Source organism: Mesoplodon mirus (assembly GCF_964341445.2).
Source record: "Mesoplodon mirus genome assembly, chromosome: 10".
In the NCBI taxonomy this organism is placed as follows: domain Eukaryota; kingdom Metazoa; phylum Chordata; class Mammalia; order Artiodactyla; family Ziphiidae; genus Mesoplodon; species Mesoplodon mirus.
This window is the reverse complement of record NC_138986.1, coordinates 32,778,476-33,879,634: the sequence shown is the minus strand read 5'-3', so window position 1 is coordinate 33,879,634 and position 1,101,159 is coordinate 32,778,476. Positions and strand designations below refer to the sequence as shown.

Genomic DNA, 1,101,159 nt, shown 5'->3' with positions numbered 1-1,101,159 from the left:
TGAACCAAAATAAATGTTCAGTAACTTCCCAGTGTGAACAGCTGGCATGTCTCCTTTTTGGTTTGTCATTTGCCGAATATTTGGATTTACTCTTTGCTTCACTGACTTTGCTTGTAGTTCTAAAACCTTCCGGCCTCTTTCTACTTCCCTCCGGAAGAACCTAACAACTGCATCAGGGCTTATAATCCTTGCCTTTCACGAGGGTATGCTGGAGTAGGAAAGGCTTTTTGTTTTGATTTTAATATCTAAGAGATATTTAAGACATAAGTATCTAACAAAAGAACTTTACACGAACAATGAAAACAGCAACAAATGATTTCATCCGGAGGAAAATAATGCTATATTATGACAGTAAAGTATTTTACAGTTTGCTGATTCTTCAGAAGCTTGAAGTGGTTTCACCATATGCCACATTTATAATACTTGCTTCTGTGAAAAGACTGTATAGTGCATACTTTATTCATTTTTGTAAAATAGCGAATAAAATAGATGTGGTCACAGTAGAATGAACAATTTTTATTCAGAATTTTGGTGTCATATATACAATTCCTAGAACAATGGAATCTTTTGATTGACATCTGTCAGTTACTCAGACATCTTTAGCTTTTGTAAATCACGGACAATGTGACATTCAATTTAATATATTTATATTCAATTTAATATATTCACACATATCCCTTTATTCAGATTAAGTATACGCTATTAAAGACCAGGTTTATGATAGAACTCGTTATATATATACACACACATATATATATACCAATCAGCAAGGAAAATACTTCTTTAAAAATTTGATAAGAATAGACGCTTGATTAAACGTAACTGGCAGTCTTATAGCTGGTTCATTGGCACACTGACTAGCTCAGCACTTGTCAATTCAATTCAGCAATAAGTTCATTCTTCCTTAGGGTGCAATGTAGATTATTTTTTAAGTCATTAACCTATAACTGTTAGCACATCACTGTTCCTATTTCTTTGATTGAAGAATATTCCTAAATCCTAGGTAGCAAAAAACTGAAGGACATATATTTTCCTTTTAAAGGACTTAGCAGAACTTTGTAAAACTTAGCAATAATATGTCTCAGGAAAAACAAACACCCCTCCTCCCCCATCTATATCCTAATTAATCTGTTCTATTCCTGACAGAGAGTTCATGACTTGGTAGGTTTGTTTGTTTAAACACACAGAAAGCTTGTTTAAAAATCGACACACAGTGCCAGGACAAAGTGCGCACAGTTCTAGCTTGCCCATTCCTTGGGTCAACTGACAGAAGATTCATCTCACTTTCTCCATTCAGGAAGTAATAACAATACCAAGTAATGTTTACAGAGTGCTTACAATGTGCTAGGCACTGGTTTAAAATACATAATGTCTCGTTGAGACATTAAGATACACAAAGTCTCCTTGAGTTAAGACAACAATCCTATGACATCAGTACAGTTATTACTCTCATTTGACAAATGAGGAAACAAAGTTAAAGATTAAGTAATTTGTCCAACAGCACATATATGGGTAAGAAGTGGGGGAGGGGAAACAAAGAGGGACAAGGAAATCCTCAAATGGAGTCAGCAAACTAGCAAGGATGTCTTCTCACTAAAAATCAAAGCAATGCAACAAAACTTTTGGACAAGTAAATCAGTACTTTTGTCCTTAGTTGTCACTAATGCTGGCCACAATACCTAATGCTGGCCATGGTATATTGAAATCATTTGAGTAGAGAATATGTGTCTTTCACATAGTACTCGGCAAATATTAGGAATTTACTAGGTCTTTGTTAATTTGAAAGAATGGATGAATGTATCAAACAATAGAAGTGTAAATTTGATATAACAAAAAAATTGTCAACATGTGTTCAAAAAATCACTAAAATGTTTGTATTCTCTAATCTACTAGCTATTCTAAGGAAATAATCCAAAATATGGGAAGTGTTATAGACACAAAGATATTTATCACTTACAAAAGGGAAAACTGGAAATAATACAAAAGTCCAACCATAGGCAGATTCATGAGCATTATCTGGATTGAATATCTCACAGCCACTAGAAATGAAGGTATTAAAAAAAGAGTAAGCTGCAAAGTGGGAAGATGTTTCTGATAAAATGTTGGGTTAAAAAAAAAAGATCAGAAGACAATACAGATACATCTTCAGTTTGGAAAGATGAAAACGTTCTGGAGATGGATGGTGGTGATGGTTGCACAACAATGTAAAAGTAAATAATGCCATGGAAACGTATACTTAAAAATGGTTAAAGTGGTAATTTTTATGTTATGCATGTTTTACTACATTTAAATAATCAGAAGATGAAGTCAACATATACTATGATTACAAATAAGAAAAGAAAAAAGGCTGAAAAAAAACCCCGATAAACCATAATATTGATATAATTAGAAGTAAAATGTAGAATAGTAACATTTTATAACTGTCTTTCCCTATTTTCCTACTGTTTTTGGTATGTGGTTATAGTATATCTTTTTAAAGAAGACAGGTTTGTAGTCTGATTGATTGCAGATTTACCAAGAAATAACTTCAGTCAAAAATTTAGATCTACATTTGGCAGAATGTTTTCTGTAGAATCCCAGTTCTATCAAAATTTAGCAAGTAAAATTGGAAAATAGGGTCTTCAGATCAAATTAGCTTTAACTCTAGATTGAGCAAAGTTAAACAGGTTCCCTTAATATAGCTGGCTTCTTTACTGCAGAACTTTTCAATGGTTACCAGTATGGTATTGTGCAAAGTGAATCTGTTGGAGCTGAGGAAAAGAATACATTGTTTCTCAAAGTTTTGGACAATAGAACTCTTTAAAAGAGAAGTATTTCTCAGGATTAGGGTTCCAGGGAACAGAATTTGGGAATCACTGCTTTAAGCAGCATTTAACATCTCTGTGTCTCAATTTCTTTCATATGAAACTGAGACTTATCAAACAGATTTTTCAGAGGACTAAATGAAATATAGTATATTTTAATATGTATTTTTGTAAAGATGTAAATTTAGTTATAGGTATAGATATGAAAGGGCCCGGATGATATTAACTGCTGAGTAAATGTTCTTTTCTTGTTCCACTGAAGGATTATGTACAAATATGTACCCAGCAAAAGCAAGGTTTTATTTACCCACTGAGAGACCATGAGTGTACCCACAGCATGTATTTATAAGCAATTAGATAATATTCTCAGTTTGTTAATAACAACTGATTGCTTATATTATGCTTTTCAGTTTGTAATGTGTTTTCAGCCACATCATCTCAATCTATCCTCGCTCCAGCCCTGCGAAGTAGGCAGGGCAGGTAGCATTATTAATTTTCACTTAACTGATAAGGAAACCCAAGTTTAGAGGCATTAAAATACTTGGCCAAAATTTGACGCTGGTCAATAGCAAAGCTGTCACTCTGAACTGCATATTCTGATTCTGAATTTCATTTTCCCCCATTCCCCCAATATCTATGTACCTAATTCTCATCTCTAAAAACGTTCATTTGAATTAGTTGTCAAAATTCTCATTGCCAATTCATCAGATAGAGCTTCTTAGGCTGGTGGATGGAAATGAGGTTCTGTTTTCTCTCTGAAAGCAGAAAAAACAAAACCAAACAAACAAAAAACTAAAAGCACTTCCTCACAGTCATAGCCTTGCATGGGTATGTATGTTGTCAGTGGAGTCCTCCAGGAAGGGAGGGGCAGAGAATTTCTGACAATAAAGCCCTTGAACAGAACAGGAACTTCCAGAAAAAAAAAAAAAGTGTTATGCCTTTGAAAGCTTTGTTCTGGATGAGTGTTGGAGACTGTAGGGCAAAGCCCATTGATCCCAGGAGTAGTGCTGGAACCTGGCCAGTTACTACTGAGATCTTGACAGCAGAGCATCCAGAAACAAATGGAATTGTGATAGCTATGTCCTTATAAGTCTCTAAGGAAATCCTCCTCTCTGTATGCTCTTAGGAAATTTTGGATCAAATGGAAAGAAACGCACTGTATGCAAACCCAGAGTTATTTTGTGAGTCCCTTAAACCCTTTAAAATATCCATAACTGAAGATTAGTTTAGAAAACACTAGTTAAGATAATGCACGATCCAAAGGTTTTATCCAGGGAAGGGAAAAAAAAAAAAAAATGTGAGCAGCTTGAGAGCTCAGTGTTGTCAATTTGGAAGAGCAATTTGCCTACAGCTGGATATAATTAACAAGCATGGGTCAAAAAGGAAGCCAATCATAAAAGTGTGAATTGGATTGAGGTGGAGGGGTGGGACAGTGACAGTCACTTCCAGATCTGGTATACTCTGACTTCAGAGTCTCTCCCCATTTTCAAAAAGCCTAGTCTAATGATGTTAATAAAAGATTAAGGGAAAAAATGTTTGGTCTTCATGATACCTTAGTATGTGTTTGATGAATCACTTTTTCTGGGGTACTATATGGTACCTATATGGTATCTACTATATGGTATCTATATGGTATCTTATTCACCCTTTATACTAGTGGGCAATTTCCACACCAAAAACAGTATATTTTTCCCTGGCTCACTATAAGAAAAAAGGCATAAAGCGCACCAGCTATACAGCATCCCATTGAATCCTGTTTGAATTATTTTGTTCTGAATAGACAAATTATCCTGGGGTATTTTTTTGTTTTTTATTTTAGTAAAACCCAAGAAAGAGGATAACTCTTAAAACTAATTAAATACATCATGTATTTAATAATACATTTTGCAGGGTTAAAAGCTTGTATGCAGAGTTGCAGCCTGAGGAGAATTAATACAGCTGAATGAGAAATTCTCTAGTGATCATGTTCCTTCCTTCCTCCCACTTACTTCGGAGGGGCGGGGGCTGGCTTCGCATATGGAACCCTGTGGATCTTGCCATCTTTCTTCTTTGCTTATTCTGGTCTTGAGACAGAATGAAATAGAATTCTGAACACAGAATGTGGTGCTTCCAAAGCTCTAGAGGTTTTTCTAAGCCTCCAAATGTTCTCCAATAAAATCCTCCCTACATTGTTGGTGCTGCCACCACATTCATAACCAGGGGAAGTCAGACAAGAAAATGAACCATTAAAACCTACACACAAACACAGGGGCTCATTTCAGTGCTGAAGTCCTCTTTAACCAAAGCAAAGAACTCATTTTGCCACTTGCAAGCATTTATTAAGTGTACAACACGCTGCTAGTTACTCTATGGGAGAGACAGGATAGCAGTTTACATTTGAGATTAACAGACAAAAAAAAAATAAGAGAAAACAAATCATGCGTGTGTGTGTGTGCATGTGTGTATGTGTGATATATAATATATTCAAAATGTGAAGAAATAGATAGCAAAATATTAGGTCCTGATGAAGTGCAGTAGGAGGGAAAAGCTTTTGGGGATGACCAGTTTTAAGCTGTATCTTGAAGAAAGTGATAGTTGTGACTGGCAGGGGGAAAAAAGGCATGAGATGTAAACTACTTTTTTGAGCTTGAACTTCCTTGAACAGGCTTTCTGTGAAGTAGTTTTCTCAAAATGTGCCTCTCATTGACTGCAATACCTGTCTATCCTGGAAGTAAGCTCTCATTTCGTTGTTGAACGTTTTTAAATCACCTGAGAAGTTCTGTCAGAAGGCATATAAAATACCTTTATGTCGCAACATCCGTTTATATGCTTTTAAAGCTTCACAACTGCCTAAACTAAATAAACTCAGAGTTCATTAGGAAATAGCCGTACAAGCACAGTGGAGTATTAAAATCACATGTAATTTCTTTGGGGCCATAATGAAATAGTCAATTAGCTCTTCAGTTGTTGACAACTACAGCTGATATAAGCTAATGGTCCACTGATCTCAGCAGAAAGTCAAAGGATGACAAACTACAATAGTCTGGGAAAAGAATCAGAGGCTGAGTTGATGAAAACCTAGTTTTATTTCAGTTTCTGCATAATGTAAAATGGTCAGTTAACTAATTTTTATAAGCTTTAGAGAAGCTTGGTGGTCAATGGGAATGTACATGGAAATAATAATATTAGCTAATTAAAAAAAACACTTTATGTGAGGTTGGTAGGCAGAATAATGACAAGCTCCCACCTTCCCCCAAAAATCCCTGGAACCTGTGAATATGTGAATATATGTATATGTGAATATATGTGAATATATTCCTTTACATGGCAAATGAGACTTCACAGATATGATTAAGTTAAGGATCTTGAGATGGCAATATTATCTTGGAATATCTGGATGGGCCCAATGTAATCCACAGGGTCCTTATAAGAGAGAAGCAATAGAATAAGGGAGAAAAAAATGGAAGGATGGAAGCAGAGATGAGAGAGATAATGCTACACTGCTAGCTTTTAAGATGGAGAAGGGGGCCAGGAGCCAAGGAATGCAGGTGGCTTTTAGAAGCTGGGAAAGTCAAGTGAATAGATTCTCCTCTAGAGCCTCCATGTGGAATGAAGCCCTACTAACAGCTTCATTTTAGTCCACTGAAATCCACTTCTCTGACCTCCGGAACTGTAAGATAATAAATTTGTATAATTTTTAGCTACTAAGTATGTAATAATTTGTTACAGCATCAATAGTAAGCTTAATACACATGGGTTATCTCATTTGATCCTTCAAGTTATTATACCCACTTTACAAGCTCAAATGAAAAATAGAAAACTGGTGCTCAAGTAGATTAAGCAATTTGCTTAAGTGGTGAGCTAAAGCACAAATCCAGGCACTCTGACTCTACAGTCTGCAGTGTTAAGAAATATGCCATTTCAAAACACTCACTTTGACCACAGTGAGTTATCTCCTCACACCTGTCAGAATGGCTATTATCAAAAAGACAAGAAATAATAAATGTTGATGAGGATGTGAAAAAATGGGAACCCTTGTATACTGTTAGTGGGGACATAAATTGGTGCAGCCACTATAGAAAACAGTATGGAGTTTCCTCCAAAAAATTAAAAATAGAACTACCATATATCCAGCAATTCCACTCCAGGGTATTTTTCCAAAGAAAACAAAAACTCTAGTTAGCAAAGATATATGCGCCCCTATGCTCATTGTAGCATTATTTACAATAACCAAGATATGGAAGTACCTAAGTGGACATCAATAGTTGAACTCAATAAAGAAGATGTGGTATATATATATATATATATATATACAATGGAATATTACTCAGCCATAAAAAGAATGAAACCTTGCCATTTGTGACAAAAAATGGATTAGACCTAGATAGACCTAGAGGACATTATGCTAAATGAAATAAGTCAGACAAAGACAAATACTATATGATTTCACTTATATGTACAATGGAATCTAAAAAACAAAACAAATGAACAAACAACAAAACAGAAACAGACTCATAGCTATAGTGAACAAACAGGTGGTTGCCAGAGGGGATGGGAGTGTAGGATGAGTGAAATAGGTGAGGGAAATTAAGAAGTACAAACTTCAAAATGAGTCATGGGGTGAAATGTACAGTGTGGGGAATATAGTCGATAATAATGTAATATCTTTGTATGGTGACAGATGGTAACTAGAATTATCATGGTGATCATTTTGAAATGTACAGAAATATCAAACCCCACTACATTGTGCAAAAGGAATTAACATAGTGTTAGTTATACTTCAAAACAAACAAACGCATAGAAAAAAAAGACCAGATTTGGGCTTCCCTGGTGGCACAGTGGTTGAGAGTCCGCCTGCCAATGCAGGGGACACAGGTTCGTGCCCCGGTCCGGGAAGATCCCACATGCCGCGGAGCGGCTGGACCCGTGAGCCATGGCCGCTGAGCCTGCATGTCCAGAGCCTGTGCTCCACAACGGGAGAGGCCACAACATTGAGAGGCCCGCGTAAAAAAAAAAAAAAAGATCAGATTTGTGATTGCCAGAGGAGGGGCACAGGGCATTGGATGAAGGTGGTCAAAAGGTACAAACTTCCATATATAAGATAAATAAGTACTAGGGATGTAATGTACAACATTATTAATATAATTAACACTGCTGTATGTTATATATGAAAGTTATTAAGAGAGTAAATCCTGAGTTCTCATCACAAGGAAAAAATATTTTTTCTTTTTCTTTTATTTGTATCTATATGAGATGATGGATATTCACTAACCTTATTGTGGTCATCATATGATGTATGTAACTCAAATCATTATACTGTACACCTTAAATTTATACAGTCTGTATGTCAACATATTCAATAAACCTGGAAAAAAAATAAAGTAAACTTTCCTCCAAATTAAAATCTCCCGCTAATTTTGAATGGTAAAAATATATTGAAATACCATACAAAAGTTCATTTGTGATGGAAAATTTATAAAATTTTAAAAGTGTATTTGTAAGTTTCTGTATTTGCAATGAATCCATTTCTTAACCTTCTGTTACAAATCCTTTACTATAAATGCTAGCAATCACATTTTGGTTTGGTATAACTATATTCTTTAGTCAGAGGAACACATAAACTAGGAAATAGCCTTTATAACAGTTATCTTGAAGATTAACCATCATTTACATTTGGTATGTTTCCTGTGGTAACTTCCACTGTATTGTCTTCTATAGATTATAACCTATTGAAAGGGCTGAGACTATATTTCCTCTATTTTCTACAAGGCCCACAGCCCATGTCATCATAACCACTTGCTTGAATCTTTTTTACGTGAATCAGTTGGTCATTAATTCTAGGGATCATTGTCTCCTCAGAAATCAAATTTTTGTTTCATTGGTGCATAGGCTGTCACTCTAATTTGGTGGAAGTCAAGGATTGTGTATTGTTTATCATTGTATCTCCACCCATAAAATAATTACTATCACATAGTTGTTCAATTAATGATAGTTGAGGAATGAATGAATGGATGCATGGTGTTGAGGAATGAATGAATGGATGGATGGATGAATGAAAAGACTTTTCAAGGTCAAATGGCTTTATAGTCTGGCAGGAAAAGATGTAGAATTCTGAGATAATGAAAGAACAAACCCCTGAAGAGAAGGTTTAAGAACAAAAGAACAGAATAAGAAAATATTAACTCCTATGGCCATTGGAGTTTAAAACTATTATTCTGATGCAAGATATTGAAGCTCATTTTTTCCTTTATTTTATTTCTAATACATTTTTGTTTACAGCAATATTGATCAAGAATGCAGACATATTCGTTTATTTCTTTTTGTGTTCTTCCTGCTAATGAAATATTTTCTTTTGTGCATAACAAACAGCTGTCAACATCACTTATCTGCACCCAGAGATACTGAAGGTTTAGGTTTACAACTCATCATATGATACTCAGAACTCAGTTCCTGCTGCAGCAATGAGAGCTGTGATTCTAAATCCAAGGCATCCTGGGTAAAGTGAGATTGCACCCTAAAACAGTTTAGGGCTGTTTAATTCATCTTAGATCTGAGTGTTTGAGGATTTTGTCCCTTTCTAGATAGCTTCAAGAAAGGAAAGTTCATAGCTCATATTCAGAATGTTGTCTTTCCATTGTAAAATATCTCAGTAAACAAATCGTAATCAGGTTGATAGCGTAGGATCCAGTTACTGGTTATACACCCTTAATTAGGGTGGTGTGACTCAGACATCTCTCCTGTCAGCCTGTCCTACACAACCTGATTTTTTCTTCATTTATTTAATAAATATTCACTGTGTGCCTCACAGTGCTGGGTACTATTCTGCTTAAACAACAGGGTGCAAAGTAGGCAAAAATCTCTGCACTGTATTTATATTCTAACAGAGGGAGATGGATGATAAACAAGTAAAATATATAGATGGCCAAGAAATAACTGCCATCATTACAACTGATATTGTGATATCTCAAAAATGTCACAAACATAGATAATTTTATTGTATTTTGCATTTGAAACCAAGCCTGGGTTCAAGTCACTTTGGTAATAATGTTAGCAAAAGTAAAATTTTTACTCAGTATAAGAAAAGATTGTATGATTAAGAGCTAACATTTTTTTTCTTTGAAACCTTTTTTTTATATATTTTATGAATAATTGTGTAACTATCTGGGTTTCCTTTTTTACTTTGGCTGCTGGGAAACTCAGAGCTAAATTTGTGGTCATTATTTAGCAATTATGTACAATTTATTGGTCTACATTTTTATATACTCAATTTCCAGTGGTCTCATTTTACTCTTCTACCCTGGTTTTCCTTTTACCTTGATACATTTACTTATTTATATTTTAGTGTATTGGTTTTATTTTTGTAAACCAAAAGCTAAGTCTCCCAATAAATAAGCAAAACTACCCCAGGAGAATGGGTACTTAAGTTTTGTAGATCTATAGCATAACTCAAGATGTTCTACCTTCCTGCTTTGTAAACCTTTTTAGATGAAAATTGCCAAGTCACAGAAAGTTAAAGTGCCCTAAGATTTAACAGTACATCCTCAAGCATATGCTAATTAACCCCTTGTCAGGGTGAATGGTGCCAGGAATGGTATCTACATAAGGAAAGGCTACTGGTTAAAATGTAACCTAAGTTTATTCATCTCTAAATCACAGAATTCTAGTAGCTTTTAAGTTTCTATCTCCTCTATGTGACATTCTGCCAGTTATCCTTGGATTTTGGTGAGAGAAAGGGATTAGGATGACCTGCCAGGTCTTCCAAATTCTTAACAAAACCATCAAGAAAAATAAATCTTGGTACAGAATCTATAAATCGTAGCAAATAGACATGTTTGAGGGGACTAGGTAAGACACTAGAAATGTCTTTACATTATTGCAACCTACTCCTGCATTAAAAAGAAAGTATGTGATTCAGATCCAAAGGTATGATTTCTCAATGAAGAAAAATTACACCTGAGTTGGCAAGTGACAGACATCGCAGAACTATTTTGTCCGGTAGTAATACAGCTGCTGATCAGTTTACTAAGGAGCCCAGGGGTAGATTAATTATTTAGCAGTGGAATAACTTGAAAAGTTGGCCCTAACTACTTCAATACAAGTTGGAACACAAGGGCTTCCCTGGTGGTGCAGTGGTTGAGAGTCCGCCTGCCGATGCAGGGAACACGGGTTCGTGCCCTGGTCCGAGAAGATCCCACATGCCGCGGAGCGGCTAGGCCCGTGAGCCATGGCCGCGGAGCCTGTGTGTCCGGAGCCTGTGCTCCGCAACGGGAGAGGCCACAACAGTGAGAGGCCTGTGTACCAAAAATAATAATAATAATAAAAATTTTAAAAATTGAAACACGAGACTCTGCAAAAGTCTCAGCAGTAATCAGAGTAAATGCAAGTGAATTTGAAACTAGGTTTTGCAATTGGTCTATCATCTCCATCTCCCTTTTCTTCCTCTTAACCTTCTACCTCCGTTTCCAACTCCAGCTCATCCAATTACCTCCACTCCCCCGCAACCACCACCCCCTGCCCACTGGCCACCCCATACACCCACTTCATGCTAATCAATACCTTCCTAATAGGGCAATTTCTCTCTGCATCTTTCCCTCCCTCCTTCCCCTCCCTTTCTTTCTACTGATATATTTAATGATCTCTACCGGGCATTGAAGGGTAAGGAGGTAGCGCACAGGGTCCCATACCTCCAAGAGCTTAAGCTACCATCTAATGGTGAGTGTGGGGACTTGGAGGGTGACATGTGGAAAAGAATTAGGAGTAAAGGCAAAAATGATAGGCACAACTGAGGTACAAACAACCGGCTGTGAAAACACAGATAGAGAAGCAATTAATTTCTGTCATTTTCTAAGCAAGGATGGGTGACAAAATATCTTCACTCTGCTTATTCCCCTCCCATCTGTTTCTCTCACTTTTTATGGGGACAATTTGGGATCTGGGTTGTCTGTTTCCGCTACTGAAATGTGAAACTGGAGGATGAAATTTATTCTGATGTCAACCATAGAAGAGGCTGTATTTAATTTAATATCGTGAAAGAGCAGTTTGGTGACCAAATCTCTATGAGGAACAGTGATCCTAGGTTTCCGTTGCCAGTTTCTGCTTTAGGACCTGCCATACTAGTTGTTTGAGCCATATTTCCTCATTTCTTCCTCTCCCTCCAACTTCCCAATGCCTTCCTAGGATTTCCCAGTGTTTTGCCTTACTAGTTCCTTGTACCAGACTATTCTAGCTGCTGCGTACTTCAAGTACAGATCAGACTATGTAACAGGACAGCCTGGTTGCCTATGTGTTATGAATTATAGACACTCTCCAGAGTCACTTTGTCCAAAATGCCATCATTTTACTTGTCTTATCAAGCACTCAAATGTTCCTGTGAGGGTAGAGTAGAAGTTCTATCAGTCATTTATACCACAGTTTGAATTATTTTATCATATGCTTTTCCCCTAAACATCTAGAGGTCATGAGCTACCTTCGGGAGGCTAATTCACTCATTCAGGCTCTATTTATTTAGCATCCTATTTCAGGTTAACTTGTTACAAAACTGGAGAAGACTTGTCTGACTCATATGCCAGTTGGGAAAAGAAACACACCACAACATTAATAAATGAAAACTGTAAGGAACAACCACCAGTGCTGCCTTGGGAACTGGGTATAGGCTTCAGAGAGAGGATCACAGATTTGAGGTAAATCTTGAGGTTTAAGTTGGAGTTAACCAGAGCTAGGGAAGGAGGGAAGAATTTGGAATCCTAAACATTTTAAAACAGGGAGGTTTGGCGTGAAGGCCAGGATAGAGACTTTAAGCAGCCAGGAATAGCGAAAGACAGTGGGTAGCGGAGAAGACATAGATTCAGAATTTGGGAGAAAATGTCAAAAGGGAGATGGGGACAGGGGAAGATCATAAGACAGTCTGTGACTATTTTAGACTTTTGTTATTGAGAGTTTGTTTTAAGAGGCAAAGCAACAAGGCAGTTGGGATTCCACTAGTAGGATAATTTGGAAGGAATTAAAATATGAATAATGGAACTGACAGTACATGAATCATGAACATTCCTTTTAATCAACCCTTCTCCCAGTCACCTAGGATCTTCATTGTTTGTTATACAGAAACATGCTGAAAAGCACAGGAGTCCTTAACTAACTGATTGCAAGTACTCTAAACTTCCAGGAATCCATTTCTTCATATTTCACAGGAAATCACAGGAAAAGATAATCCTTAAGATCGATTTTAGTTTTAAAGGCTATGATTATTTTTAGGTCTCAGAAGAATTGTGTTTTGTATAGCACTACCTTCCTACTAGGAACATAAGCATTACCAGAACATTGACATCAAAGAACTCAGGAGTTTACTATTTTAAATTTTTAAAATAACTTATTTCCTCATTACAAAAAATAATATACACCCATGACAGAAAAATTAGAAAGAAGAAAACTTGTAAAATGTCACAACTCCTACCCACTTAGACACAACCATGGTTGCTACTTGGTGTATAACCTTACTAAGAACACTACTATTTCATGTAAGACCATATTAAATTAATGGTGAATCAATCTCTACTAGAAAAAGCTGTTTGCTTCTCCTAGAGTTGAGAGATTTTTACACAAATTACTATTGAGCATTTCATGGGGTTCAACAAATCCAGGCAGATTTCATTCTCCCTAGAAACTCAATCAATCTACATTAAGTAAAAACTAATAGAATTACAACTCCATACAATGTCTTCCCTATGATTTCAGATTAATGCTTCCTTAAAGTGTTTCAAGGAACACACTAAAACATTAACAGGAGGTGTGATTTATGGGTACATGTACCATGTACCATAGAAAGCACAAGGTACTTTCTATGGGTTGTGTTTAAACCTCACAATAATACAATAGGGCAGGTATTTTGATCCCAGTTTTGTAGATAAGATTTCAGAGACCTGGAGAGGTTAATTGACTTTATGACGGACATATTGCAGTAAAGAGCTGAGCCAAGATTTGGACCCCAAACTGCCTTGTGCCAAATGCCATCTTCTTACCATAACACCAGCATTCATCAAACTCTTTTCCAAATGATACAAGTGTCTGGTGAGAAAATAAGACTGTTCCCTGAAAAAGGGCTTTATCACCAACTGTGCTTGAAAAACATCACACCGCAGGCAAGAAACATATTTAACTTAATTTAATGCTCAGTTCCTTATTATTTGAACACTACACATATGTTTTTCACTAACAGACTTTCAGCCACATCACCCTAGAGACCAAGGAGAGTAATAATGAATGAGGAAACCCAGGCTTTTCCCTATTCAGTACAATTTAAACAACCACTGCCTACTAGCAACATTTTATCCAAGTTTAGGGAACCCTTGAATAATAGAGTATAAAAATATCAACGGTTATTATTTTCTTTTTAGTCTCAACTACAAACAGAAATGGATTTATCAAAGTTAATGAACCTTAATCTATAAAGCCTCTTACATTGACCCCTTCCAAAACCATGGGAAGTCCCTAACAAGGTGCACATATCACCATAAGCTTTTTGTAAAATTTGTGGAAGATAAAAGTTATTATATGTGCAATTGTTTAAGATTTTGTCTCTTTCCTCTTCATCTTTCCCTGTGCCATGCTTTGCCCTACTGAGAGATATTGGAGTAGTGGTGAAGTTTTTTGGTATTCAGTTAATTAGATGAGCTGGGAACGCAACTGATTGTCTAATGCATTGATTATCAGCTGGGGACAGTTTTCCCCATCAAGAGATATTCAGCAATGTCTAGAGACATTTTGAGGTTTCACAACTTGGGTGGGAGGTGGGAATGTTACTGGCATATAGAGGAGAGGGAGGCTGCCAAACACCTGGAGTTCAAAGAATGTCCCTCCCTCCCACCAACAAAGATTTACTGGGCCCAAAATGTCAATATTGCCAGGCTGAGAAATCCTGATTTAGTGGAACACATTTTTGTGGTTTGCAATCACTTTCATGTAGAGTTAAGTTATTTCTGGTTGTCCTGGTGTAGAATGGCTTCCATGGATATTCTGTGCTGACACCCCCAGGGTCATGATATGAAGATGGAAGAGCAGAAATTGTATGTGAACTGGCTCTACAGTAATTGACAGTAGAGAATATAAGCAGGTTGCGGAGGAGAAAAGGGTTTTGAAATTTGTGGAGCCAGAAGCTAGCCTGAGATAACTTTTCCAAACACTGAATAGCGAAAGCAAGGGGAGGCTGACTACTCAAAACAGAAGTCCTCTTCTGTTGGAAACATACTAAATAACACAGCATATACAACTGTAAATGCACCATACATTTTTCTCTTTTTTTTTTTTTTTTTTTTTTTTTTTTTTGCGGTACGCGGGCCTCTCACTGTTGTGGCCTCTCCCGTTGCGGAGCACAGGCTCTGGATGCGCAGGCTCAGCGGCCATGGCTCACGGGTCCAGCCGCTCCGCGGCATGTGGGATCTTCCCGGACCGGGGCACGAACCCGCGCCCCCTGCATCAGCAGGCGGACCCCCAACCACTGCGCCACCAGGGAAGCCCACATTTTTCTCTTTTTGATGAGAATTATGCAAAATGGAATTTATAGAACTCTTCAGATTGATTGTAGGGCACACAGCTAAAGCAGTACTACACATTGTGTATGTTTGTTTTTTAAAGTCACCTATTTTGGGCATTCCAATATAGGGGCATCTTGGCATGACAATACCAACCACCAGTTGTGAGGCTGAAATAAAGGTTTCTAAACCAGCATTAATTAAAACTCATTTGTTCTACAAGACTAGAATACAGGCTGAATTATCTTTTCATTCCATTTAAAGAAAACATAAAAATCGTCACATAAAGAAAAAAGTATTATACAGGTATGATGGGCAGTTAATTAATTATAATTAATTAATGACAAAATGCTAGGCTTTTCTTGAATTTTGTGATGTTTATTTGTCAGCTTTTAAAAATCCACAATTTATTGTGTTTTTTAATCATCTTAAATATTCACTTTTGAATGTAATTAAATTTTAATTGTAATTTCATTTCTTAAAAAGGGTCCACATAGTTGTATTAGACTTCAGGCCTCACAGAACCTACATATTCTCTTATATATAAATTTTAATTTGATATAAAATACTGAATTTGTATTTCTTTTATTTCTTTAAAGACAACGTTTGCTTCTAGCTCATGGCTCACTGCAAAAAGCAGCCCCACTGAGAAGTCCATTTCTTTCCTTCTGCTCTCTTACTAGGACTAAAATATTCTCTTCCATTTCCCTTACTTAATGGAAAATGAAGATGCAAGGAGAAAAATCCCATTTCCTCTGTGAAACCTTCTGCCTTAAAGTCACAAACATAATTTATGGATTCTAGCCATGCTTGCATTCCTTGCCATGCCAATAAAGTTTATTGAAATTGGAACTGGAATTAAAAAGCTTAAACCAAAAGAACCAGTCTGGGACTGGAAAAAAATATGTATGTAGGCTGTACCCAAATAAGAATGTTGCTCTACCTTGGTCAGACTGTAATGCAAGTTAGCAAAAGCCAGACTCTTATTTTTTAATCCAAGCTAATCATGTTAACATTGAGGAAATTTTTCATTTTTATTTAATATTTTATGACCTAAGACTTGTCATTCCATATTAGAAAGGAGGTCCAAGAAAAAAAACAAAAAACAACTTTTGCCTTGTGGTTCAGAGTTCTAGGGCTTTAAGATTTAGAGAGAACATGACAAAAAATATCTATGGTAAGGCTAAAATTACTAGTCAGGGTGAACATTATAAAAATGTAAGTAAAAATGAATTTAAAAGTGATATGAGTACATTGAATTGGTTGAAATGTAAAATCCCACAGAGAAGTATTTGTGGATTGCTGCAGGAAATCTACATTAAAGTACATTATTTCATGCAGAGAGAATCTTACTGAAATTATAAAGTACTCCTATGGCAAAAAGGAAAGAACAACCCACTGCTTTATAGCAGCAGTCAGAGTAACAGCACACATCTCAAAATAAATCCCTCACACTTTCAGAGGAATAACTCCTGCTAATCAAATGTCTCAAAACATCTGGGCACTACTTGAAGTTGCCTGAACATTCTGGACAAAGAGAGAGAAATGTGGGTTGCAATAGGGCATAATAATATTTCAGAGATGCTGTTCTTGAAGCATATCCAATTTCATTCCGTCTTAAAATGTCCCATTATTAATAGAGAGACACAAGAATGATGGGCATTGAGAGCCCCAGATTGCAGATTAGGGAATATATGAAGCAAAAACAACTAGTAGGCTGTATGTGTGGGGATAATAGAACAAACTAAGCATCTGAGCTCCTGATTCAATTTCTACTTTGTGTAGCTCCAAAGTGATCAGGTAAGCCTGTTGCCAGAAACTTTGGGGGAGAATCTGTATGCTTTGATGTTTTAGTGGGAGAATTTAGTTGAGAATTCCACTAAGCTCTTAGCATCAGGAAAATATTTACATGGGTCTATAGATTCAATCTTTTGCAGAATGAGGAAAAAAGGAAGTAGTCTGATATTAAGAAAAGGCTACCAATCCAGAGACAGAGAAACCATTCATAACTGTGACTTCGGTAAATCTCATTAATTTACCTGTAAAATATACAATAGTATACATATGAGGGTGTTGTGATGAAGGTTAAATAATAGTAACATATGTGAAATGACTTCACATGGTGCTGGGAACAGAATGGTTTTCTTATGGTTGTTTTAATAGTTATCCTTTTCTTCCCTCATCTGACCTCAACTACGCTTAAAAATAATCATGTTTAAGAGAAAGCTGTTTGTCTACTATATTTTGAAATTAATTACAATAATTTTGTTTCTTTATATGGGTAAACATTTTGAAATTTAAGGGAGAAGGTGTCAACAAAATGAAGAGAAAGACTTACTCATTAGATGATTCAGAGAATAACATCAGAGTTTATAATTGCTTAGGAGTGGGAATGGGCACATGGCATTTTAATAGTATTAACATTATAAATACTCAGGCTACTTTGTGCACTCAGAATTTCTTTTCAATTTATCAAAGTCCAACCTAATCTGAATAAAAATCAAATTTCTAAAAAACAATATTACTTATGAAAACCATGCTGAAATTAAGTGCATATTTTAATTGAGCTAACAATTTCTATCATCCAATATGAAATGTCTGATACATTATTCACCAGAATGAAATACACTTTGATTTCTCCCTCCCTTCCCCTCTTCCTTCCTTCCTTCCTTCTTTCCTTCCTTCCTTCTCTTCTTCCTTTCCTGCTATCTTGTTTTCTTTCATCAAAAAGGAAACAGAAGTCAGTTGGCCCTCAGTCTCAATGTACTACATTTTAGACCTGAAAGATTTCACTGTGATAGTCTTATCTATAAGTTTGTTCTACACAGACCCTGATGATAGTATCATAATGAGGTTCCAATGTAATAGGAACATAATTTACTACCTTAAATTTAATATAAGTATATATAAAAGTATATCTTAAGTATGCTATCTTAAATATGATATATTATAATTTTTACGGTTCTGCCTACCACACCACCATTCATAATTCTTGAGGTTTTCTCTAAAAGAACATTGGTTTCGTGATCCATAGCCACACTTTTCAGAGAATACACGGCCATTCTGTTAAAATTCTGGAAAAATGAAATTGAAATAGAATAGTTGAAAACTACCAGCCGTATATCTATATTATCAGCTCTTTGAAAGTTAATGGCAATCTGTTAAAATGTGTGCATATACCTTATTTTTCATATTTAAGGCTATCTCCTCCAGTTTTATACCACAGTTTTCTTCTCTTCTTCTCAACATATTGAAATTACAGGTCCATAATGCCTTATCTGCAAATCTGAAATCCAAAATAGTCTGAATACCAGAAGATGTTTTGAAACTCATATGATGGCAATACCTAGCTGAACAAGAGATTATTTATGATCTCAATTTTACACACTTATGGATGTTAACACATTTCCCTGCAAAAATAGCTGAGCCTTTGATTACAGTGCTTCTACAGACCCCAATGTAGGTGTATGTGATATATGGTATATGTACCATATCACTGCGCTAAAATTCTAAAAGTTCTTAACTTTGATATACATCTTGCCCCATGAATTTCAGCAAAGAGGTTGTAGACGTCGATTTCCTTTAGGATTACTCTTGTTGTATTGACTCTCAACTTTTCTTCTTTATTTCTGTTTTGTAAAATTTCAGTAAACTTAGACTACATTAAAGGTCAGCTTTGTTTAGAAATTGATCAGGGGTTAATAATTCAGAGCCTCTTTTGTGAGCTATTAAAAGTGGAATTGAAATTATTTCTGTTACAGAACAGGGGAGAACACTAGATGTTATACAAGGGTATCCTTTGAAAACCAACAAACAAAAAGATATGATTCCTTATCATGGTGGGAAATAGAACACTAAATTCTAGGTAATCTTATTTAAATGTAGAAGTTTCATTTTAGCAACACATCTCAAAAAGTGATGCCTGGTCCTGTATCCTGACTGCTAAGAGTCCCATGATTATCTACTATAATCCAGCTGTTTTCAAAGTTTTTGATAGATGGCCCTTGGTGCTCTGCCATCCTGCTCTGTGAATCATGTAATTGTTTACTGTACCGGTCCATTTCTTTCCCATTTAGTACTATATCTCATATATAAACCCAGAATATTTATATTTCCTTTCTTTGATGATAAAAAATTTTTATGATTTATATATATGGGAATTCAGAAGTCAAGTTATTAATACAAAAAGATATAAATTTTTGCCTATGTTAGGTCTTTCCCTTCCTTTCTTCCTTCTTTTCTTCTCTCCCTCCCTTATTCCTTCCATCTTTTCTTCCCTGCTTCCTGCTCATTTGTCCCTTCTTCCTTCGAATGAATATTATCTTTAAGAAATCTGATGCAATGTGGAGCCCTTCTCTTGAAATACAATGCTTTTTTTTCTCATATGGAAGTTAAATACATGAATATTGCCCTATTTAAAACAATTGTAATTAACTCTATTATGAAAACGCTATTAGATAGCACTTGATCAAATGATAATATGATCATATAAATTAAGCAAACATAGCTCATATGTTAATGACATTTGGTCTGGATAGAAAAATACAAATTTGAGAGTAAACTTCTTTAACTTGGTAAAATTTCTATCAACTCAGAATGGTAAAAATATCCCACTATAAACTGCACATATTTAAGTACACAATTTGATACATTTTGACATATGTATACATCTGTGAAGACATCAACACACTCAAGATAATGAACTTATTCAGCACTCCCAAAAGTTTCTTCGAGATTTTCTGTCACCCTTACCTTCCACTCCTCTGGGCCTTCTCTTCCATCTTGTCCTCAGACAACCACTAATCTGTTTTCTGTCACTATAGATTAGTATGTATTTACTATGATTTTATATAAATGGAATCATACAATGTGTATTTCTTTTCTGACTGAGTTAGTTCACTGTCTATTTTGAAACCCATCCATGCTGTTACTCTAAGTACATGTAGGTTAATTGCAGACTGTGGCCCTTATCAGGTTGAAGATCTTTCCTTCTATTCCTAGTCAGTTGAGAGTTCTTATCAGGAGTGAACATTGAATTTGTCAAATGTTTTTTCTGCATTTTTTTCTGCAAAGAGTTCTTCCTTTTTAGTCTGTTAATATGGTGAATTACTTAGGTTAACTTATATATTATTGATTACAGTTTTGCTAAAATTTTAAGAACTGTTTCATCTACGTCCATCATAAATATTTGTCTGATTTTAGTATTAGCATATTAGTGCTAGCATCATAGTGACATGGGAAGTATTCCTTCCTCTTTAATTGTCTGCAACATTTTGCAAATACTTGGTATTATGTCTTTAATGAATATTCAGCAGAATTCACCACTAAAGTCATCTAGGACTAGAATTTTCTTCGTGGGAAAGTTTTAAACTACAAATTCAATTTTTTCAGGTAAATATAGTGATTCAAGGAGGTGAATAAACCTGAATAGGACAAACACAAAGAAATTCACACTAAGCTACATGAGTATCAAACTTTTGAAAACTAAAGACAAAAAAAAAACTATTTAAAGCAGAGAGAGAGAGAGAGATGACACATTACCCAAAGGGAGAAAACAATTCAAATGACAGTAGATTTCTCATCAGAAACCAGGAAGACCACTAAAATGCAGCACAATATTTTTCAAGTGGTTAAAGAAAAGGTCTGTCAACCCAGAGGTCTATATCTAGCAAATATATTCTTCAAGAATAAAGTGGAGATCAAGAAATGTTCAGATGAACAATGTAAAGAGAATTATACACTATGAGCTAGTGGGATTTAGTCCAAAGATACAAGGATACATCAATATTTGAAATGCAATCAATATAATTCATCATATTAATAAGATAAAGAAGAAGTATCACATGATCATATTATAGAAAAACATTTTACAAAATTCAAAACCTACCTATGATAAAAACTCTCAGAAAACTTGGAATAGAGGGGGAACTTCTCAGATTGATAAAGAACATCTACAGAAAACCTCTAACCGATATACTTAATGGTTAAAGATTTGTTGTTTTTCTCCTAACATCAAGAACAAGGCAAGTATGTCTACTCCCACCATGGCTATTCAACATGGTACTGGAAGTTGCAGCTGGCACAATAAATTAAGAAAAAGAAATAAAAGGCATACAGACAAAATAGGACCAAATTGTCTCTAATTGCAGACAACATATTCTACATAAAAAATCCTAAGGAGTTTACAAAGAAACTCCTAGAACTAATCATTGAGTTCAGTGAAGTCACAAGATACAAGATCAAGATACAAAATCAATTGCATTTTTATATTCTAACAATGAATACATGATCACTAAAATTAAAAATGCAATACCATTTACAATCACTCAAAAAATTTAGGTGTAACTCTAACAAAACATGTCCAGGACTTGTATGCTGAAAATTATAAAATGATGAGGGAAGACATGATTAAATTTCTAAATTAATAGATAGATGTAATACGTTCTTGGATTGGAAGTTTCAACATAGTATAGATGTCAATTTGTCCCAAATTGATATATAAGTATAATGTAATTCTTGTCAAAATTCCACAGATATTTGCTTTTAGAAATAAAAAAGATTTTTTTCTAAATTTATATGGAAAGGCAAAGGAACTAAAACAGGAAAGAATTTTGAAAAATAAGAATAAAGTAGGAAATATTATTTTACTTGATTTCAATACATACATAACTACAGTAATAAAAACTGTGTGGTGTTGGTTCAGGGAGAGACACATACATCAATAGAACAGAATAAAAGACTCATATATAGCTCTAAACAACTATGGCCAACTGATTTTTTACAGAGATGATAAAAGCAATTCAATGGAGGAAGGAGAGTCTTTTTTAACAAATAGTGCTGGAGCAATGGGATAACCACAGGCAAAAATTCCTTCACCAAAACGTTGCACCTTATACAAATATTAACTCAAAATGGATCATAGATTTAAGTGTAAAACAAAAACTGTAAAATGTTTCAAAGATTATATAGGATAAAATCTTTAGAATTTAGGGCTTAGTGAAGAGCCTTAGATGTGACACCCTGCCAAAAAACAAAATATACCCCATGATCTCTAGATGAAAAGAAATCCAATAAACTTGCCTTCATCAATATTAAGAAATTTTGCTCTTCAAAAGAGCCTGTTAAGATGATAAAAAGACAAGCTACAGACTGAGAGAAACTGTCTGTATACCTCATCAGACAAAGGACTCCTATTATGAATATTTAAGAATTCTCATAACTCAACAGTAAAAGACAAAAAAAAAATTTCAAACAAAACAAATGAAGAGACATTTCAAAACAAATGGAGAGGTTATACAGATGGCAAATAAGCACACGAAAAGATATTGTGCATCATCAGCCATTAAAGAAATACAAATTAAGACCATGATGAGATATCACTTCACATATACTAAAATAGCTAAAATAAAAGAATGATCACAATACCAAATGCTAGCAAGGATGTGGATAAACTCAATCTCTCATACTTGTTGTTGGGAATATAAATTACAGCCCCTCTGGAAAATAGTTTGACAGCTTCTTTAAAAACTATATATATTTACCATACATTCCAGCAATTGTACTTTTTTTTTTTTTTTTTTTTTTTTGTGGTACGCAGGCCTCTCACTGCTGTGGCGTCTCTTGTTGCAGAGCACAGGCTTCGGACGCGCAGGCTCAGTGGCCATGGCTCACGGGCCCAGCCGCTCCGCGGCATGTGGGATCCTCCCGGACCGGGGCACGAACTCATGTCCCCTGCATCGGCAGGCGGACTCTCAACCACTGCGCCACCAGGGAAGCCCTTTTTTTTTTTTTTTTTTGCGGTACGCGGGCCTCTCACTGCCGCGGCCTCTCCCATTGCGGAGCACAGGCTCCGGACGTGCAGGCCCAGCAGCCATGGCCCACGGGCCCAACTGCTCTGCGGCATGTGGAATCCTCCCAGACCGGGACACGAACCCGCGTCCCCCGCATCAGCAGGCAGCCTCCCAACCACTGCGCCACCAGGGAAGCCCTAGCAATTGTACTCTTGAGCATCTATCCTAGAGAAATGAAAATTAATGTGCACATAAAACTTGTACATGATTGTTTAGCAGTTTTATTTGCCATAGCCTCAAGCTGGAAAAAGCTAAAATGTCTCTAAATGGTTGAATGTCTCTCAAAAGTACATCCTGGGCTTCCCTGGTGGCGCAGTGGTTGAGAATCTGCCTGCTAATGCAGGGGACATGGGTTCGAGCCCTGGTCTGGGAGGATCCCACATGCCGTGGAGCAACTAGGCCCGTGAGCCACAACTACTGAGCCTGCGCATCTGGAGCCTGTGCTCCGCAACAAGAGAGGCCGCGATAGTGAGAGGCCTGCGCACCGTGATGAAGAGTGGCCCTCGCTTGCCACAACTAGAGAAAGCCCTCGCACAGAAACAAAGACCCAACACAGCAAAAATAAATAAATTAATTAATAAACTCCTACCCCCAAACATCAAAAAAAAAAAAAGTACATCCATTCCATGAAAACTACTCAGCAATAAAAAGGAATGAACTATCGTTATATTTGATACAGTCTTGATGTGGAAAATTTTTCATTTTTTAAAATAGCCATTAAAAGAGGATGGGCAGATTTGAATACCAAAAAATTAGCCATCTGAACAGCAACAAATCAACAAATTTACAAATATCAAAGTTCAGAAAGCAAACAACAAATTGGAAAGTAATATGCATAATCCATATTCTAAAGAGTTTAAGTTGCTAAAAGCATGAGCTCTGGAGTGTAACTAACTGGGTTCAGATTCTACTTGTACCACTTTATCACTTACTATGCTTTGGACAATTTATATAAACACTCTGCTTTAATTATTATTTATTTGTATATTTGCTTATTTATTTTATTTACTGTGGTAATAAATATACTTAACAAGAGATTATTTTATTTTAAATGATTATAGATATCCAAGACTGAAGGAGGTGTGGAAATAATAGGTATTCCAATACACTGTTGATGAGAGAGTAAACTGTCAAATTTCATGTTTTGTTCTCTGTGTTTAATGTTGGAAGTTTTCCTCAAGTGTGCTGGGATTTGTAGCTTGTTGTTGATGTCCTTGGAATGGAAGAGAGCTGTTAGTGGGATGGGAGTAATAACTACAGGCATACCTCTGAGATATTGCAGGTTTGGTTCCAGACCACCACTATAAAGCAAATATTGCAATAAAGTTAGTCACATGAATTTTTTGATTTCCCAGTGAATATAAAAATTATGTGTATACTACACTGTAGTCTGTTAAGTGTGCAATAGCATTTTGTCTAAAAATGTACATATATTAATCTAAAAATATTTTGTTGCTAAACAAATGCTAACCATCATCTGAGCCTTTAGTGAATCATAATCTTTTTGCTGGTGGAGGGTCTTGCCTCGCTGTCAATGGCAGGTGACTGATCAGGGTGGTGGCTGCTGAAGGCTGGGATGGCTGCGGTAATTTCTTAAAATAAGACAACAATGAAGTTTGCCACACCGGTTGACATTTCTTTTCACAAATGATTTCTCTGTAGCATGCAATGCTATTTGATAGCATTTTACTCACAATAGAACTTCTTTCAAAACTGGAGTCAGTCCTCTCAAACCCTGCCCAACTAAGTTTATGTAATATTCTAAATCCTTTCTTGTCATTTCATCTATCTTCTCAGCATCTTCACCAGGAGTAGATTCCATCTTAAGGAACCATTTTTTTTGCTCATCCATAAGAAACAACTCCTCATTTGTTAAAGTTTTATCATGAGATTGCAGCAACTAAGTTACATTTTCAGGCTCCGCTTCTAGTTCCAGTTCTCTTGCTGTTTTCACCACATCTGCAGTGATTTTCTCCACTGAAGTCTTGAACTCCTCAAAGTCATCCATGAGGGTTGGAATCAACTTCTTCCCAGCTCCTGTTAATTGTTGATATTTTGACCTCTTCCCATGAATCACAAATGTTCTTAATGCTATCTAGAATGGTTTATCCTACCCAGATAATTTGCCCAGATCCATCAGAGGAATCACTATCTATGGCAGTTATAGCCTTATGAAATAGATTTCTTAAACAATAAGACTTGAAAGTCAAAATTACTCCTTGATCCATGGGCTGCAGAATAGACGTTGTGTTAGCAGTCATGAATACAACATGAATCTCCTTGTACAACTCCATCAGAGCCCTTGGATGACCAGGTGCATTGTCAAAGAGCAGTAATACTTTGAAAGAAATCTTTTTTTTCTGAGCAGTAGGTCTCAACAGTGAGCTTAAGCTATTCAGTAAATCATGTTGTCAACAGATATGCTGTCATCCAGGCTTTGTTGTTCCATTTATAGAGCACAGGCAGAGTAGATTGAGCATAATTCTTAAGGGCCCTAAGACTTTCAGAATTGTAAATGAGCATTGGCTTCACTTAAAGTCAACAACTACATCACCTCTAACAAGAGAATCAACCTGTCTGTTGAAGCTTTGAAGCCAGACATTGACTTCTCCTCTCTAGCTATGAAAGTCCTAGTTGGCATCTTCTTCAAATAGAAGGCTGTTTCACCTACATTGAAAATTTGTTGTCTAAAAATTCTTGCTTTCTGAAAAACTATTTTTTGTGTCTGTTGCAAGAACTGCACACAGCTATAAGAATGTAATAACAATCATCATAACTCCAGTGTTGTGCTCCAGTGTACTTCCTAAATATACAATCCCTTTTCAGAGGAGCTTCTAATTTCTAACTAAAACACTGACTGATTTCAAAAAAAAAAAAGAAAATCTTTTTTAGATTTTTAGAATGTGGTTTAGTATAGCCACCTTCATTAATTATCTTAACTAGATCTTCTGAATAACTTGCTGTAGCTTCTACATCAGCACCTGCTGCTTTACCTGGCACTTTTATGTTATGGAGATTTCTTCTTTCCTTAAATCTCGTGAATCAACCTCTGCTACCTTCAAACTTTTCTTCTACAGCTTCCTCACCTCTCTTAGCCTTCATAGCTTTGAAGAGAGGTAGGGACTTGCTCTGGATTAGGCTTTGGTTTAAGGTAATGTTGTGGCTGGTTGGATCTTCTATCTAGACCACTAAAACTTTCTCCATATTAGCAATAAGGCTGTTTTGCATTCTTATCATTAGTGTGTTCATTGGAGTAGCACTTCTAATTTCCCTCAAGAACTTTTCCTTTGCATTCACAACTTTGCTATTTATTTGGCACAAAATGCCTAGCTTTCAGCCTATCTTGGCTTTTGACATGCTTCCTCACTAAGCTTAAGCATAGTTCTAGCTTTTGATTTAAAATGGGAGACATGTGACTCTTCCTTTCACTTGAACATTTAAGAGGTGATTGTAGGGTTATTAATGACCTAATTTCAATGTTGTTGTGTCTCAGGCAATAAGGAGACCTGAGGAGAGGGAGAGAGATGGGGGGACAGCTGATTCTGGGGGCAGTCAGGACAGACACATTTATCAGTTAAGTTTGCTGTCTTACATGGATGCAGTTGGGGGTACCCCAAAAACAACTGCAATAGTAACATCAAGGATCACTAATTCCCATAACAATATAATAATAATGAAAAAGTTTGAAATATTGTGAGAATTACCAAAATGTGCACAGAGACATGAAGTAAGTAAATGCTGTTGGAAAAATGGCACCTATAGACTTGCTTTGATGCAGGCTGCCACAAACCTTCAATTTGTAAAAAAAAAAAAAAATCTATCTATGAGGCACAATAACGCAAAGTGCATTAAAATGAGATGTGCCTGTATTCAGCATTTAGTCTTTCACTTAACCTATTCCTTTTGTCAGTGCAATGCCTCAGTATCTCGGATTAAACCTCAGGCCTTCTGCTGGAACTGGGGAGCTGATCTGAGGGTCCATGGGCTCCAAGGCACACCTCTGCCTGTACCAGTGCTGAGATCTCTGTCCCAGGGCTTTCTGGGATTCTGAGGGGTGAATCTGCTAGCTAATCTTCAAAATTCTCCTTTACAGGTCTTAGATTTCATCTTCATTTAGCTCGGCCAATTTGATTACTCTCCATCTGCTTTTTTTTTTTTCACTGTTTATTTTACTTAATAATAAATAACTTAATACTTAAAATTAAAACAAATACAGATACAACATGGAATTTTAAATATTTAAAAAATAAAACTGAAGACTTTAGAACTTACAAAGCTTTTGATAGCCTACTTTGAGTTGAGCCCCAAGCCTTGGAGATAAGCTTTTCTTCTCTGTCATTATGGATATTTCACAGGAAAAGTTTGAGAAGCATTTAACCTAGCCTATTCAGCCTCCTCTTGGCTCTACAGCCTATGGTTATCTGCTTCTTATTTTCAAAAATTTGTTCACATCCCTGACTTGCTATTGTCTTCTCTTTAATTCTCTTTGTCCTTACAGGTTTATTCTTTTATTAGCATTACGTTCCATTACTTTTATTCCTTTCATTTCTAGAGGGAGTGGAAATAAACACAAGAGTTCAATCTATGGTGCTTAAATGAAATCTGTTTCCTAAAATTACCACAAGAAATATGATTTAATTTTAAAATTAAAAATGTTACTTTAAAATGAATGTTGAATTTGACAGATGAGGCCACCTCCATCTCTATATTTCTATGATTCTTTAATTAAGTATGAATCAAACGCAGAGTAAATGAACTGTTTTATAATGTCTGCATTCCGTATATTCAACACAGTCCTATCAAGTATATTTTTACAGTTTCCTTTTTGTTTTTAGATTGAGATTTGAGTCTCAATTTGTTGAACAGCTTCTGACTGATGTAGGACCACAGCATGTAGGATGGGGGTTTGCACATTGAAGAACTATCAGCACACTATGAAGGAAATCTTCAGGGCTAGATTCAGGGAATTTTGTCTAATTTGTATTTTTTTAAAGTTCAAACTTTAAAAAATTTATTAACAACATTAGAAGTATAAAAATGTCAGATAATCACTAGCAGTTCCAGAAAACATGTGAATCAGAATAAAAATAATAATAATAACACCTTCCTTGACTTACATGGAATATTATTGATTTGTTGCCTTAGATTGATTTTCACAGATGTTCCCTACAAAATTTGAAAATAGAAATTAATTTTAACTAGTGTCATCTGATGTGTAAATACCTACCTTATGTGTGTATTTGTCAGTTTATACCTCTTCATGGGCTATAATACAGTACTCTCAAAGGGGAGCTTTATCTTTTCTGCTCTATAATTGTTTTCATTTCCATTAAAAGAGAAAGGCACAAATAATAGATAGAATGAAAGCATGCAATCTATGTTATGTCAGTAAATCCTTGAGGTCTATTAAAACCCCACCTAAACTTGCAATTCTCTTGAAAGAGCATATAGGAAGGCCTTTCTCCAGCTGCTGTTTTTGCTGATGAGATGCCAAATGTCTTTACAGATACATGTCAAAAGGAAAGAGAGAAAGAAAGATGAGAATGCAATTACAGGAACTCTGCTCTTAAAAGAAGTAGTTCAAAAAAGGTGACTGATTTTTATACTTACTAGATCACCACACAAGGATAATTTCAAATCATGTTCATTAACAATAAAAGATAATTTGATCTGATTTTTAAATATTGGATTATATCTAAAAAAATGCCTGAAATGGCCATCAACTGCCACTCAAAACTGTGGAGCTTCATCTTGTGATTTTTTTCATTTAAAAAATATTTCAAATTTTAAACTTTGAACATTTAAAAAAATTTATTTGGAATCCAATTTATTTTTATACATCAATACTCATGAGCTATACTCTGAAGACCTGTTACACCACAATGAATAGAGAAGCAATCAATATGTAAATATTACTTATTTTCAGGCATAGCTTTTTTTTAGGTAGTATAACAAAGGAGTAGCAACAATGTTGTAAATATAAATCCTGTAGTCAAAAATTTCAGTAATTCTCTTTCCTGTTTTCAACAATGGCAAAATAGTCCAATATTCAAATCATTTCTATTATTTCTGTATCTTCAAAGAGCTTGTTCTTTATATACAGGGGTTGCTGGTTTGGATGAATATTCATATTTGTGAACATATTATTGGCATTAATAGTCTTTAATGAGGATGAGCACAACATTAAAAATTTCTAATTTCAAACTTGGGATTTCAGAAATATTGATTGTTCGCTTATTATTATATTCTCTGGGAATTTACAACCAGGATTAACCAGCAAATAGAAATTTCAGAAGGTCAACAAAAAAGTAAAAATAACAAAACTTCTTTCTCTGTCTCTATCTCTCTTTCCTTCCCCTCCCTCTTATCCTCCTTCTTTCTCTTGTTCCTTTTTTATAATAGTGAACATAGCAAATTGAGTTCACAGTTATTTGAGATTGGACAATATTTCTTATTCATCAGTTCCTAAGTTAAATTATACATCTGTTCTTTAAAGCATCAAATTGTTACAAAAGTGTGTAGGAAAAATAAAACTGGCTTTGAGGCTGGGTGATATATTTTTAGTGTTCTTGAATATAGGTGTAAATTGAAATGGAATAAAACAAGCAAGAGCAAACAGGGTAAGAATTAAAAACACTTTATCTTTGTTCTTTCATTTCCTTTAATACAGAGTGCAATCAATACTTTACAACAGGGTTAATACACTCTCTTCAAACATGCTATTATTCTTTCACAAGAGCACAATAACTTTGTTATGCTGTCTGCAATCTTTCCAAAGTGACAAGAATGTGTGGGTATGTTAATCACAAGCAATTCTTGGTGCCCTCTGTTGGAGTATTTTCAGTGCACACCAACAATAGCATCAAGAACCATACAGCTGCAGGTAATTTTAATGGTGGACGTTCTAATTGTAATTAGTATAATTAACTGAAGCAAACAAAAAATAGAGGCTTACTCTTTCTGCTCAGTAGTTATTGAATATTCAGAGCTTACATCTGCTCTTCATTCAAGCAAAGCCTGAGTTCCATTACTTTGTTTTAAAGTAGTCCTAGTTTTATTTCATATGAAGATAGTTTCTCAATTTACTCCTGGATATTTTAGCATAGTTCAATTTATAAGGATTTTGTGTTTCTAAAAATGTACTAAAAATAAAAGCAAATATATTATTTGAGCAACACATAAAATATCGAGTGACATACATTACTAAAACTTGTATTTCAACCTGTTTTTCACAGATGAGAGCAGAAAATCCTTTCTCATCGGCAGTTTTCTTCTTATGACCATTACCACCAATGTAACTAATAGTAAAAAGCATATGTGTAGAAATCAAAACCAAATAATGTGAATTAAACATCTCCAGTATATATGACATCATATTACATAATTCATCACTGTGATTTCAAATGGGAGAAACAAAAGGAAAGGTATCTGTTTGGATTGAACTGTGTCAACAAAGTACATATGTGGAAGTCCTAACCCTGGGATCTATGAATGTGACCTTACTTGGAAACAGGATTTTTGCATAGGTAATCAAGTTAAGATGAGGCCATAGTGGATTAAAGTGGACCCTAATCTAATGCCTGGGGTCCTTATAAGAAGAGAAAACAGACACACACACAGGAAGAAGGCCATGTGAAGACAGGCAGAGATTGGAGCTATTTTGCCACAAACCAAGGAACACCAAGGATTGCCAGCTACCACCAGAATCTAGAAAGAGGCAAGGAAGAATCCTCTACTAAACTTTCAGAGAGAGTATGGCCTTGCTGACATCTTGATTTCAGACTTTTAGTCTTCTGAACTTTGAGACAACACATTTCTACTGTCTTAAGCCACAGAGTTTGTGGCACTTTCTTACAGCAGCCCTGGGAAACTAACACAATATCCTCCAGCCAAGTGAGATAACTCCTAATCAAGGAGATTCTTTATTTATTAGGGCCCTTCAAGCCCTACATACCGCATGACTTGGCTGGGAATGCAGACAATGCTGAGAGAACAGTTTGCAGGAAAGATGACAAATCATAAACTGCTTTTGTGCACAATTACAAGAGGACAATTACCTACATCTAACTGCTGAAGTCAATAAACTATACTACAAAAAGAGGACACATTTTGATGTTCTTCAGATAGTGAAATTCTGCAAAGAAAAACACAATATGTGTACCATCACTTTATCAGCTACTTAACACAGCTGATGTTCTCTCTCTCTCTTTTTTTTTTTATTTTCAGGCTTTCTCTAGTTGTGGTGAGCAGGGGCTATTCTCTGTTGCGGTGCTCGGGCTTCTCATTGCGGTGGCTTCTCTCGTGACTCGCAGGCTCTAGAGCGCAGGCTCAGTAGTTGCGGTGCATGGGCTTAGGTGCTCCACGGCATGTAGGATCTTCCCGGACCAGGAATAGAACCCGTGTCCCCTGCATTGGCAGGCGGATTCTTACACACTGCGTCACGAGGGAAGTCCCTGATGTTCTCTTTTAAAAACATTTTTTGAGCAATTATCAAAGTGGAAAATTATCAATATAAAGCAAACCAATGAATGAAAATTTCAAATAATTTTAGGACTGGAAGTCTTAGCACTGATCCTGTCAAATTATTATTCTGTTGGCCTCCTTCCCTGGCCCTTGCCTTTCTGTATTTTGGCCCTGGCTTATTACAATCTAGCATTAGCTTGCGATATTATTTGCAAATATCTAGGAATCCCATAATACCGAGAGAGCAAAACATAGATGATCCAGAGAGGATAATGTATTAGATTGAGAGAATAAAAGAAAAAAGTCCATCTAACAGATGGACTGCACACAAAATAATTAAAAGATGGTACATCACATCAAGGAGAGGAAATAAACATTGAAAAGGAAGCAGGAGAAAGGAAGAATCAGAAACAGACAGTGCCCTGGAAAAACAAGAAAGTTTGAAACAATATTAGAGATAGAAAAAGAAAAATAACCTAAATTGCATTTTAGGGCAACATTTTAGAATAATATATAAGATTATAACTTCACAAATATCTTTATAAAATGATAATTTGAGTCAAAGCAACTACTAAATAATTATGTAAATGCAGCTTTTTTTGGTGGGGGGCCACACCACATGGCATGTGGGATCGTAGTTCCCCAACCAGGGATCGAACCTGTGCCCCCTGCAGTGGAAGCACTGTCTTAACCACTGGACCACCAGGGAAGTCCCAATGCAGCTTATTTTTGATCAAATATGTGATTGGAGAGGTTTATAATAGATTTGTCAGAACCATGAAGAGAATAGATATCTGGAGGTCACAACAGTCTTCCTGAATTTGTCTTCTTCATACTTGTCCAATAATCTCAGGACTGGTAGGTTCACTGTGTTCTTTCCATTTACTTTATTTTATTTTATTTTATTTTATTTTTATCTCTCATAATGTCTTTCCCTTTAGATGTTGTTAATAGGAGCTTCTATGATATTTAATTAGTGTTTATAAAATACTTTATTTTCACAAAATGTGATATAAAATATTATCAGAGATCTGTGTATGCATTGTGTATGTGTGAGACAGTATCCACCAATAAACAATACAACACCTTTCTTCAGAAAGCCTTCTCTGCTCAAATAATGTTCACACTCAATTACTCTTATGATGAGAACAAGCTCATCTGCTGCTGTGAATAGATGAGGCACAAAGTATGTAAGAAGAGAATGGAGTGGAAGAAACATTTTATAATTGATCAAGATCTGCTGTTAGTAAGTTATTAAAAAATAAACATTATTATTATAAGGTTATTCTATCCTGTTTGCTTTCCTACTCTCTATGCTATTTTTTCCCTTTCTTCCAATTATTTTCCATTTTCTACACTTTGTTACCTTAGCCTTCAAAATCATTAAGTTTCCAAAGAACTATTAGCTTGGAAAATGTACATTTTCACCACTCACATTAATCTATACTACCAGACTTCTTTTTTAGTCATTTTTTTTCTCCTTTCTATCACCTAGAATGCTGTCCACCTTAAAATTCTCCCCACTGCTTATAATTCCATAAAGGTAAGGGTGGGGATGAAGGATGATGAATATTAGGTTTAATCCAAATTTCCTTAATTTCTTCTGGACTATGGGGATATAAAATCTTCCTTTGGGAGGGCATGGAATACGCATATTTCTTTATAGAATACTGGACATGCAAAAAAAAAAAATGTGCATCTAAGGGCCTAGGGGAGACCAGCAGTCTTGACATCTCTGCCTCCTCTCAGTCATATTCTTAACACCCAGTGATACATGCCCTTGTCCACTTGCCTAAAAGGTTTTGTACAAGTGTTTCCTGTTTAAATGCAAAACACATTAATCTATTATCAACCAACATTTTAATGGCGATTATCCATGCTTCTCCAATGGCAGGCCCTGGGGAAAAGAGATAGGGCCTTGAGAAGACAAAGAACCTGGGAGGTTAGATGGACTCAAAAGGAAGGAAGATTAGCACATGGGAGGAACTGAGGACAAACTGCCTCATCATTTTGACGGTCCTGCCAGCCACAAGTGCTCCAACTGTCCCAATGTCCAAAACTTTGCCATAACTACTTGACTATTCAATATTTAATTCTCAGCTCTTGCTATAATTTAGTTTCTGTACATTAGATTTGAGAGCACAGGTAGGTTGCCCTCTTCAATATCTTCCCAGGTATACTTTTTCTCTGACACCATTGAAAGCTTTTTGTTTGTTCTGTGCTCAGATGTATTAAACAAATTTGCTACTTGGAACTATGATATGAAAAACATCATAAATACTTGTGTCTTCCTTTGGGTTTTATTGTAGTTTGACTTCTCTAAAAGATTTTTTCTCTTTCTGAGTTCAGTTATCATCTCCGTGGCAACACCCTCAATTCTGTTGCTTCACTTAATAACTTTCATACGGTGATTTTAATTTTACTAACATGTCTTTTGTTGTTTTCTTCTCACTGTATTTTGTGGCTTTTTTTTTTTTTTCTCTTTCACCAATATCTCCCCCCTGCCACCCCCATCCACCCCCAGCCCCTGGTAACCACTATTCTATTCTCTGTTTCTGTTGAGTTCAGCTTTTTTAGATTCCACATCACATGTAAGTGGTATCATACAGTATTTTTTTCTGACTTATTTGGCATAATGCCCTCAAGATCCATCCACATTGTTGCAAATGGTAGCATTCCTTCTTTCTCATGGCTGAATAATATTCCTTTGTATATATATGCCACTGCTTTATCCATTCACCTATTGACTGACACTTAGGTTGTTTCCAAATTTAGTGAATAATATCTTATGAATAATGCTGCAATAAATATTTTTGGTGTTTAATTTTTTTCTTCTCCTCACTAAACCTATCTTCTTCATATCCTTCTGTAAGATGTTCAAAGTCACCCCAAGCAATCAATGACCAAGCCTTTGCTCATTCTTGTTTCTCTCTCTTCTTCAAGCTCTCTGTAATCTGCTCCGTTTAATCTTAGCCCTTGGTGCTCTGGTTGTCAGGGACTTCCTCTTCTTTGCACTGATATCTATGACCTACTTCTCTTTAATTTTTCTTGCCCTTTTGCTTTTTTTTTTTCTAATCTATTTAATCTCCTACATTCCAAATGATTTTATTCTCTCATAAACTGCTGCATTTGTTCAATTCACTTCTACATTAGCAATGTATATCCTTTATACCTAACACCCTTCAAACTCCTTTGCCACACCCTAAGCTTTCTTTTAAATATACATGTTACTGGTTTTGATAATTAATGATGTGCGTGAGTAGGTGTTTTCAAAATATGATCAGTCCAAAAAGAACTGGCAAAAATCCACAACGATAAAGTGTAAAATTAGAAAAACAGTTAAAAAATGGTTGTACATGTGCACCAAACCCTGCTCATTCAACCACAGCTAATATCAGAAAGACCCACTGTTGAAGCTGCAACAGTGATGGAAATTTGAGCAGCTTGATTATGTGAATAAAATACAGCCTTGCTTATTTATACAAAATCAACAGGTATTTATTGAAGTTTATTATATACCTGAGTATGCTGCTACATTATATGAAAAATATAGATGAGTTTGAGAAAATGCATATCGTACAGAAATGAACAATTTAGTAGCTTTATCTTTGGACTTCTCATATGATTGTCCTTTCTCTGTGCTTAAAAGGAATTACTGGGAGTTCCCTGGTGGCCTAGTGGTTAGGATTCCAGGCTTTCACTGCCCTGGCCTGGGTTCAATCCCTGGTCGGGGAACTGAGATCCCACAAGCCGTGCGGCACGGCCAAAACAAAACAAAAATAAACTACATAGAGAAAAAATAATTTAAAAAAAAAGAAATTATTACCTAAATCAGGGATTATCTGGGCTACAGAATTCTTGTTCTGGCTACTACGTTGCACTATTTCACAGGACCTATTTATTATTTCCTCTAAGTATTTCTCATCTATTCAGTTCTCGTTATTCCACTATTATTAATTTGGTACTTCTTTAATAATTAACTAAGTAATTATATTAACCCCCTAACTGGTCTTCCTGCCTCTGTTCTCTTTGTCTCTGTCCCTGTCTCTTTCTTTCTCTTTGTTGCCACCCATCCGTCTACCTATCTATTTACTGTCTATCGTTTGCCGTGTTCTTGACTAAACCTCGGTTTAGTCAAGGCACCAAGGTGGTGCCTCCCTTAAGGAACTAACAGCCTGGTCTACTTCACTACTGCTCAGTTACACCGTGTATTTTCCTTTCTTAAAGAAAAAAAAACTTTAACATATTCCAGTGACTTTTAGGATAAGGTTCAAATTTATCAGGGATTGCAAGACCCTTCACATTTTGGCACAATATATTATTATTTGGAGGGAAAGGCAGGAGCCAGGGATGATTGATGTCCTGCAATGTGCAGGGCAGTTCTATATAACAGGGAATTACATAACAAGAAATCTTGCGTGACATTCACATGCCCACAAGGTGTTCAAAACTTCATCTGAACCCAGAGCCTAACTCTGTTTTTCATTATGTACAAAGCTTTTATTTTATTTAATTTTTTGAAATGGTTTTCATATGCACTGATTTTGATGCTGATTTCAACCAAGATACTAAACTAGTCCAACTGCTAGATTCCTCTTTTATTTTCAACCTTCAGCAACCAGAACAGGAACGTGAACAACACTGGGTTATCACCTCTCTGTTGCTCTCTCAGCAATTGGTGTGTGTGTGTGTATGTGTGTGTGTGCGCGCCCTCAGATGGTTTTAGCCTGGAATAAGATGCAGTTCTGTTCTTGCTCCCCTGTCCCCTTTTATCTTGGTACAGTTAACACCTGCTCCAAATCCCTGCTCAGAACTCTTGTCCCAATATCCTCAAGAGTAAATTTTGGTCAGTAGAAACAGTTCTTTCCTTCTAAGGAACTAAGAAAAATAGGTGAAGACAATCCAACCTCAGGCAATTGTGTCTCCACCCTTATTCTCCAAATTCTTGGGAGAGTGGTACTCAATTTTAGCTGCACAATGGAATTATCTATGGAACTTTAAGAAATACTAATGAATGCCTGGGTCCCACCCTTAACAGCTTTGGTTTTTGTTGGTGTAGGGTGTGGCCTGGTGATTAAGCAGTTCTCTATACAGTTTAGTACTAAAGAATTATAATCTAAGGAGTATCTCACTCTAATACTGATTCTACCAAGGCTGGTGAAAGGTGAAGCACTGACCTGAGAGGTTTTTGGAGTAAGGCGTGATTTTTCTGGAATTTGGAACTCTTCATCTTAGGAGTCATCAAACCCCCTCACAGGTACTCCCTGACTCAATGAGCTGACACATTGGGAAATATACACTGCTTGACAGCAAAGCTGATACTTCTAGAACAGTGGTTCCCAAATTTTGTTGAAATCACATGGAGATGTTAAAAAATACTAACACCTAGCTCCCACTCCTAGACATGTTGATCTAATTGCTATGGAGTGGGACCTGACTTTGGGGATTCTGAAAGTTCCACAGGTGATTCTAATGGGCAGCAAAGCTTGGGAGCTATCCCTAAAGAAAAAGCACTCACAGAATAATATAACAGGACACGTGAGGAGCACAGCCATTTCAAAACGAATTTCTGGATTACAGATCTCCACAGAAGCAGATTATGAATTTAAAATTATGGAAGATATTAGAAAAATAAAAAACAAAATACCTAAGTAAGAGTGTGGGTAGCCAAATTCACACCATATACATATATAAAAGACTAACAGACTCTAAAATCAGATTGATATCAGATTTTTCAACAAACATATATAAGAAGATAATGAAGAGGTATTTTATAAGTACTAAAGGAAAATAATTTAAAATATAGAATTTTCAAATATGCCAGCATAATAAAAAAGAAAATTCTCAGTCATGGAAAGTTTCAAGAGAATTGCCGTGAGATAATGCACAGAGACAACAGTTTTAAGTAAAGTAGGATGAGAGAAAAATCCAAGAGATGCTGCAAAAGATATATGAATTAAAGGCGACTGACAGGCTTGGCGAAGTTTGTTCTTATTGTAGCCATTTATTTAAGACTAAATAAAAAGAGGAAATACATCCACAATAATCCAGAATTAAAAGTCTTGAAAAAAATTACATGATGTGAATTGTTGTGGAGGAGAATTAAGGAATTTAAGAACTTGCTAATTTCTTGTCTTAATAAGGAAGACTAGATTTGGGTTTTTTTAAGAGATAAAGTGTTAAAAAGAAACAGTAAACAAAAATAAGTTAAGGTTGGTGAAACATTCAAGTATATGAGTAATAATGATGAATGTAAATAGGTTAGACTCATGAATTTAAACTCCAACTTAAAAACTGAATATATAAAAAATCCATATAGATAGATAGATATAGACATAGGTGGAGTTTAAAAGACACATTGACCTTACTTGTGGCCAAAATAGAACAAGAAAAATAAGATTTACTCTTCAATCTGAAAGAATTTAAAATCTGGACCCATACAGGAAAGAACAGTTTTCAAGACATTGGCCTCAAATAACAAAGGACAGCGATCTCTCACAGATAGGAAACAAATGAGGTGAACCTTCTGATTCCTCCAACCTTGAGAGAATGTCCAGATTATACGGAGGGTAAACTCAGGTGGAGATCAGTGGACTTCCTGATTTGAGGAGGCTGAGCTAAGAATCCAAGAAGAATGTAGTTAAAGTTCACGTGGCAGCTAGAGTACCAGAAAGGAAATAGCTACATGAAAATAAAATTCTGGACAACTACTGGGAATCACCCTCGTATAGTCGGCAAAGTAGTGATCAGTGCACGCATTTGAGAAAACTACCTCCATAGTAACTGAGGGGAAAAGAACATCCAAAATGATTAAAGGGAACAGGACCCATCTATCATGTAGGATGGAGAATAGTCATTGCACCTATCAGCCACACTGGCAAACTATACAATTCACAGGGCCCTGGGTAGTAGGGTCTAGTCTTGGCACTGGGAATATTTAACTAAAATACACATGACTCTAGTTTGCATAAAAAAATCTTAAAAGCAGGATTCCAAAGGATCAAACTATTTTATCTCAGAAAAAGCTCAAAATATTTTTCGAATACAAAATATCCAGCACCTAATAAGGTAAAATCTATATTGCCTGATGTTTAATAACATTTTTCTAGACATAAAAAGAATGGAAAAAATACAACCCACATTAAGGGGAAAAATCAGCCAATCAAAATCAATCAATGAGGACTTCCCTGGTGACACAGTGGTTAAGAATCTGCCTGCCAATGCAGGGGACACGGGTTCGAGCCCTGGTCCAGGAAGATCCCACATGCTGTGGAACAACCAAGCATGTGCACCACAACTACTGAGCCTTTGCTCTAGAGCCCGTGAGCCACAACTACTGAAGCTTGCGCGCCTAGAGCCCGTGCTCCACAACAAGAGAAGCCACCGCAATGAGAAGCCTGTGCACCGCAACGAAGAGTAGCCCCCACTCACTACAACTAGAGAAAGCTTGCACAAAGCAACGAAGACCCAACACAGCCAAAAATAAATAAATAAATAAATAAATAAATAAACAAATAATAAATTTTTTTAAAAAATTAAAAAAAAAGAACTTCTGGTAAACCTGACTAGCGTATGAAATAGAGCTTGTGTAATATACTTTGTTAAAGGCTTCACAAAGCAATAGGAGAAGATTAAGCAAATTAAACAATTCAAACCAACAATGGGCTAGTTTTAAAAAAAATTTAGGTAAAAATTAAAATGTGTCTTAATTTTATGTTGGCTACCAAATGATAACTGCACACATTTTCAAAGTTAAAATAAATATTGTATTGTTCTTGTAACACTTTTAATTCACTTATATGATTTATAATGTAATTCATTACCAAAAGATTCCTTACTTTTATGGGGATAGTTTACATACAAATATACATTAAAGTAGAATGTTTTAGGTTTTTAAAAAAAATTCTCCACATTTTCCAATTGAGTAAATCTCATCTCTGATGTTACAAGTCAAACACGAACCTCCAACAGATTTCTCTGGCTTCCTTAATAAAGGCAATAGAGGGATTAAGTATTCTGTTTCAGATTTTTTCTCCCAAACTTTTTTTGTCTCTAGCTATGCAGTGATGGGTGGTGATGGTAGGATGGCATTGAACATAAAGTTCTGAAAATCCTATCCCTCTCACAACTGTTTCACAGCTGGTTCCTTCCAGGGATGACCTACAGAAAGACACCACAGCATCCAGAAGGAGTTGAGTAAAATAATTTGTGGAAATCCTATCCCTTGAATGTCTTATGGGAGAAGTATCCTTAACGATTTCCTCCTTCTAGAGGCATGTGTGCACCTTCTAATCAAATTGTGGTCGACCACATGTTGGTCTTCTGCCTCCAGGAAACTGCCAATCAACAACTCAAATTGCCTCCACTTGCCATGAGTGAATACACAATTCCCACTGAGTTCCTGGTTGGGTTCACTCATTCACCTATCTCCCTGCCCCTCTTTCTAGTTTAGTCAATGACAGATAACTGTTTTGAATTCTATTTTGTTACACATGGTGCTCTTTACTCATAATTTCACTTAATGCTCACAACATCTCTATGTGGTTAGAACTGCTATTATTTTTAAAAAGGAAGGAAATAAAAAGATATTTAGGGAGGTTATTAACTCTCAAGATTATGCAGTAAATAAATAGCAAGGCCAATAAATTAAATATGGTTATTTAACACCAGGTTACACAATTCATTCATTTAACAAAATATCTGAGTATTTAATATATGTCAAGCAGAGAGCTAGGTGTTGAGAATGCAATGATCAAAAAGACAAAGAAGGTACCTGTCCTTTGGGAATGTAAATTCTACTGAAGGAAATAGATACAAGTAAGGAAATAGATTAAGCAGTAATAATTTGTAAACATTTTGATGAAGAAAACACATAAGGAACCCAGTAGGGAAGAAAGGTGTCTCTGAGTAGGGACTGGTTAACCTAAACCTTTATTTTATTTTTTTTAATACTTCTCTGACTCCCAGACCTTTTTATTATTATTATTATTATTTTATTTTTGGCTGCATTGGGTCTTTGTTGTTGCGCGCGGGCTTTCTCCAGTTGGGGCGAGCAGGGGCTACTCTTCGTTGCTTCTCATTGCCGTGGCTTCTCTTGTTGAGGAGCATGGGCTCTAGGCACGGGGGCTTCAGTAATTGTGGCACACAGGCTCAGTAGTTGTGGCTCACAGGCTCTAGAGCGCAGGCTCAGTAGTTGTGACACATGGGCTTGGTTGCTCCACAGCATGTGGGATATTTCCGGACCAGGGCTCGAACCCGTGTCCCCTTCATTGGCAGGTGGATTCTTAACCACTGCACCACCAGGGAAGTCCCTAAGCTAAATATTTAGAAAGACAAAGGATTGGACAGGGAGAAAGATAGGGAAACACACAGCTTCCCAAGCCTGCACACAAGCCAGTATGAAGGATGAATTGCATGCGGTTTGGGTAAGACTTGAGAGGTCATATACGTAAGGCATTTTTTTGGCATGTAATTTGGCAATATCCATTCACATTTTAAATCCATTTAAAATTGCTTGGATGCAGCACTTTCTTTTCTCATAGACTTATAAAAAATAGTCTTGCATATGTGAACTAAGCTACTCAAAATCAGGTAAATCTTTCCCTTTCCTAAGGGAAAGGAGGATATGGAATCCCAGGTTGTTGTTGCTGTTTTTTCTTTTCTTTTTGTATCCTCTAGGCTATAAGTTATAATGCTCCATTTTGGATTTTTTCCCTACTCTGCAGGCAGTCACTGATAGAGATCTTTCCTGGAATAGTAAGGAAAATAAGGTACAACAAAGCTGACATGCCACATGCTGGGCTGTATTGCAGGTGCAATCATAACTTTTAATAAAAAAAGTTTATTTTGGTAAAATAATATCTTTCCAGCTGTCCTAACAGATACCAGTGAGAAATGCCCTCTGTGGACAGAATGGTGGTGGGAAGCCATCCCAGAACCCTGGGGGCATGCCGTTATGGCTGAAGCACAGAGCATTCACAAAGTGTAGTAGTGAGACTGCCACTCTACCAGTAAAACCTGCTCTGTAGGACTGCACCAGACTAGATTTTTATTTGTGCTTTTGTTTTCCTGCAAATCACTTTTGAGTTTGTTTCTCAAGTCTGGAAGCAGCAGGCATGTCATTTTGGCAGAACCTTTCTCAGCGAGTTTCTAGTTGTTTTATTGTTTATTTAAAGTGTGGAGTGAATAATAATGAAGAAACTGGTACCATGGATTAAGTCTGGGCAAGTTTCCTCTTGCAGCTCTGCCAGCATTCCACATTCTAGGCAGAATGGAGAGGTAAGCCAATTATCTAGGTAGTTTAGGCCCAAGGGTAAAAATAAAGAGAGGATGATTAAGGCTTCCTCTACCTCCTGCTTGTGTCACTGAGGCAACAACCACAATGTTCTTCTTTTGTCTGGCTATGGAAACCTGAACCTCTCGTGGCTCAAGGTGACTTGTATTGTGAAAGTAGACTCCATCCAGCTCAGTAGGCTGTGACTTCTCTTTGTGTGGTGTAAAGAATGTATGAGGTTACTGGGGCATATACCCTGACAAAACCATAATTCTAAAAGATACATGTACCAGAATGTTCATTGAAGCACTATTTACAATAGCCAGGACCTGGAAGCAACCTAAGTGTCCATCGACAGATGAATGGATAAAGAAGATGTGGCACATATATACAATGGAATATTACTCAGCCATAAAAAAGAACGAAATTGAGTTATTTGTAATGAGGTGGATGGACCCAGAGTCTGTCATACAGAGTGAAGTAAGTCAGAAAGAGAAAAACAAATACCGGATGCTAACACATGTATATGGAATCTAAAAAAAAAACGGTACTGATGAACCTAGTTGCAGTGTAGGAATAAAGATACAGACATAGAGAATGGACTTGAGGATACAGGGGGAGAAAGGCAAGCTGGGAGGAAGTGAGGGAGTAGCACTGATATATATACACTACCAAACGTAAAATGGATGGCTCATGGGAAGCAGCCGCATAGCCCAGGGAGATCAGCTCGATGGTTTGTGACCACCTAGAGGGGTGGGAGGGAGGCTCAAGAGGGAGAGGACATGAGGATATATGTATGTGTTTAGCTGATTCACTTTGTTGAACATCAGAAACTAACTCAACATTGTAAAGCAATTATACTCCAATAAAGATATTAAAAAAAAAGAATATATGAGGTTAACTAGGGCATGTAGATAGACATGATCTAATTCCTGATTCCAAACTTATCATTTATTGCCTTATTTCTTTTGCTTTTGTATGCTCTTAAATCTCCAGCATAATTTGGCATCAATGTATTCACTTCTATATTAAAACTTCTTCAGGTTCAGATCATGTGATCATTGGAATAAACTGTGACATGTATTTACATGAATGTTTAGCTCCTTCCTCCTTCCCTTCCTTTCTTTCATCCTTCTACATTTATTTAGTGTATATAATATCCCAGGTACTGAGCTACATATTAGAGAAACAAAGTCAAACGATAATCCATACCCTAATAAACCCAGACTATAGTTGTTGGGGAGACAGGCAAGTAAATTAATAATTATAATGCACTGTGGATGAATACTTGGATAGAAACATACATTGGAAGCTGCTAGACAATAACACAGGATAACATTATTGTGCCCTGACTAATACACTTACACATACAAAAATACACAAAAGCAAACAAAAAACTAATAGTAAGAATCAAAGCTACCCAGAAAGGAAAATGCATATCAACCCAGATGCATATTAATATGTCTTAATTTTTTTAATTTTACAGAAAATAAACCTGATATATACTTACTGGTGGTCTAGGAAAATAGATTGACTGAATAAAATAATTTAAATAAAAAAGAGGTTAAATTTCTCTTTATCTTTCATTGAGTTATAATCTCCATTACAATATGGGTAATATTTATTCTTTCTTTGAATTATCTACATTTCATGACACATAGTAGATGCTTAATTAAAATGTTTGGAGGAAAGAAGTAAATACCACAACTTAAAAAAGTAATAATTCTTTTTTTTGGTAGGATATACTTATGAAACATATTACCTACTTCTCTGAATTAGAAAGAACAACACTGAATGTGACATCATTTCTTTGAGAATTCTGAGTCACTATTATGAGCAATAATTATTTAATTCAGCTTTAGGTGTACATTCAGATAGAGATATAGGATGTAGGGACAAATGGATGTCAATTTGAGGAGGTACATCACATTGTTTCTTGAAAAGATGCCTAGGTTGCTGAATGCTTGCTTCTAGTTTATTTTCATTGATCTGTTTTCTTTTTCATATATATGGAAGAAAACCAATGTATTGCTTGGCCCCCGGGAGAATGTAATATGGCTATTCTTTCCCAATGTAAATCATGGAATAAAAGTACACAGTCCTCTCTCAAATAATTTCCTTACCCTCCAGAAAATTCGTCATTCGCATTGTCAGTTGATTTCTTAGTAGCACCTAAATCGTCTCCTTTTTCCAACCTGTCACTTTTAACATAGAAACTTCAATATATTTTTCTATATATTTATGTTAATATTTATTAACAAGTATTTATTGAGTACCTGCTATGTATCCAATATTGCTCTAGGAGTTCAAGATACATCAAGGAACAAAACAGAATCGCTAACTTCATGGAGTTTATAATCTAATATTTTTAACTGAAGTGTCTCTGTTTTAAGAATTCATGTTAGTATAATTGGGACAAGAACACCTATTCACTTAAAATTTTATAATATTTTACAGTTGACAATGTTCTTTTGGAGAATACAATTTCATTTTTATTCTGCAGATAAGATAAGAAGATAGGTGTTATTACTGTTTTTTTTGCAATGTATAGATGCAAAACTTGGGCTCTTAGACAAAGTAACTTCTCAAGGTCACACAGGTGTAAGTAGCTGAGCTGCTTGAATGTAGAACAATTAAATATTCCAAAACTGCCTCAGTACTTTTCAATTTAGAAAATATCTTTATATTCATTATTTGATTTGTTATTCACAACGATCTATGTGGTACTTACTGATCCCTCTCTAATTTTGGTACCTAATGGTGTGGAATTGTTGGGTTATCTAATGGTGTGGAATTGTTGGGTTATCTGTCCAAGGTCATCTAGCTGGTAATGGTGCAACGAGGAATCCAGCCACTTTCATTGAAAAAAAATCATCTCTGTATGCTAAACACCAGAAAAATATTTTCTTTAATCTCTCTATATTCTTTTAGGCAGAGTCCTACAAATTCACCACAAATATGATAGAAAGTTTTGAATGCTTTATGAATTAATATCCCATGAAATTAAATTTTCTTATAACATTACATATTCTGAATAACACCCAGGTACACCATTTGAATAATGAGGTGACAGTGGCAGGCAGCAAAATCACAAAACTATTACACTATGCATTCTGTTTTTCAGACTATATTCTACAATTTTCTTAGCTGAACCTATCATTCAGACAAGGCTTTTTAAAAAGTACATTGCAGGTGACAAAATAAAGTTAAAAAAACAAAACAAAACTCTAGCTACTCATCCATTAATACATGGTAAGGTATCCTTTTCCTTCTTAAACTCAGCAGTTTGAGATTGTTACTGTTTGGCAAGCAGGAGTAAACTGGACCACAATTTCACAAGCTTTGTAGAAGTGTTCCAGGAGAATGTGCTTATAAATGAGTCCTAAAATGCCACATGATTTTCCTGCAGCTTCATTGTTTGATGACTTACTTTCCATGGACACACTCAGTCCTTAGGTCTCATGTCCCACTGCCAAATGTGAAAGCTGCTGGTGAAGTGGCACATAAAGAACTTCTGCCTTTTTGTTAATAGGAAACACTTTGTATATCTGGTTTCTATGGAATTGTTATCCTTCTTGTATATACCTGAACATTGCCCTGGATATTATTATGGCTTCCTTTGCCAGTAGATACCCCTTACCCAGTATTGTTTAGAGGACCCTCAAAATGATAACCCCTCCAATACAGCCATACCCTCAAGGCACCTATGGTTAACAGGACTCAGATTGCCCGCCTCCATGAATAGCCTAAATAATCTGGTGAAATATAGCTATTTTATATTTTGTTTTAAGAGGCTAATGAGGTATTTAGAGTAAGGGAAAGATAGGAAACCATCATATATTAGGCATCTAATATCCATCAGGCACTGTGAGGTGCTTTCTACATGCTGTCTTATTTAATTTTCACACCAGAAAACTTCCTCTATAAATTACATATTATCCCTATTTTACAGATGAGAAATCTGGTACTCAAGAACGTTAAATAGCTTGTCCAAAGTTAAGGAGCAGAGGTGGGACTTCAACAGATTATCTCACTCCTAAAATAAAGCTCTTTCTGTTTACTATTTTGTCTAGTGGGCCTAATTTACCCTTAGGCCAAATGACAGTGAAAGAATCTCTCTTCTGATAGGCAAACTGGCAAATTAAATTTATTTTTCTTGACTCTGTGGATCTTTCACTTTTCATGGCTCTGTTTTTTGTTTGTTTTCTGTTGATAAAAATTGAACATATTTAGGCAGTAGCAAATTTGGTTAAGGTGAAATTTTGTAAGTTGAGTGGAAGTAAGACTGCCTAACTGGGTTTGCTCACTTTTTGCCCAAAACTCTATAATAATCAGTAGAGTCTACTCAGTCCAGATATCTATCTATATGTGATAATAGGTCAGAAAGATTCTTTTTACTTGAGACTTTGTGAAGTTGACCAAAATAATTATTAAGAATGACTAACTGCACTCCTGAATGGGGATTACATTCACCTTCTGGATAGGTCACCTAAGTTTAGCTAGGGTGGCCATGGAAATAGCTGGTACCTTTAATTGTTCTAGACACTTTGTTCCCTTTGATCCTTTGGGGGATTTCTCCAGGCTCTACTAGCTGGAACTGAAATTTTTTCCCCCTGGAATCCTTATTAATAAGATCTTGGTCCTTGGATGTATAAATAGCCAAAGTTTGATTTAAGTAGAAGGTTTATCAATAGACTTTTACGGAGATGTTGCATCCTTCCCATATGCTTGCTGCTTGATTTACCTATTAGCTCTGGTCTTTTCTTGCCTTTGTCTGTATCTATTCAGGTAGGAATTTTGTGGGGTTTTTTTTGACTTTGTTTTATTCTTTTTTTTTTTTTCCCACAGCTACTTTTATTTTTTTTAATTTTTAACTTTTTGGCCGCACCATGCCATATGCAGGATCTCAGTTCCCTGACAAGGAATGGAACCTGAGCGCCCCCAGCCCTGGCAGTGGAAGCATGAAGTCTTAACCACTGGACCACCAGGGAAGTCCCTGTTTTATTCTTGGTTAAAGTAACAAGAAACCTAACTTAAAGTGGGTTAAAAATTAAAAGTGGTTAATTCACTCTCATAACTGAGAGTCATAGTGGTAGTCTGAGTTTCATGTTCTGTTCAGTGGAGAATCCAGCCCTATTTTTCAGTAATTCTCTTGGATCTGGCCTCCCGCAGTTTCAGCTTTGCCCTCAGCCTGTCTTGCCTTATGGTTATAAAATGACTGCCAGCAGCTTCTGGAGTGACCTGTTTCTTAATTCAGGTTTGTAGAAAAGCAAACATTGCTTCCCAAACTGTTGAAGTTCTAAATTTTTCTCTGAGTAAATCAATCATGGATGCCCAGGGGGAATGAGTTTAACCTAAATGATTCATTCTAATCAAGGCTCATCCTTGGAGGAGGCCAACTGCACCACACGTGCATGGTTTCTATACAATGGAGAATGACAGATACTTGTAGGTGGTAATCAAAATGCCCATCATACAGCATGAACCTAAACATTAAATTTGTCTTTATTCTTTTTGTTGTTTGTTTTTTCCACTAACAGAGGAGCAAAGAAAGTTAGAGAAAGGCTATTGGGATCCTTTTGATGAGAAAGTCACATTCTTAATGGTAACCACGATGAAAACACATTTTCTCATCTGTGTAAGTACTGACACATAGTACTGTCAACTGTTTTCGGCAGTAGTTAGTATGGTTCAACCAAGTGGTTCCCAAAGCATGGCCCAGGGATCAGCAGCATCAGCATCTCCTGGGAATATTTAGAAATGCAAATACTGAAACAAAAACTTTGGGAGTGGGCAAATCTGAGTTTTAGCAAACACTGCAGTTAATTCTGATCACGTTAGAGTTTGAGAACCAGTGCTCTGGTCTAACAGTTCCTTCAACTGTCACTATCCTGTGGTTTCCATGTGTACTTCATAGGATCATTTACTTTCATTTAATTGCTATTTGAGACTCAGCTGTACCAGACAATTGAGACCCAGATAAATTGTTTTCTTGTTATGTTCTGGTACATACCAATAAAATTTTGAATTCAACCAACCTTGTATAGTCAGTTCTGTTATAATGATTATTTTTTTTAAATGTGGGGCTTCCCTGGTGGCGCAGTGGTTGAGAGTCTGCCTGCCAATGCAGGGGACACAGGTTCGTGCCCTGGTCCAGGAAGTCCCCACATGCCGCGGAGCGGCTGGGCCTGTGAGCCATGGCCGCTGAGCCTGCGCGTTCGGAGCCTGTGCTCTGCAACGGGAGAGGCCACAACAGTGAGAGGCCCACGTACCGCAAAAAAAATAAATAAATAGAATTAAAAAAAAATGTGGATTTGTTCCAATGCAATTGATATTTTAAGAAAGAAGTTTCACATCAGACACATTTTGCTTATGAACCGTTTCATCTGCTATTAAAAAAAAACAGGTAAACACAGGAAACTGTACACTGCTGAGGTGAGCCTCCTAGGAATGTACAAAACGTACATACATTCACACCTTACAAGGATAATTAGTGGTTTACACTCATCCATATCTGATGCTTCACTTCCTGGTGACTCAGAAAACCTTCCTTCCACACTTCACAATGACTCACAAACTGCGACCCTTTCACAAACAAACTTCAGGTCCTTTTCAAAGTAAAGTGCCATATTTATTGTAGTATTTATGTATTTCTTATCCATTTAACAAGTGTAAAACTGTGCTACCATTTTCATTAGGTTTTTTATTTTTATTTTTTTTAATGTTCTGCTGACAAATTTTTGGAGTATCATGCCCCAGCCCCTATGGTTTTAATTGCATTCTTTTGCATAGTGTGGAGATTTTTTAAAATTAATTAATTAATTAACTAATTTTTGGCTGCATTGGGTCTTCGTTGCTGCAGGCGGGTTTTCTCTCTAGTTGCCCCGAGCGGGGTCTACTCTTCGTTGCGGTGCGCGGGCTTCTCACTGCGGTGGCTTCTCTTGTTGCGGAGTATGGGCTCTAGGTGTGCAGGCTTCAGCAGTTGTGGCTCACGGGCTCTAGAGCGCAAGCTCGGTAGTTGTGGCGCACGAGGCATGTGGGATTTTCCCGGACCAGGGATCGGACCCGTGTCCCCTGCATTGGCAGGCAGATTCTTAACCACTGCACCACCAGGGAAGCCCAGTGTGGAGATTTTTAGAAACACCTATGTTCCATTAAAGCAGAACTGAGTGTGATTTGATCAGAACTTGGCAACTTATAACTATTATAATCCTTATTTCAGGGCAAACTTTTTGTTTTACACTTATACTTATTTTGTTTCCTCGTTAGCAAGCATAGAAAACTGAATTTAAAGTTTTTACCACCAGGGAGTGATAGCCTTTAAAATATTTACCAGTTTACATACTGATGTATTTTGTTTGACTCCAAAATTGCAGGTTGTAGGTACTAAAATATATTAGTCCATATCAGAAAACATTCCAAGAAAAAAAATGCATTTCTCCTTAATTTCCTCTCTTTTTGCTAACCAATCATTTTAATACACAAATATCTGAAAATGCCCAAATTTTCCTTCTCTTCTTGAAATAAAGATATATTGATAAGAGCCAAAAGGTTTTTAAAGAATATTAGGAGTCTGACATTATTGTAGGAAGATTTAATAGGAATAGCTCTTTGTTATTAGTATAATTATTGCTGTTATTACTATTTCCTTGAATATATATTTCTTTGTCCTACTTACCCTTTTCCAAAATATTTTTATTCTTATGTTTTTAATCAATGTTTTAAGGAATGCAAAAAATGCTTGATAATTATAGTCATCCCTTGTATGAAGGAGGGAGGTCTTTAGTAATTAGCTGTGTACATGTTGTGTGAGGTGAGAACACCTGGCTTAAATGATGTTGTACAGAAATGACTCTTGGAACTTATTTATTTTTCACTATATTCCTCACCTCACCCCTTATTGCTTTATCCAGTGATAAAGTGCTCAGAAAGTATGATTTCTGGAGTAATGAAAGCTCAGTGAGGAAATAATAGCATCTGATGACCCTTTAAAGCATTTAGCAGTCAAAGGTGAGTTGTCTAAAATGCATTTACCCTGAACAAAAATACAGTGAAACTGCTAAGTTTTATCTTTGTAATTACTCATTGCTTATTATTTTGTTGTCTGCCTACCCTCTATGTTTTCCACATCAGTGTTATCTGTCTTAGATTATGATCTGTCTTGACCTAGACTCTGTTTCCTAAATTGCTCTGTGCAATTAAATGCTTTGTGATTATGATAAAAAGCACCATTATAATTGTTAGACTAGAGGTGTACATACAAAGCTGTATCCCACGGAGAGCAGCTTCTGTCACTGAGCAACGGCTGGCTGGGTACAATCCATGTAAGGGTGGGACAGACGATTAGTCACTTTAAAACAATCACTTATGCATATCTCTCAATATGGAACACCAGGCCAATGTGTGTGCGTGTGTGTGTGTAATTCAGTTCTTAATCTAAAACAAAAGGAAAAGCAATTAAATTGAGTTATAAAAAAGATCGATTCATAAATTTGTTAACTAGGGAACTTTGAATGGCTTTGCTGATCCCTTATGGTTTGATCTCTTAAATCTGCAGTCTATTTCTCTCATGAGTGACTCAGTAAGTGGTGAGGCATTTACATGTATAAATATAATATAAAACATCAGACTTTATATTTTGTACAATGAAAAAGTCCCAGGCCATAGTCTCAAATAACTTCCAGTAACATTTGCTTAATGTCTGCTACATCATTAGACACAAAGTCCTATAGAACAAACAAAATACTCTTCTTCAAAATTAAACTAAAGGATTTGCAAAGATGTTCACATTTAAAAAAAGAACACAGTTAGTTCAATGGGCCAGTCAGTTTCTATAAAACCCCTTGAAGAAATATGAAACAGTTATTAACTTGTCTATTTTAAAAATATTTTTTTCTTGACTGAGTTTGCAGTCTTCTACTTGTCACCAAATACCAAATGGGCTTAAAGTAGGAAAGGGAAAAAACCAAAATTAGATGTCAAACATACATGTGCACTTTTGGCATTGTATAACGAAGTACCCCTAAATCTTGATGAATCAATGTCTTGAATACCAAATGGATTTTCAGGGGAAATATAAACTGACAAACATTTCTAAAGTTCTAAAGTCAATTTCCAAATTCTAAGTTATTCTTTCCTAATGTACAAAACCCTTAATTCTTCAACAGAAAATACTTCTTTTAATTCCAAAAAAAAAAAACTCTTAAAGTTTGAAAATAAAAGCTTACATTTTAGGGAATTGGTGAGAAAATAATCCATTTTTATTTTTTAATTTCTTAACATTATTGCTTGACATAAAGTATAAATAAGATCAACCCAGTTAGAAATTCAGGGATCCACAGCTGAGTAGGTTTGAAGATTATCTATAAAGTGTTAGTGAATAATTAGGATTTCAGCATGTATTTGTCCACAGGACCACATGATTCTGTTTTTTTTTTAATAGATCTTTACTGGAGTATAATTGTTTCACAGTACTGTGTTAGTTTCTGTTGCACAACAATGCGAATCATCCATATGCATACACATATCCCTATATCCCCTCCCTCTTAAGCCTCCTTCCTATTCTCTCTATCCCACCCCTCTAGGTCATGCAAAGCACCAAACCGATCTCCCTGTGCCATGCTGCTGCTTCCCACCAGCCAACTATTTTACATTCGGTAGTGTATATATGTCAATGCTACTCTCATTTTGCCCCAGCTTTGCCCTCCCACCCCATGTCCTCAAGTCCATTTTCTATGTCTACCTCTTTATTCCTGCCCTGCAGCTAGGTTCATCAGTACCATCTTTTTTTAGATTCTATATATATATGTATTAGCATATGGTATTTGTTTTTCTCTTTCTGACTTACTTCACTCTGTATGACAGACTCTAGGTCCAACCACTTCACTACAAATAACTCAATTTCGTTTCTTTTCATGGCTGAGTAATATTCTACTGTATATATGTGCCACATCTTCTTTATCCATTCATCTGTCGATGGACATTTAGGTTGGTTCCATGTCCTGGCTATTGTAAATAGTGCTGCAATGAACACTGTGGCATATTCTCTTTTTGAATTATGGTTTTCTCTGCGTATATGTCCAGTAGTGGGATTTCTGGGTCATATGGTAGTTCTATCTTTAGTTTTTTTAAGGAACCTCCATACTGTTTTCCAGTGTTTGTATCAATTTACATTCCCACCAACAGTGCAGGAGGGTTCCATTTTCACCACACCCTTTCCAGCATTTATTGTTTCTAGATTTTTTGATAATGCCATTCTGACCAGTGTGAGGTGACACCTCACTGCAGTTTTGACTTGCATTTCTCTAATTAGTGATGTTGAGCATCTTTTCATGTGCCTCTTGGCCATTTATGTCTTCCTTTGTGAAATGTCTATTTAGGTATTCCACCCATTTTTTATCTGGATTGTTTGTTTTTTTGATATTGAGCTCCATGAGCTGTTTGTATATTTTGGAGATTAATCATTTGTCTGTTGTTTCATTTGCAAATAGTTTCTCCCATTCTGAGGACTGTCTTTCTGTCTTGTTTATGGTTTCCTTTGCTGTGCAAAAGCTTTTAAGTTTAATTAAGTCCTATTTGTTTATTTTTGTTTTTATTTCCATTACTCTAGGAGGTGGGCCAAAAAAGATCTTGCTGTGGTTTATGCCAAAGAGTGTTTTTCCTATATTTTCCTCTAAGAGATTTATAGTGTCTGATCTTATATTTAAGTCTTTAATCCATTTGGAGTTTATTTTTGTGTATGGTGTTAGGTAGTGTTCTAATTCCATTCTTTTACATGTAGCTGTCCAGTTTTCCTAGCACCAGTTGTTGAAGAGGCTGTCTTTTCTCCATTGTATGTTCTTGCCCACTTTGTTGTAAATTAGGTGCCCATATGTGCATGCGTTTATCTCTGGGCATCCTATCTTGTACCACTGATCTATATTTCTGTTTTTGTACCAGTACCATACTTGTCTTGATTACTGTAGCTTTGTGGTATAGTTTGAAGTTGAGAACCCTGATTCCTCCAACTCCGTTTTTCTTTCTCAGATTGCTTTGGCTTCAGGGTCCTTTGTGTTTCCACATGAATGGTAAAATTTTTTGTTCTACTTCTGTGAAGAATGCCATTGGTAGTTTGATAGGGATTGCATTGAATCTGTAGATTGCTTTGGGTAGTATAGTCATTTTCACAATGTTGATTCTCCCAATCCAAGAACATGGTATATTTCTCCATCTCTTTATGTCATCTTTGATTTCTTTCAGGGTTTTATAGTTTTCTGAGTACAAGTCTTTCTCCTCCTTAGGAAAGTTTATTCCTAGGTATTTTATTCTTTTTCTTGCAATGGTAAATGGGAGTGTTTCCTTAATTTCTCTTTCTGATTTTTCATTGTTGCTGTATAGGAATGCCAGAGATTTCTGTGCATTAATTTTGTATCCTGCAACCTTACCAAATTCATTGATTAGCTCTAGTAGTTTCCTGGTGGCATCTTTAGGATTTTCTATGTATAATATCATGTTGTCGGCAGTGGCAGTTTTACTTCTTCTTTTCCAATTTGTATTCCTTTCATTTCTTTTTCTTCTCTGATTGCTGTGGCTAGGACCTCCAAAACTATGTTGAATAAGAGTGATGAGAGTGGACATCCTTGTCTTGTTCCTGATCTTAGTGGAAATGCTTTTAGTTTTTCATCATTGAGTATGATGTTTGCTGTGGGTGTGTCATATATGGCCTTTATTATGTTGACGTAAGTTCCCTCTATGCCCATTTTCTGGAGAGTTTTTATCATAAATGGTGTTGAATTCTGTCAAAAGTTTTTTCTGCATCTATTGAGATGATCATATGGTTTTTATTCCTTAGTTTGTTAATGTGGTGTATCACATTGATTGATTTGCATATATTAAAGAATCTTTGCCTCCCTAGGATAAATCCCACTTGATCATGGTGTATCCTTTTAATGTGCTGTTGGATTCTGTTTGCTAATATTTTGTTGAGGATTTTTGCATCTATATTCATCAGTGATATTGGTCTATAATTTTCTTTTTTTGTGATATCTTCTTCTGGTTTTGATATCAGGGTGATGGTGGCTTCGTAGAATGAATTTGGGAGTGTTTCTCCCTCTGCAATTTTTTGGAAGAGTTTGAGAAGGATTGGTGTTAGCTATTCTCTAAATGTTTGATATAATTCACCTGTGAGGCCATCTGGTCCTGGACTTTGTTTGTTGGAAGATTTGTAATTACAGTTTCAATTTCATTACTTGTGATAGGTCTGTTTATATTTTCTAGTTCTTCCTACTTCAGTCTTGGAAAATTGTACCTTTCCAAGAATTTGTCCATTTCTTCCAGGTTGTCCATTTTATTGGCGTATAGTTGTTTGTAGTAGTCTCTTATAATCATCTGCATTTCTGCAGTGTCAGTTGCGATTCCTCCTTTTTCATTTCTAATTTTATTGATTTGTGTTCTCTCCCTTTTTTTCTTGATGTGTCTGGCTAAGGGTTTATCAATTTGGTTTATCTTCTCAAAGAACCAGCTTTTAGTTTTATGGATCTTTGCTATTGTTTTCTTCATTTCTATTTCAATTATTTCTGCTCTGATTTTTATGATTTATTTTCTTCTACTGACTTTGGGTTTTCTTTGTTCTTCTTTCTCTAGTCATTTTAAGTGTAGGGTTAGATTGCTTATTTGAGATTTTTCTTGTTTCTTGAGGTGAGATTGTATTGCTATAAACTTTCCTGTTAGAACTGCTTTTGCTGCGTCTTATAGGCTTTGATTCTTCGTGTTATCATTGTCATCTGTTTCTATGTATTTTTTTTATTTCTTCTTTTATTTATTCAGTGATCTCTTGGTTATTTAGTAGCACACTGTTTAGCCTCCATGTATTTGTGTTTTTTACAGTTTTTTTCCTGTAATTGATTTCCAATCTCATAGTGTTGTGGTCAGAAAAGATGCTTGATATGATTTCAATTTTCTTAAATTTACCGAGGCTTGATTTGTGACCTAAGATGTGATCTATCCTGGAGAATGTTCCATGTGCACTTGAGAAGAAAGTGTATCCTGCCACTTTTGGGTTGAATGTTCTATAAATATCAATTAGATCTATCTGGTCTATTGTGTCATTTAAAGCTTGTGTTTCCTTATTTATTTTCTGTTAGAATGATCTGTCCATTGGTGTAAGTGGGGTGTTAAAGTCCCCTACTATTATTGTGTTACTGTCGATTTCTCCTTTCATGGCTGTTAGCATTTGCCTTATGTATTGAGGTGCTCCTATGTTGGGTGCATAAAGATTTATAATTGTTATATCTTCTTCTTGGATTGATCCTTTGATTGTTATGTAGTGTCCCTCCTTATATCTAGTAACAGTCTTTATTTTAAACTCTATTTTATCTGATATGAGTATTGCTACTCCAGCTTTCTTTTGATTTCCAATTTGCATGGAATATCTTTTTCCATCCCCTCACTTTCAGTCTGTATGTGTCCCTAGGTCTGAAGTGGGTCTCTTGTAGACAACATATATATGGGTCTTGTTTTTGTATCCATTCAGCCAGTCTGTGTCTTTTGGTTGGGGCATTTAATCCATTTACATTCAAGGTTGTTATCAATATGTCAATTCCTATCACTATTTTCTTAATTGTTTTGGTTTGTTTTTGTGGGTCTTTTTCTCTCTTGTGTTTCCTGCTTAGAAAAGTTTCTTTAGCATTTGCTGTAGAGCTGGTTTGGTGGTGCTGAATTCTCTTAGCTTTTGCTTGTCTGAAAAGCTTTTGACTTCTCCATCAAATATGAATGAGATCCTTGCTGGGTAATCTTTGTTGTAGGTTTTTCTCTTTCATCACTTTAAGTATATCCTGCCACTCTCTTCTGGCCTGCAGAGTTTCCACTGAAAAATCAGCTGATAACCCTATGGGGATTCCTTTGTATGTTAGTTTTTGTTTTTCCCTTGTTGCTTTTAATATTTTTTCTTTGAATTTAATTTTTTTAGTTTGATTAATATGTGTCTTGGTGTGTTTTTCCTAGGGCTTATCCTGTATGGGACTCTCTGTGTTTCCTGGACTTGGGTGACTATTTCCTTTCTTATGTTAGGGAAGTTTTCAACTATAATCTCTTCAAATATTTTCTCAGACTCTTTCTTTTACTCTTCTTCTTCTGGGACCTCTATAATTCGAATGTTGGTGCATTTAGTATTGTACCAGAGGTCTCTGAGATTGTCTTCAATTCTTTTCATTCTTTTTTCTTTATTCTGCTCCTTGGTAGTTTTTTCCAACATTTTGTCTTCCAGCTCACTTATTCATTCTTCTGCCTCAGTTATTGTTATTTTTTAATTAATTAATTAATTAATTAATTATAGTTTTGGCTGTGTTGGGTCTTCGTTTCTGTGCGAGGGCTTTCTCTAGTTGCGGCAAGCGGGGGCCACTCTTCATTGCGGTGTGTGTGCCTCTCACTGTTGCGGCCTTTCTTGTTACAGAGCACAGGCTCCAGACGCACAGGCTCAGTAGTTGTGGCGCACAGGCCCAGTTGCTCCGCGGCATAAGGGATCTTCCCAGACTAGGGCTCGAACCCATGTCCCCTGCATTGGCAGGCAGATTCTCAACCACTGCGCCACCAGGGAAGCCCAGTTATTCTGTTATTGATTCCTTCTAGTGTATTTTTTCATTTCAGTTATTGTGTTTTTTATCTCTGTTTGTTTGTTCTTTAGTTCTTCTAGATCTTTGTTAAACATTTATTGTATTTTCTCAATCTGTGCCTCCATTCTATTTCCGAGATTCTGGATCATATTTACTATCATTACTCTGAATTCTTTTTCAGGTAGATTGCCTATTTCCTCTTCATTTATTTGGTCTTGTATGTTTTTACCTTGCTCCTTCATCAGTGACATATCTTTTTGCCATCTCAATTTTTTTTTTTTTTTTTTTTTTTGAGGTATGGGATTGTGTTCCTGTCTTACTGGTTGTTTGGCCTTAGGCTTCCAACACTGGAGTTTGTAGGCTTTTGGGTAGAGCTGGGTCTTGGTGCTGAGATGAGGAACTCCATGAGACCTCACTCTGATGAATATTCCCTGGGGTCTGAGGTTCTCTATTAGTCCAGTGGTTTGGACTCGGAGCTCCCACCACAGGAACTTCCATCCGACCCCGCGCTCATGAAACAAGATCCCACAAGCCGCAGGTTCACTTTGGGGTTCCTCCCATCTTCTGGGGCATCAGAGTCCCCCACCAGTGGCTGGCAGGCACCCTAGTTGTGGGGAGGTGCTAATGCCGCATCTTCCCACACCGCCATCTTGACTCTGCCTATGGACCACATAGGAAATAATCCATTAAAAGCAGCTTTTAAAAATACAAACTGCTGGAGAAAAAAAAAAAAAAAGACAATGAAAACATTCTGACATCTCGTCATGATTTAGTGCTGATGAATGTATCTCACACTTGAAGTCTTTGTTTCCTAGTTCTGCCTTGTTCACTAACTCAACGTTTGACTTTGGGAAAATTACTTAATCTCTTAGGGCCTTGTATCTCGTATGTCAAAGGAAGAGGTTTGCCTGTAAATCTTTTTTTTTTTTTTTGTAAAATCTTTAAAGTCCTCCTATTTCTAAAATATTATTAAATTATTCAGATACCATGGTACGATTTTGAAAAATTATTTAAATATTTACAGAAAAATATTTTGAAGGCACACTGAGGTAGTATGTAGAGAGTCTAAAAAAATCACTGAAGTGTAATCTTGCTCCGATAACTGACCACTACTGGAGAAGGGTGCAAGTTCTCTCTTAGAATCTATTTGCCTCTCATACTGATGGAGTTAAAAGTATATGAATATCTATTGTAAAAGTACAGACAATTAGATATAATTTAGCATAATAGATCTATAGATAACATGGACCATTACCTACATATTATTCGTTAAATTTAATGCCATCTAGCACTCAAGTAACTGTACTGAACTCCTCACTTGTGTGTTTGTTTATCTTGAGCAAAGTTTATTTCAAAGATCAGGGAGTTTGGGGTTAGCAAATGCAAACTATTATATATAGAATGGATAAGCAACAAGGTCCTAGTGTATAGCACAGGGAGCTATATTCAATATTCAGTGATAAACCATAATGGAAAAGATTACAAAAAAGAAGAATGTATATATATGTATGGCTAAATCACTTTGCTATACAGCAGAAATTAACACAACATTCAAAATCAACTATATTTCAATTTTAAAAAAGAAAACAAACAGAATGGATGATAGTAACAAAAAAATAAAATAAAAAGAAAGGCAAAGATCAGTGCCCCTGAGTTAGTCAGGGGAAGGTCAAAGCTCATAACTCAGTCCTATGCATGTTAACTAAAAGCCTCAGAACTAGTGGCATTTCTCATTAAAACCTTTCAATTGCAAGAGAGACAGAGAGAGAGAAACCACAGGGCAGGCATTTTTCTACAGTAGTTTGCTTTAGTGAATGTTGGACTAGTAAACCATTAACTGAATATAAAAACATTGAAAATACATATTTTCATGTTTGTTTTGTATTGCCTGCCACCCTGACAACTAAGGGGGAAATAATGTATTTGTAGGAGTAGGTAATCCTTGTGTCTCTGAGTTCCCTATGTCTGAAATAATTGGCAGTGTGAATCTGAAATGCAGACACAGAAAGTCACCCTTGGTTTGATGCCATGTTTTGTTTTTGCTTTTCATGTTTTTATTTTGGTGCATTTTTTTCTGATATCAAATATTACCTTGGTGCTAAAAATCAAGAGGGGAAAATACAGGCAGAGAAATGAAAAAAATCATCTCATTACTTCTCTCCCATGTATGATGGGGCTCATGTGATTGGTGCATTAGACTTTGTAGTGTCATTTCACTCCTTTCTTTGTAGACATCAATACTAGGAAATAAAAAGGAAAGTTCTAAAGTGGGAGGAAAAGCACCCATTATTTATGTATGCACATGGTTTGTGAGGGTTTCTAACTATTGATCTTTAGGTAAATGTCTAGGCTGAAGTAGATTTAAATGTGTAGGTGGCTGGGCTGTATTTTTACATTTATTGTAATTAATATATAAAGCAGGAAGGAAAAGACAAATTGTCACTCATTATTTCCCCCAATTGCCTCTGCACAAGTAGGAAAGACAGGGGATTGCTTTCTATCTACTTGAAATAGACATTTAAACTACAGTGAATTCAAAAACCCTTGGGCATTTTTCTTAAAGTTTCCTTCAGTGAAAATTGATAAGAATCAAAAATTTATATTAAAAAAAAATGGCAGGGCCATTGCTCCTAGCAGAGCTATCTGAATGATTTGCTAGGTCAAGCAATCTGTCAACTATTTTCTTCTAGATCAGAGGATTAGTATATCAGGCCAGAGTCTTATCCTGTATAACATTGAACAAACTTATTTTTAGAATCTGAGAGATGGTATGATTTGACACTCCGAAAGGAGATATCTAAGACTTTACTTCTAAAAACTGAGTGGATATTATAGTAAAATATAATTCCTATGGTAAAGTACAGCTGTAAAGACTAAAATGCAGTTTGAATACATTCAGACTGAGTCTTCAGTGCTTTCTCCATTAAATAAAGAGATTGCAAATTAAAAGTACTCAAAAATTGCAGTTGACATTCAGAAACTCATTAGCTTCATTCTTTTCCAAAATCACCATAGCAATTAGTCTAAACTTTAATTGGCCAAAATTGTTCATCACTGAAACACTGATTTTTAAGAGACATATTTTTTTCTGCCTTGGACTTAAATTTTTTAGAATTTTAAATCCCTTCCTCTACCAGTTCCTGAAATGGTTGAGCACATTTGCATTTGCATTTTGTCTTTCCATGGAAGACATTCTTTTTCTTGAACTCTCTTATGCTGGCTTCTTATGCTTGGTCAGATGCTGTGAGCATCCTATGCCAATCAGCTATAGATTGCATGCCAATCTATATTTCTCAAGGGAAAAAAATGGAAAAATTTGTACACAGGGATCCAATTTATATTTAGAAATCTCAGATAGGGTCTTTTGTCATTCTTAACTATTTCTATGTGATTCAATCTTTACATTTTCATCTCAGTTTAACTTCTTCAGTTTAAGACACTGCTTCCTTGTTAAAATATTTACCACCTTAAAATTACCCACTATAACTTAATACATTCAAACTTATATTCCTTCCTTCATATATTCAGTCAATTAGTTATTTGTTCATTTAGCAACTTCTAGTGCTGACACTGTGCTAGAAACAAAGAGGAAAGAGATGTGTTCTATGATCTAAAAATGCTTGTAAAGGCCAGGTAAACAAACAAGTGCAATTAAATGTTAAGAGAACAAAAGCAGAAGGAGATACAGGGTACTCTGGGGGCCCAAAGGAAGGTATGGTTTTTACCATCTGAGAGAGGGGAGATGAAACAGAAGCTTTGTGGGTACAGATGATGCATGACTTGAGTGTTCAAAAGAGCTTTTCCAGATGGTCAATGGATGAAGGTACTCTTCTTCCAAAGGAGAACCACAGGAAAAACACAGGCTGGGAAATGGCAGGGTGAATTCAGGAAACAACAAGGAGCTCAGCCTGGCTAAAGCAGAATGAGAGACAAGGCACAAGACTGAGTCAAGGCCCATTTAATGGATGATGGATGATATCAAGACAGAGAGTGGATTTCAAACAGCAAAATATGGGTCAGGGGAAGAGTCAGCAAAGTTAAGCAAGAAAAATAATATGATACATTTTTTTTTTTCTTTTAGAGAGAACACACCAGATACTGGAAGAAATGGAGATGAAACATTTCAGAGTCTAGCTTTTGCTTCTGGTTAACAAAGTCTCTACTACAGTGGAACAGAAACAGAAGTATGGACAAGAGGGAGAGAAGTTGCTTTCCTTCATGAATGACAAGAAGGGTGGAATATAGAATTCTGAGAATATGGGGACCCAAGCACATTCTTAACTCCATCTCTTTCACCTATGCTTGGTAAATATGTGGCTAAACATATAATTATATTCAATTAGTTTCTGTAAAACTCATATGACAAAAACCAAAACTATAAACCTATGATTGAGAAAACAAACTATATGATTGAAACTATAAACTCTATATTTGTAGAAATAATATGTATGGCAACAATAACAAAAAGGACAGGAGTGGATAAAAGGAACTCTTTGCAAAGTTCTTACATTTTATTTAAAATGTGATAAAATTAACTCTAAGTAGACAATGGTAGGTTAAGAATGCATGTTGAAATCCCCTAAACATCCACTAAAAATAAAAAGCCAGTAAAGGAATTCAAAGAAAAAAATAATCAAGTTAATCTAAAAGAAAGTAAGCAAGAAAGAAGAGAGGAACAAATAAACAGATGAGAGAAATAGAAAATGAATAAAAAGTTACAGTTTGGTCTTGAGTTTTTGGTGGTGGTTGTTGTTTTTTAATCCAGGTGAAGAATCTCTGTCTTTTAATAGGAAAAAGTAATTTATTTATATCTAACATAATTTGTGAGATGAGATGGTAAATTCTGCTTTATCCATGAGGAAGAAATTGGTATAGAATATGCCTTTTCTCTGTAAACAATTAGAAAACTGGACCAAATATATGAAACAATTATTTTCAGACATTGGCCAAAAGATAGCAGAGCACTGTAATTCCTTCACAAATGAGTTAAGCCCTACCTGCCAGAAGTAAAAAAGGCACATGAGAATGGCTTCTTTTCAAAAACATTCAAGTCAGAAAGTAATGTAAGAGTATTTTAAAATGCTAAAAGAATTTTATATCCAACAAAATATTTTCAAAAAAAGCATGCAAATAAGGACTTTAAATTATTTACTTATTTAGATAATTACTTATTAAAAATTTTTGAGGTATAATTGGCATATAACATATTAGTTTCAGGTGTACCATATGATGATTTGATATTTGCACATATTGCAAAATGATCAGCACAATAAGTCTAGTTAACATCTGTCACCAAACACAGTTCTAAATTTTTTGTTGTTGTGATGAGAACTTCTAAGATTTACTCTCTTAGTTACTTTCAAATATGCAATACAGTATTATTAACTATAGTCACCATGCTGTACATTACATCTTCAGGACTTATTTATTTTATAACTGTTAAGTTTGTATCTTTTGATCCTCTTCACCCATTCCAGCCCTTTCCACCTCCCTACCTCCAGTTTCTGGCATCCAGCAATCTGTTCTCCATATTTACGAGCTCTGTTTTGTCTGTTTTTTTTTCATTCCACATATAAGTGAGACCATATGGTATTCGTCTTTCGCTGTCTGACTTATTTCACTTAGCATAATGCCCTCAAGGTCCATACATGTTGTTGCAAATGGTAAGATTTCATTTTTTATGGCTGAATAATAATTCATGGGATGTATATATCATGTTTTCTTTATCTATTCATCCATCGATGGACAATTGCCTGTTTCCATGTCTTGGCTATTGTAAAAAATGCTGCAGTGAACATAGAGGTGCACGTATTTTTCATGTTTGTGTTTTTGTTTTCTTCAGATAAATACCCAGGAGTGGAATTGCTGGATGGTATGGTAGTTCTATTTTAAAATTTTTGAAGAACATCCATATTGTTCTCCATAGTGGCTGCATCATTATATTTCCACCAATAGTGCACAAGGCTTCCCTTTTCTCCACAACCTTGGCAACCCTTGTTATTTCTTGCCTTTTTGATGACAGCAATTCTAACAGGTGTGAGAGGATAGCTCACTGGGGTTTTGATTTGCATTTCCCTGATGTAGTGACGTTGAGCATTTTTTTTTCATGTACCTGTTGGCTACCTGTTTGTGTTCTTTGGAAAAAAATGTATGTTCAGATAGTCTGCCCCTTTTTAAAAAACTAATTAATTAATTAATTAATTTTTGGCTGTGTTGGGTCTTTGTTTCTGTGCGAGGGTTTTCTCTAGTTGCAGCAAGCGGGGGCCACTCCTCATCGTGGTGCGCGGGCCTCTCACTATCGTGGCCTCTCTTGTTGCGGAGTACAGGCTCCAGACACGCAGGCTCAGTAACTGTGGCTCACGGGCCCAGCTGCTCCACGGCATGTGGGATCCTCCCAGACCAGGGCTTGAACCCGTGTCCCCTGCATTGGCAGGCAGACTCTCAACCACTGTGCCACCAGGAAAGCCCCAGTCTGCCCATTTTTAATCTGATTGTTTTGCATTTCGCTATTGATTTGAATGAGTTCTTTATATATTTCAGATATTACCTTCTTATCAGATATATGATTTGCAATTATTTTCTCCCATTCAGTAGGCTGCCTTTTCATTTTGTTGCAGAGGCTTTTTAGTTAGATGTAGTCCCATTTGTTCGTTTTTGCTTTTGTTGCAAGACTTTTTTAGAGAAACAAAAGCTGGAAGAATTGCTAGCATATTTTAACCACAAGAAATATTAAACAAAGTTCTTAGGTTGAAGGTAAATGATCCCAGATGGAAACATACATGTATACAAAGGACTCAAAAGTGCCAGAAATGGTAAATTAGCAGTAAATATAAAATATTTTCTTTTTTCTTGTAATAAAATATACATAATGTAAAATTTACCATTTTGACAATTTTTAAGTGTACAGATCAGTGGTATTAAGTACATTCACATTATTGTATAACCATCACCACCATCTATCTCCAGAACCTTTTCAGCTTCCATAAAATTCTTTTTTTTTTTGGTTTTGTTTATTTTTCACTTGTTTAAATGATATCATACTATTTAAAGCAAAAATAATGACAATGTATTTTGGGATTGATGAAGCAAAGTATATGATAACAAGAGTGCCAAGTGGAGGAGATGTAAGTTTACAGTTGTAATGTCCTCACGTTATACATCAACAGGTATAATATTATTTTTATGTTGAATAAATAATTTAAATAATTTAATAATTTTTAAAAGCAAATTGTGAAAAGTTAAGATGCATACTGTAAACCATAGAGAAACCACTAAAAATATAAAGCAAATAGATATAGCTAATAAGCTAACAGTGGAGAGAAAATTGAATACTACAAAATCATTATATGATCCAAAAGACAAAAGAGGACAAAAAATGAACAAAGAAGAAATGGGACAAATGGAAAGCAATAGTAAGACTGGAGTCTTAAATGCAACCCTATCAATAGTTACATCAATTCAAATGATTTAAGTACACCAATTAAGAGGCAAGACTGTCGGAAGAGATAAATAATGGAGTACCCAATTACATGTTGTCAACATGAGATATACTTTTAATATAATGACACAGATTTAAAGGTTTAAAAGCTAAAGAATGGAAAGAGATGGACCATGCATTATAAAGCTGTTATGATACACTGAGACGGATATAGCACCACTTCTGTTATAGTCCTGCCAAGAATGCATACCCTGAATCTAATCATGAGACAAACCCAACTGGAGGGTCATTTGTCCCACAAAATAGCTTACCTGTCCTTCTCAAAAGTGTCAATGTTATAAAAGCCAAGGAAAAACTGAAGAATTGTCCCAGACTGAAGGAGACTAAAGAGACCTGTAAGAGGTAATTCTGAACTGGATCCTTTAAATATAAACATTATTGGAACAACTGGCAAACTTGAATAGTGTCCAAAGAGGTAGCCTAAAGAACTAAACCAGTTAGCTGACAGTGTTGCATCAATGTTAATTTTCGAATTTTGATGGCTGCATTTTATTATGTAGGAGAATATTGAATATCTTTGTTTTTAGGAAATATATACTAAAATAATCAGGGTATTGGGGCTTCAGATTGATAACTTATTTTCAAATAAAACAGGAAAAAAAATCCTTTGTGCTACTTATGCAACTTTTCTGTATGTTTGAGAATTTTGAGAATTTTTTTTAACTTTAAAATTGACTATAAAAAAAAGAACAATAATCAGAATAACACTGAACTTCTCAGTAGTAATATTAGATGCTGGAGATAGAGGGGTACTGACTTCAAAAATCTGAGGGAAACTGTTTTTCAACAAATAATTCAATGCCCAAGCCACCTATTAATCAAGCGTGAGTGTAGAACAGCAACATTTTCAGATACACAAGAACTCAGAAAGCTCTATCAGAACTGAAGAATCCACTCTATTTAAATAAGGGAAGAAAAAAAATACATCCATTGGTGAAGAGAAATATTAAAATGGTAGTGTTCATGTGGCCGAAAGTGTTAAAAGAGGTGCCCAAAAGTAGCCAAATCGGGAGGTGGACAGTGGTAGGTCTGGAAATTACTATTCTTCAGTTAAAAATAGGTACATGCATTCCTTTATGATGATGTTAAAGAATTATATTCTTTAAAATAAATGAAATATGGTGAAGTGAGTAAATAAGTAAAGATGGTAAGTGAAGGCTATTCTTACCAATAGAAGGATGGAGAATGCAGGAAAGGTAGCTAGAGAAGGAACATAGGTTTGAGAGATTTTTTTTTCCTGCTAAATTAAGAAAAATAAACATGATTTTATAATCTGAAGGAAAGCCAGAAGGGTGGGTGATCAAATAAAAAGAACTAGAAGGAGCACTTTTTCAACTACGCTGGTAGAAAGTATGTGATATGCCACGTAAACAGAAATAATTTGAAGTCTTGTGTACTATAGAGAGTCCCACTTTTTTCCATACAGATCATATGTTAAGAAAAAATGGGACATACAGAATAAAGAGGATTTTGAAGCTTGGTGAAGATTTGAAGTCATATTTGTGGCTCACAGATGAGGGAGCTGAAACAGGGACACGTTGGATTGCCGAGCAGCACTGGATGGTCCCGTGAAGAGATGACTGTACATTTTCAGTAGCGCTAGTTGCACATTTGTATGTTTCTTTTTCCCCAAATGTTATCACAGCCTGGGTACAAACAAGTGATAACCAAGGGGGTGGTCTAAACTTTTCCAAGAGAAAAGGAAGTGAAACTATGCAAGGATGACAGACAGGATTAAGACGGAGGGGTTGAAAAGCTGGAGGTCAAAATGCACTGGAACAGCAGTAAGAGTGAGATTACAGGAGCACAAAAGTAGGATGATGTGAAATGTAGTCCAGGCAAGAATCGGGTTAAGGAGAGGGAGACTTGGAATTGGGACTGCTGATTAAAAAAAAATCGCCATTCCAAAGGAGCACGTTGGCGGAAAATAATCAGGGCTCCTCGTGTAGAATGAAGAAAAGCAGATAGTGGTGCCCCGGGAACGTGGAGCTCTCCAGTTGTTTTGGGGAAGTTAGGCTGACTTAGAGCCTCTTTGCTGTATCCTTGCATTCTTGGGGCTGACATTTCTTGGATGAATCAAACTTCCACCATATTAAACTACCTGTGGGTGATAAACCACCTACTCTGAAGTTGGCCTTTTCCAGATTTCTATCTTTGCACCAATTAAACACCTTAGTCCTTTCTAGCAAGGTTGTTTTTTATTTATGCTTTCGATTTCCTCTGCATTTCAGTGATAGTTGTCTTGGCACACAGTCCCAGCTGCAGACAGCTTTTATTTTTAGGCTTCCCTATTCAGAAAGAGTAGTCCCTGTTTAGGGATTTCACTGTCATTCTAAGCTTTCCACTGATCTGCGACCCTGCAGCTTTCTTCAAATTCAAGCCACTGGGGAAACCTTTTGAAATGCTGAAAAGACAAGACAACATTTTGTACAAAGGAGAAAAAGCAACCAAAAAGAGATTCCAGAACCGAGAAGATACCACAAAAACGACAGGAAAGTGAAGACAGTGACAGAGGCCAAAAGGACAGAAGACAATACATCAGACCCTTAATAAGCCAGCCAGAAGCATCAAGACCAACGGCAATAACTTGCAGCTAGAGGTTTGCAAACAGGGAAGGAAATTCTTGCTTCATAATTCCCCAAAGTACCACCCAAGGTACTACAGGTCATAAAAATACTTCCTATTGCTAAAATAAGGAAGTTACTTCCTGGTCCACAATATTAATGAACTGGTTAGATTTTGAGGACTCTCCTTGAAACTCATTCAGGTATAGATCTTCAAATAAGTACATTATTTGAGTTCAACAACATTATGTTGAACCTGTATTTTAAAAAGGGAACAGTATAGTTAACTAATTGTGCCTAGATGTTGAAAATACATTTATCTAAGCATTGCCATAATTTATAAAGGATATGTTCAAGTCCCTTATCCCAATATTTAGCAGTCCTAGTAATGATGCACGAAAGATGAACAAATATCCTGTAAAGTAATTGTAATCAAATGTAAAGGTACAATTTAGGGCATGCATAAAGTGCCTTTAAACATGGGTGTCAGGAGCAATACATATTTCAGATGATGCCCTAATATGCCACATTTTGGTCTCTTTGAAGAGCCTGGAAGGAATGATGGTTAGGAGACGATACAGAAGGCAAGGTACAGGGCAATTGCAAAATTGCAGAAGGAAAGAATTGTACTAGAAAGCATTAAAATTTTGTGGCTCCCAAATAAGACCCTTCTTATCTCAGAAGATTCTAAGAATGATTTTTCAGTCATTTATTTCTTAAAAATGAATGCTGGGCTTCCCTGGTGGCGCAGTGGTTGAGAATCTGCCTGCTAATGCAGGGGACACGGGTTCGAGCCCTGGTCTGGGAGGATCCACATGCCGCGGAGCAACTAGGCCCGTGAGCCACAGCTTCTGGAGCCTGTGCTCCACAACAAGACAGGCCGCGATAGTGAGAGGCCCGTGCACCGCGATGAAGAGGGGTCCCCGCTTGCCACAACTAGAGAAAGCCCTCGCACAGAAATGAAGACCCAACACAGCAAAAATAAATTAATTAATTAATAAACTCTTACCCCCAACATCTTCAAAAAAAAAGAAAACCACAGCTTTTCTCCTTTAAAAAAAAAAAAAATGAATGCTATTTTAATCATTGAGGTACACCTAGGAAACACTGAAAGGCCATTAACAATTTAAACTAACTCAGATGTAGCAGCACCTGCCTCCACTCACAGCTTCACTCCTGGTTACTGCCTTCTGCTCTCCCCATATGTGGTTCTCCACCCAGGCTCATTCATTCTCAGCAGGATGGGAGGGAGCCCAAGAAGTAGGTTCAGGAGAGCAGGCCGCCTGGGCTCAGGGTCCCTGTCCCGGCTTCCTGTCCCACAAGTCGTGCTTTGTCCTTATGGTTCTTTGGCTCCCCTGGCAATTTCTGATGGCCTGCCTGTTTGGCCACACATTTTGCTTTTACCCCTTCTATTTCTGCGGATCATCTAGAAGCTGTTTGCTGGCGCCTCTAAAACTCCTAACTTGCTCTGACTTCCGATATTTATGTCTGTCTTCTTGATTCTTTGTTTATTCATTTCCCTGATGTTTGAAAATATATTTCTCCCCAGTTTTAAGGCTTCTTCTGACCTCCACTTTGCCCTGTCCCTACATATTTTGCTGTAATTAGTGTTGTATGAAAGAAGCTAATCAACCAATACTTGAAATTCATAAAAACTTTGAAATGAGAAAAAAAAAACTTACATTTTTTTCAATGTGTCCCCATAGATTTGACTATCAAACTTCAGAGTCAAAAGGGTGGCAATCAGCAACCTTAAGTGACAAACAACTTCTGGGGGTTGTGTGATAACAATGGGTCAAAGCTTCAGCTCTACTATGTCGTGACTTTGATCAGGATAAACAACAATGATGACGACGATGACAACAATTGTAATAATGATACTTTCCCCCTAGTCTTAGCATAAAGCTGCATAAACAGAAACTGTTCAATATGTACTAACTTTTATGGTGATGATCATTAAGATTTAGATTGACTTTTAGAGGGACTTCCTCTAGAAGGTGCCTGGCTCCCCAAATTTTCTCACATCTATGGCATTCTCTTACCCTAGCAGAGCTTCTCAGTATTATTACTGTGCTGTTTTCTAGAAGGTCCGCATCCACACTTCTAGCTTTGTGGCAATACTGTCCCTCCCAACAGTCTCTGCTGACACATTTTACCTGGTATGATGGTCCCTGTCTAGTCAGATGCTATCTTTCTGTCCTGTGACACACTTACCAGAGGTGTGTCTCTCAAAGATCATCCGCTGACCTTAGGAATCACTTGGAAAGATTCCCTCCTGAATATGACTCAACACCTCTGGCTCAGCCATTCATACCTCATCACCAACGACCATCAGGAAACAAGGTCAGTACAAAAATGGCACTTGCCTCATTTACTATCTCCATCTTTTCCTCATTATGAGAAGCCTCATGACCCTTAGGTTATGATGATTTATATTGCCCTGTCTCTACAGTTCTTCCTTGGCTCTCATATAGCACTTGCCACTTGTGATTGTAATTGGTTGTTTTCAGCATGTCTCTCCTTCAAAACTCTAAGCTTTATGAAAACAAAGAAGATGCATGTACCTCCTGATTATGGCTTTATTCTGAGTTCCCAGTCCAAGGACCAGCAGTATCACATAGTGGTTAAGAGCTTGTGATCTGGAGCCTGGCTACTTGGTTCAATTTATGTCTCCAGCTCTACTATCTGTGTGGATTTTGGCAAGTTACTTAAATTACTTGTATTTCAGTTTACTTGCATGAAAAATAGGTATTTTAATAATAGTGTTTACCTCTTATGGAAGAATAAATAAGTTAATATGCATAAAGCACTTAGAATAGTGCTTGGCACAGAGCAAATAGCTATTAGAGTAGGTTCTCAATAAATGTTTGATAGATTAATAAATGCCACAGTAGGTCCAGCCATCAGCATTCTGCAGACGTCATTTAATCATCTGAATAGTCCAGCTGCCTTCAGAGCCTCTTGATTTTCTTCACACATGTTTTTCATTTACTGCCTCTCAGGCTTTATTGTATTTGTGTCAAATCCACTTGTGTAAACATTCAAAAAAGCAAAACAGTGCTACATAGTTTTAAAAACTGTTATAATTTAGCTCTATGGATTTCTAAAACCACATACAAAGTGCTTAAGTGCCTCACCTGAGGTTTTATGTTGCTGATCAAATCCACTCATTTAATAAATATGTAGTAACATGGTGTGTGGTGTATAAAGAACAATGCTAGCTTAATGTTTGCGTGTGCACATGTACTTGTGTATATCTGCATGTGTGCATGCAGTGGGAGTGGAGCTGATAATGCTGAAGATGAAGTTTCTGCTCTATGGAATCTTAAAATTTAATAAATGACTAGCTAAATCACAAGGCCCGATCCTCTGGGAGCCTGTGAAAATCTGCATCCTGCTCTGAGAAAGCATAATCTCTCTTTGTGTCTAAATTTTACCCAGGCTGGCATCTGAGTTAGAGAGTAGACTCCTAATGTTTCACATTCTCTGTTTGTACAATGCCCTACATCTGTGAACACAGAAGTAAAGTGCTGTTATTAGCAGAATGTGAAAAGCACTTTTTCCCTGAAAGGAACAAAAATTTTGCCATGAAGCTATAGAAAAAGGTAAGTCTTTCAGGAAAAAGACTTTTCCTAAAAGGACCTCCTAAAGAACATTTTAAAGTATTTAGACAAACAAACAAACCAGGATGACTGAGTAGAGTTTACGCCTATGCCCCTTCTATATTCTCTCATCCTGTGTCTTTTGACCTTTAGTGAATCACTTCTTTGGGTTACTTATTTCTACCCTCACTTTGTCGTAGTAGTAAGAGAATTCTCAGAGGGGAGACTATAGAAGTCTGTCAGCATCAGGGTCCATTCTGGCAGGAAAACTATTCTATAAAAGAAAAAGAAATGGATTTCCTTTCCCTGTAGTTCAATATTTTCTTCCTCTACACATTGGCTAAATTCCTCCATCCTATTTCCTTACAAATGTCAGGGTTGGGTTGCCCCACTGTCAGAGAGCTCTCTTCATTATGATTATCTCTGTTAATGCCATGTCATTAATCCTCATGGGTGTAAGGAGGCTTCACACTGAATGAATGGGGAAGGTCACCATGGAAACGTGTGTCTCCATAGCTGACTCACTGCAACCCCCATAACTGCTGAACCACATCTTGTCCGCCATATGAATTGCACTGGATGAAGCCACACATTTGGCATCTACTATAGAACCATATTCTTTTTAAAAGCTATAAAAATCTATGCCAAGGAAACATACCTCAGACTTAGGGTAAAAAATACCATTTCAGATGTGTCTAAGTGGGTGACGCCATGCAATTACCTGTTAACACCTTTTAATAAACACACAGAGTAAACGTTACCTGTGGTTTTCCAGCTCCCAGTTACTGCATGGTGTTGTAGCCTCTGGAAGTGCCCATGTAGGAAATGAGCAAAACACCGACACTCTCACATTTCAGAAAGGATAATCTTCAGGGTTGGTGTGCTCTATCAACCTGTATCACAGTGAACTGGAGGGGAATAAAAAGGTCTTTGCTGTGGTGTTGTTTTGCTTTGGTTGTTTCAATGTAAAAAACTTATCAAGATAACCCATGTAGAAAAAATTACATTTGAGAACTACAGATTTCTCACTTAGCCTTATGGAAAGGCAGGATATGAGCATTTCCTAGATGGGAAATTAGGTTTATGCTGGGAAATATCAGGCATAAATAAAATCACATGAGAACTACAGTGTACATCCCAGCCACCTCAGCACAGCCCAGTGGAGCAATCTGTCTAGTTCTATATTCAGAGCTGGCTGTGATTATTCAAACCTAGGCCCAAGCAGGAGAGGCAAGCATGGGAGTGAAAAAAGGGAACGGGCTATTTCCCAAGCTGCGCACTGTCACTGGATCTTCACAGAGGCAGATAGGTCCTCATTTCTTGTTTATATGTTGGATCTCAAGTGGAAGTCTTAAACTTGACTGATAATAGTAGATGTTTATATAGCACTTGCTTAAACATATGCCAGTCTGTACATGTATTAGCTCATTTGATTCTATAAATTATAATGAGGTAGGTATATTCTTTACTTCATTTGAGAGGTTAAGAAACTAAGGCATGGAACAATTTAGTGATTTCCCCATGGTCACATAGCTCTTAAGTGATGGAACTGAGACATAAGCCTAGGCAGTCACCCTCCAGAGTTCATTTACTTAACCATTAAACCATATATTTGCTTCTTATGGAGTCCCATTTGTTCTTTCTCTCCCTTTTCCTCTTTCCCTCCTTCTCTTTCTCCTTCTCTTCCTCTCCTCTCTTTACCCCGTCTCTCCATCTTTCCCTTTTTCTCCCCTCTCTCCTCCTTCCCCACATCTCTTTCTCTCTCACCTCCTTCCTGTTACTCTCCCCCGACTGCCTCCCAACTCTACCTTCATGCCCACATTAGAATGGGATCTTCAATCACATATCAAAAGAAGTGAGAGGTTTTAAAATTTACAGTTTGAGCCTTGGGCCATTTCAGTAGATTAACAGATGGTATGCAACATATTGGGAAATACAGGTGTCCAACCCCCAATGTGACTGTATCTGGAGACAGGGCTTTAAAAAAAGGTAATTAAAGTTAAGTGAGGTCCTAAAGATGGTGGCCTATTCCAATATAACTGGTATCCTTATAAGAAGACAAAGAGACACCAGGGATGGCTATGCACAGAGAAGAGGCCACGGGAGAAAACAGGGAGAAGATGGCCATCTGCAAGCCAAAAAAGAGAGGCCTTAAGAGAACAGGGCTGGTGGGGACTTCCCTGGTGGCACAGTGGTTAAGACTTCACGCTCCCAAAGAAGGGGGCCCAGCCGGATTCGATCTGGGGTCAGGGAACTAGATCCCACGTGCATGCCTCAACTAAGAGTTTGCATGCTGCAACTAAGGCCCAGCACAACCAAATATATAAATAATAATTTTTTAAAAAAAGAGAGAACATTGCTGGCACTTCGATTTTGGATTTCTGGCCTCCAGAACTTCAAAACTATTCTAGTAAATTCCAGAGTTTGTTCTATTATTTTAAAGTCTAAAGGCTCTGGGTCTTGCAGACAAATAGAGTTCCTCTACAACAAAACACACAACTCCCATTATTATGGGAGTTTTATCCCCCCGCCTTTTTTAATTTTTTTTATTCTTTTAAACTTACTAGATCACTGGTGTATTATCAGTGCTCTACATGTTCAGGAAAACTTCTACAGTAATGAACTATAGAAATGATCCCTGAGAGTATAGCCTTGCTAATCCCATTTTTAGCTCCTGTATTTCGCAATATGTTGCATACCATCTGTTAATCTAATGAAATGCCCCAAGGCTCAAACTGTAAATTTTAAAACCTCTCACTTCTTTTGATATGTGATTGAAGATCTCATTCTAATGTGGATTAGTTCTTCAATGAAGGGGTGAGGACAAGTAGAAGTTTAAGCAGATTTGGAGCTGGGCTGCATGACTAATGACGTTTGTCTTAATTCCCAGCTTCCAGGCAAGAATGGTGTTGGAATCCATTTACTTACCTTTCACTCCAATCATACTTATGGAAAGGGCAAGTAGTGAACCGCCCCTTGAAGATCGGGGAGCTACACCAAATGGTTACAGAAATCTGAGCAGATTTGAGAAAGGAAGAGCAATGTAAACACTTCAAAGAACTGCTGGATGGGTTCTGAGGCGACAAAGCTATTACTGGTGGACAGTCAGCATGAAGAGTCCTGTGTCCTTAGGGAACATGTTCAAAAAATGAGTAGATGGAGACTTTAAGGGAAGACAGACAAAATGAACCATATTAAATGAAAGCCAGGCAAAAGATTAAATCCAGGCCAGCGTTTGTTACTGTTTTGGTGAGATTATCCATTCTAGGGTGGGGAAGGTACCTTTGGAACATAAAAAACTTACTGACTTCATGTGGTTACACCAGAGATCTAAAGAGTATGATTTGAAAAACAAATGAAACAAATGGCCAGGCCTGAGAGAGAAACTGAGAGGTCAAGAAAATGAAAAATAGTCACCGAAAACCTACAAATGGTGAGAGACCTACATAAAATAAAGAGGCTAATTTAAGAAACAAATTAAACTGTTAACAGGTGCATGCCTTGATTATCTTGTGTGATCATCTAACTCTTTGGGCTTATCAACATGAATGAGAGACCACAAGCATTCCAGTAATAAAAAATCCCAGGCCACAGCTGCTGAAGAAACTTGAAACCCACCCAGGTGTCTGAGTGAGATGCTTCTGCCAGGATTCAGCAGTAATTGTAGAGGGATAAGTATGGACTTTAATTTCTTTGAAAAATTAGCTTACAAGGGGAAGATTTGATGTGTCAGCTCAACTGGGCTAAGAGATGCCTTGATAGTTGGTAAAATATTATTTCTGGGTGTGACTGTGAGGGTATCTTTGAAAGAAAGTAGCTTTTGAATCAGTAAACCGAGTAAAGAAAATCACTGTCACCAATGTGTGTGGATATTATCCAAACTGCTGAGCACTTATATGGCACAAAAAGGTGGAGGCCGGGTGAATTCACACCCTCTACTTGAGCTGAGATATCCATCTTTTGTGCTCAGACTTGGACTTAACACCATCACCCCTAGGATTCTCAAGACTTTGGACTGAATTATACCACCAAGCTTTCCTGGTTCTCCACTTGCAGGCAGCAGATTGTCCTATTTCTTGGCCTCGAAAACCACATAAGCCAATTCCGATAATAAATCTATAATAAATTCCTAAATAAATATCCATATATGGGCTATTGGTTCTATTTCTCTGGAGAACCCTGACTAATACAGGGCCTGACCTCAGCTTAGGCACTTTTAACTTATAATACACTGGAACTTTATTAAAACTAATTTGGCCCTAAATTTTCTAGAAAATAAAACTTCTGTTATCAGTGCTAATACTTCTTTTCTCCCTTTGTCCTTTTTATATTAGGATATATTACCAGAAGAAAGATTAAAAATTTAATGATCTCATAGGACATCCTACATACTTCAAAAATTTACCCCAATTTACTTGTCACTAACAATATATAAATATGCAATTTTAATCTGCTTCGTCAAAATAGGGTGTTGTCATGTTTTACATTTTGTTTCAGTCAGGACAGGCTATATTATCCATAGTAGCAAACAACCCCCAAACCTTAGGGACTTACAGTAACTTAGGTTTATGTCTTGCTCAAACTATATATCTTTTTCAGGCTAGATGGGCACTCTGCTCTGGAATCCTACCCAGGAGAGATCTGGGGGGTTTTAAATCAGAAATGGAATATTTTAAGCCAGAAGTGAAAAGTAGCACTTATGTTCACATCCCCATTAGCCATAACTAGTCATATGGCTTCACCCAGTCATAAGTTGCCCAGGAAGTACAAATCTACCATGTACAAAAAAGGAAGAGAGTTACAAAATACTTCATGATCAGCACTAGGATTGTGACACATTTTCACAAATTTCATAGTGGAAGAATGACACCTTGCCTTATTTTGCATTAATACTGCAAGAAAGGTTGAGAAATGTCTCCTTTGTGAATTGTTTGTTCATGTTCTTCTTGTCTTGCATATTAATGGATATGTTGGTGGAGTCCAATAAAAAGTTGGTTAAGGAACTGAAGTTGTTCTCAAGTTATTACCAAGGACTTGCCATGGTCTCCCTTTACCAAGAAGTTCCATACAGGGAAAAATTCTGGAGGGTAGTGATCACTTGATCTGCAGCACATCTTAGATTTGTTTCAGTAGGGGCACTGACTGTTAGCAATGTTTGGTAACCTATGATTGACTTATATTTACAGCAACACAACAGTCAGTCTACCTTACTTTGCCAAATGTATTTATTTTTCCACGGTACAGTTTGTTTGGCTTTTTTCAATTGGAAGTGACACTAGTTAGTAAAAGAAAAACATATGGCCTCAAGTAAAAATTATAGAAGTTCCCTAGTTTAGACATGCTGGATATGTGTGGTCAAATAATATCAGAATTCTTTCTCCTCCTATCTCTCACGTCTTTTTTCCTCATGTTGATTGTTGACAGTTTTTCTCTACGTGGCTAAAAAAAGAAGCTTTGTAAGCTTACAGGTAAGCTCCAAACCTATATCATTTTTAGAACTGTGGATCTCAGAACGTAGGATATGACCTTCTTTTTTCCATATTTATCAATCCTCAAAAAGACACTGGATAATCTTGCCTGAAAATATCCCCAAATGGGACCAACCTCTCTATTTAGGGGCATGGGATATACTGATTGGCCAGATTTGGTTCACCCAGGTATGATGATTCAGCTTCAATCATCACAATTTGGTATATGTTGGAATGGCAGCAGAGGATAGTATTTACAAGGCAAGAGAGAGCATTATCATCACACTCGGAGGGGGCAGATAGTGTTAATTGGAGGGGTGTGGTAAAAAAAAAAAGCCACATTCCCAAAGACTCCTGGTAGCCTGGGTGAAAAGAATCTACTGGTTTTGTCAATTAGGAGATGACTCATGGCAAACATTAATGAAAGCAGTTTCATTCCTGTGATTGGACAGAACTCTATGGTGGACAGAGGAAGTGAGGAAGTCCTTTTCCTTTCTTTTCTTTCTCTCTTTTTTTTTTTTTTGGAAAGTGTTTTGTCTAATGGAGTGATAGCTAGATGAGGTATTTTATAGGAGGGCTGCTTTTTTATTATAGAATAAAACAGTGTTATTGACCAACTCAGAAGAAGTTCGAGTAGGAGATACTGCAAATAGCGTGAAGAGACAGAAACAATAGATAGAGCCTGATTCTAACCAGCTGTGAATGACTGAGCAAAAAAAAAAAAAATTTGTACCCACATAAACCTCTTAATACGTTAATTTTAAATGTTTTGGGGGAACATTTGAGTTTCCCCCTGAAGAAATGAAAAAGTGTTGGGTCTCACCCCCCAAGCCACTTCCACCAGCCAATAAGTACCTGCTGCGAGGGCATTTCTGTTGCTCTGAAATCTTGAAATGGAGAGATGATACGCAGTGAGCCCCAGAACCCTGTCAGGCGGGGCATCAGGGCTCCGGACAGTCTCGCGAGGCGTCGCCAGGAGGACGCGAGGGCTCGTGGCTGCGGTCGATCTCCAGCTTGGACGCAGGTACTGCGCCGAGTCCCGCCTGGGCAGAAGGGCTGCGAGGCCGCCTATAATCTGTCCTGTAAGTTGTCTGGGGCTGGGACGCCTTCCTTCAGGCCTTTGTGCTTACGTGTCTCTCCGTGACCTGGCTGGGGCTGCCGGTGTGGTGGAAGGGGTCCGCGGGCAGGGTCGGCGGGGGTCAGACATGCACAGGGCCTGGCGGCCGGTGTGGAACTCAGATTGAAGGTGAAGCCAAAGGCTTCGCGGATGGGACTTCACGACAAATATGGGGGTGCCGGCCACCGGAGCCTCCTGTAAGACATGGCCCCGCTACCTGTTCGGGACCTGGTAGATGCCACTCGGCCCTTGGTGCAGACACAAACCTCCACAAGGAGATGGGCGCTCAGGGAAGGTCTGGTAGCCGGCGTAGCGTGGAAGTAGCGCCCTGGCGTGGGGACGCTCAGGATGGATCCGCGCAGCGTCACGTCACATCGAAGCGCAGGGCCCCGCCTGTGCTACTGGCGCAGCGCCCCGGCTCGGTGGCTCCCGGAGGCCGGCCGCCAGGCGGCGCTATTTTCCTTGAGGTTCTGCACAGCCTTGCTGGTGTCGTGGAAAATGATAGGGCTGGTGCTGGCGGGCCCAAAGAACGGCATTCTTCCGGCCTGGGCCAGGTTCCATTCATATTCCTTGGCCAGATAGAGGCCCGTTACTTGAGCTCCTGGCTGGCCGACACCTGGTCCTTGACGGTGTCCTCAACCAAGGAGTCGAGGAAGGGCCCTGCCTTCATGTACAGCCTGTTGTGCTTGTGGGGACCTCTTGCTGATGGTCTCCCCAGTGCTAGATGACTGGTGGGGTTTTTTTTTTTCACTTTATTGAAGTACAGTTGATTTACAATGTTGTGTTAATTTCTGCTGTACAGCAAAGTGATTCAGTTATACACATACATTCCTTTTCATATTCTTTTCCATTATGATTTATCACAGGATATTGAATATAGTTTCCTGTGTTACACAGTAGGACCTTGTTGTTTATCCATTCTCTGTATAATAGTTTGTAACTACTAATCTCGAACACCTAATCCTTCCCTCCCTCACTCCCTTAGAAACCACAAGTCTATCCTCTATATCTGTGAGTCTGTTTCTGTTTCATAGGTAAGTTCATTTGTGTCATGTTTTAGATTCCATGTGTAAGTGATGTCATATGGTGTTTGTCTTTCTCTTTTTGACTTACTTCACTTAATATGATAATCTCTAGGTCCATCCATGTTGCTACAAGTGGCATTATTTTATTCTTTCTATGGCTGAGTATTATTCCATTGTATATATATAAAACACATCTTCTTTATCCGTTCATCTGTCGATGGACATTTAAGTTGCTTCCAAGTCTTGGCTATTGTAAATAGTGCTACTATGAACATAGGGGTGCATGTATCTTTTTGAACTATAGTTCTGTCTGGGTATATGCCCAGGAGTGAGATCGCTGGATCATATGGCAACTCTATTTTTAGTTTTTTGAGGACCCTCCATACTGTTTTTCCTAGCAGCTGCACCAATTTGCAATCTGGGTGGGATTTTTTTTTGATAGTAACGCAGGTGTGGTTCTCCTCTGGGTCCTTCAGGCAGATCTCCAAGTGCAGCTCACTGGCCACTCTCCATGATGTGCTCCTCCACACTCCTCCATGATGCATTTCACCATGATTGAGCAAAATCGTAATCACACAAAATGTGAATTTTAAGACTTGCTAGTCTTGAGATGGATGTCCCATATCCTAGAGCTCAAAAAGTTTAAAATAAATTTCATTAATTGACCCTACCCATTCTCAAATATATTTCTATTCCTGCCTTCCCCCTCTTAGTTATCCAGTCTCCCAAATGAGAAGCCTGGAAGTCATTTTATACTTCTCTTTTCATCCCTGCCTATTCCTCTTATCTTTCCTGCCACCTCCCATCCATCAGACACAAAGTCCTATTGATTCTTCCCTTAAATATGTCATGAGTCTATCTTTTTTCTTAATCAGGTTTCTCTTCTTGTGATCTCCACTGAACTGGAAGCAGCTTTTTGATGATGAGGGTTTTTCTGTATGTTCTTTCTCATTTCAACTCCTAAAAGCATATAAAATATAATATGCAATAAGTTTTGTGGAGATGAACTAAATAATCTGGTCTCTGATTTTCTAGTTTCATGTCTTGCTACCCTTGCATCCTACACTCCACCCACACTGTACAGCCTGCTCTTCCACCAATACTCCAGATGATTCCATGTTTCTTTGCCTTTACGTAAGCTGTTACCTCTGCCTCAGCTGTTCTTAGCAATGCATTGTTTACCTGGAAAGTGGATATGTCTCTGAAAAATTACTAGCAGAATTAACATCCCTGTGAAATTTCCCTTTATTTCCCTACTTCTGGGCAGACCTTGCTGGAGAATAACAAATACATTTCTTTTTCTTTCTGGCACACAAGGAAACATTGCAGAGCCTCACTTGTTTGACATGGCCATAGAATGTGAGTGGAAACAATGTGTTTAGTGGAGCTCTTAGGCTCCACTCCAAATTCCTCCCAAATGACATCCTCCACTTTCAGATGGCTGGTTTAAGAACCCCTCAAGGATATCTCAGGAGCTGTGTATTGAGGCTGGTAGAACTGTCGGAAAAAAAGAGACCAGGTGGCTGAGTCATTGCTTGGAGGAGAACTGCCCAACTAGCAACTCCTACATGGGACCATTGTAGGAGTGAGAAATAAACAAACTTCCATGGTGTTAAGTCACTGAAATTTTGGAATTTGTCCATTATAGCCGCTAATTTAATCTTAACTAATATAGCTCTCACTGCATCTTTTAGCCCCCTTATAACTTAAAGTGTAGTAATTGATGGATATGTCTATTGTTCCACTAGACTGTGCCAGTCCTGCAGACTTAGTCTCTATCAATATTCCCAGTATCGGGTACAAATTAGGTGTTAAAAACATATACCCTAAATTTTATGGGAGAGCCACAGTTTACTGTATTGGCTTTCTCTCAAAGCAGAAATGAAGAGGATGGCTCACAAAAAACAGTCCTCATAATTACAGCCAACTACATTTTTTCCTTGCACATGAAATTCTCTTATTGGAAAACATCAGATGTAAGCCATCATATTTTTACCCAGTTACCACAGCTAGTTCCTTCTATTTGTGATAACAAGTGATATTGGACATATTTTCAAATTCAAATGTAGTTTTGAAATGTGTAATTTATTATTTGTATTTTCATGAGTAGCAAGTGCAATGGTAGTTTGTGCAAATTAATGCTCACAGTAGGAGGGTTTTAATACCATTGAATAATAACAGTATGCAGTTTGAAAGATAATTCTATTATGGCAAGCTTCCTGGGAAAAACAAATGGCCTGATTGTTATAAAATTTTGCATGATTGTTAGAAATTACAAGTTTATTGAATAATAAATACAGTAGTCACTTGGCCTCTAAAAGTGAAGTTTTGAATTGGTTAAAAGAGATAGTTTCACATAATTCTTTTCATTACCTGTCTCTTCTTTTTTCCAGATTACCAAACCCTGTATTGGGAGTAAGAAAGAGTTGTGATGGGAGTGAAAGGGTAATTGTTGTTCAAGTCAAAATAATAGCTCTTTTAGTTGTTTCTAAGTTTTTTCATCATTCCAGGGCAAAAACGATATTTTCAAGCCATTTTAATTATAATGAGTGATTGTTAAAATCATAAAGAACAGAAAATGCCTTTGTTATGCAGGATTATTCTAGAGAATAATTAGTACAAATAGATCTAGGAAGTACTGGTTACAAAAATCTAATACACACTAAAGATTGGACTTTGTCTACCGCCCAAGACCCTTCATGAATATTAAGGAAATGTAAAAGCTCAACGTGAAATTTTAAACAGTGATTCCAATGGAGTAAAAACGACTTTGTTGCATAGTCATGACATAGCTTGCCATTTCCTTGGAGGGAGGACTACTGGCACATGAAAAGCTGCTCCACATCACTAATTATTAGAGAAATGCAAATCAAAACTACAATGAGGTATCACCTCACACCAGTTAGAATGGGCATCGTCAGAAAATCTATAAACAACAAATGCTGGAGAGGGTGTGGAGAAAAGGGAACCCTCTTGCACTGTTGGTGGCGGTATAAATCAATGCAGCCACTATGGAGAACAGTATGGAGGTTCCTTAAAAAAACAAAAAGAGAATTACCACATGACCCAGCAATCCCACTACTGGGCATATACCCAGAGAAAACCATAATTCAAAAAGACACATGCACCCCAATGTTCACTGCAGCCCTATTTACAATAGCCAGGTCATGGAAGCAGTCTAAATGCCCACTGACAGATGAATGGATAAAGAAGATGTGGAACATATATACAATGCAATATTACTCATCCATGAAAAGGAACAAAATTGGGTCATTTGTAGAGATGGACCTAGAGACTGTCATACAGAGTGAAGTACGTCAGAAAGAGAAAAACAAATATCGTATATTAATGCATATATGTGGAATCTAGAAAAATGTTACAGATGAACCAGTTTGCAAGGCAGAAATAGAGATACAGATGTAGAGAACAAATGTATGGACACCAAGGGGGGAACATAGGACTGGTGGTGGTGGGATGAATTGGGAGATATGGATTGACATATATGCACTAATATGTATATAATAGGTAAATAATAAGAAACTGCTGTACAAAAAAATCTAATCCAATGACACATGAATATTACTGTTATATAGAACCTTGTTTTATATTTTGTCTTCAGAATAAAATCTTATTAATTTTAATTGACAGTTGCTTAAAATTTATTATAAATCAAATATTTTATTCTGAAGTTTGTTTTATTTGTCTATTTTATTTTTTTATAAATTTATTATTTTATTTATTTATTTTTGGCTGCATTGGGTCTTTATTGCTGCCGCGGGCTTTCTTTAGTTGCGGTAAGTGGGGGCTACTCTTTGTTGCAGTCTGTCGGCTTCTCGTTGTAGTGGCTTCTCTTGTTGCAGAGCATGGGCTCTAGGTGTACAGGCTTCAGTAGCTGTGGCACATGGGCTCAGTAGTTGTGGCTCACGGGCTCTAGAGCACAGGCTTAGTAATTGTGGTGCACGGGCTTTGTTGCTTCGCAGCATGTGGGATCTTCCCCGACCAGAAAGGATATATGAGGACTGACTGTTACTCACAACCAAAAGTACATTATTTGAGCAAAACCTCAGAGCTTATAATGGATAAGAGAGAAAATAAAAGCATTTAAATAGTTTTATCTGGGGGCATATAGAAGAGGGAAAAACTGTCCCTCATTTTTATTAGGTTCCGATCTTTTTATTAATGTGTCACTGACAAAGTCTTTGAGCATTGTACTCCCAACCTCATTATTCCCAAAAGCCTTTTAATTGCATGGTTTTGCAAAAGACAGTCATTTTTAGGAATTAATATGTTGAGTTAAAGAACTGACTGCATTTTACATTTTCTTTCCTTCTTTTCTCTTTTCCTTATTTCCTTATTTTCCTTTTCTGTTCATTTATTTATTCCTTCAGTTCAGGCATTCAGTTTAGTCATTCTTTTCATTATCTTCAATTAATTTAATAATTATTAAGCACCTATTTTGTATTTGTCACTGAAATAGGGGCAGAGGTTCTCCACTCAATCACTACTTGATAGCTAAAATGCAAATTTGTTTTCACTAATTTCTCTTTGTGCCTAGAAATTTCCTTATTTCTTTTCTTTTTTCCTTATTTCTCCAAAAGGGAGAAATCCTACCCATTTCAAAAGAAACCATCAGGATATTTACATGAGGGTCTCATTACTGGGCTTTGCCTTATCCATTGACTGCTGGAGCCAATTGTGTTGAAGGTTAGAGCAGGTAGCCACCTATATACAGGAATATGAACAAGTTTCTCCTTTACAGAAAATTTCCCTAGGTTTAAAAAAACATTCTGATACCTGAGTCCCAGTTGCAGTTCTCTTTCAGTTGGTGTGTGGAGAGGGGCTGGATTTTTGAGACAGAAGGATAGAGATGAAGAGAGGAAAAGTTTACTCCACAGGTAGTTCTGTTGCTCAGCTAGAATTGTAGAATTGTAGAATTGTAATCCATTTCAAATCTATGTAACGTCTTTATTATTAAAAACCATTCCCTGTCCTGCTTAGTTACTAAAAGGACCAAGATCCAACGAGGGGTGCATCATTTAATCCTTATCTATTAGTAAAAGCTAGGACAAAATAGAGTAATTAATTATTACCTCAAAAGATCATATAAAATTTTAAGATACAAGAAGAAACTTCAAAGTCACTGAGAGATGGGTTAAAAAAGAATGGTCACTGAGAGATGGGTGGTCCCTGAGAGATGGGTTAGAAGTCACTGATAGATGGGTTAAAAAAGAATAGTGATGTTTGTCATCAAGTTAATAATATGAAAGGTGGGACACAGACTAGTATAGAAGAGATGAACCTCTAACTGGTCAACTTTGACAGTACCTTGGAATCACCTGGGGAATTTCAAAAAAATACTAATACTCCTCTGAGATTCTAATATAATTGGTCTGGGCATAGAGATTTTAAAAGTTGCCCAGGTGATTCTGTTATGTAGCCAGGGTTGAAAACCACTGATCTAAGAGGAAATAGCAACAAAGAAATATTTCTGTAGAGGTGCAAAGACCCTTTGAGATGGCTGTCACTCTGTTCATTTATTTATTCCTTCAGTTCAGGCATTCAGTTTAGTCATTCTTTTCAGTATCTTCAATTAATTTAATAATTATCAAGCACCTGTTTTGTATTTGTCACTGAAATAGGGGCAGAGGTTCTCCACTCAATCACTATTTGATGGCTAAAATGCAAATTTGTTTTCACTAATTTCTCTTTGTGCCTAGAAGTCATGTTTTATTCTGATTCCAGCTCTGTTGGAAAGGGAAGCAAGTTTCCTCTTCTCTCTCCTTTTGTTTTCCTTTCTCTTGCTTAGTTTTAGCAAAGTGGGAAGGATAGAAGCTGGGAAAGAAAGAAACTGGGAAACTTTATTGAGTACCTTCTCTCTTTTAGGTAAGAGTTAGCATTTCACAGTTGAAATCTCACAAATCTGCCAAGGAGGTATTAATTCTATTCCTACAGCTGAAGGTACCAAGACCCAAAAAGTTTAAGTAATTTGTTAAATGTCAAAAAGCCACTTAGTTGCAAAGCTAGGATATACACCGAAAAGTTCTGCCCAAGAAACTTTTGATTACAGTTTCAATAAAGTCAGAGGAGAGTAAAATTATGTCCCTGTGGAAGTTATGTGCATAGGCATGTATTTGGGGAGTGTCTGGGAAGGTAGTTGTCTTTATGTTTCTTCTTATATCTTAAAAATTTATATGAATTTTTATTTCATTCCTTACATGTTAGTTAGAGTATAAAAAAACTGTGGTTAACAGTTTTTAGGAAAAAATAATCTTACGTTTCTGCTTTAATGGGTGCAATTGCATCAAGTTTATGAATTTCAGATAAGTATGATAAACTAAAGACAACTGACTCTACATGTAAGTTTCAGTGTCCAGGAAATGTCTGCTCTGTCTTGTAATCACTAAATTTCAGGAGTTCATAGTAACATAAATCTAGGGATACAACAGACTTTTTCACTGTGCTTCTGAAACTCTTACAAGTCTTGCTGAGAAGATACTCAAATGCTATCTAAGTTGAAAAGGTCTCTGCATCCAATTGACCAGTCTCACTCACTGATGCTGATCTTTATTTTCTCCTAATGGTGTAATTCTCATCTCAAGAATCAAGAATCTCAAGTGACTCATAGTCCTTATTATGAACTCTTTCTTCATCCAATTAAAACTTTATTTTCTGTGTAGTGATCATATATGTATTTCAGCCACTCAGTTTGCAGCACTTTGCACCCTTATAATTACTTATTCAACCCTGGTAATTATCTGTTTAATTTGTGTATTTCCTACTGGTGTAAGCTCCATGAAGGTAGGAACCTGGCTATCTTTTAAACTAATTTATCCCCCACATCTAACATTTTGACTGGTATATATTAGGCATTTAATATTTGTAGGACTTTCCCAAATAAGTTACTTCTAAAATATGCTTTTTATGTACCAAGCTTCACTGATTTTTGAAGAAAGCCTGAAGTAATTTTTAATTTCATTTATCTACTCTCTCTTTTTAGTTGCAAAATATCCCGAAAAGCTCTCAGATTTGTTTGGAATGTTACTATAAGAATGATGATTTCTTGTTGTTATTGCCTGGGAACTTAAAAAATAAAATAAAATTCTACCCAATATGTGGAATTATTTATATCTTTATTATAAAAAGTTTAAAATATAATGAGCATCAAAGTTCATCAACATCTTTAGTATTAATAGCTTTTATATACCATAAATTTATCACTTTGGATTGGGAAAAAATCCTTTGGTTGTTTCTTTTATCACGATCATTTCAAAGATATATCAGGGACGTCTGAGGGACAGTTGACTATGATATCTGATTGCTATGCATTTCTGTTGTTTTGTATGTTTTTGCTGGTTTCAGACCGATTTTCAAGTTATTGGCTTTTGTATCCCTTTCAATATTGCTAGTTAAAACTAATTCAAAAATTATCTCCCTTCTTTAAATTAAATAGAAAAGATAATAAATTCCCTTACCTACCTATAATTAGAATTCTCACGTTATTGGGGAGCTCATAATATCAGGAATTGGAATAGTGGCAAACTTGCCCTGTGTATATATAGTAACCAGGTATATGCAACCACTGTATTTCTTTTATGACATTATTTCATATGAATTTTTTATATATCACATGTCAAATTACATAGTTTTATCACATACACATGTATATACCATTTTTTAGTGACACATAACAATTTTATATTATAGTATCCTCACATTGATAGAGAAAATATTTGTTCCTTAAAAAAAAATTAAAAAGAAAGCAACTGAGAATTTTGAGATTCATTCTTGCCCAAGGTCACATAAGTCCATCCAGAGTTGGAACCAGTCACATATCTTCTTTAGCGCTGTCCACTCTGATTTCAAAGTAGAGGCTCTTTTTCACTTTTCCTATTTTAATTTTAGAGTTCTGGCAGAATGGAAAAAGTATAAAGAAAATGGTTCATTGCATCCTCTGGTATACACTTTATCTTGTGAGAATTTATGGTAGGTAGTACTTGCGAACAGTGCCTGCACGGCAGTTCTTGCAGCATCTCTACTGCTGTATATCATCCCATTTTCTTATTTGCTACACTGTAAATCAGCTTTGCAAATAGCCACTCATGTAGGGAAGTAACACTTTACACTGGATAGTATAGTACTTTCCAATTTTGAATGTGGTTTAGTAAGCTATATCTGCTAAATATACTGCATTTTTATCATTGTCATCTCGAAACCACAATTAATATTAACTGACATGTGATCAAGGTAACAGTCTCAAAACTATTTGGAAAACAAATGATGCTATTGCAGTACCACTGTGCTAGACAGGATGGATATGGGTAGTTTAATAATTTTAGGATATTTAAATGTCGATCCCATGGAGTTGAGGTAGAAAACCTTCACCAGGAGTTGGCAAATATAAATAAATAAAAATGAAGCAGTATGGTAAGATGCAGAAAAAAAAAATAACCTTGTCAGAAAGAACAGGTACGAAACACAAACTGGGAGTCTTTTCAAGAGAAGTTTTGAGCTGATCCAAGCGAGAATAAAGTATGAATGCCCAGGGCAAGACTCTGCAAAAAGCAGTGACTGTGTATGTATTTTATCATTTTCAAAGCTAAACCTAACTTGTGCCCATGGCTTTGACAGCTTCAGGTGGGTGAGAAGCCGCAGGAGTCAGGAGGCAGCACTGGACTAGCCAGCAGCATCCTAGTTCTGGCTAACGAGCTGGCCTAGCCTGTTGCCGGGCCTGAGAAGCTGCAGTCCGCAGCCTAGATCAAGGTCCTGGGGAGGGACTAAGCAGGTGGTTTGATCCGAAACACTTGAACTGGCACAAAGTCAAGTAGGTCAGACAGGTTGGGCAGAGGCAGGCATGGCAAGAGCTCCAAGAACTTGTGGCTCTGACCTCTAAGGTCTTTTTGGTTAAGGGCTGCTTTGTTGTTCTTTGCCTTTTCTACTCTCCCATGAGGTGGAATGCTCAAGTCTGAAATCTTGAAAAAATTGGGAAAATCCCTGTTACCTGAAAGTAACATCATATCTTTGGTCCCCCAGGAAAATTTGTTGTGTCCTGAATTAGAACATGTTATTGATCTTTGTCCTCAGTGGAAAATCATTCCCTGGTGCTAGGAAAGGAGGAGTTTGTGCTAGTGAAAGGGGGAATCTTAAAGCCAAGGATGCATCTGTACTTAAGCAGTAAAACCCTAATCTGAGAGATTCGTAAACTGTAGCTCTCCTTACTTTGCCCTTGACTTTGTCAGCTCCCTTATTTAAAAAAAATGATGTGAGGCAGACTGATAAGATAGGTTCCCCAGAGTATATCCACCCCCTCTTCAACCAGACTGTGGTTGACACTTCATGTAACACTAACTCTGAATATGTGGAACTGACAGTTGTCAAATTAATATTTTTTACAGAATTTGCTCCATATGCAAAACCAGTCAGGCTCAAGTTTTTAAACAGTGGACATTGGTTTACAGTTTCTGATGCTTTAAATATCATCCCGGTATGACTGAATCTTACCTTGGAAGTGTGAGTGCTGGGCCATTTTTAGTGCACAGTAATTGTCTCCCACAAGATAACTTTATTATTATCCTTCAAGATAACCATGAGATTTTTGAAACTATTCTTCTTTTTCTCTACTGTCTAACTCTAATGGAAAAGAGTCTTAGCTAAATTTTCGTATTCACCATAACTTCTGGACAACTCCATCAAAGCTTCAACATTTAGAATAGGCCCAAAAGCTCCTATAAGTCCATTCACTGACCAAAAGATCTCTTTTTTACATTTACAAATGGACAATAAGCTTATGATAATTATTACTCCAAGAAATTACGCAAGCTGAAAATATATATGGAATTTAAAGGCATACACTTAAAATATTTTAAAAACATTTAAGTACTTCTGAGGAATACCCCTGTCACTTGAAAATATTTCTCAAACATCTTCATGTTTCACGTATGGAGTCATGAAGATGTTTGAAAAATAAGGCTTTGGTCAATGGACAGCTACTAGACAATTTCTGAGCAAGGGAGTAAGACTAAGAGGAGTTAAAGGAGATCCTTTTCTCACTTCCTCATAAGATATCTTCATTATCCTATATATTTTTCCCTTATGACACTTGGTAAGAATTATATTTATTTAAGTGAATAATGCCTGTTTCCTCAGATAAACTATAAAATCCATAACGGCAGGAACCTTGCTCGTTTTTTTCTCATCTTGAATCCTCCATGTACTGTGTATGATACACAGATCCTCTACAAGGTGAGAACTTAATACATTTTTTGTGAAAGAATAAATGAATGAGTGGAAGAATGAATGATCCTAGTAGATAATTAGAGGGTTAGACAACGAAGGAAGTAGGTCCAGGGATACCACATAAAGTCAGCAGAGTTGACCTTGAATAATACACTAAACGTTCTATGCTCTGTGCCCTGATTTATAGCCTGTTGGGTACCAGTGGCCTGAATGCCCAAGTGTTGGCCATGGCCAGGGAGCATTGTGAGACCTGGAGGTGACTCTTTTCTCTGATTGTGTTGGTAGCAGCAAAGCTGTTATCTTACCCTGGATTCTGATTACACACTGTGTATACAGTAATTGTGTAACAGGCCAGGTGAGCTGTAAACAAAAGCTGTTTTCATTTCTTCAACTCCCTGTGCAATTCTTTAGCATGAGATGATAAACAACTTTGGCAGGCAGTCAAATGTTTTAAACGTATTTTCAGGGTGGTCATGAATACATCATTATTTGTATGCTCAAATTTCATAGTAACTCTTAATTGTATATTCAATAGGAACAAATCTAAGCTGACCTAACTAGTTGGTTGTGTAATAATTAATACACATAATGAAGACGTTAAAGGACCATTTTAGCTAATAATAGCAAGTTTATTTTCCTTAAATGGGCTATTTTCTTCCCAAAACGATTTGCAATATAATTTATTCAGGCTAGTTTGCATTCACCAAATTTCTTTACATTCTGTCCACTGGAAGTAATTTGTCTTCTTTTGTTAATAAGCTTATAAATTTGAGTTTTAAAGTCAATTAAAGAGAAAATCACCAAATGAACTAAGCCTAATTTAACTAACTGACTGGCTTTTACTTTTACAGAATTAAAAAATGTGGAATTTTATGTCTTATTTTGTCTTTAATTACTTTCATTGAGTACTTTAGACTTCAGTTTCCCTGTTACATAATCTGTAGACTGGAGTTAGTCATTTAATGATTATTCTCTGAATATTATAGAGGTATTAAATTTTAAGCTAAAGAATTTCACATATGAAATATTCAAAACAAATCTGTATTAAGGTGTTTGTTTACTACCTCTTATTTACTAAAACATTAAAAAAGTCTCAGTGGTTTCAGAAAACATCTAATAAATAGTAGGTTAGATATTGGAGATATAGGGATGAAAAATGTTATCTTTGTTCTCAAGAAGCTCACTGTCTAGTAGGGAATATAGATAAGGAAAGCAAGCATTTCATTCCAGTGTGATGAGTAATATAATAGAGGAATTCACACAATATTTAAAGATGAGAGCAGAGAGTTAGAGGCATTTTTTTTTGTACTAGAAATAACTTATTTTGTTGTCAAAGACGATTTTCTAAAGGCAGTTATACTTGATGGGTTTCTTGAAGGAAAAGAAGATACCAGCCAGAAGGAAAAGTGTGTGTGTGTGTCTGTGTGCACGCCTGTAGGCTGGGTATTTCAAATAGAGAAAATAGCATGTGCAAAGATATTAAGGCATCAAATAGCTCTTTATCACTTGTAGCTCTATATAGTATTTATGTTTAGTAATCATTGATGAGAAACTGAGGGGAGATAAATAGGAGCCAGATCACTGAGAACCTTATAAAGCATGCTAAACAAATGGCTCTTTGTTCTAAGGATAACGTGGACCCACTGAAGAATCTTATTCAGTATATTTTTTTTTCTTTCTTTCCTTTTAAAATACATGCTCTTTTTCAATATACATAGAAATAATATGGCCTCCTTTAAAAGATTTTAATGTTCAAAATAAAAATTATTACTCTCCAATAAGATTTTCCAAATTACTTTATCAGTAATATGATTTGTTTAATTAAAGAAGACTCTCTTCTTTCACCCTACTCCTTCCCTAACATTTAGATGGGATTATGTGATTTTCTTCTAGTCACTCAGTTAAGAATAACAGCTTTAGGATCAGTATGAAATGTGGGTAGAGAAGTTTCAGAATAAACTTGAGAGATTTGTTAGGAGGCTATTGGGTATTCCAAGTAAGAAGTGAAGAGTGCCTGAGCCAAAGCAGCAGTGGTAGGAGCTGAGAGAATGGGGTTGGTTTAAGAGATACTAAGGAGGTTAGATCAATAGGACAGCATGAAAAATTAAATAGGGGATGGAAATTATAGAATGGTTAAAGTTGATGGCTCAGTTTCTGGCTCAGCCTAATAGTTAGTTAATGATCCACATCAGAGAGTTTTGAAGGAGTGGGTATGAAAAAGAAGTAGGAAAAATGGTGAGTTCAGCTGTGGATCTATTGCTTTAGAAATGAATGATGTATAATAGACATATAGATATATGGGTTGGAGCTCAGGAGAGATCTGAGAGACAAATATAGATTTGAAATTCATTGCTGAACAGATGAAATCACAGGATTGGCTAAGATGTTTCAGGACAAAGGGTTAATAGGAATCAGAAAAGTACAAATGAAGAAACTTTGGGAAAAACCTGTATTTACAGGGAAAAGGAGGAAGAGGAAACTTAAGGAAAGCTGAGGAAGGGTACCATAGAAGTAAGAATAAATCCAAGACATAGCAGAATCTTGGAAGATGATGGAGGAAATAATTTCAAGGTAGAAAAAACAGTCACCATGTCAAAAGTGACTGAGAGGTCAAGTAAGATGGGGACCTACGAGTGTTCACTCAATTTAAAAGTTAAAAAGTGAGGGGTGGGCATTGCCTCATTTGTGAAAATTCAGGTGACATTTTAAGGGTTTTTGTTAAGCAAAAGGATTTATCTTGGAAGGATGAAGCCAAATCAAATCAATCAAAACCCCTCTGATATCATGAAAGTATTTCCTTTACTTATTTTTCTAAATGTTACAAGACCCTTTGCTCATTTGGTTTAAAAAAAAAAAGAGGGGAGGAGTTACATTTGCTCTTTCAACACCCTTATTAATTCAGAGAATTGTTGATTTTAGTAAATTCATATAATCAAAATGACAACATTGGCCTCTCAGATTCTATTTCTTTCTTTTCATGATATTATTTGTATTTCTTTTATTAATTTAAATAGTAATTCTGAATGTCATTTTCTAGACTAGCCTTAATGGTTCTAAATTCATAATGTAGCTATTGTAATGTGAAATTTTTTCCAGCTTTATTGAGATATAATTGATATATAATGTTGTGTAAGTTTAAGGTATATAGCATGATAATTTGATATACATATATATAGTGAAATGATTACCACAATAATGTTAGTTACCACATCCATCACCTCACATAGTTACCCTTTTTTTTTTTTTTTGGTGGTGAGAACTTTTAAGATACTCTCTGAGTAACTTTCAAGTATACAATATGGTATTATTAACTATAGTCACCTGCTATATGTTAGATTCCCAGAACTTATTCACTTATAACTGGAAGTTTTTACCCTTTGACCACCTTCACCTTCACCTTCGTTTCCCCCACCCTCCTCAACCCTGGCAGCCACCAATCTATTCTCTGTTCTATGAGTTTCTTTTTTTCTCACTTATATGAACCCACATGTAAGTGAGATCATACAATATTTGTCTTTCTCTGACTTATTTCACTTAGCATAATGCCCTTAAGTTCCATCTACGTTGTTGCAAATGTCAGGATTTCTTTCTATTTTTGACTGAATAATATCCATTGTATATAAAGTTGACCCTTCAACAAGCTAGAGGTTAAGGACACTGACTCTCCAGGTAGTACTGTCTGTCCCTGGTGCTACATCTTTGAATTCAACCAATTGTGAATCATTTAGTACTGTAGAATGTATTTATTGAAAAAAATCCACGTATAAGTGGACCTGCACAGTTGAAACCTATGTTGTTTAAGGGTCAACTGTAAATACCACATTTTCTTTATCCATTCATCCATCCATAGACACTTAGGTTGTTTCCATGTCTTGGCTATTGTAAATAATGCTGCAATGAACACGGAAATGCATATATCTCTTAGAGACAGTGATTTCATTGCCTTTAGATATACCCAGAAGTGGAATTTCTGGATCATATGGTAGTTCTTTTTTTGTGTGTGTGGTACGCGGGCCTCTCACTGCTGTGGGCTCTCCCGTTGCGGAGCACAGGCTCCGGACGCACAGGCTCAGCGGCCATGGCTCACTGCCCTAGCTGCTCCGCGGCATGTGGGATCTTCCCGGACTGGGGCACGAACCCATGTCCCCTGCATCAGCAGGCGGATTCTCAACCACTGCGCCACCAGGGAAGCCTGGTAGTTCTATTTTTAATTTTTTGAGGCACCTCTATACTGTTTTCCATAGCAGCTACACCAATTTGCATTCCCACCAACAGGGTACAAGGGTTTCCTTTTCTCCACATTCTCACCAGTATTTATCTCTTGTCTTTTTGATAATAGCCATTCTAAGAGGTCATTATATATATAGTATAAAACTTAACATCAGTATTGGAAGAAATTAAGACAGTATTTAATTTTGTTTTTTCTTAACTCCATAGAACCTCTCAGGAAGAGTGGCTTCCCCAGGTTAATAAGTAAACGAAAAACATCAAGGAAAATTTATGCCCAGAGCTGGATTGCTTTCCAACTGATTCAGGTTTTCCAGTTTAACCCTTAAAAAATCTGAAAAACATTGTACATGAAGTTTGAACTTGGTGACAGTGAAGATAGGAGAGAGGAGAGAAATACAAATACTTAATTCCATTACTTAACAGTATTGTTGTAAACCACAGGTCAACTTCTATTTCAAAGTAGAATGATCACAAAAGCTCAAAATAGCCTTGGGCACTACAGGAGAGCAGAGAACTGTGATGCCAGATATGAAATATTATGAGAGAGAACTGGTGAAAAATGGCAGCAGGAATAACATTTTGGGCCTAAGAAGGGCTGGGATATTTCCAAGAGGCTACTCACTTCCTGAAACAGGATTATGTGAACTATGTTTCCTAGATATGCAGGACCTGCAATGTAGGTGGTTAAGAATTTCGGACATTTACCATTGCAACAAAAAGAATAAAATACCTAGGAATAAACCTACCTAAGGAGACAAAAGACCTGTATGCAGAAAACTATAAGACACTGATGAAAGAAAGCAAAGACGATACAACAGATGGAGAGATATACCATGTTCTTGGATTGGAAGAATCAACATTGTGAAAATGACTATACTACCCAAAGCAATCTACAGATTCAATGTAATCCCTATCGAACTACCAATGGCATTTTTCACAGAATTAGAACAAGATATTTCACAATTTGTATGGAAACACAAAAAAACCCAAATAGCCAAAGCAATCTTGAGAAAGAAAAATGGAGCTGGAGGAACCAGGCCCCCTGACTCCAGACTATACCACAAAGCTACAGTAATCAAGAGAGTATGGTACTGGCACAAAAACAGAAAGATAGATCAATGGAACAGGGTAGAAAGCCCAGAGATAAACCCATGCACATATGGTCACCTTATCTTTGACAAAGGAGGCAAGAATATACAATGGAGAAAAGACAGCCTCTTCAATAAGTGGTGCTGGGCAAACTGGACAGCTACATGTAGAAGAATGAAATTAGAACACTTCCTAACACCATACACAAAAATAAACTCAAAATAGATTAAAGACCTAAATGTAAGGCCAAACACTCTCAAACTCTTAGAGGAAAACATAGGCAGAACTCTCTATGACATAAATCACAGCAAGATCCTTTTTGACCCATCCCCTAGAGTAATGGAAATAAAAACAAAAATAAACAAATGGGACCTAAGGAAACTTCAAAGCTTTTGCACAGCAAAGGAAACCATAAACAAGATGGAAAGACAACCCTCAGAATGGGAGAAAATATTTGCAAATGAAGCAACTGACAAAGGATTAATATCCAAAATATACAAGCAGCTCATGCAGCTCAATATCAAAAAAACAACCTGATCAAAAATGGGCAGAAGACCTAAATAGACATTTCTCCATAAGATATACAGATTGCCGACAAACACATGAAAGGATGTTCAACATCACTAAATATTAGAGAAATGCAAATCAAAACCACAGTGAAGTATCATCTTACACTGGTCAGTCAGAATGGCCATCATCAAAAAATCTATAAACAATAAATGCTGGAGAGGGTGTGGAGAAAAGGGAACCCTCTTGCACTGTTGGTGGGAATGTAAATTGATACAGCCACCATGGAGAACAGTATGGAGGTTCCCTAAAAAACTAAAAATGGATCTACCATATGACCCAGCAATCCCACTACTGGGCATATACCCTGAGAAAACCATAATTCAAAAAGAGACATGTACCACAATGTTCATTGCAGCTCTATTTACAGTAGTCAGGATGTAGAGAATGGACTTGAGGACACAGGGAGGGGGAAGGGTAAGCTGGGACGAAGTGAGAGAGTAAATTGACATATATACACTACCAAATGTAAAATAGCTAGCTAGTCGGAAGCAGCAGCATAGCACAGGGAGATCAGCTTGGTGCTTTGCGACCACCTAGAGGGGTGGGATAAGGAGGGTAGGAGGAAGGCTCAAGAGGAAGGGGATATGTGGATATATGTATACATATAGCTGATTCACTTTGTTATACAGCAGAAACTAACACAACATTGTAAAGCAATTATACTCCAATAAAGATGTTAAAAAAAAAAAAAAAAAAGAATTTCACAAAGGCGAGGGCAATTCTCTGGAGGAAGCTGTAGTAGTTCTAAGCTTGAGCTCCTCTATTCTGAGCCACTGGGGGAGGGCACATTGGCTACGGGAACTCTGTGGGGAACCAGCAGCCTCAGCTACTGAGTAGAAATGATTGATCACCAAGTCCTAAACTCTCAGCTGGAACAAATTTTCCAAGACCAAGTTTTGACCTTGTCAGAACTCCAGAATCTTTTACTTGGTACCTGGATGCACTATGATGGGATTTTCTATCCTGTCCTGAGGTGTTTGCACAGTCTACCTCTGTGGGTGTATCTCTGAGGGTAACCTGGGTTAACCCAAGGATGTGGTTTGGAGAAAACCAGGATGAGGTGCATACAGGGGACAAAGAGGCAGCAGGGGAAAGATCACAACACTAGAGCCTATTGTACCATCAGGGACATAAAGCATAGGGATCTAAGCAAAGCAAGTAGCCAGTGGACAAGCCACAGCCAAGTCATCATAGGGGTATTGACTCTTAGATACTGGCAGCTAACAGCAAGCTCATGGATGAGACACAAAGCCTAAAAGGTACATGTACAGACCAGAACAGGATCAATAGACAGAGATCAGTACCAGAAAAGGAGAAAAGGCAGAAGATGAGGCTGGTCTGTAAGAAAACAGACAGGATCCCATCCTGATTCTGTGGTGAAATCCCAGTAGATTTTGTTGCGGGATCTTTTCCTTAGTAAAAAAAAAAAAAAAAAAAAAGAAAAAAAAAAAAAAAGAATTTCAGAGAAGTTAAATTGATTAATTATTTCATTCCAGGTCAATGCAAACATTTTTCAATAAATAGAACTGCTCTACAATTAAAAAGGAAAGTTCCAGAAAGTATAACCCCTCCTAAGTCAGGGTCTCCTTAGTGAATATGTAGATGTGTTCTTACTTCCATGATCTGTGTTCACACAAGGGGCAAAGACAAGACTGATGAAGAGATTTCTATTCTCTCAAGGAATTTAGCAGAGCTGGTTGGAGCCCTTGGCCTTCAGAACATCCATAGAGCTCTGATGTCCTCTAATCCAGTTTGTGAGGGTCAGAAGAGCTTCTGTCTCTACAGAGACAGAGAGGCACTTTCTAGAAATCTCCCTTGGAGTTATATCTGGAAGCGGCAGTTTCCTTTATAATTCTTATTGGTTTTAAAACATTTCAGTTGGATGTGAATTAGAATTTTTACCTAAATATTTCAATAATCTAGCACCGTACATACAACTTAACATGCCTTTGAAAATCACTGCATGTATCCATATAAGCACATGGATCACATATACCTGAACATACACAAGGTTTTCAGGGCATGACTCAAGAAAATATGAGGGCCTCCCTGGTGGCGCAGTGGTTGAGAGTCCGCCTGCCGATGCAGGGGATATGGGTTCGTGCCCCGGTCTGGGAGGATCCCATATGCCGCGGAGCGGCTGGGCCCGTGAGCCATGGCCGCTGGGCCTGCGCATCCGGAGCCTGTGCTCCGCAACGGGGGAGGCCACAACAGTGAGAGGCCCGCATACCGCAAAAAAAAAAAAAAAAAAAAAAAAAGAAAATATGAGATTACACTCTATGATGGAAAATTTCAAGTCCTGATATTTATGTCTGTCTTGCTTGATGTGAGTAGATAGTTTTTTAAGAAATATACAAATGTGCTTTAGAAAAGAGACATACTTCTCTAGAAAGTTTATCAACCAAATGATAACCAAAGGTTATCAATAAGGAACAAGTCATTGTTCAGATTTCTATGATGTTGTGAATCAATTGTCATAGGAATGGCTAATTATTCCATAAAATTTATTACCTGTTTTAAATTTGTGAGAGTTGCTGAGACAAATTAAACAGTGCTAGGAAGAGTATCAAAATCTCCCTTCAGAATGAATAAAATTGCCACTGAAGATGTTGAGGCAATACCTTAGCTCCTCCTTGTCAAAACTTGGCTACAGAGGGTGACATCTTTCTGACTTCCAATGCCTGCCACTCGTGTTCAAAAATATTCAGTGACTGCGTATTTGTTAGCAAATTACTCTTCCCCCAGCTCTACTTGACAAAAATCTTAATCTTTTTCAGTTTCTTTCTCAAATGTCACTTCTTTGTGAAGCCTTTTCCGAATCTTTTAAACTGAATGTAATCTCTCCTTCCTCTGACTGCACAAAATACTTCACTCTTCATATAGTTACACTTATTTGTTTAATTTGTTCATTTGCCACACTATTTTGTAAGCTCCTTAAAGACACAGAATTTCTTTTTCAGCTTTGTATTCTCTACCTCCTTAGCCCAGTATCAGATAGATAGATAGATAGATAGCTGATGTTTAAATATTTTATTTTAAATTAAAATTATAGAGAGGAAGAGCAAGTAGACACAAAAGGACTTAGAAAGAGAGAAGACACTCTGGTCAAAAAGATCTTTATCATCAGCACACTAATGACCTACAATTGGAAGCATTATGCCAATCCATGTGGGGACTAGCTCTTTTTTGGTGACTGCATACTTTTTGCTCTTGTTATAATAGTTTGTTTATTATATTTTAATCTTGGCTCACTGGCCTTCTACTGCTGGGTTCTAGAATGATCATGTCCCCGTCTGGCCAGAGCAGGAAATGTTTAGGAGTTACTTAGGGAAGCTTAAGTTGTTATAATTTCAAGGTCACCTTATTGCTGCACTTGTAATCAGCTATTTAGTTCATCTATGATCTTTGGCATTGGTATACTTCCAACTCCACTTCGGACGCCATTTTAGGGCCTTCAGCTCCATCAGTTTTGGGTCCCAAATATCTCTTGGCTGTTCCAGTCCTGCCTCTTAGTAACTCATAACCTTGGCATGATCTTTTGTAAGGTTCTTCTTGGGCATTTTTATTGGATTAAAGTGAAAGGTGGGAAGGAGAATGGCACAGAAGAAAATAAATTTGATTTCTTGTGTTACCTACGATTATGTGATTATTATCACATTAACTCATGCTGCCGTCTTTGCCCGTAAATTTGTCTGATGGTTGCTGCTACGCCAGGTGGTCCTGAAGTCTTCTTCGGGCACCTTCTGCTTCTCTAATAATCCAGACATAGATTAAATGTAGTCCAGAACATTCAAACTTGGATTTTTATCTTCTTGATTACTAATTAAATATAACTTACAACATTCACAGTAAAAATTCACAGTCAAGTTAAAAGTAATTAACTGATTACTTTAAATTTGAAGAATATGAGATCAAAGGAGATGAAATTCCAGAAAGCAGTATTTTGACCCTCAAATTCCCTGATTTTATATGCTCTGAAAGATATGGGGAAACTTGGGATTTTCTATGATAATCTGTATTTTAGGAAATAAAAAGCTTTTAGGAAATAAAAAGCATGAGTGAAAAAGTTTCAAAATAAATGAGTAAGAGGGTAAACTAGATATTTTAAAAACTGTTAAATATGCATGGTAAAAATGGTGATGTCTTTAACATTAATTTGCTTTATTTAAATATACAAAATTAATTTATTTAATTTTTAAATAATTCTACTTTTATAATTTTGAAAGCAAACTATAAAACTAATTGTAATCATAAAGTACATTTCTTTACAAAAAATCTTTTATTATTAAAAAGTGATACCCTGATATCACACAATTATAAATATTAGAGCTCAGATATAAGATTATATTCTTTCTACCGTGACCAAAGATGGACTACCTAAGTCTATGGAAAATAACACTTAAATGCTTGTTGGTATGTGTTTCTGTGTGTGTGTGTGTGTGTGTGTGTGTATTTCTACATCTAGGTACTTATACTATAGTAATAATCAAAGATCCATATAAAGAATTATGCACTAAGATGTTTGCTGCAGCATTTTTTATATAGCACAGAATCTAAAACAAATGTCCAAGAATAAAGAATGCTTAGGTAAAGTTATGTGATAGGGTAATATGCACTCATTGGGCTCATGTTTGCAAAGAATACCCCATAAAATTGGAAAATGATCTCCATGCAATATTAAGCAAAAATACAAAATAGGATGCAAAATAATATATATAAAATAACTTTAATATTACAATAAACAATAAACATGTATTTTTATAAAAAGGCTTAGAGGAAATACAGCAAAACATTAATTATGGTTTTATCTGGGTGATGGGCATTATGAATAATTTTTGTAAGTCTTTTAAAATGCATATCTCTACTTTTCAAATTTTCCACAAGTTTACATTAAGTTTATAATTACAAAAACAAGCTTTGAAAAATTTCTAACAATATAATTCCTGATTTCTCTACAGGAAGATTCCTTTCATCTGGTTCCCTGACCAACTACCTTGTCAGTGGGATTTCCTGCTCATATGACAATTCCTTGCTTGGGCTAACTTTTGGATCTCCAGGTTAGAGTTACTTTCTTCTGGACTTTGAGTGCTTAGTTTTTCTCCCTCTTAAGAAACCATTCCCCATGGCAGGCTGTTGATTTCATCACCTCCCTTGGGTGAAGGGATCTTCAGGTTGAAATGGTAAACTATTCCATTCTACCTTTAGTTATTCACTGACATGCTGGCAGGCTTCATGCTTTACTGAAGGTACTCTGTTAGAACTTCAGGGGGTATAATGAATGTCTCAAAAAGTATTTGAAATATTGGTATATCAGCGGGGGATATCTTGCAGTCCTCAGAGGCTTGGCCATACCTTTCTACACACCTGCCTGCCTAGTTTGAAGACTTTACTGGCAAGACAGGCTACAAGAATGTTTTCATGAAAGCCTTTAGGGCTCCTGGGTAAATTAAGAGTAAGGAACTTTGGGATTAAAATCAGTGTCTCTCATAGACCTTGGAAACTTATGGAGACTCAAAAAATAAGTGATAAAAAAGGAATACAGAATATAGAGGGAGATAAAGGTAGCCTTTAATATAATAAATATTTTTATTAATCAAAAGAATAAACCTTGTTTTTCAGAGAACTGATAAAAAGTAGAGAAGACATCTGAAGGAGGTAGAGAAATCATTCTGAGGTAGGGACAGTTTAGGGACAACTGCCCCATCTTGGGACAAATATTCAAGGTTGATAAGGAAAATTAAGAGGACAGTGTAGGTTGATATCATGTAAATGAACATCAAGATACTTGATATCAACTCTTTAACAAGATAAATTGTGAATATTTCTTCTAAGGATCCAAAGAAGTAAAATTACTTATGGCCCAGGCCCTCTATGGCAGATATCATTGAAATATATCAAATCCTAATCTCTCAAATTTGTAAATGTTACTTTGTTTGGAAAAAAAGGTCTTTGAAGATGTGACTAAATTAAGGATATTGAGATGAGGAGATTACCGTGGCCTGTTCCCTGGGCTCTAAATACCATCACAAGTGTCCTTATAAGTTAGAGGCAGAGGGGAACTCCACATAGACATGCATGTGACTGTGGAGGCAAAGATTGGAGTGATGTGTACACAAGCCAAGAAAGTGCTTGGAGCCACCAGAAGGTGGAAGAGGCAAGGAAGCGTACGCCCCTAGAGCCTTGGAGGGAATAAAGTTCTGCTGACACTTTGAGTTTCGACTTCTGGCCTTCAAAATGTGAAGGAATAAATTCCTATTGTTTTAGTCCACTAAATTTGTAGTAATTTCTTTTTTAAAATATAAATTTATTTTATTTATTTTTGGCTGCATTGGGTCTTCTTTGCTGCGCACTGGCTTTCTCTAGTGGCGGCAAGCGGTGGCTACTCTTTGTTGCGGTGCGCGGGCTTCTCATTGTGGTGGCTTCTCTTGTTACAGAGCATGGGCTCTAGGCACGCGGGCTTCAGTAGTTGTGGCACGTGGGCTCAGTAGTTGTGGCGCAAGGGCTTAGCTGCTCTGCGGCATGTGGGATCTTCCTGGACCAGGGCTTGAACCTGTATCCTCTGCATTGGCAGGTGGATTCTTAACCACTGTGCCACCAGGGAAGTCCTGTAGTAATTTCTTACTGCAACCCAAGAAATGAATCCAGTAACTAAAATAACTCCTGCCTTGGAGAACATCTTCATTGCAATTTGTTGGGGTGAAACGTGATTCTAAATGTGCTTTTAATATGGTGAAAGGTAAAATTTGAAAAGCAGGTAGGAGGTGTGGGAGGTATCTAGCAGTACAGTGGCAACAATAACATTTGCTATTGTAATAGAACTGGAAAGTGAAAGGAGGGGAGAATAAGAGGGAAAAGGTCTCTTTTTGAGTGCCCCAATCTCCCTTTTAGTTGAGATATTAAATCTAACCACTTAGATGGGATGAAGTTGTGTTACTTACAACACTGGATGAGAATGGGTGCCAGATACTCTGTTTTTTTTCTTTTTTTGTAATCCAAGTCCTGGATTATCCTTCAAAATTGCATGGCTGAGTAAATAGGATGTATGCTATAGTTTATCAATAAAGAAACCAATAGAAGGAAAATTGTCTGAGTCATTTTTCTGGACCTGAAGAACAGTTCTTTTTAAAGAAATGGTTTAAATCACCAGTTTAAAAAAAAAAAAGGGCAAAAACAACTGCTGCTTCAAAACTCAAACTAGATCCACTCCAAAGCATTCTTTCCTCAAAATGACCTTGTGGATGCCAGACCTAGTAAATTTACATCTGACAGACAAAAGAAAAGTTTTTCATGTTACACAAAGGCAACATTATAATCTAGCTGTCAGGCTTTAGCTCCATTGATGCACAGAGATGTGGGACAGATAATTCAGGGAATCCAGCTGTAGCCCCAGTCTCAGGGAACCTTCCCTCAGTTAGTTGAAATCCCAAACGCTTATCACAAAAGCAAGAGAAATTTGATAACGACCTGGCAGTGGCGACCAGACTTATTCTTGCTAGAACAAGAGAGTGATATTCAGAGACTGACATACCCTTAAAACGATCAAAAGGGAAATGCAAAGGTTTTCTTTTCAGAGTTCAAGTCACACTGAGTTTGGTCAGATAGTGTGAGGGGCCCAGTCAAGTCACTTGTTAGAGTATGTAAAATAAAGTTGGGAAAGAAAAGAAGAAATTGAAAAGAATGGGATATTTAGTTACTGAAAGGACCAATGAAATCAATCCCCTCTGAGTGTAAAAGGAGGAAGGGAGGGTACTCTGCTTGATATTTAAAATGTGTATGCAGAGGATTACTTCTAAAAGACACTTAGTGGATATTTGCTGTGGTATGCACCAAAGATAATAGAATTCTGTTATGCCGGTTATCACAAAATAATGGATTGAAAAATCAATAGTAATATTTGTTTACAAAAGTACTACATATTAGAAAAGAAAAAAAACAAGAACTGTAATTCCTATGGATGTCCACTCCTTAGAGTCAGCCACAGTTAATAGCTTGGTGTACGAAACTGCAGAATTTAGAGCTGATAAATTTGTTAGATGTCATCCAGTCCAACTCCCCTACTTTATAGTGGAGGAAAATGAGGCACAAACAAAGCTATTGAGTTGCTGAAGTTTGCGCAGCTAATTAGAAAAAGTTGTTGGTTTGCTAGTATGTCACCTGAGTATAGAGATGCTTTTATTCACCTAATTTTTCTCTTAAACTACTAGGGAAACACATCGTAGATATTCTGAACTTTCTGCTAGGTTGACTCAAAAAAGTAAGAAAGGAAATTTTAAAAAATAGCTGAAGACAGCTAAAGAGAGCTACCTAAGGTAATTATATGAAGAGGTAGCATATGACTGAATCATCAGTCTCAATAAATTGAAGAGGACTCCATTCTTATTTTCAAACTTGAGGAAAAAACATGATAACAATACAGTATTTACAGTCTCCAGAACTTTTTTTGTTTAATGCAGGAGTATATTTTTTAGCACTTTTTCCAGAAAATCAACCTCCAGTTGCTGAATCATTTGGGCCAGTTTCTACATCCTCCTAATCTATCCTCTGCGGCGCTTTTACTTGCTAGCTGTGCGATCTTGGGCAAGTTGCTTAGTTTCTGAACCTTACTTTCCTCATTTATAAAATTCACATAATGACTATCTTGAAGTGTTATCACCAGGATTAAATAAGATAAAGAAATAGAAGTCCTGATACAATGCCTGGCATCTAGTAGGTATCAACAAATGACAATTATTATCATTTTTTCCTCATAAATAACATTACATTGTCAGAGGACTAAACAATATTGCCTAAAAATAATCAGCTCTTGTCTTTTCTCTACCGATTTCTGCCCATTAGAAAATGCTGCTTCTTTGGAGGTCATTTGCAGGTTGTAGCTTTATTCAGTCTTTCTCAAACTTATATTTTCTCTTCTGCTCCATCTCTGACAGCTGTAGCTGCTCTGCTGTTATCACTTTCTGGCTCTTGCCCTGTTCATGCATTGTTTCAGATTGTATTGTAACGTTCTGGAACCATTTCAGGTATTCTGCCCTTTGTGCAACTGCCTTAGAATCAACTTCTTCCACAATTGGTTGTCACTTGTTACATTTTTATCAGTTGACCAAAATACTTAGTTGAATGTAGATTTGGTTGTCATGCCTCTGGAGTGCCTGAAGTTCAGAACTTTTTAATGGACACTTTTCCCTTGTCACTTGATGCTAAGAGGAACATGTCAACAGTGAAACTTATCTGGAAGCTGAATATGATGTTACTGTTAGATTTAGGTGTCACATTGTATAGTAGACAGTAGTGTTGCTTCATAGAACGTTGTTTGACTTCTTGCCAAAAGCGCATTGGGTTCACTGTAGCTGTTTAGCTCTTCGTACGTCAATATGTCATTTGCTAGCATGCTAAAGATGTAGCAAGAGGCCATGATTATTTTTAGTTGGAAAAGCTTCATTTAGTTCTTATAGGATAAATAGATAATTAATGAATAACCTCTTTAATTTAGCCTTGTTCTTAACACATGAAAAAGTGAGTATTCAGTGATTTGAATGATGAGTTTTCTGTAACAATGAAATATTTAAATGCTCTTACCAGCACCATTAATAGACCATAACGTTTCTTTTGACAACCACAAGTATTTTCTGTTAAATGAGAGTAATCTTTTTTAAGCTAAACGTAAAATCACAAACAGAGAGAACTTTCATTTTGAACTTTTAATACTTAGAAGTGAGACTTTGTTCAGATTAACTTAACTGCTGCATGCATAAAGATCTCTTCCTAATCAGCATTAGTTTTATGATTAATTTTGAAACAAACCCCCCAGTTTTAGTCACTGGCATGAAATGTTTCTTGGAGCAGGAAACTGGAATTTGTTTTCCTTGCGCACTAATTCATTCATCATTTGATGCCCTCTGATATTAAATGACATATTTTCAGTGATCTAAAATGTTGCATAACTTACAAAATACTTCAATTCTATTGTTATAACATTAAATGTGGTGGATTATATACAGTAATACGAGCTCACCTATAATAAATTTGCTGAGATTAACTGAAATCTGGCTGAGAGATATGCCTGTGAAGGATTATCCTGCCTTGAGAGTAAAAACCAAAAAGATGGTTCATTCCTTCGACTAAAGCTTTGAGTTCACAGTCATGTAGTGAACTACTTTTCCTCCTTTTCCTATCAAAAAATGCATAACCAGAAAAAAGTTTTGGAATAATTTCTTACAATAAATGAAGATAACAATAGCCCTTCTATTTCCCATACAAGTAGCCCTTGAGGTAGACTATTATATAGCAAAATCCCCTGATCTATGGTTTCATCAGAACTGATATCAAGGGTGGTTTTTGGTCGTAATTTGTTTCTTTTTTTCTTTTTATTTCTCGATTACTTTTTGTCCATTTCAAACTTGTGATATTTTCCTATATTGGAAGGTTTCAGTTTACAAAGCAGGAGCCTCTCTTGACTATTCAACAGGAACGGGTTGGACACAAGAATTACAGATGTAACCATAGTTATGGCTGGTGATTCAGGGTAGGGAAGCCAAGACTCAGAGGCCAGCAGACCTAGAGTGGATTTTCAAGAGTTCCTCTGGAAGCTGTGAATCTTAAGAATCTCCAAGAAGTGGCTACTAATGTTCATGTTGCCTCAGGCACCCAAAGTGGATGATTTGGAAGCCCTCATCTCAGAATCTCATGTCTACCTATGCATATTTCTTTAACTGCTGCCAGAAAATAATGCTTCTTTTCTTTGCTACTTTCTGCATGTTATTGCTTGTTTGCCCTTTGCAGACTAACTTGGAACCATCTAAAGGGGGTCTGGGAAATGGAGTTTCAAGTTCTTCTCCTTTAAGCAGACCAAAAGATAAAATGCTGTCTTAGTCAGTTGGGGCTGCTATAACAAAAATACCTTAGACTTGGTGACTTAAACAGCAACTACTTATTTCTCACAGTATTGGAGGCTGGGAAGTCCTAGATTAAGGTGCCAGCAGATCCAGTGTCTAGTGAGGGAGCTCTTCCTGGTTTACAGATTGCCATCTTAACACTCTATCCTCGCATGGCAATGAGAGAAATCTCATGTCTCTTACTCTTTTTTTTTTTTAAGTTCTTTATTATATTTATTTATTTTTGGCTGCATTGGGTCTTCGTTGCTGCATGTGGGCTTCCTCTAGTTGCAGCAAGCGAGGGCTACTCTTGGTTGTGGTGCATGGGCTTCTCATTGCAGTGGCTTCTCTTGCTGCGGAGCACAGGCTCTAGGCACGCGGGCTTCAGTAGTTGTGGCACGCGGGCTCTAGAGTGCAGGCTCAGTAGTTGTGGTGCACGGGCTTAGTTGCTCAGCGGCATGTGGGATCTTCCTGGACCAGGGCTCGAACCCGTGTCCCCCTGCATTAGCAGGCAGGTTCTTAACCACTGCGCCACCAGGGAAGCCCTCTTACTCTTTTTATAAGGGCTTCAGTCCCTTCATGAGGGCCCCACCCATGACCTAACCTAACCCTGATTACTTCCCAAAGGCCCCATCTCCAAATACCATCACATTGTGGATTAGGGCTTCAACATACAAATTTTAGGTGCACACAAACATTCAGTCCAAAGCAAGTGGGAACAGGAGTGATGCCAAGTTGAACACAGTCTGGCATAGTTGACAGTTTGTCAACTCAAAGTCTATATATGCCTTTCTACTCATACTTTAACATCAAAAACAACAACCATTCAACTTCATGCTTCTATATAATATGATATAACTCTGCTTTATATAGCCATATATACATCTGGCCACATATAGCTCACGTTTTCTCCAAAAAGGTTGACACATAATTCCATGAGCCACTATCTATCCCTAGGTGATGTCCATTCCTCTTCTAACTTAATTCCAATTCTCCTTTGATAGCTTATAACTTACAGACTGAATTATAAGATTAATCTCTACTAATACACTTTATATTAGATATAAGAAGAGGAAGGTGACTTCCGGGTAAGATGGCGGAAGAGTAAGACGCGGAGATCACCTTCCTCCCCACGGATACACCAGAAATACAGCTACACGTGGAACAACTCCTACAGAACACCTACTGAACGCTGGCAGAAGACCCCAGACATCCCAAAAGGCAAGAAACTCCCCACATACCTGGGTAGGGCAAAGCGGAGAGATTCCCGCACAGAGGATCGGTGCCGAGCGTCACTCACCAGCCCGAGAGGCTTGTCTGCTCGCCCGCCGGGGCGCGCAGCGCTAGAAGCTGAGGCTCGGGCTTCGGTCAGAGCGCAGGGAGAGGACGGGGGCTGGCGGCGAGAACTCAGCCTGAAGGGGACTAATGTGCCACAGCTAGCCGGGAGGGAGCCCGGGAAAACTCTAGAGCTGCCGAAGAGGCAAGAGACTTTTTCTTCCCTCTTGGTTTCCTGGTGCGCGAGGAGAGGGGATTAAGAGCGCTGCTTAAAGGGGCTCCATAGACGGGCGCGAGTCACGACTGAAAGTGCGGAGCCCAGTGACGGGCGTGGGACGCTGGGGCTGCTGCTGCTGCCGCCAAGAAGCCTGTGTGCGAGCGCAGGTCACTGCCCACACCGCCCTTCCGGGAGCCTGTGCAGCCCGCCACTGCCGGAGTCCCGGGATCCAGGGGCGGCTTCCCTGGGAGAACGCACGGCGCGCCTCGGGCTGGTGCAACGTCACGCCGACCTCTGCCGCTGCAGGCTCGCCCCGCACTCCGTGCCCCTCCCTCCCGCCCGGCCTGAGTGAGCCAGAGTCCCCGAAGAGGCTGCTCCTTTAACCCTGTCCTGTCTGAGCGAAGAACAGACGCCCTCCAGCGACCTACACGCAGAGGCGGGGCCAAATCCAAAGCTGAGACCCAGGAGCTGTGAGAACAAAGAAGAGAAAGGGAAACCTCTCCCAGCAGCCTCAGAAGCAGCGGATTAAAGCTCCACAATCAACTTGATGTACCCTGCATCTGTGGAATACATGAATAGACAACACATCATCCCAAATTGAGGAGCCCGGAGTCAGTGCTGTGCCTCTGAGGTGGGAGAGCCAACTTCAGGACACTGGTCCACAAGAGAACTCCCAGCTCCACATAATATCAAACGGCGAAAATCTTCCAGAGATCTCCATCTCAACACCAGCACCCAGCTTCACTCAACGACCAGCAAGCTACAGTGCTGGACACCCTATGCCAAACAACTAGCAAGACAGGAACACAATGCCACCCATAAGCAGAGAGGTGGCCTAAAATCATAAAAAGTCTGCACCCCAAAACACACCACCAGACGTGGACCTGCCCACCAGAAAGACAAGATCCAGCCTCATCCACCAGAACACAGGCACTAGTCCCCTCCACCAGGAAGCCTACACAACCCACTAAACCAACCTTAGCCACTGGGGACAGACACCAAAAACAACGGGAACTACGAACCTGCAGCCTGCAAAAAGGAGACCCCAAACACAGTAACATAAGCAAAATGAGAAGGCAGAAAAACACACAGCAGGAGAAGGAGCAAGATAAAAACCCACCCGACCTAACAAATGAAGAGGTAATAGGCAGTCTACCTGAAAAAGAATTCAGAATAATGATGGTAAAGATGATCCAAGATTCTATTTCCCAGATACAAAATCTTGGAAATAGAATAGACAAAATCCAAGAAACAGTTAACAAGGACCTAGAAGAACTAAAGATGAATCAAGCATCGATTAAAAACACAATACATGAAATAAAAAATACTCTAGATGGGATCAATAGCAGAATAACTGAGGCAGAAGAACGGATAAGTGAGGTGGAAGATAAAATAGTGGAAATAACTGCTGCAGAGCAAAATAAAGAAAAAAGAATGAAAAGAACAGAGGACAGTCTCAGAGACCTCTGGGACAACATTAAACGCACCAACATTCGAATTATAGGGGTTCCAGAAGAAGAAGAGAAAAAGAAAGGGACTGAGAAAATATTTGAAGAGATTATAGTTGAAAACTTCCCTAATATGGGAAAGGAAATAGTTAATCAAGTCCAGGAGGCACAGAGAGTCCCATACAGAATAAATCCAAGGAGAAATACGCCAAGACACATATTAATCAAACTGTCAAAAATTAAACACAAAGAAATCATATTAAAAGCAGCAAGGCAAAAACAACAAATAACACACAAGGGAATCCCCATCAGGATAACGGCTGATCTCTCAGCAGAAACTCTACAAGCCAGAAGGGAGTGGCAGGACATAATTAAAGTGATGAAGGAGAAAAACCTGCAACCAAGATTACTCTACCCAGCAAGGATCTCATTCAGATTTGATGGAGAAATTAAAACGTTTACAGACAAGCAAAAGCTGAGAGAGTTCAGCACCACCAAACCAGCTTTACAACAAATGCTAAAGGAACTTCTCTAGGCAAGAAACACAACAGAAGTAAAAGACCTACAATAACGAACCCAAAACAATTAAGAAAATGGGAATAGGAACATACATATCGATAATTACCTTAAATGTAAATGGACTAAATGCTCCCACCAAAAGACACAGATTGGCTGAATGGATACAAAAACAAGACCCATATATATGCTGTCTACAAGAGACCCACTTCAGACCTAGAGACACATACAGACTGAAAGTAAGGGGATGGAAAAAGATATTCCATGCAAATGGAAACCAAAAGAAAGCTGGAGTAGCAATTCTCATATCAGACAAAATAGACTTTAAAATAAAGACTACTAGAAGAGACAAAGAAGGACACTACATAATGATCAAGGGATCGATCCAAGAAGAAGATATAACAATTGTAAATATTTATGCACCAAACATAGGAGCACCTCAATACATAAGGCAAATACTAACAGCCATAAAAGGAGAAATCGACAGTAACACACTCATAGTAGGGGACTTTAACACCCCGCTTTCACCAATGGACAGATCATCCAAAATGAAAATAAATAAGGAAACACAAGCTTTAAATGATACATTAAACAAGATGGACTTAATTGATATTTATAGGACATTCCATCCAAAAACAACAGAATACACATTTTTCTCAAGTGCTCATGGAACATTCTCCAGGATAGATCATATCTTGGGTCACAAATCAAGCCTTGGTAAATTTAAGAAAATTAAAATTGTATCAAGTATCTTTTCCGACCACAATGCTATGAGACTAGATATCAATTACAGGAAAAGATCTGTAAAAATTACAAACACATGGAGGCTAAACAATACACTACTTAATAACGAAGTGATCACTGAAGAAATCAAAGAGGAAATTTAAAAATACCTAGAAACAAATGACAATGGAGACACGACGACCCAAAACCTATGGGATGCAGCAAAAGCAGTTCTAAGAGGGAAGTTTATAGCAATACAATCCCACCTTAAGAAACAGGAAACATCTCGAATAAACAACCTAACCTTGCACCTAAAGCAATTAGAGAAAGAAGAACAAAAACATCCCAAAGTTAGCAGAAGGAAAGAAATCATAAAAATCAGATCAGAAATAAATGAAAAAGAAATGAAGGAAACGATAGCAAATATCAATAAAACTAAAAGCTGGTTCTTTGAGAAGATAAACAAAATTGATAAACCATTAGCCAGACTCATCAAGAAAAAAAGGGAGAAGACTCAAATCAATAGAATTAGAAATGAAAAAGGAGAAGTAACAACTGACACTGCAGAAATACAAAAGATCATGAGAGATTACTATAAGCAACTCTATGCCAATAAAATGGACAACCTGGAAGAAATGGACAAATTCTTAGAAATGCACAACCTGCAGAGACTGAACCAGGAAGAAATAGAAAATATGAACAGACCAATCACAAGCACTGAAATTGAAACTGTGATAAAAAATCTTCCAACAAACAAAAGCCCAGGACCAGATGGCTTCACAGGCGAATTCTATCAAGCATTTAGAGAAGAGCTAACACCTATCCTTCTCAAACTCTTCCAAAATATAGCAGAGGGAGGAACACTCCCAAACTCATTCTACGAGGCCACCATCACCTTGATACCAAAACCAGACAAGGATGTCACAAAGAAAGAAAACTACAGGCCAATATCACTGATGAACATAGATGCAAAAATCCTCAACAAAATACTAGCAAACAGAATCCAACAGCACATTAAAAGGATCATACACCATGATCAAGTGGGGTTTATTCCAGGAATGCAAGGATTCTTCAATATACGGAAATCAATCAACGTGATACACCATATTAACAAATTGAAGGAGAAAAACCATATGATCATCTCAATAGATGCAGAGAAAGCTTTCGACAAAATTCAACACCCATTTATGATAAAAACCCTGCAGAAAGTAGGCATAGAGGGAACTTTCCTCAACATAATAAAGGCCATATATGACAAACCCACAGCCAGCATCGTCCTCAATGGTGAAAAACTGAAACCATTTCCACTAAGATCAGGAACAAGACAAGGTTGCCCACTCTCACCACTCTTATTCAACCTAGTTTTGGAAGTTTTAGCCACAGCAATCAGAGAAGAAAAGGAAATAAAAGGAATCCAAATTGGGAAAGAAGAAGTAAAGCTGTCACTGTTTGCAGATGACATGATACTATACATAGAGAATCCTAAAGATGCTACCAGAAAACTACTAGAGCTAATCAATGAATTTGGTAAAGTTGCAGGATACAAAATTAATGCACAGAAATCTCTTGCATTCCCATATACTAATGATGAAAAATCTGAAAGTGAAATCAAGGAAACACTCCCATTTACCATTGCAACAAAAAGAATAAAATATCTAGGAATAAACCTACCTAAGGAGACAAAAGACCTGTATGCAGAAAATTATAAGACACTGATGAAAGAAATTAAAGATGATACAAATAGATGGAGAGATGTACCATGTTCTTGGATTGGAAGAATCAACATTGTGAAAATGACTCTACTACCCAAAGCAATCTACAGATTCAATGCAATCCCTATCAAACTACCACTGGCATTTTTCACAGAACTAGAACAAAAAATTTCACAATTTGTATGGAAACACAAAAGACCCCAAATAGCCAAAGCAACCTTGAGAACGAAAAATGGAGCTGGAGGAATCAGGCTCCCTGACTTCAGACTATACTACAAAACTACAGTAATCAAGACAGTATGGTACTGGCACAAAAACAGAAAGATAGATCAATGGAACAGGATAGAAAGCCCAGAGTTAAACGCACGGACATATGGTCACCTTATCTTTGATAAAGGAGGCAGGAATGTACAGTGGAGAAAGGACAGTCTCTTCAATAAGTGGTGCTGGGAAAACTGGATAGGGACATGTAAAAGTATGAGATTAGATCACTCCCTAACACCATACACAAAAATAAGCTCAAAATGGATTAAAGACCTAAACGTAAGGCCAGACACTATCAAACTCTTAGAGGAAAACATAGGCAGAACACTCTATGACATAAATCACAGCAAGATCCTTTTTGACCCACCTCCTAGAGAAATGGAAATAAAGACAAAAATAAACACATGGGACCTAATGAAACTTAAAAGCTTTTGCACAGCAAAGGAAACCATAAACAAGACCAAAAGACAACCCTCAGAATGGGAGAAAATATTTGGAAATGAAGCAACTGACAAAGGATTAATCTCCAAAATTTATAAGCAGCTCATGCAGCTCAATAACAAAAAAACAAACAACCCAATCCAAAAATGGGCAGAAGACCTAAATAGACATTTCTCCACAGAAGATATACAGACTGCCAACAAACACATGAAAGGATGCTCAACATCTTTACTCATTAGAGAAATGCAAATCAAAACTACCATGAGATATCATCTCACACCAGTCAGAATGGCCATCATCAAGAAATCTAGAAACAATAAATGCTGGAGAGGGTGTGAAAAAAAGGGAACACTCTTGCACTGCTGGTGGGAATGTGAATTGGTACAGCCACTATGGAGAACAGTATGGAGGTTCCTTAAAAAACTACAAATAGAACTACCATATGACCCAGCAATCCCACTACTGGGCATATACCCTGAGAAAACCATAATTTAAAAAGAGACATGTACCAAAATGTTCATAGCAGCCCTATTTACAATAGCCCGGAGATGGAAACAACCTAAGTGTCCATCATCGGATGAATGGATAAAGAAGATATGGCACATATATACAATGGAATATTACTCAGCCATAAAAAGAAATGAAACTGAGCTATTTGTAATGAGGTGGATAGATCTAGAGTCTGTCATACAGAGTGAAGTAAGTCAGAAAGAGAAAGACAAATACTGTATGCTAACACATATATATGGAATTTAAGAAAAAAAAATGTCATGAAGAACATAGGGGTAAGACAGGAATAAAGACACAGACCTACTAGAGAATGGACTTGAGGATATGGGGAGGGGGAAGGGTAAGCTGTGACAAAGTGAAAGAGCGGCATGGACATATATACACTACCAAACGTAAGGTAGATAGCTAGTGGGAAGCAGCCGCATAGCACAGGGAGATCAGTTCGGTGCTTTGTGACCGCCTGGAGGGGTGGGATAGGGAGGGTGGGAGGGAGACGCAAAAGGGAGGGGATATGGAAACATATGTATATGTATAACTGATTAAATTTGTTACAAAGCAAAAATAAAAAAAAAAGAAGAGGAAGGTTAGAAAACAAACTGATTGATATATGCAAATATGTATATCATAAGTCAGAAAAGGAAATAGGCTTAACTCCTACCTGCCTCATTTTCACAAGTAAATAAGAGGCCATAGTCAGTGTTTATAATTTCCTTTTCTCACTACCCATTCCATTTGCCCTCAGTTAGCACCTTAGCTGGTTATGGTTCTTTACCTGATTGGGTGATGCAAAACTTCATTTTTGAATGGCTGGAGTTATTACTGGCCCTTCTTTTGTGGCTTGCTCCACTACTTTATTAACCTATTTTTCATGGGACATATGTGTACTAAGAGGCAACCCAGAGAACCCCTTGAATCCTCTCTGCCTTAATTATGTAGCAGTAACTATATTTCTCCTTGATAAGCAGGATCAATCACTCCAGTTAGTACAGCAAACCCTTCTTTGCCTATTGGCTTAGTGGCATGAAGAGTTCAAGGTTTAAACTTCAAGTTCGGTGGAATCATGTTTAGGTCTACTAGTGGAAACTTTTACTCTTCAGGAATTAAGTCCTCTAAACCTGTAAAGCCAAAAGTTGGGGAATGGGAACAAAAGCTTTTGTGATTGGATGCTAAAAATAACAGGGAGAGGAAACACTCCCATTCCCAGTTCTTGGTTCCTTAATCAATATCTTCTGGCTATGAGAAAAATATCATAATATTGGTTGCTGGTTCCAAACATACACAAAATATTGTAGGGTAGCACCTAGCTGAGCAAGGTATTATTACTTGTCTTTAATAGGGTATTCCACTTTTTCTATCAAGCAAGGAAATTTGAAGTGATGTGACACATAATGAAACTGATAAATTCCATGGGTGTGAACATTTTCCTCATTTTTTTCTTTGCTGGTAAATGTGTTCTTTGGCCAGAAGCAAAGTTTTGTGGCTATCACAATAGAAAATCAGGAATTTCATTAGCTTATGGGTAGTGGTGCTTACAAAACGGTGCAGACAGGGAAGGCATATGCATATCTATCGTGTTTATTCTCATGACATGTTGCTTCCTCCTCTATGATGGGGTGATCATCTTGGCTAGCTAATCCCCTTGGGTACTGTGCCACAAAAGGGGATTAGCATCAGCCTCGGCTGATGGCATGTCAGATATTTAGCAATAATAACAGTCAGAATTGTTCTTGTTGAAGGGAAGACCATATTTTTTAATCCATGCATAGCCTCTATCACTGATGCTTTGAGTACTTTGTTCACGAGCCTATTCATTGGTCAAGCTGGAGTGGCTGGGGAAAGCAGGTAGCTAATATCCACAGAAAGTGTTATTTTCTCCACTTTATTATTGAGGAAATTCTTTGCAGTTGATGAGTGTTTGTGAGCACTTACTTGGGCACAAAAAATTTCAAACTCTTACTCATTCCCAGAAGTTTACCACTTCTTACTCAAATCTTCTTGTTATCAATCCTTTAATTTTTTTCTTTCGAAATTCTGAGCAACGGGAAAACTGTTATCCATTTTCCATGGTGTAAGTCTGCCATCTCTTTTAAGAAGAAGTAAACAATTGAAGGCATTAATTTATATACACAAAAGCATTCATTTCTGGATAAGTTGATGAATTTCGGCAAATGTGTACACTGTAACCTCCACAAAACCACAAATATAGAACATTTCCTTCACCCAAAAAGTACCCTTGTGCCTCTTTGCAGTCAAAACCCCCACTTACCTCCCTCCCAAACAAACACTGACTTGTTATAGATTAGTTTTGCCTATTTTAGAAATTCATATAAGTGGAATCAAGCTGTATAGAGTCTTTCATGTCTGGCTTCATTTAACTGTCTAATATATATATTTTTAATTGAAATACAGTTGACATAAAATATTACATTAGTTTCAGGTGTAAAACATAGTGATTTGACATTTATATACACCGCTGTGTAATTTTTCTGAGATCCATTAATGTTGCAGCATGTTTCAATAGTTCATTCTGTTTCACAATACTTATTGTGTGAATATACCACAGTTTGTTTACCCATCGCCAATTTGTTTACCCATCATATGAATTAAGATGGATGTTCATGGGATTTTAAATCTGGGCTCTAAAATTTAAATTGAAAATTAGGGGAGCCACTTGAATGGGTAAGATGCAATGTTAGGATGCTGTAGGATGGGCATCTTTGTTCACTGTATCTCTGTAACCTTCAGAGAGAGATGAATAGGTGAAGTTAGTGCTCAGCAAGAAGCAGAGGGGAGGAGAAAGTTTCCAGGTTTTTGATGTGTTCCACTTTTCTAGTTCCAGCGTTTCTCAAAAGCCAGCCTACATTCCTGTCCTTAGGCATTAATGGAATGTACCTATTACCTTATAATAAATTCTTTCTTTCTCTTGCTTAATCTAGCTAAATTAGTTGATAATGCTTATAAGGCAGGAGTTCCAACTAATAAAGTATTCAACTTATTTTAGTAAAATTTTGGTATAAACCATCAGATATGTTATCCAACATCTACCCTAAACTATATAAACTGCATATCATCTCCTGGGAAGCAGATGAAGTCAGTTTGCAGAAGAAAGATGCTAAGGTCAAGTCAGAGGCTGGTAATGCAGATTTATATCAGATTCTATAATTTCTAAGAAGAAGATTAGACTTGAGCCAGGTTTAAAAAAATTCTGTGTGGGAAGTTTAAGTACCAGGTACTCTAGAGCTGGAGATGGGACTGAAGCAGGTTGGAAGGATGACAGGAAAAGGCTGGAAGTAACATTTAGGAAAATGAGGTAATCCATGCAGAATTAATCTAGGGTGAATCTCAAGGATAAGGATTTTAGTTATTCATTTAATTTTTTCATTGGGCAGCTATAGAAGCATAAGGCACTGAACATATAGCAGAAACCAAGGCAGACACTGCCCTTTCCTTATGGAACTCATATTCTCGTGGGGAGGGAAGAGGAAGATATTAAATGATTAGTTACACATTTATTTACTTCATTGTTAACTGTAATGAGTACTATTCAGGAGAACCATTAAGAAAAGGAACTTGACCAAGTCTGAATAACATGGAATGATTCTTTGAGGAACTGAAATAAAGTGTTTTTGTATATATTTTCTAAGCCAGATGTTAAAGTGGCAGACTTGTTCCAATAGGCCTGTGGAATAAAAAAAAAAAATCAGTTTATAATTACTTGTAATAAAAAAGTGGAGAAATGTAAAAGGGTATGGGTTTAAATTTCCGAGTTCTTTTTTTATGCCTTTGACATTAATTTTCTTCTTGAAATAAGTGTTAGTCTTGTGACTTAAAATGCAGAGAATAATACACATTGTCTAGTTTTGTCAGTGGGATGCAGTGAATGCAAAGAATTATCCTGCCTAAGAAATCTACCATTCTAAGTAGAAAGGCTTTAACTATCAAGTAAACTTAGCTGGTTATATATATTTCCTTATACTGTTTCAGTAAGACTTGTTTTCTTTCTGCTATCCAACTCATATTGCTCAGACTTTTCTCCAGATCTCCAGTCACTGGGAGGAGAAAGAATGTAGGAAAACTTACAGATTTTAAGCATGAATTATGTGCCAGATTGTATAGGAGGTGCTTGGGCATTTTTGGATGCTTCCTTGTCCTTAGAAACTTATTCTTTTCCTCATCAGTCTAATCATATCTAATTCTCTAACAGAACAGACCTTTTTCACCAAGGCTGTAGACACATTTGGAGTTTGTGCATAGGCTTCAGGGGGTCAATGAAAACTTAGAATTGTATTTCAGAGTCAAGGTTGGACAAGAGAAGTGAGTCCATAATATTTACCAGCTTTAAGAGAAAACAATGAGTCAAAATTGTAGGTAGCTGCTCAAAAATCCTGCCTTGTCCCTGAAGACTCTAGTCCACCTTTATCTCACTCTGGAAGTAGTTCTGAAAGACTTAATGTACTTAAATATAAACTGGTTCACATGCTGCTTACTGGCTTGGGAAATGAATGGCTTCTGTTAGTGCTCAGATAGAAAATTCCAAGAGGCATAGTTTTTTTTATGACTTTTGTATCTCCCCTTCATTTCTAGCACAAGGGTTTAATCTTAAAGGTTAATTAAAAATTTTGTTCACAAGTAACCTATATTATTGCTTCTTAAAATTATAAAAAATTGAATTTTCTAGGGAAAATTCATCTACCATCACATATTTCTACATTTCTATAGTTTACAATTGGATTTGATTATTGTTCACAGAAATTTTTTTATTTGTAAAAATAATAATAAAATATGTTTAGTTTAATGAACAATACATATACAGTTTGCTGACTTTGTTGTTATCTAATATCACTGGGTTCTTTTGAAAAGGGATCTTGTAAATATCAATCTTTTCCTATTATGCCTAACTTTTTAAAATGTTATAGTTAGTAAATTAAATAATATTATTTAACTACTCAGTATGTGGTAAGCAGAAGAATGGCCCCACCCCAGTGATATCTACCTGCTAATCTTCAAGTCTGTGAATAAATTAAATTGGCATAATTTCATGGCAAGGGGGTGTTAGAACTAAGACTACTAACCAACTGACTTTAGAATACGGAAATTATCCAGTGTTTTCGGGGTGGGTACAAAGTAACCACAAAGGCCCTTAAATGTGGAAGAAGAAAGCAAAAGGATTAGAGTCAGAGTGATTTGATGTGAGAAACGAGCCAGACTATTACTGGCTATGAAAAGGGAAGAGGGCTATGGGCCAAGGAATGTAGGCAGCCTCTAGAAGCTGGCAAAGGCAAGAAAACAGACTCTCCACTGGAGCCTCAGGTGTAATGCAGTCCTGCTGACACCTTGATTTTAGGCTACTGAGACCCATTTCGAACTTCTGACCTCCAGAACTCTAAGATAATAAATCAGCTTGGCTTTAAGTCACTAAATTTGTGGTAGTTTGTTACAGTGATAACAGGAAACTTAATATGACTGTCAGGTAGAAATAATAACATTAGATTACATTATTGTCCACATACTGTGCACAAGATAGTTGGTTAAATACTCTATATTGTTTCTGTTGTTGTTGTTCTCACACAACTTTATGCATTAGACTTTTACAGCAGAAGGCTGAAGGCAGTTTTGAATCAAACTCTGTCGGACTCCAAAGCCTATAGTCTTAACCACTGTGCTATGCAACCTCCTCTTTTATAAATCAGTGAATGAATAATTGAGATATGTAACACCAAGGTGGGTACATATGGAGCGTAAATGAAGTGCTCAGGAAATGCTTTTGAATAATTCATATTATAATTTAAAATTGCCTTTTCTATTAGAACCCAATTCTTAATTTTCTGAAGGGCAGCATTTTGGTCAACAGGAGTATTCAGGAGGCTGGAGTTATTCTACATCCCTGGATAGAGGCATCAGTGGCTGGGGCAACTTAGAACTTGGCTTTTTCTATTTTAGCTATTCATTACATCTATCTTTTGAGAGCTACTCAAGCCTTTGAGAGTTCATTTCTTAGAATTCTGAGAATAAGAAGATACATGAGCCTCCTAGCACACCCTGGTGAACCATCTTAATCTGGGTGTTTCCCTCAAGGTGTTCCAAACAGACATTTTTTATAGGATGAGAGAGTGAAAGCATACTGAACCTAAGGCCAAGTTATAGATTCCCTAAAGGTAAGCATCATATAAAACAAGTGATCCGGGGCTTCCCAGGTGGCGCAGTGGTTGAGAGTCCGCCTGCCGATGCGGGGGACGCAGGTTCGTGCCCTGGTCTGGGAAGATCCCGCGTGCCGCGGACCGGCTGGGCCCGTGAGCCGTGGACGCTGGGCCTGTGTGTCTGGAGCCTGTGCTCTGCAATGGGAGAGGCCACGGCAGTAAGAGGCCCGCGTACCAAAAAAAAAAAAAGTGATCCATTTTTTCTTCAACTTTCCAAACTTGTTTTTATCCATTTGCTTGAAATGTTTTCTCTCTTGCTCTATGAGTACATTAAGTATAGTGCCTGATTCTCCCTATGATATTTGCTTTCCATTAACTTCCTATTGATTTTTGGTTATGCATACACAGTACTGCACCAACATAAACTGCAAACACCAGACTTAAAGAAGTTGTGAACTATAACTTTTATGTTGGTGACAGAGCACTACAACATGAATACATGAATATTGTCCGTGGCTTCTTAAAAATTGTGACAAATAAGGTCAAGTCTAACCAAGTGATAATATATATAAATTATAATGGGAAGAAATTTGGCATTTGGGGATGAAAGATGTTCAAGTAGAAAGGAAAGATTAGAATGGATAAAGATGAGTTTTTGAAAATATAGCATTACAGAAGGTGAAGCAAAGTATAAATCATTATGAAAAGAAAGGTACCAAGAGATGAGAAAAGTGGGGAGGAGTGGTAAGGAAAAAACACAGCAAGTTGAGATGACACCTAAAAGGGGATACAGTTTTTGAGACAAGTGAAATTTTAACAGTTATTTTAACTTAATGTGATTAGTAATGCCTCTCACATTTTAAAAGCATTCAAATTTTTTACTGTTTTGCTTTAGAATCTCAAAGTAGCAATACTTTGAAACTATAGAGACTTGGATATAGATTAGACAAAATAATTTCTTTATTAGTTTCCGTTATGGAGACAATAAATATTAGCTCACAGAGTTACTGAATGGCTTTTCTACTAGTAAAGAAACTAGCAAAGTGCCTGTGTGGATTTTATATTTTTTAAAGTAACATAAGTAACTCAATATCCATACTTATATTGAAGCTGATTGAAATGAAAAAGTAAAAGTAAATGTAACAGAAAAGACTAGCCACAAATAAAATGGATTGAAATAATCAAGTAAAAATCACATATGCTTTAATTTCTTTCAATTATTTTAAAGATTTTGATTGAAGTTCCCAATGTTGATTAAATGTCTATCTCCATTAATAGCTGTTAATAGGACAGAAGAAACAAACAAGCTAAGGAGATTGATGGCAAAGGCAGGATTTTTTTAAGCCGATATGTTGTGGAAATGATCTCAAATTAAAAGAATGTAGTGAGATTCCTTTATATTATAATCTGAGCTAAAACTGAAATTGAGGGTTTTTTTTTTCCCCGCCTGTATCAAAGCAGTAACAAGTAATTCTCTTGAATTTTGAGATTGGATTCCACTTTCAGACAGTATTTTTAGAAACAGAGCTAAGTTAAATTTCTTGTAAGAAAACTTTTAGCACATTTCCAAAAAACATTTACATAAAAGACCTGTATTGCATGAAAAACATTTAAACAACATTCATCTAGTTGAACACAATGTCTCCCCTAAAGCTTCTTTCTTATCAGAAGAAGGGAATAAAAAAAGGTGTAGCTTTGGAGGAATGATAAACTGCCTGTTATGACTTAGCTTTATGCATTCTTTCATATGTATCATTTGTACAAATAAGAATTTTCTATTTATCTTTCACTAGTTAATTACTGGCAATACTGTTTTGTTATTTTTGTTTTTACCATATTTTGTTTGAAGAGTTCAAGATTCTAAAGCAAGAAGCTTACTTACAGAATATTTTATATTGATTTTTGTTTTTCTTTCCATCAAAAAGTTCTTACAAATATATCAAGTGCAGGGAATAATATTCTGATGTTTTTCTCCATTGGTCTGGTTGAGTTGGGCTGAGTGGGTTACTGGAATATAGTGACATATGACTTTTTCTTGCAGAATGACTTCTTGGACCATTAAGTAATTTGTAAAAAATTAATTACATTTTCTGTAGCCCAACTACAAGCTTCAACCAAATTAAGCATTCCTTACACAAATTATTAAAAAAAAGAAAAAGAGTGCCTACTCTCCCATTCTCACCCTTTCCAGTAATACCCTCCTGATTGGGTATCTAGGTAAATTCATTTAAATTGCTGTAATGTTAAAGGTTCCTTTTGGACCATGGTTCAGTCTTTCAGGTTGCCATGTTTCCTAACCCAGGAGGAGCAAGGCTAGGCTTTTGAGTGTCTTGGAAGAGAATGGATGCACCGCCACCTGTGGTAGTCCCGTTATGTAATCAGGGTTTAGATCTTTTAAAAGGAACTTCCTTTAATATTGCTTCTCAGTGCAGCCTCCCCTGATGACTTATTTCCTTTCCCCAATACAATTACATCAAAGAAGGACATAGAGGAATTGGGGTGAGTTTTGTGTCACTGATAAATTTTAAGTTGGAAGAAGGAAGAAAAAAGCAGAGATGATGCAAAAAGAATATTGAGGAAGTTAATTGCAGAGTCACAAAGTTATTTATGTTCAATAAATACTTGGAATGTTAACAATCCAACCTTCATTACTAGCTTCAAAAATTAGACTCCATTTTCTTTTATGGTAAAAAGGAGATGACACAGGGCTTCCCTGGTGGCGCAGTGGTTGAGAGTCTGCCTGCCGATGCAGGGCACACGGGTTCGTGCCCCGGTCCGGGAAGATCCCACATGCCGCGGAGCGGCTGGGCCCGTGATCCATGGCCGCTGAGCCTGCGCGTCCGGAGCCTGTGCTCCACAACAGGAGAGGCCACAACAGTGAGAGGCCCAAGTACCGCAAAAAAAAAAAAAAAAAAGGAGATGACACAGAGACTTAATCTCAGAGAAGGATGTTCTGGCTAATGACCCAGAGGGCAGCATTTCATCACCATGTCATGCATTCATCACCATATCAGGTCTGTCCTGAAGCATTTCAGGCAAGGATATCTGATTCATCACACATCAAGAACAGATCACTGTCTAGCAGTGAATTCACATTGAAACACATTTTCAAACCCATAGGAAACACACATTTTCAAACCCACAGGACACGTGTATAAAATTAGACTCCTCAAGGCCACATCTGATCAGAGTACTCATTATTGAAGACTCTGAAATGCATGGAATGGCTACCCCCTATTTGTTCTTTCCCTTTTATCTGATGCTGCAGACATCATTTGAAAAGTTGGCTACACTTTCCAGCTAAGGATGTTCCTCCAGATACTCCACTTTCAACTCTCCACCTGAATTCTTTTTCAACCTGTTTTCTCTCCTCTGGTTCTACTGTTTTGCCTCTTCTAATTCTTCCTTTTTGCTTAATCCCGTTATATTGATAGTTCAGTCAGATGTCTGATTTGACATTCTTTTCAACTTTTCCCTGAAGTGTTTCCTCCCAAATGACTTATTTTGTTTTAAAAAACTGCAGCTGAATCCCTGTACCCATCTTGGGCTCTCTGGATAGCATATCCTAGTGTGGGATGGGAAATTCAAGAACTCACTTGACTGGACAGGATAGTAAGTTATGTAATGTGATGTTTAATGGCATCTGACAAGGAGACCCTGATACATCCATCTGCACAATAGGGATATACCTACCAGAATGGGTCAGGTCACATCTTTGGCCATGATTTTCTTTCTAAACAATACCTAGATGAGCACTCCCAGTATTTGTCTCTGAGACACTTCTTTTTCTAGGATTACATTCCTAACTATCCTCACTTACGATGGCAACCCAAGCAGATGAAGTAGGAAATTAAAATATTAGCTAATAGTAAAAAATATTAAATAGTTTAAATCATTTGATGGCAATTGCTGGGCTGGGAATTTTTACCAGGTCCTTGTGAATGAAAGGAGAAAAAAATCCCCCTTAATCTAGGTTTGTTTTCTAAGAAAAGGAAAATCAAAATCCAACAGCAATCTGAGAAAAAAATTAGTCAAGAATGAGGCTAAAAATTATTTTATAATATTGATAAGTAAAAGTGGAAATCAACAGAAATTTGGCAGAAAGATGAATATAAAAATTGTAACCTTCAAGAGGAAAAAGGAAGTCTAGATCTTCATGAAGCAGTCTTAAAAGGTTAGAAAACGATTTATGTTAGAAAACCACACTAAAGCCTGAAAGCTTAGAATGTTCAGATCCCTAAAGAAATAAGGATACCATCATACACATTTTATGGGGCATTTTATTTTCACAGTACTTGATACTGATCGTTTTTTTTTTCCTCAGAGAGAATCTACCATATAACAACTAGTAAAATAGCAAGAACAACAGGTAAAATTGGGTAAAAGACTCCATCTTCTAGCAGTCCAGGATTTTACCCTGCAATTTGTTTTTAAGTTTTTTACTTAGCCTGTTCCTGAATGTCTCATATAACAATTGATTTGTAGATTATCCTTTGAGTGGTTTGACCGTCCCTGAATTTATAGCCTGGGAAGCCTTATATATAGTCTATTTTCCTGACTCCAGGCCCAATAGCATTCAAACTAACCTAAAACATCTCTCTTTGTTCTTAAAAATCTGTGAAGAAGAGGCCACAATCTTTCCTTTGTAAGCTCTGTGGAAAACATCTAATTGGCAGGCTATTTTTAGATACATTTTCAAAGATTTTGCTTTTTCCAAGTCTCTTCTTAATATAGTACTAGCACAGGATGTCAACAGCCCATCTTATTATCATGTCATTCTAGTATCTTAATAGATAATAGACCCCTGGGAGGAATGGGTTTATTCTTTTGAAATTATATATATACTTCCTTCCTTAATTTTATCTAAAGTGTAAACTTGTATACAGATCATGTCTTGTCTTTTGTATTCTATGTAGCACTCCTTTGGCTCTAGAGAAAGTTTAGAAGAAATAATGACGGAGGATATTTTAAATGGTAGTAGAATTAAAGTTGGATGAAAGATACAGGCTGAGTGTGAAAGGGCTTAAGTAGATAGTTTAATAAGAGGGAAAGATGGGACTTTGTCTTCAGAGGAGACTTCTTGGAGAGGCAGACTAGTGTCATTGTCAGAGACAATGTGAACTAGGGACATTAATTCAGACTGGCACAAGACACTGAACAAAGCTGTGATTACTTTATTTGTAAATTGACATACTGTGTTTTTATCCACTGTCCTTAGGAAGTTGACATTTTATTTTAAAATACTCATCTGAATATACCTACTACTGAATATCTACTTTTGCTCACCTAGAACCCATTACCTTTCTCTCTTACATTTTTTTTCACCCTGCTCCCAGTTTTAGGGTTTATATTTTGAAAGAGATGAGCACCCACCTAGACCCTTACATGGCTATGATCCAGGCCTGGACAATGACTTTATTCAATTCCTGTGCCTACAGAGCATGGTTTGCGGGGGAGGGTGGGAATCACACCTTGCAGAACAATCCTAGGGTTGAACTATTGAAAAGGAGGAGGTCTTTCCACTGTGGTTGCTGAAAGTAGAAAATGTAGCCTGGAGCTGATAGCAGCTATTTTATTACTCCCTGGGTAAGCTTGACTGAATGAAACCCACGCAGAGAAAAGCAAACCTGAGAGAAGAGAGACCAAGTCCTTATCAATATAGTTAGAGGCACTGGATCTAGAGCCTTTTGAATGTTCAGTTTCTTAAGCCTATAGATTATCCTACCCCCTTTGTTTCCCACAAGCCACCATAACTTGTCTTTTTCTGTTACTCATAACTGAAACAGTCCTAGGTAATAAAATATGTTTTACTTCCATACCCATAGAGGAGCTTGGGTGCTTCTATATTTCAAATGCTGAATATTCTATCCAGAATCCACTTCCTTTCTGTCTTGCTTTACCCTGAAAAGAGGGCAGTGAAGGCAGGCATGAGCGGCCAGCCAACCAGGCATGCTATACAAATAGCTGCCATGGGTCATCTCTCTTATGCTGATAGCATAATAATAAATACTTCCTTCCCTTGTTAGGGAACAAGGTGGACTTATCTTAAACTAGAATTTCTTCTGTAGTGAACAGCTGTGAAAAACTGGTATTTTAAAGAGAGATCACTAACAATACACTTTAGTAGAGCCCAGGATGCTGCAAAGGGAAAGGAACAAAATGACACTTCTACTTTCTAGGCTGGAATCCTAGTGTAGAAATTGTTGCCTTATTGCCTTCTTCTTTCCATGTAGCATGGCTAGTGTTGCAGAGGATCATGGATGCTAAACACTGGTTCTTGCTAAACTTCAAAGAACTGAATAAGAGAAAGAAACAGCCCCCAGTGAAAAGTCATGGTGATATCCAAAGTTGAGTTCTGTCCCTGGAGGGGAATTTTTTATGAGATACTGGGATATTATAGTACTATTCTGGTGGTTTAAAGAAAAATAAATAGATTCATAACTGTGGACATTAATTATATTAGATGATATACATCATTTGTAATACTAGGACAGAAAGTATCATATTTTCTTTATTAATTTTCAAGTTGTTGCATCATTTTTTCTTCTCAGGACTTAGCTTGAAGGCCATTTCTGTACTGGCAAATAAAATGTGAAATTGAGAAGGCTTGAAGTCATTTGACAGTAGGGAAAGTGTTAGATTTTTAACTTGGTAGCAGATTTAATTTTATCATTTTTAGAAAATTTAAAAATATATATCATGTAAATTGCACAAATCATAAGTGAAAAGCTTGATGAATTCCCACAAAGTGAACATGCTGGTGTAACAAACACCCAAATCAAGAAACACAACATGACTGGCACCCCAAACTTCTCTGCTCAGTTACTGTGTACCTCCTTCCTCACCAAAGCTAACTGCCATCCGATTTCTTACACACGCTGACTGTAGATTAGTTGTTGGCAGAGATTTGGAATGGCAGAATGGCCTACTGAAATGTGAGGGAAGTTCCATGGATGGACTTAAGCCTAAAACTGCATGGATATTTTTTACAACAGTACCTATTTTTCCTCCAACCCACACAGGAACCCACCCATACCTACTCCACTGTCCCTCTAGAATATTCTTTATATTATATTTTCAATCTTGCAGTTGGATAATTTAAGAGACTTTGTCATAAGAGTTATACAACATTGTGTAAGGTTGCCACGTAAACACCTGCAGTAGCCATGGGAGAAAGGGCTAAGGTGGAGGCAGTCTTGTCCTTTTCTCTCTTGCCTTACTCCATAACTTCCATGGATTACTCTTTTAATAAGAGAACAAAGGAAAAGAAATATGTCTTAAAGAGTTTCGTTTAAAGTCTCTTGCTTCATTCTTAAACCCTGCTTAATCTCTCCTGATTCTGACTTTAAGGAGTACAGATCTCTGTTGGCATTTTCTATTTGCCTTCTGAGGCCCAGAAATTGGACACAAGTAAAGAGGGTAAGAGATAATTCAGGAGCACTGGCCAGCGTGTGCTCTGGACAGATGGGTTAACTTGCTTTGGAAGAATAATGGTCATTCCAATGTACTTCTGGGTTCCAGAGTGTGGTATTCTGTGTCCAGATAAACTAATCTCTTGGTCATTTGTCAAAGAGAATACTGAATGTTTAACGGAACCTACTACACATGCAGGTGTATCCTCTCCAAACTAATAGATGTTATTCATCATGCTGGGATATTGGACAGGTTTGACTTTTAGAAGCATAGAGAAATGATTTGGCTTAAAACTAGAGATGGTGGATTATATAATTACTCATAGCGTTAAGCAAATTTAGAATTTTTAAAATGTGCCTTGAAGAATATTTTACTCTTTTCAATAAACAATAATCTATGAACACTGACAGTGAGAATCTATGAATTTTGCAATTTTCAGAGCAGTTATTTCAATTGGATTTAAAGGAGATATTACATTGCTTCTCTATCTTTTGGCTAAGATCAAGTGTAGTATCTCTTATTATCAGTTTAATAAAAGCATGTTATGCTGCATAAAACCCTCAAAATATTTTTATGTAGTAGTGCCATGGTTTATTATGTAGAGCTCATTTAAAGGCACCCATGCAACATATTAAATTAGCTTCTTATAATCTTATATATTATAGGTATTTCTTCTTCCAATAAGTAATCATTGAGAAATAATGAGAACTGTTGAGAGAGTGATTTTAAGAGTTTAACAAAGAAAGTCTCTACCCTTAGAAGCTTGCAGTCTTCTTGAAGATAGGGATTCTGAGTCTGTGTGTTTTGGCTTAGTGTCATCCTTGCCTAAAATGGTGTGTGGAAAACAGCAATAATGGGAAGGAATAGTGTGTATTTGAGGGAGGAGTAGACAGGTCAGTCCAGTTGAGTGCTATGTGTATGTGGTGTGTGTGTGTGTGTGTGTGTGTGTTTATGAACCAGGTATAAAATAAAGTAGGAATCATAAAATTGGATATATTGTAGATAGTCTTACATTGTAACAGATAAAATTGTACTCAGTATAAATGGTGAATGAATGAATGAAAAAGAGTCTTGAATACCTAGTAGAGGATTTGAGTCTTCACCCTGTAGGTACCAAGGAAATATCATGAGTGTAAATTGTTTCCCACTCTGTGACCAGAAATGCTAGAGTTCTTTTGATGGACAGAACGAAGTTGCAGGTTCTTAGATGGATGAGAACTGAAACTTTTCAGCTTTAAAGAAAGAATCCCACTCAACATTGTACATATTTAAATTTATGTGAAGTTGCCCACACGCAATGGAAGGAGTTAGCCAAATAAATGATAAAGAAACTTCAAAACATCTTGTACTTGGTTATATATTTGGTGGTTCCATATCCTATGGACTATAACCAATCCGTCTTTCCCAAGCCTAATAGACTTTTTTTTTCCTGTAACATTAAAGACTTCAAATTATACCAACAAGTGTTGTGACAATATCAACTGTTGCTAGAGTGATAAAACCAAAATGCCATCTAAAAAATATATATGTAAATATATACACCAAAATAATATATATAGCTATATATATAAGTGCTATGCACACACACTTATTAACTAGATTTTTAAAAATTCCATGAGATGAAATTGTGAAAACTTAAAAAAATTACTTCATTAGAGTTTCTGGGTTTTTTCTTTTTAAAAAATTCAATTTATTTAAACTACAAAAAAAATTCAAAAACCGATCACCCATTTTTTCTACCCCCAACAATCAGAGTTTCTGATAGGAATCCAGATTTTATAAGTATTTCCTTGAAGTCAGATCTATGACTTTTAAAATATAAACCAATTTATTTTATTTAGTTTCTTTTGATTTGTTTTATTTTAATTTTATTTTTAGTAATGAATTCTAACAAAATGATCCACTTGGTTGTGCTTGTGGCACAGCTGATGTCAGCATATTACTAGTCAGCTGTAGATGACATATCTTGATATCCAGTCCTGTCACTACATTGTTCCCATCAACACTGTTACCAAACATGAGATGGTCAATGGGAGTCATTTATTTTCTGATCGTTATCATCTGCATAATTTATTTACCCCCTAGATGCCATCTTTGTAAATACTGTTGGGTTCTATAAACTAGAGTGGGCAGGTGGCATATTGGGAAACATTTGCCACTCTTACTTACGTATATAACAAATCCTAGTGTAAGAGAATTTAGATGTTTCTGTGGTCAGCATATAATTTTGCTCACAAGTTTCCAACATAATATAAAACTTAACATAAAATAGTTGAGAAAAATAAAGCTTTAGAAATGTTTTCAGCTTATATTGGGTCATCAAATGAAAGAGTCTGGTCATCATTTCATTTGGCATCTTTGGATTATTTTAATGGATTATGTCCCAGATGGGTATTAGCATATTGGTAGGGCATGGTCAAATTTTTTAAGAAAGCAACAGCTACTGGATTGGCTAGAGCTGTTTCCTTAAAATTGCAGATTAGTTTTATGAGCAGTGTTTTTAAGACAGCTTCACAGCAAAGCAGATTTGTGTAATTTGACCACCTGCTATAAACATCGATTTTAATCAATCACATATATCTTTTCCACTATAGTTTATCAGTGGTAAAATGTCTGAAGATTTTGAAATAAATTTCATGATAAAATTAAGCAGCCATCTGGAATTATACTATAGTTTTTCTCTAAATGATTTGCAAGGCATAAATTTGAAATGTATATAGAGAATATACACATATAAGTGCACATCTGTTTTGTCCTTGTTTATAACGCTGTTTGTGAGGACATTTTATCGTGAATAATACAGAAAATTTACCTACTTAACAAGGCCCGTAAAGCTCCATGGGCAGAAAGATGCTTGAGCTCTGCTGGTCTAGCCTGTGCGCTTAGATAATGATCCATCTGCTCCACTCCGGGTCTCAGTGATTATGATCCAACCTTTGTAGCTTTTCAGTCAGTGTAAAATTATTGCAAAACACAAAATCTTCTTTCTGATATTTGTTTCAAGTGATGTTGCTTTAATAATGTACCCCCATCCAAATATAATTTATGGGAAAATTACGTATTTATCCTGTATACGCAAGTTAGATTTGCCTCCCCCCCACCCCCCAATTCTCTGTGTAGAAACTTCCCAAACTGTTCATGAAAGACACATTCAAAGAATCTGCATGAAGATTATATTACAGTCTGGATCTGTGAAACCAAAAATATTGAATATTTAAATTAGTAATACTTTCTGCATGTAACCCTTCAGTCCACTTATTTTGGGGACATGGCTTATTTTAGGTTTTCTTACCTTGGTCTTATTTTAGGTTTAGTTATTTATTTATCACTAGTGATAGGGGATGTACTGGTTGGTTTCATATCCTCTGTTTTGTCCTTCTTTTTAAACTCCTTTTATTACTCATTTTAAAGTACCACCTGTGGGGTTTCTCCTTGAAATAACAACTATTCCTCCAGCTAAGAACGTATTTTATTAGTTTTATAACTTATCATGCCTTTTATGCAAAGCCATAGATTTCAAAAAAGACGGCATTCAAAATTAAAAAAGTAAAATCTGAACAAAAATATGTTTAAAAAGAGACTTGAGATCACCAATGAAAGACTCATTATTAGCACTTAAAAATAAACTTTTTAAGAGTCATTAAGGATGACATTATACTTTTAAATTCTATGACATTACTGTCAGTATATGGGATATGAAATCCCTACTTTATAGAGATTAACATTGAACACGTAAATAAACCAAGACATATAATTACCCTTGTGCTTTCTTTTTTTCTTTCATTTCATTTAAAAGTAAATTATTTTATATATTTGAAGGATATCCTTCAGTTATCAACTCATATAGAGGAAAGTGAAAGTTTTTATCGCTTGTTCATTTAGCAAAACACATATAAAGGACTGAGTACTTACCTACATCATCTAATATAAAAACCCGGTGAGGTAACTTAGGCTGACTCTAGATGGCAAACTGTTGTCAATATACTAGAATATCTCTGATGTAAACAAATAATTTAACGCATGATATAATAATTATGAATAAATGTCCGTTTGGAAAACAGAGGAGAAAGCAACCCCCTGTTCCTTGAATAGTAGGTAATGATTTCACAGAGGAAATAACATTTATACTGGGCCTTGAGAGATGCATAAGAGTTTGTGAGGCAGTGAAGAGCATTCCAACAGAAAAAAATGCTATGAAAGAGTATAGTGAATTAAGAGAAGGCAGAGTGATTGAGGCCTATGGAGTTGGGTAAAGGAACAAGATGGTGGAGAAGTAAGATAAAGGGCTTAGAACTCATTTAAGGTCAAATTATTGAGTATTATTGCCATGATAAAGAATTATTCTGTAGGCATGGAGAACTAACCAGTATTTTAAAGCACAGGACTGACATGAATGGATGGATTTTTGTAAAAAAATTAAAAAGTGACAATGTGGAGGCAGTTCCAAACAGGAACAGATGCAGCAGAGCCAATTATACAGAAATGATAGTGATACGTGTTGCTTGAGAGGTCCATCAGGCTGACGGATTAACTCCACTGTAGCCCTCAAAACTGTTTTTTTTTTTTTGAACAGTAAATATAGGTCTCCTTTATCAATATTTTGCAGTTATCCAAGAGCATAAGGAACTGGTTTGTGTTTTGTCTCCTTTACTTGACTCTTCTTCAAAAGTAGACATAATGTAAATTATTAGATAAATATCTAATAGGTATCTGGCTAAAGAGAAAAGAAGTATGTGAATAAGGAATATATCAAAAGTTTAATTCTTGTATACTTGAAAGATGAAAAGCTAATATGTCATGGGTTTTGAAAAGTAGCAACTCTTGTGAAAATTATTATTGTTATTGCTATATAAGATGTCTTTTTAAGAAAAAATCTACTCTCTTATTTATGCTGTTCAAAATCCCTACTGTAATGGGTTTTGAAATGGGATTCACATGCCTGGGATTGTTTGTCCATATCAAGTATTATTTGATGGCAGTGACTTGATTTGACAAGTCAGGTCAATCAAAATAATGAAATAAGCCTCTACATTTTATCTAGTCTAATTATACTAACACTTAGATGTTTTATAGTAGTGATGCATATTAATTGTTTGCTTCAAGGAGTTTAGCGTCCTTAGCTGCCCTTCTAGCAATTAAAGTGTTGTTCGCTTTAGCAAATATGTAAAAAAATAGTTGGAATAAATTTTGAGCAAAGAAATTTATTTCCTTACTTAATGCAAGACTAGTACTAATGATTCTTTTAACAGTTGTCATAAAGATGATTCATATTTTCTATGTGGCTTTATAAATGTACCATCTAGCATAAGATAGAAGATTCTACTTTAATTGCTAACATTTATCTTTTTGGGTCTCATTTTCTCCCTGGAGTAATATTTTTAGAATGATAAAAAAATAAATCATTACTTAAAAGATTGGGCTTTAAAAATGGAATTCAAGGTTATTAGATAAAGTTTTATGGGTGGGGTTGGTTGGTGGTACATGTATTATTTTTGTTTGCATTTTTTTGGTCTGTTAGGCCATAGATATAATTAAACAGTTAATTGTTATAATTGTCTTTTGGAAGTCAAAGTCTAGATTAAAAATTTAAGGGAACAAGAAATTTGCTTTAAAATTATCCTTTTAAGCAATACCTTAAATGAGCAACTTGTTTCATGTCATTCTCCATCTCTTGCCCTCTGCCTCCCCCCCACCTCCATTACTTCTTCCTCCTAACTTCTTTTCCTTCCACAAATGTATATTGAGAGCTCACTGAGTATAAAATGTGTTAATGTAATAACAAATATGTTGCCATACAAACAAATGCATATATTTCTTAGATTAAAAGTACCGTTAAGATGAGTCTTGAGCTATATTTGAAGAAGGAAAGAGCCATACTTTTTGGACGGATGATATCATGAGTGAGCAATGACCATTTCAGGGCAAAATTGGCTATTTAGGACCAAGTCCAAAAGTCCAGTTATGTAGAAAGGATCTTGTAGGCAATGTAGATCTAGCAAGCAAGAGGTCATGTTCCAGCTAGCAGGAGGAGGTTCTATTAGACGATGATTCTGGTAAGGAAATTACAAACAAATTGCAGTTCCACGTGGCCTTTTAGCAGAACCTTATGAGGGAAGGTGCATGGTGCAGAAAAAGCATGGACTGTAAGGAGGAAGAAGGTACGAGTAGTGGCTTGTGCTGTCAAGGAAGACAAGTTCATTATAAGACAAAGCAAATCCCTTTGTCTTCATTGGTGAGCATTAGCTGGACCATGGTGGGGTTGGCCAAAAAGAGTGGGCCCTTGTCAAGAGTATTAATTTAAATTGATTGGCTAGCTGTTTTTTTTCCTTTTCTTTTTTTCTTGAGGAAGAAATATGGCAATTGTAGAATCAAAATGGTTATCTAAGGAGAATATTTCAGAGAACCTAGTGATTAAGAGCATGTACTTTAGAGTCAGACTGCCTGGATTCAAATCTCAGCTTCATTACTTACAAATCATGTGGTTTTGGGCAAATTATTTAACCTCTTTGTGGCATTTTTATTTTTAAAATGAGAAAAGTAATAGTACGCACCTCATAGAATTGTAATGAGGATTAATTGAAATAATACTTGTAAAGTGTTAGAATCATGACTGGCCAAAGTAAATGGTTATTAAAATATATTTTATTAAAGTTATTTTCTGCAATTAAAATAAAATATTTAAAAATCAAATAAAGGCTCTATGCATGAATAGCTCATAACAGAAATTGTAAATAATAAAGCATTACAGGAAAAAAGAAGGCAAATATGAGGTAATTAGGGTTTGAACTAGGAATGTAACCTGTGGTATGCAGAGGGAAGAGTGGATCTAGACTTTTTTTCCTCTAGTTTTACAAGGACAGTCCAGGTCTTGCCCAGACATGCCAAGTTAGCCTGGATGTATCATAAGCTCAGTCATATAAGTATTAGAAGAATCTAAGATTTCAAATTCTTCCTTGAAGGGATAAGAGCTGTTGAGACTCCCAAATTCACTCCTGAGTTAGCAAAATTTGGATCAAACTTCTCTTTCCATGGGACTTAATTATCTTCAGGGCTAGAAACCTTGGGGCTTCTGATAAAAATATCATACCACAGAGTCTACATGAATCTGCAGACTGAACAAACAGGCCAAACACAGAAGCTGAAAGGATTTTAGAGCTGGTTCAGAGGCTGTTTGTTATACCTGTATAGCCCATTAATAAATAGCTGGTTTTTGTGATTTGCATAGTTTTTTTTTTTGTGGGTAGAACCTGGGACTGTCTGACATTTGAAAGTCTCATTCCATCTTTGAATCTGTGATATATCCATTTGGAGAGTCCTAAAAATGTGAAGATATTTTGCAGAAGCTGGAGAATGATGCAGATTAAGGAATGATTAATTGTCCTGTTGAAAGGTTGATTCATATTTTCAGTTATTCTAGAGGGAGAGTTTTATTGGATGAAAAAAAAGTCAATTTCTCTCTAGGTCACTTTGTTCAGTCTGTGAAGAGCAAAGGATTATTTTTTACAGTATGTTTTCTAATAATTTGTCTAAACGAATTTTGCATTCCAGAGTCACATAGTGCTCTTGGGTTATTTTTCCCCCACATTTCCCCTAATGGATTATTTATACTTTTAACAAAATGATGAATGGTACTTTGTATATTCGAAATGTGTTATTTCCTCTGGAGAATCTGAGTGAAACAAGTACATTCTTGTAGAAGAATCCTAATATGGTTACCTATTCCTTTGAAATTGGCTTTATCTTTGATTGTGACAATTCTCTACAAATTGAATGCTGTATATTAAAAAGCTACAGTATTTCATATTTTTAGTAGCAGAGGTAAGATTGCAGAAACAAGTTATAATAAAGAAGGGATTTTAGTTTCTTCTAGAGAGGAGTATTTCATAACATAAAATAACTCCATTTAGGGATTTAAAAATATTTTTTCCTGCATGTTACTATGAAATTTTTAAAGATGTGAAATTATTTTTCTCCTTCGTGGAGATACTTTCTCTCTCTCTGATTCTCTTCTCTGGCTGCCATCACATTTTTGCACTTTGACACTTAAGCATTTGACTACAGTTTTGACTTAAGGGAGGTATCCATTTGTTTTCATAATATATATATATATGTTATATATTATGAAATATATATATGAAGGTTGATTTTGGAGCAGAAAGTATAGGGAAAAGTGAAGCTATGGGGCAACAAAGGCACAAAATTCTCCAGAAAGTTGCTTTTTTTTCTTCCTATATAAACAAAGTGTTATAAAAAATATATTTAGATTTTTGGAATTTCTCAAATTAGAATGGTATTAAATGATTTTGGAGTTTTTTTTAAAGTGTACTTATGAGCACATGCATAAGTAATTATGCAGTAGGTAGCATGAGTAGAAAATTTATGCAAGCTCAGTTGTCATTAATTCTATTGTAATTGTTTATAAGATGGACTTCAATAAATTACAGATTTTTAAGTTAAAAAAAAATTTTAACTCTAAGACACTGTGGCACTTATATAAGACTGTATACACGTTCATGGCATGGTCCATACTCTACAAGGATTTATAATTTAGTTGGAGAGAAAAATGTTGACACCATGAAGATACAAGCTAGCTTGTGAGTGGCACAGGATACCAAAGGCCTTTTTGACTCCTTAGGAATATATTGGGCAGATGTGTATATTCATATTTCTCTGAAGAAAGGATTTGTATGTTCCATTAGTTTCTCCTCAAACTTTAAAACCATAATTGCTTTCATTGTTGGGGATCTTTTGCAATAATCAGTGATGGTTTCTTGGAGGAAGTAAGATAAATGTAGCACCTAAAAGTTGCATAAGATGCCTGTGGGTGGAGACACATACAGATAAAGGGAGAGCATTCTATGAGAGATCAAGAGTACAAATGATGATATAAGACAGTAAAATATAAAGTAAATTGGTTCAGAAATGATGAGTAAGCAGCCAAATTGAATTAGAGCTGAATTAAGTTGGGCCAAATTATAGAAGTCTTTGGATTCCAATTAAGATATTATTGGTGGAATGGGGTCTTTAAATGCTTTTGAAAGTTAAAATTGATTGTGGTGTATAAAAGACTGGGAAGTGAAAAGAGATGAAGTTGGTGTAAGATTTTTTTTCTTTTTTTTTTGCATAGCATATATAAGTTCATATAAGATTTAATATGAGGAAGAAAAAGAAGAAATTAGGATGAGAGAAAATAAGAAAAAACCCTGAAAGCTCTTTTTAACTATACGTGCATGGATATAGGAGCTATAAATACATTCATTCACCCCCACAAAAATGACTGAGGGCCTATGCTATGAGCCAGGCACTGTTCCAGGCATTTGAAATACATCAGTGAACAAAGCAACATTACTGCTCCTAAGGTGTTTACATTCTAGGGGATGATACAGAGGTCCTAAGTGAACGGGACAATTATGGCACCACAAAGTGCTAGTTGTGAAAGAGTAAAATGTTACAAAACTGTGGAGGTATTTCTAGTTTTTTGTGCCAAAATAGTAGGCAAGAAATTTGCTCCTTGGAGTCTGGAAGAGATGATATTACTTGTCATTAATATTCCATTTGAGCTAAAGAATAAAGTAACTGAAGATTATTTAAATTAAACGTTTCAGAATCATCTTATACTTTATCAGTCTGAAAGTTCTGCAGTGACCTGACAGAAAAGGAAAAGGAAAAGAAAAAAGAAAGATAAGGAAAAAGAATTGGAAAAAAATCTGAAGTTCTTTGGATAGCTGGAGAGAGGCATTGAATCCCCTGGGTATTAAACATGTTATAAAACAAAAAGTCTTCAACATATGGCAGTTTTCATTCATGTTTGTAATAGTGAGATTTAAGTCTGAGAAATACATTTCCCTCAAGAGTATTTCTGTCTGTGAGACTGACTAGTTATAGTCTTACTAAGCCCTGAAAAAGGATTGGCAATAAGTTACTACAAGTCACACAGGACCCCAGTCCTATAATGTATAATGATATTAGAAATTTTCTTTGGTTGTTTTAGATTTATGTGAAATTCAAAAATTTAATTTAGCAAATATTTAATAAGTACTTTCTATGTTCAAGGTACTGTAAAAGGCAATGGAAATTTTATAAAAAAGAATAAAAGACAGAATTTGTCTTCAAGAAATTCACCATCTAAAAAGGGAAACAAGCATGCTAAAAGTTAAAACAAACCAAAACAAAGCTATAATAAAACATGGTTAAAAGAGCTTAGAAAAAGGATATCTAATTCTGCTTGAGGTTATCTGGCAAGCTATGCCCAAAGAATGAATCTCAAGATAAGTCTCAAAGGTAGACCAAGTAGGAAAGGGCATTTCAGGCATAGGAAACTCTACAGGCAAATGCACTGAAGAGGTGTAAAGTAGAGAACTCTGAGGAAATTGAAAACTGAATGGTAGAATATTGGTGGAGTTGTCAAAAGGCATGACATGACCCTGGACTGTGACAAAGGCCGACTGATGAAAGGCCTTGCCCACTAGCACGTGTTAGAGCATTCTGAAGTGGACTCTTCTGAACTCTGTAATGTGAGAAGAAATAATGCTGTCATTATAATCCCCAAACGTACATTTGTGTCAAGCAATAACACAAATCTATGGAGTGTTGTGAAGTAGGATGGTGTAGTCTAATGCAGCGGTCCCCAGCCTTTTTGGCACCAGGGACCAGTTTCATGGAAGACAGTTTTTCCATGGACAGGGCTGGGGGGTGGGGGGATGGTTCAGGTGGTAATGCAAGCGATGCGGATTGGCAGATGAAGCTTCCCTCGCTCCCCCGCTGCTCACCTTCTGCTGTGTGGCCCGGTTCCTAACGGGCTGTGGGCCGGTACCAGGGGTTGGGGACCCCTGGTCTAATGTACAGCAAGCAAGTGGTCATTTTTGCAAGATGAATCTAGATTCTCTGGGGTGAAGGAGAGTCAGACCATAAATAGATAGAGGAGGTTTAATGATCTTCCAAAAGGCAATCTTCATCTAGTCAGACTGTAGAAGAGAGTCACAAAATGAATAATTCTAATTTATTAATTAATCCAATAAATCTGTATTAACTGCCCATAACATATCACTGTAGGAGATGACAGTCTTGCTCTTGAGGAATTTATAAGTTACCACAAACATCACGATCTTTGAGTCTGAAGAACTAAAGTAATAGAATCTGCTGAGTGATGTTGTGGCTACTTCCTGCCGCCCCCCCCCCACCCGGTATCCTGAGTGAATTATGTTGGTGATCATCAAAGATCAGGAAGGTTAATGGACAATTGCATTTCTTAATGTGCTTGTAAGTGCTTCTTTTGTGAACTGAATGTTAGCCTATTTATAAGACATGCGACAAAGTGGTCTAGTGGGAACTCTTTAAGCTTGTGCTACAAACTTGGGGTGGTGGAAAATAAAACAAGTCAGTCAGTATTTTAAGTATATAACAAAAGTAAAAGAGAAGAAATGCATGAGCAGAACAAAGAGATAGCATTAGAAACCATGACAGATAGTGTTGGTTTGGGGACTACATGCAAACATTCACTGATTTTATTCATGCTCTGCCCAGGGATGTTGAGCATCAGGAGAATTTGGCTTCCTCCCCACCTCCAGGGGTGAAGCTTGATTAGTCCAAGCCAATTATGGTAATTCCATGCCCCTGCCAAGTGATTCATTCTGGCATGGGCATGTGACAGAATTTTGGCAAGTGAGATGTAAAGGGAAATCATTTGGACAGCTTCTGGGACACTTTTAGCCATTCTTATTTAGGGATGTGAAGAAGGAGAATATGTCCTCTCTTCATTCTGGCTTTTGAATATTGTTGTGTAAGGATGTAATGTTTGACGCTACTGTAGCCATCTTGCTATCAGGAAAAGACAAGCCTAAGGACATATGTCTACATTCTGTTGATGGCAGAATGGAAGAGATGGAAAGAGCCTGAGTTCTTCATGGTATAATGGACTGACAAACTAACCAACTAACCATTCCTCCCCTGCCATACCTATGAACTCCTATATAACCTAACAAATGTCTTTACTGAAGCCAATTTTGCTTTAATGGCTTTTTTCTTTCTTGCAGCCAAAAGCATTGCTGGGATGGAAAAACTTTTCCTCTTTCCTTTTAGGATCAAAGTTTGGGAGACTGCAAATTAAATTGACAAAAGACAGATCAATGGGAGAAAGGCATATGTTTCTTTATTGATATAAATATTTTTATGTGTATGCAGACCACACATAAAAAGTGAAAACACAGAGAGTTAGATTTGGGGCATGTATACCATTTTAACAAAGGGTCATAAATTGCAGAGAAATGATTAGACAAAGGAGGAGGGGGTTTGGGCTACTAGGGGCAGTAAATTATGGGAAGATGACTAGGAAATATATAGTAGATAAGGGTTATTGAGTGTGTTTTGTTATGCAGATAAGAGTTGTTTTCCTCTTCATGGAGAGGGGAACACATTTACAAATGGAAACTTATGCTCTCCTTTTAGGAAAAATGGGGGAGTGCAGAAAGTTCTTCCTGTATCTGCTGCTTCTCTATTGACCTCGGCTCAAAATAGTCCTTATGCCAAGTGACATATGTTGAAGTAGTATATTCTACTCCCCTTCAGCATTCTACATGATATAGCAATTATTTCATATTATGACTGAATGTTTTGTCCCCCCAAAATTCATGTGTTGAAACCCTACCCCCCAAAATGACATATTAGGAGGTGGGGACTTTGGGAGGTATTTAGGATTAGATGAGCTGTCATGAGTGAGATTATTTCCCTTACAAGGGTCACAAAAGAGCTTGCTTTTCTTCTCTGCTCTCCACTATGTGACGATACAAGGAGTTGACAGTGTGCAACCCAGGAGAGGGCTCTCATCAGAACTCAGTCATGCTGGCATGCTCATCTTGGACTTCTAGTCTCCAGAACTGTAAGAAATAAAATTTTGTTGTTTATAAGCCACTTAACTTATGGTCTTTCGTTAGTGGCCTGAGCTAACTAAGATACCCACTCTTGTATTCCCAGAGACTCAACTGGAGCCTTTTGTTCAAGCTGATGTGTTCTCTAGGAGCTAAAGCAGATTGGAGGGAGTTTTGTTTTCATGTTAGACATATTTATAAATTATAATTTTTCTGTCTATAGTAAAACCAAATCTTAAGCATCATTAGAGCAAGGCTGGAGGTGATAAATAAGTTGAGAAATAAAGAACAAAATTAAAATGATTTACAAAAAAATCCACAGGCAGGTTTTAAACTAAGGCTTTAATAGTTTACAATTAAGACACTTTTCTTATTTTTATCATTACTAAGAGTAAAAACAGAAAGACCAAAAGCAAGTGATTAAGAACTAGTGATGGATTGGGCAGACAGCTATTTTTCAGGTATAAAAATAACTGCAGCTCTGTAGGGAACTTAAGCAAGTGGATGGCCTTTAGCTGTCCCTTAAAAAGACATATAAGTGAGATGAAATTTAACCCTTAAATAAAGATTGGGAATAAGGAAATTCAGAGATTTGAATCATATGATCAATAAACTGTCTCTATGTCATTGTGGATACCATTTGTGTAAGGATATGAATGACATTTAAGAACCTCTTGCTTATATGAAATTGAATTTCAGTGAAACTAGGCTGTTATTTTGTAAAGTATCTGACTTAGCATTTTTTCTTTAGGAAGATATCATTTTAATTAGTGTATCTGAAGGTTGAGTGGATAGTTTTATCCTTTCAAAGTAGTGGTTTTCTTCACAGACTTCAGTTCTATGTCATATATTACTGGACTTTAAAATGTCTCTGAATTACTGCTGTTTTCCCTTCTTACATTGGGAGATCTTTATTCCTGATTGAGAAGCAAGAACTGAAGATGTCACTTCTCCCTTTGAGGTGTGAGGTGTGGACGAAATCTTTTTAAAATGTTCAGTTTTCCAGTTTCACGAAGTGCAACTTCTACTTGTATAGAATGTTAGGTCAGAATTTTTTACCACTGGCATTTCTCACATTCAGGGGTAAGGGCTTGATGCCCATGTAAAAACAAGAAAAAAATCGTCACCTGTTTTAGGCAATTCAGTCCCCAACCAAGAGCAATTACTGGCAGTATTAACATGTTAGTAAGAAATGTCAGAATTCAAATGGCCAGTCTGAATGTTCAATTTTTACCTGCTCTCTGATAGTGGCTTAAGAAGGGTGTCTTTTGAAGGAAGAAGGTGATCTCACATGGATTGACAGGCAGCAGTCACGGCTCATGTAATATGTGTCATGGCTCTAGACCAAGAGAGAATTATTCACTCACTTGGAAAATGTTGTATGTCCTAAAATTCATCAAGGGCTTACTGTGTAGGTGTCTTGTCTCTAATCAGTGATCATAGCACTTAAAAAATCATTCTAGTAAACTTCCTAGACTGCATGAAGAAAAATTAAATTTTCTCAACCATTTATTGGTTACCACATCAGAACAGAGACCTGTATTAGGTCTTGATGGTCATAGATAATTAAGAATCTACACTCTAGCAGAAGGAAATAGATGTATACATGCAGAGATAACCAAGTGTAACAAAAAGCTTCAAGTGATATAGTTGAAGTACAATTAGATGAAGGGACAAAGATTATGTACCATTTGATGAAAAAAAATTCATGCATCCATTCATGCAACAAGTATCTATTGACCATCTCTAGTGTGCCAGGGACCATGCTTTTTGCGAGAGTTATGATGAAGAAAAACAAAACACTTATGGAGCTTATTCTTGGAAGGTAAGATATTAATTAAAATATCTCACTAATATTTAATTACAAACTAGGTTAAGTATGTGGTTGAAATGTACAGCTGGATGGGGGTTGGGGTAAATATAGGGCAAAGAATTTAACTTTTCCATTTTCTCAATGAGCTGGGAATTGTGAGGTGTGTTCCATACTTTGATTTAGCCCTGTGATCTTTTGATGCTTTGTTTTCTTCATCTTCAAAACCAGGAGAAGTTATATTTATCTTATCTCACAGAGCAAATTAACATAAATGAAAGAACCTTGAAAAAGAAAAAGCATTATACAGATTTAAGTTGTACAGTGTTACAAGATAATAGTTAGAAGTACTAAATCCAGGAACATCCTCTGCAGAACAAGATTGTTATATAAAATTAATTCCGGCACGTAATTATGACTTCTCTGTGAGCCAAATAGGCTGAAAAACCCCTAAGGCCTATGTCTGGGGTCCTTGTTGACTTAGATTTTGCACCTTCTTCCTTTTTTAAGTAGACTATTCTATATTGTTATCTACTCCTTAATGGCTTTCCTCATATTTTCCTAGTCTATGTTATCCACGCATTGTTCTTCTAAATGTAAAGATTAAATTCTGTAGATCTTGCATTTCCTTTGACCTAACTCCATGGCACACTGAAACCCGACTGGATATTGCATATTTCTGACTTTTTCCAGGTAGTCATCAGAGGTACCTGACAACAAAAGCATAACAAATCAACAGAAGAGGTAGCTCATTACTTTTTGTCATTTCTCAAGCCACTCAAAATTATAATCTATTTCAGGAAGAAAAAAAATGTCTAGAGCCCCCTGTTATCTTCCTTCATGTCTGATCAGCAAGTGCTCTGATATTCTAGGTCTTTAAGAAACATATCATTTGGAATTGGTAGGTTCTTTTGATAGAATTGCCAACTCTGATATTTATTCCATGCCTACGCATCACTCTCATCAGGTCAAAAGTATTATGAACATCTAAATTGGTTCTTTAGTAATACCTAGAGTAAGTATTAATCCAAGAAGTAGAGTAATACTGAGAAGTAACACTTAAGAGTCTATAGATATAAGGGTGATTTGGCATTGACATCTGTCAGTCCATTAATCACTAAGGAGGGTTTGGCTGAATTAATTTGTTTTCTATTTATCCTCTTTCTTCTCTACTGCTCCATTTGTGTCCTTTACCAGTTTGCAGTCTTGGACAGTTTAAAGATACCTTCCAAGATAGAGAAGGGTTTTCATCGAAGGTATGAAAATCAAGTACATAAGTGTAACATCAGTTCAGTGCAGTTTCCAACATATAAAACCTCATTGGACATAAGGAAAGCTTTTTGTACCCCTCTCTAGAAGAGCACTTTGAATTCATGAACATTTCGTCAGACATTTAATGTCAGTTCACTCTGTGCCAGACACTCTCTATAAAGTGGGAACTCAGGCTGGGGACTGGGGATGAGGACATGAAAGTGAACACAAAGGCAGACACTCACAAAGAAGGCACTTGGAGCCCTTTTTAATTCCTTAGTATCTGACTGTATTTCTATTTAAACATGAAGGATTTTTTAAATCTTTTTTTTGGGGGGGTGTTGGGGAGAGTGGTCTGTTACCAAATGAGTCAGGTTATTTTCTCCTTTGTACTTGCAACAGTCTTCTTCCATAGTTGATACTGTCCTTGTACTCCACATGCTTGTTTCCTAAAGGTTTCCTACCTGTGATAACCCTGTCTCTTTTCTGTTTTCATGACCATTTTTCTTTTCAGGGAAAATTGGAATAAAGTAGAATGGATAAACCTGTATTATTTTGTGCTCTTTTTATATCTCATAATTTTTTTCTGTCTCTTTTCTGCAGTACTTAAAAAAACAAAAAAACAAACTTTTGTCCATGCTTTTCTTTCTCTTTTGAATACCCCTTTTCCCCTTTCTTCTCTTTTGTCTTTCTTGTCATAGTTAACAGTACAAGTTTTTACTGAAGTCTTTCTAAAGCTCCTTTAATAGGGGTCCTATTATATTTGTAAAAGTTTCTGTTCATTCCTCTTGTCATACATCTTCCATTTGACTTCAGTGTGACCTCTGCTCAAACAACTAGAATAAATATCACCATTATTTCTGCACAGCTTACACAGCATGAAAAAGACTCTGTCCTTGTACTTTTCATCTAAAAACACATATACATTGCAATTCATGTTTAAGTGTTCAAAAACTGTAGATGGAGCAGTATTGCTTATTTACTCAAATTCTTCCTTATTTAGGTAGACAATCCTTCTTGTGACTTCTTTCAGGTGTGGAGACATTGGAAGAAAAATTAGTCACATGTCAGCAGGGAAAAAAGTGAGGTGACAAGTATTGACTTTTGTTTTTAATGAAAGGTGAGGATGCCAATTAGGATTTAAATGTACTGATTCATTTACACAAATACACATTTAGAAGAAAGCTCAAAAGTGAAAAATTTTGAGTAAGTGATCATATGATAAAACTTGGTACATATACAAGAGGTGAGGCAACCAAAAATTAAAACGGAAAAAAGAAAAAAAAAAGAAAAATTAAATAAAGGGGGAATAGCTTTAAACTATTCCACCTCCAAACTCATTATTTGAAAGTATTTATTATACATTTACTAATCTTGATAAAATGACACCAAGTACAGTTTTACTTCAACTCTATTAATACCATCATTATCACTGTCATCAACATTATCATCATTATCACTGAACACTCATTCCATACAAAGTAAGATACTGTGTATTTGTGTGGAAACAGAAATTAGACAACAGCTCTGATCACAAGGAGTAGAGACAGTAGATATACACAGCACTGAAGGAAGGCTAATCAAAACCATTAGACTTAATTGAAGAGTCCCCAGAATTTGCCCTCACTGATTGTGATGTTTCCCCTTTATGCTATTATATATAATTCCTCTAACCTTCATAATTTGATTAACATTGGATTTCAGTCTATCTGGTTGATATCAAGAAAACCTGTAATTCTAAACATGGTTTGTCCACCTAACAAAACTAATCTGGTATGAATTATATTTGAGTCACTGGAACATACAGTGAACCTTTAAATTATTGATACCTGTTTGTGTTCATCAGTGTAATTAATGCTTTATGGAACAAATAACCTCGCAAATCTCATAATTTTAATAGGAAGTCTGATAGGGGTTTGTGTAATGGTTTTTCCTGGATTGTTCATCTCTAAGCAGTGACTCACACCTGTAGACTCCTTCAGTTCTTAAGCTCTGCCATCTTGGAGTCCATCACCCCTGCCTCAGATATAGCAGAAAGAGTGAACTATCAAATGGGACCTTTTAAGAATCTATCACTTCTTCCAGTGTTCCACTGGCCTGAATCTAGTCATATGGTTTCAGTTTATAGTAAGGGAGGTTGGTAAATGTAGTCTTCTTGTGTGCACCATCCCCCTCTCTGCCAAAAAAAATAGAATGGCTTGGTGAGTACATAGCAGTATGTCTGTCACACTGTAGAAAATCCAAGTAGAGATGACAAAAGGCATTTTGAAATTAGAAAGTTAGGAGACAAGACTGAATAATAAATGTAGCTTTGAAGATAATGACAATTACATTGGGTTGATAAGTTGGATATTGGATAATGAAAGCCATTACCCAAAGAAAGAATATAACAGATGATTTAAAAAGCATTTGAAGAATGCTTTTGAAAATGAGGGACAAGGAGGGCACACTCTCGTGTCATGGATTTTTAATTGCCCCCTAATGTCCATTTCTTCTTTTGTGAGAAAATTCTGATTTTTTGCCAGCTAAAAGACTATTTCCTGTCTTGCTGTTGGGTGTGATCATGTGACTAATTTATTTCCATTGATATAAGTGGAAATATTGTGTGGAATTTATGCAAAGACTTCTTTAAAAAGAGGAAGTGTGCTCTTTGTCTTCCTTTCCTCTTTTTTGAACCATGATTGACCTTTAGAATGGGAAACATGTACTAGGATTGCAGAGTAGAAAGAGAAATAGTCTGGGTCTCTGAAAGCTCTGACTGCCTTCCCCCAAAATTATTTTACATGAGAGAAAAGTATACTACTGTTTTGTTCAGGCCACTAGTAATTTTTGTTTTCTGTCTCATGCAGCTGGTCCAAATCCTAAATCCTAAATAGTATATCAAGCTATACCAACATTTAACGTAAATAACTCCATGGCACACTGAACCTAGATTTGATACTTTATACTTCTGATTCTTTCCAGATGGACATCAGAGTTTCATGATAGCAAAATCACCAAAAATAAATAAATAAATTAAATAAAAGATGTAACCTCTGACTTTCTGCTGTTCTCAAACCACTCAAAATTATAATCTATTTTATCAAGAAAAAAAATCTAGAGCTCTCTATTAATTTCCTTTCTGTAAAATAAGTAACCTCTTTGACTTTCTGGATGTTTAAGGAACCAATATATTTAGAAAATAACCATTCAAGAAAACAGAAAGTACTCTATTTTTAGATCTTCATATCTATATGAAATATATAGATACTGTGGAAGGTGAAATAGAAAATGTATGTGATCATAAAAAATTTTTCATTGATTTTGGTAAACCTGTTTTTCCTATAAGCTGTTATATATATAGCATCTTGGAAAATTTAGAGGGCACTGGGATCAATTAACAATAACATGGTCTTATAAAGCATAAATTATGTTAAGATTGATAGCTTCATGTCGAATTACAAACTTTGAGAATAGAAGAAAGATAGTAGTGGCAGTATGTAGTTCCTGGAATTTAATAAACCATTAAAAGTACCTGAAGAAGTATGTGAAATATTAATTTTAATTGGCACTGTCATTCTAGCTGAAAAATGAGTGGCATTGAATGAATTGAAAACTGTCTGATGGTGATAAATACATGTTAAGATTAATGGCATTGCATTAATTTTTGGCAGAGCTGTCCAGAAATAAGTCAGTGCTATGAAGGTCTCTCTTTCTTTTCTCTCTCTCTCTCTGTCTTTCTCAGCACATTTTTATTAGTCTTATGAAAGGATCATATTATATAGTTTTATAACCAATTAATAAATAAATATTTATCACATATTGGACTGTTGTACTCCCTAAGAATTTTGATTAATTATGATTTACTGATGAATTGATCATAAATTGGTTTTGTTTAATTTTAATGTCTTTGCTTTTCACAAAGCTGCATTTCATAGATATAGTGTTTGCAAGCTTCTTTTGTAGTCTCCTGATCTATATGGTTTCCTTTATTCTTAAAGTTTTTTGGAGAGGGCACAACTTTCTTCCAGAACTTTTTTCTTGCCCTATTTTCTTGAATGGTCTTCTCTCCCTGTCCCACTGTTTTCTCTTTGCCACTTTTTTTTTGGCCCCAATGCTCTCACTAAGATTTTAGATTTTTAAGTGTTCACTTAAGTATAAATTAGTAAAAAAGTATTAGAATTGTGAAGTACAAAAAGGTTGTTCTTCAGAATTAGATCTGGTTTAAAATTACTACTACTACTTATATTAATTGGGTAATCTTGGGCAGATTGCCTAATAGCTTTGAGCATTTTTTTATTTATAAAAAATAGTATATAAATCCATGTTACAGGCATACTGTGAGAATTAAACATGATGTATATAAAGTGGTTAACAGGTGCATCTTATAGAGTAGTTAGGTGGGTAGTCAAGGAAGATTTTCTCTGTCCCTTTTTCTTATGTCCATCCATCTTTCCATCCCTCCCTTTTTGCCTCCATCTTTCCAAATGTTTGTACTTTAATAAAGACAACAATATCCTAATATAAGGTTTAACTTTAATATACCTCTTAAGTCACTTTTTGCCAAATTTTTATTCAATCACTGGAGACTCAGATAACTTCTGCAAGAAAACAAAGGAGCAAACGAAATATTTCTGACCATAGTTTTACACTGGAATATTCCGTGTGAATTTAGGGGAAATGTTAGCATTGGCTGCTTTCTGTTTCCTCTCAGGGGTATTTTCTCTTTCTACTTTTGATTTCACTCACCCACACATTCTGATTAATGTCATAGTGGTAGCAAGCATGCAGATGCCTAAAAATGTATACATAGTAAGAAAAAGGCTGTTTCGGGGCAGCACTCTGAAGTGGCTGTTCTGTGGGGGGTTAGCCATGTCTCTCTCCTGCCAAGAGTTCAAGACTTCCATGAGAGTTAGCAGTCAAGTCATTCCACTGGTGAAGAAATAATAGCGCTGACCATGGTTCTTCTAAAACCTCTCCTCTCTGCTACTATGGAAACTCCTAATACTTCTCCATCACATCCCTTCCTCTCCTCACCTTCCTTTACACTGAGTGGACAACCTTTATTTGAAATGTTAAGCACTGACATGTATCCTCTCACCATCCACTCTCTTGGCTTCCTTCCATTCTTAAATGCTTCTGGCATTGCAATCCTAAACTATTAAGCAGCTAATGGATACAATTTTAAAACTGGTGAATTAGTTTGTATTTTCTTAAGAAGTGAAATTGTAGATTGACCTATTACGTACAAGTTAATATGCGCAACAGAAGACAAGGTATGATTGTAGAAACTGGGTGTTTAGTGAGAAGCTGCTACTTAAGTGACCACTTTGGAAAAGAGGCACAGAAATGTTTAACAATCTCAAGGAAAAGATCCATTTATGTTGACTGGCAGGATGTAGACATCATTTTGAATGTATATATTATAAGTAAGTGGTGCAAATACAAAGATGCATCCATATTCTATGGAATTAATAGGACAAGAAATTTGTTTTCCTAAATCTGTGAACATATCCTATAATGCATCTGAAACTGCAAATTCACAAACAAAAAATTGACAGAAATATGCAAAACTTTTCCAACATTTTATTTCCAAAAACATTATAAAATATGACAACATAGTATATTTCATGTCATTTATTTCCCAAGGGAAGTTCTAGGTTTGTAAATCCTGGAATATTATCAGACTATGTTTTGAACTTTATTTCTCTTTGAGATAGAATTTTTAAAAGATTACATATTTTCTTGAAGAAAATGTTCATCCAGTTACTACTAATGATGCTGAAGGAATGGAAAAGTAATTTCTAGAAATCACTTATCACTTTGTAAAATTTTATAGTTTAAACTGGAATACTGAAGATTGATTTAATATTTAGTGGAAGAGGAGAGTTTGTTATTTATATCTCTGATATTAAAAATTATTTGAGGGCTTCCCTGGTGGCGCAGTGGTTGAGAGCCCTCCTGTTAATGCAGGGGACACGGGTTTGTGCCCCGGTCCAGGAAGATCCCACATGCCGTGTAGCGGCTAGGCCCGTGAGCCATGGCCACTGAGCCTGTGCGTCCGGAGCCTGTGCTTCGCAACGGGAGAGGCCACAACAGTGAAAGGCCCGCGTATGGCAAAAAAAAAAAAAAAAAAAAATTATTTGAGGTTCCTGATAACAAACTTCATAAAATATATTTTGTAAAAATCATTCTTAAATCAGGTTTTAGAGTGAAAAAAAAAGGTGTGCTGAAAGGAATTAGATATTTAACACTGTAGCTGACCTAAGTAAGCTGGAGAAAGTTCTTAAACAATTTTGTTTCATTTTTCCATCAATAAAGAGAGAGATAATAATAATTTATTGCACAGGAGTCTTGCAATAACTCATGTCTTAGAGAATTTTGAAGATGAAAACAACTTTATAGGCCTCATTATTAAAGGTAAATTGTTATGATAAATGTCAGCCAATGAAAACCATGCATTTGGTCTCTTCAATTTCTCTTCAAATGTTTAATTTGGATCCCTATGTTAATTAGGAATCTTAAAAAAAAACTATTATAAAGAGAATGTGAAATCCTGCTTTGAATTTTGATGTTTAGGCTGTGAAATCATGGATAGCTTGTTTTTCTGAATTTTGTTTTTCTCATGGTCATAAGCCTCTTTTACATCCCAGGGAGTGAGCAAAATTGCTCCCACCTCCTTATTGTAAAAAGAAATTTGTCATACCAGAGTCTCAAAGACTTACCTTTCTCTAAAGCCCTTTATTTAATGCAAAGAGCATCCATGACTATATTATGGCAATTCTGCATATGGAAAAAGCAAAATTATTAATTTATTTAAAAATATTTATTGAGCATATACTAAAACATACAAAAGATAAATCACCAATTACATTGAGAAATATAGAAATGTTCTCATTTTCATGGCAAATGCATCTAATAGAAGAACTCAAGCAATTCAGTTCAAGGTGGAAAGAGATAGGTTCTCTATAGAAGGTTAAAAGTCATTATTACAGTGGCTGAGAAAAGGGAGATACAGTTTCAAGAAATACAAAATTTCTGTAAAGGTAGCATCTTAGAGGTGGCTTTACTAGGAAAAAAAGGAGGAGTGGTATTGTAGAACAGTGGTTCTCAATGGGGGACAATCCTCCCCTTTCCTACCTCCTCCTCCCATCCCAGGGAGACATTTAGCAATGTCTGGAGACATTTTTGATTTTGGTCATCACAACTTGGGAAGTGCTACTGACATCTAGTGGGATGCTGCTAAACATCCTACAATGTACAGGATAGCTCCGCACAACAAAGTATAATCAGACCTTAATGTCAATAGAGAAATTCCGTTCTTGAAGAGAACACAGGGCTATCAAAGTTACCAGATGGAGAAAGTATAGGATGCTTGGAATTCGTTTGACAGGAGTAGAGAAATAGAGGTAGGTAATACTGGAAATGTTATTAATACTCTAATAATTTTCTATGGTGACAGATGGTTACTAGACTTATTGTGGTGATTATTTCATAATGTATTTGACTGTCAAATCACTATGTTGTACACCTGAAGCTAACATAATATTGTACATCAACTATACTTGAATTAAAAAATTTTTAAAGAAAATGTTATTAGGTGAGCCTTGAGTATTAGGTTAGACTATAGAGTTGATTCATTCGTTTCACTCACTTACTTACTTATTCAGTAAATATATCTCAGGCAATGGGGACAGAGAGATGAGAAACATAGTTTCTGCTCTTCAAGGTTACAACGTGGGTGGAGAGAGTCAGGTAAACCAGCCATTGTATGGGTAGTGAATCCTTGCATTTGATTTCTGTGAAACACTGATTCTACTAAGTGTCTTTAAAATTAGTTCAATTAAAAATGAAGTTTTGAAAAGAGTACACACTATATCCTTCCTCATGCCTTAGGATTTGGCTTTATGTTAGCCAACAGTTATTTTGCCAACATACGTTTTCTTTTCTTTTCTGTAGCTGTTAGCAACCTGTGATGTGTTGGATAGCATCCATTGTTGACCCTTCCAGATTTACCCTCTACTCTTCTTCACATTGTTCCCAGGATGCTGATGTTTATGGATTTCATGCTCGAGTGCCCCCGTGTTTGTTTTTGGTTGTGTTTAGCCTAATTGGGACACTTGTACTTTCAGAAGGCAATAGTGGGAGGAGAGAGTGTTTAGGATATTTATTCCTCTTCCAAGTAACCAGGTCACCACAGATTAGCTGCTCCCTCAGCTGAAGGCCACAACTCCTTTCAGATGGCCTTTCTCATAAAGCTACCCTCTCTGAGTTCCTATACCTTCTCCTTCTCCTAACCCCTTTAGACCTAAGGCTGGCAGTACTCCTCACCTGTTGCAAGCCTTTTGAATTTACACTGTCCCTCTTTATGAACCTGTCTACATGTTTATAAAAAGTCCTTTCTAAGCTTTCCTCATATTACCCATCCAGGACCTCAGTTTTATGTATGGAAAACATGACTTGGGTAATGCTCATATGGTAGCTGCTTACAAAAAGAGTTCTGCAAAGGAAAGAGTCCAGAAAAGTTTAAATTTCATGTTATGACCTGTGAGGATCTACTGAAGAATTTATCTGTTAGCTTATTTATTGATTTGTTTATTTTTAAGTGTGACACACCTCAAATTTCCGTTGTTACACAGAACCATTTTGATATTCTCTATGTCAGTGGTCCACAACATTTTTGGTACCAGGGACCAGTTTCGTGGAAGACAGTTTTTCCACGGACTGGGGCAGGGTGGGGGGGGATGGTTTCAGGATGATTCAAGTGCATTACATTTATTGTGCACTTTATTTCTATTATTATTACATTGTAAGATATAATGAAATAATTATACAACTCACCATAATGCAGAATCAATGGGAGCCCTGGGCTTGTTTTCCTGCAACTAGCTGGTCCCATCTGGGGGTAATGGGAGACAGTGACACGAGAAGTGTGTTGCTTATGTCCAGTCTACTCCGTAATCTCGTTTTGGTTGCTGTCACTGCAGAAAACCCTGCTTCACAAGGCCACCATCATTTGCGATCTCAAGCAATTGATTCTCTTCTAGCACGGACAAGTTGATTCACCTGGCTTATTCACAAATGGGTCACGGATCCCTTCCTTCCCAGTTCAGGGGTCTTTTGTGTTTGGGAAGTAATGCTCAAACTCTTTTGAAAGCTGAGATAGGTGATCATGCACCAGCTGGGAGAAAGAAGGCCCTGGCTCAGTCTCTTCCAAAATCTCTGCTAATGTTTGAAACATGTCAAAAATCCCAATGTTCACTCGTTGCCCCCGCAATTCCAGTTTAGCTTTGAATGCAGCCATTTTATCTGCCAACTTGAACACAGTTGTCGTTCTCCCCTGAAGCGACAGATTGAGTTCGTTGAGCAGGTTGAGTATGTCACACAAGGAAGCAAGTTTTGCGACCCATTCTGTGTCACTGAAGTGTGCTGCCGGTGGTGACTGTTTTTCTAAAAGGAATCTCTGGAGCGGCTCTCCTAACTCAAAAACTCTGGCCAGCGATTTACCTTTAGACAGCCATCTCACTCCTGTGTATAAGAGAAGACGTGTGTACTCTGCATTCATCTCCTCACAGAGCTGTGCGAACAGACGTGAGTTAAGGGCACGTACTTTAACGTGGATGATAATTTTAATCACATCCTGCAAAATGTTGTTAAGTTCAGGTGACATTTTTCAGCTAGCCAGCATTTCTCTGTGGATGACACAGTGCGTAGACTCACATTCAGAAGCGGGGACACAAGACGTTTATCAGATATAACTTGCATATATTTTCTCTCAGCCTGTGTCTTGTCTTTTCATTTTCTTTATGGTGTCTTTTAAAGCCTTGGATGTATAACCATATGTATCCATACGCATGTACATATGTTAGAGATTTTATTTGGTCTTTTGCTTTTATTAAAATAAAATCTAACTCCACATACCTTTTAGCATCTTGATTTTCTCACTCAGCATTACCTCATGGAAATTCTTCCAGTGGCTCTAATTAATTATTTTTAACGACTGCATACTATTCCATGGTTCTTATTTCCCCATTGATGAGTGTTCAGTTTGCTTCTAGGTTTATGTTTTCCCTTTGCAACAACCAGTGAAACAACAGAAACACTCATATCCATACCTATCTGTTCTAAGTATTGGTGCATTTGTTTCTGTAGCTTGAAGCATAGGAGTAAGATTTTTGGCTCAAAAGCTGTATTTACTTTTTACTTTGATAGATGTTGCTGGATTGCTTTCTGAAATGGATGTGATAACTCACTTTTCTCCCAAATGTCTGAGCTTCTTTTCTCCCATATCCACACAAATCAGAGAGATGTCCATTTAAACATGCTTGCCAGTGAGGAAGGTAAAATGTGACTAGGCATGTGCATTTCTATGATGACTAGCAAATTTTGGCATTTTTCACACGTTTGGTAGTTGATTGGATTTGTTCATCTATTAACTCCCATTTAAACTTTCATACATTTTTTTTCCATTGGTCATTTGCATTTTTCTTTTCAGAATATAAGTCTATTTGGATATTATATTATAGATGTTAGCTTTTGCTATTTGGATTGCAAATATTTCCCCCAGTCATATTGTTTGATTATTGGTTTTGCTTTTGGTATTCTTTGCTGTAAGAATTTTTTCCTAGTATTGGTTAAGAAAGTCTTCTTCATCTCCAGACTCATGTAGTTTTTTGAAATACTTGTGTTGTCTTTTTTATATATTTTAAAATTATTTTCTATTTTTTAAGGTAGTTACTAAGTTTCTTTGTTTTTGTCTTTCTTCGTTAATAATAAGGTACTGTCATGAAAGTAGTGACATCCCACTGGCAGACACCTAGGGCACAGATCTTGGTTTCTGAATACCATTAACTTCTAAAGGAACCAAGCCTCTTTGGAGAAATGGCTGAGATTACAGGTTGTGGCCAGGAAAATACAATCAAGCCAGATCATCTTGTGGTGCTAGAAATAAAGGAAGTGGTCAGAGACTAATGGGGTCATTTCCAAAGGACTCAGAGATCACATTGAAGGGTCTCTGACTGGTCTAATATGGGAAAATTTGAACATTAAAAAAATATAACAGGGCTTCCCTGGTGGCGCAGTGGTTGAGAGTCCGGCTGCCGATGCAGGGGACATGGGTTCGTGCCCCGGTCCGGGAGGATCCCATATGCTGCGGAGAGGCTGGGCCCGTGAGCCATGGCCGCTGAGCCTGTGCATCCGGAGCCTGTGCTCCGCAAATGGAGACGCCACAACAGTGAGAGGCCCACGTACCACAAAAAACAAAAACAAAAACAAAAAAAAACCCAAAAAACAAAAAACAATGATGGTAAGTGATCACAAAAATTTGAATAAACAAACCAAAAATTCATCAGTCAACAGAGATATCCCAAAAAAGAAAAGAGAGAGAGAGACTAATAAATTACAGGAAAAAAGATACATTTAAAAAAATCACTGTTGCAGCATCAATGTTGTATCTGATTCAGGCAGGAATGTCAATGGAGGCTAAAATTTTTGGCCAATGGATTGTTGGGTAACACGATAGTCTCACAGTGATAAGTCATCACTCCATAGATTGCTTGATAATTGCAAAGGGGAAAATGTATCTTTAGTATGAAAAGATCTGTCAGTCACTACCCCAACCAACTAGACAGTCTTAGTATTTGCTAATAGTAGGATGATCTGACAGTTTGTGTCTTCTCTTCTATGTAATATAATGTATATAAATCATTGACAATAAAGTGATTTTGCCAAGAATGTTTATTCTGAATAAAGCATCTATCTAATTTGCATTTTACAAGAAGTATTGGAATTAAAGAAGCAAGTTAAATAGCATCATTATGAATCAATCAGACAAATCGATAATTTGGGACATTCTCAAAGCCAACTTGTCTGGACCTTTTAAAAAGTCAAAGTCAAGAGAAAAAAATTTAACAAGTCAAGAGAAAAGGAGAAATACTATCTAAAGAATAGAAGGATTCTCTAGATTAAAAGTGATTTCAGAGACATAACAATCTATTGCAATATGTGACTATTTGGATATTGGAGTTCAAAAAACTATTAAAATATATTTTGAGCATAATTGGGGGAATTTGAGTAACAACTGAATTAGAAGATATTATGAAATTTTTATTAATATTTCTTAGTTTTAGTAGTGGTGTTGTACCTTTTTAGAAGCACGCCCTTATTAGGATATGTGTGCTGAAATGTTGGAAGTTTTAATTACTGAAAAAGTCTTTTTCATGTATAGTGAAAATCTTTTACTACCTACTGGTCCCCATTCTGCCATCTGAAGCTCAAAACACATGAGTTAATACTGTCAACAAGAAAATACTATCTTTGCTATCAATAAAATAATTAAAGTGTGTACATATAAAGGAGATGATTACAAAAACTTGGTGTCCTGATATTATTATACTAATTATATGCCACTGTGGCACACACCCTTTTAAACGCATGATTCCTCCTAGCAGGTTTGTCTAGGTATAAGTCACGTATGTCAGTCGTTTCCCACTGCTTAGATGCCGTGTTAGAATTAGAATTAGAATTATGTGGGAAACTGGGAATTCATTCTTGCCATGATTACAGTGAATTATGGTCCATTTCCAGGGACTGTGAAAAAAGCTGAGAATAGACTTACCCTAAAACAGAGAGGGGTAATAACCATGACTTTTGTCCTAGATAATTGAAAATGAATGGGAATTAAAAATAAGAAAATCAAAATATCAATGACAGATTTCTGAGGAGAAGAAAAGAAAAAGAACAGGTAAATTATCAGTGATGTAGGGGAAAAAAACTCAAAAGAAGAAATTTCTGGAAGGGGACTAAAGAAGTATAATGGTGATCATTCTGAATTGATCCACCCATTGATGGGTTAATCAAGCTGTCTACACAAGACTGCAAGGTGAAGTATGTATTCTTCCTGACCGTTAGTTACCTAGACACTTTCTCTAGTTAATGACAACTACAATAGGCAACAGGAAAATGTCATTTAGCCAGCATGCCCAGCTGGATCTTCCTTGACTTTCACGGTGAAAGCTTTGTCTATGTAGAGACTACATATTTTATCCCAGGTACCTGACTGACAGTAGAGGTAAGACACGCAATGTGCTTTGGAGCTTGTAGTTTCCTATTTTTTTTTTTTTTTTTGGTTGGTACTATGTAGACGTGGAGAGAAAAGTTTGGTGAGAGAAACTTTAGTGTTAAAATATATTATGATTCAGCTGCTACCTTTTTTATGCAAAAATAGTTCTGCTTTTGAAGTATTTTCCTTTAGGTGTGATCTATTGTACCTATAGCATCATTAGTGGTATTTAAAAGTTTCTACACCTGACAGTTTACTTGGACAAATGCAAAGAACAATGAACACTGATTTTTAAGGAGCTAATAAGTAGTCATTTAAATAACAAATTAGCTTAATTTTAGTTTACAATAATCTAAATTTTGGAAAAATTTATTTATTTGTATATCGCAATGACATTTCTTAGCATAAATATGCTTATTTTCAGAGGCTTAAAAGGATACAATAGACATGATTCTGTTTAATATACATAACTGTGGATAGATTTAACATTGAAAGTTTAAACACTTTCTCTTAGAATTTGGATTTTTGTTTTCACTCTCTCTAGCAAGATAACTTTGAGATAGATATGTGTCAGAAATATAGAGTGGATGGTGAAATAGAATGCTAGGATATGAAGGGAAAGTTGATAAAAGTATAATTGATTCAGAGATTTTTGTTGAACAAATGAAACCAAAGATTTTTCCCCCAACATCACAAACTAATTGCATTTCTTTTTGATTTCCTTGGAGACCCGTGAAATAAAATGTAATAAATACTGTACTTGTGTGTTTACTTACCAGAATATTCTCCTCAGAAAAAGTAATGATACCCTTTCATTGACATCATCCAAGTGATAATATACTTTTGTTTCTGTCATTGGAGTAATAATAACCTTTCAACCATATCACTGCACATTTCTTCTTTCTTTTACTGTACATAATGCATAAAAATAAAAAGGCTATATTACTTCTTAAGGAAAAAGTTTGTTCTTTAAATAAATTCACAGACATCTGAAAACTATAGTTCCTTGTTAATGTGTGCTAAAATTTCTATAGATGCTTGTAGCTTTTTACAAAAATTTAATTTTAATATTCTTTCAATTGTCACATTATACTTAACTCTACAGATCTCTGCTAGTTCACATCTCAAAAATATGACTTCAAATTGGTTTTAGTTGCTTATATCACAATAATAAGAAATTAGATTTTATTTGCCAAATACTTCTCAGACTGTTTCAAAGTCTGGTTTGCATAAAATATTACTGGTAGATAAATTGTTTGTTACTAAAGGGCAGATATGTCCAAGCTAATGTTGATGGGTGATTTTAGTATAATTCAATAAGAGTTGACACTACTCAGAGTGAAAATTTCAACTTTTTCTTTCAAATTACTTTAATCACTTAAATATAAATGTAATATATTTAATATAAAACATTGATAGGTAATTAATAGAGTCCTTTATGAATTGCTTCCTATTGTAATAAATTGTAAACAGTATGAAATAAATGGTGACATTGGTCTCTTTACTTAGTATCTCTTAAGAACAAAGAAGGTAAGTCCTTTGTGTTTTTGTTTATTAAGTTTGCTTTACTTCATCATAAATTGTAAAACTGTGTTTTTGCAGAATGAAGGAAATCCAAACAGCATCACTCTATGTAATAAGAAAAGTGAACGATATATTGAATATTTAAAACTAAGAACTAATCTTAATAGTAATAAACTAATCATAAAGTGTCTCCATGCAGACATGAATTCTGGGAAGTAGGCTAGAGGAGTTTTATAACAATTAATTATAAAATTTTATATCTTTTCAGTATATGTTTATTAAATAAATGTCTGTTTCTGGTCTTGTTCCATGTCCCAAAGTACTTTATCAGAGATGGATAACGTTGGTTTGAAGTCACACTTACAAATGCAGGGCAGAAATGTTACTATCATTTACAGATTTCTACTACTACAAATAATCTCTAAGTTAAAGCCTAAATTGTCCATTGGATGCCTAGTTAAAGTTTTTGTTAAAAAATTCTTATTTATTAAGCAGAGCAAGAAAACAACTTCAAGACTAACTTTTAGTTGTTCTAAACATCATCTTTTGGTTTTCTTATTGGAAGGAGAGGGATTGTTCACCAAATTGGTAATAATAAGAGTGCTAGATGACTCTTATTTAGTTAGTGTGATTTAACAAGCCAGGTCCCTTTCCGTGAATATTAAGTGATGTGTTATTCTCAATAGCTATTGTTCTAGTCAGTTTTTTGTTACAAGTCTTATTGATATATATTTCACATACCTCACAGTTCACCCACTTAAAGTATACAAGTCAGTGGTTTTTAATCTATTCAGAGTTATGCAACCATTGGCACAGTTAAATTTAGAACATTTTCATGATCCCCAAAAGAAATCCCATACCCATTTACAATCACTCCCCATTTCCTACCAACCATCCACCTACCACCCTAACCCTAGGCAACAGCTAATTTAACTTCTGTCTTTATATAGATTTGCCTTTTCTGGACATTTCATATAACTGGAATCATGCAATATGTGGTTTTATTATGACTGGTATCTTTCATTTAGCATAATGTTTTCAAGGCTCATCCATGTTGTAGCATGTATCAGTATGTCATAGCATTTTAATGCCAAATAATACCCTATTATATGGTATACCTCATTATATTTATCCGTTCATTGATTGAAGGACATTGGGGTAGTTTCTGTCCTTTGGCTATTATAAATAATGCTGCTATGAACATTCCTGTACAAGTTTTTAAGTGGATATTTCACTTCTCTTGGGTATATGCTTAGCAGTGGAATTGTTGGATCATATGGTAACTCTATGAATAGTCATCTGAGGAATTGCTGGGCTGTTTTCTAAAGAGGTTGTGCCATTTTACATTCCTACCAGTGGTGTATGAGGTTCTGACTTCTCTACATCCTTGCCAGCACCTGTTGTTATCTGTCTTTTTTATTATAGCCATCCTAGTGAGAATAAAGCAGTATCTCATTGTGATTTTGATTTGCATTTCCCTGATGATTTTGAACATCTTTTCAGGTGCTTATTGGCCATTTGTATTTCTTCTGGGAAAAATATCTATTCAGATCCTTTGTCCATTTTAACAATTGTAATTTGTCTTTTATTACTGTCTTGAGTTGTTTATATATTATTTTATCAGTTTTGTTTTGTGTGGTTTACTAAGATGAAAATCTTAAATGTATGTGTATACGTCTATAATAAATTCAATTATTAACAAAACATTAAATCAATTAAATATAAATTTTGGTCAGTCTGATATAGGGACATTAATTTGATTCAATTTTTCTTTTAACTATTCTGAAGCCTACCAAACTGTGTGGATTTTAATAAATTACCGAGGGCATAGCTTATAAAATAATAGGATGTGCTGATTGGAAGTTAAGTTTAGAGAAGTAAATTATTTGTTGTGGGATTTCAGAAAGAGCCCTCTTTTTAGGAAGATATAATATGAAGAAAAAAGTAAATTTTTATTGACCAGTATTTTCATTATAATACATTTAAGTTATTTTTTAAGTGTTTAAAATTTTAGCATTTGAGCAACCATCTTTCCTTCTTTCAAAATTTTTCGTAATCCTTTCCTCATACATATTATTACTTTTGGGCTATAAATTAAACCCAAAGGAACATAAATGTTTTCATATTTCAACAAAAACAATCACCTCCACTCCCCACTTCCTTACCTTCAGTTGAACAAGTGAGGGAAAGAGTAAAAATCATGGTTGGTCCTTTGATGTTGCTGGTCTGGCCAATTTTCCAAGCACAATGGGGCAGAGGTACAAGCCTACTTTACATGGAAGAACATTTAAGAACAATCAAAGCTTGGAGAGGAAATCAGCTGCCACTAAAATGTCAAAGTATTAAGTATTTCTGCATATGTAACTGAAGGAAATGGAGAAGACAGCTGAGTGTTCAGGATGAGGTCCAGGTTCCCTGGCATTTGAAAGAAGTTATTAATGACCCTTCCTTAGGTCTCTTTCTTTGGGTCAGGGATGTAGTATGCACGTCTCCTTACATACACTGGACAGAAAGAATGTGCAGCTCAACACATACATGACTTCCCTTTCATGTGAGAAAGAAATTATGGGAATATAACTGAAAATTATCATATCAGTTTGTAAAATCATTGGGCAATATGAATTTTTTTTAGGGTTCCTTATATATTTTGCTCAGACAATAAGTCTTCACCATAAAACAAAAATGAATGGACTAGAAAACTGAACAGACTAAGCTTAATTATAAATTTGAAAGTTTGGACATGTACAGGGAGTCAGCACTTAAAATATAATGCTTATTTTAAGTGATCTTTGAAGTAAAGCAGCGTATGAATGTAAGGTATAACTTTAAGATAAAATAAGTTTACATATATATAAATTTATAAATATATATATATAAATAATTGTTTTAAAGTTCATGCAGTTCTCTCAAACAGATGCAATTCTAAATATCAGCAAGTTACTACTAACAAGAAGATGCTGAATGTAAATCATGATCCAAGACCTGGACACAGTGATAACACTGCTATCTCATTTGAGTAACAGCTCCTTATACCATGTATCAGCAACATCATCTTCTGAGCTTCTCATTCTTATGCCTAGCCTTTACTTTAGCTCATAGGTATGTCATTGGAATTTTGCCATTTAACAACCAAGCCCTGTGACAGGATAATAAGTTAAGAACAGTTCAATAATGTGAGTGTGGAGAAGAGCATGTCTTCAGCCAGGAAAGATGGAAATTGTCCATATAGAAGAAAAAGTAAGAGGGAAAGAAACAATAAGAGAAATAAAACCTTAAGGGCAAGAATTAGCACTAGTTGTTGCAAGTCAGTGCCTATATTTTGTAGGCTTAGTAAATCATGGCTGCTTAACCACAAGTTTAAAGCTGTTAAATTACCAACAATCAATCCCCCAAAACATATGTATGAAAAGATGTAGAATAAAATAAAACAATAAAGAAAATTTCCTGTTTAAAATTTAATGCTGATATGATTAAAAACATATATCAACCGCTTAAAGGCAATCAGACGTCACAATCAACGAATAAGCTTGTTATAATAAAAAGAAGCTTCATTGTCATTTCTGGGTGCCAGATTAATTTATTATTGTTTCTTAAAAAGCTGAAAATGGTAAGAGGTGATTCATTTATTTGGATTGAAAACTACATCTGAGTCAGAGTTAACAGCCATCTGGAAGGAAAGTACCGTTTGAGAAGGCTTGGGGGTATGCCTGAAGCTTTTTACTTTTGTATCGTTTGCTAATAAGCTAGTTATCTGGAAGCTGTTAAATTAAAATATTTGATTTTGCTGAGATTACAAAGAAATATTGGACTCATAGTTAATATTTTGTACATAAGTCTTCCATTACATTCTGTAACTTTTTAAAATCCAATGCTATGGCCTGTTATTTCTTCTTCTTTCCTCTCTTCCTCCTTCCCTCCTTCTTTGTGCTTTAGGCAATATTTTTCTATTTGTTGTATGTGAAATAAGTATAAGAATTGAAGTAAGATAGTGTTTTGAGCCTATGTTTTACAAAGCTTCAAACTTTAGAACTACGTTTTGTTTAAAGAACTTCGTACTTAATATTTGTGCTGTTTTTTTCACTGGTTTTTTACTAGTATATGTACTCACTGGTTTTACTCACTGGTTTTTACTAGTATATGTACTAAATTCCCAAAAGCCTGTATCTGTAGTGTAATTAGTTATACTCTAAGCATTTTTCCCCTCTGACTCTCCTGAGAATATAGGTATAGTACAGGAAAATGTGAGAATGTTAGTGAACCACTTAGGAACAAACTAAAATTGAGAAAAAATAAAGATGAGAGAAATGTTATGACCAACATTGAACTTAATGTGTATTTGACAAATGTTATACATTTTTTTAGACTGTAATTTTTTTTTTTTTTTGCTGTACGCGGGCCTCTCACTGTTGTGGCCTCTCCCGTTGCGGAGCACAGGCTCCGGACGCACAGGCCCAGCGGCCATGGCTCACGGGCCCAGCCGCTCCGCGGCATATGGGATCCTCCCAGACCGGGGCACGAACCCGTATCCCCTGCATCGGCAGGCGGACTCTCAACCACTGCGCCACCAGGGAGGCCCTAGACTGTAATTTTTTATATTTGGTTTTCCCTTCATTAATTTTCCTTTCTCTTTTATTCTTTTCTCCTCTCCTTTCTCATTCCTTTGTTTCTTTTCTCTCCTTTTTCCCACCAAATTTTTTTTCTGCTACGAACAAGAAATGGTTCCACTTTGAGGAGAATTTTAGAATGCCAGTGTCCTTACATTTAGTTTTGCAAGTTCAAGGTGTGTGTGTGTGTGTGTGTTGACGTTTTTCTTCTAAGACAATTTAAAATATAAATTTGAATGTATTATCTTTCTATTTTGCCTAACATTTTATGCAAATTCTATATAGTTTTGGAAACAAACTGCAGTAAACAGTTCAGAATCCCTGTAGTATAGACTTTCCTTAAAATTTCTTGCTTACTAGAAATGTCTATATTGACTTATTTTACTTAAAATATAGCCACAAGTAGATCTTCCTATGATATTTTTCTTAATATTCCAGCTATGGGAACTGCAAATATGAAAACATCATAACTAATTTCTTCAAGTACTTATTAAACACAGTCTTCTGTTAAAAATCAACTTCTTTAATACAGGCAAATTAATAACTAATGAATGAGATTTAAAATTTTTCATGTATAATATTGTTTACAAATTTTGGAAAAATTTTCCCACTGCAGCAATATTAAGGAGTAGGACTTGGTCCAAGAATGATCCTCAAACTGGTTTGTTTATCTCATAATGAAGCTGAAGTGTAGAAATCTAGATTCTGACTTCAATGTATTGTTTGCAGGAAAAAAAAATGGGCTGAAGCACTCTTGATTTTCTGATTTACCAGGGTTTTGCTTTGCCTGTGTAATCTGATTCTTATCCCTGGCTTCACAACTGTATAGGAATAAAAACAAAAACAAACAAACAAACAAAAAAAGGAATTGTTCAGCTCTTGCTCACCACAATTTCATGCCAATTTTAACTGAGCTCATGCCTTCTCTTTTAAAAAAATTATCTCAATGGTTCTCTAACAAAACATTCAAAAGAGTAGCTGCTGTGGGGTTTTTTTCATCTTTCCCCTGATCTTTCCAATTCCATATTCCCTTCTTCCTCAAGTTCCATCATTAGTCCTCATCAAATGATTATTCTTCCTATTTATTTGGAAAGATTCAGGGCATTTTCCCTCCTTCTCGGCTTGTCAATTTTGTGATTCCCTTCAATTTTAAAGAAAGAGATGTTTATACTATAAAACCGAACTGTCTCTTTGTCCTTGACCCAGTTCTTCCTGTTTCATAAGCAGTATTATTCTCACAGATATTCTTTTCCAGACTAGAATCTCCTTCTTAACATTCACAGTTGTTCCCATATCCCCCTCTAGCTACAGTCCTCTTTCCTTCTTTTCTTCTATTGTTAAACATCTTCAATGTCCCTTTCAGGTCTATTCACATGATCTTAAATTCATGTAATTGTTTCTTCTCTCTCCTTCTACTGGGATTACCCTCTCAAGATCTACTCATTGTCAACTTTAGTATTCACTCTCAATCTACTTAATTCTTTTTTAAAAATTAATTAATTTTTGGCTGTGTTGAGTCTTCGTTGCTGCGCACAGGCTTTCTCTAGTTGTGGTGAGTGGGGGCTACTCTTTATTGCTGTGCGCAGGCTTCTCATTGTGGTGGCTTCTCGTTGCAGAGCATGGGCTCTAGGCAAGTGGCTTCAGTAGTTGTGGCACACGGGCTTAGTTGTTCCACGGCATGTGGGATCTTCCCGGACCAGGGCTTGAACCCATGTCTCCTGCATTGGCAGGCAGATTATTAACCACTGCGCCACCAGGGAAGTCCTCAATCTACTTAATTCTTTAATGCGTTTCACTCCTTAAAACTGTGTTTCTTTGACTTCTAGGAAAGCACATTAAATTCCTCTGCAGTTCTCAAATTCTCCTCTTCCTATCTCTTAAATGCTCAGTCTTTTTCAGATATCTCTTTTCACTCCTCTGTTGTGCTCTCTATTAAATAATACACCTCAGAGATCTCATCTCCCCCAGAACTGCAACTCTCCCTTTTGTGTGAAAAATTATTTTTTTAAAATGGCTTCCCATTTTTAAAGAGTTTTTGTCTGTATGGTTATATTTAATCCTCAATATGAACCTGTGAGGTTGATATTATTGTACAGACTCCTGAATTCATATTTTTTCAGTTTCCAACTATCTGGCCACTTTCCAAAAGTCAACTGAACATACATTGTACTTAGGCATTCAATATAGTGCAGTAACACATTCAGGATTAAATTTATAGTCTTTTATTTCTGTCCCATCCACTGTCTTCTAACTTTCCTATGGGCGTTAATAATACAACTACTAGCCAAGTCATTTAGTTCAAAATCTTCACTTAAGTTTGATTTTAACCAATAGAGACTTCTAACCCAATTAACCTGGATTATCATCTCGTGGTGGCTACAATGATCTGTTTCTACCCACAGTACTTCTGATATCAAGTGTGTGGGTTTTTCACACCAAGAAATTTTCCAGTTCTCTGTGGACACCAGCTGGCTTGCCTACCATTTAATTCAATTCTGACACCAACTACTGGGAGCCACAGGTTAAGGACTCAGTCCCGCAATACTGCCCCCATTTCAGATACTAATCACATGTACAGGCCCCCCAGGCTATCCACACTTTTGTCCAATTTGGCTATAAATCAGAGGTCCCCATGACCACCTCTTTACCTTGTTACAATGACCCACAGTACTCAGGGAAACATTCCACTTGCTAATACCAATTTATTATAAAGGATATTGTAAAAGATACAAATGAACAGCCAGATGAAGAAGCACATGGATTAAGGTCTGGAAGGAAAGGAGCTTCTGTCCCCATGGAGTGCATCACCCTCCCGGTGCAAGGATGCATTCACCAACCTGTAATCTCTCCAAACACTTTCGTTTAAGGTTTTTATGAAGGTTCCATTATGTAGGAGTAATTGATTAAGTCATTGGCCACTGTGATTATTAACTCAACCTCCCCTCATTCCTCCTCAGAGGGAGGTTAAGGAGTGGGGCTGAAAGTTCCAACCCTCTAATCACATGGTTGATTCCTCTGGCAACCATCGCCAATCCTGAAGCTATCTAAGGACCTATCAAGAATCGCCTTCTCAATGTAAACTCAGATACAGTTGAAAGGGACTTACTATGAATGATAAAAGACCATACTCATCCCTATCACTCAGGAAGTTTCAAGGATTTTAGGAGCTCTCTTCTAGGAATTGGGGATGAAGACCAAATATATATTTCTTATTGTATCACAGTATCACAGTGGTCCTCTTCATCACCTGTCAACTCATTCTTCAAAAGCCCACTAAAATGCTATTTCACCTGATCCCAGTGTTCTTAGGAACCTTTTCACAACTCTTTGTTCCTGTGGCACTTTTTTATTCCCATCCTGATACTGCTGAATACTGTGGTTTTCAGAGCTCAGGTTCTTAGGTTAGACAGGCCTGTATTCTGATCCTCATGCCATCACTTATAAGCTGGATGACTTGTTGCAAGCCACTTAACTTTTCTGAAGCTTCATTTTTCCATAGCCGTAAACAATATTAATAATGCCTAGTTTGTGGGATGCTTAAAAAGATTAAATGAGAAAATAATGCACATAGCTGGGACATAGTAAAAACTCAAAAGATCACCTCCTAAAGCATAATATTCTGAAAGTATGCAGAACCTAGAGTTTGAATATTCAGTTCCCAGTTTTGTGCCCCTTGGCTTAACAGTGCTGTAACCTGGTCATAATACCTAAACCCATAGTACTTTTCTTATCTCTGCTATACAATGGGATGGATTATAATTCAAGTGAGTATTTGTGGGATATGATGAGAAATTTTTCTATGAGATGTTCATAAACTATAAGATTTGTGGTAAAATGTAAATAATGACTAAAATCAAGTGCTTGAACAGAGGAGTCAGATTTTGTACATCTTTGCATTTTGTTCATTACATGAACAAACATGAATTATATGAACAAACATGAATAACAGAGTGGCTTATATATAAAAAGACTGGTTATTTGTGGATTGAATTTACTTTGATATCACTTCTCCATTTCTCATATACAGACACTTTCCAAATCCTGTTGATTAAAAAAAAATTTCTTATCTTTATTACTTTCTTCTATAAGCCAAAGCCACTTTCCTAATCAGGTCCCAATATCCTTTGAGAATAACTATAAGTGTCATCTACTTGGACACCTTGCCTCCAGGTTTTAGCTCTATTAATCCTTTCATTACAATGATTTAGAATAATCCTCCTTAGACACTCATTTGACCATACGATATCCTTGTTCAAGAACCTTCAATGGCTTGCTTTTTCCTAGCACAACCAAGCTTCTCCGTTGAATTTTAAAATCTCCATCTGTTCCTACTCTTCCTAGGCAATAATATTTTCCATTATTCCTTAACAAGCTTCCACTGCCCTACCAAGACAGGTGTATTTTTTGTCTCTAGTAAACTAGGCCCTGAAGAAACAAATTTGCATAAAATATTCAGTAGCATGTTCCTTATTTTTCTCTCGCCTTCTATGCTTTCATACATGCTGTTTAAGTCTCCTGGAATGCCTTCTTCTCTCCCATCACTTTACATAAATCTACGGAAACTCCATGACCCAACAAATGTTTTTTATTCCCCTATCAATTTTTTCCTCTTATTCTTGTTAATCTTTCCCCTTTCTTAATGTCGTATACATAGTCTTTTAAAATAGAGGATTTACTCGCTTAGTATAAGATTCAGAAGGTACCATGGGACATATACAGTCTCTGTCCCTTAGCAGCTCCCCATTTAACTCCTCCCAGAGATGTTCTATATATAAACAAATACAATATATATATTCTATCTTCATCCCTTCCCCTCTCGCTGCTTTTAATACAAATAATGAAGGGAGTGGTGAAGCTGTCCCTAAGGAGGTCTCATTCGAGCAGAAGCCTTAATGAAGTGACTGAGCGTATCCAGTGAAGATTTGGGGAAAGAAAATTCCAGGGAAAGTAAACAGCAATTGCAAGGTCCTTTATGTGGGAACAAGCTTGTTGTACTCCAGGAAAAGCAAACTGGCCAGAGTAGACAGATTGGGAGAGTGAGGATGAAATCATAGCAGGTGAGGATGGTGTGGTATAGGGCCAAATCAAGGAAGTGACCTAAGCCATGGTAAGGAGTCTGGAATTTATTCGAAACTTGATGAACATCTTTTGTAGGATTTTGAGAAGAGCATGCCATGAACTACTTATATTTTAAATATAAAATATTTAAAACATGACCATTATAGATACTCCATTGAAATTTGACAATAGGCAAGTACAGAATAAGATATTGTGTCTTGACATTGCAAATCAACTGAAATTATAGATTACTTACAAATTAATGACATTACTACATATTAAAACTTAAAGGATATAGGTAGAATGATACTGGGGAGAAATTTATAACAGTAAAATGATCTATTTAAATTGTTGAAAGTAAATAAACTAAACATTTAGCTAAACAAAAGTGTAATTAAGAAAGTAAGGTAAAATAGGTGGAAAGGATGAAGAAAGCTATAAGAAGGAATTGAATAAAAATGAAATAATATAACTAAAATAAAATAAATAAAATAAGACTTAAGTTCTTACTGGTTCTTTGACAAAACAAATGAAAAGGAGAAAATCGGCAAGTTGAAGAATAAGAAAAAAAAGAGAGAAAACACATTAAGATCTGTTGCAGGTAACTTTTGTGAGGGTGGTACAGCTCACAATTTCACCTTTTCTAGGATTGGCCTCCAATAAATAGTGATTGATTCATTTTTTAATTTAATTTTTATTTTATATTAGATTATAGTTGATTTGCAATGTTGTGTTGTTTCAGGTATACAGCAAAGTGATTCGGTTATATATATACATATATCCATTCTTTTTCAGATTCTTTTCCCTTATAGGTTATTACATAATATTGAGTAGAAATCAACAAGGACCTACTGTATAGAACAGTGATCGATTCTTAGTGGCCCTGTATATAGTATGTGATCCTCTCCCAGTAGCCATCATTCACTGAGTAAGCTGGAGAACTCACCCAAGCTGGACCAATTATGATTTGCCCCCTGAAATTTTGACATTTAAAATTGTAAGAAACCAAGATCCAGAGTGGTTAGAGCATAGAGAAGTAGACTTCATCTGGGGTTCACTGTGCTTCTGCACATATGTGCAGACTCTCCAAAAGTTACTGGGACTCATGGATAGATTAAAGAAATCAATTTCCACAACCTTATTGTCCATTCATACTCTAGTTATGCTTTTCTCATTTTAATTTTCACAATATCCGTTTTCTCCTTTACAAAAAAAGACATACATCTCACTCAGGCTTCTTGAATATTACAATGGTTAATTGCACCAGTATGTAAAAAACACCAGGGTGCCAAAGAAAGAATATTTGGAAATATTGATGTCGGTATTGAAGAAGTGAAGGCCTAATGACTGGGTAACAAATCCTCTTGCAAGTCAGGAGATTTCTTGTCATAGAATTAAATAAAATTTCAGGAGAACTTAATAGAATTTCCGTTGATTAATCATTAATAATAATTTTAAAAGAAATATCACTAAGTAATTTTTGTCATGTAAACAATGATGAGTTAAAAGAATCTAAAGCATTACTATATCAAAACTCCTTTTAGGACCAGTTATTAATTTATATGAACAAACTTTCTCAGCACTTAAATCTATGAAAATGAAAATATGGATAATATGAATGTTGAGCCCTATCTCATTCAAGAAATGTTAACATTCACCAATAAATATATGAATTAATAATAAAAAATAAATGGAAAACCAGAAAGTCTTTAATCCCTTCCATTTCACTAAGAAATGCATTTTTAGTTAAAGTTTACATTTTATGATTGGTAATTGTTAAAATTTGTGAACTTGTTTAACTCAACAGAGAGCAACTAGTAATAATAATTCAATCCAAAAGAAAAAAAATAATTTAACACTTAGAAACTTATAATCAAAGGAAATTAAACACTAAATTTATATGCATAGTTTTCTTGAAGAAAAATATTAAAGGTTAATAAATAAAAGATGCTCAAACATAAAAATATGTATCACCTTGGTATAAAGTTTATGGGGTCAAGTGAAACATAAAAAAGGAAACAAGGAATGATGGAAATTTTTGACTTTTTAAAGCTTTTTAGAAATGGATTGTTAAAAAAAAAAAAGGATTGTCGTGAGTGTCAAATCATTATGGTATTTAGAGTCCACTGGATACATTTTAAAATGATAGAGGAGTTTCATTTTTAAAGTCATATATTTATAACATACAGAAAATTATCTTTTTGCAACTACTTAAATTTACAATACAATATTTTAATTTTCAACTTAAAAATTCCTTACAAGTATCAAATCAATATACTGTACACCCGAAACGTAAAATGTTATATGTCAATTATATCTCAATAAAACAATTCTTTTGAAGATACATAAGCAAAATGTTTGATGACCTCTGTTTTAAAGAGAAGTCCAACTCCTGAAACTTGTGTTGCAGGGGTCTGGTGAGAACTTCTTCCTTTCACAAAAATAAGTTCAATTTGCAACCTAAAGAACCTAACAATTGCCAGATTTTTATGGTGTATATGTTAAGAACATAGGGTTTGAGTTTGAACCCTTGATAGGCCACTTGCTCTCTGTATGATATTGGTTAAGTAACACTGATTTATTCCTCAATTTCTTCATCTGAAAAAATATGGTACCTATCTCAAGAGTTGTTGTAAGAATTAAGTTTATACAGTGCTTGGCATACATTAAGAATATGAAATATTAGTTATTGTTGGTATCATGAAGAAGTGGGCTCTAATTAAAGATTTGGGAAGGAATATGAGAATATTTAAAACAAGTATTTGACAAAATACCTGTGAAAAACTGGATTAATTGAATTTATCTCTAAGAAAATATAAATTGCTAAATTCTAATCATATAAAATAGGAAACTTGAACAGAGCAACAATTACAGAAAAAAATGGTACCTAAGACAGGTAATAGGATTAGATGATTTTATGAACAAATTCTTCTAACTGGTGTAAGATTTTTAGGTTGTTTAAAACTGCTTCCCAAAACAGGACAAGATGAAAATTCATATATTTATAGTAGCATTATACTGCTAACAAAACCTGTCACATAAAGGACTCATTTATACACACACACACACACACACACACACACACAGAGACACGTTAAATCTCACTTAGAAAATATGACTTAAAAGTTAAAATTTACTCTAGGAGTATAACCTTGCTTAAACATTAGAGAAACTATCATTATAACAGGACTAAGAAAAAAACCATACCACTTACTTATATTCAGAATTGGTGACCTGAGAAATACCAACAAATAGGATGTTCTTAGATAGGAAAACTCAGCATGGAATGATATCACTTGTCCCTAAATTAATCTATAAATTGAGTGTAATTCAAATAAAAATTTTAATAGTCATGATTCTAAATTTCATCTGAATTAAATTAATCAATGTTTGCAAAGAAATGGACATATTCAGTTATGCTTGGTGGGAGTGTTATTTGCTACAATATTTTGGGGGGCTAATATGGCATTACATATCTAGATGAGGAATGAGCATATTCTTTGACCTAGCAATGAGATGGATACTGATTGATTGATGGGGATATTAGTAAGGGAAGAAAGCAAGTTGAAAAACTATGTTTAATTTCATTTTGCTAAAAATCCATATTTATACATTTAGATATATTTGAATATATAGAGGAAAATGCTCAAAAGGTGCACATCCAAATGTTAACTCATGAGGCACTGGAGACACTTTACTACTTATTGCATACAGTTCTATAACACTGGGTTTTTTTTTTTTAAACAACAAGAACACAATTTTTTATGATTAAAATAAAAGTCGAGTCTTAGGAAAAGTCATAAGGTTGGCAGAGATATTGGATAAACATGTTGCTTATCTTGGAATTACAGTCAGAGACATAGACTTTTGGGACAAAGTTAGGCTCAGAAAAATTCTTTCCATATAGCCTCTTCTCCATTTAATAATTTTGGGCAGATCTGTGTTAGAAACCAGATTCAGTCACTTTATCTAAATCACACTCTCGCTTTTGCAATCAAAAGTTTAGATCTAAGCACAGGACCTTACATTGATCTCATTTAATATTATTTTGTTAATTTAACCTATTATCTGCACCTAATCCAAATGGTATGGGAACTTTTTTTTTTTTTTTTTTTTTAGTTTCTGCTTTATAACAAAGCGAATCAGTTATACATACACATCCGTTTGGTATGGGGACTTTTGGTAGACCAAAAAAATCCCATATTTTCTTCCTAGTTTTATGACATACTACACACATATCTAAATTATAGCTTAAATGTTTTTATTGTATAGAAGCAAAGAGAGGATATAAGTCTGAGTTTTAGTATCAAAAGTCTCCTTGTTTCAAGGATATAGATGGTAAAAGAAAGGTAGACTTTCACAAAACTGTGATGTCAGCTATTTATTCTTGGGATGTTCCCACATTTCTGTCTTTCTTTTTGTTGCCCTGTCTCCAACCTGATCCCACCCAGAAGCATTGTATGGTCATTCTTCCTCAAGTTTTCCACATAGCCATCCCTGCTTCCCTACGTAGCCCTTAAATATGGACCTCACCCTCTGTCAAATTGCTCTCCTATCTATCATCAATCTATCTATCTATCTATCTATCTATCACCTATTTTTTTCTGTATAGGCAGCTGCCCTTGACTTTCACATGGATGTGATACATACACTTTCCCTTTAATAGCATTATTTGTTACCTCTCCCAGGAGAGTCTAAATTTGAACAGAGAACTTGACCACAAGCCTTTCCATAGAAACATTCCAAATAGAATAATGAAATCTCTATAAACCCAAGGACTTGGGAAAATAGCTTAAAGCACCCAGCAAATACTAAATTTCTTTGAAGGCCCATGTTTTATCTCTATAATTCAAGTCTGGCTGAATTCCACTTCGTAATATGTTTACTTTAATATGAAATTGTGGCTTCAAATATGAAATAGAATAAATCATTTATTCCACCAAATCTTGAATAAAGTTGATTCCCCATCTCCAAGATGTGTTCTTGTTAATATCATCACTCTCATGCTTCCTTGAATAGCACCTTGCCAGAGCACTGTATTTACTACTTAACTTTCATATGCATTTTGGTTTAGGAGTGTGTGTGTGTATATGTGTGTGTGTATGTGTGTGTGTATGTTTGAATAGGGCATTATTTTATACTATTATTTGACAAGGAAAGATTGTCTTCCCAACATTTCTTAGGAGCTTTCTATGCTCCTGGTGGGAGTTATATATAAAAGAAAGCAAAATATGTGCATAAGCTCTTTTCTAGGATTTCAGCATTTTTGAAAGCTGAACTTCAGAGAAACCATTTCAGTGTCTTATGAAATTAGTCACTGGAAGGAATTGATGCAGCTTTTACAAGAAACGAAAGTTCCCAGAGAGTGCTAAGGCTCTGCTAGAATGAGCATCAGTAGGCAGGTAAATCAGTCATACAAAATGAAATTATGTATGCACCTATTAAGGGTTACCTTCTTGCTAAGTAAATGAAAATTTTTTATGAGACATATTTCTTGTAGTTGGAAGTCCTTGGTTGTGGGTGTATAATGACAACAGAAACTTGAGGCCAACTGTTTGCATAAATTCTTTTTACAAAATATGGAAAATGCAGATTAAAAAAGGGTATTTTACTTTCTCCCAAATGTTTGAAATCAGAAACATAAAAGGAATAAAATAAATCTTTTAGTACTAAATCATCTTAGAGAGTAAAATTGTGTTCTTTGTTAATATAAATACAATTCTTTCAAAGCATTATTTTAATTTAGCATGTGTGATCTAAATAACTTACAGTTACAAGTTAGATAAAAGATGTTTATTAGGAACCATTTATGTGAAACATGAAGGTACTTCTTTCTTGATAAAGGTGAAGGGGACCTACAGAGCAAAATCAGAGGGTATAAGAGAAAAAGAAAAAGAAAAATCCACTTTGAACAAAATTAGGGACTTAAAGAAGGTTTAGATTTTAAATGACCAATAGAAATTGTTTGCTGATAGAACTGGCATTTGGAAAGGTTAAGGTCCTAGTTGTGAAGCACTCCCCAAGCAAAAGGTTCTCTTTTCATGGACACATTAGAACAAAGCAAGAAAATGAATCCATATCCCAAGAACCAATGTGTTGTATGAGTAATGGGTGATGTGTCAGCAGTCATTGTTAATAGCAGAAGTTCTGCTATCCTTTTAAGTTCTACTTCCCATATTAAATCAAGAATTTCATCACCACATTCAATTTCCTTCTTATTTCTTATTTTCCCCATCAGTCTGTACTGTTCCTTGTTGAGTTCATATGAGTAAAAGGAAGTAGCAGTGCTGTCCTCAGCACAAACTTTGCCTAGGCAACTCTTATGTCACTTTGGCACCTGAAATTCAAAAGGAGAGCATTAAATGTCTAATTTTTGCTTAGCTCTGTGCTGGTGTCAAGTCAGCTCCAGTCAAGAACCTTAGTAAATAATGGCAATAAAACGTAATAGGAAAGAACTGTAGGACTTTCCTACATACTACATTTTTTTTTCTCCAGGAAGAACTCCCCTTCACATGTAGGGTTTCTCTGTCCCAGCATGTCTTCTTTTTGCCAGTCTCTCTTGTTGAGTGACAATGAGTTCCAAGGACGCAGTAAGTCACTTTTGACCTCTCATTTCATTTTGTCACAAGTGACAGGTGTTTAAGCTGAATTATTTTCCTTTTTCTGCAGAACTGGTGACTTTGCGTTTCTTGAAGGTGAACCTTTCTATGCAAAAACTAGTATGGAAGTAAATGATTCTCTCAAGACTTCCTTACTAAATACTTCACACAAGTCTAATGCTATGGCTTGTATAATTTGTCATCTACAGTGCAATGTGGAGTTCATGGTTGGGCATTATTTTTTCCTTAGCTAGTTTTCTCTTTGCTCATTCAAGCAAATCTTGTGCCTTTTCCTCTTATTTTATTCTTTTTCAATTTGTACATTTTCAGTGAGTGAAGGGGAGTTTATGTAGGAGGAGCTGTGTTGTTTGAAAGATTTTCTTTAAACATTTTAGTAATATCTTAAATAATAATGATTTATGTGTCAATAGACAATTAAGGCAAGTAAATTAGGTGTTTTGACTTGTCTTATAACGCATGCTATTGAATTTTTCCCCACACTTGGAGCTTTGTGGTTTTACTTGAATTTGGCTTCTAAAGGCCAACACTAGGGGTCACCCTTCCTTATATTAAAATTTTAGTCATTGCTGAGAACCCACTGACAGTCCATTAATCTCAGAAGGAAGTAAGCAACTTTGTAAAAAAAGCAAAAGACTTTTGGCACTAAGTGCTAGTAATTTTGCTTCTTGTCCTTGCCCTGTTGTAAAAACCAAATTTGTAACAGAGTTTTATGAATGAGGGAATGTTGTTGAGCTTTTTTGGGCAAAAACTATTTTGAGAATAAAAATCTGCTTAGTTTCTTTGAAGCAGGGCTCTTAAGACAGTAAGCATTTTAGGGTATAATATATAGAGCATTACTTAAAACCATTAAATTTTAAAATGAGGTTTTCACTTAATGATTTACTTATAGATAAGATAATGATGTTGCTTAATAAAATAGTACAAATATCTTCATAAAATGAAATGGGAGGAGTTAGGTAATTAATGATTATGCATATCATAACTATGGGTTTATGAAAATTATCTTAGAATGAAATTGTAGATAAAGGATATGCTGAAGTATATAATGTTGTTCACTCTCTGGTGTGTGTGTGTGTGTGTGTGTGTGTGTGCTTGAAAGAATATTTCTATTTATAATAATGCAAAGAAGTTGCAGACTAGCAATCCTTACCTCAAGATTTATTCCACAGTTCAACTTTGAGGATAGGTTTTACAGTTTTATTAGGAAGCATGTTTCTCTCTGGAATATTTCAAACATAATGTGGCACTAAAAGAGATCACTCAGAATGCCAAAGATTTCTCTTCTTCCAAGAATTTTGTTTAACAGTCTTAAGTTTTTTTTTTTCTTTCCTTTAGAAACTCTTACTTTTGGCCTCTTCTTCCTTTTTCCTTGTTTTAAATGGGTTTCCAGATAATAAAGACAATACTTTTAGTTAAAAAATGCTTATTATGTGCTAGGAATTAAGTCTTCATAATGTCTTCATTTTGTAGATGAAGAAACTGAACCACAATGGTTTATGCAGAGTGCCAGAGGTAGGGTCTGAACTGAGGCTGCCTGACTGCAGAAATCATGCTGCTAAGCTCTAGGCTATGCTAAGTTTGCCAGCTGACCTCAGAATTGTATACCAGTTACACAGCACACATGTAGAAACACCCAAAGAGACATTTAAACATTAGGCAGCAAATGTATGATTATCTGTAGCCATCTGAAGATAGTGATGCAATTTCAAAGGAGTGATTCTAATAGTGGCATTTTGGACAGTAGTGGGATTAGTAGGGCAGCTAGTTAGGGACAGTGAGGATCACACAAAACCCTAAATTTTCCATACAAAGGGAGCCATGTCATCTTGGAGGGAAGAGTCTCATTCAGGTGGTTAGGCAGGGCCAGCAGTTTCCATGGCAATAGCCAGGTGATGCATTCCTGCTGCTTGTTCACAGTGATGTCCCAGTGTGCTGAACCGGAAGACAGGGAATGGTTAAATGGGGATTCAATTACATTTAATTGGTTCTTTAGCTATTTTTTTCCCCACATGTAGGTTTTCGTAAGTCCAGAGGAAGAACAAATTTCTCCTTTCTCTGTGCTTCTATAGCAATTTGTATATATATTTTACTATAATTTTCTCATTACCTCATAATTATGTCTTCAGTTTCCTCTTTCTGTACCTAATCTACAAATTCACTGAAGCTGAGACAATGTCTTTTTCTTTGTAGCATGCCCAATATGTATCACATTGTCAGACATATGAGAAACTAAAAAAATGGTTGTGAAGAAGAAATGAACTCTCAATTTTTAAAGGACTCTTTGCCATATTTTTCAATATGAGACTATCATCATATTGCTCAACACCAAAAAGATAGAAATTGGGGCTGGGTTGTACAAGAATGCTTTGCTAGGCAGGTACAGAAGGTGATATAGGTGATTAGGAGAAAAGGAGAGAGAGAGCAAGCCCAAATTGAACTTCCAGAAAGGGAAGGGAAGTAATGAGGCTTGTCCCATTGTTGGACCAAGGTAGCTGTTCTGTGTCAATTTCTAGATGGCAGTCTGTATATTGTACTTAAAAGGTTCAAATAATCTTTTGCAAAATTGAGTTTGGTATAGGAAATTAAATTTTCCTCACTTCATTTTCAGAGATGACTAAAACTTGATTTGGGGGCTGAGCAAGCATCCTCTTGCAATCTAGAAGCCCACTAAGGCATCTCTTTCACTGCATCGCCACGTGCTGTTTGCTCTGCCATCAGTCAGGTCATGAAATCCCATGTTTGCCGCAGCATTTTCACTCACCCTCAGTATTTTTTGAGTTTAGAAACTCTAAGACTGACGAAGCCATAGACAGCATTCACCTGCCCAACTTTATATTGTCTTCTGTCTGCTCTTAGACTTTCTGTTTCCTGTTTTCTCTGAGTAAATCCTTCTTCCTCCCTCCTGTGGTCTTGCAGCTAGCTGGTGGAGAGAAAAGAAGAAATGAGCAGGAAAGTTCTTTTTTGACTGATGATTTCATGAGCTGGCGTTCAGCTCCCTGGGACTTGATGTTGTTTCAAACTACCCATTTCTCTTAAGGCACTTTTGCGAGTTCCTCACAGACTCCTCTCCTTTCACCTCACATTGCTGAGAGTCTCACAGCAGTTGTTTCCTCGAGGGAGAGTTCCTGTGTCCCCTTCATATTTAGACATACATCACTCTCTCTAAATGGTTTCTTCAAAGGCCTTCTCTTTGGTTTTCATGAAGACAAATGAACCCCTAATTCCTTTTCCTAGGGGAGAAGCTTAGCACACCAACTCTCCAAAATTCTCCAACCCTTTTATACACTCAGTATGGGTGAGAGTTGAAGAACCACAAAATCAGTTCCTCTCACCATTTTCTGCAAATCTCATTGGTGGTCTTGCACCTGACTTTGATATGTGGTCTCAGGGCTTTAGCAGAAAACTGAGATAAAACAGTTCAATTTTAATGTCCTGTTAACCAAGTTCTGACTTATGCCAATATGCTGAAAAAGAATTAAAAGTCCACATGGTTAAGATCCTTGCCCAGTGTCACCTATTCAGTAAATGGCAGAATCTACTTTTTTGGTTATTGTGGTAAAATATATGTAACAAAAATTTACCATTTTATCATTTTAAGTGTAAAATTCAGTTGCACTAAGTACATTCACATTGTTGTGCATTGAATCTACCAAGGTCTTTCTACTTTCAGGCTGTGTGCACGTTCTGTGACTCCGGTGATTGGCATCCTGTTTGTGGCACTCAGGCTTCAGGAGAGGTTCACCAGGCTCTAATATGAGAACTGTGTAACAAAAAGGTCTTTTAATAAACAGTTGGGTAAATTGATGAAAAATTTTGGAGAATTGGGCAAAATATTTTCAAGCATTCACTCAAATATTCACTAAGTGCTTATAAATGTGCCAATTACTGTTTTAGGCACTGGGGTTAAAGCAGTGAACATGATAGACAAAAATCTCTGACCTCGCGTAATTTCATTCTATCAAACGTAGTGTGCAAACTCTTTGCCCCAATAATTACACTTCTAGAAATTTATCTTAGAGCTTGCACAAGTGCACTGAGGTTTATGTAAAACAACATTCACTGTAGCACTGTTAGTCATGTGAAAAATTAGAAACAAGCTAAAAGTTCATCAGTATAGGACTAGCTGAATAAGTTATGGTGTTCATTGTGTAAAATCTTGAGTAGCTAGTAAAAATAGTGAGGTAAGCTTAGGTCTGTGTGTTTAGGCATAAAAGATATTTATCTGTGTATATAAGTATGTTTTCATAGGAGACATTCTGGTAGCATATACATAAAATGGTTTCCTCTGGAGGTGAAATTATGACAGACTGTACTTTCTTTGTGTATTTTTAAGTGGTGTGAGTGTGTTTTCTAAAAGATACATTTTGTTTGTAAAAATCAGAATTTTAAAAATGGGCAACCTTACTAGTAATCAAAGAAATCCAAATTAAAACAACATAAGATTGTTGCCTTTCAAATTAGTTTAAAAGAAAGAAAAAGAAAAAAATAATGGTGTTGGCAAACGTGTGGAGAAAGACACCGTAATACACAGATGTTCTAGCAACACCATTTTTTCCAGAGGGCAGTACTTAGTCTGGGTCAGCTACAGTTGTCAAGCTAGCTTGTGGTTTTAGGCAATACTGACCCCTAGAGGTCATCATTCTTTGGTCATCCAAACTTTCCTGCTTGCAGGGAACTGGAAAGTAGATGCTCAGCTGGAAGTCTGTGCCTAGGGTCCATGCATGGGGCATGCTCGACCATCCCCTAACCAGAAATCTGTCTATCCTCAATCCTGCCTTTGTTACCTGTGAAAAAGGCCAGGGATATGAAAGGAAAGAACTGTATCACCCGGGGCCCAATTTCCTGTGAAAGAGCAAGGTCTTGAAAAGGGGAGAGCTTTCTTGTTGGCTGACAAGTAAAAAAAGCATCAGTATTCTGAAGTCCAGAAGAAAGCAGGGCCGCTGAGCCCCGGCTATGGAAAAGAGCAGGAAGACTGCATGATTAGAGGGCAACCACCAGGGGGGCTACAGAACTGTGATACCTCACTCTACTCCTCTAGCCCAGCAGTTATAAGAGAAATAATTTGGAGGGTAAAGCGGAAAAACACCGAACTTCCTCCTAATTTGTATTATCACACTGCAATAGCCACATTTGTATTTACTTTGAGGGAACCAGTGGAAAAGATCCAGATATCAAAGGCCAAAATGTGTATCTGTTGAGCTAAAAATTCCACTTCTAGTAATTCACCCTAAGGAAAAGTACTTGGCATCCCCACAGATTTATGTTCAAGAATGTTTATTACAAATAGTAGAAATAATCTCTGTTCAATAATAAGGGATTGCTGAAATATATTTGTCATGTGATTGGATAATGAGTAGCCTTAAGAATCATCTTGAAGAATACTTACTGTCAGAGGAAAATGTTATAATATTTTTATTAAGTGAAAAAGTCAGATTGCAAAACAACACATAACCAGTTTTACAAGAAACCTAAAAAGCATGTATATATTTATGTGATTGAAAGGATATATGTACCAAAATGTTATCAGTGGTTTATCCTGGATAGGTGGGATTTTTTTATGATTATTTTTTCCTTTTTATACTTTTGTACATTTCCAATTTAAAAATATTACTTTTATAATTAGAAAATATTTAATTTAGAAAAGTATTTCCTCTTGAATTGTAGGTACAATTCAAATTCTTTCTTTTGTGCCACTGTTCTCATATTAATTTTTTATTGGCTTAATTTAAGAGTCAGTGATTTTAGATAGCCAAATATGTGTCTTTAAGATTGTCCTCTTAGAATGATTGGTATTGGATTAAGTGGGTGACACTTTGATTTGGTGACTTTCTTTCTCTTTCGCTCTTTTTTTTTTTTGCTCTAGATGAAGGGGCCAAGAGGTTAAGAAAAATGAATAAAATGATCCGATTTACATTATTTATAAAGAGGTTGTCCTCATAATTTAATCACAAAGAACAATTATATCAATCATATGATTTTTAAAAACTGATATTTTTTTAAACTAAGGAGACTGATATGGTGTAGGTTGGGAAATATCCTCCTCTATAAAACAGAGTTAATGTCACTATTCCATTGGCTCTTGGAGAAGTAAATGAAACTGATTCATGGTAAAGACCTGGCTCATAGTAAATACTCTAATTATTACCTATCATCTTCATCAGCAGGAAGAAACAATAATATTATAGGTGTGATATTCTATATTCTACATGATATTCTAATATCATGTGTACTATATTATTGTCTCTTCCTTTGATTTCAGGCTTGAGCACTGGTCATGTATGCAGAGAGTTGCAGAGGTTATATACTTAGCATACCTCCAAGTGGTTGGTTAGATACCCGTGAATAACATGTCCACTATTCAACCATTATCATTTCCCATCTTTCTGAGGAAAAAAAAATTTTTTTTTTACAAATATATTTTATTTTATTTATTTATTTTTGGCTGTTTGGGGTCTTCATTGCTGCGCGTGGGCTTTCTCTAATTGCAGCGAGCGGGAGCTACTCTTCGTTGAGGTTCGTGGGCTTCTCATTTCAGTGGCTTCTCTTGTTGCAGAGCACAGACTCTAGGCACACGGGCTTCAGTAGTTGTGGAGTGCAGGCTCAGTAGTTGTGGCACACGGGCTTTGTTGCTCCGAGGCATGTGGGATCTTCCTGGACCAGGGTTTGAACCCGTGTCCTCTGCACTGGCAGGCAGATTCTTAACCACTGCGCCACCAGGGAAGTCCCCTGAGAAAAATTCTTAAATCTTGAACAATCAGATCAAATCTGTTACCAAAATGTATATGGATACAATGCTACTGAATTCTATTTGGCTCTTCATTTGACTTCATTTTAATCAGTAGTCGAAGGATAGTGCTGTTGTCTTGGCAAAATATTCTAAGGTCTGTTGTTTTTTTTCTTTTATAAGTTTGCCTCTTGACATATCAAACTTTGCTCAAACTTATCAACTGAGTAAACAAAGTAGAAAGCAATTCTGAATGGCTCTACATTCTACTCAGATTCACACAGTGAATAACACTGGTGAACAGATGAATTAAGGAAGAGATCAGCAAATACAAAAGACACAGATAACTATTTCATATTCACAATGAAAGTTTTTCATACCCACACTGATACACAGGAAATTCAGAGGAAGTCTGAGTTTTAACTGTTAATAATTTTTCGTTATTTCAATATTGCAATATTTCTAAATAAATGCCATGGTGAGATTCCTACTAATTCCTTCATAATATCTTACTTCACTGAAATTAATGGAATATGAAAAGGATCTTCATAAGACATTTGGTTTTTTTCTTTTAATTTTTTGGATGAGTGAATTGAGATTCACAATCTTAGCTTGAAGGATGATTTTTTTTTTTTTTCAGTACACGGACCTCTCACTGCTGTGGCCTCTTCTGTTGCGGAGCACAGGCTCTGGGCGCGCAGGCTCAGCGGCCATGGCTCACGGGCCCAGCCGCTCCACGGCATGTGGGATCTTCCCGGACTGGGGCACGAAACCGTGTCCCCTGCAACAGCAAGTGGACTCTCAAACGCTGCACCACCAGGGAAGCCCTGAAGGATGATTTTTTACATTTACTTTTTGCAACTCTTCTTGGTCAATGAAAACTATTGATTGGGCAAGCCAGACATTACAATAGTACAAATGTGCAAAGTTAAATGGATTTATTAAAATGTGAAACACATACCCCTATATAATTAATAATCTATTAAACCATAGATAGAAACACCTAATTTCAATGAAATAAATGACTAATTCTGAATATTTTGTCATGGTAATTAGAATGAACAAATTTTCATTATATGAATCATTTATTAACAAGAAATAATTATCAAATGGTCTTTTGCTATTATTATGTTTATGAGGCCAGAATATAAAAAATAAATATTGTTGAAAGTGTCAAAAAATAGCAAGCTCAATTTAAATTTGTTTCCTCTCATGATTTCTGATCTGGCAACCTTTATTTTATTTATGTATTTATTTGTTTATTATTTCTTTTTAAAATTTATTTATTTATTTATTTATGGCTGTGTTGGCTCTTCGTTTCTGTGCGAGGGCTTTCTCTAGTTGCAGTAAGTGGGGGTCACTCTTCATCGCGGTGCGCGGGCCTCTCACCATCGCGGCCTCTCTTGTTGCAGACGCGCAGGCTCAGTAATTGTGGCTCATGGGGCTAGTTGCTCCGTGGCATGTGGGATCTTCCCAGACCAGGGCTCGAACCCGTGTCCCCTGAATTGGCAGGCAGATTCTCAACCACTGCGCCACCAGGGAAGCCCAATTATTTCTTTCTTTCTTTTTTTTTTTTTGTCATTCACCCATCATTTATTGAAATCTACAACATGCAATTCTGTGAAGGTTTCCAGCAGTATGAAAAAAATGCAGAGACCCCTATAGTCTAGAAATTTAACATTCATCTTGGGCCTAAGATAAACCCACAAACAGCTCTACCTTAAGGCAGACTGTAAGAATAAGAACAGAAGTTCTAGCAAATTGCTATGAAGGCTCAGAGACAGGAGAGATTAAATAGACTTAGAAAATTGCTCCAGTTTCCATAGGAATAATAAATATGGTCAAAAACAGAAGAAAGAAAACAACGTTCACAGTTTTCTCCCTGATTAGACTGCCCACTCTATTTCAAGAAAATTCAAATTAGAAAGCCAGGCTTTACTACACACCTCAGAATGTGTACAAAATTTTAAGTTTGTCAAAATGGATGGAATATAAATTTCCAAAGACTAGATTGCCTCCAGCTCCTATTATTTGAAACTAAGGCTGGCAAACAGGAATATCTTATCTAGCAACTTTTAAACATCAAGAACAGGGAAATCTGGTCCTGGCTTGTGAACTTCAAGCTTACTGAACTATTCAAGCAGGGTTAGTCCCTGTTCTGAAGCCATGTATTAAAACTTGCTTAGTGATTTTTTTAATGCACATTTAGGCTGCTAACTGGAACTAATATAATTATCTCTAGAAATTTCACTTGGTCTAATTTATTTCAGAGTTTGATTTATAAAATTTAAGGTGAGCTTTTACTGGGAACTTAAGAAAATAAAAAAGAACTAATTGATCTCAATTGTATAATACTGGTTTGCTACTATTTCCAAAAATATAGTGGGTGAGATACCTTAAACGACCCTCCCAAACAAAATAATTACAATGCTTTAAGAATCTGTAAATATCTTGAAATATAATGCTTAGGTGGCACAAAGGAAAGGAATTTAAAAAGGACAAACACAAAATGAAAGCAGTAACCTCTGGAGATAAGGAAGAGCTGAAACTTGCTTTCACTCTGAAAGATCTGAAGCTTATCTTTGGAAGGGCACATGATGCAGGGAATAGGCTATAAAGCCTAGAACTTATGCAGGATGCAGAGTCTTATAGGAGACATTTGCATAAAGCTGAGACTCTATAAAGATATAGAGAAAAGAACCACAATGCTGAAGTGGGCAGCAAGGGCATTTTCCTGTCTTAACTTTTGTTCTGGGAAGAAGGAAAAAAAAATAATATGAGAATTCATATCCAAAAACCAACCCTCAAGCAGATTTGAGATCCAAGTCACACTGTGTTGATCTAGAACATTTAAATGGAGAATATAGTTTAAAATTGTCTAGGATTGTTAGTGCCTCCAGGCAATTTCCAAACACAAACACAATTCTTCTCTGCAGAAATACAACTTCAGAAAAGTCCTCAAAGAATTTCCTCACATTAAGTTCACAAAAATATGAGTGCAAAATTTAAAATATCTCATTCTCTCTCTCTCTCTCTCTCTCACACACACACACACACACACACACAAATAATAGACCATAGGAGAGAGTCAGATGAAACAATAGACTTCACGATAAGATTCAACACGTTAGACTTTGTTAGCTATGCCTCTTAAAATTGTAAAGGTGACTAAAAAAGTGTATACTGACAGAATAATTTCTAACAGGTAGAAGGAAAAATGTCATGAAGAAAACCAATCTCAAAGAATACAAGAAATTAGTAAAAGTAAAAAAGAAAGAGGAAAATAGAATTCAGAACAATAGGAAGCACATAAAAAGTTGGTATAAATAAATTCAAACACAGCAGTAATCACAACAAATATAAATGGGTTACACTCTAAGCATATAATTTCCAAACTAATAGGAGACTGTAATGAGGAAAACAAGATTCTAGTCCAAAAGAAGGCTAGAAATTTATAAAAGCAAAAAAGAAACAGAAAAAATATACAGGACAATAATAAAAACACATAAGAATGTGATACAAGTAAATCTAAACACAGCCATAATCACAATAAATATAAATGACTGAACTAAATTTCTAGTTAACACAAAAATTATCAAAATGAGTAAAAATCAGAATATCTGCTGCTTATATGACATGTTTAATATTATAAAGACACAAAATTAAAAAAATTGAAAAAGATAACCCAAAAAAACTAAAGCAAAGAAAACTATATTATTATCAGACAACTTAGACTTTTAAGCAAAATGCATTTTTAAATATGAAAAAGGTACTAAATTTGCTATAAAATGAAAACATTTAAATGATAAATGAACAAATATACTATCTGAGTAGATTTTAAAACAGGAATTCATATTTCAAGGAGACAAAATAAATAGTAAAGATACAGCACATTAACAAGTTTGATCTGATAAACAGAGAAGGATGCTCTCAAAGTATCCTGACAGACAACCACTTGGACAAACTCAGTATTGGATTTTTTATTATTCCCTACTGATTTGCATTACCTCTGTTACATATCTTTTCCATATGTGTGGAGATCTATCTCTAGGCTGTCTATTATCTATTTGTTTATAATTGAGGTAATAATTGCCATAATGATTATAGTTTTTATAATGGTAGGGCAGCATCTCCACTTTTCTTCCTCAAAATTTTGTTTTTTATTGGTAGAATCATTGTTTTCCATATGAATTTGAGGAATATAAAATCAACTTCCATGAAATTCTGTCAGGATTTTGTTTAGAATTGCAAAGAAACTATAAATTACTTTTTGTTGACATTGCAAATTGAATCTCATTTTCTATTATTTTATAATGGAAGATTACTGATAATAATTTTTCAATGCCTCATTGTTTCTAACATTATGAGTCTAGATTGTCTTTGATTTTCTAATTAAACAACCATGTTTTATGAAAATATGTCCACTTTTATCTTCTCAATTCATATTCTTGTAACTCTCTAATTTTCTTGTCTTTTTGAATTGGCTGAAGCCATCAGTATGATGTTCAGTAGGATAGTGATATCAGGTCTGCTTGTTCTTCTGACTTCAATGTCAAGAATATTTCCTACGAATTTTTTAAAATGTCTTTTTCCAGGATATAGTAATTCTCTTCTAATTCTATTTTTATAATTAAAAAAAAAACATGAATGCTGAATTTGGTCAAATGCATTTATCTATTGAGATTTACCTATGGATTTACTCTTTTGATATGAGAAAATGGTATCTTACATTAACATTCAATTATCCTATGGTAAAACCAAACTAGAAGTTTGTGTGTGTGTGTATGCGTGTGTACATATGCATATGTGTGTAAGATACTGCTGACTGTGACTGGCTAATATTAGAATTTTTTCAAATATGCTTATAAAAGATATTGATATCTATTTTCCTTTTTCCTAACTGTCCTGGTCCAGTCTTAGCATCAAGACTACACTAGAGGGCCTTCCCTGGTGGCGCCGTGGTTGAGAGTCCGCCTGCCGATGCAGGGGACACGGGTTCGTGCCCTGGTCTGGGAAGATCCCACATGCCGCGGGTCGGCTGGGCCCGTGAGCCATGGCCCCTGAGCCTGCGTGTCCGGAGCCTGTGCTCCGCAACGGGAGAGACCACAACAGTGAGAGGCCCGCGTTCCGCAAAAAAAAAAAAAAAAAAAAAAGACTACACTAGGCTCATAAAATTAGTTGGAAAGTATTCTATCTTGGGAACATTTTACATATGATTGAGATCTTTTCCTTGAATTTTTTATGGAAATTACCTCTTTGAGTGAAAATTAAGTAAATAAATATGTGTGAATGTATATATATACATATACACATATATATATTTACAAAATCAAGTTCATTAATTGTAATTGGTTTATTCAGTTTTTCTACTGATTATTGAGTTTTATGGCAAAAACAATTAGTTCATGTATGCTCAGAAAAAAAGTGGTAATTCTATTTTAAAGGGGGAAGAGAAGAATTAATTTGAGGAAAATTAATTGAGTGCTTGCTCCCATATGTTTAATATCCTAAGACGCTCTATCAAAATCTTTTATAGTTTGTCTTATGTGTTTTATTCTTATTCTATCTATTTCTTATAGAGGTTTGTCAAAAATTGTCATCATGTTTGTGGATTTTTAAATTTCTACTTATAATTCAGTCAGATTTTTACATTTTACATTTCAGGCCTGTATTGTTAAGTGCATACAATTTTATGGTTATTTTTTCTTCTCAGAAGATGATTATTAATTTTGTGACTGTATAGCAACCTTTATTCCTATTAATTTTTTTTGCTTAAAATTCTGTTTTCCCTTATATTACTATCAATATTGCTTCAACACCTTTGTATCTGTTTCTGTTTGCACACTGTATCTTTTTAACCTCTTTATTTTCAAACTTTCTTTGTGGTTTTGTTTGAAGCATGATGCTTAAAGGTAGAATATATATATTTGTTTAAATTTTTTTCTGTATGAATTTGGCAGTTAAATATTATTGTTTTGTTTAATCCTAAATTAACATAAATAACTACAATTTTAAACTCAAATCTATAATTTTTTAGAACTTCTGTTTTTCAAACACACAACAATAAAGATCTTAGCACGATTAGCTCATTGAACAATGTCTGAAACTGCCTCACCTTTTTATTTTAACTAAGAATTTAAATTTCCTACTTTAAAAGACAAAATTTTTATTTTTGAAGGGTAGTTAGTTGAATTTACTAGAGTATTTTTACCAATTTCAATGCTCATCATTTCCCTACCTTACCTCCTTCTTCACTTTTCTTTCCATAAAATACATGGTTCAATTTTTTTTAAGAGAATGGCTAGTGGGTAAATGATCTTAGATATTTTTATGTCTGAAACATCTTTATTTTCTTCTCACTCTTGAATAATAGTTTGTTAAGTATAAATTCTATCTTGGCAGTTTTCTTTTTTTTTCCCATCTATCTGTCCTTGTATATAATTATTCTATAGAATTTTGAAATGCTTTGCTGCAGATGAGAAGTATGTGTTCTGTCTGTCATTTGTAAGTAATTTGTCTTTTTTGCTCTGGTAGTTTTCAGGAGTGTCACTTTATCGCTGATACCCTATAGTATGTATTAGTGCACTGTGTCTATGTATAGAAGTTACCAACAAATCAGAGTGTACTTTTGATCTGAGGGCCCATGCTTTTCTTTAGTTCTGGAGAATTCTCAAGTAGTTATGTGTTCAAATGTTGCATATTTATCAGTCTCCCTATGGGACCAGCATTTTAGCTTTTCAATACATCCTCCATATTTCTTCACTGCTTTGTCATATTTATTTTCCTTCTCTGAACTGTATTCTGGATGAGACTCTTCCTTATGCTCACCTTCCTAGCCATTCTGTATATTTGTTTCCATTTCTATGTTAATTACATATATTGTATTTTAATTTAACATTATTTTTCATTTTTAGTATATTTAAATGATATTTTCTATATTCTTAATTTATTTCTTAAGAATTCAAAAATTTGAAATTTTAAAGGGAACTGTGTCTCCCTTTTCCCTTGAAAGTCTTCAACATATTTATTTTTAAATCCTTGCCCCAATTTTTAACAATAAACTTAAATTAGTTAAAATGAATTTATTTTCTAATTATTGACTTTCTTGGCTGTCTCTTAACATTATATTTCTTTATGTGTATTATTTTTACCGTCCCTCTTTCTTTCTCTCCCTTTCTCTTTCCCTCCCTCCTTTACTTCCTCTCTCTTTCTCTCCCACTCTGTCACACTTCCCCACCCAGGATGTTGAATTTGCTTCTAGCTGGCCCTTGATCATCTATTTCAGAAACAAGTCAAGTAATGACAATCAATACTTCCTTGCCCAGTGGTGATACAGGGAATGCCAATCTATTCACAAGGCCAGTGATCAATTTGGTTCAGCCTCCTGTCACAAGGTTGTATGTCTTTTTGTCTATTTCCTTGTCCTGAAACATCATGCTCTCACACTGTTTTGCATTTACATTACATTTCTGGTCAATGGAGATATTTGCTGTGAATTTCAGTATGGCTATGTCATTTTAGTTTTTCTGTTTTCATTTGTCATTACTATGAATCAAGGGAGCTTATCAAAGGGTGTACCCTTTGTACTATTTTGACTTGTGTATATGTTTATTCAGCTTAATGTTCACCCTTTCATCATGCTTTCTTGCCCTGACCCATGTTTTGTTTTGTTTTCTTGGTATTGTGATAATTTTTGAAAGTTAGCTACAGGTTTTTTAAGCTCCTTTTAAATTTGTTTAGTATCTGGCTATTGAATTATAAGCTTTTTCACTCTCCTAAGAGTTGTTGAGGGCACTTTATGGCTGTAGTATCTTGCTTAACCTAAATGCAGTACAAACGAAAAGTACTAGAATGTTAATGCCTTTGGAAACAGTCCACAGAAAATTGGATATGACATGGTGTGTAACCATCACAGGTTCCTGCCCCTCATTTGGGATAACTCCAAAGCATGTTCTACAGCATCTACCGTAGTTACTTAGTGGGTTTAGTTCCAGTTGCCCATAGTGGTAACTTGTATTACATATTTTGTTGGCTTCCTTTCCTTTCTTTTCTCTCCACTCTTTTATAGATATTTACCTGGATCATTTCCCAAGCAAATTACTTATTCTAGCTCTTTTCTCTGGGTTTGCTTCGGGGGGATTTCAAACTCAGATACCAACCATCTTGTCGACATACTCTAACTAGTGTTTATCCATTCCTACTTGATCTCACAGTAGATATTGGTACAGCATTTTGGCTCTCTTTTCTGAATATTTTAGTTTGCTCTTTACACTCATGCCTGCTTTTTCTATGTTCTGACTATTTCACTACTCCATAAGAGAAGTCACCTTATTTTTGCAAAAGGTGCAAAATTCTACCAGTGCCGTTTATAAAAAAAATTCTCCCTTGCCTACTCCTAGGGCCTGACAAAGAGTCTCTCTTTGACCAAACTTTAGTCAGACTCTTTTGTTTTTTTTGTTTTTAAAGATTTTTTTTGATGTGGACCATTTTTAAAGTCTTTATTGAATTTGTTACAATATTGCTTCTGTTTTACGTTTTGGGTTTTTGCTGAGAGGCATGTGGGAGCTTAGCTCCCCGACCAGGGATCCTACCTGCACCCCCTGCATTGGAAGGCAAAGTCTTAACTACTGGACTGTCAGGGAAGTCCCTAGTCAGACTCCTTTGAATACTGTCCGGTGAGGCCTTGATTTTTGGACTTCTGTGTTCTTCTTTGCATTGCCCACTTTTAGCAAGAACCCTGTTAAGTTGGTTTAGCCAGAATCCCCTACTCTGGGTATCTGATCACCTTTGGTTTCTGATCAGGTTCTTCATTTCTCGCCATCGCCCAGGTGTTATCTGATCATCCTGGCCTACCTTCATCAAGAATTCTGTTATGTCAGTTTAGCTAGAATCCTCCCTTAGGTAATCTTCATGCTTCCTCTTAGTAATTTTCCACTCACTGCCACTCCACCCCCCACCCTCAGCTCCTTGACTATAAATTCCAGTTTCTACTTGTTGGATTTGGAATTGAGACCAGTTCTTTACTGAGGTCTCTTTCCCTTTATTGCAACAGTCTTGAATAAAATGTTTTTACTCTTTACTCTCCAGCTCTGGTTTTCTTTGACATGACTCTTCTTTAGATATATATATATTTTTTCTGTTGTTCCTCTTTCAAAATATTATAAGCTAAAGAAAAATAAAAGCTAGATTCACAAGGTAGTCTTTAAAACCAATTTTGCAGTTTGGAGCGGGCATAGGCAAAGGCTTTAACTTTCTCTTCCAAAACAGATTCTATGAGTTGGTTCATTTTGTACCAGCAAAGGAGTGATTGCATGGTGTGTTTAGGGGAGAGAAAATTAGACCTATTTGTTAGACTTATGAGTTTAAAAGGGTAGAGTAGTAGATAGTATGGTTGAGAGCTTGGTTTATAGGAGTCAGAGGTAGTTGTGTTTTGTAGCACTACTACTTCTCTTTCTCCTCATCCTCCTCTTTCTGTATAGTGATAAGATAATTATTTAATTGGTCAAATGGTAAATCTTTGTAAATGTATTCTGGATACACAACCAACTTATAATGTTACAAGTAGCAGGAGCTTTCTAGTTTCCTCTATATTTTTTATAGTCTCTGTTTCCATTTTTCATCAGTGAATTCACATTGATTTCAGCTATAGAAAGAAGGCTAAAAACTGTCACAAACTGCTCTACAATGCAATTTAATCTCAACAGTCAGCTAGCTGAATGGATATCATTCAGGGGCAAAGGCACCACCATGCAAATTCAAGAACATTTAAACCCAATTTATTTTTAATCTCTCCCCCATTGACAATAGGCAAATATTGATACTGGGTACTAAAATCTGTAGAGCAGAAGAGAATGATTTTCATGGCTTTTGAACAAAGCCACTGGAGTCACTTTGCCAGTTGTTTCTTTTTATCTTTAAATGGCTTATTATTTCAGGCATTGTCCCTCACTCAGAGGTTTCCTTTTGCATATTCTGTTGAAGAATTTGAAGCATGTTTCCTTGGAAATTTGGGTTGTCTGGAACAGTTATTTACATAAACAATGTTTTCATCAAAGATAATGTTTCCAAAGGAAGAGGAATATTAATAGTTTGCCGCAGATAAAGCATGAAGTAAAACTACAATATTTTTATGTTCTTTCATTATGATTGTCAAAACTTGGTTACTTTCATCAACAACATGAAATAATTACAAAAAAAACTTTCCAAAGTCTGTATTAGGTTACAGGTTCTATACATTATGTAACAATATCCCTCCTACTCAATTCAGGAGTGGTGGTGGAAAGCTAACTGAAGTAGTTGTTTTAAGTTGAATATCAGAAACAAATATAGATACATATTTCAACATTCCACTTTAATTTTAAAAAGTCAGTTTGTATATTTGCCAATCTGCTGATGGAAATCCAAAACCTTTACTTTGATGGAATGGCTGAGAGAAGTTCTACTTTTTCCTTTTTATATAAACATGTCTATAATGCACTCTGTAATTTTTTATTCTGGTTTCCTTAAAATTAGAATGAGAGCCCATGCCCTTGAAAAAAAATATATTGAGAGCAAATTCCTTCTAGATTTGTCTCCTGTCAACTTTTAACAGTTATGTCTATACTTCCTACAGCAGAGAATACATGTTAGTGACTCACAATTATGAAATCTTTCACAGCATTTAACTTACTTTACATAGCACACCTATCATCAATCACATTTCATCAATTTGCATAAAATTTAATTTAATTACATAATTGTAGTAACAAGTTCAACTGGCATAAACAGTTAGGAAATTCAACTGAATCTTGCTAAGCATACAATTCTATTAGTGGAAGCATATCCAATTAAAAAAGTATTCACTGACTATTCAGGAGAGAAGAACTTCTTTCTGTCCTCTTAGTTTCTGTAGCTGGGTCTAAGAATTAAACAGACATAGATTAACAGGAAAAAACCATACAAGTTTTATTTAACATTTTTACATGTACATGAGAGTTTTTAAAAGAAAAATTAAGATTCAAACATGCCATTAGGTCTTAAAACTTATATATCTTTAAATAAAGAATAATAAATTTTAAGGATGTGACAAGACAAACGGTCTTGGGCTAGGGGCAAGTAGGACAGTGGTACAGTTATTAGGAAATATATAGGGGAAACTAATGGAAGAAAAAGGTTATTTTAGCAGATTTGTTTGTATAGATCCATTTTGTTGTTGATTCCTAGTCTCTGGTGGTAAGAATGTTCTTCTCGCTATGGTACAGGAAACACATCTTTCTCATCGGAAATTTTACGACTTGCTTTTAGGTAGAAAGTGGTAGGTCAGAGACCCCTTCTTGCATCTGCTGTTTCTCAAGTGCCTTCAGCTCAAAATAATAAATATGCTAAAGTGGTATGTTCTGAACTCCTTCAGTACTTTAGTGTACCAGGCTCTGAGCTTTGTCCTGGTGATATGAGAGTAAGTAAACAGATGAGAATCCCTGCCAGCATGGAAAGGTAGATTAGAAAATAAATAAATATTTATTAGTAAATAACTATAGCCTCTCTATGACAAATCAGGGATGTTCTCTACCTGAACACTTCCCCAGGTTCACAACAAGTGTGGGGTCCTTCCTCTGCCTGAGGTCCTTGATGTTTAAGTTAGAAGCTATTACTGTGGACCTTCCCACATTCAATGCATTCAGAGGATTTTTCTCTAGTGTTAATTCTTTGAGGTTGAAAAAGATATGTGATCTGGCTAAATATGTGACCAGTCTTTTCAGCCATCCACCACAAGTTCTTTTTTTTACTTTGAGCAAGGTATGCATTCTGGCTGAAGATTTTCTTTAGCATGAGTTCTTTGAGCAGAAGTGTAAGGGCACTGGGATAATAGTTGGTAGCATTCAGGAATCAATGGACATTAGTCAGTATCCTTATAGTAGAAATGGAGAGAATAGCTTACTCTGTTGAGTCAGTCAAGTAGACTGAATATTCATATAAATTTGTTATTATATTATGATTTGGGGGCATAAGAATACAATTAGGTATATATATATTTTTTTCTGATTGGCACGCTGAAAGTGTTTTCTTTCAGAAAATATAAATGCTGCTGTTTTTATCCTATTTTGATATGTCAGTATTGTTATTATTTTATCTAAAAAGTAATATTTTAATAATAAGAAATATGCTTACTTATAACTATTTTTGTCAGTACCAGAAACTAACGTTCGAAAACTTTTTCTTTTTCTTTTCAATGACTTATTTTTTAAATCTATTCAGTACTTTAATACCATATTATGTCATATTAGTACTTTAGCAATGTCATAAGGAAATTTAGAAAAGAAACAGAGGACTCTGATTCTTTTTAAGTAAACACAAACACTAAACATGTACAATGTGAGAATGTGTCCATTAGAACACTCCCACTGTGTTAGTAAACAAAACACTATTTTTTTCAACTTTGCCTCCTTCCTATTTCTTTACCAAAACGAACCCAACTTAATTGTAGTTCTCTTTTTGCTGCTATTGTGATTTCTCATTTGGCAATTTTAGGCAAAGCAGAATCACTTGTATGTATGGGAATTAAGTGGTGAAACGAGCTTGGAGTCCAAAAGCAATAGCTATAACATGCTATGTGATGTCTCTTGATTGTTTTTTTTTTTTTTGGATAATATTGGACAGTTTTAAATTTTCTTCTTTTTCAGAAAATATTTTTGATAATGTCTTCAAGTTGAACTTTTTATTCATTCATTAACGAAGTGTTTTCTATAAACACTAAGTGGCAGGAATGATTCTAAGCATTCAGAATATATCAGTGAATCAAACAGCTAAGATTACTGCCCTCTCAGAGCTCACTCTCTAGCAGGGAAGAAGAATGCACAATGGAAAAGGAAGCAGAAGGGGGTAGGCAGATGGGAGTATTAGGGGCATGATGGATTCAGGGTAAACCCCATTGGGAAGGTGATATTTGGGCAAAAACCTGAAAGAAGAAGGGAGTAAGTTGTATGGTGGAGAGAGGAAACTAGTAGAGTCCCTGAAGAGAAGTATGCCTGGGGTGATGGAGGATAGTAAGGGGGCCAAGAGGCAGGAGTGACTGAGTGAAGTGAATATTAGAAAGAGAAGTGAGAGCAGTAGAGTCATATTATCTCAAGGATCACTCTGGTTGCTGTGCTGAGAAAAAGACAAAGTAGAGAGAATAGTTGGGAGGCTGTTAAAACAGATGAGAAATGATGGTGATCCAGACTCTAGATTTTGCATGGTAGGATTCTGGATATGTTTTGAAGGCAGAGCTTTAAACTTATATTACTGTGTTTTTTAAAAAAGTATTCTGTTTCTTTTCATGGGCTGGAAATATGAATTGGACAGATTCTATTATTGCTTTGTAACATTTCTGGAAATATTTTATTACTTTTCTTTACCATGAAAAAATTTTGAAAGTCTATCTGTCTTACACTCACACATAAAACCATCATTTTTTTTTAGTGGGAGTGATAGGTGATTGCAAATATATTTCATAGATTGTACATGGATTAGTTTTTAAGATGAGCTTGCCTATGTTGTATGTATCATTTCTCAGTATCCTGAACATAAACATGTCTACTAATTATAGAAATACTGTAATTCATTCTAAATTTTCATTTTAAAATTTATTTTCAAAATAGGCACCATAGTTAAGAAAAATGATATATGTATACATATATCACACATATATTTTGTCTTTTTAAATTGGCCTTCTTAAACTAATAATAACTTTATTTCTTTTCTTTTATATCCAGCTTATTTGAAATGAGGAGGCTGACATTCTGAAATGTTTGCAGATGTATCTTACATTTTCTTCCTTTTCTCTAAATGCCAGTTCTGGTCAGAAATTGAAAACAAATCAAGTATCACCAACCTATTTAACAATGTTGTCAAAATCATTCAACTTCATATATAGCTGTTCTCTAGATCTTTGACTCCCAATTATAAGAAGGTATCTAGTATTTCCTTTTTCAGTCTTTTACCCTAATGTCTATTACAACAGCTTATTTTCTTTCCAAACAATTTAAAATTATGTCATTACTAGTTTATTGTCTTCTACTGACATAAAGACATATTGAAAATTTTTAGGTTGTAAGAACTGATATGTAATGAAAAAAACTGATGGAAATGATTAAAATGAATACAGAATAGAGAGTGAATGTACTATGGTGGTAAAATCCAGTCATCTTCCTAGATAGAAATTTGAATGTTCTGAACATCTTTCACATCAAATTTAGCCTGGGCCTTACTGACAGTTGAGAAATATGTGTTGAAAGTTTCAAATTTTCTCCCATTTGAGTGCTGATAAGCTCGTTTCTTCTGGCAAAACCACTTTCTTTTTTATTGGAATTTAGGCAGTTATCTCAGCTGTTTATGGGCAACATGGCCTTAAAATGATGACAGAAATGGAAAAAATACTCAAAAAAATATTCTCAATTTTCAATTGAATTCCATGCATTTAGGGGTTCTTCATGTTTTATTTATATCAATTTCAGTGGTTAAATACCACTCACAAATTTTTCTTTCCAGCCAGATCATTCCCTTGAATATCAGACTGTATATCTACCTGCTTAAAATTAATGAATCCCAAACTGAATTCCCAATCTGGCCCACTCTTCACCACCTCATTCTTTTCAAACTCCATAAATGTCATCTGCATCTTGATTGATATCATTAAACCTTTTCAGTTGTTCTGGCCCCCAAATTTGACTTCATCCTTTTTTTAAAAAAATATTTTAAAATTTCTTTATTTAATTTATTTTATTTTTGGCTGTGTTGGGTCTCCATTGCTGTGTGCGGGCTTTCTCTAGTTGCAGTGGGTGGGCTACTCTTCATTGCGGTGCACAGGCTTCTCATTGTGGTGGCTTCTCTTTGTTGAGAAGCACAGGCTCTAGGCACCTGGGCTTCAGTAGTTGTGGCTCGCGGGTTCCAGAGCACAGGTTCAGTAGTTGTGGTGCACGGGCTTTGTTGCTCCCTGGCATGTGGAATCTTCCCGTACCAGGGCTTGAACCCATGTCCCCCGCATTGGCAGGCGGATTCTTAGCCACTGCAACACCAGGGAAGCAGTTGAATTCATCCTTGACTGCTCTGTTTTTCCCTTATCCCACATTCTATCATCCGGAAATCCTGTTTGCAGTAAATTCAAAGTATATATAGTATCTAACTAGTACTGTTTGAACCACCACAGGTAGACAATTTCATTAGACTTCTAAATAGTCTTCCTGCCTCTTGTCTTGTTTCTTTACAATTTATTCCCATTACAGTAACTGAGTGATGCATTAAAACACAATTAATTTTCATGTCACTTCTTTACTGAAAAGCTCCATTGGTTCCCCATTTTAATTAGTGTAAATGCCAAAGTTCATACAATGGCATGTAAGTCCCTGCATGACCTGGCCTACTGTTACCTCTCCTATACAAGAATAGTGTTCAAGATCCACCAGAGAAAGAGGCACTAGTAAACACATCTGAAGCTCAGATGAAAATAATGAGGGGCTCACCTTAGGAGTGAGTAAAAATCAGAGGAGTCTTAACAAAACTGTAATCAGACTCTACTTAGCTTAGTCCCTGATTAGATTAAGATGATAGCTACTCCATACAACTGTTTTTTTCTAGGCAGAGAGAATTTAAAAAACAAAACAACAAAACAAACAAGCAAAAAGAAAACTCCTTAGAGGAAGTCAATATTATCTGGAGTTACAATTTTTTACACAAAATTTGTGCTATTTCATTAACACTGGGCACGTTATGAGATAGAATCATGGGATCAGAATTAAGAAATAAAATAGACAATAGAAGCAGAATCACAGGGAATCTAGTAACCAGAGTTAGCAGATAGGAACATTAACATAACTATAATTAATATGTTCCAAAAAAAGGAAAATGTGTGAAAAGTTAGAGAATGTTACTATAGAATTAGAAATTGAAAAAATTTTGACATTTTAGAACTAAAATTAAGAACTCTATAAAAGATTAGAAACAACAGAAGACTGGATTCAATGGAAAATATCCAATTTGAATCCTTGAAAGAGAAAGAACATCAGAGACCTATGGAAACATGGATATGATCTAGAGTTCTAGAAGGAGAGAGAAAATGTGGCAGAGGCAATATTTGAATAAATAATGGCTAAGAATTACTAACATTAATGAAAGATGCAGTAGAATGACTAGAAGAAAAACTGTGCTGGAAAACTTCTAGCAGAATACATACAAAGAAATCATACCCAGGTATACCATAGCAAAACTTTGAGAACCAAAGACAAATAGAAAATTTCAAAAGCAGCAAAAATGAAAAAGACACTTCATCTTCATAGGCTGACAGTTAATTAGTCAGTGAAAATGATGGAAGCCAGAAATCAGTAGAATGCTATCTTAAAAATATTAAAGAAAAGACATGCCTGAATTAATTTTATATCAAACAAAATAATCCTCCAAAAATGTAGACAAAATAATTAATGACATTTTCAGACAAACAGAAAGTGAGAAGTCATCACCAGCAGATCTGAATGAACAGAAATACTTAGGGAATTCTTCAGGCAGAAGTAAAATAATTTCAGATAGAAATATGGAAATTCAGGAGGTCAGATAAATATGTGGGTAAATCCAAACCTAGATTGTCCATAAAAACAACAATAATATTAATGATTTATGGTGCTTAAAATACGTGAAGATTAAAAATCCATGAAAATACAAAATATGGAGGGGATAATAACCAATCTATGCTATTAACATTCTTACTTTTTCTAACCTCTTTCCCTAGAGCTACAAGCTGGGTAACTTTCAACGTATTGATGTTTATAGTTTTACCAAATATTTTGCTATTGGATAATATAGTTATCTATCTTTTCCATTTCTAATATCAATTTCCTCACTGTCTACTGCCTAATCACTAAGCCAGTGCTACACAGCAAAATATTTCTTAAAGGAAGTATCCCACTTCAAATTACTAATATCTATATTAATTAAAATAATACCAGGTGCTATAAAATTAACAAACAGCACAAACAAAACAAAATTTTGGTTTATATGACTGAAGATTATATTTTGCTCAAGTAATATCCAATATAGTTGCTCTTGGTTGATAATTTGCCTGTATCAAGTGATTCAGGACCTCAGGCTCCTTTCATCTTGTGTTTCCCCCATCCTTTAGGACCTCGAAGTCCTCTGCGTTTAGTTGGTAAATAAGAAAAGAGAGTGTAAATAAAGCAGGGCTGTTTCTCAGCCTGAGGTGACATCACTTTGATTCACATTACGTCGGTGTCACTGCCTAAAGGTGGCAGTTAGACTTCGGATGGGAAGGCTTCCCACGGGAACTCTTATATTAGTGAAGAGGGATCAGAATTTTTTTGTACAGTTAACCAGTTCTGTCACAGAAGCCTTTCTGAATGAAAAAACTGCATGGTTTTAAATTCATAAACAAAGCTTACCTCTCATCACAATAACTTTATACCCACATTCAAATTTAAATAGAGTTGATGAGGTATCCATTGTGTGGGAATGGAAATGCCATGTATTCTGTGCCATTATGTAAAACCTTTCGGTTAAATCACTTATCTAGGAGCATGTATCACTAAAAAGATAAGTAAAAGCTGAAAGCAATCATGCACGCACTCTATTATATGATACATATGTTAAAAAATACATACATTTTACTTGAGAGTAATATTTGTGAATTTTAACCTATTCACAGTGAATTTAATTAAAGACACTAAAAATAAAAAGGTCTTGATTAGAGTTTTATATGTGAATCTTGTATAAATCCTCATTTAATTCTACCTGCAATAGCAATAGAGTCCTGAAGTTATACAAACTTTCAAGATTTAGATTAGCCTTTCAAAACTAGCTCCTCTTAAACATGGGAGAGTATAACACAAAAATGTGTAGAATTAAAGATATAGTGCTGAAATGCTTAATTTCTCAAAATCACTCATACTTTAATAGTGGAAGAAACAAACGATAATTATAGTCTTCTCATCTGTGACCTAAGCTCATACTTCCAGAGAAGAGAGATGAATATTTTGACAGTATAAATTCATACTCACAGGCTGTTTGCATATATTAGATACACACTGCAGTATCAAGCCCAATTAATTGGAGAACATATTTTGTGAGATGCAATAACATCATAACACATAAAAAAGTCCTATAATACTAAATCTAAATTAAATATCTACTCTTGATTATTTATACTAAGCATTTAATGTGGAAGCACTACTTTTTAATTAATTTATTTATTTTTGGCTGCGTTGGGTCTTCGTTGCTGCACACGGGTTTTCTCTGGTTGTGGTGAGCAGGGGTTATTCTGCGTTGCGGTGTGCGGGCTTCTCCTTGCAATGGCTTCTCTTGTTGCAGAGCACAGGCTCTAGGCGTGCGGGCTTCAGTAGTTGTGGCATGAGGGCTCAACAGTTGTGGTTCACGGGCTCTAGAGCGCAGGCTCAGTAGTTGCGGCACAAGGGCTTAGTTGCACCATGGCATGTGGGATCTTCCTGGACCAGGTCTTGAACCCATGTCCCCTGCATTGGCAGGTGGATTCTTAACCACTGCACCACCAGGGAAGTCCCTGGAAGCACTACTTTTTAGGTTTTAATTTACAAATAGCAACATTTAAAACAATTACATTCATCCATGGATATATTTATTTGCATCTCAGAATCAAATGGGATGGCTATTTAGAAACTGCTCAATCTTACATACTGAGCTTATGCCTCCTATTAGTCTGCAGAACCCATTTAGATTTAATGAAAACCTCTTACTAGTTATCCATTTCTAATATCCTTATTAAATTAGTGCTGAAATATTGTGTCTATAATGCATTGAGTTCATTCATTCTAGTTGAGTTCCTGTTCAAAAGGCACCTTCCAGTATGACACAATAAAGACACCATTAAAAAGTTTTAAACAACATATTAAATGCTAATTAGATCTGATCAAATACATAGTAAATTTTTATTGTAGTTCATTTTGCTTGATTTATTATTGAGTAAGGTAGTTGCATTTTTTTTAACTTGATAGCAAATGAATTGATTTCAACTTTATAATCATCATTAAAAATATAATCAACCTGTTGATTTTTCTCTTGTTTAATACAGGATTTTTGTTTGTTTCCCACTGGAGTTTTAAAATTTTTTATTTATTTTATTTTTTATTGAAGTATAGTTGATTTACAATGTTGTGTTAATTTCTGGTGTACAGCAAAGTGATTCAGTTTATGTATATATGTATATATATATATATATTCTTTTTCATATTCTTTTCCATTATGGCTTATTACAGGATGTTGAACATAATTCCTTGTGCTATACAGTAGGACCTTGTTGTTTATTTTATATATAATTGTTTGTATCTGCTAAACCCAGACTCCTAATTTATCCCTCCTCCACCCTCTTCCCCTTTGGTAAGCATAAATTTGTTTTCTATGACTGTGAGTTTGTTTCTGTTTCATAAATAAGTTCATTTGTGTCATATTTTATGTTTTTTTTTTTTGTTGTTGTTTTTGTTTTTTTGTTTTTTTGCGGTACGCGGGCCTCTCACTGTTGTGGCCTCTCCCGCTGCGGAGCGCAGGCTCCAGACGCGCGGGCTCAGCGGTCATGGCTCACGGGCCCAGCCGCTCCGCAGCATGTGAGATCTTCCCGGACCAGGGCACGAACCCGTGTCCCCTGCATCAGCAGGCGGACTCTCAACCACTGCGCCACCAGGGAAGCCCTGTGTCATATTTTAGATTCCACATATAAGTGATATCATATGGCATTTGTATTTTTCTTTCTGACTTACTTCACTTAGTATGATAATCTCTAGGTCCACAATGGAATTTTTTTAATAGACAAAGTAGAGGAAGACCTGCCTGTGAGGTATTTATTTTGCCTTTAGGGCCAACACTGGAAAAATTAATATGTACAGTTCATTGCTAAAATCAAGGAAATTTTGGTCTTTTGTGAATATTATAAATTACTTGAGGGCAAAAACTGTGTCTTAGATATTTTTTATATCTATACTGTAGGTAAGCAGTTTTATAGCCTGCAAGGGTACTGAAGGAAGTGAGGGAAGGATCAGGGAGAGGGAAACAGAATCTCATTCCTCACCAGCACTGGAGAGATGAATGAGAAAGCCCTTGTAGCAGCCTCTCATGAAACTGGTCCCCTCTGTGAACATAGAATATCCCTGTTTGTTTTTCTTAATTTCTCTCAGATGACTTTTGTAATTTTCAGTATATAGGACAGGTATCTCTAACTTTAAATTTCTTTCCAAGTATTTTGTGTTCTTTAACGCTTATATAAATGCTATTTAAAAAAAATATCCCTTTCACAATTGTTTCTTGCTAATAGAGACAAAACTGATTTTTAACAGATATTGACTTTGTATTCTATGACCTTGCTGAACTCATTTATTCATTCTAGTCATTCATTTTATAGATTAGTTAAGTCTATATATAATGATGCAGTCTGTGAATAAACACAGTTTTACCTCTTGCTTTCATATTGTTATTATTTAAAATAATGTATTTTTCTTGCTTTATTGTATCTCTGAAGACTGCAGTAAAATTTTGGATAAAAGTGTCAAGAGTGGGCATCTTTGTCTTGTTTCATATATCAAGTGAAAGCATTTGATGTTCTACTTAAGTAGTTATAGATTTATTGCAGGTATCCTTCATTAGACTGATGATGTCTTCTATTCCTAATTGCTATGGATTTCTATCATGAGTGGGTGCTAAGTTTTGTCAAATGTTTTTTTCTGCACCTACTGAAATGATTATATGACTTATGTTAATATGGTGGATTACATTGACAGATGTTCTGATATTAAACCAACTTTGAATTTCTGTGTTAAACTCCATTTAGTCAAGATATATTATCTTTTTATATATTCCTGGATTAGGTTTGCTTATATATTAAGGATCTTTGCATCTATATTCATGACAGATATTGTTCTGTGATTTTCTTTTCTTTTAATGCCCTTTTCAGGTATGACTCTGAGGATTCATTTTCAGCAGGGCTCTGGAAACTTTGCACCCCAGAAGGCATAACACTGCATGAATTCTGTTTCATACTCTTCTTCCATTGCCAGTGTTCACCAAAATTCAGGGAGTTTTGGGAGAAATTGTCAGGTACATTGATATCTGGGGATCTTGCAGATTTTAATCCTCTTTGCCAGTGTACACTTTTAAAAAGCTAAGCTGGTTTCTCCTCATTTCTGCCAAGTCTTTCTATGGCAAGCCCACTTACTGCCCACTTGTACCCAGAAAAGGCATGCACCCCAGGCATGGAAGCTATCTTGGCCCACTACTTTTCTGTGCATGGTTCATTTCTTGCTGGGGTTTAACTTCTCAAGGCTTCCATGAATCCATCAGCCTTTGATATTCCCATAGACTATTATGTATAGGTTTGTTATTTGTCATTTTTCTTGTGGCTACCATGAAAAGTCTGTATTTTTTGCATTTCTCTACATCCTACTGAGAAGCAGAAATTCTTTCCACTGTATTATATTGTTCTTTCTGTTCTTAAAGATACAGAATTATCCTTATTGACTATGTTTGCTGTCAGACCAATTATTTTCCTACTAAACCTTTTTACCTGCATGAGTCCAGTGTATAGTTATGGCAAAGATCTTGTCTCCTACTTCCATCTGTGCCTTAAAATCCAAGCCTTTAGTTTATTAAAATCAATAAATATTTCCTGAAGAATCATCCTGAGGTTTTAGCATACTATGCAGGTTGTCAGTGCTTTCTCTTTTCTTTCTTCTCTTACTCTTTTAGCCACCATTGGGAATTTCCTCACTCTCAAATGAGATAAATTATGCTTATAAAAGCTTGTTTTCTATATTTTATCCCGCATTTCTAGGTTTTCTGTGATTGGACAATATCTAGTGTGTCATATTCTCAGGAAACATAAGTCACTTCTTAGGCCTTCATGGAGCTTTTAACCTTTCGCTCAAACAATCTGGAAATACTTTTTTTCTTCCAAACCTGCCAGTACTTTTCAGTTCTCTTTTTATATATTTAGAACATGCTCTGTGCTATTGCTATATCATTGCTAGTTTGCATGCTTGTTCTTGCTGTGCTACAAGAGTGTAAGTTCAGTAAAGAAAGGAATTTTTTTACATTCTTTATATCATAGTGCATGCTCAGTGCAATACATTACACAAGCTATATACTCAATGGAGGAGTTGATGTATAACGAGTGTAATAATGTGGATGAATTTCGATGAGAAAAAGCAACATTTCTGTGGGCAAGGTAAATTTTGAAGATTTTTTTCCCTTTAGTTGTAGCTGCAAACAAGAATAAATCCAAAGGCAAGAAGACAATGGACAATGGTGGTTTTCTCAAACCACTTACCCAAAGTTGTGTTGCCTTCATACCATGTTTGCCAGACTTACTAAACGACAAAAATGATAATGATAATAATAATAAAAGCATCCAGTTACATTTGAATTTTAGATAAACAAGGAATTATTTTTAAATATAAATATGTCCCAAATTGCAATATTTGCTCAAATTTACCAAGATGTTTTGTATTTTATCTGGCAACCCTATTCACATTACAACTAGGATGAATGCCCAGAGCCCCACTGTTGAACACTTTCCAAGTTTAGCTTCATTGCACTGTATCCTATACCCAAGACCTTCTCTCTGAATTCCACTTCTCTCATGAGGATAATTTCCTCAGCATTCTTCTTCCTGTTTTTCAAGATGACAATTAGCAAATTGACAAAACTCAGCTGCATTGTAAGTGAATAATAACGGGTTAATTCCCCAATTTTCAACTCATATAACATATGCACAAGGTAATAGTGGTCTTTTGATGTCAGTGTCATAATCCAATATAAGTGATTCTCTTAATGGGAATTTCAAACCAGAGACAAAGATATTTCCAAGAAGCAACAAAGAAGTTTTTGTCTTCAAAGCAGCCCAGTAATGTGGCTGCTGATTACACCTGTGTTAGAAGAAGCACTTCCAGCTTGTTGGGATCATCAGCACCTAGACTTCGTGATTATTTAACTATAATTGGTGGTCTTAACTATAATTGAAAATCTTTTTTTGGTGTTGCTACTTAAAAATATTTTAAAGAATTTTCTTGGAATTAAAAAAATTCAAATGATCACTTATAGTCTTGGTTTCTAAAAATTTGGTGATAAATCATAAAAAATACAAAAAAGCAGTTATAAAACCCACAAAATTCCTCACCAGTGTTTTTTTCTCTCCAGATTACATATACTTACTGAATATCACAACTTTCCCATTATTAAATTAAGTAGTAAATCCGGAAATAAAATAGAATATAATTGGAATTAAAAAGAAGTAAACTGCTACCTAAAGTATTCATCTAACTAGAAGAATTTTTACATTTGGAACTAATGGGAACTTTTTAATTTATAAATTTAGATTTAAGGTTGATTCTTCCAGAGAATATTATTATTAGAAGAAGAGATGGAAAAAGGAATTATGAAATAGTTTCAAGTAAAATAAGAGGAATTTTATTAGTATTTTAAGTACACATTTTAATTTTTTGGAATAATAGAGATTTTAAATTATAGCAGAAACAATGGTTACATTGAATATAGGGGAATACTTGTAATTGGAGTGTATAAACAAGGAAAATAGCTACCAACTTTGGACAATTTTTAAAGGAACCCTTATAATCATCCCTCTAGGATAAATATCTTCTTGATGATTTTGTACATTCTAAAGACTTATCTGTAGTTTATTTCTGTATAACAAATGAGATTTTAGAGCTGAAAAGAGCTCTTTTCCTGTGGTCCTCAACCATTTTTCTCCCTACTCAACACACTTGATGGAAAGAACCAACTCCTATAGGTAACAACTGGAGTGGTTCCCAAAAGGGTGTAAGTTTAGCCTCTTGGTGAGGGGCTGGGAGGCTACAGAAGGGCATGGATACTTTGACAAAATTCTCCGAATAATTCTTGTATCCTTTTCCATTCCTTTAAAAGCTTGTATCTAGTACATTTTTTTTAACAAGGCAATTGAGAGTCAGTTTTGTTCAACACTGAACAATAGATTAGGTCCAGAAAATTAGGTCCAGAAAATTAGGTGAAGAATTAGAATTAGAACCCATGTCTCCCATTTCCAAATGCAATGCTCTTTTTAATGCCTCGTGTTTTACTATACCCCTCTTAAACTTATCTTAGTGTCAGTAATGATTTATCAATTTAATTCACAAATGGATTTAATGTACATGGATTCTTTGACCTCCTTTTTTTGTTTTAAACTAATTTCCCTTAAATATTGTAAAGCAGAGGGTCTCTGGAAGAGATATACTCAAATATGAATTGCCTGAGTTAGTCTTAGTTTGATGCTTCCTGACAAACTCAAAGATATCAAGACAATTTTACCAGTCTTTGAACAGATTTTGTCTTATTATTTTAGATTTTGAAACATATTGTTAGAATCTTTAATCAAGGATGAAAAATGTCAGAGCTCTTGCCCTAATGACTAATTTCGATTAACTCATCCAGCCAATCTGGTTTGCATTTCCATACTGTGGTTTCACTAATTTCATAAGTTCAGACAGTACTATAACTAGGAGAATAATTTTAGGGGACAGCAGACAGTGTTGGTGCATATTCCTATTCTGGCAGTAAGGACAAGTGGATGAAAAGAGGCATAGTTACGCACCTGGGATCTGTCAGCCCCTGCTCCAGTTACCTGCTTCTTGGGTGAATCTTCAAGAGCATAAATTCAGATCAAAATATTTCATCATCTTTTATTCACATACCCACTATATAAATTCATTCATGTCCTTCAATTTAATGTCTGAGCTTTGAAAGATACTCTTATTTTCTGTTGCATCTTGGGCTTTCTTTTTCTCTTAAATATGTGTGTGTATAAACTCTTATCTGGATTATATTCTTTTAGTAGAGATTTAGTCATTTACTTAAAAAAATTCATTAAGTGCCTACTATGTGTCAGACCTTATCCTAGGTCGTGGGCACAAAGCAATCAATAAAACAAAGTCTTTGCTCTCATGGAATTTATAATCTTCTTGGAATTTACAGTTGTATAGTCTGGTTGGTAAAGATTTTGTGTATATACACCAAACATATATGTATCTCTCTCTACATACGTATGCATACACATATATGCCATGTCTACATACATTTAAATGTATATATATGTATGTGTGTTTCATGATGCAAACTAATATGAAAAATAAAGAAAGAGAAAGAGAAATTCACAGCGTTGCTATTTTAGCTAGTCAGAAAAATGCCTCCCTGATGTAGTAACATTTCAGTACAGACATAGATTAAGTGAAAGAGTGAGACAGGACAATATCTCAGGAAAGAACAATTCAGGCCAAGGAAGAAGCTTGCTTTGTATGTTTGTGGAATTACAAAGAAGTGATACAGCTGGAGCACTGGGACAGGAGAGTGAGAAATGAGATCTGAGGTGTTGCCAGGAGCCAGGACACGCAGGGCTTTGTGGGCCTTAATAAGGATTTTGGAATTTTTTCTCTATAAAATGGGCATATACTGGAGTGTTCTGAGTTGAGGAAGGGCATAATCTGGCTTATGTTTTAAAAAAATGCTATGTGTGTGGTGTATAAATAGACTATAGTGGAACAAAGGTAGAATCAGGCAGATACATTGGGAGCCTATTAACATAAAACAGACAAGAAATGGTGATGCTTGGGCTGATGTGGGATCTGTAGAGGGCTGCGATTCTCACTCCATTTCAAAGGTAGAACCAACAGGCTTTGCTGATGTTTGGATATGGAATGTGAGAAGAAGAAAAGCTAAGATGACTCCATGATTTTTGACTGAAAACCTGGAAAAATAGACATTACTATTTTACTGAGAGGGAAAAATAATATTAGATATGTACTGATTTCCAAAGTCTTTCCTAGGAGTGTAACAATTCTCACAGGATATAAGTAAAAACTCAGAAAGACTGAATTGGTCCAGGACCTCTTTATGTTACTTTGTGAGCATTTTTCACACTTGCTAATGAAAGTTCAGGTTGGCAGCAGGGATAAAAATGATTGGTGAAGCTATTAGGGAAATATTCACAGAGGCTAACAACTATCTTGCTTGACAGGCAGAAACAATGACTACTTAAGTGGCTTTAGGGACTGCGAGTGGCCTAAAAAATCCACTAGCTTAAAGAAATGTCAATCCCAGAGAGTCCCTGACTTCACCATTTGTTTGCTAGTATAAAAGAAATAGAGAAGTTTCCCTGCCATGGTTGGATTTTAAATCAGTACTAAATGTTGAAATGCCAAAAATTAAATTGATTTAATTCTCCTTTATAATTAGCGGGAAAAGATTTGTTGTTTTTTTGCTCCTGGGAGTAGAAAGGAGAACTCTTGGACCACTTAGTATACTGATACCTCTTATACAGACAGAAAAATAGACAAAAACATGATTAGAAAAAGATGCTTGGTAGAAATTTTTTAGACAGTATATAAAAATAAGTCTTCAAATTTGTATAATGGACTGATTTTTTCCTTGATATATGCTTTTTGATATTTATGTTTACATTTTATAAAATCCAGGATAATTTATTGCATTCTCTTCTGAAGGCTCTAGGAAAGAATCCATTTCTTTGCCTTTTCCAGCTACCTGCAATTCATGATCCCCTTCCTCCATCTTCAAAACTATCATTGGGGGTTGAGTCCTTCTCAAATCCCATCATGCTGACCTTCCCTTCCCTCTCCCTCTTCTACTTTTAAGGAACCTTGTGGTTACATTGGACTTACTGGAATAATTCAGGATAATCATCTCAATATCCTTAACTTAATCACACTTGAAACATCTTTTGCCACGTAGGGTATCATATGCACAGGTTCTGGGGATTATAATGTAGAAAGCACTGGTGGGCCATTACCCTGCCTACCACACCCTTCAAGTACCCTTGTTGCCACTGGACTCATAACTATGGTTATTTATCAGCATGCTTCAGAGTGCCAGGTACAAAGTCTGAGCAGGGAGGAAATAACTCATTTACCAAAAAAATTGCAGAAAATTTCTAATGTATGTTGCAGATGCCTGAGGAATAGATGTGGGAGTGCCTTTTAAGAGTATTAGACCAAGGAGAACAGAATGTAACATTAGATTGTATCAGTTTTTAAAATGTGTAAATTTGCTAGCTATGTTAAATTTTATATATTAACTTGAACAGCTGGAAAGAGCTTTAATAATTTGTTTTGTTGTTGATTGATACTTAGATTGAAAGAGGTTGATATCCGGAACTTCCCTAGAATAATGTAAAGGAAGGAATCCAAAAGTCTAAGGAAATATGAGTGTTGAAATATTTATCATGTATGACCTGTGCATTCCCTAATCTTTATATATTTTAAAGAGACCTAAAAGATCCTCAATTAACTAGGGCATTGACCACCAGTGTCCTTAAAAAGCCTAGTGGTGACTGTATTCTGTAGGCTAGTGATGACCATAGGAGATGCTGCCAGTGAGATATATTCTCTGGCTTTATTAAGGGTGATGGGATCCAGAATGACGTAACCTAAGTGTCAGTGCTTAAATAGGATCAGAGACAAGGTAGGTACATTTACAGTAATGGGCAGCACGAATGAAGTGGTAATCTGAATATTTTAACTCACAGGAATCTTTGGAGAAGGCTATTTTTAAAAAATGATAACACCCATTTATGATAAAAACCCTGAAGAAAGTAGGCATAGAGGGAACTTTCCTCAACATAATAAAGGCCATATATGACAAACCCACAGCCAACATTGTCCTCAATGGTGAAAAACTGAAACCATTTCCACTAAGATCAGGAACAAGACAAGGCTGCCCACTCTCACCACTCTTATTCAACCTAGTTTTGGAAGTTTTAGCCACAGCAATCAGAGAAGAAAAGGAAATAAAAGGAATCCAAATCGGAAAAGAAGAAGTAAAGCTGTCACTGTTTGCAGATGACATGATACTATACATAGAGAATCCTAAAGATGCTACCAGAAAACTACTAGAGCTAATCAATGAATTTGGTAAAGTAGCAGGATACAAAATTAATGCACAGAAATCTCTGGCATTCCTGTACACTAATGATGAAAAAGCTGAAAATGAAATCAAGAAAACACTCCCATTTACCATTGCAACAAAAAGAATAAAATATCTAGGAATAAACCTACCTAAGGAGACAAAAGACCTGTATGCAGAAAATTATAAGACACTGATGAAAGAAATTAAAGATGATACAAATAGATGGAGAGATATACCATGCTCCTGGATTGGAAGAATCAATATTGTGAAAATGACTCTACTACCCAAAGCAATCTACAGATTCAATGCAATCCCTATCAAACTACCACTGGCATTTTTCACAGAACTAGAACAAAAAAATTCACAATTTGTTTGGAAAAACAAAAGACCCCGAATAGCCAAAGCAATCTTGAGAACGAAAAACAGAGCTGGAGGAATCAGGCTCCCTGACTTCAGACTCTACTACAAAGCTACAGTAATCAAGACAGTATGGTACTGGCACAAAAACAGAAAGATAGATCACTGGAACAGGATAGAAAGCCCAGAGATAAACCCACGCACATATGGTCAACTTATCTTTGATAAAGGAGGCAAGAATGTACAGTGGAGAAAGGACAGCCTCTTCAATAAGTGGTGCTGGGAAAACTGGACAGGGACATGTAAAAGTATGAGATTAGATCATTCCCTAACACCATACACAAAAATAAGCTCAAAATGGATTAAAGACCTAAATGTAAGGCCAGAAAGTATCAAACTCTTAGAGGAAAACATAGGCAGAACACTCTATGACATAAATCACAGCAAGATCCTTTTGGACCCACCTCCTAGAGAAATGGAAATAAAACAAAGATAAACATATGGGACCTAATGAAACTTCAAAGCTTTTGCACAGCAAAGGAAACCATAAACAAGACGAAAAGACAACCCTCAGAATGGGAGAAAATATTTGCAAATGAAGCAACTGACAAAGGATTAATCTCCAAAATTTTTAAGCATCTCATGCAGCTCAATAGCAAAAAAACAACCCAATCCAAAAATGGGCAGAAGACTTAAATAGGCATTTCTCCAAAGAAGATATACAGACTGCCAACAAACACATGAAAGAATGCTCAACATCATTAATCATTAGAGAAATGCAAATCAAAACTACAATGAGATATCATCTCACACCAGTCAGAATGGCCATCATCAAGAAATCTGGAAACAATAAATGCTGGAGAGGGTGTGGAGAAAAGGGAACACTCTTGCACTGCTGGTGGGAATGTGAATTGGTACAGCTACTATGGAGAAGAGTATGGAGGTTCCTTAAAAAACTAAAAATAGAACTACCATATGACCCAGCAATCCCACTACTAGGCATATACCCTGAGAAAACCATAATTCAAAAAGAGACATGTACCAAAATGTTCATTGCAGCTCTATTCACAATAGCCCGGAGCTGGAAACAACCTAAGTGTCCATCATCGGATGAATGGATAAAGAAGATGTGGCACATATATACAATGGAATATTACTCAGCCATAGAAAGAAACGAAACTGAGCTATTTGTAATGAGGTGGATAGACCTAGAGTCTGTCATACAGAGTGAAGTAAGTCAGAAAGAGAAAGACAAATACCGTATGCTAACACATATATATGGAATTAAAAAAAAATGTCATGAAGAACCTAGGGGTAAAACGGGAATAAAGGCACAGACCTACTTGAGAATGGACTTGAGGATATGGGGAGGGGGAAGGGTAAGCTGTGACAAAGCGAAAGAGAGGCATGGACATATATACACTACGAAACGTAAGGTAGATAGATAGTGGGAAGCAGCCGCAGAGCACAGGGAGATCAGCTTGGTGCTTTGTGACCGCCTGGAGGGGTGGGATGGGGAGGGTGGGAGGGAGGGAGATGCATGAGGGAAGGGATGTGGGAACAGATGTATATGTATGACTGATTCACTTTGTTATAAAGCAGAAACTAATAAAAAAATGATAACATATCAAAGATGTATTTAACTCATTATTGACGGAATCAATAAAATGGTAAAGCTGATTTAAAAAATTTATAGGGTAGATAGAATTATATATCGCCATGGAAAGAAAGAATGCTAGATTAAGATTTATAAATTACATACAAAAAATTTCAATACCCTACAGGATATGTAAGAGTTTCTATGGCATAAAAATATTTTGCATATCTACAGGACAAAATCTGCCTTGCTATAGAAACAGGATCATCCGCATCACTGTCAGTTTTATACTCACCAACACCTACCTTTACAGAGTGGCAAAATACCACAATCAAATGTACATGCCCCTAGGAGTTAGCTAATACTTATTAGACAAACCTGCTATAAAAGGATCTAACATGACATTGAAAGGACATGCAGTCATACATTTGCCTATTTCCAAGTTTTGAATTTTTTTTTCTTATCAGTCCCTCCTTTTCAAACACAAATTCTTTTCAACTCTGGCCACAGGCAACTACTGATGCTTTCTGTCACTATAAATAAGATTTGTCCTGCATGAAATCATACACAATGTACTCTTTGTGTCTGAATCTTTTGTTAGTATAAAATTGTCTAGCTAAATATTTTCTAATATCTATCAGTAGTTCATTATTTTTGTTTTGTTGAGTTGTATCCCGTTATATGGATATACCAAAATTTATTTATATGTTTGTCTACTGGTGGACTTTTTGTGTGGCTCCAGTTTTTAGCTATTTTGAATGAAGTTGCTAAGAATCTTCACATACAAGTCTTTATGTGAACATATGATGTTTCCATTTCAACTGGTAAATAACTATGAATGGAATTAATAAGTTGCATGGAATGTGTACACCTTTATAAAAAAGCTGCCAAAAAGTTTTTCAAAGTGATTAAATCATTTTACATTCTTACCAGTAATGTATCAGGGTTCCCGGGGCTTCCCATTTTTACAAATACTTTGTATTGTTAATCTTCTTTATTTTAGCCATACTAACGGGTGCATAGTGTGTCTTAGTTCAAGCTTCCAAAACAAAAATACTATAGACTGGGGAACCAACAAACATGTATCAATACTTCTCATAGCTCTAGAGGATATGAAGTCCAAGCTCAAGGTGCTAGTGTTAGGGCCTGTTTCCTAGCTCATAGATGACTCTTCTTGTTGCACATGACGGAAAGAGAATGACAGCTCTCTGGGGTCTCTTTTATAAGGGCACTAATCCCATTTATGAAGACTTTACCTCATGAACCAATCACTTCCCAAAGGCCCCATTTCCAATTACCATCTCATTCAGAATTAGGTTTCAACATAAGAGTTTTGAGGGACACAAATATTCAGTCTACAGCATAGTGGTAAGTTATTGTGGTTATAATTTTCATTTAACTGATCACTAATCACATTGAACTGTTTTTCATGTAGTTGTTTGTCATTAGTATGTCTTCTTTTGTGAGGTACCTAATTAGGTCTTTTGTCTATTTTGGTGGGAAAGTGCTTTGTCTTTTAAATATTTAGTTGTAAAAGTTCTTTATATGTTGATGATAAAAGTCAGTTTCCAAATATACATATTGAGGACATTTTTTTCTCAGTCTGTGGATTGCTTTTTCTATTTTCTTAACACTGTCATTTAAAGAGCAGATGTTTTGAATTTTAATGAAATCCAGCGTGCCAATTTTTCTAAAATGGATGATGCTATTTTCCCCTATCTTTGCCTACTCCAGAATCACAAACATTTTGTCCTATGTTTTTTAATAGATGTGCTATATTTTTAAGTCTTATGGTTATGTGTGTAATCCACTTTGAGATAAGCTTTTTGTGTTCTGTAAGATAACGGTCAAGGTTTATGTTTTTTCATATTTATATCTAGTTGTTCTAGCACCATTTATTGAAAAGACTACATTTTTTTTCACTTAATTGCCTTTGTCAGAAATCAATTAACCATACATGTGTAGGTCTATTTTGTTCCTTTGATCCATGGCTTGATCTTTATACCAAAGATAAATTGTCTTCATTTCTTCAGCTTTATACTGTCTTGAAGTCAAATAATGCATGCTCTTCAAATTTGTTCTTTTTAAAAACTATTCTTGGTTTTCTGTAGTTCTATATAATTTTAGAATCAATGTATTAATTATCACAAAAAGCCTGCTTGTTTTGTTGGAATTGTAAATATTAAAGCCATATTTCATTTATGTAGAATTATCTCAACAATTAGAAGTCTACGAATTCATGAACATGGTCTACCTCACCATTTCTTTAGATGATTTAAAACTTTGTCCTACAAAGTTTTGAAGTCTTTAATATACAAAGTAGTCACATAGTCAGCCAAAGAATTAAGGGCAACACTGTGCATCTTTCTGGACTTCCTTTTCTGTGTAGCTCCCTCATCTGTAGAATACTGTTCTGTAATTTCCAGCTACCTAAACTTCCCTCAATCCAGCTTTTCACTCTTTAATTCAATGAAATCACTGTTTTCTTTGGAATCTTCCCCATGAACTTAGATCTGGACTGTGCTTGCAGAGACAAATCCAGGACAATGTAAGTCTCACTGATTTGTTTCCTGTCTCTTAGTTGTTTCATATATTTTTTGTGCAGTTTTTTCATTATGAATGGTGAAAGAGCTAGTTGGCTTTTGGTACTCTACCTTGGTCAGAAGCAGAACTCCTAAAAATCATTGTATGTAATGGAAAAGAAAATAATTTAATTTCTAATTAGTAAATGAGTCCTCAAAGCACTGTTTAAATCTTTATTCATTGATTTGAAATATCAACTTTATCATAAAGTTAATTCTTAATTATACTTATATCTCTTTCTGGACTTGCTATTCTCTTGCTATTCGTATGTTTGTTTATACTTAAGAAAGTATCTAATAGTTTAATAATAGGAAGTTGAAAATATATTTTAGAATCTTGTAGTGCAATACCTTCTAATGATCTTTCATTTCTTGTAATTGATTAAGTATGATATGCTATGATGAAAATAAGAATATAAGATATTGTATATTTGTTTTTATTTTTTATTTTTTTATTTTTTTATTTTATTTTTTTATTAGTTTCTGCTTTATAACAAAGTGAATCAGTCATACATATACATCTGTTCCCACATCCCTTCCCTCATGCATCTCCCTCCCTCCCATTCTCCCCATCCCACCCCTCCAGGCGGTCACAAAGCACCAAGCTGATCTCCTCCCTGTGCTCTGCGGCTGCTTCCCACTATCTATCTACCTTACGTTTCGTAGTGTATATATGTCCATGCCTCTCTTTCGCTTTGTCACAGCTTACCCTTCCCCCTCCCCATATCCTCAAGTCCATTCTCAAGTAGGTCTGTGTCTTTATTCCCGTTTTACCCCTAGGTTCTTCATGACATTTTTTAAAAAATTCCGTATATATGTGTTAGCATACGGTATTTGTCTTTCTCTTTCTGACTTACTTCACTCTGTATGACAGACTCTAGATCTATCCACCTCATTACAAATAGCTCAGTTTCGTTTCTTTCTATGGCTGAGTAATATTCCATTGTATATATGTGCCACATCTTCTTTATGTATATTTGTTTTTAATATGTCATTTATCCACAGAATTTTTCTTCTTTTATTAAAAATATAATTTAACCTGATTTTGGTAAATTATATATTTTTCTGAACTTAGTTGGTTACTAGTGTTTAGATCTGATGAAGAACAAGAAAAGATTAGTCTGAAGAAACTATTCCTTGTTAAAACAGTTTTATTTTCTCTATGTTATGTTGTAGATGAGTGGATGAACTAGTATATCTGAGCTATTAGTAAGAAACTTGTACAAATTCAAAGTAATGTTAATAATTTTAAACTTATAAATGTTAAATGTAATGTAAGGGTTTAAGGTGAACAGTCTACCTAAGGAATTGAGAACTTGATTTGATTCAGTCTTATAACAATAGAAGTATATTTTTGAAGATTGAGTAACTTATGAAATGTATTGAATTGAACTAAGTAAATGAAATAAAATTCCAATGAAAGTATGAACTTTTGAAAACTGAATATAATATTATTTAAAGATATGAGAAATCCATATATGAAAGCTACAGTTGAAATTAAGTTTGCAGAAAGAAACATAAATATTAAAAACCTTATGAAAATGCAGGAGACGTATGTGAAAGAAGAAAAACTGTTCATTTGACTCTAGAAGGATTTCACTTTGATCATTCATTGACTTATTCAATCTACAAACATTTATTGAGCTTAGTTAGCATCTGCAGTATAACACATGGATATTTATTGAGAGAATAAAGTAATATAAGACTTTCTCTAACTTCAGTGAATTCACATGTTCATAAAGATCAAATTAATTTTTATACAAATGTTAAAAGTAATAATATAGTTATTCTCTTAATGAATCGATATATGATCTATAAATTTTATAACATTAATGATAACCATGCTAATTATGAATTATGTTAGCCTATTATCAATATTTTCCAGGTTTAAAAATACTGCTTTATTATATTTGCATATTTTATACCAAGCAAATAACCTAGAAATCTTTTTTTTTTGAGATGCCATCCACGTCTTTTTTTAAAATTAATTAATTATTTTTTAACATCTTTATTGGAGTATAATTGCTTTATAGTGCTGTGTTAGTTTCTGCTGTATAACAAATCAGCTATACATATACATACATCCCCATATCTCCTCCCTCTTGCATCTCCCACCCACCCTCCCTATCCCACCCCTCTAGGTGAACAAAAAGCACTGAGCTGATCTCCCTGTGCTGTGTGGCTGCTTGCCACTAGCTATTTTACATTTGGTAGTGTATATATGTCCATGTCACTCTTTCACTTCGCCCCAGCTTACCCTTCCCCCACCCTGTCCTCAAGTCCATTCTCTATGTCTGCATCTTTATTCCTATCCTGCCCCTAGGTTCTTCAGAACCATTTTTTTTTTAGATTCCATATATATGTGTTAGCATACGGTATTTGTTTTTCTCTTTCTGACTTACTTCCTTCTGTATGACAGTCTCTAGGTCCATCCACCCTCACTACAAATAACTCAGTTTCCTTTCTTTTTATGGTTGACTAATATTCCATTGTATATATGTGCCACATCTTCTTTATCCATTCATCTGTCGATGGACACTTAGGTTGCTTCCATGTCCTGGCTATTGTAAATAGAGCTGCAATGAACATTGTGGTAGATGACTCCCTTTGAATTATGGTTTTCTCAGGGTATATGCCCAGTAGTGGGACTCAGGGTCGTATGGTAGTTCTATTTTTAGTTTTTTAAGAAACCTCCATACTGTTCTCCATAGTGGCTGTATCACTTTACATTCCCACCAACAGTTCAAGAGGGTTCCCTTTTCTCCACACCCTCTCCAGCATTTATTGTTTGTAGATTTTTTTGATGATGCCCATTCTGACTGGTGTGAGGTGATAACCTCATTGCAGTTTTGATTTGCATTTCTCTAATGATTAGTGATGTTGAGCATCCTTTCATGTGTTTGTTGGCAATCTGTATATCTTCTACGGAGAAATGTGTATTTAGGTCTTCTGCCCATTTTTGGATTGGGTTGTTTGTTTCTTTGATATTGAGCTGTACGAGCTCCTTGTTTATTTTGGAGGTTAATCCTTTGTCAGCTACTTCGTTTGCAAATATTTTCTCCTTTTCTGAGGGTTGTCTTTTCATCTTGTTTACATTTTCCTTTGCTGTGCAAAAGCTTTTGAGTTTCATTAGGTCCCATTTGTTTATTTGTGTTTTTATTTCCATTTCTCTAGGAGGTGGGTCAAAAAGGATCTTGCTGTGATTTATATCATAGAGTGTTCTGCCTGTTTTCCTCTAAGAGTTTAATAGTGTCTGGCCTTACTTTTAGGTCTTTAATCCATTTTGAGTATATTTTCATGTATGGTGTTAGGGAGTGTTCTAATTTCATTCTTTTACATGTAGCTGTCCAATTTTCCCAGCATCACTTATTGAAGAGGCTGTCTTTTCTCCACTGTATATTCTTGCCTCCTTTATCAAAGATAAGGTGACCATATGTGCGTAGGTTTATCTATGGGCTTTCTATGCTGTTCCGTTGATCTATATTTCTGTTTTTGTGCCAGTACCATACTGTCTTGATTACTGTAGCTTTGTAGTATAGTATGAATTCAGAGAGCCTGATTCCTCCAACTCCATTTTTCTTTCTCAAGATTGCTTTGGCTATTCGGGGTCTTTTGTGTTTCCATACAAATTGTGAAATTTTTTGTTCTAGTTCTGTGAAAAATGCCATTGGTCGTTTAATAGGGATTGCATTGAATCTGTAGATTTCTTTGGGTAGTACAGTCATTTTCACAATGTTGATTCTTCCAGTCCAAGAACATGGTATATCTCTCCATCTGTTTGTATCATCTTTAATTTCTTTCATCAGTGTCTTATAGTTTTCTGCATACAGGTCTTTTGTCTCCTTAGGTAGGTTTATTCCTAGGTATTTTATTATTTTTGCAATGGTAAATGGGAGTGTTTCCTTAATTTCTCTTTCAGATTTTTCATCATTAGTGTATAGGAATGCAAGAGATTTCTGTGCATTAATTTTGTTTCCTGCTACTTTACCAAATTCATTGATTAGCTCGAGTAGTTTTCTGGTAGCATCTTTAGGATTCTCTATGTATAATATCATGTCATCTGCAAACAGTGACAGTTTTACTTCTTCTTTTCCAACTTGGATTCCTTTTATTTCTTTTTCTTCTCTGATTGCTGTGGCTAAACCTTCCAAAACTATGTTGAATAATAGTGGTGAGAGTGGCCAACCTTGTCTTGCTCCTGATCTTAGTGGAAATGGTTTCAGTTTTTTACCATTGAGGACGATGTTGGCTGTGGGTTTGTCATATATGGCCTTTATTATGTTGATGTATGTTCCCTCTGTGCCTACTTTCTTGACAACCTAACCATCTTAACAACTGAAAAAAATTGTCACAAATGTTACCACAATTTTAATCAATGAGAAAAAGGATCTATAGTTTGTCCCTCTGAATTTGCTTCTTTCCCTTGGGCTTCCCTTAAACCTGAAAAAATAAAAACTTTAGCCAGTTAAGTGCTTGAGAGAAAGCAGTTCCTGGGGGAACAAGAGAGATCATGAAAAGGAGACTAAAGATATTTAAGCACAAGATCGTATTCTGAAACTGTGGCTCTTGTGTGTGTACCTCAGGAGTTCAAACCAGTAGTATTGCTTCACCTGCCACGTTACTCATATGGCGTCTTTAACTTTGTCTTCTCCTAATCATTCACTTCCTCCTTTACCTTCATATCATCTGTGCTTCCTCCTTAGTTGAAGTGGGACTTAGGCATGCCATTCCAGAACATCTGAGAACACAGAAGAACTGTGCCCCCCAGTACTCCCCTGCACTCCTTAAAAGTAACTGCAAGAAATTCTGGTTAATTCTCTGTGACAAATTCTAACTGAGGATTGCATGCAACAGAGATCACATTTACAAATTTACACATCCATCCAAGTCTTCATTACAGTATATTTCTATGCTTTTCATGAACTCATAAGCATTGGCAGAAAAAAACCAAGTAGATATCTATCACACTGTTCTACATTAGACAGTCACTGACAGTCTGATGCACTGGTTATTTACTTCTTGAGAAACTTTTACTTACTCTCATATTTAAATGTGTCACTCTGAAGGAAACTTTACTCTCTTCTTCTCCCTCCCAAACCCCAGCATTATTATCTTTATCTTCTGGGATACAGATATCATGACCCTTCCCTATGGTCTTTCTGGTGTTGATAGAACTTATTCCTGTCCCAGGGATCTTGGAATACTCTCTTTGATCAAACCACAGTTTGTTTGTCTCTGAAACAAACAAGTGAATAAACAATTAAAGCTCTAATGCTAGCTTCCTGGAATTTTGCCTGTTACTAGTTTCTATGTCACTGACATGTATTCTTCATGTGAAAGACATTGAAAAGCCACAATGCTGGTACCATGCATAAAATTTCTTCACTTTCAAATTTTAGGAATTTAGTAAGTGGGAATTGACTCTAAAGGAAAAATGAGACTGATTTTTATGGAATGAATTTTTATACCTTGAGCAGCATGTCCTAAAGCAAGACTAGAGAATATCCTGTGGGATGATTCATGGAAACACAAAGGGTTTTATGGTATAATATGCAGTGTAATAAGCATAAACTATGTCTCATCTTGTAGATTCAATGAATTTAAACATAATAGTTTCTCTCATGTGTCCTGTTGAAGAAATCTGCTTGGCATAATAATTCCCAAGTTTATTTGAAAAGTGGTTTAGTGAATTGGTTAGGAGCTCAAAGTCTGTAGTCAGGCAACTCAAGAGCACATTCTGACTCTGCCATTTGCCAGTTGGGTGACCTTTGGCCAATTATTTGATCTCCTTGTTCCTCAGTTTCATCATCTATAATGTGGGGATAATAATAATAACTGCCTCATAAGTTTCTTGTGAAGATTGAATGAGTTAATATAGGTCAAGTGCTTAGAATAGTATTTGATATAAGTGCTCCCAAAAGATTTTGATTATGATTTAACTTTGGTATCCTTTTTTTAAAAAAAAAATGTAGCACCTACTAGTAGCTTGTTATTAATAACTCACTTATCATTCACTGACTAATTCACAAATACTGGTCATATGTGAGCTATTGTGTTTGTCAGTTTGGGTTGCTCTAACAGAATATCACAGACTGAGTGGCTTAAACAAAAACATTTATTTCTCACAGTTATGAATGCTAGGATGTCCAAGATCAAGGTGCTTGCCGATCCTGTGTCAGTGAGGGCCCACTTACTGGCTTATAGATGGCTGTCTTCTTCTTGTATCTTCATATGGTGCAGGGCAGAGTGAGGAAGCAAGGTTCAATTTCTTTTTTTATAAGGGCACTAATCGCACTCAAAAGAGTCCAACTCTCATGAACTAATTACTCCTCAAAGGTCTACCTCTTACCATCATCACATTAGGGATTAGAATTTCAACATGAATTTTAGGGGGGACACAAACAGTCTGTAACAGCTGTACTACTAATATTTATTTTTATTTTAAAGATAAGCAAACAGAAACATAGATTAAATTGTTTCATTTAATCAACAAATTTTCACATGGGAAAATGTATCAGACATACATTTGTAGATAAGAGGCACCCATATAGTAGAACTTTGGTCTCTCTGACTCCAAAGCTTGTGCTAGCAATGGATGGGCTTGACAGTTTTATTCTGTTTATTTAAGATACTTCAGACATTGAACATGACCATCTACTACCAAGATCTCAATTGCAGAAGAATCTATTATGTTCTTGGAACTTGGCACATTTAAGAGTGCTAATAGGTTTTTCCATGGCTGATTGCATCAGAGGTAAGTTTCTGACCCAAGGATGGATGATCAGTTGCCTGATGAGTTCTGCCAAACAGCGATAATAGGTGATTAAATGAACAATTCTAGACTTTCTCTTATGGCATTTGAATATCGGACATACTGAGAGGGAGTCTTTAATCTCATGAATACTGGATGGAGAGCCAGAATGTTGATAACTCACCATAATGGTTAAGTCCTAGGCTCAAAACACTCACTTCTGATAAAACAATAAGAGCCAGGTTTGTCTGATTTTCTGCTAGAGCTACCACTATATTTCAATGTCTATGAGGTATGGTTTGTTGCTGTTCACATTTTCCTTTCTTCCCACATATCCTTTAGTAACAGGAAAGTTTTGACTAGCTAAGATAGTGCAAAGATGCTGCTGACACTTTTCTCTAGCTCTACCTGCTACAAATATCAGTATCCACATGTGTGAAGTATCTTTATTTCCTAATTAGAAAAAGAGGGAAGAATTTTAGTTAGAGTATGGATTTTTTGAGAGCAAGAGGATAGAGAAACTGATTCTTCAACTTTTGAGCCCTTTAAAAGGGAATTAAACTCAACCACAGGGGTTGTAAAGAGATTTAATTTCCTTCATCCTTTGAAAGAACTTTGTGGTATTCAGGCAAGAGATTGTGACCAAATTTGACAGAACTCTTTGTGTAGATGTTGTACATCCAGGGGCCCTGCAGAACAGGGTTTATTTTCACAGTCAAAGTATAGCCCAAAGTTAGTAAAAGGTTATTCTTCCCACATCTGCATTGAATACAGCATCCTTCTAGTCCTTTAGAGTCCAACAACATGGGGCATTGGAGTTTTCATTACTAGAAGCAGCCACTCTTTTCCAAGGGCTTCTGCAATTAGGGGGTGTGAACTTATGTTAAATCTGAAAGGAGAGCTGAAGATGAGTATAAATGTGACATGATGACTGCAACTGACAGGCTGTTTTTTAAGCATAATCAAAACATTCTTTGAGCACTTCCAGAAAAAGATAAAAAACCTGGAGAACAAGTTGAGGGGAACTTATTTCTTGCTTAGGCAAGTAGGAGAGAGGTTGATGACTCATAATTAAATATCTCTCAATTTAAAAAAATTCACAGTCTGTTAAGTCTTGGGAATACTGGTTATAATTAAAATAAATCCCTATCAACTGAAATAATATCAGCATATCCTAAAAGATTTCTTCCAGTCTGGAAGAGCTTACCTATCACGATTGTATGGTATACTGCCTACAAGAAGTGAGTACAGACAGCAGTATTGAGAGATTTTTTTCCTACTAAATTAACTTAAGGACTGAGAAGGCTGAGTGTTATTTTGTAATTTTTATTTTTTTGCCTTTTCAAACCAGAAGTGGTTGCAATCAAAGAAATAAGCAACAAACTAAGAATCACATGGTAGATTCTTACTTATTCATACTCTCATAGTAGTAAATAGTTGAATTAATTTGTACAATTTAACAAACTGTTAACAATTACTATTAAAAATACATGTACTTCTTTTTATTCAACTTTTTATTTATTTCACTAGAAGTTGCGAAAATAGTACAGACAGTATGCATCCTCCAGCTTCTGTCAGTGGTGACATATTATGAATTACATTATCCAAAACAGGATATAGATATTGGCAAATAACAATTAACTAGACCAATTCCTCAAATACTGCAAACCACCAAAACTCACTCAAGATGAAATAGATAATCTGAATACTTCTGTGACCATTAGAGAAATTGATCTTTAATTTAAAAGCTTCTGGAAAACACATTCCCAGATGGTTTCATTGGAGAATTCTACCAAGTACTTAAAGAATAGTTAAGATCAGTTTTACATAATTTCTTCCAGAAGACAAGAGAGGAGGAAACACTTCCCTTTTTTTTGAGGCTAGCATGACCCTACTACGAAAACCAGATGAAGATTGTACAAAAAAACAAACTACTTCTTCATGAACATAGACACAAAAATCAGCAACAAAATATTAGCAAATTGAATCTAGCAGTGTATTAAAAATGCTATGTATAATAACCAAGTGGATTTTATTCCAAGTATGCAAGGCTAGTTCAACACTTGAAAATCCATTAATGTGTCTGCATGCTAAAAACTACAGAACCATGGTAAAAGAAATATAGAAGATCTAAATAAATGGAGAGGGAAGCAATGTTCATGGATTAGAAAGTTCAACATAATAAAGATGTCAATTCTCCACAAACTGATCTATAGATTAATCACTATTCTTATCAAATTGTCAAAAAGATATTTTTTGTAGACTTAGACAAATATATCTTAAAATAGGTATGGAAAGGTGAAGGAACTAGAATAGCCCAAGCAGTTTTGAAAAGAAGAATAAAGCTAGAGGAATCACACTACCTAATTTTCATACACTGTAATATATATATATATATATATATATATATATATATATATATATATATATATATATACTTTTAAATTAATTAATTAATTTCTTCCAGTTATATTGAGATATAATGAACATACAACACTATGTAAGTAAGTTTAAAGTATACAGCATAATGATTTTACTTACATATGTCGTGAAAATGACTATCACAAAAAGTTCAGTGAATATCCAACATCTCATATAGATAAAAAATTAAAGACAAAAATTTTTTGTGTGTGATAAGGACTCAGGATTTATCATCTTAACAGCTTTCATATATAACACACAGCAATGTTAATTATATTTATCATGTTGTACATTACATTCTTAGTACTTATTCATGTTATAACTGGAAGTTTGTAGTACCTTTTGACTGCCTTTATCCAATCCCCTTACCCAATCCCCGACCCCTGGTAGCCACAAATCTGATCTTTTTTTTTCTATGAGTTTGTATGTTTGAAGTATAGTTTACCTACAACTCTTTGTTAGATCCTTTTGAATAACATAGTGATTTTGTTCCCATACATTTCAAAATGATCACCACAATAAGTCTAGCTATGATATTTGACCAAAGATATTACTTAGTTGTTAACTATGTTCCCCACACTGTACATTTCATCCCATGACCCACTTATTTTGCGACTGGAAATTTGTACCTCTTAATCTCTGTGTCCTATTTCTTTCCTTCCCCCAAACCCCCTCTGGTAACCACCTGTTTGTTCTCTGTATCTATAACTCTGTTTTTGTTTTATGGGGTTTGTTCACTTTTTTTTTTAAGATTCCACATATATGTGAAATCATACAGTATTTGTCTTTCTCTGTCTAACGTATTTTTCTTAGCGTATTGCCCTCTAGGTCGTCCATGTTGTTGCAAATGACAAGATTTCATTCTTTTCTATGGCTGAGTAATATTCCATTTTGTGTGTGTGTGTATACACACACACACACACATACATATGTATGTATATAACCACATCTTGCAGTATGCAGGCCTCTCACTGTTGTGGCCTCTCCTGTTGCAGAGCCCAGGCTCCGGACGTGCAGGCTCAGCGGCCATGGCTCATGGGCCCAGCCGCTCCATGGCATGTGGGATCTTCCCAGACCGAGGCACGAACCCGAGTCCCCTGCATTGGCAGGCGGACTCTCAACCACTGCGCCACCAGGGAAGCCCAACCACATCTTCTTTATTCATTCATCTATTGATGGGTGGTTGGGTTGCTTCCATATCTTGGTTATTGTAAATAATGCTGCAGTGAACATAAGGGTACATATATCTTTCTAATTAGTGTTTGTGTTTACTTTGGATAAAAACCCAAGATTGTAATTGCTGCATCATATGGTAGTTCGGTCTTTAACTTTTTGAATAATCTCCATACTGTTTTGCGTAGTGGCTGCGCCAACTTAACATGCTCATCAGCAGTGCAGGAGGGCTCTCTCTTCTCCACATTCTGGCTAACACTTTATTTTTGGGCTTTGGATAAGTGCCATTCTGACAGGTGTGAGGTGATAGCTCATTGGGGTTTTGATTTTCATTTCCCTGATGATTAGTGATTCTGAGCATTCTTTCATGTACCTGTTGGCCATCTGTATGTCTTCTTTGGAAAAATTTCTATTCAGATCCTCTGCCTATTTTTAAATCAGTTTGTTAGATTTTTTAAAATGTTTAATTGTATGAGTTCTTTGTATATTTTGGATATTAACTTCTTATCAGGTATAGTACTTGCAAGTATCTTCTCCCATTCAATAGGTGGTATATTTGTTTTGGTGATAGTTTCCTTCACAATGCAAAAGCATTTTGGTTTGATGTAGTCCTGTTTGTTTATTTTTGCTTTTGCTTCTCTTGCCTGAAGAGATATATCCAAAAAAAAATTACTAAGACCAGTGTCAAAGAGAGTACTGCCTATGTTTTCTTCTAGAAGATTTATGGTTTCAGGTCTTACATGTGTCTTTAATCCATTTTGAATTTATTTTTGTGCATGGTGTGACAGAGTAGTCCAGCTTGATTCTTATGTACATGGCTGTTCCATTTTCTCCACGCTATTTATTGAAAGGCTGTCTTTTGTTGCATTGTGTATTCTTGTCTCCTTAGTCATAGATTGATTGCAATATACGTGTGGGTTCATTTCTGGGCTCTCTTCTGTTCCATTGATCTATGTGTCTGTTTTTGTGCCAGTACCATACTATTTTGATTACTGTAGCCTTGTAGTATAGTTTGAAATCAGGGAACGTGATACCTCCAGCCTTGTTTTTCTTTCTCAAAGTTGTTTTGGCAATTCAGGGTCTTTTGTGTTTCCATAAAAATTTTAGAATTATTTTTTCTAGTTCTGTGAAAAATGCCCATGGTATTTTGATAAGGATTGCATTGCATATGTAGATTGCCTTGGGTTGTATGATAATTTAAACAATATTAATTCTTCCAGTACATGAACATGGTATATCTTTCCACCTGTGTTGCCTTTAATTTCTTTCATCCATGTCTTATATTTTTCTGAGTATAGCTCTTTTACTTCCTTAGGTAGGTTTATTCATAGGTATTTTATTCTTTTTGATGTGATGGTAAATGGGGTGTTTCCTTAATTTCTTTTTCTGATAGTTCATTGTTAGTATATAGAAATGCAACAGATTTCTGCATATTAATTTTGTATCCTGCAATTTTACCGAATTCATTGATGAGCTCTAGTAGTTTTTTGATAGTGTCTTAATTATTTTCTGTGTGTAGTATCATTTCATCTGCAAACTGACCATTTTACTTCTTTCTTTCCAGTTTGGATTCCTTTTATTCCTTTTTCTAGTCTGATTGCTCTGGCTAGGACTTCCAATACTATGTTAAAAAAATGGTATGAGTGGGCAGCCTTGTCTTGTTCCTGATCTTAGAGGAAATGCTTTCAGCTTTTCACTGTTGAGTATGATGTCAGCTATGGGCTTCTCAGATATGGCCTTTATTATATTGAAGTATATTCCCTCTATACCCACTTTGTTGAGAGTTTTTATCATAAATGGATGTTGAAATTTGTCAAAAGCTTTTTCTGCATCTATTGAGATGATTATACACTTTTTATTCTTCAGTGTGTGACTATGGTATATAACATTGATTGATTTGAAGATATTGAACCATCCTTGCATCTCTGGGATAAATTCCAATTGATCATGATATATGATCTCTATGTATCTTTTTATATGTCTCTACTTAACATGCTCATTTTTTCTAGCTTTGGAATATATAAAAAACAGTTATAACGATGAACATGTTTTCACATTCTGTCTGCTCATCCTAACATCTGTTCCAGTTCTGGGTCAGTTACAGTTGATGGGTTTTTGTCCTAACATAATTTCCTCTTCTTTGGGTGCTTGCTGAATTTTTTAAATTGAATGACAGAAATACAAATTTTACTTCCTTGGTGCTATGTACGTTTGTATTTCTAGAAATATTCTTGATCTTTATTCTCAATGCAGTTATAATATTTGGAAATAGTTTGATTCATTCTGGTCCTGTTTTAAAAATTCAATTTTCAGGAAAAGTGCACCATTTAAGTCTAATTTTACTCCATTACTGAGTTGAGACCCTTCTGAGTACTCTACACAATGCACCTTGAGCTACGAGGTTTTTCCAGTCTGGCTGGTGGGAATAGGCACTATTTCTGGTTTTGGGTGAGCACCAGATACTGCTCCCTTTATTTATTTAAGGTGTTTTTTTTTCCTTGGCCTTGGGTGATCTTCTCACATTAATGCACCAGTGAGTACTTGTCTATATACTAGAGGGGAACCTAGTAGTTCTCTGGTGTTCAGTCTCTGTGAAGCTGTATTCTCACTGATACCCTTTCCTTTGACTCTTGTCACTTTGGTCTTTCTGGATTTTCAGCTCTGTTTTCTCTACTGAGGGAATCTGTTAGTCTCCTCCATTGTGACCCCTCCCTGCAAAGACGCCTGGAAATTGTTTTAAGGCAGTAAGCTGGGACAGTAGTAGAGGTCACCACTTTGAGTCTCATATCTCAGGAATCACTGCCCTTCATGTGATATATTGAAAATGTTTCATTTATTTTCTTTTCGTTTTTCAGTTGTTTCAAGTAGGAAGGTAAATTCAGTCCCCACTACTCCTTGGCCAGGTGTCTAAGTTCCACCATTCTATTTTACCTGGACATCTTTAATGTTTCCTATATCTCTCCCTTCGTTTTCACTCTCTTCTAATAAATTCCTTTTGCTGCAACCAGAGTAATTCTTCTGAAATACATAGTTGATCAAGAACTCTGCTAAAACACTTCATGACTTCTCATAGCATTTAGCATGAAAAATAAAATCTAATTAAAGCTTAATATGATTTTGAGGCCTTCTGTCTAAATCTGGCCATAATCCTTTCAATCCACTATCTTCCATTTCTTCCTTTTATACCCTATACTCTAGCCTCACTTAACCTGGAGTTCTTCAAATGTATGAGATAGTCTTGCATCTTTAGATGTTCACACGTCCTTACCCCCTTCTCCTAGGTATACTCTGTTCAGCCTTCACTTCTTCATTTGAAGTATATTTTCTCTGGGTTTAACTTAAGTACTTAGCACATAACAGGCAAATAAGAAATATTTCATTTAGCATGTTGTTATTTGGGGTTGGTGTTGGAAGGATATGTTGAAAATAGACTAATCTTGTATGTCTGGGACATTTTATTTTTAAAATTACATGAATTCTAAATAAAATTAAGTTACTAATGTTTATATTCTCGAGATCTTTCCATTTCTACTGAAGAGTTATGAGCGTGGCTGTTTTCAACACTTGAGTTTGCAGTGGAGTTTACCCACCTGCTCCCTTTTCTCATCTTTCCTACTAAGTCATCTTGGCCTTTCTCCAGGGCTCTCTGTTTAGTGCCAGATTTCACCCAATTCTAGGTTGGCATGATCATTCAATTTTATTCCAGGAAAGGCTCTTCTACTTCTTCCCCAAGCCAGCTGGCATCTCCTTAAAATCCTTTGCCATATTCGTGGCCTATCTCATGTTCCAGGTTCTTCTTGCCTTGGCTTTTTCTCATAACACACCAGATTCTCTAATGAGGCAAAGACTATTTGTCTTGACAGGCAGAATTCCTAGTCTCATTATAAACCACCAAGTAGAAATTATTTAACTAGAAAGAAAATATGGCATTTAAAAAATTTTAAATAATAAGGGTTGAAAATAAAGTGCAAAATTTTATTTCTACACTTTAAATAAAGATCCTCTAGAGAATATTCTCATAAAAAGATGAAGTTGTTAATTATTGTCATATACTTTGGAACGTGTTTCAGAGTAATTTTTATATAAATGACTTTAAAGTATGTGTATAATGTTTTTTGGAAAATAATTATTTTCTCCTACTTTTTATTTTAGGGGCCTTCTTGAGTATAGACTGGGTTAATATTTGAATCATATATCCATTTGTCATAAAGTATTTATTAAGCAGAGCTATATGCAAAGCACTGTGCTTTGTTGATCCTTTGTTGATCCTTATGTGGGACACATAAGGATCAACAAAAGACATGTGCTCTCTGCCGTCATGTAAAATTATGTGAATAGATCTTTAGAAGGCGAATTATTGATTTCAGGATGAACTACAAAATTTTACAACATCTATAATGCCTAACTATGATCCATACCTATTATGTTTTTTGAACTTTGTAGAAACATACATTAATTAACATTTATCTTCCTTTGTATCTTAGTGTTTCTAAGTTTGTATCTCAGGGGAACAGGTTGGACTAATATTTATCTTTATTTTACCACACACACTCATCAGTGGCTCTTGCATATCTTATTAGTTTGTTTTTATATGTTAGTTTAGTTTGAAAGCAGTAGTATAAACGATACCAATTAACATAACACCCAATTTAGAAAATGAAACATCTAATGACCTGGTTTTTACTATTTCTACCCCAACCTGAGTCTCACCACCTTCTGTCTCTATTATCTTGGATCATATATGGATATTATATTGCTTTTAAAAATATGTCTTAGTCATTGCTAAGACATATTTAACAAGTAGATTGTTTTGTTTTAATTTTTAAATTTAATTAATTAATTAATTTATTTTGCAGTACGCGGGCCTCTCACTGTTGTGGCCTCTCCCGTTGCAGAGCACAGGCTCCGGACACGCAGGCTCAGCGGCCATGGCTCACGGGCCCAGCCGCTCCGCCGCATGTGGGATCTTCCCGGACTGGGGCACGAACCCGTGTCACCTGCATCGGCAGGCGGACTCCCAACCAGTGCGCCACCAGGGAAGCCCCGTATAGTCTTGATTACTGTAGCTTTGTAGTATAGTCTGAAGTCAGGGAGTCTGATTCCTCCAGCTCCGTTTTTTTCCCTCAAGACTGCTTTAGCTATTTGGTGTCTTTTCTGTCTCCATACACATTTTAAGATTTTTTGTTCTAGTTCTGGAAAAAATTCTGTTGGTAATTTGATAGGGATTGCATTGAATCTGTAGATTGCTTTGGGTAGTAGAGTCATTTTCACAATATTGATTCTTCCAATCCAAGAACGTGGTATATCTCTCCATCTGTTGGTATCATCTTTAATTTCTTTCATCATTGTCTTACAGTTTTCTGCATACAGGTCTTTTGTCTCCCTAGGTAGGTTTATTCCTAGGTATTTTATTCTTTTTGTTGCAATGGTAAATAGGAGTGTTTCCTTAATTTCTCTTTCAGATTTTTCATCACTAGTGTATAGGAATGCAAGAGATTTCTGTGCATTAATTTTGTATCCTGCAACTTTACCAAATACATTGACTAGCTGTAGTAGTTATCTGGTGGCATCTTTAGGATTCTCCATGTATAGTATCATGTCATCTGCAAACAGTGACAGTTTTACTTCTTTTCCAATGTATATTCCTTTTATTTATTTTTCTTCTCTTATTGCCATGGCTAGGACTTCCAAACCTATGTTTAGTAATAGTGGTGAGAGTGGACATCCTTGTCTTGTTTCTGATCTTAGAGGAAATGCTTTTAGTTTTTCACCATTGAGAATCATGTTTTCTGTGGGTTTGTCATATATGGCCCTTATTATGTTAAGTTAGGTTCGCTTATGCCCACTTTCTGGACCGTTTTTATCATAAATACGTGTTGAATTTTGTCAAAAGCTTTTTCTGCATCTATTGAGATGATCATATGGTTTTTATTCTTCAATTTGTTAGTACGGTGTATCACATTTATTGATTTGCATATATTGAAGAATCCTTGAATCCCTGGGATAAATCCCACTTAATCATAGTCTATGATCCTTTTAAAGTGTTGTTGGATTCTGTTTGCTAGTATTTTGTTGAGGATTTTTGCATCTATATTCATCAGTGATATTGATCTGTAATTTTCTCTTTTTGTAGTGTCTTCGTCTGGTTTTGGTATCAGGGAGATGGTGGCCTCATAGAATGAGTTTGGGAGTGTTCCTTCCTCTGCAGTTTTTTGGAAGAGTTTGAGAAGGATGGGTGTTAGCTCTTCTCTAAATGTTTGATAGAATTCACCTGTGAAGCCACCTGGTCCTGGACTTTTGTTTGTTCAAAGATTTTTAATCACGTTTTCAATTTAATTACTTGTGATTGGTCTGTTCATATTTTCTATTTCCTCCTGGTTCACCTTGGAACATTATACCTCTCTACGAATTAGTTCAGTTCTTCCAGGTGGTCCATTTTATTGTCATAGAGTTGCTTGTTGTAGTCTCTTAGGATGCTTTGTATTTCTGCCTTGTCTGTTTTAAGTTCTCCTTTTTCATTTCTAATTTTATTGATTTGAGTCCTCTCCCTATTTTTCTTGATGAGTCTGGCTAATGGTTTATCAATTTTGTTTATCTTCTCAAAGAACCAGCTTTTAGTTTTATTGACCTTTGCTATTGTTTTCTTTGTTTCTATTTCATTTATTTCTGCTCTGATCTTTATGATTTCTTTCCTTCTGCTAACTTTGGGTTTTGTTTTTTCTTCTTTCTCTAGTTCCTTTAGGTGTAAGGTTAGATTGTTTGAGATTTTTCTTGTTTCTTGAGGTAGGCTTGTATAGCTATAAAATTCCCTCTTAGAACTGCTTTTCCTGCATCGCATAGGTTTTGGGTCGTCGTGTTTTCATTGTCATTTGTCTCTAGGTATTTTTTGATTTCCTCTTTGATTTCTTCAGTGATCTCTTGGTTAGTTAGTAACGTATTTTTTAACCTCCACGTGTTTGGGTTTTTTACGTTTTTTTCCCCTGTAATTCATTTCTAATCTAATAGCTTTGTGGTCAGAAAAGATGCTTGATATGATTTCAATTTTCTTAAATTTATTGAGGCTTGGTTTGTGACCCAAGATGTGATCTATTCTGGAGAATGTTCATTGCACACTTGGGAAGAAAGTGTAATCTGGTGTTTTTTGATGGAACGTCCTATAAATATCAATTAAATCTATCTGGTCTACTGTGTCATTTAAAGCTTCTGTTTCCTTATTTATTTTCATTTTGGATGATCTGTCCATTGGTGTAAGTGAGGTGTTAAAGTCCCCCACTATTATTGTGTTACTGTCTATTTCCTCTTTTAGAGCTGTTAGCAGTTCCCTTATATATTGAGGTGCTCCTATGTTGGGTGCATATGTATTTATAATTTTTATATCTTTTTCTTGGATTGATCCCTTGATCATTATGTAGTGTCCTTCCTTGTCTCTTGTAAACTTCTTTATTTTAAAGTCTATTTTATCTTATATGAGTATTGCTACTACAGCTTTATTTTGATTTCCATTTGCATGGAATATCTTTTTCCATCCCCTCACTTTCTGTCTGTATGTGTCCCTAGGTCTGAAGTGGGTCTCTTGTAGACAGCATATATATGGGTCCTGTTTTTTTATCCATTCTGCTAGCCTGTGCCTTTTGGCTAGAACTTTTAATCCATTCACTTTTAAGGTCATTATCGATATGTATGTTCCTATGACCATTTTCTTAATTGTTTTGGGTTTGTTTTTGTAGGTTCTTTTCTTCTGTTGTGTTTCCCACTTAGAGAAGTTCCTGTAGCATTTGTTGTAGTGCTGGTTTGGTGGTGCTGAATTCTGTTAACTTTTGCTTGTCTGTAAAGCTTTTGATTTCTCCATCGAATCTGAATGAGATCCTTGCCGGGTAGAGTAACCTTTGTTGTAGCTGCTTCCCTTTCATCAGTTTAAGTATGTCATGCCACTCCCTTCTGGCTTGTAGAGTTTCTGCTGAGAAACCAGCTGTGAACCTTATGTGAGTTCCCTTGAATGTTATTTGTTGTTTTTCCCTTGCTGCTTTCAATAATTTTTCATTGTCTTTAATTTTTGCCAGTTTGATTACTATGTGTCTCAGCATGTTTCTCCTTGCATTTATCCTATATGGGACTCTCTGCGCTTCCTGGATTTCGGTGGCTATTTCCTTTCCCATGTTAGGGAGGTTTTTGACTATAAGCTCTTCAAATATTTTCTCTTGTCCTTTCTCTCTCTCTTCTCCTTCTTGGAACCCTATAATGCGAATTTCATTATGTTTAATGTTGTCCCAGAGGTCTTTTAGGCTGTCTTCATTCCTTTTCATTCATTTTTCTTTATTCTGTTCTGCAGCAGTGAATTCCACCCTTCTGTCTTCCAGGTCACTTCTCCGTTCTTCTGCCTCAGTTATTCTGCTATTGATTCCTCCTAGTGTAGTTTTCATTTCAGTTATTGTATTATTCATCTCTGTTTGTTTGTTCTTTAATTCTTCTAGGTCTTTGTTAAACATTTCTTGCATCTTTTCGATCTTTGCCTCCATTCTTTTTCCGTGGTCCTGGATCATCTTCACTATCATTATTCTGAATTCTTTTTCTAGAAGGTTGCCTATCTCCACTTCATTTAGCTCTTTTTCTGGGGTTTTACCTTGTTCCTTCATCTGGTATATAGCCCTCTGCCTTTTCATCTTGTCTATCTCTCTCTGCGTTGATAATTCTCCATCAAGGTAGTCAGTTCCACTCCCAGAGACTAGTTACCTCACTCATGGAGACCAAGGTTATAGAGCCAAGCCCTGGTCTGCACTCCCTCGCTCCTTCTCATCCCTATCAAACAACTGGCCTTCCCCCATTTAAATTTAGATTGCTTACATTCCTTAGTGTTATTATATGTAACATTTATTCATTCATTATTTGACATTATTGCATTTTATGAATATACAATAATTTAGTCATCCATTTGCCTGTCAGTGTACTTTTGATTGTTTACAAATTTTTGTTATTACAAACACTCCTGATATAAATATTCTGTATATATGTCTATTTACTTTTGCATGAGATTCTATTTAATATAAAATTATCTGAGTTAACCACAAGTTTCTTAAAAGTTATCAGGAAAAAGAGAAATGTTTTAGACTGTGTTTTGCTATTATATAAACTTACGTATCCCAGACAAATTCTATTTCTTGTGATATACACGTTTAGAAATGTAATATTAATACTTTTTTTGAAAATTATTTTTGTCAGAAATCTCAAATTTGCTGTCCAACCTGCAAATATTTTTCTTTGTTTTCTTATTTTCAAAGGTATGCACAATGCTCTTTTGCTTAATTGTTTAAAAAAGTTAAATATTATGTTTTATCTCACTTGGTATATCAGTTGATGTGAAGAAAACATCAATTTCTGTCCAGGAAAAGGATTTGTGTTCAGCTAAAAAAAAAAAAAATGTAGAGGAGAGTTTTGAGTAGATTTGACAAATTGAAAGAAACTAGAAAGCACTGTCCAAATACCCTTTTCTCATATGACAGAACACAGAAGTTTGAACAAGCAAATTGCAGTAAATGAATCTACTGATGTTTGTTCAGTATTGCTATTATTCAACATAATTTTCAATAGCCTTTCTTACAAACTTAATTTGAGATAATCTTTTTGTCCTAGGCTTCTTATTCAAATCATTTATCTTGTCTCTCCTTTTCTAAAAACAAAAGTCACACTAAACCTATTTTTCCACAACCACGTAGGACAACGGCTGGTGCTTTCTGAAAGTACCAAACAGGTGACTCACAGTTGTTTCCTTTACATCTGGCTTTATGCTCTGAAATTTTTAAGGTTGCATTTGTAAGGTATGACTTGACCACAAGGGTGCACTAAGAAGCACTCATAAACACAAGAATCAGCTATTTAATTTGCTGTAGCTCATTTATCTAGAGCAGTAAGATGTTTCTATTGGATTCACATGGAGGTGTTCATGCCCAAAGAACTTTCCTACATTATTAGAGATTATGTGCATAGGAGCAAAAAATGAATTTCCCTTACAAATAAAAGACAACAAATAAGAATTTATTTATAATAATTATTAAGTTTTAAAAATTGCTTCATAGATTGTTTCAGGCATGGAAATGAATTTAGTCAGGTTTTTTAAAAATTTCTTTGACACTTAAAAAATAGTTTCACACTCTAAAAAGAATTTTAAATTATTTGGGAGAAACAGTGATGAGATTTTAGCATATATTCTAATTATGAACTATAAAACTTTAATACATTATGTTACATTATATTAATTTGTCTTCATTACTTAGGCTAAGTAAAATTATATATTGGGTTTTTATGAGCCTTACATAAATCAAGAAACACTTTACATACCGCTTATACCAAGTTGGACTGTTGGAAGTGAGTTTTGTTTCACTTCACAAAACAAACAAACAAAGAAAAAACCCACACCAACAATAATGCTTCAAACCTATTTATGTCTGTATATCAGAAACATACACATCACCTCTGTCATCTAACTGACAAAAAGTGACAATTATTTTGCTTTCAGATGAAGTTTTGCAGTTGTTGACATGTAGATCTGCCACATCCTTTATTCTCCAGTGGACATTCATTAACTGCCTCTTGTATGTCAGGTACTGTGATAGATCTTGGAGAATTAAGGTTAATTGATTGAAACCTTTGAAATTGAAACCTTTCTTCAGTATTCTTCAATATTCACTGGAAAGTTTGCATTAGTTGCAGTCAGAATGGATTTTTTTGAAAGGGACATTATCTTATGTTTTTAGGGTGGGTAGTGGAAGAAACACTGGGTCGGGAGGCAGAAGTTCTGGGTTTTAGTCTCAGCTCAGTCAATAATATTGTACTTTGGGAACTTTAAAGATCCTGTTTCCTCTTTTGTACAATACAAGAGTTAGAGTAAATGATCTTTCAATTTTCTCTGACTTTTAAAATGCTATGATTCTACTTATGTGACTGTGTAATTAAGAGATTTGCTCTACTAAAATACAAAAGAAACTGGATTGCAAACTGAACATTTTGTAGTAACAGGACAATAAATATATTGTGGGCCCTTGATTTTGAAGATAAAGACATTATTCTTTTTACAGTTCAGTTCAGCATTCAGCATCTTGCCAATGCGATAGGCACAAAACGACCCCTTACATACAAAATAATCCTTTAAATACCACAACATTCCAATCCACTGCTATTCATCACTGTAAATTTCTTGGTAGGCTAATCGGCTTGATGATGGAAAAATATGGAATATCATTCCAAGAAATTGTATTTCATATTGAAGATTTAATATTATGGAATTTACCAAGGACTTCCTTATTTTCTTGTCTATAATCACCTTTAATTTACTTCAAAAATGTTTATTACGGAAAATGCCAAACATAAAAAATGAGAGAGAATGATACAATAAATTTCCATGTATTCATCATACAATTTTAACAATTATCAACCTATGTCCAATCTTTATTACTCTATGCTATCCACTCCTGATTACTTTCAAGGAAATTCCCGTACTGCATCATGTCATCTATAAATACAAAGACAAAGCAATCTCAACCTTTTGTAAACCAAACTCAGCCTTTTTCCTATTTCTTCATGTGTTTGTATTGGACCTTCCTCCTTTCATATGACCATCAGTGTAGGTTAAGGGAGTGGCACTGGTGCAAGCATGGTGGGTGTTATAGGATTATGGGATGTATGCTTTAGTGTCTTATTAATGTGCTTTAGGTGTGTTTGAGCTTGATCCCAGATGTACCACTTCCATCTTATTATGATGGTTGGTGTGTCTTCCTGACTTTTTGACTTAGTGTACCTAACAGAACACAACTCATGATAAGCGGTTCCTTATGTGTGACCACTTGGTGTTCTACTGTCAAGTGTTTAATCCTTACCAGGGCCCAGTAGCCCACCAGGAACTGTTTTTCAAAAAGTGTATAATTCTCCACTGTAGATGGTATGACTTTGCTCCATCACCCCAGCTGCCTGCATTGTGATTCACCTACTGGGGCTTTCCATAAATCCCTCACTATCTTTAGCTACCACTGAGACTTCCACTTCAATATAGGATCTACTAACTTGTATAGCCTAAGCAGCAGGCTCCTTACAGCATGCCTGAAACCATTTCATATACCCTATCTGCTCCAGTCAAAGACAGCAGTTTCTCATGGTATCCAGTATATGAACCAGATCAGTATTCCTCAGTGAGAAATGTGTTGCTTCAGAACCTTAAGAGGTGAATGTGTTTCCTATGTTAGGGAGGAAGAAATATTCTTCTACCCTTCTAGGTTCTTCTGGCTGATCCAAGAATTAAATTGGCATAATACAGATTAACAGGAGAAAATCAAACAAAAGTTTAATAACATGTATACATAGGAGAGACCTAGGAAAACTGAGTAACTCACCACAAAGGCCAAAATCCTCACCTTAAATATCATTCTCAGCTGAAGACAAAAGATATTGGGGGTAGTTGTTTGGGACTACAGAGGGGAGAAGGCAATTCACATGGAGATGGAAAAACAAATGTTTGCTGGGCCATGCAGAGACAATGGGACACAGAGTGGACTCTAGGCCCTGCTGAATTTCCCCCACCATACTATGACTATTAATTAATTTAGTGTGTTTGTTTCATAGGGCTACCATAACAAATTACCACAAACTTAGTGGTTTCGAGCAATAAAAATTTATTCTCTCACAGTTCTGGAGGCCAGAAGTCAAAACTCAAACTGTCAGCAGGGCCAAGTCCCCTCCAGAGACTTTTAGGGAAGATCGCATTCCTTGCCTTTTCCAGCTTCTGGTGGCAGTTGGCATTCCTTGGCAGTCCTTTGCTGCACCACACCAATGTCTGCATCCATGGCCACATTACTTCCTTGCTCTTCTGTCTGTTCTCCTCTGTCTGTCTCATAAGGTTCTTGTCATTAGATTTAAGGAACACTCAGATAATCCAGAATGATCACATCTCAAGGTCCTTAATTACATCTGCAAAGATTCTTTTTCTGAATAAGGTAACATTTACAGGTTCCAGGGATTTGACTTGGAAATCTTTTGGGTGCCATTTTTCTTTTCTTTTTTTTAACTTTTATTATGAAGTACTATCATCACCCAATCATCAACATTTTGACAAACTTGCTCCATCTATCCTCCAATTATTTATACTAAAGTATTTCAAAGCAAATTGCAGAAGTCATGTCGTTTCAATCTCTAAATACATCAATTTGCATCTCTGAAAAGGGGAGGCATTTTCTTACATAACCACAGTGCCGTTATCACATCTTACATAATTATAATTTTTATTATGATCTAATATCCAGTTCATATTCAAATATCCCAAAATATCTAAAAAATATCTTTTTGCAGTTGGTTTGAATTAGGATCCAAGCAAGGAACTCTCACTGTGCTTGGTTATTATGTTTTTTAGGTTATTTCTAATGTTGAATGGTCCTCCTTTAGTTTTTCATGCCATTGACTTGTTGAAGAACCTGGGTCAGGTGTCCTGAGGAATTCTGGGTTTGACACCTTTCTTTCTGTGGTATCATTTAACTTGTTTCTCTATCTACAGTATTACCTATAGACAGGAATTTATATGTAGAAACTTAAAATTAGGTTTAAATTACTTTGGGGTGCCATCTGTTAGACTACCTCATTTAGTATCAGTTATTGCTCCCCAAACTCTGTAAAATAATTGTAGTGTAACTATACTTTTAGAGAATGTAGTTATTTGTGACTATACTATTTTCTTTATAACCATCATTTACTTTTAGTTTTGCAGATAAATATATCCTTAAAGCTTCTTCCAGACATCTTGCTGATGACTCCCAATTTATTTAACTTGCCTGAAACTTTTTCTTTAATAGATTCCTTCAGAATGCTCATGGAAGTAATATTCTCTGGCTCCTGATATTCCTAAGAGTTGGACGCTTTTCAGCTTGTATATGTAGTATGCTTGTATGTATGTATGGCAATTTGCCTGAATATAAAAATTATTGGCTTACATTTTCTTTTATTGTGTTTCTCAAATCTGTTTCTTCAGTTGTCTTCTGGCATAAAGTGCTGCTGTCAAAAAGTCTAATAACAATTTAATTTTCTTTTTCTTTTAGATATCTCGATGTTTTTGTCTAACTGCTCAAACTACAGCCCCCCCGCCCCCCTTTTCCTTTTTCTTAAAAATTCATTTGTTTTCCTAAATGTGAGTGAATGTATCCTCTTCTGGATCATTTGTCCACATATATAATGTACCTTACAATATGTACTTTCAGCCTTTCTTTTTTCAAGAAAGTGTTTTTGAATTGTGTTTTTAGTATTTGTTCTGTTTTATGGTCATGGTTTTCATATGTTGGATCTTACCTAACTTCCAGTGATCTTTATCATTTTCTTTTGAATCCCCTTTTATCTCTATTTTATTTTGCTTTTCAAACATTAAGCCCTTTCCATCTTTTCTTTCTCTTAAGCCACTAATCATGCCGGTGTGCGTGTGTGTGTGTGTGTGTGTGTACGTGTGCGTGTATCCCTTCTAGTTTAGTCTTCATTTCTGAAGTGATTTTTTTCTTTTATTTAGAATTCTTTCTAAGTTTTTTAGCAGTCTTTCAAATCATACTTTAGTCATCACATTTATGAATTTGTGTAATTCTTTAGTTAAGCTATTAATTCATAGTTTGTAAAAATTTCTTAAATTCTTTGGACTAATATTTAATGATTAGGTAACTGTTTTGTGAGAATATCTTTCTAGTGCACTTTTATTGTCTGTAGGGACATAAACTTTCTCCTTAATTTCAGTTTTGCTACAATAATTTTATCTGTGATTTGGCTGCAATCCTTTTCATTGCTAATGCTTCAGATTAATTTTCCTGTATTCTTAGGAGAGAAAAGTGGATACAATTGTATTTCCTAGCTTCATGGTTCTAGACCTCTCTCTTCTGTTAGTTTAATGAAGTGTTGGAGAAAATATGTCTTCATACTCTCTGAGATCTTATGTCTTTTTTCCCCTCTCCAATATTACATGACCTTTTTCTTTCTTTGCCCCTCCCCTATTTCTCATTCTACTCTCCAGCAGATTTTGGAACGAGTTTTGATTGTTTCGTTTGTTTTTTAAATAGAGTTTCGAGGGTTCAGACTACTCCAACACCATGTGATCTTACAATGTTTTCCTTTATTGTACCCACAAATTGGAAGCTGTCCTTTTCCAAATCAGTTAATGTTCCCATATTTCCTTCCCAAACTTTTCAGAGCTTGATAATTTGAGAGTTCTCTAGCTCTTATGGCTCTAAAAAATCCCTGTGCCTGTCCTCTACTTCCTCCTGCAGAGTCACCCAACAAAACTGTTTGGGTATTTTTCTTGAGGTTTGTATCGTTACCTATTTTTCACAGTGTTTGATTTTGCTACCCTGAGTGTTCCATCTGGTTTTATGGGAACATTAACAAAGATTTGAAAATGACATGTATTAGTTTGCTAAACCGTCCTAACAAAGTACTACAGACTGGGTGGCTTAAACAACAGAATGTATTATCTTGTAGTTCTGGAGTGAGTCCTAGAAGTGAGATCCAAGGCCTAGAAGGGAGAGAATGTTCATGCCTGTTCAAATTGTACAGAGAAGATTTAGAAATTACAGTAGACCTCAAGAAGTAACCGGGAAATGATTGGATAGGGATGATGTGAACAACTTTTGGTGACCTTGAAAGTTGGGTGGTGGAGCTAGACTACCTGAGGAAAAAAATGGAAAGCTGATCAAGATTTTTGAGGCATATTGTGTGTTAAAGCAAATTTAAGGAAATTAGTCTATCTGCAATATGATTGATGGATTCAAAACAAAATTAAAATTACTAGATTAATTTACAGTTTATAAAATATGTTTACATCCATTTTCTCAATGCCAGTAGAAGATAGGAAATAAAGACTTATTTAGACTTGATAATTTCTGAGGAGACTTGAACAACTGTTATCTCATTTACTCCCTGCAAAAACACTTTGATATAGGTGTTAATGCCCATATATTACAAATGATGAAATTAAGCCAAGAGAGTTGAAGTAACTTCTTCAAAACGTATATTTCATGAGTGTTAATGTTAAGATTTGAATCTAAAAGTCTCTCTGCCTTCAAAGATCATGTTTTTTTTGCACCATAATGCTCTGCCTCATAGGAAATTGCTATATTTTAGAGGTGTGGTTATAAAATGTATATTAGAGACTAAGCAATGAGAACAGAGAGGCAGGTATAGGCATGAGAGATTTTGGGAAGGAGGATGAGTTATTGAATGACCATATATTTTGCAAGGTAAGGGTTACATCTAGCTCATTTTCACATCTCCTATACTCAACACAATGTGGCAACATATTAGTCTCTTGAAAAGTTTTTATGGGAATACAATGCTGAACATCATTCTCAGTATTATGCAAGTCAAAATAGCATTCTGTAATTTTGTGTTCCCCCCCATTAAAAAAAAGGGGGAAACATTAATAGTGTGTAATTAATCATTTACAGATTTTTTTTTTTTGTACAAGGGCCTCTCACTGCTGTGGCCCCTCCTGTTGCGGAGCACAGGCTCCGGACGCACAGGCTCAGTGGCCATGGCTCACGGGCCCAGCCACTCTGCAGCATGTGGGATCTTCCCGGACTGGGGTACAAACCCATGTCCCCTGCATCAGCAGGCAGACTCTCAACAACTGCGCCACCAGGGAAGCCCTCATTTACAGATTTAATTGTCCTACATATTAAAAGGAAACATTTCTTTGGTCGTTTTTCTTAAGTTTGTGGTCAACTATGTCCTATGTATTGTGGGTCTGAGATAAGTCTACTTAATAGTTGAAATGACCAATAAAAATTGAGGGAAGGAAAAGAGGTGCAGTAGTCACTAGTTAAGTCTCTCTTTTGGGGGAATAGGATTTAGCTCAAAAGCAGCTCATTTTACCTTCACCTTCTCCCAGGGCTGATTTCTAGTCTTTTATGATTCTATACACAGAATGATTTTTGTACCTCTCTTAATTACATCAAATTTTGGCTAATATAATTATGTTACCATGTTGTCTGCACAAAACAGGGAAAAGAAACAAGAGATAATAATGGTGATAAAAACATGGACAGACCAAGGAGTTTCTTGCATATAATGTTTTAAGTTATGCTTATATGTTAAAGTATTATGTTAAAAATTTAAAAATTATGGAATTATGTTGAAAAATAAGGAATATATATTTGCGCCTCACTAATAGTGTTGAATGTTATTTTTAGAAATGCTTTTTGCTTATTATATTATAAAATTAAAAGCTTCATAAAATCAAATTTTAATTATTAAAATAAGTAATAAATGTATTAAATTTATTATTATAATAAATAGTAGGGGGGACCTTCAAGATGGTAGAGGAGTAAGATGTAGAGATCACCTTCCTCCCCACAAATACATCAAAAATACATCTACAGGATAAGGGAGGCTGTGGTGGCAGAGAAGCTCAGTGGCTGATGGCGGATCAGGCTCAGAAGTCTCTCTAACATTCCCATCTGCCTGAAAGTTCCTCAGTTGCTGTGTGGCTGACAGGATCTTGGTGATCTGGCCGGGTGTCAGGTCTGAGCCTCCGAGATGGGAGAGCCAAGTTCAGGACTGGACCACCAGAGACCTCCCGGCCCCACGTAATATCAATCAGTGAGAGCTCTCCCAGAGATCTCTGTCTCAATGCTAAGACCCAGCTCCACTCAACGACCAGCAAGCTCCAGTGCTGGACACCCCATGCCAAACAACTAGCAAGACAGGAACCAACCGCAACCATTAGCAGAGAGGCTGCCTAAAATCATAGTAAGTTCACAGAATCCCCAAACACAGGACCAGACATGGTCCTGCCCACCAGAAAGACAAGATCCAGCCTCATCCACCAGAACACAGGCACCAGTCCCCTCCACCAGGAAGCCTACACAAGCCACTGAACCAACCTTACCCACTGGGGGGCAGACTCCAAAAACTACAGGGACTACAAACTTGAAGCCTGCAAAAAGGAGACCACAAACACAGTAAGTTAAGCAAAATGAAAAGACAGAGAAATATGAAGGAGCAAGGCAAAAACCCACCAGACCAAACAAATGCAGAGGAAATAGGCAGTCTACCTGAAAAAGAATTCAGAGTAATGATGGTAAAGATGATCCAAAATCTTGGAAATAGAATGGAGAAAATACAAGAAACCTTTAACAGGGATCTAGAAGAAATAAAGAGAAAACAAACAATGATGGACACAATAAATGAAATCAACATTTCTCTAGAAGGAATCAATAGCAGAATAACTGAGACAGAAAAACGGATAAGTGACCTGGAAGATTAAATAGTGGAAATAACTACTGCAGAGCAGAATAAAGAAAAAAGAATGAAAAGAATTGAGCACAGTCTCAGAGACCTCTGGGACAACATTAAATGCACCAACATTTGAATTATAGGGGTCCCAGAAGAAGAAGAGAAAAAGAAAGGGACTGAGAAAATATTTGAGGAGATTATAGTTGAAAACTTCTGAAACATGGGAAAGGAAATAGTCAATCAATTACAGTAAGCACAGAGAGTGCCATGCAGAATAAGTTCAAGGAGAAACATGCCAAGACACATATTAATCAAACTATCAAAAATTAAATACAAAAAAAATATTAAAAGCAGCAAGGGAAAAACAACAAATAACATTCAAGGGAATTCTCATAAGGTTAATAGCTGATCTTTCAGCAGAAACTCTGCAAGCCAGAAGAGAGTGACAAGACATATTTAAAGTGATGAAAGGGAAAAACCTACAACCAATACAGCTCTACCCAGCAAGGATCTCATTCACATTTGACGGAGAAATTAAAACATTTACAGAAAAGCGAATGCTAAGAGAATTCAGCACCACCAAACCAGCTTTACAACAAATCCTAAAGGAACTTCTCTGGGCAGGAAACACAAGAGAAGGAAGAGACCTCCCAAAACAAACCCAAAACAATTAAGAAAATGGTAATAGGAACATACATATTGATAATAACCTTAAATGTAAATGGATTAAATGCTCCAACCAAAAGACATAGACTGGCTGAATGGATACAAAAACAAGACCTGAATATATACTGTCTACAAGAGACCCACTTTAGACCTAGGGACACATACAGACTGAAAGTGAGGGGGTGGAAAAAGATATTCCATGCAAGTGGAAATCAAAAGAAAGCTGGAGTAGCAATTCTCATAGCAGACAATATAGACTTTAAAATAAAGACTATTAGAGGAGACAAAGAAGGACACTACATAATGATCAAGGGGTCAATCCAAGAAGATATAACGATGATAAATATTTATGCACCAAACATAGGAACACCACAATACATAAGGCAAATGCTGACAGCCATAAAAGGGGAAATTGACAGTAACAAAATAATGGTAGGGGACATTAACACCCCACTTTCACCAAAGGACAGATCAACCAAACTGAAAATAAATAAGGAAACACAAGCTTTAAATGGTACATTAAACAAGATGGACTTAATTGATACTTATAGGACATTCTATCCCAAAACAGCAGAATACAGTTTCTTGTCAAGTGCTCATGGAACATTCTCCAGGATATATCATATCTTGGGTCACAAATCAAGCCTTGGTAAATTTAAGAAAATTGAAATTGTATCAGGTATCTTTTCCGACCACAATGATATGAGACTAGATATCAATTACAGGAAAAGATCTGTAAAAAATACAAACACATGGAGGCTAAACAATACACTACTAAATAACCAAAAGATCATTGAAGAAGTCAAAGAAGAAATCAAAAAATACCTAGAAACAAATGACAGTGAAAACACTACGGCCCCAAAACTATGGGATGCAGCAAAAGCATTTCTAAGAGGGAAGTTATTGTGTTGTAGCAATACAGTCCTACCTCAAGAAACAAGAAAAATTCCAAATAAACAACCTAACCTTACACCTAAAACAATTAGAGAAAGAAGAACAAAAAAACCCCAAAATAGCTGGAAGAATGAAGTCATAAAGATAAGATCAGAAATAAATGAAAAATAAATGAAGGAAACGTTAACAAAGATCAATAAAATTAAAACCTGTTCCTTTAAGAAGATAAACAAAATTGATAAACCATTAGACAGGCTCATCAAGGAAAAAAGGGAGAAGACTCAAATCAACATAATTGGAAATGAAAAAGGAGAGGTAACAACTGTGACACTGAAGAAATACAAAGGATCATGAGAGATTACTACAAGCAACTATATGCCAATAAAATGGACAACCTGGGGCTTCCCTGGTGGCGCAGTGGTTGAGAGTCCACCTGCCAATGCAGGGGACATGAGTTTGTGCCCCAGTCCGGGAAGAAGCCCGAAACTTAAGAGCTTTTGCACAACAAAGGAAACCATAAACAAGACGAAAAGACAACCCTCAGAATGGGAGAAAATTTTTCCAAATGAAGCAGCTGACAAAGGATTAATCTCCAAAATTTACAAGCAGCTCATGCAGTTTAATATCAGTTTACTTGCCCAAAATGGGCAAGTAAATTAATATATAGAAATCATGAAGTGAGTTGCATTATGAAACTTTTTTTAACCAATAGAATACTGATTAGAGTTCGCATTCCAGAAATAGTGGGTAATTTTTATGAGACTTATCCTCCTGTTGATAACTATTATAACTCTGAATTAAAAAAACCTTTTTGTTGACATTAAAAGCAATCGAAAGCATCAGAAAATTTATGGGCCCCAATCTTCTACAGAAAAGAAGTAAACACGATGACATTCTTGTTTAGTTGGTTTTTCCTCTAGGCCACTCCCCAGTTTCCTGAGTCATACAGAATAATAGAATTCAAATAAAAATTTGCAGTCTTACTGGACTGAAGAGACAGAGATTGAAAAAGACATGAACAGATGGAAATTTAGGGAAGACCTCAGAAATGAGGAAGCAAAGAAGGAAAGTATGCCCACCCTCAAATTCTGCATACATATTTCCTTCAACTGTTTAGGTGCTTCCTAAAATGTGTATATGATTAACAAGACTCCAAAGAGCCAAAAGGAAAGCAGAAGGTGGGAGGTTAAAGAAATGAGAAGAGGTTTTAGTCGCTGACCATTGCTCGGGAACAAAAGAGTTTACCATTTAAACGTTGCTAAGTTCTAGATTCCAAAACTGTGAGACAATAAATTTCTTTTCAAACCACTTAGTCATGTACATCTTTTTGGTGGCCCTAGCAATGAGCAAGTCATATGCAACAATATATTACAAAGATAATAAGTCTTGACCAAGCTCACTTGTTTCCCTGAATGAAAGGTTGGTTTAATATTTGAAGTCAATCAATGTAATTTCAACAGAACAAAATGAGAGCATAAACATAGGAAAAAAATATGATCACCTCAATAGATGCAAAAATATCATTTGACAAAATTCAACACTGATTCATGATTTTTAAAAAGTTTTCCCAAAACAAGAAAACAAGGAAACGTTCCATCCTCACTGAGGACATCTGTGAAAACACTACAATTAACAGTGCATATAATGGTGAAAGACTAAAAAGTCTCCTTATGGGGAATGATAGACACATCGGTCGCACCACTTTTATTCACCACTGAAATTAAACTTCTAGCCAGTAAAATAAAGCAAGAAGGAAAATTAGAAAAGAAGATGAAAAACTTTATTTAAGGATGACATGTGTACTTAATAAAGTTTATGCATTTTACAAAAGGAAACAAAACAAAAAACAAAGCCTACTAGATCTAATGAGTTTATTTAGCACTGTCAAACTCTTCTAGAAAATATATAAATAGATAGAAAATTGAAAAGGAAGGAATACTTTCCTTGAGGCCAGCTTTATTCTGACATCAAAACCAAACAGATGCACTACAAGGAAATAAAAATAAATTAATATCCCATATAAACACAGAAGCAAAAATTATTAAAGAAATTTTAGCCAATCAAGTACAATATATATAAATGACAAAGTATTATGACCAAGGTTCATGTGGTTAATACAAGTTTGATTTAACATTTGAAAATTAAAGATATTATTCAAAAATGAAAAAATTGAAGGAGAAAAATTATGTGATCATCTCAACACATACAGAAAAAACATTTGATAAAAATCCAACTTCTATTCCTTTTAAAAATATTCAGCGAACTAGGAATAGAAGTATATTAGTATTCTCCAGAGAAACAGAACCAATAAGATATCTATATTTTTATCTTTCTATTTATCTATTATCTATCTATCTATCTACCTGGAGAAAGGGGGAGGGTTGATAAGGGAGAGAGGTTGAAGGAGGGAGAGAAGGAAGGAAGAGGGAAAGGGAGAGGTAAAAGAAAGTATTTATTTTAAGGAATTAGCTCATGTAATTATGGGGGCTGGCAAATTTAGAACCTGCCGGGCAGACCCTCAGGCTATAAGCCCAGGGAGGAGTTGACATTGCAACTTTGAGTACGAAGGCAATCTGGAGGCAGAATTCCTTCCTTTTTGAGGGATCTCAGTCTTTTATCTTAAGACTTTCAGTTGACTGGATGAGACTCACACACGTTATGGCAAGTGATCTGCTTTACTCAGTGTCTATTGATTTAAATGTTAATCACATCTAAGAAATATCTTCATAGCAAATCTAGACTGGTGTTTGATGACATAACTGGGCGCCATAGCCTAGCAAAGTTGTTACATAAAGTTAGCCATCACAGAAGGAAACCGCCTTTAACACGATAAACGCTTTCCAAGAAAAACCTACAGCAAATCTTGTAAGTGAAAATTTATGGTGAAAGATTAATGCTATCTTCCTAAGATGAGGAAAAGGCAAAGATATTCAATCTTACCACTTCTAATCAACCTTATATTGTAGGTTTCAGCCAGTACAATATGGTAAGCAAAAGAAATAAAAGGAATCCAGATTCGAAAGAAAGTCACTTCATTTGTATAGAACATGATGATTTGTAGACTATTCCTTGGAATCCACAAAAAAGCTATTATAATTAATAAGTGAATATAAACATGTTGCAGGATACAAAATAAATATATAAAAATCTATTATATTTCTACATACTACCAACAAACTATAGGAAAATTAAATAAAATAATGCTACTTACAATGGCATCTAAAATATGAAAAAAGAATAAATCTGAAAAAAAAGAGGGCAAGACCTATACAATGAAAACTACAAAATGTTGCTCAGTAAAATGATACAGCTAAATAAATGAAGAGATACACTGTGTTCATGGATCAGAAGACTAAATATTGTTAAATATTTTGATCTATATTGTTCTATATTTTGATCTCCACAAATTGATCTATATAGCAATTGGATTACATTCATTTATATATTGTCTAAGGTTGCTTTAGCTCTGCGATAGCAGATTTGAGTAGTTGAGACAAGAGACTGCATGCAAATCCTAAAATATTTGCCACCCAGCCCTTTACAAAAAGTTTGTCAACTCTTGCTCTATTTTGTTTTCCACACTAGCCCTGGGTATTTTACCACCCCCATCTCTGTCATTTCCCACTCTTGCACTCTACCCATGTTAAATTTCTTAGAGATCATCTAATATGCTATGCTGTCTTTCATCTGTGGCTTTGTACTTGCTCTACTTAACAATATTCTTTAACTACCCTACCTGCTATTTAACTGTGTTGTCCCTTTTTTTTCACCCTTCAAGCCTCATTTTAAGATGCTGCTTCCTTTAGAAAGCCTCATTGAGCCCTGAAATCTTATGGAGTTGCCCTGACCATGTGCTTTTACTGTGCTTTGTACATTTACAACTGTAAGAGTTAGCACACTATAAATAATCTCTAAAAGCTTGTAAGCTGTGTGAGGAAGGAACTGTGGCTTATTTTTGTGGGGGGGGTGGGATAGGCATATAATATTTATAAATAACTATTGAACAAATTAATAAATAAATGACAGCTTAAGACCAAGATAGCTTTGGAGTTAGAGAGCATGCTCAAAAAAAGCATTTATGAATATCACAGTGACGCTATTGTTTTCTTCAAGAATAATTGCATGCCATTTCTCTTGGTTAGTCTGGCTTCTAATTTGAGACACAGAGTTACAGTTCTCTGACTATCATTTCAGAAAAAAAAAATCATGGAAGCATATTACAAAGAATTCTATAAATATATGTGAAATTAACCTTTCTTCTGGCAGAGCATTGATAGAATTCTGCCTAGGCTATAACTGAAACCAGTCCCTTCCAGTCTTATGATTTTATCTTAAGTGAAAATAAAAATTAGTCTATTTACTGATATGCTAATATAAGAGGCAAGTTTCCTGGGCTCCTTTCCCAGACCAACAACTGACTTACTTATGTAAAAAGTGCACACTTTTATTTGCAGTCCAGCTTCTCCCTATTTAAAGTGGCAAGACAACCGCTTTCCCTGTAATTCCTTAATATGGTTGTTGAGAGGATTGGCATCCCTGAAATATTTTAAAATGAAAATTTAGGAAAGCCTCTGAGTGTGCCTTCAGGTTACATGAAGGGAAAAAAAAGCACAGCAATACTTGGCTGGGTAAAGGAGAGGACAAGAAACTATATTTATGTCATATAAAGAAATACTGTATTGATATTCAAGTTAAATAAATGAAGTTGCTTCAAAGTAAAAATAAAATTTGAAACTAGTGTGCAATGGAGACAACCATATGACAGTGACAAGTCAGATTAATTTGCCGAAGTTTTACCAGTAAAAATTACAAATGGAATCTTGAAAGCAAATTAGTAGTTCAAGTAGTTAACTAGTCTAATATTTGGAGAATTTGACCCAGGACAGCTGCATTTTGACTGGTACAAGATGGCTCTAATATTAAATGTTTGGTAGTTTATATTAAATACAGTAGGAGCAACTCTGGGAAGCTAGAAGGTACAGTGAGATGTCTAAACAATGAGAGGATGATATTTGAGGAGATAAAGACTCATTTTTGAGACTTTAGAAAGTAAAAGGCGTGTTAGACAGGAAGTGCTGATTTTTAGTTAAGGAATTATGCCATACCATATAATGGAATATAAAAAAATAGTAAACATATATTTCAATATAAAGATAGTAAGTTAATGAGAAAGAATACAAAGTGACATCAGTCATGTTGCCTCAGAAAAATAATGTCCTAAAATCTTTCTGTATATTTTGCACATTTGGCCTCCATCTGTGAGAGAGAAAAGGTGATGAGCAGAAGCTGCTAGCTTCCCCGTAGAATATTTTTGACTCAGCAGCTGAAAGTGACAGCTTAAGTTATAGAAAATTGGTGGAGATACAATTGGATAAATAAGAGTCATTTTTTTCTTTCAGAAGTTATAGTATATAAACTAAGAAACAGAAGTTTGCGAAGCCTAAAGATCTAAACCTTAGAGGAGAGCTAAACAGAAACTGTTGACTTAGAGTGAAAAATAAAAAAGATAAAGAATGAACATGTTTTAGGATTACTGATGTTCTTTGTTTCCTCTCAGTCAGTTCCCAGTTTCCAGAGATGGAGGACAGATGTATTAGATAGTAAGCAAAACGATGGCAAAAGCAAAAACCCACCACCAACAGCCCCCCTCCAAACAACAACAATAACAACTCAATGTATTTATGAAGAAAAACACTTGAGAAGGAGGGCAAAATTGAAACTAATCAATAAATAAACATTTATTGATGTTTATTAAATAAGAAATCATTTAGCAATAGGTTTATGATATTTATACAATTCTTGAAGTATTTTTAGAGGGAATGTATCCTTAGAAGAAAAATAATAAACTCTTTGGTATTGGGCTTAGGGGATACTTTTCATCCAAATTTGGAAAATAGCAAGAGCTGTTTTTTGAAAAGCTGCTATCATAAATAATAATAATAATAATAATAATAATAATAATAATAATAATGTTAAAAAGCCTTTTTGATATGTGAAAAGTTCAGTTTATTAAACGTGATTCCATGATTCCACTGACATTGACTGATGACAATGCTCCCTTGAGGGCTGAATAGCAGAACTATTTTCCGGGTGCTTTGCTAGGCACCAGAGACCCTCAGGTGACAGTCCCAGTACTTGCTATTAAGCTTCTTATAATGAGAAAGAGACAAGGAAACAAGAAAATACATTACCATGTACTTTGGAGAGGTATGCTTGGTATATACATGAAATGTTGATGAAAAAGCTCTAATGTCTCAAATTCTCAGAATTGGATGCTCAACTTGTAAGAGCAGAGACCTTACCTGTTTTGTTCAACATTACATTTCCAGTTCCTAGAATAGTGATTGACATAGAAGAGTACTCCGAAATTTTTTAAAACAATAAAAAAAAATTAAATCTGCCTTGGGGAGTTAGGCTAGATTTCACAATGGAGGTAATGATTCTTTAGAAAAGGCAGGCAAACAACATACCAATATGCCCAATGGCACAGAAGCAGCCTGATTGGTCAACAGCCAGTAGTGGCTGTCAACCTTGTAGGAAGAGATGAAGTCTCTAAAGTCTGAAGAGCCTGGAGAGGCAGGCAGCATTCATTGCATTAGATGGATCAGAAACGTGGAGGATTTGATATGGATATTTGCTGAGATAATGGAAGCAAAACGAAGATGGAGAAAAATGGAAGATGGAGAAAAATGGAGACTTTGGAAGAAAAAAAAATTTTCTTCTTGAAGGAAATGAGTTTCAGCACTTTTTTTTTTTTTTTTTTTTTTTGCAGTACGCGGGCCTCTCACTGTTGTGGCCTCTCCCGTTGCGGAACACAGGCTCCGGACGTGCAGGCTCAGCGGCCATGGCTCACGGGCCCAGCCACTCTGCGGCATGTGGGATCTTCCCGGACCAGGGCACGAACCCATGTCCCCTACACTGGCAGGCGGACTCTCAACCACTGCGCCACCAGGGAAGCCCTTCAACACTTCTTAAAATCTGGTTTAGACAGGTATGAATGGGTACCTCAATCAGGGCAGAGACATTTCTGAGACTTGGAGGTGCCAGGAGAGTTTTTGGGGGTGAAGTCTGAGATGCCTATGGACATGGGCAGGCAGGCCAAGGTAAATAGCTCCTAGGGCTTGGGCTAATCTATATCACAGTATAAGTTACTTACTGTTCAAGAATTCTCTTCCATTATCACCCAGTCTTTAGGCAGAGTCACGTTCAAAGTTATAACCTGATCCTGGTTGACTGTGGAATATTGGGGATACCATCAGGGGTATCTGGAGGACACTGCAATAAAGCCATTGATACCTAATTTGGTTACAGCTTAATAAGACACTTAGCACATTTCTTGGGCATAGAAGTCGTGCATAAATATTAGTTGCCTTTGTCTCCTCTGCCCTATATCACTGAGTACTTCAGTCATCACAAGTATTTATTTCTCTCTCACTGCTCTGTATCAGTGAACCTCTCATTTAGTGTTTGATCTTTTTCTTTTCTTTTGTATAGACAATTTTTATTTCTGTTTTCCCTGTACCCTAAGATGCTTACCCACATTCTCTCTAATAACCACGTTAATCAACTCCATTAGAAATCAGAGGATTATTTCTATCAGGATACCTAACATCAACTTAACCCTATGTGTTTATTTCCAGTGCTTGAAAGTGTTTTTCCTTTAGTTTCACAAAATCATGGCCAACCCTTAAGCCTCATCACAGGCCCTACCTACTCCATGAAGATACCCCCAGCCCTACTGAGTTTGTTTGGATTCAGTCTACTATTTCCTTTAGATGAGTCCCACTCATTAGGCCTTAATGATTTTGTGTGTTAGCTACAGCATCACAAATAGATTGTAAACTCCTTGCCTGTCAGGACTTGATGTGTATTTGAATCCCACGTAGTGCAAATTCCAAGGTAAGAACATGGCAGATGTTCATTAAGTGCTTGTGCTTACTGACTTAAAGAAAGGTTTTGTGTGGGTGGAGGAAGGATTCTTGAACCTCTGGACAATACAAACACTTGGATCTTTCCTAACAGGGAGTGGTTAGCGGATTATTCAGTGTTGGCAAGCGCCTCTTCCACGTCTCTTCCTTGTCAGACATCTTTATGACCTTCCTTTTGTCGTTCTACTATTTTCCTTCTGCCATCAACAATTTGCTCGGCTCTGCCATCTATGAGATATTTATAATTATAAAATTACATGAGGTAAGCATGGAAAGAATTTGTTGAATATCACTGAATAAGAGATGTTGCTCATCACGGGGTAATGTGATATGGCAATCCCCTAATCACTGGAATGTTCTGTGTATATTATTGAACACAACAAAAACGGAACGGTTACACCATGCACCCATGACTTTACAAATTTATTCTCAGAATCGGTGAAGCAGTAACCATAAATAGCTGCTTGTATTTTGCTCTGTTATATATAAATGTAACAACTAATTATAGACCTATCTCCAGTGTCTCTGGGTTAGTCAACCGGTTATTAGATACCTACAGATTTTGCTGCTATATAAATAAAAAATGGAGTAATGCTTGGTTGAGCTTTTCTTTTTATGCTCTAAAAGATTAAAATAATCAAGAACATTAGGACATTTATGAACGATACTAATATTGCACAAAATTGGTATAGTAAATTGGACTGCTGATATAAAATTGTTATCCCTCTCAATATCCTTATTACAGAGCTTTTTTTTTTAACATCTTTATTGGAGTATAATTGCTTTACAATGGTGTGTTAGTTTCTGCTTTATAACAAAGTGAATCAGTTATACATATACATATGTTCCCACATCTCTTCCCTCTTGCGTCTCCCTCCCTCCCACCCTCCCTATCCCACCGCTCTATGTGGTCACAAAGCACCGAGCTGATGATCTCCCTGTGCTATGCGGCTGCTTCCCACTAGCTTTCTATTTTACGTTTGGTAGTGTATATATGTCCATGCCACTATCTCACTTTGTCACAGCTTACCCTTCCCCCTCCCCATATCCTCATGTCCATTCTCTAGTAGGTCTGTGTCTTTATTCCCGTCTTATCCCTAGGTTCTTCATGACTTTTTTTTTTCTTAGATTCCATATATATGTGTTAGCATATGGTATTTGTCTTTCTCTTTCTGACTTACTTCACTCTGTATGACAGACTCTAGGTCTATCCACCTCACTACAAATAACTCAATTTCGTTTCTTTTTATGGCTGAATAATATTCCATTGTATATGTGTGCCACATCTTCTTTATCCATTTATAAAAATATGGAATGCTTCACAAATTTGCGTGTCATCCTTGTGCAGGGGCCATGCTAATCTTCTCTGTATCGTTTCAATTTTAGTATATGTGCTGCTGAAGCGAGCACTACAGAGCTTTCTGAATAATAATTTTCTAAGTTATTCTAAATAGCAAATGAGAATCATGTAAATAATTAATTGGCAATTTGGTTAAATGAATTATGGTAGTATTTTTCTAATGAGTAACTGATAATATTAGGAAAGGCAAGATGATATATTTTCTGCATTTTTTCTTCAGACAGGGCTGTGTTTTTACTTCTATTGACCATCACAAAAGTTTTCTCCCCGAGTTGTGACAGAGAAGGAGAGACAGTCATTTTTTCTCTAAGAATATCTGTGATTATTATTCCCATGAGAAATTGCCTAAGGGTCCTCTTCTCCAGTTATAAGCTTTCTCAAAGACAAAAAGCAGTCTCTCGTAAACCATGGAGAGTTGTGAGCAAATGAAGCCTTTCCCATGGGCATTGCTACAGCACTTCAGGTCTAATGCCTCAGCTATGCTCCCTCAATACCTTTCAACTGATTCTTATCTTGAAATTGAATAGCGTTAGAAATTAATACTAGAAAGACTGTTTGGAAATACTTGGTGAGATCAATTTAAGAGTGACCAGTTATAGGGCTTCCCTGGTGGCGCAGTGGTTGAGAATCTGCCTGCCAATGCGGGGGACACAGGTTCGAGCCCTGGTCTGGGAGGATCCCACATGCCGCGGAGCAACTGGGCCGGTGAGCCACAACTACTGAGCCTGTGCGTCTGGAGCCTGTGCTCCGCAACAAGAGAGGCCACGACAGTGAGAAGCCCACGCAAAAAAAAAAAAAAAAAAAAAAGAGTGACCGGTTATATGCTTCCTAAGTGTTATTTAAAGTTGATTAGATATGATAAGGTGAAGCAGAACTCTAAAAGGAAAAAGATTCAATATGATAGACATGTAGTACTGGTTTTGATTGTTGGTTTTTTGCAATGGCAAATGGGATGATGTGAGGTTTATGTCTAGACATTTTTGTGGTGCACTTACACATGCTTTGTAACTGTTAATACTTAACTCTTCAATAGCTATGGATTGGTCCTTCTTTTTAATGTGTAATCACATTGTCTTTCTAATGGCCGACTTCCTGTTTATGGATTCAAAGTGTCCAGAAAAGAGACTTTTTGAAAGGAGGATCACAGTCTGTGAGAAATACATTGGTGCTGATATGGTTCATGTACTTATGTTTTCAATTTCCCATTCTTTGGGAGCCCTTGTAATCTTTTACTGTGGTGACTGTTTCCACTACCATTGAGAAGCTCCTGCAGGACTCTGAGTGCACATCCCTCATGTCTACCTTTAGAATATTCAAACTTCTTTTTCTCACTCACTATTTCCCTCATCTCTGAACACTGCCACAGACTGCTTTACAAGATCATAGAGTTGGTGAGATTTTCTTCATTGATTTCAGCACAAGTGACTAACAATGTATAATTATATTTCTCAATGATTACTGCATTTTAACTTCAGCTTCATGTAGTACTTTTCACTAAGGTTAGAAAAAAGAGGGGTAATCAAATATACGAATTAATTTTTTTAAGGTACCTTTGGCAGCCATGGAGGTGGGCTGCTTGAATCTTCCTCCAAGAAAGTATCAATACATTTTGTTCAACTGTAGTTAATATAGTGATCTCATAATCTACAGCTGGAAGAATTGCAGTCTCTGTCTTAGCCTTTGAGCCAATCCATGCTATTCCCAGCCAGCCCATAGTCATGACTGAGCCTGCTACAGGTGCTGGTCCTGGCATATCTGTTCAATACATACAGAACTCTACTATGAGACAGTCTTTGCTTCAGAGCTCCCAACTGGTTGGCTGAGATTTTGTTAGAACTACATCACTGTTAGAATATCTCCTTGTCCAATCTTTCTTATAGCTTCCTTTTCCTTTCATAAGTGTCAGGTTTTCACTATCATGACCTCAAGTCTTTCTCTACAAGATTCTGCTTCCTCCAACTTTTATCTTTTATAGGCATTATAGCTCAACAAAGCCTTTTATTTCAGAGATGACTTCCCAGGGCACTTAACTGACATAATATTTTAACTGCTTTGTTTAATGCTTAAAATATTCACCATAGTTTATAATCTAATTACCCTTTTACTCCTTAAGTTCCCTATGAAGCAGAGCTTTAGACAAGAACTTATGTCCAGACAGCTTATTTTGCTAAATTATTCTAGGGAACAAGGATGGGGCAGTGGACAGAGTGAAACAGATAATCCAAAGGTAGTTAGGATGACCATTGAGAGCTACTGGGACTAAGTTCCACTAAAGACCAGTGGGGAGGCTTCAGAATTGTCTCCTGGAGAAATGGAAAAGGGGAGTAATTTTCATCAGCCCCAGTCTTTCACTGGTCAAGGGATGCCCTTGGGGTGTTAACTCCCTTACATTACCAGATTTGCCTATGTATCAGAATGGCTGAATAGACTCCTACTGAAAACTCAACTGTGGGATAGCAGAGAATCATCCTCTTGCTAGAAAGTGAGAGAGATGAGGACCAGCTGAAGTAACATGCAGGTGTCAACCTCTGCACAGCTGGCAGCTGCAACAACAGCTGCAATAAAAAGTTGGGTGTAGTGGATGGGAGGTGTGGAAGGATGTGTCAGATGTAACCCCTCTAGGAGCTTCATTTCCTATCAAGTTAGGTTAAATTTCTTTCATCTTAAGGGCTTTTGGCAATTTTTCATCATTAAGCATCTATTTATTGAGGAAATTCTAAAATCAACAAAATTATCATGGATGGTGTAATAGAACCCCATGGATCCAGCTTTAAAAACTAGGGATTCAATGCAATCCCTATCAAATTACCAGTGGCATTTTTTATAGAATGAGAACAAAAAATCTTAAAAGTTGTATGGAGACACAAAAGACCCTGAATAGCCAAAGCAGTCTTGAGGGACAAAAATGGAGCTGGAGGAATCAGACTCTCTGACTTCAGACTATACTACAAAGCTACAGTAATCAAGACAATATGGTACTGGCACAAAAACAGAAATATAGACAATGGAACAGGATTGAAAGCCCAGAGATAAACCCACACACCTGTGGTCAACTAATCTATGACAAAGGAGGCAAGGATATATAATGGAGAAAGGACAGTCTCTTCATTAAGTAATGCTGGGAAAACTGGACAGCTACATGTAAAGGAATGAAATTAGAACACTCCCTAATACCATACACAAAAATAAACTCAAAATGGATTAGAGACCTAAATGTAAGACTGGGCACTATAAAACTCTTAGAGGAAATCATAGGAAGAACACTCTTTGACATAAATCACAGAAAGATCTTTTTTGATCCACCTACTAGAGTAATGGAAATAAAAACAAAAATAAGCAAATGGGACCTAATGACACTTAAAAGCTTTTGCACAGCAAAGGAAACCATAAACGATGAAAAGACAACCCTCAGAATGGGAGAAAATATTTGCAAACGAATCAATGGACAAAGAATTAATCTCCAAAATATATAAACAGCTCATGCAGCTCAATATTAAAAAAACAAACAACCTAATCCAAAAATAGGCAGAAGACCTAAATAGACATTTCTCCAAAGAAGACAAACAGATGGCCAATAAGCACATGAAAAGCTGCTCAGTATCACTAATTATTAGAGAAATGCAAATCAAAACTACCATGAGGTATCACCTCACACCAGTTAGAATGAGCATCATCAGAAAATCTAGAAACAATAAATGCTGGAGAGGGTGTGGAGAAAAGGAAACCCTCTTGCACTGTTGGTGGGAATGTAAATTGATACAGCCACTATGGGGAACAGTATAGAGCTTCCTCAAAAAACTAAAAATAGAATTACCATATGACCCAGCAATCCCACTACTGGGCATATACCCAGAGAAAACCATGATTCAGAAAGACACATGAACCCCAGTGTTCATTGCAGCACTATTTACAATAGCCAGGACATGGAAGCAACCTAAATGCCCATCGACAGACAAATGGATAAAGAAGATGTGGTACATATATACAATGCAATACTACTCAGTCATAAAAAGGAACGAAATTAGGTCATTTGTAGAGATGTGGATGGATCTAGAGACTGTCATACAGAGTGAAGTAAGTCAGAAAGAAAAAAACAAATATCATATATTTACGCATATATGTGGAACTTAGAAAAATGGTACAGATGAATTGGTTTCCAGGGCAGAAATTGAGACACAGATGTAGAGAACAAACCTATGGACACCAAGGGGGAAAAGCAGCGGCAGGTGGGGGTGGTGGTGGGATGAATTGGGAGATTGGGATTGACATGTATACACTGATGTGTATAAAATGGATGACTAATAAGAACCTGCTCTATAAAAAAATAAAATAAAATTCAAAAATTCAATAAAAAACCTACTGATATTCTGCTACTCTTTTTTTTTATTAGTTTCTGCTTTATAACAAAGTGAATCAGTCATACATATACATCTGTTCCTACATCCCTTCCCTCATGCATCTCCCTCCCTCCCACCCTCCCCATCCCACCCCTCCAGGTGGTCACAAAGCACCGAGCTGATCTCCCTGTGCTATGCGGCTGCTTCCCACTAGCTATCTACCTTACGTTTCGTAGTGTATATATGTCCATGCCTCTCTTTCGCTTTGTCACAGATTACCCTTCCCCCTCCCCATATCCTCATGTCCATTCTCAAGTAGGTCTGTGTCTTTATTCCCGTTTTACCCCTAGGTTCTTCATGACATTTTTTTTAAATTCCATATATATGTGTTAGCATACGGTATTTGTCTTTCTCTTTCTGACTTACTTCACTCTGTATGACAGACTCTAGGTCTATCCACCTCATTACAAATAGCTCAGTTTCGTTTCTTTTTATGGCTGAGTAATATTCCATTGTATATATGTGCCACATCTTCTTTATCCATTCATCCGATGATGGACACTTAGGTTGTTTCCATCTCTGGGCTATTGTGAATAGAGCTGCAATGAACATTTTGGTACATGTCTCTTTTTGAATTATGGTTTTCTCAGGGTATATGCCTAGAAGTGGGATTGCTGGGTCATATGGTAGTTCTATTTTTAGTTTTTTAAGGAACCTCCATACTGTTCTCCATAGTGGCTGTACCAATTCACATTCCCACCAGCAGTGCAAGAGTGTTCCCTTTTCTCCACACCCTCTCCAGCATTTATTGTTTCTAGATTTCTTGATGATGGCCATTCTGACTGGTGTGAGATGATATCTCATTGTAGTTTTGATTTGCATTTCTCTAATGATTAATGATGTTGAGCATTCTTTCATGTGTTTGTTGGCATCTGCTACTCTTATTTCATCAATACCTTCTCTCTTTTTTCTTTGTGTTTTTAAAACAAAGTCAAGGTGACATATTAATTTTCATCCACAATAACTTCAGTATATATCTATATGAAATAAGAATTTTTAAACCTAATCATAATACCATTTTTATACTTAGCAAAATAAACTCAGTTGAATACCCAGTCCACGTTCATTTTTACCTGACATTTTCCAAATGTGTTTTATAATTGGTTTATCTGAATTACAATCTTAACATTGCATTTGGTTGAATGTCCCTTAAGTTTAAAAAAAATCTGTTATATTTGTCTTTTTAAAAATCATATATATATATGCACACACACAATATTTGTTGAAGTAACTGGATGTTATGTTCTGTGGAATTTCCCATACTTTGCCTTTGACTGATGATAACTTCATAGCATTCTGTAATACTCCTCCACACCAGAGTTCTTAACCTGAGGGTCTCAAATCCATAGAATTCAGTGATTCTATGACATGGGTTAGGAAAAAGACATCTTTATATTCACTAATGTTTAACAGAAATTTAGCATTTCTTTCATGTTGAATATGGGCAACAAACCACAGAAGTATTAGCACTACTATATAGATTTTTATTTCTATTTGTCATAAATAGAAATTTTTATGTCCATATTATATTACAGTTGTTTTAGAAACCTTGAAATATTATTTTCCTTCATGATTACTTTAAAATTTTACTGTAGTTATTAGATACTCCACTAGACTCCAATTAATCACAGTCTTCTTGTCCACAAACCTAGCTGGCCAACTAAGGGTCAAACCTGGAGCTAGTAATTATTCAGTGATGACATAGTGACCTCAGAAAGCCACATGAGAATTCTCAATTCTCACTCTGTGTTACAAAAATACAGTAGCCTTTTGTAACACAAATGAGTGCAAAAGCTATAATTAAAGAGTGAGCAATTTTAAAACATTTTATCATTGAGGTAAATACAGTATTTGCTATTTAATGTAATTTATTATGACTACAAGCAGATTAGGTAGTGTATTCTTCACTGGTTCTAAAGTCTGTGAGTAACAAAGATATTTCTTTTGGTTTTCTTTTTTCTGCTCCCTTTGAACACTGTATTATGAAATGAAAACATTCCCATGCTGAAAAAATAGTAGTGAAACTTGATTACAGGGAGGCTGTTTATATATGTGAAAGATTCTTAAAAGTGTTTGTGTTGAAGTGGATTCTAATTTATTTCTTTTGACAAATCTAAGTCAGTTAAAAATCATTGCTTCACTTGGAGATGAAGAAAATAAAGAGCAGCAAAAGATATTACCTTTGTTAGAGATAATTCCTTTTTACTATTTTATTTGAAGATTTATATAAGTTCTTAATTTGTTGAGAATCATTCATTAAATTACAGGTGACATGAAAACATTAGGGATTCATGTTTTGTTTAAGTCTTTCCTACCATGTAATTGTTAGGTGAATAATACTGGATGAACTAGGAGTACTACTAATGTTTGACAAATGCTACTAATGGTACACTGTATAAGTGCGACATATTACATTGTGTATTTTTTGAAAGACCATCATAAATATTTTAAATGTTACTTAAAATTTAGATTTTTAAGAAGTTATAATTTATTACTATATTGTCAGTATTTAATATTATACTAATGAGTTATTTGCAATATTACAAGATTTGGAATCCAAATAATTATCAAAATACTTTCCCTTTTAATAAACATCAATTGTTATTAAAATAATATCTGGAAGAAATAATTCTATTTGTTTATAAGATAAGGAATGCTTTCTCCCCGCACACATTTTCAAAATCATTCATTTATTGTTGAGACACTTGGATTTATATGGTGACAAGGAGTGGTTCTGAAATGTTAGCCTGTATCAGAATCTCTTGAAGGCCTTTAAAACTCAGATTGCAGGGCCCCAGAGTTTCTGATTCAGTAAGTCTAGAGTTGGATTCAGGATTGTTCCTAAGATGTTCTTAGGTGGCATTGAAACTGATGGCCCAGGGACCACACTTTAAGAACCTCTACTATGAAATATGATATGAATTTATTCAGTTATCAATTCAACCATTCTATAAAAATTTGAGTACTATGTGGTAAAATCTGGGAATAAAAAGGTAGAGAAGTTACATTTTCTTTACTGGAGGAAATTATCCTGAGGTGTTCATGTTCACTTCATATTGCAAAATAATTGCCAGTGTTTAGCTTCTACTTGCAATTTCATGTTTCCACATTATGGTTACCTCACTCAATGTTTTTTCTATAGGGAATGAATCAGTATTTTCTTTAACAGCTTAAGACAATTTGACCTAAAATAAAATGGGATAGATCAAACTTAAAGCCACCTCAGTAAATCTGAAAAGCAAGGTAGCTTTGAAGATCTTATACATAGTAGATTGAGATACTAAGTTCACTAGGGCTGCCATAACAAAATATCACAGCTTAAATAACAAAAATTATTTCTCACAGTTCTGGAGGCTGGAAGTCCAAGATCAAGGTGTTAGAAAGGTTGGTTTCTTGTGAGTCCTCTCTTCTTGACTTGCAGATGGCCTTCGTCACACTGCATCCTCACATGGCCTTTTCTCAGTACCTGAGCATTCCTGGTTCTTATAAAGACACCAGTCATATTGGATTAGGGTACCACCCTATAAGCCTTGTTTCAACAAAACCACTTTTTTGAAGGCCTGTCCCCTAATATGGTTACATTCTGGGGTACTGGGGATTGGGAATTCAAAATATGAATTTTAAGTGGACACATTTCATCCCATTAAAGATGCTCACAGTTGTTACAAGAAAACATACCTTTGAAGATACAACTTTAAAATTGTTCTCCCTGAGTTTGTATCTAAAGCATCATCTTTTCCCCACAATCAGCCCCTATATAACCAAATATTAAGAGGCTTCATTTCCAGGACTATAGTGGGAGCAAAAGGAATAAAGAAAGCTTATTTTGTCTTCAATTTTGAAGGTTATTTCTACATGTTTATTTGTAAATTTGTCTATTTGCAAATTATGATGCATAATCTTTAAGAAACAATATTTTGGCAGAAGGTCAGTTTCCTAGAAGAATTCAGAGTCTATTTAATCTATAATGAAGTTGAACTACTGTATAACTCAAACATAAACTAATTCCAATTTAGACTAAATATAATTTAGATTTTCTTGATGCAAGTGGTAAAATGAGGACGATTTTAATCACAGCAGCAAGCAGGTTCTTCCTTGATCTTTAGCAGCAACTTCCATCCATTCTACAACAAACATTTACTGGACTTTGTGTTCAGGGTACTTTCTGAGAGCTTAAAATACAGGACTGAGTAAGAAAGACACTTCAGTGGAGCTTGTGGTCTAGGAGGCAATTGAAAAGTGAAAGTGCAATAGCAGAAGGAAATCAAGCTATCCATAGCAATAGTGGAGAGAACTGTTTTGGAAGACCAAATGGTCTTATCAGGAAACAATTTTACCCCAAATGACTAAAAAGAAGGTTCTTCTAAAAAGAACTACTTAGCCAGGTGTAGGCAAGGTTGAAGAAACAAACAAGGTATATTGAGATTCTCAGAGCCCTAGCCATTACCATCCCTAGGTCTGAAGGGTCCAAGTAAGGAATTCCTGGTACTGGATGGAGCCCAGCAAGTAGAGAAATCATTAAGGAAGGGACACACAGTGGGAGCTGACAGAAATATGGCCCAAAGTAAGGAAGTAAAGAAGTGGTTAGAATAAAACATCTTAGTTTCTCTCCTGCTCTCTATTTTGATGGTGCTTTCCTTTGTCCAAATCCTACAGGAAGTCAAACAATGAGGGAACTTGAATGATGTAGTCTACTGGGACTAGCAGAGAAAGAGAAGAATAGATGGGGAGAGGAGAGGTCCAGGGGAAATAGCAAATCACCAGCATAGAGGCTGCAGAGGGCCCAAGATTATAGTTAGAACAGCCATTCTAACACATTATCTACGAACAAGAATATTTGTATGTCAGCTCTATTGTTATGAAATAAAGTTTATATTTTGCATTTGAAATCAAATTATGGAGAAGACTAAGTAACATATGCAAAAAATCACAGAGCTATAAAGAACAGTAAACAGTCATGAGCTAAGTCATTTACCAAAAGTGGAGGCTCAGGCAGAGAGAAAGATCACTGGGTGTCACAAACTTACATTTTATCAAAAATCAATTTTGATCAATTGACCCATTTATTTAACGGTGGCCTAATTTTTTCCGAAGCTTGTACTCAGAGTCATGGCAATTCCATAGCTGATGTAAGATATTTTTTTCAATCTGTGCAGTGAATATGCCCTACTGGAATCTATTTCTTTGAGAAGGCTTTGAAGGTAAAATCTTGGCAGTATTCCTGGGGTGACAACATCTTTCTGTCTTTGGAAAGAGTTGTATAATTTCAGAAACTGCTAAAGTAGCTGGATGGTACTTGGATTCAACATAATTAGATAGTATTTTTAGGACACTGTGTGAGCATGAAATGTATTAAGTGATAAGGTAGATGAGTCCTGGTAGAATGATAGGAAGTCACCAAGTACTTATGAACACAAAACAACAAAAACTACAAATAGTTTTAAAAATATTTTCACATCATTTATCAAAATAAAGGGAACACTTGTAAATAAGAAATCCACTATCTGATTACTTTACACCCATCTCTGCATAGATTCTTGGCTTTCTAAAATGCAGTATATTATGACTAACAAGAAAATACATCTTTTAAGTAGTTTCTAAAACTTCATCCCCTCAAACAAATATTTCTAGGTTTAATCTACGTGAACATGCAAACTTTGTAACTCATTATTTCCTTGGTGTATCATTTGCACAAAATATACGTCACTACTGAAAATAATTACTTTAAAAAATTTTTAGATTTAAGTCTATTCTTTAGTTGCCTATCATCTGTTTCTTATATATTTGTAGTAATTAAAAAATCTTTATATTGCTAAACTTTAAATTGAAAAAGTTCTGATATCCTGGGAAGAATCATTCAGTGAGTAATCCCATAGGCTTGAAGTTGGATTCCATGGATTTCAGCTTTGGCTCTCTGTTTGCCAGCTGTTTACCTTAACCAAGTTATTGAACTTCTATAAACCTTAGCTTCTTAATATGTAAATAAGGAATAATAACCTCCAAGAATTATTATGAGGAATATATGAGAATGTATTCCTGATTAAGCAGCAATTTAAAAATTTAAATTATTATTGTTATTAGTACAAACAGCTCGAATTATAAACATTTAAAATATCTATTAAAGGATTTAAGCATTTATAAGTATCAAACCTCTTGATATTTATGTAATTTAATATTATCAATCATGATACAATATACATTCTCATACTTTAAAATATGACATAGTTACATAATTTAATGTATGACATTCCTAAGAATAACAGTAAATTAAATATTTTAAAGATTTGATATTTATCTTTTGTAATTATTGATTTTTTAAAGTAATTTATTATTGACTTTTGAGAAATAAGGTTTTAATATTAAGAAGTTCATCTTATCAAAACACACAATAAGTTAAAAATTTGGGTGAGATTTTGGAGAAAAAAATTCCTAAATGTTAGGATTTGCCTCTAGTCAAATTCTAAAATATTTTAACATATTTACATCTCCATCTGCTCTTTCCATCACTAGTGAAGCAGGTGGTATATGTAATCTCCAAGGTAAAGCAAAAATCATGTGGGCTTTCAATAACTCTAATGTAAGTTTAAAAGAAATTATTGCTCTTTCCATTTGCAGAAATATTTTAAAAATATAAGATAAGTAATTAAAGTAACTGATATTTATTTTATCTTTTATCACATAACAATGACAGAGGATTAAAGCCGTTTGTGCCTAATGCCATATTTTAAAAGTAGAACCTCCAGGAAAAGAAATTTCTAGAGACCAGCAATTCATTTCCATAGCTAATATATCTTGTCTTCTCTATACTATACTATACCACACTATATGATACTTTAGTTTTGTATTTTTTTTAATGTTTCATGTAACTAAAAAAAAAATCCCAATGAATGTGGTTTAAATATTAAAGAGGATGTATTGGCTTTCATAAATATATAAATCTGGAAGCATGCTGAATTCATTTTGATTCAGCAACTTAAAGATATCTTTAAAGACCCCTGTTTTTTCCTTCTTCCTTCCATTGTCAAGTTCACCTTAGAAGTTTCCTCATATTAACAAAATAGCTCCAGCAGTTCCAGTCTTTATAAACACACATCCTCCAGAAATAGGAGTGTTTCTTTCTTAGGGTTCTAAGCCAGAGTCCTAAAATTTACTTTTTAAAATTTGGTTTCTGGGACTTCTCTTGTGGTCCTATGGTTAAGACTCCTTGCTTCCAATGCAGGGGGCACGAGTTCGATCCCTGGTCGGGGAAAGAAGATGCCGCATGCTGCGTGGCACAGCCAAAAAAAACAAAAAACAAAAACCAGAAACAACAAAAAAATTCAGTTTCTGCTTGGATTGGCTAAGGTCACATATGTCTGAACCAATCACTATGCAAGAGAATGGAAATGTGCTGAAAAGTGCTGATTGACTTAGGTCAATCAAATGCTACTCTATCATATTTAACTTTCCCCAGAACATATGGGCTGCATAGTGAAATTGTAGATACCCAAACTGAAATTTAAAAAGCCTTTAGGAAAGATAAAGGAGCCAATAGATGCTGACTAGGTGACCGGCAAATCCGCTGCAGGCACTTTGATCAAAGTCAGCAAAAAGAATGACAAAAATCATAAAAACTAATCTTGGGGATTTTCTAAATATAACTATACATCTTACATTACTTGTAGAAATAAATAAAAGCACATGTAAAGAACATATCTACAGTTATTACAGTAATCCCTTAACGTTTTTTTTCCTTTTTTCTTTTCTTTTTTTCTTTTTTTTTTTTGCGGTACGCGGGTCTCTCACTGTTGTGGCCTCTCCCGCTGCGGAGCACAGGCTCTGGACGCGCAGGCTCAGCGGCCATGGCTCACGGGCCCAGCCGCTCCATGGCACTCAGGACCCTCCCGGACCGGGGCACAAACCCGTGTCCCCTGCATCGGCAGGCAGACTCTCAACCACTGCGCCACCAGGGAAGCCCAACTTTTTTTTTCTTAAATAGAACCTCTATTCCCAGGAATTTTATTTATTTTTCTATGTAGATTTTGTTGAAGTTTATGGATCTGGAGATCCAGGTGTCTTAAATGACTGTGCCTGTGAGTACTGAGTAATGTGTCCCAACCAAGAACATTGTCAGATATGGGAACTGAACACTTGTTTTGAAAATATACCTCCCGGTAACTTGCTCTCGATGGCATCTGGAAGACACTTGTCATGTGGTTCCATCATGCACAGTTCAGACACTTTTTCGTCTGGAAGCATGAGAAATACTGCCTTTATAGATCTGATTAAATAATGAACGATTTAAAAATGCTACATCAAAGTTATAGATGGTTTTCTATCTCCAATTTCTCTGATGCTAGCAATAACCACACCGCCTTATTTCAGATTGACTTCCAGGACTGACAGCTGTGTCCGAAGAGGGAAAAAAGAGTTAACATTCTTTTTTCTGTCTTTTTGGTTTTAGCAAATCACTTCAGGTGAGCTGAGGCAAAGCTCCAGTTGGAACAAACTTGAGATCACTAGGCGAATATTGCAGTACAAGTTAAGGATGGTTTGTGTTAAAAGTTGACAGATACTTTAAGTTCTCTTAAAGGCTCAGCCAACAACCCAATAGTCAAGATACTGTGTACTATATGTTAAATGAATTACTGCCCAGTCAGGCCATTCATTAATTTATTTACATGAAGGAGAAAGGACTTAGAGATGGTTTGTGCCTGGTTGGGTGGTAATGTGAAGCTGTGCAGAGATAGACCTATGGACTCTTCTTATAAAATACCCCACAAACCAAGGGTGGCTCCGTCAAAGCCATTCAGTGCTTTGGTTTAAAATGTGTCTAGAGAGGCACATTCCACTTGTTCATTTTTCAGAGCAACACAGCATGAAGCAGACACAGTGAAGAGTGAAGTAAATGCAGTATCATTTTGTTCTCTAGTGGTTCTGTAGCTTTATAAGCAACAAGAGAAGCTACCCTTATCCTGAAATAATACTTTCATGAAGGGCACAGACAGCAGAAGCAGCGTGAGGGGGCCCACTCAGAGAGCCGTGGTAGACAGCAAACTTCAGGGAAATGTTGGACTAAGACCTGAAAATTATTTGTGAGCATATATGAGACAAACAACAAGAGGTGGGCAACTGGGTGGGGATGTTGAATATTTTTCATAGACAGATGGAATCATAATCCAGTGATATTTGAAGTATTGCTGTTAAGATTATTTCATAGTAGTAAGGGATGCAGACAATAGCCTATTTCTTAACTCTATGATCTTAAAAAACTAAACGAACAATCAAATGAGCAAAACAAAGATGATTAATGAATCTTAAGGCAAAGAATGGTATATTTTATTTACACCGTGTATTTCAAGAGTTGTGTCCCTCCTACGTTGTTTCCGTGGCAGTTACTTCTAACATCAGTTGTGTAAATGATAGTCAGTTTCTTACTTTAAGTTTAGAGATTAGTTTGATTGCCTGAAATGTGAAGAATTAAATGCATAAAGGAATACTCAGAGGTCTTTTTTTTTATAACGTGGGAGGATAGCATTACATTTGGAAAACTTTAGAAAGTAATTCTTCAGATTGATTAAGGTTCATAGATTTCAGAAGTGTTCACTTATGAGAAAGACATGGAATGTCTTTGATAGGTTGGCATAAATGACTACTATTGCCCTCGTTCTGATGTTTTTTGATGATTTTAAGTAGAAATTTTTTGGTAGCATAAATTTCAAGTATATGAAAGGCTATACAATGGCCTTTCAATATATTCTTTGTTCTGCTTATAATAGAAATGTTAGTTTCACATATTGAACCAAGAACCTTGTCTGGAACAACAGACATGAAGTAAAATGGATCTTGTTTTCTGTGGACTTGCTAAAGGACACATACATCTTTAATGGTATTATTTTAGAGTATTAAACTGGTTGTCAGGGTTGGACTGGTTCTTCAGGCTCTGCAATTTTTCTTTTCTCACAGTCAGTACCTCCATTAACTTTGCTCTAGATCCGGTTTAACCATAAGGGAAGAAAGAGTAAGGATTGCTCTTTTGGTAGGTTGAAGCTCAGCATCATCACCATGACCACCAATCTACCTCTCACCTTTTCATTTCTGAACACTGGGATTCTGCTTGCTCCTGTTAGTAGGATGCATGGATTAATTAATATTAAAAGAACTTGTTATTGTTTATGGATGCAAATGTATTCTTTCAAATTCACTATCTCAGTAACACCACTAACATGGATATCCATGTAAGAAAGTTTGGAATTGTCCTTAACTCTACCCTCTACCTCTTATTTTTCATTTAGTTGTTCATCAAGTTTCTATGCTTTTTACTGCAAAAGTGGGTCTCAACTATTCATCCCAACTCCTTTTTTCATAATCATAGAATTTCATCATCTGTTGTCTGGTCATTTGGTATTACCTCTTATAGAGTTCTGTTGCTTTCGGGTTTCCATTTATAATTTATCTTTCAAACCATTCCCAGAAATGTTGGAGTTAACATGTGAAGTGGCAAAGATTCTTGACCCAGCTGTCAGACCACCTGAGTTAAAATTCTATCTATGCCCTGGCAGTCTGACCTTGGATAAGTTGCTTATCCACTCTGTGCCTCAGTTTCCTGTTCTATAAATTGGGGGAGGGGGAAGAAGAACAACAAGAAGAAGAAGAAGTAAAAGGGAAAAAATTGAAAAGGAGAAGAATGTTAAGAGTTCATGTTAGTTGCTCTTTCTTGTTTTAATAAACTACAAGAGGAAATTAACTGTTGAGATAAAGGGACAAGAAAACTTTAAGCTTGAATGATGTGGAAAAGAGACTTGGAAAACCTGATTAGACTAGTGTAGATAGATAATTAGTGATGAGTCAAAGTACTGGCATTCTTCAATCAATAAACAAGTAAACCTATTATGTTTCATGTTCTATATTGAGCAGGACTGAGACCATTATATCTGAGAAGTAATACAAATCTATAACCTTATGTCAGTCTTTTTATTCTAATTTTTTGACCAAGCTACCTCAAAATGCATATAAACAATACCATCAATCTAAAATATAAAAATACTCATAAACAAAGACAAAATTAAGTTAAAAATTGTTGTGAAAGTAAGTATTCCTCTATAACATATAGCTGCTATCAGTGTCAGAATCTATTATTTTGCTATTTTGTTGTCCAGTAAAGGGAAAAGTACCTCTGGCAATATCACTTTCTTTATTATCTCTGCTGATGTTATCCAGAAAGCAGAATATTTACTCCTTGTACTAAAGCAGAAAAAAATGTCTGCTAAGGTCTTCTCAGAGGTTTACAATATATTCTAAAGTCTAATTTTGCAGCTAGAGACTTCTGACCCAATTTCACAATCCTAAGAAATTTTATGCCTATGGCAACTGTCTTAATCTAATGCGTCAGGTTTTAAATTCAATCACAATCTTATATTCTTCTTCTTTCATATGACTTTTCTTTAGCACCTTATCAGTTTTCTCCAAAAAAAGCAATATTATATGTCAAAATTACAATATACTTTTGGACCTTGTGAGAAGTTTATTCTTGCAATTATAAACAATGTCCATAACAGCTAAGAGGGTGGATTTAGCATCTGACAGACCTGAAATAGAATTTTTTTCCTGGTACTTATTAGCTGTGACTTCAGATACGCTATTTAAACTCACTGTATTTTAGTTTCCTCTCCGAAAATGGGGAAAATGGAGTAATGTAAGAACTAAATAAATTAACAGATAGAAAGCTCATAACAGTTCCTGGCAATGATAAGAACCTGATAAATGTTAACAATTTATATTGAATATTTGCCTTTCTTCTTGTTTGTCTATCATACAGACCATCTTCCTATACATAGGGAGTTCCCCATCTAAAACCCCTTGGGAAGAGGGAGAGTCAACTGTCTTATATAGAAGTTTAAATGGCAAGTATTTATGATGCTTGAATATCTAGCCTCCTTTGTACTTAGGCTTAGAAGCCAGATGCATGTAGCCAACATTTTAAATTATGAGATAATGATGCAAAGAAATATACACAGAAGTGAATCTATTCTGTAGAAGACCAAGACAACTGTAGCAGCAACAGCCACCTTCCAGGGCAGTAGCAGGGGTCCTGCCTGACAGTGACTTCCAGAATTGTCGGTGGTTCTTCTGGCTTGGAAGGTTCAACAGTGACAATAGCGGCACAAGAAGTGGCCAGTTTCTAGGGTATGATTTGGCTGCTGCTCATGTTGTTTGGCCTCTGAGTCTGTTCTCCAGCCCCCTTGGCATTTCTTTCAAAACATTCTTTTATCTTGAATCAGCCAGTGTCAGTGTTTGCTGCTTCAGTGAAGATCCCTCATATAAAATTAGGACCAGAAATGTTTGCAGTCAACAAGCTTAAGGGAAAATAGGGGGTGGGGTGGGAAAAGAGCACATGAACACATGCACATTGAAATGTCTGAGATTTGTTAACTGGCCTAAAGGCAGAAAAATTCTAGCAAATATTAAAGGGTAGAACTCTAGTGGCCAGTGGCATGTGGTACCTGAACCACTAATTAAATTATCCCTTGGGGTTATCTACTATAAAATAACAATTCAGAGCAAGGCTGTGAGGCACCAGTGGCTATTACAGTGAAGTATGAAGGGCAATTCAATGAGTATGAGAAATTTGTTTCCCTAAATGCATGGACATCTTAAAAAAAGTGAATGGCTTGCTCATTTTCAAAATTCTTGGCTTAAGGCACAGTCTGTAAATAAGAAAATCTTTATGTCTGTGTTAAAATAAAAAAGAAACCCTATAATCTTTTGTTGCACAGAGCTAATATATTGAAAACTAAACAAAAGTTTGAGTCTGTGCATTCCTGAATTACATTGGGTGAATTCATTGTTCCACTGACTTTCTTGGATGAAAGAGCACTGTTTGAAAAAAAATGTGCCCATGAACATTGGAATTGAGATGTTTGGAAAATTCAGAGAAACCTGGGCCTCCAATGCTTTCTGAGCCTCCTTTGCCTGCAGAAAGCTACCACTCCTCTGTTTTGATGTGGTTGCCCCTCTCTTGCTTATCTCACCTAAGAGATGAATGAAGGAATTGACAGGAGGAAGCCAATTCTACTCATGTCCCTATCCCAATAGTTCCCTCATCTTTAAATCAATCAGAAAAGTTAGATCCCAGCATGCTTTGGGGCACAATTACAAACTCAGATCTTACAAAGCTTTGTGCATACATGCATGCAGACACACAGACACACACACATGAAGAGTTGTAAGAACTTGCAAATTTGTGTAGTAAAAATCTAATGAACATATGTGGGATTGTTTTCTGAGGGTCTAGATTAGAAGTGACCTGTAGACAAAATCTGCTCAACTAACTGTGTTTATAAAGAAAATTTTATTGGAACACAACTTTACTCTTTCAATTACATATTGTTTATGGCTGCTTGATCATTACAATAGCAGAGTTTAATTGTCCTGATGGAGACTGTCCCACCTGAAAAGCCAAAAATCTTTACTATCTAGATGTTTCCAGAAAAAGTCTGCTGACCCCCTGTTTAAGCCAAGAGAAGAGAACAAAGTTTTGAATCAGCCTGGACTTATTGACTTGGGTTGGTCACACTGGCAATTCTGGAGCCAATGTGCTGCTTGAGCTGTTGGAAGTAATCTGAATTTTTAACTTCTGTTTTTCATTAGACTCAATAGTGACAGACTCTACATTATGTTAGGTGCCAGAAATTCCTCCAGTATGATAGAGCAGAAAAAACAGTCTCAGTATTGAGGATGTTGGGCATTTTGGAGTGGATTTAGAGTATATGAAGCACTCACTTCCTCCCTAATCTGTCACGTCCTCCACCCATGTAAATCTACAGAAGCCTGTAGGAATATTTCATTTTCCGAGGCAAAATGGGGATGGTTACCATAAAAGGTAGTAGGACTATCTTAGAAATTGTATTGGTCATACACACAGGTGTTGTGGTGGTGCTTTTGTTGTTGTTTTGAAGTGGCTAATTGACCATGGAATTTCTAGCACTGAAGAGATGGACAATTCTTTAAGGCCCTACTTGATTTATATGTACCAAAAACTCTGGGTCTGAAGAACAGAGGCCCAACTTGAACTCATAAGACCTGAGTCTTTTTACAGGTTCTCAGTCTCTAGATTAAGGGAGGTTAGGTCTGTGGAAGGAGGACCTCTTAGTAACAGCCCAATACACAGAATACCATTAACCAGGATAATTGTGCTCTGTGGAAAGAGAAATTCCCACATGAATCAGGAATGATTGGACCACAGCCTGAATGAACACTGGTTTTAGGGGACTAAGTATGCTGATGAGCCACTGGGAAGAGTTAAGATTTAAGGAAGTTATTGATAAATAGAATTCTGACCCATGCATACCTCCCATTAGGCTCAGATAAATCCATCTATATTCATTAGGATTGTGTGTGCCTGCAAATAATAGAATAGCCCAACTAGTGTGATTTAAATAAGCAAGCATTCATGTTACACTTATCCCAAGAGGTGTGGAGGTAGCAGATATCAATGAGTTGAATAGTTCTGTGGTGTCAGAGGTTATGGCTCTGTTTCCCTTTGCCATTCCCTCATGTCAAAGGACAGCCCCTGCAGTTCCTACCTCTACATTCATGTTCAAGACAAGGTCAAGGTAAGGAAAAAAGGCTAACCTTCTGCCTATTTCCCCTTTTATAAAGCAAATGATTTTCCAAGAAATAACATCAGTTTGACTCTGCTAAGAGATCATTTCTAGGATTGTGTAGTATGTATTCACCCTGACAATAAGAAAGTATAGGAAAAACAAGGAAGGTTTGTCATGATACATTCAGTTGGGCTGGGCTTATTGCTCCCTTGAATTAAAATAAGGACATTAGCAAGGATGAAGTGGGGCATGGATGTTAAGTTATCAAACAATAAACTCTGCCACAGCATGCCATATTTATTTTACCAGATCTTGAGTGTATTATTAGAATACATGTATTTAATAACTAGCAACACCTCCTATTTACCCATCTGAACCATGAAATATAGGTTACTATAGTAGGGAGGGCCAAATTAAATGCCCTGGAGCTTTCCCTTCCTAGCAAGGTAATAACTTGAAAGCAACACTCTCTCCCTGGGGGAAATTAATACCATCATCAAAGACTTGAAAGGACCCCAGGAAGCCCACCAAGGCACCATGCTTCCTTTTTAATGTTGGGAGATGTAAGATACAATGATTTGTCCTGTCCTTTCAAAAGGATCTACTGGCATGTCCCCCAAATTTCACTAACACTGAGATCCCTGAATTTTAGTAGTTTATTTCTCCCCTTTGGGAGCTCATTTGTGTTATCAGGGCTTCCGATTTAGTTGCCTCTTATTGCTTATGTGACCCCTTTAGGATGCTGTCATTGATATATAGGAAAACATTATCCTGTTCTGTGGAATGTCTAGATGTTCCAGGTCCCCTCAAGCTACATTGTGATAGAGCATGTGTGAGAGAATGAACATAGATGAGGGACAAGATTGCAAATGTATATGCCAAGAATCAGATCAGTGTCCTTAATTGTTTTTTAGATTTGAGAGCCTGATTAATCACAGTTCACCATGTGTATGTGTGTGTGTGCAAGGACAACCCTAGTATAGAAAGAGATTTATTTCTAACAATTCCTGTATAGTTGGTTACATGGGCTTTGGATTATTCCTAAATAAAAACATATTGTATTCTTTTTTTTCTTTTTTTTAATAGATTTTATTTATTTATTTATTCAATTTGGGCTGCGTTGGGTCTCTGCTGCTGCTTGCGGGCTTTCTCTAGTTGCGGCAAGTGGGGGCTACTCTTCGCTGCAGTGTGCAGGCTTCTTTTTTTTTTTTTTACATCTTTATTAGAGTATAATTGCTTTACAATGGTGTGTTAGTTTCTGCTTTATAACAAAGTGAATCAGTTATACATATACATATGTCCCCATATCTCTTCCCTCTTGCATCTCCCTCCCTCCCACCCTCCCTATCCCACCCCTCTAGGTGGTCACAAAGCACAGAGCCTATCTTCCTGTGCCATGCGGCTGCTTCCCACTAGTATCTATTTTACGTTTGGTAGTGTATGTATGTCCATGCCACGCTCTCACTTTGTCCCAGCTTACCCCTCCCCCTCCCCGTACCCTCAAGTCCATTCTCTAGTAGGTCTGCATCTTTATTTCCGTCTTGCCCCTAGGTACTTCTGACTTTATTTTTTTGGATTCCATCTATATGTGTTAGCATACGGTATTTGTTTTTTTCTTTCTGACTTACTTCACTCTACATGACAGACTCTAGGTCCATCCACCTCACTACAAATAACTCAGTTTCATTCCTTTTTATGGCTGAGTAATATTCCATTGTATATATGTGCCACATCTTCTTTATCCATTCATCCATTGATGGACATTAAGGTTGCTTCCATGTCCTGGCTATTGTAAATAGAGCTGCAATGAACATTGTGGTACATGACTCTTTTTGAATTATGGTTTTCTCAGGGTATATGCCCAGTAGTGGGATTGCTGGGTTGTATGGTAGTTCTACTTTCAGTTTTTTAAGGAACCTCCATACTGTTCTCCATAGTGGCCGTATCACTTTACATTCCCAGCAACAGTGCAAGAGGGTTCCCTTTTCTCCACACCCTCTCCATCATTTATTGTTTGTAGATTTTTTGATGATGGCCATTCTGACCAGTGTGAGATGATATTTCATTGTAGTTTTGACTTGCATTTTTCTAATGATTAATGATGTTGAGCATTCTTTCATGTGTTTGTTGGCAATCTGTATATCTTCTTTGAAGAAATGTCTACTTAGGTGTTCTGCCCATTTTTGGACTGGGTTGTTTGTTTTTTTGATATTGAGCTGCATGAATTACTTGTATGTTTTGGAGATTAATCCTTTGTCAGTTGCTCCTCTGCAAATATTTTCTCCCATTCAGAGGGTTGTCTTTTCTAGGATTGTGTCTTGTTTATGGTTTCCTTTGCTGTGCAAAAGCTTTTAAGTTTCATTAGGTCCCATTTGTTTTTTTGTTTGTTTTTTTGTTTTTATTTCCATTTCTGTAGGAGGTGGGTCAGAAAGGATCTTGCTGTGACTTATGTCATAGAGTGTTCTGCCTATGTTTTCCTATACGACTTTGATGGTGTCTGGCCTTACATTTAGGTCTTTAATCCATTTTGAGTATATTTTCGTGTATGGTGTTAGGGAGTGTTCTAATTTCATTCTTTTACATGTAGCTGTCCAGTTTTCCCAGCACCACTTATTGAAGAGGCTGTCTTTTCTCCACTGTATAGTCTTGCCTCCTTTATCAAAGATAAGGTGACCATATGTGCGTGGGTTTATCTCTGGGCTTTCTATCCTGTTCCATTGATCTATATGTCTGTTTTTGTGCCAGTACCATACTGTCTTGATTACTGTAGCTTTGTGGTATAGTCTGAAGTCAGGGAGCCAGATTCCTCCAGCTCCGTTTTTCTTTCTCAAGATTGTTTTGGCTATTCGGGGTCTTTTGTGTTTCCATCCAAATTGTAAAATTTTTTGTTCTAGTTCTGTGAAAAGCGTCAGTGGTAGTTTGATAGGGATTGCAATGCATCTGTAGATTGTTTTGGGTAGTAGAGTCATTTTCACAATGTTGATTCTTCCAATCCAAGAACATGGTATATACCTCCATCTATTTGTATCATTTTTAATTTCTTTAATCAATATCTTATACTTTTCTACATACAGGTATTTTGTCTCCTTAGGTAGGTTTACTCCAAGATATTTTATTCTTTTTGTTGCAATGGTATATGGGAGTGTCTTCTTAATTTCACTTTCAGATTTTTCATCATTAGTGTATAGGAATGCAAGAGATTTCTGTGCATTAATTTTGTATCCTGCTACTTTACCATATTCATTGATTAGCTCTAGTAGTTTTCTGGTAGCATCTTTAGGATTCTCTATGTATAGTATCATGTCAACTGCAAACAGTGACAGCTTTACTTCTTCCTTTCCAATTTAGATTCCTTTTGTTTCCTTTTCTTCTCTGATTGGTGTGGCTAAAACTTCCAAAACTATGTTGAATAATATTGGTAAGAGTGGGCAACCTTGTCTTGTTCCTGATCTTAGTGGAAATGGTTTCAGTTTTTCACCATTGAGGACGATGTTGGCTGTGGGTTTGTCCTGTATGGGCTTTATTATGTTGAGGAAAGTTCCCTCTATGCCTACTTTCTGGAGGGTTTTTATCAGAAATTCATGTTGAATTTTGTGGAAAGCTTTTTCTGCATCTATTGAGATTATATGGTTTTTCTCCTTCAATTTGTTAATATGGTGTATCACATTGATTGATATGCGTATATTGAAGAATCCTTGCATTCCTGGGATATACCCCACTTGGTCCTGGTGTATGATCCTTTTAATGTGCTCTTGGATTCTGTTTGCTAGTATTTTGTTGAGGATTTTTGAATCTATATTCATCAGTGATATTGACCTGTAGTTTTCTTTCTTTGTGGCATCTTTGTCTGGTTTTGGTATCAGAGTGACGGTGGCCTTGTAGAATGAATTTGGGAGTGTTCCTCTCTATGCTATATTTTGGAAGAGTTTGAGAAGGATAGGTCTTAGCTCTTCTCTAAATGTTTGATAGAATTTGCTTGTGAAGCCATCTGGTCCTGGGCTTTTGTTTGTTGGAAGATTTTAAATCACAGTTTCAATTTCAGTGCTTGTGATTGGTCTGTTCATATTTTCTATTTCTTCCTGGTTCAGTTTTGGAAGGTTGTGCTTTTCTAAGAAATTGTCCATTTCTTCCAAATTGTCCATTTTATTGGCATATAGTTGCTTGTAGTAATCTCTCATGATCCTTGGTATTTCTGCAGTGTCAGTTGTTACTCCTCCTTTTTCATTTCTAATTCTATTGATTTGAGTCTTCTCCCTTTTTTTCTTAGCAAGTCTGGCTAATGGTTTATCAATTTTGTTTATCTGCTCAAAGAACCAGCTTTTAGTTTTATTGATCTTTGCTATCGTTTCCTTCATTTCTGATCTGATCTTTATGATTTCTTTCCTTCTGCTAACTTTGGGGTTTTTTTTTTTCTTCTTTCTCTGATTGCTTTAGGTGTAAGGTTAGGTTGTTTATTTGAGATGTTTCTTGTTTCTTAAGGTAGGCTCGTATAGCTATAAACTTCCCTCTTTGAACTGCTTTTGCTGCATCCCATAGGTTTTGGGTCATTGGGTTTTCATTGTCATTTGTTTCTAGGTATTTTTTGATTTCCTCTTTGATTTCTTCAGTGATCTCTTGGTTATTAAGTAGTGTGTTTTTTAGCCTCCATATGTTTGTATTTCTTACAGATTTTTTACTGTAATTGATATCTACTCTCATAGTGTTGTGGTCGTAAAAGATACTTGATATGATTTCAATTTTCTTAAATTTACCAAGGCTTGATTTGTGACCCAAGATATAATCTACCCTGGAGAATGTTCCATGCGCACTTGAGAAGAAAGTGTATTCTGTTGTTTTTGGATGGAATGTCCTATCAATATCAATTAAGTCCAGCTTGTTTAATGTATCATTTAAAGGTTGTATTTCCTTATTTATTTTTATTTTGGATGATCTGTCCATTGGTGAAAGTGGGGTGTTAAAGTCACCTACTATGATTGTGTTACTGTCGATTTCCCCTTTTATGGCTGTTAGTATTTGCCTTATGTATTGAGGTGCTCCTATGTTGGGTGCATAAATATTTACAATTGTTATATCTGCTACTTGGATTGATCCCTTGATCATTATATAGTGTGCTACTTTGTCTCTTGTAATAGTTTTTGTTTTAAAGTCTATTTTGTCTGATATGAGAATTGCTACTCCAGCTTTTTTTTTATTTCCTTTTGCATGGAGTATCTTTTTCTGTCCCCTCACTTTCAGTCTGTATGTGTCCCTAGATCTGAAGTGGGTCTCTTGTAGACAGCATATATATGGGTCTTGTTTTTTTATCCATTCAGCCAGTCTTTGTCTTTTGGTTGGAGCATTTAATCCATTTACATTTAAGGTAATTATCGATATGTAAGTTTCTATTACCATTTTCTTAATTTTGGGGGGTTTATTATTGTAGGTCCTTTCCTTCTCTTGTGTTTCCTGCCTAGAGAAGTTCCTTTAGCATTTGTTGTAAAGCTGGTTTGATGGTGCTGAATTCTCTTAGCTTTTGCTTGACTGTAAAGCTTTTAATTTCTCCATTAAATCTGAATGAGATCCTTTCTGGTTAGAGTAATCTTGGTTGTAGGTTTTTCTTCTTCATCACTTTACATATGTCCTGCCACTCCCTTCTGGCTTGCAGAGTTTCTGCTGAAAGATCAGCTGTTAACCTTATGGGGATTCCCTTATGTGTTAATTGTTGTTTTTCCCTTGCTGCTTTTAATATTTGTTCTTTGTATTTAATTTTTGATCGTTTGATTAATATGTGTCTTGGCGTGTTTCTCTTTGGATTTATCCTGTATGGGACTCTCTGTGCTTCCTGGACTTGATTAACTATTTCCTTTCCCATATTAGGGAAGTTTTCAGCTATAATCTCTTCAAATATTTTCTCAGCCCGTTTCTTTTTTCTCTTCTTCTTCTGGGACCCCTATAATTCGAATGTTGGTGCGTTTAATGTCCCAGAGGTCTCTGAGACTGTCCTCAATTCTTTTCATTCTTTTTTCTTTATTCTGCTCTGCAGTAGTTATTTCCACTATTTTATCTTCCAGGTCACTTATCTGTTCTTCTGCCTCAGTTATTCTCCTATTCCTCCCTTCTAGAGAATTTTTAATTTCATTTATTGTGTTGTTCATCACTGTTTGCTCTTTAGTTCTTCTAGGTCCTTTTTAAATGTTTCTTGTATTTTCTCCATTGTATTTCCAAGATTTTGTATCATCTTTACTATCATTATTCTGTATTCTTTTTCAGCTCGACTGCCTATTTCCTCTTCATTTGTTAGTTCTGGTGGGTGTTTGCCTTGCTCCTTCATCTGTTGTGTGTTTCTCTGTCTTCTCAGTTTGCTTAACTTACTGTGTTTGGGGTCTCCTTTTTGCAGGCTGCAGGGTCGTAGTTTCCATTGTTTTTGGTGTCTGTCCCCAGTGGCTAAGGTTGGTTCAGTGGGTTGTGTTGGCTTCCTGGTGGAGGGGACTGGTGCCTGTGTTCTGGTGGATGAGGCTGGATCTTGTCTTTCTGCTGGGCAGGTCCACATCTGGTGGTGTGTTTTGCAGTGTCTGTGGCCTTATTATGATTTTAGGCAGCCTCTCTGCTAATGGATGGGGTTGTGTTCCTGTCTTGCTAGTTGTTTGGCATGGGGCATCCTGCACTGTAGCTTGCTCATCGTTGAGTGGAGCTGGGTTTTGGCGTTGAGATGGAGATCTCTGGGAGATTTTCACCGTTTGATATTATGTGGAGCTGGGAGGTCTCTTGTGGACCAGAGTCCTGAACTTGGCTCTCCCACCTCAGTGGCACAGCCCTGACACCTGGCTGGAGCACCAAAAGCCTTTCCTCCAAACGGCTCAGAATAAAAGGGAGAAAAAAGGAAAGAAGAAGATAAAATAAAGTAAAATAAAATTATTAAAATAAAAAATAATTATTAAGAAAAAAAATTAAAAACAAAACAAAACAGAAAAAAAAAGGGAGAGATAGCATCCTAGGTCAAATGGTAAAAGCAAAGCTATACAGACTAAATCACACACAGAAGCATACACATACACACTCACAAAAAGAGAGAAAGGGAAAACATATATATATATCGTTGCTCCCAAAGTCTACCTCCTCAATTTAGGATGATTCTTTGTCTGTTCAGGTATTCCACTGATGCAGGGTACATCAAGTTGATTGTGGAGATTTAATCCACTGCTCCTGAGGCTTCTGGGAGAGATTTCCCTTTCGCTTCTTTGTTCGCACAGCTCCCGGGGTTCAGCTGTGGATTTGGACCCGCCTCTGCGTGTAGGTCACCTGAGGTCATCTGTTCTTTGATCAAACAGGACAGGGTTAAAGGAGCAGCTGATTCGGGGGTTCTGGCTCACTCAGGCCAGGTGGAGGGAGGGGTACAGATGCGGGGCAAACCTGCAGTGGCAGAGACCGGCGTGATGTTGCACCAGCCTGAGGTGTGCCGTGTGTTCTACTGGGGAAGTTGTCCCTGGATCACGGGATCCTGGCAGTGGCGGGCTGCACAGGCTTCCGTGAGGGGCGGTGTGGATAGTGACCTTTGCTTGCACGTAGGCTGCTTGGTGGCGGCAGCAGTAGCCTTAGCGTCTCATTCCCGTCTCTGGGGTCTGCGCTGGTAGCCGCGGCTAATGCCCGTCTCTGGAGCTCCTTTAAGCGGCACTCTTTTTTTTTTTTTTTTTTTTTGCGGTACGCGGGCCTCTCACTATTGTGGCCTCTCCCATTGCGGAGCACAGGCTCCGGACGCGCAGGCTCAGAGGCCATGGCTCACGGGCCCAGCCACTCCGCGGCATGTGGGATATTCCTGGACCGGGGCATGAACCCGTGTCCCCTGCATCGGCAGGAGGACTCTCAACCACTGCGCCACCAGGGAAGCCCTAAGCGGCACTCTTAATCCCCTCTCCTTGCGCACCAGGAAACAAAGAGGCAAGAAAAAGTATCTTGCCTCTTTGGCAGCTCCAGACTTTTTCCCAGACTCCCTCCCGGCCAGCTGTGGCACACTAGCCCCCTTCAGGCTGTGTTCACGCCGCCAACCCCACTCCTCTCCCTGGGATCCGACCTCCAAAGCCCGAGCCTCAGCTCCCAGCCCCCCACCCGCCCCTGCGGGTGAGAAGAGAAGCCTCTCGGGCTGGTCAGCAGCGATCCTCTGTGCGGGAATCTCTCCGCTTTGCCCTCCGCACCCCTGTTGCCACGCTCTCCTCCGCGGCTCCGAAGCTTCCCCCCTCCGCCACTTGCAGTCTCCGCCCGCGAAGGGGCTTCTAGTGTGTGGAAACCTTTCCTCCTTCACAGCTCCCTCCCACTGGTGCAGGTCCTGTCCCTATCCTTTTTTCTCTGTTTCTTCTTTTTTCTTTTGCCCTACCCAGGTACGTGGGGACTTTCTTGCCTTTTGGGAGGTCTGAGGTCTTCTGCCAGGGTTCAGTGGGTGTTCTGTAGGGCTTGTTCCACATGTAGATGTATTTCTGATGTATTTGTGGGGAGGAAGGTGATCACCACGTCTTACTCTTCCGCCATCTTGAAGCTCCTCCAAAAACATATTGTATTCTTAATCATGTTAGTTACTAGGCCAGCCCACAAAGGCCAACTTAGTCCCATTATAGTACAGATACATTATGATAGTAAGATGTAGATTTTAGGCCCTGTGAAAAAACAGCCATGAAATGCAGTTGAAGAAAGAAGAGTCTTCTGCTGTCTTTAGTTCTTAAAAACCAAACCAAATCAGAACAAAACAGATTTTCCCATCTTGCTTATTGATCCTTTTGTACTTTTACTTCCTTGACTGAACTTGAGTTGCTAACCTAGTTATTGAAGTGTAGCGCTGACCCAACCTTACTACATGATCTAAAGGGATCCTTGTTCCAAGATTATCTACTTTTTAAAAATTAATTTACACTAGTATTTATAGCACTGTATTTGCATACAAAAAGTGAGAAGGCATTCAATTCGGGTGGATGAAACACCATGTTGGTAGGCTGCTCTGCCTATATATTTGCTCCCAAGGTTGGTTCACCAAAGCTGTTCTGCTTTCTACAGGTCCTTCTTTTTTCCATTTCTAAATACATAGATCCCTTGAAAAACTTGAAGGCTTTTCTGGAGATTCCTTTGGTGTCACAGATTGGCTTCTGAGGATGGAGGCAGTGGATAAAGTAAGTGGTTACATTTTGAGATTTTTTGTGAGTTGAGTTCTAGTTAAACTGAGACCTGTAAAATAAACATTATCTTCTCATTAGGCAGTTATCATCATTAGAGAGTTTTGTTAGTTTTATTCAGGAATACATGATGCGCTAGAGGTCCAAAATGGAGTGCTGGGGACCAGTGCAAGGGGAAAAGAGGGACAAGGACAGAGAATTGTTGAGGCAGCAGGGCTCCAAGTCTCATCCCTCTTCCTTCCCATGGCAACTCCTTCTTCCCCACTCCCAACTGTATTCAGGTACTTTGATCTGGTTCTATATATTAGATTAACTTTACTTGTTCTCTATGTTCAATTTTCATCTCATATTTTATTTAAAGAAAGGATTCCATTGCACAAAGACTTTTGAGAAGCACTAGATAAGATGATGTTTTGTGTCCATTCCAAATCTGAAATTCAATGGCTTGGTACTTAAAATCTCACCACTTATAACATCCTACCAATTATTTGAAATAATTGTTTGAAGTATTTTGTTTATATTCTATGATGAATTTGAGAGAAATTAAATAAAATGTATTTTAAGTTTGATTATAAATACAAAATTTAAATGTTAATAATAGATAGTACATTTAACTTTAGAGCAAAAAAGTTTTTTTATTTCTTACAAGGCTTGATATTTTAAAACAGCATTGAGTCCCTATTCTACCATTTCCTAACACTGTGAACTGGATAATTGTCTTGAACTTCTTATTCTTCAATTTCCTCATCTGTAAAATGGAGATAATAGATGTATATACTTAGTGGTTATGGCAAAATGGTAAGACATTTAAAAGCTTTAGCAGACTGACTGGAATCTAGTAAGAACACATATAAATTAGTAATTATTATTATTGCTTATGTTGAAATCATCAACTCTTTGTTACTTGTTTGACCACCAAGAATTCAAGTAACTAATTTATGAAACCATGAAAAAAGAAAGAGAGAAAGAAAGACAGGAAAATTAGGACATCTAGAATAGTTTGAAGTAGAAATGCAAAGAAGGAAAACAGATGGGCAATATCCAGAAGGAAAGTTTTGCTCAGTACTGCCCATCTGCTACTCTTTGCCTGTGTGCTTTGCAAGTAATATAAAATTTCAAACAGCCAAGCAATATAATCCTCAATCTAGTTTAATTTGTGTTTGCACCTCATTGGCTGCTGGCAAGGGAATGGTTAGATTCAGATTTGATTATAAAGCCACATAGTCCTCATGTTTATCCCATGAGAGGCAAAGCTGTAAAAAGATTAAAATTAGTAGGAAGCAACTATTCTCCTTATGAATCAATTCTAGACACATTAGGCAGCTTTTCTCTTGCAACAGAGGTACTATTCAAGTAAAGGTGGTAGTGACTCTCTTCAATAATTTTTTTATTGAAAGTATCAAGCTCTCTTTAGTAGCATAATCTTCTTTGCCCACGAAAGTGTTAAGATTACTGTTTTTCATTTGAAAATTACATAATTTTCTAAAAGCACCATCATTATTTTTTCTCTTATTAATTTAAACTATGCTTATTCACAGTAAAAATAAATAGAAGTTTGTTTGACTCAGAAATTAGAGAATAATGCATTTTTCTCCTAACAGGAAAAAGTTGGTATTATTTTGTTTTCTTTTAATTTAATTTAATTCTTTTCTTTTCATTCCAGATCAGTTATCAGATGAAAAATTTTTTTAAAGCAGGACTAAAATAAACCTCTATATTTAGTAAGAAGTTACCAGTTTTTACAGAAATAAAGATGGTAAGGGATTAAGTCTATAGATTACTAGACCAAGTGATCGTTTTTCTGTTTTAATCAGTCAATTCAGGGACTTAAAGATGAATTTTAACATGAGTGATTTTTATTTATTTTTAATCCAGAAGAGGAAAGTATACTGAAGGCTTTTTTTCTCTATTCTCTTGGATGATTCTTGGTACCTAGGGATAGATATGCTCTAATGCGGTCAACAGCAATTCCCAACTGTCAGGGTCTTATAACAGCAAATGTTTATATCTCACTTACACTACATGTCACTTTAAAACCCAGGCCGGTGGTCCTGGCTTATTTGGAGCATTGCTAGTCCTCATGAGAGAGTGGGAGAGAAGCATAGTGAAGCACAGAATGACAAATACCACATTTCCCATTTCACTGGCCAAAGCAAGTCACACAGCAAGCCTGGGTTCAACACAGTGGGGAGGTGTAATCCCCCCATGGGTAGGGTCAGTATGTTTTGCAGCACTTGTCACAAATACAACTAAAAGAGGTCTTGGCAAAGCCCTGTAGACTTGCATCAAAAATATGTAAGGAGAGAAGGCTTTTAGTTGTAAGTTGGTTATTTCTCTAGTGTGGGAAGAGGTAGAAAAGATCAAATAAGAAGTAAGAAAGTTAAAACTAACACAACATTGTAAAGCAATTATACTCCAATAAAGACGTTAAAAAAAAAAAGAAGTAAGAAAGTTAAAATTGACCTTTTATCCTGAATATCACCTCTAGCCATTCCCAAATTACTCTGATTAAGAGTGTTCTGAGACTATGTGTCCTGACAAGAACAGGGTGTTTGAATTTTGTAAGGGCATCTTGCTCACTAACTGAAAATTAAGAGTCTGTCAAATCATTTTCTTTCTGAATACCTCTTTTTTTTTTTTTTTCGCTACGCGGGCCTCTCACTGTTGTGGCCTCTCCCGTTGCGGAGCACAGGCTACAGACGCGCAGGCTCAGCGACCATGGCTCACGGGCCTAGCCGCTCTGCGGCATGTGGGATCTTCTGGACCGGGGCACGAACCCGCGTCCCCTGCATCGGCAGGTGGACTCTCAACCACTGTGCCACCAGGGAAGCCCCTGAATACCTCTTTTGATGTAAGTGTTCTTTCAGTGGAAAATTTCTGTAATACTACACTAGGTATAATAAACCTACAAGTACTTTGTCATTCTTTATATATTCCTTTTTTATAATTTTTGCCTTCATGTAGATCATGGAAATATTTTGCTCTCAAACTGTGATACAATGTGAGGCAAAATAGGCTGGTGGGACATTTAATCCTAAAGAACATTATTTGACATTAAAATATAAATTTCAACCCTATTTTTTCTCCTCAGAAGAATGTTGATTCAGGGATCATTCTATATTTTTAAAATTCTAAGTCAAGGTTAATGATGCATTTTATGTTTCATATAAGGGTTTTAAGCTTATCTGCAGCATAAGTTACATAAAAAACCCTGAAAGGAGCAAATTTCCTCTAAAATAGAAGAAACTGTTTTATAGTATGCTTCATAATTTACATTAATAGCCATGAGAATTATTCTTTGAAACTTTTCATCTCTTCTGTGGTAGACGTCCCCTAATTACTCATTTAAATCTCTACTTTCTCTTCTGGTCTCTGTAAGAAGGGATGGGCCTTCCTTTCACTTGCCTTCTTGTTCTCCGTGAGGGATGTGGATTGACATTCCTGCCTCTCAGTCTCCTCACTCTGTCTTCTCCATGGGAGGAGGAGAGAACTATCTGGTTGATAACTACGGAGTGGGAATTGGGTATGTGAAGCCTAGGCTTTCTTCTTTTGGTGTTCACCTGCCTGCTCAGGTTCTCAGCCCCATAACAAAGTTTTATTTGGGTGGGCTCCATGGGAGTGCCTGTTGGTCCCCAAAGTTGACTGTCAGTAGGTGGATAAGTATCTGACTAACTTTGGGGTCGGGGCTTAAGGACTTGTGGCTACACAATTAAGCTACATTGTCCAACAGTACTATCATGTTATACTGATTTTCCATTACTCCTCTGCCTGACTTCTTTGTCTAACTTTTAATTGATTCTGAATTCAGGCAAGGAAAAAAATCGCTGTTCTTCAAACCCTAACCATCTATCCCTCTTTTAACCACTCCTACACTTTGCTTACATCTTCGGATTAACAACTTTACAATACCATATTATTTTTTCCAGCTTTCCTCTTCCTCTTTGCCAGATTGAATTGGAATTTCTGGGGGTGGAGAAGGGCATCTATATTTTCAGAAAAACACATATTTTTTGATGTGCTCCTAAGTTAATAAAGATATTGACTTATATCAGTTATATCTTTTGCATGTATTTTTCATGTTTGTGTTTATATTTTCATTTTATTTATAATTTTTGAGAAAATAAACATATGAAATTTACTAATAAAGGTTATTTGTCTTTTTTAATCTGTTTTCATTTCTATCCCCCTCTCTTCTAAGAGCTGAACATTTTCTTGTAGATTTTTAGTGTTTGAATTTAAAGTAGGTTATTTAAGATCACTACAAAGATGATCTGTGAATATATGCATATTGTTTTAAAAAGCTTTAAATCATACAGAAACATATTTACTAAAACTTGAAAATTCTCCATTAACAACACTTGCATCCTTATATGTAATCACTGAGAACAATTTGGTACATGTAGATAGTTTTATATTCCTGATTTTAATGTAAAAATACATATTGCTTAGAGGCTTTTTAAACAATACATCTTGGTAAAATTTCCATGCCTTGTTTTGATAAATGCATGGGATTCTATAGAAAAGACAGATCGTAATTTATCTAACCAGTTCTCAATGAATAGACTTTAGGTTTCCAATTATGTACCATTGCAATCACTCCTGCAATGATCATCTGTGTACCCATATTTATTTGCTCACTTGTGCAACTATAGGCTTTCTTCCTACAGCTATGTATGAGCTCCTAAAAACCTCATGTTCTTCAAAATAGTGCAACTAAAATACCAGGACATAAAATAGAGTTGTGGCAGACTACTCAATACCTATGCACATTTGAAACTAGAGCACCACCACAAAACCAAATTGATACTTAGGAAGATCATGTGGACAGTCAGGGCAAGAGAGCTTTGTGTGCCGGGGGGACTATCACAGTGGATACTAAAAATGTACAAAATTACTAACTTAAAATGCTGATAAGAGTAGGGCTGGTGGTGCTGAAGGTGTACAGATTAAGTGTAGCCATAAATTGGGTGAATGCCATGAAGGTGGCAATACAAATTGCCAAAGATGAAAGCGACATAAGGCTGAGGGTGAGCAATCATGGGAGAGGCCTGGGCTCAGGCACTGATTTTTAATTTTTAAGAATAAAGCTGAATGGAGTCCTGATTCTACTGTATCATCAGCCCAGCTATGGGCTTTTTCCTTTTCTGCTTAAGGTTGTATTTTTACTTTTGCTTTGTCTGCTTCCTTTGCCTGGAAAAAAATAATGTATAAATCTACATAGCATCTGTGTTTCTGCATCTACTCCCTTACTTATGAATCAAGTATGAGTAATTCAAATTAGAGAAACATGGGCTGAGGTAAAGACAGACTGTGTTTATGAAATATATGTTTCTGCAAGAGGAATAATTGGGTCAAAGGCAATGTATGTTTCAAATGTGTGGATTCTGTCAAATTGTTCCTCAAAAGCATAATAAGAATTTCTGACCACAGAGTATGAGGAAGTCTATTTTCCTATTATTTTCACCAGCACTAGGTAAAATTAACCTTTAAATTTTGTGATCAATTTATTTCACTTCCCTGGACAGTATATGAGCACCCCATTATCATGTTTTGTCCAACCTTTGAAAGTTTTGACTTATTTTTGCCAACCTAATAGTTGACAACTGTCATTTCATTGTTTTAAGTTGTGTTTTCCTACTAAGAAGGATGAGTGCTTTTCTGTTTGTGTATTGCTATTCACGTTTTACTTTCTGTGAATATCCTCCATATATTCTTTGCCCACTTTTCAATTTGCCTTTTTCTTGTTGAATTTATAAAGGTATTTTATATATTCTAGGTACTAAACTCTAATCTCTTATACATTGCACATATTTTCTACTTGTCTGTTGTTTATCTGTTCATTTTATTTATTTTAATGTTGATACTATTTATGAATTTTGAATTTTAGAATGTTGTCTTCCCTTTGACTGTACTTCCTTCTAATGATTTTATGATTTTATTTTTAACAGTTTTAAAAGCTAGCTTCTTAATCCACTGGAAATTTGATTTTGTGAAAAGTGTGAAGCAAGGAAATCCTGTGGGCTGTACCTTTACAATATATCCAAAATCTGTCACTTCTCTCCACCCCAGCTACTCCTCTGGTTCAAGCCATCTTCACAAGTTCTGGATTTCTGCAGTAGCCAGCTAACTCATCGTCGTATGCATATACTTGCTCATGACAGGCTACTTTCAACAAAACAACCAGAGACATCTTTTTAAAAAGCAATATAGCAATAGCTGCCCTTTTCACTCAGAGTGAAACCAATGTCCTTAAAAAGGCTAAAATGATCTGGCCCCATCACCACCTACCTGTCACTTACCACTTTGTCTACCCCTTCCTCTGTCCCTCACCATCTTCCACTGTGCATTGGCTTCAGTTTATACTCAACCCCTGACTTGTGCACTTTGCCTTGCTTTCTACTTAGAGTAGTGGCTTGCTGTGTCCCACAGGCCTGGAGCCAGATTGCTGCTATGGCAGCTGCTTTTGCTTTAGACTGACGCTGCCACTGTGCCTGCTGCTCCTGATCCCCCTTTAAAGTCTGGGTATAACCCGTCTTGCTTCCTGTTTCTATGTTCCATGTTGCCACGGGTTTTCAAGACACGGGCAGCAGCTCTCCGTTTCACTAAGCACCACACATGTGCTGCTTGGAAGTCGGAGGGGCTAATTCCTAAAAGATGAACTTTGACTGAAGGGGGATGGGAGTGAGTGGATAAATTCTTTCTTCTTCCTCTCTTTAAAGGCAGAGCAGCTTTGTGTGATCTCCCTGAGAATGGCTCACATGACCCAGCCATCAGTTTGCATAAAGCCATGTCCTGGTCCATAACACTCTGCCTTATTTTGTTCTATCTCATCCCCTGCTCTACTCCATTTTCCCAGTGTTCATGCTTCCCTGGGATTGTACTTCCCAATAAAACATTAGCAGAAATATGTTTCCTTCAGAGTTTGTTTTCTAGTAGAACATTGAGTACAAATGTTTATTCTAAGTTATTTTGTATCCTTACATTTGTTTCTAGACTAGCTATGTCTTCTAATTATTCCCTTCACACCCACTCCTCAACTTCATAGAGAAATCTATTCCCTTGAATGTGTGGTCTGTTCATGGGATGACTGAAATGTGATAGAAGAACTAAAAATAACCAACTGGATATCTCCAATGGCAGTCACCTCAACATTTCTAACTCACACCTGGCGGTCTTCCTGTATTTCCTATCTCAGTATTAACACTGCCAGACAGCCAGTTGCTCCAACCTGAAACTTTAGAATGATCCTTAAATCCCCATATCCGGTTGGTTAGCACGTCTTGTTAATGCACTTGCTCGAACATCTCCAAAATATTTTCTCTTCTCCCTACTGACCCTGCATTCATCAGAGTCCTGTGCTCTGTCAAGTCTCAGCTTAAGTGTCACATCCTCAGAGGGGCTCTCCTGACACCCTCTTTAAAGAGTCTTCACTTTACAGTTACAGTTATATCACCCTGTTTAGTTCCTTCATAGTGTTATAACAAATTATAATGACATTTAAAACTTTTTACTAATTATTTGTTTCTTCATTGGAATGTAAGTGCTATGACAGTAGGGCCTTGCCTATCTTGTTTTCTGTAGTAGTCACAATGTCTAGTTTCTAGCTCATAGGAGGCACTTTATAAAGATTTGTTACAAGAATGAATGAATGGAGAACACATTGCTTTCTATTAGGGTCATTTGATTCCACTTTCCTTACTCATCTCTTCTAATCAACCCTCCACCCTGATAGAATTGTTTATCAAAAACAGAGATCTGATCACATTATTTCCCAGTTTAAAAACTTTCTTTATCTTCATAAGTACAAGATAGACATCAATTTCCACAGCCTATAAAAAGTGGTAAAATTACTTTTAGCCTATTTTTTTTAACAGGAAAACAGCAATTTTTTTTGGAATTTGGTATATCTTTTAAAATTTTTATACAATTTTTAAACATTACTTTCCATTTACAGTTATTAGAAAACGTTGGCTATTATCCTCTGTGTTGTACAATACATCCTTGTAGCCTATTTTTTTTTAACATCTCTGTTGGAGTATAATTGCTTTACAATGTTGTGTTAGTTTCTGCTGTATAACAAAGTGAATCAGCTATATCTATATATATATTCCCAGATCCCCTCCCTCTTGCGTCTCCTTCCCATCCTCCCTATCCCATCCCTCTAGGTGGTCACAAAGCATGGAGCTGATCTCCCTGTGCTGTGCAGCTGCTTGTAGCTTATTTTATATCCAGTAGTTTTTGCCTCCCACTGCCCCTTCCCTCCACCCCAAACTGGGAACCATGATTTTGTTCTCTTTATCTGTGAGTATGCTTCATTTTTTGTTATATTCACTACTTTGTTGTATTTTTTAGATTCCATGTGTAAGTGATATTATACAGTATTTGTCTTTCTCTATATGACATATTTCACTTAGCATAATGCCCTCCAAGTCCATCCATGTTGCCGCAAATGGCAAATTTTGTTCTTTTTTATGGCTGAGTAGTATTCCATTATATATATGTACTGCATCTTCTTTATCCATTCATCTCTTGATGGACACTTAGGTTGCTTCCATATCTTGGCAATTGTAAATAATGATGCTATGAACATTGGGGTGTATGTATCTTTTTGAATTAGTGTTTTTGTTTTTTGGGGGATATATACCCAGTGGTGGAATTAATGGGTCTTATGGCAGAGAAATGAAGGAAACAATCCCATTTATCATTGCATCAAAATGAATAAAAAACGTAGGAATAAACCTACCTAAGGAGGCAAAAGACTTGTACTCTGAAAAGTATAAGACACTGATGAAAGAAATTGAAGACAACACAAACAGATGGAAAGATATACCATGTTCTTGGATTGGACGAATAAATATTATTAAAATGACCATACGACCCAAGGCAATATGCAGATTCAGTGCAATCCCTGTGAAAATACCAATGGCATTTTTCACAGAACTAGAAAAAATTAATTTAAAATTTGTAAGGAAATATGGCCCCGAATAACCAAAACAATCTTGAGAAAGAAGAACATAGCTGGAGGAATCATGCTCTTTGACTTCAGACTATACTATAATGCTACAATAATCAAAACAGTATGCTGCTGGCATGAAAATAGAATTAGATCAATGGAACAGGATAAAAAGCCCAGAAATAAAACCATGCACTTATAGTCAATTAATCTATGATAAAGGAGGCAAGAATATACAATGGAGAAATGACAGTCTCTTCAACAAGTGGTGCTGGGAAAACTGGATAACTACATGTAAAAGAATGAAATTAGAACATTAGAGCACCATATACAAAAATAAACTCAAAATGGATTAAAGACCTAAATGTAAGACTGGATACCATAAAATTCCCAGAGGAAAACATAGGCAGAACACTCTTTGACATAAATCATGGCAATATTTTTTTGGATCTGTCTCCTAGAATAACAGAAATAAAAACAAAAATAAGCAAATGTGACTTCATTAAACTCAAAAGCTTTTGCACAGCAAAGGAAACCATCAACAAAACAAAGAGACAACCTACTGATTGGGAGAAAATATTTGCAAATGCCATGATCAATAAGGGATTAATATCCAACATATATTAACAGCTCATACAACTCAACATCAAAAAAAAAACCACAAAAAAACCGAACCTGATTAAAAGAATAAACAGAAGAGCTGACATTTTTTCCAAAGAGGAAATATAGAAGACAAACAGGCACATGAAAAGATGCTCAACATCACTAATCATCAGGGAGATGCAAATGAAAACCACAATTAGATGTAACTTCACTCCTGTCAGAATGGCTGTCATCAAAAAGACCACAAATTACAAATGTTGGCGAGGATGTGGAGAAAAGGGAACCCTTGTACACTGTTGATAGGAATGTAGATTGGTCCGGCCACTGTGAAAAACAGTATGGCAGTTTCTCAAAAAACTAAAATTAGAAGTACTTTTAATGTACTTTAAATGAGGTTTTAAGTAGAATTGAATGTACAGTACTAGGTCAAAATCTTAAAATTCATATTTGGTCTTAAATTATGCATTTAAAAAACATAATTATAGTTTTGGAATTTAAAAAAGCTCATGAATTTGTATAGATTTTATCCTTTTTTTTAACATCTTTATTGGAGTATAATTGCTTTGCAATGGGGTGTTAGTTTCTTCTGTATAACAAAGTGAATCAGCTATATATATACATATATCCCCATATCTTCTCCCTCTTGTGTCTCCCTCCACCCTCCCTATCCCACCCTTATCCTTCCTTCACAGATGTTTTTGACTTAATTTTTTACATAGATTAAGTTTTATTTTTTCTCTTTTCCATATGTTTCCTTTATTTTTCTATTTTAAAATTTCAATTGTTAGCTTTTTTTCTATGTTTTAGAATCTTAACAGTTAAACGCTATCTTTTTCTAGATAGAGCTATAGAAATTACACATAAAATAATTGTATTTTGTGATTAGCCTGTGGGGTTGATTTGTCTTATGCCATTACCTCTTTGCAGATTATATGTTTGTGTGTGGCAATTACTAAAAATTTACATTTTAATATCTCGTCCTCTTTAAATAAAAATAATTTAAAAATCATACATATTTGACATTAAAAGTGTGTATTGGCCATATAATTCATTTTTAATAGTTTTCTATATCATATTTGTCCTACAATATATAGGGGATTTTTTTTTACTACTAAATTTATTTCCATACAATTTAATGGTATGATTTAATCAATTCCTTCAAAGTAAAATATAAAATAGTATTTCTATGTTTTTTTGTTTGCAGAGTATTTTAACAATTTTATCTTGAATTTATACTTTGTTCCTTTCAGATCTATGCTGTTTTTACTTATACATTTTTCTTTTTAAGTTAGTCTTTTAAATTACAGTTGACCCTTGAACAATGTGGGGGTTAGGGGTGGCAACTCTCTGTTCAGTCAAAAATCCATGTATAACTTATAATTGACCCTCCATATTCATGGTTCCTTTACATATATGGTTCTTCTGTTTCTGCAGTTCTGCATCCTCAGATTCAACCAGCCGTGGATCATGTAGTACTGTATTTACTATTAAAAAAAGAATCCATGCATAATCGGACCCACATAGTTCAAACTTGTATTATCCAAGGGTCAACTGTATATAGATAAAACACTCTTTTTGATAAAAAAATTCCTACTTTGTAAATCAACTCTTTAATTTCCTGACCTTCAATACTACTTTGTAGGGTAAAATGTTCCCACATTTACTGCCAATCTGATATTTTGTGATTAATTACTTAGAGAATATATTTTGGTAAATAAGTCTTCAGCTTATTAATAAATAGTGCTATGACTTCCCCATTATTTAGTATGGATAAATTCAACAAATAGTCTGACATAATTTTACAGATTTGTAAGAAATGTTAATTAGGTTAACCACAATTATTTTTCCTGTTCTTGATTTTCTCATGTTTTCTTAAAGTACAGCTTGTGAGGAGCTGTTAAGTATAATTTGAAAAAACTTTTAAACACTATGAGCCATTTCAAAGGTCATATTATTAATATGAAGAGTAATAAAATAGTCTCAGGCTATGATCATCAAAATTGTTCTGCTCATTACATTTCTTAAATCATTAGGATGAATTATGATTATTTGTATCTAGTCTTTTTAAAAAAATATTTAAAGAGTGTAACTTTGAGTCATTTACTCCTAGCCATGAAGGACTAATAGGTACTGAATTTTCTATATATAAACAACTAGGGAAAAATGTGAACAACTGGGGAAAATATAAACATGCTGTTTTAAGACACTAGATGATAGGCAGTGCAAATCTGTATGTCTTGAGAAAAAAGAAACACACTAGATAGTGCCAGTGATTAAACCAACTTTCTGCTGGAGACAGTTTATGACCTATAGCAGTCCCACTGAATTGCAGAGATAGAGATCAGAGTTTGGGGAGGCAACTTAAATTCGCAAAGCAGAGTACTGGAGAAGAGTGATTTTGAGGGATAAAGCTCCAGGAATCTCTTTGTGGGTCCCCTTGTATTTTTGACAGAATGTCGTTTCTCCAGCAAAAGTTGAAACTCTATGAAACCATGCAAAGAATTACAAGGGAGTTGTAGTTGAACACACAGGACTGGAAGACATGTCATTTTCAGCCAGCCACAATGAAGAGATATTACTTAACAATTCTATAATCCCGTACTGAACTTAGAGGAGTGATGCATTAATAGGAGAGCTAAACTAGACCTAAAGTGAAGGCTACCATATTTATACCCTAAAAAAATCTTAAAAACTAACACTGAAAGGATCATGCTGATCTACAAAACACTTAGTCTTAGCCAAAAGGCCAAGAAGTGATTAATCCACAAAACAAAAAACATTATTCTTCAAAGGAAGAAATCAAAGTCCAGACACTCAACAACATAGAATTTATAATACTTCGTCACTTTAACAGTCAGTCAATAATTACTAGATACACAAAGAAGCAGAAATATATGATCCATGGTAAAAAAAAATACATTAAAAATACATTGATAGAAACAGAATCAGAAATAACAGAGATGTTTGAATAAGCAGATAAGAACTTCAAAACATCCATTGTAAATATTTTCAAAATGTTAAAAGTTAAATTTGAACACAAGAAGAATAGAAAAGGGAAGCATAAAATTAAAACTAACAATTTGTTTACTTAAAAAATGCAATATAAAACAGAAAAAATGTGCTGTAAATGGGCTTGAAAGCAGATTAGATGCTGAAGAAGAAAAGATAACACATAGTGCTATAGACTGAATGTTTATGTCCTTTCAAAAATCATGTGATAAAACCTAATCTCTAATGTGATGGTATTTGGAGGTGGTGCCTTTGGGAGGTGATTAGGTCATGAGGGTAGAGACCTCATGAGTGAAATTAGTGCTCTTATAAGAGAGACCCCAGAGAGCTCCCTTACCCATCTGCCATGTGGTCTATGAACCAGGAAATAAACTGTCACCATACACTGAATCTGCCAGCCTCTTGATCTTGGACTTCCTAGCCTCAAGAACTCCGAGAAATAAATTTCTGTTGTTTATAAGCCACCAAGTCTATGATAATTTGTTATAGCAGCCTAAACAAAGACACATAGATACAGCAATAGAAAGTAACCAAACTGAAGCACAAAGAGAAAAAGGAATTTAAAAAAATGAATAGAATGAGAACTGATCTCAGAAGTAGAGGCAGACAGGGGTGGGGGTGGGAAAGGACATAAGAGATTATAGAAGAAATTACTTAAATTTTCTTAAATTTTATGAAAACTCTAAGCTCACAGTTCCAAGAAGCTCAATGATCCCTAAGCAGTATAAACATCAAAGAAATCCATATCAAGGTACATAATAAAAAAATTTACCAAACCAAGGATTATATAATAATCTTAAAATCAGCCTGAATAAAGAGAAACAAAATAATAATTACAGACTTGTCATCAGAAATTATGCAATCTAGAATATAATGTAACATCTAAAAGTTGTATATTGCATGCCATTTATATATACACACAATATATGTACATATATGTAGACCATTATAATAATGTATATTATGATGTATAATAGTGTTATTATATCAATGTATATATGTACTAGACATATATGTGTATATATCACATATATACACAATAGTACAATAGTGCAGGTATAAATAGAATACTAAAAAATAATTATTCAAAAAGAAAGGAGAAAAAGAAAAAAAGAATAAAGAATAGATGGAGGAAATAGAAAACATAAAAACTGGTATATTTAACCCAATCATATCAATAATTATATTAAGTGTAAAGTGTCTAAACAAGAACTGCATGATAGAACTTTCAGTTATAAAAGAAATATTCCTTTTCCACATATAGCCTATATTGTCCACATGTGGCTTTTGAACATTTGAACTATACCTAGGGTGAGTGAAGATTGGAATTTTTAATTTATTTTATTTTAATTTATTTAAGTTTAAATTTAAACAGCCATATGTGGCTAGTGGTTACTGCATTAGATAGTGTAGGTCTAAACACTCCAATAAGAAGGCAGTAGTTATCAATCTAGATGAAAAAGCAAGATTCAATTATATATTGGCTGTAAGAGACACTCTGTATATATGAAGATTCAGATTGAAAACTAAAGGATGGAAAAAATATGCTAAGCAAACATTAATTATCAGAAATATGGAGTAGATATATGAATAATAAGAAAATGGATTTTAGATGAAAAATATTAATAGAGATAAGAAGAGATTTCATAGTGATAACAGATTAAATTTTGAGGAAGACATAACAATACTAGTGTGTATACACTGAGCTTCTTATTTCACAAAGCAAAATCTTACAGGATTGTGGTTGTTTTAAAACATACCCACAAATTTTCTGATACTCTTTCTTCAAAAGGTGGAGGCTAATTCCCCATTCCTTGAGTGTGATTTATACTTATCCTGCTTCTATTGAATAAAATTTGACAAAAGAGATGGTATGTGATGTCTGCGACTAGGTCATAAATAGCATTGTAGATTCCTCCTTCCTTTCTTCACCCAAGTGAAGAAAACCACCAAATAAGTGGTTCTGAATTCCTGATCCATAGTAACTTTGAGATAATAAATGTTTATTATTTTAAGCTTCCAAATGTGGGCATAATTTGTTATGAAGCAATAGATAATATAAGACTCGAAAGGTAAAATAGAAATATTAATAATTACAGTGGGAGATTTCAATATTTATCTCTTAGTAATTGATAGACCAAAAAGCAAATGAATAAGTATAAAAAAACCCACTATCAACCAGTTTGACCTAATTAACCTTTATAGAACTTTCCACCCCAGAACAGCAGAATGCCATTGTTTTCAATTGAATATGGAACATTCATTAAGATAGACAATGTGCTAGTATTAAGAACAAGTCTCAATATATTTAAAAGTATTTAAATATAACCTCTGACCATAACAGACTGAAACTAGAAATTAATGACAATAAAATATCTAGAAAGACCTCCAAAAATTGGATATTAACAACTGTCTTAATCCATTTCAGATGCTATAACAAAATATCATAGACTGGGTAGCTTATAAAGAACAGACATTTATTTCTCACAGTTTTGGAGACTGAGAAGTACAAGATCCAGGTGTCAGCACATTTGGTGTCTGGTGAGGACCTGTTTCCATGTCTTTTTGTTGTGTCCTCATATGGTGAAAGGGGGGCAAGGGAGCTCTCAAGTCTCTTTCATAAGGGTACTAATCCTATTCATGAGGCTCAGTCCTCATGACCTGATCACATTCCAAGGGCCTCACCTCCTAATACCATCATATTAGGCATTAGAATTTCAACATATAAATCTTGGGGAGATACAAACATTGAGACCATAGCAACAACACACTTCGAAATAAAATATGTCAAATAAATCACAAAAGAAAATTTTAAAAATATTTTGAATTGAATTAAAAAATTTTTAAATTCCAAATTTGTTATTTGTAGCTAAGGCTCTACTTAGTGAAAAATTCAGAGCTTTAAGAGTCTTTTAATAAATATTAATATAAAGTTATAATAGTGATATAAGTTATATAAGAAGAAAGGTCTATAATTAGTGATCTAAGTTTCCACCATAAGAAACTAAAAAGAAGAGTGAAGTAAACCTAAAATAAATAGAAGGAAGGAAAATTTAAAGATACAAGGAAAAATGAATGAAACAGAAAATTGACAAACAATAAAAAAAAAAATCACTGAAACTAAAAGTTCATTCTTTGAAAGAATGAATAAAATTGACAAGCCTCTATGAAAAAAGGCTGATATAAAAAAATAGAGGAGGGACTTCCCTGGTGGCTTAGTGGTTAAGAATCCGTCTGCTGATGCGGGGACACAGGCTTGAGCCCTGGTCTGGGAAGATCCCACATGCCGCGGAGCAACTAAGCCCGTGTGTCACAACTACTGAGCCTGCGCTCTAGAGCCTGCAAGCCACAACTACTGAGCCCACATGCTACAACTACTAAAGCCCACCCGCCTAGAACCCATGCTCCGCAACAAGAGAAGCCACCGCAATAAGAAGCCCATGCACTGTAACAAAGAGCAGCTCCCACTTGCCACAACTAGAGAAAGCCCACGTGCAGCAGTGAAGACCCAATGCAGCCAAAAATAAATAAATAAATTTATTAAAAAAAAATAGAGGTGCAAATTACCAATATCGGGAAAAAGGTGTCATTTACTACAGATGCCGTAGACATTAAAAAGGTAATAAAGAAATATTAAGAATAATTTATGCCAATAAATTTGACGACTTAGCCAAATAGATACATTACTTAAAAGATACAAATTATCAAAGCTGATTCAAGGGCTTCCCTGGTGGCGCAGTGGTTGAGAGTCTGCCTGCCAATGCAGGGGACACGGGTTCGTGCCCCGGTCTGGGAAGATCCCACGTGGCACAGAGCGGCTGGGCCCATGAGCCATGGCCGCTGAGTCTGCGCGTCTGGAGCCTGTGCTCCGCAACGGGAGAGGCCACAACAGTGAGAGGCCCGTGTACCGCAAAAAAAAAAAAAAAAAAAAAACTGATTCAAGATAAAACAAAATTTGAATCATTCTATACCTACATAAAACATAGAATTTGTAACAAAAAAATCTTCAAAAAAAAAGAAGTGTGGACTCAGATGGTTTCACTAGTATAAAACACTTAGGGAAGAAATTGTATAAATTCTATACAAACTCTTTCAGGAAGGATGATATTCCAACTAATTATATAAGGCCAGCATTACTCTGATACCAAACCCAGATATAAATATTACAAGAAAAATTACTATAGACTAATAACCCTCATGAACACAGACATAAAAATACTTAATCAAATACTAGTAAATCGAAACCAGCAACATATTATAGGGATAATCTCTCATGACAAATTGGGGTTTATGCCAGGACTGTGTTTGATTAACATTGAAAATCAGTTACTGTAATTCACCAAATAGAGAAAAATATGTTTTTTTAAATAGATGCAGAAAACCATTGCCCAAATTTAATACTCTTTTGTCCCAAAAACTTTCAGTAGAAGAGTGGAATTTCCTTCAACTTCATAACAAGCACCTACTGAAAACCAATAGCCATCACCATAATGGTGAATGAATGACTGCTTTCCCCTCTGATCAGAAATAAGGCAAAAAACATCCACTCTCAACACTTTATTCAACTTTTTACTGGAGATCACATCCAGGGCAATATGGCAAGGAAAAAATATAAAAGACCTACAGATTGAAAAGGAAGAAGGAAAATTGCTTTTATTTTGGAGATCCTGTACATGAGGTATTCTAAGGCATCTACATATAAGCTACTTGAAGTTATTTTAACAATTTTGCTGGATCCAATGTATATAACCAAAATCACTTGTATTACCATTAGTATGAAAAATTAAATTTAAAAATACTGCTTATGATAGCATCCCAAAACATGAATGTTTAGAGGTAAATTTTAGGAAGTATGTTGAAGACATAAATTGAAAACTAAAAAGCACTGCTTATAATACTGAAGATGTGAATAAGTGGAAACATGTTATGTTCATGGATTGGAAGGCACAGTATTGCTAAAATATCAGTTTCCTCCCAAATTTAGCTATAGATTCCACCCAAATGCCATCAAACTCCCTACAACACTATTTTTTGGGGATGGAAATTGACAAGCTGACTTCAATAATTGTATGGAAATGCAAAGGACCTAGAATAGACAAAAGAGTTTTGTTTGTAAAACAAAATTGTAGGATTTACATTACTTAACTTCGAGGTTTCTATAAAGCTACACTAATAAAGACTATGATATTGGCATAAACTATCATATATATATATATTTGGATATATGAAAAGAGAGTCTAAAATTAGACCCACATTTGATCAATTGACTTCTAAAAAAAGGGCCAAGGTAATCAGATGGGAAAATAATAATTCTCTCAACAAACAGTACTAAAATGAATGGATATTTGCATTAAAAAAAAAAAAGCCCTTACCTAAGGCATTTACTTCATAGCAAACACTAATAAATCATAAACCCAAGACTGTAAAATTTCTAGGGAAAAATAGAGAAAGCAAAGATTTCTGAAATAGGACACAAAAACTATTAAGCATAAATGAAAAGGCTTAATAAATGGAATTTACAATTAACTACTTCTGCTAAAGCAGTTGTAGCCTCACAAACTGGCCCCAGTACAAGGAGGGCAAGAGGAGACAGAAGAGGCAAACCACTGAGGATTTGTAGGTGGCAGATTTAACAAGCAAGGGAGGCTTGTCTTGTGCAACTGCAAGATGCATAGATCTTCATACCAGCCCGCTGGGATCTTAAAGTTTATATGGAGGCCTTAGCTGGCTTCAGTCACATATACCGTCCAGATGATCTCAACAACACATTACTGTTTCAAGGGTGTGTCCTAGAGGCAGCTTCTAGTGGAGGGAAGGCAGGCAGCATTAATGCGCTTTCCAAGGATAGGGAAGGGGGAGAGGAGCCTGCAATTGCCCGGCTCAACTGGCTGTCACGTCCTCCTGATGACCTCCTCCAACAGTAGTCGAGAAATTGAAAAGTCAAGCCACATACTGAGAACAATATGCACTACATTAAGTATATTTGACAAAGGACTTTTCTCCTGAATTTATATTTAAATCTTATCACTTAATAATAGTATGGCAAATTAAACAATTAGAAAAATGAACAAAAGATCTGAATAGACATTTCCCAAAAGAAAGTCATAGGAATGCCCAGTAAGCCCTGAAAACATTTTCAACATTACCAGAGAAATGCACATGACAAGGCCAGTGAGATACTAGTCACTAAAATTAAATAATTTTAATTATTGGTGTTGGCAAAAATGCAGATAATCTGGAACTCTCATATACTACTGGAGGAATTTAAAATGATACAGCCATACTGTAAAACAGTTTCATAATTTCAATTATATACCTACCAAAACCCCCAATAATATCACTCTCAGGAATTGAGGAATATAAGCATATGTCCACACAAACACTGTATTCAAATATTCATAGCAGCTTTATATTTAATAGCTCAAAACTGGAACAGTCCAAATGTACTTCAACAGGTAAATGTATAAACAAATTTTGATATATCCATACAATAGAATACTATTCAGCAATGAAAAGGAGAACGCTACTGACATAAAGTAACAACATGGCTATACCTCCAGAACACTGTACTGAGTGAAAAAAACAGACACAAAAGATTATTATTTTATTATCCCATTTATATAAAATTTGTGAAGAGCTAAAGTAATCTATAGTGACAGAAATCAGATCAGTGGTTGCCTGTTTCTAGGGATGCTGGTTGGGGAAATTATTGCAAAAGGGCAGAAAATAAAACTTTGGGGGAAAGATAGAAATAGGCTATATTAATTGAGTAGTTGTCAAACGGTTGTTTACATTTTTAAACATATCAAATGGATGCATTTATTTTGTGTAAATTGTATCTCAATTAGGTTTATTTGAAAAAAAATTATAGCTCTAATAGTACTGGTTTTGTATCTTAATTTTGGTTAAATAATTTTGTATTTTTTTTCCCTGTGTTGAATCAAACAAGTAAAGTTGACAGCAGAGATCACAGTCTTATTCTCAAGGTGTGGGCCATTTTCCATTTTGCTTCTACAATAAAGAAAAATTGATTTTAAAGTTTCCTAGCACTAATATTAATAAAACTCAGAAAGATGGGTAACATTGAGGGATATTCATTCACTTCAGTACCATTTGGCCAATGGGTCTCAATCAATCCTATTAGGAACAATACCTCCTTTATTTTAGTGAAAGGAAATCCATAGATAATATCACCTAACTTCAATATAATATTTAAAAAAATCAATGTAAAATCTTAATATAAAAATAAAGGGGAAAAATGTTACCTATATAAAACAATATGTATTTCAAATGTGTAAATGCTTGGGTAAAACTACCTTAGCAGGCAAAATGAAACAGATGCGTGAACCTATTCCCAGAGCCACCATCAATGTGACAGGTGGGGTATTGTTATTGTCCTGTAGTCAATACCATGAGCAGAACTGTTATCAGTAATGTGATTTTCTGAAATGGTTAAACAAATCTTGATAAGGTTAAAAAACACAGACATATTCTTTCCTCAATTTACATAATAGATGCATCCAGGAAAATAAAAACTGTGTGAAAAATTTTGCTTGAGTGCAAAACAGACTTAAATTGGGCTTCAAATATAATGCAAGGGTTTTTACATACATGAATGTCCAGCGGCCCTTTCAGACCTGCATGGGGGACAATTTATGGTGTGGGCCTGTCCCACCCATTGTGGGACAACTAGCTCTCTGACCTCACTGTATACTGATGCCAGTAGTACCCCTAGTCACTGAGTACACCAAAAGACATCCTGCCATTCTCATAAAACCCCAGTAAGGAGCTGTTCCAAACCTTATGAGAACCACAGACCATAAAAAAACAAACACACAAAGAAACAAAAAACTAGTAAGGAACTGTCATCTGAACATGGGGTGTTAGAAAGACTTGCAGAAATTCTGTTGAGTTAAAGGGAAGGAATGGGGACTGGAAACATGAAATTTTGAGTCTGAAGGGAAACAAATGAAAAGACCTTTTGTCCTCTTTAAATAAATGTTTCCTGACTGAACGGAAAACCTTAATTTTTCCCTTTATACTGGTCATAAACATTGCAGTGGATGAAGGGGTCTTGTTTTATTTTGTCCTCCCTTTGCTGCCTTGCCAGCAGTCTACCGAGCAGTAAGTCTCCTGGCCTGATTGCAGCATCCCGGGGACCACCTTCTGCCTCCTGGTAACTTCGCAGTCAACGGGGCCTTTGGATAGTCTTACCACCAACGTGGATCACCTGGCTCCACAGTGCTCGCACACGGCTTTGCCAGGCCTTTCTCAGGAGGTACATCTACTCAGCTTCGGTAAAGACCCTAGCTGTGCAGATTTCCCACAAGTAGTGCCTTCCATGTGGAGGGATTTTAAAGATCACAAACTGCCCTCATATCAATTACTTTCTTTAACTTGAAGTTCAGCTAACAGATGAAGCCAATCCCTTCTCAGAGGGAAGGACCGCCGTAGGAAAGGCCTTTTTCACGGAGGACCCTTTAAGGGCCTGGGCCGGGAAGTCCGTGGGGCGAGGGCCCGGGAAGGGGGAGGGAGGGGGAGTGTCCTCTTTCTCCCCCCACGCTCCGGCGCCGGCCGAGCCCGAGGCCGGCGGGGGCTGTCTCCTTCCCTTACCCAGCAGCTGCGGCTCATTCGGCTCACAAGCTCTGGCCAGGGGAGCGGGCGGCAGCGACTCCGGCTCCTGAGAAGTGGATCTGCTCGGGGCCGCCGCAATGCCTGGAGCCGCCGGGGTCCTCCTGGTCCTGCTGCTCAGCGGAGGCCTCGGGGACGGCCAGGCGCAGCGTCCGCAGCAGCAGCAGCGGCAGCAGCCACCGGCGCATCAGCAAAGAGGTACAGTCGAGGCACGGGCTCCAGATAACACCCTTTGCCGGGGCCCGCGGCCCCTCACGGGTCCCTTCTTCTCACAGTTGCAGGCGAGGGACCGCTTTCTTGCTTTGCCCTTGAGGAGTGCTCTTTGGGGCAAGAGCGGCTAAGCTTGATGCAAGTTCACTTTCAACTCCCTGAGTTCACGGTGTAGGGGGAACTGCCTAACTCCCCCAAAAGAACACGAAGCGCTTTTCATCTTTCATTCGTTTCTAAGCGGACTTGCTATCACTATACCTCCTGCAAATTGATTTCCGAAATCTCTCTAAGAGGCAAACTTTTAACCAATTAAATGTTTTTAAAAAGTTTCTCCCAGTTAGATTCCATCCCTACATAGAGAGCTTTCCCAATCTGTGGTTCGTCTTGGAACTTAAGCGAGGACAGCTGATACATCTTTTTTTAAGGACTTTGTTTCCAACTCTTTGAACGGGGTTTGTAAAGGCGTTAAGCATGTGGATTTTTTTCCTTCATGGCAGTGTTGCTTCCAGCCTCACCTTTTCTTTACCCATATCTTATTTTAGGTATCCTATTTTATTATAGTGAAATGTCTCCGCTTGCTTAAATACAGGTGAGACCTCTATGTCATTAGTATTTTAATTAAGACCACAGTGACCAGATAAACCCTTCACGGGACTTCGGGAAACAGCTGCGCTTAATGTAACTCAAATTATACTCCTCAGAGCGCCTTAATGTTTATAGGCATATCATTTCTGGAACTCTTGGGAGACTTTGAAGAGTTACTTTATGATCATGAACTTTAAAAGAAACACATGTGCAGCGTTTAAAAAATAATTTATAATACAAAATTTCAGAAATCTTTTCTGTAAGTTAGAAAACATGTATCAAATTTTTAAAATTAAATATTTAAGGTTTGGTTTCAAATATCAAAATATTTACCCTAAGAGTACAAAATCTGGAGATTAGTGCTTTTGACAGTTTTGATGAGGCTGAATCTGCCAAAATTTTGAAATATACTTATCCCTCTTTTAGTTAACTGGAATAAAGCTATGCCTAACAGTTCTGATAGGTCTTCTGCTTGTAATGTAGCATGTCTAACATTACTATTTTATTTTAAAAGGAGTAGAAAAAGCACTCTAGGCTCCTTGCTATAATAATAACCTCTTGATTAAAATTCCTAGAATGAAAGTGACCTTAAGTTCACTATAAACTTTTTTCCTTCTATTTTTGCCTTTCCTTCTTTGAGAAGTAAAATGGGGTCAATGTGGCTTAATTAACAGAATTTATGAGAGTGAGTTTGAGAATATCTTTGGCAGCTGGTTTTGAAAAATACTACTTTTAAATATTAACTTAATTATGTGATATGTTTTAACAATACATAATACTTTAATAATGTTAGGCAGCTGGGAGTGAAGAGACCAAGATCACCAATCCTCTGTTCACTTGGAGTGGGCAGAAGCTCAAAGCATGCAGAGTAGGGATCAAGTGGGTTCCTGACAATTTTCCATAGTGTGCTCCCCATCCCCCTTTTCTCTTATTCTCTCTCCCTTCCCATCCCCCCTCCCCAGGTTTATTTGAGGTAAAATTAACTGCGATTTCTATGGTCCAGGCACAAGATGAAGTGAATTCAGAAGGGAGAATTTATACTGCCATTCTGTTGAGTGATAACTTGAACATTATACTCAATAAGGAATTCTATGCAAAATAACTATAGCGCAGAGTCTACTATACACTGCTATATTCTGCATTCTAACATCAATTATTGTGTATTTTATAGATTATTTGCAATATGTTTAGAGCCTGGATAAATGGTTAAAACCTGTTAATATTAAAAGTCTACATAAAATATATTTCATATTGCCTTAAATTTGTATAGTGCTTTATAATTTTAAAATGCCTTATATACATGAGATTATTTCACCTCCAGCCATTATTTATTACTGTTGGACAAATTTAGAACCTGGGGCTTCGAGTAGCTGTCTCTTAAGTTCATGCAAATGATAATAACTTAATTTTTAACAACTAAGAGGACTTCTAGTATTGCTTTATGCTAAAGGGAACTTTATAAGGAACTTTATGCTAAAGTTCCCTTTTTATAGTACCAAAGTTTCTTTCCATTTAATTTTTGAGACCATGTTTCCTTTTCAATGCCGGTCTGTTAAAGCAAGCTCTCAGTGAAGATCATTGAATATGAGTTTGATTGAAGAGGTGTTTTCTCGGCTGTCATCAATTTTCTCTTTTCAGTTATACTAGCACTGACCTTCCTGACCAAGAATTAATTGTTTAGAATGAGTTCTGTTTTCCCTTATAGTATGGTGCCAGTTTACTAAGAATGTTGACACGAAGCAAACTTTTTCAGATGTTGTAACTAAGTTAGAAACTTAATCAGATTTTTAAAAAATTATTTTATTTGAAACCTTGTGTAGTTTCTAGAACACACTGTATTGTGGTATGAATAGCATTGACTCAGCAAGAAAGATATTCCAAGGAAATTCCTTAACTAAATTGAAGATTGACAAAATGGGAAAACGATGTAGTCAAAGTAGTTCTGTATTTCAGCAAGGCAGCAGAAAAAATCTTTTCCTCACATCTGTAAATAATATGTGGAAATGGAAATGTAATAGTAGGTAAATTGCCACTGATTGAAAACAGTTTCCAAAGACTATTGCATGGTGGATCACGGTCAATTCAGAAAGAAGTTTTTAGGGCTGTGACAGAGGTTTCCTTATGTTCATTTGTTTTGGTAATGGCTTGATGGAAAATAAAATCCAAACATATGACAACTGCAGGTGGTCCAAAATTGATTCAGGTAGCTAAGCTGGTGAATATCAGATTCAGGAATCTATAAATGTCTCTATAGCCTGGTCCATGAATAGAACCTACATGGAGTTGGTTTTATTATTTGTATCCAGATGTTAATTTCATTTTGTCTTCTGGAAATTTGTTTTCTCCTTTATATGTACAGGAATGAGTACAAAGACAGGATGAGAAAGGTAGTCTGAATTGCAGCAAGTTCAGTATGAACATATAGTATGATATAGTGACAGAAAAATTAACTCACTTTTATAAAAAACTCAGAAGCGGATAGGTTTGTTTGTTTAATATACATTTGGGTGCTTCATTGACAAATGGATGTAAATTCAGAGAAGGGAGAGTAGAATGGTTAGAAGTCTGAAAAGATTTTCAGAGGAGAATTATTCCAAGTAAAGACTGTTAATTTGGAGAAAGAAAGACTTAGGAAATCATAAGATATATCTTTGAATGTTTAGAAAGGTTGTTATTTGGAAGAGAGACTAAAATATTCTTTCTAAAGCCTGAACTTGGATCCATAGAAGAGTGTGACAAAGAGGAATGTTTGAGTTAAATAAAATGGGAGGAAACCTCTTCCCTCTCCTCTCCCTTCCCTATTCTGAGCTCTTCAGAAATAACTGGGTTGTGCTGGAGCACCCAGCTTCTGGAAATGTCCATGCAGTGATCAGATGTGCAGCTTGTCAGAGATGATTTGGGACTGAATGCCTCTACAGAGAGGAAGTTAAGACTCATCAAGTCTCCAAGTCCTTTTTCAAGTCCAAGATTCTAGTATTACATTCTATTGTTTTCAGAATGCATACTTGTATTTGAACTTCTGAATTCTTAAAAAAAGTCAAGAAAGTATTAAATGAATATAAATGTGTTTTTAAATGTCTTCTGGGATTTAAAATAAAAACATGTTTGAGACGATCCTCACTCATGTTTGGCAAGAATACTTAAAAATTTAATATGGAACTTCCACATCACCATAAATTGCACAGTTCTAAAACATCCCATGCTGTAAAATGTGAGAACACTTTATAAATTACCAGAGAACTTTTCAGGGGATTTATTGTGGCAGTAAAGCTGGAATTGATTTTTTTTTTTGATATTTTCTTTTGCTACACATGTAACTTGTTGGCTTGTTCACTACATACTGCCCTACTAGTTTGGTAAAAATGATTAATAATAGATAAATGTATGGCTAAGAATAAGAACATATTCAACATCGACTATTATATTATGGATGGGTTAGAATTTTTTTAAATGACATATATTAGATATTATATTTCAAAAATCTGATATATCATGTGTGCAAATTGCTGATATATCTTATTCCTAAAATATTTTTCTTCTAAGATTTCTTGCAGAGTGATGAACTGAATCTGTATCAAGAGTTGCTAGGGATTATGAAAGAACTGTGCCTGCTCTGCCAATTCTTTCTTAGTATACTTCAGTTACTGTAGCTCCTGAGAGATGGGATAACTGTCACCTCACTGTAATAACTACACTCTTCACCTTCTTCAGATATAATTATTTAACAGCTCAAATAGATATCCCAAGAGTTCTACCCAGATATGACTGCTGTAAGAAAAACATGAATTTGTTTTTTTATGGGACGGATTTATTTAAATAAGAATTTCTGAAGTAGTATTTGGAATTTTGACACCTTACAATTATATTGTAATAGCTACTACTCAAAAAAGTTTACTTTTTGGTAGATTTCACATCCTAGTATTTTCTCCATTCCAATTTATCTAAAGCAGATCACTGCCACTATTTTTCTATTCATACATTTAATAAATACTGCTTATTCATTGACAGTGACTAATGTGCTAGACTTTTCAATGTGGACCTCTGAGACTGAATCATTGTTCTTTCTTTTAATCCAAATATATTTAGCAGTGAAATATAAAAAGAAATTCACTTAAACTTTATATGAGGTCTCATATCTTCTTTCATAATCTGTTTTAGAATTATTGAACTACAATTGTGGGCAACAATGGAAGAGGAGGAATAGAGGTCTATTGGGGTCCAGAATAGGGAAAACTAACTTCCACATAGCTTATGCATAACAAGACTTGTGGGGCGGCTAGCTGTCTAAGTTGTAGAGTCCAAAGGATGTATCAAATGCACACTTGAGTCCGGTCAGCATTAGCTATCCAGTAGGATTCTGTCATGTGGGTGGAACATGTCTGGAAGAGTTTCCAAGAGGATAATTAAAAAAAAAAAAAAGGTGACTCCAGGTCATCTGTCTAGTTTGCAGTAGGTCCTTATTTAGCACCTGGAGACCCAGTGGAAAAGATCAGGAAGAAAATGTCAATGGCAAAATTGTTTAGTTTCTAATATAGAAGATTGGGGTTTAGGATTTGTGTAGAGTCACAACTTTGAAATGGGTAGCTAAGCGGGAACTAAGGCAGAAGCCTAGTTGCAGTGAATGAGAAAACAAGGTAGAGGTTAGAGAAAGATGGCATCAATTGGCACATGGTTCTCAAGGCTCATGCCAGGCTTAGTGTATACCAGGCAGACAGAAAGAAGACAGATTCTGGGCTGTACCCATTGGTAAGACTGAGTTCAAAGGTCAGAATTTGAGCAGGAAATTGGTGGGGCTGGGCCTATGTATATTCTTTCATTGATTAATGAATGAATATGTTCAGTGAGTAAAAGAGAGCCAAAGACAAAACAAAAAACCCCACACATGTATCCCTGCTCTTATGGAGTTTATATTCTAGTTGAGGAGACAGAAATATGAATATATAATGAATAAGTAATAAAATGAATACCTATATTGTGTAGAATGTAGAGGGTGATGGATTCTGGACAAATACAGCAGGGTAAGAGGAGTCAGGAGTTCTAGGAGTGAAGGATGGTTGCTATTTTTAAATAGTGATAAAGGTTGACCTCATTGAGAAGGACACACTTGAGCAAACACTTGAAACTGATGTGGGAGTGATTCATACAGATATCAGCTTGAAGGGTACTCTGGGTACAGGGAACAGGCTTATAAAGGTCTAAAGGCACAATTAGAAGGGACAGAGAAGTAACAGGAGGCTAGATCATTGTAAAGATTTTGCCTTTTAATCTAAGTCAGATGGGTGGTATTGAAGAGTTTTGAGTAGAATTAAATGAATGAATGAAATAATAATTAATATTTTTCATCTCAAGCAGACTCTTATCCGTTGGACTAGACCAGTAGTACAAATGTAGGATTATTTTAAATTCATCTCCTGCCCCAAACCTTTTATTCATAGAGCATATTTAAGTGACTCCATTTCAGAGTATTCCACCTCAACAATCTTACCATTGGGAAGCTCAGATGTGTCTTTGTAAAATTTCTTTTTCTTTTTTCTGTTTTTTTTTTTTTTTTTTTTGCTGTTGGCATCTCACTTCCATTCCATGATTAAAAGAATATCAATACCTCAAAACTACTCAAGTGCAAGGAATTTCTACATATCCTTTTATTTTGTCCTAGTGTTCTTAGAAAGATTTCATAGGTTTCTTAGGGTATTTTTAACTAATGTGCACGTTAAAACAAAAATTATCCACAATCCTACGTGGATATATGTGTATCTTGGAGTTCTCTTTTTTATTATCCATTTCAGTATCAGAGCTAAAGTTTAGATACTATTGTTAAAAATGACACAATGATGTATTGATCTGATGACTTTTATGAAATGGACTTTGAAATGTTACCTATTTTTACAATCAGAAACTTATTCTACGCTCTGTTTCAATTTTTATAACTTCTTTAAGGGTCTCTGTAAGTCTTGTAGTAACCTTTGGAATAAAGTAACAGAATTTTGGCCTGACTAAGTTCTGTCATTTAGAACAAACTTAAGTGAAGAAAATTGTATAGCTTCTCTCCCTCCCTTCCTTCCCTCCTCCCTCCTTCCTCTCTTTCTCTCTCTCTAATCTCTCTCCTTCTCCCTGTCCTTTCCTCCTTCATTCCTTTCTTCTCTCCCTTCCTTCTTTTCTCCTATAGTACCCTGATTGTGAATACAATATGGTTTTCAAAGAGATGATTCTAACAAATGTAACTTTTTAGAAAATATGAAAGGCAAAACTTTGCTTAAATCTTTCTTCTTATTAAAAGCCACTGATAATTACTATCTAAAGATAGTTTTGAGACATAATCTAAACTTACATGGTGAGTTAAAGCTAGGGGGTTGCCTGCCAAAGATGTATAATATGAATAAAAAATAGTGTTTTTCCAGTCATCTTGAATGTGAATTTTAATATGGGAGCTTTATCCTATTTGGCACATGACATTTAGAAAAAGATCATAGAGGGTAGTCTATTAGTGGTTTATTACTCATAACACTCGCTTTCTGTAACAGGACTAATCTAATACAAATAGCAAGTTCATCTGTGCAAATTCTGAATGATGAACACCTGAGCAACTATTTCGTGCCTGGCACTTGGGAAAGGCACCTTGTGCAATGTTAACTATGTCTCTCCTTGTACGGTCCTCTCAACTGACCACTGGGCTGTGCCATTTCCCGAGGCTCTTTGTTTAACTGCATCTTGAATGCCAGATGCTTTAGATTGGTTGAATAGTATCTAGTGCATTGTGAATGTTAACACATTCATTTACATAGCAAAAATTTTTAGTAGGTTAATATAATTATCCTCATTTTAAAGAAGGAGAAATTTGTCAAGGACAAACACAAGTTCCAATGTTAGCTTTAGAATTAGAAATTAGAATATGTTCCTGTTCCTGATTTTATGGATCCTAAGTTGTCAGCTCTTTTGGAGTTTTAGATCCTTTCTTATCTTTTATAAAATACCTAAAAAATTGTATTTTCATTTCTAAGTTACGTTAGTAGTCTAATCTGAAACTGGAGATTCACTAGGTATTATGTAAGAATAAGAAAAATAAAATGGGTAATCTTCAAAACTCATTTTCATTTAAACACACATACACACTACTTAAAACTATGCAGAAATACACACACACATTACTCAAAACTATGCATAAATTTAAAAATATTCATCAAATTTTAGTCTTTAAATTCTTAGGATTTGGATTATTGGGCACTAGACTGTGAGAAAGTATTAATTGATTATTGGCTTTTCTGGAGTTACCTTACAGAAATTACTTCAGCAGGCTAGAAACATAATGATATTTATTATACAAAAGATTCTTTAAAATATAGTCACTGTGTATGTCTGTGAATGAAAAGAGCAAGAATCAAATAGATACACCTAAGAATCAGAGCAGAGTGAATCTCAGAATTCCTTCTGAAAAAGTATAGAACACTGGCATCTTCATAAAAAGATTTAAAGAGTTCTATTTGAAGTTGAACCTCTCAGTTAAGAGAGAAAATTTTGCAAACCTCCTAGATTTTGAGAGGATGTGCATGTATGTACCATTTATAGTTTAACACTCTCACAGTACTTAATATATTTAGTATATTCCAATGTGATTTGTTTTTTTAAATCATTAGATTTTCAGTTTTATAAACAAAAGTATAGAATAAGGGAATCTAAAAATTTCCCAAATTCTGAATTTGCAGAAAAGTCTAGTTGCCTTGATAAATGATTGTGGACCACAGAATAAACTGTAAATTGGATCATTATATTTTTCAGTCTGGTAGCTGTACTGTTAAAACTCTAAGGGTAATTCTTTTTAAGTTGCTTGTAACATATAAGGTCCTATTCTAAAGAGGAAATAAGGTTAGTCGAGCTTGCCACATCCGATATATTTTTCCACAAGCCTGTATAGCTACCCCAGTTTTCTGGCTTATTGCCTGCTATGCCTTTTTCAATTACTGAATAAGGCTGAAAGTATGAAGGAGAACACAAGTCATGCAATTGTCATTTCAGGTAGCTGCTTCATCTCATTGGTTTGTTGTGAGGAGTATATAAAACATAGAGCATCTAGTAGGGACTCAATCAATGTGAATTTTCAAAATGCCTCAAGAAAAATGAATTAAGTCTAAAAATTGTCATGGTGTCTTCTGGCTTAAAGCAGCACTTTTTTTCTCCAATACTGTGGTATACCAAACTCAGCTGAGGTTGTTAATGAAGGTATTTGCTCATATACTTGAAAACACAAATGTATGAATTCAATTTTAATTGGAATTTGTGTTGTAGTATTTCGCTATTCTGAACTTCATAGCTTAGCTTACAAAAATACTCTTATTAACATATGCTTCTTTTTTTAGTATAGTTGATTTACAATGTTGTGTTAATTTCTGCTGTACAGCAAAGTGCTTCAGTTATGCATATATGCATTCTTTTTATATTCTTTTTTCTTTTAAGACGATGTTGTGGATAGGAGTTTATTAATTTATTTTATTTATTTTTGCTGTGTTGGGTCTTCGTTTCTGTGCGAGGGCTTTCTCTAGTTGCGGCGAGCGGGGGCCGCTCTTCATCGCGGTGCGTGGGCCTCTCACTATCGCGGCCTCTCTTGTTGCGGAGCACAGGCTCCAGACGCGCAGGCTCAGTAGTTGTGGCTCACGGACCTAGTTGCTCTGCGACATGTGGGATCCTCCCAGACCAGGGCTCAAACCCGTGTTCCCTGCATCGGCAGGCAGATTCTCAACCACTGTGCCACCAGGGAAGCCCCATTCTTTTTATATTCTTTTCCATTATGGTTTATCACCAGCTATTGAATATAGCTCCCGGTGCTACACAATAGAACCTTGTTATTCATCCATTCTATGTATACTAGTTTGCATCTTCTAACTCCCACTCCATCTCTCCCCCACCCCTCTCCCCCTTGGCAACCACAAGTCTGTTCTTTATAACATATATTTCTTTATGTCTTCAATTTCCATATACATTCCTCTGCTTTGAAGATAACTTTGAATAGCAGAAGTATAAACTTGGGAGATGGAAAGTATTTTCTTACTGAGACCAAAAACCTGAGTCAACAGAGTTTAAATTTCCTATTAGTAAAATAGAATTAAGCTAGATAATATTTGTGAAAATACTTGGCAGTTAATCAGTAAATATTAGCTAGTTTCTTCTTCTTATTTGATCACAAAGCTCAAAATGATATTTGCAGTGCAGATGACACCCCTTTAGCTTAAGAAGAGCAAAATATTCTAAAAGCTTCGTTGAGTAGACCCTAAGAGGTTATAGATGGTAAACTATTTATGTCACTGCAGGGTGACTGAAGAATTCTATCAAGGTCACACAACAAGTCAGTAATAGAGATAGGAAGAAACACAAGGTCCTATAATTAGCTAATAGTTATGTTAGTAGCTGAATGTAAGAAGTGATTTAAACAGGCAACAGAATGGAAATTTTAGCAGTACTTTGTGGCTTTTTATATTTCAAATATGATATAATAAACTTTTTAAAGGAATTTCTCAATTCTGGACATGAATTTATTAGGGATTGATAAACTACTTTTTAAAGACTTAATATATGTAATGTGTTAGAAAAATGTATGGCACATAATAAGGGCTTCGTAAAGATTAATTATTATTTTCAGCCTGTGAAGCTTGTCTTCATTAACATCAGCTTGGGTAGAGATGACAATTCAGCATGTTTGACACACAATGGAAATTAATTTCAGGATGGTCTTCAATGCAAAGTCTAATTGGATTGTAGAAAAGCTCTCAAGATAGACCCTCTTTATTTGGACTCTCTCTATTCACTAAGGTGAAAAATAGTCTTGGAACACATTATTTAATATCAACCTGAATAGGGAGAATTTTTAGTGTGTCTACCTATGTGTTAAGTCTAATGGTAAATTACTAAAAAAAACCCCCAAAACTACCTCAGGAAATCATGGAACCCCAACAGATCTCTAGGGAAACCTGCTTTTTAAACTTGGGAATATCAGATTTTGAAAATTAATTCAGACAAAACACTTCCTATAGGCCCTTTTCCTATTCAAAAAGTTTCAATCATGCCTAACATGTAATGTACAACTATTTAATTTTTCACTGTGGTAAATTGGAAAAATCACTGGATTTGTAATTGGAACTCCAGGATACAGGTTTTGTTTCCAGCTCTTCCTAAAGCTGTGACCTTAAACAACAGTTCAGTCATTTAACTATTCTGAAACTCAATTTCCATCTAAAAAAATGAGAACATAATGTTCAAATCTATCTCATGGGGTTGTTATAAGAGTTAAATAAAATGCTCCATACAAATAGTATTATTAATACTACTACTCTGTATTATAATAAATGATAGGTCTGGTCAAAGGCATTGTTGGTTTATAAAGTTTTTCTTCACTCCCTTTCTTTGATTTTTTTCCCCCCTAGTAGCTCTTAATACACTTAGTTCTTGTGTATTGAAAACCGTGGTGCATCTTCCTTCTACTTCTTTTTTTCTTTTTTTGTGATGTATCTCCCAGTAACACAGAAAAAGTAAATTGGTATGGAAAGGAAATATTTAAAATACATATCCTATCTTTATTGGTTTTGCAAGTAGCTATAGATGCACTTTGTATACAGACAATGATATGTTTAAAAATTCTTCAAAATACTTTTTATTTCTCTTTATTATCTTCCTCAAGCTGGTATAAAATATTTTTCACTCAACTTTCAAGAACTGATTTTATCCACAGGCTTCCTAATATATGCTACCTAAGATGTGCTAAGAAAGCAACACTAACCTAAAGTTCCTATCCATCTAGGATCTGAAATTTTAACTTTAGGTCCTTTGGACAAAACATTGCCCTCTCAGATCATTTTCCATATTCTAGGAGATCCCTACTTTTCAAAAATTAATTAATTAATTAATTTATTTATTTTTGGCTGCCTTGGGTCTTCGTTGCTGCACACGGGCTTTCTCTAGCTGCGGCGAGCAGGGGCTACTCTTTTTTTTTTTTTTTTTTTTTGCACGTTACGAGGGCCTCTCACTGTTGTGGCCTTTCCCATTGTGGAGCACAGGCTCCGGACGTGCAGGCTCAACGGCCATGGCTCATGGGCCCAGCCGCTCCGCGGCATGTGGGATCTTCCTGGACTAGGGCATGAACCCGTGTCCCCTGCATCAGCAGGCGGACTCTCAACCACTGTGCCACCAGGGAAGCCCTGGGCTACTCTTCATCATGGTGCACGGGCTTCTCATTGCAGTGGCTTCTCTTTGTTGTGGAGCATGGACTCTGGGCGCCTGGGCTTCAGTAGTTGTGGCATGTGGGCTCAGTAGTTCTAGCTCACGGGCTCTAGATCACAGGCTCAGTAGTTGTGGCACTTGGGCTTAGTTGCTCCATGGCATGTGGGGTCTTCCCGGACTGTGTCCCGTGCATTGGCAAGTGGATTCTTTTTTTTTTTTTTTTTTTTTTTTTTTGTGGTATGTGAGCCTCTCACTGTTGTGGCCTCTCCCATTGTGGCGCACAGGCTCCGGACACGCAGGCTCAATGGCCATGGCTCACGGGCCCAGCCACTCCGCGGCACGTGGGATCTTCCCAGCCCGGGGCACGAACCCGTGTCCCCTTCATCGGCAGGCGGACTCTCAACCACTGCGCCACCAGGGAAGCCCGGCAAGTGGATTCTTAACCACTGTGCCACCAGGGAAGTCCGCCCCCCCCCTTTTTTTTTGAATTAGCAAATGACTGCATTCAGGCTCTTCTGAACGTAATTCCATAGGTTAGGTCAAAATTGGTTCATGTATATAATTAATCCATCTTGTTTTATGATTTTCAGCTATGTAATAAGTTGAACGACCAATCCAATCTTATACAAACTTCAAGAGCTATTGCTATTTCAGAAAGCTAGAAGGGCATATAATTAACTAGTTCCTCTTCCAAGATCTTCAGCTATGTGATGGTTAGAAATTAATATGTTAAGTTTCATAATAATAGGGCTTTTTGGCTTGTTATTTACTGCTCTGTCTCTTGTCTGGTATATAGTAGGCACACAATAAAACTTCTAAAATGAAGAAGCCACTCTTTTTGGACAGACTAAAAGAGTTGCCTTTAAAAATTTTTGTACATGTATTATTTTTCCTAATGCTTTCATAGTTGAAATGAATATTTTTATAAGATATACATTTCAAAAAATACTGAAACACAGTGTGTACAGATACAAGTTATTGCTGTCAATGCCACTTAGGTGATAAATAAAATATTTTAGAAATATTTTAGAATACTTTATTTTGCTCTTGATGCATATTTTTTTCCCCATAAGGATATTCCAGTGAGAGCTGAGCAATTTTTAAGTTTTGGATGAGGAATGCATATTTCTTTGCTTAGTCAGAACTTTTCTATATGTGAGGTCTTTTTGGATGAATTATAATACAAAGGATTAAAATGTTTACCAGCTATCATTTTAGATATATCATAGACACTAATATTCAAAGCTCCCCACCACTTTCCTTCCTAACTCTTCCACTTTCCAAGCTTGGAAAGGATTCCTTTTTTTACTTTTTCCGAATTAATCTGTTTTCACCCATTTTTGCAAAAATGTAATTCTCACCCTCTCTGCCTGTACTAAGCTCTTTGAACCATCAAGACCTTTCTTTTTCCTCACACACCCTGCTTTTGAACACCCTACATTCTCTTGCACTTTTAAAACGGAGTTAAAAGCTTGTTTCCTCCAAGTCCTCAGGTATGAATCCACCTGTGTCTGATCACTTCTGTAACATTAGTCCCACATATCATTACGTATAGTGTAAAAATATTCATCATATTATGTATGTGAAGTTTTTCTTAGTTGTCTTGCTTCATTTATGTGTTTATGAGCTGAGACTGTGGGAGGGGTAGGAATTTCTATTGAAATTAGATGTGTTTTCTTCATTTTATGTAATACCAATTGAAGCGCTAGTGATTGAATTCTATGTGAACTCACCAGGCCTGGGCAATATTTTCAGCTGAGATTACTTAAAGGGACTAGAAAAGAGGCTTGCCACTCTAATTTTTATTCTCTTGGTGTGTATTATTCATAGATGAAGAAAGAGTAAAGTGACTGAAAAGACAATATAAATCAAATAATAAAAAAATTCTGCAGTCAACTATAGAATTATTAGCATACTACCGAATTTCTTTCAAGTTGGGTGTTCTGCTACAACTGGGAATTAATATTAAACACTTTAAAACTTTCTGTACAGCGATTAGCTAGTATAACTTTAAGATAGAGCAGATCCTATAAACGAAATTTCTAAATTTAAGTAACTGCATAACATAGTTATAATGATTTCCATGGAGAGATAAAATCAAATCCTTTCTGATAGCCTTAATTACAGCCTCATTTTCCACCATGCTGCTATCATATGCTTTACATTTGTGTAGCATCTGGCGTCTAGGATGTTTTATTGTTTCACCACCATTTCTGTGCCTCCACACAAAGCTTTTGAGTATTGTTGTATATAGCAGCGAACTCCTACAGTTGGAGTAACATTGGGGTCAATACTTAAAATGAACGACTTAGCCTGATAAAAATAAGAATGGAGATACAGAATCCCAGATTTTCTAAATCCCAGACGTGCATTTCAGTTCTATATAAATTCTTCTTTCTAGTATGGAAAGTAGCAATTTTTAAAAGGAGAAAGCTAATATGAAAATTGCAGCATTATAACAATATTTAGGAAGGGTAGGGTTAAGATTTTTGAAAACTGACTCTATAGATACTCTATAACAGGTTTTTAAATTCAGTCAAAAATGGTGGTTTCTCATGTTCTCCAGAGAGAAACATCCATTCATTTTATCTGTGTGTTTAAGATAATTCTTATTCCTTCCATAACTTAATTGAAGTGCTAATTCATTTTTTACATTCTGTTCATAAATATGACCAGACACAACTTAGAATATGTATACTGTATTGTTTTATATTAATACACATGTATTTTCTGTCTTTCTTGGTAGACTTGTATATGGTTTCATATACTGGGGAATTATGAGCTGAATTTATTGTAATTCACTGAGTAAAATATTGATGTTAAAATCTAACGTTATTTTGAATAACACCTTTGAGAGATATTGGAGACTTATAGTGAAATCATAATTTCACTAAGATTTCTTTCTAATAAGACATTCACCATTACTGGAATTATATTTTATGCGTTACATTCCATTGATGTAATTTTAAACTTCCATTCTACTTCACTATAAATGGAATTTCATTATATCTGACTCCACAATAAGTGGGTTACAGTATCGTTGACATTTAGTAGAATTACAGATCTTAGTGTCTTTGTACACTCTGCATTAAACTGCATTATGTGTGCTTTCAGTTCTGTTTCAAAGAAACTACTGTTGATTTACATAGTTGTTGTATAGAGGAATTCTGTTAAACTCCATTGCTTGATTTAATGGTCTCTTTTTTTTTTCCCTTTCTGAAATCATTCAAAAATATTTCTTCGTGTAGTTGCAACTATTGTATAAAAATGAGATAAAACTTATGGATTATAAATATATTTGCATGAGTTTTCTCTAACAGTAGGTCTTTATAAAACCTTTGTGGAACTTAAGCTGTAATTGTAGCTTTCTCTTGTAACTTTCTTTTATTCTATACTTTATTATGAAAACTCTTGTAGAAAATTAAGTATTTTATGTAGTGCTGAGAATGCCTTTCTGTTTTAAAGAGTAAAATTAGAATATTTCTTTTGTCTCAAGCTCAGGGGAAAAAGCTTGGTGAGAATAGGATCTTTTGTCTGGATACATGTTTCTGGGATTAGATGGCAGAGTGATTGCTGTGGAGGCCGGAGAAGGAGGGGGCTGGGCTGAAGGAGGTGACTAAGACAATGGACTTTGGTTTTAAGAGGGATCGTGTTGAGACCTCCTCATCTTTCACCCTAGAAAATCTCAGACATAGGCATCCAGCTGCAGGTAGTCCCTTTTTTTGGCTCAGAGGGGCACTTAGAGTGCCAGATACAAAGGGGAAATTGCCCTAGAATAATCTTAAAGCCGTTAATTCTAGAACCATTTCCTCAAGGGTCTGAGACCCAGGGATTACCAAGGCTGAGGATACTTCTCAGTCTAGTTTGATGGGAGGAACATTTGAAATTCATCCAGGTCAAAATGACCTGCTATGTCCGTGCTTAAACCTTACCACACCTCCTCTTCTTTCTATCTGTTCTTTCTGTGGGGACAGTTAGTAACCACCTCAAAAGACAGCTTTATATTTCATCATTATGCCACCCACAGTCTTAGGTTTCCAGCTTGGTTTGGGGGCATCGTGTTTGAAACTTAGGTAACATATTTGAAATAGAGATGCCCTTGATGATGTTTGAATGAGCATTTAAAACTCCACAATAAAGTAATTCAGAGAATCGTGTTCCTTTGTCTCTACCTCCCAAGATAAGAGTATCTGGAGGCCAGATTTCCAGCTGAGTTCCTTAGCATTATTTCTAGGTCAGAAACTAGGCATATTAACGTGAAATGTTGTTCTGCATCTGGAAGCCAGAGTCTAATAAGCATTGTTAATTTAGTTAAAGAAAAAGACAGCTGTTTAAGATTAGCCTTCTTGTGTATGTGTGGGAGTTAACAGAATAATATCTCTTTCCCGAGATGTGTATGTTTTGCTTATTTGCAAATTTTAATTGATGAAGGAATTAATGAGCTAAATGAAATAATAAACTATTTTATAATTTTAATTGGAAACTGGTTGACAAGTACTCAACTAAATGGTGCTATAAAGTTCTAGAAACCATATAACTTCCAATATCTTTCTATACTGTGCATTGTATTCTGGCCATGGTTTCCTGTAGTACAACTATTAAGCCAGATAAAGCAACACTATTTCCAAAATTAACCTTCATGGTAACCATTATTTAGAACCCTAGCCTAAATGACATCTTGCAGTTAAAACATTGTTGTTTTCTGATATGTATTTTGATAATTATCTATTTTAAACACATTTATGTAGATGTGTGTAATGAGGTTTCTTTGGGAAATATGTATGTTGAGTTTAAACCTATTTCCATTTAACTTTCACAAGCTTTCACTATTTTCCTGTTCTACCGAAGGGATACTAGCAATTATGTGTCAGGCGTTTTATTCACTTTGTCTCTACTATTTCTGAGATCCCTGAGGACTAGTTTTATGGTTACCATTCTAGAGAATCAGGCTGAGAAGATGAGGCTCATATGACTGTAAAATATTTACAGTATGACATAAAGGCACAACCTCTGTTATTTTAAATTAAATTAAATTAATTTATTTGGCTGCATTGGGTCTTCACTGCTGTGAGTTGGCTTTCTCTATTTGAGGTGAGTGAGGGCTACTCTTCATTGAGGTGCACGGGCTTCTCACTGCAGTGGCTTCTCTTGTTTGTGGAGCACGGGCTCTAGGGACACAGGCTCAGTAGTTGTGGCACACGGGTTTAGTTGCTCCGTGGCATGTGGGATCTTCCCAGACCAGGGCTTGAACCCATGTCCCCTGCAATGGCAGGTGGATTCTTAAACACTGCGCCACTGGGGAAGCCCACAACCTCTATTTTTTTAACAACTTTTCTGTAAAAGTCATCCATATTTTTGTGTTCATCAATATTTTGTTCCTTTTAATTGCTAGGAATTAACAATGTATGAATATATGTCAATTTTAAATTTAACACCTGTTGATGATTTTTAGATAGTTTTCAGTTTTTAGCTGTTGTGAATAAATTTGCTGTATATGAGTCATGCACAAGACTTTCTATGGACATGTTTTCACTTCTCATATTTATCTAGGAGTAGAATTCCTGGGTTGCATGGTAAATATACATTTAACTTTATAAGAAATAGGAAAATTGTTTTTCAAAGTGATTGTACTGCTTTACTTTTCCAAGACAAAGACATGACCTTAATCTAGTGATGTTTACTTACTTCAAGCACCATAAATGTTTAATAAGCTAAATTTTGGTATAAAGAATGATATGACAATTGACCATTTTTCTCTCTAGTCCTTTCTTTCTGTTTCTCTCTTTTTTTTAGAAAATTAAAAAAAAAGAAAGATTTTATTCTTCAAGAGGCTTTCTTGTAAATTGAAGATTTCTTAAAATTCTACATAGGTATACAAAGCAGAATAAATATGCTTTGTTCAACTTTTAAAGTAGGTTATTGGTCATCTTATTTAACTGTTTTACATGTACTCTGATCATGGGTAAAGCAATAATAATAATACTAATGGGAAAAGAAAAAAATTCCAATTTATTCATTAAACAAAAGTGTGTTGAACATGTACTATGAGTAAAAAAAGTTTTCTATACTGTACATACAAAGATGGGAAAGACAAAATTTTTTTCCTGCAGAATTATATAAGTAGAGAAAAACGTAAATGTATGTATGCAATGAAATTAATACAGGCAGTATGTATGTGGAAAGGGATTTAATGAAATTATTTTAAATGTTTTAAAATTCTTAGTGGGGTGGAAGAGTAAAATGGCAGAGTAGGAAGACACAGAGTTCACATCTTCTCACAATTAGGCAACTACAGGGCACTGGTAGGTGGCCTCGGACACCTAAAGGGACGGGAGGAATCCCTGAATGACCAGGTAAGATGTGGGGGTGAAGAAGGAGGGGAAGAAAAGTGGAGTTGGGATGGGACTGGCACCCCTGAGGGGCAGCTTGGGGAGAGGAGGGGTTCAGACCCTAGGTAATATTAATTGGTGTGAGGTCTCCCGGAGTTCCTTATCTTGGCACCAAGAGCCAGCTCTACCCAACTGCCTGCAAACTCCAGTACTGGATGCCTCAGGCCAAACAACCAGTAAGACAGGAAAACAGCCCCACTCATCAAAAAAAAAAAAAAAAAAAGATGACAAAAAAATATATTACAGATGAAGGAGCAAGGTAGAAACTTACAAGACCAAATAAATGAAGAGGAAATAGGGAACCTACCTGAAAAAGAATTCAGAGTAATGATAGTAAAGATGACCCCAAATCTCAGAAATAGAATGGAGGCATGGATCGAGAAAATACAAGAAATGTTTAACAAGGACCTAGAAGAGCTAAAGAACAAACAAACAGTGATAGACAACACAATAACTGAAATAAAAAATATACTAGAAGGAATCAATAGCAGAATAACTGAAGCAGGAGAATGAATAAGTGAGCTGAAGATAGAATGGTGGAAATAATTGCTGAGGAGCAGAATAAAGAAAAAAGAATGAAAAGAAATGAGGACAGTCTCAGAGACCTGTGGGACAACATTAAATGTACCAACATATGAATTATAAGTGTCCCAGAAGAAGAGAAAGAGAAAGGGTCTGAGAAAAAATTTGAAGAGATTATAGTTCAAAACCTCCCTAACATGGGAAAGGAAATAGCCACCCAAGTCCAGGAAGCACAGAGAGTCCCACACAGGATAAAACCTAAGAGAAACACACCAAGACACATATTAATCAAACTAACAAAAATTAAATTCAAAAAGCAGCAAGGGGAAAGCAACAAATAACATACAAGGGAATCCTCATAAGGTTATCATCTGATTTTTCAGCAGAAACTCTGCAGGCTAGAGGGCAGTGGCAGGATATATTTAAAGTGATGAAAGGGAAAAACCTACAACCAAGTTACTCTACACGGCAAGGATCTCATTCAGATTTGACAGAGAAATCAAAAGCTTTACAGATACACAAAAGCTAAGAGAATTCAGCACCACAAAACCAGCTTTATAGCAAATGCTAAGGGAGCTTCTCTAGGAGGGAAACACAAAAGAAGAAAGAGACCCACAAAAACAAACCCAAAACAATTAAGAAATTGGTAATAGGAAAAACATATCAATAATAACCTTGAATGTAAATGGATTAAATGCTCTAACCAAAAGACACAGACTGGCTGAATGGATCCAAAAACAAGACCCATATATGTTGTCTACAAGAGACCCACTTCAGACCTAGGGACACATATGGACTGAAAGTGAGGGGATGGAAAAAGATATTCCATGCAAATGGAAATCGAAAGAAAGCTGGAGAAGCAATACTCATATCAAATAAAATAGACTTTAAAATAAAGACTGTTACAGGAGATAAGGAAGGATGGGATCAATCCAAGAAGAAGATAACAATCACAAATATATTTGCACCCAACATAGGAGCACCTCAATACATAAGGCAAATGCTAACAGCCATAAAAGGGGAAATCAACAGTAACACAATAATAGTGGGGGACTTTAGCACCCCACTTACACCAGTGGACAGATCATCCAGACAAAAAATAAATAAGGAAACATCAGCTTTAAATGACACAATAGACCAGGCAGATTTAATTGATATTTATAGGACATTCCACCTGAAATTGGCAGAATACATTTTCTTCTCAAGTGCACATGGAACATTCTCCAGGACAGATCATATCTTGGGTCACAAATCAAGTGTCAGAAAATTTAAAATAATTGAAATCGTATCAAGCATCTTTTCCAAACACAATGCTATGAGGTTAGAAATCAATTACAGGAAAAAAAACTAAGAAACAAAAACATATGGAGGCTAAACAATATGCTACTAAATAACCAAGAGATCATTGAAGAAATCAAAGAGGAAATAAAAAATACCTAGAAACAAATGCCAACAAAAACATGACAACCCAAAACCTATGGGATGCAGCGAAAGTAGTTCTAACAGGTAAGTTTATAACAATTCAGTTTCACCTCAGAAAACCAGAAAAATCTCAAAGAAAGAATTTAACCTTACACCTAAAGCAACTAGAGAAAGAACAAAAAAACCCTCAAAGTTAGTTGAAGGAAAATATCATAAAGATCAGAGCAGAAATAAATGAAATAGAAATGAAGGAAATAATAGCAAAGATCAATGTTGGTTCTTTAAGAAGATAAACAAAATTGATAAATCTTTAGGTAGACTCATCAAGAAAAAAAAGGAGAGGATTCAAATCAATAAATTTAGAAATGAAAAAGGAGAGATTACAGCTGACACCACAGAAATACAAAAGATCATAAGGGACTACTACAAGCAACCATATGCCAATAAAATGTACAACAGAAGAAATGGACAAATTCTTGGAAAGGTACAACTTTCCAAGACTGAACCAGGAAGAATTAGAAAATATAAACAGACCAATAACAAGTAATAAAATTGAAACTGTAATTAAAAATCTTCCAGCAAATAAAAGTCCAGGACCAGATGGCTTCACAGGTGAATTCTATCAAACATATAGAGCAGAACTAATACCTTTCCTTCTCAAACTCTTCCAAGAAATTGCAGAGGGAGAAATACTTCCAAACTTGTTCTACGTGGCCACCATCACCCTGATACCAAAATCAGGCAAAGATATCACACACAAGAAAAAATTACAGACCATGTCACTGATGAACATAGAAACAAAAATCCTCAACAAAATTCTAGCAAACAGAATCCAACAACACATTAAAAGGATCAAACACGGCTTCCCTGGTGGCGCAGTGGTTGAGAGTCCGCCTGCCGATGCAGGGGACACAGGTTCGTGCTCTGGTTCGGGAAGATCCCACATGCCGCGGAGTGGCTGGGCCCGTGAGCCATGGCCACTGAGCCTGCATGTCCGGAGCCTGTGCTCCGCAACGGGAGAGGCCACAACAGTGAGAGACCCACGTACCGCAAAAAAAAAGGATCATACACAATGATCAAGTGGGATTTATACCAAAGATGGAAGGATTCTTCAGTATACACAAGTCAATCAGTGTGATATACCATATTAACCAATTAAAGAATAAAAAACATGTGAGCATCTCAATAGATGCAGAAAAAGCTTTCGACAAAATTCAACACCCATTTATGATAAAAACTCCACAAAATGTGCATAGAGGGAACCTACCTCAACATAATAAAGGCCATATACAACAAACACACAGTAAACCTCATTCTCAATGGTGAAAAACTGAAAGCATTTCCTCTAAGATCAGGAAGAAGGCAAGGATGTCCACTTTCACCACTCTTATTCAACATAGTTTTGGAAGTCCTAGCCATGGTAATCAGAGAAGAAAAAGAAATAAATGGAATCCAAACTGGAAAAGAAGAAGTAAAATTGTCACTGTTTGAAGATGACAATATACTCTACATAGAATATCCTAACAATGCCACCAGAATACTACTAGAGCTAATCCAATGAATCTGGTAAAGTTGCAGGATACAAAATTAATGCACAGAAATCTCTTGCATTCATATACAGTAACAACTAAAGATCAGAAAGAGAAATTAAGGAAACAATCCCATTTACCATCACAACAAAAAGAATAAAATACCTAGGAATAAACCTGCCTAAGGAGGCAAAAGACCTGTGCTCAGACAACTATAAAACACTGATGAAAGAAAACAAAGATGATACAAACAGATGGAGAGATATACCATGTTCTTGGATTAGAAGAATCAATGTGGTGAAAATGACTGTACTACCCAAAGCAATCTACACATTCCATGCAATCCCTATCAGATTACGTAATCAGAACAAAAAATTTTACAATTTGTATGGATAAACAAAAGACCCTGAATTGCCAAAGCAATCTTGAGAAAGAAAAACAGAGCCGGAGGAATCAGGCTCCCTGACTTCAGACTATACTACAAAGCTACAGTAATCAAGACAGTATGGTACTGGCACAAAAACAGAAATATAGATCAGTGGTACAGGATAGAAAGCCCAGAGATAAACCCATGCACATATGGTCACCTAATCTATGACAAAGGAGTCATGCATATACAAGGGAGAAAAGACAGTCTCTTCAATAAGTGGTGCTGGGAAAACTGGACAGCTACATGTAAAAGAATGAAATTAGAACACTCCCTAACACCATACACAAAAATAAACTCAAAATGGATTAAAGACCTAAATGTAAGATCAGACACTATAAAACTCTTAGAGGAAAACATAGGAAAAACACTCTTGGACATAAATCACAGCAAGATCTTTTTTAACCCACCTCCTAGAGTAAAGAAGATAAAAACAAAAATAAACATATGGGACCTGATGAAACTTAAAAGCTTTTGCATAGCAAAGGAAACCATAAACAAGATGAAAAGACAACCCTCAGAATGGGAGAAAATATTTGCTAATGAAGCAACTGACAAGGCGTTAATCTCCAAAATGTACAAACAGCTCATGTAGCTCAATATCAAGAAAACAAACACCCATTCCAGAAATGGGCAGAAGACCTAAATAGACATTTCTCCAGAGAAGACATATAGATGTCCAAGAAGCACATGAAAAGATGTTCAACATCACTAATTATTAGAGAAATGCAAATCAAAACTACAATGAGGTATCACCTCACACCAATCAGAATGGCCATCATCAAAAAATCTACAAACAATAAATGCTGGAGAGAGTGCAGAGAAAAGGAAACACTTGCACTGTTGGTGGGAATGTAAATTGATACAGCCACTATGGAGAATGGTATAGATGTTCATTAAAAAACTAAAAATAGAACTATCATATGACCCAGCAATCCCACTACTGGGCATATATCCTGAGAAAAGCATAATTCCAAAATACACATGTACCCCAATATTCATTGCAGCATTATTTACAATAACCAGGACATGGAAACAACCTAAATGTCCATTGACAGATGAATGGATAAAGAAGACGTGGTACATATATACAATGGACTATTACTCAGCCATTAAAAGGAATGAAATTGGGACATTTGTAGAGATGTCACTGGACCTAGAGTCTCTCATACAGAGTGAAGTAAGTCAGAAAGAGAAAAACAAATATTGTATATTAACACGTGTGGAATCTAGAAAAATGGTACTGATGAGCCTATTTGCAGGGCAGGAGTAGGGATGAAGACATAGAGAATGGAAATGTGGACATGGCATGAAGGGGGGGGACAAATTGGGAGATTACGATTGACATATATACACTACCATGTGTGAAATAGGTAGCTAGTGGGAACCTGCTGTACAGCACAGGGATCTCAGCTCGGTGCTCTGTGATGACCTAGATGGGTGGGATGGGGTGGGAGGTGGGAGGGAAGTCCAAGAGGGAGGGGATATATGTATACATATAGCTGATTCACTTAGTTGTGCAGCAGAAACTAAAACAACATTGTAAAGCAACTATACTCCAGTAAAAAATAAAGTAAAATTCTTAATGAAGCAGAAAGATTTCCGTCTCATAGGAGTAGAGACAGTTTCACAGAGAAGATGGAATTTGGCTGAGCCTAACAGAAGAGAAGAATTTTAATAGGCAGATCGGGAAAAGAACAGTTCAGGAAAGTGAAGGGTGGGTTGTGGGGTATGGCTGATCAGAGAGGCAGATAAGTTAAACAGAGTTGATGAACTGGGAGAACAAAGGATGAAGTTTAGGTTTATTATTTTCTAAGGAAAAAGGTTCATTTTCAATGGGAGAAAGGAAAGCTCAGAATTAAATTTTGAAAATGTTCCCACTCAGAGAGGTTATGAAAATTAAAGGTGAGGTCTCCTTGTATGTTATTGAGATGAAATGCTGCCACCAGGCATTGGCTTTGATGAAGTGTGGAAGGTGTGAGCAAGGTCATCACTATGTTAGCATTTTTAAGTGGCTGCAGACTTTCAAATTTCACATTTTTAGTAACTTTTCAAATTTGATTACTCTAGCCAGAGAAAAAGACACGCCATCATTGATTTAACCAATTATTACAATGGTTTATTTGACTGGTGTACTTTTTCTTTTAATGACACATTCTTATGAAAAAAAAGAACAGTTTTATTCTACTCAGGCTTCTTTTCACACTGGATAAACATCCACAGGAACTTAAGCTACTTCTTTATCCCAATTGTTTAGATGACTTTAATAATTTGGTTTTTAACTTATTATTATTAACTGGAGGTGTTTTAATAGAAAATTCCTTTAACAATTGTATACTTGTATCTTATTGCAACATACTTCTACCTCCAGAATCTGATTTGTGGTCATTGTCTACAGTACATTTTAAAGCTGCAGTAATAAATCAATCAGAGTTAAGCTCTCAGAGAAGATTAGACATGCTTACTAACAATAAAATATAGTCAAAAGATACCAGGCATAAACATATTTTTATGAGTGGGATTACCTCAGCACATGGTTAATCTAAATTAAAAGAGTTTATAATTGAGGTTTGTGCACAGGAAAAGGGAAAATTTGTCTGTTAGATAGACTATATATGTTTTTAATATCACAGCCAAAGTTTTAGGTATCCTCTGAGAGTAAGCGTAGGTTCTGTTAAATGTGGCTCTGCTTTTCTGCTGTGGGTACAGATATATGGCAAAGCTAGACCAAAATTAGAAAAATAAAAAAGCGATTGTGGGGAAATGGAAGAGAAACAAAATTAGAAAAATAGAGGACAACTAACTTCCTCATCCTTTCTTTTCTTAAGGTTGTTGGCCCAAATAATTTCCAACCTTAATAGTTACAGAAAAATGGAGATTTTACTTTTATTTAGAAAATAGCTGTATATAGCTCAAGGTTTGTTTCCGTTGTTTAACTGTCACAGCTCCCAAAAGCCACGTTTTGGGCATGCTGTATTAGATTCTTCAAACCAGTGGTTTGTGTTCATCGCCTTCCTGGTGTAAATAGGGAGACAAATGCTGCTTAAATAGTCTTTAGGTGCATTTGATTTTGCACTTTAGAAACTATATGCGTGTTTATTAGAAACGTGAATGTTGAAATTAACAAACAGAAGTGAAGTGAGTGACAGAGACATACTACTGATGATAAGAGCTGACCTTTGTAATTTAGCTGTGTCATCCTCCATAGCATATGTATATAATATTTGCTTCGATTCACCATAGCTTCTGGGCCCTGTATATTCCAGTCTGGTCTCAAGCATGTCTAATTTTGAAAGAGCTATGCTCACTTCAAAGGAAGAATTTGCTTTATTTTTATTTTACTTTATTTGTTTTAGTTTTAAAGATGTACCACCTATTTAGATAACTAAGTCAGCTTTCATGGACACTTCCATTTACAAGAGTCTTAAGATAATTCTTTTACTTGAACCTTAAGGTGAAGATAGCATATTTTTTAAAACAGACTGATAATTGAACATGGGTTAGTCATTCTTGAGTTCATTACTATTGAACCTAAATATGTTTTAATTTATAATATCAAAAATGTATTCTTAAATTTGGTAGGATATTCATATTGTTTAGTATTTTACAAATTTCTAAATTCAATAGGATATTCATAATATATGGTACTTTTGAATATTTTTCTATTTTACTAACAACGATAAAAACATTTCCCCCCAAATGTTTTTATACTTAATACACATTACTGATTTTGAGTAATAGTAAGAACACTTAAAACAAATGGCTAGATCGATTTGTGAATGGTTCTACTTGGAGCAGTTTGTTTCTAGACCCTATTAGGGTGATAGAGATAAGGTCAAGATGGGAGATAGTTGGTCTAATTCGAAGTACTTTGCTTTACGTGGAACTTAGCCTGAGTGCCATTGCTATGTATTCAATATTTGTCCAAGGGCTGAAGATCAGCATATATTTGCCTGTGTCAAAACATTTTGTAAACATTCCACTTGGACACTCACATGAACAAGACAGAAAGGATAATGGAAAAAATGTATTTATTTTCTTAAAAAAAAGACCACACATACATACATACTCACATAAATATTTCCCCCTTTTAATTGCTAATCTTTTTTTCAGATTAGTCTGTGGTTGACTTTGAAGAGTTATGGGAGCACAGGGTAAGAGCTAAGGAAGGCATTTTACCTGGAGCTTTTCTGATTCCCTTAGTACTTTGTGGAACAGCATGAGAGGTCTCTTCCAATTGTGTAGGATAAGTACAGCCCACTGAACACTGCTTAACTGCAGTTTACCACAAGCCAGTTACAGTGTCAAAAACATTGGAACCTGTTCTTCTATATTTAAATAATGATAAATGCCTTCACTCTGTGTGAGAACTATTGAAGTGTGTTGCTCTGCAGGTAAACTTGGCAGTGTCTTATATAACTCCACTCAATGGGAGTATTACTTAAACAGTGTGAAATACATTTTCTGACAAGAGCTGTATCACAATTTGGAGTGATGTTTATGCAGGTGGATAGTCTGCCAGTTATTTGTAGTTTAAAAAATGGACCTCTGAGGCCGCAATATAAAACCCCAATCCTTATCTGTAGCGAAAACTATAATTGTTTCTTGTGGGTAAATATTGTAAACTCAGTCATTTGGCCATAGTCCATCAAGTATATATGATGAGAGATAACTTCCCTGTTCTTTACTTTTAAAATAAGATGTATAATATAATTAATAAGCCACTGTTGTTTTTAAGTGTCTAAATATAATTTTGTTGAAATTGAAACATTTAATTGCACATGTACCTAATACCTGATTATCTACCTTTTGCTGCTCTTATTTATTATCAAATTGCTGCTGGTTGTCACCATCCATCTCCCTGGGTGATGATAGTCCTGCTTCTTACGGCAATTTTTAGTAGTGATTTCATGGTCCTAGCTGGGCAGAATAATAGCCAGGTAACCAAAGAGTGTGTTTGCCTAATGGAGATATGGGAATGGAGGCCAAAACTTTCAAAGTCGTTGGCAAATTTTTGAAAGACTTCAATTCTATTAATTTGTATTCTATTCATTGAGTTGGTAGGCACTCCAGAATAAATGCAATGATCAGAGAGAACACTAAGTGTAGGTACTGAGTTTAGCAACTGAAATAGTTGGTATTTGAATCACTGAGTTTCTGATATACAAATACCTCACTAGTTATGTGACTACTTGTGAGATGGTGTATGCAATGCTGTTATAATTGAGCATGGCAGTTGAGCAATATAATCTGAAAAGTTTCACCACTATGATCATGCTTCAGTAAAATAACTGGCATTTTAATTCTTCCTTCCCTTGTGATTTCTTCGTCTTTATTCAACAACTGCTTTTTAAGTTAGAATCTGATTGCGTGCAACTCCAAGATCCATTCCTTATAAGATGGGGTTTCTCACACAACTCTGAGAAGCTGTTGTGTCCTGTCAACAGTGGCTGTAAGACCAGCCCATGACTTACGGCTAGAGGTGATCCAAAGTCTTCCTGCCCAACTTCTTTTCCATCTGATGGGTCAAGTATTCCATTAAAATTGTAGACCTGTTTGTCCTCAAGCTGGCTCTTTTCTCTGTTTTAATAGGAGTGATTTGGGTAAGTTATTGTGCAGATGATAAGAGTGGATCTGAAGGGGTGGAGATTTGGGAAGTAGAACCTTTTAAGCATTAGATTTAAGATAGGTGAGGAGTGTTGACCGCCCCTCCCCCACCCCATTATCTTTACATTTATGTTCACTATTCCCCCTTCTCTAACTCAACCCACCAAATTCTTGTCTTTCTTTTATTCCTGTGTTGGATTTCTTTCCATTTCCTCTATTCCTTGGTATCTCATTGCCTCTCCTTTTCTTCCCCCTTCCGCAGTGGAATATGAAATTGAAGCTCCCTCTTAAAAAAAAATAAACCTGATAATAAAAGTAATATATGCTTATTACTCACTCATTACAATTAGAAACTATAAGCAAAAAAGAGAAAAAATCCATCTTTCCAAACTAGAAATGAATCAAAAGCACTGAAGAATTGTAAGTAGAGAGAAGTATAATTTACCTAGTTTTTCTTAGCTATTTAAGAGTTTATTGTGTTCTCAGTTTAAAAATTCATTTTATCTTTTATTTTGCTTTCACCTTCCTCCTTTTCCATGCAACAAAAGCTAAATTAAATTTTATTTGCTTTGTATAAGGCCTATTAACTTCAGTGGAGAAAGAGGCTCCTTTTGCTTGCTTCGGGATTTATATATTTCCGTATTTAGTTTTTGAGGTGTGGAAAATGAGAAGAAATGAGAAGAGCCTGACATCAGTATTAGTTCTTCCCCATGGATTTTTAATTCCACCACAACCCCTTCACTGAATGTGTACAATGGTGAATGTTATTTCATTTTCTTACATCTATTTTTCTCTTTATTTTATTCTATATCCTTCTGTCTTCCTTTTTATCTTAATATCTCTTATTTGTCCTCTTTGTTCCCTTTCATTTAACCTCATTTTTATAGAGTGGTTGAGTCAACCTAGTGTGACAGAAAGGTTAGTTTTGTTATTTTCTTGTGAATGAAAGTTTGGGAGCAAAAGTGATTCCCCCAGCTTGATGATGTTTACCAAAAAACCTGTATCATTACTGTAAATTTTCTGAACTTATAATTCAGTTTAGTGAAGTAGGAATTCTGTACTTGATTCTAGAAATATTGGAAACATACACTTCGAGATCTAAGTAAACTTGCTAGAATGAATGTATGTATATTTGCATTCCGGTAACGGTTGTGTTTGAAAATTTAATATGTTTTTATCATAAAAATCTACATAATGCTGAATTATCTAAAGAGAGGTGGGAGTTAAAAAAAGAAATAGAAGAATGTTGGAAGTTAGAATTTGCACATTTATCGTCTTCTATTCCTCTTCCAGCTCTCCTACACTGAACACTAGAAAAGCACTATCACCCAAACTTGTCCACCCGGAAACCTTTTGTCTTCCTAATCTTCACTTTCTTCCTCCCCTCCATTATACCCAACATTCTCTTGTAACAGGGATAAACTTAGCAGTGTTGTGCAAAAAAATGTAAATGTAATATTTCTAGTATAGGACTTGATTTGTAACTCTGAGCTTTCAGGGTAAGCAGTTTAATCTAGGTGTTTTCAGGTAACGTGAATTCAGTCCGGTACTTTTGGGGTCACTTTTCAATTTAAAACTGACACATTGCAAGTGTCAGCCTCCTGATCTTTGTCCTGATATAAGATCTAGGTGGGGGGTGAGGGGAGCATATGTAGCTTCATAGTGTCATAGTGTCAGGACAGGGAGGAGTGCGTTTTGGATCCTGATTTGATGTATCAATATAGAGAGTATATTGTGATTACTTCAACTAGTGGAGTTCAGGAACCCCTCCTCATACAGATTCAGTTTTCCCATAGTAACTTCAATATTCACTTCGACCATACATCCCATCTGGCCCAAGGTTTTCTCCTAAGCCGGTCACTTTACACTGCACTCTGGTGATCTCTAGCAAATGAACTGACTCCCCTCAGTTTTCTCACTAATGGGCCCACAAGAGTGTTGGGGTTTTCTCCTCCCTCCCCCTTGAGAACCATGGAGCACTCGTGGGGATTGTCCAGATTGATTCCCTGCTTGTGCCTGTTTATGCAGGAGCCATATATCATCAGCTGTTCTCCCAATATCTAGAGGTAGCAATTTTGAGTGTTCTATGTTTGAAACATTAATATACAGTTGGTGTCAGTCAATCCTGGTAATAGTACTCATACTACTGCTATTACTACTAAAATCATGTAACAGATGTATAGTGATTAAGATTTGCCATGTACCATTATAAGTGCTGGAAATATATTAACTCATTTAATTCTCAAAACAATATAATGATGTACATAACATTGTTCTCATTGTGTAGATGAGAAATTTGGGGCATAAGGTTAAATAAATTTTAAGTGGCAGAACCAGGTCATATGACATTAGGGTCTGCCCTGTTGATTCCTAAATTCGGGGGGGTACACCCATGTGTTTAACTTTTCTCTTCTCATCTCTGCCAATTATTTTGTCCTCAGTGGTCCAGGGGCTGATCTAAGCCAGGGGATGGTGGTGGAGGGTTGTGGAGGAACTTGTTCAGTGGAGAGCAAATTTCATTTTCACCTGAATTCTGACCTTTTAGGTTCAGAAACCACAAATTTGAGATCTTTATTTATTGTTCTTTTCCTCCTCTTGCTGCCAGTCTCGGACTCCTCCCGGGAAAAGGATGCCCTTATAGTTTAAGATTCAGCCAGTATTGGTCACATGGGAGAAAAACCAGAACACATTAATGTTTCAAATTGTTAATTTGTCTAGTGCACACTCACCAAAGAAGTCCAATCTAGCCTATTTCCTGCAAATCTATTAGTTGAACCTTATGAAACTGCCACTTTTGTACATTAAAAATGGTAAGTGGCAGCAATTTCATGTGGTTCAACCTAATATGACTTCATCAATTTCCTTACAGACTCATAATCATTACAATTATTCAGGCCACTGTCATCTCACAACTAGAAGTATCACAGCAGTCTTTTAATGGATCTTCCTGCTTCTCATTTCACCCTCTCCCATTTGTTTGTTATACTTCAGCTAGAGTAAGGTTTATAAAATTTAATGGTATTGAGCCACTTTTCTGTATAAAATTCTGTAATGACATCTGATTGACCTTAGTATAAAATCCAAGCTCCATTAATGTAGCTTGTAAGTCATGTAACCATACATCCCTGTTAGTCTCTGACAGCCCTGGTTTATCCTGCTGCCCCAGCTCAATTATTAAAGGCGCCCCTTTTAGTCTCACAAGTGGCCTGGTTTGGATGATGAATTGTATGATCACCTTATTTATAAGGTACCTTATGAACTGGCCTCTGCATTTCTCTCCAGCCTCATCTCTCACCACTTTTTAGATTACAGTTGGAACTGTAACCATCCTGAACTCCTTTGAATTTATAGAACATGTCATGCCATCTCTCAGTTCTGAGTGCAGGCCCATGATGATGTCGCTGGCTGCAATACCCCTCTGTTAGCCTAATTTGTGCCAGTTTGTCATGATTGCATTTATATACTTATCGCTAGAAGCACCTCCTGATCTCTAGACCAGCTTGAATTCCCCGGTTTTCTGTACTCATATTTGCTCTGTACACCCCAGTCAAAACCTCTTCCCATTTAACCAGGTTTCTATCTGATTTCTGTGCTTCCTTTCAGAGTGTTAGTTCTGGCAAGACAGGGCTCTCAGTTTATTCAGTATTGTATCCCCCAGGCTTAATAAGTGCTTATTGTTCATAGATGTTACTAAAAATATACTTATATGTGCTGAATGAATATATGAGACAAAACAATTTTAGGATGACTTTGCACTTTGACACCTGCTCCTGACTTTTTATGAGAGAGATGTTGAGAGACCATACACTATAACGAGGAGAAGAAGAGAAAGGGAGAACAGAAAAGGGACTAAGTCTTGAGTATCAAGAAAAGAACAAATGGAAAAAAAACGGAGAGGCTTTGAACTGACAATTTGGGTGGACACGTATGTTCCACTTCTGATCATCTGATCCTGTCTTTGCCCTGATGCTCCCGCTTTTCTTAGTAGGGACACTTAAAAAGCCTGAAACCCATTATATTTTGCCTGCAGTGTGCAAACTTATTAGAGCATCATATATAGTAACATAATTTTCAGTAAGTGCAGAAAGTAATTATGTTTGAATTTGAGGAAGTATTGTACTATGATAATCTCTCCTTTTAAAAGTTGGTAACAGTTATAGTAAACAAAAACAATGATTTCTGAAATAGTGACTAAAAGTAAGGGCTGTTTAAGTCCAATTTATAGCACTCACTTCCAGAAAATGAAAGTGGAAAGCTGTTTGTAAGCTATTGTTGAAAGCTATTGTTTGCAAGCTATTATTGTGGGTTGAATTGTATCCTTCAAAAAGATATGTTGAAGTTTTAATCCCTGGTACCTACAAATGTGACTTTATTTGGAAATAGGGGTTTTGCAGATGTAATAAGTTGAGCTGAGATCATACTGGGTTAGGGTGGGCCCTAACCCAGTATGATTGGTGTTTTTATAAGAAGAGGATGAGAGACACTGAGATAAAGGGCGAAGGCCATGTGATGATGGAGGTAGAGATTGGAGTGATGCATCTACAAGCCAAGCAATGCCAAGGATTTCTGGCCACCAACAGTAGCTAGGAAAGAGGCATGGAATAGATTCTTCCACCTTGATTTCAGATTTCTAGCCTCCAAAACCACAAGAGACAAAATTTCTATTGTTTTAAGCCACCCAGTTTGTGGTAATTTGTTATGACAGTACTAGGAAACTAATATAGCTATTTTAAAAAGAAAAAAAAGTATATCCAATATATTTGACGTGGAAAAGATGGAGATAGAAATGGTAGAATGATCAGAGGAATACTTATTTAGGATTTAAGTTATGTGCTGTGCTTTCTTATTGCTCTCAATCCCACTGCTAATTCTTTTAATAGCAAAATTTCACAATGATTCATCTACTGTAGTAGTCTGATCAGTGCTAGGCCATGCTGTAGGAACAAATAAACCTCAAAATCTTAATAGCTGAGCATGACAGAGGTTTAGTTCTCAATCATGCAGTGTGCAAGGGGTCCATCCGGTGACTCAGATTCCCTCTGCTCCTCCTCTTGTGATGTCTCCAACTCAGCAAAAGGCTCAGAGGATAAGAGGAGGGCAGAACTGGCCCTCCGGTTCTTCAGTGCTTCATCTAGGAAGTCATACATATTTTTCTGGTCTACATTTTATTATCAAGAAATAGTCATATGCCCTTCCTAACTGCAAGGGAGCTAAAAAGTATAGGGGTCACAAGGAATGTTTGGTGAGAACAACTATCTCTGCTTAATCATAATGGCAAAAGAAAATAGTCTTCAACATCTATGAATATCATACTATCTTCTCAAAGATTCCAGCTACTCCCTAGTTTTTGTTTCTTTTTATCCTAGTAATAGTCTTTTAAAAGCTTCTTTTTACATCTATACAGCTATCACACGTCCTTCCATTTCTACAGTGTTATATTTGTCTATGCGAGGACTACTGACAACATTGAGAAAGTTCTTCTCTGTCCAAAATCATTCCTTATTTAAACATTCATTAATGTTCAGTTCTAATATGTTTGAAATGTTTATGATGGAGGAGAAGCAGAAGCCTGAGGCAGAGGAGAAGGAAGAGGAGGAGGTGAGAAGTAAAAATAAAGAAGAAAAAAGAGACGAGAAGAGGGAAGGGGGAGGCGGAGGCATCCGCTAAAGATTTTAGAGTAAAAGAAGCATCCTGATATTTTACTTGCATTATTTTTCACTCAATTGAATAATCAGTTATCAGAATTCAGGAAAAAATTCCCTCTCATAACAAACTAAAGCTTTACCCAACACTCTTAGACTCATAAAAAATTTACACTCCTCTGTTAGATATTTGTATGAGTTCAATGCACAGGTGTCTAGGGTGCCCCCTAACTTCCCCCTAGATTTGTAGGTGCAGCTCATACCAAAGAGTTATTACCCAGCATGTAGATGCTTTATCTGACTCCACCACAAGCCAAACTACCCTTTCATATCAAGCTGGTTGCAATTACTCTTTACAGGATTACATCTGTTTTAAGGATGAGAAATAACGTTAAAAAGCCTTTTACAGAATATACATGCTTAAGTCTCTCAGCAACATTAATATATGTGTTTGCAAAAATAATATAAGAATATATTTTGCCTGTAAAAAGTTCAAATGTAACCTCACACACATTAGAATGGCTACCTTAAAAAAACAACAACAAAAAAATTAGTGTTGGTGAGGATGTGGAGAAATTAGGACCCTTATACACTGTTGATGGGAATATAAAATGGTGCAGCCAGTATGGAAAACATTATGGCAGTTTCTCAAAAAATTAAAAATAGAATTACCATATGACCCAGCAATCCCACTTTATGGGTATTTATCCAAAAGAATTAAAAGCAGAATCTCAAAGAGATATTTGTACACCTATATTTATAGTAGCATTATTCATAATCGATAAAAGGTAGATGCAACCCAAGTGTCCAAGTACAGATGAAAGGATCAACAAAATGTGGCATATACAAACAATGGAATATTATTTAGCCTTAAAAAGAAAGGACATTGTGACACATGCTGTGATAAAGATGGGCCTTGAGGACATTATGCTAAATGAAGTAAGCCAATCATAAAAGACACATACTGTGTGATTCCACTTATATGAGGTACCTAAAGTTATCAAATTCATAGAGATAGAAAATAGAATTGTGGTTGCCGGGACCAGAGGGAAGAGAGAAGTTATTGTTTAATGGTACAGAGTTTTAGTTTTTCAAGATGAGAAGGGTTTTGGAGATGGATGGTGGTGATGGTTGTACAACAATATGAATGTACTTAAAAACTACTGAACTCTACACTTCAAAATGGTTAAAACAGCAAATTTTATGTGTATTTTACCACAATTAAAAAAGTTCACACATTCCTAGTGCTCTACCCAGAGAAAACCACTGTCTTTATTCTTCAGTTGTGAGGTTTTTCTTATGCCTTTACATAAACACATATTCTCATGTAGCAATACATGGTTTATTCTTTGATTAGTTTTGTTTTTCACATAAATACTATCTTACTGCAAATCTTGTTCTGCATGTCCAACAATGTTTAAGTCCTATTATGAGAGATGGCGGAAGAGAATTTCTGGGCCCAAACTGAAGTGACCTCTTACTCCCTTCTCTGCCATGTTCCCTGTGGTCTTAATTTCATTAGAATGAGACTCTCCATCAGTCCTTCACTAATGAGCCATTCTGATGGACTTTTTCATGGCCCACCAGACCTGGGATTTCTACCTTCAACTTCTACCATTTCCATATTGCTTCTCCCCAATTCCCTTTTCTACTGAAGATTATGTGTCTCTATCTACGTAGATAGAATCTATCTATCTATCCATCCATCTAGGGGTATGAGTGGAATGTTGAGCTTCAAAGGTGAAATCAAACCTTTTTACAACTCTTCAAATAGCCTTAGCCTTGAGTCTATTCTGAATTTATGTAAAAAACCTTTTTGATGGTGGTGACAGTAGGGGTTAGAGTACAAATATTAGTTTTCCTTCAGGTCTCTAATCTTTAGATATGAGCAATTCACAATTTCAAGGTTGAGAACATATCATACCCCGAATTTATAATTCTCAGAGGTTACTCAGATATTTTATACTTCAATAATATTATTATTTGTTCTGAGTATTTAGGGTGAACCCAAGATGAAGGATTGGGAAGAAAAGTTTCAAAACCTAAATGCTTAAAAAACAAAGACAGCTTAAATCTTGTTTCTTTTTCAACATAAGGAAATTTCCAAATAACAGTGAGATACTCCATATCTAATCCTTATTTAATACTAATATTGTGTTTTGATTAATAAAATATAGATGATATTTTGAATATGCTCATTTTAAAAATTGGTGATCCTTTTCTGAGATAAGTTCAGGAAATTTGACCTTTCTTCTGAGCCCCTCACTCCTTTTGAAGTAGATAAAGACCACTTTGGCAATTAGAAATATTTAGTATAGTAGTCAAGTTCAGGGTTGATAAGGTATTTTAGTATTCAACAGATATAATGTTATAGTATTACTGGTAAGATTGTGAAACAAATCCCAGTACACTTAAGCTCTGCTAACAAAGATGAAATGGAGAATAATTATGTATATGCTGAATCTGATTAAGGTTGACATACAGTTTGAATACATTCATTCTCTAAGGTGTAGTTTTGGGTATAAATCATCAACCAAGCAGAAAACGGTGAAGTTGAAAGCAACAGAACACAAAGACCTGGTGGATTTTAAGGGACTGAGAATGTTCTATGGCTATTGAAGTGGGATCCATAGCTGGTATTTTCCTGTAATTAATAAAGTGGCTAAATCTATTTCCTGGTTAATACACCAGCCTCCCTCCTGTCTCCTTACTCCTGTAGAGCAGTGGTCCTCAAACTCCTTTCTTGGTAAAAAAAAAAAAAAAATACATTTAAATTATGACCAGTTCTCTCTGTCTAACACACACATACACACACACACAATGAAAGTGTCATAAAGTGTCTTCAAGCAATACTTAGACTTATTAAATTCAGTGCACTCCAATATTTTAACTCGATATTCTTTATTTTAATACTAGGTTTAACCTACTAACTTGATTTAAATATCCACTCACAGATTGTAAAATCAATTTGAAAAATCCTCCCTAGAATGTTTCATTTTATATATTTGACTTCACTATGAGAGTAATTGAATGTGTGTTGACTGAGTAATGGATCACTTCATATTTACCTGCATAGACAAGTGAAATGTTTCTGTGAGCTCAAAGCTTTGTTCAGGAAATTTGCTTGAAATTCTTTATAAAGGGTTTACCTTATTAGATTTCTACTAAATGTTGATGTCTGAGCACGCTAAGGCAAAGGAAAAGGAAAGTTCTCTTTTTAAAAATTGCATAAGTGTTACAACACCATGAGGAGGATTATCTTTAAGTATGTGCTTATTAATTATCCCAGTAGAGATTAGCAGTCTTCACTTTCATTTACATGGTGACCTTCTAGGAATGAGATATAAAAGTTGTAGGATTGTATTAACAAAAGACTCCTGACAGATTTGAAATTCATCACTATCACCAATTTTAATACTTAAAATAGTAGTGTATCTTCCTCCAGAACTACTGCAAATTCCTGTCTGCATTATTTTTATCATTAGTAGTTTATTTTCTTCAGGAGTATGAAGCCAGTAAAATAAGATCAACATTCTCTCTGTTAGCTCAAGAATGTGGTAAGGTCAATCTAATGATGCAAAATTTGTAGTCTCATCTAAGCCCATAGATTTAAACATTACACATTACTTCTATGTCAATGAGTCTAAAATCCTTATTTCCACATTTGAACTCTTCTGTGAACTCCAGCTCCTAATTTTCAACTGTCCTTTGGATATCCTTATTTACAAAGTATAATAAGGATATTTATTTATTAAGTTATTAAGGACTTATAACTTAACATAGTCTAAACTTAACAACTAAGCATTCTCTCTTTGAAGTTCTCCATCCTCTATACCACTCTTCACCCCTCAAATCAACTCCTTTCTCCTTATTTTCTAATTTCTGCTAAGGACGCCATTAGTCTTCTAGGTAAGCCCTTAGACTCATACTATATCCCTTTTTTCCTCCTATATTATATCAGTCAGCAAGGCCTTGACTCTATTTCTAGAGTATTTCTTTTACTCTTCTACATCTTTCAATTCCTATAGCTTACATCCTTATTACCTTTTATCTGAACTATGGCAGTCATGTCTTGAGGTAGTCACTGGTGCTGTTTGTGGATATTTCCCATTCTTCTCCTGGATTCATAGCAGGATTGTACTTGCCCATCCCCTGAATTTAGGCATAGCCATATGCAATGTGAACAGAAGTGGCATGTGTTACTCCTAGACTGAGTCCTTTAAAATCCAGTGTACAATTCACCATGCTGTAGAGACAAATGATCTTCCAAATAGATGCTTGAGTGCAGAAAATATGTATCAATGGCCCCTATGGGCCCCTGCATCACATGGAACAGGAGCAGGGAATAAGTCTCTGTTAGTTTAATTCACGGAGCCTTGGGAATTTCTGTTTATACAACATCCCACCTGTCCTGAGACATAGTATACCTTAACTGACTTCTCTACTCAAAGTCTCTGCCCCTTCCAATTATTCTCTCACTGTCAAATTAATCTTTCTAAAATATGTCTAATTATATAAATTCCTTACTAAAATATTTCAGTATTTCCTGTTATCTTCACTCTGGTCCTCACATCACATGTATCTCAACTTTCTTTTAAACAACCCTGCTGCTTCTCTACATGCATACACACCAAACACCTTCTACCTCATTTGCTTCTCTGTTCCTCTGATCCAGGATGCCATCCCCTTCTAGTGTTGTCCAAGTGCTACCTATTCTTTTTTTTTAACATCTTTATTGGAATGTAATTGCTTTACAATGGTGTGTTAGTTTCTGCTTTATAATAAAGTGAATCAGCTATACATATATCCCCAAATCTCCTCCCTCTTGCATCTCCCTCCCACCCTCCCTATCCCACCCCTCTAGGTGGTCACAAAGCACCGAGTTGATCTCCCTGTGCTATGTGGCTGCTTCCCACTAGCTATCTATTTTACATTTGGTAGTGTATATATGTCCATGCCACTCTCACATCGTCCCAGCTTACCCTTCCCCCTCCCCATGTCCTCAAGTCCATTCTCTACATCTGCTTCTTTATTCCTGTCCTGCCCCTACCTATTCTTAAGTAACAGTTCAAATGCCATCATTTCTATGAGGGCTTTTCTGGACTCTTGCATAAAAGGGGCAAGAGATAACTCCCACATCTCCCAGAGGACTTTGAACCTCCATTATAGCTCTCACACCCGCACTTACCATTCTGAGTAGATTTCTAGTTATTTTCAGGTAGGAAATGGTCTTCTTTCAGTTCCATATTATTGCAAATTCTCTTGCATGGTGCCTAGTAAATATCTTAAAATTGAATAAATGAATACATGAATTTAAGTTTACATTTGATTTAAAACTGCCACTTTGCTCTTTAGAAACCGTGTGGTATTGGCAACAATGAGACAAGTGCTGCAATGAATATTTCTTGTTAGAAAAATGTAAATTCCATGATAGTCATTTTCTTTCAAATGATCTTCTTAAAAATATTTTTTCCTAAGGTCTACTTTGACTTTTACTCTTTTGTCTGACTTATTTGACTTTCAAGCATTTCTTTGTGACTCCAGTTTTTAAACAATTTAAACAAATAAAAATTATTTTAGAGAACTTATTTTCAAGCTGTTACTTTCTAAATAGTGCACTTGGTCTGTTACTGTAAAATCTGTTCATACTCATTTTAGATCTATTACTTCATTTTAAAAAATAGCAATTGTTCATTATATTTTTTTCTCAAACTGCTTTAAATGCACCAACCATTTTTTTCTGAGTATATATGGACCTAAGCCAATGAATATTCTTCTATATTGCCCTAATTGTAATTATTAAAAGGAAAAAAATCTAAAAATTTTTATTCTGCATAATCATACTTAAACATGCCTCTATATTATACTGTAAAAGTAATCTTCACAGTAATAAACAAAAGAACAAGATTAAGTCATTCTTCAATACAAATTCCAAGAGCTTTGCCTCTTCGCTATGGGCCCTTTAGCAATATTCTCACAAGTGGAGCTCTGTGTCATGGACTGCACTTTTGCTAATGTGAAATCTTTAGTAGGTATGACCAGACCTTATGCAAATCTCTCCAGTTGTTGTTTCTTCCAGTAATGATGCCTTGGAGCCTGAGAATCAATCACTCAAAAAGAATTTACTGAGAACTTAGTGATACTCAGGCCTTAAGCTATTACTAGAGAGAATACCAAGTATGGAATATAATCCCTGCCTCAAGGGCTTATGTTCAAGGCAAGACTCACATACATTATAGAGAAATGTACAAGTAAATGATTAAGTCTTAAATTGTACTGTATAGCTTATAAGTGGAAAGAGTAAAAGGAGAAATCAATATGGAGCATGAATGTTATAGGAGAGAAATCCTTCGTGGAGGCCAGATGTCAGTAGGTGAGTACTTGCAGAAAGCTTGTGGGATCAGGCAAGGATATCCTTGGAACCTTGTGGGAACTTCAGGATCTCCTGGAGTTAAAATTTCTGACTCCAAAGCCAGGCTGCTTATGTTCAAATGACAGCTTCAGCGCTTGCAACCTATATGACTTTAGACCAATCACTAGAATTCTGTGCCTCAATTCCCTTATCTGTAAAAATGGGATGATAATAATAATAATAATAATGATAATAATGCCTGTCTCATTAAGATGTTATGAGAATCAAATGAAGTAGTAGGAAGAAAAAGTAGTTGGAACAGTGCACAGTATATATCAATATTTATTATTATTACTTAAACTAATGTTTTATGAGGACTTTACAGTGCTAGGCACTGTTTACATGGATTATTTCATTTGATCTTCACCACAATCTTATGAAGAAAGTTTTGTTGTGCCATGTTTTTGGTGAAGAAACACTTGGAGAGGTTAAGCCAGTTAGCATATGGAAGAGCTGGTATACAAACCTCAGGTTTTTTCATCCAGCACAGGAAGCTGAGCACTTCACCACTACATCTGCCTCCCCAGATGTGTATGCATTTAGTGCCTGGATTCCATGGAAATGAGAAAGGATTAAGGCACTGGACATTAAAATTTCCAACTCAAACTTGGCAGAATATGTCCTTTTCAGAAGTATTCCTCCTCCTACTTATTTGTGTTTTGCTTGTTTTTGTTTGTCTTTATTTGTAAACATCTGTTGTGCTTTATTATATACCACAGGGAAATCCCTGAGGGTACCAACATTTGAGAGTAAACAAAAGAAAAAGAGCCAGCCAAAAGGATAGAATTCTATCAGCTTGACTCCCCAGTGCACTCCATGTCCGGTGGTCTTAATCTCAGTTAATGAGTCCTGCTGCCTGATTCGGAAACCTCAGAACGACCCCACTCTTTTCTCTCCATCTGCGCAGCTTGTTATATCTTTACAGTCCAGACTTCAGTATTTTCTCCCTGTACTTTCACTACAGACTTTCAACTCATCTTCCTGCTGCTAGCCTTTCCTTATTTTAAGCAATCCTCCACCCTACCCTAAATCCAGTTATTTTTTAAAAAAACAAAGGTTCTGCAACTTTTAATTTCTCCTCAATTCCCACTCAGATTTTTCGCACGCTCATCACCTGGTCTAGAGAGGCCTTCCTCTACCATTATACTTGGGAAACTCTCTTTCATCTTTTAAGACTCAACAAAAATGTTGCTTTTTCATGAAAATGGACACTCTTCTATCCTCTCAATATTAACAGTTTTCTTTTTTGTTCCTGTTTCTATAATAGCCCTTAGCATAATGTGTTACAAATGTTATCTTCCTCACCTGAGGAAAGCAGCACCAAATCAGGCATTTTCTTGTTTCACTTCTGTATCCTTATGCTTGGTACATGGTAGCTATTCAATAAATAGGCATTGAGTGAAAGCATGAAACCATTTATAACATCTTCACTTGACTTTGAGTTTTATGAGTCACAACTGCTTCTAATTCATGTAATTAGAAGAGTATCTGATACACAGTACAAACCTTAAACATATGAATAAACAAATGTTAAACGCCTAATTATTTTAGAGGAAGGCAGAGAAGAAGATTTCAGTATCCAGAAAGTTCACTCAGAGATGGCAGATGGGTATCATAGTTACAGGTAGGAAAGCAGAGTCCAAAGTGTAGGGTCATAATTGAAAGCAGAGAGGAACAGGAGGATCAACAAAAAATAAATGGTCACTCGGGTTGAGTAGAGGCTATAATACCTATCCCTCCATTATCTTATTGACCAACTCCTACTTCTCACAAGATAATTAACTCAAGCACACATCATCTGAGAAACAAGTGTCTCTTCTATGCAGGTTCAGCTGCCCTTCCTGATTCTCTCTGAATGCTCTGAGCAAGTCCCCATCATTGTTTTCTAAAAAGACTTCCCCAGTTCTTGCTCACTCCAATCTGTTCTCTTCACAGTAGCCAGAGATGTTTGTCATTCCCCTATTTTAAAGTTATAGTGAAGTGATCTGCCATTGTTCCTGTAAGAAACACCAAACAAGTCTCCACCATTCTTGCCTCTAGCAGGTTTTGCCATTATTTGTCAAGTTGTGTCTGTTCATACTAGACTCTTTTGATTTCTTAAATATGTTCTGTTCGCTTCACTGAATTAAAAGTCCTTATCTCTGAGCCTTCCTACTGCTTTAGAAGATTGCCCCCACCTAGCTTATTTATTTTTCAAACTTCAGCTCAAATATCACTTCCTTAGAGAAGTCTTTTTAAGGTTGCTTCCTACCTCCCAAGTAGATCATACTCCTTTATTGGGGGTGCTGTCATTTCCTATGCTTTTCTGTCTTAGCACTCCTCATGGATTATAATTGTCGACTTTTTGAATGAGTTGATGAGTGTCCCTTCTTTCTCTATTGTAAACTTTAAGAGGGAAAGGACTATTTCTGTTTTCCTTACCGTCTCTCTCTCTAATGCTTAGCATATTGTTTGGCACTGATAGACACCCGATAAAAGTTTGTTGGAATGAATCAATATTGAATGAGGGAATAAACAGATAATGCATTCATGAATGAATAAAGAATGTATCACATTTTTGTGGTAAATATTTTGTTTAACTCCATGGCTAAATCTAGGAGTGCCATATCCTAAAATATGACCTAGAAGCCATGGAAACACAGAGGGTATATTAGATATGCAGAATGCTATTTTAAATCTTAATGAGAGGTACGTAGTACTTACAGGGGTATAGAACCACATATTCCATAAAGGAAGAAGTCAAGGGCAATGACATGGCATAAGACTGGGGCTTTTAAGATAAGATGCCAGAGCAGAAGGTTTTCTTTGGGTGATGGTGGAAAATAAGGCTTGGAGTGGAGCAAGTAAATGGAAAAACTTCAGAGTAATTTAGATGGAATGAATTTATGTCAAACTTTCCATGAACACTGACTTAATGTCTACTAGTTACCAGCCATTTAATATTAGGTGCTAGAGAAATGGAGGAAAGTAAAATGAGGTGGGAGAGATTTACTGTGAGCTCTTGAAAAGTAAAGTACACCATCAAGGTTTGTGTTAGGAGATTAATCTGAAAGGTTTTGAGAGACAGATTGGGGATAGCGAGGAAGTTTGTTGAATGAATGAATGAATCAATAAATCAAATAAATGAGTCATGCTTTTTGTGAATATTCTGTGCATCCTCATTCAGTTTGGTTCTCTTGACTGTAAAATTTGACTTTGTATTTCACTAATCCTTTGGGTCTCTTACATTCATTTTAAGAGATTTAAAAAATATAGTTTATAAGATTCAAAACAAACAAAAAATTCATGACATGCTGAACAAACAGATGAGATCAGAACTAAAAAAAATATTAACCAGATGATAAATATGTAAGTGAGAAACATGATAATGAGTTTCATTAACAAGATACACCATTAAAAGCAAACATATTCTCATGTGGTAGATGGTAGTTTTACGCTCTGTGCCCAGTGTGCTGTAATCTACTGACAGTGATTCTTCAAATACACCATGTAGCTAGGGGTCATCACATAACCTATATATACCTCTGTCACTGAGAAGTTCAGAGGCAAAAGATAAAGGAGGACATTGTTGGCCTATGTTTATCTTAGCTTGAAAAGATTATGGCTAGAGAACACTATCCAAATTTACCTGTGTTTAAAGATCTTCACCACAAAAGAGCAGCAAAAACAATCTCATTAAAACAAGCTCAGAAAACAATTCAAAGATATATGATTAAGAGCAAACTAAACAACTGAAGCACAAATACTGTGACCTTCCCTTGACTTCTACTTTCACAGCTCCTTATTCAAGTTCTGTTTTGGACAGTAAGCTTTGTTCATAGCCATAACTTTTGTGGTTTTTCACCCATTCCATCTACTATTTTTCCCCTTTGATTTTTATTGATTTCTTTTAGGAGAAACTTGAAAAACAACCTTTATCAGCAAAGGTTTTCACTCAAGTGCTTTTATTTTATTTTATTTTGGTCTCTTTTTTTTTTTGACTTGAATAATATATATATTTTTATACAGCAGATTCTTATTAGTCATCAGTTTTATACACATCAGTGTATACATATCAATCCCAATGTCCTAACTCATCACAGCACCACTTCCACCCCCCTGCCACTTTCCCCGCTTGGTGTCCATACATTTGTTCTCTACATCTGTGTCTCAATTTCTGTCCTGGAAACCAATTCATCTGCACCATTTTTCTAGATTCCACATATATGCTTTAATATATGATATTTGTTTTTCTCTTTCTGACTTATTTGACTCTGTATGACAGTCTTTAGATCCATCCACATCTCAACAAATGAACCAATTTCGTTCCTTTTTATGGCTGAGTAATATTCCATTGTATATATGTGCCACATCTTCTTTATCCATTTGTCTGTCGATGGGCATTTAGGTTGCTTCCATGACCTGGCTATTGTAAATAGTGCTGAATGAACATTGGGGTGCATGTGTCTTTTTGAATTATGGTTATCTCTGGGTATATGCCAAGTAGTGCAATTGTAAGATCATATGGTACTTCTATTTTTAGATTTTTAAGGAACCTCCATACTGTTCCCCATAGTGGCTGTATCAATTTACTTTCCCACCAACAGTGCAAGAGGGTTCCCTTTCCTCCACACCCTCTCCAGCATTTGTTGTTTGTAGATTTTCTGATGATGCCCATTCTAACTGGTGTGAGGTGATACCATTGTAGTTTTCATTTGCATTTCTCTCATAATTAGTGATGTTGAGCAGTTTTTCATGTGCTTCTTGGCCATCTGTATGTCTTCTTTGGAGAAATGTCTATTTAGGTCTTCTGCCCATTTTTGGATTGGGTTGTTTGTTTTTTAATTTTGAGGTGCATGAGCTGTTTATATATTTTGGAAATTAATCCTTTGTCTGTTGATTCATTTGCCAATATTTCCTCCCATTCTGAGGGTTGTCTTTTCCTCTTGTTTTTGGTTTCCTTTGCTGTGCAAAAGCTTTGAAGTTTCATTAGGTCCCATTTGTTTATTTTTGTTTTTATTTCCATTACTCTAGGAGGTGAATCAAAAAAGATCTTGCTGTGATTTATGTCAAAGAGTGTTCTTCCTATGTTTTCCTCTAAGAGTTTTATAGTGTCTGGTCTTATATTTAGGTCTGTAATCCATTTTGAGTTTATTTTTGTGTATGGTGTTAGGTAGTGTTCTAATTTCATTCTTTTACATGTAGCTGTCCAGTTTTCCCAGCACCACTTATTGAAGAGACTGTCTTTTCTCCATTGTATATCCTTGCCTCCTTTTTCATAGATTAGTTGACCATAAGTGTGTGGGTTTATCTCTGGGCTTTCTATCTTGTTCCATTGATCTATGTTTCTGTTTTTGTGCCAGTACCATATTGTCTTGATTACTGTAGCTTTATAGTACAGTCTGAAGTCAGGGAGTCTGATTCCTCCAACTCTGTTTTTTTCTCTCAAGCCTGCTTTGGCTATTCAGGGTCTTTTGTGTCTCTGACAAATTTTAAGATTTTTTTATTCTAGTTCTGTAAAAAATGCCATTGGTAATTTGATAGGGATTGCATTGAATCTGTAGATTGCTTTGGGTAGTAGAGTCATTTTCACAATATTAATTCTTCCAATCCAAGAACATGGTATATCTCTCCATCTGTTGATATCTTTAATTTCTTTCAGCAGTGTCTTATAGTTTTCTGCATAGAGGTCTTTTGTCTCCCTAGGTAGGTTTATTCCTAGGTATTTTATTCTTTTTGTTGCCATGGTAAATGGGAGTGTTTCCTTAATTTCTCTTTCAGATTTTCGTCATTAGTGTATAGGAATGCAAGAGATTTCTGTGCATTAATTTTGTATCCTGCAACTTTACCAAATTCATTGATTAGCTCTAGTAGTTTTCTGGTCACATCTTTAGGATTCTCTATCTCTAGTATTTGTCATCTGCAAACAGTGACAGTTTTACTTCTTCTTTTCCAATTTGTATTCCTTTTATTTCTTTTTATTCTCTGATTGCTGTGGCTGAGACTTCCAAAACTATGTTGAATAATAGTGGCAAAAGTGGACTTCCTTGTTCCTGATCTTAGAGGAATGCTTTCAGTTTTTCACCATTGAGAATGATGTTTGCTGTGGGTTTGTCATATATGGCCTTTATTATGTTGAGGTAGGTTCTCTCTATGCCCACTTTCTGGAGAGTTTTTATCATAAATGGGTGTTGAATTTTGTCAAAAGCTTTTCCTGCATCTATTGAGATGATCATTTGGTTTTTATTCTTCCATTTGTTAATATGGTGTATCACATTGATTGATTTGCATATACTGAAGAATCCTTGAATCCCTGGGATAAATACCACTTGGTCATGGTGTATGATCCTTTTAATTTCTTGTTGGGTTTAACATTAACATTAACATTTTTAAAATATCACATATTTTTTACCTGTATATTATGGAGCATATTGAACAAATATCAGTTCCATTGGTAACTGCCTTGGTTGCAGTTAAGCCCAAGTACTTATCAGAGGGAACTCACTTGGGGTGTCAGGACTGACTGCAAGGTTGGCTGAAAGACTATTCTAGAGACCTGTGGGCAGTGTGCTTACTGGATGAGGAAGAGTGCCAGTTGTGCAAGCTGCTCTGTAGGGCTCTCATTGTCATGAATTTCTACACATGCTAATATATATTTTTTAAACAGAAACTGTTGATTTATTTATTTATTTTTAACATCTTTATTGGAGTATAATTGCTTTACAATGGTGTGTTTGTTTCTGCTTTATAACAAAGTGAATCAGCTATACATATACATATATCCCCATATCTCCTCCCTCTTGCATCTCCCTCCCACCCTCCCTATCCCACCCCTCTAGGTGCAAACTATTTATTTTTAAGGCATAGTTTTTATTTTGGTGTGATCAGAGAATGTGTCTTGGACAGTTTCTACTTTTTGGAAGTGACAATGATTTTCACTGTGGGCTTGTATATAATACATTTTTCCATATGACTAGGAAACAATGAGAGTTTCATAAGTTTTTTTCTACTCACTTATCAGAGAAAATTAGTGGAAATAATATTAAATAGAAATAATATTAAATATTATTAAAATAGAAAATAGAAATAATATTAAAAAGAAATCACCAAATACTTCTCATGAATAATGTAGAAGAAAACAGTTATAAGGTAAAGATAAAGAAGAGGAGGAGAAGCATATCTACCTTGTGAGAGTATGTCAAATGAGAGGCTTTTTGGATAGGAGGCACCTTGTGAAGAAAGAGCCACTGACTTTAATAAAGATTTAGAGAGACAACTTATAAAATATATTTACGGTGGCAAGTTCATTAGGTACATATATGTATGACGAAATCAAGATCTTGGAAGATTGTCAAAGGTTAGAGTGATACATCTATTATGATGGACTTCTGTAGTACTGTGTCAAAGTCCTTGTGATTTGTCCCCTGAACTTGATAGTTTTATATTGCATGGGAACTCATATATATAATCTTAGGGGTTTTAGTGAACAGGAAATTCATTAGGTGTCAGTCCTCTGATAAGATTACACAATAGCTAATGGAATCTTATATGATTTCAAGAGATAAATTTTCTCCAATAGTGGCTTATGATTCACCTGAGTCCAGATTACCAAGGGTTTGAATATGCACATTCAAGGGACCCTACCCAGATTAAATGAAATAATCAGCATCTCTGGATTTGGGTCCAGTAATTTGCATGTTTACCAAAATCCTTATATGTACCCCTAAGTTTGCAGCCCACTGATTTAAAATAGAAAAGTGATAGCTCTGATCTGTCTTTTGTTTGCTGAGTTAAATCTGAAGACATAAATTTCAGATGCCATACCTCAGAGGCATATAGGAAAGAAGTTTACTTTTTGAGGAAAGAGTGGATATTGGAATGAAGGCCCATATGAGTAATGCCTGGGGTGATGGCAAGTATTTATCATATATCAGAGCAGGCTCAGAAAAAGTATACTAGTTGTCTTCAAACATTTGAGAGAATATCAGTAAGAAGAAGTATATTCATAAGGGGGCCTCACTTACCTAAAAATTTTTATTAACTGCGAGATGACGCAAAGCCTTAAAAAAAAAAAAAAAACCTAGATCGTTTCAGCCTAGATCCTTTCACTGAAGACTTTAGGGAGGAGGTATGATTTTATAATGTTCACTCATTGTATTTGTGGTGAAGCTGGGAATGCTCTCAATAAACACTTATGGAATAAAAAAATTAAAAATGCATTTTAGTAGATTTAACTGTGCCTTTTTCCTCTAATGACTCTTCAAATTTTAAATACCAAGACCTATGAAAAATTTTATGTCACTAAGATACATTTACTACAGCAAGCTTCTCCCTTCTGGACTTTTTAATCAGCATCACTGCCATCAGACTGACCAACCAGCTTGCCTGCTAATCCATTTGATCCATGTCATACTAATTCAGCAGCAAGTGGAGAAAAGCTGCTGCTATTATTTCATTTCTCCTTCTGTCATAGCATCCAGGTGCTAATAACCGGGAATAGGCATGTTACCAAAAAGAGTTTTTACAGTAGCTTGAACTCTAATCCCAACTCATTTCCCACAAAAGAAAACGTTGAGTATAAATTTCAATAGTGAAATATAGATTAAATATTTGGAGTTGGTAATCTTAAATTGTGTTTTTTTTAAGTGACTGGTCTGGATGTCTGAGGGCTTTGTGTATATACAATTATATTTTGGGACAATTAGTTTCTTTAGTGTGGTGGGCACCAAGGTTCCCAACCCTGGGGTTGCATGTCCTGTATAATCACTTCCTCTTGAGTGTGTGAGTGGGACCTGTGAAGATGATGGGATATCAATTTCATAATTAAGTTCCATTTTATGACAAAGTACAAGGGGCAATTTGAGATATACTTCAGATCTCTAACTAGATTACTTTGAATTAATCAAAAGGGGGATTATCCGAAGAGGGCCTGACCTGATCAAATGGGCTTTTAAAAGAGCACCTAGAAGTCAGAGAGATTCCTGTGCTGGCCTTGAAGAAGCAAATAGCCCGGTTGTTAGAGGGTCACATGGCAGGGATCTTTGGGGGCCTCTAGGAGCTGAGAGCAGCCCCTGGTTGATAACCAGCAAGAAACCACAGCTGGATTGCAGCTTTGTGAGACCCTAAGCAGAGGACCAATCTAAGCAATGCCAACTCCTGTCCCACAGAAATTGTGTGATAGTAGATGCATGTTGTTTTAAGTTATGAGGTTTTTGGTAATTTATTATGCAGCAGTAGAAATCAAGATTAAAAAGATAATACTACAAATCAACAATCCCATACTCAAACACTGAATATATTCTTTACAATACATATAACTTCTATTTATTTATTCTATAATTATTGATTTAAAAGAGGATTCAATGATAACAGAATAGAAAAGTTTGAATAATTATACTTCGTTTTTGCTTTATCTACAAGTTATCATTCAGTTTTGACATTGCCTTTTTAATTCTCAAGTTGTAAACTGCTGAAAGTTGAGATTTTCCTACTAATAATTCTGTTAACATTTGATAAATATGTCTCATTGGATACAAAAATTAAACTACTTAAAGTTGAGAGATTTACTGTTTATCCATGGAAAAAAGTAAAATAGAATGATAATTTATATTTTCCCCTACCTCATGAACATGAAATATTAATTTAATGGTCTTCACCTTCTATGGCTTGTTAAATTGTTAGCTATCTAGCTGGAAAATAAAACATTATACCATAGATAGCTTTTCCAAATGCAAACCCGTCAACTTTGTTTATTCATTTGCTCATCAGTCTTTCATTAGGTATCTATCCTGTGTTAGGGAGATGTTTATAGCTGTTGAGTTTTATAATGCAAAATCAGAGTACATCCTTTGTAAAAGAAAAAAGAATTACCCTTTTATATTAATAGTAATAATAATATTTAGCATTGTCAGATACCTTCTACGTACTGTCGTAGATTATTCATTGCTAGAATTATATAAGATAGGTAGTTTCTCTTATGTTAGTCTTCAGTTGCAGGTGATGCAAATAAAAATTTAGCCTCTATTGACAACTCTTGGTATTTTGTCCAGAGAGTGCAAAGGAGACCTGACTTAACCACCTGTTGATGAGGGCTTTCAGTTGCTTCATTGGGGCTCTCCCCTCTCACCTTTCAGTTTTCCTTTTTGTTGTCTTTAGTTTCATTCGGGATCTCTCTACAAGATGCCTAAGTTACAGGGTTAGGTGGTTCTCAGCACTTTAAATCTCAGAAGGAGAAAGTCTTCCTACTTCCAGGCTCTGATTAGCTTGCATGGTTCATATGTTCAACCATGTGTTCATAGGGGCCAAGATACCTGGCCATCTTAGGTCACATTTCCCTGAGTATTAGGTAGGTGAAAATGCCTGATACGTATTCCAGAACTAGTCAATATCAGCTGGGATTGGAATCCATGCTCCTTCCAAAAGATCACCCTGTCTCTGCTTAAAGTACTTTTCAATTGAGACTGTTTCCTGGTTTGTTTCTTTAATTTTGTGTGAAAACGTATTATTCTGGTTTTCATATAAAAGCAATAAAAAGGCCCTTTAATATTTTCTTCTCACAAAGAAGCTAGCTTTTACACAGAGTGGATTTCACTAGTAGATCTAATCTTTAAGGAAGAAAAACATAGTTTTTATAAAATATTAGAATATCCTTTAATATTTAATACCTCCTGGATTCTGACATACTTGACAGTCTGTATGATCCATTTCCCAACCTCCAAATATGCCCCTTGTTAAAAAAATACTCCACAACAAACCTGTGTCTGTAGTATGTATGCTTGTGCATATGAATGTGTATGCAGATGGATGTGTGTGTGTGTCAGTATTATGTATGCATTGTGGTATGTATGAGAGGCACAAGGAGAAGAGAGAAAAAGTATATTAGCTTATTGAGGTTCTATGATAATTTTGTTGAATGTTTCTTTTTTCCTTTCTTCCAAACTGATAAAAGGATGACTTGGGATATGCTGTTTAAAGGAGATAAACTTGCTCCCCGCCACCCCACCTTTTCTGAGGACAATTTTAAAAGAATTTCATTTCTCAGATGTTTCTAGTCAAAATGACAAACCTGCAAAGTACATTTGCATTATTCTAGGTATATTTTATTGGTAGTATCCTTTAAATGTTGAATCCCAGCTGATTTTTCCTGATCTTCAAGAAGTTCAGGGACCAAATTATATCCTGCAGATTTTTTGTTATTGTTTTGCTAAATTTCATGTTTCATCTCTAATGCTGTATTTCTAAAGGAATGTTAGATCAAGATTGTTTGAAGTAGGGCCTCCCTGGTGGCGCAGTGGTTGAGAGTCTGCCTGCCGATGCAGGGGACACAGGTTCGTGCCGTGGTCCGGGATGATCCCACATGCCGCGGAGCGGCTGGGCCCGTGAGCCATGGCCGCTGGGCCTGCACGTCCAGAGCCTGTGCTCCGCAATGGGAGAGACCACAACAGTGAGAGGCCCGCGTACCGCAAACAAACAAACAAACAACAACAAAAAAACATGTAGTATGCATGTTAAAGATTTTATTTTGAGTGCCAGTGTGTTGTCATTTTTAGGAGCAGAACACATTTTTCAAAGAAAGAAATATGAACTTCATAATGATGATTTATTACTCTTGAAGGTGGCTCTTTAGCTTTATAAAACAGGAAGAAACATCATGCAACATTAAAATATAATATCTATAGTAAGAGTACCATACCATTAAATAAAGTGAAGACGTGAATATTTAAATTAGGATGTGTTTTTTATATTATATTATTTCAGGAGGAAATTGCAAGCTCTGGAAGTTCTTTGTGTCTGAGTGAAAGAAGATTCTGGTTTTTATAGCTCTTTTAAAGGAATATCTGTATCAGCAAAAGATCGCTAACAGTCATCATATTTGATTTTATTTAATATTTCTTAACCACATACAGTTGTTTTATGAAAGGGGGCTTTGTTAGCATTTTACATTACCAATTCCTTGATGTAATTTTTACTCTCAGTGCTGACCTGTCATATGGGATAAATCTATACCACAGCAAAGCTCTGTTGTTCCCAAGTACATAGCCAGATATGACACATTTGAGTGAAAAAATTACAAAATCATATAAGAGGAAATATTTAAGAGCTTTTTAAACAATCCTTTGGTTTAAAGCACAGAAGTATTCTACCATCAAACACTAGATTGCGTGAGATGTCTATGCATGTTCCAACTTAATTTTCTTTATCTTTCTAAGTACTCTCCACATGAAATTAAATTTCAGCTGTATTAATAAGCATTCTTCAGTGTGTCAGAAGAAGATTATGATTTATGAGCTAGATAAACCTATAAGAAACAGATGTGAGCAAGGAAAGTACTAAGAGTAAGAATCACTCTTCACAAGGAAGTAATAACTAATAAAATTATTTAATGCAACAATAAATGAAGCATAATCTTGGGGAGATCAGAAGAAAGAGAACAGGGAATTGGAAACAGGATCCTGAGTGCTGTTAGAGCTAAGCACAGATTGCTGGAGAAATGTGGTGGGGTAGCCAGTGGACATGGGGTTCAGAGAAAGTTCATGGTGAGGACCTTGCACGAGGTCATAGATCTCTTCACTGGTGACATCCATATTCTAACTCAAGTTGTGCTAACTTCAAGGCATCCACTCTCAACCACTAAGTGTCACTTTGTCATTTTTCACTAAGTGTGAGCTTTGGATGGAAAAATCTTCAGGTAATAGTTACTTAATCATTCATATTATAGGATCAGAGGAGGAGCTTAATTTAGATGTGTTTATACTTCAGTAAGATGTGATTATTTCATGAAAGACCTTATAGAATTCCAATGCCCAAACAGCATTATGTTTCTAAACATTATGTTTCTAATATGTATCTCAGTTCCCTTCCTGGTGATAGTGCAGGAATGCAGTGAGAATGTCTGAGAATATATTTCTTTTGATTTTTTTTTTTTTTTTGCGGTACGTGGGCCTCTTACTGTTGTGGCCTCTCCCTTTGCAGAGCACAGGCTCTGGACACACAGTCTCAGCGGCCATGGCTCACGGGCCCAGCCGCTCTGCGGCATGTGGGGTCTCCCCGGACCGGGGCATGAACTCGTGTCCCCTGCATTGGCAGGCGGACTCTCAACCACTGCGCCACCAGGGAAGCCCCTTGATTTTTTTAATTGAAAATTTTACTTAGACAATTGTAAATTCACGTGCAGTTGTAGGTAGTAACACATAGAGAGCCCACTGGGTCATCCCAGTTTTACAGTATATATGTATTATCAAAACATTGAGTTGTACGTTTTAAATATATGCCATTTTATTTGTCAATTATACCTCAGTAGAGCTAAAAAAATTCCAAATTGATAAAATTGTCTGAGTGTATTTTGATTTTGTTTTCTTTATTCCTTCCAAGGCTGTATTATAAAAGCAATATACAAAAAATATTATTGAAAACTTCATACAATATTTTTTCCACACAAATAAGAACTACTGTCTTTAGAAAGCTAGAAAGTTCAATCCAACAGTCAATGAATTTGTTCTATTTAAAGTAGTGATAAATCTTGTGTCTATAGATAATTTATTAATTTTCTCACTAACTGCTATGAGATAGGAACTATTGTTATTCCTGTTTTACAGATGAAGTCATAGAGGTAGAGGTTAAATAACTTTAGTGAGGCCACACAGCTATTAACTGCCAGATCCAGGATTTGGGCACATATACAAACGTAGTATAATCTGTGTTGTCAACCACTAGTCTGTGAGTTATGACCACAGCGAGTGAGTTAGAGAGATAAGTCCTAGCTTTATCAAAACTTGAAAACAAAAGGTCAGAATATGTGGAGGCACTCAAAACTGGGAATACTTTTAAAATAGAATAAAATGAATAGAGCAAAACCCACATTTAATAGTTTCATCCTTATATTACTTTTGCCACTCTAATTATGAGCATTTGGATCCTGTTTGGATTTCTAAATTTGGTTTTTATTAAATAAATCTATCATCTACCTATTGTATCACTGTATCTCTCTTTGCAAGTTTTGTCTAATCTGAGTAGCAAAAATCAAGCTACCCATACAAAGTTTTAACATTAAGTAGAGCCATTAATTAATCATTTCAGAGACATTCAAAATGCCTCTATTTCTCAGATGAGAATAGGTAATGTGGTTGATTAGTATATCTAAACAATCTCCAATGTGTAAAAAATTCAATAAAAAATTTGGGGCAGAAAGGAAAAAATAAAAGCTCATCTGAAAAAATACATGAATTCATATGAGTTAAGAATTCTTATATTATTATAAATTTCACTACCATTTTTAGAGAAAAAAATTCACACAATTTGCAATGTGGAGAGCAGTAGCTACTAAAGATATCCATGGCATAGTGATATGCCGTGGAGTTCATAAAGCCACAGCATGAAAATAGCATGTCTTTTTGGGCCATCAATTTTATTCAAGAGCAACTTGAAACATTATTTTTATTTAAATAAAATATATATGAGTAGACCAACATTTATTTGAATTTTTGAAAGATCCAGTCTGACTCTTCAAAAAAAATTTTCAGAGTTGTGGCTGTTAAACTGGGGCTATACCACCAGACCCCAGGATATATCCAATTTATTTTTCTCTACCTTGTGGGAAATTTTGAAAAAAAGTTTGAGAAGCACTGAGATAATGAGGCTTTCCATAGTTATTCTCTCCATAGATAACTAGTAAATTTTTGATACTTACTGTGAAGCTGAGAGTGAAGGTGAAGCACAGTGCTGGAAATTTTTATATACCTTATGTGTACTGATCGATGTTACTCAAATAGGATGGATAGATGAAGAGTTTATTTAGTGAAAGAAAATAAAGAGCAAATAATATATAATAAATACAAATTAAAGTTACATGATATTTTATATAGCATAGGATTGAAAAGTATGTGCATTGAGTAATCTTTTTCACCTTGCAATTATTGCTTTTTAAAATAGATTTTTACTGTTGTTCTCTGTAAAGATATCACAGCATGTGCTAATATTATCATCTACTGCTTCCACTTTATTTGTCATGTCAGAGAAATTCACTTCTCAAGTAATACTGTTTCAGGAGGCCACAATGATGGAACTTTTTAAAAATTTAAGGAACACTGAAATCAGATGATGGTGTGGCTGGATTTTATGTGTGACTGTATGTAGAATGAAGAGAAATTCAAACTAAAATGCTCTATAAGACATACTGCATGGAAGAAGCAAAGCAGTGCAGTTCTTCCATAAATTGTTATATTTTCATTCAGAAGATGGTAACCTTTTGATGGAGGCTGCTCTTCTGTTTTTGATTGTGAAACCAAAAGATTTTCCAGGAAAAGAAATGATTTGCCTTCATGATGTCTGTCTAATCAAATTAGGAATGTTTTCCCGAACATTCATTCAAGTTATTGAGTATTTATTATAAGTGTTTATTATGCGGCAGACACCAGCCTAATTGCTGGTTGGATATAAAGGTATTTGGATTCTAGTACTATTCTCGAGGCTATTTTTTTTTATGTAAGGTCATAATATTTTTTTACTGAGGTATAATTGGCTAATAACATTATATTAGTTCCAGGTCTATGATGTAATGATTTGATATTTGTATATATTGTGAAATGATCACGACAATGAGTCTAGTTAACATCCGTCACCATACATAGTTATAAAATTTTTTTCTTGTGGTAAAAACTTTAGATCTACTCTCTTAGCAACTTTCAAATATTCAATACAATATTGTTAACTATAGTCACTGTACTTGTACATTACATCCCCAGGACTTATTTATTTTATAAGTAAAAGCTTGTACTTTTTGATCCCCTTTATCCATTTTTGTGCACCACTACCCCCATTGGCAACCATTTGAGCCTATTTTTATTTTTAGTCAGTGTCAATTTATAAACCATTAAATCCTGTAGATTTATTCCTGGAATTCCTTTCTGTCTGAAATTTACCTGCCACACAATTTAAGTGGTTAATTCAAATACAGCTTTGACATTTTGTGGGTTCAGTTCCAGACCACTGCAATAAAGCAAATATCACAATAAAGCAAATCACACAAATTTTTTGTTTCTCAGTGCATTTAAAAGTTACATTTATACAATACTGTAGTCCATTGCACACTTGTAGAGTGCAATAACATGTCTAAAAAAACCAATGTACATACCTTAATTTAAAATGCTTTACAACTACAAGTAACTCTATGCCAATAAAATGGACAACCTGGAAGAAATGGACAAATACTTAGAAAGGTATAACCTTCCAAGACTCAACCAGAAAGAAATAGAAAATATGAACAGACCAATCACAAGTAATGAAATTGAAACTGTGATTAAAAATCTTCCAACAAACAAAAGTCCAGGACCAGATGACTTCACAAATGAATTCTATCAAGCATTTAGAGAAGAGCTAACACCTACCCTTCTCAAACTCTTCCAAGAAATTGCAGAGGAAAGAACACTCCCAAACTCATTCTATGAGGCCACCATCACCCTGATACCAAAACCAGACAAAGATACTGCAAAAAAGAAACTTACAGAACAGTATCACTGATAAATATAGATGCAAAAATCCTCAACAAAACACTACCAAACAGAATCCAACAGCACATTAAAAGGATCATACATCATGATCAAGTGAGATTTATCCCAGGGATACAAGGATTCTTCAGTATATGCAAATCAAACAGTGTGATACACCATATTAACAAATCGAAGAATAAAAACCATATGATCATCTCAATAGATGCAGAAAAACCTTTTGACAAAATTCAACACCCATTTATGATAAACACTCTCCAGAAAGTGGGTACAGAGGGAACCTATCTCAACATAATAAAGGCCATATACGACAGACCCACAGCAAACCTCATTCTCAATGGTTAAAAACTGAAAGCATTTCCTCTAAGATCAGGAACAAGACAAGAATGTCCACTCTCACCACTCTTATTCAACATAGTTTTGGAGGCCGGCTCTAGAGCACAGGCTCAGAGAAGAAAAAGAAATAAAAGGAATGCAAATTAGAAAAGAAGAAGTAAAACAGTCACTGTTTGCAGATGACATGATACTATACATAGAGAATCCTAAAGATACCAGCAGAAAACTACTAGAGCTAATCAATGAATTTGGTAAAGTTGCAGGATACAAAATTAATGAACAGAAATCTCTTTCATTCCTATACACTAACAACAAAAGATCAGAAAGAGAAATTAAGTAAACAGTCCCCTTCACCACTGCAACAAAAAATAAAATACCTATGAATAAGCCTACCTAAGGAGGCGAAAGACTTGTACTCAGAAAACTATAAGACACTGATGCAAGAAATCAAAGATGACACAAACAGATGGAGAGATATACAATGTTTTTGGATTGGAAGAATCAATATTGTGAAAATGACTATACTACCCAAAGCAATCTACAGATTCAATGCAATCCCTATCAAATTGCCAGTAGCAATTTTATAGAACTAGAACAAAAAATCTTAAAATTTGTACGGAGTCACCAAAGACCCTGATTAGCCAAAACAGTCTTAAGGGAAATAAATGGACCTGGAGGAATCAGACTCTCTGGCTTCAGACTATACTGTGAAGCTACAGTAATCAAGACAATATGGTATTGGCACAAAAACAGAAATATAGATCAATGGAAAAAGATTGAAAGCCCAGAGATAAACCCACACACCTATGGTTAACTACTCTATGACAAAGGAGGCAAGGATATACAATGGAGAAAAGACAGTCTCTTCATTAAGTGGTGCTGGGAAAACTGGACAGCTACATGTAAAAGAATGAAATTAGAACACTCCCTAATACCATACAGAAAAATAAACTCAAAATGGATTCGAGACCTAAATATAAGACCGGACACTATAAAACTCTTAGATGAAAGCATAGGAAGAGCACTCTTTGACATAAATCACAGCAAGATCTTTTTTGATCCACCTCCTAGAGAAATGGAAATAAAAACAAAAATAAACAAATGGGACCTAATGAAACTTCAAAGCTTTTGCACAGCAAAGGAAACCATAAACAAGACGAAAAGACAACCCTCAGAATGGGAGAAAATATTTGCAAATGAAGCAACTGACAAAAGATCAATCTGCAAAATATACAAGCAGCACATGTAGCTCAATATCAAAAAAACAAACAACCCAATCCAAAAATGAGCAGAAGACCTAAATAGATATCTCTCCAAAGAAGATATACAGATTGCCAAGAAACACATGAAAGAATGCTCAACATCATTAATCATTAGAGAAATGCAAATCAAAACTACAATGAGATATCATCTCACACTGGTCAGAATGGCCATTTTCAAAAAATCTACAATTAATAAATGCTGGAGAGGGTGTGAAGAAAAGGGAACCCTCTTGCACTGTTGGTGGGAATGTAAATTGATACAGCCACTATGAAGAACAGTATGGAGGTTCCTTAAAAAACTAAAATTAGAACTACCATACCACCCAGCAATCCCACTACTGGGCATATACCCTGAGAAAACCATAATTCAAAAATAGTCATGTACCAAAATGTTCATTGCAGCTCTATTTACAATACCCAGGACATGGAAACAACCTAAGTGTCCATCAACAGATGAATGGATAAAGAAGATGTGGCACATATATACAATGGAATATACTCAGCCATAAAAAGGAACAAAATTGAGTTATTTGTAGTGAGGTGGATGGACCTAGAGTCTGTCATGTAGAGTGAAGTAAGTCAGAAAGAGAAGAACAAATACTGTATGCTAACATATATATATATATATATGGAATTAAAAAAAAAGGGGGGGCATGAAGAACCTAGGGGCAAGACAGGAATAAAGACACAGACCTACTAGAGAATTGACTTGAGGATATGGGGAGGGGTAAGGGTAAGCTGGGAAAAAGTGAGAGAGTGGAATGGACACATATACACTACCAAATGTAAAATAGATACTAGTGGGAAGCAGCCGCATAGCACAGGGAGATCAGCTTAGTGCTTTGTGACCACCTAGAGTGGTGGGAGGGAGGGAGACGCAAGAGGGAAGAGATATGGGGACAGATGTATATGTATAACTGATTCACTTTGTTATAAAGCAGAAACTAACACACTATTGCAAAGCAATTATACTCTAATATAGATGTTTAAGAAAATAGAAAACAAGATGAAAAGACAACCCTCAGAATGGGAGAAAACATTTGCAAAGAAATCAATGGACAAAGGATTAATCTCCAAAATATATAAAGAGTTCATGCAGCTCAATATTAAAAAACAAACAACCCAATCCAAAAATGGGCAGAAGACCTAAATAGACATTTCTCCAAAGAAGACATACAGATGGCCAAGAAGCACATGGAAAGCTGCTCAGCATCACTAATTATTAGAGAAATGCAAATCAAAACTACAATGAGGTATTACCTTACACTGTTAGAATGGGGCATCATCAGAAAATCTACAAACAACAAGTGTTTGAGAGGGTGTGGAGAAAAGGGAACCCTCTTGCACTGTTGGTGGGAATGTACATTGAGACAGCTACTATGGAGAACAGTATTGAGGTTCCTTTAAAAAACTAAAAATAGAATTACCATATGACCCAGCAATCCCACTATTGGGCATATACCCAGAGATAACCATAATTCAAAAAGACACATGCACACCAATGTTCATTGCAGCACTATTTACAATAGCCAGGACGTGGAAGCAACCTAAATGTCCATCGACAGATGAGTGGATAAAGATGATGTGGCACATTTATACAATGGAATATTAGCCATAAAAAGGAACAAAATTGGGTCATTTGTAGAGGTGTGGATGGATCTACAGACTGTCATACAGAACGAAGTAAGTCAGAAAGAAAAAAACAAATATCATATATTAACACATATATGTGGATCCTAGAAAAATGATACAGATGAACCAGTTTGCAGGCAAAAATAGAGACACGGATGTTGAGAACATATGCATGGACACCAAGGGGGAAAGTGGTGGGGTGTGGGGGGGGGAGGTGGGATGAACTGGGAGATTGGGATTGACATGTATACACTAATATGTATAAAACAGATGACTAATAAGAAAATTATGTGTTTAATTAAACTGAAGTATAATTCTGACAAAAATATTTAAAAATAAAAAAATTAAAAAATTAAATGCTTTATTGCTAAAAAATCTTAACCATCACCTGGGCCTTAAGTGAGTTGTTTTTTGCACTAGTAGCATCAGAGATCCCTGATCACAGATCACCATGATACATAAAGTAATAATGAAAAAGTTTGAACTATTATGAGAATTATCAAAATATGACACAACACCAGGTGAGCAAATGCTGTTGGAAAAGTGGTGCCAGTAGACTTGCTCATAGCATGGTTGCTATAAGCCTTCAATTTGGGAAAAAAAGCACACTACAAAGCGAAAAAAAATGAAGTATGCCTGTACTCAGTTGGCATTTGATATACTGTGTCTTTTACGTCATTCTGCAGATCTCAAATGTATATAATCTTGTAAAATCTGTTCTGTAGCAGCCCCTGGATTGCAGTAATTGCTTTTATCTTTTTCTGGACGTTCCATTACGTCAATATCCTCTCAAAGTTGTGGTTACTTATAGCTGTGTGAGGGGCACTTTTTTGGGTAACAAATGTAGAATAATACTTTTCCTTTTGTTTGTAATATCCTTCTCAAGGATGCCTGGTGTTTTATTGATCTTACTGACTGTCTCAGTGGCTTAGATCTGTTATCTTTGAGGAGCATTTGACACAGTGTGGACGAGGACCCTGAGAGCACAGAGCTCAGTTTTCATTTAAGTAGAGTTTGTATTTTTTCCTAGGGTGTACTATTTCATGCCAATTCTCTGCCTATTTTATTTACATTTTTTCCTGAAATGTATTTCTGTGTATTTGGCTATCAAGAAAAGCTGTGCTGCTCAGCAGCACTAATCATTAGAGAAATGCAAATCAAAACTACAATGAGGTATTACCTCACACGGGTCAGAATGGCCATCATCAAAAAGTCTCCAAACAATAAATTCTGGAGAGGGTGTGGAGAAAAGGGAACCCTCTTGCACTGTTGGTGGGAATGTAAATAGATACAGCCACAATGGAGAACAGCATGGACGTTCCTTAAAAAACTAAAAATAGAACTACCATATGACCCAGCAATCCCACTACTGGGCATATACCCTGAGAAAACCATAATTCAAAAAGAGACATGTACCAAAATGTTCATAGCAGCCCTATTTACAATAGCCTGGAGATGGAAACAACCTAAGTGTCCATCATCGGTTGAATGGGTAAAGAAGATGTGGCACATATATACAATGGAATATTACTCAGCCATAAAAAGAAACGAAATTGAGCTATTTGTAATGAGGTGGATGGACCTAGAGCCTGTCATACAGAGTGAAGTAAGTCAGAAAGAGAAAGACAAATACTGTATGCTGACACATATATATGGAATTTAAGAAAAAAAAATGTCATGAAGAACATAGGGGTAAGACAGGAATAAAGACACAGACCTACTTGAGAATGGACATGAGGATATGGGGAGGGGGAAGGGTAAGCTGTGACAAAGTGAAAGAGTGGCATGGACATATGTACACTACCAAAGGTAAGGTAGATAGCTAGTGGGAAGCAGCCGCATAGCACAGGGAGATCAGCTCGGTGCTTTGTGACCACCTGGAGGGGTGGGAAAGGGAGGGTGGGAGGGAGATGCAAAAGGGAGGGGATATGGGAACATATGTATATGTATAACTGATTAAATTTGTTATAAAGCCAAAAAAAAATAAAAATAAAAATAAAAAATTAAATAAAAATAAAATAAAAAAAAGAAAAGCTGAGTCATCAGCAAGTTTGAGGTTTCACTTGAAAATCCCCCTAGCCCATACAGGTGATAATTCAGCTCATCTTCAGTTGGTTCTTTTTATCTGTTCTCTGTTTCCTATTTCTAATCTATTTATTGCTTTTTTTAAAAACTTGCCATGTATTCCTTTTCCTGATTATAAAATAGTATATATTTATATTAAAATTTGGAAAATTCATAAAAGCAGAAACAAGTTATCTCACCAATCAAAAATAATGTCTGCTAGTATTTAGCATATGTTATATTATTTCTATTTGCAAGTATACATTTTATATATTTGTGATCACCTGTACCTACCATGTTATATATGCATTTCTTTCTTCATGGCTTTCAATCTGTCATCTACATTTTTTTATTATCTGAATGTTACTTTTATTCCAAGATTATCAAGTGATCTTTATAAAAGTACCTGGTGAATTTTTAAAAAATCTTTGTAAAACTTAAAACAATTTATCAACAGATCCCCTTCCAAAATTTACTATTGGTTTTTCTCATTGTTACACAATTGTCAGTAAGCTTCAGACAGATCATGCTTTTGGCATTTTCATTTTGGGTAGGTTATTTTCATGTATTTTTATGTAAGCAATTCAAATTATTCCAAACTTTAAAAATACCTAATTGTTATGAGAAAAACATCTGTGCTTATTGTCAAGGCAGTGTTTTCTAATAATTACAGTTATTTATATATTTTGGTTTTAATTTTTCAGTAGTTGGTCTTCTTGAGCTGTAGCACACATTTTTCTGTGACTTACAGATGATACTATTAAAGTCTCTGGACTTAAAGCAAAATTCTTAAAGTTACTGTTTTTATGTTGAATACATTTTAATCTTTTTATACATTAACTTTTGAAGACAGAAAAATGATATAGCAGACTCTTGAGTACCATGTGTTTATTATATTGTTGAGAAATGAGAAATAAAGTATTACAAGTGCAGTGGAAGCCCACTACATACTACCATCACATCTATCCTCCTCTCCTCAAGGGAACCGGTCATAATTTATAATTTGTGATCATGAGTGACTTGAACTAATTATTATGGTATTTATGTTTATTCTTCACATTCACCCTCATCATCATCTTTACAGTAGATTTTGTAATCTGGAAATAACAGATAATCTAGATGTGCTCCAATCATGACCTGCCTCTTGCCCAAGCAAGTTGGATGAATTTTATTATTTTTTAATTAATTAATTAATTAATGGCTATGTTGGGTCTTCATTGCTGTGCATGCGCTTTCTCTAGTTGCGGCGAGTGGGGGCTGCTCTTTGTTGCAGTGCGTGGGCTTCTCATTGTGGTGGCTTCTCTTGTTGTGGAGCACAGGCTCTAGGCACACGGACGTCAGTAGTTGTGGCACGTGGGCTTAGTAGTTGTGGCTCGCCGGCTCTAGAGCACAGGCTCAGTAGTTGTGGCGCACAGGCTTAGTTGCTCCCTGGCATGTGGGATCTTCCCTGAGCAGGGCTTGAACCCATGTCCCCTGCATTGGCAGGCAGATTTTTAACCACTGTGCCACCAGGGAAATCCCTGGATGAAATTTAAAAGAGGTTATATGTATTTTCATTCAGTTTAATCATATCTAAGTAAAACCAGCTAAACCAAAATAATAATATTGAAAATTATAATAACAAAAAATTACAATTTGTCTATCCCTTCTTCACTCTGAGAGGCGTGATTGATCTATCTTAGCTGTTTCTTCTAACATTTAACTCCAAATTTTTAAATATCTTGATTTTTAAAGTTTTAGATATTATGTTTTCCTTTCATACTGTGGAAGACAAAGATTGAACTCTCTCATCCAACCTTTACACATACTTCTATATTCTCCAATATATACTTATATTTTAAAATAAAGATTTAGTGTTAACATAATTAAAACTATTTGAATATTACTCACAGCTGAGTTCTGTGATGCACTATGCCTGTGTTTTCTTTCTTTTATATTTGTCCTAGCATTAGTAATTGCCTTGTTTTCTTTTTATATCCTTAGTTTGCTATAGACACATCCTTAATTCTAAACCATACTCTTTGATGGAATTGTAAATCTCCTCTCAGTATACTGAATAACACTTCAAAATCTATTGGTTGAATTTTTTTTTATGAAACAATCATCCTGAAACTCTTTACTCTCACCTTTCTGTGAATAACACTCTCCAGTGGTTTCCTTAGAAACCTACCCTCACCCACATCCTCCACTATGTGGAGAATGGAGACTTTCTGATTTAATTTCTCTGGGGAATAAATCCCCTATATCCTGACAGGTCAGCAGTGGGATTGTAGCTAGACTTTATGGGGTTGGTGAGGGTACTTGGGGACCTAACTAGTTTTTAAAGACAAATTTTGTAACCTCAGTTTTTACTCTTGTCTTATGAATTATTTGATGCCTCACATTTCAGAGACTTTCTGGGGATCAAACTATCCTTCTTGCTATTCCTCCCCATCCCCTACCCGTCCAGGCACATCCTCACCCCAGCCTTCTCTGCTCTGAGTTAGGACCACTTACTCAATCCACTAACTTTCCATCCTCTGTGAATTTCTCTTCTGCTGTCATCTTCTGTCTAGTTATCTAGTGACTGTATATCTTTTTTATTACTTTACCCTTACTCTAGAAGGTTTTGTAGGTTAAGTAGGATTTAAATGTGTGTGTTTGTGGCCATCTTTAATCAAACTCCCAGGTATGGGTATTTTAATGGGAAGCACAAACAGAATATGCTTTTCCTATCCCATTACTTTTGAGAGTCTATGATTCTGAGCCCTATGTTTTCAATCAAATTACATACAAGTAGTGTTAAACTGTTTGCTAATTCTATGTGCATTTCATTAATGCACAGAAGTGTATGGTGTCTTAGATTTTTCAATTGCATGACTATGGTGAGGAGGATGCTAATGAGTTATTCTTCATTGCCATAGTGACAAGGACAATGAAAATTTAGTATAATTACATTAAAAGTTTTGTTAGAAGTTAGGAAGTAATTTTTAAATATTAAACAATGAAGGAAATTTTCTCTTTAGCCCATGTTTGTAAAGAAAAGCACCCTGAGTGATTTAGTCCAAGACTTTATCATCCATGTGATGTGGGCCTCTGGTTACTGAAGATGTCTATAAATCCAGACTATGTCTGGATTTAACTTTAAAAAAATTTATATATATTTAGCTGATGGCAGAGATAGAATCAGTTAAAAATTATTTCAAGTTCAATGGCTCTATTTTTTAAATTTAACAACAGAATCTTCTGGAATGGCAAAGAGAAAGTTGTCATCTACGTCCCTTATTAATGAAAGAGCAACAAACAAATACCTGTATTTTTCCTCCTACTGAATAAGACAAACTAATGATGATAGATTATGCTAATTATTTTAGTAGCTTTGTTGTCTTATTATTGTTATTACTTTTTCTTTGGGGAGAAAAAAAAACCACATGGTTCTGTTGGGGGAAGAATATTGGCCTGAGAAATAGATGGCCTTTTTCAGGTATAGTTCTTTCACTAACTGATGTATTTAGTCCCTGATGTGTGACCACAGATAACTGTAGGACTAGATGATTGGTAAAGCCCCCTTCTTTCTATTCTCCCTTGCTTTCTGTGATTTTGCCTTTCTTTTCTTTTTGATATTAACATAAATGACTCTTGCTTTCAACTGGCTCACATTCTAGGGGTAAAAATGTTGGTGCACATCATTGACAAACATACAAATAAATAATAGCATATGACCATATGATTACTGTAAAAAGGTATGTAGAAAATGCTGGGGTGATATGTACTTTTTTTTTTTTGCGGTACGCGGGCCTCTCACTTTTGTGGCCTCTCCCGTTGCGGAGCACAGGCTCCGGACGCACAGGCTCAGCGGCCATGGCTCACGGGCCCAGCTGCTCCTCAGCATGTGGGATCTTCCGGGACTGGGGCAGGAACCCATGTCCCCTGCATCGACAGGTGGACTCTCAACCACTGCTCCACCAGGGAAGCCCGATATGGACTATTTTTTACACAATCTTATTCCTTACCTAGTAGGCAGTTATCACTTCCAATTATCAAAATGTAATTAAAATAGTGTTTTGTATGACTGAGATCTTTCACATATGGCTATCTTTAGACCCCGTGTTATGCAAAATTCACTATTTTCTACCAAGTGCTTTGTTTACTGCCATAAGATCTTAAATTAAAATGTTACATCAAAGGAAAAGTTTCATCAAAAGAACCTCAACGAAACCTTAAAACGACCAAACTCTCTATTCATCTCTTAATGCATTAGCAAAGGCAGCATTATTATTCCAGTTTATAAGCTAACTAGACTCATCACTTTGGTCCTCTCATGAATGCTTTTCCCACGGCCAAAATTCTGCAAATTACTAGTAAACATTGGCGACGAAAGAGGTTAAAAACAGACAAACCATTTCATTTTAACTGACAAAACATTTATTGAAATGTTATCTGTGTGAAGCACTGGGAAATTTATCATATGAATAGTCTGAATCCAAATCCCTGAAGAATGTAACCCATCTGGTGGGAAACCTTCAACATTCTTCGTCTAGGTTAATTTAAACCAACATGTAGATGTTTTATATGTTCCACGCATGGTATCCCAGAAGGTTGTGTTTTTCCTTTTGAGCTTTGAATATGCTGATCACCTTTCATAAACAGTGCCATTCAGTGCACTTAAAAAAAAAAACTTTGGTGTAAGTAGTGGGAAAGATCCATCATTAAAGACTGGATTATAGAATTGTTGTTGATTGAAAGGGTATCAAGTGAGTTGAATGCCCTGTATTTTTAAAATGGGAGTGATCTCTCTTGTTACTAAAAGAATCTGCATTTATGCAATACCTGCCATCAGAAAGGAATGCCTGATGAGCAGCCAATGATGTCGAACTTGCTATATTTTCCAACTGACTTGTTTTTCTTATGAAGGCAGCATCTTAGTGAAATTGTGTTTGTTTTTCTTTCTGATAGGTTCTAACTGAAGTTTGAAGATTCATTACATAGTGTCTGGGGATATGTTGTCAAATACAATTCACCTCTCCCATAGTGAATGTTGGCATAATTTTATAGGACGGGACTGCAGAGTACTCTGCTGTCATTGTGTTTGGCTCCAATTTGCTTCATCATGGGCAGAATTTCTACAATGTTTAGAATCTCTACTTTCAAATTTCAGTACGCTCAAGCAAATATTAAAGAACAGGTTTGAATCTGAGTAGATGAACGTTGGCATTCAATCACTTGGTAAGCTAAACCATATGTCCCTTTCAATTATGTTGAAAAAAATACAACATTTAGTGTTTCATAGGTGTATCACCTGAAATTCAAAAAACATGTACTTCATCAAAGTCATCTTCACTTAAGTTTAATAAGAAAAGTAAAAATCAAAAATGTTTTCTCTTATTACACACACATGTCTCACGTAGCAGGACATTTCTGATTTTATTTGGGAAATTGAATATATGTTGGGTAAGCTTGGGTTGCTCGGTAAATGTTTGCTTTAGTGTGAGCACTGTTTTTATTAACAGATTTTATAAACTGGCTTGGTGGTTTCCAGTTCTGTGGCAAGAACAATCTATCATAATAAACCTGTAACATAAATGTACAGGATACATTCTTGTTTCAAGAGTCTATAAGAGGAGTCCCCTCATGAACAATTTATGTGAGAGTATCATAAAATGAAGTTCAGCAATAGCACAAGCAGCTGCAGTGACTAGTATGTTGTTAAGATCCTTTAAATCATGAAAAAAATATACTTTCAAGGACTTATTAATCTTACTCCAAATATATATATATATATATTTGTAAACATCAATTGGGAGGAAGAGTTTATATTTTTTTAGAAGTACTGAGCTGACCGTATATTAGAAAACTAAATAAAGAAGGGCAGTGATCTCTGTTCTGAGTGAAATATTTTGCTCTGTTTGACATTTGGGTGTAGTGATGGCTGTGCCAGTATCATTTTATTTTTCTCTTGCACAGGTCAGGTAAAACTCTTCAGATATATTAGTTTGTACGTTGGAAAACACAACTCTGTTATATTATATTTAGTGGAAAATTGGCCTCAAGATATGAATCAGATTTAATAATGTGGTCATCAACCAAACTATAACAGATAACACTGTGAAAGAAAATTGGGATTTGTCAATTTTTATTTTACTCCTATCTTGTTTCTTCTTTATTTGAATCATTCATTTCTTCTTCTTCCAGCTCAGAGGGACCAAACTCTCTAAAGGAAATGAGAAGTAATTTAAAGTGTATAGGTTTCTGAGTGTGGGTGTTTGCAAACAAACAAATAATAACAATAGCATTATTATGGTATCTAAAAATTGTTTTAAAACAGTTTTAAAGTATCTCCTGAGTTACATTTGTTTTATAATGTTTAAAAATGAATCTTTAGGGCTTCCCTGGTGGTGCAGTGGTTGAGAGTCTGCCTGCCGATGCAGGGGACACAGGTTCGTGCCCCAGTCCGGGAAGATCCCACATGCCGCGGAGCGGCTGGGCCCATGAGCCATGGCCGCTGAGCCTGCGTGTCCAGAGCCTGTGCTCCTCAACAGGAGAGGCCACAGCAGTGAGAGGCCTGCGTACCGCAAAAAAAAAAAAAAAAAAAAAAAAAAAGAATCTTTAAAATGGCTGCTAATATTTTTCCCCCTTGGTATAGCAATATTTGAATCCATTTAAAGTCATCTATTATTCTAGTGTTCCCTTTTTTAAGCGTATCGGCAATACATTAAAATAGTAAACAATGGCCTATACTTCTATTCCCATAGTTCTTCATTTCTGTTGGAATATAGCTTGTTCTTTGGAAGATTAGATATATAAACCAGCTTTTCAAAAAAATTCTTAGAATAGTCTAGTCTAAAACACTTTTTTAGGATAATATTAATTGTCAATAAGAAAGATTGAAATCCACAGATAAACTTATCAGGAATAGAACATTTGTTTGAATACCTTTGTTTGATATTTAAATAGTAATAGATCAGAACTAGATTTTTTATGAAGAACTTTTCAATTAGTAGGACTTCACATTGGGTTCAACCTGGTATCTGAAATGCAAATGTTTTTATTTGCTTTTTTGCTAAACAATGGTCAGAAATTGTTCATAGATTTTAAAATGTAACTGTTGTTATGTTCTCTATTAGGACAGTTGACCCTTGAACAACACGGGCCTGAACTGCCTGCATCCACTTATATGTGGATTTTGTTTTCAATAAATATAGTACTTGTATTTTTGTTTTAAGGACCTTTAAGTGTGGGGAAAAGTTTGTGTTCAATTAGAGATCACAATATGTGGAATCAAACTAGGGTTTGAGTCCTGATTCTATTCAAATTGTTTCAGCCTCCTGCCCTAAGGAGTCATTTATCAGTTCTTTTGTTTTTGAGGCAGAGATAGCAGTAGGCAGATTTTTGACTGAAGTGGGGTGGGGGTGGGGGGAGGGTCAGCGCCCCTGTGCTCCTAACCCCTGAGTTATTCAAGGCTCAGTTGTACAAGTTTATACGTTAGACCCTTGTTTAAGAGCAACTGAATATCTGAGTTAAATTCTTTTTAGGAAATACAAGTCTCCTCTGTAATTTTTACCTTCTGTGGACAACTTCTGGAGGTCTCTTCTGTTGTTCCTGGTTAACACATAGGCCTTTCAACTCAAATAAATAAACTAAAACAATACATGAGAACAAAGACTGAAAATAAAATAAAACTAATTTGAACTCAAGGGATTTTCTTGGACAAGGCCTCAGAGAATGTGCCAGCTCTTTTAAAGAAAGGCATTGTGTTTAAAGGCCACATTTAACTGAATAGATCGAAAAATCCTTATTATTTTGATTAATGGTTCAATTGTTGTCTCAATGCTAAATATTCATAAAAAGTATCTATTCATTCACATTTTAAAATGAGATAAATTAAGGAAAAAGTAGGTCCTGAGAAATGAGCTTTTCTTTATTAAATAGTTAATTCTGTGCTCTTTAAGAAGAGCAAAGATCAGCTCAGCAAATAAGGTACTTGGGATAATGAAAGTACTGTACACAGGAAAACTGTCCTTTTGTTTTGAACCTACAATTGATTAATTAAATTTCACTGTAGAAGTATTGCATAAAACACATTTCAAGGTCAAAATTCTTCCTCATTACCCAACTAGTGAAGGTCTAAATTTTAATGACTAACTCAAGTGTAGGTGGGAAAATGTGCTCACAAATTTTATGCAGATTGTTAGAGAAACTTACATAATATCATTGGGAATACGGAACAGGGATGTGTCCAGGAGTCAACAGCCTTGATTCATTCTTGCTGCTATAAAGCTTTCAGGGCTAGGCTCTTTGCACTGAGACAGAAAGCAGCATCAGGGAAGCTTTCATTACCACCTGTGCCCAGTGGGGTTTGTCTGACTGACTGCTAATGAACCCATAGATTGAAGTGCTCTAGCATTCCCCAAAACATACTAAATCAAACATTAATAAAAATAGAAATATTAACAAAATAAATTTTAGAAGGAAAAGAAAACAAATAAATATTTTTAAAAGGTACCAAAGAACAACACAAAGAACAGTCAATATCAATTTTTTAAATTAAGTATTCATTGAGCAAAATATCTGTGTGGGCACTGTTAGATTGACCTCATGTGCTCTGCTTGTATACCCACTTGCTATATGTCAAGCTTGGAGACACACTCCTCACCACTCTTCACGGTACATGTGACTCCTGTCTGATATTGTACTGAGGAGACCACCAGAATCTATACTGAGGAATACCTGATGAATATATTTGCCAGACATTTAAAAAACTATCCCTCCTGTTCAAGAGTGTAGGGGAATCCCTGCCAATCAAGAGCACAAGGTTTGCATAGGCTTCTAGGAAGAAGACCCCATTCTCTACTGAGGAAAGCAAATTTGAGTCTGAACTTTGCATCTCAGGTTGTTTCTAAGTTATTCAGTGTCTAAAGACCATTAAGATTCCAAGCCTCAGGTCCATCATTGCTAGGGTGTTGTGCTAGTTCATGGGGTGGGAGTCAATTTGACTGGGAGGTCAGGAAAGGCTCTGCTAAAGGAGGCAATGTGTTAGCTGAAGCTCAACTGAAGGCCTTTCCAGCTATGAGAGATCTAAGGTGCAGGTGGCTCTAGAAGGACAGAGAGACTCAGAGATCCTGAGACGTGAATGAATGTCTCATGTGGGATGAACTTCTTATGTTTAAAGAACAGAAACAAAGCTAAAAGCTACAGTACTGTGAGTCATAAAAGCTACAGTACTGTGAGTCAGGGCAAGGGTGGTATGAGGTAAAATCAGAAGACATGCAGGGGCCAGATCGATCTTGTAGGGTCCTTTTAACTGTGGGGCTTTGTTTGAGCCTTATTATAAGTGCATGGGAAACGAATAGAAGGTTTTGAAACTGTGCTTGTTTAATACGATGATACTCTGCCTGCTCTCTGGAAAACAGACTAGGGAGACAAGAGTTGGAAGCAGGTGATACTTCTAGTCAAAGACTACAGAGGACACTTTGCCAAGTTCAGTTCCTATAATTCCCAAACTCTGAAGGAGACCACTAGGGCTTCTTCCTCCATTGCTCTCATTTGTTACAGGTCAAGACAACTGAGCAGGTGAAATTTGGGACCAATTACAGCTGTTAGTTCTGGCTCACATCTTGGCCGGTTCAATAGGGTTAATGCACCTATAGGGAAGATGACAAAGTGAAACCTTTTTTTTTAAAAAAACAAACAAACTTTTCCTTTGGTCTCCATAGGATGCAATAGCACTTTAAAATAATCACATTTGTACAATTTAACAGAAGTTTTGAAATCTTAAATTATCACTGACATTCCAATTTCTAAAGGCAGTTCACATGAATTCCCAGTTCGTTGAGAATATACTTTATTTTTATATTACAATTTCCTGTGTAGTTTTAAATACTTGGGTTAATATATTTTTATTTTTAAAGCAAGTTAATATTCTGCATACAAAAACCATAGCAACAAAAAAAAAAAAAAAAAAAAACCATAGCAACAATGTTAGTATTTGTATAGACAAGGAAAATCAAAAGTGCTCTATAAGTGGAAGATATGACATTGGTGTTCCCAGAGGTAGGCTCAGGTCTAAGGCTGTGTGAAGGTCAACACCAAATACAATTACAGCTGGTGTTGCAGTTATTTTGAGGTCCAGAAAGGAATAATAAACAGCTAGAATCTGGGTTGAAAATAAGTGGAAGTAATTTTTTTTTTAGGATTAAATAACTCGAGTGAAATAAAGAATTTGGCTTTTAAGGGGAAAGTATGATATCACTTTCCTTAAAATGTATAAGTTATAAGCTGCAAATCACTAGCATTATTATGATTGCAAATTACCAAGTTTAATTCTTATGAAAATTGAAATAATCTTCTAGCCCCACATCATATTTTAGTCACAAGGCTTTTTTGCTTTTTTAATAGATCTTCGTTGGAGTATAATTGCTTCACAGTGCTGTGTTAGTTTCTATTGTACAACAAAGTGAATCAGTTATATGCATACATATATCGCCAAATCACCTCCCACTTGAGCCTCCCTCCCACCCTCCCCATCCCATGTATTTAGGTCATCACAAAGCATCGAGCTGATCTCCCTGTGCTATGCTGCTGCTTCCCACTACCTATCTATTTTATATTCAGTAGTATATATATGTCGATGCTACTCTCACTTCGCCCCAGCTTACCCCTGCCCCTCCCATGTCCTCAAGTCCATTCTCTATGTCTACGTCTTTATTCCTGTCCTGCCACTAGGTTCATCAGTACTTTTTTTTTTTTTTTTTTAGATTCCATATATATGTGTTAGCATACGGTACTTGTTTTTCTCTTTCTGACTTAATCACTCTGTATGAGAGACTCTAGGTCCATCCACCTCATTACAAAAAAATCAATTTTGTTTCTTTTCATGGCTAATATTCCATTGTATATATATGTCATATCTTTCTTATCCATTCATCTGTCGATGGACATTTAGGTTGCTTCCATGTCCTGGCTATTTAAATAGTGCTGCAATGAACATTTTGGTACATGACTCTTTTGGAATTATGGTTTTCTCAGGGTATATGCTCAAGTGGGATTGCTGGGTCATATGGTAGTTCTTTTTATAGTTTTTAAGGAACCTCCATACTGTTCTCCTTAGTGGCTGTATAAATTTCCATTCCCACCAACAGTACAGGAGGGCTCCTTTTTCACTACAGCCTTTCCAGCATTTATTGTTTCTAGATTTTTTGATAATGGCCATTCTGACTGATGCAATGTGATATCTCATTGTAGTTTTGATTTGCATTTCTCTAATAATTAGTAATGTTGAGCATGTTTTCATCTGTCTCTTGGCCATATGTATGTCTTTTTTGGTGAAATATCTATTCAGGTCTTCTGCCCATTTTTTAATTGTTTCTTTTTTTTTAATATTGAGCTGCATGAGCTGTTTATATATTTTGGAGATTAATCCTTTGTCCGTTGATTTGTTTGCAAATATTTTCTCCCATTCTGAGGGTTGTCTTTTTGTCTTGTTTATGGTTTCCTTTGCTGTGCAAAAGCTTTGAAGTTTCATTAGTTCCCATTTGTTTATTTTTGTTTTTATTTCCATTACTCTAGGAGGTGGATCAAAAGAGATCTTACTGTGATTTATGTCAAAGAGTGTTCTTCCTATGTTTTCCTCTAAGAGTTTTATAGTGTCCGGTCTTACATTTAGGTCTCTAATCCATTTTGAGTTTATTTTTGTGTATGGTGTTAAGGAGTGTTCTAATTTCATTCTTTTACATGTAGCTGTCCAGTTTTCCCAGCAACACTTATTGAAGAGACTGTCTTTTCTCCATTGTATATCTTTGCCTCCTTTGTCAGAGATTAGTTGACCATATGTGCGTGGGTTTATCTCTGGGCTTTCTATCCTGTTCCATTGATCTATGTTTCTGTTTCTGTGCCAGTACCATATTGTCTTGATTACTGTAGCTTTGTAGTATAGTCTGAAGTCAGGGAGTCTCATTCCTCCAGCTCCGTTTTTTTCCCTCAAGACTGCTTTGGGTATTCGGGGTCTTTTGTATCTCTATACAAATTTTAAGATTATTTGTTCTAGTTCCGTAAAAAATGCCATTGGTAATTTGATAGGGATTGCATTGAATCTGTAGACTGCTTTGGGTAGTATAGTCATTTTCAAAACATTGATTCTTCCACTCCAAAAACATGGTATATTTCTCCATCTCTTTATGTCATCTTTGGTTTCTTTCATCAGTGTTTTATAGTCTTCTGAGTACAAGTCTTTCGTCTCCTTAGGTAGGTTTATTCCTAGGTATTTTATTCTTTTTGTTGCCATGGTAAATGGGATTGTTTCCTTAATTTCTCTTTCTGATTTTTTGTTGTTAGTGTACAGGAATGCAAGAGATTTCTGTGCATCAGTTTTGTACTCTGCGACCTTACCAAATTCATTGATTAGTTCTAGTAGTTTTCTGGTGGCATCTTTAGGATTTTCTTTTCTTTTTTTTTTTTGTCCATACGTTCTCTACATCTGTGTCTCAACTTCTGCCCTGTAAACTGATTCATCTGTACCATTTTTCTAGGCTCCACATACATGCGTTAATATACGATATTTGATTTTCTGTTTCTGACTTACTTCACTCTGTATGACAGTCTCTAGATCCATCCACATCTCAACAGATGACCCAATTTCGTTCTATCTTATGGCTGAGTAATATTCCATTGTATATATGTACCACATCTTCTTTATCCATTCATCTGTCGATGTGCATTTAGGTTGCTTCCACGACCTGGCTATTTTAAAGAGTGCTGCAGTGAACATTGAGGTGCATGTGTCTTTTTGAATTATGGTTTTCTCTGGGTATATGCCCAGTAGTGGGATTGCTGGATCATATGGTAATTCTATATTTTTAGTGTTTTTTTTTTTTTCCTAAGATGTTGGGGGTAGGAGTTTAGTAATTTATTTAATTATTTTTGCTGTGTTGGGTCTTCGTTTCTGTGTGAGGGCTCCCTCTAGTTGTGGCAAGCAGGGGCCATTCTTCATCACGGTGCACGGGCCTGTCACTATCATGGCCTCTCTTGTTGTGGAGCACAGGCTTCAGACACGCAGGTTCAGTAGTTGTGGCTCATGGGCCTAGATGCTCCACGGCATGTGGGATCCTCCCAGACCAGGGCTCGAACCCATGTCCCCTGCATTAGCAAGCAGATTCTCAACCACTGTGCCAGCAGGGAAGCTCTATTTTTAGTGTTTTAAAGAATCTCCATACTGTACTTCATAGTGGCTGTATCAATTTACATTCCCATCAACAGTGCAAGAGGGTTCCCTTTTCTCCACACCTTCTCCAACATTTGTTGTTTGTGGATTTTCTGATGATGCCCATTCTAACTGGTGTGAGGTGATACTTCATTGTAATTTTGATTTGCATTTCTCTAATTATTAGTGATGTTGAGCAGCTTTTTGTGTGCTCTTGGCCCTCTGTATGTCTTCTTTGGAGAAACGTCTATTTAGGTCTTCTGCCCATATTTGGATTGGGTTTTTTTTAATATTGAGCTGCATGAGTTGTTTATATATTTTGGAAATTAATCCTTTGTCCATTGATTTGTTTGCAAATATTTTCTCCCATTCTGAGGGTTGTCTTTCAGTCTTATTTATGGCTTCCTTTGCTGTGCAAAAGCTTTGAAGTTTCATTAGTTCCCATTTGTTTATTTTTGTTTTTATTTCCAGTACTCTAGGAGGTGGATCAGAAAAGATCTTGCTGTGATTTATGTCAAAGAGTGTTCTTCCTATGTTTTCCTCTAAGAGTTTTATAGTGTCTGGTCTTACATTTAGGTCTTGAATCCATTTTGAGTTTACTTTTGTGTATGGTGTTAAGGAGTGTTCTAATTTCATTCTTTTGCATGTAGCTGTCCAGTTTTCCCAGCACCACTTATTGAAGAGACTGTCTTTTCTCCATTGTCTATCTTTGCCTCCTTTGTCATAGATTAGCTGACCAAAGGTGCATGAGTTTATATCTGGGCTTTCAATCTTGTTCCATTGGTCTATGTTTCTGTTTTTGTGCCAGTACCATATTGTCTTGATTACTGTAGCTTTGTAGTATAGTCTGAAGTCAGGGAGTCTGATTCTTCCAGCTCCGTTTTTTTCCCTCAAGACTGCTTTTGCTATTCGGGGTCTTTTGTGTCTCCATACAAATTTTAAGATTATTTGTTCTAGTTCATTAAAAAATGCCATTGGTAATTTGATAGGGATTGCATTGAATCTGTAGATTGCTTTGGGTAGTATAGTCATTTTCACAATATTGATTCTTCCCATCCAAGAACATGGTATATCTCTCCATCTGTTGGTATCATCTTTAATTTCTTTCATCAGTGTCTTATAGTTTTCTGCATAGAGGTCTTTTGTCTCCCTAGGTAAGTTTATTCCTAGGTATTTTATTCTTTTTGTTGCAGTGGTAAATGGGAGTTTTTCCTTAATTTCTCTTTCAGATTTTTCATCATTAGTGTATAGGAATGCAAGAGATTTCTGTGCATTAATTTTGTATCCTGCAACTTTACCAAATTCATTGATTAGCTCTAGTAGTTTTCTGGTGGCATTTTTAGGATTCTCTATGTATAGTATTATGTCATCTGCAAACAGTGACAGTTTTACTTCTTCTTTTCCAATTTGTATTCCTTTTATTTCTTTTTCTTCTCTGATTGCCATGGCTAGGACTTCCAAGACTACGTTGAATAGTAGTGTTGAGAGCAGACATCCTTGTCTTGTTCCTGATCTTAGAGGAAATGCTTTCAGTTTTTCACCATTGAGAATGATGTTTGCTGTGCGTTTGTCATATATGGCCTTTATTATGTTGAGGTAGGTTCCCTCTATGCCCACTTTCTGGAGAGTGTTTATCATAAATGGGTGTTGAATTTTGTGAAAAGCTTTTTCTGCATCTATTGAGATGATCATATAGTTTTTATTCCTTAATCTGTTGATATGGTGTATCACACTGATTGATTTGTGTATATTGAAGAAATCTTTCATCCCTGGGATAAATCCCACTTGATCATGGTGTATGATCCTTTTAGTATGTTGTTGGATTCTGTTTGCTAGTGTTTTGTTCAGGATTTTTGTGTCTGTGTTCATTAATGGTATTGGCCTATAATTTTCTTTTTTTGTGATATCATTTTCTGGTTTTGGTATCAGGGTGATGGTGGCTTCATAGATTGAATTTGGGAGTGTTCCTCCCTCTGCAATTTTTTGGAAGAATTTGAGAAGAATTGGTGTTAGCTCTTCTCTAAATGCTTACTAGAACTCACCTGTGAAGCCATGTGGTCTTGGACTTTGTTTGTTGGAAGATTTGTAATTACAGTTTCAATGTCATTACTTGTGATATGTCTGTTTATATTTTCTAATTCTTCCTGTTTCAGTCTTGGAAAATTGTACCTTTCCAAGAATTTGTCCATTTCTTCCAGGTTGTCCATTTTATTGGCATATAGTTGTTTTTAGTAGTCTCTTATAATCCTTTGTATTTCTGCATTGTTGGTTGTGATTTCTCCATTTTCATTTCTAATTTTATTGATTTGCATCCTCTCCCGTTTTTTCTTCATGAGTCTGACTAATGGTTTATCCATTTTGTTTATCTTCTCGAAGAACCATCTTTTAGTTTTATTGATCTTTGCTATTGTTTTTTTCGTTTCTGTTTCATTTATTTCTGCTCTGATCTTTATGAGTTCTTTTCTTCTACTGACTTTGGGTTTTCTTTGATAGGTGTAGGGTTAGATTGTTTATTTGAGATTTTTCTTGTTTCTTGAGGTAGATTGAATTAATACAGACTTCCCTCTTAGAACTGCTTTTGCTACATCCCATAGGTTTTAGGTCATTGTGTTTTCATTGTCATTTGTTTCTTTGTATTTTTTAAATTTTTTCTTTGATTTCTTCAGTGATCTTGGTTATTTAGTAGCACACTGTTTAGCCTCCATGTATTTGTGGTTTTTACAGTTTTTTTCCTGTAATTGATTTCCAATCTCGTAGCATTTTGGTCAGAAAAGATGCTTGTTACTATTTCAGTTTTCTTAAATTTTCTGAGGCTTGATGTGACACAAGATGTGATCTGTCCTGGGGAATGTTCCATGTGCACTTGAGAAGAAAGTGTATTCTGTCACTTTTGGGTGGAACGTTCTATAAATATCAATTAAACCTATCTGGTCTATTATGCCATTTAAAGCTTGTGTTTCCTTATTTATTTTCATTTTGGATGATCTGTCCATTGGTGTAAGTGAGGTGTTAAAGTCCCCTACTATTATTGTGTTACTGTCGATTTCCCCTTTCATGGTTGTTAGCGTTTGTGTTAGGTATTGAGGTGCTCCTGTATTGTGTGCATAAACATTTGTAATTGTTATATCTTCATCTTGGATTGATCCCTTGATCATTATGTAGTGTCCTTCCTTATTTCCTGTAACAGTCTTTATTTTAAAGTCTATTTTATCTGATACGAGTGTTGCTACTCCAGCTTTCTTTTGATTTCCATTTGCATGGAGTATCTTTTTCCATCCCTTCACTTTCAGTCTGCATGTGTCCCTAGGTCTGAAGTGGGTCTCTTGTAGACAGCATACATATGGGTCTTGTTTTTGTATCCATTAAACCATTCTGTGTCTTTTGATTGGGGCATTTAATCCATTTACATTCAAGGTTATTATCGATATGTAGTTCCTGTTACCATTTTCTTAGTTGTTCTGGGTTTGTTTTTGTGGGTCTTTTTCTTTTCTTGTGTTTCCAACCTAGAGAACTTTCTTTAGCATTGGTTGTAAAGGTGGGTTGGTGGTGCTGAATTCTCTTAGCTTTTGCTTGTCTGAAAAGCTTTTGATTTCTCCACAGAATCTGAATGAGATCCTTGCCAGGTAGAGTAATCTTGGTTGTAAGTTTTTCTCTTTAAATATATCATACAACTCCCTTCTGGCCTGCAGAGTTTCTGCTGAAAAATCAGCTGATAATCTTATGGGGATTCCTTTGTATGTTATTTTTTGTTTTTCCCTTGCTGCTTTTAATATTTTTTCTTTGAATTTAATTTTTGTTAGTTTTATTAATATATATCTTGGTGTGTTTCTCCTAGGGTTTATCCTGTATGGGACTCTCTGTGCTTTCTGGACTTGGGTGACTATTTCCTTTCCCATGTTAAGGACTTTTCCACTATAATTTCTTCAGATATTTTTCATACCATTTCTTTTTCTTTTCTTCTTCTGGGACTCCTATAATGTGAATGTTGATGCATTTAGTGTTGTCCTAGAGGTCTCTGAGATAGTCTTCAGTTCTTTTCATTCTTTCTTCTTTATTCTGCTCTTGGCAGATATTTCCACCATTTTCTCTTCCAGCTCATTATTCGTTCTTCTGCCTCAGTTATTCTGTTATTGATTCCTTCTAGAGTATTTTTCATTTCAATTATTGTGTTGTTCATCTGTGTTTGTTCTTTAGTTCTTCTAGATCTTTGTTAAACATTCATTGCATTTTTTCAGTCTGTGCCTCCATTCTATTTCTGACATTCTGGATCATCTTTACTATCATTACTCTGAATTTTTTTCAGGTAGATTGCCTATTTCCTCTTTATTTATTTGGTCTTGTAGCTTTTAACCTTGCTCCTTCATTGTGACATTTTTTTGACATCTAATTTTTTTTCCTTTTTTTTTATTTAACAAATTTAATCAGTTATACATATACATATGTTCCCATATCCCCTCCCTTTTGCATCTCCCTCCCGCCCTCCCTATCCCACCCCTCCAGGCGGTCACAAAGCACCGAGCTGATCTCCCTGTGCTATGCGGTTGCTTCCCACTAGCTATCTACCTTACGTTTGGTAGTGTATATATGTCCATGCCGCTCTTTCACTTTGTCACAGCTTACCCTTCCCCCTCCCCATATCCTCAAGTCCATTCTCTAGTAGATCTGTGTCTTTATTCCTGTCTTACCCCTATGTTCTTCATGACATTTTTTTTCTTAAATTCCATATATATGTGTCAGCATACAGTATTTGTCTTTCTCTTTTTGACTTACTTCACTCTGTATGACAGACTCTAGGTCCATCCACCTCATTACAAATAGCTCAGTTTCGTTTCTTTCTATGGCTGAGTAATATTCCATTGTATATATGTGCCACATCTTCTTTATCCATTCATCCGATGATGGACACTTAGGTTGTTTCCATCTCCAGGCTATTGTAAATAGGGCTGCTATGAACATTTTGGTACATGACTCTTTTTGAATTATGGTTTTCTCAGGGTATATGCCCAGTAGTGGGATTGCTGGGTGGTATGGTAGTTCTAATTTTAGTTTTTTAAGGAACCTCTGTACTGTTCTTCATAGTGGCTGTATCAATTTACATTCCCACCAACAGTGCAGGAGGGTTCCCTTTTCTTCACACCCTCTCCAGCATTTATTAATTGTAGATTTTTTGAAAATGGCCATTCTGACCAGTGTGAGATGATATCTCATTGTAGTTTTGATTTGCATTTCTCTAATGATTAATGATGTTGAGCATTCTTTCATGTGTTTCTTGGCAATCTGTATATCTTCTTTGGAGAGATATCTGTTTAGGTCTTTTTTTTTATGAGTGGAATTGTGTTACTGCCTTACTGGTTGTTTGGCCTGAGGCTTCCAGCACTGCAGTCTGTAGGCTGTTGTGTAGAGCTGAGTCTTGGTGCTGAGTGGAGGACCTCTGGGAGACCTCACTCCAATGACTATTCCCTGGGGTCTGAGGTTCTCTGTTAGTTCAGTGGTGCGGACTTGGAGCTCCCACTGCAGGAGCTTTGGTCCGATCCCTGGCTTGTGAACCAAGATCCGGCAGTGTGTGGGGTGGGGTGGGGTGGAAAGGACAATGACAAAGTAAAAAATAAAATTAGACTAGGGCTTCCCTGGTGGCACAGTGGTTGAGAGTCAGCCTACCGATGCAGGGGACACGGGTTCGTGCCCCGGTCTGGGAAGATCCCACATGCCGCGGAGCAGCTAGGCCCGTGAGCCATGGCCACTGATCCTGCGTGTCCAGAGCCTGTTCTCCACAACGGGAGAGGCCACAACAGTGAGAGGCCTGTGTAGAGCAAAAAATAAATAAATAAAGTAAAATAAAATTGGACTAGAAAACTAACAGCTGTGTTAGAAAAAAATAGTTTAAAAAATATAGATGAAATAACAGCCGGAAGATAGAACCAGTGTAGTAAAAAAGAGGAGGAGGAAAAAAAAAAAAAGGTGGAAAAGGCCTTGGCTGTGGAGGGTAGGGCCTAAGCAGGGGTGAGGTTTGGGTGGTGTGCAGGGCCTATGCTTAGTACCCACAGGGATGGAAAGGGCTGAGGTGTGTGGGAGGTGGTGCTTAGGCTCAACGGAATAGAAGGGGCCCAGGGGTGCCTCCCACCTTTGGGCTCAGAGGGTGGGGGACTCCACCTGGGAGCCTAGCAGTCTTTCTGGGCTTGATTGGAAGGGGCAAGTGCCCTGTGCTCCTCCTGTCCTGGAGGGCCCCTCCTGTGTGCCTCTCCTGATCTCCCCGACCTCCCTTCCATGCCCCCAGGGCCCATGCAGGCTGGAGTGGGCTTTGGAGAGCGGGAGAATGGCCTGGGAGCTTAGCAGGCTCCCTGGGCACTGGTGGGCGGAGCAAATGCCCTCTGCTTCTCCTCTCGTCCTGGAGGGCCCCTCCCGCGTGCCTCTCCTGTTCTCTTCTGGTCTCCCTTCTATAGCCCCAGGACTAACCCAGTCCGGATGGGGCCTCTGAGGGCGTAGGACCCGGCCCAAGAGCTGGGCAGACTTCCCTGGCCGATTGGGCAGGGGAAATGCTTGGCCTGCTCCCTCCTGATCTGAGCCCCCGAAGGTTCCTCCAGGCGTGGGAACCCCTCCCCTCTCTCAGCCACCTCTCAGGGGCACTGGTCTTGTCCAACCTCCACTTCTCCTCCCCCCCTCAGTCCCCTAATGTCCTACTGGTTCGCTTGGGGGTTATTCCTGTCTCCTTGGGTGTCAGGGTTCCCCACCAGTGTCCGGCAGGAGCCCTAGTTATGTGGAGATGCTAACTCTGCATCTTCCCACACGGCCATCTAGACTCCTCCCCGCATCATAAGTCTTTTTGTTTTGTTTTGTTTAATAATCAGTTCTTGAAAGAATGCAAACTTATGGTGACTTTTATTATGCTACAAGTTATTTTTTAAAATTTCTGTATGGATAGAATATTATAGAGTTTGAATTCAAGAAGTAAAGGTGGAAATTAGAGTGTGATGAGCCTTCAAATATACTGTCACTTTAAATAGTTCTCTTCTATATTACATGACCTACTGTGTTAAGAGTCTGTATGAGTTTTTGCAGCTGCTTTTGATTTTACCAACCCCCTATGGCTACGGATAAGAAGATGGCTTATTTGGGGCTTATAACTTAAGTTGGATAAGGTTAAAAGGTTCAACAGACATAAACACACTTTTATTAAGAAAAACAGTCTATTAAAAATTTGCTCAAACAGCTTTTCTCTAAAATTTATTCCTGAATATCAATAAATAAACTTTCGTTTCATGATAGAAAATTCAGTTGTTAGAAATTGTATTCTTATTCTGATAATGTATTTCTCTTAACTTGTTAGGATACTTGTTTTTAAAATGTGTTTGCTGATTAATGATAGAATTATCATCACTAAGCTGATCATTCCCAATTGTTTTGTCTATACTAGCGAGCTGTCTTTTGGTGCAGTGAATTAAGTTGTAATTTAGAATGACTGTAGCCTACAGCTGTGAACCTTGGTAGCTAAACGTGTCTCTGGTGAGAGGTGCTAGCTTTCTTTTGCATGTCCCTTGAAGCAGGATTCATTTGCTGAAGGGCTGGTTTTATTAGTGACTGTGTGGGAAGGTAAGAATAGGAGCCCAAACTACTCCTCTCATTTCCTGGCAATGGTATCCTCTTTTCTTGCTCTGACCAGTCTTTCAGTTGACTCAGGAGGGTTTGGGTGCCCAAGCCTTTTGCAGTCGCAAGAGCCCACCTCCTTTGCTCTCCTTCACCTGGCACTGGAAAGGCACAGTGAAGACTAAAGGAAAAAATTCTTATATGGAGAAAGCATTTTAAAGCATTTTGTTACCTATATTTATAATTTAACATAATACCTCTATTGATAACTGAACATTCAACACGTTCTTTTAGCAGGCAATTATTAATATATTTTTATGTGCTTAGTGTTGTTGTAGGTTTAAATGAAGTAGGTTACCTGCCCTCAAGAAAGCATACTGTTGATTCTTGAATGACATGGGTTTGAGCTATGCGGGTCCACTTACACGTGCAGTTTTTTCAATAAGCACATACTGTAGTTGATCCTTGAACAATGAGTTGTGCAGATTAGGGGCACAGACCTCCAAATAGTTGAAAATCCACATACAACTTATAGTTCGCCCTCCTTATCTGAGGGGCCTCCGCATCCTCGGTTTCAACCAACCATGGACTTTGTAGTACTCTAGTATTTACTGCTGAAAAAATCCTCCTATAAGTGGACCCTCACAGTTCAAGCTTCTGTGTTCAAGGGTCAACTGTATAGTGCTGCATGGTCTTCATGGATTTTTGGCACCCCAACTGTGGTGTTGTTCAAGCTTCAACTGCATAACTATATTATGGATTGGAAAAGAAATGAGTGTTCACAGAAAAAAGAAATTATAATTAAACTCTAACAGAGAGAACTTAGGCAAATAGGTATCTGAGAATATAGAGGACGATGAGAATCACTGCCAGGTGAGTAAACAAAGAGAGCATTCTAGGACAGGTGTACTTGTACTGGGACTTGGAGGATGTGTTGGGATTAAATAAGAGAAAGGTTAGAGAGAGAAGAGCAGCAGGTCTTCCAAGCAGTGTATCTAGAAACAGAGCCCAAGGCAGGAACTGTAGTGTGAGTAACTACTGAGGGAGTGCTCTCAGAGGAAATCTGTGAGAGGGAGGGAAGCCGTAAAGGGATGGGGGAGAAACTGGACAGATGTTATTTCAGGAGAAGCGGAGCCTCAACCTGACCCACGGTGTGGTCTAGAGAGAGAAGTTCATCACAGAAAGGGTTTCCTCATTGCAGAATGAGGTGTCAGGATTATACACCCCATATCAGTCAGCCACTGGCTGCAGCCCAGGGGTCAGGCTGATGCAAGTGATGTAACTTGCTGGGTGTCGCAGGCCAGGTAGCTCTTGTCCACATAGGGCAGGTGTCTGGAATGGCGCAGCCGCAAGCCTTTAACAGCCTGCCCTGGCTGCATGGCATCAGCAGAATGGCCTATGCTGGGGAAATTAATGTTGGGAGCATAGCGTGTTAGGTATGGGAAATGAGACCAGACTACTGGTCAGTATCCATTAATGCAGATTTGTCAAGACTTCTAATTGGTAATACTGTATTAAACTTCAGCTATTGCTCCTTTATGCATTTTGAAGAAATGACAGTTTTAAAAAAGCTCACTTAGTAAAAGATCCATATCATTCCCCTCCTTACAGATAGGAAGGTTTATTGATTAAGAGCACTTGATTTCAATCCAGTGAGACAGACCTGGACTTAGACTCTGGCTTTGTTCCTTGCTGTATAAATGGTTTGTGTGAGTTACTGAACCATGCTGAACCTCAGATTCCATCTGTAATATGTGCTAATCATGTCTGCCTCAAGCTTGTTGTATTAAAACAGTAATCCATGTGAAGCATTCAACAGAGTGCCTGGTGCATAGTAAATGTTCAACGAATGGCATTTATTGCTTTACTAAGTGTGTAAAACTTTACTCTTTCAATACAGGGTATTTTGGGCCATTGTTGATTCTTTCTGGGGAATTATTGACAAAGACTGTGACCAGGATGAGGGAATGAGATGCCTTGGGCATCTGCCATCTTAAATTTTGTGTCATAGGGCACCTCCCTGACCTCATCATTGAAAAGTAAATCTTTATGCTGAATTAGAAAAAAAAGTGATATTGAAAAGGATGGTTTATTGATATGTTAGAGCATCCATAAAATTCATTGCAAAGGAAAATATATTAATAATGAGATGATTTTTAGTAATACCTCGAGAATAGCTCTGATTCCAAATGATCTCTATGTCTCTTGTAATAGCTTTCCAATATTCTATGAAAAGTATTGGCATAGTTTTAGTTACAATATCAGTATTTCAGTTTAGTATTAATATCCTTTTGTTGTTGAGATATAAAATTTCAACTGAGTGCAAGAGTTGAGAATACATAGGAAAATAATGGGCTACAATGTAATCAACTTGCTTATTAATTTAAAAGTAGTTACCAGTAAGTTACTATATTGCAGTGGAAAAATAAGACTGGTAATTCAACAATTGCTGCCCTAATAGGTGAAGTCATTTTTATATGGGGCAATCCTAAATCAAAGTCCTTGTAAGAAGTTACAGACCTCTTAATAGCTTGGCTCGGTTGCTAATGAGCCTAGGACATTAGAGCTCATTTGAGAGCAAGATTCATGATTTCTTTACTGTGCAGTACTCCTACTTCTGGCTTTGGCTCAAAGACATAGCTGTATGGAGAAGGACACTGATAATAATAGAGTTTGACATTTTTATAATTTTTCTTCTGCCAGAATCACTTTCTAATTCTTGAATCAAAAATAACAAGGAAATTATTTAAAAATAGAAGCTTAATTTAAAATATAGTATTTTCTGCCTTTTTCTTTCCTGACACCCTTAAAAACTCTACTGTTGATTAAAAATATTGAAGCCATAACAGTATTTATGGCATGATTTTAAAATCCTCCTTCTCACTATATACTTCTCTAGCTAAATGACTCAATATTTGGTTTAATCATCTCTAGACAATATTAATGATAAGAGTTTCCTGACTTGCTTCATGGGAATTTGAAGTTGAAGGAGGGAAAATGGAGGGGTGGGTGGAGGAAGAACAGAAACTCCCTTTTTGAGCACAGCTTCAAATTGCAAGAAGAGATGAAAGTCACTGAGACAAAGGACCCTTTAAGTATAGGGTTAACCATATTTCTTTACTTGTCCCATGAATAAATAACTAAGGGACTCACTAAAAATGGTCAGCCACCATGGGAGTGGATGGAGTTCTTGCTTTGTGGGGACAGTGCCGTGGGATCTTATAGCTGGTGCTCCTTTCCATAAACAGTTCTGGGAACTGCCTTCTAGCACGAATGCAGTCTTACATTTCAAGTAGATGCATTTCCCTCCTCAACTGTTTTTTAAGTTTGCATATTAACACTGACCTAGTGCACCATTTAAAAGGCCTGAATATATCACACAGTGGCTAATTCAGTCAAGGTAAGTAGTCAGACACCAGCGTGCTGTGCATGGTATGTCCTCTGGCTGGCCTTTCCTGTAATTCAGGGTACTCCATTTATGCCCAGTTAACCAGTTGACCCTCTAGTTTCTTTATTAAGCATAGACTAGACTGTCAAAGAGCTCACAATGGGACAAAAAGTATACTGGCATTCTACAGAAATTGTTGCTTGAAATCACAGAATATTTGCTATTATTTGCTACATCCAGTCTTCACTAGAAGACATGCCTTCATGACTCGTGGAAAAATCAATCCTGGAGGTAGATAGGATCTTAAACTCAAATACTCATATCTATTGGGGTATGTAGCAGCATGCCAGCAGATAACCAAAACTACAGCATGAACATGGTACTAGCATCTTGTGGAATATAAATTTCACCTAAAGATTTTGTTGAGGTATGGGGTAAGAAAAATACTGTTTTGTATTAGGATATATTCAAACATATTATGGTATATAACTGAACGTTCATATGCAGTTTTCAGCTAACCCCCCCAAATTAATACATTTTCTGGGGTACTAATTCAGACTCTTCTGCCAGTAGTATTAATGCCTTCAAAAAGTTTGGGAAGTGTTGTCCTAGACTGTCATTGATTTTCAGAGAAATATTTGCAGAATAAATCAATAAGAAAAAGCTAGTGGAAATGAGCCTATGGATTCACTGATTCATTTTTTCATCCATCCATCCATCTATCTATCCATTCATTCACACAGTATATATTTATCAAGTCACTCTTATGAACTAAATATATTTTATTAACTCTGAATATCAAAATTAACTGAATAGGAATTCTGCTTTGTGACACAATCTATTGAGAAACAATTTCTAAAGTAAATAGCATATGGTGAGCAAAGTACAACAGTAAATTAAACAAGATGCTGTAGGAACATATAACAGAAAAAAGAAAAATAGGTCTTCAGAAGAGTTAGGGAAGATTTCCCAGAGGAAGTAACAACTAACCCGAGATTTTTAAGGATGAACAGGAGAAGTTCATATAAAAAGAATTTGCAGTGAGGTTGGGAGTGGGAGGACGGGGCAGAATGTTTCAGGCAATTCATTTAACACTTACTTTTCCAGGAACAGAGAGAAATTTGGAATGCTTGGAATTTAAGTGTGGGGACAAAGATGGAGAAGTAGGAGGAAGTGAGGATCAGAGGGAGTGGAGGGAGGGAAGGTTGAGTGATACAAAAGGATCTGATCATGAACCACTTTATGAGCCTTGATAAAGAGTTTCAGGAAATCCTTTTGATGGCAGCTAGGAGGAAAATGAATCAGAGGGGTCAGGACAGGACAATTCATTAGGACGTTATTGAGGTAATTGAAAGGATTGGTGATAATGACCCGAACTACAGTGGTGGCAGTGGAGTAGGACAGGCATGAATGGACTGGCAGAATTTTTTTCTTAGTGGTCTGACTCAAAAAGACTGGGTAACTGATTAGATGTAGAGTGTGAAGAAGAAGGGGTTAGGCATGACCCTCAGATGTCTAAGTTGGTTAAAAGAAACACAGAAAGATTTCAAAAGGAAACAAGAGTTTTCCACTTGGGTTTTTTTTTCCTTTTTATTTCCCATGCCTGATAGATACTCACAGGCAAGTATCTAAGCATCAGTTAAACAAAGTCAAAGCTCACGGGAGAACTCTAGCTGATAATAATGATTTGGGAAATTTCAGCATGTAAATAGTCATTGGAACCCAGGGGAATGGGAGATGCTGTCTAGGACAAGTTTGTAGGGTGAAAAGGAGTGATAGGAACACTGAAAGACATCAGCATGGGAGAGGAAGATGCTTTGCTTGAGGGTGTACTCTACATTTTGATGTTTCTGAAGGAGCATCATAACAAAATAAATTATTTTTTCCATATTTCAGACTATTGTACAGTGATGTCTCACTAATGAGGAGTGTATGATGTGAATGCTGTTAGCATTCATGAAGAATGTGTCTTGGGACCTTCAAATCTGTAAATGTCATTTTAGTACATTTGAATACAAAGAAATTCTGAGATGTTAAGTTTCATGGTTGTGTTGCAAGATATTCTTCAAATATAGCACTTATGAAACTGACCCATACAGTAGCCTTGTGACCCAATGCCAATATATGGACATAAGTTATTATTCTTATAACCCCCAATTGGGGTTCCCAGTATAATATAGCAAAACACTATGTGCTACCAATAGAAGACATACTTGGTTATTTCTCCTCTTCAGATATGTTCACAGATGCATTTTATTCTGGTGATATCTGTGATGAATGCCTTTCCTGGTCTATAACCTTTTTCTCTATGATCACCTTTGGTTAGGAAGAACTTCACAAGGCTATGTGATCACCTTTCAGCCTCTCATCTTAATTTTTTTTGAAAGAGAAAGATTCTTAAACTATGCAAACTAAATTTTACTTATGATAAATGCTGGTTCATTAGCTTCAATACTGCTTTCAGCCTCTTTTGCTTCAGAGGAATGATAATATATACTTTACATTTCACATGATTTAGGTTTCTGTTGAGACGAGTATTTTCTGAATGTGTCCTCACTTCACAAAGTTAATTTATTTTCAACCTCTATCTAGTTTTACCACTATTTTGATAAATAGTTTTATAGCAGAGGGAATCGTATGGAAACAATTTCAAGACCTTGAAAATTTTTTCTTGTTTGCCTCAGAGAATATGTTTGATTCATTCCCTCTCCAGATTGGAAATACTGCAAAATCAATGCTTTACTTTTACATGAATCCCAAATGTATATATTCTAGTTAAGAACCTTCAGCATGGGCCTTCCCTGGTGGCACAGTGGTTAAGAATCCACCTGCCAATGCAGGGGACATGGGTTCAAGCCCTGGTCCAGGAACATCCCACATGCCGTGGAGCAACTAAGCCTGTGCGCCACAACTACTGAGCCTGCGCTCTAGAGCCCACGAGCCGCTACTGCTGAGCCTGCATGCCATGACTACTAAAGCCCGTATGCCTAGAGCCCGTGCTCTGCAACGAAGAGAAGCCCCCGCTCGCTGCAACTAGAGAAAGCCCGTGCACAGCAACGAAGACCCAACACAGCCAAAAATAAATACATAAAACCAAAAACAAACAAACAAAAAAGAACCTTCAGCACTATCAGTTGACTTTCTTTTAAGGAGAACTTCTTTTATAAAAAGAAACCATTAAAACAATTATTTCCTGATTTACTCTAAGAGAGAAGATGAATGTGGAGTAGCAAGCCTGCAATAAAATAAGTATCCTGGGTGCCAGCAGCTTCACTGACTAGCTAATGAACTCACACATTAACCAAACAATTTTTTTTTTTTTCGGTACGCCGGCCTCTCACTGTTGTGACCTCTCCCGTTGCAGAGCACAGGCTCTGGACACGCAGGCTCAGCGGCCATGGCTCACGGGCCCAGCCACTCCACGGCATGTGGGATCTTCCCGGACTGGGGCACGAACTCGTGTCCCCTGCGTCGGCAGGCAGACTCTCAACCACTGTGTCACCAGGGAAGCCCTAACCAAACAATTTTGAGATTCAAAGCAGGACCTGAGGGGAACTACCAATGAATATTTGTAATAAATTATTGGAACTGTCTGTGGATAGTTGAAACTTCAAATATTAGGTCTGTGTATCCCAAGAATCCAAGTATTCTTTCAGCAATTATTTTTCTGAACACCTACTCTGTGTCTTAAGCACAGACACTGAACAAAAACCAGACCTCTCGTTTCTTTAAAGACCTTTGCAGCCTATGGGAGAAACAGACTATAATCAAATAATCAAGCTAACAGAACATGAAGTAAGATAAGGAATGGTGTTCTCGAAGGTGTGTCACCAAAGAACCTGATTTTCAGGTCAGGCAGCAGTCATAAGCCACTTCTCTGAGGAAGTGACTCTTGGAGTATGAGTAGGAGCTAGTTAGGCAAATTGGGGCAGCAGGTTGAGGAAGGTGTTTAGAGAGAAAGGCTTTAAAGGTTACGTTAAGTATTTGGTACAATATCCTAATTAAATAATATTGACCATTTAGGTTAGGGGTAGACAAATTTACTTTGTGTAGGGCCAGACAATAAACATATGGTGGCAGATATTCAACTCTGCTGTTGTAAGGAAGAAACAGCCATAGACAACACATGCATGAGTGGGTGTGGCTGTGTTTCAATAAAACTTTGTTTACAAAAAAGAATCAAGGGCAGTATCTTGCATACTCCCTAATTAGGTAAATCCTAAAGTTCCTGCCTTATTTCCAAATTTCTCCACTGGAAGTGGCACAGGGGTATTTGGGGGACGTTAACAGTGCATAGTCAGCAAGCAGCAATGTACTTTATACATTGAAAATTGGGTTCAGAAAAAAAAAATTGGACTTCTCTGATTTTCCTTTGAACTCATGTCATGAGAAAAAAGTAACAGCCTGGTTCATCTGCCAAGAGAAAGAGCATAAAAGACAAAACAAAATGCCAGAAACTGGGTTACTAGAGGGAATGAGTGTTAAGAAAATGTTAAAAATGTTTCTTGAAAAGCAAAAATCGCTTGGGAGGTGAACTTGTTCAAAGCATGCATTAACTTGCCTCTTGCTAGAACAAACTGTATTACAAGGCTGTGCTGCAGCTTGTCTGATATACAGCACCTGTGGTCTCCATAGACAACAGACTCTCTACTTAAGAAGTATTGAATTTAGTGCTCATGCTGTAGAGAATGATGTACTATCATAAATGTGTTCAGATGAAATCTGGAAAAGCTAAAAAGACTTTAAAAACATGGGTTTGACTTCTCCTTATAACTATGGTACTAACTTCTTAGAGTAATTTCATAAAACTTTTTTATGCTCAAGTGACCAGTTCATAAAATCCTTGTCAAAATTACATAGCATATTTAAAATATTTTGGAATTATAACACTAGGCACAATTTAGAAGAAATTTATTACTTAGGATGGGCTAGGTTATGCTGCAAAGACAAACTACCCCAAAATCTCAGTGACTGTAAGCAACCAACTTTTTTGTCACTCACAATATATGTTCACTGTAGTCAGCACAGGGCTCTACTAATCTTAGTCACTAATGGAGCAGTCATCATCTCAGTGTTGCTGGTGGCCATGATGGAAGGAAAGAGGGAGCTCTGGAGCAATTAAACATTTAGCCCAGAAGTGACTCATATTACTTTTTCTCACAATGCCTTGGCCAGAACTAGTTAAATGGCCCCCACTCACCCATAGTGGGCCAGGGTATACAGCCTTACCATCTGTGTGCCCAGAAAGTGGAAAGCTGGGAGTATTTGGCAAATAGCACTCAAGACTATCACACACAGTTTTATATTTGCTTGTATAATTGTTTTATTAATGCTTATCTCTTCAACTTGGTAGGGAGCAACATAAGAGCAGGGACTGTGATTGATTTTGTTCAGTTTCCTCCATTCAGTGTCTTAAAACATTGCCTGGCACGATGAGGGCCTCAACAAATATGTAAGTGGATAAAGACTTTTGTCTAGTCTAACCCTTTGATAATAGACCATCCAAGATAATGTGCTCTTTTTTGTCATCAGAGTCTTCAGAAATGTGAGTTCTATGTAATATTATCCTCGAAGTAGATGTAAAATCACTATTGAAAATTATAGCCCTAAAGTTTCTCTTTAAAACAGATACTGTTTAGAAGGAACTGAGGATAATTTTTTAAAAATATCCACCTTTTCCCCACAATAGCGGGAGACAGTTGAGATGGTGGCACATTTGACCTTGGGGGTTTACTCTATTGGTTCATGCTAATCAAGATTATTCTGCTATAATAAGCAACCCCTCAGTTTTGGTGGCTTAACACAACAAGGTTTTTTCTTCTCTCTCACATGACTTGTCCAACTTCGTTTACTTGGGAGGTAGAAAGAGGAACTCTGCTCACATAGCCACATTAGGGCTGAAACTAATGGGTGCTCCACTGTATGGACAATTGCGGGGCACTTGACTGATGTAGGGACACCTGGAGAATCCCATGCATCTCCTCCTTTCTTGGCCAGGATGACAAGCATCACTTATACCTGTAGGTCACTGACCAGAACCCCATCACACGGCCTCACCTAATGCAAGGTATCTGAGTAACATGGAAGAGCAGGTGGGATGTTTGGAGGGCACCACTTTTTCTACCACAGATAATCTCGACAGAGGTAGTTAAAAAGTCTAAATATTTATATGTAGATATGTAGAGAATTCCCTTTGGAACTGTGTGGGTTTTATCCTGGATATGGAACCCCCTAGAAAGTAAACTCGTGTTGACACCATGGGGGATAGAGTAGCTCAGTCATGACTTGCAAAAGCTATCAATGTAACTGATATGATAAAATGATAGGAAGAGTATCAAATAGGAAATTGATTGGATTTTTAGTGTCATGTCTGGTCCCAATAAATGTAGGCTGTCACTGCTGTTATGGTACAAAACAATAATGAAAGGTCTGTCTGCTATTAGGAGAAACATTTTATGAATTGATGTCAACAGTCATTTCTGATATCATATATTAGAACATTGTAAGGAAAAAAATTGTTATTTTACTTTTCTAGATTGGTGTCATACACAGTAACATTTGTTGTACCTTTTAAAATATTTTTGTTGGTTGTCCTGTAGATCCCCGGACTTCCCACACTATAGCCCACTTGAAATGACACTTCACATATATGAATAACATGCCAGGTTCTAGATTTTCATATTGATTAAAGAGGTTCTCTTTGGTATTTAATTTTCTTTTTAACCAAACAAGTCCATTCTCTTTTTTTTTGAGGGACATTTCTCATGGAATAATGGGTCATATTAGGTTAAGTTTAGGAAACTTGTGTTTATCAAGCTGTCTACATATCTGTTAAAAGAATTTCACATCTATAAATAAATAAGCTTATTTTTCCATGGTGCCAGAGAGATAGCGAAACTTTTGTATAAAAATATTTCTACCAGCTGAAATATCATGATTGTTATTCTAATATTCCCTCCACAAATACTTAGTGAACTATGTGTCTGTTTTAGAAAGTTAGGGTAGATATTTTATTTTTTACTTTCTTCTTGAGAACTTCAATAACAACAAAAGTAGATTTGATTTTAGTATGTGTATCTTAAGATTTCTTTGGACCAGTACTAATAACATGAAAATAAATTTGGGATACCAATCACTGAACAAATGTAGGATTGGACAAAGGATAGTATTTAGAAAGTCTTAGTTCTTATCCTTCTAACTTCCCCAAACCAAACTACATACTCTTTCCCATATTCCCCTGTTTGATGAAGACACATCCCATTCATCCAGATGGCTAAGCCAGAGCCTGGCTTCATCTTATTCTTTCTGCTCCTCAAAGTCACATGTAATTAAATGTGTCCTGTAGTTTTTAGTCCCGAAATACTTCTTGATTCCCCTCCCTCTGCCCTATTGTTTCTCTGCCAGTGCAGGTCATGTTCAGTCTCCCTGCAGTGATCTTTCTGTAATCTACACCTGGTATTATCATTCCCTTGATTAAAAGTCTTTGGTGGTTTCCCATCCATCAGGATAGAGTTCAAAGTCCTGAGAGTTGGAAATACTTCTTTTCAGGATCTCACCCTTGCCTGCCTTTCTGGCCTCAATTCTCATTACCTGTCTGTACACCATCTGAACCCAAGGCATTAAAAATGACTTCCAGTTCCTTCAGAATATCCTATTCTCTCTTGCTGCCTTTCCATTGTAAATGCTATTCTTCCTGCCTTCAACACAAAAACACAATCCCCAATTCCCAGTTCCTCAACTTCTACTCATCTCTTAATTGGCAGTGACTCCTTCTGGAAGCCACTCCTTCTGGAATACATCCTGTAATTCCTGGTCAGTTAGGCAGCCCACCCTCTCTGCTCTCACAGCACAGTCTAGCCCTCTAACAGCATGTCACACATTATCAGAATTGTGGTTTTCCTTTCTTGTCTTCTTCACTGCTTTGTTCTTTGAGTATATTAACTGTGTTTTCTTTGTCTGTTCATTTTTTTATACTGAGAAAATTAAAAAACACAGAAAAAAGAAATACCCACAGTTCTGTCTCTTAGAAATCACAACTTTTGACATGTCGTGTTTTCTTTTTCTCACCAAAGAAATAAAACAAAATACAACTCACCTCTATCTCTACCCTAAATCCTACTCCTCTTCTGCCTCTCTTATAGGAAAACACCATCATGGGTTTGTGGCCGTTTTCCTTTCCACTAAAAATACTTTTACATATGTATTATATATACATGGTCAATACTGACATTTATATTTTTACATGCCATAAGATACTACTTGCAATTTTATTTCAATATTATACCCATATGTATAGGTCTCAAAAACATAATATTGAGTGAATATGTCAAGATGTAGAATGTTAAATAAATTTTAATTTTTGTCAATTTTATGAGTGAACATGCTATATCATTTTGGTCTTCATTTACCTTTTTGATTAATAACGGATTGAGCTTTTCCCCATTGGTCCGTCAGATGCTGCTGACTCTGAATTTCCTGTAAATTCATGTTTTCCGCCCCTCAGAGAGTGAAAAAGTGAATGTTCACAGGCTTGAGGAAGTGGGAGTATTCTATTATGCATAGGCAGGCAGTGTGGTCAGTAAACATTGTATTGTGAAAGAATGATAGAAGGAGAGGACAGTGAGGAAGATGGAAGAACACGCTGCTGAGAAGCTTGGATTTTATCATCTGTTGATGGAAATTTATTGATGGACTCTAACTAGAAGAGCAACAGCTTCAGAACTGGTTTTTAAAAAATGAGCTTTGAAGGATGCTTTGGAGGTCAGGGCAGTAGGGAAGCAAGAAAAGGGCTTCGAAAAATATTGCAGTGGACCAGACAAGAAATGGTAATTGTCTGAAATGAGCAGAGGGAGTGGAGAGAAATGACTGCACTTGCCATTTATTTAGGAAGTTGAATTTCAGGGATTTGGATCAAGTACACACGTAAGTATTTTGTGCACATAGTACAAATATTAATTGTGACATTTACTTAATATGTACCATTGATAGTTATTTTTCCTTCATTAAACTGAAAATTAAGGTAATCAAACCCTATTAAATATTGTCCTATGTTCATCATTTTATATCCAGTGCTAATACATAAAAAAGTGTACAGTGAATAAATACAATAGATACATGCACGACTACCTGAATTTTGCAGTGGGGTTATTCTTGCCAATTCCACCTTTTCCTTTCCTATCTTTCAGTCCTTCTCATTTCCCCGTGCCCCGATATGGTTAACTGCCGCATCATTCTGTTTTGTTTTATTTTGTTTTCTGCTGTGATGCTGGGACAATTCAGAACTACTAGCAAATTCTCATGTTTAGTCGGACATGATCTGTTTCTGTTCATCAGCTGCTCACATTCTTGCTGTGTGGTAGTCACTATGTATAACCAATTTGACTAATGCCTCCTCATTCCTGGCAGATGTTTGAAAACTTACTTCTCTCATTAAGGACCCATTCACATGTATTTAAACATGAAGATCATTAGAAACAAGTATCTGGATGTGAACTCCCTCTGCTACTCTCCTTTTCTCTAAACTTCTCATTTTCTCTGTTCAAAACATGGCTTTCAACTTTCTGGACACCTCTAAAGGAAAAATGCTGTGCGTACAAATTCTGCAGGATCAAATTACAAATTTCTCAGAGTAAAAACCATTTTTCTATGGAAGAAACAAAGTTTATTTGTAGAGATGAAAAATTTAATGAAGTTTTTGCAATGGGAAAGAGAGACGTTTCTCACGAATCTTACTGGGGTTTCCATCTGAATTTCTCTGTAATTTAATCTTGATAGTCAGTTTAGATGGCAACAGACATGGTTTAGTTAAATTTTATTTGATTCCTTAGTTTTCGGGGGTGGAGTACTTAGGGGGGTAGTTTTCAGGGGGCTGTGTTTGTATTAAAAAACAACATAAGTTTCCTATATGCACCTTGGGAATCACTTGGCTGCATTGAATCGGGATGGAAAATAAAGACTCATGAATATTTCAAAGTTTATTAGAAACTATCATTTACTTGCTCTTCTGTGTAGATCTTCTACAAATTAATTAGTCAGTAGGTCTGAAATATATGATTTTTATTATGCATTCAAAGACTGTATCACTTTTTATTCATTTGGTATAAATCATAATATAGTGTCTTGTAAGTACAGCTTTTAAAAAACTCTTGTTCATAGCCTGCCTCATTCTTTTCAGATTTATGTTCATGATGTTCATGGTCCTGAATGTGGAATGGGTCTCTCTGAAGGAAAGTGGGTCAGATGGCTGCTTGTGCAGATTGAGGAGAAACTGATAGCTTCTTGGGCTTTTTTGAAGGGTGATGTTTTATAATAAGGATTAGTCAAGGTTTACAGTGCTGTTTCCAGCCTGAACACTTCAAACCACTATGCAATTTTAAACTATTCAGTGCTTATGGAAAAATTCTGGTTTTTTTGATGTTGGGACAGGAGTAGACATTTTATTGGAAAGTGAGGCAAAAATAAAGACAAAAACATTGGATGATTGTGGGGAGGGGATTGACTTTAATAAGAAAGTTTGACTCAAGATCTAGAAGTGTCAACAAAATGGCACACAAAAACAAAGTAAAACTTCGGTTTGGAGCCCACTGGAGAATCTGACATTAATCCTCCAATATTTAAAAGATGTTTTATTATGGAAAATTCCAAACATAAAAAAATAGAGAATATAGTATAAAAAACTCCTCAAGTACACACTAGTCACTTCAATAAGCACTACTCATCACCTAGTCTTTTTTTTTTTTTTTAACATCTTTATGGGGGTATAATTGCTTTACAATGGTGTTTTAGTTTCTGCTGTATAACAAAGCGAATCAGCTATACGTGTACATATATCCCCATATCTCCTCCCTCTTGTGTCTCCCTCCCTCCCACCCTCCCTATCCCACCCCTCTAGGTGGTCACAAAGCACTGAGCTATCTCCCTGTGCTATGTGGCTGCTTGCCACTAGCTAGCTATTTTACATTTGGTAGTGTATATATGTCCATGCCACTCTCTCACTTCATCCCAGCTTACTCTTCTAGTCTTTTTTGTTAATCTGAAACCCTACTGACTATCCTCTTTCCTCACTGGATTCTTTTGAAGGAAATCCTGGATATCTTATCATATAATCTGTAATCTGCAAATACGTAAGAATGCATCTCTAAAAGACAAAGATTATTTTTAAAAACATTATCTCAATATCATTATACACTAAAAAGTAAACAATAATTATGTTTTATCATCAAATAGTGATAATCTAACATTCTTTTTTAATATATTTGCTGGAATACTTCTATAAAGAAAAGCTTTCCATCATTAACTATTTTTTTAACCCCAGGTAGAGTTCACACAGGAAAACATTAAATACTTGATATTTTCCCTTCCAAGTTTTTGGAAAAATCAGTTCATTAATCACCTTTAATGGTGACTAGTTTGCTTTTAGTATCTTAAAAAAATTTTTTTTTATTACAGTATAGTTTACAATGTTCTTTTAGTTTCAGGTGTACAGCAAAGTTAATCCATTATACATATACATATATCCACTCTTTTTTAGATTCTTTTCCCATATAGGCCATTACAGAGTGTTAAGTAGAGTTCCCTGTGCTATACAGTAGGTCCTTATTAGTTATCTATTTTTATATAGTGGTGGGTGTATGTCAATCCCAATCTTCCAATTTATCCCTCCCTGCCCCTTACCCCCTGGTAACCATGTTTGTTTTCTACATCTGTAACTCTATTTCCGTTTCGTAGATGAGTTCATTTGTACCTTTTTTGTAGATTCCATGTATCTTTTTGAACTCATGGATTTTGAACATATTTGATGTCCTTCAATTCATTGTAGTTATCCCTGTCAATGCTTAAATTGCCCCACCTTTGTCTGGTGGGAGTATTTTCAACTTGGCTTTTTTACTCTTTACAGCTCAATTTTCTTTGCTATTTTTTGTGCTGTCTGGCATACGAAGATGTTGCAGGATTGTCTTGCTTGTGTCTTACTCTTAGAAACAGTCATTTCACGCAGGAACTCTGGTCTTTGTAGTGGGAAATGATATTTATAGGCCACATCTAGGCCTGTAGGGCAATTCACTGTTAATATGTCGGTAGTTTGTAGGTCTTGCAATGGCTCATGTGGGAAATATGTATTTTTTGATAGTGAAAATACATCATGAGTTCATGCTGGTATGTCCATTCAGGATAATGGGGCTATGTTTAATTTTTTATATTTTATATTGTATCTACTTTCTCATCTACTGAAAGCTTTTATTCCTAATAATTTATTTGCCCTGTCATGCTATCTCTCTGTCTGTGTATGTACTTTTAGAATAATACCAATATTATCATATACAACATAGTTACTGAAATTATTTTAAAAGAATTCCTAGTCATTATTTTGTACTTCTGAAACATCCCACTAGGCATGTGCCGTCAAATTACCTTTCTTAAAAAAAAATTCACCTGAAAAAATTTTCCTGCGGTTAAGCTACCAACTCTAATCACAGCTTCATTTGTTTTATGTGATTGTTTGCTTTAAGGCATTACAATTTTTTTTTTTGGCTGTGTTGGGTCTTCGTTGCTACGCATGGGCTCTCTCTAGTTGTGGTGAGCAGGGATTGCTCTTTGTTGTGGCATGAGGGCTTCTCCCTGCAGTGGCTTCTCTTGTTGTGGAGAGCGGGCTCTAGGTGCGTGGGCTTTGGTAGCTGTGGCAGGTGGGCTCAGTAGTTGTGGTGCACAGGCTCTAGGGCTCAGGCTCAGTAGTTGTGGCACACGGGCTTAGTTGCTCCATGGCATGTGGGATCTTCCCGGACTAAGGATTGAATCTGTGTCCCCTGCCTTGGCAGGTGGATTCTTAACCACTGTGCCACCAGGAAGTCCTGGCATTACAATTTTTAAAGTTTTGTTTTTTTTCATAAAAATGTAAAACTTTTTCATAGTTCCAAAGTCAAATCTATGAAATAAAGGTATGTTCAGGGAAAACTAGACTCTGTCTATCCATCCTGTTTGTTCTCCCCTTTATGTGTCACCATTTTCTTTAGTTTTGGATTATCTTTACATTTTGAGGGGAATGTCTCAAAATAGTTTATACAAAGAATCCACTTAAGGGTATTTTTTCCAGTCTTTTGCTACTACAAGTAGACTGCAGGCAGTTGTTTGTGTATGTCTCTTTTATATGTTTTTCACTATGTATTTAAATAGATTCCTAAAAGTGTGATTACTCAGTCAAAGGATGAACATGAATATAAATTAATTAGATATTGCCAAATTCCTCTCAGTGTGGGTATGACCATTTTCCAATCTCAAGACCAGTATATGATAGTGTATTTTTCCCTGCAGATTATCTAACAAATAATTTGTCTAAACTTTATGTTCCAAAGCTTCTGAGGGTACATCTGATAGTTAGGGAAGAGGAAAAAGGGAAAACTCAGTTTGAAGGGAACAGTCCTGGACTTGAAGTTAAAAGATCCAGGTTCAATTCCTGGCCTGTCAATGACTACGTTTTTGACTTTAGATGGGTTAGTTAACTTTTCATTTGTTCCATAGATCTGTGGTGAAGATTGTGTCAACTGAAAAAAAAATGCACAACTTGAGAGTTGTGAGTTAAGTTTTATTTGGGGCAAAATGAGGACTATAGCCCGGGGGATAGCATTTCAGATAGCTCTGAGAAACAGCTCCAAAGAGGCAGGTGGGAAGGTCAGTATATATGTGATTTTTGTGAAAGGGGAGTACATGCAATCAAGCACACATTTTTGCAGAAGGTTGCTGCTACTCTCGTGAAGATTACTGCTAGTCACGAGGAGCAGACGTCACCATGAAGGATTTTAGTGCTTTTCTATGTTCAAGGAGATGCAAGAATTTGGCTTATAAAAATCTCCTGAATATATCTAACTATCTGAAGACCTGTTCTGCCAGTTTTTCCCAGAGGACAGAGAGGGCCTCACTACTGATCTCCACCCTGAACCCCTTTCAGGGGGTGTTGAAGGTCAGCAGCTGCAGTGGCTCATAGTTTAATCCTTTTAGAGGTAGATGGCCAGTTCCAGTTTGTACTTGACAATTGAATGAGGTGATATTATGAAATATATGATAGAATACCTTATCATAGTAGTTACTCAGCATGCAATTTTCAAATGTAAAGCAATTGAGATTTTTTTAACTATTTGGAAATTTCTAACAGTGTTTTGATGAGAACAGAAAAGGGGATATCTATTACGGACCAATGATTTTAGGATCACCACTATCCTAGATGTTATGATAATCTCTAGTGCCCCCGCCAAAGGCCATGTTGAACAATAATTAAAATAATAATAAATATGTATTACATTTAAAACTTACATGCCAAATATTTTTCCTGAATTAAACATTATATAATTATAATTATCACAAAACTCTGTAATATAGAGATTAACCCCATTTGACAGATAAGTAAACTGGGTAAGAAAGGCTTAGTGATTGCACAAGTTCATGTAGCTACTATGGTTGAATCAACTTTTGAAATTGACAGTCTGCAAGTGTACGTGCATGAGTGTGTGTGTGTGTGTGTGTATTTGGATGTTTGGGTTTGAGGGAAGAAAAAGTTCAGTTCAAGAAATCAAAACCAGTTCAGTGCCTTATAGATAGTATGACTATATATCCTTGTTTGCCCAGGATCATGCCGGTTTACACTTCATATCCTGATACAACTGCTAATAGCACCAACTTTCATTCTTAGAAGTTACCCTACTTAGGAGTAAAAAGAGGCTATAACCCTGTAGGCAATTTGTGAAGTGGCTTAATGTTATAGTTGTTCAAAGAGTTTAGTGGAAGAATCTTCTCTCCTAAATTAAAGAAAGACCATTGAAAACATCACCCTCCTGGTGGGTGGTCTGCTAACTTCTTTATAGTACCTGGGGGTTAATTCAGCCTGAAACTGTGATAAACATCCCCTTAGAGTCTTGGTCTCTAGTGGAGCTCAGCCTGAAGCTGTAGAGAAGAAAAAGAGCACGATGCTCTCCATGCTGGTCACTGATTCCTCACATTTTAACAATCTATGTATTCCCAGGGCTTAGATTAGTGCTTGGCACAAACTGATCACTTAATGTTTTTTTGGATAAATGAATGACCCTTAATTGGTCTCTTGCTACTGTGATGGAAATAAAGTTAGCTTAACCAGAGTACTCACTTAAGTTGAATACTCACCTAAATATTTACATTCATATTAATTCGCCCTCTTTTTTCAGAGAAAAATGTCACCAACTTGAACTGGAAATGCCTTTTTCAAATTATGTCACTATATTTGTTTTTTTAAAGGAAAATCAGGAACCAGGGTAACTTGTTTGTCAGCCAAAGTCATAGTTTGTTTTTTTTAAATTCATTTTATTCAAGTATAGTTGATTTACAATGTTGTGTTAATTTCTGCTGTACCGCAAAGTTATTCAGTTATACATATTATTCTTTTTCATTTTCTTTTCCATTATGGTTTATCACAGGATATTGAGTATAGTTCCCTGTGTTATACAGTAGGACCTTGTTGTTTAGTCATAGCTTGGTTTTATTTTGCTTATTTACTTTATAATTTTTATTTGTGCCAGTACTGCTCAACATTTGATCTGATAATCAGCACTTGAAATGTTAGTCTATTTAGAGAGTGTACCACGTTGGGACAAGTGAAGGAGTTTTAAAAGGGGGCATGACAATGCAAATTTAGTGGAAAAAAAATAAAGTGTCCACTTGTTAATGAAATAGGCTTGCTAGTGCCAAACCAATGCACAGGCTATGAAAATGTGATCCTGGGCAAGTAACATTTTATTTTCTCCATCAAATTCATTTTTTGATAAAAAATAAACATATTAAGTATGGACAAATGTTTTACTAAAGGAGTTTTAGGTATTAAACAAAACCTGCTAGGCCAGCCTAAGACTAAGGCACTAGAATAATGTACATTACATATGCTACCATGGGCATGAGAAGTGATCAGGAGGCACGGACCCCAATACTGCATAAGCATTGCCTGGACAATTAAATAGTGATTGGTATTCTCATAAATTCTCAGAATTTAGAATAAATTAGAAATATTTTTTTTTTCTTTAAGTCTGATATCATAGGACTAAGAGAAATTTGGTTCTCCACATTTATTTTCTATGTTGATGGAAGTTAAGTTTCATCTGAGTTGAGCCAAATAAATTAAAACTGAAGCATTTGATTTAGAAAACTCAGAAATTTCTTCATGCTAAAGTTGTTCATTTATCAAGTCTATTAGATTCACTTCAAATTAATAGGATATGGAATAAAAATGAAATTATCCTTTCCTAGTCAATTAAATGAAAAACAGGACAAAATTGTTCTATAAAGTAATATTGAGTTTCTAGAGGTGAAAGGATTGTCTTCACAAAAACATTTTATAAAAAATGGCAGTGGTGGTGATGTGTGGTTGTAGGTTGCTTAAAAATAATGATTATCTAGAAGATATTATGACTATGTGAGTCTGGCTTCTTGAATTTTATAATATTTAGTTAAACAAGTTTGTTGATACTTTATATATATATATTTTTTAATTACTGAAATAGGGCTCCATCCTTCAAAATTTTAACAACTGAATTGTAGTAAAGCATATACATGTGAAACATTTGTTCTAAAATTTAAAAACTATAAAAATTAAATATAAATTATGAGGATGGAGTAATTCAGAGAAGAATCATGTGAACTTAATTTCTTTTGAGTGAGTGAAATCATGCATGGTGCTCATTTATGCTCAGTTTATAAAACATCAGTTTACAAAATAGCATTCAAATAGCCTGCATGGGCTATGTAAGAATAGACCTTTGAATTTGTGTTGAAATTCTTGTTGTACCTTTTCTAGCTGGCTACTAGAAAGCAAGACATTTTCCTCTCATGCCTCAGGTACTCTGCCTATTAAATCTATGCCTCACAGAGCTGTCCTAAGAATTACGGATAATACATACAAGGACCTGGCACATAATAAGAGCTTATAAAATGTAACTTACTGTTTTTCACTTCACATCAAACTTCATTGATATTTATAAAAGCCAGTTTTCTAGATAATTTGCTGAATAGAACTAAGAGTAGTTATAAATGTTTATTATTTTAAAATGCTTTCTATTTATTATGGCCACTGATGAAATATTACTAAACTCAAAGCTCTAGCACAAGCCAGGATATCTCATGTAGCTTTGTTTCAGAGAAGTGTTTATCAGTCTTCCGCAGCACACAATATGTAGTTAGCTTTTTTTGTTTTTCAGCTCTTCCTCGGCCTGTGCTTTTCAGAAAAAATATTATTCTCTTTTTTATTTCCTGTTGGTTCCCTGAAGGGTGTAATTATTCTAATTATTGATTATTGATGGTTTAATTGGGGACTATTTTATTGTAACTCATAGGAATAAAACAACAACAAATGAGATGCAAGTGAAACATCTCAGAAATGTGTATCTAACAAAGAAAACATATATCTTCAAATATGAACATGCATTTAGAGCCTGGCTGGCTGCCCGAGCTCCTAATAAGTTGTTCTGTGCTTCAACTTCCTATTATAATAGATCCTGCTAATGGAAGCTCTGGGTCCACAGCTAGAGGTAATAACACCCAATAGAGTTTTGTGTCTGGGAAGAAGTTGACTTCTTTGTGGTGAGCTTATTAAATATTTATTGGTTTGCCTTAAGCCAAGTACATGGTAAAAGACTAGTTTGTATTTTTGTTTTGTTTTCAAGCAGGCCACTTTGACTCTTATTTATCTTGCCTTAATCAGAAAGTTCATTGTTGAAAGCTTTAATATGAAATACTTTCATTGTGTGTTGTTTGTTACCTAAAACAAATGAGCTAAAATTAGTTTTTAATTGAGCTGTGAGGACTTGTCAGTACATAAATCACACAATATTGTATATTTCTATATATGCATAAAGAGGATATTTTAATCAGCATGGGTTCCTGTATTTAAAGGTTGAAAGAACTAGTCTACAGATCTAAGAATGTAGGTATTAAAAATGCTTTTTAATCATTATAAAGGGGACAATTTCAATGTTATTTCTTTAATGTTGGGTAGAAGATTGTGATTCAATCAGTTTAAACAAGTATAAACATAGAGATGATCATTTAGGTTGAATTTTGGTTCAAAGAATAAATTCTTGGGATTTGGGGTATTGTACAGTTTATCCCATACAAAGGGAAAAATCACCTTCTTGTGATTTTTGTTTATTTTTTTTCCTGAGAGCAGCCTCCTGCTGGGAAGCTTACTTTATTCTCCTAGGTTTGCTTCCTTCTACTTTTTCTTTTCCCCTAACAACGATGACTGGTTTACAAACAGAAATTTGTATCAATTGACATAGTCCTTTTTCCTTCTGCTGTCCTGAAATATGAAACACTCTATTGCTATATTTTAGTAAAACTAGTGCTCCCCAAAATGTAAATGGATGAAAATGCTACAATCTATTATGGAAACAAAAACATCTTCATATTTGCTTTACAAAATTTTCAAAGTAAAATACAGTCATGTTTGTATAATCACATAAAAATTCATTTTAGAATTCTTCACAATAAATTGAAGAAGGTAAAGCAATCTGCTTCTCATATTAAATAGTGAAGCAAAAAACACGATTTTAAAAAACTCTTCCTGTTTTGTTAGGAAACAAAAGTCTGTGACAGTTGCTGACTTCTTTAAGAAACCCTTCAAGAGAAACTTATGGTTGGCTATGAAATCTATTTTAAGATAAAATAAAATGATATTGGAATTACATACTTAATTCATTGGTGAAATATTTGAGCAAACTGACCATTTGAGTTTTAATTTTCAAAAGTATTTCCTGTGTTCTCTTGACATATGTACATCTGTTTAACTTCCAGCAAAAGCAAAACCCTGGAATTAGGCTCATTTGAGTATTAACTTGAGAAATGCATTCATGGTCTAGTAATTTTCTTTTATGTCCACACTATTTTAAATCACAGCATGAATTTGCCACTGTATTCTATGGCCAGATCACGTTTATTGTGAATTATTTAACCCTTTTTATATTATAGCATATAGTATAGAATAATTGACATAATCAACTGTTTAAAAATTTTAATGCAGTGATAGAGCCTTGGCATTTGTAGATTTACCATATACAGTCACAAATCTTTCAGTTTCAGATATTTGTGAGAAATATCCAAGGTGTGTAATACACTTTGAAATTTTTAAGGACAGTAATTTTTGCTCTGACTTCAGTTATTGGCAGCCAGTAATTGAGTCCAGCTGACTACACAGTACCAACATTGCAGTGTGGTTGTCAGTTAATTAACACCTTATATTAACTTCTAAAAAGTAATCAAAACTTCGTTTCATAGCAGGAAGTGGTACCTAAAAAGAAGTTCAACTTCTAGTCATTTAAATTTTTTATGTATTATGAGATTTGTGATCCCAAGATATATCCCTCAAGAATGTTATGGTTTTACTGAAGTTAGAGACATTTCTTGTTCTGTGATCAGATTATTTCAGGAGTTGGGATGTAGCCCTCCATTAAATGAGAAATGTTGCAAATTAGAAATAGTTTGCAAATATAAGGCATTCAAATAATTATCATCTTTGATAAAAATCTTTTTTTTTTTTCAGTTTAGGGTATCTGGATATGAGACCCAGATTGTCAGGAATTGTCACTTAAGGAGAACTACACACACACACACACACACATACACATATATCATAATTTCACATTTAAATTTAAATAACACGTCTATATTCTACAGTATCCAATTACATTTATGTTTAGTGAAGAGTAGGAAGAGTGTAATTCCTGACTAGCTAGGTTAGGGTAGGAAGAAACCAATTGTATATTTTGTGCAGTAACATTTCAGTGTTTCCACATGGCTTTTGTCCTTTTTGTCTTCACTGTTTGTTGACAGTTTTGTTGTAGATACTTCATGTGCATCACCTCATTGAATCTACTGCTGTGAAGAGAAAACTATAACTAAAGTTGGGACAATGTCAAAGTAAGGTCTAGTTCTCAGTTATGTACAAGGCTATCCAAAAGAAGAATGGAAATTTCATTTAAGATAGCAGAATGTTTTTTTTTAATAAAAATATTTTGGGTTTCATATGCCAGATACATCGCTGGTACTACTTAATTTCTCTACCTGTCAATGAGACCCATCCTGGAGATACACTGCAAAATCTTTCTGCAGATGAAATCACTGAACCCCAGCAGTGAGTGCCATGGATTATTTATTTTAAATGACAACAGCCACATTTTTATGCACATATATCGATCGTGCCAAAAACATCCTGGCTGGAAAGCTGAAGAGAAAATGAAAAAGTACTCTCTTTTTCGTATGAAAACATTACTAGCAGAAGAAACTGGAAAATGATCCACCAAGAGTTTAGATATATTGTAGATGGAGCCTGACTTAACAATGAGTGAACAATTACTTCTCACAAATTTCAGTAACATTGTCTTGACAGTGGTTCTGGGTGCCTTCGTGTTGCTAGGCAACTCAAAAGGGGATGGAAAATTTACACTAAAATTTATTTATATGTTAGATTTTATACATATTATATTGAGAATATATTACAAACATCATTACAGGCTAGCTGTACATTTCTGTTCTATTTTGTGTGAGCTTTTCAGCATATACATGAAAGATACTCTTACCTGCATCCTTCCTCCCGACTTTTTTTGAAAATTAACATAGCCCTAATATATACATTGTTATGGTTGACTATTCTGGCTACGTGAAAGAAAATATGTAGCTTTTTTGATGCAGAAATAATAGTTTTTTAAAAAACATAAACTTTACAATGTGTGTGTGTGTTCGTGCCGGGGAGGGAGGCAGTGTTTTTTAAACAAGAAATCTATGAAAGAAAGTAGTGTCTTTGTTCCACATGTTCCTCTCATTTAATTACTATGATTAATAGACTCAGAGAAAAATTAATAGAAAGTTTAAATCCAGTGAGATATTAAAAGTCCAAACTGTGGCTATTTTAATTAAAGACTAATCAGCTTGGGCTTTCTGAGCAATACTCTGTGGTGTTTAATAAACTGGTAGCCTAATTTCAAGCGGGAGTATTATACTTGAGAACTGGAGTGGTTTTGTGAATCAAATTTTAAGAGTTAATGCTATGTCAATGCTAAGAACCAGAGAATTAGATATTTATGACAGAGGAGCTTTAAGGAATGGGGCATAATGGATTGTGACAGCTGAAACTGCTGAAAATTGATGGTCCAAATCAAAAGGATAGATTAGGAATCTGTCGTATGATTACACACCTGTAACTGTGAGGAGGACAGGTGAGAAAAGCAAGGAATACCAAGGATTTTTATTTCAAGGAAGACTCCCAGGATTTGGGGTGTCCGTTATCTTATTAGTTTACTCAGTTTCCAACTAGCTGAATGGTCCAAATTTGTGAATGAAGATGTTTTTAGTGTATCACACCAAGGTTATGGAACCATTCTAGGACAGTAGGCCAGAGTTTATAATACCTATGCTAAAGGAATACTAAAGGGATAGAATCTGATCTATTTAGAGTCTGATACACTTTGAGTTTCTTATGGTAGTTTGAATCAATATTTAGCTGAGTGCTTTTTGTTTATTTATGTGTATTGTTACCATTTGATCAAACCTATGTAGTTTTATCTTTGAAACTGAAGATTAAATTGGATGTAAGTTCCACTGTATATTTTACCAAGATTACTTTTAAAAATAACATTTATTATACAAATCCTGATCACATATCTAATACAATCTTCTACCCCATAGAAGTTTAGAGATAGTTAAAAAGTATCCTCATGGGTATAGTTTTATAAGCAGAGAAAATAAAGAACATGTAAAATTTATCACATTGAATTATATATATTCAATAGAAATTATTTTCTGAGTGAAAGTTCTCATAGATATTATGTCAGATACTATATGTATTTAATATAATTCTATTATACTTAGCATAATACTGTATTTACCTGGATAGTTAAATAAGATTTCTGTCGGATGAAGTTGAGAGGGTTGATAAGAACCTGATATTTGGTAGAGAAATCCCATGATTTGTTAGATTTGTGACTCATCAATGACATATTCAATTACTTAATATTTGTGAATTTCAGAATTTATTGTAAATATTATGATTTAGCATATCTTTGTTATTTCATAATTTAAATCTGATTCTCTTATAGATGAATTTCTGGGTTCTATCTATCTATATTTTTCATGCTGCTTTCATTTTAATTTTCAAAAATTGAATTCAGATATCATTTTTCTTATTATATGCTATCAAACAACCTACTTGACTGGTTTTTCTTTTTTTTGATTAGTGAATTTTTATGTTAGTTATTACCAGTTTTTACATAAAAATACATTTATATGGCTTAATTTCTCTTAGTTATGTTGACCAAAATAAGAGTATAATTAGTAGACTTGGTGTATACTGATTTTTTTTTGTATAGATGGCTAAATAAATATTGAATTCTTTTTTTTTACTATTTTTCTATATTTTTTCCTTTCTAAATCAATTTTTATTTGTTCATTTATTTTTCTTCCTTTATATTGATATTTAATTGATATATATCACTGTATAATTTTAAGGTGTACAGCATAATAATTTGACTCACATACATCATGAAATGATTATAACAGTAAATTTAGTGAACATCCATCATCTCATATAAGTACAGAATTAAATAAATAGAAAAAAATTTTGTGTGTGTGATGGGAACTATTAGGATTTATTCTCTTAACAACTTTTGTGTTTAACATACAGCAGTGTTAATTATAGTTATCATGTTGTTTACATTCCTAGTACTTATGTATCTTATAACTGGAAGTTTTAGCACCTTTTGATGGCCTTCATCCAATTCCATCCCCCCCCCTTTTTTTTTACTATTTTTAGATTTTTGACGTATATAGTCAAACCTTACTCCTATTACTTCCCTTTTGTTCATTCTATTAATTTGTGTATGAATTTAATATTTGCTAATATGTAATATAAAAGTGAACAAAACAGATAAGGGCTTTTGTCCTTATGGAGCTTATAAGTCTAATGCAGGAGATAGCCAGTAAGTAATTAAACAATATAACTATATATACAGTTACTTCTAAGAAGGAAATAAACAAGACAATGTAATAGAAAGTCATTGTGTCGAGTTATTTTAGATGAAATGGCCAGAGAAGACTATATGTGGAGGTGACATTGCAACTGATAGAAGAAGGATGAGAAAGGCTGGCAAGTCAAGAGTTGGGGAGATAAGCTCATAAGGCAGAATGATGAAAAAGTGGATAGGCATAATAGTAAGAAAGGGTTTGGTGGGTTCAAGAAATGGCCAGTGTGGTTAGGGTAAAGTAAGGGAGGGGAAGAATAATATGAGTCAAGTTTGGAACTGTAGGTACAAGCTGGCTATTCAAGAGTTCATACCTGTGATAAGATGTTCAAATTTTCCAGTGATTTTTAAGTAAAACAATGAAGCAGCTTTCTTAAAAGAGAAATGGAGTTAAGGAGGTTTGTAATGCAGTGATTTTAATGATGGATCATGGAATCATTAAGCCAGGGAGGAGGGAATGATGGCAGGAAAGAGAGGATGGATAAGAGAAAGGACCGTGACTTGTAATGGGGTACAAGAGTGAGTGAGCTGAAAGGATGAAGTGGTGTGGTGAATTCCAGGTCTAGGGAGGAGCCCTGAGGGTGGGTACTGGAGATGGAGAGGCACAAGAGAGGTTGATGAGGAAGTCAAGGACCTGAACACTGGGTGAGTCACATGTGTAGATTTTGCCATTACACAAGGAGAGGTGGGAAGGAAGATGAACCAGAAACCATGTCTTTAAAATGCCTGGAAGGTGGTTTTATGAAAGCAGTGGGAGATGTAGTAGGTGGTATAGCTTGATGATAGAAGCTTCAAATAAGCTGAGATTTCTGGAGGGAAAGAGAAAACTGATTTGCTAGTAGCAGCAAAGAGGAGCAAGTTGGACATGTAAACTACTGCTACGTCTTGAAACATTTTAGAAAAATAAGTTTCCGAATCAGAGGTAGGATGATGGTGGTTATTTTCAGTCAAATACAGTCATGTCTCAATACTCACTGATTTACACCCATATGTATTTCTGAACAATTTAGCAAGGATGTATTTCTGTAAGAGCAGGGATCATGTTTGTTTTGTGAACTGTTGAATCATTGGAGCCTAACATATTGTCCTCTTAGTAAATACAGTTTGACTAAAATTAATTGACTAAATTGTAAACCGAGTTTCTTGTTTTTCTTACTTTGATTTTAATTTGCAAATTAAGAACAATGCACTTTTCTTATTTTCTGGCTTTATTTCTAATTCTTTTTCTTATATTCTATTATAGTATATGCTCATATTTTGACACGTTCTAATTATTGTCAAATTATAAACACAATTAATATCTTTTTGACGCTTCATAATATTCTGTTATATGGAATTTAACACATTTCCCACTAAATTCATTTCAGGATATATTTATAGTTAATGCTTGTTGACAAAATTTCACCCTGGTTTCAATTTATGTGATCCAGACTTTCAAGTGAAACCTTAAGGAATTATCAGATTCCTCAGTAACATTCAGAACTTCTATAAAATATCTGCTGAGTTGTCAGAAATTTATTTTGGAAAGAAAAAATATACTGGAAAGAAAATTCTACTTTAATGTGTGTTTTTTTGGATAAAAACTTCTATAAGTTATGATTTACTATCCTTTTTGTGTAAAAATGCAAAGGTTTCTTTCCCAGAGTTTATTCTCAGTGTTTATGTTGACCGCTGAGGTTAGGTTTGTGTAAGGCAGTGAGTTTAAGTTCTCCCTCATTTTTCTCCCCATCCCCCCTTCCTTCTTTCTTTGTTTTCTTCCTTCTTCATTAATTTTTATAGATAACACATCTCACGTTTTTCTTGGAGGAGGAGGGGATAATGATTGCTCCATTCTTAGCCCACTCAAATATCTCAGCCTTGAAATAAAAAAAAAAGATTTACTAACGGTATCTGTTGTGGTTTTTTTTTTTTTTTAATGGTCATAACAGCAGCATTTTCCTGTCAGGCCTGATTTTTTTTTTAATTAATTAATTTATTTTTGGCTGCATTGGGTCTTTGTTGCTGCGCCAGGGTTTCTCTAGTTGTGGCGAGCAGGGGCTATTCTTTCGTTGCAGTGCTCGGGCTTCTCATTGCAGTGGCTTTTCTTGTTGCAGAACATGGACTCTAGGTGCGCAGGTTTCAGTTGTTGAAGCCCATGGGCTAAGTAGTTGCGGCTCATGGGCTCTAGAGTGCAAGCTCAGTAGTTGTGGTGCGTGGGCTTAGTTGCTCCACAGCATGTGGGATCTTCTCGGACCAGGACTCAAACCCATGTCCCCTGCATTGGCAGGCGGATTCTTAACCACTGTGCCATCAGGGAAGCCCTATTATGCTTTATATAATAAGATAATATAAAGAAAACTTGCTTTTTTAGCATTTTATTTTTAATTTTTTTATTAATTTTTATTGCCTTTACAATGTTGTGTTAGTTTCTTGCTGTACAGCAAAGTGAATCAGTCATAAGTATACATATATCCACTATTTTTTAGATTTCCTTTCCGTTTAGGTCACCACAGAGCATTGAGTAGAGTTTCCTGTGCTATACAGTAGGTTCTCATTAGTTATCTATTTTTTTCTTTTTAGTAGCTTTATTTAAGTATAATTTACATATCAAAAATTCACTCATTTCAAGTGTACAATTATTTGTATCCCTATTAATTTCTTTTATTTTTACAACTTTATTGGAGTATAATTGCTTATCTATTTTATACATAGTAGTGTATATATGTCAGTCTCAATCTCCCAATTCATTCCCATTGCCCCCTTCTCCCCCTTGGTAACCGTAAGTTTGTTCTCTACATCTGTGACTCTGTTTCTGCTTTGCAAATAAGTTCATCTGTACCATTTTTCTAGATTCCATATATAAGCGATATTGTACAATATTTGTTCTTCTCTTTCTGACTTACTTCACTCTGTATCTGCCCTCCAAAAGGAGGAACAGGTGAGGATTATCCTACCTGATGATTTTTTTTAGCATTTTATTTATTTATTTATTTTTAATATTTGTTTATTTGGCTGCACCAAGTCTTTTTTTTAAAACATCTTTATTGGAGTATAATTGCTTTACAAAGGTGTGTTAGTTTCTGCTTTATAACAAAGTGAATCAGTTATACATATACATATGTTCCCATATCTCTTCCCTCTTTTGTCTCCCTCCCTCCCACCCTCCCTATCTCACGCCTCTAGGTGGTCATAAACCACCGAGCTGACCTCCCTGTGCTATGCGGCGGCTTCCCACTAGCTATCTATTTTACGTTTGGTAGTGTATATATGTCCATGCCACTCTCTCGCTTTGTCCCAGCTTACCCTTTCCCCTCCCCATATCCTCAAGTCCATTATCTAGTAGGTCTGTGTCTTTATTCCCATCTTGCCCCTAGGTTCTTCATGACCGTTTTTTTTTTCTTAGATTCCATATATATGTGTTAGCATACAGTATTTGTTTTTCTCTTTCTGACTTACTTCACTCTGTATGACAGACTCTAGGTCCATCCACCTCACTACAAGTAACTCAATTTCGTTTCTTTTTATGGCTGAGTAATATTCCATTGTATATATGTGCCACATCTTCTTTATCCATTCATCTGTTGATGGACACTTAGGTTGCTTCCATGTCCTGGCTATTTAGCATTTTAATACTGGTATTTTACTAAATTTTTGAGTAATTGATAACTTGTCGACTTCTCATTACTTTAAAATATTTCCAATAATTTAATAGTAATTGTACAATTTAAATTAATTCCAGTCCCTATGCTAAATACACAGACACTAATAAATTGTTGTTGAAGGAATACTTACAATAGTTTCATTCTAGAAAAGTTTTCCAATTATTCTATAGCTCTGTAGATTGACCCAAAGATGCCTCAACTCAAGGGAAAGAATATGTCTATATTATATATAATTGTGTATATATGTATAATTTTTGTGCTTCTGGCCCTTTTAATATTTATTTATCTACCTATTAGCTCCATATTTCTAGTTTTTGTTAGGGGAGATCCTATTTTCAAGTGTTTCCTATTCTTATGCTTTTTCTTCAGAACTATCTGTTTGAGATTTATTGTATTTTTAAAGAAAAGATATGTAAGTGTGATATAATTATTCTTATGTTTTGGTTAAAAAAAAAAAAGAACCTAAGATTGAAAAGTGCCCATCAGTGTCTCTGATGGCAAAGCCTAATGTTAGACATTTATCATAAATGCCTAACAATCAGTATTTAATCAGTCTATAATTAAATATATAATATTGGCAGCAGATATCACAGGCTAGGTAAGAACCAACTTGTAAAGTGTTTAAAATGTGATCTTCGATTATTGAAACCCAGAGACATGTCATTTGTGGTTATGATCATATATGGGAAATTGTTTTGTTCTCTGCATAACACTTTTGTAGAATTTTAATGTGAAATTTTAAAGTGCTTTTTGCTAAGAGTTTAGTGTTTTTTACTACTTGTGTTAACAGATTTCTTTTAGGAAGAGATGGGTGATAATCTTATTTTGTTTTAGCTGCCTTAAACATACTTGTTCCGATCATAGCGGTTGGGCACTAGTCATTGTGACCTCTCATTTCTTCCTCTATATTCCTGATCTTGATGAAGAGCCCCATTCACCCATTATCCACAACACAAGCCATACCATGGAGCCCGCTTTTACAGTTGCCATCCACTCAGCCACCAAGTGCTGTGGGTATTGCCTCTGACATCTTTCTAAAAGCCTTCTGCTTCTTTCCAGTCCTACAGCCATTACCTTCATTCAAAATCTAAATATTTCTTCCTTTGATTTCTGAACAGCCTCTTAAGTTAGTCATCTGCCACCCTCTCTTCCTTCTCCCATTCTCACATCTCTGTTGCTTAATATTCTCCTAAGGATGCCATGGTCTCCAATTTAAAGTTTATATTGGAACTTTTAATAAAACAGGCATCTCCTTTATAATCTGGTCCCTGTTCATCAGCCCAACCTAATCTTTGACACGCCTCACATTGACACACTGTGCTCTTGTCATGCTGATTGCCTTGTAGTTATTGCACAGTGAACTTGCATACACTTTCTCAAAGGTTGCCCCTTATGCCTCCCTTCTCCTAAACTTCCTATTATTTGAGTGGGCAACATGTCCTCACCTTTTAAGAATTTCCTAAAATTATCCCCTGATGTCCTAATCTTTTAACCTTCACCACTCTGGGCTACAGAGGTCTTTGTATTTATGTTATTTATCACATGATATTGCCACTGAAGGTTTGTGGCTGTTTCCCATCATGGGCTTAGGTAGCTCTGTGGAGAGCTCAGGGGAAGCAATCTTGGAAGGAGGCCAAGGAGACTTTTCTCTAAGATGCAGTGGCAGCACAGTGTTTTACTTATATTGTATTGATTCGTGATGGTTTTAGGGAAACTCAGAGAGATTACCAAGGAAAGGCGAAGTATGAGGAATGCTAAGCAACTCTTGGTGCCACCGCTGCAGTTTCCTCCACAATGGAGTGAACTCCTGGAAGACTGGGGCTATGTCTGTGATCTGTGTGTCCCCTGAGCACCACATGGTGTTTGGCAAACAGATTGTCTGCTGGTACATAGTAGGTTCTTAAATGTTAAGTGAATTGGGGGTCCTAGATGCTAATCATGGAACCGTATTAAATTCCTTTCAAAAAGTAATTTCTCTGTAGCATTGAAATCTATTTAAAATACATCCTTTTTTTCCAAATGGAATGTCTGATCCATGCTATTTGATTAAGATATGTGGGCTCAAACAGGATTACCAAAGTGTTGCCACGTGTATGTAAATCACACACGAATAACTAGTCTACCATTCTATTCACTAAGGGAGATTTAGTGAAAGGAATCGCTTTGGCCAGGTCTTTTCTGATGGAGGAATACATCAGAAATATTAACAGCCAGCTTTCTTCATTTTAGGCTGCCATTTTTTCCTAAGAGCTGCTACACATCAAGTATACCCAAATTGCCTTTCTGAAATACGGGAACACAAGTGTACTGTCAGTAAAATGGTCTGTGTTGATTAGTTTGTCTTTGGGGGTACAGCTGACTCATCAGGTGATGGAGATGCTGCTGGCATTTCACGCAACCTGCCGTGGTGTGCTGGCTTTATTGGTTTCCTAGCAGCGACACTGACACAAATTGTCAGATTTTATGGGCAGTTTTAAATCTAATGAAATACATCCTCAAGAAACTTGCCTCACCATTTTAGTAGCTGTACAGTTTGAAAGAAAAGAACCAAGTTACAAAACACATGATAGTTCAGGACTGAAATAATGGAAGACGGTGACAACATGCTTATTTTGTTCTTGCGCATGGTGTCATTACCTGCACGATGGGATACTGATGCTGTCTCAGAGGATGGCATTAATCTTTCTGCCAAAGCTTGCAGAAACTCTGCATGCATTCACTGACACAAGTGTTGCTGTCCATCTTTTTGATCTTAAGATTACTCCTTTGGGATATAAGGTAATATATGGCTGCCAAACTTTAAAAAAAGAATTCAAAGTTAGTGAAGGTAAAAGATGCTCATTTTCTTCCAGTACTGAAAATTAACTACAAAGCCACATAAGAATTTACATCCATCATCCTATTTCATCATAACAGTGGGAGAGTGGAAATATAATTAGTCCTATTATACCAATGAGAACTAAAATTTTGCTCATATTTGGTCCCAGGTCTACAAGAATCCAAAGATGTAGCCTTAATTAGTACTATATAGAGTCTCCTAACAAAGCAGTTGTTTTACTAAAGTCTTGCTGTTTGTTCAATCTAGATTCAAAAAAATTCTATTTCCACATGTAAAGGAATGCTGAGAAAAATATGCATTCAAAGATAGCTTATCTTTTCATTTTTTCTACCTCTTAAAGTATTCCCTAAATAGTGATAGAGTCAAGATCTGTATATTGCCAGGACCTTTGGCAGGGAAAGATGACTTTTTGGATAGAATCACTTGTAGGAATTTTCCAAACAATTCACACAGAATGAACTTAATCTCCTGGAAAACATTGTAGGGACCACAAATACATATTGTACCCAGGATGTAGAGTGCTTACTGCAGTGTGGTCTGTGATTTTTTTTGGGGGGGTATGCATAACCCAAAGTCCTAGATAGAAATGGCTAATTTTAGCACTTCTACTATGAAACAGTTTCCTACAAGAGAATATCTTCATTCATATTAAACATACCAGTATCTCTACCAACTACAATTAATTAAGAAACATATGCCATTGAAATCTCACCTGGTGGTGATGAGGAAACAATCTTCTCCACTGGGTGTCTTTGGAGAGTATAGACGTTAACTCTTTAGTAAAATAAAGACTCATTTAGTATAAAAATTGCCTATAAAATGCTTGAGCCAATGTAGAAATAAGTTAATTATCTTCCTACCCAGACCACAATCTCTCAACTATTAGGAATTCTCTCTCTTTTTGCTTCCAAGGACTTTGGAGTTATGGTTGAAATTTTTTAAAATACTAAAACTGGAATTTATTTTTAAAAATAGGGTATAAAAGGATTCTTCACTTGTCAGAAGGATTCATCTTACAGTTTCTTATTGATTTTTTTCCCCGAATATATTCAGAGCTTGTAATTTTATTTTCCCAACTTTGGTTCACACAGATTTCCAAGGGTACCACAACTGCAGAAGATAAAGCATGCTGGTGTTATTTATGTGTCATAGATAGTAAAATTGAGTCACAATGCCTTGCCAAGAATGACAAAAACTCAATACTAGAGTCAAGGTTACGGCTCAGATTCTTTAAAAACTGTGTTGTGACTAGTTTTTCAAAAACCTCAAAATTTTGCCAAATATTCCACAATTCTTCTAATTGGGATAGTTATTTTAAAAAATCACAACGTGCTTAATCCAAAAATCCAGGCTGGAGACAGACATTAGAGTGAGTCTTCAGAAAAATGAAGAAATAAGTTTTTTGAAAAGCATAGAGTCATTAATTAAATATTTGACCTTTTGTGGCTTCTCAAATGTCCATTTTCAGAAAGAAGCAGTTAGAAGGAAAAGATATGAATGTAGATTCGGGGCCAGAGGACAAAAATAGTTTAAATTGCCTTGATATATGTTCACAGATTGCAAATGAGCACTTCTTAAAATTTAAACCCTTGAATGTGATATCTCAGGCACTGAGTTTTTTATGTATACAGTGTGATTCTTACTGTCTTCCAGCTGTGTTCTGATTTCAGAAGATGACCTTCCCTATAAGTTTTATATGTAACTCATAAATTGCACGACTCTGTAGAACAATTATCATGACAGGGAATGTGCTTTCTTGATTATGCAGTGGGGTCCTGTTTCCCACCTCTGTTTTTGAAGGATATTAAAGGTAAGATTAAAAGTGCTCCAGTCATTCTGCTTGCTTGATTGTAACAGTGAAGGAGACAAAATTGATTCTAGCTTATGGCTCAGTGTTTCAGTGTTATTCGGCAGCACCTGTTAGCCAGCAGCTGTTGGGGATTATTGCAGGTTTCTTTGTCAGGAACAATGTGGCAACAGTAATAAATCAGATTTAAACTGGTTACTGAATTGATTTTAAAAAGTCTTTTTATAATCAAAGATGTTAATTCTAAGTGGTGAACCCGAATGAACCTGTATATATCTTGGGACCAAGTTATACTTTCTAAATCTGGCTAATGACCATACATGTACTGAAGCCAGGACAATTTTCTCCCAGAAATACAGCAACATTGAAAGTATCCCTACCAAACATGCCTGAAAAGATGGGAAAGCTACAATATTCCTTTAATTTTTTTCCCTTTGGTTCAGGTGAAATGGAGGATACAGCTCTGATAATTAGAATTTCATATGGCAGGTGCTCACAGACATAGTGGATTTGAGGAAATCAATTTTCACTAATCTAGAAAATGCTCTCCTCAAGAAAGAAGGGATTTAAAAACTTTCATGATCTATTTAAATTCAACATATCTTTCTCCTATTCTGAATAAGGAAAAGTGACTCTAAGGTCATAATGTGGAATTGACTTCTCCCTTCCTAGTATATTATGACATTTCACATTAAGGCAAAATAGAGAGAAACATTCACAGGTGAAGAGGAAGGAGAGAAATGTAGTTGTTTACTTTATTAGTTTTCATGACAATACATACTTTATACAGTCCATCATTCCTGGTTGTCTAAATATGTGTTTTCCCTAAGGTAAGGTCTCAAAATTTTCAGAAGATGTTTTAGGAGTTCTGTGAGAGAGGTGAATGGTCTAGAGCTAAAGCAAGTGTAATATGACTTTTTATTTAATATATTTGTTTCCTATATCTATGCCTTTATCTATGCATACATGTACATCCATATGCCAAAAATTCAAGTGTTCGTTTTTTCATATTCAAATTTTATTAGTGAGAAAAGCAGACTTATACGTAATCTCATTTATTTATGTGGAGACTAGCCCACCTTGCTCATTGTACTTTGTAAACCCACTCACTATTCTTCTTACCCCTTCTTCTCTTTCTTTTCATCCTTCACTAATAGAGCCTTCAGCTACTAAGGCAAGACATGCAGACCACTTTCTGAAGAGTAACTTAAACACATACGTCATTTTGGTGGCAAACCTGACAGTCGCCAGTCTTTTATAAAATCAGGTCCCTGCTCTTTTGGTAACAGGGTTAAGAAATGCTACACCAGCTCCTTGTGTGGAGAAAAGAGATCTGCTGATTGTTCTATGTGGAAGCCTTGAGCCCACCCCCATGTCCTTGCACATTTATGAAATTACTGTGACTTGTCTTTTATATCTTTTTGAGCATTTATGTAATTAGGTTAGGCTCTACCTACTGGAGAGGAGTTGCTCTTATTCTGTGCCTGGTGATTCATCCATCTCTGAGTCTTTCCGAGACATGAAAGGTGGCAGTAGTGTGCCCGGCATCAAGACTGAGCAAAGGAAAGATCTTCAGAGATTACTCTTGAAATCTGTTCTGAGAACACACGGTTTTCCTAGCGCTGTTTACTTCAGGACTTTTGGGGTCAGGAGGGAAGTTTTACAACAAATCTGGTTCTTTTTCAAAACTATTTTTGGTAGTTTTTTTACATGTGCCTGGTAATTCATTTTAAATGTAAAGGGAGGGAGATAATGAGTAGATAGAATTCTAAATGAACTAAGGCTCTTTTATGATCCTATTTTTTTCATAAATTTTATCTGGTAGCATACAAAAATTGTAAAAATGAGTAGGTTTAATGTTGTTGAATACAGAAAATTTATTGAAAGAGGGCAAATGCAGCCCTAGGCTCCTGGACCATGGCTTATATTCTCCCTTTGCTTCCTCCAACCCAGGGCCCAACTGTAGACTTTCAGGATTAATTTTAGTCATTTCACACAGTTCCATACTGTACCTTGTCTTTCTACAAAGCAAAGGTAATGTTGTAGTTCAAAACTCGGCCATCCACGACCCTTAGGATATATCTTTTTATTATTTCTGGCAGGGACATTTAAAATTTCTTTACCTACATATTGCACTTATTTGCATTCTTAAACACAGAATGTAGATGATAAATTTACTGATTTTTGTAACTCATTCACTATTACTATAATTATAGTTCTGATTTAAATACAGTGATAACATTATACACTGTAAATTTATTTAGAGCTGTTTATCTCTATCTGCAAATAATCCCAGACTCCAGTACTGTTACCACCCTTAATCTGTTTCCTTAAAACGGCTGTAATTTGGAATTAAAATTATTAAAGTTGTTATAATTATTTATGAAAAAAAGGATTTATCCATTCTCCTATGGATAAAATGCACACTTATTTTGGATATTAAGAAGACTTCGTTCATTTTTGGAATACTTCCTTCTTCTTGGCTATTCACTGGAAATAGCCAGTTATCATTTTTACATGTCTCTCAAAATTATTGCAGTTTCATTAAAGATAATGGGGTTTTGTCCTAGTGGAAAGATACTATGAAAATAATGCTTGCTCACTGAAGGACAAGAATAATACTGTATTGTTTTTCTGGTTCATCAAGGTGATTCATAAAGAATAAATAAATGTTCCATTGACAATGTTATTTATGTATTTTAGTTTATTAAATGAATTAAAACACAATAAAAAGAAAATCATTTTCAAACCTGCTGCGCTTGGCCCAAAAACTGATTATGTTTTTGTCTATGGTATATACATCTTAAAGGCTTTATTTAGAGTCAGTGACAAATGTGCCATCTATATGTGATAAGATATAAAATGTTTACCTTAAGTAGGAAGGTGCTGTAATGTCCCCTTCTCATTCAACATAATCATATTACAAATTCCCATCTCTTCTTGAAGTCTTATCTATGGCTATCAGACTATGATATGAAACTCACTTTAAAAAATAAAACAAGTATAGCCAAATATCATTAGTCTTTCAACTTTTTTTATATATTGATATTTATTAATTTTTTTGAATAAATAGGCTAATATGATAACAAATAACCAAATAGTTATCAAGGTGGTCAGGGAAGACCTAGTAAAATAATCCAGAGTTGCACATTATAGGAACCAAAAGAATGCTGGTGTGACTGGAGCGTAGAAGGTATGGGTTAGAGAAATAGAATATTCCTATTCTAGAAAGAAATGTCAGAGAGGTAGACAGGGCCAGAACATGTAGGGCTTTGTAAGCCAGGAGAAACATTTGCATTTTACTCTAAATAGATTGTAAGTAGAGATGTGTATTACTTCTGACATATTTTAGGAAGATTTATGTGACTACCATATGGAGAATTTATTATTGGGATGCAAGAGCTGAAGTAGGGAGACGAACTAAGAGGCTGTAGGAAACCAGGTGTGAGGGGTTGTATAGGGTGGATTTCATGGAAATGAGAAAAAAGAAGATGTGTATGGGATTTTTGGCAGGCGGAATAAATGCTACTTTCTGCTGAATTGGATGTAGGTGATAAGGGAAAAAGGAGAAAGTTTAATTAAGGTAGTTAGGAAAGGAAAATCAAGGATAGATCCTAGATTTTGGTCTTGAGCAATTACGTGGAAGATGATGTCATTGAAAGTGCTGGAATAGATTAGGAGAAGAGCAAGATTTTTAGGGAGGAAAAGCTGAGAAATAAAGAGTTTAATTTGAGACATCTTTTAGACATCAAAATAGAGCAAGGTCCTTGAGAAAGTGGGAGAGGTTGTAATACAGACTTTATAGACCACATGTGGAGAGCTTGGTATTTGATAAGAGTGTCGTTTCCTCTATAGCAACGGTGATGTGAACATGAGAAGGTTTCTGTCTCATTGCTTCTAATTTCTTGAAGGGGTATGAGACAAGACCAACATTGGAAAATAAGGCAGAGGAGGATGGAGTCTAGTACACTTGAAGAACAAGAAGATATGGGTACCTCAGCTATGCCTTTTCTGGTCATCTTACATTTGGATCCTGTGTACTTTTTACATTGGTCTGGGCTACCTAGCAAAACCTGGAGCTGGGTGTGTCCCCTGTGCACTTTTACCACTTCAGTGGGCAGGTCTGGTTTTGGGTTCTACATCTTACAGTCAATATTCATTCATGCACAAGTATTTATTGAGTTTCAACTTATTGAGTACAAGATACTGCATTTAATCATTCCAACTTTAAGTTTTTCATCATTCCATCGTCTAGATTTAAGCTGCATCAGAAGAATCCATATAAAACCTGCCTTCAGGTGGCTCATTAGTTTTATAAAGATTCTGTAAAGTTGCGTTTTCTGAGTACAAAACAGAAGAAAAATACCACTCATCCTGTGCACACTTTCTAGATGTTTGACTGTGGTGGAATTATTTAACCTACCATCTTTAAAACAAGGAATATAAAATCCAGCTAACAAAGCAGAACATAAATATGAACAAGTAAGGACATAAGGCTTATGAACTAATAAGTGTAAAATATTGTTATTAGACTCTAACCAAGCATGAGTATATCAGGTATTATATTCTGTCAGGGAGAATTATCAAGCTTTAATGCTTTGAAATAGAACTAAGGAATCTCTTCAAATAAGAAATTAAATAGAATTTACTCCAAGGTAGCTAATTAACACTTTTCAAAATAGCTGAGAACACTCTTGTCTGAAATTGAACTCAATATAGATCATTTATCATGAAAAATGTAAACATACTAACTAAATTATACCAATTTAGGGGCCTCCCTGGTGGCGCAAGTGGTTGAGAGTCCGCCTGCCGATGCAGGGGATACGGGTTCGTGCCCCGGTCTGGGAGGATCCCATATGCCGCGGAGCGGCTGGGCCCGTGAGCCATGGCCGCTGGGCCTGCGCATCCGGAGCCTGTGCTCCGCAACGGGGGAGGCCACAACAGTGAGAGGCCCGCATACCGCAAAAAGAAAAAAAAAAAAAAAAAAAAAAAAATTATACCAATTTAGAGTTTAAAAACTGCTGTAATCTTATTTGTAGATACAAATCAAGAACAGATGTTAAGGAGAAGTTATCTTAATTAATCATATCAAATCTCCAGGGTTTCCCCACTTCCCTTAAAAACACATGTATAAATTTAGGCTGATTGTCTTTGCTGTGAGATCATCAAAGTCATGTGTTTAATTTAAGAAGCACTGGTGACAAATGAGAGGCAGAAGAGGGGGCCTCACTTGTGAACCCCTAAGGAAAAGGAAATATGCAGCATCTCAACCACTTTTGCTTCTCCCTACAGTTTATCTGTATTATGGATTGTAGAGGTATTTTTAAAAAATATTTTTCTTAGTGTAATAATATTCACAAATATTTCACCATAAAAAGCACTAAACATTTTAAGTATATAATATTAAATGTACCATCTTTGCTAATTATTTTTATTGACCATATTCTTGTCAACTCTAACTTTATTAAGAAATTTAATACCCTAACACTCCATAATTTTATTCTTGTTCAAGTCTTTAAAGGTTTCTTATGACTGTCAAAGGAAGGTATTTCTTTAAATAAATATAGTATTCCTCATTGTTCCTAATGAAAAGATCTCTTTTATGTAGTCTGCACAAGAAAATGGAAATGATGCACAAAAATACAGCTTTTTATCTTGCAAGTTGTTTATGCATCTTGAGTTTGCTTATTTTTGCAATCGTGTGCATTTTAAAATTGCCATTTGTATTTTGTATTCTAACTCTTGACTGTAGTGGAAATTTGGATTGAAGACAATAGGAACTGTGATGTACAATATATAAGCTTGCATCCAACTGAGAACAACCCCCACTCTTGTCTGTGCTTCAATCAGCAGGAGATTTTCTTTCAGTTTGTTTAGAAGAACCAGGTCCTGTCATCTGCATAGAATACAATATTTGACAGAAAGATTTTTCTTTTGCCCTTTGTGGATTAAATGCTGCATGCCACAAAAACTTCTGTCTAGCTGAAGAAGAGTTTAAGGTATCCTCTATGATGATGGGTAACAATAAAACCAAATAAAATTTTAAATTACTATGCATAGTAGACCAAGAACCATTATCTGAATACCAAACAGAGCCAGAAAATTCTCTAAGATCCAGATTAGACATAAAAACATTTTAAAAACAGGTATGCAGGTATGTAGTGTAAACCATTTTGGAAAACTCCTTGGCATTATTTACTGAAGTTAATAAACGCATACTCTGTGAAGTTGCAATTCAACTAGTAGGCATGTATTCAAGAGAAATGTGTGCACCAAACACACATCCAAAAATGCTTGTAGGGCTTCCCTGGTGGCGCAGTGGTTGAGAATCTGCCTGCCAATGCAGGGGACACGGGTTCGAGCCCTGGTCTGGGAGGATCCCACATGCCGCGGAGCGGCTGGGCCCGTGAGCCACAACTACTGAGCCTGCACATCTGGAGCCTGTGCTCCGCAACGAGAGGCCACGACAGTGAGAGGCCCGCGCACCGCGATGAAGAGTGGCCCCCACTTGCCACAACTAGAGATAGCCCTCGCATAGAAACGAAGACCCAACACAGCAAAAATAATAAATTAATTAATAAAAAAAGAACACTTGTAATAAAGATGTTTGTAAGGAAAAAAAAAACAATCTTGTAAAAAAATGCTTGTAACAGCACTATTAATAATATCTAAAGCTGGAACTAACCTATGACATAAATATAAGCATGGATAAATATTTTTTGGCATAGTCATGTAAGGGATACTATAAAGCAGTAAAAATGAACCTATACCTGACAGCATGGGTAAATCCTAAACATAATGTTGAGCAAAAGAAATTAGACATAAAAGGCTATCTACTGCATGATTCTATTTATACAACATTCAAAAATAGATACAACTGAACTATCGTGTTAGAACTTAGGAGAGTAGTTATCTTTAAGGAGGGTGGATACAGGGATTGAGAGGGTAGAGTCATGGGAAATATTGTCTTGACCTGGATAATCGTTATATAGGTTTTTACTTATGATAGTACATTGATAATATTAGTATAAGACATTAAGATTTTACATTTAAATTATGAAAAGATAATACATGTGTATATTTTTATATTGATACATATATATAAAATACATGGCATTTATAATATATAATATGTTGGTATGTAGCATGTACCAATTTTAAAAATGCTTTAAAAAGAAGAAGAAAAAAATTTCAGGATATAAAAAATACTTCATTTCCTTTTCGCTAGAGATAATTCAATTATGTACAAGTCATGTATGCATATATATGTTAAAATATGCTAAATAAGCAATTCAAAAACTGCATGTAGGCTTCTGATGGGTCACGAAACAGAACTAAGTTTAGTTATTTCACTTAGCCACTTAAAAAATTAAAGTGAAAACTGTTTTTCTTTCTTAACAATCTTCAAGTATTTTAACTATAAGCAAACTTAACATGATTGGATGTTAAAGTTTTTGTAACTCAGAGACTGTTGAATTCATCTTGATTTTCATCAAGTTCAATAATTCACTTCAATTTTAAGTTAAAACATTTTATTTTGCTCCTACTCTATGGGAGGCACTATGGTTTTTATATAATAAATGTTCCTATTGTGGCATCCCAGTTAGAAAATTTGATACATAAGAGTACTGTTGATTCCAGCAAGTGAGTACATATGCGAATCTCTGGATTAGTTATCGACTGCTCAAAAAGTGCACTTTGAAAGGTAGAAGATCTGTGTAAACATGCCTGGCATCTGGAAGCTGAACTTGGTAATATAAAGTCTAGCAAGGCTTTATTATTCAGATATATAATGTATTACTTAAAAAAACTACTTTTCATAATCTCTTGAGATGCATTATCTAAAAGGACGATAAAGGTGATACTAAGCTGCTATTTCCCAGCCATATGTCATGTGCCGGGCACTTAGTGCTATGGCCGATAATACATATGATACCTATATTTCCAGAGAGAGTTAATTTAAACAAGGATTTTTTTCTACCTTAAACTTGGTGAAGTGATTTTCCTAAAATTATTATTTCACTTATACTATTGAAGAGAAAATTGACCATTTTTAAAGATGAATGCCATCATTTGATGGCTATTATCCAGGATACTTAAAGATTGTTTTAAAAAGTTAGCATCAAGGGAGGATAAAAGTAAATGCAGTTATCCTACCTTAGATCTTGTAGATCTAAATATATGCACAGAAATACCTAATATCCTGAAACCAGCAGTTTCGTTACTGATGACATCTTTTTCCATTACAATGACCTGAAAAATTTAAAGGGATTTTCCAGTCTACTTTGCATGGAAAAAAATAGAATGAGAATATTTCTTTTTCAAATCTAGTTGCCTTGGAACGAGTATGAATGACTGTGTTGGATGTTGTAAAGTGTTTTTGCTATTTCAAGTTAGAATTGGTTGTGAAATAATAGCGTCACACTGAATAAAAGATTTTCTTTTAAGAAACAAAAATTAAGTATTTTAGAAAAGGATCTACTAAAAGAAAGGACATGATGATCTTTTATGTTGCTTTAAGAAGCATATGCAGTAACTCTGAGAGGGTTGAACATGTCAGGAAATTAATCTGAAGGCAAACTTGCATACATGAGAAAAATAAGAAACGATGACTAGGGTCTTAAAAGGAAGAATTGATGGTATATGTTAAAAGTGATATAAAATTCAAAAGAAAAGATTGATGAGATTTATTATTATAAAATTTTGAGTTTTTTAAAATAAAAAATATAAGTACAGGGCTTCCCTGGTGGCACAGTGGTTGAGAGTCCGCCTGCGGGTGCAGGGGACACGGGTTTGTGCCCCGGTCCAGGAAGATCCCACATGCCGCAGAGCAGCTGGGCCTGTGAGCCATGGCCGCTGAGCCTGCGCGTCCGGAGCCTGTGCTCCACAACGGGAGAGGCCACAACAGTGAGAGGCCCGAGTACTGCAAAAAAAAAAAAAAAAAAAAAAAGTAGATATAGATATAGATATATAAGTACAAAAAATGTTAAGTAATATTAACAAGATTGAGAGAAAAGAAAACACATTTATTCATCCCTCTCCAGTTATTTTCCTCTTAGGTGTCTAAAGTTAACAATTTCTGGCAATTTCATCTCATATTTTTTGATAGACTTCTATTCATATTTCTAAATTTGTCAATTTTATATACTATCAATTGACATTCTGTTTTTATAAATCACAACTTAGCTTTCTTGCACACCATCTTTCTTGCCTGTCTTGAGAGTTATTTTTTATTTGTTTATGTTTCCTGGATTTCTAATTCTTCTTGTACTACTTGCTATTATATTGTTTCCCCTCTCAGAAGTGTTTCAGCACATTAGTTTTTTCTAAACAGTCCCACTTTTCTTTAGATCTCTTTGCCCAAAGTCCTCTGTGTTTTGCCTGAACTTGGATTCATTGTTCCCTAGATTTACTGTAAAATCTTTTCCTACATTGAGTCCACCTTGTCTAGGAATTCACACCTTCCTCTTTTTTGGTTTACTTTCTCATTTTGCTGGAGTACATCCTCAAATAGTTTCTTAAGAAATGTTGCATGGACACTAAACTTTTTGAGTCCTTTTAATAAAATTTAAGTCATTGTATTATATAAAATTTTTTCAAGTTTGAGTAATTTCTCTGTTTTTTTTTAGTAGAAATTCTTCTATCTAGTTTCTCTTTTATTTTTTGAAGCTGCTTTTCTTCAAATTTGGCCTTTTTCATCTTTCCTCTCCTATTTTTAATGTTTTCCTTTTGTTTCTCTTTTATAGGCAATGTCTTTAACTCTATCTTCAAAAGTCGTACTGAAACTTTATTATCGATAAATAATTGTAATATTACTTTTTCATGTTACTGTATTCTTTTTCTCTTCTCAAATCTCTCCAGGAATATTAATTAGAATTTTCTTTCTTTCAAAAATGGTATTATCAGTCCTTTGTATAATCTTCTGTCTTCCAGTTTTTTTTACTGTTTAATCTTGGTTCTTCTTTTCTATGAGGTACTCTTTACTAAAAAAAACTGCCTATCTTTATTCCCTATTAATATTGTGCTGCGAGGTCTTAAGATGATCTGCTTGAGGAGCTGATTGAGAGGACTGAGGGCCCAGGTCGTGATTAGGCAGAGAGCTAGCTCTTCTGCGGAGGCAGCATCAAATGCAAGAATATGTTTTTTTCCTCTGGGATCGTATTTCTCCAGAGAGGTAACCTTCATTCTTTTTCCTGGGGGAGAAGTACCTACGAGTATTTGGGGCCACAGCTGTTCTTGGCCACAAGTAGAAGTGTTCACCTATAGAGAAAAGTTTCCATTACTTTTGTCAAATTACACCTCTTATGAGAATCACATCTTATGAATAACTTCCTCCCCCCCCCCCCGGGTAATTAACTCTTCAGTAGGCAGGTTAGTGCCCCAGTAAGATTTTTTTTTAACATCTTTATTGGAGTATAATTGCTTTACAATGGTGTGTTAGTTTCTACTTTATAACAAAGTGAATCAGCTATACATATACATATATCCCTGTATCTCCTCCCTCTTGTGTCTCCCTCCCACCCTCCCTATCCCACCCCTCTAGCTGGTCACAAAGCACCTAGCTGATCTCCCTGTGCTATGCAGCTGCTTCTCACTAGCTATCTATTTTACATTTGGTAGTATATACAAGTCCATGCCACTCTCTCACTTCATCCCAGCTTACCCTTCCCCCTCCCCATATCCTCAAGTCCATTCTCTTCGTCTGTGTCTTTATTCCTGTCCTGCCCCTAGGTTCTTCAGAACCATTTGTTTTTTTAGATTCCATGTATATGTGTTAGCATACGGTATTTGTTTTTCTCTTTCTGACTTACTTCACTCTGTATGACAGACTCTAGGTCCATCCACCTCACTACAAGTAACTCAGTGTCGTTTCTTTTTATGGCTGAGTAATATTCCATCGTATATATGTGCCACATCTTCTTTATCCATTCATCTGTTGACGGACATTTAGGTTGCTTCCATGTCCTGGCTATTGTAAATAGAGCTGCAATGAACATTGTGGTACCTTATGAATAACTTTTATTTCACATAACTGATTCATTGAAGAAAACTTCGTAACTTTAATTCCCCAGTAACTCTTTGAAGTTTTTCCTTTTTGGATTCACATTTCAATGTATAGTAGGCTTAAATCTTAGTGTCTGAGAAAAATCCCAGCTTTTGAATTATAGTCCACTTAATTACGTGGAGCCCTGGTTGCTAAATTATAGTATCTCATGCATTGAGCGAAATATTGAGTTGTTTAGCACATTGTATCACTTATTTATTCCAAAATATTTCATCTGTGAATTGACTGCTCTTTTATGTTGGCTTTTCTTTATATAAAAGTTAAAATAATGTTAGAAAGGCAAATTATTCAGATGCTGAAATTACGTTTTCCTTGATTTCAAGTAACTTATAAACTGGGAGAATTAGTATATGTTTTATGTAACATAGCTTATTTCTTAAAATTATACAGAAAATGCACATAATTCTGGAAATAAAAATGTTCAGCTGCTAAATATCTCTCCCTGTTACTTTGCTATTTTTCTTCCACTTGCTACACACACACGCACACACACAGACTCACACACATATATAGTGTATTTAGTTCTGTAGCCACAAGAATTAGCAGCAGTTTTGGAGAGAAAAGGTAGGAGAAAGAATGCCCTGAGCATCCCTTTGAATAGCTCAGTCAAGAACAGGTGTTATTATCCCAGGAGGAAACTGTAAGTGACTTTTTTGTAATTGGAAGTGTGTCCTGCCCTGATAAGAACTTGTGGATAAGGAAACAAGAGACTCATAAATAGCCAAAGGGAAGAAAGCCAGAAAAGCTCGCTGTGCTCCTCCACTTAAATATACGTCATTTCTTTAGGGACTACAGGTTTTACAGAAAGATGAGGACTAATTTGGGATGCTACTTACCTTTGTTTCCAAAAGAAAAAGACTCCTCTAGAATGTGATTTTAAGTAGGCCATGGACCAAAAATAGGCCATAAGGCCTGCCAGGCAGCTTTATGAACTTCAAGGTTCTAGGATATTTCATCCATTGGAGAGTTCACCAGTGCTTTAAACAGTATTAGAAAGAAAACAGCAGCAAAAAATCAACTATGCTAGTAAAATTTCTCTTGCAAGAAATTATTGGGTGGTAGAACCTAAGTAGTTTTGTTGCTGCTTTGTTGTTGTTTTGTTGACTGGATGGTTCTGGATATTTGCTTACTTCTTGGCTTGTTGATTTTCAGTATATAAATATAACTTTGCAATGACAAGAAAAGAAAAGAAGAGAAAAAAGAAATCTTTCAGGAGTCTTTAAGATAATATCATACAGTTTTGAGGTTTTTAAGACTGAGAATCAATTTTGCTTTACCTAAAAGGAATGTTATAATGCTTCACATTTTTGCTTATTCTTCATTTTTGCTTATTCTTGAAACTCAGAAGAAATTCTGCCCATTGACAAGCTCTCATTTGTATTAATCACAACATGAAACCCTCACTTACTCTCAAATTAAGTGTTCAGTGCTATGCATGTTATAAATTCATTCTCAGTGGCAAAATTTTCTTGGGGCTTAAGAAATTGTACTTTAATCGCTTTTACCCAAAAAGATTAGCAAAAATAGTACTTTGACACATAATGTCAGCATGTTCTTAGATTTTGATAAATGTGGACAAAATCGATAGATAGATACATGAGGAGTGCCCACATAAAATCATCATACTTCAAAAGCTTTTCCTAAGGTAACTCACAACTGTAGACTTTTCCTTTCAGTAATAAGAAGCAACAGTGTTGATAATTAGAAAGCATCTAGCCAGCATTCTATTCAAAGAGGACTTTTTTGAAACAATAATAATAATTCAACAAAACAAACAGAAGCACTAACTTCAAAATACTCTCATACTTAAAAGTCATGTGAGTTTTAAAATTGTTTACTGCTTACAGTTTAGATATTTGGGAACACTATTTGCATCTACATGCCAACATTGATCGACTCCTTGAATTTGAATATTCCCCATAATCAGATCCCACTCCATCCATTTTTTTCTTCACTCTCAGTTATACTTTTAATATACCACCCTATTATTTCTTTCCCTGCAGCATTTTGTTTGCTTTTTTCCCCCTTTTTAAATGTGAAACAAAAAAAATTTTATATGCTACCCTCTGCGTCCATGTCCATACCACCTGCTGTCTCATATCCATCCACTCTTCGACTGGTGACAGTCTGCATTGTTTCCATCTCTCTAACAAGCAGTTCTCATTAAATTCATCAATAAGCCCTGGATTTCTGAATCCAGTGAAGATTTATTTTTTTTATCTTCCCTGAATTCTTTGTGACATTTAACATGTCTGAGCACTCCCTCTTTCTTTGAGAACCCTCTTCCATTGACTTCTGAGATGACACTCTGTAGGTTCCTCTGCATAATGCTTATATACAGATGTTCTGCATTTTTTCAGTTCCACAGAGTTTCCCTGTGTCTCTGCACACATTTCCTTGGCATCCATTCCAAGTGTATATCGGAGACTTTCAGGACTAGACCATCAACCGGATCTGTTGTTCTTTCTGTATACCATCGCAGGGTGCCAGCAAAGAAACTTGGGGATCACCAGTGAGCCCTCCTTTTTTCCTACCCCTGCATTTAAGGAATTACCAATCTCACTGATTTTGCTTTCTTAATGTCTCTTCAGTTGTTGCTTTTTTCTCAGTACCCTATTGTCAGTACCCTTCAGACAGGGTTATATCCCACCTGCATTGCTAGAATAGCACTCCAGTTTGCTATCTTGTATCTAGTCTTGCCAACCCCATGCAGTCCATTCCTCTCATCTTCCTCTCTTTTAACATTTATCATATCACATCAATTTTTATCATATATTTGATTTTACTTATTCACTTATAAGTCATGCTCTTTGTTAGCTCATTAGGTACCAATTCTATATATTTTTTTAACATCTTTATTAGAGTATAATTGCTTTACATTGTTGTGTTAGTTGTTGCTGTATAACAAAGTGAATCAGCTATACGTATACATGTATCCCCATATCCCCTCCCTCTTGCATCTCCCTCCCACCCTCCTTATCTCACCCCTCTAGGTGGTCACAAAGCACTGAGCTGATCTACCTGTGCTATGTGGCTGCTTCGCACTAGCTATTTATTTTACATTTGGTAGTATACATATGTCCATGACACTCTCTCACTTCATCCCAACTTACCCTTCCCCCTCCCTGTGTCCTCAAGTCCATTCTCTACATCTGCGTCTTTATTCCTATCCAGCTTATTCCTGACTTACTTCACTCTGTATGACAGACTCTAGGTCCATCCACCTCACTACAAGTAACTCAATTTCGTTTCCTTTTATGGCTGAGTAATATTCCACTGTATATATGTGCCACGTCTTCTTTATCCATTCATCTGTTGATGGACACTTAGGTTGCTTCCATGTCCTGGCTATTGTAAATAGTGCTGCAATGAACATATGTACCAATTCTATATTAATATTATTTTTGTCTTTGTCATTCATTCCATATCATAGTATTTGTTATAAGTACTTAATAACTTTTTTTTGCTAAATAGATATGTGAATAAATACAGTCTCACTGCTCCAAAGCCAGTTGATAATGACTGAGTTAGTAGTGGGGCATGGATAAGAGCTAGTCACTGAAGTTGGAAGCATCATTCAGCAGCTGTTTCGGCAACAGTCTGGGAGAAGTTTTCTATTTCTTCCTTGCATTTGTAAAAGTTGACTGTATTAAAAGCAGGGTTATTCATACATTTAATGTAGAACTTAAATACAATTCAATGCTGAGTCTACTTAAGTATTTATTATATAGAGAGTACATGAGATAAATAAGTCAAATTATGTGAAAAAATTTAGGAAGTATGATAAACTTATTTTCTAATTTCTATGATAATATGCCCAAGGAATAGATTCAGCCCAAATATTGTATAGTTGTAGATCTGTCTAACCCAATTCACGTTATGTTATGATGCTAATGGTATGTCCAAATATCTTTCCAGTTCTTGATTAGGCAGAAGTGTACTTAAGGTCAGTCAAAATAAAAGGTCAAGTGCCACAAGAAATAATTTCTTTTAACTTTTGAAAATTTAAAAATTAATTTAGTGCTAAATAGTTTTGGGGTTCACAGTGTATAGAAAATAATTTTGCAATGACAAAAATTACACATAGTAAATGTCCATATCTGAGTGAATTTATTGAGGAGTGTAATTTAGTTTGAGTCATTGGGAAAAGAGAGAACTGAGGTATTATAAAATGTGAAAAATTAAATTAATTGTATATTTCTGCTCTTTTTGCATAAATTAGACCTTTTACTTCCAATTATGAAAAAAAAATTCTTTTTTGCCTCCCCTCTCTCTGGGTAGCTTGTTATCTGTAGCAACTAAATTTCTAAGAAAAGTGAAAATATTCAAATACATTGTCTTAACATTTAAAAGAAAAGTATACATATTCAGACAATGCTACCATTTTAAAAAATTAAAGCTTTTGTTTTATTAAAGATTTTTTTTTAAATAGTGATCTGACAACAGTTATTGCTCTTTTATAAAAGTAGAAATATCACATTTTGCTTTAATATAGCCACGATTACTCTTTTCATCAGTAGCTTTGTTAGTAGGTCAAGGAGAAATCATACCTAAGAAGAAGGGTCCATGGAGAAAAAGATGAACCATATCAGAATTAAAATTAAATTGAAAAAATTTAAATCAAGGAAACCAGTTTTACTTCTTTCAGTATGATGTGCAAATTCATGCATTTTAAATGGGAAATGGGAAATTTCATAGCTGCTGAACAGCAGTGATGTGAGCTCTGTGGTCAGAGTGGATGCAGGGTACAATAAACCTATGGCAGCTTTTGCTCATTTAAAGAAATTACATTTGAAATGTTCTGACTACATTATGAGGCCATAAGAAAATTTGCAGTGATTTCTTTTCAGTGGAACAAAGTACTTGCTCTTTTTCATCTCAGAATCATTTTCTAATTTTGCTACGCTTAAAGGGGAGTGCAAATTCAGTCATAGATGTGTTGCTGTGCACATACCTGCACAAACGCTCACACGTGTCAAAGTTTACCAGCTGTCTATATATTTATTAGTGTGTGTCAAACTTAGCCATCAACTAGAACTTACGTTTTGCATTAAGACCGTTGCATAAATGTGCACTAAAATTGAATCTAACAGCAAAGATGAAGGTAGTGGTGACAGATTTAGAAAGAAACTCCAAGAATAAAGCTGTTTAGAAGCCATTAGTATACATGTGCTTTGAGAGTAGGGATGCAGTAATTCTTTCAGACATAAGAATTCTATTTTCCAAGTAACTCCATTCATGTAAGCAATACACTTTATATAAGACAGGTTTCAGCTTCCAGCTGTTTTCTGATGTTGGAAAGTGAAACACTAGGGCTTGAAAGTGAAACACTAGAGCTTGAAAGTGAAACACTAGAGTAGGGATGCAGTAATTCTTTCAAACATAAGAATTCTATTTCCCAAGTAACTCCATTCATGTAAGCAATACACTTCATATAAGACAGATTTCAGCTTCCAGCTGTTTTCTGATGTTGGAAAGTGAAACACTAGGGCTTGAAATGGTTCTGGGGACACAGCCTTTCCTGTCAGGGATTCTAGCAGATGCTGATATAATTTAATATTCGTGGAAGACAGACCAAATATAGAATAGCATCAACTTGATTTTGCAGAGTTTTCAAGCCAGCTGTCCCTTGGTATTTACATGGAAGAAGTCTACAGTGTACCAAGTTGCATATTTTTGTGTGCAAGTTCTCAGCCATGGTATGTAGTCATTGGTGTTTTGACAGCCATCTGCTCAGGCCTTACTTTCTCTATTCAGCCATAGCTAAAATTGAACATTTTTCAAAGTGGAAAATTCCAGGTAGTTTTGACTATAAGAGAACATAAAACTAGCACTCAATATTAAAAATAAAAGCAATATATATTTTTTGCTTAGTAATAACCTGTATATTAAGGTGAATGTCTTATAAATAGCTCTGAAAAATAAATAAGCTCCTTTAGAACAGAGACCGTATCTTCTTATTGATTAAGTTTCATTTAATTGTGTGTTAAGGCTCTAGCTAGACACAGAGGGAGTTACAGAAATGAATAACTCGACAGTGACTTAGCCAAAGGCTGCCCTTGTCTTGTATACAGCAAGACCTCCATTAATATTTGCTGAATGAATGAACAAGTTAGAATCCATATGTAATAATCTGTTTATTTGTAGAAATTTTCACCCAGAAACTTATAGGTTTTAATACATGGGGATGCATGCACGCACACATATATGTGTATGTGTGGGATAAGTATGTTTATATACTGTAAGTGAGTGAAAGAAAGTTTGATAAGACCTTTTGAGCACTGACTATGCACTTCCTGGTATGCTAGGCATTCTGGTGATTTAAACAAGTATGTAACATTTTTTTTCTCATCTCCTAAGTACATTTGCATTAAAAGAATAAAGTAAAGAACATTTGTTTAAAATGATAAATTGTTTAATAAAGATTGATTTTTTAATGCAAAAGATTGGGAAAGGATGGATAATTTTTTTTAATCAAGATATTGAGGGAGGGCCTCCCTGGTGGCGCAGTGGTTGAGAGTCCGCCTGCCGATGCAGGGGATACGGGTTCGTGCCCCGGTCTGGGAGGATCCCATATGCCGCGGAGCGGCTGGGCCCGTGAGCCATGGCCGCTGGGCCTGCGCATCCGGAGCCTGTGCTCCGCAACGGGAGAGGCCACAACAGTGAGAGGCCCGCATACCGCAAAAAAAAAAAAAAAAAAAAAAAAAAAAAAAAAAAAAGATATTGAGGGAAATATTATATTTAGACCCATGGAGAATAATTCAGGTAGAGAAATGAACACAACCTAGGTGAGGTGGATAATGAGATAGTGGTTTCAGAATAAGATAAGGAAATTACTTGAGCATGGAATTTTAATTGAGAATAATAGAAGATAATTTTAGGGGAATTTAGGTAGGAAAGGTGGATTAGAGTAAGTTTATGGAATACTTGAAATATCTAGATGAAACAGTTATAGTTAGAGTCAAGTGACAGTTATTATAGGACCTGGAGTGATGCAAGAACTTGAAGAAAGTGGACTTCTATGGAGCTTATTTTAACAATAATGCACGGGAATCTAACACATGATTATAATCTCTGCTTCTAACAAAAATGGGATTTAGGCTGCATCAGTCCTGATGGAGGATAATGTAAATTTTGAGTATATTTTGAAAAATAAGTATAAGATTTGATGATTCAAAGATGAAAGAGAAGAATTTGTCTTAGATCACTTTAAAACAATGCAAATACAGACACACAGTTAAATTTAAATTGTAAATTATTTGTATTGTTCTCTGAAATGCAAGTTTAATTCATATTGTAAACAGCCATTTATGTTGAATTCATGCATTGATTTATTTATCAAATATTCTTTTGAATATTTTCTTGGGTCCAGCATTACATTAAGCAGATATTGGGGTGGCCAAAAAATTCGTTCGGGTTTTCCATAAGAGCCCGTGGAAAACCCGAACGAATTTTTTGGCCAACCCAATATATTGTTAAACAAGTCTTCAATTTAGTTCAGAAGAATGGAGACAATATAAAAATATTATTATGAATGCCTAAGAATCTTAAGTCCCCAAATCCATCTGTCAGTTTCATGAGCATGATTTACAAGCCTGCTTCATTACTGACAAGGTAGACAAAATATATATCTCTAAAGAATAACATTTTACTGGGCATGTTTGTTGTAGCCAAGCAAATATATAGTGTTCTGAAAGTGTTGTTTAAATCTCTTGTTTCAACATGCTTGGGACCAGTTAATGTTTACAGTTTTGTGAGTGAATAAATCTATATACTGAAAACATTTCGTTCAATAAGTTGACCTTCTTGAGTTTTGAATAAATTTTGGAGCCTTAAGTTTAATCTTCCATGTGTGTCTAAGATTAATCTCTTTGTATTATCAACTCTTTATTGTTATTATTTTAACATTTTGAGTAAAATAATTACCTTTTGGAATATTTTACTCTGACCAGTAACTTCTAGCCATAAGCCAATCTGGTATCAATTGTGAGATTCAGTATCAACAAGAAAAAGATAACCAACCCTTAGCTGTCTTGACATGACTGAATCCACCAAATACACACACACATACACACACACACACACACACATATATCTCACTTCCAAAGTGATTCAGAACATATTATCTAGATATGATTTTAGATGATGTAGTGTATTATTAAATTAACCAGTAGTGCAAAAATAGATTAAATATTATTAAAGACACAAGGAGAGAAGTTAGAGAAGTGGGAAGACAGAAATCATAAGTTTCTTATATAAAACTGAAGAGCAATTTACTTTGTAAGCAAAAATCTCATGACACTAAAACAAGATGACGAAGAAATTACACTGTGTGCAAGTGTGGAGAAAAAAATAGCTTGTGATACCATAGTGATCTGAGAGCTCATTATACATCAGCAATGAAAAGCTCTAACTACCATGCAATTAAAATACTAGAGAGTATAAATAAGAGTGTATCATGTGTGGTGGCATATAAAAATTTAGAAGTGGATGGAATTTTAGTAGAGTGATACTCTTGAAAAAGGAGACTGATTAGGAATATTTAATTAGAGAACAGTTACGCAGACAACTTCTGTAATATCTTTCAAGCAAGAATGTCTCATTTTGGATATCATACTTATAGTAAGAACGATACGCCAAAGATGCATCAACATCCTCTATGCTGATTGGAATGTTCTCTTTCACGGCCAGTAGTATATATCCTATACTCCATTAACGTCCCTCTGTCAACTTGATTGCCAAGCAAGATTGAGAACTGAATAAGTTTCAACGCGGATAACTAGTAACCACTGCAAGTTATAAAGAGTCCTATTCGTCTCTTCTCTGTGTCCTAAGCTCATTTATTCTAGTGATGATAAAACGCTTTTTGGACAGCTACATGTAAAAGAATGAAATTAGAACACTCCCTAACACCACACACAGAAATAAACTCAAAATGGATTAAAGGCCTACATGTAAGGCCAGACACTATCAAACTCTTAGAGGAAAACATAGGCAGAACACTCTATGACATAAATTACAGCAAGATCTTTTTGACCCACCTCCTAGAGAAATGGAAATAAAAACAAAAATAAACAAATGGGACCTAATGAAACTTAAAAACTTTTGCACAGCAAAGGAAACCATAAACAAGATGAAAAGACAACCCTCAGAATGGGAGAAAATATTTGCAAATGAAGCAACTGACAAAGGATTAATCTCTAAAATTTACAAGCAGCTCACGCAGCTCAATATCAAAAAAACAAACAACCCAATCCAAAAATGGGCAGAAGACCTGAATAGACACTTCTCCAAAGAAGATATACAGATTGCCAACAAATTCCTGAAAGGACGCTCAACATCACTAATCATTAGAGGAAATGCAAATCAAAACTACAATGAGGTATCACCTCACACCAGTCAGAATGGCCATCATCAAAAAATCTACAAACAGTAAATGCCGGAGAGGGTGTGGAGAAAAGGGAACCCTCTTGCACTGTTGGTGGGAATGTAAATTGATACAGCCACTATGGAGAACAGTATGGAGGTTCCTTAAAAAACTAAAAATAGAACTACCATACGACCCAGCAATCCCACTACTGGGCATATACCCTGAGAAAACCATAATTCAAAAAGAGTCATGTACCACAATGTTCATTGCAGCTCTATTTACAATAGCCAGGACATGGAAGCAACCTTAATGTCCATCAATGGATGAATGGATAAAGAAGATGTGACACATATATACAATGGAATATTACTCAGCCATAAAAAGAAATGAAATTGAGTTATTTGTAGTGAGGTGGATGGACCTAGAGTCTGTCATACAGAGTAGGGAGGGCAGGAGGGAGGGAGATTCAAGAGGGAAGAGATATGGGGACATATGTATATGTATAACTGATTCATTTTGTTATAAAGCAGAAACTAACATACCATTGTAAAGCAATTATACTCCAATAAAGATGTTAAAAAAATGCTTTTTGAAGATCTTTGAAATACTTGCAGTGGTATTTATTTGGGAGGAACTCTACAGAAAATTAGAACATTTGAAGTGACTGAAGTTATTAAGGAACATAAAGTTGATGGTGATGAGTTATTATCTTAATGTCTACTAATAATTGGAGAAAAAAGACATGCTTCTAAATAATCATGAGAAAAACTAGGAAAAAGCCCCCACAAGACCAAAGGACATTTTTGAAAACGTTTTTAGCCTGCAATACTAAACTATTTTGGGTCACATTTTGACAGTAGTTTTTCAGAAATTTTCAAATTTTGAAAATCGTAAGTGGATTTTTTAGGAATGGCATGGTTGCTTTTTCCTCAGATCTCTAAGACAACTAATTGTAGAGCCTTCTTGCCTTTACCCATTGCAAAGGCTACCTCTGCCTTTAGGTTAGAATACAGAGGTTTTCCCTTTGAAAGCAGCTGACTCAGAGTCAGACCCCTTCTCATCGATCCATAGCTTTAATTTCTGCATCTCCAAAGTTAGGTTTCAAGTCCTTGCCTAGGTATTTAAGGTGAAGATTAGTTGAATCTGGTTTCTTTGGCCTTATAGCCATATTTACCTTAGGACACCCTCTGGGCTTGACCTCTGGCCAGACTTACTTTGAGTATATTCGAAATTCTCTCCTTGCTGCCTGCTGTCACCCCCTACTTCCAGTCCTTCATTTATTGTTTCTAATACAATTTATGCAAAAATTCTATTATATAATTCTCTGGCACTAGTTTGAAGCTCTGTGAAGGTGGAGAGTTTGCCTGTGTTGTTCATTCTTGTATTAATTCGCTGCCTAGCTGAGTGCCTGGAGAGTTGGAGGAATTCAATGAATTTGTTACATGTAGTCGAAGAAAAACTGGGATTGGATTTGAAAAACACAAGTTCTATATTTAGGAAATGGCCTATCATTACTGATGTTCTGTTATTTCATCTATATAATCGAGTGAATAATGCCTATACCATCTATCTTATAGTTTTGTTGTGAGAGTCAAGCGATAAATGAAAATCTTTGTAAAATTCAATGCTACTCTTTTATTATGATCAATGAATTGCATTACTCAAACAAACGTTAACAGTACGTACCATGCGACAAAGGAAAGTTCATGGTTCTTGGTTTTGTTTTTGTTTGTTTTAGTTCAAACTAGAACAGATATACTTACTCCAGAATTTTTAAAAAGAAATTAGAACTGATGTGATAAAATCAATTCACCGAATCTCATTCACTTTTGATATTCATTAATATTGTGAATATTAACTGAGCATCTATTTGATGTCAGTGACTCTAGTTGTCTCTGAGAATAAAATGATTCATGAAATATGGTCTCTGCCCTCAAGGAACTTAGAGTTTAGTGGTCAAAGAATGTTGGTAAAAATGCAAAAGCAAAACTGACAAAAACCTCATTATATATGAGAGTTTATATGTGCTTGGTAAATGAAAAGTATTATTAGCAACACTATGCTAAATGACTGTAAAATGCTGATTTTTTGCTTCAAGTATTTACAAGAGCAAACAGAATATTTGTGAGTTTTCTTGCATATTTATATGTGTGTTCAAACAGCTGCTGGAGAACAAAGTGTTTTGCTATAAACACTGTCAAATCTCACTTTGAAAAAAATTTGTCCATAAAACAAGTATTTCCATAGATATACTAAAGCTGCATAGAATTTGCTTTTAAAGCATAAACTAGAATTAGATGCTTGAGTCAGCTGTGAAGTATTTTTTCATACAACTCTCATTCTAATTCTTCAGCCTATGGATCAGGCTAAGACCTGGTACAATTTGAAAGGGATGATACAATATAAAGTTCCAGTGGTAAGCATAACTTTAACATTGTATTTATTAGAACCATACATTTATATATTTATATCTTCCAAAAAAAATTTTTTTTTGTAGGGGGGCTCTGGGATGAGGATGGACATAGACCAGGGTATGGGGAAATACATCAATCAATAAATCCACCTTCTGATTTATCAACCAAACCAATCTAATCCCAGAGAGAATTCAAAGTTGCTCACATAAAACACAAAAGACAGTTTTATTTTCTAAGACAGAAGATAAGAAACTACCCAGAGCTTAGGGACTTGGGTTTAAGAAGACAATTAACACAATAAACTTTAAGAAAATAATGGTTTTAGCCTTGGAGACTAACATTGTCTCCGTTGTCAAGTCACTAAACAATAAAAGAGATGTATCTGTAGGGTTTTTGTGTGTGTGTTGGTTTTGTTGTGTTTTGCTTTTTTCATGTTTTACTCTTTTATATTTTGACAAAAGGAAGTTTTCCACTTCTTCAGACTAGGCATACAATTATACCCTAAGTTCTAAGATGAATTTCTCCTTAGAGAATATTTTTGAGCACCTTTTTGTGTCCAGCCCTCGCTAGGCCCTGAGAATACCATGGAACAAAGTAAATAAAATAAACATGGTTTCTTCTTTCATGGAGTTTCTGTGCCAGTATGGGAGATAGACCTTGGATAAGTAATCATTAAATAAAATTACACATGGGCAAAGTATGGCATATTTAGGGATTAAAATGGGGAATTGTTTAGAAAGAGTTAGGAAAGATCTCAGAGGAATTAAGGTATAAGGAAAAAAGATTTGTGAAAGATAGGAAGGTATAAAGAGTGGAGGAAAGTTAAGAGGCAGGGATTTCTAGGCAAAATCCTGAGGAAGGAAAAAACAGGACCTTGTTCTAGAAACTAACTAAAGGTAGTATTCTTTGAATGTGATGAGAGAATATTATATAAAATAGGATAATAATTTTAAATTTTAACCTAGGTGCACTGATATTCCCTTGAAAGATGTTAAGAGTGACTTGATCAGATTTGTATCTTAAGAAAATCCATTTTGTTAGAAATGGATTGAAGAAAGGCAAAGGGTAGTCAGAAGTCCATTTAAGAAGCTATTGCAAAAATCCAGATGTTAAAAACGCCTGTGACTTGGCCTTGGCACTGGGGAGAAGCGTATGGATCTGAAATTAATTTTGGAGTTAGAATAGTTTTTGGTGATGGAATGCATCAACAATGACTCCTAGCTTTCTGTATGAGACACTGGGTGGGTAAAATAAAATGTGTTGAGCTAGAGATAACTCAGGAGTAGCTAATTCAGGGCGGTTGTGTGGGGATGGAAGGTGGTGGTGCCTGAGTACTGGAAATCACAAGCTCTGCTTTGTGTAGATTAAGTTTGAGATGCTGGTGAGACATCTAAGTGGAGGTAGTATTTGGATAATTAAACCAGGAGCTTCAGAAAAATATCTGGCCTGGAGATATAACTCCACATTGACTATGCACATGGTATGTAAATGGTTTAGAAGTAGATGAGATTATTGCGGATTATTTGGAGATTATTTGGGGATGCAATGAAATAAGAAAAGGATCTAGGATCAAGCCCTGAGGAAGTAATACTTACTGATAAAAACAAATGAAAAAGAGCATAGTAAATGAATGTGACTTTTCTGTTTCCTTTTGTCTAGATCTTTTAAGCCAGAGGAAGCACAATGTAGAATAGTGTTTTTTGTTTTGTTTTAAAAAATATCTGTCTCATCATTAGAAATAAGAAATTGTCTAGCAGTCTTTAAAGAGCAGGACCCATGGGGAACAGCATCTTTCCTGCTGCCATTATATGCACCAAAGCTTACTTGAGTCCCTTCTGATATTTTTGTTTGAGGGCCATAAATATAAGCTCACGCTCTTTGCAGAGCAATTAATTTAGAGCTTTTTTTAATATTTTTTTACTTTGGATTGTCAACAGCAGACACAAAGTTTTTATTTTGTTTTCTATATTACAAACACCTCTGTCGTGGGGTAATTGCCAATTTAAGGCTCTAAATTTCGTTTTCAGTGACTTAAAATTGTTTCACGTTTCCTCTCCTTTGCCTTTTTTACTTCTCATTTTGAGTTTGCAGACAGACCTGCCAAAGAGACATCTAGTTTATGGGCTTGGTTTTGGAAGCCAGGCAGGAGAGAAGAGAGCAGATACTGAACATATGCTCTGCTGGTATGGATGAAGTGAGATTGGAGGAAGCTGGGAAACAGTCTATTTCTCCCTAACTGCCACCCCCTCAATGAATATTTTGGGTACCCTTATGTTAGAATATTCTAAATAAGTGCCCCAGCTATAATAATTATTTTTTATCATATGATTTTGAAAACTTCTAGGATGATTCACGATTGTTCTATAAGTGGAACATAAAAAAAATAAAAACAAAGCGGTTTTGTAGATACTAATTTTAAATGGATACTGGGTGAGATTTCCATGCAATTTGAAAGGAGTGGAAATTTTGTGACCAGGGCAGTGTCCACCAGGTCCTCAACAAATAATGGAAGTGGGAGTAGTGGGGATCTGTATTTTGGGGATATAAATTTGAAGTTTGAAAAAGAATCTATTCAATCTAGCCCTAGAGATGATATTTTGCTGAAATTTACTTATTTATCCATTTCAAGAAGTCTTTATTGATCAAATATAGTGTGGTCAACTTCAATTTAATGAGCATATGGTAGTTAGAGAGTTGGTTTAAAAAATATATATTTTGAGGAGTTTGAGGAACTTTGAGTACAAATGCCTTATTTTGAGTCATTGTCATAGAGATGTATTGTCATGTCCTTCCTGGTGTTATCTGTTAGAGTTCTTACCAGAAATCCATGTCATAATGACAGTTATTTTCTTATATATATATATATCATTTTAGGTTATTGAAAATCCATGATATAATCCTGTCTTAATAAGGTTAATGATATGCTTTGTCAGAAATTTAATAAAATCCTGTAGCACTTGGTTGGGTCAAGTGGCTAAGATGGCATTTGAGTTCATTATGGCCCTTGTAGTCCTTATTTTAGTCAGAATATCTGTACATAGAGTTGATATTCCATAAGCAAAACTTGCTTAAGACCCTTTGGAATATGTGTGTTTGCATCTGGTTTATTTTGTTTCTGATAATAATAAAAATACTTAAATTTTCATCTTTGTTTAGAATAAACAAAGTAAACAATTTTTAACATGTACTAAGTAGACATTGTACTACTTTTTCTGATTAGAAAAGAAGAAAGGAGACCAAATCAACCCTTAAGCCTCCAAAAAATATCCTTTTATTTTGGAAGCTGAAAAGAGGAGAACTGAGCAACAGTACAAGACATATTTGAAAGGCCTGTTAGGATGAGAATACATGCCCTCCTTTTTTTTTTCTTCTGAACAACTGGATTCAGCAGTTTTTTTTTTTTTTTTTCCAGCTTACAAACATTGTTGTGTCTGGATGGCTAGTAGTTCAAATTGGACTGATTTCCTAGTTCTGTAAAACTCTTCATCTGCATCATGGATCAGGAGCATTAAGTTACTTCCTGCAGTGCACAGCTGGAAATCATTCTCTTTGGCAACATGTTGTTTTGTCTCATTTTTGTTTTATACCAATGTGTTCCTACACACCCGCATAGCTCAGGATTTCAGACAAGTATCTCCTTTTCTTCCTTGACACGTCTTAGAACATTTTAAATTGACATGTTCTCTTTTGTCTTTCAAATGCTGAATTACTTGCAAACAGCTCTGTTTGCCTGCATGAGAATTTTAAAAAATGCTCCACAGACCTAGAGACTGAAATGGAAAGTCAGAAACATTCAAACAGACAGTTTCCTCTTATTCATTTGAGAGGGGAGAGATGCTTGGCATAAGCGAGCAAGAGAAATATTGTGTATCAAGACTAGGATGACAGAAGGAGGCGGGGGAGAAATGTGTATTGTATTATTGTAAAAAATATGTGATGACTTTTAAAAGTTATTTAAAAATTGAATATATTGGAGAGAATTCATTGACTGGATGACTTTCCCATAGCAAGTCTCCAAGTACTGTCTGTTATCAATTATGTTAACGATGGTCTTTGTGAGTTGGACTGTAGATGTTAACAAGAAACATTATTTGAGGAATTAAAATACATATACTGATATTTAACATGTTTATCAATATCTCTGAATGTTAATTAAAAAGTATTATAGTATGCTAGGCACAGGTAGTGAAGACAGCTCCTCGACAATATTCATTTAGTTTAATATTTTAACTGATGAAAACAAGAAAATATATTTAGGAATTCTTTTTGCCAAACTACATTAGGAAGATTTTCTTTTAAGATATGAGTTATATCACTGTCATATTAAAATGGTGGTTCACCAAACGTCACACAGTTAAGTATAATCAAGATAAAGAGCACAATGGAAACAAACAAATAAAATAAGCTAGAAGGAAACTTTCATCATAAAACATAATTTAAAAAAAATTTTTAAGCATCTTTATTGGAGTATAATTGCTTTGCAATGGTGTGTTAGTTTCTGCTGTATAACAAAGTTCATGAATTTATTCTCATTCAATAAATTTAAATTTGAGTGCTATTATAGGCTAGCTAGTATTATCCCCATACTCAAAAATGTTATAGACTGGAGATCCACTATGAAAGATATTAAAGTTTCAGTGTAAAAAGGGTTATAATAAAATATAAACTAAGTACTATGTAGGCACCAAGAAGGTAATAACCAATTCTGTGTTGCAAAGTCGAGGAAACACTTTCACAGAGATGTGGATATTTGAGCTGGGTCATGAAAGATGAGTAGATGACCATGTAAGCAAAAAAGGAAAATGTTCTATGGACAACATAATGTCATGACAAAGAATTTTCAAAGCACCTGATATATTTGTAAACAGTAAGATGTTAGTACTCTGGATGTGTAGGAAGGCATGAAAGAGGATGGAAACAGATGAGTTTAGAGAGGTAGATAGGGGCCTGATTATAAATGTTCAGATTACCAAGAAATTTGGCTGCTATGTTATAGGCAACAGACAACTCACAGAGGTTTTAAACAAGAAAGTGATATGATCAGACTTAATTGTTAGGAAGATAATTTCTCCAGCAGTTTGGAAGATGAATGGAAGTGGAGTCATGAAGGAAGACTAGTATGGATGCTGTTGCATTAGATATAAGATCAGATAGGATACGTTTACCTGAAAGTATAGATAGATGATAGATAGATAGATAGATAGATAGATAGATAGATAGGTAGATAACATTAAGCTGGAGACAAAACAATTAATTGGAAGCAGAAATCTTAGAATTAAGATTAGAAGTAAGACATGTTTGTCCTTAAAGTACCTTTTTTAAACATATTCTAGTTTCTCTGGAATAAAATTTTATTAATGCTGGTTTATGTTCACCTATTTAGTAAGAATGACAGAGATTTGGGGGATGAAGATTACTGTGAATCAGTTACCAATATTTTTGTAGATGGTCTTCATGAAGTCAGTCAACAGAAATGAGCACTTGGAAAGTTTGGATGACTTGGAATTTTTAAGAAGTTATGAGTGCCAACGAGAGGAACTGATTTGTAAGTAGCATTTAGAAGCCAGAAGGAGGCTATGTTTCATTTCCCAGTGCTTCTAGGGATCCACTGGGGATATCTATGAAGTGTCATTTTCAGAGGAAGTCCAAGCTTCAATTACAATAAGCAGGTTGAAGGAGTGCTTTCTTAAAAAGGAAAATTTGGTAATAAATTATAGAACTTGTAAATCTACGATGGAAGTTGGCCTGTGGGTGTGCATATAGAAGGGAAAGGGAGAACTGGATGACACAGAACTCAGGAATGATGTAGAAGGTGAGAAGGATTTTCATTTAGAGCAGGAAGAGGAGTGAGGCAGGGTGGATCTTTAATGATAAAATTAATTCTAATTTATTTGGGATTACAGTAATTGTGTTTGAAAACCAGCTGTGCCATTTAGGTTCTGGGAGTTATTTTCCTCATTTGTAAAACTCAAATTCAAAATAGTCTTCTTTTTCCTACTGGATAACAACCCTCTGGCTCATCACCTAGAGAAACATTGCCTAAATCCTAAGGAACGAGTCTGAATTGTGCCACACAGTAGATCACTTACTCATACATAAAATGCATTTCTCTGTGACTCACTTGTAGTTATTCAAAAGACAAACATGTATTAAATATGATGCTATGTCAGAGTTCTTCATTTTTATAAAATAAAAGCTGGAAGAGCTGGAAAGCTGTACAGGAAAATGAATTCACCTGCTGTTTGCTGGCCAGCAGGTGTCTTGGAAAGACGTTCAGCTGTTTTGCTAATTCAGGGTTTTCTTTCTCTCCATTCTTCTGATTCTGAACAGGATTGAAAACAGTTTCCCTTTGTAGTATCTAACCAGTTTTTCCACATTTGATTTGAGAAATGTCAGATTAAAATTCTATTGTTACTGGTATTGATAATTTGTAAAAGCCAAAGAATGACATGAATCATATATACATATATATACATATATGTGTATGTGCATACATGTGTATGTATGGTTATACACACAGGTATATACTTATACATATATACTATTTCTTTTTTTTCTTTTTGGCTGCATTGGATCTTTGTTCCTGCACGCGGGCTTTCTCTAGTTACAGCGAGTGGGGGGCTACTCTTCGTTGTGGTGTGTGGGCTTCTCATTGAGTTGGCTTCTCTTGTTGCAGAGCACGGGCTCTAGGTGCACAAGTTTCAGTAGCTGTAGCAAGAGGGCTCAGTAGTTGTGGCTCATGGGCTCTAGAGTGCAGGCTCAGTAGTCATGGCGCACGGGCTTAGCTGCTCCACGGCAAGTGGAATCTTCCCGGACCAGGGGTCGAACCCATGTCCCCTGCATTGGCAGGTGGATTCTTAACCACTGCGCCACCAAGGGAAGTCCTCCAATTTTTTACTCATGTAATATTTATTTTTTATTCTAGATATTGCATTTTTCAGTTCTAGAATGTATATTTCATATTTTTTGTAGTTTCTATTCTCTATTTTTTATTATAAGCATTTTTGTGTGTGTGTCTTTAATCATAGTTATGAAAGCTGCTTAAAATTATTTGTGTACTAATTCCAACATCTGGTTGATATCAGTGTTTGTCTCCGTTCACTGCTTTTCTTCTAAGTACTGGTGGCATTTTATTGTTTCCTTGTAAGTCTATCTAATATTTTTTTGTAAAATTGCATTCTGGATGTTGTGAACAATCCATGGTAGAAAACTTAGGATTCTGATATTTTCTGAAGAATAGTTATCGATCTTATAGTTTTGTGTTATACTGGTTAACTTATCTGGACTCAAACACTCTTGTCTTTCTTATGGAATGCAGCAACTATGATCACTGTTTTGTTCGTTTAGTCCAATCTGGGGTACTTGGAGTCTGCCTAGGGCATTTGTATATCTGTTATTGATGAGAGATTTGAGAAGAGTTTATACACATATTTTGAGGTTCCCTGTCTGTAGCTTTCTTTTTTCCAATATTTCTTCCTCACTTTACAGCAGCTGTGATCGTTCTTGGTTCTGTTTTCTGATTCTTCAAGACAGTTAAGTAAAAAAAAAAGAAAAAAGAAAAAAGAAAAAGACAGTGAAATTGTGGGTTTCCACTTGAGTTTTAGCCACCTTGCATGGGCAGTCTGAGGCACATCCATTATCTTCCTTCTAAGAATACACATCCTCCTGGTTTAACTGTTTTGAGTTGTTCTTCAATGTCTTCAAGTATTTGAGATTTTTAAAAATATTTTTTTATTTAGAATTCATAGCTGTTATCTGTGAGTGACTTAATTTAATAGGAGCTACTCCACAATTACTGAAAGTAGAACCTCCATATGCAGGTTTTATAGATGCTTCTGCTATTTAAAAGCAAATTGTGGGGTTTTAAGGCACATCATCAAAATCATGCAAAATTGCATGAATAGAGCACAGTATGTGAGTAAGCAAATATAGTCTAAAAACATTCAAATAAAAACAGTGAAAAGTTGGTGAATTTTTAAATGTTTGCCATATTGTAGCAAAATTTCTATTTTTCCCATTATGTAAATTTTTCTAGACTATTTACTAAATGTATATATTATAGAAAAGAATTTATTATATTATTCTCTATATAGTATACATATTCTAATCTCCAATAAAATATATAGTATAGGGAGAATAAATATTATTTGTTTTTTGTTTAGATTTTGTTCTTTAAGCCACAAATCCAACTAAATTTATTTAGTCTAGAACTATTCAGAAAAAAAAAATGTCAGACATAATTGTATGGGTAAGGATGACTGGCTTTTATGTCATTAACATTACATGACCTCAAATTAAGAATTTAATTAAGAGGTTGTAAGTCAATACTCTATAAATGTTCACCATCTATTTGTAGTTCATTTACACTTGCAATGTTTATATAATCTTAACCAAGTAACCCATGCTGAATATAGCAATAAATATTGCTCTGCTGCTTTTGAATGGGACTAAATAGGTACAGTCTAATAGATTTAACTTATAATGAAAATGGGCTGTAATCTGTAATATAACCTGCTGAAAATTCAGTAGAAGCTCAGATATTGAATGACTCTTCAAATTGGTCGTTAGAAACTACTTGGGGAACTTCCCTCACCAATACATTTTACTGATTTTTTAAAATAAACAACAAAATTGCTAATAAAATTTCAAAAGGCACCTGTTCCCTGACCACAAAGCAAGGCAATTAAATTATGAAAAGGTTAATTCTGAGCACATGATCAATAAATGTAACAGAAACAAATCAATGGAAAGAACTGAAAGAAAATAAATGTAAATTATATTAACATCTTCAGTTTATGATTGGAAAGCTCTATGAAACCACAAAGGGGTGGTGACTGGGTAAGTTATTTCTTTTATTAAGTATGTAAATTGATAAGCTCTGCCAAGGACCAGGTTTTTCTTCATGCCCTGATGAGAATTAGCCTTCTGAGTTTAAGAGCTGAGTTCAAATAGTTATTGAACTTGGTAATTCATAACTTTGTGCATATTGTTTGTTTTCTCTGAGCTGCATTTTCTTCACTTGTAAAATGGGTCTAATAAAATCTACATAATGGGGTTACTGGTGATTAAATCATATTAATGAATATGAAATAGCTTCTTAATCAGTGTTACTTCTATACCCATAATCGTTTTATAACCATGTCATTTTGCTCACATTTTATTCATTTAATGCTGTGGGTAATTTGGGATGTAATCCAATTCTATATTTTGGAACATACGACATACAGGAAAATAATTTTCACCAGCCATCTTCCCATCTCGGCTCCCTCCCATGATTCCTCAGATCTGAGGAAGTCCAGGCCTACCCAACTCCAATTAGGTCTCACAGGGCTGTACCAAAGCAGGGCATGGGGTGTCTCACCCATACTTACAAAACAGAACCCAAAGACAGGGTCAAGGTCAAGACTAGCCAGAGGCAAGGGAGAAAAAGATCACAGAGTAAAACTGACAATGTCCTGGGGCAGTTTTAGAGATATTGGCTCTTGCCTGATATGGCATTTGTGTAAGTAAAGTGGCTTTTGTTTGAAGAAGCTAGAAGGGACTTAACTATCTAACTTCATCCTGCTGGCCAGCAAGGTGTTTTGACCTCTTAAGAACAGGATTCCCAGCATATTTCTTCCTTCCTATTACCTATTTTTTTAATACTATAAATTATAATTTTAAAGACCTGGAAGAAAATCCCACTAAAATTACTAACAGTGACAAACAGGTAATGGTTTGGGTTGATATACATGTGAACCATTGTGTATACTCTGTATAATCTGTAGGTAGCTGTACTATATCTGTATCTACATCCGTATCTGTATCTATATATGATCACATAATCTAACAGGTTAGAACAGTTACTAATTCAGTCCTCTTGTCAGTCACTCAGCATCCACATACGCTTTCAGAATAAAGTCCATACTCATATAATATTCCCTCTGCCTGGTATGTTTGTTTTTTTCTTCTTCATTTTCTATATCAAATACATTTCTATTTCTCCTCCAAGATTCAGATCAGGATCACTTCCCACAATAAGCCCATCTTAATAGTATTTTCATTCCCAAACGCCCAAACCTTTTATGGTATCTGGCATAGCATGTGCTCAACATGTTTTTTTGTTTGTTTGTTTGTTTTTATCATCCTTATTGGAGTATAATTGCTTTACAATGGTGTGTTAGTTTCTGCTTTATAACAAGATGAATCAGTTATACATATACATATATCCCCATATCTCTTCCCTCTTGCATCTCCCTCCCTCCCGCCCTCCCTATCCCACCCCTCCAGGCGGTCACAAAGCACCCAACTGATCTCCCTGTGCTATGGGGCTGCTTCCCACTAGCTATCTATTTTACATTTGGTAGTGTATATGTGTCCATGCCACTCTCTCACTTTGTCCCAGCTTACCCTTCCCCCTCCCCATATCCTCAAGTCCATTATCTAGTAGGTCTGCGTCTTTATTCCTGTCTTGCCCCTAGGTTCTTCGTGACCATTTTTTTTTCTTAGATTCCATATATATGTGTTAGCATACGGTATTTGTTTTTCTCTGTCTGACTTCACTCTGTATGACAGACCCTAGGTCCATCCACCTCACTACAAATAACTCAATGTTGTTTCTTTTTATGGCTGAGTAATATTCCATCGTATATATGTGCCACATCTTCTTTATCTATTTATCCGATGATGGACACTTAGGTTGTTTCCATCTCCTGGCTATTGTAAATAGAGCTGCAATGAACATTGTGGTACATGACTCTTTTTGAATTATGGTTTTCTCAGGGTATATGCCCAGTAGTGGGATTGCTGGGTCATATTGTAGTTCTATTTTTAGTTTTTTAAGAACCTCCATACTCTTCTCCATAGTGGCTGTATCAATTTACATTCCCAGCAACAGTGCAAGAGGGTTCCCTTTTCTCCACACCCTCTCCAGTATTTATTGTTTGTAGATTTTTTGATGATGGCCATTCTGACTGGTGTGAGATGATATCTCATTGTAGTTTTGATTTGCATTTCTCTAATGATTAATGATGTTGAGCATTCTTTCATGTGTTTGTTAGCAATCTATATATCTTCTTTGGAGAAATGTCTACTTAGGTCTTCTGCCCATTTTTGGATTGGGTTGGCTCAACATGTATTTTATGAAATAATAATTCTACAGCTAAGTGGAAAATAATGATGAATGACAGAAGAGAAACCTTATTTATTTAATAATAAATCATTTACCAATCTAGAGAATACAATGTCTAAAGGTAGAGAGGTAATGTTCTGGGGATGGTTGAATTATTTTAAAATTTGTAACCTGACAAATTTCACAAAATGGCTGAAATGTAGAATGGAGGTTTCAATAAGACTTGTGTCAATAACATGAAGATAACAGAAGACATTTTTAAAAGTATGTTTTAAAGACAGGATTTTCTAAATATGTATTAGAGATTAAAAATTAAGAAGATAAGGCTTCCCTGGTGGCGCAGTGGTTGAGAGTCCGCCTGCCGATGCAGGGTACACGGGTTCGTGCCCCGGTCCGGGAGAATCCCACATGCCGCAGAGCGGCTGGGCCCGTGAGCCGTGGCCGCTGAGATTGCGCATCTGGAGCCTGTGCTCCGCAACGGGAGAGGCCACAACAGTGAGAGGCCCGTGTATCACACACACACAAAAAAGTAAGAAGATAGCTTTAGAGTTCATATTTAAGACCCAGAAAGAAAAAAAATGTTCACTTGATAACACATGCTACTTATGTAGTGTACTTAATTAAGTCAGATATTTAATTATAACTGATTATTCCGTTTTCATTTAATTTAATGCTCTGGAAAACATCCTATCTTAATTTCATTTTAAAATGCAGCAAAATCATCTCACACACCTTCATTTGTTCATCTTTTTTAGGTTTATTCCCTGCTGTCCTGAATCTTGCTTCCAGTGCTCTCATCACCACAAATGCAACATGTGGAGAAAAAGGACCTGAAATGTATTGCAAATTGGTAGAGCACGTCCCTGGGCAGCCCGTGAGGAACCCTCAATGTCGGATCTGCCATCAAAACAGCAGCAATCCACACTGTACGTATTTTAGGATGAATTTGTGTGGCACTGGGTAGGAGCTGTAATTGAGGATGTTGAGGCCAAAGTGCATTAAAGTAAAAGGGTTTGTGGTCCCCCAAATTTCTAGAACTTTACTCCCACTGTGAACCTTACAGACCCTCTCTGTCACTTAACAGATGTTATTGGAATTCCTTATGTGTAGTGGGTGTGGTGCTTGAGGAGAGTTTTCTAGCTGAAGACTTGTGGCAGTCCTTAAGTTTATCACTTGCAGAAGATTATCTGAAGATGTGGTTATTAATTCAGGTTTTAGTCATTCAGTAGTCACCTATATGCCAGGTACTGTGCTGGGGATCCAACAGGAATAAGATGTGGCCCCTGGCTCAGTTGAAGAAGTGGCAAAAAGCAGATTATTGCTGTGTAATGTGGTAGGTACCAAGGAAAGAATGAGCATAGGGGCTTTAGGGAGAAAGGGGAGGTTTACAAATTTAGTCCTAGTGTAGATGAAGGCTTGCCAGAAGTGACATCTAAACTGAGACCCAAGGACAAATATGAGCTGAGCAGGTAAAGGGGAGACAGAGGGAAGAGAAGGAATGCCAGGAAGAGGCTTCAAAATAAGACGGAAGACAGTACTTGCTCAGGGAACTAACAGGTAGTTAGGAATGGCTGCAATTGAAAGTGTCAGAGGGCAGAGAGTAGGGATGAGTCTGGTGCAGGGCTGGAATCAGACTATACGGTTCTTAAACACCACAAGAAGAGTGTTTCAAGGAGATATGTCATACAAAGCCCTCTTGGGTGGCCTCTAGGAACCACACTGATATCTCAGATTCATTCATGCATTTATTCAGCAAGCATTTGAACACCGGCTACTAGAAATGCATTTTACTGGAGCAGAGTGTTGAATCATACATAGTCCTTGACTTAAAGGACTTGGAGGGGGGAATAGGGGAAGCAAAACTAAATTGAGTACTAAGGGAATATCTAGAGATTCCTGGGAGAAAGTGACCATGTACTGAGAAAATAAGGGTTAGTAAGATGAAAAGGGGAAAAGTATTATATATATTAAAAAAATACATAAATCTTGAAGGCATGGAACAGCATGATCTATTCAGAGAACTATAAGTAATTAGGTTTAATGAGTAAAGAATTTATATGGAGAAGGGGGGAATGGTGTGAGATAATTCTAGAGATGGGGGTTGATTTATAAATATATTGCTACATTGGGAAGTCATCAAATATTGGGGAGATTAATAAAGTGAAAAATGTCAGTGAGGTGCTTTATAATAAAGTTTCACAATTATACTATTTTAAAATTTACTTAGTTTTTCTTCTCTTTTTAAAAAAAGTTGTAATGCTCATAAAATGAAGAAAGCTTTCTCTCACAGTTTATATTTTTTAATCTCAAAAGAAAGTTGGGAGGCACTGTGCATTCTTTCTTGGAGCTGGTTAAAGGGGAGAATGCATAGTCCCTTCTCTATTATACAATTGAGAGATACTGAAAACGTTAATATGTTTGGAGAACTGGGACTTTTATGAATACATTTGCTGGTCTTGTATATCACAGAATGTTAAACAAAAAGTTAAGAAACCAAAGATGGCAAGCATCAGAAACCTTCCTTGCCTGTTAAATGGCTCTGGTTATTTTCTTTGGTGTAGATTGTTATGGGTGTAGGAGTCGGGAATATTGGAACACATCCTATCTGTTTGCTGTTCTTGCACAGAACGTTTAGGGCAAAAGACCTAGGTCGGAGCCCTGGGGAAACATCAGAAGCAAGAAAATTGAGGTAAATAAATGAAAATAAAATGAATTAAAAAATAAATGAATTGATGGACTATGAGCTTTAGGTTCGTTAGAGAAGAAGATGAAGACTGATAGGGAGAAATTGCCGTTGTTGCAATAATTGGTGGCCTTGATGATTTCACAGAGAATGTGAGAAAGCCTGGAGACATGGAATGGCAGGGAGGGAATGATGGGGGTGGTTGGGAGTGTGTTTATGTGTGTTTAGGATGGGCTGGGCAGAGAAAGAGAGTTAGAGAAAGTACGAAAATCGTATATATGCTTGTTTGTGTGCGTGTGTGCATATATACATGTATATGTATGTGTATGGTTATCTATATATACATATGCATAAAATTGGATATAGAAGACAAACAGATATTCTAAGCAGTAAATTCAGGGCTATACCTTAGGGTACATGTTATCAATGATGTAGAATTTCTAAGAAGGAAAACATCAGTGGGAACTGAAGTAGCAAGAGAAAGTTCCAAGAAGGTGGTCAGACTCAGAAGGGCTCTAAAAACCTGAATTACCCGAGATAAGAAGGAAAAGCATTCCAGGAAAGGAGAAAAAGATGGAAATGTGTAAATAGACAGGATGGAAGGAAGGTACAGTGATTCAGGTAGAAAATAATTGAGTGGACACTCTTGGTAGCAAAATCAGTGAGATGTATTCACCAACTTAAGTCTATGAGTGACTGTCACTCCCTTCTTCAGAGTTCAGTATTCAGGGTCTTTCAGTGGGCGACATCTGTATTTAGGAAATCCCACCCCATATTTTCACTTTGGGACAAAAAAGTGAATAAATTGTTTTAGTAAAGCAAGGCATATATGAGGTGTGTTTTGTATTTCCCATTTTATTTAGTTGTGGTAAGTTTTTAAAACTTATCACAGCCTACATTTACTTTGATTAATTTAATTTCAAATTACCAGCTTCATTACATTTCAGAATCCTGTTTTGGAACCAAAAATTTAGAAAGAATAATACCCCACAAGAATAAAAAATCTAGCAATAATCAACATGGATATATTTTAGTAAAAGTTGAAGCAACAGATGATAAAATTCCACAAATTCACTGAACAGCTAGAATTAATGTGGAAGGTTGGTACTTAAGTACCATACAAAGAAAAGGAAATTTGAACCTCCTGTTAATAGATTGTGCTTTCCAATTAAAATAGCAGTTTGAAAGGTTTACTTCATCAATGATTCCCTCACCAATTTTCCGATGCACTTAGCCTTTGGATTGACTTGAGTCACTATCCCTGTTGAGGATGTTATAAGTTTCTGTCTCTTTTTAAATAAGGGAAGTATGCCAACAATAAATCAGTATTTTCAAATTAATTATGATTAAAATTTCATAATGGGGATTATGGTTAATTGTTGATTCATCTCCCAGTCTTCCTTTTCATGACTAATTCTCATATCAATTTGACCTGAGGTGACAGCTATCAAAATTTCCAATTAGATAGCTCCTCTCATAACTACCTTATGAGCCACAAGTGTGATTTGGAAATGTGGTTTTGTGTGTGTTTTTCTGTCACATGTTAAACCCACAATCTGTGAAGAAGATTCAGGAGGATGTTTAAGGAATGTTTGCTGTGATATTTATTTTTCTTCAGAAGCAGTGCCAGTAATATTTCATTTATGGTTCTGATTCCTAATGTGCCAATTTCAGCACCCACTCATACCACCAAGGACATTTAGTTGATATTTAGTTATGCTTCTTGTATTTGTTGATGTTATAAAGACCTAACACTTTCCCTAGCTTCAGCAGAACAAGTTACCTAGTGCTAATTATTAAATTTAGTCAGTAATTTTACTTTTCATTAATGAGATAAGGTGCCTCATCTCAGTGGACTTCTAATGTGATAAGACTTGGTACAAAACAAAGCCCATCCAGATGTTCAGCTGAATTAAGTAATTTACCAATAAAAACAGATTATTTTTGTCCTGTCTTATATACTCATGTTACCATAGTAAATCAAAGATATAAGCCTTTATATTTTCAATTAAACAGATTATAGCAGACTATGTTAATAAATTAATATGTAATAAAAATGTTCACAATCTGAAAATGGCAAATTTAATGAATATTTAGTTTTTGTAAATTTTTTGAAGATGATTTTACTTTACTATCAGACTCCTGTTGCATTGAGGAGTTCTTTTTGCTTGGTTTTTATCTTCAAAAATTTTATTAAATGTAATTTGTCCCCAGTAAAGATTCAGAATCCTGCATATTTTGAACAGATGTATAATTAATTCTATGTATATACATAATAATGGCTAGAGTATTCATGGTTTTAATGTCCCTCTGGTAACCCTGTGAGTTGAGAGTTCCCATCCCATTACTGGTCCATGGCAAAATGAGAAAATGAAAACAAAATTCCAAATTTTTTATGAAGATAAAATGAATACCTTTTAAAGAATTATCCTTCATTTTAATATTATGTTGTTTTAAAACTTTTGCTGTTTTTAAATGTCCTCCATTTTATGAAATAAGTGATATTTTAAATGATAGCAAGAGTAGGCTGAACGCTACTATTACTTTGAGAAATAAAGAGCTAGAACTCCTGTATCAAGTCCACAAATCTCTTTCATACACATTTAATTTTTTTTTTTTTTTTTTTTTTTTTACTTTTTTCTGAGAGTTAAGATTCTGGATACCTGTGCTATGAGTGGAGTTATGTTATCCTCACTTCAAGAATGACACAGAGTTTAAGTGACTTGCCCGTGGTCAGTTAAGGCTAAGTGGTGGGTCCAGATAGGCTGTCCAGCTGCTCCTACTCCAGCACTTCATGGTTCAAATCTTATGCTCTTTCATCACCATTATCATTAAAACACCTGGCTAGATTACTACATTACGTCCACAGATTGCAAATCCATGATTGTTCCTCATAGTGATATGGCTTGTTTATTATTTGAAATATTCCTTCAATTTGCAGAAAAAGATAATGTTCTAATAAAAGGGTATTCTTAGGCCATTCATTTGAAACATCTTCCCAAGGAATTAGTGTTATAAAAGTTCTCACTACTGACACTCCAAAGCATAATTAATCAGAGTAGCAGGGAAGCTAACCTCCACTTTGTTTACATTTCTGTGGGCAAATAGGGTGACTTCCAAGTGAGATGTTAGGAAGTAAGAACTCTAACTGCAGCCCTAGGAATAGAAATAGGAACATCCCCAGCAAACTGCCCTCCTGCCGTCCTCACCCGTGCCTGAGCTGGACCGGATCAGAGGAGGAACAAGTTCTGTTCCTCCTTACTTGGGAAATGAGAAGCACAGATGGCAGATAAGAACCAATGACTGCATCCAAAAAGGAACAAGAGTTTTGGCACTCCAGAGGAAATGGTTGCTGTTGTGAGATGCATGGAACTAAGTGGGAGGAGATGAGGAATGTGTGAGTTTTGAGGATTGTAAGAAGGAACTGTGGGGGGAGGTGGCAACGATCGTCCACACCTCCTATTTTTATTGCCAATCTCCTTTTTAATTTTCACAATACGTCCTGTTCTCATGTATCTGGAGTAAAGACAAGGGGAGATCCATGTTTAGTTAGTAGGATGGAGTTTCATGTGCCGAGCTCTCTTTGCTTGTTTTTATTGTCCAGACCCCTCCACTGAGTTAGTGATTATGGGGACAGGCACCGCTGGATGGGAGATTTGTAGTATCTTTCATTATATTTTTAAATAGTGGTTTAAATAGAAAGTTGGCAGATTGAGGACTGACTGCAAAAAGCCTCATAGGATGGATTTGACCGCATTTTCTATTAAAACCAGATACATATTGAATTGCCCAAGTCCTGGTAATAATGTATGTGTCAGAAGGGCAAATCTTCAAGAACCTTTCAACCACAATTCAGGATTTTATGTTTCTGTTCAAAAAGTTGATGTCATACTAAAGCTGCCTCAAGCAGTAGAGTTTTTGCTTCTTTGAATGACTGACACATCAATTAGACTTCAGTATCACTTCTTCACACTTAATTTCTGTAGTTATCTTTAAAGTTGCCCATTTTAGTTGATGGCCAGAGTGCTGCACAGCTTCTTCTCTTATAGTCTTTAACCATTTCACACTGCCTTGCGGAGTGCTGTGAAAAAGTCGACCGTAACCAAATTCTGTTAAAAATATGAATTGCTCTCTCTTTATGTTGTTTTAATGTTTGACCTTCACATGATGATGGTTTTAACTTAGTTTTACTTTTTACTTTAAAAAAACAGCTATAAATTCTTCATATGATCTTTTCTTCTTTCACATGCTGCTGCTGATTCAATAGTGAGACACCCGATTACAAATGCTATTGACGGAAAGAACACTTGGTGGCAGAGTCCCAGTATTAAGAATGGAATTGAATACCATTATGTGACAATTACACTGGATTTACAGCAGGTATTATGCCTTTTTTTTTTTTACTTTTCATTTTATTTTTTATCATTTTCCACTTTGAAATTGGATCTTGGATTTGCTATTTGTGTAGTTAGCAGTTCTTGGGTGAAAGGATACTCTTTCTTATTACCCTCCATTGTTTTCTTGATACAGTGAGCAAAGGGGCTTATTCATTTAGTAAATTGCTATTTAAAAACATTTGGCATTTATTTCTAAAGCACAACTATTTGGGTTGGCCCAGAAGTTCATTTGTTTTTTTCCATAACACCTTACGGAAAAACCCAAACTCACTTTTGGGCCAGCCCAATAAAATGAATTTGCATGAGAAGTTTAGAACTGAATTAGGAGCTGACTCTGTTTTGACCAATGAGAGTTAATGATAAAAATATTGATCAATGAAATCTTACATAAAGAAAATATAATAGTGCCTATATAATATAAAAGTTTAAAACAAATAATAATTTAAACTTTTAAAATAATAGAGTGCTGCCACTCTGCTCATGGTGGGTGTACGAGAAGGTTCTTGGATAACAGGATTCTTGAGTACATTGCCTCTCATTACTGGGAGTTGAGCAAGATGTGACAGTTGATTCTTAAAGTTGGGCCAGTAATGTAGTTGTAGTTGTATAAAATTGATGTTGGAAGTTGTTAGAGTTTGTGGTACATAGGTCTAGGTGCCTTCTACCTTAATTTTTTCTTCTTTCTGTTTACAATATTCAGGTCAGGTGGAAAGTATTCATCAAGAATTATTTAGGCTTGCAAATAGGATGGAGTCTGGAAAAATGTTCCCATATTTTACTGTTATTCCAAATACAAAAGTTTATTTGATTGATTGAAGGCTGAGACTGGAAATGTTGAACTTAGATGACTTTTTTAACTCAACCTGTTCCTCTCTCACTATCTGGGATAGCATAGGGAAGTTACTTAGGCATTCCTCCCTGACCCAGTAGAGGCAGAGCAGCAAAGGGGCTTGGGGTTAGTGGAGAGGATATGGCTAAAATAGTTAATGACAGATACCATAACTGCAGAGTTTCCACATGTGATCACAGTGGAGGAAAGCACTAGCCAGTGGGGGTTTGTCACCTTCTCAGGAGGCCAGATAGGCACCAGGCATTTCCCTAATGGATGCTGCTTGTCATCAATAGGATACGAACTACCCACTTCAGGTTTGGGGCCCATTTAGGCCAGGGTGCACATATTCAGGAATTGCAAAGGGCTGGTTGGTGGGTCTCACAGCAGCTACTCTTTCCACCCATTTGGGACTCCTCAGGACTTGAGCAACAGGGTAGCAGCAGGAACTCAGTGCTGCAGCTAAATTGCCAACTGATATGTATTTATTTCTACCCATACTGGCAGCTGAATGTCAGCCTTGAGTTAACAGTATTTCTCAGGAAATCTCAGAGCACAATCGGGGAAGGCAGGCAAACTACTACATTGATCAATTATGCTTTAGTTCAGAGAAGTATTATGCATGAATGCCCTGAAAATCCTAGCCTCGAAATGGACTTTATCCCTCTCTGGATAAAGACAACTTGGTGCTTTGCCAGTCACAGCAGTTGTCCCCCATCATGTGGTCGTTGAAAGTTGCAATCCAACTTTCCAATCAGGAGTGAGTCTGCTGTCTATTACCTTGGGTCATCTCCTGGGATAGGGAATCAATAAATAGTGATGGTTCATTGCTCTGGTTTACTCTCTGCCTATTCTTTTAAATCACACATGGAGCAGGAGACTCAATTGTTAATATAATTTGCACAAGTCACTTATACTACTCTTTGAGCTCAACCACAATAGCATTGGGTTGGCCAAACTGTTCATTTGGGTTTTTCTGTAACATCTTATAGAAAAACCTGAACGAACTTTTTGGCCAACCCTATGTTAATAGGCACACCTCATTTTACTATGCTTTGTTTTATTACGCTTTGCAGATATTGCATTTTTTTTTAAAACAGATTGAAGGTTTCTGGCAACTCTGTGGCCAGCAAGTCTATTGGCACCATTTTTCCAACTGATTTGCTCACTTTGTGTCTCTGTGTCACATTTTGGTAATTCTTGCAATATTTCAAACTTTTTCATTATTATTATATTTGTTATGGTAATCTGTGATCAGTGAGCTTTGATGTTGCTATTATAATTGTTCTGGGGTTCCCGAACCATGCCCATACAAGAAGGTGAACTTAATAACTGTTGCATGTGTTCTCACTGCTCACCAACCAGTCATTTCCCCATCTCTCTCCCTCTCTTTGGGCCTCCCTATTCGCTGAGACACACAACATTGAAATTATTAACCCTACAATGAATAACCCTACAATGGCCTCTAAGTGTTCAAGTGAAAGGAAGAGTTGCACATCTCTCACTTTAAATCAAAAGCTAGAAATAATTAAGCTTAGTGAGGAAGGCATGTCAAAAGCTGAGACAGGCGAAAAGCTAGGCTTCTTGCACCAGTTAGCCAAGTTGTGAATGCAAATGAAAAGTTCTTGAAGGAAACTAAAAGTGATGCTCCAGTGAACACACAAATGATAAGAAACCAGAATAGCATTATTGCTGACATGGAGAAAGATTTAGTGGTCTGGAAAGAAGATCAAACCAGCCACAACCTTCCCTTAAGGCAAAGCCTAATCCAGAGCTAGGCCCTAACTCTCTTCAATTTTACAAAGGCTGAGAGAGGTGAGGAAGCTACAGAAGAAAAGTTTGAAGCCAGTAGAGATTAATTCATGAAGTTTAAGGAAAGAAGCTGCCTTCATAACATATAAGTGCCAGGTAAAGCAGCAAATACTGATGCAGATCAGATGCAAGCTGCAGCAAGTTATCCAGAAGGTCTAACTAAGATAATTCATGAAGGTGGGGACGCTAAACAACAGATTTTCAGTATAGATGAAACAGGCTTCTATTGGAAGAAGATGCCATCTAGTACTTTCATAGCTAGAGAGGAGCAGTCAATGCCTGGCTTCAAATCTTCAAAGGACAGGCCGACTCTCTTGTTAGGGGCTAATGCAGCTGGTGACTTGACGTTAAGGCCAATGCTCATTTACCATTCCCCAAATCCCTGGGCCCTTAAGAATTATGCTAAATTTATTCTGCCTGTGCTGGGGAACAGCAAAGCCTGGATGACAGCACATCTGTTTACAAGATGGTTTATTGAATATTTTAAGCCCACTGTTGAGAACTATTGCTCAAAAAAAAAAAAAAAGATTCCTTTCAAAATATTACTGCTCATTGACAGTGCACCTGGTCACCCAAGAGCTCTGATGGAGATGTACAAGGAGATTCATGTTGTTTTCATGCCCGCTAACACAAGATCCATTATGCAGTCCATGGATCAAGGAGTAATTGCATCTTCTAAGTATTATTATTTAAGATATACATTTTGTAGGGCTACAGGTGTCATAGATAGTGATTCTTCTGATGGACTGGGGCAAAGTAAATTGAAAACCTTTTGGAAAGGATTCACCATTCTAGATGGCATTAGGAACATTCGTGACTCATGGGAAGAGGTCAAAATATCAACATTAACGGGAGTTTGGAAGAAGCTGATTCCAACCCTAATGGATGATTTGGAGGGGTTCAAGACTTTAGAAGAGGAAGTAACTACAGATGAGGTGGAAATAGCAAAAGTACTGGAATTAGAATGAAGCCTGAAGATGTGACAGACTTGCTGCAATCTCATGATTAACAGATAGGGAGTTGCTTCTTATGGATGAGCAAAGAATGTGGTTCCCTGAGATGGAATCTACTCCTGGTGACAGCGCTATAAAGACTGTTGAAATGGCAACAAAGGATTTAGAATATTACATAAACTTAGCTGGCAAAGCAGCAGCAGCTTTGAAAAGACTGACTCCAAGTTTGAAAGCATTTGGGTAAAATGCTATTGAACAGTACTGCATATTACAGAGAAATTGTTCATGAGAAGAAGAGTAAATCAATGCAGCAATGTTGTCTTATTTTAAGAGGTTGACATAGCCACCCCAACCTTCAGCAACCACCACCCTGATCATTCAGCAGCCATCAACTTCCAGGCAAGACCCTCCACCAGCAAAACGATTTTGACTGGCTGAAGGCTCAGGTGATGTTTAGCAATTTTTAGCAATAAAGTATTTTAAAAATTAAGATGTACATTGTTTTTTTAGACACAATGTTGTTGCACACTTAATAGGCTATAGTGTAGTGTAAACAAAACTTTTATATGCACTGGGAAACCAGAAATATTCATGAGACTCACTTTATTGTGATATTTGCCTTATTGCAGTGGTCTGGAATCGAGCCCGCAGTGTCTGTAAGGTATGCCTGCGTTTGTTATTAAACATAGCAGCATTTTTCCCCTCTAATTTACAACTGGATGAGACAATCACAGGTTTTTACTAAATCATTTTTACTCAACATACCTATCATTATTAATTCCACAGGTCAAAGAGTACATCTGAAAACCCATTTTTCAGTGAAGCCATTTATATCATTTATATTTTCCCATTTGCTTTGCATCCCCACTCATCCATTCCCCATGGTATCTTTGTTTTCCTGTTCTCTCCTCTTTCCTTTTAGTTGAATGACCTTCAGAGGTGTGAATACTCAAGACATCTTTTATAGTTCAGTCTTCATAACAAGTGGCAGGAATCTGTTTATAAGATCAGTTTACCTGTCTCCAGAGTCTGGAGTACACCTCATGGAAGTGGCACAGACATGTGTCCTCGTGTGGTCTCATATCTCAAAATGGCACACACCCATGCCCTTATTCGCTTCAGCCCTCTCTTACCTCCTGTAAATCAACTCATCATGTGTTTAAGAGAAGCAGAACACAACCTATAAATTAAAATAAATCCTTATTTCTACTTGTCTCAAGATTTTAATTTAGTCAATGATTTAATAATGTAAAAAGCTAAGCATATTTTGTAATCAGATTTTATAAAGGAATTCCACAGAAAGAAAGGGGATTTAGACCTCTTATTTAGCCTCAGGTTTTGGAGGAACTAACTGTGGAACAGCTTCTTAAACCTATTCAATTAAGGGGCAAAGCTGCAGGAAGGCATGTTACAATGCATTGGCAACAGAGAAAATGTGGACATCCTTATTATATCATTTACTTCTTACAATTAGCTGATAAGGCAGCTAGTATTATTACCCCTCTTTAATAGTTGAAGAACACTAAGACTTAGAAAAATTAAGTGACTTGGGCTTCTTACTAAAGTCTATTATGGGCAGGGCTGGGATTTCATCTGGAGTTGTCTGAATCAGACCCCAAGCTATGCCAGTATTTCCTAAACTGGGATTGGAAGACCTAATTTAGGGAGAATTTTTGGTATATAATTTCAAGGCGTCCATACATTGTTTGGGTTTAAGGAATACTGGGTTATCATCTCCTGGCTTACACAGGAGAATATAGCCAAAGTCTGTTTTGTCATAAAACAAGGACTAGATTTCTCATTTTCTACTACACTTTACCATATCTCTAAAACAGCATAACTTCAGTCTTTTTCACCTACAGCGTGAAGGATTAATAGGTTTTTCATCATAATATGAGCTATTATTCAGCTGGGAGGCAAGGGCAGTAGTTTCATAATGAATAGGTAAATATCACTAAATGTTTGTTTGTCATTGATTCAGCAAGAGGTTTGACCATTTATTAGTTCTCCTTTTTATTTTGAGATGCATGAATTTCAACAAGTGCCAGTTTTTTATTGTTGATATATACTTGGGTCCTCTGTGGAATACTTTTAATAAGTTACTATTTTAAATAAAGGTCACCATTGGATTTCCTTGATTGAATCATTACAGATTACACTGGGAAATTTCTTTTACATTTTATCACTCAAGATGAGCCCTAGAAAAATATAACACTTATTGAGAAGAAAGTAGGTACTTATTTTATAGACTGTTTTTAGAATTTTATTACTAAGGAATTATTAACTTTTCCCAATACTACTATTTACTCACAGCATATCTTGAGCAAATAATTTAATCATGCTGTGCCCCAAGTTCTAGATTAGCAAAATAAATATTATAATATCATGGCAAGAAATTGAAATAATGATAATAGCAATGCAACAACTAAATTACATCTGACAATTACAGTTATCATAAAGACCTACTATCAGTATAATCTCAAAGAGAAGCTTAGCTGTTCCAATGATGTGTATGCAAAACCCCAGTATAATGGTAAAGAAAAATATACATAAATTTAAAAGACAATAATAGGAAATTGAAGGTTAATAGCATGTCCAAAATATTCCATTTTAGTCCCTTTCCAACGGATTTTCATGACAATATATATTATAATATATGATCTCATTTTATGACTTTTTAAAATCTGGCCATTTCCTTAGGCTTGCCCTTTGATTTGTTTAGGAAGAAAGTTGATTGGCAAGTGGGTTAAAATACAGAGGGGCAGCTTTTTAATAGACCTTTAAAAAACGTACATTGAGTCATATTCATTCCTGGATAATCCAGGTACACCATGGAATTAGTTATGCTCATGTGTAGGAATCTCCTTTATCTCCATACATAATTCCCTTCTCTTCCTGGTTTATCCCCCAAAACTAAAAATGCATTTATCAAGAAAAATTATCTTACAGCTACAGAGATCAAGTTCCACATGGTCTTGACCTAAATGTTTTATTCATTGACCTTATAGAGACATGACCTTATAGAGACATATCTAGTGAGATAGGTTAACAGTTTAAAATAGGAGTTATGTTTTGGAGGAGGATGAATTAATATTTCTCTAAAATATTGCTATACTTTTGGAATGTGTGTGAATAGCAGAAAACCATTTTTTCTTGAACTGTTAATGTAATAATTAATCCCTTATATAATAATAAAGCATGAAAAAATTGATAGATACAATTAATTATTAAATATTCAACAGGTAGAAAGAAGTATAAGTGACATTCCTACATTTAATATCCCATCATCTAAATAAGGAAGATACAAGTGATATATTAAAAAGCAAGACAAGATTTACATAGTTCTGGTTGAATATGGTTCTGTTCAATACAGTCTATTTGATCTGTCTCCTGGAGACAGATCTCTATGAAAGATTTAGCCCATGGCATGGTGATTAGATGTATTCCCCTGTTGTCCTTCTAGATTGAGCATTCTTGAAGGCAGAGTTCTCAGACTGTTTCTACCCACCATGGCACTCAGCATCTAGCAGGAACTCAGCAGATTTTATGAAAGAATGAATTTTTTCTTGGTATTATTTGGGTCACTGCTAAATTGATGAATATAAAACTAACTATAGTGGAGATTATAATCTACACGTTCAAAATGTCCTACATGATACGTCTTGTTTAGAATAGCAGAATATAATTAAATTCACAGTTCTTTACCTGCTTTAGTTTTTTTTTTAAGATCATTGATTCAATGTCACAAGTAGGATCTGTGGTTAATTAGAAAGTGTAATCTCCCCCACTAAATGAATTTGTGCTGATCTTTTAATCACTAATAAAGGTGACTACCAGCTTTAGTGTCTGTATTGTGCAGAGCATTAGTTTTAATTTTCTCCCCTTCAGTCTACTTTCAGCACTGCACTCACATTGATTTTAGTACCAAATTGGATCAGATCACTCCTTCCACTAAAACACTCTAATGGCACTCAGTGGAAAAAGCACAGCTACCCACAAGGATTTACCTCACCCCCTTTCATCCCTGGCCTCAATCTCCCCTCTTCAATTGCCCCACTGGCTACTTCGCTGAGTCTTGAAGTCCTTTGCACTTGCTGTTCCTTGTGTTGGAATTATTTTCCCTAATTTCCATACAGTCTGTTTCATTTCCTTTGGATTTTTATTCAAGTGTTATGTTCATAGCAAGGACCTCCTTGATAATCCTATTGAAAATTACAAATCCCCCCCCTAGTTCCTAACCCATTTCCCTGCTTTATTTTTCTCCATAAAGTACATGGCTGTCTAACTTACTATATATATTTTACTACAGCTCTTCCTCGACTTATGATGGAATCACATCCCAATAAACTGATCACAAATTGAAAATATTGTAAGTTAAAAATGCATTTAATACACCTAACCAAACATCATAGCTCAGCCTAGCCTACCTTAAACATGCTCAGAACACTTACATTAGCCTACAATTGGGCAAAACCACCTAACACAGGCATACTTTATAATAAAGTGTTAAATATTTCACCAGTAATTTATTGAATGCTGTACTAAAAATGAACAACAGAATGGGTGTGTGGTACAAAGTAGTTGAAAGTGTATCAGTTGCTTACCTTCCTGATCCCGTGGCTGACCGCGTCTTGCTGCTCACGGCCACTGCCCAGCATCACAAGAGAGCATCATACCACATATTGCTAGCCTGGAAAAGATACAAATTCAAAATTTGAAGTGAAGCATAGTAAGTCCAAGACCATCTGTATTTGTATTGAATGTTGTTTATCTCCCCTTTTAAAATGCAATTTTCATGAGAGTGGAGATATTTGTGGTTTTTTTGAATTGCCGCATTCTAAGCACTTGGAATAATACACAGCATATAAGAGGTACTCTATAGATTTATATTAAATGAATAAATGATTGAATGAATAAACAATCAAAACACCAATTCATTGTGTAAGAATCATACTAAAGCTGAAAATTAAACAAAGGAAGAAATATTCTTGCTGTATTTCTTATGATAATATATGCTATGAATTTTCAAATTTATGTTTCTCCTTTAAGTCTCCAGTTAAATAGCATGAAGTAAATTTTCTCACTAATCCTTTTACTAAATATGTTCTAAACTTCGGTCATATTTGTCACTCTCTGTGTGGCTTTACCACATTTATAGCTTTATTTAGGAAAAGCAGATTTTAATCAATTTAACTCTTCATTTGTAACAGAGAAGTCTAGGACTGTAATTTTTTAATTGATATTTTAAAATTTCCCAGTTGAAAAAAGTAGAAGTATAAAAGGGGGAAAGTGCCGCCAGAATGCTGTTTAAACAAGATTCTAGACAAAAGATATTATGTCTTTTTATATAAATAGCTAATAAACTAAATTCTAGCAACATCATGAAATTGTAAATGTTTTGGAGATGCAGATCCTATTTCAAATAGTGTCAAGATGACTACCCTGGAAAATGATTCTTGAAACCAGAGAATAAATTCAAGAATGTTTTTAAATAGAAATACTAATACATAATGAAAAGATCGGTCAAATATCTGTGGGAAAAGATCTGTTAAAACTTTTAAATCATACTGATTCTGTTATGCAAAGTCTGAAGAGGACTGCCTAAAATATGGATTCTGTAGTCATTGGCTGCAGTTTTATGAATATATCAGTGAGTAAGTTTTTGTTTATATATATTGAAGCTATTTTATTAGGGCATACAAATTTAGGATTTGAGCTGTATTAACCCTTCTTTTTAATACTACCATTGCTAGCAGTAATTCTATCTTTAAGATTTACTTTTGTAGCTTCACGAGCTTCCTTTTTGTTAGTGTTTACATAATATTGCTTTTTCTGTTTATTTTGGGGTCTTTATATTTAAGGAGTACCTGTTTTCAGCAGTATGTAGTTGAATTGTTTATTTAACCAGTGTGCTGATCATTGTCTTTAAATTGGATATTTAATTATTTGTGTTGAATATCACTATTAATATTTGGGTTCAAAGTGACATATTCCCATTTGTTTTCTATTTGTCTTATTTTTTGTTATATTTTTTCCTCCGACTTTAGTTCTTTGGGATATTAAAGATTTTTCCCCACTTAATTATTCTATTTCTCCTTTCATTAATGTGTGTTCTGGGCAGTCTTTTATTACTTGTATTAATTATGATATTACAGCATAAATATTATAGCATGTATTTTTGATTTCAGAACTTGCTATAAATTAGTACCTTCATCACTTCCCAGACAAGGCAAAAGACCTTATAACATTTTAACTCTATACTCTCCACCCACACCCCACTCTCCCCTGTCCCAGTCAGATTTTCATCCATAGTTCTGGTGTGTTTAATTCTATGTATATATTAAGCTCCATAAGAAGTAACTATTACCATCATAAACAAGCCATATTCATTTAATTTTAAACACATGTTTTACTTTTTCTGTTGCTTTTTGTTTATTCTTTTATTAGTTACTTCTGTATAAGGTAATTTCCCTTCTTACTTTTTTTTTTTTCAATGACAGTTGGCTGGTGACAAATTCTCTCAATTTTTTCCTGGAAGTGTTAATTCTTCCTTTATTTTTTAATTTATATATTTCATTAGGAATAAAATTCTAATTTGGAAGTTTTTCCAACACTTTAACAATTTTATATCATTATTGCCTGGCTTTCATAATTTATGTGAGGTCAGTGAAAGACATTGCTTCTCCTTTGAAAGTAAGGTGTCTTTTTTGCCTTTGAAGATTTTATTTCTTTGTCTGGTGTTCAGAGATTTACTACCCTGTGTCTAGGAGTGATTTTATTTGTATAAATACTGGTTGGGATTCAAAACCTTCTGTATTCTATGGATTGATGTATTTCACTGGTTTTGGAAAATTCCCAGCCAGTATTTCCTCAAATGTTCCTATCTACTTTCTCTCTTCTATTTCTGGGACTCCAGTTACATATTTTATGCTTTTCCTTATTTTCTTCTTTTCTCTCTCTCTCTCTCTCTCTCAAAGCTTCTTTAGTCTATACATTTTCGGGTGACCTATTTTTCAGTATATTAATGTTTCTTTTGTTGGATCTAATCTTCTATTAAACACATTTACTCAACTCTTAATTTCAATAATTCTATTTTTCAGTTCTAGAATTTCCATTTGATACTTTTTAAAAATAGATTCCAGACTACTTCTTTATTTAGTCATCTGGAACACATTAATCACAGTTTCTTTTAATTATATGCCTGATAACTAACATTTCAAACACCTGTGAGTCTGTTTCTATTTTCTTTTTCCCCCTTCTTGGTTTACTGATTCATGGAAAGCTTGGTAGTTTTTTGTTTTGTTTTGTTTTGTTTTAATTAAATAATATACATTGTATCTGAAAATTTGTAAAAATACTCTTAAATGGATTTATTTTCATTCTGGCAAGAGTTAGAGTAGGACCAGATTGCCTTGATTAAATCAGCTATTTAGATTTTTGTGGCTTGATCAGGGATTCTAATGGCTATTTCTGGTTTGCCCTTATTTCTAAGGGCAGACCTTCAGGGTTCATAACTGAAAGCCTTTTCTTTCTTTCTTGGCAGACTCTGAACTTTAAATTTTGTCTTCTCAGCTCTGTGAGACTTACCAAAGATCTGCTTAGCTTTTCACTTCTTATGAGTTAATTTTTGCATGGTGTTTATCTTCTGGCTCCTTCACCACTTAATTTGGCAAATCTCTTGAAGTCAAAAGCTGAGCAGAACGTAGGATTCATTTCTCTGTGGCTCATGGCCCTTCACATCCTAGCTGACTTCATAGCCATGAACTTCAGTGTTCATCTTCTCATCCTGAGAGACTGATGATAGCTCCAGGATGTAACTTCCTGTAAGAATACCCTGAGAGGAAAATGGCCAGCTCATCTTTATTTGTATCTCTTTAATCAAGTTTGGCTGCTTTGCTTGTTCTCTGATGCCTTCAAACAGCTGTTTTTAGTATTTTATTCATCTTTTATAGTTCTTCTATTTGACAGAAAATGTGTATTTGTTTTGTTTATAGTTAAAAAATCAGAGAATATTATCTGATAATTTGGGGGAGGTTCTTTTGGTGAATATAAGGAACAGTTTCAATTATTGTTTCAATATTAAAATATACTAAATATTGGAATATTTTGATGGGTTATGAAGAAAGCAAGAAAGCATATTTAAAACTGAGATCATCCTGAAAAATCTGAGATGCATGAAATTGTCATCTAAAGCAATACTAATCAAGGTAGGGACGTGATCCTCAGTAGGAAGCACCATGCCCCTTATGGTATATGCCCTGAATAATACATAAAGAAAATCATTTAACAATAATACACTTGAGGGCCTCCCTGGTGGCGCAGTGGTTGAGAGTCCGCCTGCCGATGCAGGGGATACGGGTTCGTGCCCCGGTCTGGGAGGATCCCATATGCCGCGGAGCGGCTGGGCCCGTGAGCCATGGCCGCTGGGCCTGTGCGTCCGGAGCCTGTGCTCCGCAACGGGAGAGGCCGCAGCAGTGAGAGGCCCGCGTACAGCAAAAAAAAAAAAAAAAAAAAAAAAAAAATAATACACTTGAAAAATATTTATTGAGTAGCTACTACTTGATGGGCACTGTTCTAAGCCTGAAAGTCTGGCCATGAAGGAGACAGAAGTCCTTGTTTTCCAAGGTTTTACATTGTAATTGCAGGGACAGGGAGGGTTGCTACAGAGAGAGAAGGGGCATGGAAAATCAAATAAATCATTTAAAATAGTGAAAATGTCATGGAAAAAACAAAACAGGATAATATGATAGAGAGTGATAAAAGGTGCTACTTTATTTGTATGGTTTATCTATGATTTAAAAAAATATCTATTTATTTATTTTTGGCTGCGTTGGGTCTTAGTTGCGGCATGCAGGATCTTTCACTGTGGCTCTTGGGCTCCTCCCCAGTTGTGGAGCGTGGGCTTAGTTGCCCTACAGCACGTGGGATCTTAGTTCCCCGACCAGGGATTGAACCCACATCCCCTCCATTGGAAGCCAGATTCTTAACCACTGGACCACCAGGGAAGTCTCTATGTATTTTTAAGAAAGTGATATTTGAGCTGAGAATTGCATAACAGAAAGTGCCAATCATGAAAAATGCTAAGTAAATTTTACACCAGGCAGGAATAAACTTGGTAGGCTGAGGAATTAAAAGAAGGTCAGTGTGGCTAGAGCATAGTGATGAAGAGCAAAGGTTTTATGAGATGATGTCTGGGACATATCCAGGTCTACTTACAGTAGGAGGAAGTTGTCAATCACCATAAGGAGCTAGATTTAATTCTGAGTGTAATGAGAGACCTACGGTGGGATTTAAGAAGGAATAATATGATTTCATTTATTTTGTTAGAAATTTTATTGTGCCTGCTAAATGGAGAATGATTGTAGTGAAACAAGAGTTAAAAACTAGGTGGCAGTTAGGAAACCACTGAAATACTCTAGCCAATAGATGATGTTGACTTGGACTGTGGTGGTAGGAGCACAGATGGACAGAAGTGGTAGGTTGGGATTTACTGTGGAGGATGATGTGACTAGATCTGATGGTGGAATGGAGAGAGTGAGGCAAAGATGTTGACTCCTAGGATTTTGGCCTGAAAAAAATTATTTTACTGAGACAGTTACAGATTCAAGAAAGACCAGGATGGGGATACTAGGTGGTAAATAAGGCCTCTGTTTTAATGTGTTATGTTTGAAAAGCATAGTAACCATCCAAGTGGAAACATAAAAGACACGATTGGATTTTTGAACACTGTATTTAATACTAAGGCCCTGTTTAAGATCACCTAGAAAGAAAGTATAGAGTTAAAAGGAGGTTCTGAAATTGAATCCTAGGCACTTCAAATTTAGTGGTGAGTGGAGTAAGGAGAAGAGAAAGGTAAAATCAGAGAAGCCATGATAAAATAGATCAAGAAAGAGGGAACGATAAACTGTGGCAATGTAGCTGCTAAGAGGGACGAGTTAAACCACTCAGGTAGTGGAAATATCAGAATATAGGAGAAAAGCACCATATTAAATTTCAGTGAGTGACAATATTTTTTTATTAGAGAAACTTTAATACAGGGTGAATGGCTCCAAACACCAAGATTTAATTTGGAAGCTTTCACCACAGCAACACCTATCAGTGTTCAGTTTACTTATTTAAACATGCACGTGTTGATTGTATAATTTTCAAATTAAGGTGATAGCTAATAAAACAGTACAGAAAAAAATAGATTTTAGCATCCTTTACTTATTAGCCAGGTTGAGTCTAAATATTAAAAGTAATATGTTTCCTGTCAAAATACTCAGTTCTGTTTGTTTTTACAAATATTTTAATGTGGTATTTCAGCCAGGTTTGCTGTTGAAGGTCATGGTAGATTAATCTCAAATTAGCTGAAACAATGAACTCAACTAAAAGAAAAATCAGCATCATAATGTAGTATAACCAAGGAAATCAGCCCAAACCTAATGAGCAGTTGCCTCTCTGCATTGGGTCATTATGATTATATTAATTTAACAAGCCAGGTTGGGAAGCACAGATGAATACTCTTGCAAATGTAGAGGAAATACTTAATTTAGCAGTCTGCCATCATAGTATTTACTATTTCTGCGATAAAATCTTGCAGTAGTGGGCTGGAATATGTCATCTTCTCAGTAATAATATTTAAATACAGTTTCCATGTTTGCTTCATTATTATCCTTACTGCCACCTCCCTCAAATAATTCATTTTAAATGATAAGCTTTTCCATCCATCAGTGTTGAGAATAATTTCTTTAACTAATTCATGATTCTGGAAGTATGGCTTTTGTTGCTTCCATCTTTTGGCTATTACTAATAATGCTTCTAAACATAGATGTACAAAAATCTTTTTGAATTCTTGCTTTTGTTTCTTTTTTGGGTATATACCCAGAAGTGGAATTGCTAGATCATATGCTAATTCTATTTTTAACTTTCTGAGGAGCTATCATAGTTTTCTGTAGCAGCTACACCATTTTACATTCCCACCAACAGTGCATGAAATTTCCCAGTTTGCATACCCTTGCCCACCCTTGTTATTTTCTGCATTTTTTTTTGATAGTTGCCATCCTAATGGGTGTGAAGTGGTAGTGGTTCAGATTTTCTTTCACAGTTTTTAATCTTTCTTGAGATAACTTGGGATAAATCATTCAGAGAGATATATAATAACTTTTAGACCATATGCTGTTGGAAAGAATAGCAGTAAAGAGTGCCCATGTAAAATGTGAGAATCTTGAAACATGACAGATAAAAGAACTATATGAAAGGAAGTTAAATCCGGGGCAATTTTGCTCAGCTTACGGAAATGTGTCATCAAAAAGAGCCCTGTGATAACTCTGAGTCAGTTAGGAAATCAGCCATTTTGCTTATCATAATTTATTTGTGTAAATTATGTTTTTTACAGTATAAATAATTTGATAATATAAATATAATATGTAGAGTACTTGTGTTAAGAAATACAGCAGAGGTACTTTTATCTCTAGGGAGTTTTAACTGGCACTTTTTGTAAACCTATTTTTTCCCAGACATGGGACAAAATGTTTTACAAGAATCATCTTATGGAGTTTTTTCAACTCTATTAGAAAGATGAGAGATTTAGCAACTTGATCAAAATTTCACAACTGGCAAGCAATAGAGCCAGAGTCCAAACCCAGTTCTCTCTGATTTCAGAGCCTGCCCTCTCTACTCCCAATAGACATTCATGCAACGTATAATTCCTTACCTGAATCTTAGAGTAATTAAGAGCATAGGACTTCTCTGTATACCGTATACATTTGCATGTATAATGGCTTGTGTACATGCGAATAATTGTGATAATCTCACTAAAAACAAGAATAGATGAATATAAAAGAGTATTAAAATTTAAAACTCTACCTCAAATTTAAGATTTACCAGGATACTACTAACCTCTAACATGTAATATATGTATAGATATAATTTGAAATATTCAGTTGGCTATTTAAGTGCATATCTGTGTCCTTGGTCTTTTCAAAATGTTTTGAAGACAGTTATTGCATTACTAAATGCTATTCATTGCTCAGTTTAAGTATGTCTCTTTTAAGGAATCATGCAGAATTTGTGAGCCTCTATAATAAAATTCTCTGGGCAGTTACAGTTGCAATAAACTAAACACTGTGCTAGAAGATATGAGAAAAATTATCATTAATCCAATTTGGTTAAAATGATTTCCAGAAGTTTAAATCCTTATTTCTTAATTTTTAGTGATATTCATTGATTTTCCTAAGGAAGGGCTTTTAAACTTCTCTCCAGTAATCACAATGAAAGCCTGCCTGAATATTTACATATCAACATAACTTTTAAAGTTCTTAGTACTTATAGACATTAAATAGACTCCCATACTCTAAATTTTACAAAAGAAGCATTTCTGAAGATATAGAAAATAAGTAGAAGTTTTTTAAACACAAAAAATTACATGCTTTTTAATATCATTGTCAAATGTAGAAAATGAAGGTTAAGGTGCTAAAACAACTTGATAGGAAATAATGATTTATTATAAACTTGCTGAATCTGTATGTCAAATAGCTGGGTCTTTTAAGTCATATATCTCAATCAAAATATTTCTAAAAACATGATGATACCTTTGACAAAATAATTTTTTATACTTGAAATAAAACTTATAATGTATGATTGGATTAAAACTGTAATTGCATATGTTACTATTTAGATGTAGAAATATGTAAGAGTTCTTGCTAATTCATTTACAGATTTTCATTACTTTTCTAGCATCAGTGGATACTGGTGACTAACATATAATAGGTGCCCAATAAATAGCTGTTGAATAAATGGATAGCTTTGCTGAATCTTCTTGTCTCTGAACTTTCTTCTTTGTGTTGCTATGACATTACTTTCTAATTATATTATACCACTCCTTTATAATATGATTATATAAATTATTCCTTGCTCCAGAATAACATAAATTGCTAATCCAGTCTTTTAGTCTTAACACATTTTTTCAGTAATCTAAGTCTTTTAAACACCCAATAAATTTAGGATATAATGTGACTTCTCTAGTAGGTGCCTGCTTTCAAGTGTCCAAAAGAGTTCAGTTTCAACAAGAAACACTTGTATCTATTGATTATGTAATGTGGGGATTCTGTTTTGGGAACAAACTTAAAGTAGATGATACTGTAAATTGTAAAAAAGAGGACTCATATACAATCCTTTCTAATTTAGGCTATATTGTCAATTTCCTAGGAATAATTTTTATTCCCTATCTGAATACTGACTGTATTGACTATCTTTAATTCTTTTGATTTTCATTAAAACTTTGAATTCCTAATTAATTTGTGAACTACATGCTCATATAAAAGTACACTTCATCAAACATCTTTTCCTTTATATCTTTAAAATCATTTCATTTTACTATTTCCAGTATATATATTTTTTATTTTTATTGGAATATAGTTGATTTACAATGTTGTATTAGTTTCAGGTGTACAGCAAAGTGAATCAGTTATACATAGACATATATCTACTCTTTTTTTAGATTCTTTTCCAGATAGGCCATTACAGAGTATTGAGTAGAATTCCCTGTGCTATACAGTAGGTTCTTTTTAGTTATCTCTTTTATATATAGTAGTGTGTATATGTCAGTCCCAATCTCCCAATCCGGTATGGTTAAAAATGAGTACTTTAAGCTTTTATTCTTGAAACATTTTCTTTTTCCATGGGTACTTTCCTATTGATTGTTTCTCCCTTATACATCTTGGGATTTTTTTTACCTAGGTTTCATAACAAGCATAGCTATATTTACAGTTTTTTTTTTCCTCATGAACTTTTTGATATATATTCTGCTTTATTGAATTATAAAAAGTTAGTTAATAGCAATAACATTTGGTTTTATTTTCTTTTACTTCTACACACACACACCAATGCATATGTGCACACACAAATACATATGAATTTTAAATTGGTATCATACTGTACATAAAGTTTTATCCTCTTTTCAACTGTGTTTTATCAACTGGATATTATATTATGAACATCTTCCTCATATAATTATGTAGTCTTTGAAATTTAGCTATTTAAAAATTAAATTGCAAATATATGGTCTCATAGACTATGTTCCTGCTTCCAGACCTCCTAGAAGTTGTGGACTCCCTGGAATGCAAGGGTGATGTAAGTGAGACAGAACACCTAGCCAGATCTTAGGAAAACCATAAACTTTATGCTACCTGCAATATCATTGGAGCAAATGATATGACCTTTCAAAACAAGTAATAAATCTCAATAATAAAATAAATTTTAGGGCCTCCCTGGTGGCGCAGTGGTTGAGAGTCCGCCTGCCGATGCAGGGGATACGGGTTCGTGCCCGGGTCTGGGAGGATCCCATATGCCGCGGAGCGGCTGGGCCCGTGAGCCGTGGCCGCTGGGCCTGCGCGTCCGGGGCCTGTGCTCCGCAACGGGAGAGGCCACAGCAGTGAGAGGCCCGCATACCGCAAAAAGAAAAAAAATAAAATAAAAAAAAATAAATAAATTTTAAAATGTATTCTGCCATTGCATTATTTACAACCCCTTTTCTTCATTTTCTGTTCATTACAATAGTAAAACCAAAGCAAGACAAAACAAAACAGAAACAACCAAAACCCAAATGCCTATTGGCATGTGAATTATAAGGATAGAGAGGAGTAAAGGCTAAGGTAGACTTGGCTTCCACTTAGAAGATATTTATTAACTAATCTAATTTCTCTTTGGCTCTGTGTCTCTGTCTCAGTTAAAAGTTTTAAAATAGATATTTTTTGCCAACTCTATAGGCAGGTTTCTTTGCCTTTCAAGGTTATCTAAAAAGTACAACAATTTAGAGCCTATGTATCAGCTAGGAAATGGATGAAAGCATTGCTAACATTTAATGAGTGTATAACATGGGCTGGACAGTGCTGTAGCACTTTATGTGTATTATGTTTTATAATCCTCACAACTTTATGATGGAAATGTACTATTATTCCCATTGTCCAGATGGAAAAAAATGAGGCACTGAAAGGTTATGAAACTTTCCCAAGTGGCAATAGCCCATTTAACACTACCCTGCCTCTGTCTCTCAACCAGCAACTCCACTTGAATGTCTAATGAAGCATCACATATTTTATAGTTCAAAACAGAGGTCTTGATGATTTACTTTATCCAAACATGTACCTTCTCAGTAATAGTACCACTCTTAATTCAGTTTTCCAGGCAAATAGATAAACACAAACAAAAACCTTGGGAATTATATTTGATTATTCTTTTCCCTTCATACCCCTTATCCAAGTTCTGAAAACTCAACCTACAAAATGTATCCTGAATTTGGCCACTTCTTATCTGCTCCATTACAATCCTAATCTAAGCCACCATCTCTCATCTAGATTACTAGCATAGCTCCCTGTCTAGTCTCTCTGATTTCCCATCCCCTATTCATAACCTACTCACCAAACAGCAGCCACAGTACTCTTTAAAAAATATATGTTGGATCTATCACCTCATTGCTCAAAATTCTACAATGATTTCCTAACATACAGAAGGCAGAATCCACACTTCTTGCCACATCCTGTAGAACCTGCAAGACCAGGCCTTTGTGTGCTTCTCCAAAATCATAGCTGACAACAATCTGTAGCTGCTGTTTTATTCTAGCCACATTGGCCTTCTTGAGATGAACCAAGTTCATTCCTGCAACAGGCCCTTTACATTTGCTATTTCCTTTGACTTAAATGTTTTTTCCCCAGATCTTGACATGGCTTCCTCTGTCATGTCACTGAAGTCTCTGCTCAAATAAAAGTTCTTCCCTGATTACCATCTATTATAGAAACCCCTACCTAAAATTGCATTATTTATTCATTTGTCTTGTCTGTTGCAGTAGAGTACTGGCAGATGTTTAACAGTTGATACTCTGGGGGTGAAAGAAAAGTGCTGATTTGTAGTGTTAGCCAATTTTGTGGTGTAAATATTCATATCAGGATTGATTTCAAGCTACCAACATGATGTCACTGAACAAGTAATTGGGAAGAGATAAACACAATTGGCTTTTTAAAAAATTGAAATATATTTGATATACAACATTGTATAAATTTGATATGTACATGTTAATTTGATACATTTATATAATATGATTGCCATTAGAGCAATAATTAATACCTCTATCATATTAATAGCTATCATTTATTTTTAATGGTTGTAATAATTAGTTCTAGTCTCTTTGCAAGTTTTATGATTATAATACTATATTGTCTGTGTTCACTCTACTGTGCATTAGATCTCTAGGACATATTTGCCACTCATTGCAATTTTGTACCCTGAAACCACATCTGTCCTATTCCCTTCCTCCCCAGCCCCTAGTAACCAACATTTTACTCTCTGTTTTCACCAGTTTAGCTTTTTTAGATTCTATATATAAATGATATCACATAGTACTTGTCTTTCTCTGTATGACTTTTCTAACTTAGCATAATATATGTGCTCAAGGTCATCCATGTTGTTGCAAATGGCAGGACATCCTTCTTTCTCATGGTGAAATAATATTCCATTGTATGTATTATATATATATATATATATATATATATATATATATATATATATATATGTCACCTCTTTTTTATGCATTTATCCATTGATAGGCACTTAGGTTATTTCTATATCTTGACTATTGTGAATAATTCTGCAATAAACATGGGAGAGTATATATCTCTTTGATATCCTATTTTCAGTTCCTTTGGGTGTACAACCAGAAGTGGAATTGCTAGATCATATGCTAGATCTATTTTTAATTTTTTGAGGAGCCTCCATGTTGTTTTTCTTAATGGCTGTGCCAATTTACATTTCCACCAACAGAGTACAAGTATTCTCTTTTCTCCACATCCTTGCCAAAACTGGCTTTTGAAAGTCAGTGCAAGCTGGCTCCAGCAGACTACTGGTGTGTTTTCTGTTTTTCTAGAATATAATCTCTATGAAAGAGCAATTTTATTATCCTCACTGCTATATTTCGACACTTAGGTTAAGGGCTGGCACAATAAATAATCTGTTGTTCAATAATATTTGGAGAATAAATGAATAAATGAACTAAATATATTACTATGTGAGCCTTTAAAATATGTATGGAAGTACAGAATTTTAGAATCCATAATAGGAATCTTGGAACAAAAAGGTGAGAGTAACACTAGCTCAAGCGAATTTGACTGCAGGTATAACTGTCTTTCCCATCCTTCTTAATCAAGGAGTTGTTCCAATACCCATTTGAATATATTCTTTTAAACCTCCCTAAATAGATTACTGAGAATATAGACATTTAAATTTATTCTGTTCATATTTAAATAATTTCATTTATGTTTAGTCTGGAAAAATGAATCTGAAGTTATTCCAGTATGTTATGTTCTTTAAGCACTTGATGTATGTCTAAAATGTTGTTCATGTCAAGAACATCTACAATTCAAATCATGACTTTCTTTTGGTTTGTACTATAATTTTAAAGTGACATAGACACAAAAAGGATTAGACTAAAAAATGTTAATAGTCATACAGCTATTCTTCACTTCTGTCTGTGATGATACTTGGTAATGTATTTTGCTGAACAGGCAAGCAATGGAAAAAAGGTCTCCTTCACACAAAATGTGGTAAAGTCTGCTTTCAATAAGTGACTTTATTTACTACTTGCTTTTCATGGTCACTATTTGTAATACCATATTTATGCCCACTGCAGACATGAAGCCTGGAATAAGAAAAAGTTAAGCTTTCATCCTTCATAACTTTCATAGCGTTTTACTAATAGCTGCAGTTATTTTGCAACAATCCACTGTATGTTTAGGTTTAACAGAATCTTGGCTTAGTAATGAAGCACTTCATTAAAGTGTTGTTTATAGTGTTTCTATTCACAACTATCCCTCCATATATGCTTATGGTAGAGTTGTGTGGATATTCTGCTGTCATCCATTCTCTGCTGTTTAGACAGATTCAACTTATAGTGTCAGATTTTACTCTTGATGATTTTGCAGCTTTATTATTTGATGTTGAATAATTGTAGTCAATCAAACTGTTCAAGAAGCCCTATGGATTCTGTTTTATGCCTTGGGTATCATAAATGAGTTAGAGCTTGATTCCATATTGATGAAATACTACTTCAGTTTCCCAAAGATATATTGTTCTTTACAATTTGTTTCTAGACATTGTGATCAAATGTTCTATTGGATAGCAATTTCAGAATCAGAGTACAATGATATTTTGTCATAATTTAAATAGAAATGTGTGTAGGGTTTTTCTAGTGAAGGCTTTTAAATAAATTAATTACGTTCAGGGCTGATAGAAGGTTCACAGCAGGACATGTAGTACTACAGAAAATGTCCAAAAACATTTGCTCTTTTTCAGGACAACTATAACCATGACTTTTTGTGACATTCATAACCTGCTTAACTGGATGAATTTCAGTGTCAGAAAATTATTTTCTAAGTCACTTTTTAAGCTTTTTTCCCCCCTTCCTGTGCTGAGTCCTAATTTGATTACCCTTGATTTTCCTCTAAGGGTGAGGATTTAAAAAAAACTTTTGCTTTGGTGCAACCAATTAATTAGTCCTTCATGGAGAGGTTTGGAAAATCCACGAGCAGTCAAACTTGCTGACAGAGTAAAACACAATTTTGTGAAGGCAGCATAAAGGAGACAGTAAAATTCCCTATGTGTTATCTGTGTGCCATGGATACTTTTGGAGCTTCAGAAATCCAGCTCAGCACTTCATAAATCATTTTTGACTTGACATCACCAAAGTTCTATGATGATTTGGTGTGTTTTGAACTCATAAAAAAATCAGGAGAAATCTAGGCAGAATACAAAGAACAAAGAATTTGTAGGGTGGTTTTGTAAGAACTTTATCCTATGTCCTCTTGAAATGGTCACCTTTCAGGCATATTTGTCATAACTGTTGGCACTCAGTCTTTAGAAAATGTCTATACAGTTATATGAGTGCCATCTCCTATCCTTATTTTAAAATCTTAGCCAGAATGATATCAGGCTCTGCAGTTTTCTCATTTTTCATTTCATTTACACTGTTCACACTTCACTGGCAAGTGAAGTCACCTCTTTAAAATTTGGGGTAAAGGCCAGCTTGACAAACCTTGTCAGAATTCTCTTTTTTGCAGATTTTCATTTCAGAGGAAGAATATGTGATTTAGACGTATTTAAGATTGTTACCTTGGTAGAAATTCCCAAGGAAATTAGAAATGATGAGGGATGTGTCACCTGTACTTATAAATGTTGAATGGTGGCTAGGTAGGTTCACACTTTAGGTGCTTGTAGAAATTACTTCTGAGGTTCCTTAAATTGTTTCAGAGGTGGCATTTCATTTTTGATCACCTATTTCATTGAATTTTAAAAAATAATTGATAATTATGTGTAAAGCATTAAAAAACATCTATAGAGTATTCTATAGTTTCTACTGCTAGTAACTTATATTAGTTTTGGTGGTAAAACGAGGGAAAAATTAATTTCTTACAAAGCAAAATTAAATTGTCATAGAGCTGTTCAGTTGTTAGTTTGAAATATAAAATGGGACATGAGAATGTGGTTAGGTTAGAAATTGAGATATGGGACATATCTGTATAAAGGAGTTAGTTGAAATAGTCATAGACATGGAAGGTATTATGCAGAAAGCAAAATTAAACAAAACTGGATCTATAGATTTGCTCCATAATTTACTAGTCATGTAAATGGAACAAGTTACCTAGTGTACTAGTTTTCCATTGCTGTCATAACAGATTACCACAGATTTAGTGGCTTAAAGCAACACAAATTTATTATCTTACATTTTAATAGGTTAGAAGTCTGACATGAGCCTCACTGGCTTAAATCCAGGTGTGGGGAAGGCTGCATTCCCTTCTGAAGGTTCTTGAGGGGAATTCATTTCCTTGATTTTTCCAACTTCTGGAGATTACCTGTGTTCCTTGTCTTGTGGCCTTTTCTTCCATCTTCAAAGCCAGAAATGGGTTGAAGCTTTCTCATGTTCCATCTCTCTGGCCTCCTCTTTTGCTTCTCTCTTCTATTTTTAAGGATCCTTGTGATTATATTGGACCCATTCATACAATCCAGAATTATCATTCCATCTCAAGGTCTTTAACTAAATCATATCTGCAAAATCCCTTTTGACATATAAGAGAATGTATTCAAAGGTTCTAAGGATTAAGATATAGACATTTTTGAGGAGCTATTATTCTTTCTACCACACAAATTAGGGTAACTCTCTCATTTCAATTTCTAATCAGTTCCTACCTATCTCATAGGGTTCTTGTTAACAGAAACAAACTTCTGCATGCTGAAGTGCCTGGCAAAAACTAAGCACTAAGTAAAATGCTCCTTTCCCCAAGAAAAGATTATTAGGACATAGAACATTGGGACACACCTTTGTTAAAGAAATTTGAATTAAAAAGACCCACAGCAGGCGTACCCCACACAGTGCTCTCTTCTGAATATTCCTTTTGTCTTCACTCCCTTCTCTCCTATTGTTTACCTTCCATTTTAAGTAAAAAGCCATATAAGGAAAACATGTTTCTCTTTTTTTTTTAAAAAAATCCCCAAATTATAAATAAATATCATTTGTCCAAAGATAAAGAAAGTTTCAGATGGGGGCGGGGGGAACAGTATAGTCAAAAGCTGTGGAGATCTCAAAGAAGATGAAGATGGAGGAAAAAAACATGAATTTTCCAAATGGGTTGCTGTAACTCTTCTGAAAGTGATTCAGGTAGGGTGGTGAGTGTTGCATGGACTGCAGAGGGTTAAATAGAGAGGAGGTATTAAGGTAATAAACAAAAGAGGGTACAAACTACTCTTAAGAAAGTCCCTAGAGAAGGACAAGGAAGTGGGGCAATATATAAGCATGAAAATAGCTGATGCTATTTCATTTGTAATGGCTAAAATTGAATGAGTGTTAAGTGGCTCTGATCTGTTGAAAGAATTCATGAACCAAGATCAGAAAGTTTCATCTGTCTTTGATTTGTTATTCTCCACTGTTAACATTATATTTCTAACTCTTCTCATCACTACAAATCTTTGCCATTATTCCCCAAATGCTTTGAACTAGAGTGATTCATTCATGTCTGCAATGTCATAAATTTGAGAAGGTATAGGTTCTTCTTACCCTGATCACTATAGAAGCACAAAAACAAAGGCAATCCTGGGTATTTCTCCAGGGTGGATAATTTTTAGAAGGCAAGCTTTAAACTGTCACATTTCTGATTGTCTGTGATTCACACCAATATTGTCCTCTGTGATGGCTTCATTGAAAGGACTGTCATGTTCTATGGGGGACTCAGCCTACCTGCTCTTTACCAGTAGCTGGTGTGAAAGCCATGCTGTGCCAATGGCTCATTCACAGGAGGCAGGTCAGTGTTTTGAAACCATAGATTGTTTCGGATAAGAGAGAAATATGTGAGGAGAGAACAGATGTCAAGGGCAGTGCTAAAGAGAAGGAAAATGCTTGTCTGAATTTTACCTGCAGCTAACATTGTTAAAAATGATAGCAACTTAATGAAGCATAGAGTACTAAATGCATTAATAAGCTGAGGGAGGACCTTACTCATTGCAATTTGGATTCCATTTATTCGTGTTCCTAGTTTTCTTAAGATGGGACTAAAATTTTGGACCAGCAATGCCCTTTAGAGTTGATAATTAATTTGAAAGAATTAAGATATATTTCTTGAGCTCAGAATGCAGTGTCTTCACAGCATGAAGCAGAGTTAACCATTTATCAAGATAATAAAGAAAATGCATTAAATATTTGCTTTTTAAGAGCAAGCACTGAATTACCAATAGTGTTAAAATCATTATGTATGTAAAAGAGAATCATTTGTTTATTAAAATGAGATGTATTAGTAATCTTTTTAAAAGTTCTCATTATGAAAATTTCCCAACATACACAAAAGTATGGAGAAGAATACCCTAGACCCACATGTAACCAACACCCACCTGTAAGAATTAACTTGTGTCCCTTCTTGTTTCAATTCTACATTTTCATACCCCACCCCACCCACCAGATTATTTGGAGGCAAATTCCATGCATATTACTTCCTCTATAATTCAGTATGTATCTCTGAAGGATACAGCTCTTTTGTAAACAAAAGCATTGTCACACCTAAAAATTAATACTATTACTACTACTTCTTTAATACTAGCAAATATTCAGTCAGTATCAAAATTCATCACATTTGCCTCCAAATTTTTTAAACAGCTGATTGAATTTTTTAAACAGCTGAAGTTACATACTGCATTTATTTGATATCTCTTAAGTTTTCTTAATCTATTACCTCATTATTTTTTATTTTCTTGCAATTTATTTTTGGAGGAAGCGATATGGTTTGTCTAGTAAAGGTTCTCACATTCTGGATTTTGCTAATTGTATTCCTGTGGTGCTGTTTTCATGCTCCTTGGATACCTCATTTCCTGTAAACTGATAGTTAAGAATGTAGAGACCCACTCAGATTTGGGTTCACTTTTCTGGCACGATTAATCGTAGATGGTGCTGTGTTTATAGATGGTGTTGTGTTCTCTCTTTTGGGGACGTTAGTGGCCATGATGACCATTAGTCCCACCAGAGATCCATCATTTCAAAAAAGGCCCTCTTAGTAAACAGCAGCATCCAGTGTAACTGAATATTCTCTATGTTGATTATTTTTCATTTAATAATACATCCCTGCATCTGTTCTTTCATTTCAGGTTCTCTTGGCTATTCTTTCTTGTTAATTTTTCCAAATCAACTTTATAATCAACTTGTCCAGCTTTAGGGGGAAAATAAACCTAATATTTTAATAAGAAATTAAATTGCTTTAGATTTATGTATTAATTTAGAGAGAGCAGAAAAGTAACTCTTGTTACTTTTCAGAACTATAAGTTGAGATTTTCTTCCTTGCATAGTGAGGTGGAGCAGTCCTTCAAATACTTTCCCATAAGTAGTTAGACATTGATAAAAACCCTTTAAAATTTTTTTTCAACAAATAATTGAACATTTAATCTTCAAAGGATTATTAGTCATTCAGGTAGATTATTATTTCTTAGAAATTCTGGAGTGGTAGAGTAATTCATTTTCAAATGTATAAACTTTTTTTTTTTTTTTTTTTTCGGTACGCGGGCCTCTCACTGTTGTGGCCTCTCCCGTTGCGGAGCACAGGCTCCGGACGCGCAGGCTCAGCGGCCATGGCTCACGGGCCCAGCCGCTCCGCGGCATATGGGATCCTCCCAGACCGGGGCACGAACCCGTATCCCCTGCATCGGCAGGCGGACTCCCAACCACTGCGCCACCAGGGAGGCCCTCAAATGTATAAACTTTACATGAGTTTAATGTGAGTATAAAAAAGTCTGTTTTAATTGAGGGCAGAGTGTTTCTGTTCCTCTGGCGACTCGGGAGCCACTTACCCTGCGGTGAAATGGCACATTTGCTTACCTGCAACTCCCTAAATTCACACTCAGCAATTGTAGTATACACTTGGGGGGAGGAGAATAAATGGGCTGCACATTATAACTGAGTGACAATCACAAATCATTTCCGTCTTTGAAATCATTGTAAATGAATTTGTCTGAAGGCACAGGCAGGCAAGGAGCTATCCTTCAGGACTCCCCACCACATTATTCTAGGTTTATTGAAGTAAGTGTAAATTTACAAGGGACATAAAACTCACTCAAAAATTAATAATTAGAGTTATTTGTAGGTTATTTTTTTTAAGTTTAAAGTATCATTTAAAAGCTTCTGTTTTTGGAACTTGATCCAATATGTCCAGTAATAATATTTTCAAAATCAGTATAATAATCTCTTCAGATAATTTTTAAGATTATAATGAGCCACTTGTTTTCTGTGATTGCTCAGAAATTTTTGCTGGGGAGTAAGAATTTGGTTACATGAGGTTGGGTGGGGTGCACCTTTGAGTGAAGCCTCTATTAAACTCAGAATTACGATGAATTTCCTACATTCAGCCCCACTTCTCATCCCTGCTTCTGGTCAGACCTACCTTTGTGAGTTTCTGCTGGACTTGACCCAGGGAAAGTACTGAGTACTTCAGGCCATGATCTCTGCTCTCCCTCCTCAGCTGACTCTCATTGACCTTCCAGAAAAATACTGAACCCTCCTCATGCTCTTATCTTTGTTGTTATTGGTTTCTTATTTATTTTTTTATCCTCTTTTTAGGTCTCAGGTGAAAGATTAGGTAACCACATGAACTCCATCTATCAACTCAAACACAGAGACATGCACACATTTCTATAAGGCTTCCCTGATTATTCTAGTGGGTACTAAGCTTGGAACTCATGATTCCAAGGATCCTTTCAGGTCTGATATTGTATAACTCTCATTGCTTTCTGAAAGCCAACATACCTATATGAATAAATAAGAGTATTTGACAAACATATACTAGAACTAAGCATACACAGGAGTGTTCAAAACATATTAGAGATGACATCACAGCTTGTGGAAATGTTTAAATCCATAACATTGGCAAGAGCAGGTAGTAGAATATTGCAAAGCCTCTTTCACAACGAAGCAATTTTGTTATGTGGACAACTATTTGCTATAGGAAGTTCACAGACAGATAGCAATGGTGGGAGGGAGGCAGAGCTTATCAGTGGGCAGAAGTTAGATGGCCATGTGTTTTTCTCTTGACAAGTTAGGAAACAAGAAATAGAAGAGAGTAATTCAGGTCAAGTTCTATGAGAAAGTTGAAGTACCATCTTCCACAGAGAGTGACCTTCATTAATAGTTTTATGGCTTTCATGGGGGATCAGCCTATAGGAAACGGAGGTCCTCTGTCCTTGCTGCATCATTAAGGAGTCCTACTTTGGCCTGGTTCTCTTAACTGTGTGCCAGTGACACTCAAAAATATCACTAAAATCTCCAAAACACAATATTCTTTGATAGCATTTTCCTAGATCCATGATTCTTCTGAGGACAAAAGAACTGGGATAAAGTAGGTTCCTGAGAGTCATAGTAGAGAATATTTTTCAAAAATTCAGACCCAGCAATGCATGTGCTAGAAATTGGTTCTGGAGGTCAGACTTACCCACATGGGTTACAGGTGAGCTAATGTATATCCCGTCCTAGGACAGTATCTAGAGTGGCCAAAGTTCCTAGGCTGTTTACTTCAGGCTGTGAGGTCTCCTCTTATAATGTGAAAAAGATGGGAAAGCATCAGTGTGAATGATGGTCATTGCATGTTACTTGTTACTTTGGGACTGAAGGATTCTTCAGAAAGACTGTATTCTTCATTTCCATCCTAAATGAGATCAGGTTCCTAATACTCTAGGAACATCTAATTTAATGCTACCTCAGTGACATATGATTATAATTACATGATATTTTATTAGGTGATACACAAATGGAATATGAAATAGAAAGTTCTCTTTCTTATAGTAAAATGTCAAACATTTGGTATTATTTCAAAAATTATTCGGGATTTTTTTTTTAGCCACCAAGTTTGTAAAATGTGCCCTCCAAAAATTTGGGTATTGTGTATTGATATCTATGGTTTATAGAAGCCTAGCCATCATAGCATTTTTGTACTTATAATGAGGTGTTTGCTTTCCTTGTTGTACCCCATACAGATTGGTTTTTTTTCCATCTGGAAATAAGGTTTTATAACTACTGATTTTGAAGAGCCTTTATACTGAAAACACAAGACAGAGTTAATAAAAGTAGCATGAGTACATTAGAGAATTATTCTATTCAAGTCATTAAAATTTTGGTATACTTAGAAAATCACTATTAGAATTTTCACAGTCTTTGCCTGACGCCTTCAAAGAATACTTCTATTCATTGTGTTTTCCAATAATGCTATCTACCACATTTTTAAAAGTTTATTCAAAATACTACATGTAAACTAATTTAATTAATTTTGCATGAAATGTGAAAAAATCCATAGAAGATAAACGAAAGAAGGATATTGTTTTGAAATGGGGTGACATATTCTCGAAGGCAATGACTGCTTTTCCATGTCACTTAATGTAGGCTGTTATGTTGAATTATAGAAAAAGTCTATGTGGTTTCTAGTATAACTTCTTTTTATGGATTTCATCTATTATGCCAGAGCCAGCACAGAAGCTCCTAAGTCATAAGTCCATGTTGTAGCTCCAAGACAATTTGGCCTCTTCCTATATTTGCTGGCTGTGTTGTTTCTAAACAAAGTACTTTATCCATACATCAGTGTATCTTTATTTTTCTTATTTGTACTTGTGATCTCTAATTATGCTTTGATATTTCTCTTTTGGTTTTCCACTAAGAAAATATCTGTGCATTCTTTTTTCTGGATAGAAATTTGCTAATTTAAAATATTTATATAGATTCTTTTTTCCAAAGACCATGTAGTATTTTATATTCATTATCTTTCCATGGTTTTGACTTTGGAAAAGAAACACTGGGAAACAGAGGGTAAAAGAGTTTAAGAAATTTTTTCAACTCATAGAGATGTAATAGGACGAACATACAAGCAATGTATGTCTTAGTTCCTACAAGTGACAAAATATACTGGTTGACTGAAATTCAAGCTCTAACAAACAGAAAAGAAAGTGTTAAGCTAGTAGAAGTAACATGGAAGCATGTTACAATGATTTTGGTTATTCAGTTAAAACTAATAAATATTGAATGCACACTATTTCAAAAGAATTATAATAAGGATTATAGCATCTCTGCTCTTTAGGAGCTCACAATTTATCTATTCATATTCTTTATCATTTTATAGACTTTGTCACGAATAATTTAGGATTACCAGAAATTAGGACCAGGGTAATTCAGATTTTTAATAGAATCAAATATCTCTCTGTTCTATCAGATTATTCAATAGGTTTGTCCTTCAGTGAATTCCCTTTTAAAGAGGTTCCATGTTATGAGTTATTGAATACAGAGTGTCTAAGAGAAATAATTCCTTATGAATAACACCTAAAAAATGCAGAAGTAGCAAATACTTTAGATTATGATAGCTAGAGTATATTCCATTTTACTCCTACTCTTGTCCTTTCTTCAATACTTTAAAAAATATTTCTTTATTTTAAAAATAATTTTATTAAAAACCAAGACATTTATGTTAATGCAATTAATATAGCAGGTTATTAGATGAAATTTAAAAGCTCTTCTTATCTCTTTGACTCCTGATTGCCAAACCCCATTGGTCATAGCTTTAAGATGTCCATATCTACCCTTCCCCAAAATGTCTAAGTGTATTCCAATAATTATAGACACATATGCATATATGTGTGTATATCTGCAATTACACTTATCTATATACCTTTATAAATATAAATTCATAATATTTCCCACCTGGAGTGATAGTCAATAAACTAGAATTGGTCAAAGCCCAGACTAATCAGAGACGATGTCTTGGCTGTTCCTTGCTATCCCAAGGTTAACCAGATGACCTCAGGAGAGAGGAGGCATTTGGGAGGCTTGGGCAGCAGTGATTTACCAACTACAGAAGTATTTCAGTATTTTAATTACCAGTATTTCCACAACTGTGCCTAAGACACAAATACCATCCCTACTTTCAGTCATATGATGGCTCGTGATTCTTCCCTTACTGCACACAGATAGAAATGCTCACATCCTAGTAAAGACCTCAAAAGACCAGCATCAGAGCCACATGCCTTATGTTTTTTTTTTTTAACATCTTTATTGGAATATAATTGCCTTACAATGGTGTGTTGGTTTCTGCTTTAGAACAAAGTGAATCAGCTATACATATACATATATCCCCATATCTCCTCTCTCTTGTATCTCCCTCCCACTCTCCCTATCTCACCCCTCTAGGTGGTCACAAAGCACTCACCTGATCTCCATGTGCTAGGTGGCTACTTCCCACTAGCTATCTATTTTACATTTGGTAGTATATATATGTCCATGCCACTCTCTCACTTCATCCCAGCTTACCCTTCCCCCTCCCTGTGTTCTCAAGTCCATTCTCTACATCTGCAGTTTTATTTCTGTTCTGCCACTAGGTTCTTCATAACCATTTTTTCTTTTTAGATTCCATATGGTATTTATTTTTCTCTTTCTGACTTACTTCACTCTGTATGACAGTCTCTAGGTCCATCCACCTCACTACAAATAATGCAATTTCGTTTCTTTTTATGGCTGAGTAATATTCCACTGTATATATGTGCCACATCTTTATCCATTCATCTGTCGATGGACACGTAGGTTGCTTCCATGTCCTGGCTATTGTAAATAGAGCTGCAATGAACACTGTGGTACGTGACTCTTTTTGAATTATGGTTTTCTCAGGGTATATGCCCAGTAGTGGGATTGCTGGGTCGTATGGTACTTCTATTTTTAGTTTTTTAAGGAACCTCCATACTCTTCTCCATAATGGCTGTATCAATTTACATTCCCACCAACAGTGCAAGAGGGTTCCCTTTTCTCCACACCCTCTCCAGCATTTATTGTTTGTAGATTTTTTGATGATGGCCATTCTGACTGGTGTGAGGTGATACCTCATTGTAGTTTTGATTTGCATTTCTCTAATGATTAGTGATGTTGAGCATTCCTTCATGTGTTTGTTGGCAGTCTGTATATCTTCTTTGGAGAAATGTCTATTTAGGACTTCTGCCCATTTTTGGATTGGCTTGTTTGTTTTTTGGATATTGAGCTGCATGAGCTGCTTGTAAATTTTGGAGATTAATCCTTTGTCAGTTGCTTCATTTGCAAATATTTTCTCCCATTCTGAGGGTTTTCTTTTTGTCTTGTTTATGGTGTCCTTTGCTGTGCAAAAGCTTTTAAATTTCATTAGGTCCAATTTGTTTATTTTTGTTTATTTCCATTTCTCTAGGAAGTGGATCAAAAAAGATCTTGCTGTATTTATGTCATAGAATATTCTGCCTAGGATTTCCTCTAAGAGTTTTATAGTGTCTGGCCTTACATTTAGGTCTTTAATCCATTTTGAGTTTGCTTTTCTGTATGGTGTTAGGAAGTGTTCTAATTTCATTCTTTTACATGTAGCTGTCCAGTTTTCCCAGCACCACTTATTGAAGAGGCTGTTTTTTCTCCATTGTATCTTCTTGCCTCCTTTATCAAAAATAAGGTGACCATATGTGCGTGGGGTTATCTCTGAGATTTCTGTCCTGTTCCATCGATCTATATTTCTGTTTTTGTGCCAGTACCATACTGTCTTGCTTACTGTAGCTTTGTAGTATAGTCTGAAGTCTGGGAACCTGATTCCTCCAGCTCCATTTCTTTTCTCAAGATTGCTTTGGCTATTAGGGGCTTTTGTATTTCCATACAAATTGTGAAATTTTTTGTTCTAATTCTCTGAAAAATGCCATTGGTAGTTTGATAGCAATTGCATTGAATCTGTAGATTGCTTTGGGTAGTATAGTCATTTTCTCAATGTTGATTCTTCCAATCCAAGAACATGGTATATCTCTCCATCTGTTTCTATCATTTTTAATTACTTTCATCAGTGTCTTATAGTTTTCTGCATACAGGTCTTCTGTCTCCTTAGGTAGGTTTATTACTAAGTATTTTATTCTTTGTGTTGCAATGGTAAAATGGAGTGTTTCCTTAATTTCTCTTTCAGATTTTTTTCATTAGTGTATAGGAATACAAGAGATTTCTGTGCATTAATTTTGTATCCTGCTACTTTACCAAATTCATTGATTAGCTCAAGTAGTTTTCTTGTAGCATCTTTAGGATTCTCTGTGTATAGTATCATGTCATCTGCAAACAGTGACAGCTTTACTTCTTGTTTTCTGATTTGGATTCCTTTTATTTCTTTTTCTTCTCTGATTGCTGTGGCTAGAATTACCAAAACTATGTTGAATAATAGTGGTGAGAGTGGACAACCTTATTTTGTTCCTGATCTCAGTGGAAATGGTTTCAGTTTTTCACCATTGAGAATGATGTTGGCTGTGGGTTTGTCATATATGGCCTTTATTATGTTGAGATAAGTTACCTCGATGCCTACTTTCTGGAGGGTTTTTAGTCATAAATGGATGTTGAATTTTGTCTAAAGCTTTTTCTGCATCTATTGAGATGATCATATGGTTTTTCTCCTTCAATTTATTAATATGTTGTATCACTATGATTGATTTGCATATATTGAAGAATCCTTGCATTCCTGGGATAAACCCCACTTGATCGTTTGGTTTGATTCTTTTAATGTGCTGTTGGATTCTGTTTGCTAGTATTTTGTTGAGGATTTTTGCATCTATATTCATCAGTGATATTGACCTGTAGTTTTCTTTCTTTGCGACATCTTTGCCTGGTTTTGGTATCAGGGTGATGGTGGCCTCGTAGAATGAGTTTGGGAGTGTTCCTCCCTCTGCTGTATTTTGGAAGTGTTTCAGAAAGATAGGTGTTAGCTCTTCTCTAAATGATTGATATAATTCACCTGTGAAGCCATCTGGTCCTGGGCTTTTGTTTGTTGGAAGATTTAAAATCACAGTCTCAATTTCAGTGCTTGTGATTTGTCTGTTGATATTTTCTATTTCTTCCTGGTTCAGTTTTGGAAGGTTGTGCTTTTCTAAGAATTTGTCCATTTGTTCCAGGTTGTCCATTTTATTGGCATATAGTTGCTTGTAGTATAGTCTCATGATCCTTTGTACTTCTGCAGTGTCAGTTGTTACTTCTCCTTTTTTATTTCTAATTCTATTTATTTGAGTCTTGAATTCTATTGTTTTAAGTTTGATTTTGTAGGTCTTTTCCTTTTCTTGTATTTCCCGCCTAGAGAAGTTCCTTTAGCATTTGTTATAAAGCTGGTTTGGTAGTACTGAATTCTCTTAGCTTTTTCTTGTCTGTAAAGGTTTTAATTTCTCTGTCGAATCTGAATGAGATCCTTGCTGGGTAGAGTAATCTTGATTGTAGGCTTTTCCCTTTCATTGCTTTAAATATGTCCTGCCACTCCCTTCTGGCTTGCAGTGTTTCTTTTGAAAGATCAGCTGTTAACCTTATGGGGATTCCCTTTTATGTTATTTGTTGCTTTTTCCTTGATGCTTTTAATATTTTTTCTTTGTATTTAATTTTTAATAGGTTGATTACTATGTGTATCGGCATGTTTCTCCTTGGATTTATCCTCTATGGGATCTCTGTGCTTCCTGGACTTGAGTGACTATTTCCTTTCCCATATTAGGGAAGTTTTCAACTACAATCTCTTCAGATACTTTTTCAGTCCTTTTCTTTTTCTCTTCTTCTTCTGGGACCCCTATAATTCGAATGTTGGTGGGTTTAGTGTTGTCCCAGAGGTCTCTACCACTGTCCCCAGTTCTTTTCATTCTTTCTGCTTTATTCTGCTCTGCAATAGTTATTTCCACTATTTTGTCTTCCAGTTCACTTATCTGTTCTTCTGCCCCAGTTATTCTGCTATTGATTCCTTCTAAAGCATATTTAATTTCATTTATTGTGTTGTTCATCATTGTTTGTTTGCTCTTTCATTCTTCTAGATCCTTGTTAAACATTTGTTGTATTTTCTCCATTCTATGTCCAAGATTTTGGATCATCTTTACTATCATTACTCTGAATTCTTTTTCAGGTAGACTGCCTATTTCCTTTTTGTTAGTTTGGTCTGGTGGGTTTTTACCTTGCTCATTCATCTGCTGTGTGTTTCTCTGTCTTCTCATTTTGCTTAACTTACTATGTTTGATGTCTCCTTTTTGCAGGCTGCAGGTCTGTAGTTCCCGTTGTTTTTGGTGTCTGCCCCCAGTGGCTAAGGTTGGTTCAGTGGGTTTGCAGGCTTCCTAGTAGAGGGGACTAGTGCCTTTGTTCTGGTGGATGAGGCTGTGTCTTGTCTCTCTGGTGGGCAGGACCACGCCTGGTGTTGTATTTTGGGGTATCTGTGAACTTAGTATGATTTTAGGCAGCCTCTCTGCCAATGGGTGGGGTTGTGTTCCGGCCTTTCTAGTTGTTTGGCATAGGGTGTCCAGCACTGTCACTTGCTGGTCATTGAGTGGAGCTGGGTCTTTTTTTAAAATATTTTTTTATTTTATTTATTTTGGGCTATATTGGGTCTTCATTTCCATGCTCGGGCTTTCTCTAGTTGTGGAGAGTGGGGACTACTCTTCATTGTGGTGTGTGGTCTTCTAATTGCACTGGCTTCTCTTGTTGCAGAGCATGTGCTCTAGGCACATGGGCTTCAGTAGTTTTGGCACACAGGCTCAGTAGTTGTGACTTGTGGGCTGTAGAGTGCAGGCTCATTAGTTGTGGTGCGTCAGCTTAGTTGCTCCTCAGCATGTGGGATTTTCCCGGACCAGATCTTGAACCCGTGTCCCCTGCATTGACAGGCAGATTCTTAACCACTGCACCACCAGGGAAGCCCAGAGCTGGGTCTTAGCATTGAGATGGAGACCTCTGGGAGTGCTTTTGCCGTTTGATATTACATGGAGCTGGGAGGTCTCAGGTGTACCCATGTCCTGGACTCAGCTCTCCCACCTCAGAGGCACATGCCTGACACCCAGGCGGAGCACCAGGACCCATCAGCCATATGGCTTAGAAGAAAAGGGAGAAGAAAGAAAGAAAAAGAAAGAAAGAAAGAAAGAGAGAGAGAGGTAGGGAGGGAGGGAAGGAGGGAGGGTGGAAGGAAGGAAGGAAGGGAGAAAATAAAAGAAAAAGAAATAAAATAATTTTTTTCATTATTAAAAATTAAAAAAATTAAAATGTAACAAAAAAAGAAAGAAAGAAGAGAGCAACAAAACCAAAAAGCAAATCCACCAATGATAACAAGTGTTAAAAACTATACAAAACAAAACAAAACAAAACAAAGGACAAACATAACCCTAAGACAAATGGTAAAAGCAAATTATACAGACAAAATCACACAAAGAAGCATACACATACACACTCACAAAAAGAGAAAAAGGAAAATATATATATATATATATACATTAAAAAAAAAAGGAAGAGAGCAACCAAATCAGTAAACAAAACTACCAGTGATAATAAACTCTAATTACTAAACTAAGATAAACATAAAACCAGAAACCAGTCTGTCGCATATAGCAAACTCCAAGTCTGCAGTTGCTCTCAAAGGCAACTGCCTCAATTTTGGGATGATTCATTGTCTGTTCAGGTATTTCACAGTTGCAGGGTACATCAAGTTGATTGTGGAGATTTAATCAGCTGCTCCTGAGGCTGCTGGGAGAAATTTCCCGTTCTCTTCTTCGTTCACACAGCTCCTGGGGTTCAGCTTTGGATTTGGCTCTGCCTCTGAATGTAGGTCACCTGAGGGCATCTGTTTCCACCCAGACAGGTGGGGGTTAAAAGAGAAGCTGAGTCGGGGGCTCTGGCTCACTCAGGCCGGGGGAAGGGAAGGGTACAGAGTGCAGGGTGAGCCTACGGTAGCAGATGTTGGCATGACGTTGCAACAGCGTGAAGCGTGCCGTGTGTACTCCCGGGGAAGTTGTCCCTGCATCACGGGACCCTGGTAGTGGCGGGCTGCACAGGCTCCCAGGAGGGGAGGTGTGGATCGTGACCTGTGCTTGCACACAGGCTTCTTGGTGGCTGCAGCAGCAGCCTTAGCATTTCATTCCCAGCTCTGGTGTCTGTGCTGATAGCCGCGGCTTGCGCCCGTCTCGAGCTCATTTAGGTGGTACTCTCAATCCAGTCTTCTCGCGTACCCCGAAACAGTGGTCTCTTAGGCAGTTCCAGACTTTTTTCTGGACTCCCTCCCAGCTAGCTGTGGCGCACTAGCCCTCTTCAGGCTGTGTTCATGAAGCCAACCCCAGTCCTCTCCTGAGATGTGACCTCCGAAGCCCGAGCCTCAGCTCCCAGCCCCCATCTGTCCTGGCGGGTGAGCAGACGAGCCTCTCAGGCTGGTGAGTGCTGGTCGGCACTGATCCTCTGTGTGGGAATCTCTCCGCTTTGCCCTCTGCACCCCTGTAGCTGCGCTCTCCATTGTGTCTCCGAAGCTTCCCATCCTGCCCCGCCACCCACCGTCTCCGCCAGTGAAGGGGCTTACTAGTGTGTGGAAACTTTTCCTCCTTCACAGATCCCTCCTCGAGGTTCAGGTCCCATCCCTATTCTTTTGTCTCTGTTTTTTCTTTTTTCTTTTGCCCTACCCAGGTACGTGGGGGAGTTTCTTGCCTTTTGGGGAGTCTGAGGTCGTCTGCCAGCGTTCAGTAGGTGTTCTGTAGGAGTTGTTCCACATGTAGCTGTATTTCTGATGTATTTGTCGGGAGGAAGGTGATCTCCATGTCTTACTCCTCTGCCATCTTGAAGGTCTCCTGTCTTATGTCTTATATATCAACCTTTCGTATTTTTAAATTCAATCCCTTAAAGTGTACCACAGACAGTGTAGATGCATTCCTGAAAGTCTCATATCAAAACTATGTAGCAGATAAGGCTTATTTTCAGAACATTCCTTTCAAGCTCCCTTCTAAGCAGACCCTTAATCACATTTTAGAAGATTTGTCCTCCAGTTGTATCCTTTCAATGACCCCAATCACCCAGAGCTTAGGGTTGACAAGCTCCTTGTACCTAGCTGAATTTACTAAAAAGAACATATACCACTGCTTTATTATTAGTGTACTCATTATATATCTAATTATTATAATATATTATCAATTCATAGATGGTGGGACAATAACTTAAACTAGCTTGTATCTACCTTTCTACCCAGGACATTGCAAATAAATTTCATTCAGTAATGTTTGTGCATTGTTCTTTTGGACTTTTGGATTGAATTGGTAAAGACACACATGGACCATCACAAAATATCCAGAATATTTATTTTTTACCTCTTCAAATATTCTGTAGATTTGAACAAAGAGGATTGCCATATTCCACTCAATTGTCACTCTGTTGACTTACAGTCACTTGATGGCTTTATTTTCCTTTTCTTTAACACATGTTTACCTCTTATACAGAAGGTACAGAAACCCTTCATTGAATACATTCCAGTTTCAAACAGTTGTCTGCATGTACTAGAATTTCCTCTCCGTTATTTTCTATCTGGGGATGTAAAGGAAATGACATTTATTGAGTATTTATAGCCAAGCCTTTTGCTAGTTATTTTGCATACATTATCTCATTTAATCTAAATTGTCTCTCAGTAGTGTACTTAATGTACTTATTATTGACCCTAATTTGCAGAAAAGGGAGCTAGGAGTTGACACCAAGGTCACAGAAATGCTGGGACCACAATTTGAATACAAGATTGTGCCTCTGAATCACTATGTTGTTTTTGCTGTACCACAGTAACGGATGGTACTTGTCTGAGGATTAGGTGACATAAGTAACTGTTTTCTAATCTATCAAGCACTATCCACACATGGAATTTCTAACTCATATATTATAATTTCCAACAGAGTAAGGTGAGTAGCTTGGTATGTAATAAATGCTTTAACTGATTGTGATTATAATAGAACTTCAAGAATTACATGAAGTGATGTTAATGAGTTATTAGAGAACTAAAATCCACAAAATGGAACATCTCTTCTTAGCCAAAAGGTATAAAATATGAATATGTAACAGTAAAAATATTTTTAGAGAACATCATAGGGTTATGGAATAATATCTGAATAAAATCTATTGTGGCCTTAAGTAGGCCTTATATTTGATATGTAATAGTGAGAACGCTTTGGAATTCAGAGTTACATGTTGTTGTTGTCACTCTTCCTCAGGTGTTCCAGATTGCATATGTGATTGTGAAAGCAGCTAATTCCCCTCGGCCTGGAAACTGGATTTTGGAACGCTCACTTGATGATGTTGATTATAAGCCCTGGCAGTATCATGCTGTGACGGACACAGAGTGCCTAACACTCTACAATATTCATCCCCGCACTGGACCACCATCATACGCCAAAGACGATGAGGTCATCTGCACTTCATTTTATTCCAAGATACACCCCTTAGAAAACGGAGAGGTAAGATGAGAAAACTCACCCTCAGTGTATTTAAGGTGGCAAAATAGGCCTGTCATAAAAACTTGAATATATCAGTCATAATGTCAGGGAGATTTTAAAATAGGATTTAGCAGAAGTGCATTTTAAATAACATTAAATAAAAAGGAAAAACTGAAAGTGATTAGAATTTTAACTGCCTTCCTCTAGTGTGTTATCTCCCATTTCCAATAGCGATCAGAGAAGAGGAAATGGGCTTAAGTTGGAAAGTCAGTGATTAATTTTAAATATAAAGAGACTTTTCTAACACTGTGGTTTGCTAGTAATTGGAGGGGGATTGAGAGCTTAAAAGAAGGCCTAGATCTGTGTGTACTCTGGTCTGAAGATGGGGACAAAAGAGGTAAATTTGGGAAGAAATATAATTCACCTGAAGGACCTACAGAGAAGGAAATTTTGTCAGTTTTTGTATGTTTTTCTGCTGTCACCACATAGTGCTGCAGTGGAGTTTCTTTCCGTTGTTCAGGCTTTGCTTATTATATGCTTAATTCAAAAGCGTTCAATTTCTCCATAGCATTTTTTTCCTATGGGTAAGATTTTAGATTCATTCATTGCTTTTCAGCCACAGTCAAACCATGACTTCACCTCTACTAGCTGTGTGATCTTGAATCAGTGACTTAAATTCTCTGTGCCTTAGTTTCATCTCCCATAAATTGGAAACAATAACAATAGTTCTTATTTCTTATGATTGTCAAGAAGATTAAATGAATTATTATGTTTAAAACATTAGAACAGTGCTGACAGACGTATACACTGTTGCTTTGTAAGCATTAACTATTTTTGTTTCTCTTGTTATAATAATAATAATAACAACAACAACAACAACTATTGAGATTGTTGTTTTTGTTGGTAGTTGTAGTCGTAGTCGTAGTAGCCTCCTCTCAAATACCCAAACCTAGACTTAGTGACTCTTTTGGATTCTCTAGTTATATTTCCCCAATCAGTCTCTCTTCAGTATATACGGTCTAGCTCTTTTTTTCCTCCCTGTTTGTATACATCTCTATTTATATTCATGTCTGATATTCTCTCCTCACCAGTTCACACACCTAAAGCTGGTATCATTTTTTATATTCACAGTTTCAGAAAATCCATATTCATACACTATCATGCCCACCTCAACTAATCTAGGGTTATCTCTTTAAACACTTCTGGGGGCAAGTTAGAGTTTTGAAATAAATCTATCACACTCTCTTTTGGCACTATTATTCTATGAATGTATACCACTGCCTCACTATATTTCAATTTCATGTTCAAAAGTATCAGTTTTGGGCGAAAAAAATTCCAAATGGTGCTCTCAGCAGAGATTCCAATCTGCCAAATGACAAGGAGTCAAAAACAGTGAGTCAAACAGCTGTTCAACCTGCTTTGTGCCCAGAGGCATCCAAAGTCCTGGCCAGATTGGCCTGAGGATATGGGAGTAAGGAGGAGTGCAGAGAGACTATATTTGAGTTGAATTTGTATTATTTTTCTCCTGGATCCAGTGTTTACCCAGAACCAATAATTATCTAATATTTATAAAGCTATTCTTTACCTTTAAAAAAAGATCTAATTCAGAAATTTGTTGAACAATGTAAAATGTACCCAGATAGATATGTAACATACAAGTTACATGTATATCCCCGAAGCATGCTCTCCCTACAATGATGGTGGTTCTCCATCCTTTAGACTGTGTCAACTTACCAACGTGGAACAAACAGACATTCTATTTGTTTGTGTTTAACTGGCTATGCTGTATTAGACATTCACTAAAAACTAACCATTGATGGTGACTTTTAAGAACAACTTATTCAACTTTCTCTGTGACATGCTTTTTTAAGTCTATTTTTCTCTCATTGGAAAGTGGATGAGGTGAGGAACAGAAAGTCAATTCAAAATATTTGATGTAGAATGATAGTATTTAAGAATATGAATTAAATTCAGACCTCTCCTAGAATATCTGCTTCATTTTATATTTTATGCTGTGAAACCTATTACTTTTTGGAATGAACAGGTCCAGCAAAGGTAGGTGATACTCTCCCAAGACTCCCAGATCCACTGGTGACAAAGCTGAGATAAGAATCCAGGTCCCCTGACTCCTAGGTTAGTGTTTCTTTCAGACTGAAGACTGGAAGTCGATTTTTTTAAAAAAGTTGGTAATAGCTAAACTCAAATATTGGTTTAGAAGAGATATAGAGATAGATATGCTGTATCCATTAAAGTAGAAAGATTCTTAATCCTGAGATATCATGATATAGAAGAATGTACATGGGACTGGAAGACTGGGCTCTTCTTCTGGCTCTAGTTTTTGTGGGATGTTGGGCAGGTCACTTAATCTCTGAGTTTGAATTTCTTTAATACATGAATTAGTTTTATATATAAATTGTCCTAAGGCATCTTTCAGTTCTAAAGTAATAGTTTTGGATATCAACTACAATATAACATGTGGGAATATTTTAAATTTTTGGATGCTTGTCTCCAATATTTCCCAGACAAGTGACTATGAAATAAATCTTACTCTCATTAAATTTTAGTTTTAAAATGATTCACTTTTGAGTACCATCTGAAATCTAATTACTAGGTGCTTATGTTCAGAACTTCCCAGAGAAGTGACATTCAAGTAAAAACCAAATATGTAAACCAGTAAATGCAAAATGATAGTATAAATGCCACAGTAGAAGTGTGTACAGAAAGTGGTAACGTCCCTCTGGGTGAGCCAAAGGAGCCACATTGAGAAGTTGAATTCTTAGAGTACAGGGAAACAGAAACAAAAGTTTCTTAGTATCTCAGAAGTTTCAAAGGCAATATGCAAATTCATCTCCAATATGCCCTATGAGTTAAACTAGGCATATAACAAGAGTTCACCTCCATTGTTGAAGGATATTTTTATTGGTTATAGAATTGTAGGTTTCTTATTGTTTTTTGGCATATTTTATTGTCTTCTGGTTTCCATTGTTTATGTGGAAAAGGTAACTATTTAATAATTGTCCTTTGTGAAGTCTTTTACTTCTTTAAAGATTTTTATCTTTGTTTTTCACTAGTTTTACTATGATGCTCCAGATCTGCACTGCCCAAAACAATCTTTATTAGAGATATGTGGTTATTAAATTTATATTTCAATTAATTCAAATGAAATTAAAATTCAGTTTCTCAGTTGCACAGCCACACTTCAAGTGCTCAGTAGCCACATGTGACTAGCAGCTACCACACTGGATTGCACAGAATAGATCATTTCTATCATTGCCTAAAGTTCTATTGGGCAGTGTTGCTATAGATGATAGCTTTCTATTTTCTGGATTCGGATTTATTTGGTTGGTATATCTGCAGAGTGATGTCTTTCATCAGTTCAAGAACTAATTCAGCCACTAACTCTCCAAATATTGCTTCTTCCCCATTATCTCTCTTCTATAAATATGATTTAGAATAATTTGGAACTTCTCACAATATACACTATGCATCTTACACTATCTTTTATTTATAGTCATCCTTTTGGCTTTCTGTCCTTCATTCTAGATATTTTCTTCTTGCTTACTTCCAGTTCATGATGTCTCTCTTCAGCTGTGTAAGAACTACTATTGAAACCAATCATAAGATTCTTAATTTCATGTATTATATTTTTCAGTTCTAGAGTTTCTCTTTGGTTCATTTAAAATAGTTTAGTATCTAGTTTTATATCAAAATTTTATATACCTATTGAATTTTTAATAATAAAATTATATTCAAATTTTCAATATTATATTTGTATCTCCTTGAGCATAAAGTAACAATTATTTGAGTTCTTATAATTCTAGCATCTGGCCTTTGTGAATATATTTTATTTCTGTTTCATTTGCTGATTCTTTCTTATGCTCTCTTGTATCCTCACATTCTTGATTATTTTTGCATATCAGAGGTTGTGTTTGAAAAAAGTGTGTGTAGAAATAATTTAGGCCTAAGAAATTAACTTTACCTTATGAGGATTTTCTGATGATTCTGCCAGGCAATGGGAATATGGATCATCTTAGTCCAATTTCTGGGATACTTAGATGCCTCAAAGCTGTGCTGAACTCCCAAGACAGCTGATTTAATTCTAGTTTATCCCCATTCTACACTTCCTGTCTTTGAAGTCCAAACTAAAGTGTGTGGAATTTACCTAAGTCTCACCCATACAAGTTCCAGAATCCAACTTTTGTCCTCCTAGTACAGCAAGACTGTCAAAGCACTGCTCAGTCTCTGAGCCATGTTTTCTGAACAGGGAAATGCCCACAGGACAAAAGCTGTCACAATACACTAATTATCTCTATAGACATCAATCTTCTCCTTGATATTGAGAAGTTGATTCTTTATCTTCCTGATAGCTGTCATATGGCTTTACATAAATGTTTTTATATTTTGTCCAGTTGGTCTAGTTGTTATCATTGACAGTGTTAGCACTAATTATATAATTTACTATAAACAGAAGCATAGTTTCATATGCACTGTTTAAAACCTTTTTATTCTGGAATCATTTTAAATTTACATAAATGTAAGAAGAGGACAGAGAATCCGCATGTCCCTTTTACCCGGCTCCCACTAAGGATAATATCTTACATAATTACAATTCATTTGTCAAAATAAGAAATTAATATTGATACTCTATTACCTAAACCACAGATTTATTCAGATTTAATTCATGTTATCATTAATGCTTTTTTTTTTCTCTTCTGGGATCCAAGTTGGGATACTACACTGCATTTATTGCATCATTGTGTCCCCTTAGTCTCTTCTAATCCATGACAATTTCTTAATCTTCTCTTGTGTTCCTTGGCCTTGATCACTTTTAAGAGTACTGGTCAAGTTTTTTGTAACATGTTAGTCATTTTGAGTCATGATTAGACTGGGCTACTGGGTTTGGGGGAAGAATACCGCAGAGGTGAAACAACTTTCTTATTGCATCACTCATTTATTTTTATATGCACATCTCCTATTTCCTCCTTATTTGTTTATAAGTTTTACTGTCTTCTAGATAGGATTTTATTTTAGACAACAATATCTAAATAATCACCATGATTTGAAATGTATATTTTTGACTAACCATTGAATGATCATTTGCTTCCAGATCTTCACAATACCCTTTAAATATAAATTTAAGTCAGAGAATAAGAAAAATAAGAGCAGAGTATATTTTTTTTTTTTCTTTTTGCGGTATGCGGGCCTCTCACTGTTGTGGCCTCTCCCGTTGCGGAGCACAGGCTCCGGACGCGCAGGCCCAGCGGCCATGGCTCACGGGCCCAGCCGCTCCGCGGCATATGGGATCCCCCCAGACCGGGGCACGAACCCGTATCCCCTGCATCGGCAGGCGGACTCTCAACCACTGCGCCACCAGGGAGGCCCAGAGCAGAGTATTTTTAAGACTCACCTGTGCAGCAAGACATTATGAAATAAACATGTCTCAATTATAACACACTAATTAAGTAATAATGTTTATGTTATAGGTATAGAACATTAATAGAAAATAGTCTTCTGTGACTAACATCAAATCTATTGAGTCTAAGGTTTATTACATTGTTACTTGTCTGTAGAGTTTTGGAGGCATGTGCCATAACTTTTGGAACATTCCAAGATATCATATTTCAGGTGAAAAGTACATCATTTTAGAGCTGAAAGATACCTTAGGTAAATACCTTAGGAATTCAAGGATATCATAGCCTTGACTTTGACATCTATATCCAAACTTCAGCACTCTCCTCTGTCCATATTATCACTGGAGACCATTTAGCTTTTCCTTCTGACCATTTGAGTCTTAACAGCATCATCTCTGCTTATTTCTTCAGTTTTATTTGTTGCTACAGCCACTCCCACTTTTTGGCCTCCACCCTCTAGCTTGGTCCATTCTCTGTCCTCCATCTCACATTGCCTGCAAGAGATCAACAAATGTTAGTCATGTGGATTCACCAGAAGTGTAGTATAGGGCACATACCCAGTCCCCTAGATGACTGGGTTCAACTGCATCCAAGAAGGAGAGTAGTCCTGCAGGCTAGCATCCTGGGCTTGCACCCAAAGGGAGAAGAGGAATTTACTGAGCTATGAGATAATCAAGTCTCAGGACTGGGAGAGGAAAAATAATAGAGGGCAATGGAGGCAATGGTCATAATAGTATGGCCTAGTATGTTGTTATCCAGGGTGTAAACAGAAGGATACTTGGAGCAAAACTTTCCAAGAGTTTCATTTTAGAAAGGCGATTTTGTGTCAGCAGTGCCAAGAGAGGGCTCAGCAGGAACCCTGCTTGCCTTGTCTTGAGAGAATGATCCTAAGCTCCAGAATAGTTGTGTAGTATGTAGTAACAGACCGCAGGGGGCCTCCATTACTTTGAGGGCAGCCAAAGACAAAAACTTCGGTGGGTACAGCTGCAAAGATGTACCTCTCCAGCAGCGCCAGAGGGAGCCAATTCCAACCAGAGCTGCTATCAGCCCAAGTGCTGCCTCTGCTGAAAGCACTTGCCCCTGGATGCTATTTAGAACTGCTAACAAGAACCGCCACTTGGAGGCACCACTGTGAACTATGATTGCAGCCATGGCTCCTCCCAAACTTGGCTTTACTTGAAAATCACTGGGGACATTTGAAAGATAGTTATTTCTGGGACCAGGGTTTTTAGTTCAGTAGGTTTGGGAAAGGCTCAGGAAGCTCTATGTATATGTTAAACAAGTACTCCTGGTGATTTTGATGCCCCTCCTTTTGGCTCATTGTTCAGATATTTCCAGCTTTCCCAAACCCTGGAGAAGAACAGATCATTAGTTATTTAGGGAAAGTGTCTCAGACATTCTAACTCCTTCTAACTGAAGGTAGAGACTTACTTTTATGACAGAAAATATGATTGACTTTGGTGGACCGAATCTGTGGGTGAGTTTGAGTTTAGTAAATAAACTTTGAGCTGTCACTAGGTTATAGATGGGTAAAGGAGCAGCTGGGAGAGGAGAATCACATTGATAATATTGACAAGAATGGGGCTGTATGGATGGCACTGCTTTAGGGTTCCTAGAATTAAAATTGTAGTAAATGTGTTTCTGTTATATGAGACTCTTCCCTTTCTGTGACTGGGATTATTGCTTTTAATTTCTTTGGATTGTCACTAGACTGCTAAATAATATTCATAGTTACCATATTATTTTTTGCTTCAGTTTCCTCATACAGAGACCTTTAAGTTATTCACATATGATTTCCTCTTATTTTTACTACAACACTTCCCAGCTCTTCGGGACTGCAACTCAGTTGGAACTTAGATTCACTTTGATTCTGCTTTTGAAACATGGCAGGCTTGTATAAATTCCCTGGAGCAGCCATCATTAATTCTTGAAGACACCTTTTTTTCCTTTAAACTGTGTGTAGAGCTTTGATATTATTTTCATTTCCTATGTGACAGAATTTTATATATACAGACAGAATTTTTTCTCCCTCTTTATATCACCTGACATTATGGTGATCCTTAGAATTGCAAATACTGGAGAATGAAGAAACAAACCCAACACTGTGTAAAAAAAGTTTCTGAGAACCTTCTTTGATGTGATATTGTTCACAGTATGACATGATTGCATGTGTGAGTTTGTGTGGAAATACAGGGATGGAAATGAAGAGCGAGCCTTTCTCAATTATCCTTGGAGTTGCTCCCTTAAGGAGAAGCATCAGGGTATCACTAATTTGTATTGGTTTTGAATAGAGATTTAGGAAAATAATTTATGGGGGTTTCAGATTTCCTTCCGCTAAAAATAGTTCTTGCATTGACCAACATGGAGACAGTTAGTACCTGGAGCAACAAGGTGAAAGTGCCTCAATACAGTGAGGTTTATGTGGCTTCCTCCAAAAATACCCCCAGCTTATTTCAATATACGGACCACTTGGAATACACGGAGCACTTGAAATATATTGGAATTACACACACATAAAATCCATAATTCATTTTTTTTCCTTATTTGGATCACTTTTTTGACATCTTTATTGGAGTATAATTGTTTTACAATGGTGTGTTAGTTTCTGCTTTATAACAAAGTGCATCAGCTATACATATACATATATCCCCATATCTCCTCCCTCTTGCATCTCCCTCCCACCCTCTCTATCCCACCCCTCTAGGTGGTCACAAAGCACCGAGCTGATCTCCCTGTGCCATGCAACTGCTTCCCACTAGCTATCTATTTTAAATTTGGCAGTGTATACATGTCACTGCTACTCTCTTACTTCGTCCCAGCTTACCCTTGCCCCTCCCCGTAACCTCAAGTCCATTAACTACGTCTGTGTCTTAATTCCTGTCCAGCCCATAGGTTCATCAGAATCTTTTATTTTCTCTTTTAGATTCCATATATATGTGTTAGCATACAGTATTTGTTTTTCTCTTTTTGACTTACTTCACTCTGAATGACAGACTCTAGGTCCATCCACCTCACTACAGATAACTCAATTTCTTTTCATTTTATGGATGGGTAATATTCCATTGTATATATGTGTCACATCTTCTTTATCCATTCATCTGTCGATGGACACGTAGGTTGCTTCCATGTCCTGGCTATTGTAAATAGTGCTACAATGAACATTGTGGTACATGACTCTTTGAATCATGGTTGTCTCAGGGTATGTGCCCAGTAATGGGATTGCTGGGTCATATCGTAGTTCTATTTTTATTTTTTTAAAGAACCTCCATACTGTACTCCATAGTGGCTGTATCAATTTACATTCCCACCAACAGTGCAAGAGGGTTCCCTTTTCTCCACACCCTCTCCAGCATTTATTGTTTGTAGATTTTTTGATGATGGCCATTCTGATTGGTGTGAGGTGATACCTCATTGTAGTTTTGATTTGCCTTTCTCTAACAATTAGAGATGTTGAGCATCCTTTCATGTGTTTGCTGGCAATCTGTGTATCTTCTTTGGAGAAATGTCTATTTAGGTCTACCACCCATTTCTGGATTGGGTTGTTTGTTTTTTTAATATTGAGCTGCATGAGCTGCTTGGATATTCTGGAGATTAATCCTTTGACAGTTGCTTCATTTGCAAATATTTTCTCCCATTCTGAGGGTTGTTTTTTCGTCTTGTTTATGGTTTCCTTTGCTGTGCAAAAGCTTTTAGGTTCCATTAGGTCCCATTTGTTTATTATTGTTTTTATTTCCATTTCTCTAGGAGGTGGGTCAAAAAGGATCTTGCTGTGATTTATGTCATAGAGTGTTCTGCCTATGTTTTCCTCTAAGAGTTTTATAGTGTCTGGTCTTACATTTAGGTCTTTAATCCATTTTGAGTTTATTTTTGTGATTGGTGTTAGGGAGTGTTCTAGTTTCATTCTTTTACATGTAGCTGTCCAGTTTTCCCAGCACCACTTATTGAAGAGGCTGTCTTTTCTCCACTGTATAGTCTTGCTTCCCATATCAAAGGTAAGGTTACGATATGGGCCTAGGTTTATCTCTGGGCTTTCTATCTGTTCCATTGATCTATATTTCTGTTTTTGTGCCAGTACCATACTGTCTTGCTTACTGTAGCTTTGTAGAATAGTCGGAAATCAGGGAGTCTGATTACTCTAACTCCATTTCTCAAGATTGCTTTGGCTCTTAGGGGTCTTTTGTGTTTCCACACGAATTGTAAAATTTTTGTTCCAGTTCTCTAAAAAATGCCATTTGGTAGTTTGATAGGGATTGCATTGAATCTGTAGGTTGCTTTGGGTAGTATAGTCATTTTCACAAGGTTGATTCTTCCAATCCAAGAACATGGTATATCTCTCCATCTGTTTCTATCATCTTTAATTTCTTTCATCAGTGTTTTATAGTTTCTGCATACAGGTCTTTTGTCTCCTTAAGTAGGTTTTATCCTAGGTCTTTTATTATTTGTGTTGCAATGGTAAATGGGAGTGTTTCCTTAATTTTTCTTTCAGATTTTTCATCATTAGTGTATAGGAATGCAAGAGATTTCTGTGCATTAATTTTGTATCCTGCTACTTTACCAAATACATTGATTAACTCAAGTAGTTTTCTGGTAGCATCTTTAGGATTCTCTATGTATAATATCATGTCATCAGCAAACAGTGACAGCTTTACTTCTTCTTTTCTGATCTGGATTACTTTTATTTTCTTTCTTCTCTGATTGCTGTGGCTAAAACTTACAAAACTATGTTGAATAATAGTGGTGAGAGTGGACAACCTTGTCTTGTGCTTGGTCTTGAAGGAAATGGTTTCAGTTTTTAAGCATTCAGAATGGTGTTGGCTCTGGGTATGTCATATATGGCCTTTATTATGTTGAGGCATGTTCCCTCTATGCCTAATTTCTGGAGGATTTTTATCATAAATGGGTGTCGAATTTTGTTGAAAGCTTTTTCTGCCTCTACTGAGATGATCATATGGTTTTTCTCCTTCAGTTTGTTAATATGGTGTATCACATTGATTGATTTGCATATGTTGAAGAATCCTTGCATTCCTGGGATAAATGTCACTTGATTATGGTGTATGATCCTTTTAATGTGCTGTTGGAGTCTGTTTGGTAGTATTTTGTTGAGGATTTTTGCATCTATGTTCATCAGTGATATTGGCCTGTAGTTTTCTTTCTTTGTGACATCTTTGCCTGGTTTTGGTATCAGGGTGGTGGTGGCCTCATAGAATGAGTTTGGGAGTGTTCCTCCCTCTTCTATATTTTGGAAGAGTTTGAGAAGGGTGGGTGTTAGCTCTTCTCTAAATGTTTGATAGAATTCGCCTGTGAAGCCATCTGGTCCTGGACTTTTGTTTGTTGGAAGATTTTTAATCACAGTCTCAATTTCAGTGCTTGTGATTTGTCTGTTTATATTTTCTATTTCTTCCTGGTTCAGTTTTGGAAGGTTGTGCTTTTCTAAAATATGTCCATTTCTTCCAGAGTGTCCATTTTATTGGCATATAGTTGCTTGTAGTAATCTTTCATGATCCTTTGTATTTCTGCAGTGTCAGTTGTTACTTCTCCTTTTTCCTTTCGAAGTCTGTTGATTTGAGTCTTTTCCCTTGTTTTCTTTATGATTCTGGCTAATGGTTTATCAATTTTGTTTATCTTCTCAAAGAATCAGCTTTTAGTTTTATTGGTCTTTGCTATTATTTCCTTCATTTCTTTTTCATTTATTTCTGACCTGATCTTTATGATTTCTTTCCTTCTGCTAACTTTGGGTTTTTTTTTTTCTTGTTTCTCTAATTGCTTTAGGTGTAACATTAGGTTGTTTATTTGAGATGTTTCTTGTTTCTTCTGGTAGGATTGTATTGCTATAAACTTCCCTGTTAGAACTGCTTTTGCTGCCTCCCATAGGTTTTGGGCCATCATGTTTTCATTGTCCTTTGTTTCTAGGTATTTTTTGATTTCCTCTTTGATTTCTTCCATGATCTCTTGGTTATTCAGTAGTGTATTGTTTAGCCTCCATGTGTTCATAGTTTTTACAGATTTTTTCCTGTAATTGATATCTAGTCTCATAGCATTGTGGTCGGAAAAGATACTTGATATGATTTCAGTTTTCTTAAACACCGAGGCTTGATTTGTGACCCAAGATATTGTCTATCCTAAAGAATGTTCCATGAGCACTTGAGAAAAAAGTGTATTCTGTTGTTTTTGGATGGAATGTCCTATAAATATCAATTATATCCATCTTGCTTCATGTGTCATTTAAAGCTTGTGTTTCCTTTTTTATTTTCATTTTGGTTGATCTGTCCATTGGTGAAAGTGGGGTGTTAAAGTCCCCTACTATTATTGTGTTACTGTTGATTTCCCCTTTTATGGCTGTTAGCATTTGCCTTATGTGTTGACGTGCTCCTATGTTGGGTGCATAAATATTTACAATTGTTATATATTCTTGGATTGATCCCTTGATCATTATGTAGTGTCCTTCTTTGTGTCTTATAATAGTCTTTATTTTAAAGTCTATTTTGTCTGATGTAAGAACTGCTACTGTGGCTTTCTTTTGATTTCCATTTGCATGAAATTTATTTTTCCATACCCTCACTTTCAATCTGTATGTGTCCCAAGGTGTGAAGTGGGTCTCTTGTCGACAATATATGTATGGGTCTTGTTTTTTTTTTTTTTTTTTGAAGTACGCAGGCCTCTCACTGTTGTGGCCTCTCCCGTTGTGGAGCACACGCTCCAGGCGTGCAGGCTCAGCGGCCTTGGCTCACGGGCCCAGCTGCTTCACAGCATGTGGGATCTTCCCAGACCGGGGCATGAACCCGTGTCCCCTGCATCAGCAGGCAGACTCTCAACCACTGCGCCACCAGGGAAGCCCTGGGTTTTGTTTTTGTATCCATTCAGCTTGTCTGTGTCTTTTGGTTGGAGCATTTAATCAATTTACATTTAAGGTAGTTATCGATATGTGTGTTCCTATTACCATTTTCTGAATTGTTTTGGGTTTGTTATTGTAGATGTTTTCCTTCTCTTGTGTTTCCTGCCTAGAGAAGTTCCTTTAGCATTTGTTGTAAAGCTGGTTTGGTGGTGTCGAAATCTCTCAACTTCTGCTTATCTGTATAGGTTTTAATTTCTCTGTCGAATGTGAATGAGATCCTTGCTGGGTAGAGTAATCTTCGTTGTAGGTTTTTCCCTTTCATCTCTTTAAAAATATCCTGCCACTCCCTTCTGGCTTGCAGAATTTCTGCTGGAAGATCAGCTGTTAACCTTATGGGGATTCTGTTGTATGTTGTTTGTTGCTTTTCCCTTTCTGCTTTCAATATTTTTTCTTTGTATTTAATTTTTGTTAGTTTGATTAATATGTGTCTTGGCATGTTTCTCTTTGGGTTTATCCTGTATGGTACTCACTGTGCTTCCTGGACTTGATTGACTATTTCCTTTCCCATGTTGGGGAAGTTTTTGACTATAATCTCTTCAAATATTTTCTCAGACCCTTTCTTTTTCTGTTCTTCTTCTGGGACCCCTATAATTCGTATGTTGGTGCTTTTAATGTTGTCCCAGAACTCTCTGAAACTGTCCTCAATTTTTTGCATTCTTTTTTCTTTATTCTGCTCCTGGCAGTTATTTCCACCATTTTATCTTCCAACTCATTTATCCGTTCTTCTGCCTCAGTTATTCTGTTATTGATTCCTTCTAGAATGTTTTTTATTTCAGTAATTGTGTTGTTCATCACTGTTTGTTTGCTCTTTTGTTGTTCTATATCCTTGTTAAATGTTGCTTGTATTTTCTCCTTCTGTTTCCAAGATTTTGAGTCATTTTTACTATCATTACTCTGACTTCTTTCTCAGATAGGTTGCCTATTTAGTCTTCATTTATTTGGTCTTGTAGGTTTTTACCTTTCTCCTCCATCTCTACTGTTTCCTTGTCGTTTTTTTTTTTTTTTTTTTTTTTTTTGATGGGTTGTGCTGTATTCCTGTCAGGCCTGAGACGTCTAGCACTGGAGTTTTCAGGCAGCTGGATAGAGCTGGGACTTGGTGCTGAGATGAGGACCTCCAGGAAGCCTCACTGTGCTGAGGTTGTCTGTTAGTCCAGCAGTTTGGACTCGGAGCTCCCACCTCAGGAGCTTGGGCCCAATCTCTGGCCTGGGAACCAAGATCCCACAAACTTCATTGTGTTTAAAAAAAAAAAAAAAGGAAGAAAGAAAGAAAAAAAGGAGCAGTACAATATCAAAGAATAAAAAACAAAATAAAGTTAGAATGATAAAAAATATATTAGAAAAAATTAAACTATAAGTGAAACGATTGCAACAAGGTAAAATAAAACCATAACTGAAAAAAAAAAAAGAAAAGAAAAAGTGGGGGTGGAAGCAAGCCAAAAGGAGAGGTCACTAAAAAGTATAAAGAATAAATTAAAATTAGAAAAATAAAAGATTTATTAGAAAAATAAAAATATAAAAGAATCAACAACAGTGAATCAACAAGGTAAAACAGGACCCCAATCTAAAAGAGGAACAAAGAAAAGAAAAGAAAAAAAAAACATTGGCTGTGGTAGCAGAATTTATGTAGGGGGTGGAACTTTGGCAGGGGAGGGTTTTTGGGTGGGGCAGGACCTAGGCGGGTTGGGGGGGACTTTTGAGCATGGGGCGGGGCCTAGGCAGGGCAACGTTCAAGCATGGAGCAGGGCCTCTGCTTAGGACCTGCGCAGAAGGGGCAAGGCAGCATGTCAAAAGGTGGGCCTTTGGAGTTTGGAGTTCCGGAGTTTGGCTGTAGGGCCCTGAGTGAGGGTGTGTGGGTGGGACTTAGGCCCAGACTGGTTGGAGGGGGTCTCTGAATGTAGACATGGGGCCCTGGGTGTGGGTGTAGGGGCAGGGCTTGGGTTCTTCAGAGCAGGAGGGAGGCTCCGAGGGCAGAGGATTAGGCCCGGGAGCCCAACAGGCTCTGCCCTGAGTGAGGGTGTGTGGGTGGGGCTTAGACCCAGACTGGTTGGAGGGGGTCTCCGAATGTAGACATGGGGCCCTGGGTGTGGGTGTAGGGGCAGGGCTTGGGTTCTTCAGAGCAGGAGGGAGGCTCCGAGGGCAGAGGATTAGGCCCGGGAGCCCAACAGGCTCTCCTGTGCCTAAGTGGACAGGGAAAGCACTGGCCCCGTTCCCTTCTGTTCCTTCACACTCCTCTCCCACCATCTCCCACAGGGTCTCCCCTGCCCCCGCTGGACCCCTAGTGGGTGGATCCCGTTGGGTGTAGGAACACTTTCCCTCCCCCAGCCACCCCTCAGGGTACCATCTGGGAGGTCTGGCCTTTACTTTTGCTCCCCCTTCCCTCCCTCCCACTCCCTCAGGACCCCCAAGGCTGGAGGGGACCTCAGTGGGCAGAGGATCAGGCCTGGGATCTCAACAGGTTCCTGGTGGTCCAAGTGGGCAGGGGAAACCTGGCCACATTCCCTTTTGATCCTCTGCCCTCTCAACGGTTCCCCAATTTCCCCCTGTGGGCATGGGATCCCTTCCCCTCCCCCAGCCACCCCTCAGGGGCGCCAGTCCAGTCCCACCTCCACTTCTCCTCTCCCTTCACTCCCCAAAGCCCCACATCCTACCCATCGTTGGGGGTTCCTCCTGTCCCCTTGGGTGTCTGTGGTCCCCCACCAGTGCCTGGTAGGTGCCCTAGTTGTAAGGAGATGCAATTTCCACATCCTCCTAGTATGCCATCTTGACTCCACCCCCTCAAAATCCATAATTCATTTAAGGTATTCACATTGTATTTTAAAAACATGCCTGTGAAATTAAATAAATACAAAATTAGGAAGATTATATTCCTCTTTTCTATTGGTCATTTTATAGACTCCTCCCCACAATATGGTGCCTAGAAAATATCAGTAAATCCTTGTTAAATTAATACAGTGTTGTTGAAAAATCATGAAGGCCACAGCAACTGAACTAGAATGGAATCTTGAGGAGATAACACCAATTTTTAAGACCTGGTTTTCTCAGCACTGTAGAATAGGATCTTATAGTATTCACTAAAATGGAACAGAAGAGTAGGCTTCTGTTAAGCTGGGAAGGGAAGTGCAGGGTTGTGGTAGAGGGCACAAAGGCACAGCTTACTCTCTTTTAGGGTGTTCGCTAGATATGGCTCTCACATATAGCTCTGTCACTGATTAACCATGGGGCTTGGGCGGATGAGTAACAACCCAATTAATGCCCCAGCCAGTTCACATAAATATAATAAAGATCAAATTAAGTCATTTATGGTAATGCCTCCTTGTAACTTATATAATAGGATAGTAAATACTCTAGTTTAGTAGGTAACATTGGCTTAAGCTCCCCTCTAAATGTGAGATGACTGGTCAGTGCTAGCCTCACTATTTTTTTTTTTTTTTTTTTTTTGCGGTATGCGGGCCTCTCACTGTCGCGGCCTCTCCCGTTGCGGAGCACAGGCTCCGGACGCGCAGGCCCAGCGGCCATGGCTCACGGGCCCAGCCGCTCCGCGGCATATGGGATCCCCCCAGACCGGGGCACGAACCCGTATCCCCTGCATCGGCAGGCGGACTCTCAACCACTGCGCCACCAGGGAGGCCCTAGCCTCACTATTATATAAGGAAATTTGCAAAGGATAAAATAAGATTTAATATTATATATGCAGTCTTTAGCTTATACATCCAATAATGCTATTCTTCCATATAAATATTGTAGAGACAAGTACACAAGCTTTAAGTTATGCGAGCACCTTGTAGAGGAATTTCAAGGAAACTGGGTAAACCAAGTTCTATTTTTTGTACTCATTGCAACTTGTAATAGAAAAACTTATGTTAAAATTCTCTGAAAGTGTTTTCAGTATTTTGAGACCCAACTCTAAAGCGTATTGAAATTACAAAATTATGAAACAGAATTGTATTTGTTGTGTACAAAAAGAGGAAAAAAAGAGCTATTAAATGCACTGGACATTGTAAGAAGCATTTGAGACCATTGAAACTCACCTTGTGGCTTTTAGAATCAAGTCTGAAGTCCTGAGCAAACATTCCATGAGAGAATTGCAGGTCATACTATACTTAATGGTGTCAGCATTTTTTTTTCATGTTACCAAAGTAGGGACTAAGTCTTCAGTTAAAATGTAAATCCCATGGGAAGGAAGAGGATTCGTGGGTACTGTTGTTATTGTTATCAATAATGTTGGCAATGACCATTTTGGATATAGTGCTTCACTAATTACAGATCACTTGTCATACACTCTTCCATGTGATCTTTATCAAAACCTTGAAGACACTTGAAGCCAAAATATTTATCATTCTCATTTTACTGATGGAGGTTAAATAACTTGTTTGTGGTCACATAATGGTAGATTTTCAACTTTAATCTCTGGTTCAGGTCCAGTTCAAATCATCTGATGGCAAATCTCATAATATTTCTACTTCATAAACTGAACCCTTAGGTCCAATCAGCCATCTTCTAAATGTGCGTTTACCATTGGTCACAAGGGCCGTGTGACACTGTGTGGTATTTAAATGCCATCCACCATCTCTACTGGGAAAAACCTGAGGACCTGAGGGTGTGTCAGTTAATCAGTCTCACAGAGGAAAGATAATATACTATTATCTTTATTGCAGAAGTATACTTGAAAATACAACAAAGGATCTTGAGACTATTAAAATAAGCTTCTGATCCTTGGGGAAACTATTTCAATACTAGAGCTATCATCAAAAGTCCTTGAGACAAGTAACTCAGGAGTGGAATAGTTATGATTACACTTTACAGGCAAACTTAAAAAGATACCAAGAGCTGCTTTACCAGGTCTCCTGCTATGAAATAAAAACTGGAGAAAAATCTACTGCAAAGCATTCTAGCCTGAGGATGTGTACTAGTTTGCACTGTGGTAGACTGACTGCAGCCAAATATCTTCATTGAAAATACCTAAGTGAGTAACTGCTGAATTCTGCTACCTGGGAATCAGATGAGACACACAATTTAAATTCTAATCATAGGTAGCAAAAATCCCATGATACTCATTTTGCAAAGGAGAATGGCAACCTGGCAAGACTACAAGTTAGAAGAAAATTATATTGCCCTTGGGTAAATTTGTTCTTCAGCTTCATTCAGTAATAAGAATTATTTATTTTCTTACTCGGCAGATAAGTGCCTTCTAAAACCACACTTACTCTTAGGTTGAGCCATATGAAATTGCCAATATTTGACTATTTTTAGACAATAAATATGCAGTTTCATATCGTTTTAACGAATATACGCCAAAGCATGAATAGAAACATTTGCAGAAATTTAAACTGTCCTCAGCATAACCTCACTTGTACACCTTATTTTAACAAAAGCATTAAAAGGAAATCAAGTCCCTTCACTGAAACGATAATTTATAAGTATAATAATTTATAATAGTTTGTGAAGTTTATTTATTTTTTTACTGTGTTAGTTATATGGTAAATATTAAGCTAAAATGAGTTGTATTGCATTTGTTTCTTAATTTTTGGTGGATGGGAGAATAGCAAATAGCATTTTCATATGAATAATCAGGCATTACATTGGGTACCATGGAGGACCACGTGGGAGTTGAAGGTGTATTGGTTACTGGGAATAAGTTTGGGAGCTGAGTAGTTTTGGTTCATAGAATGTAAAGCATATCTGTGTTTTTACACACATAAACATTCCAGTGCCCATATATGTGCAGCATAATCATGTAAATGGATGTTAGTCGTATCAGGAGTGACGGTGCCACCTTCTTAGAGGCATTTCAAATATTTTAAAAACTGGCATCCATCTTATAGCAGTTATCCACTCTTCAGTATGAATTACCTTATTGTAAGATTATTGGTGAAAATTCTTGAAGATTATGTTAAAGGGAAAAGAAACACTTTGTTTTTAAAGGGAAAAAATTATAGCAATGTTTCCATTTTGCTTTCTTTCTTATCTCTACACTTGTTCTTTTTATCAGCAGATGAAAAAACATTTTGTTCTTCCTTTTTATAATTTGTTATGTTGCATCCATTAATCTTATAACAAGATAAAATTTTGTGGTGAATTAGCTACAGTAGAGAAGTTCACACATTATTCACTACAAAGCCAATGCATTACCAAAAAAGATAGGACAAAAAAAATATGGCCAGGATGCAGTTTCAGTTCAACCACCAAATGATTTTATATTATGAATAAATGTTATGGGTTTATATAGCCAGTGAGTAATCCTCAACATTTAGCTATTTTTTTCCATTAACAAATACTGATCACCATCTATGTTGCAAACACTCTCTTAGGTGCAGGGGCTGAAGGACATTATATTTTGGGTGAGGGTAAGATAAGAGATTCAGTAAATCAAGGAAAACACCTTGGAGGCTTGGACAAGGTGGTAAAGGCATACATAGCACAGAAAAGTCTTGGTTACAGAGAGACAGAGAGAGAGAGAGAGAGAGAGAGAGAGAGAGAGAGAATAGCAGTGACCTGTCTAGGGAACTGAATAGTGCCACATAGAAAATGTGGGAGGGGATAATGGGAGACAGGCTGTGCTCATAGCAGTTGCTTTGACGCACTGTGATTATTTCAGCTACTGCATATCTGAATAAATTGAATAGAAAGGCTGCCTGTATTGAGCTGTAAAACAGTTTCAGAATGAAAAAGTTCGATTTTAAGCCCACACCCAGAAAAAAATACCAAACACCCGCCTTGCCGAAACATATCAGAGAAACGGATTTTAGGGGAGCAGAATTCTTCCCTGTACAATAATTATGGCTAAGTGCTTGCTAAATTACAAAAAAATAAGGATGTTATCAGCCTAAGGAATGAAAGCATTTGACTTCTTTGCTTTAGATTATAAAATGTATCCTATTTTGTAATTCTTTTCCAGTAAGGCTCATGTAATGTGGGGTTTGCCCTTTAGCATGAGGGACCTTTTATGAGAGTTGTAATGTTTTAGTCCTTCATTTTTTCTCAGTGTTCTGATCAGCCTTTCCATCGGGAGGTAACTTTTTAATAATTTCCTGGAACAAGCACAGAGTAATGTTTAACCTCTAACTTACCGTCACAGATGAAGCAGTCCAGTTGGTAGAATATGGATGTATTCATCTTTAGCAGGGCTCCACACTAAGGAAAGTGTCTACATGTTTCTTGAGAGAATGGTTAGCTGAAAGCATCAGAGAACTGGTAGAAAGATAGAACTAATAGAACTATAGGGAAAAAAGCCAAAAGCAAAGTACTGTAATTGGCACTCCATATCCATGGGCTCTGACTGGGCTATGCCATTTTATAAAAGGGAGTTGAGCATCTGCTGATTTTGATATCGAGGATGGGGGTGGTCCTGGAACCAGTGTCCTGCAGATATGAGGGACCACTGTAACGCATTTTGTCAGCACTTACATCTTACATTGTGTTGTCTGGGTGCTGTGACATAGTCTCTTCTAGTTAATTCCATTAGGCGTCTGATGTTTACTGAATGCTAACACAGATGATGTTAAATGTAGGCAAACAAACAAACAAAAACACACCTCCTTATATGGTCACAACTCTCTGTGACCATATAGAGTATTGAAACTTGGACTGAGGATTGCAAACGGTGTTCTCAGGAAACCAAATCATTAGGGCAGTAGCAAAATGAGGGGAAATGGTATCCGGGGCATGTATCGTGTTTATACCCACCTTCTTACCCTCAGAGCCACTCTGCTGAAGTTTGCCAAGGCTCTCTAGTGTCTTCAAGGCTCCCCAGGGAGGGGAGTCCAGGATATCAGTCACCCCCAGCCTTGCCCTGGTTAAGGCTCAGCATTAGTACTGAGAGGAGAGATGGTTTGGGGCATTTTATCTCTATCACTGGAAAAACAGCACAGCTGGTGCCTAACTTTCATTTCTGAAAATAGCACAGGTGACTTTTCAGCCAAAGGAGATTTTTATCAAAAGAGGAAACAAAGGCAGAATATGGAGAGAAGCTGATATCAGCTTAGAATATACAAAGATTTGTTTAAAAATAATAAAAGAAACAGTATCTCCAGGCACTTTAGACTCTAAAATTGGAAACAGATCAAATAATGACAAATAGGATATTCATCCATTAAAAAGAGGGGGCTTGTAAAGCATAAGATAAATGCAAATCAAGGTTGAAAAGATATAAAATAATTAGGTCAAGAGCAATCAGTAAAATATATGCCAACCAAACAGTACTTTGATATTCTGGTCTGGAATGAGGATTTGGGGTTACTTTGAAAAACAACATCACTACAACTCAGTCCAGAACTCACAGCTGCAGAAACAGAAGTAAACAAGTCATCCTATTAGAAGCCTGGAAGGTTAAAGAACAACCAAAGACTCAAAACTCAACAAAATTCTTCTTAGTTCTCAGTGATATAGTTACCTCGTATACAATTCCCTAAAGGAAAACTACAAAAGGATGTTTCTAGAGATAGGAATACAAATATCGTTTGCTCATCTGTTTGTTTTTAAGTCAGATAACAAGAATGAAGATGAGGTAAAAAATGTTTTCTGTATTTGCTTTTAAAAAGTATCTCTGTATTTTATACCTGATCATTTAACATAAAATCTTTTCCCACTGTCATAGATCATTAAGTAGTTAGTTGAAAGATACTGCTGTTTTCCGAGCATTGCTAAAAGCTATTGAATTCCATGAGAGAGGAATATGACTTAATCCTTTTTGCATTTTCCCACTCCACCGTTTACATCATGTAGACATATGTGTAAGGTCTTCCATACCAACAGCCAAATCGGATCATTCTTGCCTGGGAGTAGAAAGTGGAACTTGACTTACTTAGTTTGACTGTCTTGACCAGTGAACCACATAACTTTCAAAAGTGTGGCAGGAAAGTAACACCTTAGAATTTTGTAGTATTTGCATGTGTCATTCTTTTATGTGCTAGAGCAACATCAAACTCCCAGGAAAATAAAGAACAAAAAGATAATCAATTATTCTTGATTCAAATTTAAACATTCACATAGGAATATTAATAGGTAAAATATATTTGTATGACAGTTTTTCTTTTGTGTATTGTATCTCTTGGGGGTACCTAAGAGAGCTATACTTTTTCAATCCAAAAGTAACACATAAGCAAAATGCTACAGAGGCCCCAGAATGTTATCTTGAATACTGTACATTAATTACTCATCAATAAACTTAATTTGCAACCCTATTCCATCATTTAAGAGAGTAATTTCTAAAAAGCAGAGAAATAGCCAGTCTCCTGTAACTTAGCACAAAACCAAATTGGTGACTCCACTTTGATTTCTCTTCTGAAATTAATTTCCACTTCAGTTTTCTTTTGCCTCTGGTGTTCTGGATGATCATTTTGTAGCATCTGGATAATTTTATGTTAACATCTGGAATTGAGGGTCTTTTATTTGTTTTTTACTTGTCTGATGCATATAGAATACTTCTGTAAGAAATGTATTTTCCCAGCTGCAGTTTATTCATTCCAGAAAGACATGGTTAAGTGAGTGTAACAGCCTCTGAAATTCCTGAGGAAACACAAAGCATGTTTAATACAAAGTCCTGACAATTGACTGTCTCTCCTACCAGCTTTTCCCATAGGAGAAATGGTTGAGATCTGTATAGAAGGACGAGTTTTGAATGGTAACAGGTGGTGTCCTTGAGCACATGGGATTTGAAATCAGGCCTGGTTTGGAATCTTGGTCTCGCAGCCAAGAGCTATGTATCCTTGGGCAACTCTTTGAAGTTCAGTTTCCTTATCTCAAAATGGAGAAGTATAAATACATGTCTTCTAATACTGGTTGTAGTAAATGAGACAATTTATATAGATTATCTGGCCCAAGCTGGGGACTCAATAAATGGGAGCTGTTATTACCATTTATTTGTGTGTATTACAGAATGCAAGTTAGAATTTCTTCTTTTTCTGACCTCCTAGGGCTTTTATGTATATAATCAGCAGTTTGGCAATTTGTACAGGTTTTTGAGAACTGTGACTAAATCTTTTCAAGTTGCTCTTTTGAGTGGAAAGAAAAGGAAGGAATCAAGCTAGCTAAAGGCATTATTGAGGAAACCAGAGAACACTTCCTTTCTGAACTTCTGTAGCACAGGCTATGATGTATGCTTCCAAAGTAACTCGAATTTTTAAGCAGTGCTTTGGAATTCACATACCAAAATAAAATCTTTTAAGTTCAAGCTATTATGGTAAGAGGTAAAAATAGTTTTACATTCATAATCGTGAGTGAAATGTTATTCAAAATGTTTTGGAAATCTTCTTGGAGTCTATTATTTTTATATTGATGACTTCATTAACCACTCTTGACTCCAAATGACATTTCTTCATTCCCACCCACCCATTATTCACCTTCAAAGACAAAATTTTGCAATATCAAGTTAGTCAAAGGAATCTACTGAAGGTTCTGAACACAGCTCTGAAGAGTTCAAAAAATCTCTTGAGTGCTGTTGAGATATGTGTAGAACCAAGGCAATTAATGTAAAGTGTTTTTCATTCATTTAGTTGTAAGATTTTTTTGATCTCTTTGTTAAAAAATTAGCAGCTTCATTTTACATTCACAGATTAGAAGGCAGTTTTCAAAGGAGCATGAGTTAACAGAGGTTCAGAGAAATGATTTTAATAACATGGGTTTCACACAATGATCTGAAAACCCAATAATTTTCTTAAATATTTCCTTCCTCATGCTTTTATGCTACAGGTTTACAGACTAATTTTTCATTCTTTCCTAGATACTTGGCAGGGTTGGTGCTCAATAATACTAGATAATACTAGATGAGCAAATGAATGAACAGATGATAAAATAAATGAATATATTACCATCATTTTTAAAGACATTCCTTTTTGTACCTCCACTTACTTCCAAGAAAAGTATCAAGGTGGCATACATAACAAAACACAACTTTAAACTGACAAAAAAAAAAGAGAAAATTTAACAACCAGAAAAATATTAAAGTGCACATTTATTGTTCATCTGCAATGAGTTAGTTATTGCAGTTGAACACTTAATTCAGAATTTTCAGATAATTAGGGCAAAAAAAAAGAGAAAATGTTAAATTATACAGTTTCCTTGTCTAACAAAGGACAGCTTCCAAATTTTCAAGACAAACATTTTCTTGGCAGTGAATTCTCAGAGAACATTTTAATGCAATCCTTATGTAAAGACTTCAGATAGCATAAAGTGTAAGATCTGCAAGCATGACTAGTACTATTATTTGTTTACTTCTTCCACATTAAGGATACAGACTTAAAATTTTCACTCAATAATGATATGTGGAGGAGTGAGTGCACAGGCATGAGTGGAGTGAGGTGTGAGGGCCATGCTGCTGAGATGATGGAGCTCCTGGAAGATCCCCATCCTGAGGAAGGAAACTTGGAGACTGAGTTTGTCCCCATATTGTGCTGCTTTCAGCAGGGGAGCAGTGCAGAGACAACCGTATGGCTGACAGGGTCTTGGTGCTCCAGCTGGGTGTCAAACTTGAGCCTCCGAGGTGGGAGAGCTGAGTCCAGGACATTGGACAACCAGACACCTTCCGGCTCCACATAGCATCAACTGGTAAGAGCTCTCACAGAGATCTCTGTCTCCATGCTATGACCCAGCTCCACCCAACGGCCAGCAAGCTCCAGTGCTGGATGCCCCATATGAAACAACTAGAAAGACAGGAACACAACCCTACCCATTAGCAGAGAGGCTGCCTAAAATCATACTAAGTTCACAGATACCCCAAAACACACCACCGGATGCAGGCCTGCCCACCAGAAAGGCAAGATACAGTCCCACCCACCAGAACACAGGCACCAGTCCCCTCCACCGGGAAGCCTACACAAGCCACTGAACCAACCTTAGCCACTGGGGGCAGAGACTAAAAACAACGGGAGCTACAAAACTGCAGCCTGCAAAAAGGAGACCCCAAAACAGTAATTTAAACAAAATGAGAAGACAGAGAAATATGCAGCAGATGAAGGAGCAAGATAAAGGCCCACCAGACCAAACAAATGAAGAGGAAATAGGCAACCTACGTGAAAAAGAATTCAGAGTAATGATAGTAAAGATCATCCAAAATCTTGGAAATACAATGGAGAAAATACAAGAAACGTTTAACAAGGACCTAGAAGAACTAAAGAGCAAACAATGATGAACAACACAATAAATGAAATTAAAAATTCTTCAGAAAGAATCAATAGCAGAATAACTGAGGCAGAAGAATGGATAAGTGACCTGGAAGATAAAATAGTGGAAATAACTACTACAGAACAGAATAAAGAAAAAAGAACGCAAAGAATTGAGGACAGTCTCTCAGACTTCAGGGGCAACATTAAACAGACCAACATTCGAATTACAGGGGTCCCAGAAGAAGAAGAGAAAACGAAAGCATCCGAGGAAATATTTGAAGAGATTACAGTTGAAAACTTCCTTAACATGGGAAAGGATATAGTCAATCAAGTCCAGGAAATGCAGAGAGTCTATACAGGATAAATCCAAGGAGAAATATGCCAAGACACATATTAATCAAACTATCAAAAATTAAATACAAAGAAAAAATATTAAAAGCAGCAAGGGAAAAGCAACAAATAACATTCAAGGGAATCTTCATAAGATTAACAACAGGTCTTTCAGCAGAAACTGTGCAAGCCAGAAGAGAGTGGCATGACATACTTAAAGTGATGAAAGGGGAAAACATACAACCAAGATTACTCTACCCAGCAAGGATATCATTTAGATTCGATGGAGAAATTAAAACCTTTACAGACAAGAAAAAGTTAAGAGAATTCAGCACCACCAACCAGCTTTACAGCAAATGCTAAAGGAACTTCTCTAGGCAGGAAACAAAAAAGAAGGAAAACACCTACAATAACGAACCCAAAACAATTCAGAAAATGGTAATAGGAACACACATATTGATAATTACCTTAAATGTAAATGGATTAAATGCTCCAACCAAAAGACATAGACTGGTTGAATGGATACAAAAAACAAGACCTATACATATGTTGTCTACAAGAGACCCACTTCAGACCAAGGGACACATACAGATTGAAAGTGAGGGGATGGAAAAAGACATTCCATGCAAATGGAAATCAAAAGAAAGCTGGAATAGCAATTCTCATATCAAACAAAATAGACTTTAAAATAAAGACTCTTACAAGACACAAAGAAGGACACTACATAACAATCAAGAGATCAGTTCAAGAAGAACATATAACAATTATAAATATTTAAGCACCCAACATAGGAGCATCTCAATACCTAAGGCAAATGCTAATAGCCATAAAAGGGGAAATTGACAGTAACACAATCATAGTAGGGGACTTTACACCCCACTTTCTCCAATGGACAGATCATCCAAAATGAAAATAAAGAAACAAACACAAGCTTTTTTTCCTTTAATTTAATTATTTATTTATTTAATTTTTGGCTGCATTGTGTCTTTTTTGTTGCTGCCTGTGGGCTTTCTATGGTTGTGACGAGGGAGGGCTACTCTTCATTGTGGTGTGCACACGTCTCATTGCGGTTGCTTCTCTTGTTGCAGAGCACAGGCTCTAGGTGTGCGGGCCTCAGTAGTTGTGGCTCATGGGCTCTAGAGCACAGGCTCAGTAGTTGTGGCATACAGGCTTAGTTGCTCCACAGCATGTGGGATCTTCCCAGATCAGGGCTCGAACCAATGTCCCCTGCATTTGCAGGCAGACTCTCAACCACTGCGCCACCAGGGAAGCCTCCAAAACACAAGCTTTAAATGACACAATAAACAAGATGGATGTAATTGATATTTATAGGACATTCCATCCAACAACAAAAGAGTACATTTTCTTCATAAGTGCTCATGGAACATTCTCCAGGATAGATCATATCTTGGGTCACAAATCAAGCCTTGGTAAATTTAAGAAAATTGAAATTGTATCAAATATCTTTTCCAACCACAATGCTATGAGACTAGATATACATTACAGGGGAAAAAAAGTAAAAAATATGAACACATGGAGGGTAAACAATACACTACTGAAAAACTATGACACCACTGAAGAAATCAAAGAGGAAACCAAGAAATACCTAGAAACAAATGACAATGAAAACACAATGGCCCAAAACCTATGGGAGCAGCAAAAGAAGTTCTAACAGGGAACTTTATAGCAATACAATCCTACCTCAAGAAACAAGGAACATCTCTGGGCTTCCCTGTTGGTGCAGTGGTTGAGAGTCCACCTGCTGATGCAGGGGACACGGGTTTGTGCCCCGGTCCGGGAAGATCCCACCTGCCACGGAGCGGCTGGGCCCGTGAGCCATGGCCACTGAGCCTGTGTGTCTGGAGCCAGTGCTCCACATGGGAGAGGCCACAACAGTGAGAGGCCCACATACCACACACACACACACAAAAGAAACAAGGAACATCTCAAATAAACAACCTAACCTTATACCTAAAGCAATTAGAGAAAGAAGAACAAAGAACCCTCAAAGTTAGCAGAAGGAAAGAAACCATAAAGATCATATCAGAAATAAATGAAGAAGAAATGAAGGAAATAATAGCAAAGATCAATAAAACTAAAAGCTGGTTCTTTGAGAAGATAAACAAAATTGATAACCCATTAGTCAGACTTATCAAGAAAAAAAGGGAAAAGACTAAAATCAACAGACTTCTAAATGAAAAAGGAGAAGTAACAATTAACACTGCAGGAATACAAAGGATCATGAGAGATTACTACAAGTAACTATATGCCAATAAAATGGACAACCTGGAAAAAGTGGACAAATTCTTAGAAAAGCACAACCTTCCAAGACTGAACCAGGAAGAAATAGAAAATATAAACAGACCAATCACAAGCACTGAAATTCAAACTATGATTAAAAATCTTCCAACAAGCTAAAGCCAAGTACTGGATAGCTTCACGGGTGAATTCTATCAAACACTTAGACAAGAGCTAACACCTATCCTTCTCAAACTCTTCCAAAATATAGAAGAGGGAAGAACACTCCCAAACTCCTTCTACAAGGCCACCATCACCCTGATACCAAAATCAGACAAAGATGTCACAAGAAAAGGAAACTACAGGCCAGCATCACTGATGAACATAGATGCAAAAATCCTCAACAGAATTCTAGCAAAAAGACTCCAACAGCACATTAAAAGGATCATACACGATAATCAAGTGGCGTTTATCCCAGGAATGCAAGGATTCTTCAGTATATGCAAATCAATCAATGTGATACACCATATTAACAAACTGAAGGAGAAAAACCATATGATTATCTCAATAGATGCAGAAAAAGCTTTTGACAAAATTCAACACCCGTTTATGATAAAAACCCTCCAGAAAGTAGGCATAGAGAGAATTTACTTCAACATAATAAAGGCCATATATGACGTACCCACAGCCAACATCATTTTCAGTGCTGAAAAACTGAAACCATTTTCACTAAGATCAGGAACAAGACAAGGTTGTCGACTCTCACCACTATTATTCAACATAGTTTTGTAAGTTTTAGCCACAGCAGAGAAGAACAAAAAATAAAGGAATCCAAATAGGAAAAGTAGAAGTAAAGCTGTCACTGTTTGCAGATGACATGATACTACACATAGAAAATCCTAAAGATGTTAGGAAAACTACTTGAGTTAATCAATGAATTTGGTAAAGTAGCAGGATACAAAATTCATGCACAGAAATCTCATGTATTCCTATACACTAATGATGAAAAATCTGAAAGAGAAATTAAGGAAACAATTCCATTTACCATTGCCTCAAAAAGAATAAAATACCTAGGAATAAACCTACCTAAGGAGACAAAAGACCTGTATGCAGAAAGCTATAAGACACTGATGAAAGAAATTAAAGATGACAGAAACAGATGGCGAGATATACCATGTTCTTGGATTGGAAGAATCAACATTGCGAAAATGACTCTACTACCCAAAGCAATCTACAGATTCAATGCAATCTCTTTCAAACTACCAATGGCATTTTTCACAGAGCTAGAACAAAAAATTTCACAATTTGTATGGAAACCCAAAAGACCCCGAATAGCCAAAACAATGTTGAGAAAGAAAAATGGAGCTGGAGGTATCAGGCTCTCTGACTTCAGACTATACTACAAAGCTACAGTAATCAAGACAGTATTTTACTGGAGCAAAAACATAAATATAGATCAATGGAACAGGATAGAAAGCCCAGAGATAAACCCACACACATATGGTCACCTTATTTTTGATAAAGGAGGCAAGAATATACAATGGAGAAAAGACAGCCTCTTCAGTAAGTGGTGCTGGGAAAACTGGACAGCTACATGTAAAAGAATGAAATTAGAACACTTCCTAACACCATACACAAAAATAAACTCAAAATGGATTAAAGACCTAAATGTAAGGCCAGACACTATAAAACTCTTAGAGGAAAACCTAGGCAGAACTCTATGACATAAATCACAGCAAGATCCTTTTTGACTCACCTCCTAGAGAAATGGAAATAAAAGCCAAACTAAACAAATGGGACCTAATGAAACTTAAAAGCTTTTGCACAGCAAAGGAAACCATAAACAAGACAACAAGACAACCCTCAGAATGGGAGAAACTATTTGCAAATGAAGCGACTAACAAAGGATTAATCTCCAGAATATAAAAGCAGCTCATGAAGCTCAACATCAAAAAAACAAACAGCCCAATCCAAAAATGGGCAGAAGACCTAAACAGAGATTTCTCCAAAGAAGGTATACTGATTGCCAACAAACACATGAAAAATGCTCAACATCACTAATCATTAGAGAAAGGCAAATCAAAACTACAATGAGGTATCACCTCATACTGGTCAGAATGGCCATCATCAAAATATCTACAAACAGTAATGCTGGAGAGGGTGTGGAGAAAAGGGAACCCTCTTGCACTGTTGGTGGGAATGTAATTTGATACAGCCACTATGGAGAACAGTATGGAGGTTCTTAAAAAACTAAAAATAGAACTACCATATGACCCAGCAATCCCACTACTGGGCATATACCCTGAGAAAACCATAATTCAAAAAAGTCATGTAGCACAATGTTCATTGCAACATTATTTACATTAGCCAGGACCTGGAAGCCACCTAAGTGCCCATCGACAGATGAATGGATAAAGAAAATTGGCACATATACACAATGGAATATTACTCAGCCATAAAAAGAAACAAAATTGAGTTATTTGTAGTGAGGTGGATGGACCTAGAGTCTGTCATACAGAGTGAAGTAAGTCAAAAAGAGAAAAACAAATACCGTATGCTAACACATATATATGGAATCTAAGGGAAAAAAAGGTCATGAAGTACCTGGGGTAAGATGGGAATAAAGACACAGACCTACTAGAGCATGGACTTGAGGATATGGGGAGGGGGAAGGGTAAGCTGTGACAAAGTGAGAGAGTGGCATGGACATATATACAGTACCAAACGTAAAGTAGATAGCTAGTGGGAAGCAGCCACATAGCACAAGGGAGATCAGCTAGGTGGTCTGTGACCACCTAGAGGGGTGGGATAGGGAGGGTGGGAGGGAGGGTGACACAAGAGGGAAGAGATATGGGAACATATGTATATGTATAACTGATTCAGTTTGTTATAAAGCAGAAACTAACACACCATTGTAAAGCAAGTATATTCCAATTAAGACGTTAAAAAAAAAAAAGACAAGCAGCTTATCTATAGGCCAATTTCATGGCATTTAAAGTTGGAATTTCTTCTGTTGTAAATTTGTTCTTAACTACTCTGATTCTGTCTTTGAGGAAACTTTAATAGACTGGAATATATGCCAAAAGTATATAGAGTCAGAATCTCTCTAACAATCAAAAGCTGACGAGAGACTTCCCAGAACTGTGAAAAGCATGTTATTGTTTTGCACTACTTCCCTCAAGAATGGAAGAAGTGAAGCCAGGACTAGTAGTGGTACTGATGTGCTCCTTATGGGTGATGCATAAGACTGAGGGATCCAGCCTAAAGATTCCTTAAGGGGTCAAAAGTTTTATAACATACATAAAGTTTTGTTTTAATGCTTTTTAAATGTTAATTTAAAAATAAACAGAACAAAATTATATAATGTAATTATATGAGGAGTATTGCACTGTGGTCAATAGGCCAAGATGAAGGAGAGAGTCCTCGCTTCCCCCACTGTTCCTTCCACTGCTAACAACTATTAATGGTTTGGTATGTATCCTTCCTAGACATTATTTTTTATTTTTATTTATTTTTTATTTTTTTATTTTTTATTTTTTAGTTTTTTTGCTTTATAACAAATTTAATCAGTTATACATACACATATGTTCCCATATCCTCTCCCTTTTGCGTCTCCCTCCCACCCTCCCTTTCCCACCCCTCCAGGCGGTCACAAAGCATCGAGCTGATCTCCCTGTGCTATGCGGCTGCTTCCCACTAGCTATCTACCTTACGTTTGGTAGTGTATATATGTCCATGCCACTCTTTCACTTTCCTAGACATTATTTTTAATGCATATATGAAAACATGTGCAAAATATATTATGTGTTCTTGCTTTTTTCACAAGTGGAATTATCCTCTGCATGGTATTTGTGATAAGCTTTTTTGCTTATGATGTTGTAGACAGTTTTTTTCCATTTCAGTACTGGTAGATTTACATTGTTTGTTTATTTTAATTGTGATGCAGTACTTCATTGGAAAGTAGGTACCCTGCAATCTATTTAATCATATCCTCATTGATGGTTCTTTATTTCCAACTTTTAATGATTATAAACAATGCTGTAATGGACATCTTGTACAAAGATGTTTATATTCATCCATGAATATTTCTGTAAATAAATCTAGTAAGATGAATCACTAGTCAAAGGATATACACATTTTATTTTGATATGCACTGGCACAGAATTGAGTGAATAACCAATAGAAAGATATTTCTAGGGGATGTAGAAGTTATATTAGCTTATATTAGCTAATTATTATTATTAGTAGTAGTAGTATCACTTATATTAGCTCTAATTATATCTGTGATATGACCAACTTAAGAAACTTTAAAACATAATTTCCAGTACTCGTATATTAATGTCATAAAGAAGTTCTATTTATAACCAGAAACTTCTAGGTTCACAGGAAAGTCAAATATGTCAAGAGCCTTTTTAAAGTTGTCAGAGCAGATTTCAGCATGTCTGAGCCTGAGTCTCTCAGATACATATTTTTGTACATTCAAAAAAAATCAAAAGAAATTATTTCAATATCCAAAATTCCATTCTCTCCCCTTCTCCTTCTCTCTTAAGAGAGTCACCATTGACACAGTAATGTAAAGCTCAAAATTGAGTTTTAAATGTTTTGGGATTTCTGAACCCAATTAGTGAAAATCCATAAATGGGTTACCATTTTTAAAGTTTCAAAATTTATTATCCAAAAAAGGGGAAAAAAATCTCAAATGATGTAAAACAGTAAGCTTTGTGCCATGAAACATCATCACACATAAAAACTGATATGATTAGACTAATAAAATTTTGAACTGACAAGATTTTATGAGAATCATACTGAGTAAAAAACGTATAATTATTTTGTAAATAAAGTCAATTATGGGATTTCAGATTCAAAAATCAGGAAAAGTGAAACAGTTTTACAATGTTTACTAAAAGATAAGAAGAGATAACATCTGGATTTTAGATATTTATATGACCTTCAAAGTCAGACCTTTCTCCACAGATGACTTTACTTTTGTCTCTAGTGCTATTTTATTTAAAGGCTTATTTATCCTCCATCAAGTGATCTTTCTAAGGCTTTCAGCATGTCTTTTCCAACTGGTTGAGAAATCTTCTTCAAGGAAATTAGTATTCTCAAGTGTCTCCACAGTCTTCAGCTATTGCATTTGCTGTGACTTAGAATAAAGGCAAAATATACAGAGAAATGTAGAAGTGAGCACTCTAGAAGAATTCAAATGCACCTAACATCTTCTCATGCTGCTGCCTGATTGCCTTTAATAAAAAATAGCTTCTGAATTGCAAGGATATTTTTCAGCCATGTGAATCAGTATGCTCCTTTAGCTGGACTTTTCAAGGAGAATTTTTGAATGTTGAAATGATTAACAATATCTGAAGTGAAATTGCACAAACTGTGCTGTGGCAATCATGGGTGTGTATACATATTAGTCTAGAGGCCCCTGCTGAGTGCAAGATGAAAACCTTCTTCCCCATTGTCTCTCACCAATGGTGGGCCTGGGATTTCAGAAATAATTACTTACAGAGCACTTATAAAAACAAATGACTCAATCTCTTCACAGTGCTTGTTCCGTTTTGGGAAATTTGTCTACCAGGCTGTTAAATTGGGAGATTTGCCAATTTAATGAAAATATTTGCTATCTTTTTGAAGACCTCAGAGTCCTCTGCAAATATACTTTATTTTTTTTATTACAAACCTCCTTAATACTGTTGTTTTCCATATATTTTTACTTACTTTTGATATTTTAATTTAGCCTGAGTCATTCCTGTAGAGTAACAACTTTCCATCCTAGCTCTATCTAGCAGTATCTTCTATGTGTTTTCAATGGTGTGTCTGCTATTTCAAAGATCTCCCTGAACTTTACACATTAGACCTGACAGAGCCTCATGACACCTGTAGTAAAAGCTGAACGCTCTGAAAGGAGGTACTAACAGATATCCTCAAATCCGGAAATTGTATGCTTTAGAAAAATAAAATCATCTTGTTTGTGAAGCTCTAGATTAAATCTTCTAAAAAATTTATAAATCAGTTTTAAGAAAATTATATCTGGAACCTCTGAAAACTATGGAAAAGGCTGTGGATCAAAGAAATTAGAAGGTAGTAGCAAATTGTAAATAATTTATTTTGAAATTATAATTAAAATTAACCAGGGTCAATTTTCTGAGGCCTTGAGCCATTAAAGATGTATAAGTTACCTAAAATCTCAAATCTTTCTGAGGTAATCATTTCAGTTGAGATAAAGGAAAGATATCTTATTTGCTGCTTCACTGCTTAGACCAGCATGAAAAAAATCAAATTTGTGATTATTACTGATTCCTATGTTTATTGCAAAATTATGGTTAACTCAACATTGTGTGAAAAAAAATTACTAAACGTTGTTTTGGTCTCTCCTTAACACATAAACATAATTTACAAGTTTCCTAAACCAGTTAATCTCTACTTGAATACACAGCTAAATGTTCTATGAAAACTTAGGCTTAACTCTATGCAATACTTTCATCATATCAACTGATAATTTATATATGATTAACAGAATATTGAAGGAAACTTTTTTTTCTCCTAATCACATTTATACAATCAACATTTATAATGTGGTTTTGAAAAAATCTTATATCAGAATTGCTTCCCTATTTGTCAGATGTTCCTTCCTGAGGTCGTACCAATACAGACTTCTGTGTTTCCCTAGGCAACGGGATTTCATTCCCTGGTGCTTCGGTGGGAAAATGTGCTCATTATTGCAAGCACATCCTTATTAATACTTGTGGTCCAAAGTGAAAATGCAAGAAAATGGGACTCAGAATGCCTTCATGCTATTCTTTGCTTCATGCCTTTGGAAATCTTTGGGAGGCCCAGTAGCACTAGACAGAACGTTGGAAAGCAAATTCATATACGAGGTTTACAGCCTGATTTTTCCAAAGTGGTGCTTATGTGAACATTTGTAACTTGTGTTTTTGTGGGTGTTGAACGATCTCTGGATTTGCAGGACAGGAGTTGTGCAGAGGATTTGTCTGTGGCAGGTGCGTTCAGCTTGGGTTACCTGCTCCAGCTCACCCACACAGCCCCACCACACACACATTTACTGTCAGACTGTCCCAGCTCTGTCACTTCCAACCTGTTTGCTCTTGGGCAAGTTCTGTAACCTCTCTGAGCCTGTTTCTTCATCTGCAAAAATGAGGAACATGGTAATTCCTTCCTAACCCTGAGAATTAAAAGAGATAAACTTAAATGTTAAAATCAGCATATAAATGCCCGTTTTTAAATTACTGCAACTTAAAACCTTCCAATTCATGTGGTGTTTTCTTGAAATAATAGTTATATTTTGGTTAATAGTTGAGATTTAAAAGCTTATGCCTAGGGCTTCCCTGGTGGCGCAGTGGTTGAGAGTCCGCCTGCTGATGCAGGGGACACGGGTTCGTGCCCCGGTCCGGGAAGATCCCACATGCCGTGGAGCGGCTGGGCCCTTGAGCCATGGCCGCTGAGGCTGTGCGTCTGGAGCCTGTGCTCTGCAATGGGAGAGGCCACAACAGTGAGAGGCCCGCTAAAAAAAAAAAAAAAAAAAAAAAAAAAAAAAAAAAAAGCTTACGCCTAAATTCAGATGACACACCTTGATAAATTGGTTATATATTTTGAAACCGGCAGCATTGATCATTTTTGTTCTGGGCTATCTTTTCAAGGCTATTTATAGACTGAACAGCCTTGGAAAGTAGTGATAGTATCTCCCTGTGAATCCGAGGACAGGTTTGCTTATAGCCTTGAAAGATATGGATGGTATCTCCCCCCAGAGTAAAAGATTTGGATTCCTTACCCATAGAGTTCTCCATCTGTAACACAGCCCACTGGAGCGCCAGTATCAGCTGGTTCTCATTGTATCTCTTTGTGTGGCAAAGTGAGGCTCAGGGACTGGCATCAAATATGCTGATGCGCATGCTGCCTCCTGTACTCGGAGTGATAAAGACCCTTTTTCCTGTTGTTGGAGTCTCATATGTTCCACCAGCATCCAGGAAACTGTGTCAGTCTAACTTGTTACCTTGCAAATAAGGTAAAAATCGAAAATCTCAGATCCTTCACAGTTTATACTAACAGCTTTATTAAGATATAATTCACATACCACAAAATTCAAAAATTGAAAGTGTACACATCAGTTGTGTTTAGTGTCTTCACAGAGTTGTGCAACCATCATCAGAATCTAATTGTAGAACATTCTCAAAAAGAAACCTAATACACATCAACAGTCATTCCCCATTCCTGTCCTTCTCCCCCTCTCCCCGGCTGTGTTGGGTTGGTTAACACATGAGGGGGAGGGTGGAAGCAGGAGAGCAGTCAAGAGACTTTTGTGGTACTCCAGGGGGTAAATGGGTTTTCCATTAGGTGTGAGATGAGTAAAGGATGAGTCTACAGTTTTTGGCATGAGCGACTGGAAGGGCTGAGTTGCAGTTAAGCGAGTTAGGGAGGACTGTGGGTAGAGCAAGTTTTGATGAGGAGGAACAGGCGTTCAGTTTTGAGTATGTTAAACTTGAAATGTCTATTAGACATTATGGCAAGGTTGAATAGGCAGTATATATTCAATAGTATTCTAGAGTTCAGATGAGAAATACTGCCGAAATGTCTGAATTTGAGGATTTAAAGCTGTAAGACTGCACGAGATCACCCAGGAAATACATGAAGACCAAGAAGAGAAACAGCTCTAGAACTGAGCCCTGAGGCATTTCCACCTTTAGAGGTCAGAGAGATGAGGTAGAACCAGCAAAAATAAAGAGCAAATACACAGTTTGGGACAGAGAGTTTTCTCACAGGAATATTGCAAGCATTACATATTCTCTTTGTTGCAGGATGTAAAAATAATCTTTTGGGCGATGTGCACTCAGACCTTGGTGTGATTTATATAATAAACAATGGACTATTTGCTAATTCCATTTGATTACTATTAAAACTAAAATGTTATTTATTATTAAAAAAACAATATCAGGGGAAGGGGCTCCAGGCTTATAAAGGAGAACTTGATTAGGGTTTTCCAGGAAAGGTGTGGAAAAGCCCAAGCGTTACTATACATGAAACAAAAGCAAACAAACTAGTGTATACTGTTTTATGTCCTTCAAGCTCCACATTCCAAATTGTCATATCAGATCTTATATGCCATATATTCTAAGATGTCTCACAATGGTACATTCTTGAAATAAGATCTAAAGGATAAATTCTGAATTTAGAGACTTGCTTTGAAAAATTTTTATGATATAAATTATTTAATTATTTTGTCATTCTGGCTTTTGGCTGCATTGGTAAAACTTTGAAAGGCATTTATTTATTTATTTATTTATTTAAATTTATTTTGGGCTGTATTGGGTCTTCATTGCTGTGCACGGGCTTTCTCTAGTCACGGCGAGCCGGGCTATTCTTCGTTGAGGTGTGCAGGCTTCTCATTGCGGTGGCTTCTCTTGTTGTGGAGCACGGGCTCTAGGCGTGCGGGCTTCAGTAGTTGTGGCGCATGGGTTCATCAGTTGTGGCTCACGGCCTCTAGAGCTCAGGTTCACTAGTTGTGGCGCACAGGCTTAGTTGCTCTGCGGCATGCGAGATCTTCCCAGACCAGGTCTCGAACACGTGTCCCCTGCATTGGCAGGCGGATTCTTAACCACTATGCCACCAGGGAAGCCCCAAGACATTTATTTTTAAGTACAATTTCATTTCTGTGTCTTACAAGCCTTGCCAGTCAAATTTTACATATTGAGAAAAAAAAAAAAAAGCACCCGCCACGTCATTCATGTTAGTTCCCCTCCACCATAATGTGCCAGAATTCAAGAAATTTTTTTTTTTTGTTTAACTAAGTTTGGTGATGCCAAACATCTGGGTGAAACAGAAAAATATTGTTAGTCATCAGTGTTTATCACTACCTTGATATTTGGTGTCATGGAAATGATAAATCATAATTAGCGTTACAATTTGTCAAACAGATGTTCATTGAAATACAAACACAACTCATTCTACAAGCTGGAAGGACATTTTAGATGACCCATAATTGTTTGTTTTCTTCTCAGAGTTAAAGAGAAAAACACTATTAACATAATCCATCCAATGATGTATAAAGATAAGGTATATTATTTTATAAAAGAATTTACACTAAAATGATAATGTGTTGAAATTAATTTTACCTGTTGTGTTTTAATGATATTAATGACTGAAAACAGCAGCAGGCAGAATTATAAATTACATTTAAGGTTCAAGCATAGTGTACATTTTTGTCAGGTTTTCTTCTTTTAACTCTGTTTTTTTTTTTATAAGGGTCATTGACATAGTAAAATCCTTTCCATCATGAATGATTATTTGTCTTCAGTGGGCTACAAGTATTTGATTTGACAAGTGAAAAGATTTCTCAAGTAAACTATCTTTAGTTGCCAGTTTCTTTCTTAAATGTTTAATATTTCCCAACAGCCTTTGTTGTTAAATCTTTAGGAATGCCAGAGCTGTAAGGAGCCCTGCAATTCTGGGTGGTGGAGGAAAAATGTGAATAGGCTTTGCTAGGTGTACCTTTCTCTATTTCAAATTTTAATTTTTAATTTCTATCCTGACCTTTAATTTTTGTGACTTATTTTTCTTTTCCCCAATAACCTTTGTTTTTGAAATAGTCTTCCTCCTACCACTTAAAGAAAAATTTCAGGAATAAAGAAAAACACAAGGACTATTAAAATGATTAAGGAGAAGGCACTATTGTTGTAAATAGAACACTCCGAAATAGGTATTTTGAAAGAGCAACATTCATTTGAATGTATGAACTCTGGAATACTTATTTTAAAAGTATTCACTAGTTTGTTGACCTACATACATATTGTATTTTTATTTGAAGAAGAAATGATATTGCTGGTGGTATATGTGCACTTCTGTAGACATTGTATAAATTGATAATGATATTTATAAGAGAATGTTTTCCTTTCTCTTTGTTGGTGCCATCATTTCTTAAATATACTACTGGTAGGAAAATAGGGATTTATAATTGTGCAGGAAGAGATTCAGGTAAAAACAAGGCAGTAAATTAAAATTGAAAATTAGTTCAATTTTATTTAAAATATGACATAATTTTGAGACCCAGTAAAGGGACTTTAAAGAAGCTGGGGTATAGATGCAGCAGTTAAGAGGAAGGACTATTTCTCCTAAAGTAAATTACTGGAGGATGGAACGGTCATGAGATAAACCAGTGAAAGAGCTTAATTATGATAGAGAAGAAAGAGAAACAGAAAAGAAGGTGGATTATCAGGAGAGAAAGGAATGAATATTGATCAGATTTTCAGAAAAATCTACAAATAAACCCCAGTCCATACTATGCAGTCATAGGCCCCATATTTTTTCAAAACCAGCTCTAGTTCATTGTGAATAAAGGTGGGCTTTGGAGCATGGCCGTTGTGATCCCTGGGCCTGGGCAATGGAGTGAGATGACTGGGATAAGAAAAGTCTGTACATCATCTTTCCACATAGGTAATCAGCCCAACGGGATGCCTATAAATAGGATTTCATAGATTCTTACTTGTGTCTCTCAAAAGACTGCCATACCTAGGCAACTAATAAGGAATGACATCTCCTATTAATGAGTCTGTCTTTAATAAGCACTTGATCAGACAGAAGATGGCAGGGATGCTGATAGTGTCAGGATACAGGAGGCCTAGAGAAAAGATACAGGGAAGTCTGTGATGAGAGAGAAAGGGTAATTTTGGAAATGGAGAGACTGGAAGCATTGCATTCTGGTCAGTGAATATTCACTGGATTTTCAGTGTACTTTTATTTCAAAGAATGAAGTTCACAGCTGTTAGAACTACAGAGGCAACATATCAATAGATAATCATGACATATGCTTATTTTAAATATTTTATAGGTATTATTATATAAACTATCTCAAAAAGGATTAATCGTTGCTTTTTATTTTGGAAATAAACATAGTAAGAGGAAAAAATAAATGAAACAGTCTTGTTGCCATTTCTCATTGGAGAAACAAACAAACAAAAAAATTCTTAAGCCCAACAGCGACATTCATAACAGTTTTCTTAATTTAACTCCTTTTTTGCTAAGAGGAGGAACAGTTGTATTTTTATCATTAATAGAAAGGGGGGCAGGGCCTAAACAGCCTATTATAAATTCTTCTAGGAAAGCATATTACAAATAATTAAAAACAAACCTGATTCTGTGAACTTGGCAGCAAATGTGTAACAGAAAGCAATTCAGCCCTGGCGCCTAGATGATTGATTAAATTTTTTATTCCCTTTACCTTTCATTCACACCATGTTTGTCAGAGGAGAGAGAAAAGGGAGTGTTGCAAAACAAAATCCACTTTAAACAAACAACAGGATAATGATCAGTGACCTCGAATCAGCCGTTTATTCATCTTTCTCAAGTTTGAATGTTTCTGAATATTCGTTATTCTGCATGGGTTCCTGCAGAAAATGAGACCCTGAATTTCAGCACCCACCCCCACCCCCACCAGCTAACCACAACACGAGCTGTATTTGAGCTTCTTTGAGGGCATGGCCCTGCAGCTTCCTGTGGTCAGTTATTAGTGTGAGTCCAGCAAAGGAACAAGAATACTGTGTACTCGGTGAATCTACAGAAAACTTCATCTTCTGTTTGTGTGGGAGGAGAGGTCCCTTGGTGCATTCTGTTTCTTTGAAGGGACTAGAGATCTGTTGGTGCTGTACAGATGTCAGGGGTGCAAGGAGCCAATGTCTTATAAACCTAGTAAATAAATGATTATGGTCCAATTCTGTACAGAATAATGGTAAGAACCTGAACTTAGGCTACTGTTGACATGGATCATATTTGTTCTTATTGTTCAATAAAGCATATAAAATTAACACCTAACCTCTTATATGAAAAACTTCCTTAAAACCTTGATATTTTCAAATGGTATCTAGTCATCTGCGCACATCAGTTGCAAACCTGGTGACTCCAACGAAATTTTAAGTATGACTGCACATTTATAGAGAGTCCCTTCCTGTGACAGATCCTTTTCCTTTTCATCTTTCTCTTCTCACAAACTATTGCCCAGATGTTGGTAATTCTACAGCCTCCTCTTCCTGTAGTCCATGTGTTGGCACTTGGTCGCCTACTCTGTCCTCAGGCCCAAAGGTTGTCATGTCAGGGGATGGGAATATAAGCCATCCCCAAAGCAACAGTCCCAGCATGGAGCTGGAGGGGGTTTGAGCTAGAAAGTCCTCTGATCATTCTTTCTCTTAATTCTTGTGTGAAGTTGGATATGAACAAGGAAGCAAAATGCAGGAAGAGGTCCTGCTCTTTCTTCTTGACACATAATCTCCCGTTGAAGTTCAACAATCTTAGTATTTCCAGATTCACCTCTCCATTGTGGGTGGGAACTTTATCACTACTACTTCCACTGTTCTGAGGCTGCCCAGGTTGCTGATAGGTAAAGAGGACAGCATATTCTGCTTAGCAAAGAGACATACAACTGTTTGTGTTAGTTTTCTTACTCTTTCAAGAGTAACAACAATTAGCACTTAGTTTTTCCTGTATGCCAGGCATTTTCTATTCAGGTTGCATGAATGATCTTTTTTAATCTAGCAGCAGCATAATAAGTAGGTATTATTATTATTACTTGCCTTTTACAGAGTAAACTGAGGCACAGAGATATTAAGTCAATTGCCTAAATTCACACAAGTAGTAAGTGGCAGAGCCAGACTTTGATCCCAAGCAGTCTGCTTCAACATATATGGTCTTCAACTGTCATTAACTATCTGAACACACACAACACACATCCACACATACTATCATACAAAGCACCAGAAACAGTATTAGCCCAAATTAGAAAAGCATATATGTACAAACATTTTTGTAGTCTTACATACAGACTCATCGGTACTCAGATTTACAAGCCCACTGAAATAAAAAGCCCTCAGTTATCTAAGTATAAAATTTTGTTCCACAAAAACACCAACTTATTTTATTAATTGTTTTTACTCTGTGCAATGAAAAATCTTAGGATTAAAGAGGTAAAACCTGCAGTTTCTTCTTACAAAGCTAGGCTAGAGGCCATATTTAAAGTAATTGAACACATGTTTTCACTTGAAAGCATAGAAACTTGATCAACTGTGGATGGACAGTTTCACTCTAAAGATGAAATAAAATGAAGCAGGGCAAGAATAAAAACCATAAGAGGTGAGTGGAGAATAAGAAAAGATATGAAGAAGACACCAAAAAATTAATAATGTGAAAGCAAAAAAAGAAGAGAGAGAAAGGTGGCAAAAGAAGGGAACATTCAAAGAATGAGCCTGTCCTTGTATTGGTGCAAGAAAGCAGTCGGGGGACACATATCAGAGGGTGGGGGACACGGCAGTCAACTTGCACACACATAGGTCAGGGATATCAGAAATACACCAAGCCTAGAGGGCATGCTCAATCTTGAGGACCTTGTGCTATGTTCAGACCCCTCTCTAAGGATATATTAGTATGTCTCAATCATTTAAAATCTCTGACATGTCGTTTGAAGTTGAACATTTCTGAATGTTAAATTAGTTGAGATTGCCAATGACCATCCCCAAACGCTATTCTATATAAATGAGAAAAATCAAATTAATGTGTTTTTATAGCTTTCATTTAAATACTTGCAACAGACACACACACACACATACACACACCCTTCTCTCTGAGGAACTCTTGAGTCAGAGAATGAGAATGAGAGACTGCATTTCTTTTTCAAGTACACATCTAGGTTTTGTTCCAATGGAATGACACAGGATCTGGCACTGCATTTAGACCTCTTGCTCCAAGATTTTATTTTAATTTTAAACAAGTGTTCCCACACAGGGACTGAAAACAAAACAGGAAAATGTTGCTTAAGTTTTCCTTTGTGTTGTTATTAAATGCCTTTCAAGTGTACTGATTGTTCTATCCTACTAATGTAGGTCATTGTACCCTCAGTTGCTTTTTTTCTATTCGGAACTGTCTCTAACAGCTCTCCACAATAAGGAAGAGCATGTTAGTTTCACAGATATTTATTTTTGGTATTAGCACATTATTTTCCCCTTCCGTCTATAACTTGAGATTTTAGTACTTCCTACTTAGTAGAATTTGCCATAAAGTTTAAATTAATTTTTTTGCATACAAGTGTGTGGTTTTCACTTACTAAAATGCTTAAGTACTAAACCTGTCATAACTAATTTCATTTATTATGATGTTAGTAAGACCTTAGGGGTGGGTTCTTTTCAGAACAATTGGTTCTTTAGCCTTCGATTCTTGGGCAGGTTCTGGTTCTGATTTTGATTAATGTAGAGCTTTGCTTCCATTTACCAGGAGGTTCTCTACTGATATGAATCAATGCCAGGAGACGTTGATGAGGTCTGAGGCTATCCCTTGCCTTAGTGATCCTCTGTGCTTTAATATACTTCATTCTTGCCCCTTTGCAGGAGACCTGGACACCATCTGACCTGGGGGTGGGTCCTGAGTGGTGACCTGGGGCATGGTAAACAGTTTACCCGAGGAAGTCTAGAACAGATAAAACTAGTGGGATAAACCTGACACAAATTCATGAAGAAAAACCAAGAGGTGGGGAAATTGAACAAGCTAGATAATTCCAGAGGAGCAAGAGCAGGATAATAGAGAGAAAATGAAGTTAAAATACTGGTGTCAGCCACAGACCGGTTTGGAATGGAAGTAAGGCAAATAAATAATGGAGAGCATGTATGGAGAAGATTGTCTCACCAGTGGTGAGCTTAATGTTGCTAGAAGTCTTCAAATAGAGCCTAGATAACCAGCTATTATTCATTCAACAAAAGCTGACTAAACCCCTATTCTTTGAGGTAGTGAAATGGTGAGCTGAGGAACTCAGCCAAAGAAGTCAGACTAGAATCAGAACACATCTTGGCTATACAAACTTAGCCATCCTTGTTAAAATTTCAATGTCTATTTTCTCTTCTTAAAAAAGGAGATAATAATTGCACCAATTTCATGAGGTTGTTGTAAGCATTAAGTGAGTTAATACTATTTGAGTTAGTACACAGAGATTATATGCAAGAGTGTCTGGTATCCAGTAAGTACAGAATCATAATCACTATCGTTTTTATGAGTAAACTCTGGTATATTGCAGATAAATTTCTGAAATAGCTATGAGGTTGGAATAGGTAACTAATGATTTATTCTCTTAATCTATCTCTGGTTGAGACACACCCAGAACAAAATTTGGAGCAATGGAAATGTTTGAGGAGAGTTGAAAGAATTTTTCTTCTGGTGATTTTTCCTTCATGGTCTGCTCTGAAGCGACTCCTCTTAGATTCTTTTCTTGCTGTGAATTTCAGATGATGTCTATATCCCTATATAGTCTTAGCTGGACAGCACAAAGATTTAGTAATGACACCTGCATTTGATAAAATTTAAATGAGATGGTCCCAAAAGAGATTGAGAAAACCTATTTTGACAACTCTTCTTTGATCCATGCAAATATTGTATACTTTAATGGGAGGAAGAAAAACACAAACAATAAATGAAAAATTCACAACTTGGAGTACTTTTAAAAATTATTATTTGAAAATAATTATAAATTTTTAGATAGATGTAAAATGAGGTCATGTGTCAAGGTCCTTTTTGAGGGAAAAAGATATTTACATTTAATAATTATTTCCTTTTTTTGAAAATTTCAGGGACTTAATTGTCATTGTTTCTTTCATACATCATGACCAGTGGGCTCTTCTATTCAATTATGATGGATTACATGTCACTCATCTGGACATGTTTCAGATGAAACTAATCTAAGAGCAAAGGGCTTAGAATTAAATGCTTTGCTGGATTGCTTTGACTTGTACAAAGCAAGAACACCACCAGAAGCTTTTTGAAAGAAGGACCATACCAATTTTGAAACTTTGAGAAAATTGGAACTCCTAAAGCAGCTAAGACTTTACTTCTATTTTTAATCTTTCCAAACCACTTAGCTTTTCTGTATGTTAATTCCATAGGATTTAAAAAGCACTGCCACATGAAATCTGGTATTTGTACAAAAAATAAATAACTCTGAATAACTCTGATACAGAGAGTTAGAGACAGAGAGAGAGAGAGAGGGGTTCTCTTCTTTGACTAAGAGAGAAGCTACACAACCTTTGGAGCACAATATTTTAACTAGTTTCACTAAGAGAGGAGAAAAATAAAAACATAAGATGACAGGTACTCATTGAAGAAAACTGATTTTCTTATTCTACTGTAGTTTATTAATGACCATTGCTTTGACAGTGATGAATTTGTGTAAATATTTCATGGAAGGAAAAGTTTTCATCCAGGAATAACAAATTCCAGAATTGTAATTCTAAAGAACAGGAGGAAAGCAGTCTAAGTTTCAGGGACAATTGGAGCCAAGTAGGTGTCAGAAAGGAGATATTTTATGGGAGTCTGAAAGACCTGTTAAGACTAAGCTCAGGGTACAGGTGTCAGTGATACAGTCATAGTTATTAAATAGTTCATTAAGCTGACATTTCCATATTCTTGGAATAGATTAGTTAAGGAAGTTAATGTCATTCACAGTCTTTGACATTTTATATGTTAAAATATTACTTTTCCAGCAGCACAGTAGTCATCAACCATGGAAGTATAGTTGTTTTGGTTGGGCTTATAAACTTCTGATGATAGTGTGATGTTTATTAAGGACTTTCCAAGATAATTCAGTAAACTACACTCTGCATGAGAAGAAAATCTTTCCAGTTCTGTTAAGTAGGAATACTGAGGCACCTAAGGATATACAAGTATATTGCATTATTTTTATATTTGAAAATGGCTCTATTAGTGACTTAAATAATTTTTGGATGATTTATCCAAATGTTGGGGCAACAGGAATCCACCTGTAATGTTTTTTAGGTACTTGAATTATTACACCTCTAGTGAGATTTATTGAATTATGTCAAATAAAATTTATGCTAAAATTCTTGATGTACATCTAATAAATGCAGTTAAAAATATAGGTGAAATATATACAAAGTCAAAATTTAAATGACATACACAATTCAAAAATTGTGAATGTTTGAAGAAAGAGTTAATTCATTGGAAATTCTATCACAGTCTATAATATTTGGGCACTGTTAATGATTTACTCATTCAACAAATAATTATTGAATCAACTATATGCTACTCACTATATTAATCACTAAGACTATACTGTAGGGCTTCCCTGGTGGCGCAGTGGTTGAGAGTCCGCCTGCCAATGCAGGGGACACGGGTTCGTGCCCCAGTCCGGGAAGATCCCGCATGCTGCAGAGCGGCTGGGCCCGTGAGCCATGGCCGCTGAGCCTGCGTGTCCGGAGCCTGTGCTCTGCAGCGGGAGGAGCTGCAACAGTGAGAGGCCCGCGTACCGCCAAAAAAAAAAAAAAAAAAAGACTATACTGTAAATAAGACAAAGTTCCTACTCTCATTGAGCTTACAGTCTAGTAGCAGATACAAGCAAGTAAATAGGCAGTGATCACAGTGGAGCTCAGAGAATTCATAGGAAGAGCTCCTAGACAGGACATGGAAGTGTTCATGGAAGGAAGGAATTGACATCTTAGCTGAGACCTGAAAGGTATAAAGTATATCTGTGCTAATGGGAGCAGTAGGGAGACATAAAACATGTTTGGCAAAAGGCCCAAAGATGAGACAGATCATGATACAGAAGGGAAAGTGAAAATGATTCAGTGACCTGGAATGTAGTAAGCATCAAATAAATATTTTTGAATGAATGAGAGACTGACTGACTAAATGAATGAATGAGAAATATTGAAGCATGAAGAGGTAGTCTAGAGATAAAGCTTTGTAAGCATGTGTTTTAAGCCCTCAGAGTATTTCATTTTCTGGATGTACAAATGAACAGTATTTTTTTTGTGTGTGTGTGGTACGTGGGCCTCTCACTGCTGTGGCCTCTCCCATTGAGGAGCACAAGCTCCAGACGCACAGGCTCAGCGGCCATGGCTCATGGGCCCAGCAACTCCGCAGCATGTGGGATCTTCCCGGACTGGGGCACAAACCCATGTTCCCTGCATTGGCAGGCAGACTCTCAACCACTGCACCACCAGGGAAGCCCCAAATGAACAGTATTTGAATTAATAAAAATAATCATAAAACAACAGTCATTAGTTGGAGGAAATAACCAAATATGAGGAAAATGAAAATGAAAAGAGGACTTCAATAAACTGTGCCTGATATAACTGGAAATAATGGACTAGAAAAAGATTCATTTTATAATACCCCATTTTCTCATTAAGAACCTAACGTTTCTTGATAGGGAAATCTCTAGTCTGAAATGTTTAAATATTTTATCAACTTGTATTATAAATGACATATTAGGTAACTTTTATTATTTATCTAGTGTATTTTTATTACCCATGAATTAATTTTCATATATTCATGTATTTTCATATTTTTAAGACTTTAAAAATATTGCATTGATTTGGAAAGGTTTTTAAAGCTACAATGAAACTTTTCTGATAAGGTAAGGAAGGTTATTTTTCAGTAATTATTCAGTTACATATAATAAAACTAATGACAATCCATAAAGATGATAATACATTTAGTAAAAACTTTTCTTGTAGAAGCAATGTACTCTGTAATTGTTAATTAACTTTATCAATAGTTATTGCATGCCCATAGAGTTTAAGGAATATACTCTATAATTTAAATATACTCTATTGTGTTGTCATGGACTCTTGTGTGACTAATAGCACATCCAATTTATTGGTTGGATTATGAAATAGTCAGAATATGATTGAAGGAACTAACCAATGGGTAAGGTCCACTTTGCTCTGGTTGAAATTAAGTTGAATAGTTCTTAAGTTGAAATACAATGTCTTATGGCATTTCTATGTCCTTATCAGCTGAAAATAGCCTGTCAAAATGAAATTTAAAGTTAATTAATGTTTAACTAATATTAACAAATGTAGGAGACCTAGATATAAGGAAATTGTGGATCAACTGTTAATGCCTAATTTTCTGTAAATCAACTTAACCCAAAATGCTTTGGTAGAAAGTGATATGAAGGATTACTGACTTTAATTTCATTCTCTGGAAATACCATACTCAAAGATTTACTCATATAATAACAGAAAAATCTGATTAATTATTCTGTGAAATTGCTTTACAGGTAGGAAGCTAGTTGAATATGCTAAATATTTAGAATTTATATGAGTTTCTTTATTCAAAAATTTTTACTTAGCACTCAGTTATTTTTAGATATTATCCTGTTTTCTGGGGATTATGTCAGTTAACAAAAAAGATAAAAAATCCCTGAACCCTTGGGACTTATGTTCTAGAGAGTGAAGAGGAATAATCAACAAAGCAAATAAATCATATTCACGGTATGTTAGAAGAAAAGTACCGTGGAGAAAAATGAAGGAAATAGAGGAAATTGTGAGTGCCAGGATGAAGTTCACACTGTAATTAGATAGTCACGGAAGGGCTCATTGAGAAGGCCTCGTCTAAGCAAGGTTTGAAAGAAATGAGAAAGTGAGCATTGTAATATCTGGGAGAATAACATTCCAGGCAAGGGATCCCAAGTTTAAAAGCCCTGAGGTAAGATTCTTTCTCACATGCCCAAACAAAGATGGCAGCCTGGCTGGAGCAGTGTGGATGAGGGAGAAAGTAGGAAAAGAGCTCGAAAAAGTCATTGTTTTCTCCTTTGGCAGTATTAAGGGGTAGGAGTGGGGTGGTGACATTGCAGATAGTATAGGATCTCATAATTCATTGTAAAAATTTTGGCTTTTATTGGTAGTGCAATAGAGAAGCATTGAAAGGTCTTAAGGAAAAGCATGACATGACCAGAGTTATATTTTTCAAGGAATATTTAGAGAGCTCCCTGAAATGTGCTGTCCTTGACAAAATTTGCAAGCCAGTTTTTGAGGCACCAAATTATGAGGATAGAATAAAAGCTTTTGCTCACCTTCAGGAAATAATGACTTTTGTATAGTTTTCTAATGATGAATGTGATTATGGTATGGGGTTTGAGATGGGAATGGACCTCTTTTGCTATGGTTTACAGTATTTTCATAAAGTTGATGGCCAGATTTTACTGCTTGCATGTAACCTATTGAAGAGGAGTCACTTGGCAGAAATTATTGAAGATCATCTGGCGAACAGAAGTAAAGAAAACACCAACCAACTTGCAGCATGAGTGAGAGTTGGCTTTGTTTGGTCCATAATATTTTAAATTATTAATATTAAAGTTATGATTTTTGTTTTTAAGGAATACAGAGAATAAATTGATGGAAACATTTATTAAAAACTTAAGAAACAAAAACAAAACAACAACTGCTATGTTGCAAATAGACCCTAAGGAGGTGAGAGTTGTAGCAGGAAGACCTGTTCAGATCCTTATTGCTGTGCACAGGCACGAGATGATGAAAGCTCTTGGACCAAGATGGTTTTAGTAGAGGTGGTGAGAAGTGTTTGGATGCTGGATATATTTAGAAGGTAAAGCCAACAAGATTTGCAGAAAAGTTGGATGTAGGAAGAAGGAAAACAAGAGTAGGCAAGCATGACTCCAAGTTGTTGGTCCTGGGTAATTGAAAGGATAAAATTATTTAATGAGATTGGGAACACTGGGGGTGAAGAAAGGGAACTCAGTTTGAGACATAGGTTTGAGGTACCTATTAGACAGTCACATAAATGGATCAAGAAGGCAGTTGGATTCTGCATCTGGACCTTAGGAGAGATCAAGCCTGGATATATAAGTGTGGGAGGCATCAGTATAGATGGTATTTAAATCTGCGAGCTTTGGTGGGATCGCTAAGTGAGTGTGGATAGAACAGAAGACAAGGCCAAGGACTGGGCACCGTGGTAGTCCAATATTAGAAAGTTAGGGAGGAGAGAAGGTAGTAAGTAGAGAGAGAGATTGGGAATGGGTCGCTGGAGGCAAACAAAGACAGTGTGGTGTCCTGGAAATCTATGGAGTAATCAATTGTTTCAAATGCTGTTAATAGATCAAGTATGGTGGAGACTGAAAACTGATCATTTAGAGGCTCCTGTCGACCACCCAGAGCCAGAGTCAGAGCCTTTGTTTGTGCTGTGCTAGAAACACAGTGGCAAATTGTTGCACTGTCACCTTTTCCTAAGCTTCATACAGATCACCCCCTTTCTCCAAACGTATGCTTTCTTTCTTTTTCTTTTTTTTCCCATGCTGGGTAAAATACAAGTGATTAAGTTCATTTTTCAAAGTTATCGTTGTGATCTTATTCTCCCTCTCTGAATTAATATCACATTAATCATGATTAGATTTAAGAGGTTCCACAAGTCTCAACCACTCATTTACATACATGTTCTTTGACCACACCTATAGATAGCTGATCTCATCCTATACATATGAAAATTATTGTTCTATCTCCTGGTGTTACCTTACTTTCAAATTGTTAGACCAATTTCATTGACACATTTAGAGACCGATAAAGGGGATTTTAAAATGTTCGTCAAGTTATCAACTCCATCCACTTCCACTACTCATTTCAAAGTTTCTTATCCTTATTAATGATCCTTAAGTAACCTTCATTCTCCCATCCATCCCATCCATCCTCTCAGTAAACTTCTATCATTGGGGAGGCTGTTAGGAATATAGCTTTTCCAGTAATCTAAAGCAAATGTAGTAATATAAATAGAAAAACATAATAATAAGGGGCCATTAGCCATACTAGAATTTTGATTATTTGCTGCATAAAATGTCTTCAAATTATATTCTAATTATCAAAGTAAAAATGCCATAGAGGCCCTCAAATCTTATCCTTCTGCAAGGGAAACATGATTTATATAATACCTTTACACTAATAAAAATAATTTATTTGGATGGGTAGAGTGTAATATTGATTTAGTCATTTGGTCGTAAAAAGAGATGATCTCTCATGAGTTTTTTTTCCCCCTTTATTTATCTGTGAAAGTTAATTTCAAAGAAGAGTGTAATTTTAAAATCGAAAAAAAAACGGTGGTTAATCAGGCTGATATTTTCAGTTGGAATAAATTCCTTTGACAGCATGAACATGTATCCACTAACATGTCTGTAATGGAAGTCATTTCAGAAGACACTAGACTGCCACAGACTTCCCACAGCCTCGCAGCAAGACAGTGGTGGTCTTGAGGAATGATACTTTTCATCTTTTTGAAGATAGACACCCTCCAGTTGTCACCCCACAGGAAATCAGGAAGTATGCTAAACTATCCAGTGGAGTTGGAATTACACAGTGAGGTTCCAGTGGAAATATCTTATCCAATATTATGATTTATTTTGAAGGAGAGTTTTTTAAAAAAGGAAAAAAAATGATGGAAGTAAGCTGCACAAAACATGGCCAAACAGCTGTCTGGTTTTCTGTCTCAGAAACAGCTTGGGACTAACTATACTCACAAGATCTCTTGGCGGAGTAGCTTGATGAAAATACAAAAGCTGTGAGAAGTATTCTTTTGCTGAAGGCTTTCTTTCTCTATCATATTGTTTATTAACGTAAATGAGAACATGTTCACCATTTTTTAAAGTTCCTGTATGTTTAAATGAGGCACTTACTGATTCCATGTATAGCACAAATACAGTTCACCATAGCATTAACGCCAAATAAACCTTAATAATTTTTGGAAAACTTAATTCTAGACATGGTCTGATTTTCTCCCTTCAAATAGCATTTTTAGGAGCAGTCGAGTAAGAGCTTGATAAGACAGAAATTTAGCATGAATTCAAGGGCACTGGTGAATTTTTGGATGCCAAAATTAATCTCTAAGGGGAATTCATTTTAATTGCTTCATACATCTATTTATTCATTCTTAATCGTTTAATGGATACCTTCTTAAGTAATAGAGATGACTTGATTTTAAACACATTTCTGGCTCACCTGTTAGATGCCAGAAATGTGGAATATACAAGATCTGTCTTACTCTTAAAATTTTCTACATCGGGGGGGGGGAGGATATTCAGTATTTGGAGATTTATTAATTTAGGAGACCTTGTATTTTATCATCCTCAAAAGTTGATTTAAGTGAATTTATTCTTTACTAAATATCCAAGGTAGGTTCAATTAGCTGGGACATTTCATATTTTTATCATGAAGCATTTTGAGTCTATTCTTTGTGGCATCAGAATTCGTTTCTCATCTCAGAGTTTGCTGTATTTATTCCTCTAGTGACTCAGTAGTTTATTGGCAGTCAGTTTGTAAAATTCTCTCAGGGATTATCTAAATGCAGAATGTTAGGAATGGAGACACACATTGCCATTCCTGTCAAAAAATGTAATTAACACAAATGATGTATTGTCTTGCAAAAGTGGATGAAAATTCCAGTGGGTGACCTCAAGTCACAGTTTCCAGTGCACTTAGAGACTGTTGTGTGCCTTAATAGCTCCCAGCCCAGCACAGGACTCCTTTCTTCTTTTTCTTATTTTATTTTTAACATCTTTATTGGAAGATAATTGCTTTATAATGGTGTGTTAGTTTCTGCTTTATAACAAAGTGAATCAGCTATACGTGTACATATATCCCCATATTGCCTCCCTCTTATATCTCCCTCACACCCTTCCTATCCCACCCCTATCCCACCCTTCCTATCCCACCCCTCAAGGTGGTCACAAAGCACCACGCTGATCTCCTTGTGCTATGTGGCTGCTTCCCAATAGCTATCTGTTTTACATTTGGTAGTGTATATATGTCCATGCCACTCTCTCACTTCGTCCCAGCTTACCCTTCCCCCTCCCCATGTCCTCAAGTCCATTCTGGGAGGATAACTGTGTTATCAAATCTGCATCTTTATTCCTGTCCTACCCCTAGGATTTTCAGAACCTTTTTTTTTTCAGATTCCATATATATGTGTTCTATACTGTATTTGTTTTTCTCTTTCTGACTTACTTCACTCTGTATGACAAACTCTAGGTTCATCCACCTCACTACAAATAACTCAATTTTGTTTCTTTTTATGGCTGAATAATATTCCATTGTATATATGTGCCACATCTTCTTTATCCATTTATCTGTTGATGGACACTTAGGTTGTTTCCATCTCCTGGCTATTGTAAATAGAGCTGCAATGAACATTTTGGTACACGACTCTTTGAATTATGGTTTTCTCAGGGTATATGCCCAGTAGTGGGATTGCTGGGTCATATGGTAATTCTATTTTTAGTTTTTTAAAGAACCTCCATACTGTTCTCCATAGTGGCTGTATCAATTTATATTCCCACCAACAGTGCAAGAGGGTTCCCTTTTCTCCACACCCTCGCCAACATTTATTGTTTGTAGAATATTTGATGATGGCCATTCTGACTGGTATGAGGTGATACCTCATTGTAGTTTTGATTTGCCTTTCTCTAATGATTAGTGATGTTGAGCATCCTTTCATGTGTTTGTTGACAATCTGTATATCTTCTCTGGAGAAATGTCTATTAGGTCTTCCACCCATTTTTTAATATTGAGCTGCATAAGCTGTTTGTATATTTTGGAGATTAATCCTTTGTCCATTGATTCATTTGCAAATATTTTCTCCCATTCTGAGGGTTGTTGTTCATCTTGTTTATGGTTTCCTTTGCTCCTTAGCCTCCTGTGTATGCATACACAAGCTGTGTGTGTGTGTGTGTGTTCAGTCCAAAACTTACCACTCAATTGCAGTTTCTTTAACAATTTTAATCTCATTTGATTTATTGCATAGGTAATAATGCATTTACAAAGTACAAAAAAGTGAAAGTAGTTCTTCCTATCATTATATTGAGAGTTTCCTTATTCTTTTGTAAGGTACACATAATTCACTGTATAGATGTATAATTTATTTAACCAGTCTCACATTGCTGGATATTAGATTGTTTCCAGTCTTCTGCTATTACCAAAAAATGTGGCGGGAATTCAATATAGTTTTACATTTCATTAATTACATGTTAGTGATATATATATATCTGTAGGGTGATTTCCCAGAAGTGGAATTTCTAAGTAAAAAATTCTGTGCATTTGTAATTTTGACAGTTATTGCTTAATTCACCTTCATAAGGACCTATGCCATTTTACACTCACACCTGTAAGTATGTGAGGATTGCTGTACCTCTTTAGTCTTGCCATCAGGGAGTATTATCAATATTTTAGGATTCTGACAACCTGAAAAAAATGGAAAAGGTTTTTCGAGTTGTTTTAATTAATGGTTCTGTTATGAGTGAGGTTCACTATCTTATCAAAAGTTTAATAGCCATTTATATTTCCCTTTCTTTGAATAGTCCTCTTACATCTTCTGTTATTGTGTCATTGGTATTTTTTCTTGTTGATTTATAGGAGTTCTTTAGGTATTAGAAAAATAATTCCTTTATCTGTGATAGGAGTACTTCTTATTTTATCAAATGGTTTATTCCCCATTAGAATTCTCTGCTCTCATGAAATCCCTGTTAGAACATGTGGGCCCCATGCCTCCAAATTACCTTTGGAGGGTAATTCCTTGACCATTTCTCCATTTTTTACATGGAAAATGGCATGGTTAGATTTGATTTCTTCTGGTGTCAATTGTGCTAAATTATTTTCCTGAAAAAATTGCCATCCTGTCCAGGTTTTAATATTTTCACAGAGTGTATTTTTCATAGAATGTGTTATATCCTTGGTAAATTTTTTGCCTTCTTGATCTATCAATTACTAAAAAACAAACAAACAACAACAACAACAAAAAACCCAGCTTATTGAAATTTCTCACTGTGCTTGGAGATTTGTGTAGTTTTTCTTGTAATGTGTCCATTTATGCTCTCCATATATTAAGGCTATATAATTAGATACTTTCAAGTTCAGAATAAAAAAAATTAAGCTCCTGATGGTTTCTTGCTTTTGTCTAATATTTTGTAACTTTATTATACCAAGTTTTCTGGTTTCCCACTATATACTACAGTCTTAAATAATGTTAGGGCACAATAATTTTCATAAAAAGAATGACTGACTTAAGAATTTATAGAAATCCTAGGAAAGTCAAGTAGATGCACTGCCTTGGAACAGAGAAATATGGGTAATTGCAGTATATAAAACACACCTGAAATATAAGCAAATAAATTGCATGTATATGTACTAAAGCATTCATAAAATTCCTCAATTACTTCACTGCATTCCAGTAAGTAAATATGAACCTGTATCTGCCTGACTAACTGGGAGAAAGGGAACTTAACTTTATTTTTCTAAGAAAAATTAAGCAAAACCAGATATTTAATTTTTGGTAACTTTAATTGTCAAATGATTTCCCACCTTATGTAGATTCACATCTCTTTGATCAATGGGAGACCGAGTGCTGATGATCTGTCTCCTGAACTGCTAGAATTTACCTCTGCCCGCTATATTCGCCTGAGATTTCAGAGGATCCGCACCTTGAATGCCGATTTGATGATGTTTGCTCACAAAGACCCAAGAGAAATTGACCCCATTGTCACACGAAGAGTAAGTTACAATGAATCATACTGGAACTTGTGAATGATATTGCAGCCATCGTTTTAATTGTCTGTTAAATAGTTTTAAAAGATATTTTTCAGTGAAGAAGTGAAAGACTTTGAAAGGCCACAGACCTTCCTTTGTTTAAATCTAAGCTCTGCCACTTATTAGATGTGTAACATTTATCAAACTTTTTAACATTTCTAAACTTTAATTTCCTCTTTGGTACGATGGAGATTGTAATGCCTAGATCATTATCTTAATTTTGAGGCCTAAGTTAGTTTTTCGACACTTTGGGTAATACATACTACTATTATAATTGGCTTCTGGTGGGGGGGCTTACTACAGGAAGGGAATGGGCTTTGAAACATTTTTGGTTGCAACCCACACTAAGAAATACATTTTGTATCATGACTCAGTACACAAACACACAAACACACACACACACATCACATGACATCTTGATAACCTTTAATGTGCATAGATCAGCTGGTGATGTGGAAATGCAAATTCGGATTCAGTAGGTCTAGGGCAGAACTGAGAAACTGCAATTCTAATAAATTCCCAGGTGATGTGGATGTCACTGTTCTGTGGACCATTTTGTCTAATTAAATAATTTAGTTTTATGCTTCATTAATGAATCACAAGACACTGCTAGTTCAAAAGAGCGCTGCTATAGGAAAAAAGTGATTATATATACTATTTTATTTTCCTCTATGAATTGAATATCAGGAAAAAATGGTTATAGCATCCTTTCAACAGATCATTGAAAGTAGGAGCTAACCAGTGTTGTTTTCCAGTGTTAAACAGGAATTTGAGAGATTATGACATAGATGATCAGCCCAAGTTGCTGTGAGTGATAACTGTTCTTTCTCCTATCCACGCCTCACCGTATTCACTGGTTTACTCACCTCCTTTATATGCTGCTACACAGCCAAGACACTATTATCAAGAGAGTCAATTCAGCAGTAAATCCATAGAACAAATATATGCTAACAGTGGAGGAGAAAAGAAGATTGTAGGGAGAAACTGAGTTTGTGAGAAAAAGCATTGTTCTAGAATGACCCTACTAAGGTTAGACGGTTGCCACAAATTACCAAATTGCTGAACTGGCAGGCTGAATACTGAAGGGTGGTGCTTTTCACAATTCCTGAGAACCCTTCACATATTTTCTCTTCTCATTACTTAACTTACTCACACCTAACTTCTCCATCATTGCAAAATAACTTTTAAAGTTTTATTGTCCCCATGTAACACGTGTTGGATGTTTTAGTGCCCTGTATTTTCAAAACTGAAATAATTTTACCTTGTCTTATATTTCAGTATATTGTAAATTGTCTTATGCAGAAGTAATCATTATTTTTCACCAATGTTTAGGTTCTTCACTTGTTAAAAAAAAGATTTTTAATTATAATTTTGGCATGACTTAAAAATACACACCAAGGAAGATTGAATAATTTTGAAGTGAAATTTAATCTTTCCTGACAGTATATCTATCAAAGAAAAAAAAATCAATGGAAATAAATGTGTTCCTTTTATCATCTTTTGCAGAAAGCAGAGAGGGGTTAGGGTGCACATGTATTATTTATAACTTCATTGTACATGAGCCTTTAAAATAGTGCAGTAAAATTCAACATATAAATATGTTTTTTGAAAGTACTCAAGTTCTATAAACACTACATATAAATTTAAATATATAAAAATAGGATATTGAATTTTAGCTCCTCTTCATGACACAGAAATGAAGCATTGCACATTTATATTTAAAGCAAATTTCTCAATTTTAAAAATGCCTACAAAACTACTGTATCAGCTTTCTGAGCAACTATCCCTGTTTGTATCTGTATTATAAGGTGATGAAGTTAGTGAAAAGCAGACTTTTTTATGTTTAAACTAAACCTAACTTCCTTGCAAGTTACAACAGTGTGAGGTCTAAGTATATCAAGTAAGATAAAGTAACAAAAATATTATAAAAGAAACTATACATAAATAGCAAAAACAAAAAAAGAATTTTAAAAAGAAGTAAAGAAAAGAAGTAAATTGGAAAAGGGAATTTGTAGTCAGGGAACTTTGTGTCCACCTACTTATTCTCACTAAATGTGTGGGGGTTTTTTTTAGTGTAAATAATTGGAATAATAGAACTATCTACCATAAGATGGTTATTTGGATTCCACAAGGTAATATGAAGTACTCTCACAACTATAAAATGCTATATACAAATTAAGTAAAATTTTTAAATAGTCCTGTTCTATAATTACAAATAATCTTTTAAAAATAGCTGAGTATGGGCTTCCCTGGTGGCGCAGTGGTTGAGAGTCCGCCTGCCGATGCAGGGGACACGGGTTCGTGCCCCGGTCCGGGAAGGTCCCACATGCCGCGGAGCGGCTGGGCCCGTGAGCCATGGCCGCTGAGCCTGCGCGTCCGGAGCCTGTGCTCCGCAATGGGAGAGGCCACAACAGTGAGAGGCCCGCGTACCGAAAAAAAAAAAAAAAAAATAGCTGAGTAGATGAAAATAATTAGAAACAGTCCTGTTAACTCAGATAGGAAAGTAATTGCATGGATATTTTAACATAATAATGAAAAAAAAGTGTTCACATCTAGTTTACTTCTTACTTTATGTTAAATCAATCTTATAATTAATTTTCATTTTCTTCTTGATATGGTTAAGAAATGTGTTATTATGAGCACTATTTCCCTAAATTTGTTGATTCTTTTCAAATCCATCAAGTAAAACAGTCTGCATATGATTCATGGACACCGATGTTCCTATAATGATAATAAAAGAGGTTTTCTTTCTTTCAACTTTTATGAAGAATAAGTGCCCTTGCTCCCCCACCCCATAACAATTTGCTCTCAATAATAAATACTCCAACATGGAGTATTTGTACTGTGCAGTACTTTGTACTGTCTGTAAGAAAGAAATTTCTCAAACGCCCACCTAACATAAATTAGAGGCATTCTGTCCCTGGGCTATGACTTCAATGTGAGGAGTTACTGGATACTTTTGTGAACCTCCTGTTGTTCTCTAGTGCTTCAAACTAAGGATACAAGCAGAAAGTCAAGTTTTTAACTGAATGTTCCCTTTTGTTGCTTTCACCTTACAGTAGTCTTAATAGGATTTCTCTCTGGATTGCTTTTTTGCAGTATTACTACTCGGTCAAGGATATTTCGGTTGGAGGGATGTGCATCTGCTATGGTCATGCCAGGGCTTGTCCACTTGATCCAGTGACAAATGTATGTATATTTATAGGATGCTTAGGTAAAATGAAGCTCTGAACTGTAACATGCTTCATGAGAAGCTTTGCTGACAGGGATGCTGTGAATGGGTGTCAGGCCCCCACTTAACAGAAAGCCATGCCAGGGTGAAATAGAGCTGGCAGGTAGAATGATAGACTTTGAAGGCAGCCATCACAGTATCAGAAAACAGATTAGTTTTCTTCCAAAAAGGCTCCAAACTGGTCTATATATTTTGAAACCTTTCTAGCTATGACAGCCAGCTGTATGATTTAGCTTTAGAGAATGCCTGTCATCAATCACCCTGACTGTTTCTTTTAAGAAGTTTCATCAAAAAAATTAATGCAAACAAATGAAAAATGTACGTGGAAGTAAATCTAAATGACCATGGAATCGGAGGCTGAGATAGGACAGGGGCAGGAAGGAGTGGGGTGGAAGAGAGTATTCAAGAGAGCTTGAAACCACCAGGTCAGAAAACGCTGGAGTGGTTTTGGGTTGAATTTTTCATTAATGACAATGGACTAAATGAACATAACCTAAAAAGGAAGATGAGGGCTTCCCTGGTGGTGCAGTGGTTGAGAGTCCGCCTGGCGATGCACGGGACATGGGTTCGTGCCCCAGTCCGGGAAGATCCCACATGCTGCAGAGTGGCTGGGCCCGTGAGCCATGGCTGCTGAGCCTGCGCTCTGCAACGGGAGAGGCCGCAGCAGTGAGAGGCCCGCGTACCACAAAAAAAAAAAAAAAAAAAAAAAGAAGATGAATGAGCATCTGTTTTTCTCAGTCATAAATAAACTGGTGAAAAAGAAAATCATGCACTTTATAGTGTATGGAAGAAATATATTCAATAGTAAGATCTGTGAATGTAGCTACCTATGTAAAGATGTTTTTTCCTACTAAAACTATAATGCAAATGGTATTTCTCAAATAGTATTAGTTTTCTGACTAATGCATCATAGTATTACCTCCTCAGGAAGATTCAAATCCCTGGCATATTTTTCTGGGTAAGGTTGTGGTCCTGCTTTCTTCAGAGTGTGGGCACTGTCTATCAGGGGTATTGATGAGCAGTATTTCCCAAGCTTTGAGAGACCACATGGCAGCTTTGGAGGGCCAGTTCCACGTGATGACATAAGACTGTACTCAAAACACAGACAGGAGATTCAGGCTTGGGGTATTAGATTTCTATGCTATCCATGCCCCTCCATGCCTATGAGTCTACTCTTTCCCCTCTTCCTACACCAAATGTTAATTGTACTTTGAGGGAATCCTTAAAATGGATACATCCCACCCAGAAGACCTGTGGATCTCAGGAATCAGAGAAGGGATTCTAGTCTTCTAGACTACTTCCAGCTGGGTCTCTTCTCTCTTCTACGTCTGAGCCCAGTGATTCCAGAGCCAGCCTGGATCTCCCTCCCTAAGCTGGTGTTGATCAAATATACCCACTCCCAAGGCTGGCACCTCTTCCTTCCCAGACTGACGGGAGTTTTAGATTTTGGTACATAGTCTTGATGTTTTCTTTTCTCTTCATTCTACCTTTCAGGGGAAGCCCCTCATTTATGGTTCCAAAGAATGCTGAAAGTATGCTTTTCCCCCATTTTTTGACTAGAAATCCCACTGTGAATGTGAGCATAACACATGTGGTGATAGCTGTGATCAGTGCTGTCCTGGATTTCATCAGAAACCGTGGAGAGCAGGCACTTTTCTGACCAAAACTGAATGTGAAGGTATGTCCTGACAAGCCAGCACCATGGGTAATTAATTCTTCCTTTCCTGGGGCACAGGTGCTATAAACATGTGCTGATTTCAGGTGAGTGCATACTTCCAGTTCATATATTTTATCCAAGACAGTAGCTGGTAAGCTCATTTACCCTCCTGCTTTAGAGTTTTCACATTTTTTTTTAATTTGACAAATATTTACAAAACACCCACGAATGTACCACTGTGTGAGAATAATGAGAAATAGATAAAAGCATAGTATACACTTACTGTCATCAGGGGTGAATCTGAAGATTATAGCATAATATATATATATATATACAATTGTAAATAAACATTCAGTAAAACCTACAGGGTATAGAGATTACCCTTCTAAACACGTATGTTTATAAAATGGTTCTGAAACCAGTATAGCTCCAGATCCTTCTGCCTGTTCCCTTTGTAGTTCCTCCCTTAAATAGCTTAGGTAAATAGTAAATAGTTTTTGAATAACCATCATCTAATAAATGGAGAAAAACCAGAGGGGAGATATCAGACCCTACAGGTTAGAGTCAGTTTATTATCTGGGAAAGAAAGGACTCTGATTCATTAGTAATACTTATTAAAGGGTAGTGTTTGCGGGCAGTAGCTGGGAAGAATAGGAGAGTAAAACATAACAGACAGAAGGCAAGAAGTCAAATTTGTGGAGAAAGAATATTTATTTTAATAATAAGCATTAATATTTTAAATGTGTGGTTTCACATTAATAACAGTATAAAATGCTACTATTAGAAATGGTATCAGTGACAATCATTAGCATAAACTACGCTATAGTAATTATTGGACAGTGACAACCAAGAAAAAGCCGGTAATGAAAAACCATAAAACAACTGGCCATGCAAACATTTGCCAACAAATACTCATTTATACTTTAATATGATCACTTTTGAAGTTTTTCCTGAAGGGAAATGCCCAAGAAAGGTAGCAGATGACTTTGTAGCCTAATATTGCCAACTGTCCCAACACAGTGACAGGGAAACTAGAGAAATTTCTGTTTCTGGAGAGCTGTTCAGGCCAAGACGAGACCTGAAAACAAAGACTTCTGCTGAACTATAAATCCGAACTAGCCAGAAAGCCCAATTCTATTGAATTCAAATATTAATATTTTAGTGAATCAGTTCTAATCACATTTTTTCAGTTCAATAGGTGTATGTGGTCACCAAAACAGGCTTGGTAGACATTTTAAGCCAATATCAACCTTATATATTTATTGAATAAAAATATTTATCATGTATCATGTGTCAGACAAGATAGGTCCTTAAAATTATTGAATTGTAACAGACTTTAATCATAAAATATTCCCCAAACATAAAATACATTTTCTTTTCAGTTTAAGATTCTGGCTCTCCTATCAATGTCTTGAGTCCCTTCATTTTCTGCACATATCTCTTTTGCCTTTTGATTTGTGTCTGCATGCTTGTGAAGATATTTTGGTTTAAAAATCACTCATTGTTACTGAGATGTATCTGAGGGAATGGTCCACCACTACCCAGTGTTGTAAGGGGGGGTATCAGATGCCCAGCCCTTGTTTTTTATCATCTACTCCCAACCCCATTCCTGACGATCCCTCAGGATCTCCACAGCTTCTCCCAACAAGAACAGACGTTCATTCCTAAGACTGAATTTAAGTTAAATGGCACCATGAATATCTCTTCTCAAACTTCCTTAAATACAATTACTTTCTCTTCTGCTTGTGGAATATCAGCAGTCATGCGTGGAACTTTTGAGCATTTGAGGGTAGGGATTCTTCTTGATGTCTCTGACATTCTGTCACAAAGTTATCATGATGTAACGTTAAGTGGATCTGCAGAATCCTTTACCACTCTCCACTTGTGTGTATGTGTTTAAACAAGGAAACAGAAAGGATGGATCTGACTTATTAGCAATAGGGATGGACAAAGCAACACAGAAGGAAATTTCCACTTGCTGCTATATACATTTTTATAAAATAGTGTTATTATAAAACAATTTATCTTTCTTTGTGGAAGAGATGGGAGGTTGTATTTCCAAACTGAAAAAATAATTTTTTTTTTGAAATCCACAAATTAAGGATAGGGGTCTTAACCATAAAACCTTGTATAAATATTGTGCTTTTGGCAATGTATACATTCGTAAAAGCTTATATGAAAATTTTATTTTCCAAGTTGAATTGTGTTCCAATCACCTCTTAATATTTAGAAAAATCCTTCTGCAACGTGACAAATCCCTCTATAAAATGAATAACTGCCTTCTAATTCATTTGAATTTAATTTCGACTTTTATCAATCTAGCTTATTTGAGGCAGGTTATATCTCTAAAGTGCAAAGGATATGTATTCCATTGCTAAGCCTCTACTAACAGACAGTTTCTATCATGTGTCTTGGACATTCTGTGAAATAACAAACTTCTGATGACAGAGTGAAAAATGGCTCTTTGTGAGTAGATACTATCCATGTCCTCTAAGGCTATAGATAAAAGCTGTTCAGGCCCAAGACCTTCAAACAGCAGCCAAGGCTGTAGGAAAGGGCCCTCATACATGGAGTGTGAAAAGGACTGCTCCTCAGGCATCAGTCTTTACCTACATTAGCTCATGGTTATAAGTACAGTCAGCAATACTAGTTCTAAATAATGTGAGAATAAATTTGTATTCCTCTGTATTTCCCTCTAGTTGTACTTGTAGCAGAAATCTTGACTATTTCTTGCAATATATTTTTACAAGATTTTTGAGAATTCTTGTGCATTGTCCTAAAGGTATAAAACTGCTTATGATGCCTAGTGATTTATATTTATGACTACATGTCCCCTAGAATACATTTTGAAAACTCTCCATTAATATAGCAAGAGTATTATATCTTAAATCAAAAGCCAACAAGCTGAAGAAGATATTTGCAACAAACAAGAAAAGGAGATAATATCCTTACTGTATGAAGAGATCTTCCATAGCAATAAGAAAAAAATTCAAAACAACCTGTTAAAAATGAGCAAAGATCAAAACAGATATTTCTCAGGAAAAAAATACGACATAACCATATAAAGAAATGATCACACTTATTTATAATTAAGGAAGTATCCATTAAAACAATAAAAGTACTTTTTTTTTTAACTTACCAAAGTGTTCATTCATTCACTCAACATATGTTTGAATGCTCACCGAATGGAAAATGTTGGTAATACACAGTTTTGGTGAGGCTGTGGGGAAACAGTTTTATCCTATCTATCGGAGGGAGAGTAATCTGACAGCATTTGCAGAGGGAATTTTTTCAAGTTAATTAAAATTAAAATTTCCCATGCCCCTTGACTAGAAATTGCACTTGCAGGAATTTAATCTGTAGATGGACTTGGATAGCTGTACAGGACATTTTATGATCCTTGTCTTTAGTACCCAATTGCTAATACCACTGCTACTGACATTTACAGGGCTGAGTATTTACTGTCTCAGGTATTCTGCTAGATGATCTGCATTCTCACCACAACCTAAGAGTTAAGTACCAAAATGACGCTAAGACTTGAACTCTCTCCTCAAAGTCACTCAGCTGGCAAATGGGGAGCCATCTAACACCAGACCCCCACTCCTAGCCCCACCTCCATTGCCCTCCTGGTAGGTACTCAGTGTTATAAAGGAGAAATCTGGAAACAATGTAACTGCCCACTATTAGGCATCTAATTAATCAAGAAGTACCCAGTGTAGCCTTAGGGAAAACATAATACCAGTAGAGAAGGAACCATGCCATTTACTGTTAGTAAAAATATAGTTCAGAGCAGTATATAAATGTCCCCTTTTGTGGAATTAAAAAAAAGATTGAGCTGTGTGCTGCACACAGGCCTGTCTGTGCACGTGCATACACATGCACACATACGCACACACATATAGATGTGGAGATCAATGCAAGGACACCTAAGAAACTCAACATATGAGGAAGGACACTGCATAGTATATTTTTTGCCTAGTTCCCATCCTAAAATAAATTCTACCCATTTTTCAAAGCCTTACCCAATTCTTCCTGGGGAAGTGATTTTTCATTCCTCTGAACTCCTGTAGTGTGATATGAAAAAGAAGAGGAGAAGAAGAGAACGGGGCTATGAAAACATAGAGGATGAAGATGAGAGGAAGTGGAGCAGGGAAAATCAATTGGGAATTTATTTATAGCGTGTTATGCTAATGATTTTACATGCATTTTTAATATCCCTACCTCGTAATTACTACTGACCACTTCATGTTTTATATGGAAACTGAGCTTTAGTGAAATGAAGTTCCCTACCTCACAGGACTACTAAGGAGTGAAGAGGACACCCAGATCCAAGACTGGCACAAAAATAGCATGATCTCACCACTGAGCAAACCAGCTCTCATCTTGTCCTGATATCTTGGCACTTATCGTGCAGCTTTTTCTTATCAGATAACTTGAAGGGATTGTGGTAGTGGTTAGCCCTGCAGACTCTGGAGCCTGACTTCAGAGTTTGGCTTACAATACTGATTTGGTGAACTTTTACTAGTTACTTCACTTCTCTGTGCTTGAGGCTCCTAATATATGAAAAGAGGTTAATAGAGTCTGTAAGTCACAAAACTATTTGAGAATTAAAATCAGTGGTAATAAATATAAAACATTTAGAACAGAATTTGGCATATAAAAACATCCCTAGGTTTTAGTTATGATTAGTAGTAAAAGAAAGAATAACATTTGACTCTTGAACAGCATGGATTTGAATTGCAAGGGTCCACTTATAGGCGGTTTTCTTTCACTAAATGCAGACAACAGTGCTACAGTACTACACAATCCATGGTTGGTTGAATTGGGGGATGAGAAACCAAGGACGGGGAGGGCTGGCTGCAAAGTTATACTCTAATTTTTCATTGCACAAAGGATTGGTGCCCTTAACTCCTGCATTATTCAAGGGTCAAGTGTATATACTAAGCATCCTTTTTACCCGTAGTATCTAACACAGAGGTTCACATATAATAATTATTCATTACAGATTACATGGATGTTAATCATTCAGTACCATACTTCAGTAATTTGTTTGTCATAATAGGAAATTGTAGGGTGAATTATATGAAATATCAGTTTTATAAGATAAAATCAGTCAAATATTGGCAATTTCATATGCTTCAGCTTAATTTATGTTTTAACTATTTCCAGTTCCATTAAAACATGCAAATTTATTAATATGTCTAATAAATCCAAGTACTTTCTAGATACCTTTGTATTGATTATATATATATATATAATGTAATATAATTTTCCATATGGTATAAAAATATCTTATGTAACAAAATATTATTTTAAAATATATCTGAAATTAATGTTTATAAATTTATTTTTCCCTAATGCAGCCTGCAATTGTCATGGGAAAGCTGAAGAATGCTATTATGATGAAAATGTTGCCAGAAGAAATCTGAGTTTAAATATACATGGAAAGTACATTGGAGGGGGTGTGTGCATTAACTGTACTCGAAACACTGCTGGTATAAATTGTGAGACATGCATTGATGGTTTCTTCAGACCCAAAGGGGTAAAGTATGCTTTTTCTTTCATTAAGTGTTATTTTGGCTTTTTCAGACAGAGATGTATTATGGGGAAAAATAATTTTGATAGCTTCTCTAAATAATTGGATTTCAAATTCTCAAAGGTGACTAGAAATATTTCATAGTAGAAACTGTATAAATCTTTCAGGATATGATATAAAATATTTCCATCTCTCCAGAAAGTCCCACTGTGCCTCATTCCAGTCAGTCACCACCTCCAGGCAAACTCTGTTCTGATTTTTAGAGCATAAATTTGTTTTACCTCTTAGTGAATTTCCTAAAAAAGAAATCATAAAGTACATAAAATTTTTGGTCTTCCTTTCACTCAATTTAACATGTTAAGATTTATTCATGTTGTACACATCAGTAGTTATTTCTTTAAAAAAATTGCTAAGGAGTAGTCCTTTGCATGTACATATCTTGATTTTTAATCCATTCTCCTGTTGGTGGATATTTGGGTCATTTCCAGTTTTTGGTTGGCTCCTATAAAACAATTTTATATGAGTCTTTTTGTGGTCATGTGTTATTAACCTTGTGTAAATATCTAGGAGTAGAGTACTTGTTTCATAGGATAGATATATGTTTGACTTTATAAGATACTGCCAACATTTTGTCAAGTTAGTAATACTGTTTTACATGTTCACCAAAAATGTATGTAAGTTCTCGTTCTTCCATATTATCTCTATTATTTGGTCTTGACTATCTTTTTGAATTAGCCATTCTAGTGGATGTGGATACTAGGCAATCACTAAGTCATTCCCATCAATGCTTGGTGCTACAGTAGATCTTCTATTATGAATTTTACAGCAGATCCCATGGATTAAATTCTTATTTTAAGTGTTTATTGGCTATTCCTATATCTTCTCTTGTGAAGAATTTCTTCAAGTCAAGAAATTGTTCTTTTTTATTCTAGAAATGTTATAATTTTAACTTTTAGGGCTATGGCCCATCTCAAGTTAATCTTTGTGTAGGGTATGAAATAATGATTGAGATCTATGTGGTTCATCTGTTGTTCCAGCACCATTTTTGGAAAAATATTTCTTTTTCTCTTTTAAATTGTTTTGAGGCATTTTTTGAAAATCAGTTGATCTTTTGTGTCAACCTCTGGAGCCCCAGTTCTGTTCCATGGATTTATTTGTGCTAATGGCACACTATCTTGATGACTTTAGTTTTTGTTTTTTTTTTTTTTTTTTTTTTGCGGTACGCGGGCCTCTCACTGTTGTGGCCTCTCCCATTGCGGAGCACAGGCTCCAGACGTGCAGGCTCAGTGGCCATGGCTCACAGGCCCAGCCACTCCACGGCAGGTGAGATCTTCCCAGACCGGGGCACGAACCCGTGTCCCCTGCATCGGCAGGCGGACTCCCAACCACTGTGCCACCAGGGAAGCCTGATGACTTTAGCTTTAATAAAACTAGAATTCAGAAACATATGTACACTAACTTTATTCTTCCTTTTGAAGATTGTTTTGGCTATAGTAGTTTCTTTACATTTCCATACAAATTTTAGAATCAACTTCTCAATGACAGAAATATTAGTTGGGATTGTTGTATAGAATCTAAAGGCAAATATGGAGAGAACTAACACTTTAACAATATTGAGTCTTCCAGTCAATGAATATAGTATATCACTTCACTTATTTCTGTCTTCTTTAATTATTCATATCAGTGTTTTCAGTGTAGAGATCTTGCATGTGTTTTGTTAATTTTGTATAATTTCCTTCTGCCTGAAGAACTTCCTTTAGCTTTTTTTTTTTAAATAGGGCAAGAATTGATGGTGACAATTTCTCTCATGTTTATTTCATCTGAAAATGTCTTTATTCTACCCTTATTACTGAAGTATATTTTCATTACATGGAGAGAGATGTTTGTTTTTCTTTCAGTACTTTAAAGATATGGTATTTTCTTGGGCTTCCCTGGTGGTGCAGTGGTTAAGAATCTGCCTGCCAATGCAGGGGACACAGGTTTGAGCCCTGGGCCAGGAAGATCCCACAGGCCTCGGAGCTACTAATCCCATGAGAAACAACTACTGAGCCTGTGTGCCACAACTACTGAAGCCCACGTGCCTAGAGCCCGTGCTCCACAACAAGAGAAGCCACCGCAATGAGAAGCCTGCTCACCATGACTAGAGAGAAGCCTACATGCAGCAATGGAGACTCAACACAGACAAAAATAAAATAAATAAATTTATTAAAAAATAAAAATACAGTATTTTCTGGATTTCACTTATTCTAATGAGAAGGCAGCCATCATTTGCATTTTTTCTTCTATATATAATGTGTCTTTAATTCTCTGACTGATTTCAAGATATCCTCTTTTTATTTGTCTTTTAGCAGCCAAAACATGTTTTGGCAAACTATAACCTCTAGATCAAATTTGGCCCATGGCCTATATCTATATGGCCTGCAAACAAATAATTTTTTTTTACATTTATAAAAGTTTGTTAAAAGAAAAAAAAAAGAAAGAGGCGGAGGAGAAGTAGGGGAGGAGAAAAAGGAGAGGAAGGGAAAGGAGATGGAACGAAAATGAAAAGAACAACAAAAAAATTAAGGAAAAGAAAAAGAAGAACAAGATGAACAAGAACTAGGTGGAAGAGGAGGAGGAGAGAAGGAGGAGGAAGAGAAGAAACAAACCTTATGTGCCTTACAAAGCCTACAATTTTAGTTACAGAAAAAATTTTCCAATCTCAGAATTGGGCCATGTGTGTCTAAATGTGGCTTTCTTTGTGCTTACCTTCTTGGCTACTGAGCTTCTTGTAATTATAAATTGAGATTTTTATACCACATTTTGGAAATTTTAGGCCATTATTTCTTTAAAAATTTTTTTGAACCATGCTCTCTCTTCCCCTTTTGTGACTCCAGCTGCATACAGGTCAGGTTCCTGGACTGTGTCCTATAGGTTACTGAGTCTGTGGTAATTAAAATTTGTTTTGTTCTTCAGATTGGATAAATTCTATTTATCTGTAATTAGGTATACTACCTTTCTCCCTGCCATCACTTACCTGCTGCTAAGCATATCCAGTTAATTTTTTCGTTGAGGTATTTTGTTTTCAGCTTTTTGACTTATTGTGTTTTTTGTTATTTCCATTTCTCTGCTGAAATAATCCATGTGTTTACTCCTTATGAACATTATTTCCTTTATATTCCTGGGCATATATACAGACCTGTCCTTGTCTGCTAATTTCAATACTTGGGACACCTCAGGGTCTGTTTTTATTGACTTGCTGTTTCTTGAATAAGGACCACACCTTCATTTTTCTCCTCGTGTCTAGCAATTTATGATTTACACAGGACATTGAGGATGATACAGTGTAGAGAAAAGATTTTGTTGTCTTCTTCCAAAGATTTGTGAATTTTGTTTTAATAGGTAATCAACTTACTGACTAATCACTATTAAACTGAGGAGGCTTGCTTTTATACCTTGTTAGGACAGATTAATAAAAAGCTCAGGGTGTTTATCTAACCTTTCCAACTTTGTTGATAAACTCTCATTTCTGTTCACTTTATGGTGTGTAGAATGGAAAATTTTACTCAGATCATTTAGCTTTCCAGCTGTTGCTATCCATTGGGCTCCTTGGATTCCCCTGATTTAATGTACAATTAAAGGATCAGTTAAGAATTGAGGGGTATTGATATGCAAATTTTGTTGTTACCCTTATATGAACATGGATCTCATCTACTGTATTTTCTTCTTTCAAATCTCAAATCCTAATTTCTGCCTGCTTCTGATTATTATCCCAAGTCCTCAAATGTTTGATTTTTATATTTTGTCCAGAATTCATAATTGTCATTTGTGTGCTAGACCTATACAAGACACTGTGCCATCATTAAAACTGGAAGCTTGATCAGGTTGTTATTACAAGTTATTAAGTGAATCTGAGCCTAGATTTTGGTATTTTAACACATAAAAATATGTATGCTATATTGTGTTAAAAATTCAAATCTTTCAGGTTCTTAAGGGTAGAAATCCATGTGTTTTTATGAAGATATAGAAAGAAAAGTTTTGTGCACTGCAAATTTTATAGCTAAATAACGTATCTCTATGATATTCTTAAAATTATTGCCTTAAAATCTAATTTTAGATTTATCTCCTAAATACATACATTTAAATGTTAAAATACACACACACACACAAACACACACACACACATATATAGCAGTGCTTACTTTGAGGATTGATTAGTAATCTGATTATTTGAATAAAATTAAAAATCAAGTATAAAGTAGATGAATTTATAAAATCTCTTATGTTAGAACTTGTTCCTGATCAGCAGTCTGATTCAGGCAGATTTTCCCAATTACCACAAAGAAGGATAACAAATTAAGAGGCTTTGGTTTACTCAAGATCATCATTGGAATCATAAGTCATATTTATAAGAGCTAAGAATTTATCCTAAAGAAATTTATTGCTATATGCCCACAGAGAGTTTTGTTTTGTTTTGTTTTTCTTCATGTCTTGGTTTTCTCTTGGTTAGAAAGCCCTTCTCCCAATTCCACTCTCAAATTGCTACTCATATTTCAAGCTCCAGTCTAAATGTCACTTTTTCTGTGAAACATTGCTTGACTTCATTGTGTTTTTACTCTCTCTTCTTTTGCCCCAGAATGCTCTGCCTGTGTGTCTGTTTTATCACTTTGCACATTCTATTTAATCAATATCTTTCAAGTCTGCTATTCCTGTAAGCTTCTTTAAGGCAGAAATCAGGGCTTATCTGTGCTTTGCAAAGTCCTTACTTCATAATAGGAAGTGAATGAATGGGTCTTTAACAAATGATGATTTTGAAACTGATCTGTGGATATAGTTGATTGAATTCTATCAGACATGTAAATATTTCTCTACTTGTGAAACTTTGATTTATATTAGCAAAGAGGTTTTCATTTATCAATTAAACCTAGATATATACATATAAAACTGTATTTTTTGGGAGAAACATATATATATATACTTATATACACAATTTTTTGTATATATTCAGAGTATTAGTATTTCCTAGGCAAAGAATTTGTTGATTTTTTTTGTTCTCATTACATCTTGAAAATATTGTATATTTGGTACATTAGCACAGTCTAGGTGTGTTTAATTAAAATATTCTCATTAAAAACTACTAGTTGTACTGTTTATTTAATGTATGTGAGGAATCTTATGAGATGCTTTATATGTTATTCCTCTTAATTTTAATTTAATAACATCACTAAAGTTTCTACTATTATCCTCATATTATCAGGAAGTAAGTAAATTGCAGGAGGCCACATAGCCAGTAAGTGGACACAGTGGGATATGAACTCAAGCCTTCCTAATTACAGAGCCTACATTGTTTCCCCCCAGATTATGCTGCCTCCTGAGAAAGTCAAATTTTTAACGTAAATATTTAACATCTTTTTCAAGCACCAAATATAAATTTCTATTTAATTAGCTATATCACGATCAATGTAAAAAGTTTTTGAAAAATTAATTTGGGGAAAAATTACTAATTTTGAACTATGTTGTAATAAAACAGTAAGGTTTTACTATGGAATGTATATTTCTCTAATATTCTAATGTTCTCTATATAAGCAAACATTGTTCTTTTTGTTTGTAATGATAATGATACTGTGATTATAAAAGAAAGAGATGCATACTGAAATGTGTAGGGATTAAAAGACTCTTTATTTGGGATTTTCTTTAAAAACTTCAGCAAAGAATAAAACGTGATGAATCATATAGCAAAATCTTGATAATTGTTGAATCTAGGTAACAAATATTTAGTAGTTTATTATACTATCCTCTTTATTTCTGTGTATCCACTTAGATGAAATTGATTTTAGAAAATGCAAACATATAATAAAGAAAATTTCTTATATTATCATTTTCTAAATATAATTTATTATCATTTATTAAAATGTTCTTTAAAGCCTTGCTGAATTGAAAAATTTAGTGTTTTTAAAACAGAATTTTAATATTTTTGTTAGATATCTCCAAATTTTCCAAGACCATGCCAACCATGCCATTGTGACCCAGTTGGTTCCTTAAATGAAGTCTGTGTCAAGGATGAAAAACGTGCTCAACGAGGTGAGAGCTATAGTAGAAGGCCATTGTTCTGATGAAAGGACAACTAAAGCCAAGTGTGATTATTTTCAGAAGAACCTGTTGCAGTAAATTTCATTCATGTAATAAATTTATTCTTTTTTTTTTGGGGGGGGCTGCGTTCGGTCTTTGTTGCCGCGCAGGCTTTTTTCTCTAGGTGCGGTGAGTGGGGCTATTCTTTGTTGCGGTGCACAGGCTTCTCATTGCGGTGGCTCCTCTTGTTGTGGAGCACAGGCTCTAGGTGCGCAGGCTTCAGTAGTTAAAGCATCCAAGCTCAGTAGTTGCGGCACGTGGGCCCCAGAGCATGTGGGCTCAGTATAAATTTATTTTTACAGCTATCAATGTCCCCTACAGGAAGAAGTTTTTAATTTATCTCAATAATTATGTTTGTTTAATTATACTTTAAAAGCAAGAAAAGTTGAATCATCTGTTTTGCATTAGTATACATGTGTATATACATATATATACACATATATACATATTTACATATCTATATATATATCTTCTAGTCTATTATAAATCTGTGGTGTATGTAATTTTTTGATGTCTTGCTATTTATTATATTGCTTTATAGCATGTATGATTTCTAGGGTGAAATGACAGTGTTCATTGAGGGATGTGTGTGCTACAATGGGAAGAGCGAATAGATGAGATCACAGACTGAGATGTAGTTAATAATACAGAAAGCGAGAAGTCTACATAAAGGACTGTAAAAGGCGGTAGGAATGAGTTAATGAAGGGAAAGAGGCTGACATTAGTTTAAGACAAAACCTTTTTTGAGGATTGAAATTCACGATGAACTCCAAACATTAAGTAATCAAATGCCAAATTAACTCTTTGATGTAAAATGTTTAGGAACTACTTCCAGGAAAGTTGCTTGCCAAAGTAGAAAATTCATTGAATATATCTGGAACTGTTTCTTTATATTTCTAAGACTGGATTCTTCTCTTCTGTGGAAAGACTAAAATAAATCATGGCTCTGCTATAGGCTTTTTCCCCGAAAGACCTTCTATTTAAAAGACTGGCAATATTTCTTTGGCACAGTTTAGCTTACCTGCTTTCTTTACAAAACTATTTGATTATCTGTTTAAGCCTTACAGTCTTAAATCTTAAAAGATTAAAAAATGATTATTTAAAAACTCAAATGGTGAATTATTGATGTCACTTTTCATTTTATGGTCCCTTATCTTTTTATGGTAGCAACTAAATCGCATTATTTTGAGCAATGTAATTTAATTTTATCCCCTGAGTTTAAAATGATAGGTATTTTGTTGTTGAAAAAAGTGACTAAAAAAATAGAAAAGTAGAAAAATGAGTATTCAATGCAGTGGTAATTCAGCATAGTACTGTTATTAAGATTTGTGTGTTAACTTTACATGATGAATTTTTCCCCATATCTGTTCGTTTCTCTGAAATCTGGTTTTAGCTCCTGAATAGAGTACTCAACTTTGAATAGATATTAAGATTGTTTCTAAATTTTGTGTATTTTAACCAATGCTTTAATGAAGATCTCTGGATATAAATATTTTTCAATTATTTTTTTCCTCTGTGCTCTAAATTCTTTTTTCCAAATTGTGGTATAGTTGATGTACAATATTATATAAGTTACAGTTGTACAAAATAGTGATTTTTCAATTATTATTAAAACAACACATGGTCACATAAAATTTTAACAGTAGGGAAGGGAATAAAATAAACAGCAAAGTGTCCTCTTCAACTTATTCACCCCTAGTCTCATTTCCAAATTTAATCACACTGATCCTTTCCTCCTATTAAGTTCTTTTGGAAGAACTTATCTTTCAAACAATATCTGAACAATATTCTTAGTATTTTTCATCACCATTAAATATTGCCCACTGACTGTCCATCTTGGAACACAAACATTTCATTCATATCACCTTCTTCCTTCTTTCTACCATTCATATCTTTTTATAATTTTTTTCTTCTACGGTATTTTTACCATGTTAAATAAAAAGCTTAAATTCCTAGTTTTTGATTTATTAAAGTTGGGCTTTATCCCTTGAGGTCATACTACACAAACTTAGAAAAAGAGCATCCTTACCTGCTCCCCTGATCTTCAACCTACTTGACAGTGTCTGTCAATTGCATCTTCACCTTTTCAAAAATTGTGTAGAGATATTTGGTTCCAGGCCAATAATTAATTTTTCTAATTTTAAATTGAAAGCAATAATCAATGTTTGTAATATTATAATTAGATCTATTTTATTCAATATGGACTTGAGTTGAATAATTAGACATATAACCGTGATACATTTTTCTCTTCCTGTTTAGTCTGATGATCTTTTTAGGAAACAGTCTCAGATGTAGTCTAATGATTTGGATTTCTTAGTCAGAATGAGTAACCAGATCGTGAGAAATGATGTTCAGTATATCATTGGCATTAACCTGATGGCTAGAGAAAAACAAATATTTTGTGTGTGAATTTTCTGTTTCCTTAATTTTCTTTTTGGTGTAAGGTGGGTTTTTTTCCTCCATAGATTTGTAAGAGCTCTAATAGTATGTCATATTTGTTATGAAAAATTTCTAGATTTTCTTTGTGTCTCATTATTATAGATAATTTTTAATGTATATAATTTAAAATTTTTTATGTAATAACCTATGAAAATTCAGAAAACCCACTTTAGCTATAATAATGACATGCTAAAATTATTATGCATAGTAATATTTTTCTATTGGATTTCTTACATGCCTTTATAATCCTAAAATTCTTATCTACTCCAAGTTTAGACAAATTGTTTATTTCTTTAGTTTTTATTTCCTATTATTCTTCCAGTTTTATTGAAATATAATTGACATACAACACTGTTTAAGGTGTTCAATATAATGATTTGACTTTCATACTTCATGAAATGATTACCACAATAAGTTTAGTGAACGTTCATCATCTCGTATAGATACAAAATAAAAGAAAAAGGAAAAAAATTTTTCCTTGTGATGAGAACTCTTAGGATCTACTCTGCTAACAACTTTCATGTATAACATACAGCAGAGTTCATTATATTAATCATGTTGTACATTACATCCCTTGTACTTACTTATCTTATAACTGGAAGTTTGTACCTTTGACCACTTTCATCTTGACCACTTGATTTCTTTTTATGATACTTAATTCTTTAATCCATCTGGAATTTATTTTGGTATATTTTATAAGAAAAGTTTCTAACTGCATTTTGTTTTTCTAATAGTCTCTTTTAATTCACCTATATTTAATATTATTTTTGTTTCTTTAAACATATTAAATACAGTCCCCCGTATCCCTGGGGGTATGTTTCAAGATTCCCAGTGGATGCCTGAAACTGCAGATGGTACCAAACACTGTATATACTGTGTTTTTTTTTACTATACAGGCATACCTATGATAAAGTTTAATTTATAAATTAGACACAGCAAGAATAACAACAACTAATAATAAAATAAAACAGTTATAGCAATATACTATAATAAAGTTATGTGAATGTGGTCTTTCTCTCTCAAAATATCTTTTTGTACAAATTCCATGCCTTTTTCATCTTAACCAAACACTTATCATGCCCTGTGGTCAAAACTTTTACAATTTGAGGTGCAACAGCAAAACTATCACAAATTTCTTTTTCCTTCTTCACAATTTCATAGACAGATGATTTGTTCTTACGGTAGACCTTAACAACCTCAGCATACAGTTTGTCTTTTTTAAGTTGAAAAATTTCATCTTTTCACTTAAAGGAAGCATTTCATGGCTTCTCTTTGGCATATCTGAATTGCCAGTATCACTCTCATATTTTGGGGCCATTATTAAGTAAAATAAGGGTTACTTGAACGCAAGCACTGCAAAACCTTGACAGTCAATCTGAAAACCAATATGGCTACTAAGTGACCAGTGGGATGAGATATGCTGCAAAAAGGAATGATTCACATCCTGGGCAGGATAGAGTGGGATGGTGCAAGATTTCATCACTGTACTCAGAATGGTACTTGATGTTAAACTATGAATTGTCTGTTTCTGGAATTTTCCATTTAATAATTTTCGACTGTGTTTGACCACAGGTTAACTGAAACCAGAGAAAGTGAAACCGCAGATAAGAGAGGACAGCTCTATGTTTACTTTATAATTTGTATCTGTTACTAGTATTCTCTGCTATCTATTTGATTCTGCAGTTTGATTCTTCTGCTAAGTCTTTATCAGGGCCTTGTTTTCTTGTGTGTTTCATGATTGTGCGTGTGTGTGTGTGTGTGTGTGAGAGAGAGAGAGTGTGTGTGTGTGCACATACCTGTGTATTTTCTAGTTTACCCTTTCAGGAGTCTTGAGTTTATATGTAAAGTTCTCTGATATGTCCTCCTAACTTGAGTAGTACCTAGAATTTGTCTTTTGTTCCATAAAACCATGCTCCATGCTCTAGACTAGTTAATCAGAATTAGTCAACTTCAGGAAAGACACTGGTTTAAGGACTGGCTTACCACTCTAGAAAGTAATTCTTTTAGTTTCTGATCTCCAAGGGGTTTCTCTATTTCATAACAGCACAACCATTTTATATATCTCTCTCTCGGCTAACTGTCTGTCTTTAATTTCATCCTGCATAGTCAAGTATTCTGAACAAGGAAGTCTTTATGGACATTCACTTCATAATATTTCCAGAAACAAACATTAATAGACATTGTTTATTACTTGCAGTATTTCTGCATTTTGTCTCAAGGTCTGGAGATTTTAACATCAGAAACAAATATTAATTTGGGGGAATGCATCTGCAACCTTTATTGAACGGATTTCTTCTCCATTTGACTTATACATACAATTAAAAAAATAAATGTATTAATGTTAAACGATACAGGCATACCTCAGAGATTTTGCAAGTTCAGTTCCAGACCACTGTAATAAAGCAAGTCACACTAATTTTTGGTTACCCAGTGCATATAAAAGTTATGTTTACACTATACTGTAATCTCTTAAGTGTGTAATAACATTATGTCTAAAAACACCGTACCTTAATTAAAAAAGTACTTCCTTGCTAAAAAATGCTAACCATCATCTGAGCCTGTAGTGAGTTGCAATTTTTTGCTGGTGGAGGGTCTTGCCTTGATGTCAATGGCGGCTGACAGATCAGGGTGGTGGCTGCTGAAGGCTGGGATGGCTGTGGCAATTTCTTAATATAAGACACCAGTGAAGTTTGCCATATCGATTGATTCTTCCTTTCATGAACGATTTCTCTGTAGCATGTAATGCTATTTGATAGTATTTTACACACAGTAGAATTTCTTTCAAATTTGGAGTCAATCTTCTTAAGCCCTGTGGCTGCTTTATCAACTAAGTTTATGTAATATTTAAAATTCTTTGTTGTCAGTTCAATAGTCTTCATAGCATCTTTACCAGGAGTAGAATCCATCTCAAGGAATCTCTTTGCTCATCCAAAAGAGGCAACTCCTCATTCATTAAAGTATAACATGAGATTGTGGCAATCCAGTTCCATCTTCAGGCTCCACTTCTAATTCTATTTCTCTTGCTATTTCCAACACATCTGCAGTGACTTTCTGCACTGAAGTGTTGAACCCTTCAAAGTTATCCATGAGGGTTGGAATCAACTCCTTTCCAACTCCTGTTAATGTTGATATTTTGGCCTCTTCCCATGAATCTCAATTGTTCTTAATGGCATCTAGAATGGTGAATCCTTTCCAGAAGGTTTTCAATTGACTTTTCCCAGATCCATCAACAGAATCACTATCTATGGCAGCTGTAGCCTTATAAATGTATTTCTTAAATAATGAGACTTGAAAGTCAAAATTACTTCTTGATCCATGGGCTACAGAATAGATCTTGTGTTAGCAGGCAGGAAAAAAACATGAATTTCATTGTACATCTCCATCAGAGCTCTTGGGTGACCAGGTTCATTGTCAAGATGATCAGTAATATTTTGAAATGAGTCTTTTTTTTTTGAGCAATAGTTCTTAACAGTGGGCTTAAAATATTCAATAAACCATCTTAAACAGATGTGCTATCATCCAAGTAGGGTAGATTTAGTATAGTTCTTAAGGACCCTGGGATTTTTGGAATGGTAAATGAGCATTGACTTCAACTTAAAGTCATCAGCTGCATTAGCTCCTAATAAGAGAGTCAGTCTGTCCTTTGAAGATTTGAAGTCAGGTGTTGACTTCTCCTCTTTAGCTATAAAACTCCTAGATGGCATCTTCTTCCAACAGTTGCCTGTTTCATCTACACTGAAAATCTGTTGTTTAGTGTCCTCACCTTCATGAATTATCTTAGTTAGATATTCTGTATAACTTGCTGCAGCTTCTTCATCAGCATTTGCTGCCTCACCTGACACATTTATGTTATGGAAATGGCTTCTTTCCTTAAGCCTCATGAACCAACTTCTGCTAGCTTCAAACTTTTCTGTAGCTTCCTCACCTCTCTCAGCCTTTATAGAATTGAAGAGAGTTAGGGCCTAGCTTTGGATTAGGCTTTGGCTTAAGGGAAGGTTGTGGCTGGTTTGATCTTCTATCCAGACCAATAAAACTTTCTCCATATCAGCAATAAGGCTGTTTCACTTTCTTAACATTTGTGTGATCACTGAAGTAGCACTTCTAGTTTCCTTCAGGAACTTTTCCTTTGCATTCACAACTTGGCTAACTGGTGAAAGAGGACTAGCTTTAGACCTTATTTCAGCTTTTGACATGCCTTTCTCACTAAGCTTAATTATTTCTAGCTTTTGATTTAAAGTGAGAGACATGCAACTCTTCCTTTCACTTGAGCACTTAGAGGCCATTGTAGAGTTATTAATTGGCCTAATTTAAATATTGTGTTTGAGGGAACAGGGAGACCTGAGGAGAGGGAGAGAGATGGAAAATGGCCAGTCTGTGAGCAGTCAGAACACACTCAACATTTATAGATTAAGTTTGCTGTTTTATGTGTGTGTGGTTAGTGGTGCCCCCAAACAATTATGATAGTAACATCAAAGCTCTGATTGCAGATCACCATAGCAAATATAATAATAATGAAAAAGTTTGAAATATTGGGAGGATTATCCAAATGTGGCACAGAGACACAAAGTAAGCAGATGCTGTGGGAAAAATGGTGCCAGTAAATGTGCTCAATGCAGGGGCAAAACATCAATATGTAAAAAACAAAATATCTGCAGAGCACAATAAAACAAAGTGAAATAAAATGAGGTAATTATATTACCAAAATAAATTCTACTAGGTCATCATGGAAGGTCCTTTTAATTTACAGTACTTTAGGGTTCAGCTTGGTGTTTATTTTATTTAGGATTTTCTCATCTGGATTCATATGTTAACTTGTTCCTGGCTCTGACACCTGCCAGCTGTGCTACCTTGGCAAATCACTAAATTTCTGTCTTAGTTTCCTCATCTGTAAAGCAGGGAAGATAATAGGGTCTACCTCATATTGTTATTTTGAATGTTAACTCAATTAGCATATGTGTAGTGTGTAAGCAAAGTGTAATGCCTAACATAAAATAAATGCTATTTAAATATTACTTGTTATGTTTATTTTGGATTATCTTTGTTAGATTTTTATATCATGTATTCACTAGCTTAATAAACTGAATTACATACCTCTCTGTTTTTTATATGCTCCATAAGAGTTTCAAACTTTGAAAACACTGTAAAAATTAACTGGTACTGAAATATTTGTGGGAATTCTTTCATCATTTAACCTCTTTTGATATTCTTAATTAGCTTTGTCTAAGTTTCCCTTTTTTTGCTTCCTTTTCTTTTTGTTTATGTTTCAAATCTACCTTCTTTCCCAGGTGTTCATTTTGGTTTTTTAAATTTTTTGATAATTACATGAATTAAGTTTTAATTTATTTACATTTTTAAAAATAATGGAATATTTAAACCTAAAAGTTTGGCTTCAGTTTTTCAATATCCAATGAACATTGTTAAGTTCCTTTCTTACTGCTTTTATATTCTATTTAAAAAACTATTTGATCTGCAATTGAAGTCTTGATTTTCTTTTTAACCTAAGAGTTATTAGGAAGAAATATTTATTAATTTTTAGTGTCTGAGTTTTGCATAAAATTCTATCTTCATGTTTGATATTCATAATTAATTTAATCCTAATTTAATGTAGCATTTGGTACAAATATAGAAGTAGCAATTTATGTTAAGAAAATAAGCCTTAAGGGCTTCCCTGGTGGCGCAGTGGTTGAGAGTCTGCCTACACGGGTTCGTGCCCTGGTCCTGGAAGATACCACATGCCGCGGAGCGGCTGGGCCCGTGAGCCATGGCCACTGAGCCTGCGCGTCTGGAGCCTGTGCTCCGCAATGGGAGAGGCCACAACAGTGAGAGGCCCGCATACAGCAAAAAAGAAAAGAAAAGAAAAGAAAAGAAGCCTTAAATAATTTCTGCTTTGAGAAATTGAACATTTTTGTGGATTAGTTAATGATAAGCTACAATAAATATCTATATGCCATTTAATATACAATTCAACATTATTAGATTATTCAAATTTTTGTGTTTTGCTTTTTACTAATTCATGTGTAAATATTTAAAGTTGGTAGGTTAATGTCATTCTCAGCCATTGATTTTGGGGCAATTTTTCTTTGATTTCCAATATCTTTTATTGTCTATATTTTTTTGTACTTCTAATTAGTGCTTATTTGGAGCATAAATATAATAACTTAAATTATGTTTTTATTGTACCTTTAATAATGTAAACAGAGAGCTTGTTCTATTGAATTATTTTAATTGAATTCTACTTTGGCCCTCATTAATATTACTACAACTGTTTTTAATTTTCTATATGCTTTCCTAATGTATATTTACCTTCTTTTATTTTTAATATTTCTTGTCATTTTGTCTATTTCTTGTGAACATTACACACACATATTTTTAATTGAAAGAGTAAGACTAACTCACTTATGTATTGCTAGTATGTATGTTTGGCACTCTTTCTGTCATTGTTTTATGTTTTCACAGCATAATGTTTCCTTGCTTTTTTCTCCCTTCTTTTGTTTTTTGGGTGGACAATATTTTACTGATTTGCTCTTATATTTTTCCAGATTTTGAAGGTCAATAACTTGTATTCATTCATGTGTTTTTTTTCTATTTTTCTAATCAAAGACAAGAATAAAAATTGTCTTTTGCATTTCTCTATTTAAAATGAAAAAGCAAATTTAAACAGCTATTATTTCCCTCCTCTATTCCTTTTTATCCCCCAAATATGTATTCCCATGAACACCCTCAGCCTCTTTTAAAAATTTACTTTATTAAAGTATAGTTGATTTACAATGTTGTGTAAATCACAGCCAAGTGATTCAGTTATATATATATATATATATATATATATATATACACATTCCTTTTCATGTTCCTTTATATTATGGTTTATCACAGGATATTAAATATAGTTCCCTGTGCTATACAGTAGGACCTTGTTGTTTATCCATTCTCTATATAAATAGTTTGCATCTGCTAATCCCAAGCGCCCAGTCCATCCTTCCCCCTACCCTCTGTTGCTTGGCAACCACAAATCTGTTCTCTAGGTCTGTGAGTCTGTTTCTATTTGGTAGATAAGTTCATTTATGTCATATTTTAGATTTCACATATAAGTGATATCATATGGTATTTGTCTTTCTCTTTCTGACTTACTTCACTTAGTATGATAATCTCTAGTTGTACCCATGTTGTTGCAAATGGCATTATTTCATTCTTTTTTATGTTTGAGTAATATTCCATTGTATATATGTACCACATCTTCTTTATCCATTCATTTGTTGATAGACATTTAGGTTGAACACCCTTAGTCTTTTTTTTGTTGTACTTAGTGATGTTGTACTTAGATGATTGTTGTTAGGTGTTTTTTTCAAGTAGTATATTTTTACGCCCAAGGCACTTTCCCATCTTGTGATAGTCTGAGGGGGGTTATGAGTCAGTTAGAAAATATTGATATGTGTCTCATCTACCATTAGGTCTGGCACCTGGGTCCTGTCATTGCAAACCTGGCTTCAGAGGGGTGAGCTGTGATCGGTGTGCCAGGGGCTACACTGGCTACCCAGACTGCAAACCCTGTAACTGCAGTGGTGCAGGGAGCACAAATGAGGACCCTTGTTTTGGATCCTGTAACTGTAAGGTATGTTGTTTATTCTAGTAATGTCCCATTGTTTAGAGCAAAGGTCATTTTTCTTGGTTTTTCTCATATATCTGCAGGCATTAAGCAATTGGAACTTCTGTAAATCTCCATTCTCTATTTTATTGGTGGCATTCCTGTAAGTGTCTTTAGAACCAGGTTCACTGCAGCAAGACATATGCCATTTGTCTAAAAACCTACAAATACAGAAGATAAGTCACCTTAGGAATGTGTTATTTTATAACAAAAACAGGTTTCCCTCACCACCTATCTAGTCTGTTAATTTTAAAATACACAACACTAAAACTAGCAATCCTTTAAATCTACTGTACACTCAAAACTACTTTAGCTTTGTATCTAATTCTGAAAATAATTCTGTCAAGGGTTTTATTCTAGATTTTTAAATAATCTTCTGAATTTGAACCCAGATAGGTCTGAAAATACCATGTTCAAAATCCTCTGTTTAATTACCAAATAATGTGAGAAACCCTAGTGGAATTGATGAAATGCTCAATATTTCCTCCCAAGAGTACTTTCAGAAATGCAACTTATTTGTTGTATACACTCAGATAATAGCTCAACGTGTTAACACCAAGTGATATATTACACCTGGAGCTTATACACATAGGGGAAACAGAGAGGCAAGCCCAAGTCTAAAATGATAAAACTGATTTCCTTTAGCTATAGTAATCAGTTCCAAAACGTTCAGATCAGACAGTGTTAGCTATATTAGCTGAGAGAATAAACGCTCCATTGAAAAAGTTAGCATTCCATACTGATGTAAAAATAAATATTACTTCTTTTTTTCTTTGTTCTCAAACATAGGTGGAATCTTATTAAGAATCTTTCCTTTATTAATTCATTAGTCTTCTCTAGGCAGCTATAAATTATATGCTGATAGTTGTTATATGAGTGTGCATATGTATACAAACGTTAGACCGTAAAATAAGAAGTAAATATTAGTATTGATGTTGAGTGTTCATTTATTGGGACAGGAATGTCTGAAATATGAAGCTAAATACTATAATAGTTATGTAATAAGTATATGTTTTATCAAGGATAATTTAGGTACCTATCTTGGACCACTGAAACAATAAAACTCCTGTCCATATAAACAGGCAGAAAGTCTACAGTCCATGGTAAAGAGTTGCCATGTACTGAAATATAGTAAATTAACTAGATTTAGTACCTTTTATTCTAATATTATCAGAAATGAAGACTTACACTTGTAGATCAAGACTGGAGTGGTCTTTGGGTGATCATTTTTTAAAGGACACCACCTATCTTCATCCTGTATGTCTTTTGGGGCAATCCTAGAGGCTCTTAATGCATCTTCTCTAATATTTACCAAATATATTTCCTGTGTGTGATTTATTCCTTTTCCAAAACTCCACAGAAATCTCTAACGTTTATCACTTGCTCAAATAAAGTACAGACACAGCTGTGCTTTAAATGGAAGAGAAACCTCCTGAGTCTCTAGAATATAGGAAATCAAACAGGAAAAAAAAAGAAAGGGGGCTTCCCTGGTGGCACAGTGGTTAAGAATCCGCCTGCCAATGCAGGGGACACGTGTTCGAGCCCTGGTCCGGGAAGATCCCACATGCCGTGGTGCAACTAAGCCTGTGCACCACAACTACTGAGCCTGTACTCTAGAACACATGAGCCACAATTACTGAGCCCACGTGCCACAACTAATGAAGCCCATGCACCTAGAGCCCATGCTCCGCAACAAGAGAGTCTAGAACAGGAGAGTTGTTGCCATTAGCAGAGATCCGAGGGATAGTTCCCTGAGCCACCACCTGATCTCTGCCTGCCTCAATATTGCACTAAGAGTGATTATAATCCTAATAAGAAAAATGCCTTCTACAAAGTCACTTGAAGCTCTACATAGACAATTAAAACACAACAATAAGTAGCAATTAAGAAATCATAAAAGAGAATGAAAAATTAAGTAACTAGCATCATGAAAAGAGTTACCCTTCAACTATGTGATATTTTAAATAGATTACTATAAGTTCTTATAAACTAAATGTTTTTTGGGATAAAAACTTGGAGAAAGCAAGTCTCAGTAGATATCTACATAATTTTAAAAGTCATGAATTATATGCATGTTTAACAAAAAGATGATTCGACATAGGATTGTCAGTTGATTATTCAAAACAACATATATCAAATGCTATTTAATAGGTAAAGCATTATTGAGAAGCTAAGATACTAGAGACTTAAATTCAGGTAAAGTGATATCTATAAAAGAGTTCATCTCCAAAATGTGTATTAACCAGTAAGCATTTGCACATTTATTCTTTTTCACTATAATATATAACAGTTTTCCATAATTTTCATTAGAAAAAATATTTACTGAAGTTTGTAAACATTTTTAAAAAGTACTTTGTCATAAAGTCTTGGGCCTAAATTTATTTCTATTGTAAATTTTAAATGACTAACATTCTATTAAAATGCAGTACTGAGAAAAGTTGACACTGCTTTTCCCATTTCTGCCATTTCAAACACAAGAATTCTGGATAAAACAGAGCAAATAAATTTGCAATCACATAGATTCAGGAAAGAAAGGGAATTTTCTAGATGTTAAACCAAAGAGAGAAGTCTAAGTTAAGCATAAACTCAAGCAAAACTGTGCAATTAAGGTCATGGGGATGAGGTGGGGGGGAGAGACTGGTCAGAGTCCTAAGATGGGGGTTAAAGTTTAGAGTTTTAATGGCTTTTCTGAGACTTGACACTAGGATTTGGACTCACTGCGGGAAATTGGAACTGAATTCACTTAAGCTTAGACTCTAGAAATGTCCCCTGTCAGTGAAACAAACAGGCACGAGAAAATTGCACCTGCAAGCTAGGTGTGGCAACTAGAAAACATTCTCTTTCCTTTGGGGCTCTAGGTGGGTAAAATTGGTGCATTGTCAAACCCTCAAACCTGTGTGCCTCATGGGAATGGGGTCAGTTTTATTCTCCCTTTCTGTGCTAGAATTCTTCAACAAGTCAAGCAAATGGTATTTCCACAGGAAAGAAAGTATAGCCTTAACTGACAGTGAGCTCACTGGAAAGCAGTACAAGCAGTACTGGAAAGCAGTACTGGAAAGCACAAAAGGAAAATAACTACAAAAGGGAATCAGAAGCCATAAAATTCAGAATATTTGTACTCTAAAAACTAAAAAAAAATAGGATAGTCTAAAAAAATTATATAAATATAAAATATGTAATCATAATTTTATAATATAAATAGAATAAAATATGTAGAAAATGTACAGTCAAAAATATGACTAGAAAATAAAAGAACAAAGAAAGAAAAAATAGGAAAAAACAACACAAAATAGGGCACTATATTCAAAGAATAAGCAGGTGTGGAGAAATGTTACTGTAGTTTACTTCTAGAAATAAAAATATATGTAGTCATTGAAATTTAAAATTCAGTGAATGGGTTGAACAAGAGGTTAGAAACTGCTGGATAGAGAATCAGAAATACAGAATGGAGGAAATTACTTGTAAATTGTCATAGGGAGGTAAAGAAATAAAAATATGAGATGCTAAGTGGCATGGCTGATAGAATGATAAAAAACAACATAAAATTTAGCAGGACTGGCCAAAGAAGATATTAGATGAAATTGGGGAGAAACAATATTCAAGAAATAATGAAGGAGTAAAGAATTATGTAGAATTAAAGAAAATTGTACATCCTTTGAAGAAGATAAAAAAAAAAAAAGACCACCAGCAGGGCTTATAGTAAAAACCCTGTCCACTAATCAAGACAAAGAGAAAAATATTAAAACTAGAGACAAATATCAGATTATTGTGTTTCCCTCTAATAGTTCAACTTCACTGAAAAAACTTCTCAGAATATATGTACTTTAGTCAAAGAATTTTGAACCCAGAAGAGTTTCACTGGATTGCAGAATACAAGAATCAGTCTATAAAAAGCAGTAGCATTTCTATACACTAGTGATAACCAATTAGGAAATGTAATAAAAACATTTAGAATAGTAACAAAACTATGTGGTGCTTGGAAATAAATGTTCTCAAGTACAGGTGTTTTTTAAAAGATTATCGAAGACCATAAAGTAATATTTAAAATGGGGAGATAGCTGCTAATATCAAGTGCTGGTGAAAATCTGGCGAAATGGAAATGCTGTTATTAGGATGAATTAGTACCACTACTTAGGAGGCCAATATGGCATTATCTAGTATCATTAAAGATATTAAAAACCTGTCAGCCAGCAACTCAATATCTAGATGTTTACCCCAAAAGAATCTTATATAACGTGTATAAAGAGGCATATAAAAGCATGTAAAAGATGTTCAACATAGACATACTTGTTATAATGAAAATTAGGAAAAATCTAAATATCCATAAAGAAGAAAAATAAATTATAATATATTCAAGTAATCTGGTACAAGAAACAACTCGAGTGAGTGAAATAGGTCTTATGTGTAAAAACACTGATAAATTTCAAGTGAAGTGAAGGAAAAAAATGCCATTATGTTATCATTTATGTAAAGTTGTAAAACATAAAACATTCTATGAGCACACAAATATCAATTTTAAAAATTTAAATACACTGTTATGATGTGTACTAATTTCAGAATAATAGTTAACTCTAGAGAAAGAGGGAAGGAATAGGATAGAAGTGCAGTGAGGGAAGTGAGATTCAAATGTGCTTAAGCTTTATTTCTTTAAAACTAGCTGAAGCACACTTGGGAAAATATTCATATTTTTACCTCTAGGTTGTGGGTAGTGGATAATTATCATATTATATGTACTTTTCTAATGCTTTAAAATAATTCAAGATTTAAACTTTCTCTAATTGAAGGAAAAAAAGGATTTCCTGATTTAAAAAGAGGTGAACAAAATTTCTCGCTTAATACATTGTCAAATACTATTACCTCTACACATAAGATTTTCTGTTATATCCTTCTTTAGATAATGGTATTACTGAGCACCCCATCCTAATTATATTTCAAAATATGAAAACAATGCAACACAAAAGTATTTACTAATTGTTATGCATTATTAAAATTTTGAAAATTCCTCTCTCTTCTGGTAAATTACAAGAGATAAGACAATATCAGATATATGACAAATCAAGTAAATGTAAATGCTGTTCTGACTCTTGGTATTTGTTCATTTTAAGTACTACATGCTAAAAATTGGCTCTTTTGAAGTTTGGTATTATATTATGTATCCAAAGTCAGTTGGATTCCAGGATCTGATAAATAATATAAATAGACCTTGATCTAGGTAGGAACATGTGCTTTTATTTTTATCAAAGTCATAATGGAAAGATAAATAGTGAAGTCAAAGACTAGAAATCAAAATCTGTATTTTCATCTTGTTTTGCTTTGGGTTTTTTATTGCACTTTACATTAAGTTCTTACTGATGCACAAAATGATGTGATCTGACCTTGGTTTACCTCACCAGAATATTCTTGAGCTTCAGTCACTGTCTTCCAGCCTTGCTTAAATTTCTTGACTCGTCAACCTCTTTCTAACTCTGTAATTTTACAGATTCTATTCAGACTGCTGGGAAAACCTCACTCTGACCTTTTCCGTTTGCTTACCTAGGCATTTTTCAAGGCTCAGTTCCGCTTATCAGTAAAGCTATCCTTTATCCCCTGGTATAAATCGTTCTTCTGCCATAGTCACTTGTCACCTTTTTCTTTTCCTTTTCCTTTATGATCTTTTCACAATTTGCAATCCATTTAATGTCTATTGCACCTCTGTGATGGCATCAATTCTGTATATTTTCTTCATCATTAAAAAATAAGAAGATAACACAGTGGCTCATACATTAAAAAGAAGGAAAGGAGAAAACTAAAAAACGTGTGAAGCTTTGACAATTGCTTGAACTGTCTGATTCATATTTCTTAATCCATAAAATGATATTAAATCTTTCTTGCCCAACTCTCAATAGGTGTAATTATAACATTGAAGCCCTGTGCAAATATAAAGTATAATCATAAATACCTGCTGGATTAATTTTTTTATTATTTATATTGTTTTTTACAAGTAGAGATAAGTTTCCATTCTTTTCCCCAATGAGATTTTTATGGTGTATGCTAATATTTTTATTGGTTTGAGTTTCCCTCCTCTTTTCCATTTATGTACAGGAATGATTACCTCTTTAACTTGTTAGGCTCGAACCCAGGGCATTTTTACAAGAGCATTCGATTTATATATTTGATCCCAAATCTAAATTACAGATGTAAAATTTTTAACATAAAAGGTATATACCAGAATTTGTCTCTTGCAACAGTTACAGTTCAAAAATATTGTTTCTTTCTAATATTAAAAGTTAAGGTTATAAAAGTGAGAACTAAATTTTCATTTATTTTCTTCTCTGTCTCTTTCTAACCCACCAAGTATTTATTATTTAGCCTTGAAACAGTATATTTAATGAGTAAACACTCAAGAAATAATGCTAATTATCTAATTATCCTTCTTTTGTTAACTTCTTTTAATACTAGGATACATTAGAATGAAGGCCATAACAGGAAAATCTGTAATTGACTACAAACACCCCAATAAACAAGCATGACTGCAAAATTTCTGAAGCAATTATCACAAAAAATAACTTAAATGTCACTGGAGATATTCCTGGTAACTTTGTCAGTAGAATTCCCAGTTGGCTAACAATCACAGATAAATATGTACTGTTGAAGTTGTTCCTAATTTATAAGAAGGTGGCTTCATAAGAAAGAATACAGGGAAACTATTGTGACTATATTTCTCAAGAGAGAAACTGTGCTAAGGAAACTATAGCAAAAAGAAAACTGATGTCAACCCAACAATATCTCACTTCAAGAAAAAGAACCTAGTCAGATTTTTCTAATTCAACTTTGTTTTTAGGGAAAAAAAAAGTACTAAAGACAAAAAGGACAGTTATTACATATATTTTTTGTAGGGTAGGCCACAAAATATCTAACTAGATACTCAGCTAAATATGTTCAACAGAAATATGTATATAAAGCACATATTTCTCTCTAAGGGGATGAAAATTTGTTCTTGGGGCAAAAATATCATATCCATTTTATGTATAAGGCAAACATATTCACACAGTACATCAGCACATGCAGTATATCTGTAGAATTAAAATTTCATGGTGGAGATGATTATGAAAAAAATGACTAAAGAGGCTCCTTAGGGATAAGATAATAAAAACTAGGTTGAGAACCACTGGTCTGAAGTGACGCTTTTTATTATCATGATACGTAAGAGAATAAAAATATTATTATGTGGACTAATATTTGACAATGAAAAAATAATTAACTCTCATTAGTTCCTGTTTACTTTTTGTTAATATAACCAACTGGAGTAATGGTTTAGAAATGAAAAAATGAGAATATTTGTTTTTAGGAAAATATGGTCATATAAGGGAATGTTAATCTCTAGAGTGGAAGTCTGAGCATTCTGGAAATTAAGTCTGGAGCATTCTGGAAATTACCTATTTCATAGGTTTAGGTATAAAAATAACCATTAAATTTGTAAATTAGAAAGAATCACTATTGAACTCTAAATAAATAAAATATTAAAATAAATTTACTGGATTGACAAGAGCTATCCATTTGAAATGCTGAGAGAGAGAATAGATTAGACCCCATTTTGTTTAGATAAACAATTAAAACAACTTATAAAATTTGTATTAAATTACATGTTAACAATGCTTTTTAAAGTTGATCCGTACAAAGAAGTGATAGGATAATAGCTAAAGTAAAGAGAAGTCTCATAATGACTAAAATAGTATTTGGGCTAGAAGTCACAGACTCTCACCATCATTATTAGGTATTCAGGATCAATTGTTTTCACATCCGTGCTTTAGCAACTGAGTTGGATGGTGACACATTATAAGGTATTTGCCTTTGAAGATCTTAGTAATATAAGTGGCAAGAAAAGAACAGAAACAGTGGTTTTACTGTTTGAACTGATTGATTGATTGATTTAAAAGACCTACAATAGACATTCTTTCATCTGTTAACATTCTAATTAAAGAGAACAGTGCTGCAGTAGCCTATTTTACTCCTATCATGCAAACCTTGGGATACACCTTTTTCTTTCAGCCTTGTGGCTTTTCTGTCTTATTCTTCTTTCAGGGGTTGGAGAACTTTGGTCATAAATCCGGTGTCAGATCCAGAGTACGTACTCAATACTCCTCTTAGGGCAGTAACTCCCTTGTGCCTTATATTATACTTATTTGTCCACATTCTTACTTCCTTTGCTATAATTGTCTTGAGGGCATTTTTTATGTTCCCTCTGGCATTTCATATAATGCCTTATATGTAGTAGCTCAGCTATGATTTGATGAATGAATAATAACAGAGAATAAAGAAACAGTGAGAAGTGATATACAGAGCATTTATTAATAATTTGATATTGATAGCAAAGGAAATTAAAATGCTTAACGAACTTACCCATAAAACTTACCCATCAAGCTGAAAATAAATTAGGAATACAATCAGGGGTTGCTTCATGGATGACAGTTGTTGATGAGTCATAAAGAAGTTTTGAAAAAGCAATTATGCACCTGGGAACCCATAAAAAGAATTGAGACCCAAGCTTCCAAGATCACATGTATTAGCAAACTACTAGAAAGTGGGGAACCTCTGTCTCTATGAAGGTGCAATAAAAGTCCTGGAACACCATGCTTCTGTGTTTGAATTGTGCCACTCTAAAAATCTAAAATTTATTAAATATCAAACTGTAATGTCCTCTAGTAATCACTGTTTTAAAACTAGTATCTTTGTAAAGAAAACTCTGGAGACACAGTCCTTAAATAAGAAATTACTTAGATATATACTCTCTCAAGGGAGATTAAAAAACTAAAAAGGAAGTAGAACTTGATATAACTAATTAATTCTATACATGTCCAGAAAGCAGAGTGCTAGGGAGCTAAAAAGATGTTCTCCCTGATTCTTCATTTTCCTACCAGCTTCAAGAGACTCTTTAACCAGTCCATAAGGACACACATATAAGTAGGTGCTATATCCACCATATTTACTATTTAGTGTTGGCTTAATATTGGACTGTAGTAGAGCTAGAGAAAAGTCAGAACCAAGAACTTCTCAACTGAATGAGTCTAGCTCAATCTGATTAGGAGCTAGAGAAAGTATGAAATAAAGAAAAAGTATGGTATAGACTCAGGACTGAAAAAGTAGAAGTCTAGAAACTTAAAGTGGTGGCTTCAAGCTGGGGTGCTATACAATATTATATAAGGTCTTTGCAAATTTATGAGTTGATAATTGCTTGTGAAGAGGGTTGAAGTGAATTGAGTATAGGATTAGCTTGAGGACCTGTAGCAGGATCTAAAATATTTTGCCTCAAAGATTTGTCACAATAAACAAAGTAAAACTACCAGTTGGCTAACCTGTTCTTACAGGTGTAGACATCCTATTATCTTTACCGTGGTGTGTTGGGGGACTCAAGACAACACTCATTTTCAGTGATTCACTAGAAGGATTCAGAACTCTGAAAAGCTGTTATACTTGTGGTTTATTAAAGTGAAAAGGATACAGATTAAAATCAGCAAAGACAAAAGGTGCATAGGGAAGAATCAAGGAGAGACCAAGAACAAACTTCCAGTTATCCTCTCCCAGTAAAATCATACATACAAAATTCTCCCAGCGACAGTATGTAACAACACATGTGAGGTATTACCAACCAGGAGAACTCACCCAAGTCTTGGTGTCCAGGGTTTTTATTGGGGGTCAATTAAGTAGATATGGAGTCCTCATATAACTGGCCTTATTTACTCAGTCTCCAGTAACCCCAGAAGTCAAACTAAGCTTTGAATTATTTCTTATTCCTAATATCTTTACTAACGTAGGCCTCTATTCTGTCCCCTCCAACAGGTCGAATTTTTAAACCATGCTCCAAAGTTTAAGTCAAATCCCACTCCTTCATAAATCCTCCTCAGGCCTTCATAGCAGAAACTAGCCCCTCCTCCTCTGTGTTTCCATAAGTTAATTTATTTCTGAGATGACCTTTTCATATTCCACCTTACATTAAGTTTGATTGTAAATGTATCTTTTTACCCAACTCTAGATGCTGGCTTGTAAAAACAGAGACCTTGACTCACCCATCTTTATAGTCCCTAGAATGTCTACCCTAATGTGATGCTTCGGTTTATTAAATTAAATTGAATATTGCTATTATTTAATCATTACTTTTCAAGGTCATATTGCCAGGTGAAAATGTAGCTACAGAAAATGTAACTAATGTCTAAAAGTTTCTAATTGTTGAACTCAGTCTGAATCTCAGAAAAGTGGTATTCCAAGCTTTCAAATTAGAGTAAATGAAAGTAGATTAGACCAACCACGTAAGAACACAGTGTACAGAACAGCTGTACTGTGTCTTCAACAGGATAAGCTAAATTATGATTATAGATATGTTTCATCTTTCCTGCCTGTGTACTCTTCTGAAGATGCTCTCAACTTCAGGGTTTGGGGGATTTATTTGTCACCTTAGGTCTGAAATTAGTTTGATTAGTTTTGTTGACATCTACCATCTCAAAAAATCTGAAATTTACCTTAGAAACAAAAACTAGCAAGAATATCAGTGCAGTCATTAAATCTGTGTACATATTGGGAGGCTAAAATTTGACACATGAAACGGGCCTAGAGATGCCTCTTTGTTTAGGCTCCCGGCAATGTAGAAATGGTTGAGGTGGTAAATAGCTCATAGAAATTGACCCCAAAAGTTACTTTCAAATAAATTATTCTCTTGGATACAAGGAGAACTTCTTTGTTTATTTTTTATAAATTTGTCTATTTTTTTCTCTATTGTTCTTCCCTCTTCTGTCTTTCCCCCATGTTCTCAGATTTTATTATCCTATCTTCTGACCAATCTTGCTTTATTCAAAAATGTTTTTATGAAACATCTACTAGGTGAAAAATATGACCCCCAAGAGACTTATTTAAACTTAATTTATTAAGCTAGTGCTCAGTGTTGTACCAGGAACACTGCCATTTTCTGGTACTATAGAAGTAAGTAAGACAGGGTTGGGCTTCCCTGGTGGCGCAGTGGTTGAGAGTCCGCCTGCCGATGCAGGGGACACGGGTTCGTGCCCCGATCCCGGAAGATCCCACATGCCGCGGAGCGGCTGGGCCCGCGAGCCATGGCCGCGGAGCCTGTGTGTCCGGAGCCTGTGCTCCGCAACGGGAGAGGCCACAGCAGTGAGAGGCCCGCGTACAGAAAAAAAAAAAAAAAAAAAAAAAAAAAAAAAAAAAGACAGGGTTCTACCTCTGAATGGATTATGGTATGTAGCTGGAGAGAATAATCTTAGAAGATACAGCAGTACATTTTTATGGTTAGAATAGAGCAATGTGTAAGGGGCAGTGGGAACACATTTGAGAGAGAAGTTAGTTCTCTAAGGAAAAGGAAAGCTTCAGAATTGAAGTAATAAGGGAATTCAAGGAAGAGGGAAAATGTGGAGCAATTTCGTGTGTGGGGAATACTGAGAATCTGTTTCCTGGAAAGCAGGGAACTTTCATTGAGAAGACATTAGTCAAGATTAACCATTCTTTAAATTGAGAGATTATACCCTTCCCAGTTTTTCGTCATATAGTCAGCTTTCCCTGGCTTGAATCCCACCTATAAACAAATAATTTTTCAGTGCATTGGGCCTAGGATTAATGAAACCAATTTGGGGAGCAGTCACTGAATGGGAACTATTTTTTCCCATAATGTTACTATATGTTTAACTGGCTATACCAACAGGTTAAAAGAAACACTGAAAATTAACCGGAGAAAATTTGCCTCCCTTCCTACTGGATCTCATCAGGGAAATAGTATAACTATCTGCCCCAGTTTCTCTACCTGTCAGATTCTTATGCTTGTTTCAAATATATGTATTTTTCATATGTGGAGTGAAAAGTATTTTACCATTTGTATAATTTCAAGGTTCTATTCTACATCCATGTATTAGCTTAATGTCTTTTATTTTTATCATATATCATGTGTTCCTAAGAGGAAGTACTTCAACAGCATAGAACAGTAAATAGTAAACCAAATGTCTAACTTATTCCTATATTTATCATGACATTTACTCCATACCCTTGACAGAAATGAAGATCAAATTGTAACTTATTGCTGTAGATTAGAATCCAAATTATTTCCCATCAGTGTGGTTAGGACAGCATATAACTTAATAAGAAGCTTTTGAGAAGATTTTTTAAAATATCATTATACTTTAAATAAGGCTAAGAGGTAAAATGAATAATAGAAAGCTTATATTTTTCATAAATGGAAATAGAGACAATGCTCCATTTTGAAGGGCACCTCTGTTGCTAACCCACCTCTCTATTTATAGGAAAATGTCGAAGGAGGAGACTGTAGTCGTTGCAAATTCGGCTTCTTCAATTTGCAAGAGGATAATCATAAAGGTTGTGATGAGTGTTTCTGTTCAGGGGTTTCAGACAGATGTCAGAGCTCCTACTGGACCTATGGCAATGTAAGCAACAGCCTTTGAATCCTATGTGCTGCTCCACGGGGCTTCTTGCTATTGTTGTTGTTTTCCTTCTATAAGAAATTAATTATTTTTCGTGTAGTGAGCTTCTACTTAAACTTATCATGAAGAAGTGATAGAATTTTCTTTCAAATGCTAGTTGTGCCTCTTTGACCAAAGCCTTTAGGATTTTATTTGTACCTATGTGTACACTGGAACCTCTTAGAATAAGTCAACACTAGCCTTTCTGGTGTCCATGATTATTATGTGAAGCAGTAACGGAATTAATGTTGCTTTAGCCTCAAGGGCAGATGATTCAACAGAGAAAACATCACGTTGTGCTATGAAAGATTATGTATTTCACTCACCAGTATTTTTGGGATACCCATTAATAAAAACTCCTTTAATAACTATATACATGGTACATATTACCCACCAGCCGTTAGTCGTGATTTGATGTTGCCAGAGCCGTTTCTTCATTAAAAGGAGACACTGAATATGAACAATACCTTCATTCTTAATTGATTTGAAAAAGTCCAAATTATTACCTGTTTAGTAGTTACTGGGATATTCTACCTCTACCATAAACATAAACATGTTTCCCTTCCCACCTTCACTGCTCATCATACTCCCATTGCCTTTTCAACCCTTCACAGACAGCGATTTGTCTCCTTATAAAAGAGGACCTTTGGGAATTTCAAATAGCCTATGTGGCAGCACTTAGGAGTACAGAGTAACAAGAAACAGGCTGGGGAAAGAAAAAGAAACCTACAGAGTGAATGAGAAACTATACCATATAGGGCTGAGTTTACTGAGCATTTGAGTTCTTATCCTTGGAGAGTCACTGGGGGATTTTAGCAGGAGACTGTTATGATTAGGGTTGGGTTTTACAAAGATCACTATTTTAATAAAACTGTCTTTCAAACACTACTCTTGCCTTTCAACTTCAGTCAGCTAACTAATCCTTAACACAACTATGAAAATTTTCTCTGCCTGTATTTCTTTTAAAGTCTGAAATATTATGAGTAGTTTCTGATTGTACTCTCATACCTAAATTTGAATCTATACATACTTTATCAAATGCATAGCTTTTGGAGCAGATTATGTAGAACCAACAACATATGAACATCTAGTCTAACTTCTTTCTTTTGTTTGTAGAGTCGCACCTCACCCTCTAGACTGTTCTATTAATGTACTAAAGTTTTATGGTTAGCAGAGGAACAGAGGTAGAACTCAGCTTTGTTCTTCAGAAACTAGGTCCATTGATATTTGCATTTCAGTAGGTCTTCTGGAAAGAACCTTCTCTGAATCTCACTGGGCTGTCTTAGAATGTCTGATGATGATGTTGGAAAGGGAAGAGAAGGAAGTAATATGTATCTTGTAGTGTGGCTATCCCATAAGCTTTTACTTAATCTCTCTTTCTTTGACCAGGGCAGTCCCAGCAATTCCACAGCTTTGGGAGATGCAGAATCAAATGACCTCTACACGAAGAAATTTTAAAAAACATTTCATCCACATATTATCACCATTACCATTCTGCTCCCCATCACCTACAACACCAAGCAGCTCACACACATCTAGTGGGCCCCTGGTAGCCACAAACCCCAGTATCCAGTGTTTTGTCCTGACGAGGTTGGATGGTTTTGAATTGTAGCTGTATGCCCACCCATGGCTGGAGTATAAACATGGAAAAGCAAATCATCATGTATTCCCTAATTCCCCCTTAAAGGCTCCTTCCTTCTCTGGGCCAAGGATCTAGGCTAGGAGTTCCTACAACACTTCCAACCTCATGGGAAGGAATAGGTACAGTATTGTGAGCTGGTAGATTCAAATGCCCTTGAGCCTCAAAGTTTAAATTTAAATTTCATAAATATATGAAAAGGAAGGAAATATTAAATGAAAAGCTACCTTTCATATCTTTTTTCTTCCTCTGCTTTACAAACACATACGTAACATCTTTTGAAATAAATTTTTCTATAAGAAACAGGAAATTACTAGTGGAGTGAAAAACATGAAAATCAAAGTTCAACTATTTGATAATTTATATAACATTACGTGTGATTTTGAATGAGTTTCTATTTTTCAGAAAGAAGTATTTGTAATCATAATTTTAAAAAAGCACATTGGATCAATAAAAGCAGGTTACTATATCGTACCATCCAAACTCTTAGAAACATCAAGCAAAAAAATAATTGGTACCTAGAGTTGAGTACATCTGATAAGTTTAATGATATTCACAACTCTCATATTTTTCTAAACTTTCATAGTTCTTGCATTTTTAATTTTCAAAAAATGAAGACTACAGGAATATGAAAGAGAAAAGAAGTGGGTGGGGTTTTTTTTCCTAAGTAATGATGGTTGTGTGTTTTCTTTAAGATACAAGACATGAGTGGCTGGTATCTGACTGACATCTCTGGCCACATTCGAGTGACTCCACAGCAGGATGACTTAGATCCACATCAACAGATCAGCATCAGCAACGTGGAGGCCCGACGAGCCCTGCCCCAGAGCTACTACTGGAGTGCGCCAGCTCTGTATCTGGGAAACAAAGTAAGTCCACATAGTGCTTGCTTCATGCTACTTTGCTTTAACTGATCAATAAGAATAATGGGTTTTATTTAGTCTTTCTTTAAAGACAGATAAAATCAAATGTATACTGTATTGAATTGCTGGAAACAGCTAAATCAGATTAAGTTGGACATTTCCACCCTGCCCCATGGGCCACAGCATCCCTACTTCACAACTCTACATAGTTGCTGTTCTGTGTCAACATTTTGAATCTACAAATAGATTAATGAAGCCTCTAGGATACTTTTTTGCAAAACAAATTATAGATATTGGAAGAGACGGTGTTATGTTTACCTGAAATAGTTGTTTTTCTAGAGTTGTCTATGGTGCAATACTTACTGAAATTTTTCTCATCCGTCTCTATTTCATTTCAAAACTGATATTCAAGAGAGCTACTTTTTCTACCTTGTCTGAATGTTAACTGGAAATGAAATTTATTACACAACTAATTTCATGCTTGCCATGAAGCTTATATAAACACCATATTTCCTGGAGCTCAGGAAGAGAACTATCCTAAGAGAAGTGCCAGACTGAAAGCACATGTTTGTTTCCAAGCCCACTCACACACATATAAAAACACACACAGATAAACAAATGTACTAATCTCAGAAATGCAGGTGTTCCCCCCCCATCCCGGCCTGTTGTGGATTAACTTTACCTAGATAGGTTCCTTGGCTTTTATCATTTTATTTTATTTTATTTTGCTTAACAATTTGTTGGAAACAAAATTTGATATAGTAATTCTAAGTGGGAATATTTGCTTGGTCTGTGGAACTTAATACCTTTTCAGCTAATAGTTAAGTCACCTAATCACACCAGAAATTGTGACAGTCCGAGAAAAATTCGCTAGCAAGTTGATGCTATTTAAGCCTAGTTTTCACCTATAAGAATATAGCATTACTTTTGAAGAAATCTTCATTGATTAAATAAATTAAAATATATTAATAGTGGCGTGTGAGTATTGAGATAGAAAACCTTACTAGTTCATATGAATGGGAACTAGTGGTTTTAGCTGACTGAAAACATTTTAATTCGTGGCTTGTTTCTTATTTTTACAAGCTTCTGAGTACCATTATGAAAAATGTGTAAATGAATAAAACACTTTTTCATTGAATATGTATTTTTAAAGAGACAGTGCATATTGCATAAAATTTTCTATCTGTAATAAAATCCAATTAAACTTTTACTTCAAAGCCCTTTCCAACAAGAAGTCATTCTATCCTATTCTATTTAGGAACTTCCTGAATCCCTGACAGGAATAAAATAGCACATACGACTTGAATGTCTATAGCTTAAAATTGCCAAAAAAATAAATACATACATAAACTGTCTTTTTTCTAACTGCTCTGAGGAGTTTAGTGAAGAGTCATTGGATGAGTTTCAGAGGTCTTACTTTTCTTACAATGGAAAAATTTACTTACAGATAGTTTTTAAATAGTATATGCTTTACCATATTTTCCATCATTTCTTCTTTGGTCATATGCTTTTGCTTTCTGTTGGCTGAAAATCAAACTGACAGAAGGAAAGCAAGCAAATGCGATATTAAATAGCATCAGAGCAAAGGATTTGGACATCCTGTTCATAGTTGTTGGTTCCCAAAGATAACTTCCCTTATCCTGGCTGAACTGCTTCTTATATCCACCCACAACGAAGTACTTCATGTCCCCCACACATCATTTTCACATCAAAAAGCTGTGCTTGCCTGTGCTTCAGTTTCCATTCAGTGAACAAAATAATCGTAACAGGGTGTACAAATTGTTTGAATATGGAAGACATTTTTAAATGTAATGTGAAATCCCTCTGTGGTTTACAGTCAGATATCTCAGTATGAATGAAATAATTCGCCTTAATAACTGAACCATATAAATTTTTGATACTACAGTAATACTGCCAACTCTCACAAATTACCACAGTACATCTTAACTGTCATGTTATATCACATAAATTACAGTCATGATGACATGCTTAGCTTGGTTGATTTGATATCTTGCTAAGGAAATGGAAAATTGTAAGCCCTTGTTTGTAAATCCAGTAAAGCCACTTTTCTAAAAGTGTTCTTTACCAGTAATTGCTGTAGGAATCAGAGCCATTGCCTGAATCTGACAGAAATAGTATATCAAGAAACTAGTACATCTGCTTAAATACTGAATTTCATTTACATCCATGACCAGGGGGCTGTGGGTACATGATCCCTCCTCTGCCTTTTTATTGTTAATTCCTAAGTCAAAAAATGTATATATTTATGAGATGCTATTAGCTTTTCCTAAATATTTATATAACCAATTTTTAAACATTTTCCAAGTTACTTGGTTATAAGTCCACTTCTAACAGAAGGGAGATGTGTTGTACATATTGTTATAATGAAGGTGCCACATGCCAGTCTTCCTTTTTTTGGGTAACCTAACCCCAAATAGTAAAACTATTCTCACTTGGGATATACTTTGCTAACATAGAAACCTGCCTGATCATAATTAAACTCAAGAGCACTAGCCAATTTAGCGAAGGAATACTTTTCATCTTAAGAAACATTTTTATTGACTACAGTTCCTCTTTGGACTAATGAGGAGTACATAAGTGAATATAGTTATGTATGTGGATGGTGGATGAGGCGTAGAAAAAGGTAGCACATTTTTATACTACCCACTTAAAAAATTTCCATGATCTTGTTGTCAATTGCAAGTTTTTGTGCCCAACACACAGTGAAGCCAAACAAACCAAAGCATCAGAGTTGGAGCTGAGAAAGGTTTATTGCAGGGCCAAGCAAGGAGAATGAGGTGGCTCATGCTCAAAAGACCCAAAATCCTTGAAGTGATTTTAAAGGCAAAGTGATGGAGGGAAGTTGCCTGGTGTGTGATCAGCCTGAGCACAATTCTCTGATTGGTTGACGGCGAGATAACAGGGTAGTGTCACAGGGCTTAACATTATCAATCTTCAGGTTCAAGAGGTCTGTGGGCTAGTGCTTATGGTCATTAAGTAGTTAACTTCTTCCATTTGGTGGGGGTTTTAGCATCTGTAAAACAACTCAGGAAATGTGCATCAGATACAGTTATCTAGGTGCTTCAGGGAGGAACTAAAGATTCTGTGACTGTCATATGGCTGATTTATTGTTTAAGTTCTTACCAATTCTCCTGGCCCAACTGTTATTTTTGTCACTACATGTTCACATCCTTTCAATCATTAATTCTTGAGCCAGGGTTTGTGACTCAGGGGAGGCCTGGGAGCCTACAGCTTTTCTACAAACAAGAGGCCAGCAGAGGACATGGGGGAAGGGGTCTGTCCTGAGAAGGCCCCAGAGGGTCTTGCTGGATTACAGTCTCAGCTATGAGTTAGTTCCTCAACAGCAATCTTGAAAATGTTTGTTTTCTCATATGTGAGTGAGTATTTAGCACAATTGTCACAATTGAGTATTAATTCCCTGCCCTCCTCCATTCTAGATATTCAAAGAGAATTAAGTCAGGCACCCACAGGGCTCTACTAGGCAGCAGCTTATTTTCAAAATGCTTGGCACATGTTAATGCTTGGTTTTAGGGCAGTTGTTTAAGCATGAAGCTAGGCAGGAATGGAAAGAGCTAGAGGACAAATAGTCCTGCTGATTTGCTACAGGCTACAGCTATTGAGAAACAGTTTGGGTATTTCAGAGTTGGAATAATTTACTGCTTTAGTAAACTAAGTGCTATTGGAACATTGAAATGGTCATTTAATTAAGGTTACCCTAGTTGTCTGAAATAGATACTGCAGCTTCCAAAAGCAATTCTCTTCCCATCTGTAAAGTTCCCTGAGAATCTGGCTTGGCCTATCTACTGTTCCCACATTACCATTAAGGTTTGAAAATCTCTCTCTGAGTGTTATTAAATTAATCTTGTGTGATGTGGTCTTTACAAAACAATGTTTATTTTCTACAACATTATACTATCTTTATCTGTTTCTAGCTTAGAGAAACTTTTAAATTGTTTCATGTAGTTGCCAAGAATACCTACAGTTTAGCTTAAGATACACATTATGAGTCTGCAGACAAAATAGGATCTGGTTCTAAAAGTAATCTCTGGTATTTCTTTGCTGTGTTTCCTTGACTTTCAGTTCTACCCCTCAGATCCCTAATTAAAGCTGTGGATTTGAAGGAGATTGATGTTTGAGATTTACAGGACAGGGTAGTCCTTGTTACATAAAAGGAACTTCACAAATATTTTGTGATCAATGCTACATTTTTAACAACAACAGAATAGTTTTCATTAGATGGCTCAGAAATGACTCTTGAGTTGGGATTTAAGTTAGAACTGAAAGATGATTTCAATCTTGGTTAAAAAAAAAACTAAGGGCCTCCCTGGTGGCGCAGTGGTTGAGAGTCCGCCTGCCGATGCAGGGGATACGGGTTCGTGCCCCGGTCTGGGAGGATCCCATATGCCGCGGAGCGGCTGGGCCCGTGAGCCATGGCCGCTGGGCCTGCGCATCCGGAGCCTGTGCTCCGCAACGGGAGAGGCCACAACAGTGAGAGGCCCGCATACCGCCAAAAAAAAAAAAAAAAAAAAAAAAAAACTAAAAACTTACTAATAAGCATGATCCACTCTCCTTTTAGCAGCATAATTTGTATTTCTGACTTCTTTGCTCCACATTCCTCAAAATTATTCAGAAGTAAAGGTCAAACTCTCTCCCTCATCCTTAATGTCCTTCAATTTAAGTCTTAGATTAAATGGATTAATTAAGAAAGTATTATGTATGTGGTGAATGGTAGGGCCATAAAAGTAGTATAAATCAACTGTGATTGAATTTTTATTCCATAAATGAGATCATATAAAAAATGATTTGGTAGTGGAGTAGTACTAGAAGAAGATCTGTTGTCAAGAATAAACCAAATGAATTGTTAGGGGCAAATGAGGAAACATATTATTAAAAAGCAAACAAAAGAACTCAAAAACTCATTTATTGCCCATAGTTCTGGTAATGTCTACTATGCAAAATTAGCCTACCTATGAGGACTCAGTCAAATTTCTAGAATAATGAAAATTAATAAGACTGACTCAAGTGGAAAAATGTGAAACGTGATATGAATATTAAAGCAATTGAAACAGTAGCCAAAAAGTTCTTCCCATAAAGAAAACAAGTATTTTGTTTACTTCTGTTTATTTTGTTCAATCACATTTCAAACCTTAAAATTTTTTTTCAATCTTACAAGGTTTCCAAAGAACAGAACAGTGAGGACTACTCCTCAAGCAATATTATGTGGCTTAATATGCTGGATATCAGGGAGGTATGAAAAAGGAAATCCCTGTTCAAACTCATTCATGAAAATAGATGCAAACATCCTAACCAAAGCATGAACAATCAGAATCCATAATGTATAAAAATGGTAAAACTAAATTGGCCAGGTTACTTTTATCATAGGAGTTCAATGTTGGTTTAATATCAAAAAGTCAGTGTAAGTAATTGACAATATTGACTGATTAAAGGAGAGGGAAAAATATTTCGATAGAGGTAGAAAAAGAAATAGTTAAAGTTAAATAATGATTCATGATGTTTTAAAAATTTTGCAGACTAGGATTGGAAAGGCACTTCTTCATCTGATGAAGAGTATCTACACAAAAATGAATAGCATCTATGTTGAAAGAATTCTTTAAGATCACAAACAATTTTCACTCTGACCACTTTTATTTAACATTGTACTAGAATATTTGGAGAGTGCAGTAAGATAAAAAATAAAAAATACAGAGATTGAAAAGGAAGAAATAAAACTGCCATTTGTAGATAATATGATTATCTGCTTTGTGAACTCAGAAGATAAATTATTAATAGGTGAATCAAGAAAGACTGTATACAAAGTTAATATATAAAAGTCGATTGTGTTTCTTTACATCAGCAAAAATCAGTTAAAACAACACTTTAAAAATAAGTCCTCTATGTAGACCATCTTATTTACAAAGCAGAAATAGAGACACAGACATAGAGAACAAATGTATGGGCACCAAGGGGGAAGGGGGGGGCTGTTGGGATGAATTGGGAGATTAGGATTGACATATATACATTACTGATCCTATGTATAAAATAGATAACTAATGAGAACCTACTGTATAGCACAAGGAACTCTACTCAGTGTTCTGTGGTGACCTAAATGGGAAGGAAATCCAGAAAACAGGGGATATATGTATATGAATAGCTGATTCACTTTGCTGTGCAGTAGAAACTAACACAATATTGTAAAGCAACAGTACTCCATTTAAAAAAAAACTTAACAAAAAAAGAAGTGCTTTATAATAGCGATAAGTAATAAAAGTACCAAGGATAGAATCTATACAGAAAACCAAAGGGCCAAAAATAATTAAAGGAAATCCTAAAGAAAGCCGGAAATGGAGTATTAATCAAAACTTACCTGATATAAAGACTTAGGACTCATTTTAAAAAAGAAATAATGACTGAGACAAAGCGCCGTCGGTGAGAAAATAGGTTAAAAATGCTCAATAGAGCTGAAAAAAATAGTCCAGAAATATCCCATGCATATATGGATACTTGATTTTTAACAATACAGATATTGCAGATCAATGACAATAAGGTAGACCATATAATAAATGCTACTGGTACCACTGGTTATCTAAAGAGGAAAAAAATAACCATCTCTACCTCATATTATACATAAAAATAAACTCTAATTGAATCAAAGACTACAATTTCAAAAATCATACTAAAAAAGCTTTTCAAAGACAATATCTTGGATTTTTGCTTCTGACCATGATTGAATAAACGTTTCTTAAACAACAAGAAAACTTGAGAAAAAGTGTCAAACAAGAGTTTTTAGACACTGGACAGCAGATGGTGTAGGACTGTGATCCCTGAGAAAAAAGAAATAGATGAGTTCAGGCTTAACAGCTGCTAAGATTGTTGCCTGGGTGTAGTTTCCAAGGTGAAATGCATTGAGGGAAAACCCAAACAACATTGTTTGAAAGAGGGAGATTGGAGTTCAGGGAAGCCCAGGAAGCTAGAACTTGTGGGACAGAATATTAGGGAAAAGGAAGGTGGAGAGAAAATGAGAGAGAGAGAAGAGAGAATCAATCCAGATATCTGTAAAGATGTAAAGGAAACTTACAACCTGGCTGAATATTGACTTGGATGGCAGAAAACTACCTATCTAATGTTGATGGAAGAACTACCAAAAAGTAATGAGAAAAAATTCCTAGCTCATTTTCCCATGACCTAAAGGGGAACAGTGTCATAATAGAGACGACTCCAGTAAAATACTTAGTACTGTCCTAGTAGAAGGGCTAAATTAGCCCCAGACTACAGGCTGCTCTAACCCACCTTAACAAACCTTAAAAGCTGACCTTAAAAGAAACCACTTTATTCCAAAACTGCATACCAGAACAAAATCCAATACTATTTAATTAATTACAACAAAATTCAGCACCCAACAAAGTAAAATCTAACATGTCTGGCATCAAATAAAAAATGACCAAGCATGTAAACAAGCAGGGGCATATGAGCCATAACCAGGAGAAAAATCAGTCAACAGAAACAGACCCCAAATTATAAGGAAATAATGTCAAAGTACATCAGAATCAAATTATTAGAAAAACAAACAGTGGTCGAGATAAAGAGAAGATCTTAAAAGCAGCCAGAGAAAGAAAGACACAACATGAACAGAAGAACAAATATAAGATAGAAGATTCTTAGACATCACAAGAGCCAGAATATAGTACAGAGATATTTTAAAATATCGGCGGGGGGGGAGAAACAACAGCAAACAAACAAAAATTATTAATCTAGAATTTTTTACCAGGCCAAAATATCTTTGAAAAAGGAAGGCAAAACAAAGAGTATTCCAGAGAAATAAAGGCTGAGATACTTTTTCACCAACATATCACTAGAAGAAATGTAGACAGTTCTTCCAGTAAAAGGAATATGATAGCAGATGAAATTTGTCCCTACAAAAAGAAACTAAGAGTAACACAAAAGTTTAATAATGCTTTCTCCACGGATTGCCACCTACCATGGGACCTCAGGCTGGTCACCTCTTTAGCCTTAGGGTTTAACACAATGGTTATCAAATGAACGACAAAACACACAAGGTGAAAATAGAAATTTGGGTACTCTGTATAATTTTTTTATTTGGAATTGTAAAATGGAAGACCATGAAACCCTCATTCCTTATCTCAAAAGTAAAGAAATCAAAACCACCATCAATTTGAAAGTTGCAATCAAATCTTAATGGAAAACGTTACATTTTTACTATATCCTTTTCAATAACACTTTTACACCCGTGTTTCATGTGCAGCTCAGTGAAGAACTATAGGGAACCAGTGGATTGCTGGTTCTGATGTACTAGCCCAAGTCCTTGTGGGACAAACCTCCAGTGTGCTGGCCTCTGCCACTTGCAATAGATCAGACCCACTAACTATTGCTGTTGTAGTTTAGCGGGGCAGTATTATGCCCTTTCTGAACCTATCATGGCCAGAGTGTTTTATCTACTGGGTTTTTGTAGGTAACCCAGTGTATGCTGCTTAATTGTTGGTAGTGGGAGAAGAGCAAGATGGTGGAGAAGGATGGAATCCAGATATGTATAGAAGGATGATGGCCATCTGTAAGCCAAGGAGAGAGGTCTGGAGCAGCTCCTTCTCTCACAGCCCTCAGAGGAGACCAATCCTGCTGACATCTTGATTGTGGACTACTAAAGGAGTAGTTATTTTCTTTCTTCATTTTCATTTTCTATACATACCTGTGTCCCATCCTTTCCCACCATCTTGCTCTTGATTGAAAGCGATTATTTAGCATGGGGAGGCTCTGGTAAGTTATTTTCAGTGTTTTGATCCTTATGCCTTTCACAGATCGGATTCAAATGCTGCATCTCTTCCTTATTAGTTTTGTAATCTTGACACATCCCATTATTTAGTTGAGACTTACTTTCAATATCTGCAAATTGAGAGTTCCAGCACCTCCTCAGAATAGTACAAAGCCCTCAAAAATGCCCTTAGCATGCAGAAGCTGTTCATGAATGTCAATTGCTTTGAGAATTTCTGTAGTTGTATGCTGCAGTAATTTATACAGAGGTAATCTTTGTATCAATATAAGACACTTGTTAAAACGCTTTGTCCCTTGCTTATTATTGCTATCTGATATAGCATCTGGTGGTGGTAAAGATAAGGTAGCAATAAAAATAAAAATGGACAATCACAGAGAGTTGATTTTAGCAAGTAAGTAGATTATGTAACTTAAACAGCAGCTTTATGGAAATGTGAAAAAAACTAAATCAGTTATCTAGATTTTTGAGAAACCAGCAGAGTGTTTTACACTTTATCTTGAAGGTACCAAAATAAATCAAACAAGCATCGCTTCATGTCTTTCCAAGTAAATGACGTGATTAAGTATCTAACTATTCCTGCTTTACTGAAGTATTTAAAGGGATTTAAGATTTCTGTCCATCAATAACTGATTAGGGAAGTTAATTTTATAGGCATTATAAACAGCATCAACACCCTGCAGCTATAATGTACCAAGTTAAAATGAGGTCATTAAGGTAGACCCAAACTCGATATGACTCATATCCTTATAAAAAGGGAAAATTTGGAGACAGATACTCATACAAGGAGAATGCTATGTGAACATGAAGACAGCCATCTACAAGCCAAGGAAAGAGGCCTAAAACAGATCCTTTTCTCACAGCCTTCAGAAGGAACCAACACTGCCAACACCTTGATTTTGGACTTGTATCCTTTAGAACTGTGAGACAATGAATTTCTGTTTATTAAGACACTTAGTTTATGGTTTTATTGTGGCAGCCTTAGCAAACAAATCAAGTAAAATATCAATTATTTTTAAAATTTAATAATTCTCATTTTGTTTTAATTTATTGCAAACAAAAGCCTAATCTAATATCTAAAGAAGTTATAGAAATTGATAAGAAAGACCAACAGTTCAATAAAGAAATGGGCAACAGATATGAATGAACCGTTCATAGAAAAGGAATACACATGGCTCTTAGGTATATGAAACAATGTACAACCTGACTCATAATACAACTACACTGAGAAATTGTCATTTATCTTGGAAAAGAGAGCAAAATGGCAAAATGGATAGCACAGCATTAGTAAGATTTTTAAACGACAAAGATCTTATAATATTGGTAGTGGAGATACATATTGATGCAATCCAAGAAAACTAATTTAGAAATCTTTACCAAAGCTACAAATGCACATGTGCTTATATATTTCTCCTCTGGGAATTTTTTCCTACTGGTATATATAAACGTGTGAAATGCAAAGTTATTCATTCATAAATATTTGTGATAAACACAAAAATGTCTGTCACTGAGAGACTGATTAAGTGAATTTTGGTACATACACACAGTCAAACACTATAAAACTATAAATAAGAAAAGAAGTTCTTGTCTACTAACATGGAATAATCCAAGGTATATGGTTAAGTAATTAAACCTAGAAGTAGAATAGTGTGTATATGACCACCATTTGTGTAAAAAATAGTGGAGAAAAATAATATGCTTGTAATTATAAGGTAACTTAGCTATTTAAAGACACAGCCAGAATTTGATTTGAGGTGCGTTTGCCTCAGAGACTATCTACTGCCCCACTCAATATTGTAATATTGTCAAAGTTGTAAAATAAGATATTTTAAGTAACAGTCTGTTTTTATTTTGATCTATTATAACCTATTAATTTTCTATTCTAGACTTTGTTGTAAAGATTATTGCTTTGATGTGATCACTTAAGTGCCTCAATTCTATAAGCTAAAAATTGTTGTCATGCTTAATTAATCACAAGGATTCCAGTAGCACTCTTATCTTACCAGGTAGTTTCAGGAAATTCTGTTATTGTCAGCAGGGCATGTTGGGGAAGCATAAAGCTTACATTTATATTACTGAGGTCTTCTCATCACTTCCAACAGTAGTAGTTGAGTAAAGCAGACACTCTCTCACCTTACTTTTTCTGAAGCTCTCCCTATATTACCTAGGTCAGAGATTCCAAGTAGTTAAAATTCAACATTTGCCACATGGAAAAAGGAGCTATGTGATAAGATCCCAGTCTGAAATGTGATGAATTATTGAACAGGTAGTTTGTTGGGTGATTGAAAATTACCTGTGAAAGAGTGCTTATCTCCTTGAGGCACGTCGAAAGCTGACGGAATTGATCCAATTAGACTGACTGTCTCTTCAATGAGTTGTGACCTCTCGATGGTAATAACTTATTATGATGATAAATGAACCCATCTCTTCAACTGAAGCCTGAGTACACACTTCAGCAGTTTCCTTGAATCATGAGTCCATTACCTCTCAAGTTCAGATCAACAGCAGTGACAGCCACGGGAGCAGACAGCATGCATGACTGGACACAGATGATTGTTTTACTCAGATGAATATATTTACAGCTATTTCCAAAGAAATGGGACCTCCTTGAGCCTTGTATGTTCACACCTGAAATATTTACCATGTGACGTTTCCTTTATCAGGAAAGCTACATCATTCTGAGATAACTAGGTTTTTTTCCGGTTGTTTTTTGTCTTAGTTTCTGTTTGTTGTTTTTGGTGTTTAAATTGCCCAGTCTCGGTCTCCTGATTGAGTAAAATTTCAGAATAACAATATTTTTTTACATTAAAGAAGTTTGTAATATACAAACAACTGTTTTTGAAAAATTAATTATTTTATCCCCACAATTTAAATCTCACAATTTATATTTGATGTGAGTTAGGGAAACTAGTCAGAGAATTCTTTTTATTTGTAGAGAACTTTTGTAAAGCTCTTTGCTTTAAGAATCACACAAGCATAAATACTTTAGTTTTTGGATTTCTATTTTAAGGAAATGTCAAAAATTCTTTAAGCAGTTACTGAAGGTTGATATAATTTCCTTATTCTGCTGTAGTGATATCTCTAGTTTGAGAAGAATTAGAGGAGAACAGGTTATTTATTACGTCTATAACAAAATACAGTCTTCTAATTCCTAATAATTATTAGACAGCAGTCAGTTGCCAACCTCCCAAATATATCCTGAAAAAACGTATTCACCAAGCAAAACTAAGTTTATGAAGTTACTGTAGTAAGGGAGAACACCAGCCACCTTTACAAAGTCTTAGTAGTGTCTCAAAAGGAAAGGAAAGATCAGAGGAGGATACTCGTGGGCAGTATCGCAGTAGGGGAAAGGTTGGCTGACTCCAGGGTGCATCTTGCATTGCAGGCAAGTGGGCAGAATTTATGATACCATAGCTTTGGATTTGTCACAAGAGTCTTGAAGTGTTGAAGAGCATGCTATTAGTATATAAGTAAGCTGGTTGAGACAGATCACAATCCAGGAAGGAGGTTTTCTTGGAGCTTCTTTGCAGAATTATTTAGTTAGTTAGTTAGTTTTCCATATATTTTAATCTTTTTATAATAAAATGTTTCAAGCACATACAAGGTAGTGAGACTATTATAATGAACCTACCACCCAGCTTCAACAATGATCTACTCATGGACGATCTTATTTCAACTATAATGTCACCTATTCCCCTACACCTCCCTCCCTCCACCACACTGAAGCAAGTCCCAGAGCTCTTATCATAAATATTTCAGCAATAGGAGTTAGAAATTATGCTTGCTCCCAGCCTTAACATAGGAATAGGGAATTATGTTGACTTTAGTTCTTACAGACAATAGCTGTGGGATCATATAATATAGTTACTTAGTTTTTTTGTGCCACTGCTTCCTCATGTGTAAAGTGGAGATAATACTAATACCCATTTCAGCAGAGTTATTTTGAGGATTTAATACATATACAGCACTTAAGACACTGCTTGATAAATAATAAGCACTCAGTATTAGTGGGCCTATTTTGAGGGCAGACATTATTCACTGAACTTTTAGAAAAACTACCCATAAAGAAAGAAAGGAAAGGAAAGGACAGGAGAGAAAAGGAAGGGAGGGAGGAAGGAAAGGAGGGAGGAAGGAGGGAAGGAAGGAAGGAAGGAAAGAAGGAAGGACAGAAGGAAGGAAGGGAGAAATAGAGCAGAAAAGGAAAAGAAGAATCTGCTCATATATATTTCATTTTTTAGGGTGTTTTGATTTAGAATGTAACTATCTATTGGGACCTCTCTCTTCTAGTCCAAATCTATCAAGAGGTGGTTTGGTCTTTGAGTAAATACCCTTTTTCCCAGTTTTCTTCTGAGGCTGGGCTTGACATGATTATCAGCCCCAGTGTCCTTGAAATAAGTCCTTTATAATGAAATGGAACTGGAAATAACCCACAAGCACAAAGCTTGGCAGGCCATTGAAGGTCTCCGAGGCCATTTACTGCCTTAAGCTTATTTTTACTTATCATCACAGGGGAAAAAAAATGAATAGGGGCATTGTCTTATATCAAATAATTTTAAATTAAGATGTGATGTTTTTTATAAAAGTCAAAATACTTTTTGCTTTTCTTTCAAAACACATGCAGAGATAAAATTTGATTATGTTAATATCTAATCTTAATTCTGCTCTTGATGAGAAACTCTTGAAACTTTAACACAGGAAACAACACAGCAGTTTAATGGATCTCACTGTCTAGCAGATATTTGGAGGATAAAGGATAGAGTAAATGTTTGGAACAAGAACTAACTTTCTATTGTGCCAAACACATGAACTTTGTGCCTGGTGAAAGATATTTAGGCTAAAGGAAATATAAACCATGCTGGGAATGAACCCTATGACCACTTGATCCTGTAAGACTTAGCAGGGATGGGTTTGGTTCCATGTCCCTGACTCGTGTGATACGATAATTTTACTTAAAAGAGACAAGCCAGGTTAAGGGGTTCAGCAAAACCATTTACATCAACCCCTTTTAAAAATGTAGTTAGAGCTACATCAGTCTCTCAAGTGTGGTGCTCAGGCCCACATCAGAGTCACCTGGGGTCTTTATTGAAAGTGGGCATTACTGACCCCTATCTTAGATTCACTCAGTCAGGAGATCTGGAGGAAATGTGTGGAAATCTACATTTTTAAACAACCTCCCCAAGTGATTCTTTACACATAAAATTTTGAGAGCCACTCTTTTATGATTACTTTAAAAAATTACTGCTGATGAATTAAGTATCTGTAGATGATTCCAGAGAGTGAAACTTCCCAAAGCTTAAAAAAAAAAAAAAAAAAATCCTGCCGCATGCTTTACTCTGAATTCAGAGGTTGACTTTTTTACCCAATAGTAATAGTTTAGCCTGTGCAATGGAACCCTATCATAATATTTTCTTAGCTACCACAAAATGTGTAAATCCAAACCTATATATCCATCTCATTACAAACAGAAACACCCACACACAATACGCACAAACATACATATTCACATGGGAAGAAAATGACTCTTAGAAATAAGCTGTGTTCTTTTTTAACAGGAAGTCTAAAATGCCCTGCCATTAATACCTGGAATGAGGAAGCTTGGCAAGATCAGAATATGACTTGGGGATTAGGGAGAGTTTCAGATTCTAGAAGAGGTTCCAACTCTTCCTGAATGTGTTAACAGCTTTGCTACTTGAGCTCTGCTGCTCACTAGCTAAGTATAAACACAAGCAAGGCCCTTAACTTCATTGTGTTTGAATTTTTTATTGGTGAAGTTAGGGAGAGGTTATAACTTTAGCAACAGATCCTGTTTTGCAAATAAAATCTTAATTAGAACACACAAAATCAAGAAAAATCGTTCAAGTGGGTCACAGGGCTGGTGCTGGTTACCAGAGGAGACAGGAACGGTGCTGGTTACAATGACTGGCAGGGCCGGTCCTGGTTATACTGGGTGACAAGGCCAGGAGCTCTGTCTGCATTTTATCCCATAGCCTCATCTGTCATTTCCCCAAAAGAAAACTAGGTTTTGGAGAAACATGGTATGAAAAACAGACCAAATGAATTAGAAATACTCTTGCAGATTTAAAATTTTATGATTCTAACACCAAACAGAATAATACAATCAGCTGACTACTAACAATGAAATAATAACTCTACAAAGTATGGTAAAGAGGCTACTTGATATCAATTGAAAAAACAAGTGTTTCTCAGCTGAGCTATTGTCCCTATCCAGATGCCTTGATGATACATACACCCAGCCATAGAAAATGTGAGAGGTTTCAGAGCAAAGCAACTAAAATGATTTAAGACACTGAACAGTCAGTGTTGAGCCCACATCATTTCTTACCTAAATTAAAGAAAACACCATCTAACTTTCTACCTCCAGCCTTCCCATTCTAATACTTTATTCACATACCTGATGGAGGAAGATCTTTATAAAACTGAAATTTGATGGCCTCAGTCCACCGCACTGTCTTAACGATACAGTGAGGTCTCTGAGACAATTCTGGCTTTGTACTCAGGAAGGAACTCTGTGGTCCAGCCATTCAAATGCCCATATGTATTCCATGCTCTCTCATACTTTCCTGTCTCCCATTTTCCTTTTGTCTGAGATTCTCTTGTACCATTTTCCTGAGTGACTAACTTGTATTCATCCTTCAGAATGCAGTTCAAGCATTGATTTCTATAGGAAAATTGTCTGACCCCATCTCCCAGGACAGGCTGAGTTAGGCCTTCCTTTGTGCTCCTTCCCTGAGACTTCCCACCACCCAGCATACAAAAATATTCCTCGCTAAACCGTGAGTTCCTGGATGCAACTAGGTTCTGTTCCCCTTTGTACTTCTAGGACTTAGGAGATTGCTTAGTGTTGTTTAGGAGCTTAATAATCACCTGTAGAGTGAATAAATAGATGCTCTATGTGAATAGTTATTATTTATGTTTCCATAGAAGATGAACAAGAGGAAATATAGGTAGAATTCTCCTAAATAAAAAAGTTTTGAGGCTGTAGAAAAATAACTTGGTTGGGATTTCTTCAGAAGTGCCTGTCTGGATTTTCTAAATATTGTAAAAAATAATTCTGGGATCATTTAAGGCCACATCCATTCAGAGCCAGGCAGATGACCTGAATAGTCTGCCAAATTCTTTTCCAGCCCTCAAATTGTATGAGCCTGAGTAGCATTGTTTGAGTAAAAGTCTTGTTCTCTGTGAATCAGGAGGGAGTTATACTGTTTTGAATATTTACACAGAAAAAAAGAATTTCAGAACTGGAAATCATTTGAGCCATATTCTATTAAATGGTTTTCACATTGTGTTCTGTGTGGTCTTCCTGTGCTGGGACAGGAGGCATGGAGCAGACAGGGAGCCCCTTTCCTTCTTAGACCAGGTGTATTTATCTATTTTGCACGTTGAGAGTACATGGAATGGAAGCTGAGGCTGTGAGAGATGAAGTCACTTGAACAAAGATACACAGCTTCTCCAGAGACCAGGCTGACGTTAGAGTTATGACCCCCTGACTTCCGTGCAGATCTCTTTCCATTTTCCTATGCAACACATGAAAAAGGGCAGGTTATTTACATAATGGTCAAGGTAAGTTAAAATTGTGACATTTGTTTTGAAACATCAATTTTGAGTTCATGCCATCAAATTAAAGAAGTTTGTTAACTAAGTTTAATTTGCTTTCACGTAGGAAGCAGCTGTCTTTCAAGATAATAAAATAAACAGATACAATAATATTTAGTCAGCTGTGGCTTTTAATTTAAATGTTTGACTTAGTGCTGTTTAGTCTGCTGATTTCCAAAATATTCTCGTGGAGAGAGGTGTACGCATTTTAAAGCATTTTTAATGTTTATTATGATGTCCTAGGTCTGGCTGTCTTTCTATCTCTCTGCATCCCCTGAATAGACATGACACTGCTTTGGCAGCACCTGTTTGACAATATATGTGTTACTTTCATAATCTGTATTTTTTAAAATAAGCGGTAAAGATGCGATAGGCCATTTTCTTCTTTATTGTCTCCATAGTTTTGTCTTTCAGAATGTCATGTAGTTGGAGTCATAAGTATGTAGCCTTTCCTGGTGGGTTTCTTTCAATTAATAAGATACATTTAAGGTTTCTTCATTTCTTTTGGTGAATTGATAGTTCATTGCTTTTTAGCGCTGAGAAATACTCCACTTTGGGGCTACACTACAACTTATTTATCTATTCACTTACTAAAGGACATCTTGGTTGCTTCCACGTTTTGGCAAAAATGAATAAAGCTGCTGCAATCATCCACAGGTAGGTTTTACTGTGGATATAGAATTTTTTGTGGGCTTAAGTTTTCAATCTCTTTAGGTTATTGGAAGAGAATGTTTAGTTTTATATGTAACTGCCAGTGTCTTTCCAATTTAGCTGTATTGTTTTGCATTCCCACCAACAATGAAAGAGAGTTCCTGTTGTTCCACATTCTTGCCAGTATTTGGTGTTGTCAGGTTATAGGTATTAGGCATTTTAATTGGTGTGTGGTGGTATCTCATTGTTTTAATTCTTGATTCTCTAATGATGTATGATGCTGAGCATCATTTCATATGCTTTCTTTCTATCTGTATAAAATCTTTGGTGAGTAGTCTGTTCATATTTTTGCCCATTTTTTAAACTGGATTGTTGATATTTTTATTGCTGAGATTTTAACGTTCTTTGTATGTTTTGTAATAAGTTCTCTATCAGATACATCTTTTGAAAATATTTTCTCCCAAACTGTGACTTGCTTCTCATTCTCTTGACGGTGTCTTTTGCAGAGCAGATCATTTTTAATTTTAATAAAGTCCCACTTATTTATTTTTCTTTCATAACTATAGTATTGTATCTAAAAACTCATTACCAAACCTAAGATCATCTAGATTGTCTCCTGTGTTATCTCTCAGGAGGTAAAAGACTGAATAGGACCCCAAGGGATTATCCAAATTAGAGGGTTTTTTCCCCAATAGATTCATAAAGGGTTACGTACAGTATGCTAGCTGCAAATGTAACCCAATATCAAAGCTTCTGATTTAGACCACTCCCCCATATCCATAAGTCTTTTTTTTCCTCAGTAAGAAGTAAATAGAAACACCATTTTGCCACTCCATGCCACAATAACTCATTTATGGAGAATGCTAGGGTACCCAGCCCATATATATTTCTCAAGGTTGTGTAGTATAATAGCAAAAATGATGGAGTCAAACAGACCTGATTTTGTTTTTTAAACCTAACGTTTACTAGCTGTGAGATTTTAGAAAAATTATTTCACTTCATATCCTTCATCACTTTAGTTATAAAATGAAGATTGTGAATGCTACCTCATAGAATTATCATGATGATTTCATTTAATAATACATAAAACACCTGGTATGTAGTAGGAACTGGATTATTATTTATCCCTTTGGTTTCCCTTGATATTCCCATAAAAATAATTTGATTTAATATGCAAAATTATATGATAGATTCCAGTTGACTAACTGAATCTGGAGGAAGAGGCTTATCACTTATTTTTCTCTTTGGTTTTTAAAAAGTATCTAGAGAAGAAACAGAATCAGTGACCATAAACAAATTGCTGCCTACTGATTCAGGATGAACAAGGGCAATAATGGTTGTCGATGCCCTACTGTGCAGAGCAAAAATGAGCTCAATATATGACAGAAATCATGAATCAGTAAGCAAATTCTGTTTTACAAATGATGGATAACCACAAATCAGCTAGCAAATGGAGTCTCTAGTTGTACAACTACAGTAAACTGCAGCTACATTCTATGGAATAAACACCATTGTAGAGATAGAAACTTTATTGTTTATAATTTATCAAAACTGTTCCTCTTTGTTTTCATGTCAGTTTGAGGACAAGAGAATATCCTTTAGGGCAATACATGCCTTTCATATATTAGGGCTGCCTTGAGCATATTCTGGCACATTATATAAATATTAAGTAATCCCTATAATTAAAATGATGTTCCTTGACATGAGGATGGAGACACTTGGTTATCTGAAGAGCCTTGAGGTAGTTTTGCAATAAGTAGACTTTTGCTTCTCTGGAATGTGTAATGAATAATGCTATGTTACAAGTAGGTATTAATTAATAGTTGAAATACAAAAGACATTTTCTTCGGATTATATAATAATCTACATTACAACTACAGGTATTATCATGATAAATGCTAGTTAGTACTGAATCATAGCGGGATATAAGAGATCCATTTTCACTCTTAATGGAAATTATTTTTTCATTTTATTAATACACTGAGTATTAACAATAAATAATAAAAGAACATTCATATAAAGTGCCATTCTTAGTATTCTATTTATGATGCATGATTTTTGTCACAAAATTATAAAATACTTTAATGTTATTGAGAATAGTTTGTATAGATTGTACTTATTGGAAATACAAATTGTACCTAAACATGGGTTAAGGCCTTTGTTTTGAAATTAGATTTTGGAGCAGGAAAATAAGCTGTATAATTATGTTCTTAAAGTGTAGATAAGTACAAAGAGTGTGCTTTGAATAAAAATACATATTTTTAGAATCTTAAATCAGTTAGTTACTTCCTTTCATATACAAGTGCCAACATCTGTTTTCTATAATCAGTTTATGTCTATTAGGTTTGTAATTACATGAATGCACATGAATATCAAATCATTTGGTCAGTCTTAGAAATCTTTTTGGCAATTGTCTACTCCCCTTGGAGTTGAATTCAGCCTTCCCTTTAAACTAGAGAAAAGAAAGTTAATAGACTACCTTCAGTAAGACTACCATAATACTATGGAGAACTATACCTTACTTTACCTCAACAACCTTTCTCCTGCAAACGTTTCCATCGTGTTTTCCACGGAGATCATCTGTTACGAAGTTGTGAATAAATTCATACCTTTCCTCTTTTAAAATAATCTGTTCATATTAAAACATGAGATGTTTCCTACTTTGAAATAAGATTGTTAAAAAGATCTGGTTGATAGCCTTTTCATTGAGAAAAAAAATGAAGACAAGTTTAAACAAATGTCAGAGTTTCTGAAAACTTCAGGATGTAAACTGTTCTAGACTGTCATTCACAGACAAAGACACCTTCCTATTTATGGGCTTGGGGCAGTTCAGGCTCTATAACTTGAAGAGTTAGTTCTGAAGCTCAGATGCAAAGAGATATTGTCACATTTCAAAAAATGTTTCAAAAAATCCCTTGAGAAAAATAAATTTGTGCCAGTAACCAGTAGTTTGTGTTCCAGAAGACTCTATGTAAACCTAGTAAAGTGAAGAAGAGTCTTTTTCTCTTTACTTCTTAGAAATGAACAAAGGAGGAGATAGTTGGCACTCGTACGCCAACCAGCACAATCCCAATGCCAAAAGCTCTTGGCTCGCATCACCAAAATTCACCAGAGTTCATAGTTTGTTTTTTTTTCAAATATTAGAAACATCAAATTTTCTTTGCCATAAGGTTCATGACATATAAAAAGAGAGTGTACACTCCCAAACTCATTCTACGAGGCCACCATCACCTTGATACCAAAACCAGACAAGGATGTCACAAAGAAAGAAAACTACAGGCCAATATCACTGATGAACATAGATGCAAAAATCCTCAGCAAAATACTAGCAAACAGAATCCAACAGCACATTAAAAGGATCATACGATGTGATCAAGTGGGGTTTATTCCAGGAATGCAAGGATTCTTCAATATATGCAAATCAATCAACGTGATACACCATATTAACAAATTGAAGGAGAAAAACCATATAGTCATCTCAATAGATGCAGAGAAATCTTTCGACAAAATTCAACACCCATTTATGATAAAAACCCTGCAGAAAGTAGGCATAGAGGGAACTTTCCTCAAAATAATAAAGGCCATATATGACAAAACCACAGCCAGCATCATCCTCAATGGTGAAAAACTGAAAGCATTTCCACTAAGATCAGGAACAAGACAAGGTTGCCCACTCTCACCACTCTTATTCAACATAGTTTTGGAAGTTTTAGCCACAGCAATCAGAGAAGAAAAGGAAATAAAAGGAATCTAAATCGGAAAAGAAGAAGTAAAGCTGTCACCGTTTGCTGATGACATGATACTATACATAGAGAATCCTAAAGATGCTACCAGAAAACTACTAGAGCTAATCAATGAATTTGGTAAAGTAGCAGGATACAAAATTAATGCACAGAAATCTCTGGCATTCCTATACACTAATGATGAAAAACCTGAAAGTGAAATCAAGAAAACACTCCCATTTACCATTGCAACAAAAAGAATAAAATATCTAGGAATAAACCTACCTAAGGAGACAAAAGACCTGTATGTAGAAAATTATAAGACACTGATGAAAGAAATTAAATATGATACAAATAGATGGAGAGACGTACCATGTTCTTGGATTGGAAGAATCAACATTGTGAAAATGACTCTACTACCCAAAGCAATCTACAGATTCAATGCAATCCCTATCAAACTACCACTGGCATTTTTCACAGAACTAGAACAAAAAATTTCACAATTTGTATGGAAACACAAAAGACCCCGAATAGCCAAAGCAATCTTGAGAACGAAAAATGGAGCTGGAAGAATCAGGCTCCCTGACTTCAGACTATACTACAAAGCTACAGTAATTAAGACAGTGTGGTACTGGCACAAAAACAGAAAGATAGATCAATGGAACAGGATAGAAAGCCCAGAGATAAACCCACGCACATATAGTCACCTTGTCTTTGATAAAGGAGGCCGGAATGTACGGTGGAGAAAGGACAGTCTCTTCAATAAGTGGTGCTGGGAAAACTGGACAGGGACATGTAAACGTATGAGATTAGATCACTCCCTAACACCATACACAAAAATAAGCTCAAAATGGATTAAAGACCTAAATGTAAGGCCAGACACTATCAAACTCCTAGAGGAAAACATAGGCAGAACACTCTATGACATAAATCACAGCAAGATCCTTTTTGACCCACCTCCTAGAGTAATGGAAATAAAAACAAAAATAAACACATGGGACCTAATGAAACTTAAAAACTTTTGCACAGCAAAGGAAACCATAAACAAGACCAAAAGACAACCCTCAGAATGGGAGAAAATATTTGCCAATGAAGCAACTGACAAAGGATTAATCTCCAAAATGTATAAGCAGCTCATGCAGCTCAATAACAAAAAAACAAACAACCCAATCCAAAAATGGCCAGAAGACCTAAATAGACATTTCTCCACAGAAGATATATAGACTGCCAACAAACATATGAAAGGATACTCAACATCTTTACTCATTAGAGAAATGCAAATCAAAACTACAATGAGATATCATCTCACAACAGTCAGAATGGCCATCATCAAAAAATCTAGAAACAATAAATGCTGGAGAGGGTGTGGAAAAAAGGGAACACTCTTGCACTGCTGGTGGGAATGTGAATTGGTACAGCCACTATGGAGAACGGTATGGAGGTTCCTTAAAAAACTAAAAATAGGGGCTTCCCTGGTGGCGCAGTGGTTGAGAATCTGCCTGCCAATGCAAGGGACAGGGGTTCGAGCCCTGGTCTGGGAAGATCCCACATGCCGCGGAGCAACTAGCCCCGTGAGCCACAAATACTGAGCCTGCGCGTCTGGAGCCTGTGCTCCGCAACGAGAGGCCGCGATAGTGAGAGGCCCGCGCACCGCGATGAGGAGTGGCCCCCACTTGCCGCAACTAGAGAAAGCCCTCACACAGAAACGAAGAGCCAACACAGCCATAAATAAATGAATAAATAAATAAAAATTAAAAAAAAAAAAAAAAACTAAAAATAGAACTACCATATGACCCAGCAATTCCACTACTGGGCATATACCCTGAGAAAACCATAATTCAAAAAGAGTCATGTACCAAAATGTTCATAGCAGCCCTATTTACAATAGCCCGGAGATGGAAACAACCTAAGTGTCCATCATCGGATGAATGGGTAAAGATGTGGCACATATATACAATGGAATATTACTCAGCCATAGAAAGAAACGAAACTGAGCTATTTGTAATGAGGTGGATGGACCTAGAGTCTGTTATACAGAGTGAAGTAAGTCAGAAAGAGAAAGACAAATACTGTATGCTGACACATATATATGGAATTTAAGGAAAAAAATGTCATGAAGAACATAGGGGTAAGACAGGAATAAAGACACAGATCTACTAGAGAATGGACTTGAGCATATGGGGAGGGGGAAGGGTAAGCTGTGACAAAGCAAAAGAGCGGCATGGACATATATACACTACCAAACGTAAGGTAGATAGCTAGTGGGAAGCAGCTGCATAGCACAGGGAGACCAGCTCGGTGCTTTGTGACCACCTGGAGGGGTGGGAAAGGGAGGGTGGGAGGGAGACGCAAAAGGTAGGGGATATAGGAACATATGTATATGTATAACTGATTAAATTTGTTAAATAAAAAAAAAAGAGAGTGTACAGATACATGTATGTATTGCATTGGCCAAAAAAGTTTGTTTGGGATTTTCGTAAAATGTTATGGAAAACCCGAAAGAACGTTTTGGCCAACCCAATAAACATGCATGTATATAGGTACTCTCATATATATGTGTATATATACCCTAAAAAGCATTTTTGTAGCTAAAATTGTAAAAACAATTCTGGCAACCCCTGCTCTAGGTAACTGAGTACTGCAGTAAATCCAGCCCTAAGAAAAATCTGTGGAATAGATGAAGTCTGTCTTTCATGCACAATTAATGTCTTTCCAACTGTGGCCCCCATTCTCCTGATGGTTATCTAGGATTCTTCTATTCCTCTTAATTATACTATTACTTGGATCTAAGTACTCAAGAGAGACACTTAAGAGAATTATCATTGCAAATTACCATTTGATGACCGATGTATATATACATTTATCAGGAACTTTCTAGTCTCTGAGCAGTGAATACAACAGAAAAAACTCTGCCCTCCTAGAGCTTATTTCTAGTTAGAAAAGAGAAAATTGATTAAGTACATAAAATACAGTATGTTAGGTGGTTATAAATGCTAAGGAGAGGGCTTCCCTGATGGCACAGTGGTTAAGAATCTGCCTGCTAATGCAGGGGACACAGGTTCGAGCCCTGGTCCAGGAAGATCCCACATGCCGTGGAGCGATGAAGCCCATTCACCACAAATACTGAGCCCACGCACCACATCTACTGGATCCCATGCACCTAGAGCCCGTGCTCTGCAACAGGAGAAGCCACCGCCATGAGAAGCCCGTGTACTGCAACAAAGAGTAGCCCCCGCTCACCACAACTAGAGAAAGCCCGCACACAGCAGTGAGGACCCAATGCAGCCAAAAATAAATAAAAATAAAATTAATTAATTTTTAAAATGCTAATGAGAGAAATAGATCAAGGAAGATGATAGGAAGAGTGATGGTAGGTTGATGATGCTATAATTTTAGATAGAATATTTATTCAAAGAACTCAAAATGATATAGGAGCAAACTATGTGGATATCTTGGGCAAGAGGGTCTTAAGGCAAGAGTAAAGCAATTGTAAATGCCCTAAAACATAAATATGGCTGGAATGTTAAAAAAAAATCATTCAGTATGTGGTGAGTGAGAGGGAGTGTAGAAGGGGATGGGGGTAATGTTGTAGGCCTTTAGGTCATTATAATGTCTTTGGATTTTTCTCACAATGAAATAGGAAGTCTTTGGAGTGCTTTGAGCACAAAGTATAATTATCTGAACTGTTTTAATAGGGTCAATATGGTTGTTACATCGAGAATAGAATGAAGGGGACAGGACAGAAATAGGGAGACCAGAGGCTTTGTAATCATCAGATCAGTAGATATGATGGCTTCGACCAGAGTGGTAGCAGTGGAGGTAATGAAAAGTGATTTGATTACAGATTATTTTGAAGGTAAAGCCAAAATGATGTGTTGAGAGTTTGATTGTGGAACATTTTAGAGAAAGAGGAGAGTTGAGGATGACTTCAAAGTTATGAATCCGAACACCTAAAGGAATAGAGTTACCATTTACTTCAGTGAGGAAGACAGGGAAGAGCATATTTTGGGAGGAAGATCAGAAGCTCAGCCTAGCTGGTTCTATTAAGTTAGAAATGCCTTTTAGATATCCAAGGAGAGATGTTAAGATGATAATTGTCATACAAGTCTGAAGTTCAGTGTGTGTGTGTGTGTGTGTGTCTGTGTCTGTGTGTGTGTCTGTGTCTGTCTGTGTAGGGAAGGGAGGGCATCTAGACTAAATTTCTAAAAAATGTTTTAATCTTTAATACAGATGTCGGTTAAGCTAGGAGACTAGATATGATAACCACAAAGATGAGAAAAGAGAGATAAGAGAAGAAATCTGAGGATTGAGTCCTGGGACACTCCGACGCTTAGACGTTAAGAAAGTGAGGAGAAACCAGAAAGGAGACTAAGAAGGAATAGCCAGAAAGATAGAAGGAAAATCAGGAGAGGAAGGTATTGAAAGCCAATTGAGTTAATCAAGAGGGCACAACTCTGTCAAATACTACTGATGGATCAAATAAGGTACAGAATGAGGACTGACCATTGGATTTAGCAATGGGTGCTACTGGTGACCTTGGAAAGTGCACTTTCAGTAGAGTGATGGATATAAAAATTTGACTGGAGTGGATTTATGAGAGAATGAGGAGAAAGGATTTGGAGACAGCAATGATAGACCTCTCTTTCTCGGAAAAAAATACAGACATATGCTTGGACATGAATTGAAGTGGGGGGAAGGATTGAAGTTTTCTTCTATTGGCTTTTATGTTCTTAGAAAAGTAGAAAATGGTTGAGCATGAGGATATGGGAGGAGGATTTTGGAATTTTAAGAAGAAAGGAGAAAATACGAAATAGCAAACAAGAACATAGGAGGAAAAATGGACCAGGAAGTACTAAGGAGTCACCTGAGTTTAGTGATCATGAATTTGATGTGAAGTCAGTCAACAAGGTGTTATGTGTTTCTTCAAATACGTCCAGCTCAACAGTTGCAGATACAAAGAAGGTAGAGAGTTGGATTTAACTAGGGTGTGTTTAGCCAAGAGAGTACAATGAAACTAGAGAAGGGCAAGGGAGTTAAGATTTATGGAAGGGAGAGAGTAATTTTTTTTTTTTTTTTTTTTTTTTTGTGGTACGCGGGCCTCTCACTGTTGTGGCCTCTCCCGTTGTGGAGCACAGGCTCCGGGCGCGCAGGCTCAGTGGCCATGGCTCACGGGCCTAGCCGCTCCACGGCATGTGGGATCGTCCCGGACCGGGGCATGAACCCGTGTCCCCTGCATCGGCAGGCAGACTCTCAACCACTGCGCCACCAGGGAAGCCCTGAGAGATTAAAATTTTTGACCACAGAGTTCAAGATGGTGATGGTAAAGTCTCAGGTCATAACATTTTCTCATTTTCCCCTCCTTCTAAAATGCTATTGGGGGCTTCCCTGGTGGTATAGTGGTTAAGAATCTGCCTGCCAATGCAGGGGACATGGGTTCGAGCCCTAGTCCTGGAAGATCCCACATGCCGCGAAGCAACTAAGCCTGTGTGCCACAACTACTGAGCCCATACTCTAGAGCCCGAGAGCCACAACTACTGAGCCCGTGCGCCTAGAGCTCGTGCTCTGCAACAAGAGAAGCCACCGCAGTGAGTAGCATGCGCACTGCAATGAAGAGTAACCCCCCGCTCGCCACAAGTAGAGAAAGCCCGCACTCAGCAACGAAGACCCAACACAGCAAAAAATAAATAAATAATTTAAAAAAAGAATTTAAAATGTTATTGGTATTTTAGGTAAAATAAGTCCTTGTTTTAGGGGATTATGCAAGGCATTATAAAATATTTAGTATCGCTGATCCCCCCAGACACTAAATATCAGTAGCACTTCACCAAAATTAAGAGAACAGTAAGTAATCATGAACAGTTTTTTAACCTCAGTGTCTTTTCTTCTTTTTTGAAATGGGCCTTTTTCTACATGCCCCCCAAAACAAAGCTAGTTTATATAATATTAAAATACTTATGCAAAGACAAAAAACAAGCCAATCATCTATTTGTTATATCCAGTACAAAATATGGCAACAAGGAAAATATAGGTTAATGTCTTCAAATAACACTTTGCTATACACACAAGAATGTTTACCAATTATTTAACCAACTGTCATATTTCAAAATTATATTAGTAATGGCAATAACTGAAATGTATTGAGTAATTTTGTGTATATCTGAAATACTTCGTGTTCACATGTGTACATGACACAGTGCCAATTGTTTTACCTACATTATCTGATTTGACCTTCACACAGTGCTCTGAAGTATCTATTATCATTATTCTTATTATGTAGCAAACTATAAAAATGTGCTTATTACTTGGGGAATGGAGGAATGTTTTGCAATATTATGTAGGTTGTTCACTTTTCATTCGTATGTGTTGACACTGAATAGTTTCAGGCTGCTAAGGCAGCACTGTAGAGTACACCCATTTTTCTAGGCATAAACACACTTTGTTCTTTGTCCTTTAGTTCCTCAAACTGCCCATGCACTTCCTTCCTCTTTCTTTTTACACTTATGATTAAAATGGAGAGCTTAAATTTTTTTAAACAAAAAGAAGCCAATGGAACATATGCCCTCCAAAATATTGTTTAGAGCATCTTAAGCATAAAATGATTCAGCTGCTTAAAGAAAATGTTCAGCTTCTGGAGTGGCATGTCATTAGATATTAGTGACATTTACTTGTAAACGAATACATGTCCTCTGCTTCAGTGTAGTCACCATCGCTGTATCAACACACTATATATAGACTTCCAAATACATTGCAGAAAAATGATATAGAAATAATAGTGGTCACTAAGGCATCCTTGATTGAAACTGCATTATACAATGTTCTTTCTTTTAAGCTGAATATCCTGAAAAATATAGCTGTCTATTTAAAGAAGACATTTTCATGTTTGTCAGAATATTGTCATCACACAGTTTATGTACAATATGGTCCTAATTTGTGTCTATATGTGCTAGGCTTAGAAAAGTCACTTTAAGTTTTACTTAATTTATTTTGGAGTTTAACTCTTACTTTTGACATGATTTATATTCTAAGGAGATCTCAGCTTCTTCCTGCTTGAAACTCAGCAAAATGTCATTAGATACATAGGGAAAGTATATGATCTTATTATAGCTGTGTCTGCTAGGGCTGCAGTCCTGTTGTTAGAAGCCTGTCAGAATTTTCAATGTGAGCCTTCCTTTTCTGGGTGTTACGATTTAATCTGTTAACTCCTATTGCTCCCTGGATATTGTGCAGCCATTCTGTATCTTAGAACAAAATCTATAATTGCAAGTCCCTTTTTCTTTCTCCATATTTCCCCTCCTTCACGTTTTATTTTTACTATTTCAATATCACAGCTCTTGATTCCAAATTGGAATTCTGGATCTGTTTACAGAGCTGTTGACTAGTGACCCCTCAAGAATTTCTTTATATTCACTGATATATGTGGTAGGTTGAATAATGATCCCTCCAAATATGTCCACGTCCTAATCCCCAGAACCTATAAAATTTTCTTTACATGACAAAAAGTTCTTTGCAAATGTGCTTAAGTTTAAGGACGTGAGATGGGGTGATTATCCTGGATTATCTAGGTGGGCTCAGTCTAATCACATGGGGCCTTAAAGTTAGAAGTGGAAGGCAGAAAAGAAGGTCAGAGTGATATGACAATGGAGGAAGAGGAAGGAGAGATTCTAAACATGAAAGAGATTCTGTCCATTATTGCTGGCTTTGAAGATGGACGGGCCCATGAGCCAAGGAATGTGGATGACCTCTAGAAGCTGAGAATGAGCATTGGCTGACAGCCAGTAAGGAAATGGGAACCTTAGTTCTATAACCACAGAACTGAATTCTGCCAATACTCTGATGAGCAAGCACATGGATTCTCCCCTAGAACCTCCAGAAATTAATGCAGTCCGGCTGACACCTTGATTTAGCCATTTTAGCCCAGTGAGACCCGTGTTGCAATTCTCACCTACAGAGCTGTGACATAATAATTTTGTGTTGTTTCCAGCTGCTAAGTTTGTTCTGACAGCAATTGGAAACTAATATAATATATATGGATGTTTGTATCTTTGTTCAGAAGGAGGTGAGTGTTATTTTGTGCAAAAGACCAGGAGGAAATAATGGGATGAAAAAAATCAATAGGGAAGATGTCATAGTTTTTGTTCCTTTTTCTCCTCTCACCTTCTTGGAGGGCCATGAGAAACTGGTATTTGAATCCTCATTACAATAGAAAAAGGTGGAGGACTGAAAATGAGTAAGATATTTTTGTGAAAATTTTGTGAGACAAACTGTGAAACACAGCAGAGGAAAAGCCCATTTTCCCCACATCTAATGTAAAGCAGATTTGATATCCTGAGAGCTAAGAGCAGATTTGCGTGAATCTGGGTTCCTGCTATGGGCACCAGCAGCCATCTAATGAAGAAGTGTCTTGATGAGCGACTAGAAAAGATTTCCTTTGGAAATGAAAGGGGTCTGAGACTATCTTTACTGGACCCTAATGTCAGTGAGACCTCATTTCTACCCATACGTTTGTGAGGTCTGGAAATATGGGCATCATGTAAAACAGACTATATTTATCATTAGAAAAACCTGAAGTAATTAATGTCCAAATATTCAGCCATTTTAAATGATGTATAATGCCACATATTTAGGTTAAAACCCCAAAAGTGAATCATTTATCATAATAATTCTACCAATCCAGCTGTTTGTTATTATGTAGAACCTCCTCAGAGCTCACCTATTGCTGACTTTTGTGTTTTTCACTTATATCACAGAGTCAGGATGTTCAAAGTATAACAAAAATGGGAGCTAAATTGAAGAAAGTATGTAATAATGGTATTTCTGCTCCATACACATGTTGTACTGGAGCTATTTTTTAAATTAATTAATTAATTTATGGCCGCGTTGGGTCTTTGTTGCTGTGTGCAGGCTTTCTCTAGTTGCGGCAAGCAGGGGCTACTCTTCATTGTGGTGCGTGGACTTCTCAGTAAGGTGGCTTCTCTTGTTGTGGAGCACGGGCTCAAGGTGCACGGGCTTCAGTAGTTGCTGTACGTGGGCTTCAGTAGTTGTGGTACGTGGGCTCACTAGTTGTGGCACACGGGCTCAGTAGTTGTGGCTTGTGGGCTCTAGAGCGCAGGCTCAGTAGTTGTGGCACATGGGCTTAGTTGCACCACGGCACATGGGATCTTCCTGGACCAGGGCTTGAACCCATGTCCCCTGCATCGGCAGGCGGGTTCTTAACCCCTGCACCACCAGGGAAGTTGGAGCTATTTTTGTGATAAGAAATCCATTAACATGAATATAGTTTAAATTGAACGAGTAAATTTTATTGAACCAAAAAAATGTTTATTTGGGAGGGTACACTTATGAAAAGTTGAAAAATCAAAACTGCATTATTAAAATTAAGCCATATTGATGTGAATAAATCAGTTAATATGCTCATTATTAATTGTGTATATACTTTCATGCAATTTAGAAAATCAGTTACATGGAATGTGTGTTTAAGGATTCAAGTGTTAAACAACCTAGGCAAATACTAGGAGGCATAAAACTGACCATTGACTCTGGGTCTTTCTGAAACTATATGAAAAAAATAGAAATTTGTTAATGGATTCAAGTGAGTTCATCTCATTAACTTACTACAAATTGTGGCCTGTGTGCTTGAGTGAACGAAATGCAGTACATTAAGTTAATTTTATCTTATTCTAGTTTATTTTAGACAAAATGTATGATTTAAAAGCTGGAAGTAAAATTTCAAACACATTTGTGAAATATTAAAAAGATAATTTCATAATTCCAGCCTTTACATGGGCGTATGGACTCATCTGAGCATGTTTTATACTCAGAATTGAATGCTCACATTGGCATGATTGACAAGCAAGAAAATTCCAGGGACTGGGAAGCTTAGAACCAATTGAACTGGAAGAAAACAAACATTATTTATTTCAGTGTATAGAGTTTGTGGACAAAAAAAAAAGGGGGTTCTTCACAATTATTATGCTCCTAGAGTATCCACACTTTGGGTTTGTTTTGTTTTGCTCTTATCAAGCCATGGTGAGGAACCAATGAGCTTTAAGAAGATGACCCAAAGACCCCTGGTACTCTTGATTTCTCCCCTCACATGCTGTGCATAATCAGTACTCCTCCAAAAGAGCAAACTTTGCTTCACCCCACCTTTTTCATCCATTGACACGACTACCAGGCTTTTCTGTCTTTCTAACTTGACATTAAAAAAGATTCACATTTTGTAAATTGAACTAAAATAGAAATACATGATTCTTTTTGCTATATGCTTAGATTTATACATACTTTTGCATAAGGCCAAGCTTAATACCAAGCCATATGTAAAAATATGCTTATTGAATTACCTAATAATAACTAAAATTATAACAATTTTATTTGGTCCAGAAAAATGATCAAATATTCTTGAATGTCAGATGTATAAAATAGGATAGAAAAAGTTAATAAAATGATGAATGTGCTTGCCTGATGATTATGATACACATTAACATTTCAATTCTCATTAGCTAAATATAATGTAACTCTAAAAATGTCTATTATGGCATTAATGTGTTATAAATTTATTATGCAAATTACCTTGCATAAAAAATACTTTGCCTGGATGTTCTTTTTCTTCTCATTTTTGAACTTCTTAATGCATTCAAAGTATATTTTCAGATTTGATAATATTTTTAGAAATAGTGATATTTATTGTTTATGTTTAATTAATTGATTCTTAATTTACAATTTTAAATAAATAAATTATATGGTTAGTATATTTTCTTAGAATTACTTGCTAGTTAGAAATGCTCCAAATGTTGTCCTATAGATATGAAACTATACATATCATTAGTTTACCCCAGGCTTTCTTTGTTAGAATTCAAACTATGCCAGTATATCATGAATTTCTTCTTATGTTTGAAGAATACTCACTGCATATTCCTTGACACTATTTTATTGATATGCAATCAAACAATTGTAGTAGTGATAGACTTTAATACATGACTCAATCTTTGAAAAGTAAGGAGAGAGGATGTAAACATTGATAAATCTTACTGAAGATTAAAAAATAAATAATAGCACTTTGTTAATTTTATATTCATAAATAGGGCCTATACTGATGGAATATTTTAAAAATCAGTCTCATGACAGACTACACAGGCATACTTATGTACACACACACTTTTCAGAAATTCTAAAACCAGAAAATGTTTAGTTTTCAGTCTCTGATCATGGTGTGGTCAAATATAAATTAAAAGTATTAAATGAATTAAAATCTTGAAACATGCTATATAAACTATCCTGCAAAAAGAAATTTAAATTACAATTATATATAATCTAGAAAACAGTGTATGATTAAGAAAAAACTCAGATGATGCAAAAGCAGTATTCAGGGTAAATCTAAAGTCCTAAATGCTTTCATTATAAAATAAAAAAAGGAGGAAGAGGAAAATAAGAACAAAAAAATCAAACAGCAGCTCTCTCTCCCCACACTCTCTGGAGAACAATCATTTTATTCTGTTCATCTCTATATCTTTGAAATCTATTAATTTTTAAAATATAGATTATATATTCAATACATGTTTAGTGAATGAAATTTTAAAAAGAAATTTAACCCCCAAAAGTGCTATTCTATGCTCATAAAAATAATATGTAGAAGGATGGCAGAATTATAGCTCTAAAGAAAGGTCATTTAAGAAAAGCTAAGCTATAGAACAGTATACCTTTTGACTGGCAATAGCTAAACTTATCAAAATAACCAGCATGCTTAACCCCTATGGGAGAGAACTAAAATCTAAGAGTTTTCCAGTTATCTATTGCCGAGTGACAAACCACCTCAAAATTAGTGTAAAACAGCTATTTTAATATGTTCACAAATTTTGCAGGTAAGGAATTTGAACAGAGTATTGCAGGGATGGCTACTCTTTGCTCAATAATATCTTGAGGCTCAGGCAGGCAGACTTGAATGGTTGTGAGTGAATTGAACCATTGGAAGCTTCTTCACATACATGGCTATTGCCTGGAATGCAATAGCCCAAAGGCTGAGCTCAACTGAGACAGACCAGGCATCCCACACATGACCAATATATGTAGTTTGGGCTTCCTCAAAGCATGGTGGCCTTAGGGTGGCAGGAGCCTTCATGGCAGTGCAGAGTTCCAATAGAATATGCACCCAGAAAATAAGGCAAAAGCTTAATGATGATTTATGACCTTACCTCAGAAATTGCACATGATATTCCATTGGTCAAAGCCATCACAAACCCATTCAGATTCAAGAGACAGGACAGATCCCCCCATTGACTCTCACTGGAATGGGTGTCAAAAAATTTGTGACAGTATTTTAAAACAATTATAACAAAATAAAATAGAACAGAAAACATGTTGTCCTAAGCAAATAGTATCTATGAACACATGTAGAGATGCAGAACTGAAACCAAGTCCCAGAATCTCTGCCATTATTTACACTTTGGCTTTGGGCAGATCACATATCTTCTCTGGTCCGATGTTTTCCTTATGATAAAATAAGTGTTTGGGGGCTAAAAGGCATAAAAAATTCCTTTTATAGGTGGGGAAATAAATGAAGTCAGTTGATTTGCCATCAACTTCTTCATACATGATTACTTTCAGAAATACTGCTGTAGACTCTAAAACGATGGGAGGTTCTTCATGTTATCACACTTCTGCTTATTTATCATTGAATAAATGAGTGCTAAAATCAGACAGTGATGTATATAGGCTTTCTTTATTACCTACTTTTAGTGAATTTCTAAGAAATTTCTAAGAAATTGAGAGTCCGCCTGCCGATGCAGGGGACACGGGTTCGTGCCCCGGTCCGGGAAGATCCCACATGCCGCAGAGCGGCTGGGCCCGTGAGCCATGGCCGCTGAGCCTGCGCGTCCGGAGCCTGTGCTCTGCAATGGGTGAGGCCACAACAGTGAGGCCCGCATACCGCAAAAAAAAAAAAAATCTAATATTTTAAAATTAAATCTATCACTTCCAAGAATTACATTAGTGGTCTAACTGATTTGATTTAGGAGAGAGATAAAGGTCCATATTTTTATGTCTCAGCACTTAGGGGATGGATTAATTCAAAGAGGTGTTTTCCTTCTTCTCCCTCAGTGGGAAGGGAAGTTGCTGTTAAATGGACCAGAAAGCTGATGAAGTTTTGCTGTTGCCATTTACAAAGTATATGAGGTACTACACATTTAATTGGAAATGTTTTATATTAGTCATTAGTAGCTGGAGATAGCCTTCTGTTTTAACTGATAATACAAGTCCCATGCTTTTCCACGTACCAAAATATAAATGGTAGCTCAACGAGAAAAACTGATGAGGAGACTAAAATTTAATGAGACTTAAAAGCTTTTGACTCTGACCTTGAGATGCAATTTGGTATTTATGATGTTAAATCACTTGCCTTCTTTTAAATAGAGAAACAGCTGGTCTGTGTGGGAGGGATGTTCAGTTATGACTGAGAAGAAAGAGAAATAACAGAGATGTTGAAAGCTTTAGAAATAGTATATAAAATAAAGTATGTACTACAAAATTCAATGCAATATGCTAAAGTTCAAAGACTGCATAAATGTTCCCCCCCGCAAAAAAGTATACAATGGCTATGCTGATGTGAAAGTGCATGAAGAAAATAAGTGTCCAAAGCTGCATAAATATTTGCACCCCTGTGAGAGTGTGAGAAAGTGTATGTTTCATGTTGTGATTGATGGGGCTGCTTTTACGCGCCTTTCTGAACTCTTAGCAGCATGGAGTGTCCTAAGGGTCTGTCTGCCTTTGTATGGCAGAAACTCTGTTTTCTTAGAAAATAGTAAGGAACACTATTTGTACTCCCTTTGTTATAAAAGCGTACCTACAATTTATGGGAATTGGGGGACTTAGTAGAAAAATCACAAATTTTCTCCTATATCTTACAAGAAGTACTAAGCTTTATCTTAAAATTTTGGCTATTGTTTTTCGCTGACTTCTGGGTTTTTGTTTTTTTGTTTTTGTTTTGAGTTAAGGAGTCCATAGTCTGATGTACTTTTAATATATGAGTGACGAAATTTGTAGATTCATGTAGGGATATTTTAGTGTAATGATTTATCTACTTAAAATGAAAAGAAATGAGGGCAAGACATATCTAAAATACTGTGTAATATATTTACTTGAATGCAATCATTTCTAAATATTAGAGTTTCACTATTGAAGAAGTCTGATGTATCAGATTTCTATTGTCATTTAGTCAGAGAATTTTAGAACTAAAGGTATCAAATAATAAAAATGTACATATATGTAGTCTCCAAAATATACTAATATTACTTATTAGAAATCTCAAAATAATACAGTAAAATAGCAGGAAAATCACTGAAATTTGCACAGTAAAGGTGATGATTTTAAAGCTCTTTTCAGATAAATATCTCATATAAGTATAACGGAAGTCATACTTCTGTGAAATACTCATAAGCTGAGACATCATGTCAGCTCTTTTCACTTCCATATTCAGAGTCTAGTTTTGTTTTGTTTTTTTTTTTGCGGTACGCGGGCCTCTCACTGTTGTGGCCTCTCGCGTTGCGGAGCACAGGCTCCGGACGCACAGGCTCAGCAGCTATGGCTCACGGGCCCAGCCGCTCCGCGGCATGTGGGATCCCCCCAGACTGGGGCACGAACCCGTGTCCCCTGCATCGGCAGGCGGACTCTCAACCACTGCACCACCAGGGAAGCCCCTGGTTTTGGTTTTGTTCTTCAGAAACAAATATTTTTAAAATTACACATCTAGTTTGAGCAGGGCTAGCTAACACTCAAGTCTCCTGACTCCCTTTTCTTTGTATTTCCTCAGTATCACTATTCCAGAAACCCCTCTAAATATATTTGCAAAGCATTCTTTATAAAATGCACTTTCTCCCTGATTACCAGGGCCATTTTGCAGGTGCTTAAATCACAAATATTTGACCTTACTCAGATATCCCAGCTAGTGATGCTGATTCTATTAGTTATTTCATCTGATAAATTAAGAATAAATAACATCAAAATAGTAACTGCCATGTATCTTGGGGTTAACTCTTATTTTCCCTATTTCTATATTACTTTTTATGTATATATATATATTATATATACATATATATAACTTTTCTCATTTTATGTAAATGGTAGTATGACATACATATTATAAAAGCACATTATAGTTTTTATTTAATGTGATGAAAATAATTCCATATTAAGGGATAAAGATTTTTCTCCTCCATGTATAGAAATATATATATATATACTTACATGTATAACTTTTGGTTAATTTTATTTTGTTGAATAGATGCACCCAAATTCATTCAGCAGTCATAAAAGAGGTTAAACTTTGACTCTAGTGCTAGGTCATGAGGTTCAAGTCCTGGTTTCACCACTTACCAACTTTATAACCTTGAGCAAGTTATGTAATCACTCAATGCTTCAGTTTTCTCATCTTTAAAATAAATGTAACAATGATAACAATATGCCTATCTCATAAGGCTATACGAATATTATTTTGAGGGTTAAATGAGTTAATATATGTACAGCCACATTGCAGAATATTTGCCATCTCCGTTATTATGATTATTAATATGTCTAATAATGATCACTATTGATGACATGGGTCTATTTTCAATGCTATTCTAGTACAAACATTGTTGTAATGAATAATCACGTGCTTAGCTATATCTTACATGTGCAAGTATAACTGTTGGATAAATTTCCAGAAAATTGCCATATCAAAGTGTATATACATTTGTACTTTAGATATTACCAAATCGATCCCATAGATTTTATACATACACCACCAATGCATGCAAGTGCTTGTTTCCCTAAGCCCTTCACCAATAGAGTATGTTATCAAACTTTTGGATCTTTACCAATTCAATGAGTGAGCAATGGTATTTTAGCAAAGTTTTACTTTTTCTTCTCATTATTAATGAAGATAATATATTTTCATGTTTAAGAAACAGCAGTATTTTCTTTTCTACATGAACACTTAGACTCAAATTAAGAAACTTATTTTAAGCTTTTTCAATTCCCAGAATAATTATAGGAGAAAATGAGACTATGTTTGAATAAATTCAATATGCCTGGTATAGAACATGAAGAATAGGTTTTACATAGCTTCTCTCATGAATTATTTTACAAAGACACTTCAGTGTAGGTATTTTCATTCTCTTTTAGACATAATACTATGTATACTATAGAATTAAATTAATTTGTCCAAAGTCACACAGTAAATGTAATGGAGAGTGAGTCAGTCCTATTCTGGAGTACAGGATCTTTGAATTATAGATACCATGCACACTGAGTGTGTGTGTGTGTGTGTGTGTGTGCGCGCGTGTGTGTGTGTGTGGGAGAGAGAGGGAGAGAGAGAGAAGAAGGGAGAGATACAGAGTCTTGAATTTAAAAAGGTAAACATAAATCAAGGCTGCATCTCGATATCACTAAAGTAAAAGTGTGACCTTGAACAATTTAACCTTTTGGAACCTTAATTTCCCCCTGTATATAATATGATATAATAATAATAATACTTATGAGATTTTTCAAGAGTAAATAAAATGATGCCAAAAGTGCTATTGAAATTCTAAAGTTTTATATAAATGTTTGCTTGATTATATAAGGCTCAGTAATTGAGTCCCTTAATTTTTGAGACCTACCGTAATTTTATGTTATGCATATATTGCTTAAAAATGTGACAAATGTTTGTTTTCAAACTTAAAAATACCCAGATCATACTGATTTGTTGAAATGATGTGGTAATCAGAGAATCTTGCTCAGGATGGTTACAAACTTTTGGAGATTGTTTTACATAATAGCAACAAGAACAGTGATAACAGCTAACCTTTATTCAACACTTGTAAAGTGTCAAGCACTATTCTAGATTATTCAATTGAATTCTCACAACAGCCCTGTAAAGCATGTACTGTTGTATCATATCCATGTTTCAGATGAAGATTTGAGACAAAGAGAGATTAAGTAATTTACTCTAGTCATAAGCAATTAATAAGTGGCAGAGCTATTTCTTCCCCAGAAGTCTAGCTCCAGAACATGTTCTTTTTCCCACTATGCCATTCTGTCTTTGTGTATACAAGTAGTTTTCTCTTAATAAAATGTGTTGCTCTTTCCTATAAATTCTATATCCCCAAAATCACAGAGCAGAAAGCAGATGTATATAAAACTGATACTATCCTGGGGCTCTACAATAGAAATTGCAGAAGGTTACCCTGATATTTAGTCACCAACTATAATAAAGCTGTAAAACAGCATGGTGGAATTTCAAGTTGCCCAGTGGTTTCAGATCTAGTCCAACCTTTCTGCTGATATAGGCATTCCTCCGCCATCATCCTGGACAGATGAAGCTCTATTCATATATCTTCAGGGATACGGATACTCTACAAGGTAGTTCATTCCATTTTCAACAGTTCTAGATATGAGAAGTTAATTTTTCCACATGACCAAACAATACTCCTTCTCCCCACTTCCTTATATAGGCTCAATTTCTGTGCTACAAACAGAGCACGTTTTTTCCCTATTATACATGCTAGAGCCTCAAACATTCGAGAAAACGATCATGTTTTCCCTAAGTTTTTTCTTTTTTAAAATTAAAGATTCCCATTACCTTTCTAAACCTTTTGCTCAGCTTTTAGAGCCATCAACGTCCTGGTCATTCCTCTTTGAATGAACTCTAATTTGTCAACTACTCTCTTAAACGGTGATATCAAGAATGTGCTCTTACTAGCTGTGATTGCAGTTGGATTATTGCTTCCTTTAATCTGTATGCTAGGTATCTTCTTAATACAGAGAGTACATTGTTTGCCAATGTATCAGAACGTATTGAAAATGTGCATATGACTTATAAAATATGTATTAGGGGGTGCTGGAAATTGTGCTATTATCCTAGCACATAGAAGCTGGTGAAAAGTAATGGCATATAGTTGCTTCATGTGTGTAAATGTCTAAATGACTTAAATATTGATTTTTTTCCCTTCAACTTCAGATCAAACTTCCCAGTGCTAAAACTTCCTTATTTTAAAACAAATGCATTTATAGTTTGCCAGTCAGCAGTACAGTAAGTTCCTGTGGTAAGCTCAAATCACCAAAAAGCTCAAATAGACATGTCTAGTTTGGTTTGTTTTTAGGACTGATAAAGATAATAATAGAGAGACCAATAAAGACCTACGTTAATAACAACTGCAAGTTATCTCATGGAGTAGTACAAATTTTCCAAGTTTTTTTAATGCCTTCTCCATCTATTCAATATCATATATTGAAATGATATATGGTGTTGAATTTGATTAAAATTCAGCAGATATTTATGTACTATCTACTATCTGTGAGATACTTATGCAGAGTACCAGAGGGAAACATTAAAGCATGAATAAGATCTGAATCCTGCCATCACTGTGACTCTTCCAGAAAACCTAAGATTTTAAAGTGCATTTACAATTGTGAAATAAATATTATTATGATTTGAATTTTTGTGTGAAGTGTGTATATATTTAATTTTGAAAATATATTAAAACAGTATAACTTACAATATTTTTTACTTATATACTATATGCTAGGTGCCAGGGGAGGAATTTACCTTGTATTTTCTCATTTCATACTCAGAACAAAATTCTGAGGTAGGTGTAATTCAGTTCATTTTAGTGAAAATTAACTGAGACTCTGAAGGCATAAATAACTTTTCCAAGGGCCATACAGTAATTTAAAGGCAGAACCAGGATCTGAAATTAGGTCCAGAAAATCTCCAGGAATGGGTTTGATCTTTGGTGTGATTTATATCTGACCCCTATATTAATAGATATCAGATAACTAACGCAGCCCTTTATCTGTTCATCCTGGAAAAAGATACTTAAATGTATTTTATTAGCCTGTTGATTCTCCTCTAGGATGTGACTTAGTTTCCATTGCACATTTGAGAATGTTTTCTTCTAAAATTCATAATCAGCTTCTACTGCTGTAATAAAGAATCACCTGCAGAGTTCACAAATGTGGAAAGAAACAAAAGAGAATAGTGGTAGATCAATTTAGCATCAAATCGGAATAGTATTCCAAGATGTGTTCTGACTTCTGCTTTTGAGGGAGATAAGTTGACTGCTATTTCAAAATAAGCTCTATCTAAATAATGTAACTTAAAATTAATTGAACTTATTTAAACATACAGCAGTTCCAACCATATTTAGTGTTGCTAAAGATATAAACTGTTAGAATTGCCTATGGGCAAGAGGAAAGCTCTGTTTATTACACTCTTGTTGCTACTTTTGCAATGTGAGGGGAAGAGGCTATACAATAGCCATATACTATCCAAAGTAATGAATATACTTATAAAATAAAATACTTAAGCAGTAAGAGAAAGGTTAAGTAAAATTCTCATTCACATAGAAAATAGCAAGGCTGATAACTCTTTTTTACAGTGTTTTCATAAATTTTCCACAAGGATTGTATATTTTGTTTTCATTCGTCATTTATGTGAAAATAGTAAGTCTGTTTCTATTTAACTTACTGGAACTTGGATTAAAATGGGTCCTGTTATTTTAATCAGATCAATGTTGTATATCATGAGGATATAGTTTTCTGTTTTCTTGGCAGAGAACTTAAAGAAAAAAAATTAGCCCTAGTCAATATGAAACATATGTATATATAAAAACATAATTTATGGTTTATTTGGTTAGATCAATGTTTAATAATATACTACATGTATTTTTTGTACTAAATATTTACTCATAAATTAATCCAACCCAAAGAAAGAGTACTAATGGAAGCTTCCATCCAAACATAAAAAGTAAACAGAAGACAAACAGCTGTTGCAAAAATCCTATTTTTGAGTCTGGGCTTGATAACAAAAAACAGTTTGGAGAATTTGGCTGCTACCATTTACTCGCATCTGTTGAGACTGTACTGTTTCAACTCAATATTTGATCAGTGCATGTCACAAGGTAGCAAGTAGTTCTCTAAGTCAGAGAACTTAGAGAAAACACTAAATACTAATTGATGTATGGGATGTTGTACTTCTAAGTGCTTCGTCATCTATGTAAAGTTTAGCAAATCTATTCATAAGATGTTTATATTTTTAAGTGCCCCCAGAAGGATCTAGGCGTTTGTAGAAAATACATGAAATAGAAAAAGGTTAACCCATTCATTGTAATTTTTAAAAATTTGATCCGTCAGGCTTCTCTGGTGGCGCAGTGGTTGAGAGTCCGCCTGCCGATGCAGGGGACACGGGTTCGTGCCCCGGTCCCGGAAGATCCCACATGCCGCGGAGCGGCTAGGCCCGTGAGCCATGGCCGCTGAGCCTGCGCGTCCGGAGCCTGTGCTCCACAATGGGAGAGGCCACAACAGTGAGAGGCCCACGTACCGAGAAAAAAAAAATTGATCTGTCTACCTTTGGACTTCTTGTTATATGAGAACCACTAACTGTCTGGTTTTCAGTTGCAACCAGATACATTCTTACCTGATCAAACCTTTATAATTCCATTTGCTTTGAATCATAACTGAGTATAGGGAAAGTATAATTGGGCCTCACTTTGTTACGCAGGAGGCAGAAAGCTTATGCTGGAGATAGGTTGGCATTACTCAAGTGAATAAACAACTAATTTAACAAAAATTCATATGGGAATCTTATATTGACTTCTTAATTCCTCTAGATGTATCTCTCACAATTACTTTGTTTTCCCTCTGCCAACCAAAACGCTGTAATGAATATCTCTTAGCATTATTAATAAGAAACATTGTATATGAATATTAGCTAGGAGGTAGGTTGTGAGAATTTGGAAAAACATGGTGAAAGTTGGGAAGAATAAATATGTGTGAGTAGTTCCATAAGCAGTTGGAGGACTGGGCTGCAAGGAAACTGACTGATCAGGTAGTGAGTGTTACACTGAGGGAGTATCCCTGGTGGGCTGCCACAAAACTCTGTTCTTGGCCCTGACGCATTCATGATTTTAATCACTGCTTTGGATACATATGAACTTTAGATGATACAAAGTACAGAGGGATGCAAAATTATCTTATCGGGTTGGAAGTGGCCAAGTCTAAAAGGAAAAAAAAAATCAGAAGAAAGAGGAGAGGAGATGGTGGGAGTGGGGGTAGGGTTTGAAGGAGATGTGTAAAAGGAAGGAAGGAAGGCAGAAAAAGCAAGCAGCGAGGAAGAAAAGGAAGGGAGTAAGGCAGGCAGAAAGTAAAATTCCTAGAGTTTTTTCTTTGTATCTCCTTGACTGCATAAAGTAGCCTCTTGCCTTCCAAAGCCACATTTCTAGAATGTATTGTCCCCATTTGGCACCCACAACTCCTAGTTCATTTTCTGTGCATTAAAGATTATGTAACTTTAAGATCTCCCATGTAAATTCTGCCTGTTCTCTAATTCAACATCCCCTTGCATCGGTTCTATTCTAATTATCAAGTTTTGAAAGGAGAGAAACATGCACTTTATCTCAATGTTATAAATGTACAGAAGAACATAACAAAACCTGTAGTGGAATACTTTTTCCATTTTGAAAGAGAGCTTCATGAATAGACGCATTAATAAACACTTAAATGGAAGGGTACCTTTTCAGAGTTTAATACTCTGGGGCTTTGGAATCTAGAAAGGTGAATCGCCTGCCCACTTTGTGATACTAAATTGAAATTGACAGCTCTGTTTCACTTATCCTGCTCAATATTACAAAGCCTTTTCCTCATTTGATTTTAGTATATCCCTTCTGAAATATTTGCTCTGGTAAGAAAAGCAAATATTAGGTTTCACACCCCATTTTATGGAGTAAGAGTGATGATGTTCTGACATCAGAGGACCAAATATTCCAGGCTTATTTTTCTGAGAAAAATTTCCTTGCAGATATATTGTCCTCCATAGATCATCCACCCTTCATCCCTCAATCCATACTTCTTAAACTGGGGGGGGGGGGGGGCGGAGACTAGAACACACAAAACCTAATACTAAGTGCTTTTGTAAAGCTTAGTTTTATGAATTAACTTTAGACTTTTCTACTCATGAGGAAAAACTTTCCTGCCTCATTAGATCTTTAATGCAATGTGCTGTATGCACACTACATTATTAAGTGTGACATTAGGTTATATATTGCATAGTGACTGTAATGTTACTTGCAATCAAGCTGTTCCTTTCCCCTGAAGGTAGAATTAAAACAGGTATTCAAGGGAAACAGCTACTCGCATTGCTCTTTTCTTAATGGGGTGAATTTGAGGATCAGGAGAGTGAAGGACTTAGCACTGAACCATCTCCAGGAATGGATGGGTGCTGCTCCTTTGTCTTGCAGTGCCTTCGCAATTTGATATCTGAATCTCCCCAAAGAGAATTTTGCTTAATAGATAAGGGGAAAGATAAAAGGCTAGGTCTTTGGGAACTCTTATGGAATGAAATATTTTCATTAAATTCACTTTCTCTTTGTATTGAAAAGGAATATAATTTTAATCTCTGGTAGATATAGTCTAATCCATCCAGTAAATATAAGAAAGGCCCTAAAGCAAACTGGAATTGCACTTATTTCTACCTGTGGAAAAGCATATTTCTCTAGCCAATAGAATGATGACAGTTTAGTTCCTAAATAGCAGGAGAAAATGAAATGTTCTATTGGCTGTACATGTAGTGCTCTGTAAGATTAGAGAAATCAATGTTGTCCCCAAAAAGGACTAATAAGAAAACCTCAAATATAAAATTAGTAGAGTCTACAGAGTCCAAGATTGTGGAAAGTTAGTTATGCACAGTACACATAACTTACCAATGTCACATGATGTATGGTTAGAATTCTTTAATGTTATTGGATGAGTTGGTTTATACAGCACTCTACCTGTTCTTCTGTTTTTTAGCTCTTTTACTAGTTGTGGTTGCCACTGACTTCTCAGTAGACTTTAAGAATATCACTGAAAGAACTTTTTTCCCTCAGTCTTCTGTCCAGCGGGACATCAACCAGGCAAAGAAAGAAAAGCAGCATTTGAATGGTCAGAGAGCTGTAGGAATGAGAATTTCAGCAGGAAAATTACTTTAAGCACATATAAGTAGCAGAATGGATAGATACAGAGGCTAGATTGGGAGTTCTGAAACTTTTTCAATTTGTGGTATTCTTAGTGTCTCCATATTTTTCTCACAATGCCTTCTAGATCAACTGAAATATGCTGCAGTAGTTAGGGCCAAACAACTTAACAAATATTTGAATTTAGCAGTCATTAAAAAATAATGCACATAAATTTAGACGATATAATAATTTCTTTTCTTCATAAATTACCACAATTACTTACTAATGGGATCTTTCTTGCTGAGTAATATTCAAGTTCTGAAAACTGAGAATCAGATCAGACATTGCTGCCTTTATTTTCTGTTTCACATTGATTTTTGTACAGTGCTTGTTTTTGTTTTTGTTTATCACAGCATCCACTGAAAACTTTGCTTAACAAAGATATAACATGGCTGAAAATGCAAGTAAACAAAAACATAGCTCAAAATTTTGAGAACATCCTCTAGAGGAATATAGCATTATCTGTTAAAATTGTGAACTACGTAGAGCTAGTTGTTTGTGTGGTGTCCAACCATTATATAGTATTGCTGTATTTCCTTCAAACATTTACAACATCCCACAGTGCCTTTGTGAGTTTACTGAAGTGCCCTGGGACATCTCTGCACAGATTTTGTGAACAGAGGGCTAGATAGATCCTACAGAGTATTGAAACTGCATAGAAACTTGAATGATATCATAGATCCCAGAGCCACTAGAGGTTCTTCATTAGGCAAGTGCAACAACAGAAGTAATTGTTGATAACACTTTCCCCAAAAAAGAACACTGAAGTCGGGGAATTGAATTCAAATGCTTGATGAGGACCTAGTGAGTGGGATGTAGCAATGGGAACAGAAAGTTAGACAAGAGGCATTTCAAGGAATAGGATTGAGGCACTAATCTGATACAGAAAATAAAGTGAAAACAATATTATGTTGTACCTATGGTTTCCAAATTACAGTAGAGAAACAAAGCAATTGGCTTGACCCATGCTTCATGGAAGTTAAGAAAATAGTTGTTTCCTGGGAAGACCCAGATAATAAGATTAACTTTGGGTATGTTGAGTGTGTGATACATTACTGAACAATCATTCAGTACAGAACTGTTACAGGCTGAATTGTTCCCCAAAATTGTATGTTGAAGTCCTAACTCCCAGAACCTCAAAATGTGACTGTATTTGGAGAAAGGATATTTTATTCCAATTAATTAATTAAGTTAAAATGGGGTTCTTAATGTGGTCCCTAATCCACTATGACTGGTGTCCTTATAAGAAGAGGAAATTAGGACAGAGACAAACACAGAAGGAAGACCATGGAAGAACACAGGAAAAAGATGACCATCTATAATACAAGCCAAGGTGAGAGGCCTAAGAAAAACCAACCCTGCTGACATCTTGATCTCAGATTTCTGTTGTTTACCGAGTCACTGGTCCTTTGTTATGACACCAGGAGCAAATTAATACAGGGACATGGGACAGGATAGAAGATATGGATTGAGAAGCCAGGTATGAACATAGTTCAATCCATGAGAGAGGAATGGAAAGTCAATAAGAAAGGATAACCAAAAGAGAGTAAGTCTTGGAGACATCCATACACTGAGTATGGAATAAAAGAAAACTGTATCTATCACAGAGACAGAGGTATGACCTCTGTCGTACTCCAGGGGAAGAAGTATCAGAGAAGTCTAAAGTATTAGAAGACCAAGGAGTCAAGAATCTTAAGAATTATCACATGACACATAGAACTAGACAAAAGCCCATTAGTGGTTGCTAGATAAAGCTGATAAATGACCTTTCAAGAAGCACTTGTAGTGAAGTACTAAGGGTGGAAAGCAGGCTGCAGCTTGATAAAATAAATAAAGGGTGGATGGGTAGAAATAAAGAAAATGAGTGTAATACCACATATCTTAGAGTTTGACAGCAAAACTAACAAATAACCAGAGATAACAGCTAGAGGAGACAACAAAGTTAATTGATGACTTGCAGCCCTGTGCACATTTGATTTGATGGAGAGAGTGAAGATTGGGATACTGAAGGAATTATAGGAGAGTGGAGAAGCAAGCATGTGGCGGAGCCAAGTAAAAATGGCATTTGGAATATGGAGCAGTACATTGATGGAGAAGAGACAGAATTCCTCATCCAAGCCATATATGAAAGGACAACTTATATTCTGAGTATTCGCAAAGCTTTTTCCCCAAAAAAACAATATTCCTCAGAAAACAAGGTGTTATCTTACAATTGAATCATTACAAAGACCCTACAATGGTATGTACTCTTTGGGGAAGACACATTAGCTGGAAACACCACCAGGAAGTGTTTGGTCTTATTGCTTTTGAAGAGATTACTTTATGGAGTTGAAGGAAAAATAGAGGCAAAGGAGTTTAACAGAGAATAAATAATTATTCCTAGGAGGTACAATCTCTAAATTGAAGGATGATATCTTAAACAGTCTTTTAAAAGATTACCTAAGTACTTGACTAAGTAGTTATATAGAGGTGATCATAAATATATACCTTAGGGTGAATGAAGTAGACAGTGATTTTAATATTATAGAAATGAACACTTGTGGTTTGGGGAAAAAACACCTGGTAACAGTATCATGCATCTATTTAAAATTTCCTGTTTTTCACAACTTAGGTGGATGCAAAATAGATACTCATGAAAATTGTTAGGTGATTCAAAAACTGGTTCTAATGTTGCCAAAGCATGGGTATCAAATATGCGTGAAAGAGTTTGGAAAAAAAGTTGTTTTATGAAATGTGAAACCAATTTTTCATTCTTATTATTACTACTATTATTATAAGCCCTCAGGAAAATAGGTTGAATTAATTCTATTCCTTAGTTCATGTTTTATATTATCATTGACCCACAGAAGGCCCCTCTCTTTTTCTATGTAGTTATTTGTTCTTTTTCCCCCATTTCCACCCTCATTACTCTCCCATATTATATTATCTCATATACTATATGACTTGATTATAAGCAGGTATGGAAAATACATTGACAAGTCAAATATTGTAACAGGTCAAACATTTTTGTATTTCATCTTAAGTCTTAACATTTGGGATACTCAAATTACAGACACTTTGGCTCTTTTTATTGGCAAAGTGGGAATTACCTTTAATTCTAAGTTTCTCCAATTGATTTAAGAAATTAAGAATTAATTTACATTCATCTTTTTTTTAGAGAAACATATCCCAGAAGAATAATAACATGTAATCCAAATTTTAAATAATCAAAATACATTTGGAATCTCAAAAGTTTGCTACATTAGAGATCTATGTCCCAATGTCCTTCCCAAACTCAATCCCTACCTCCTACTAAATATTTTTATTAATTTAGGAAATTCTGAATAGTTAAGTCCTCTTTGAAATATATGAAACATTCTTTCTGCTGCCTTTCTAGGCTCCTGTCATTGAGAAAATGTCTGGCTGATTTTGAACAAGCATGCTATGTGAAATTTTGGAAGCTTATCTTAATAGAACCAAAAACCTTTTACATAGATTCACCCATCATTACTCACAATAATGCCAAAGGCTATAGTCTAGAGAGAAATTTATTATTTTATATATGAAAAGACATTAGAATAGGGCTATTTCTCAGTGGAACAGGGGAATAAAAGTTTTCTGAATTTTAGTTCCTTATAGAGCTCCCTGTAATGAGCTCTTAGAAGACATTAGGAGCTGCAATTTAAAAACCCTGTTTAATCAGCCATGGCGAGCTATGTTCCATTCTCTATGGAACAACTCTGAGAGGAATCCGGGTTCCTCCTCTTCAATCCAGAGAATCATCGGGAATTGCTTTGTGGTCAGGGTCTGCTGTGAGAGGCCACAGAGAGCCTAGGGCTGCGAAGCTGGGTCTGTTTGTCAGCATGGAGGAAACTGCAGAATACAAATCATCAGCTTTGTTTTATGAGTGTCTATTTACAATGCTGGGGTGGAATTTTTTAAAAAGCACTGCAGCATTTGCATCGAGTCTGTCACTCAAGCTCCACTGTTGGTTCCTATCCTGTAAATGATCTTGCTTTCCTATTTTTTTTATCCTTTCTGCAAGGTTACTGTCAATGTCAGAGGATGTAAACCTCAAGCATACATTGTATGGGGCTCGGTATGCATGTTGGAAGGAAAGAAGTTTGTTTAACGAAAAGGGATAACAGCATTCATTCAAACTAAGCATATTGGATTGCACAGGGGAAAGTGTATCTTCTTTGGGAGTTTTGATTGGATTTTATCATGATATAAAATTTGCTGCTACACTTCTTTTTCTTTGACCAACAACATTTCCCAGCTTAGCTTATAGTCTAGGTAAAGTGCCTGTGAAATGGAGTGATGTCTTTGCTGAAAGCATTCAGACCCACAGAAAGTGAGTGACCCTCAGGGATGGGTAGAAATCTCCCAATTTTAACAAAGATCCTTCTCTGGGAATTTTAAAGCTCAAGCTACACACTAGGAGAAGGACAGGAGGGGCTGTGTTTGGTTCCCTGGAACTTAACCTATTTCAGCAAGCCTGCAATACCAGGGAAAATAATACATGAATTTATATTTGTGTCAGGCTTGCTGTTGATGGGTAAGGTTCGTATAAAGGTTACTCCTAAAGAAATGTCTATCATTCTCACTCTGCATGCTCATGATTTCTGCTTCTTCCAAATCCTGCCCTCTAGAACAATATAATAATTTTAAAATAATAAGTAAAACATGATTTAATGACCCATCTCCAGTCCTGTAATGATTACGCATCTCCTCTCTTGTAGCTCACAGCAGTTGGAGGACAATTGACATTTACTATATCATACGACCTCGAAGAAGAGGAGGAAGATACAGAACATGTACTCCAGCTTATGGTTATCTTAGAGGTAGAGTATGGAAAGTGTCATTTATATTTAACTGCTTTACACTCTTATGTCATTTGAGGTTATTCCTTACTTGGCTAGTTTAACATTAATTTACATACTACTAGAGAAAAATATCATATTTTGGGAGTTTTTTATGCCAGTCTTATGTTTCACTCCGAGACATAGCTAAAAGACTGAGCATAGGCATTGGGTTCCAATGGTACATGGGAGTTTTAGAGCAGATTTCGAATTTAAATTTAAAACTTAATGACTATTTTCCCAAGAATATAAGGATACTGAAAGTATTTAGGCAAATGGCAGATTTACATAGTTGTACTTTATCCATCTCTCCTTGCTTCCAAGTAGATTTTATTGTTTATTTCTTTGTTTATATTAGGTAGAAGTAAATGGAAAAGGAAACATTTATTTAGGTGCAGTTAAATCGAATTCAAAACTCCTAATTTAGATAAGAAAAATATAGGAGAAACTGCTTTCGGGATTTGGAGGGCCATAGGGAGTTCCCAAATGCTAGAAGGCTAAAGTTATCACAAAGGCTGTCTTCCATCCTTTCTCATACTCTTCCTTTCACATAATACATGCCCTCCTCCCCTCAAGTCACACAAAAGCACACATTTCATGCATATTTATGAGTCCAAATGGATCTATGTTGATTTAGCATGAGGCTTTGTTGTTTTTTGTCTTGAAACTTTCATGCATGAGAATCAATAAAAAAAATTCTTTCCCCAAAATGAATGTTCCCAGTATTAGATGAAGTGATCTGGGTGATATATATCATTACGTATGTATGTGTATGAAACTAGAAGTATGTCATAGAATTCCTTTGAGATAAAAGGGATTCTCTAAATGTAAAATGTTGAGAAGTTACATATTATTAATACGAATGAACTAAGATAAAATGTTAACTCATATGGTAATGATGCCATTATCCTATTGTGAACATTAAACTGCAGGCTTTTTTCTTGTTTGTTTTGGGGTTTTTTTCCCCCAGATAGAAGAGTCCTTTAAAACAATAGCTTCATACACTGTTCTAAGTTTTCTTCCCTATTTTCCTATACAACCCACGTTCACCATAAAACAGTATATTTGAAATACTCAGTTTTTGTACACTTCTGTAAAACTGAGACATTTGTAATCACATATATCTATGAGTTGCCAGGTATTTATTATTTTAGTTAATGGGGGAAGCAAAGTCATGCATAACCAGGAAGCGTATACTTTGTGATGCATCTGGTTAAGGCTAATATTTAAATTGTTTTCTCTGCCTTTTATACATACTAGAAATATGCTGACTGACAGGGGAAGCTAACCTGAAATTAAAAACCTACTGAGGATAATCCACAGAGAATCCCTTTTTTCCCAGTTTTACCCTTTTATACTTTCTTTTTCTCTTTAGGGAAATGACTTGAGGATCAGTACAGCCCAAGATGAGGTGTATCTGCAACCATCTGAAGAACATATTAATGTGTTGTCACTTAAAGAAGATTTATTTACCATACATGGCACAAATTTCCCAGTCAGTAGGAAAGAGTTTATGACCGTGTTTGCGAATTTAAAGAGAGTCCTTATACAAATCACATACAGCCTTGGGATGGATGCCATCTTCAGGTAAACTCAAGAACTGCATCTTCCAGTGTTCACACATTTACCTTGGGGCAAACACGCATGTGCTGAGTGACTGAAGATCCCTAATGTTTGCTGTCTTCAAATAGTAGATAAGAGCGGAGCACTGGTTTTCTGAAAAGTGTTTCTGTTAAGCTTTAATATTTTGCATACCCAAGATGAATTTGTCTTAGTCCTTTTTTAGTATTGATGATTCTTTCTCAATTCTGCCAGAGCATGCAATAAGAATGCTTCCCATACCGAGAAATGCTATACTGGAAAAGAGTCTCCTTTATGATGACTCAGATAGTGGAAAACTAAAGTGATACAATTCCAGGATACCCGTATTCAGAAAGTGGTTTGTAAAATATTTTCTTCCATTAATTAATTCAGTCATCTCTGACTTAGTAGTATATAGTTTATGATGAGAAATATAGGCATCTTCATTTAAGTAACTACAAGTTTTTTTAAAAAAATACTGTAATGGCTGCATGATATAAAGGAAAGTATGAGCTTCGGAGGTAACCTGACTAGGAATTAAATTAGCTCTATTGCTTATTATATGTGTGACCTTTGGCAAGTGGTTGGTTCTTGTGAAAACTTGATTTCTTCAAATGTGAAGTGGAGAAAATAGTGCCTACCTTTCAGGGTCGTTGTGAAAATTATATGTGATAATTATGTAAAGGGCTCTTTACCTAGAACGCTTTCAAAGGATTATTCCTTTCTGTTCTCCATTTTTTTCCTTAAAGAGAGAGCTCCCTGACTTGAACCAAACATCCATAAGGGGCTGACTGTAGGCTGCTGTGCTTTCCATTTTTAAAACAATGATGGGGCTTCCCTGGTGGCACAGTGGTTGAGAGTCCGCCTGCCGGTGCAGGGGACACGGGCTCGTGCCCCGGTCCGGGAAGATCCCACATGCCACAGAGGGGCTAGGCCCGTGAGCCATGGCCACTGAGCCTGCGCGTCCAGAGCCTGTGCTCCGCAGCGGGAGAGGCCACAACAGTGAGAGGCCCGTGCACTGCAAAAAAACAAACAAACAAACAAAACAATGATGTATTTTTCTGACAAAATTTTGACTATGTGTCTAAATGAGCTCTTTTCCTTTCTCCTTTTCTACTCTAATAGTAAATAACACAAGCTCTCGTGGCAATTTTGTCCTAAATCAGGTTAATTAGATGACCAAATGTGACCCCAAACCGACAACTTGGCCTACCCATAATCAAAGCAATGTCTCCAATACTGATTTATCTGCAAAACGGTTTTTTTTAATTACTGATGCTCCCCTACCTCCTTCATTTGCTTGCATGGCCTAGTTTGTCTTTCATTTGTAGTACTTTAACTAAGTGTAATCATCATTACCATCTCCCAAAGGAGAGTATCGCAGATTCATAAACAGAACCACTGCCAAACAATGTACCTCTTCTACAGAGTCAATTCTGCTAGAAGCTGGGTTAAAATGCCATGAAGATGAGAAGCAGCACTTAGGAATTAATTATGTTTTTTCACATTTAGTAAATAGAGATTGCCAAGATGTTTAACAAGTACAACGAGATGAGTCCTCTGGATTTCAAAATAAATGACAAGCAAATGGACAAAAAGTGGCTGGGGGACTTATTTATTTTTGCCAGCATTGTTTCTCAGACAAGTTAATCCAAAGACATGAATCCCCCTGATTCATGTCAGATAATTTTAGTGTCTACCCATCTTAAAATCACTAGTTTCTTTTGAACCTGCTGAGGTTTTCCCATACACGAACAACGTGTTCACAGAGTGTGTGTATGGGATCTGACACAGGAACTAATCCAAGTAGGTGATGCTTTCTGCAGCCTACATTTTGTAAGGCACTGTGGTTCAAGAAGTGAAAGCCATATCATATTTGAAACTCCTACCCACTTCAGGTGAGCCGAAAGTCAGCATGAATCCCGAGTCAGTACGCTTGTTATGTTTTATTTATCTCTGATCTACTAGTAGATTGAGTCATATTTGTAAAACATCATTTGAATTGATTTCAACTTGTCTTGCACAGTAGGCTTCCAACTTGGTACACAGCTTGTGTGCAAGCACAAGTAAATTGAAGCTATCTCAACAGAAATTCATGTTTAGAATTACTTAAGGAAGATTTATTTCCAGGGTAGTTCTCTCAGCAAATGGGCTTACGTTCCTTCCATTATGGAGGAACTGGAATTGAATAGTGGAGGGAGAAGTGGGCTGCAGGTCAGGATTTTGACTTCTGTTTTCAACTTAGCTATTTAATAGTTGTAAACATAAGTGTCATTTTGACCTCTTTGGATTCAGCCACCTCGTCTGTAAAATAAGGATGAGGACAATTGCTTGCCAACGTCAGAAAGTCACTATGAGAATGGAATTAGAGGGCTGCAAAAGCATTTTACTAATGGCAAATCAGCACACAAATCCGAAGCATTTCTATCTGACCTGCATCATTCCAGGGAATACCATTTTTTCCAAGTACCGTTAAGACTTGGAGATATCTAGAATAAAGCATGGACTGATATTTCTAAAATTGAGACCATTTTTGCTGTCATTCTTTTTGACAATGCTGAGAGGCCCATACGATAAAATTAATTGATTTCCTTCTCATTGTCCTCATTGATAAGATGAAGATAAAAATGGAAAATTTTTCATTCTTCCTTTAGGAATGTAAGAGAAACCAACTTAACCTAACTGTGTATCTTTCTCCTTTAAATTCACCAAACCTTATTTTTACTAGCATCCTTGATATTTAACTTGATATTTTTTCTTATACCCTATAGTAGACATTAGTACAGTCCATCAAATTTTTAATCTCCTCCTTTTGGAATACTGCATTTTCTTTGAGGGTAGATGTGGTCATAGGACTTGGTTTCGCCAATGAAATGTGAGCTGAAATGATGTATTATTCCTCTCCTCCTCCCCCCAAGCCCTGGAAAAGCATTGAATTGCCTGTTTGAGACTCTGTGGAGCTTGCTTAGCTACCAGAAGATCAAAACAGCCTGAAATATTGACAGCACACATAGGTCAGCCACCCGGAATAGTTACCCAGACCTGTAGAGGATTTCACATGAGTAAACTTTTGTTTTCTGTTAAGCCACTGAGAATTTGGAGTTGTCTGTTACCACAGCATAACTAAGCCCATCATGACTTTATTATGATGCAACCCATGTGTCTTTATTGCTTGAAAAGAAATACGAAGTTTCTCCAAGGCAAGATGTTTTCATATGACTTTTAATAGTAAATTTTTTGGTATGGGTATCAAAAATATTACACAGAATTTATGTAATAAATAATCTAGAAAAATCCTTGTAAACAAAGGAGTGTTTTGAGGCTTGTAGAAATAGTGTTGATAGTATACTTCTACCTTTTGAAATTAATGATACAGGTAATCGCATATTGAAGAAATTATTATGACAAGGGCTCTGAGGCTCTTAAAAAGATTTATGTAACTTGCTCTTGGGAAGAGGTTCAGCCAGGGTTTATGCCATGTGTTTTCTCCCCATTATCTTTGACTACCTCCCAAATCTATTCTGTAACATTGGATTCATTCAGTCTGCCAGCATTTACTGAGTGCCTTCCCTGTGTATTTGAGTCGCAGCTCTCTCTTCTGTAAATTGGCAAAAAGAATACCTAACTTTCAAGTTGAATGCTAAGGTGAGAAAATGATGTATCCAAAACATCTGACCTGCTATCTAGTATATGTTGGGAGGCAATGTCGAGTAACAGGCTAACCACTGGGTTTGGGTTTGAGTCTGTGCTGCACCATTTGCTAATGGTATCATAGTGACAAGGCACTTTACTTCTCTGAGCTTCAGGTTCTGGCTTTGTAAGTGTGGACAAAAACATGATTACCACATTAGTTTCATGATATTTAAAGGAGCTATGTCTCAAGTTCCCATGATAGTGCACAGAAGACACTCAGTACACAGTAATTATTATGTGATAGTTCTAGGCTAAGGAAAGAGGATACAAAGATGGATAAAGGATCATTGAATTCAAAGAAGGCATGGTCAAGTATGAAAGGCAGACATGTAGAAACGTTTATGGTAGTATAATAAAGAGTGCAATGGAAGTGTGCATAGAGCATCCTGGTGGACCTAGGGGGGAAGAGATGAATTCTTATATTAACATTTAATATATTTTTGATGAATGGCTGTAACAATAGCAGATTCTGTCAGTTATTTTCCTTACTTGGTATGGGATTGAAGATGTTTGGAGAAAATGTCTAGCTTGTTCCCAGATGGCCCACTTGGACATTGAATGACCTAGTGAATGATTCTGTTGCCTTTTTAGGAATGAAGTAAAAACGATCAGGCTTCACTAATTGAGTAGTACTTTGTGGAACTTCCACAGGATAGAGGCTAAAGGAAGTTCTAAGTCATCATCTTATGTTTTGTCAAAAATGAAATAGAACAAAGCACCTGAACAGTGATAAAATCTTTATCTGTAGTGACCAACCTGAAGTAACATTTGTTTAAGTAGAATTAAATAGATATCTTCTATACAAAAAAGATGAATTAAAAATAATTATTTAAAAGAGTTTTAACATCAAGTGTCCTGTTATTTAAAGGATAGTTTGGGTTTTTTTCTTTTTTGTGTGTGAAGCATGACATAGCTAACTCTGGTGGAAAATATAGGAAAACAAAAATATTAAGAACAATCTTTAAGACAGTTCCAGGACAGTGTTTCTTATATGATTCCAATATTTTCAATACTAGCTTATATAATTATATCTTTTCTCTTCATCCATCATCTTATCTGTATTCCCACTCATAATAATAAAGAGAAATAGCCAGCTAAAACATTTGATTTAGTTGACAAATCTTTGACAGTTCATGCATCTCCAAACTTTAGTACTTTATTACTATCAGCATTATGTATTTAAATGAATGCAGCCTGTATCAAGAAAATAAAATGACCATATTGAAGGGAGAAAAAGAATAAACTGCAGCCTTCTTCATGAGTAACACTAAAAACTGTTAAACACATTAAAATCCCATTTAACAAATAGCAGAACCTAATGCACATTGGGACTGTTCAGTGAATACTAATGTGGAATATTGCTGGGAAAGATGTTTGAGTGATGAAATTTCTCATAGCTCAAAATGGTTACATAGATTAAGAAGAGGAACATCTGTTGTTTCAAAAGACAAATGAAGGTTGGCAGTTCATTGAAAATATTTTTGTTTTTGTTTTGTTCTATTTTAAATTGTTTCTTAAAGCAGTCAATTACTCATTTTTCTATTTTAAAACATTCCAGTAATCTTTCTTTATGTTTTGCTCATTAATTTTATACTGAAAATCCTAGGATTATATCTATATATAGTTAACCAGGCTGCTGTTTAGTAAGTGTGATAGTCTTTGTATGATAATCAGCTAGTATAGTAATCATGAAATCATCTAATTCTGAAATTAAAGTGATCAGAAATACAAGTTTGTCATGTGACAGTCCATTAATTGCAGGCAATTAGATGTCACAATAAATTCAGATGAGTTCTGGCCTCTGGCCTGAAGTCCTAATGCTAGCAGTTTTCAATTTATTTTCTTTGTTAGATAAAACAAGTAAGTTTTCTTCTACTTATCTGATTTTATTCATCTGAAATGTGGATCCTGGCTTCAGTGTATCATTTGTTATGGAGTATGTTACAACACATTGTTTGTAATATAACTACATTCCATTCATCTATCCATTTATTCATTCATTTATGTATGTATTTGGTCTTGTATCCATCCATTTATCCATCTATCTATTCATCTACCCACTATCTGTCTATCCTTCTATCCATCCAGAGATTCATCCATCCAACAAAAATGTGTTGAGCATGTATTGATGTGATCAGGCTAGGTAGAGAGATGACACAACAGGGTCTCTGTTCTTAAGGAGTACTCATAAACTCATGTTAGCATAAACAAGTACTATCCTTATTTTAGTAACTCTCCAAAACCTTATGTTGTGTTAAAAATTGCCAGATCTAGGGATTTCACTCCTACTTATATACCCCAAAGAATTAAAAGCAGGCACTCAAAAATAGTTGTATACAAATGTTTATAGCAATATATTTACAGTAGTCTAAAAGTAGAAATAGCCAACCATCCATGAACAGATGAATGGAATAAGAAAGTGTGGTATATTCATGCAATAGAATATTACTCATCCATAAAAATGAATGAAATACTGATATGTGTTATAACATGGATGAACCTTGAAAACATTATGCTAACAGAGAGAAGCCAGACCCAAAAGGTCATGTATTATATATGTCCATTTGTATGAAATATCCAGAATAGGTAAATCCATGGAAACAGAAGCAGATCTCAGTTGCCAGAGGTTGGGAATCACCAAACAATAAAAATCTACCACCACTCTTAAGAAAGCAACTAAAAATGCATATCCTAGCAAGAATCAGTTACATCTTTTTTATGGTTAAATAATGGCATATTATGTGTTATGGAGATCTATCAGTCATTTTAAAAAACAATAATTATCATTATGAATCAATAGCAGTCATTTAATTTTGTGCTCTTAGAGCTTATTTAAAATTTATTTTAATACATTAAAATGACAAAAATCTAGTTTTGGGGATGGAAATAGTATTTCTTGTGCTACTCATCTAGTCATTTTGATCCTGTTGCAGCAGTCAATATATGGTAATAAAATTCCTAGCATTTTATAACCACATATATGAGTTATGTACTATATCAAGAACTTTACATTCATTATTTCATTTAATCCTTTAATCAAGCCCATCATGTATGGACTCTTGTTTTATCTCCATTACATAGATGATGATATTGAGGCTGAGAGATGTTAAGTAATTTTTCCTAGGCTACGGGACTGGTAGATGTCAGAGACAGGATATGAATCTTGATCTGTCTGACTTCTGAGTTTGTGTTCTTAACAATGAAGATTTTACATTTTGTTTTTCTTAATAGGAAAAAGCCAATAAGACACTAATGAGATTTATTTAAATTGTGAATGTATATTGGTTGTATATTTGGAAAGAAATACATACAAACACTATACATATATACCACTTATGTAACAGCATTTTTCAACTTGGCCAAACCAGCTTTTCCTAGGAATAATGAATGATACCAAAGCTCTGTGCTAAAGTCACCAGATTGCACAGAAGTACCAATAAAATGAAGCCCGGAAGTACAGAAAACAGTGAATTTAATTTAGGCCCAAAACAATTTAGGAAAATAGTTCTAACTAATTCAACTGAGCATTTGAAAAAGTTTCACTTTTACCTACCAATATGAAGATCTATCTCTGAGAAAAAGCAACTAAAATAATTTCCATCTTTCTTTTCTTTCTTTTTCTTTTTTTTGCTTCCATTTTTTCTTTAAATTTAAACTGTTGGACTGAATATTAATATTATGTCCTTCTGCTTTTCTAGTTTAAATATTAAAAATAAGTCAGTCATATGAATGTTTTATGTTTTAAAAATTCCTTCAACTATTTTTTTTTTTTTTTTTTTTTTTTTTTGCTGCATTGAGTCTTTGTTGCTGTGCACGGGCTTTCTTTAGTTGTGGTGAGTGGGGGCTACTCTTTGTTGTGGTGCGCAGGCTTCTCATTGTGGTGGCTTCTCTTGTTGGGGAGCACAGGCTCTAGGTGCGCAGGCTTCAGTAGTTGCAGCACGCAGGCTCTGTGGTTGCGGTGTGCGCAGGCTCTAGGGTGCACGGATTCAGTAGTTGTGGCTCGTTGGCTCTAGAGCACAGGCTCAGTAGTTGTGGCACATGGCCTTAATTGCTCCGCAGCATGTAGGATCTTCCCAGACCAAGGATCGAACCCATGTCCCCTGCATTGGCAGGCGGATTCTTAGCCACTGTACCACCAGGGAAGTCCCTTCAACTATGATTTTAAACTCTTTATCTCAAAAAAAAAAAAAAAAAAAGGCGGTGGGGGAATCAAAACACATAGCCAAAAACCAAGAAATGAGCAAGAATAGTCATATCTTTTCAACATTTGATTGTGGTACTGGTTGTGAGCACTTTTAACTGGGCTGACTTTGCCTAATATGATGAATGACCAGAGCATCAAGTTATGGATATTCATTTGCCTTCTTTTTCAACATAAAACTTTGCTTATATTTACATCATTGTTTCTGTACTATTCCTCAAGAGATGTAACACCTAGGAGTTTGTTGCTTATTTACCATTTCTTTTTCCTTCTGCTCCAGGCTGAGCTCTGTTGGCCTTGAATCTGCTGTCCCCTATCCTACTGACAGAAGCATTGCAGCAGCTGTGGAAGTTTGTCAATGTCCATCGGGGTATACTGGCTCCTCCTGTGAAGTAAGTTTGCAAGAATATAGCTTCAGTGCATTCTAAGTTCCTTCAGCATTATTTTCCATAAACTATTCTAAAATAAGCTTAGTTTTTTCATCAAGGATTGCACAAATGATAGTATATTATTAGTTAAAGAAGAAACTCCAATGTCTGCGAAAAAGTCATGACTTTCAAATAGTGTTACTCATGTAATGCCATCTTGAAATCAGGTTTCTTGTAGAGATATTTTGTCTTATGACATATAGCTAAAAATCTGATGTTTCTTTACGTGTTTGTTTTCGATTTAAACTGTTGATAAAATAGAATAAATGATGGTGGAATAATATTTCAAAATATTTCTCTTTCATTTCCACCTGAGTACTTACGAGGAATTTAGCACTATTTCTTTTCTTTTTCACCCTTTCCACATTTTTAAATCCCATGTACCACATTCTTTCTCTACTTTATTCCTAAGAATACAACCAAATCACAATCTTCTGAAGGACTCAATCTTTAAAATGTCCAGAACATAATATATGGAAGAAATACCTTGATCTAGAAAATTTCCTATAGGTCTTTGATTTGTTTAGCACCTAAAATTTGAGATATTTATTGCTGTCTCAATATTCTAGATTTATAATAAGATTAATGTTCCTTACTTAATATCACAGTGTGTCATTCTAAGGTAATAATTTTTATTTACTTTTATGTATTTTCTTTAGGTAGTTTGAAAATTGATTTTACTTGAAATCTGGTCAAAAAAAATATAAACACCATTTCCTTTATAGAGGGCATGGTTTGCAGACAAATGGGAACTTAAATTCTTTAAAAATGGTTCCTTTAAGGAATCATCTGACTGTACCAAGATGTTCCACTTCAGCACACTACCCCATTATGCCATTTACAAAAATACCCTAGGCCTTGCTTTGTTGTTTCTCTTGTACTTTAAAATAATGCATGCTATGAGAGGATACTCAGGGCTTAGAGTCATATTGGTGACAAATGTGTTTTCTTTAACTGGGCTCAGATTCACCTATCCAGAAATAAAACTAAATGTAATTCACTGTCACTTTTCCAAAATTCAAATAGAGAAGAGAAAAATAATCATGGAAATGAATTAGCTCTGTCAACCCAAATTTGATTTTACATGTAAAATAAATACTGTACTTGATGAAAAGTATTTTTTTATTAAGAGCCTAGCAGTTTGTATTTCAAACCAGAAAGCTCTCTTTGAACTTTATGTTCTCATTTCAACTGAAATAATAAATAACCTTGATTCTATTCTTGGTTTAACCCTTATTCCCACATTGATTACTCTCAGTGCTCTTCATCATCTTTTATACAAATTTAAAATGCCCATTGAATCTAAAATTGTCTGAATATTAGAATTATTTAATTGGTTATGCATTTTGTTTCTTCTTTTCTTTCTTCAAAAGTATTTATTAAGAATCTTTGGTAAATTCTGCCCTAGATGCTGAGGGGATTATCAAGAAGATTACATCACAATCCCTATTCTTAAAGAGCTAACGGTCTGTTTAGGGAGACAGAACAAATACCTGTGAAAAATTGGATCACAGCACTATATAATTAAGGCACCAGTTAAGTGGTACAGAACTTAAGTGCAATAATCTTTCAAAGAGGTGAGCAATTCCAGTGGAGAGAGATGTCACAGAAAGTATCCTAGGGTGGAAAAACCTCAAATTGGATGCTAGATAATGGTAACAATTAGGTAGGAAGAGAGAGAAGCAAGAGAGTGTGGGAGAGTCAGAACAAAGAAGCAGAGCAGCGATAAGAAAACCTTCCTGTGCCTCTCACATGATAATTGATAAATAAAGTTACTTTGGAATCCATAAAAGAATTTAGTTGAATCAGAAGACAATGAACTCTGGAGTTTCTCTCTGGCTTCTTAGTTTTTTCTACTCTCTAATAATTCCTTCTTTTCTTTGAAACTTCCTATTCTTAAACTCACTGTTATCTATTCCTATCCTTTCCTAAATTCATTTGCTTTTTTATTGAGTTCCTAACGCCAGACACTCTAGTTTTGTTATCACTAATATCACTGGATCCTTTAAAAGCTGAGTAAACTCCAAAGACTATTAATGTATTAATTCTAGCTTACCAAAAACACATGCCATAACTCCATTATAGAATCACTCTCTTCTGTTTTGTTTGGGTCCACAATGTTGATTCAGAATCTTTTTTTTTCTCATTTCTACTTCTTATAAATCCCCCCACAGTTCATCTTTCAAATATTTTCATACTTTCCTAGTATCATCATAATTCATTTCACTTGACAAGTGGAGCAGGTGAGGAAGTGAAAGCAAAGTTGGGTACTAAAAAAAGTTGTTTAAATTCAAATCTCAGTTCCCTCTTCTATATGATGCCACAAAGAAAATTTAGATAAATATGATAAATTCCATGAAGAAAATAAACAGGGTGCCTTGATAGAGGTACTGAGAATGGGTAGAGGAAGATTAGATGGGAGGGACTACTTTATGAGAGGTTGTCAGGAAGGTTTTCTGAGGCGGTAGCATCTAAACTGAGTTTAGGGTCAGCTTAGTTCAAGGAGCTGAGGAGTTAGTGCAACAGAGTTTGGAGTCGGCAAGGAGCTGAGTCGGGGCAGGTATGGCTGGAGCTTATAGTAAGCAAGTAAGAGAGTGGCACAAGGTATGATTGAAGGAGGCTGGCCATTCAGAGCGTTGCATGCATGATAAGAACTTGTGGTTTTATTCTAAATTCAATGGAAAGAAGGCTTTAAGCTGGGTGATGCCATGATCTGAGTTATATTTTTTTGAAAAAGTCATTATAACTACAGTGTGTAGAACATATTTTACATGGCAGGAGTGGTAGGAAGGAAAATGGTTAATATGCTACTGTGGTAGAATGCAATGATGATAGTGGTTTGTTAGTATAATGACAGAGGATGTAGAAAGACGTGTTTATTCTAAATATATTTTGGTAGTAGAACCAATAGGACTTACTGATAGACATGCCATGGGAGAGTTGAAAAAACTAAAGATTTTAAGAATGAGTCAGATGATGAGCTTGAGCAATTGGATGTGGTACCATTTACTGAGCTAAGGAAAACTGGGAGAGGAACAGCTGTGATGGGGAGGATGAAATCAATGATCCATTTTGGAAATATTAGGTTTGAAAGAGCTATGAAGTGTATTGTCAATGTCCAATGTAGGTCCTGAACTCAGAATATCTGTCTGGTCTATAGATATGTATTTAGAAGGAATAATCAACTAGGGGACTAAATAAAATGACCTGGGAGAAACTGTGGAAAGAAAAAGAAAAGTGACTAAGCCCCCAGGAGCTCCTGACAACGAGAAGTAGGTTGAAGCAGAGGAGACAGCAAAGAAATGGGGTGGAAACTTTGGGACTGTAAAAGCATGGAAGTTTCGAGAAGAGGACTTTTGAGGGAGATAGGAATCAACTAAACCATATCTTGATGAGAGAGCAGTAAAGTGTTGATTGTAGAATTGTTTATTGGATTTGGCTCCCTGGAATTTGGTGACATGGACAAGAGCAGTTTTAATCAAGTGGTGATAGCACAAGACTGATTAGGATGGAATGAAGCATAAAAGGGAAGTGAGGAAGAAAAGACATTTTATTTTTTTAAGTTTTTTTCTTTTTTTAAACTTCTATTGGAGTATAGTTGATTTACAATGTTGTGAAAGTTTCAGGTGTACAGCAAAGTGAATCAGATATATATATATATATATATATATATATATATATATATATATATATATATATATATCCATTCTTTTTAGCACAGTCCTACTGAAAAGAAAAACAGGTAGGTAACTGAAAGTTATAGATATTAAGGAAGTAATTTTGTCTTTTTTTTCTATTAGCTGATTTTTGATGGAGATACTAGATCATATTTTCAAGTTGATAGTAATGATCCAACAGAAAGGAAAGCTATTACTGATGCAGCACAGAGAGGAAATACTGGGAAGACAATAGATAATGGAATACAGATTACAAGTGCAGTGATATTCCTTTGAGAGGATGAGGAATCCTGCATGCCTGTTCCAGAGGGGAATATGACAAATGGAAATATACACTTATGCTTGTGGACTTGGTAGTGGAAATTTGGCTTCCAATGGCTTTAATTTTCTCTGTGACTAATGAGATGAAATTACTGGCTAAGAGAGAGATGTAAAGAGTTGGGAAATTTGAAGAAAGAAGATGGGGTATGAGTAGTACATTTGCAGATATATATATATATATATCACTTTTTCATGACAATTCCATGAATATTTGTCCTGAAAAGAGTAAATCAGTTCTCTCCTTGTTATCAACACCCTTAATTTCTACCCCCTTCTGGATATGTAGCTTCACCAGTTTTTAGAAATATATATTACATTACAAAATCTCTTCTATAATGGGTCTAGGATGACAAGATTTTTAATGAGGAGAAATTATTAGAAGAGGTTAGAAAATTGACACCTTTTCTGTACTGCGCAAATTAAGAGGAAAGTTGTTTTGTTTTCCTTTCAGATATGAAATATCAGCTCATCCCTTTTTTTTTTTTATGTGTTTGCTATCGATGTTCACATTTAAGAGTCCTCACATCCTGAGGCAGAAGGAAGATTTCCAACAATACACAATTCTATATTCTTTATTACTTCAGTGGTTTCTCTCTTGATTCCACTTTCAACTGGGAAAAAAAGGCCTTTTCATGATATATTATGTCGTAGTTAACCATCCAGAAATATGGTAAATAACCCACAAAATGCAATTTTAACTTGATGGAGATCATAACCTCCTAGAGGGCAATGAAGTTTGTCCCCTTATTTTGCATCCCGTCCAATTTATAGTGACCCCCACGGAAGATAAACTTAAACATGACAGTGAACTGAAAGCCAGCACAGACACACAGATACTGTATGGCCCAAATACCTTTTTTCTAATCAGAATTCTATTTTTGGATGGTAAAGTGTTTCACACTTAAAAAGGAAATGATAGATATAAGTAGAGTTCTAGTAGAATAATGCCATAAAATAAAATATCAATGGAATAAATATATGGTAAATAAATCATAAACTATTTTGTGTAAATTTGAAAGCATAATAGGATGGAAGAAGTTGAGAATGAGAGGTATAAATTATATATGTGTGTGTGATCAAATGTTAAGAGCGGATGCTACCTTTCTTCCAAATGACTGCAAAGATTTTCTGAAAATGACAGAGTTATGGGCAGTTTGTACGTGGGAAAGGGAGGTCACTCCAGAGAATCTACATTCCTTGGAATGACATTAGGTGCTCTCTTAGGCTAAGGTTTTGAAGAGTCCATTTCTGTCGGCTGCTTTTTTTCAGTACTTTTTCTTCCATTTTCTTATCTGTGCTTTATACTTTGCGACTGTCATGTTTCAGTTCTTTATATCTCTGCTTTATTTTGCTATTTCAGAAGAGACATCAAGCTAATGCTTCTTCTAATCTCATACCTGCCAATAACACTAAGGTTAGTACGAAGCTCCCATGTCAGGAGGAATAGCTCTGTAGCAATATTTCCATAATGACAGTGCTTTGACAAGCACATTTGCTGGGTTTGCTACCTAAATATTCTCCTTTATCCAGTAAAGACAAAAAGCAAACTTTTAAAAAATCCCTGAGACTAACTTGAAGCCTTATCTTCCTTTCAGTCTTGTTGGCCTAGGCACAGACGAGTTAATGGCACTGTTTTTGGTGGCATCTGTGAACCCTGTCAGTGCTTTGGTCACGCGGAATCCTGTGATGATATCACTGGAGAATGCCTGGTAAGTGCTTTCTCCTTTGGAGATGCTGATTGACAGGGCTGAAATCAGCTCAATAGGTCCTGCAATTCAATTACTACCTTTGGGACTTTAAATACTTGAGTCGGGAAGTGATTTGATGGCACTCTTTATATTGAACTGAGTTGGAAGCTGAGAACGTTCTTTCATATGTGGTCTCCCTGACTAACAAGCATTAGAAAGTGTTTATTCATATTAGTCTAAGAATTGAATTAAGATCAGATACATCATAATAAAACATAACTAATGACTGGGATACCTATCTACCACAAATATATGATTTCAATCCCTTCCATAAATCTACCAAAAAATAGACTGTATTTCTGTAACAGGAAATAATTTATATCCCCCTAATATGAAAAGCATAAAATGTAACTTCTGTAATAGGCATAATTCAGTTTTTTTCACTTTGAAAATGAGGGAATACTATATTTTTTTCTTGTCAAATGTCAGCATTTAACTAAATACAAAGCATCATATATAGATTAAAAAATAATAAATATATGCAATACATATTCACCAGAGCTGCTTACTCCTTTTACAATTAAGTCTATACTTCAACCAGAAAAAAAGCTCTGCAAAAGGCAAAGTACTTTCCATCCTGCTAAGAAGCTTTTGGATTAGAGAATTACACTGAATAGACCATTCTGATTAACTCAAGGGCATGTTAGTTTTATATTGTCTGACATGGCATGAAGCTTGAAACAACACTTCTCATTTCATTAGTCTTGCAGAAACACAATTTGAAATGGTGCCAGTTTAGGAAGATATCATACTCTCATTTCCCTGTAGAATTTAAGGCAGACTCTGTTATCTGTATTTCTTAATGTTCTCTCTTTCTCTTGCTCATTCTTATCCCCCACCCTTTTTCTTCTACTTAAAAGATTCTGGGAAAAATCCAAAATGAAAACTCAGGGCTTTTGTTTCAATGTGATTTGGCATTTAGGTTTATTGATGCTCTTTCTGTTTTCTGTATAGAAGATTTTGTTTAATTGTATTGCAGTATAAAGCATGATAGCCTTAATTTGTGGATCAGTAGATTTTTCAAATGGCATTGTTATGAATAGAAAGACTAAGTGATTTTCATTTTAATTATACAATAAGTCTTTTAAAATGTACCTTGGAAAAAATACTGAGTTACATTTAAACACTTTACTAACATGCAATAGGAAATATTCAGTCCAAACCAGATACAGATTTGCTTTACTGAAACCTAGAAAGACAAAAATAAATATTTCATGATACCAGACTTTTAATGTTCCCAATAATAATATTTCATGTTGCATTCATTAAGTCTAAAATCATGCTGTTAATTCATTTGGTTATGTAATATTTCTAAGAATGAAAGCCCATTGTTTTAGAATAAAATAGTTTCATCCAGCATAATTTTGGGAGGAAGAAAGGAGGGGATCAATGATTATGTGAGACCTTCTACTAATGAAGCCTAGTTTACTGACTTTGTTTCATGGACAGGGGGATAGGCTACTTCAAATAACACAATGAATCTTAGGGAAACAACAGAGATCTTGATGATAGAGATAGAATCTGGGGTGTTTTCTGAGTTTTCTGCTGTAGCTGGTAAATAGGTGATCATGTAAGATATTTCTGGAGACTTTCAAATGCTCTTTATCTGAAATGGTGTTGACAACTAAATGCTGCTGTTCCATTTTGAGTGTATTCATTCTAATGTGATCCACAAAGAGAAAAATATTTAAATGTTGCACATCAAAGGCATTCTTACTGTTCAGTTGACCCACATTTTAGCTTCCTTTTTTTTTTTATTATTTATGATTCCCCCCACCAGCACTAGATAGAAAATTTACAAAACTTACAGATAAACTGCTTTTTAGTTTGGCTTTGAAATCTAATTAGAAATTAACTGAAATATTTTTTGATATTAGACCAAAATCCAGACCTCTGTTATAGGGCAGACTTATTGTATATTAAAAGGTCATTTTGACTCAAAGTACTTTTGAAGTGACCTAGGAAACACTCAAGCCACATGGGAAGATTGCATACTTGTTCCTTGTCATTGTTCTTGTGATAAGCGATGTGAATAGACATTTGGAAAGTACTTTTGTAGCAGGACACCTGTAAAAATAACCAACCCATCAGAGCGAACCTTTCATCTTTTTCAGTTTGGGTTTTCCAATGTATTGTTGTCTAATATTGTTTTATGGTTTCAACTGCAGAAACAATTGAGGTTTAAGATTAATTTTATTTACATTAACTGAAATATGACATTAGGAAATGTAAGAAACTCCTACATGTTATTTTTCTTTCAAATCAGTAAAGAAAAACAGGGTCTCTGGGTTGTGCAAGATTTTCAGTTGAGTTTTAGAAATACCATTTTCAACATGGTTAAAACATAATCAGTTTTATAATCTTATTTTTTAAAGCCCCTAAGTCTTTGAAGATATAATTTTGATTGTGTCAATCTGACAATATGTAAAAAATATTGCAAAAAACATACTTTTTTTTTAGTAAGAGACAGCTTTAAACTTGAAAACTGCAAGGAACTAATATGAAGATGAAATCAAAGAGGAAAGCGTTTCATCAAATTGATCCATGTTTTGCACCTTCCATCCCAATGTGCTGTTATTTAGACAAATGTGGATAATAAAGTTAACACCTTTGCTACTTTGATAGAGGGTTGCTATATAAATTTGAGAATTTTAAATAACCTATTTTCAAGTATCACCAGATACTAAAGAATTACCTACTCACTGTCATGAAACTGTCATGAGATTTCAGAGCTAGAAAACTTCATATATTTTGAGCTTAACTCCCACATTTACAAAATGTAAGCAAGTGGATTACTGGATTTTCATTTAACATTGTCTACAATAAAGAATCTGTCCCTCTCCCCAAGGAATTTAACAAGCTATGTTCAGAGGTGTTTATTTATGGGTGTTTTTTTTCTTAAATCCATTTACTAAGTGTAACTAAAATTGAGCTTCTTAAAAATATACTAAAAGAGGGCTTCCCTGGTGGCACAGTGGGTGAGAGTCCACCTGCCGATGCAGAGGACACAGGTTCGTGCCCCAGTCCGGGAAAATCCCACATGCCGTGGAGTGGCTAGGCCCGTGAACCATGGCCACTGGGCCTGTGCGTCCAGAGCCTGTGCTCCGCAACGGGAGAGGCCACAACAGTGAGAGGCCCACATACCGCAATAAAAAAAAAAAAAAAACTAAAAGAAATAATAATTCAGAATTTTCATTGAATCAAACTGGCTATCCCACTGGTCAATCAGATTAATAAACTTTTACTTTATGCTTAAAGTGAATTTATATTTTGGCTATTAGCTATTTCCTCTACTTATTTAGTTACTGATGATAAAATTAAACATTTTGCACTCCAAGCCCTGATGACTTCTTTTGAAATGAGAAAAAAATAGCATTTTATATGCTTGTAAAATTAAAAATGTATTTCAGTCATAATAAATCCATATTGTATGATAGGTAATAGGCATTAGATACATTTTATTGTATCATTGGAGACTGAAGAAGTTATGTTTACATGATGCCAGAACATCATTAAAACTTATCAATGCTTTATAGACAGTTTCATTTGTTGATTATCTGATTGTTCACCTTTACCAGTCTTGATCAATTTTGTGTACACAAAGTGGGTTTATGAATATACTTTAATTAATATGAAGAAATCAAGATATAAATGACTTTATTTTGATTTTTTTATTTTTGAAAAGAACATGGTTTCAAAAATACTAATTGACAGAAAAATACCATTTCAATTTTAAAAAACAGTGTGTGTATGCAGAAAATTATAAGAAACTGATGAAAGAAATTAAAGATGATACAAATAGATGGAGAGATATACCATGTTCTTGGACTGGAAGTATCAACATTGTGAAAATGACTCTACTACCCAAAGCAATCTACAGATTCAGTGCAATCCTTATCAAAATACCACTGGCATTTTTCACAGAAACTAGAACAAAATATTTCACAATTTGTATGGAAACACAAAAGACCCCGAATAGCCAAAGCAATCTTGAGAAAGAAAAAAGGAGCTGGAGGAATCAGGCTCCCTGACTTCAGACTACACTACAAGGCTACAGTAATCAAGACAGTATGGTACTGGCACAAAAACAAAAAGATAGATCAATGGAACAGGATAGAAAGCCCAGAGATAAACCCACGCACATATGGTCACCTTATCTTTGATAAAGGAAGCAGGAATGTACAGTGGAGAAAGGACAGCCTCTTCAATAAGTGGTGCTGGGAAAACTGGACAGGGACAGGTAAAAGTATGAGATTAGATCACCTCCTAACACCATACAAAAAAATAAGCTCAAAATGGATTAAAGACCAAAATGTAAGGCCAGAAAGTATCAAACTCTTAGAGGGAAACATAGGCAGAACACACTATGACATAAATCACAGCAAGATCCTTTTTGACCCACCTCCTAGAGGAATGGAAATAAAAACAAAAATAAACAAATGGGACCTAATGAAACTTCAAAGCTTTTGCACAGCAAAGGAAACCATAAACAAGACCAGAAGACAACCCTCAGAATGGGAGAAAATATTTGCAAATGAAGCAACTGACAAAGGTTTAATCTCCAAAACATACAAAAAACTCATGGAGCTCAATATCAAAAAATCAAACAACCCAATCCAAAACTGGGCAGAAGACCTAAATAGACATTTCTCCAGAGAAGATATACAGATTGCCAACAAACACATGAAAGAATGCTCAACATCATTAATCATTAGAGAAATGCAAATCAAAACTACAATGAGATATCATCTCACATCAGTCAGAATGGCCATCATCAAAAAATCTACAAACAATAAATGCTGGAGAGGGTGTGGAGAAAAGGGAACCCTCTTGCACTGTTGGTGGGAATGTAACTTGATACAGCCACTATAGAGAACAGTATGGAGGTTCTTTAAAAACTACAAATAGAACTACCATACGACCCAACAATCCCACTACTGGGCATATACCCTGAGAAAACCATAATTCAAAAATAGTCCTGTACGAAAATGTTCATTGCAGCTCTATTTACAATAGGCAGGACATGGAAGCAACCTAAGTGTCCATCAACAGATGAATGGATAAAGAAGATATGGCACATATATACAATGGAATATTACTCAGCCATAAAAAGGAGCGAAACTGAGTTATTTGTAGTGAGGTGGATGGACCTAGAGACTGTCATACAGAGTGAAGTAAGTCAGAAAGAGAAAGACAAATACCATATGCTAACACATATATATGGAATCTAAAAAAAAAAAAAGAAAATGGTCAGAAGAACCTAGGGGCAAGACAGGAATAAAGATGCAGACCTACTAGAGAATGGACTTGAGGATATGGGGAGGGGGAAGGGTAAACTGGGAAAAAATGAGAGAGTGGCATGGACATATATACACTACCAAACGTAAAATAGATAACTAGTGGGAAGCAGCCGCAGTAACACAGGGAGATCAGGTCAGTGCTTTGTGACCACCTAGAGGGGTGGGATAGGGAGGGTGGGAGGGAGGGAGATGCGAGAGGGAAGAGATATGGGGACATATGTATATGTATAACTGATTCACTTTGTTATAAAGCAGAAACTGACACACCATTGTAAAGCAATTATACTCTAATAAAGATGTTAAAAAATAATAGAAAAACAAAAAGTAAAAAACAATGTGTGAAGGAAATTGTTATGTGCCTTGTGGTTTTATTATTTATTGGTATACATTTTTTAATTTTTCAATATTCTCATTTTTAAATTATGAGTGAAGCAAGGCCCTCGCAACTGTTATACATTAGTGCATTGTCCACATCATCAGAGCCTACTGAGGTCCAGATTAATCTCTGATGTAAAAGGCCATTGTGTCAGAGGATTTGTAGGATTAGCCATAGTTCTCATTAAATCAGCAGTTTAAGTTGAACAATTGATTTTTACCTAAATCAGGTACAATTTCCATTAAACATATATTATTAAGACTCTATAACTATACACACATACACACACTCACAATCACTTGTATTTCCTTAAAAAAAACAAAAAAGGGAAATACTGTTTGCATAATGAAAAAAATTTATAATAAATTTCAGTCATCTTTTTGTAAGTATGCATATGCTGAAACTAGTGTGTAGTTTATAAGCTAGATATTAAATTAACTTTCAGTGCTCTTTCCCAGCTGTAAAATTGACCATTTTAATGTGGAAAATTATTCTTTCTGGCGGGAAATAGACTAATGACTCTGTAGATCTATTTTTGGTAACATGTTGATGCTTGAGACCGAGATAATAAACTCTGATGTGCATTTCTTCCTCAGAACTGTAAGGATCACACTGGTGGCCTATATTGCAATAAATGTCTTCCTGGTTTCTATGGTGATCCTACTAAAGGAACCTCTGATGACTGTCAGCCCTGTGCCTGTCCACTCAATATCCCATCCAATAAGTGAGTAACAAACTTAACCTCTCTCATGAGCTGGGAATCCAGTTCTACAAGTGCATTTTTGATATAGAATTTACCCTTTCTCTTGTCACACATAAAAAAATAATACATTTATGCATGAATTTCTCAAGAAGATACTGTGAGTTTTTCCAGATATAAAACATTTAAAGTTATGGCTATTTATTCCGCAGAATTTTTAGTATTTTAGCTCTAGTTTGGGGGATTTAATATCTAAGAGACAGAACTCAAATAGATTTTCTAAACCAACTCCATAGAACAGAAGACATATATTATACAAACGTAGACATGTGCCCACAGGCAAGCACTTGCACACACACACACACACACATCTTCATACTGTAATAAAATGACTACTAATATAAATGCTGCTCATTTAGGTCCCAGTCACACAATATTTGTAACTCTTAGGTAATTCATAAACCCCTCAAAAAGGTAAAATAAGAGATCAGTTAGTTGACCTTTAAGCACCAGTTCTGTCCCTCAGCGCACAGTTTATCATATTATCATATATCATATTATGTATATATATATGTTTATCTTATTGAAATAATTATAATTGTATTATATGATAAATTATATAAATATTGAAATATGGGTGATAATTTGCATCTTATTTTACATAAACTACATCTTGAAAAAGTTTAATGCAAACTTCATACAATTTTTCTAGTCATCCATGTTTCTTTCTGTCTTTTTTTAAAATTTTCTGTTCACCTAAAATAATAACCTTTTGTAACAGACTTTGATTTTCTTTTGTTTTTGTTTTGCTTTGTTTTATCAGTTTTTATTGGAATATAGTTGCTTTACAATGCTGTATTAGTTTCCTGCTGTACAACAAAGTGAATCAGTCATACATATACATATGTCTACTCTTTTTTAGATTTCCTTCCCATTTAGGTCATCACAGAACACTGAGTAGAGTTCCCTGTGCTATACAGCAGGTTCTCATTAGTTTTCTGTTTTATACATAGTAGTGTATATATGTCAATCCCAATCTCCCAATTCATCACCCTCCCTTCCCCCCTGGTAACCATAAGTTTGTTCTCTGTGACTGTTTCTGTGACTCTGTTTCACCTTTGCAAATAAATTCATCTGTACCATTTTTCTAGATTCCACATATAAGCGATATTATATGATACTTGTTTTTCTCTTTCTGTACCAAACTTTTAAAAGTATATATTTTGTCTGCTCTTCCTTTTACCTTTTAGGGGAACACTGTATTTCAGCTGCTCTAATTCACTTTCCCCTTAGAGCAGCCATCCCTTAAGCAAATACGTAAGCAAGATCCTGAAACCAAAAATGTTTTTTTATTTTAATGGGACATATTATGTTGAACAATAATCAATACTTTTTACTAGTAAAAATTAAATATAACTATAGTTTTAAATCAAAGAAATTGTAGAACTTTTTCTTAAAGGCAAGCTTAGTGTTTAATAAAATTTAATAAAATTTATATGTTTATTAAACTTATATGTATAACTGATTCACTTTGTTATAAAGCAGAAACTGACACACCATTGTAAAGCAATTATACTCTAATAAAGATGTTAAATAAGTAAATAAGTTTAATAAAATTCATATTATTTTATGTACTTTCCACCTGTTTCTAAATGCTGTATTAATGCTTGCAGACCAAAAGTTTTTAATGATTTTTAATGAAATCTGTCAGTTACAATTTTTTAATGTGAAGGTGTTATCAAGTTGGTCATACTCTGAGGTCCTATCCAAGATATTCCTAATGGAAATGGTCTTTTGTTACTAGAGTCCATAAATACTACAAGCTAAAGACTTTGAGAATAATTCTGTCATTAAATTTAAAAGTTCTCATAGGAACTATGCTTCCTACACTTCATCTCACATGAAATCCTTGTCCTCTTTCCTGACAACCTTCCTCCCTCAGAATTTTCCATCTTAGTCACTGGAAAAGAAGAGAAAGAACTAAGATTAATGAAAGCAGCCTACTACATTCTAGGCATAGGCTCAAGCACTATATTTGGCATTATTTAACCTTCAAAAACTATTCAATAAGTGGGTATAATTACTCTTATTTTATAGATTAAGAAAAGGGTTTCCGAGTGGGAAAAGAGCATTATAGTGCCAATTCTCAGAGAATTCCTTGATTTAAATGCTGAGTTTCATACTTTCTAGCTGTGTGACTCTGGGAAAGTTACTTAAACTCTCTGTGCCTCAATTCTCTTGTCATTAGTTGTGATAATAGGACCCTCTCCTAGGGTTCTTGTGAGAATTACATAAATTAAAATACACAAAGCACCTAAAACAATGATTGAACACAGTGAGCCTAATATAAGGACTGACCATTATTAAGTAATTTGCTCAGAGTCATAAAATATTAAAGTATCAGAGTTGGAATTTTAAGTTTAAAGTCCAATGTGCTTTCCATTTCTCTACAGTTTTACATTCAGGGCTTCTTTAAAAAACACACTGCATTTTAAGTGATAGCATTAAGAGACTTAAATGGGAAATGGGGTAAGTATATCAGTGATCAGAACATTTTCAGAATTTAGGGCATGAGCCTGGGTGGTTACAAAACTGAAGATCCTTTGGTAACCAGGGATGTCAGAGAAGAGGAAGAAGGCAAAAGGAAATCTGGAAAATAATGAATATGTTGGTCATAACATGACACAAACCTTGCTCTCTGGTGTACTTGTGAAGGGTCAGATCAAGCAATGGAGAACCTACTCACTCACGTAGCTGAATGGAATTCTCCAGAACCATCCAACGTACACAAAACTTTCACTGAGGTGAGGAAAACAAAGGGATAGCATCAGGACACTCATCTGCATTGCACTCCTTCTCAGACAAAATGTCAATGGCATTAGCACAGCTGTCAATTCAGCACAGCTGACCATTAATAGTACCATGGGAATCCTAGCCTAATACATTTGCAGAATTATGTAATTTAGTGAATATGTAGACCTTATGAATTTATCCTCAAATTAGACCAACTAATTACCAATTACTATAAATGCAGAAGAGCCATTAGGGAGAGAACTTTGCTTGGGTAATTATAGGCATTCATGACCCATTCTTCTCTGTTTACTGTGCCTCTACTTTAAAACGGATTCTAATTGTGTTCCTGAAAGGAGAAAGTCAGCAAACATTAAAATACCATCCGTCAGTGGTAAAAAGGATTGAGGTCCCAGTGTCCAGTGATAAAATATTCTTTAGTATTGTATTACAGTTCGGTACATTATGCAGATCTTGATTCTTTAAAATAAAGACAACTCGATAATAACAATGTAAGTTACACCCACTATTTAAAGATTCTTAATTTCAGGTGCTTTCATTTACATTAAATAATTATTAAGTAATAATTTTAACTTTAGAAGTAGAATTGACAATAGAGGGCAAAAACCAATTTTAAATGCCAGCTTTAAATGTGACATTTTTACTGGGAATTATACCCAGTATCTTGTAATAACCTATAATGGAATATAATCTGTAAAAAACCTGAATCATTGTGCTGTACACCTGAAACTAACAATATTGTAAATCAACTATACTTCAATAAAAAAGTGGCATTTTTATAAGTAGAAAGAGGGAACAGTGATGATCCACTTTGTTTAAAAATTTGTTTTCAGAGGTATTAGGTCTTTTGAATTTAACACACTTTGAAAATTAACATAGTTAAGCTGCACAATAGTGATGAGAAAAATTCATTTTAATCTAATAACCTGAATTTTTTTATTCACTAAATAATGGGGACACTTAATGACTTAGAGAAACTCCCCTTTTAAAAAAGTTTTTTAAAAGTCATTACACTTATAATCTGAGTTAGAAACTATGAGGAATAACTTGACTAGTTACATATTATTCAGAAGATGGGATTTGAATGTTCATAAGTTATTCAGAAAAAAAAAATTCAACTAAAGATTGCTGCAACCTTCATCTAGAATTGTAAGGCTTAGTGATAGTTTTGCCTTGTTGATTTATCTATTTAATCCCCTGTCATAAATCTTATAGATCATAAGCATTTTGGCTCCAAATTTCTTAGATAATATGGCAAAATAAATCAAATGTGTAGGGAGATAGAGATAGATCAGTACAATTATTATGTATGAATACAGATAAGCATATAATATTTAAATTATATATATATATATATATATCACTTCATCAACTATTTACAGTGTCCACTGTTTGCTTAGCCATCTCATCTTGGTGATGTATATATTCTAGCTATAGATTGTAACTAGGTAGTGAAATTTATCTCTAGAGAATAATAATGTAATTATTATTACATTATGTAATAATGCAAATAAAAATGTAAATATTTCAAATGTTTATATTAATTAATTTCTGGCATCACACAGCTTATAGATTAAATATGATATGAAAGAGACACATGATTGTCTGCCCTTGAACACTTAGGATGTGTTTGAATAAATAATATTATTGAAATCATTGTAGATTTTCATCAGTTATATAAAAAAATTGGAGATAATCTTGGCACAAAGCTGAACAGAGAGTAGGCTCTTAATAAGTTCTGTCTACTAATATCAGAATACTACTTCTTTATGCACATCAGAAATGCTAGACTAAATTTTTGAAAGGATGGACCACTTCTAGAGCTGACTTTTGGACTCACTCAAGGGGCCACATTGAATTGCTGTTAAAATTAGTACTTATAACAGAGAAATATAAATATTCTAAGACAAAATTTAAATTTAAGGACATGTTCATTTCAACGACTTTATTTAGAAATTTTAGAGCGTGATAGGTATTTTAGAGCACTTTCCCACATATAGTTTTATGTACACACAGGTGATTATCGTGTATCTTACTAGTCCCATATACCAGAGGGAAAACTAAACTCCAGAGAAATTAAGTGCCTGGATCGTGATCATACAGCTTGCTTGTGGCAGAACCAATATTAGAACCCGTATATTCTGATTCACCTCTCTGTGATTCTTCCAATGGCACTATAGAAATAGAAACAATTACAGAGACATTGAAGAGAAGCAAAAAAAAAAAAATTAATAGAACTTAATGTTAAACAAACTATGAATGTCCATTGTAAAAAATGACTCTAGTGTTTGGCAACAGCTATGCTAACTCAAATGTAAGGAGCTAGACAGGATGAAAAACTGCATGTTTAATTACTTAATTTATTGTGGCACTATGCTAAGTATTTGCTTTCATAATTTATCAGCATGAAGGCTTTACTCAGATCACATTCCTATTTTGCTAAATGAGAAACTCATGTTTAGAGAAACACAGAAAATAACCCAATTCTAATTACAAAATCCAATTATGGACATTACATCAGATTTCACATTATTTAAAGATAATTAAAGAAATATGTTTGTTAAATGGGTCTCCTGAGAATAAAGAGAACAGATATCACTGGACTGAAGGAAGAAAGAACTTAAGGAGAAATTTCAAAAATTCGTGTGACGCAAACCACAGTCATGAAGTAAGATGAGTTTGCCCTTCATTTTTCTCCTCTTTCTCTCAGTCCTCTGCTCCTTTAGCGGTTATTCGTGGACAGTCACACCATCTTAGCCCTAGCTTCCTCACTCACCGACACTTTGCAGCATCTTATCCCTTCTGGTCTGTCTTCCCCTACCCAAGTGTTCCAGGTAACAATTAGTTAAAAGGAGTCCTACTCTCCTATTTTATATGCACACGTAGAACATGTCCCGATTGTCTAACCCCTAATGATGGAAAATTTATGTCAGTGATGAAAAAATTCATTATTTCCTGTCACATCACAGAAACCAAGAGGCAATTCAGTTCCCTCTTGCATTGGCTGTGAGAAAGTTCAAAGCCATATGTTGATCTGTCACTATCCAATGAACATATTGTACAATATATACATATACACATATATATGCATTTTTTACAATACACATTCTGCACTCTAAATATACCCCTGATTTTATCTTATTTTTTAGTTTTTTTCTCTTTAATCGTATTGCATCATTTTATCTTAATGTACATATTTTGATAGGTAAGATTAAATGCATTCTAGAACAAAGCTAATTGTATCTGTATTTATACATTCACATACCTAAATACATACACATATGCTCACATACATATTCATTTGTATGTACATATATACACTTACTTATAAATGGATTATTATAAATATAAAAATTTACATTCAGCCATTTAAAAAGACTGTTTCTATGTGTAGTTCCTTACTGTTTATTCCAGCAATAGCTTCTCTTCCTCCCCCTGTTTGTGGAAAAAGCCTGCTATTCTTGATCTCTTGTGTCTTCTGTAGCATGGAGTGGATAATCCAGGAAGCCGAATATTGCCTCTGCTGGTGTAGAGCGAGCCAACTAGAGTTAGATGACATAATCTTGGAATCACTTGAAGTCAACAAAGATCTTACAGTTCCCTCTTTCTATCACAGAATGGTTAGCTTCCTGTATCTGCCAAAATCAGTGTCAAGTTGCTGCATTTGCCAATCCAAATTCTATAGACATTTTTTGTTGCACATGTTTATTTCTCATTCTAATTTTATGTTTGTATTTGAATACCATCTTCTCCATACTTATAACTGCAGTTACAGCAGTGAGGCAGTGAACCCTCAGTTTACATTGTTTAAGGAGTATTGAAGCACAAATACAAATATATTTTATGAGGAGCTTTTATTTAGATGCATCATGTCAAATAGTTATATTACTAGAAGTTTAAATTCACTTAATTCTGAATACTGGATGGTTATAGGGAAAAGAGAGCATCAAGTTAGAAATCAAAAGTTTTGGATCCTGTGCTAAATTCTCCTGGAAATTAGCATATGACTTTGAGCAAGAAAAATTATGCCCTCCCCCACCAGCTCATAGGATTTTGTGAAAATGTGATAGAATTATTCATAAAAGTACTCTAAAAATGTAAAGAGCTAGTCAAATCTGATATATTGCCATTGCTTAAATTTTTCTGAAAAAGCATTGATTTCTGTCAGTGAGTGTGTTTTATTTTACTTCTGTCAGCCTTAACTGAGGCATGAATATGTTCAAGAATTTGAAATCTATTTTATAAATAGTTTTAAAGTGTCAGAAGCCTTATCAAGAACCTTTGACATAACTTATGGTAAACTAATTTAGGATCAGTAAACAATTGGTATGGTTTTCTTTCCATCATTGTAGTCCCACATGGGTGGGAAACCTAGGGCTTCTAGTTAAGAGTCACTTTCTCTGTAGATGATGAGGTAAGGAATGCCAGTTTTAAAAGAAAACATACGTGCTTTCCAGAGGTTTGTCAAAATCCAGTCCTCCGTTTTATGTCTGAAGACAATAGCAAACCATGGCATGAGGAGGAAAAAACAATTGTTTCTTTCCATTTTTACATGTACCTCTTCTCCTCAGTGCAGTCATACTCCTGCCAAGAAGATCACCCTTAGTGAGCTCCCTTTGGATCATGGGTGGCAAGCCACAGGCTGCTCTCTGAAAGATGGGTCCCCTCTCACAGACCATAGGCTGGGTGTAACTTGCTTCTGCTGCTTGTGGCAGCCACCAGAACCCCTTAACATGAAATGTTTTATCTGAGTAAGATTTGTAATCTCCAGATACGCCAGACCAGGCTTTTCCCCACTTACCTCAACAGATTCATTTAAATGTTCCACTGAGTTGAAATGTTTTAAATGATAGAACTACTTGGTTCAAATAGCTTGCTACTATCAAAAAATAAAAATTATTAAATCTTTAAAAACAAACAAACCAATCAAAAAATGGGCAGAAGACCTAAATAGACATTTCTCCAAAGAAGACATACAGATGGACAATAGGCACATGAAAAGAGGCTCAACATCACTAACTATTAGAGTAATGTAAATCAAAACCACAATGAGGTATCACCTCACACTGGTCAGAATGGCTATCATCAAAAGTGTACAAATAATAAATCCTGGAGAGGGTACACTGTTGGTGGGAATCTAAATTAGTGCATCCACTATGGAAAACAGTATGAAAGTTCCTTACAACACTAAAAATAGAGCTACCATGTGATCCAGCAATCCCACTCTTGGGCATATATCCAGAAAAGATGAAAACTCTTAACTTGAAAAGATATGTGCACCTCAATGTTCATAGCAGCACTTTTTACAATAGCCAAGACACAGAAACAACCCAAGTGCCCATCAATAGAAGACTGTTTAAGAAGATGTGGTATATATATATATAAACAGAATATTACTCAGTCACAAAAAGAATAAAATAATGTCATTTGCAGGAACATGAATGGACCTAGAGAATATCATACTAAGTGAAGTAAGTCAGACAGAGAAAGACAAATAATATATGATATGACTTATATGTGGAATCCAAAAAATAATACAAATGAATCTGTATACAGTAGAGGTCCCCAACACCCGGGCCATGTACCGGTAGTGGTCCACGGCCTGTTAGGGACCAGGCCACACAGCAGGAGGTGAGCAGCGAGGGAAGCTTCATCTGCTGCTCCCCATCGCTTGCATTACCACCTGGTCCATAGAAACATTGTCTTCCACAAAATTGGTCCCTGGTGCCAAAAAGGGTGGGGATCACTGATACACAGAACAGAAACAGACTCACAGACATAGAAAACAAAGTTACGGTTACTGAAGGGGAAAGGGAGTGGGAGAGGGATAAATTAGGAATACGGGATTAACAAATACAAACTACTATACATAAAATAGGTAAGCAACAAGGATTTACTAAATAACACAGGAAACTCTATTCAATATCTTGTAATAACCTATCATGGAAAATAATTAAAAAATATATATATATATATATAAAAGAATCACTTGCTGTGCACCCGAAATTAACACAATCTTGTAAATCAACTATACTTCAGTTAAAAATAAATAAATAAAAGAATTATTAACTATTTTACAGGACTACTATGAGTTAAGCCAAAGGGAGATTATTAAAAAAAAATAGTATGTATGATCAGATCTGCACAAAAGTTAAGAAAGTATTCCAAAGTCATACAAGTGTCAGGAGCAAAATGAGCTCAGTGTTTAATTTGTTGTTCTCTCTTTAATTCATTTAGCCATCAAGCAAACCTCTACTGAATTGTTCTGTCATATATAATAGAAAATAAATCTATTTAGGGAAAACATAGTGAGAGAAAGAGTAGTTGGGGGCATTTCCTTTGAAAATGGCAGAGGAGCAGAACTCACAGAATTCAAAACAGTTGATGGCTCTTCAGAGAGCCATTGTGTCACTTCTGAGGTAACGGTCCATGCATGAAGGGTGTCTCTCACAAGGCAAAGAAGTATGGCCAGAGTCGAACAGGTTGATGAGGCTAAAGCTAGCACATAATTACTCTGCTAGCTCCTGACTTGGTGTTCAACTCCGTGACTTCAGACCCAGGATGGAAATATGTACAAAGAGAGAGGTAAACTTTGGAACATGCCAGAAGATATGAAATTGCAAGGTTGTTTTGGTTTGTTTCATTTTATTATAAATTTAGGCAGAATATGCATGCTTGATCTCATCTGAAAGCTTTTCTGAGGGTTCCGTCTGTGTAAACAGTGTAACCCTGAGTATACATGGGCAGCAGCCTGCACACACACACACATCCACACCGATGACAGAAGTACTGGACAGAGGAACCCCATCACCACCACCACCACTACCACAGCTTCCACTACCACATACTGAGTTTTCCAAAATCTCTAACAGATTTCTGTGGGTTGCTTCAAATTCATCAGGATTTGGCTAGAGAGAAAGTATGTGAGACTGTATTTTTCCAGGCCCGGGGAATCCCTCAAGAGCAGCTATACAGTCCCACTTGTTACTGATGATCATGGACCCAGAACAGTCAAAAATCAGTTAATAGCATGTCACAGGGATACTGTTTTCCATTGGACTGTGTTCACGTCTGCAGAAATAACAATGTCATTTTATCCTGGATTGGCCAGATCCTACTCTCCGTCTGTGAGATGAGAATGACCAGCCTGTACCCTTTTGTCACAGCAACATTGGAAGAAGAGAAATGAAAATATGCTGCTAATGACTTTGTTTATATGCTTTTTCCTTGTTGCCGTTGTTCTCCAATGACATCAACATAGCTTTAGCCCGACGTGCCATTTGGACCAAAGTCTTGGCTTGATCTGTGATGAATGCCCTGTCGGGTACACAGGACCACACTGTGAGAGGTAAGCACATACTACACTGTCTTTCAATGTGATTTCCACCTTGGGAGTTATAAAACCACAGGCATTATCATCCTTTGCACTATCCCAGAAAAGCCACCACACTCAGGTGAAATAGTTTCTCACCACACTCGTCAAACAAATGCAGTGTATTTTTATAGTTTATTTATTCTCTAGAAATTGCTCTATAAATCTCCATTCACTCAGAGAGTGTTTGATTAATGTTTTAATCTTAAAGGTTAAGCATTAACCTGCAATCTTTCTAGAAAGTATTGTTCAAGTGGAAAGTCATGCACTTTAAGATTTATCTTACTGTCTACGTTGGCAACATTTATTTTTCATAATTAGCTTTTTGTCCTTAAAATGTAGCTTAAATGTGTAGTTCATAGTTCAGCAAGTGGTCCATAATTTACCTTAAATATATTTGAAAATCGAAACAAAATGTAATTTATTATCATGATTTATATTCTCATCTAATTACTTCTAAGCCAGTATTTTAATTCCCGTTGATTTTACTAGGTTGTTTTGCAGTGGAGCCAGGGATATTATTTTATGTAATTTGTGTGATTATTTTTCCTCCTAAAATCTTGTGGAGGAAAAGGTTCTTCCATATTCCAGTCTCACTGAAAATGGTACAAAATTCTCCCATAATGTCATTGACAACACAACAGCATCTTCTGGGTGTAGCACTGAAAATAACCCCTTTTGTTTCTGTCACTAGAGGGTGGGTGGGGGTCAAGGTAGGGGGAGAGGCAGAGAAAGTACCTGCTTTCACCCAGCATCACCAAGGCTAACACCACAGAGGGCTATTTCTGCCTATCCTTTCCTGTCCCCTTGGCAGCCATCAACCCTATTTCAACCAGGCTGCATAAAGTTAATGAAGCAAGAGCCAATCACCCAGAGAGAACTTAGCCAGCAGCTAGCAATCTGTGGACACAGTGCCAGTGATAGCTCCTAGCGGCAGCAAGTACTACTTGTGAGTATGGCAGCATCTGTAATTTAGTAATGGAGGAACAGAACTGAAATAAGGAGGGTTTATTTGCAGTTGGGAAACTAGAAGTCTTTGATTGTGTTTTTTTTTTTTTTAAAGGAGGACACATGCATATTACTTACTGTAATAGGAGAACATATCATTGCCAAGACAGATTTACATCAAATGCCTAATCCCTCTGGCTCACTTCAGGCAATCTTTTTTTTTTTAGCAACTGGAAAATGACAGCTGTTCTGTCATACAAGGCCATTAAATCCATTTATCTAAGTGGACTTAGTCTCTGATGTATTTATACCGCTTTGCTCCATGATATGTATTTTCTGTATACATTAGACAATGGTTTCTGAACCATCTACAATTTAAAATCCTACATTTTATTTAAGAAACATTTGTTTGGCAACTACCATGTGCTGTGCATGGGGCTAGACATAGGCTATAAACAGATGTATCCTACCATCCTTGCCCTCAAGCAGCTCACATTTTTAATGGGGGTGAGAATATTTGAACATATTCTGGAGAACATTCTGGTCTGAACAATAAAATTCACCTAGGAAAGGAATACCTGACAGAAAGGATGATTTCCTGTCTAAAACCTTTATTAATCTGATCAAAAAGAAGAGAGAAACATGCATCAAATGGCATATCTTACCTCTAATTCAAGTTTTTCAGTCAAAAATAACCTTAATCCATTATTATATGGAAGATGTGATATTATATTTTTCTAGCCAGAATACAGATTAGGGTTTTACAGGAATATTTAGAGTCTATCATTTCTCTGCATTTGTAGGAGCTAAGAAGTCCATTAGATGGGTCCAAAATATTAGGAGAGATATTTTTGGGGATGTGCAGGCTGAAGTAGACCAGGGTGTGAGGGAGAATAAGGGTCAGGGAAGGAAGGAGATACGGGTTGTACTGAAAATCCTGTAATCAAAACTATTCTGTGAGTGATTGGTGTAATCAGTTATGCATATCATCTACACAAAATCAGCATTGAAAAACTGAAGCTGTGTTTTCCAAGCTATAGATGTTCTTGGAATAGAGTTCTATGATCACTTACGTTTGGGAAGCATCTATTAGCATGTGAAAGGTTCTGACCAGTCCTGGAGTGAAAAAAAATCTCTTCAATTTGTTTAACTCATCACTTTCTAATCTTACGTGACCATAAATCCCCTACTTTTATTATATAGCAAGAATGCCTCTTTCTTAAGGTGGGATTGTATTGCTATAAACTTCCCCCTTAGAACTGCTTTTGCTGCGTCCCATAGGTTTTGGGTCGTCGTGTCTCCATTGTCATTTGTTTCTAGGTATTCTTTTATTTCCTCTTTGATTTCTTCAGTGATCACTTCGTTATTGAGTAGTGTATTGTTTAGCCTCCATGTATTTGTATTTTTTACAGATCTTTTCCTGTAATTGATGTCTAGTCTCATAGCATTGTGGTCGGAAAAGATACTTGATACAATTTCAATTTTCTTAAATTTACCAAGGCTTGATTTGTGACCCAAGATATGATCTATCCTGGAGAATGTTCCATGAGCACTTGAGAAAAATGTGTATTCTGTTGTTTTTGGATGGAATGTCCTATAAATATCAATTAAGTCCATCTTGTTTAATGTATCATTTAAAGCTTGTGTTTCCTTATTTATTTTCATTTTGGATGATCTGTCCATTGGTGAAAGTGGGGTGTTAAAGTCCCCTACTATGATTGTGTTACTGTCGATTTCCCCTTTTATGGCTGTTAGTATTTGCCTTATGTATTGAGGTGCTCCTATGTTGGGTGCATAAATATTTACAATTGTTATATCTTCTACTTGGATTGATCCCTTGATCATTATATAGTGTCCTTCTTTGTCTCCTGTAACGGTTTTTGTTTTAAAGTCTATTTTGTCTAATATGAGAATTGCTACTTCAGCTTTCTTTTGATGTCCTTTTGCATGGAGTATCTTTTTCCATCCCCTCACTTTCAGTCTGTATGTGTCCCTAGGTCTGAACTTTTATTATATAGCAAGAATGCCTCTCAGACTCAGATAGATGGGAATTATAACTTTATATTTTTATCTCAGTTTAATTTCTACTTTGAGATCAAATTCTTTATATGTAGGAGCTGTGAGGGCTTGGACACATAATCTCAGTCAAGTACACTTTAAACTTACCCAGTGTTATATGTCAATTATGTTCCAGTTTTTAAAATTTCTTTTAACTTTATTTCTCTTCTCCCCACTTTCCACCTCTAGCTTTGGTTGGAACCAAAGTTCTAACAAGCTTACTGATAGTACCAAGAGCCTTGAATGCTGGAATGAGTGTGTGTGTGTGTGTGTGTGTGTGTGTGTGTGTGTGTGTGTGACTGTTTGGGGTAGTACACATATGGTAGGGCCAACCTGCTCTGAGTAATTCATCCAAATGCATTTCTGCTGACCTCTTCCTGTTTCCTGTCCTCCTGATTACCTTTCCCCTCAGGTCTAATAACTCTCCCCACTACTGTCCTACCACTTGTGGGCACACAGGACACATACTGCTGTCTTCTTTCCAAACTGGGATCCACCAGCATCCCTACTCTCATCATTTCTCCTCCATCTGCCTTTCTAACTCCATCCCGTTTCCTATTTGGGGATGAATTGCAGGAGGAGGTGCCACATTCATAGAAATGGTGACCTTTAAATCCAAAGTCCAGAAGATTCCTATGTCTCTGCTTTCCTTCCTGTCAGATCCCTTAACTCAGTCAAGCAGCACAGGTGGTCTCGCTGCTTAAATTGAGGGAATGGAGAAAAATTGTGAACAAGTGGATGGCAAAACAAGATATGACAAAATATGGACTGATAGTCTGTCACACATAGGACACTGGTTACAGTTTTCAGAAACTTTTGCTTGGGGCCAAAGCACACACACCTTGAGATAGTACTGCTTTCCTCTGACTAGGGATTGTTTTAAACAAAATGAAGAGAAGAGAACCATGGGTGAGGGAACTGGGTATTCATCATGGCACTTTGCTAAGATTCTAGGCTTTTATTATCTGGACAAGAAGAGAAAAATATAGAAAAAAAAAGGAGACAGTATTTTGAAGGGCAAAAAGGGATGAGTGCCGGAGCATCAGTGAAATTAAAAAGAACATGGAGAAAAAAAAGTGAGCTAAATGCTGATGACATCTGCTCTACTGGATACTAAGCTACTTTCTGAATAAGTTTGTAGCCTCAGCAACATATCACACTACATGGAGACAGACATTTTAATAGACTGTGACAAGTTCATCCAATGAGATCCATAGGACCACAAGAAACTTAATGAACTATGTGGACCCCTTAAACCCTGTTCCCTCCTGAGCTGGGCAGTTTTTTATGTCCTCCCTAAGTAAGGAGAGAGGAGTCAAAGTTAACTTTAATTTCTCAATTGCCACTGAGAATGCAAAAGGTATTTGAATTCAGTTGCTTAGTATTTGGAAAAGTTACCTACAGTTTTATCCACATGATTTATATTCAGTGTCAGAGAAGCCCTCCCTTTTTTTTTAATTTCAATTCCAAAATCCAATTTAGATATTCTCTGCTTCAGAAACGTCTTGACTCTGAACCAAGTCTAATTGTCATCTGATCACTATGCTGGTGAGAATTTCTACTCATGGCTGAGTCTCCTTGATCCCTGAGTCCTGTATGCAGAGCATGGGGTTACAGAAATTAGAGACAAGAGACAGTTATGCTTACTCGGTAGTGCCATTAGGAAAATTGTGACTGGAAGTGAGGTTTCAAAAGGCTGCTCATTTGCAGTTGTTCAGTGCGTACACTGCACAAAAGTACTCACCCAAGGGGGAGACTGGGGGCTCGAATCCAGTGTGCCCTCTTCTTGCCAATACACTAGCTGTGCTGTGCTTGGGCGCCCAGCCATGTCTACTGTCTTCTGTTCATTTTTCTGTATCTGCCCAGAGAGAATCTTTTTTTTTAATTTGCCGAAAGCACCATATAAGCAGGCACACTTCTTCAGTCTTCAGCTGACTCAGTCAAGTGGGAGGTAGTAAGAATACAGTGCAGTTCCACAACCATTCCCATTTAAACTCCAGCCACCCTCCCCTGTGCCTTTGCCAATACTGCTTCCTCTGCCTGGAAGACTGCAGCCCTTCCCCCACCTCTGTCTGAGACCAACTCTGCTACGCCCTTAAAATTCAGCCTGTCATCCTGAAAGGGTCCTTGATGAATCCTAGTTCGAGTTGGTTGCCCTTTTCTATACTTCTTTAACAGTATTTGCATATCTCTAATAGTTCACTGCTACATTTTTAACTATAGATGACCCTAGAAAAACATGGGAGTTAGAGGCACCGACCCCTGTGCGGTTGAAAACTGTATAACTTTAGAGTTGGCCCTCTGTGTCCGCAGTGTGGTATCCGCACATTAAACCAACCTCGGACCACGTAGTACTATAGTACTTATTGACAAAAATCTGTGTAGAAGTGGACTCACGCAGTTCAAACCCATGTTGTTCAAGGTTTAACTCTATATCTTTCTTCTCCATGGACTGTAGTATAAAGGCTGTTCCTTATTTATATTAGTATCATGTGCAAGTGCTCAGTAGATGTTTAAGGAAGAGTGGAAGGGGAAAAAAAGCAAGAGCTTTTCTAACTTGCTTAGACTGAAGCATTGTTTTCAGTCTATAGATAGGAAGAACGTAGACCAAAGATTTTAGCCAAAAGTTGTTGAAAAATGATGGACCAGAATGAAATAGAGAAAAGTCTCACCAATTTCCTTTCTTCTTTTCATTATTGTTTCTCTCCACTGCCATTTCCTCTCTCTCTCTCCCTCCCTCCCTCCCTCCCTCCCTCTCGCTCTCTCGCTCTTGCTCTCACTTAGATAGATAGATAGACAGACATAGATATATATAGATATAGATATAGATATATACCTTCCTTTAATATTGCTCCTAAGTCATAACTGCATGTGTTATCTATATTTAAACAATCTCTTTCTAAATATTGCAATTCGATTTGATAAAAAGTTAGCAAATGTGCAAAGGAGCAGGGACTTTGTCACGTTAAGGTCCATCTCTAGCAAAAAAAAAAAATCCAATTAACTCTCTGTTTACAAATGTCTTCCTTCTGCCTTTCATATGAAAATGAGAGGACTTTAGATTTCAACTAACAATTTGTTTTGGTAGAGTGAAAGCCTGAGAAGCTGGAAAGGTCTAAAGGACTGTGATTTACACTAATGTTAATTAGATGAATCCAACTTGATCAGACTATAAAACACTATTATTAATTCAAGTTATATGATTAGCGTTATTGTATTCACTGACCCTAGAATTACCTTTTAATTTCTATTGATGGGACTTCCCTGGTGGTCCAGCGGTAAAGAATCCGCCTTATAATGCAGGCGATGGGGATTCGCTCCCTGGTCAGGGAACCAAGATCCCACATGCCGCAGGGCAACTAAGCCCGCGTGCCACAACTACTGAGCTTGAGAGCCTCAGCTAGAGCCCCTGTGCCACAAACTGCAGAGCCCACGCGCTCTGGAGCCTGTGCGCCACAACTAGAGAAGACAAAACCTGCACGCCACAACTAGAGAGAAACCCGCGCACCACAACAAAGAGCCCGCATGCCTCAGTGAAGATCCCGTGTACCGCAACTAAGACCCGATGCAGCCAAAAATTAAAAATATATAAATAATAAATTAATTTAATTTCTATTGAAACATTTCTGTAAGTCTCTAGGAATACTGTTCTATGTATAGAAACACACACACCTGCACACCCCTAATAAAATCTGAATGCTTACTTTCAGTAAAGTGCCGTATGAATGATGTATCATATATATTCATTAAGTCTCCTTACATGTCCTACAACAAAAAGTAAAAGACAGATGCCTCTTCAGTTATTCTATTTAACTGTAATTATTTTCTCATGGATTGAGTTGGTTTTTTAAATTGTTGTGGGAGAATTTGGGACTTAATTGGTATCTACATTAAAAAAAAATACCAGATCTTGTTATATAATGCCATCTCTCCTGAGGGCAGTAAGTCATTTTAAGGAAAGGGAGCTGAAAATAATGGGGGTTTCTTATCTGTGATAATGATCATTGTATGTTGTTATTCTGGTGGAGCAAAGTCACTTTCTTAATGGTAAACAAAATGAGATGTGAATATATGTGGATGTGATCATGAGCTCTGAATATCAAGTAAGGCAAGAAGAATCGGATTAAAATTCAAAAGGATTTTCTTCTTATCTTTATTGACTACCACTCCTGAAGGGATTGTGGGGGAATTTTATGCACTAAAATATTAGTTCATTTTTACAACAGAGAATTAATAATTAATATTTGTGGGTGGCAGTATTCTTCCAAGCAATATTTATACAGTGACTTTCACAATTTATAAAAGATTTTGTTAAAATTAAAACTAGTAATCTCATTAAAAATTATGATAAAAGGTTAATTCTACAAGATTATTATGGCACCTATAAATGTTCTAGAAAACTTAGACTAATCAATGTATCTTACCAAATTAATGACTTTGCCCCACAATCATGATATTATTAAAGTATCCTTATATGATGCACTGTATTTAAACCATTTCTCTTTCTAGAGTAGAGAGCATTTTTCTCTATGTATCTGTAAGTAGATGAGCATAAACATAGTGTACTTTTGAGATATATTCCCCTTCATTTTTGACCCTTGCTGTAAAAGACTTTCTATTTTGCTAAGATGGCACAGAAAACAGAGCTAGCCTGACCATAAGACTTCAGATGTACTGTTTTATTTCTCCTTTGGCAAGTGGAGTTTTTAATATGAAGCATAAGCAAATGTAACTGAAAGAGAAGACAGAGTAGAATATAAATAAGTACTTCCTATAAAGGTGTATCTGTGCATCTGTAACATTAAGTTGCATTGTAAAACATAACGGTGTGGTTAAAGGGAAATTTGATACTATGATTGAAAAAATTCTCTCCCATGCCTCATAAATAAATGAACTTTTGTTTTTCCAATAATATGTACAATAGTGTTTAGTCCTTTAAAAAAAAAAAAAGAACTGGAGTTTGCTAATAAGAGTTCTGGGCACCATTAAGCCTCGCCTTATGTCATGTTACCATAATATGCAGCAGGCCTGTTACTCAGTAAAGACTCTTCAGTGGAAACCTGCCTCCATATGGATGTGCAAATGTATAAAAGCCTATTAGTCAGGCAGACATACGGCCCTCACGCAAATGATGAGGCTCTTTCGATTTTCTATTTAATAAACTCTGAATTCTCACTACTGAGTTGCCTTGTGAGCCTGCTTCCCCACAACAAGCCCTTGCTGCAGCAACAGAAACGTATGAACCTTACATATGTGTACAGGAAACAACCAGCTGCGTACATATGATGTGTTGTACTGCAAAGGCTTTCCAGCATGGACCTGGATCCTGCCGCAGTGCCAGCGTCAGATTTCTTATTATGCTTTGGTCTCGTCCTCAGTGCCAGTGACAAGATTTTTTTTTCTGGCTGAAATCTAATTACTAGTGGGGCTGGCAGGATTTCATCTTGTATCTACACTGCAGTAACAGAAAAACATTCTTTTAATCACCTTGCATTTGAGAAAAGGAGCGCTTAAAGGGAAAACATATTCTGGGAGAGGGATAGAATGAAAAAATATATAAACATTGCCCCCAAAGGGTTTCATGAGTTCTCCCCAAATACTCACTGATGAAACTTTTCATCTTAGGTGTGCAGAAGGCTATTTTGGACAACCTTCTCTACCTGGAGGATCATGTCAGCCATGCCAGTGCAATGACAACCTTGACTTCTCCATCCCTGGCAGCTGTGACAGCTTGTCTGGCTCCTGTCTGATATGTAAGCCAGGTACAACAGGCCGGTACTGTGAGCTTTGTGCTGATGGATATTTTGGAGACGCAGTTGATGCAAAGAACTGTCAGCGTAAGTCCTGAACTATTGATGCCCCTGACAGAATTGATGCATTGCACCTCAAAGTAACTGATGAGTTCTTGAGTGGGGATTGGAGGGTAGCAAATTATGTGTAATACGCGTAAGATAGATAGATACACAGCCTATACACAGGGGCTGAATATTCTAATACATTTCTTTGTGCTAATAGATTAAATCCTTTCAAAACTGCTGCATTGTTGAAGTATCATTTTTCAAATGATACACAAATCTCTGTTTACACATGGGATGAAGATTTTTAAATAAGTTTCTGTCTATGACAGGAAAGAAGAATTTGAAAATTAGGTAGCCCCTCTTTATCCTTATTGTTTATTACATTTCTAACCATTTTCTTGAAATAAATTTATCACTCCGTATTATTTCATTAGTACCTGTCAGTAAGTATTAATCTGTTATGCTTTCATATGTAAACTTTACATTCTTGCATTTCTCAGTAGGTGTAAAATTCTGCCAATATTCTTACACACTGGCATTTGTAACTGTTGAGGTATTAACCTTAGGACTACTCACAGAATGCTATTTCTGTGTTTTACTTCCACAAATTAGCTATTGTAGGACTTCACCCATATTAGTCAGTACATTCCTACCCTCATCTTGATCTCCTCGGCTGTATTTTTTTGGTGTTACATAGAATCTACAAATGCTTTATATTAGTGGTAATATATTATGCAAGAGAGATCTCATTGTGGAGAATTAAATGGAATGAGCATCCGTGTTAGTCCACGTTAGTGCTGGGCACTGCCATCATCAACTTCACCTGCTGTGATAATCTTTAGGCAGAAAAGTTATGATACCAGATCAACAGTTCACTTCTGCAGACTTCGTTATCTAAGAAGGGACTCTTCCAATCACTCAGTTGGGTCCCAGGACCTGCAACAATACAGAAACCACTGGAAATGTGCCTGTTAGTATCTCTGCTGTAAACACCAAAGACCTGCTAGCGTCCCCCATTTCAATAAGAAATGTGTCTTTCTCCTCACAGGTTTGGAAGATAAGTGCCAGCTTTTTGTCATTTAAAAATGACAATTTATTGAATCAAAAACAAACTACTCTCTGGAACAGTTGGTAGCTATTAATATCACGTGTAAATTGTCAGTTGTTCTTAAAGCAAAATTTCCACCAGGCTCAGCAGCACCTTTAAACACTGTGGGTTTATGGCATCTGTGTAAAATCATAAGGAACTTAAGAAATTCTCCAGTTCAAACTCATCATCTAGGATCTACACTTTCTACCTATCTGATGCTGGGCAAGACATTTGACCTCACTGAGATTCGGTTTCCTAATTTACATAAAGGGTCCTAATTTTCAATGAGGATTAAAGGATCTAGCACGTGAGAGTATCTAGTGAGCTGCCTGGGGCATGGGATACTCACACATGGTGTCTCCTTTGGTAGAGATGCTCACTAATTCTGAGGCTGTGTTACTCACTGAGTGACCTCATTTTCTATCTTCCAATAACCCCCTCTATAAAGTTGAAGAGACAGTTCCACTCTTTTTATTGTGGTAAATTCAAGGTCTGTGGCATGAAGTCTTAACACATAGAAGAATATGGTATAGAAACATTTTTGAACCATCACAAATTTTTATATCACTTGCCATGAAGTATAGACATAATTATGTTTTTAATGCTCTTTAGCATATAAAAATACCAAAACACATTTATTATCTATTTTTAACTTTTCATAGTTATAATAGCTCTTCTATGCATAGTTAGTAAAACTTTACAAAAAGAAAATTCATAATAAACTATTATTTTAGTTGCCTCTGGATCTGTTCATGAAAAGTACACCACTACTAAGAAATATATTTTGCTTTTTAAATTTATATACATATTTTTGTGTCATACATTTCATTTAAAAATGCCACTTAAAAATTCTATATTGCTTTTTTTTTTTTTTTTTTTGCGGTACGCGGGCCTCTCACTGTTGTGGCCTCTCCCGTTGCGGAGCACAGGCTCCAGACACACAGGCTCAGCAGCCATGGCTCACGGGCCCAGCCGCTCCGCGGCATGTGGGATCCTCCCGGACCGGGGCACGAACCCGTGTCCCCTGCAATGGCAGGCAGACTCTCAACCACTGCGCCACCAGGGAAGCCCTGCTTTTGTTATTTTTAAGATGACTTTTTAGTAAATTTAATCTTGTATTCCCCACTCTAAGAAAAAGTGGCTTTTAATTTATAAATTATTTGAGATTTTTTAAATCGATGTATCATATATATATATATATATATGAAATATATAAAGAAATTTAAAGTATATATAACAATTCTAGTAGCCAAATGAAATGGATATTAAAAGAAAATATTTTCTTCAACCTCTTCTCACACGCCAGCTATAGACTATCCGTAGGCTATTACCTGAGTAAGATAACTGGCTGGGACCAGTTTTTAAATGGCCACCCAACAAGTATCAAGTTAGCAGACACTGAAGACCAAACTATTGGAAGAAAAATCAAGCAGTTTTTAGGAAAGCAGTAAAACTAAGTAGTGCTTCCAGCCCCGTGAACAGAAAAATAGTGCAGGCTGATGGAGTAGCTATTTATAATATATTTATAAATTGTGCTCAAATCAAAGTATTCAGAGACATGAAATATTGTACAAAATTTACAAAAACCATCTATAAATAGTCTAAATTCCCATGTCATCTCCCCCTCACATTTTTATTCTGGTATCAATGCAATTATATGTACCATTAAAAATACACTTGTAGAGTACAGAGTGAACCATTAATTACTGTTCTATTTGTGAAAAAGCTTCTTAATTTTTAGACTGATTTATTATATGTTTCAGAATAACATCAGACAACTTTGTAACATAAAAATGACAAAAGGTTACTTAAACCAAATACATTTTCTATCTTTGGAGATAGTATATAATATATACTATCATAGTGATAAGGTTTATAGTATATAAACTGAGGATAGTATATATCTTCCTCAGTGTAAAAATTATAATACTGTACTCCTAATACACTTGAAAAAGTTATTTTTATCTTATATACATTTTATTGAATATGTTTGACATATAACATTGTGTAAATTTAAGGTGTACAATGTGTTACTTTAATAAATTTATATATTGTAACATGGTTGTCATTGTAGCAATATTTATCCTGTTACATAATTTGTAGTACAATATTGTTGTCTATATTCATTATACTGTGCATTAGATCACTATAGCTTATTAACTACTTGTTGCAATTTTTTACCCTTAAACAGCAATAATTTTATCCCCCCATTCTCCATCCTATAGTAAAGATTATTTTACTCTGTTTTTTTTAATGAGTTTGACTTATTTAGATTCCACATATAAGTGATATCATACAGTACTTGTCTTTTTTTTATTTTTATTTTTGGCTGTTTTGGGTCTTCGTTTCTGTGCGAGGGCTTCCTCTAGTTGCGGCAAGCGGGGGCCACTCTTCATCGCAGTGCACAGGCCTCTCACTATCGTTGCCTCTCTTGTTGTGGAGCACAGGCTCCAGATGCACAGGCTCAGTAGTTGTGGCTCACGAGCCTAGTTGCTCTGTGGCATGTAGGATCTTCCCAGACCAGGGCTCGAACCCGTGTCCCCTGCATTAGCAGGCAGATTCTCAACCACTGCACCACCAGGGAAGCCCAGAACTTGTCTTTCTATATCTGACTTATCTCACTTAGCATAGTGTGCTCAAGGTCCATCCAAATGGCAGGATACCCTCCTTCCTCATGGCTGAGTAATATTCCATCATGTATATACATTACATCTTTTTATCCATTCACCCACTGATGGGCAGTTAGGATGTTTCCATATCTTGGCTATTGTGAATAATGCTGCAGTAAACATGGGAGTGCATGTATCTCTTCAAAACACTGTTTTCATTTACTTTGGGTATATATCCAGAAATGGGATTGCTGGATTGTATGGTGGATATGTTTTTAACATTTTGAGGAAATTCCATATTGTTTTCCATAGTGGTTGGACCAGTTTACACTCCCACCAACAGTGTGTAAGGGTTCCCTTTTCATCACATTCCCACCACCACTTGTTGTCTCTTGTCTTCTTGATGGCAGCCATTTTAACATGTGTGAGGTGATAGCTCATTGTGGTTTTGATTTGCATTTCCCTGATGATTAGTGATGTTGAGCTTCTTTTCATGTGCCTGTTGGCCACTTTGATATCCTCTTTAGAAAAATGTCTACTTGGTTCTACGGTCTTACATACTTTTCTAATCTTAAAGGTATGTATATATTTCCCCTCAAGCTCATTTTTTGAGCTTAACACGAAAACTGGCATATTGTAAATAATCATTAAATTGGAAAAAATAATTAATTTTGCTTCATTAATTGTAGAATTAATATGCCATGGGTGCTATTAATTTTGATAATTTCTCAAAATTATTTCAGCTCTAGAGTCAGTATGCATTACTTATATTGAGATTATATTTTAGATGCTACCCCAGTGTATCTATGAAGAAGCAAAACAGCTGGAGGACTGATGGAAAGAACATTTTACCTGAAGTCAACTGTATCACCTACTAATCACGTGGCATTGTTTGAGTTATGGCTACGTGGAAATTCAGTGTCTTCATTCTCAGAATTTGAATAGTAATGGTGACATTAGTATTTTCACAGCATATGAATGTGCCAGGAACTGTGCTGTTGCTTTACATAAATATCTCTACAGCTTATAGAGTGGATGTAAACATCAAATAATATAATGCTTAGCAGAACCCCTAGCAATCAGAAAACATTCTATTCTAAAACTTCGTGGCCAGTGTTACCACCTGGGGGATATTACTATTTAACAAACCTATTAAGACTATTAGAACATTTTTTCCCAATCACAGATCTCTCTTCTCTTTGCAGCTTGCCACTGTAATGCCAATGGCTCCTTCTCTGAGGTTTGCCATGCTCAGACGGGACAGTGTGAATGCAAACCTAACGTGCAGGGGCGGCAGTGTGATGAATGTAAGGTAAGAAGTAGGAGCTGACCATGATTACTTCTTCCTTCAAACTTCTCATTGGCTTTCACTGACCTACTCCTGAGCATATTGAAAGACAAGTTCAGGAATATCTCATTGTACATATAAAATTACTGTGATCATTGAAATGTTTTTTTCAAAATAGAACAAAATTTACCATACACTAGCATTTGACCCTCAACCTACATTTCCTTGGTAGTGAATTTGTGTAATATTTACTGGAATTCAGTTGCTTCTGAAACAACATACAAATTTAATCCCAGTCTATGGCGAGTCATGTATTCTTTCTTTTGCTTTTATGTTTTTGGCATTAAAAAAAAGTGTCACACCCTTTGCTTTTATCAAACACTTTGTACTAGTTCCATCAATTAAAAGTTCCAGTGAGCACTCTACTCAACAAAAGTTTTCAGTAGAGAAGTAAATCAAAATATTTTTTAGATACCATTTTGCTAAAATGAAACAAAAATCAAAATATGTTGCCCTCTGTTCCTGCACGTATTGCCCTGCCTTCAGTATGGTGAGCACCTGAGATTCCTCCATAAGAGGACATGGATTTGCACTATCTCTTTCACATATATATGTAATTTTTTGGTGATAAACACTGTTAAGCAGAACCAAGCATTTCTCCGGTGTCAAACCGGCCGTCTGTAGGAAGTTTGGAAATATCATTTGCCTCTATCTCTTGAATAACATGATATGCTCTTTTTTTGTTGTTTTTCTTTTATTTTTCTGTTGGCTTTTAAAGCCCACTATGTGGTGGGACCCAGAGAAGCGATTCTGTGTGTCCTGTGGCTGCAATCCCATTGGCTCTGTGACACCACAGTGTGATATCATAGGAAGATGTGTCTGTAAATCAGGCTTCATAGGGAAACGATGCAACCTCAGCAGGCAGGTGCACCGACAGAAGGAGCAGCCACAGAGAGCGCAGCCAGTGCTGGGGTCTCCCCAGAGGTGGGCTGTCAGCAGCTCCAGCGGATGTCCTCGGGGAGCCTATCGGCCCCCAGCTCCGGTAATCCCAGAGGCACTGCATGGCTCGTGCCTCAGCATGTTGTGTTCCATGTGCTGCTGCTGATCTGCTCTGGTGCCATTTTACCAAATAACTGTTGCTAAGTGTGCAAATTGCAAATGCGAAAACTAGACAATTCCTGATTGAAATCTTGTCTTTTAAAAATAGCTATCAATATCTTTTTTAAAGCCTATTCAAGTTCATATGTTCATAAAAGTTTCAATTGATCATGGATATGTAGAAAACAAAGGAAAATTGATCAGTAGGAACCTATAGTCTTAGAAGGGGAAGGAACCTCGGGCATCATTTGGAGCAAATGAAGGGAACACACGAATGAATAAATGAAGGGAAATCTTGCAAAGAAAGTGAGATCTAGCCAAGAAAATCTAGCCCATTGATCTGACATTTGGCTGACCTTTCATCATAATTAATGATTTTGTTACATTTCCACATTACAATTTTGTTCACATATACAACAAACACAAGAAATGCACTTTCACACACTATAAATGTACAGCATACATAAAGTAAGTTAGCATGTCTTCTACTACAAAAGTTTGGTCCCCCTTCTCACAAGGCAAAACAAAACAAATGTTGGGAGGAACGAAGTTAGGCAGGGAGAGGGAAGAATAGGTCCAAGGCCACGTTGCAAAATACCAGGAAACAGGACTTGCCAGTGTAGAATCAGAGCTCAGGAGAACTAAGGGTAGGGGATAGAAAAAGGAGATGGAGAAGGAGGAGGGGGGAGGAGAAGGAGGAAGGCCGGGAGGAAGAAGAACAAATTTATGATTTTATTTCTTTATTGACATTTTTAAAAAACTACTTTTGATATCAGACTGCCTCAGATCAAATCCTAACTCCAACACTGCCTGTAAACTGTAAAAGAGTCTCTTAAATCTTTCTGTAATTCAGCTTTTTCACCTATAGTAGGACCTACTTCATAGAGTTTGTGTTGGCTCAGATCCTCCATGGAGCAAATGCCAGGAGATTTACTGAGGGAAACTCCAGTGAAGGATGATGGAAGAGAGAGCAGTATGCAGGGAGCCTTCTACTGAAATGCAGGTCTGACCATGTGAAAGGAGGGAGGGAAAGAAATATTGAGTAGGAAAGTCTCATTGGGTGCATTCTGCCCAAATCTCAAATTCTTAGCCTGGCCAGTAGGGAGTGCCCCAGCAAAATTTGCCCACTGGAGGAATCTTGGATTGGGCAGGAAGATTCTAGTACTTCAGTGCACCAGTCATTGACTTGGAGAAGTGTGACTTGCTGTGAGCTTCTCCACTAGATCCAAGAGTGGAAGCTGGGGCTTGTCGATCGGTGACACTCCCACTGCAGGCTCTCTTGAAGGGAGATCTATCCAGGCCCCTCCCTGGCTGTTTCCATGTGTCATGAGAAGAGTGCATAAGACACACATCTGAAGAGTTCTCAGTAAATGTTAGGTATTATTACTGTTATTATTACTATTGTTATTAAATGAAGAAATCTTTAAAAGAGATTATGTTTTTCCGAAATAAATGCATACATTTAAAGTGAAAGAAAAGGACAATAACTGATCAGTATGTCTCCAAAATATAAATTTAGCAGAATTTTAACCCTGATACATGCCCTTTTCCTACATATCCTACAGCACTGACGTATGATAGAGTGGTGTTTTGTCCTGAGACCATTTTTCCTTTGAGGCAGTATGTGTGAGAGTTAAGAGCACAGACTCTGAAGCCAGTCTGGTTGATTTGGCTGACTCCATAATTGGTTAGCTGGTAACCAAATTACTTGATCTTTCTATGCCTCAGTTTCACCACTCTGTAAAAAGTTGATGCTAATAACTATCTTCCAGGATTGCCTTGAGAGTTTGAATGAATTCATATTTTTTTTTAAATTATTGATTTATTTATGGCTGAGTTGGGTCTTTGTTTCTGTGCGAAGGCTTTCTCTAGTTGTGGCAAGCGGGGGCCACTCTTCATTGCGGTGCACAGGCCTCTCACTATTGCGGCCTCTCTTGTTGCGGAGCACAGGCTCCAGACACACAGGCTCAGTAATTGTGGCTCACGGGCCTAGTTGCTCCACGGCATGTGGGATCTTCCCAGACCAGGGCTCGAACCCGTGTCCCCTGCATTGGCAGGCAGATTCTCAACCACTGCGCCACCAGGGAAGCCCTGAATTCATATTTTTAAAGGGCTTTAGAACAGTGCTTGGCACATAGCAAGCACAATACGTAAGTGATAGTTTTTATTATTACCCCAAATGAGAATAATTTATGGGAGCTCATCAAACTCCCCGCTGAGACTGGGCAGGCACTTTCTTCCATATATGTTTTACCTCATTAATCTCAATTACTGACTACGAATATTTGTTCCTTAAAGTTGTTTACTACAAGGTTTTCCCTGGTCTGTGAAATAAATTTTTGATCACCAATTTATTAAAATTTTATTACTGAAATTTGGTAGTATTTGTTTTGGTATAACCTAGGCTTTAAAATTACATTAGTTAAATATTAGAAAAGTATGATAGGGACATTACTTCTGATATATTTCTTCATACAATCAACTTTGGAATTTTTAAAATAACTAATGATTTGAAAGTTTATTTAATATTTTATTGATTTATCCATTAAAGATAGATAGATAGATATGCTAAGTAAAACAAACTTAGGAAATAAAGATGAATGTAAAGTACTATCTCTACAATTCACATTCTAAGTCAAGAAAATTTAGGAAATAAGGACAAATGCGAAGTACAACTTTTTAAAAATTTTAATATGTAATGTTCTAGTCTTTTATTTCTATGTATATATGTTTCTATTAGTGTGTGTCTGAATGGTATGTGTATCTTTATGGATATGTAATTAGAATTATAGTGTGTATATAATTTTGTATTCTGCTTTTTAAAATTTTACTTAATGCTACATTCTACATATATTCATATCATTAAAACTGCTTCAAAACAGGATTTTAATGATTGGATATATTTCATGACATGAATATATCACAATTTAATTTATTCAACTTTTTCTCTAATGTTGAACATTTAAGTGCCTCTACAGTTACTCACTATGATAAATAATATTGTAATGGACATGCTTGTACTTTAACCATTTTCTTAATTTCTGATTACATATTAGAAGGATACATTGAATTGCTTTTTATGAATAAAAATAGTATATGTTTTCATTTTTTCTTATAACTGAATTTAACTTCAAAATCAAGTGTTAGGTCATTTGTTAGTAGTGATGCATACTTCCTTCTTTAATTATATAGTGAAAGCTGAAATAGAACTAGAAATAAAAATAAAGTCAGCAGGAAATATAAAGATTAAAATGATTATCAAACATAACCCATTTTAGATTTAAAAAACAAAACTATTCTTAGCAACGGTCATTTTAAGAGACTAATTTTCAGTGTGATTTTGTTTTCTAGGACTTATTTTTAATATTGTTAATAATGGCAAAAATACATAATAAGTCTTCTTCATTTCTCTTTGGGTGGCTCACATTAAAGAGCAAGATTTATCTTTTCCAAGAAGTAATTATTAACTCTAATTTTCCAAAATAGGAATTAGTTTTACAAAGAAGTAATTACTGAGACTAATTTTCCAGATAAAAATATCATAATAATGTGACAAACTTCTATTTAAAGGAAAGTCCTGACATACTTTAAATAGGATATGTGCTTTTCATTTTTCTGGTAGGAGTGATTTTTAATCCATCAGCATTTTCTAACATAGTCACTCTAGGTATGATAACATGTATTTCCAGAAAGTCAGCCAAAGCTAGTAATGCTTGACCATGAAAGGTTATTTGTTATAAATATATAAGAGATATGCATATGAATCACTCATCAGAGGATGAAAGTTTCCCTTTTTCTACCTAATCTGGTACTTTGATATGTGATCTCACAAATCAGTTTTGATTGTTAGAATGAAACCCAACAAACTAGATACCAGTCAAACCACTTATTTTGTCAGTATAGGCATAACCTAAGAGTTATATTTATAATGTGAGCCCTATAGTGATGATTAGAAGTATTTATGGATATACGACAAAAATTACATCAAATATAAGAGAGAAAAAAAGATTTATTTTAACTTTAGGCTGCTGACCAATAATATTGAAAACATTTTTACCAAGTAAAAGGACTTAATAGATCTGAAAATAATCAATTCAGATTATTAGGAATGAAACAAGAAAAATTTTTAATTAAATAGAAATGCCACCCTTGTTTATTTCCACATTTCCATTAGAATCTTGAGAGGTGTAGGGAAACCCTGGTGAAAATATAACAGACAATAATAGTGCCCTAATTCTTCCAATAATCTCGATAGAATTTCATAGTAATTGAACTTTTCTCTTGGACATTGTAGAAAAGGTCCATTAGATTAAGTGACAGCCCAGTTGTCATAACATCACTGAAGAACCTGGATAACCCCAGGCTCCTCTTTTCCCACCCGATCTTACCGTGCATCTTGTGCCATTGTGAATTAATTGATTTAAATGTAATTTTTCTCTTTCCTCTTCTATGCCAGCCTGAAACCTTTGGCCTCCAATCAGCAAGGGGATGTATTCCCTGCAACTGCAATTCCTTTGGGTCTAAATCATTTGACTGTGAAGAGAATGGTCAATGTTGGTGCCAGCCTGGAGTAACAGGAAAGAAATGTGATCGCTGTGCCCACGGCTATTTCAACTTTCAAGAAGGAGGATGCACAGGTCTGTAAATGAGACTAAGCTCCATGCATTCATTATCTGCTTTTGGTGTTTAAGCATCTGTAACAGTTGGTTCTACAAGATTCCTAAAAGTTAAGGGAAATACACTTTGACAACAAGCAAGTATTGATATATAATGCAAATAATATTTAACCTAACATATATATATATATATCTTAAATAAATTAGATGAAATACATTGCAGTTTGAAACACTGCCCTATAAATAACTGTGCTTGCAATAAAAATCCATCAGCAGGTCCCAATTCTGCTGTCTCCCTCCCCTTCTGTGACCTCTATTCAGCCAGTCACTCAAAGGCTACTGCAGCTTGAAAATCAGATGTTCAATTTTTCTGGTGCCAATGTTACCTTAGTTTAAACATTACTCGCAGACTAATACAGTTCAACTTTTTCTCTTCCTATTGCAAAATTGGTACAAGGATCAGGGAAGTTAATATCTTTCTCTGGTACAAAAAAAAAATGTTTTCATCTACTTCCTGGTGCCTTGAAAACTGTGATGTCTGAGAGAGAAATAGATTGGCTCTAGATATTTGTCAGTTCCTGAGAAATTGCAAGCCAGGTTTTCTAACCATGGCTCCCTCAAGCAGTGTTCTCCTATGTCTGGCCACAGCCTTCCTACAAATCCTGAATGAAGAAAATAGGAATTAGCACACTACAGATGAAAGTAAAGATTGAACATTTGCCTTAATTTTATGCCACTAAGTTGGAATTGACCCCTCTTCCAACAATCACTAGGTTGAATATTACCCTTGTTTACTAAACTCACTGATGCAACATTGATGGTACTCTTACACTCACAGCATCATGATAAATACATGGCAAGATTTTAAGATACTGTTATTGACTACTGTAGCAAATTTATGTGAGAAGTGGCAGGAATAATATTTAAAATTCTTTTAAAAGCCAATAACTTTCAGATATTCTCAACCACTTCTGATGTATACAGGTTTTATCATAAATTCAGCCATTATAAGTTATTCTGAATATTATAATTACAGATCCTCTAAGAATCTATGTATGAACTCTAAGCCATATCTGTATATACTAAAAAATTTATAGAGCTGCATTTTAAAATATACTCTGCTCTTTATAAACACAACTGTCACTAGCATTTTCACTGAATCTGAATTGATGAAAAAGTACTACACATTCAAATATATCCACTACCAGAAATTATAAATACCAAAAAAATTATTTTAAATTATGAGACAGTGATAACATTTTAGAAATGCAAACTTAGTAGCATTCGAACCCGGAGAAGCAGAACAGAAAAAAATATAGCACAGGACAGGCAGGGTAGCATTATGGTTGAGAGCATGACTCTCACCAAAGAGCTTGGATTTGTTTAGTGACTCCACCAGCAACTAGTTATATGACCTTGACTGAGTGACCTGGCCTCACTGTCCCTCTGCAAAATTCATCTATTAAGTCAGGAAAATAATAGTATCTACCTCACTGGGGTTTTGTAAGAACTAGTTGAGTTAATGGCTATAAAAGATTCAGAGTAATGCCTGGCACTAAAAGTGCCTATGTAAGTGATCATCATCATCATTTTTGTTTATTAGTATTATCAACTGTGATAAACATTCTGTTTTGGTAGGGAAAACTAGCTCATTACTCAAGTCTTCCTATTCAGTGGTGTGCTTCCATTGAAGAACTACTTAGAGAATTTCTACTTGCGAGTAGACTGTAACTGTCCCAAGACATTCTTTAGCACATAAGTTTAAACATAATGTGAAATATTTTTCTTCTTAATAAAGGGTATATATAAAGTAAATCCTTTGGCTTAAAATTAGCAACAACAACAATAATAAAAACAACAGCTAACATTTATGTCAAGCATCGTGCTAAACATTTTTCACAGTGGGATAGAATGCTGTGAGCAATGATAATTGTGATCCCTTGAAAAGCGAACTTAATCAAATAAATTAAATGTATTTTTAAAAAGATTTAATCATCATATAACTAATTAAAGATTTCTCATAACATTAGTCTTCTATTTGAATCTGAGTATTTGATGGTATTTTTCTCTTTCACTTTTTTGATCTGAAATGCTGCACTAAAGTATACTCAGCAACTGAGTCAACTATAGCTAATAAGTGACATGCACTCCTTGTCTTGAATGGCTTTGAAGATCTTCTCAAATCTTTTTTTTTTTTCCGTCAGATCTTATTTTTGCGTTCTTTGAGAAAGTGCAATGGATAGGGATGTTTGCACTCTTCATATATCGTGTCATAGCTAGGAAAATGAAAAATCCATTGAAAAGAAGTAATGCAGGTGGTAAATGAAACTCAAAAAATATTTTTATATGTAAATGTATTTCTGTAGTTCAACTATTTAAAAATATTTGCAAAGCTGAAATATCCTGATGTTATTTTAATTAAATGTACGATATACTGAATTTAGGAAGCTTATTAAGCTTATTGTTTTTATTGCAAATCTGAGTCATCAACAGGAAGGAAATATTAATCTATATAGCACAGAAACATTAGTTATGAACTTAAATATAGAAACAGAATTGTAACCTTGATAGTATCTAGATATAAGGGAATACAGTTAACAGGGAATCTGATACATCTGTTCTTTTTATCCTTAATCGAAAAGCAAAAATGTTTTACCATTTAAAATTGTTAAATGGAATTCAGTATATATTTATTGAACAACGCCTCTGAAATACACTGTACTATAATATAAAAGATGAATGAGGTGAGTTATTTTCGAGGATCTTTAACCAAATAAGACAACACAAATCGCAAAAAAAAAAAAACCAACACAAACACTTTATATCAAATTATTTTTTTCTTTTTTATCCTTTCACCTGTGAAGTTTGTGACTGTTCCCATCTGGGTAATAATTGTGACCCAAAAACTGGTCGATGCATTTGCCCACCCAATACCATTGGAGAGAAATGTTCTAAATGTGTACCTAATACCTGGGGCCACAGCATTACCACTGGTTGTAAGGTGAGTGAATTGATTTATTTCATCTCATAATGTCTTTTAAGGATTTCTATTTTGGTAGACCTCAGTAGTCTGGCATTTCAAAAGTCAATATTATATTACAAAACAATACAGAACTATCACTATAGCATGCTTGCAGGTATTGATCAGTATCTTACATTTTACTTGTGGGAAAGATGATAAAGTAAATATACATTTATGCAGCTTCATCCATGATACTTACAAAAAAAAAGGAGGAAAAAGAACCAAAAATTCTAAAATAAGACCAGAAACATCTATAACTTGATACCTACGCACAATGAATATATCTGCAAAGTACAAGGAAATTAAGAACGAATTAAAAGAATTTGCCAAAAATCCATAAGAATTTCCCCCAACTTATACCTAGATGTCAGTTTTCAGGAAATAAGTGAGAGGATTCTGAAGAGTCATATAAACAACTTTTAGCTTACAAAACTACCCATTTTTTTTTTCCATGAGTGGACCATAGAAAGTGGTGTGACCAGACTCACATTTAGAGAAATCTATACAGCTTCAGGGTAGAAGGCTGCTTGTAAGGCCTTTGCAGAAATGTTGGTGAGAGTTGACAGAGGTTTGGCCCCAGTCAATTATCCACCAGCATTTAGGCGGCAAGATAAGTTATAGAATTCCTAGACTGTTATGGCCTGCTGAACTCATGTATCTGGGGGGTGAGAAAGAGAAGGCGTAGGGATGCCTGCCAGGTTTTGCTTTGCAACAGGTGATCGTATCATTTACTGCTAGAGGGATTATAGGAGGAGATGCAAGTTCAAAAAGGAAAGGTGATGAGTTCGGGGTTTTTTGTCAGCTTTTTGTGAGACTTTAATTAAATAAAATACAATTCACCTATTTAAAGTGATGAGTTTTGATCAATGATTACAGTTGTATAACCAACCCTTGTGCTCCATTGCAGTCTACTTCCCCTCCCCCCCGCCCCCAATCAGCACCAGGAAACTACTCTTTTCATTCTATCACTATAGTTTTGCCATTTCTACAAACACATAAATAGAGTCATATTCCATGTTGCTGTTTGGAGGGTTTTTTTGTTTGTTTTGGGGGATTATTTTTAGTTTGGCTTCCTCTACTTAGTATAATGCTTTTGTAATTCATTCATCTGTTATATGTTATCAGTAGTTCTTTTTAATTGTTTAATAATTTTTCATTGTCTGTTATGCTATGACTTGGGTCATTTCCAGTTTGGTCCTATTATGAATAATTTTGCTGTGACCATTAGTGTATAAATGGCAAAAGCAAGTGTGTAGACACAATTTCATTCCTCTTCACAAGAACACTCCACATCCCTGCCCGTACTCAAGATAAGTCTTTTTTTTTTATTTTAAGCATTCAATTGGGTGTGTATTCATATATTTGCATTTCTTTTTTTTTTCAATGATATTAGGAATAATTTTGGTTTTTTGTCAGTTATATATCTTCTGGGTGCCTATTTAAATCTTTTGCCTATTTTTAGTTGGGGTTGTTTGTTTACTTAGTAATAAGTTGAAAGAGGTCTTTATATATTCAGGATACTAGCCCTTTAATACATCTAATTCTGCAACTGTTTTCTCCTAGTATATGACTTGCTTTTCAATTCCTCTAAGTATCTTTAATTTTTATAAAAATTAGTTTATTTTTCTTTCATGGTTCATGCTTTTTATGGTCCATCTAGGAAGTAAATTTATATTTCTTAAAGGTCTAAAGTATCTCTCCTGTGTTTTCTTCAAGAAGTTTTGCAGTTTTATGTCTTAAATTTGGATCCATTTTCAATTTTCAATATTAATTTTTATATACGGTGTGAAGTAAAGGTCAAAATTCACTGTTTTTCTGGATGTCCAATTTTTCCAACACCAGTTGTTGAAAAGGCTATCTTATTTTCCCCATTGAATTACTTTGATTCCTTTGTCAAAATAAACTGACTATATATGCGTTCACACACTTCTGGACTCTATTCTGTTTAATTGATTTATGTCTATCCTTATGCTGACAGTACACTGTCTTGATTACTGTAGCTTTCTAGCAAGGAATGAAATTAGGTGGTATAAGATCTCCACCCTTGTTCATCATTTCCCATACCATTTGGTTACATTGAATCCTTTTCATTTCCATATAAATTGACAACTCAGCTTGCCAATTTCTTTCTAAAAAGCCTGCTAAGATTTCATTGGGATTATGTTAAATCTACAGGTCAATTTGGGAAAAAATGACATTTTAAGAACATCAGATCTTCCAGTGTATGAACATGGCATAACTTTCCATTTAGTTAAGTATTTATCATTTTCCTCAACAATGTTTTATAGGTTTTGGTGTGCAAGACTTGCACATGCATTATTAAATTTACTGTTGTATTTCATACTTTTGATGCAAATGCTATTATTTGTTCCATTTCAGTTTCTAATTGTTTGTTACTAGAATAGAAAAATACAATTATTTTTATACATTGACCTTCTATACTGCAATCTTCCTAAGCTTATTAGTTTTATTTGCTTTTTGGTAGATTCATTAGGATTTTTTATCTAGACAATAGTGTCATCTGCAAATTGAGTTTTACTTCTTCCTCTCCAATCCATATAAGTTTTATTTCATTTTCTTGACCTACTGCAGTAAATTGTTGACTAGAAGAAGTTGGAGCAAACATCTTTGCCTCATTCCTTATGTTAAGTAGAAAGCATTCAGTCTTTTATAATTAAAACATAATTAAGAATGATGTTAGCTATATTTTACTTATAGATGCTCTTTATCAGTTTTAGGATGTCTCTCATGTTCCTAGGTTGCTAAGAACTTTTATCAGTAATGTGTGTTCAATTTTGTCAAATGAATTTCTGCAGCTATTGAGATGATCATATGATTTTTCTTTTTAAGCTGTTAATATGGTGAATCATATTGATTGATTTTCAAATGTTGATCCAACTTTGTAATCCTCAGATAAACCCTGCTTGATCATGGGGGATTATTCTTTTAGAATTATTTTAGATTATGTTTGCTAGCATTTTGTAAATGGTTTTTGGATCTACATTCATAAGGAATATTGGTTTATATTTTTTGTAGTGTTGTTTTCCAGTTTTGGTATTGGGGTACTGCTAGCCTCATGAAATAGATTGGGAAGTATTCCCATTACATAATTTCTGAAGAGTTTACATAATCAATGAAATAGAAAACAAAAATACTCTAGAAAAAAGCCAGTGAAGCCCAAAACTGATTCTTTGGAAAGATTAATAAAGTTGACAATACTCTAAGAAGATTGATCAAGAAAAAAAGAGAGAAGAAACAAATAAAATCATGAATAAAGAAGGGGACATAACTATAGATCCTATAGACATTAAAAGAATAATATGGGAATAATCTGAACAACTTAAAACAATAAATTTGATAACATATTAAATGAAGTGAATGGAGGAATATTTTCAAAGGTTTATTTTAACATCCCTTTTTTTTTCTTACTTTGAAGTTAATTTGCCCTTGTGTTTCATGTTTCTTAAGGTGAAAATTTAGATTATTGATTTGAGATCTTTCTTTTTTACTAATATAAGCACTTCATATTATAAATTTCCTTCCAGGCACTATTTTAATTGTATCCCATACATTATGATATGCTGTGTCTCAATTTTCATTGTTTAAAATATTCTTACTGGGCTTCCCTGGTGGCACAGTGGTTGAGAGTCCGCCTGTCGATGCAGGGGACACGGGTTCGTGCCCCGGTCCGGGAGGATCCCATATGCTGTGGAGCGGCTGGGCCTATGAGCCATGGCCGCTGAGCCTGTGCTCTGCAACGGGAGAGGCCACAACAGTGAGAGGCCCGCATACCACCAAAAAAAAAATATATATATATATATATATATATATATATATATATATATATATATATATACGCACACACACATATTCTTGTTTTATTTTTAATCCAATGATTATTTAAAAGTATGTTCTTTAATTTGCAAATATTTGGGAGTTTTCAGTATCTCTTTCTGTTATTGTCATCTAGTTCTGTATTGGTCTGAAAACATAATTTGTATTTTTTAGTCCTTTTGGATATATAGAGGCTTCTTTTTTGTCTCAGAATCGTATCCATTTTGATTAACATGTGTCCTTGAAAACAAGGTGTGTTATGTTCTGGCATCGTTGGATAAAATCTTCTATAAAAGTCAATTATCTTTAATGATTTTTATGTCTGCATGTTTTCTCAATAACTGAGGGTGTTGAGCTATACGTGTGATCTATTTCTTCTTTTAGTTCTCTCGGGTTTTGATTCATGTATTTTGTAGCAGTGATATTAGGTGTATGCTCATTTAAGATGAATCTATCTTTTTGAAAAGTTGATGCCTTTATCATTATGAAGCATCCCTGTTTATCCATGATAATGTTCCTTGTTCTGAAGTGTACTTTTTTCTGATATTCATATAGCTATTCTGTCTTTCTTCTGATTGGTGTTTTTGTGGTCGTATACATTTTTAAACATTATCATTTATTCCATCTCTTTTTAAAAATAGTTTAATGTGTTTCTTTTAGGTAGCATATATCTAAATCTGTTGTTTATCTTATCTTAATGCTTCAGTCTCTTAATTCAAGTATTTAAATCATTTCCACTTAATGTAATTATCAGTCTGAATGGGTTAAGTCTACATTTTGTTATTTGCTTTATATTTGCCCTATCTGCTCTTACCTTCATTTTTCTTCTTTTTCTACCTCACTTTGGACTGAGTAATTTTTTATAATTACATTTTATATTCACTTTGACTTCTTAGCTCTACTTATTTATTTTATATTTTTGTCTTTGTCTAGGGATATACATCTTTAACTTTTCATAATGTACCTTAAAATAATGTTTTACCACTTTACATTTAACATAAGAAACTTGCAAGGGTAAACCTCTAATTTTCTTTCTTATCTTTATGCTATTTTTGTCATATATTTTACTTCTATATATTATATATCCCACAATATAATCTCATGATTTTGATTTAAATAATCAATTATTTTTTCAAAAGGAGAAAAAACTTATTTTCTGCTTTTCTATATAAATATAAATTCCAGTGCTCTTTATTACTTTGGGTACATTCAAATTTCTATTATTATTATTATTATTATTAATTATTATTATTATTATTTCTAGTATTTCAGGTCTGCTGACAATGATTCTTTCAATTTTTGTTACCAAGAAGTCTCTATTTTTCCTTCATTTTTCAAAGTTATTGTTTCAGAGTATATAATCCTAAATCCTGTTTTCAGCATTTGATTATGTTGTCTTTTTGTAGTCACCTTATATTCATTTCTCAGGGGGTTAGTTGGACTTGGATCTGTGGTATTGAAGACTTCATCAAAGTTGGAAATTTTCCAGCCATTATATCTTTAAATTTTTGTTTGTTTGTTTTTCATCCCCATTGTCTCCTTCTGGAACTCATTATGTATGTGTTGGACCACTTGATATTTTCCCACAGCTCACTGAAATTCTGTTTATTCTTTCATTCTTCTTTTTTCTATATTCTTCATTTTTGTTAGTATCTATTGTTAGGTGTTCAAATTCACTGATTTTTTTTCTTCTGTAGTATCTAATCTGTTGTTAATCCAGTTGCTAGTCTTTTTTCATTTCAAATATGTATCTTTCATCTTTAAATTTCCTTGTGGATCTCTTTATATCTTTCATTTCTCTCCTCCTTATATTCACATTTTTCATTTATCCTTGAGAATATTTATTTATAATATTTGTAAATATTGGTTTTTGTAAGGTAGTTTTCTGCTAATTCTATCATTTGTTTTATTTCAAGATCATGCTTACTGGTTGATTTTTTTTCCTGATTATGAACTATACTTTCTTGCTTCTTTGCGTGACTGGTGATTTTTATTTGGATGCCAGATGTTGTACATTTTTTCATTGTTGCACATTAGATTTGTTGTATTCCTTTAAAGAGAGTTGAACTTATCCTGGCTATCAGGTTAGTTACTCACTGATCACTTGAATCCTTTTGATGCTTGCTTTTAAATTTTACTGAGGAAGGTCCAGAGCAGCCTTTAATCTAGGAATCACTTAACCCTACTACTAAGGGGCTAAATACACTGAGAACACTACCCAGTGCATTACTATCTGTTCACTCTGGCTATTGGGAATATGAATTATTCCAAGCTTTCTGTGCACCCTAGGAATTTTTCAGCCTCAGGCTTTCCAATTATTTTTTTCTCCAACCATGTAGAATTTCATTCCATGCATGCACAGATCAGTACTTAGCCAATGACTCAAGGGAACCCTTCTGCATATCTCTGGAATTTTCTCTCTAACTTCCTTCTTTTTGGACACATATTCTACTTGTCTTCCATAAATTCTAATTGCCTCAGCTTCTCCAAACTCTATGCTTTTCTCAATTCAGCTATAGTTTTGGGCTTTATTTGGTTTTCCCCTCTTTGGGTTGCAGATTAGACTGCCTTTATGTTCTAACTCATTTGTTTTCCTTCTCTCAAAAATCACAGTCCTTCGCTTCCTGTTATCCAATGTTTGAAAACAGTTATTTCTTGGTTTTTATTTGTGTATGTGTTTTGTTTTTAGTTTTGTAGTTTAATGGATTAAAAGAGAGGAGATAAACCATGCAAGTGCTCTAAAAACTAAGAGACTGTTTAAAAAGAAGGAATATTCTTTAGTGCCTAGTGCAACACAAAGTTCAAGTAAGATTAGGGCTGAACTGTGTCCATTAAATTTAAGAGCTATAAATAAGGGCATTTTTGATGTTAGTGAGAGTCATTCCAGTTGATCACATTGGACTGAGAAATACTGGAACATAATGAACAAGTGTGGCCTGTTTGACTCCATGGTAGTACTCTATAGAGATGTAAACTATTATTTTCTACTGAGTTAGCACACATGTAGACTGTAACCATTATTACATATTTGATAAAATATCTGAATACATTCATCTAGAATACACTGATCTAGAGGAAAACAAGAGTATTGGTGACTGTTCAAGGAAGCGCAGACACATGACTTCAGTTAGACATGTGATTAAATTAAAAACTGGACAGGACGCTCATTTTTCTATTGTCAATAACACTATTAAGTTTGAAGGTCCATAGAGATACATTTTTTGGAAACAAAACAAAAATTTCTCAAGAGTGCCAAAGATTTTTGATGAGTATGAACAATGTTTTAAGTTTCTATGACTGACATTTTGCATTTTCAACCTCAAATCCAAGCATCTGCCCCATCGGTTGACTCATGAATAAGTTGTACATAAACTTAAGAGGGTTCCATGTTATCTACAAAATCCTATGATATGGCCAAACTCTAATGAAACTCCTGAAATTGAAGCTGATTCTTAATGTTCAGGATGTAAATCAGGATAGAATGTAGACCAAGTTTTTTTTTTAAGCATTTGTATGTTTGATACCATTATATTCACTGATCATTGAATAAACATTATGTTGACTGAAGTACATCGAAATATTTTGATTACTTTGAACCACTGTTAAAAATCTAAATTTCTGAATAGCTAGACACTTCATCATTATGAATAATTACAAAAAAATTCATACATCCCTCACAAATATTTATAAGCATGAATCCTACTATTTAAAAATCTTGGATGATTATAATCTAAATGAACAGTGATTTGAGATTTATAGCTTTCATTTCTTTGTGTCATGGATAATTTCTCTGTGCTGAGGTGTGAGCACACACATCATCTGAGCTTTTATTGAACTAGAATACAAAGCCTGCCATCTTTCACTAGCAGGGGAATAGTGCATAAATCCTCTATTGCTAAGCAAACATTACATATGTTTCATGTTGGCTATAGTACTCTCTAAACATATGGTTAATGGTCTCTTTTATTCTCTACTATAACTTCCTGAATAAACTCCCTGATTTGGAAAGGTCCCAATGTCTATCTGTACTGCTGACTAGTCTTTAAGAATTAATGCTTTTGTTTTATAATAATAAATTTGTAGCAGACATTTCATATTTTAGTTAAAGTCTAAAGACAGTTATTTTAGTTAATAAAGTCTAAGACATCTATTTTAGTTAAGTATCTCTATCTCATATAACAATTTTTAAAGTTATTACATGATTATAGTTTCCATAACATATAATTTTCTCTTTCTGATTATGGTCAGTTTTGTTTAAATGAGTCAAGGAAAAATTATTTAAAGGAATAAGTCAGTCATCCTTATTTTGAATTCTCATTCTACATCTGTTGTTCTATAAGGATGAGTTACTTGGGGGGATGGCAATTGTTTGTTCTATGCTTTGGAAACTATGGCCATGTTTGTAGTATAATAAATAATCACGTTTTAGATCTTTGAGTTTAAAATACCTTTTAGGAGCATCCCCTACTGCAGGCCTTTTTACTGGATAGCAATGAAGACAGAAAAATACTGAACCAGAAAGACACCAAAAATAAGGCCAGGTGATATTTTAATATCAGAATCTGGGGAAATATTTCACCAAACATTTCAACAGGGAAGAGACAATAGATGGAAAGCTGGTGATTGTACATCACATCCTGGAAAGTGTTGTCCCATAAGTAAACTGCTGGCAGGAGCAGAAGCAGGAATAGCCCTAGTAGTAGTGGGTATAAGAATTAAGCTGAGCAATGACAGCGTGAGAAATGCAAAGTGAGATCCAGCCAGACTTGGATCTGGAAATTTGGCAAGTTGTTTTGCATATGAGTATGCCACAGAGCTGTAGATCTGAGAAGGATAATTAATAGAAAATCACCAAAAAAAGAGGTCATAGACTAAGTACAAAGCCTGTATGGTGGCAAACTCAGACACAGAGACAGGTGGTACTCACTTGGGAGACAGAAACCACACTAGTTGTTTAAACAGGGAAAGTAGAATATAAAGAATTGTTAACCGGTAAAAGGATAAAAGAGGGATATAAAATGTCCTGAAGTAGTAGGTACAAAAGAGTAGCTACTACTTCCAGGGTGAGGGGTGGTGGACAGTGAAGGAACCAAGGGCTAGGGGAAGGCACCCCACTGCCCTCCACTCCCAACAAGGCTTAGGTTCAGACATAGTTGAAAAGAATGTGGCTACCACAGGAATGCATAGCCTGCTGGTGGTAAAACACAAACAATAATAATAATACACAAAACTTGCCAGAGTTTGTGGGCAAGTGTTTGTCTATAGATGCTACCCATCATTGCTGGAGGATATGGGTATGCTGGAGCTACTTAGAAGCAGCCTGTTGTGGTCAAAGCTTGTGTGCAGACCTAAGCAGCCTAGGGGAGAGAGTGGCCTGATGGCAGAGCTGGAATTCTTTCTGGGCCTCTGGGCTCCCATGCTAAATAATTAAATAATAATGATGGCAATAGTAATGAAGAACCAGAACCCAGAACAGAAATGTCTTTCCATCACTATGGCCTTCTAATGAATAAGCCTAATATTCTGCTACCTGGCCAGGGAGAAGTGTCCACAGGGTCTAACTGCAGTATCACAAAGCAGGGCAAGGAGGAGTGAGTTTAGAGCTCAGAGACAGCAGAGTAATCACTGGCACAGCTGATCTGTGAAAATGATGTATTCCAAGACCTTAAATAACATTTAGAAATCCACTTGAATTTTAATTAAAATGCAAGGAACTATGAGCTGTAAATCAGAAACAGAGAGCCTTAAGCAATAGGAGACAAAGAGAAATGTGGATGAGCAGCAATTGAAGATTGTTGATGAGATGAGATAAAGAAATTATTGAAAAGAAGCTAAAAATGCAGCAGTGTAATTAAAATAAGTATTGGTGGTATATACATACAACAGAATTTTCATGGTGTAGAATGGAAAGGACAAAATGGAGAACAAATTTGAGAGACAAATAGGGAAACGACTACAGAAAACAGTAGTATATTATTGATTTGGCAGACAGACAAAAATGATGTACTTTAAGAATTATAAATGATCCTGAAGAAGAATATTGATAAATTAGAACAGAAGTAGAAATCAAAAACAAATTTGAAGAAATAGCACTGAATTAAAGAACAATTTTATTCTCAAACTGAAAGAACTCACCATGTTCCAGTAAATTAATTTTTAAAAAGACTCAAGCTTTTAAAAATTCTAGCAAAACTTGGCATCATTTTATTTTATTTTTCAATTTTTTAATGTTTTTAATATTTTTAACATCTTTTTGGAATATAATTGCTTTACAATGGTGTATTAGTTTCTGCTTTATAAAAAAGTGAATCAGCTATATGTATACATATAACCCCATATCTCCTCCCTCTTAAAAAAAAAAAAAGTAGCTGCTTAAACATGAATATCAGAAGGAAAACAAAAAGATATCTTGAATTAGTAGCTTGATCCCCTTCTGTGCTAGTTTCCTTTTCCCGGAAATACATTTTGTACTGTTTTGTTAGTTGAGTTTTAAGTGTCTCAAGAGGTGGTGGATCTGGCACTTCCTTGGCAGCATATTTCACAGTCTAATAATCTTAATAGCTTCAATGCTCGGGAATGTGTTTAACCCAGTCTTATTTGTTTGTATAGGTTAAAATTTTCCAAGGGCCTCTCATCACCCTAGCAATAGGAATTTTTTAATGGTCTCATCACTTTTTAATTGCTTAAACTTTTACCTTTTTTTTCAGTGTTTAAAATAAAAGGTTTGGAATGAGCATTAAAAAAAATTCTAGCAAAATTTCAAATTACATATATAAAGAGAAAATCCTATGCATATCTAGGAAGAAGAAAAAAGGTTACCAGCAAAGCACCTCAGATTGGGCTTTTCTGCAAACCTAACTCTAAAACACAGCATCCTAGATATCACTTCTCCTCTAAATTCTCCCTGGCTTCCCCACATCTGGTTTGGTGCTTTTTATACGTTCTCATAGCATTTTGCGTTTTCCCTATTATATCATGCTTATTCCACTGTGTTATATTTATGTATTTACTTCTCTCCCTACATTAGATTGTAAGGTATGTCTCTATACAATAAATGCTATAAAAATGAAATGATAAGGTAAAATGGCTTTGTCTAAAGTTCAATCTCTGAAGTAAGAAGTATTTGAAGAAAACCTATACCTAACTCCTGCTCACCACAAAGACAGAGAAAACACAGTTTCTTTCTTATTCAATAGCTTTATGGTTTCTGGACACTCATATATTTTAGTAAATGCATGAAGCAATTTTAACATTATGTTCACTGATGTTTCCCAAGCGACTAAACTAGAACAGTACAAAGCATATAACAGACATATGATTAATATGTGCTTAATGGAAGCATAGAAACATTAGAATTAAAATTTAAAGATATTGCCCATGAAATGATGTTAATCATTGCTGTTTTTATCTCCTCCATAGCCTTGTAACTGCAGCTCGGTGGGATCCTTGGATTTCCAATGCAATAGAAACACGGGGCAATGCAACTGTCGTCCCAAATTCTCTGGTGCAAAATGTACAGAGTGCAATCGAGGCCACTGGAACTACCCTCACTGCAATCCCTGTGACTGCTTCCTGCCAGGGACTGATGACTCAACCTGTGATTTAGAGACTAAAAAATGCTCCTGTACCGATAAGACTGGGCAGTGTACTTGTAAGGTATGTGCTGCCGAAATTCAGTAAGGAAAAACCTTACTCAATTCTATTTCCATTGCTCAGCTTTAACTTCATTCAGTTATTTATTCCTGCATCATTAGGCCAGACAGACAGACAAATGAAAATTCATTGCCAGACACAGTTTTTCCTAGCATACAGATAAGCATTGATTTTTAAGAACTGATTTTCAACCAAAACCCAACGTATTTTTCTAGCACGTATACATGATATATTTTCGACAGTAAAGTTCAGTTTGTCTTTACATATTCACTTTGCTTCAACAAGAATAATGTGGGAGAGAAAAAGTTCTCTTAAGCATCATCAGAGAAAATCACAGCTAAATGATAAGGTTTATTTAAAAAAAAATTTCTCCTCAAATTAATCCGCAATCACTGTACACTGAAAAATAGATATACTGCTGTGGAAGTTCAGTAAAATTTCATCACGTATAAGCACTGACATTACAAACAGTGACTATATGCAAATTTCAGTCCTCATTAATATTGTTAAATGATGTAGGAAAACAGCCAATTAAAAAGGGTAAGAAGGGCTTCCCTGGTGGTGCAGTGGTTAAGAATCCGCCTGCCAACACAGGGGACATGCGTTCGAGCCCTGGTCCGGAAAGATCCCACATGCCGTGGAGCAACTAAGCCCGTGCGCCACAACTACTGAGCCTGTGCTCTAGAGCCCGCGAGCCACAACTAATGAGCCTGCGCTCTAGAGCCTACGAGCCACAACTACTGAAGCCCGCGAGCCTAGAGCCCACGCTCTGCAACAAGAGAAGCCACCACAATGAGAAGCCCGCGCACCGCAACGAAGGGTAGCCCCTGCTCGCTGCAACTAGAGAAAGCCTGCGTGCAGCAACAAAGACCCAACGCAGCCAAAAATAAATAAAAATAAAATAAATTTTTTTTTAAAAAGGGTAAGAAGGATTTTTTTTCTCCCTTAGATATTTCTGGAAAATCAGTCCCAGGATAAATGCAGTAAAGACTGTATCAGAAGTATCTTTTCAAATCTGAATGAGATCCTTGCTGGGTAGAGTAATCTTGGTTGCAGGTTTTTCTCCTTCATCACTTTAATTATGTTCTGCCACTCCCTTCTGGCTTGTAGAGTTTCTGCTGAGAGATCAGCTGTTAACCTGATGAGGATTCCCTTGTGTGTTATTTGTTGTTTTTCCCTTGCTGCTTTTAATATGATTTCTTTGTGTTTAATTTTTGACAGTTTGATTAATATGTGTCTTGGCGTATATGCAAAGAGAGTCAGAGGAAACAGAAAGATGAAATCTAGGGAGTGGTTGTAAAGAGTCTTGAGAATTTAGGAAAATGGAAGGTTCTGTCATTAAAAGTCCTAGACAAAGCACAAAGTATGATGCTGCATTATTACATATTATAATTATGATTATACTTAATACATGCTATATGTGCATATATACAGTGTAATTCAATAATAATTATTTAAATCTATATTTTAACATCCTGCCTGTTTTTTACAGCTTTATTTTGCTTTCAAAATTCTCATGACTCTTTCATATTCCTCACAGTGGGATAATGGGAAATGTGCTGCCTAAATTTAAAAAACAACATACAATATCCTTAGTAATGCATGTATTTATAAATAAAGCATTTTTTTAGACCCATGCCATGCTAACAAAGAGATTAACTACATATGCTATTTGAGATGTGAGTCTGATATTCAGCATTCTTTTATTTTTTGTTTCATTGTCTTTAAAATGTGCTCCTGTTATTCATTCTTGAGTTTATTTCTCTCACCATGTCACCGTATGGACTCTGGGGATCTCTCATCTTTCTTCAGGTGAATGTGGAAGGCATCCGCTGTGACAGGTGCCGGCTTGGAAAATTTGGACTTGAGGCCAAGAACCCACTTGGCTGCAGCAGCTGCTATTGCTTCGGCGCCACTACTCAGTGCTCTGAAGCAAAAGGACTGATCCATACGTGGGTGAGTAAGGAACTGCTGAGCCATGTAATGGTATAATGTTAGTTCCTGCTGGCGTCTTTTAGCCAGGCACTGACAGGTAGGAGGAAATGGCAAAACATTTAAGTAACCTTTTCCCCTTCGCATGTTTAGAACTGGTAGAGGGGCCATGTGCCATTAGACAGTTGGAGTAAATATCGTTTTTATCCTGCCTTTAAAAGAGTTCATTTATTGCAGATAAGGAAATAGATGCCGAGTGAAAAAGGAAAACATTATAAGGGAAATGTTATGTTTGGGGATGGGAAGAAGCTGCCTTCTGAAGAGCAAGGGCACCAGAGTGGGAAGATAGATGTGTGTTCATGCAGTAATGAAAACCAGAACTTGCATATTTAGTCCAACCAAGCTTAGAGAATCATCGCTCTTTAAGGTGGAAAAAAGTTCATTTTTGCCTTAATTTTCCTTTAACTCTTCCTACTTTTAAACTCTACTTATTGTTAGTGTAAAAGACCAGTTTTCACAGATGTTGTGGATTTCACTATGCAAACAAGTCAGAAGGGTTTATCCCCTCTCCTACCTGTTCATTGTGCATGAGTTCTGTTTCTCATGAGAACAGTTCATCAGAAGGGGATGGGGCTGCAGATAGACATGCAGTCTATCACTCTTTTATTTTTTTAACATCTTTATTAGAGTATAATTGCTTTACAATGGTGTGTTAGTTTCTGCTTTATAACAAAGTGAATCAGCTATACACATACATATATCCCCCTATCTCCTCCCTCTTGTATCTCCCTCCTACCCTCCCTATCCCACCCCTCTAGGTGGTCACAGAGCACCGAGCTGATCTCCCTGTACTATGCGGCTGCTTCCCACTGACTGTCTGTTTTACATTTGGTAGTATATATAAGTCCATGCCACGCTCTCACTTCGTCCCAGCTTTCCCGTGTCCTCAAGTCCATTCTCTACATCTGCATCTTTATTCCTGTCCTGCCCCTAGGTTCTTCAGAACCACTTTTTTTTTTTTAGATTCCATATATATGTGTTAGCATATGGTATTTGTTTTTCTCCTTCTGACTTACTTCACTCTGTGTGACAGACTCTAGATCCATCCACATCACTACAAATAACTCAATGTCGTTTCTTTTTATGGCTGAGTAATATTCCATTGTATATACGTGTCACATCTTCTTTATCCATTCATCTGTCGATGGACACTTAGGTTGCTTCCATGTCCTGGCTATTGTAAATAGAGCCGCAATGAATATTGTGCCACATGACTCTCTTTGAATTATGGTTTTCTCAGGGTATATGCCCAGTAGTGGGATTGCTGGGTCACATGGTAGTTCTATTTTTAGTTTTTTAAGGAACCTCCATACTGTTCTCCATAGTGGCTGTATCAATTTACATTCCCACCAACAGTGCAAGAGGGTTCCCTTTTCTCCACACCCTCTCCAGCATTTACTGTTTGTAGATTTTTTGATGATGGCCATTCTGACTGGTGTGAGGTAATATCTCATTGTAGTTTTGATTTGCACTTCTCTAATGATTAGTGATGTTGAGCATTCTTTCATGTGTTTGTTGGCAAGCTGTGTGTCTTCTTTGGAGAAATGTCTATTTAGGTCTTCTGCCCATTTTTGGATTGGGTTGTTTGTTTTTCTGATATTGAGTTGCATGAGCTACTTGTAAATTTTGGAGGTTAAGTTTAAAGCAGGCCTCCAAAGACTTAAACTCAGCCCCCTGCTGTGTTTTGATCCCATGCAGGTGACTCTGAAGCCTGAGCAGACCATTCTGCCCCTGGTGGATGAGGCGCTGCAGCACACAACTACCAGAGGCATCATTTTTCAACATCCAGAGATTGTTGCACACATGGATCTGGTGAGACAAGATCTCCATTTGGAACCTTTTTATTGGAAACTTCCAGAACAATTTGAAGGAAAGAAGGTAAGGACGAGAACTTTGAAGTCACATGAGAACAAAATAAAATATGTTTTTAGAATAATGCTATTTGAAGATTTTTCTAACTCATCATTCCTCATTCTGTTTTATCAGTTGATGGCCTACGGTGGCAAACTCAAGTACACAATCTATTTTGAGGCTCGGGAAGAGACAGGTTTCTCTACATATAACCCACAAGTTATCATTCGAGGTGGGACTCCTAGTCATGTGAGAATTATCGTCAGGCATATGGCTGCTCCTCTAATTGGCCAGTTGACAAGACATGAAATTGAAATGACAGAGGTAATGTGGTTAGTTGTTGGGTGCCAGGATGCCAATGGATTTGCACTCGGTTTTGGCAAAGTAGTTTCTTTTCTTGTTAACAGAAAAAATGGAAATATTATGGTGATGATCCTCGAATCAGTAGAACTGTGACCCGTGAAGACTTCTTGGATGTGCTATATGATATCCATTATATTCTTATCAAGGCTACCTATGGAAATATCATGAGACAAAGCAGGTAAATTATAATGAATATCCAAGTTAATTTCTTATTCTAGAGTCTATAAGAGAGATCAGTAAGACATCAGACAACAAAGATTTAAAAGTTTGGTTTCGGAGTGTGATGATAGAAGACTAGTCAAGGATGGCGTCCGGGTCATCTGGTGGAAATTACTGCCATTCCCCCCAAAAGGGAAACAGAGTCAGAAGCAAGATTAAGGGGAAAAAATATTGAATTGATCTTTGACATGGTGAATTTTAGATGTCAGGTAGAAATTCAGGAGAAGATGTCCTGCAGGGTAGAGAGAATTCACTGCTGTGCTATAAATAGGTTGTAAGATTGCTGAGAAGGTATCCTCCTTCAACCGTCAGGGGAACCAGGCAGGGCCAAGTTGGTCCTGTCTCTCCCAACCATATGCATTCTCATCTGTTCACCCCAGTGTGCCATACTATATTGCCATTTTCCCTGTGCCTTATGATGTGAAAAGACTGGGAATCACATTGAATAGGAAAGTACATGGAAGAAGAACAAGAATGAATGTCATGAAAGCCAACGGATGAGAATACTATAAGGCAGTAGGTATGGTCGTATGACCCAAAGAGGACAATTAAAAGGAGGCTCTTTGAAACTGACACTTAGGATCACACTGGTGACATTCATACCAGTTTTAGTGAAGTCCTGGGGCAGAAATAGTCTCAAGGTTTTGAGGAATGAATGGAGCGCAATGAACCTAATACTATGAATGTAGACTATTGTTCTCCATGAACAAAACCATAAAAGGGAGGAATGAGGCCGTGTCAAAGGTCAAGGGAGGATTGTTTAATCGGAGAGAGAAGTAAGCATGTTTATATACCATGGGGCTGGGGAAGGGGAGGAATTAGTAGCAAGATATAAATTTAAAAATGATAGAATAAAGAGAAAATAAATAATGGAGAAGCCAGGATTCTTCAAAGTCATGAGTATACATGAGTATACTTGAGGCTATGTGCCTCAAGTATAAGGGAAAACTTATCTAATGAGATAAAATGAGGAACTGCACAGATGTAGCTAAATGTATGCCATGGAGGCAGAAAGTTGAGTTGAGTTCATACACATAGTCTCAACTTCTCCGGCATATTAGCTTCTCTGTTGTGTCTATAAGAAAATGAAATCAATAGATGTTTAGAAATAATCTTATATAACAAAATAGTAGATCAGTGCAAGACAACAAAAGAAAACAAAATTATGAACCCTCTCATTGACAAACCAATGAATATAAAAATACCATGTTTCACTTCGTCCCAGCATGGACTTACATATACTGCCATGGACTTATATATACTATTATGTAAAATAGATAGCTAGTGGGAAGCAGCTGCATAGCACAGGGAGATCAACTTGGTGCTTTGTGACCATCTAGAGGGGTGGGATAGGGAGGGTGGGAGGGAGATACAAGAGGGAGGAGAATGGGGATATATGTATATGTATAGCTGATTCACTTTGTTATAAAGCAGAAAAGCAGAAAAGCACCATTGTAAAGCAATTATACTCCAATAAAGATGCTTAAAAAAATAAAATTAAAAATTAAAAAATAAAGAAAATAAAATACCTTAAAAAAAAACATGTTTCAAATGTTTACACTGTTAAACATGTAGCAGAAAATGCTTTCTTTGTTGCAGAAGATTCATATTGCTCTTCTGATTGTACCAAAAGTAAGGACCAAATCAAGGACCAAAATTCACTTTTAAGTCTATATTGTTTTGATTTTTTTTTCATATTTCTCATTTCTAACAGGAGATTCTTTGTTTTGTTTTTTACAGTAGGTCCTTGTTGATTATCTATTTTAAATATAGCAGTGTGTACATGTCAATCCCAAACAGGAGATTCTTTTATATGAAATAATTTTTCAAAAACATATACCAAAATATCTTGACAGTTATATTGTTAATTATTTTAGAATTTCAAATGTAAATTAGGTGACAGAAGCCAAAGCAGGTTTGCATGTCCTAGAAGACAGCAGGTGACTTTGTGAGTGTGAAAATATGTTATTTTGAAATTGTTCTGTGCTTCAGTAAAAAAGTTTGGTAGTACGCAGAACATTTTGTTAGTGGATCTGGTAGAAACAGTGTTGTCATGCATTTTTCATCATGCTTTCTTTGCCTCTCTCACACCAATTCCACCTTTCTTTGCTGTAAGGTTATTTTTTTTCCCCATAAGTCTCTTTCTCTTATCACTTTATTTCATATACCTCACTAAATAATATCCTTTGGCTTAGGAGTTCCTTTTTTAAACACTAGAGTAAGTAAATGCTTCACTTTTTCTAGGCTCAAAAAAACTAGAGTGAACATCTAGTAACGATAAAAACAAATAAAGCAGTGGATCAGCACTTGATTTTGTAAGACAGTGGAATTTTGACAAAGGTCAGAGATATGTTTGAGTCTTCCTCTCAAAGTGGTTAGCACATAACGCTGCATCTTTATTCAGTTACAAATTTAAATAGTCTCAGAAGCAGAGAGTTTGTTATACATGTGGTTTGAGGTTCTGACTTTGTACATATTGCAATGCTGAAATTTTCTTTTTTCTTTGCTTTTGTCCTCTCTTACATTTATTTGAAGAACTTAACGACTTTGTTTTTCAGTATTCATTTAAATAGATGCCTGAGTTTGGCCAAATCCCTGATTCAAGCAAAACAGTTCCTCTCTGATTCCCTGAGGAAAAATAATGATATGTTGCAGGAATGTCTGTTGCTAACACCATTCAGGTTTCACTTGGTTTTTAAATACTCACTGGTCTGTTGTGTGCATGCATGTGCCAGAGAAGGGAAGGTGATGCTAGAAACTCCTCAGGTTATAAAATACCATGAGATACTAGCAGAGATGACTTTGCAACAAACACCGAGTTACCTTCCTACTCCCTCAGAGAACCCAGAGTCTTTCTTGTAGGAGGGGAGCGGTTTATTTACAGATCACAACTGCTGTGCATCCTATAATGAAGGGAGCATGAAATCTGAATTTTAACTGAACATGTGTTTCATAAAGGCTGGCTGGTCTTCAGATTGTAGATTACAATGGGAGCCAAGTCAGAATGTGCAATCATAATCCAGTGTCAATAAAACCTACCTATGCTTGTTATAAAGTTTATGATTCAAGCTCCTTAAGCTATTAGAGGTGCATTTTATTGAAGCAAAACTATTCATTGTCTCGTTTAAAAGTTTATTTGCGGAACATTTCATGTTACCAGTTAGTCATGAAACAGTCTGAGTTTATGGACTGTGTATATTTTGTAATGTATAATTTCAAATTATTACAAAGGGTATCAACATTTTTATTGTGAATAATTGTTTTCAATTATGAGGACCTTTCCACCAATAGGAAGGGTGGGTTAAGTTACTTGAAGGATTTATTCAATAAAGTTAACAAAAGACTAATATGAGAGGTTCTTTATCCTCAGAAAGTTATCAATATTACTAGCTTATGCTCAGTCATTTCCTAGATGGTTTTCTAAAGTTCTTGAAAGGACATTCAGAGATTCAAGAGCAAGAAATTGGGACCAGTTGCAAATTAAAAGCAATTTCACTAGTAACGACTGGAGATTTTCCAACAGGGAATGACCTTGGGTTGTCTGTTTGAAAGAATGAAAATGTCTAACTAATTGGCCATGTCTACCTGAAGCCACTCACATTTTTAAAGGTGGGAGGAAAACTCTTTATAATAACTTCTCAATAGGACATCAGACATCTGATTTCCTAAATGCTTTATGATTTATGTGAAAATTTTGCTAATGTGTAATCTCACCCTTTGAGGAAGCAAAGTTGCTGGAATAAGATGTGGCACACGGAGCCCCTGAAATTTAGCAGCTTCAAAACAATAGAACAAGTTTGTGGTTGTTGACAAAACTTTGAGAAGACCCGTCTTTCAGGATTGAGTGTTTGCTAGGTAAGCTTAATTTACTGGTACCCCCATCTAAGTATTTGCTCGCTGTTCCAGGATTTCTGAAATCTCAATGGAGGTAGCTGAACAAGGACGCATCACAGCAATGACTCCTCCAGCTCACTTGATAGAAAGATGTGATTGTCCCCTGGGCTATTCTGGCTTGTCCTGTGAGGTAAGCTGGCTCCAACTAACCTTCTCAAACCCCACTCAACCAGCCAAATGGAAATACTCCCAGGCCCACCTTTACTGCAATCAGTTTTACTTTCAGGCATACCCTCAACCTATTTTATCTGATCTTCCACTCAAAATATGAGACGCAGTAAGAAGAGGATGATGTTATAGCTCCCTAGAAGTAGGAATCACAACTCAAGGGGAATAGCTAATAAAAATTAAAAGATTTGTAAAAATATGAGTCAGGAAATAAGAATGTTTTCTTAAGGCCCCTCTATTGTATCTGATCTGTTTTCTTGGCACCTTTTCAGAACAGAGACATTTAAACTGCAGTGATTATGAGACAAGATTATATTGGGATTTGAAAGATTGTTTTTATATAGAACATGACAAAACTTAGGCAATAAATATCAGACTGTTCTCTTTAACATAGACTTCTCAGAAGGACATAAATTGTTCCAACAGTGCCACTGTCACTCAGTCATTATATTTTAAAAAAGCATTTTTTACTTTCTAGGATATTCCTTTGACTATCTTCAGAATTGGTAAATTTTCTAGATCTTTATTTTCTGGAACCAATTTAAATTTTACAAATATTAAATCTTAATAGGAAGAGTATGATCTAGGGAGAGGTGGAATTGCTGAAAAAGTGGCCTGGATTTGAATCTCTACTTCATCATTTACTAAAACTGAGACCTTGTGCAGCTTGTAAACCTGCTTAAACTTCAGCTGGTAAATCTCCAAGCCCCTGAGTAACTGCCACCACACTCACCCCTTCTCCTGCAGACCCTATAGTCCTCTCCACAGTGCAACAAATAAAGGCTGGCCTGGGAGGGGCCTCCAGGACCTGCTGCAGCCCTACAGCATGGATTCTTTCCCCTTAGTCAGGTTGGTTAGTGGCCACTACATACTAGTTAGATATTTTTAATATCTCCCGTACCTACAGCCCAAGAATCACATGAAGGCTAAATGAACTAGAACCTAAGCACTTATCACAGTGCCTGGTAGTAGTCATAATAATAATACCAAAGTCAATATGGTTAATAATATTATTAACGGAATAAGTAGTTATAGATCTAACTATTGATTTATTTATAAATACAGTTGACCCTTGAACAACATGAGTTTGAACTGCCTGGGTCCACTTATGTATGAGTTTTTTTCAGTAAATATACAATGGACCCTCCACGGTTTTCCAGTCCATAGATCCAGCCAACTGCAGATCAAAAATTCTATCCGTGGTTGGTTGAATCTACTAATGCCGTACCAGCGGATATGAGAGAGCCGACTCTGGGACTTAAGCATCCACAGAGACTCATGGAACTAATCTCCTGGCAGATAATGAGGGAGGACTGTAATCTTGTGTATCTTTTATAAATAGGATTTGAGAAGTTTTATTAAGTATGGCTCACAAGGCAGGTGAAGTACACTTAAAACCAATGAATATAACTCTCTTGAGAGGTGGCATGGTATAATGAAAAGAAAAAAGAAGTTTGGTCTCGGTGAATCCTCCCTAGCTTCTCCACTTGAATAGGACATTTGCTCTTTGTTGCTGAACTTTGGGGTTTTTGTACCCATAGAATCATCATGAGGATTAATTTAAATGAAATCATACATATAAAAGCTCCTTTGTAAATTGAAATGTCATTCAACTTAGTTGCCATTGTATGAATTCCACACAGGTCAGAAGACAAATTTCATAAGAATAACTGCAAATATCTGTGAAATATCCTTGGAATAATTTTATAGTTTTGTGACTGCTCTGAACAGCAATATTTATTTGAATGTGTCTATTTTGATCTAATAAATGACCAAATAATCCATCCCATTATTAAATCATAACTCATACATACACATGTATACATTTGTACATACACCAGTAAGTATATATATTGTACCTATATGCACAACCCAATATGCGTGAAATATATATATGCACACACATTGTAGATGTGAAAAATGAGGCAGTGACAGAGGCACATACAAAATATGCTACCTTTCCAATGAGCATGAAAAAGATAAAAGATAGAATTTGAGATTTTTCTAGACCAGAGGTGGAATTTTATTTATCCCAGGGAGTGTTTGGCTATACTGCTGTCTCACTGTGTAACCTTGGTCAATGCCTTAATTGCTATAGGCCTTAGTTATTATATAGTTATCCAGTCTATAAAATTACAGGTTGGGTTTTGAAGTTCTAACATTATCTAATTCTGCAATGTTATTTTGCTATACAAGATATTAAGTAGTCAAGATTGACCTTAGATATCTTGAAGAGAAAGTTACTACAGCTATATTTTTCTGCATTTATTTAAAGAATACTCTTCACTTATGAACAAAAATATTAGCAGAGTAGCAGATTATTTTAATGCAATCTACCTTCCATTCCAGATTTGAAATGTTAAAATTCATCTTATTATGATCATCAGGCTTTTTAAATAGTAATTCTAAAACATACTTTCCTATTAATTTTAGTAATTTTCCATCATTATCTGAAAATATAAATTAACCAATACAAATACAAATGAAGCCAATGATATATGAAGAAAATCAAGAAAAATTAGAAACACATACAAACTATTATCTGCATTGGTGGCTTCACCTATGTCCTGTGAATTTCACTTAAGCTTCTGTTAACAGACAATAATTACAGTAATATCTTAGAGGAGAGATTAGGGGATAAAGACCTATCTCTTATAATAAGCTACCTGAGGTTTTCTCCACAACTCATTGCCTCTAATCCATTATACATCTTATTTATAATTCATCTTGAATCTAAAGTGTAATTACTCAGGCATAAAATCTAATCATCAAAGCAAGAACTAAGGACAGTTTTGAAATAATACATCCCATTCTAGTAACATATGCTTTGGGTCATGAATACACAAAGCAATTCCTTTACAATATTTTCACCAAATGTAAGGTATTCTAGAGACATTTGCATTTACAAGCTACTCATTTCATGTTTTTATCCAGAAATGTGGTTACAAAGAAACAAAATTAAGTGTTGGTTACCATTGTAAATATAGCCAGTTGTAAAGACACTTAGCCTTGCCTATTACCTGTAGGGTTATAACACTGTAGCCCTGTTCATTAAAAATGTCAGTTCTAGAAATGCCTACTTATTATAATTTATGATTTGAAGTAGAGACTAGGTTACCTCTAGAAGTCAAAGAACCCAATTTCCTCACCACACTTGTTGGTGTGGGCGCCGTTGAGTTTACCATACTTTACCTAAGCTACTCACTCCTCAATGTTGTCTCAGTTAACACTGTTGCCTAAACAGACCTAAACTCAGGTTAGGTTGTAGGTAGAAATGGAAACTATTCAGTGCTGAATATGTGGTTCTCTGCAATAAGATCATGGAAGTCAGAAATTCACAGGTGATCTCCTAATGATATTTTGCTCATTTCATCTTGTTTCCCCTTTCCATCATGTTTTATTAGGGCTTCTGGCTCACAGTTGAATGGCTAGTGTGTACTGGATCACCACTCACAAGCCATCAATTGGCCATCAACAATAATTTTTTAAATCCTCAAACAAAAATCCTCAAACAGTACCTATTATCAACTCATAAAACTCAAACGACAAAATAGTGAGACTAGACTTTTTTTCTTACACATGCGCATTTCTAGGAATGCTCTTTACCACTTCAGTTACACATGGAAGACCCAAAGACTCTTTTCATATACATTAAAATATTAAAGAACATGGTATAGGTAAGTGGCATACATTGTCATTTTGTTTCCCAATGCAGTGTAGAACAATCACTGTTGCCTTTGTTTTCAGTGTATTCTTGATGACTATATCTAAAAAATTATCTGGAATAGAGGCACCCATATTGATTTATTGTATTTCAAGCACTACACACACATCATCTCATTTAATCCTCACAACCCTATTAAAAAACACACACAAAACTGACCATTTATTGAGTGCTTACTGTATCCTGCACAATGTCAAGTGCATTCGCTAATACACTTACACCAACATCATTAAGCACATTATAATTCCCATTTTATGGGTGAGGAAATGGAAGCTCAGGCAGGTTCGGAAACTTGACCTTTATCACACAGTTGGAAAACAGCAAAACAGCAATCTGAACCTACCTAAGTCTGTTTCAAAAAACCTAGCTATATTAAAAGTCAACTAGTAAGTTATACACCATCCTTACATTCCACGTGAGGAAGCTTCAGCCCACAGTATTTAAAACCTGCATAAGTCATATGTAGTAAGTGGTGAAACAGGAATTAAACCTAGGATTGTCTGATTGCAAAACCCATGTAAAGATACAAGATAGTGTTTTTAATGGCAACAGCACAAGTATCTTTTTTGTTGTTGTTGTTAAACTCTGCGTTATGTAACCCGGCACCTGGAGCATGTTGACTCTTTACTCTCTTTGTCTCCCATTCCCTTCTCTCCTCCCTCCCACATTTTTGTGCAATTTGATTCTAACATTATGATGGGATACCATATTATGAAAACAAACTAAAGATGGAAGGAGAGCAGAAGGAAATTGAGCTCTGAATAATTTCAGCACAAGGCAAGAAGAGAACTTTGGAAAAGTTTGAGTTAGGAAAAAAAAAAGGGATAAGATTAGGACAGTGTTTATGTACTTGCTTTTCTGTAATTCTTTATTTTGTTCCAGAAAGAATTTTAGATGGGACTTTAAAAAGTAGCTATTATCTTTCCTCTTTTTTTCCCAACTCAAATATAATCATTCTCATGAATTTTGCCCCAGCTGACTGACAAGAAAAATATCTGATTTTGAAAAACATCCTCAAATATTTGAAAAGTGGAAAAAATAAATACAAGGTCCATGAAAGGAGGAGATTAAAGAGAAATAAATATGTCTCATTCCTTTACAAAGTGTGTTTGAAGTTTCTAATCCTTGTGTTGCGGAATAGACTCTCTCTCTTTTTTTTTTTTTCTAACTCAGAAGTTTATAAGGACGCAAAATTAATCTAGAGTGTTAGAACTGTAGAAACTTCAGAAATCAACTGAATTAATACATCTGCTCATTTGTGGGATGAGGAAACCACATCTCAATGACAACAAACGACTTGCCTGTATCCCTCAGGCAAAACTAACTAGTAAAATCAAGGCTTCCGTATTCATTGATGTTACAGTACCAGAGTCTGTATGCCCTTCAAAGACACACATTCCCAGCAGGGAATGAGGAGTGTGCCAATGACTCTCAATCCTGGCTGCTTATTAGACCCTCCTGGGAGTTTTACAACAAACCCTGGCCCTAGTCTCCACCAATTATATTAGAATCTCTGGGGGCAGAGCCAGGTATCCGTATTTAAAGCTCCTCAGATGATTCTATGTGCAACCAGGGTTGAGAATCACATAGATAGGCCTAAAAGCTTCCACACAGGCTTGACTTGGAGCCCAGACTTTTACCCGCACTGGAGTACTTTTCTACTTTGTCCTACTCTTTCCAGAGAAGAGCCATAGTAATAAGAGAAACTGGGTGTAAACTTTATCTTCAGTGCTCACCTTCAGATTTCAGTCCATAACATTGAATTTCATATGATTCCTCAATGAAAAGTACCATTTCTTAATGTTATTCTTCTTCTAAGACTTTTTTTAAACTTTTGTTTGATATAAAAAGTAGAGCTAGGAACTCTCAATTTGTGTGATTTTTAAAGACACACACACACATGTGCACACACACACACACACACACCAAGCAAATATACCAGTAAAATAACAATAATTATATAGGTATCCAATGATGAAATCTATAAAAAGAAAATCCAATTTTATTCTACAGTCAGCACACACCAGAACTGGAACAACCCATACTATGTAACATTTTTAAACACACCTTGGATTGTTTCTTCAGTTATGCTTAAATGAATTCCTCAGCCATAATTTCCAGACCTTATTTGGTAACAATGGCAAAACTGAACCTTTATTTTGAAGAATATGAATAAACTTATTAAAATATCTTAGGTCCACTATAAGACAAATAGGACTCAAAATATTTTGAATACTATTCCCAGTTTTATCACCTTGCTCAAATCCAGGATATTATTAAATCTCATTAGCATTTCTTATAGGCTGAGATAAAAGCAGAGAGACTCTTAAATGCTTAACTGAAGTACTCTCACATTATCCAAATCCAAACAAACAAGGAGAGTGCTGACTATTGATCGTTTTTCTTCTAAGGAACGTCTACTTACTCCACTCTGGATGACCTAGTCCAGAACCAAAAGGATGCAAAGGCATTAAGAAGTTCTTAATTCACTATTTTTTCCCCTGCTTATTCAGCAATGACTTTTCTCATCAATGGGAGTAAAATATCCTGTGAAAAAAATTTTACATAGCTAATATCCCTTTATAACCTTCACTGGAATCTGGAAAACTAACTCCTATCTCTTACTCATAAATCAAACAATGGCTAATAAATGCAGCAGCTTTGCACACCAAGAGATCTGAGCCCAAAACACAAGACTCTTCTTATTCCCTCTTCAGAGCTATGGGCTTTCTTTCAAAGAGCCAGAGATGTTTCTTGATACATTTACATAATAAACCCGAATGAAGATGGAAGTCTTGATTTTGCATATGTCAGCTTTGCTAGCAGTTTCCTGTTTGCTCTCAGATTTTTATTGCAAAATGAAAAAACTAGATCAAGGAAAGATACATTTTATTGGTGGCCTAATATTCCCAAGACATGTAGAGCTTTTATTATTTTGAATTTCTTACTTTTATAGTCTTCAGATTATACCGATATAAATAACACGACCGTGACACTTTTTTATTTAATTAATTTTTTTCTGAGTCTCATTGGACATTTCCTAGTTACCCATCAAGCACAGTGGAAGCAGATTTTAGGTTGTCAAAGACATTGGAATTCTCTCTTTAGTCCAAATGACAATTTTATTTAAAAACAAACTTCTTTTTCAAGAAAAAGAAGACTATTTGAAGTTTGTCCAGGCTGAGTGGTATTTGCAAATGACAGCTTTCCTTTGCTAAAGTCTGATGACACAGATGCTGCTTGTATACTCTATGGACCAGGCAGAATACACATTAGGAATCAAAAGTGACATTCATTGTTTCTAAGTGGTGTTGTCTTTACTGCTGATGGGGGGGGAAAGAAATCCTTCTTTTTAACTACTGAAGAACCCAAGTGTTGCTAAAGAAAGATTTCCAAGTTGGCTGTCCTAATTGGCTTCGTTTTCTTTCAGGCATGCATGCCAGGATTTTATCGACTGCGTTCTGAGCCAGGTAGCCATACCCCTGGACCAGTCCTGGGCACCTGTGTTCCATGTCAGTGTCATGGACACAGCAGCCTGTGTGACCCTGAAACCTCCATATGCCAGGTATTCATCTGAGCCTTTCTTGAACAAAGCCCATGTGCTCATTTCTCTTTACACATATTCATATACTGAGTGCAGAGGTCAGCTAACCTGCAGGGGACTTAACTGAATGTGTGTGTGTGTGTGTGTGTGTGTGTGTGTGAAACAAAATGTGGGAAAAAATACATTTACCATATTATGCATTTTTTAAAGTAATTAAAAAGTTACAACTGGAAAAACCACTGCTCATGTCAAGAAATAGTATATTATTATCAACAGCATCATAGATAAATACCAGACAACATAACGATTTATTTAAAAATCACATGAGGGTTTTTTTCTGATTATAAATAAAAATAAGCTCTTCGTAAGACATTTGGAAATCATAAAAAAGTGTTAAAGAAAAAAATGAAAGTCACCCAAAATTGAACATAAGATAAACATTTAATATTTTATGTGTTTCCCACCAATTTTATGTATGTGTTTATAAAGAAGATTTATATAACACCATAGGTGTAGTTTTATGTTCTGCATTTTAAAAAATGTACATATCATGAGCATATTATGTTGTTAAATAGTCTCTAAAATCTTTACAATCTTTGATTTGATATCCCATAATTTAACCATTTCTTTAAAACAGTTTACTGCTCTTATTTTTTTGTTGTTGTTATTACGTTCCTGCTAACACTCTACTCCGTCACCCCTGGAACAATCAGGACTGTGGAGAAATTCAGGTTTCCTGTGTCACCACTTAGGGTCCCCAGACTCTAGTCCCCAGGCAACTCTGGGTGTCTCCTCTGCTGAACTCACTTCCCACCTCTCCTCATCTCCTGAAACTCTTTCATGGAGCTTTGTGGAACTCATGACCAGACATCAGCAAACTCCCCTATGTAATCTCCCTCTTCTTTAGAGGTCCTCTTTATTTGCTCAAACTGAAACCTGGTTTCCCAACACACTACTCCCTTGGCAGTGCTCTCAAGTGGAAGCCGCTGTTTTTTCTCACACTCTTCATTTCCCTGAGCTTGAGGGCAGGGCAGTGGCCCTGCTCCTTGCTGCCACTTTCAGGTCATCCGTGTTTTCTCTTCTGTAACAACACCTAGTTTTGAATCTCAGGTCTCCATCCATTTGCCCACTACACCTGCTTGTTGAAGCCATTTACTAACCCTCAGGTCACCCACCTCATTCCTTGAAGATTTTTCCTTTGTATCATTGCCGTTCACTCTAGCACCACTCCTATCATAATTCCTGGTGATTTTGATGCTCATAAAATGGACTCGTCCCATGTCTTGTCCTCACTCCATGAGCCTGTCTGAGAACTTGTCATTACCAGGAACTGAGTGCCTCTATAGTCTCAATGTCAACTATTCTCTCTTTGACCACCGTTTCTTTTCTTTCCAGTTCACTTCTTCTTAGTACTTCAATGTCAACATTTTGTCTCGTCATCGACACTCACATCTTTATCTTTCCTTATGTTTCTCATGCCCTCACTTTCTTAAGCAGCTTAATATTCATGACCCTTTTTTTTTTCTGGCTGTGTTGGATCTTCGTTGCTTTGCACAGACTTTCTCTAGTTGAGGCGAGTGCAGGCTTCTCATTGCGGTGGCTCCTCTCGTTGCAGAGCACGGGCTCTAGGCGCGCGGGCTTCAGTAGTTGCAGCACACAGGTTCAGTAGTTGCGGCTTGTGGGCTCTTGAGCACAAGCTCAGTAGTTGTGGTACACGGGCTTAGTTGCTCTGTGGCATGTGGGATCTTCCTGGACCAGGGATCGAACCCGTGTCCCCTGCATTGGCAGGCAGATTCTTAAGCACTGCACCACCAGGGAAGTCCCATGACCCTTCTTTAATATCACTGCTTTGTAATGTTCATTTCTCTTATTACCACTCCTTTAGGAATAGGTTAAATCCTACTCCTCCAATACCTATGCCTTCTAATCTGAATGTGGCTCTGGAAAATAGTCGACTATGCTGATTAGTCTCACTGTATGTTCACTATCACTCACTTCAAAGGGAACCTTTATTCTGCTCTTCCATCATGCCACGTTTCTCCAGTCCAGTGCCTCTCTCCCATTCCTGCATGATAATTTCCTACCTTCTCATCTCTCTTCAAATCCCAAACCCTTCCCAGACCCATTTCCATCCTTACTTTCAGTTGATGGCCTTGTTTCTTCTTATTTCACTGAGAAATTATAAACAATCAGAAGAGAACTAACCCAAGCTCCCACTAACACATGCATCTACCTTTCTGCATCTGTGTGCAATTACTCTGGTTTTTCCACCAATTTGGATGAACTGTTCCTGTTTGTAGAAAAGACCAACTCTGCCACCTATGCTCTAGATCCCAGCCCTCCCTCCCACTCAAGGACATCACTCTGATTCAAGGACATCACTCTGGCCATGCCTACTCTCCCCTCCCTTCTGAATCACTTTTTGGTACTTCTTCTATCTTAAAAATAAATAAATAAACAAACAAATAAATAAATCTCTCTTGATTTCACTTCCCCTCTTGATTTTTACCACTTCATTCCTCTCCTTTCACATAGAGAAGAGTTTATACTCTTGTCTACAATTTCTCTCCTACCATTCTCCCTTGAACTACTAAAATCAGGCTTTTCCTCCACCACTATATGCATACCAACTACTAGTGTTCAGCTCTTCATTGTACTTGATTTATCAGCAGCATTTGCTCCTCTGCAGCAGCCATTCCTCTCGAAGCTTTTGTTCAGTTTGCTTTTCTGGGCATGATATTCTAGGGTTTTTCAAGCTAGATGGCTGCTCCTTCTCAGTCCTCTTTGCTGTTTTCTCCTCATTACCTGAAATCAATATACTGCTGTTCCTAGGATTCAATCCTTGGAGCAATTTGCTTGTCTGACTACACTCATTCTCATGGTGATCTCACCCAGGCAATGACTTTCAATATCTATACTGAGATCTCACAATATTTACCATTATTTCTATGATTAAATTTTAGATCCAACTCTTTAATCTTTACAGAATTTATTATAATGTGGAGAGATAATTTTCCTTCAATATGTTACTTTAAAGAAACATTTATTTGTTAATATTTCCTTTTCTCCTTGACACATCATGGTATCTGAATATATACACATTTGTTTTGTTCATTTTAAGATACATTTAAAGGATCATCTATTCTTTTCTGCTTACCTTTTATTTCCTATTATAATGTTCTGATTACCTTCATTTTATAGTACGTTATAAATTCTGGTAAAGTAAGACCCTTTACTATTCTTCTTTGCCTAATTTTCTTAACTTGATTACTTATATATTCTTCCAAATGACATTTTGATTCACTATTTTAATCTCTTCCCCCAAAAATATTACTGGAATTTTTAATGAAAATGCATTAAACCTGTTTGTAAAGAATTGCTATCTTTACAGTATTCAGCTTTCCTCCCTAAACCCAGGAATGATACTCTTCTCTATTCAAACATTTTGTGTCTCACAGTTTTTAATATTATCCATATGGGATATGCATTTGTTATGTTAAAATTATTGCCATTTACCTAACATTTTCTTTTTAATGGTGAGCATTACATTTTTTTTGTTCCAGTATATTTATTAAGTGGTCATTACTGGTAAATATTGACAAAATATATTTTTTACATGTGTTTGATATCCAGCCACTTTTTTTTCTAGTTCTAGAAGTTTCTTGCTTGATTCTTTCAGTTATTTTTATATTTACAACAATAATACTTGCAATAACTATAATTGTGTCTTCCTTGCCAGAGCTATATCTAGTATAATAATTCATTGTTTGCATTGATTAAGTCTCCCCAAAAATGTTAAATAGGAGGGTAGTCAGCTTCCTATCTTATTGCTGATTTTAATACAAAAGCCTCAGGTCTTTCACCACGAAGTATGATGCTGGTGATTAGTTTAAGGTAAATATTTTTTATCATGTTAAGAAAACTTCTTTTTATTCCTGACTTCTTAAATATATCTTCTTTCAATCAAGACAGAGTATGGAAATTTATCATATGCTTATTTGTGAGGACTGGAGTGGAGGTGAAGGTCTTACCCATCCTTGAATTCTTGAAATAATCATGATTTGGTTTAAGTGTAACATTTTTTTCACCAATCTACTGGCTTGTAAAATTCAATAGATAATTTCAGGGAGGTGGTTAACTTATGCATTCTTAAGTGGGAATTAAATGCATTTTTCTTTCTTATGCGATAGTCGCTGGAATCTTTAATAGTAATGTCACTCCATATGAATAATTTAGAAGCATTCACAAAATATACAGTTTACTTTCATTTTTATTTAGAATAAAAAGTTGCTGTCATTATATTGTCCTGTTTTGACCAATAGCCTATTATATCTATTTTTGTGCCTTAAGGATCCTAATTAGAGGTCTATTTTCTGAGATATCCCTAGATGAAGTAAAAAATAAATACATAGGTGCATCAAACATGCACAGCTAGTACAAATTGCTGTGCTCTGAATTTTTATATTTTCCTTCAGGGAACTTATAACTTCTGAATTTAGACAACTTTGTTTATCTTTGAAACAGCCCCATGAGGCAAATAGAAAATAGCTATTATTACTCCGATGCTATAACTGAGGCAACTGAAGCATACTGATTTCTTTACTATTTGTACTGTGTTTCCCAGTTTAATATAATATCCACTACACAGTGCAATGCCCTCTATGTTGGTATAGTGGTTATAAGCATGACTCTGATCAGACTGCCTTGATTCAAATCCTGGCTTCATCCCTTTTGGGCTGTGTGGGCCTAGTCAATTTATTTAGCCTCAGTGGTGTCTTAATTTCCTCACTTATAAAATGAAGATAAGAATAATACCTACTCATAGAGTTTTTCTATGGATTCAGTGAAATACTAGATAAAAGGCTTAGAACATTAATTAGCACATGATAAGCTCTATAGTGGAAGTGATAGCTATGATGATTGTTGATGATAAAGATGATCATTACCATACATGTTAGCCACTATTTATAGTCTAAGAACCAATCAGATGATAAATAATCAAAAATTAATGTAAAAACCACTGTTATATCCAGCGCTATACTAGATTTTCTCACTTGTTTTTCTTTTTTCTTTATTCCTTTCTTCAAAAATAAGGGGTAGAGAAGAAACAAAACTATAGAAAACTTCACAGCCTAGGCATTTCAACTGTTAAATAAAACCCACATCATTTTTCTCTTCATAATTCCTCATGACACTTACAAGAGAGCTGTTGCTTCTTTGTAGGTGCTAATAATTCCTACACATAGGCATGTTATTACCAATAGCTCAGTGACCATTACCCCTTAAGGAAAATTTTCTTCAAAATGGAGGAGTAAAACCTACATAATATTGAACCCCAAGCCAGAAGGGGGAGAAGAGGTAGGTGAATTAATACTAATCAGTACACACATACACAATCACATAGATAGATAGATAGAGTTTTCAGAGTTTATATAACACACACACATCTATGCCTATATTTATTTATAAACATATATATTCTCATTTAATTATCACTATAGCTCTCTAGTCAATATTATTTGTCCTATATTTTACGTGGAAAAATTGAAGTCCCAGCTAGTGCAAATAACTTCTCAAGACCAAATGGTCTGTGAAAATATTTTCACTCTATCACAATTCTTATTTTAAAATGAAAAGGATAAAATAAATCTCTATGATTGATCTGCCCTGTTGTCTGTAACATTTCAGTATCTGTGGTTAATCAATTAGCTATATCCTCAGTAAATAATCTCATAACTATAATCTACTGTATTTAAGGTGTTTTATAAACCTTATCTTATTTAATCTATCTGACCTCTTACCAAGATAGGAATCATTAGCATTTTATTATAACTCTGAAAATTAATCCTAAAAAAAGTTAACTTACAGAGCCTTGGCTAAAAAGCATTAGACTCGGGTTTCAAATCCACTGCAACACGGTACCTGGAGATTGTGAGAGAGAGTAATCACACTTTTAGCTGATTAAATGAGTTTGATTTGAAGGTCCAGGTGAATTATACCCTAGAATACTGATAGAATCTGCAGTGTGATTAAGAGCCATATATGAAAAATATTTGCAAAATCATGAAAATATGAAATTTGTCACAGGATGGAAAGCAGTGAAATGTCATTCCAGGTTTTTGTTTTTGTTTTTGTTTTGTGGTACGTGGGCCTCTCACTGTTGTGGCCTCTCCTGTTGAGGAGCACAGGCTCCGGATGCGCAGGCTCAGCGGCCATGGCTCACGGACCCAGCTGCTCCGCGGCATGTGGGATCTTCCCGGACCGGGGCACGAACCTGTGTCCCCTGCATCGGCAGGCGGACTCTCAACCACTGCGCCACCAGGGAAGCCCCATTCCAAGTTTTATAAAGGAAAGTATTGTAGAATATGAGAAACATTGATTTCGATCTCCAGTGAAACATAAACAGTGCTTATTAGGAATCAGAATAGGTTCCCTCAAAAACAAAACATATCAAACTAATTGCTAGAGTTACTATGTATATAATATCTGAGACTCTAGGTCCCTGAATCTCAGTATAATTTCAAATTCATCAGACAGTGTGATAAATCATATGTCAAATTTAGTAAAAATGGTAACAGCTACCATGTGTCCAACCGTATATATGTACCAGAACCAGGGCTTGCCACTGTAGATAGATCTTTTCTCATTTATTCTTACAGTAAATTTATGAGACAGACAGGATTATTCCTTCTAATACAGTTGATGAACTGATGCTGAGAGAAATTATATAATTTGCTTAAGTCATAAGCCTATAAGGGTTAGATCTATGGTTCAAACTCTGGTTTGTTTAAATAGGCATTTGATAGAATGTTTCATTATATCCTCACAAACATGGTTGAAAATATGGTACAAGTGGTAATCAGTTAACAGAAGTTAGAAGTTGCTGAACAGCCTGACCTCGAATAAGCTCTAGAGATGTCTCCAATGATGAGGCATAGGATTTGTTCTTGACCCTGTCATTTTCAAAATCTTTATCAGTGATTTGGATGAGACCTATCAAATATTCAGATGATGTAAAGCTAGAAGTTATACCTACTGTGTTGAATGGTGGTCAAGAATCAAAAAGAGCCTGGTAGGTGGAACTATGAGCTACAATTAACGAGATGAAATTAATAGAATAAGTTTTGAACTTAGGTAGGCTCACTTGTTTATTCATCCTTGAGGCATTTGTTAATAAGTATTTCCAAAGTTCAGGCACTGTGGTGGGTGCTGGGAAAATAATGATGAGGAATGTGTGAACATTGCCCTCTAGGAGTTTATATTCTAGTGTTTAAGGGAGAGAACAAAGGAAATGACACATAGTAGCAATTTCTGTGAAATAGGAGTTCTTACTTGACTACAGATTCATTTGTATGAGATCAAGATCAAGGAAGGAAGTACATTAAATATATTTGCAAAATTTATAATCTCTATTTTAAGAGAAATTCTGAGTAACCAGGGTTGTTAGCTGTTTAGCTTGGGGGAAAAAAGATATTTAGATTGAAAAAAGATTTAGGAAATAATAGTGTTCTTTAGATATTTGAGGACTTTCCCCAGGAAATGGGAATTAGACTTAATCTGCATAGCTTCAGAAGGCTGAATTTGGATCACTGACTAAAAATCAGAGTGAAATAAGTTTTCATTCAGCATAAGGAAAAACTTTATAGCTTGTAGTTATACACAATGAAAAGGGCTGCCTTATAAGAATCCATGCATTTAATAATATGTCAAGGAATGTGTAGAGGCATCCCTATAAGGAAAGAAGGTTAAGGAACTTCTCACCTTAGTTTTAAGATACCAAATATAAATATAATATTCATTTGATCTAGTGGAAAGAATATATGCCACCAGTTTTCCCATGTACAAAAAACAAAAACAAAAACAAATGTCATATATTCTAATCTACTATTGAAAAGATAGTAGCACATGTTAATCTTGAGATAATTAAACTTCTCATTAGGCATCTAAAACTTTTTCCTAAAGATTAATTTCTATACAAGAGAAATATTATGTCCACTATTTCAGACCAGACAGGAAAGTCATACGAAAGGTCGATGTCAAAAAGTTTCAAAAATAGCATCATGATTTATGTGCTGTGTTTGTGGACCTAACAGGGACATTTGATTCCGTTAACCAAGTTTAGTATGTCAGCAACCCTGTGAAAGATTGACTGTCCAAAGAAAGTTAAAATATTTGCTTTCTCTGTGAAGAAATTATACAGAGTTGTAGGTATAAAAGAGGCAAACCATATTTTTCAGAGGCAAACCATATTTTTTAATCTCTGTATTTTTTAGTAATGATTAGCATTATTGTTTTGATTCCGTTATCAATGTTATAGGAGGTTACATAAAATAACTCATGCAGTTAGCTTTTTTACAAAGGCAAAAGCTGACAATTATTGTTCTAGATTCCATATATTTGGGGGCACATGTTCATTTCTGTAACTATAAAGTATGTTCTTAAAACACTCCCCATTTGACACTTATTCATCATTTGGCACCTTGCTGAAAGATTTGAGACTGCAATGCATAGATAATTATTTTATCTTGGAACCATTATCACTCACCATGCTACTGTTAAATATGGAATGGCTATTTTATTGCTAAAAGAGAGTGGTTCCTTTGGATGATTGAATAAGAGAGGATTATGGTACTTAAATCAATATCCAAATATGACAAATCCTCTTTCCCTACTAACCACCTTTCTGCAAAGTCATCAGACTTGAAGCTTGGCCTTTTTCATCTTAAGAAGACTGACCAGTTTCCTCTATAATACCTAGAACATGCATTCATTTATGTAGTCATTCAAAATAGTCATTGAGGGCTTCCCTGGTGGCACAGTGGTTGAGAGTCCGCCTGCCGATGCAGGGGACACGGGTTCGTGCCCTGGTTGAGGAAGATCCCACATGCCGTGGAGCGGCTGGGCCCGTGAGCCATGGCCGCTGAGCCTGTGAGTCTGGAGCATGCGCTCCGCAACGGGAGAGGCCACAACAGTGAGAGGCCCGCGTACCGAAAAAAAAAAAAAAAAAAGTCATTGAATGTCAATATATTTCAGTCACTGTGTTGAGCTAGATGGAGCATTTAGCCCAGACTTCGGGCATCAGGGAATGTTTATTAGAGAAAGCAACAGTGAAAATGAGAGCTGAATGAATAGGTGTTAACCAGGCAAGAGGAGGAAAAACATTCCAGAGCAAGGGATTTGCATATGAAAATTCCTAGAGGTGAGAGAGCACTGCATAATTTGAGAATTTCAGATGGCCGCATATGGGTTTAGCATAGAGTGCAAAGTTTACAGTGGCTAGACAGAAGGCTGGAGGGGTAAACAGAAGTCAGATTATAAAGGTCTTCCTTGCCATGCAGGAGAGATGATAGTGAATGAAATGGGAAATGCAGGAGTATTAGCAGGTTTTAAAAAAGATTAGCTTGATTTTTGACATCTCAAATTCAAATGCTTTTGCATTATGCAATAAGACCTAGCTAAGAAGCAATTAGAAACATAAGTGTGGAACTCATTAGAGATAGATATCTAAGCAGAATATATAAAATTTAGAGTTTGGGGTACATAGAAGATAGCTGAAGTTCTAGTAACAGTTAAAATCACCAAGGTAGAAAATGTAGGAAAGAAAAGAGATAAGAGCCAAAATTAGAATCAAGGATCCCAGTCTTACTCAACAGAAAGGGGAAGAAGAATCAATGAAGGAGGGTTAGAAAGAGTAGCCATAGAGGTAGGAAAACAATCTACATACTGTTCTATTAAAGAACCCATAGGAAGAGGAAATTTCAAAGAAAGAGTGGCCAGAAGTATCAGCTGCTGCAGATAATTCATATATCATGAAGACTGATTATTGTCAGTAAATTTTGATTTAGCAACAAAGATCTTATGCATGAGTCTGGACTTATCTTTCAGCAGTGAAACCAGAAGCCTGTTTGGGGGAGGGGAATAGACAAGTTAGGAGTCTGGAATGAACATGTACACACTACTATATATAAAATAGATAAACAAAAAGGACCTACTATATAGCACAGGGAACTATACTCAATATCTTGTAATAAGCTATAATGGGAAATAATAAATATATACATATATATATATATATATATATATATATATATATATATATAGAGAGAGAGAGAGAGAGAGAGAGAGAGAGAGAGAGAGAGAGACTGTTTAAAGAATGAAGAGGTGAAAGGGAGATGAGGAAGTAGAGACCAGCAATGTGAACAATGCTTTTAGAAAGCCTATCAAACATAGGATGAAAGTTGTCCAGAAACCCCAGAGATTTTTTTAAGATAAGAAAAGCTTGACCAACCTCAACTGTCAATGGAAATAAGCCATCAAAGAAGGAGAAAATGCAGGTGCTGGAGGAAATGGGAGACAGGAGGGCCTTCTTCCTAAACCAGAGTTTAGGAAGAGAGAAGCTTTAGACAGAGAACAACACACCACTTCTTGTGGACAGAACTAAATGTCGAAGGGATGGAAAGTAATGCAGACAAGATGGTGTGTTGTTTGGCAGGAAGCTAAGGGAACACCCAATGAGGGCTTCCTTTTCCCTGAAAATAGAGGGCTAACATCTGCTGAGAGTGAGTTGGAGAATTAGAAGATTTGAGATTTGCATCCTATCATATAGAAAACTGGATCCATTTAAGAGTGAATTATAAAATCTATCTGTAAGCAACACAATGTATTTTCAAATATAACAACAAAGAATGAAAAAGAAATCCCATGGTATTCTGAAATTCATTGTGATAATGGCATGGTTTCTCCCCAGAGAATGTTTATGTTTTTTATAAACATAAAAAAAGTCAGAGGAAGAGACTTCAGTTATTGTTTGTGGTGAATGACCGCACATACCATACCAAACACTGGCCATTAGATGACACATGAAAAATAAATATGTTCTTCTAGATTAATTGAATAAAGCAAAGAGCCCAGCATATGGAAAATTTACTGTAGAGCTCACAGGTGGCTATGTGGTTCCAGCTGAGCTGATCAGGAGATGGGTTCACTAGCATATATATACATTTATTTTGTTACTGACATTTTTGCTTCTTAACCTTTTAAAAAATACTATTTATAAGAAATTACCCTTCTGACCATTCCAAATGTGGTTTTATAAAATCAAGCTAAAATCCAACTCTAAATTCCTTCTATTTCTTCCTTTTTCTCAACTCCTAAAGTCAACTGTCCCATTTCCACTAAGTTACACATTTCTTATTTGCCATGTTTTTTATTTGCCTTTTAAAAAATTTTTTCCAAAAGTGGAAATAAATTCTTATAGGTTAGAATGTTATTTTACCTATTCCCTCATTTGATTCCTCCCGGTGCCTTTCTCAGTACCTGGCTTGCAGCTCTTCCTAAGTCCTTATTGCATGAATAATTGCTAAATATATTGTTAAATAAAATTCCACTTTGTGAGAATTTTAATTTCAAAACTGTTTACACAATATTCTGAAACTGTTCTCATTTTCTTATGGAAGTGTCTTAAAGCATATTACCCAAGTGCCTCTTACTATGCAAACATAAAAAGAAAATATTGACTTGAGATCCCTGGTTTTAGGTTGGGTACTCTCTATCTATAAAGAATGATCAACATTTGGCAAGAATTAGGTGAATAACATTCTTAATGTGGTAACTAGGCTGACTTTTTTTTTTTTTTTTTTTGCTATTTCTGCCTCTTAAAATATTTATGTTTTCCACCTTGGTTTGGTTTCAAAAAGCCCACTGATGGGTATGCACCAAGGGCCCAGGATTTTTAGCACTTTTTTAACAACTTGTAGAGCAGAAATGTAAATAGCCAGATGATACAATAAATTTTAGAAATTTGTGAAGTCTATTTCCCAGATTAGAGTAAGAGAAAAATTAATGCAGAGATTGATGTAGGGAAAAGAGAAGAGAAATTCTTGTCAGTATAGCTACAACAGCCCAGTATTCATTTCTCAAATCAAAGAGCTTCTTTAAAAATATGTATCAATATGTTTAAGAACTGAGTTCTCTCTCAGTGATATGTGTGTGCACATGCGCATGTGTGTTCACAGGAGCACACAAACTCATAGGTGGGGAGCTGTATGATAAATTATATTCTTTCATTAATTTAAAAACAAACATCCCTCTTCCTTTACAGAATTGTCAACATCACACTGCTGGTGACTTCTGTGAACAATGTGTTCTTGGATATTATGGCGTTGTCAAGGGATTGCCAGATGACTGTCAGCAATGTGCTTGCCCTCTGATTTCTTCCAGCAACAAGTAAGATTGCAAAATATTACCATGTTTCCCAATCAGTAACACCATCTGTGTAGCACATGGGCTTTCTATGATTTGGCTATTCTTTTCATGTAGACAAAAATCTCAATTTAAGGTAGAGTTTTTAAACAATATAAAAACATGACAAAAGTGAGCACATAGTACTCTATGGTTCATTTTTCTTTTAAAACTCTGTCCCAGGTAAATAATGCTTATTAATTAAAATGTAAATACCAATACTAACTTATATTTATGAAATAAATAATATATGTACAAATGTGCATAATTTTATAAATTTTTAGAAAGGTCTAGTGTTTGCATATAGTTCTGCCATAAATTCAGCTATGAAGGATTGTTTGATGCATATTATATAAATTTTGTAGCTGTTTCCATTCATTTTATGTGTTTAATTCATGATTGGTAAAGAATTTAAAAATAATGTAGTTAAAGAAGGGTGACTTATTGTTATACTCCAGAGTAAGTCAGTATCTCCCAGAATCACAACCCCCTCTCTGTTAAGATAGTCTGAGCTTGGTACCATGGAAACACAGCCATAAGGGGAAACAAACGCTGGCATATTTTATTTTAGTGCTGTCAGAACATTCTGCACTGTTTATGTATTGATGAAAACCCCTAGGTGTTTTCACTTACCTTTTTGCTAAGGCTATCTATACTTTCTGCTAAGTGATTTATAGACATCAATCTCTACATTGTAGGGCATTTATTTCTCTAAGAACTTGCTTTTGAAAAGAATGTAGGGCACTTTGTTCAGAATTAGAATCCTGGACACCTTATCTTGAGTGTATAAGAAACACGAAGCAACTCAGATGAAGAACTATTTCCACCTATACTCACTAAGTTTCTTTTTCCATCTCTGGCTTTGTTTACATTTTGAAAACATTTTCACGTAATTGTCTCCCATTCCTCTGTAAGCACCTCTTTTTGGTTGAACAGAGTCACAAGTTTTGCATAGGGTCTCAAATGTACATCTTTAGGTAAGTGATGTATTGATGAGGATAAAATACATGATCTTATTGTTCATCCAAGCACCAAGTGGTAGGTGTATGAAAAATATCATTTTCCTTTCCCTAATCTACCTCTGATGACCAGATTTTGAACAAGAGAATGCTGTTTATTGTTTATTAAAATGTAAATGATCTGGATTAGAAAAATTCAATAATTAATTGATAATTTCCTGTTGGGCAGACTATAGCAAAAGCTCCAGGAGATATAAAAAAGAAGCATAACATCTCTTGGAGAGGCTCACAGTAAAATGGGTGTCTTCAGAGGGGTCAACTGAGATATAAAGATAATTCAGAGGCACAAAGTACCACAGTTGACTGTGGAAACTTAAAGAACATATTTAAAGAAGTAGGAGTATTTATAATAAATTTTAAATGTATTTAAATTATTAAATTTACAGTGGATTGAAGGGTTTTTACTGGTGGAGATAGTAGAAAATTTAAGGAGCAAAAGCTTAACAGCAGAAAATACAAATCATGTTTAAGAACTGTTAAGAGTTTGGAGCATAGGTTCAAATAGAATTTCATAATTACAGAAGAAAATGAATGAGAGAATGGAGACCATAGTGTAGAAATCCGTGAATACCAGTCTAAGAAATTGCTATTTAATTTTCTATGTAATGAGGAAACACTACAAATTTTTATTAAAAAAATGATTAATGTGATGAGAGCCACACTTTAGGAAGACTATTATGATAGAATTGAGTATAATGAAATGAAACAGGAAAATAAGAAAAGCAAAGAGACTGATTAAAAAGCTATTGCACTAGCTTAGGCAAAAGATAATTAGAACCTGAAAGTAGGTAATAGCAACAAGAATAGAGACAAGGAGATGGATATGAGAAAATTGTTGAATGCAGCTCTACAGGGTTGATAACTAATTAGATATGACAGGTTTAAGCAAAGCAGGATTTGAAGCCAGGGATTTGTAGCCAGGTTGAGCCCCAAAATGGAGGGGTCATTAACTGAAATAGAAACCAGGAGAGAGCTGCTATAGAAGAAAGACAATTTATGTTTCAAATAAGTTAAATTGATATGAAAGGTCTATCTGAATGAAATATGCAAATAGCCACAAGAAATCAAAACCTGAAAATTGGGAGGGCAGATGAAGGAAGAGATATGTTAATAACTGAATTATAGATAAGATTCCCCAGGGTCATGTTACTCAAGGGGAGCACATGGAAAGAAGGAAAGACAAGACTATGTACATTAGAGAAGTCAGAAGAGAAAGAAGAGCCAAGACAAGAGCTGTGAGGGAGGCAACGGAACTGAGGCCACACTGCCACTGACACAGTGAGAGAAAAGAGCAGCAGCGAATGAGCATTGGATGCTGCTCTCCCAAGGGAGACTAAGTACATACAGTGGCAATTAACTGTGCAGGTCCTTGATGGATTTTGGCAATCAAGAGTGGAAGCAGACATTAGGTCACATGGGTGTGAGTGTACAGCTCTAAGAAATTTGAAGAAGGGAAAGAAATAGCACTACCTTGATTGATTGGCAGGATCAACAAAAAAGTGTTTTCATTATTTGTTTCATTTTTTGTTTTATATGATTTATGTAATTTAAGTATATTTTTATACAAAGGACACTGTAAGAATCAAGTATGAAATCACAGTGGCTAGTTCAATGGCTTTCAAACTTTATTGATTGCAACCACTGTAAGAAAACCTTTTTTTAATCAGAAGCTAGAACACAAAAAATGTGTGTGTGGATATCTAGCTAGCTAGCTAGCTAGATATACATATATAATATATACTGTAACTTTTATTCAATTTTATTTTCTTGCATTATTAAAAGAAACTGTAGTCAAAACCCACTAAAGTGATTTCATGACCCCCTAGTCATCACATAAAGTTTGGAACATTCATTAACAAAGTAAAGACCTATGTATGATGAGAAGAGAAGCACTTCTCCCTGAGATAAGAAAAAAAGGTTCTGAAACATAGATGGAGGAGGCTGAGATATCCCTCTTCATAGATGGAGGATGGTGAGTAAGTGATTACTAACTCACCCACATATTAGTTCAAGTCTCCAGTATCTCTTACCAAAACAAATACAATAAACTTTTAACCATTGTGACAGTACAGCATTGCTCACATACCCTCAAGGGTTTTCCACTGCCTACCAAGGAAAGCTCAGATATTTTAGCAGAGTATTAGAAACCCTCTGCAATCTGACCCCTCTTTCCAGGCTCAATGCCCTCTCCTCCCTTCTACAATGAGGCCAAGTTTGAGTTTCTTGGAGTTTTTCTTCTCCAAATGTGTTCAGCAGTTTTTGCCAGACAAAGAAAAAGCTGCATGTTTCACATATGGATGTAATCTAAAAACGAACAAACTCATGGAAACAGTGTACAATGGTAGTTGCCAGGGAGCAGGGAATGGGAGAAATTGGGAGAGGGTGGTAAAATTGTGCAAACTTTCAGTTATAAAATGAATAAGGTCTAAGGATCTAATATATAACATAGTGACCACAGTTGATAATACATTATTGTATAATGGATACTTACCAGGAGAGTAGAACTTGTGAATTCTCACACAAAAAATGGTAAATATATGAAGTGATAGATGTGTTAATTATCTCGATGGTGGGAATGCTTTCACACCATACACGTATATCAAATCATCACGTGTACACTTTAAATATATTACAATTTTATTTGCCAGTTATACTTTAATAAAGCTGAAAAAACACAAATAGATATATAATGTAATATCAGATAGTGAAAGTGCCACCAGGAAAAAATAGAGCAGCCTCAGTGAATTTGGAGTGAATGGGGTACCCTTTTAGTTAGGGTGCTTGATGAAGATCTTCACAAACAAACAGGTGAGTCTTGTTCAGAGCCTTGAATGAGGTAATGGAGAGAGTCACCTGACTATCTGGAGGAAGAGCAGCTCAGCCAGAGGAAAAAGTAAGTGCACTGGCCTGGAGACAGGCCACACATAGTAGACAGCAAGGATCCAGGGCAGCTGGAGCAGAGCGAATGGGGACAGGGGAAGGGTGACAGGAGGTGGAGTCAGGGAAGCTCCAGTGAGTAACTAAATGTCCTGAAGGCTAAAAATCTGCCAATGGCAAGAGGTGGCTTAGAACAGGATAATGCAATGAATTAATTATGGTAACACCAGCAGCATTTGCAGATAGAATACCTGTGGAATGTGAGAGAAAGGAGACAAAGGTGACTCTGTGGTTTATGACAGAGCAAATGGAAGCAAAGTAAGCAAAGTATGGCCATTGACAGAGACAGGGAAAATGACAGAATGGTTAGCGGTATTTTTTGGAGGACGAGAGCTCAGTTTTAGATCTGTTAGGATAGATGCAATATTTAGAGCCTTTTAATACTGAATGAGGTCATTTAGGGGAGAAAGGACAGGACAGGATAGGAGAAGCCTGAAGACTGAACTGTGAAGCATATTAAGAGGTCAAGGACATGACGTAGATCCAGCAAAAGAGACTGAAAAGGAACAAGCAGTGAACTGGGATAAGGGGGTGGGATCCCGGAAGCCAATTCATTTCAGTAGACTCCACAGGGGATGACACAGAGTAGCAGACTGTAAATCTCAGAAATTCTGTTGAAGCAACCTTGGAATTAACAAATCTAAGGGAATGTAAAAGATGGCCTACAAGAGGAAAAACAGTCGGATTTCTGAGTGGTCCTGCAGACAGTATGAAAATTTAGAGGAGATGCGGGACTTGGGAGCATAAAGAATAAACTCTAACCTCAAGTAAGGTATAATTCCTACTTCCTCTTTCATAAGTCCTTGTATATGATGTAAGGAAAAAGTTTAGTCCACCATAATGTCATAATTCAAAAGAGTTAATATCTACTATCCAAGCAGAATTATAACATTCCTGCATAGTAATTGAGACAGATATGTTACTATAAAGGAATATAATTTAATTATGTTGGCTCTGTAGAATTTCCCTTGAGTGTCTAAAAATCTGTTTCCAAGTGCCTATATATGTATATGAGTTTGTGTGTGCATGTGTATGTGTGTGCGTGCAAATGAACTCAGCATCAAGCTGAGTTAAAAGAGCTAGAAGCTTGCAAGAATGTGTCAATTATGTATTTGTGGGTCTATTTTTGTGAAGACAAAAAAAGTAATTTGTTGAATAATGAGGTTGTGAGTAGTTGATCAATTTGTTCACATATTTTGCAAAGGTTAGAGTTTATTACTCATTCATGTACTATTGATTTAATGCATTAGACAGACAATTGAAATAGTGTCCTAATGGCACCTGCCCAATAGGAGGTGCAGCTCTGGTCTATATACTTTATTGCTTTTTCAGCATCAACTGCTTTTGCAGACCAACAAAAAGGAAAATGGTGTTTGCAGCATCACAATTTTGCAACAAATATATGTGTCTTTTCTTCCTAAGTTTCCAGTGCACCATGCATTTTGTCCAGTGGGAATGAAGCACTACTTGTATTTGAGAGAAGTTTGTAACAACACAAAACTACGTTTTAGCATAGTTTAGTTTTCAAGTCTTGTCTAGTATTTCTTTTGCGGGGTAAGGTGATCAAGAATCCTGGAGCAAGGCTGACTAGCCGTGGTCTGTCAGTGTTGTAGTGAAAACAGGGCATGTTATATGAAACCTACTTACTAGAAGAGATTATAAAATTGTCAGAAAAGCTTATTCATTTTCATACAGAAAGATTTCCATTCTTCTTTCCTCACACTAGATCACATTATTTTGTGTTTAAAGTAAAATATAGCTTGAAATCTGTGTATAAATTAGAAAAGGCACTCTTATTTTAAGTGAAACATCTATTCACACGTCATGCATTGAAATGCCAGTGGCAATTTGGGCTTTTTAGAAAAAAAAATTATATAGCTTTGATGTCCCCATTTTTTTAACGCAAAAGATATTCAATAATACTTATTCTACTATCTGACAAATATGCAGGAATTCTCATCATGTTTTTCTTTTGATTCATGAAAAATAATACACTTTTTCTGGGTGTTTAATATTTTCCTGGTTGTCACATAATTATTAAAATTTCAAAGTTTTAACATGGTCAGTGAGATGCATTGTTAATTCATCAAAAAAACAGCCATCTTTATTTGCTGACTATTATTAGTAGTACTTAGTTGTGATAGCCTACCCTTGAATAGAAACTTATAAATATGTCATTTCTAACCATCAAAAAATAGTTCCAATCATCTAGTTAATAGATAGAATTGCTTAAATTTATAAAATAAATAAGTCAAAAGATTTTTTGCAATCTTTCTTTTCTGATTCAGTTTCAGCCCTTCTTGTGTCACGGAAGGCCTGGATGATTACCGCTGCACAGCTTGCCCACGAGAATATGAAGGCCAGTACTGTGAACGGTAGGAACAGTCATGATACATGGAGAGCAATGATGCATAGAGATCATATAGTAAAAGATCATAGTAGAAAAGTATTCATTATTTTTGTGTCATTATTTTCATATTCTCTAGTAGCTTATATGCTTTCAAAAGTATTTTTATATCTTTAGACTTTATCCAAAGAAAGTTGTTTACTTCCATCTATTTAGACTTTTTCTAAGATTCCAAATTATTTCACAATTATCTAATTTATATTTTAGCATATATATATGTATATACTCCAACATAGATTAGAGAGGGAGAGAGAGACAGAGGGAGGGAGCATTTTACAAGAACAAATAAATCAATTTCCAAAAGCTTATCTGTAGTTAACCATAATAAAAAGCTGGCCACACATAATTCTCATTTTAATTCACTGGGAATTGTTGGTTAGCACTAACTGCATTCACATCACTGTTCTGAGCACTCTGGCACTACATCAGCAAGTATACACATAATTCAGAATATAAATGGTATCAGGAATTCTTAATTAAAACCACCAAACATTAAAGTGTTATTCGGTTCTCCTTTTCAACATGCAAACAATAGTATTTAAATGCCTCCTCTCACCATATTTTTTACAGCGGAGCGGCTGGGCCCATGAGCCATGGCTGCTGAGCCTGCGCGTCCGGAGCCTGTGCTCCGCAAGGGGAAGGCCACAGCGCTGACAGGCCTGCGTACCGCAAAAAAAAAAAAAAAAATCACATTTAAATGCCTCCTCTCACCATATTTTTTACAAATTCTGATAATGCATGTATGTAGTTATTAAATTGAATGCTAACATGTAATACAAATGGTAAGTTAAGAAACAGAGTTCTAGGGGCCTCCCTGGTGGCGCAGTGGTTGAGAGTCCGCCTGCCGATGCAGGGGATACGGGTTCGTGCCCCGGTCTGGGAGGATCCCATATGCCGCGGAGCGGCTGGGCCCGTGAGCCATGGCCGCGGAGCCTGCGCATCCGGAGCCTGTGCTCCGCAACGGGGGAGGCCACAACAGTGAGAGGCCCGCATACCACAAAAAAAAAAAAAAAAAAAAAAAAAAAGAAACAGAGTTCTAGACTGACTGTCTAGGAAGGTTGAAATTTATATTTTTCTGGATACATATTTTCTATAAGATCAGTATCTTGGATACTCAAGCTTATCACCACTATTTTTAGTAGGTTTTTATTTTTTCTAAGGTAATGGAGAGCAACTGATATTAACTATTAACATTAAGCACACATGATAATTTTAGTTTAATTGATAACAGTGTAAAGTTCTATAAAGACCCATGGACATAGCTGAGCTCCACAAACTTTGCTGGGTCTCATTTTTATCTTTTATATCAGAATAGCTGTTACTCTACCTACTTTCCTCTGACATTATAAAGATCAGGTAAATAGAGGATACCCTGCCTGAGTACCTACATAGAGGTCTCCTCTCCCATAGGAGAGGCAAAAAAGCCTGAGAATTTACCCCGCACGCCTTCCTCCAGTGGCCCAGATCTAATGACTCGCTAGTGTGGGAGTACAAAAGTCCAGCTCCTTTGCCCGAAAGCTGAACAAATCTTGAGATGCTATTTATGCTCCAGAGATTTCCATGAACTTAGGCTAAGACTGGGACTTCACCTGGAATCACACCATTGCCTGGATTCTTTCTTTTCCATTTCCTGCTTCACCCACTCCTTTGCTGGATTCTTCTAGGAGCACTTCCTTAAATTACGAATCTCTTTGCAAATATAAACTAATATTAATTTTATCATCATCAATTTAAGAATCGTCTTTTAATATAACCAGCAATGGTTGTGTTAATAATGGAAATAAATAGGTAACAATAATTAAACACGTTTTATAAATTCCAATTCTGTTTCTATAAGTTTGCAAAATATATTTCTAAATAATTCCATATGTGGTAACTTTAAACACAATATCCACTACTTGCATATATATATAAAACAGTACATTCACAATTTCCATGCCAACAGAGATTTGTAACAATTAGGTAACTAAAAGCAGTATGAAATCCAAAAACATTTCCATTTGTTGTGGAGATACATACATCATTTGAATATGTATATTTTAATGTCAGCCAGCATGCTTTAGTGTTCATACTTAGGCTAATATTCATTTCATGCCCTTGTAAACACCAGTAGGATGATGACTAAAACATCCCTGGATGCCAAGGGGATTATCTGCCATAATTTATGAAAAAATGTTTGATACTATAGCTACATTTGTAAATTGGAGTTTCCACTATCTATAAAAGCGTGTATATAGAAAAGACTGGAAGGGTACACTGAAATGAAAATTATTGTCATAAGGCAGAGTGATTATAGAAAAATTACTTTTTTAACATCCATAAATGTTTAATCAATAAGAGGTGACAGTTTATATAGCATAGAGATGAGCAGGGTCATACACTATCAAATAGGGATGGCTTGAATTGTTTTTGCAGTTCTCAAATGTTGTTACAGCTCCACATTAATCATCTCTAACATATGAATGATCAGGTTATATTTCTCTGAAAAATTGCTTTTATTCAGCTAAATTAATCCAAAGGTCTTGCTTAAATTTTTATTGTAACCTTCCAAATAAATTTGTTTCACTTCTGAGAGCTTCTTAAATCACTTAAATCACCTTATGACCTGCCCAAACTCATCAGCTCAGGTCTAAAACTGCTTAAATGTCTTGAGTGTCGCTGTATTGTAGAAACCCCTACCCATGCTTTGTCTTCATTACTCTTGTAAAACTCTTTGAACATTTAATCATTCTGAACCTGCTTAGAATTGAATTCTTTCACCTGAAAATGTTAAGAAACAATTTAAGTGGGCTTATTTAAATGATACTTTTATTGATCATTTGTAATAGTACATTGGAAATAAAGTATTAAAACCATAAATGTATAAAAACCTAACGTTACAGATAATTTTCTTCTTGCTTTGCTTTTTCTAGCCAGCATGGGATGAACTAACTTTCACAGTCAGCCTGCAAATTTCTACAATCCCAGGCCACTAAAGATGGTCCAGGATTATTTGGCTAGTGTTTACAACTTTTGACTTCAATTTCCTATGGTCTCTCAGCTTCGTCCCATATTTTCCTCTTGAACAAAAATTCTTACTGTTGATTATATTTAGGCTGACTATGTGTATAATTTATTTTCCAATCCAGGATACTCTAGGGAAAGACAGAATATGTTTTTAATACTTAAGCCAGGACAACCAGCAAACTGGGACCATTCTGGGTAAACCAGAGCATATGGTTTTCCCAGCATCTTGTAAAGTTATCAGACTTCCAGTAACATAACCGACAGTGGTATATACTTAGATGAATGGTTGCACAGACGGGTAGAAGAGAGTGGATGGCAGTTTGGCTTCATCCAGTTGGATTTCCTTTCTAATTTCTCAAGTCGGTGTTACATATTTTATTTGCATAACATTACCCCACTTCCAGAGATACACATTGAAAAATCCATCTTGAGGAAGATGTGGTAGAAAGGAAAGACCAGTTGAATTAAATAGAAAATGTAGTAGTTTATCGCCACTTGCTTCTTTTTGCTCATTAGTAAAATTAATGGGTTGAATTCCTTGGTCATTTTGATCTCTAAAATGCGTGCATCTAGGAAAACCCAGGAGTAAATAGAAAATTTTATTCATTTCTAATTTAAAAATGAAACCTTCAAAAAAAAGTTTATGATCTAGAACAGTAGTGGGCAGAGTATGGACCACAAAATTTGGCCCATTGCCTAATCCTATATGGCACTCAAGCTGGGAATGGCGGTTATGGGCAAACTTTGATGACAGAGAGCACTAAATTTGAGCCCTAGTTAAGTAAATTTGAGCCCTAGTTAAGTAAATTTGATACCTCAACAAGAATCCCATTCTTCTCATTATTAGTTTGGTTTTCCATTAGTAGATTATTATTATAAAACAATTTATATTCTATTATTATGTTTTGGATTCCATCAACCAACAGTGTTTGAAAATTTCTTTCACTGCACGAGTTTGATTTTGCCTCTTGACCTGCAAAGCCTAAAATATTTACTGTCTGGTTCTTTACTGGAAAAGTTTGCTAATCCCTTATCTATTGACTTTTGGTATCAATTTTGTTTCATTCAAACAATACACACACACACAACAATTTCGAGACATGACTTACTATTAATCTCCTTTGCTTTGTCACTGTTTAAATTCAGGTGTGCCCCTGGCTATACCGGCAGCCCAAGCAGCCCCGGAGGCTCCTGCCAAGAATGTGAGTGTGACCCCTATGGCTCACTGCCTGTCCCCTGTGACCCTGTCACAGGGACCTGCACGTGCCGACCCGGAGCCACGGGGCAGAAGTGTGACGGCTGCAAACACTGGCATGCGCGCGAGGGCATGGAGTGTGTTTGTACGTATACTAACTTAGCTATTAGTTCTGGGGGCCTTGGTTCCATTTCTATCTCATTTCCAATGAGAAAGACTGACTTTTTTTTTCTTATTCTGCAATAGCTAGTGCTACTCTTCATTCTCTCTGACACTATCTATCCACCTTCTTCTGTTTGCCTGCTGTTTTTGTCTCCATCCCGCTGAGCCAAGAACAGCTGAGAAAATCCTCAGCATGCTTTAGTCAGTTCATTGAAGACCTACAGCAAAGCTCCCAGAGGCAGATTTTATTTTATTTTGCCCATCTCAGAGTTTGCTGTTTTACCTAAAGCTGACATTGCCTTTGTGACAGATTAAAGGTCTGGGTTTATTAAACTTTTTTAGAATCCTCCTGAATTTGTAATCAGCTGGACAGACACTGTAAGGCTTGAATTACAACTGACTTTTCTTTTCCAAATTTTTACAGAAATCCATGGGCATCCTTCTTCATAACTTTCTCTTGCCCTACAGAACCTGGAAGCAGTGACAATGAACTCAAGTGTTTTTACTCATATGTTTTGTTTTGTTTTAATAACTGCTTCTAGATTCAATAATGCCATACTGAACATACATCGAATATCAGTAGTTAAATAGAAGTCTTGGATCTTATATAAATTCTAATCTAAAACAGTTATTTATAAATTTAGAGAGGACAGTTAATATTATGGTATTCTTTTCCTTGAGGGAATTTACATTAGTGGTCTTAATTCTTTCTAACAAATAGAAACGGAAATTATTTAAGTATCTTTTATTTCAATACTTATTTATTTTAATGTATTTACACATGCCAGTATTTCTGATTTTAACACCTTATGTGTGTCTAAAGCTTAACATTTTAACTAGCATTTTTGTTTGTGCTCTAGTTTGATGAGTTACCTCAAAAGCTAAGGCTGGCTTTTTAGATATGCCAAAAGGTAAAGACTGGGTATGTTTGGGAATATAACTTTTTAAACTTTTTTCTATGTATTTCAACAATCTTTGATGAAAGTGTATTGCATTTAAAATAAAAATAAGTGTCAAGGTTGATGGGAGGGGAGAGATGAAGTGTAATATGTAATATACATTTACATTATCATATTCAGTTATTGGTACATACATATTCACTCTTCTCAAGTAAAATGGCATATTTTAATGATAATTGAAATGGACTTCCAATGTAATCCAACTAGTTTTAATATTATTATTAAAACTAAATTATTAATATGGAAATATTTAACTAAATAATATATAGATATTCCTAATCTAATGGACCTTGAACTTTAAAGTAATTAATTTTCTAGAGGTGAGATCAGACAATTCTGATCTCTTTTTCTATGAGTTTGTTGGTTTCTTGCCTTTCTATCCTGTTCCATTAATCTATATGTATATTTTTATGCCAGTACCATACTGTTTTGGTAACTGTAGCTTTGTAGTAGAGTCTGAAGTCAGGGAGCATGATTCCTCCAGCTCTGCTCTTCTTTCTCAAGATTGTTTTGGCTCTTTCATGTATTTTGTTTTTCCATACAAATTTTAGAATCATTTGTTATAGTTCTGTGGAAAATGCCATTGTATTTTGATAGAGAATGCATCAAATCTGTAGATTGCTTTAGGTAGTATGGTCATTTAAATAATACTTACTCTTCCAATCCATAAGCACGGTATATCCTTCCATTTGTTTGTGTTGTCTTCAATTTCTTTAACCAGTGTTTTACAGTTTTACAAGTATAGGTCTTTTACCTCCTTAGTTAGATTTATACCTAGGTATTTTATTCTTTTTGATGCAATTGTAAGTGGGATTGTTTTCTTAATTTCTCTTTCTGATAGTTTGTTGTTAGTGTATAAAAATACAATAGATTTCTGTATATTAATTTTGTGTCCTGCCAATTTACTGAATTCAATGATGAGTTCAAATAGTTTTGGGGCAGTGCCTTTAGGGTTTTCTATATATAGCATCATGTCATCTGCAAACAGTGACAGTTTTACTTCTTCTTTTCCTTCTATCTTTCTATATCCTTAAGCTAACTTAGAGCAAGAAACCAAAGAATGGATTGACCCAGCACATTTGATCTGCAGGGCCTGTTTTGTCACGTGTGCCTATAGTAGAATTTTATAATGCCCGTGAGTAGGAGTGTATGAAAGTAGCCTGGTTCTGGCAAGAGAATATTTATGTAGTAAGAGAAATGTCTTCAGAGAAAAGCTTCTTTGGAGCCTGGAGCATGTATTGTACAGTTAATTCTTCTCTCTTTGCTTCATTCTCTAGAAAACACAGTTTAATTTGGCCTACATCATGGATATGTATATCCCCAAAAAAATGTAGGATAAATGATGTAGGCGTGATCATTGCAGTATCTCAGGTGAGCTGCATATTGGTGGAAGGAGTCTCCCTGTATAGTTAGTTTATTCTCTTAATTTATTTAACAAATAATTTTTAATTGTGCTGTAGAGGACACAGAGAAAATGCAGAAAGCATGAAAGAACTTTTCTTGACCACCTACATTTCTAAAAGAAACTAATAGCTGCCACGGACAATTGCCAGAGAGCAAGCTAGGGTTTTATTGGATCTAAAATAGTGAATTTCTTGCAGGACACAGGCTTTTTATACATGGGCATTCCATTACTATCATGAATAATTTACACAAATAGTCTGTGCCCTTAGTAGGAAATATTTAGATACAAGAGTCTCTCATAGTTAGCCAAATTCAACCCACCAACGTTATCAACCACGCCAAGCCAACTCAGTGCCTGGGCACACCTGACCAACGTATCTGCTTTCAATCCCAGGCATCCCCTACAGCCCCTTCCGCCACACAGGATTCATCACAGTAGTAATTCTTTAAAGGCTCACCCATGTTGAGAGCCTTCCATTTGTCAGAAATGATGTTAAGCGCTTTATATGCTGTTCTTTTAATTCTTGCCACATCTCCATACATTATTGTGTCCACAGTGTGATTAAAAAAAAAAAAAAATCCTGAAATCAACTATACCCCAACAAAAAATTTTACATTTTAAATAAATAAAACTGAATTTAGGTGATTTCAGTCACCTTTCCAAGGTTCACCCTGACTTTTCAACAGAGTTGTGATTGAACCTAGATCTGTCTTGAAAATCTTACTTTCTTAACCTCTATGCTGACTGTTAATGCAAGACACAAAAAGCAAACATGGTTTTCCCAATATATTCAACATTAAATATTTCAGTTCTTAATTCATTTACTTCTTCTGGGCTTAGAGCCCATCTTACCTCTATGAAGAAGAAAGATAAAATGGGCTTAAAAAAATGAAAACATTTTAATGTGTATAATGTCAGTAGGTACATACATATTTTTTTCCTCTGCTAACCATTAAGACTCTTTCCTCTAAGTTTTAAAACATTATGGTAGTTATCAGGGGCTCCCTGGTGGTCTAGTGGTTAGGATTCAGAGCTTTCACTGCTGTGGCCCAAGTTCAATCCCTGGTCGGGGAACTGAGATCCCATGAGCCACATGGTGCAGCCAAAAAAACCAAAAAAACATTATGGTAGTTATGATAGATTCTTATTCATTAGAGGTGGTCAAGTTGAGTCCTGTCCTCTGTGCACATAAGAAGACACACTAACTGGGTGCTCAGATTTCCTCCAAAGCCTTTTCATTTTTTTCTTGTGGAAATAATTGGAGAGAGCTCTGCAATGCATTCTTTCTTTACAGATGTTGATGAGTTCTGAGTAGATATCTTATTGGATTTCCCAAATCAGGACTTCTTAGTAAGTTAGGTTAATACAAATCCAACTTCTTCTTTCAACCCTCATTCATAATTTACACGTCATTTTATAAAGTGAGAACAACCACCTGCCTTTCTGAAATCTGAGACTCGGCAAGAAAAGCATTATTTATTTAATAGTAAAGTTTTGTATTGGGAAGCACAAAACTTGGATTTTTTCATGTCCTTTTTTCTACAGACTAGTAATTAACACTGAACAACTTGTACAATGTTTAAAATAGATTATGAGTGGTGTAGTAAAATATATTATTCTCCTAAAGAACAGAATTTAAAATTAGTAGCTGTTGGCAGGATGTCATTCTGTAAAGAGTGCCTGAAATATCATTTTATAAATATTATATTTATGCTTTCTATTTTTATTCAAAGCATATGAAATATTAGGTATATACCAGCTTTATTATTTATAGTCACAATTTATCTAAAATATAACATTAAAGAAGATGCTTTGCTTGCTAATGTTGCAAAAGCAATCATGAACTGTGGGTTTTTTTGCCTGTAACCTAAGGTAAGCCTAACTAAATGTGGTAATGCATTAACTCTGTAAAATGTGCACTTTCTAGACACTTGATAAAACCCAAGGTTTGAAGTTTTACCCTGACTTGATACTGACCTGCAGAGACACAGTCTAGATTGTTGTTTTTATTTTTATTTTTTTAATTTTATTGAACCCTAGTTGATTTACAGTGTCTTTTTAGTTTCAGGTATACAGCACAGTGATTCCGTTTTATTTTTTTTTTCAGATTTTTTTCCCTTTTAGGTTATTACAAAATATTGAGTATAGTTCCCTGTGCTATACAGTAGGTCCTTGTTAGTTATCTATTTTGTATAGATTATTGTTTTTAATAGCCAGTTGCCAGCAAGGATCTATCACAATAATGCAGAGGCCCTTATATATTATCACTAGAACCCTGCAGTACTCTTATAATCAAAGATGATTACTAATGGCAGTTATTGTCCCCTGTATATGAGAGCAGGAACAAAATAGTGGAATGTGGTTGATTACTGTAAAGAAAATGGGACTTTCTATAATAAAAGATGATGGAAAACGTCAGTTGACCTCCATTTGCTATTTAATGAGTGAGGCTCTGCTGGACATGTGATCACACTCCATCCTAACCTCTTAAACACCATCCTCTCTCTGTCCCCACTTAATCCCCAAGTACTAGTTCCTATTCAAAGCCCAATATGGCTATTATAGTTTTCTACAACTCTAAACTGGGGCATTTTGTTTAAATCCAGGCATCAGGATAGCTATAAAAGTAACTTCTGTTCACCCTCCTTACACCTTTTTCACATCTATTTTGTTAGTGAAAGATGCTTTGAGTTTCTTGTTGGCAACGTTCTTGGCCTTGGTCCAGGCTAGCAATGCTGTAGAACAGCAACTATCACTCTGATTCCAGGTAATTTTCTTATTGGCCATCAGTCTCAGTGGTTTGTATATCACATTGAGAAAGCTGTTCCATTAATAGATTAAGGAGTTGTGCTGTTGAACTGTTGTATAGAAGAGGCTGAGCACTATTTCTTTTCTTTTCAGTCAGGCTTTATTATGAGAGTAAATTCTACTTGATTGCAATTTGCATTCTGCAGAATCCAGGGAGTTTATTAACGTTGAAGAAAAATAGATCACATCATCTTAAAGTTGGAAGTCTTATAAATGAGGTAGTCTAATCATCTTCTAATCGGTGGTGTCCCTGAAACAGACCATCTCCTAATGCAAGGAAGCATGCTATAGTGAAGGGGCTATAGAAGCCTTGAATTCTGGCTGGCCACATAAAAGTTGTGTGACATTCGATTAGTTAACTTTTCTAAACCTCACTTTATTATCCGTAAAGTGGAAATAAAATCCTATGTACATTAGGTGGTGTCTAAGCATAATAGATGTTCAATAAATTTTAGCTGTTCTTGTCATCATGGTTATTATTTGATCATTTTTTTCAAAAGCATGATGCTTTGTGCAGTTCCTCAGTTTTTGTTTTTTGTTTTTTTAATTTAGGCAGGTTACAGTTTATTATTTATTAAGAAAATCATAGTTTAATGACTCTAGCTTGTGATTACCCTCGGTTTCACCAATAATAAGGATGATTAGTTTAATGCTTATTTAATTTTAATATTTTAACATTTTTATTTCTTAAATTCCAAATTCTGAACATAAGCATAATTTTATTGAGCCAAATCTATTTAAACAAGTATATTTCCCTTCCAAATTGAAGTTAAGAACTGACTGGAAAAATAACAGGCAAAAGTATAACAGTAAAATTTGGGGCACATATATATGATTAAGACTAAATTCATAATTTTTTTTACATCTTTATTGGAGTATAACTGCTTTACAATGGTGTGTTAGTTTCTGCTTTATAACAAAATGAATCAGTTATACATATACATATGTTCCCATATCTCTTCCCTCTTGCGTCTCCTTCCCTCCCACCCTCCCTATCCCACCCCTCTAAGTGGACACAAAGCACTGAGCTGATCTCCCTGTGCTATGCGGCTGCTTCCCACTAGTTATCTATTTTATGTTTGGTAGTGTATATATGTCCATGCCACTCTCTCACTTTGTCACAGCTCACCCTTCCCCCTCTGCATGTCCTCAAGTCCATTCTCTAGTAGGTCTGTGTCTTTATTCCCATCTTACGCCTACGTTCTTCATGACATATTTCTTTCTTAGATGTCATATATATGTGTTAGCATTGGCATTTGTCTTTCTCTTTCTGACTTACTTCACTCTGTATGACAGACTCTAGGTCCATCCACCTCACTACAAATAACTCAATTTCATTTCTTTTTATGGTTGAGTAATATTCCATTGTATATATGTGACACATCTTTATCCATTCATCCGATGATGGGCACTTAGGTTGCTTCCATCTCCTGACTATTGTAAATAGAGCTGCAATGAACATTTTGGTACATGACTCTTTTTGAATTATGGTTTTCTCAGGGTATATGCCCAGTAGTGGGATTGCTGGGTCATATGGTAGTTCTATTTGTAGTTTTTTAAGGAACCTCCATACTGTCCTTCATAGTGGCTGTACCAACTCACATTCCCACCAGCAGTGCATGAGTGTTCCCTTTTCTCCACATTATCTCCAGCATTTATTGTTTCTAGATTTTTTGATGATGGCCATTCTGACTGATGTGAGATGATATCTCATTGTAGTTTTGATTTGCATTTCTCTAATGATTAATGATGTTGAGCATTCTTTCATGTGTTTGTTGGCAGTCTATGTCTTCTTTGGAGGAAGGTCTATTTAGGTCTTCTGCCGATTTTTGGGTTGGGTTGTTTGTTTTTTTGATATTGAGATGCATGAGCTGCTTATAAATTTTGGAGATTAATCCTTTGTCAGTTGCTTCATTTGCAAATATTTTCTCCCATTCTGAGGGGTGTCTTTTGGTCTTGTTTATGGTTTCCTTTGCTGTGCAAAAGCTTTGAAGTTTCATTAGGTCCCATTTGTTTATTTTTGTTTTTATTGCCATTTCTCTAGGACGTGGGTCAAAAAGGATCTTGCTGTGATTTATGTCATAGTGTGTTCTGCCTATGTTTTCCTCTAAGAGTTTGATAGTTTCTGGCCTTACATTTAGGTCTTTAATCCATTTTGAGCTTATTTTTGTGTATGGTGTTAGGAAGTGATCTAATCTCATACTTTTACATGTCCCTGTCCAGTTTTCTCAGCACCACTTATTGAAGAGGCTGTCCTTTCTCCACTGTACATTCCTGCCTCCTTTATCAAAGATAAGGTGACCATATGTGCGTGGGTTTATCTCTGGGCTTTCTATCCTGTTCCATTGATCTATCTTTCTGATTTTGTGCCAGTACCACACTGTCTTGATTACTGTAGCTTTGTAGTATAGTCTGAAGTCAGGGAGCCTGATTCCTCCAGCTCCTTTTTTCTTTCTCAAGATTGCTTTGGCTATTTGGGGTCTTTTGTTTTTCCAAACAAATTGTGAAATTTTTTGTTCTAGTTCTGTGAAAAATGCCAGCGGTAGTTTGATAGGGATTGCATTGAATCTGTAGATTGCTTTGGGTAGTAGAGTCATTTTCACAATATTGATTCTTCCAATCCAGGAACATGGTATATCTCTCCATCTATTTGTATCATCTTTAATTTCTTTCATCAGTGTCTTATAATTTTCTGCATACAGGTCTTTTGTCTCCTTAGGTAGGTTTATTCCTAGATATTTTATTCTTTTTCTTGCAGTGGTAAATGGGAGTGTTTTCTTGATTTCACTTTCAGATTTTTCATCATTAGTGTACAGGAATGCCAGAGATTTCTGTGCATTAATTTTGTATCCTGATACTTTACCAAATTCATTGATTCACTCTATTAGCCTTCTGGTAGCATCTTTAGTATTCTCTATGTATAGTATCACGTCATCTGAAAACAGTGACAACTTTACTTCTTCTTTTCCGATTTGGATTCCTTTTATTTCCTTCTCTTCTCTGTTTGCTGTGGCTAAAACTTCCAAAACTATGTTGAATAAGAGTGGTGAGAGTGGACAACCTTGTCTTGTTCCTGATCTTAGTGGAAATGCTTTCAGTTTTTCACCATTGAGGACGATGTTGGCTGTGGGTTTGTCATATATGGCCTTTATTATTTTGAGGATAATTCCCTCTATGCCTACTTTCTGCAGGGTTTTTATCATAAATGGATGTTGAATTTTGTCAAAAGCTTTCTCTGCATCTACTGAGGTGATCATATGGTTCTTCTCCTTCAGTTTGTTAATATGGTGTATCACATTGATTGATTTGCATATATTGAAGAATCGTTGCATTCCTGGGATAAACGCCACTTGATTATGGTGTATGATCCTTTTAATGTGCTGTTGGATTCTGTTTGCTAGTATTTTGTTGAGGATTTTTGCATCTATGTTCATTAGTGATATTGGCCTGTAGTTTTCTTTCTTTGTGACATCCTTGTCTGGTTTTGTTATCAGGGTGATGGTGGCCTCGTAGAATGAGTTTGGGAGTGTTCCTCCCTCTGCTATATTTTGGAAGAGTTTGAGAAGGATAGGTGTTAGCTCTTCTCTAAATTTTAGATAGAATTTGCCTTTGAAGCCATCTGGTCCTGGGCTTTTGTTTGTTGGAAGATTTTTAATCACAGTTTCAATTTCAGTCATTGTGATTGGTCTGTTCATATTTTCTATTTCTTCCTGATTCAGTCTTGGCAGGTTTTGCATTTTTAAGAATTTGTCCATTTCTTCCAGGTTGTCCATTTTATTGGCATAGAGTTGCTTGTAGTAATCTCTCATGATCTTTTGTATTTCTGCAGTGTCAGTTGTTACTTCTCCTTTTTCATTCCTAATTCTGTTGATTTGAGTCTTCTCCCTTTTCTTCTTGATGAGTCTGGATAATGGTTTATCAATTTTGTTTATCTTCTCAAAGAACCAGCTTTTAGTTTTATTGATCTTTGCTATTGTTTCCTTCATTTCTTTTTCATTTATTTCTGATCTGATCTTTATGATTTCTTTCCTTCTGCTAATTTTGGGATTTTTTTTGTTATCCTCTCTCTAATTGCTTTAGGTGCAAGGTTAGGTTGTTTATTCGAGATGTTTCCTGTTTCTTAAGGTAGGATTGTATTGCTATAAACTTCCCTCTTAGAACTGCTTTTGCTGCATCCCATAGGTTTTGTGTCGTCGTGTCTCCATTGTCAATTGTTTCTAGGTATTTTTTGATTTCTTCATTGATCACTTTGTTATTAAGTAGTGTATTGTTTAGCCACCATGTGTTTGTATTTTTTTACAGATCTTTTCCTGTAATTGATATCTAGTCTCATAGCATTGTGGTTGGAAAAGATACTTGATACAATTTCAATTTTCTTAAATTTACCAGGCTTGATTTGTGACCCAAGATATGATCTATCCTGGAGAATGTTCTATGAGTACTTGAGAAAAATGTGTATTCTGTTGTGTTTGGATGGAATGTCCTATAAATATCAATTAAGTCCATCTTGTTTAATGTATCATTTAAAGCTTGTGTTTCCTTATTTTCATTTTGGATGAGCTGTCCATTGGTGAAAGTGGGGTGTTAAAGTCTCCTACTATGAGTGTGTTACTGTCGATTTCTCCTTTTATGGCTGTTGGTATTTGCCTTATGTATTTAAGTGCTCCTATGTTGGATGCATAAATATTTACAATTGTTATGTCTTCTTCTTGGATTGATCCCGTGATCATTATGTAGTGTCCTTCTTTGTCTCTTGTCATAGTCTTTATTTTAAAGTCTAATTTGCCTGATATGAGAATTGTTACTCCAGCTTTCTTTTGATTTCCATTTGCATGGATTATCTTTTTCCATTCCCTCACTTTCAGTCTGTATGTGTCCCTAGGTCTGAAGTGGGTCTCTTGTAGACAGCATATAGATGGGTCTTGTTTTTGTATCCATTCAGCCAGTCTGTGTCTTTTGGTTGGAGCATTTAATCCATTTACATTTAAGGTAATTATTGATATGTATGTTCCTATTCCCATTTTCTTAATTGTTTTGTGTTTGTTATTTTAGGTCCTTTCCTTCTCTTGTGTTTCTTGCCTAGAGAAGTTCATTTAGCATTTGTTGTAAAGCTGGTTTGGTGGTGCTGAACTTTCTCAGCTTTTGCTTGTCTGTAAACGTTTTAATTTCTCCATCAAATCTGAATGAGATCCTTGCTGGGTAGAGTAATCTTGGTTGTAGGTTTTTCTCCTTCACCACTTTAAATATGTCCTGCCAGTCCCTTCTGGCTTGCAGAGTTTCTGCTGAAAGATCAGCTGTTAACCTTATGGGTATTCCCTTGTGTGTTATTTGTTGTTTTTCCCTTGCTGCTTTTAATATGTTTTCTTTGTATTTAATTTTTGATAGTTTGATTAATATGTGTCTTGGTGTGTTTCTCCTTGGATTTAACCTGTATGGGACTCTGTGCTTCCTGGACTTGATTAACTATTTCCTTTCCCATATTAGGGAAGTTTTCAACTATAATCTCTTCAAATTTTTTCTCAGACCCTTTCTCTTTCTCTTCTTCTGGGACCCCTATAATTTGAATGTTGGTGCGTTAAATGTTGTCCCAGAGGTCTCTGAGGCTGTCCTCAGTTCTTTTCATTCTTTTTTCTTTATTCTGCTCTGCAGTAGTTATTTCCACTATTTTATCTTCCAGGTCAGTTATCCGTTTTTCTGCCTCAGTTATTCTGCTATTGATGCCTTCTAGAGTATTTTTAATTTCTTTTATTGTGTTGTTCATTGTTACTTGTTTCCTCTTTAGTTCTTCTAGGTCCTTTTAAAATGTTTCTTGCATTTTGTCTATTCTATTTCTAAGATTTTGGATCATCTTTACTATCATTATTCTGAATTGTTTTTCAGGTAGACTGCCTATTTCCTCTTCATTTGTTAGGTCTGGTGGGTTTTTATCTTGCTCCTTCATCTGCTGTGTGTTTTTCTGTCTTCTCATTTTGCTTATCTTACTGTGTTTGGGGTCTCCTTTTTGCAGGCTGCAGGTTCGTAGTTCCCGTTGTTTTTGGTGTCTGTCCCCAGTGGCTAAGCTTGGTTCAGTGGGTTGTGTAGGCTTCCTGGTGGAGGGGACTAGTGCCTGTGTTCTGGTGGATGAGGCTGGATCTTGTCTTTCTGGTGGATAGGTCCACGTCTGGTGGTGTGTTTTGGGGTGTCTGTGGCCTTATTATGATTTTAGGCAGCCTCTCTGCTAATGGGTGGGGTTTTGTTCCTGTCTTGCTAGTTGTTTGGCATAGGGTATCCAGCACTGTAGCTTGCTGGTCGTTGAGTGAAGCTGGGTGTTGGTGTTGAGATGGAGATCTCTGGGAGATTTTTGCCCTTTGATATTATGTGGAGCTGAGATGTCTCTTGTGGACCAGTGTCCTGAAGTTGGCTTTCCCATGTCAGAGGCACAGCACTGAATCCTGGCTGGAGCACCAAGGGTCTTTCATCCACATGGCTCAGAATAAAAGGGAGAAAAAGTAGAAAGAAAGAAAGAGGATAAAATAAAATAAAATAAAGTAAGATAAAATAAAGTTATTAAAATAAAAATAATTATTAAGAAAAAAATATTTTAAGTAAAAAAAAAAAACCCAATCAAGCAAACAAATAAAACAGACCGACAGAACCCTAGGGCAAATGGTGAAAGCAAAACTGTACAGACAAAATCTCACACAGAAACATACACATACACACTCACAAAAAGAGGAAAGGGGAACAAATAATATATCTTGCTGTCAAAGTCCACCTCCTCAATTTGGGATGATTCATTGTCTCTTCAGGTATTCCACAGATGCAGGGTACATCAAGTTGATTGTGGAGATTTAATCCGCTGCTCCTGAGCCTGCTGGGAGAGATTTCCCTTTCTCTTCTTTGTTCGCACAGCTCCCGGGTTTCAGCTTTGGATTTGGCCTCCCCTCTGCATGTAGGTCGCTGGAGGGCGTCTTTTCTTTGCTCGGACAGGACGGGGTTAAAGGAGCAGCTGATTTGGGGGCTCTGGCTCACTCAGGCCAGGGGGAGGGAGGGGCACAATGCAGCACGAGCCTGCGGCAGTAGAGGCCAGCATGACATTGCACCAGCCTGAGGCGCACCATGCATTCTCCCGGGCACATTGTCCCTGCATCCTGGGACCGTGGCAGTGGCGGGCTGCACAGGCTCCCTGGAAGGGAGGTGTGGATAGTGACATGTGCTCGCACACAGGCTTCTTGGTGGCAGCAGCAGCGGCCTTAGCATCTCATGCCCATCTCTGGGGTCTGCGCTTTCAGCCGCGGCTCGCGCCCCCCTCTGGAGCTCCTTTAAGCAGCGCTCTTAATCCCCTCTCCTCGCGCACCAGGAAACAAAGAGGGAAGAAAAGGTCTCTTGCCTCTTCGGCAGGTCCAGACTTTTCCCTGAACTCCCTCCCGGCTAGCCGTGGTGCACTAACCCCTTCAGGCTGTGTTCACGCCGCCAGCCCCCAGTCCTCTCCCTGCGCTCTGACCGAAGCCCGAGCCTCGGCTCGCAGCCCCGCCCGCCCCAGCGGGTGAGCAGACAAGCCTCTCGGGCTGGTGAGTGCTGGTCGGCACTGATCCTCTGTGCAGGAATCTCTCCGCTTTGCCCTCCACACCCCTGTTGCTGCACTGTCCTCTGTGGCTCCGAAGCTTCCCCCCTCTGCCACCCGCAGTCTCCGCCCGCGAAGGGGCTTGTAGTGTGTGGAAACCTTTCCTCCTTCACGGCTCCCTCCCACTGGTGCAGGTCCCGTTCCTATTCTTTTGTCTCTGTTTATTCTTTTTTCTTTTGCCCTACCCAGGTATGTGGGGAGTTTCTTGACATTTGGGAGGTCTGAGGTCTTCTGCCAGCGTTCAGTAGGTGTTCTGTAGGAGTTGTTCCACATGTAGATGTATTTCTGATGTATCTGTGGGGAGGAAGGTGATCTCCACATCTTACTCTTCCGCCATCTTCCCTGTCTCCCATAAATTTTTGATTGGATGGAAGGCTTGTTTTTTTTCCTCTTTTTCTTTGTGCTTCCTCTAGTTTCACTTGCTGGCAGAATGCCACACGCAGAGGCCTTGCACCCTGCTGGCCCTTCAGACCAGAGTTCCTCCAGCGAAATGGCTGCTCTGGACACCTCCGCTCCTCATTTTTGATGAGATACTTAGGTTAAGCTAAATTCTGCGGGGTTTTTTTTTTTTTTTTTTTTTTTTTTTTTACAATTCTAGGCTTTCCAAGTCACTGAAAACCCCTTTTATGGTGACCTTACATTTTTCTCTTCTCTTAAAGTTCTTCAAATACATTATTTATAGATTCATAAACACTATGATTGTAACTCTTTTTCTCATGTTTAAAATTAGGATATTAATAGTACTTACCTCATAGAATTGCTGTAAACATTAGATGAGATAATGAAGGCAAGACACAACATATTGTCTTCAATGTAGTGAATATTGTATAGATAAAAGCCACTGTCCCATTATTACTTATAATACTTTCAAAGCTTCCATTTGTTTTTTGAAGAGCTATACCATACTTGAACCGTATCGAACTTATTTTTTTAAATATATTTATATACCTAATTTTATTTAATGTTTATATATATATATATATCACAACTACTTGGTACATGAATAAATTCATCAGCCTCATCCTAAACCTACAGAAAGTCTTTCCTTCTATTCAAAGAACTAACAGGCAAAAAAAAAAAAAAAAAAAAAGACTTTTTAATGAGTCTGAAGCCACATTTTTATTTTAGAAGATATTTATCTATAAATAATATGGAATAACTGAATCCATTTTAATAAGCCTTAAATAAATGCTAATCTAAAACTTTCTTCTTGAAGAAGAAAGAGGAAAGAGAAATATACAATCCATACCCAAGGATTTATCAATGGCCTTAAATGTAGAAGAATTAAATTAAAACACACACATTAACACACAAATTTTATCTTTTGTTAGAAATGTATATTCACTCATTTTATCCCTTTTTGATTAGAGCAGACAATTTATGTATCTTTACCTAAAATTGGTTAATAGGTTTGGCCTTTTTAAAGATATGCAATGCACTCATTTCAGCTTTGGCTTCTTTGGTTTGGAAGCAGTGTGTGAATTTTTTGTGACGGTAAGCCAGTAGTTATTATGCATGGGGGACTCTGGTAGAAATGCAGTATTTTGTACTAATTGCTAATGGAAAGATCTGTAATATCAGCTGCATGATTTTCCCCTTACATGTGCCCAGCTATAACAACCTGAATGTAGTATTGCATTTGCTACTATTAGACACAAATTTATCCTGACACTTTTATAAGCAAAGCCTCAAAAACATTTAGTCATGTAAAATATAATCATAGTCTTGAAATATTTGCTTTTGCTCCCATGCATTTTAGGCAGAATCTCATTTTATAACCTTATCTCTATTGCTGAATAGGAGAATGGTGTGGAGCGGTTCCTTGGGGGTCTTGATTATAAGATAGGTGTTAATTTACACTGACCAGTTACTTCACCCTTATCAAAGAACAATTGTTTCCATAATGTGAATATTCTTTGTCTCTATACACTCTTCAGATCTTCCCTATCATAGTGAATTAAACGTGGTTTTAATTTTCATCCCATTTCCAGTGTTTGTTGCCAGACATTTCCGACTTTTTGAGGACAAATAGAAGTAGCTTGTGGTGTAAGTTAAATATTTTATGTCAGGATAAAATAGCAAACCATTACGTAAAGGGCACATTTCCCCATGTGTTTATCTTATAACTGCATGAACTAGACTTGTACAGAAGCTTTGAAAAAATTCCATGGCTGTCGAATTCATAAGTCTTTCTGACCCATTTAGACAGATGTTAGTGTATTACGTGGAGCATACTATAAAACTTACCTTTCATCTATGGAAATGTGCTTGTACTTTGTTCCCCCAAAAGCAGATATGGAGACAATAAGACATGGGATAATAATAGACCTTTGGACACAGAGACATAAAATGGAATTATGAGTCCTTGAAAGAGCAATTAAGTACATTTTCATTTCAACAACTGAAGATGAGGAACCAAAACAGATGGGCAGGGGGTAGAATAAATGACAGAAAAATCTGTATCCATCATGCCTTTTGGCATCAGTTTAGCTCACCAATTTACTCTGTAGTGTATTACAGTAAATCACATCTAGTTCTGCGTTCCAGTCCCTGATTTCTGCTTGTCTGAAGTGAAAACTGAGAATACTGAGAAAACATGTCCCTGAAAATTTCTGGAACCATCAGTAAGGAGCCACTAGCCATACCATTATCAATGAGCTGACTCAATTCTTCTTAGAAATGGGTAGGTTATGAATTATAGATAAATTAGAGAAAGAGCTAGCAAAGTATTTCTGAAGTGTACATTACCCTAAAAAGCATAGTGAGATGTCATGTTATCAAGTATCTTTCAAGATCTTGAAAGTGAAAAAAGAGCAGTGCTTTGAATGGAACTTTTAAAGTAGTGATGAACTTGGATTCAGTGGGAAAGGAACCTTCACATTCTTCTTAATTTTTAATAAAAATAAGAACTGTTGTTAATACTTTTTAACCTATGAATTGCAACTTGAAGTCTCTAAGCTGAATTCACATCCTAAATCACACATGCAAAACTTGAGAAAGTTTATCAGTTACCTATTGCTACGACTCCAAAATTTAATAGTTGTTGATAATATACAGCAACTATATATATCCTCACTATTCTGTAGGTTGCCAATTTGAACAGGGTCCCCTTGGATAGTTCTTTTGTTATCATGCGGTGGGGTGGGTTCCTAGAAGGCCTTATTCACATGGTAGGACCTCAGCTAGAATGGTTGGATCTGCCTTTCTCTTGCTCATGTTGCCTCTCTTCCTCAAGAAGGCTAGCCTGGGATTTTTCACAAGGCAGCAGGATTCCAGAAGTGTGGAAGCAGAAACTGTGAAACTCCTTGAAGCTAAGGCTCAGTGTCCCTCTGAAGCATTCTGATGGTCAGAGATTTTCATAAAGCCAACCCCAATTCAAAGGGTGTTGTGCGGGGGAATAGACTCCACCTCTTAATGGGAGGAGCAGCAAAGAAATGGTAAATACTTTTAACCCTTCCTCCTCCCCAGAAATGAGCATCATCTTTATCTGGCCAGTAACCCAACTGTGTCATTTCTTTTATTAACATTTTGTTAATTTTCTTTCCCTCCATTCCTCCATTCCAATACCTTTCCTGTGTCACTGTTTCCTCATGCGGGTATCATAGCAATCATCTCCTTGACATCAGTCAGTTTCTGCCTCTCCAATCACAAGACAATTTTCTCTCTCTGGCCATTGTTTTTAGACTATTCTGTTCCTCACATATCTGTGTGATTCTTCATTTCGTATCACATATAATGTTCTCACATTCAGACATTTTCTATTTGGCCAATATTTTTATCTCTATTTCTCTATCTCTTTCTCTCCCTCTCTCTATTCTTCTCTCAATCCTCTCCTTGTAACTCCCTGATCTTCTCCAAAATATTGTTTGCTCTCCTTTCACAAAGATAGTAGTGAGCAAATATTTATTGATTATTTACTATGTGCAAGACACTTTCTTAGGCACTGTGACCAAAGTTGGTTAAGGTCCCTCTCTGAGGAGAGAGAAACAATATATAAACACATAAATGAAAAGATAGCCTATACGTGCATGAGTGTTAAGATAAAAAGACAAAGGGAATACAGTAGTGGTTGGTGGGGACAGTAATTTCAGAGTCATCAGGGCCTTCTCCTCCGAGGAAGTAACACTTGAGCGCTTGACCTAGAACTCCAGGAGTCACATGGGTGAGGATGAAGAAAGAAGTGTTCTCGGCAGAGGAGACAGCAAGTAAAATGACCTCTTCCAAATCCTTGCTCCCTTTAGGATAGAGCATCCCTAATGTTTGTTATCTGGCCCAGTGGTTCTAAACTCTGGCTATATGATAGGATCATCTGGAATCTCTTAAATATACTGATGCCTGGGCCTCACCACAGACCCATCAACTCAGATTCTCTGGAGGTGGGTAGGGGAAACACCTAGATACCTGTATTTTGTAAATCGCCATGATTTGTATGCAGCCAAGATGGAGAACCATTGACCTACAGTAGTGCTTTTCAAACATTAACATGCATAGGTCACATGGGAATCTTTCTAAAATACAGATTCTGGTTCACTAGATCTAGGATAGAGCCCAAGATTATGTATTTCTAACAAGCTCCCAGGTCATGCCATTGCTGTTGATATAGTAGTTATTCAAAGTGTGGTGTTCAGACCAGAGTGTTAGTGTTCACCTGGGAGTTTGTTAGAAAAGCACATGCTCAGTCAGAGAATCAGAAACCAGGTGATTCGATCACCTCTTGAATCAGAACTGCTAGGGGTATGGCCCAGCCTCCTGTGATTTAAGAAAGCCCTCAGATTATTCTGAAACCCACTCAAGTGTGAGAATCAGACTGGGTCTTGGTGTTTAGACATAGTCAATTTGGTACCTAATTGTGTTCCAGGTTGTGTTGACATAGTCAATTTGGTACCTAATTGTGTTCCAGGTTGTATTTTCTACAATTACTTCATGTCAAGAGGTCTGTTGAAGCTTCTCAAGCACTTGCATTGAACTGAGGGTTTGAAGCCACAGCATTCACTTCCTTTTACTTAGTTTCCATGCAAAGCAAATTCTCTTTCGTTCTGGCTAGAAGAGGAAGTGATCCAGCTCTAGTTTCAGATTCCACCTCCAGCTCCCAAAGCCTCTTTGTTCACTCAGCTTGCAAGGCATCAGGAGCTTACAGCTCCCCTGCAGGTGACACTCAACACTTACAGGTGTCACCTGCAAGGAGCTGATTTATTAAAAACCCTGCTGGGACAGTTTAATCCCTGTGAAGGGATATTGTAACTCACCTCTAACTGCTGTCCCATCACAGAATCACTCTCTGTACTACTTCTCTTTGTTTACAAGCTTCAGTTAATGGTTTTCTCTCCATTAGGCAGCTCAAGGGAGTCCTGTTTAGAGAACTATTGAATTCTTGCCAGTTTGGGGCATGATCCAAAGCTGCTCTAAGTCTCAGTGTTTTTCATGTTATATATTTTCCTCTCTTCTAACATGTGTATAGTTTTTATACCTCTATCTTCAGAACGTAAGCTAGAAATTGTAACTGTATGCATGAACGCATATCATAAATATGGTAGCACGTGCTTCTTGGCATGGAGAAGCTACATCTCATTACTCTGATGCAAAGAGTGAAAAAGAAATTTTGAACTAAAAATCCAAACTGAATAAGTATATTTTATAAAGCCTCCAAAAGAATCAATATCTTTTAATTTTAGAAATTTTACTATTTATGAGATTCATGTGATAATGGTGAAGAAACCATTGTTTCTCTCCACCACCCTACTACCATCCATTCCCCTTCCACCACCACTAAATTTGAATAGTCCCTCTTTCTAATCATTTAAAGAATATAGGTAGAACACTAGCACTCTTGGCTACTTCAAGAATAAAGTTTTCCTGGCTTTTGGCAATTATTTAATCCATAAGACAGGATTAGGTTAATCATCAAAGTAGGAATTTGTGGGACTGCATCTAATCATGAATGATAATGTGCTGAATAGTTAAAGAGGAAGAGTTGGCAAATGCATAAGTAAGTAAGTGAACAAGTAAGTAATAAATAAATACATTTCATCATGAGAAAAAAATTGTAAAAAGAAGAGTTCTTTTGACTTTTAAAAATATTCTTCTCAATGGATGTCAAGCTAAAGAGTCATACAGTTTTTGAATATGTAATACCTGAAGCACGTAGAGACCTAATTGCTATAGACACTCCACATTGCAATCTAATAGGGCGATGTATACATTTTTAGATTCCAAAGCATATTTTATTGCCAATTACAGATTTCCTCTAGATTGTTCATGTGGGACTCTCTGGGGCATTTATAATGTTATCGTCCATGTTTTACCTCTCCTTTAGTACTTGGGCAATATACTCGTTTACCCTCAAAATCCATTTGCTCCTCCTCTTTAGTTCCTCAGTTTATATCATCATCCATATTTCAGGTTCTGGGCAACAGACATGTCTGCTCTTTTGTTGTTCTTTTCATCTTTCATCAACCGTCATCCATTCAAAAGCATTAATTATCTGAGATGAGAAACATCATCTTTCACAGAATAATACTTAGGCCATAAAATATTTCATAGCTGAAATCTTTGCACATCTGCCTGGGACGCTTAGCAGAAGTAAATATTCTTTGCTGTTTCCCTTTCACAGTTTGTGGAGATGAATGCACCGGCCTTCTTCTCGGTGACTTGGGTCGCCTGGAACAGATGGCCACGAGCATCAACCTCACTGGCCCACTGCCCGCTCCTTATAAAATTCTGTATGGTCTTGAAAATATGACTCAGGAACTCAAGGTAAGTTGGAGCAGTAACAGCAAGAGCCAGGGAAAAAATGACAGAAGCTTCCAAGGGGGTAATTGCTGTAATTGGTAAATGCTCTTCCCTTTGTCCCAAATCAAGGCAGGCAGCCATTAGGGAAATTCAAAGACTTTCTAAACCAGTGTTTTTCAAACTTGAGAGCTATAATTTACTGATTGCTCTTATGGAAAAAGAGGCTCATGTACCCCCAGTGTTTGGCCTAAATCAATTTTATTATGTTCCTTAAATATGTACAAACATAAAATCAGATATGAACTCCTTATACTAATAGCTCTATAAAATCAAAACAAATTAATCTTTACAAAAGCCTAAAAAACCAATAAAATTCAAATTAAAAACATTAATATAAAATAACAGGGGGCTTCCTTGGTGGCGCAGTGGTTGAGAGTCCGCCTGCCGATTCAGGGGACGCGGGTTCGTGTCCCGGTCTGGGAAGATCCCACGTGCCACAGAGCGGCTGGGCCCGTGAGCCATGGCCTCTGAGCCTGCGCGTCCAGAGCCTGTGCTCCACAACGGGAGAGGCCACAACAGTGAGAGGCCCGTGTACTGCAAAAAAAAAAAAAAAAAAAAACAACCAGATGATTTTTGCTGAAAGCAAATTGCTACTTGCAACAAGAATATCATACTGACTACTTCCACGTAGGTTCTTTCATCAGCATGTGACATGTGGTAACTCGGTTCTCCTACCTTTCCACAATTTGAACGAGAGAACTCTTTGTGAGGGGTCCTGAAATGACATTTGGTATCACTTGACAAGTGATTTATGTGCTCAATCTGCCATATGATCAAACAGGCATGCAAATGTAGGTGCTAAGATCAAGTGGCTCTGTGCAGCTCTCAGGTGCCCAGCCTGGGTTCCAGAAATGCTTACATTAACATTTAAGTTTACTGTCAAAATGAAAACACAAGGTGAAAATTTTGTACTAGAGAATGAGGAGACTTTTGAAAGTACTTCAACAAGAACTAATTTTGTTGTAAGAGAAACACTATTCTAAGACATCGTTAAAGCTTTCAGTAGTTAATGGGATAAAGAGGAAATGTTAAGGAAATTGGAGTTGTTTCACCTGAATAAAAAAAAAGATGAAAAGTGACTCCTTATACACTATCAGTCAATTACTGGATATTTATTAAGAAACTCTGGAATGCCCCAATATTGCACTTGGTTCCCCAGGGGTTTCATGACCCCTATAATGCAGTCACTACCTTTATGAAGCTTAGAGTCTATGTGGTTTAAAAATAGTTAAACAATAATTAAACAATTAGCAAAAATACATAATTACCACATGCTTTATAGACATTTGACATACAATAGAGTTCAAAGATTGGAGAAATAGATAAGATCCAGAGTAACCAGAGAATACATCATTAATGAAAGTGTAATTTGTGTTAGAACTTGAAGGATAGAAACAATTTCAATAGGCAGAGAATTATTGGTGAAGACTGGAGGAAGAAACCTAAGATTTATCCACTAGGCACTGGCAGACATTCTTCTAGGGAATATATTGTTTAATTTAGACCACAGCCTTCAAAGTCAGTATTAGTATCCTTATTTACCAGAAGAAGAAACCAATCATAATGATAGCAAGAATAACATTTATTGATGAGTATCTCTGTGCTAGACAATTGACTAAAGTCTTATGTGAATTATCATACATAGATTTTACAGAAACTCCAAGAAGTAGGAAAGGAGTACTGTATCAGCTATGTTTGTCTCAGATAGCCGGGTAGGGACACTGAGGCCCAGAGACAAGGTCACATGGCTACTAGGTACAGAGCTGGGACTTGGAAGGAGGTAGTTTAACTTTAGGGCCTGTGAGAATGAAACTACCTTCACACAGCTCAAAGAGAGAAGGGCTCAGTCCACCAGTAGCAAGGTCTCCTTGACCCCCAGCCCATCCATACATACTCTTGCCACTGAATCTAGGAGAGCCATATGCACAGAGGCAGAGGTGTGGATAAGCGAGGTCTGTCCAGCAGACATTAGAAGTCAGGCCTGCTAGTGAAAGATAAGGCTGGAGACTTCAGTGGGGCTGGGTGATATAAAGGACAATCGTGAAAGCCAGGCAGAGGAATCTGAGTTTACTTTGTAGGCCCAGCATTCAGGAGTGCAGAGTTCTAATAAAGAAAATGCTGACCAGTTATCATGTATGGAAGGACTACAAAGAAAGAAAATTAAACTAGAGAAGCAAATACTTAAGTAGGACGTAAAATAATTTTAAAGTAATAACTTAAGCAATGGATGAAGTACTGAAGGGCCCTCTGAAAGAGGTTCCAATCTGTGGACATCAACCAAGCCTGAGGTTCAGTCACCTATTTCCTTATGGCTGGGTATCGGTCAGAATGACCTTGATTTTCCTTAAATTCCAGTCTTTCTTGATTCTGTTTGTGTTCTTCTTCCATAATTTGTTTAATATCTGGATATTTGGAACCCCATTTTGATATTCTAAATCCTTAAGCCAGTTATGTGCCCTCTTTGTTCAGTTCCTTTAACTGTGTCAGTGCTCCCTGGGTTCCAGCCAGAGATGACCAGAAACACACATGTAATAGAACAAAGTTGGGTTCTTGTTGCAACAAGGGGCACTGCACAGTGTGGGGAATTGGGGCTGTCTCAATAACAGGGCATTAGGAATCACTTAGAATATTGGGGGTTTGTGCTAGGGAATTTGGGGCAGATTCAAGGAAGCAGGGGTTTGTGGTGGACTGGGTACTATTAGGAAGTGGGAATAATTCCATAATTAAGTATTCTAATGAATCTTATCTAGAAGGAGGGAAGAAAAGGGAGGCTAAAGCTACAGTTAGTAAGGAGGCAGTGGTCACTCACATTAGCCAGAAAATGGGATTTGAGGTACTTTTGTGGTCTGCACAGAGACCATGATTTCGTCTGCATTTAGATAAGATTATGGAGTGGTCTCATCTTTTGTTTCATTCATCACTCTCACAGAGTGATGCTGTCTACTGTTAGTGTTTGGTGAGATTGCTTATATTCAGTAGGAGAGAAAAATGGCCCATGTGTGAGTGCCAGGCCAGCTCCTACAACATTGATGCCATGCAGATGGTTAGTGTCTGGCCAGGTCCTTCTGTCAGGGCTCCTGTCCTCAAAGACAGAGGTAATAAACCTGTAAACTGTATCTCTGTTGATTAGAATGGGAGCCTTAAAGACTCAGACAAGGTTCATCTTGACTCTACCCCTTACTGGCTGTGCAATCTTGCATACATTTTTAAGTCTCTTTAAGCCACAGTTTTCTATACACAAAATGAAATAGCATTTATCTCATAGAACTGTTGTAAGAGCTAAATGAAAAACAAAACAAAACAAAAAGACCTGGAACATAGTAATATCTCAATAAATTGCAGCAGTTTGTATTATTTGCCAGATTATTCTGCACGCTGCTTTGTAAGTGCCCAACTGAAATAGTTTCTTTCTCTCTTCTCTGAAGGTGAGAAGGCTAAATTCTTTGTATATAAAGAAAAAAATGTGTTCTGTTAAATGTTCAACCCATGATTGCTGCAAGATCATGTACTAAAAAACATATGGAATGAAATCTTTTTCAGCATTTGCTCTCACCTCAGCGGGCCCCAGAGAGGCTCATTCAGTTGGCAGAAGGCAATCTGAACACGCTGGTGACAGAAATGAATGAACTTCTGACCAGGGTAAGTTGGCAAAATCATGCTTCTTCTTAAAGCAGATAGATTATGTATAATTAAGGAAAATTACTTCAAATTTCTGAAATGCAAATCTTGTTCTTCGTAAATCCCAATTTGGTGCATGAAATAGATGTATTTTTGACTTGCTACTTCTGCCACAGATAAAATCTGAGAACCCAGTAGCACAAGAAAAGATTGGGATACATACTTGGGAAGTGTCAAGGACAATGGCTAAAAATATCAGAATGACAGTATGTCTTGAGTCCTCTATCCTGTAGCTTCCATGGTAAAGCTTTTATCGATTCTGGATTCCCAAAGCCCTGGCTCTGACTATGTAAGGAAAAAGAAAAACAAATGAAAATACTTGTAGTCTCTTTGATCTCATCATAAGATTTTTGTGTTTATATAGAAATACAGCCTAAATCATTATCCCCCCACAAAAGAGGAAATCTTCTTTATCATGAAAATCCAAAGCATTCAAGGCAGTTTTTAGAGTCAGAATGTAAAGTCCATGTTGCGTTTATCAGACTTTTTAAGATATTGGGAGTTTTAAATTTTCAAAACTCCAAGACGGTTAAGGTTCTTTTCCCTGATACAGAATGAAGAAAACAGCATAAAGTCTGCCATCTTGTGGCCAGAAAAATGCATGAACTGGAAAACTGGCCTGGAATTTAGGGATCCAGTTTGATTATCAAAGAACTTTAAATGACAAAAAATATTGGAGCTAGAAGGTTCTTACAGATTGTCTAGTCCATTTTTTTAAGAAGAAATCCCTCAGGCCATGATAGTGAAATGAATTAGCAATGGCCATGTACTTCACCAAATTCAAGGACCCAGATTCCAGATTCCCACTGACCCAGTACCATTTCTACCTAAACTGCCGCTGGCTTAGGAGAATTTCCACAGGGAAATCAAATGGGATTCTGAGTGTGTAATGCTAAACAATGGCCCTGATGTTACAAATAGTGTACTAAACACTTTTTCAGAATCTCCTACCAGCAATGTGGAATGTACAAATATAGAACAGAGTTTCTTGCCAAATGTAGTTAGATATTAATCAGATTAATGAGTACAAATTATTTCATATCAATTCAATAATTAACAATTTTGTATTGGTTATGTGAATACACTAAATAAGAATTTTTAAACGGATCATGCCAAAGTAATCTCAATTCAACAGCACATATGAATGTTCACCACATACAAAGCCCAAGCACTAAGTGTTGGCAGATGAAAGATAAAAATGAGGCTCAGTCTGTCTTCAAGGAGGTTGCAATCTCAAGTGTGTGTGTGTGGGGGGGGATATATAAGTATTTAGGTATGTGGAGGGTAATGTGGGACAAGTGCAAGTAAATATGTAACACAGCATGAAATAAAATAAAGGAATATACCTGAGAAATACATACAAATGAATTAATTTAATATTAATTTAATGTTAAGGGTAACTAGGGAAAATTCCATGGAACAGAGGCCTTTCATTCATTCATTCATTCATTTAATTAATCCTTACTAAGGGTCCAATATGTTCTGGACACTATAACAGAATAACAGACACTGGGAAAACAGGTATAAGCAAAACTGACACTGTTGTTGCTCTCACTGAGCTGATTACAGCCAAATGATCTGAGCCTTTATTATTATTATTATTATTACCTTATTACTTCTTAACCAGCATCCTTTCATCTTTCCAGCAGACTCTCACATACTAAATTTTTTTAAATGGACTTTGTATTTTTGAGAAGTTTAAAACAAAATTGATTGGAAAATACCGAAATTTCCCATATGCCCCCTGCCCCAAGACAAGCACAGCCTCCCGCATTATCAACATCCTCCACCAGAGTGATACGTTTGTTCCAATGGATGAATCTACGCTGACGAATCATCATCGCTCAAAGCCTATAGTTTACTTTAGGGTTCACTCTTGGTATTGTATATTCTATAGATTTTGACAAATGTTTAATGACATGTCTCTACCTTTATAGTATCATTTAGAGTGGTTTCACTGCCTTAAAAGTCCTCCATGGTCTGCCTATTCACCTCTCCCTGTTCCTGAACCCCTGGCAACCACTGATCTTTTTACTGTCTCTATATATCATATATCATATAGTTGGAGTCATACAGTATGTAACCTTTTCAGATTGGCTTTTTTCACTTAGTAGTATACATTTATGTTTCCTCAATGTCTTTTGATGGCTTGATAGCTCATTTCTTTTTAGTGCTGAGTAGTATTCCATTTTCTGGATGTACCAAGTTTATTTATCCATTCACCTACTGAAGGACACCTTGGTTGCTTTTAAGCTTTGGCGATATGAATAAAGCTGCTATAAACATCCAAGTATATAAGTTTTCAATTCATTTGTGTGAAAACCAAAGAGTGCAATTGCTGGATCATATGGGAAGAGTGTGTTTAGTTTTGTAAGAAATCTCCAAAGTGGCTATACCATTTTGCATTCCCAACAGCAATGAGTAAGAGTTCCTATTGCTCCAAATCCTCACCAGCATTTGGTGTTGTCAGTGTTCTGAATTTTGGCCATTCTAGTAGGTATGTAGTAGTATCTCATTCTAGTTTTAATTTACAATTCCCTAGTGACATACTATGTTGAGCATTTTTATATGCTTATTTGCTATCTGTATATCTTCTTCGGTGAGATGTCTGTTCAGGTCTTGCTATGGAATGAATGTGTGTGTCCTCTCCAAAATTCCTATGTTGAAATCCTAACCCCCCAGGTGATGATATTAGGAGGTGAGGCCTTTGGGAGGTGATTAGGTCATAAAGGCAGAGACTTCATGAATGGAATTAGTGCCCTTATAATAGGGAGCCCAGAGAGATCCTTTGTCCCTTTTTGCCATGTAAGCATAAAGTGAAAAGACACTACCTCTGAACCAGGAAGCAGGCCCTCAACAGACACCTGGGATGACTGGGATGTGAGTTTGTACTTCCCAATCTCCAGAACTGTGAGAAATAAATTCCTGTCATTTATCAGCCACCTAGTGTATGGTATTTTGCTATAGCAGCCTGAATGAACTAAGACTTTTCTCATTTTTTAATCGAGTTGTTTTTTAAATTATTATCAAGTGTTCTTTGTAACAGTTTTTATTAGCTATGTCTTGCAAATATTTTCCCCCAATCTGTGACTTGCCTTCTCATTCTCTTGACAGTGTCTGTCACAATGCAGAGTTTTTAACTTTAATGAAGCCCAGTTATCAATTATTCCTTTCATCAATTTCTTTGGTGTCATAACTAAAAAGTCATCAACATACCCAAAGTCATCTGGATTTTATACTATGTTATCTTGGAGTTTTATAATTTGCATTTTATATTTAGGTCTATTATCCAATTAGAATTCATTACAATACTATTATTTAATAAACTTTTTTATTTTAAAATAGTTTTAGATTTACAGAAAAAGTTGTTGCAAAGATAGTACAGAGATTTCCCATCTACTCCATACCCACTTTCCCCTACTGTTAATATCTTGGTGTGATATATCTATCACAACAAATGCACTAATATTGATTATTATTATTAACTAAAGACTCTGCTTTTTCTTCAGCTTTGCTTAATGTCCTTTTATTGTTTCAGGATCCTATCCAGGATATTACATTAAGTCATCATGTCTTCTTAGGCTATGGCTTCTAGAATGTGACAGTTTCTTAGACTTTCCTTGTTTTTGATGATTTTGACAGTTTTGACAAGTTCATGTATTTTGTAGGATGTCCCTCAGTTGGGGTTTGCCCCATGTTTTTCTCATGATTAGAATAGACGTATAGGTTTCTGTGGGGAAGACCACAGAGATAATGTATCATTTTATCACATCATATTAAGAACCCATGCAATCAATATGTCTTATTACTGTTGACGTTGATCTTGATCACCTGACTGAGGTAGCATTTGCCAGATTTCTCCACTGGAAAATTACTCTTTTCCCCCCTTTTCACACTTCAATACCATTTTTATCTGCCCATTCTTCAGATTTTGTAACATAAAAAGCCTAGAAATAAGACTTCTAAAAGTAAGTATCTCCTTGATAAAGTGAGGATGGGGAGGAAATGGAAATCCTCACTTATTTATTAACCTTGTCCCCACCAGAAACAGGATTGTCATGGAGACCTTCACTATTCAAGTCAAAATGATCAATTCTTTCTTTGCCTGTGGTCAATCAGTGTGATAATCAAAAGGTGTATTGATACATATGTAATCATAACTAGAGGACTAGATGACATAAATATCCACTAATATTGGCTGAGACCCCCAGTACCTTTATCTCACAGCCATGAATGATTCAGCAGTTGGGCCCAGAGTATAAGTGCAGGGGCCATGACTTCCTATTATCCATGGCTACGTTAGAGGAGATAGTGCCTAAACTAGGAGTGCACATTAGAGTTACGTGGTGCCCAGTCTCACCCCCAAAGGTTGTGATGTATTTGGTCTGAGGCACAGTATGAGCACTGGGACTTTCAAGAGCTTCCAAATGATTCTGATGTCAGCCAAGATGGAAAACTATGGTGAGCCTAGAGGTACCCAGTGCTTCCAGCTCCCTTTCCTCTGGCAAGTGCTTTCACTGCTACAGCCAATCTTTTTGAGAATCCTTTTCTCTACTTTGTTAGCTGGTGAGTCACTTTATGACTAGTACATTCTTTATGTTTGTTAAAACATCTGGCAAGTCTGATCCTGCATAGCTTGTGTGAGCTGCCTTCTGTCCTGCAAGTGCTTGTATATTTTGTGCTTATCTTTTTCATGAAGCAATTTAGTTCTCTAATAGCCCTTGGTAAAGAGAATAATATTCCTCCCCCAGATTAACATTTTAAACATTTATTTTATATAATTTAATGTCAAATATTACATAAGCAAAATGTTGCATAATCATGTATCTTTTTCAATGTATTTTAATTTATTGTCATTCCATTTCCCCCTTGGAATATGTTTTTTGAATATGGCAATCATATGTCACATGTTCATACTGTCAGACACTATGATTAGGGTGGAATATTGAGATGTTTTTGATGACAACTCCATATACCTCTGTAGCTACTGTCCTTACCTCCCTCTTCCATTCCACAGCCAAATTTTTTCAAAGACTTGGTCTGCTTTCACTTCTCACTCCACTGTAGTCTAGATTTCCACTCCCAGCCTGCTACTAAAACTATTTCAACAAGGTAATCAGTGACAAGCTGGTCACTAAATCCAGTGGAAACTTTATTTATTTATTTATTTATTTATTTATTTATTTTTGCGGTATACGGGCCTCCCACTGTCGTGGCCTCTCCCGCTGCGGAGCACAGGCTCCGGACGTGCAGGCCCAGCGGCCATGGCTCACGGGTCCAGCCGCTGCGCGGCATGTGGGATCCTCCCGGACCGGGGCACGCACCCGTGTCCCCTGCATCGGCAGGCAGACTCTCAACCACTGCGCCACCAGGGAGGCCCGGAAACTTTATTTTACTTGAACTTCCTACAGCAGTTGCCACTTTTGATCCTATCTTCCTTCTTAACATACTCTCCTCTCTGCTTTTATCTTAATTCTCAGACCTTTCATTTTCAAGCTCTTCCTTTGCCCATCCCTCAAAAGTCGATTTTCTTGGGGTCCAGTCCTCAGTCCACACCTCTTCTCACTTTGTAAAAACTCTCTCTTTTGGCTTCGATCGCCACATATATGTTTATGATTAATAAGTCCATATTCTCAAGACAGCCTTCATTCTCCTGTTTCAGTCCTATGTACCTAACTATCAACTGGACATCTCAAATTAAACTCACCGTCTTCCTCTTAAAACCCATACTTTCTTCTGTTTAGAACACCTCAATGATTTATCCTCCAATAGTTACCAGTCTCCCAAAATAGAACTGAATGGTTGCTCTTCATTCTACCCCAACCCAATTCAGAGGTCTTCTATTACCTCTCTTCCTAAGCTTTATCTAACTCCAAACAATTATTATTCCTATGGCAGAGTGAACTTGCTAAATCACAGATCTGATCACATCACTCTCCTCCTTCAAATTCTCCATTTTGTTCATTGACATGTGATGCTCTTTCCTCATGGTCTTAATTCCTCAGCCTCATCTCTTCCCCAACTCATGCTCTGGTTATCTGGATTCTGATGCATTGAACATATAAGCCAGAAACCTAGAAATCTTCTTTGATGCCACTTTCTTCCTTCTCATCCTCCCACTTATTTAACCCATTACCAAATACAGTGGGTTCCACTTCTGTGTATAGATCTCATCTTCACTACCCACTCTCATCCAGCCCTTAGTCTGGGATTACCACATTAGCTTTCTAGCTAGTCCAGCGTTTATTCTTATTTTCCTTCAATTGTTCTCCAAGCTATAACCATAATGCACTTCTGCTACCCCAGATTTGTACATGTCACCCTAGTGCTTAAACTCATCCCCCTGGCTTCTCATTGCTCTTCACATAAAGGCCAAAGTCTCACTTTGGCCACATCTCACACCACTTTGACCCTGGCCATCTGTACTCCATCTGTACTCTGGAGTACAGATCCTTCAGTTACTTTGTCTCACAGAGGCTTTCCAGACATGTTTTCTTTAGCCTTGAAGTAAATCACTTCCTCCTACATCTTGTTAACTTCCGTTAATTCCAATTCACTTTCTAAAGCTCAGCTCCTCGAAGTCTACCACAAGTCTTCTGTGATATTCCAGGTGTGATGTGATTTCTCTTATAACTGTGTTATACCACTGTGCTTTTTCTTCAGTTTGTGGTTATAATTTATTTTCATGATCATTAAACAAATACCTCTCTATCCCACCAGACTATAAACTCCAAAAGAGCAGGAAGTGTGGGTTTTTTCCCCCTTACCACAGTATCACCAATATCATGTATATAGTAGGTGTTCAGTCAATATTTGTTTAATTAATTAATTAACTAATTGTGAATAATTTTAAAAATAGCATAAAAATAAATGAAAGGTATAGAAACCCACAATAAGCATTAATTTTGAATTTCTCTAAAACGCACTAAAATCAGGCATATAATTATATTGAGTTGAATATTTTGTTTTCTTTGATAAACATCTCTTAACTGTTTATATTTCATAAGGGGTAAATGCAATGTAATAGACTGAACTATATAAAATATCAAAATTTTGCTTTATCTACCTTGTCTCTTACTGTATATTAAAAATCAAATTTAAATGAAGATGAGGCATCTCCAAAATGATGAAACTAGTTTTTAAATGATTTAAGTGCCTACTATATATATATAAACACACACACACATATATATATTTACAATGCCTTATTTATAGTTTTAAAAGGTTTAAGTTGCCAGCAATGTTTTTCATTTCTGCTGTTATATTTTAAAAGAGAGAGAATTTGTAGAGACGTGGATAGACCTAGAGACTGTCATACAGAGTGAAGTAAGTCAGAAAGAGAAAAACAAATATCATATATTAACTCATATATGTGGAATCTAGAAAAATGGTAGAGATGAACTGTTTTGCAAGGCAGAAATAGACACACAGATGTAGAGAACAAACGTATGGACACCAAGGGGGGAAAGTGGAGGTGGTGGTGGTGGTGGGATGAATTGGGAGATTGGGATTGACATGTATACACTAATATGTATAGAATAGATAATAAGAAGTTGCTGTATAAAAAAATAAGTAAATAAAATATTTTTTTAAAAAAAGAGAGAGAGATAATGTATAACAAATCACATTTGTTTATTTGGAACTTTCAAAACTGACGCCTGAAATATTTAAGGAGAAATTTCACATAGAACTGACTTATTATCATTCCCCAGGTTCAGTTGATTGTCTCTCTCTTTGTGCACTGTCTGTCCTAGTAGCTTGTCATAGTACTTCACTGACCCTTGGATATACAGAACCAGTAGTGTTTGAAGATGACCCTAAAGAATATCATGTAAATGATTAGATCTCAAATTTAAATTCAGCAGAAAACCTCTGCAAATGCAAAGGTGGATGGCATCTAAGCAATGTTGTCTACTCAGTAGTTAGATTTGCTCCATTCGATTCTAGTTTTAACATAAAGAAGGCGGAAAATGAAAGACACTAGTAATATCCAACCAAGAAAATTATGTGCAGATTTCAAGAGGCACAGTGAGAACTGCTTGAGCTAAAGTAAGAAAGTAACAACTACATTGTTCAGAAGTAAATGAATGTGTGCCTAATGGTAATGGGTGCTGCCTAGATATAAATACTCAAAAAAAACCCCACAAAGAAAATAAAAGAAAAATAAAAGGAAAAAATACCTAGTTGAGTGAACTTGAATGTAAAAAAAGATAATCAAAGGTAAGAGAGATACATGCAAAGCAGTGTGTGAGCTATCATTTACAAAGGAACACTGGAAATATGTAGAACAGAGTTAAGAGAAAGTAAAAGTAAGAAAATCTAAGATAGAGAATGAAAGGAAGATTGTACAACATATTAGGATAAATGAGAAGACATTTGTCAGATACTCAAAGGACAAGATAGTAGTGGGTTAGAAGGAAGCTGACTAAGGGATGGGGATGGCAATTTAATAAAATACAAGAAGAGCCAAACTGCATCAGGCAGACAGCTCCTATCATGTACTGTTTAGCCTTCATCTGTAACATTATCAGTAGCCTATCCTGGATGAAACTGATTTTTGTAAATTTCACTTTTTACAATCTATCACCACTCCCCATAGGTGATAGTGTATTTGTAATTGCCTTCCTTTATGGAGTCTCTCCTGGGTGGTTTTGCCAAGGTGACTCTTCAACTTCATTACTGTGTAATGATACAGGATTTTTTTTTTTTTTTTTTTTTACTGCACCGCACGGCATGTGGGATCCTAATTCCCTGACCAGGGATCAAACCTGCACCCCCTGCATTGGAAGGCAGAATCTTAACCACTGGACCACCAGGAACATGATTTTTTTAAATGTATCTCTATGACATTCTGATATGGATTTTTAAATATGTTTACTAAAACCTAAAGCTTATGCACTTAAAATACATAAAAGCTGGAGCTGTGTCCCTCCTCCCACCCAGAATGCTTAACTGTTTCAAGTATCTTCCCAGTCCTCCTGAATGTTAGCCAAACATAAGTTAATGTTTAATACAGACAGCATACAAGGCTGTGAGACAGAAAATGTGTGTCTTGTCCCCTATTTCCTATATGTGTGAGTTCAGATAAGTCACTTAACCTCTTCATACCTTCATCCTCACCAGTGTGAAAATAGGGATCATGCCCTCTATGTATCTCTAAGGGCAGGTAAACGAAACACAAGAGTATTGTCAGCCCTCTGAACACACATATCAATCTGCGGTACAGCAGAGCCTGACTGTGTAACCTACCTCTTAGAGGGCTAATATCATAAGTCAATGCCTTTTAGTCCAGGAATCTCACGGAGTGCAGCCAAGAGAAGAAGCTCTTTTTGTCTGTGCAGAAGGAAGGATATCGTCTCCCTTAGTAAGTACTGTGCTGGCCATAAAGATTTCTGCCCACCCCCAGCCCCTACCTCCACTCACCCCCACCAGCGTGGTATTTGGTGTGCAATCTCAGGCTAGTTTTGAATTACCAGAAGGCCAGTGACTAGAATGCAGCGTGGTTGAGGCCAGAGACACTCAGGCCTGGCTCTCCTCCTAAGCACTCAGCTGTAGCCCTTCAGCAGCAGCTTCCTATAAGGCTGTGAAAAATGTCCAGAAAAAATGCCCAGCCATCCACATTCACTGGTAAGAAAAACACCAGGCATATGGCCGGTTTGAATGGTATCAGAAAGGCATATGGAAAGAGATTTTTCTTTCTCCAACAGACTTTAGAACTTCAAAGGAATAGTTTGTTTGATTATTATTACATCAGTCAATCACCCAACATCCTTGACCCCCTACAGTTTTCCAGGCACTGTGCCTGGCACCGGAGGAATAAAAAAGAGATAAGACATAACCCTAGCCCCCAAGGATTGCGATTCAACAGATATGATGAAACACCTAAAAAAGTAATTACCCACAACAGTCATGAATAGTGGTAATGATAGTTGTTTTTGAAAATCTAAGAAGGGAGCATATGGGTCAAAATCATTGGGGATGCCTTCACAGAGAAGGTGAAGTTGGAAGCGAATCATCTTGGGAGCTGGATTTATTTTGGATAATTGGAAAGGAGTTAGGGAGCAATAGTATGAACAAAGCTTTTTCTGGAAAGGTAGGCAATAAGAATGGCAATAATGTTGACAAGATTCGTTAGGAAATTGTTTAGTCATATATTTAACAACATTCATTCAATATTTGCTGTAAGTGAGATATCATACTAGAGGCTGGATATAAAGTGCTGAGCAAACAGACCAAGTTTTTGTCCTCTTAGAGCTTACTTTTTAGTCAGGTAGCCATTACATAGGTATGCCAACATGTAAATAGTTATTCTAAAATGCATGGAGCTATGAAGGAAATATTCTTCTGCAGGAAGCCGAGAAACTTAGATAGGTGCCCTGGGGATGGCCACACCAAGAAGAGATACTTATTAAACTGAAAGCTGATGGATGACAAGGATCCAGCCACTAAAGCGTTGAGCAGAAGCTCATTCCAGGCAAAGACAATGGAATATGAGAAGACCCTAAGAAGGGAAGAGATTGGCATATTACATATAAAAGAAAGCCAGGGAAGCTGATTGCATAGGGTCTTAATTATAACATTTTTGACTTATTTCTTACCATGGGTCATTTAGAATTCTTCACATCTTAATATTGGAGTACTCATGTTATTGGTACTGAGTGTGTTAACAATGACTCTTACACATTTTTGTATAAATTAATTTGATAAGTAGAAGTCAAGGCAATGAATATTATCTTGACCATCCAGAATTTTAAAAGGAGAGTGTATCAGTATACATTTATTTTCAAGAAATTAGATGCTTTGAGCATACAAGAGTTGGAAAGCTCGATGGTATGAGATTTATGGGAATTATTACCTTTTAGTAATGTAAATAAGATACTGATGAAGCAAGAAATAAATGTTAGTTCAAATTATAATGTATATTTTCTGTATAGTAAGTGATACTAGTGCTGGTGGTATATTAAAAGATTATAATAATGTAGATCAAATTCCTTATAGTATTCTGTGATATGTGAAAATAGTAGAGATATTATAGAGCACAGTAAAATCCAGACTAGACAAACATCTAAAGCAGTTTAGATGACCAGCATCTTAAGCAGCTGACCTTAGTAATTCAAAAGCAACATTTAAAAAATTATGTGAGCATACATTTGTGTGGTGTGTATGTGTAGAGTTTCTTGACCCAACTGGACCTCGAATTTAAAAGTGAAAATAATTCCAATATTAACGTTTTGGAAGAGTTAATCCAGAGCATTCTAATATATTGATTAACACATGCCAAATCATTTTGTATATATACTGAAACTATAAAGAGGAATTTTTTAAACTCCCATGGATTCTTTTCCTTTCATTCTTTTATTTGTGGTGATAACATTTGAAGGTTGAGAAACCATGTTCTGTGCTGGCCAGACATTTAGTTCAATCTTAAGTTCTATTTAAAATCCATTTATGTATAAAACAATTTAGATTCTCTGGGCATGTATAAAATGCAAGCACTCTGGTACGAGATTGTGGAGTATTAATACTCTGCCAGCTTGAATCTTTATTTAAATTGTATTGAGGCAGTTTGCAATTCTTTGATTCATTTTCTGTAGTTAGATTATCCCTATTTTTTAGAAAAGGAAGTCATAGTTATTAGCATATGCATACACATTAAAAAATGAAGTATAAACCTATTACAAGGTGCTCTAAGCCTTGTAGTATCTGAAACTTGTAATGTTACACATGCCATTTGATTACATATGGTATATCTTAACTATGAACACATTAAATGGATTCCATTGTGTCAAATGATATTTTCAGTGTGAATAAGGGTGAAACAATATGAGGATGTTCTTTGGGAGGTGGGGCTGTTGTAGAGTTCTGTTCTATTCTGTTGACAGTAATATATGGTCCTGTGATTACTGGAATCTTTTTTGGTGATGTCATATGGGGAAAGTTAACATTTATTCTTCTTTAACATTTTACTAGATCTTTACAGTGTTATAGAACAAGCATTTACTACTTAGTAGCTAAGTATTCCCTTTCTTTGTTTCTTTAATTAATGTATTGATCTAAACCGAATCTATAGGATCAAGCTGATTGAGACAGGTTGTCTGTGCCTCTTTCTAGAGATCATTGCTACACTCTACACTTTTTCAGTAAATAAAATATGGACAAAACTGCAACATGTGCAGGCTGAAGAATCCATTAACGACTTTTGGCAAAGTACCTTAAAAATATTTCAAAAATAACTCTGCTTTATGGCTTCTACTATGCCATTGCGTACAATGAGGGTTTTAAAAAGACCAAATACAGTTCTCTGATTTCCATTTAATGGAAGAAGTAATAAAGTTTAATTGTATATTTGAGCACGGGCATCATTTCCAGTACATCTGATCAATAATTCATCAATTTCCTTTGGCTCAAACTAATATTTGAAAGAAAATGCAGCCGGTGAGAGCTTATCTAGCTGTAGCTTCATCATCTCTATTAATTACGCTTTTCCCAAATTTGGTTCATTAGGCTACCAAAGTGACAGCAGATGGCGAGCAAACTGGACAGGATGCAGAGAGGACCAACATGAGAGCAAACTCTTTAGGAGAATTCATTAAGGACCTGGCCCAGCAGGCAGAAGGTATTAGAAAAGTCACAATTTAATCATTATTTCTCCTAACAGGAAAAGAAAAAAAGGACTGCACAGGACTGGAATTTCTCTAGTAAGAGATGACATTTTTAAATTTGAGGGTTGAATTTTTAAAAAGTTTTTTGATCAAGATATTCAAGGGCATTATCAACTGAGAATCTATAGCCTACAGTGTTAAATTTGTGACAGAAGTCAGTGAATTAGGAATTATGAGTACAAAATAGCAGTAAATTGAATGCATTCCTTTATGAATGCTCTGATCCTTGAGGAATGGCTATTGTGATCAAATATGATTAAATTAGTTAATGGGCAACTTATCCTCTGCTATGGTGCTGTTTTTGTATTCAGAACTATTTAAAAGATCCTTGATTTTTTAAAAAAAGTTAACTTTATCGTTCTGCTCAGTACCTTAAAGCAGCACTTTAATTTCTCAAAATGGCTTTTAAACACTTGGTACCAGTTTTTAATGAACATCTGTTGCTTGGGATTTGGATGTGCTACCTTACCAGAAGCTCTACTGCATTTAGTCCACAATTCTCAAGGAGTTAGTTCTTGGCATCTACCAATCTTATTTGAGAATCAAAGTGGAAGCCATTTTTAGACAAAAGCCTAGATTAAGAAACTCAAAGAAAACAGATAATGCAAAAAGGAAAAAAAAAAACCCTCAAAAAACAAAACAACAAACATTAGTTCTTAAATATCTACTAATATATAATAAACATGCATGCATGTTGAGAAAATAGGAAAAAATGTTTTTGCTTTAAAAATAAAACATTTTTATTGCTCTATAATGTTATACATTTTAGATACTTTGCTTTCTAATACAGCCAAATAAATCAGGACGTGAGAACCTTCAAGGCATATCCTGACAGGTCAGTCTCAGGAATCACTGGCCAAGAAGAGAGAGAAACTCCCAAAGATTCCCCACAGCAAGAAACAACAGAGTTTTAATCTGAGGCATAATCTCAGGCAAGACATGTTAGGATCCGAAACAGAAGTTACTCCTACCAAAAAAATCTCAGTTAACTCGTTGTGGTTTCTCCTCTGCTAGATGAAGTTGTTGTCCTTTCCCTGTTTTTATTTTCCAGTAATGTTATTTGAAAGTGTCTACCCTCCCTTCCTCCCATCAAAAAAATCCCATTGCAGATAGAGCAGATTCACTCTACCTGGATTCCTGAAGACATTAGTCAGTACTCCAGGGACTTTCCTTTTCCTTCCAACTCAGTCTCAAACACTAACACCCAGCAGCCTATCCTAGGAACTAATCTTGATCATTTTAATCAAACGTTGCTACATAATAAGCCCTAATACACGTTTCCGATAGACTCCAGTACCAGCACTGCCTACTTTATCTACATCTTTGTGTGTGCCACAAAGGCACCAGCAGGGGGCAGAGTGGAGATGATATTTAACCCAGGCTTGGCTCACCATCCACAATCTATCAATCAAAGAAAGGGGTTATGTCATCAAATGTGTCTCCCATTTCCTACATTGTGCATCAGTCAGGTGGTCTGGCTGTGTCTGTCCAAATGGGGCACATTTTTCTAATTCATGTGAAGTGCCATGTGAATAACTGTGATCCTATACCCGAGGACAATATGAACACTACTCTCTTCTTCCACCAGGTACTAACGTAAATGATAACAAAAATGGTAACCACAGCTCTTTGTAAAAGAACTTTGACAGAATTAATCTAACTATTAAAATGTCATGAAAATTCAAATTTGAATATGCCAGAGTTAAATAGTAAAGGGTTTATATATATATAACGAGGCTTGGATGTCTACGGGATTTTTTTTTTTTTTTTTTTGCGGTACGCGGGCCTCTCACTGTTGTGGCCTCTCCCGTTGCGGAGCACAGGCTCCAGGCGTGCAGGCTCAGCAGCCATGGCTCACGGGCCCAGCCGCTCCATGGCATGTGGGATCTTCCCGGACCAGGGCACGAACCCATGTCCTCTGCATCGGCAGGTGGGCTCTCAACCACTGTGCCACCAGGGAAGCCCGCAAGTATTTTTAAACTGTTGAAAACATACTGTAGTGATAGAGTATATCTTGGAATAATAGACTACATAACACATTTATCTTTAGTTTAAAAGTACTCAGAGAAGTTCCAAATTCCATGTATAGAACCAAAGGAGCAATCAGACCTCTTCTATTAAAATAATGCTGCTTTCTTAATATAGCATCATTTTGCTAAAGCAGTTTTTGTGTACCCTAATAATTTCTTCTGGTTGCTTACATATTGCTTTAATTTTAAAGAAATGATGCAATCCATCTTTTCCTTTTCTCACTCCATCATTCTTTTCCCACCAAATTCTGCTCTGTAGAAATTTAGCTGTGAGATTAGACCACAAAAGAAATAGTGAGGTTGCATCTCACATTCCTTCCTTTCTCAATACCACCTAGGCCCAGGACCTAAATTCCATCAAATTTCCAAAAACGTCTTTAAGCAAAGTTCATTTATGTATTCATTTAATAATGAAAAAACATACAGCTTTGTCAAGTTGGAAAGTGGGGCTTATCCCTTTCATTTAAAAGAAAATGTGAAGACAAATGATGTCATTGGTTACTTACATGCTATAATTGGTTAAAATCAACTGTACAGATAGGCATGCACTCAGACCAAAGGATGGGGCTGTATCATCAGTAGAGCCAAATCTACTACTACCTTTCTTGAAAGCTAAAAAGTAAAAACCTTCTTACATTTAATCATCAACATTCTAACATGGCTTCCCCATAGTCTGCTGAACCAAGGAGCTTTCCAATCAATAGTCCATGGTGGGCTTCCCTGGTGGCGCAGTGGTTGAGAGTCCGCCTGCTGATGCAGGGGACACGGGTTCGTGCCCCGGTCTGGGAAGATCCCACATGCCGCGGAGCAGCTGGGCCCGTGAGCCATGGCCGCTGAGCCTGCGCGTCCGGAGCCTGTGCTCTGCAACGGGAGAGGCCACGGCAGTGAGAAGCCCGCGTACCGCAAAAAAAAAAAAAAAAAAAAATAGTCCATGGTTACCATGTTTCCTTAACAACAATGACATGGCCTAGGTGATATCTTACTAATCATAGTGGTGGAATCTTAAGAAGGTTCTTTGGCATGTGTCAACGGATGACTATGAAGTAGTCAGCCAGAAAGTAGGCACCCTCACCTACTTCTAAGAATAGCACCTGAGCAATAATTTCTACCACAGGGCTAAGAATAGCCATATTTGTTCTTTAAAAGACCTGATTTAGATTGTTCTGCAGATTAAACTATGGTTATCAGAAATAACAGGTTGACTGCAGCAATTTTCTAACCAAAGACATTTATCATTAAAAAAGAATTAGAAAGATGCATTTTGGAAAGGGTAGAATTAGAGATTGAAACTCAATTTCTTCTACTAACCCAAGATCTCAAACTCTAGGTGCATCAGAAGATCCTGGAGGGTTTGTTAAAAACACAAATTGCTGGTCCACACCCCAGACTTTTTGACTCAATAGATCTGTGATGGGACCTGAGAATATACATTTCTAACAAGTTCCCAGGTGATCTGATGTTGCTAATTTGGGGACCACATTTCAGAACCACTGTACTAACCCACCATATCATATCCCCATGGCTGGTCTACTTTGCCTAATTATGTGCGCTTTTTTCAGGAGCTCTGTTCATACGACCCTTAGAACAGCTCCCACCAGTGTTAATCAGAAAAGTTTCTCCAAGAATAGAAATGAGTTTTGAAAATTCTTTAGGTCTTAAAGAGGTCTTAGGATACAGCTTTGAATGGTAGAAAATGTCTCTTGGCCAACCCATAGCCTTTATTCTGAGGATTTTCATAGGTAATATTATATAATAGAAATAGTGTTCAGAAGACAAAAGAGTTCAGAAAAACACCTCTCCTCATCTTGCTAAATTAATGCTCCATAGAACACACTTCAGGAAAAGTTGGTCTAAAACTAAGGTAGAACTGTGTACATGTTTCAGTTCACCAATTTTTCGAACTATTATTTGACATAGAATTCTTTTTTCAAATGAAATCTTGCCCAGAACACCAACCTATAAAACAGATTCTTGGCAGAATAGATATCATTTGTAGAATACTTTAAGCGCCTGGAGAATCCTAAGATTCCAAAGAGCACAGTTTGAAAACCTATTTAGTGCATAATAAACACAGACTCTTAGGATGGTTGTTATTGCTGGAGGGTATCTGTGAGCCCTAACGCATAATGCCTGTCCATAGATAGGGGCTTTACACAGATCAACACAGAACTGTGTGGAAGTACAAGGGCAGGTTCGTTTTGAGAGATCTCATCACTGATAGTGTTTCTATACTCAGGGTTTTAAAATTGAATAAGATTGTGTCTTGTCAGCAATGCAGACCTTGCATTTTCAGCTTCCAAGTGTTATGCTACGTCTCATTTTTTACCTCTTGCCTGAAGAAGGTTTGAGCTATTTGTTTACTTTATTTCTTCCTTTTGGGGTAGAAACACTGTGTTTTAATTACTGTTTCCCCCTAAAAGCAATATAATATGAAGAAATATGTCACATTTCCTTGTTCATTATGGATTGTTATAGCAACTGCCTCTCTGTTTCCCAGCAGGAACACCCATGACAAACAACATTTCTCTTGGAGATGGTGGGGAAGAGCAGATGCTGGGTGCCATTTTTGCATTTTGCATTTAGTTTACTAATTTGCAAAATTTGTTTTACCCCCTGCAGCTGTAAATGAAAAAGCTGTAAAACTAAATGAAACTCTAGGAATTCAAGACAAGGCCTTTGAGAGAAATTTGCAAGAGCTTCAGAATGAAGTTGATAAGATGATGACAGAACTGAGGAGGAAAAATCTAGACACACAAAAGGAAGTTGCTGAAGATGAGTTGGTGTGAGTAGAAGCTCTAGTACTTTTTCATTTGATAAACTGAGCTTTCCAAATTGTTGTTTAGAGATTTCTAAATTTTCCTTCACATATCAGTAGGAGATACTTTGTTCTTTATTTATTTTTCATCTACTTAGGTATAATTTGTCTTGCTCTAAAACGGATCCAAGGCATGTTTATACCTATATATAAATAATCAAGTAAATGATCTTTTTTTGGTGCTCTCCCGTCTGCAATTAGGCTAATGGTCTTGCTTTATTAATTTCCATTATTAGGGCCTTTAGAACTATTAATTGTTTTTGTTTTAATAGAAATATCTTTGGGTAAATACAGTTATGAATTTAACAGGCCATCCTATACATTTTGTCATCTTAGGAAATACTGAATAGAAGAATTGTCAATTAATACATGCCTAATACTATGAAGTAAAGTTTGGGAATTTGAGGTTGTGACTAATGATAGTGATTTTACTAATGCCAGTGAATTCCTGTGACCAAACACTCAATAAAAAAATACATTTTTACATTCATAGTCAGCTAACTTCAAAGTGATGGTGTTATTAATAATCAAATAGTATACACTAAATCAGCAACATTAGCAACACCTAAGAACTTGTTAGAAATACAAATTATCAAACCCCACCCTGGACCTACTGAATCAGAAACTTTGGGGATGGGGCCCAGCAATCTGTTTTGACAAGTTCTTCAGGGAATTATGATGCCTTTTAGTTTGAGAACTACTGTTCTTCAAATATTTAGCCTTCCTTAAAGGGCTCAGATATTATCACTTTAGGAAAACCATTAAGTTGAATCCGGGAAACTCCCAGAACACTCAGTTCAAAGGAAAAGAAAAGTAGGTCAAAATTATATCATACTAGCATGTCAACAGCATGGCGCTATATTCACAGTTTCTAACCAAACATATCAATATTCATATCTTATATTCAAAGTAACAGAGAAAATATCTCATGGTTAATCAGGTAGATTTTATTTTTGGTGTGTGAAGTAAATCATAAAACTGATTTCATCAGCCAGATTATGAGAATAACATGAGATCCTTTCCAAATGAAAATGTTATATTATTAATCAATTTTAAATGTGTGGATTTTTTTCTTCTTTAGTTTTAATTATAAATGCCCTTGCCACTTTTCAGCTAGCAGTTTTCAACTAGGTTTAGCACACAGTCAATCTGCCTTAAATATTGTTTTTAATTTTTCCATACTTTTAATGTTAGCATTTCTTTGTAACACTGTTTAATACCAATAAACCCTGAGGCAGTGGCAAGGGCTTATTGTCTCTTATTGGGCTGGGGTGTTTATAGAGCTGCAGAAGGCCTTCTGAAGAAAGTGAAGAAGCTGTTTGGAGAATCCCGAGGAAAAAATGAAGAAATGGAGAAGGATCTCCGGGAGAAACTGTCAGACTACAAAAACAAGGTTGATGATGCTTGGGACCTGTTGAGAGAAGCCACAGATAAAATCAAAGAAGCTAATCTCTTATCTGCAGAAAACCAGAAAAACATGACTGCTTTGGAGGTGAGTCTTAGAGGCTCTTTCATCTGAATCTGGGAGCACGGGGTGGGAGTTTGACCATGGCGGAGTAAGTCAAGTTGATGCAAGTTGATGCACACGCATGAAGTCAAGTGTGACAACTCTGAAAGGAGACTTCTAAGAAGCAGAACAGGGAATGATCCTTCTTTTTGTTTTTTAATGAATGATCATTGCCCGTATAATCAAATAAAATTTAGATAATTTAAACTATTTAAGATTTTTAAGGGCAGAATGGTACAGTGGAATGAGATCTTTACTGGGAGTCAGGGGTCCTTGGTCTTAACGACAACTGTACCACTAACTAGAAGTACTAGTGTGAGCAAGTCAAAGTCTCAAAGCATCAGTCTCTCAACTATACAATGAGTGCATCATACTGGGGCATATCTAGAGTTTCTTCAAATACTAATACCATATGATTGTACAGTCCACCCAACCTGATCCACAAACCATGGTTTAGACATCTGGCTGCCATAAATCACAGAAGTGCTAAGGATTTTCTAATGGAATTGGGGCACAGAAGAAACAGCTCACTGAGAGACCAGAGCCTGGGAAAATTTTGGTTCTCTTCTTCTTTGCAACATGTTCTATGAAAATGATATTTTACAACAGACTAACATGAGCAGATCAAGTCTGAGTTATTTTTGTCCCCTTTTTCTCAGACAAGAGATAGTTCTCTCCTCAAGAAATGATAGGCAGCTTCTGCCTTTTTTAGAGTGCTAATGAAGCTAGAACTAAAACAGATCCTTCCATCCATTCCTTCCTTTCTCCCTTCCTTCCTACTTCCCCTCTTTCCTTCTCTCCTTCCTTCCTCTCCCTCTCTCTCTCTCATTTTTTTCTTAATATTTAACATGGCAAACTGATCACTTTTCCCTACAGTGAATTCAGCACATATGATGGCACAAACCTGTATTTAGCATTTAAAAAAAAAACAAAACACAAAACTTCCTCACCAGAAACAAACTTACTTTTGTTCTTTTCAAAGTATTTGACCCCAACAGATCTGAAAACAGTGGCAGACCTTTATCTCTTCTAACATAAAATTTTACCTGGAGCTATAACTGAACACTCTCTGGCATATATTATGCTCTCAAAACTGTTCGTGGAATGACAGTTGAATAAAAAGAATCTGGATTTTTTAATCCATTCATTTCTTTCCATTTTCCTTTGGATTAAGAAGTAAAAGGATGAATTAATTTTTTGAAAGAATTGTTTTCTGGATCCCTCTCCTGGGACTTAGCCTTGTCATTTTGATAGAGGACTGAGAAGACTCATGGATGTATCTAATCTTAACCAATTTGGAATCTACTGACATGCTGGCAATATTAAAGAAAAAGCACTGTCTTGTTAGGCAGGATGCTAGGCTGCCTTCATATCACAGGCTCCCGCATGATTCATCTTGCTCGGTGACACACCAGTGGTGTAACTTACCCGGAGGTGCACCACTCCATTTTATGGCAACAGTTTAAGAAATTAAAACTACCTGTGTGGAAAGTATAGTAAGCATCTGGGAAGTATTTCAAGAAGAGTTGTAGTGGCACAATAAGTGGTGCTTTTAGCTATTCCTTCATTTTAGTGATGTTTAAAACCAAGAGCCATCATTCTTGGGTACCCCTAGAGAAGCCTGGAGCTTATGTAGTCAGTGTTGAAGTGTAAGTTGTCCTTCTTGTGTTTTCATTTTACACGTGATGCTTAACTAATGGCTTGTTTAAAACTTACTAGAATAAATAGATAAATGGACTAAATTAATATGAATAAGGCAGAGCTTATTTAAGGTTGCTTGCCAAGGCTGATTAAGGTTGATTGCCAAGGTTGATGCTAGACTGGTCAATAAAGCATCACCTGTTTAGAGTTTGCTAAAGAGATGCATCGCCTGGCCTCGCACCCAGAATCTGAGGTAGCTGGTCTGTGGTGTGGTCCAGGGTCCATATTCTAAAACATCCCCTGGGTTAATCTGATGTACATATAGATTTTAAAAGAACTGATATGTTGTATCCATTTGATTGAGTAATTAGTTGTGCTTTAAATAAATGACACCATTGAGCCTGTGCCCACAAAAAGGTGATATAATTAAGACCCAACACATTTTTTTTTAATTTAAGGAAGTAAGCATGTAATGTTTATTATTAAAAACATTTATCAAACCCCTACTAAGTTCAGGAAATGTACTAAACACAAACTGAGTACATCAAACACTGGTCCTCATGGTGTGGTCCTTGGAACAGCAGCATTAGCATCACCTAGACACTTGTTAATAATGCAAGTTCTCAGGTTCCCCCCCAAGCCTATCAACTCAGAAACTAGGAGTGGAGCCCAACAACCTGTGTTTTAAAAATCCTACCCATGATTCAGATGCAGCCTTAAGCTTTAAAGACACTGATATTGATATAAAAAATAAAACACCAACTCTGATGACTTCAGGTGACTTGTATTTAGTGGGAGGCTCACACAAGTAAACTAGTCTGTACACTACAGGAGTTATCATGCAGGTAGGCAAAGGAAGGGCATCGGAATCACCCCTGGATTTAGGAAGGGCTTCATAGAGGACTTGACACATATGCTAAGTCCTGAAGGATGAGCTCTAATGAGTCAAAGTAGAAGAGGAAGAACATTCCAGAAATAGGGACAAAAACATGCAAACATTTTGGAGAAATGTCAGTGATTTGATAGGATTGGAATAAAGACTGCCTGTGAACTAGTGAGGGGATAGAAAGCCAACGAAGACAGAGAGGGTCCAGACCTTGAGTTATAAGAGAACTGCATTCTGAGAACGAAGCTGAGGAATTTGGTTTTATCCTGAAATCTATCAGAAGCAATTGAAATATTGTAGTCATGGATTAAAATTATATTTTGGGGACTTTCTGAGTGGTTCATGTAAACTGGAGGATTGGTTTTGTATTGGAAAATAGTGTGATATAAGGCTAGGAAAGCAGGCAGGAATAATATGCAGATGTCTGTTAGACACCTACCATTATCAAGATGCTATTGGTAACCAGGGTGTTAGGGGCTGCATAGGAATGATTTCTGGCCTCAGAGAACTTACGATTTCCTGAAAATCCAGGCATTTTAACCTTTCATTATATGTAACACTGTGATTAATATGGGCTGGGAGAATCAAACACCAAAATGATGACATCACAGAAGCTGATAGAAATGATGGAGCAGCATGAGCAGAAACACAGAACTCTGAAAGTATGATCTTAGGAAATGTCGAATAGAGCAGTGACACTTGTTCATAAGCTACATAAGTCTGTAGCAGAAGATGGCTCTGAAAATGGGCCTTTGGAGCCAGATCACAGAAGGCTTTGAATGCTACTTTCTAGAACGGGACAGGGTTAGAATGCCACTTCCAGCAATGGAGAAAAGGCAGAGGAAACTGTGGGCTGAGGGGCAAAGAGAAGATGAGCAATTTAGTTAAGCAAAGTAGCGTGTTTTGAGCAGTCTTTCCCCAAATTTACCATTATGACCTTGAACAGGAAGGAGTTGGAAGAAAGGGAAGAATGAGTTGCTAGATAAAGATAGACAGGAAGATAACTTTTGTAAGTTCTTAATCCACCCCCAGCAAACCCCTCAGCAAAAAAAAAAAAAAGGTGTTAAACTTACAAGGCTCTGGAATGAATTAAGATCTAATTAGAAGTTAAAAGTAGAAATACAACAACTCTGGTGTCTAATCAGAATCACTTAACAATTATGCTTGTGGTATACACTTGGAGAATAATTCTCTCTAAACATGAGCCCCCCTTTTGTTCCTCAAAGCTTCCAATCTTTAAGTATTTTATATCCTACATCCTTCTCTATCCATTCCCTGTCTTTATTTATTTTTATAGCATTCATCATTAAAAATATACATTAATATATTCATTCAATTTTTTTCCCTCCAGAAAGCCATTAGAAACATGTCTTCTGGCCCACTGTATCTCCAGGGCAGAGAATAGTACCTGGCACAAAGATAGAACAGAAATGTTCTTTCTCAATGAAGAAAGTACTATAAAGCAAACACAAATAAATGTTATATTGATGCTTTTATCAATATTTAGGAGCTCCAAATCTTCATCTTTCCTTGGTTCAAAGCTAAATTTCATTAGTGTCTAATCTGAAACTAGCCACCACTGAAATCTCTTTAATCCCTAGATCATTTCTGCTTCAGTGTGATTAAAAAAAAAACACATTTTGACCTTTGCATAAAAATGGGTTCCTTAAAGTGACTCAAAGAGAGCTTTTATAAAGATTCTAACTCACTGCTTAATTGAAACCAAAATGAATGTAGCTCTCCACCTCACATATAGGTGGAAATATTCTCCCTCCTATTGATACAGCATTTTGTTACCTTGATTCATAAATACAAACAAGCCATGCTAAAGAAAGTTTCTTGAATGTCTGTCCAGGGTCAATTTTAAATCAATTCATACAAAAGCTAAGGGCTAAAACTGATAGTTATATAAGAGTGTCAGACCTATGGAAAATAAGATATGCCTTATAACCAGGAACATCAGGACTACCTCTACATTTACTGTTCATGAAGGGAGAATGAAATTTCTCTGATTTAGCCAGGCATGGGAGTAGTTGAATGAACCAAGAGTCACCAGTGCAAACAGAACTATTTATTGAGGAAACTCTTCTAGGTACTAGAGATAAAGTGATACAAAGACTGTTTTATGGAATTTATATTATAGTGAGAAAGATAGTCACTAAACCAATAAATAAGAATATAATATGGCCATAAAGTCTGGAGCATGGGCTAATATGCCTAATAAGTGACTTTTTCTCAATATATTGCCTGACGAATTAAATGTTATCCTTCGTCCACTAGGTCCAGCTCAATGGGCTGTACATTTCCTCTCCTCCCTATGCATACATCTTGTGATGAATTGGTGTCTGATTATCATTAAATAGCTTGTGCTTTTAGCAACTCTTAGAAGAAGCAATCAAGATGGTTCAATCTATACAAAAAATAAAATCATATTATCTATGTTTCTATAATCGATGGCCACCCTATAAAATATAATTCAGATAAATGAGTTCTAGGGAAAAGAAAATAAGATAATTATAATAGTTAACAATTCTGTAGTGTTCACTGTGTGCCAGGCTGTGTTCTAAACCAATTTCTTTCAAATTTTATTGTGTATATCAATCACTTAGGGTTCTTGTTAAATGCAGATTCTGAGTTGGTAGTTCCCAAAAAGGCATTGAGATTGTGCATTTCTAAGAAGCTTCCCAGTGATGCCAATGCTGCTGGTCAATGGGCCTTATTTTGAGTATTGAGAGAATAAGCATTTTACATGAAGCTAAATGGAGGAGGAAACAAGGCAAGGAACTGGGGAAGGGCACATGGTGAAGGCAACTGCAACTGTAAAGGCTCAGAGGCAGGAATAACATGTGTGTACTGGCAGCAGATTGAAGTGGTTGGTGAAGAGGTAGGGAAAGTAGGGTGTGAAATTAGCACAATAAGAAGAAGTGAAGTGTGCAAATAAGAAGTGTGATTTCCACAATTGGAAAGTCAGTGCTTTCACAGCTCAAGACCGAATCTCTATCATTAGGTAGACTGGGATTCAAATCTTAACTACACTGTACTAACTGTGTGACCTTGGGTAAATCACTTAACTTGTTCAATTTTCTATTCATTTAAAAGGTGATAAACACAGGACATGTGTTAGTATAGAATTAAATGAGGAAAGCTTATAACTACCTGGCACATACTGAAATCTAAATGAATATATAAACTAGCATTATTATTTATATAAAAAGCGTAAATGGCAAAGGCTTAAAATTATAATTGATGCAGTTAAATCCACAGGTAAAAAGGTAATTGAAAGAATGAGTCAGAAATAGAAAGAAAAAGAAGGCAAATTTATGTTCCAAACGGAGAAATAACACTATATCTTTCTCATTGATTTTACTCTTCCAGAGTAGGAATGAGTTTCATGTGGTTTGAGACAAGCTATCAGTTTCAGAGAAAAATTAGAGTCTGCTCTCTTTTTTATGGAACAGTCCATCAAGTTTATTCTTCCATGTGAGAGTTTCTCTCTGTTTTTGGAAAGTCCTTTCCCTAAGTTTCCTTTGAAATCCCACTTCTGGGCTTCCCTGGTGGCACAGTGGTTAAGAATCCGCCTGCCAAGTCAGGGGACACGGGTTCAAGCTCTGGTCCGGGAAGCGCCCACATGCCTCAGAGCAACTAAGCTCGTGCACCACAACTACTGAAGCCTGTGCGCCTAGAGCCCATGCTCTGCAACAAGAGAAGCCACCGCAACGAGAAGCCCGCGCACCGCAATGAAGAGTAGCCCCCACTCACCACAACTAAAGAAAGCCCGCGTGCAGCAACGAAGACCCAACACAGCCAAAAATAAAATTAATTAATTATTATTTTTTAAAAATAACAAATAAAAAAAATAAAATCCCAGTTCTTCCAATTTTTACAGAACTCCCATAGAATAAATCTGCTTACATTTATGCTCACAGAACATTCATTTGGACATAGATTCTGGAATTTAATGTCTCATTCCAATGTAATTCAGTGTACTACCACCTGCTCAGCAATGCATATTCAGTACTTACATTTCAGTTAAAATGGATGTCCATCTCACTTTAAAAATATTTTTTTAATTCCTCAGCTACCATCACATAACTTTTCTTCTCTTGCATGACTTTCTCACAATAGGAGGAAAAAGTACCTGTACAGGTATTTAAATAAAGTAACTCTTGGAGGGCTGGTTGGGTAGTCTATATCACTCTCATGTAGTCTCACAGTCAACATGACATATCTTGTTTGCAAAGCCTTGTTTAGACAGCTTAGGAAAGCCAGAAATACAGGGCTGGATAGGGTTTTCCCCAAAGGACATTTTGATGTTTTGTTTATACTGTCCTACAGAAAAAGAAGGAGGCTATTGAAAGTGGCAAACGACAAACTGAGGACACTTTAAAAGAAGGCACTGACATACTTGATGAAGCCAACCGTCTTGCAGATGAAATCAACTCAGTCATAGACGTGAGTATTTGGTGAAACCCGAAGTTAAAAGAAAGATGATAATGATACAAGCTCTCATAAATGAGAATCAATGAGAAATCTCAGTAGTATAAGCAAATACTGTTATTTTCTTGTGGGTATAAAGTTGTTTTTGCCTTATTCTATTGTGACCATGCTCACCCATTGGTAACAATTAGAACTTCACATTATTCTCTCAGTAGACATGAATGTCTGGTGAGGGTACTCACACACACCAACCTGTATTTTTTTCACAGTGATGAAGGGCATTTCTTGTTCCTAGGATAGCACTTACAATCTGCTTCAATATTCACAGAATATTAGTTAAAAGAGAAATGTAAAGCTACAAACAGACTTTTAACATACTGTCTAATGCAGTAGATACTGATATATGGTGATGCATGGTAATAGAAATGCAAATAGTGTAAAAGATCCCAATGACTATCATTTATGCATTTAGACCTACAAAGTAGCATTTTTTTAAAAAGACTGTCAGGTTCTTCTTGGTATAAATTGCCTTCATATATTTCCTAATCTCTATCATTAAATAATAGCTTTTATTTTCTATTCTTTTTTGCTAGGTTAGTAAATTTGAAGTTTCATAAAAACCTAAGTGTGTATAATTAGATTTCCAAGAGAAATTAGTAAATGAGAGGAAGCTTGGATTCACTTACTTAAAATGCCTTCTTTTCTCTACATATCAGTATGTTGAAGACATTCAAAGTAAATTGCCACCCCTGTCTGAGGATCTGAAAGATAAAATAGATGACCTCTCCCAAGAAATAAAGGACAGGAAGCTTGCTGAGAAGGTGTCCCAGGCTGAGAGCCATGCGGCTCAGTTAAATGATTCATCTGCTGTCCTTGATAGGTATGTCATTTGTTGTTGGAAGTATCTATGTATCTTGACACTTGTCCAAAAGTTTTGACTAGCAGAAATGGTAGAGAGTTGCTTTCAAATCTTGATTTTTGTAATTATGCACATACGAGCTACATGGCCTTTCTGTGGAAAAGCCTAATTAGAAGGGTCTGGGCAAAGCTCTACTGGAGCAGCATCAAAAGTCTGAGTTAAAAGTAGATTCAAATATGGCATGGTGGGGAGTGAACATTGCCTTAGGCTACACTTAGAAAAAATATTTTCTGTTCTTTATTGGAGAGCACAGCAGTTTCCTTATTAGCATTTTAAATAATAATGTATAAACACACATTCTGCTTCAAATTTCAGTTTTATATTTTTAATGAAATCAAACTATTTATTGTTAAAAGGGTGGCTTTTGAAAATGTGGCTCCATACATAGCCTTTAAGTCTTGTTTTTTCTTTCAAATTCCATGGAGACATTACATACTGCCCTGTGAAATAACAGCTCATTATAACTGGGATTCTTATACGGGTCAGTGAGGGAGGGGCAACTGGTGAGGTGTGTTTGACTAGTAAACAGCCTTCTAGGTATAACTGGTGTGCTTCCCCTACAATTTCGGGGTTGTCATAACAAAGTAGGTGTATTAGCCTCAAGAATAATTTTCCTAAATGAACCTGTATTTAATATACTCCATGTGTAAGGTTCTGTTTCAATACTTAATACTCTTGATACAAAGGAAAATATTAATGTTTGAAGACCCTAGGAAAAAATGTACATACAATTCATTTTATAACAATTATACAACATTTTTTAACATTTTGTTAATTTATCATGAAGGGTGGTAAATGGAGCAGTAAGCTAGAAGTCAACAGAGGTAGTCTCCAAGTCCTTAATTAGCTAATTAGTGACATGTTGGTCATGTGACCTGAGACAAGCTATTTAACCAACACTCATTTGTCCTCATCTGAGAAGTGCACCTACTCTAAAGAGATTTTGTGAACTTCATTCCAATAATATAGAACAAGTGCTCTGAAACCTGTGCGTGCTTCACAAATAACATAAAGAATCATCTCACTGCTCATACTTGCATGGTGCTCATGGTTGCAGAAACTTCTGGAGGATGCTATGGGTACTTAAAAATATGTTGGTAGTATTTCATTGCTTAATTATTTAGGAATATGAGTTTAAACTGAAAACTACAATATAATACAATTAGTAGATACCTCACCATGGTTTGGAATTAACATAATTATACTGACCATGATCATTTGGAAGCCATATTTGTTATAAGTAAGATGTTCATTTGAGTACCAACTGCTCTGATGTTCCTTTTTGGGGCAATCCCAACAGAATCCTTGATGAGGCCAAAAACATCTCCTTCAATGCCACTGCAGCCTTCAAAGCTTACAGCAATATTAAGGACTATATTGATGAAGCTGAGAAAATTGCCAAAGAAGCCAAAGTTCTTGCACATGAAGCCACAGAACTGGTAAGAAACAAATAGCATTATGTACTGATAATGGAGGTCAATCTGTTTGAATAAGTACCTAAACTAAATTTCTCAAAGCTCTGCAAAATGCCAGTAAATTAGAATATTTGTTTTGTATTATTTTCAAAGGCTCCTTTTAAATTTTATCCGAAATAAATTCTCAGTCATAGCAGAACTCTTTTCTCAGTCACCCACTAATTTCCACTATTAATAAGGGTCTTGAAATTATCGCAGATGCCAAATAGTTTGTGCCACCAACTCGCAAAGGAAAAACAGTCAAACATAAGACTCTGAACAGGGAAATTTATCACTATTATTCCATAATTCTTCAGTAAGAAAGTGCCTTGGAAATTAACACCAGTGCTTATAGTCACATACAGATTAATTCTATGTAAAGTTTGATTATAAAGTGCACATTTTACAAACACACCAGATCATATATTTCTAAACTATTATACTATTTTTATCAGTTGAAATGTTTACCTTCAAAGCTACTTTTGGCTGCCATCATTGTTCAAAATAAATTTGCAGTTAATATTTTAGAGTTTTTGGGTTCTACATATAGCACATTATCTGAGTATCTTCAATAGTAACAAGTCTTTTTCCTTTACATGTAGAGCAACATTTTGTAACCAAGTTATGTGATAAACCTTGGTAATACTATTTTAGGTCAAATTTCATTTCATAGGAAGCACGTGGTGAGTTAAAATGTTCAGAACCATCACTTACTCCTTTGGCTTCACACAGAATCCCCCAAATACATCAGAATTTCAGGAGAAAAAGAATTTGATTGGACACTTGACTGTGAATGAAATATGCATAAATAGTGGGTGTTGAAGAAACAGATCCATATTTTCTTTGCTTTGGTATTGAGCACAATGCTTTCATGGATTTCAGGGATATTGGAGGTATTTGCCACACTCTTAGCAGGTTTATTTTATGGTCATGGTGAATGATGCATCATATTCCATCAGCAGTTAGTACTGTTTTGGTTTCTCTGGAATGAGCTCTACCAATACCATATGTTCTGTTTATTTCTTATTCAAAATCATGACACAATTATTACAGAAACTTCCCTATGTTCAATTATCCTTTCAAAATGAACCATTTTTCAAATCTATTTGAAGATCCTAGTCTTCAAGGTCACCATTTTCATCTGACCCATGTTTTATTGGATCACCATTTTCAGGATTTAGCACAGTACCTGACAGAGAGTAGACACTCGTGAGTAAATGAATGAATGTCATTCTAATTGACATTTTTCATGCCTATTTACAACATTTTGTACCAATAAAATCCTCACTATTGTCATTACTTCATTTTTATGAACTTCTAACATTTTATGTTAAAGACCTGTTTATTTTCACCCAAATTTAATACCATCACTTTATACTCAGGAGACTCTCATATTCATGTCAACATGAAATATTCACTTTTCCTCAACACTGATGCTTATACATGATAGGCTAGCCAAACTCAAACATAGAGCTAGGACAAGTTTTTTGTTGTTTTTTGTTTTAACTAGGACAAGTTTTACTGCATTACAGTATGTCCCCTTCTTATTGTTATTCCTTCTCTATAAGCCATGGAAAAATAATTAAATGTCTGAAAAATTACTAAGTAAAAGCTAAAGAGAATCACTGATTTATTAAGTGGCTAACAACAAACACACAGAAGACTGATCTGGCCAGAAAGTTTGTTGGACCGTGTTTCAAGAACAGAATAAATAAAGTTTCAATTTTAATAATTCATTATAATATAGTTCTATTATACTGGAAAAGAAATATATTTGCCATTAAATTGAGCAATTACCTAGATAGTACTAGCATTCCATAAATGTTAGAGCTGGTATTATTGCTAGAGCTATAGATAAACACAGAAGAGTAAGTTTATTATTTGTGTATGAAAGAGTCATTTGAGTCTAGTCCTGCAAAGCAGGAAGAATGTTTTCAATGAATTAGAAACAAAAGACAAAGAAACAAAGCAGGAATTTATACAAGGAGAAAAAAGACATATTAGACAAGCAATAAAGCAATCAATTACTACTGTGAAGAAGATGGACGTAAGATAATGTGAGAAGAAAAAAAGCATTGAAAATACCATAGGAAAAGAAACAAATGAATATGGAATAGTCTTAAAGCATAATTGACAGCATTTGTAAAACCACTTTACTTTTAAAAATCTGCTTAAGTCTACCTATTTGTAGTGCACACATAATCAACAATAGAATTGAAAGGAAAATATGAATGAGAAAAAAGTTGATCCTTTATTTTAATTAAATAATAAGCAGGTGGAGGTTATAAACAATTCAAGGTTGTAGTATAGTTCCTATGTGAAGAGTAACAGCCCCTTGTATATATAATTTATTTAAATATCAAAGTGAAATATTATTTTAGGAACAGACATTATGAAAAAACACACTATATTTCTATTAGTGCTAGGCAGAAAAATACTATCATTATATTATTGGTACAAAAGATTGTTTTCCCTACACATGATCTCCAAGATAACACTTCATTTTGTACCTCTCATTGGTGGGCACAAGGAGAAAGAGAAAGGAAATATGTCACCATTTAGAAAATAGAATATGAAGATCCAGTAATTTTTTTCTAATTTTACTGCTTTGATGCTATAAAAAGTCCTCAGACTCTAAAATAACAGAGAATTAAACCTTTTAAAATATTTTTCCAGATCATAGGTAAACTTAAAACCTATGTTATTAAGCAGATCAGATTTTGGAAGTAGAAGAAAAGTAGATTTCATATGCTGCTGGATCCTTGGGATGACCACCAGAGGCAATAGGCACGGTGTCAGTAGCACTGGGAAATGAGACCCTCTGCCCTTTTCACTGGGAAGTTCTTAGATGCTCTGCACTAGAATCTGGTATATCCAAACAGCAAACAAAAGGAAGGAACAAAAAGGAAGTCTAATGTAGAATGGATTCCTTAGATCTGGTTCTTTAAGATCCTGAAGAATCATCACACAACAATAATCACACAATCTCCATCTATTCTGAAATGTTGTCCTCCTTCCTTCCTTTCTTTCTTTTCTCCCTCTCTCCCTTTCTCAAGGTGAATGGAATGTGCTCTGTGATATATACTTCAGTGTAGAAAATGTAGGCAGTCCTCACCTTCCCTGGGTATCTTCCATTTAAAAAAAAAGAATCACTTTTTCACTTCCCCCAGCAACTGAAGATTTCTTTTTTCTTCTATACACTCTTCTTTACACTGCAATCATTGCTATTGTCTGAAACTCTCCCTCCCTCCCTCTCTCTCTCTCTCTCTCTCTCTCCCCCCAACACACACCAACAAAATTCCTTAATACCCTCTAATCCAGAATCCTCTTCTCAATTAGTCTCAGTCCCAGTGTTTAGTCTGATCTTCACTAAGAATCAGCACTAGAAATTGGGAAGAATTTATACTTGCTTTCAACACCAGTACACAATGTGGTCTTCCTCTTTATTCTCCAAATTCAAGTTCTGTCACTTGCTACAGTTACCCAACACTCCTGGGAGCCATAAGTCTAAATATCTTCAGCATGATCTCTCTCAGGCGCACCTAGGAAAAAATAATATAAAATACAGAAGAAAGTGAGCGCAATTTGTAAGTAATGCATTTTCTCATAGAAACAATAATAGTGGGAGTTAGTAAAGAACAGTGCTGTGTACGTGATATGTAGGCTTTAGATGAACTAAAGAGAGGGGGGAAATTCTGAAAAAAATATTATACAGGAGGAAAATATACCTAAAATTAAGTAAGTTTAAAGCCTTAGACACCTGATCCTAAAAATATGTGAACTGCTGTGGTAAGTGACTTCCCACTGTTGATTCCTTAGTATGAGGAGAGTAAAAATCCATAGAAACTCGCAGTTTTTTCTTCAAAAAACTTGAAACTTGAAGGAGTTTTTCTTGCTTTAGGGTTAAGTCTACAGAATAAACTGGATTTTTGTAAATTCACTCTTATGTGACAGATCAGTGGGGAGAAAAACCCTGATAGAAAATAAGGATACTAGAAAGCAAAGTCAGGGAGCTCTGATAACATGGCAGTCTGAGATAATTCAGATCCATCCTAATGTGAGAAATTCACAGAAATGCTAGGTAAATTCTAACTCCCCCAAATTTAACACATACTTTATTTTATAAAGAGGAAACAAGGGGCTTCCCTGGTGGCACAGTGGTTGAGAGTCCGCCTGCTGATGCAGGGGACACGGGTTCATGCCCCGGTCCGGGAAGATCCCACATGCTGCGGAGCGGCTGGGCCCGTGAGCCATGGCTGCTGAGCCTACATGTCCAGAGTCTGTGCTCCGCAACAGGAGAGGTCACAACAGTGAGAGGCCCGTGCACCGCAAAAAAAGAAAAAAAAAGAGGAAACAAAAGAAAATCTAAAAATAAAAATGAGAGTAAAACAGAATAGCACATTCTAGAGCTGGCAGCTTGGTGACTCAATGAATTTGGAACATAAATATAGATCATATGTCTAGGGACTGGGATTTTAAAGCCCAGGCCGGGAGAGAAGACATCACAGATATCATCCTAAACCTACAAAACAGGGAGTCTTTTTTGACTAATCGAAAGTATGCAAAACCGTGAGACTTGGAAACAATTGTTCTCATCAACAAACACTCCTTCTAGCCCAGAATATGCCAAGGAGCCTTGTTACTTTTCATGCCTCCAGTTGTGAAAAATGTCTCTCATAAGTTGCTAAAACCATAAGCCTGTGGATTGAAGTCCAAATTTATACCATATATATTTATATATGGATTAAAGTCCATATGGTACAAGACTTTCCAAGCTAAAAATTTAATGGGGAGAGGAGGGGAACTGATCCTGGCTCTTGGAACCTCTAGAGCATCTAGAAGGAAACAGAAAAGTGGTCTGTTTAGATACACTCTAAATAATCAAGTAGGAAAGAGGGTAGGCAGGCAAAGTATGTAACATGATCTTGAAGTTATTCAAAAATCTGAAAGAGAATATACAATAAACATGTTTAAAAGTATTGAAATGTTAAAAAGAATAGAAAAGAGCGATAAAAAGAGAAAATACAGAAGATTACGGAAATTTGTAACAAGCAAATAAAATTTCTAAAAATAAAATATATAGGAAAAGAGAATGAGTTAATAGAAAGAGTTGAATACATTACCCAGAATGCAACAAGTATGGTAAAACATAAAAGGCGTGTAAGAAACAAGGAATATAGATTGTAAAAATGAAATGCAAATCAATTAGGAGTTCCAGAAGTTGAAAAGGGTGAGAACGGGGAATAGTAATAGTAAAAGAGATACTGAAATTTTTCAAGTGCTGGTGAAGGATATGATATGACTTCTCAAATTAAGGAAGCCTATCACAATAAATAAAATAAGTCCACACCTGGAAAGATCATTGTTAAACTACAGAAACTAAAGAGGAAAAGAAAACAAAATCTTAAAATAATTAGGGAGAAAAGGCTTTGGGTCAGACGCCAACTGCACAGCCACAGCATCCGGGGCTTTGAAAGATGTTGCATCTCTGCCTGCTTTCTACTCTGGGCATTCTGCTCCCATGGCCTGCTGCCACCACTTCACAGCTTAGTGACTATGGTGTTTTCCTCTTCCTACTTCCTTTTACCAGAAAATAATGTCTCCAGAATTAAAATTTAAGCTGAAAATAGACCTCGAGGGGACAGAAGCATGAATAACTCTGTGAGAATTTCATTTGCACTATTTCACAAGTAATATTCCATGATTTTCATATAGGTAATACTTGGTATATAGTAGCTGATCCCTAAATGTAAATTGCCTCCTCCCATCTCCAAACATTGATACTAGGAATCTAGAAAGGCTAGGATGCTCCAGATTTTCAGAATGAACAAGATATATATACTGCCAATAGAGATAGGAAAGTTGAATAAAGAAGGAAATTTCAAAGAAAAAATAAAATTACTTTCTTTCCCTACTTAGTTTGAGATCATCTATGAATATTTATTTGAATGTAGATGCCTTGTAGGATTTTTTTATTGATTAGAATTAGGTTCAAGTGGTGTGCCAGAATTTCCTAATCAGGCTGTGGAAAGAAGACAGCAGGTCAGAATTTGAGGATAGAAGATTTGTCTCCAAGTTGAGTGCATTCTGTCCATGTACTGAGTTGTGTCAGCTAAAGTAATAGCTTTTTAAGAAACTTTGCACAGTCTATTCGGATCCCTCTCTTGGCTTAATGCCGATAGTAAATATCATCCCCAAAGCTTAAAACTTATTTTTTAATCTGGTTTAATATTCAGTCTCCAACTATCCTTCCTTGATGCAGTTGTGGTACTTATAATAGGTGTTTCTGAACTATTTATTGACATTAGGTGTTAAGCATGTTCACATTTTCAATTTTTTCTATAAATTTTTTAAAACCTTTTAAAATTTATTTTATTTATTTATTTATTTTTGTGGTATGTGGGCCTCTCACTGTTGTGGCCTCTCCCGTTGTGGAGCACAGGCTCCAGATGCGCAGGCTCAGCGACCATGGCTCACGGGCTCAGCCGCTCCACGGCATGTGGGATCCTCCCGGACCGGGGCACGAACCCGTGTCCACTGCATCGGCAGGTGGACCCTCAACCACTGCACCACCAGGAAAGCCCTGTTTGTTTGTTCTTTAATTCTTCTAGGTCTTTGTTGAACATTTCTTGCATTTTCTTGATCTTTGCCTCTATTCTTTTTCTGAGGTCCTGGATCATCTTCACTATCATTATTCTGAGTTCTTTTTCTGGAAGGTTGCCTATCTCCACTTCAGTTAGTTGTTTTTCTGGGATGTTATCTTGTTCCTTCATCTGGTACATAGCCTTCTGCCTTTTCATCTTATCTCTCTGTGAATGTGGTTTTTGTTCCACAGGCTGCAGGATTGTAGTTCTTCTTGCTTCTGCTGTCTGCCCTCTGTTGGATGAGGCTATCTAAGAGGCTTATGCAGGGTTCCTGATGGGAGGAACTGGTGGTGGGTAGAGCTGACTGTTGCTCTGGTGGACAAAGCTCAGTAAAAGTTTAATCCCCTTGACTGCTGATGGGTGGAGCTGGGTTCCCTCCCTGTTGGTTGTTTGTCCTGAGGCAACCCAACACTGGAGCCTACCTGGGCTCTTTGGTGGGGCTAATGGTGGACTCTGGGAGGGCTCACACCAAGGAGTACTTCCCAGAACTTCTGCTGCCAGTGTCCTTGTCCCCATGGACAGACACAGCCACTGCCCGCCTCTGCAGGAGACCCTCCAACACTAGCAGGTAGGTATGGTTCAGTCTCCCCTGGGGTCACTGTTCCTTCCCCTGGGTCCCAGTGTGCACACTACTTTGTGTGTGCCCTCCAAGAGTGGAGTCTCTGTTTCCCCCAGTCCTGTCAAAATCCTACAATCAAATCCCACTAGTCTTCAATGTCTGGTTCTCTAGGAATTCCTCCCCCCATTGCCGGATCCCCAGGTTGGGAACCTGACATGGGACTCAGAACCTTCACTCCAGTGGGTGGACTTGTGTGGTATAAGTGTTCTCCAGTCTGTGAGTCACCCACCCAACAGTTATGGGATTTGATTTTACTGTGATTGTGCCCCTCCTATCACCTCATTGTGGCTTCTCTTTTGTCTTTGGATTGGGTATCTTTTTTGGTGAGTTCCAGTGTCTTCCTGTCAATGACTGTCCAGCAGCTAGTTGTGATTCTGGTGTTCTCACAAGAGGGAGTGAGAACACGTCCTTCTACTCTGCCATCTTGGTTCCTAATCTGTAGCCAGGATCTTTTGATATCACTGCTATTGGTCAATACATCACAGAGTTAAACACTGTGAATCTTACAATAGAATTAAACATTAAGGTATTTCTAATGAGTATCTCTTTAGAAATGTGGTCATATCGTCTTTTCAGTCTGTCTTATTTAATATTTGCTTTGTGTAATTGGATGAATCAAAATACATAAAGAATACTTGCAAGGTCATTTTGAGTTTTTATTTCCTACATAAAGAAGTGTGCAAATATTGGCAGAATACACATTGCATTAAAAAGGCCCAATATAATATAGTGTCAGTCAAGTTTTAAACTTTAGCTCGCATATACCTTGTATTTTATTCTGCCAGTGATTACTTAGGAGTCATTCAAACAGTAATTTTCACTTCTTATTTATATCTATAATCATCGGGATTTAAAGTTTGTACCAGTGTAGTGTTAACGGAAAAATAGTATAATCCATAATAAGTATGACAATTGAATCTGTCGGTAAAACTGATGAGCATTTTTTCTCCATCAGCAATTCAGCAACTTATCTAAGAACTGAGTCACACAAGAACAAATATGAAAAAGCCAGTGAGGATCTAAGTTACATAGAAAAATATTGAATCTGTGTGTGAAAATGGTATTCATCAAGCCAGCTGACTTTACTGATTTTCTTTGTACATGATACACTCATTTGCATCAATAACTTTAAGACAATCTATTGGAAGCAGAATAACAAACTTCTATTTGATTACCCAGAATTTGGCATATTTAAAAATTGAGGGCATAAAGTGTTAAAAAGGAAATCAAAGAGTTTGTTACATCAGTCAGCAACACAGAAACTCTTTGGGGTGATGCTATAATGCAATATAAATTTAAACTAATTTTATTCAAGGCAGCAATGCTCTCAGACCTGGTATTTGAGATTTCCACCAGTAGGAATAAATACAATAATAAATATATGAATAATCAAGAAGTGAAATTGCCGTGTTGAGTTTGATTCTGGATATTAACTGGAAAGAAAGCAGTAAGCCCTCTGAGGAGGTTTTCTAACTCAACAGACCTTTATCCATTGTCTGTACTCAAAATCAAGACTCCTTGTGGTACCCACCCATCCTACCCTCAACAGTTTGTCAGCAGCAAGCCAGTGGCACCCAAGGGTGATGGAGCAATGGCTCTCATGCTGTGACTGGTGAAAACCTGTTCTCAATTAGTTATATACTTTTTTTTTTTTTTTTGCGGTATGCGGGCCTCTCACTGTTGTGGCCTCTCCCGTTGCGGAGCACAGGCTCCGGACGCGCAAGCTCAGCGGCCATGGCTCACGGGCCCAGCCGCTCCGCGGCATGTGGGATCTTCCCGGACCAGGGCACGAACCCGTGTCCCCTCCATTGGCAGGCGGACTCTCAATCACTGAGCCACCAGGGAAGCCCTAGTTATATACTTTTAAATCCTCTCTCAATTGTCTTTCTTGGTGTTCTCAAGCTGCAACTTCACAGTCATGAATTCTAAATTCTCATGAGTAGTTTTGGAGATTTTCTGTTTCATCCCTTGGTCTCCTTTGTGTGCTCAGTTGCTTCCAGTCCTCCAGAGACTCATTTAACCCCTGTCCCATTTTAGGATATTATGCAATGCTAGGATCTACAACCTTTCTTTCACCAGATTTCTGACCAAAGTCATTCTTTGGGTTGTTTCTGAACTCATTTTTTTGATTCACAATTTCATTTTAGTATCCTGTAGATTTTTAAAATATGGGTTATATTAAAACACCTTTAAAATCAATACACAGTGATTTCCTTTTTTAAAAATTGTGTATGATCTTTTTAATTATTACAAAAGCAGTTCAGGTCCATTATAAAACAAAATAGGAAATACAGACAAGCAAGAGGGAGAAAATCTAAAATGTGTGTAATCTCACCAACCACAAATAATGACGTTTATAATGTTGTTTATTTGTCCATACCTTTTCCTGTGCAAATAGCTTTTGTACAAATGGGTAATTTTTACATAACTGTTTTGTAGCTTAATATATCTAGTAACATCACTTGCACATTTTTCAGTGTTCTCAAAAGTTATGTCTTTTAAAATGTATATAGTGCTAGATACCACGATTTCTTCTAAGAATTTATTTTATTATAGTAAGAAATTTTTCCCCGATGTTTAACAACAGCCTAACATGCCCAAATATAAATTTCTTCTGATAAATATTTTACATAAACACACTGCAGCTAATTATCAGCCCTTACATATACCTCTGCACATTTTGAACAGTTTTCTTTATTAAAAAGATTTTGAATTTAAAATCATCTAAGTCACATATTATCTTGACACATTATCCCCTTTGGAAATGTGCAGCACTTGTCTTCTAAAATAAATTATTTCATAAAGAGGAAGTAATGGAATAGGCTATAAACCACGCTGATGAATTTTCAGCTAGTACTTTCTTTAGAAAACAAAAATAAACAAAAACAATTATGCATCTCTCCTTAGCACCAACTTTTTCAATGAATTCAGAAAATTTATCTCTAGTAAAGAAGTTAGTACAGGAACATTTAGAAAAATAATAAAAATTATAATATAGAAAGAAATATAAACAATAACTTTTAAATTTGCTTATTTAAATAATACATCAGTGAGGTGTGCGTATACCATCCTGATAAACTTAACTTTAGATCTCACCTGCACATCTCCTCCCGCTAAGAGAGCCTCCTCTGACAACAAAACACTTAGATATTTCCATATTCCATTATGGCAGTCATCATTTTCTTTATAAGGATTTTTTGGTTTGTCTCTCCACTCCACTTCAGTTCCATTAGAGAAGGCAGAGTCTTTCGATCTTTGAATAATCAGAGCTTACTCTGGTGCTTGAGAGAGCCAAAAACTTTTATTGGGTAAATCAGTCAATTCATTCATCTATTAATCAATGACATGATGCCTAAACAAGTCACTATGGATACTTAACAAATAGTAGGAAGAAGAAAACTAACATGTATTAAAAGCCAACTAAGTGCCAAGCCTCTGTTAAATCTTTGTAGACTTTATCATTTTACTTTTTCCTGTATCTTTCCTTCTCTGATGTTTTAAATTATCTCACATTTTCTATAAATGATTATTAACTAATAAAACATATAGCAACCTACATGTAATAATAGATCCTATTTTGTGTGATATAATAAAAGGTTTTAGATAATTTATAAATACATATATGTATATATACCCAGAGAAGAACTTATTATTTATAAAAATACAATCTCTAAAAAGCAAGTAACAAAATATCTTGCAAGTCTAAGAACCTCATTTATATTTCACATATGCTGTAGACACAGCCCAGAAACTCAGATGTGATGCTTATAAATATGCATGAAGTATAATTAGCTTAGAAAATGCTGCTTCATCACCTGTCCTGATACTGCTGATGTGCTTCAGTGACTTACTAAGCAATGTTGGAAAATGAACTCTCCAAATTCCAATGAATTGAAACAGTTCTGTTCATCCATAACGTGTTAGTGTTTTCCATTCTGTTATCATATGAAAGACTTGTCTTTTAAACCTGGATTGTTAGTACACTGCTTATAGCTGACAATTGTACTCCATCATCTCTTTACTTTAATATTTTGAAGTGCTTCTTGAAACATTGAAACTTGTCTTATTCCTCCACATCTCTTGAACCCAAACCTCTCATTTCCAACGCCCTTGCCTAAGGTTACAACTCTATTTTCTCTGGCTCATACTATTACAATAGACAACTGATATCTCTTTTTCCTCCCACACAGCTGCCCAATTCCTCTTCCTGGACTATTGCTCTGAGCATACATTCCTACTCAGAAACTTTTAACGGCTCCATATTGCTTATTGTCCGGTTTCCTTAGTCTAACATTCAAACTTTCCAGAAACTGACTCCAAACTACCTAACAGCCTTACTTCTTAACACTGCCCTTCATAAAATCTACAGTGCTTTGCAACCAAAATACTTGCTCCCCCATCCACACATCAAAATTCCCTGTCTCCTTGTCTTTCCTTACCTTGTTGCTACAATATCTCCTACACCCCCATATATACTGCCCATCTCTTTACATCTGAGCAAGGAGTAGTTGACTAAGAATCCAGGAAGAAATCACTGGCTACCTGAAAAACAGGAAAAACAAGATGTCTGGAAGCAAAAGGCAGGTAACACTCATAAATGCAAGATAAGAAATTGGTAGCAGGGAAGTTTATCAGCAGATGAACTTCAGTCAGGATTCAGTCATGTTGCTGGATGATGGTGCAAAGGTCTAATGGAAGATCATTGAACTGATAATCATCTAGTCAGCCTCATCAGAAAAATTGAGAAAGGCCACCAATATTCAATATCAGGAATAAAAGAGGTGAAATCACAGCAACTTCTGCATACAGTAAAGGATAATAAGAGAAAATTATGAACAACTTTATGCCAAAAATTAGACATTTTGAATGAAATGGGCAAATTCTTTGAAAATCACAAACTACTGAAACTCATCCATAAATAAATAACTTGAATAGCCCTATACTCATTAAGGAATTATATTTGTATTTTAAAACCCTCACATACATGCACACACATGCACGTGCGCACACACACGCACACACACACACACAATTCAGTTCCAAATGACTTCACTGGTGAATTCTACCAAATATTTAAGAAAGAAGTAATAAATTCTTCAGAGAATTGAAGAGGAGAAAATATGTCCCACCTCATTCTAAGAGGCCAAGTATTACTATGATACAAACCAGACAAAAACATTACAAAAAAAATGAGAAAATTATAGAGCAATATCCCTCATGAACATAGATGTAAAAATTATGGACAATGTTAAAACAAATCAAATCCAGCCATTTATTAAGATAAGGTACAAACTAGAAGAGCATATTTGCAAATTACATATCTGATGAAAGATTTGTATTCATATTATGCATAAATATCTTTCAAAACTCAATAAGAACAAAAAACCCAGTGAAAACTTGGACAAAAAATTTGAACACTTAGCCAAAGAATAAATAAATAAGCACATGAAAAGATGCTCAACATTATTAGTCACAAGGAAAATGCAAATTAAAACCAAATGATGTACACACCTATTAGAATGTCTAAAATTTTAAAAGACTGACTATATCAAGTAGTGACAAGGATGTAGGCAAACGTAACTCTCATACACTGCTGGTGAGATTTTAAAATAGTACAAATAATTTAGAAAACATGTTGATAGTTTCTAAAAAATGTAAACATACATCTGCCAGATAATCTAGCCACTCCACTTAGAGGTTTCCACTCCAAGAGAAATCAGCATATGTTCATACAAAGATGTGTACACAAATGTTCATAGCAACTCTATTTAGAATAGCCAAAGCTGGAAATAATCCAAATGTCCATCAAGAGATGAATGAATAAATAGATTGGGGCATATCCATGTAAATAAAAAAGGGATCACATGTTGATACACACACAACATGGATAAACATCAAAATAATTACACTGAATGAAAGAAGCCAGACAAAAAGAAGAGTACATACTGGATGATTCTATTTGTATAAAATTCTATAAAATGCAAACTAATAGTGATGGAAAGCAGATCAGTGTTTGTGTGGAGACGGGGGAAGACAAGGAGGGGTGGAAGGGAAGGATTGAAAAGAAATGATGGGTATGTTCTCTACCTTGATTGTTTGGCAGTTTCATGGGTGTATAAATGTCAAAACTTATCAAATTGTAAATTTTAAATATGTGAAGTTTTTTATACCTCAATAAAACTGCTGAAAAGTGTAAGTAGAAAAAAATAAATATTGCCCATCGCTGTTCCTAATCCCTCCACAATTTCCACGGCTCAGACTTTAGCCTCTTTACATGTTGTCTGGCCCTCCTCTCTTACCTCATTTCTTTAATTTTCTTATGGACAGCAAGTCAACTCTCTATCCCTCCTTTACTCCCATGCCTCACTTTGCATATCCAAGATTAGCTGTAATATGTTGGTTGTTAGATACCAGATTATGTTCTTGTAGAGAGGAATTCACACGTTAAGGCTATGGGGAAAGCTTGCTTTGTCTGGTTTCATCTTGTACTATGAATGACCCGTGTTATCCTGATGGCTCAGAATCATCATTATCAACATTAGTTATTTTACTACAATAATATTGGCATCTATTGAAACCTATTTCATTCTTATCGATTTGGATTTCTGAGATTTAAAAACTCTTCTCTCTAGTTGTTAGTTTTTTCTTTCCTCATTGTCAGACAGATTGTCAGCTGTCACTTCAGCTGTTTTCCTGTGCCTATTTAGAGAATCTTCATCCTTCTTTCTTTGTAATTTCCTTTCTCTAATCTGTTTTGATTCAGGAAACCTATAACCAAGGGAGTAAGAACGGCATATAAATTTGGAACAAATATAGAACCTGAGTGGGTAATGGAGGCTTATTTTTTTTGAGTAAGGTACATTGGATTTGTGCCATTTATATTGACACTCTTCCTTTTTTTTTCAAAATAAATTACACTTATGTGGTGTCACTGTACCTAATTTCCCACAGGAAACTGCAGGACTAAGAATTTCTGTGTTCTCAGTTGAAGAGAGTGTCCATTTCCCATAGAATAATTTGTCAGGGTTGTCAGACAGCTCTTTTTGCAAGTGCTAGATATAAATGCACAATGTCTCTTTTTGTTTATGTAGATGTTTCCTATATGTCCTTTTGTAGATGTCATAGTATTATATAATCAATCTGTTCTATGAACAATAGATTATTTAAAACTGTTGGAATAACACTTTAAAATAAATTTTGCCACTACAGTAGCAAGTTCTGAAATCTCTCCTAGTTTAATGTTTAAATCATATGACTGATAAAAAATGTTATTAAGGCACTGGAGATGTATTTGAAGAGTATTCTGTCTGGGCTGACCTGAGTTCAGATCTATAACTTCAACAGTAAGTATTTAGCATTCTCTAGCTCATCTTGCACCCTGAAATACTCTTCCAATTTAAAATTTACAGGTAAGATCCTATTTGATTTATCTTTTGGTATTAATGTACCATGTAATGATTCTTGAAGAGCAAACACTATTAAAATGGATAACTAAACATTCAATTTAAATGATCATTTTCCCATATCACTCTATTATCTTTGTGTCACCTCTTTTAGTCCAAGGCTCAACAAATGCATCTTTGCTAGGAGATGATTGTGGCTCAGAGATTGTCATTTAGAAGATTTTGTCATTTAGAAGATTTTGTTTTGCCCTAGTACTCTGAGATGCATTTCAAGAGCAGTGTTCTTCCTCAATTCAACACCTAGGGTACAGAAAATTCTCCCCCACTTACCCCACAACTTGAATGAAATGTGCTTAGGGATAAAGTCAAGGATGTGCTTAGTTCTTAACTTGCTTGACCATTTGACAGCACTTGATAGTGCTGACCAGTTTTGACCTTGCAACATAGCCAGTCATCATACTCTGAGCCACTTCTGTATCTCTTGATTTCCATAATATCATGCTCTCCTAGGTTCTCTTTGTCCTTTCTGGAATCTCAATCACCTTGCCAACCCAGCCTTCTGTACCTGCCTTTAAATGTTGGGATTCCTAAGGGTTCTATTTAGGCTTTCTTCTCATCTCCCAATAAACAGTCTCCTGACTTTAGTCACAAATACGTGCTGATAATTTATTATTCTGCATATGTAGCCCAGAATGCTTTCCTGAAGGTAAACTCTGTGTACCAATTGCCTGCTAGATATGTCTACTCCATAATTCTTTTGTTTTAGATATGTGACACTTCTTTTTCTGTCCACAGGCAACAGGTCCTCAGGGTTCATTACAGGAAGATGCCAAAGGCTCTCTTCAGAAAAGCTTCAGGTTTCTTAATGAAGCCAAGAAGTTAGCAAATGATGTAAAAGGTTAGTGTGACCATTTTTTATTATTATTTTCTGTTTAATTGTAGTTGTAATTGGTAGGATATTTTATCACATTATTGAAAAAGTGTAATTGTTGCAGCATAATTTTTTTTTTTTTTTTTTTTTTTTTTTTTTGCGGTATGCGGGCCTCTCAGTGTTGTGGCCTCTCCCGTTGCGGAGCACAGGCTCCGGACGCGCAGGCTCAGCGGCCAAGGCTCACGGGCCCAGCCGCTCCGCGGCATGTGGGATCTTCCCGGACCGGGGCACGAACCTGCGTCCCCTGCATCAGGGGGCGGACTCTCAACCACTGTGCCACCAGGGAAGCCCCTTGCAGCATAATTTTTATGATTATTTTTACTATCTAGATTTAGTGCAAGTAAACTCTCTCATCAATATTTTGCCTTCACACCTCACTTTGCACTGGACAATACTTCATAATTTTTAAACCTAATTTCTATAGCATCATTTCATCTGTATCTAGAGTATAGGAACTTTTAAAGTATGATAAATTTTAAAGAGCACCAAACCCCACCTTTCTTTTTTTTTGACTTTAGAAATCATAGTCACAAAGGAATCAATCAGGCAGATGTAGTATAAATATCCTTGTGAAACTCGATTTAGTGGGGCACGTCTTGAAAAGTTTTCACCTTTTAAATACACTTTTATGTATTTTATTCCTAATTCAAGGATCAAAGTGCATAATATATCTACCCTGATATATTATGGGTTTTGCATTAAAAATGTATTATTCAATACAGCCACACTCTAGATAAGCTATTATATTTTTATTTCATTCAAATATCTCCTGTTCTCATTTAATTGCCTCCTGTTTCTATCTTCAGTCTCACTCACCCTTTTCTGGCTTGCATCCAGCTCTGCAACCTTACTGAAACATTCATGTCCTCTGAAAACATGCTACCATTTCAAGCCTCCACATTCCACAGTGTTCATTCTTCTCTTTGGAACTTCTCACCATCCTTCTTTCTTTTTCATCCAACTGCCTTCTACCAGACCTTCAGGATTTAGCTCAAATGTCATCTTCTCTGGGAAACCTAGCACCCCATCTGAATTACTTGCCTCTTCTCTGTGCATCCCTTTCTCATAGACTTATCAAATCACTGCAGCCATGGACTTGGCTTCCATCTTCTTGAGGACAGTCACAGGGTCTTCTTTTTAACTTTGTATTTCTAGTGTATAGTATCACAATGACTATCTCAAATCAGGAAATAAGCATATTTTTTAAGTAAAAGAATGGTGTTGGTCTTTACTAACCTTAGAAAGAAAAGAGATTTTATCATCATTTATACTTGTCATCCTTTAAACGAAGAGTCTCCAGTAGAGGCCAGTATGGAATTACACGATCTTTCTCCATTATAGATGGCACTCTGATAGTAAATGCTTTGGATTACATATCACAGGTGAAATACAACCCCTTATATATGTATAAAATCCTAAGCAGGAGACTGCACGTATTACAACCTGAACAGTAACTATAGAGTCAACCCTATTTTCCTATTGGGCAAGTTGAGTTGATCTCATTAGTTTGCCATCACTCCTTCATCTCCAATGTCCTTGCCTGGAGCTGGGATCAGGGTGAGGTGAGAGAGGTTGAGCCATGCAAGTGCAGAGTTAGATCCTGTTTTTATTTTAAATGTTAATATTTGCTCATCATTGATCTTTTTTGATTTAAAAAAATACTGCATTAAAACATTTTTACCTTGATCACTGAGTTTTTTGGTGCCCCTTTGAATTTCACACCTGAGGGGAGTGCCTGAGTCACCACACCCTACTTCCAGCCCTGCCCTTGCCTCTATTTCCCCACAAATACTGGTGTTATAAAAATGAAAATAGACTTCCGGGTAAGATGGCGGAAGAGTAAGACGCGGAGATCACCTTCCTCCCCACGGATACAACAGAAATACAGCTACACGTGGAACAACTCCTACAGAACACCTACTGAACGCTGGCAGAAGACCCCAGACCTCCCAAAAGGCAAGAAACTCCCCACATACCTGGGTAGGGCAAAGTGGAGAGATCCGCACACAGAGGATCGGTGCCGAGCGGCACTCACCAGCCCGAGAGGCTTGTCTGCTTGCCCGCCGGGGCGCGCAGCGCTGGAAGCTGAGGCTCGGGCTTCGGTCAGAGCGCAGGGAGAGGACTGGGGCTGGCGGCGAGAACTCAGCCTGAAGGGGGCTAATGTGCCACAGCTAGCCGGGAGGGAGTCCGGGAAAACTCTGGAGCTGCCGAAGAGGCAAGAGACTTTTTCTTCCCTCTTGGTTTCCTGGTGCGCGAGGAGAGGGGATTAAGAGCGCTGCTTAAAGGGGCTCCACAGACGGGCGCGAGTCGCGACTGAAAGCGCGGAGCCCAGAGACGGGCGTGGGACGCTGGGGCTGCTGCTGCCGCCGCCAAGAAGCCTGTGTGCGAGCACAGGTCACTGCCCACACCGCCCTTCCGGGAGCCTGTGCAGCCCGCCACTGCCGGGGTCCCGGGATCCAGGGGTGGCTTCCCTGGGAGAACGCACGGCGCGCCTCGGGCTGGTGCAACGTCACGCCGACCTCTGCCGCTGCAGGCTCGCCCCGCACTCCGTGCCCCTCCCTCCCTCCCGGCCTGAGTGAGCCAGAGTCCCCGAAGAGGCTGCTCCTTTAACCCTGTCCTATCTGAGCGAAGAACAGACGCCCTCCGGCGACCTACACGCAGAGGCGGGGCCAAATCCAAAGCTGAGACCCAGGAGCTGTGAGAACAAAGAAGAGAAAGGGAAACCTCTCCCAGCAGCCTCAGAAGCAGCGGATTAAAGCTCCACAATCAACTTGATGTACCCTGCATCTGTGGAATACATGAATAGACAACACATCATCCCAAATTGAGGAGCCCGGAGTCAGTGCTTTGCCTCTGAGGTGGGAGAGCCAACTTCAGGACACTGGTCCACAAGAGACCTCCCAGCTCCACATAATATCAAACGGCGAAAATCTTCCAGAGATCTCCATCTCAACACCAGCACCCAGCTTCACTCAACGACCAGCAGGCTACAGTGCTGGACACCCTGAGCCAAACAACTAGCAAGACAGGAACACAATGCCACCCATTAGCAGAGAGGTGGCCTAAAATCATAAAAAGTCCACAGACACCCCAAAACACACCACCAGACGTGGACCTGCCCACCAGAAAGACAAGATCCAGCCTCATCCACCAGAACACAGGCACTAGTCCCCTCCACCAGGAAGCCTACACAACCCACTAAACCAACCTTAGCCACTGGGGACAGACACCAAAAACAGCAGGAACTACGAACCTGCAGCCTGCAAAAAGGAGACCCCAAACACAGTAACATAAGCAAAATGAGAAGACAGAAAAACACACAGCAGGAGAAGGAGCAAGATAAAAACCCACCAGACCTAACAAATGAAGAGGTAATAGGCAGTCTACCTGAAAAAGAATTCAGAATAATGATGGTAAAGATGATCCAAGATTCTATTTCCCAGATCCAAAATCTTGGAAATAGAATAGACAAAATGCAAGAAACAGTTAACAAGGACCTAGAAGAACTAAAGATGAATCAAGCATCGATTAAAAACACAATACATGAAATAAAAAATACTCTAGATGGGATCAATAGCAGAATAACTGAGGCAGAAGAACGGATAAGTGAGGTGGAAGATAAAATAGTGGAAATAACTGCTGCAGAGCAAAATAAAGAAAAAAGAATGAAACGAACAGAGGACAGTCTCAGAGACCTCTGGGACAACATTAAACGCACCAACATTCGAATTATAGGGGTTCCAGAAGAAGAAGAGAAAAAGAAAGGGACTGAGAAAATATTTGAAGAGATTATAGTTGAAAACTTCCCTAATATGGGAAAGGAAATAGTTAATCAAGTCCAGGAGGCACAGAGAGTCCCATACAGAATAAATCCAAGGAGAAATACGCCAAGACACATATTAATCAAACTGTCAAAAATTAAACACAAAGAAATCCTATTAAAAGCAGCAAGGCAAAAACAACAAATAACACACAAGGGAATCCCCATCAGGATAACAGCTGATCTCTCAGCAGAAACTCTACAAGCCAGAAGGGAGTGGCAGGACATACTTAAAGTGATGAAGGAGAAAAACCTGCAACCAAGATTACTCTACCCAGCAAGGATCTCATTCAGATTTGATGGAGAAATTAAAACGTTTACAGACAAGCAAAAGCTGAGAGAGTTCAGCACCACCAAACCAGCTTTACAACAAATGCTAAAGGAACTTCTCTAGGCAAGAAACACAACAGAAGGAATATACCTACAATAATGAACCCAAAACAATTAAGAAAATGGGAATAGGAACATACATATCGATAATTACCTTAAATGTAAATGGACTAAATGCTCCCACCAAAAGACACAGAGTGGCTGAATGGATACAAAAACAAGACCCATCTATATGCTGTCTACAAGAGACCCACTTCAGACCTAGAGACACATACAGACTGAAAGTAAGGGGATGGAAAAAGATATTCCATGCAAATGGAAACCAAAAGAAAGCTGGAGTAGCAATTCTCATATCAGACAAAATAGACTTTAAAATAAGGACTACTAGAAGAGACAAAGAAGGACACTACATAATGATCAAGGGATCGATCCAAGAAGAAGATATAACAATTGTAAATATTTATGCACCAAACATAGGAGCACCTCAATACATAAGGCAAATACTAACAGCCATAAAAGGAGAAATCGACAGTAACACAATCATAGTAGGGGACTTTAACACCCCACTTTCACCAATGGACAGATCATCCAAAATGAAAATAAATAAGGAAACACAAGCTTTAAATGATACATTAAACAAGATGGACTTAATTGATATTTATAGGACATTCCATCCAAAAACAACAGAATACACATTTTTCTCAAGTGCTCATGGAACATTCTCCAGGATAGATCATATCTTGGGTCACAAATCAAGCCTTGGTAAATTTAAGAAAATTGAAATTGTATCAAGTATCTTTTCCAACCACAATGCTATGAGACTAGATATCAATTACAGGAAAAGATCTGTAAAATATACAAACACATGGAGGCTAAACAATACACTACTTAATAACGAAGTGATCACTGAAGAAATCAAAGAGGAAATTAAAAAATACCTAGAAACAAATGACAATGGAGACACGACGACCCAAAACCTATGGGATGCAGCAAAAGCAGTTCTAAGAGGGAAGTTTATAGCAATACAATCCCACCTTAAGAAACAGGAAACATCTCGAATAAACAACCTAACCTTGCACCTAAAGCAATTAGAGAAAGAAGAACAAAAACATCCCAAAGTTAGCAGAAGGAAAGAAATCATAAAAATCAGAAATAAATGAAAAAGAAATGAAGGAAACGATAGCAAAGATCAATAAAACTAAAAGCTGGTTCTTTGAGAAGATAAACAAAATTGATAAACCATTAGCCAGACTCATCAAGAAAAAAAGGGAGAAGACTCAAATCAATAGAATTAGAAATGAAAAAGGAGAAGTAACAACTGACACTACAGAAATACAAAAGATCATGAGAGATTACTATAAGCAACTCTATGCCAATAAAATGGACAACCTGGAAGAAATGGACAAATTCTTAGAAATGCACAACCTGCCAAGACTGAATCAGGAAGAAATAGAAAATATGAACAGACCAATCACAAGCACTGAAATTGAAACTGTGATAAAAAATCTTCCAACAAACAAAAGCCCAGGACCAGATGGCTTCACAGGCGAATTCTATCAAGCATTTAGAGAAGAGCTAACACCTATCCTTCTCAAACTCTTCCAAAATATAGCAGAGGGAGGAACACTCCCAAACTCATTCTACGAGGCCACCATCACCTTGATACCAAAACCAGGCAAGGATGTCACAAAGAAAGAAAACTACAGGCCAATATCACTGATGAACATAGATGCAAAAATCCTCAACAAAATACTAGCAAACAGAATCCAACAGCACATTAAAAGGATCATACACCATGATCAAGTGGGGTTTATTCCAGGAATGCAAGGATTCTTCAATATACGCAAATCAATCAACGTGATACACCATATTAACAAATTGAAGGAGAAAAACCATATGATCATCTCAATAGATGCAGAGAAAGCTTTCGACAAAATTCAACACCCATTTATGATAAAAACCCTGCAGAAAGTAGGCATAGACGGAACTTTCCTCAACATAATAAAGGCCATATATGACAAACCCACAGCCAGCATCGTCCTCAATGGTGAAAAACTGAAACCATTTCCACTAAGATCAGGAACTAGACAAGGTTGCCCACTTTCACCACTCTTATTCAACCTAGTTTTGGAAGTTTTAGCCACAGCAATCAGAGAAGAAAAGGAAATAAAAGGAATCCAAATTGGAAAAGAAGAAGTAAAGCTGTCACTGTTTGCAGATGACATGATACTATACATAGAGAATCCTAAAGATGCTACCAGAAAACTACTAGAGTTAATCAATGAATTTGGTAAAGTTGCAGGATACAAAATTAATGCACAGAAATCTCTGGCATTCCTATATACTGATGATGAAAAATCTGAAAGTGAAATCAAGGAAACACTCCCATTTACCATTGCAACAAAAAGAATAAAATATCTAGGAATAAACCTACCTAAGGAGACAAAAGACCTGTATGCAGAAAATTATAAGACACTGATGAAAGAAATTAAAGATGATACAAATAGATGGAGAGATGTACCATGTTCTTGGATTGGAAGAATCAACATTGTGAAAATGACTCTACTACCCAAAGCAATCTACAGGTTCAATGCAATCCCTATCAAACTACCACTGGCATTTTTCACAGAACTAGAACAAAAACTTTCACAATTTGTATGGAAACACAAAAGACCCCGAATAACCAAAGCAATCTTGAGAACGAAAAATGGAGCTGGAGGAATCAGGCTCCCTGACTTCAGACTATACTACAAAGCTACAGTAATCAAGACAGTATGGTACTGGCACAAAAACAGAAAGATAGATCAATGGAACAGGATAGAAAGCCCAGAGTTAAACCCACGGACATATGGTCACCTTATCTTTGATAAAGGAGGCAGGAATGTACAGTGGAGAAAGGACAGTCTCTTCAATAAGTGGTGCTGGGAAAACTGGATAGGGACATGTAAAAGTATGAGATTAGATCACTCCCTAACACCATACACAAAAATAAGCTCAAAATGGATTAAAGACCTAAATGTAAGGCCAGACACTATCAAACTCTTAGAGGAAAACATAGGCAGAACACTCTATGACATAAATCACAGCAAGATCCTTTTTGACCCACCTCCTAGAGAAATGGAAATAAAGACAAAAATAAACACATGGGACCTAATGAAACTTAAAAGCTTTTGCACAGCAAAGGAAACCATAAACAAGACCAAAAGACAACCCTCAGAATGGGAGAAAATATTTGCCAATGAAGCAACTGACAAAGGATTAATCTCCAAAATTTATAAGCAGCTCATGCAGCTCAATAACAAAAAAACAAACAACCCAATCCAAAAATGGTCAGAAGACCTAAATAGACATTTCTCCACAGAAGATATACAGACTGCCAACAAACACATGAAAGGATGCTCAACATCTTTACTCATTAGAGAAATGCAAATCAAAACTACAATGAGATATCATCTCACACCAGTCAGAATGGCCATCATCAAAAAATCTACAAACAATAAATGCTGGAGAGGGTGTGGAAAAAAGGGAACACTCTTGCACTGCTGGTGGGAATGTGAATTGGTACAGCCGCTATGGAGAATGGTATGGAGGTTCCTTAAAAAACTACAAATAGAACTACCATATGACCCAGCAATCCCACTACTTGGCATATACCCTGAGAAAACCATAATTCAAAAAGAGACATGTACCAAAATGTTCATAGCAGCCCTATTTACAATAGCCCGGAGATGGAAACAACCTAAGTGTCCATCATCGGATGAATGGATAAAGAAGATGTGGCACATATATACAATGGAATATTACTCAGCCATAAAAAGAAATGAAATTGAGCTATTTGGGGGCCTCCCTGGTGGCGCAGTGGTTGAGAGTCCGCCTGCCGATGCAGGGGATACGGGTTCGTGCCCCGGTCTGGGAGGATCCCATATGCCGCGGAGCGGCTGGGCCCGTGAGCCATGGCCGCTGGGCCTGCGCATCCGGAGCCTGTGCTCCGCAACGGGGGAGGCCACAACAGTGAGAGGCCCGCATACCGCAAAAAAAAAAAAAAAAAGAAATTGAGCTATTTGTAATGAGGTGGATAGACCTAGAGTCTGTCATACAGAGTGAAGTAAGTCAGAAAGAGAAAGACAAATACTGTATGCTAACACATATATATGGAATTTAAGAAAAAAAAAATGTCATGAAGAACCTAGGGGTAAGACAGGAATAAAGACACAGACCTACTAGAGAATGGACTTGAGGATATGGGGAGGGGGAAGGGTAAGCTGTGACAAAGTGAAAGAGCGGCATGGACATATATACACTACCAAACGTAAGGTAGATAGCTAGTGGGAAGCAGCCGCATAGCACAGGGAGATCAGCTTGGTGCCTTGTGACCGCCTGGAGGGGTGGGATAGGGAGGGTGGGAGGGAGACGCAAATGGGAGGGGATATGGAAACATATGTATATGTATAACTGATTAAATTTGTTATAAAGCAAAAAAATAAAATTAAATTAAAAAAAAATAAAATAAAAATAAAAATGAAAATAGAATCTGATTTTTAAGAAATTTTTTCCAAGGGAGAAAGAAATCTAAGGACAGGCATGGTAGAAGGGGTTAGGTGACAGAAATGTTCATTAGTTTAAATGTCTTTTTTTGTACTTTTTTTGTACTTTTTTTGTACATTGTTTAAAGTAATGAAAACCCACAAACTACTCAAGTAATAATTCCTCCAGAAATTCCTCCAGAAATTCCTCCAGAAATCCAAGCCAAGGCTCTGATGGAGACAGGAATGTTTTCTTGCTACATTATGACATTCCCCTGATTTGTGGCCAATTACACAAGTTATAAAATGGCTGTTAATCAGGGAAATGCCATATATTACCACCAGGAACTGCTGAAATAGGCCCTACAGAGCAGAATACTTTACAGCAGCTATTAAAAATAGAGATTTAGTCATTTCTCTCTCTATGGTGCCTGGACTTAGAAGGAATAAAAAATGGTGAGGCCAGTATACACTCCATATTTCTAAGTTGTTCCTTGGTTCGATTCAGTACAATCCAGTTAGCTCATGAGCTTTAGTCATGAATGACTTAGAGCTTCCCCCTGCCATTTTTATGCTGTCCTTGCCTTGCGGGAACCTGAACTTGCCAGGAGCAATTTGTTTTGCTTTTTAATTTTTGAATATACATTTGTTAAAAGTAAATTTGCCCTTCTGTGCATTTGAGACTTGAAGCCATTCTACATTGAATTGATTGAACGTCCATGGAGATAAAAATTGTTTTGTTGAAGGATATGGGGTTTGGTACAAATTGATGATTGAAAGAGTTAGAAGATAAATTAATGCCACTGGGTGAATTAATACTACTTTGTAGATTGACGAAACATTTTTGTCAATAAAATGGCTGGTTGAGGTTCTCATGGAATGTGTACAGGGCAAGGAATGAAGCTGAGGATGGTATATTAGAAGTCTGAAAATACTAAGATTCTATAATTATATACCTGATCTTATATAGAGTAACTTTTCAACTTTATTTTACTTCTTAATTTATCCCTACTTTTCATCTTTGCCCAAAATAAGTGAAACTATTTAATTACTTATGAACAAATAGATAACATTTCTGTAAAATGGACGACACGCATATGGAATAAAAAGATCTATTTCCAAGCCCAAGAATATGGAGTCCGTGAATTGTATGACATATGATGCTGTCCAAAATACGGAACAGTGCCAGAATTATTCCAAACATTTACTTTAATCAAATTAATCCATACTTTTCTTCTGTACTATGATTCTCCAGACACTGAGTCATTAAGTCCAGACAAGTGTATCAGAATGGTTTTGCGATCATGAATATAATAACACTTGCAATTACTAACCTGTTAAGAATCTATGTTATTATCTCAGATTAGAAAAAAGAGAATAAACAGGAATATTGCAGTGATGTTAAGCCAAAGTATGACTCAGGAGTTAAATATTGTGGGACACTAGTCTTCATAGTCTGCTGGCTTTCCAAATAAAGTCGCTATTCCCTGCCCCCCCAAAAGTAAATAAAGCATTTTTATATTATTAAAAATATACTCTTTTTGGGAATTCCCTGGGATCCAGTGGTTAGGGCTTCATGCTTTCAGCGCCAAGGGTGCGGATTCAATCCCTGGTCGGGGAACTATATCCCAGAAGCCGTGTGGTGCAGCCAAAAGTATACATATATATATTCCTTTTGAATTTGCATACTACCATTTGCCAGAATCAGCCTTCCCATAGGTAGGCATATGAAAGAGAAACAAAATCCATTCCATTGACAAAAAATAATTTTGGACTAAATGGACAAAACCAAGCCTGGATCCCCTAGCCTACTGTAGTCTGAAGAACAAAGCAATCTTTTCCTGTAGAAATTGCTGATTCCTCATACAGAGTTTTTGTTCCTCCTTAACCTTGTGAATATAGAAAATTGAGAAATTGAAACCGAGTTGGGCTTGGTTTAGGAGTTAAAAGGAAAAGGGGCAAAAGAGTGGCCAAACATAGAAGGGCAGGAACTATTAGAACCAGAGAGAGTACTTGTCTTACTTAAAGTTGTTTAAAGTACATTTCTTTTAGAATATCTTGCTGGCCAAAACAAAACAAGCCTACAAGCCCACAATCAGGCTTTAGAGCTTGCCCTAAAGGAGCCACATGGAGTTTTTGATGTCTGGTCATTTTGATTTCTCATTCCACTGGCTGAAGAGAGAATTCCCTCTATCCTGATATCTTTTAAGTCTTTGGAGATCTTGCCACCAGGCAAATTCCCCTTCCTCCTCTCCTTGGACTTCTACTACAACCGTGTAGTGGGGTAGAAGAGCCTGTGCAGTTGCAGCTAACAGCTGTTGAGGACCTAGAAAGCACAGTGCCCATGCTGAAAAAGAGCTGACTTGGCACTTTTAGATCAGGACAAAGTTTATCGGTAATATGCCTTCCTATAAACACAGGTTCCATTAAGTGATCTTAGAAGTTCCCATACACAGTCACTGGTACATGTCTGGACAAAAGAGGCAATCAGAGATAGGACACTTTGCAAACTTGTGACAGCAACAGGCGAAAGGGAAGCATAGGATAATAATGTCATGAAAGAAGGCTAGGTGTACCCCAAAGTGGAAAGACTGGGTGTAGCAACCTCATCAAATCAATTAACAGGATGCTAGGGGCAGGAATAGTGTTCTGAATTTCACCCAGCTTTCTTCCTTAAACAGCTGCTCTTCCTGCACAGACGTTGGGATCCTGTACTCAGTCATGGGGTTGACCTAGGGGCAGGTTCTTAGAAATCTCAATATTAAGAAGACAAAGGACTATATAAGTGGATGAAAAATTATAGTAAAGTAACTTGAGGGAAATTGTACTTCTTATGTTCTTAAAATATCCAAAGGTAAAAAACATAATGCAGGGGCTTCCCTGGTGGCGCAGTGGTTGAGAGTCCGCCTGCCGATGCAGGGGGCGCGGGTTCGTGCCCCGGTCCGGGAAGATCCCACGTGCCGCGGAGCAGCTGGGCCCGTGAGCCATGGCTGCTAAGCCTGCGCGTCTGGAGCCTGTGCTCCGCAACGGGAGAGGCCACAACAGTGAGAGGCCCACGTACTGCAAAAAAACAACAACAACAACAACAAAAACCCATAATGCAATGTAATAAAATTAATAAATTGTACAGAGCAATCATATATTATATAATTTAGTACAGTTGACCACCTTTGATATTTAAAGCAAAATCATTTAAGTCGAAGAAATACTAACAGATTGAATAAACTTCATAAATATAGTGGAGCCAACAATTTAACAAGTTAGTCAGGCTTCAAAGCTGATGCTTTTAACCACTGCTGGACAAAAACGCTGGGCTTTTGCCATGGTGCAGAGGTGACACATTAAAACTCATGGCCCTAACAAATATTTGATAAAGAATGAGTGAATGGAAGAGAGTAGCAGGAATCTCTCATTACCAGAAAGGTCAAAATCAAGGTTTCCACCTGACTTCATACAGATCCCTTACCTATTCCAAACTTGCTGCTTCGGAACTGCAGATAGAAGCTCTGCAGAGATTAACCTGTTCTCTAATTCAGAAGGAGCCTCTAGAACAAAAGATGAAACAGATTTGTAGCCTTGTAAAATTTTTTTACAAAGAAATCTTAAAGAGAGGATATTTCTCCATTTTTTGGTAAAGGAGCAAGTCAGAAGTGATATTGAGTACAAGTAGTAGCTCATAAGACAAATGTCATGGTAATGAAAATTTTGCTTGCAAAATGTTATCTATATGGTAATTTTGCAGTAGATTCTATTTAACTAGATCCCTTCAAAATTAAAAACATTTCTACAAACTTCACCCTTGTGAATGAGGGATTCTCTCAAGGTATTTATTTATGCTTTGTTCATATTAATAAAAATTAAAAATTGCATTTGAGGAACTTAACTAGATGAGTGTGAACAGTCAAAATAGAACATTCCCATTAAAATCTATAAAAATCATTCTTATATTTAGTTGAAAATGAGAGCTATATACATATATTAAAAAAATATAATAGAAAATTTAACAACTTTAGTTTCTGGATGATGCGGTTTAAACAAAGAAGAAAGCAAATCATAAATAATATTATTGAAAACTGGCAAACATACCAGGGCAATTATCAGGCCAATATAAATTATCAAACCAACATGAATTATTTGTTACTATTTAGTAACTGCCTGTGATAAATCCAGTACTTTCTCATACATCCTTCAATTGATTTCTCATATCAGTCATATGAAGGAAGTTGTTATCTTCATTTTACACATGTAAAAAGGGGTAGAAATGACATTTGAACCCACAAATCCCAGCTCCATGTCCTGTAATAATTTCATTTCTCTAATGGCTAGAATTTGTAAAAGAATGCATTATTAATGATCAAAGATATACTTGTAATAGCTTTATTTTATTTTTTTTTATTTTTATTGAAATCTAGTTGATTTACAATGTTGTGTTAGTTTCTGCTGTATAACTGATTTACCTGTAATAGCTTTATTTTGAGATATTACATAGCATAGTTCAGTGTTAGCAGTTCCAAGTAAACTAAACTCTAATATGTTTAGCACAGTACCAGGAATGAGGTCAACATAAGTAAATGCATATTATTAATGGAAGTAACATACAACTCTGTCTAGTGATTTTCATTCTGAATATGTCTACCTGGTTCAATGTCAATGGTTATGCAACAAAGGTGAATGATATTTTCAGGAATGTTCACAGTCTACCCTGGCTGTTCTGCTTCTTTCCCTCACTTTATGAGCTCTGTCTCTGACGAACCCATTCCTGGACATTTGTCTTCTGATGTGGGAGGAGAGAATGAGAAAGGGAGAGCCAAAGCTGGAGCATGTGTGTAGCCTTTGAGGTTCGTTGGGTGTGATATCTAGAGAGAAGATAAATGACTTGGCTACAGCTAATGAGTATGAATACTGAAGAAATAAGGGGCAGAAAATGCACTATGATTATAATTTGGATCCTTTTCTTGTTCTCCAAAAATTACAAGTAAAGAATTGGGTTAGATATTTTTTTTAACTACCAATAATTCTGTTTCTTTGGCCATGTTACCATTCTAACTGGACCACATGCGTTCTTCCTTACATTTTGATTATAGATACCTCTGCCTCATATATCTTTGCATTTAAAGCCAGCCTTGGAGTGCTTATTTTTCTAGGTTTTCATGGCTAATATTTTGTAAGTTTTCCATTTTAAAATCTGTAATTCTTTTCTGCATACAACTTCTATTCATCTAAAGAATTAGACTGACAAAGCTATAAAGTGTTGAGACTTGGTTTGAGAAATTCCAAAAAGTACTTCAGAAAAAAATGACCAGAGTGTAAGAAAGGATAAATTAACAAGAAAGTAGAGTCAAATAGCTGAAACAAAGAAATCAGAACAGGCTCAGAATATTCACATCTTGACTTTCTAGTACAGAAAGCAGAGGAACAAAATCACTGCTTTGAAACTTGAGGGACGGCAGTAACAATGTTCTTCAGATCAGTCGTTCTTCTGAATAATTGGCCTGATTATTCTGCCAGTATTTGCTATCAGAATTCATAAAATAGTGTACACCAAGTGATGCCCTTTAAATTAATGATTTTTGCAACTGTACATGTATATCTTGCTTGCCAGAACATTTTAAATGTTTCATTATTTAAAAAGTCAAATACAATCAAGAAACTAAGAAATGAAATTTGTACCATTCTATTTCCTTAATTGATGAAGACTTCTAAATTAATATCAAAAGAGCAGCCTTTAACTATTCTCAGGGAATTCATATGGCTATCACAGTCAATATCAGACTGTCTTTATTTCAGAAAGTATTCTTTCCATAACCTAGTCAAAGATTTTACTTTAGTGCAGTGAAAGTAACAGAAGTACTAAAAGAAAAGTGAATTGTGATTGACAGAGGAGAAAATCTAATTACTTGGAAAGTATATTTTGAAGGACTAGAATTGAAAATAATAATATCTTAGTGACTGAAATGGACATATTGATATTTTAGAGCCATGTTTTGCTGGAATACTTTATGCTTTGTTTTTCAGTGCTGTTAGGCCTTTGGTTTGGAACCTAAAAGCAGATGCCTCAAACAATATTATGTACTTATATTACTGCAGTATAACAGTGGTGTAATTCGTCCACCTATAAAACCCTGATATGAAATGGAGTGGATCATTAATTAATATGTTCAGTACTCTTTTTCATACCCAGTATGCTGACAGTTAAGAATCCTCCATCTACATTCCCTTCCCTTTGCTATTCTTCCCAGAGGAAGGACAATAAAGGCAAGCATTGTTCCCTAAGCTGCCAGTGGCTTGTTTGGTTCTTGCAAGAAGCCAGATGCACTGCCTCTACAAGGGTGGACACACAATCAAATCAAGACTGTTCTGGCTCTGTTCTGTGAGATGTAGTCTCTCCTGGTCTGCCCACTCTGGGTACCAGGAAAGTGACGAAAACAACAGTCTCGGTGTTGGCAAATAACGGTCTTCCCCAGTCCAAGTTGCTTATTTATTTTACTGTTTTAGATAAAAAAAGCAAAAATGTTTGCACAGAGAAAACGATTTAACCAGCACAACCAGGTATAAAATGAAAGGTTTTAGTATACTGTCGCTCACACCATCATTAACTGCCTTACTTGTTCCATTCCTAGTTTTTATCTGCTATAAAATACAATATTATATACAAAGTAACTTAAAATTCAGACATGTTAAAAATTAGTAGAGAGAAGCTGGAAAATTTACAGTAGTAATATTACATTAGTAATAGTAAATAATATATTTTAATTTTAAAGTAAGCATGCTAAAGTACCAAGAAAAACCCTATATAAAGCCTACTTGAAGTAATTTGTAAAATATTATTTTCTCTATAAAAAATTGGAAATGTGCTAGAAGCTATTTATTCATTCTTTTGATTTTTGTTTTTTTCAAATAAATATTAATAAGTGATATTTAGTAAAGTTGGGAGATTCTGCTTAACAATCATATCTATTTGAGATTTTTAAAAGCTAATTCAATGATTCATTTTGGTAATAAAATTTTTAAAATAATGACATAATGGAAGTGATGTCAAGAGGGCATCATTATAAATGCCATAAAAGACCAAATCTGTCAAAGTTTTTTCTCCATAGAAAACCATCAAATTAAGTCAAATAAAGATCAGATACCGAGAAGAAAATGTAATTGTTGAACATGTTGAAGTGTCAAATGGTCATATAAACACATATTTTATATTCTGGTCTGAAATATATTTATGGACTCATGGCAATAAAGTAAATCAATTTCTTGCTTTTAACTAAATTTTTATTAAAATAACCTGAAATTTTATATCCATGTATCAGTTCAGAGATGATTAAAATTATTTCATCCTTTTTTGTTTTCTGTTCACAGAAAATGAGGAACATCTGAATGGCTTGACAACCAGATTAGACAATGCCAATGTCAGAAACAGGGATCTCCTGAGAGCTTTGAATGACACTTTGGAAAAGTTATCAGCCATTCCAAATGGTAAGCATTCAGGACACTGCAAACCATGCCAGTGGATATGAACTCGTAAAGAAGGTTCTAACTTCTGCTTTTTTTCCCTAACACTACATTTGTACCATTGTCAGGCTATTCGATAACAGTTTTCTTACTTATGAATTCTTCTTTGTGAGAATGAGAAACTAAATCATACTTTACACTGTGATATTTATCATTTGTTACCCTAGCTGACATTCGTTGGAATAAATTACAAAAAGGAAAATATAGGGCTTCCCTGGTGGCGCAGTGGTTGAGAGTCTGCCTGCCCATGCAGGGGACACGGGTTTGTGCCCGGTCCGGGAAGATCCCACATGCCGCAGAGCGGCTGGACCCGTGAGCCATGGCCGCTGAGCCTGCGCGTCCGGAGCCTGTGCTCCGCAATGGGAGAGGCCACAACAGTGAGAGGCCCGCGTACCACAAAAAAAAAAGGAAAATATAGACACCTTATGATTGTATTGTCCTTCCATGTTTTGGCCCAGGAAATCTTATATTGGTGGGAAAAATAAAATCATACAGACACTGTTCTCTACAATGTTGATGTACACAATTGCAGCTTATTACAGTACCTACAGTAATAGGTAGAGCCCACTGCCTTTCAGCATATCTTTACTGGCAAAGTTTTGTTACTTAAATGTTTTAGCTTTCAAAAACATTAAGAATTGAACCATGTCTGTAATATCTTTCTACCTATTACACGTACTTGGAGTTAATGTTTTGCATTAGTTCCTGAAAGCACTATTCTTTTAGGGATACTATTTTTATATTTTAGTAGCATGATATAACAATAGCAAGGGTTGCTAACATTTTTTGAGTGCTTATTCAATATGTTTATGTTAAGTGTATGTAATCCTGATACTAATCCTACAAGGTAAATAGCATTGTTATCTCCAGTTTATAGGGGACAAACTTAGGGATACTAAGGGCCATTGTTAAAAGAGGCATATATGATTTGAACCTCGCAGTTTAACTTCAGAGGCTGTGGTCTTAACCACTAATCTACAACATACTACTAGGCACATATATATGTTTTTTATACAAATTATGGTGAAGGAAACACATCCATCTATACAAAACAGGAAATATTAAAACCTTAATGATTTTTACTTTTTTAACATTAAAAATCCTAAGTAATTTTCCCGATTTTCATGTCACCTCTTCAGTAGTAAAGATGTACATAGAAAATTTCCAATGCTGAAAACAAATATAAATACACAAACACAAGGTCTAATATATCTGAAAAAGTCTCTTTATACTAAAATTGAAACACATTCATTCCCTTCCCCCCTGCCTCAGAAATGCAGATTAAATCTTAAACCTACTTTTGATGAAGCTGCTTGATTCATGTGGACAAACTTCTCTCTTTAATATGTTCAGCAGCAAATCACAATATACCCTTAAACAATGAACACTTAGAACAATCACATTGCTATTTTAAGAGCTAATCAGGTATTCATAGCCAAAGTCCCTGAGAAAATTCAATTTAGCTAAAAATGTACTTCATTTGCTATGACTGAATGAGACCAAGTTCAGCCTTTCCCTCTGTGCCTGTGTCCCTGAGGTCAGCCAGCCACAGCCTCGCTTTGACAAGCATAGATTAAGCCACTAACTCCAGACCCTTTGTTTAGTTTCTCATACCGTCTTCTGCTGACAGACACAGCCGCTAAACTGCAAGCTGTTAAGGACAAAGCAAGACAAGCCAACGACACAGCTAAAGATGTACTGGCACAGATTAAAGATCTCCACCAGAATCTTGATGGCCTGAAGAAAAATTACAATCAACTGGCAGACAGCGTAGCCAAAACAAATGCCGTGGTAAAAGATCCTTCAAAGAACAGTAAGATGTGCTTTTTCACTTTGATTATGTCATTTATTTCTTCACACTATAAAAGTATCCTAGACTCATAACTGTTAGAGCAGGAAGGGACCCTCGTAGTGGTGTAGTCTGCCCTCCACCCTTCATAGACTGGGCTCAGGAATTGAGTGTGTGCAGCTCCAGAAACAGAATCCAAGACTCCCAGCTCTGCACTAGAGCTTATCTTATTCAAATTTCATCCAATTGAGAGGAAATTAGGAATTCTCAAATCTACATGATATTTGGTATAGCGATGCCAAATATTTTTAAATCCTTTAGAGTAATTGAAAATACAGTTATACTTGGGAAATTATATCCTCGGAGTTGGTGAAATTCCATAGAACCTAGAGGTCAAGGAGCAGTCTTATTAGCAGGCCTGTTAGAACAGGATATTAAATAAGATCAACTTGAAATGCATTCAAATTGGAAAATATTAATATTTATTACTTAGATTCTGGTTAGTTAACATTATCAGGAAATTAAAATTTTTATCTAGTTTATCAAGAAGAATATTTCTTTACATCTTTTGTATATTGTATTAAACTATATTGAGTTAACAAGGATTTACAAGAAAATGTGGGAGAACTAAATATAATAATTTATTAATTACACTCAATAAACATTATGATTTCTAATATTTTTTATTCTTTCAAGTGATAAAATGTTATTTTAGTATGTGATTTCACCAAAGGAGATGCTTGATTCTTTGTACTTGTCAGTCTCAAGAGATTAGCCTGCTTTATATGGCACCAATATATTTACTGGGAATTAAAACATTTGTAGAGTGTAATAACAAAAACACAGTTATTGACCTTATACACTGTATAATCCAGATGCCATTCGATGGAGGGAGTGGAGCCTGATTTTTCAGCACCTTTGCCTCAGATCAAAGGCTAATGATGCTATGAAATAACAGATACAACTAGCATGACTCCTTCCTGAGCAAGGAAGAGTACAAACACAGCTGACATGCACTTCGGAGCTAGGGAGAAGGATTTCACTCCTCATCACTTCTTCAGGGAAGAAAAAGAAGAGATATATAGTTTTAAATTTATTTCTTATGTAAGCCCAGAGTTAGCTTACCCCTGTAGTTCAAAGATACCATCTGAATAACTGGTTCATACTCATGCCAAATCACAATATTTCCCCCCAAGAAATGAATGAAAATAAGTTTTAAAGTAAGTGTCACTCTCTCTCGTTTATTCTGTAAGTTAAGGTATCATTTCATTCATTTTCAGATTGATTCTCAGCTGAGAGTGGCCTTTTTATACTATTTATCTCACTTATGATTCTATCATCAAAAGAAATAGTTAATATCTATAAACACTAATTAAACTGGGTCTGTTTCTATCTTATTAGAACATTATAATAAAGCTCCTTTTAATATGAACAATGGTTGCTAAATGCCATGTTTTTGTGGACTTTTACTTGATAACACTAGTTTGACTTAAAATGGGGTGAATTTGTAATTAGCACCTGTTGTGAAAAGTTCTATTTTTTTGATAATCACTACTTTATAATACCTATTAAAAATATTTTCTCATGAATTTTCTATTTTTCTGTTTTACTTCCATATGAAATTACCTGAAGAAATCAGTATGTATATGTTTACTTGCATACCTTTTAGTAATTTTTATGCTTGGTTGACTATTGCAGAAAGCTTCAGCTTTGCATGTTTCCATGTTTTAGTACTGCTTTAAACATCAGATAGCTATTCTTTCCAGTGTCACAGTATTAATGCTGGATTAATAAAGGAATCTTCCCTTACAAAAAATTAATATGTGAATATATTTGACATAAATATTTTAATTGTGTGTTTGAAAAGTTAGTGAAATATCTGTTATCCATATAAAAGTAGAAAATTGAATTCTCCCACAGATTCAACTAAATTATGATGCTTCTAATAACATATATGCAGCCACTGAAGTCCAAATGACTTACTTCTAGCAGGATTAAAATAGATTAAAATCTACATTGCTGTTGTTGCTGTCCCCCCGAAGCTCACTCCCCCCCTTACAAGTAATTATTCTCAACTTCAAGAGCATTATATTTGGAGACACATAAAACAAAATTAATAAAATCAGACCTTAACAAGTGAGCAGTCACTGGGATATAAAAATATTCTGTCTTAAAAAATTTCATAGTTTAAATTCCAAGTCAAAAATAAAACTGAAAAATAGAAAATAGTAATAATAAAATCCAGCATATCAAAACCTGAGAAATACAATGAAGGCAGTCCTCAGTGGAAACTGAATGCAATATTACTAAAAAGCATTGAAATAAACAATTTAGGCAATCAACTCTATAAGTCAGACAAAATAAAATCAACTAAAAGAAAGACGATAAAAAAGTAATGAATTAGAAGACAGAAAATAATAGATGTGATAAATTCAAGTGGTATATCTTTAGGAATATAAAGATTAAAAATTTTAGAGGCCTGACAGGCTTAATAAAGAAAAATAAAGCACAAATAAGCAAAGTTCTGAAGGAGATATAACAAGATAAGGGAAGAAATTTAGCAGGTAAGAGAAGACTTGGCAAAACTCTAGGCTAATAAATTGTAAAGACTAAAAGAGATAGATAATTCTCTAGTAAAACATTGTTATTAAAATCTGTCTTCAGCAATGATTTTAAAATCCACACAAATAATTATGGAAGAAAGTGAGAAGTTTTCAAAAACTACTACACAAGAGAATATCAGACTCAATATGACAGGTTATTTTTAAAACCTCAAGAAGATAATTTCCATATGACTTCGACTGCTACAGAAGATAGAGGGGGGGAAAAAAAAGTAGGGGATGGGGGACCTCCAGGTTCCATTTTGAACCATTTGATAAAAGCTTCTGGGAGCTCTAGAAGAAAAGGATTCATTACTTGTCTAAGTAGTCCCTGCATAGCCCTTTTTTCATTCTCATGAATCTAAATCTAAATCACTTTTTCTCACTTCTAGAATAACTTTCAGAATATCAGAGTAATATTGGGGAATATTAAAGGAAGGGAGAAAATGGATAAATGGTTTATTTAAAGTGTAAAAACGGAGGGGTAACTGTCTTTATGTTGAATACCTATACAATTATGTAACAAGAGCTTTGACCTCAATAACCTGCATTTCAGAAGAGTCAGTTCTTGATCTAGCAACTCTATTAGTTGAAGTTAATAATAGACCATGGGCCTTCCCTGGTGGCGCAGTAGTTAAGAATCTGCCTGCCAATGCAGGGGACACGGGTTCGAGCCCTGGTCCAGGAGGATCCCACATGCCGTGGAGCAACTAGGCCCCTGCACCACAACTACTGAAGCCCGCACACCTAGAGCCCATACTCTGCAGCAAGAGGATCCACCGCAATGAGAAGCTCGCACACTGCAATGAAGAGTAGCTCCTGCTTCCTGCAACTAGAGAAAGCCTGCGCCCAGCAATGAAGACCCAATGCAGCCAAAAATAAATAAATAAAATAAATAAATTTATAAAAATAAAATAAAATAATAGACCAAGTTCTTTTTAAACATCACTAACAATATAACTCATATTTATGAGCATGAGTTCAAAATACTTACTTCAAAACCGAGTTTTAAAATAACTTACTTCCTTTCAAGCACATCTGATTCATTCCTAAGGATTAATTCCCAGATCATTCATAGTTCATCAGGGCCAAAAGCCTTGGACCTTAAGCAGTTTCTCTTTTTCATCAGGGTGGCAATGACAGAAAACAGAACAATATACACTTGATCAGATAATTAATGACATGGTTTGGATAAGACTGTCAGCATCTTAAGGACAGAATAATTGACTTTCCATGTGTCATTTGCCCTCCTATGAAAAGCACAAGCTGGAAGTCTAAGGATCAGTGATAACCTTAAATTATTTTAAGGTTAAACCCCTTTTAAAATTGTCAATATTCAACCTTCTTTAAATGTTAACTACAAAAGTGACAGTTTAATGTGGTTCAACCTAATGTAAAGAGCAGGAGAATCAACTATTCTTCAAAATGAAAATGAACTGCAGCATGAAAGATTTAATTAAAGTATAACATAGGCCTTCAGTCGAAGGATGGTTCAACATTGAGATGTTTTTCAGAAGACATTTTTATAGCTTTTCTCATTAAGATGCAAAAAGAAAGACAGTGAGAAAAAGAAGGAAAACCAATTTTGTGTGAGAACCCTGATTTAAGTACAGTTCTGGCTTGGACAGACTAGGTGACATTTTAAAGATGCTTCTCCAATTCCTTGATTCTATGACTAAAGTTCTATGCTATAAAGGTTAGCTTTGGGGCTGAAGCTAGAAATTAAGCATTGAATTAAGTTCATCATATTCTCAATCTTCAATGCAAATTTTCACCTCAATCACAAAACCAAAGTTCTGGCCTTCTTTCTCTAACATCTCTGGTCTGCTTGAGTCCCAACTAAAATATTTCCATTTGCCATCACAAACTGCTTCAACTGTCATGGCCTTGCTTTTGTCGTGTGGATGAGATGAAATCTTTTCCATTATTTACTTAAGCATACTGCTATTTTCATTTCTGTGTATGTGTGTCTGTGTGTGCATGCATGTTCATGTGTGTCTGTGTCTGTGTGTGTGTATGAGTGTGAGTGCATGGTATGTGCTAATCTTGTTCTATGCAGTTGCAGATGCAGATGCCACTGTAAAAAATCTAGAACAAGAAGCTGATCGACTGATAGATAAGCTCAAACCCATCAAGGAACTTGAGGATAACCTGAAGAAAAACATCTCTGAGATAAAAGAACTGATAAACCAAGCCCGGAAGCAGGCCAATTCTGTAAGCTCTTTCTGCTTTCAGTTACCAGTACATGATTGTAATTTTTTGTATTATTCCCAGAAAGAATACCTTCCTTCAGTGTATCCTGTTGAATGATCTCTGGTTCTTTTCCTTTAATTTGAAGCTATTTTCAGGTGAGGTGGGGAATGGAAGATTAGATATTTTTCCCATAAATTTCAAAAGACATTTCTTGAGAAGAATAATTACTACTTATTGTTTTAGAAATGAAAGTTCTGATGTATTTTATTATTGTTTGAATAGAGTTAATACAAACTGTAAGAATGAAAGCCTGATTTTTGTGTACTAAAAAGGCATGCATGAGAGTTCCTTGCTCTTAATGAAAGCAAAACAGGCCAACCAGTGAGGCTGTAGAAGGAATGAACGGACAAGGTTATAAGGAATAATAGCATAGAGGAACTATTATTTTCTATATATTCTTTTGAGTACAAGCAACCAAAAATTATTTTGCTTACAATTTCTACAATTTTTTGGAGCAAGAATGGGAAATACTTCACTTGTCTCAAAATTTTGCTCTTTATTAACCCAGTTAGAAGACTGTATGGATAGAGGCAAAACTTCCTAGAAGGTAGCATCTTAATGAACCAGGACAGAACTGTAAATGCCAATATGAAACTTTAGCCTTGTGAAGTCATCTTATGGTCTTTTTAGAAGTAGAATGAAAAAAAATAACAGTTTTCATGTTATCAGGCTTAAATTGAAATCTTTTTAGATACCCAAGCCTTCCATCTCAAAAATTCCATTTTTTGATACAAATGAACTTATTTACAAAACAGAAACAGACTCACAAACATAGAAAACAAACTTAATGGTTACCAAAGGGGAAGGGGGGGATAAATTAGGAGCTTGGGAATTACAGATATACATGATTTTATGTATTATAGATAAACAACAGGATCCTACTCTATAGCACAGGGAACTATATTCAATATCTTGTAATAACCTATTATGGAAAAGGATCTGAAAAAGAATATATATATATGTATATATATATATACACATATATAACTGAATCACTTTGCTGTACATCAGAAACTAATACAACATTGTAAATCAACTGTACTTCAATCTTAAAAATTCCATTTTTAAAATTTATTTATTTATTTATTTTTATTGACATATAGTTGATTGGCAGTATTATATTAGTTTCAGGTGTACAACATTGTGATTCAATATTTTTATAGACTATACTCCATTTAAAGTTATTACAAATAATGGCTATATTTCCCTGGGCTGTATAATATATCCTTGTAGCTTATTTATTTTATACATAGTAGTTTTTATCTCTTAATCCCATACCCCTATCTTGCCCCTTCCCCTTTCTTCTCCCCACTGGTAACCATTAGTTTGTTTTCTATATCTGTGAGTCTGTTTCTGTTTTGTTATATACATTCATTTGTTTCCGTTTTTGGATTCCACATATAAGTGGTAACATGGAGTATTTGTCTTTTTCTGTCTGATTTCAGTAAGTATAATATTCTCTAGGGCCATCCACATTGTTGCAAATGGCAGAATTTCATTTGTTTTTATGGCTGAGTAATAATCCATCGAATATATATATCACATCTTCTTTACACGTAGGTTGCTTACAAATCTTAGCTATTGTAAATAATGCTGTTCTGAATACTGGGGTGCATGTATCTTTTCAAATTAATGTTTTCATTTTCTTCGGATATATACCCAGGAGTGGAATTGCTGGATCATATGGTAGTTCTAAAAAATTCTATTTTTAAACAACTGTGAAGCTAAAATGACCAGAATTAACCTTTCTTAATCCATAAACTTATTTTTTTAGTAAATGGCCAAGAATATGATGCCCAAGTGACAGTATATTCTTCTCCCTCCTTATACATACCTGATATCTTTAAACCAGGTCAAGACAATAAGTTCAGGGTGAACCTTGAAAAGGAATTCATGACTAATTGAAGAGAAACCTAGAAAATGACAGAAAGATTAGTGAAGATGAAATACATAAACTCAGAGTAAAAGAAGCAGATAGGGTTGAGAAGACATACGTTGAACTACAATATGAAAACCTTGCAGGCAGTAAGGAGGACAGGTGAGCATTGTATATGTGAAGCACAATGTGAAAAGAAATCAGATGTTACTCCAAGGTTTGGATTTTTATTTAAGATTTAACCAATGCAGAAAAAGCATCCCCTATGCACAAGGTTACATGCTGTGAGGCATGTTCTTCCACTCGAACAGTTTACAACGCCATAGAAGAAATAAGATATGTACACAAATAACTCTAAGATAATGCAGAATATTGTGCTACATTCCATGAGTGCTGGGAAGTGCTATTAAGTTTCTGAAAGGAAAGATCACCTCTAGTCTGGGCGGGAAGGTTTCCTGAAGGGAAGGATTTGAGCCAGGCTCTGAAATGGGATAGTGCTGGACATGGGATGAGAGGTGAAGAAGGAGAACATTCTGAGGAGAGGGAATGACTTCAGCCAAGGCAGCGAGAAAAGGAGGTTTCAGGGTCATTTCATGACAGAACAGTCTAATTTGCCAAGACTATTGTTAGAGTGAACATTAAACTAGAAAATTCAACAGAGGCCAGATTTTCTCAGGTAAGTTGAATGGTAAGTTAAACAGTTTCTTTTAGCCACAGTTGTACCTGAGATAAACCTCATTGGTGAGGAGAAGCTGAAAGTTCTTGAACATGAAGTGCAATATAAACAGAACGGTGCTTCTTTTAATATGAATCCAGAAGTAGTTTGTGGGATAGATGAGAGAATCTAGAAAGAAGGAAGCAAATTTAATAAGAGACCCAACTGTAGCAGTGGCAGTGGTAAGAGAAAGAAAGAGATTGATGTATCCCTCCTGTATTTTGCCATGTTAAGTTTGAAGAAGCAGTAACAGTAACTGTTCTCTTGTGAATCCCACACTTAGCCACATTTTCTGCCTTAGTTACCAAACAGGGAAATCTGTACATTTTCATTATTTCTTCATTGTAAAGAAATCTAAAAATATGCCTATATATTCATCAGTTATAAATGCTTCCTCATCCCACCCCCACCCCCCTGGAAAGAAAGATAAAATTCTGGCATGTGAATATATAAAACCTGTCTCAAAATACAAAATGAAAGAAAGGTATAAAAGTCATGCTTGAAAAAACAATCACTGTCCGTGCCTTTTAAGGAAATTTGTAACTACCTTTGGAAATGGAAGTTACAACAAAGTGCTTTGTTTTTTGTAAGATGTTATAAATTTGTAAGCAGCCAACGTTTTTTTCAAATGGGTTTTGTACTAATTGAAGATTACATTTGCCCGATTTTAGAAATATATTTGTAATCTGGCATGAGTGTCTGGATGTGGCCCTAACACATATTCAATATGACCAAGAAATTAAAGACATTTATTTTAAAGTAGATTTCTCCTTGTTTGTTGACTCTGAAATTGAGTGGCTGATACTCTTTTTAAATGAATGACCTAGTTAACTGGATGAAAAAAATGCAGTGAAAATTCAATAGATATAATAATGAGATCCTCAATAATGTTTGAGTTCATGATGACGAATTGGTAAATAATGTTGTATATGAGAAATGCCTCAGAGAGACCTACTTCATAGTGATTTTTATTTAGAAGTCTTACTAAGGGCTCACATTAGAAATAACAATAATTAGTGGTGGGGGGGTGGTGTGATGAATTGGGAGATTGGGATTGACATATATACACTGATATGTATATAATGGATAACTAATAAGAACCTGCTGTATAAAATAAATAAATAAAATAAAATTCAAAAATTCACACACAAAAAATTAAGAATAATAATTGATAGCAACAAATATCTTAAGAGGATGTTTGTATTTCAGAAATCTCTCCACTCTTATGAGAGGGATATATGTCAGAGATTTCTTCTAGAGAAATTTATAAATACTGTCCTTTGATTTACTTGTCTTAAGGTATATAAAAAATATCTATAATTGGAAAACAAAACACAAGGTACTTAAACAGAGAGATTAGTAGTTATTGACTGGTTACTAATGGTTTGGTCTGCTTGAATATTTCAGATACTGAGGATATATTCAAAACTGTAAGCCAGAGAACAGAAAATCTAGAGGGGTTTTTATAAAAATGTGTAAGAGTTGAGCAGTAGGTTACTTTACAAGATTAATTCCTGGCGTATTGGGTATAACAATGCCATGTTGTTCAGAGATCCATATATTTTTGATATGTAAAGTATGCCATAAGGCAGAGTAATTTTAACTCCTAGAGATGTTAAACACCCTTAGTTCTAAAATAGCTACTCAGACTTTCAGTCCTCCAATGGAGTCTCATCAGTTGAATTAGGCTTCAGTACTGGTGCTCTGTCTACAACGCTTTGAGAACCCCGCTTTCAACACTCCAGTCATGTAATCCCCTACCATTTTTACCAGATATACCCAAGCAAGGGCAGAAACATCCTGATCAGTCATGCATTCCACCCATATTCAGTCACTTCTTCTCTAAACAGTAACAGAGGAGTATTACTACATTGTGTTCTTTATAACACATACGAGTTATTTGTAATAACAAAAGAAATAACCAAAATAACTTATGATGGCTAGTTTAATCACAAATAACAAAAATGAGTTATACCTTTCCCGGTTCTGTTTCTCTGCAAGTCATTTTTTTTTTCCTGTTAAAAATAAATAAATAAATTTTATTAAGGCAGTTTGATCTTTTTTAAAATCTCTAATGAATTGTATATTTTGTGACATTTTAACCATTATCAGTTCTAGTTTGAGATTATTCCTTCTAATAAAATTCATTAAGACTAGGGGGAAAAAATCCTTGATAAAAATCTGTTGTCAAGGCTTCTGGACTTGATCTGTGTTCTTTTTGGATGACTGCAAGTCATTTTGATTCATCTACTCTTAGCATTTTATGTAGAAGGGAAATCCTATCTTATCTTTGTGGAACAAAGAGCTACCTTCTTAACTGAAAACCACACAAGCAGGAAGACTAACTGTCCAGGACAGAGAGCAAACACTCTGGTGACCAGTACTGTTCTCCTCAGTTGGCAGTCTGGGTCCCACCCTTAGAGGGAAGGAAAGGACAGGGAGAGCAGTCTAAGCAGCAGTCTTCCTAGATTATTCCAGCCCCAGCCCCACACAGAACTCCATGTGGGTGAGCCCCTATTTCTTTCCAGCACACTGTTTTCTTTGCTTGGAAATGCAATTTGGATAGCAGATTAGGTGAGGAAACAGTACAAGTATATGACTTACACAGGATCCGCAGGAGATTCAACAGATCTGTTATATCCCTGGGAGTTCTCAAACATAGATGAATTTACATATTTGTCAGACCAAAAATCTCTCCTTAGCTTTCTCTTTTGAATCCAGCACGTCCTCTGTGTAGTCTGTACCACCCTTGGAGAGGGGTGCTGGTGCTGCCTAACACTCTCTCATTAGACTCTTCAAGACACCTCCTTGTCTCACCGTAAGATGGAGACGGGTTTGGTGTCCTAGGCTATCTTGTTTGGAGTTTGCACAGCCCTTTTATGGAGGTAACAGTAATAGCCGTTGGCTTTCTCCAAAGTGTGCAAAGTGCTATAAGTGATGAGAATATGGAAATTCACCCCGAGTGAGGGCCAAGAGGCTTCCTGAAGCCTGAAGCCAGGAATTTGAATCAGTGACAGAGAGAAGTTTTGTATGTGTCTCCGCCTCCTACTTTGAGCACTATCACTAACAAAGTAACAGAATCTCTCTGAGTCCAAACAACAACATTGCTGTCCTGAAAGTACCTTTTTGATAGTATACATGAACCAAAGAAAATTAAATGGAATAATCAACTAGTGTTATTTGTGATTGAAGAAAGGCTCCCTAAATGTAAGTACAAATTGGTACAAATCAGTGTCAGCTCGAGTCACATAGGAATTTCTATCTTAGCAATTTATAGTAATTTTTAAAGTACTAGTCAAAAGAAAAAGGAGCTGTTAAATACATTAGTAATGATAGCCACTGGAAATTGTTTCTGTTCCTTTTCCTGGTGACTTAATAAAAAGGTATAATTTATTCTGAAATGTATGTTCTGAGTAGAATGATTACTATTCTTCTTATTGTTAGAACATCTGGAACAAAATCTAGTTGGCCTCTTTCAACTGTAAGAACATGGTAGGGTAGGTAATCTCCTCTCAAAAACTAAAAGAAAAATGGTTTTCTACTTTAAGTGATACCAAAATCACTGAAATTTGAATTGTAAAATTTCATTAAACAACCTGAATGAAGATCTGTACCATTAGCTTCATATAAAATCATCTCTTGAGAATGTTCCCCTATTCATAAAGACTCGAGTAAGTTATGAAGACAAGAATTTGTTAGTTGTATGCTTCAAAAAGTAGTGGCGTGCTAACAGGCCATGGGACTGTGAACAGCTCATTGTCAAAATACTGGTGGAAAGGTGCTCTTCTGTGCTTTCATTAATGAGTATAATGGGGTCTGCATATGGGCATTTAATGATACCATTTGCTGATGGAAAAATAACTTCAAAGAAGAGATGATGATGGCTTTGTGATTGGGAGCTACTTCAAACTTTCTGAGAGATTTAGTCTTGGTTCTTTGTACCTCATTTTTCTTGAAGATCAAAGTATCTGTGTCTTCGGGAGGTGACTGCATTCGAACATATAAGCCAGAAATCAAGAAAGGAAGCTACAATAATATCATTGTCAACGTAAAGACGGCTGTCGCGGACAACCTCCTTTTTTATCTTGGAAGTGCCAAATTTGTAAGTCTAACATCCAGCCTTTCTTTGGCCTACTGTGTATGTGTATAGTCAGAGGTTAATCCTGGTAGTGTGGGAAATGTATAAAGTCTAATATAATGATCCCAAAATTGAATAAGGTAGCCTTTCAGATTCAAAAACCTCAGAATCTTACCTCACCAAGTTCTGAAGTGTCAAATTAAGTAAGAAGGCAAATGAAATGAAAACTTTTTACAGTGTTTAGGCATATCTGCTTTCATTTGTGAGTATACCAGCATTTATTTTTGAATTATATTTTCAGATCCAGCTATTTAAGAAGAAAGATTAATAGGAATAAGGCTTTTTAAAAATTTTTCTCTAAGAAATTACAGTGAACTTTCATGTGAAATGAAACTGAAAATTGTGTACTATTTCTTACCAATGAAAACTCTTCTGATTCATGTTGAATTAATGACTCAAACTGAAATAACAGAAATTGTATCTAAAAGAGCTCACCTCAAACTTCTAATTCCTTTCATTTGACCCATTTGACTTTATACGCATGGAGACCTTCCAAAATGAATAAGACTTTTCAACAGACCACTTATCACATAAATCAATACTTGGAAATCAGGTGAGAAATTTTGGATCACCTTGGGTGAAACAGCATACCTGGCCCCTCAAAAACATCAGTGCCCATGGTGAAAACAATGAATTCTAAACCCAAATATTTGCTTTTATCTCTACCACAAGTATCAGTGCAAGAAAAGACATTTGTCTCAATGTTAGACCTAATTAGAATTGGTTGAATTAACACATTTGCATCAGCACTATGAACATGTGTATGGACATTGTATTGTAAAGATACAAGAATAAAGTATTATTTAATCATAGAAATAATAGATCATATTATTTGGGAATCTTTATTGTGAGGCTTCTGATTATTTCATATATCTGTAAATGGCACCTGTTGAAAAGACTTGGCTGGCTTCCTCTTTCAGGGTGCCTCATATCTAATATCTACTGTTTTTGTGTTTCTCTGCACTAGATTGACTTTCTGGCTATAGAAATGCGTAAAGGCAAAGTAAGCTTCCTCTGGGATGTTGGATCCGGAGTTGGACGTGTCGAATATCCAGATTTGACTATTGATGACTCATATTGGTACCGTATTGAAGCATCAAGGTAACTAACTCAATAGAGATTAAGATCATTGACAGAATTTTAGTTTATAAGAAAATTTTTATTTCTGTTTCAAGAAGGTAGCTATATAAGTACACACACACATGTATATGAATGTTATATATTATACACATGTATAAGTATGTGTGAATGGTACCTTTGTAGAACGTGTTAGGAACTGACAAATCTTCAAGGTATTGAACAGAATGACTAGTCCTTTTTGGCCTCCTCATCTAGTTGTCCTGTAGAAACTTTGAGGTTAAGTTGTTTTCTGTTGCCCTTATTCAGTACAATCCAGAGCATAAGAGGTGCCACTGGTATCTGTCTTTGGTGCAAAACGCCTCTTCTAGTCTACACAGCAGTCTTGACTACAGGAGGGTGCAGTATCTAAATGCTGGCATGAATATAAAATATGTCAGGTCCACACTACTTGTGGGAGGGAATAGGAAATTGATTAATTCTATCCTTGATGCTTTAATTTAATTAACTTCTAACAGTGTACAGATTACTTGTAGAATCCATTCTTGTCCTCAATACTTCCTCTTCATTTTCTCCTCTTCTTTTTCTAATTCCCAACTACCTACTAAACACAAAGCAGCTAACAGTCAAGAGGTTTTGTTAAAGGCCAAGGGAAGTTGATCAGAGATGGGTAAAGAAGACTTGAAGATCTGGTGATTGTTGAATCTAGGTGATAGATACATAGAGTTTCATTCTATGTGTGTATATGTTTAAGTTTTTCACAATTAAAAGTTTAAAAGAAACTTAATGAAAAGAAATATCTTCAATTCCTTTTTAATATCTTAAATAAAGGCGCGTGTGTGTGTGAGGGAGAGAGAGGAGAGAGCAACAGATAAAATGCTTACATGTGTGATGGTGGGGGAGGGATTAAGTACTTTATTGGGCTTAAGAATACTTATATTTGCAAAGTACAGTTCTTCTATTAGAAGAGATGTATTCTGTTAAAAAAGAACCTTATTTATAAATTCATTCTATTGTTTCTACGTATTTCAGTTAATACTGCACCCTCAAGGATAAAAAGATTACCAAAATGAGACAGTAGGGAGAGAAATATGACAAAGTTTTGTTATGACTGCTTGTCTCTGGAAAAGGGTCAGATTTTCATATTTAATAACTCATGGGAACCAATCACTTAAAAAAAGAAAATGAAATACAATAATAATAGCTTCCAAAAGTCTATTAATAGAATCTAAATGTGAAGTTCTTCTGTACAATTTGTATACACAACTCTGTAGCCTGGATTTTATAGTGTACACATTAAGATGGTGTGCCAAACAATAAATGATGCATGATTCCAGGAAGACTACTTCAGCAAATTTGGATCCAAGATAATCAGGGATTTTAGGAGCAATTATGCAGCTTATATTGCAGAAGGGTGGCTTATTTGGGGTTCACTTGCTGAATTAAATTAGACTGAATGAAGTAATATAAACTTGTTTAAATAGTCCATGTAGGTAAATAGCACATTGTTTTGTAAAGCAAGAGGAAGAAGAATTTCCATTTAACCAATAGCAATTCCATCAGCTAATTGTTGCTGTGTCATTTCCTATCACTGGACACATTCAGAATCAGGGTAGATTGTTCAGTGGTCCTGGTTGAATATGATGGTAAACGTATAGCAGAGAGCAGATTCTGGGTTTTGATTTTCAGCTTAATGAATCTAGAATGTTTGAAGCTAAACACCCAGCTATCTCTTAAATATTCCAAAACAAATCTCTACATTTTATATCTCTTAAATCTGAAGTGACCAGAAATGTAATACATACTTCATTTTCTCTATTTTCTTTCATTTCATTTCAACACGTACCCTGGAAGAACTGGGAGAAATGGAACAATTTCCGTGAGAGCTCTGGATGGACCCAAAGCCAGCATTATGCCCAGTACATACCATTCAGGGTCACCTCCAGGGTACACTATTCTAGATGTTGACGCAAATGCAATGCTGTTTGTTGGTGGCTTGACTGGGAAATTGAAGGTAATGTGTTGTTCTTCCCCATTCTGTTTATTTAATCTCTGCAGACAATTCCTGGCATGATGACTTTGGGCAAAGACATGATAAAGCACTGCAAAAACTTGACCACTTTTTACTTAATTTGTTTTTATGAAAACATGAATATATTTTGAGTAAGAATTTTCTTTCTTGAATATCCAATCTGGAAGCACAGTCTTTTTAAACCTATGTGTGTTTACTTAAACAGTTGTTGTTTTGCCCTAATCTGTGGCATCAATTTTTTGATATTTTAGTTGCCTCAAGAGCAAAGTGTTTTTTAAAGATAATCAATTTATGATTTATTGATATAAAGTGCTATAAAGTTCAATCTCACATCTAATTAAAAGATTTATGAATACCTTGGGAAATATCACAGGAGCCATAAGCCTTCAGATCATGATCCGACTTTTAAAGTTTTCAAGTTGCTCTTCTCATTCTTATCGAGTAATGCACTTAATATTCATAATTGCTTTGTGACAAGTCCTTGTGCATTTCAGATTGCAAAGTGCCTGCATTTTAAAGAAGCTCGTGTTGAGTAAATGGAGTTAGGTGTTGGAAAACGATCTGTGGGTGAGATGTAAGAGCACAACCAAGTACAATGCGTAATCCTGGGTCTGGCAGAATCATCCTGGGATGAGATTAGTCAGAAAATGTGAAAAGCCAGGGTGACCCCAAATTTATGAGAACTCAACCTTCATATAGAGTGAGGTTGTTTTATTTGCTTTGTGTATGAGATGTGACTCTAAAGTATTGGAATGGATTCCACAGCTACACACTAAAATCATCCTCATTTCTTAGAGCTGCATATAGATATATATGGTACATAGTAATATATAGTCATATTGCCAACTTTATTTCCTCCTCAGAAAGATAAATATAAGGAAGGATAGCACCGAGTAATACAAAAAAAACATGAATTTTGAAATTAAATCCAGGTTGAATTCCCTGATCTATCACTTACTAAAATATGACCTTAGGCAAGTCACTTAACCTCTTGGGCTTCAGTTTCCTTAACTAGAAAGGGAGATAAAAAATATCTACCTTGCTTGCATATTGTAGGATACAATAATAAACTTTTATAACATTTATATAACCCTTACTATTTGCTAAGTAATGTTCTAAGTAATTTACATGAATTAACAATATTCACAACAACCCCAAAATGCAGATAATATCCTCCTCATTTTATAGTTAAGGAATCTAAGTAAGAGAGAGAAATGTGCTTCTAAAGTTGTAGAATTGTAATATATTGACGCTAAAAGGAATAGTTGTTTAAATTACAGCAAGGTTCTCTAGAGAGGATCGGATCGTTCCCCTCCTTCTTGACTGCTAAATACCCAGAATTGACATGTACACACTGCTATATTTAAAATAGATGACCAACAGGACCTACTATAGAACACAGGGAACGCTGCTCAGTATTCTGTAATAACCTAAATGGGAAAAAATTTGAAAAGGAATAAATGTATATGTATAACTGAATCACTTTGCTGTACACCTGAAACTAACACAACATTGTTAATCAACTATGCTCCAATATAAAATAAAAATTTATAAAAGACGTTTCCCTGTGAGAATGACACCAGAGTTGTCATTCAACAAATATTTATTGTTCCCCTATTAGATGTCGGGCTCTGTGCTGTATATGCCCGCAAACAACAACAACAGGGTCCCTTCTCTTAAAAATTTTCTCTCTCCCTTCATTCTCCTGCCCTAGAAACCTACTTGGGTGTAAAAGGAAATGAAAAATTGGGGACAGCAGTATCATAGGCTAATCAATATGCAAGCTTTTTTCCCCTTTGTGTAGTCAGTATGTACCCTTTCTCATAAATCTCCTTAGTGGATAGGAGCACTTACTTTTATTAAACACCTTATCTGTGCCAGGCACTGAATGTGGTACCATAAATAAATTCCCTTAGTTAATTCTCCTAATAATCTCATGTTACGGACCAATAAAAAAATAGAATCTCAGAATAAGCAGTTTACCTAAGGTTGGAAGCTTGGAGTGTTTGTTTACTAATGGTGATAAACTGGTAAAGCACAGAATAACCAGGATCCATGAGGATTTATATGGTTAAAAGATGGATACGTACACAGCCAAGACTTTCACAAAGAGTGGATAATAACTACTCCAGATTCTGCTGCTCATATAATAACTCTCATGGGTACTCAATTTTTTTGTGAAATTCTAAATTCTAACAAATATGTTTCTCTCTTCAGAAGGCTGATGCTGTACGTGTGATTACATTCACTGGCTGTATGGGAGAAGCATACTTTGACAGCAAACCTATAGGGTTGTGGAATTTCCGCGACATAGAAGGTGACTGCAAAGGATGTACCGTCAGGTTAGTTGAGAGGAGGACTCTTCCAAGGTCTATCAGGCCTGTGTATCACAAAAGCTTTAATTTTATTGCAGTGTTCTATTATCATGTAGATGATATACAACAAGTTTGAAGTGATTGTGTTCAGAGGTGGATTTACCAGGAAGCTAAGAAATTTTAAGTCCCCTCCCTCACTTGTGCAGGCACTTTCCAAGGATTTGGGAAGTATCCTAGTACTTTGACCTGGTCATATGTTTTTGTAAAATTTGCAAAGGCAAGATATTTTAGCCACAATCAGTTAAGACTACTATCTCCTTCCACTCCAGCTTACCTTCATGTTCAAGAGGTGTTTCGTGTCTGTGGCTATTCTGTAGTCATCGTTTATTTTTACTTAAGGAAAGGTTCCCTAAACTGATTAAGCTTCAGGCCTCTCAGAGCCTGGATTCACTCTGCTTGTGTTTACAACAAAATATAGAACGATACTGCAGGTTTTATCTCCTACAGGATTTTTCAAATGACACATAGCATCATGTAAGAGTTTCAAGTGGAAACCCATGGGACTTGAAGGTTCTGCTTAAGAAGCAGAGGTCAAGATAAGCCAGGAGAAAGTTTCATAATAAACATCATTAATTATAAGATAGAGGTTAGAATGTTGGAATTCAAAAATACTTAAAAAGCATATAAAGCATATATAAATATTCTTATATAAACCTGAATAGAGGATGTAAAACAATTAAGAAGAAATAGAGGATTTCTCTGCATAAAAAACTTAAAGCCCACCGACCATCTGAGCCTACAACAATTTTAATTAGTTAAAGCTATAAAATTTAAATTAAATACCTGGAAGATTAATATATATACATAGTAACTCTAACATCATTAGGTGCTAAGGAGTTTATATTTTTTATTTCCAGTATAAAGGGAACATGTACATTGTTAGGACCTAAATTCTCCATTAATGTAGCAGAGTATACTTCACATTTTCTTCTCAACATCTCTGGAGTTTTATAGAAGAAAGTAGCCCCAAAATATTCCCTCTCCAAAAGTTTTACCTTTCATCTTTCTACTTTTTTTGTCATCATGGACTTTTCAGTATGGCATTGAGGACAGTTTGAAAGCCTGATCCATTCATAGTTTAAAGTGGTTTTTTAATAATCTTCAATAAAATCTAATATAGAATGTTGTCTGTCAAATTCTTTCAATACAAGGACAATGAGGTCTACATTAATATTCTGCTACTCACAAGTCAACACCAACTTTTCCGTAAACATTTCTTTGGTAAATTTCTAAGTAGGATTTTCCAAAGCTTATTATCAAACAAACGTCTAAAGTATCTAAATGTCCTTTCAGCAGTGCATATTATGTGTTAAGACTGTAGCATCACTAATTGTCAATTCTGCAAAGATCTTAGGCCTTCATTATATAAAGTGTTATATGAATTAATATAATTATAATAGGCTAAAGTTCTACATTTACTGAAATAATTCCTTATTTTAAAAATTCCTAATATGCTTTTTTGAATTATACTAATATTTTGATCAAGAATGTTACTGTTTTTGTGAGTGCTCTGATTACAAAGTCACATAAGTTTTGAGTGGCTTGCCCTAGCCCTATTTTTCCATAAGCCTTGGTAATTTTAGGAAAAATATTTTAGAACTCCTGGTGTTTGTTTTCTTTTCAGGAGAACATATAACACATTTTAACATAAAATTAATGGTTGCACTTTTAGAGCAGAAATGATAAAATGGGGGAGATGAAATAGACAAGGCTACAAGACATAGACTAAGAATATTTTGTAGAAGATCTTGGAATGTGAGTTTTAGGAATTTGCATTTATTCAGTAGTCAGTAGAAAGGATATAATTTTTGTAATGTTTTAGAAAGGATTATCTGTCAGGGCTATAAAAAAAGTGTATCTTATTTTTCTTAAAAAATAGGGAAAAAAACTGCTACTAGTAAAATGTATTTAGCTGAACACTGAAACAGTGATGAAATATTAATATACTAAACTTCAATATTCATCTAGTTCTATGGTTAACAAGTTTTACATGGAAGAGCATGGCTGCTCCAAATAGCATAATTAATCTTTACTAACTTGACCAGAAATCCAGGTTCAAAAGAGAAACAAAAGGCAAGTTAAGAAGCTTAGCATTTATTAATTAGAAAAGAATTGTCACTCTTCCTGGTAAATGTATTGAAAATGAATAGGAAAACTCTAGTATAATGTTAGATGTTGAAATATTGAGTCTATACCTGGAAAGATTCATTTTTCCCCCACCTCAAAGTCAACAATTTGAAGCCAGATTTACCGGTTTTAGCTAATGAATTAAATGAAGTAGGCTGATTTACACCTGTATGTTTTGCTATTCTTGTACAAAACTCTTGCTCTATGATTTGCCTGTTGCTTGAATAGAAGAAGCTCTAATAGGGTTGGAGTAGATCTAACCCTTTCATCTCAGAGTGGAGACACTGAAACCTGAGGTGTTAAAATGACTTCTGAGATTCCACGTCAGACTCCAGGGTACCTGCCATCTACTCTGCTATTTTTTCCATTGTGTGTTGAGGAAATTAATAGATTAAGGGCATAAGAACACCAGGATACAAATATTCCAGGGTTTCCGTAAAAGGAAAATAAAATGTGATATACATTTTTTTATTCCAATGCCTCTCTTGACATTATATAGGAATTTTTGTGTTTTTTTCTCTTCAAGTTGTGAGTAACAATGCACTGGGCCAAAGCACTCGGGAAAGTGTCAGTGGTGACTCTTGCACCCTATTGTCACTGGTAGCATGGCAGTATATAATGCAAAATCCTAGGATTTGAGAACCTCATGGAACTTCTCCTTAGTAGATGCTACATTACATTTTCTTATCTCAAATGTGGTGCTCTAGATTTTATTGGATTTGTTATAATGATGAAGGAAGGCCAAAATTATTCAGCTGATTTATTCACACAAATTATATTGTTAATAGGCTGATTTAGCCCCTCAACCTTTCAGTGAACACTTTTCATGAATATTGAAAAAGCATCTTTTAAGTGTACATTAGAAAAAAATATATATGGCATCATCTGATCTTATACCTATTTAGATATATCTTAAATTTACAAAAACCTGACTGTGAAATGCATAGTTAAGACTCTTCCCTTCCTTTTGTCTTCAGAGTTTTATTTCTCCTTTTCCAGAAATAGAGAGAAAGCCAACTTGTCTAAAATGAGTAACAGTTCCTCCTCCTCAAGGCCATTAATGTTTATACCCTATTATTTTTCTCATTAGCCAAGATTGCATGCAAATACTATCCTAACCTCTTATTATTTTATGAGATTACTATAATATTTCTCATATCTCCTCTCTTCTCAAGTTAATACAACACTCCAATTTCACAGATTCAAATATAAGCTAATACGCAGATATTTAAAGTTTAAAAATATCTCCACAATCAAAACTTACTCTGTTAACATCAATTAGATAAGATAGATAGATGATAACTTTTCATTTGAAAAAAATCTTTTTAAATGTTATATTTACAAGACTTATCTTAGATATTCATTAATTATTCAACCAATATTGATTGAACATATACTCTCTGTGAGGCAATTTGCTTTACTAATATCCCTTTCATTCCACAAATATCTACCAGATTCTGCTGTTAGCCAAGTACCACACTAGATGCTGAGTTTGTGCCTGGCATAGAGCCTGGCCCATAATCTCTACTTGGTTTCATAGAGCTTACATCCTGGTGAAGAAGACAGATCAACAAACACACATAGTTAGAGGAACCCTTCATTATCTGAATCTAATCTGTCCCAGAAAAACCTACTGCATAGCAAGAGTTCAGAGAATAGAAGCCTATATCCTGGTACGGCTTTTTTTTTCTTACAACTTTAAGTTAGTACGTTTCAACCACCTTCACTCTTCAGCCAACCCCTACTCCCTATTATGTTATGTATTGGGGAAACGTAATAATGCATTCTCAGCCCATTCCAAAATCCCACTAGTTCACACCACTAAAATACACTTAAACACTAATATAACTAGCCACCAAGCACTTCAGCAAAAGTATTTAAAACATCAATGACCTAGTTATTGAACACCTAATGAAGTCAGGTGAGAGATGGTGGTTACTTGGTCTGATGGTGGCAGTAGAGCTGGAGAGAAGGGGAAGGATGGAAGATATATCTGGGATGGATCCTGCCCTACAACAGCCTACAGTCCAGTCTCAGAAGACAGTGTGATGTATTGAATACTGATGGACCAAGTAGACATCGTCTGACTCATGTGAAATGTCTCTCTTCAGTCCGCAGGTAGAAGATAGTGAGGGGACTATTCAGTTTGATGGAGAAGGCTATGCATTAGTCAGCCGCCCCATTCGTTGGTACCCCAACATCTCTACTGTCATATTCAAGTTCAGGACATTTTCTTCAAATGCTCTCCTGATGTACCTTGCCACACGAGACCTGGTAAAGATTTGCACAGCTGATCTTTCATGGCTGAAAATATGTTTGCTTCTTTTTTGTAAGGTTCCAATGCAGTTATCAGTTTTGTTGAATTATCAGTTATTGTTCAAAGGAGTCTGGGATGGCTGTGTAATAGCCAAGAATGGTCCATAGTGTTTATATATTTCCATCAGTAACTTTAATTACAGATACAATTTAATTTTTATTTATTTTCAGTATAACTCCCTTATAATCCTTTAAGAGAAGCACCCAGTAAAGATTCCCCTGGTATGGAAACATGCAGCAGAAAAATTACTTCCTTAGTCTTCTTCTAGAGACCTAAGTCGAAAGGTGGTTCTAAATAGCCTCATTATTTTTTCCAGGTCAATATTTCTTAGTAAATTCTTTCAGGAAATGTACTCTTTAGTTTGCTTAATGTGTTTTCAAAGGAACCCACTTTTACTCCTGTCATAAAAGAATACATCCTAGTAATTTGGTTGTGACCATTTGCACCATAATATCACACCCACAGACATTCACAAAATAGTAACACCAATTCTGTATCCAAAAATGGATTTCAATTACAGATCAACACAGTCAGTAATTTAGCCATAAAGCCTTATTATAAACTCCACAAAGAAAATAAATACCCATATATTTCTCTGTGTATCTAATCACTGGTGTGTTTTTACTCTCTTAATAGAAAGATTTCATGAGTGTAGAGCTCACCGATGGGCACATAAAAGTCAGCTATGATCTGGGTTCAGGAATGGCTTCCGTTGTCAGCAATCAAAACCATAATGATGGGAAATGGAAATCATTCACCTTGTCAAGAATTCAAAAACAAGGTGAGTTTCTATAGTGATAATGCACTCAGAGCCTTAATCATGCTATCCAAAGCTCCCACGTACCTAATCATGAGGAAGACCCTGTCTGTTATTTTAGGTACTCACGAATTCTGTGAAAAATTGATACAGTCATTTCTTTGGCTTAGCTTATAGGTGGTTTGGGTTAGACATGACTGATTGAAGAGCCAAATGGTTCTCTGTCATTTTCTTTTGAAACCGAGAGCTTAATTTGAAAGCATAAAACTGTCTTACAACTTGTGAAATTATATCCTGTAGTAGACTTGAAAAACTTGTGTGCTTTCCTTTTCTTCCCATTTTGCCAAGATGTTTCCTTTAGAGTGGCCCACAGGTAGAATTTGTAGGGGTGATAGAGCACAGCTACCAGTTCTTTATTTTTTGAAAGTGCCAAAAATTTGTATGTGTGCAAGTTAATAATTAATAATAATCTAACATTTTTATGATTCCAGGACATTTTCAAAACACTTTCACAAACATTATTTCATTTGCTCATGAAGCAGGTATTTTGTTCTGGTTTACAGAAAGGAAAGTGTAGACTCCAACTTATATGTGGTCCCAGACATATATACATAAGATCTCACAACCAAGACAGAAATCCAAGCCTATTAGGTCTTTGTGGGCTGCTTAGTATAATTCCGCTAATTCTATGTACTATGGCATTACCAATATCTGCAAATGAAACTTAGATTCCTCTGTTTATATAATTAGACTTAATTCATTTTGAACATGCCAGTGTGACATTTCATGAAAATTTAGGTATAACTTTGCACCATCTTTCATACCTGCACTTAACAAATATCTGCCAAGAACCAAGTAAATACTCTGCAAGAACTAAGTGAAGTCTATGATAAGTCCTTGTCTTTATGGAACTTGCAGTCTAATGGGGGAGATAGACAAGTCAGTCAATGGTTAGAGAGTAGAAATCTAATTGCCATGTAGAGATCTGCATAGCAGGCTAGGAATCTCAGAAGAGAGAAACGTCAAAGTCAAACCCAGAGGTCAGCCCCCAAAGGAGTGCCCTGAGGCATGAGCAGGGACTGAGGAGTACTCCGGGTGAAAAGCAGCTTTGGACAATTCAGAGAGGTGAACATTGTATGAAAGCCTCAAGGGCTCAGTGAGCATAATACATCATCATACATCTTTTTCCAACTGCTTTTCCTTGGAACAGGAAACGCTGGAGAAACTCCTCAGTTTGGACAAAAACTGGTTTTGCTCTCGTAAAATAAATTGGAATACTGTTGTCGGTATACATTGTTCCCGAGTAAGTTACATTTGCGTGTTAGAGGCTCGGCACAGTAGTTAAGAAGAATGTTTAACTCTGTTTGATCCAACACTTCCCAAACTTCTTTGATCACCAGAATCCTTCCATGCCATACTAGCATTTGGCTGAACACACTTTGGGAAATGCTTTAGGCTAACAGGATGAATGTTGGCAGAAAATTATCAGATGAAGCTGGAGAGAATACAGAGTTAGTTTATAAAGGGCCTTATGAGGTAAACTAATGAGTTTCAACTCTTCCTGAAATCAACAGGGAACTACTAAGAGTTTTAATCAAGAATGTGACACCATCAGATTTGTGTTTTAATAAAGTTTCTTTAGCAGCAACCTGGAGGGTAGATGGTGACAATTTCAGATGCTCCTGCAGTCTGCAGGAAAACCAGGGGAGGAGCAAGGAAAAGGGAACCATGAGAATGGATAGGAAAGAATGGAGTTGAAAGATATTAAGCATCTTAAAATTGAGGAGCTTTATGATATACTCAATGCAGAGAGTAAGATTTTTTTAAAAAGGAGATCAAAAACGATTCCTTTTTTTTCTTAAAATAACAAAGAGTATGTCAGTGCCATTTACCAAGCTATTGGATACAGGAAAAATGCAGCATAGGTTTTTAGAAAAGATGCTGCGTTCTATTTTGGATGTGCTGTATTAAAGGTACTCTTAGTATCCTTAGCAACCTAGGGAAGCTGTGTAATTGACAGGCAATTAGTTATGCATATCTGAGGATTAGCAGAGTTGTGGGACAGAGATGGATAGCTACAAAGCATCCTCATGTTTTAAATCATTGTACCTTAACAGAGATGAGAAAAACAAGTCATATCTAGAATAAGGTGACCCAAAGCCCTTGAGCAAACAGCAATATTGAAGCAGTATAGTAAAGGAAGAGCCCACAAAGGGAGCTATAAGGAAATAATCAGAGAAAGGAGAAATAAGAAATGGAAATTTTCAGATTAAACTGGAAACAGGGTGACCAATTAGGTACAATAGTAGTTCAGACAGATGAATGATGGCTTGAAATAAGAGTTGCAGTGGGATTTGACAGTAAGGAAATGCAAAATGAATCCACATGTGATACCACTATACGGTTACTAGAATGTCTAAAATTAAAAAGACTGAACATACCCAGGGCTGGCAAGGATGTCAAGCAAGTGGAATTCTTATACACTGCTGATGAGGATGTAAATTGGTACAGCCATATTGGAAAACAGGTTGGCAGTTTCTTAAAAAGTTTAATATAGACCTGTCATATGAAATAACCATTCCACTCCTAAGTATTCACCTAAGATATGTGAAAGCATATATCCATACAGAGACTTGTACCAGAAGGTTCATAGCACCTTTATTTGTGATACTCAAAAAACAAAAAATAAACATCCATCAGCAGGTGAATGGATATACAAATTGTTGTACATCCACACAATGGAATAGTATTTAGTGGTTAAAAAAAATGAACTATTAATTTGCATACAAAATGGATTAATAACAAAATTATTTTTCTGAGTAAAAGAAGGCAGAGAAAAAAGTACATTTATGTACTAGAAAACACAAACTAACATATGGTCACAGAAAGCCAAAAGAGGATATTTGTTGACTGGGTTTTGTAGGGAGGGGCTGGAAGGAAGGATGACAAAAAGGCAAAAGGAAACTTTTGGGGTGTTGGATATGTTCATTTCTTTTTTTTTTTTTTTTTTTTTGCGGTACGCGGGCCTCTCACTGTTGTGGCCTCTCCCGTTGCGGAGCACAGGCTCCGGACGCGCAGGCTCAGTGGCCATGGCTCACGGGGCCAGCCGCTCTGCGGCATGTGGGATCCTCCCAGACCGGGGCACGAACCCGTGTCCCCTGCATCGGCAGGCGGACTCTCAAACACAGCGCCACCAGGGAAGCCCGGATATGTTCATTTCTTGACTGTGATCATTTCATGGATGTATAGAGATCTCAAAACTTGTCAAATTGTACATTTTAAATATGGGCAAATTATACTATGTCAATTTTACTTCGATAAAAGTGTTTTCTAAAAAAAGGACAGAGGGAGTTCCCTGGTGACCTAGTTTAGTGGTTAGGATTCCAGGCTTTCGCTGCCATGGCTGTGTTCGATCCCTGGTCGGGGAACTGAGATCTTTCAAGCCATGCAGCGTGGCCAAAAATAAAATAAAAATTAAAGATTAGAAAAAATAGATTAAAAAAATTTTTAAAAGGACAGATATTAGAGTTATTTAGGAGATAAAATTAGTAGGGCTGTTGATTGGTAAGATGTGGAATGGTGAGGAGAAAGGATGACTCTAATATAGGAGATTGGGTTGGAGTCTTAGCGCCACCAAATAAGATAAATAATACAGATCTGGGAGGAAAAAGAGAACCAATTTAATTTGGAATATCAGCTGGGGATGTATATAGTGACTCACCTGTTGAATGTGGATTTTTAGGCAAAAATCAGGTCCAGGCATATATATTTCTGAGTTGTCAACATATGGTAAGTAAATATAAACTTGAGCTACCCAGAGAGCTGAAACCTGACAAGTGGCCGAATGAAAGCACATTAGGGAACATCAGCATTTCAGAAGTGTTCAGAGAAACAGGTCCTGGGGAAGGAGACTGAGAATGAGGTTGGAAAGGCAAGAGAAGCTTGGAGAAGTTGGCATTATGGAAGTCAAAGAGGAAAATTCTAGAAGGATGGAAATTTTAACCTCACGTATTGCATAGATATGGATTAAGATAAGGATCAAAGGACTCCATTGGGTTTGGTTGTGGGGAGGGCACTGTGGATTTTAGCAATATCAGAATCCATGGAAGAGTGGGGTAGGAATTCAAGTAAGGCCATTGCTCCTTTTCAGATACCAGATTAGTTGCTTTATTCTCAGCTAGTTTGTAAAAGCCACTGTCCCTTGAAATTCAAATACACTCCTTCAGGAGGGGTTCCCCACCTTCCCTGAGAGACAGTTAGTGGAACCACAGTCACTAATAGAAGTGCTCCCTATCCCCGCAAGTGCATTGATATGGATGCAAGATTGATCATTTAGATTTTCAGTGGACTAAGAGAGAGAAGAAAAGAATTACCAAAGTAAAAACAATTCCTTTATAACAACTCCTTTATAGCATTGATTATAAAATACTTGTTAAGCCCCTACTCTGTGTCTAGTATTTAATAAAACCCTTATTTCCCTGCTTACACATAAATGATGTCTGAACTCATCAACTCTAAAATTTTATGTTAATGACTATTCTATAAGGGAAAGAAATAGGGCAAGAAATAAAAGCAAGTGTTAGCATTCCATAGCAGAACCCACTTCATTGCTACCACTCATAAAGGATAGGGTAGAGTCTTTCCTTTAAATCAGTAAAAATATGCCATCCTCTGTCTCTCTATCAAAGCTAACACTTGGGCCACTGAGTTTCAGTTCAATTGTGTTTCTGCTTTTTAATCAGTTTTTCTTAGAATCATTTCTAAAAATGCATATATTCACTCAGGGATAAGAAGGAAATCTACCTCCAGTCTCTGGCTTGCCTGTGATAGAGAGAGAATCTCATTTTCACAGACACCATTAAAATACATACCAGGTCTGTAGAAAAAAAGGCTATTTTCATGTTCCAGTCAACAGCCCTATATGAAAACTTCTTTGCTGATCTGGAAAGAAAAGAATATGTATGAAAAAGTTTGGAAAACAGTTTTATAAATCTTTTTTATTTCAGCCACCAGTCTGGTCAAAAAGATATGTGTGTATGAAATTAATATGTGCTAGAAAGTAATTTATTTTTTAAGTCTTAACTTGCTGAATATTTTTTGAATTGGGAACTTATTTTTGAGGTGTTTTTTGTTTGTTTATTTTTACAAAATTCTGCTTTGAGGATTGGAGGTGTTAATAGGTTTAGGTATTTTATTTTGGACATTTTTTATAAGGCAATTATGTTTGGTTTTATTGAAAATACTTCTTTTGAAATGGAAGGACTACAGATTACAATGGAATTTTCAGGTTTGATTGTTCTTTTATTTTTCAAAGAACACTCTTCTAAAAGATGATGAGTTGAGGGCCTCCCTGGTGGCGCAGTGGTTGAGAGTCCGCCTGCCGATGCAGGGGATACGGGTTCGTGCCCCGGTCTGGGAGGATCCCATGTGCCGCGGAGCGGCTGGGCCCGTGAGCCGTGGCCGCTGGGCCTGCGCGTCCGGAGCCTGTGCTCCGCAACGGGAGAGGCCACAAAAGTGAGAGGCCCGCATACAGCAAAAAAAAAAAAAAAAAAAAAAAAAAAGATGATGAGTTGAGAGAAAATAATAATGTTCCAGGGTCAAACAAATTTGGGAAATACTTCGTGCTCTGTGTCCCTCTTTTGGAGCATCACATTACACATTAGAATGTTGAAAGATATGGGCAGCTATAAAATTAAGACATATGTTTAATTTTGCTTAACCCAGTGATTGTCATATTTATTTGACCCAGAAACATCCAAGAAACTAGTGTTCCAAAGAATAAACATTTAGAAATGCCCTTATAATCCATTGGTTCAAGTGGCCATTTTTATATGCTTGCTAATTCAGATCTTATATCAGGCATTAGAGGCCAAATTTGTCATGTTAATGAACCAATGCCTCAATATGCATCAAGGATCCAAAATATATTTAGCAGTTAAAGGCTGGGCCTAGGCAAATATTATGGTGAGAAAGCACATAATTCAGAAGGAGCCTAGCTTGACTCTTAAGAATGAAGAGGGTAAAATCAATGAGATAAAGTATTACCATCTGCTCTCTGAACAAAGCAGTTTAAATAGAGAAGAGCCTCTCTTTTTTCCTTTTTCCTTTCTATTTCTGAATTCTTATCCTCATCATACTGGAAGAACCTTTAGAGACCTGAGAGAAAGCAATAAGGCATGAAGACTGTACCTCTCTCAAAACACGCAGCATCCCCCAAATAAAATGTAATTTACAATGGATGTGGATCCCATCATCTTGCAAAACAAACCTTCCCATCTCTCCACTTCCATGCATAGCCATCTTATCAACATCACTCTGTGGCTGAGCTTAAACCCCAGTACTTCTGTGCATACTGAAATTTACAAATTCTGAAAACCACAAATTCTGTATATTTCTAATTAATAATCTAATTTCTAATTAGATACTTATCTTAGCATTAGTTAATTATCTTACTCTATTTTCTAACTACCTATCTATATTATGGAAAACTATGTCAACTGGTTCTCTGCTGTCCATCTACACTTCTTTCTTTTATCTTGATTAGTTTGCCTTCACTGGTGTTCAGGCTGTTATTTTTGTGCTTTCTTTGTGGATCGTTTAACAATGTATTTATTGATGTTATTGTCATTTCTACAATTATTAAATAGCTGTATATAGTATATGTGCTTGAGAAAGTCAATGTTAATTTGAGAATTAAAGTAAATTTATCCTGAAGGAACAGTGATGATATAGATGTGGTTGGTATTGCGCAAATAAAAAGTGAAACTTCCTCTTTCCTTTGCAGCCAACATATCAATTGTAGATATAGATACTAACCAGGAGGAGAACATAGCAACTTCATCTCCTGGAAACAACTTCGGTCTTGACTTGAAAGCAGATGACAAAATATATTTTGGTGGTCTGCCAACACTGAGAAATTTGAGGTAATTTGGTGTATATTTAGAGCTAAGGATTAAGTTTTAATTAAATGGCCACTATGCTCACTAGAGTTCTGAAGTTTAATTACAACAGGAATGTCATAACCTCTAGTTGCAGAAAGGCCTAATCTAAAAATTCATGTTGCATGTTACAATAACACCAGGATTTAAAAACTAAAGATTAATTTGATATCTTTGTTGAAGAGATGGATGGGAGTTACTGTTTCCCTTACAGTCACTGGATGAAAAGAATTATAAAAGTTATTTAAGGTGGAAACTGGAGTTGAATGTAATTGCCTTTCTCCTTGCACATTCACTGGAGATAATGGTGCACTGACATTGCTTAGTGTTCTGAAAATTAGTCAGTGTTCCAGGGCACTGTGAGTATAACCTATTTTATGGCTAAGCACAAGCATGATAATAGTATTGGAACTTTTCCATATGCCTGATGCTAAAGTGGTATTAGTTATTCTCGTGCCCATGTCAACATTTTTTAAAATTTCACGTATGTTTTTTAGAGAGCAGATAGGGAGATATATTTAGCTTGCAGTTTAACTAGTTCAAAAAATTAATAGAAGTAACTAAAAAGTGTCAGAAAATATTTCATGTGGTATTTAATTAGTTTGCTTCTTGTTATAAAACAACTTATAAGAAATACAAGTTATAGAGTATTTGGTGCTCAATAAATGTTAATTAAATCTAATTAGAATGGGATGAATTGATCTGGCTAACCTGTAAGAGTTTACTATAAATAGAGACCACCATGTTTTTAATTTTTGTTTTGTTTAGTTTGTTAGCTTTTGATGGTTGCAAAAGTCCTGTCTAGGTGTTTCTACTCTAAAAAGACACATTACAATAGGAAGGGTCTCAGAATAACTGAAAAGTACGGTGGTCAATTATTTTCATATTTCTCAAATGAGCAGTGGAAATTCAGTCTCATTTTATGATAGTGAGTATGCAGACAGAGGTTTGCTGTTCTCTGTATCTAAACTCGTAAACCAGGCACCTGTCCAGTTACCAGTCTATCAAGGGTATAAGTTGATAAGCTTTAATGGTGCAGATAAACTGGCTCTGCATTCGTCTACATGATATTGCATTTGTATTAGGAATATAGATTTAAAGTGTCTGGTCAGAAAAATCATTGCAGATTAAATGTATTTGAATAGTGGCATAGTTATTACTCCAAAGTCCAGTTATCCATTCAACAGGTGTTTGATGAGCATCTATCACTACTATGTTTCAGGTACTATTTAAATACTAGGGATCCAGCACATTGTTCCAGGCTAAGATTTACTTTGCAAGATCACTAACTAAATTCTCTAGGAGTGAACTAATTGTACCCAAAATAAGGCTATCCAAAGGTGGCTTCATTTATTCTTGTGATAATGTAGCTTTAATTACCATAAAGTGATTTTTAGGAATTATCTACAAAAGTGTTTATGTTAACTTCATTGAGATGGGTTTATGTATTAGTTTGCAGACTACATACCTGATGAGTCTTTACTGCCAAGATATTTTTACTCTCACAGTACAGCATTTCATAATTATAATATTTCTATGGCATGGCACATTATTTCAAAACAGCCTTTAGACATATATTTGTGACTAGTCAAGGAGCCATGCATTCATAGTTAGCTATAATTTTGCCTACAAACAGGGTCTTAATATGATAAAGTGCAAAAGATGTGATGAACATGAATTATTTTTATGTATATTAAGTTCAAAGAGGCAATAAGCTCTCCTTACAAGCTACTCATGAACACTACAGCATAGCAACACTTGTGCATTTTCCCATTTGTAAGAATGATAAATATGAGTGCTTTAAATTCAATTCCAAAATTCAAATTTTCCAAGAGAATAGTGTGGGAGATGGTCACCGTTGGACTCTATTTTCACTGTAGTCAAGGGTATATGTCTGTTTTCTTTTCTGTTGCTGTTTTATATTCCTTTCCTTTGTAGATCTCTATGAAATGCTTCCTTTTTTAAAAAGATTTATGATTAAAGTTTATTGTTTTACTAAATGAAAATGCAATTATAAGTAAATCATTTTTTTTCTCTTCCCTTTGACCTAGTATGAAAGCAAGGTAAAATTTAAATTTATGCATGCCTTCTTCAAGTGCATGGGTTGGGTAAATGTGGCTTCTTAGATAAAGCAGTGATGCAGAAGCAGAGTGACACCTATGCAGCTTTATTCACAGTACATTTCACGAACAAGTAATGCATTCTGAGATAGTTCTCATGCTGCCTTTTGCTTATAAAAATGCTGCTGCTTACCCACCATCACTGCAATTTGACTTGTTCACCAGCTGTGATGACAAAGTTGCTCTGCTTATTTGTTCAACCGCCCACGCACAGCGCCACCAGGTGCACACATGCAGCAGCACATGCTAAGGGCAGCTGGCCAGGTTTATGGGTGAAATCTAGTTCTGGGGAACAAACTGGTCTCTTGGGTTGAACCTCAGACTCTGGTCTCCCAGGTACCGTACTGTCTGCTGAACAATCAACCTGTGCTCCCAAATGCGTACTACTGCCTGGTTGCTTTTTTGCAAGCCTGCAAATATGCAAGCGTTAACGTGGCCCTTGCACCTCTTGACAAAGCTGCTTCTTTCTTGCCATGTTTATTTAGAATTTAGCTACGGAGTCAGTATTTCTCTGGAAATACTACATGTAAAACAAGTGTTTGCATTAATGACGAGGAAGCTTGCGGACAGTCATCCTAGCTTCTCAGGAGCATTTCAGTTCCTATTTGTAGGCAGGAGGTTTTAGCGTGGAAGTTGTAAGCAGCAGGCCTCTGTAAGTGGCTCATCAAACTCTGGCTAGAGCTACAGCTGAGTGTTTTGGTATTTCAAAACCTAATGGTGCCAAATTTCCCGAAAGGACATAATGAAGCTGAGCTGATCCAAGAAATTTTTAAAGCAAAGGCTAGACTTTTAATACCAGAAACTAGACTATATAGAAATGAAAGTGTGAAAAAAACAATCCAAGTTGTTTAATCACGATACAGTTATAAGACCAATCAAGTGCTGTTTGCTGAGGTGGCTGAAAAGCAGAGGCTGGCTTTCAGTGAAAATATATGCTAATAAAACTCTGAAATGACATTGTGTAGCTTTGTAATTTTGCCTCTGAGGCAAACAGAGGAAACAGTGGCCTGTGGTTTTCATTAGGAATCTGATCATCATATGTGATTACTTATACCCTGTGATTTTCATAATGTCGAGCTTGCTAAATCATTGTGTTTTGAAATGATCCTTTGTATTTCCCTGAAACAATGAAGTGTATGACTTGTAGGAGTGATTTATTTTATTGATAAGACCTCTGAGAAACTTGTGATAAATCAGTCTTCCTCTAAGCGAACATGGAAGCAAATGAACACTGAGAATGAAGTCCACCCATTTCCTTTACTTTATACAAGAAGAATATAAGCAAGATTCTCACTCTCCAGTTGGCATGTTTTTTGTAGTAACCAGCTGACTGAACAGAAGGGGAAGACCTTGGGAACAAGTGGAAATGATCAAAGAAAATAAAACAGTCCCAGAGAGAGAGAAACAAATAGAACAAATACCCAGCATGACATAAATCACCTGATACACACTCCCAGGGTCTGATTTGCTTTCCTACATGTTTGTCCTCATGTCATGTGTTTTTTATTAAGACAAAAAAATGAATCCTGCCATCATGGGACAGTGAGGAGAGAATTAATCATTATCCAAATAAATATAATATCTTGGTGTTGATTGGACAGCTTTTAGAGTTGCTTATTAACATCAAAAAAGTATTACTTTTTCTATTGTTGTTGACCTGCATTACTTCAATATGGTAACCACTAGCCACAGTGGCTATTTAAATTTAAATTAAAGAAAAAAAAATTTTTAATGGAACTTCCCTGGTGGTCCAGTGGTTAAGACTCCATACTCCCAATGCAGGGAGCACCGGTTTGATCCCGGGTCGGGGAACTAAGGTCCTGCATACTGCACGGTGCCACCAAACAAACAAACAAATAAATAAATTCAGTTTCTCATTGGCACAAGCTACTTTTCAAGTGCCAGCAGCCATATATGGCTACTAATTACTGATTTGGACAGTGCAGAAAAGAATATTTCCATCATCACAGAAAGTTCTACTGGACAGTGCTGCTATAGATGAAAGAGGTGTCGTCATCATTAACATCCTGCTAGCTTATGTTTATTGAGCACTTACTACATGCTAGCATGTTTATCCCTTTTTAAGACATAGTGAGCAAAAAGTAAAGATTCAAGTGTCATTTGGGTACTGAAGCCATTTTCAACCTTATTGGAAAAATTAAATGTATGTTTTGTGACTCTGGTTGCTTTATTTTGTTACTGCTGCAATACAGAATAAGGAATTTAGGGTCAATCTGTAAACTTAATCTTAAAGTATCTTTTTTTTAGACTATGTAATCCAAAAGAATGTTTCTCAGGTTTTATTTGACTTAAAATCTTTAAAGAGAAATATGACATTATCTTATTCTTCAGCTAACCACCCCCCAAAAAAAGTCTCAATGAAAATGTTATCTTTTCAAAATCAGTGTTTCCAGATATTTTTTAAATTTTGAGCAAGATTTTATTTAACTTTGTCGGTATGTAGTTTGATTATGCTGTCCCATACAAGTTCTGCCCTTTGTTGGAAAAAAAGAAACACATTTCAGGGCCTCCCTGGTGGCACAGTCGTTGAGAGTCCGCCTGCCGATGCAGGGGATACGGGTTCGTGCCCCGGTCTGGGAGGATCCCATATGCCGCAGAGCGGCTGGGCCCGTGAGCCATGGCCGCTGGGCCTGCGCATCCGGAGCCTGTGCTCCGCAACGGGAGAGGCCACAACAGTGAGAGGCCCGCATACCGCAAAAAAAGAAAAAAAAAAAAAAAGAAAAAGAAAGAAACACATTTCATTATGCATATGAAGCACTTCATAAGAAGTCAGTTAATTCCTGTACCTTGTATTTAAATGCAATAGGTGAGATTATTTTTTTAAAGGAGAGGAAGAAGAACTATGTAAAGACTCCTTGTGCAGGATGGTGCTCATATCCACTTATCCAATCAGTAGCTAATGGAAGCATAGTTTGCTGGGTGCATGTGTGTGCACGTGTGCACAGTCTGAGAGACGTGCCTGCCTGTGCAGCAATTTGGGAAGCATAGTTTGCTGGGTGCGTGTGTGCATGTGTGCACAGTCTGAGAGACGTGCCTGCCTGTGCAGCAATTTGGGAAGCATAGTTTGCTGGGTGCGTGTGTGCGCGTGTGCACAGTCTGAGAGACGTGCCTGCCTGTGCAGCAATTTGGGAAGCATAGTTTGCTGGGTGCGTGTGTGCGTGTGTGCACAGTCTGAGAGACGTGCCACTTTGCTCCATATGGCTTTCATCCACTAGGCACACACACTATACCGCTATTGCCCTAATGATATTGCTTTTGTTTTTCATTTAACTTTTCAACAGGCCGGAAGTAAATTTGAAGAAATATTCTGGCTGCCTCAAAGATATTGAAATTTCAAGAACTCCATATAATATACTTAGCAGCCCTGATTATGTTGGTGTAACCAAAGGCTGTTCACTGGAGGTTGGTCTCTTCTTAATGACTTCCTAAATACATTCATGTCAGATTTCACTTACTTAGGTTGGGTCTATTACAGGGACCAGTCCTTGTTAATATATTTTAAATTCCTACTGACCCTAGTCTTAGCTATGCATAAATGATAAAGCAAGATTGAAGTACTTCTATAAGTTTGAACTGAACTGAACTTAGGAAAACAGTATTATAGAGACCCCAAACTGTGAACAAGTTTCCCACATGTACAGCACTTCATAGCATGTATTTTTAATACTAATCTCTTTTCTGGTTCCTTCTTCCTTTCCCACACTACTTATCTCTTTTCCTCATTTTTGTCATCTATATTAGATTTAGTTTATCTTCATGTATTTTATATAGCTTTATTAGCAGCCTTAAATTATTTTTTCTGAAATGTGTTAGGAGTTTACACAAATAGCAAGTAACAGTTTAAACCATGATCATTAGTGCATAGAATCTTGTTCACAGCTTAGAAGTCAAACCTCCTTTTCTTTGAAAATGGCACATAGTGGGAACCATCTACAAAGACTTGGTTTGACGGGACTGCAAAGTCCCCTGTTATCAGGTATCTTCAGTATCTTTTCTTTATTGCCAAAGCAGCCCAGAAGCTTCCTGATACCACTTGACTATTTTGCACTGACTCTTCAGTAGAGGCTGACCCGTAGGAGAGAGGAACACAGGTCACAGCCCTGCTCTCTTATTATATCTGTAAACAAGATCCAACAGTCATCAGCAAATATTAGTAAAAGTTTTATGGGAATTCTAAAAGTGATGAGTTTGTTTTATAAAGAAAATGTTAAATATATCATACTTACAAAGTTTTCATTATCCTGATGTGACACAACTATTCATTTTAGCTGCTTCCTCCAATTAAGATTATGTTAAAGCATTGTGATAGGAGATGAAGGGATTTGGGAAAAAAGAAAAAGTAAATCACCACTGAGTCATGAGGTTAAAGACTGAAACAGAACTTTCAGGGTCTTCACTGTACCTAGTTACAGTCTCCAAGTTGGGATTAGCCATAGACATCCATCCTGAGAAGCTTGGGAATGAGGAAAAAGGAAGTACATACAGAATCGAATCTCTAAGAATCCATACTAGCCTCTTTTTACTCAGAGTTTTAACCTTCCAAAGCCTAACTCTCATCCACATGCAAAAGATATATACATGAGGATGGAAAACTGTCCAGAAAATGAATAGCTTGTATGTGTGGAAATGATGATTCTGTAAAGGCACTTTTCAATAACTGGGAATTCTTTGCAAATAAAAGATGATGCAGAAAGTTCAATATTTGATAAATATTGAAAAGTCTGCACAGTAGTTTTATTTGAAGTATCCAAAATTCTATGATTTGAAAATTGGAATCAAAAACAGATTATACATTTTTACAACACATTTAACTGGGCCTTAAACACTGTGGAGGAAAATAACCTGCATTAAAGGATCCCTTGTTTTCACTCCAGCCAAATGCAGGACTTTTTAAATGAATGTTTTAAGCACTCTAAATGCCCGACTCCATGGCCGTGCTTGAATAAGTCCTAGCACATTCATACAGTGGAATGACCTCCTGCTATTAAAAGTGTTGATGAGATCTGTGTTTACTGACAGAGAGATATCCTCCACATATGAAGTGAGAAAGAGAAGTTACAAATGAACGTGCCTGTCATGATTCAGTTTAAATATAGACAGGAGGAGAGAGGAAGAGGGCAAGGTGTAAAAGATAAAGTGAGTGAATGAAAACATGCATGCATGCATGCATGAATGAATGGATTAGAAAAAGCTATATGCTTCTACACAGCTTTGGAATGGGGGTGATTTTTACTTTCTCCCTTTTGCACTGTTACCGTTCAAAATGTTACTGTTTTAATTTTATTATCAGCAAGGACAATGATACTACTTTCATTTTGAGAAGAAAACTAGACTAAGAAATATTTGGTTTATTTATTTTTAAGATATAGATTGCATCTGATTTTTTTTTAAGTTCCGCTAGAGTGTCTTTATATACTTGAGAGCAGCGAACATCTTTACCTTGGGCTCTTCACTGAGGAAGAATGCAGACAGAGACCATGGTCAGACTCAGCTATAAAACATCAGCAGTTAGTTGGTATATGGTATTCCAGGGATCAGTTAGAGAGTTTTCAAGGGAGACTTAGCATGACAGATTTAAACCAAAAGAAAATGTTACCTGTCAGTGATAATCTTTTATATCTCAAATCAAAAGTTCTAGAAAAAAGCAGAGGCCCAAATTTTTATTTTAACTCAAACTGCTCAGAAAATTCAGTTACTAGGAATAATATTTCTTTGGTTGCTCTTAAGTTCTCCATGTAACTGTGGGTTTTTGTGTGTTCTAAAATGACACTGTATTTCATTAGTAACTTTGAGTGCATTGAGGAGGGTGAGTGAGATGGATAAATTAATTTAAATGTTCATTTCTAATGCTTTCTTCCCTTTTTCCTTTTACCCAAAGAACGTTTACACAGTTAGCTTCCCGAAGCCTGGTTTTGTAGAGCTGTCGCCTGTGCCTATTGATGTAGGAACAGAAATCAACCTGTCCTTCAGCACCAAGAATGAGTCTGGTATTATTCTCTTGGGAAGTGGAGGGACACCAGCGCCACCTAGGAGAAAACGAAGGCAAACTGGACAGGTACCCTCACACCTAGCTAATAATGCATTTTCCCTAATGCTTATATAAAATAATTATCTTATAGAGACTCAGGTGAAGCATTTACAGTTTATGAATTGTTTTTATATTTTTTGATTTGCATCATTTATTTCCACTATCATCTTCTTAGGACAATTATCTCCACTAGGATTTTCCTGTTGGTCAGTTCTAGGTGCAGACACACCTGTATTTACATCCATATTTCATATGGGTTTTGCATATATAAAGAGAGAAAGCTTAAAATACATTCACATTGTGTTAATCTTCTCTCTAAGTCCAATTTCCTACCAGATCTGTAGATAACCAGATGGGGTCCCTTACACTTAAATTTAAATTTAAATTTTTTTAGGATCAGCTTCCCATTTTCACTAGCTAATGTGATGCAGTCTGTTGGATCCTAACCTGCTGCACCCTCTCTGGACAGAGAGAAGGCAGAGAATAGACCTGGGCAGGAGAAGGTGAAGAGAACACAATCAACACAGGCATGGACACTAGTGACATTAAAATAAAGCCTACACAGTGTCTGCTTTGTAGGGTTGTGAGCTCTAGTTTTCATACCCCCTAGCCATTTGATTCTGTTAAAAGCCGTCTCTTAGTTGTCCCAAAACTCTTTACTGCATGGATATTCCTCCAATACTTTCAATCACATTTTTAAAGATATACATTTTTCCATTTAATCTCATTTTTCTCAGTGAAAGCATTCTTAGGAATTACCAGTATGCCATGGCCAAAGCACAGACTGATTTACAAATATAGCCTTAAATATGCATGCATTCTTGTAAATCAGGTTGTGTTGTTTGTAATTATATGTTTTCTAAAATCACTTTTAGCATTTAAAATTTAGTAATGGGTAGTCATATAATAATACTATTTTCTTCTCCCACACAAAAAAATAAACACTAAACAAAATATGGTTGACCCTTGGACAACACAAATTGGAAGTGCACAGGTCCAGATATACACGGGTTTTATTCAGTAGTAAATAAAAAGTACCACACGATCCGAGGTTGGTTGAAACTGAGGATGCAGAACATCTGATACGAGGAACTGCATATAACGAGGGCTGACTATAATTTATACTCAGATTTTTGACTGCGGAGGGTCAGCGCCCCGTGTTGTTCAAAGGTCAGCTGTATTGGTAAATAAAATCCAAAGAAGCATTACCATGAGTAATTTGCAATGTCTCAGGAATACAAAGGTGGCTTGATTTTAGAAAATCTAAAATCATATAATCATTTTGATAAGTGCAGAGAAAACTTTTGGTAAAACTTAACAACCATTCCTGATTAAAAACAACAAAAAATGACTTGATAAACTAAGAACAGGATGGGGCTTCTTTTTTTTTTTTTTTAATTTATTTATTTATTTTTGGCTGTGTTGAGTCTTCGTTTCTGTGCGAGGGCTTTCTCCAGTTGCGGCGAGCGGGGGCCACTCTTCATCGCGGTGCGCGGGCCTCTCACTGTCACGGCCTCTCCTGTTGCGGAGCACAGGCTCCAGACGCACAGGCTCAGTAGTTGCGGCACACGGGCTTAGTTGCTCCGCAGCATGTGGGATCTTCCCAGACCAGGGCTCGAACCCGTGTCCCCTGCATTGGCAGGCAGACTCCGAACCACTGCGCCACCAGGGAAGCCCCCAGGATGGGGCTTCTTGATAGGAAAACACTATAAACATTTTCTATGAAATCAAGCCCAAGAAAAGACGAATATTATCACTGTATCGGTCTTAGCCAATACGATAACAAAAGAACAAGTAAATATAGTACAAGAACAAGTATATAATTTAAGAATAAATATAACAAAACAAATGTAAGACCTATATGGAAAAAATTACAAAACTTATTGAAAAATTACATCAGACTACTTATTAAAGTCAACATGTTAATGGAAAAACTCAGTGTTAAAAATATATCAGTTCTCCACAAAGTGATATGTAGATTCACCTTCAATGAAAATACCACCTTATCTTTCTGTAAATCAGGACAAGCTAATTCTAAAATTTATATCAAAGATCGAAAGCCCAAGGAACTCCTGAAATAGAAGAATAAGTTGGTGGACTGTCTTAGCAGATATCAGCACATTAGAAGCTAGAGTTTTGAATCATGGGAGTATGGTGTTAATTCATGGGTAACTCTGTGTCAGTGGAACAGAATAGAGAGCCAAGTATACATGGAAACAACATTTGCCAATAGGTGGCATTGCACATCATTAGGGAAAAAGTGGCCCTTTCAGTGACTGATTCTGGGGCAATTGGTTATCCATACAGAAAAAAATAAACTAATTTCTACTTCATGCCAGACGTAAAAATAAATTCCCAATGAATTAAAGCCTTACATATGAAAGGAAAAAAGTTTTAAAAGTTTAGAAGAAAATATAAAAGGATAACCTTTGATCTTAGGGAAGAAAAGGATTTCTTTGGGAAGAAAAAAAACCAAAAAATATTTTTTGAAGAGTAGAGGGAGAAAAAGTGGTATTTTATCTCATTTTTTTACTATGCATAAGCACTGAATAAATATAAAATATAACTGTTCTCTTAAAGCCTTTATGTTTTAATCATAAAAATAAAATTATTTTCTCACTGCTACAAATGATAAGCTAGTTATAATAAGAGGGCCAGATCAAACATTCTGAAACAGGTTTCACTAAAGGATATGTGTTTCCTAGGTCACAGTCAAATAATTAAGCACCAGCCATTGTTTTCAGATTTCTCCTCATCAGAACTAAATAAATGGACTTGAGTCATCAGCTTTCAGGATAGTTCTTAAAATAAAACATGTTCCCATTAAAACAATTAAAATGAGAAAATATTAAGCACTATAGTACAAAGTAAATTAGAAATAACATGTTAATGTTTCAACGTTTTAATGATAATGAGTATCTAGTTTTTAAAATCTCATTGTCAATGCTATCTGAAAGAGGAAACAATGTTAAACAGTTCATGTCTGTTGTAGAATCAATACTGTTTAAATGACATACTTTATTTTTCAAAGCTACCAGTTTTGATACCCATAGGGTCATTTGTGATTATGTTCTGCTAAAGGGGTTTGAGAACTCAGTCAGCTAAAAAAATTTTAATTGAGTAGATGGCAGTTGCCCCTTTTGATGAATGGCAAGCACTAATCCAGATCCTCTGGCCATTTTGTGGTGGACACAACGCGGCATAGACGATTTTGTAAGTTATTGGAGACGTTATGATGTTTGAATGAAACCATCTCCACTACCTCAGGTGACTCGCAGAGGACCAAGTGATCACCGTGTATCAGGTGCCACCCCCCTGCTCCACAAGAAAGGGAGCCAGCGTGGCGTCAGCTTTGGGGACAAGGACTGCATTCAAGCTCCCTGGGGTTCATGAACTGATCTCAAAACCATATTGTTTCTATAGTAACAGTGGCAAAAAGAAAGCAGTCCTGTTTGTAGATGAAAAATTGTCTTCCTTCTTTCTAAATGTGGGAGACAAGTTACATGTTGATAGCAATCTATTCCACCAGCCTGGAGAACGAATTGAAATCTAAACACTCAAAATGCCGTGAGGTTGGGAGTCAGACCTCATTCCCAGAAGCTAGCTGTCTGCTTGTGAATACAAGGGAGAGGGATTTTATTGACACTCTTTATTTTCTGATGGGTTTTGTGAGTTAGAAGCCCAGTGCCAGCACAACTGTTCCTTTCAGCATTGCAAATCTGCTTTGCAGAGACTGCTATGTTACTATCTCCACTTTCCACATCATCTAACAAGCAAAAATGGTAAATGATTAAAAAGCTATTTCCAGCTGCTTTAAATACTCTTTTTAAGAAAATACTGAGTCTTAACTTCTCAGGTAAGATCTCAGAGCGGATGAATACGCAGTTCTGTCAGGGAACTAAGCTGAGACTCCTCTTTAATCTTCAATGACCATTTGCTATTGCAGGCCTATTATGCGATATTCCTGAACAAGGGTCGTCTGGAAGTGCATCTCTCCACAGGGGCACGAACAATGAGGAAAATTGCCGTCAAACCAGAGCCGAGTCTGTTTCACGACGGGAGAGAACATTCTGTTCATGTAGAGAGAACTAGAGGGTAACAATAGTCCTAACGACTGACTGTACTGTCATAACTAACGCGAACTCCTTTGCTTGCCTTAGTCCTTTACTGGACCTTTGTGTGTATGGACATACGATGCATTGCAAAACTATCAAGTAGTTTAATTTCATCTTCTTTATATTTCATACTTCGGGAACCTCATTTCCCTTGACCCTTAGGAGTTTTGTTCTTAACGTTTTTATGCTAGGTGGTTCTCCTCTCCACCTTTGGAAAAACCAAATGCATCTTCTGAAGCGTAGATAAGAAAACTCTCTCCCTCCTCACCTCTCAAATACTCTCTCCTCAAGTAGGGCATGCGCATGGTGAAACGCACAGAACAGCTCAGCTGGAGCCACCAGCCTTTGGCAGCTGCTGTTTCATTCAGGTTCCAAAGCAGTTATGGCAGCTGCTTAGAAATCGGTCACAGATACAGAGCGCGGCCGCGGCTGCAGGCGCATGCCTCGTCCCCGGCCCTCACCCCCCTACCCCCCGCCAAGGGGTTCTGGGTCCCTGCTGGACGGCTCCGTGAGGGAACAGAGTTGAGAGAGGGAAGGGAGAAGGGGGAGAAGGCTGCTGTCCTGCCATCCATGCACGGTGGCTGCCTTTCTGCAGATCCACCAGAGCACCTGCTTCCCAGCCCTGAGTCAGGGAATTGCTTATTAGTGTTATAAGCTGATTTCTCATTTCTTCAGCATGCTATAGTACTTCATACTTACTTTATTGGGGAAGTCATTTGGTTTTTTTTTTTCATCAAAATGTTGTATGACAACTCAGAGAGGTAATGAACTTAGAAGAACAATTAGAGAAAAAGAAAACAGAAACCCAGAGACTTCAGACCTCCAGACCCGCAATCCATTTTATTAGACTGAAGACATAGAAGAGAACTGGAAATCAAATCTGATGAAAACTCAAAACACAGAGAATACTTTTAAACACAACAACAGTATGAATGTGTAGCAAAAGTTCAAGTAAGCAGATGTTATTCTGTACTTAAAGACCTCCATTTTCTAATCATCCTCTTGTGTGGATAACAGTTTAAATAAGTAATAAGAATGCCTTTTCTTCTAAGTAAGTGATGAAGCTCTCCTTGGTTCATGTTTTTCTATTACATAGAGCATTAGGTTGTGGGATGAATTGATACTAAGCCTTCTTACAGAGTATCTTCTAACTGAGATGTTTAGAAACCATGATTAAGACAAATGAGGGATCAATATTTGGACAAACTAAGAACTTTTACTAATCTTATAGGCACATATTGCAGTCATGGTCTCTGAAGAGAAATGCAAACTGAATTTTCTCATTTGAATCTTAGGGAATGCTCTAGAATACTGATTTTACATGTCTTCTAGACTAGATTTCAGGTCCTATATTAGTCCTTCTCATTGTAGGAAAGACTTTCTAAAGTCTTTAAATTTTAAATAACTTCAAGAAGCAAATGCAGATCTGACAAATATAGTTGACAAAAAATCATCCAAATATGTTATTTTGTAGAGAAATAATTCTGACATTCTCAAGTGCATTATGATGTTATGCTAAGGTGTCCTTTTAACAGGTGTGTCTCTTCAAGAAGGGTATTTTATTATGCCAGCTTCACAGCTGTTGGCCATCAATCCAACCTTTATTTGATTAAGCTCAGTGTATAGTGCATCCCCTGAAAACTGGTCATTCAGTTAATTGGCCATATAAACAAACAGTTTTACTATTCACTGTTAATTAAAGGATAATGTATTGGACATATTAGTGGGTTGTCACTGCAGTCTGTGGCAAAGCAAGAACTCATTTGCACCGTAATGTCTCATTCAGCACTCTGAGGTCAAAAAACAATCATCACCTATCCTTTAGGCGAGCACTTCAATTAACTGATTAACTAGAGATCACTAATGACCCTAAGAACATCTCCCAGAAACATATTTTAATGCTTCATATCAATTCTATGGCATGCTGTGTGTCAAATACCAAACAAAGATTATGTCCTTTACTCATTCTAAATGTGTGTGAGATCTGTATTAATATCCTTTCATCACAGATGAGGATATATTAACTAATTTGCCCCAAATCACATAGCTAGTAAATAACAGAGGCAGGATTTAAACCCAGATATACTTGACTTTAACACCCCCATCTGTGCTCACCTGCTATTTATTGTTACCCTTTTTGTGACCTCAGAGATTTGTATTACTTCATGTTGATCATGATACTCCTATTAACTTGGAAATATTTGCTTTCTTCCAACACTATTTAGACCATAAATGTCGATTGTTATTTCTTTTCTTAAAACTCTGGATAAGATGGCAATTTTAATACCATTAATACCACCTCATAAAATCAATAGATTTTTACCAAATAGAGAGGCAAACTTTTCAATATTACTCTTGCCCTTTTCTCTCCCTCTCTGGCTCTCTTTACCCGTCCTCCCACATTCTCTCTCCTTTCCTACCCCTTCCTCTGCAAAAATTTCACTCCCTTCACTTTGGTATCTAATTTCCCAGTACTCCAGTGACCTCTGCCTTTTATAACTGCCTGGCCCTCTGATCTTCCACCTGGAGTCCACCTCAGTGGCCAGTAGTTCTAACTGGACGAAAACAGCAAACCCTAAGAGCCTAGGGTAGACGTTTAGGCAAGTAGGTATTCTCCTACATGAAAGCATTCTTCACACAGGTACAGAATTAGGCTAAAGACCACAAAGTTGTAGCAAATATTTCAGGAGTAATTTGAGGTTTCCAGAAAGGGATCATGGTTTGGACACTGCAACCCAAATATTTCTTTCTTACCATCAACTTAAAAATTTTCAGATTTTGTTTCTCATGTAAATTGCAAATACCAGGGCACTTCTCTTAATATCTTTTACCAGGTATGCAGTTCATTTGGTGGTGGTTTGAAAAAAATCTTAGATCAATATTCCATACAAATAAATAGAATTTAAGTAATAAAATATTTAATTATAAAACTTCAAGAATCAACTATTGAAATTTTAAGGAAATTCAGCTGACCTATCACAATACTAACAGTAATGTAATGATTCTTATAATGCTTTTTGCACACAGTAGGTCCACAGTAAAGAGTTTTTGAATAGATACTTTTTAAAAAGGAAATGCACCAGAATCAGAGAGGACATGTAAGTAATATCCCTATTTACAAAGAACTAAATCAATGACCTAGATTTGATGCTCCTAGGATGTAAAATACAAACTGGATTCAGCTATAGTCTTCTAGCAATTCCCTTATTGAGTAATACAGACTCAGCTCAATGCCTTAGTTAAGGCTTTCCATGGTTCGAAATAGGTGTTCTTATCCTCATTTTATAAATGAATGAAATGAGACTGAGCAAGATTAAATAACTGGCCCAAGGTCACACAGCTAGTAAGCTTCCATACTAGTGCTTAATTCCAGTCTGTTCCTTCTGAAAGCTCAGGCTCATTCTACATCTCCACCCTATGATCCAGTAAGAAAGGACCATTGCTATGGTCCTTGGCCCAGAGTCTGGCAAAACATCAATGTATCATTTCCCCTATTTTGCCTTTGAAACTAAACCCAATCTGCTCCCTCTATACGTCCTGAAAAATGACATTTTGAGCCACAACAATATCTATTCTTTGTCTTATTCTCTTACATTTGAATTGTCCCAAAGTGGGCCAGTTGTTCAGTGCCATTTCAGAGCATCTTTGCCCTAGTTCATTGCTTCTAATTCTACATGTGGTTTTTCTTCTTTCTAAAATCAAGTAAAATGGCATTTTAGAACTGAGTTTTCCACCTAAGTACTTAGGATTTTCTCCTCAGATGTGAAATAAGTTTTCAGTAATACATTCGTGATCCTCGGGCTATTGACTAACCCTTATGACTAAGAGCCCCATGCTGACTACTGGGACTAAAGTTTAAAATCTGCTTCTAGAACAAAAGAGAAAATGCCTTTGGTCATTTTCATCAGCAGAATTCTTTGTCTCCTGATTCTCTGCCGCAGAATCCACAGAGTGAATAAGTAGCATGAGGTGCTCAATTAGTAATGTGTGAGTTGTCTCTCATAAGCAAATTAGGGAAATTAATGAAACAGCCACTAAGGAAAATCATTGCTGAGAACAGTTAGCATGGTATTCTGGCCTGCCTCTTCTATTCAAAAGCCAGCAGCTACATTCTTTATAAAACATCCTATAAGTGTTTGCTGTTGATTCCTGCAATCTAAGCTCTCAGGAGTACAGTTTGTTCCCTAGCAAGAAGATAGGAGATAGCACAAAGCAAGAAATAAAGAGCTAAACAAAATGTGACCCCATGCTGTGCTAAACCGACTGAGCCTCCTGCGATTAGACATTACTACCCCTTACAGAAGCCTCTGCTCCACAGGCTCACGTGTAAGGCCGCTGTTGTCAACCACCACCAGAGGCGAGTGTTGCAGCTGCACCATTGCCTTGTTTCCGGACACTCTCAAGGAGAGTTTACAAGGGAGGCAGAGGGACGAGATCCTGAGAAACAGTACTGTTTGCTTAGTGTCGAATCCCTAATCGTCAAACTTGGCTCTCTTAAAAGCTTCAGGAAGGAGGGGTGCGGGGTGGCAGGAAAGAGTTGGATTTCCGGTTGTGTTGGACGTTGTGTGTTTTATACTTGTTTATTTTCTATGTTTATCAGCATCTTTACTGTTCAAGTTGATGAAGACAGAAGGCATGTGCAAAATCTGACAGTAGAACAGGCGATAGAAGTTAAAAAGCTTTTCGTCGGGGGTGCTCCACCTGAATTTCAACCTTCCCCACTCAGAAATATTCCTCCTTTTGAAGGCTGTATATGGAACCTTGTTATAAACTCTGTGTAAGTGAATCTCCTTGTTACTAATTTTTTTTTTTTTTTTTTTTGGTATGAACATCACTGTTGCATCTACACTATCTAAAACCATAGTGGGGAGGAAACAGTGAAGAACTTCAAGTTAGATTTTTTTTTTTAATTGCACTGATGACCTTTAAAATGGGAAAGGGGAAATTTGATGTCATGGTAAGGAAGCAGGATAATGAAAAATAGGAGAAAGTATTGAATTTTAATTATATTCCCTTAGCCCTATGGACTTTGCACAGTCTGTATCCTTCAAAAATGCAGACATCGGTCGCTGTGCCCATCAGAAACCACCTGAGGATGAAGATGGAGCAGTTCCAGCTGAAACAGTTCTCCAGCCAGAGCCAGTTCCCACCCCAGCCGTACCTGCACCCACCCCATTTCTGGCACATGTAAGTGTTTATATCCCATTGCTTTCTTATTTTAACCCTGTGTTTTTAGTCATTTTCAGAACAAAGGTTATTCAGGATATCTAGTATACTCTACTGCTAGAATTAGAGGAAGGGTCACCTGTCTATGAAAACCTTTTCTCCTTACATCTTCCTTGGATTACTTTCTTTTATATATCTGTTCTCCTTTAATTTTCCTGTTTATAAAATGGCATGTGTTTTCAGTTGAAAAGTTAGCACAGAAATGTCTACAGAATCAAGAATAAAACCCACCTACCATAGCACCACACAGAGGCAACCATATGGATTTTCAGCCCCTTTTATTTGCATTTTGCATAGTAGATCGCATATCATGCATACAATTTGGTATTCTGTTTTTTAAAACCAGTAATACATAATTAAAATCATTTCTAAACATCATGCACATGTGCGTACCTAATATGATTACATGTGTATGTGTATATGTGTTTGTGTGACAGAGAGACACACACAAAATACTTCATAGCACGGGAGGTAGTATATCCTTGATTAGAGCGTGGGTTCCAGAGTCAGACTGCCTGGGTTCAAATCCCAGCACTCTAACCTACCATCTTTATGAATGTGGGAAAGCTACTTGGCTAATCTATTCCCCTCAGTTTCCTCATCTGTACAATGAGTATACTAACAATACATATATCAAAGAGTCATTATGAGGATTTAAAAAAATGTTTGTTAAACCCCTAGCATATACTAAGCATTTAATAAATGGCATAATTACTATACAGTAATGATCATAATGACTGCTTTTTAACAATTTCTATTCAATATTATTGTAATTTTCCTAACAGCTGTGTAAAATATATACCTATATACCATCATCCCATTTTTAGTTGAGTTAATAAGAATTAGCTAGCCAAAGTAATACACCCAGACACGGCCAGTAAGTGATAGGATAGGAATTTTGATCCAGTGGGTCTGATTATACAATCTGGTTCCTTATCACTGCAACACTTTGTGAAGCCAAATAATCTTTTAGGAAAACTGGCCATTTATTCCAAGCATCATTTCCTCCTCTGTAAAATGTGGATATTACACCTACCTTGCCTGCTGATGGGATTATTGTAAGAATCAAATGAGGTAATGTGCGTGGAAGTTCTTTGAAAAGTGGAAGAAGCACACACACATAGATACTGTGAGGAATCCCTGCATTTACTAAGTAACTGTATAGTATGTGTCCAGTATTCTGCCGGGCACTGTATATCCATTATTTCATTTGATTCTCACAAGCTATTACTTGTTTTATTTATGTTTATTTATATCATTGGAAGTATTATTAGCCCCAGTTCACAGAAGAAAATACCTACAATCACACAGCACAGCTAGCAAGTGAAAGGCTGTCAGTCATGTGGGGATTAGTTCAAGGAGTTGATTTTCTCCTAAGGCCTCACTGAGATCTGCCACATGGACTTTAGAATGTTTCCTTAGCTCTTTCATAATGTGGCCTTATGCTCGATTTCCCCCAGCAAAGGGAAGGCTAATGATCCTCCCTCCCTTCTGCCTCATGTACTGTTCTCTAGACTGTTATCCCTCGTGTCTATTCCCTGGACTCAGGAAAGTGTTTTCAGCTGAAGAATTTTAAAACACCATGGTTAAAATAAACGTTTTTGACCTTGGATCCAAATGTCCATTTGGATTCTATAGGACAGTGGATCCTAAATTCTGAACAACTGACTTAGAATTATAAATAGTAATTAGCAGAAGCCCTAGAGACCAGCTGGTCCAATCACCATCTTAATACATGAATCTTTTTATATGATACTTGATGTGGACTTACAGCCTTTGCTTGAACAGTCCATTGACAAGGATTTTCCAGTGTTATGATGAGGCAGGCTCTAGTTGTTAGAAAGCCATTGGTTATAATGAAGTAAAACTGCATCCCTATAACCTCTACGTAATGATTGTGTTTCTGTAGCCAAACACGTTATATCTTCTCTAACACCCCTTCAAGCATTTGAAAAACAGCTAAGTGTTCTCCTTTCCCAGGCTGAATATTCCATTATCTCAAGCATTCTTCTTAATTCTTACTTTCTAATTCCCATATTCACACTGATAATATTCTTTTTTTTACATCTTTATTGGAGTATAATTGCTTTACAATGGTGTGTTAGTTTCTGCTTTATAACAAAGTGAATCAGTTATACATATACATATGTCCCCATATCTCTTCCCTCTTGCGTCTCCCTCCCTCCCTATCCCACCCCTCTAGGTGGTCACAAAGCACGGAGCTAATCTCCCTGTGCTATGTGGCTGCTTCCCACTAGCTATCTATCTATTTTAGGTTTGGTAGTGTATATATGTCCATGCCACTCTCTCGCTTTGTCACAGCTTACCCTCCCCTCCCCATATCCTCAAGTCCATTCTCTAGTAGGTCTGTGTCTTTATTCCTGTCTTACCCCTAGGTTCTTCATGATATTTTTTTTTCTTAAATTCCATATACATGTGCTAGCATACGGTATTTGTCTTTCTCTTTCTGACTTACTTCACTCTGTATGACAGACTCTAGGTCCATCCACCTCATTACAAATAGCTCAATTTCGTTTCTTTTTATGGCTGAGTAATATTCCATTGTATATATGTGCCACATCTTCTTTATCCATTCATCCGATGATGGACACTTAGGTTGTTTCCATCTCCTGGCTATTGTAAATAGAGCTGCAATGAACATTTTGGTACATGACTCTTTTTGAATTATGGTTTTCTCAGGGTATGTGCCCCGTAGTGGGATTGCTGGGTCATGTGGTAGTTCTATTTGTCGTTTTTTAAGGAACCTCCATACTGTTCTCCATATACACTGATAATATTCTTACATTTGAAATATCTCTTTCAAAATATGGCACCTAGAATAGACCATACTACTCAAAATGGAGTGCCCAGTTCAGAGAACAGCAGAGTTCCTCCTTTCACTGGTCTGTCATCATATTCTACTAATACACCTGGCAATGTTTTAATGTTTTACACGGATGGAACATGCCATTAGTTCATCATTAGGTACCATATTCGGTCAACCAAAACCTTGAGGGACTTTGTATCACTTGAACTTCTCTTGAATCAGGTCCCTCGGCCAGTCCACATTGAATTGGTCTGGTTTATTGGTGAATAACACTGCTGGTCCTCAGTGATCACCTTTCTTTTCTTAGTTATGTTTCTAAAACACAAACTTTGTTTTATAGGAGGTCTCAAGCATATCCTTCTGTGGTTTCTAGAGATCACATTTTTTCCCTTTTTCTGAAAACAAAGGTACTTTCCCATCTGGACTGGAGATTTTTAACTCATTTAAGTTTTCTTGTAACCTTCTGTTCTTATTCTAGTTTCCATTTTCTCTCAGCAGTATATGTTTTAACTTCTCCAAAAAAGAGCATTCCACTTAGTAGATAAGACAAAAGCAAAAGAGAGGTTGAGTAGCAGTCCCGTGCATTACTACAGAAAGACTCATAGAACATCAGATCTTGCACATTATAATTATTTATGACTATATGGTCAAAATTACATATTTTAGAATTTTTCATCTCTATTGGGCTGTACTGTATTTTCAGGGTTTCAGATCATGTAACCATACATATCTCCTCCTTTAATCTGATTTCTTTCCCTTGTCTTCATTCTTTATTTTTTGTGTATGTAGAGAGAAGTGTCAGCTTTTTAAAGGCTACTTAAAGGTTTGACAATTTATTTCATGACAAATATTTATTAAAAGGCTACTAAATGCAAAGATGAATAAGACAGTTATGACATTTATTTTATGACAAATATTTATTAAGAGCCTACCAGAGAAAGAGAAACTGAGAGACATATTTGAGAAAGTAGACATTAACATAAATAACACAGTAAGCAAATATGTGTAGAGGTCAGTCAGGATAAATGCCAGTATGGGCTGCAAACACAACCTGCTAGCTTCCAAGACTGAAAATTAGAAGCATGGCAGGGGACACCGTTAAACTCCATCCAAACAAAATGGGTAGTGGTACCTAGAAGTGTGAAAACAGGTCCATAAAATGCAAATTTTAATATGCCACCATCCTCTTATACTTAAAATCTTTCAATTGAAACAATATAAAATGAGGATGACATACTTATGACATTATGTTTAGTAGGGAAAACAGGATATAAAACTCTGTATACTGCATAATCATGTCTATATCAATAGCTAGAAAAATGCATAAGAAAAACCTTTCCAAGAAATGCATCAGATGCTAACAGCAGAGGTATATGGTCCAGAGATGATTTTCATCATTTCAAAAAACATTCTTAAATGTGTTTTGCTTTCATAAATGTTTAAAAAGATAAATTAAAAGCAGCGGTCTTTCAACCTTGATTCCTCCATAACATCCAGTTATATAGCTGATTTCTTCACTGGGGAAGAGGGACATGGTACGTGATCCCCTCTCAGCTACTTTGCGTTGAGAGTCACTGAGGAAATAAACTGGGTCTTTAATCCAAGTTATCCACGATACGGGTCTGCCTGCCTGTCTTGGTAGAACCCACCTACCTTTACTCAGTGAACTCAGTGGGGCTCACTGAATAACTTCCTGTCCTCTCTAAATGTAAGTAAACTCACTGAAAAATGAGGATAATATCTACCCTGAGGATTATCATGGACTAAATTATACACTGTGTGCAAAGCACCCAGCACCATGCCTGGCTCACAGTAACACTCCATCGTTCCTCTAAGGGAACTAGTGAGTTTAACCTTTCACGCTGTTAGGGTGAGATCAAGTGCTAGGAAAAGGAGGGTGAGCATTCCTTTTTAAACAAACTCCAACACGATATGGTTATTATCTCTCAAGTCTCCTATCATTTTCAATTCTCACCATTTTCTTTTCTTGTCTTAAAATCAGAATTCAGAATTTTAAGAATTTAAGCATTAAGACTTACACATTAATTCCAGAAGTGGGAACTACCTATCTATATGTTTCTTATTTGTTCTAGCACAGTTGACAGAAACCCTCTCCTATTCTCAGTTCCTTTAGTTTTCTTCTTTATGCCATCGAACCCCTCCCCATCAGCAACTTACAGCAACAGGATGACATTCACTCTCCTCCAAGGCAATTTAAGAGTATCTTGAGAAAGCCCTGCCCTGTGAAATGGATTATGTCAATCCTATTATTAATACATGCCAGAATATCATAGATCAGAGAGCATATTTTATGTGTATTATCTCATTTGATAGTGTGATAGCCTGTCTTTTCTTTATACTTTTATTCTTCAGCCCAGTTAGAGCTGGATAAAACATTTCTACATGTTATATTTGTGGCTATTTCTCGTGGAGGACGGGAGGGATTAAGAGTGTGGACTTCTAGTATTACAGAAAATTGTCAAACTGTGACAGGTTCTCAGCAGGTATATACGGCGTTTATACCAAGTCTTTACATCCAGCATGGCCTGTGTGGATTTGTATACAGTAAGCTGGCTGCATGTTTTTTGGGTTTTTTTACTTGAAGTTTATTGGAAAGTTGAACTTTGAACTTTAAATTTTAAAATGTGAATAACTAAGAAGAGCAGCATAAACAGCCATGAAGAGTTCCTGTGCTGTTTGGGGCTCTTGGGGAGTTGGGGGAAAGAAGTGAGCAGAGAAGGAAAGAATAGAGCAAAAGAAAGCTCTTCCTCCAGCAGATTGAATGCTGTGATTTTAAAAGCTAAGTACAGTCCTGGCCAAAGAATAAATCAATTGGATACTGATATGTATTTAAAGGGGAAACATACACTTTCCATACTGCAAAGAATTACTGTTCAGGCATTAGTGGGTAAATAGTGCCGCAAATGCCCACTACTTAGCAAAAAAGCTTATATGCAGGGTGTTAGCAAATGCCCACTACTTAGCAAAAAAGCTTATGTGCAGGGAGTTAACATAACTCAGTTTCTCAGTAAACAGCTTGAATAGGGATTTTGTATTTCAGAATATTAAAGTCAGTGCCGTAAAAAGTATCTTCCGCTTAGTATTCATGCCAAAAGATGAGCATCACAAAGAAGCAACCAACTTCGCAAATGTCATTTTAGCCCACATTTGTTAGAGGATTTTTGACTCATGAAAGAAGAAAATGATGCTATTTTAAATTAATTTTGTACTGAAGTATAGTTGAGTTACAATATTACATTATTTTCAGGTGTACAGCATAGTGAACCAGTATTTTTTGCAGATTATACTCCAATGATGCAATTTTTATATCATTCATCATTTGGTGCTTTCAAGAACAGAGATGGCAGTTTTGATCAATGCAACTGAAGTCTCTACTCTGCACCAATCTAGAATCAAGGAATGCTTATCCACCAATCATATGCCATCCTGAATCCAATAACTCATTTCCAAATGTCAGCCAACAATCTGCAGTCGGAAATGACCATGCTTTATTCTGATCTGAAATTAATTAACAATATGAAGGTGAAAATGTTAAGCTCCATTACTAACCTGCGGCTCTACCCACTTGCGTAAACATGGCTATGGGCAGCATGGCTTCCTTCAGAATCCTCTCCAGCTGTGTCCCTGTTCTCACCAACAGGTGCAGGGCCACATTCAGACTCCCCACCGAAGTCTTGTCTGCCCACATCTTGTCACCTGCCAAGCAGAGACAAATAAGGAGCAAGCACATCCCGTCCCCTATTTTCCCCCATATGTACTTTAAAGAGTCCCCACAAGGTGGCAGGATTGTAACATGCTGAGATTGATGAGCCACTGCTATTTGTATTATTGTTTTAACACATTTCAGAGATCAGTGTTTCCAAAATAACACAGGTAATGTATCACATCCATAAAGATGATGCCCCCCCTCGAGCTCACACTGGCTTGGAGGAGGACGATTCATCTTTCAACAGCCATTCTTTAAAGGTTCCTTAAAATTACCTCATTAGAAGACCCTTCCTCTTACCTTAGATTTCTATGGGAAGCAGGGTTGAAAATGTCCTTAATGACAAGACCATTTTATTCTCGTGCAAACCTTGGGGCATTATCTATTCCATCTCACATGGTCCCTCTTTTTTTTTTTTTTGCGGTACGCGGGCCTCTCACTGTTGTGGTCTCTCCCGTTGCGGCGCACAGGCTCCGGACGCGCAGGCAGGCTCAGCGGCCATGGCTCACGGGCCCAGCTGCTCCGCGGCATGTGGGATCTTCCCGGACTGGGGCACGAACCCGTGTCCCCTGCATCGGCAGGCGGACTCTCAACCACTGTGCCACCAGGGAAGCCCTCGCATGGTCCCTCTTTAAAATGCTATTAGAAGGAAAAGAGCTGCTTGAGTGGCCAGGTGAGGAGCTCCACCCTCTGTGGGGTGTGAGGGACAAGGAAGAGGCACAATCCATCCCGCCTCCCCTTAACCAAGTGAGAGGAGACATCTAGGCTTTCACCAAAAACATTACCAGATTAGAGACTGTTGGAGAATTGTCTTCCCATTTGAATCCTAAAGTAGATACACAGAAAATCCTCTTACACTGGAACCTCTCTGTCCTCTGTCAACTGCCAGTTTTATAAAGGAAGGTGATAGTTTATTTAAACTGTTTCCCTAATATCCATCCCATTGCAAATTGATGACAGTAAATGTCAACTCGGATGTCCTTAAAGAACAATGAACTTGGGCCTCCCTGGTGGCGCAGTGGTTGAGAGTCCGCCTGCCGATGCAGGGGATACGGGTTCGTGCCCCGGTCTGGGAGGATCCCATATGCCGCAGAGCGGCTGGGCCCGTGAGCCATGGCCGCTGGGCCTGCGCATCCGGAGCCTGTGCTCCGCAACGGGGGAGGCCACAACAGTGAGAGGCCCGCATACCGCAAAAAAAAAAAAAAAAAAGAACAATGAACTTACATAACGGCTTTATACTTTGAGTTTACCCAACAGAGTGATGCATTTGTTATCACTTTCTTCTATAAAACTGGCCAATCTGAGAACACAGTTTTATTAGCCACTGTTTCCACCTGCTTCTCAGGATCCACCTGTTGTAAAAGTGAAGCAGAAGCCTCTCCGGGTAACACTATTCTTCCTAAATTTCAGGTGGGTGTATGTACCATGTAACACTTCTAAACAGGACCCTTCCAAAGTCAAAGGTTTTTCTAAAACAATGTAAGCAGGGCCTTTTTCATCTAGAAAATCTGATAACATGTAGCAGAGCTGCTCAGCTCAAGACCAGTGTTGGAAATCACGTGTCTAGTCTACCAGCAAGCAAGGTTAGCATGGTGTTCAGGCCACAATGCCCTAAACATGTAAAGACAAAAGGTCTCCACGACAAATAGCTGCTACCAATAAAAGACCTACTCTTTACAATAGCCACTTTGATAATTTTAAAAATTACATTAGAAAAGTTGTTTTATATTAACATATATTTGTAGCCACTAGACAATGTTAACAATAACACGGAAATAACCTGCTGGTGGTTTCCTTTTAGGCTACGCATTATAGTTCCCTAATTCCTCCACATCCAGTGACCTTTTCAATCCCTCAGTTTTCAGAGCTGAGGGTTTAGAGATATTTTAGCTAAATTCTGCCCCTGATGGACTCCCAGCAGGTTGGATTCTCTTCGAGATTTCTGAGGAAGATGGCAGGCTACTTACGTGTGTTGTGATGGTCCTCGCTACAGGAAATATTGTGAGAGGTTGATAAATGATCCCAGGTCTATTAATAGCATCATCGAAGGCTGAGACATTAAGCTACCAAGGCCTTTCCATTTGGGCTCTCTTTGCAGTCAGGGTAATAAGAAAGGTGCCACATGTTGATTCCAAGAGAGGCCATTCAGCTGTGTGAATAAATAGCATGCTCCTCTTCTACCCGCTGGGTTTTTGCATATCTGTGTGAATTTCAGCCACAGTCTGCTCTTTGCAACTGACCATCTCCTGGGAAGCAAGAAGGGAAATACTTCCATAAAGCCCAATTTTACAGCATTTCAAAACACTTAAAGCTTTTTACCTGCTGTGGCAGAGTGCTCCATTTGACTAAGCTCCAGAGAAAAGAGGGCAAGGCTTTTCCTCATCAAGTAGAAATTTCCTGTGCGCTGATGAGTCATCTCCAAGGTACACCCAGGGAAGAGCATGCTGCATCAAAAGCCTGCCTTGGGCTGTTTGGGAACCTCTGCTGAGTCAGCGCGCACTGGGGCAGTGGCCCATCCAGAGCTATTAAGTGCAGATCTTTAAAAACAGATGTGTTGTTGAGAGCAGGCAGGTTATTTATTTTCTCATGTACTTTGTGCTGTAAAAGACTTCTTAAGCAGCTTGTACTTGGTGCTATTTTGTGAAAATAGAGACCAAGGAAAGGAATTGTGGTTTTGGTAATTTGAGGAGCCTTGATTAACTATTGAGCTGAGGGTTACAGTAGCCAAGTAAGGTCTACCCAGTCAGGTCTGGCTATGTAATTGGCAGGGCCCAGAGCCAAAATGCAGGGTACCCTGTTCAAAAATTATTAAGAATTTCAAAATGGTGATAGCAGAGCATTAAGCTCAGTGACTACACAGGAAGCCTGCCTCTGAAGCTAGCCCTGCAGCGAGCTCTACCTTGTAAGCACCCTAGGAAGTCGATCTTTGAACAGTGGCAGTTGAAATGGTGTATGGCAGGTTACATTAAAAAGTGTGCTGGGTTGCCTAGCAACGGGCTAAGCCTGAATGGGCTGACTTGCAAGTTGAGATACACCAGCTTGAAAGTCTAAATTCATGGAAACCTTCTAGCACCGATAATTTTCAAGAAAAAGTAAGACGGTGGGAGAGAGAAATGGGGAGGACAAGAAGGACACATTTTTCTACTCTTGTAACCCAGTGGCAAGCTTGTCATTTTCCCTGTTCAATCTTCTAACGATATAACTCTTCATAAATGAAGTAAGAGTGAGAAGGAAATTCCAGTTTTCTCAGAAATATAAATAATAGATTTCCTTAAAGGATAATGAAAACATGCATTAATCAATGAATATTTTTGAGCACCATTCCTTTGGCAATGCAAAGGTGCAGTATAAATAGTAAGTACCTACTATGTAGTAGAGAACAGAGATGAATAAGAGACAGCTTTCATTTCTAAGGCGCTTAAACGAGATTTTGTGAGAACATTAAACTAAAATATAAGAAACCATTAGACAGCAGCATTACATTTTTAAAGAGTGGAGTCCAAAATCTCTGTTCCTTCTCTCCTTGGTATTTTACAGGGTCCTTGTGCTGCAGAATCGGAACCAGCTCTCCTGATAGGGAGCAAACAGTTTGGGCTTTCGAGAAACAGTCACGTTGCAATTGCATTTGATGACACCAAAGTTAAAAACCGGTATGATTTATTCTGAGATATTAGACAAGAACCGATAAATGGAAGTACTAAGTATTTGTTTATTCAAGTTTAATTAACTATATTTATTAATAAATGAGGTGAGCTTTTTTAGTTCACTGAGTACCGTAAAGAATAGAATTATATCAATATTTGTCTGAGCCTGAGAAGCCAGTTTAGGAACTCAGCAGACCTGGATAGTCCTCACCTTGGAAAAGGTTTTGCTATCCTTTATGAAAAAGCACCATGATCAGATGCCACTCTATCCTAGAATAAGAACGTTCTTATTCTTCTGTTTTACTTCGCATACTTTTATTTCACAGTCTCACCATTGAATTTGAAGTGCGAACTGAAGCTGAATCAGGCTTGCTCTTTTACATGGCCCGGATCAATCATGCTGATTTTGCTACAGTTCAGCTGAGAAATGGATTGCCCTACTTCAGTTATGACTTGGGAAGTGGTGACACCAACACCATGATCCCCACCAAAATCAATGATGGCCATTGGCACAAGGTAATAGTCCCCAGGATGTTGGCAGTGCCCTACGAGGGGGTTACTGGGTGGCAGCTATCGGCATTCCCCTGGTGCCAGTATTATCTTGCCAGTGCAGACACTGACTCTGGCACCACTGGAATGTGACCGAGGCTAAAAATAAAGTAAGTGCCATATATGACTGCCCAACCTTGGAAAATGTGATCAAACCTGGGTAGGTTTATAGTTGACCACCTACATACCTCATCATGGTACTATAAGATTCCATCATTGCTGTACATCTGTGGTTCCCAAACATCTGTCCACAAACTAGGGCCAGGCAATTGAAGACATTTCCAATACTCTAAGTAAGTATTATTATTATTATGGGACAATGGACTGTGTTAATCATAAAGTTCTATGTATTCAATTTAAAGGAATAATATTTATTCTAAGATTATATTTCCTATTTTTAAAGTGCTAAAATAACCTCTCTTTATGAAATAATATTTGACCAACTTAAAAGCTGGCAACACTAAAATGGGCCCTATGGCTGCCTTTCCCCCCTCTCCCAACCCCACAGTGGTCTGAGCACACCAAGAGTCTGAGAATCTGCTACCTCATGTTTAAAGGCCTCTGGGGTATCATTTCCACAAACAGTCATTTGGAACAACTTTTTAAATGTTGGCCTTACACCCAGAAGCTGGTACTATTATGGGCACAGAAGGTTCACCTGCCAGCTTACTGTCCTCTTTGGCATGACTGCAGGTAGATAATATACTGCCTGATTAAAATGAAAACTCAGAATTTGTCTCTGCACCTGTGGTAACCTATCAAGTAAAGCTTCCCTAGGTGGACCAATTAAATGTTTAATTTTTAGAGTAAGATATTATTATATATTGGATTTTATATATTAACATATTTGGACTTGTATCTTATAGAAAGCCAAGGAACCTGAAAAAAATATAATATAAACGCAAAGTCAACTAATTTGTTATCTAGAAATAAGAAATTTTCTAGGGCGCTTATGACTAGCAAATACTTTATGCAGGAGCTCTCATTAAGGTTTATTCTCATCTCTGGCTAATAGCATAATAAATATGACACTTGAGAAAAAGACATATTGTTGGGCTACAGTGAGGCAGGGATTACGCTAAGTAGCCAAATTAAGGAGGGATTTTATCCTTGCAGGTTTTTAGAAAGTTATTTCCGAAACCAGAATAGATCAGTGTAAATAAGGTCTTACATTACTCTAATCCTGATGTAGATTCGTTTTTAAACCATTATTGTACTCCAGCATTTCACAAGGTTACATGCTCCTTTTCCTAAATTCAGACTCAAGGATTTTATGCTCAAGCTAGTCTCCACACTTTTTATTTCACTCTGCCGCAGGAAATAATTCAATCCACTCCTGTCATTTCAGCCCAGTCAGCCTTCCATCTTCCTCCCTGACTTTGTACTAATCAGCTGCTGCAGAAATGGCAGTGCAGCCCGGATGCACTGCATTCCTGCAATTCTGCACAAGAAGTGCCTCTTAAGCAGAGGGATGTAGCATATCTGCAATTGTGCTGGGAAGATCAGGCTTTGCTCAATCAAACCAATGAACTTTTGAAATTGGACATGAATTTTGCAGCCCACTTAATTCATGACAGGGCTCTCAATCTGCAAGTTTCCTTACAACAAGCATACCTCTTGATACAGATGCTCACTTGGCAACTATAGAAGAGTCTTCAATCTAAAACTCACCCAGGAAGATTTTCTCCTCCTTTGGAGATGGTACTAATGGAAAAGACAGACTTTGAGACACTCTGTAAACAGATTTAATTTCACTTATATTATGGGTTTAGCACATATTAGGCACTCAGTAAGCTGTTTCACTTTTTCCTAAGGAATATCCTAAAAGTTCTTATGCTTATACTCTGCATATTTGAAATTTATCTATGATTGGTGTTAATGATGCCTCTTCTTTTGGTAGATTAAGATTACTCGAATTAAGCAAGAAGGAATTATTTATGTAGACGGTGCCTCCAACAGAACCATCAGTCCCAAGAAAGCTGATATTCTGGATGTTGTGGGAATGCTGTATATTGGCGGGCTGCCCATTAACTACACTACCCGAAGAATTGGTCCAGTAAGTGTCTAATTTGTTTCTTTGTGGCCTAAATAGCTGCCTGAGTCATGAATGTATTTTGAATTATTAGGTCACATTGGCCCATGACCAATTATAGATGAATAGGAAATCATTTTTTCTGAGAAGTGACAAATTTTCTAGACAGATCTGACTATGAGAGGCAATACTGCACATCAGAGTGTGGACCCTGGAGCCAGACTCCCTTGGTTTGAATACGTGCTTAACTGTTAAGTAGCTGTGTGATCCTGAGCAGGTTAATTTTTTTTTTACAAAGGTCCCTCTTTTGTAAAATAGTTTAATAATAATACCAAACAAGCAAGGTTGCTGGAAAGATTAAATGAGGTAATATATTTAAAGTGCTTGGAAAAATACCAAGTATATAGAAAGCACCAAGACAACAAGGAAGATGATAATGATGATATTGATGGTATTGTTTCAGGACTAGAGATTTAGCAAATATTGAGAGATGCAGTATCTAGAGCAGTGATCCCCAACCTTTTTGGCACCAGGGACCAGTTCTGTGGAAGACAGTTTTTCCACAGACCCGGGGCGGGCAGGTGGAGTGGCACAGGGTTGTTTTGGGATGATTCAAGCGCATTACATTTATTGTGCACTTTATTTCTATTATTATTACATTGTAATATTTAATGAAATAGTTATACAACTCACCATAATGCAGAATCAGTGGGAGCCCTGAGCTTGTTTTCCTGCAACTAGATGGCCCCATCTGGGGGTGATGGGAGACAGTGACACCCGAAGCGTGTTGCTTATGTCCAGTCTACTCTGTAAGATGCAGCTTCATTGTCACTTGCCACTCACTGTTAGGGCTTTGCTATGAGTCTGCAAACAACCGATTTATTATGGTCTCTGTGCAGTCAGACCTCTCTGCTAATGATAACCTGTATTTGCAGCCGCTCCCCAGTGCTAGCATCACTGCCTCAGCTCCATCTCAGATCATCAGGCATTAGATTCTCTTAAGGAGCGCGCAGCCTAGATCCCTCGCATGCACAGTTCGCAGTAGGGTTCGCGCTCCTGTGAGAATCTAATGCCGCCACTGATTTGACAGGAGGCGGAGCTCAGGCAGAAATGCAAGCGATGGGGAGCGGCTGTAAATACAGATGAAGCTTCACTCACTCTCCCACCCCTCACCTCCTGCTGTGCGGCCCAGTTCCTAACAGGCCACGGACCAGTACCGTGGGGATTGGGGATCCCTGATCTAGAGTACTGTTATCCAATACTGGAGTCAGAATTTAAAGTCCTCACAAGTTTTGTGAATCAGTATTCACAAAATAATTTTTTGTCAGACCATGTGTCCTGGTTGGCTTTGGAAAGCATTCTTTTAAGAAGCACAGGGGCTACCTGGGCTCTTTGGTGGGGCTAATGGCAGACTCTGGGAGGGCTCTCGCCAAGAAGCACTTCCCAGAAATTCTGCTGCCAGTGTCCTTGTCCCCACGGTGAGCCACAGCCACCCCCACGCCTCTGCAGGAGACCCTCCAACACTAGCAGTAAAAATTTTTTGAAAGAATGTTGAATGAATAAACCAGGAGAAGAGAAGATGCAGGGCACATATTGAAGGGCCATTATGAGGCACACTGGAGAGTTAGAGGCACTCTTTTGACGGAGGTGATGCTGGGAAGGAATCGTGGCAGAGGAGGAGTGTGATGCTTCCGATAATTGAAAGGTTTCCATCAAGGTGCCTGAGAGAGAGAGAGAGGGGGAAGATGGCGGCAGAGTAAGATGCGGAGATCACCTTCCTCCCCACAGATACATCAGAAATACATCTACACGTGGAACAACTCCTACAGAACACCTACTGAACGCTGGCAGAAGACCTCAGACCTCCCAAATGTCAAGAAACTCCCCACGTACCTGGGTAGGGCAAAAGCAAAAAGAATAAACAGAGACAAAAGAATAGGAACGGGACCTGCACCAGTGGGAGGGAGCCGTGAAGGAGGAAAGGTTTCCACACACTAGGAAGCCCCTTCGCGGGTGGAGACTGCGGGTGGCGGAGGTGGGGAGCTTCGGAGCCGCGGAGGAGAGCGCAGCAACAGGGGTACGGAGGGCAAAGCGGAGAGATTTCCGCACAAAGGATCGGTGCCAACCAGCACTCACCAGCCCGAGAGGCTTGTCTGCTCGGCCGCCGGGGCGGGCGGGGCTGGGAGCTGAGGCTCGGGTATCGGGTTTCAGTCGGAGCGCAGGGAGAGGAGTGGGGCTGGCGGCAGGAAGAGAGCCTGAAGGGGTTAGTGCACCATGGCTAGCCGAGAGGGAGTCCCGGGGAAAAAGTCTGGAGCTGCCGAAGAGGCAAGAGACTTTTTCTTCCCTCTTTGCTTCCTGGTGCGGGAGGAGAGGGGATTAAGAGCGCTGCTTAAAGGAGCCCCAGAGACGGGCGCGAGCCGCGGCTAACAGCGCGGACCCCGGAGACGGGAGTGGGACGCTAAGGCTGCTGCTGCCGTCACCAAGAAGCCTGTGTGCGAGCACAGGTCACTACCCACACCTCCCCTCCTGGGAGCCTGTGCAGCCCGCCACTGCCGGGGTCCCAGGATCCAGGGACAACTTCCCCGGGAGAACACACAGCGCGCCTCGGGCTGGTGCAATGTCATGCTGGCCTCTGCCGCCGCAGGCTCGCCCCGCACTCCGTAACCCTCCCTCCCCCTGGCCTGAGTGAGCCAGAGCCCCCCGAATCAGCGGCTCCTTTAACCCCGTCCTGTCTGAGCGAAGAGCAGACGCCTTCCGGCGACCTACACGCAGAGGCGGGGCCAAATCCAAAGCTGAGACCCGGGAGCTGTGAGAATAAAGAAGAGAAAGGGAAATCTCTCCCAGCAGCCTCAGGAGCAGCGGATTAAATCTCCACAATCAACTTGATGTACCCTGCATCTGTGGAATACCTGAATAGACAATGAATCATCCCAAATTGAGGAGGTGGACTTTGAGAGCAAGATTTATGATTTTTCCCCCTTTCCTCTTTTTGTGAGTGTGTATGTGTATGCGTCTGTGTGAGATTTTGTCTGTATAGCTTTGCTTTCACCATTTGTCCTAGGGTTCTATCCGTCCGTATTTTTTTTTATAATTATTTTTTTATTTTGATTATTTTATTTTACCTTTTATTTTCTTTCTTCCTTCCTTCCTTCCTTTCTCGCCCTCTTTCTTTCTTTCTCTCTCTCTCCCTCCTTCCCTCTCTCTCTGTCTCTGTCTCTCTTTCTTTCTTTCATTCTAATTTTTCTCCCTTTTATTCTGAGCCGTGTGCATGAAAGGTTCTTGGTGCTCCAGCCAGGAGTCAGTGCTGTGCCTCTGAGGTGGGAGAGCCAACTTCAGGACACTGGTCCACAAGGGACCTCCCAGCTCCACGTAATATCAAATGGCGAAAATCTCCCAGAGATCTCCATCTCAACAACAACACCCAGGTTCACTCAACGACCAGCAAGCTAGAGTGCTGGACACCCTATGCCAAACAACTAGCAAGACAGGAACAAAACCCCACCCATTAGCAGAGAGGCTGCCTAAAATCATAATAACTCCACAGACACCCCAAAACACACCACCAGACATGGACCTGCCCACCAGAAATACAAGATCCGGCCTCATCCACCAGAACACAGGCACTAGTCCCCTCCACCAGGAAGCCTACACAACCCACTGAACCAATTTTAGCCACTGGGGACAGACATCAAAAACAACGGGAACTACAAACCTGCAGCCTGCAAAAAGGAGACCCCAAACACAATAAGATAAGCAAAATGAGAAGACAGAAAAACACACAGCAGATGAAGGAGCAAGATAAAAACCCACCAGACCTAACAAATAAAGAGGAAATAGGCAGTCTACCTGAAAAAGAATTCAGAATAATGATAGTAAAAATGATCCAAAATCTTGGAAATAGAACAGAGAAAATGCAAGAAACATTTAACAAGGACCTAGAAGAACTAAAGATGAAACAAGCAACGGTGAACAACACAATAAATGAAATTAAAAATATTCTAGAAGGGATCAATAGCAGAATAACTAACTGAGGCAGAAGAACGGATAAGTGACCTGGAAGATAAAGTAGTGGAAATAACTACTGAAGAGCAGAATAAAGAAAAAAGAATGAAAAGAACTGAGGACAGTATCAGAGACTTCTGGGACAACATTAGATGCACCAACATTAGAATTATAGGCGTTCCAGAAGAAGAAGAGAAAAAGAAAGGGACTGAGAAAATATTTGAAGAGATTATAGTTGAAAACTTCCCTAATGGGAAAGGAAACAGTTAATCAAGTCCAGGAAGCACAGAGAGTCCCATAGAGGATAAATCCAAGGAGAAACACGCCAAGACACATATTAATCAAACTGTCAAAAATTAAATACAAAGAAAACATATTAAAAGTAGCAAGGGAAAACAACAAATAGCAAACAAGGGAATCCCCATAAGGTTAATAACTGATCTTTCAGCAGAAATTCTGCAAGCCAGAACGGACTGGCAGGACATATTTAAAGTGATGAAGGAGAAAAACCTACAACCAAGATTACTCTACCCAGCAAGGATCTCATTCAGATTTGATGGAGAAATTAAAAACTTTACAGACAAGGAAAAGCTGAGAGAGTTCAGCACCACCAAACCAGCTTTACAACAATGCTAAAGGAACTTCTCTAGGCAAGAAACACAAGAGAAGGAAAAGACCTATAATAACAAACCCAAAACAATTAAGAAAATGGGAATAGGAACATACATATCAATAATTACCTTAAATGTAAATGGAATAAATGCTCCAGCCAAAAGACACAGACTGGCTGAATGGATACAAAAACAAGACCCATATATATGCTGTCTACAAGAGACCCACTTAAGACCTAGGGACACATACAGACTGAAAGTGAGGGAATGGAAAAAGACATTCCATGCAAATGGAAATCAAAAGAAAGCTGGAGTAGCAATTCTCATATCAGACAAAATAGACTTTAAAATAAAGTCTATTAGAAGAGACAAAGAAGGACACTACATAATGATCAAGGGATCGATCCAAGAAGAAGATATAACAATTGTAAATATTTATGCACCCAACATAGGAGCACCTCAGTACATAAGGCAACTACTAACAGCCATAGAAGTGGAAATCGACAGTAACACATTCATAGTAGGGGACATTAACACCCCACTTTCACCAATGGACAGATCATCCAAAATGAAAATAAATAAGAAAACACAAGCTTTAAATGATGCATTAAACAAGATGGGTTTAATTGATATTTATAGGACATTCCATCCAAAAACAACAGAATACACATTTTTCTCAAGTGCTCATGGAACATTCTCCAGGATAGATCATATCTTGGGTCACAAATCAAGCCTTGGTAAATTTAAGAAAATTGAAATTGTATCAAGTATCTTTCCTGACCACAATGCTATGAGACTAGATATCAATTACAGGAAAAGATCTGTAACAAATACAAACACATGGAGGCTAAACAATACACTACTTAATAATGAAGTGATCACTGAAGAAATCAAAGAGGAAATCAAAAAATACCTAGAAACAAATGACAATGGAGACACGATGACCCAAAACCAATGGGATGCAGCAAAAGCAGTTCTAAGAGGGAAGTTTATAGCAATACAATCCCACCTTAAGAAACAGGAAACATCTCGAATAAACAACCTGACCTTGTACCTAAAGCAATTACAGAAAGAACAAAAAATCCCCAAAGTTAGCAGAAGGAAAGAAATCATAAAGATCAGATCAGAAATAAATGAAAAAGAAATGAAGGAAACGATAGCAAAGATCAATAAAACTAAAAGCTGGTTCTTTGAGAAGATAAACAAAATTGACAAACCATTAGCCAGACTCATCAAGAAAAAAAGGAAGAAGACTCAAATCAATAGAATTAGAAATGAAAAAGGAGAAGTAACAACTGACACTGAAGAAATACAAAAGATCATGAGAGATTACTACAAGCAACTCTATGCCAATAAAATGGACAACCTGGAAGAAATGGACAAATTCTTAGAAATGCACAACCTGCCAAGACTGAATCAGGAAGAAACAGAAAATATGAATAGACCAAGCACAAGCACTGAAATTGAAACTGTGATTAAAAATCTTCCAACAAACAAAAGCCCAGGACCAGATGGCTTCACAGGCGAATTCTATCAAACATTTAGAGAAGAGCTAACACCCATCCTTCTCAAACTCTTCCAAACAATTTCAGAGGAAGGAACACTCCCAAACTCATTCTATGAGGCCACCATCACCTTGATACCAAAACCAGGCAAGGATGTCACAAAGAAAGAAAACTACAGGCCAATATCACTGATGAACATAGATGCAAAAATCCTCAACAAAATACTAGCAAACAGAATCCAACAGCACATTAAAAGGATCATACATCATGATCAAGTGGGGTTTATTCCAGGAATGCAAGGATTCTTCAATATATGCAAATCAATCAACGTGATATACCATATTAACAAATTGAAGGAGAAAAACCATATGATCATCTCAATAGATGCAGAGAAAGCTTTCAACAAAATTCAACACCCATTTATGATAAAAACCCTGCAGAAAGAAGGCATAGACGGAACTTTCCTCAACATAATAAAGGCCATATATGACAAACCCACAGCCAACATCGTCCTCAATGGCGAAAAACTGAAACCATTTCCACTAAGATCAGGAACAAGACAAGGCTGCCCACTCTCACCACTCTTATTCAACATAGTTTTGGAAGTTTTAACCACAGCAATCAGAGAAGAAAAGGAAATAAAAGGAATCCACATTGGAAAAGAAGAAGGAAAGCTGTCACTGTTTGCAGATGACATGATACTATATATAGAGAATCCTAAAGATGCTACCAGCAAACTACTAGAGCTAATAAACGAATTTGGTAAAGCAGCAGGATACAAAATTAATGCACAGAAATCTCTGGCATTCCTATACACTAATGATGAAAAACCTGAAAGTGAAATCAAGAAAACACTCCCATTTACCATTGCAACAAAAAGAATGAAATATCTAGGAATAAACCTACCTAAGGAGACAAAAGACCTGTATGCAGAAAATTATAAGACACTGATGAAAGAAATTAAAGATGATACAAATAGATGGAGAGATATACCATGTTCCTGGATTGGAAGAATCAATATTGTGAAAATGACTCTACTACCCAAAGCAATCTACAGGTTCAATGCAATCCCTATCAAACTACCACTGGCATTTTTCACAGAACTAGAACAAAAAATTTCACAATTTGTTTGGAAAAACAAAAGACCCCGAATAACCAAAGCAATCTTGAGAATGAAAAACGGAGCTTAAGGAATCAGGCTCCCTGACTTCAGACTATACTACAAACTACAGTAATCAAGACAGTATGGTACTGGCACAAAAACAGAAAGATAGATCAATGGAACAGGATAGAAAGCCCAGAGATAAAACCACGCACATATTGTCACCTTATCTTTGATAAAGGAGGCAGGAATGTACAGTGGAGAAAGGACAGCCTCTTCAATAAGTGGTGCTGGGAAAACTGGACAGGGACATGTAAAAGTATGAGATTAGATCACTCCCTAACACCATACACAAAAATAAGCTCAAAATGGATTAAAGACCTAAATGTAAGGCCAGAAATTATCAAACTCTTAGAGGAAAACATAGGCAGAACACTCTATGACACAAGTCACAGCAAGATCCTTTTTGACCCATCTCCTAGAGAAATGGAAATAAAAACATAAATAAACAAATGGGACCTAATGAAACTTCAAAGCTTTTGCACAGCAAAGGAAACCATAAACAAGACCAAAAGACAACCCTCAGAATGGGAGAAAATATTTGCAAATGAAGCAACTGACAAAGGATTAATCTCCAAAATTTACAAGCAGCTCATGCAGCTCAATAACAAAAAAACAAACATCCTAATCCAAAAATGGGCAGAAGACCTAAATAGACATTCCTCCAAAGAAGACATAGACTGCCAACAAACACATGAAAGAATGCTCAACATCATTAATCATTAGAGAAATGCAAATGAAAACTACAATGAGATATCATCTCACACCAGTCAGAATGGCCATCATCAAGAAATTTAGAAACAATAAATGCTGGAGAGGGTGTGGGAAAAAGGGAACCCTCTTGCACTGCTGGTGGGAATGTGAATTGGTACAGCCACTATGGAGAACAGTATGGAGGTTCCTTAAAAAACTACAAATAGAACTACCATATGATCCAGCAATCCCACTACTGGGCATATACCCAGAGCAAACCAAAATTCAAAAAGAGTCATGTACCAAAATGTTCATTGCAGCTCTATTTACAATAGCCAGGAGATGGAAACAACCTAAGTGTCCATCATCGGATGAATGGATAAAGAAGATGTGGCACATATATACAATGGAATATTACCCAGCCATAAAAAGAAACGAAATTGAGCTATTTGTAATGAGGTGGATAGACCTAGAGTCTGTCATACAGAGTGAAGTAAGTCAGAAAGAGAAAGACAAATACCATATGCTAACACATATATATGGAATTTAAGAAAAAAAAAAGGTCATGAAGAACCTAGGGGTAAGACAGGAATAAAGACACAGACCTACTAGAGAATGGACTTGAGGATATGGGGAGGGGGAAGGGTAAGCTGTGACAAAGTGAGAGAGTGGCATGGACATATATATAGTACGAAACGTAAAATAGATAGCTAGTGGGAAGCAGCCGCATAGTACAGGGAGATCAGCTCGGTGCTTTGTGACCACATAGAGGGGTGGGATAGGGAGGGAGGGAGACGCAAGAGGGAAGAGATATGGGGACATATGTATATGTATAACTGATTCACTTTGTTATAAAGCAGAAACTAACACACCATTGTAAAGCAATTATACTCCAATAAAGGTGTAAAGAAAAAAAAAAGAAGCACAGGGGATTAGTGTTTTTAGAAAATGCACTACACACAAGTGTGGTTCATTTCTATGCTCAAATTAGAACACGTGATGATGCAGCCTCGTTCTTCATCAAAGACAATTGCTCATGATGGTTACAATTCTCAGTATTTGGCTCCTCTTGTGGATGATCAGTATGACTTCCCCTTCACAGCTATTGGCTATGCTATGTAGGCCAATCAAAGTGAGAGTCTCTGAACAGAGAGTGCCAAGAGTGATTAACTTGCATCCCTTAACCCAGATGAAATATAATGAAGCAGAGTATGACTGATTTATTTCTAAAGTCCCTAAACTTTGAATGTTTCATGCAAGCTTTCAAGTTTCATGTGTATGTGCATTTTCTTAGGAAAGTATCCACTGCTTTCCTTAGATTTTCATAAGGAAGAAGCACTGAACCAAACCTAATTATCTTTTCAAGTAGAATTTGAACATAGATTGTGAAAAAAATGTATATATAGTAAGGTTAATAAACTGTTACTAGAAACATGAAATAGAAACATAAGAGACTAATTAAAAGTTACAATTTCCATAGGGGCCCAGAGTTCTGTCAAACCAGTGGTCCCACTAGAGACGTAGTGTGCAGTATTTAGAATATCAAAACAATCATATTCCAGGCTAGATACATCCTAGTTCAGTGGTCCCCAACCTTTTTGGCACCAGGGACCAGTTTCGTGGAAGACAATTTTTCCACAGACCGTGGGGCAGGGGAGATGGTTTGGGGATGATTCAAGCGCATTACATTTATTGTGCACTTTATTTCTATTATTATTACATTGTAATATATGATGAAATAATTATACAACTCACCATAATGCTGACAGGAGACGGAGCTCAGGTGGTAATGCGAGCGATGTGGAACAGCTGTAAATACAGATGAAGCTTCGCTCGTTCGCCCGCCCCTCACCTCCTGCTGTGCGGCCAGGTTCCTAACAGGCCAGTCCGCCGCCCCGGGGATGGGGACCGCTGTCTTAGTTGCGAAGCACAACACCGGATTCTCTGCACCTGTGCTCTGAAGCCTGGGGTGATGGTGCCGAACCAGGCAGTTTTGGAGATGGCCTAGGACAATCGGCAGATGTTTATACACACAGAACAGCCTACCAATGATTGCATTCCACATAAAGGCAAACTTCTGCTAAAACCCGTATGTGTTTCTTCTGACCTGAATGTCTAGGTGACCTACAGCATTGATGGCTGCATCAGGAATCTTCAGATGGCAGAAGCCCCTGCTGATCTCGAACAGCCAACCTCCAGCTACCGTGTCGGGACGTGTTTTGCAAATGCTCAGAAAGGAACATATTTTGATGGAACGGGTTTTGCCAAAGCAGGTGAGGTGCTTCCATGTCCTTTCTGTTGAATATTAACTAGGTCCAAATATTGACTTCTTGTTTGTGTGGGAAAATAAAAGTCCCTGGGGTCTGAAACTAGCATCCTTTGTTTAAACCAGAAATAAAAACGTTTAGAAGTAATAAAAAATGCCTCTTAAAGATTAATGTGTCCGATTCTGATAAGAACTAATAGAAGAAATAAAGTAAAAGGCTATCTGGCGAGTTTATTCCATCTCCTTCCCCGGAGACCAATAATAGCACAATAAATGTAATTCTACAAGCAGGTTCCTATGTTTATATTATGTAATGTATCTACTTTCTAGTTTTCCCCATCTACCTTTCTTTCTGGAGATGAGATCGCATTTTCCTTTCTTCCTCTCTTCAATTCCTTGCAAGGCTCCATTTCATGCTCTCCCCTCACACACACAATGCACACATACTGGTGCCCACTTCTTGCTGATGGTGATGATGACTGGCACCTTTCCCTGACTTTCTTTAAGTATCTCCCCTCGTTCCAGTGGGTATTTTCAGTGCAGGTCCGGATCACTGACAGTGAATGTACAATTTGGAAAGAAAAATATGAAATAACTTGTACATAATAACAAAACAATCTGACATTAACATACTTTAAGATAGAATCAGTCCTATGGTTACCATAGGAACATGCATTTGCTCGTTAGAAAAAAATTAATGTAACATGTAGAAGTTAACATGGGAAACAGAAGTAAATAAGATGTAATTCCCTTCCTTCAAGAACATGCTATCAATAGATAAGATTCTTTATGCTCAGAAATCACAAGAAGACAAGTAAAAAATAACTAGAAACTATAGAAGACACACAGGCAAGTTTCTGTGGATATTTTACGGAAACATTAATTTGGGGAAATCAGGAAAGTTTTTATGGAGGAATTGACATTTGAGGTGGGTTTAAAAGATGAGTTGAACACACATGCAAAGGTTGGAGACGGAAGAGCAGGGCCCTCCAACAGGGGATATGTGGGAAATTTCCCCTGTGCAGAAGCAGAAAACAGAGAAACACAGGATATGTTAAATACTGAAATGTTGGAGGTTATGTTGAACCCCAAATTCCATGTTCTGTGAAAGCCCAAAGCTTTTCTCAAGTTTTCTGCAAATTCAGATAGCTGGCATTAGCTTCGTCAAATTGATGGCAAGCTTCAGCTTCAACTAATGCAGTTAACAGATTAACTTACCATCCTGCTTGGGCTTTTTTGGTTTGAGATCAAACTGGACTGGAAAATTAGCCACTTCCCCAGTTTCCAATAACTCCTGCCATCACCTCAACACACAGTGTAATACAATTTGTGTAAGACTTGGGTGATCAGAGGAGGTTACATTACTGGAAAATATACGACTTCAATTTAAACCTCTGACACCTTTGTCCTTAAAAACTTTCCAGCTACCCAGTTTCTGGGGGTTTAATAGCTTCTTCACTCCCCCTATCCTCTGCTGAATGGCTTCATGTTATTTCTCTCTTTTCCTTATCCTCCTTTCAGGAACAGAAACAAAATCATTGTTTTATTTTGCAGAAAACTCCAGCTTCTTCTACCCCTCATTCTTAAAATCTGCCCTAAGCCCGTCTTTGTCCATTCAACTCATCAAGGTTCTCAGTAGAAGAAAAAAGTCTTTCACATAACAGCTGCCTCCCTTATTGGAGATAGTTGTGGTTACACATAGCATTTATTTCTTGCTTAATAAATAGGAGACCTGGAAAAAATTTCCATGAGTTTTCCTCTAATATTTCATGCAAGTCTAGTCTAGCCTGATCTTAATGGATCACTTTGTTTCTAAGAAGTGTGTCTTAAATACTTGCTAAAAGATTAAGTAAACCAATGAATCAAATATGGAAAAATTATAAAGACTTAACTTGATGAACTAGAAAAGTCTATTTATGTCCCAGAATCTTATCCTTCAAACTTGTATTTGTAATTCCTTTCTTTATAAATAAAATGTTTGGGGATATTTGAGCCCTTTCAGATCATCGTGGTACCATTTAGAGTGCCCCAGTAAAATTTTACTGAATAATCACTGAAATGCTTGACTTCATCCAGCAGCAAGACTTCTGACAATCACCTGGCTGTGAGATTCTTTAAGTCCATCTTAGTCTGTGTTCATTCATTCATTCATTCATTCAACAAATATATATTCAACCTCCACCGTGTGTCAGATACTTTGGTGAGCACAGAAATAAAATGGTGAGCAATATAGGCAAAGTCCTTGCCCTCACAGAATTTATATTCTAGGAAGGAAGGCAGTCAAGAAAATAAGCAATAACTATAAATGGTGGAAGTGTCGGCCATATGAAAGTCTGGAACTTATAGTTGTCTAACACATGAATTGAAAGCTAATAAAACCATTGCATTGTACAAATTTGAATGAACAGTTCCTGAACTCAAATCCACAATTTTTAAAAAATGTTTTCATTTTACAGTTGATGGGTTCAAAGTAGGATTGGACCTTCTTGTAGAATTTGAATTCCGCACAACTAGAACCACTGGAGTTCTTCTGGGAATCAGCAGCCAGAAAATGGATGGAATGGGTATTGAAATGATTGCTGAAAAGGTGAGCATCAGCAGTCTAAATATTTCTGCTCTCTTCACGATACTGTCGTTTACATGTAGAAAGCTCTATTTTTTTTAACATCTTTATTGGAGTATAATTGCTTTACAATGTTGTGTTAGTTTCTGCTTTATAACAAAGTGAATCAGCTATATGTATACATATACCCCCATATCTCCTCCCTCTTGCATCTCCCTCCCTCCCACCCCTCTAGGTGGACACAAAGCACTGAGCTGATCTCCCTGTGCTATGCGGCTGCTTCCCACTAGCTCGTCCCAGCTTACCCTTCCCCCTCCCCTGTCCTCAAGTCCATTCTCTACATCTGCTCTATTTTGAAGCCTTGCTCTTGTCTTTGTTGGGAGAAAGCTAGATTGGATCTTTTCATCCTTCTGGATTATCTCAATTCTTGTGTGTTTTCAACACACTTATTCTGTAGACCAGTGTAAACTTTAAATGTGCTAATTCTACGGTAAGCCAACTGTGCTAATAATGGCCTAAGTGGTTTTGGATCTCAAGCTAGTTACTGTGTGGCTAAAAGGAAAGTTATTCTCCTCTTTATGAATACATGCTCTATGAAGCTATCAATTCCAGTGGGAAAAAAAGGGCTTAGATTGTCTAAAATCAGTCTTTGCCTCTTATAACAGGGTAGGCACCTCTCAGAAATGAAGATGTCTAGCTGACATATTGATTTCTCAATTTATTTAAAGGCATCCACATACCATTGCACAATAGAACAAATTTATAATAAAGTTATATTAGTAGAATATAAAGTATTGTGCCAGTTTGCTCACAATGGATAATCTAATTCTAACTGCCTTTTCTGTCCCTACCTGCTTATGAGCAGCAACCAGCAGTGAGATAACCAGTTTTCATGTACTTTGTACTATAGGGCACAGGTAAAAAGAAGAAGGCAAAACAAGAAATTTCACAAGTTTCCTATTTGCCTTTTCAACAGGAATCATACTTCAGCTCTGTTCACATTTCCACTCCTAGGGTGCCGTTGCCTCCCAAGAAGAAAAACCACACACTGACCTAAAATACGCTTTCCTTATCCTCTTCCCTCCTTCCTCTCAGTCTTCAAACCATCCTCAAAGGCAGTAAAGCAAAAAGATCCAGGAGCACAGAGACAAAAAGGGGGAATAAGCAACAAACACTTAATAGTTCTGCCAGATTTTCAACACACAGTTTCACTGCATCTTGTCAGTGTTGCTCTGCACCTGATTATAACCACAGTTCCCTGCAACTTGTCAGGGTGTCAAGTTCCATCACAATGCATATGGATTTCTCACCAAGCTCTTTTTATATGCCAAATTCCCTTGTTACAAATGTCACCGCATACAGTAAAATCTTAACTAATATTTACATCACTGTATAGTTTACAAACTTTTCACCTATTTACTTGCACTTTTAATCTTCTTTTTAAAACCCCTATTTCTTTTCTTTTACCTTGTCAAATGTTTTGCCAAATTGACTGTTTTTAATGTTTCAATATGCTTCTTTTCTTCATCAGCTTCAAAAGAATTCTGCAATCTCAAGTTTCAGGGCCCATTCTGTGTTACTAAAAACAGATTTTTCTCATTTAGACAAGAACTCCTAGTCTAAGTTCTTCATTGTTAAGAATTGAACTGGCCTTCTGGCTCAAAGTCTTTGGTAACTGTGACATGAAACTTGCCCCAAAATGTAATTTATGTAACTCTCAATCCTATATATAAAATAGATTCAGTGAAGGAAAAAATATACAATTAAAACATCAAAATCTTAAATTAAAAAAAAAAATCATCCTTTCAAATGAATTTGTAAACCAGATTCCTAAGAACTCCCACAGTCTAAGAAAGATCTGTGGTAGAATTTTTCCCAGTGTATATACTACATCCTTTTTTGTCACCTGGCCTCAAATTGTATTTCACATTTTCTGAAAGCAGAGTTATTACCAGCCTCATACGTCTTGCCTATTGCCCAACAGTGTCCGAATGTAAAGAGCATAATTTGTGACTCCTGGTCATTAAATCTGCATTTTAATTTCTGGTTTTTTTTAAAATTTAATATGCCTAAGTTATTCGTTTCAAACTATTTCAGCTAATGACTTTTCTAGAGATAATTTTTACTTTGTCAACCACCATGACACCCTTCCAATGAAACCATCTCTGGCTGTTCAATTTCCTGCTTTCTAGCTTATGTTTCATGTGGACAATGGCGCCGGCCGATTCACTGCCGTCTATGATGCTGGGATCCCAGGGCATTTGTGTGACGGACAGTGGCATAAAGTCACGGCCAACAAGGTCAAGCACCGAATCGAGCTGACAGTAGATGGGAACCAGGTGGAAGCCCAGAGCCCAAATCGAGCATCTACATCCGCTGATACAAATGACCCTGTGTTTGTTGGAGGGTTCCCAGGTGAGTGTTGCCTACCCCAGCAAGAATATCTTTGCTCTGTTTTGTTAGTGGTTTTGAACACATCTATCTATATTCTACAAATACGTTCAAGAATGTGTGCTTAAGTATACTTGCTTCCTAGCTTTAGAATCTGCTCCAATAAATAATACATTATCTGACATTTCTAGTGTGTAAAATGAGCATTTTACTTATATAAACCACAAGGGACTGAACTTTTCATGATTGCCTCCAAAATTTCATTCGTGGGGAGATGGAGGCTAGAGGAAATGAATTTGGCTTATAAAAGATATGAGGCATTTAACAGCAATCAGGGCCAGAATTGGTGTTCTTTCTCATTTTCTAAAAATTAACATACCAGAGGAATCATAAAATGTTATGGAACTTATTTCCTCAAGTTCTGGAAATCATTGGGTTAAACATAGCTAATTTCCGCCTTAGGCTATTATAGAGCTTATATTACAAAGAAACCCAAGCAATAAATCTGCATTCAAAAATACCTCTCCATGTTCATATAGCATGTGAACCACAGAGAGTTACCTAAAGTGCCTATAAACAAGAGTGCCCAACTTGATAAGAAGTAAGCCAAGAGCCTCTTAATAAATACTGTAGTAACGCAGACTCCTGGAATGGTGTTTCAGTATTTTGGCAAGAGAAACCCTTGTCCCCATTTATATAGAGCTCCTCTCCTTAACAAAACAAGCAAAATGTATATTCAGCAGCAGTTGATGATGGAAAAGATACAGAAGTCATGGGGACCAATTCTGAGTTCCTCTTTCCAAAATTGCTCCTGGGTTTTTGAAAATATCTCCTTCTGGGAATTCCCTGGCAGTCCAGTGGTTAGGACTCTGTGCTTCCACTGTAGAGGGCATGGATTCGATCCCTAGTGGGTCGAATGCATGCCTCATGGTGCAGCCAAAAAAAAAAAAATTTTTTTTTCGGGGACAAAAAAAAAGAAAATATCTCCTTCTGCTTCAATTAGGACAAACCCCAAGGTATTATGAAGGCGATAATATACTTCTCCATTTACAGTCTATGAAATGGGATCTTAGCACCTAGTAGGCCTGCTAAAAGAAGGGACTCTCTCAAGAAGAGAAAGATTTTGTGTGAGTTCACAACAAACTTAACCATTTGGGATTTATTTTTACAATGGAAGAAAGTAATAAGGTCATGTCCTAATTCAGTACTTAAAGTATTTGATCAGTTACTTTGGTTCATTAAATAAAATTTAATAATTTTAATTCACTGTAAACTTGTCCCTTCCAAACCAAATTCTTTGATGTCTTCAAATGTGTAATTATAGATGTCTCCATATTTCATAATACATAACTATAAAAAAGTTGATGTTTCTCTACCAGTTTAACTGTTAGTAAAGCTAAGAACAAAATCACTACTTTACATAAAATAGCATTCCAATTGCATCTTAAGCTAACAGCTGACTTTGAAGCATGCTCTTAACATAGTAGCTGAATTTCAAAACTGAGCCCTCCTTGCTTGGTTTTTCAGAGGGCCTCAACCAGTTTGGCCTGACAACCAACATTCGTTTCCGAGGTTGCATCCGATCCCTAAGGCTCACCAAAGGCACGGGAAAGCCATTGGAGGTGAATTTTGCCAAGGCCCTGGAACTAAGGGGTATTCAACCTGTATCATGCCCAGCCAACTAATAAAAATAAGTTCAACTCCAAGAAGGGTCCTCCAAAACAACCGTATCAAGTAAAACAAATGTATTTTACTTATGTATGTTATTAAAACTAATTTGTGCATGCATATTAAATTCCTTCTATATTCTGATGGTGATAATTCAGATCCCAGACTGAATTTTAATTCAAGTTCTTTCTCAAGTCCATAAATATTAAACCATTTACTGCATTCTAAATAATTGCTTGTTTTGCGTGATTTTAAGGATAAAAGGTAACTGATTATAAATTGTTGAATTTGCAACATGCCCTGGAGTCATCTCAAGAAGAGCTCAGATGTAATTTGTGAAGGCAACACTTTTTTTTACTAACTCCTATTAATACTTCTGTCATCCTTTTTCCATGTACGTCAGCTTTGGCTTTCTGTCGGGCCACTGAAAACACAGTGGGTTTGGGGTGTGTGATGGGAGGAAATGAGCTCCCTTTCCCCATGTTTGCGAAAAGCATTAGCAAATCATTTCCCTGATACAGATTCATTATTGGAGGATTTAACTAGCTACATGAACGGATACCTTTTTAGGCTTAAGGTGGAGAGTATAGATCAGATTCAGGCCAGAGAACTTAATTACTTGATTTGCTTGTTTGATGATGATTTATAGGCTTTGGGGAGACACCAGAACCAAGCTCCAGAATGACAATTTAGCACACATTTGATACTACAGTATTGAGGCTCTGGACTTTAAGTTTCCAGTGACTATCACAATTTACAGAGGAAAATCACAGAGGAATAATGCTGAAATGCAGTTTTTACCTATGAGGAAACAACAAAGCTGAAACTTAAAAGGCATACACCATTGGGTCTTTTTGAGTTGCAATTTAACCTAACAAATTAATTTCCTAAAAAATTGCTGTGTTTTGTCCTTCTTTTAAGCACTATTTCAGTCATATTCAAGGGATCTGTGAGAAGACAGGCCTAGATTTTATTCATCAACTTAAGGAAACGTTTCATTTGCCACCTTCAGTAGAAATAGTTGTAGTCTAATAATGCTGAACATTTAAAGGAATAGATTTTCCTCACAATGGTAATTTTAGCAAAAGAAGAATAATCATCTCTGACAATGTTATCCACAGGGGAAAAGGAGGTGCTGTTTCTAATCAAGGAGATGGCTAACACACTCTTAGCATTTCATCACTGGCCAGTTGCTTGACCCAATTTGTCCACACAACTTCATTCTAGAGCAAGTGGTTCTCAGCCCTGGCTCCATTTTGTAATTACCAGGCAAGCTTTCAAAGAACTGGTGCCTAGTCCAGCGATTCTGATAGCCTAAGCATGAAGATTTTTAAAAAGTTTCCCAGGCAATTCTGAAGTGCCAGCAGGATTGAGACCCAGTGTTCTAAAGAGAAAAGTTATCCACTATGGAAACAAAAAATTATGGAGTCATTTGAAAAATCTGCTGTTAAATTTGTCTTGGCCATTTTCACACAGAGAAAAAAATAATGTAATACTGTATCTAGTTGATGCCTTTTCACCAACCTCTAAGCAATAAAATTCTTTGAAAACCAATGTGTTTTGAAAGTGAAGATATTACTTCTGCACTGGACACTGACATGACTTTTGGGCTTATTCTGGATAATGAATAGATAAGCAGGAATAAAGATGCTAGGCTACTAAATTAAAAGCTAATGTCATTCTTTCCTTAATCTTGAAACAAAAGATATATAAATTTGAAAGCAAAGGTACTTAATCAGCACTCCTATCAGAGTCAAGCCCTGCTGGAGTCAACTTGTACATCAGTGCCTTAGAAAGGTGTAGTTGGAAGGATTCTTTGAGATCAATAAATACAGTGATTCTTAAGTCTAGCTAGACATTAAAATTGCCTTGGGTACTTAAAAAGAAAAAAGAAAAAATCTTACATCTGAGTATCACCTAGACCTTAAAATATAATCTCTGGGTAAGGCCCTAGCATTGGCATTTTCGAAACATTTCCACTTGATTCTAATGTGATTCTAAGGCTGAGAACTCCTGGGCTTCTACTGCCTCCACATTTTATGGGGAGGGCCTAAAAGGAACCCAGGGAGATTTAATGGTGTGCTCAAAATCCCACATTAGTTAAGTTTACCAAAGTAGTCCCAAGAAATGGATCTGGACCCAAGCAGCTTTCACTAAATCAGGTAATTGGCTAAAGTTGTCCATACAAAATCCACATTCAAAAGTGGCTCACGAATTTGTATGGACAAAGCTTGTCCAAATTCTAAGATGAGAAATAAAGAAATGTTATGAAAGGGAAAAGTTTCTCTAACATATTTTAAACTAATTTTATACCTCAAAAAAACCCACAAATTAATTTTGTTTTCAAAACAAGGTAAAATGTTTTTTTCACCCAACTTTATCCCCTGTATAATGTCCTCACCTCCTGCCACCTACAGCAATCATGGAGAAAGCAGAATACTTTTCATTTGATTTTTTCCGAACACCCATTCCTACCAGGTTGTCGGCCTTCTTTAAAAAGGTGCTTTGCACTCTAGAAGAAAAACATTTGTGAGGGGAGTTTTATTGAAGTTGCCATGGTGAACACTGCTGACAAAGGAAAGTAAGGAACAGAGCAGATTTCAGCCCCAAATCACCAGAACACTGGCAGACACTTAAAGCTTCAGTGGTTTTAAAAATCATAACTATTTTCTCCTTCCTTGATTTAGCCTATTGTCTCCAACTACAGACCTCTTCTACATTTTCTGCTTAACAACAGAGAAAAAGACTACTTTGACAAATTTTCAAATCCCTTGATTTTATGTGAGTTATTTAGTGAAGTATTTTGTATATAAAATTGGTATCTACAATTAATGTGAAAACAAAACACAATACTCAGTCTTCATAAGTACAGAAGGTAGTCTTCTTTTCCACTACCATTTGCAAAGAATATGACTTGTTACTGATGCAACTTTTTTATCTCTGTTTTTCAATCTTTTCATCTGTGTTGAGTCAAGACAGAAATACAAACAAATATACTGTACTCATTTGCTGGACCTGAGATTAGTAGATACCTCAAACCAAAGGGCACATGAAGGTAAGGGATGACCCAGTCTGGGCCCTGAATTCCATTATTTTGGAATCTTGACACGCAAGCTGGTGACTCAGATCTCAGATCACTCTTTTGCATTTGTGCCAGTTATCTAAGTTAACATGACACCTCTGCCCATTACTGAAGTGAAAGTGTGGCATGAATTATCTCCCTCCAAAATTCATGTGTTGAAGTTCTAACCGCCAGTACCTCAGAATGTGACTGTATTTCGAAATGGGTTCTTTCAAGAGGTAATTAAGGTAAGATGAAGTCAAATGGGTGGGCCACAATCCAACATGACTGATGTCCTTATAAGGAGAGATTAGGACACAGACAGGACTAGAGAGAAGACCATGTGAAGACACAGAGAAAAGAGGGCCATCTACAAGCCAAGGAGAGAGGCCTCTAGGGAAAAAACAGCCCTGCTGACATCTTGAACTGAGACTTCTAGTCTCTAGGATTGTGAGAAAATTAATATCTGTTGTTTAAGCCAGCCAGTCTGTGGTACTTTGCTATGGTAGTCCCAGAAAGCTATCACAGAGCCTTTCTGCACAGATACACAAGTACATACCTAAAGCATCTGCACATTTCAGGTTCCCTGAAGAGTGACATGTACATCAGGGAAATCAATTGTTTTGAACAGTGACTATTATCACTTATGTAAGTGAATAGAAAAAAAAAATCGAGACTTAAAAAAAATATAAAAGAATTTTCACAACATACTTAAATAGAGGAAGTTGCTTTATACATGCTTGGGGATATTAGGAATAGCTAGATAGCAATTATAAATCAAAGAAATAATGTTCTACTCAATAACACCACTTACTGAACTTTTCAGGAGAATAGGTTTTCTGGAGAGCCAGTTTGTATATTCAGGTTTAGAGAACTATTCATTTGCCCTTGAACAAATCAAAGCTTTGCTTTATTGGGGAAAGTTGTCTCCCTGGAGCTCAGCCCTTCTGCAGGGACATACCTAATGTTATATGAGGTGGTGGCAGTGGAGGTGGTGAGAAGTAGATTCTGATATATTTTGAAGGTGGATTGGTATTTCCTGAAGGATTGCCTATAGAATGTGAGAAAATAAGGTACTGATAACTTCTGCTTATCTGAAAGTCAGAGTAGCCAATATTGGGGGACAGGGGATATAGGTGTAATAATAGCCTTTTTATAGAAAGGAAAACCAGGAGTTTAGTTTTAGATGTGTTGAATTTAAGCTGTCCATTAGATATCAAAGAGCACTGTATGACAGGCAGTTGAATATACAAGTCTGGAGTTGAGGAAAGAGGTCTAAATATTTATACTTAGATATAACTACGGAAGTCATCCAAATGTTTATATAATTTAAAACCACTAGACTGACTGAGATCACTAAGGGAGTGAGTATAGACAGAGGATTATGGACACTCCAACATTAAAAATATTGAGAGAAGAGGTGTCAGAAAAATTATTCAGAACTTGAAAATAGGCAAAAGAAATTGCTAAGTGTTCTTTCAGTGCAGAACCAGGCTCGACTTTCTTTTGACTAGGCTATTTTACAACTCTATAGGGTCAAAGATTTCTTGCAGATTTTTGTCTAGTAGAGATGTAAATAATTTGTTTTGTTTGGTGGCAGAGATAACCCCAAAGGTAACAATTTTGTATCTAACTGAAAAATCTTATCCTAATATTCCTTTGCTTATGTGGGTGTTTGTAGCTTCTCAAATGCTCTTTAGACCAGTTTTAACATCTTACTGGTTTCCTCATTAATTAATGAATTAAATAAAATCTTTGACGTGGGTTCACATTATATTTGCCTGAGGGTCATGAATATTTAACCTTTTGAAAACTACTGTAGCAGGGGAGGAGGAACCAGCTTAATTTAAAAAGTCCAGGTCACACAATTTGTTCGTTTATAATTGAATTTTCTTAATTCCCTAACCCTATGTTTCCATTGCTACATTTCTTGTGAAATAAGAAATGTTGGCAAGGATGTGGAGAAAAGGAAACACTTGCACACTGTTGGTAGGAATGTAAATTAGTGTAGCCACTGTGGAAAACAGCATGTAATTTTCTCAAAAAACTTAAAATAGAACTACCATATGACCCAGCAATTCCACTCCTGGGTATATATCCAAAAAAACCAAAACCACTAATTTGAAAAGATACATACACCCCAATGTTCATAGCAGCATTATATTCAACACAATAGCCAAGATATGGACGCAACCTAAATGTCCATCAACAGATAGTAGATAAAGATGTAGTGTATATACATATATATATATATATATATATATATATATATATATATACATACATACACAGGGGAATATTACTCAACCACAAAAAAGAATGAAGTTTTGCCATTTGCAACAACTTGGATGGACTTGGAGGGTATTATGCTAAGTGAAATGAGTCAGACAGGGAAAGACAGATACTGTATGATATAACTTATATGTGGAATCTAAAAAATACAACAACCTAGTGAACAAAAAAGAAACAAAAAATAAATAAATATATAAGTAACAGCAAATTTGTTGATAAATTCCTTTTGTTTGGTCTCAATATATAGAATGCACACAAATACTTTGAAATTTTAGTAATGTGTTACAGCATCAAAAATGGGTCAAAACTATGATCTGATGTTTGCAATTCTTGTATTTTTGTGTTTTAAAATATCAATTGGTTAATTTTGATATTTTTTATTTTTTGTTTCTCAATGACAATCAAAAGAGGAATTTTTACACTACTCCATGCAGGCACTTCTCAAAAATAACACATTGTTACTGTGAATAGTTTAGTCCCAGTAAATAAAAAATAAATGAGATGATTTAATAATTTATTTTCACTCATAAACTGGTTTCTAATATATTAGAGACAATTACAATGCATCATATAAAAGTTTTCATCAGATGAATATAAATCATGCATCTGATGATGCAAATTTGCCAAAATTAACTTCATAATAGTCAAAACATCAAGGTACCCAGAATTGCTCTGTTGGGTAGTAAAACAACTCTGTAACTGAATCATTATAATGTTTATCTGGTTTTCATTTACTGGCATGTACTGTCACTTGATGTGCTCCAGTGGGCTTTCAACTGTGTAGTTAAGGAAAACATTTCAATAATTATTTTATTTTGTATAATGCCCTTTTAAGTGGAAATAGAAATATTTGCTATTTTGCCTTTATGAGACAAAATTCCTTTGAGTACAATCATAAAAACCCTGTGGGGTAAAAGTCTCCCAGTGAGGAAGTACTGCTTTAGCAATAATTTTCAAGTTATATTGTTGAGACACATCAGTGGATCATGAGGTCAAATAACAGGAATATAAAGGAGCAACTTATAAAATAAAGTTGAATGGAATAGAACAGAACAAAATAGACAACATCAAGTTGCATTGTACGGGTAAGTATTGTTTTGTAAAACTTGTTTTACATATGTATGTGTGAATATGTATATATGCTGGGTCATAATGTAAAGTATATGTAAAATGTATTTATTTCTGTAGGTTACAAGCTTAAAAAATTGAAGTAGAGATGATCAGAAACAATAAAATAGGAGGATAAAATGGGAAGAGAAGAATGGGGATAAGGAATTTTTTTTCAGGGAGATTAGAATAACAAATTTGTAAAAATGAGGTACTACTCCAAATTATATCAGTTTAAGCCAATGTAATGTACACTATTAAACTGAATTCTTAAACTACATTAGAATATTTAAAAGTATAGCTTAATAAATAGCTTCCCAGATGTGATTGCTCTGACTCTACCAGATACCAAGAGGTTCAGTTGTATCCAGAAGCTCACCTCTGAAAAGATGTGGTAACAAAAAGGAAGAGTCATGGGAGAACAAAGTGCTTGAAGGAATAATTGAACAGGAATATAACAGGAACCAACGACATTAGGATCCAGCACATTAATATGAAGAGTTTTTTTTTTTTTAATTAAAACATTGCAAAGGGCTTCCCTGGTGGCGCAGTGGTTGAGAATCTGTCTGCCAATGCAGGGGGCACGGGTTCGAGCCCTGGTCTGGGAGGATCCCACATGCCACGGAGCAACTGGGCCCATGAGCCACAACTACTGAGCCTGCACATCTGGAGCCTGTGCTCCGCAACAAGAGAGGCCGCGACAGAGAGAGGCCCGCGCACCGCGATGAAGAGTGGCCCCCGCTTGCCGCAACTAGAGAAAGCCCTCGCACAGAAATGAAGACCCAACACAGCCAAAAATAAATAAATAAATTTATTTTTTTTTTAATTGCAAAAATCCCATTTCCTTAGAAGACTCTGAAAAGTAGAAACCCTATTGAAATTGCTAAAAAGGCCAAATAATAAGTTGTTCAGATCAACCTTTCAATTAAGAATATTTCTTAGGATGCCTTTCTAAAAACCACACTGAGATACAAACTAATGAAAGTTACACAATTGTGAGAACTCATACAAAGGGAAGATAATATGTTCTATTTTGTGTAGGTTTTTAAAATCCTTTTGAAGGTGAAAAAAAAAAAAAGGTACATTTACTGAATGTGCTGAGTTGTAGAAGACATCTGCCTCAAATCTATCCCTCTTACTTTTGAGGACCTACCTTTCCCACTATCCCTACTGAAGAAATAGGTGCCAGTTTTGGGTGATTCATCAGTGAATCGCATCCCATTCTCCTGCTTACATTGACTGGGATGATAAGAAATCCAGTGAGAATCAATGAGTTTTCTGTTAGGTCCATTTGAAAATATATAACCTCTCTCTTGAGCTAAGGCATAGTGTGCACAAGGCTGTGATAGCTGGGACTGTTGCATTCAATTTGCTAACATGAGAGGAGAGCCCAGATCTGCCAAGGGATCACAGGATAGAATCTGAGGATGAGACTGGTATTGCAAAAAGGAGAGTGGAGAAACCATATCGTCAGTGAGTAAAACCTCATCTGAAGGTTGTCATAACTCTAGTCTTTTCAACTACGTGTGGCACGATAGTTTTCTGTTGTTAAAGACAATTATCAGAGTTTTCTCTCACTTGGAACAATCGGTTCTAAAAGACACGTCATCTACATGCTGGGCACAACACAATCTCCAAATTAGTCTTCTCAGCAGCCCTTCATGGCAGTGCTGTCATCATCCCCATTTTAGATACGAAAAAGACAGAGGCTTAAAATAATTAAGTGACCTCCAAAGTCACCCAGCCAGGAAGTCCTGGAACCACTGATTTTATATTGAAAATATTCATATTAGATTCAATACTTTCTGAAAGTAAAGTCATAGATTATTATTTTCTTACACTTATATTACCTTTTAAAAAATAGAACTTGCCGAATTAAGTTGAAAAGTAGTTATTGTGAGCCTAGGGGTGTTCGCATTGAGAAGAGACAGAAAAGCTATCATTCCAGATCTTTCTTTCCACAGAAATTTTTAACTCCTAAAATATACAGGCACTGTTGAGATGAGAAGCATATATCTTATCCAAGTTTCTTTAGCATGTAAATAAATCAATAAACCAGCCAAAGCAACACAAGGGTGTGTATGATCACAATATCAGGGGTTTTCGTGGAAACCAAGGAAGCAACAGAAGCCTGACCCCACATAAGGACATGCAGTCAAGGACTGAAAACCCTCAGGTTCCCCAGCAGCTATTCTGTCTCCATCTCTGCTTCCCACTGGGTCGCTGCTTCACTCTTCCCTCTTTCCAGATGGGATACCCTGCTCTGGCTGCCTGTAAATAGACAACTTCTGATTACAAAAGTCATTTTCAAGGACCCCACAGAGAAGGACTAGATGCTCTTGATCCAAATTTTAAATTCTCTAAACAGAAAGCATTTTTGGCTGAGCATGAATCCAGTGTTGACCGCTTATGATCAAATCAGTGTGGCCATGGGAAGAATCAGATAGGACAAATATACCTGTTTATAACCCTCCCCAGTGGCTGAGAGGCAGGAGTGATCCCAGAGAACAGGGAGACTGACTACATAGAAACTCAAAAAACTGTTCAACTATCACACAGCAGCAAGACAAAGTCAGTGCTAAATTTAAAGTACATAGAAGTTCAGGTGAGAAGGGGTTCTGTGGGGCTGCTAGGAGAGGCTTTGAGTCCCTGGTGGAATTCTGACTCTGATCCAACTTCTGATCACCAACTTCGACTCAGCACCCAACTCCAATGTGTGGGTTTTTTCCCCATATCACCAGCTGGGTGTCCTACAATTTAACTAGTTCTAACACTATCTACCTAGAGATAGAGTCAGATCCCACAGGTTAAAGGCTCAGTGGCGCACAACTACCCCAATCCCCTTCAAATGGCAATCACAATTCCAGGCTGTCACCTGTGATTCAGAGGTTCCAACCACCTCTTCCTTGGGTTCAATTAATTTGCTAGAGCAACTCACAGAACTCAGAGAAATCTTTTACTTACTAGATTACCAGTTTATTATAAAAGGATTTAACTCAGGAACAGACGGATGGGAGAGATGCATAGGGCAAGGTATGGGGTAAGAGGTATGAAGCCTCCATGCTCTCTGATCATGCCACTCTCCCCAAATCTCCAAGAGTTCATCAGCCTGTAAGTTCTCTGAACCCCATCATTTAGGTTTTGAAAGAAGCTTCATCACATAGTCATGAATGATTAAATCGCTGGCCATTGGCCAATGATACAACCTCATCTCCTCTCTCCAACCCAGAGGTGGGGTGTGAGGATGGTGGATATGGGACTGGAACTTTCAACCCTCAGATCACATGTTTGTTTCTCTGGGCAACCAGCCCCCATCCCTAGGTGCTTTCCAAAAGTCACCTCATTAACATAACAAAGGACAACTTTATTGCTCTCACAACTGGGAAATTCCAAGGGTTTTAGGAGCTCTGTGCCAGAAATGGACAAAGACCAAATATGTAAATATTGGTAAATCACTGTATCACAGACTTGAACTTGGCCTTAAGGGATTTTCAGAGAAGGAAAGGTAATCCAAACAGGGAGATCTGAAACCTGGACTCCTACAGAATGTGATCTGATGAATGAAAGGATCATATTTTGATAAAATATCTAACAACAGAAACAGACACTGGAAAAAAAAAAACTGGCATGTTAAAACTACCACTTTTTTTTTTTTTTTTTTTTTTTTTGCAGTACGCGGGCCTCTCACTGTTGTGGCCTCTCCTGTTGCGGAGCACAGGCTCCGGACACGCAGGCTCAGTGGCCATGGCTCACAGGCCCAGCCGCCCTGCGGCATGTGGGATCTTCCCGGACCGGGGCACGAACCCATGTCCCCTGCATCGGCAGGCGGACTCTCAACTGCTGCACCACCAGGGAAGCCCCAAACTATCATTTTTTTGATATTTCCAAAGAAATTATAAGATTTATGCAGTGTCTCATAGAATCCTTCCAAAAAACAGATGATAAATGAAAGAAATGAAAGTTTTATCACCACAACCAAAAAATATTTAGTCACTGATTATATGATAATGAGTTTTTAAAATCCTATCTCCCCCTGCTTTTAAAGAACCTCCCTGCCAAATAAATCAATCTAAATTGCTCCATAACTTAAAGGTTTACTCAAAATGTTTGGTTTGTGTTTATTGCAGTCCACGTAGTGCAAATATGAAAAAAAAACTAATTTACTTAACGGAACATCTATAATTGACTCAATCTAATGTATTTCTGAAAAATTAATAAAGCTACTTTTCCTCATGGCAGTAAGACAGATATTAAATAAAAACATCTCTCAAGAGTGAAGAGTAGGGACTTCCCTGGTGGCACAGTGGTTAAGAATCCGCCTGCCAATGCAGGGGACACGGGTTCAAGCCCTGGTCCGGGAAGATCCCACATGCCGCGGAGCAACTAACCCTGTGCACCACAACTACTGAGGTCTGCTGTAGAGACCGCGAGCCACAACTACTGAGTCCATGTGCCACAGCTACTGAAGCCCACATGCCTAGAGGCCATGCTCTGCAACGAGAAGCCACCGCAAATGAGAAGGCCACACACCACAACGAAGAGTAGCCCCCGCTAGCCTCAATTAGAGAAAGCCACTGCGCAGCAAAGAAGACCCAACCAGCCAAAAATGAATAAATAAATAAATTAAAAAAAAAAAAGAGTGAAGAGTAACCCAGTAACCTCTTTCTCATTATCAGCAAACACTTTATGAACACATACAAGTGGGTATGGTCACGGGACCCACAGTCATCTCTACTGAATTAAAGTAGATTGTTTTCCCAAATGGAATAAAAATTGTAAAACTCATATAACAACCTTCATTTATGCTTTCTAGATCAAACATTCTAAAATGAGGTAGTAATATTCATAGTGTGATAAATTATTAAATGCCTCTTCCACCCTTTTCTCTTTCTCTGATTCTCCCCCTTTCTCTGCCTTTCCACTATGTCACCCTTTCATTTAAAAAACTAATCTTGGTGAATGCCAAATTAAGATCAATGGACATGACTATTAAAAATAAGAAAAAGTAAAGTTTATTGCTCCTCTTTCATCTAGCACCTACTACTGAGTGCCTCCTATATGTAACACATTGGCTAGGTGCTGGAGACCCTATGTTGAATAATATGGATGGAATCCCTTGTCTCTTTCATTCTTTGGGGAGAAAGAGGTAAGTAATGCAATAAAATAAAATAAATGACATTATACATTGGTCAAAGCCAACACAAATATAAACATTAATGTAACCTATGTACTTCAGTTAATAATCATTTATTAATATCATTATGTCAACTGTTACAAGTGTACCACTCTAATGCAAGATGTGCATCATAGGGGAAATTGTGTGGCGGTATGGGGTGAGGAGGGTGGGGTCAGGGGAAGAAGACATAATGGGAATTCTTTGTACTTCCTACTCAATCTTGCTGTAAACCTAAAATTGCTCTAAAAATTGTCCATTAAAATAAAGTCAGCGTTCTGCCAGTAGGAAATATAAGATAGAGATGTATGAGTGGCTAACAGTATCTATAATGGGTGAGGAAAATAACTATGTTCCTTTATGAACATGTTGAATTTGAGATATGAAGCATCACATGAGTATGTCAGATTGGCAGTTAGATGTGTGAATCTTACACTTAAAAAAAAGATCTGGGCAAGATATATGAATTTGACAGGCAAGGACTCAAGGATCTATGGAGATTAGTAAGATCTCCTAGGCAGAGAGCAGAGAGAGAGAGAGAGAGAGAGAGAGAGAGAGAGAAACAGAGACAGAGAGATACTCAGGACCAGGCTTGAAGAACCAACACATTTAGAGGCTGGACACAGAAGTGGTGATGTCAACAAAGTAGAATGAGCAGGAGCAGAAAAAGATTTCAGGAAAATGTGGTGTCAGAGGGAACCCCCTGGTGGTCCAGTGCTTAGGACTCCATGCTCTTACTGCCAAAGGCCCGGGTTCAATCCCTGGTTGGGGAGCTAAGATCCCACAAGCCACGAGGCATGGCCAAAAAAATAAAAACTAAAAATTAAAGAAAAATGGGACTTCCCTGGTGGCACAGTTGTTAAGAATCCGCCTGCCAATGCAGGGAAGACAGGTTCGATCCCTGGTCCAGGAAGATCCCATGTGCCACGGAGCAACTAAACCTGTGAGCCACAACTACTGAAGCCCATGCACCTAGAGCCCGTGCTCCACAACAAGAGAAGCCACTGCAATGAGGAGACCGCGCACCACAACAAAGAGTAGCCCCCGGGCCTCCCTGGTGGCGCAGTGGTTGAGAGTCCGCCTGCCGATGCAGGGGATACAGGTTCGTGCCCCGGTCTGGGAGGATCCCATATGCCGCGGAGCGGCTGGGCCCGTGAGCCATGGCCGCTGGGCCTGCGCATCCGGAGCCTGTGCTCCGCAACGGGGGAGGCCACAACAGTGAGAGGCCCGCATACCGCAAAAAAAAAAAAAAAAAAAAAAAAAAAGAGTAGCCCCCGCTGGTGGCAACTAGAGAAAGCCCGCGCACAGCAACAAAGACCCAACACAGCCAAATAAATAAATTAATTAATTAATTTTAAAAATGTGATGTCAGAAAAGACAAGAGAGGAGATTGTTTCGAGATGTGCTGAATGTGTTTTTGGAAAGATAAAGAAGATAGTCTTTTGGTAGACAACGTGATGACCTCAACAAAAGCTATTTCTGTAGACTGGTGAAGGAAGAAGTGGTTTCAACAGTGAAGGAGAAACAAAGAATTAAAGAGAGCATTTACAGACATTAAGTATTTCCTATTTTTCTGTAAAGGGATTATTTTGTGTCAGCCCAATGGCTTGCATATAAATTTGCCTCACTCACACCAAAGGAGTAGAATGAAAGATCATTAAACTATTTGAACACAGGTGTGCACACACAATTTCAATAAAAGATACTGGTCCATTAAACAAGCTTATATGACTCCAAAAAAGGCACTGGTTCTCAGAGAGATGCAGCTCCAGTAACTGAGAGATCACTAACTAATCAGATCACATATGCCCTCTTACCCAAGTACTCTTAGCCAGGGTGCAATTTGGGAATTGAAAGAAAGCAGAATGTTTCCAGATTTCTAGAGCTTAAATAATTCAGTTAAAATAAATCACTCTCCAGCCATCAATAAGTAATAAAACTTTGTACATATAATAGAGTAGAATAAAAGCAAGCAAGATAAAATCTCAAAGTAAAAGATAAAAATATAGATAATGTAATAGAATCAAGCAGACAAAAGGAGCAAGCTGAATAAGGTGCAAAGCACCAGCACTGCTAACCACAGCCTCCTGCCACCTCTCCCCTCTCCCCGGCACACCACAGACACAAAGGTGAGCAGCAAGCGCCCTTTAAGACCAGGTGGCTGTAGAAAGGGGAAAGGCCACTGACACTGTTTTGCAAGCTGAGCTTCTACTGGAAAGAACACCTGACAGCTGAATTCTGGGGGGCTCTATTCTTAGGAAACTCCAACATGACCACAAAATCCAACAAAAATTTCTTTGGGTAAACCCAAAAAGCATAAATAAAATTGAGTTTATAAGCAAAGGCCTTACTTGACATCATTTCAATTCCTCCTTGTTTTGCTTCAATGGTAAGGTAATTTACTAAGGTCAGGAGATGAGAGTTGTATTTGGGGCAGGTTAGGATACAGGGACAATGGACAAATTTCCTGCTTCATGTGAAGTATTCAGAAGGCTGTGTCAACCAAAACCAACAAGTGTGAGATGAGATGATTGGGTGGAAAGAAAATATTTGATGGAAACATTTGCTCTGAGGGCTATTTTGGAAGTATTCAAATATAACCATGTGTCAGAGATATTACAGAGTGTGCTCCTCTTAGAAGTGAAGGAGAGACATAGCTTAGTGAGACAGAACTGTAATCTACCTAAAAGGCAGAAGATGAGAGTCTGGTTTCTACCACTTAGGTGTCTGATATTAGATGAATCATTTAAACTCTTTGAGCCTCATTTGTCTCATTTCTAAATAAAAATAATACCTTCTGCTTACCTGACACACAGACTTTGGTTTTGCATCTTTCCCTCCTTTTTTCCTGCATTATGTTGAATAAATAATTCTCTTATTTCCCACTGGTTTTGCAATTATACTTTCTCATTTATTTTCTTATTTTTAAAATGTAAGGTTAATTCTTTAACCTTAATATATTCAACTCAAAATCTAAATTTAATTTAGAAAAAAAAGCAGTCTAAAAGAACTTGGAATGTTCCATCTTCATCCTTTCCACCTTTATGTTACTTTTGTATAGTGTTTTACTTCCATTTTGCTTTTAAATCCATCAAAATTTGTTGTTGCTGTTTTTCTGTTGTTGTTTTGGGTTTGTTTTTTTAATAAATACGTTAGTTTAAAAACTTTTGTTTACCATTTCTTCGTGGCTTTCACCTTTTCATTCTGGATTCTTTTGTTTGTTTTTCTTGCTGAGGAATATTATTTAAGTAGCTCAGTGAAAGTAAACCTCTTTGTTTTTAAATGTCTGGAAATGTTTTTCTTTCACTCTTAATACTGAATGATAGTTTGGGGTACATAATTCTGGGTTAACATTTTCCCTTAGCACTTTGAAGATACAATTTCATTGTCCTTCTGTATCAATTATCACTGATGGGAAGTCTGTTTTTATTCTGATTGACATCTTTGTAAGTTTTCTTTCTGTTCTCTCTGATAGTTTTATTATTTATTTATTTATTTATTTATTTATTTATGGCTGCGTTGGGTCTTCATTGCTGTGCACGGGCTTTCTCTAGTTGCAGCGAGCGGGGGCTACTCTTTGTTGCGGTGCACAGGCTTCTCATTGCTGTGGCTTCTCGTTGCAGAGCACAGGCTCTAAGAGCATGGGCTTCAGTAGTTGTGGCACACGGGCTCAGTAGTTGTGGCTCATGGGCTCTAGGGTGCAGGTTCAATAGTTGTGGTGCAAGGGCTTAGTTGCTCCGCAGCATGTGGGATCTTCCCGGACCAGAGCTTGAACCAGTGTCCCCTGCATTGGCAGGCGGATTCTTAACCACTGTACCACCACGGAAGTCCCTCTCTCTGATAGTTTTGAAGATATTCTGTAGTTTCACTGTAACGTACTTAGGTAAAGATTTGGTTTCTTCATGCTGTTCAGAACTTAATGTACCTTTTAATACAAGCCTTAAGTTTTCTTGCAATTTGAGGAAATTCTCAACATTTCTCTTTAAATATTGCCTCTTCCAAATTCTCCTATTCTCTCCATTTGAATCCCACTTATATTGGAATTTCTCATTTTATCTTCCACAGCTCAACCAGTCTTTCATACTTACATGGACAGATCCAGGTTTTGGGGACCTGCAATTTCCACAATCTGGGAGTCTTTTTTTTGAAAAAGAATACAAAGTATGAACAGAAAATTGAACATGAAGTGAATATTTCTTTATAATGAAAAAAATAAATCACACAAATTATAAATCGAAATAAAACAAACAAATACTACAAACATAATAAACTCTAGAAAAATATAATTTGTATATTAACTGCTGGAATACCTCCATAATAATTTTTTCTCCTTCATTTTTGGTTGCATATTCTTTTATGACAATGATTATGTAATATCTTTTTCAGTTGAAGGAATACAAGGATATTTTGGTCTGCTGTTCTCTAGTTTGATTCTTATTGTTGATAATTTGTTTTTAAGCAGTTTTCTTGTAGTGCCACAACTCATCATTAGTAGTATCTGTGTCTAGGATTGTTGTCAAATATAGGGAAAACTGCTAGCACGTTTCCTTCCTATATAAACTGGAAGACCACATTCTGACTCCATATATATCAAATCTTGTTTCTTCTTAATTATCCTTACTGTCCCAGTGCCAGGGGCTAGAGGACCTTTTGCTATCGTGAAATCACCTCTGGCCCTGTTTCTCAGTAACACGATGCTAGGTATTTTGGCACAGTGGTGGCAGGAGTAATCCTGGAACTAGGAATGCCTGCAGTAACTCAGCTACACAGAGAAGTTGCTGCAAACTACACAAGTGTATCCCACCAAACACAAGCCAAATATTCCCAAGTAAACTTTCCCAAAAATGTACATAACTACTCCAATGCTACCCAACATGAGGAAAGTGTGAGAGAGGCTAATTGGAATGGAAAGATATAGCAGTATTAACCAATTGCAGTTTAAAATCTCACTTTTGCAAACTTTATACAAAGATATACTAAAATGAACACATTGCTAAAGAGGGGCATATTGTTGGAAGGGGCAAGGGCCTAGACATAAGCATCATTATTTCCTTATAAATCTGGTAAATCTGTCTGTACCTGTCCCATTTCTTTATTTCTTTCCACTGTATTCTGATTCCTTCAGCTTCTATTTTGTGTTTCATGAATTTTCTTTTCAGTGAAGTTAGTCTACCATTTATCCCATCTGTTGATTTTTCATTTCAATGCCTTTTTATTTCTGAAATTTTTATTTTGTTGTTTATCACATCTTCTTGTAATTAAAAAAATAATATCCTCTTCTTGTTTTATGTATTCAACTTCTTCTGAATCTCTAAGCATTTTAAAGACACATATTTTAATTTACTCTAAGTTTCTCTATTATCTATAATTCTTTAAAAGGAATGCTCCCAATTTATGTGCCAGCTAACAATCTCAGGGTGGTAGAGTGCCTTGAGTGTTTTGTAGTTTTTGATTGAGTGCTTGCCATGGTGAGAGTCTTATGTGCCCTGGTTTAGGAAGGCATCCCCATGGGGCAGTTTCCCATTTACCTTTATGAACAGAGCCTAGGTCTGGCACCCTGCCACGCAGGGCGCCTGCAGCCTCAACACCATCTCTGCTCCTGGTATTAAAACCCCATCCCCTTGTTGCAAAACGATGTGGGTCAATTTGATCATCCAGCAAATAGCAGATTTGGGGGGTAAATGTTATCTTCCTGTGGCTTGAGGTAGGTAGCAGCTGATACCACACATAAGCACATATACCACACAGATATAACCTCAATAACAGATGCTGTATCACAAAGAAAGGAAGTCATGAGCCAAATGCTGCTCACCAGTCTCCCACAGAAGAGAAGGCAAACATTTATTAGCAAGAACTTTCTAACTGCATGCTGCGGTCTTTGACTCACAGCACCTTGCGTGAAAACCTTGCTCCAGTACAGAAACAGTATTCTCATGGCAAAACTACCTAGACTTATCACCAGTTCAGATGGTTGGGTTCCTCATGAACTAGAGGAACACAGGTCCAGTGGCGCTGTAGAACTCAAGCACAATAGTAATTGCAGAAGTCTTCTGAGATACCTGGACTTCTGTACCTTGAACCTGTATGTACAATGTTCTTAACCAAACATCTATCTTGAACATGATGCATTTCACCAAGAAAGTGTTTCCAATGGCTCTTAAACTAATAACAATCTCTTGGATGAAGATTTTGATAATATTGGAAATGCTAAACATCCACCTGTAACAGTGTGGATTCCTGATGAAGGTACTTCAAAGACTGACTAGCCATATCTGACTCTATATTTATCAGCTTTAGTCTTTCATATTGCAGAAAAGTATCTCCATAAACTGGAAAGATAGCCGCACCAAGAGCTCCCAGTATCACATTCCAACAGCTTTCTGAACAATTTCAGCTTGAGAATTCCACTGTACAATGCTCCTCTTAAATGTGGTTTCAGAACCAAGTGGCCTGATGTAAATCAAACATCACTGAGGAAAGCATGACTCTTAAACCACTGAGATAGAGATTCTAATTCTGTTTATATGATCACAGAGCTTTTTAACAGCTATTTGAGTAATGTCGAGTTTTTAATCACCTGTTATTTATACACACACATATTTGCTTAAGGTAGGGTGCTCCATACTGTAACTGTATGATTAATTTTTACACCTAAATTTAGGGTATATATACATATATCCCTTTTACATTTAATCTTACAACTTTCCTTCCATAATGGCCAAGGTTTTTTTTAGACTATTTATTCTGCCATCTGGGTGAACAGATGGATGGATGGATAAAAGATCTAACATTACTCCACTCAGTAGACCATGTTTTACAGTCAGCAATGCTGTCCTAAAGCTATTTCAAGCTCTGGATCCTGCTTCTATTATTTCCCTATCATTGCCCCACTTTCTCTCTTTTTTGGATACTGCAAGCAGTCACCACTAGCAGCCCCGGAAATTGCAACCAAAGAGAAAAGCTTACCATGAAGAAATAGTAATTTATGAAGTAGTACCCTGGTGGTCTGGATTATTACAGGCTCCCAATGAGTCTAACTCCCTTTGGGGGAACAGCTTATGCAGTAGGGGAAGCTGATTCCACACATTTCTGATTCAACACGTTTCTGATTATGCCTTCTCTCCTAGTACCGAGTATGCTATAACCAACTCTGCTAAGTGATCAAGTTTCATGGCACATGTAATGATAGCACAGCAGGACTTTAGCAAAACAACAAAAATTAGAGGTAGCTAGGGAAAAAGCAAACAATTATGGAAAAGTTAAGGATCAGAGAGAGGCGGCTCCCAAGGCAGAAAATTCTTCCTGTTTCAGGCTTGAGTCTAGGGAAACATAAATATGGTGGTCTATTGTACAACTGTTCAACAGTAATGGGCTTTGGTCACTACCAGCCTGGGAATGTTTGTACCAGGCAATCTTAAAAGTAATTCAGTTGATTATTAGTTCCTGAAGCAGTCCTGTCATTCTATGCCAAATAATAATAGTAATAATAATAATTATTATTATAAAAGTCTTATATACAATGAGCTTTTAAAAATCAACACACTCTAATTCCTAGCAAAATAAGACGTGATAAGAGATATAGTATCAGATTACTCATCTCTCAAAAGCTCTTGAAGGATGTTATCCAGGTGGATATCTGAGACGATAGTATCTATTAAATGAATTATCTCCCTAGAGATGAGCTTAATGGGCACTAAAGACTTGATTCTTTTATTCAATGACTCAAAATGTTACACACAGGTCTCCTGTGTGTATATATAAATTCTAGAATTTGTTGTATTCCCCTTTATATAATTGCCTTAAAGAAAAAATGGCTGTAAAACCTACCAGACTTCTCTTTTGGTTGTCTTCACTCTTGCGATGTCCCTTTCATGTCTCCAAAACCTCCCTCATTCCAAACTTTCATTTTATTTTCACTTTATATTCATTTATTCATATAAGGAAAATCTGTTTCTTAGTTTCTGGGTGGTGTTTAATCCATACTTTCTCTTAATAAAGTGAATATTTAGAATGAGAAGAGAAAACATTACAGATTAAAAGATGCTGACAAGACCACAAACATCACAAACTCCAGAAAAATAACATTATTATTAACTGCCTGGAAATCACTTTTTTTTTTAGCTGCCTACGTTTTGATTGCTTTTTTTTTTGTAAAATATATATAACATCAAATTTACCATTCTTTTAGTTGCTAAAGACTACCGTTTGTCCATTGCTACATGCTGATTATTTTGAACAACTCCCTTATGGGTCCTATTTCATGTTTGAAAGATGCTAGCCAAATTCCCTTCTAAACAAAGAGGAAATTGCTTCTTCTGCCTTCATTCTGGATTATCTTCTTCATCCTCTTCAGGAGTAGTGAAAGCAAGGGGTGTGGACAAGTGAATCATTGTGTGTAGAACAGAGAATCCCAATGCATGTAGAACTAAGATCTCCAGCTCTGACTGCCTCCTTGCTATCCTTTCTGGGCACTGAACTACACAGTGCCTGAACTCTGTCTGCTTGTGCAGGTTCCTTGTCGGGGTAGTTACTACGATAGCTGTACTCTTTTGTGGGCATGTAAATGTGCTGGAACAGGGTGCAGAGAGCAGGAACCTTTAGCTCAGAAAATAACAAACCAGCAAATCTACCAATTCTGCCAAAGAAGTAATCTCTTTCCCAAGTAGATGAAGAAGTGTAGGTTCTGGTTTGATTTCAATTGCCTAGAATCCTATTTTAAAAACTAGATTTCAGCTTTTCTGTGTTAAGACTAAGCGCCTTTTCTTTCATGTTGTTTGTTAAGAAATATACGCAGAAAATAAATACGAAAACTATGCTGACCTAAATAATTATTCGCCTTGTCTTCTACAGATGTGATTTGAAGGAGCTGATAAAGAAACTAGAGGTCCTTAGAGACCTCCGTGTAATTACAAAGAAAACACTCCAGAAAACTAAAATGGCAAATATATTTAAGGTAATTCCCTGTGAATAGACTTTGGCTGCTACCATCCATTTTATCATTGCTTTTCTAAATTGCTTTCTTGCTGTTCTCTACCAGAGCCTCAGCTCAACCTCTAGGTATTGTTGTGAGGGCTTGTCCAAAGTAAAGACATCTGGCACAGAGCTGGAATTGTTTTATGTTCAGGGCATGTTAGGCTGTGCACTAAGACTTTTTCTTCCTTAAGAGACTTTGAATCTCATAGTAGGCTTTAAGCACTATGAGAGGCACCTTGCAGCAAATGTTTTCATTTAAATAGTTTCCTCAGAAAGCAAAGAGCACAGGGCTACCCTCATTCAGGGGATGAGAGGTGATGGGGAGATATCTGGAGTGCAGTGTTAGCTATAGATTTATTACCTCTCAGCTCCAGATTCACTTTTCCTGCCATGCTCTGCAATATCAGGGCTGAATTCTGCAAATCTCTCTCCATTGCCGGGTGGCCTGGTGTTCAACGCTGTCAGGAGAAGAGGACGAGGTTTCTCTGCCTGGTCCGCCATGTTCAGCTTGTTGAGCTCCTGCAGAGTGTGTGATTTTTTTTCAGCAATGTCTAGCAGCCAGCAGCAAGTGACTCCTATCTGTGGCAGCTTCCCCAGCATATGGCCTTCAGGAGATGTCCCAGCTGAGGATCCAGGATGGTGTGTCTGAGCCATCATCTCTGAGGCTGGCTTCTCAACACACCAAGCCCCCACCACCGAGAGCTTCCTAGGGGAGGGCCACTGTTTAGCACCTTTCCGTGAAGAGTTGCTGGGCCTGGCATCTCCTCTTTTACGGCATCCCAGGCCCCCGCCACCTGCAGACTTCCGAGACCCAGCACCTCCTGGGGTGCCCCATCTCAGCACCAGGGGCAATGTCTGCTACTCTTGCATTTGTTAGCACTCTCGTGGCTTGAATTAGTCAATGCCTCATTCCCAAAAGCCCCTGGTAATTCTTTATATTAAACTTCCTCTATTCAATTTTTTGGTGTGTTTTCTGTCTGCTGTTGGACCAATACCTGACACAGCCCCTCAGTGGGAAGGAAGAGAGAGAGGTTCTCAGAGCTTCACATAAAGAAGAGCTGCTTCATCCTTGACTTTTCTGCCTCACATGCCCATCTTCCTAACAACACTCTTGCCGCCACTGGCTGCTCTCTGCATATGGTGATCGTTGGCTTAAACCCACTGAATGCTGTCCCTTTATTTTTTATTTTTTATTTTTTTTGCGGTACACGGGCGTCTCACCGTTGTGGCCTCTCCCGTTGCGGAGCACAGGCTCCGGACGCGCAGGCTCAGCGGCCATGGCTCACGGGGCCGGCCGCTCCACGGCATGTGGGATCCTCCCGGACCGGGGCACGAACCCGCGTCCCCTGCATCAGCAGGCGGACTCCCAACCACTGCGCCACCAGGGAAACCCAGTGCTGGCCCTTTAAAGGCTCCACCTCCCTCACTCCCAGAGTTTCCCCAAATCTCTGGCCATTTTAGGCACTTCTAAGGGGGGTAAGTAAAAAGAATCACTTTAATTTCTATATAAAGTATACTACGGTAAAAGCTGTACCTTAATCTTTAAAAAAAAATTCACAAGTTGCTATTTTGTAGCAGATACTTGAATAGAACTCTAACTTGATCAATCCTTCAAATTGCCAAATTAGTGAAAGTCCCCAAATTAGTTCATCACGTGAAGGTCAATCAGGAATTTCTGAATTGCATTGGACAGTATCACAACCAAAATCAGTGGCCTGATTTTGACACTATAATCCACCTCCACCATGGCACACAGAAAATCAGTGTCATTATATAATTTTCCAGTGCATGACCAGAGTAGTGACAAATTGACTTCCCATGATGACCATAAATAAAGGAAATGCAGTTTAAGACGCTAGTCTAGTGTAGTAACCTATAGGTAGATTAGACATTAAAGTTAGAGGATCTGGAATGAGCACTAGTTATTTCTTTGATCTGATTTTTCTACTGACTTTTAACCTCTTGGCCCCAATAGAAACAGGCTCCAATTATTCCTCTAGCTGTAGGTAACTTTAATCTCAGCAAAAAGAGTGATTCATCTGAAAAATTAAAATCCGAACATAAAATATGAAAGAAATAATGGATTCTTGTTGAATAGCAGAAATGCATGGCCAGATTCTGTTCCACAAGCATGCTGCAAAAGGTGCAAAGCCACGTTTTTGTATTTCAGATGCATTCATTTCATAAGAGTATGGCATAAAATGCAGTTCCTGAAGTCAGTACAGATACTGTGCTGAGGCTCAGCCTTGGCAGTGCTTGGAAACACAAGTTTTGTTTTTACTGTCCCTTGTATTCTCGTCGATCCCCGATTCAGTTTACCTTAGCACAGCCGGTCCCTCGTGTAACCTCGACTGCCCAAGGGCTCACAATGCAGCATCCCACCTGATACAATTGCAAAGTACACCATTCACAGAGGACACATGAGTGCCGTGGAGCTGCAGAGAGACTATGGTAGTCTCACAGAGGGGATGATGGTAACTGAAGGCAAAAGGGACAAGCTGGAAATGACTCGGATTTTAGGCAAGGACCCGAGAGGGAGGAAGCAGCTGTTGCTGGGAAAGGTAAGGAGAGATGAGGCTCTGCTCTGGTTCCTCATGTAAATTCACTTAAGAAATGCAGACTGGATATTCCCTTATTTTTTGGCCCTCTGAATAATCTCATTCAGACTCAGATTTCCAATGGACGGGTCCATGTTCCTCCTCTTGTTAATCATCCAGTTTTCTACACCCAAGACTCCATTTCCATAAGAGCCTTTGAACAGCATTGTTTGGTTAGCTCATCTAATCCCCTCCCCCTTCCAGGCAGAGCTGTGAGAAGCAGCCACTCCATGGTCCTCTCAGTGGATGACCTTTCTCCCAGCATGGGGAGTGGGAAAAGGTACAGCAGCTCACCAAGATCACAGCCTCTGATCAAAGGGGCACTTCTTCCTGAGGCCTGGTTTGTTCTTTCCTGCTTTTCTCAAAAATTTACTCTCTTATATCACAACTTCCCAGTTCTCTGGTGCAGCTGACCTAACATCTGTACCCATTCAATAATAATTCCATTGTATATATGTGCCACATCTTCTTTATCCATTCATCCGATGATGGACACATAGGTTGCTTCCATGTCATGGCTATTGTAAATAGTGCTGCAATGAACATTTTGGTACATGACTCTTTGAATTATGGTTTTCTCAGGGTATATGCCCAGTAGTGGGATTGCTGGGTCATATGGTGGTTCTATACAATGGAATATTACTCAGCCATAAAAAGAAACGAAATTGAGTTATTTGTAGTGAGGTGGATGGACCTAGAGTCTGTCATACAGAGTGAAGTAAGTCAGAAAGAGAAAGACAAATACTGTATGCTAACACATATATATGGAATCTAAGAAAAAAAATGTCATGAAGAACCTAGGGGTAAGACGGGAATAAAGACACATACTTACTAGAGAATGGACTTGAGAATATGGGGAGGGGGAAGGGTAACCTGTGACAAAGTGAGAGAGTGGCATGGACATATATACACTACCAAACGTAAAATAGGTAGCTAGTGGGAAGCAGCCTCATAGCACAGGGAGATAGCTCGGTGCTTTGTGACCACCTAGAGGGATGGGATAGGGAGGGTGGGAGGGAGGGAGACGCGAGAGGGAAGAGATATGGGAACATATGTATATGTATAACTGATTCACTTTGTTATAAAGCAGAAACTAACACACCATTGTAAAGCAATTATACTCCAATAAAGATGTAAAAAAATAAAAATAAAAATAAAATAATAATAATAATTCCACATTTCTTCCTTCCCCCAGTCCCTGGCAACCACCATTCTACGTTCTGTCTCTATGAATTCGACTATTCTAGGGCTATTTGACTATTCTAGATTCCACCTCATTTAAGTGGAATCATACAGTATCTGTCTTTGCAACTGGCTTGTTTCACTTACCTCGGTATCCTCAGGCTCATCCATGATGTACCATGTATCAGAATTTCCTTCCTTGTTAAGGCTGAATAATACTCCACTGTATGTATGCATCTTATTTTATTGATCCAGTTATCTGTCCAAGGACACTTGGGTTGCTTCTACCTTTTGGCTTTGTGAATAACGCCACTATGAACATGGGTGTACAAATCTCTCTTCAAGACTCCACTTTCTATTCTTTGGGTATATATCTAGAAGTACAACTGGTGAATTATATTGTTTGATGTACTCTCTGGAAACTATAACTCCCATCAAATCTCAATCTCTCTCTCTCCCTAATTTAACCTGCACTCATGCAGCTGTTCATAGCTGCCGAAAAACAACCAACCACATCAACTTCTCTCAGTTCGTGACTAAGAAACAGTTTGACCAACCACCCTGGTTTGCCCAGGACTACCCCAGTTTCAGCATTGAAATCCAGGTCCCAGAAAACCCCTGAAACCAGGGCAAACTGGAACAATTGGTCATCCTAGCAGAAACGGGCTCTTGATAGGACCCTGTGATCACTCTGTATTTCCCTAGTCCATTCACTGTCTACTCCCCTGAATGACTTTTTCACACGTACTCACTTCTTAAACCTCCTACACTTCCTCCTCACCCTCATTCTCAACTGATGACCCAATTCCTACTTCACTGAGAAAATGGAAGCATCCAGAAAAGAACTTCCCAGCTTCCTACCACCACCTACATTTGCCAGCATCTGCACTCACGTCCGTGGACGTCCCTCCTAGGACTACAGAGGAACACCTGTTCTTCTACCCACACGCACACCCATGTACCTCTCAAAAGCCAGTTCCTCATTTTGTGAACTACACCCCATCCCTTCTGTTAAAAGATACACCAAGGCATATTAAAATTTTTAGGAGTTTATCTGGGCAAACATTGATTCCAATCGGGCAGCACCAAACTGGAAGTGGTTAGGAGCATTCCTGACAGGAGCTAGGGGCAAGGTTTTTATAGAGAAGACAAGGAACCAAAACAAGAAAATTATTCGACTGGCTGTAGCTTAAGAGGTTGCATTACATGGGAAAGCCCAGTTGGCTCTTTGTAATTGGTTGTTCTTCTTAACCTTGAAGCATCTCCAGGAGTTGACTCTGGCTTAGGTGTTGGTTTGCTCACCTAAGCTACCGAAGCATTACAGCCCCCTCAGTCTAATATGCTCCTTGTTTGATTACTTTAACACATCTCATCTCACTGCTGGAGAATATGTCTCCAGCCATTCTCCCCTTACCGCGACATCCATTTCCCCTTTACTGGATCATTTCCATTCTGAAATTTCTCCCATGTTTAAAAAACAAAAGGAAAACAACCTTCCCTTGACGCCACTTCTCCTGTCAGCTATTAAGCCATGTCTCTGCTCTTCTTTATAAGCAAAACTCTCTGAAAGTGTTTTCATGTATTTTCTCCAATTCTCCTCCCCATCTCTCTTAAACCCTCTTCAACCCTACTTTCCCCCTGCCATTCTATCAAATCTGCTCTCCTCAAGATCCCCAGTGAAAGCTATGTTGCTGAATTCAATGATCAACTGCCAGTCCTCTTATTTGTTAAGAACATTTGATAGCTTCTATCTGATAGGGTGATACAGCTGGTGGTTCCCTCCTACCTGATATACTTTTTCACTTGGCTTTTGGATGCCATACTCTGGGTTTCCCTCCTATCTCTTGGTTCCATTTTCCTCTTTTCCTTGACTTCTTAAAAGCTGGAGCGCACTGGGTCTGTTTCTGGCTCCCCTCTCTTTTTTTTTTTGCGGTACGTGGGCCTCTCACTGCTGTGGCCTCTCCCGCTGCAAAGCACAGGCTCCAGACTCACAGGCTCAGCGGCCATGGCTCATAGGCCCAGCCGCTCCGCGGCATGTGGGATCTTCCTGGACCGGGGCACGAACCCATGTCCCCTGCATCGGCAGGCAGACTCTCAACCACTGCGCCACCAGGGAAGCCCCTCCCCTCTCTTTTAAATCCATGTTCATACTTCTTGTGATCACACGCAGTCTCCTGCCTATAAAGATGCTGTGACTCTCAAGTTAAAACTCCAACCCAGACCTCTCTCCTGAACTTCAGATGTGCTTGTCTTAACTGCCTAACTAACGTCTCCCCTTGGAAGCCAGCAGACATCTCAAATCTAACATATCCCAAAGGGAAACATATGATCTCTACCACTCTCTATTCCCAACCTTCTCTCTCTGAAGTCTTCCCCATCTTAAATGGTGGCAAACATATCCTTCTAGATTCTCAAGCCAAAATCTTTGGAACCATCCTTGAATCTTATATTTCCCTCACACTTCATATCCAATCCATCAGAAAATCCTTTTTGTTCTACCTTCAAAATATACCCAGAGTTGCATTTTGCCTGTGAATTTCTGCCATTGTGTACGTGGCAGCTGTGATGTTTGCCTGGCGCTTCCTCCTGGCAGTTTCTCTCCTTCAGTGTGAGTATTTTCAAAATAACAGAAAAAGAGAGAGAGCATGACGTGGGCATGAAACTCTAATTGCTTTTCAGAATGTCTTTGTTTTCAAGGAAGTTATGCTTAGAAACACAAACACTTAACGGGAAGAAAAATTAGAAACAAAGATCTCATGTAATGGTTTAACATTATGTTCTGAACACGATCTATCACATTCAATCTTAATGAAGGCTCATTGACACAAATACTACTATCTTATATTTACACAGAAGCTCACCATGTGCACAGTGTTGTTATATGCATATCATTAAACCTGTTTACTCTTTACAGCAATCCTATCATTCAGAGGATCCTGAAGTCCTTGTGGGCAGAGACTGCTTTGCATCTCCAAAGGGTAACACAGGGCCTGGCACACACTGCTTGCTCAGGAGATGTTTGTTGAACAGGTTGACTCACTGACACAGGCTTATTATCCTCATTTTACTGATAACAAAAGTAAGACTCAATGATTTGGTCAATATCATCAAACTAATAATTAGGAGTAAGCTGTCTTCTAATTTCTAAGTCAATGTTCTCCCAAATATTAGATCTAAAGCTTAAGCTTTGGTTTCCTATTTCTTATAATAGAAAAAAATTTAATGGAAATTTTAATTGCTACCATTATCTTCTTCCTCTATCTTTCAACTTAACCTAAGTATAATAAATATCAGTTTTCCATTATTTTCAGTCATAGATAAACCTAGGAAACATAGTAAAAGAGGTGTAGGCTCCTTGGTGACTATAAGTGCCATGGAATGCCCACTTAATTATTTCAGGAATATCCTACTTTATTTCAGTTGGGCATATTGGTTACACTAAATCAATGATATTCTCCAAAACCATAAATACCTCATATACAACTTTACACAACTGGGGAGTGGAAGTTGGGATAGGAAGTTGACCATATTCAATTTAACTCTCTCTGAGTTTCTAAATGTTCCCCCTCCACCAGCCCATTTTTATCAAGTTGTTCTCTGTAATGGTTATTCCTGAGTCATGCCATCACCAAACTCTCGACATCTCATTCCTTTTACATGGAAGCATCTAACTAAATATACTCAGATGCTGTCATTTGGGATATATTGTTTCATCTCCACTTACATGTGTACCTTATTAATAAATGTATCCATATCCCCACCTCCTTCTGGAGTCATCCTTTAATGTTTTCCACATACAGTGTTCCCAACCATCAGGACTAGCTTTATCTATCCTGTCCCTTTTGCTCCCCAAAGCCCCCTCCTTTTTTTCATACTCTAAATTAGTCCCACACTTCTTCCTCATGAAGCCAAACTTCTCATCCATGGCAGCAAATAATCAAGTTGGAAACCTGCCCCCATGGCAACTTGTTTATAACAAAAATGGTTATCACTCACTTCTGGTACTGTTCTCTCTCCTTACCTACTGTTCTCTCTCCTTATCAGCAATACTCGGAAAATGTATCCAAGAATACTTAAGATATTGCTTTTTAGTTTTCTTTGAGGAATTCACACAGTACAGACTTTAGCAAACATAAGAGATAAGAGTGATGGAAACTTCTGGACAAAATGGAGACCATTAGCAAGCCCCATTTCAGTGAACTGGGGCACACACCTAGTCTTCTTCACTGGCTTCCTTCTCCTTTCATGATGCTTTCCAATTTCAACCAATCTCAAGGCAGCTTGGGAACAATCAAGGAAAAGTTATGTCCTATATGCTAACTAATCTGTGCAAGAGAGAAGCACACAAGAACTAAGAAAGAGTAATTTCCTAGAAGAAATTTATAATAGCTTAATTATCTTTAGATTACATTTTATACAACCTCACGTAGCTTTTTAATGGCTAGTAGAACCCATTTCTAACAAGCCCAGAAAATGTCCTTTGCCCTCTTTCTTACTCTGAAGTGAAAATTTTTAAAAAGCTAATAAATTGAAAGATTCTCATGTATCTTAATGAAGTAGGAAAAGAACTGGTGGTTCTAAGTTTGAGTCAAGTCCAAAAGTTGCTCAATGACCTTGGGTAAATTGCTTTGCCTCTCTGAGCCTAAGTTTCCTCATCTCTAAATAAGAATAGTATTATCTTCTTCTTAAGACTGTTGGGAGGAATAAATGAGAGTATACATGAAAAACTTTCATAATATATAAAGTGCCAAACACAAGGTAAGTGCTATCATCCAATTCCAGCAAAAGAGCAGAGTAGAACAACCTGTCGGATGAGGAGAGAGACTACAAAATGTGCACTTAGGAATTCCATTCCCCGAACCACAAAATTACCCTTGTTTCAAGTCACTGTACTGATTTTTCACTTAATGAATAGATACCTTCAAATACAATGTGTGGAGATTTATGGGGCTCTGGAAAATGATATTACTGCCGTACACGTAAAAAATGCAAATACTGATACCTAAGTGGACTCCTTATATTGCATTTGGTAGAGTTAATCAGAAAAGGGACCAAAAGATTTGATGCAAAACTGTTTTTTTCTCATAGAGAATCAATAGCTCCCTCTATGTGAAAATAGACAACTAATTTTCCTAAGGTAATATACATAGATTTTCCCCAACACACGTTGCAATCATTTCTAATTCACACTTCCCAGTTACCCTTTGTTTCTTGTACTCCAATCCCTATGGTGAGGCCTCTGCATATCCCTTATCCTGCCTCCATCTCCTAGGACTCTCTTTTGCTTCATCATTTAAAATGCTACCCAGGGCTTCCCTGGTGGCGCAGTGGTTGGGAGTCCGCCTGCCGATGCAGGGGACGGGGGTTCGTGCCCCGGTCCGGGAGGATCCCGCGTGCTGCGGAGCGGCTGGGCCCGTGAGCCATGGCCGCTGGGACTGTGCGTCCGGAGCCTATGCTCCGCGACGGGAGAGGCCACAACAGTGAGAGGCCCGCATATCGCAAAAAAAAAAAAAAAAAAAAAAAAAAAAATGCTATCCACATGCTGTCATCTCCCAAACAAGTATCTCCAGCCCATACCTCTCCTGATGGACAGATTTTAATATCCAACTGCCACTCATCACCTCCACTTAGATGTTAACATGACTCAAAATTAACATGCCCCAAACTGAACTCCTGATCTTTGCTCTCAATATTGCTGTACACATAGTTTTCCCCATCCTTGTTAATGACTATTCCATTCTCCCTTTGATTAGACCAAAAATCTTGTAGCTGCATTTCCACATCCATTCTGTCAGGAAATCTCATTGGCCCTACCTTTCAAAATACGTCCAGAATCTGACCAATTCTCACTGGTCCCATGCTACTATTTTGGTCTGAGCCAACAGTATCTCTTGCCTAGGTTATTTCAACAGCCTTCTCACTGATCTTCATTTTCATTCTTGTTATCCCCATCCTTACCCCCCAGCTCTGAATTTATTTTCAAAACAGCAACAGAGGGCTTCCCTGGTGGCGCAGCGGTTGGGAGTCCGCCTGTCGATGCAGGGGACACAGGTTCGTGCCCCGGTCCGGGAAGATCCCACATGCCGTGGAGCGGCTGGGCCCATGAGCCATGGCCGCTGAGCCTGCGCTTCCGTAGTCTGTGCCCCGCAACGGGAGAGGCCACAACAGTGAGAGGCCCGCGTACCGCAAAAAAAAAAAAAAAACAGCAACAGTGATTCTTTTAAAACCTACATTAATGCATCTTATGGCTCTGTTCAAAACCCTCCAAGACTAACATATATTATTCAAGGAAAAGCCTTACATGAACTGGCTCCACTATTATCTCTCTGACCTCATCATCCTACAACTCTTCTCTGGCTCACTCCACCTCAGCCACACTGGCTTATTTTACCCATCCATGCACATGCCAAGAGCATTCCCTTCGAGTGGTCTTTGTACTGTTTTGTCTATCTGCCTGGGGAATGCCCTTCCCTAAGTCCAAATATCTAACTCCTTCACATTACTCATTTTCTCAGTGAGGACCACACTGACCCCATTATTTAAAATAGCGCTTTCCTGTTCTTTTTTTTTTTTCTCTCTAAATACATAGCACTTATCAGTTCAGTGTGATATTTATTCTTTGTTTTCTGTCTACCTCTATTAGAATATAAAGACCACAAGGGCATTAGCCTAGTTAAGAGTGTCTGGCACTGAATGGATGTTTGTTGAGTGAATAATTTCAGTCTCTCAGTTATGCAGAATCTTGAAATTTGGGTTACTTGGTGTGTTAGTTTTCTGTTGCTACTTTAACAAATTACAACAAACTTAGTGGCACAACACAAACTGATTCGCTTATAGTTCTGGAGGTCAGAAGTCTAAAATCAAGGTGTCAGCAGGGTGTGTTCTTTCTGGAGGCTTCAGGGAGAATTTGTTTCCTTGCCTTTTTTAGCCTTTAGAGGTTGTCTACTTTCCTTGGCTCATGGCCCCTTCCTCTCATTACTCCAAACTCTTGCTTCTCTTGTCACATCTACTACTTGCTTCAATCTCCTTCCTCCTCTTATGAAGACCCTTGTGATTACATCAGGGCAACCCAGATAAACCAGGACAATCTTCCCATCTCAAGATCCTTCACTTAATCACATCTGTAAAGTCCCTTTTGCTATATAAACTAACATTCACAGGTCCTGAGGATTAGGACACAGACATCTTTGGGAGGCCATAATTCAGCCTACCTCATGCAGAAAACAGTTTTGTGGGTGGAGTATGTGAAGCATAGCACAACTAGGCAACAATTGAAGAGATGAAACTACTGTATTTGCCAGTATGCCAATAGGAGATCAAGCTTTGTTCAGATAACTTGGGAGACAGACAGACAACTTCTGTTAAATAGGGACATACTGGAGATGGAATAAAAACCAGTAGTATTGGGTCAGATAAGCTTTGAGCAAAGAGGTGAGTATGCGGCTGAGAACTTGGTGAGGGGGTGAGACATGGAAATTCTCTTAAGCCACATTAAGGATTTCGGACTGGATTCTAAGGGAAATTGGAGACCACTGAGGGGACTTACATAGGGAAGTGGCCTGATCAGATTTATAATTTTAAAACATAATGTGGGAAAAAAGTGGGAGAGCAAGAGGATATGTGAAAAGACAAGTTGGGAAAATGATGCAGTAATCTAGATGATAGTGGCTTGCTATTATATTGAGTCTTGGTTTCTTCTCTGCAAAATGAAGCTCATAATTGTTTCCAACCTCACCTGGCTATTGCAATGAATCAATGAGAATACACATAAACCACTGCAATGGGCATATAAACTGTGCTGGCGTCGTAACTCTGAATCAGATTTTAGCTATCCAGTCCTAACACAAAATTACACTGATGCTGCTTAAAAGGAAGTAAGGTTTCGGGCTTCCCTGGTGGCGTAGTGGTTGAGAATCTGCCTGCTAATGCAAGGGGACACGGGTTCGAGCCCTGGTCTGGGAGGATCCCATATGCCGCGGAGCAACTAGGCCCATGAGCCACAACTACTGAGCCTGCACATCTGGAGCCTGTGCTCCGCAACAAGAGAGGCCGCGACAGTGAGAGGCCCGCACACCACGATGAAGAGTGGCCCCCGCTTGCCACAACTAGAGAAAGCCCTCGCACAGCAACGAAGACCCAACACAGCAAAAAAAAAAATTAATTAATTAATTAATAAACTCCTACCCCCAACATCTTCTTAAAAAAAAAAAAAAAAAAGGGAAGGAAGGTTTCGATTACATCTAACACAAGGTATTTACAAACCAATAAAACATTGACATAATCACACTGGGATAAGGAGCTGGCCTCTGCACTGCCGGATTAGGTAAAGAAAACATGTCTGTAAATACCTCCTGGTGAAGGAAGTAAGAGATGACCATGAGCTTGGAGAGAACATGGATCCCAGTAAAACAATAAACAGTAAAACAAGGAGAAACAAAATCACCACTGGGAATTTTGGCTGCCGAAGACTAAATATTATGAAAATGAACAATGTTGAGGGTTCTCAGAAATGATTTAGTATCACCAAGCGATGAGTTATAATAGTATTGTGTATAGAAGCACAGACTTGGGCAGGACAAGTAGATTCAAGTCCTGGCTTTGTCACTTACTAGGTTTACCATTAGGAAAGTCACTTAAACTCACTGAGTCTCAGCTACTCTTTCTGAAAATCGAGATAATTATAGAAATACCTTACTTGGGAGCCTTAGTCAGAATTTAATGAGACAATGTTTACAAAGTGCTAACACAGTTTACAGCACAGATTAAGTACCCAAATGGTTGCTATTGTTATTATTAATGTTATTAATGGTTACAGCCTTTTTTCCTTATATGTTTATCAGTTCAATAACTTTCAAGGAATTGCAAATAGCATCTTAAAAGGTGAGGGAAGCAGGCAAGAGGCCAGCAAGGAAACAGTACAGGGGATGTTAGGGTCAATACCAAGTAATCTTAATCAAGCAAGGACTGAAGTGTGTTTACAATGAGCAGGCTAAGAGCAGGTAAGGGAAGAAGTAAGGAGGAGCCAAGGGGAGAGAGAAGGACAGTACCTATGCGCCAGGAGAAGCTCATCTCCTGGAGAGCTGGGCTCACTCTCATCAGAAATCTGAAAGCACACTAGGAGGAAGAGGATAAATGAGAACACTGGCCATGCTCTCTGGGCTGCAGCTGGCCTCTCTGCAAAAACATAGGCATATTAACCCTCTTTATATGAAAGGTGGTAAGAAGCTGTTTGCAACCTTCTCCAGAAGGCATTGTCAGTGTATGAAGACTGCTGTTGTCAACAATAAAACTCTGAAGGCAATCTCAGATATTATCAAGACTAAGAGGGCCCACGTTGTTGAGCTTTCCAATGGATCTGGACAGCCACGGTTTGTAAGCTGCATATGGTCAAGAAAAAAACAAAGAAATAATATAATTTTCCGAAAGCCAAGGGGTAAGTCCAGGTCCAGGATAAGCAAATGAAGAGGTGTTTAAATGACTGAGCCTTTTCAGAAGGGAGGGAAGTAGGAGAGTCACATGGCTGTCATTCTTCCCTTTGGATGCCCCATGAACTCAGGCTGAGTTCCCTTGGAAAAGAAGTATTTAGGTTTCATCTCAGCAAAGTACGCTAGAGCAGGCCCTTAGAATAGCTTTCACACAGTGAATTTAGCAATTTTCAGAACTAAGAAGTATTAGATGTCTCTGGCAGACTAGATGATTGATTACAGGTCATTCTCAAATAAAAAAGATCTCAGTGGCTCTCTACTGCCTACCAATTACATACTCTTCTCCTGATTTTGGAAAACCTTCCCTTTCTCTGCTCAGTCCCCATGATGGGATAAGGAAACTCTGAATGTCCCAGATGCAATCCCACCTGGGTGTGGAGATTAACAAGAGAACGCTCAGTCTAAATTCTAAATTCCCAGGAAAACTGATTGTCCATCTCAAGTGTCCACCCTTGGTCCAATTAGACATGACAGGTCATACATTACAAACATGTCAGAAGTGTGTCCAGTCTGCCTTGCCCCTCTCTTCATTTTCTGTGCCCTAGACTCAGACACATTAATCAGTTTGCCATTTCTTCCACATCCTTCCTCTGGGTTTCCTTGTGATTTCCCTCAGGGTAGAATGCCCTTTTTCTAGAGATCTACCGGTTAGAAAAAGAAATCAAACACAACCTTCAAGGATTGGGTTTGAAGACTGTTCAGAATTCACGCTGATTCATAGATCTTAAACAAATTATATTTTACTATGGTAAGTTTAAAGGGCATTGGTCTTAGTAAAGGTTACAAGATGACATCAAGTTGGGGATATTCAGACTCTGGTCTGTGCTCATTCCTTACCAGGGAACATGTATGAATGTTGGCATATGTCACAGAAGCCTGGTACTGTGATATTTTGAGTCTCTTTCAACGTCAGCCAGTCACTTTGAAATCATAGCACTATTGCCTTAAAAAGATCACCAATACTATTATTATTCTAACTCCAGTTCCAATGTGTAGGTTTTCCAATACCACTGTGCAATTCTCTGACACCAGCGGGGTGTCCTACAATTCAGTTTACTTCTGACACTGCCTACCTGGAGACAGCATCAGATCCCACAGTTAAGGGCTCAGTCCTACAAGACTGCTCCCCACTCCTACTTCAGATGCCAACTGCAAGTTCAGGTTGTTACCTATGCTTTTGACCAACTGGCTATAAATTAGAGGTTCCTAAGACCCCCTCCTTGGGTTTGATTAACTTGCTAGAGTGAAACCATGAAAGCAGTTTACTGACTAGATTACCTGCTTATTACAAAGGATATTAAAGAGGACAAATCAACAGCCAGATGAAGAGATTCATAGGGTGAGGTCCTGAACAAAGGGGATTCTGTACCCATGGAATTTGGGGCCTGTCACAGTGGCACAGGAAAGCCTTCCAGTTCACCAACCTGGAAGCTCTCCAAACCACTTCCTTTTGGGTTTTCATGGAGGATCCATTACATAGGTATGATTGATAAAATCATTGGCCATTGGTGATTGAACTGAATCCCTAGCTTCGCTCTCCAACCTGGAGGCTGGAGGTGGGACTGAAAGTTCCAATCCTTTAATTAGGATTGATTCCCTTGGCTACCAGCACCCTCCCTTGCTGCTTTCCAATTCACCTCATTAACATAACAAAAGACATCTTTATGGCTCTCATCATTAGGGAATTCCAGGGTTTTTAGGAGCTCTGTGCCAGAAATGGGAATGAAGACCAAATGTATATTTCTTACCATAAATCACAACATCACAGCTATATTGTTGAATTAATCCCAGCTGACGTATCAACTAAGCCTCAAGCATGTAGTCGCAGAAAGGCAAGTAGTCATGAGTGATCACTTATCTGCAGAGCTACAGGGCCTGCAGGTACTGAGCATGACAGGCTTTGCCTCACCACTGACCCAACTCAGCGCCATCTCATGAGAAATCTTTCTTACCCTTCCAGGTAATGTAATATATCCCTCTCTCTCATTCCCAGAGCATTTGGTTTCATCTCCTGGATCAGGCTGTGAACGTTTTGCACACTGTGAGTGATATGTGCTTTGTGGTCAGTTTGAATCCTTGTACAGCCACTTAATTGACCTGGTGGAGAAGGTTCCTCACTGGTAAAATAGGCTATAAAAATATCACTTTTAGGTGTGGTGTGAAAATTAGATTGCACTCTATATAAAACAGATAATATATTGCCAGGTACAAAGTAACTACCCAATAAAGGCTAATAACATCACTATTATTTCTCGAAGAAACAGACTGTATCTTACATACTTGAGTATATTGCTTATATCTAAGAACAATAAATAAATTAAATAGAAAATGGCCACTCCAGGACAATGCCTCCAGCCACCAGGTCCAGAGTCCTGTCAAATGCCTAATGGGATGACATGGACATCTTCACCAACAACTTGAAACATGACAAAGATACCAGCATCTTTTAGTTAATTATGCCTCTGCCATGGCTAAACTTGCCTGCCTTCTTTGAATCCTTTTAGAATTCTCCTATATTACATACGTGTAATCTCTAAGTGTTTGTGAGTCACGTAAAAATTAATAAACAAAACCTCAATTAAAATAGAGTAACGCCACCAGAAAGGGGAGCTCTCACACCCAAGGACAATAGAAGGGCCCAACAGGAAGAAGAAAGATGTCCTCTTGCTGGCAAGAGCTCAGCCAATGAGAAACTGTCACAACTCAGCCAATAAAAAGCCACTGTACTTCCAACCCTCAATTCCTCAATGGACTCTGTTTGCTGTAACCCTCCCAACTTATTTCTCCCCTCTTTAAAAGAGTTCTCCTTTCCATTTTCATTAGGAACTTGCATGGGGCTCACCATGATTGCAAACCCTGAATTACAATTCTTTGTTGACCCCGAATAAACCCATTTTTGCTGGAGAAATAACTGGCAGTCTATTGGTTTTAGATCAACAATCATGAACATTCACTGGGCACCTACCATGTGTGAATTACTACATTAAACACTGCAGATACCAGATGAGAAAATACTCTGTTCTCAATGTGTAGACAATCTCATTCCTGGACACATTATCTAATTTAACCCTTAGTTTGATGCTCACTTCATGTTCACAAATCCACAATATATACAACTTTATGACTATAATGATTTCACTTCTCAGTCTATGCATTCACACTGGAGAATCATAATCTTTTCCAACTGACAGCATCCCATAGGCCATCACTGCGAGTCCTACTCCGGACTTGCTCTGGTTCCATTAAAACACCATTGCCATCATCATAACTAATATTCACAAAATGATGGGTACACTTTAAAGAGTTTGTTCCTATAACTTACCTCATTTACTGTATCCAGACTTCTCATACAGGTTAGTTTACTAAAGCTCCATAGGGTGTAGTCTGTTGTTTCTTAGCATCTCTTTTGATAAGCCTACATGCTCAGTATGCTTTTTGGTCACAACAGGTCACTAGGTCTTTGTCTTCATGGAACAACCTACAAAATGTCTACCAAGCTTCTACTATAGGTTCAGACCTAGAGTAGTACATTTTAGTAATATATTTTATGTCTTAAATTTGAATTTAATGTTTCTCCCAAATCCTTGGCTTTGTACTTACCATCCTTGAAAGTCATCTGCCACCTTTGCACCCATTCAGAAATTTGCAAGTCCTTCTTACAGTCTGAGGTCAGATGCCAAAGGATCCTTCTAGGCTGACTGTATGTTGTCCTGGGACTGAAAGATTTGGGAGGGGTTTTTTTACTAACCACATATCTCTGGAATCTTAGTCATTGCATTTCTCTACCTAGATGAGTTAATTTTTCTTACTCTTTATTATTTCCTAGCCAAATGACTGACAGTTCCATAAAAATTACACTTAGATATATCTCGTACTTACATATATTTGGTGTAAAAGTTTGAGAAACTCCTTTTACATCTCAAATACATATACAAGTTTACTTCTACCCAAATGCCTCTTCATCCTCACTTTGACAATATGTGCAACAAGAGCTTTAAATATTCTTATACTCTTTTGATTCAGTAATAATTTTTCTGGCATATTTCTCAGAAATTGACAGAATGAATTACCATAACAGCTGGGTAACAAATCCATACACAAGTCAGATTATTTCAAATTATTTGTTTTCAATAAATATAAAGAAGGACCTATTAGCTGGTGGATCATTACAAATAATTTTGCTGATAGATCGTTATGATTTTTGTCATGTGATAAACTTTTAAAGGAATTAAAAAACTGTCACTGCTATAACGAATTTTTTTCATTCCAATTTACATTTGTATGTGAACAAGTTTCTCAGTGCGCATATATATATATATTTGAAAAATAGAAGATGCTAAATTTATTAGGAATAAGTAATATCTATTCATAGATAATTAAACAGAAAAAAACTAAAAATCCTTTTCTCATTAAGAACCCCATTTTCAATAAGACTTAAATTTTGTATTTTTTAACTCGAAATCTGTGATATATTTTTGTTGTTTGATCAACTATAACGTCAGTATATATATACTTTTTTGCTGCAGAGAAATGGAATTAATCTGTACCACTGAATAGGTTACTTTAGAATAAATTTATAAGGAGAAAGTACAATGGAAATAGAAGTTCAAGGAAAAAACAGAACAATTTAAAATATCTTACTATTAATGTAGCGCTTTTATGCTTTTTTTTTTTTTTGCGGTACGCGGGCCTCTCACTGCTGTGGCCTCTCCCTTTGCAGAGCACAGGCTCCGGATGCGAAGGCTCAGTGGCCATGGCTCATGGGCCCAGCCACTCCGCGGCATGTGGGATCTTCCTGGACCAGAGATCGAACCCATGTCCCCTGCATTGGCAGGCGGATTCTTAACCACTGTGCCACCGGGGAAGCCCTCAAGGGCACTTTTGACAGAGCTGTTAATGTGGAACAAGCTTTAATATATCAGAGTTATCAGCCCCTTTAACAAGAGCTTCCAAACATGCTTACTTTAACATCATTTGATTTTAAACTTGGGAAAGAGTCTTAAATTTAAAAATCATCAAAATTAAATAAAAATAATCTCTCCCAAGGACTGGCAAAGTCCTTGGGGAATTTTCCACCTTTAGTACAGTTTTCTTCAAAAGTTATTCAATTACTTGAGCAATATTTTCAATAACAGGGACCAAGAAGCTTTTGAATTAACTAAGTATAGAAATACAGATAATATCAGATATTAGAAAATTATGTGAAAACTATTTTATGATCAAGTTTCCCCTCTGCAAAATATTAAAGGAGAAAAAAAAAACTTGGATAAAATGTCTTCCTTTTTCCCTTCCCCTCAATAATCCCAACTAAACTCATAGCTTCCAACTCCTATTTACATCTTGGCCTACTCCAGTAGGCTTCTGTTCCCATCACTTCAAAACTACCTGCCCTCTAGAAGGTCAGCCTTGAACTTGTAAACTTCAGCTCCAATCTTTGTCTCTAATCAATCTTCATCTGGTTTACTTCTCTCAATTATTTGACATAGTTGACCATTTCCTCCTTGTTAGACCTGTTGTCTTCCCTGATGCCAATGATCTTCTGGCACTACTACTATGGTTTGAACTGCTCCTTCCAAAGCATCTCTTCCTTTACGATCCTTTAAGTGGAAGGAGATTATACCCCAAAGTTGTTCTTAGCCCTCTCTTGGCCCTATGCCCTCAGGATTGTACACTCCAATGGCTTGAACTATCATCTTGATGCACACATTTTCTAAATATACATCTTTTAAAGACATCTTACCTAAAAGATGTTTCATTTCCAACTGTTTAGGCTCTTCACACACCTCAACATATCCTCATTTTCTCTCCCTTCTACACCCATAATACACACCTCTCTCTTGCCCCAATCCCTTCATCCCAAACCAGTACTTACCTTCTTCTAGGACTCAATGCAAAGCACCACCATTTCCTCCTAGGTGTCTTTTTTTTTTTTTTTTAATTGGAGTATAGTTGCTTTACAATGTTGTGTTAGTTTGTCTGTATAGCAAAGTTAATCAGCTATATGTATACTTATATCCGCTCCTTTTTGGATTTGCTTCCTGTTTAGGTCACCACAGAGCACTGAGTAGAGTTCCCTGTGCTATACAGTAGGTTCTTGTTATCTATTTTATACATAGTAGTGTATATATGTCAATCCCAATCTCCCAATTCATCCCACCCTCCCCTTCCCACCTTGGTGTCCATACATTTGTTCTCTACATCTGTGTCTCTATTTCTGCTTTGCAAATAGGTTCATCTGTACCATTTTTCTAGATTCCACATACATGCATTAACATACCATATTTGTTTCTCTCTTTCTGACTTACTTCACTCTGTATGACAGTCTCTAGATCCATCCACATCTCAGCAAATGACCCAATTTCGTTCCTTTTTATGGCTGAGTAATATTCCACTGTATATAGGTACCACATCTTCTTTATCCATTCGTCTGTCGATGTGCATTTAGGTTGCTTCCATGTCCTGGTTATTGTAAATAGTGCTGCAATGAACACTGGGGTGCATGTACCTTTTGGAATTATGGTTTTCTCTGGATATATGCCCAGGAGTGGGATTGCTGGGTCATATGGTAGTTCTATTTTTAGTTTTTTAAGGAACCTCGATACTGTTCTCCATAGTGGCTGTATCAATTTACATTCCCACCAACAGTGTAAGAGGGTTCCTTTTTCTCCACACCCTCTCCAGCATTTATTGTTTGTAGATTTTTTGATGATGGCCATTCTGACTGGTGTGAGGTGATACGTCATTGTAGTTTTGACTTGCGTTTCTCTACTAATTAGTAATTTCATGTGCCTCTTGGCCATCTGTATGTCTTCTTTGGAGAAATGTCTATTTAGGTCTTCTGCCCATTTTTTGATTGGGTTTTTTTTTTGATATTGAGCTGCATGAGCTGTTTGTATATTTTGGAGGTTAATCCCTTGTCAGTTGCTTCATTTCCAAATATTTTTTTCCCATTCTGAGGTTTTTTTCCTCTTGTTTATGGTTTCCTTTGTTGTGTAAAAGCTTTTAAGTTTCATTAGGTCCTGCTTTTTTTTTTTATTACTCTAGGAGGTAGGTCAAAAAAGATCTTGCTGTGATTTACATCAAAGAGTGTTCTGCCTATGTTTTCCTCTAAGAGTTTTATAGTGTCCGGCCTTATATTTAGGTCTTTAATCCATTTTGAGTTTATTTTTGTGTATGATGTATCCCATTTACCATTGCAACAAAAGAATAAAATACCTAGGAGTAAACCTACCTAAGGAGGCAAAAGACCTGTACTCAGAAAACTTTAAGATACTGATAAAAGAAATCAAAGATGACACAAACAGATGGAGAGATATACCATGTTCCTGGATTGGAAGAATCAATATTGTGAAAACGACTATACTACCCAAAGCAATCTACAGGTTCAATGTAATCCCTATCAAATTACCAGTGGCATTTTTTACAGAATTAGGACAAAAAATTTTTACAATTTGTATGGAAACACAAAAGACCCCAAATAGCCAAAGCAATATTGAGAAAGAAAAACAGAGATGGAGGAATCAGGCTCCCTGACTTCAGACTATACTACAAACTACAGTAACCAGGACAGTATGGTAATGGCACAAAAACAGAAATATAGATCAATGGAACAGGATAGAAAGCCCAGAGATAAAGCCATGCACCTATGGTCATCTAATCTATGACAAAGGAGGCAAGAATATACTATGGAGAAAAGACAGCCTCTTCAATAAGTGGTGCTGGGAAAACTGGACAGCTACATGTAAAAGAATGGAATTAGAACACTCCTAGGGGTCTTTAGGAAAGCTATCTCTTCCCCATCCAATGGAATCATCCAGTTCTCTTGACCCCAACTCTGCAACATCAATATAACCCATTCTCATGCATTTTCATTGTCATAGGCCTAATTCTGAATCTCATCCTTTCAGGCCTGGTCTAATCCTTGGTATCCTAACTGGGCTTCCAGCTTAAATACCATGACCTCCATTAACAATTACCCAATTAACGGTGCCCTTTCTCTATGCTCCCCAGTATATTTTATCTATAAATAAAATATATAGTTAGTTGCATCCATTTCTGCCTCCCTCAGATCAGAGATTCATTTGCTGAGAATACCTTCCCTATCACCAGCCTGTATCAATGCTCCCCACAGATCTAAATGTAATCTCCTGGGAAAATGCATCATACCGTGTGATTGGTTTTCACATTACCACAATATAAACCACAGTGCAGCACGAGCAAGCACTACAATGCTTGGAAAGCAAAGGAAAGGAGAAGAAAGAGGAACAAATAGATAGTTACATTTCTTTCTGAAACTTTAAAGTATTCCTTATCATAATAACATCTTCTAATGAACTCACAGTATGCTTTAAGGCATTATCTAGTAATGTCTAATAATTTTTTAATGATGAAGAATGTGAATTCCTTCCCTCGCCTTAACATGAAGACAAGAATGAGGATGAATGATGCATGTCCCTAGAATGTGTTTCAAGATTCTTGGACAAAAGTGATGCACAATCTCTCAATAGTTGATTAATTCTTCTTGTTCTCAGTAGAATTCTCAGTAGAATTGCTGAATACAAACTGGGTGATACAAGCTACCAAAGCTAAGATGCCCCAAGATTTCTCCCATTGAAATGAGCATTTTAAAGGAACAAGTAATGATTAAATCACTTCCTTTTTTTTTTTTTTTTTGAATTTGTGACAAGGTGACTGTCCCATGAAAGAGAAAAAATTTTAACTGACTATTCAGAATTAGGCCACTCTCTGGGAGTCTCCTTATGAACTTGCCTTCCTGGGAAATTCCTTGCTCACTTTGGCCCTGGGTGGAGGGGGTAGTGACTTAAGGCAGAGATTACATGAAAGCCATAATTTTGTAAAGGTTATAGGAGATGCAACAGGAGACAGAACTGAGCTGCCTTGGTGCAACAAGGGGTGAACATTAAAGGAGGAGTAAAGATGGAAGAGAGTGGGGCTGCTTTATCTGAGGCTTATCTGAACTCCTTTGGTTGAGAAATCAAGACTGGAAATCTCAAGATAAAAAGCTTGCTTGTGACAAAGCCAGTGCACGTTGGCTTTAGTCGGAAAGATCATGGAAGAAGCTTTTCTTGCAGCCAATCTGCTTCTCTTATACAGTACGCAGCTACGTGCAAAAATAGCCCGTGGAAACTTTCAAAGACATCTTAAGGAGTTTAAGAAATGATTACATGGAGGGAGGGGGTTCTAGTGTTTCATATGAAACCCTTTCTAGCAGAGCCAAGTTACCCCATGCAATACTTTAGGCCAGAGTGGAAAAAACAAAACAAAACAAACCAACTAGATGCCAAATCCAGATTCTAAGATGTGAGGCCAACTGGAATGGAAGGAAAATTCTTATTGCTATATTTATTAAATATGAAATTTGAGAAATCACAGACTCAGAAAAGCCAAGAAAATGTAGCGGGACCTCTTCTGCAGGAACAGTGAACACCAACTGAAGATGCCCAGGACCATCGCAGGAGTGAAAAAGGTATCAAGTATGGAAAATAAACCAGTTAAGGGTCTGTTTTCTTCCTGGGCATCTAGGTCTCAGATGCAGGGAGAGAACTCTGTCCTTTATGCCAGTTTATTTACCTTAAATGAAACAAATCATATTTAAAATGGAGCTGAACTCACTTCAAGTAGAGAAAAGATGCTCTGGAATTATTTCTGTGCCCTTTACGGTGCCCTATATACCCTGAGGAAGAGTTACTGCCCGGGGTTTCCAGGTGGAAAACTTTTATGACATTGGAACCAATAACCCCAAAGGAGACTGACAGCTGATCATAATACCACTAATAAAAATACAAGTTTATTGAATACTCACTATCAGGCAAAAATACATTGCTGAGCCCTTTTATATCGATTGACTTATTCTAGGAAGCTTCTAAGAAGTAAACATTCCTTTTATTCTCATTATACAAAGTAGAAAATGAGGCAGAAGGAAGGAGCTTGTCTTACTTAGGTCACATTCATTAACCCAGGTAGGTTGGCTCCAGTATCTATGTCACCTCTTCAAACAGTATTTAACTGCCTAAATTCCGCAAACCATTTCCGCAAACCATTTAGCCCAGCATTCGAGGCCCTCTCTATACCACCTCTTACTTCTTCTGCTTGCTAGTATCTCATTTATTTGTTTCTATGTAGCAGACTCCTGGTAAGAGCTGTCCATACTCTCAGGCTCTGATTCTTCTGCGGCTGCTCTGTCTCAACGCCACTTTAATCAGTCTTTCATCCCCATCACTTTACCTAAACTGCACAGCAAGGTCAACAATGACCTTCACATAGGTAAGTCCAGGAGTCTCTTCCCAGCTCTTATTGCATCTGAGCCATAAGTAGCCTCTGACATCACCATCACCCCCTTTCCTCAATAGCTTTGCTTCACTTGGCTGCTGGCACATCACAATCTCTTGGTTATCTCAACGGTCTCTTCTTTTCAATCTTTTTCCTGGTTCCTTCTCCTTTTTCTCACCTCTAATGTTGGGTAGCTCCAAGGCTCCGCTCCCGGTTATTTTTTCTACCTTATGCACACTCATTCCCTTGGTGATCTCACGCAAGCTCATGGTTCAAGTCCATTTACAAGCCAGTAACTCCAGCCCAGACCTCTCTCCTGAGTTTCTGCGCAGATAACTGCCTACTTGACATTGCTGCTTGAATGTCCAATAGGCACCCAAATTCAATACATCCACGATGAACTTCTGAATCCCTCTTCCCTCAGAACACCTGATTTACCCTCTTCTTCCCTATTTCTGTTGTTGGAAACTCCATCCTTCCAACTGCTCATGTCAAAAATCTTGTGGTTATTCTCGATTGAAAATGCATCCTCCTTCTCTCTCCTACTAGAAAGCCGGCAGGTTCTACCTTCAAAAATACATGCAGAATCTGATCACTTCTCATCACTCCACAGCTACTGCCCTCACCAACAGTGCCCTGTTTCACTCTCAAAAATGTTTTGATTTGAATAAATTATGGTCGCCCTACTACAAGGCCCTCCATGGTCTCACGCCCATGCTCACCCCAGTGTTCCCTCTCTGACCTCATCCATTACTTTCACAGGCTCTCACTCCACTCCGGCCATGATGGCATCCTTGCTAATCTTTGGTGAGCCAGGCACACTTCTGCCTTTGGGTCCCTGTTCTGGTTATTCCCTGTCTGGAATGCTTTCTTCCAGATATCCATGTGGCAAGTTCCTTCAAGTCTTTGCTCAGTTTCTAGATGTTCAGTGAGAACCCCCATTTACTACTGGAATGAGCCTATCCCTCCATTATTTGTCACATTCCCTGCTCATCCTTTTTCTGTCTCCACTGTATTTCCATCCTTTCAACATACCATATAATTTTATTTACAGTCATCCCTTTGTATCAGCGGGGGATCGGTTCCAGGACCCTGGCAGATACCAAAACCCATGGATGCTCAAGTACCTGATATAAAATGGTGCAGTATTTGCATATAACCTATGCACATCCTCCCATATACTTTGAATCATCTCCAGATTACTTAAAATGCCTACTACAATAAAAATGCTATGTAAATAGTTGCCAGAGTGTACAAATTTATTTTGCTTTTTGGAACTTCTGGATTCTTTTTTTTTTCCCAAATACATATTTGTTTAATACTGAAAGATTTATTGTAGATATTTTTGTTACACAATTATGTTACATATTATGATACAAATACATTTGCAACATTAACATATATGGGGACTGTTAAATCATTTACTATTTCTTTTGCAAAAAGATAATTTCCTGAGGCTTTCATACCTGTAATAACTGAATCTGTTCTCATTTGGATCAAATCTTCATCCTTTAGCCCTGAGTCACAGTCCACTGCTGAATGAGTCTACACTTGCCCATTAACCTTGCTTGGACTATTTTATGTATGGAATATCTGAGCCTTTACTACTAAACTGTTTTATTACTAAGCCAGGACACGCCCTCTGCCTTACTGAGTAATTTCCCTCTGCAGCTGCAGTCCTCAGATGCTGAATAAAAAAGGGCAGATTTCTCGTAGTTGCCTCCCTGCCTTCTCCTGACTCAAACATCTAGAGGATTCAAGAAAACATCCAAATATTTTTCATCCTTGAAACCTCTGGATATGGAGGGCTGACTGTACTTATTAAATCATTTTATTTAATTATTTGTCTCCCTCCACTGGAATGTAAGAGCAGAGCTCTTTTCCTCACTGATGTACCTCAAAGGTAGAGCCTGCCTGGCACATACATGTAGGTACCCAATAAATATTTGTTGAATGAAGAAACAAGCACGTATACACTAAAGACAGAGGTTATTATGTCCTCTTAGACATCTCTCTTTTTAATTTCCTCGTTCACTGTCTTCCTCTTATCATGATCCTTCTGCTTGAAATAGACATTGCCAAAACATTTAATTGTGTGGGACTTCGCTGGTGGTGCAGTGGTTAAGAATCTGCCTGCCAATGCAGGGGACATGGGTTTGAGCCCTGGTCTGGGAAGATCCCACATGCCTCAGAGCAACTAGGCCCGTGCACCACAACTACTGAGCCTGCACTCTAGAGCCCGCAAGCCACAACTACTGAGCCCACGCTTCACAACTACTGAAGCCCGTGCGCCTAGAGCCGGTGATCTGCAACAAGAGAAGCCACTGCAATGAGAAGCCCGTGCACTGCGACGAAGAGTAACCTCCGCTCGCTGCAACTAGAGAAAGCCCGTGCAGCAACGAAGACCCAATGTAGCCCAAAAATGATTAATTAATTTAAAAAAAAACGTTTAATTGTGACTCAGAAAACCCTCCTCCCACCCTCCCTCTCCACTCAACAAGTTAAGGATAAAAGCAGACTAACAGACTGAACATAGAAACCTTGGAATTATTATTTACAATTTTCACGATCAGTGATCTGAGAGGGAGATCCATGCTGTTCTTACCTAATTGTCTTGGAGATGCCTGGCACTGAGTCTTAACCGCATACTCTGAACTCGGGTTCTCTTTGAAAACTTCCAAGTTTAGCTGTGAAGGAATTCCTGACCAATAGTGCCATCTACTGATCAACAGGTGAGAAATCAGGACAGTGAGGAAGAAAGTATAAACCAGTTTAATCTGAAAAGTAGGAAAACATAGTAATGAAAAATCCCATAAAGTCAGTAAAATAAACTGCTTTTCCCAAAGAGTGCTAGCAAGGAGTTTACACTGAATTCTATAGCAGCAGTAAGCAAATATTGTGCAATTGTAAAGACTCATAATAACCCCCTTCAGAAAAGAGGAAGCACTTCCAAAACATTAACAGGGCAACCAGTTTTCTATAAATACCAGCTTTCTGTTTTTCACCAGCAACTTAAGAATTAGGATATTTGAGAGGCAAAGCAAATATATTTGTTGTTTTTATTTTCCTTCACATACAAACGAATAAAAACTAATCTGCCCAGAGATTTAAAATTCACTAGAAAAAAAGAAAATTACAGAAAAGGCATTTTGGAAAATGCAAGGGCATTTATATTTAAGACTATACACTATAAAGTTTCTCCTCTTTTATAAGTGTAGATAGACGTTTTTCTTGGTTATTTAAATGCAGTACTTACTGTTCAATGTCAATAAACGCAGGTCATGAGTTCTAAGAAGGACTCAGATAAAATGGCATTTTCATGTTTATTTACCAAGATCTGCTACTTTTTCATTATCAAAAGCCTCTTGTGTCTCCCCACTCCCTGCTGTGAGTAGTAACTGTGGTGACAATTAGTTGACACAAGCTTTAGGCAGCCATTTATCTAAATCATATTCACCCCTGTCTTTTATTTAAGTTGGGCACCCCTAAAATGCTTTAAGCACTTGATTTTGCTTTTATATTGTTAACTGTCTTCATTAAATGAAAATATTAATAAAACATTTTACTAACTGAGAAATTAATATATACTGTCAAAATCAGAAATAGAATACAGTGTGTTTTGAAAAATCCTAAAGAATAGAAATTTGCATAAGGAAAAAAAAAAGAAAGGAAACAAGTTTAAATCTCCCACGTGTCTTCCCACTTTAAAAATTACACAGGAACAATAAATAGGAACAGTAAAAGAGTAGAAATGACTTTTAACAAAAACAAAAATAGTCCATTATTATACTCATGAACGGATAGGGTTAAAAGTAATAATTCCAAGAGAAGATAATTTAGAAAAATGCATTTAATTATAAAAAAATTTTAAATAAAAAAGCAATGGCACAAATCACCACAAAGATATTTAAGTGATCATATCCACAGGCTGCTCTTGTAATTAAAATTTGCGACTGTTCTCATTAGCAGCATTTTCCCCTCCTAATTAGAGTGACATCGAGAGCTTCTGAGAATGTGCAATTTTTCCTGAAGTCCTAATAAAAGTATCATAAACACAGTTGTGCAATATTTATTTACATCACCTTTTATTTACTACACTCTAAACTCAAAAAATATTGAACATTTCTCTCTCACTTCATTCCTCTTATTTATAGTACAGAGGCTCATCTCTTTTCACAATATGGTTTGTGCATTAAAATCCCTGGGAATAGTCCTTTCTACCGCATTTTAATAAATTTGCTCTGATTATTTAAAATAAGGACACAAACAAAAGCTTGTTCATATGACTGTGTCATACCCAGAAGAATAACTCTTACTGTTGACTTATTTATGAGTAAAAAAAAAAAAAAAATCCCTCTTTTAGCAGAATACATTCTCAACAATTACTGGTTCATACAATCATGCATATTTGTACTGTTTATATGACAACAGGTAAAGCCAGCTATGACTTTTTAAGTTTCATTTAGAAGACTACAGCATACGTGAAGTGATCTGGCTTTCACTCTCTTGTTATCCATAATCCAGTTATTCCACGTGGATATTTTTTATTTCTTCTGAGTATGTAAGTCTTAAATGGTGCAGCAATAATTGGCAGTTTCTGACAGTTCTATTTTCTTGATAGTGGATACAGTTTTGTGCACATATGTCAGATAAACTGAAAAAAATGCAAATCACTTCATGTGATACAGTGGGAAGAAGTGGGATGCTATTGTTTGAACAAATGATTCAAAGAGATAAATATTAACATTCAGTAGAGACAGGAATACTGTTGAATTCAGTCTGGTTTAAGAGGTACTGTCTTTACAACTTGCCATACCTGGTATTTGTTACCTTTTTGGTTGAAAAGTAAACCCATTTGGGGGAAGGCAGATGTCAGGAGGAGAGAAAGGTGAAAAAGCATATATTACTGTATGTATTATTTGAGGAGAAAAAAAGAGAGGGAGGAGAGTATATTTTCACATTAAAAAAAAAAGATGTCACTTCTGGACACATTCCACAGAGTGTATAAAAATAGCCTCCAAGCTAAATAAGCCCCTTTCTTCTCACTCCGGAGATGTTTTCTAATAATAATATGAATAATAATAATTAACATAATCTGGCAGCAGCACAAATCTATAACTTTTTAAAGCTTGAGTGTGTCACTATTCAAGAGTCAGGTACATTTGAATAATAAAAGTGTCCCACTGTTTCTTTTATTTACACTCTTGACCCAGCAAATATGACTAAGGGAGTCCTTGCGGTTATTTGCAGCGTTAAGACTTCTATGATGGCTTTGACTTTATAACCCATTCAGCATTGGGGTTGAGCTGATATAAGTCCTTCATGTAAGTGTCGTCATCGAGGCAGCGTTCCCCTAGTAAAGAGATGTTGCATCAGTTTAATACAGTGGGGAGATAGGGATGCAATTTTAACTTTAAGCCTAGTGGTTTAACTCAAGTCTTACGCTTCGAAATAGTTCTCATTTTTTCCTGTCTCCCATAATATTATAAGGCTTGGCCAAATATTGGAAAAGTCGATTGAGTAGTTCTCTAAATGTGCAGGTTTCAAATTTTAGGAAGTTGAAAATTCTGTGATGGGCTTTTAAATGGTTCCTTAAAAGCTTATTCACCTTTATTAAGAGTGGAAACAGTTTTGAATTGACCTAAGTAAGAAACCATGCTTAAGTCCCAATATCTAATAGCAAAATGCAAAATCAAATATACTAATACTTAATCTTTTCTTTTTTTTCTAATAATTAATCTTGATTAATACGGGTAACAATACAGAGTTCTAGTGGAGTTGTGGTTTATTTAAATTTTTAGGAGTCTCACATTCTTGTATTCAACTTTCAATATTTACTAAAACTTTTACATCCTAGAAAAAAATTCTAAAAACTTATCTTAAAATATTTTCAATTACTATTTTGAATTAAACACTATTTCATTTATTTGTTGACAATTTCACTCTTACCTTTTTAAAGGTCAAAATAAGAGAAAAAGTTTATTTTGCATTTTAATAAGATGAGTACAACCCATTGATAATTACACGTGGGAAAATAAAATATGGGACATGGTCAAAACTAATCCATGTATCTTATTTCTATTTCATAAGCTAACAATATGTTTATGTATGCATATGTATATTATTTAGTAGGCAATCAACAATGGCAAAAATAACTTCTGCTTTCACTAAATATATCTAGTACTACACCATAATAAAAGTGTCATCTTGGTCTTAAATGAGCTCAATTACTTTCTTTATTAAGATGTGCCATCAGTGTATAAAAAAGAAAAAAGTTTTGAAAAACTGCATTAACCATTTTAGAAGTTATTCCTATTTTAGGGAACCTGCTTTTGGCTCAGGTTCCACATAGATGGGCATTTGTACAAAGAAGCTCTAAAGAGCCAGAACAGAAAGGTGAGACCACCAAAAAAAAATCCACAATATTCATCAACTATCTACAGCTTGCTATATTTTACTTCTAATTTCTTTTTCTCTCCCAAAGACATAAATAATAACCACTGGCAATGTCAAATCAGCATATGGAATGCAAGATTTAAAAAATGTGCTTACCGGGATTTCCCTGGTGGTGCAGTGGTTAAGAATCCACCTGCCAGTGCAGGGGACACAGGTTCAATCCCTGGTCCAGGAAGATCCCACATGCCGTGGAGCAACTAAGCCCGTGCACCACAGCTACTGAAGCCCGTGAGCTTTAGGGCCTGCGTGCGGCAACTACTGAGCCCGCATGCTGCAACTACTGAGCCCGCATGCTGCAACTACCGAAGCCCAGGCACCTAGAGCGCATGCTCCAGAACAAGAGAAGCCACTGCAATGAGAAGCCGGCGCACCGCAACAAAGAGTGGCCCCTGCTCGCTGCAACTAGAGAAAGCCCGCGCACAGCAACGAAGACCCAATGCAGCCAAAAATAAATAAAATAATAAAATAAATAGCAACAACAAAAAAGCGCTTACCAATATTTCCTCCAATTTCATACAAAAAAACTTCCCCATTCTTGAGAGTCTGGGCAACCCCACTACTAGGGATAAAACAAACTGATTAGTTGAATCATCAGACAGCTTGCAAGTAAATCACTTTAATGTCCTTGGGGAATTCTAGCTTGTATGGAAAATTCATAACTTAGACATACTGTAATTATCTACACGTTTGTATTTTCCCATCTGTTAAATGTGCTGAATAGGTAATAAAAATGTCACACCTGTAAATTAAAATAAACAAATGGAATTGTACATCTGAAGGTAAAATAATAAATCAGTACCTAAATTTGTAAAGTTAAAAAGAAAAGTAACAACATTTTAGCTGCCAATAAAATTACTAATATGGTCATCTATTTTGCATAGGGGCCAAAAAGGTCCTCATTAAACTCTAAGAAGTAACGTTTCCACCTTAGTTTTCACATTGTATTTATTCAATAGGTATTTATCACGGGTTTGCTGTGCTGACCACTCTAATAGTCTGCAAGATGAATATAAAGACTAGGACATGGTTCATAAACCTCCCTGTGCTGACCGTCCAAATACGGGAGGTATATACACTCAAAATAGAAGCAAATACTCAATATGAAGACTTTACAAGTAGGAGGCATGTACAGGTTTATACTCTTCAAAGAATAAACTCTCCAGAACATTAGGTTCAAACAATAAAAATGGGTAAGATTCAGTGGTTTACAAAAATCTCTATATCTGGGAAACCTGCTAAAAATCAGATCCAGGGCTCTAGAAACTCTGATTTAATATGTCTACATGAAGTCTGAGAATGTGGTTTTTAAATGCTCTCTAGTGGGACTCTGATGCACAGAAAGATTTGTGAACCACTGACAGAAGACCCTGAGGACAAACTCCCTGGAATTGAGAAGAGAAAACCAGGTCTGACTTTTATCCAAACCACTAGAAAAAGAAAAGTATGTAGAGGCTTTCCTAAGCAACCATTTAATGGCTCATCTGGTTATCCAGCTCCATCTACACTGCTGTCCATGACACACTGACTGCTCAGGGCTATGGGAGTCCTCATGCTTAAGATCCGCCCTGCTAAGCTGTATCCTGACCAAGAGACAGTTCACTTTGTTTTCAAACTGGCGTATGCTTATTTTTGAAATTAAATAATGTAATAATTATATTTTCATTTTTAATAGAGTACATAACCCAATAAACTATGAGTATAAAAAGAGTCATTATTTCATGAAAACCAAGTGGAATGTTTTGGCAAACTAAAAAAAAATTCTAGTCAGATATTGCTCTCAGATTGCTTCTTGAGTATCTATGTTCTTATTCCACTTTAAAGAAACCTGAACTGGATTTCCTGGTATACCTGAGCTTTCACTTAATACTAATCAACAAATCCATATAGAAAAGACAACAGTCGTTATCAAAGCCTGGTGAACGCATTGGGCATTTATTTTATGTCATTCATGTGTTCTTGGCTTCAGTAGAGAAAGAAGGGGAAGAAAAGGATGGAGGGAAGAAGTGTTTCCCACTGTCACTGTACAAGTGGAATGCAAATGGGAGGAGGGGAAAGTGGTGAAAGAAGATACATATAAACACTTACTGAGAATTTCACTTATTAGATGGCCCAGACAGATCATGCTATGTGCTTCACGGTCATTTTCCCAGTTAATTAACACAAGGCTATAATGTAGGCCCACTTTTACAATGAGGAATCTGAGACTTATAGAGATTATAAAAACTAGCCTAAGATGATTCAGGAAAAGCTGGTATTTGGAGCCAGATCATCTGCTTCTGGCATCCCCAAGCATAAGGGAAAGGGCTGAGGACTTGGTGGGGAAAGGGCAAATGGACCAAGATGCTTACCGGACTTCCCTCTGGGTGGAGCAGGATGGCAAGAAGAGGGGAGGTAGAAGAAGGGATTCCACTTAAGGGGGTAGCAGAGCACCACAAGCAGAAAATCCAAATATGCAAATGGCAACTGTCACAAAACTGGTGCTTTCTTATAAGAGTATGCCTACTATTATCCTACTCTGCCCTAAATACTGAAGTCAGAGTGGAATATATCATACACCTTCAGAGTCACACCTTGTATCCTCTACAAGTAGAGGAACACAAGTACAGATTAAATTGAGCACTTGGGTCCTGCAAGTAAACGCTGCGTAAATTAAACCATGTCTAGCCTGGAAGAGCTGCTTATATCTGAAGTCTGGCCAGGTCTTCAAGTACACCCTTTGGGAGAGGGTGGGAAGTCATCCCCAGTGGGAAGAATGGCAACTACTTGGTCACCACAGGTAGTAGAGAGGAAGTGGACTGACTCCCTTGAAGTAGAGAGAACTTTTAGGGAGCAAAGACATTCCAACTGCTCCCAGCACTTAATCCCCCAAAATTCCAACTGGCCCAGGACTTTAATCCCCCCAAAGTCCATCTAGTCCCAGACTCTGCATTAATGGCCCCCAGATTCATGATAGCCTCTAGGTGCTCGAGCCAGTATCGAGAGGGGTTAAAGGACCTCCTTGGGGGACAGAAACCACAGATTTAGAACTCAGCTCTACACCACCACCTATGTAATGCATGACCTTGCAAAGTCTTGGTTTTCTTATCAGTATAACAGAAGTAAGATAACACTTCCTTCAGAGCATGGTTGAGAGGGAAGTTTATGCCGGCTTACTGAAAGCCCAGAATTAGCAATAAGACACTCTTTTATTTCATCACCATCTGTTAACTGCACGGGCTCATCTCTTCTCCCAATTTACAAACCCTGAGGGAAGACAGTTTAAAAGTACTTTTTATAACCCTTCCAACATCTAGCAGAGAGCCGTAGACAGAGCAGACACGTATTAAATACATGTGATTCTGTATTAAAATTGGAGAAGTTCTGGCAGAAAAGTTGAATGTTAGACTGACGAGGTGAAATTCTATGGGAGACAGAGTATACAGAAGCTAAGAGGCCAATGTCTCTGATGTCCCTGTCTTTAAAAGAAAAAAAAAATTAGATTTGTTTATTTCAATGAGTGGAACTGAGGGGGGGAAGCATTAAAATATAATTTTAGCTAAAAATAAGAATTTGAACACTGAAATGCCTATACCCTGCTCGAACCCCTAAAATTCAAGAAAAGATATCGCAAAATGTCTCTGAAAGTGTACATGGGAGGGATGCCAATGACCTTCAGAGGACTACTCCTGCCCCACCAGCTGCACACAGAGGGGAAGGCTTGGTCGTTCCTACTGAGGATAGTGTGCTTTGTCCTGCTGACATCAGAGCTCCAGGGACCGGCTGTCCCCTCTCAATTCTTTATATCTTCTGTTTTAAAATTTAAGCATTTCTTTGTATTCATTACATTTCCTAGAAGAAGTTGTATCTTTTGTTTTTTTTTTAATCTCACTGTATCCTAATTAGTGATTTTCCTAACAGCCTACACACAGTAATTAACCTCCAATCACCACGTTCTGGAGAGAGTATCGAGTGGCGTCATGTACCAAGCCCACAGCAGGCACAGTGAAGGAGTGCGCAGACCTCCTGCTTGAAACAGGCTCCACTTGAACACAAACTACACCCAATGAACTCAACTCATTCCAACAGTCTAATTGTTAAGTCTGCTTTTGTTTTCTGCCAGGAAGACAACATTTTTAAGCCCTCACACCAGCCATAGTTTTAAAAAAATAATAAAGGCGGGGGGAGGGAAAGAGAGAGCAAGTGAATTATACCATGGAATAATTAAAACAAAACAGGCCTCTACCTTTCTTGGCTGAGAAACCTGGCAAGTACATCACTGGCTCTGAGTTCTTCAGTTAGCTGTATTGCCATGGAAACTTTCGAAAGATGGGGAGCTTGCACTCGAATCACTCCCTGAGGAACGTCAGCCTGCAAAGCATTAATGACACTGGAACAAAGCTGGCAGCAGCTGGAACATGTAACTCTGTACAATGCATTATACAGTAAGTGTGCTTAACTACTACGCCTTTTACTTCACTACATAAAAACCTTAACTACTATAATGTAATTTGCTAAATTACATCAAACCTCAAATATCCTCTTAATGGTGATAGGGGAACTTCATAATGCCTGTGCAGTAATGCTTAATTCTTCTTAAAGATGTAAAGAATGACAGCAATAACCATTACTGCCATATTAAGTGCTGATTTCTGAGTGTTATCTACTAGAGGGTGCTTCCTCATGTAGCAATTTATGAAATTGAATCAGAAAGAAGTTACTTTGCATGCTATTGCAATGTAAGCATTTTAAAAAACATGTCTGCACATTCACAAATTTCACAAAAATTTTTGTCCCTGAGAGTATTAAAATAAATGGAAAATACTTTTCTAATACATTTGTATTGCGTCTGCTTCTCACTTGGCTGATGAGCATACACTGTGACCGCATACTTTGAACTTGAGATGACCCATTCTAAATCCTTTGCCCACAGACGTTAAGAACATTTTATATGTTTGGAGGGTTATCAGAGAAAGATTTTGAGGGTTGTAATATCAAAATATCAACTATGGCATTCAAAATATTAGGCTTAATTAAGTCCTAACGGTTCTGCTAAAATAAATACTAATTTATTATTTATAACCATATGTTCTTGAACAGATCTTAGACCAAACAGCATGCACAAATTATGTTTAAACATAATGCTTTAAACACTACAAACACCCTGTTTAATTCAACCAAAATTTACTAAGCATCTACTGAGTACCAGGCATTGTGCTAAGTCTACTTACCTAGTAAACAAATAAGACACAAGTCCTTTGCTGCACAGTATTATTTTTGTGCTCGTAATATCATTTTTAAATGTATATGGTCTTGAATTTTTTTTTTAAAACAAAGTATAAATATATCACAGATGGAATTAACGTGATTCTTTTCAACGTTTAACAAAAATAAGATGATTTTTAGATCGGGCTGCATAAAAACGCAGGTGCCAAAAGATATAAGACTACTTCTCAGTAACATCTGAGATGTAGTGCGGGAATAACAAAGAAAAGCGATACTGCATAGGACTATCAAGGGAGAAAAGGGGCTTCCCTGGTGGCGCAGTGGTTGAGAGCCCGCCTGCCGATGCAGGGGACACGGGTTCGTGTCCCGGTCTGGGAGGATCCCACATGCCACGGAGCGGCTGGGCCCGTGAGCCACGGCCACTGAGCCTGCGTGTCCGGAGCCTGTGCTCCGCAATGGGAGAGGCCACAACAGTGAGAGGTCCGCGTACCGAAAAAAAAAAAGGGAGAAAAGGACTGCATATGACAATGGCTTCGTTCCCTGAAGGCTACAAACACACGCTCAACCTGTAGAGACAGGCTGCACCCTCACCTGACCACTCGGTGAAGCCCCAAAGGGTGCACTCACTCCAAGCCAGACAAAGACAAAGCATGGGTGCTGCCCGCTCACCATCCTGCTAGATTAGACGAGGGACTGCATTCCTATCAGCCTTGTATGACTCCTCTCCCTGGGAATACTGAGCTCAAGCCAATCCCTAAAGGACATCCTGATCCCAACCTGTGCCCAGACCCCTCAATTCCTGCTCTATCTCTCCCATCCAGCCTGGACCCTTGGCTTGGTTTGTTGACTTCCAATTTCTGAGGCTTGTAGTTTGGCCTGATACCTTATCTAGTCCACCTCGCCTCTAGTTTACAGGTCTAATTTGCCTTTTCCCTTGATTCTAAGACAGATTTTATTTTCATTTGTAGCATTTTGAAAAATGAGCTGCTTCTTACAAGGGATGGGGTATTTCACGTGGTAGTGTTGTTACCTTTTTCCAAAGCATTTATTCAATCAATGAAGTATCTTATAACTCAGGGATTACGCTACATGCACTTCTCCCTTGGGGTTCATCTCTAGCTTATATCCTGCCGTGGCCATTCTGCCTGCTGTCCTGGCCTCAACTGTTTCCTCATAGGAGGTGAAAAACAATAAGCTGGGCCTGACAACTCGAACGGTGGCGCAAAAATTGTAATAGCAACAGTGGAAGAACTGAGTCTGTATTCATAAAATCCAATCCACCTTGCCTACTCAGGGAAACAAGTATCAGTATTTTGGATTCTGTTAGTCTATTGTTATTACTATACTATAGGAGGGTCCTAAACAGCAGGTTGGGGTTTGCAGATCGACATCTACTTTATGCTGATTTAAAAGTCAGGAAATTCTGCTCAAGTCATAGTGCCAAATGCCAAATATCCTTACATAGAGGCTTTCTTTGGTGAAAGTAATAGCAGCAAGATCTGTTTCCATAATTACATCTTATACAACCCTAGAATATCAAAAAAGGCAGGCAAACGTATGCTGACATTTAAAGTGAAGTAAGTTGATATGATTAAGTTTTTATATATAGAAGGTCTACCATAAATGAGTTATACAAGCAAAATGATCCAGAAAAATAATATGTTGCCATAAAGAGTTCAGGAATATAGCAACCTTCCTATGCTCCCTGCCTCCCCCACTATTCCTTGTGGCATATTCCATTATTTGGATAAAAAAGGACAGTCAAAATTCACTACAAACACCATGCTTCCCTTTCCTTACATATGTTCTCCTCCCCTTCTGAAATATCCCCTGCTACCTATCCACTTTTCAAGGCCCAGCTCACACACCTCAAACCGCATGAAACACTCCATGGAGGGTTTCTGACTCCATAGAATCAAGAGGAATTTCCTCCTTCCACTGAGTTTCTTTTATGATGGAGATCCTACTATATGACACCTGTATTCTAGTTACATGCCGCATGTCTGAGTCACATCTATAGCCATCTATCAATGTCTCCTGATTACATGAGTCACTCAAAAATATTTCTCACTGGGGACTTCCCTGGCGGTCCAGTGGTTAAGACTCTGCACTCCCAATGCTGGGGGCATGGGTTCAATCCCAGGTTGGGGAACTAGATCCCGCATGCTGCATGGCACGGCACGGCAAAAAAAATAAATTAATTAAAAAAATAAATATATGTATATGTATATGTATATAATTTCTCTCTAAAAATGGTATGCTAATAAAAGCAAAATTTCTCCAGAATAAAATAAACTATACCAATGAGTATTTTCCTTAATAGCAGAAAATAGTCTTAGGAATATTGTCTGACAGAAACAAGTTAAGTTGCTTCTATCTACCACATGGTACTACTATTCCCCTTGCTACTGGGAAAAGACAGGGAGGGAAAGAGAACAGAAGAATGGAATTAAAGATGTTACAAGGGATAACTCAGTCATTTGGTCTTGCAGGGAGTAACCAACATTAGCATGCACCTGCTTGGGGATGCAGCCACTTTTCCCCCAAGGCATCTCATGAACAACTAAAGACCCCTAACAATATGACCATGGCCTATACTTTCTAAATGAGGTCAGGGATCATACTTTGGAGAGTATGGCCATGATTTCTTGTAAAACACAACATTGAAATCAGAGTGGTGTCAGGGGTTGTACCCAATCGCACCACATCTGACACAGGAGTCCAGAGTCTCTCTGATTTTTAGTTTAGAAGGAAGAGGCCCAGGTACCAGCTTCTGTGGGCACTTGATAGTTCTCATGCATATGTGAAAAGTCAGGTAATTGCTGTATTTTGGCTTTTGCCAGCATATGGGGAGTGGCGTGTGTACAGGTTTCTTATGGCTATGAAATTAAACATTTCCCACACCCTTCCCCTCAGTGCATGTGTATGTGTGTGTGTTTGTGTGTGTGTGTGAGAGACAGTAACAATTCTCAGAGTGTTTATTTCTGTGGTAATACATCCCATCTAAATTATCACAACAATAAAAAGATTAACAGCCTGACTCAACTTGAATCTACCCTGCCCTTTGCTGTTGGAGGAGAAATTAGTTTAACTGGTAACGTGTAATGGTTAAAGATGAAGCGTTTAAAAGTTGTTTCTGGATAGTTTTCCCTGGATTTCTTGACAAGGGTGGTCAAATGATATTTACTAAAGATGATAAACAATAAATGACGTCAAAGCTCTCATTTAAATAGTGTATGACAACTACTATTAAGCTCAGGATCATGGTGTATCAAATACTAAAGCTATTAGTATGCTAATTACACTGAGCTGCCAAGCTTTGAATAGACACAACATGCCTGATCATTAAGCCAAACCGTCTGTTCTTAGCTTGAGCCATAAAAATAACTAAGTCTGTGAGTAGTATAATCTTTGTAACCTTCCTATTTCAATTTTTTTTTTTTTTTTTTTTTTTTTTTGCCTTAACAGCTGTGACTCTGTCCCTTACTTTTAAATTTCTTTGGTGTGCTTGTGAGCTGACGTTTTATGATGTACAGCAGGGCTGGAGAAGAGCAGTATTTGACTAACATGCCATTAAAAATTAGTCACAAAGGATTTTACAACTTACAAAATGTTAGTTAATTTCTTATGCATGCAAAGACTGTTAAAATAGAGAAAATGATCTCATACGGCCCTCACATGTTTTACACATTGAACTAAAGTATATTTTTAAAAATAGGATTTTAGTTCTTACTATCTGGTAAAATAAACAATGATTTTAGTATTTTCTCAAAAGGTGTAGATAAATACTGTGTTGCTCATATTTTTACACTCTAGAGATCATAAATTTAATGTCAGACCCTTAGGAGAAATGTTAATTTCTTCTTTTAAATGAAAAGTTAATTTAAATGTAAAGCTGACATTTTTTTTTTTTTTTTTTTTTTTTTTTTTGCGGTACGCGGGCCTCTCACTGTTGTGGCCTCTCCCATTGCGGAGCACAGGCTCCGGACGCAGCGGCCATGGCTCACGGGCCCAGCCGCTCCGCGGCATGCGGGATCCTCCCAGACCGGGACACGAACCCACGTCCCCCGCATCGGCAGGCGGACTCTCAACCACCGCGCCACCAGGGAAGCCCTAAAGCTGACATTTTTAATACTACAAAAAAACCTTTTATCTTCAAAAGGGCAAATTGGACATATAACTTCCTCAAATAAAGGCCAGATATAACACACATTTTAGAAAATTTAACAAGGACATTTTAGCAGGGTATCTTAAACTAAAATGGCATATTCATCACTTGGAGGTGGAGATACAGAAGTCGTTCTCTGTTGTCTTGAACTGTCTGCTCTGACTATAACTGGGCTTTTGTTATCCAAATGCTTAAACTTTTATCCAACTTACAGATTCAGAGAATTTTAAAGAAGGGCCTGAGGTAACTTCCAAAATTAATAATCATTAATTGATAATGATAATGAAATAAGTTCTGATATTCTGATATTTTTCTCTTTTAATATGGTATTTTTTAAGTACTATAAAAAAGAATCAGAGAATGTCTGAAAAAGAAACAAGATTTTGTGCTAGATATTGTAATTTGATTTTCCACATGAGTCCCCAGGTAGATCCAGACACTGTTTCCAGACCTAAAGCAGATGCTTGAAACTGTACCTGCGACAATGCTCTGGGTCAGAGCTGTTAAGTGAAACCAGAGATGGAATTCTAAACAGAGCTGTGACTAGACACACAACCTCGGCCACAAACGACCCAGAGTCTACACCACACTTCTGCCAACTCCAGGATTCTTCTGGAGAATGGCAGAAGATGAGAGAAACAGATTTCTTTTCCATGTCCAAAACCCTAAAAATGTTACCAGATCATTTTGGAACTTTTAGCGAGTCATGTAAGCTCTCTAAAGCTCAAGCTCTCAACTGTTAATTAAGGGTGTGACCAGCAGATCATCCTGAGTTAACACAGAAGCTCACCTTAGGAAGAGAGAACTTTTGTTCCCTCTACAATGAGGGCAGATGTGGTGAGCAGCTTGGCTTATTTCACAGAATCTCACAGAGCCCCACTTTGTGCTCACACTCTCTCATAAATGTACAGCTTCCTTTTACTTTCAGAGGTAAGCTTAAAAGACAGAAGAAAACTCACCCAGATCTAAGTCCACAATGGACTTGAAACCTGCACAATTCAGCAGTTCATAACCAGATGCTCATCAAAGCTGCCCTAGATCCTTTTTAGACAGGGGTGCAGTCTGAGGTAATTACGGGTGAAATGATGAAAGGTCTGTGATTTCCTTAAAAATACTAAAAGGAAAAAAGGTGTGGAAGACAAGATGGAACAGGATGAAAAAAAATATGGGTGATTGCTGGTGATGGGTTTATGGAGGTTCATATACTATTCTATCTTTGTGTATGTTAGAAAAATTCCATAATAAAATTAAATATATGTGCACACAAACACATATACAGCAAATGGGGGAAAAATTACCCTGACAGCTTTTATACAATACACATGTGCAGGTACTGCTCTGGGAGATTCTGATTCAGTGGGTCTGGGAAGCAGCCCAGGCATGGTTTTTTGCTTTTTGTTTTTTAAAATAATACCACAGAAGTCCCTATTGTATACTTCTGGTTAAACAACATTAATCTGGTCTTACTCTCATTTTATAGAAGAAACTGAGACCCAGAGGGAGAAAATGATTTGCCATTAATGTCTCGTTAATGGCAAAGCTAGGGCTATATCAAGCCAAATGACTCCTGGTGTTTGATGTCCTATGTGTATATACGTGTGTGTGTGTGTGTGTGTTTGATATCATTCCCAACTACAAGTTGAAGGCTATCAGAAAATGGTTATTTTCAAATAGTCTACAATTATGTTATTTTTCACCAAGTGTTTCCTCTTGCTGTAATTAATAGATGTCTCATTAGTACTTAAGAAATTCACATTTGTACCAAATAATTAATATGCTGCAGTCATTATAAACATTGGTCTTGTTAAGTAGATTGTGTCCCTTACAACCTGATTCAAACTATTAATTTACCTAGTCAAGCATGTCTTAATAACATGAATGCCCAATTATATATAGTTAGCATTAATAGCATACAGAGGGCTTTAAAAATATTGCTTGATGAATTCTCATGACCTATAATCTCTTGTCTTTCACATTTCAATCCCTAGAAACCATGGTTTCTTCCATCAACAGTCACAGACAATGCTTTGGAGAAAGTCACAACTAACCTTTCGAATGCAAAATCTAGAGGACCTCTTATCCAAGGCTAACCTTACTCAACCTCTCTGTAGCTTTTGGTACACTGATCAAGCTCCATTACTTTATTCTTCCCCCTGGGGGGCTAAGACACTACAATCTTCAACTTTCTCTTACTTCCTATTATTTCTTGGCCTCTTCTACCAGTTCCGTTTCCATGGCCCACTACTTAAATATTGGTGTTTTTGCCTTTTTGATTTCTTACCCCATGTATCCACTTGTGTAACAGGAACCAGTCTGTGCCTTCAACTACAATCTCTATGTTGGTCCCAAATGCACACCTCCAGCTCTGGCCACCCTCTGAGCTTCAGGCCCAGGTAGCCAACTTTCACAAAGGCATGTCAACTCCAAAGGCCAAAAACTGACTACCTCATCAAAGTCTGTTCCTTTTGTTGGATGTTTTATCTTGATGATAAAATCACCCAAGGTAAAATCAGCAAGTCATTCTAGATTCCTTCTTCTTGCACATTCCTTACATTTAATCAGTTTCACCATCTCACTGATACGGGTCTTACTGGCTCACGTTCAACACTTCTTTCCATTCCCATTGCTGGGCCTTAGCTCAACCCAGAACTGTTTTTAAAGCTATATATTAAACATATCTAATAATGACAGTAATACATGTTCAATTTTATTACTATACATAAGCCCAGGATTTGGGGATGGAGTTTTTCTGTGCTCTATGGGAAAAGAGAAGATAACAGTAGAGAGACCTGGATGTAAAGTCCTATAGACTTGGTTTCAAATTACAGCTCCACCACTTCCTATCTAGATAACCTTAAGTAAGTTACTTAACATTGCTGAGCCTCACTTTCCTGATCTGTAAAAAAAAAAAAAAAAAAAAGGAGACTATTTTAATAATAAACTCCAACTAAACTACTATGAATATTAAATAAAATGTTGGTAAAATGTTTAGCAGCATACCTGACCTCTGGTGAGCATTCAAAATAACGATATTATCCCTTACAAATACAGCGATGAACTGTTCACTGATTTATAACTTCTTCTTTCAACATATTACAAGTATCTTCCAATGCCACTACATACACTTGTCCATTTTCATGGTATTTCATTATCTAGATACGCCATAACATATTTAACTAACCACCTCTATCCTTCTGGATTATTTCTAATTTTGGCCAGTATACAGAAAATGGCAATGAACTTAAGCATAACTATTTGCATGCTCATCTGATTATCCCCTCTGAAGGAATTTCTAAGTCCAATGAGGAGCATGGCTTTCAAGATTTTGCCACATGCCAACTGCTCTCCAGAGGGATTCTACCAGTTTATATATTCCCATCAACAGTGAAATTAGCTGGCGTCTCCAACCAAACCTCTCTCACACTCCTCCAATGTATCCCTCACCTGCCATCATAACAGCTGTTCTAAAATGCAAATATAATCACGTAACTGCTGGGGTCACAGCTTTCAGCAGTTCCCTGTCACATACAGAAGAGAAGCCAGGCTCCCCGCTGAGCCCCATTCCCACCTTCCTTCTGCCTCTGTCCCTCCATGTACCTCACTGGCCAGGATGACCGAATTTTCCCTCCAAGCACCCTCGGTCCTCCCCACTTAGATATCCAACACACACCTCATGCTCAACAGGCCCTAGGTTGAAATTATGATCTTCCCCACCTAAGTGTCAATTCCACACATCAAAGAGTTGTTTAACAAATAAAAAACATGCCAGTTTCATTCAAATGATTTGTGGGGAGAGTCAAGAAACACAAACCAAAAAGAAAAATGTGGGGACAGTGTGGGAGGGGACAGTTTATCGAAATGTAGATGGCTCATGTTCCACCCAAAGGGAAGAGCTGCTACTTGGATCCAGGCAATTATTACCCTGCAGGAAACAGGTCCCCTATGGCAAGGGGACATGAGGATGCTCCCACCTCCAAACTGTCAAGTCAAGATGGAAGTCCAGACTTTCATGTGAAATCTTTTCGAGTTAACATTCTGGCAACTGATGGAAGCCTATGTAGAAAACTGATTACTTAGTGACTCACCACATAACCATAGTATCTGACATTATCTTCTACTTTCTTTGTTGTTCTGTAATTGTTTCCTGGGTATATTTTTTCTCCCTAAGAAAATGATAGCAGCTTGCAAAAAACCTCTGGCAATTGATGAAACTTTTTCAACCGAAATGACAAGCTACATGACCTCCACTGTGGGCCACCATCACCGATGGTGACCACTCTACCAGGAAGCTCCTCTGCTAGGGAGACTTAACACCTGATGTGTGTTTCTCACGCCTCCGCTCTACTCTCTGGTGAAGCCCCTCTGATGCCCACTTCCTGTCTGATAGCCCAGGGTCCCCAGGTCAGGCCCCATCACACACCTCTAGCACTTCTGAGCTCAACCCTGCTACATCCCTCTCTGGCTCCCTGTAGGGGAGCAGCAGCCCCATCTCCTCTGAAGACCTAATAGGAAGTGAGGCTTCAGCACCAAGGAGGCACTTACTAGTATTTTGTCAGAATAATCGCTGAATTTCTCAGAAGGGAACACCAAAACTCGAAGATTAAGTGACACCTAATACATGATGAAACTGAGAGTTAAATCCAGGCTTAAATCCCAAGCCTTAAACTGACAATACAGCTTCTAACTAGTCCAGACATAATTCTCAGACCAGCTCTCCTCTATTTAACCCAAAGTACAAACTAAAGAAATCCAAGTTAATCCTATTTTTCTATAAATGACGAAATTATTTAAACGTTCCATCTCCAAAAAAAATTAACATTTTAATTTTTGTCTAAGGACTTATTATTAAAAAGGTACAGCACAAATTTTGTTTTCTTAGATACACACTGTTCCTCAGAGTATCACATTATAACAGTCTTAATTAAAAAGACAAGGATATAAAGTCACCTAAGTTAATGTGTATAATCAGGGCTAAAAAAGAGAAGAGGTTCACGTATTCATAATCTTTAGAGGTAATAGAACATTCTCAGTTAAACAAGAATGATATCTCAAAAACCCTTTCTAAACTGTATAGCATTTCTCAAAAAATATAAACACTATGTACAATTCCCACTTATTAAATTTTATGCTTTTAAAGATACTTTGAAATTGACCAACAAAAGTTTAATGCCAGGAAAATGCCATTTTGTAAGAGTGAGAGCTATAAATAAATAAAGGAGAAAAAAATATTTTGTGTGATTACTGGATCCCCAAGTAGGCCAAAGCAGAAAAAAATCAAAGGCTGATAATTGCATTTCCACATTATTCCACAAGATGTCAGCATGTAACTGAGGAACCTCTATGGTGGTGATGGTGGTGGAGGGGTGTCTTCACCATAAATAGAACAATAGAAACCCTTGCATTTCATGGTCTTAAGTTAGAGCTTTGGTAACTCACTTCTTCTGAATGTGTTTTCATGTATATTTCATTATTTTAAACCCAGTTCTTACTATCCTCTTACAGAAGTTTATGAATACTAAGAGTTAAATATCGCTTTTTTGAAATATTTTAATTTTCTGCATTCCAACATAACTCTCTCCAAATTCTTAAGTTCCAATTAAGACACTTTAAGGACTTACTGAAGTCTAGGAAAGATCTCAGGCACTACACCAATATTAACCTATTTGTTTATCTGGGTTAGTTTTTTCCCCCATTTTACAGATGAGAAAAGTGAAGGAAAAAAGGTCAATGGTTCACACAAGGGACTCTTTAATTACTAAAAATTACACATTCAGTGGGCAACTGGAATCTCCACAGAGTCCTCTGTGTGTTTATGTGTGGGTGGGTGTGTGCTGAGACATTCCTGTCTTATTATCTTCTTTTGTTCCTTAACAACAGCTCACATGCTGAGTCACCAAGACCTGTGCAACTATCCGTATTCATCAGTAGTACTAATAGGAGCATAGCTACCATTATTGATGCCTTTAACTTATATACAGTACCAGAGCCTACTAAGTGTGTAGAAATTCATCCTACAAAAACATTCAAAACTCTTTGTTGTATATAAGATATTAAAAACAGTACTGCAATCTGTATAACTACACATATCTTCAAGTTTTTCTTACATCATTTGCACTCTTATCTTGTTTTTCATATTTTTCCCGGTCATAGGCCATTTTCTTCAGCAATTTCTTCATGGCTTTTTTGTCTTTTCTATGATTTTCAGTGTTTTGTTTCCTCACTTGGTTGACAATAAACTTGGGAATCTATGGAGAAATGAAATTAAGTTTGGGGAGGAAAAAGAAGTAGTACCATTTTAAACTATAGAAATAATTATCTTTGTTTCTTATATTTGGAGAGAAGTAAAGGCTCTATTTGATAAGACTACGCCGTTCATTAAATCTGTGGGAAAAAAATTCATCATATTACCTACCATGTGTACAGAGCATCCAGGTGATGAAAATTACCACACACTGGGTAAGGTTCCAAAAGAAGCTTGGGGACTTGCCTGGTGGTGCAGTGGTTAAGAATCCGCCTGCCAATGCAGGGAACACAGGTTCGAGCCCTGGTCCGGGAAGATCTCACATGCCACAGAGCAGCTAAGCCCGTGCACCACAGCTACTGAGCCTGCACCCTAGAGCCTGTGAGCCACAACTAAGGAGCCTGAGTGCTGCAGCTACTGAAGCCCGTGCACGTAGAGCCCGTGCTCTGCAACAAGAGAAAAGCCTGCACACCACAATGAAGAGTAGCCCCTGCTCGCCGCAACTAGGGAAAGCCCACACGCAGCAATGAAGACCCAACACAACCAAAATATTAATTAATTAATTAATTTTTAAAAAGAGGTTTGGTGAAGTTCAAGGACATAGTGACCATCTTCTACGCCAGGACTGGAGACTGCCTGAGGTGACAGGCATTAGGCACCACGAACTCAGCAGTTGGTCCATTTAGCAGCCACCTATCTACAACCTAGCCTCCAACTAACCTATACCCTTCTAATAACCAGCTAGCCTCTCCTGTCAAAAGAGAAAGAAAAACTCACCAATAAACAAGAGCTGACAGGTACCTAGCAATAATCCAGGAAAAAATAATCCTCAGAAATTCCATTAGCAAAAATAAAATATTTTAGAAGTTACCAAATTGAAACACTTAATCATGGAGGCATTTTAAAAACTGAGATTTTTAAAAGTAGATATCAATTTTTTTAACCGCATTTGAAATCACCTATATTGGTTACCTTTTTATAGAGACTATAACAATAAAAAGACTTCAGAATTTAGATATCATCACTCATTAACAGAACTTGAAAATATATACTTACTGTCCACAGAAGTTTTTGATACTTAATCAATAAGTGCATGATATTAGCTATCCCAGCTGCCATTACAAATTCTCGCTGTTCACTGGACTTCAAACCCAATGTATGATACATGAAGAGATTTGGGGCCATGACCATTGCTACATTCATGACTGTCATCTTATTTTTCTCTTTATTGTCCACGACTCTTTGGAGAAATTCAAGCAGGGCCTGAAACAGAAATAATGCTTTGAGATCTGTGTTATACATGAAGATAAGAGATTAAGGCAGTGCAACATATGGGATTTTTATTTATTAAAAAAAATAATAAGTTGTGCATAACCACAGTTAGTCAGCCACATCCAGTGGGCCTTGTCCTCAAAGCTGCTCCATTGCTTAACACACCCGGAGCTGGTGCTGTGTTTCTGCTGTGGACTATGGCCCTGGGGAATGAGGCAAGAGGACACACATCTGAGCAGGGCGGTGGGGAGAGGGATGGAGAAGCGTCAGACCGCCTGCCTATCAAAGCCATGGAGCACTGAAAAATAGTTTAAAATATTAAACGAGTATTCACTTGCTACAGGAAGTGCTGTACTTTTATCTCTAAATATTTAAAAAAAATCCATTAAAAAGGCTCGTTCAATCCCAGTTGCGTTTGTTTTAAGGGACTCAATAGCTGGCTGACTTGAAATCCAAAAAGAATGGAGACTGGGATGGGGAGAAGGGGAAACAGAGACAAAGAGAAGAGAACTTTTTTCAAAAAAATGAATGAACGAAAAGAAGCTTTTCACCAGAACAGGCTAGTTTATGCTCAGTTTGATGCCCCCCACTTCCCAACTCCATGGACAACACTTATGTGTCCTCTGAGCACCCCTCCACAAAAGCCACGGCAGCTTAGATCACCCTCCTTCTGCTAGGGCATAAAGCTTTAAGTTCTTCTTTTGCCTTCTTTCTTGAATCAATTTTGGTCCAAAACATTAACAACAATAACTGCACAGATATTCAATGATCTCTACAGGCGAGGCATTGTTCTAAGAACTTCATGGAGATCACCTCACTTAATCCTGATTGGAAATAGATGCCGTAATGATCCCCATCATACAGATGAGAAAACAGCGTCTAAGAGAATGGATGTAACTTACCCGAGGTCACAGAGCAAGCACATGGTGGAGATGGAATTTAATTGCCTGTCTATCTGGCTTTGTTTCTGAACTCTTAACTATTAAAAGAAGCATGTTATCATACTTAGCCTAAAATTCCTACCTGAAAAATTTCAAATAAACTATGCCAAAATGGAAAAACAAAACAAAAACTGTGTTCATCTCTTACAGGGTTTCAGGGGAAAAAATATTCCTATAAGCTCTAACAGCTTGATCTTGAGTCCAGTTTAGCTACTATATAGACCCTCGAAGTTTGAAACAAACTAAAGGCATAGCCTTACTATTTAACAATGAGATTTATGTATCTAATTTCTGGTCCAGTGCTCACAAAGTTAAACTGTAATCCAAGCATAAGGTTATATAGAAACAACACCTTCTCAAATGAGGACAAAAGATTAATTGGTAAGTTTTGGAAAAAATATTTAATTTTGTTCCAGAGACCAGAATAATTATTCAGGGGCCAGCGTATCTCTTTCTTTACAAGCATAAATTGCAGAGATTAGGTAATAAACCACTTAAATGTGGGGTACATAATACAATAAAGTTATTCAAAATATTACTATCAGGATATTAGAATATGTGTGTGTATATGTAGATATGAAACTAATAAAATGTTAACCTAGCCTTTGCTGAAAGAACTTCATCTTCAGATACGTTGTCTCTTCATCTGATCTATAAGCACTGTCCTTTCTTAAAAATATCTATCACCAGGACTTCCCTGGTGGTCCAGTGGTTAAGACTCTGTGCTTCCAATGCAGGGGGCACGGGTTTGATCCCTGGTCGGGGAACTAAGATCCCACGTGCCACGAGGTGTGGCCAAAAAAAAAGTATCTATCACCAGTCTGGTGTTATATAAGTATCACTGGACCCACTCTCTGAAAACTCAGTTTGAGTCTTAGCACAGTTACTTATTAGCTATGTGTGATCTTGGGATAAACCTTTTGGCATCCCGGTTCTTTAAAGTCTTCTCATTCATAAAATGGGAATACTAATCTCCTAGCCTGCCAGGATTAAGCAAGAAAATGTATACAATGAACTTCCTAAAACTTCAAAAAGGATAAACACATGCCAATAATTATAGTAACATGAATTCCCCACTGATATCTTAACATTAGTCTTTGTTATTCCTCCAAGTCAAGGGTAGGTATGATCATTGGTCCAAATGCACGATAACCCAAGGTTAAAAAAAATCTTGGTCAAGCAACTTGCCTAAAGACACCTGTTGCTCTAGACTCAAACCAAGACATGGATTTAACATGGTCCCTCCAAACCCTTAGATATGCTGTAGAAATAGTCTACACAAGTCATGCACATGATCCTGTCCCTCCAAATGGCAACGGAAAAAGTGGCAATAGGACTGGGAAAATTGAGGAAGTTCACATTAAGCTTCCTGAAATTACCTTGTGATGAAGTTTCCCTTCTCTTTTAGAGAACTAAATTTAGATGGTTTATTCTCTTACATATGGTATACTTGTCTTGGTGTTTCTGTTATTAGAAATCTTGTTTGAAACCTTTATCAGAGCTGGCTAATTAAGCTACTAAAGCTTAAGTAAATTAGTAAAATTACTTGTTTGGCATTTTCCAATTTTTTACCCCAAGAAAGTATTTTCCACCTTATTTATACAATTGTGCTCCCAGTAACCTTATATGCTAAAATTAAAACTACTTTAAAATTTTAAAAAGTACACTTTTAAACAGATTTTGTCTTAAAAGAATGTGCCTGGGACTTTAAAGGCAAAATCCAAGAACAAGTTCTAGACCAACCATGCCCAAGAGTCACCATATCGAAATAAGTGTTTCCTCCCACAATTATTTGAACTCATTTGAATGCAGGCATATTTTAAGTAAATCATGTCTTTCAGTTTCTATCTTATATTGGTCATTCACAGGGCCAATCACACAGACAGGCACCTTTATGTGAAAAAGAAAAAGATGGATTAAATTCCTCTTTCTAGGTAGTTGATGCCCTGTGTCAAGGGCACGGCTGGCAAGCAGAGAACAGACTGAAAATCGGTCCCTGCTTCATCCTGGGCCAGATGTCCTTATTTCAGCCACAGTCTACACACCCATACCCAGCAGCCCTGGTCACACAGTGTTTGAATGCAACCCTTTCTGGAGTTGGCCTCTGTCTCCAAAACCAAACCAAACCAAACATAACCTGCCTTCTCAGTTATTCATTCAGTTAATCAGTGAAGCGATTAGTAAAGGGACTAACTAACTCTCTGGAAGTTCTCCTGCAGCAATGCAGTGTTTTTATTCCAGCAATCCTCATCAACTGCTTCAGCCAGAAAAGTTGAGTATTAACATTCATTCCACAGGCATGGAATTCGCTCACCTAGCTTCAGTTCAGGGAGTCTTAATGAGGTACAGAAAGACATTTCCAAGAGTTACCAACTGGTGGTTTTGGTTTTTTGACAGGAAATTTTTTGACATGATTTTTTTCGTTTTAAATAGAAAGAACCATAGGGGGTAAATGGGCAAGGGTTTCACCCTTAACTGTAAAAAAAAAATGTTTTTAAGGCAACAACAAAACATAAGGGAGATGCTCTTTCTAAATTATATTTTTTAAATTTCTCTTTTTCTTTTATAAAAGTTTATAATTAAACCTTTTCTAACTACTCTATAAATGGTTGCATTAAGGAAAATTAATCAATGTGGAACAATCCACTGATTATTATGAAAGCCTCTGACAATACATAGTCAATGGTATTTAATCATATGAATATCAGACCAAATCACTTTGAAATGATGATATAAATCAGAAACTCAGGGTAATCCATTAGAGAAATAACTAGAATTTATTTGAGTTGGTCTATCTTTTGGCTAACCGAACATTTCAAAATCATCATTATAACATTTCAAACTCTACTGCTTGGAACTACAAACAAATGTAACCTTTTTAGGCAACAGTGGGCTATATTTGATGAGCCTTAGGATTTTCTTTTTAAACATTCAATTTTCACCTTACTAGTATATGCTCACCAGATAAAATTTGGAAAATGCAGGAAAATAGAAAGAAGAAAAAACCAAAAGGCACCCATGTTTTTATTAACAAATGAACCTCAATCACCTGTTTTGGTAGAAGAAATGTTATAATTGAAAAAAAATTTAAAAAAACGCCTTATGATACTATTAACATGACTAACCTGATTAATAAATTAATAGAGTTAAAGACTTTCACCATCTACCCTTAAAAATAGGTCTTTTCCTTATAGACAACTACTAACATCTCCACGATAACATCATTTTGTTTTGTCACAAATAATGAAAAATTACTCTGTTTAGTTCTGAGGGATATTTAACATAAATGAATCCAGCTGACCTTGAGTGTGTCTCTGTTTGCATCGGGCAGGAGGATGACAAGAAGGTTCAAAGCCTGTAGTTGTTGCTTCTTGGTTGGAAGATCTGCAGACAGATTAAATACATCTGAACGTTTGTCTTTACCAAACATTTCTCTTTACTTTCTTTTTCCGTTTTGTAAGAAAAAAGTTTTTTGGCATAAACATCACTGTGAAATGTGAGACACAATGCCTGAGCAGCAAGCCTTGTTGGGATCGTGTCTGGGGGAGATCAGGAGAAGCAGCTGTTGCTATAGAGCTTTCTCTCTCAGAATGCTCACTTCCAACTATGAGTGTATGACGGGCAGCCTTATGTTTGCAGACACACAACAGTGCTTTGGAAATAATTTTAACTTCCGCGTGATAATTATTCCCCAGTGTAAAGACATAGGAGATCAGACCTTCTATGATATGGTGTCAGGGTGGACCCGCAACGGTGAAGTTTGTTTGGTATAATGGTGAGTTAACAAATTACATGGTGTACATGGTAAGAGTCCATCGATTCCAGCATGAATATGTAAAACAGAGCCTAGAACACAATAGGTGTTCAATAAATGTTTGTGGAATGAACTAGAAGACCAACCAGCAATGAAAGAGTTGAAGAGGTACATTATTTTCATTGATACTTCTTATTTTCAGTAGTCCTTACCCCATTAGGTAATACTCATGGATATCTGCAATCATTCTGGCATTTGTTTTTCAGGTATAAATTTGGTCCTTTGATCCACATCCAAGGAATATAGATATATGCAAAATAGCACAACTTAACCATTAAAAAATATATTTTAAACAGATGATTTCAGTCATGTTTCCCTAAAAATTCTGAATAAATGCTATGATATGAGGTAACTCATGGGAAACATCTCAATACGACATGCTTTAAGAATAGCCTGGAACATAATGGAATAACATTCAGCTATTTAAAAAAAATGAAATCTTGCCATCTGCAACAACATGGATGAAACTTGAGCGGATTATGCTAAGTGAAATACGATGGAGAAAGACAAATACCCTATGATCTCACTTATATGTGGAATCTAAAACAAAAACAAAAACAAAGACAAAAACAAAACAGCTCATAGATACAGAGAACAGATTGGTGGGACAACCTGAACCACCATAGGTAGTGGGGATCGGTGGGGAATGGGTGAAGGGAGTCAAAAGGTACAAACTTCCAGTTATAAAATAAATAAGTCCTGGGGAAATAATGTACAGCATGGCAACTATAATTTATAACACTATATTGCATATTTGAAAGCTACTAAGAGTAGATCTTAAAAGTTCTCATCACAAGCAAAAATTTTTCTGTAATTATGTATGGTGACAGATGTTAAGTAGACATATTATGATGATCATTTTGCAATATATACAAATATCGAATCATTACATTGTACATATGAAACTAATATAATATTGTATGTCAATTATACCTCAATTAAAAATAAAAGAATAGCCTGGAACAGTTCTGGTTGACACTTTAGTTCAACATAATCATTAATAGTGCCTCCCTTTTACTCTCAAAAGTGTTCCAATTTGGAACTTAAAGTATGGTTTGGTCACTAGAATGTGGTGACAGCATTTTTCCTTTTTTGACGGTCTCTCTGACTAAAAGGTATAATTATGCCAGTACAAGAACCTCATCAGCTCTCTCTGTTCACTGGAAAGGAATTGAGAACTACTCGAGACATTAATCTGGAGCTTGCCTAAGACCACAAAATGGAAAGACATGAGAAATTTGTTGCCCCCTGACCAATGAGGCAGCCAAATGATTTGTTCCATGTTTCTGCATGACAACTGCAGAAGTTAATTTTTCAGGAAATAATCACAGACTCTGCCATACCTCCTTGTGCTTTTATGATAACTGTTAATCCACAGCTTCTCCAGTAAGTGTTGCTTTTAACACTTGGAAAGAAAAATGTATCACAGAGCTTACGTGATTCATTCTATTAAAAAAGAAGTGTGAAGTTTCCAGGTTTTAACACGAAAATATGTATATTGTATTGCTTAAAGGGCATGTAATTAATCCGTACCCAAAGAGAACATTCTATTATCTTTTTTTTTTTTTCATGCTTTTGAGGTAGGGACTTTTATTTTATTTATTTATTTATTTTTACATCTTTATTGGAGTATAATTGCTTTACAATGGTGTGTTAGTTTCTGCTTTATAACAAAGTGAATCAGCTATACATATACATATATCCCCATATCTCTTCCCTCTTGCGTCTGCCTCCCTACCACCCTCCCTATCCCACCCCTCCAGGCGGTCACAAAGCACCAAGCTGATCTCCCTGTGCTATGCAGCTGCTTCCCACTAGCTAGCTACCTTACGTTTGGTAGTGTATATATGTCCATGCCTCTCTCTCGCTTTGTCACAGCTTACCCTTCCCGCTCCCCATATCCTCAAGTCCATTCTCTAGTAGGTCTGTGTCTTTATTCCTGTCTTACCCCTAGGTTCTTCATGACATTTTTTTTCTTAAATTCCATATATATGTGTTAGCATACGGTATTTGTCTTTCTCTTTCTGACTTATTTCACTCTGTATGACAGACTCTAGGTCCATCCACCTCACTACAAATAACCCAATTTTGTTTCTTTTTATGGCTGAGTAATATTCCATTGTATATATGTGCCACATCTTCTTTATCTATTTACTCAGAGATGTATATTTATAAAAGAAAAGAAAAACATCACGTGGCATTTGAGTACTCGCTGACATCAGTTAGTAAATATGTCTATCCAAATATATCTTTGCAATGCAAAATATCATTAAAGCAATTAATATGGATGGCACTAGCACAAGGACTGCTTCAAAGAGGGATGGCACTTACTCTGGACAGCCTGAAAGGCTTTGAGATATTCTACGCTGAGCAGTGGCTGGGGCAGCTCCCGGATGAAGAGCTTCAGCAGGCTGGCGGCATCATGCTGCTTAACACTTTCCCAATTAAAAGTCCCTTCATAAAACTTTGCTTCCAGTTCTTGGCAAAGATTCTGAAAGGCAGAAGAGAGAGAGAAAAAAAAAACTACCCGTAAGTGCATGTTTTTTTTTTTTCCTGCTGAGACTGATATACTTCCCACTTTATAAGAGATTCTATACTAAAGGCCAACACTTCTCTATTACTCAGAAAAATACTACTCCTCCCACCCCAAGTGTACTTCACCAATGAAAATGATACCTAAGGCCCCAAATTCTGAAACTTTACACATTTTCCTGGACATGCAACAAACCTTAAGCAGTAAAGGCTGAGTTAAAAGATTAGTTAAAATAGCCTTTACATTGGCCCAAAATTCTGAAACTTTACACATTTTCCTGGACATGCAACAAAACTTAAGCAGTAAAGGCTGAGTTAAAAGATTAGTTAAAATAGCCTTTACATATGCGGGCTTTACTTAGATACTATAATTTTTCACCAACTTTAAAAAAATCATTAAGAAAACAAGTCTATGTTTTAAATTATTTAGAAGTATGTTACATAGCAAAATACACAATCAATCTCTGGACCTAAAGCAGAAGGCCACCTCTTATTAGTCACCTCTGGGAAATGGAAAACCAAATTCTATAGCTAATGAGGCATGAAAATACATCAGTATACCTGTCTTAAATGCACAGGCTGTCAGTGACCCAGCCATGCTGCTGCCAGCTGCCAAAAGCAGCTGGAGTCCTTGCAGAATTAGAAATACCTAGTTCATTTACCTCAAGGACTCTACAAAATTTGCCAGACAAATTATTAATAATAAATCAATTTAGTTTCATAATTACTATCTTCTATATGCTTTTTCACTGTGGCAGAAATCCTATTACGTTAGAAATCCTTCCAACTTTCTGTCACTTCCTTCTAATATTTGAAACTGTTCTCCCAAGGAACACTCTTTGTTTTTCCTGTAAGGTACATTTATTAGGCTTTCCCTTCCCAGCACAATTCCATCCACTACCCCAATTACTTTTGTAATTGGTGAAATACAAAAGGTGAACCCAGAAATTGCGGTAGGGGAAAGAAAGGTGGAAGGAGAGAGGGATGCGAGAAGGTGCAGGGGGAGGGAGGGAAGGAAGAAAGGAAAGGAGAGAAGGCCTGAGGAAGAGGGAGAAGGGGAAACGGAGAGATAGAAGGAAGGAGAGGGAAAAGAGGAAAGAGAAGGGAAGGGGAAGGACAGGAGGACAGAGGTGGAGGGGAGAGGGGGAGGGAGGCAGGAGAGTCCAAGAAACGTGGTGGGGAGGGGGGAAGAAAGACAACCGAAAATTTTGCACATTATCTTTAAATTATTTATAACAGACCAGCTGCTGCATCATTCAGTTTGTGACAAGAGGCTGTGTTGAAGAGTTGAGCCAGATGAATCCACTTAATTGACCTTCTAAGAAAGTACATATAGTTGAACTCATCCCTCTGCCAAGCTACCTGGTCAAAATGTAAAATCCACATTATAGCCACTCTTTTTTTTTTTTTTTTTTTTTTTTTTGCAGTACGCGGGCGTCTCACTCTTGTGGTCTCTCCCATTGCAGGGCTCCAGATGCGCAGGCTCAGCGGCCATGGCTCACGGGCCCAGCTGCTCCGCGGCATGTGGGATCTTCCCGGACCGGGGCATGAACCTGCGTCCCCTGCATCGGCAGGCGGACTCTCAACCACTGTGCCACCAGGGAAGCCCTATAACCACTCTTGTATGGCAAAGTAAACGTGCTTATGACTCTTGTGAGTTGGCCGTCGCATTCTGCTAATGTGGGCCATGAACAGTGACCTGAGAGGCGGTATTCTTGCTGAGATGGGTAATATGAAGTCACGTTACTGGTTTCTGAGGGACTCTTGCTCTGTAAGAGAATGTACTTCTCAACAGAACTCGTCTCCCAATCACACACAATGTCCTTGATGGACTGGTGGTGAAACTGCCGCAGGTATCAGCAAATGAAGTGAGACAGTGGCCACGTATCAAACTTACAAGAGCACCAAAACAGTTTCAGGGACCTCTGTGCACCAGACAGCAGACCCAGGGGACACAAGCTGAATGACATTTGTGAGCAGGGTATATATCAGGTTACTCAAATCCTATTAAACTGAGATCACTATGTAGTAAGAGGCAAGTAGGCTGAAACTGTCTGCCTAAATTGAGGAAGCTTATTGAAATCAGCAGGTGATGCAAACTGTGGAACCTATGAACAGTAATCCAGTCCTGGACGCATCACAGCCACAGTCACAGGCGAGGAGAGTGTACAACCACCAAGAGTCATTTCTTCCCAATCCAGCTCTAAAGATGTCATACACAATATATCTTCAGGAAATCAATAGAGAATATCTCTTCCCCCATCCTATTTCTTCTTGGATTTACAAATTCAGGATGACGAAATATTGGATGTGGGCAGCAATGAGTGTTATCTTTTTAGAGCTGGAGCTGAATTTGGAGGATAAGGGTAAAGGAGGTTATTAATGACCGTTAACCAAAAATTTTCCCTGGATAAATTTTCCAGATAGAGCTACAATTCCAAGTATGCGGCCCCTGTACAATGCAAAACCCTGTGGAGGTGTACGAAGTATGCATCATCTGTAGGGTAATTCTACTTGTACCATGCATTTATTGGATACCTTATTCCCTAGCACAGGAGTTGGGGAGCAGAGAAAGGAGGAAGGTACACAGCATCCATGGGCAGTGGGAAGGAAATGTCATCTTGAGAGAAAAGAAAGCAGGGGAGGGAGATAGGGGATTCCAACTGGGAAGGCTGGGAATCCCCTTGCCTCTTTCACAAGCCGGACTCAGGCTACCCTTAGATCCAGTGACCCAAAGAACTGTAGCAGTCAGGAGAGTGATTTAGACAGTCTCATTTTGCCAGCTCACTAAGACTGATAATGTAGGGGAACTAATGTCAAGTCTCCTACTCTGCTCACCTGGTGGAGTGTATCATCCTGCCCTTGAAAAACAACAACAACAACTCAATTGCTGTCACTCGTGCTGACTAAATCTGTCACCAGCCTGCTCTTAACATTTTGACTCACCATGTTCTCTTTTCATCAGAGGACAGAACTACCCTTGTCTTTTGCTTGTTTACTTTCGTTCCTATTTTACGTCTGCACAGCAGAGAGATTAAAATCATTTGTCTCTTTATTTATCACAGTAATATTACAGGTAATAGGATGATTTTGAAAATAAAAAAATCAAAACTTACAAAAATCAGAAGAGCCTGTAGAAAAACTAAATATAAACTGAATGTTAAGAGGGTTTTGGCCTATTTTGTCTTCTAAAATGGGAAGAAGGGGCAGGGAGGACAAGTTGGCTTTTAAAATACAAAAGTATAATTAAACAAACAAGTTTTAGATGAGTAGAACCAAGAAATTACCTTGATTCGAACGGCAGCTCCAGGTATCCTTAAGAGGCCTTCTGTTTCCAAACCTCCCTCTTCAATGCGAGAAATGAGCTGTGTATAAACAGAAGAACGTTCTGAGTTTGGCATTCTTAACAGGTACAATCCCAAATTTAACATCTATTTCACACATAATTAAGGAAAACTGATTACAGTGACATGTAAACTGGATTTCACGAAGTTTTGAATGCTATTGCACTACCACTACCCATTCTTTAAGCCAATGCATCCCAACACTTTAGTCGAAATTTAGAAAAAGTTGGGTCCTTTGGAAGAAAAGTGTATAATTTCACACAACAGCTGTGCTATCCCAAACAGACACTGACCCACATTCATTGTTTCAAAGCAACTAAGGCCATGCATTTCTTCTGCTTTTTCAGAAACACACGTTCTGCAATCAAATAAATCTTATGAAATTCTAGTATTTGCATATTTACATCCCTTTTTTAGTTTGTTCAAGGAAAGAATTATTTATGACATGAAGGAAAAAACTGCTTGCAAGTATTCCTTTTAGGCTTTAAGCTTTTGGTGGTAAACTTAAAAAAAACAGTTCTTGTATAGGGCTTCTAAATCATAGCCAATGCCTGATGAATACATACAGATCTCTCTATCTCCAGAATCCCATTAAAATAACAAAGGTTGTTTGTTTGTTTGTTTTAAAATAAAGCAGAAACATACAAGAAGAGGCAAATGGAGAAACTACAATGACATAACACTGGATGCCAGGAAGATAATAAAAGAAGTGGTCAGTTTCTTGGCAGACTTCCAACTGGAATGTGCATTCCCTATAGGTTTTCCTTCCTATCACCCATTCCCCTCCTTTCACAACTGCCTTCTTCAGAAAGACAAACCTACTCTTCACTCAGCCCCAAACTTACTATAATACTCTCTGCATATTCTAAGGCATAAAATCTTCCAGACTGCCAAAATAATGTAAAATTTTAATTTTTTTTTTTTCAGGGAAACCTTCTTTAATGATTTACCAAGGCTCTTCCAGCACTTAGGCACTGGAAGACAGGGCATTTTTCTTTAATGACCCCACCTCTTCTATCCCTGGATTATGGCCAAAGAATGCACTGATCTTGAGGGAGTCAGGTAAGAATAAAGCAAAGAATAGCCTCAAAATTCTCCCAACGATTTATTATTAACTGAAAAAAGAAGCATCTTTGACCAAAGCAGTACATGATTTTAAAATATTCAATTAGAATGATTTCTAAGACATTTTTCAAGTTACACTGGATAAAAACCCACAGCAAAAATCTTTACATGAATTATTTTAGATTAGATGAGCATTATTTAATAAAGTATTTAAAACCAAATTGATCAAAAAATACCAAGCAACATTTATTCAATGTACATGTAATTTTTGTTTTATTTCATCTTATAAAATGTTTAAAATGTTCTATTAACAAAAAATAAAAGTGTATGCTAGCTAGCAGCTGGACCAAATTAGTTTTTAGCAGTATATGAATTTTGCTTTTATTAAATACACAGGAAAATTTGATGATTTCTAAATAACTGAATGAGAGTAATTTCTGCATTCTTATATTTGAATTCTTTTTATTATTCTCTAATGCTGAATACCAGCATTCTATATATATATATATATATATACACACACACACACACACACACACACAAACACATTGTCTGAAGGAATGCCAGGTGTTTTCTCATATTTCTCACTTTGAAAATAACATATTTTTTGCTACCACATTATATTGCCACTGTTAAAACATAAATAATGCTTTACAGTTTTCCTTTTATTTTCAAGACTTAAAAATGGAGAATAACTATAATGATGTATATATTTTAATCATGCTGCTTTTAGTAATTTATCTTATAAGATACAGTGTAAAATTTAACAGTAATGTTCATAGGCTTTCCCCAAATAGATAATACATTTATATGAATTTATGAACTAATGAATATGAAGTCAGACATTTTCGATACAAAGTATCTTTGATTTGGCTGATTAGTTTGATGGTGAAAATAGGATTTGCTAATTTGGCAGAATTTTGCCATACATAAAAATTAAGAATATTTCTATTTCCCCAACCCTTTCTGAGAATATGGTTTAAACAATGTGGCTCTAAGTAGGGAAAAAAAGAAACAGATACAATTTACAGATATTAGATAAGCTTTGTTAAAGCCCTTTTGAGGTATATTTCTCAATAATGGAGAAAATGTAATCCTCTAAAGAATGGTAATAAGAATTTTTGCAGATCAGTGGTTTCCAATTCTTTCCTTTCTACAAAATTAACGAAATACCTAAATGAGTTGTCAGCTGATAAATCAAAAAATATTTTTCATGATAAATCACTGATTTTTTTTGCTTATAATTCAGAGGGAATGCAAACAGATGAGTGTTATCTAATAGAAAACTCTGTATGTTCCCTTTTATTTTTTATATGAACCAAATACCTTTAAGGCTCTTATCCAATGACTTCAAACTGGTGGGCAGTCTGAGTCTCCAGAATGTTGAAGCGACCAAAAATGTAAAATAACTAACTAACTAAATAAATAAATATGAAAACAATTTCAAGAGAAAATGATAAGGGGCTGGATGGAATCCTGGGCCTGATCAGGAGGCAACATTGACTTCTGTTAAGACCAAAGCTTACTCTTCGCTGTAGTGATAGTGAATCTGATGTGTCAACTTGGCTGGGCTACAGTGCCCGATTGTCAAATACCAGTCAAACACCAGTCTAGATGTTGCTGTGAAGGTATTTTTAGATGTGATTAACATTTAATCAGTAGACTTTGAGTAAAGCAAACTACTTTCCATAACGTGGGTGGGCCTCACCCAGTCAGCTGAAGGCTGTAAGAACACAGACTGAGGTTTCCCAAAGAAGAAGCAATTCTGCGTCAAGACTGTAACACAGAAACCCTACAAGAGTTTCCAGCCTGCAGGTTCTGGACTCGACACTGAAACATTAACCCTTGCCCGTGTTTCCAGCCTGCTGGCCTGCTCTACATAATTCAGACTTGCCAGGTCCCACAACTACAGAACTCAATTCTTTAAGATAAATCTTTCTAGATAGATAGATAGACAGACAGACAGAGATAAAATCTCCTATTGGCTCTGTTTCTCTGGAGAACCCAAATACACTTGGAAAAGATCCCGCTGAGATCCCTGCTTTGTCCATGTGTATAAGTAACTCGCACCTTTTACTGCCATTAAAAGAATTTGAATATATGGCCTACGTTTGTTAGCATCTCTCTGTTTTCACAGACACCGCTGACAACTATCCACACAGACACAGGTTCTGCAGGCAATGACTGGCAGAAGCCGGTGAGTAGAACAAGCTGTGTAGAACGAAGTCCATCAGGAGAAACACTGAGACACAGGTTTGGATGTAATGGTGAATATGAGGAATGAAGAAGTCAGAGCTTAGTAGGTAAGGCAGTAAATGACTGTCTTGGAATAATGAAAGAATTAGTGCCAGGTAGATTGAGCTTGAGTACTTCATGAGTTTGTTGAGCCAAACAACTGTGAAAGTTCCCACTGCCATTCTTGCTACCCCAGAACTTTCAGGAACTGTGAGATGTCTGGGCTGTTGCAAAACTCCACATCTTGGGTAGCCCATAACTGATCTGACCTACCTTCCTTATGGGCATTCTCTGTCTTTTATCAAATGTAATCTGTGTTTCTAAACAGTGATGGCTCAGAGGTTAGACTGAAGTTTTTACATTGTCATAGATAACTGTCTTATGAATAACTGAGTGCTGACTACACAAGTGAATTCATAGTTTAGCAATCATTTTCTAATTCTACTTTATGGTTTCTTTGTCTACTTTTGAAGTAGGCACTAGTAAATTAAATTGGACATCCTCATTGTAAACAGGAAAGCTTAGAAAATACATACAGGTGTGAAATATTCATGAGGATTCAATTCCCTAGAAATTTACCAGCAGTTCCCACTCCTATGTATTATAGAACTGAAATCTCAATTATACAAAGCCAGTTAATATAAGACAGAAAAATGATGCCAGGTAATCACAGGTACAAGTAATAACACTGAAACCATCACCATGAAATAAAAATTATAAGCCCTTGAAACAAATTTGTTTCCTGAATAGAAAAATCAAAGTATAAAATAAAAGAGCATATCAACTGGAAAACTATATTATAATAGTATGAATGCAAAAAGAACAAAAACAAAACACTGTTAGCTCGAGTATGTTCTCTCTATGCTGACCCATTCAGGCCTACTTACTTTTTGAAATATCAAGGGTATTCGAGTTCCTGGTACTTTCTTCTGATCTTGTTCTAACAGTACTGTCAATGGAACACCAAAAAGGCCAGAATCTGAAACAGAAAAATAAAATTTCTTCACTTTCATCAACCTATAAAATATTAATGCAAAAATGTTAAGGCTTCAGATTCCTGATATTGTCACTCGATCCAACAACTATTTATTGAGCACCTAAGTGAATGACTGAGTGACACTGTCTACCAATTAGGTGAACACAACCTAATTGGAAAATTCTGGCCCTGCCTTATAAAGCAATCTAGCAAGTAAAGACAACTAAACAAATGATTACAAATCATCACCAAAATAATTAGAAAAGTATAAACTGTTACATATGAGAAATAGAGTGCTGTGGGAGTATGCAAAATATGCAAATAATTTACTAAATGTAATCAAATTAAAAGTTCTGGCTTAAAACAAATATCACTCATCTTTTCCATACTTAACTGACATTCAACATTCTATTGAATACAATACAGCAAAATATAAATATTTGCTTTTTGAGAAATCAGCCAACATCATGAGCTTGTTCTACAAATGTTTTCCTTTAGAAAATATAGTATATACTTGGTCTTTGTGAATTTAAATTTGTAGTTTTATATATTTGGTAATAACTCCAGAAGAAATGACAGGTAATAATGTATAATTTTTCTAAATTAAAATTATATACCTTCAGTCTGATGTGAGCATAGCTTCTCCCCAGAACCTCCTACCCCACTCCCATCACTGAGTGAACAGTTAGCTCAGAAGTGTAACACACATTATCAGGGGAGATGTAAATCATTTGTGAACATGGAACGGGGGATTATCCTGTGATGTGAAAACAGACACTGGAAACTGTGACACTCAATAGAGATGACAATAAGCAGAATGCTAGTAACCCAGTAAATAACTTTTAGTTTAGGAACTAAGAAAAATGTGATCTTTAAGAATGTCAAAAGTCTAGTTTATAAGATAAATATCTTAGATAAAATACAAAAATATAAAAACGATGGAAAGAAAATCTATTATATTAATAGTGATACTTCTAACGAGAATGGCTTAATATTTCTCTCTCTGCTAGGAGGCAATTCTAAAACATAAAATTAAAAGACCTCTTTAAGCCACTTTTAAAGTCTTGAACACTGAGTCACAACTATTTAAATTATATTTCTATTTTGTATCTGGAGAAGACTTTGTGATGAGCTTCTGAAAAAGCATCTTAAGTCTTCATTATCTATAACGGACTTGTGGAAAACCAGGAGAACTGTTTGACTCAGAAATTCACCATCACAAGCCTTAAGCTAAAATACTCACTCAAAGGAACAGAACACAGAATGAGGTCTTCTGGGGCCCAGCATGGGAGAGGGGACCTGAAGGGAAGGTACACTTCAATCCTACAGAGAAATTGCCTCTAAAACTTAAATCAGGTGAATACTTGTCTTTGCTATTGTTACCATAGCAACTCAATAATCCCCATTCTTGGTTTCTCTTTAAGAGATACCTTTAAAGTTAAATGAGATGTCAGAGATTCCTAAACAGAAAAGCTTTGTCAATAGAAAATTATCTGGATTTCCAGACATATAACATCTTGGAAAAATCAGAAACTGAGGAGGTGTCTGTTCTCTATCATATTATAAAAAATAAAGTCTATTTATATAATGGGTAAAGCAAGTTGCTTACAAAGGAAAAAAACTACACATACCTGTGAGAAGCACAATTTAGTGATATTGTGTGCCACAGTCGCATTATTTTCTTAATAGAGGGAAGAATATTTTTTGCAGAATAGTTAAAAGTAGAATGTAAATGAACAAAGAGACAGACTACTAACTGCCTATGTATTTGCCATCAAATAAATAAGCAAAAGTAATTGATCAGGATTAACCATCTTAAAGTCATTTTTCAAGATCCAGTTTTAGAAATAAGTAAGTATATGTACCAGATGTTTTTAAATACAGTTTTCAGAGGAGAGAGCATCTGAGTTAAGAATCCTTGATTCAGAATTTCCTTCTATGATAATTAAATATCTGATTATGTCTTTATTTTCTATAATCAAGGAGACAGTGCATTTTTATCAAGTTACAAAAATTCTGAAGGGAATGTTTTAGACTCTGAACTTTAGATGTATTCATGTGTTGGTTTATTTTGTAGGCATTTCCCACTCCCCAGAAGAATACTTCTAAAAAGCCAAGCTCATTCTTACTACTTCAGGAGTAAATCCAACTGTTTTTCATTTCAAAATTACCTTTTGTTTTGATTTTCACAGCTTTTAGTTGTTTCAGTTCAACACCCAATACATCATAGAGGGCGGTCAGCTCAATTAAGGCTAAATGGCAAACTTTCTTCATGTCCTGGGGCGCCAGGTCACCAATCTTGGTGGTGCCTGTTTTGTCTTTTGGCAATCTGAAACTCTAAAATAAATGCCATTAATATAGGAAGGATTTACAGTATCTAACCCGTTTTTTAATGAAACACAACAAAATTGTAACTACAGAAAGAAGTTATTCTCAGAGTGGTGACAATGAAATTGGCAGAATTTCTCCAGTCAGAATGAAGAACAATCCTGTTGTAATGATGATCCCAAACCTGCAGGCAGTCAATAGGTGAAGTCTGACAGACAACGGACCAGACCATGTACTAGGAGTGTGAATACCAGTGGCCAAGAGAACAAGAGACAATAAAAACCAAAGGAGAAAAAAAAAAAACTCAAGTTAACTGACCTTCAAGAGCTGAGAAAGATTAGAAGTCAAGGCAAACCATGAGGAGGAAGAGGGAGAGGAGGTGGGAGATGAGAAAGAGTAGGAGCAACCACTAGTGTGTGCCAGGTACCCTTTATATACATTATTATTTATTGTTATATACGCAATATATGGCATTATATATACAATATTATATATGCAGATATATATATAGTAATACTGTCATAAAAATCCAAATAAGGCAGGTACTGAAGAAGGGCTGTATAGCACTGGGGAGAGGGGGAGAGCAGAGGGGAGACTAAAAGCAGGACTTCAGAGCCCACCAATGATCATTCTCTAATAATTTGATAAAAATCTTATTATGAAGGTTATATCTCTTGGGTTTGCCCTTGATTTCCTAATTTAATGGCCAAGGATATTCAACTGATTCCCTTTTATTCCCTTTACTTTGCTCATTTTTGTGCCATATCATTAACACTTCATAGTCTAAAAACTATTGCAAAAGACGTGTCCTAAAGTAGCAGTTCTCAAGGTGTGCTCCAGGGAGCCAGAGAGGTGCCCAACACTTTTTTCAAGAAGTCTAGGAGGTCAACATTATTTTAATAATTAATACTAAGACATTATTTGCCTTTTTCACTCTCATTCCCTTATGATGCACAGTGGAGTTTTCCAGAGTTTTTATAAGACATGTTATTGCCAACAGACTGAACACAGAAGTAGATATGAGAATCCAACTAACATCAACTCAAGCCAGACATCAGAGAGTTGCTAAAATGAAAAACCATGGCACACTTCTTAATAATTTGTTTTAGAAAATATGCCTATTTTGCATAAAAATGTTATTTATGTTCACCATAATACTAATATATTTTAAATGGGTTAATAGTTTAAACTTTTTTCAATTTTAATTTCTAATATGGTAAATATCCATGGGCATAACTGACATAAAGAAAAGCTCTCCCCCCTCACATACACAGTATTTTTAATTATTTATCAAGAGAAACTTTTCCTTAGCCTACTTATTCATGTTTCATAGCTCAGGAACACAGGTCAGTGACCAACTTCCATGGAACTCAATCCAAAGAAATTCTTTACATTCCAAAATCACTTTGTACCAGCCTTCTTCGTCTCCTCAAAATCTTCCATGGGATCATAGCTTCCGTAGAAATCTGTGTATGCCTTCTTTCTTGGGTCAGCCAGAGCTGCAGTCCCCAGGGAGACAGCGAATGCTCCAACAGTATGAAATCACAGATTCTTGGCCAGAAGGCCATGCGTCTGAGGTTTCATCAGAGCACTGGAAGCTGTGGTAGTTATTCTCAACACCAACATCCTTCCTGACTTATAAGACAAAAGCTTTTTGAGGTCCTCAATAATTTTTAAGAGCCTAAAGGGGTTATAGGGCCAAAATGTTTGAGAGTCACTGTCCTAGAGCATTTCCTAAAACCTACAACTTTTGGCAGTTGAGCAGCTAATTCCTTTCAAGAAAACTCAGCTCCAAGAGAGAACCTTCTAAAGTTCTCCACAGAACTTCCTACAGAACCTTCTTTGGAATCTGCTATAGTCTCAAGAGAGTCCACTATAGGAGAAAAGAAATCTTTAACTTTTTGTAATACATTTTTCCCTATGAGAATATTAAAAGAACAGCAGTAGATATCATTAACATGCAGCCAAAGTGAATTTCCAGCAAAATTTCCAGCATTAATGGTACAGTGCATAGGGGTTGAGAACGAGAACGTGCAGCCAGATATCACAGTTTTGACTTTTAACTATTACTGCAAGGTAAGACAAAAACAATACTCATCTTTGATAAATGGTTTGTCATTCTATTCCGCAAAAGTTCCAACAGGATAAAAATTATTACAGCATATTCTAGGTTGGGAAACTGAGGTTCTTTAAGAGACTAGAAATGTCCACATAGCCAGTGATATAAGAAGGCAAATTCAGACCTTCTAAATCCTAAAATCAGTGGCCATTCTGCTCTGCTCCATTTTCCCTGCCCTCCACAGCAGGCAGGGAGGAATCTAGGTTGATCAGTGTTGATGTAGGACTGTGAACCCCGCAAGGACAGGAACCATGTCTTAATCACCTCTGTATCCCTGTTATACCACAGCCCTGACACACTGCGGGTGTTCTGTCCCAGTGTATTCAATGAATGAAGACACACACCAGACAGGGAGAAAAGCACAGAATCAAGCTCAGTGAGGTACAGGGTTAGTGGCTTGATGGTCCCCCAATTTTTTGTGATTTGTACTGAGCTTCACTTTTAAAATCACACAAAACTCTTCCCATTTTTTTCTCGCCTGGCCCCAGAGTTCTGCTAATTGCTTTGTTTTCTGAAGGGCTGAACCAATCCCATTTACCAACCATTTACTAATTTTAAAAAAGCCCTAAATGTTTCATTAAAATCAGTTGCTTTTGTTATAATAAACCAAATACATGTAATATAATTATTTAAAGCATTACCCAAAGTAAATGTGTAAAGAAACCTGAAATATTATTAGTTCAAACATTGGATTTACCTAGCAATATGTCATGAGCTTTATTTATTTATTTATTTAACATTGTGCTTAATGAAAGGAGTTAGTTCTTTATCCCAATGTTTAATTCATAGCAGCAGCTTTAAATATTTATGAAGTTTCACGTCGTTTTTGTTTAGTTAATAGACTGGATGGTTCAGTTCGTTGGCTAAGAGAAGGCAATGCGATTTCAGCAAAAGAAAAGCTCTTCACCTTTTGAAAAATGGGCTTTAAAAAAGGAATGAAATAAAAATTTTCAAAAAATATAAGGTCCTTGGCTCCCATGCATTACCATAAATTAATCAGGCATCTCACCCAGGCTGCACCCCTCTTCTGTAGGCCTTGAGGTATGAGGGGCCCGTTAGACACTTTATCCGTAACGACAGACTTGACTTTTTCACTCATCAAGTCACTCTAGCTTCAATTCAGAAAGCAAGAGAATCTACTCTTACTTGGTCAGTTTCCACAGATGACTTCTTATCATCTGCTAGGAAATTCATTTCTTATCTAAGATTCTTCCATGTGTAAAAATGTGATTTTATTACAGTGTTTCAGTCATTGTCATCCTAGGGAATGAACACTTTTCTAGATAAATGAAGTTTTAGAAAACTTCAAATTCACAGTTTTAAAAATTTCTTTATTTTTTTAAATGGAGAGCAATAATCATAATTTAAACTTTTCATGACAATTCGGGATCATGATCCTACACACCTATTTTTGCATTGTGTACAAATGTGTGTCTGCCTTAGGTTTTCAGTCTCCTCACCCTATCCCGAACTAACATTTCTTTTACTGTCCTTCTGCTTCCTCCAGAGATGTTCCATTTTCTAACAAACTCCCAACTTGAGCCTCCACGCAAGTTTTTAGCCTTCAGTATGCACTGATCTTTGTTACCAGACAACCAAAGTTGCCATAAAACATGAATTTACTTGAATTAAACATAATTCAGTAAGAATCCAAAAGACACTAAATAAAGACTTAAGAAAATATAGGCATGCATCTAGAATATAGGCTTCACCACAGTTATCATTTCAAAGCTATGATCTTAAAAATTGCTAAATAAAGCCTTACTGTTTTTAGTCTCCCAAGATAGGATAAAGGAGTGCTAATAAATTTCAATTGTATATGAAGGACTCAACAAACCAGAATCTTATTGTATAACATCCCAAGCTATCCTGAAGAAGTTGTCAGTAGCACCAATACAAGGACACTTAAACTCACACCTAAATTAAATGCACATATACCTTGCGGGCACATGTCATCATGATCTTCCAGAAAAAACTCCAGCTTCAAAAGCTTAGTCACTGAAGCCAAGCCTTAGCATGCCATGTCATCTCTCTAACCTGTTTTTTTTTGTATGAAAAAGAATCATAATATCTACCTCATAGAGATCATTTTATAAATGAACGAAATAATTACAGAGCATACTTTCTAAGATATTGTGGGTACACAGAAAACAATAAGTAACAGCTCAATTTTCATCTTAACACACATTAAAGGTTATAAAACCTGACCTCCAAATTTAAGAGGAGAAATGTGAATCTGCTGTGAGAGATCATAAAGAATTAACAAAGATTGCTCAATGCCATAAGAGAAAGGAAGTGAATGTAATATGAGGTCAACAGAGAACAATGTATTACATAAAGCCTACTGCTTACTTACAGAAGCAGGAGAGCATGGAGTAGAAATGGAATTTGAGGTTTTATCTGCTTAGACTCTCACCTCAGAGTGACAAATATAAATATTTACTTCACCAATCATGCTGACGACCTGTAGAAAGCTTACAGTACGTGCATGTCTTCTAGAAGATATACAAATAAATAAATGGTTGTATAGATGAACTGAAGCATATATGCATAAATAAATACATGGAGGGGCTTCCCTGGTGGTACAGTGGCTAACAATCCACCTGCCAATGCAGGAGACATGGGTTCGAGCCCTGGTCTGGGAAGATCCCACATACCACAGAGCAACTAAGCCCGTGCACCACAACTACTGAGCTGGCACGCCACAACTACTAAAGCCTGCACGCCTAGAGCCTGTGCTCCGCAACAAGTGAGGCTACCACAATGAGAAGCCTGCACACCACAACGAAGAGTAGCCCCTGCTTGCCACAACTACAGAAAGCCCGTGCACAGCAACGAAGACCCAACACAGCCAATCATTCTTTACAGTTTAAAGGATGATTTTATAAATTTTATCTAATGTAAGTTCACAAACAGGAAAGTGCTAACAGTAAAGCTAGATACTGAGCTAGACCCCAAAGGATGGGATAAGGCTTCCTTGGTAAACACGGAACAACAGAAGGATAGAAATGGGAAGGTCATTTTAGGCTTGGGGCACAACGTGAATAAAATCTAGAAAGTAGGTGAGCAAAATTTAGTTTGTTAGAGAATAAAATGAGAGAAGAAGTTTTGTCTTTAAGTTTCTGATCTAAATTCCTAGTTTATTCCACTGTTTGAATCAACAACTTAGAAGTCAAAAAAGTCTTCATATTGTTTAATTAGACTCTACCATCCTTCATTTAAACCCCCTTCCATCTGTTGAGATATAGAAGACCATCACTTTTAAAAGATACTTTTGCTAAGGATGGGCTGGAGCCTGGATCATCTCTTTAGGCCACATGATGCATGCATACTCCTTTACTTTACCCACTAGGCATAAAAATAGATTCTTAAAAATATATGATAAAGCCTGGAAACAACCTAGATGTCCACCATCAGGTGGCTGGTTAAATAAATTGTGATACATCCTCACAGCAGGGTACAATGTATAAATAAAAAAGAATAAGAAATATTTCTCTCTACTACTATGGAGTGATCTCCAAGACATACTGCTAAGTCAAATATAAACAAGTAAATAATCAAGTGTGTATAGCGGGCTACCATTTATCTAAGAATGGAAGGATAAACCATAAAATTAAAAGAAATTTACCTGTAAGCTAAATTTACCTGTAAAGGGAAGGGAGGAAAGAGGGTGATGGCTCAAGTATAGAAGTGAGACTTCTTATATACCTTGTTTTTCATTCTGACTTTTGGACCACTTAAATAATTTACATGTTTACAAAATAAAATTAAGTTTCAAAACAGCAATCCCTAAACATTGAATATGAAATGAAACTAATTAACCCAACCAGGTATGCAGTTGGTGGCATAACCATATGGAGAATCACTATCCTAAACACCTAAAGCAGAGTAATTTGATTATTACCGTCCTTTTGGGATGTATCCCAAGGATACAACCAACTGAGGAAAAGAAAAACAAGCTTAAGCTGTTTTTTAGTAATCACATTGTTGATATGCTGTGCATTAACAGAGGATAAAACACATAAAGAATTATGTGATGTTCTAATTATATTATCTGCTGTATCCTGAAAACTACTATTCTCAGCATGGAAGAAAGAAGACACAGATGTACTTCTGTCCTCTGAAAAGGCTTTAAGCAATGACCAACTCAGAGAAATGAACATTCCTAGTGTCTTGAACATAGTCACAAAAGTATATTTCTACTAAATGGAATCAGAGTTTCTTGCAGAAACAGACAATTCTAGGTCTAAAGCAGAAAATATACCAGAAACATATGAGAAACTTTCTCTAGGGTCATGTCATATATGTCTACATCTATGAGTTAAGATACTATTTTTATAAGAAAATTAAAATGAAACAACACTAATTGGTCACTGATGAAAGATGCTAGGGAACAACAACAACAAAAATTTGAAAACTGGTAAATGAAAGTAAGAATTAATGCATTTGAGAACATTTTTCTTAATAGAAGTATTCAAATTAATAAAGGAAAAAAAAAAGAAATTAGAACATCATTTTGTAACCATCAATAAACAAATGGATCCAAGCATTGATCAGCAGCAGCTGCTAATTTCACAAAAGACAACCAGATATTTTTAACCTCTTGATACATGATCACATATGAAGTAGTCTTGACCAAAAAATGAGCCTGAGTCTGATCAATCTAGAGTCAACCAATTTACAAGCAGCAGAAGAACATGGGGACAGAACAAGAAACTTAATAACCAGGTTTCTTCAACAAACAAATTTTGAGGGAGGGAGAAAGGGAGGAATGGAAGAAAGGATAAGGAAAAAGAGGGAGAGTAATGAAATAAGGGAGAGGGGGAAGGGAAGGAGGCAGAGAGAGACACACAGAGACAGAAGGAGGGAGGGAGGAAGGGATTACAAGTCTTGAAAGGCATTATCAACCAACTGCAATGTATGAACCTTATCTGGATCCTGATTCAAACAAACTGTAAAAAAAAAAAACAAAAAAAACAAACAAAAAAAAACATGAAATTTGTGATTCAATTTGAAATTTGAACACTGATTAGATATTTGAAATTAAGAATTATTAGAAATTTTTAAGGTACAATAATAGTAATATGGATATGTATTTTGGGTTTTTTTTGTTTTCATTTATTTAATTTATTTATTTTTGGCTGCGTTGGGTCTTTGTTTCTGCGCACGGGCTCTCTCTAGTTGCGGCGAGCGGGGGCTACTCTTCATTGCGGTGCATAGGCTTCTCATTGCGGTGGCTTCTCTTTTTGAGGAGCACGGGCTCTAGGCATGCTGGCTTCAGTAGTTGTGGCACACGGGCTCAGTAGCTGTGGCTCGCAGGCTCTAGAGCACAGGCTCAGTAGTTGTGGCACACAGGCTTAGCTGTTCCGCGGCATGTGGGATCTTCCCGGACCAGGGCTTGAACCCATGTCCCTTGCATTTGCAGGCGGATTCTTAACCACTGTGCCACCAGGGAAGCCCTGGATATGTGTTTTTTTTAAAAACCCTCTTTATCTTTTTGAAACACACACTGAAATATTTATAGATGGCAAAATATAATTCAGAGATGTGTTTCAAAGTAACACAGGGGCTTCCCTGGTGGCGCAGTGGTTGAGAGTCCGTCTGCCGATGCAGGGGACACGGGTTCATGCCCCATTCCGGGAGGATCCCACATGCCACGGAGCGGCTGGTCCCGTGAGCCATGGCCGCTGAGCCTGCGTGTCCGGAGCCTGTGCTCTGCAACGGGAGAGGCCAACAGCAGTGAGAGGCCCACGTACAGCCAAAAAAAGAAAAAAAACCCACAGAGTAGGGAACTGGTTGGGGGTATGTACAGGACAGGACTAGTCATGGGAAAATGAATGTTGAGGCTAGGTGGTGAGTATTGGGGAGTTCATTATACTATGCTTTTTAACTTTTGTGTGGTGAAATCCTACAAAATAAATGTATTTTTTTCTTACTAGTCATCCATTTAATACACATCAGTGTACACATGTCAATCCCAATCTCCCAATTCATCACACCACCACCTCCACCCCCCGCCGCTTTCCCCCTGTGGTGTCCATACGTTTGTTCTCTACATCTGTGTCTCAATTTCTGCCCTGCAAACCGGTTCATCTATACCAGTAAATGTGTTTTTTAAAAATATAAGACATTCAGTAGCAATGAGAACACTCAGTACAGAGGTTGGTTTTGAAACACAACCTGCTACTGAAAAAACAAGGACTCCTTGAAGAAACAGATTCCTTCTAATCTGAGGGGAGAAAAGTACAAGGTGAGCCTGGAACATCCTGTACTAGAAAGCAAAGGAGTAAAAGAATGAGGACATGTTAAAATGGCATAGGAACCAGCTTGAAGGGCTCCCTTTTGTCAAATCTGAGTAAATTTAAACATCAAAGGAAAACAATAATGAGTTATAAAACATTGAAGCAAAAAAGGAAGTTTTTGAATAGTGTTATTCAAAAACAAAAAGAGGAAAGGGAGGAAAAGCACTATTATGGAAGATTGCCAGCCAATCAATATAGAAGAAATAATAGAATGAGAAAATCACCATTTCTCAAACACTAGTCTAATTATTGTTTCAGGCAAGGATTACAAATGCATGGTGAAGCCACTGGGTGGTAGGTTATTACTGACAGATAGGATATTCCCTCGGTCTCAAGGATCGCAAATTAGTATTAATTGTACATAGGAAAAGGTAGCTTTATGATGGGGAGATCCAGTGAACGTCTCCTTAACCAAGTGGTCAAAATTCCATCTCCAGTAAAGGGATCATCTGATGTCATGCCCCTCTTCTGATGATGCAATGAGAGGCATAAACATCACCTAGGCAGTAATGTGACCAAAAATGTTAATGTGGGCTTTCCTGGTGGCGCAGTGGTTGAGAGTCCGCCTGCCAATGCAGGGGACACGGGTTCGTGCCCCGGTCCGGGAAGATCCCACATGCTGTGGAGCGGCTGGGCCCGTGAGCCATGGCTGCTGAGCCTGCGCGTCCGGAGCCTGTGCTCCGCAACAGGAGAGGCCACAACAGTGAGAGACCCGAGTACCACAAAAAAAAAAAAAAAAAAAAAAAAAGTTTAATGTGAATTCAGTCACCAAGGACAGACAAAATCAGAAATTTGATTCGGACTCCTCAAAATATTAAAGAAAAATCAAGGGATCTGATCTAGATTTAAGAAACCAAAAAAATATGACATTAAACATTAAACACAACACATGACCCTCGTTTGAATCCCAGGTGGGAGTAAGGACAATACTGTGACAATTGGGAACATTTTAATATGATCATATATTAAAATATAATTATTGTTTTAATGTTCAATTTCTTAAGCATTATAACTGTGTTTTGTTTTGTATGCCCTTGTTAGGCTAAAAAAAAAAAGTGAGTATATGTCTACAGTATAACCTATACATAGGTAGATAGATATATGTAGAAAGAAAGTAAAGGTTGTACAATGTTAAATGGATCTACAGGAAGGCTGTAGGAGTGTATGCTATACTATTCTTTCAACTTTTCTAAAGACTTAAAATTTTCCAAATAAAAAGCTGATGAAAAATATACTCTGATAATGACATCTGAAGAGTGTATTACGTACAGGTAACAGGGCATCGTCCCCTTTGCTCCTCTGGATTTTCTCTCTGGAGCTCTCTTTCTGATTGACAGCTTGCTCTGCAAATGATACCTCCAGGTTGATGTCTGTTTCAGAGGCAGGTGCCTCTTCAGGCACCAGTGGAGTCAGCTCCTTTTCGCCAACAACTAGGCTAGATGCCTGATCTGGGAAAAAGACAAAAGATTCAATTCATGTGCTTTGGCTACTTCTTTTTTTAACTTCTAATACATTAACCATATAAACCTTTGGGAAAAATACTATTTACTATAAGCAATAATTAACGGTTATTTTAATAGTAAAAAGTATACTCAAGGAATTCTACCAATGGTGCATAGGGGCATAGAGGAGGGAAGGTGGTGACTAGAAAGCCAGAGTTGAATTGTGGAATCTTTCTCTGAGGTCACAATTCTTAGACTGAGTCCAGTTCCAAAACATTGATGGGTGATCTCAAGCTCTGAATGAAAAACCTCACAAAAATTTAGTAGACTTAATCATTGCTTTATTTTATACTGGGAGAGTAAAAGCAAAAAAAGGAGAGAAGGAGGTTAGCTTTACTCTCTCTTAAAACTATGATATACCATTTAATTTCCTCACAGTGGAACAGATTCCTGAGAAAGATTTCTTCCATGCCTGCATGTCCTTTCTGGAATGTTACCTACCTATCATAGTAAAAATTCCAAAACAAAAGTTAGCACAAACAACGTGCACTGTGGGAGTCAGGTCTGGAGGTACCTGGTACCAGAACCAACAGGTTTTGCACCAGATTATTACAAAGATTATAACAGCTCTCTTACACTATAAATCTAATGAAATAAGTTCCATGTATTTACATCAACAGTTTATAATAAATTTAACATTTTTTTCTTGGTTTGTTGGTTGTTAATCCTCCAGGAAAAAACTTAACACCTGAAAACTTATTTGCTGAAAACATCAGCTTTAAGCTTGGAAGAAAATACTTCTAAATTTGGCTATTTGATAAGTTTTTGGTTTTTAACACAACTCACACTAGAAAAAAACCTGAAATCAATGACAGGATTACTGTTATTTTCTCATTGCAGACCATTAAATCATGGTGGGCAGCTCTGGATTACATCAGTAAGCTTACATAGTACATTCAAATGCTTATATACTAACACACCAAGGTGATGGAGGGTAAAGTTAATTTTAAAATTTAATAAATATGTCATATATACGTATATTATTAAAAGTCTGATGCCTTCAGAAAATGTATTTGTATTATCTTCTATGTATTTTCTATACTTATAGTCATTTAAATCAAAAACACACAGAAAAATTGTTTTACTCAAAAGAAAATACGGATAAATCTAAATCTAGCCTTTTTCACTCTCATTCAATAAGAAGTGAGGGCTTCTTGGTTGTAGGACTTGGGTAGTGCTCAGCGGGGCCCCAAGCTGGGTTTAATGCTCTACTGTTGCTGTCTCGCAATTTGAACAAGAAGCCCTACATTTTCAGTTTTCACTGGGCCTTGCAAATTACATAGCTGGCCCTGGTCACATCTCACAGTTAAGAAAGTAAGTAAAATGGACCCACGTGAATTCAAAAAATAAGAGAAAATTTAAAGCTTTTGACTGTATTTATCTGTTGCCATCTATGCCACATTATGCTTTTCCAACAGCTTGTGACAATTTTTTTTTAATTAGGATAACTAGACCTCTCTCCGATTAATTTTTAAAGTATTAACTTAAATGTCAAAGCACAATTTGAGTTTTATATTCCCACTGGTTTACGCTGCTTTATGTTTTACTGTGAATATGTATGTTGGTTTCCTAGGAAACCATTCTAAGAGGAAAAAACTGATTAGCCATTTTCTTAAATTAGAAGCTACCTTTCTAAAAGCTGAGTGTTTATGGACAAGAATGTTAAAACGACTCCCTTTTCTCCTTAACAGCCCCATGTCAGAGCTACAATAAACAACACCTCCCCACACACACAAACAAATGTTCTGTGCTGAATTCAAAACTGAGAAGAATTATAATTAAGTTAGAATACATTTTAAACATATGAATCTCCTCCAAAAATTGGCAAAAATAAAAAACACAATATAGCAAAGGCTTAAGGATCAAATGGTAACTCCAGTTAAGGCAGATAGCAGGAAAAACAGTTTCGGGGTGATAAAGGAGCACTGCTAAAAGAAATAGATAGTTAACTGACTAATAAAAGTATCTATGAATCAATTATCTACTCTCAAAGAGAAACATTAACAGAGAATGCTGAGATAAACCTTTTGGCTCTTAAAGCCCAAAAGTGTAAATAATATAATTTATTTAATCTATTCTCCTTTGGTTTTTAAGTGGATAATAGCACTGAGTTACAAATATTTTACAAAACTCAAAGTTTTTCAATTGTCCAAAATAATCCATATCTTTATTTTTAAAAATAATTTCCCCTCCTCCTTAGAACTCGGAAAAGAAAATATACATAACACGAAAGTTTTAAAAATTATTTGGGCATTATTAGTAATTTCTAAATGTATGTATTAAACACTGGCCTTTCATATACACAGAGTTGTATAATTTGATGAAAAGTTAAGATTGATACTTAGCAGTAGATTAATTAATTTGAAATGCAACAATGCTTGCAACATTAAAATTTTATTTTTCATTTAGAGTAAGTAACTTTGATTGAACATGCATAAAAGCCTAAGTGTAGGGAAAACATTTAATATAGACTACGTAGCTCACACTTACAGATTTCAAATGGAAAGAGCGCCACTTCTGAACTCCAGACAATATTTTCCATGCATTTCATTCAGAACCTTTCAATGTTTGCATAACACTGGTTAATTCACTGGCTAGCAAAAGAGCATGGCATTGCCCAGAACAGGTGCAGTAGTAAATACTCAGTGACTTGGATGGCGTTATACACATTCTCTTATTATTCTGTCTGGAGGCTCTATGCCCACTTCATAGCATTCCAGCAAAAGCAGATGTAAATCAGGCAGCAAGTTTGTCACATTCCACTCCGCTGCCGCAAGCTAGGCTGGAAGGGACTGCTATAATGAACTTGTCTTCCAGAACTTCTGTTTATATAGCCTACATCACCATCTCTGGCAAAGGAGGAAAACACCAAGAAAGGACAATGTTTCCCTCAGTATTCATTTAGCAATTGCCAGTCGCTCTTCCCCAAAGCCCAAAGCATATTGATATTGGCACAAAAGGTTCATCTGTCTCTCTTAACGACCCAGCTCTCTAGCCCGCCTGCACTGGCTATTCCAGCCTGCTTGCCACTTCAGTGTCTACTGGCACACAGACTTAGGGAAACACCCAGTAATTTCATTCTGATATAAAACATGTAACTAAAGAAATCTCCACAGAACAGTAAAAAAGCAAGTGCTTTTATAGACATAAATATATAGACACGTATGTGTCTATACACATGCATGCACACACTTATATATGCACATACGTGTGTGTGTATACATTTTAAGGCAGGGGTGCAGGAGAGAAGTTCTGAGAAAAGTACGGAAGGAAGGATAAAGATACTAGATGCTCCAAGACTCCAAAATGTCCCGTATACGGTAATTTTGGACTAACCTTTGATTTTTATAGGAAGGTTGGGAACACTTCCCAGGCCTCCACAGTCTACCTGATACTCTTCCTCCACTACTTCCAATCCAAACACAACACTAGCAATGCCATGAACACTCCAGGTGCCAGGTCTTAAGGACATAAACAAAAGAAAAGTCCCAAGCGGGACTCAGGCAGCCACCAACAACCTTTGCTACAGTTTTTAAGTAACAGCACACTGAGGATTAAATCTGTGACCTTAATTTAGAAATTTTTCCTTTTTGTAAATCCATGAAATAGCTTTAAATTCTTTCTTGGTAAGTACTAATAAAGTCTTACTATTTATTTTCATCCATGCCTTGAATTTCTAATCCATTTCTGAAATAACAGATACAGAAAAAGGAATGAAAAGGAGAGTTGTAATCAATGCCCCCCCCCAAAAAAATTTTAACTTAAAAAGTTTTTCTAAACTTTCTGAAAAGCAATCCATTTATGAGCTAAGAACTTCAGATCTGAAAATGAGGTTCCAAATTCACTGGCTCCCCTTACTAGCTGTGTGGCCTTGGGAAAGTAACTTTACATCTCTAAACCTCACTTCTCTCATTTGTAGAATGGGTTAAGAACAATATTTACTACATAGAGTTCCTGAGTATATTAAATTAGGTAAATATCTCTGCATAGTACCCGGCACATGGTAAGCATTTGGGAAAACTGACTATGTACAGAGATGTTAGAACAGATAGAGATAGACAAGTATTTTAAAAAAATCAAAGGCCAACTATATGCTCAGTCTTATGTAATTATCTATGTGGGTTCTTTATATGAGTATCTGAATAGAATTTGCTTACCAGAATTGAAGACGAAGGTTTCAAAAGGTCTTATCTGTTTGTTATACTAATAAATGAGAAAATACAAGAGAATGGATCCAACTTACCATCTTTTCCTTGGTATTTGTTTTCGTCTGTTCTGACTGATTGTGATTCTGTACCATCTGGAGGCTAAAGATAGAACATGGGCCATTTAGTCATCTCCACCTCACAACCAGAGAAACGGTACTGTGAAATAACTCTATTACTAACCTTCAGGGTACAAGAAATGCACTCAGAATGATATCAATCACAGAAAAAAAGGACTACAGGTATAATCAACAAGCAATCATCCAATAAACATGTGATCACCCACAACTTGTAAGACACACTACTAAACCCTGTGGGGAATAAGGGCAACATCAAGAGTGTCCCTGCCAGCAAGAACGCCGCCATAAATTGAAGGGAAAAGAAAACATATCAAAAAGTTAACAATATCCATTAACAGATGAGTAGATAAACAAAATGTGAGCTACCCACACAATGAAATATTATTCTGCAATAAAAGGAAACAAAGTACAGGTACATGCTACAACATGGATGAACCTTGAAAACATACTAAGTGAAAGGAATCAGGCACAAGGACCACATATTGTGTGATTTCATTTCAACGAAATCTTCCGAATAGGAAAGTCATAGAGACAGAAAGTAAATTAGTGGTTGCCTAGGGGGTAAGGAGAGGAATATGAGGAATGACTGCTCATGGGTATGGGTTTTCTTCTGGAGATGATGAAAAGGTGCTAAAATGGATTGTGAGGATGGTTGCGAATCTGTGACTACACAAAAAACCTCTGAATCGTAAACTTTAAGTGGGCGACTTGGTGAATTATCTCTCAATAACACTGTTATAAAATAAAATTATAAGTTGACATGTAGGTAATAAAATAGAATTCTTCATATTTTTTAAAAAAGCTAGTAATAAATGTGAGATCAACTAAAACTACATTACCAAGCAGGTAATAAGAGCTTAGATATTCAAAGGAACTCCTTTTTCGAGGGGTTGGGGAAGTGACACCTGAAGAATGCAGCCCTCCAAGGGTTTATGGACACAGGAAAACATGGCTGGCTCCTCTCACCAGTAAGTGGGTCCAGGCCGTACTTCCTCCTTTCCAAGTAAGACTTCAGGAGGAATTCAGGAGTCAGGAAGAGGAGTCTAGGTCAATCATACACAAAGGTCTATTTGAATGAACTGTCTTTAAAATACTCATTCCATTGGATTTTCCTCTCTATACAAAAGAAGATAGCCTTTGTAGTCCCCTCCCCACATACTTCAACTCAGGTGTTAGCAGAGGAGAACTCCCCCCTCCACCTGCAATCCAAGAAGAGTCTAGAAAGGCACGGGGGCAGGTACGCAGAGGTGCTCTACTTAGAGGTTAGAGGTACCCAGGTCAGTGTAAAGCGATTACCCATCACAGAAGTGGTACAAGAGTCGTGGCACTACTTCAGTCCCCCTCAGGCAGGGCAATACCATCCTCCTCCCTCCGCCCACGAGCCTGCACTCCATGGCACAGGGCACACAGTGAGTAATTCTAATCTTACATATGAACACATATTTTGGAGCATGTGGTTGGAATTGTTTTCCTAAGCAATTGAAGATAACAGTGCAGATGGTATTCATTTCTGTATTATATTTCCCAGTGTCAGCAAGGGCTTCATGAGGAAGCATTTGAAATGGAAGAGTTGAATATGGACAGTCATCTCTCAGTATCTGTGAGAGACTGGTTCCAGGACACCCCCACCCCTGCCCTTGCGGATACCAACGTTGGAGGATGCTCAAGTCCCTTATAAAAAATGACATAGTATAGTCGGCCCTCCATATCCACAGGTGCAGAACCCAGGGATATGGAGGGCCCACTGTACTTATTTGAGAATAGAAGAACTGCAAGTAAAGACAGCTGGCCCATGTTTGCTTGAGGGATGGGGGACATATTTCTAATGGGTGGCAGTGTTTCGATTAAAGGCATAAAGTGTAAGCAAGTTAACATTATTTTGATTTACTTGTGCTATTTCTCTCTTATTGAATCCATCAGATGATACAACTCACCAATTACCTTGAACTCAAACCATGTGGTTTAGACATCACCAAGAATTTGCTGGAAAATATTGCTTGAAGCATTGAGTAGCAACATCCTCTTAGAGACTGGCAGGAATCCCACAGTATATGGTTTGCTTAGGCTCAGCTCTCTGCCCCCACCCCCACCTTTTGTTTCCTCTTAACTCCCTCAGGGAGGGCTCTTTAATTGGGAAGGAAATGTCATAATACTATATTTCCTTACTATTCATTTTTCTACAGCTAGAAACCAAGTCCAGTCCTTCAACCCCAGTGGATGGCCCAAATAACGACTGGGTGGTATGCAAGCGCGGAACTGCCTCACAGCAGCCAGAGACCTACCTAGAGCAATCCAGTCACCCCAAAACTCCTATAAAATGGACTGGATTTGATCTACAATTGACCATGCAAATAGAGCAGGAAGTTGCAGCTATAAAGGATTTCTTGGAAGAATGAAATGACTACAAAAAGCAAAAAACCTCTATATGACAGAAAGATACCTTAAATGTAAGTCCATTTAGTCCCTCATTTTTTAAAAAGATTTTTGTTACCCTTTATTTATAGTGTAAATACATCTCATGTATTTACTGAGACTACTTAATATCAGAATCATATATGTAAACCCAAACGTAGCAGGATGCACAGTGGTTAAAAGCACTTATTTAGAGTCTGACAAATCTGGGTTTACTATCTACAGGACCACTGAGCAAGTGACTTAAAGTCGATGAGCCTGTGGAATCGAAACGATGATACCTCACTCACAGGACAGCTCTAAGGATGAAATGGGATATGGCATGGAAAGTAGTCGGCACAGTAGGTGGTCAGTAGTGGCAGCAGCAAATATAACTGCTATTATGATCACCACGATCATCATCCAACATCCGTTCTGTCTGTTCTCACTCCAGTCATCCAACTGGGTCTTCTAGACCAGAGAGCTATTCCAACTTCATCTGAGAACAGTCCAGAGTATAAATCAACTTTGACCCTAAGAACATCATTAAGTTCAGCTGACCTTCTTTTTCCTCGTTGTAGCAAGACTTCCTTGTTGAAGGAGCAGATGATATTAACTTACATTTTGTGCAAGCTCTTGACGTCCTCCTGGATGAGCCACAAGCAGCCTACCAACTGGCTGTACTGAGCAGCACTGTTCTACGCCATACAGATCTCCTACTTGTACCATGCCTTCCCTGATAGCCATCAGCCCCAAAGTCTCTACCAGACTTCAACAGCTTCTACTAATAAATTCATCATCTTAACAAATATCTACTCAAATCTTCTATGTGCTAGGCACCGTGCTAGGTGCTAGATGCAAAGGGGAAGTTATTTCATGTTCAGGGTTCCTGTTTTATAATTCAGCTACATTTACTCCCTCACATTCCATTTCCATTCATCCCCACATGAGTCTAGAAAAAAAGCAAATTTTCCTACAAGAGTTAATATAGAAGGAAGAATCCTCCACCTCTGACTTTTCCGTAAGTAACAATTAGCAGTCACATTGTCTAGGGGGTTGGGGCCATTCCTAAAGCTCCAAGGACACCTAACACAGGTACTGTCACAGAGAAATGTAACTTGTTTCATTTTCTGCCCCATCAGTATAACTTCTAGAAGGACAGGGATCAAGTCCCTCTTGATTATGGAGAGCATGGAGCTTTAGCCCCTTGCATATACATGCCCATTAAGTTTTTAATGATCTGAATCAAACTAGATGGGTTCAATTGATTCTAAGCAATTATTCCTTTGCTTTATCAAAAAAGAAAACCTACCTCACTTTCTTTTGACCCTCTCTGTTGAGCAAATATGTCTCTGACGTCAGGAACCTGGTACTGTTTGTTTTTTTTCCTCAAGGTCTGGGAGACAGTCTCTACTCGTTTCTGAACAGCTGCCGCCTGCGTCCGGGTCAGTGTTGATAAAAACACCATGCTTTCTTGGGGATCTCCAGCAGCCTCTCCAAAGAGATTGGACAAACCGGCCTCCTTAAGCCATTCTTCTTCCAGTTCTCCCTCTAAGACAACAGAGAAAAATGGTATTTAAATCACAAAATATGAGAACTTTTACATTTTTTTAAGCTGTTTAAAAACTCTTACTGAAACTCTTATATCACAACCAAACCGCAGTGCTAAGAATCATTATCTGAAACTTGGACAACTGCCATAAACTCCAGCCATAAAGATATCAAATTTTAGATCCATTTCATATATACTCAATTAAAACTTTTAAATGACTTCACATGTGATTAACCTCTATAACTTCCCTGCAGATTAACTAGGGGAAGATAATACTGTTCCCTTTACAGAGATGAGCAAGCCATGAAAAGATAACTTACTTCCATCAAGTTACAGAAGGAAGTCGATGCTGGGGATGGCCATTAAAGCCCTGTTTCTTGGCTTAAATTCAGCACTACCCGAGTCCAACCCTAACTGATAGAAAGGCTTGTTTTCTCTGCTCGCTGTAGCTGACAGGGAGTGTGGCAAAGAAGCAAACAGCATCTGGACATCAGGAACTAATCAATTTCAAATTAATTTTTTTAACCCCCAAGGTCAGCATATCAAAGTCATGTTTTTTACAAATTTTTTTTAAAAGCACACTATTTTCAGCAAAAAGACCAAAATAGCTTATTATAGGAAACTAATTAAACAACTGAATACATTCAAAACACTGAAAGGAAGTAAACAGTAAAGCAAATGTTGTATACGATCTATTGATGATTCGGGACTTCCCTGGCAGTCCAGTGGTTAAGACTCTGTGCTCCCACTGCAGGGGCACTGGTTCGATCCCTCATCAGGGAACTAAGATCCCACATGCCAGGCGGCGTGGCCAAAAAAAAAAAAGGAAGATCTGTTGATGATTAACAGAAAAACTGAATGATAACTAGAATAGATTCACTCCAAGTTCCATGTTTATAGAGGAAATTGAAAGACCAAGGACTTGAGACACAAAAGACCTGTGTCCATACCCCATTTCTGCACCGTGATGGCCAGGTCACTTTGGCCGAGTCACTTAGCCTCAAGCTGACTCTGTTTTCTCATCTGTAAACTAAACCACAGCTGCCCTGGTGCCTCATAACCAAATGTGAGAATATCACATGGGAAGAACTTTGCAGAGCTCTAGTATAGTCCATATCACATGATGGAGCACTGACTAGTGTGCCCATCTATCCTTCTCTACTATCTAAACTCCATGAGGGCAGAAATAAAGTATTAATAACCTTGGCTTCAAGAAACATAAGGCAGTGCCAGGCATTCTGCATGCCAGGCAACAAAAACTGTTTACTGACATAAAAAGTCAGCTATGATTATTAATGTTGTTAAGGTAGAACTCAGTATACGTGTATAAAACCAAATGGCCAGAAAAAAGCTGATATTGCCATGTTAAGGGAAGTAAACAAGATTACAATATAGAGTCACTTGTTCCATTAAAAAGTAGAGGTAAAATTCAAACAATTTAAAGTCAAAGAAAAGGCACGGGTGTATAGAAACAGTCCTAATTCTTCTCGATAATCACATCATGAACAACACTCTACGAATCCATTTTAGTCTTGAAGAATTACGAAACAGCTAAGGACACATGGCTATGTATCAGGCTTGAGTGCTGCTTTCTGCAGAATGTTTTCTCCTTACGCAGCAGGCCACTGGTATGCTGCTGCCATCTTGAAACTTTGAGACAGAAAGGTTGGGAGACACTATTACCACAAAAAAACTCAACTGGATTGGTAAAGTGAGAAAGAATGAGAGTAAAATGAAAGAGAACCCAAATAAAACAATGAGTTGGTTATAATTTTCTTTTACAAATCAGTGTTAAATGAAGGGAAATCTCTAACTTTTCTTTTTCAAGTATTATTGGTTGCTTTTTTTCAACAAATGTTATAGCAAAGGAGAAAAGCCTATTTATGTATGGATAGATTTCAGTACTAAACAACTTGATGCTAATTCATTTAGCATCATTAAGAAGTCTTCTGTTGAGAGCCTCCCTGGTGGTGCAGTGGTTAAGAATCCTTCTGCCAATGCAGGGGACCGGGGTTCGAGCCCTGGTCTGGGAAGATCCCACATGCCGCAGAGCAATTAAGCCCGTGCGCCACAACTACTGAGCCTGCGCTCTAGAGCCCGCGAGCCACAACTACTGAAGCCCGCGCGCCTAGAGCCCGTGCTCCACAACAAGAGAAGCCACCGCAGTGAGAAGCCCACGACCGCAACGAAGAATAGTCCCGACTCCCGCAACTAGAGGAAACCCACACGTAGCAACAAAGACCCAACACAGTCAAAAATAAATAAATTTATATATAGAAAAAAAGAAGTCTTCTGTTGAAAAACAGGTCACTACTAGCAGTGGGTCCCAAGGTACTAACTGTGGCTCTTACTTTCTTGGCATTTGTATCAACTTATATACCAAAGACTTACTTACAAACTTATAGATGGCACAAGGCATAGAAAGAATGCTAATATAATAGATGCCAGAGTTGGGCATCAGAAACCTAGTGTCTACTTTAATTTAATAGATTAGCCAAAAAAAAAAAAAAAAGCATGAAATTTAAGGGGAAAAAAAAGTGAAGTTTTACATGTTTCTTCCAGAATATTAAATACAGTAGTGGAGACTGTGGGAAATGCAGCTAGAAAGAGACTTGCGTGAAATTATGAACCAAATACAAGAAGTAAATATGGAGGCTAAGAATGTTAATACAATCTTCCACTGTCCAAATCTGTACCCTGAGCTTAGCTGGCTAAACTGTGGCACTGCTGCCAATCTGGAGGATGATACTTTGAAAGATAAGATGACCAGGACTGGGATAGGTCTGCAAACCACCAACAAGGATTGATTTATGCGAATCTTTCCTTCTAGAAAAAAGTTACTTGGCTAGTAACAAGACAACTATCCTCAACCATTTGAAAGGCTATCATGCAAAAAATAAAACAGACTTGTTCTGATCTTCCAGAAGGCAGATCTACAATAAGTGAGTAAAAGGTAGTGTAGAGCAGATTGTAAATCAATAAAATAAAGAACACCGAAACAGCTCAAGCTGACGGAAAAGCATCAGCATCATCAGCATCTATACTCACTAGAGGCCAAATGGCCATGTGGCTAGGATACCACAGAAGGACTTTAAATAAAGCTTAGATGATTTCAAAATTCTAGTCTAACTCTAAGAGTCTATGATACAGCAAGCTTAGCCAACAAGATTCTAGCCACATCCAAACCTAAGTGAATTTACTTATGCCATTTATATTTGTCAGTTGCATCTATAAATCTGCCACAATTAAGTCATTTTCAAGTTGAAAGGCAGCTACCATTTATCTTTTTCTGGTTTTCCTAGCTTTAGTTTTTTTTCCTCCTCTTCCTTTCCATGTATTCATTTCCCATCAATACATATTTAAAAAGAGACAGAGAGAAAAAGAAAAAAAGAAAAAAAAGTTTTATTAATTTCATTATTACCATCAGGCTCTTTGACAACCACCACCTCTTGATCATCTTGTCTGTTCTCACTGGATTTCTTGATATTTTCTAGTTCGGTCCAATAATCTTCCATAGATAGTTCATCCAAAGAATCCTGGGAACTTGATCGATCAAATGGAGGCCTTTCTATAACTTTGGTGATTTCCTGGTTCATAGTATACTGGCCATATCTGCGACTATAAATTCAAAAGAAAACACGGTTCATCTTAGTACATGAGGAAGTAGTACAATTTCTAAAATATCATAGTACTGAGCTGGAGAATTTGGAAACTCAAGTTCTCCTTAACAAAACCAAAGAGATGTATATTTTGAAACTGTTTACCTTGAGAGGCTACTGATTATAATACGCTTGTAGAATGAACAGTTTTATCCTCTATGGAAAAGCATGGCAAAGAACAAACAGCCATGTGATAAATATTTTTCCTTTTCCATTTTGCTTAAATTATTTTAAGGCTTCTTTAAACTTGAAAATTTGTTCTTAGAAAGCAACAGGTTAAATCTTGATTAGAGGTTAATTAAATTGGGATTGAATTTTATACAGTATTTCATATTTATCATTGATACCTATAAATCAAACTCAATCAACCCTTACATAGCAAATATCCGCAATCAATGAATGAGGTACCATTTGAATTTTCATTTTGTTTTTTGTAACCAAAACATGAATAGAAGGATGGTATATTAAGTTTGCTGTTACACTCTATTTTAGAAAGCAACTTTTAATATTTACACTTATAAATGTACCTATTACTTACATATATTTTAAAACATGGTAAAAAATTATATTTATTGGCAATTCTGAATAAGTAGTTAGGAATTACCTTGTAAACATTTGGTTAAATATAATCTATGAAGAAAAGGATAAGTGAATAAATTTTTTAATGACTTCAACTATATTTTTTTCTTTATAAGTCATATCCTACCTACTACTAACATTGAATTAAAGGGCCTAATAATAAAAAAAACCCATATAGAATAGAAATATTAAATTGTTTCATTATTGTTTATATTGAGATAGAGAGGGAAAAGCCTTATTACTTGAAGAAGGAAATTCTTCAGCTATGGTTTTTCCCCTTTATATTCAATAATTTTTCAGAAATACAATTTGAGTGGAGACAATAACTGGTGAATGAGTGTTTTGTTATTCTAATATCAAATTGCTTTTTTATCTCCCAAGAAGACATTAGGAAGTAATACTCTGCTAGACTGGTTTTACTTACTGCACATAGAGAAAATAAAAAGAAATGAGACAAAACAAAATTCTTTAATAGTGTGTGAACATTTTCACATTTAAAGTGGCCTTTCCCATAGTTATTTAAAATGGTAGGATTTAATACAGCATAAGGAAGAAGGTCACTCAACTCTGGTCTAATCTATCCAGCAGTTTAATTCCAACTGACTTAGTAAAAGTCAAATAACTTAATTACCTATTGCTGCAAATAAATGCAATATAACTGACTACTTAACTATAATGTGCTAATCGGCCAGTTTTACCCCTTTAAAGATGGTTCTCTCTGCCTTGATTACATACTTTATTAATGCTGGTTGCATGAATGAGGGAACAATCCCTATAATCTCACCCCAGCAGCAACCCTGGCATGGTGATGGGTGGGCGTTAGAATGAGGGCCAGCAGGAGGAAGTCTAGACATGTTTGTGTGAATCTCTTTCCTCTAGCCTCCATTGTCCATTGTTTGCCGCCCCCATCCCTTAATTCAAAGGACACTTCCTCCCTCCCTGCCCCAACTCCTGTTTACATCCTTGTATCCCACCCTGTGGCCATGATACCATCGGTGTTCTCAGTTTAGGGCTTACACTCCTGATTCTTAAATTACAATGTGAATGAGAAAGCTCTCTTTTCTCTTAAAAATGAAAAGTAAATTATAGTTTTTATTTCTGTGATCGCCAGCTCAACTGATCTCTGGTTCATATTCCTTAATCCTGCTTTATCAGGATAGCTAAAGCTAATTTACAGTGTTTGCCGGATTCATTTTTGGTTTATTTCATGTCAAATATATAGACGCCCATCCTTGCTTTTGTTTTACCTCTCATTATAATGTAAGGCTGTCTACTTTATTGCTATTTTTGACAACCCTTAGCCCCACGGGAGATCATGATGAGAACTGTGGAATGTGTGAAGTATAATGACTAATGCCAAATAATTTGGTTTATCTGCTCACAGGAAAATGGTGCCGTTGAACGAAAAGTACATTAAGCCTTTCATTCCTGAAGGAATGTGTTTATTCTGGCAAGAATTTTCCAGTAAATTTCCATTAAGATAAGAGCATGTGCAGAAAAATGCAAGGGCATTGAGCAACAGCGTTGTTATGTAAATATACCTTCTATAGCAAGCCCTGCTTTCAAAACACGCATAAAGCGAAAATCTAATCGCTTAGTGCTGATGAATTGACTCAATATTTTGACTTTAACAAGATTCAAAAGCTGAACAGGTTTGTTGTAACAACCTGAAGATACTGAGTCATAAAAAGGAGGATTTTTTTTTTCTATTTTTGGATCACTGGCAAATGTTGCAAGAAAACAATATTTTTAAATATTAGGGGATGGAGTGTAGGTAGGAGGCAACTGTCCAGTGATAGTCCCCTCCTTAGTCAGCTGCCCAATAGTTTCACAGTTTACATCAATAAACATGTCATGACACTGCTTTTCTTCTTAGAATAGTCTCACTTTTGTACTCCAGACAGGCCACGGCTAAAAGTCTGGCCCTTCTTAAAACTGTCCTGGTAAGAGGCCAGTTAACTGGTTTCCTCTCTTCTGTTTTTAGGAGTATGTTTTACGACACCATGTTCATTCTGCAAATTGGGCTCAAAAACATAAAAGCAACATCTGCTAGACATAATGAAGTATGGAGCAGAAATATTCTGTATTTCCAAAAGATCCCAGGCAACACATGGTGCTCAAATCAGAGAAACACACGCTTTGCCCCACAGGCAACTAACTACTAATTACCTCCGCCTGACTTACCGGCAAGTGATGGTTCTCTGTTCGCTTTTCCTCACTCCCCATCCAGATTCCCATGTGCTAAACATCCATGACCACCCTTCCAAAACTCCCCCATTTCTCACCTTTTACAACTATAACTACACAACTAGACACTGTCCTCTAAGAGAAGGTGCTTCCTAGTCCACTGTACAAGTCTTGCTCTAATACATCACAGTATTATCACTTGGGCTTTTTCCCCATGGGCACTATAGTAGCATCACCAGCAAATACTCAACTTTACAGACTCCCCATGGGCCTTCATGGTGTGTTATCTTGCTGACATGTGCTCGTGCTGTGTTGATAAAACCTGGAGTTTTGTTTCCTTATATTTTCCCCAGGTATATTTTATCCCATTTTTCTGTAATATTTTTTCCACCTGGCCAGTGAATTTCAAAGGTACTGATATCATCAGGGTGTTAGTGATACCTGTTATTTTTTTTGTCCTAGAGGATCTTAAAGTGATCTGACACAAGCTGTCCTCCACAAGGAGTTAAGAGTTTGCCATGCACCATGCTGTGGTCCACTAGAAGAAAATTGCTTGATTCGCCCTAGTACCAATGCAGTCAGTGAAACAACAGGAAAACACATAGGACTAGGATTCATAAGTACCAAATGGCTCCAGCTCAACTTTTTTTCATGATCCTTGGAAAATCACTTCTCTGATTCTAACATTTTCCTATCTATAAAATGGAAAGAATGCCAACAGCCTTGACTGCTTTGTTTGTTGTGAGTTATCAAAGAAGAATTCCTATTAAAGTGTCTCAGAGGTAACCAAGAAGAAGGCACTCAAGTGAGCATCATTGCTAACATTTGTGTAACTGCTAACTACAGATAACTGCCACTCCCATAGTTTAATAAGGTCACCTTTGCCCTCTTCTAAGGTTCAGAGAAATTACTTATCCACTAGGGACAGTCATTCTTAAACCTTTGGTCTCAGACTTCCTTTACACACTTAAAAATTTTCAAGGGCTTCCAGAGTGTTCTTGAGATAGCTTATATCCACTGATATGGACACTGTTAGATATTAAAACCAAAAACAATGTAAACACTAATTAATTTAAGAATAAGAAGAATAAATATCTTAAATAACATTTGGGGCAGGGGGGAAGCCCTATATTTTCCAAACCAAGAAAAAAAAACAGTGAGATAAGTAGCATTGTTTTACATTTTTGAAACTGTCTTTAATGTCTGGCTTAATAGAAAACATCTGGATTCTCACATCTGCCTCTGCATTTACTCTTCTGAGATATTGTAAGTCATGTGGTTTCTGGGAAACTCTACTGTATTCTCAGGAGAGAATGAGAATGAAAAAGGCCAGTAACATCTTGGTGTTATTATGAAAATAGTTCTGATCTCCCAGACCCCTGAAAGGGTCTCAAGAGCCTCAGGTGTTCCACGACCACACTTTGAAAACACTGCTCCAGGATTTCTCAAAAACACCGAATGGATCTGAAAAAGCACTTTTCAATTCTGTGGGCAACACTCCAGAAAGCCTTACTGAAAGAAACAGACATGCTTTCCTAGTGACCTTTGACCTACTTTTTTGTTTATTTTAGTTTAGTTTTACAGCCTTTCATCAAGACTGGGACTTATTCCAATGATATATCCATATTTAATTCATACTACAATGACAAAGAATAAAAGCATTATTTAAAAACCCCTACCTTGCCAATGTCTTCCATCATTTGCTTTTTTTTTTTAAATAAATTTATTTATTTTATTTATTTATCTTTGGCTGCGTTGGGTCTTTGTTGCTGCGTGCGGGCTTTCCCTAGTTGCGGCGAGCAGGGGCTACTCTTCGTTGCGGTGCGGGGGCTTCCCACTGCAGTGGCTTCTCTTGTTGCGGAGCACGGGCTCTAGGTGCCCAGGCTTCAGTAGTTGTGGCATGTGGGCTCAATAGTTGTGGCGCACGGGTTTAGTTGTTCTGCAGCATGTGGGATCTTCCCAGACCAGGGCTCGAACATGTGTCTCCTGAGTTGGCAGGCAGATTCTTAAGCACTGCACCACCAGGGAAGTCCCCCGTCATTTGCTTTTATCCGCCATGTACAATGGGCAGAAATCCTCTCTAAGCTTCCCCTTTTGCCCGGTGTATTTGAAAATGTGTATTTTCTTTAATGCTCCTTTGTCATCCATCTGTACCTCTTCTTACAATTATCTCAAGACATTTATTTGGAACTAGGACATTTCTTTGAACTCATATTTAACTATCTGATCCAATCTCTACTTTTTGTACCCTACCCCGTCAAGAATCATATTGCTACACTTATATTCAGTCTGTCTCCTGGTCCTGCTCCTTTCAGGGCATTTTTGTGGCCCGAAGCCTGCTTTCGTGAAGTCCTCTGATGCTAGGACTTGGTTTTGTTTATTTGTTTTCTTTTCTTACAAGATCCTTACAAGTACACTCTCTTTCATGCTCCCTATTCTACTTTTACTTCCAACACAGGAAAAGAAGTGACTGGGTTGAGAGATATAAGAGAATAAGGTTATTTTTGTTTTGTTTTTTTGTTCTGTTTTTAATGTGCCAAAAAAAATTCTCATTGAGATCACGACTTATCATCAACCATAATGACCAAGTATATTTTAGATAAAGCCATATTTACTGAAGTGTAAACTTTAGAATGGTATTGGACCTTAGAGATTTAAACCTATCCCATCATTTTCTAGATGAGGTAATGAGGCGCCAGGGTTAAGTCTTCTTCAGAATCTCAGCAAAGTGATGGTTGAACCAAAATTAGTGTCCTCATTTCTTCTTCGGTCTATTATACCAAATAGACTAGAACAGGTAGAATTTACTTTTTTCACTTCTGATGCTCCAGTTTTTGTGAGTTTATATTGCACATAGCAAAACCAAGAGTGATCTCGTTCACACAGTCTATAATTAACATTTTAAAATGACCACTACGCTTATCTAGAGAAAAATATATTTAACAGTCAAATCATACCTCTTTAAAATGCATGAGAATTCTTTTCCAATGCATTTTATAAAGAGTGGTTTGTGCCACGCTGGGGCATGACTTCAAATATACCCATTTTTTAAAAAGCTTTGTTTTGAAGATGTTTAAAATTTTTTTAATGTTTTAAAAATTCACTCTGTCTCTCCAGCTACATTATCTCTAGGCTGGGGGTAAAAAAAAGTGTTTCTGATATGTAGATCTTTCTCTTTTATTTTGTCAGTGATATTAAAGAAGTAATCACTGCCATCATGAGATGGTGAAGCTATTAATACTCCTAATGGCCTGTCCGTAAGACTACACTGAATTTGAATGACTATGAAGAGCTGCAGCCTATGAATGACCCAAGTCATTTTTCCCCGGGAAGTGAATGCCTACTATTGTTTAGCTGAAAGCAGTAATTATTAGAAGTGGCTCTGACACCAGAAAGAAAGAACACTGACAGTGCCTTAAGGCAGTAAGAAGTTGATTGGAAAGCAATCCCACACTGGCCTCTCCCCACTCCCAGGCAGCTGTCAGAGCCCTGGGAAAGGATTCCTCACATCTTCTACCTGACCCAATTGCTATTATTTTTAAAATAGTTAGTTTTCACATTTCAAGTAAACTTACTTTTACGCTTTGCATATTTTACCCCTTTCATGTGGGGGAAGGATAAAACTTACCCATTATTTCTTTCAGCTTTCTTTTTCTTTAAAAATAAACATCACTTAACATACGTCTAGCACATTGCTTTAGTCTTCACAGAGCCTCCGCCCAATTTTGACACACAGCAAAACAATGAGCAAATGAACTGATGATGCTCTATTTACTTAACTTTGCCTAAGTCAAGCTGAGAAGAGAAGCCCATTAGTGACGCTGCTGAGACAGAGCTTTGAAAACTTGGCTTTCTCACTTTTACAGAAAACTATGGTAGAACCAATTCATATGTGAACATCACTAAGAGAATAGGGGAGGGAACACTCTTGCACTGTTGGTGGGAATGTAAATTGATACAGCCACTATGGAGAACAGTATGGAGGTTCCTTAAAAAACTACAAATAGAGCTACCATATGACCCAGCAATCCCACTACTGGGCATATACCCTGAGAAAACCATAATTCAAAAAGAGCCATGGGGCTTCCCTGGTGGTGCAGTGGTTGAGAATCTGCCTGCTAATGCAGGGGACACAGGTTCGAGCCCTGGTCTGGGAAGATCCCACATGCCGCGGAGCAACTAGGCCCGTGAGCCACAACTACTGAGCCTGCGCCTCTGAAGCCTGTGCTCCGCAACAAGAGAGGCCGCAATAGTGAGAGGCCTGCGCACCACAATGAAGAGGGGACCCCGCCTGCCACAACTGGAGAAAGCCCTCGCACAGAAATGAAGACCCAATACAGCCACAAATAAATAAATAAATAAATGTTAAAAAAAAAAAAAAAAAAGCCATGTACCAAAATGTTCATTGCAGCTCTATTTACAATAGCCAGGACATGAAAGCAACCCAAGTGTCCATCAACAGATGAATGGATAAAGAAGATGTGGCACATATATGCAATGGAATATTACTCAGCCATAAAAAGAAACAAAATTGAGTTATTTGTAGTGAGGTGGATGGACCTAGAGTCTGTCATACAGAGTGAAGTCAGAAAGAGAAAAACAAATACCGTATGCTAACACATATATATGGAATCTAAGGAAAAAAAAAAAAGGTCATGAAGTACCTAGGGGTAAAAGGGGAATAAAGACACAGACCTACTAGAGAATGGACTTGAGGATATGGGGAGAGGGAAGGGTAAGCTGTGACAAAGCGAGAGAGAGGCATGGACATATATACACTACCAAACGTAAAATAGATAGCTAGTGGGAAGCAGCCACATAGCACAGGGAGATCAGCTAGGTGGTTTGTGACCACCTAGAGGGGTGGGATAGGGAGGGTGGGAGGGAGATGCAAGAGGGAAGAGATATGGGAACATATGTATATGTATAACTGATTCACTTTGTTATAAAGCAGAAACTAACACACCATTGTAAAGCAATTATACTCCAATAAAGATGTTAAAAAAAAAAAAAGAATAGGGGTATAGGCAGCAGCGACTACCACCAAGTCTAGTAGAAAGAAAGGAGAAAAAGCAGAAGACAGAAGGGCATGTGGGAGAGTCATGAGGCAGCCAAAGCAAATTGGAAAAACTCCCTTCCCTTTTAAGTATAGATGTAGGGTATGTAAAGGGGAAGTTATGGGCTAACACTGGCCACCAGACCTAGGTCTTTCTTATTTTCGAGCGTTAGTTCTGGGTAGAACTGAGAGCCTCTTTGTTCTGAGCTCCCCCAATCTCTCTCAGGAGGCAGTTTTTCCTCCTCCATTGGCAACAAGACTCAACAACAAGTAGCCAAATGGTAGCCAGGGATCTGAATGTCTAAGTCATTTTCCAAGACGAGGGTAAAGAGGTCAGCAGTACGGGCTTCCCTGGTGGCACAGTGGTTGAGAATCTGCCTGCTAATGCAGGGGACATGGGTTCGAGCCCTGGTCTGGGAGGATCCCACATGCCACGGAGCAACTAGGCCCGTGAGCCATGGCCGTTGAGCCTGCACGTCTGGAGCCTGTGCTCCGCAACAAGAGAGGCCACGATAGTGAGAGGCCCGCGCACCATGATGAAGAGTAGCCCCCACTTGCCACAACTAGAGAAAGCCCTCACACAGAAAAGAAGACAAAACACAGCAAAAATAAATTAATTAATTAGTAAACTCCTACCCCCAACATCTTCTTTAAAAAAAAAAAAAAAAAAAAAAGAGGTCAGCAGTGGGACTTGACATGAAATATCAAGATCTTGGAAGACTGGTTCAATTCTCCACTCCATTCAATTCTCCATCACCAGGACTTGTATCTACCTGACACTTGGATGTACCTGACATAGCTCTTCTCCAGAACTCTCTCCTTTCCTTGTTCTGGTTAGTTTCAAGCCATCTGGAGACTCAACACCAGCAGCCACTTTGCATTCGGAGCATAGGCTCTCCAGCTGGATCTGTTTTCCAGCTGTCATTACTCAATTTCATATCTTGGTGTCTTTCTCCATGGGGGTTGGAATAAAGAAAGACATTTCCACGCTCCTTCAGTCTCCCCACAATCCTGACCACATCCTGCACTGTGATACTCATGCTTGTATCTCTACCACTATACTGTATGTTCCTTGCTGCAAGGATCTGCAGAGTTTTTTGTTTGTTTGTTTGGGGGTTTTTGTTTGTTTTTTCATCTGGGTATCCCTGAGTTTAGCCATCCATTTGCCATAGCAGATGATTGGGAACTGTTCAATTATTAATTACTGATTTATGGCTGCTTCTGAAACAACAACATCCTTTTAATTTCTAAGGTGTTTCTCATTTAATTGCACAAAACTACAAAGGAATAAAACAGGGACATGAAAAGTAGACAGTAAAGAAATCAGTCATCAGGAAGCCCTAAAAGGTAATTAATAGGTAATTGTTCTATGCCTCTGTAACTCTTGGGTGTTTAATTTGAAAGCAGCCTTCCTTATGAGGGAATAAAAACGTACAAAAGAAAGGGCCTACTTCATATCATACTGTACCTAATATTAAGTCACAAACAAGCACTGGCATACAGTTTGTTAAGCACACCGCATTCCCTGGTTTCATCCTGTCAACTTAATCTCTAAAATAAATTTGAAAATATTTATTGAATGCCTGGTGTATGTTGGGCACCTTATCAGAGATGTCTGTTCAACCAACCTACTCAAGCCTTTATCTTGAAATAGATTATAAATGACACTGAAACTAGGCATGCGTGGAATTTTCCAGTTCCTCACTGAACCAGCAGCCCAGACAACTCTCCAGCATGGGCCTCTGGGTCATGACCTATGCTTTAGCATTGTCTCTAACACTCTTTGGGCCCTGCTGTGGCTCACCATTCCTTCCTCAGAAATAATTTCCTTTCCTCTCTGTCACTACCCACTCACCTCCAGCTCACCCTCCACCCAAACAATCATTTCCATAGATTCAGCTCAACAATTTGAGGTTACCTCCACAGCCAATCCTGGGATCCCTCCTTCTCCCCGTGACTGTTTGTCACAGTCCTCCTGGATTTGTCTGCAGCTCGCTCACTGGTCCAAAACTGAGGCTGTTCTTTCCTGAGATGGAGTCTAGCTTTCTCATCGCAATAGTCTAATGCCTGGTTCTTGTTTCACAACAGTCACGAGGCTTCAAAGGTAGCTATCAGCACCCAAAATTGTCATCAACATTTTATCCTTTTTTTTTTTTTGACAAATCAAATTTTTGTCTTTTTGGTTTCAGGGCTGTGCTTTTTTCTTTCTGAAGAATCCATCAAGTTCTCAACACATTTTCAGAGGTGAAATGAAGAAAGGGATTCACTAATGAAGACCAAAAGTCTTCCCATCTTCTCTAATATGCTTGAACTCGTCATTCAAAAGTCCCTATCATGCCTTCTATTAGCTTAGAATCTCGGCATTACAGTTCACCAATATGCCTTAAAAATACATTAATACAAACAGATAAATTGTCATCAATGTGCAACACTCTCACATACAAGACATAACAATATACTTCAGGATCAGGATCCAGGATAGATGTTTAACTGTTGGCCAGGAATCTCATTCTGGGCGCTGACTGACTAAAGATTGACAAATTACAGTTTTCTGATATCCCCCTCCAATTCATAAAGTAGGTTGCTATTGATTCATAATACCTACCATCATATAGACACTAACAAAATATCTGTCAATAAAACACAAAACTATGAACATTAATATTTTTTAAATTTAATATTGGAATAGTATTGAATAAAATATTGGTTTTACTTATTTCTATGGGCCAACCTCTTGCCCTTCTGTAAGACTTTATATACATAGTAACATCAATTTTCCTATGCCAATGAAAATGTGGACACAAGGCAAAGTTGGATTTAAAAATAAGACCTTTTGATAATAACTGAAGCTAAATGCATGGGCATATACTTTGGAAAAGATGCGGGCATTATTATTAAACTCTTTTTGGTTCTTTGTGATTATTTGTTACAATAAGGTAGAGAAATCATCTATCTCAGTGGGGCTACAGGGGCATGAAACCAAGCTTCCACCAGACAGCATAAGGAACGCTACAGACAAACACTGGAAAAAATGTTAAAAGTGAAAGGATGTCTGTGTTTATGTTACACAATGAAAAGGGAGAGGATACATACTTCTACATCATTTCAAAGTAATGCTGGTGAGTAGTAATAGCAGAACAATTTAAAACAGCAGCAACAGTGTGGCAAATACCTGGGTAGGAAAAAGAAAGCTGCTTCACTTCGGCTGCAAAGTGTAATTTTATGGATAGCTCCAAATGACCTTCAGAGACTATAATGCTCCACCGATAAGTACTGAAGGCCAGGAAGTACTTTTATAAGCCAGGTCCTAAAAGTCAGCTCTACTGAGGAGATGGAGGGGGGTGGTGAAGATATAATTTCCGGCTTTTCAAATAACTTAGCCAAGCTTAGAAACAATCCATCTGTAACATTTTCCACTAAATGTCTTCAGAAGTCAGTTACAAAGTAGACTATGTGAATATTACAGGATAAATTTTCCTTTTTAAATGAGATTATCTGAGACCTCTTTTTTCTTAGTATGCTTTAGAATCTGAGCTGACCCAACACAAGTCAGATATGAACGTAAGTAGCCTAAAAGAGACATGAAATATAAAATAAACCATGGGAAACTAAAGGCAATTTCCAATGGTAAAGTACGGCCTGGGGGTGGGGGCTTTAAACTTAACTTTTGAAGGAAAAACAAAACAAAACAAAAATCCCACAAAAACAAGTGTCTTCACTCAAAGCCACCAAGCTCTGTTTGGAGGACAGGCACAGGTCTCAGAGGGCAGAGAGACCTAAGGTGACCATGAGGGATGGGCAAGGGCTTTATGGGAAGGAATTATGGGAACATACAGGCAATGAGGGGAGGAAATGCAGAAGGGAAAGAAAACATATTAATAAGAAAACATAACTAATGCTATTCCTTAGCATTACCACATCATCTGGCATAGTTATGGGCACACTGAGCTCTGGTAAATGCCAACCACAGGACATCAAATTCTGGATTAAATCCTTCAAGCTGGAAGTTTATGAACCTTTCCTAGTTGAATTTCCTATCTTGGTCCTCTTAGGAAGTTCCTGAGTCTCCAGCTTATCACCAAGCTTATGCTAGCCTACTACTGACCTGTTACTTACATGGGGCAGCAATATTAGCCCTTAGCCAAAAGCAATATGACATCCAGTTCCAAAATGCCATTCCATGTGGGAATTTGAAACAAGCTAAGAAGTCCACAAGAAGCCAGTGTCCCTGAGAGTTCCCTCCCTAGCCACGACCCAGGCTGTTGGCTCTCTATAAAAAGCTGATGCTAAATCAAGGTCCAGCTCAAGGACGTCCACCTCCAGCTTTCCACTGCCATCCCTCTTGCTCTCTACTGCTATCCCCACTGCTCTACATGGATTCTCCTTTCTGCCCAGTCCCAACAAAGAAACAATCCAGACAGAGTGATATCTAATTCTTTCCCAAAGGTCACCTGCTGAGTTGCCTTCCTGACTCCCACATTCTGAACTGGCCAAGGCTCCCAGGAACTCACATCCCAGCCAAGTGTGTTACCCATGCCCTTCCTTGCCAGGAAAGAAGAGGTGGAAGAAAGAGTTGTTGTCTCAGGAAGCTAACACTGCAGAAGAGATTAGCCATTGGGCCACTGACTAGAGAACAGAGCCTCTTGAGACCAGAGCAGCATCTGAGTAAGTACTACAAGGAGAAGATGAAAGGACTAAGAGGATGTAGTGCCCCTAAGGCAGAAGGTGGTATTTGTTCAGGGCACCAAGGGCATGGTAGCCACGCAGGATGGTGGGATCAAAGATGAACTTCCTTTATTTGCTATACAGCAGAAACTAACACAACACTGTAAAGCAATTATACTCCAAATAAAGATGTTTTTAAAAAAATAATAAAATAATAAAAAATTGTTTTAAAAAAGATGAACTTCCTTTACTATCTTGTCAGGGTAAGTTGTCAGAAAGACCTAGGTTGTCAGATACTCCACAGTAAAGATCCAAGACTTAGAACTTTTTCTTGTTCTTTGTTTTTCTTTTTCAACTCAGGTGTTTGAGGGCCAACTCTTAAGGGTTCCCACCTCATAAAGGACTTTAGTTTTGCTGAAGCTGGTTCAATAAAGTAAAATATGCCGCTTTTATTAGAAACATTGTGAAACTCTAAGCATATGCCAACCAATCTAATACAGGAATATAAATTTCTTAATCCAATAGCTTTGTGAATAGAAAGTTTCACTGAACAACAATGTCTACATTTAATCCTCAGTCTTCATTATGATATTGGGCAGAATTTCCTACTTAAATTTTATTTTTTTAAAAATCATTCTGGTTATAGTTTAACAATGAAATTAACCTACATAATGAGGTATATTTTCCATTTCAAGTAATGAAGTGGACACTGGAAAAAACAGTGGAATTGGGATGAAGTCAACACTTCAGTGTTTTGGTGGAATGATGCTACAGAGCTTAGGTTCTTGCTTGAAAATAATAAACAGATAACCAAGTTGTGATTCATATATTCATTCAACAAATACTGGCTCCTCATTAACTGCAAGGTACTATACATGTTGGTATCCAAAGCAGCACAGGGCCTCAACTCTGATCCCTGAGAGTTTACATGGTATGAGAAGAGGTAAAACACGTAGGAAATCAACAATCTAGGGCAGCACTGGCTCCATGCAAATGACTGGTGCAGACAGCAGGTGCTGTAGTGCTCACTCCAGTTAGACACAGGGAGACACAGTTGCCAGAGAGTGTACAAAATGTTTGTAACACAGTAAGAGGAGGTAAGAAGGGAGAGTCCAGGCTCTTGCTATACCTCATTCTAATTTTATAAAGCGCTCCCCAGAGCCAACAATGTCTTCCTGTTATTTGATTCAACTTTACTTCCCTCTAATTTAAGCCCATTTCCTCTGAGCAAAGAAGGAATTAATCAATGTCCTCTTTATATTAACCCCTTTGCTGGGAATAGTTTTAAGTCGGTCTTTTACCATATCTTGAATTGGCCAATGAATAACATTCATTTACTTTTTCCTCCTATATTTTAAAAAGCAGTGTCTTAGAAATATACTCTATAGTACACATTCTTAATGGCATCTGAATCATAATACAGGTAACTGTGCATCACCTTTGTTCTGAAATTTTCCCTTTGGGCTTTTTCCAATTGGTTCTTGCTCTGCAAGTGAAACCTCCAAGGTGATGCTGATTTTAGAAGCAAGTACCTGTTTGGGCTGCAGTGGGTGGCCCCTGGCACAGAACCAAAGTTAGAGACCTAATCATAAATGTTTCTTCTTCCTCACTGAGGACTTAAACACTGTTGCTTTACATGTGAATTGCTTCCCATGGATGGTTCTGCTTTCTTTTTAAAAAAGCCTTTGCTAATGATTTGCATTAATATTATGCTAATAAAAGTAAGGGGATGCTAACTAATTCAGTCTCTTCGGTAGTAACTAAGGATCAGAAAAAAGAGAGGTAATTTGCATATTTTCATGAACGGAGTGAACTGGCATTTAAATACTCGCCACCATTTCTGAAGAAAAATAATAATACATGTTGGGCCAGCCTGGGCAGAAGTAATTCCTCCAGTGGAAGCATCTCGAACCCAAGTATTTCAAGAGACGTTTGGCTCCTAAGCATGAATCTCAGATGACAAGGATGAGCATCCAAACACAGGGCAACCTTCTGCATCATAAATACATTTCAGTTGCTCTCTGCAGAAGGAATTCATTTACTGTTGAAGCCCATTCACTTCCACTTCTGAGTCTTTATTCCTCAAAAAGCTTCCAAGTGTTGTGGGAACAATGATTAAAAGAGGATCTTTCCATCTGTGCTGCATTAGGCTGCAAGACAGTCCCTCCTGCAGAAACAGCTTTTGCATAATTCATTGCTCCATTTTAAACGCTAATCAGTGAATTGCAAGAAGCTATGGAATGAGTACAGAGGGAAGAGAGACTGACATTTACCAGCTACCTCCTAAGCGGTCACCTAATCCTCACTTTGGGCTACCGCTCCATGAAATCATGGTATATATGCCCTCACTTTATCTCCAACAGGTTCCTACCCTCCGCCTCAGGTGCTATCATCACTGTTTGGCCATACTAATGTCCCAGGAATGAGTATTTCTTAGGTTATTATCACAGGGTAGCATAGAAAAGGAGATTCTATTGGAAGACAGAAGAAGTTGGCCTATCTCCAGCCCTACTGTTCACTGTGTAAGCATCACATAAAATTCACCCTATAACAAGAAGAATACCTCAAGTCTCTTCCAATTCTAAAAATTACATAATTTTAATCTATTCATCTGTTCACACCGATTTTTCATGTATAATGTCTTAATTTAGCCAGCCACTTTGCCTTGGAGTTGCCTTTTTTTTGTTTGTTTTTTTTTTTTTGGCCACACCTTGCAGCTTGCGGGATCTCAGTTTGCTGACCAGGGATTGAACCCGAGTGAAAGTGCCAAATCCTAACCACTAGACCACCAGGGAAATTCCAGAGTTCCATTTTTTTAAGGAAGGAGAAACTAAGGTGATGGAAAAGGGCCTCTCCGGTTTCCCCAGTTACCCCTTCCCTCAACCATAGAAACTGATAAATACGTTATTTGGAGATCCATTTAAGAATGTACTAGAAAAGGATTCTATGGCTACAGAAAATTAGAAAAACAAGTGCTTTAGGCATCTCAAGTTAAAAAAAAACTTTTATGGAATCCTTAAGCTTTAAACACTGAAAAATTAATTAAGCAGAAGGTTTTTATGATGGTAAGGGATGTGATTTTGAACCAGCAAAAGTATTGAGAAACTATGCAGGCAGTAGGGTTAAAGACGTGGATTACAAATTTTACAATAAACTTTCTCACTCTCCACTTCTTATTACTCCATAGATCATGGTAAATAAATAAATAAACATTCTGAGTTTTTATTGATTGGTGACATTAACATAGGTGAGATATGGTAAAGTTGCTGAGGTTAAGTTTAGTAGCTCAGTAAGAATCAAAAGAATCATCTCAAAAGACACTACAACTTGGAAAACTGAACTCAGTGGTAGTAGTTTCATAAAAATGATTTTATTTTTAAATCAATAACTCATAATTGAAAACTTAGGCATAAATATTAAATACGTGACAGAATATTAAAAAGCACAATTGGTGCTTTTTAATATTTAAAGACGCAAGAGGGAGGAGATATGGGGACATATGTATATGTGTAGCTGATTCACCTTGCTATAAAGCAGAAACTAACACACCATTGTAAAGCAATTATACTCCAATAAAGATGTTTAAAAAAAATAAAAAATAAAAAGCACAATTGGGGGGAGGGGGTGGCAGGAAACCTTCCTGAGCTGTTTTTTTTTTTTTTTTTTTTTTTCTTTTTGCGGTACGCGGGCCTCTCACTGTTGTGGCCTCTCCCGTTGCGGAGCACAGGCTCCGGAAGCGCAGGCTCAGCGGCCATGGCTCACGGGCCCAGCCGCTCCGCGGCATATGGGATCCTCCCAGACCGGGGCACGAACCCGTATCCCCTGCATCGGCAGGCGGACTCTCAACCACTGCGCCACCAGGGAGGCCCTCCTGAGCTGTTTTGAATGCGACAATAGATTGTTATTTTACAACAGTGCTATCTAATTGAAATAAAAGGCAAGCCGCAGTGGTAGTTTAAATTTTTCTAGTGGCCACATTAAAAAAGCAAAAAGAAACAGGTAAAAATAATTTTAATGGCATACTTTATTTAACCCAATATACCCAAAATATTATCATTGCAACATGTAATCAACATAAAAACTGTTAATGAGATCTTTTGCTTTTTTTTTCATTCTAAGTCTTCAAAATCCTGTAACTTATGCCTGTATCACAGCTCAGTTTGGACCAACCACATTTCAAGTGCTCAGTCGCCACAGATGGCTGGTGGCTACTGTACTGACAGCACAGCTACAGAAGAATGAGGCATCAGGCAGGTTCTCCTCAAACAGCCCAATATGTATGAGTGATGTAATTCCCTCCTACTTCCAACATGCAAAATTTCATGTCTGTCTACAGGATATTTGCTTTTTCAGTGACTCAGCAAACATTTAGGGAAAACCTATTTTATTCCACACTATGCTAAACTATGGAATGTAGATGTATTTCAGACAAGGTAGGCCTAGGACTTAGTAGGCAACAAAGACCTGTGCAATGAACTCCAAAACAATATTTCAAGTGGTAACTGCTATGGAAGCAGAGATCAGAAAAGTCACAAGCTCTAAGGAGGAGACTTGGTCAAGACTTCATAGAAGAGTGGTAAGAGCTGGAGCTTGAAGGCTGAGCAGGATTCTGCTAGGTAGATCGTGATGAGAAAGGCATTCAAGGCAGTGGCAACCATATGAGCAAAGATACACAGTGAGCCTGGGGGACTGTGAGTGGATTGATATAGACAGATTATATTGACTTCCAGGGAACTGCAACCAGCTGGGGGCAGGGGGGAGATGGTGGTAGGCATTGCAGGGAACCAAACTGTGCTGGACCTTGCCTGTCATATTGAACCACTTGGAATGCGACAGGGGAAGGTTTTAAACAAGCAAATGTCACTCCAAATTAGTGTTGAAGAAACATACTTTTTTTTTTTTTTTTTTTTTTTTTGCGGTACGCAGGCCTCTCACTGTTGTGGCCTCTCCCGTTGCGGAGCACAGGCTCCGGACGCGCAGGCTCAGCGGCCATGGCTCACGGACCCAGCCGCTCCGTGGCATGTGGGATCTTCCCGGACCGGGGCACGAACCCGTGTCCCCTGCATCGGCAGGCGGACTCTCAACCACTGCACCACCAGGGAAGCCCAGAAACATACGTTTAAGAAGAATAAATAGTAAGACAGCCTGAAGCTGTGATGCTCTGGAGTGAGGGGATTCCGAGAGATGATAAGGATCTGAATCCAGAGGGCACTGATAGAAACAGAAGCGAAAGAACAAATTTAAGCTTTTCTCAAGTAGACTCAAATGACCTTGGTGACCAGTCAGATAAAGAGGATGGAGGACAAAGGAGAAACCAAGATGATTCCACAGTTTGTTCTTGGATGGACAGATGACAATCATTAACTGAGAGCGGGAATAGAGAACACAGAGCAGGTTGGACAGAAAATGTGATGAGTTCAGTTTGGACCTGCTAAATCTGAAATATGTTAGAGACCCTTGGGTGACATTGTATACCTAGAGCTCACACCCACCTTATACAAGATTCATTTGTCTTTACCTCTGTGCCTGAATCAATGACCCTTTGGGTATAAAGTGTGTTCCTGGGACTAGCAGCAGTGGCATCAAGCTTGTCGGAAAGACAGAATCTCAGACCCTATCCCAGGCCTGCTGAATCCCAATGCACATTTTACCAAGGTTCCCAGGTGACCCTTTTGCACATTCAAATTAGAAGAGAACTGCTGAAAGTATTTGAAAATCTAGATTAGTAGCTCATGAAAGAGGTACTGACTGAAGGCAGGATAATTTTAGAAGTCATCAGCATACAGATGAGAGTTAAGACTATGGGAGTGAAAGAGAGCTTTACTCTCAGAAAACAAAGAACTTTAAACAGGATAAGAGTCCTGTGTGGTGAGGATGACGCTGTACATTTGGAATTAAAATAAAGAATTACCATAAAGGTAAACAATGGTTCTCTCTTGTTAACTACATTAAATAAAAACTGAACCTTCAAGAAGAAGAGGAAGAAGAGAAAAAGGAAACAAAACCTTTAAAAACAACGAAAGATCCGCAATGGTGAATCCACAGTAAAGCTATAAAGAACTTCTATGTATGATTCAGATAAATTCGCACTGACGTTCCTTAATATTCAGGGATGTTGCGAAACAAATTTGATGTGAGTGGAAGCAGAATTCACTGGAAACTTCGGGGCCACTGCTTGCCGGGGCAGAGGTAACCAGAACCTGGGACAGAGCAGAAGGCCTGGATTCTAGGCTGGCCTCACACCAGGCAGGGCATCTCCCCTCTACTTGCCACGGTCTCCTCAGCTGTGTAATGAGGGGGCTTGAGAATAAGCTACTCTCTTCCAAGGAGCTTTCCAGCTGTGCCTGGCTAAGTAGGAAGGTGAGATTCATTGGTTGCTTCCAAGCACTCCCTGACAACTGGATGAGGAACGCTCCGTTCCCCACCCTCCGCCCATGCCAACTGCCTCATCCCACCAGCTCACCCAGCAAACAAGTTTCCTGAAGTTTTGTTCAGAATCCAACAGCTGTTTAGAGCTGATTTCAAGTCCACCACGTGGTCTGCTGTGTCCTGTTTCCCAGGCGACGCTGACGTCGCTGCCTGGTGTTGCCACATACCCAGGCCCGCAACCAAGAGAGTCCCTCTCAAACCCAGTGCAGGCTGCTGCTCCGAGGCGGAAGACCCTCTGAAGGCTTCTTGCTAGATGCCAAACGATTCAAAACCAGGGTGCATAACTACCATTCAACATAAAAGCCTTACAATATATATATTTTTCTAATCTGGTTTTACCTCAGGTCACAGAAGCAAAGCCAGGAATAACAAGCTGTGCTTTTACGTGGGGGACGGTGCACATGAATACAAACATGGCAGAAGATGAAAGTGCAGCAGATGAGGACAGGATGCTCTTTCAGTGGCCAGGGCAGCCCGATATGAAGGACCGTCAGGGCACGATGCCTGCTTCTTGGCTCCGTGGAACAAATACTCAGTGTAAACCCGCACTCTCCTTTTGAAGTAGAGGCAATTTGTCTATTGTCATCTTCTTGCCTTAATTATGCTCCAGTATGGATCTGGAGAGGTGTATTTGTTCTTCCAGTGCAGAGGCCCTTCACATTAGCACGTGAAAGCTACTAAAACATCTTCTCCTGTAATAAACTCATCCCTTCACTGCAAAGTTGCATCAGATGATCTCCTTTGTGATGGATACCAAATCCACATGTGCAAGCCTTCTTTCCGTTTCACTGTGCAAGGGGTCACAGGCACATCTACCCAGCCACACGTCCAAAAGTTAACTTTTTTGTTAACATCAAGACCTACACCCATCTTATACAAGATTCATTCATCTTTACCTGCGCCTTAATCAATGGGTACCAATCGAATACCGGGAGCTCATACCCACACTGCCCTCATATCAAGGTTCAAATAACCTTGCCAACTTTTAATTCCAACACATCTCAGTTTCTACCAAGAAATGTAAAAGCCCTAAATCTGCTGGGAAAAGGGGGAAATTCTTTTTTTTTTTTTTTCGGGCCTCTCACTGTTGTGGCCTCTCCCGTTGCGGAGCACAGGCTCCGGACGTGCAGGCTCAGCGGCCACGGCCCACGGACCCAGCCGCTCCACGGCATGTGGGATCCTCCCAGACCGGGGCACGAACCCGTGTCCCCTGCATCAGCAGGAGGACTCTCAACCACTGAGCCACCAGGAAAGCCCCAAGGGGGAAATTCTTATGCTTTATTTCAAATGTAAATGTTAATTAAATTTGATTTTTATTATCTACACCATACAGTTGCTCCATGGTAAGAATAAAAGGAGCATTTGATAATTTGCCAGAACAATGATCACAACAGCAAGACTATGAGGTAGTCACATTATCCCCGTTTTAAGGATGAGGAAACTGAGGCTTAGAGAAATTGCAACCTAGGCCATGTGGCTCCAGAACCCATGCTCTACATGGTAGAAGCCTTTGAAACCTGTCCTCAGGAACATTAATTCAAGTTATGATGGAGTTTAGAGCTGTAATGATCCTACAGATCACCAAGTCATATCATTCTCAACCTGTTTGAGCTTCACACCTGGCAAGTGAGAGGAACCACAGCAAATCCCCTGCTGTTATCAGTGTGCTTAAAGACATAAGCGATATATACAAACCATCCAATCCCTGTCTCTCGTCTCTCTTCTCTCTGACAACACTGGTTTTTGTTACTGTTGTTGTTTTTTGTTTGTTTTAGAGACAAAGATAAAGAACTGGGTTTAAGTCCTGCATGAAATCTTCTGAATTCTTTGTTTCCTAGGCCTTATAAAGTCCAGCCCTTAATTATTCAGACATGAATACTGAATAGAAAAAGTAGAAAATTGGGTGATCTGCCCAGTGACATACAGCTACTAGTTCACAGCCCTGCCAAATCACTAAGAAGATTTCCTGATTCTCAATCAGTAAATAGCATAACCAAGTACCTTCCATTAGGACAGATGGTATTATGACAGAGAAAACACATTACTCTTCAACTTTATCACCAGGGTAATAAAGACGGGCCATAACTACTCCTTTATTGATAATTATTTTCCCTCTGTGAACTTTGACGGCCCAACCCACTGATCCTTTGGCTAGGCTAGAGAACAATTAACCACAGTGACACCACTTCACATATTCTCCGACATCGCCCCACTTATTGAAACTTACTCCTTTGGAAAGAAAAGAGCTGCTTACAGTAAAACTTCAGCAGTCACAAACCGGGAGCCTGCAGGCTAGATCTGGCTGGCAGAAATGTTTTGTTTGGCCAGCAGGGTGTTTCAAACATTTTTAGATTGGTTCACCACCTTTTTCTCTTGTAACATGTTTCTCTGGGCAGGCAGTTTGCCATAGTTCCCACCGGTCCCACTTGACTGTTATGCTTTCTGCTGGTCCCTGTGGGTATCTGCTTTACTGCGTTAATATTATGGCATTAAATTAACATGACCCACTATTTCACACCCATCACCAATGAATGATATCTGAATTCTGCATCAAGATAGGGCTCACTTTATCAAAAAGAAAGTGAATGCTGCAGGCGGGTGTAGGGGGATAGGACTGAACAAGGAGATTGGGTATCTTGATTCTGGTCTTTCTCCATCAGTAAATAGTGGAATTACTTTGATCATGTCACCAACTCTCAATGGATCATGGTCATTTCTTCATTTGTAAAAAGGAAAGTTGGCTAGCTACTTAAGATTTTCTTTGCTAACTACAAAATCCTGTGCAATGTCTCTTTCCTCAATCATGTACAAATATAGGCATCTTCCCAGATTAGCAAAAGTCATTAGCAAACGAAGGAACATGAGGGATTTCAGGAGTCACACAGACTAGAATTTAATACACGGTTCCATCATTTTCCATGAGATCCTAGGTCAGTTATATAAAACTCTCAAAGCCTCAGTTTCCTCACATTCATTCATTTACTCAAAATGATTTATTGAGCACCTACTATATGTCAGGTACCTTCTAAATTCTGGAGATCCAGCAGTGAGCAAAACAAAGACCCTGCTCTCATGGAGTTTACATTTTAGCAGTTAGGAGAAAGAAAATAAAAATATGTGTAATCTGCCAGGTGATGAGAAGTGCTATGAAAATAAATTAAGTGGGTTAAAAGGATGAGGGAGGGGAGGTCAGATTATTAGAGATGGGAGGAGAAGAGCTCTCTGATAAGACACTTGAACAGAGACCTGAAATAAGTGGCGGGTAGAGGAGGTTTAGCCATGCAGATATCTGGGTATAGGTTGTTCCAGCAGAACACCCAGCAGTTATAAAAATTTAAAGATGTGACAAGCAGAACTCCTAACAGAGTCTTTGCGATAAGCTTCTTTCCTTTCCACCCCTTCCCTCCCTATGTCCCTCCTCCAAACATGTGTGCTCTTCAGGATCTCCTGTCTGCCCTCTGCCCAAACATCTCAAAGCAAAGCAGACCAAGGGTGAGAAAACCTCACTTCTAATCCCATGTTCTAACCAATGATAATCCATACCTGTCAAATCCTATTTTTGATACTCAGGTAAGAGAGACAAATCCTTCCTCAACTGTGCTTTGAGGAAAATCTTTTCATAACAGAGTACTCCAAAATACATACAGGTAGTTAATGGTTATGATCTGCTTTCCTCAGAGGGTGGGAGACAGATCACAAAGGTTGAGATCTGTCTCTGTGTCAGAAAAGCCTGGATCACATCCCAGCTCTCTGCTTGTTACCTTGACTTGTGACCTTGGTCAAGTTACTTAGCCTCTCTGAATCTCAAGTTTTTCAGCTATAATTGGGGACCAACATTATCTCCTTCCAGAGTTGTGGTGAGACTTGAATGTCCATAAAACACATGAAACTCTCTTGGCACAAAGGGAAGGTGCCCAATGATGTGTGCATATTTCTATCTGGGCTTCCGATTACAAGTTACAGACAACAATTCTGACAAAGCAGAAGAGAATTTTATTAAAAGTCACCCAGTAGGTGGCTCCCAGAATGACCAACAGCCAGGAATAATGCCCCAAATCATGCCGTGGAGTGGCCCAGGGACACTGTGCAAGAACAGACCACGCAGCTCACACCACCAAGGCCTGCAGCACTAGGCACTGCCCTATTTTTCAGCGAGAGGAGGGCTCTGCCTCCAAGCAAAGCTCAGAAAGCAAAGAATTTCCCAAACCAGACAGGAACTCAGATGCCAGGCAGCCAAAAGAATGACAGGTGTCCAACCGCACCACTACTACTGTACAGTTGACCCTTGAACAACAGCAGGGGTTAGGGCTGCCGATCCCCCGTGCAATCAAAAATCTGTGTACAGCTTATAGTCAGCCCTCCATATCTGTGGTTCCTCCGTAACCATGGTTCTGTTTCTTTGGATTCAACCAACTGCAGATCAGGTAGTATTTACCACTGAAAAAATCCACCCACACAATTCAAACTTGTGTTGTTCAAGGGTCACCTGTATATATATCTGTTGGAGCATCTACTAGCTTGCTCATGTGTCTTCCCTCACCAAGAAGGCCCCAGCCCTCTCCAGGCAGTTCAGCCCCATCCTGGGGGCTCCCTGCTCTGGGAAGCCTCCCCCCCTGACTCCAATGCCTGCTTCCTCCCTTCTCCCGCTAATTCTCTTACAAGACACCTCATTACAAATTGATTTACACACTGTCTATACATACTCATATACAAACAGACACAAATCCTTTGCGGAATCCACAGGGTAGAGATTAAAAACAAATGCATATATGGTTATAAATAACACTGCCTGGTTCACTAATCATTTCATGTGTGTATATCTCAACCCACAAATGGGGTTATAATTCCTTGTTGACAGGGAACACCATCCTTTTCTCCCCTACCTGTTAGAAGCCTATTTCCTGTTCTTTGCCAATGCTTAATACCTTTTCCCTTAAATCTGGGATGACACATAGTTTTTATATTGCGGGTCAAATACCTAATTCATCTACAAATATTCCTTTGTTAAGAAAAACAGATTCAAACTCCCATATAGAATGGGGAAAGTTACCAGTGCCAACACATTTCACAAAATATTGAAGCACTTACAAATTAAAATAATCATCTTATAGAATCATTATTGTTCCTTATTTTCAAATTTAAAAAAACCCACTATCTTCCTATTTCAAAAAGTGGGGAATCCCACACTACCCCAATTTTACCAAGAAAAAATAAAAGCTGTTTCACCCCCCACCCACCCCCGCCACCGCCATGGAATAACATCCCCATCTTGTGGGCACTACTGCTCAGTGTTTTCAAAACTCATGGTGACGTTTTCAGAGCTCTGATATCTCCTTTTTTGTTTTTCCTTAATTTATTTTATTTATTTATTTTTGACTGCATTGGGTCTTCGTTGCTGCGCACGGGCTTTCTCTAGTCGTGGTGAGCAGCAGCTACTCTTCATTGCGGTGCGCGGGCTTCTCACTGCAGTGGCTTCTCTTGTGGTGGAGCACCGGCTCTAGGTGCATGGGCTCAGTAGTTGTGGCTTGTGGGCTCTAGAGCACAGGCTCAGTAGTTGTGGAGCACAGACTTAGTTGCTCCACAGCATGTGGGATCTTCGTGGACCACGGCTCGAACCCATGTCCCCTGCATTGGCAGGCGGATTCTTAACCACTGTGCCACCAGGGAAGCCCAGAATTCTAATATCTCTTAATACTGTTCAGGGATAGACAGAATTGAACTACAACCCTATTTGGCCCATAAGCCGAAAGTCTTAATATGTCTTTAACAAATGCTTTCTGCACAGAACACTTGTAAATTTAAAATAATTATAAGCCTACAATATTGAGTCAGGCATCAACCAGCTCTACAGAAAAAGAAATGAAAAATATACATATATAGATAGTTTTTTGAATCCAGAGATACCTAAAGAGGAAGTCCTCCCATGAAGGGTTCTCTTCCCCCAGTGAGTAATGAACTCTTTCAGGAAACAGTTATTGAGATCCAGAGTATCTAGCACGGTATAGGCTGTTATCCCCTGGTCAGGATCAGCCAAGCGGAAGGCAATACATATGTGAAGGGCAAGAGAAGCTGACAAGAACCTCAGTGGTTCCCGGCAGGCTCCTGGCGAAGCCGGGGAGGCTGATAATGCTGCCTGGGCTCTCAGCCAAGAGAAGGAAGGTTAGCAGGCAGTCAGAAATATGCGAGTGTGAACGAGTTGGAAACAAGAAGGGAGAGGAGGGTGGTGAGACGATAGAACAATGGAAACAATGGAAAAGCAAGAGGAGGAAGAGCGTCAGGGGTATCCTTTCCATCAAGACGAAGAAAGGGCATGCACATCTATCAAAAAGAAGTAAAAACGAAATATGACGAAAGAGGCTCAGAACAGTGCCCATCTCTTTTCTCCAATGTACTTCATATGCACCCTGGGAATTCAAGCAAGTCCACAACTTACGAATACCACAGATATTTAAAGTTCCCTTGTCACTACCTTCCTTCCTTTTGGAATTATCATTGTGTGACAAGCTTATTTGGTTTTCCTTCTATTCATTTTCCCTCATTGTAACAGGCTTTTACTAGAAACAGAGAATCGTGCTTCCCAAGCCAGGACGTGGTATCAACCCACTGTTTTCAGCGGTCATTTATTTCAGAACCACCTTTTTTATTGAAGAAGGTTATCACTGCATGTGCAAGTGTAAATCTAGCAGCACCTTTATCCGTTAGTCCCCAACCATCACTTTATCCAAATATTCACCAATAAATAAACAAAAACCTTCTGTGAATTCAACAGGTCTCATCACCTCCAAATTCTCCTTTAAATCTCTTTGTAAACCATAAAATCAGTCAGTACAGGAGCAGCCTGGTTCATTAGGTCCCCAGGCCCTCCAGGCTGTCACTCAAGACCCTCTGAGCTCTGCCCCATCTGTCTTCCCCACCTGGCCTCAGGTCCATCTCCCACTTCTGTCATCAAGGACCCAACCCATCCGAACAGTACTGGCTTGCCAAGCCCACCTCAGCCCAGGCACCTTTCCCGCCCCAAGAGCCTCATCTGCATAGTCCCCACCCAACCTCACACCCTCCCTACCTTCCCTAAGGCCCAGCAGCAAATAATGCAGTACTCAACTCTGATGGGACCCCTGCCCTGAGAGTCTGGCACTGCAGAGACAAATGAAGGCTTTGAGTCTAAACCCTGCCACTCACTGCATGTAGAGCCTTGGCCAAACCACCTAACCTTTTGGAACATCCCTTTCCTTATCTGTAAAATGAAATAACAATACCTGCTTTGCAGGACGATTATAAGGATTGGAAATAACTTACATAAAGGGCCGAATACTACAGAGTAGATACTCGAGAAATGACGACTATGATTCCACAAATAGCATCACTACCACCGCCACCGCCACCACCGCGAGTGTCTCAAGTCCAGAGTAATAAAGCGATCACACGAGGGGCTGCAGTACAAGCTGTGGGCTCCTGGAGAGCAGGGTCCAATCCTTCCTCTCCCCCGGGAGCCCATCTACTGGGCTTCATGTTTACTGGCAGTTTATAAAGAGCAACAAAAAAAAAATGACTAAAATAATAGGCACCAAAATGTTAATGTAACTATTTTCAGGCACTGGTTTCACAGGCAATTTATTGGGCTTTTTTATTTGTGTTTTCCAATATTAACTAAATTTTCTAGACTGAACAAATATTATTAAAGTTATACCAAACGTATTCAATATCTCACCAAAATTTTAGTCTCAATCCCCATTACGCACCACAAATAGAATTGACATTAACAACTTGATTTTTCACTTGATTTTACATCTCTCTTTCAAACTTTGTCTAATTTTTCTCCTTAAGCAATAATGCTTCCAATAAAACGCCTTTTTCTAGGCTGAAATAAGGACAGTTTTTATTAAAATTCCCCTTCAATTTGACTCCAAAATATGCCCTCAGAATTTCATTTGTGCCCATAGCGAGCATTAATATTGGACGTTAAATTCAAACTTTCTCTGGTCTAAAACCAACTTAAAAAAAAAATTAAAAAATATGTAAACCTAAGAAATCCCGCATTACATTTTAAAGGATGTCTCACTATTTTGACATTCATATTTTCTCATATGGCAGATGTCTATAATCACTTCAGTTTTAATATTTTCTATATGCTTTAATATATTACACAAGCTTACAAGTGGAAGATAGAGCTATTCTCCAATTAAAAACTGAAGTGGCAACAGTGCACCCATTGAAATAAAAATGAAGGCTGCACATCATGGGTCAATTTTTCTTGTATTCTGATAGAGGACCTTCACACGAATGATGGGTGAAGGCACTGTGTCATAATTTTATAACAAAATAAACTTCTAGAAGAGAGGGACACATTGGTGGGTAGCTAAATTGTTTGAAAAGCCTCCTATACCACCTACTTCCCATCAAAAGGAGGATCATCCAGATGCAGCTAGAAACAATGAGTGTGAAGTTATAATTTCTACTTTTTCATGCCCGCCCCCCACTGCTCCGCTCTGCTGTGGACTACTAAGCCACTCACTCTTCTAAGATAAGCAGAGATGAGACTTTTTTACATGACATCCTTCAGAAACGCCAACTGGGTCATTCTAAAGGAATGACGGACACCACATAATTCCTCGTTTGGCAGGACTGTCCTGAAACTGTATGACGTCTGACACAACTGGAATCTGCCCCACAAACAATGAGACAACATAAAACACCCTCACAAACCTGCAAAATGCCCTTAAGAGGGCAATACTGCCTCCACTGAGAAGTACTGACACAGTTCTACTGTTCCCCCTCATTTTGCCTTTGACAATACAGAGGCCCTGAGAGGTTAAGTGATTACACTCCCAGCAGGTTACTGACAATGACAAAGCTGGTTTCAGAAATGAGACTCATCAGCAGAAGCAAGAAGAACTACAATCGTGCAGCCTGTGGAACAAAAACCACATTCACAGAAAGACAGACAAGATGAAAAGGCAGAGAGCTATATACCAGATGAAGGAACAAGATAAAACCCCAGTAAAACAACTAAATGAAATGGAGATAGGCAATCTTCCAGAAAAAGAATTCAGAATAATGAGAGTGAAGATGATCCAGGACCTCGGAAAAATAATGGAGGCAAAGATCGAGAAATGTTTAACAAAGATCTAGAAGAATTAAAGAACAAACACAGATGAACAATGCAATAACTGAAATGAAAAATACACTGGAAGGAATCAATAGCAGAATAACTCAGGCAGAAGAACAGACAACTGACCTGGAAGACACAATGGTAGAATTCACTGCTGCAGAATGGAATAAAGAAAAAAGAATGAAAAGAAATGAAGACAGCCTAAGAGACCTCTGGGACAACATTAAATGTAACAACATTCGCATTATAGGGGTCCCAGAAGGAGAAGAGAGAGAAAGGACCCAAGAAAATATTTGAAGAGATTATAGTTGAAAACTTCCCTAACATGGGAAAGGAAATAGCCACCCAAGTCCAGGAAGCACAGTGAGTCCCATACAGGATAAACCCAAGGAGAAACACGCCGAAACACACAGTAATCAAATTGGCAAAAATTAAAGACAAAGAAAAATTATTGAAAGTAGCAAGGGAAAAATGACAACTAAAACACAAGGGAACTCCCACAAGGTTAGTTCTCAGCAGAAACTCTACAAGCCAGAAGGGAGTGGCATGATATACCTAAAGTGATGAAAGGGAAGAACCTACAAACAAGATTACCCTACCCAGCAAGGATCTCATTCAGATTCCTTGGAGAAATCAAAAGCTTTACAGACAAGCAAAAGCTAAGAGAATTCAGCACCACCAAACCAGCTCAACAACAAATGCTAAAGGAACTTCTCTAAGTGGGAAACACAAGAGAAGAAAAGGACCTAAAATAACAAACACAAAACAATTAAGAAAATGTTAATAGGAACATACATATCAATAATTACCTTAAACGTGAATGGATTAAATGCTCCAAAAGACACAGGCTTACTGAATGGATACAAAAACAAGACCCATATATATGCTGTCTACAAGAGACCCACTTCAGACCTAGGGACATATACAGACTGAAAGTGAGGGGATGGAAAACGATATTCTGCGCAAATGGAAATCAAAAGAAAGCTGGAGTAGCTATACTCATACCATATAAAATAGACTTTAAAATAAAGAATGTTACAAGAGACAAGGAAGGACATTATGTAATGATCAAAGGATCAATCCAAGAAGAAGATATAACAATTATAAATATATATGCACCCAACACAGGAGCACCTCAATACATAAGGCAACTGCTAACAGCTATAAAAGAGGAAATCAACAGTAACACAATAATAGTGGGGGACTTTAACACCTCACTTACACCAATGGACAGATCATCCAAACAGAAGCTTTCAATGACACAATAGACCAGATAGATTTAATTGATATTTATAGGACATTCCATCCAAAAACGGCTGATTACACTTTCTTCTCAAATGCACATGGAACATTCTCCAGGATAGATCACATCTTGGGTCACAAATCAAGCCACAGTAAACTTAAGAAAACTGATATCATATCAAGCATCTTTTCTGACCACAATGCTATGAGATTAGAAACCAATTACAGGGAAAAAAATGTAAAAAACACAAACACATGGAGGCTAAACAATATGTTACTAAATAAGCAAGAGATCACTGAAGAAATCAAAGAGGAAATCAAAAAATACCTAGAGACAAATGACAATGAAAACACGATGATCCAAAACCTATGGGATGCAGTAAAAGCAGTTCTAAGAGGGAAGTTCACAGCTATACAAGCCTACCTCAAGAAACAAAAAAAAACTCAAAAAAACAATCTAACGTTACACCTAAAGGAACTAGAGAAAGAAGAACAAACAAAACCCAAAGTTAACAGAAGGAAAGAAATCATAAAGATGAGAGCAGAAGTAGATGAAATAGAAACAAAGATCAATAAAACTAAAAGCTGGTCCTTTGAGAAGATAAACAAAATTGATAAACCATTAGCCAGACTCATCAAGAAAAAGAGGGGAGGACTCAAATCAATAAAATTAGACGTGAAAAAGGAGAAGTTACAACAGACAAGGCAGAAATACAAAGCATCCTATGAGATTACTACAAGCAACTCTATGCCAATAAAATGGACAACCTGGAAGAAATGGACACATTCTTAGAAAGGTATAACCTTCCAAGACTGAACCAGGAAGAAATAGAAAAGATGAACAGACCACTCACAAGTAATGAAATTGAAACTGTGATTAAAAATCTTCCAACAAACAAAAGTCCAGGACCAGATGGCTTCACAGGCGAATTCTATCAAACATTTAGAGAAGAGCTAACACCCATCCTTCTCAAACTCTTCCAAAAATTGCAAACTCATTCTATGAGGCCACGATCACCCTGTTACAAAAACCAGAAAAAGATACTACAAAAAAGAAAATTACAGACCAATATCACTCATGAATACAGATGCAAAAATCCTCAATGAAATACTAGCAAACAGAATCCAACAGCACATTAAAAGGATCATACACCATGATCAAGTGGGATTTATCCCAGAGATGCAAGGATTCTTCAATATATGCAAATCAATGTGATACACCATATTAACAAATGGAAGAATAAAAACCATATGATCATCTCAATAGATGCAGAAAAAGCTTTTGAACAAAATTCAACACCCATTTATGATAAAAACTCTCCAGAAAGTAGGCATAGAGGGAAACTACTTCAACATAACAAAGGCCATATATGACAAACCCACAGCAAACATCATTCTCAATGGTGAAAAACTGAAAGCATTTCCTCTAAGATCAGGAATGAGACAAGGATGCCCACTCTCACCACTATTATTCAACATAGCTTTGGAAGTCCTAGCCATGGCAATCAGAGAAGAAAAAGAAATAAAAGGAATACAAATTGGAAAAGAAGAAGTAAAGCTGTCACTGTTTGCTGATGACACGATACTATACATACAGAATCCTAAATATGACACCAGAAAACTACTAGAGCTAGTCAATGAATTTGGTAAAATTGCATGATACAAAATTAATGCACAGAAATCTCCTGTATTCCTATAAACTAATGATGAAAAATCTAAAAGAGAAACTAAGGAAACACTCCCATTTACCACTGCAACAAAAAGAATAAAATACCCAGGAATAAGCCTACCTAGGGAGACAAAGGACCTGTATGCAGAAAACTATAAGACACTGATGAAAGAAATTAAAGATGATACCAACAGATGGAGAGATATACCATGTTCTTGGATTGGAAGAATCAATATAGTGAAAATGACTATACTACCCAAAGCAATCTACAGGTTCAACACAATCCCTATCAAATTACCAATGGCAGTTTTTACAGAACTAGAACAAAAAATTTTTAAATTTGTATGGAGACACAAAAGATCCCGAATAGTCAAAATCAGTCTTGAGGGAAAAAAAAACAGAGCTGGAGGAATCAGACTCCCTGACTTTAGACTATACTACAAAATCAAGACAATATGGTACTGGAACAAAAACAGAAATATAGATCAATGGAACAGGACAGAAAGCCCAGAGATAAATACATGCACCTATGGTCAAGTAATCTATGACAAAGGAGGCAAGGATATACAATGGAGAAAAGACAGTTTCTTCAATAAATGGTGCTGGGAAAACTGGACAGCTACACTCCTTAACTCCATACACAAAAATAAACTCAAAATGGATTCAAGACCTAAATTTAAGACCGGGCACTATAAAACTCTTAGAGGAAAACATAGGAAGAACACTCTTTGACATAAATCACAGCAAATCTGTTTTGATCCACCTCCTAGAGTAATGGAAATAAAAACAAAAATTAAAAAATGGGACCTAATGAAACTTCAAAGCTTTTGCACAGCAAAGGAAACCATAAACAAGACCAAAAGACAGCCCTCAGAATGGGAGAAAGTATTTGCAAATGAATCATCAAAGGATTAATCTCTAAAACATATAAACAGCTCATGCAGCTCAATATTAAAGAAACAAACAACCCAATCCAAAAATGGGCAGAAGACCTAAATAGACATTTTTCCAAAGAAGACATACAGATGGCCAAGATGCACATGAAAAGCTGCTCAACATCACTAATTATTAGAGAAATGGAAATCAAAACTACAATGAGGTATCACCTCACACCAGTTAGAATGGGCATCATCAGAAAATCTCCAAACAACAAATGCTAGAGAGGGTGTGGAGAAAAGGGAACCCTCTTACACTGTTGGTGGGAATGTAAATTGATACAGCCACTATGAAGAACAGTATGGAGGTTCCTTAAAGAACTAAAAATAGAATTACCATATGACCCAGCAATCCCATTACTGGGCATATACCCAGAGAAAACCATATTTCAAAGAGACACATGCACCCCAATGTTCATTGCAGCAATATTTACAATAGCCAGGACATGGAAGCAACCTAAATGCCCATTGACAGACGAATGGATAAAGAAGATGTGGCACATATATACAATGGAATATTACTCAGCCATAAACAGGAACAAACTTGGGTCATTTGTAGAGACGTGGATGCATCTAGAGACTGTCATACAGAGTGAAGTAAGTCAGAAAGAGAAAAACAAATATCGTATATTAACGTATATATGTGGAACCTAGAAAAATGGTACAGATGATCCGGTTTGCAGGGCAGAAATAGACACAGATGTAGAGAACAAACGTATAGACACCAAGCGGGGAAAGCGGCGGGGGGGGTGGTGGTGGTGGTGGTGGGATGAATTGGGAGATTGGGATTGACATGTATACACTGATGTGTATAAAATTGATGACTAATAAGAAAAAATAATTTTAAAAAAAGAAATGAGACTAATAATACACACACACACACACACACAAACACACACACACAAAGCCCCTGCCCCTGACACTCCTAGCTCAGATTTTTCACCCCTCTCCTCTGCAATCATCACCCTTAGAATTGAAACATCTGTGTTACTGTAACCCCACACCTCTTGCATTCTTCCTAAATCGTGTATGCTGACTTTTTCCCAGTGCACATCAAGTCTCATTAGCATGGTCACGGTCTGAGTCTTATTAACTCACATCACAAGGAACATGCTCAGTGTTCCCCTTCTTTGACCATAACCAACCTCCTGACTGTCTTTGGGACTTTCCAGTTCCCAACCAGCCCATTATGTCAGTCCCTCCGTCCACACACCTCATTCTCTCAGCAACCAGAACATTTTCGACACTGCTCCCTCAGCACTGCCCATCACACATCTGTTAAGTCTTGGTTTAATGCCCCACTGTCAGCTTTTTCCTTAATCCTTGCTGCACAGAAGTGTAAGTATGTTAAATTCCATATCTAAGCAGACCTGTGTTATTTCATATTCATCAGCTACAATATAATTCTATTCAATGTAGTTTCTTCTAGCTGCTTAAAAAGTTCTTTCAATGGCTGCTCCAAATCTGCTGAGTCAATCCTTGATTCAATCCACCTATTCTGCTTTTATAATAATCAGGCAATAAATTATGAAGATGCCCCTTCCAATCACGTCTCTGTTCATGCTGCATGTCCAAGTGGACTGCCTTCTTTCTGAAAAACCAAGTTTTATCTTTCCTCCAAAATCTGGTTCCTGTTAATATCCTCAACAAAGCTTTCAAGCTCTTGGCCCATATTGATCTTTGAATTCTCAAATTATTAACAATGATAGATTTACAGAAATGAAAGACATATTTAGATGACCTAGCCAAATCATTTTACTTTACAGATGAACGAACTGAAATTCAGAGAAGCAAGGAAAGAGTCTCTGGTCATGTAACTGGTTACAGACAAGGCTGCAACTCAGGCCTCTCCCTTCCTGTCCAGTGAGTAATTTGATAATATTTACAAACATGCTTTTGAAAATATTGAAAAACATGCTCTTGGACAAATGTTAGAAGGATAATTCTACTATGCTTCATATTGTCATTCATTCAGTACTTAAAAATGAAAATGTTTTATTTGCAACATATTTTCATACTAAATGGAAATTTAATGCAAATATCCAGTTCCTATTTCCCTTGTTCATTTCAGGTTTTTTTCAGTCAATAACCATCTCCAGTTTGCTTTCTAGCCTTGCCAAAAAGCCTTAAATGGGGCAACCAAATAAACATCTCAAATGAAGCTTTTTAAGTTTTATAGCATTTTGGTTTCAAATCAGGTGTACTTTACAAGTGGTTTTCATTTTTATTTTATGACTATATAAAAGGACAGAGTAACTAAAAATCACAATATTTAATTTGAAATCATTTCTTACACTTCTGAAGTGTGCCTTATATGTCTGAACTATTGTTAATTAGTCAGCAATGATTCACACAGCCTTCAGATTCATGTTATCTGTCGTCCTGCAATTTCTCAGTCCTCAATCATTTAGGTGGTAAATTCACTTTTGGGTGGTAAATGTCTTAAATCATCAGATTAGATTATTTATATTCTTTTCATACATTTATTTTTACTATCTGCTTCATCTACATTATTGTACCACCAGTTGACTCTTTTTAATGTTATCTTTGACTCTTTTTAATGGTATCTGAAGAGAAGACCAGAGTCAGAAACCAGAATACCAACTCATTTCACACCTGCAGGTACACACTACTGTACTGAATGCACTTCATCAGCCTTGAAAATCTGATGTTTCTATCCTTTGAAAAACTTCTGTCCTTTGAAGTTACTTTATACTCTATTTTAAACACAATCAAAATGTGGAAAGAGGAAGCAGATATTCTCCCAAAGCCATTCACCTGAATGACAAAATAGAGAAAGGTTTCAAAGATACTGGCTCAATGTCTTAATCTCTAGACCCATAGAGTAATTCACACACACACACACTTTTCTCTCTTTGAAAAAGCTGTTAGTCACTGGTCTGTTTTTAGCTTGTTCCCAACTCTGCCTCAAGCTTTTAATCTCTCCTTTATCATTAAGGAAATATACCTTATTGAAGTATTTTATAAACTGTCTAAAAATTTCAATTAATTGTTTTTATCTCTATGAAAAGTGTTCAGTAAAATTCTCATTATTACAACCATCCAATATGGAAGCAGTGTAAGATATTAGCTAGGCAAGTGATACACATGAAGATCTGTAACACATGTCTATGACTTAAAGGAGAGAGGCCAGAAACTGCCTGCCTGCCTGTGTTATTAACTATGTAATCTTGAATATGGCACATCTGTCTCTGGCCTACTTCCTTCCTTGTAAATCAAGGGAGTAGAGAATGTGAACAAAGTATCTGTTTAAGTTTTTAAGTGTTATGGTTCTAGGAAATTACAAAAGAATAATATTGACATTTTTCTATAACATGCCTAAATGAAGAAAATGTTTTTCTTAAATATATGTATTTATATATGTATATATACATACACATACATATGTGTGTGTACATATATATATACACACACATTTATTTATGTATATATACATACACATACATACATATATGTGTATACACACACACACATAGCTGGCCCTCAGTAGAGGCACTGCCTAGACCTAAACTATGAATCCTTTTTGTTTATAACATTGGCTCATTATCACATATTATGTGTGGCCAACTGAATCTATAAATAATTCATAAGTTTTATTTTCATAAGATGTCGCTTCTACTTTTCATTTTTAAAATGGTGACAAAATTGCTAGTAAGAGAGCCAAATAGCCAATAAGGAATAACAGTAACAACAATCCCAGGAGCTCGCACTCACTGAGCCATCACCATCAGCCAGGAACTTGTTTAAACATCTGCACAGGTGTTTGTGCATTTACTCCTCACAACAACCTTAGCTACTGATTTGTCAGTTGAGAAACAGAGGGACAAAGCAGCTAAGTAACTTGACAAGATGACACCACAGGTTGGGGAGCTGGATCTGGATGCCAGGCAACCCACCTTCGGCTCACTCGGGTGGCTAACGCCTTCACCTTACAACCTCTAAGTAAGAGGCTGAGTGGCAAAATGAAGGTTCGTTCAGTCTGACACTAACCAGATACATTCCTCTGGAACTCACTTTCCACATCTACCATGAGAATGGCTGTTTGAGCAGCTTTGGCATTCCGATATCTGGTGTTATAATCTAGAAAATCCACACAAATATTTTACACAGACATCTAAAAAGACTGGCATTTCTCTCTGGAGCATCTCTTATAGCACAATCACCTGCCCTCTGTCCTACTTCTCAGAAATCAATCTATAACCAAGGAAACAGCCTTGGTTCAAAGCCATAAGAGATATGAGAAAGTATTACAGAAAGAATAAGAAACAGAGACTCAGCTGCTTTTCCCCACCCCTTGTTCCTTGGACGAGGCATGTACTCAATTCCCCTCCCTCTGTCCCTTGCCTACCCGTGCTGCCAATCCAACAGCTCTCAATTCCAGCCCAACTCCCACTCCACCTTCAACCAAGAGTCACCTCACATCGCCCTACTCCACCCCACTCTGCTCATGCCTGCCCACAACCAGAGGAGCAACTGGATCCCGTGGAAGGACTGACCAATAAGTGGCCAGGGATCATTTTAAATGCCAGCTCTTATTTCTGCAGAAAATGTAAAGCAGAGCCACTGAAAAAACCCTGGTTAGTGTCATTGGGATCAAGCACTTGACCTAGAACATCAAGTACTCAACTCTGACTCTTTCCTGGCTATCTTCCAGAAGAGGCTACAGAATGGTGAGAAAAGTGGGAGAGAATGGGGAGAGCAGATGTGGCCAAACGTCCTCACATCTGACGCAGTTGGTCAGTGTCTCGGTAGTAGAGAGGAAAGTAATAAATCTGTGGCAACCGCAGTCAACGTCTTCTTACAAGTGAAAGTGGTAAGGACTGTTACTTTTGCTTTCTGACCACTCATAAAGGTTAAATGACCCCCATGAACTGCAGAGGGGGCAACAGGTCAAATAACACCATAGCACCTACATCACTGAGTAATCCATGAAATACAGCTAAAGGTATTAGTCATTGAATTTTCACAAGTATATGAAACCACCAAACTATCCAAAACCAACCAATGACCCTCTAAGAAGGGGTGTGTGTGCCATGCACACTGCACAGTTTATGACCTTCCATACCCTTAGCATCTCTACTGTTAGAGCTCACAATAAAAACATTCCTTTTCCATCCTTCATGAAGATGGAATGGAAACATTCTACCCATCCATATATAAATGCTACAATATAAATGCTACACTTTGTAGAACTTCAATATTAGATTGTTGCAATAATACTCTTTCAAACGCATGGAAAACAAAGTGCTTGCAGCAGGCACTTAAAGTTCATCAGGGATTCCAGGCTCTGTTCCTTCCACCATCAGCTGGAAACCTTTAGCATCCACTGAACATCCATCAGTGATTCTAGGTTCTGTTCTTGGTTCCATCACCAGCTGGCTGCGGGTTTACCTCTCCTGACCTCCATCTCCTCATGTGTAAAAGAAAGAGTTTAGACCAAATGACACCTGAATTCCCTTAAACACAAAAATCTGTGATTACAAGGTAAAAGTATTATTCTCGACAATCATCTAAGAATCAGTGATTTATCTGAAAACAGATGAAGAGTTGCTTATACATTTTTCCAAAAAAAAAAAAAAGGAAAACAGGATATTCAGAGAGAATAACACCATTGAATTTTTATATTGTTGAACCTAAATAAGTAAATCACAAGGCAAGATCTAAAACTGCAAATTAAGGGACTTCCCCGGCGGTCCAGTGATTAAGACCACGCACTTCCAGTGCAGAGGGCATGGGTTCAATCCATGGTCAGGGAACTAAGATTCCCACGTGCCGCTAGTTGTGGGCAAAAAATAAAATAAAATAAAACTGCAAATTAAGAGAGTGTCAGGGTCCTAGTGCCAAAGCTCAAGTTCAAATAAAAAGTTACTTTTGTTGACATATAGTCTTCACTGCTTTTTGGGTGTTGTTCATAAAAATCATACTTGCTTATGATTATAAGTAGCTAGTTTTAGGCAGTTTGGTGAACTCTTACTTTCGTGAAGCATGACAACTTAGAATTCTGGCTCTAAAAGAAATAAGGTACCATTTTAAAGCCAGGTAGATTCTACCTCTTGGTTAGATTAGACTTTGATGTGCTATTTGTCAAACTCCTGGAGCTGTCCTAAAATTGAACGTTGATGCTTGGGGAACACACCATGGCAGACACAAAATAACAATGGTTAAAAAATATTTCTTAGAATTTTGTTACCACTAGGAGTACATTAAAAAGTTCACTGGCTTTTTCCCTGGACACACATCCCCGATCTTCTTGTCTGTTATTAATGCCATTCACAAGTAGCTTCTTCCAAGTATCATCATGTTCTCCCTGCCCTTGCAAAACCCTATGCTTCCAAATTTCACCACTTTTACCATCAGCCAGAATTTAAGCTTCCCACACAGTAATACTACCACCATCAAACCTATGAGTAATTTTAATGCGTGAAGGGAAAAGGGAATGCAAGATAGCAATAGCTGAAAGGTCAAAAATAAAACTTGGGTACTGAGTGCCATCCATGTTTTCTTTACCATGTTTGCTTCAAGTTTTCACAAAGATGAATTAAACCCATTGGTACAGGAAAAAAAGAAAAAGAAAGAAAGAAAGGTGATTATGTGCATACAAGGATATGAACTCACCCTGACGGAGGGGCAGCTGGGGTTTTTTTCAAACTGTGCCCCACTGAACCCCAGGGACCCAGATGGGTCCATTAATCTTTTTCTAAATCCAGTGTGACACATTTTTGCTCAAGCAAAACCAGACAGGTAAAGACATCGCTCTGTCATATACAACACACTCAACGGATGCCCAGCCAAACACAGGAGCCATGGATTAAGCTCATGCAATCTACAAATATTTCTCAATGACCTATTCTGCCCAGTCTTCCTTCCAGGCACTGGGGATACAATGAACAGAACAGACAAAAATTCCTGTCCTTGCAGAGACACTGAAACCAAATACATCATAGTTTAGAAACAAAAACAGCTTAACAGGGCATCCAGGGAAACACTGTGGAAACCTTAATGTAGATCATATATTAGACTATAATTATCTTACAGTAGTTTTCAAACTTGTCTGCACATTGGAATCACCTGGGAGCTTAAAAAAAAAATTATTGGCATCTCTGAGCCATCCAGGGATTGAGATTTAATTAGTCTGGAGTGCGGCCTGAGCTTTGGAATTTTAAACTTTTTTAAATTAAAACTTTGAATCCGGATGTAAGATTTATGTGTATCCTCATCCATTTTAAAACAGTTCTAAGTGCTTAAATTTTTTGCAATAAAATTTGAGGAAACAAAATCAATCATCTAGTCCACTTGATCATCTTAGACAGGATGTGGTCCTGAGTATGAAATTCAACAATTTATAAGCAGAAAACTACTTTCAGATGATGGGCATGTTTCAGAATTCACCAAGTGAATTTTTAATTTCAACTTAGTACAACAGTTTTACTCTAAACCTTTGTTTCAATGCTTATTTTTAAATGTTTTAAAACCATCCTATCTTTGAAAGAACAGTGCCTCGCTGACATTATTCTGAATATTCATTGCTTATGCAGAATGCTGCAGGCATAGGATACATGGGGTTTTACCTATACTGGTCCTAAAAATATACTTTAAAGTATATTTTAAAAATAAATCCTTAATATACATTTGATTTGTCCTAATTTGCCTCCTTCTCCTAAAGATGAAACAAAACGTTCCAATTAATATTGTACAATCAGTCTATTCCAGTGCCATCTGTCATCTGGACAGTTATTATTCATAAGGGAAACTGTAGTTATTATTCATTATTTATATCTCCCCAACTTGCTTTTTTTTTTTCCTGGTAAGAATACACACAACACACACACACACACATATACCGGGGTGGGGGAGAGAGAGAGAGAGAAGGAGAGAGGGAAGGAGGTGGAGAAATATAGCCGGAAAAGCAGACTGGAGCCCTAATTAGAAAGATACTCATACTTAAGCATGTACTCATTTGGAAAATATTTACTAAGAAACTACTATGTGTTAAGCAATGTGGAAATAATTATAAACAAGCCAAAGAGGATCCCAAATTGATAGTCATGTTGGGAATACAGACGAGCAAGCATGACACAATTAGGGCACTGCTTTTGCAAAGCTAATCGGATGAGCAGGATTAAAATAAACTAGACCAGGTTTGCATTCAAAGTGTATATTATGCATAAGTAATAAAAGGGGATCCTTTCTAAAAATTAAATTTGATGGTATAGTCCTGACCGAGTTGCTTTCCATTTCATTTTTATGTCCTTTCCCTACTGTATTAGTTTCTTGTGGCTGCTAATTACTACAAATTTGGTGGCTTAAAGTAATAGCAATTTATTCTCTCATAATTCTAGAGGCTAGAAGTTCAAAATCAGGATCACTGGGGTCAAGGTGTCAATGGAGACGAACTCCCACCAGAGCCTCTAGGGGATCCATTCCTCCCCTCTTCCAGCATCTGTTGGGACAAGCATTCCTTTGCTTGTGGCCTTGTTGACTCCAATCTCTGCCTCCATTTTCACATGCCGTGTGTGTGTGTGTGTGTGTGTGTGTGTGTGTGTGCATGAAATCTTCCTCTGTCTTTCATAAGGATGACTGTGATTGCATTTGGGGCCCAACTGAATAATCTGGGATAATCTCCCATCTCAAGATCCTTCACTTAATTGCATCTCCAAAGACCCTTTTCCTAAAGAAGATTCACAGATTAAGATTCACAGATTCCTGGGACTTCCCTGGTGGCACAGTGGTTAAGACTCCACACTCCCAATGCAGGGGGCCCGGGTTCAATCCCTGGTCAGGGAACTAGATCCCACATGCATGCCACAACTAAGGAGCCCATGTGCCGCAACTAAGGAGCCTGCCTGCTGCAACTAAGGAGCCCACCTGCCACAACTAAGACCTGGTGCAGCCAAATAAATAAATAAATATTTTTTAAAAAATTCACAGATTCCAGAAATTAAGACCATAAATCTTCAGGAGCCATTATCAGACTACCACACCTACCTAGAAAGCCTAAGAGTGAAAAAGCACAACAAGAAACAAAGCCAACTTGACTAAACCAGAGCATTTACAGATCTGCTCCAAACACATCTAGATAACAAGTTTACCTGCTTCTGTACAGGTCCTTAAATGAAGATGGTTTACTCTTCTGCTACATCTATGTGTGTATGGTGAGAATTTAACTAAATCAGGTTAGAAAGCACCATACAAATTGAAAGTAATATTAGTGTTTTTTTCCTCTCTTCTGCCTCCTCAGCCATAACCTCAAATATCCTTACAAAACAGCTCCTGTACCTTTCACTTACCCATTTCAGGACCTGGCTTGATTTTTCACTACATTGAGTATGGGAAGAAAGAGCCCAAAAAAGTTCAGTAAGGCAACCCAACACAGGGCCGGTTCTCAGGAGTCTGTAGGACCAGAGGTGAACCTGGGCAAAGCCAAAGCCTGGTCTGGTGGAACTCCGGAGCTGGAACCTTTCTAGTCTCTAGAACGGGAAAAGTGGCATGGCAATTCACTCTGGGGACAATCTACTTTGTAACTTTTCCCTAATTACAAAAGTAAGTCTTGACTAGGGACGCTGAGAAGTCTAAGGCCAAAACTGTATGGACAAGAAGAATGGTCCAGAGAAACTGAAGATTTCCAGTCAAATCACTGAGGAACCTTTCTGCCTTTTGCACTTCAGCAGTTGCAATAACAGACAGGCCACATCATTGCTTTCCTGACCAAGCTATTTGAGTAGAACCATATGATAGACCATCATAATCCTGTCTTGTCTCATTCTCTAGTGACCTGGATATGGAGAATTTCTACTCTTCCAGAGTCCGCTAAGCAGTGATCCTTAGCTAAAATTCTTACTCATAAGTATTTCTTTTTGTTTGTTTTTATATTTTCTGTTTTGCTTTGTTTTGTTATTTTTTTTCTTCAGAAGTATTTCTTAATACTGTTAATAAATAAGGGTGGCCTCTAAAAATGAAAACATCCTGATGTAGAAAATTTAACATGAACCACAATTGCTTATATACAAGCTCCACCTACTTGCTTCTCACTCCAGATCTGCACTAGTGTATAAATACAATCCTTAGCCTCTGGAGCAAAAATAAAAACACCACCTTATAGGCTATGATGCCATTACAAACATATTTTCATTTTATTTGAGCTATTAACATTGCTTTTATAAACAGAATAAATAAAACAATTCATTTCATTGTTGCACTGGCTTAAAATACAACAACATGAAAGCAAATGTAAAATGAATAACAAACTAAAACCCAGAGGATATTTATTAGTCAAGTGTTGTCTGATGCAGGGCAATCACTGTGGGACAATCCAAAGACATAAAACATTGAATTTCACCTTCTTGTTTTCCAAGAGCATAGTGGGCAAGTCCATGGGTTGGCAATCTGTTACCCTTCCTCATTTACTGGCTTGCCTTCAGGAAGTAGATGTTCCAGGCAGCTACATAATACATCTATTGTTTCTCCTCCACTGTCTTATCATACAATCTCCTTCCACTACAATGAAAAACCTATATTCTCTTATAGAAATCATTTTAACTTATTAAATGTATAATGCAACAATTGTACCGATAGAGCACACCATAATTATAGAATTGTAGAATGTTTAAAAGAAAGGGTCACTGAAGATCCAGGATTTGAAAGCAGACATTGCCTCAACCCCCAACATACTTTCTAAACAAAAGTCCTTCCACCCCTCTCCCCACTTCCCCAGTTTGGGCTGAACCAAGGAAAGGACAATATTGGTGTCTATGAGTATGAAGGCATGCCAGGGACACAGAAGAGATAGCTCCAGCTTTGGAATATAAAGCCACCCATGCAATTTCTCTTTGCCAAGCCAGTATACTGACATAGCCGCTGAAGCACATGTCATCTGGTCTCAGGCTAGCTCCCTTTTAAGCCCAGTCCCCAAAGCAAAAGATGAGGTCTTAAAGCCAAGTATCAGAACAAGAGGAATCAACCCCTAGCTGCCGCCAATACAGGTTGCAAATGAAATCTCCTCGTGATCAACTGGGTGTCATTTTTTGTAGGTAGTTGTTGAAACACGGATTTCTGATACGGGTGTTATGGAGTCAAATCCTTTCATTCTGTTGGGTAAAAATAAACTAAAACACTGGAGATACAAAGAAAGATTATTTTGTCCCAAAACACTGTCGTATAATCAGCAATCATTTATTGACTGTACACAGAATGCCTGGCTTTAACTAGACGTTGATATTCAGGGATAAAGAAAACAGACTCAATGCTGTTATGGTTATTAGTCTAAGATGGATACAATAAATATACACATGTAGCTGAGAAGAAAGAAAGGACCATTGTAAAGCAATTATACTCCAATAAAGATGTTTAAAAAAAAGAAAGAAATGAGGGACTACACAATAAAACACAAAGAGAATGTGTTCTTTTTTAATTAGCACACATCATGCATTTTTATCAAAGAAAAACATACTCATAATAATGCACTTTTATCAAAGGACACAGCTTGCTAATATTATTATCTCTTACTGGCTGTCTTATTTCTTTATCTCTCCCCCTTCCGCTTCTTTTCTTTTTTACTGCTATAGCTTAAAGTAGTTATTCCCAGACTTGTATACTAGAAAAAAAAAATTGTTTTTAATTTGGGGTGGAGAGTATCAACACAGAGTTGCAAAATTTTATTAGCCAAGTACATTTTTTTAATAAACTATATCTACTTGCACTAGCTTTACTTCATTAAAGACACTTGATCACATAAAAGAATATGTGATCACATTCATTCAAGTATCAACCACCAATATCAGATCCTTTCATATCTGACTAGAAGTGTGAATTATAGAACAAGAAGAAAAACCAAAAGACAAATAGGAGGAAAGAAAAACCTTTGTGGGTCAGAAATGTAATGGAGAATAGAGGTTGGAAATGGCAAAAACTGCTTATTTCACAATTTTCACTAGGGCCAGCACAGTTTACCTTGAAGAATGCAATAACAAAGGACCAAGGTGTGTCTTTACCTGGCACGGAGTGGATGAGGTGAAGGAGGATGTCACTGAGAATCTGGAAACGATGTACAGACAACCAGAAACTAATAGAGAGGTGTTATCATGTGGGAGTTTTGCTAAGAACAGGATGCTGAGAAAACAGCATGAGAAAATTACTTTAAAGTGTGGACTGAAAAGAGAAGCAGCTTGAGGCCCAGAAACAGGCACTGGACAGCATTGAGACGGTTGCAGTTGAAAAATAAAGTACAGATCTGAGAAATTTCAGGGAGAAGAAAAATAACCAAGCTCAATAACAGGCTCCATGAGGAAGCCTGGGGAGAGGGATGTCAGTGATGACTCAGATGTCACGAGTGGAGAACAGACAGACCAGCAGCAGGACTGCCAGAGACACTGAGGAAGTACCAGAGGAAATGATGCATGAGCTAGCTAAGAAACACTATAAATAGTCACATAGCTGTGGTTTCTCCGGCAAAAATGCATGTGCGAAACGTCCTGTGTTCTACACCTTGGTTAAAATTTAACTGGGAGAATAACAACATGTTAATGACCCAAACTGCTGCTTTAAGAGAGCACGTCTAGGAATGCATGTGTAGGAAAAAAAAAAAAAAGAGGGAAAGTAAGTTTCAATAGTGGCTGGCTCTGGAGTAGTTGTATAAGTGACCTTTATTTCCTTCTTTGCACTCTTATTTATCTTTCCAAGTTTCCTCTAAGGAGAATGCTATTTTGTTGGAAGAATTTTTGAGGTTTCGTAACTGAGCATGTTAGCATACTGTTACTTTATAAGCTTCATGGCCACACATGCAACACACACAAAACGTGTCCACCTACTTGAAGCATTATGGAGGTTTTAGCATACTAGGGGAACTCCAAATTATCACTCACACACCCATCATACTCACATACCCAATGGTGGATCATCCTGCCATCTGGTGACTTTCATATTTAACATACATCACATAGATTGGTCTCACTTCAGCCAAAGCTCATCATGAAAGCCAAGAAATGTCAGCCTAATATTCAACCTAATGCCTGCCAATGCCAAGAGCTACTATTGACAGGCATTTTTTACTGAGATCTGTAAAAAGTACTTCTTAGAAGTACAGAGGATATCAGCACTAAGATTTTCTAGTATTAAATAAGGCACTTTATGGTCATAAAGAAATAGAATGGGTACTTCCAAAGTAAATTGGGCAAACCCAGTATGCAAGGGACTAGAGAATAGTCATTATTCCTGCCTCAAACTCAGTCTGTGGACAGTTGGACATCGTGCAGTCACTAAGAGAACAAACTCTGGAAACCAGACTGCCAGGATGTTTTGCACCCAGCTCTGCTCTACTACTTTCCTAGCGTGTCATCTCGAGCAAGTTTCTGAGCCTCTGTGCCTCAGCTTCTTCCATTGTAAAATAGAGACAAAATTATACAGACCCTCACAATACTGTGAAGTACAGAGGAGTCAACATTCACATATAGGATATTGTAAAGTAGATAGGACAGCACTAGGTAAACACAGGGCACCGTGGGAAGGTTAGCTATTATTCATTTTTCATAATAAATATTACTGAAATATGTTGAAAAAGCTCAGCCTTCTCAAGAATTATACTTATATGCAACCATAAACTGTGCTAATCATGTTGGTGATCCTTTGATACAGTTAGGCCATATTCAAAAATACAAAGTTACTTTTTTCCTTCCCACTTCCTCTCATTCCCTCCCTGACCTATATACAAAGATTAATAGAGCCCATACTAGAGTTCCTCAAAAATAACAGTAACGCAAGAGTGAGAGGCCAAGATGTTTTCCTCCCTACTGTTTCATGCTCTTCCCTGCTCAAGCCTTTCCCTAGGAAACCAAGGAAACGTCTTTGACTCAACAATCCAGTATGCTGGCAACAACTTTCAAAATGAAAAACAAGTTGACTCACTGTTTAAAAAAAAAAAAAAAAAGTCTGTGCTAAAGGAAAATTAAATAAACATATATTTTACAAAAAGCTATAATAACTAGGTCTACTGCAGAGCAATGCAGCCTCTCAGAATTCAACTCTTGAGTATTTCTTCAAGTCACCTCTCTAGATAATGAATCTTGTCCATTTGTGTATTAAGTGCCATCACAAACTGAAATACTAACTCCCACTAGAGCCAAACCCCACTACCAGTGGTTGGTTCTGTCTGTCAGTTGCACTTGCCCTCTGCAGCCTGGCCTGCTCATCTCCTAGTGAGCTTGTCTCTTCTCAGCCATTCACACAAGGCTCCCTGAGCAGTCCACACGTGATTATCAGGGAGCCCTAGAAAGCCCACCCCACCACAAAATCTGGCCAATGACAGTAGCTTCTAGCCTGGCACTCCACCAATAAGACGCCAGGCCACAGGTTCCCTGTCAGGTAAGCTAATAAGTGCCAGAGGCTTATGCAGAATTCCCTTGGCCCCTCACAGGGAGCTAGTGTCTTCCAAGCTCAGCCTCTTCCCTGGGATACTAAGGAAGCCAACCACCTGGATATGAGCTGAACGCTTCCAAAATCCTCAGAATTGCAACCACAGAAATATTTATACAGGCTGCTGGCTTTCTCCATATTCACATTTCTTTCAGAAGTCAGGGGAGTCACCATGTCAACTTTCACTGAACTGCCTCCCTAAAAAACTATTCTTTATAAGCACACAGCTTCATCACTTCAGGACAATTGACTGCAGGTGCTGGGAAGGTATTCCCCGCTCTTGTTAGAGCCTGGCTTCTACACACCATACCTTCAGGACTTGCAACTCCGGTTCATGGATCTCAGAGAAACTCTAAACAACCACAGTTTCCAACTATCCAAGTTACTGCAAGCGACAGACACTACAAATGTTAGTTCTGGAAATACTAGGGGTCTGAGGACCTACTGACAGAGCTTGTAGCTGAGACCTTATCCCACAGTCAAGAAAGTGTTTTCTGATTGTCTAGGGCTGACAAGCCATAACCTCTATCTTCTACTCAGGCACCAAGTAGGACTCACCAGGACCTTTGAGCTCAAGCTCAAAGCCCACCAAAGCAGCCCTAGCCTGAGGATACTTCTTTCATTCTCTTCCCTGAATATGGGAAGGAGACAGGCAAGCATCTTTGTTCTAGGAAGTCAGACTTCACTACAGGAAATGAACCTAAAGGTAACTACTTATAGTTCATACAAAATGCCATACTTTCTTCTTACCTACATCTTACCTGTGTTGACCATTTCCCCATCTCCTCATCATATTTTGTCTCTCTCTGGATTCACTGACAGACTTATTGTGAGCTATGCTCATAATAGGACAGACAGGGGAGGAGACTGTCTAAGATGCCATAAGAGGTACAGTAGCGACCAAACTTTTTCTTTTATTTTTTTTTCCCAGTTACTTGCAATGAGTCTGTGTGCTTTCTGTGGTTTACCTCATCTAATCCTCATACCGCCAGGGAAACACAGCGAGGCTTAGTTAACTTGCCCAAGGTCACATAGTTAGTAAGGGATGGGTTCCAGGTATGAAACCACGCTGTCTCACAATCCAGAGCTCCCTCTTTTCACCACAATGCCATTCCATTACATCTGTCCCAGCTCAAGGGAACCAAGGGGCCATATTGGAGCAGTTGGCTATTCTGCAAAGTGGGCAGGTTACACACAGCCACTGACTGAAAGTAATCCCAGCTCCCCAGTCAAGGTTGACCTTTAAGGCTTGCCACAAATTGGCCTCAACCTCCCCTTCTTGCTTTTCCTTTCACCTCCTGTCCTCTAGCCAAACTAGAATCCTCATAGAACTATCGCCCATCGGAACCTCCTTCTCCTCATAATATATTTACTCTCTTCCCCCAAAGCCAAATCCTACCCAACCACTCCAACAAGATGAAACCTGAAACTCTCTTGCATCCTTAGTTGAATGTAAGATGTCCTTCCTCTGCAGGCATCCATAGCAGGGTTATTGGTTTGTTTGTTTGTTTTAACCTCTATTATAGTGATTGTAACTTCCTATAGGGATGGTAACATGTGACACAGCTCGTCATCCTTAGCAGAAATTTGAGAACTCCGCAACAGGGGTTTATCTCTGAATAGCACAGCGTACCCAGCATAGGACAGAACACAGTACCTGCTCAACAAACTTCATAGAAGAGTTAACATAGTACGGATTTTTGTTTTTGTTTTTAAAGATGTCTCCTCATGGACAGCTGCTACACTGGGTGATGAAAACAAACAGAGCTGCTACCAGTGACAATGATTTCATCTTTTGGAGATTCAGGAAACTGATTCTAAGTGTGCTGCATCTAAGTACTGTCTAATATAAAAATTTCTATTTTCCTTCTATCTCCTTGAGGATCTCAATGTCACAAGGCCAAGAAGATGCAGATTCTAATTCTTCAACATCCAAAAATGTACTTGCTGTTACCCTTCTTTGTCTAAAATTTATTGAACAAACACAACCAAGGGGGCTAATTTTAAATTTCTAGAGGAATTATTAGTTGTTATCGCTAATGATAGCTCCCCAGCCAGACCTCTGAGGCCTCATCAGCAGCTTAGGACCAATTTATCAATCTCTAGCATGAAAGACAAGGAGAAACCTGGCAGTGAAAGGCAACAAGTCTCCTCTCAGATGAAGATAGGAGCTCCCTCCCAGGAAGGAGAAATGGGCAGCTATTGTTTTTGCATTTGAAACGTTCACCAGAGTACTTCCATGAAAGATACAGGAATGATAATCCACTTACACATTATTTTGCATTAAAATGTCCTTTTGGAGTAACTTCAGAAATCAGTGCAAGTGTGAAGGCAAAATATATACATACAGACATCTTTCTATTCCTCTTCTTCATCACTTGGAAAAAGCATACATTTTTCCATTTGCTTTTTGTGAGGACCTGAGAAAACAGCATCCCTGGAAAAATAATTCTTTTTCTACCTCCCTCACTCCTGTCATCCCAGCCTTCATATTTTCATTCTGAATTCTGAAACTACAAAGAAGTTTTGACCATTTAAGTCAACTTGTCATTTAATTTTAAAAGGGGGCCAGTTAATTTCTGTTTTTAAAATAATTTCATAAGTTTAAATTATGAATCTAATGCTAATAAGCAAACATACCAGACTGCTTTGGCTAAACAGTCCAATTAGTAACATTTTATTTATTTTTTTATTTTTTTAAAAGAAATTTTATTTATTTACTTTTGGTTGCGTTGGGTCTTCGTTGCTGTCCACAGGTTTTCTCTAGTTGTAGTGAGCGGGGGCTACTCTTCATTAAGGTGCGCGGGCTTCTCATTGTGGTGGCTTCTCTTGTTGCGGAACACAGGCTCTAGGCGGGTGGGCTTCAGCAGTTGTGGCACGTGGGCTCAGTAGTTGTGGGTTGCGGGCTCTAGAGTGCAGGCTCAGTAGTTGTGGCACATGGGCTTAGTTGCTCCACGGCATGTGGGATCTTCCCGGACCAGGGCTCAAACCCGTGTCCCCTGCATTGGCAGGCGGATTCTTAACCACTGTGTCACCAAGGAAACCCCTAATAACATTTTATTAATCACAAAATCAATACAAATATCCTGCCCACGTAAACCCATGTGTATGTGTGTATGTGAAATGACTGATATGGAAATTATAAGTAAAAATTAACCAAATGATTAATTCATGAAGCACTAATATTATCTTCATATACGTGCAATGTCTAAAGTGGTACATGCCATTAAAATGCATAAAATCACTCCTAAACTAAATACATGCTTATCAGATATATTCCTGTAAATGTTATACTTAAAATGGAAAACTCTTAAATATCTGCCGTGGATTGAGCAAAAGTGGTAGATTTTACCCTCGGCTCAAATCACCTGTCACTACATACAGCATATAAAATTCTCCAAGTGTAAAAGAATTCATGTTCTAAATATAATAAAATGATGATAATTCAGACAGTAAAGAAACAGTTGATTGTTTACATTACTCACAAGTATAATTTTAGAATCTATAGATAAGGTTTGCTTTCAAACAAATAATTAATATAGTCCTTATTTACTTTTTATCCACAATGTAATGCAAATAAAATATTAAATAGTATAAACACTTTAAAATGCTCATGCATAGGGACTTCCCTGGTGGCACACTGGTTAAGAATCTGCCTGCCAGTGCAGGGGACACAGGTTCGAGCCCTCGCCCAGGAAGATCTCACATGCCGCGGAGCAACTAAGCCTGTGCACCGCAACTACTGAGCCTGCACTCTACAGCCCACCAGCCACAACTACTGAGCCCGCGTGCCTACAGCCCGTGCTCCGCAACAAGAGAAGCCACCACAATGAGAAGCCCACGCGCTGCAACAAAGAGTAGCCCCCGCTCGCCGCAGCTAGAGAAAGCCCACAAGCAGCAACGAAGACCCAATGTAGCCAAAAATAAATAAATAAGTCTATATATTAAAAAAATGCTCATGCATAGAGAAGAGGATATATATCTTTCTTTTCTTTCTTTTTTTTTTTTGGCCACGCCACACACCATCTGGGATCTTAGTTCCCCGACCAGGGATCGAACTCGCATCCCTCCAATGGAAGCTCAGGGTCTTAACCCCGGAACCCCAGGGAAGTCCCAGGAGATATATCAATAACACAGCATTATGTAGATGTGTAGCATTTAATATTCCTCTGAAAAAGAAGGAAAACTTTGCATGCTATTATTTCATGAGCTTAAAAACATACGTTGCAAGTTAGAAGATTCATGAGAGATCAAATAAATCTTATATGCTTCACAATATTTGGACATTTTCTTAAAATCTCTGAAATTGTAAATTCACTTCAATGCTATCATCATTTTTGCAAAACAAATTACTTGAATGACAGAAGAAAGATGCTAGCGGTACACGAAAATGCAGTGTAACAATTGCATTACATCTTGGTCATTTATAGATGGGGCTCAGTTTAAGCTGTTCTTTGATGAGTAACATAAGGCATGTTACAGCAGTGCACAAAATCCTCACAATTTAACAGGTGATTTAATCCTTAATTTAGTTCATTAATAAAAATGAGGTGAGGAAAGAAGTAGCGAGTGTGTGAGGGAGAGAGGAGGGAGTCCGTGACCCAGAAATGGTCACCTGCAACACAAATACACTAAAACTTTCCCTAAACTAGTCCTTGACAAAGGACTACATCCTTAAAGAGACTTCGGCCACATCTCTTATCAGCATGGGGTCCTTAGAAGCCTGGGGAACTCCCCTTAAAGAGCAAGCAGATAGGGATGTGAGCAGGGCGGGCAGATACAGTCAGGCAGATCTTTGCTTTAGCCAACTCCATGGAAAGATCTATCTAACCTTCAATGAATTTTGTGCATTTTAACATTTTGCTCAGGAAGCTAGTTTGTCCTAATGAAATTCACTCTTTCGATCACTTGTTCAAAATGCTTGGACTATTAGGATTCCAGGTGGAAATTTAAAGACCAACTCTCTCCAAGCTTTAAAACTGACTGGCTAATGTTTCACAGAACAAAATGTTATGACATAGTTTAAAATTTCAGTACTATCAATTAAAAATAAAAGGTATACCTGAAGAGACGCTTCCCTGGCCACGTCCCCAGGAAGCATAATTGAGGAGATGTGAATTACCCTACAAAGGCACAAATAAATAGTCTCTGGTGAATACCTGGCCCATGTCACTGCGGGAATCTTCTCCTGCCCATCGTCGAATGTTTTCTCCCAAAAGGCTGCTGAGAGGCTGCATACACACTTCCCTGTGGCCAAGAGCCCTGGTAACTGCTCTGCCCAGCAGCCTAATGCTCTCACTCCTGGTCAGCCCACGTGGCCTTCTGGGTTCTTGGCTGCTCCTGCAGGCCAGCTCTATTGCCAGTCAGCACCTCTGTAAGGCCCCAGGAGCAATCGCCCCTTACTTCCATAACTGCTCTCCTCCTCTTCCAGGCCTAGGCCCAGTTTTCTGTTCTTGACCCTGAAGCCCAGGGCACCCCTCCTTCGCTAACCTGAGGCCTCTGGACCCACTAGCCTGAGACAAGGGCTGGGCAGCCTGGGCTTCTCTGTCAAATTTTCACACCGTGAAATGGTTTACTCTTTTCAAATACATGCTCCCTTCCTTCCTTCCTTCTCCCCCAAAAGAGGCAGTTTGCCCATGGAGCTAAGCTTGCCTGAGCAGGCCCGTTTCTCAAGACTATCCCATCATGCTTGGTATCCTCAGCAGCACAGTGTTCGTATTTTCCTTCCCCCTTCCCTCTCCTCCCTGCACTGGGTCTGCAGACTTGGCTGCTTTGGAAGATTGCTCCATGCAAACCATTTGCCTGGGTACAGAGAAAGGGTATAATGTCAAGTACTGACAGCTTTAAAAGGCAGAGAATCTTAGGAGACAAATCGATTTCTTTCGGTGATGTGTGCATGCTTTCCTATGTGGTAAAGCAGCACTGAGATGGCATCCTAGGAAAGCTCTGAGTGGACAAAGAATTCTGTTTCTGCTAAGATTAGCAATTTGTGGCAACAGGACATTTATGGGGACATGTCATGCAGGGACAGCTTGGCCTGGAAATCAAAATCTATTTATAGAACAGGTCTAGGTTTAGGACCAAGAATAAGGTAATCCCCAACCTTTGGCTTTCAGACAAGTTTCAAATTACTTTGCCTAAACGTGGAGAAGCTCCAGAAAGAGCTGTGGTTGAGTTGATCACTTGGTTAGTAGTTATAAACTAAGAAAATCTATTTCCTACAAAAAATATCCATGGCTAGTAGTTCTAAGTATATGCTGTCCAGTCAGCCAGCCCTCACCACCTTATTTTCACTAATTTAATCAAAAGCGCTTTTGACACACCAAATAGGTCATTTTATTTTGAGACTTTTGGGTCTGTGGTAGGCCAAGACTTTAATGTCCTTGCAGCCCCCTGAAGTGTTTGGATGACTTTACTAAGTGAAAAGGAGCTGTTCGTTAGCAACTGCGACATTTCCACACTTTCCCAGCTAAAGAAAATGGCTCGTTTGGATTTCAGTGGAAAATTCTCATGTGACAGAAAGGGTATTGAGACCACCTAGATTGTTGGGGAAGACCTGGAGACAATGTAGCCTCACAGCTGTCTTACTGTCTTACTTTTCTAGCACTAAGGAAAATCTGATTATTGAGCCCTTATAGAAAAATACAACCACCTAATAGCAATGACAGTGGTGATGGTGGCTGTATTTTATTAACGTATTTATTTTTAATTTTATTTATTTATTTATTTTTGGCTGCGTTGGGTCTTCGTTGCTGTGCACCGGCTTTCTCTAGTTGCGGCAAGTGGGGGGCTGCTCTTCGTGGTGGTGTGCGGACTGCTCATTGCGGCAGCTTCTCTTGTGGAGCATGGGCTCTAGGCACACGGGCTCAGTAGTTGTGGCTCACGGGCTCTAGAGCACCGGTAGTTGCGGCACAAGGGCTTAGTTGCTACGTGGCATGTGGGTTCTTCCCGGACCAGGGCTCGAACCCGTGTCCCCTGCACTGGCAGGCAGATTCTTAACCACTGCACCGCCAAGGAAGTCTTGGTGGTAGTATTTTAAAGGTACATCTTATTACTGTGTCATGCTGGTGCCGGGAGATTTTCAATGCATGTGAAGAAAGTCTCCAGTTTACAAATGCCTACTGATGGAGAGAGAAGAGAGGTCCTGGCCTGGGGCTTTCTCCTTTACTTCCCCATGGCTCCTGCGGCCCCCAATGCAGCATGGCATGTCCAGACTGCTGTTGTGAAAGACCCAGATCAGGGCCTGCCACAGAACACACCCTGCCCTTGAACTGAGGCCCCACTGTCATTCAGACGCATGTGCTTGGAAGGGAGAAAAACGATAATGGTCCTTATGCTATACCAGTCAGTAGGATGAAAATGACCAAGGTTCAAATCAGAATTGATCTACATACAAGCTGTACGATCTCAGACCAGTTATTCTGTGTACATGAGCTTTCTCTTCCTTAAGATGTGGATGGTAATTCTCACCTTATGAAGATTAAACAAAGTCCATTTTAAAGGGCTTTGAACACAGAGAGTGCTCAATAAATATTTGTTTTTCTTTTCCTCTGTGATACCATTTGCCCCAGTTACATGAATAGCTGACCATAAAATGCCAGGAGATACCTCAAGGCACACAAAATTATCTGCTTAAATGGCAGAATTTAGTAAAACTATTTACTACTTCATTGCAGTAAATGGTATCTTGGGGTTTGAAAGTAGTTAAGGTTATCTCCCAAAGTGCCTATTTTACTCCTAAGTGAATTGCTGAGAATCCAGATTCACAGAAACTTCTCTCAATATGAAGAGAGCAGAGTTTTATTATATAAATATATATAAACACTCACACAAACTACCAGACAACCAAATATTCTGTTGTAATTTAACTTGCTCTGCATATACTTCTAGAAACCACATTCAGCTTAGAAAAGTTGGAAACAAATAATTTCTATGAACAGCACAGTGGAGAAGACCCTGATAGCAGGTTCCCCAGGTTCAAATTCCAGTCCTGCCACTTAGCTCTAGGCCCTCAAGTGAGGTTCTCTACCACTCCCCACCTCCATTTCTCCATTTGTAAACTGGGAGTAATATCACCTACCTGCTTGGATTGTTAAATAAGTTAAGATAGCCTCTCTAATTTATTGGCAGCAATCCTTCCCTGAAAAAAACACTGGCGTTGTCCTCTTCTTTCATGTAGAAAAAATAACATATAACACATCTACCCCAGACCCTCAACCCGTTTTCCAAAACAAAACACACAGCAATACGCCAATACACAATTAACAAACTATCATGTTGAATGTAAAATGCTTAAGTGCTGTTTACTGAAGATCAAACCATTAGTAAGATTAAGTGTTGTTTCCAGGCAGTGACATGGCATATATCCTCTTGATTGACACTGGGTATGTTTTTCAAGATGTCCCCATTATACTAAAAATGTAACTCGAGCTATTTCCCCCACATTTGTGTTTAAAATGTCGTTATTGGGTTTGGAGGAATATGTACATATTTTCCCTATACAAACATGAGTTTAAAAATGTTGTATTAAAAGACGTATATTCTATAAAGCTTGGGTATTAAAAAGCAATAAACATTCTTACTGTGGAAATATGTTCACCAAGGGGAGATTTTTACAGGTATGCTTGTATCAATAAAACAGATAGTGGCCACAGAAGAAGGGTAATTTTTAAAAACCTATTACTACCACTACTACCAACACAACAGAAAAAGCCCAAAATATGTCCCTAACTCCAAAGTATACAATTTTTGAACATTTTTCCACTTTTAAAGAAACAGCAATATTTTGGGATTTCACAAATTGTGTTCTCTGGAACATTGGTAACAAGTGTTATTAAAAAAATAAAGGGGCTTCCCTGGTGGTGCAGTGGTTGAGAATCTGCCTGCCAACGCAGGGGACATGGGTTCGAGCCCTGGTCTGGGAAGATCCCACATGCCGCGGAGCAGCTAGCCCCGTGAGCCACAATTACTGAGCCTGCGCGTCTGGAGCCTGTGCTCCGCAACAAGAGAGGCCGCGATAATGAGAGGCCCGCGCACCGCAATGAGGAGTGGCCCCCACTTGCCGCAACTAGAGAAAGCCCTCGCACAGAAACGAAGACCCAACACAGCCATAAATAAATAAATAAAATTATAAAAAAAAATAAAAAAGGCTCCTAGGTCAAATAACTTTAGAATATTTAAAATATGCTTCTTGCTACCAGTTTTTTTTAGCAATTCATAAATACTAGCTAAAATATTATATGCTACAAGGAGCCTTGCAGTAAACTTTATTTACACTAAAATATTAGACCACAAAACTCCTTTTCAACAGAACACCTAGTAACAATATTCCACACACAATTTGGGAAATAGAGCTCTATTCCTTTGACTTATTTATTAAAGAATTTTTGCTTTAAGCAGATTAACAAAGTATTAGTCTCTCCTGAAATGTGTAAAAAGCTATTAGAACAAGCCTTTCATTTTAAAGACACATAGCCTGGCCTTGGCTTTCAAGCTTCAAGCTTCAAACTAAGCTCAAAAGGGATTAGTCTCTTTCCTTTACCTGCAAAATGGAGATGATATGATTTCCGATCAATAGTATAGGGACGGGAAAATTGATGTAAACGTGTTTCTTAAATGACCTTAAAATCTTGGGAATTAAGTGATCTGACGAATAAAACATGACCATCATTGCTATAGACAAATAACTAAAATTTATGCAGCAGGTTCTCACAAAAACAGTGGCAGCTCTAAGCTGGAGATACAAAGTATTTTTAAAGAAATATATACATGTTCTAATCTTCAAGTACTATTTTAAAAAAATTTCCCTCCTTTAAGGGAAAAACACTCCCCCCGCCTCCACCCAGAGTTCAGAGGGTGTCCTAGCCACTTATTTTCCTCTTTGCTTTGAAGGAAGTATGGCAAGAGACAAATCCATTTAAGTAATTGGTATAGTAAAGCAATGTCTCTAAACAAGAAAGAAAGGATACCCTACAGTGATGCTATTTAGGTATGCTAAGGCGCAATGATAAGAATTATTGGACGACTGCTAAATTTAACTAACGTTCTGGGAGTAGAAAAAGCAAGCAACTCAAATACTGGCAATTAATTTTTATATAGCCTCTGGGAGGTTTTCCGTATGTACTATGTGATCTCAAAAATATTACGTACTCCAAAATACTACATCTGTGTCCAATAGTCCCTTAGAGTAAATATCACTGGATGTAAACAAACAAGGGCCTTTGGCAACTCTGCTGCTATCAAATAGAGGGAACATGTTCTATACAAGGAAGATCTAATTTCTCAGGACTCTATTCTTTCCAAATTCAAATTCACTTGTGCCTAAAATCAAATTCAAATTTAGCACTTTTGTGAAAAACGTTTTCGAGAATCAAGGTTTTTTTTTTTGTTGTTTCTGGTGGAAAGAAAAAAAGGCTCTATACTAAATTGTCCCGCAAACATAAAACCCAACCGTTCCAAAATATAAAATATCCATCAATGCACAAATATAGTTGAATTCCTATTATATACAGGGTATTGAATCCATCTAGTGCTTAGGATTAAAAAAAAAAAAATCAAGCCCACCCTTGAGGCATTTATGTTCTTAGTAAATAGAAAAATTTCTACAATATAAACTTGCCTAATAAAGCAAGGCAGAAGGATAAACGCACATAGGATGTGTCCACGTACTAGTGGAGAATTTTAAAGTCAAGCTCCAGGGAAGAGAGGTTTCTGTCTAAGAGGAGTTGGCAATAAGACCAGAATACAGGAGTTGGCAATAAGACCAGATACAGAGACTGGAATGATAACTGAGTAGCTTACTGCCAAAGATGACCTCTTTACCAAGATGTGTAAGCCATTCCCTCACTGAGAGGTGAAGTCTTTTCCTCCATGCTCTTGAATTTGAGCTGGGCTATGATTAACTGGCCAACAGAATATGGCCAAGTGGCACTGAGTAACTTCTGAGGCCAAGCCCCAAGAAGCCTGGCAGGTTCCACCTAGACTTCTTAGAATGCTCGCTCCAGGGTAAGCCAGCACGAATGTAGGAAGTCTGACTACTGTGATTCTGCCATGCTATGAGGAAGCCCAAGCTAGTCATGTGGCGAAGCTGCACAAGGAGAAAGATGACCCACCAGCCCAGGTGTCAAACCTGTGCATGAAGAAGCCTCTGATGATCCCCATGCCTCAGCCCATCTTGCTTGATGGACCCCAAGAAAGAACTTGACTGTGATCCTCCAGAATCAAGAGAGAAAATTGTTATTTTAAGTCACTACGTTTTGGGTGGTATGTTACACAGCAACAGCCGACTGAAACAATCACCTTGACCTTCAGGATAGGGGTCACAAATGGTGGTACCTGGGCCAGATCGAACTTGCAGACAGGATTTGGGGGGGCTTACTCAGTATTTTTAAAATTCTAGCTAACATTTTCTCACAAAACCCACATTCTTCTGAGGCCTGCACTTTCCCATCATCCACTTCACGTATTATATAACCTGCCAGGCTCCTATTGATCCTTAAGTATAGAAACCTTTCTCTAAAAAATGGGAGCAAGGGATTAATACACATATACAATTACCTAAATATATCCAGTCTGATGACATTATATAGTTATACTATAATCCAGAATGATTCAAAAATGCCATAAATCAAAAGAATTTTAGCCTGGATATACTGAAGCATATATAATAAATTTTAAAAATAACAATCAATGATTTACTTAAAAATAAATAAAGACATCATACAAATTTACTTCTACCTTGATCTAAATAACTTCTATCAAGATGACGGGCCATAGCTTTGACAGTATTATTTGGACCAGAGAGAAATGAAAAGACACACACTTAGTAACTCTAGTCAAAACATTAATTATAGAATAAGCTGATCGAGTTACATGTTTCTAGACCACCTATAAATAGCCAAAGTTCCTTTCAACTTTCAGTTGCCAGCTCACCTTTTCTTACTCAAACCAAATCTTAATTATTCAATAACAAATTATTTTAAAGTTTTATACCTCAAAAGAGGGAACCATGCCATGGCTTCCTAAATATGATACTGAAAACATTGTTTCAGAATCCATCTGTATTATAATGCAAGCTCCTTCAGGGCAGGAATCCTTACATTTATTTTATTCTAGGCTTATCATATACACCCAGCAAAAATCTTCACGGTTGTTTATTAAAATACATGTTAGGATTCTTTTAAATAATTTAAATTTTAAGACATTCTACATTTACATATTTTTAATGCCTTTCTGAGTTACCCAAATCTCGTTCTAGGTAGGATTTCAATTTTATGCTGCTCATCAACAATAAATAATTCTTACTTTTTTTCTCAAAATATAGATGATATCTGACAGACGTTAGCATTCAGAGATAAACCAGATCTCTACAGCCAACCCACCCAAACTTCAAAAATTCTTGTTAGTGTGAATTCCAATATTTTTCTACACAGCTTCAGTTTCACAGCATCATGATGTTAAAGCATTTCCCAGTTTATTAAGTTAATTACATTTTACAGTTCTAATCTGATTCAACTAGTGTCACAAGAACATATATCAATTTCCATGTTCCTAAATCTTCCAAATAAATGACAAACTTAGACAAGTGCATACCCCCTAATGGAAGACAGGCACATGTTCAGGGGCTGTGGAAAGACATATCGTATCAGCATGTGCAGGGCTCCCATGTACCTTGAGAAGGACACCGTACTAGAGTAAGACGAAACTAAAGGCAGCAGAAAACAGCATCACTGTCACGTCTCAATTCACAAAGATCCTAAGAGGCAACAGAGAACAGTCACCCCCAAGTTACTTGAAAATTTTATTTAGGTTTGAAAAATGTATTTCAAAACCTGTTGCTGGGAACTCAGGACACATTCTCCCATAGCAACAATGCCACAAATATATGGTGCTTTGAGTTTTCCAGCAGGTGAAAAGAACTCTGCGAATCCAGAGAATGGCACGACTGGAGAATTTACAGCTCTCTGGGATTTGATTACCACGTATGCTGTTTTTCCCTCTATGGAAAATGGCTTCTGCATTGCTCGCTGGCATACATCTCCCTCCTCCCTCCAGTTCACTATCTCTTTCTTTCTTCCAGTTACTCCCACTCCCACCAAAAAAGTCCCCAGTCTCTTAGAGGTGGAAGCAAAACAGCCTGATCCTGTGAGCCATTCGTAAGCAGGAGCTACTGAGCTAATAGCTATTTGAAAGGCAGGTATGAGAGGGATTTGAGAAGAACTGGCTAAGGGGACAGAGTTTCCTAGCCTAGGCCCAGTGCACAGTAGGCATTTAAAGTTAATGTATTATGTATAATAAAGATGAAGAGAAAAACCAACAGTATAGTCTTTAAATGTGTGCACTACATGAGAAAGGGGATGGGGCTCAGGGGGAACTGGGTGGTGATCTGGACCATGGAGATCACACCCTCAGCTTAGCTCTGCTCCGTGAAACATCACTTTTAGGTTATAAGATCAAGAGATGTTCAGGGACTTCCCTGGTTGTCCAGTGGTTAGGACTCCATGCTTCCACTGCAGGGGGCAGTTTCCCAACCAGTTTCAATCCCTGGTCAGGGAACTAAGATCCCAAAAGCTGCAGTGCGTGGGCAAAAAAAAAAGAGAGAGAGAGTTGTTCAGAAACGACACAAATATATTTTAAGGGAGAAAAAGCGTAAAAACTATGCTGTCTTCAAAAACTTTTAGGTATGGTGATATACCAGTACTTTTACCTACAAGTATTCAAATAACCTAAAGTCAATTCGGTCTTTGAAGAACACGAGCAAATAACTTTTCCTTGCTCTAAACAAGATACTTTTCCATCTTATTAAGAGTAACAAACGATTTAGAAATGTATATCCACCCAAACTACAAAAAGCTGTTTAAACGTCACCTGTGCCTAACAGGGGTTCAATACCTTTAAGCCCTTTTTGAGATGCTGTTTTGGTATTCTTAGTAGTTATTAACATTAATATAATCTGAGATATTTTTATAAATATCTTAAACTTATTCCACACATATTATTTTTCAAATTAAGAAGTTATACTGCATGTGTATTAAAGCAAGCATTCTTTTCCGAACCACTTACAAATCAATTTCAAACATGCTTTCGAACAGTATTTCCAAATTAATTCACCCACAGGTCTTTGACGGTCCTGCATCATCACAGACAATCACAGTACTTTATGTCAAGCACTCTTTTAAGTATGTTACATATACTAGCTCATTCAATCCTCATAATAACTCTTGAGTTAGGTATTACTATGCCCAGTTTGCAGAAGGAAAAGAAAAAACTGAGGCTCTATGACATTAAATAACTCGCCCAAGATCACACAGCTATTAAATGACAGAACCAGGACTCTGACCCAGAAAGTCCAGTTCCAAAGTGATGATACAAAGTAGGTGTAATCACTGCACCCTACTCCCTCTCACACTCATTCATTCAAACTTTTATTACCTGCCTAGAGTAGGTCAAGCACTTTGCTAAACCCAGGTAAAGAGACAAACTAAGGCAAGATCTCCATCCTCAAGGAACTTACATTTTAATGTGCAGCAAAAAAGGAAAGTGCAAATTAAACCCAAAAGTTCGATGTGACAATTCTGGTTCAGCAAAATGTCCAGGGAAAAGATAAGATATTGTATTGAAAATGATTTAGTAATAATATTCCTGATGTTCACATTTTTTTGAATACTTTCGAAAGCTACACATTGGATCTTTAAAATTAACCTTGTGAAGCCGAGCATTATTACACTCATTTCATAGAGGAGGAATCAAATAAGTTCTGAACAGCTTAGCAAAGATGCCACATTGCCTTTGGAGGGAAACTGCCCCGCCTACAGAATCTGCTTCTCTAAAAAAACCCCAAATGGTCAAATCATAGGCTTCCTGGGACAATTCAAAAAAATTAACTGGGCAAACCTGATCCCCTTTCAAAAATTTGAAATTAGTCCGTCCGTTTGCTATGAGATGTAAGATGATAGAGGGCGACAAGGGTGGGGCATCCGTTGAGAGCCAAGCTCAAGCTCGAAATGAGGAGATTATAAAGCCAGTGGACAGAAAAGAACAGAGTCCCAAAAAGAGAGCAACATGCCATGTGACCAGTCCTAAGGGAAGAAGACAGGGGATATGGTCTTTTCCTTATGACCCAGATGCCTGCAATAAACCTCATTTTCCCTAAAGACACAAGTGTTCTTTGCAAAAGCAACTACCGAAAGAGCATGTGTCAAGGAGATGACGTTTCACAATTTTTTCCAACACAAAAATTCAGACACTTAGCGGGCTTGAGTAAAGACTCCAGATGTAGTAACTGGCCACACAGATCTCCATGGTTTCTGTTTACTCCTTGCAAAAAAAAAGGGATAAACTTGGCCAGCTCACAGCAACAAACACAGAAGTCAAAAGAATGTGTCTGGGCTTCCCTGGTGGCGCAGTGGTTGAGAGTCCGCCTGCCAATGCAAGGGACACGGGTTCGTGCCCCGGTCCGGGAAGATCCCACATGCCGCCGAGCGGCTGGGCCCGTGAGCCATGGCCGCTGAGCCTGCGCGTCCGGAGCCTGTGCCCCACAACGGGAGAGGCCACAGTAGTGAGAGGCCCGCGTACCGCCAAAAAAAAAGAAAAGAAAAAAAGAATTTGTCTTCAGAATTATCCAGACATCATCCCTTCTGCTCCCTCTGCCCTAATGCACCCCCAACACCTTTACTTATCCCCACTCTCCTCAAATAAGAAAACTTCTTATTTTCTGTCTCCTCTTATCAAAAGTAAAACAAAGTCATTAAAGATCAATACTGACTAAAACTTTGACAACAAACCATTTCATCTTGGAGTATCTGTATGAAATGAAAGGTTTAGGTCAGGACAGTAATCACCTAAAGGCGAGAGTTCAGGAAAGGACTGGCATCACACCCGGCCTAGCACACCTGCTTCCCCAAACCAAGCTTGGAGACCATGCTGCTAACTCCGCCCACCCCCATCCTCTACCCCATCACCACCCAAGCAACAGCCTGGAGGCCTCAAGTTTCTGCTGTTCCAAGCTCTCTCACAGGGACACCACAAGGGTGACAAGTAGAGAGGCTTCTCAGGACCTTTGGGCAGCATTCAAATCAAGAAGATGTAGGAGAGCAAAGGCCACCAAAGGGAGTGAGATCTCACAGATCCATGACCATGGAGCACAGGGAACTTCCACTTGACACAAGTGTGGCCTTGGCCTCTAGGATGCTGGGTCCTTTTTCTAGCCTGTAAATGATACTCAGGTGTACAGATAATGAGGAATTTTAAAACAAGAGAAAAAAATAATTCATTTTGGTGGACCAATTATTAAAAACCCTTTAGGCCTAATTACCAGGCAATCCAGAAGCCATCATGTGCATTGTTAAACGCATCAATTTTTGTGAGTTCGTCATGCTGCAACACTCTCAAAAACAAGACAAGTACTAAGAACTTAAACACCAAAAGAGCAATCATAAACCTTCAAATAAGCATTAGCCCCCATTAGAAAAGAAAAACAAAGGTGGATGATGAAAGAAGTAAGTGTACTGTGGAAGACAAGGCAAGTTTTCAGCAGGTTTTTTGGTTTTTAAGAAGGTGGGGTTCTTGAGATTTATAAATCCTTATACTTGACAGGCATACACCTAATATAAGTCCCATGAAGATAACTTTAAACAGGCCCACAAAAATCACACGCCTCACAGATGAGGGTGGTTAAAAGGCAAATATCACATAACTCTAAATAAAGGTAAGACCTGCCCAGTTAGAATACTGGGTGTGTCTTTTAACAATTCAAGAGAAAATTATGAATAGGGCTTCTAAACGACACGGTAAAGAAAATCCGTTTTTAGAAAGTACTCTTATGCCAGCACATGGAGGACTAGATTGATCTAGAAAACAATTATCCATATGGACAGGTTAAAAATGCATTTGGTCACTAACTCCTGCAAAATTAGAATGACGAATCACACCTTCAATGATAAGGCTAGGAAAAATAAAAAGAAACAGTCGTTCACTTATGACATAATTGCAATATAACAACTCTTTGCCATCCTTCCTTCACCAAAAATATATATAATTTCAGATAACACACAAACTCAGAAGGAAAGAACTCTATTCATGATACAGTACACAGGTTTTTTTTCTTAATGTTGTAAATTCACGTAAAAGAAAGACATTAGAAGATGGCAGCCCTCTTCCAGGCCTGAACTTTTACATAATGGTTAATTTTCAGTTATGCCATTTTTAGTTAAGCATAAGGATCATGCCCATGTTTCTTAACACGTGACAAAATGATATTTGTGAAAAGGCTTCTGGAATGAGGAAGAACATGTGATATGCCACAAAGCTCGATAAGTTTTCCTTTTCTGTATCTAGTGTGAGAGCAAGCAGCAGCTAGCCATAAACCAGGCACTGTTCTATGGGCTTCACATGGATCATCCCACTTAATCCTCTCAGTGAAGTGAGCACTAATAGGAAGTTCAATTTACAGGTAGAGATTTAAATAACCCTTCCAAGGCCACACTGAGAATGAGTGGGAGAATCAATCGGGATGTGACCCCACGCAGGCTAGCCCCCGAGCCCAGATTTTCAGGGTTTATGTCATCATGACATAAACCAAGCCTCTTGGTTCTGCTTGCCCAACACCAATGGCAAATGGGGTCAACAAAACAAGATCTTACAGGATGAATGCTATACATTTACTCATAGAAGACATAAAAACAGCTCAGACGAAACTAGAGTTAAAAGGGTTAATGAGAAGAAAAATACCATTTGACATTAATATTTATCAAATATTAGCAAAAACTGATAGGAAGCAAACAGAATAGTTTTTCTTAAAATGACCAGAAAGTCAAGGGAAAACAGTAAGAAGAGACAAAATGCAGTATTCTTTGAAAAACTGCTTTGCAAAAGCAAACAGTAAGAAACCTACTTGAAAACTAACACGTAAATAAAGTCTTATAAATATAGCTACTCATAAAAAGTGGTTTCCTCTGGAAACATTTGACTATGCACAAGTCAGAGCAACTAATGTTAGCATATTTCTTCAAATCCTAATATTTTCAAGAAGAAATATAACCAAAAAAATTGAAAACAGAATTCTGTAAATATTTGAGAGGGTCTAACCATGAGTAGGAAGAATTCCTTAATCAGGTATCCAATGAATGTGTCCTGATAAAGAGGGATAATGGAATGGAATGGAGGGAATTTTAGACTAACAGATAACTTACAAAAATATTAATTCCCTACTATCACAGCTTCCCCAAAGACCAAAACAACAATTAAAAAAAGGACCTGGTAACACAAGGCTAAAACTCAAATGCTTTCTATAAATATCCTAAATCATATACATAATCCTTTATACTTTTCAAATGGCATATACTTGAGTTCATCTTACTGAACTAAACACTTGATTAAGTAATTCATCAAAGTACATATTATTTAGGAGACAAAGTCTTGCAGTAAGCCAAATTAGACTTCTGAGCTCCCTTCAACAACTGCTAAATAGGTGGATGGGAACACAAGAGTCTAACTTTTGTCTCTTTTTCACAGTTTGTTTGTTTTGGTTTGGTTCTGACTTCTGAAGAGCTTTTTAAAATAGGCATCAACCACCAAAACTTGCACCTCAGGGCAGCTTGCCAATGCTTCAAGTACAAGCTGACAACCTCGGGCCAGAGCCAAAGCCCTGTGCCCCGCCCCCTCACCACCATCTTTAAAGGATGGCTCCTGATCCCATCCCACCCTCAAATCCCTCCTCCCACCACCATCCCCCTCCCGCCCCAATAGCAATATCTCAACCTCTCCAGGCTAAAGAAGGTGCCTCCCAAAGCAACACTAAGCTTATCTGATAAATGATTCCATGCTTAAGCATAAAAGCCAATAAGGACTGTCCCTTTTCTCTCCTTCCCCTCCAGCCCTCAAACCAAGGCTCCCATCTTCTCCAGCCTAGGACTCTAATTCAGTGGTAGGAATTTGGGGCCAGTATGGGCAAGCAATATGGCAGCCAGTGGGGGAGGCACTTGGGAACAGGTCTGGCGCTACCACTCCATGGAGTGCGCTCACTGTATGAGCAGCTGCCCACCCTACACCCTCTCGATTTTGCGCTAGCCTAGGTTGAGAATGATCCTGCTCTGGCCACGGTTCAGAATGACCTGTTCCTCTCTTTTGTTCTCTCAACCCACTCAAGTATAGGCCACCCACAACAGGCTGCAAAACCGCAAACATCGGATAAAGGCTCCATTATCTCAATATGCAGACCCAGGCAAAGCCCTACGACAACAGACCTTGCAGCAGACTAATCCCTGGGGTTTGAGTCCTCAAGGTAAAAATGAGAGGTCAGGACTCAAAGTCCCTAAGTTCTTGCACTCTCACAATCAAGATCCAAAATTCAGCTCAGATCCTCAGGCCATCCCAGAGTAAAGTCTCTGGAGAATGTGCTAAGCCTGCACAATTCTGTCCATTTTGACCGTCAAGTGGAGTCCAAGTTACAGACAGTAAGGGGTTGGCGTTGCAGTCTGCTTACTGCTGAAGGTTACTATCTCGTTAGTGTGCTACAGAAAAATGGATGAAAACACTTTATGACCTCTCACACAAAATAAAATGATAACACATCTAAAGCACAAGCAGCAAATCCCTTTTATCTTTGGAAATGAATTAAGTCAATGGAATACATATGGTGGTTGCAATGTGAGGAAAAATTCTGGTCAGCCTGGGAATCTAGCGCAGAGTATTACAGCCATTCCTTTGATTTTTATTCCCCTCCTCCACATCTGGGGATTTTAAAACAAATGAAAGAAGGCATTATTCCAGCTTAAGGCATAAGCGTAAGTCACAAAGAACAAAGAAAGTTTTATTATCACATTAAACATCAAGGAGGAAATGTGCTTACTGATAACTAATTTAGTATCCTACCCTATTAGGTTAGCATTTGCTGTTTGCAAGCTTCTAGGCCAATATTTACAATTTACATCTAAGACAGGAGGTAAAAATGTTCAGCTAGTAAGAAGGTCATTAAGGAACGGAAGGGGGTTAAAAAAAAAAAAAAAGGCTTGGAAAAACAGAACAAAGTACACAGATAGACGGTACTCTTTGCGCCTAAGTGGTCTATAGAACATTCGCCCTGTCCGCCTATAAAGTGATTTAGCATTAACCACAGGTCACTCTAGCAGCAGAGTACTACTTCCTGACAAAACCTTTTGAAAGCTCCCCCACCAACAAAACAATCTCCATACGCCAAAGAATGTGAAACCTACTGCCCCAGGCCAGTGTCTTGGGCTTTCTGCCTAAGAAGTTTGCTTTCAGCCAGAAGAAGGGGGGAAAGAATCACACTGTAACAACAGCAGATTGTAGAATACAGCGAACAGCCCTCCTGCTTGTTGGCGCCGTTCCCAAGCAGCAGTTCCAGTGGCTGGGCCTTGAGCCCATTCAAGAATTCCATCTCACAGGAAGTGTTTCAAATATAGTTATTTGATCTTTCAGCATTTGCAAATGCACCTGCTGAGCAAGGAGCCTGACAGCCATCGCCCCAGTTCCTTCCTATCTGTCTTCACCAGTCTTCACCAGTCATCGCAGAGGCGGTTTCAGGATTAGGTGAGGTGCAAAGTACAGAAAACCCCAGCCAAAGATTTCTGCTGCTGCACGAGGTTAGGCGCGACCTGTGGCTTTTGGTTCCTTTCTCCCCACACTAACTTCCCTGTCACTTTTTTCCCCGGAGCAGGTAAGAGGGCTTTGTTTTGTTCTCTAGCTTTCAGGTGCCCGGGCTTACCTCGTGGTGGCTTCCTCCCCTCCCTTGCCATGGTTCCCCCCCAGGGCCTGGTCCTTGCCGCTGGGGTGGTAGGCAGTGAGCACAACTCCCTGGGAACTGGAGAGCCAGCTCATGGTGAGAGAAGGGGCATAATTTCTGCGATCCTGACACAGAGGAGGGGAAAGAAGTTCCTGGCTCTCCCGGCAACTCGGCTCATTAGCATTGGCCGGCTCCTCCCACCAAGGCCAGCGATTCACAAGGGAGGGGCGGGGCCGCCGACTCTCCAAGGGGGAGGCTGGTGACTCAGAATGTGGCCGCAGCCCGGGGACAGCCCCAGTCCGAAAGGCTGCAGTTAAGGGGTGGGGGGTGGCGGGGGTACTAGTTGCTCCCACCCCCCGAGTTATTCTGATCTGATTAAACAGCCACGTTGTAGCCGCCTCTCAACGTTGTAAGCACAAGCCGTCTTGGTTAGGAAACAATGAATTACTGCAGAGTCTTTTTTTCCCTTCTTAATTCCTGTTTCCATCTGGTAATTTCTGCTACTTCATGTAACGGGAGTAAGGGCTCTTCTTAGCCCCCTCAAGGTCAGCGTTAAAATTAACCGTAGTAAAACCCAATCAACCTGCCCAGCAAAATTGTGCCATACAGGTGACAAGAAAGGCTTCCTGGGGACTTCCCTGGTGGTCCAGTGGTTAGAACTCCGAGCTCCCAAGGCCGGGGGCCCAGGTTCAATCCCTGGCCAGGGAACTAAGATCCCACATACCACAACTAAGCCTGCGTTCTGCAAGGAAAACCCGGCACAGCCTAAATAAACAAATATTTTTTTAAAAAAACAAGAGAGAGAGAGAGAAAGGCTACCTGTTGTGTTGAGTTTAAAACGTCTTCATAAAAAAGATGTGTACCTAGAATACCATCTTCTTTCACATAGCAAATGCCAAGTTTACCTTTTGTTTTAACAGAATACCCTTCAGTACCAAAAAGAGACCCATCTACCAAAACCGTTAAATGGCACTGCTGAGAATTTAAAAAAAAAAAAGTACTTACTATTATTTGTTGAGCACTTACTATATGCCAGGCTGTCTCTGTGACAGGTGTTTTACATGTATTGTCTCATTCAATTCAGTTCAATTCTCTCTCTCTCTTCCTTCCCTCTTCCCTCCTTCTTCCTCTCCCCCTCCCCCCTCCATCTGTTTCTCTCACACACGAACACACCTTATAACACGGGTATCATTCTCATCTGCAGGAAAGTGAGGCTGAGGGGCAGATTAAGTACCTTGTCTAAGATAACACAATTGTTCTGTGCCAGAAGCTAGATTTGCTCAGAATTCTAGGCTAGATTCCATTCTTTTTAACCACCATCCTGTTCTTTGTCCTGTAGATAAGGAAACAAGCGCAAAAGTTAAGAAAAATATAAGAGGTGTTTCTGTCCTTTCTCCTCTAAAAAATTCTACACTCCTCTATGTATCTAGTAGCCTGAATGGAAGTGGTTTTTGTTGTTGGTTTTTACGGTCTATCAGTATTTGTATCTAAATTTCCTCATAAATAAGTTTTCAACGTCATCATTCCATAAACATACTGTTTGTACTTTTTTTATTATTTAAAACGATCATGAGAAATAAAGACTTTATTCATACTTACACACTCTTAAAGTATCAAAAAATTATTTTTTTTAAATCCTCTTTGGTATCTGCTGTGAACTCCCATTTACAAGTCTTCCTAAAAAAGAGTTTATTACAGCTTTCTCCCTCCACACTCCACAATTAGTTGGTCAACCTTTGCGTATCAACTAATACCTCCACTGGGCTCTACCCACTGTCTCCTTTCTGTCCCCACTACCTAAATCCTCTCTGTACCCTGTAATAAGATCTTAACTCCAATCTTACAACAACCCTTTAACTCATTTTCTTGCTTCCTCCTCTAAATTACATGGCACATTATTAGCACACCCAAGCACAGCCCTACTGATGTCTCCCCATAAAACTTCCACTGGTTCCCCACTGCTAACAGAACCAGTTCCAAACCTTTGTGTACAGTACTGAACATTCTGGCTCCCTTACCCACACAAGTCTCTCCATCTCTTCTGCCAGACACCATTCTCTCTGGTCCCCCTGTCATTCCTTTCTGGGCCCTCCACATCTAACTTACCTTCACCTTCCACATAGTGGGTGTTCAGTGAATGCTGATTGGTAAAGAACTGAATGAATTTAATGTGTCCTTAGAAAGTACAGTAATTTATTTTTTAGTTAAATTGGTAACATTAGACGAGTGATCCCCACGGACATACCAGTATGACCCTATGATGCGATGCTTACCAGTGCAGGCAAGATGAAAAGCACAGGAAGAGAGGCAAAAGGTAAGTTGACTGGAGTGTATGATTTCTTTTTAATGTCTTTATGTGGAAAAATGATTAATATTCTCACATTCACCCTTCTTTTTTACATAGCTGCTCTGAGATTTAAAAAAACAAAACAAAACCAAGAATCACTACCTTCTACAATTACTGGGAGGCCATACATTCTAGCTTTTAGAAACTCTTCTCTGTTTTTCTCTCCATCCCACCATCCTTTCCCTTACTTCCCTGGACTTCCTTTTTATCTTCTTTATTTTTCTATTTTTCCTTCTTCCTTTGCTATATCCTCAGTCAGTGTCACACATGCCCATTGACAGCCATGAGCACTGCCAGCTCTCATGAGACAAATTTATGATACAGGGAGCTTTTGTCCAGTCTTAACCAAAATGATGATTAAGTTATATCTTTGCCTGCTATAGTCTCTCCGTTTGTTTAATAACAAACAAATCACAATGTGTAAATCAAAATGAAACTATTTTACTAGCTCAAAGTAATATTTGGGTTCATAGTAGCCAAGCTTTTTAATTTTTGTGAGGCATAAAATAAAATGTGGCACAAATTGATTTACATAGCTTGGTACATAAAATTTGAATCCTGCTAATTTAACTTTCAGGTACATGGAAATCCTCTGGACTCCTCCTCCTTTCCTCCTAATAAGCCCAGTTGTTACTGGTCTGAGAATGTTGCCTGTCACAGGGAGACAGCTGGCAGGCTTGTACCCTGGTGTACTTAGCTTCAAATATAGGCTCAAGTATTCAATAGATGAAAAACCACTTTCAGAATTTTCTTATGACCATCACGGACACAAACCTTACTACCAAAATGCTTTCTTGAGGGTCTTCCCTGGTGGCGCAGTGGTTAAGAGTCCGCCTACCAATGCAGGGAACACGGGTTCGAGCCCTGGTCCGGAAGGATCCCACATGCCGCGGTGCAACTAAGTCCGTGCGCCACAACTACTGAGCCTGAGCTCTAGAGCCTGCGAGCCACAACTACTGAAGCCCGTGCGCCTAGAGCCCGCGCTTCGCAACAAGAGAAGCCACTGCAATGAGAAGCCTGTGCACCGCAACGAAGAGCAGCCCCCGCTCGCTGCAACTAGAGAAAGCCCACGCACGGTGACAAAAACCCAATGCAGCCAAAATTAAATAAAATATATAAATTTATTTTTTAAGTGCTTTCTTGAAAGGCTACTCTTGTTTCAAACCTAAAACCCTACCAAGAATTTGCTAGTCTGTCCCTCATACCCTCCCTCACAGAGATACATTTTATGAAAAAAAACAAAAAAAAAAGGTATTATTTTACTCTCTTCTGCAACCACTTTAAACAAACACTGAGAACCTAATGTCCTTGAAGATGTTAATATTCCAAGCCCCTCACTGCATGCCAAAGACTTTCCTGTTATGAAACGTCTCACAAAGTAATTAACAACATCAAGACAGTTTAAACATTCATTTCATTCATTCCCTTCAAATGGGACTAACTGGACGACCCAGGGAGGAAAAAGGAAGCTGTAATTTACATACCCAAATCCGTTGTTAAAAATAGGATGGAGATAGCACTGCAGCCTCAGATAATTTGACAGCCATGTTCAAAAATAATGGAAAAAAAATTCTTAGCCTCAGAGCTAGTAGTATCAAAGAATGTATTAACTAGTTTTCATATTTTGATTTAGGAGCCTACTTAGTAGTATGGAATCATATTTGCAGGGTACCAAAACTGCAACAGATGAACATATTTATCTAATATTTTCTTAATTGGTTTCTGTCACTTTAAATGGAATTAACTAAGGCGAATGCTTATACTCAAACACTATAAGATCATTGGAAGCCTGTATAGGGACACAGTGCAATGTGAAAACTGACCTTTCAGTCTGCCAAGTTAAACTCAACTTATAATAATATAACAAGAACTTGGATAACTTAATCATCAACTGTGAAGTTAAAGATTTACATAGGTGATAAAACCTAGATTCATACAGCAGCATTAACTAATGAAGAGGGAGTGTTCTAATACCTCCTACCTGATGTGATATCAAGCTTTTGTAGGAATAATTCTGTGAGCTTGCAAGGAAGCCAATTCTGTACTAAGGAGCTGTGACGGAGAATTATTCTGTACACAGAATGTAAACTTACTCCCTTGGAAATTGCCTTTATTATTACTAATTCTGTCTCTGGAGCAACAAGGAAAAAGCCTTTTCCCTCCCTCTGGACAGCTCTAAAAATTTCTGCGTTATTCTCAAAGTTATTTTCTTAACTATTCCTCCAGGGAGAAAATACTAGCCATTCCTGGAATGATTTCTAACTGCTACTGCCAGAGGCTAATTTAGGCTTCTTGGCAAACATCTGGAAAAGATCCTACAGTTAAGAGTTTACTACCAATAAATAATACCACGTAACGCTCGAATGCTTGCTCTTTGCTAGACGTGGTACACACAGTCTCTCATTTAATTGTCACAACAAGCCTGAGAGATAAATATTAGAATTCTGCCCACTTTAGAGATAAGAACTGTGAGGTCACCCCACTAGTAGGTGGCCGAACTACGACATGTAAACCTGAGTTTATATGACCATTGAGCCTGAGGGCTTAAACACTGTAAAGGTCACAGGTGTCCTGGAACTGACTCTATTTTGTTTATGAAAAAGTCCACATGGATAATTAAGCAGGTAAAATCATCTACAGCACATGTGAAGTGTTTAACCAAATGGAATACTGATGTAAATGCAATGCTGTGTAGAGGAACATTCAGGCAGACTCAAACATACTAGTTTTTTCCTGGTACTTTGAAACTTCTTTTTTATGTCAAATTACTAGAGGACTGTGACACAGTATACATCCTACCGTACAAGGTCATCACCATTATGCTATCATATCTAAAATTGTTTCCGCTGATAGAAAGTCCTCTGACCGTTATGATTATAAACATCCTTTATCTTTTAATTAAATAAATTTTTTAAGGCAAAGACAGATCTAGGTTTATAGGCCCTAAAGTTATAGAATTTCTTAGACACGGGGCTTTGGAAGGGGGTTTGCAAGGGCAAGACTGGAGGTTTAACTTCATTTAGCTTCATGGTAAATCCACCTCACGTCAAAACAAGCCTCAACTGGAAATTAGCCACAATAAGTAAAAGCAATGACCCTAAACTTTCCTTTGGTTTTCTCTTCATTACTGAATACAGTGGGACCCGTGTTGCAAACACTTGCATTTAGGAGCACCAAGTCAAGAAGAGTGAAGTGTATTCTAGAGGTAGGTACACTCTGGCAAGGTAGTATTTTGCTTATTAACAAGACTCAATTTGAAATATCTAGAAGTATAGCAGTACTTAGACTTGCCCCAGTACAAAAGCCTTGTCCTGAAGTAGATTACAAAGAATGTTTATCTCCTTGTCAAGTAAAAGAAGTCCTAATGATTGGGGAAGACTTCGGGAAGCTGAATATCTAAGGAAAGCACTATAGTTCTACTGAAGTTTTAGTTTTTATTTTAACTAAAATTACTAAGTTTTAATTTTATTTCTTAAAGTTTTAGAGTAGGTCCTGGAGTAGTTATATTCTCTTTATTGACCAAAATACTTGCTAAAACTGCACAGATAGATGCTATCCAAGAAGAATTTTCTATTTTGTAAGCCCTTTGGGAAATTTCTAAGGTTAGAAATATCTCCAAAAATGGTAAAGCATAATTTTACTGGAAAAAAAAGTCCTGGGCTTCCGTGGTGGCACAGTGGTTGAGAGTCCACCTGCCAATGCAGGGGACACGGGTTCGAGCCCCGGTCCGGGAAGATCCCACATGCCGTGGAGCGGCTGGGCCCGTGAACCATGGCTGCTGAGCCTGCACGTCTGGAGCCTGTGCTCCACAACGGGAGAGGCCACAACAGGGTGAGGCCCGTGTACCGCGAAAAAAAAAAAAAAAAAAAAGTCCTATTGATCAGTTTACAGAAGGAGCACATAGAATGTTGTGCAACACCCCTGGTTTTGCTTTCTGGGGTGAAGAAATTAGATTCATATGTCAATATGGATTAGTGCTCTCTACATGTGCACACAATGGTGGCAAAAACTATTCTAGAACCATGTAAATTGCCCACATCACCAGAGCGTGGACATTGCCCACTAACTTTTCAAAAGGGGGTGTCAAGAAATAATAGAAAAATATTACCATCCTTTTGATTACACAGGGCTTCACTAGTTTTCCACAAAATGTCTAGATATGTTTGACTGTACTTCATGGGGAAGTTTTTCTTTGTTTTGTTTTGTTTTAAGAGAAAAGGAAAACCCTCAAGATAATCTCATAGAGGAATTTAATCAAGGAGTTTGGCTCATTTAAAAGTAATTACTTCTGGTCAGCTGAATGAGCAAATATTTTCCTTTTTAAAGCTGTAGAACAAGCAGAGCTGTTTTGGACAAGTAGCCACCATGTCCACAGAGTCAGAAATTGAAATACTAGACAAATTTTTGAATGCCATAATTGAATGCTGATATAGAGAAGGACAACAACTTCTCAATTTCTCTACAAGCAAAAATCTCAGGAGAACTCTTTTTCAAGTTACTTCTACTCAGATGAATCAGAGAGTTAACAATTCTTGACTTCCTAACACGACTTCAACTCAGGGTCTCAGAGGATTCTTGATAGGCCTGTCTTGATAGGCCTGTGTCCAGCAAAGCAAGTTATATGAATTCTAATTTTCTATGCTGCTACCACATGCCTTTGAGAACCAGAGTTTTCAGGAATTGTTATCAAAATAAAATCAAAGGAATTATATATAAAAGAAATTATGTGCATTACTTTGTAGAAAAGCAGTCTTTTTATTAAAATTTATTTTGGGAAGAATTTGCTTTGTTTCTTGTTTGACCAGTTGCGATTTTGTTTTTGCTTCATGGAAGTAACCATTAATTTTTTTTCAAATAAGTGACTCATAGTTCCTGGTTAAAAAAAGTTTAGACCATATTCCCTCAATTTTAAGGAACAGATTTTAACATTTTTAAAATTAGTATTACCTTGAAATCAGACTTTTTATATGATGACAAGACATTTATTTCCAAAAAAAAGAAAAAAACTATTAACTTGATTTGTTTTATACTTAATGCAATCTAGAATCATTGAAATAAAGCATTCTGTCTCTGCAAAATTATGCTATAATATACTGATTTCATTGGGTTTAATGAATTTGCTTCGTTGGTTATAATTTGCTTATTTCATTGGAAATTTATTTCTCTGTGAAAGAATAAATTTCCAATGAAATAAGTAAATTATTTAAAACAACTGTAGTATAATTGTGTATACTGATTTTTTTTTTTTTTGGAACCAGAGTCCATATGCCTCCAGAATTCTCAATATGCCTCCAAAAAAGATGAAGAACCATTGCTCTAGACATTACTATAAATGATTTTCATCCAAATGCTGATTGAGAAAGCGCTACTCACATAATATCCTAGCCCCAAATTGTTTGTGCTCCTGAAATATGCTCTGAAAATATCTAAGAGAGTTATTTGCCTTCATTCTATTTAATAATTTGGCTAGCTGACTTGTTACAAAGGCTCAAAGAACATAGCTATAATCATGGGGATTTGGGCTTTCTGAAATTTTAAAACAGACTCAAAATTACAGTGTTGAGGTTGTCCAGAGGTTATCTATAGCTACTACAAACTACTTCTGTTATAAAAGCAGCTGCTATGGAACAAAAGGTTAGGCAAAAGCTGTCAGGCAGATGGTTACAGACTCAGGACTCTAACAATTGAGAAAAACACCATATCCTGCCACCAGAATATGTACTTTCTTACAGTATAAACTGCTCAAGTTCAGATACTGCCTCAACACACAGTTCCTGGCTCAATCAAAATGTTGATTATAAGAACTGACATCTGGTTCTTGTGAATCACTCCTAAATAATGTCTTTAAAATTTCTATCCCACCTGCCCACCCCCCAAAATCCAGAAGGTTCTCTACAATTCAAATAGTGAAAAAATTTGAATTCCACTACATAAAGTAGAAAATACATTATTTTCCATCATCAACCTGTCTTCCTGCTAAGTATATTTCATTTTTGTATTTTTCTTTAAAAGTATGTAAGATACATATTCTTTCTTTCCCAAAAGTGAAATTATATGTTTAATATTAGATATGTCACATTCCTGCAGTTATGGATTAATAAGTAACAATAAATATAATAAAATTCCCTCCAGTCATCATCCTTCCAAGTATGTCACAATACATTTTACATATATATCAAATGCCCACAAACACTGTAGACTGCATATATTCATGAAGAACAGCTTTTATCACAAATTGGCATGCCAGAAGAAAAGCAGGAAGAACAGCTTTTATCACAAATTGGCATGCCAGAAGAAAAGCAGGAAGAGAGTGTGACAAAGGTAGGTTATTCTTTCTAACACACCCTATATCACACTGCCTCTTCCTCTTAAACAGAAGTAATTTTTTTTTTATTTTTCCAGGAGCTGAATATAACCTTCCAAGACTTGAGTTTAAATCACACTCTGTGATGTTCTTGAAATTTCTACCACTGTAAGTTATCAAGCATTCAAGTCGAGGCAACAGAGTCACATTTTGGTAACAAAAATGAGACGTATCAGAATTCTCCTTACTGCCAGTCTACCCCTCTCAAAAGTAATACCTGCAAAGATCATCAAAATAAAGCTGTGGTAAACAAGTAAACACTTAGAGAAAACAAAGCGAAATGGTTAGAGCCTTCTAGGATTTGTCTTCTTTCAAGAGAGATTGCCATGCAGTCTGTTATAAGCATTCATATATTAGAGGATAACAAAAAGAAACTTGATAGAGGTACCATCAAACACTTAAAAAGACTTTTTCAAAGGTTTTAATCCAGAGCAGACATTCTACCACCTCCATGTGAACTAGAGGCACAAAATGAGCCCAACAGAGACTCCTCAAATGTCCCAAGAGCAGGTACTAGACACAAGCAATGGCCTGCTGGGGTACTTTGAAGAAGACTAGCAGGCCTGCCTCTAAAAGAAATATAATTCTCCAACAGCCCATGGTTTCACCACTAAAGTCACATGCGGGGTTATACTGCATAGACACTGGCTGCCTTCAAATAGATAACCTAAGAGAGGTATAAATGAGTCAGACACAACCCAGCCCCCAGGAGTTCATTTTTAGCTAGGATGGACAAATGTGTACTGTATAGTAAATGCAAAAATAAAGCATACCCAAATGCTAAGGGAACAACTCATAGGAGGTAAATAATTCCAAGATCTATTAAGGTTTCAAAGAAGAGGGCACAATTAATGTGCACATGTAATTTTCCCCCAAGCTTTCTTTATTAAACATTGATTATTTTACAATCAAAGAAAATAGTATTAAACACACATCAAGTAATAACAATGAATTAGGGTGGGTTAAAACATGGCTTTTTACAAGGAGATAGAACAAAAGAGGCGAAGGCACAGGTCCTGGATGACTGCTTGTACAAAGTCAAGGTGTGTTCATAGCCCGAGTGCTGTGAAGAGAATGCAAATGGGAAAAGGGAGACAGGATAGGAAGATTAAACATAAAAATATATAAATTCCCACCAGATGTTTAGGGACTTCCAGTACCTTGAAACTAGTTAGTCTATATCCCATAGGCAGTGGGGATTAATCAAAGTTTACTGAGAGTATCGAAATCACCTATACTAGAAGGAAGAACATTATGGTAGCTGTAAACAGCAGGAATGGGAAGAAAAAGATGGAGAGAGATCCACTAGGTCATTATAGTAGAGCTTATCAGTTAGGAGGGTGCTGTAGTATTACAGCAGTGGCAGACCTATCCGTTCTTTATCTTCTTTCTTAACCCGTTCCACCTATAGCAGTGGCAATGCACAGATACTTCAGCAGTAGAATCAGGAACCAGTGGATACGTGGAAGTGGGAATGGAAGAGGAAGGGGTCCCAAACTACCCTATGGGTTCTAGTCTAGATGAATGGAGACTAGATGTTAGATACAAATGGTTAAAAACAAAGTTGTTTAGAGGACAGCTCTGACATGTCCCCACAGCAGGAAGGCCTCGGGTAACATGCAATTATGAAGTACCTGGTGGCAGCTGGGAGGTGAGGGAAAGTTTGGGGGCTCTGGCCAGCTCTCCCGCTCTCCCCTGGTTGTCCAAAGGGTTTTTCCTGTGCCTGCCTCATTGGTGAGTAGCAGCATTTACCCATTTCTCAATGATGCTCAGCTTCCACAATGGGAGTCCACTTAGATCCGTTAAACTTCAAAACTGTTTCAGACAATGAAAGTTTTCAATCAAGAGTGAGGGATTAAAAAGGAAAAGAAGAAGAAAGATGGGAAAGGTGAATTTTCTGAGCAACTATCAAGTTTCAGGTACTTGTTAGGCCCTTTCAAATATGTTCTCTCTTGGGCTTCCCTGGTGGCGCAGTGGTTGAGAGTCCGCCTGCTGATGCCGGGGACACGGGTTTGTGCCCTGGTCCAGGAAGATCCCACATGCCGCGGAGCACCTGGGCCCGTGAGCCTGTGCTCCGCGACGGGAGGGGACACAGCAGTGAGAGGCCCGCATACCACAAAAAAAAAAAAAAAAAAAAAAAAAGTTCTCTCTTAATCTGCCATCTTATACACAGGGGCACTAAAAGTTTAAGATGCATCAGAGCTGTGTCCCAAGTCACAGAGCTAGCCCTTGGTAGAGTCTGGAAGCAGTCTAGGCTCACTCAGAAACCTGACTGCAATTTCAAACAAAAGGCACTCACAACATTCTTTTCATTTTGGTTTGATAACATTTTATTACTGAACTAAGTCAATTTCCTTGTTATTTGATCCATTTGCGGCATAATTAAAAATGTGATTAACCAAATAGAAAAGGAAATGCTGAGGCTAAAAAAAAAAATCTTATAACTGAAATTTTTCAGACCAAACTGAGAAAATATAAAAGCAATTTCCACAGCACCTACCAGTGATTCCACCCTGGATCTTTAAGACCTGAAGGTCTAATATCCATTGGCTATTAGTCTATTGGTCTATCATAGTACAGTCCTGATAACTTGCTTTGGGTTTTGCACCAAGCCCTGAGGTTCTAGTACTGATCTTTAATTTCAATCTATCCTCATAGGTTTGCTCTATCCAAACAAAAGAATACTGTGAATTGATTTATGAATCACAGAATTTTTGCATATGTGGTTTATACCATCTTGAACCAATTTTCTGTGAACAATGAGATGAGGAAAACATCTGGCTCAAAAATTGCTAGGCCAGGTGATATAATATCCTTTTCCCTCTTCCTTTTCCTTTTATTTAAATAGAGGCCCATCCTTGTTTACAGGATGAGGGTAAGAGGTAAAATCCTTTCCAAAAAGGAAGTTGTGTGTGATATTGTTATTAAGGTATTGTGTAAAAACTGTTACCCAGGCTGTCTAAGGAAATTGATCAAAAAAGTAGCTAAGCTCTCACCTATGTGGATAGTCACCTGTGAGAAGTCGGATGGAGCACTGAGGGATAGTGGGAAATCAAAGGCTCCAAGGTCTTTCTTTTAACTCACTTATGCTGCTAAGCCTGTGTCTCTGAACCAGTTAAATGGAAGTTACATGTTCCTACCTGACAGGGATGTTCTAAAGCACAAATAAGCTGGTGGAGGAGGTTGAGAGAAAAAAAGAAAGAATTTGCTAAATTTGCTCATTGAATATATATTTAGCACAGAACCTTAACATGAATGCATTACTCCCATCACACAGATGAGAAGACTGCAACTCAATGATTAATGTCAGGGCAAACTCTTTGCTCAGATTTTTAAAAAAGGCAAAGCCAGGATTCACAATAAAATTCCTTTGACATAAAATCCATACTCTTCCCATTTTTCCATTATTCTATCTTGAGCATATGGCAGCACATGCATTATTAAGGTGAGTTTATATATTATTTTTATAGTTTACTGAATCTAAGAAGTATATTCCTTTTTAGATCCATCATTCATTATTTTGCAAACCACTAGTAAAGAAAAATACTGCCAATAATATTATGAAAACCACCAATTGTAAGTTGCATCAGAATTTCAGAGATATTCAAATGTGAATGAAATGAAACAAATATACAGCTTAGAATAAAGTACAGAAATAGAACGACCAAGTAGAACCATTTTTCCTTTTTTTTTTAATCCTGCCACTGCCCCCCCTCCACCGAACCCCTGCCCCCGGCCCACTTTCCCCCCTTGGTGTCCATACATTTGTTCTCTACATCTGTGTGTCTATTTCTGCCTTGTAAACCGGTTCATCTGTACCATTTTTCTAGATTCCACATATATGCGTTAATATACGATATTTGTTTTTCTTTTTCTGGCTTACTTCACTCAGTCTCTAGGTCCATCCACATCTTTACAAATGACCCAATTTCACAGAACTATTTTTTTAATTACACCAAAAAGGTCACATATTTGATTCTTTTAAGATTTGCCAAGTATTTCAAAACTTTAATGATAATGATACAATTATTCAGTCAATAAATTACATATTTATTTAACTACTATGTGCTTAACACTGCCTCAACTCTCAAGACCATGTTATCAAAAACTAACAATCAAGTCACCAAATGTGTTACTAGAAAATATCAATGTTAACAACAACAACAAAAATATCAATCAAGTAAGTGCTCTGGGTATGAGGACAGAAGACTGCAAAGGCAGGAGGCAACACAAAGCAAGGAGTAGTCAGTTCTTCCAGAGACAAGTCCTCAGTCTCTTCTACAGAACACAAAGGCTGGTTAGTTGCAGTGGTTACCTCTTGTCTCTCTTACAAATGACTGACTTCAAATGCAAAGCTCCCAACTTTAATATGAAAACCAAATAAAGAAATCTAGAGTCGGAGTTATCTGTTTATCCTTCTTCATCTTTAAAAAGAAGACTTGTGGCCTTTCAGAGTGGCACAGAAGTCCTTGCAATGGGGCATGGTTTAATTGGAACCTGCCCCAACCTGCCCTGGAGTCTTCCAGACTTTGTATGTCACCTCCTACACCTATCATGTTCCTGGTTTGGTTTTTGGGCTCCTGGAAAGGCTTTGGGATCATCTTTTGGTTGACCCACACCACAGCATTGTCACTGAGTCAGTCCTGTTGGAACAAGGTTCCCTGTTCTCTAGGAGTGTGCATGAACCCCCAGGGAAGTCCTGGAAACCAACTGATGTGCCCTGGGTAATATGGCAAGGACATGGCTAACTTTTTTTTTTTTTTTTTGGCTGCACTGTGCGGCTTGCAAATCTTAGTTCCCCAGCCAGGGATTGAACCCAGGCCACCGCAGTGAAAGCATTGAGTGCTAACAACTGGACCACTAGGGAAGTCCTGGACACCGTTTACTTCCTTTCAGATTTCCATTTCAAACCAGCCAGTGAACTTATTGTAGCCTGACAGATTTCGAGTAGAAACAAAGTCATTCCTTTCTTAACACCAAAGTCAATTACCTGTCCTGTTAATTGATAGAGCAAACTTTAAATTAATTAATATAAGAAGAAAATTCCTAACTACCTTTTTTTTTTTTTTTTTTTTCTTTTTGCGGTATGCGGGCCTCTCACTGTTGTGGCCTCTCCCGCTGCGGAGCACAGGCTCCGGACACGCAGGCCCAGCGGCCATGGCTCACGGGCCCAGCCGCTCCGCGGCACATGGGATCCTCCCAGACCGGGGCACGAACCCGTATCCCCTGCATCAGCAGGCGGACTCTCAACCACTGCGCCACCAGGGAGGCCCCTAACTACCTTTTTTTTTAATTGAAGTATAGTTGACTTACAATATTATATTAGTTTCAGGTATACAATATAGTGATTCAATATTTTGATTATACACCAAAGTTATGATAAACTATTGGCTATATTTCCTGTGCTGTACATTACAACCTTGTGACTCATCTATTTTATAAATAGCAGTTTGTTCCTCTTAATCCCCTTCACCTATTTCATCACCCCTCCCTCTACCCCCTCTCTCTCCTGGAACCACTATTTTGTTCTCTGTATCTGTGAGCCTGTTTCGGTTTTGTTATATTTGTTTGTTTTGTTTTTTAGATGTTGTCATAAAAAATGATAACATACAGTATTGGTCTTTCTCTGTCTGACTTATTTCACTTAGCATAATGCCCTCCAGGTTCATCCATGTTGTTGCAAATGGAAAGATTTAATTTTTTTTTAATCTAACTAACTACCTTGTGATAGTTGTGGAATTCTCTCTTAACTATTCACTTCCTGAATTAATGTCAGGGTCACTAGATTGGCCCTAAAAGATCACTCATGGCACAATCCTGCAGCCTGTGGAACAAAAACCACATTCACAGAAAGAGAGACAAGATGAAAAGGCAGAGGGCTATGTACCAGATGAAGGAACAAGATAAAACCCCAGAAAAACAACTAAATGAAGTGGAGATAGGCAACCATCCAGAAAAAGAATTCAGAATAATGATAGTGAAGATGATCCAGGACCTTGGAAAAAGAATGGAGGCAAAGATCGAGAAGATGCAAGAAACGTTTAATAAAGACCTAGAAGAATTAAAGAACAAACAAACAGAGATGAACAATATAATAACTGAAATGAAAAATACACTAGAAGGAATCAATAGCAGAATAACCGAGGCAGAAGAACGGATAAGTGACCTAGAACACAGAATGGTGGAATTCACTGCTGCAGAACAGACTAAAGAAAAAAGAAAGAAAAGAAATGAAGACAGCCTAAGAGACCTCTGGGACAACATTAAACTCAACAACATTTGCATTGTAAGGGTTCCAGAAGGAGAAGAGAGAGAGAAAGGACCAGAGAAAATATGTGAAGAGATTATAGTCGAAAACTTCCCTAACGTGGGAAAGGAAATAGCCACCTAAGTCCAGGAGGCACGGTGAGTCCCATACAGGATAAACCCAAGGAGAAACACGCCGAGACACATCATAATCAAATTGGCAAAAAATTAAAGACAAAGAAAAATTATTGAAAGCAGCAAGGGAAAAATGACAAATAACATACAAGGGAACTCCCATAAGGCTAACAGCTGATTTCTCAGCAGAAACTCTACAAGCCAGAAGGGAGTGGCATGATATACTTAAAGTGGTGAAAGGGAAGAATCTACAACCAAGATTACCCTACCCAGCAAGGATCTCATTCAGATTCGATAGAGAAATCAAAAGCTTTACAGACAAGCAAAAGCTAAGAGAATTCAGCACCACCAAACCAGTTCAACAACAAATGCTAAAGGAACTTCTCTAAGTGGAAACACAAGAGAAGAAAAGGACCTACAAAAAAACCCAAAACAATTAAGAAAATGGTAATAGGAACATACATATCAATAATTACCTTAAACGTGAATGGATTAAATGCTCCAACCAAAAGACACAGGCTTGCTGAATGAATACAAAAACAAGACCCATATATATGCTGCCTACAAGAGACCCACTTCAGACCTCGGGACATATACAGACTGAAAGTGAGGGGATGGAAAAAGATATTCCATGCAAATGGAAATCAAAAGAAAGCTGGAGTAGCTATACTCATATCAGATAAAAGACTTTTAAAGAATGTTACAAGAGACAAGGAAGGACACTACATAATGATCAAGGGATCAATCCAAGAAGAAGATATAACAATTATAAATATATATGCACCCAACACAGGAGCACCTCAATACATAAGGCAACTGCTAACAGCTATAAAAGAGGAAATCAACAGTAACACAATAATAGTGGGGGACTTTAACACCTCACTTACACCAATGGACAGATCATCCAAACAGAAGCTTTCAATGACACAATAGACCAGATAGATTTAATTGATATTTATAGGACATTCCATCCAAAAACGGCTGATTACACTTTCTTCTCAAATGCACATGGAACATTCTCCAGGATAGATCACATCTTGGGTCACAAATCAAGCCACAGTAAACTTAAGAAAACTGATATCATATCAAGCATCTTTTCTGACCACAACGCTATGAGATTAGAAATCAATTACAGGGAAAAAAATGTAAAAAACACAAACACATGGAGGCTAAACAATACGTTACTAAATAACCAAGAGATCACTGAAGAAATCAAAGAGGAAATCAAAAAATACCTAGAGACAAATGACAATGAAAACACGACGATCCAAAACCTATGGGATGCAGCAAAAGCAATTTTAAGAGGGAAGTTTATAGCTATACAAGCCTACCTCAAGAAACAAAAAAAATCTCAAAAAAACAATTTAACTTTACACCTAAAGGAACTAGAGAAAGAAGAACAAACAAAATCCAAAGTTAGCAGAAGGAAAGAAATCATAAAGATCAGAGCAGAAATAAATGAAATAGAAACAAAGAAAACAATAGCAAAGATCAATAAAACTAAAAGCTGGTTCTTTGAGAAGATAAACAAAATTGATAAACCATTAGCCAGACTCATCAAGAAAGAGGGGAGGACTCAAATCAATAAAATTAGAAATGAAAAAGGAGAAGTTACAACAGACAAGGCAGAAATACAAAGCATCCTAAGAGACTACTACAAGCAACTCTATGCCAATAAAATGGACAACCTGGAAGAAATGGACACATTCTTAGAAAGGTATAACCTTCCAAGACTGAACCAGGAAGAAACAGAAAAGATGAACAGACCAATCACAAGTAATGAAATTGAAACTGTGATTAAAAATCTTCCAACAAAGTCCAGGACCAGGTGGCTTCACAGGTGAATTCTATCAAACATTTAGAGAAGAGCTAACACCCATCCTTCTCAAACTCTTCCAAAATACTGCAGAGGAAGGAACACTCCCCAACTCATTCTATGAGGCCACCATCACCCTGATACCAAAGCCAGACAAAGATACTACAGAAAAAGAAAATTACAGACCAGTATCACTGATGAATATAGATGCAAAAATCCTCAAAAAAATACTAGCAAACAGAATCCAACAACACATTAAAAGGATCATACACCATGATCAAGTGGAATTTATCCCAGGGTTGCAAGGCTTCTTCAATATTCGCAAATCAAGCAATGTGATACACCATATTAACAAACTGAAGAATAAAAACCATATGATCATCTCAATAGATGCACAAAAAGCTTTTGACAAAATTCAACACACATTTATGATAAAAACTCTCCAGAAAGTGGGCATAGAGGGAACCTACCTCAACATAACAAAGGCCACATATGACAAACCCACAGCAATCTTCCTTCTCAATGGTGAAAAACTGAAAGGATTTCCTCTAAGATCAGGAACGAGACAAGGATGTCCACTCTCACCACTATTATTCAACATAGCTTTGGAAGTCCTAGCCACAGCAGTCAGAGAAGAAAAAGGAAAAAAAAGGAAAACAATTTGGAAAAGAAGAAGTAAAACTGTCACTGTTTGCAGATGACATGATACTATACACAGAGAATCCTAAAAATGCCACCAGGAAACTACTAGAGCTAATCAATGAATTTGGTAAAGTTGCAGGATACAAAATTAATGCACAGAAATCTCTTGCATTCCTATACACTAATGATGAAAAATCTGAAAGAGAAATTATGGAAACACTCCCATTTACCACTGCAACAAAAAGAATAACATACCTAGGAATAAACCTACCTAGGGAGACAAAAGACCTGTATGCAGAAAACTATAAGACACTGATGAAAGAAATTAAAGATGATACCAACAGATGGAGAGATATACCATGTTCTTGGATTGGAAGAATCAATATTGTGAAAATGACTATACTACCCAAATCAGTCTACAGATTCAACGTAATCCCTATCAAATTACCAATGGCATTTTTTACAGAACTAGAACAAATCATCTTAAAATTTGTATGGAGACACAAAAGACCCCGAATAGCCAAAGCAGTCTTGAGGGAAAAAAACGGACCTGGAGGAATCAGACTCCCTGACTTCAGACTATACTGCAAAGCTACAGTAATCAAGACAATATGGTACTGGCACAAAAACAGAAACATAGATCAATGGAACAAGATAGAAAGCCCAGAGATAAACCCACGCACCTATGGTCAACTAATCTATGACAAAGGAGGCAAAGATATACAATGGAGAAAAGACAATCTCTTCAATAAGTGATGCTGGGAAAACTGGACAGCTACATGGAAAAGAATGAAATTAGAACACTCCCTAACACCATACACAAAAATAAACTCAAAATGGATTCAAGACCTAAATGTAAGACCAGACACTATAAAACTCTTAGAGGAAAACATAGGAAGAACACTCTTTGACATACATCACAGCAAGACCTTTTTTGAGCCACCTCCTAGAGTAATGGAAATAAAAACAAAAATAAACAAATGGGACCTAATGAAACTTCAAAGCTTTTGCACAGCAAAGGAAACCATAAACAAGACGAAAAGACAACCCTCAGAATGGGAGAAAATATTTGCAAACGAATCAACAGACAAAGGATTAATCTCCAATACATATAAACAGCTCATGCAGCTCATATTAAAGAAAGAAACAACCCAATCCAAAAATGGGCAGAGGACCTAAACAGACATTTTTCCAAAGAAGATATACAGATGGCCAAGAAGCACATGAAAAGCTGCTCAACATCACTAATTATCAGAGAAAATGCGAATCAAAACTACAATGAGGTATCACCTCACACCAGTTAAAATGGGCATCATCAGAAAATCTACAAACAACAAATGCTGGAGAGGTTGCGGAGAAAAGGAACCCTCTTACACTGTTGGTGGGAATGTAAATTGATACAGTCACTATGG

The 1,101,159-nt window shown here is 36.6% G+C and overlaps 2 protein-coding genes and 1 long non-coding RNA gene across 4 annotated transcripts; 1 reads left to right on the top strand and 2 right to left on the bottom strand.

Annotated features, from left to right (window-relative positions):
- Positions 1–300,058: 300,058 nt before the first annotated feature.
- Positions 300,059–910,162, top strand: LAMA2 (laminin subunit alpha 2). Its single transcript, XM_082634259.1, has 64 exons — positions 300,059–300,294; positions 451,978–452,148; positions 458,173–458,285; positions 497,411–497,653; positions 551,745–551,924; positions 555,060–555,149; positions 556,753–556,870; positions 562,213–562,391; positions 568,346–568,445; positions 578,381–578,541; positions 590,850–590,990; positions 593,361–593,534; positions 642,040–642,141; positions 643,535–643,746; positions 651,915–652,026; positions 657,656–657,769; positions 664,081–664,208; positions 674,257–674,343; positions 682,999–683,210; positions 688,076–688,182; positions 693,713–693,893; positions 696,737–696,873; positions 708,148–708,384; positions 710,194–710,337; positions 712,072–712,251; positions 712,360–712,548; positions 712,632–712,765; positions 716,713–716,830; positions 724,023–724,157; positions 736,237–736,361; positions 742,621–742,707; positions 746,892–747,085; positions 766,488–766,630; positions 770,207–770,305; positions 782,849–782,960; positions 787,656–787,818; positions 789,133–789,343; positions 796,221–796,337; positions 797,039–797,202; positions 798,542–798,680; positions 814,157–814,259; positions 830,322–830,438; positions 832,105–832,287; positions 836,923–837,077; positions 843,666–843,809; positions 844,813–844,946; positions 846,777–846,936; positions 849,172–849,296; positions 853,568–853,730; positions 854,410–854,554; positions 861,315–861,453; positions 863,520–863,531; positions 866,891–867,011; positions 869,488–869,664; positions 873,584–873,732; positions 878,353–878,529; positions 878,771–878,939; positions 889,070–889,182; positions 889,503–889,692; positions 891,626–891,781; positions 901,850–902,003; positions 904,453–904,583; positions 906,752–906,974; positions 908,478–910,162. Exons 1-64 carry the CDS (start codon positions 300,177–300,179, stop codon positions 908,633–908,635), a joined length of 9,369 nt encoding a protein of 3,122 aa, XP_082490385.1. The 5' UTR covers positions 300,059–300,176; the 3' UTR covers positions 908,636–910,162.
- LOC309811488 lies at positions 871,322–885,980 on the bottom strand. The gene is made up of 3 exons (XR_014295189.1): positions 885,833–885,980; positions 885,376–885,522; positions 871,322–871,356 (listed from the first exon to the last, which is right to left on the bottom strand). It is a non-coding gene; the product is annotated as an uncharacterized lncRNA (long non-coding RNA).
- A 46,448-nt stretch (positions 910,163–956,610) lies between the features above and the next one.
- On the bottom strand, positions 956,611–1,082,375 carry ARHGAP18 (Rho GTPase activating protein 18). 2 transcript variants are annotated; one of them, XM_082634109.1, is made up of 15 exons: positions 1,082,180–1,082,375; positions 1,014,925–1,015,121; positions 1,011,264–1,011,502; positions 1,007,519–1,007,582; positions 1,003,043–1,003,221; positions 993,196–993,361; positions 990,936–991,027; positions 986,692–986,769; positions 983,204–983,363; positions 980,360–980,442; positions 975,902–976,108; positions 974,709–974,849; positions 963,457–963,581; positions 959,729–959,793; positions 956,611–958,131 (listed from the first exon to the last, which is right to left on the bottom strand). In XM_082634109.1, the coding sequence occupies exons 1-15, from the start codon at positions 1,082,290–1,082,292 to the stop codon at positions 958,040–958,042; spliced, it is 2,001 nt and encodes a 666-aa protein (XP_082490235.1). In that variant the 5' UTR covers positions 1,082,293–1,082,375; the 3' UTR covers positions 956,611–958,039. The 2 variants fall into 2 exon arrangements, with proteins under 2 accessions (XP_082490235.1, XP_082490236.1); XM_082634110.1 differs by having other exon boundaries at positions 959,729–959,790; positions 1,082,180–1,082,339.
- Positions 1,082,376–1,101,159: the final 18,784 nt, after the last annotated feature.

Coding starts and splice junctions, on each gene's coding strand:
- ARHGAP18 (XM_082634109.1), bottom strand. CDS start 1,082,292: ATGAGCTGGCTCTCCAGTTCCCAGGGAGTTGTGCTCACTGCCTACCAC. Junction 983,364..986,691: donor GAGCTGCCGTTCGAATCAAG/GTAATTTCTTGG, acceptor TCTGCCTTTCAG/AATCTTTGCCAAGAACTGGA. Junction 959,794..963,456: donor AGGTTTCTCAGCCAAGAAAG/GTAGAGGCCTGT, acceptor TTTTATCCCTAG/TAGTGGGGTTGCCCAGACTC.
- LAMA2 (XM_082634259.1), top strand. CDS start 300,177: ATGCCTGGAGCCGCCGGGGTCCTCCTGGTCCTGCTGCTCAGCGGAGGC. Junction 590,991..593,360: donor CCTACTGGACCTATGGCAAT/GTAAGCAACAGC, acceptor GTTTTCTTTAAG/ATACAAGACATGAGTGGCTG. Junction 683,211..688,075: donor TGATGCAAAGAACTGTCAGC/GTAAGTCCTGAA, acceptor TTCTCTTTGCAG/CTTGCCACTGTAATGCCAAT.